This window comes from Erinaceus europaeus, chromosome 6, assembly GCF_950295315.1.
Source record: "Erinaceus europaeus chromosome 6, mEriEur2.1, whole genome shotgun sequence".
Classification (NCBI taxonomy): domain Eukaryota; kingdom Metazoa; phylum Chordata; class Mammalia; order Eulipotyphla; family Erinaceidae; genus Erinaceus; species Erinaceus europaeus.
In genome coordinates, this window is record NC_080167.1 from 41788344 (window position 1) to 42941776 (window position 1153433).

A 1153433-nucleotide genomic window follows, 5' to 3' on the forward strand; every position below is an offset into this window, starting at 1 on the left:
TGGTGCAAAGCGCAAGGACTGAGTAAGGATCCCGATTTGAGCCCCCAGCTCCCCACCTGTAGGGGAGTCACTTCACAGGTGGTGAAGCAGGTCTGCAGGTGTCTATCTTTCTCTCCCCCTCTCTATCTTCCCCTCCTCTCTCCATTTCTCTCTATCCTGTCCAACAACAACGACAACAATAATAACTACAACAAAACAACTAGGGCAACAAAAGGGAATAAATAAATTGTTTAAAACAACAACAACAACAAAAACCAAATGAGTGGTCCAGGAGGTGGCATAATGGATAAAGCACTGGATTCTCAAGCATGAGGTCCTGAGTTCAATCCCCAGCAGCACATGTACCAGAGTGATCTGGTTCTTTATCTCTCTCCTATCTTTCTCATTAGTAAATAAATAAAATCTTTGAAAAAAAATGAGGGAGTCGAGTTGTAGCATATCGGGTTAAGGGCAGGTGGTGCAAAGTGCAAGGATCGGCCTAAGGATCCTGGTTCAAGCCCCCGGCTCCCCACCTGCAGGGGAGTTGCTTCACAAGCAGTGAAGCTAGTCTTCAGGTGTCTTTCTCTCTCCCTCTCTGTCTTCCCCTCCTCTCTTCATTTCTCTCTGTCCTATCCAACAACAATGACATCAATGATAACTACAACAATAAAACAACAATGGCAACAAAAGGGAATAAATATTTTAATAAAAAAAATGAGACTGGGGTTAAGAAAGGTAGCTGCTCAGGGGGTCAGGCAGTAGCGCAGTGGATTAAGCACACATGGTGCAAAGCGCAAGGACCAGCGTTACTTAAAAAGTGGTGAAGCAGGTCCTGCAGGTGTCTTTCTTTTTTAAACTAGGAACTTTTATTTAAATATTTTTTTATTTCTTTTTGGGGAATTATTGTTTTACATTCAACAGTAAACACAGTAGTTTGTACATGCTATTTAAAGATTTTTCAATATTTACTTATTCCCTTTTTTTGTTGCCCTTATTGTTTTGCAGGTGTCTTTCTATCCTCCTCTCTGTCTCCTCTCCTCTCTCCATTTTTCTATGTCCTGTCCAACAACAACGACATCAATAACAACAATAACGACCACAACAAGGATAAAATGAGGGCAACAAAAGGAAAAAAATTAGCCTTCAGGAGCAGTAGATTTGTGGTGCACACACCGAGCCCCAGCAATAACCCTGGAGGCCAAAAAAAAAAAAAAAAGGTAGCTTATTGGTTAGAGCATCTGCATAGCTATACACTCCACCCAGGGTGGAGCTCCCAACATTGTGGGGAAACTCCACTGCTGTGATAGCTTGTTATATCAGAATGAAAAAAATGTGACTCCAGTTAGGGAAATTTCAAGGCCAATTACACACACACACACACACACACACACACACACACACACACACGGAGAAAGAAATGGAAAATGAAATAAAATGAAATAGCAAATGAGACCACAAAAACTATGAAAGTTAAACACAGCGGCCCATGAAACCATACAATAGATAAGGTGTTGGACACTCAAACTCTGGAAGCAAGTTTGATCTCAACATTGCACAAGGACCCAGGTCAAGCCCCTGGTTCCACCCGCAGGGGAAAACTTCACAAGTGGTAAAGGAAGGCTGCAGGTCTCTCTCTCTCTCTCTCCCTATCTACCTTCCACTCTCAATTTCTTTTTTTTCTTTCTTTTAACTAGATCAGCTGTGCTTTATGGTGGTATGGAAGACTGAACCTGGGAATTTTTTAAAGATATTTATTTATTTATTTCCCCTTTTGTTGCCCTTGTTTCTTATTGTTGTAGTTATTATTGTTGCCCTCATTGTTGGATAGGACAGAGAGAAATGGAGAGAGGAGGGGAAGACAGAGAGGGGGAGAGAAAGACACCTGCAGACCTGCTTCACCGATTGTGAAGTGACTCACCTCAGGTGGGGAGCTGGGGGCTTGAACTGGGATCCTTACCCTGGAACCTGGATCCCTAGGCCAATCCTTGTGCTTCGCACCATGTAAGCTGAACCCCTTGCACTACCGTCCAACTCCCCAAACCTGGGAATTTGAAGCTTCAGGCATAAGAGTCTCTTTGCATAACCATCTTACTACTTACCCCTGCCTCCTTCTCAATTTCTTTCTCTCTTTCTTTTCTTTTTTCTCCAGGGTTATTGCTGGGGCTCTGTGCCTGCACTATGAATCCACTGCTTCTGGTGGGCTTTTTTCCATTGTTGTTGTTATTGGATAGGGCAGAGAGAAATTAAAAGAATGGGAAGACAGAGGGGTGGGGAGAGAAAAATAAAGACACCTAACAGACCTGCTTCTCTGCTTGTTTGATCCCACTACAGGTGGGCAGGCAAAGCTTGAATCCGCATCCTTGAGCCATCCTTGCACTTTGTACTGTGCGTTTTGCACTATGTGCACTTAACCTGGTGATTCCAGCCCACCCCATCAATTCCTGTCTCTATGCAATAATAGCTAAAAATTATTTAAAAAATAAAAAACATTTTTTTAATTTTAATGAGAGGTACAGAGGTAATGACAGAGACCAGAGCACTGCTCCACTCTGGCTTGTGATGATATCGGGGATTGAACCCAGGACCTCAGATATGAAAAATTTACATAAGCACTATGCTATCTCCCCAGCCTTATGACCTTTTTATTTTTTTTAATTTTTACTATTTATTTTTTAAATCTTTGTTTATTGGATAGAGACAGCCAAAAGTAGAGAGAGAAGGGGGCGATAAGAGAAGGTGAGAGACAGAGTGACACCTGCAGCCCTGCCTCACCACTTTCAAAGCTTTCCCCATGCAGGTGGGGAACCGGGGCTCCAACCCAAGTCCTTGCGCATTACATGTGCTCTCAACCAGCTGAGCCACCACCCGGCTCCATGACCTTCTTAATATTAGCATGGAATGGCATCTCAAAGAAAAAGATTCTACTATGCATAATTGTGTTCATTTTATATATTTATCTTCTAATGTTAGTTATTTTATGATTCAGTTTATATTCAGCTTTTCAAAGTGAATGTTGATCACAGCACTGAGTATCTTCTAAAGAAAAATACTGGGAATTGGGCAGTAGCCCAGCAGGTTAAGCGCAGGTGGTGCAAAGCGCAAGGACCAGCGTTTTTAAGGATCCTGGTTCAAGCCCCTGGCTCCCCACCTGCTGGCAAGTTGCTTTACAGGAGCTGAAGCATGTCTGCAGGTGTCTGTCTTCCTCTCCTCTCTCCATTTCTCTCTGTCCTATCCGACAACGACGACATTAATGGCAACAACAATAAAACAACAAAGGCAACAAAAAGGGAAAATGAATAAATAAATATTTTTAAAAAGGGTCCACTTTTCCCTTAAAAAAAAAGGAAAATATTTATTGAAGGTCTTTTAAAATTGAGTTGCTTACAAATTGTTTTTACATAACATCAAGTTCTTCAAATTAGTACACATATACATTAAAAAGTCTCCAAAAACTTATTATTTTTTTATTATTATTAGATTTTTACCAGAGTACTGCTTAGCTCTGGCTTATGGTGGTGTCAAGGATTGAACCTGGGACTTTGGAGCCTCGGACATGAAAGTCTTTTTTGCAGAGCCTTTATGTTAGCCCTCCCCACCCTCTAAGATCACTTTAAATATAAATCTTTATATATTCACTTGAATACCAGCAGAAATACTCTTCAAAAGTCTTTTTAAAAAGACATTCCAGTATAACAAACTTATCCTTAAAATAAGACAACAATCCAGCATTCGACAGCTGCAAAGCTACAGCAAACCGGGATTTAAAAGGCCCCTTGTTCATTCTAACTGGAGGTCAGGGTCACAACTCACATGTCATTATTTTAAAAAATATTTTATTGCCGCTGCCAGTGGTAGGGTCAGGGGAAGTGGCGGCAGATGTCATGTCTGTCTGTTAAGGTGGCAAGAAGCCTCTGAAAACAGCCCAAGAAGCGAGCCAAGTAGATGGACGAGAAAGACAAGGCAGTCAAAAAGAAATGAAAAGTGCAGAAGAAACTAGAGGAACTAAAAGCGAAGACTGCAGGGAAAAGCCCCCTGGCCACAGGAGGAATTCAGAGATCTGGCAGAAATAAGCAGTTCCTTATGCCTGACGCAATGATTCTTTCTTCCATCCTGTTTTTCAACATTTGGATTCCCTTCCATAACATCAGCTGCTACCAAGAATAAGAATGACATTTTTTGGAACCTGTTGTAAACTGAAGAAAAAACTTACGTAAAACAAAAACAAAAAACAAAACTTCAGTTCTCACTCAGCTGCTCCTGAAGTCAGGATAACCCCCATCCAGAATCCTGCCAAGGTGCACTCTCCCATCATTGTTCTATACTAGATTGTGTGCCACTCACTTGAAATGAAAATATATATTTGATAGAAATTAAGAGGGAAAGGGGAGACAGCGAGCGAGAGACACCTGTAGCACTGCTTCACCACTTGCAAAGCTCCCCCCCCCCCCCGCCCCCAAGGTGCAGACTGTGGGCTTGAACGCGGGGCCCTGTGCACCGGAGCAAGTGCGCTCCGTCCGGTGCGCCACTGCTGGGCCCTCGCAGCACGTGTTTGAACGCGAGGGACACCGCGCATCCTCCGAGCACGTTGCGGCGTTTCCGCAACTCTCCGCTTTCACTCTGGGGAGCGCAGCCTCCGCACCGCACCGCCCGGCTGGCGCCCTTGCTGCGCCCGTCTCCGCGGCTCGTCCTCGCCGCCGCTAGGAACAGGCTCACGGCTCCGCTTTCCGCTGCTCCGGCCGCTTCCTGCTGCAGTTCGCAGCGGCCGCTGTGGGAGCGGGTGGCCGGCGCCAGCCCGGAGAAAGTCGGGAGCGAGCCGGGCAAGGTCCGGCCTTTCTCCGGCCGCCGGGGCGCTTGCGGGCGCGGGGCCGGGACTCGCCTCGGCCTCCCCCCGGGAGCCGAGCTCTGCACTCGACTCCAAGTGCGCTTTGAAAATGAGCAGTTAAAAAAAAAAAAAAAAAAAATGGAGCTGCGCCACGTCGTGCAAACAGGAGGGAAGAAGGGAGAGTGCTGTGTGCGCGAGGGCCCCAATGGAGCAGAAATAAAGGAGGAGCACGGGGTGACGGGCTGCTCATCCACTTATTCTGGGCCCGGGCGCCAGGCCTCTGGGCGCGGTTACGGGGGTGAGAGGCGCGGGCGCGAGGGTCTCCGGCGGCGGAAGTGGGGGGCGGCCCCCTCCCCCCGGTCTCGGCCCAGCCCTCAGGGCGCCTCCTGGGGGTTCGGAGCCGCCGTCCTCGCCTCGCTCTGGGGGTGGCGGGGAGGAGGGCACCGCGCCCCGGGTCGACGGGAGGCATCTCCCAGGCGACCGGCGCCGCAACAAGATGGCGGACGATAGAGAAAGGGAAGGCGCAGGTAAGAGCCGCCGGGAGCGGCCGCCCACCTGCCCCGAGCCAGGTGGGGACCGGCCGCCTTCCCCGTGGAGCCGGGAATCCCACCCCCTGGGAGCGGGCGGCCCGAGTCGGGGGGCGGCGGCCGGGCGGCGGGAGCGGGCCTCCCGCCTTCCCGCCCCGCCTCGCGGCCCCGCTCGCTCCCTCCCTCCCCCGTCGCGCGAACTGCGGCGCTGCGCCCGTTGGGCCTAATTGCGTCCGGCTGGAGGGCCGCGGGGGCGCCGTCTCCGCCCCTCGCCGCGGAGCCTGGTCCCCCGGGCGCCCCACCCACACGGCTATGGCTCCGGGCTCCACCCGCGTGGAAACCCCGCCCGGCCCAGGCAGACTGCGTTCGCCGCCTCCATTTTGCCTCCCGAGCGGGGACGTGGGCGGCGGCCTGGAGGTCACCGCCGCCCCCGCGCGCCCTCCACCGGGAACCCGAAGAGCGCGCTCGAGCCCCGGGAGGGACAAAGAAATAGTCGTACTGATGACATTACAGGACAATGATATAAGTAAAAAGCAAACCCAAATTCATGAATTACCTTAGTTTGCAAGACCTTCGGTTGCTTTTCATGTAGCGGAAGTCCTTAAAAGCTCCACGTTCTGTTGATATTTGTCAAGCTCATTTCAAAGACATTGCAGTAGCGAACAGCTTATAAATAAATACAATGTCCCTTTGTTTCCTGAGTGCTCACACCACATCAGCACGCTGCCCCTGCCCCCAACGTAGCACGAAGTGTGAGCAGGGCAACTAATGTTGATGAGCGACGTTTTTAGGGATTTGATCACTGGCTATGGTAGATCAGAAGAACACAAAAAACTCAAAAGTTCACCTATAACAGCAGTATTATTATTTTCCCCTAATCTCAAACTCAGAATTATATCTTGCCTTTTTTTTTTTTTTTTTTTTTAAGTTTTTAAAACTATTAGAGACAGCCAGAAATAGCGAGGGAAGGCGGTGACAGAGAGGGAGAGACACCTGCAGCCCTGTTTCACCACTTGTGAAGCTTTCCCCCTACAGGTGGGGACTTGGGGGCTCGAACCTGGTTCCTTGCGCACTGTAACGTGCACTCAACCAGGTGCGCCGCCACCCCGCCCCTCTGTTGCTTTTTCTAAGATGTCCTTAATTAATTTTATGGTGTTGTTTTAAAACTATAAGGTGCGCCTTAAAGGATCCCTTTTTTGAGGAGATAGAGTGGTTATACAGAGATTTTCATAATTGAAGCACCAGAGATCCCAGGTTCAATCCCCAGCACCACCAAAAGCCAGAGCTGAGCAGAACTCTGGTAAATAAGGATTCCTTTTCTTTTGAAAATTAATATAAAACATCCTCACCCCCCCCCCCCCCGAAACCCAATGATTTAGCTACTTTGAGGCCCATTGGATAAAGCCCCGTACACTCAAGCATAAGATTCTGAGCTCTACCCAACTCTCAAGTGTGATACTCTGGTTTTCCTTCACATAAATAATAAAGTAAATCTTAAAAAAAAGAAAAGAAAAAATGAATTTCTCTTCCTGAGTTACTGAATCAGTTTGCATTTTAATACATATGTAGTAAAGTGTGAGAAGCATTTCACTTCTGAACAATTTGAAGGCTATGATGAAATAAAGGTATGCTAATAAAAAAGGTATGCTGTCTGAGGATAAATTAGAGACTCACTTGATGATATTGTCTTTGTGTGGACATATTCTGCTCCTTACACCAGATTCTCAATCAACTCTGAAGGTTCAGAAATTACACCTGACTAATTAAAATTGATCAGGCCTGGGAGTGGGGCGGCAGTGCAGCGGGTTAAGCGCATGTGGCACAATGCGCAAGGACCGGCAGAAGGATTCCGGTTCGAGCCCCAGCTCCCCACCTGCAGGGGAGTCGCTTCACAGGCGGTGAAGCAGGTCTGCAGGTGTCTATCTTTCTCTCCCCTTCTCTGTCTTCCCCTCCTCTGTCCGTTTCTCTCTGTCCTATCCAACAACAACGACATCAGTAACAACAACAAAACAAAAAGGGCAACAAAAGGGAATAAATAAATACTAAAAAAAAAAAAAAATTGATCAGGCTTGGCAGCCTCGTGCCACGTGCGCTTAACTCACTGCGCTATGGCCTGACTCCCAGCTTCCTAGTTTCACTTTAAGTTAACTTAATGATAAATGGTGTAAATTTAAATAATGGTATAAAATAGGGATACCGATTTTTTCTTTTTTAAAATTTATTCCTGTTTGTTGACCACGTTGTTTTATTGTAGTTATTATTGTTGTTGTTATTGATGTCATCATTGTTGGATAGAACAGAGAGAAATGGAGAGAGGAGGGGAAGACAGAGAGGGGGAGAGAAAGATAGACACCTGCAGACCTGCTTCACCACTTGTGAAGTGACGCCCCTGCAGGTGGGGAGAGGGATACTGATGTTTTGGTTTTTTTTTTTTAAATATTTATTTATTCCCTTTTGTTGCCCTTGTTGTTTTATTGTTGTAGTCGTTGTTGGATAGGACAGAGAGAAATGGAGAGAGGAGGGGAAGACTGAGAGGGGGAGAGAAAGATAGACACCTACAGGCCTGCTTCACCGCCTGTGAAGCGACTCCCCTGCAGGTGGGGAGCCGGGGGCTGGAACTGGGATCCTTACGTGGGTCCTTCGGCTTTGCACCAGGTGCGCTTAACCTGCTGTGCTACCACCCGACTCCCGATACTGATGTTTTTATCTGATCCTACCACCAGTATTGCAGTTTTGTCAATTGTAGCAGTGTGAGTCTTACATTTTTGCTCTCTAGTAGGTTTCAGTTCCAAATTCCATATTTGTTACGTCTCTCTAGTTTCTCTTATTCTTGCATAGTACCTTAGTCCTTTTTAGTCTATCAGGACATTGATTGCTTCAAAAAGGACCTGGATTATGTGCAAAAATTCACTATCTGTATCACTAATCCCATCCCTAATTCCCTGTGCAACCTTTTCCTCTTCTTGTATAGCAGGAGAAACACAAGTGATCAAAACAGAAAAACTCTTGATTTCCTGACATGCACATTCATCTTTGTGTAATGGATTATTACATAGTCTCTGAGTTTGGTTTACTTTTTATTTTCTATCATGTTGAAAATCTGGTTATCTGGTTATTAATTCTCCACTTAAAACTGTTAAAAAGTATTTTTTCCTTTGCCTTAGGACAACCAAACCCTCTTACAGAATGCACTAGAATGTTTCATTTCTCCAGGTCTTTTTCTGACTCATATATTCATACGTACTGTACTTCATAGAAAAGGTTGAGCACTTGGAGAGTAGCTCCATGGATGGTGGAGCAGTGCTCTACTGTCACTTCTCTCTTTGTGTGTTTCTCTCTCAAAACAAAAACAAAACAAAACAAAACAAAAATCCCTGCAAGATGATGAAGGAGGAGAAGAGGAAGAAAAATCTGGGTGGAGGCTATTCAGCGGTGTCTCATGTATAAGAAGTCCTGAGTTTATTCCTAGACCATATATAAATAAGGAAGAGAGAGGGAGATCTTCTGATTTATTATTTGCTTATAGACCTCTAGAAAATAGGGAGTCGGGCAGTAGTGCAGCGCGTTAAGCGCAGGTGGCACAAAATGTAAGGACTGGCGGCGGCATAAGGATCCCGGTTCGAGCCCCCAGCTCCCCACCTGCAGGGGAGTCGCTTCACAAGCGGTGAAGCAGGTCTGCAGGTGTCTATCTTTCTCTCTCCTCTCTGTCTTCCCCTCCTCTGTCCATTTCTCTCTGTCCTATCCAACAATAATGACATCAATAACTACAACAATAAAACAAGGGCAACAAAAGGGAATAAATAAATATTTTAAAAAATTTAAAAAAACCTCTAGAAAATAAATAGAAATTTAAAAACAGGGCAGGGGAGATAGTGTAACGTTTATGTGAAAATACTTTCATGCCTGAGTTACCAAAGTCCTAGGTTCAGTCCCCTAACCATCTTATGATGGTTCAGCACAGCTGTGCAGTGCTATGGTATCTGTCTCTGTCTCTATTTCTATCTTTCATTAAAATAAAAAAATAAAATATATTAAAAATAAGTTTGGGGAGGAAGAACACACAAGTGTTATTTCACATACACCATATTAATATGCTGCATATATTATCAACATACTGTTATACTATCAATGTACTGTATATGTCACTTGATGTTGACTTTGACCACCTGGGTGATATATATAGCATTTGTCAGGCTTCTCTGCTGTGCTCTGGTGCCTGAGAATTGAACCAAAGACCTCATACTGATTCCCTATTACTAAGTTACATTCTTAGCCTTAACTCAAGTGATTTTTTTTTTTTTTTAATGTGCCAAGGAATGAATGTGGTGACTCATAATTGTGTGATGCAATACCATTCAGTGGCTTCCCTGGCCCAATTTTTTAGTCTTTGTGTTTTTTAGAAGAAAATAAAGACAGAGGAAAGGTGCAACACTGCTCCACCATTCATGGGGCTTCTATGTGCTTCTGGAACTTGACTCCAGGGTCTCACCACCAGCAGACTGTGAGGTCTCTGGATGGGCTATGTCCTGACCCTCAAATGAAAAAAAAAAATGTGTTTCTATCTGTGTGTGTGTGTGTGTGTGGGGGTGTAAATCTAGGATCTCATATGCAAAGCAGATGCTATAAGACTGAGATATATCCCTGGCTTCTTCTCCTGTGTAAAGTTACTCTTTTTTTTCTTCTTTCTATATTATATGTCTTTCTCCTTCTGACTTATTTTACTTGACTTCTTCCTGTTTCATCCATGCTGTTACAAATGACAACATTCCATTTTTTTCTTAGAGCTGAGTCACTTTTTTGTATGACCAAGTTTTCTTTAGCTATTCACTTTTTAAAAAAATATTATTACTTTATTATCTTTACTTATTTATTGGATAGAGACAACCAGAAATCGAGAAGGGAGGGAGAGAGACAAGAGACACATGCAGCCTTGCTTCACCACTTGTGAAGCTTTCCCCCTGCAGGTGGGGACCAGGGGCTTGAACCTGGGTCCTTGAACACTGTAACATATGCGCTCAACCAGGTATGCCACTATCCATCCCCCCCCCAAATTATTTATTATTGGACAGAGACAGAGAGAAATTGGGAGGGGAGGGGGAGATAGAGAAGGAGAGAGTCAGACACCTGCAGCCCTGCTTCATTACTTGTGAAGCTTTCCCCCTGCAGGTGGGGACCAGGGGCTTGAACCTGGGTCCTTGCACACTGTAACACGTGCACTTAACCAGGTGCACCACCGCCTGGCCCCTAACCATTCACTTTTCATTGGATATTTGGGTGGTTTCTTTATCTTGTCTGTTATAGAGCTGTAATGAACACAGTAGTGCTGGGGCTTGAACCTGTACCCTGGGCATGACAATGCAGATTCCTTACATGATGAACTATCTCCCTGGTTCATCAGTTTTAAATGCCTTTCCTACATAGTGTTTGAAATTCACCAGAGTGACATATTCAAGAGACAGATCCAGATAGAAGCTATAGTATCCTGTATAATCTAACTCAGAAGTGAAATGCCATGATTTTTTCAATATCAAATGGTATGTATAGGTATAATATTGGAGAACACCACACAGTAGTGCTAAAGTTAGAGTTGGGTCCCCAAAGGTGGGGACCATTTTGGAAGCTGGCTACCACTGTCCTCACTGTGACTCTCCTCTTACTCAGATGAATTACATATTCCCCACATGAAAATATATTTACCTGCTTCCAAGTCCCACAAAAACCTGAATCCATTATAGCATCAACTAAATGTCTAGAAAGTCATATTTAAATCAAGCTCAAATGTAGCCTGAAGATAGAACAATGGAGGACTGGGGAGACAGCATAATGACTGTGTAAAGAGACTCTTATGCCTGAGGCTCCAAAATCCCAGGTTCAATCCCCAGCACCACCATAAGCCAGAGCTGAGCAGTGCTCCGGTAGCTTTCTGTGTATATCTTTCTCTGTGTCATTAAAAATAAATAAGTAGGGGGCTGGCGGTAGCGTAGTGGGTTAACTGCACATGGCACAAAGTGCAAGGGCTGGCTTAAGGATCCTGGTTCAAGCCCCCAGCTCCCCACCTGCAGGGGGTCGCTTCGCAAGTGGTGAAGCAGGTCTGCAGGTGTCTATCTCTCCTCTCTACCTTCCCCTCTTCTCTCAATTTCTCTCTTTCCTATCCAACAACAACAACAGCTATGACAATAATAACAATAATAACTACAACAAGTACAACAAAAGGGCAACAAAATGGGAAGAGTAGCCTCCAGGAGCAGTGGATTCGTAGTGCAGGCACCGAGTCCCAGCAATAAACCTGGAGGCAAAAATAAAAAAATAATAAATAAATAAATAACATTTTAAAAAAGAGAGACAGCACAGTGGATTAAGTGTTAGACTCTCAAGTATCAGGTCCTGAATTCAACCACAAGCATTGCCTGTGCCAGAGTGATGCTCTGGTTCTCTTCCCACCTCCCATTCTCATTAATACATAAATAAATCTTTTTTTAAAAAAGGAAAAAGACGGAGTTGGCCGGTAGTGCAGCGGGTTAAGCACAAGTGGCACAAAGCACAAGGACCAGCGTAAAGATCCTGGTTCCAGCCCCCGGCTCCCCACCTGCAGGGGAGTCACTTCACAGGTGGTGATGCAGGTCTGCGGGTGTCTGTCTTTCTCTCCCCGTCTCTGTCTTTCCCTCTTCTCTCCATTTCTCTCTGTCCTATCCAGCAACAACAACGTCAATAATAACTACAACAATAAAGCAACAAGGGCAATAAAAGGAAATATAATTTTTTGAAAAAGGAAAAAGAAAGAAAAGTCAATCTGGGAGCGGGGTGGTGGTTCACCCCACTAAGTGCCCATATCACCAAGCTCAAGGACCAGGGTTTGAGCCCTAGCTCCCCACCTACAGGAGGGATGCTTCAGAAGTGGTAAAACAGATCTGCATATGTTATCTTTCTCTCTACCCTCTCTACTTCCCTCTCTATCTCCTCCTCCTCTCTCAATTTACCTCTGTCCTATCTAATAAAAATTAGAAAGAAGAAAAATAAAAAGGAGAATGGCCTCCAGGAGCATTGGATTCATAATGCTGGCACCAAGCTCCATCAATAACCCTGGTGGAAGAGAATTGAAAAAAAAATTTTTCTTGACTATTTATTTATTTTTATTTATTTTTTATTTGTTTGTTTATTTTTATTTATTTAAGAAAGGAGACATTAACAAAATCATAGGATGGGGGGTTACAACTCCACACAATTCCCGCCACCCAATCTCCATATCCCACCCCCTCCCCAATAGCTTTCCCATTCTCTATCCCTCTGGGAGCATGGGTCGTTGTGGGTTGCAGAAGGTGGGAGGTCTGGCTTCTGTAATTGCTTCCCTGCTGAACATGGGTTTTGACTGGTCGATCCATACTCCCAGTCTGCCTCTCTCTTTCCCTAGTAGGGTGGGTCTCTGGGGAAGCAGAGCTCCAGGACACATTGGTGGGCATCCTGGCTGGCATCCTGATGGCATCTGGAACCTGGTGGCTGAAAAGAGAGTTAACATACAAAGCCAAACAAATTGTTGAAGAATCATGGACCCAAAGGTTGGAATAGTGGAGATGAGGTGTTGGGGGGTACTCACTGCAAACTCTAGTGTACTACTGCTTTCAGGTATATATTTGCCCTAGTTTATGGATACGTGTGAACATATGCTCTATCTCCTGGAACCTGGACTATATCTAGGTTTTGGGACTTTGTTAGGAAGTGAACCACCTGGGATGGAATTAGATAATACTATGAAGGAAAGGTCTCACCCGAGTGATGAAGCTGAAGGGTTGTCGTTCCACACCTGAAATCTCTGGACACAGTCTGAAGTGAAGCATGCTGGGGTGGCACTCGTTGTGTTGAAGGTAGAATGTCTTGTCAACGAAGTCAGGCTCCTGGTCACCCATTTGTCATGGTCCCATTGACAGGATGCACAGAACCCCCTTAGAGTCTGGTGTTTGTGGGACCTCTCTGTCACATTAAAAAGCAGTGGTTCCTGCTACCACCACCAATATCCTCCACAGTCCCCTTGCACTGGAGGAAGTCCACAGTGGGTGCGGTGTTCTCTGCATCGATCAGATGGGGGTGAGGGAGCTCCTTGGGGGAGAGTCTGCCTCACCACCCGTGAAGAGACTCCTTCTGGGGGTCAAACCCAGATCCTTGCACTGTCCTTGCACTTTGCGTTATCGACTATTTATTTATTTATTTATTTATTTATTTATTTATTTAACTGCTCAACTCTGGCTTATGGTGGTTCAGGGGATTGAACCTGGGACAATGGAGCCTCAGGCATGAGAATCTGTTTGTATAACCATTCTGCTATCTACCTCCACCTCTTGACTATTAAGCACACATCCTTGACTGCACTTTTGATCTGTGGGATAAGTTATTTACCATTACCACATAGCATACATAAGATGGTGGGTAGGCCAAGCAAAAGATAACCTTATAGTTACTAATATTAAAAAGGGTTATTAGCAAACTGTAAGATTGATCTGGGCAAATATTGATAGGTTATTAATTAGGATTTAGTTGTTTTGTTCAAAAGTATCTAGCTTTTTGTTTTTTTGCCTCCAGGGTTATTGTTGGGGCTCAGTGCCTGCTGCACCAGGAGTCCACTGCTCTCAGAGGCTATTTTTTTCCCCTTTTGTTGTCCTTGTTGTTTTATCATTGTTATGGTTATTATTATTGTTGTTATTGATATAGTAGTTGTTGGATAGGACAGAGAGAAATGGAGAGAGGAGAGGGAAGACAGAGGGGGGGAGAGAAAGATAGACACCTGCAGACCTACTTCACTGCCTGTGAAGCGACCCCCTGTAGGTGGGGAGCCAAGGGCTTGAACCGGGATCCTTATAGCAGTCCTTGTGCTTTGCACCATGTGCACTTAACCCATTGCGCTACCACCCAACCCCCAAGTATCTAGCTTTTAACTTGGCCTTCTGGACTCTTGGTTCTACTCTCTCGCATTTCCCCTTTTTTGAGAGCTAGTACATGTTTTGAACTAAGCAGTTTTCTAAGCCTGTCTCCTAGTGATAGAATTTTTCTGAGCCTAAAACCTTTTTGGTTTTCATTTTGTACTGTTGGTACAACACCTCTGTCCAAATTGGAGGTGTTTCTACAAATACAATTCTCTTAAAATTTTATGGGTTCCCCTCTGAATTATACTATTAGGCAAAAGTTACATTGTTATTTGAGATAAGTCATTCTCTACCTTGGTTTTCTGTCGAGAGGTGCTGAAAGACATTAGACTTTCATTTGAAGTATTATTTATTGAAAAGTTCTGTTAGACATACCCTTAACATACACTCTTATTTATTTATTTATTTAATTTATTTATATAAACACACACACACACGTGTGTATGTGTGTGTGTGTGTGTGTGTATTTTTTTTTTTTCCTTTTAGTTGCTAACAGGGTTATCACTGGGGCTGGGTGCCTATACAAGAAATCCACCAAGCCATTTTTCTCCTTTATCTGATAGGACAGAGAGAAATTGAGATGAGAAGACAAAGAGAGAGAAAGAGAGAGAGAGAGAGAGAGAGAGAGAGAGAGAGGGACATCTGCAATACTGCTTTACCACTTGTGAAGCTTAACCTATCCCCCATGGGGATTGAGGACTTGAACCCTGGTGTTGCACTTTGTAATGTGTGCATTTAACCCAGTCCACCACCACTTGGGCCCCACCTTCAAACTCTTTAGAGATTCTTTTCTAATCTGAATGATGACTCAAGACATCAAATTTGATCTCTGAGGTCTTAACAAAGGATTCTGCTGCCACATACTTAATTTCATATTTAGACTGTTTTCCTGGCTGTGCCCCAAGTTTGGTTTTTGCCCAGAGGCCATTTCTTATCTTAGCATCTGTTGCCATCTGGAGAGGAAGGGAATTTTTACAATGAGCAACTCTTGGCTTTTTATTCAACAGTCTTTCCTGTAGGTTATCTTCCTCTTCTTGCATCTCATTATATGCGGCAGCAGAAACCAGGAGCCTTCAATGCTTACTCTAGGAATGTTTTCATTTAGATTACCCCGTTCATTAGGCATGTGCTCTACTTCTAATATTAAGAGTAAAACTTCTGCTATTTAGAGAAAGGATCCCCCTTTGGAGCTTCGAGTGTGATTTCCTCATTTCATTTGAGCTCTGACCTATAGCTTATCCAAAGGTCATCAGCTGACGACTCGAAAGTTTTCTTCACATTAAAAAAAAAAAGTTTGGGGGTCGGGCGGTGGCGCAGTAGGTTAAGCACACGTGGCGCAAAGCACAGGGACCGACGTAAGGATCCCGGTTCGAGACCCCGGCTCTGCACCTGCAGGGGAGTCGCTTCATAGGCGGTGAAGCAGGTCTGCAGGTGTCTATCTTTCTCTCCCCCTCTCTCTCTGTCTTCCCCTCCTCTCTCCATTTCTCTCTGTCCTATTGAACAACAAAGCAACGTCAACAATGGCTATGATAACCGCAACGAGGCTGCAACAACTAGGGCAACAAAAAGGGGGGAAAATGGCCTCCAGGAGCGGTGGATTCATGGTGCAGGCACCGAGCCCAGCAATAACCCTGAAGGAAAAAAAAAAGTTTTTCTGAGAAATGTTACACATGTACAAACTATTGTATTTACTGGCAACTATAAAACATTAATCCCCCAATAAAGAAAAAAATGTTTAAAATGTTAAAAGAGTGGGTAAGAATTCCATTGTGCTATTGTCTTTGTATTTAAATATGGATTTTCTTCAGCATACTTGTGTTAAACATTTCTTCCTCTTGGTTTAGCATTTTCCTCCTTAGAACATTTAAACCAAACATATACTTGACTTTCATTTTCATATATGGACACCTCTGTTCAGTTAGATTACCTTCTCCATACAGCTCTCTTTAAAAAAAAATCACTTATTGGGAGTTGGGGTAGCAGGTGGCACAAAGCACAAGGACCAGCGTTAAGGATCCCAGTGCCAGCCCCTGGCTCCCCACCTGCAGGGGAGTCACTTCACTATGGTGAAGCAGGTCTGCAGGTGTCTATCTTTCTCTCCTCCTTTCTGTCTTCCCTTCCTCTCTCCATTTCTCTCTGTCCTGTCCAACAACGATGACAACAATAATAGCTACAACAATAAAAAAACAAGGGCAACAAAAGGGAATAAATAAATAAATAAATAAATTTTTAAAAAATCACTTTATTGGCCTGGTGGTGGCACACCTGGTTGAATGCACATGTTATAGTGCTCAAGGACCCAGGTTCAAGACCCTGGTCCCCACCTGCAGGGGGAAAGCTTCATGAGTGGTGAAGCAGTGCTGCAAGTGTTTATCTCTCTCCCCTTTTTTTTTTTTAAGACTTATTTATTTATTTCCTTTTTGTTGCCCTTGTTTCCATTGTTGTTGTAGTTATTATTGTTGTTGATGTCGTCGTTGTTGGATAGGACAGAGAGAAATGGAGAGACGAGGGGAAGACAGAGAGGGGGAGAGAAAGATAGACACCTGCAGACCTGCTTCACCATAGTGAAGGGACCCCCTGTAGGTAGGGAGCTGGAGGCTCGAACCAGGATTCTTCTGCCGGACCTTGCGCTTTGCGTCACGCGCGCTTAACCCGCTGTGCTACCGTCGGACTCCCTCTCTCCCTCTTTATTACCCCCATCTACTCTCAATTTCTGGTTGTCTCTATCAAATAAATAAAGGTAATAAAAATTAAAAAAATCACTTTCTATTGAGGAAATGTTTATAGGCTTGTCACCACAGGGGTCCAGTTCCATATTGCACCATGGTAGGTGTCATACCTCACCGTCTACCGTCCACCGTACCCCTCTTAGCACCCAGCGTTTTCCCCTGAGTTGGTGGATCTGCTCAGTGCCCACAGTGTACTAAGGTTTCATCTTGCTTTGTTTCTTAGGTTTCATCTATGAGTGAGGTTGTTTAGTATTCTAGCTGTGTCCTTAATCTTTATCTATCCTTTCTTTTTGTCTTCTTCTCCTTTTTTTTTTCCGTTAGCCACTATACCACCAAGGATACCTGTCTTTTCTTACTCCGGCTCACTACTCTGGGACCTCTAAGTTATAAATAACCTTCCTGGGGTGGGGTGGGGTTAACATAATTGTTATGCAAAGAGACTCTCATGCTTGAGGCTCCAAAGTCCCCAGGGCACTACCACAAGCCAGCTGAGTAGCATTCTGGTATAAAATAAATAAATAAATACATACATGAATAAATATAAATAAATAATAACCCTTCCTTACAGTTGCTCATTTTATAGGACACTTCTCTCACCTCTTTTTCTTCATTGAATCCTGGCTTTCTTTTTTGGAAGACTTTCTCCTCTGGGGAACTTCTTGAATAAGGGTATTCATTCGTGGTCCGGGAGGTGGCTCAGTGATAAAGCTTTGGTCACTCAAGCATGAGGTCCCAAGTTGGATCCCCGGCAGCACATGTGCCAGAGTGATGTCTGGTTCTTTCTCTCTCCTCCTTTCTCATAAATAAATAAAATCTTAAAAAAAAAAAAAAAGGGTATTCATTCTCCCATGACCTTTTGTCTTCAAGTCAGTAAGTTGAATCAGCCTTCTTCCAATTCCAAAATAATGCTCTTTAGTTCTTACGCTTTTTTCTTCCTTTCATATTTGCCAGTTTTTCGCCTTTGTTGTTGTAATTTACCAGTCTCCTTCTAACTTATTTCTTATTGATAAATGAGTTTGACACTTCCTTATCTATTTTCTCTTTCTTTCTTTCTTTCCTTCTTTCTTTCCTTCTTTCTTTCCTTCTTTCTTTCTTTCTTTCCTTCTTTCTTTCTTTTTTTTCTTTCCTTATCTAACTTCTATCCAACTCAAGTTCCACCATTAGTCTGGGTAACTTCAGTGACCAGGTACGCATGCAGAGTACATGATTTGTAATTCTTTGTCCTTTATTTCTATTCCTTTTCATCATACTACACTCATGGCTAGACCTTGTGAGACACTGAAATCTTTAGTTTTGGGGGCTGAGCAGTAGCAGAGCAGCGCAGCGGGCTAAGTGCATATAGCACAAAGCCCAAGGACCTGTGTAAGGATCCTGGTTCAAGTCCTGGGCTCCCCATTTGCAAGGGGGGTTGCTTCAGAAGTGGTGAAGCAGATCTGCAGGTGTCTTTCTCTCCCCCACTCTTCTTCCCCTCCTCTCTCCATTTCTCTCTGTCCTATCCAACAACGACAGCATTGGATCGACCTTCCCGTGGTGCATCCCGTGAGTACCCATTCATTGGGGAAACTGACGATCCTTCCTAGCCGACTGAATCCACATAGATCCCAGTCACTTTCAAAGCCAGTAACAAGCAGCTCCTGACAGCTTTCAAGCTGTTGGTCCTGCTCTTCGAGTCCTCCAACTTAATGTTGAGGGGCTGTCCTTTGCCAAACGCGTTCTTATTGGTCAATTGGCGATACAGCATCAAGCAGATGTTATGTGCCTACAAAAAACACATATAGCAGTCGATGAAGCTGCTCGATTCACCATCAGTGGATTCGATTTAATATGCTATAATCTCCATCCTAAACACGGCCGAGCCATCTACGCCAAATCGTGTCTTGCGGACTTTTACCATACGGCCTCTTCGACCTTCTACGACTCCATTACTATTGGAACTATTCAGCTCGTCAACGTATATAAGCCTCCCAGTGCCTCATGGGATAATGAGGTCCTGCCTAGCCCGAATCACCCAGCCGTTTACGTTGGAGACTTTAATAGTCATCACGAAGACTGGGGATATTCCTCCACTCGTGCTGATGGCTCTATTTTAGCTGACTGGGCTTCAGCGAATGACCTCTCCCTATTATACGATCCCAAACAGCCAGGCTCTTTTCACAGTGCTAGATGGAATAAAGACTCGTCACCCGACCTGTGCTGGATTAGCACAGTCAACGGCCAAGCCTTTCCTGCTACGAGACACGTTCTCAAGATCTTCCCTCACAGTCATCACCGCCCAGCTATCATCCACATTGGTCTCCAGCTCCCACTGATTCTGTGCTCGGAGAAACTAAGATGGAACTTTCGGAAAGCAAACTGGCGTCTGTTCAGTGATCTTACCAACAAATCTATTCCTGCAATTCCAATTAACTCTATCCCCTCTGAAGATTCCTACAGGCGCTTCCGCCAAGCCATCTTCAAAGCAGCTTCCCAAGCCATTCCTCGTGGGAGACGTGCTAACTATACGCCTTGTCTTGATGCTGAATGCGAGCAACTACTAAAGCAGTATGATGAGTCGGGCGACCCAGATGTGGCTGACCATCTCATTGCCTCCCTGGATGCAGCACGCCAAGCCCTCTGGCAACAACTCACGGAAAGTCTGAACTTCACCCACTCAAGTAGGAAGGCCTGGAAGCTTCTTCATAGTTTGGGTGCCGGTAGCCAACCCCCTCCCGTCTCCCATCCTCCCGTATCTCCAAACTCAGTGGCCAGTCACCTAACTCAAGTTGGACGTGCTAAGATCGACCCAGTCTGGAAAAGAGAAATTTCCCATGAGTGGTCATCTCACTTCCGTTTATCTTGTCCATCTTCAAAACTCTCTCCCTTTACACTGTCTGAACTGGAAGACGCTTTGAAGAGGGTTAAACCGGGAACAGCTGCTGGCTATGATAACATCACCCCAGAACTCATTCTTAACCTGGGCCCCGCGGCAAAGAAGTGGCTCGCTTCATTCCTGTCCCACATCTTGGAATCTGAATCTATGCCCAAAATTTGGCATCGTGCGAAGATAATAGCAGTTTTGAAACCAAAGAAAGACCCAACACTGGCCACCAGCTATAGACCAATTTCTCTCCTCTCCGTGTGTTACAAACTCCTTGAGAGGCTGCTTCTGTCACGTATTTCTCCTCTTACAGAGAAATTCCTATCACCCACCCAAGCTGGTTTCCGCCCAGGAAGATCTACCTGCGAACAAGCCCTGGCCCTCTCAACTTACACTGAAAATGGATTCCAGAAGAATTTAAAGACGGGTGCTGTCTTTGTTGATCTCACAGCAGCCTATGACACGGTCTGGTACCGTGGTCTCCTAGTCAAGATCTCAAGATGCCTGCCTCCATGGGTGGCCAACACTATATCGTTTCTTCTCCAAAACAGAAGATTCCGGGTGCATCTGGGTGACAAGTCTAGCAGATGGAGACTTGTCTCAAGTGGCCTCCCCCAGGGCTCTGTTCTGGCTCCTACGCTATTTAATATTTACATCAATGACCTCCCAGAAACTTCTTCAAGGAAGTTCATCTACGCCAATGACATCTGCTGTGCAACTCAGGCATCCAAGTTCGACATCCTCGAGGAAACACTCACGAAAGACATGTCTCTGATATCTGATTACTGTGAAAAATGGCGACTAATCCCTAGCACTGCAAAAACGGTATCATCTGTTTTCCATCTACACCATGCCTCGGCCTCGCGTGAGCTTAATGTGCAGCTTGGCGGTACGAGAATCCGGCATGAAGCCCAGCCAGTCTATCTTGGCGTTACCCTCGATTGCACTCTGTCATTTCACGAACATCTCATAAAAACTGCAGCAAAGGTGGGTGCGAGGAATCACATCATTGCAAGACTGGCCAGCTCCTCATGGGGCGCCAGCGCTTCCACACTACGATCATCCTCTCTGGCATTATGCTATTCCACTGCAGAATACTGTGCCCCAGTATGGTTCCGTAGCCCCCATGTCCACTTGGTCGATTCCAAATTATATTCCTCCATGAGGATAATTTCTGGAACCATCCATTCCACCCCGGTTCCATGGCTGCCAGTTCTTAGCAACATCGCCCCGCCAGATATTCGTCGGGATGCGGCATCTTCTAAGTTCATTTCCCACGTCTACGCTCGACCGGACCTGCCAATATATGCGGATATCTTCGCCCACCCTGTCCAACGCTTGACGTCTCATCACCCAATCTGGTCCCCTACGCCTACACTGAACTTCTCTGTTCCAGACTCTTGGAAACAGAGTTGGCAGTCAGCTGAGGTCAAGAACAAACACCTCATCACAGACCCCTGCAAGCGTCAACCCGGCTTTGACCTAGCACGTTATGATCGGGCCCTCCTCAATCGCTATCGAACAGGCCATGGCCGGTGCGCCGCTATGTTCCATCGCTGGGGAGCCAGAGACGACCCGAACTGCCCCTGAGGCTCCAGACAGACTATGACCCACATAGTCAACGACTGCCACCTCTCCAGATTCAAAGGAGGTCTCAAAACTTTACATCAGGCTCAACCTGACGCTGTTGACTGGCTATGGAAGAAGGGCAAACGCTAGAAGAAGACAGCAATAATAATAACAACAACAGTGATAAAACAACAAGGGCAACAAAAGGGACAAAATAGCCTCCAGGACCAGTGGATTCGTAGTGCAGGCAGAGACCCGGCAATAACCCTGGAGGCAAGGAAAAAAAAAATCTTTACTTTTTTATTCTTTCTTTCTTTGTTGTTGTTGGCTACAGGTCAGTTTTTTCTGAAACAAACTCAGAGAAACAGAAAGAGGAAAAGATAGGCTAGCACTGAAGTTTCTCCCAGTTCAGTGGTGGCTGGAATTGAACTTGGGTTGGCAAACAAAGCAGGCATGCTGTCCAAGTGAACCATTTTTCCAGCCCTTCAGTCTTTTCTGATAGACACAAATTGAAGGGGGGGGGGGGGGGAGTAGGGAGGCAAAGAAAGAGATACCTGCAGTACTGCTTCACCACTCATGAAGTTATCCTCTGTAAGTGGGGGCTGGGAGTTTGTACCCACGTTCTTGTGCATGGTAATGTGTGCACTCTACCAGATACACCACCACAGGCCCTTCTTTATTCAAACCCAGGTTGTTGCATATGGTAGGTTAATGATCTTAAAAAAAAAACAAAACAGTTCTGAGGCTAACGACCGTCAGGGGGGCCAAGTAGTGGTGCACCTGGTCGAGCACATACTCTGCAGTGCACAAGTACCCTGCTTTCAGCCATTGGTCCCCACCTGCAGGGGGAAAGCTTCAGGAGCAGTGAAGCAGTGCTGTAGGTGTCTCTTTTCCCTTTTGACTCCTCTGTCTCTATCAAAGAAATAAAAATAAAATATTTTTTAAAAACCCTTTCAGTCAGTATGCAAAATATTTAAAAACATGCAAGGTAGTCTAAAACGAAGCAGTTATTCCAGGGTTTCTGTCATAAAAATGTGCCTTTTTCCTACTATTTCTTGTATTATTTTTACCACCTAACCATCTTGTAAAAATGCTTGTTTCCACATATGGCCATTCGATTTTTTTTTTTTTTCCTAAATGGACACTCTATAAAAAGTAACATTTTCTGGAACACTTGCTGAACATGACATTTCTGTTGAATTAAATAAATTATTGCTAGTATTTTCCCTTAAGTTGGGTAAAATTGCAAAAATCTTACAGCAAACTTACATATTATATTGAAATGTCTCTAAATTTCTGATATTGACTAAGATGTTGACATGAATTAAATAGATTTGCTGGTATATTGACTAACCATTTTCTTATAGATGCTAAGATTAAACATGTTTTGAAGCAAGAAATTGGTTACTTCTGAGTCACATTTAGAACTATTATTTTTTAAAAACATCTCTACTAGTGTGACTAAGAAGCAGTTAAAATAAGACTTTGCACCCTATGGGGGGGACCTAGGATTGAGGTTTTTTTAAAAAATTAATTATCTTTATTTATTGTTGGGTAGAAACAGTTGGAAATCGAAAGGGGAGGGGAAGATAGAGAGGGTGAGAGGCAGAGAGACACCTGCAGTCCTGCTTCACCACTGGCTAAGTTTTCCCCCTGCAGGTGGGGACTGGGGACTCAAACCTGGGTCCTTATGTATTACAACAGGTGCACTCAACCAGGTGCACCACCTGAGTTTTTTTTTTTTTTTAAGGATTTTGTTTATTAATGAGAAAGATAGAAGGAGAGAAAGAACCAGACATCACTCTGGTACATGTGCCACTAGGGACTGAACTCAGAACCTCATGCTTGAGATTCCAATGCTTTATCCATTGCGCCACCTTCCAGACCACAGCATTGAACTTTTTAAAGACCCCTGAAAACACATTATTCATTAGCATTGATCATAGTCAATGTAGTGTTTTTTTTTTCTTCCTTTTCTTTTCTCTTTTTTTTTTTGTAGTGTTTCTTATAGGCAAAAACAAGTGATTAGGGAGCCGGGTGATGGCACACCCTGTTGTTGAGTCCACACATTACCATATGCAAGGACCTTTGTTCAAGCCCTTGTTCCCCACATGCAGGCGGGAAGCTTCATGAGTTGTTAAGCAGGCCTGCAGGTGTCTTTCTTTTTCCCTTCCTTCCCCTCCCCCTCTGTTTTTCTATGTCCTATTAAATAAAATAGAAAGGAAGAGAGAAAGCAAGAAAGAAGGAAAAGGAAAAAATGGTTGTCAGTAGCTGTGGATTTGTAGTGCCAGTACCAAGACCCAATGATTGCTCCCGGAGGCCATTTTTTTCATTTTATTGGATAAGACAGAGAGAAACACAGAGGGGGAGCTAGAGTGAGTGAGTGAGAGAGAGAGAGAGAGAGACAGAGAGACACCTTGTAGACCTGCTTCACCACTTGTGAAGTGAACCCCTGCAGGTGAGTTGCCATTTTTTTTTTTTAATTTGGAATTATAGTGGGTTGCAAGCTTGTAAGATTACATGATATATAGTTTCATACCACACCCACCACCAAAGTTCTTTGTCACCACTCTCCTATCCCTCTAAGATAACCATCATAGTTCTCACAGTCTTAGAAACGGTTTGCTTGCTTCTGCTTTGTTCATTGTTTATTTTTGTTTGCAAGTTCATGTTTATCAGTTCTCTAGATTCCCACACATGAGTGCAAATATCTGGTAGTTGTATTTCATCTCTTTATTTGTTTTGCTAAGTATAATCACTTCCATTTCTTCCATTTTGTCCTTGCACGGGTACTTGAGCTTAGTACTATGTGCCTTTAACCAGATGCGCCACTGATAGGCCCCCATATTCCATGACTTCGTTATCCAGTCATCTGTCCATGGGCAGTAAGGCAGCTTCCACTCTTTGGCTATTGTGAATATTGCATCTAGGAATATAGGGGTGCATATGTTCCTTTGAATTAATGTTTTTCTTTTTGCCTCCAGAGTTATCGCTAGTGCTCACGTTAAATAGGATAGGACAGATGAGAGAGGAAGGGGAGATAGACACCCGCAGACCTACTTCTCCCTTTGTGAAGCGATGCATTCCACCTCCTCCCCCACACCGTGGGAAGTTTCTTTGTACTATGTGCGCTTAACCTAGGACGTTATATAGCCCAGCCCCTGTGAATTAGTGTTTACATGTCCTTTGGATAAATACCTAAGGGTAGTATGCTGAACCAAAGGTAATTCCATTATTTCTTAAAATCTAACCATTTTCGGGAGTCGGGTGGTAGCCCAGCGGGTTAAGCGCACAAGGCGTAAAGCACAAGGACCGAGGTTAGGATCAGGGTTGGAGCCACTGGCTTCCTACCTGCAGGGGAGTCACTTCACAGGTGGTGAAGCAGGTCTGCAGGTGTCTATCTTTCTCTCCCCCTCTCTGTCTTCCCCTCCTCTCTCCAACAACTTCCCCTCTCCTATCCAACAACAATAATAACCACAACAACGATAAAACAACAAGGGCAACAACAAAAAAGAGGAAAAAAATGGCCTCCAGGAGCAGTGGATTCATAGTGCAGACACCAACTCTAGTAATAATCCTGGTGGTGGCAAAACAAACAAACAAACAAAAACCCATCTTCTTAAGTGCCTCATTAGTTATATTATAATAATTCTCAAGACTTTTTCTAGAGGGGCTGGCCTGTGGTGCACCCGGTTGAGCGCACATGTTACAGTGTGCAAGAACCTGATTTTGAGCCCCAGCCCCCCCCCCACAAACAGGGAGAAAGCTTCACAAGTGGTGAAGCAAGGCTGCAGGTGTCTGTCTCTCTCCCTATTACCTCTTTCCATCTTGATTTCTGGCTGTCTCTATCCAAATAAAAAAAATAAAGATGAGAGTCTGGTGGTAGTGCAGCGGGTTAAGCCTATGGCACAAGGACCCGTGTAAGGATCTGGGATCTGGGTTCTAGCCCCCGGCTACCCACCTGCCGGAGAGTCGCTTCACAAGCGGTGAAGCAGGTCTGCAGGTATCTTTCTCTCCCCCTCTCTGTCTTCCCCTCCTCTCTCCATTTCTCTTTGTCCTATCCAACAACAACGTTATCAATAACAACAACATTAACTACAATAATAAAACAAGGGCAACAAAAGGGAATATTAAAAACTAAATAAAGATAATGAAAAACGACATTTTCTAAATAAACGTTATTTTCCATGAAATATTTTTAAAACAGATTTTATTTATTTATTTTACTGCCACTAGGGTTATTGCTGGGGTTCAGTGCCAGCACTATGAATCCTCTGTTCCCGGCAGCAATCCCCTCCCCGCTTTTTCTTTCTTATTTTTATTAAATAGGATAGAGAGAAATTGAGAGAGGAGAGCGAGGTAGAGTGAGAGAAAGACAGACACTTGCAGACCTACTTCACGGCTAGTGAAGTGGACCCCTTGCAAGTGGGGTGCAGGGGCTTGAACCCAGGTTCTTGAGCTTGGCAAAATGTGCACTTAACGAGGTACACCACCGCCTGGCCACTCCAGAGATATTATTTAAATGTTGTTTTGAAATGTTGATTTTGAGCAATGCAAGCTACCAAATATTTTTGTAATTCACATCCATTATTGCAAAAATGTGTTTTTGTACTTTCTTTTCTTCACCTACCTTCCTTTTCCCCCTCTCTCTCTTTTTTCTTTTTTTAGACTTTCTTTTTTTTACTTATTTTTAAAATTTATTTATTTTTTCCCTTTTGTTGCCCTCATTGTTATATTGTAGTATTATTATTGTTGTTATTGATGTCGTTTTTGGATAGGACAGAAAGAAATGGAGAGAGGAGGGGAAAAGAGGAGGAGAGAAAGAAAGACACCAGCAGACCTGCTTCACCGCCTGTGAAGCAACTCCCCTGCAGGTGGGGAGCTGGGGGCTCGAATCTGGATTCTTACGCTGGTCCTTGCGCTTTGCGCCACGTGCGCTTAACCCACTGCGCTACCACCCGACTCCCACTTTTTTTTTTCTAACCAGAGTACTGCTCAACTGTGGTTTATGGTGGTGCTAGGGATTGAAGCTGGCAGCTTAGAGCCTTAGTTATGGAAGTCATTTACATAACCATTATGCTGTCTCCCCACCCTCTGCTTTAAAAACTTATTATTTTTTAAATAACTTAATTATTTATTCATGAGAATGATAGAAGGAGAGAGTTAAAGAACCAGTGACACTCTAGTACATGTGCTGCCGGGGATTGAACTTGGGTTGAGAATCCTATGCTTTATCCACTGCACCACCTCCAGACCACACTAAAAAATTATTTATTTACTTATTTATTTATTATTGAGTAGAGACAGAGAGAAGTTGAGAGGGGAGGGAGAGGTAGAGAGAGGGAAAGAGACAAGACACTTGGAGCCTAGCTTCATCACTTGTGAAGCTTTCCCCCAGCAGTTGGGGACCAGGGGCATGAACCTGTGTCCTTGCTCACTGTTATATGTGCACTTAACCAGCTGTGCCACCGCCTGCCCCCTCCAGCCTATGGTGCTTTTTAAAAAAATATTTATTTTCCCTTTTGTTGTCCTTGTTCTTATTTATTTATTTATTCATTCCCTTTTGTTGCCCTTGTTTTATTGTTGTAGTTATTATTGTTGTAGTCGTTGTTGGATAAGACAGAGAAATGGAGAGAGGAGGGGAAGACAGAGAGGGGGAGAGAAAGATAGACGCCTGCTTCACTGCCTGTGAAGCGACTCACCTGAAGGTGGGGAGCTGGAGGTTGGAACCCTGATCTTTACTACGCCGATCCTTGTGCTTTGCTCCATGTTCGCTTAACCTGCTGCGCTACCGCCTGACTTCCTGTCCTTGTTGTTTTTTATTGTCGTTGTAGTTACTATTGTTGTTATTGATGTCATTGTTAGATAGGACAGAGAAATGGAGAGAGGAGGGGAAGACTGACGGGTAGAGAAAGATTGACACCTGCAGACCTGCTTCACCGCCTGTGAAGCGGTGGGGAGCCGGGGGTTCGAACACAGATCCTTATGCTAGTCCTTGCACTTCGCGCTACATGCGCTTAACCTGCTGCCCTACCACCCGGCCCCCTACAGTAAGCTATTTTAATACAGCTTTCTGGCATGTTTACCATAGTACTTTGGCAAGGTTATACACAGTCAGTTTGACTTTTTCTACTGTGAATAATCTAGTTAAAGAAAAGAACTTGGGAGGTGGGGCGGGGCGAGTGGTATCTCAGCGGGTTGAGCTTATATGCCGCAAAGCACAAGGACCGGTGTAAGAATCTTGGTTCGAGACCCTGGCTCCCCACCTGCTGTGTGTGGGGGGTGTCGCTTCACAAGTGGTGAAGCAGATCTGCAGGTGTCTTTCTCTCCCCCTCTCTGCCTTCCCTTCCTCTCTCGATTTCTCTCTGACCTATCGAACAACAACAATAACAACAGTGATAACAAGGGCAACAAAAGGGAAAAAATAGCCTCTAGGAGCAGTGGATTCGTAGTGCAGGCACTGAGATCCAGCAATAACCCTGGAGGCAAGAAAAAAAAAAAGAAAAAGAAAAAAAAGAAAGAAAGAAAAAAAAAGAAAAGAAGTTAGGGATACTTAAATTGACAACCAGAATTGGTGATTCAGCAGGTAGAATACTGCTTTTTTGTAAGGCTGAATCTCCAAGGTCGTTTTCTGCTATCATATGTGATCAGACTGATGATCTGCTCATTTCTCTATGACTCAGTCAGTTAATCAATCACTAACCAGAATCAGGCAAGAATGGAAGTTATGCTTTGCTTTTGCTTGTTAATATGTTTAATCACCTGGAATCCTGGATACAGGTGTCCAGGAGTATTAGAATTGTTATATCTCATTTTATTGTCTCAAATATGTGTGCCCTTTAATTTTATGACAAATGAGAATATTTATTTCAGTGTCTATTCTATTCAAGGTCTGTTTTCTTTAGTTGGGGTGGAGTGAATGGTTTATAGGGTAATTGTTGACACATGGGTAAACTTTCTCATCTTTCCATGATAAGTGTCTGCAAAACATTCTCACCCACAACTTAGCTCCTTTTCCATCATCATGCACCTGGACCTTCAAGCCCTATTCATTTTAATAGTTCTGAAATGCTATATAACAGCTTATTCAATAAGTGCTATTTTTTTTCTTGAGACTGGAGCTTACACTTCCACTTCTCTGTCATATTGTAGGCTACTAATATGGGTATTATAGTCTGTTAGAATAATTGCATTAAAAAAAACACCAGGATCATGTGGGGGCACACAGATCACCATGTGTGAGGAGCTAGGTTCATGTCCCTGATCCCCATCTGTACTGGGGGGGGCTTCATTGAGTGGTGAAGCAGGACTGAGGGTGTGTCTCTTCATCTCCCCCTTCCTTCTAAATTCTGTTTCTATCTTAAGAAGAAAAAATGGGGCAGAGGTAGATAGCATAATGGTTTTGCAAAGAGACTGTCATACCTGAGGTTCCAAAAGTCCCAGGTTCAATCCCCTGCACCAGCGTAAGCCAGAACTGTGTAGTGCTGTGGTTAAAAAATAATAATAAGAGATCCCGGTAAAGATCCCGGTTCGAGCCCCTGGCTCCCCACCTGCAGGGGAGTCGCTTCACAGGCAGTGAAGCAGGTCTGCAGGTGTCTATCTTTCCCCTTCTCTGTCTTCACCCCTCTTTCCATTTCTCTCTGTCCTATCCAACAATGACGACATCAATAACAACAACAATAATAACTACAACAATAAAAAACAATAAGGGCAACAAAAGGGAATAAATAAATGAAAAAAAGGAAACATTTACAATAAGTAATAATAATAATAAGAAGAAAATACTAAGATAAATAAAAAAAAGAAATGGCCCTCAGGAGAAATGGATACATCGTGCAGGCACCAAGCCCTAGCAATGACCATGGTGATAATTAAAAGCAAATTCACAAACCTACCTTGCCTTGTTTTAATCAATTTAAATAATAGAATATTTGAAGGTTTTAAGTAAGTTGTTTTCTTCCATAAGGGTTCATTCATATCTAGGTTCATCAGTTGAAATAGTCTTTTTAAAATTATTTATTTTTTTATTGCTACCAGGGTTGTTGTTGGGGCTCAGTGCATTATAAATCCACTCCTCCTGGCTACCATTCTTTTCTTGTCTTTTTTTTTTTTCTGTCTCCAGGGTTATTGCTGGGGCTCGGTGCCTGCAGTATGAATCCACTGCTCCTGGAGGCCTTTTTTCTCCAATTTTGTTTCCCTTGTTATTATTGCTATTGTTGCCATTGAACTGCCATTGTTGTTGGATAGGACAGAGAGAAATGGAGAGAGGAGGGGAAGACACAGAGGGGGAGAGAAAGATAGACATCTGCAGACCTGTGAGGCGACCCCAGCAGGTAGGGAGCTGGGGGCTCCAACCTGGATCCTTGTGCTTTGCACCATGTGCGCTTAACCTGTTGTGCTACCTCTTGCCCCTGATTTAATTTTTCTATCCTTTGAAAAATCTTTTTTTTTTTGCCTTTCTATTCTTTTTATGGGACAGAGAGAAATTGAGAGGGACAGGGGAGACAGAGAGAGACACCTGCAGACCTGCTTCACCACTGCTGAAGGTCCCCTGCTATATAGGTGGGGGGTTGAATAGTCTTGATACTGCAGTAGTATATTTTGAATGGAACTTAATTTAAGCCCATATTCAGCTATAATAATCATTGTCTAATATATTTATTGTTCTTAATATGGGTCAGGCATTAATTTAACTGAAATAATCATAAACCAAACTTATGAGGAAGATGATACTTTTTTTGTGACAAAATCTACATAATTTGACATTCTGGTCCTTCATGAAAAAAATTTACTGAGGTAAAAATTAAATTCAGGTGAAATAAGGAGAAACTATTTTTGAATTCTGGGAGAAAATAGAATTGAGTATTCACTAAATTTCAGGAAAAAGATTTTTTTTTTCTCCATGTTGGTTCTGTTACAGGGTAAATTACTTTCCTTTAAGAAGTGGTATTTGCAATATTTCCTTTCCCCAACCTATTTGCTTGACTTGCATACACTTTGGGGTGCAGGTATCCTGTATTTAGACCAATGTTAAAAATTAAAACAATTCCACTATAAAATCTTTGGGGGTCTGAAACATCCTTTATACCTGTGGTAGAAGACACTAGCATAACATAAGAACACATATTATATTGAAGAGATCTATATACACCTATGTTCATAGCAGCACAATTTTAAAAAATTTCTTTATTGGGGGATTAATGGTTTACAGTCAACAGTAAAATACAATAGTTTGCATATGCATAACATTTTTTCAGCTTTCCACATAACAATACAACCCCCACTAGGTCCTCTCCCATCATGTTCCAGGACCTGGACCTTCCACCTCTAACCCCCCAATCCCAGTCTTTTACTTTGGTGCAATACACCAACTCTAGTCCAAGTTTGGTTTAGTGTTTTCCCTTCTGATCATCCCATATTCATCCTTCTGTTTCTGACTTATTTCACTTAACACGATTTTTTTCAAGCTCTATCCAAGATCGGCTGAAAACATGAGTGAAGTCACCGTTACCACAACTACCTACCACAAACACCTGGGTTGCTTCCAGGTTTTGGCTATTAAAGTTGTGAGTAGTACAATTTATAATAGAGCAAACTTGGAAGAACTCAGATGCCCAGTGAGTGGCTAAGAAAGTTGTGGCATAGGCTGGGGAGATAGCATAATGGTTATGAAAAAGACTCATGCCTGAGGCTCTGAGGCCCCAGGTTCAATTTCCAACACCATCATAAGCCAGAGCTGAGCAGTGTCTGTTTGTGTATCTCTGTTTCTCATTAAAATAAAAAGAAAAGAAAGTTGTGATACACACACACACACACACACACACACACACACATAATATATATATATCCCAATATAGGTAACAGAATACCAATCAGCTATTAAAAACGATGAAGTCATCACCTTCACTTCATCTAGGATGGAGCTTGAAGAATCTTGTTAAATGAGATAAGCCAGAAAGAAAATTTAACTGAGTGTGGTGTACACTCTAGGGAATGAGGAGAGGGGTTGGAGGGGGGGGTTTGTGGTGCATGATGGTGAAAAAGGACCTAAGTTTCTGGTGTGAGTGTTTTACAGACACCTACCACAGGGAGATGAGAACTTGTACTGCAATCCATCAACCTGCTCCATAAAGAAAAAGCAAACAAGAAACCATGTTATAAATGAACCCTCACACTTTGAAACAGTCTGCTTGGGGGGCTTTCTTTGTCCTGCAGAAGTGATCAGGAGAACCAAACACCCCGAATGTTATAGGAAATTTTCATGACAACAATCAAGAGTTGGATTAAACAACTTCTGACCTTTCTAAGATCTTAACTCAGTAATAGTCAGGTGGAAGAGATGGATGGGAAGGCAGGAGGGTTGTCTGTGCCCTCTCTCCTATGGCTATTTTCCCAGGACCTTCACTGTTCACCAGCCTGAAAGCTCCTCAAAGGATTTGGATCTGACTTTAAAAATGAGAAGAAGAAAAAAATCTCAACAGATGTGACTGCCTAAAAGTAAAAGACAAAATACTTACTTAAAAAATGATCTGAAATTTAAAGCACAAACATCAGCTTTGTAGAATGGTAATGTTATAGCCAGTAAAAATCCCCAAAATAATGTATTATGGCTATGGGGATCCTTTCCATTTCCCCATAGAAATTTAATTATGTTTAACTTACTGTATTTCAGTGAGATAAAACAACTGTGCCAAGATGAATTAAGCAAGATTATTCTCTAAGATACTATTATAATAATGAAAAATTGGAAGCAGTCTAAATGTCTACAATTAGGTTGGTTAAATGAATTATGATAAAGCTGTACTGGAATATCAAGCAGATATTTAAGATGATAATGTAGTAAATGTTTTTTGAAAATGAAAGATGTTCACAGTTTATTTTGGGTGAAGAATTAGAGAACAATATTGAAGGTAATTAACTCCATGTGGAAAGATTTTAAGTGATTTTTGTATACTTAATCTGAAGTCTTTCATACTTAGTCTTTTTCTCCTCTCTATTGATCATGTATGTTTTAGATAATTAGGGAAAAATGGAGGGCTAGGGAGATAGCATAATGGTTATGCAAGAATTAAATTTTTTTTTATTAGTGATTTACAAGATTGTAAGTTCCCACTGTCAGAGTTCTGTGTCCCATCCCTATTCTTTATCTCTCTGGGAGTGTGGACCAGACTTATTTATGCGGTGCAGAAGGTCGGAGTTCTGACTTCTGTAATTGCTTCTCTGCTGGACATGGGTGTTTTTATACATGTGACCAGACATAGAGCCACCACCCAGACCAAGGTATACAACAATTCCAGCACAAGTAATTGTGTATTTCAAGTAGTCTGGATACGTTCTAACCTAAGAGGCAGAGGGATCCAAAAATAACTGTTTTTTTTAAGTTGTTTTTTTAAATTTTTTTTTTCCTTACCTTTATTTACTAGATAGAGACAGCCAGAAATCGAGAGGGGAGGGGGTGGTAGAAAGGAAGAAAGACAGAGAGACACCTGCAACATTGCTTCACCTCTTGCAAAGCTTTCCTTCTGCAGGTAGGAACCTGGGGCTTGAACCTGGAAAGCAACCGGTTGATTTCAGTTCTCTCTATGCTTGAGGAGGGTTTTGGGAGTGGGAGACATACAAAAGCGTGGAAGGTATACAAAAGGAACATCTATTCAAAGAGCTTTCATACCAGCTTTAAGACTAAAAGTTTTATGAAGCAAAAATTAATTCATTCAACATTTACTTGCTGATACCTTCTATGTGCTAGCCACCATTCTAGGTGCTAAAGTTATAGCAAAGAACAAAACAAAAATGGTTGCCTCCACAGGTATATTTTTATTGAGGGAGATAAATGAGCTTATACATACTTGCTAAAATACTTAGTAAACCAAACTGAGGTAGAGGAAAAAAAAGCAGAGAAAAGATCTGGAATGGTGGTGTGAATATGGGGTGATATGGTATTTGAGATTAGTGCATATTTACTATTTTACCATTTTATATTATGCTTCATTAAAGAAAAAAAGGTCTGTTCCACACGTTGAGATATGAGAGGAAGTTAAACAAGCTAAATGATATGTCAGGAAGATGAGGGGCAGCCTAAAAGCTGACTCTAGCCACAGGACACTGGACTTGCAGACATGAGGTTCCAAGTTTGATTTCTGGCACTGAATATGCCACAGTAATGCTTTGGTTTGTTCTCTCTCTCTCTCTCTATCTATCTATCTATCTATCTATCTATCTCTCTGTCTCTTTCTCCTTCCCTCCCTCTCTTATTCTCTCCTCCCTACCTTTTTTCCCTGTTATTAAAAGTAAATTTCAGGGGCTGGGCAGTGGTGCACCCAGTAAAGCACACATATTATCATGGACAAGGACTGAATTCTCACATTCTCTCTGTCCTATCTAATTAAAAAAATATATACAAATGAAAAAGAAAACATGGGTGTCAGGAGTAGTGGAGTTGTGCCCCAGCAATAATTCTGTTGGCAATTTTTTAAAAATTGTATTTAAAAAGAGAGAACTGGGGAAGGTACAGGAGATAGCTCATATGGCAGAACACTCAACATGTGTAAGGTCCTGGGTTCAAGCCCTGGAGCTACATGGAACACCATGGGTGATACCAGATAGAATAGTAATGTGGTATCTCTCCTCTTTGTCCTTTCTCCCTGTAAATAATGAAAAGTGTGCTTGCCAAACTCAACAACAAGAAAACAACCCCATCCAAAAATAGGGAGAGAACATAGACAGAATATTCACCACAGAAGAGATGCAAAAGGCGAGAGACACATGAAAAAATGCTTCAAGTCTTTGATTGTCAGAGAAATGCAAATAAAGACAACAATGAGATACCACCTCACTCCTTCTTCTTCTAGCGTTTGCCCTTCTTCCGTAGCCAGTCAACAGCGTCAGGTTGAGCCTGATGTAAAGTTTCGAGACCTCCTTTGAATCTGGAGAGGTGGCAGTCGTTGACTATGTGGGTCATAGTCTGTCTGGAGCCGCAGGGGCAGTTCGGGTCATCTCTGGCTCCCCAGCGATGGAACATAGCGGCGCACCGGCCATGGCCTGTTCGATAGCGATTGAGGAGGGCCCGATCATAACGTGCTAGGTCAAAGCCGGGTTGACGCTTGCAGGGGTCTGTGATGAAGTGTTTGTTCTTGACCTCAGCTGACTGCCAACTCTGTTTCCAAGAGTCTGGAACAGAGAAGTTCAGTGTAGGCGTAGGGGACCAGATTGGATGACGAGACGTCAAGCGTTGGACAGGGTAGGCGAAGATATCCGCGTATATTGGCAGGTCCGGTGGAGCGTAGACGTGGGAAATGAACTTAGATGATGCCGCATCCCGACGAATATCTGGCGGGGCGATGTTGCTAAGAACTGGCAGCCATGGAACCGGGGTGGAACGGATGGTTCCAGAAATTATCCTCATGGAGGAATATAATTTGGAATCGACCAAGTGGACATGGGGGCTACGGAACCATACTGGGGCACAGTATTCTGCAGTGGAATAGCATAATGCCAGAGATGATGATCGTAGTGTGGAAGCGCTCGCGCCCCATGAGGAGCTGGCCAGTCTTGCAATGATGTTATTCCTCGCACCCACCTTTGCTGCAGTTTTTATGAGATGTTCGTGAAATGACAGAGTGCGATCGAGGGTAACACCAAGATAGACTGGCTGGGCTTCATGCCAGATTCTCGTACCGCCAAGCTGCACATTAAGCTCACGTGAGGCCGAGGCATGGTGTAGAATTCCTGTGAGAATGTCATACATCAGAAAAGGTAACAACAGCAAATGCTGGAGAGGTTGTGGGGTCAAAGGAACCCTCCTGCACTGCTGGTGGGAATGTAAATTGGTCCAACCTCTGTGGAGTACAGTCTGGAGAACTCTCAGAAGGCTAGAAATGGACCTACCCTATGATCCTGCAATTCCTCTCCTGGGGATATATCCTAAGGAACCAAACATACCCATCCAAAAAGATCTGTGTACACATATGTTTTTAGCAGCACAATTTGTAACAGCCAAAACCTGGAAGCAACCCAGGTGTCCAACAACAGATGAGTGGCTGAGCAAGTTGTGTATATATACACAATGGAATACTACTCAACTATTAAAAATCATGACTTCACTGTTTTCAGCTGATTTTGGATGAACCTTGAAAAAAAACATGTTAAGTGAAATAAGTCAGAAACAGAAGGATGAGTATGGGATGATCTCACTGTCAGGCAGAAGTTGAAAAACAAGATCAGAAGAGAAACACACAAGTAGAACCTGAACTGGAATTGGCATATTGCACCAAAGTAAATGACTCTGGGGTGGGTGGGTGGGTGGGGGGAGAATACAGGTCCCAAAAGGATTCCAGAGAACCTAGTGGGGGTTGTACTGTTATATGGAAAACTGGGAAATGTTATGCATGTACAGACTATTGTATTTACTGTGGAATGTAAAATGTTAATTCCCCAATAAATAAACTAAAAAAAAAATAATAATGAAAAGTGCCTGGGAAATAGCTCAACTATGGCTGCAGTAGAGCACACAATACTATACAAGGAGGACCTGGGTTTGAGCCTTCTGGCCCCATACAGGAGCGTCATACATGACAAGGGCTTTGGTGTCTCTCCTTCTCTGTTTGTCTTTTTGTTTCTTTCCCTGTCTTGCTTTGTTTTAGATTTAAAAGGGAAATTATTAAATCAATAAAAAAATTTGAAAGGGAAAATAGGGGCTAGGTGGTGGGTCACTCAGCAGAGCGTGTACATCACCATGATATGAGCCCCTGGCCACTACATAGGAACACCTGCAAGGAAGCTTCATGAGTGGTGGACTAGTGCCAAAGTGTCTCTCCTCTCCCTCTCCCTTCTGACTTTTTTTTTTTGCCTCCAGGGTTATTGCTGGGGCTCAGTGCCTGAATCCACTGCTCCTGGATTTTGCTCCCCCACTTTTGTTGCTCTTGTTGTTGTAGCCTTGTTGTGGTTATTATTGTTGTTGTTGATGTTGCTCGTTGTTGGATAGGACAAAGAGAAATGGAGAGAGGAGGGGAAGACAGAGAGAGGCAGAGAAAGATAGACACCTGCAGATGTGTTTCACTGCCTGTGAAGCGACTCCCCTGCAGGTGGGGAGCCGGGGGCTCCAACCGGGATCCTTACATGGGTCCTTGCGCTTTGCTCCACGTGCGCTTCACCCTCTGAGCTCCCAACCGACCCCCTCTCTCTTACTTTTTAAAATTTATTTATTTACTGGATAGAGACAGAGAGGAAATGAAGAGGAAAGATAGGGATAGAGACAGAGAGAGACCCACATAACCACTTCACCACATGCGAGGTTTTCCCCCTGCAGGTAGGGACCGGGTTTGAACATGGGTCCTTGCACACTGTAACGTGTGGCCACCACCCAGCCCCACTCCTCTCTCTCTCTCTCTCCTCTTGCCCTCTAAAAAAGAAAAGGAAATGGCCACTGGGAAACGATGGAATTTTGTGGGCACTGAACCCTGGTGATGAAATTGATGAAAATCAAAATTGTAAAGGAGAAAAAAGTTTGCTGGGAGTTGTGGAATTGTATAGCTGCGAAACTTCAGTGTACAGAAAAATAAAGAATAAAAACATTGTCTAGTTGTCTGGATCAGTAGTATCATGCTTGAGTGAAACTGGTGCTGCATTAAAAAAAGACTATGGGGGAGGGAGTTGGGCGGTAGCACAGTTGGGTTAAGGACATGTGTCACCTAGTGCAAAGACTGGCATAAGGATACCGGTTCAAGCCCCTGGCTCTCAACCTGCAGTGGGGGTCGCTTCACAAGCAGTGAAGCAGGTCTGCAGGTGTCTATCTTTCTCTACCCTTTTCTGTCTTCACCTCCACTCTCCATTTCTCTGTCCTATCCAACAACAGCGATATCAATAGCAAAAATAATAATAACCACAACAATGATGAAACAACAAGGGCAACAAAAGGGAAAAAAAAAAAGAAGCCTCTAGGAGCAGTGGATTCATAGTGCAGGCACCAAGCCCCAGCAATAACTCTTTTGGCAGAAAAAAAAAAAAGACTATGAAAGAATCATGTTTGTTTTTATTAAGAATTTCTAATTAATTGATTTTTTGTTTTGAATTCAAAATTAAAATAATTTTATTTACTTTGTGTTTTTTTTTTAGATGCAGCTGTAGCAGAACATCACAAAAAAATTAAAGAAGCTTTTGAAGTGTTTGACCATGAGTTAAATAATACTGTGGATGTGAGGTTTGGAAATGTGTTCTTTATTCTAGTTCTAAATTATGGATTCAACTCATAAAATTGAAGAGGGCTCTTTTCTTTCTATAGTCTTTGGACTTATTTAAATTGTGCTATTTTAAGAATTTATTTTTTTGTGACTTTTAAAAGACTTTTGCCCACGACTGTATCAGATCAACACTGCTATTCTTCATATTCTTTTTTTAACCAGAGCACTGTTCAGCTCTGGCTTATGGTGGTGCGGGGGATTGAACCTGGGACTTTGGAGCCTCAGGCATGACAGTATTTGCATAACCTTTATGCTGTCTACCCTCCACCCTATTCTTCATATTCTTGTGAAAAGAGTGACTATACTAGGACAGGGTGTTGCTTTGCCTTGTGCTAGACCCAGGTTCAAACTCTACTCCCACTGCATTCGAAGAAGCTATGGTTGGTCTCTTTTACTCTTTGTTTCTCTGTCTCTAAAATTTAAAGAAGATTGTATACACACATTAACTTTTCAAATTTACAGACAGTACATTTCTGTGACCAGTAAAGGAAGCAAACAAACAAAATGTGTTTTTACCTTTTAACTTTTACAGCATTTTTTTTTTTTGCCTCCAGGGTTACCTTTGGGGCTTTGTGCCTGCACTACAAATCCACTGCTCCTGGAAGCCACTTTGCCCCCTTTTTGTTGTTTTTGTTGTTGTTGAATAGAACAGAGAGAAACTGAGAGAGGATGGGAAGACAGAGAGGGGGAGAGAAAGATAGACGCCTGCAGACCTGCTTCATCACTTGTGAAGCGACCCCCCTGCAAGTGGGGAGCTGGGAGCCTTAGGCCGGTCCTTTCACTTTGCACCATGTGTGTACTTAACTGCCTGGCCCCCCAAGGCTATATGTTTTAGGGGCACACTTTTATACTTTCACAGCAAAGTACCTGTAGCCTTCCATCAAAGCCCATTGTTCCCCACTCCTTCCCACACTCTATCCCCTAACTCCCCTAACTCTTTGGTGACCTTAGTTCTGTGATCTGAACCTATGGGTTTATTTACATTTGATTTTGTTCCCTTGTTTTGTTTCTTTTTAGCTTTTCTTTCCCATCCTTCCTTCCTTTTCTTTCTTTCTCTTTCTCTTTCTTTCTCTCTCTCTCTTTCTTTCTTTCTTTTTTTCTCCAAGGTTATCACTGGAGCTTGGTGCTGGCGCTATGAATCCACAGCTCCTAGTCACCATTTACCCCCATTTTATTGGATAGGATGGAGAGAAATTGGGAGAGGAGGGGAAGATAGAGAAGGAGAAAGAAAGACACCTGCAGACCTGCCTTACTGCTTGTGAAGTAACACGCACACGCACACGCACACACACACACCCGCAGGTGTGAAACCGGGGGCTCCAACCGGGATCCTTGCCTGGATCCTTGCACTTAGTGCTATGTTTGCTTGACTAGGTGTGCCACTGTCTGCCCCTCCCCGTTTTCTTTCTTTCTTTCTAAAAATATTTATTTATTCCCTTTTGTTGCCCTTGTTTTATTGTTGTTATGATGTTGTAGTTGTTGTATAGGACAGAGAGAAATGGAGAGAGGAGGGGAAGACAGAGAGGGGGAGAGAAAGACAGACACCTGCAGACCTGCTTCACTGCTTGTGAAGTGACTCCCCTGCAGGTGGGGAGCGGGGGGCTCGAACTGGGATCCTCCTGCCTATCCTTGCGCTTTGCTCCAAATTCGCTTAACCCGCTGCGCTACTGCCAGACTTTCTTTCTTTCTTTCTTTCTTTCTTTCTTTCTTTCTTTCTTTCTTTCTTTCTTTCTCCCTTCCTTCCTTCCTTCCTTCCTTCCTTCCTTCTTCCTTTTGTTTCCCTTTTTTTATTGTTGTTGTTGTTATTGATGTCGTCATTGTTGGATAGGACAGAGAGAAATGGAGAGAGGAGGGGAAGACAGAGAGGGGGAGAGAAAGATAGACACCTGCAGACCTGCTTCACCGCCTGTGAAGTGACTCTCCTGCAGGTGGGGAGCTGGGGCTCGAACCAGGATCCTTAACGCTGGTCCTTGCGCTTTGGGCCACGTGCGCTTAACCCCGTTTTGTTTCTTTATATCCCACATGTGAGAGAGATCATCTGGTACTTCTCCTTTGGAATCACTTCATTTCAAATGGGATTCATCTTTTTTCCCATTCAAAATTAAAATAATTTTACTTAGGCTCTGAGGAAAAGTATATGTCTTGCCACTAAAGTTGTCAACTCTATTTAAAAATATATTTACCTTTGTGAGGGAAACGGAGATAAAAACAGAAAGATGGGCCAGAGCACCATTCTGTCTTACATAGTGCCTGGGACTGAACCTGAGGTCTCATTCATGCAAATCCTCTGCTCTACCCACCACGCTCCAAACTCAGCCATTTGAATTGTTCATTAAAGAACACGTTAAAAAAAAAAAAATTGATATTGTGGTTAGGGCAGTGTTGCAGTGGTTGAGTGCAAATATTACCATGTGAATTTGGGTTTAAAGCCCTAGTCCCCATCGTGGGGAGAAGAAGCTTACAAACAGTGGAACAGTGCTGCAGGTATCTTTCTCTCCCTTTCTATCACCTCCTCTCTAAACTTCTCTTTGTCCTATCAAAAGAAAGAAGAAGGAGGTCGAGACTGTAATACACCGGGGTAAGCGCAAATAGTATGAAGCACTAGGACCAGTGTAAGTATCCTGGTTTGAGCCTCCTGCCCCCCACCTGTGGGGAGGGGGGTTTGCTTCACAAGCAGGTCTGTAGGTGTCTTTCTCTTCCCCATCTCCCTCAATTTCTCTCTGTCTTATCCAACAATAACAACAATAACAATGGGAAAAAAAAATAGCTGCCAGGAGCAGTGGATTTGTAGTGCAGGTACGGAGCCCTAGCAATAATCCTGAAGGCAAAAAAAATAAAATAAAGTAAGATAAAATAAAATAAGAAGAAAGAAAATTGACATCGTAGCACTAGCATATTAGTGTTAATCTTATTTGATTAGCAGCAACATGGATTGGATGGATATAGTTTTCTAATCTTTATTATTTCTGTTAATGTATATGGTATTTTATTTATTTATTTTATTAGTAATTTAATAATGATCAACAAGATGACAAGGTTGTAGGATAAGAGGGGTATAGTTCCAAACAATTTGGGGGTCAGGCAATAGCACAGCGGGTTAAGCACACATGGCACAATTCCAAACAATTCCCACCACCAGAGTTCCATATACCGTCTCTTCCATTGGAAAAGTCCCTAGTCTGTATTGCTCTGGGAGTATGGACCAAAGATCTTTATGGGATGCAGAAGGTAGGAGGTCTGGCTTCTGTAATTGGTTCTCTGCTGGACATGGGTGTTGGCAGGCTGATTCATACTCGCACTCAATTTCTGTTTCCCTAGTGGGGTAAACTCTGGTGAGGTGGGGCTCCAGGACTCATTGGTGAGGTCGTCTGCCCGGGGAAGCCAGTTTGGCATCATGGTAGCATCTGCAACCTGGTGGCTGAAAAGCATTAAGATATAAAGCAGAACAACTTGTTTAATAATCAAGAACCTAAAGATAAGAATATAGTAGATGAGATTTGTCTTTATGTTGGAAGAAGGTAGGAAGTTATATTCCAAGGAATCCATGATTTTACTCATTTTTGCCTGAGCCCGGGGAAAAGTTCTAACTTCCTTCCACCAGCCATCTTGAACCTTTCAAATTGCTGGTAACTAAAGTATTGTTTACTTTCATTTCTCTTTCTCTCTGTCCTCTTTCCTCCTTCCTTCCTTCCTTTCTCTCTCTCCCCCCCCTCTTTCTTTCCCTCTAGGGTTATCTCTGGGCTCGGTGCCTATGAGTCCACTGTTCCCAGTGACCATGTTTTCCTTTTTATTCCCCCTATTTTATTTGATAGGACTGAGAGAAATTGAGAGGTGGGGGGTGACAGAGAAGGAGAGAAAGACAGACACATGCAGAGCTGCTTTGCCACTTATGAAGTATCCCCACTGCAGGGGGGGGGAGGTTCGGAGCCGGGTCCATGCACATAGTATATGCGTGCTAAACCGGGTGTGCCACCTCCTGGCCCTCTAACAGACTTATTATCATTATTATTTTTTACTTAAAAAATTTTTTATTTATAAAATGGAAACACTGACAAGGCCATAGGATAAGAGGGGTACAATTCCACACAGTTTCCACCACCAGAACTCCATATCCCATCCTCTGCCCTGATAGCTTTCCTATTCTTTAACCCTCTGGGAGTATGGACCCAGGTACAGAAGGTGGGAGGTCTGGCATCTGAAATTGCTTCCCTGATGAACATGGGTGTTTGCAGGACAATCCATACTCCCAGCCTGCCTCTCTCTTTCCCTAGTGGGGCGGGGCTCTGGGGAGGCGGAGCACTGACCAGTTTGGGCTTATGGAATTGAACTTGGAACTTTGGAGCCTCAGGCATGTGTTTATGTATGTAGTTTTCTAATTATACTCAGACTAAGAATATGCATGTCCCATGTTCTAGTGTATTGTAGGGTGTCCGCAGAGGGTGTGGGACCCTAGATATGCTGATAAACTATGTTCGAGTTTTATAGACAGACTCTAGTTAATAGGATGGCATGAGACAGAAAGAAAAAAAATAACAACTTGGATTTGGGGCAAGAACTACTTCTTTCTTTCTTTACTTTTTTAAAAAATTATTTATTCCCCTTGTTGCCTTTGTCGTTTTATGGTTGTAGTTATTATTGTTGTTATTAATGTCGTTGTTGTTTAAGACAGAAATGGAGAGAGGAGGGGAAGACTGAGAGGGGGAGAGAAAGATAGACACCTGCAGACCTGCTTCACCGCTTGTAAAGTGACTCCCCTGCAGGTGGGGAGCTGGGGGCTCAAACCGGGGTCTTTACGCTGGTCTTTGCGCTTTGCGTGGACTCCCTGTCTTTATTTACTTCTTCTTCTAGCGTTTGCCCTTTTTCCGTAGCCAGTCAACAGCAAAGCCATCAGGAGCTGCTTGTTGCTGGCTTTGAAAGTGACTGGGATCCACGTGGATTCAGTCGGCTAGGAAGGATCGTCAGTTTCCCCAATGAATGGGTACTCACGGGATGCACCACGAGAAGGTCGATGCAATGCAACCCTCTTTATTTACTTTTTAAAATTGCCACCAGAGGGGGGTTGCACAGTAGCACAGTGGGTTAAGAACACATGGCGCCAAAAAAATTGCCACCAGGGTTATTGCTAGGGCTCAGTGCCAGCACTATCAATCTACCACTCCCGGCAGTCATTTTTCTTTTTTAAAATTTTTTTTAAAAAAATTTATTTACTTATTCTCTTTTGTTGCCCTTGTTTTTTTATTGTTATAGTTATTATTGTTATTGATGTCGTTGTTGTTCGATAGGACAGAGAGAATTGGAGAGAGATAGACAGAGAGGGGGAGAGAAAGAGAGACACCTGCAGACCTGCTTCACGCTTGTCAAGTTGGGGAGCTGGAGGCTCGAACCCAGATCATTACACCGGTCCTTGCGCTTTGCAGCACCTTTGCTTAACCCGCAGCGCTACCTCCCGACTCCCTCTTTAATTTTTTTTTAAAATCTTTTCCTTTTTTTCTATTATAATTGATAAGACTTAAAGAAATTGAGGGGGAGGGGAGATAGGGAGAAAGAAAGATATTATACTTGAAGACCTGTTTCACTGCTCATGAAACGCCCACACTGCAGGTGGGGAACAGGGGCTTGAACCCAGGTCTTTCCACATGGTAATATGTGTGCTTAATCAGGTGCCCACTGCCCAGCCCCATGAGTTGGTTCTTTTTTTTTTTTTTTCTTTTTTAACTTTTAAAAAATATTTATTTATTCCCTTTTGTTGCCCTTGTTGTTTTACTGTTGTTGTCATAGTTATTATTGTTGTCATCGTTGTTGGATAGGACAGAGAGAACTGGAGAGAGGAGAGGGAAGACCTGGGGGGGGGGAGAGAAAGACACCTACAGACCTGCTTCACGGTTTGTGAAGCGACTCCCCTATAGGTATGGAGCCAGGGGGCTTGAACTGGGATCCTTATGCAGGCCCTTGCACTTAGCACCACACGCGCTTAACCCCCTGTGCTACCGCCCGGCTCCTGAATTGGTTCTTTTAACAGACCTTTTCTGTACTAGATTTCTTAAGAGGCCAAGTGTGATTGTATTATAGGTGTCCATAGGTTGTACATACTATGTTGTTCAGATCACATGCAAGTGTTACAGAAATTGTGAGGCAGAAGCTCTGAGGATTGGTGGTCTCAGGGAGTGTACTTCCTGGGGCCTCTGGGCATATAATTTCTGTGGCCTCTGGGTGTGTACCCTCTATGGCTTCTAGGTTTATACACCTGCAGCCTCACTCAGGCTTTTCTCCTTAGCACAAAACAGAAGCTATTGGGACTGTGAAGATTGTCTGCTCTATTTAATGTGGAAAATGGCAGTGTTCTCATTTGCTTTGAGAGACAAGAGATAGAGACTAGGACATCACTGCTTTATGGTCAGATGACCACAGACACATTTAGTGATCTGATTCTTTTTCCTCAGTCTACTGCATGGGATCATAATCTTTAGGTTTTTCCAGTCCATGCCAGTATATGGGGATAAATGACATAAGATATAAAGTGGAAAACTTACCACAGTGACAGGCAAGCCTTTTAACTCACCCAAAGGACATGTGTTGCCATTAAGGGAATATAGCCATTTCTTTGTGACTCCAGTTCAGTTTCAATAGTCTGGCATGATGTGACTCTATTTTTCTACTGTAGTTACCGCTCTTCCAAATTCTTTTTTTTTTTCTTTGTTACTAATGATGTATTTCCTATGCTTTACTTGTGACTTCGGATGCTTCATGATTCTGCTTATGATTTTCTTAGTGTGTGTATCCAAGTGCTATTATCTTTCCACCTCTATTTCATCTATATTCCCTTTATGTCTTCCTTTAAAATCTCCAAGGAAGAAAGAAGCCTGATTTCATCATTTCAGAAAATGCTTTGTTGAGCAGAGATCAACAAAGTAGTAGTAGACAACTTTATAAATCTCTCTCATAGACCTACATAAATGTATTTTTTTTTGTTTATTTGTTAAATAGCCACCTTTGGACTAAACAGCTGGGCCAAGGGAGACAGATTAAATGGTGCAAAGTATAACAACCTGTTATTAAGAAACTCAGAAAAACTGGTTTTATTGGCTATTTTACTGCCTACCAGGAACAATTAAACTCAAATGCTGATAAGGTTGATATTTGGCTATTCCAACTGGCTTTCTCATCTCCAACAGTTAGAATTCTGTGACAGACTGACTGGTTTCTTACTATTTTCTCTCTGACAGTAGTAATGATTTGTGTCATGGTGGTTATCTATGGTAGAGATTGGCTAGCCTAATTCTGTTTCTTCTTTTCCTTAGCACTGAGCTAAGGTATAACTCCAAGACTCCCTTGCAGATAGAGGGAAGTCAAGAATTATGTCCTGACTGCTCCACCTGACTAAGCTTTGACAAATGGAACAGAGGTGGAGTGATGTGTACCACTTCTAGGCCAGATCCATAAAAGCCTTCCCTCCTTCTGACTTGGTATCTGTAAGTAGAGTGCTGTTAAAACCCACATGCTCAAAATGATGGAGCCACAAAAAGAATGAGGTTTTTTTTTTTTTGGAGGAGAGTCATCCATTGGTGAGGAAGACTAATTTAGTATTTATTTATTAATTTTAATTTTAAACTTATCTTTATTTATTGGGTAGAAACAGCCAGAAATCAAGAGGGTAGGGGAAGATATAGAGGCACCTGCAGCACTGCTTCACCACTGATGAAGTTTTCCCCCTGCAGGTGGGGACCAGGAACTTGAACCTGGGTCCTTGTGCATTATAATGTATGCACTTAACATAATGCATTTTATTTATTTATTTAGTTAGTTAATTAGTTGCCACCAGAATTATTGCTGGGGCTCAGCGCCTGCATGATGAATCCACTGGTCCTGGAGACCATTTATATTTGTTTAAATAGAAACAGAGAAATTGAAAGAGAGGGAGTAGAGAGAGAAAAATGAGAGACATCTTCAGACTGCTCAACTAATAATGAAGCTGGAAGCAAGACCTTGAACCCAGGTCCTTGCACAGTGGCTACATGTGTGTTCTGCCCAGAGTACCACCACCTGGCTCCTAATTTTGAACTTAACATAAGTTACATCCGTTACTATAGTATTACACCTCTGGGCATTATAGCAGTGACATGACTATTATACTAACAGGGCGGCATTATTGAATCTATGGGATCTCAAGGGAGGCTTTGGGCCCCTATATATGAATTATATTTTAGGATGAAATTGGTTGATGGGACAGCCCTTCTAGAGAAGGCTTGTGAGGGTATGGAAGAGTCATTATTGTTTTGTTAGACTTGTCAAGCACTACATAAAGAATGGAGCACAAGGGGAGTCGGGCTGTAGTGCAGCGGGTTAAGCGCAGGTGGCGCAAAGCACAAGGACCGGCATAAGGATCCCGGTTCCAACCCCGGCTCCCCACCTGCAGGGGAGTCGCTTCACAGGTGGTGAAGCAGGTCTGCAGGTGTCTATCTTTCTCTCCCCCTCTCTGTCTTCCCCTCCTCTCTCCGTTTCTCTCTGTCCTATCCAACAACGACAACAACAATAATAACTACAACAATAAAACAACAAGGGCAACAAAAGGGAATAAATAAATAAAATAAAATATTTAAAAAAAAAAAAGAATGGAGCACAAGGACCTGCGCAAGGATCCAGTTCAAGCTCCCACCTCCCGACCCTTAGGGGGAGTGGCTTCACAAGTAGTGAAGCAGGTCTGCAGGTGTCTATCTTTCTTTTCTCTCTCCCTCGCTGTCTTCCCCTCCCCCTATAAAAAAAAAAAAAGGAAAAAATGACCTCCAGGAGCAGTGGATTCGTAGTGCAGGCATCGAGGCCCAGTGATAACCCTGGAGGCAAAAATAAATGTCGACATTCAGTAAAATGATTCACCAGGATAGTGTGCCTGCTTTGTGATATCCCTGTCCCAGGTTGGGGTCTGGTCCCTACCACCCTTAGAGGAAACTTCGCTGCTGTGACGTCTTTCACCTTTTCTCTACCTACCTCTGTCTCTCTTTCTTTGTGAAAAAATTGACCCAGAGCGGTGAAGCCCACACAACAATAGCAGCAGCAACAAATCTCCACGAACCACAAGCCATTTATCGGACACATTTTTAAAATCAATCAATCAATCAGTCAATTAATTAATTAATTTTTACTATCTTTATTTTTGTTTACTGGATAGAGAAAGCCAGAAATCTAGAGGGAAGGGGGTGCTAGAGAGGGAGAAACGGAGAGACACCTGCGACACTGCTTCACCACTTGCAAAGCTTTCCCCCTGCAGGTGGGGGCTGGGGGCTCGAACCCGGGTCCTTGCACATTGTAACATTTGCACTCAACCAGGTGCGCCACCACTTGGTTCCCAGACACATTTTGTAGAATGACAATATCCAGGAGTGTTGGCTATGTCCCCACATTTACTTGGGTGTGTGTGTGGGGGAGGGGCGGGCCGGGCGGTGAGAAGGAAGTAGGAGTTAGCAATTCTTGGCTCCTCCTCCTACACAGAACAAGTTAACTCTCTTCATATTGTTTGTTAGTAGTCAACTGCAGTGAAATCCAGTGTTACACACATTCTAGATAAGAGAACGACAGAAAAAATATCCATTTCATCTGAAGAGATAGTAGTGTAAGATAGCTGTGCTGCTGTTTCCTTGGTGGAGGTGAGAAAGACAGAACTAGTATGGATTCTATTCAAGTGATTGTGAAAAGCGGAAGATTTGGTTAAGCAGGGATTCCAACAAGCATAAGAATTCATTATTTGTCTCTTTGAAGGACTTGGAAAAACAGATGTCTAGAGGTGTCACTATACAGTACAGCAATGTAACCAGGCCAGAAGTCAGACTGTGGGTCCTGTAATTCCAGTAAGCATTTGGTTAATTTAAAGGTATGGTAGCTACACAGGCTCCTACTCCACTGCCTTCTTCTGTTTCATTTTTTTAAATTACTGAGAAGTGACACTTAAAGGTTTATTTTTTTTCTAAAGACGACTGATGTATTTTCTAAGTCCTCAATCTTCCACTGAAAGCTCAATGAAGTTTTTTTTTCTTTGCTCAGATAACTTTAAGAGTATCTTTGCTTTTAATATAAAGTTTATATTTCTTGTTCTCCTAAGTTTCAGATACTTATTGAAAATAAGCTCTAGATTTGAAAATCTAGCTGAAAAGGGCTATTGTCTAGTAAAAGACAGTTTGCAAAACTCATCCCAAACTAGAGTATATGATTTGGAGCATTTAGTAAGAAAGAGGAGAAGATAGAGAAAGAACCAGACATCACTCTGGTACATGTGCTGCTGGGGATTGAACTCAGGACCTCACTCCTAAGAGTCCAATGCTTTATCCACTGCACCACCTCCTGGACCACAGGCCTGAAAGTCTTTTACAGAACCACTATGCTGTTTCCTTGGTCCTTGGTTCCATTTTGTATAGCCAGAGTACAATTATGAAAATGGAATTTTATCATTGATTCAAAACCATAAAATCTAGATTATTTTGGCCTTTCACCAGATTTCTCACGCCTGTATTTTCTCTTCTTGGATCCAAAATCCTGTACAGCATTTAGTAGTGTTCTTTTTTATTTACTTATTTTTACCAGATCACAGCTCACTTCTGGCTTATAGTGGTGCCGGGGAGAGAATATGGGACTTTTGGTGTCTCAGGGATGAAAGTCTGCATAACATGCATAATCACTCACTATATTATCTCTCTCTTTCTTTCTTTCTTTCTTTCTTTCTTTCTTTTTTTGCCACCAGAGTTATTTCTGGGGCTCTGTACTGGTAGTACAAATTCATTTCCTCCTTATTTTTCTTTTCTCTTCCATTCTTCCGTTTCTTCCTTCTTCCTTCTCTCCTTCCTCTTCTTTTTTCATTAAGACAGTTAGAAATTGAGAGAGGGGGAGTCGGGCGGTAGCGCAGAGGGTTAAGCGCACGTGGCACAAAGCACAAGGACTGGCTCAAGGATCCCAGTTGGAGCCCTGGCTCCCCACCTGCAGGGGAGATGCTTCACAAGCAGTGAAGCAGGTCTGAAGGTGTCCCTTCCCCCCCCCCCTTCTTCCCCTCCTCTCTTCATTTTTCTCTGTCCTATCCAACAATGATGACGACAACAACAACAATAAAACAACAAGGGCAACAAAAGGGAAAATAAATTTTAAAAAAAATTTGAGAGAGGAGGGGTAGAAAAGGAGAGACAGACACCTGTAGACCTGCTTCACTTGAACCATATATGTAACGCGTGTGTAATGTGTGTGCTCAACCAGGTGCACCAGCTTCCAGTCCCCAACAGTTTCTTAACTTTTCTGTCTTTTGTGACCTTGAAACTCTTGACAAGCCTTGCTGAGTGCTTTTGTCGGCTGGTTTTGTCAAGATTGAGGTGACGGACTTTTGGTAAATCTACCATAGAATGGTTTTGTGTTTTTCCCAGGGCTTTGTCCTCGGATAAAGAGATTGATGAGATTGATGTAGTTTGCTGTAGCTGATGTTAACCCTGACCATTTGGTTTAGGTAACATCTGCCAGGTTGCTCTACTTTAAAGTTGATATTTTTCCCTTTGCAACTAGTTAATATTTCGGGGAAGGTACTTTTAAGGCTATGGAAATATCTTATTTCTCCTCTTTCACCCAGTAATTTTAGCCTCCATTGGTTGATTTTATTCACAGTAATGATAACTGTAGTGTCTGCCAAATGGTGTGTCAGTGTCATTTTTCAAAAAGGGAACTGCAGAACAGTGAGCTTTTTGTTGGCTTTTGTCTGGACTGCAGACAACCCTTTGACAAAGTTGAGTTTGGAATTATTTAGACTTTAGTCAGTTAATTTGGCAAACATTTATTAAACTCTTGTTATGAGCAAAGAGTCTATGAGAAATACGTCAGACACAGTGGTCTTTTTCTTTCTTTCTTTTTTTCTTAACATTTTTTCCCCTTTATTGGGGGATTAATGTTTCACAGTCACCAGTAAATGCAGTAGTTTGTACATGCATAACTTCTCCGTTTTCCACATGCACAGTTGTCTTTTTCTTTGCCACTAAACGAAAATAGCGCAGAAGCCTAAGTGACTTGTTTCAAGAAGACAGAATTATTGCAAAGAGTACTGATAGGCAGTTCAGAAATCAGAGGAGGAATCAACATCCAGTTTGGGTCCCTAACTAATTATGTTACAGAAGGTTAGTTAAATTACTTCTCCAAGTCCTAGCTCCTTATTTTGAAAGGGGGATCATAATGCAGATTGATGCAAGAATCAAATGAATGAAATCATATAAACACTCTTGTTGGAAAGACATTTCTCAAATTATCAGGGGTTCTATAAATCCATTCACTCAAGCAATATTTATTGAGTCCTTATGTGTTTGGGACAGGGTGGTAGAACACCTAGTCAAGCACACACATTACAGTGTGCAAAGACCTGGGTTCAAGTCCCCAATCTCCACCTGCAAGAGAAAAACTTCATAACGGTGAAGCAGTGTTACAAGCATTCTTACTCATATCTCTGAATTCTCTCTCAGTTTTTCTCTCTATATGAAATAAATAAATAAATAACATCTTTTAGGTTAGAAGGAACTAGCAAAGAAGAAATGGGAAAGTACTGGCAAATATAGAGCTCCTGTGAAGGGGAAGGGTGACTTAGTGGGATAGAAGAACACAGAGAAAGATTACTGTTTGAGCCATAGCAAATGTAAAAGTCGTGCTGTCATTAAACTACTTCTATCATTCCATCTCTCCATCTAATGCTTTGTTATCTGTTTTATTGTACGTAATTCTTGGCATGTATTACTTTCTGATAAGTAGTAAATAAGTGAAAATTATTTTTCAAATCTTGCTTGTTTGCTTTTAGCTTTCATAGCTAGACAAATATCAGCTATTTAATAGAGGAGATAAAATGTTTTGTCTCTCTTAGAAGTGCTCCAATCCAGAAAAAAAAATGCTTCAATAACTGATATCACTAAAATCCAGAGCTGAGCAGTACTCTGGCCAAAAGAATTTTTCTAAAACTTGCAGTTGTCCTCATTCAGTTCTTCAGTATTTTTTGACCTCGGACTGCCCTTAAACTAAACGACCTAACTCAATGACTCTGGCTCCACCTTGTGTCAGAAATGTGATGCTACACAAATCAAATGCTGTGAACCAGCCAAGTATTTTAAGTGGTTCATATGCTATATATAGGTTAAGTGGTGATACCTCTACCGGACGACCTTATCCTGACTTTGTTCTGAAGTGGTTTTGCATCTCTATCTGTTATTCTCTATGTGGTGTGAGTACTAAAAGAAATTCTTAGTATTTGTAGTGTTATCAAGATAAGACATTGTCTACGGCCATACCACTCTGAACACGCCCAGTCTCATCTGATCTCAGAAGCTAAGCAGGGTCGGGCCTGGTTAGTACTTGAATGGGAGACCGCCTGGGAATACCAGGTGCTGTAGGCTTAAAAAAAAAAAAAAAAAAAAAAGATATTATCAGGTCCCTTAGGGGCTGGGTGGTGGTGCACCTGGTTGAGCGTACATGTTACAGTGCGCAAGGACCCAGGTTCAAATCCCTGGCCCCCACTTGCAGGGGGAAAGCTTCACAAGTGGTGAAGTAGTGCTGCAGTTGTCTTTCTGTCTCTCCCCCTGTCTATCACCCCCTTCCCTCTCAATTTCTGGTTGTGTCTATCTAATAAATAAAGATTGGAAAAAAAAAAAAAAGATATTACCAGGTCCTAAAGGTCCCCGGTTCCATTTCTGGCATGCCAAACAAGAGCAGTGCTCTGATCTCTTCCTCTCTTTCTCTCTCTATTCCACTATTTCTCTCTTTGTCATAAAATAAAAAACAAGGGGGGTCGGTGGGTAGCTCAGTGGGTTAAGCGCATATGGCATGAAGTGCAAGGACTGGCTTAAGGATCCCAGTTGGAGCCCCCAGCTCCTCACCTGCAGGGGGTTGCTTCACAGGAGGTGAAACAGGTCTGCAAGTGTCTATTGTTCTCTCCTTCTCTCTATCTTCCCCTCCTCTCTCGACTTCTCTCTGTCTTATCCAACAAAAACGGCAATAACAATATCAACAACAAGAGCTATTGCAACAAAAAGGGCAACAAAAGGGGAAGAATGGCCTTTAGGAGCAGTGGATTTTTGTAGTGCAGGCACCGAGCCCCAGCAATAACCCTCCCTGGAGGAAAAAAAAAAACAAAAAAAACACCAAAATAGGTTAACAAACATGAAAAAAATGCTCCAAGTCATTGATTGTCAGAGAAATGCAAATAAAGACAACAATGAGATACCACTTCACTCCTGTGAGAATGTCATACATCAGAAAAAGTAGCAGCACCAAATGCCAGTTTGTGGGGACAAGGTATCCCTCCTGCACTGCTGGTGGGAATGTCAATTGGTCCAACCTCTGTGGAGAGCAGTCTGAGGAACTCGCAGAAGGCTAGAAATGGACCTACCCTATGATTCTGCAATTCCTCTCCTGGGGATATATCCTAAGGAACCGAACACACCCATCCAGAAAGATTTGTATGTAGTAGCCAAAACCTAGAAGCAACCCAGGTATCCAACAACAGATGAGTGGCTGAGAAAGTTGTGGTATATTTACACAACAGAATACTACTCAGATATTAAAAATGGTTAATTCAAACAGAATACTACTCAGATATTAAAAATGGTTAATTCACCTTCTTCACCTCATCTTGGATGGAGCTTGAAGGAATCATGTTAAGTGATTCATGTTAAGTCAGAAACAGAAGGATGAATATGAGATAATCTCATTCACAGATAGAAGTTGAAAAATACTATCCTGACGCCAACTAGACTTCTCTGGGCAGATACCTCAACACTGTGTCCTGAAACTCCACCTCCCCAAAGCAGGCTGGAAGTATGGATCAACCTGCCAATGCCCATGTCTAATGGAGAAGCAATTACAGAAGCCAGACCACCCACCTTCTGTATCCCATAGAGATTTTTGGTCCATACTCCCAGAGGATAAAGAATAGGGAAGTCTCCAATGGAGGGGATGGGATATGGCACTCTGGTGGTGGGAACTGTATGAATTATACCTCTCTTATCGCACAATTATGGTGACTATTATTAAATCACTAATAATAAAAAAGTGCGGGCTAGCTTCACAGGAGGGAGAGAGACGACCAGGAACTCATGGCTGAGCGGGAACACAATGCAATGTGTTTATTCATCAGAAAAGAATCTGCCTTTATGTCTTCTGAGGTGGAAGTGGCCGGCCAGAAAAGGAAGTGGGCAGGAGAGTGGGTGGAGAGAAGGAAAAGAGCATGAATTTCATCTAACCAGTGGGGATTAAACCAATGCCTTGCAGGCAGGGTGGGTCTCAGACAAAACAATGATTATGTAAATAGACCACAGCATTGAGCAATGCAGGGGGCCTGGTGTAATAACCAACAAAAAGAAATTGAAAAATAAGAAAACACAAAGCAGAACTTAGACTGGAGTTGGTGTATTGCACCAAAATAAGACTCTGGGGTCGGGAGAGGGTTCAGGTCCTAGACCGTGATGGCAGAGGAGGACCTAGGAGGGGGTTGAATTGTTATGTATGAAACTGAGTAATGTTACACATGTGCAGACTACTGTATTTTACTGTCAACTGTAAACTGTTAATCTCCCCAATAAAGAAAAAGGAGAACATAAAAATAAATAAAATAGGTCACTTAAAAAAGACAGAATCTCTGGGAGTCGGGCGGTGGTACAGCGGGTTAAGCGCATGTGGTGCAAAGAGCAAGGACCAGCATAAGGATCCTGGTTCGAGCCCCCGGCTCCCCACCTGCAAGGGGAGTCACTTCACAAGCAGTGAAGCAGGTCTGCAGGTGTCTGTCTTTCTCTCCCCTTCTTTGTCTTCCCCTCCTCTCTCCATTTCTCTCTGTCCTGTCCAACGATGTCAATAACCACAACAGTGTTAAACAACAAGGGCAACAACAGGGAAAATAAATAAATAAATAAATATAAAACAAACTTTAAAAAGACAGAATCTCTCTAACAAAAGAAATGACTGAGGGGCCAGGTGGTGGCACACTTGGTTGAGTGCACATGTTACAAGGACCCTGGTCTCCACCTGCAGGGGGAAAGTTTTCTGAGTGGTGAAGCAGGGCTGCAGGTGTCTGTCTGTCTTTCGTCCTCTCTCTCTCTCTCTCTCCCTCTCCCATCCCTCTCAATCTCTGGCTGTCTCTATCTAATAAATAAAGATAATAAAAATGTTTTAAAAGCTATATATATATGAAATGACTGCAAATTTTATAGAGAACAGGTGATTAAAAATTTTATTTATAAAATGGAAACACTGACAAGACTATAGGATAAGAGGGGTATAATTCCACACAATTCCCACCCCCAGAACTCCATATCCAGCCCCCTCCCTTGATAGCTTTCCTATTCTCTATCCCTTTGGGAGTATGGGCCCAGGGTCATTATGGGGTGTAGAAGGTGGAAGGTCTGGCTTCTGTAATTGCTTCCCCGCTGAACATGGGCGTTGAAATTTGGGGGTTGTGTGGTGGCAGACCCGGTAATGTTTATACATTACCACGCACAAGGACCCAGGTTCAAGGCCTGGTCTGCACCTGTAAGGAGCAAGCTTTATGAACTGTGGAAGCAGTTGTAGGTATTGCTCTGTCTCTCTGTTTAGTCATCTACAAAGTCATGCTAGGGGCTGGTGGTGGCAAACTTGTAAGAGAGCTCACGTCACATGCATAAAGACCTGGGTTCAAGCTCCAGATCTTTACCTCAAGAGGGGAGGCTTCATCAGCAGTGGAGTAGCCTTTCTGTCTCTGCAAGTAACAGGAAGAAAAACATGGCTATAGGGAATCCCAGAAATAACCTTGATGGGAAAAAAAGTCATATGAATAAAAACTAAAATGTGTTAAAATAGTTCTAAAAGGTTATTTTATCATCATCATCATCATCATCATTTGTTTTTAAAGCCAGAATACTTCTCAGCTCTGGCTTAGAGTGATTTGGGGGATTTGAACCTGGGACTTTGGAGTGTTTTTGCATAACCATTATACTATCTTTCTCCCCCTTATCATCATTCCTTCCACCCCCACCCCAAGTTATCTGGAGGTTGGTACAGGCACTACGAACCCACCTCTCCCAGAAACCATTTTTCCCCCTTTTTTTCTTTCTATTTTATGTAATACGACAGAAATTGAGGAGGGAGGTAGATAGGGACAGAGAGAGAAAGATAGACCTGCTTCACTGCTTGTGAAACTTTACCCCTGTAGGTGGGGAGCATGGTTTCAAACCTGGGTTCTTGTGTATGATAAAATGTAGGCTTAACCAGGTGCACCACTGCCTGGTCCCCTCATTATTTCTTTTGAAAAAGATCTACCCCTTTATTTTTATGAAAGAGCTATCAGAACACTGCTCAGTTCTAGCATGTGGCAGTGTCAGGTTGAACCTGGAACCTCAGGCCTCGGGCATGTTAGTCTTATGCTTTTTTAAAAAAAAATTATCTATTTATTTTCCCTTTTGTTGATCTTGTTGTTTTATTGTTGTAGTTATTATTGTCGTCATTGTTGGATAGGACGGAAAGAAATGGAGAAAGGAGGGGAAGACAGAGAGAGGAAGCTCCGAAAGATAGACACCTGTAGCCCTGCTTCACCGCTTGTGAAGCGACTCCCCTGCAGGTGGGGAGCCAGGGGCTGGAACCAGGATCCTTAAGCCCGTCCTTGTGCTTTACTCCACATGTGCTTAACCCGCTGTGCTACTGCCCAACTCCCATTAGTCTTATGCTTTATGGCTAGTTTATTTTCCTAGCCCCCAAGTAATTTCATTTACTTGATTCAAAAATCTCATTTAGTACAAACAAAATGGGTTATTCAGCCTTAATGTTATATATATTTATTTTTATTTGTAGTTAATTTTTTTTTGCCTTCAGGGTATCGCTGGGGCTGGGTGCCTGCACTACGAATCCACTGCTCGTGGAGGTCATTTTCCCCATTTTGTCGCCCTTGTTGTAGTTGTTGTTGTTATAGCTGTTGCTGTTGTTGGATAGGACAGAGAAATGGAGAGAGATGGGGAAGACGGGGGTGGGGGGGAGAGAAAGTTAGACACCTGCAGATCTGCTTCACTGCCTGTGAGAGGGAAAGAGATAGACACCTGCAGCCCTGCTTCACCAACTCATGAAGCTTTCCCCTTGCAGATGGGGACCAGGAGCTTGAACCTGGGTCCTTTGCACTTAACCATGTGCACCACCACCTGCCCCTAATTACTTTCATACTTGTCTATCTAATATCTTATTTCTGAACTTTCATTTTATTTCCATCATTGTGTTAACACCTCTACTCTTTATTTCCTAAGGTCCATTTCCACCTTTTATTGTTTCCCTACATTTTCTTTCACTCTTTTTTTAAAAATTTTATTTACTTATTTATTAATGAGAAAGATAGGAGGAGAGAGAGAAAGAGCCAGGCATCATTCTGGTACATGTGCTGCAGGGGACTGAACTCAGGATCTCATGCTTGAGAGCCCATTGCTTTATCCACTGCACCACCTCCCGGACCACTCCTACATTCTCCTTTTTTCAGTTGTCTTTATTTAGTTCATTGTCTGGCCCTTCTCTGGCCTCTGCTCTTTCTTACCCTCCTCTCTATTCTTAGCTTCCCTTTAAAAGCCTTTCTCCTCCTGAGGCCAAACTATTAGGAATCTGGTTTTCTCAAGAATGGCTCCTAGGATGGCCTGAATCCAGCTCCATCCTGATACCATCTGGAGTTTTCTGGGGCCCAGCATTTCCATGTTCTTGGCACCAGAATTATAACGTTGGAGTTGTTCATTGGATCTTTTGGTTTCCTCTAACCTTGTATGTCGGGGCCAGGGAAACAAGAAAACCTGAGTCATTTTTGCTCCCGTTATAATTTTCCTTTCCTCTCCTCCCCAAGGAATTTGGGAGACCTTGAAATAAATTCATCTCTTATTGTTAGCATATGAAGAAAGAATTACTAGGTAAACACCATCTCCCTTCCTCAGCCCCTTGTGCTCTGTAAGGTGTTTCTTCCTAGCTTCCTAGCTTCCGAGATTCGACGAGATCGAGAGTGTTCAGGGTGGTATGGCCATAGACAAGGCGTCTCTTCTTGGCCACCGGCTAAGACCTTTGCCAGGCACTGTGGTGGGCTGATTACCCTGGGAAGGTACCTGCATGGGCCGTCAGTTCAGCTGGGAGCTGCTGCTCATGGTTACCCAGCCCAGTCCTGGGTCAGTCAGCAGCTCCCTCCTGTAGCAGCCAGGGGAACGGTGCTGCCTTCCTCTTTGCCTGAAAGCTGTAGAGGGCTCCGTGTTTTCTACACACGGTTCCCTCCTCCACTTGCACAGAATCGTCAGTATACTGCTATGCAGTCTTGTCCCAACCTGTACTTTGTGAGACAGACCATTTTATCTATTACAGCTTTAAATAGGTGAAAGTAATTTTATTTACCTTTTATTTATTACTACCACTATTTTATTATTATTATTATTATTAATTTTATTTTTAAATTAAAACATTTTTATTGTATTTATTAATTGGATAGAGACAGCCAGAAATCAAGAGGAAAGGAGTGAAAGGGAGAGAGACAGAGAGACACCCGCAACATTGCTTCACCACTCTCAAAGCCTTCCCCTTGGAGGTGGGGATCAGGGGCTTGAACCTGGCTCTTTGTGCATTGTAACATGTGCACTCAACCAGGTGCACCACCACCCGGTCCCTATTTATTTTATTTTTTACCAGAGCACTGATCAGCTCTGGCTTATGGTGGTACAAGGGATTGAACTTGGGTCTTCAGAGCCTCAGGCATGAGAGTCTGTTTGCATAACCATATCTACCCCAGCCCTATAATTATCTACTTATCTATTTATCTATCTATCTATCTATCATCTACCTATCTACCATCTAGCTATTCATCCATCCAACCACCCATCCATCCGTTTTATTGCACCTGGGGTTATTGCCAGCACTACAAACCTATGCTCCTTGTGGCCATTTTTTTTTCATTTTCCTTTTTTCTTTCTATTATATTTGATAGGACAGAAAGAAATTGAGAGGAGAGCAGAGGTAGAGAAGGTAAGAAAGAAAGACACCTGCCTATTTGCTTCACTGCTCATGAAGTGCCCCTGCAGGTGGGGGTGGAGGTTGGGGGTGTGGAACCTGGGTCCTTGTGCTGGGTGGTACCTGCGCTTAACCAGGTGTGCCATGTTCAGGCCCCCAACTACTGTTTTAGATACAGGAAGAGAGAGAGGGAAAGAAACCCCAGAAGGGCTCGGTAACTCAAAGGCAAACAGTTCTTCTGTTTCCTCTGATTAGCTCTTTCCTGGGAGCCACCTATTGTCTTTCTCTTTTCCTTTTTCCTTCTTTCCCTTTTCTTTTCCTTTTTGTTTATGTTTGTGGAGCTAGGTCGTTTAGCATATGTGATAACACTATTCCCAGGCCAACATTTTCACTCAAACGCAAGAGAGAGAAACAGAGCCAAACACAGAGTGGTTGAGATACCATGGCACTGGAGTTTCCCCTGGTGCTGTGACACTACCATGTGGTTCCAGGGTTCAGGCTGGCACTGCATGTATGGCAAAACACAAGCTCTGCGCTGTGAGTTTTCTCTGGGTCTCACTCCTTCAGTTTCATCTTGCTTCCAGGACCCGTCCCATGAAATTACCCTCATGTCAATGACATATTTTGGAAAATGGTAGATATTTGTTTTCCTATACCGCTTTGCCAAAAGCTGCACTATTAATTATTATTATTATTATTAACTGAGCTCTGGTTTTTGGTGGTTTAGGGACTAAACTTGGGACTTTGGAAACCCAGGCATAACAGTTTTTTGTTTGTTTGTTGTTTTGCATAATTATTATGCTATCCCTACACCTTATTCATTTAGACGGAGGCACCAAGAAATGAATCCAGCTTCACACTCATGCACTGTAATACCACTGATCAGCTCCCCCAGGCTGATGTTTTTATTCTTTCCTTTTTTAAGTTAAAAAAATAATTTATTAATTATCTGTTGGCTAGAGACAGAGAGAAATTGAGAGAGAAGGGGGAGAAATACAGTGGGAGAGAGACACCTGCTTCACTGCTCAGAAAGCTTCTCCTCTGCAGGTGAGCACTGAGGGCTTAAACCCGGGCCGTATACACTGGAATGTGTACACTCAACCCGGTACGACACTGCCCAGTCCCTTTTTATTCTTTTTTTTCTCTTTTATTCAATTTTTTTTCTTTATTGGGGGATTAATGGTTTACAGTCGACAGTAAAATACAGTAATTTGTACATGTGTAACGTTTCTCAGTTTTCCACATAACACTCTAACCCCCCACCTAGGTTTTCCTCCACCACCATGTTCCAGGATCTGGACACTCCCCCCCACCCCCAATCCCAGAGTCCTTTACTTTGGTGCAATACACCATTCTTTTATCCTTAGCGTGAGAGAGAGAGGGAAAGACAGGTTAGTGAAGAGACAAAGGGGGTGGGAGCTAGGTGATGGTGCACCCAGTTAGGTGCACACATCCATAGTGTATAAGGACCTGGCTCACACCCCCAGTTCCTGCTTGTGGGGGGTCGCTTCACAAGTAGTGAAGCAGTGTAGCAGGTCTCCTCCCCACTCTCTCTCAATTTCTCTTTATCTTTGTCCAAAAGATGAATGAATTAAAAAAAAAATTTTTTAAGTTAGAGTTGAGCAGTGCTTTAGTTAAACGAGAGAGAGAGAAAGAGATGAGAGGGAGAGACACCACAGCACCACTTCATCATCTGTGACGTTTCCCAAGTGATTCCATGTGATGCTGGCACTCTAACCCGTTGCCTGGAACTTGAACTCACTGGGAGAGCACCCTCCCGGCCCTTAGAACTGTGTTGATAGTTCATATTACTTCACTGATAGAGTATTCGCAACCTAGTTCTAAATTTTGCAAGGAGGACACTATGTTTTAGTTTTACCACTTTGCGGGTAGTTTAACACACATAGAGATTAATCTGCACAATCAGACAAAGTGCAGAGCTGGGATTTGAACCCTGGCAGGCTGGCACTAAAGGTCTTGCTATAATTACTCTGCCTTTTGCACGGGTCTGGTTAAAAAAATGTCACCACACACCTTTGGGGTGAATATCATCACTCCTATTTAAAAATATGGATACTGAGGTGCAAAGGAATTGACACTCAAAATCCCCACTTATTTCTTTTCCTTTTCTAGAACGTTTTGATTTTAGCCCAGGCAAGACTTACATTTGCTAACCAATGCAAACACTGCTTTCTCCTTTGTTGGGTTCACTTGTCTGCCTTTTCTTGTCCCTGGAAAAGTATCTTTTATTCATGTGAGGCAATATTTACTGAGTGACTTTATTTGCTATGATGTAATTTATCTGCTCTGAAGTAATTCATAGAAGTATGAAGCACTTGTCTTTTCAGAGTTTATATTCTAAAACTATCGACTACTATTTTCTCTCCAGAGAGATTGGAACAATAATCAGATCATTAGGATGCTGCCCTAGTGAAGGGGAACTGCACGATCTGATCGCAGAAGTAAGTAGAGCAAAGCAAGTTCCATGCAGCAGACGACAACTACAGCTCCTTGTTAAAAAAAAAAAAAAAAAAAATCCTTCCCAGAAATGCAAACTGTTCTAAACTATTGAATGTGCTCTGTGGAAAACATTAGAATAATGTGGCCTGGGAGGTGGTGCAGTGGATGAAGCACTAGACTCTCAAGCCTGAGGTCCTGAGTTTGAACCCCAGCAGCACATGTACCAGAGTGATGTCTGGTTCTTTCTCTCTCTCCTCCTACCTTTCTCATTAATAAATAAATGAAATCTTAAAAAAAAAAAAACCAAAAACCAGGCATCAGAATAGCTGGGGACCAGGCAGTGACGCACCCAATTGAGTGCACACGTCACCATGCACAAGCACCCAGATTCAAGCCCCTGGTTCTCACCTGCATGGGAGTGAGGGTGGGGGTGGGAAATCTTCCCAAGTGGTGAAGCAGGGCTGCAGGTGTCTGTCTGTTTCTGTATCTCTCTATCTTCCCCTTCCTTCTTGATTTCTGTATCTACTCAATAAATTAAAGATCAAGAGAAAAATCATTATAACAGCAATGGAGTTCTCTAACCAGCAGTATCTGACAGAAGTAATACCAGTTCCTGAAGAAATAGCTATACCCAAGTAACACAAGGGACAAAGTAAGGATCCCACTTTCGATATTAGCCTCTCTAAATTTGTTCTACAAGGTGAGTAGACATGGGGGATAGACCATATGCAGAAAGAATGTTGACAGATGGGAGAAATATAGTGAACAATGCCCATCCAAAGACCTTATTAACAAGAGATTGTAAAGAATTTTATTTATGGGGGAAATAAAACTTAACTTTCAGAACAAGTAGTAACCATAATAAATCATAAGAACTAATGTAACATTGATTATATATTGGGCAATTAGATGAATGATTATTTGATTATTAGATGAATGATTATTTATATGATGATTAATCATAGCTAACAGTGTAATAGTGCACTGGGAAAATAGTGTAGTGGGTATTATGCTAATGACTTTTGTGTCTGAGCATCTGAGGTCCCAGGTTCAATCCTTAGGATTGCCATAAGGCAGAGCTGAGCAGAGCATTGGTTAAAAGAAAAAAAAAATTTTAAGTGTAATGCTATACTATTACATGTGTCTTTGGAGAGAATCAGCCCATAAAGTAGCACTGAGTAGGCCAAGGCCAGAGAATTTCATGCCTGGTTTGGCTTTCTGGAAAAATATCTGGTCTAATTTCCAGTGTAGCTTTCAGTTGAATCTGAAATACACCAGAAGACTTTTTTCAGAAATGCCATCCATGCATGTGGATTTAGTGAGGCCAGGGCTCACTAAAGAGGGAAAGGCAATGGAGTGGTATTTCCTTTTTTTTTTTTTTTTTTTTGCCTCCAGGGTTATTGTTGGGGCTTGGTGCCTACCCCAGGAATCCACTGCTCCTGAAGGCTATTTTTCCCCCTTTTTTTGTTGCCCTTGTTGTTTTATCGTTGTTGTGGTTATTATTGTTGTTGTTACTGATGTCATTGTTGTTAGGACAGAGAGAAATGGAGAGAGAAGGGGAAAACAGAGAGGGGGAGAGAAAGAGACACCTGCAGACTTGCTTCACTGCTTGTAAAGCAACCCCCCTACAGATGGGGAGCTGGGAGCTCGAACTGGGATCCTTGCTCTGGTCCTTGTGTTTCACACCATGTGTGCTTAACCCGCTGCACTATTGCCTGACCCTGGTATTTCTTTACTCCATGGCTCTGGGCAGTCACACAGACCTGGGTGGTATCGGGAACACACAGGAGAATGGGTTCCTGCAAGGAAGTGGGGTCCTCAGTCTCATAATGGACCATGCACGCGAACTGTCAGGAAGCAGCGTCTGTCAGGTTGTGAGCTGGCAAGGAAACACGGCAAGCAGTGCTAGTATTGTCAAGGAACTCACAAGACTAGCTGTGTAGCACAGAAGGGGATTAGTGGCTTGAAGACAAGTCTGGAAGTTGGGAAGCTTCATGGCAAGCTTCAAAGAGTTAGTATGTGTGTGTGGTGGTGGTCTAGTTTTATATATAGGGTGATGTAATACCCTGTACCCATTTAGGAGTTTTCCAGAAAAAAAGTTGTGCATATTTATGAGGGGGTGGGATGGGCATGCTCAGGAGGGGGAATTTGTGATGATCATACAGTGTACACACAGAAAACAACAGGGGTGGAGAGGAGACATACACTCTAAATCCTTTTAAAAATTTTATTAGTGATTTAATATTGATTTATAAAATATCATATCACCAGGGGTGTAATTCTACACTGTTCCCACCACCAGAGTTTTGAATCCCCAATTCCTCCATTGCAAGCCACCTCAGTTCTCCCAGGTTGCAGGCATGGGTTAACTATCCTCTCTACAACTCTATGTCTACATTTGTACATAATTGCCCCTTTTTCTTCCAGGTCCAGCCCTCTCTTCTCCTCCAAGTCACACATACCTACATCTAAATGTCACTCCCTTTTCCTCCTCTCTCTGGGGTCTAATGGAGCTGGAGTTCAGAGCCCTCTTATCTTCTTCCTCTTACACTTCTCCCCCACTGGGAGTATGGATCAAAATTGTTTTGGGGGTGCAGAAGGTAGGAGTTCTGGCTTCTGTAATTGCTTCTTCTCTAGACATGGGTGCTGGCAGGTCAGTCCATACCCCCAGATTGTTTCTACCTTTCCCTAGTGGGGTAGAGCTCTGGAAAGGTGAGGTTCCAGGGCACATTGGTGAGGTTGTTTGCCCAGAGTAGTCAGGATGGAATCTTGATAGCATCTGCAACTTGATGTACACACTAAGTCTTAAAGGATTCCATTGCCTCCACTGACCATCCGGGTCAGGTCCAATGTCTGTGTTCTTTATCAGCAACGCTCTGTCTTGGTCCAGTCGAAGCTAAAAGAATGTAACTAGATGACTTCTCCCAGGGATGGGTTGCCACATTCTCCAAACCATCAGCCAAGAGCCAATCTGTTTTACTTAACTTTGGAGAGTCCCTCTCAGATTGGTTCAGGAAAAAGAAGGGTTGCAAAGTTGTAAAAGATTGTGATACTAGCTAGCTGTGTTTTGGGGAAGTCTGCAGGATGCTTGCTGGCTGCAAGGCTATAGCTTATTTTTTAGAAGTTGGCTATGGGCTGGCTGGGGCCAGACCAGTTTGTTAAGTGGTCTTAGTGAAAGATCTCAGCTTATATGTAAGCACACTAGATAAAATACAGTCAGCTCCCAGCTGGCTCACCTATTTGTTGTGATGGGTGAAAGTGTCCTCTGGAATTTGCCCTCTGGGTTGATTAAGTATAGTAACCAACAGCACTGCTATCAACAACCAAAATGATGCCTCATAGTGGCTCTGAAAACAAAAAACTAAAAACAAACCAAAGGACAAAACACAAGTGGTTTTTATATCCTGCAATTTCTCTCTCTTTTCTTTTTTGCCTTCAGGATTATCTCTGGGGCTTGGTGCCTGCCCTACAAATTCACTGCTCCTGGAGGCCCTATTTTCCCCTTTTGTTGCCCTTGTTGTTATTATTATTGTTCTTATTGTTGTTGGATAGGACAGAGAGAAATCGAGAGAGGAGGGGAAGACAGAGAAGGGAGAGAAAGACACCTGCAGGCCTGTTTCACCGCTTGTGGAGCGATCCCCCTGCAGGTGGGGAGCCGGGGCCTCAAACTGGGATCCTTGAGTTGGTCCTTGTGCTTTGCACCATGTACGCTTAACCTGCTGCACTACTGCCTGGCCCCCATATCCTGTAATTTCTTGCCTCGCATGCCAGATACATGTAGGGGATTCACTACAATATCCCTGCTCCCCAGAATGAAGTTCTGCACTTTGGAATTTCTTCTTCTAGACTGCAGCTTGTTGCCATATATGTTTTCTTCTTGAAAGACAGTTTCTGTTCCTTCCTACCTGGATGCTGGCCTTTGTCCCTTGCTTTCCAGTTTTTGTTGTTGTTGTTGTTTTATTTGTTTTTTTTGTTTGTTTGTTTATCTGTTGAATGGAGACTAAGAAAAACAGAAGGAAGGGAGAGATAGAAGGGGAGAGAGAGAAAGAGAAACCTGATGCACTGCTTCACCTCTTGTGAAGCTTACTCTCTGCCACTGGGGGAACAGAAGCTTGAATCTGTGTCTTTGCACATTGGTAACATGTGTGCTCAACTGAGTGCACCCCATCCAGCCCATTCATCCAGGTTTAAGGTGGTTTCTGTATAGATGGACCAAGGTTTGGTGTAACTGCTTTAATTGCAGGAGGAGGAAAACACAGGTTCTCCTTATCCAGCCTACTTGAGTCTCCCTTCTAGATTTTTCTCCTCCTCTTTTTCCTTTAAAAAATATTTATTAATGAGAGATAGAGAGGGAGAGAGAGAAAGAGTCAGAGCATCACTCTGGCATGTGTGATGCTGGAATTTACACTCAGGACTTCATGCTTGAGAGTCCAGCACATTACCCACTGCACCACATCCCAGGCCACACACCTTCTAGATTCCACTCAAATCAAGATCTCTGGGTGGGGTTGGGGAGGTGCAAGCTGATTATAAAATTTGAATAGAAAGATGAGGGGCCTTGGATAACCAAAATAATTTTGGTTGATCAGGCAGCCCTTATATAACCTGACTGAAAGATTTACTGTAAAGTCACAGTAATCAAGGCTGTGATTGATGTTGATGTTGGTGTACTGGTAGATGCGTAGATCAGTGAAACAAGTGAGAAATTCTGGAAATAGACCCACATTTATAACTTTGACCATGGTGCCAAGTACTTCAACAAACAGTCCTGGTGTAAATGGATCTGAATAGAAAGAAAATTAACGTCTGGGGTTGGGCGGTAGCACAGTGGGTTAAGTGCACATGGTGCCAAGCGTCATCAGTGTAAGGATCCCTGTTGGAGCCCTGGCTCTCCACCTGCAGGGGAGACGCTTCACAGGCGGTGAAGCAGGTCTGCAGGTGTCTGTCTTTCTCTCCCCCTCTCTGTCTTCCCCTTCTCTCTCCATTTCTCTCTGTCCTATCCAACAACGACGACATCAACAACAATAACTACAACAACAATAAAAAACCAAGGACAACAAAAGGGAAAATAAATAATAATAATAAAAGAAAATTAACTTCAACATTATCTTACTCTGTACAAAAAAAAAAGGTAACGAATCATACATCTGGACATAAGAGCTCAAATTATACAATTTTTTGAAGAAAACAATAAAATTGTGTGATATTAACTGAGCCAAAGATTCCTTAGTACACAATATACATGAACCATAAAAGAAAAGCAATGCTAGACTTCATTATTTAACAAATCTATCCAACAGATAGCACAGTTAAAAGAAAATACAAGGGGGTCGGGCGATGGCGCAGTGGGTTAAGCGCATGTGGCGCAAAGCGCAAGGACCGGCGTAGGGATCCCGGTTCGAGCGCCGGGATCCCGGTTCGAGCGCCCGGCTCCCCACCTGCAGGGGGGTCGCTTCACAGGCAGTGAAGCAGGTCTGCAGGTGTCTATCTTTCTCTCCCCCACTCTGTCTTCCCCTCCTCTCTCCATTTCTCTCTGTCCTATCCAACAACGAATAGCGTCAACAAGGGCAATAATAATAACCACAATGAGGCTACAACAACAAGGGCAACAAAAGGGGGAAAAAGTGGCCTCCAGGAGCGGTGGATTCATGGTGCAGGCACCGAGCCCAGCAATAACCCTGGAGGAAAAAAAAACTTGTAAAAGAAAATACAAATGCAAGTCATAGATTGGGGGAAAATATTTGCAAATGATTTATGTGATATATATTTTTTCCCTCCAAGGTTATTGCTGGGGTTCAGTGCCTGCAGCACGAATCCACTGCTCCTGGAGACCATTTTTTTCCCATTTAGTTGCCCTTGTTGTTGTCTTTGGATAGGACCGAGAGAAATTGAGAGAGGAAGGGAGACAGAGACGGGGAGAGAAAGATAGATAACTGCGGACCTGCTTCACTGCTTGTGAAGCGACTCCCCCACAGGTGGGGAGCCTTCAATAGAACCATTATGTTATGTTACTCCACCTTAGGGATTTAGATGCCGGATCTTGAACCAGGATCCTTATGGAGGCAGCCTCTTGCGCTTTGCTTGCCATGTGCACTTAACCTGCTGTGCTACTGCCCAGCCCCCGATTTATGTAATATCTTATCCAGAACACACAAACATCTGTTTCAACTAATGTTAGGAAGGTAATCAACTCAATTTTAAAAATAGTTGAATATTAGGGGAGTTGGGTGGTATCGCAGTGGGTTAAGCGCACGTGGTGCAAAGCACAAGGACCAGCAGAAGGAAGGACCCTGGTTCCAGCCCCTGGCTCCCCGCCTGCAAGGGCGTCGCTTCACAGGCGGTGAAGCAGGTCAGCAGGTGTCTCTTTCTCTCCCCCTCTCTGTCTTCCCCTTCTTTCTCCATTTCTTTCTGTCCTAACAACGATGAGATCAATAATAACAGTAATAACTTCTACAACAATGAAAAAACAAGGGCAACAAAAGGGAAAATAAGTAAATAAATATAAAAATAATTGAATATGTAAATAGACATTTTGTAAAAGACAATGTATAAATGCTCAGTAAGTGAATAAAATATGACAGACAGCTCTATTGAAGGAATGAGATGCTACTGCACATCTAAAATGGCTTAAGATTTTGCAGTCTGAGAATATTAAATCTTGGCAAGGATTTGAAACACTTAGAACTCTCACACTTTGCTAGTAGTAGTGAAAAGTGGTATAATTACTTTGAAAAGCAGTGTATTATAAATATAAACATATACTTATAGTACAGCTCAGAAATCCCACTTGTAAATATTCACCCAATAAAAATGAAAAGTAGTGACCTGAGAGCTGGCAGAGTGGACCAAAGCATTGGACCTGCAACTATGAGGTCCTGAGTTCAGTCCCTGGCATCCTATCTGCCAGAATTATGTTCCGGTTCTCTCATTAATTCATATTTTTTTCCAATTCCAAAAATCACTTTATTGAGGAAAAGTTGATTTACAGAGTTTTTGTTGTTACAAGGATATATTTCCATATAACCCCAAGATAACTGTCAGTACAATGCAGAACAAAAACAAACAAAAATGTATCAGTACATTTCACCTTCAATGAAACCATTAGGTCATGTTACTCCACCTTAGGGATTTAGATCCACAAGCTCCTTTAGTAAAATGATAAATAAATAGAAAAATGTAGTATGTATCCACACAAAGACTTATAAAACACTTATGTTAGTATTAACTATAACAACAACAAAAACTGAAAACAACCTAAATAAATGTCCATCCGGTGGGAAACAGATAAATGAATATTATGGAGTGACACTACTTAGCAATAAGAAGAGATGGAATAGTGATACACACACAACATGGGTAAGTCTCAAAAGGAGTATACGTGAAGTGAAAGAAGTTAAAAAAAACATACTGTGTGATTTCATATATGTGTAACTATAGAAAAGAAGAAACCTGTCAGAAATATCAAGGGTTGCCCTGGGGCCAAGAATTGGAGGACTGGAATCAAGAGCAATTGAGTAGGAACAGATTAAAAAAAAAATTTTTTTTATTATGACAACATTTTCTACGTTTTGATTGTGATGGTGCTTGACAGTGGCCCTCAGCTTCTTTTCCTTCTGCAGGCTATCACACAACTTACAGCCAGTTCTACTGCTTTGCAGGGATTGTTCCCCCATAATTTTTCACATGTTTGGATCATCTGCAAGGATATTTTTCTTCACTGGAATTTTCCCAGAATACCTTATTGAAATTCTTAGCAATGGAATGTCAGATACTATCATCTACTATCATCTGTTTTTGCCAGCCTGTCTAAGAACCCCATCTTACTGCCTGTTTCTCAGACCACTCCCTGTGCTTGTGATAGCTTGGGTATTCTGAGAAGCAGGCACTAAAGATCCACCGCTCAAGAGATTTACTGGTCGGGATGGCAGCAGTAGGAATGCTTGTTGTGGGGGAAATCAGAAGCAGGGGAAGCTGGGAAAGTTTGCAGAATGCAACATAGATCTGACCCCGTGAAGAAGAGAAGGAAGGTTGAATAGGAAAAACTTTAGACAAGAGTTAAATTTAGCTTTAGCCTTATAGAAAACAATGCCAATAAGCAGTTCTCAATTCAAACCTGCCCATTAGAGTTGTCTCCCTTCTTGGCAGGATGGAACTTAATTTTAATATCCCTGCCATGTTCAGTATTGCCTAAAAGCGGTTCAGAGAAATGTGACCTTGGCTAAACCAGGATGGCTAGCAACACTGTTCAAATATGATTCCTGAAGTTCCTGAAGGCTAAGAAAGTTTCATCTTCACTGCTGTCATTGTCATCTGGAAGAACTCTAATGTGAGCTATTTATTGCTTGTCCAGTAGAACATGATCAAAGAGTTTTGGCTACTCTGTACTCTTGTTTTTTTTTTTTTTTTTTTTTTCCACTTCTAAACTCTCCATGGCCTTCCCTTATCTTTCAGGATTAAATCAAAGCAGAAAACCACCACAAAAGTATGCAATGAAGCTCCTCTTTTAGGCCCCAGCAGTCAGTCATGGGAGAATAAATAGAACTTCTATCACTAAGATAAGTTAACAATCGATTAGAAGTAGGCTTGACTTAGCCTGGAATTCTGTCCTTAGGGAAAAAAGATGAAAAACTGGTGCGGAGAGTGTGCAGATGGAGCCCTCAACGTATCTGGCTCTTTAGTCAGCTGCCTTTGATATGGAACATCTCGTGCACATTGGTCGTTCTCGAATCGCTAAAATTCCTTGGACTCTCAGATCTCCCTCTTCTGGGTTGTCTTTTTTTTTTCTTCTTCGTATCCCAGATTGTTTTCTGTCTAGTTTGTTAATTTTGGTGTGTTTTTTCCCCCATAGTTTTTTGAACAAGAGTACCTAGGAAGTAAAAGTTTCAAGACTTTGTATGTTTGAAAGTGACTATGACTAGGCTAGCTTTTGACGAAATCTTGGCTTCTGCATTCAAAGTCTTCATTAAAAATTGTGAAAGGTGGCGGGGGGGGGGGGGGGGGGGGGGTTGGACGGTGGCGCAAAGCACAAGGATTGGCGGAATTAGACCCCTAGGCTCCCCACCTGCAGGGGAGTCGCTTCACAGGCGGTGAAGCAGGTCTGCAGGTGTCTGTCTTCCCCTCCCCTCTCCATTTCTCTCTGTCCTATCGAACAAGGAACGACATCAACAATAACAATAATAACCACAACAAAGCTACAACAAGGGCAACAAAGGGGGGGGGGGCGGGGAACCAGCCTCCAGGAGCAGTGGATTCATGGTGCAGGCACTGAGCCCCAGCAATAACCCTGAAGGCAAAAAAATAAAAAAGAATTGTGAAAGGTGCTTGTTTCTCCTTATCTTCATGCTTCTGGTGGTGGTATTGAGAAGTGCAATTCTAGTCTGACTACCAGTACTTTGTAGGTAACTCCCCCACTTTCAGGAAATCTGGGCAATTTTGTTTTTGACATTTCATAAGGTTTTAACTTTAAACCTTTTTTTTTTTTTTTTATGGTGGTGCGGGGGATTGAACCTGGGACTTTAGAGCCTCAGGCATGAGAGTCTGGGAGCCTCAGGCATGAGAATCTGATAAGGTTTTAACTTGATGTGGCTTTTTCTCATCAAATGTGTTAGGTACTTGGTAGGATTTTTCAAACTGGTAACTGTTATCCTTTCATACCAGATTTGCTTATAACTTTTTTGTTAATGGTTTCTGTCTACCCCTCTCCCTTTTTCCTCTCTTAGGACTGTTGCTATTCACTTATTTATCTCTGCATTTGTTTTCTAATGTTCTTATTTTTTTTTTACTAACCTAGTTTCCATCTCTCTTTTCCCCCCCACTTTCTGGAAAATCTTGAATTTTCTCACATAGTAGATGAGCACTTATCATTTCTGTTGCATCTTTGACTTCTAGTAGCTTGTTTATATATTAAGGGTAACTACAAAGATAATAGAAATTTAATATATAGCTCTCAACTTGACAAAGAGGATAAAAAATTAAAGGGCATTCAGTTAATCCAAAGAAGGCAGGGAGGAAAAACGGAAAAAGAATCATAGAGATGTCAGGTTATGGGGGTAGGGTGGTAGTGCAGCAGGTTAAGCACACATGGCATGAAGTGCAAGGACCTGCCTAAGGATCCTGGTTTGAGCCCCAGACTCCCCATCTGCAGGGGAGTCGCTTCACAGGTGGTGAAGCAGGGCTGCAGGTCTTCCTTTTTATTTTATTTTATTTTGTTTTATTTATTTATTTATTCCCCTTTCGTTGATCTTTTTTTTAATTGTTGTAGTTATTGTTGCTGCTGTTGTTGTTGGGTAGGACAGAGAGAAATGGAGAGAGGAGGGGAAGACAGAGAGAGGGAGATAAAGATAGACACCTGCAGACCTGCTTCACCACTTGTGAAGCGACTCCCCTGCAGGTGGGGAGCCAGGGGCTCAAACCTGGGTCCCTAGTCGGTCCTTGCACTTTGCGCCAAGTGCGCTTAACCCTCTGGGCTACCGCCCGACTCCCAGGTGTCTATCTTTCTCTCCCCCTCCCTGTCTTCCCCATCTCTTTCCATTTCTCTCTGTCCTGTCCAACAATGATATCAATAACAACAATAATAATAACTACAACAACAATAAAACAACAACAATAAAAGAAGTCAGGTTATATAGAAAATATATGCAAATGACTAAGCTCAGTAATTCATAGATTGTTAAATTTGACTTTGAAAAAGATTTATTGTGGGACTGGATGGTGGCTTATCTGGTTGAGCATACATGTTACCATGTGCAAGGATCCAGGTTCAAGCTCCCAGTCCCCACGTGTAGGGGGAGGCTTCATGAACAGTGAAGCAGGGATGCAGTTGTCTCTCATTATCACTCCCCTCTATCTTCCCCTTCCCTCTCAATTTCTCTGTCTCTGTCCAATAAACAAATAGATATTTGACATAATTTATTTTTAGTGGACATAAATTCAACTAACTTAATGTAACTTAAACAGAAACAAAAGTTTATTTAGAAAATAATAACAAACTCAGAGTAAGACCACTGGTGGTTATCACAGGGAAGGGAGAAGGGAGGTGTGGATAGAGAGAGAGACTTTTTTAGTGTAGTGGTGCTGGAGCTTTGATCATGGATGTAGCTAGTCATATGCACATAGATAGGTATGAAACTCCCTAAAATTTTATAATTTATAAACCAAAGTTAAATCAATTTACATTTTTCTTTTTTCTTCATTTTTTTAAAATTTGTGATTAAAAATAGGTTATAGGACTGTAACATTATGGTGTATATGGTTCCATATCACATACACCACCACAGTTCTGTGCCTCCACCCTCCTACCTCCCAAAGATAATCACCATAGTTCTCTTAAGTCTTACAGGCAGTTTGCTTGCTTCTGTTTTTTTTTTTAAGTTTATATGTATCAGTTTTCTAGATTCATATGAGTGAAACCATCCAGTAGTTGTCTTTCATCTCTTCACTTACTTTGCTAAGTAAGCATAGTCACCTCCAGTTCCATCCATTTTGTCCTAAAGAACACAATATCTTTTTTTTTTTTTTTAAATTATATTTATTTATTGGATGGAGACAGCCAGAAATTGAGAAGGAAGGGGGAGATAGAGGAGAGAGACTCCTGCAGCCCTGCTTTACCACTCGTGAAGCTTTCCCCTTGCAGGTGGGGACCAGGGGCTCGAACCTGGGTCCTTGCGCACTGTAACTTGTGCGCCTAACCAGGTGCGCCACCACCTGGCCTCAATATCATCTTTTTTGATTATAGAGTAGTATTGTATGAAATATATATACTACAACTTCTTCTTTTTAACCAGAGCACTGCTTAGCTCTGGCTTATGGTGGTGCAGGGGATTGAACCTGGGACTTCGGAGCCTCAGGCATGAGAGTTTCTTTGCATAACCATTAAGCTATCTAACCCCGCCCTATACTATAACTTCTTTTTTTTATATTTAGTTATTTATTCCCTTTTGCTGCCCTTGTTGTTGTTGGTAGGACACAGAGAAATGGAGAGAGGAGGGAAAGACAGAGGGGGGAGAGAAAGATAGACACCTGAAGACCTGCTTCACCGCCTGTGAAGCGACTCCCCGGCAGGTGGGGAGCCAGGGGCTTGAACTGGGATCCTCGCTCCGGTCCTGGCGCTCGCTTTGCGCCATGTGCTGCTGCCCTACTCCCAACTTTTTTTTTTTTTTAAGTTTTTATTTATAAAATGGAAACATTGACAAGACCATAGGATAAGAGGGGTACAATTCCACACAATTCCCACCACTGGAACTCCATATCCCATTCCCTCCCCTGATAGCTTTCCTATTCTTTAACTCTCTGAGAGCATGGATCCAGGGTTATGGGGTGCAGAAGGTCTGGCTTTTGTAATTGCTTCCCCACTGAACATGGGCATTGACAGGTCCATCCATACTCTCAGCCTGTCTCTTTCTCTCCCTAGTGGGGTAGGGATCTGTGGAGGTGGGGATCTAGGACACATGGTGGGGTTGTCTGCCCTGGGAAGTCCAGTTGGCATCATGGTAGCATCTGGAACCTGGTGATGGAAAAAGAAAGTTAAGATAGAAAGCAGAGCGCATTGTTGACTAACTATGAACCTAAAGGCAAGAATACTGCAAATAGAGATTTGGGATCTTCACTTTGGAAAAAAGTGACCTGCTTCACCCTCATGAAGCATGCCCCCTACAGATGCAGGTGGAGAGTGGGGGCTCAAGCCCAGGTCCTTGTGCATAGTGCTATGTGCATTTAACTGGGTGCACCACTGCCCAGCCCCTGGAGGGAGTCTTAATATGGCAAGAAAGAAACTTGCAAAGATAATGGTGGTATCCTAAACTGCCCTGTGTTGTGCTTGTCCTTGTGAATCTGTATCTTGGAAATGTTGAAATTTCTGATTCTGGTGAGTCCAACATGTCAACTATTTGAAGCAATCCCAACTATTTCAGTCGTATTCAACATAATCTGAAAGTATTTTGCTTATGCATTCTTGGGCATAATCTGAAGCATTCTATGCATTTCTGAAGTTACTTTGTCTATCTACTTCTGAAATTATCTTGCTTATACATTTCTGTATCTTTCACCTCTGGTATATAATCTCCTTGGAGACAGAAAGTTTCTCTATTTTCTACCACACTGCAGTCTATTAGAACAAAGCCTGACACATGCTGGTTGAAGAGCTAATTGTACTGGGTCCTGGTAGGCCTGAGCAATGGTTGGATGTGATTATGTCACTCACACTTTCACTTCTGATCCTGCTACCTAATACAGCTTAACATAATTATTAAGCCCTATTTGCAAAGACCTGGTACTAGAATAGAGGCAGAGGTAGAACTTCAGGCTTGCAAATCTAACTATAATGCTAATGAATAGTTTTACAATATATCTGTCTCGTGTTAAAAAAAATTCCAGGGTCACAGTATGTAAATAATAATAATAATAATAATAGACTTTTGTGAGTTGGTAAGTATGAAGAGATAACATAAAACTGAATAAAAAGCCTATACTAATTTGATTCAATTTGAGAATTTTAGTAATTGTGAACATTTTAAATATATTAATTATTTATTTTTTAATCTTTACTTATTTGATAGAGACAGCCAGAAATTGAGAAGAAGGAGACAGACAGAGAGACAACTGCAGCCCTGCTTCACCATTCAGAAAGCTTTCCTTCTGCAGGTGGGGACTGGGGCCTTGAACCTGGGTCCTTGCACATTGTAACATGCGCACTCAACTAGGTGTGCCATCATCTGGCACCATTTTAAATACATATGCATTTAAATATTTTCGGTTTTATTCAGTCCTATTCACTTGGCTAAATGACGAAACTTACCTGTAAATAAATGTACAGTGATGTTTTGCTGCCGGTGGTCTGTGATTTAATGCTTTTTTGTTATATGTTTGATTGATGATTTTCCCACCATAATCCATTACAACTCCCTCCACCCTTAACTTCTGCCCCCGCTCTCTTTCTCTCTGGTACCCTCAGGCCTGCTGTCAGTGTCCATAGGATTGTTTTTATTTTGTATAGACAGACAGGTGAAATCGTCCACTTATCTTTCTCCTCCTGACTTAGTTTCACTTTTTTTCTTCCTCCAGGGTTATTGCTGGGGCTCAGTGTCTGCAGTACGAATCCACTGCTCCTGGTGACCATATATATATATATATTGATAGGGCAGAGAGAAATTGAGAGAGGAGGGAAAGACAGAGAGGGAGAGAGAAAGACATCTGCAGACCTGCTTCACCATTTGCGAAGCACCCCCTTCCTCCCCCCAGTGCAAGTGGGGAGCCAGGGACTCAAAATGGAATCCTTCAGGCAGGTCTTTGTTACTATATGCGCTTAAATTTACCCTGTGTGCCACTGCTTGACTCCCCCTCCTGACTTGTATAAATAATCTTCACTTCCATTTTTCTGCAAATGGCAAAATTTCATTTTTTTATCTTGTTCTTCAGTTTTCTTTTTATTATTCAGAAGTCAAATATGTTGTTTTAAAATCATCCATCCTCAATTATGATTTAATGTACCATCATTGTCCCAAGATAAGAAATTTCATAATCTCTTTGGAATACTAATTTCACGTTTCTAGGTTTAACGAAACTGTTGAAATATTAAATTCCACTCTATTTCCCTGAATTCTCAAGACAGTTGCTGATGTAAATTTTAATATGAAATATTTAGTCACAAAATAGTATTGCTTTTGTATGCACATAGTTGTAAGAAAAATTTCATTTTTATAGCTGAATAATATTCCATTTTTTTACAAACCACATCTTTTTAAGTCTTTATTATTGGATAGAAACAGAGAAAAATTGAGAGGGAAGGGGGAGATAGAGAAAGAACGAGACAGAGATACCTGCAACACTGCTTCACCATTCGTGAAGCTTTCTCTCTGAAGTTGGGGACCAGGGGTTTGAACCAGGTCCTTGAGCACTTTAATGTGTGCGCTTAACCAAGTGCGCCACCGCCTGCCCCCCTAAACCACATCTTTATGTAGTTATCTATCAGTGAGCTCTTAGATTGTTTTCATATCTTAGCTTTTGTAATAATGCTGAGATGAACATTGTAGTGCATTGTAATCTTAAAGATTTTCTAGTCTTGGGCCTGGACAGTGCTGCACTGGCTTAAGTACACATAGTACAAAGTGCCAGGACCCACGCAAGGATCCCAGTTCAAAGCAGATCTGCAGGTATCTTTCTCTCTGCCTCTCTTATATTCCACTCCCCTCTTAATTTCTCTCTGTTCTAATAAAATGTGTACATATATATGTGAATATATATATATATATATATTCCATCATATATATATGGCTGCCAGGAGCAGTGAATTTATAGTGCCAGCACCAAGCCCCAGTGATAATCTTGGAGGCAAAAAACAAGAAAAATTCTTTTTTCTTTTTTTTCTCTTCCTCCTCCTCCTCTTCCTCTATCTTTTTTGCCATGAGAGCTTCACTGGTGGGAAGTAATTAGTGTAACTGGAGTCCCTTGACTGCCCCCTGCCCCATTTCCCAAGATAAAATGAGTTAAATTCAAGGTCTGACAGCAACTCATTTTCCCCTTCTTTCAAATTGTAGTAACTCATTATTGGATACGACTTTATCAATTAACCTGACTTCATCATCCATTGATTCTTGAATCTCTTATGTTACTTTTTTCTTTTTTGCCTCCAGGATTATTGCTGGGGCTCGGTGCCTGCACCATGAATCCACTGCTCCTGGAGGCTATTTTTTTCCTTTTGTTGCCCTTGTTGTTTAACGTTGTTGTGGTTGTTATTGTTGTTGTTATTGATGTCATTGTTATTGGATAGGACAGAAAGAAATGGAGAGAGGAGGGGAAGTCAGAGGGGGAGAGAAAGATAGACACCTGCAGACCTGCAGACCTGCTTCACCACCTGTGAAGCTGGGGGATCATCACGCCTTGTGCTTGTTGCCATGTGCGCTTAACCCGTTGCACTGCTGCCCAACTCCCGAATCTATTATATTTCTATTGAGCAACACTTTAATCTGTTGATGCTTTCAACATCAACAACAATAATAATTACCTATTACCCAAAAAACCATATATCATAACATCTACACAAGACCTTCTGAATATTTGGAGTTACTTTATTTTTATTGAGTGGTCAGAGAACTACTATGCCATTTTATATGGTGCTGGGAATCGAACCCAGGGTCCCAGGCATACTGAGCCACCTCTCCAGACCTCTTTTTAAAATGTAAACAGTTTAATTTTTTTTTTTTGCCTCCAGGGTTATTGCTGGGGCTCAGTGCCTGCACCATGAATCCAATGCTCCTGGAGACCATTTTTTCCCCCTTTTGTTACCCTTGTGGTTGTAGCCTTGTTGTGGTTATTACTGTTGTTGATGTCGCTTGTTGTTGTATAGGACAGAAAGAAATGAAGAGAGGAGGGGAAGACAGAGGGGGAGAGAAAGATAGACACCTGCAGACCTGCTTCACTGCCTGTGAAGCGACGCCCCTGCAGGTGGGGAGCTGGGGGCTCGAATCCCGGTCCTTAGGCCAGTCCTTGCACTTTGTGCCACGTACACTTAATCCGCTGCGCTACTGCCCGGCCCCTAATTTTTTTTCTTATTTGTAAAGGTAATATTTTCATTAAATGTCAGTGAGTTTTTGTTGTTATCTTATTTTACTCAAGGTAGATAAATATTTCTTAAGTTATAGTTATGGTTTGATTTTGTAATATAATTTATGTCAAAATGTGTATATGATTTCTTAAGAGTCTTGAAATATTTTGTGGTTTTTATATTTTTACTACAAATAGTTTTTGCAATCATGGCCATATCTTATTTGGCGACCTGGAGCTAGTTGGAATGTAGGTGCTTTATAACCCATCTTAACTACTGATATTATCTTGCCTTTGTGAAGCATGAAATCGAGTAATTTATTGACTGCTTATGTCACTGGGGAGAAATGAATTTTCACTGTGTGCTTTATTGTGCCAATTCAGTGAGTTCAGCATTAAGATAAATAATGCTGTAATGAGAAAAGAGATGGCCTGATGATTTCACTGTGGAAGTGGGAGCAAAGAACTCTGGGCAGTGATCCCATTAAAACACCTGACTGACCTCAAGGAGCAAGGCAAGCACTTCACATCTTTGTGTTCAACTTTCCTTGTTTACACCTGTGGTTCTGTTCTTCTCCCACCTGTTTATGGGCTCTTGGGGCGCCCTCCTCACCTTTCTTTCCTTGATTAGGAAGGCTGGATTGATGCCACTGCCTTAATAATTGGGGTGTGAGGTAGCCCCCTCACTAAAGCACTGGAGGGGACAGAAGCTGGTGGCATCCTTGCAAGAGGGGCCCAAAATCGTGTGCAGGGTGACTGCTGGAAAGTCATGCTGCAAGTGCTGTGATGTGTCAGCTAAAAAGTAGGTCCAGGGGCCCAGTGATGGTGCACCTGGTAGAGTGTACATTTTACCATGAGCAAGGAATGGGTTCAAGCCCTTGGTCCCTCCCTGCAGGGGAGAAACTTTCTGAGCAGTGTTGCATGTATGTCTTTTCTTCCCCTCCCCTTCCCTCGTGCTGTTTCTTTCTTTTTTTAAAAGTATTTTTAATATTTATTTATTTCCTTTTGTTGCCCTTGTTTTATTGTTGTAGTTATTATTGTTGTTATTGATGTCATTGTTGTTGGATAGGACAGAGAGAAATGGAGAGAGGATGGTAAGACAGAGAGGGGGAGAGAAAGATAGACACCTGCAGACTTTCTTCACCGCCTGTGAAGCGACTCCCCTGCAGGTGGGGAGCTGGGGGCTCGAACCGGGCTCCTTACGCCTGTCCTTGTGCTTCACGCCACATGCGCTTAACCCACTGTGCTACCGCCCTGCTCCCCCGTCCTGCTGTTTCTATCAGTAACAAAGAAAGAGGGAGGGGGAAGGCTGCTGAGAGTGGTAGCATTGCCATATAGATACCAGGTCCCAGCAGAAGCCCTAGTGAAAAACTAAAACAAAAACAGATCCAAATGAACAGCTGGCCTTTACTGGGCAGTCACCCCCCTCCAGATTCATTCTACTCCCCAGCCTCATCTCAGCATAAATCTCCCAGCCTTCTCAGCACCGACCTCTCTCAGACAATGTGCTCACTCGCCCACATGTGCCTGTTAATTTCACTACTGTATAGTTTCACCCTTATGTGGAATATAGAGAACTGAACACATAAATGTGAAAGAAAATAATAGTTAAGCCATATCTAAGACTGTGGGAGAACTATAGTGGTTATCAGAGGGTGGGGAAGGGGACACAGACCTTGAGTGACGGGAGCGGTCAGAAACTATAAACAAAATTTCCTCAGATGGAAAACTGATTAAGAAAATGAACTTTTACCAAAGTCAAATAATGGTATTTATTTGCATGGTATTTAATTCATACATTGAGATGTCAATACATGGATATATATATATTGCCTCCAGGGTTATTGCTGGGGCTCAGTGCCGCACTACTCCTGGGGGCCGTTTTTTCCCCTTTTGCTGCCCTTGTTTTATTGTTGTTGTGGTTATTATTGTTGTTGTTGATGTCGTTGTTGTTGGATAGGACAGAGAGAAATGGAGGGAGGAGGGGAAGACAGAGGAGGAGAGAAAGTTAGACACCTGCAGACCTGCTTCATCCCTTGTGAAGCGACCCCCTCCTGGTGGGGAGCCGTGGGCTTAAACCAGGATCCTTACTTGGGTCCTTGCACTTTGCGCCATGTGCTTAACCTGCTGCGCTACCGCCAGACCCCCAACAATATATATATATTAGATCCCGCAGTACGTCCCTATTTATTGAGGCTTCTTCATGTTGGGGAGGAGGCTGCAGAAAGATTGTGAGGTGTCTGAGGACACTGTGATAAACTCAAGGAAGGAGCCCTTGTATGTGGCAGTGACCGCAGGATATTTTCTTTCTTTTTTTTGTTTTTTCTTTTTTTAAATTTCTTTATTGGGGAATTAATGTTTTACATTCAACAGTAAATACAATAGTTTGTACATGCATAACATTCCCCAGTTTCCCATATAACAATAATGCAGGATATTTTCTTCTTGTGGCCTAACTCACCATCATTCTTTGGAGGAGAAGCAACCAGTCACAAAGGGCCCCAGCCTTCCAGAACATCTGCTGGCCCCACTAGTCAGATGAAATCAGTATAAATGGTGCTTGAAGGCTAGGCTGAGCTGAGTGATCTTTCTGCAAAGTGGTTTTATTACCTTTACATTCATGAATGCTTCCAAGGTTACTTTCTAGTGACTGTCACCTCAGCGCATTAGCTGACCTCTTAGATGGAACAGACTAGACTGCAACTTAGTCTGTCCTCTTCATGTTTTGGGTAACAAACAAAATATGCTGGCTTGGTTTTATTTTATATCATTTTATTTTATTGTCCTTTGAGAAGGAGGGATGTATCTGGTGACTACCCTGCTACTTTCCCTCTTCTGTCGATCCAGGAGGCACTGGTGCCAGTTCACAGACTGTGTCCTCTAGGAGCCCAATTTGACACATTCTTGTTACAAAACTACCATGAAAACAAGTCTACATGGTGGGTCAAGAAGTTATGTACTTGAAATATTAGCACCAGAGGCTGATTGCTTTAAGAGATGTCACTGCATGTTACAAAGCCAGAAGTGTATATCCTACTGATAGAAATAATAAACATCCTAACAATAGACTTTATAGTTCACAAATCACTTTTATGTTGCATCTTATGCAGCCATTGCAACAACCATGTAGAGTAGCTATCGTTGTCCTCTTAATATTACAAATGAGAAAACTGAAGCTAGGAGATGAATTAAAAAATGTTATTTGTTATCAATAGTTTGGTACAAGATTGTTAGATTACAAGGTATAGTTCCACACCCACCACCAAAGTTCTGTATCCCTACCCTTCCACCTCCCAAAGATAACCACCAGAGTTCTTAGAAGTCTTACAGTTTGCTTACATCTGTTTTGTTTAATTATTATTATTATTTTTGGCAAGTTCATGTAAATCAGATCTCTAGATTCAACATAGAAATGAAACCATTTGGTAGTTGTCTTTCAGGAGATGAATTCTAATCAGATGCTTTATTTTTAAAAATATTTTCTTTTATTATTATTTTAAAATATTTATTTATTCCCTTTTGTTGCCCTTGTTTTTTGTTGTAGTTATTGTTGTGTTGTTATTGATGTTGTTGGAGAAATGGAGAGAGGAGGGGAAGAAAGAGAGGGGGAGAGAAAGACAGCCTGTGAAGCGACTCCCTTGCAGGTGGGGAGCTGGGGGCTCGAACTGGGATCCTTTTGCCAGTCCTTGCGCTTTGCACCACCTGCGCTTAACCCACTACGCTATTGCCCAACTCCCTATTTATTTTATTTTTGAGAGAGTTGCAGACAGAGAGAAACACAGAGAGAAACACCAGAGCACTGCTCAGCTCTGGCTTATGGTGGTGTGCGAGACTGAACCTGAGACTTTGGAGCCTCAGGCATGAGAGTCTGTTTGTATAACCATTATGCTATTTCCCCCATCCAGATGTTTTTATTTTTTACATTTTATTAGTGATTTAATATTGATTTACAAAATTACAAGACAACAGGGGTACAACTCTATACTGTTCCTACCACCAGAATTCTGTATCCCCATTCCCTCTTTTGTAAGCTTCAGAACTTCTCCTAAGGTTGTAGATAACGAGCTATTATCTGTACAGCTATCTACCTATATTTGAGTATATTTGTCCATTTTTTTGTATGGTCCCATCTTCTCTTCCTTTCCAAGTCACACATACACCTATTACTATGTCTAAATGTCCCCCTCCCCTTTTTTCTTCTGTCAGGTACTGATGAAGATAGAGTTCAGAGCCCTCTAGACATCTTCCTCCTATCACTCCCCCTCACTGGTAGAATGGACCAAAATTCCTTATGGGGTACAGAAGGTGGGAGTTCTGGCTTCTGTAATTGCTTCTCTGCTGGACATGGGTGTCCCAGCCAATGGTGTTTTTCCACCAGGATTATTGCTGGGGCTCAGTGCCTGCACCAACTCCACTACTCCTGGTCATTATTATTATTATTATTATATCTCTTTTTGGTAGAAGGCAAGGCAGAGAGAAATAGAGGGGAGAGAGAGAGAGGAAGAGAGACAGAGAAGATGGACACTTGCGCACTGTTCCACTGCTCACAAAGCTTCTCTGCAGTGGGGACTGGGGGCTTGTACTCTACTGGGTGGGTGAGCCACCACCTGGCCCCTAGAATATCTTAAATTATTTTAATAATTTTCCTTGGTCTAATATGGTGAGTATATTGTGTTATTTTCTCTAAGAAATATATGCTTTAGGAATGATTTCATTATCTTTTTCACACCCTTTAAAAGTAAGTTGTCAGAAATTAAAAAGAAGAAAAAAAAAAAGAAAACAAAAACTCACAAGAGTAAGTTGCCACAACACAACCCTCACTGAAGCACCCAAATCCCTCCGCCACTATTTTTAGACCCTCTGTCCCCTTTGTGCCCTTCCACCATCCATTCCTCTGGCAAGCTGAGTTGTATAATCTGAATCCAAGAGTTGTACAGCACATATTTTAAAATACCTTTTAGAAGAACCAATGGAAACCAAATAAAGCACAGAGTTTAGTGAATAATGATGTATCAGCATTGGTTCAGTGACTGTGACAAACACACCACAGTAATATAAAGATTAACAATCAATGAAACCAGTTGGTAGCTCACCTGTGGGAAGGTGCTTTGTCATATGCACAACACAGGTTCAAGCCCAGCCCATCCACACTTGGGGAAGCTTGAGTGTTGTGGTGTCTTTCTCTCTCTGTCTCTGTCTCCTTTTTTCTATCTGGAAAGTTGTCTTGGAGTAGTGAAACCCCAGTGATGACAAAAACAAAAAGCAATAGATAAAACTGGTCTGAGGAGTGTCTTCTCTTTTTTCCAGCTTCTCTGTAAATCTGAAACTATTCTAAAATAAAAGGCTCATGTAAATATATTGAACTTTTTATAGTGCCAGATACATATGAAAGAGCCCATGAATGCTGTATTTAAAAGGTATCATGTAACCAAGTTGCTTTTATGCTACATCTTTCTGAATTACAGACTAGATTAGATGTGGCCTCTAGAGGGCAGTATTGAGTCATATAAAGATTTCAGTGTGCCCAAGTTGAATATGAATTTAATTCTCCCTCTCCCTCTCCCTCTCCCTCTCCCTCTCCCTCTCCCTCTCCCTCTCCCTCTCCCTCTCCCTCTCTCTCCACCTACAAGGTCTCTATTTACTTGTTATCCCTCTTTGAAGATAAATAAAAAAGAAATGCATGTCTTTTGGGTTATATGATTGTAGCCTACCTGCTTATTTTGGTGCAGTTTGGCTGTACACAGAACCACTGTGTCAGAACAATATGCAGGCCTCTCCTCGCTTGGTCAGAACCTCACACACTGAAGGAAGCTGTATGGGAGCCTGGAGAGCCCCATGAGTGCTCATATGCTATTTGTGAGTTTTCCTGTGACAGAGAGAGCACTATGGACCTTTTCCCTTTAGAAAAGCTGAAAAAACAGTTTGCTGATTGATGAGGATGCTCATCAGAGAGGGATTTTGATCTCCTTAAGGTTGAAACTTTTTTATGGTAGTTAATTGTGGATGGGGAGCAAAACCTGGCTCTGGCTCCACACTCCCAGAGGGATAAAGAACAGGAAAGCTATCAAGGGAGGGGATGGAATACAGAGTTCCGGTGATGGGAATTGTGTGGAGTTGTAGCCCTCTTATCCTGTTTTTTTTTTTTTGTCAGTGTTTACTTTATATAAATAGAAATAAAAAAAAAGAATAGGAAAGCTATCATGGGAGGGGATGGTATACAGAGTTCTGGTGGTGGGAATTGTGTGGAGTTGTACCCCTCTTATCCTATGGTTTTTGTCAGTGTTTCATTTTAATAAAAATTTAAAAAAAAACATGGCTCTAGCTTCTGAAGCAAATTTCTGGAATCATGAGAATGAAAACACACCATTTAAAATTTAAGATTGTCCCTCTGATAGCTGTCTCTGGAGGCTGACATTTTATTTTTAAGAAGCTCTTCAGACCGGGAGTTACAGAGTGCTAGTCAAGCACATAAGAACCATATGAGTATTTATTTATAAATGCTTGTCTTGGACCCAGAGGCAGCTGAACTTGTTCAGTATAACCAGGCTCAGAAATTCTCAAATCTGACATTCATTATTAGATAGATGGCATTTTCTGTTGGTAGTATAGTCTAGGAACTCCATTCACACCAGGTAAGAATCTATTAATAGTACAGATTAACTAAAAACTAGTTTGACCGAAGCATCAGTCTGTACAAAACAAAAACAAAGGCTTCTCTGTTGAGGGCTGGCAAAATAGCTCACTTGGATAATGTGCTGCTTTGCCTTGTGGGAGACCTAGATTCGAGCCCGGCATCTAGCACACTGAAGGAAGTCTCAGTGCTATGGTCTCTTTCACTCTTTCTTTCTGTCTCTATAACAAACAGACAAACAGACACAAACCTTCTGCGTTGAATCGAGACATACAAACCTCTTAATGGAGTTTTTTAAGGGACAGGAACATTTACAGCCTTTCATAAATAGCCTGTCATAAAAGCTAGGTCAATACTGTTTTTGTTCAATCACATCATCAAAATTGAACCCGTAAATAAAGGTCTGTGTTTCCTCATCTACTAGTACTAGGCACCAAAAATTATCTTAAGGAAACTATTTCTTTTTCTTTCTTTCTTTCTTTCTTTGGCCTCCAGGGTTATTGCTGGGGCTCTGTGAATCCATTGCTCCTTAAATTTTTTGCATTTTGTTGTTGGATAGGACAGAGAGAAATTGGTAGAGGAGGGGAAGTTAGGGTAGAGAATGACACCTGCAGACCTGCTTCACTGCTTGTGAATCAACTGCTCTGCAGGGGAGTTGGCTGGAACTGGGATCCTTATGCTGGTCCTTGTGCTTCGGTCCATGTAAACTTAACCCTTCGAGTAACGCCCACACACACACCCCCCCATACATTTGCTAACGAATAAGGATATACTACTTTATTTCTTAAAATATTTATTTATTTATTCCCTTTTGTTGCCCTTGTTTTATTGTTGTAGTTATTATTGTTGTTGTTATTGATGTCGTCGTTGTTGGATAGAACAGAGAGAAATGGAGAGAGGAGGGGAAGACAGAGAGGGGGAGAGAAAGATAGACACCTGCAGACCTACTTCACCCCCTGTGAAGCGACTCCCCTGCAGGTGGGGAGCCGGGCCTCTAACCGGGATCCTTCTGCGGGTCCTTGCGCTTTGTGCCATGTTTAACCCACTGCGCTACCGCCCGACTCCCTATTTTTAATTTTTTTATTAGTGATTTACAAAATTTTAAGATAATAGGGGTACAGCTCCCACCACCGAAGTTCTGTGTTTCCCCCCTCAATGATAACCACCATAGTTCTCCCAAGATTACAATTATGGGTTGACTGTATATATATATATTTTTTTCTTTCTTTTTTTCAGGTTCATGTGTTTCAATTCTCTATATTACACTTATGAGTGAAATCATCCAATAGTTGTCCTTCCTTTTTTTTTTTTTTTTTTACTAGACTCTCAGATAAATGAAACAGCATCTGACTTACTCAGGTGTTCTCCAGAATCTCTTCAATTTCTTTATTGAATACTTAGGTAGAGGAAGAAGAACCCACCGGATACATTCGATTTGAAAAATTTCTTCCAGTGATGACCAAAGTATTAGTGGAGAAAAGGTAAGAAAGTAAATATAACTGTTAAGGCAATATAGTGATAAGAACATTAATTTAAAAATGTTTTACTTTTTTAAAACTCTGTTTTTTATATTCAACCAAAATTTATCTTAGTGTAGAGTCTAACTTCCCAGTATACTTCTGAACTACTAATTGCTGTGTCCTTAGAACAGATTTAGTATTAGTCTAATGGGCAATCTGTAATTAGAGGGCAAACTATGCATACAAATAACATCTTATTTTCTTTTATTTTGTTAATTAAACCTAATATTTTCCCCGAGAAGGAATAGAATTACATGGTTGCTTTCTTATAGAGATTCTGTTCTCAGATAAGTTGATTTTCATAATGATGGAAAAGGATTATAGAGAATAACAAACAGGGCAAGGATTTTGAAATAAGTATTTTATTTATTTCTTCCCTTTTGTTGCCCTTGTTGTTTTATTGTTGTAGTTATTATTGATGTCGTTGTTGTTGGATAGGACAGAGAAAAACGGAGAGAGGAGGGGAAGACAGAGAGGGGCAGAGAAAGATAGACACCTGCAGACCTGCTTCACTGCCTGTGAGGCAACTCCCCTGCAGGTGGGGAGCCCGGGGCTGGAACCAGGATCCTCATGCTGGTCCTTGCGCTTTGCACCATGTGCGCTTAACCCGCTGCGCTACCGAAAATAAGTATTTTTTTTTTATTAAAAAAAATTTTTTTTTTAATTAATTTTATTTTTGAGAGAGATGAAGAGAGGAGAGAGAGAGAAACACCAGAGCACTGCTCAGCTCAGGCTTATGGTGGTGCGGGGGATTGAACCTGGGACTTAGGAGCCTCAGGCATGAGAGTCTGTTTGCATAACCATTATGCTGTCTCCCCCGCCCTGAAAATAAGTATTTCTTAAGGGTTAAGTCCTTTCAGTTTTTGTATCAGAAATCCAAAAATATTTCAGTAAAGAATACCTTAGTATTTAGCAGTTTCTGTTTTAAGTGACGGCTTATTAAATAACCACTGAACTAAACACTGTGATATTTGTGCCTTTTATTGTATAATTAGATACAGACCAATTCCTGAAGATACCCTTCTTCGAGCTTTTGAGGTACGTAACATCCAGATCTATAAAAATTCATTATGTGGGGAGTCGGTCAGTAGCTCAGCGGGTTAAGTGCACGGTGGCGCAAAGCACAAGGACCGGCATAAGGATCACGGTTGGTTCGAGCCCCCGGCTCCCCATCTGCAAGGGAGTCGCTTCACAGGTGGTGAAGCAGATCTACAGGTGTCTTTCTCGCCTCCTATCCATCCTCCCCTCCTCTCTCCATTTCTCTCTGTCCTATCCAACAACAACAACATCAATAACAACAATAATAACTACAATAATAAAAAAAAAAGAAAAAATTCATTATATAGAATTTATTCGCCGCCAACAAAAACATTTTTTCTTTCTTTTTCACTAGGTATTAGATACAACTAAACGTGGATTTCTTACTAAGGAAGAGCTGATCAAGTACATGACTGAAGAAGGTAAGACTCATTTATTATTTTGTAGTAGTGACTTATGTAAGAGATTACTACTTTTAGACAATCACACAAACATAAAATAGTGTTTTAACATAGTGTTCAGGTAAAGGAAATCTTCAATTTTATTTTTCTTACTTTTTAATTAAAAAAAATTCTAGTCCACTAGAGGCTTAATTTGGTGCATGCAAATAAGCACATTTCCCACCAGATTTCAGTGTCACCTGAGAACAACCTCAGATAGTGTATATGTTAAGAAAAAGAGAAGAGGGGCTGGAATCTGTTGCACTTCTTCCCCATCCATGGAGCTTCTCCTAGTGCAGTCCATGGTGCTCATGATGCTGTGGCTCACACCCAGGGCCTCACACACAGTAAGGCCTGTGCTCTATCAGGTCAAAAATTTATTTGCTGGGGGTCAGGCGGTAGCGCAGCAGGTTAAGTGCACATGGTGTGAAGCGGAAGGACCGGTGTAAGGATCCTGGTTCAAGCCCTGGCTCCCCACCTGCAGGGCATCTCTTCACAAGCAGTGAAGCAGGTCTGCAGGGGTCTTTCTCTCCCCCTTTCTATCTTCCCCTCCTGTCTCGATTTCTCTCTGTCCTAGCCAACAACAGTGACAATAATATTATTATTAATAATAACCACAATAACAATAATAACAACAACAATAATAATGACCACAACAACGATAAAATAAAATAACCAGGGCAACAAAAAGGGGAAAAAATAGCCTCCAGGAGCAATGGATTTGTGGTGCAGGCACCGAGCCCCAGCAATAACCCTGTAGGCAAAAAAAAAAAATATATATTTGCTATTTCTATTTTGGAGATTTGGGTTAGTTTGTTTCTGTTTTGTTGGAGTGAGTGTTGGTTGAAGGGAGGTAGATAGTTGCCATATAGGAGTTTGGAAAATAAAATGGTAATTATTATAGTAAAAAAAGCTTTGTTATTAATATTTTTTTTACAAGGAGAGAGAGAGAGACCAACCAGAGAGGCCCTACAGCATTGATTGCCTCTGGTTTATAGTGGTGCTAGGGTTTGACTTGAGACCTCAAAGTGTCAGGTATAAAAGTCTTTTGCATAATCACTGTACTATGTCCCCAGGCCCTGGAAAATATAACTATGTTTCTATAAGTTGAATCCATAATACCATTACAGTATCCCCAGAACAAAAGATAAGGAAAACTATTGATAATGATGAACTAACAATCTCTACAAGCAATGTCTGTTAATAGACTGAAGATTTGAATTGGAATATGTAAAAATTACTTTTACAGAGTTTTTCAGTTCAAGTTACATATATAGTCTCAGGTAAATATAAATTAGAGAAATATTTTCAGTTTTATGCAAATGAAAAATATATACTGCTTTCAACTTGAAATACACACATACACACACTTAGATACAACACCTGCACAACTTTCTACCCCAGCATTTTTCTTAGGTATTCTATCTGATTAGACTGATGTATAGAATTGTTTTCCCTGAAGGTAGCCTTAAAGATGTTCTCTTTCTTTGGTCCATACTCCCAGAGGGATAAAGAGTAGAGACCCTTCCAGTGGAGGGGGTGGGATACGGGACTTTGGTGGTGGGAATTGTATGAAATTGTACCCCTGCAGGGTGGAGGGTAGATAGTATAATGGTTATGCAAAGAGATTCTCGTGCCTGAGGCTCCAAGGTCCCAGTTCAATCCCCTGCACCACCATAAGCCAGAGCTGAGCAGTGCTCTAGTAAAAAAAAGTAAAAATAAAAAACCTCTGAAATTGTACCCTTGTTATCTCACAATCTTGTCAATCATTATTAAATCACTAATAATAAAAAAAGAAGGGTACAAAATATTTTTTAAAAAGACATTCTCTTGGGGGCCAGGTGGTAGTGCAGTGGGTTAAGCACACATGGTGCAAAGCGCAAGGACCGGAGGAGGGATCCCGGTTGGAGCCCCCGTCTCCCCCCCAACAGGGGGGTCGCTTCACAAGTGGTGAAGCAGGTCTGCAGGTGTCTGTATTTCTCTCCCCCTCTTTATTTTTCCCTCTCTCGATTTCTCTCTGTCCTATCCAAGAACAATGACAACAATAACAACAACAACAACAACGATAAACAACAAGGGCAATAGAAGGGAAAAAATAGCCTCCAGGAGCAGTGGATTTGTAGTGTAGGCACCGAGCCTCAGCAATAACCCTGGAGACAAAACAAACAAACAAAAAAGACATTCTCTTGAAACTCTTCTCCTACTGGTTAGTTTCCTTTCTTCCATATGAATTTAGAATTTTGTCCCTTTGGTTTAGCTTCTTGGTTCACAGAGTGAGTCCTAAATGACCCAAAGTTGCTAGTCACTGAAACAGAATCAAAAGTGTGAGTAATTTTGAGTAGGGAGGACTCACATATGTCTACAGGCCCAACTGGTTTGACTATTTAACTTGATCCACCATTAGATGAGCATACAGGGAATGAGAGTTAAGAATGATGTGAAACTCATAGCTGCCACTCATGACACGGCTTAGCTGAGGGATTAACTATGATGGAAACGCTATGACTTTCAAAAACACCAGCCTCTTACCCCTAAAGATTAGTGTAAGGGAAGTAAATCCTAGATTTGATTAGGCAATGTGAATTTAGTAAAAATGGCCCAGACAGTTGAATGCCATTAGTATGGCACAGATGCTGTGCAGAGTTGTGGGATGCTAAGCACAGTGAGAGATAATAGCACTAAGATTCGCTCCTTTTGTCAAGGCTATTGTTATCCTATTTTAGAAACAAAACTCACTTTAAAAAAATTTATTTATTTTCCCTTTTTTGTTGCCCTTGTTTTTTTTTTTATTATTGTAGTTATTATTGTTGTTATTCATGTTTTCGTTGTTAGGACAGAGAGAAATGGAGAGAGGAGGGGAAGACAGAGAGGGAGAGAGAAAGACAGACACCTGCAGACCTGCTTCACCACCTGTGAAGGGACTCCCCTGCAAGTGGGGAGCCAGGGGCTCGAACCAGGATCCTTATGCCGGTCCTTGTGCTTTGCGCCACATGCGCTTAACCTGCTGCGCTACCACCCGACTCCCACAAAACTAACTTTTAAAACAATGCAATACTGGGGGGAGAGGCGGTTAAGTGCGCATAGTGCGAATAGTGCTAACTGCACATGGTGCTAAGCTCAAGGATCTGCAAGGATCCAGATGGAGCCCCTAGCTCCCCACCTTCAGGGGAGTGGCTTCACAAGCTGTGAAGCAGGTCAGCAGGTGTCTGTCTTTCTCTCCCCCACTCTGTCTTCTCTTCCTCTCTCGATTTCTCTCTGTCCTGTTGTATGCTTTACATTGGGTTCTAGTTCTCCCCCGCCAAGAGAATTGCATCAGTCCTGTTAATTTCGCGGGCCCGCTTGGCCCCGCCCCTAGGAAACCCACCAGAGTTCCTGAGTTCGAGAGTAAGGGAGAGGGTTCCTGAGTTCGAGAGTAAAAGAAAGAGTGCTTGCGCCGCCACAAAGAGACAGCAGAGTTCTGTTTGGTGATTAGTTTGTCTTAGTTTATGAATCGTTGTTCCTGAATAAAGAAATACAGCTTCCCTGCCCAGCCGTTGTCTCCGCGTCTCTGTTACCCGCCCGTGAAGCTAGCCTGGGCAGCTGGAGCCATCCGGAATTTTAGCAACACTGTCCTATCCAACAACAACAGCAACAATAGCAACAACAATAACAAGGGTGACAAAATGGAAAAAATGGCTGCCAGGAGCAGTGGATTTGTAGTGCACGTAGTCCCAACGATAACCCTGGAAGTGAAACAAAACAAAACAAACAAACAAACAAAAACAATGAAATACTGTGAGACAACAAGAAAACCAAACCATAACAAAAAAAAACAACAAAAACCTGGGAAGATCAGTGTGGACTTAACCTACCTGGAAAACTCAAATCTGAGAAGACTGAAAAAGGAAATAAGTTTCTTAGGCTAAGATCATGCAGTAGTAGTGCACAGGACTGGCATATAAGAGATCCTAGACTTGATTACTGGCACAGCTGTATACTTGAGTTTTTTTTTTAAAAAAAGGTTTCATGGGGTTAAGAGACACATCACACAGTAAAGCATACACCTTGCTGTGTATAAGGCCCTGTGTTTGAGCCTTGGCATCTCATGGAAACAGTATGGGTGGCTAGCTCCATGTATGGTGGAGGGTTACTGGTTACTCATCTCTCTCTCTCTTTCACTATGTGCACTTAACCTGCTGCGCTACCACCCAGCCCGCTTCCAAAAAAAAAAAAAGAGTGGGAAAATTGGTCTGGGGAGGTTGCACAGTGGTGTTGTACATGTTCAAGGCAGGCCCTGGGGGAGTTAGGCAGTAGTGCAGTGGTTAAGCGCACGTGATGCAAAGTGCAAGGACCGGCATAAGGATCTGGGTTGGAGCCCCCAGCTCCCCACCTGCAAGGGAGTCAAAGCACAAGCGGTGAAGCAGGTCTGCAGGTGTCTCTCTTTCTCTCCCCCTCTCTGTCTTCCCCTCCTCTCTCCACCTCTCTGTCCTATCCAACAACGATGACGTCAATAACAACAACAATAATAACTACAACAATAAAAAAAACAAGGGCAACAAAAAGGCAGGTCATGTACAAATTCATACCCAAGCAACACATAAAATAAACAGGTTTCTTAAAATGGTAATATTTGTATAGGTGAATTATTGAAATTGGGGGTAAAATCTTATGGCATCCCCCCTAATGAGAAACCTCAAAAATGTTTTTGAATGAATGAATGAATTGTTGAATAATAAGTAAAAGGACAGATGAGGAGACATGAATCCGTAAAACTGAATAAACAGTGACTGGGGAAAAAAACCCTGAAAAGGATAATGTGCATAATATTTCAGGAACTCATAGAAGGGCCCAGAGGGTTTTGTTGGCCAACAGTAGGAAATGAGTGTAGACAGATTTTTCAGGATCTAGATGGTGGAGGCCTGGGCTCAGGAGTTTAGAATTCACCCTGTGGGCAATGGAGAAGTAATGTAGGCCTTTGAGCAGCTGAGTCACCATGATACAAGAGGGATTATGGGAGTTAAGTCTAGTGTTGGGAAGTGTGTTAGATGAGTGAGAAAGAGGTTAGTTCAGGAGAGCAGTTAGAAGATTATGTCAGATTTATTTATTTATTATTATTATTATTTATTTATAAAAAGGAAACACTGACAAAACCATAGGATAAGAGGGGTACAACTCCACACAATTCCCACCACCAGACCTCTGTATCCCATCTCCTCCCCTGATAGCTTTCCTATTCTTTGACCCTCTGGGAGTATGGACCCAAAGTCATTGTGGGGATGCAGAAGGTAGAAGGTCTGGCTTCTGTAATTGCTTCCCCCTGAACATGGGCGTTGACAGGTTGATCCATACTCCCAGCCTGCCTCTCTCTTTACCTAGTCGGGCGGGGTTCTGGAGAATCAGAGCTCTAGGACACATTATTGCAGCCTTTCTAAGGTGTCTTAGTAAGAACCTGCTCTGATAGGGACTATGGGAATGAAAAGAAGAGACTGACAGGACAGGGCTATCTACAGTGGTATCCATGGCAACAGACAGTAACAGTGCAGAGCACAAAAATGGGAACTGAGTCAACAGTAACCAAACGTTCACCCAGATAGTGGGCTCATTGGTGGTAATGCTACTGTAGGAATAGGGGGGTCAGGACCAGGCTTCTGTGGATACTGAAAGAACTTTTTAATATATAATACCCAATATCCATATTAATATTAATCTCTTTGAGAAAGTTTTAAAACTACAGATGCCCAAGGTGATGGCATATGGTGAATATAATAAGTCACACTGTGTCAAGTACTGACAAGATAGAAGTGCACATATGTGTAGGCATGTGTATTGTGTGTGACAGTGTTTAGTAGCAGGGAAGATCTCAAGATAAAAACAACAGTAACTGGGGTCAGGCAGTAGCACAGCAAGTTAAGCGCATGTTAAGCGCGAAGCTCAAGGACCACCAAGGATCCCGGTTTGAGCCCTGGCTCCCCTCCTGCAGGAGAGTCGCTTCACAGGCAGTGAAGCAGGTCTGCAGGTGTCTGTCTTTCTCTCCCCCTCTCTGTCTTCCCCTCCTCTCTCCATTTCTCTCTGTCCTATCCAACAACAATGACATCACTAACAACAACAATAATAACTACAACAATAAAACAACAAGGGCAACAAAAAGGGAAAATGAATAAATAAATATTTAAAAAAATAGTAACAACACATGCTGCTGACTGTGTACTAGTGAATGTTCTAAGTGCTCTAATGCAAATGAATAGCAGCCCTATGAAGCAGGTGGCATTATCATTATCTTCATTTTATAACTAGGAAAACAGAGGCACAGAGAGTTTAAGTGACTTTCCCAAGGATTTGGAAACTGACAATAGTTATTATTTCAACCTAAGCAGTCAGGCTCCCAAGCTTAACCATTAAACTGTTTTCTTTTTTTTTAAATTATTTATTTATTTTCCCTTTTGCTGCCCTTGTTGTTTTTATTGTTGTTGTAGTTATTGTTGTTGTTGTCACTGATGCTGTCATTGTTAGATAGGACAGAGAGAAATGGAGAGAGGAGGGGAAGACAAGACAGAGAGGGGGAGAGAAAGATAGACACCTGCAGACTGGCTTCACCGCCTATGAAGCCACTCCCCTGCAGGTGGGGAGCCGGGGCTCCAACCAGGATCCTTCCTCCCGTCCTTGTGCTTTGTACCATGTGCGCTCAACCTGCTGCGCTACTGCCCGACTCCCCATTAAACTATTTTCTACCCCTTCTTAATTAAATGCTATAGATAGCTAAACCTTGCCCAAGGGAACACGGTGATTCTACATTTTTATTGTGAGCAAGACCTGGTTCTAAGCAACAGAATGTGGACACTGAGTTCAAGGACATAGATGGGTTGTAGGTGTTCAGATCCCAAAGCTCTGCTCACTGGCTCCTTTTGTGCTGGTTCCTCAGTTACAAGAAGGAATGATGGCTCTTCTCTCTCACAGGGTGATTGGGAAAGTAACTCAGTTGATTCATATGAAGAATTCGGATCAGTGCCTTATACACAGCAGTGTTAAAACAAATGCTATTGATAGCCTTTAAGATATATATTTTTAAGGGTTGCGTGGTGGTGCATCTGGTTAGTGCATGTATTACTGTACACGAGGACCCAGGTTCAACCCTCTGGTCCCTACCTAAGAAGGGGAAAGCTTCACAAGTAGTGAAGCAGTGCCATAGGTCTCGGTCTCTCTCTCTCTCTCTCTCTCTCTCTCTCTCTCTCAATTTCTCTGTTCTGTTCTATTAAATAAAGTTGTAAACATTTTTCTTTTTATTTATATTTTGATAGAGGTGAGAATATAGGGAGAGGAGAGAGACACCTGCAGCACTGCTCCACTACTTGTGAAACTTCTTCCCTGCAGGTGGGGACTGGGGGGATTGAACCTAGGGCCTTGCACATAGTAAGGCATATGATTTACCAGGTGAACCACTGCCCAATTCCAGTTCTATTAGTATTCTCTTAAGGATTTTTTTTGTATGTGTGTACATCACAGTTTATTTGACAGTAGGTTTAATATTTAAGAACCAGATATAAAAAATTTTTTAAAGTTGTCTTTTTTAAACAGTATTTTAGGCATTCTTAGGATTTTTTTTTTTTTGCCTCCAGGGTTATTGCTGGGGCTTGGTGCCAAGGGGGAGAGAAAGACACTTGCAGACCTGCTTCACTGCTTGTGAACCGACCCCCCCCCCCAGGTGGGGAGTTGGTGGGGGGTCCTTGGGCTTCATGCCGTGTGCACTTAACCTGCTGTGTTATTGCCCAGCCCAACATTCTGAGGATTTAACCATGATTTCAAAAGCACTTTATTACATTGCTCTTGTTTTTATGCTACTATCATTATCATCAAAATCTTTATTTGAGTAATTTCAGTATTAAGAAAACTCCAATCTGGGTTTAAAAAAAATTTTTTTTTTATCAGGGTTATTGCTGGGGCTTGATACCTACCTACATGACAAATCCACCATTCCTAGCAACCATTTTTCCTCTTTTCTCTTCTTTTCCTTTTTTTTAAAAAATATTTTATTTACTTATTAATGAGAAACACAGGAGGAGAGAGAAAGAACCAGGCATCACCCTGGTACATGTACTGCCGGGGATTAAACTCAGGATCTCATGCTTGAGAGTCCGATGCTTTATCCACTGCGCCACCTCCCGGACCACGCCTTTTTTTTTTTATTTGATAAGACAAAGAAATTGAGAGGGGAGGGGGAAGTGGAGAGGGAAAGAGAGACAGAGAGACACCTGCAGCACCACTTCGCCTCTTGTGAAGCTTCCCTCTTGTAGGTGGGAACCAGGAGCTTGAAGCTGGGTCCTTGTATATGGTAATATGTTCACCAACCAGGTGTACCACTGCCTAGACCCCTAAGAATGCTCTACCAGGTGTGCCACTGCCCAGCTTCAGTTAATTCCAGCCTACAAAATGTAGTGGCAGATAACTTAAGCTCAGAAGGTAGGTAGGTAATCCTCAGGTCTTGACTGTTTATTTACTTTTGGAGGCAAGGTACTGTCTTGAGTAATTCTATGTTTATTTAATTTTTTTTATTTATGTATTCCCTTTTGTTGCCTATGTTGTTTTATTGTTGTAGTTATTATTATTGTTGTTATTGATGTCATTGTTGTTGGATAGGACAGAGAGAAATGGAAAAAGGAGGGGAAGACAGAGAGAGGGGGAGAAAGATAGACACCTGCAGACCTGCTTCACTGCCTGTGAAGTCACTCCCCTGCAGGTGGGGAGCCGGGGGGCTGGAACCGGGATCCTTACGCTGGTCTTTTGCACTTTGTGCCGCTTGCACTTAACCCACTGTGCTACCGCCTGACCCCCAGAATGATTCTATGTTTTTATGTACTATCAGTATAAAATTATATCTTAGGTAGTCCACAGCTGTTCCATCATTCTTCCTGGGTCTACTTACCTTGGTGAAAATTAAGTAAAGTATAACTTGAACAGTCCTTGGTGAGGACTATTCTAGTTAGTTCTTAGCTATTATCAGAATTCAACTAAAGCCACAGATTTCCCTTTCCTTCTTGCATTCTTTCCTTCCTTCCTTCCTTTCTTCCTTCCTCCCTCTCTCTTTCTTTACTTCCCTCCCTCCCACCCTTCTTCTGTCCCTTCCTTCCTCTATTATTTCCTTCCTTTCTCCATCATAATCCCCTTAATCATGACTTAATGCATTTGTTCCCTCTCCCTTTCCACCCCCCACCCCCCACTTCTCTTCCTCTGTGTGTGTATATCCGGAGCACTACTCAGCTTTGGCTCATGGTGTTACTTTGGACTGAGCCTGGGAGCCTCAGGAATGAAGACCTTTCTTATATAATCATTATGTTATCTCCCTGACCCTCTGATGATATATGTATATACATATATACACACATATATATATGTATATATATGTTAGGACATGGTTATTTATAAAGATTAATAACCGCTGACATCAGGAACTAGATTTTGATGGACAGTAAGCATATTATTAAAAATTTAGTTATAAAAATATTATAAAAATTATATATTATAAATATATTATAAACATTAAAACATAAAATATATTATAAATATTAAAATATTATAAAAATCATGTTTAAAACCTATCTAAAACAGATTGGATGAGATATATACAAAGATCTATGTAACGCTTTGCACTATATATTTTTTTTAAAATGTGAGATACAATAATTTATAAAGAATATCTGTTTATGTATAATCTCAAAAAAAGTGATCAAAATATTGCTTCTCACAGATAAGGCAACCAATGCCCTAGTATCTCAAAATCCTTTACAAAATGGGAAAACTTAGTTCTGCTTGAGTTTTTGTTGTTGTTTTGTTATTTTTTTCTTCTTCTTTTCAGCTGCCTCCAGTTTAAGCTCAGCTTCTTCAATTGTAAAGGCTCCCAGTTTCTTATTCTTTGTTTTCTTTACCTTTTCCTTGATGGCAGCCACATCAATTTTAGTCTCAGTGGAAGCTTCCTAAGTTTTCACAGCTGGTTTTTCCTTAGGTGGAATAAAAGCTTTCTTCTTTCCTCTTGTCTTTTACTGAGAGCTTCTGTTTGTTTATCCTTTATTGTTTCCATTTTTTCTCTCTCTCTCTTTCTTTTTTTTTTTTTTAAGAGTTTATTTATTTATTCATGAGAAAGATAGGCAGAGAGAGAAAGAACCAGACATCACTCTGGCACATGTGCTGCCGGGATTGAACTCAGGACCTTATGGTTGAGAATCCAGTGCTTTATCCACTGCGCCACCTCCCAGACCACTATTGTTTCCATTTTCTGTTACTTTTTTGGACTTGCCTTCAGAAATTATTGACCAGAAGATAGGGATGGAAATTACTTAATGCTCAGAGGATCAGTCAATCAAGAGGTCTTAACATCTATGTACAGTGAGAGGCCATCTAAATACATCAAACATCTACTGAAAGGGCTACAGCAATAAATTAACAGCAACACAGTAATAGTAGGGGACTTCAGCACCCCTTGGATGTTAGGTCAGAAAGTATCAAATACTTAGAGGAAAATATTGACAGAACTCTTCCATCTAAATTTATTTTATTTATTTTTATTTTTTTTCCTCCAGGGTTATTGCTGGGCTAGGTGCCTGCACCATGAATCCACCGCTCCTGGAGGCCATTTTTCCCCCTTTTTGTTGCCCTAGTTGTTGCAGCCTCGTTGCGGTTATTATTGCCATTGTTGACGTTGCTTTTGTTGTTGGATAGGACAGAGAGAAATGGAGAGAGGAGGGGAAGACAGAGAGAGGGGAGAGAAAGATAGACACCTGCAGACCTGCTACACCGCTTGTGAAGGGGGGGGGGGGGGCTCGAACCGGGACCCTTACGCCGATCCCTGCGTTTTGCGCCACGTGCGCTTAACCCACTGCGCCACCGCCCGACTCCCTAAATTTATTTTATTTTAATTTATTTATAAAAAGGCAACACTGACAAAACCATATGATAAGAGAGGTACAATTCCACACAATTCCCAACACCCAGAACTCTGAATCCCAACCTCTCCCTTGATAGTTTTCCTATTCTTTAACCCTCTGGGAGAAATTTTAAAAGCGCCTTCAATGAAATGAATCCAATACAAAAAAAAAAAAGTTGAACAATAAATACAAAGCAGAACTTGGACTGTGTCTGGTGTATTGCACCAAAGTAAAGAACTTTGGTGTGTGTGTGTGTGTGTGTGTGTGTGTGTGTGTGTGTAGGGTTCAGGTCCTGGAGTATGATGGCAGAGGAGGACCTAGAGGGGCACTGAATTGTTATGTGGAAAACTGAGAAATGTGAACAGGGATAGATGGCATAATGGTTATACAAAGAGACTCTTGTTCCTGAGGCTCCAAAGTCTCAGGGTCATGGTGAATTTACATTCTTTACCCCATCTTGGGTGGAGCTTGAAGATACCATGTTAAGTGAGATAAACCAGAAACAAAAGGATGAATATGGGATGATCTCATAGACAGAAGTTGAAAAACAAGATCAGAAGTGAAAACTGTAAGCAGAACTTGGGCAGGAGTTGGTGTACTGCAAAAGTAAAAAGTGAAAGACTCTGAGGTAGGGGGAGGGTTCAGGTCCTGGAACATGATGGCAGAGGAGGACCTAGTGGAGTTGTACTGTTTTGTGGAAATGTTACACATGTACAAACTATTGTATTTTACTGTTGACTATAAACCATTAATCCCCCAATAAAGAAAATTTTTAAAAAGTATTGACCACTAGCCAATTCTTTATCAATCTCAATTCTCCATCTTTGGTTTCTGAACACCAGCTTCACTTCTCTCAGCTGCTGGGGCTGGCCCATTCAATGTGGACGCCATCTTCAAGCATATATCTATATAGCTATATCCATATCTAGCTATCTTGTCTATCTGTCTATCTATCTATCTATCTATCTATCTATTTTTAACAACAACACAATATTGACATGATATCCCACAGAGTTTCTATCCTTTTGGTTTCATTTGCCACCAACAGTGGGTTAAATGATAACACAGAGGACTGCTTTGAATCTACTGATGACTTGCTGGTGTCACTGAGTTGACTAGACCTGGCTGGGCATATTCATAGATGTGATCATTATCATTTCAAAGCACTGTTACCTGCTCTGCAACAACTTTGCATTGTTCTTCAGACCTTTATTAAACAAATGGTATTTAGATGACTGTCTGTAACACAGGAACTTCAGGCTATTACTCTGACCACTTCAATCATTTTAATTTAAATAAACAGCCTCACTTAATGTCCTTCTGTTCTCTTGCTGTTTCTGACAAATTGCTCAGTTCTGTAGGTTGCTTGAGCTATGATATTGGCATGATAAAATAAGTCCAGAATCTTCCAGTGGCTCAACAGAACGTTTTTCAGTCTCTGAACTAGCATAATCTGGAACCTGAGCTTGAAGGGAGTATAACTAGGGCTTAACTGGAGTCCAGGGCAACTAAGTTGGCAGATGAGAAGAGGAGGAAAAAGACCAGAAGATTATAAACGATGATTTCCCCCTTCTTGTTTCTTCCAGGTGAACCTTTTTCTCAGGAGGAAATGGAAGAGATGTTGTCTGCTGCAATTGATCCAGAAACAAATTCAATCCATTACAAGGATTATATTGCAATGATGGTGATAGATGAAAATTAAATATTGCCAAGATTGAATTTCTAATTGACAGGATAATCTGAAAGATTGTTTATCCTTGTTACGTTCACAGTTTTATCTTATAACTCCTACATATGAAAATTAATACCTTGTGACAGCTAGTTGAAGATACTCTGTTTCTGAAAGATGGTCATAACAATTTTAAAGAAATGCATTCAGTATTGGGTTGTTGGAAAAGTCATGATGCACGTTAGCATAGAAAAACAGAAAAACATGCCATGACTTTTCCAGCAGCCTTATGTCTAGTCTTGTAGAGTGACAAATTGCTAATTATTTTAAAAGTCTTCTCAGAACAGTTTAAGATCATCTATGATTAATTTTTTATAATAAAAGCTATACTACTTTCAAATTAGTCAAGCCGACAAAATACTGATTGACAGGAGTGACTTTAGGTTCGCCATATTAGCATCCTGGGAAGTGACTGAATGACCATAAATACAAAATACAAAGCAATGTGATGAAAAAATATTGTTTAAACAGCAACAAAGCACTTTAGCAATCTGTGGAAGGATTTATTGAAATGCATATTAATAACAATTCCTACTGCATGCCAATTGCAAATACATTTGAAATTGTAAGTTAGTGGAAACTGTAAATTTGCTGATCCAGCAGGTTACTATTTATGGAATAGCTAAAGGACCTGAGATAACTGAGTGCAGGGAAAAGAAGACTGGGTGGGAACTAATTGTGTGAGAAAGTGGCAATTCTTTTCTCATCTTTAAGGTTTTAGGATTCTTGCTTATTCAGAATAGCTGTCATGGGAGTATTGTCCTAAATACTGAATAAGAATATTTAGAAAAGTTTATGTTGGTGGTCCGGGAGGTGGCGCAGTGGATAAAGCACTGGATTCTCAACCATGAGAACTCAACCATGAGAACTCAACCATGAGTTCGATCCCCAGAAGCACATGTACCAGAGTGGTGTCTGGTTCTTTCTCTCATCCTATCTCACGAATAAATTCTTTTTAAAAAAGTTTATGTTGTACAGGAGGTATAGCTATTGAAAGAGTAGAATAAAGTTACCTGTGCAAAAGGAACCACAATGAAAAAGATATAGGACCTTACAAGCAGAGGGAAAAATAATGTAAAGGAAAATGAATAACTTTAATATTTTATATTTTCCTTCAGGCACACATGAATGGACACCACACACACACACACACACACACACACACACACACACACACACTTATTTCTATGGATACTTCACCATTGCATGTATAATATAAAACATCTAATATTTTTTGTGGCTCTTCACTTCCATCTGCAGTCTTACCCTTGAAGAGAGGGGACTGCTATCCTAGAGGCAATTTGTCACTGTTCATTCATTTATGGCACATTTACCGAGTATCTTTAGATGATATGCTAGGAGTTAGAGCTATGAGGTGAATTGGTCCCTAGGTAATTAAGTGCTGGCTCCACAGTTTAGTGAAGGAGATCACAGATTATTCAGCTGCCACGTTTCAAATAGGGGCACATTCAAGGCCCTGTGGCGATACATGAATGGAGCAGCTAAGTCAGCCTGGCAGGGGAGGTTTCTGAAAAGTGGGGAGCCAGGGGCTCAAACTGAGATCCTTATGCCAATCCTTGCGTTTTGCACCAGTTGCACTTAACCTGCTGTGCTACCACCCGGCCCCAGAAAGATCATTTTTAAGTAGCTCAGAAGATAGATTTGAAAAATCAAGACAAGAAATTGAAATCCGCTGTAGGGTGTTTGGTTAGTGAGAAGAGATAGACTGGGAAAACACAAGCACAAACTCCAGGATTCTGTGTTGAACAATAAGCAAATTAGTACCCTTTTTCCATGAGGTGCCAAGGGCCAAACCCAGGGCCCACGGCAAGTACAATACCACCAGCTGGCCTTCCAGGCCCACTTTTTCTTTCTTAAAAATTTGCTTTCATTCATTTTTTATGACAGATAAAGATAGCAGAGCACTGCTCAGCTTTGACATGTAGTGGTCTCAGGAATTGAACCTGTGGCATCTGGGGCCTGGGACATATAAGTCCAGTGTACAACTGCTGCACTCTATCCCTAGGCTACAGATCCAACTTTTTATTTTTATTAGAGAGACAGAGGCAAGGAGGGAGCTCCACCATGCCTCCCCAGTGCCTCCCATGTTTTGCCCGGGCTGGAACTCAGGGCTTCATGTAGAGCAAGATATATACTCTACCTGCATGAGCTATCCATCTCCCAGCCCCTAGTTCCATTCAGTCAGAGAATATTTTGCAGACAAAATGATAACTATGACTTTGAACACGCTGGGTTGAGACGCTATTGAAACGCCCCGGGGTACAACAATAATCACTTGGTTCTGTAGAAGTTTGTGGTTCTGGGCATGTAAGAAGTAGTAGTTCATGCCTTGGAAAGAGAAAAGAAGAGACATGGGAAACACGAGATGGGGAAGGACAGAGGAAGAAGAGCCCATGAGAGTGCGGGAAGAAAAATGTGAGAGAAGGAAAAACAGAGAGGAAAGATCTTGGAAATGAGGTAGGAGAGATACAAGAAGGCAATAGCTGACCAAGTAAAATGTCACAGAGATGTGAGGCAAGTTTTATTTATTTATTTATTTATGTATTTGTTTAAAGGTTTTCTTTTTTTAATTTTTTATTTATAAAAGGGAAACACTGACTAAACCATAGGATAAGAGGGGTACAACTTCACACAACTCCCACCACCAGAACTCTGTATCCCATCCCCTCCCCTGATAGCTTTCCTATTCTTTTTTTTTTTTTTTTTGCCTCCAGGGTTTTTGCTGGGGCTCAGCACCTGCACCATGAATCCATTGCTCCTGGAGGCCAATTTCCCCCCTTTTGTTGTAGCCTTGTGGTTATTGTTGTTGTTTATGTCATTCGTTGTTGGATAGGACTGAGAGAAATGGAGAGAGGAGAGGAGAGGAAGACAGGGGGAGAAAAAGACACCTGCTACACCGCTTGTGAAGGGACTCCCCTGTAGGTGGGGAGCCAGGTCCTTGCTTTGCGCCACGTGCGCTCAACCTGCTGCGCTTCTGCCTAACCCCCAGCTTTCCTATTCTTTATCCTTCTGGAAGTATGGACCCAAGGTTATTGTGGGATGCAGAAGGTGGAAGGTCTGGCTTCTGTAATTGCTTCCCCGCAATTACATGGGCATTGACAAGTCGACCCATACTCTCAGCCTGTCTCTCTCTTTCCCTAGTGAGGAAGGGCTCTGGGCAAGCAGAGCTTTAGGACATATTGGTGGGGTCGTCTGTCCAGGGAAGTCTGGTCAGAATCCTGCTGGCATCTGGAACCTCGTGGTTGAAAAGAGAGTTAACATACAAAACCAAACAAGTTGTTGACCAATCATGGACCTAAAGGCTGGAATAGTGCGGATGAAGAGTTGGGGGTGGGGGAAGAGTCTCCATTTTGTAGATAGCTCGTAGGCATCTTTTAGTTATATTCCAAATGGCCTGTGGCTATACTAGTGTTTTTTTTGTTTTTTGTTTTTTTTTTTGGCCTGAGAGGTGAGGCAAGTTAAAGATGAAAAATATGACCATTTATTTTAGCAACAGAGAGTTCATTGATAATCTCTGCCTGGAACGGATTGAATGGATTTGGCAAAGTCCCAGCATTTAACGGGCCAAGAATGGGTGGAAGTGAGAGCATAGATAACAGGATCATTAGTGTGAAGAGGAGAAACAGAGAGAGAGAGAGAGAGAGAGAAACAGAAGATTGAGAAAGTTATTTTTGGAAGGTGAAACTCATGCAAGCACCATTATCATTATAATCAGAGCACCAAAAGCCAGCAGAGAAACTGAATGCCCTACAAAGCCAGAGGGACTAGGTTCCACAACTAAAAAATGTTTTGGTTATGTAGAACAAGGAATTTATGTAGCACCTACCTAATGATTTCCATGTTCTTTTGAGTGAGGAGGAAGGAAGTAGGGTACAGAGCTTGAGGGGAATGGTATGACTTGGAGCTATCTCCTATAGTGGAAGAAAGATTTGAGAGAGAGCCCAAGTTAGGGTTTTCAAGCAATTCTGGAGGATTCTTTTGAGTAACCCAGGCTCAGGAGCAAACATGGTGGACTATTTTTATCAACTCTCTGTTAAGGTTTTGTCATCTGGGAGAGGTGGAAGGAACAAAAGGCCAAGGTTCTTGAGGAATCCACAGGAAACTAGTGGCAATGATGTTCTTTGGAGCTAAAGTGTTAAGAATAGAAATAGGCAGGAGCAGGGGTGGTAGAATAGTGGCTTTAGCTCACATGGCACAAAGCTCAATCACTGACATAAATATCCCAGTTCAAGCCCCCAGCTCAGCTCCCTCCCTGCAGGGGAGTTGCTTCACAGGCAGTGAAGGAGGTGTACAGGTGTATATCTTTCTCTCCCCTCTCTTTCTTCTTCTCCTCTCTCCATTTCTCTCTGTCCTATCCAACAACAACTACATCAACAATAACAATAACCACAACAATGATAACAAAACAAGCAAACAAAACAAAAACAAGGGCAACAAAAAGGGAATAAAAATAGGCGCCAGGAGCAGTGGATTCATGGTACAGGTACTGAGCCCCAGCTATAACCCTGGAGGCAAAAAAAAAAAAAAAAAAAAAAAAGCAAGCAAGAAAGCAAGAAAGAAAGAAGCAGGAGACTATCAGACTGAAAGAAAGGACCTCAGAACCTTGAAAAGGGCAAACAGCAATTGTGATGGGAGCAGAGGTTGACTATCCCTCCTTTTGCTACTGACCTATTAGCTTTCTTTCCTCTCTGCCTTCCTTCTTTCCTTCTGGTGGAAATGGTGGTTTCTCACATGTGCAATTTCACCACCCCAGGATACTTTTTTATTCAGGCAGAGAGAGACCACAGTACTGAGGTTTCTTCTGCTGCTCCCATGTGGTACTGGGCCTCAAACCTGGGCCCTCATCACAGCAAATTACATGCTCTACCTGGTGAGCTGACCCTTCTGTCTGACTTTCTATTTCTAAAATCTTTCTTTTACTCCCTTATGTTACTATTTTAACCAGTAATAATAGGTAACATTTATATGCCAGGCACTGTTCTACGTGCTTGATATATCTTAACTCATCTAATCCTCACAGCCCTTGAATGCTGTGGTTCTGCTATTTCACCTTCACTTTACAAAGGTGCTAACAAAGCCATTACAGCACTACAAGTCTTATTTGTCAATATTTGCTAGGTTATGTGCTGTGCTAACACACACCCCCAAAATTCAGAGACTTACTGATATACACACATACAATTTAAAAAATTCTTTTTGTTGTCAGGCAGAACTAGGATCAAATATTGGACCTGATATATATATACATATATATATGTATATATATATATATATATGTATATATATATATATATATGATTGATTTTAATATTTATTTAAAAATCTATATATCTATATGTGGAGAGAGAGAGAGAATATAGTACTTCTTAGCTCTGGTTTATGGTGGTGGTGGGAATTGAACCTGGGACTTCAGAGTCTCAGGCATGAAAGTCTTTTGCATAGCCACTATGCTGTGTCCTCCCAACCTGATATGTATATACTTTCCACATTATTGGGGGTGTACGGTTTACAGTACAACTGTTGACACGTGGTACTGCCTCTCATCTCCCCACTATAGGTGTCTGCAAGACATGTTTTATGCCACCTGGGTGTCTTCATGCCTTGTGAGAAGGGTGACCAAAACCATGTTTGGATTTCTCCAGCAGAGTCCCAGCCTATACTTGTCCTGCATCATCACTAACAGAGCTCCCTGCAGACATGTCCCAGTTAACATAATTAGAATGTGGTCATCCCATTAAAAAAAAAAAAAGATAATCAAAACACTGTGGGGAGGAGTCACCATTTATGGTAGATGTTGTGGAATATAATCCTGGAAGGGGTAGTTATGGAAGACATTTCTCCCTTTACTAGTTTCCCAAGGTTATTTATGCCTGGTGCAAATGAGCTAAATCTGTAAGGATCATCTCCTTGGAGAATGAGGCACTTGCCTTTAGGCCAGGGTGGAGAAGGACTTAGGGTGTTGACCCTCAGAACCAGCAGACAGGCTCCCTATGACAGACAGCACTCTGGAGCTGGGAAGAAGGCAGAGACATGAAATAAATACCCTCCTTCAGGGTGGAAGTACACCCAGGGGCATGTCATTCGGCAGCAGCATTAGAGCGTATGCTGGTGCCTAACACAGAAACCCAGCACGGACTTGTTCAGAGCAAAGCAGACAGAGCTGAGGTAGTTCCCATAAGCCATTACCCAGCATAACCTCAGTTGTGCCAAAGAAATATGGCCCAGTGAACCACCCCCATCTCTTCAGAATCAAGGGGGTCATCACTTTTCTTTCTTTTCTTTTCTTTTTTCTTTTCTTTTCTTTTCTTTTCTTTTCTTTTCCCTTTCCTTTCCCTTTCTTTCTTTCTTTCTTTCTTTCTTTCTTTCTTTCTTTCTTTCTTTCTTTCTTTCTTTCTGCCTCCAGGGTTATTGCTGGGGCTCCGCGCCTGCATTATGAATCCACTGCTCCCAGAGGCTATTTTTTCCCTTTTGTTGCCCTTGCTGTTTATGGTTGTTGTTGTTGTTAATGCTGTCATGGTTGTTGGACAAGACAGAGAGAAATGGAGAGAGGAGGGGAAGACAGAGAGAGAGGGGGAGAGAAAGATAGACACCTGCAGACCTGCTTCACCGCCTGTGAAGCGACTCCCCTGCAGGTGGGGAGCCCGGGCTCAAACCGGGATTCTTCTGCCAGTCCGAGCGCTCTTCACCAAGTGCATTTAAACCCGTTGCGCTACCGCCCGGCCCCCTGGGTCATCACTTTTCTTTCTAAATGGATGGAGATGCCCATCACAGAAGGCCCCTGTGTCATGGGAACCCCCCAGTCTCACCATCTGGAATATTTTAAAGTACATATTTTAAAATATTTTATTTACTTTCATGTTAGAGAGAGAGAGAAGAGCACTGTTCAGTGTGGCTTATGGTGGTGCTGGAGGTTGAACCAGGGACCTCAGAGATTCAGGCCTGAAAGTCTTTTGCTTAATCATGTTACCTCCCCAGTCCCCTGGAATTCTCTCAAAAGTTCTGTTTGAGGTCAAACTTTACACCCTGTCTTGAGAAAATTCCCTTGCCCTAAGATGGTCATAGAGTTAATTTTATAAAATGTGATTATTACTAATTTTTTTAATTTGCCTTTTCCCCCCCTTTTATTGCCCTTGTTATTTTTTGTTGTTGTTGTGATCATTGTTGTTGTTATTGATGTCGTCATTGTTGGATAGGACAGAGAGAAATGGAGAGAGGAGGGGAAGACAGAGAGGGGGAGAGAAAGATAGACACCTGCAGACCTGCTTCACCGCCTGTGGAGCAACTTCCCTGCAGGTGGGGAGCCGGGGCTAGAACCGGGTCCTTACACCAGTCCTTGTGCTTCGCACCACGTTCACTTAACCCACTGCTCTACCGCCCAACCCCCTTATTACTAATTTTTTTTTCAGGGAGACTGAACATTTATTAAGGCAAAGCAGGGATAGGAAAGAAGAAAATACACACTTTAGAGGTTTGTAAATCCGAGACAGGGGGAACTGGAATGTGATTTTTTTTCCTCCAATAATGGAAGTTTATGTTATTAAAACTGCAACATGGACTTCTCAGAGAAATCTCATTTTATCTCCCAGGTGCAGAATAAATATAATATATTTACAAAGAGGACATTTCTCTTTATTTCAATTCATATTACCTACATATCGATCAATACCCAACTTAAATCACAGTGGCACTCTCCTGGCAGGAAGAATGCTTGCTCTTTTTGGTCAAGGAGATAACACAGTAGACAAAGCGTTGGACTGTCATACATGAGGTCTCAAGTTTGATCCCTGAGATTGCATGTGCCAGAGTGATGTTCTAGTTCTTTCTAGCCCTCTCATTAATAAACAGAAATTTTCCTTTTTTTTTTTTTTAAATTTGATAGGACAGAAAGAAATTAAGAGGAGAGTGGGAGACAGAGAGGAAGAGAGAGACACCTGCAACACTGCTTCACTGATCATGAAACTTCCCCTCTGCATGTGGGGGACCAGGGGCTTGAACTTGGATCCTTGTACATAATAACATGTGCACTCAACTGGGTGTAGCACTACCTGGCCCCTTACATTACAAAAAAAAAAAAAAAGAAGAATGCTTAAGTCTTGTATAAAAAGTTTACTTATCCTTTTTTTTTTTTTAATAGTTAAATCACTTTGTTGGGGGGGGATAATGATTTACAAGACAGTTGTCATATGAATAGTTTCTGATCTCATAAGTGTATGCCCTCCTTTTTTTTTTTTTTTTTTTTAATACAGAGCACTAATCAGCTCTGTCTTATGGTGCTGTGGGGGATTGAACCTGGAACTTTAGAGCCTCAGGCATGAGAGTCTCTTTGCATAACCATTATGCTATCTACCTCCACCCTACCCACCATTCTTATGCTTATGACACTTCTGCTTTTTTTGTTTGTTTGTTTGTTTTGATAGAGGATGAGGGAGGAGAGGGGAGAGGAGAGAGAGAGAGGGAGGGAGAGAGAGAGAAAACCAGACATCTGCAGCACTGCTCCACTGCTCATGAAACTTCCTCCCTGCAGGTGGGGACAGTGGGCTTGTCTTTGCACATGGCGATATATGTGCTCCGCTGGGTGTACCGCCACTCAAACCCAGAAACTCCCTGCTTCTGTGCTGCCTGTGGTGTCCCACAACTCTCTTAAGCCTAGTGGAGAGTCACGGGGGTTCTCACGCTCTCCTGCACAAGTGTGACTCAGGGCCCCCCAGTATGGGCCTGGAATCCTGGAGATCCTCCCCATCCCTGCTTTACCTGTGACTCACACTGGCGAAGTTACTGCCCTGCCGTGCACCTCTTTCTGGAAAGCACACAGCCCAATGCTAGTCCATCTGCTACCTATCAGAAGCAATTCAGAGTTAGTCCCCTTTGAACACACCCCACATCTGAGTGGCAAACACCATCCACAGGCAAGAGCATCCAAGACAGCAGCCTAGGTGGGCCCTACTGGTCAGCTATATCTGTGGAATGCAGTACAGTTTAGTTCTTGTTCTCCCTTCTTTTCCTTTCCTTCCCCCTTTTCTAACTGCTTCTAGCTCTGAAGCAACCCTGAAGATGATTCTTATCTCTGCATTGCCCCTCTGAGCAGCTTACACGAGAAGAGCCAGCCCATACCAACCCTGGCAGTGTCTTCTCGGCCAGACTGTTTCTGGAAGTATGTATGACAGTCACCTGCCTCCAAAACACCCCGAGATACATCGTTTGTTGGAAGTTCAGATTCCTGGATCCCATTCCAGGTCCTTAAAGTAGACTCTCTGGAGGGAAGGCTCAAGAACTCACATATTTAATTTATTTATTTCGCCATCAAAGCTATTATTCTACTATTCCTGGCACCCCCCCTTTTTTTTTGACAGAGGGTGAGAGAGGGAGAATAAACATCAGGAGAGTCTTTAATAAACATCAGGAGAGTCTTGAGCGTCTGCAGTGTAAGAAGCCTGGTCTGGGACAATTTAAATTGTGAAATTTGGGGTTTGCAGCTGGGCTCTGCCACTTACTGATTAGGTCATTGGTGCAGCTATTGAATGGTGTCGAGTCTCTGCATCTTAATTTGTGAAGTGAAATTTAAAAAAAACACAAACACCTACCTTGCAAGGCTGGTGTGAAAACCAAGTGAGATCAAAGTGAAAAGTCTCTAAAGGTTATAAAGTATGACACTGGCTATTATTTATAGGAAACCAGCTAGGGAAGGAAGGAGAGAGGAACAAAGGGGGAGAGGAAGGGAAGGTGGGAGGGGCAGGAGATTGGGAGAGAGGGCCCGATGACTGGAAATGGGCAATCAGAGTGTGGGAAGGTTGGTAGCAATGGAAAGTCAATGGCCTGAGGGGGACAAGCCAGATGAGGTGCTGGTGGAGGGATGCCAGGAAATTTGCTCCCACAGGGATTTTAATTATAAACTATTTGTTTATAGAATGTGAAGTTAGAAGATTTTTAGAAGGTGTTTATCATTTTTTTTTAAACCCATAAATCGTTAAATGGATCACCACAGCCACATTTAAGTATATAGTATATAGCTTAATTGTGATGGGGTATTACTGGTGTGAAAGGGGCTTTATCTCACAAAGTTGAAATCATTGAGCTATCGTGGACTGGGCAGTGGTGCACCTGTTGAGTGCACTTGTTACCATGGTCAAGGACCAGGGTTCAAGCCCCTAATCCCCTCCTGTAGGAGGAAACTTCAGGATTGGTCAAACAGTGCTCTCCAGGTGTCTCTCTTTCTCTCTTCCTATGAAAGAAAGAAAAAAAGAAAGGAAGAAATGACTGATCCATTGATCCATTAAGTGCTTCACTTCTTTCCTGTCCCCAGCTGCTTTGTTTCTGGAAATTTGGCTGGTTTAGATACCTATGAATATGGAAGCATACAGTTATCTCTCTCTCTCTCTCTCTCTCTCTTTGTGTGTGTGTGTTTTCTCATCGGGACAGAGACTGAGGAAGGGAGAGCCATCCCAGTGCCTGAGGTCTGCCCAGTGCTGTGACACTCCCATGTGAAACCAGAGCTCACACTCAGGCTATGCCCATGCTAGCAGAAGAGCCCCACCACCTTCTGACTTTTCCACCAGATTTTCTGATGACTTACAATATTTCCAGTGACTTTTCACCAAGTCAGACGAGACTATCATTTTTACCTTATAACGTGACTACCAAACAGTTCATACTAGTATACTTGTCAACTGCATCCCTTTCTTGAAGCTCAGTCAAGAGTATGGTTATGAGCGTAAACTTCAACCCAAAGCTACTCGTAAAAAACTATTAGTCCCTTATCAGTTTATGAGAGTTAGTTACTTTTATTTATTTATTTATTTTATTGTTTTTATAAATTTATTTATTTATTTTCCCTTTTGTTGCCCTTGTCTTTTTATTGTTGCTGTAGTTATTACTGTTGTTGTTATTGATGTCATCGTTTTTAGATAGGACAGAGAGAAATGGAGAGAGGAGGGGAAGACAGATGGGGGGAGAGAAAGATAGACACCTGCAGACTTGCTTCACCGCCTGTGAAGCGACTCCCCTGTAGGTGGGGAGCCAGGGGCTCGAACCGGGATTCTTAACACCGGTCCTTGCTCTTGGCACCATGTGCGCTTAACCCGCTGTGCTACTGCCCGACTCCCTATTTAATTATTATTGGATAGAGACAGAAAGAAATCGAGAAGAGAGGGGGAGGTAGAGAGGGAGCGAGACAGAGACACCTGCAGCCCTGCTTCACTCATAAAACTTTCCCCCTGCAGGTGGGAACCAGGGAATTAAACCCAGGTCTTTGCACACTGTAATGTGTGTGTTTAACTAGGTGTGCCATCGCCTGGCCCCATTTCTTCTCTTCTTTCCTTCTACTATGACTACTACGTCTTTTTAATAAATGGAAGTTCCACCATTTCATTTCTTTTAAAAGAATTTTACTTATTTATTAATAAGAAAAAATAGGAATACAGAAAGAGCCAGACATCACTCTGGTACATATGCTACTGAGGACTGAACTCATGTTGAGAATCCAATGTTTCATCCACTGTGATACCTCCCTGACCACAGTTGCTCATATATTTTCTAATTGCTTCTTTTTCCTATGCCTATATCATAACTGACTTTTTAATATTTGTTTGTTCCAATTAGCATTTAGACAAGGTCCATACATTACACCTGGTCAATATGTCCCTTTTTAATTTTAATTTTTATTAGTGATTTAATAATGATAGACAAGACTGTGGGATAAAAGGGGTACAATTCCATACAATTCCCACCACCAGAGTTCCATATTCCATCCTCTCCACTGGAAGTTTCCCTTTTCTTTATCCTTCTGGGAGTATGGACCAAAGATCTTTATGGGGAGCAGAAGGTAGGAGGTCTGCTTCTGTAATTGCTTCACCACTGGTTATGAGAATTAACAGATCAGTCCTTACCCCAGCCTGTTTCTATCTTTCCCTAGTGGGGCAGGGCTCTGGAAAGATGAGGTTCCAGGGTACACTAGTGAGGTCGTCTGCCCAGGAAGTCAGGTTGGCATCATGGTAGCATCTGCAACTTGGTGGCTGAAAAACAAATTATTTAATAATCAGAAACCTAGAGGTAAGAATATAACAGATGAGATTTGGGGTCTTCATGTTGGAAGGAGCTAGAAAGTCTATTATAGGTATATTCCAAGGGTCCCATGACTTTACTGATTTTTGCCCGAGTCTGACAGCCAACATGCATGCAGGTGGACTAAAAAGTATTGTCTGGGAAGATAGTGCTAGAGTTGGGAATAGGACTGGACTAGAAAGTTTTTTGTTGTTTTTTTTTCAAATCAACCTCATTAGGGGTGTGTTCATTGCCTACCCTCAGGACTTATATAATATTGTGCATGAACCAACATTAGAAACTCCATGTTGTTTCCCCCATGATCATTCACTCCCCTTCTTGGCCTTTCCCTTGTCAGTTAACTGCTTGAGGATGCTCTCTTGCACTGGTGCACTGTGTCTTTGATGTTGCTTAGCTAGGAGCCAGTCAGGGCTGGGTGGGAAAGAACCAACAAAATCCCACACCACAGCCACCAGAGAGATCTCTGGAGAAGACAGTCACACATACCTTGAGGAATGATGTTGCACGGCAATGTAACTCAAAGTTTTATATCAGCGGCGTATTACGCCAAAGCAAAGGACTTTGGGGAAAGAGGACGGGGAGGGGGAGGGGGTGGAGGGCCATTTAGGTCCTGGTACACAGTGATGAAAAAAGGACCTACATTGGGGGTGAGAGTGTTTTGCAGACACCTATCATGGCAAGATAAGAAACTGTACCTGTGTACCAACAACTGTACGTAAACTAACTTTCCAATTAAAGAAAAACATGTGCATCTGGAACTGAAAAATAAAGGGTTTTTTTTCTTTTTTCTTTTATTTATTTTCCCTTTTGTTGCCCTTGTTTTTTTATTGTTGTTATTGATGTCATCGTTGTTAGGACAGAGAGAAATGGAGAGAGGAGGGGGAGACAAGAGAGGGGGAGAGAAAGATAGACACCTACAGACCTGCTTCACCACTTGTGAAGCGACTCCCTCGCAGGTGGGGAGCCAGGGGCTCGAACCGGGATCCTTAGGGTGGTCCTTGCACTTTGCACCACATGCACTTAACCCACTGTGCTACTGTCCGACTCCCCCCAAAATAAAGTTTTATATCACACAGACCACCATGCCCTGGTGATTAGGGTCCCAGTGATTCACTAAACCCTTGAAGCCAGGACACCTATGTAACTGAATTCCCTTTCTCTCCCTCTCTCTCTTACTGACCCACTAGCCTTTATTACATTTCTGTCGTATGTTTTACATTGGTTTGTTCTAGCCCTCTCTCGCCAAGAGAATTGGATGAGTCCTGTTAATTTCGCGGGCCTGCCCCGCCCCAAGGAACCCCGGGAGAGGGTTCCTGAGTTCGAGAGTGCCAGAGTTCTTGAGTTCCTGAGTTGGAGAGTTTCAGAGTTACAGAGTAAGAGAGAGTTCCACAGTGGGAGAGTTTCAGAGGGTTCCCCAGTACAAGAGTTCCAGAGTTCTAGAGTTGGAGAGTTCCCGAGTTACAGAGTAAGAGAGTGCTTGTGCCGCCGCAATGAGACAGCAGAGTTCTGTTTGGTGATTAGTTTGTCTTAGTTTATGAATCGTTGTTTTTGAATAAAGAAATACAGCTGCCCTGCCCAGCCGTTGTCTCTGCGTCTCTGTTACCCGCCCGTGAAGCCAGCCCAGCCGGCAAGAGCCTACAAATTTTAACAACACATTTCATTTTACTTCCTCAATTTGTCCTATGCAACTCCCACCCTAGTCTGAGAGTAAGATGGTTGTTGAGAGGTGAGTCGGCCATTTTCTCAGGTTGCTACCACCTGAACAAACCTTTTTCTATTCACACCAACTCCTGTCACTTGTTCTTCAAGCTGTGAGCCACTGGGCTTTGTTATTTGGTGTCTGAACTGTCTCTTCACTTGCTGTCAGACCCTATTTAACCAGCATAAAATTCCCTATCACCTTTTCCATAGTACTTACTTATAAATATTACTTATTAAGAATTGCAAAGTGATGATTAAAAAATCCTATCATTCCTTCTACATCTATGTGTTAGAATTCCTACACTTACAATTTCTTTATTATCTTTATTTATTTATTGGTTATAGACAGCCAGAAATTGAGATAAAAGGGGTGGTAGAGGAGGGAGAGAGACAGAGATACCTGCAGCCCTGCATCACCACTCGCAAAGCTTTCCCTTTGCAGGTGGGGACTGGGGGCTTGAACCCGGGTCCTTGCACATTGTGACATGTGTGCTCAACCCCAAGTGCACCATCACTCAGCCCCAAATTTCTTCACTTTGAAAAAAGATTTTTTTAATTTACTTATTAATTTAAATTATTTATTTATATTTTGTTTACTTATTGGATAGAGACAAAGAGAAAGTAAGAGACAAAGGGGAGATAGAGAGAAAGCAAGACATCTGCAACACTTTCTTCACCGGTTGTAAAGCTTCCCCTCTGCAGGTAGAGACTGGTTGTTTTTTTTAAAGTTTTTTTATATTTATTTTTTCCTCTTTTGTTACCCTTGTTTATTGTCGTTATTATCGTTATTGCTGCCATTGTTTTTGGATAGGAAATCGAGAGAGGAGGGGAAGACAGAGAGGGGGAGAGAAAGACACATACAGACCTGCTTCACTGCCTGTGAAGAGACTCCCCTGCAGGTGGCAGCTGGAGGCGGGAACTGGGATCCTATGCCGGCCCTTGAGCTTCGTGCCAGGTGCGCTTAACCCGCTGCGCCACCGCCCGGCCCCCGAGACTGGGAGGTTTGAACCTGGATCCTTGCATATGGTCGCATCTGTGCTCAGCCTGGTGTGCCAACACCCGGTACCTTATTTTGTAATAAATAGAGACACCACTCTGTTTCACACACAATGCCAGAGACTGAACATGGTGACTTATGCTTGTAAAACATGAGCTCTACCTCCCTTAGCCACTTTTCCAGTGCCTAGAATTCCTCTTCTTTTTTTAATATTTATTTATTTATTTTCCCTTTTGTTGCCCTGCTTTTTTTTATTGTTGTAGTTATTATTGTTGTTGTTATTGATGTCGTCGTCGTTGTTAGGACAGAGAGAAATGGAGAGAGGAGGGGAAGACAGGGGAAAGATAGACACCTGCAGACTTGCTTCACCGCCGGTGAAATGACCCCACACACACACACACACACAAACACACTGCAGGTGGGGAGCTAAGGGCTCAAACCAGATCCTTACCCGGGTCCTTGCGCTTTGCGCCAAGTGCGCTTAACCCATTGCGCTGCCGCCTGACTCCCCTAGAATTCCTTTTCTAAGGATCGTTCTCTTTATGAACTATTAATATTGGCCTACTTTGAAATGCAAATGTATTGCAAAGCTACAGAAGTTGGCTTGATTCTTTAAGCTTTCCGAACTAAGTGTTTTCTTGATTTAGTTTTAAAATCTCCATTTTGTTTTTATAATCATGTATTATGAGTGGAGCTTGACATTGCCTGTAGTCTTATCCAAAACAAGTCACTTGGCATGTGTGCTAGCCAAAGCCGAGTGACATTCTTCCCTTATTTCTGGTGATTTACAGCGTTTGCATTAGCAGTTAGCAGTCACACTTGCTGTTTCACTCACAGTAAAGCTATCCTTTTCTTTCTTTCTTCTTTTTTTTTCTCTCCACGTGGGTGGAAGTGAGACGTTGAACTTGACCTGATATAATAAAATTGTCACAGGTTTATGAAACAGGTTTCATACATCACAGAGACTATAAGAAATAAAGATTTAGAATAATTCCAGGTGAAAGATAATGGCATAGCAAATTCATTTTATTCATGAATATAATTCTTACCTAAGTAAATACATTAAGTAATGAATTGATGCATAGACTTCAATTTTGATAATTAGTATACTTAAAAGAATGTACACTGTGCACTTTAAAATAAGAATGGATTCATGCATTTGAAACATGTTACTTTTCTGCTTCCTCCATTTTAAAGTGGGCGGGTCACTTGTAATGCATGTTGTTGACTGCTTATTTTGGAGTTAGTCAAGACCAGGTTCAGACCCGGGTGGTTGTATGCATGGTAAATCAGCACATTATCCAAGTGAACTATTTTGCCAGCTCCCCCCCACACACACACACTCTGAGTGAAAAAGCATCTTGGAGCATTGAAACCACACATGTGTGAGACACTCTGGTTACACACACACACACACACACACACACACACACACACACACACACACACACACACGAGAACCATAGAAGGAGGAGGGAGGAGGAATCGAGATTTGTGAAGTGCATCGAGGGGGAATTGAACCCAGGGTGTCAACATGCTAAGCCACTTTCTCAGATGATTAGTCTACCAACTGAAAATGGAAGCAGGGAGCCCTGTAGGGTACCCATATGTGGGGTTGTAATAGTTTTCTGTGCTTGAATATCTCAAAATCAGGAGTCAAGAGCCAAGATGTGGAAAAGCAAATGTCCCTTCTGGCCTGGATCTTGGGTGTGCCATTTGGTCTTTGACCGAGAGGGAGACTTGAGAGCTGCAAGCCTAAAGGTTGTCTAGGACCTTTAAGATGCAGGCACTTAAGAGCAGGCGCGTCTGCTGGGCTGATGGAGCAGGCACTAGCTCGGCCGCGGCTCCTGCCTCCACACTGCCCTCTTGTGGTGCTCCCTCCAAGTCCTCACACCAAGCCCAGGCAGTCCAAGTTCTCTTGTGAGCAATTGATTAGTCATTCCACGGAGTCGCTAAGCTTGTTTAGGTTTATACTCAGCCCAGCCTCCCACGTCACCCTCACAGGCCTCTCTGCTCTCTTCAAAGCCACATTTCTCCCTCTCCTTATCTGTTGTCCCCACTTTCCCTGTCTACTGTTCTCATTCACTATCAAATATTTCCTTTGGCCTTACAACTTTGTATTTATCTGCATATATTTCTTTCTCTCAGACTATAATCTTTTCCAGGTCAACTCCATTTTTAAACACACCATCCGTTCTCTTAGATGCTTCCCTCCTCCCCTCCTTTCTTTTCTTTTCTTTTCTTTTCTTTTCTTTTCTTTTCTTTTCTTTTTTCTCTTCTTTTTCCACCCTTTCTCTCTCCTGTCCATCTTTCCTTCCTTCCTTCCTTCCTCCCTTCCTCCTTACTTCCTCCATCCCTCCCTCCCTCCCTCCCTTCCTTCCTTCCTTCCCTATAGTACTGCTCTGTTCTGGTTTATGGTGGTGCAGGTGACTGAGCCTGGGACTCATGCCTCAGGCATGAAAGTCACATATAACCATTACACTATCTGCTTGGTCCTACATTGACTTTTTTTTTTTTAAATAAGGTTTAATTTTTTTTAAAAATTCTTTATTATTTTATTTTTCTTACAATTGATAAGGAAGAAAAATTGAGAGGGGAGAGACACCTGTAGAATTGCTTTACCTCTTGTGAAGCTTCCCTCCTGAGGGTGGAGACCAGGGGCTTGAACTTAGTTCCTTGCACCTGGTAATGTATGTGCTCAACCAAATGTGCTACCACCTAGCACCCCCTACTTTTAAGAAATGACCTACAGTCTGTAGAATATTGAGCCTCCGACTGCTTAACCAATGTGCCTCTGGTGCCAGCTGGCTGTGTTTGACATCCAGGTTTCTCTGTGCAAGGCCTGTATGGTGAGCAGACCTCACAATGAAGCCTCATCATAGTGGCATCTTTTTTTTCTTTTCTCTTCTTTTTTTTTTTTTTTTACATTTTATTTATTTATTCACTGGGGTGAATCAATGGTTTACAGTCAACAGTGAAATACAGTAGTCTGTACATGTGTAACATTTCTCAGTTTCCCACATAACAATTCAGTCCCTTCTAGGTCCTCCTTTGCTGTCACGTTCCAGGATCTGAACCCTTCCCCCCAGCCCAGAGTCTTTTTTTTTCTTGCCTACAGGGTTATCCCTGGGGCTCAGTGCCTACCCTACAAATCCACTGCTCCCCTCCCCTCCCCTCCCCTCCTGTCTTCTCTCCTCTCCTCTCTTCCTCCTCCTCCTTTTTTCCCTCCAGTGTTATTGCTGGGGTTCAGTGTCTGCACCACTCTACCACAAGTGGTATCAATTTTTTAAAATAGAGGGTGAGAGAGATAGATAGAAAGGGGGAGAAACAGAAAGAAGGGTAACAGCAGCACTCATAAATCCCTCTTTCCCATAGTTGGGGAGCAGAGACTCAAACCCTGCCCCTTGTATAGAGGGAAGGCTTTTTTTTTTCTTTGCCTCCAGGGTTATTGCTGGGACTTGGTGCCTGCACTATGAATTCACTGCTCCTGGAGGCTATTTTTTCTCCCTTTTGTTGTCCTTGTTGTTTATTGTTATTTTTGTTGTTATTGCTGTCGTTGTGCTTGGATAAGAGAGAAATCAAGAGACGAGGGGAAGACAAAGGGGGAGAGAAAGATAGACTCCTGCAGACCTGCTTGAACCCAGATCCTTGCGCAGGTCCTTGCACTTCATGCCATGTGTGTTTAACCCGCTGCACAGCTGCACCACCGCCCAGCCCCCGTCCCTTCTAAAAAAGAATTTTGGCATATACATCAAGATAGCCTTGGTAGGAAATATTAAGTACTGAAAAACCCTGAGGTGTTTTTTTGGAAAAAAATACTCTTTCCATTTTTTAATTCAATGAAAACTGAAGTGTAACCATGCAAAGTCAACTCTCTTTGATTTCCCGTCTAGATACCCTCTGTGAGGTAATGGTGTACTAACTGTTGTCCTAACAACAGTGACTGAATGTCGAGCTTGTACCCTGGAGTGAGACAGACAAGATCCTCATTTCATCACTTCCTGCCTTAATCTCTTCATGTGTCAACTTTTTTCCACTGTAAAATAGGGATAATCATAGTAACTAATTGTAGAGTTTTGTGAAGACTTAATGAGATAATGTGTGCACAGTACCTAGGGTGGTGGTTGGCACATGGTAAATGCCTCACGGCTATTAGATGTTAATATCATTATTAGTACACTATTTTCATAATTCAGTTCTGTCTTTATACTTGAGCACATTTACATTCATGTTGTATGTTCATAAGTAGATATGTATTTTTAGGTTAAATTCACCATGTCTTTTGGCAGTCCACTTTGTTTTTGAAAATATTTTATTTTTTTAATAGTGACAGTGAGAGGGAACAAGAACAGCACTCTGGTATTTCTTGCTTGCTAAGTCCAGTGGTTTATCTACTGCACCAGCTCTCAGGGCACTCAGTAGTCAACTGTAAATGGAGGGTTAGAATGGTCGCCCTTTCTCTTCTATTTTCCCCAAGAACTGCACTATTATTCTGAACATCAAGCTCATTTTCAACATTAAAAATAAAGTTTAACCCTTAACAGCAAAATGTTTTATTTAATTTTTTTTCTTGATTATTTTTAGAAGATACTTCATTTTTTTTTCCCCCACCACCATAGTTGCCTATCTCATCTCCTTCAATGGAAGATTCCCTATTCTTTATCCCTCTGGGAGAAAGATTTTTTTTTTTTCCTCCAGGGTTATTGCTGGGGCTTGGTGCCTGCACTACAAAATGCTCCTGGAGGCCATTTCCCCCATTTTGTTTCCTTGTTATTGTCATTATTATTGTTGTCATTGCTGTTGTTGGATAGGACAGAGAGAGGAGAGGACAGACCCGGAAGAGGAAGACAGATAACTGTAGATCTGCTTCACCGCCTGTGAAGCGACCATCCCTGCAGGAGGGAAGCTGGGAACTCCAACCGGGATCCTTATGCTGGTCCTTGTGCTTTGCTCCATGTGTACTTAACCCAGTGTGCTACTGCCTGACCCTCTAGGGATAAAGATCTTTATGGGTGGGAGTCGGGCAATAGCTCAGCGGGTTAAGTGCACGTGACGCAAAGCACAAGGACCGGCAGAAGGATCCTAGTTCGAGACCCTGGCTCCCCACCTACAGGGAGTCACTTCACAAGCAGTGAAGCAGGTCTGCAGGTGTCGGGCTAGCTTTGCGGGCGTTCAGTCTTTATTCATGTGGAACGCAGCACAATCTAAGCTATCTCTAATCACAGTCTTGTCCCTATATATCCTGAGGTGGAAGAGTCACATCCGAAGAGGATGTACGTAGGATAGGGGGTGGGGAGAAAGAAAAAGTGTGCAAAACAGTGATTAAACCAATGCCCTGGCAGCAGGGTGGTGCTTAGTTAACAGTGGTTATGTAAATAGAATACAGTGTTAAGCAGGGGGGATTAAACCAATGAAACAGAAGGGGTCTTAGAAGCAGAATTTAGAAGCATACCAACATGTAGGTGTCTATCTTTCTCTCTCCTTCTCTGTCTTCCCCTCCTCTCTCCATTTCTCTCTGTCCTATCTAACAACAACATTAATAACAACAATAATAACTATAACAATAAGACAAGGGCAACAAAATGGAATAAATAAATATTAAAAAAGGAAAAATATATAAAAAAAATCTTTATGGGATGCAAACGGTGAGAGGTCTGGCTTCTGTAATTGCTTTGTCGCTGAACATGGCCTTTGGCAGGTCTATCTATACCTCCAGCCTGTTTCTGTATTTCCCTAGTGGGGCAAGGCTCTGGTGAGGTGAGGTTCCAGGACACACTGGCGAGGTCGTCTGCCCTGGGAAGTCAAGATGGAATCATGGTAGCATCTACAACTTCATGGCAGAGCACTGGAGCTGGAGAATTGACCCTGGTGTCTCTGATCACAGTCCAAAGCGAAACATGTCCAGGTGGCACTGGTTGCCTTGATTTGATAGGGATCAACAGATACAGTATCAAATCGTAGGGATCATTGATCAAGAGAAGCATAAAGAAAAACAAACAAAGCCCCAGAGGTTCCAGGGCTGGGAAAAATATGTTTTTTAAAGGGAATGAGAAAGGTTCCTTGCTATCTCTGTTAGAGTTTAAGAAGGCAATAGATAATTATTATTATAACCAAGTTATGTGGGAGCTTGGTTTCCTTTGAAAATCCCATGGTTAGGATTTACTGTGCCATACAAGACCTCATCATGACATACTCTTATTAACTTATAGTCTTATAAATCACTATTTAGTCAATAAGAAAGGGGAATATAGGAGACTGGGCAGTAGCACAATGGATTAAGTGCACACGGTGAAAAGTGCAAGGACCAGCATAAGGATCCAGGTTGGAGCCCCTGGCTCCCCACTTACAGGAGGGTTGCTTCACAAGCGGTGAAGTAGGTCTGCAAATGTCTATCTTTCTCTCCTCCTCTCTGTCTTCCCCTCTCTGTCTTTCCTCTTTTGATATTTCTCTGTCTTATCCAACAACAATAACAATAGTAAGAACAACGATAAACAACAAAGGCAACAAAAGGGAGAAAAAAAAGCCTCCAGGAGCAGTGGATTTGTAGTGCAGGCACTGAGCCCCAGCAATAACCCTGGAGATTTAAAAAAAAAAAAAAAGAAAGAAAATGCTGGAAAAAAAAGATTGTTCTGAATATATATTCCTTATGTATACGCACTTAGTGTTTCAAATGTGTAAACTGAATTCTGACACCAGGCTTATATGGTTAATGAATTTCTAGTAATAATTTTTTGAAATATTATATAATCTATAATCTTAGACCAGGGAGACCAGAAACAATAGGTCCTTTGAGTATCTAAGATAAAGTTATTTGTAAATAGCATTCAATGGCACATTTTCAACTTTTTTATTTCTCATAGTGTCTCGTACAGTGCAGAGCAAATAGCAGGTCTTAGAAAATTATTCTACATTGGATATCAGCTAATGAAAAGACAACAGAATAATATAGGAGTGGACACAGTCTCAGGTCCTACCCTCCACATTGAATTAAGATCACTGAAAGTAACTGGAGATATTTATATATATAGATATAGATACATATTTCGATGCTGGGGATGAACCTAGGATTGCACATGTGTGATACTGTTGAGTCATCTAACCAGCCTTTTTTTTTTTTTTTTCTTTTTACTCTCCTTATATATTTTCCGTGGACATAGTGAAAGCTGATTCAACTTTCATTCTTCCTTTTTAAGATTTTATTTATATATTAATGAGATAAATAGGAGGAGAGAGAGAGAGAAAGAACTAGGCATTACTCTGGTACATGTGCTGCTGGGGATTGAATTCAGGACCTGATACTTGAGAGTCCAGTGCTTTATCTAGTGCACCACCTCCTGGACCTGATTCATCTTTCCCTGAGTCAGATGTTTGTCAAATGTCTTGTTCATTCTTTCAATCTTGCACACTTACTTGTTTGTTCACTAGTAAGTCCTTCCATGAGGAAAATACTGCAGAGTGTGTTGGCAGGACTAATGGGTTACTCCACAGAGCCTGTCTCTTCAGGGTTTGCTCTCTACGTGAGGGAGACAAGCATGGTGTTGGGTAAACCACAACACCAAAAACCAATGCATACTCGAGAGGTGCTCAAGGTGCATCTGGAGCTCAGAATAGCGAAAGCTTGGAGGGTCTGCAAATTAGGAGGTGGTGACATGTGATCTGTGTATTAAAGGATGAATAAGAAGCTTACAGATGAATTGTGGGGGAGGTAGGTCCTTTAGGGAGAGAGAGCATCTCTGGGGACATAAATCTTCCAGAGTCAGCTAGCTTAGGCTTCCTCGAATAACACCAGACTCAAAAATGAAAAATCTTTTGTGGGCAAGAAAAAAGTTCCAGGGTTTCTTATTTCTAGCTTGCACCATAAATATAACACGTTTATTTATATCTTCCTAATCCTTTTAGCCACCTTGAGTATCTGGCTAAAATCTTTTCTTGTCTTAACACTATAGACACAAAGATCAGTTTGGTCAAGGTAGCATTAAAGCTGGCTCTGGAGAAATATTTTATCAACTAACTACATGATTAAACTGTGTCATGAAACCCTGGCTCTCTAGCTCTTTCTTCTGAGCTGAGTGAGCTACAAAGTGTTTGTTTGTTATCTCCCTTCTTTTGGTTAATACCTATAAAGCCCAGCAATGATTTTATCTGACATTCAGAAATATCAATGCAAAGCCCTCTGAGTCCTGTAAAGAAAATTGCTGTTTTCCTTCACTGTTTTTTATTTTTTATTTATAAAAAGGAAACATTGACTAAACCATAGTATAAGAGGGGTACAACTTCACACAATCCCCACCACCAGAACTCTGTATCCCATCCCCTCCTCTGATAGCTTTCCTATTCTTTTTTTTTTTTTTTTTTTTTTTGCCTCCAGGGTTATTGCTGGGTCTCAGTGCCTGCACCATGAATCCACTGCTCCTGGAGGTCATTATTTTCCCCCATTTGTTGCCCTTGTTGTTGTAGCCTTGTTTTGGTTTTTGATGTTGATGTCGTTTGTAGATAGGACAGAGAGAAATGGAGAGAGGAGAGGAATACAGTCATTTCACCACCTGTTAAATGACTCCCTTGCAGGTGGGGAGCTGGGAGCTCGAACTGGTATCCTTACACTGGTCCTTGTGCTTTGTGCCACATGCGCTTAACCCCCTGCGCTACCGCCAGACCCCCAGCTTTCCTACTCTTTAACCTTCTGGGAGTATGGACCCAAGGTCATTGTGGGATGCAGAAGGTGGCAGGTTTGGCTTCTATAATTGCTTCCCTGCTGAACATGGGTGTTGACAGGTCAATCCATACTCCCAGCCTGTCTTTCTCTTTCCCTAGTGGAGAAGGTCTCTAGTGAAGCGGAGCTCCAGGACACATTGGTGGGGTTGTCTGTCCAGGGAAGTCTGGTTGGCATCATGCTAGTATCTAGAACCTGGTGGTTGAAAAGAAAGTTAACATACAAAGCCAAACAAATTGTTGACCAATCATGGGCCTAAAGGCTGGAATAGTGCAGATTAAGAGTTGGGGGGCCCTCCAATTTTGTAGGCATATTTTAGTTATATATAAAGGGCCTATGGTTATACTAGTGTTGTTGTTGTTTGTTTGTTTGTTTGTTTTTCATGAGCTTGAAATCTGATATGCAGGTGGATCCTAATTATTGTCTGGGGAGGTGGTGTCATGGCTGGCAGAAGGACCAGAAAACTGTATCAGGGAAGAGAATAGCTCCCAAATATGGGAAAGGTATATAAATATTTATGACTATAAACCCCATCGATCTGTTGTGATCTGGGGCCCATATTCAGCTTAGGAGCCTATGTGCATCCCTTTAGATCTGAGCTCACATTCTGAGCTCACATTCTGTGGTCATAAGTAGGAACATTCCATGCTGCCCCAATATCAGGACCCATCTTCCTCAGGTGTAGCATAGAGTATGTTGTCCAGCCTTCTTTCGGAGGATGGAACATTCTCTACCATTGTTGATCCAACTTGAGGGCAAGGTCCTATGGGGGCCCACAAAGGAGTCTATTGTGTTGTTCGTAATAGGAATGACTGGTAACAGTGGAGAGAGGGATTTATTTGAGGTCTAGGCCCATCATGTCTGTTTTGGAATCTCAGGACTCCCTGAATAGGGCCCCAGCTGATGGGGTAGCCTAGCCTGATAGTGACTAAAGAGTCATCGTTAAAGTATGCCAGTCTCTTGCCCTTATTCAGCTTTTGCAGTCCATGATTTGATGAGGTTAGCTTTGGAATGAGTGAGAAAACTGTAACAGGATTCTTCTTCTTCTTTTTTTTTTTTTTTTTACCAATGTGAAGAAGCTTCCAGGAGCAACTAGTGTTAAACAATTTGCATTCAGCTTGTTGCTACTAAGTCTGGCTTCTTTCTATTGAAAAATGGTAACATGAAACCAAAATACCTCCAGTTATTTTTAAATATGCCTCCAGTAGGAGATAATGACACCAGGCCTGAGGATGGGGGCTATTATTCTAGCAAAAAAGATGGCAGTCATTACTCAAGCAAATGCTACAGTTATGCTACATGAGAAGTAACAGCATTTAGAGTTGAGTGGGTCTGCCCTGCTTCACATTCACATTATATCAGTAATTGAAAGAATTTCATGTAAAAAATATTCAAAATCTGTTGTTGGAAATATGAGGAAGAAATTTGAAACCAATATTTTATTTAAATTTTTAAAATTTAATTATCAGTGACAGAGATGCTATCTCCTCTGCCCAACATTATTTATCTTTTAAAAAGTTATTTATTTATTTATTTATTTATTATTGCATAGAAACAGAGAGAAATTGAGAGGAGAGAAGGAGATAGAGAGTGAGAGAGAGTGGTCTGGAAGGTGGCATAGTGGATAAAGCATTGGACTCTCAAGCATGAAGTCCCAAGTTCCATCCCTGGCAGCACATGTACAAGAGTGATGTCTGGTTCTTTCTCTTTCTCTCTCTCCTCCTATTTTTCTCATGAATAAATAAAATAAAATATTTAAAAAAGAGAGTGAGAGAGACACCTGCAATACTTGTGAAGCTTTCTCCCAGCAAGAGGGGACTAGAGACTTGTACCTGGGTCCTTGCACACTGTAATGTGAGCTCTTAACCAGGTGCTTCACTGCCTGGCTCTCCATGTTATTTGTCTTTAATGCAACATTCAGACTTTGTTCATGTATGGTACTGGGCTAACTTTTCATTATTTTAAATACAGAGACACCACAGAAACACTCCATAGTCCATGGAGCTTCCCCAAATATTGTGATATTTGCAAGTAGTGCCAGCATTCAAACTCACATGGTAAGAAGCATACCTATGACTTCAATAATTATAATCAAATACAAATATAAATGTAACATTATGGACTTATTAGACCAAATTTCCTTCATTAGAAAGAGATTAAAGAATTGATTTCTTCTTCATAACATAAGTAACCATTATGAGTAAGGAACCAGTTCCAGTATGAATGCTGGGGCCTCAGATACAGGTCATTAAACATTTAGTTAAAGAAACATGAATGGGAAGACAGCATAATCGTTATGGAAGAGACTCTCATGCCTGAGGCTCCAAGTTCCAAGATTCAGTCCCCAGCATCATCATAAACCAGAGCTTAACAATGCTCTGGTCTCTCTCTCTCTCTCAATAAAATAAATATTAAGAAAACATGAATGGGGAGTTGGGTTGTAGCGCAGTGGGTTAAGCCAGGTGGGCAGGGCACAAGGACCGGCTTAAGGATCCTGGTTTGAGCCCCTGGCTCCCCACCTGCAGGGGAATCACTTCACAAGTGGTGAAGCAGGTCTGCAGGTGTCTGTCTTTCTCTTTCCCTCTCTGTCTGCCCCTCCTCTCTCCATTTCTCTCTGTCCTATCTAACAACAATGACATCAATAACAACAATAAAAATGAGAACAATACAACAAGGGCAACAAAAGGGAATAAATAAATAAATATATTTTTTAAAAAACCATGAATGGAGGACCCAAGTCATGATGCACCTGGTTGAGTGCACACATTACCACATGCAAGGATATGGGTTTAAACTCCCAGCCCCTACCTTTGAGGGAGGGGATCTTCATGAGCAGTGAAAGAGTGCTGCAGGAGTCTCTTTTCCTCTCCCTCTCTATCTTCCCTTCCTTAATTTCTTTTGGTCCTATCCAAAAATTAAAAGAGAGAGAGAGAGATAGAGAGAGAGAGAAAGTAATATGGAGGAGTGCCCGCAGGTGGCTCACATGATAGAGAGCACACACAGAACTGTGTGCACAGAGTTGAGTTCGGGCCCCTCGCCACCAAATGGGAGCACCTTCATGGGGGGAACTTCACAAGTGGTGGAGCTGTGCTGTGGTGTCTTCTTTTCTCTCTCTGAATCTCTCTCCCTCTCTATGTCATTTTGTCTCTCACTCTCTAACATAAAGGGAAAAAATGTCCATCAAGTTTGAGTCATGCAGCACTGAGCCCCAGCAATGATCCTGGTGGAAAAAAAAAAGACTTGAAGAAATATGGATGGTCATTATGTAAATATTACCATAGTTATTATTTTTTAAAATAAATACAAATGCACCTGGCACAAAACCCAAAAGGTATAAAGTCTTATAGAGTAAAACCAAGTTCTTCTGTGTGAGTATTTTCCAGTGACTAAGTTCCCTCTCACTCAAGTTCAGTTCTGTGAAGTCGCCCTAAGCAGTGGATGGTGGTTCACTTTATCGCCTTTAAGCATCATAGCTCTTTCACTGAGCAAAATATTCAGTATACTATTATCAAAAATATAAATATCAATCTCGTTCATGTCAATATCTGCACAGCACTCTATTGTATAACTGGTTAAAGGATATTGAGGATGTTTTCAGTCTGTCAGTAATTGTGAATTAATTCGGGTTCATATGTAATTCGTTCCCAGATTTTCCATCATTCAATTGCCGTGTGTGTGTGTGTGTGTGTGTGTGTGTGTGTGTGTAGCTTATACTTTCATTATCAACATCTCTCTGGCCTTTTGTTTTAAACATGTCTCTTGTACACTCAAGTGGTGATTGTAACATTGACAACAATTGCTATAATTTTCATTTTTAGCATCGACACACCTATCATTTAGTACATTACACGAAAACCTTCTGAGGTAGTTTCTAAGGTAAGAAGGCGTCTAGCAGTTAATACATGAATAATGTGGAAGAAAGCAGTTTGGGTGGATCACGAGTTAAAGACAATGACAGGCTTAGCCTACTCTATCTTGTGGTCTCCCAAACCCCAAAACATTGTCACTCAGCCTTCTAAAAAACCTAAGTATGAAAAAAAAAAGTATAGGTATGTTGATTGGGAAGGTGTGAATCTAGCTCTCATTTAGGTTTGTTAAGTATAGACTTCTGTTTTCAAACATGTAGACACATGCAAATCAAAAAATTTTGTCAACTGTAGTTTTCTTTAGTGAAACATGGTTTTTCTTTTAAATACATTCTAAATTTACTTTGGATAAGGACACAGAGAATTTGAGAAGGAATGGGGAGACAGAAGAGAGAGAGAGAGAGAGAGATTTGCAAGATCTGTGGCACTTCTTCACCACTTATGAAACTTCCCCCCTGAAGGTGGGAACATATGGCTTGAACCTGGGTCCTTAAACACTATAATGTGGGTGCTCAACCAGGTGCAACACCACTTTGAAGAGAGGAGATGGGTCAGTGGGTGCAAGAAAAGCCATCTGTGGAGATCTAGAAGTTTCTAGAACCACCGCCCCCATGACCTGAGGAATCCGTGTGTCTCCCCAAGCTCCTCAGACGCTGCTCTAGGCCCAGTAGAGGAGGCCAACCAAGGAGGCAGAACACTGAGGGACGCAAAGAGAAAATGTGAGAACGGATTCCAGAAGTTCCTGGGGCTCTGTACCTCCACTACAAATTCACTGCTCCTGGAAGCCATTTCTTCTCCTCCTTCTCCTCCTCTTCCTCCTCCTCCTCCTTCTTTTTGAGAGAGGCAGAGAGAAATTGAGAGGGAAGGGGTGACAGAAAGGAAGGGGAGAAAAAAGAACATCAGTAGCACTGATTTACCACTTGTCAAGCTTTCCTCCAGCAGGTAGGCATCAGGGGCTTAAACTCAGCTCTTTGTGCTTTGTAATATGTGTACCACCACCCAACCTCAGGATTTTGATAATATTTTATTTTTATTTTTTAATTTAAAAATATTTACTCCCTTTTGTTGCCCTTGTTTTATTACTGTAGTTATTGTTGTTGTTGTTATTGATGTCATCGTTGTTGGATAGGACAGAGAGAAATGGAGAGAGGAGGGGAAGACAGAGAAGGGGAGAGAAAGATAGACACCTGCAGACCTGTTTCACCGCCTGCGAAGCGACTTCCCTGCAGGTGGGGAGCTGGGGGCTTGAACTGGGATCCCTGAGCTGGTCCTTGTGGTTTGTGCCACGTGCGCTTAACCTGCTGTGCTACCTCCCGACTCTTTTATTTTGTTGTATTTTTATTGCCACCAGGGTTATCCCTGGGGCTCGGTGCTAGTACTATGGATTCACTACTCCCAGTCACATTTTTTTTTTTTTTTGGTCAACTCGGGCAATGCTGGAAGAATTTTATTTATTTATTTATTTATTCCCTTTTCTTGCCCTTGTTGTTTTATTGTTGTAGTTATTATTGTTGTTGTTGGATAGGACAGAGAGAAATGGAGAGAGGAGGGGAAGACAGAGAGGGGGAGGGGAAGACAGAGAGGGGGAGGGAAAGACAGACACCTGCAGACCTGCTTCACCGCCTGTGAAGCGACTCCCCTGCAGGCGGGGAGCTGGGGGCTCGAGCCAGGATCCTTAACACCGGTCCTTGAGCTTTGCGCCACTTGTGCTTAACCTGCTGCTCTACCACCCGACTTCCCCAGTCACCTTTTTTTTTTTTCGTTTTTCTTTTTATTTCATTAGATAGGGCAGAGAGTAATTGAGAAGTAAGGGAGAGATTGAGAGGAATATAGGCACCTGCAGACCTGCTTCATTGTTCATGAAGCTTCTGCCCCTGCAGGTGGGGGATAGAGGCTCCTTGAGCATGGTAATATGTGTTTAACCAGATGCGCCACCGCCTGCCTCTGTTATTTGACTTTTAAACTAGCATAGTACATGTATTTCTTTGACACAAAAAAATATGAAGAAGACAAAGGAGGGCTTTTGCACACATGCTTATGTACACACACACACACACACACACACACACACACACACACACAGCCTGAGGTCATTTATGAGTGCTTGTGGGGCTGCTTACAGAGCCCGGCTGTGACTATGGAGTTGGTGAGGGTGTTCTGTCTCCTTACTTAGTGACCCCTTCCATGCACTGCTGGGACATTGTACTCTGTTCACTAAGCTCTTTTCTAGCTCAGAGAAAAACCCAGGCACCCAGGAGGGCAGAAGGAACACTGCCTACAGGGGACAGAGAAGAGACCCCCAAGGAAGTCGTTGGCATCTTACCTTTTCCCTCAGTCTTAATTCCTGTGCTTACTTCCTTCTGCTAAGGTAGAAATGCAGTGACACCCCACCCCCCATTTTTGTCATACTGTCACCTCCCCCAATAGGCCCCCCCTTCTTTCCTTTCCAGGCTTGTGGAAGATGGTATGGCCTTTCTACTTGGGAAAATGAGAATTCTCAGGGGACTGACAGAAACACACACAGAAGATGACTGAAATTACTGGATATCAAGGAGAGAAGGTGACCTGAAAAAGTGAGAAGATGGGGGGTTGGTTGTATGAGGAAGGAGGGGGTGACGAGTCTGTAATGACATGATGTGCAGCTGTTTGCTTATTTTCTGTGGCTTTTGCTCTAAATGAGAGGTTTTGGCTCTCAGGCGGTGAAGTGTGAAGTATAAATCCAGAGCTTATTATGGGGTGATTTTCGGGGGGGGGGAGTGATTTAGAAGTCTCACTGGCATGATGAATCGGGGGGGGGGGTGGTTGGGAACAGCAGGACCCACGTCAGAAAGAAGCAGAAGTAAAACAGAAAGAGGACTATTATGGACTGGATGTTTGTTTTGAAGTCTGTGTCCCAATTTGATGGTATTAGGATGAAATGCTTTTGATGGGGGTGATTAGGTCATGAGGGTGGAGCCCCCATGATGGGATTAGTGCTTTATAAGAAGAAGGCAGAGAGCTAGTGCAGCCTATTCCTCTTGTGTAAGGACACGAGAAGGATTTGGCAGTCTGCCTCAAGGAAGAAGTCTCACCAGCGTGTGATCATGTTGGCATCCTGTCCCTGGGCTTACAGAATTGTGAGAAATGTCTGTTGTGGTACAGGGAGATCACTCACTCAGTAGAATATGTATTTTGCCAAGTGTGAAGCCACAGGTTCAAGCCCTGGGAGTACTATGGAGGAGTGGTGCTATGGCAACTATCTCTCTCTTTTTTTTTGTCCAGAGGTCCCAGGTTCTATCCCCAGCACTACTAGAAGCCAGAGCTGAGTGGTGTCCTATCCCCTCTTTCTCTCTTATAAGAAAAATTCAGTCTTTTAAAGTGTTCCACCCACAACAATCCCTTGTCGGCACATGACTTAGAGTAAGGCTGGGGCATGGGTGAGGACTGCAGAGGGAATGGGAGAATATGCTGAAAGTCACACATTCCCATGAATTGATGTACCAGCCCAACTTCCTACTAAGCACTTTATTTATTTATTTATTTATTTATTTATTTATTTATTTTTGCCTCCAGGGTTACTGCTGGGGCCCAATGCCTGCACTGTGAATCCATTGTTCCTGCTGCCATTTTTTCTTTCCTTATTTTCTTTCTTTTTTTGGACAGAAAGAAATTGAGAGAAGAGGGGAAGATAGATAGATAGATAGATAGATAGATAGATAGATAGAGAAAGAGAGAGAGAGATGCCTGCAGACTTGCTTCACTGCTTGTGAAGCGGCCCCCCTGCAGGTGGGAAGCTGGGGCTCGAACCGGGATCCTTTTGCTTTGTTCGTACTATGTGCCCTTAACCTGGTGTGCTACCATCCAGCCCCCTCCAACTAAGCATTTTATCATGTAACATGGACACAACATTTTGGAATCATTCTTTTTTTTATATTTTATTTTATTTATAAGAAGGAAACACTGACGAAACCATAGAATAAGAGGGGTACAACTCCACACAATTCCCACCACCAGAACTCTGTATCCCATCCCCTCCCTTGATAGCTTTCTTATTCTTTAACCCTCTGAGAGTATGGACCCAAGGTCATTGTGGGATGCAGAAGGTGGAAGGTCTGGCTTCTGTAATTGCTTCCAAGCTGAACATGGGCGTTGATAGGTCGATCCATACTCCCAGTCTGCTTCTCTCTTTCCCTAGTGGGGCGGGGTTCTGGGGAATCGGAGCTCCCGGACACATTGGTGGGGTTGTCTGTCCAGGGAAGTCTGGTCGGCATTATGCTAGCATCTGGAACCTGGTGGCTGAAAAGAGAGTTAACATATAAAGCCAAACAAATTGTTGACCAGTCATGAACCTAAAGGCCTGAATATTGCAGATGAAGATTTGGGGGTCTCCATTTTGTAGATAGCTAGTAGGCATATTTTAGTTATATTCCAAAGGACCTATGGCTATACTAGTTTTTTTTTTCCTCTGAGCCTGAAATCTGATATGCAGATGGATCCAAATTAGTGTCTGGGGAGATAATATCATGGCTAGAAAAAGGACCAGAAAGCTGGATCAGGGAAGAGAATAGCTCCCAAATATGGGAAAGGTGTATGAATATTGTTGACTGTCAACCCCATCGAATTGATGTGATCTGGGGTCCATATTCAGCTTAGGAGCCTATGTGACCTCTGCATCCCTGTACATCTGAGCTCACACTTTGTAGTCATGAGTAGGAACGTTCCAAGCTGCCCTGATATCAAGACCCATCTTCCTTAGGTAGCACAGAGTATGTTGTCCAGCCACATTCTCTACCATTGTTGATCCAAGTTGAGGGCAAGGTCCTATGGGGGCCCACAGAGGGGTCTATTGTGTTGTCCTTTATGGAGATGACTAGTGACAATGGAGAGAGGGATCTAGATCCATCGTGTCTGTTTGGGAATCTCAGGACTCCCTGAATAGGGCCCCAGCTTATGGGGTGACCCAATAGTGACTAAAGAGTCATCGTTAAAATATGTCAGTCAGTCTCTTGCCCTTATTCAGCTTTTGCAGTCCTTGCTTTGATAAGGTTAGCTTTGGAGTGAGTGAGGGAAGTGTAATAGGAAGTAGGTGAGGAAGGTATCTAAGTCTAAGTCGACACTATTTCGTTAAGAACTTTATACTGACTCAATGCAGACTATTGTGTACTTTTGCTTTCAAGTATATATTTTGCCCTAATTTATGGATAAATGTGAACATATGCTCAATCTCATGGGACCTGGTCTATATCTAGGTTTTGGGACTTTGTTAGGAAGTGAACCACCAGGAATGGAATTAGAGAATCCTATGAAAGGAAAGGTCTCACTTGAGTAATGAGGCTGAAGGGTTGACATTACATGCCTGGTGTCTCTGAACACAGTCTGAAGTGAAACATGCTGAAGTGGTACTCGTTGCAGGATCTAGGTACTAGGTTGGGATCAGCGAATGCAATATCATTTGGTATGAATTGAGAGAAGCATGGAGGAAAGTGAGCCCCACCCTATAGGTTCCAGGACTGGGGGAAATACAGGCTCTATAGAGGAAGTGGGAGGTTCCTGCTGTCTTCCTGGTCTAAGCTTTAAAGAGAGTCAACATATCGAAGACTGTTAATGGTCTGTGCATTAAACAGTTTGAGACAATCAATATTTCCCCTCTCATATTAATTAAATAGTGATTTATATGACTACATCAACACCATTCCCACCACCAAAAGACTGTGTCCTATTCCCTCCTTCACCCCTCCCCTCCCGTGAAGCTGAACATCCATCCTCACCTTCAACCCAAGGTTTTTACTTTGGTGCCCTACTCCAAATTCAGTCAAATCATGCTTTGAGTTTCCCTTTCTGTTCTTCTTTCTCAACTTCTGTTTATGAGTGGGATCATCCCATACTCGTCTTTATCTTTCTGACTTAGCTCACTTAACTTAATTCCTTCTTGCTCCATCCAAGATGAGTCAGAGAAGGTGGGTTCATTGTTCTTAATAGCTGCATAGTATTCCATTGTATATATATATACCATAGCTTTCTCAGCCATTCATCTGTTATTGGGCACCTGGGTTGCTCCTGGAAGCTATTATGAATTGTGCTGCTATTAACATAGGTGTACATTGGAATCATTCTTCTCTCTCTCTCTCTCTCTCTCTCTATATATATATATATATATATATGCTTTTAAAATATTTATTTATTTATTATTGGATAGAGACAGAGAGAAATTTGGAGGGGAAGGGGGATAGAGAGATACCTGCAGTCTTGCTTCATCATTTGTGAAGCTTTCCCCCTGCAGGTGGGGACCAGGAGCTTGAACCTGGGTCTTTGAACACTGTAATGTGTGTGCTTAACTAGGTGTACCACTGCTTGGCCCCCAACTCTCTCTCTCTCTCTCTCTCTCTCTCTGTCCCTCACTCAATCTGCCAAATATTTTCTTCAAAATATGGCCAGCTAACATGGAAAAGTCTTGAGGATTCCCCCATTGCCTTAAGTGAAATAATAAAAGGGCAAATAGCACTAGGAAGAGTAGTCATAATCGTAGAGGCAGAAAGTGGTCAACAACTGGTGGTTTCCAGAGGCTTAGGGGGTGGTTGTTCCTGAAAATAGGAAGCTGCCTGATGCACAGAGAGAGCAACTACCAATGCACAGCTCTTGAGAAAAGAAAGAACTTTGTTGTGAGGTTGACTGGTGAGGAGATGGAAAGCAAAACTCATATCGTTCTCTCTGGTTTTGGGTTGGGAGCTTGATGGCACGAGGGATAAACTGAATATTGATACAGATGAAAAAATGTTGACCGGGAGGAAATTGATTTGGTGGGTTTTGAAACATTCCAAGTAGGGTGAATTCCTGGTCGTACCTCTGTCTTTAGAGTGAACTTCAGTGGTCACATTCCCAGTTTCTTGATTTCTACTGAGTTACTGGCAGCCAATCAGAGAGCAAGGTCCTGTTTTCAGTGGGGAGTTAATGTTTCATGAGGACAGAGTTTCAACTGAGAGGATGAAAAAGTCCGACATATGGATGATGGTGATTATTGCAAAGCAATGTGATGCCCTGATGCCATTGAATACACATTAAAGTGTGTTGCCATGGTAAATTTTTATTCATATTTTTTCACAATTTAAAAAAGACACCTACGCTAGATTAAGAGAAAACAGAAGAGGATATTGAGTGGAGGCAGACTTGGTTGAGCACACACATGTGGGTTTGAGCCCCCCTCCTCCCCACCTGCATGGAGGAAACTTTGTGATCAGTCAAACAGGTCTGTGGATGTCTCTTTTTCTCTCTCCCTCTCTATCTCCCTCTACAGTTCTCTCTTCTTTTTTTTTTTTTGGTCAGCCCTGTCTAGTACCTGATCTGAGGGGAAATGCTTCCAGTTTTTCACCATTGAGTATACTGTTGGCTGTAGGTTTGCTATATATAGACTCCACTATCTTGAGGAATTTTCCATCTATTCCCATTTTTTGTAGTGTTTTGATCATAAAGGGATGTTGTATTTTGTCAAAGGCTTTCTCTGCATCTATTGATATGACCATGTGGTTTTTGGTCTTGCTTTTGTTGATGTGGTGGATCACATTGATTGACTTACGTATATTAAACCAACCTTGCATGCCTGGGATAAACCCCACTTGGTCATGATGAACAATCTTTTTGATATACTGCTGTATCCGGTTGACTAGAATTTTGTTCAATATTTTCGCATCTATGTTCATCAGAGATATTGGTCTGTAGTTTTCTTTTTTGGTTGTGTCCCTGTCTGCTTTTGGTATCAGGGTGATGTTGGCTTCATAGAAGCTGGCAGGGAGTATTCCAGTGTCTTCAATCTTCTGGAAGACTTTTAAAAGTAGAGGTATTAGTTCTTCTTTGAAAGTTTTGTAGAATTCATTTGTAAAACCATCTGGTCCAGGACTTTTATTTTTGGGAAGATTTTTGATAACTGTTTCAATTTCATTAGCTGTGATGGGCCTGTTCATGTTATCCACTTCCTCTTTACTTAGTTTTGGAAGTTGGTAGGTATCTAGGAAATCATTCATTTCTTCCAGGTTCTCTAGCTTGGTGGCATATAGTTGTTCATAGAAGCCTCGCATGATATGTTGAATTTCTGCAATGTCTGTTGTGATATCTCCTCTTTCATTTACTATCCGATTTATTTGGGTCTTCTCCCTTTTTTGTTTTGTGAATCTGGCTAAAGGTTTGTCGATATTGTTCACTCTTTCGAAGAACCAACATTTACTTTCATTGATCTTTTGTATGGTTTTCCTATTCTCAATATTATTTATTTCTGCCTTAACTTTAGTGATTTCTGTCCTTCTGGTTGCTTTAGGATTCCTTTGTTGTTCTTCTTCTAGGTCTTTAAGATGTGCAATCAGGCTGTTTCTTTGTGCCTTTTCTTGTTTCCTAATGTGTGCTTGTATAGCTATGAACTTCCCTCTTAGGACTGCTTTAGCTGTGTCCCAAATATTTTGATAGCTTGTGTCTTCATTTTCATTGAACTCTTGAAACATTTTGATTTCTTCCTTGATTTCCTCTTTGACCCAGAAGTTGTTAAGCAGTGTACTGTTGAGCTTCCACATTTTGGGACTGTTACTAATCTTTTGTTGATTGTTAAGTGTTAGTTTAATTCCACTGTGGTCTGAGAAGATGCTTGGGATGATTTCAGTGCTCTTGAATTGGCTGATGCTGTCTTTGTGGCCTAACATATGGTCTATCCTTGAGAATGATCCATGTGGATTTGAATAAAATGTGTATTCCAGTTTCTTGGGATGAATGACTCTGAAAATGTCCAATAGTTCTAGTTTATCTATCTCTTCATTTAGCTCCCTTATGTCTTTACTGATTTTCTTCCTGGATGATCTGTCAAGTTGAGATAGTGGGGTGTTGAAGTCCCCTATTATGATTGTGTTACTGTTAATATGTTGCTGTAGCTCTTTCAGTAGAAGTTTGATGTATTTAGATGGCTTCTCATTGGGTGCATAGATGTTAATAATTGTTAAGTCCTCTTGATTGACTGATCCTCTGAGCATTAAGTAGTGTCCATTCCTATATTTTTTAATCTTATCTATTTTAAAGTCTATCATGTCAGATATGAGAATAGCTGTTCCTGCCCTTTTTTGTGGGCCATTGGCTTGTATGATAGTTTTCCATCCTTTCACTTTAAGTCTGTGTTTGTCTTGTTGAGTTAGGTGAGTTTCCTGTAGACAACATATTGTTGGGTTGTGTTTTCTGATCCATCTTCCTACTCTGTGTCTTTTAATAGGTGAATTCAGGCCATTGACATTTATTGATATCAAAGATTGAAGATATTTTAATGCCATTCTTGAAGAGTTTTAGAGTGTTTTGATATATGTCCTATTTGTGGTGGTCTGGTTGTTTATAGGAGACCTTTCAGAACTTCTTTCAGGGCAGGCTTGGTGATGGTTGCTTCCTTCAACTGTTGCTTGTCTGAGAAGGTTTTGATGCTTCCATCTAGTCTGAATGACAGTCTAGCAGGATATAGTATTCTTGGCTGAAAGCCTTTCTCATTGAGCACTCGATAGATATCTTGCCATTCTCTTCTGGCCTGTAGTGTTTGTATGGAGAAGTCTGCTGCTAATCTTATGGGTTTTCCTTTGTAGGTGACTCTTTGTTTTTCTCTTGCAGCCTTGAGGATCCTTTCTTTGTCCTTATTCCTTTCCATTCTAAGTATGACATGTCTTGGTGTCTTTAGGTCTGGGTTAATTCTGTTTGGGACCCTCTGGGCTTCTTGAATCCTTATGTCTTTGGTGTTGTCTAGACTAGAGAAATTTTCAGCTATTATGGCCTGGAGAATGTTTTCTTCCTCTCCTTCTCTTTCTTCCTCTGGTAAGCCAATAATGCGTATATTGTTTCTTTTGAAGTCATCCCATAGGACTCTGTTGTTGTTTTCAGCATCTCTTAATCTCTTTTTGAGATCTCTTACTTCTTTTTTAGTTGTCTCTAATTCATCCTCAATCTTGCTAATTCTGTCTTCAGCATCATAGATTCTATTCTCTCTGCCCTCTACTGCTTTCTGGAGTTCATCTATTTTGTTGCCCTGCTCTGATACTGTTTTAGCTTGTTCAGCTAGTTGCCTTCTTAGCTCGGCGATTTCAGCTTTCAGCTCTCTAATAACCATGAGATAATTAATATTTTCTTCCATATTCTCATTTGTTGTTCCTGCATTTCTGATTACAATTTTTTCAAATTCTTTACTCACTCCTGTTATTATTTCCTTAGCTAATGTTTGGATGTTGAACTCATTGTTTTGTGCTTTACCCTCTGGAGGACTTTTAGCTGGACTCTTGTCCTGGTTCAAGTCTCCAATATTTTTTCTTGTTGTTTTAACCATTTTATATATTATGTTATGAGTTCCCTTTATCAGTACTTTTCAAATTATTGATCACTATTGCCTGGATTGACTTGTGTCCAAGTAATTTAATTAAAGGGTTTACCGTGGTGGAAGTTAACAGTTTTTTTAATCCCTGAATTGGAGCTCAGTGGTGTAAAAAGCCTCTTTTTTTTTCTTCCCTGTAGGCTATGGGAGCCTGAGGGCTTTTAAACTGTCAATAGGCTTCTTAGCTTAATCACTGACTCCTGACCAAGAGATAAAGCAGGGTGTGGCAGAGATAATCCAGTGGTTATGCAAAGCGACTTTCACAGCCCCTCAGCTATGCCACCAAGGTATAGGTCTTCTCCTGAGTTTCCCGGTTAGATCTCTGTCCCCTGGTGTCCCTCCCTGTTGCTGCTCCAGATTCTGAGGGTAGTAGCAATGGAGACTCAGAGTTGCACTTGGTGAGTCTCTGGGGAGTCCTTTCCTCCCTTCAGCTGTCCCCTTGTTGTGGAGCAGACTGGAGGTGGTGTCTCCACTGATAAACTGTTGAACTGTTAGCAGTCACTTAATCTCTCCTTAGGCCCCTCTCTCCTCTCTGTCACCAGACACGCGTGTTTGTACTCACGGGTGATTTACTGGGTTCCTGTGGTCATTCTAGTCCTGTCTTGTTTCGGTCCGGGTGGTCTCCTTTGGTATTCCTAGTTGATCCGGGACAGGAGAGGAGAGGAGAGAAAGTGATCTGCTGCTCGTAGCTCCGCCTCCCTCTCTCTTCTTTTTTTTAACTTTTAAAATTTTATTTATTTATTCCCTTTTGTTTTACTGTTGTATTTATTATTGTCGTTGTTGGATAGGACAGAAAGAAATGGAGAGAGGAGGGGAAGACAGAGAGAGGGAGAGAAAGATAGACACCTGCAGACTTGCTTCACTGCCTGTGAAGCTACTTCCCTGCAGGTGGGGAGCCAGGGACTCGAACCAGGATCCTTAACGCCGGTCCTTGCACTTTGCGCCATCTGTGCTTAACCCGCTGTGATACCACCCGACTCCCCATCTCTCTCTTCTTATTTAATAAAAATAAAAAGGGAAAAAGAAAAAAAATACCACCATCCCCCTTCCTGTGGTGGATTTGCACTTCAGGCATTGAGCCCTAGGGATAATCTAGGTGACAAAAACAAAACAAACAAACAAAAAACAAAAATCAGAAGAAACCAAGCTACATGGATGGCTACCAGCATGGTCTGTGCTACATCTGTCTTACCTAGGTTATTGTGAGGACATCCTTTCTTGTCTTATTCTTTTATTTTTTGTAAGTAATTTATTATTGAAGAACAGAGGTGGATAGATAGATAGGAAGAGAGAGAGTCAGTGAGAGACCAGAGCACTGGCTTATGGTTCTGGGGTTTGAACCTGGAACCTTAGAGGCTCAGGCATGAAAACCATCTGCATAACCATTAAGCTATCTCCCCAGCCCCTATGTTGTCTTTGTTTTTGCCTTGACCTCCATTGCTCTAGTTCCAACCTGGAAAGAGGCAGTGCCATCTGAATAAAACATAAATCAGTTTTTTTGTCACTCCTTTGCTCCAAAATCCCTAGATGATTCCTCCTCTACCTTGGGGTATAGCCCACAGCCCACAGAATGACCCACATTACTTGTTCACGGTTGTCTAGCACATCTGTCTATAGTCACTTCTTGTTGCTCTCCCTTCTGCTTCTGTAGTAACTTTTTAGGCTTTCTCAAAAGGCCAAGCACATTTCTGCCTCAAGACATTTGTCTGTTTTTCCTCTGCTTGAAAAAGATGTGCCTTACCCCCTCTCTTCCTTCAGGTCTCAGCGCAAATTTCACCTTAGTAAAGCACCTCCCCTTAAATCTCACCATATCAGATAGTGACATATCAGATATCAACTCCTGCTATATGTCTTTGTCTATTCATTTATTTCCAGTTTGTAGCCCCATTAAAATTAAGTTCAAGGAGGGTAGGTAGTTTGTTGATGTGTTTGTTTCTAATGCCAACAACAAGTCTTTACTTGTCCGAGGCACTGGGTAAATAACTATTGAATGGGGGGTCGGGCTGTAGTGCAGCGGGTTAAGCACACGTGGTACAAAGCTCAAGGACCAGTATAAGGATCTCGGTTTGAGCGGCTCCCCACCTGCAGGGGAGTTGCTTCACAACAAGCAGTGAAGCAGGTCTGCTGGTGTCTTTCTCTCCTCCTCTGTCTTCCCTTCCTCTCTCAATTTTTCTCTGTCTTATCCAACAACAACAGCAATAACAACAATAGTGAAAAAAAAAAAACCCAGCAACAATGAACAACAAGGGCAACAAAAGGGGAAAAAAATGGCCTCCACAAGCAGTGGATTTGTAGTGCAGGCACCGAGTCCCAGCAATAAGCCTGGAGGCAAAATAAAAATTAAAATAAATAAATAAATAAATAAATAAATAACTATTGAATGAATATATTGAGACTTTTCTTTCCTTGGGCATGAGTAGATTAGGAAAGCAGAAGCTATTTCAAGTAAGAGATTTAAGACAAGGAATTAGGGGCTTGCAGAATCACTGGTAGGGTGGAGGTGCAAAGAGAAGAGAAAACTGACATTAATTCCTAAACCCACCACTACCTTGTAGAGAAACAGAAAGATTCAGAACCCGCAGGAACCACATCCAAAATATCATATTTGCTTACAGCACCAAAGTGGAGATTCTCTGAGATGCCAGGAGTCCCTAGCAAAATTCATTCTGGTTGTGTTTGCCAGCTCCCAAAGGGAAGCCAGAGGCTGTATGGCTTCCACCTTGCAGCTATAACTGCAGTGCCTCTTTCTGGCACAAGTCGAAGTTGTAATCTTCCTGGTTGGTATACTGGGAGATGCTGTTGTCCTGCTTCTAATTTCTACAATGAAGTGGTTTTGAGGCCATATGCAAAAGTAGGTAATGGGAGGCTGGGAGATGTGATAGCACACACAGTTTATTGTATATGGAGGAACCCGTTTGAGCCCAGGGACCACTACTTATGAAATTTCATGAACAGTGGAGTGGTGCTGTGGTATCTCTCTTTCTTAGTCTGTCTCTGTCTCTCTCTACTAGAAGGAAAACAAAAGTCCACTGGAAGCCATGGAATCATAGAGGCACAAAGACCCAGTGAAAATAATAATAATAATAATTTTTAAAGTAATTTTTTAATTCATAGTTTGTTATAAGACTATGATGTACAGTTCCACATTACACCCACCACCAAAGTGCCATATTCCCACACTCCAACCTCTAGAAGAAAACCACCATAGTTCTCATAAGTCTTACAAACAGTTTGTTTGCTTGCTTCTGTTTTGTTTGAATTTCTTTTGTTTTGGGAAAATTCATCTAAATAAGATCTCTAGATTCTAAATATGTGTGAAATCATCTGGTTGACTTTCATCTCCTTCCTTGATAAGCATATCACCTTCAGTTCTATCCGTTTTGTCCCAAAGGACATAATATTATCTGTTTTGATTGCAGAGTAGTATTTCATGGAATACATACCCCATAACTTTTTTAGCCAGTCGTCTGTTGATGGGCATTTAGGTTGCTTCCACTCTTTGACTATTGTGAATAATGCAGCTATGAACATAGGGTTGCATATGTCTTTTCTAATTAGTGTTTGAGTGTCAACTGGATAAATGTCTAAGAATGGTATTGCTGGATCATAAGGTTCTTCTATTTTTATTTGTTTAAGGATTCTCCATATAGTCTCCCAAAGGGACAGTACCAGTTTGCATCCCCACCAGTAATGTAGCAGAGTTCTCTTTTCTCTACAACCTCTATAACATCTATCATTTCCTAGTTTGTTGACATAGTCATCTCAGATGTGAGAAGGTATCTCAGTATAGTTTTAATTTGCATTTCTTCATGTGTCTGGGCTATGTGTATCTCTTCTTTAGAAAACTGTCTGTTTAACTTTTTTTCCCACTTTATTGGGTTGTTTTTGCTTCTTTTGTAGATCTGTACCAATTGTGTATATATGTTTGGTATCAGTTGCTTGTCTGCTGTGTGATGTGCAAATACCTTCTCCCTTTTACTTGGTTGCCTGGTTATCCTTGTGTAGTTTGCTTTTGATGTGTAGAAGCTCTATAGTTTCATGTAATCCCATTTGTTTACTCTTGTTTTCATTTTCCATGCCCAGGGGGTTGAGCCTCCAAATACATCTTTGATATGAAGGTTCTGCAAAGTTTCACCAACATTTTCTTCAATACATTTTAGAGTTTCTGGTCTAATATCTAGATCGTTAGTCCATTTTGATTTGATCATGGTGTGTGGTGTTAGGTGGTGATCTAGTTTCACTTTTCTACATGTGGCTGTCCAATTTTCCCAATACCATCTATTGAAGAGAACTTCTTTACCCCATTGAATTGTTTTGGCCCCATTGTCATATGTTAGGTGGTTGTATATGTGTGGGCTCATTTCTGAGCTTTCTGTTCTGCTCCATTGATCCAAGTGTCTATTTTTCTTCCAGTACCATACTGTTTTGATTACTATTGCTTTGTAGTAGAAACTGAAGTTGGGGAAAGTGATACATCCATATTTTTCCTTTTTTTTTTTTTTCCTCAGAGGTCCTTTGGCAATGTATGGCCTTTTGTAGTTTCATACAAATTTTTGGGCAAGTTGTTCACTTTGCTTAAAAAATGCCATTGGACACTCATGTTCAGCGGGGAAGCAATTACAGAAGCCAGACCTTCCACCTTCTGTACCCCATAATGACCCTAGGTCCATACTCCCAGAGGGATAAAGAATAGGAAAGCTTTTAGGGGAGGGGATGGGATACGGAGTTCTGGTTGTGGGAATTGTGCAAAACTGTATTCCTCTCATCCCTGTTAATATTTCCATTTTATAAATAAAAATTGAAGGGGGCTGGGCCATAGCGCACATGGTACGCAAAGCGCAAGGACCTGCAGAAGGATCCCGGTTCGAGTCCCCCGGCTCCCCACCTGCAGGGAGTCGCTTCACAGGTGGTGAAGCAGGTCTGCAGGTGTCCATCTTTCTTTCCCCCCTCTGTCTTGTCGTCCTCTCTCAATTTCTCTGTCCTACCCAACAACAATGACATCAATAATAACAACAACGATAAACAACAGTGGCAACAAAAAGGGAAAAAATAGCCTCCAGGAGCAGTGGGTTCGTAGTGTAGGTACTGAGCTCCAGCAATAACCCTGGAGGCAAAAAAACAAACAAACAAATAAATATTTAAAAATTAAAATAAAAAAAACTGGGCTGGGAAATCACTTGGTGATATCATATAGGAACTCCAGATGTGGTTCATTCTCCAGAACCACATTACAAAAAATAAGAAATCAACAGGCAGGAGCATAAAATCCTTGGGAGAAATAATGTGACTATAAAAGCTTAAACCAGGAGTCCGTGGTAGCACAGTGGGTTAAGCGCACGTGGCACGAAGCACAAGGACTGGCATAAGGATCCGGGTTAGAGCCCCCGGCTCCCCACCTGCAGAGGAGTCGCTTCACAGGCGGTGAAGCGGGTCTGCAGGTGTCTGTCTTTCTCTCCCCCTCTCCGTCTTCCCCTCCTCTCTTCATTTCTCTCTGTCCTATCCAACAACGATGACATCAACAACAACAACAATAATACTAACTACAACAACAAAACAACAAGGGCAACAAAATAGAATAAATAAATATTTTTAAAAAGCTTAAACCACACATAATAACGAACTTTACTGTGAATTAAAGGCTTTGAGTATAAGCTCTCCTCTCCCCCCAAATCATCAATAACCTAGAAAGACATAGGTAGTAAATAATTCCTTCTGTCTCCTCATGGGGTAAGGCAGGACTCGCAGCAGGAACTCACAGTTTGCTGGCTCTGCTTAAGTAAAGTCAAGTCCAAATAAGAAAAAAAAATGTCATTGGAATTTTGATAAGGATTGCATTGAATTTATAGATTGTTTTTGGTAGAATGGCCATCTTAATAATGTTTGTCTTCTAATTCCACTTCTCTGTGTCCTTTTCTATTTCTTTTAGCAATACCTTATAGCTTTTGTTATAAAGGTCTTTCACCTCATTCATGAGATTCATCCCCAAGGTATTTTATCTTTTTGAGTTCAGCTGTAGATGGGATTGAGTCTTTTATTATTTCCCTTTCCTGATTGTTTGTATACAGAAATCCCACAGATTTATTTATGTGTATTGATTTTGTATCCTTCTAGTCTACTGAAGGTATTAATTATTTCCAATAGTAGAGTCTTTGGGGTTCTCTAGGTATAATATCATGTCATCAGCAAATAGTGATAGTTTGATTTCTTCTTTTCCAATTTGTATGCCTTTGATATCTCTCTTGTCTGTTTGTGGTGGCGAAGACTTCAAGAACTATTTTAAATAGCAGTGGAGACAGTACACATCTTTGATTTCAGAGGGAAAGCCTTCAGCTTTTCCCCATTGCAAATGTTGTTAGCTGTGGGTTTGTTATAAATGGTCTTTATTATGTTGAGGAATGGTCATTCTATTCCCAGTTTCTGAAGGGTCTTTATTATAAATGGGTGTTGGATATTATTGAATGCCTTTTTGGCATCAGTTGATATGACTGTGATTTTTATCTTTCTTTTTGTTAATATGGTGAATTACATTGATTGATTTGCAGATGTTGAACCATCTCTGTTTCCTAGGGATGAATATCACTTGGTCTTTTTTTTTCTAAATTAAAAAAATTATTTATTTATTCCCTTTTGATGCCCTTGTTGTTTTATTGTTGTAGTTATTGTTATTGATGTTGTTGTTGGATAGGACAGAGAGAAATGGAGAGAGGAGGGGAAGACAGAGAAAGGGAAAGATAGACACCTACAGACCTGCTTCACCGCCTGTGAAGCGACTCCCCTGCAAGTAGGGAGCTGGGGGCTTGAATGGGGATCCTTAGGCGGGTCCTTGTGCTTTGCACCATGTGCCCTTAACCCACTGCACTACTGCCTCACTCCCCATCACTTGCTCTTAATAAATTATTCTCTTGATATGTTGTTTAATTTGACTTTCCAAGATCTTGTTCAGGATCTTTGTATCAATGTTCATCAGGGATATAGGTCTATAGTCCCTCTCTCTCTCTCTCTTTTTCCTGGTAGAGTCCTTTTCTGCTTTGGGAATCAAAGTGGTGATCATCTCATAGAACGTGTTTGATGGTGTTTGCCCTTCTACAATTTTCTGACGTAGTTTGAGGAGAATAGGTGTTCATTATTTGAAAGTCTTATAGAATTCATTAGTAAAACCATCTGGGCCTGGGTTTTTATTCTAGGGAAGATTTTTTAAATTATTAATGATTTAATATTGTTTACAAAACTGTAAGGTAACAGGGATATAATTCCACCCTGTTCCCACCATCACAGACCTGTGTCCCATTCCCTCCATTGGAAAATACAGTGGTTCCCCAAAGTCACTGATAAGAGCTGATTTTATGACTTTTATCTTTTTTTAATATTTTATTTATTTGTTAATGAGAAAGATAGGAGGAGAGAAAGAACCAGACACTACTTTGGTACATGTACTGCTGGGGATTGAACTCAGGACTTCATGATTGAGAGTCCAGTGCTTTATCCACTATGCCACCTCCTGGACCACTGTCCCATTTTTTCAAGAGCAATGTTTTCCTTTCTGAACTGGACCCAAATGGATACAGCTCACTTAGGACATATATATATTTTAAATTTATTTTATTTTTGAGAGAGATGCAGACAGAGAGAGACACAGAGAGAAACACCAGAGCACTGCTCAGCTCTGGCTTATGGTAGTATGGGGGATTGAACCTGGGACTTTGGAGCCTCAGGCATGAGAAGGACATATTTTTAATATTTTATTTTATATATGTATTTGTTGTAATGAGAGAGAGAGAAGACCAGAGCACTGCTCAGTTCTGGTTTCTGGTGATTCAGGGATTGAACTTGGGCCTTTGGGGCTTCAGGCATCAAAGTCTTTTGCCAAACCATTACGTTGTCTTCCCAGCTCAGGAGGTATATATATGATATTTTTTTTGCCTTTATTGGGGGATTAATGTTTCACATTCGACAGTAAATACAATAGTTTGTACATGCATAATATTTCCCACTAGGTCCTCTGTCATCTCTTTTGGACCTGTATTCTTGCCCCCACCCACCCCAGAGTCTTTTACTTTGGTGCAATACACCAATTCCAGTTCATGTTCTACTTGTGTTTTCTCTTCTGATCTTGTTTTTCCACTTCTGCCTGTGAGTGAGATCATCCCATATTCATCTTTCTCTACAGCATTTGTTGCTGCTATCTTTTCTGATGTATGACATTCTCACAGGAGTGATATGGTATCTAATTGTTGTATTTATTTGCATTTCTCTTACAGTCAATGACTTGGAGCATTTTTTCATGTGTTTCTCGACCTTTCAGATCTCTTCTGTGGTGAATATTCTGTCCATGTTCTCTCCCCACTTTTGGATGGGGTCATTTGTTTTCTTATTGTTGAGTTTGGCAAGCTCTTTATATATTTTGGGTATTAGCCTCTTGTCTGATGTATGGCATGTAAAGATCTTCCTGGTAGATCCATTCTGTGAGGGGTCTCTTGGTTTGGGTAGTGGTTTCTTGTGCTGTGCAGAAGCTTTTTAAATTGATGCAGTCCCATTGGCTTATTCTTGCCTCAGTCTTCTTTGTAATTGGATTCATTTAATTGAAGATGTCTTTAACATTTATGCGGAAAAGAGTTCTGCTAACATTTTCCTCTAAGTATCTGATAGTTTCTGGTCTAACATCCAAGTCCTTGATCCACTTGGAATTTACTTTTGTGTTTGGTGAAATACAGTGGTTCAGTTTCATTCTTCTGCAGGTTTCAACCCATTGTTTCCAACACCATTTGTTGAAGAGACTCTGCTTTCCCCATTGAATAGTCTGGGCACCTTTGTCAAAGATTAGTTGTCCATAGGTGTGGGGGCTTACTTCTGGGCTCTCAATTCTATTCCACTGGTCAGTGTGTCTATGAATGTTCCAGAACCAACCAGTTTTGATGACAATGGCTCTATAATACAATTTGACATCTGGGAGTGTGATGCCTCCAGTTCTGTTCTTTCTTCTCAAGATTGTTTTGGCAATTCAAGGTCTTTTCTGGTTCCAGATAAACATTTGTTCTATTCTCCTAAAAAATGTAGTTGGGATCTTGATGGGGATAGCATTAAATTTGTAGATGGCTCTGGGTAGTATATTCATTTTAATGATGTTAATTCTTCCAACCCATGAACATGGAATATCTTTTTTTTTTTCTCCAGGGTTATTGCCAGGGCTCGGTGTCTGCACCACGAATCCACTGCTCCTGGAGGCCATTTTTTCCCCTTTGTTACCCTGGTTGTTTTACCACTGTTGTGGTTATTATTATTGTTGTTGTTTATGTCATTGTTGTTGGATAGGACAGAGAGAAATGGAGAGAGGAGGGGAAGACAGAGAGGGGAAGAGAAAGACAGACACCTGCAGACCTACTTCACTGCCTATGAAGCGACTCCTCGCAAGTAGGGGACCAGGGCTCGAACTGGAGTCCTTCCACCAGTCCCTGTGCTTTGCGCCACGTGCACTTAACTGACTGTGCTACCACCCGACGCCGAACATGGAATATCTTTCCACTTCTTTGTGTCTTTTTCAATTTCTTTGAGTAGTGACTCATAATTTTCAGTATACAAGTCTTTCACTTCTTTGGTTAGGTTTATTCCTAAATATTTTATTGTTTTTGTTGCTATAGTAAAAGGAATTGATTTCTGAATTTCATCTTCTTCTAACTTAGTGTTTGCATAGAGGAATGCCACTGACTTTTTAATGTTAATTTTGTAGCCTGACACCTTACTTTTGAAAAAAAGCTTTTGAAAAGCTTCTTGTTGGATTCCTTAGGTTTTTCTATGTATACTATCATGTCATCTGCAAATAGGGAGAGTTTGACTTCTTCTCTTCCAATCTGTATCCCTTGAATTCCTTGCTCCTGCCTGATTGCTATGGCAAGAACTTCCAACACTATGTTGAATAGTAATGGTGATAGTGGGCAGCCCTGTCTAGTACCTGATCTGAGGGGAAATGCTTTCAGTTTTTCACCGTTGGTATGATGTTGGTTGTAGGTTTGTTATATATAGATTCCAGTATCTTCAGGAATTTTCCATCTATTCCCATTTTTTTTTTTAGTGTTTTGATCATAAAAGAATGTTGTATTTTGTCAAAGGCTTTCTCTGCATCTATTGATATGACCATGTGGTTTTTGGTCTTTCTTTTATTGATGTAGTGGATCACATTGATTGATTTACATATATTAAACCAACCTTGTACTCCTGGGATAAACCCCACTTGATCATGATGAACAATCTTTTAATATACTGCTGTATCTGGTTGGCTAGAATTTTATTCAATATTTTAGCATCTATGTTCATCAGAGATATTGGTCTGTAGTTTTTTTGGTTGTGTCCCTGTCTGTTTTTGGTATCAGAGTGATATTGGTGTCATAGAAGCTAGAAGGGAGTATTCCTGTGTCTTGAGTCTTCTGGAAGGACTTTTATTCTTGGGAAGGTTTTTGACAACTGTTTCAGTTTTGTTGGCTGTGATTGGCCTGTTCATATTATCTAGTTCCTCTTTATTTACAAAATTACATGTCAGCAGGGTATAATTCCATACCATCCCCACTACCAGATTTCTGAATCCCCAATCCCTCTATTGTAAGCTACAGCAGTTTTCCTAAAGTTGCAGATATGGATTGATTATTATTTCTACAACTGTCTAGAGTTGTATATAATAGCCCTCTTTTTTTTTTTAATGTCCCATCTATTCCTTTCCAAGCTACACATACGCTATTATTACATCCAAGTGTCCCTCTCTTTTTCCTCTTCTCTCTCTGGGTTCTGATGGAGTTGGAGTTCAGAGCCCTCTTATCCTCTTCCTCCTATCACTTCTCCCCCACTGGGAGTATGGATCACAATTGTTTTTGGGGTGCAGAAGTTCTGCACCCCAAAAACAATTTTTATTCTGGCTTCTATAATTGCTTCTCCACTGGCTATGGGCATTGTAAGGTTGACCCATACCCCCAGCCTGTTTTTATCTTTCCCTAGTGGGGTAGAGCTCTGGAGAGTTGAAGTTCCAGGACACATTGGTGAGGTCATTTGCCCAGATGGAATCTTCATAGTGTCTACAACTAGGTGGCTGAAAGATGGCAAGATCTAAAGTGGGACAAAATGATTAATGAATAAGAACCAAAGTAGGAACAGAGTAGATGAGAATAGGGATCTTGGGGTGGAAGGAACCTAGGAAGTCCATTTAAGGCATGTTTCTGAGGGGCTCACAAGTATTGTAGTATATATATATATTTTTTCTTTTGCTTGATAGCTAACATGGAGTTGGACAAAAATATTGTCTGAGAAGATGGTGTCAGAGTAAAGAAAAGGCTAGAAAAGTTGGATTAGAGCAGAGAGTAGCTCCCATCCTTGGAAAAAAAAATCTGTGAGTAAAATTAACTGTTTACTTCATCCGCTTGACCTAAGGGCATATATATAGCATAAGAGCCTGTGTAACCTCTAAGTCCCTACTAATCTGAGCTCACAGTTCATGGTCACAGCTGGGAAAATTGCAGGCTGCATATAACTATGCTAACTTTAAAAGAATAAGGACAGGAAGAATTCTCATAATTAAGTATTAATTATTCTGAAAACCCAACTGCTAGAATAATGTTCTATGCTCATATGAAATTCAGTATTGGACTAGAGGACCTTGTAGGTATCATTTAAAATTCAAAAATGATGGGCTTGCCTACAGAAATTAAGGAAGACAATGACACAGTCTGCTGGTTTTTGCAGCCATTATTATTATTATTATTTTTTACCTTCAAAGCTTGTCTACACTTTCTTTATTGTAATTCAAATCCATTGTCCCTGATTTTAATTTCCTAGAATGAGATGAGTTCCTGTCTTTGTTCTCACCCTTAGAAATGGACTTACTGAAAGCAGTCTTGTGTTACATGGTTATTTTAAAACTTCATACATATTCTAGTTGCTTTAGTCTTTACTTTCACCAACATCTCTTTGGTTCTTTAATTACTTGTATTCATACACTACTATATTTGCTTTTTGGACTCCAAGACATTCATAACAGAATGCAGTGTTTGAGAGTACATTTCAAGTGAGCTATTTCATGGAAAGCAAACATACATTCATTTCCCTCAAAGACATACATTCATTTCCCTATGAATAAATATTAAGAGACATACCCAGCACTATACTAAGTGATATGGAATAAAAATTAGAGTCATGGTCCCTGACTTCAATGAGCTTATAGTCATGGCCACAGCTGGACATCATGCACACCATTTTATTAATTAATTAATTTCCAGAGCACTGCTCAGCTCTGATTTATGGTGGTTGTGGAGATTAAACCTATGAGCTCAGAAACTCAGATATGAAAGCCTTTTGTGTAAGCATTATGCTGTTTTCCCAGCCCTGTGCACACAACTCCGAACCACTGAATGCATATTTCAGATACAAAGTACAAATACATTTTGTACCTTTGGTATCTTTTGAACTCTTTAGGAGCAATCCATTTTAGGGTATTTTCAATAATATTTACTTCATGAGGAAGATAGGAAACAAGGGAGACAGAGAGATCTGAGTACTGCTCTGGTATATAAAGTGTCAGGATTGAAACCCCAGATTTCATTCATGCAAGTCTGCCTTACCTGTTGAACCACCGTTCTAGCCATAGGAGTAATCAATTTGGAACAGAAACTTGTGCTCTCTAAATTGTATTTCTCTGCAATCCCCAAATAAACAAAATTTTGACTTTCAGCTAATTTTGTTCTCTTATTAAAGGTGAATGGAATTCTAGGTAAGTTGGATCAGTTGAGAAACACTTTCTGCAGTAATGTAGCAGAACTTTATATTCATTTTGAGTCTATTTACTATCTCTCACTTGTCTTTTAGGGAAAACAAACGTTTACCAAAAATTCATCTCTGTACAAACAATTAATTACAAGACTATAACAGGGGTATAGTTCCACTCCACTCCTACCTCCAAGGTTCTTTGCCCCTCCTTGCAAGGGTAACCACCATAGTTCTCACAAAGTCGTCTTAGAGCTGAGTTGGCTACTTCTTCTCCTTCTTCCTTCTTTCCTTCCTTCCTTCCTTCCTCTCTTTCTTTCTTTCTCTCTTTCTTTCTCTCTTTGTTCCTTTCTTTCTTTCTCTCTTTTTCTTTCTTTCTTTGGCTAGTTCATGTATTTCAATTCTTTATATTCCACATAGTAAGTTATGAGCTGTCTTTTATTTCCATAGTTACTTCACTAAGCTCAATCACCTTCAGTTCCATCCATTTTTTCAAAAAGGACAGAATGTCATCTTTTTAAATTACCAAGTAGAACTATATTGAACATATATATCATAACTTAAAAATTTTCTTTATTTTTAGGACAAATAGAGTCCCTTCAGCATATGTGCAGTGCTAGGTCTCAAGCACAAAACTATAGGCATGTGAACCCTGTGTTTCACCACTAAGCTACCTCCCTAGCCATTCATTTTGACATTTAAATCATCAGTTTTACTTATTATTTATTTAGCTCATGAAACTCAAGAAACAAGAAAACAAATGACCCCATCCAAAAATAGGGAGTGGCTATGAACAGAATGTTCTTCATGAAAAGATTCAAAAAGTCAACAAACATGAAAAAATGTTCCAAGTCATTGATGATCAGAGAAATGCAAATAAAGACAATAATGAGATACCACTTCACTCCTGTGAGAATATCATACATTAGAAAAGATAGCAGCAACAAATGGGACAGAGGAACCCTCCTACACTGCTTGTAGGAATGCAAATTGATCCAACCCCTGTGGAGAGAAGTTTGGAGAACTCTCAGAAGGCTAGAAATGGACCTATCCTATGATTGTGCCATTCCTTTCCTGGGCATATATCCAGTGAACCAAACACAACCATCCAAAAAGATCTGTGTATACCTATGTTCACAGCAGCACAATTTGTAATAGCCAAAACCTGGAAACAAGCCAGGTGTCTATCAACAGATGAGTGGCTGAGCAAGTTGTGGTATATATACACAATGGAATACTACTTGGCTATTAAAAATAGTGATTTCATCGTTTTCAGCCGATCTTGGATGGAGCTTAAAGAAATCATGTTAAGTGAAATAAGTCAGAAACAGAAGGATGAATATTCGATGATTTCACTCTCAGGTAGAAGTTGAAAAACAAGATCAGAAAAGAAAACACAAATAGGGGGCCGGGAGGTAGCACAGCAGGTTAAGCGTACATGCTGCAAAGCACAAGGATGGGCATAAGAATCCCAGTTCAAGCCCCCAGCTCCCCACCTGTGGGGAGGTGCTTCACAGGCGGTGAAGCAGTTCTGCAGGTGTCTTTCTCTCCCTCTCTCTATCTTCCCCTTCTCTCTCGATTTCTCTCTGTCCTATCCAACAGTGACAACAACAACAACAACAATAAACAACAAGGACAACAAAAGGGAAAAAATGGCCTCCAAGGAACAGATGGATTTGTAGTGCAGGCACCGAGCCCCAGTGATAATCCTGGGGGCAGAAGAAAAAAAAAACCATACAAGTAGAACTTGAACTGGAGCTGTTGTATTGCATCAAAGTAAAAGACTCTGGGGTGGGTTGCGGGGAGAGTACAAGTCCTGGAAAAGTATGGCAGAGGACCTAATGGGGGTTGTATTGTTATGTGGAAAACTGAGAAATGTTATACATGTACAAACTATTGTATCTACTATCGACTGTAAAACATTAATTCCCCAATAAAGGAATAAAAAAAAAAGACTCTGAGGTGGGTGGGGGAGGGTTCAGGTCCTGGAACATAGCAGAAGACCTAGTGGGGGTTGAATTGTTATGTGGAAAACTGGGAAATGTTATGCATGTATAAACTATTGTATTTTATTGTCAACTATAAACCATTAATCCCACAATAAAGAAATTAAAAAAAAGATATTGTCCAGAAATCTGGCTATTCTTTCAGATATCTTTCTAACAGTCTCCACATCATGCATTAAATGAAATCATATTGTTTTTTCCAAATATATATATATTTTTTCTTATATATTTAACTTTTCTTGTATAAAGGTTTTATTTTTAACTGTTCTCCCCCTTCAACTTGTATATTTGTGAATAATTTTTTTTAATTCAAGCATTGCCTAGATATAGTTTATGTTGGGAATTAAACCCAGGACTTCTGAGTCTTGGGCATGAAAATCTGTTGCATAAACCACTATTCTAGTGCCTCAGCCTATTATTTACTTGTTATCATAACCTCCCCCCCTTTTTTTTGTTATCATACCCTTTTAACTATTAGACTTCTGGGATATATTTTTACATCAAAGACCTCTTTATAATTCCTGTCCATCTTTTTTTTTTTTTTCCCCTCCAGGGTTATTGCTGGGTTCGGTGCCTGCACCATGAATCCACCGCTCCTGGAGGCCATTTTTCCCCCTTTTTGTTGCCCTAGTTGTTGCAGCTTCGTTGCGGTTATTATTGCCATTGTTGACGTTGCTTTGCTGTTGGATTGGACAGAGAGAAATGGAGAGAGGAGGGGAAGACAGAGAGAGGGGAGAGAAAGACACCTGCAGACCTGCTTCACCGCCCGTGAAGCGACTCCCCTGCAGGTGGGGAGCCGGGGGCTCGAACCGGGATCCTTACGCCGGTCCCTGTGCTTTGCGCCACGTGCGCTTAACCCACTGCGCCACCGCCCGACTCCCGATTCCTGTCCATCTTGAGGTAAAGTTAGAGACTCAGCACTGAGAATGGATAAATAAATAATCCTTTTATAAAATGTAGGTCTAGTCTAATTTACTACCTGGTGCTTTCTGTTTGTTTGTTCTTCTTTTTTAATGGATATTTTAATGAATCTCTGTTGATGCTGTTAAAAGACAGACCTGCAAGAAAAAAAATATGTCCTTGAAGTGGGAAGTTTGGTGTTTTTTAATTTGCCTTTGTGCCTTTTATTTCCTCACCCTTTTGAGACTACATTTTCACATATTATCTCACTTTCTCCCTGGGTGCTGGTAACACGTCTCAGTTTAGATTGTCTCAGCATTTCATTTGTTATTGGATCATTCATTAAGATAACAACTAGGGGTTGGGGTGGTGGCATATTTGGTAGAATGCAAATGTTATCATGTGCAGGAACCTGGGTTCAAGCCCCCAGCTTCCACCAGTAAGGGGAATACCTCATGAGAGATGAAACAATACTGTAGGTGTCTCTTTCTCCCTTTTTATCTCACCCACCCCTTAAAAAAATTCTTTATTGGGGGATTAATAGTTCACAGTTGAGAGTAAAATACCAGTTTGTACATGCATAACATATCCCAGTTTTACACATAACAATTCAGCCCCCACTAGGTTGTCCTCTGCCGTCATGTTCCAGGACCTGAACACTTGCCCCCACCCCAGAGTCTCTTACTTTGGTGCAACACACCAGTTCCTGTCCAAGTTCTGCTTATTGTTTTCCCTGTTGATCTTGTTTTTCAACTTCTGCCTGAGAGTGAGATCATCCCATATTCATCCTTCTGTTTCTGTCTTATCTCACTTAACATGATTCTTCAAGCTCCATCCAAGATCCCCCCCACCCCACCCCGGCCCTATTGATTTCTGTTTGTCTCTATCAAATAAGTAAGTGAGTAAATAAGTAAAATAAGTAGCTAACAATGAAGGGGGCTGAAAGGTGGCATACCAGGTAGAGCATACACATTACTATGTTCAAAGATCCAAGTTCAAACCCCTGGTCCCAACTTGTAGGGAGAAAGCTTCTTGAGAAGCAGTACTGCAGGTGACTCTTTTTTCCCCCTCGCTGTGCCCCTCTTTGTTCTCAGTTTCTTTCTTTCTTTTTTTTTTTTCTATCGAAATGAAAAAGAAAGCAAAAGAAAAGAAAAAATGGCTACCAGGGGTGGTGGATTTGCTGTGCAAGCACTGAGCTGTAGCAAAACCGTGATGGGAAAAAATAAAGTAAAATAAAACCAAACCAAAACAAAATAAAATTAAATGGCCACAATCAAAGCCAGTCACAGACCTCCCTACCTTGGGATGTCCCTTTTTGTGACACAAGGCTTTGAGTTTGTATTTTCAACTCATGTACCTGTGTTCGTGAAAGATGAGATGTCCTCCAGTTAAAGTTTGGTCCAACCAGACACCCAGCACCTTGAGTGGGGGCATCTACCGCACAACTATCCAAAAGTAATCTTATATACGAGGCACGACTTCTGTGAGGCCTTGTGTTTGTGGCTCTTCATTTTTTTTTTTTTTCCTGAAGCACTGAGGAATTTTTCTTTCTTCTCTTAGTGTATGTTTGCTCTTCTGGGTGGGCAGAGGCTGATCATACTGGAGGCAAATGGAAGCCTCAGCTGACGGGTATTTCTTGTTCCCTCAACACCCACTCTCTTCCCCTTGGAACATCGAGGCCTCTGGATTTGATTCTCGCTTCTTGAGATGACTGGGATTCTTCCCTCAGTAGTAATGGTTTGCGAACACTCACTGGCACACAGTAGACATTTAGCACTGACTGACTTTCTTTGTACACTGCACAGCCCGGAGGCAAACATTTCATTCTGCTGCTCCTTAGAGAGACAGCCTCTGTCACTAGTCATCTGGCTGGGGAGTCTCTGGGCACATCAGTATTCTTCTATCACCTAGCTGGTTTCCTCATCCTTAATGTGGGAGTGAGAAGGGACACGGCTGCCTCCCTCACAGGTGGTTGCAAGGAATTACAAACCAATAAAAGAATTGCTTAGCATATGGCAGAATGTCAAGGGCAATATAAACACTTAATTTAATTTATTTAAGAGTAGATGGGTGGCCACATGAATGTTGCTGTGGAAACCATAACTCCTGAATTCCCTGACACTTATCTGTGTTGTTTTTAAATGAGTCTTTGAATTTAAATCCTGTGATTTTTTTTAATATTAGAAAAATAACCTCACCATAATTTATGTCATGTAGTGCTATTTAACAAATACATATTTAGATACTGGCAGAACCAGTTGATTCTGACCTACCTGGTCTAAGATTGTAGGTAATTTAGTATTTTGAAAAAAAGTGTCATTTTTAGAAATGTTAATAATATGTAAATATTATAATATGTAAATTTTAACAATATATTTAATAATAAATTTTAATTATATATTTAATATATTTAATTATATATTTTATATATAAATTTATAAAATTTATAAAATATATAAATTTATAAAATATATAAATACATTTATAAATAAATAAATTTATAAAATATATATTATATTATTATATAATATATAATATATTATAAAATATATAAATAAATATATAAATAAATATAAAATAAATAAATTTATAAAATCTATAAATAAATTTATAAACATTATATATTTATAAAATGTATATATAATTTATATAAATATATAAATTATATATTTTATATATAATTATATTATAATATATTTTAATAAACATTAAAATTTTAATAATATATTTTAATATATATTTAATAATAAAATTTAATAATAATATGTAAATAATCATTTAAGTCCAGAATCAGCATTCAATCAGTTTAACAATTTGAAACATTAAGTGCTTAGACTAAAGGAATATATACTCAGAACTAAATCTGGCACTTAAAGAACTTGAGATGACCTCACCAGTGTGTCCTGGAACCCCACCTCTCCAGAGCCCTACCAGACTGTGGAAAGACAGAAACAGGCTGGGGATATGAATCAACTTGCCAATGTCCATGTCCAGTGGAGATGCAATTACAAAAGCCAGAACTTCTACCTTCTGCACCTCACAAAGAATTTTGGGGAAAAAAATTTTTGGTCCATACTACCAGAGGGATGGATAAAGAGTAGAGAATTTTCCAATGGAGGGGATGGGACACAGAACTCAGGTGGTAGGAACTGTATGGAATTGTACCCCTGTTATCTTACAGTCTTGTTAATCATTAAATCATGAATAATAAAAAAACAGAACATAGGTCTAAAGTCTTATATTGCATGGGGAAGTTGATCCCTAAACAAGGAAATCAGAAAATAGGGCTTATTTTGGAGGGAAGATATGTTCCTAAATGAATTTCTTTCCTTCTATTATTTGATTTATTTATTTACCGGAATACTGCTTAGTCTTGGCTTATGGTGGTGCCAGAGACTGAACCTGGAGCCTCCATGGCCTCAGGCATGACAGTCCACTTGCTACATGAAATTTAAAAATATACTTATTTATTTCATAGGCCAGAGAGAAACTGAGAGGGGAGGGAGAGATAGAGTAGGGAGTAGATAGAGTAGAAAGAAAGAAAGAGAGACCCCTGTAGCACTGCTTCACTACTCCTGAGCTTTTCACCTGAAGGTAGAGGCTGGGGCTTGAACCTGGGTCCGTGCATATTGTAATACGTGTGCTCAACTGGGTATGACACCGCCTGGCCCTGACAGGTACAGATTGTAGGGTAGACATATGCTTGTATTTCTGTTTGGTATATCATTGGTAGTGGGATTGAAGAGTGGCATGACAATTTCATGTCAGACTCTTTGAGAATCTGTCAGACTGTTTTCCAAAAGTGGGCATACTACTTTACTTTCTCATCAGCTGTGTGTGATCCCTCCATGTCCTCAACAAGCTGTGGGTGAGCGTCTGCCTTTTTCATTATACTTGTTCCGATGGGTATGAAGGGGCAGCACACTGTGATCTTTAAATTTCATTTCCATGCTGACTAATGATGGTGAACACTGTTTCATGTCCTCATTAGCCATTTGGATAGCTTCTGCAATGAAATATCTGTTTCCTTTGTGTGTGTGTGCCTTTGGAGTTGGTTGCTTTCTAATTATTGACTTATAATACATCTCATCACTTTCTACATCTGAACTGCTATGCCTGCTTTCATGTGTGGCTGCTTCAATCTACTTTGCAAAAAAAAAATTTTTTTTTTTGCCTTTTATTTTCTCTTTTTCTGACAGAGACAGCAAGAAATAGAGAGGAAGGGGGAAGAGAGGGAGAGGGAGGAGGAAGAGGAGAAAGATGGTGGAAGACCTGTAGCACTGCTTTACTGCTTGTGAAGCTTTCCTTCTGCAGGTGGGGTAATGTACAAATTCATTAATTTTTTAGGTTAAAAACAGAGAGGCAGAAGGCAGCAGAGAGAGAGAGAGAGAGAGAGAGAGAGAGAGAGAGAGAGAGTCAGTCAGTCAGAGTCCTCACAGCACTGAAACTTTCTCCAAAGCCATGGGGTCCAGGATCAAATCTGGGTAGTGCATAAGACAAAGCAACACACTATCCAAGTAAGTTGTTTTGTCAGCCCCATCTTTTAATTTTTTTAACATTATTACAAAGTCTTACTTGATTCATGGCACTTCCCTCACTTACTACAAGCACTCAGCCATTCTCCACTGCCTAAAGTTCAAACTCTTAAAACTTGACATTCAGACAATTACACAAATTTAGTTCTTTCCCTCCATATCCTCACAAGCACTCTAAGTTATAGGGAAAAAAGTAACTCATTTGTACCTTTTTGTCCTATTCTTCTGGGCTCCAATCTCTTCTCTGATGCTTTCTAGACTCACCTTGCAAAATTCAGTCAAACTCACTTTCCCTGCTGTCTCACTGACTCCTCCAGTGGGAATATCTTACCTTTCTCTGACCTGCCCTATTTCCTTTGTCCTGTTGGCCTGCATTTGACCTGCCTGTAAGCTGGCTGTTGTTTCAATATTTTATATAACTATGTTTCCCAGCACACCCACACAATGACAAATTGCTCTAGTGCTAAGTGCATCTCAGCAGTCATCAACTTGATATTAGTGGTTTTGTTTTATTTTATGTCCTGGACACTTACAGCTGCCTTGTGCCCAACCTGTCACCAACTTGTACTGTATCTCAGCTGACACTCTGCAGCATCTGGCTGGGGAGCTATGAAGAGTGTGTTTTCTCCCTGACTGAGTCTGTCTTTTTTTTTTTTTTTTTTTTAATTCTGGCTTTTCTTTAGTAGATTTCATTTGTGGAGCTAAGAAATAGTCCACCCAGTAGAGCACACACCTTCCTAAGTGTGAGCCCTTGTGTTTGAACCCCGGCACCACATGGAAGGACCAGGAAGCTCTATGGATGGTGGAACTAGCTTTCATTTCCCTCTTTCCCTGTTTTTCTCTTTCATTCTTAAATATATATATATATATATTAGTGTTTTAATATTGATTTTTACAAAATTACAAGATAACAGGGGTACAACTCTGTACTGTTCCTACCGCCAGAGTTCTGTATCCCCATTACCTCCAGCAGTTCTCCTAAGGTTGCAGATATGGGTTAACTACTATTGCTACAACTATCTATCTATATTTGTATATATTTGCACATTTTTTATGGTTCCCATCTCTTCTTCCTTTCCAAGTCACACATAACCCTATTACTACATCCAAGTGTCTCTCCCTTTTTTCTCTTCTCTCTCTCCAGGTCCTAATGGAGTTGGAGTTCAGAGCCCTCTAGTCATCTTCTCCCTAACATTTCTCCCCCACTATGGGTATGGACCAAAATTCTTTATGGGATGCAGAAGGTGGGAGTTCTGGCTTCTGTAATTGCTTCTCTGCTGGACATGAGCATTGACCCCCCAGCCTGTTTCTATCTTTCCCTAGTGGGGTAAGGCTCTGGAGAGATGAGGATCCAGGATCTGCCTAGGGAAGACAGGATGGAATCATGATAGCGTCTGCAACTTGGTGGCTGAAAGGCAGTAAGATATAAAGTGGGACAGAATGATTAATGAGCAGGAACCAAAAAGTAGGAACAGAGTAGATAAGAATAGGGATCTTAGAGCCGAAAAATTGTGAAAGTCTATTTTAGGTATGTTCCTAGAGGCCTGTGACTATGGTGGTTTTTGCTCAAGTTTGATAGCTAACATGGAATTGGACAAAAATATTGTCTGAGAAGATGGTATCAGAGTTGAGAAAAGGGCTAGGAAATTGGATTAGGGCAAACAGTAGCTCCCAATCTGGAAGAAAAATCTATGAATAAAATTAGCTGTTTACCCCTTCCACTTGACCCAGGGACTATATTTATTTATATTTAGCACAAGAGCCTGTGCTACCTCTGATTGATCTGAGCTCTCAGTTCATGGTTACAGCTGGGAACATTCTAAACTACACTTATCTCAGGACCAGTCTTCCTCCAGTGGCAGGGTAGGATGACCCAGGCTCCCTTCGGGGAGTGGGGCAATCCCTACCATTGCTACTTTACAGTGAGGGTAAGTTCCTGAAGAGATCCATAAGAGGGTTTATGCTGGGGCCTGGTGGTGGCGCACCTGGTTGAGTGCACGTGTTACAGTACAGAAAGACCCAGGTTCGAGCCCCCAGCCCCCACCTGCAGGGGGAAAGCTTTGCAAGAGGTGAAGCAGTGTCGCAGGTGTCTCTCTGTCTCTCCTTCTCTATCACCCCCTTCCCTATCAATTTCTGGCTGTCTTTATCCAGTAAATAAAAAATAAAAAATAAATAAAAAAGAGGGTTTATGCTAATGTTCCTGATGGAAATGACCAGTCTGAATCTGTATCATTGGATAAACCACCTGACCAATAGAACTCTAGGTTTCTCCCTCATATTTCTAACTCCAAATTTAGGCAGTTGTTTATGCATGACTAGCTTTATTTCTGTAAAGTGCTTTGGCATCTATTTATTTATTTATTTATTTATTTATTTTTCCCTTTTGTTGCCCTTGTTGTTTTTTATTGTTGTTGTAGTTATTATTGTTGTTGTTATTGATGTCATTGTTATTAGATAGGACAGAAAGAAATGGAGAGAGGAGGGGAAGACAGAGAAAGAGAGAGAAAGATAGACACCTGCAGTGTATTCACCTCCTGTGAAGCGACTCCCCTGCAGGTGGGGAGCTGGTGCTTGAACTGGGATCCTTAACTGGTCCCTGCGCTGGCATCTAATTTTATTGTGAAAAAATGAGTTCATTTTAATTTTCCATCACCAAAAACTCTTACCATCTCCTCTTTCTCATCTTCTTCCTCCTTTCCTCCATCTTCTTCTCCTTTTTTGTATCCTGTCTTTGACTAGGCATAAAAAATGCATTTGTTCTTGTGTGTGTGTGTCTGTGTGTGTGTGTGTGTGTGTGTGAGAGAGAGAGAGAGAGAGAAGGGGGGGAGAGGCAGAGAGGGAGAGGGAGAAAGTGTGATGTTTGGGAGGGGCACCCATATCATTAGCTTCTGGTTCCTTCAGGTCCAGTTCATATAAACTGAGATTTTCTTTAATTTTAGTTATGTTCTTATTACAACAATAATAATACTAATTTTCTTCTCAGTAAACACAGAATTAGAAACTCTTATCCAGCTGTTATACTCCTTCATATAGGGTTATTGCTGGAGCTTGGTGTCTGCACTACAAATCCACTGCTCCTGGAGGCCATTTTTTCCATTTTGTTGACCTTGTTGTACTGCTGTTGTTGTTGTTTGACAGGACAGAGAGAAATCGAGAGAAGAGGGGAAAACAGAGAGGCGGAGATAAAGGTAAACACCTGCAGACCTGCTTCATTGCTTGTGAAGTGACCCCCCCCAGGTGGGGAGCCGGGGGCTGGAACCGGGATTCTTAATGCCAGTCCTGCCACGTGTGCTTAACCCACTGTGTTACTGCCAAGCCCTCACTCCTTAATACTTTGATGTTAGAATTTTAGTCTTTATTTCTGATGTATATATAATTTTGTCTTGGTTTCACTGAATTATTGTCATGCTATACATACTTAGTTGTTGATACTCAACAGTAATATGTCATTAGTGCTTCCCTATTATTTCCGTAAAATTATTCTTATATGAAGACTTTTTTTTTTTTTTAACACCAAAGCCCTGCTCAGCTCTGACTTATGGTGGTGCTGGGGATTGAAACTGGGAGTTCAGAGTCTCAGGCATGAATGTCTTTTTGCATAACCATTATGCTGTCTCCCCAGCCCATGAAGACATTTTTAATGGCCCCCTTATAGTCCATGATCTGATTACTCATAAGTTATTACAGCCATCCCCATGTTGATGTCCATGTAGGCTGTTTTCCTTTCTGTACTGTTACAAACAGATGTGTGGATGCCACAGTCCTTTACCAAAACAGGTAACTTCCTGTAATAAGTGGCAGCACAGCCCGAGTCTGTCCCATCTGATGGCCAGTGTTTATGGGCTGAGCACTCATTCTCACATCCTCTTCTCTCATTTTAATAGCGGGGTCTTCCTCTTGTGCCTCAAAGCAACATAAAAACAACACCTCCCATTCTTTATTCTGGTCACACAGAGGTGGTTCAAAACTTTTCTTTTTCCATACCTTTGTCTTCTGGAGGGTCAACATCAGACTGAACTTAAAGACTTGAAATTTGGGGGGTCAGGTGGTGGCACACTGGGTTAAACGCACATAGTACAAAGTGCAAGGATCCGTGCAAGGATCCTGGTTCAAGCTTCCCCGCCACTGGCTACCCACCTGTAGGGAGGTCCCTTCACAAGCAGTGAGGCAGGTCTGCAGGTGTCTCTCTGTCTCCCCCTCTCTATCTTCCCCTTCTCCCTCTCAATTTTTCTCTATGCTATTAAAAAAAAAAAAAAGAAAAAATGGCGACAGGAGCAGTGGTTTCATAGTACAGGTACTGAGCCCCAGCAATAACTCTGGAGGCAAAAAAAAAAAAAAAAAGACTTGAAATTCAGCATGAGGATAAAATGGTTAATAGTTGAAATGACAGACCTGAAGTGCATGCTTTCCTTACACTGCAAGATAACATTCTTTCTCTCTTTCCCTCTCTTTCTCCCTTCCCCCCTTTCACTCTTTCTCTGCCACCAAGAATATTGCTGGCACCACTCCCAGTGGTCATTTTTTTCCTTATAAAGATAGGGAAATAGGGAGAAAGACCTGCAATACTGCTCCACTGCTAGTGAAGCTTCCCCCGCTGCAGGGGAGGAACCAGAGGCTTGAACCTGGGTCCTTGTCCAGGGTAACATGTGCCCACTATCTGATATGCCATCACCCAGCCCTATAGGCTTCTTTTCTGTACCAACCTAGTGATCAGGACCACAAATCAGTTACTGAATTAATGATAACCCTTTAGCAGCCCCCATATGATCCTGAGGTTCCCAGGACATGAGTAGATCATATGCAAATATTGTTAGCATATTCATCAGGATAATACATGGGCAGTGGAAGTTGCTTTAATTATCTTTCAAGGAGAAACACAGCTGCCTCTGGCACATGCACTCCACTGGCTCAGTTGGCATGCTGGTGCCTGAACTATATGGAAATTATTTCCAAAGACAAATATTAGCACGGAGTGGAGTCTGTGATGGTCTGCATTGTGCTTAGCCACTGGAAATTGCTGTCCTGATTTGCCTTTTTAAATTTCTGACGTATACTTGTAGGCTTTCAGCACTACAATGACACAATATATTACAGCTATAAAATTTATGAGCTACTCACCCCTGGGGTATAAATAATAAGGAAGCTATATTGCGTGTTCTGACATTATAAATGCCCCATGAGGTATTCCTGGAGAAGTTATGCCCATTTAATAATTAATCAACAAGGGGTATGGAATAAGAGTTTCGTTTTTAGGCACATAGACTAAGGGCCTTAATTTTCTATTTACACTGTACTTCTGGATAAATAGAGGAACATTGTTTTCCACCCAGGGTTATCATTGGAATAAATAAATTTGTGTGTTTAGAAGTTCTACAATTTTCAAAAACCAGTATATAAACTTTTATAAAGTAAAAAAAAATTAACCTAAATATTTTGGGAGCTTAAGACCTATTTATTAAATGTTAGACTTTTTTTTTTAAATCACTTTATTGGGGAAATGTGGTTTACTTGACTATCCCCAAGACAGGTGTTAGCACACCCTTAACCAATTTGACCCTAAGTTTTCAAAATTTTTTTATGAATTATTTCCAGAGCTGTGCTAAGCTTTGTCTGAAGGCAGTGTTGGCGGTGTGGGGGGTTTGCCTGAGATCTATTGGCATCAGGCATGTCTTTTTAAAATGTAATTTTATTGGGGGGTATTTATGGTTTATAGCATAATTGTTGGCACATGGGTCCAATTTCTCCTCTTCCTGTGATAGCTGTCTGCAAAGCACCCTCACCCCTAACCCTTTGCATATAGGCATGCTCTTTCCCCAGACCTCCCCTAAATCTTAACTGCTGTTACTATTCTTTGTTGTTGTTGTTGTTACTATTCTTAAATGTGAAGGTGTGAACAATCAGTCTTTTTCTCTCTCATCACTAGGGTTAACACTAGGCTATGTTATCTGAGTTCCCCAGTCTGACAGAAAAGAGAGACAGACTGGGAGTATGGATCGACCTGTCAATGCCCATGTTCAGCGGGGAAGTAATTAACAGAAGCCAGACCTTCCACCTTCTGCATCCCATAATGACCTTGGGTCCATACTCCTCCCAGAGGGTTAAAGAATAGGAAAGTTATCAGGGGAGAGGATGGGATACAGAGTTCTGGTGGTGGGAATTGTGTGATATAGGATAAGAGTTGTACCCCTCTTATGCTATAGTTTAGTCAATGTTTCCTTTTTATAAATAATTTTTTTTTTAAAAAAGCATAATATGACTGAAAAAAAATAAAAGGAAGCTTTGGATGGCTGCTTTAGAGATTAACTCTTTAAAAGTCAGCCAACTCACTGAGAGGAAACCCTTGGTACTACAAGATCTCTAAAAATTTAAAATTTGGATAAAAGACTATCAAAATAAAAAAAAATGAGGGGGGTGCTTTAAACACAATAGAATTTCATAGAGAAGACAATTACACACTGGATAACACACTTGATAACAACAACAACCACTACCACCTAGCTAAAGACATCTGAAAGTGGCTAAAAGTAGGCAGAGATTGGAAGGGACTCAACAAAGTTGATCCAAGAAATATAGGTCTTTCTCTCTTTTTCCAGTCTGCCGGGCATGGTGGATATAACTCAAGGAAAGTCTTTTTTTTTTGTGTGTGTGTGTGTGTGTTACATACTGGATTGAAGCTAGAAAGGGAGGGAGAAAATCCTGGAAAGGACAGTCAAATGGAGACAGCCTTAAAACCCAGGTAAAATATCCTTTAAATCCTTGCCTGTTATCTTTTGGATTTTGCATACAGGGTAGAGCTACAAGAAAATGCAGGGAAAAGCTCTCCGAAGTTTCCAGAGTGAAGCAGAGATTTTGACAAATGTCACTGCAGGGGAGTAGAGTGTGGTGTTTAAGTCCCAATTAGAGGCATGGCAAAGATTTAAGGCTTAATACTGAAAGGCCAGAGGGAACACACTTTAGGGGTAAAAACAAGTCCCAGGTTCAAGGATTTTTCTTAGATCTAAGGGCAAAACTAAAGAATTGCTTTAAAAATTGTGAAGCCAAGCTTCTCCAAGTTTCAGATGATCCATTAGTAACTTAATTGTCTGCTAGAGTAAAAATCAATAATCTTCAAAGGGAGATGACAGCATCTAATATCTTGGTGTCAGACTCAGGACAGTCAGCATGCAGTTGCTGTTTACCGGATAGGAAAAGATGAAGGGGAATTAATTGTGATTCACAGTCAAGAGAAAAATCAGCTAATAGAAAGTGAGCCTTTCATACTTGAACGATGACTCTTTAGTCACTATCAGGCCATTCCACCAGCTGGGGCCCTAATCGGGGAGTCCTGAGATTCCCAAACAGACTTGATGGGCCTAGACCTCGAATAAATCCCTCTCTCCATTGTTACTGGTCATTTCTATCAGGAACAACACAACAGACTCCTTTGTGGGCCCCCATAGGACCTTGCCCTCAACCTGGATCAACAATGGTAAAGAATGTTCCATCCTCCCTTCGGAGGATGGACAACATACTCTATGCTACACCTGAAGAAGATGGGTCGATACTGGGGCAGCATGGAATGTTCCTACTCATGACCACAGAATGTGAGCTCAGATCTACAGGGATGTAGAGGTCACACAGGCTCCTAAGCTAATTATGGGCCCCAGGTCACATCAAATCGATGGGGTCTACAGTAATATTTATACCCCTTTCCCATATTAGGGAGCTACTCTCTTCCCTGATCCAGCTTTCTGGTCCTTTTCCCAGCCATGACATCATCTCCCCAGACAATAATTAGGATCCACCTTCATATCAGATTTAAGGCTCAGGCAAAAAACAACAACAACAACAACAACAAAAACCTAGTATAGCTACAGGCCCTTTGAAATATAACTAAAATATGCCCACTAGCTAGCTACAAATGGAGGACCCCCTCACACTTCATCTGCACTATACCAGCCTTTAGATCCATGATTGTTCAACAATTTGTTTGGCTTTGTATGTTAACTCTCTTTTCAGCCACCAGGTTCCAGATGCTAGCAGGATGCGACCAGACTTCCCTGGACAGACAACTCCACCAATATGCCTTGGAGCTCCGCTTCCCTAGAGTCCTTCCCCACTAGGGGAAGAGAAAGACAGGTTGGGAGTATGGATCGACCTGTCAACACCCCTGTTCAGCGGGGAAGCAATTACAGAAGCCAGACCTTCAACCTTCTGCATCCCACAATGATCTTGGGTCCATACTCCCAGAGGGTTAAAGAATGGGAAACCTTTCAGTGGAGGAGATGGTATACAGAGGTCTGGTGGTGGGAATTTGTGTGAGGCTGTACCCCTCTTATCCTATGGTTTAGTCAATGTTTCCTTTTTATAAATAAAAAATTTAAAAGAAATGCAAATTAAAAAAAAAAAGAAAGTGAGCCTCTCAAGTTAGCCAGAAGTTGGAACTACGAGATAAGAAATTTAAAGCTACTGGGAGTCGGGGGTGGGGGGTAGCGCAGCGGGTTAAGCGCATGTGGTGCAAACAGCAAGGACCAGCATAAGGATCCCAGTTGAGCCCCACTCCCCACCTGCAAGGCAATCGCTTTACAGGCGGTAAAGCAGGTCTGCAGGTGTGTATCTTTCTCTCCCCCCCTCTGTCTTTCCCTCCTCTCTCCATTTCTCTCTGTCCTATCCAACAATGACATCATCAACAACAATAATAACTACAATAACAAAACAAGGGCAACAAAAGGAAATAAATATAAAAAATTTATATAAAAAAGAAATTTAAAGCTACTATTATAACTGACTATAACTTTTTTTGTGTCTTTTTTTTTTTTTTTTGCCAGAGCACTGCTTAGCTCTGGTTTATGGTGGTGCAGGGAATTGAACCTGTGATTTCGGAGCCTCAGGCATGAGAGTCTCTTTGCATAACTATTATGCTATCTACCCCTGCCCCTCACTATATATATATTATTTATTATTATTATTATTGCCTCCAAGGTTATCGCTGGGGCTCCAAATCCCCTGCTCCTGGATGCTAATTTTTCCTTTTTGTTGCCCTTGTTGTTTTATCATTGTTGTTGTTATTATTGTTATTGTTGACACTGTTATTGTTGTTGGATAGGACAGAGAAATCGAGAGGGGGAAAGACAGAGAGGGGGAGAGAAAGACCCTGCTGGTGGGGAGACCGGGGCTCGAACTGGGATCCTTACGCTGGTCCTTGTGCTTTGCACTATGTGTGCTTAACCCCTGTGCTACTGCCTGACCCCCCCCCCCCCCGCGACTATAATTCTTTAAAGGAAAAAAAGATGGGACACTTTGTAAGTGTGTGTATGTATGTACATATCCTATTTATTGGAAAATACTAGATGTGAAATGAAGAATTCACTGGATAGGTTTAATGCACATTGGAGATAGCAGAAGCAAAGGTTGGTGAATTTAATATAGAATCATTGGAAGTGATACAATTTAGGGGTGGAGGCTTACCTTGCAGAGCATGCATATTATCATATTTGAGGACCAGGGTTCAAGTCTTTTATCCTTACCTTCAGGTGGGGATCTTCAGGAGAGGTGGAGCAGTGTTGCAGGTGTCCTTTTTCTGTTCACCTCCACACTCCTATTTTTCACCTCTATTAAAAAAAGGAGGGGAGATGGATATCAGGAATGATGGAGCCTTACAGACACTGAGTCCCAGTGATAACCATGATGGCAAAAAAAAAAAAGAGTCCCATCTAAAGAATCAAAACAATGACCAGAGTCTCAGTATTTAAGGGACATTATTAGTCAGGGTAATAATACACATGTCATTAAGATCCCAGAAGCAAAGAAAAGAGAATGAGGAAGAAAAACTTGAGTAGATAGTAGCTGAAATTTGCTCAAATGTTGTGAAAAACAGAATATTCACTCAGGAGGTCCCTGAAATTCAGCAAACCCTTTTTAGGATCAATCCAAAGAGGTTCATATCCAAGAGTATCCTAGCCAAGCTGCTGGAAACCAAAAGCAAAGAGATCTTCAGAGCAGCCAGAGAAAGGACATTACTACATACTGGGGAATGTCCATAAGATTACAGGTGACCTCTGATCAAAGGTAAAGGAGGCCAGATGGCAAGGAATGACATCTTTAAAGACCCAGGGAGAGAAAAAAAAAAAAAACTGTCAGTCAAGAATTCTAAGTCTCGTTAAACAATTCTTCAAACACACAAATGAAAGAAAAATATCTTCAGATAAACAAAAGCCGAGGAATCTGTTGCCAGGAGACCTTCAATATAAGGGTCTAAAGGAAGTTCTATAGTCTGAATGGAAATAACCCAGTTGGAGACTAGTGCTATTGGGGGAAAAAAAAAGTCCCAGAAATGATAAAATAAACATATATATTTTAAAAGATAAGATATTTTAAAAATAAGATATTTTAAAAACCACTTATTTAAAATGTTCAGATTTTACCCAAACATTACATTGGTTAAGGTAAAGTTGATAGGACTGCATTATGGCTGGTCTGCACTTATGGTATGGCTAATGTATACGGTACAAACTGTATCAGAATCATAGCACAAAGGAGGTGTAACATGGGAACAGACTGCTGTAGGTTTCTTACATTTTAGGTGAAGTGGCACAATGCCACCTCTTAAGTAACACATACATTAAAGATGAATATTATAGTCCTCAGAGCTAAAAAAAATAAATCAGTGGAGGAATGAATGTAGATATTAAAATATATTCAGTGAACAAAATGAAAATAGAGAACTAAAGAACGAAAGATCACACATAAAAAACAGATCGATCTTAATAACAAAAAGCCTTGTTAAATGGAGAAAAGGCCAGGGATTAGCAGAGCTAATCTATGGTGTTAGAAGGCAGAAGAGTGGTTATATACCTAGGAGAGGTGGAGCTGCCCAGGAAAATGCAGATAACTATCTGAAGGAATGGACATTTACACTTAGGGTGATACGGTGGCTCACCCGGGAGTATTCGCTTATCACAATTCTAAAAACTGCACATTGGCATTGCATGCATTTCACCCGTTTTTCAACAGCCTAAATCCAGCTCGGGTTTGAGCGCCCGTTGTAAACCTCGATCGCCAGAGGGCGCTCGGAGCTCACCAAACACGCTTTGCCGCCGCAGCTACTTCGAGATGCAAAGCAGCCCTGCTCTGGCCTCTTCAGCCTACAAGGTGGATCCCGCAGCTTCCCAACCGCTCTCCCCGGATACCGCACCTCCCTCACCCGCGGCTGCACAGCCTAGTCCCTTCCACCCGGCCTCACGCTGCTTTCGGACCAATAAGCCGCGTGCAGCCAGCTGCGGGGGAGTGTGTGTGTGTGTGTGTGTGTGTGTGTGTGTGTGTGTGTGTGTGTGTGTGTGTGTGTGTGTGTGTGACATTTCTATGGACCCTGGCGGAATCCAGATGTGTCTGGAGCTGGCGCGCGCTGCCTGCAGGCTGACCTGTCCCCTAAGGTCCGCTCTCTACCATCGCTTTGAAATAGGAAGTAGGACCGTAATGCAAACTTCCACACTGTCATCGACATCTTCATTTTGACCTTCTCGCCTCGCTCAGATGGCTGGGAAATATTCCCACGCCAGGGCTGCGGCGGGAGGGGTGGAGAGAGTCGCGGAGGAAATTCTCCTCGGGAAACGCAAGCTGGGGGCGGGGGGTGTTGCCCTAGGGTTGCAGCACCCCCAAAATCTTCTTCCCCAATCCCTGAAGATCGCCTAGGAAAGGTAGCGCCCGGGAAGCCCCAAACGCCTTCGCGTCACCCCCCATCCCCGCCCCCGGGCCGGTGTGGTTCGGGACCGAGATGCCATTACACCTCACGTGATCTCCGCACTAGGCAGGTCCTCCAGGAGGCGTCTCTCGGGGTGTTAATTAAAGGTCACAACAAAACAGACCTGCCGGTTCACCAGGAGAAATGTCCTCCCGGGAAATGAAAAATGACACCCTGGAGCAGCCACGTGTGGAGCCCGGCAGATGCCGGCTTCCTGCGCTCCTGGGCGCCGCCCGGGGGTGGAGGGGACAGAAAAGGTGGCTGGCTGTGTGTTTGTGTGGGTGGGTGCCCCGGGCGTGGGAAGGGAGAGGAGGGCAGGGGTGCCAAGGGGCCCGGCCAGAGGAAGCCAAGGCAGCTCGCACACGCCCCCTCCTCCAGGCCGCGCCGTCCGTCCGCGCTGCGCGTGTGCGGCAGGCGAAGTGCTGCCCCGCGGGGCCCGGCTGCAGCCCGCGCTCACCTGCCCCAACCCCGGGCGGCGGGGCCCGTCGGAAACCGGAGGGCAAGCGGGTGGGGGCGCAGGCGCCGGGTCCTCGGGCTGTGGCGGGAGGGAGCCCCCTCGCCGGGTGGGGGTGGAGGGGCTGGTCCGGGGCTGTAGGACCATTCCGTGGAGGGGGGGGGGGGGGGCTTGCCGGGCAGGTCTAGCAGAACAAAGGGCGGGGGGAGGCCCCGGCCCGTTTGCGGACTTGTTGGTGACTCAACCCCTTTCCCTCTGCATTTCCGAGGCTGAACTGCCAGCCCTGCGGGGCGGAGAGAGCACCGGGGGCGGGGCGGGGGCGACCCGGGCGCAGTCCCGTCGGGGGGCGTGGGCTCGACGCCGAGGCTTCAGGGGGGCGTTCCTCAGAGCCCCGGGCGCGGGCAGCTCCCCAGGAACTTCCCCGCTAGGAGCGAGGTTGAAGACCCCCCCCTCCCCCCCGCGCAATGTCAGCCCGGAGACCGCCGCAACGTAAAATGGATCCGGGCCGGCGCGGCGGCTGAGGCGGTGGGGCCACTGTCCCCGGGGCTCCGCGCTGCATCCCGGCGCTCACAGGCGCCCTGCCCGCGGTCTCTCCCGGGCCGCGCCGCCCGCCCCCCTCGCGCAACTGTCAGGCAAAGGAAAAAAAAAAAAAAAGCCCAGCCGGCGGATATTGGCTCGGCGACGCGCCGAGGCTCCTCCCCGAGTCTGGATCTTTATATTTTGGGAGAATTTCTTTGAACTCAGTTACCGAGCTCCGTGAAGGAGACAAGTTCCCACAGCCGGCTCGCCCGGCCGAGGAGCGGAGCGGAGAGGCGAGGCCCCGCCGCCTTCCCCGCCGCGGCCGCGTGCCCTGCTCGCATTCCTCCTTATCCCTCATGGAGGAAAACGGACTGACTTGGCTGCGGAAAACGCCAATTAGCTGGATGTGACCGTGAACAGAGAACGTGTGACTGACTGGAGGAGGCTGAAGAGGATGAGGAAAAGCATTCCTGGAAGGGAAGAATAAACCGGCGACTCCAACCCTTTCTGCAAATTGGTGCAATTACTTCTGGGCTCCATTTGCTTCCACCACCACCCCGGCCTCCCCATTAAGACACCTTGACTCGAGGGCCAAAAGGCAGTCAGTCCCCCCCCCCACACACACACACATTTGCGGGGACCCTTCTGAATTGGAAGACGTTTTGGATGTAGCCTTGGTGGACCATTTAAACACTCCGCTTTGGAAAAGCCACCATGAATTCGGTAGCTGGCAATAAGGAGAGGCTTGCAGTCTCCACCAGGGGCAAGAAATACGGGGTAAGTTGTGACGGACGGGCGCGAGGCGGAGCCGCGTTCACAGCCCGATCTCAGCCCGGGGCCCGGGAACGCGCGGCAGGGCAGGGCGGCTCTGAGCGGGACTCGGGCTGCGGAGTCGCGGCGCGGGCGAGTCAAGGTGTGCGTGCGCGTGGCCGGGTCTCCCGGCCCGCACGTCCAGCCACCCGCCGGGCCCCGGGATTTTTTTTTCCTTTCAGTTTTCTTGTCTCTTAGCTCCTCAGCAACCCTAACTTTTGCAGCATTCCTGCACCTCTCGGCAGAGTTCAGCAGAATGGGAGGGTTCCCCTACCCCATTTCTCTGTCAATCTGGGGGGGGGTCCTTTTTTTTTTTTTTTTTCCTGGAGCCGGAGAGCCTTTCATTTTACCTGCGGGATCCGGGGGTCTGGAGCAGTGCGGGGGGTGGGCTGTACTCGGAATGAATAGACACCCAGAAGTCACCCCCCACACCTCCTATTCCCACACCTGGCTGGCATGCCTCCATGGCGTCGTGCAGGACCTTGAACCTGGGCTCTGGCTTGGCTGGGGACTCGATCCCAAAGCGCTGGGCGCTGAATCTATGGTGTGTGTGTCTCCCATTCCTCTGTGCAATAAATCATTGACACCTCTCTTCCCGCAGTGAGCCCCCCCTTTTTTTTTGTACCGGAGGGGCCCTCCGGGAACCGGCTCAGTGGGCCGCCTGGACGGTGGGACTGGTTTCAGAGCAATTCACGGGTTCCGAGTGCCCTCGGGGGTGCATAGGCCCCGGGTGGGGGGCGCGGCGGGTGCGCCGGGCTGACAGCGGCGTGTTGCCCCGGCAGGTGAATGAAGTCTGCTCGCCCACCAAGCCGGCGGCGCCCTTCTCCCCCGAGAGCTGGTACCGGAAGGCGTACGAAGAGTCGCGCGCCGGCAGCCGGCCCACCCCCGAGGGCGCAGGTTCGGCTCTCGGCTCGTCGGGCACCCCGTCCCCGGGCTCGGGCACCTCGTCGCCCAGCTCCTTCACCGGCTCCCCGGGCCCCGCCTCCCCGGGCATCGGCACCAGCTCGCCGGGCTCCCTGGGCGGCTCGCCGGGCTTCGGCACAGGCTCCCCTGGCTCGGGCAGCGGCGGCGGCTCCTCCCCCGGCTCCGACCGCGGCGTCTGGTGCGAGAACTGCAACGCCCGCCTGGTGGAGCTCAAGAGGCAGGCGCTGAAGCTGCTGCTCCCCGGGCCCTTCCCGGGCAAGGTGAGCGCGGCCGCGGGGGGCGGGCAGGGCGCAGGGCCGGGCCGCCGCAAAGCCCACACAGCTGCCGGCCCCACTGCGACCCGGACCTCGGGGACCCTGGCGGCGCCCGCACGGCTCCACTGCCGGAGTCTCTGCGCAGGGAGGGGGACCCCTGTGGTCTCCCATTCCATGCCGCCCCGGAGCAGAGCAGGGAGGGTGCACCCGCGGTATCAGGCCGTACAGCCTCTGCTCCCCAGACTCCCCTTTATGTGCTCCCAGACTAGCCTGTGGAGCCCTCGAGAGGGGCACCTCCTCGTCTCCCTCTTCCAGCACATCCGTGAACCTTTGCACCGCGTCAGGCCAGGCTGGCGGGGGCGGGGTGCACTCTGACACCAGCTCCTGGGAGGTGCCTTACAGGTCTACTCAAGCCCCCCCCCCCATCCAGTAAAAAAATGTCGGCGGGAGTGGTAAAAAGCAAGCTGGTACTAGGGAGCTGGCATTTACTTATCTGTGGCCCTTCTTATCCAGGATGGCAGAGACATATAGTCAAATACCAGCCTTTCACACTCTCATCCCAACATTGTGTGTGAGGGCGATCTTGCTCAGGCACTAAACACAGACTTCTCGGGTCCTTAGCAACCCTGCCTGCCTGTCTTGTGTGTGCTGGGAGCCCCTCAGAGGGTAACACAATGCAACAGTATTTGCACGGTTGGGTCCAAGTACTATCAAATGATAATATTTACTCTGCCACTTGAAAGAGTTTTTATCGGTGGTTAGAGAGAATTATCAGGGAAAGGGAGTGAATTGCTATAGCGATTCCGAACTCTGTTCAGTGGCATTTGCTGATTTACATTTCTGTGACTGTTTATATGAAATATTGGGGTATTGAACCATGGAGTGTGGGAGTAATTGCATCATCTTGCCTGATATCTCTCTCTCTCTCTCTCTCTCTCTCTCTCTCTCACACACACACACCCTTTCATACACAAGGGTTAAATTGAACAAATACCCACAGACGTTGTAAAATTTTAAATGTGGAAAATTGCTACCAAGAGAATTAGTTTTATGAATCCTGAATTTATCACGAGAATAATTAACTTGAGGATTGTTGTCAGGATGCTATTTCTGTGGATTGATAATAAATCTGCCAGGTCACCCCAAGAATAAATCTAAGGGAACCTACAGGCTTGTTTTCCTCTCGAGTGCTCTATTCCCCACTCACGTTTATTTGCTCTTTGGTCATTCATCAGTATTCTTTGAAATCAGACCTTGTTCAATACACTGTGTTAGGCACATCGATGAAATAACAGTTAAATACAGTCCTTGTCCACGTGAGGTTTGTATTCAAATGGAGGATGCAGATATTGATCCCCAAATGCACAATCCCTAAGGTAGGCCCATGTGTGGTTAGTGCTATCAAGGAAGAGTATGGTATCCTGTAGCTGGACTAGAATGTCTGATACATTTTGAAGAACTTTGACTCTTAAAGACCTGATACTTGGTAACCCCAACCAATTGCATCCTACCAGATTGCTTTAGACCATTCCTAAGGGCCTGTCCTTTTTTTTTTTTTTTTTTTTTTTAATTTCTTTATTGGGGGATTAATGTTTTACAATCGACAGTGAATACAATAATTTGTACATGCATAACACTTCTCAGTTTTCCACACAACAATGCAACTCCCACTAGATCCTCTGTCATCCTGGTCCAGGACCTGAACTCTCTCCCCCGCGCCCCCACACCCCCCCAGAGTCTTTTACTTTGGGTCAATACACCACTAAGGGCCTGTCCTTATGATAGCTCTTGTTATGTTTACCCACTGTGAAAAGGTAAATAAAGATATATTCTTCATAAAAATAGAGAAGGGGGGAAAACAACAAATGCTCCCTTTTAAGTGCATCTATCATGTTTAGCGGAATTATGTGACAGAGTGAACTTTTGACTGTGTTGAAGTAGCCTAGAGAATTCATTTACAGCTTCATGGAAGGCTGCTTGCTGTATTTGTCAGTTTTATTTATGTGATAAAATAAAGATCATGGAACTGGCACAGTAGCACACTTGGATAGTGTGCTGTGTTGCCATGTGTGTGACCCAGGTGTGAGCCTGGCCTCCTCTGGCCTCCACAGCTTCAATGCTGTGGGCTCTTTTGCTCCCTCTCTATTAAAATAAAATAAAATAAAACAAAATAAAGAAAAGTAAAGTAAAATAAAATCTTCATGAGGAAGCCAGTGGAATTGTCAAAAATGTCATTGGACCTCTTCCCAGAGTGCTCTGCATACACCAACTCACAGGCCTCTGCCAGTCATGGGGAGAGAGACAAAGAATCTGGTTAAAGGCACATGGGAATATCATACAATGAAACATGGTTGCCTGGAGTTGTGTGTGTGAAATGGCATAGTGAGACATGACATTTGGTCCCGGGGAGCCAAGAATAAAGCGTACATTATTAGCAATGCGGTATAGGCCTCAATTTTAAGTGCAAATTTCTGGGAATAATTTATTTATTTATTTTTTAAGCATTTGTACCCTAGATTAGATCCAATTTCTGTTGTATCTTTAAATTTTGTAATATTTTGACCCAACCTGCAGTTTTCTCTAGCGCACCATACATTGAGAAGAAGGGGAGGGCTTCTCTGAGCAGGGTTTGTGATTAAACTGTGGGCCTTGGGAACCAGCCCTCATCACAGAAGAGGACTCATTAGACCAGGAGAGGCTATTGTGATTCCTGTAATTCACTCTGCAGAATTAAGGGCCTGGGAGATGAAGACTTGTTTGGAAGGTGCAATTAGCAAAAATCATTTAACATTTACAAAAATGATTAATTGTATTTTTGAAATATTTTCATGGGGCCTGGAGAAATAGCTCAGCACTAGCTTGTATGTTTGGGGCAACAAATGTCCCAGGTTCAGTCCCCAGCATCATCTTTTTCTGGAGCTGAGCAGTGTGCTGATTGTCCCACTTTGACTCTCTCTTTCATTCTGTCTGTCTATTTGATAATAAATGAATCTTTAGAAATAAAGAAAGAAACATTTTCTTAAACGGAGTATTAAACTCCACCATGTGGCACTGAAAGTTTCTTAGGTAGATAGGGATCTGTAAGTGAAAGGCATAATAGCATGTCCATGAACATTAATTCACTTCTACATTTCACCACTGACTCATTATGTGACTTTGAGTAAATCAGTTTTCCTCTCTTTTTACCTTTCTCAATAATATACTAAAGAAAAAAAATGCTTTAGATCCTTACAGTGTCATACAAGTTATTTAAAATACCGTTTGAAATGTGTTTCTATTCTTTAGAGAAAGACATGAAGGTGACGGTTGTTAATTAGCCAAGATTCTTTTAGATTTGTGTTTTACAGGATTTAGGGTTTTCCTGACAAAGCACTAGGCACTTGCCACTTAGAATTTCATCGAACATTTCTCAAATATCACGCTTCCATATCATACTCAAATGTCATACTGCTGGTGTGTTTATATTGTACCCATATGGGTAGAAGGTGAACTCAGTTGAATTCCTTCACCCTTGTCCTTGGGACAGTTGGTTTGGGAGGGAAGGTGAAGTGTTATGAATCTATAAAGCCCTGGTGACCAGAGAAGTGACCACTCCATTCTGAGCATTCTCAGCAGTGACATGGCATTGGAGGACAGGGCTTTGTGGCAGAAGGTGATGTGACTTGGTGGTTTCCAGTTTGGACAACAGGGTGGGTGGAGATTGTATTAACTGTAGCAGGAATTGGGGGGCATACAGATTTGGATGGAGCTCAGAGAGAAACTCATGGGGTTACTGTCCCAGGTATTGGGTTTTGCTGTAATGAATGAAGGGTAGAGGCAGGTTTAGAATAAAACATTCTAGAATGTAGGTATGACAGCTTAAGTTTATATAGCTTTTCTTGATCCATCTATCATCTGCTTAACTGTATGTGAGCTGGAGAAGGGAGAGAGAGAGAGAGAGAGAGAGAGAGACTAGAACCCCACTCAGCCCTGGCATATGGTGATGCTGGTGGTCAAACCTGGGGTCACAGGTGTGCAAATCCTATCTCTTCCCAACTTCACATAATTCTCAGCCATGCTCTTGATTCAGTCTTTCAAATTGCAGGTCACCTAGAAAAGTGAAGAGTTGTGCCTGTAGCAGACTGTGCAACAATTTAAGACTTGACTTTTAGTACCTTAGTTAGTGAAAATGTACTTTCTGAGCTTCTTTTCTAAGACTGGTCAATGATTAGAAAAATAAGGGAATGTGGATTTGTAAAATGTTGAGATGTTAAATGAAAACAGTCCTTTTGCCCATTATAGTGTTCCAGTGTGTAAATATAAAACAATTTCATACACTGACAAAAGCAGCATTCCTGTTTTACTCACAGTTGAGGAGCCAAGCCAGAAATAAAAGCCAAGGAAAGCATCTTCCATTTTGAGGACTGTCCTAGATCATTCTGATATCTTGTGACAGAACTTTTGAGTTGATAATGTGAACTCTATGAAACATCAGCCCTAAAGAATTCGCAAGAGTGACCAGGAATGTTCCAGGTTGGCTGAAGGTTATCAGACATCTGTTCATTTCCATATCAATGAAAAAGATTTAGAACTACACCCCTATCTGATTTTTTTTCCCCCTCAGTCACATATTCTGGATGCATTTATGCCCCAGATATATCAGGAAGATAAACCAGACATACTGAGAAGGGTGAACAAAAATCACAGGGATGAAAGAAAGGAATGTGTCATAGAGGTTTCAAAACACCAAACATAGACTCTAAATAGCTAGAGCCTAAGTAAGTCTAGACATATATATATATATATATATATATATATATATATATATTTATATATATGAGTACATATATTTCTATATTTTCCCAGTTCTAAAATAGGGGTATCGGGAGTCGGACAGTAGCACAGTGGGTTAAGCGCACGTTGCACAGAGCTCAAGGACTGGCGTAAGGATCCAGGTTCGAGCCCCCGGCTCCCCACCTGCAGGGGAATCATTTCACAGGCTGTGAAGCAGGTCTGCAGGTGTCTGTCTTTCTCTCCCCCTCTCTGTCTTCCCCTCCTCTCTCCATTTCTCTCTGTCCTATCTAACAATGATGACATCAGTAACAACAACAATAATAATAACTACAACAACAATGAAAAACAAGGGCAACAAAAGGGAAAATAAGTAAATAAATAAATAGGGGTATAAAAGCAATTTTATTTAAGAGCTCTCTCACAAGCTATTGGAAAATAGTTTATAAACTGATAAAACAGGTCTTACATTTCTTTTACTTTTCTTCTCCACTTTCTCCTCCTTCTCCCTCTTCCTCCTCTTCTCCTTCCTCCTTCTCCTCCTCTTCTTCTTTCTCCTTCTTATGGTGGTGTGGGGGACTTTGGAGATTCAAGCATGAGAGTCTTTTGCATAAGCATTACACTATCTACCTATCCACCCTTTACATTTCATCTTTTTTTTTTTCCTCCAGGGTTATTGCTGGGCTCGGTGCCTGCACCATGAATCCACCGCTCCTGGAGGCCATTTTTTCCCCCTTTTGTTGCCCTTGTTGTAGCTTCGTTGTGGTTATTATTATTGCCCTTGTTGACGCAATTCGTTGTTGGATAGGACAGAGAGAAATGGAGAGAGGAGGGGAAGACAGAGAAGGGGAGAGAAAGATAGACACCTGCAGACCTGCTTCACCGCCCGTGAAGCGACTCCCCTGCAGGTGGGGAGCCCGGGGCTGGAACCGGGATCCTTACGCCGTACCTGCGCTTTGCTCCACATGCGCTTAACCCACTGCGCCACCGCCCGACCCCCCTACATTTCATCTTTTAAAGATTTTTTTATTGGTGTTGGACAGTGTCACAGTTGGTAAAGTGCACAAGTTACCATGCTCAAGGACGAGGGTTTGAGCCCCTGGTCCCCAACTGCAGAGGAGAAGCTTCACAAGAGGTGGAACAGGCTGCAGGTCTCCCTTCCTCCCTCCCCCCCTCTTCTCCTCTCAACCTTTTTTTATTGCTATCATAATTATTAAAAAAAAAAAAAGTGGTGGGGGAATTGCCACCAGTAGTGGTGAATTTGTCATGCAGGTGCTGAGCGCTAGCAATAACCCTGGTGGAAAAAAATACCTATTTTATGAGAGAGAAAGAAAGAAACAGAGAGACAGATCAGAGTACCTCTTGCTAGGGGTCAAATCTGGGACCTTGCACATATGAGGAAAATACATTACCTGTTGATCTACCTCCTCAGCTAAGACATACATTTTACTTACTGTGAGAAAATTCTGTCTGAAATTTTCTTAAAACACTTGTCTATTTCCAGAAAGTTTTGTTTGAATCTTTTCAATTTTGGAAAGGTTTTTGATAAAGAATCAGCTATTGTAATGAAAAAGCCCTATAGGATTTATCGTTAAATTTTCCAGCTTTTAGAAGGATTAAGTTAATAAAATTTAGACATCACCAATTGCTCTTTGGCCTCATCTGACGGATAGTACCTTTTATCAGCTGGTAATGATGAGGGTGATAATAATAATAATGATGATGATGATGATTATAAACGGCCTACTAGGCACTCTATTGAGATACACAGACACCACTTATACATCATACTTACATAAAACCTTGTAGAGCAAAAGGAAGATGAGCCTGATTTCTTTATTCTGGATTTCTAAGTAATAGGGTGCAGGTCACAGAAGAAAGCACGAATGAAACATGAGGTTCAGAGAAATCTAAGAATATTGGCTTCCCAAAGTCTTTGAGGGTCACTCTTAGAAAATTGCTTGGAGAAGCTTGTGATTGTTTTTCTTTGGTTCACAGATGGTGATTTCACCTCTCTCCTGCTCCATCTCTGTCTCTGTCTCTGTCTCTCTCCTTCTCCCTCTGTAAGTATGTGATGTTGTCAAGATTATGAGCCAAGTAATTTTCTGACTGGGATATAGTGAAGGGAAAAAGAGACTTCCTCATATTTGTATTCACTCAGTTGAGACTCTGTTCTCAGCCCTTTTTGGAAAACCTGGCCTGAGAGCCCAGTGCTGACTTTCTGGGTGAGAGGAAGAGTTCTTCAGTTGAGCATTTCTGTGCTAAGTCAGCAGGGCAGCCAGGCTTCAGCTTTCTTCCATTGTGCAAGGATTTCAAATTGCTCCGTGTCTGTGAGGATTCACTGTCTCTTTTCACGAATAGAAGACTAATTTTCTTTTTACTTTTATCCTACTATGTTGAGTCATGTACTGGTCGTAAACATCTTTTCTTCCTGCTGTGCCCCCACCTTCCCTTTAAAAATTTCCTATGTGGTTCTATTGTGCTGAAGAAGCATTGTTTAGAATGGACTCTCATTGATCTTTCATGGGCACATGCACCCATTAAAAGTATCTCAGAGGGTGGGGAAATAACCTAGTGGTTATGCAAGCAACTTTTGTGCCTGAAGCACCAGAGGTCCCAGGTTTGATCCCTTACACCACCATAACTACTTAACTCTTAGAGTTAAGTACTGCTTTAGTTAAAAATATATATATATAAGGGGCCAGGTGGTGGTGCACCTGGTTGAACACACATGTTACAATGCACAAGGAACTAGGTTCGAGTCCCTGACAGCCATCTGTAGCAGAAAGTTTTGTGAGTGGTGAAGCACAGTTGCAGGTGACTCTCTGTCTCTCCCTTTCTATCACCTCCTTCCTTCTCGATTTCTGGCTGTCTCTATCTATAAATAAATATAATAAAATGTTAAAAAATTATAAATTTAACATAGAAGCAAAAGGGTGCAGTATACATGCAGTCCTAAATTAGTTTTGAAGTATCAAAACTGTAAATCAATCTGTGTCTACCATGCTGCTTACCAATGGCTTTGGGATGTTCTAGACTCCATCCTTGAAAATTGAAACCCCTTTAAGTTGAAGCTTTTAGGTTCACAACAGTGGAGATCTGGACTCAACAAACTGGGGTGCAACTGGGTCCCCATCTCTTAGTGGGTGATCTTGGGGAAATTATCTAGTTAGTCTTTCTGAATTGGGTTATTATCGTGTTTTTTTTTTTTAAAGATTTAAAAAAATATTTATTTCCTTTTGTTGCCCTTGTTTTATTGTTGTAATTATTATTGATGTCGTTGTTGTTAGATAGGACAGAGAGAAATGGAGAGAGGAGGGGAAGACAGAGAGGGGGAGAGAAAGACACCTACAGACCTGTTTCACCACTTGTGAAGTGACTCCACTGCAGGTGGGGAGCTGGGGGCTCGAACGGGGATTTTTAGCCTGTCCTTGCGCTTTGTGCCATGTGCGCTTAACCCACTGCGCTACCGCCTGACTCCCGGTTATTATCGTTTATACATCAACTGTAATAGTTAAGGTTTAACTAGATTCGACCATCACTGTCTGTCCCCTTCCTATTTGTTTGTTTGTTTAGTCATGGAAAAGCAGCAGTCAGTGCAAATGAAAACCATCAAGCCATTCCCTTTTCCATTTCATTACCTTCAGGTGAACAAAGGCGCTCATCCTTATTTACTTGTATAGTGGTTCCACAAGTTTAGGAGTGCTTGATGGAAATAGCTACTCTGATTCTTTCTCAAAAGCACCTGATTGGGGTAGTGGTTTACAGTACCCCGTGACAGGTGTCTGCAAAACACTCTCACCACAAACTTGGGTCCTTCTCCACTATCATGCACCAGGGACCCCTAAGCTCCTTGCATCTCTTCCTTTCTTCCCCAGGGTACTTTGCTTTGCTCCTCTCTTTCTTGAGATGAATATGGACTGAGAGTTCTTTCTCGTAGATGGGAAACTCTGTCTTCAGCCCTGCCCCTCTCCCAGGCACTCTAGGGGCCATTGCAGATGCTGGCTTTGGGCATGTGGCTTTGTCCGAGTGACTGCACGTGCACCCAGCAGATATGAGCCAACCAAGAATTTGAGCTTATCTGCCTCTCAATCCAGTTTTATCTCTTTCAGACAGTTTTCTCTGCAGTTATACTTTGCTGATGCTATCGCACTGATTCCGTCCAGACCCTGTGGAGGAGTCTGGAAATAGACACCCCTTCCCCCACCAAGCAGTGTTTCCTGCCAGAGCTGACGGACAGAGGAGGGTGAATGCAGACACGTACGTGAACAGAGACCATATTCACAGGGCCACTAGGTAGGCTGACATGGCAGAAGGTTACGGAACAGAGCAAGTTCCTTGGATAGGCAGAGTGGCATCTCAGTGTATCTTCAGTGTTGCAGACTAGGTTGCAGCCAAAGGACCATTTTTACTGATCTTGTCTACTTAACGTTTTCAATTCAAGATTTTTGCTGACCTCAGAAAGTTCTTGGAAAAAGTTTCAGCTTTCCACACAAGGATGTTTTGATCATCTTTGAAGTTCTTATACACAAATGTCTTCGTTTTGAAAGCACGAGCCGCAGGTAGCAAGGCATTTGAGTTTGCTTTGTGATCACAAGGGGCGTGAATGTAATCTTTCAATAATTCTTTTATCCAATCCCCCCACACCCATTTTAACCACTTTTGTTGGAAGGAAATACCAGTCTACAGGGCTTGTTATTCTAGGGGTATATTTCTACATCTTCCCTCACCATCCATCAAATCCACCCCCCACCCCCCCCACCCCCCACAGGACAGTAGAATTCCCATCCTTCCTCCCGGCTTCTTCTTCCCAGCTTTGCCTCCTCCTCCCTTTTGGATCCTTAAATGTGTTGAACTGTATCTCAGTTTATCAATGTCTCTCCCTATATTTTCTCTTCCTTTATTTCTTTTAACAGTTCTTTATCCAATCTCAATGATGTCTGAGATTTATAATAGCTAGTTCAGGAGTTTTTCTAAGATAATATAGGAGGTTATGAACTTTGAGATATTTTTCCTGTGGTCTAATTCCATCTTTTAATTAGCAGTGATGAACAGCTACGCTCTCCCAGAAGCACTATTGTTTTAGTTACAGTGCTTGCTTTCTTTAGACTTGTAATCACGGTTTCCCTATGCCCCGCTCCATCTAACTGGTGGTTTTATGCACAACAGGAGTCTTGTGAACTGATTAGAAACCACCACACTCTATTGAGAGCTATCTGGCCAAGTGGCGATACAGAAAACAAACAGTTGAACTCAGACAAATAGCTAACAACCACTGATGTTTTAAAAACAAACAAACAGATCAGATCCTGGTTTGGTTGTGTGCCTTTCCTTAGAAGGACACCTCTGTCTTGAGATGGCAGCTGAGCAGGCATCCCTGAACATCTTCCTTTTGGCTGCATTGGACTGTCACTTGTCTTCTACCAGGCCAGGCAGCATAGCAGTTAAGGGCTGGGGGATAGAAGGAGGAAGACAGAAAGGGGAAGGAATAAAACAGAGGGAAGAAGATATGATAAAAGGGAGAGAAAGATAGATAAAAAGAGAGAAAGAAGTTGTTGGTAGGGTTGTAAGTGGCCCATAACCCCAGAGGTTTAGGTACAAAAGAATTGTCCTTACATGGGACAGAGATGCAGTGTGCCACCAGCACTAGTCACCATTGTGATTTTGGGCAAGCCACCTGGCCCAAATCTGGCTTTGATTCTCTTTTGTAAACCAAGAGAGTGGGAGTTGCCATTACAAGGTCACTAAACTCCTTTGCAGCTCTCTGTGAAAGCTAGAAGAAACCCCCCCCCCCAAGACTTGATGGAGGCTAGTCCGTCTCCCCAAATTCTAGAAGGTTAAGCTGGACAAAAACCCTCTGTGGATTTCTGGCTGCACCAAAAACCTGAAGCTGTTGCAGGGATGCCACACTTAGGGGACTTCCCACCTTCAGTCAGCCTTGAAGTGCACTTTTGACTTTGCTCGTCCAGATGCGGGGAGTGTTGGCACTACCATCACTGCTGGTGCATCTTGGGAATCTGGATTACAAATTGACTGACAGGACTCTTCCTGTTTCTTAATAGAGCTGTTTACTTTACTGTCTTCTGTGTTTGTAAGCAGACATCAACTTGGGCAAACAAAAGGACAGTTGATTTTATATGAACAATTTAGCCAGGAATTCTAGAGAAAAAGTATTGTCTTAGGGCTAAAGATAGCTTACGGTTGGTTTTTACATGAAAACAATCTGCTGTTTCGAGGAGGATTTGAAAATAATTTGGGGGGAAGTTAATCCTGGGTAGCAGCATAGAAAAACCACAACCCCAAACATTCTATCCATTATTTATACAGGTATCTTTTCCCTTAAAATATTTTTTGCTCTCTTTTGTTTTTTTCCTTTGGATATCTAGATGGGAGGCTGGGTGGTGATGCACCCAGTAGAGCTCATGAAGACCCAAATTTAAGACTCTGAGTCCTCACCTGATGGAGAAAGCTTTAAAAAATTATTTATTTATTTTTATTATTGCATAGAGACAGAGAGAAATTAGAGGGGGAGAGGGAGACACAGAGGGGAAGAGACAGAGAGACACCTGCATCCCTGCTTCACCACTTGTGAAGATTTCCCCTTGCAGGAGGGGACCAGGGGCTTGAATCTGGGTCCTTGTGCACTGTAATGTGTGTGCTTAACCAGGTGCACCACCGCCTGGCCCCGAGAAAGCTTCATAAGTGGTAGAACAGTACTGCAGGTGTCTCTCCTTTTTGCCTCTCCATCTCTGCCTCTGTCTTTTACTCTCCATCAAAGGAAAAAAGTATATAGCCCTGGAATTGGTGGAGTCAAGTCCCCATGATAATAACCTAGGTGACAACAAACACGTCTAGATAGGGTCATAATGGTTAATGTCAATACTTGTACATATCACGTGTCCATGACTTGCCTTTCTTTTTGAATCTAATTTGACCAAAATATAAATGATATATGGCATTGTCTTAGTTTCAGGTGTACAACACGATGAGTTGATATTTGTATACACTGGGAAATGATCACCACAATAAGCTTATTTAACTTCTATCACCATACAGTCACAATTTCCTTTTTGTTGTAATGAGACCTTTTAAGATCCATTCTCAAGCTACTTTTATATATACCATATCTTTTTGTTGTTGTTATCATTATTATTTGAAAGATAGAAACAGAGAGAGAGGGAGTTGGGTGGTAGCGCAGCGGGTTAAGCGCACTTGGCGCAAAGCGCAAGGACTGGTGCAAAGATCCTGGTTTGAGCCCCCGGCTTCCCACCTGCAGGGGAGTCGCTTCACAGGTGGTGAAGCAAGTCTGCAGGTGTCTGTCTTTCTCACTCCCTCTCTGTCTTCCCTTCCTGTCTCGATTTTCCTCTGTCCTATCCAACGAGGTCATCATCATCATCATCAACAACAACAATAATAACCACAACAATGCTAAAACAACAAGGGCAACAAAAGGGGAAAAAGTGGCCTCCAGGAGTAGTGGATTCGTGGTGCAGGCACTGAGCTCCAGCAATAACTCTGGAGACCAAAAAAAAAAAAAAAAAAAAAACAGAGAGAGAAAGAGACCACAGAATGGAAGCTTTCTTCATTGTGGGGGTGGGGGGTGGTCTCAAATCCAGTCCACTCACATTATCATGCAATATTGTTAATGAATTGGCTCCATCTCCCTTTACTTTTGATGCTGCGATCTGGCCACAGGAAGCAACAGGTAGCTATAGCTGACTACTGAGTCAACAAAGTCCATTCAGAAGTTTCCACCGATTTTATTTTTCTTTAATACTAGCCCAGGCTACCTTCAGCTGTAACATTTTCTGTTTGTACTTTGGTTTTTAAACACAGCCCAAGGAGCACAGATATTAAAAGCAGATTTTCATGAGGCCTTTACCATCCAGAGCACATTGTAGCTGAGAGTAGATAAGAAGCAGCAGCAACAGTGGTGGTGGTGGTGGGGGGGACACCACTGGGAGTTGACTTCCTCCACTCACTTCCCCGCCATTGCTGTCATCAGCATCACTAGAGGACACCACAACCAGCAACATCCATCTGCTGAGAACAGCAGACTCTCCACTGAGTACATTTCCAGCTCCTCTTTCCTTTATTTATATTCTTCTTGCTCTCTTGCTCTAAACTGGTTCATGAGGTGATTGTGAACTTTCTGGGACTTCATACCTGTGTGATTCCACCACTCTTCAGTGCACTCTTCCCCACTCCCCCCACCCTCAGTTAAAGAGTGAGAGAGAGAGGGGTGGGGGAAACACCACAGCACTGCTCCACTGCTTATCAAACATCCCTTTGCATGATGCTCCCATGTGGTGTCTGGGAGCTCATTCAGGTCCTTAAACTGACAAAAATGTGCATTCTTCTGGGTAATCTATCTCCAGGCTACTATTTTTATAAATTTTATTTTCAATTTATGTTAATGAGAGAGGTACAGAAAGAAAGAAAGAAAGGCAGACCAGGGCTGTACTTAGCTCTGGCTTATGGTGGTGCTGGGGATTGAAGTCGGGGCCTCAGAGCCTCAGGCATGAAAGTCTTTTGTATAACCACTATTTTATCCCCTCCAACTCCCCCATCCTATTTGTGAACTTAAAAAAATTATTTATTGATGAGAGAGTGAGTAGGGAGAAACAATCAGAGTATCACTCTGGCATATGCAACATCAGGGATTGAACTCAAAATACCTTGTGCTTGGGAGCCAAGTGCTGTTGGTGAACTTTATAAAGTGAATTCTAAGGGTGTGTGTGTGTGTGTGTGTGTGTGTGTGTGTGTGTGTGTGTGTGTGTGTACTCATCATTTTTAGGAGCCCTGACATCCTGTCTCAGGTTGCAGACACTGTGAGGCCCAAGCTTTTATTGGTGATCAAGGCAGCTAATAAAGCAAGATGTATGCTTCAAAGGGCACTCAGTTGAGAGGATGGTTAACTGTCACAGTGGTCAGAGAGAAGAGGGAGGGTTGACAGCTATAAGTCTGCTAATGATCGCTTTACAAGCATTTCTTGCAGCCACTGTGATAAGTGCAACACAAAGGCAGGGTTTTAATATCCCTAATCAGCCTCTCTGCTTCCTGAGTGAGGCATCCACTTGGGGAAGGAAGGAAGTTGCTGGCTGTGGGCTTTTTTTTTTGGTGGTGGTGGCTTATGTTAATTTACTTTTTTTTTTTAATGGAGTCTTCATTGATTTCTAGTGATTGCCCATAATGCTCTTTTATGGTGGTCAGGAAGGAGAGAACGGGAGGGTGAAGAGGCTTGCCTGAGGCCTTCCAGAAAACGTCTGGCTTCGGAGTCCTCACTGGGTTCTGATGGGATTTACTTACTTGTGCAGAGATTTTGCCCACGTGGCCTTCTTTGACGCTGATCCCCAGTAGCACTCATTAAACATTTCTTTTGCTGTCTGTGCACCCAGTGGACGGTACTTATTTTCTTTTTCTTTTCCTTTGTTGAGGGATTAATGTTTTACATTTGACAGTAAATACAATAGTTTGTACATGCATAACATTTCTCAGTTTTCCACATAACAATGCAACCCCCACTAGGTCCTCTGCCATCCTTTTCCAGGACCTGCACTATCCCCCGCCCCCCCCGTCTTTTACTTTGGTGAAATACAGTCCAGGTTCTGCTTAGTGTTTTCTTTTCTGATCTTGTTTTTCAACTTCTGCCTGTGAGTGAGATCATCCCATATTGACAGTACTTATTTTCTTGAGTACATGAATTCTCTTTTTATAATTTTTTAAATTATATTTATTTATTTACTGGATGGAGACAGAAATTGAGAGAGAAGGGGATAATAGAGAGGGATGATAGGGAGAGAGACAACACTGCTTCCCACTCACTTAGCTTTCCCCCTGCTTTCAGGGACTGGAGGCTTGAACCCAGGTCCTTGTACATTGTAACATGTGTGCTCAACTTAAAAAAAAAAGAATTATTTATTGATGAGAGAGTGAGTAGGGAGAAACAACCAGAGTATCACTAGGTACACCACCACCTAGCCTCAAGTACATGAATTCTCTATGAATTTATGGCCTTTTTTTCTGGGAGGGTGAGGCTTCTGTGTAATGAACAAAAGTCATAGGAAAAAGTGAAGAGGATATCCTGGTGGTGGTGGTGGGGAGCCAGAGATGTTTGCAGGCGAGGGAGGTGACATCTGGTGGCTTCTTTGTTCTCCAGAAAAAAACAAGTCATAGAATTAGTGGCTTCTTCACCTGGGTGGACCTTGCTCTAGGTCTTTGTGAGTTGGCTAGTTTGGAGGTCCTTGGATTCCTTGTTAGTTGATAATGTCTTGTTACTGTTCAGCTTGCTGTCTCATTCACTTCTATTCTTTTTTTTTTTTTTTAAACCATAAAGAAAGATGACTTTATTTGTGCTATGGCAAACATTCATTAACAATAAGTATCTTTTCTAATAAAGGACAGGAGATAGACTTGAGTTTTTTTTCCTTTAATTTCTTTATTGGGGAATTAATGTTTTACACTTGACAGTAAATACAATAGTTTGTACATGCATAACATTTCTACGTTATCATGTAACAATACAATCCCCACTAGGTCCTCTGTCATCCTTTTTGGACCTGTATTCTCCCCCTACCCCGCCCACCCCAGAGTCTTATACTCTGGGGTACAATACGCCAATTCCAGTTCAGGTTCTATTTGTGTTTTCTCTTCTGATCTTGTTTTTCAACTTCTGCCTGAGAGTGAGAACATCCCATATTAATCTTCCTGTTTCTGACTTATTTATTTCACTTAACATGAATTTTTCAAGGTCCATCCAACATTGGCTGAAAACGGTAAAGACCACTTTTTATAGCTGAGTAGTATTCCATTGTGTATATATCCTACAACTTGCTCAGCCACTCATCTGTTGTTGGACACCTGGGTTGCTTCCAGGTTTTGGCTGTTACAAATTGTGCTGCTAAGGACATATGTGTGCAAAGATCTTTTTGGATAGGTGTGTTGGTTTCCTTAGGACATATCCCCAGGAGAGGAATTGCAGGATCATAGGGTACGTCCATTTCTAGCCTTGTGAGAGTTCTCCTGACTATTCTCCACAGAGGTTGGACCAATTTACATTTCCACCAGCAGTGTAGGAGGGTTCCTTTGACCCCACAACCTCTCCAACATTTGCTGCTGTTACCTTGCCTTAGTCTTCTTTGTAATTGGATTCGTTTCATTGAAGATGTCTTTAACATTTATGCGGAAAAGAGTTCTGCCAATATTTTCCTCTAAGTATCTGATAGTTTCTGGTCTAACATCCAAGTCCTTGATCCACTTGGAATTTACTTTTGTGTTTGGTGAAATACAGTGGTCCAGTTTCATTCTTCTGCATGTTTCAACCCATTGTTTCCAACACAATTTGTTGAAGAGACTCTGCTTTCCCCATTGAATAGTCTGAGTACCTTTGTCAAAGATTAGATGTCCATAGGTGTGGGGGCTTACTTCTGGGCTCTCAATTCTATTCCACTGGTCAGTGTGTCTATTCATGTTCCAGTACCAAGCAGTTTTGATGACAATGGTTCTATAATACAATTTGAGATCTGGGAGTGTGATGCCTCTAGTTCTGTTCTTTCTTCTCAAGACTGTTTTGGTAATTCTAGATCTTTTCTGATTCCAGATAAACATTTGTAACATTTGTTTTATTCTCCTAAAAAATGTGTCTGGAATCTTGATGGGGATTGTATTAAATTTGTAGATGGCTCTGGGTTGTATATTCATTTTAATGATGTTAATTCTCCCAACCCATGAACATAGAATACTTTTTCCACTTCTTTGTGTCTTTTTCAATTTCCTTGAGTAGTGACTCATAATTTTTAGTGTACAAGTCTTTCAATTCTTTGGTTAGGTTTATTCCTAAATATTTTATTGTTTTTGTTGCTATAGTAAAAGGAATTAATTTCTGGATTTCAGCTTCTTCTAATTTAGTGTTTGCATAGAGGAATGCCACTGACTTTTTAATGTTAATTTTATAGCATGACACCTTACTGTATTGCCTGACGATTTCCAAAAGCTTCTTGCTGGATTCTTTAGGTTTTTCCATGTATACTATCATGTCATGTGCAAATAAAGAGAGTATGACTTCTTCTCTTCCAATCTGTATCCCTTGAATTCCTTGCTCCTGCCTGATTGCTATGGCAAGAACTTCCAACACTATGTTGAATAGTAATGGTGATGGTGGCCAGCCCTGTCTAGTACCTGATCTGAGTGGAAATGCTTCTAGTTTTTCACCACTGAGTATGATGTTGGCTGTAGGTTTGCTATATATAGACTCCACTATCTTCAGGAATTTTCCATCTATTTCCATTTTTTTTTTTTTAGTGCTTTGATCATAAAGGGATGTTGTATTTTGTCAAAGGCTTTCTCTGCATCTATTGATATGACCATGTGTTTTTTTGGTCTTGCTTTTGTTGATGTAGTGGATCATGTTGATTGATTTTCATATATTAAACCAATCTTGTATGCCTGGGATAAACCCCACTTGATCATGATGAACAGTCTTTTTAGTTTTCTGCTGTATGCAGTTGGCTAGAATTTTGTTCAGTATTTTAGGATATGTTCATCAGTTATTGGTCTGTAGTTTTCTTTTTTGGTTGTGTCCCTGTCTGCTTTTGTCAGAGTGATGTTGGCTTCATAGAAGATGGCAGGGAGTATTCCAGTGTCTTCAATCTTCTGGAAGACTTTTAAAAGTAGAGGTTTTAGTTCTTCTTTGAAGGTTTTGTAGAATTCATTTGTAACACCATCTGACCCAAGACTTTTATTTTTGGGAAGATTTTTTGATAACTGTTTCAATTTCATTAGCTGTGATAGGACTATTCATGTTATCTACTTCCTCTTTACTTAGTTTTGGAAGTTGGTGGGTATCTAGGAAATCATCCATTTCTTCCAGGTTCTCTAGCTTGTGGCATATAGTTGTGCACAGAATCCTCACATGATATGTTGAATTTCTGTGGCGTCTGTTGTGATATCTCCTCTTTCATTTAGTATCCTATTTATTTGGGTCTTCTCCCTTTTTTGTTTTGTGAGTCTGGCTAAAGGTTTGTCGATTTTGTTCACTCTTTCAAAGAACCAACATTTACTTTCGTTGATCTTTTGTATGGTTTTCTTATTTTCAACATTATTGATTTCTGACCAAACTTTAGTGATTTCTGTCCTTCTGGTTGCTTTAGGGTTCCTTTGTTCTTCTTCTAGGTCTTTGAGATGTGCAATCAGGCTTTTTATTTGTGCTTTTTCTTGTTTCCTAATGTGTGCTTGTATGGCTATGAACTTCCCTTTCAGTACTGCCTTAGTTGTGTCCCAAATATTTTGATAGCTTGTGTCTTCATTTTCATTGAACTCTCAAAACATTTTTGCTTCTTCCTTTATTTCCTCTTTGACCCAGTAGTTGTTAAGGAGTATACTGTTGAGCTTCCACATTTTGGGACTATTACTAATCTTTTGTTGATTCTGAAGTGTTAGTTCAATTCTACTGTGGTCTGAGAAGATGCTTGGGATGATTTCAATGCCCTTGAATTTGTCTTTGTGTCCTAACATATGGTCTATCCTTGAGAATCACCCATGTGGACTTGAGTAAAATGTATATTCCAGTTTCTTGGGATGAATGACTCTGAAAATGTCCAATAGTTCTAGTTTATCTAACTCCACATTTAGCTCCCTCATGTCTTCATTGATTTTCTGCCTGGATGATATGTCAAGTTGAGAGAGTGGGGTGTTGAAGTCCCCTACTATGACTGTGTTGCTGTTAATATATTGCTGTAGCTCTTTCAGTAGATGTTTGATGCATTTAGATGGCTTCTCTCTGGGTGCATAGATGTTAATAATTGTTAAGTCCTCTTGATTGATCCTCTGAGCATTAAGTAGTGTCCATTCCTATCTTTTTTAATCTTGTCTATTTTAAAGTCTATCGTGTCATATACAAGAATAGCTGTTCATGCCCTTTTTTGTGGGCAATTGGCTTGTATGATAGTTTTCCAGCCTTTCACTCTGAGTCTGTGTTTGTCTTGTGAGTTAGGTGAGTTTCCTGTAGACTGCATATTGTTGGGTTGTGTTTTCTGATCTATTGTTCTACTCTGTCTTTTAATCTGTGAATTCAGGCCATTGATATTTATTGATGTCAAAGATTGAAGATATCTTAACACCATTCTTGTAGATTTTTAGAGTGTTCTGATCGATGGCATATTTATAGTGATCTGACTATTTATAGGAGACCTTTCAGAACTTCTTTCAGGACAGGCTTGGTGATAGTTGATTCCTTCAACTCTGCTTGTCTGAGAAGGTTTTTATGCCTCCATCTAGTCTGAATGACAGTCTAGCAGGATATAGTATTCTTGGTTGAAAGCCTTTCTCATTGAGCACTCGAGAGATATCTTGCCTTTCTCTTAGGGCCTGTAGTGTTTGTGTGGAGAAGTCTTCTGCTAATCTTATGGGTTTTCCTCTGTAGGTGACTCTTTGTTTTTCTCTGGCAGCCTTCAGGATCCTTTCTTTATCCTTATTCCTTTCCATTCTAAATAGGATGCGTCTTGGTGTTTTTAAGTCTGGGTTAATTCTGTTTGGGACCCTCTGGGCTTCTTGGGCCTTTATGTCTTTGATGTTATCTAGACTAGAGAAGTTCTCAGCTATTATGTCCTGAAGAATGCTTTCTTCCCCTCCCTCTCTTTCTTCCTCTGGTAAGCCAATAATGCGTGTATTATTTATTTTGAAGTCATCCCGTAGGCCTCTGTTATTGTTTTCAGAATCTCTTAATCTCTTTTTGAGGTCTCTTACTTCATTTTTAGTTGTCTCTAATTTTTCCTCGTTCTTGCTAATTGATCTGTCTTCAGCCTCATTAATTCTATTCTTTCTGCCCTCTACTATTTTCTGGAGTTCATCTATTTTGTTACCCTTTTCTCATCCTGTTTTAGCTTGTTCACCTAGTTGTGTTCCTAGCTCAGCTATTTCAGCTTTCAGCTCTCTAATAACCTTGAGATAATTAGTGTTTTCTTCCAGAGTCTCATTTGTTGTTTCTGCATTTCTGATGACAATTCTTCCAAACTCTTTACTCACTCCTGTGATTATTTCCTTAACCAGTGTTTGGATGTTGACCTCATTATTTTGTGCTTCACCCTTTGGGGGGCTTTTAGCTGGACTCCTGTCCTGGTTCATTTCTCAATTATTTCTTCTTGTTGGTTTAACCATTTTATATAGTACATTATGAGGTCCCTGTCTCGTTACTTTTAAAATTACTGATCACTCTTGCCTGGATTGACTTGTGTCTGTGTAAGTTTATTAAAGAGTTCACAGTTGTGGAAATTGACAGTTGTTTCAGTATTATTTTAATCCCTGAGTTGGAGCTCAGTGGCATATTTAAAAGCCTATTTTGTTCTTTTTCTTCCCTGTAGGCTATGGGAGCCTGACGCTTTTAAACTATAAGTAGGTTTCTTAGCTTAATCACTGACTTCTAACCAAGAGATAAAGCAGGGTGTGGCAGAGATAATCCAGTGATTATGCAAAGAGACTCTCACAGCCCCACTGCTAGGCCATAGAATTAGAGATCTTCTCCTGAGTTTCCTGGTTAGTTCTCTGTCCCCTGGTATCATCCCAGCCCCTCCTCTCCCGCTGCAGATTCTGAGGGCAGTAGCAATGGAGACTCAGAGTTGCATTTGGTGAGTCTTAGGGGAGTCTTCTCCTCCTTTTGGCTGTCTTTTTGTTGGTAAAACAGACTGGGGGTGGTGTCTCAACTGGTAAACTGCGGGACTGTTACCAGCCCCTTAATCTCTCCCTAGGCTCTTCTCTGTCCATGAGCCACATGTGTTTGCACTCACACGGTGACGTGGTGGGTTCCTGAAGTCATCCTAGTCCTGTCTTGTTGCGGTCCCAGGTGGTCTCTTTTGGTATTTCTAGTTAACCCAGAAGAGGAGAGGAGAGAAACACAGCTGCTGCTCCTCCGTAGCCCCACCTTTGGAAGTGCCGCATTCACTTCTGTTCTTGCAGAAGAAAGAAACACAGGAATATTGACCAGATTCTGAGAATGGGTGTCCCAGGCATCCCAAGGAGGACCCTTATTATCACTTATGATCAGTACTGAACTGAGAGGCCAATTTTGAAGTTAATTCCTCAGATGTCGCTCTGGAAGAATTAATTTCTCTCTTTAAGTGAGAACTGATACTGCACAGCTGATACTGCACTGCCTCTCTTATTTGATGAGATGGTGCCACACAGTCACATTCAAGAAGGAGGAGGGTCTGTAACTATAAAGGAATCTTCTCTCTCTGAAGGCTTGGAATTGCCTCGGAGAGGAGAAATGCAGTGGGCTGATTGAAAGCCATTTAGGGCAGAGTAACAAAGAAGCAGAAGGACATACTCCACAGACATTGGTGCAGTTATGCTCTGAAAAGAAATGGGGTACTTAACCATTAATTTTACACTGTGAATCACCTTTACTCCGAGAGACTTGAGCCTACCTTCCTTCTTCCTTTCTTTACGTTGTTGTTGTTCTTCTTCTAGAAGGACTTCTTTTATTATTACTATTATTTTGTTGGATAGAGACTGAAATTGAGAAGGGGAGAGAGAAAGGGGCAGTTAAAGCACTACTTCATGGCTTGTGAAGTTTTCCCCCTGCAGGTGGGGGCTGGGGACTTGAACCTGGGGCTTGTGCTTGGTAATATGTGTACTTAACTAGTTGTGCCACCATACGGCCCAGCCCTAGAGGCCTTAGAATATCTTTTCTTTTTCCTTTCTTTCTTTCTTTCTTTCTTTCTTTCTTTCTTTTTTTTTTTTTTTGCCTCCGTGCTTATTGCTGGAACTCAGTGCCTGCACCATGAATTCACTCCTCCTGGAGGCCATTTTTCCCATTTTGTTGCCTTTGTTGTTGTTGTTATTGTTGTTGTTGTTGCTGGATGGTACAGAGAGAAATCGAGAAAGGAGGGCAAGACAGAGTTGGGGAGAGAAAGAAAGACACCTGTAGACCTGCTTCACAACTTGTGAAGTGACCCCCCTGTAGGTGGGGAGCTGGGAGCTTGAAGTGGGATCCTTAAGCAGGTCCTTGTGCCTCATGCCATGTGCGCTTAACCCACTGCACTACTGCCAAGCCCCCAGCATATCTTTTTTTTTTTTTTTTTAAGTCACCTGTACTTTATAGGCTTAGAAAAGTTTTATGGGTGAAAAAGAACAGAAAAAGGTTTGGAAGTGGGATGTATAATGGTTATACAAAACAAGGTAAGTATTTATTTCGTTTGAACCGTACACTTATAACGGTTAAGAGGGTAAATTTTATGCTATGTGTCATATTCTCTCTCTCTCTCTCTCTCACACACACACACGCACACGCACACGCACATGCACATGATAGTAGTGCAAGCTGTGTCACTAATGAGTGTTTTGAGGGAAGGGCTATCCCTGTGGAGTGCTTGACCAGGGAGGATTTTATCTAGCAATGACTCATGATGGATAATTATCATTGTATTTGTTGATCTAGCCAGGAGACGCTTCTGAGCACATTGTCTGAAGCCTCATATTTAACCCTTGCGACTGCCCTATGATGCAGGCAAGGTCACAGTCCCCATTTCTTAGATAAGGAAACCCAGCAAAGGTGGGCACCTGGACCTGGGCTTTGTAACTAAATGTAGGGCAAGAGTGGCATTTAGTCTCGGTCCTTGACTCTGCTGTGCTGCTTTCCTGTGAGTCTCATTGCTGTTCTCCAGGAGAGGAGAGGAGGAGGAAGTTCAAAGGTGACCTGGTGAGTGACCTGTGGAGGGGTGCAGGGACTCCCCCCCCCCCCCCCCCCCCCCGTTGTCTTGCTCTCTTTTCTCTTCTGGTTGTCTTCCTAGACGAAGGAGCTCTTCCCTCTGAGTTTGTCATGGAACATGGCATGTGGCACAGGCAGGATCTTCCTGTCTTTGTTCTGCAGGGCCCAGCCTGAAGCCACTCTCTATTTGTGCCTGCAAGAGTTTGAAAAGTTTTATAGGAGCAGTCATCATCGCTGAGTAAATACATTAAGCTGGCAAAGAGATCTTGGAGAGGGCAGCGCATTAAGTGGTTCCTTGCATGAACGTTATTAATATGTTACTATAATTACATTGCCCATTTTGCAGCAAACTAAAAAAAAGATTTATTAGCTCTTGGGTTCTTGACAGCAATATGTTCAATGGCAGGATAGCTTTCAGAATTTGCCAGCACATTTTGTGTGGATTGCTTTTTTGGAGTTTGACCAAATGGGCCCTTTTAAAGATCAGATAAGTTAACACAACCTTATATTTATGTAGCTGCTTTGTTTAGGTAACTGTAGTGTGCTGGCTTTTCACTTCTTTCTCACTACACCTCTTTCTGGAATGTTACATTTGGGTATGGAGTGGTCTGCCCTTTATAGGCAAAAGAAAGGAAGGCTGTCCGAGAAACTTCCCCCATTCCACTCAACAAATAATTAGATAGCATATGCATGGAGTCAGTTCTTGACTTGAGCTCAAGTCAGAACGTAAGCCTCTTGTTATCCCTCTTCTGGGTCAGTGATGTTCTGAGCTTAGAACTTTAGGGGTTATTGATAAACCTAGGTTGGGGCTGGGAGATAGTCTCAGTGGTTAGAGTACACACCTTACACATCGTGCAGAGGCCCTATGTTTCATGCTGGGCACTGTGAGAGCGCATCATTGACAGCACCAAGGGAATTCCATGGGTGGGTGAAGTGGGGCTTTGGTGTCTCTTTTCCCTCTCCTTTTAAAAAATTTTTATATTCAATATATATATATATTTAAATATTTACTTTTTATCTTTATTTACTTGATAGAGACAGTTAGAAACTGAGAGGCGAGGGGGTAATAGAGAGGAAGAAAGAGAGGTCACCTGTAACACTGCTTTACCACTCTCAAAGCTTTTCCTCTATAGGTGGGGACTGGGGGCTCAAACCCGGGTCCTTGTACATTGTAACCATGTGCACTCAACCAGGTGTGTCACCACCCTGCCTCTTCCTCTCCTTTTTTCCTGTTTTCCTCCTCCCCCCGAAGGATGTAGAATAAAATAATTGGAATAGGGAGGCCACTTTATCGAGTTTCCTTTTTAAAAATCTTATTTGTTTATGATAGAGACAGAGAAAAATAGAGAGGGAAGGGGGAGACACAGAGGGAGAGAGATACCTTACAACACTGCTTCATCACTTATGAAGCCCCCCCCCCCTTTGAAGGTAGGGGCTAGGGGTTTGAGCCTGGGTCTTTGCTCTTTATAACATGTGTATTTATCAGGTGCACCACATCTTGGCCCTTCAATGGAGTAAATATCTTTTGGAAACTTACTGTTTATTTTTTGCTGCATTTCCTGGTTGAGACTTTCCCACAAGGATGGAGAACTAGATCTTTATCCTGAAGTCACACCATAGATGACACAGAAACTGCAGCCAAAGTGGCCTGGGCTCACCATTTATATGGTGATCCAGGGTGGACAGCCACATACTCCATTGCAACTTGAACTGGACCAACCAACCATTGTACTTGACTGCAATCCAACAGGGAGGGAGGAATAAGGTGACACACACAGTAAGTCACATTAGATAACAGCTAGCAACTGGTATTAGAAATTGGAAATACAATTTTGTGATAAGGTATTGAAAGTCACCCTGCCCAGCCATAAATAAAAAAATAGCAAAGAGGTCAATAATTCAGGTTCTATGATCCTCTGTCATCCAAAAGCTACTTTTAGTTGGCTCCATTTTTAATTGTTTTTTCTTCCCAAATGGAGGAGTTGAAGGGGAAGAGGACACCCATGAAAACTTTATTTATCTAAAATAGTGACATTTTAGCCTGAGAAATTTTATTCCTGTGTTTATTCCCTATGGGATATTAGTATTCTTTTTTTAAAAAAAATTATTTATAAAGAGGAAACACTGACAAAACCATAGGATAAGAGGGGTACAACTCCACACAATTCCCACCACCAGAACTCTGTATCCCATCCCCTCCCCTGATAGCTTCCATATTCTTTATCCCTCTGGGAGTATGGACCCAGCGTCATCATGAGATGCAGAAGGTGGAAGGTCTGGCTTCTGTAATTGCTTTCCCGCTGAACATCAGCATTGGCATGTGGATTCAGACTCCCAGCTTGTTGGTCTGCTTCTAAATTCTGCTTCTAAGACCCCTTCTGTTTCATTGGTTTAATCCCCCCTGCTTAACACTGAATTCTATTTACATAACCACTGTTAACTAAGCACCGCCCTGCCTCCAGGGCATTGGTTTAATCCTCACTGTTTTGCACACTTTTTCTTTCTCCCCACCCCCTATCCTACGTACATCCTCTTTGGACCTGACACTTACGCCTCAGGATATAGGATAAGTTTGTGATTAGAGATAACTTAGATTGCTCTGCGTTCCACATGAATAAAGACTGAACTGTGTACCACTCAGCTATGAGTCCCTGGTCGTCTCTGTCTCCCGCCCGTGAAGCTCAGCCCGGCACCAGCTTGTCTCTCTCTTTCCCTAGTGGGGCAGGGCTCTGGGGAAGCAGGGCTCCGGGACACATTGGTGGGATCGTCTGCCCAGGGAAGTCAGGTTGGCATCATGTTAACATCTGGAACATGGTGGCTGAAAGAAGAGTTAACATATAAAGCCAAACAAATTGTTGACTAATCATTAACCTAAAGGCTGGAATATTGAAGATGAAGATTTGGGGGTCTCCATTTTGAAGATAGCTAGTGCCTATTTTAATTATATTCCAAAGGGCCCATGACTAGTTTTTTCCTGAGTCTAACCTCTGATATGCAGATAGACCTAAGTTATTGTCTGGGGAGATGATGTCATGGCTGTAAAAAGGGCTAGAAAGCTGGATCAGGGAAGAGAGTAGCTCCCAGATATGGGAAAGGTGTATAAATATTGTTGACTGTAGACCCCATCGATTTGATCTGATCTGGGGCCCATATTCAGCTTAGGAGCCTATATGACCTCTTCATCCCTGTAGGTCTGTGCTCACATTCTGTCCTCATGAGTAGGAACATTCCAAGCTGCCCCAATTTCAGGACCTGTCTTCCTCAGGTGGTAGATAGAGTATGTTGTCCAGCCTCCCTTCAGAGGATGGACCATTCTCTACTGTTGTTGATCCAAGTTGAGGGCAAGATCCTATGGGGGCCCACAAAGGGGTCCATTGTGTTTTTCCTGATGGAGATGAGCAGGGACAATGGAGAGAGGTCTAGGCCCATCATGTCTGTGTGGGAATCTCAGAACTCCCTGACTAGGGCCCCAGATGAGGGATATTTGTATTCTTTAAAAAATATTTGTACAAAGAACCATTTGTATAGGAATACATGGTTTCAAACCTGTGAAGATCATATCAGAATTTACTAGTAAGAAATCATTTTCTGTGGAAGGGGCAAAGGCCGTTTTCTATGGAATGGGGCCAGAGAAAAGTGCATCAATGGGCCTGTTGTGAGGCTTTAGTTCCTTCTTTTTCTGCACCCAGAGGCCAGCTGGCTGCACCCTCTTGGTTGTGAATGTGGCAGGTGACAGTGTAGAAGTGCTGAGGGTCCCCACAGGTGCTGTGTGTGTGCCATATGCTAGCCACTCCCCCAAGACACCAGATTCTCTCAGCTCTTTCATACAACATAAGGGATTTAGGGACACCTGGTGGGTCAGCTCCTGTTTACTGAGCCATCAACTGCGGAACAGAAGTACTACTGACAGGTCAATAGAGATGGGTCTTCTGAATTTCATTCTGTGACTCATGCAGGTAATGTTTATTTGTGGGTAAAATCCAGTAGGAAGCATTTCCTTTTTTGTAAATACATGACTTGCAGAGAGCTAGCTCTACAGTGACTCCTGTAGACCCTTTGCTATAACTTCTGTGTTTTAGAAAAAGGCAGTCCTGTCATTATTGACACCCCACCTCCCCCAGTTCCCACTCAGTAAGATTATCTCATAACAGAGAGTAGTGCCGAGCGGCCCCATTTTAAGCATTGTGAGGAATGGGACTGTGGAGTGTCTAACTTAGGAAGACCTGGGCTATTATGGGTCCCTTTTAGCATGACAATGCAAATGGCTGACACTGATAAATGGCTCCTGGAAGCAGCCAGGAAAGCACATTGCCCAGAGCAAGGCAACTTCCCAGCACCCTGGCCCTTTGGCCCTTCCTATGAATGCAATCTCTGTGGAGCTCTTATTTACTGCATTCTATAGGAAATGAAGGGTGGGACTCATTGCCTTTTGGTGATTTTCTCATCTTGATGTGCATGTCCCCCTTTGCCTTCTGTTGATGGATAATGGTGATGGCAGTTTGGGCCTGTTTCTCATTAGTAAGTCCCTTCAAATGAGACAAGAAAAATGCTTTCCTCATCCTCTAGAATCCTGTCCTCCCTGCCCTCCCCCTCAAGTTTAATGGCCTCAGGTCCTATGTTTTTAGCTGAGAAAATGAAAGAGTTGGTCAGGGTAGTTTTATAGCATTTGTTTAGAGAGAAGATAAAGGGTTACATCGAGAGATGGCAATGTAGGATGGATGGAGTTAGCTTTCATTGGGTAAGTAGAACCTGAGGTGGTGGAGGGTCAGTCTTGCAGGCAGGGTAAAATGAAGGGGATAGGCACTTTCTGATGCTTCTGGGCAGGGGTGACTCTGTCCCTCATGCCACATGCAAGTTCAGCCTCACCACTGCTGTGCCCCAAGGCAAAGGCTTCGCCATCAGAATGATTCCTAAGCCTTGAGATGTGGTTTAGGAACTTCCAAGAAACACACAGAGCATCTACTTTGAGCCAGCCACTGCTCTAGGAGCTCAGAAATTTCAGGTCAAATAATTTGAGTTTGACCTTGAGGTTGCTGTCAGGGACTTGTGTCTGCATTTTAAAGTAAGAGGGAGTAGGTCTCAGGAAGTGGCACAGTGGAGAAAGCCTTTGCAGCTCAAGCATGAGGTCCCATGTTCAACCCCTGGCATCCCAAATAACTTGGAAATCAGGAAGTGGCGAGTTACCACATAAATAGACATGATGTTGGGAATGATGGAAAAAGTTCCACAGATGATCAAGGTGGTTGGTGACTTGTGCTCTGTATATTTTACCACAATTAAAGGGAAACCTCAGGGCTGGGAGGTGCCTTGACTTGTCTTGCAAATCTATAGCTTTGATTTAGTCCCTGCCACCATGCGGAAGCATCAAGAACTCCAAGGATGGAGCTGTGGTACTTTGCTTCTGCTCTGACCCTCCCTCTCCTCTCTTGTGGTCTAGAAATGGAGAAGGGTTAGGTCATAGAAGGCTCAGTGGTGGCACATAGGCATGACACTCTGGATTAGATCTCTAACACTGAATTTAAAAAAAAATGTAGAAAAGAAAGGAAAAAGCCTAGATGAAAGACCACCAAGAGACTGCTTACCAAAGGCTGATTTATAGAGACTGCTTGGTGTACAAGAGCCTGCCCAAGAAGCTGATCATTGATAGGACTGAAAGAAGAGGAGCACTCACTCATCCTTGCGTTTATTGGCTTCTGTTCAAGTACTGTATTCTTTCTGTTCAAGTTTAGACCTGCTTCACTGTGACGCTTCCCTCGTGCAGGTGAGCAGTGGTGGCTCAAACCTGAGTCCTTGCACATGGTATTATGTGTACATAACTGGGTGTGCCACTGCCTGGCCCCCTCTATTGAACTTCTGTGTTTGTTTATTTATTTGCCTCCAGAGTTACCGCTGGGGTTAGAGAGAGGAGGGGAAGACAGAAAGCGAGAAATATAAGTACCTGCAGACTTGCTTCACCACTTGTAAACTGTCCGCACTGCAGGTGGGGAATAGGGACTTGAACCTGGGTCTTTGCACATAATACTATGTACACTTAACCAGGTGCACCACCGCCTGGCCCCCTCTATTGAGCTTCTAATGTGTGCCCCTCTGTGTTAAAATGCTGAATATTCAAAATTAAGTGATACTGTGATTTTCAGGGTTTTTTTTTTTCCCCTAACAGGTTGGGGACACTTGCAAACAAATACAAAACCTTGCTGCAGGGGGTCAGGTGGTAGCGCAGCGGGTTAAGCACACACACACCGAGAAGCACAACGACGGCATAAAAATCCTGGTTCGAGCCCCTGGCTCCCCACCTGCAAGGGGGGGGTCATTTCACAAGCGGTAAAGCAGGTCTGCAGGTGTCTTTCTCTCCCCACCTCTCCCTTCTTCTCCTCTCTCCATTTCTCTCTGTCCTATCCAAAAACAATGACATCAGTGACAAGAATAATAATAGCCACAACAAAGATAAAACAACAAAGGCAACAAAATGGGAAAAATGGCCTCCAGGAGCAGTGGGTTCATGGTGCAGGCACTGAGCCCCAGCAATAACCCTGGAGGCAAAAACAAAAAAAACTTAAAAAAAAAAAAAAAAAGCAAACCTTGCCACAAAGGTTAAGGGCATTTGTGGTGGTGGTGGTGGGGAAAGTGACAGATGGTGTCTGGAAGTTCAATGGTTAGACTCTTCCTCTGAGCCTTGATGGACAAGCAGGTGTTTTCCTTGACCTGGGCGTTTCCCAGGGCTGCAGCTGTGAGAGCAGAAAAAAGAAAGAAAGAAAAAAAGGAAAGAGAGAAAGAAAGAAAGAAAGAAAGAAAGAAAGAAAGAAAGAAAGGAGAATAAAAAGACCTTGAGGACAGAATCCGGGGCCTTGTGGGTTGGCCAACGTCCCGAGTACACACAAATGAAGAAGTTTAAGCCAGAGCAGCCTGGGTGGTGGTGTGGTGGGTGTAGTGGATGAAGTGCTGGATTTTCTCAAGCAAGAGGTTCTCAGTTGGGTCCCTGGCATCACATATTTGAGTGGGCTGGGGCTTTTGTTTTCCTACACTATATTTTGGGGCTGTCAGGTTGCCCCACTGTGAAATGTGATGAAATCTCTTGTTTCTCTCTTCAGTGCTAGCATTCAACTTTCAATGCCGACAGTCCTAGAAAGGGGTGTCAGGGAATACGGATATGGAATTCCAGTGGATCTGGGCCATGATGCTGGAGCTCTGCTCTTAAAGAACATTGTGGTTTGGGCAGTTTGTTCAGTGCTTTTCTTGCCTCAGCTTTCACATCTGTGAAATGGGGGCCACATGTACCTTTCAGGCTTACTGATAAAAGTAAAGTAAGGTGACCCCTGTTAACATACTTAGCATGGGCATGTGCTCTGTATGTGGTAGTTATTGCCAGTTAATTTCCTAAAATGTGACCTTTGTTAAACACTATCCAGGGCTTGTCACTCTTTAAAATGTACAGATCTATTCATACATTCCAGCTCTCTGTGTTGATCTTTCTGCTCAAGTAAGTACGCATTTGGCAGGCCTGTGAGCACTGTGCAAATGGTGAGGGTAAGGAAACAGAAAGAACCCAGAGTTAGAACTAGTTATAGACTTGTTTAAGTGAAGCAGTATTTGGGATCCTTCTGGTGTCATCTTTTTTTTTTTTTTTTGGCTTGTGTAGATGAATTCATGACTATTCTTAGTGATTTAACAGTGTTTCTGAGAATTAGAAGATTTCAGGGGTACAGTTAGACACACACACACACACCTTTCCCTGAAGTTCTGTGACCACTTCCACCCCGTAACCACTGTCACTTTCACAAAGCCTAAGAGACAGTTTGGTTACTATATTTGGGGGGGCAAATTTGCTTGCTGTACTTATCTGTATCCCTAGGGCATTTGTGGTGGTGGTGGTGGGAGAATTATTGCTGGATCATAAGATATTTCTATTTTTGTCTCTTTAAGGACTTTCCATGTTATTTTCCATAGGGGTTATATTAGATTTCATTGCTACCAACAGTGTATCAGGGCTCCTTTTGCTCCATATCCTCAGCAACACTTGTCATTATCTATTTTATTGAAATAGGCCATTCTCATGAGTGTGAGGTGGTATGTCATTGTGATTTTTAACTGGCATTTTTCTAAAGATAAGTAATGCGGAGTTATTTTTCATATGCCTGTGGGCCATCTGTATGTCTTACTTAGAGAATTACCAATTCATATCGTTTGCCTGTCTTTCCATACTGGGTTTATATTTGTTGTTATTATGATTTTTAATGTAATTTTTGATGTCAGCCTTTGTCAGATGTGTGAGGTATAAGTATCTTCTCCTAATTGCCGGGTTCCCTTTTTATCCTTGCAGAAGTTTCTTTTGATGTGTTGAGCAAAATCATTATTATTTTTTAAAGAGTTACTTATTTGTATGTGTGTGAGAGAGAAACACAGACCAGCATTGTGACACAGAGATGAGTGCCAGACCCCTGCTTCCCTTCATACCCCAGTCTCTGGGCTGTGCAGAGGCCCCAGAGCTGCCACAATCACTGCTCCAGAGATGAATATGCCAGGCCTCTTTTTTCCTAAGAACATTCAAGTTTCTTCTCTTTATCTCTTTCAAACACAAATTCAAGCCCCCTTTTCCCTTTAAGTCACTTTTGTACTGCTTAACCTCTTTCCCCTTGCTCTTTCCCCACCCCTTTCCTGCTCCTTTTATAGCAGTTTCCCAGCTAATGGATCACCTGGATAAGATTGCCTCTGGCTTTGTGAGAGGAGCAATTACCACTCACCCCAAGGAGGCAGCCTCCTCTGCTTGTGGCAGCGGCCTTGGTGTGGAGGATGGATTGGGCCTCTTTCCATTTAAAAGTGGGCTATCGATTAGCATGGATGCCAGTTTTCAGTTCTGCCTCTTGCTGATGCTTTTGATGTCATTATGGTGTAAATGTGGAAGATTTCATTACATTAGTTCAGGACAATTCAGGAGTGAAAAATGTAGTAAAATAAACTTAAAAATAAAAGCCACAAGAAAGAGACTATTTCTGTCATTACATAACCCAGGTTAAAAAACCAAAAACAGTGGTCTGGGAGATGGCACAGTGGTTAAAGGGTTGTATTATCAAACATGAGGTCCTGAGTTCCATCCCCGGCAGCATATGTACCAGATTTATGTCTGGTCCTTTCTCTCCTCTTATCTTTCATACATATATATATATATATATCTGGAGGCCAGGCAGTGGTGCACCTGGTTAAGTGTACACCTTACAGTGCTCAAGGACTCAGGTGCAAGTGCCTGGTCCCCACCTGAAGGGGGAAAGCTTCATGGATGGTGAAGCAGGGGTGCAGGTGTCTCTGTCCTTCTTCCCCCTCAATTTCTCTCTGTCTCTATCCAATAATAAAAATAAATAAATAAAAATGTTAAAAAAGAAAAAAGATAAACCCAGGCTCTACCTGGATCTGATCTGGAAAAAAAAAAAAAACCAACGTGTGTGTGTGTGTGTGTGTGTGTGTGTGTGTGTATGTGTGTTGGTTACAAGGCATGGTAACCATGTTTTTGAAATACTTTTCAGTCTCTTCTGATTCTTTTTAGGATTGATTTTCTTGGGAAATGGTGAAGCTGCTGAGTGCATTTGCTGGGCTACGGTGGGGGTGCCTCTTTCCCGGGTGCGTGCTCTCTGGGTTGGAGAGAACTCGACCGGACTCAGCCTGGGCTGCTACTCACTCTGTGGCGTGGGAGATAGATGACTCAGGAACTCATGGCAGCGTGGTAATGCAAAAGGGTCTATAGATCAGAGAGCCAATGCTTTTATAGGATAAAACTTGAAGTGGCAAGTCGGAAATGGAAATGGCTAGGAAAGGGGGTGGAGAAAGGCAGAAGCACGCTGGGAATGTAGAAGCTTCCTTAGCAACTGTTTCGAGGGTTTTAACCCATGGGATTAATGTTACCCTGCAGGCAGGGTGGGTCTTGAGGTAGAAAGAAGGTAGATCAATGGGATGGGTGGGGATCTTTTAGACAAAACAATGATTATGTAAATAGGCCACAGTATCAGCAATGCAGGAGGGAGGGGGGCTGGCTTAATGCCTGACATGCACTAGCTATGATAACTGATTCCTCTAGTCTCACCTTTGTGGGTTAGAGGATCTGAAATTCATTCCTCTTTTTTTAAATTAATGAGAGAAAGAAAGACCAGAGTATTCTCAGCTCTGGCTGGGGGGAGGGGACAGGGTGTTTGAACCTGGGACTTCCATGCCTCAGGCATGAAAGTCTTTTGCATAACTGTTATACTGTCTGCTCAGCCTTGGACTTCCTTTTTATTGCCAAGTAGTAACCCATTGGGTGTGCCTAGACCTATTACATATGCACTTATTGATTAGATAAGTGAATTATTTCCAATTTAGGTCTCTACAACTATCTGTCCACATTTATACAAAGTTACCCCTTCTTTTTCTGATTCAATCCTCTTTCTTTCTAAACCACTCATGACATCAAAGCTACCTCCATATGTCCCTCTCCGTTTCCTTCTCTCTCTCTGGGTGCTGATGGAGCTGGAGTGCAGAGTTCCCTTATCTTCATCCTATCACTTCTCCCCTGCTGGGAGTATGAATCAAGGTTGTTTGGGGGGAGCAGAAGGTAGTTCTGACTTCTGTAGCTGCTTCTTCGCTGAGCATGGGTATTGACAGGTCGATCCATACCCCCAGCCTGTTTCTATCTTTCCCTAGTGGACCAGAGCACTGGAGATGTGAGGGTCCAGGACATATTGGTGAGATCATCTGCCCAGAGAAGTTGGGGTAGAGTCATGGTAGCATCTGCAGCCTGGTATCTGGAAGGTGGCATGACTTAAGTTGAGACAAGATGGTTAATGAACAGGAACCAGAATGTAGGATCAGAGCAGATGAGATTAGGGATTTTAGAGTAGAAGAAAGCTAGGAGAACCATTTTAGGCATGTTCCTGAGGTTGGATGAGAAAGTTGTCTGAGAGAATGGTATCAGAGTGGAGCACCAGATTTGAAGAGTTGCGAGGTTGACTTCTCAGACTGGTATCTCAGGTTACAGTCCACAGTAGGATTTCAATAGCGGCATAATGTGGGGTGGCAGCACAGTAGCAGTTTGGTTAAAGTTGACAGGGTATGGTGGTAAGGAATCATAGAAAAGGAATTTCAAGAACTATGGGCATATCCTAGAGGTATCAGGACCAGGAGAAATGTAGATCTTAAAAAGGATGCAAGGGATTTCTTATACTCTTAGAGAAAGTTAAAATATCAATAATTAATTATTATAGTCAGGTTAGTTGGGGGCCTAAGTATCTGTGTTAACTTAACTGCACTATGACTGAACGTTTCTAGTGGCATCCGAATCTTCTTGTATTTTAAATACTTACAAGGTCTAAAGGTCTTGACCTGTCTGGCTTAAAGCTGTAATTGATTTAGACATTTGTAGAGCTTTATTTTCGGATACATTTTTAGAGATCCATAAACAATTAATCTCCTTATCAGAGTATGATCATTTTGCAAATATAAGATAAATATTAGCAAGAGCTAGTATTTGTTCTTAGGGCTATAGTCTAGGCAGTTGGGGAACTTGAGATATTAAATCTATCCACCCCTCCCACATGTATTGCTATTGATAGGACTAAATAGTGATAACATTAGAGTTTCACATCTTCCCCACCACTGAAAGTCTGTGCCCTCCCACTTCCCCCCCAGGTAACCACAATAATTTTCTCATTTTAAATATGTATTGTGTTGTGTCTGGTTATTTTATGTATGTGTGTTCAGTTCTCTTAAATTCCACATATGAGTGAGACCATCCTATAGTTTTCCTTTACCTCCTTGCTTATTTCACTAAGCATAATGTTCTCAAGTTTCATCCATTTTATCCCAAAGGATGTAAAATTATCTTTTTTATTGCTTAGTAATATTCCATTGAGTATATGTCCCATAGCTTTTTTAACCAATCATCTGTGGAGGGACATTTTGGTTGCTTCTAAATTTTTGCTATTGCATATAATGCGGCTATGAACATGGGGGTGCATATATCCCTTCAAATTAGTGATATTATCTCTTTTGGATAAATGCCTAGGAGTGGGATTGCTGGGTTGTAAGGTATTTCCATCTGTATTTGCTTATGGATTCTCCATACTGTTCTCCATAATGATTGTACCATTTTGCATTCTCACCAGCAGTGTATTAGAGTTCCTTTCTCTCTACATCCTTTCCAACATTTATCTTCTGTTTTGCTGATGAAGGCCGTTCTTACAGGTGTGAGGTGGTATCTCAATGTGGTTTTAATTTGTATTTTTCTGGTTATGAGTGAACTAGAGCATTTCTGCATATGTCTGTGGGCCTTTTGTATCTTTTCTTTGGAGAACTGTCTTTGCATGTCCTCTGCCCACTTTTTTATTGGGTTGCTCTTTTTCTTTTTGTTGAGCCTACTGAGTTCTATATAGATGTTTGATGTCAAGTATCTGTCTGAAGAATGATGTGTGAATATGTTCTCCCATTTACTGGGTTTCCTGTTTATCTTTATGGAGTTTTCTTTTGATGTATGGAAGCTTTTTAATTTGATATAGTCCCACTTGTTAAATCTTGCTTTTTTTCCCTTTGTCCATGGGGTGAAGTCTCCAAATATGTATTTAGTGTTAATGTCGTGAAATGTTTCACTGATATATTCTTCTATGTATTTTATACTTTCAAGTCTGATATCCAGATCTTCGATACATTTTGAGTTAATTTTGGAGTATGGTGTTAACTGGTGATCTAGTTTCATTTTTTCTACATGTGGCTATACAATTCTGTCAACACCATTTGTTAAAGAGACTTTCTTTTCCCCAATGGGTGGATTTGGCCCCTTTGTCATATATAAGGTATCTGTATATTTATGGATTGAGTTCTGGGCTCTCTATACTATTCCATTGGTCCATATGACCATTTTTGTTCCAGTACCACATTGTTTTGGATATTACTGCTTTGTAGTATAATCTTTTCTTTTTTTTTTGCTTGAATTTTTTTTTTTTATTTAAGAAAGGATTAATTAACAAAACCATAGGGTAGGAGGGGTACAACTCCACACAATTCCCACCACCCAATCTCCATATCCCACCCCCTCCCCTGATAGCTTTCCCATTCTCCATCCCTCTGGGAGCATGGACCCAGGGTCCTTGTGGGTTGCAGAAGGTAGAAGGTCTGGCTTCTGTAATTGCTTCCCTGCTGAACATGGGCGTTGACTGGTTGGTCCATACTCCCAGTCTGCCTCTCTCTTTCCCTAGTAGGGTGTGTCTCTGGGGAAGCTGAGCTCCAGGACACATTGGTGGGGTCTTCAATCCAGGGATGTAGTATAATCTTAAATTGGGTATTGTGATGCCTCCATTTTTCTTCTTTATCCTTAGGAGTGTTTTTGCTGTTCGTGGTTTTTTGTTTGTTTGTTTGTTTTAGAGTTCCACACAGAGTTTTGAATAATCTGTTCAATTTCTTTGAGATATATCATTGGGATTTTAATAGGGATTGCATTGAATCTATAGATTGCTTTTGGAAAACTTGCCAATTTAATGATATTTATTCTCCCAATCCATGAACAGGGGATGTTCTTCCATTTCTTTGTGTCATCCTCTATTTCTTTTAACAGTGTCTTATAGTTTTCCTTGAAAAGGTCCTTTACATCCTTTGTTATATTTATTCCTAGATATTTGATCTCCTTGGGTTCAATTGAGAATGGTATTGCTTCCTTCAGTTTCATTTCTTCTGACCTATCTTTTGCATAAAGAAATGCCACGTATTTTGTAGTCTGCTACTTTACTGAATTTATTGATGATTTCCAGTAGTTTCTGGCAGAGTTTCGGGGATCTCCTAGGTATATCAACATATCATCTGTGAATAATGAGAGTTTAACTTCATCCTTTCCAATTTGTGTTTCTTTAATATCTCTTTCTTGTCTGATTGCTATGGCAAGGATTTCTAGGACTATGTTGAATAAAATGGTGAGAGTGGGCACCCTTGTCTAGTTCCTGATTTTAGGGGAAAAGCTTTCAATTTTTCCCCATTGACTATGATGTTAGCCATGGGTTTATCATATATAGCCTTTATTATGTTAAGAAATTTTCCTTCCACTACCAGTTTCTCAAGGGCCTTTATCATAAATGGGTGTTGTACCTTGTCGAATGCTCTTTCTGCATCAATTGATAGAATCATGTGATTGCTATCTTTCCTTTTGTTGATATAGTGGATTACGTTTATTGACTTATGGATATTATACCATCCCTGGTTCCCAGGGATGAATCCTACTTGATCTTAGTGAATTATTCTCTTAATATATTCTTGTATTCGATTAGCCAAGATTTTGTTGAGGATCTTTGTATCGATATTCATCAGGGATATAGGTTTATAGTTTTCTTTTTTGGTGAGGTCCTTTCCTGCTTTGGGGATCAAGGTAATGTTAGCCTCATAGAATGTATTTGGGAGAGTTCCCTCTTTTATTTTCTGCAAGAATTTGAGGAGGATGGGTGTTAGCTCTTCTTTGAATATTTTGTAAAATTCATCAGTATAGCCATCAGGACCCGGGCTTTTGTTCTTGGGTAGGCTTTTTGTTCTTGGTAGGTGTTTGTTTTATATATTTGGGTGCTCCTAAATTGGGGGCATATATATAAATGATGGCTATATCTTCTTGTTGGATTGAACCTTTAACCATTATGTAATATCCTTCTCTATCTTTGGTTACTTTCTTTGCCTGAAAGTCTGTTTTATCAGAGAATAGGATAGCTGTCCCTGCCCTTTTTTTTGAGTTATTATCTTGGAACATCTTACTCCAACATCTTATATTCAGTTTCCATTTGTCTTTTCATTGGATGTGTGCTTCCTGAAGACATACAGTGGATGGATCCTGTTCTTTAATCTTTAATTCAGTTACTCTGAATCTTGTGACAGGTGAATTTAGGCCATTTACATTTAAGGTGATTATTGATATATGTGGTTTAATTATGTCCATTCTAATTTTTGTTTTAAGTTTATTTTATATTGTTGAGTCTTTGCCCATTTGTTTCTATGTAACCTATTGTATGGATGAGTTTCTGTGAATTCTTCACTAATTTTTCTTATGTTCTCTGTAAATCTCTGTTCCCTGTTTTGTTTTGTGGTTACCCTGTGTGTAATAACTAGCACTGGGTATCTAAAAAAGCCTTTTTAAAGTTGATCTTGACTAACAAACATTTGATAAGGCTTCTTTGTCTTTTATTCCCTTCCCTATTTGCATTTTGTTCTTTCCTATTTGTGTTTTTGTTTCTAGTTTACCGCTGTTCACTTCGCTGAGAATGTGTGTTCCTTTGTTTCCTCCTTTCCTATTAGACTCCATTCAGTATTTTGTGTGAGGTGGGGTTGATTGTGGCAAATTCCTTTAGTTTTTGAGTATTTGGGAATACCTTTATTTCTCCCTCATACTTGAAGGATAATTTTGCAGGATACAAAATTTGTAGCTGAAATTTCCTCTCCTTTAGTGCCTTGAATATGTCATTCCACTCTCTCCTTACCTCTAGGGTTTGTAAAGAAAAGTCTGCTGAAAGTCTGATAGTTCTCCCTTTATATGTAACTTCTTTCCTTTCCCTAGCAGCCTGCAAAATTTTCTCCTTGTCATTGAGTTTTAATAATTTTACAATAATGTGCCTTGGTGTTGATTGTTTTGGATTTGTGAACCTGGGTGATCAATCTGCCTCCAAAATAGGTATATTCTGAGGATTGCCTAGGTGAGGTAAATTTTCATCTAAAATTTCTCTGAAAATTACCTCTAGACCTTTGACCCAGTCTACCTCCTCAGGTATCCCTATAACTCATATATTCAACCTTTTTATGGAGTCTGCAGTTTGACAGAGAGTAGCTTCATCCTTTCTAAACCTTTCCTCTCCCTCATCTTTTAATTGAAAGAGTAGGATAATTGTGTCTTCTAGATTGGAAATTCTTCCTTCTGCATGTGTGAGTCTATTACCTAAGCTTTCTACCTGAGATTGAACTGCACTAAAGATGTCTTTCAGTCCTTGCAGTTCTGTTTGAAATTTTTCCTCCATGCTGTTTAACCGCTCAGTGAACTCTGCTTTGAGTTCTTTCACACTCTTTAGCTTATCAAATTCCAAAGAAAAATGCTCTTTCAGCTCTTGCTTATATTCTTGTAAAGTTCTCATAAGATTTCTGTAGTCTGTCTCTGATAGACTCTCTGTATCTGGAATTTCTTGGATTTCGTCGGATTTACTTTTCTTGTTTGATGTGACATGCTATTTAACTTTCTGCCTTTTTGCTTTTGCAATATGGTGTTGGTTATGTTGGCCAGCAGGTGGTGCTGTTGTGGTCTTTGCTTTCCACTTATATTAATCTGCGGATGTGGGTAGGGGGAGGGGTGCTTTGGGCTACCTTGTGGGCTGAGTTTTGTCTTTGTCTTAAACTCAGACTGAGAAAAAATCAAAAGCAAACAGAACCTCGAGTCAAATATTCAGAGGTTTTTAAGCTCCAGTTTCTTTTCTTCTGGGGAGTCCGCTAACTGCGTTACTGTCCAAGATGGCGGGTCGGTGCCGAGCAGGCCATCATCCCAGAGCTTTTGTTTTGACTGACCTTGTCTTCCAACCCACTCCTGTTTCCCCAACCGTGCGTGCTGGCACCCACCTAAGGCTGTGGATTTTTTTTTAGCTGTAGATTATGTGTCCAATTCGGTCTCTTGTGTTTAATAGTTGTATCGGGAAAGCAAAGGTCCGATTGCAGCTATTCCATAAACCACGCCTCCTGGAAGTCTCTCAGTTTTCCACACAACACCCCCCCCCCAGGTCTTCCTCTGCCGTCGTGTTTGAAGTTGAACATCTTTTCATATGCTTATTTTACATTCATATACCTTCTTAGGAGAATTGTACAATGAAATCATTTGTCCGTTTTTTAAATTGGCCTGTCTCTCTCTTCTAAGCAATTCCACCAATCCCAGTGGACTTCTTTTCTTTCTTTCTTTCTTTCTTTCTTTCTTTCTTTCTTTCTTTCTTTCTTTCTTTGTTTCTCTCTCTCTCTCTTTCTTTCTTTCTTTCTTTCTTTCTTTCTTTCTTTCTTTCTTTCTTTCTTTCTTTCTTCAGAGAATGAATCAGGGAGGGAGGAAGAGGTAGAGAGAAGGAGAGGCATAAAGGCACCATTCCACCATCTGTGACACTTTCATGTGGTGCTGGGGGCTTGAACTGGGTCCTCCTAATCATAAAGTGTGCATTCTAATGGTTGAGCTACTGCCTGACCCTTTTCTTTCTTTCTTTCTCTCTCTCTCTCTTTCTTTCTTTCTTTTGGAGCAAGATAGGAGGAGAGAGAAAGAACCAGACATCACTCTCGCACATGTGCTGCCAGGGATCAAACTTGGGACCTCTTGCCTGCAAGTCCAAAACTTTATCACTGCACCACCTCCCAGACCACTGCCTGACCCTTTTCTTTCAGTTACTATTACTGAGTTTTAAGAGTCCTTTTATGGATCTTGAGAACTTGTTTGGAGGTTCTAGCAGGGTAGTGCAGCTGCTCAGATACCCCCCCACCACCACCAAAGACTGATCTCTCTCTATTTGGGGAAGGTTATTCCCTTCGACCAAGCACACAACTTGAGGCAGAGACACACATGGGACAGTAAGGGAGGAAGGGGACACCTGTATAACCAGCCAGATTAGCCGGATCAATCCTGGTGATCAATGGGGTGACAGATGTTGCAGCCAGATTGCCTTCACATCCAAGAGTCCCTTAGATAGTTTGGAAATAAGTTTCTAGTCAGATAGCTGAATGGTAGACTAGAATTTTCTTCTTATCTGTAAAGAGTTGTCTTTCCACTTTCTTGGTATGTCAGAGAGAGAGAGAGAGAGAGAACAGAAAGGACAGAAATCACAGGACGACAGAAGTGTCCTCTTATGTGGTGGGGGTTGGACTCAAACTGGCTTTACATTCTTGTAGTTCAGATTATATATATGGAGAGAGAGAGAAAGAGAGAGAGACCGAGACCCTTCAGCACTACTCTACCGTCCATGCAGCTTTCCCTGACTGCTGTGGTGCACAGTCCTATGCTAGAGTCCAACCTGAGTCTTTATGCCTGCTGAGGTGTGTGCTCTTCTGGGTGAACTGTCTCCTGGATTCCACTTATATATTTTTTTCAAAAAGTTTTCCACTTCTAGGTTTGATATTTATGTCTTTGATTTATTTTGAGATAAGAATCATTCATTTTTCCTGCAGTAAAAAATTTTCCCAGACTCATTCAAGTTTTAACAGGATATATTTAGAGACCATTGGGGATTTTTTTTTCTCTCTCTCTGTGATTTATTTTTTTAACAAAACATACATAGTAGCCATCACATGCTGAGTAGAATCATGATTGCAGAGATTGACGTGAGAGTTGGCACATGGACAAGCAGGATTGGAGCTGTGCCAATGTCTCTAGCACCTCTCCAGAGGGCTGGAAGAACTGTCACACAGGCAAGTTGGAGGCAGGAAATAGACTCCAGGACCTTGGCACAATCAGAAGAAAGCTTGACCTCTTCACCAGCGTCAGAGGTGACAAAGCAAACGAGCCATCAGAGGGAGGCCTGGTGGCGTGGCACAATTAAGGCATTGTCACAGCAGGGCAGTCTGCCAAGAAAGCGGTAAGAAGGGCAGACAGTGATCAGAGTTTTTGCTGGAGTGCTGTCATGTAGTTATTTGATAAAGGTGTCTCTCCAGGCTTGACTTTCAATGGATTTTTGTTTTAAACGTCCTACCCCATGCCCTCCTGCAAAGGGCAGAAGAGTTTTCAGAAGATTTTCCTACAAAGACCTCTGAGCATCAAGTGCAACTTTGAGGGAAGAGGGGACATGAGAAACAAGGCTCAGTTTTTACCAATAGGCCCATCTAGTGATACAGATAGAACTTACTTGATGCAGTGACCTCATAGGATGTTCCCTATTTGTAGTTACAAATCATAAAAACAATTGAATGGTAGAGAGTCAAGATGAACATTAAAATATTGTACTTTGTAACTTGAGCTTCAGACCAGGCCTCAAAACATTTTGGGCACATTGCCAGAAATAGTTCAGCCCTACAGCAAATTGAGTGATAATGGAGAGTGATTATGGGTTGGCCTTAAACTCTAATCTGGCGTGCACGCATGTGCAGACACACACACACACACACACACACTCTCTCTCTCTCCACATCTACACACCCAGGTACATACTGCATGCACTTACTCACTGGAGAAGCTGATTCACATACTTAAAATTTTTAAAAAAATATTTATTTATTTATTCCCTTTTGTTGCCTTTGTTGTTTTTCTATTGTTGTAGTTATTATTGTCGTCGTTGTTGGAACTGATACATATTTTATGCTCTTCTGTCCGGCATCTGATTTGAAAATGTTGAGAAAAAGTATGAAAAATCAAATGCACTCATCTGTCTACCACACAGCTCTCTCTTGCGTACAACTAAGGAAAAAAGAGCCAGTATTTAAACTCTGAGGTTACGCAGCGAATTAACTATGGCGCTTCAGTTCTGATTATAAGATGATTTATCATGGCTTACTTTCAGAGAGCAGTGTCTCCATGGTACAGTGGAAATGGATTTTTCAGGAATTTTTTTTTTATTACATTGGAAGTGCACCTGCATCTTCTGTCTCCCAAGGAGCAGAGGTTGTGTAATAAGTGGTAGAGGTTTCTATTACAGTGTGTCTACTTGATTTCTTCCTCTCGAACCTGAAATTGTTAGTGTAAGCTTGAGGAGATAGAAACAGGTAGAGTGATCTGTTATTGAATATATCTCTTATCTGCACAGAAAAGTCTGTTCAGAGTGCTTATTTAAACATCTCTGGATTTTTACACTCCCAGTATAGTGGGAAACCATATGACTGTAAATTGGAAACCAAGACACTAAAATCCATAGTTAATTTTCAGAGCCAAAAAAAATTTTTTTGTATTACTTCTGGGACTTTGCTAATCATCTAATTCAAATTCAGTTTAGCCTATATTTTTTGAGAGCCTGCTGTGTACTAAGATGGTAGAGTTATTTAATAAGATGTGTTTCCAACCTTCAGGAACAGTATAATGAGAGGAGAGCCTGGATGTAATGCAGAGATACAGTTATATTGGAACGAAGTGGATATAAATTTCCTTTCTTAGGCTGTCACATTACTCAGAAAGTAAGTCAGTTCTCAAGCAACAAACACTCTGGCCTCTTCTCTTTGCAAAGCACATTGCAAGTCTCATGTCACAGAAATGAGCAGTTATTGGGAGTTTAACAACCAATGTTAAGAATTCCATTTGCTGTCAATGTGCCACCAACAGAGCTGGGTCCTGACTATTCTGAGAGTATCCTCTGTGAGTAGTGTGAAAATTCCTCCAGCAAAGAGGGAACTAGCTGCGGCCTTCACCTCAGGTTAAAAACCAGACACCTGCACTTTCATGGATTTCTTTATTACCTGCTTTATTTGGGCACAAAAATAAAAACTAAACAACCTGATTAAGTTATGCCTGGGACAAAACAATATAACAATCTTACTATGTCTTTAAGGTAAAAGGAATTTCAATAACTTTGTTACTGATAGGAGTTGTTTTTAGAAACTGTGAAAGGCAAGAAGAACCAAGGGTCAGAGGTCATGAGGTCATTAATCAAACACCTGAGGGACCTAGTTCACCCTTCTGTTCTGAGAGCCAAGCAGCCAAGATTCCCACTTAACTTCTGTAAAGTGGGAATCTTAATACCTGAACTGCCTATCCTACAGACAAGAGATAGTAGAAGAGTTGCAAAATTAAAGAGACATCATTATTATCATATAATAATAAGATAAACAATACCATATTTAGTATTGACATTATACTATATTGGTTGATACAGTATTGGACAAAGTGTTGACATAGTACTAGACAGAAGGGTTGGTATTTTTCTTTTCTTTCATCATTATTATTTTGATAGGACAGAGAGAAGTTGAGGGGGAAGAGGGAGAGAGAGAGGGAGAGGGAGCGGGAGAGAGAGAGAGGGAGAGAGAGAAGGAGAGAGAGAGAGAGAGAGGGAGAGACATCCGTAGTACTGCATCACTACTTCCCTCCAGCACGTGGGAGTGGGAGGTGTTTGAATCTGGGTAATGGTAATGTGTGTGGTCAGCTAGGTGTACCACCAGCTCAGGACTGGTACTTTTCTAATAATTTCCCCCAAGTAGTAACATCTTTAGATAGCTAATGAGCTGGAATATTTCTGTGGTCTCTTATTGTCAACTCATCTGAGAAGCAGTAAGTAAGACAGACAATTCAGGTTCTTCTTGTCTTAGCCAGATGCTCAAAATGTCCACTTAAGCTTTAGGAGAATGTGACTGGAAGGCTTTTGGCATATGTTTTGCTAGTGGGAGGGGAATGGATAGTTACATTGGCAAGGGATGACATAGTCTTCATGGCTTACAAGATAATAGTAAACAGTTGTTGGGAAACTTACTAGCCACATGATAGGGTAAGTTGCTTAAGGGCCTGAAGAACAGGCAACAGATGCGGAATTCACATTATTTATTTATTTTTAGTTCAAAACTGAGCTAACTCAAACTGTGGTTGAGAATTACTTTTCTGATCTTGGAGAAATTTACGTCTGAACAAGGGTTGCAGACAAAATAAAAGTCAAAGGGCAGTTTAAGGCATTGTGGAGCTTAGATGTGACTGACTTGTGGGATAGGTGTGAGGAAAGTGAGCCAGTGCTCAGGAAGCACCAAAACCCACCACTTTCTGATTACATACTTGTTCCATGATCACGTTTTCTGTCGTGTTTGAGTTTAATTTGATGACTCAACTTGGGAGAGACCTTTTAACTTTTCTTTTATGATTTTCAAGCTAATGACAAGTTTTGTGACAGCAACTCTAAGTAAATTACACTTACAAAAAATGTATTAAAAAAAAAAGTTGTGAACTGTTTGCATATTGCTGTTGGGATTGTCAGGTGGTACAACCACTATGGAAACAACTTAAACAGAATCATCAAGAAGCCCAGCAGTTCTACCTCTGGTTATATACCTCAAATAATTGAAAATAAGGATCTGAAACATGTTTACATCCATAATTATAGCATAATATACTGGCTAAAGATGACAGCCATGCTAAATGTCCATTGATGAATGTATAAGTAAGCATGTTCACACATGAAATTTGGGAGAGTATTACTCAGCCTTAAAAAGAAAGAAATTTCTGCAACAGGGATGAATCTTGAGGACATTATGGTAAGTGAAATAAACCAGCCAGGAAGGTTGTTCTTTGATTCTACGTAGACAGATACCTAGAGTAGTCAGATTCATAGGAACAGAAAATAGAATGGGATTTCCCAGGAGCTGAGGAGAGAGGGATATGGAGTTTGCACAAACTGAGACAGTATCTCAGCTTGAAAAAATGCAAAATCCCTGTAGATGGTGATGTGGTGGTTATACAACACCGTGATTGCACTAAAATGCCACCTCACTATACATGACTAAAACAATATGCTGTATGTTATGTTTATTTTATTTTACCACAATAAAAATTATGAGCTGGTAACTTTGCAGTGGTGTTTTTTTCCCTTCAAATTCTGTGAAATTTGGGTCTTAAATTTCTCATCTTTTGTTATTTCAGTTATGGAAATCTGTGGTTGTCCTTTTTCTTTTCAGTGTCGTTTGCTCTAAGAAAGCAAAAGATAAATGCTGTTTCTTTTGCCAAGTACACCTTGTTAGCGTTTCTTTAACAAAACAGCAAGCTGTCACTTAAAGTTTATCTCTACTAGAAGTGATGTTTACATAAGGTTTTACACTAACAATTAGAGAGCCTTTAAGTGTGAATTTGGGGTGCTCTGATGGTCTTTGACCCTAATATTATTTTCCTAGATGTATTCAAATAATTTTCTTTCTCAGGTTGCCTCTACAATAAAGATAAACTTCCTACCTTCTGTGTAATGTTTAGTAAGTCAGGAGTGTTACAGACAAGTTACAATTGAAAGGAACAGGTAGCAGTAGGAACAGGTAACGGAAGGTAGCCCCCCCAGCTGGCTCTGTTTATTTCAAGAGCCCTCCTTTGCTTGTGCTAAGTGTTTTTTAATTTTTTTTTTAAATCAAAACCAAACCATTAGTTGGTAATCTTTCATTGTAACATTGTCTGAATCTTTTACTTGGAGTTACTTGGCAAATATGGAATGACCTAGAGTAGACCAGAGGATGCAAGGCACAACTGCCCACTAGGGAACCCCCATAATCAGACACAAGCACTAGGACTACAATGGAAATGATCTCTCATTTCTCTGGGAGCAAGTTTTACTGATTTGAAAATACCACTTCCTAATTCTTGTGAATGTTCATTTTCTATTGCAAAATGAACATATATGCTTTTTCCTGTAAGTTTTCCCCTAGTGATTTTCTTTTTTTCTTTATTTTTTTTCTATTTTATTTATTGGATACAGACAGAAAGAAATCCAGAGGGAAGGGGAGACAGAGAGGGAGAGAAGAAGAGAGAGACACCTGCAGCCCTGCTTCACCACTTGTATAGCTTTGCAGGTGGGGGCCAGGGGTTTGTACCTGCATCCTTGCACATTGTAACATGTGCAACTCAGCCTGGTGTGCCACTGTCTGGCCCTGCCTAGTGATTTTCTTATATTTCTTCAAGACCCCATCACCTTTGGACAGTGTTCTTTGACTTGAAGATGTGAGCTCTACTGCCTGACCCATCTCCTGACCTTTAAAGATTGAATTTTTTGTTTGTTTGTTTTAACTACCGGGGTTGTTGTTGGAATTCAGTGCTGGTACTATCTATGAGCCCACTGCTCTCAGCAGCCATTCCCCCCACCCACCCCATTTTTATTTTACAGGATAGAGAGAAATTGAGAAGGGAGAGGGGATGAAGAGAGAGAGAGAGGAAGAGAGACACCAGCAGACCTGCTTCACTCCTTGTGAAACTTCCCTCCTCTAGGCAGGGAGTGGGGGTTCTTGTGTATGGTAATGTGTGTGCTCAACCCCTGGGTGCCATTACAATATATATATATATATATATATATATATATATATATATATATATATATATATATATATATATACAATACCACAATATATATTCTATTGTGGTAAAATGAACATTGCATAAAGGTTACTCTCTTAACTGCAGCATTTGAATATATGCAGTTCAGTGGTATTGAATGCATTTACATTGTTATGCAATCACCACCACCATCCATCTCAAAACTTTTCCACTCTCCCCAAAGAAACTAAATTAAAAAATTTTTTTCTAAATATATTTATTTTGTTTTAATGAGAGATATCAAAGCACTGCTCAGCTTTGGTTTATAGTGGTGCTGGGGATTAAGCCTGGGATCTCATATCCTCAAGCATGAAAGCCTTTTGAATAGCCATTATACTATCTCCCCAGCCCCCAGAGAAACTTTGTTTAGATAATAACGCTCTTTCTTAATGTTTTGTTTTTACTAGTGATTTAATATTGATTTACAAGATAGTAAGGGGTATAATTGTTATGGGGTGTGATTTCTTACAGTTCTCACTACCAGAGAGTTCTGTGTCTCATCTCCTCCATTGGAAACTTCCCTGTTGTTTATCCCTCTATGAGTATGGACCAAAGTTCTTTTTGGGGTGCAGAAGGTGGGAGTGCTGACATCTTTAATTGCTTTTCCACTGGTCATGGGTGTTGGCAAGTCCATCCATACCCTCAGCCTGTTTCTATCTTCTCTAATGGAGTAGGGCTCTGGAGGGGTGAGGTTCCAGGAAGCATTGGTGAGGTTGTCTGCTCAAGGAAGTCAGGATGGAGTCATAGTAGGATCTGGAGCTTGGTGGCTGAAATTCGGTAAGATGGAAAAAAGGATAGAAATTAATAAACAGGAACCATGAAGTAGGAATAGAGCAGATGAAAGTAGGGGCTTTAGGGTAGAAGAAAGCTAGGAAGTCTATTTTTAAAATGTTCCTAGGAGTTTATGCTTTAATAATCTTTGGTTGAGCTTGATAATCTGGGGGTGGACCAGAACTGTTAATCTGGGAAGATGGTGTCAGAGTTGAGAGTAGAACTAGGAAGCAGCATTAGGGCACAGAGTTGCTTACAGACTTGAAGAAGATAAATACATGCAATTAACTGTTTGCCACAGTGATCTAACCTGGGGCTCGTATCCATTTATGTTAGCACAGGAGCCTATATAACCTCTGAGTCCCTGTCAGACAGCTCACAGTCCATAGTCACAGCTGGGGACATTCTAGGCTGTACTCATTTAAGAGCTAGTCTTCCTTGAGTGGCAAAGTAGGATGACCCAGCCTCCCTTTGGAGAGTAGGACAGTCCCTACCATTGCTATTTCATAGTGAGGCTATGGTCCTGAAGAAGCCTACAAAAGGGCTTATAATGTCATTCTCAATGGGTGTGACCAGTGATGTAGAGAGAGGGGATCTATCAGATGTCTAGGCCCATATCATCTGTGGGAGAATCCAAGGATTTCCTATATAGGATGCCAGATGATGGGTAGCCTGATAGTGGCCAAACATACCATCATTAAATGAGTCAGTCTCTTGCACTTACCTAGTTTTTGTAGTCTTTATTTCTTCATGTGACAAGCTTAGACTTCCAGTTAAAGTGTTGAGTGTCGTTTGTTGTATCCAAACCAGTATTAGGTTTATGGGATCTGGCCTCAGGTTAGGGAGGAAACAGACAGACCCAAGATTCTAGTGGGGTTTCAGTTAGCCTCAAGTTTTTCTGCATTTACTTGTTTGATGATTTTAACAAAGGTTGTAATAATTGTCCTTTACTTGAGATATAGTTTTTGGCAGTATAACTCTTGGCTAGTTAGATAGTAACTCTCCATTAGCCTCCCCTGCCAATCCCTGGTGTCTTTCTGTCTTTATAAATTTGTCTTTTCTAGGTACCTCATATAAGTGGAATTATATATTATTTGCTCATTTCTGAACAATGCTGACTAATTTTATCAAATAACTGATCATCTGGAAGAAAAATGGGGCAATTATGTATAAAGGTAGACAAATAGTTGCACAGGTGATGTCTGGCCCATGTGCTGGCTTGCAGTGGGGCAACTCAAGATCTAGAACCCTGGTGGTGGGAATGCAGTGGATTTATACCCCTGCTGACATGTAATTTTGAAAATCAAATATTAAATAACTAATAAAATTAAAAATAAAATAACTTATCATTTGGTCACCTCAAGAATTTTTACCAGATTCCAAAAAATTTATGAGTTTTTTGTTATTCTCATAACACAGCTTAAATACCATATGGTATATTTTCTTCTCTCTCTCCTTTTGTTTTTGTTTACGTTACCAGGGCTTTTCTGGGGCTTCAGGCCTGTATGATTCCAAGTTTCCCAAGCAAATTTTTTTTTTCTTTTATGAGACTGAAAATTAAAGAGGGGGGGAGTGAGAGAAGTAGAGACACCATTGCACTTCTCCACCAATCATGAAATGTCCCCTTTACATGGTGCTCCAATGTGGTGTCTGAGAGTTCAAATCTGGGACCCTTGCTCATGGTAAAGTGTGAATCCTACTGCGTAAACTGTCTCCCTGCCTCAAATCAATTCTAAATGCATAGAATTAAATGGAAGCGGCCGGGGGGGGGGGAGTTAATTAATAGGTGGAGAAAACTATACCTTAAACTTTTAAATGTCATATATCAAATGTATTTTAATTAAAAAGAGAAAGGAAAATGAAATAAATCGTAAGAAAAAAAATTGGTGGGGGGAGTCAGGCGGTAGCGCAGCGGGTTAAGCATAGGTGGTTCGAAGCGCAAGAATCCTGGTTTGAGCCCCCGGCTCCCCACCTGCAGAGGAGTCGCTTCACAGGCGGTGAAGCAGGTCTACAGTTGTCTATCTTTCTCTCTCCCTCTCTGTTTTCCCCTCCTCTCTTCATTTCTCTCTGTCCTGTCTAACAGCAACGACATCAATAACAACAACAATAATAACTACAACAACAATAAAAACAAGGGCAATAAAAGGGAAAATAAATAAATATAAAAAAGAAAAATTGGGATATTTTTGACTACCTGAAAATTAAAATGTGCATATCTGTATATCAGAAAACATCTGGGCAAGTTGATAAAATCAACTTGTAGATCATATAAAAAGGCACAAAATAATATCTTTAATATGTATTTATATAAATTGTTAATATAGACAGTATGAATATGGTAGATAAAGGTACACAGTTTATGAGCAGACTTTGCAAAAGAGGAAACACAAATGTCTAACATGTAAGAAAAATTGTTCAACCTCATTAGTAGTTGAGTGAATGCAATAAAGCAACACTGAAAAATCTTTTTTTTTGCTTCTAGAGTTATCACTGGGGCTCGGTGCCTACACTATGAATCCACTACTCCTGGAGGCTTTTTTCCCCTTTTGTTGCCATTATTGTTGTTGTTATTGCTGTCTGATAAGAGAGAGAGAGATGGAGAGAGGAGGGAAGACAGAGAGGGGAGACAAAGATAGACACCTGCAGACCTGCTTCACTGCTTGTACTCCCCTGGCAGGTGGGGAGTTGGGGGCTCGAACCAGGATCCTTGTGCCGGTCCATGCACTTTGCACCATGTGCACTTAACCCTATGTGCGATTAACCCTCTGCTCTACCACCCAGTCCCTGGAAAATCATTTTTGATATAACTTACTGAAGAATTTAAAACATATGATGTTCTTTCGTACAGCAAAAGGTGAAGTAATACAACTTCAGAAAGCGGTATGATACACACAGATATTTTCTGAAACATTATTTAGGCTTATAAAGAATTAAAGAAAAACTGGTTATACAGTATTAGGAAAGTGGTTAAATTTTGTCAGTCTATGTGGTCATTTAAATGACATTTATAACATTTTTTCAGTATTTTAGGAGAATATTCATGATATAATTAGTGCCCAATGAACAAAAAGCAGGATGTGACATTGCATATGGAGTATGTCCTGGTCTAGACAATTGAACCCTGCACACACAGGAAAATGTGAGTGAATGTTTGCTAAAATATCAACAGAGAGCAGTATGGATGGCTGTTAGTTTTATCTACTAAGTTGTGTTTTTTGAACCTTTCACAAAGGGCATACACTACTTTAAAAATTCTAAAAAAAATTTTTTTTGGTTCAGTTTTCGAAGATTTGCTTCTTACTTTATTTTAGCAGTTTCTTATTTGTAAAACCATTCTATGTGATCTTCTGCCATTTTACAACTCTACATCCTGCTAGGTGGTCATCTTTCCTGATGACTTTCAAAAATAAGAGAATGTTCTAAAAGGGAGGAAGGACTGTGTTTATTTTAGTTGTCTCCACCACCCATAGTAACTTCTTCCTTCTGGGGAAGAGGAAGCAGAAGACAAGCTTGTAATCTCTAGTATCCTTGACTATGCTCACAGAGCTCTGCTAGATGTTATGCACTCCATTGCTCATGGGTCCACAAGGAAGACAGTTAATGCTTTTTGTCACTCGGGGCTTATTGCTGAGACTTGTTGCCTGTATGATGACTCTACTATTCCTAGAGACCTTTACAAAAAAACAAAAAACCTTTTTACTTCTGTTTATGTTAGAGAAACATCTGCAGCACTGCTCCACTGCTCATGAAGCTTTCCCCCTGCAGATGGTGACCAGGGATTTGAACCTGGGTCCTTGTGCATGGTACTGTGTGTGTCACTACCGACCTCTCTATTTTAATTTTAAGTACCCTTTTTTCTAAATTTTATATTTCCCCTCCTTTTGATATGTAACAGCTTAAGAGTATTAAAAGTCATGTCCCAAATAAAGTCATGTCCTGTTCTAATCACTCCACATCACATATATCATATCACAACCTCACAGCAAGTCTGTAAGTTGAGTACTCTCTTATTCTAGTTGAGCTGATGAGAATACTGAGGCAGAAAACAACCAAGTATGTAGAGATATACCTGTTAAAATCCAGTTCATCTGACTCCAGAGCCTCTCCACCACTGCGTTAAATCTATTGTTGACTTTACATGTGCATATTTTATGCAGGAATTGACTAGAGCAGATCAGTCAAGGCTGGCGTCCCATAGAGTCTGGCAGGTCAATGGCACAGAGAGATTTGGAGCAGAGGTACAGCTGTGTACATTTGTTGTTCCAAGAAGTGAGCTTTGTGCAACTAGGACATTATATCTACACTTTAAAATTTCATTTTGATTTTGAAGATTCATTTATATGAGAGAGAGTGGGCGAGGGAACCTGGAAATCCTCTGGCTTATGTGGCATAAGATCAAAGAGAGTGCATGCTTGCAAGTCTGGTGCTCTTATTGCACAAGCCTAATGAGTCACTCTATTAAATGACCATCTGTCAGCCTTCTATGGATGCTTGAGAATACTCAAATGATACTCATTTAGTAGTTAAAATATTCTATGCAGGGTGCTGGGTGATTCCATTTATGTAGTTCTTTCTATATAGAGGCAGGTTTTTGTTTGCTTGTTTTTAAGAGAGAAGCTTCTTTCAGTGTGGTGAGGCTGGACTTGAACCTGGGTCATGTACATGCAAAGCAGCACACGCTCCAAGCGAGCTATTTCTCCAGCCCTGCTTCTACAAAGAGTTTGGCTTTTCCCTTTCAGCCTCATTTCTGAACCCATTTAGCTCACTAAGTATTAAGAATTGTTGTAGGATTGTCTTTCGAGTTTTACTTTGCATAGCTGTTTGATATAGAAGACAGTTTTGAAGGGAACCATCTCTGAGTGTGCTGCACAGACTTGGATTATGTAGAATCAAATCCACTGCTTCTGGAAGTATAATAATGACACTGTAGGGGAGTCGGGCGGTAGCACAGCGGGCTAAGCACAGGTGGCGCAAAGAGCAAGGACTGGTTAGGATCCCGGTTCAAGCCCCTGACTCCCTACCTGCAGGGGAGTCACTTCACAGGCGGTCAAGCAGGTCTGCAGGTGTCTCTCTATCTCTCTTCCTCTCTATCTCCCCCTTCTCTCTCAATTTCTTTCTGTCTCTATCCAATAACAAATAAATAAAAAATAAAAAATAAATTTAAAAAGGTGCTAAAAATAATGACACTGTATATATATATATGCATATGTATATATTTATATATGTATAGAAAAGTAGAGTAGCATACTTTCTCATTTTTGAAGCTGACATTTAAAAATATTTTACTTATCTGTTTATTTAGGATAAAGATAGAATTTGAGAGGAAAGGGGGAGATAGAGGAAGAGAACAAACACCTGCAGTACTGTTTCACCACTTGTGAAGCTTCCCTTCTGTCGATGGGGACTAGGGACTTGAACCCAAGTCACATGCAATGCAAAGCTCATCCTCCCAGATGAGTTATATTGTCAGCCCCAAGTATTGGCAGTTTCCTGAAGAACCAAACTCTGCCCATAATAGAAACACCGGTCATTTACTTACTCTGGTGTGTGTGTGTGTGTATGTTGAAAGAGGGTTGCAGATTTTAAAGTTGATCATAATTAATATATATTTCAAATAATATATAAGGCATGTGGGAAAAAGTTAAAAAGGGATCATTCATTAAAGGCCTCAATAGTAGTTGCTTTTGTTGGGAGACTCTGGTAGAATTTTATGTAGGGATCAGTGAAATCTGGGGGAGGGAGGGACTCCTTTATGGATCACCTTTGAAAAACCACAACTGCATTCCTGAATAGTTGCGTGTGATATACATCTACAGTAGATTTCCTTTTTTAAAATTAATTAATTAATTTAAAAAAGGAGACATTAACAAAACCGCAGGATAGGAGGGCTACAACTCCACACAATTCCCACCACCAGATCTCCGTATCCCATCCCCTCTCCTGATAGCTTTCCCATTCTCTATCCCTCTGCGAGTATGGACCCAGGGTCATTGTGGGTTGCAGAAGGTGGAAGGTCTGGCTTCTGTAATTGTTTCCCCACTGACCATGGGCATTGACTGGTCGGTCCATACTCCCTGCCTGCTTCTCTCTTTCCCTAGTAGGGTGGTTCTCTGGGGAAGTGGAGCTCAAGGACATATTGGTGGGGTCGTCTGTCCAGGGAAGCCTGGTCGGCATCCTGCAGGCATCTGGAGTCTGATGGCTGGAATAGTACAGATGGAGTGTTGGGGGTTACTCACTGCAGACTATTGTATACTTTTGCTTTCAGGTATATATTTTGTCCTAGTTTATGGATACATGTGAACATATGCTCTATCTCAGGGGACCTGGTCTATATCTAGGTTTTGGGACTTTGTTAGGAAGTGAACCTCCTGGAATGGAATTAGAGAATCCTATGAAAGGAAAGGTCTCACCCAAGTGATGAAGCTGAAGGGTTGTCATTCCACACCTGAAGTCTCTGGACACAGTCTGAAGTGAAGCATGCTGGGATGGCACTGGTTGCATTTACAGTAGATTTCTTATCTCTACCTATGGCCTTGGCAGATAATCCATTATTGCATGTTATTTTCACTCAGGTGAGTACAATTTATGCCAGCAATGCCTTCAAATTATGCTTACTTTTGATGACTTGTTACCTCGTTTTTGTCTTGTGCTTTGGTGCTGTGGTCTTTTTCACACTTTCTCTGTGTCACTACCTTTCTTTACTGAGAAAGAGAGAGAGAGAGAGAGTGTGTGTGTGTGTGTGTGTGTGTGTGTGTGTGAGAGAGAGAGAGAGAGAGAGAGAGAGAGAGAGATCTTTCTGTGGGAATAACAGTATTCCTTTTGCTCTATCTCCCATTTTTTACCATATTCATTTCTTTTTAACTTCTTTTTTTAATTGTCAGTAGGATTATTGCACCACTACTTGAGTCAACACACACACACACACACACACACACACACATTATAGAGACTAAGAGAAATTGACAGGGAAGGGGTGTATAGAAAGGGAGTAAGAGACACACTTGCAGCACTGCTTCGCCACTTGTGAAGCTTCCCTTCCTGTATAGGGATAGGGATTTGAACCCAGGTTTTTGGGTATGGTAGCATGTGAGCTCAACTGGGAGCACCACCACCCAGACCCCATTTTCCTTTTTTTTTTTCTTTTTGCCTCCAGGGTTATTGCTTGGGCTCAGTGCCTGCTAGTCCATTGCTTCTGGAGACCATTTACCCCCCCCCCATTTTGTTGTCCTTGTTGCTCTTATTGTTGCTATTGTTACTGTTGTCATTGCTGCTGTTGTTGTTGGACAGGACAGAGAGAAATCGAGAGATGAGGGGAAGACAGAGGGGGGAAAGAAAGACAGACACATGCAGACTTACTTTACTGCTTATGAAATGAACCCCCTGCAGGTGGGGAGCTGGGGTCTTGAACCAGGATCCTTACACCTGTCCTTGTGGTTTATGCCATGTGTTACTGCATGGCCCCCATTTTCCTTTTTTTTTTTTTTTATGGAGGTACTGGAGATCAAACCTAAGGCCTCATGTATGCACTCTGCTACTGAGTGATCTTCCTTGCCTAATTAATTTAATTTAATTATTTTTTTATTAGTGATTTAATAATGAATGACAAACTTGTGAGATAAGAGGGCGGTACAATTCCACACAATTCCCACCACCAGAGTTCCGTATCCCCTCCCCTCCATTGGAAGCCTTCCTATTCTTTATCTCTCTGGGAGTGTGGACCGAAGATTTTTATGGGTTGTAGAAGGTGGGAGTTCTGGCATCTCCGCTGGACATTGGCATTGGTAGATTGATCTATACCCCCAGCCTGTCTGTCTTTCCCTCATGGGGTGGGGCTCTGGGGAGGTGGGGTTCCTGAACACATTAGTGGGGTCGTCTGCCCAGGAAAGTCAGGTGGGCATCATGGTAGCAACTGCAACTTGGTGGCTGAAAAGCATTAAGATATAAAGTAGAACAAATTGTTTAGTAATCAGGAACCTAAAGGTAAGAACATAGCAGATGAGATTTGGGGTCTTCATGTTGGGAGGAGCTAGGAAGTCTATTTTAGTCTAACCCCAACCCAAGGGGCCCATGACTCTACTAATTTTTGCCTGAGCCCAACAGCTAACATGCAGGTGGGCTGAAAGCATCGCCTAATTTTTTTTACAAGTGTGACAGAGAGAAACACTATTCCACAATCCATGAAGTTCTACTTGTGTGTCTTTCTTGTCTCATACCTGCCAAGCTGCATGAACCACCTCCCTAGAGTGGTTATCATTTATATAAGGCAGAGTGTGTGTGTGTGTGCGTGTGCGTGTGCGTGTGCGTGTGCGTGTGTGTGTGTGTTGGGGGGGTAATGATGGCAGGGGCTGGAGGTGGCTGGAGGGTGGAGGTAGGGTAGGGGTGGTTAGTGGGGACCCGACTCCCTTGATGTTGTGTGATGTACTAGGTGGATTGCAGACTAACCTGCACTTTGTCTAGATTTTCTTAGAGAAGTGAGTCACATCAACATTAACCTATGATTTCTTCATGTCTTTAGGATTGAGTAAGCTGTGTTTTCATTTTGAATTCCCTGCCTTTGATCTTCTCAGGCACTGAAGTGAGCAGCTGGTTGTTCTTTGCCCTTTGGGCTTTTGGTCAGTGCTGTGGGAAGGGGCCAGCCCTGCAGGGAGGACACTTTGGCTGGTCAGGCTTCTTGAAGGAAGAGGACTGGAGAAGCCCCTGCGTGGGACCTGAGTTTGTCTCCTAGGTCCTTTAGTGTGTCTTTCTCTTTTTTTAGTGGGTCCTGGGGCTATTTGCTTTGTGTCTTATTTTGCCACATTTTAGGAAGTTAAGTATTATGGTTACAGAAAAACAGTGACATGAGATTAGTTACTAGTCTTATAGCAGACCCCATGGAAACAAAGCCACTATTCTTCCAGTCAGTGAGATTTAAAGTACAATAATCATGTTGTCTCCCAGGAAACTGCCCTGGGACCAAATGTGAATCCTCTGGAGTCCAACTTGCCAGTGATCAGGATGTCTGTACCTGCCTCTAATCTTGCTCTACTAGCTTCTCCTTGCTTAAGTCAATTTTCCTCTCCATTCCCGATGACTCTAAAGTCAACATACACTACCTTTTTAAAAGTACAAATTCAAGTAAAGTACACAATCAAGTAAAGCTCCTATAATATCACCCATCTGCTCAAAAACAGGTCACTGGCCTGTAAATCAAGTGTAAGTTCTTTCAAACTTCAGGTCTTCTACCCATCTCTCCAAGCTTTAATTCTACACATGTACTGTACTCTAGGTCTGTTGTTTTAAAAGTCTAGTTTATGCTAGAATTGCATGGGGCTGTGTTAAAATGTAGCTCACGGGGGGTAGGGAAGTAGCTCAGTGGTACAGTGTAGTACTTGCATGCATAAGGTCTCAGGTTGTATTTCAGCCACTATATATTCTCAGAGCCGAGAAGCATTTTAGTCTCTCATAAAAATAAAAAAGGAGTTGGGCGGTAGCACAGCGGGTTAAACGCGCGTGGTGCAAAGTACAAGGTTTGAGCCCCCGGCTCCCCACCTGCTGCTGGTGGTGGTGGTGGGGGGGTTCGCTTCACAGGCAGTGAAGCAGATCTGCAGGTGTCTTTCTCTCCCCCTTTCTGTCTTTTCCTCTTCTATTCATTTCTCTCTGTCCTAACAACGACAGCGTCAGTAACAATAAGGGCAATAAAAGGGAAAATAAATATTTAAAAAATAATAAAAAAATTATAAATAAATAAAAATGGGGTGGGAGTCGTCCAATGGTGGTTCATCACTGAGTAGTACATGTTACCATGTACAAGGACCTGGGTTCAAGCTCCCTGTCTCCACCTGCAGGAGAGAACTTCATGAATGGTGGAGCAGTGCTGTAAGTGTCTCTCATCTTTGTCTCTCTCCTTCCCTTTCTACTTGTTTGTCTTTCACTGTCTATCAAAAAAGCAGGTGGGGACTTGGGGAGACAGCATAATGGTTATGCGAAAAGACTCATGCTTGGGGCTCTGAGGTATCTAGCTGAGCTGCAGCAATGATCTTGGTGCCTGAAAAATACAATTAAGTAAAGAAATGGGAAAATTAACAGATCTTTGGAAAACTAGATTATAGGTTTAGGATGGATCTGAGAACTTGCAAAGCCAGACAGACTGTTGTTTAACAGATCTCAGTATTTGCCCTTGAATTTAAGAGTCTCATGCTCTACCGACTTAGCTAGCTGGGCTGGTGACAATATTTGCCCTTGAATTTATTTTCAGAAACTCTTCCTGCACCTTGATATTCTCTTTGACTTATTCTCTCCATCCTAATCGTACACATCCATCAGCTTTTCCAGTACCAATGTGTTAGGGAAATGCTTACCACCCTCTGCACATGCTTCTGAGTCCAGTCTAGTTTGACTGGTCCTGGTTCTATTATTACCTTTCGTTAGAATCTGCTGTGTGCTGCAGTTATTTATGTTCCATCATATGTCAATTTGAGAACAAAATCTAACACCTTCAGGGTTTGGTGGAAAAGCTTTTTTTTTTGGGGGGGGGTAGATAAGAAACTTTATTTCTGGTTGTTTTTATTCTGCACTTAAAGATTCTGGTGTTTGAGAATCTTAAAGCTTGCCAGGATTATATCTTCTCCATAACTGAATCTTCTGAAGCATCTGAACTAGTTCCATTCCTATAGTAGGTCCATAATCAATATATTTTTAAAAATGAATAACAAGCTTACATACCTAAGATATTGTAAGCCTAAAAAGTAAGGAGGGAGCCCTATCTAACCTGCTCAGTTCCATGCCTGTAATCCTTTTATAAACTGTGAGCCTTCAAGGAGAACATTTATTATTTTTAATGAACTGGTATGTGCCATTCTTTAAACCTATTTATTAACCTTCAAGACTTAGCCTTGAATAATATCCACCAGCTAGGAGGATCTGAGGAGAGGTGGGGCATGCTTCTTCCCCAGCTTATTACTTCTCCAGGGTAGAGTGCTTTGAAGAGGGCAGTGAAGGCTGGTCTTTTATTTTAGTTCAATATAATTATAACAGCCTTGTCTTTTAAAAACTATTTATTAATTCATTAATTTATTTTCCCTTTTGTTGCAACCTTGTTTTTTATAACACACACACACACACACACACACACACAAACACACACACACACACACACACACACACACACACACACACACACACACACACACACTTGCTCATTGCTAATGATGTCACCTGCAAACCTACCCTCTGGGAAGGTTGGTAACACAGAGACCAGAAAGAGGTCTAAGAGGTGTGTTTTTAACAATCAGTTTTTAACACTGGATTTAAAGAACGTTATACAAATAATGTCTGTGTTCATTATAACACAAACAGTACAGAAATTGAACCCAAAGCTAAAGTATATCCTGGATAAGTATATACCTTTTTAATTTAAATTGAGACAGAAATTTTTATTTTATTTTTAAATGGGGTACCAGACAGTGTGTGCATCTTGTGCATGTGTGGTGCCACCACGGAGTGGCCTTTCAGGCCATATTTTTTCATTCTTTATGTTAGAGGAGAAGAGAGGGAGAAAGAGAAAGGCGAGAGGGGAGGTGCCACAGCAGTGTCTCACTGTTCATGGTTCTCCCCAGTGACACAGTGCTCTCATGTGGTATTGGGGCTAGAATCTTAAGGCCTCATGCATGGTAAGGTGTGCACTCTACTGGGGGAGCTACCTCACAGCTCCTTTTTTGATGTTTTAATGCCCACAAAATGAAGGAAGTGATGCTCACAATATAGGCCAGCAATTATCTACAGTTTAGTCACTGAGGATAATCATCCTGTGATTTTTTTTTTTCTGATAGCTCCCAAATCCTCTGTGTACCTGGATTTCACAGGTACATCCCCGTTTCACAGTTGCATATTTCCCAGTAGTTTCTAGTCTCCGCCAGCACTGTCTTAAAGCAGATACTCTTTATCAGCTTTGGAAAAAAACAAGCTGAAGAACTAGATCTTGTTGTGTGTTATTCTTTTTTTTTTCCAGTCTCCCAGCCAGCAAGCATTCAAATGAATACTTAATTCTGTCATTTCTCATTCAGGCACTGCTTGGCATCAAAGGTGAACAGTGAACAAACAAGATTCAGAGCCTGCACTTTGAGAGGGTTGAATCAGGGTAGCAGAAGGAAGGCCATTTCTAGAGCCAGCTGGCCTGAGTTCAAATCCCAGATCAGGCACTTACTAAGCTGTGTAACCCCAGACAAGTTACCTATGTGTTTGAGCCTTAATTTCTTCAGCTGTAAAATCAGAATGATAAAACCATCCCACTACAAAGGTTACCACAGGGAATAAGATAGATCATACCGTAACACTTTTAGAGAAGAGCCTAATGTTTGTATGTACAATGTAGATAGGGGCAGACATTAAGCAAATGTTAATATAAAGTTATAAGAGAAGACCAGTTATGTAGAGGAAAGATTAGACTTGCTATGAGGAATTATAACAGGATTTAAAAAATTAATATTTACTTATGACCAGAGCACTGCTTAGCTCTGGTTTATGCAGGTACAGGGTATTGAACCTGGGACTTTGGAGCCTCAGGCATGATAACCATTATGCTGTCTCCCTCTGCCCAACAGGGATTTTAATTGAGATAGGGAGGAAACATTACAGCAGCCAGTGGTGATGGTGGGAAGGAGGCCTGAGGCACAGGAAAAGGCTAATAATATGTGAATTGCAGGAATCTGAGCAGGGACAGCATGTGAGACCCCAGGACATTTATCGATAGTTTACTTCATCCTTGTTAGAGATGAGGCAGTTATGGCCCTAGACTTTTTTTTGCTTCTTCATTCTTTGGGTAGCAGGGCTCACAGGTATAGTGAGTGGATAGTGTAGTAGGCAACTGAACAATGCGGCTTCCAGATTTGCTTCGGACCCATGTGTTTATGTACTTTCCATTCTGTTTGTCTACCCATCTGTCTGTGTGTTCACTCACTCACTCATGCAATCTGAAGATGCTGTCATGTGTATTATGCAAAACATTTCTGATAGCTAGACAAACCTGGCCTCTGCCTTCATCCAGTTTGCAGTCTCTTGGTCATAAAGCAACAAACATCTGTTATGTGTCTGCACTTGATTCGTGGGACCAGTGGACTATGGGATTCCAAAAAGAGTATTAGATGGTCTTAAACCCCCCCCCCACCCCCCCCAAGGTCTGTACAATCTTGTTGATCCCATCAGGCTGTTTCTTTGCTGGCTTATTTATTTTCAATTTTAAAGCTCAGGGCAGTGATAGTCCCAGCTCTCATTTCTCTCCCAAACCTCATTTTCACAGATGCTCAGTGAAGGGTTGGGAGGCTATTGCAACAGCACATGGCGTTCAACGGGGAACAGGGTTTCATGAACTTTTTTTTTTTTTTCCTTTTTAATTTCCCTGCTGGTCTCTTGAGTCTGGTTGATCTTGTCTAGAGCCCTGATAATCTCCTAGACAAAATATTTAAATCTTTGGTAGCTCTGGGGACTTTGAGGAAGGAATGGTGTGGCTGAAATCCTAAATATTTTGGAATATAATTAATGCAAGTGTTACGCAGCAGATGTTGTTCTGCACAATCTCTGTCCCCAGAGAATGTGTCTTTGTATATGGAAATGTACATGCACACTCACAAATTTCTCCAGCCTCCCAATTTTGTATTCCTTTTCCCCTCTGGACCTATCTCAACTTTCTTGCTTCAGATTCTGGTTACCATAATATACATTTGTTTCTTTTTGTTTTTAGAAAAGGGTCACAAGTTGCCATTGAAATGACTGACAAACATGATCTGTTTTGGGCGAACTTACCTCTTCATAGAAGTCAAAGCTTTAACCAAAGGAATGACTTCTAATTATTTTCCAGGTGTGGGCAGGGGATTTCATTTCACAATTCAGATGGGATTGGGGAGGGGGTTTTTCCCCCTATTCTTGAGATTACAGTATATAGCTGCAGGTGTAACACTGACTGCGTTGGTCAGGCTGTAGTGCTAGACTTTTTTCCCCTTTCCTCCAGGGTTATCGCTGGGGCTTGGTACCTGCACTACAAATCCACTGCTCCTGGGGACCATTTCCCCTCCATTTTGTTGCCCTTGTTGTTGTTGTTATTGTTATTGTTGCCATTAATGTTGTTGGATAGGACAGAGAAATGGAGAGAGGAGGAGAGACAGAGAGGGGGATAGAAAGATAGACACCTGCAGACCTACTTCACTACTTGTGAAGCAAACCCCCTACAAGTGGGGAGCTGGGGGCTTGAACCGTGATCCTTACAGTGGTCCTTGCACTTTATGCCATGCCTTTTTAACCCGCTGTGTTACTGCCTGACCCCTGTGCTAGACATTTAAAAAAAAATTATTTTATTGAAGAAAGTTGTCACGTTTTCTTTTTTTATTTAATTTTTTAATTATCTTTACTTATTGGATAGGGACAGCCAGAAATCAAGAGGGAAGGAGGTGATAGAGAGGGAGAGAGACACCTGCAGCCCTGCTTCACCACTCGCAAAGCTTTCCCCCTATAGGTGGGGACCGGGGTCTCGAACCTAGGTCCTTGGGCACTGTAATACACACGCTCAACCAGGTGTGCCACCAGCCGGCCCCACTGTTTTCTTTTTTTAAAGACATTTAAATTTTATTTATTTGCTTTTGATAGAGATGGAGAGTTTGAAAAGGGAGAGAAAAAGAGGAAGGGAGAGGGAGAGAGAGACCTGTAACATTGTTTCACCACTCCTGAAACGTTCTCCTTGCAGTGGGGACTGGAGGTTTGAATCCAGGTCTTTATTCATTATAACATGTGCACTCAGCCACGTGCTTCACCACCTGGACTGAATGAAGCCAGGTTTTAATTTGTGATTAATAGTGTTTTACCAGATTGTAAGATTACTGGGTATAGTTTCACACCACACCCGCCACCAAAGTTCTGTGCCCTCCATCTCCCAATGGTAACTACTATAGCTCATGCAAAATCTTAGAGACTGTTTACTTCTGTTTTGTTTTGTTTCATTTTTAAGTTCATGTGTTTCAGTTCTCTAGGTAACACATATGAGTGAAACCATCTGGTAGTTGTCTCTAAGCACAGTCACCTCCAGTTCCATCTATTTTGTCCCAAAGGACACAATATCATCATTTTAGATTGCATAGTATTATTCCATGGAGTTTATATCCCATAATTTATCTAGTCATCTGTTGGTGGGCATTTTAGTTGCTTTCATTCTTTGGCTATTGTGAAAAATGCAGCTATGAACATAGGAATGTATGTCCCTTCTAGTTAATGTTTGCATGTCCTTTGGATAAATGCCCAAGAGTGGTTTTGCTGAATCATAAAGTAATTTCATTTTTATTTGTTTAAGGACTCTCCATACATTCTCTTGCAAAGGGGCTTCACCAGTTTGCATTCCCAACAGCAGTGTAGCAGTGTCCCTTTTTCTCCACAACCTTGCCAACACCTGTCATTTCTTACTTGGCTGATTAGGGCCAGTCTCGAAGGTGTGTTGGTACAGTTTCTTATCTCCTCATAATAGGTGTCTGTCTACCATTCTTACCACCAACTGAAGACTCTTCACCATCACACTCTGGACACAAGACACCCTCCCACCCCTCTCCCTTGCTAGAGCCCTTTGCTTTGCTGCAATACACCCTATCCAGTCCAAGTTTCAGCCTGTGTTTTCCTTTTCTTTCCTTAAAACAGGGTGAAGGTCATGGTGCTACCACCCCTTGTTGATGCTACTTTGTTCTGTGAAAAAGGTACCAGGTTTTTTTTTTTTTAAAGGTAATTAATCCCATACAATTTGCATCCCTACAACAGTCTTGAAAAGGAGGCATTGTTATTTTCACTTTGTACATGAAACAGGCAAAGATGGCAGTAGTTAAGGCTACATGACTACAGAGTAGAGTAGGTCTTGAGACATGGGTTCTTGGGTCTGATCAGCTGCTCGAGTGAAGTATCTTTTATTTTGTTTGTTTATTTTTTTAAATATTTATTTATTCCCTTTTGTTGCCCTTGTTGTAGTTATTATTGTTATTATTGATGTAATTGTTGACTAGGACAGAGAGAAATGGAGAGAGGTGGAGAAGACAGAGAGGGGGAGAGAAAGACACCTGCAGACCTGCTTCACGGCTTGTGAAGCGATTCCCCTGCAGGTGGGGAGCCGGGGCTTGAACCGGGATCTTTATGCTGGTCCTTGCACTTTGCACTACGTGCGCTTAACTCGCTGCACTATGCCCGACTCCCCTGAGTGAAGTATCTTAATATTACCAGTGCCTCACCTCTGATTTGCAAGTCATTACAAGTTAAATATGCCAATGGACTAGACTGATTCAATTTTGAAGCAACACAGCAGTTAGAATGATGATAATATTATGCTTGGAAAAAAAAAAAACTGACAACAGAGAAAGCGAAATCACCTGCCTTAAGATATCTTAGTAGAGAAGCTCTAAAGTTCTTTTTCAAGTGGCTGCTACCGGATTCTGAATTCTTGGTGTTTTCAAGTCTGCCCTGTTTCCCTTCTAACCTTTCCTGCTCATGATTTCTTCCATGACCACTGTAATTCTCAATCCAGAAAGGTTATTAGCCACCTGGATAATTGCACCTTTATAACTTTTAAGACAACCACCTAGAGGCAGAGGATAACTACAATAAATGGCTTGTAATTCTAGGTCTTAGATCTTTAACATAAAACCAGCTTTCTACTTCCTTCGATTCGGAACCTGAAGAAATCAAAGCTAAACGCTACCAGAATTCATTATCTGTTATTTAAAGTATGTTCTAAAATGGAAACAAGCCTCCTTTTTTAGGGGCAAGTGGAGTAAGGGAACTCATTTCTAATTTTGTGCTGTTTGAGGGGGGGCTGTAAAGAAGGATAATTTCTTACCCTCCAGCCATTTCTTCTCCACAGGGGTGTGATTGTATCTGAGGAGGCAGCTTGAGTTTCTGCTTTTGGGAGAGAGGATTTTATTTCCTGTTGGGTTTTTAAAGTTGCTCTTGTTTAGGTTGTTGCCTTTTTATAAGTTAGTCTGAGTATTGAAAGGCAGGAGGCCTATTGGTCTATGTTATGTTGGCCTTGGGGCATTAGACTCACAGAGCAGCTTTATTTAGGATTGCTAGGCAGGCCATATGTACTCAATTATCCCATTTGGAATGGACTTGTTTCTCTGTATCCCTCCCCCCTTCCCCCACCTGGCTCTCCCTTGCAGGCCACCACTAACTGTTATTACACATACTCAGTGAGGCCTGGGAACTGTTGTCTGCAGGGAAAACTCAAATTTGCCTTTCCAGTCCCTCAAAACACTACCCACTATTATCTTGTTGTTGTTGTTGTTATTATTATTATTATTTTGCCAGAGACAGCTCTGACTCATGGTGATTAAACCTGGGCCATAGACATGAAAGTCTTTTTTTTAATAGCCATTATGCTGTCTTCACTGCTGCAGAATATAATTTATAATATCATAACTATAGTTTGTTCCAAGAATAAGATTGAAAATCCCATTTACACAGAAGTATACGGACTAATAGGATTTAGTGAAAAAGGCATGAACTGTGAAGTATGGCAGATCTAGGTCCAGGTCCCGAGATAGCTCGCTGAGTTTGGAAAAGGTGTTTTAACTTTCCTGAACCCCAGTTTCTCCACTTAAAGAGAGGTGGCGGTAAAGTATTCACAGAGCTGGTTTTGGTCACATGCGAAAAGTGGGTCCAGTGTTCAGTGCTGCCAGCATGGGTTGCCATGAGGATGGTTTCTGGTCCAGTAATTGTTTGGCACACATGCCATTTCCCCTTTCTGTTTGCATCCAATAACGATTTATTGATCAAGCTGTAGTGTTTCAAGATGCACATCTCTGAACTGCAACTGGGAAAATGCCCCAACAGCACACTCCAGGGCAGGAGTTTGTAATTATCTGTAGAATACATTACTGGGACCCCCAGTTACCATAATATCTAGCATCTGTCCACTCTTCAACCATATTTCTTTTCTTTTTTTTTTTTTTTTTTTTACTTTTTGGTTATCTTTATTGAATAGAAGCAGCCAGAAATGGGGGGGGACAGAGAGGGAGAGATAGAGAGACAACCTACAGCCCTGCTTCACCACTTGCAAAGCTTGCCCCTGCAGGTGGGGGCCTGGGTTTCAGGCAAGTACCCTGCCACTGGGCTGTTTCTTCCACCCAGGGGACCTGGATTTCGACCCCTGGTCCTAGCACACTGTTGCATATGCACTCAAGCAGGTGTGCCACCACCTGGCCCCTCTTCAACTGTATTTCATGTGGAATTAGAAGTGGGCTTTTATTGGGAGTTACTCTCTGCCCTTATCCAGCTTTCTAGTCCTGTTTCCAACTCTGACACCATCTTTCTAGACAATATTTTTAGCCCACCTGCATGTTAGCTATCGGGCTCAGGCAAATACACCTAAAATAGACTTCCTAGCTACTTCCAACATGAAGAGCCCCAAATCTCATCTGCTATATTCTTACCTTTAGGTTCCTGATTACTAAACAACTGATTTAGATCTTAATGCCTTTCAGCCAGCAAGTTGCAGTTGCTTATCATGATGCCAACCTCACTTTCCTGGGCAGACGACCTTACTAATGTGTTCTGGAACCCCACCTCTCCAGAGCCCCACCCCACTAAGGAAAGAGAGAGACAGGCTGTGGTTATGGATCTGGCCTCTTCTCCAGATTCTTTTCACTCACTGTGATGGAGCGAAAACAAAGGTTCCTGTTCACAAAGTTCTGGGTCTCCATGGAACTGGGGCTCAGAATCCTCTGGTCATCTTTCTATATAACAATTTTCCCTTTGGGTTTATGGACCAAAATTCTTTTTGGCAAGCAGAAGGAAGATGTTCTGACTTCTATAATTGCTTCTCTGCATCACATGGACATTGCTTGGTTGACCCATATCCACAGCCTATCTCTATCTTTCCCTAGTAGGATAGGGCTCTGGAGAGGTGAGTTTTCATTTCGTAATTCCTTTATCCTGTCATCTGTCAATGAGCACTAGGTTGCTTTACTCCTTGGTATTGTAAATAATGCTATTATTGCCATGTATTTTTGTAGGTTCTTTGTTTTAGTCATCTATATAGGAAGTGGACATTCTAGATCTGTAATTCCCACAATGCATTTCTGCCTCTCCTCTCCTCTCCCTCTCCCTCTCCCTCTCCCTCTCCCTCTCCCTCTCCCTCTCCCTCTCCCTCTCCCTCTCCCTCTCCCTCTCCCTCTCCCTCTCCCTCTCCCTCTCCCTCTCCCTCTCCCTCTCCCTCTCCCTCTCCCTCTCCCTCTCCCTCTCTCCCTCTCCCTCTCCCTCTCCTTCTCCCTTTCCTCTTCCCCTTCATTTCTCTTCTCTTCTTTCATCAGAGCACTGCTCAGCTCTGGCTTATGGTGATGCTTGGAATTGAACCTGGGACCTTTGGTGCCTCAGGCATGGAAGATTTTTTGCATGATGCATTTTCCTTCCCTCCTTCCCTTCCTTCCTTCCTTTCCTCCCTCCCTCCCTCCCTCCCTTCCTTCCTTCCTTCCTTCCTTCCTTCCTTCCTTCCTTCCTTCCTTCCTCCTTCCTTCCTTCCTTATTGCCACCAAGGTTATCACTGGGGCTTGGTGTCTGCACAACAAATTTATCTCTCCTGGAAGCCATTTTTTCCTTTTTTAAATTTTTTTATTTGATAGGACAGAGAGTAATTGAGAGATGGATAGGGAGAAAATTTGAGAGGAATCTGTAGTACCTGCTTTACACCTTGTGAAGCTTCCTCCCTGCAGGTGGCAAGCAGGGGCTCGAACCTGGATCCTTGCACATGGTAATGTGTGTGCTTAACCAGGTGTGCTACTGCCGATCCCCTTTCAGTAAGCATTTCTTCCTGCCTCCTAGATGTGCAGCATGGATGCATCTCCCCCTGAAGAGAGCTGGCCTTCCTCTGCATGCCTTGACTGCTGCCATACCCTGACTTGGCATCTGTGAATATTGCACAGCCAAAACCAGATTTCAGTGCTCAGAGCCAAAGAGGAGAAGCAGGGAAAGAGTGGTGCTACCACACTGACTCAGGTGACAAGAGAGCTTCTGCTTAAGCTGCCATGAGAACTAGCGTCAACCAGGTTTCTTGAATCTGTCAAGAAAGGTCCTGGGCCCAGTTTCCCCAGAAGAGTATAGCCCTTCTATAGCTGTTTGTGTCAGTGTGTGACTAGCTTACCAAAAGTAAGAAATTACTTACATCTTCATGTAGAGATATTTTATTTCATATATGCGTCTGCAGTCATTGTCAGGTCAGGCTTAGATTGTAGTAAAATGGAGATCATGGTGATTATTTATGTATTTATTTATTTTTACTAGAGTACTGCTCAGCTCTGGTTTATGATGATGTGGGGATTGAACCTGAGACCTCAGTGCCTTAAACAAGAGAATATCTTTGCATAACCATTATGCATTATTTCCCCCTCCCCTTGATGACTATTTTTAAAGGTGCTTAGGAAGAAGTTCTAGGAAGGAGGAATAAACAAAAACCACATTGGAGCTTCCTGGATGATAACAACTCACATGTAAAATATTCCAGTTAGGACTCTAAGTATAAATACTATCTGGAACTCTACTCTAGAAACTGCAGTAATTTGAAGCTGTTGCAAAATGCATCTTAAGTGTTGTAAGGATTTCTTATATTCCTTTTATGACTATCTTAAATTCGAAGCAAATTGTTTCTTTTAAAAAAATTTACGTTTTATTTCTATCTTGTACAGGACTTTATTTTTGGAGTATTTCTTAACTTCTCATTAATAGCCTTGACTGGGGCTATAAAAAGGAGTCACTGTGTGTTTGTTTAGCATTCTCTGTAAATTCAGGCCACTAGAATACCTTCTGCAACACAGTCTTCCTAACACAATGGTTTTGTACACACCAGGGTACCCTACTGTATTAGAAACCTACAGTTATGGAAGGCAGCTTTGCTCACCACTATACTACCAACGCCTCTAAAATCTACATTTGTGAATGCAATTGATTCCAAGCAGAATGAGTTCTATAATTCATAATGGTGTTATCGTTAAAGTGTGTGAAGAATATAATAATTCTGTTTCTATCAATATATGATAAAAACAATAAGGCAGGGGGCCAGGCAGTAGCGCAGTGGGTTAAGTGTACATGGTACAAAGCACAAGGACCGGTGTAGGGATCCTGGTTTGAGCCCCCAGCTCCCCACCTACAGGGGAGTTGCTTCACAGACAGTGAAGCAGGTCTGTAGGTGTCTATCTTTTTCTCCCCCTCTCTGTCCTGTCTTCCCCTCCTCTCTCCATTTCTCTCTGTCCTATCCAACAACAATGACAACAATAATATCAACAACAACAATGATAGACAACAAAGGTTACAAAAGGGAAAAGGTGGTCTCCAGAAGCATTGGATTCGTGGTACAGGCACCATGCCCCTGCAGTAACCCTGGAGGCAGAAAAAACAACAACAACAAAACAATAAGGCACTGAAATAATGTTCTTTTGAGTTGTCTTATAAGAATCTAAGGGAACTGGTGCTTAAGTGCACAGTAACAATCACACCAATAATACGCCTGATCAGCAACATCAATCACCATGAGAATGATTCAGTTGCACGTTAATCATATAACTGCTTCTTTTCAACTGGGAAAACGTCACAGCCATATGGCACTACTAGTGTGCTGACCACAAGGTCTTCTCATGTAAAATGCAATAATGCCATTTCATTCCATGCCATTTTGTTATAATATTGATGAAAGAAAAAAAAATAAAAGTCCCAGACAACATTGAAAGCAGTGATCTTATTTTCACAACCTGCTTTTGTCAGATGTCATTTCACTTAAAGTTGTAGCTTCTCAAAACTGACTCAACTGACAGCATTACATGAGAACTGCCCCACCCCAAGCTGGCTCTGCCACTATAACTACAGTTTGCTCGGGGCAGAGAGAACAGAGCAGCGTTTGGAAGAGGGCTTCTGACCACTTTTGTGTCTGATTAAGACTGGCTGTGCTCAGAGAACAAGGGAAGGCATCCAGACTCTTAGCTGAGTCTGGCATGAATATTCAGAATCAGCGCCCCCATGCACTAAGAGCTCCATTTCCTCCTCCAGGTTGAAGTTAGAGTTCTGGAAAAATCTTTTGCTTAGATGGGGAGAATGGAGTTACTGAGCACATAAATGAATTCTGGAATATTCATTATAGCCATACCCAGAATGGCCTCTCCTTATTTGTTTGTATCTGTCCTGAGCACTTCCACAGTCTTTGCCAAAGGATAATGCCATAGGCCTTCCATTTATTTCCCTTGGGGAATAGAAGACACTTGTTGAGTCCATGCAGTAATGAGCTCTTGACATTGAATATACAACTTTGGGCTATGGAGCTGCCTAAGGCCCAGCTACAGATAGAGATACAGATACTTGTTGATCTGAAGATGATCTCCAAGGCTGCTCCCATGAGTAAGAGGCATCTCGACTGAAGGAAGTGGAGAAAACCCTGGACACATGAGCTCTCACCCTGTATAGTGACTGTCACTATTTTACAGCTGTGCAAATTTGTTGTTTCAGGTCAGTCACAAGCAGGGCCTGTGTTCCCATGAACCCTCAGATCAAGAGTCACTTATGTTCCCTCTTGCTCTGAAAAGTGAGTATTCTGCAGACTGGGAGGTGGAACAGTGAATAAACCATTGGAATCTCAAGCATGAGGTCCTGAGTTTGATTCCTGGTGTTGTATGTGCCTGGTACTGTATGTAGCTTTAATACGGAATTTAAATACATTTTCCTGCTTATAAAAGTAACATATACCCATTTTAGAGTATCTGGAAAAGTAAGAAAGAAACCAAGAATGTGAAGTCATCTGTAAGCAGAGAACCATAGAAGTAAAAGTCCAGGTGAATCTGTTTGACTGAATGATTTAAGATTGAATCAACATGACATTGAAACAGGAGTGCTTTGCTTCACAGAGGAGAAACCAGCCCATTGCTGGCTCAGAATAGGGTGAGATAGTCTTACTAAGTGAATTAATGCAGTGCATAGAACAGAATGCATGGAATGCAGACTGGATCACTATAAGAAACATGATAGAATTCCCCTGGCATTGACTTTGGCAGCAACCATAGAACAGTCTACATTGAAAAGATCTGGGAGCCATTTTGTCCTCTGTGTTAGGTGAGTAGCTTCCATGTCCCACTGTCCACTTTACTGTAACGCCTCACAGACATACCTGCGCATCGGTTCCCAGCGCCATGGCAGTCAGTTTCTCAGCAGGTACAAATCCCTTTAGATCTGCTGACAACTGTAAAGGAACATGGAGCCACAGCAGAGAAGAGCACCCTTCCATTTTTTTTCTTGCCACAGGACCATCTGGAATGTGAGCATGGAGGTGGGCTCTGCCACTGGAGCTGGGCCTCAGAGCGACACTTGTTGGTTTCCTTTTCAGCAGGTTTCTTTTCTCAACAGACAATTCTCTGCTAGCTAATCAAGGGCTCCTCCAATTGGAACTCCATCCTCTGTTCTCACCTCTCTGCCAGGGATATTTTCTTGGCAATTACAACCAAAGCTGATAGATTGGCAGTGAGACTCTACTTGGCTAGGGGTAAAATAACCAATGATTACACATAATTGCAGAAAACAACTTTGAATTTTATTAATGAGGTGCTCTAGACAACATCTTTTAGCCCATTGTCCCACTTAACAGCCAATTCACTGGGGTTCAGTGTGCGGCAATTTGCGTTTATCTTCCCCTATCCAGGCGCTGGGCCCTTGGAGTCTATAATTGACATACATCAGTCATTTTCTAGTGGGGGTGGGGAAGGGTGATTCTTTTTGGAGGGTTGAAAATAAGACTTACTGGAGAGCTGCACTGATTTAGCGTCATCCAGTGAGTCAACTGACTGACTGCATTTGATTGGAGCGTTACTTTCTTTTTCTCAGGAGAGGTGACGAAGGCAAAGTCCTCAAGTTAGAGAAGTTGAGAAATGTCTTGGGGAAGAATAGGAATCTCTCTATGTACAAATGACACTTGTTTCCCTTTCATTTGCTTCTTCCGACTTAGGGTCCAAGACCTCTAGGTTGAGCTGATTTAAGGCTATACAATAAGGTTTCTGTGGTTGGGGTAGAGATAGGATGGGTGGGAGAGGGGTTTTCTGGGGTGCCTGTAAGGCTTCTGTTTCCTTCAGAATTATAATATATGTGAACCATTATCATTGATCCCAGTGAGCTTGGCCTGAGACACCTGTTTTCCCAATATGTTCACAGCTGAAACCTGCGGCTGCTTCCTTGTGTTTATTTAATATTGTGTGGCCATCTGCTCTCTACTGGGTACTCAGAATATAAAGATGAAACCAGTTGCTCACCTCGGGGTATCTACTGGATCCTACTGTTGTTTTTTTGTTCCTCAATATTGTATGTCCCTCGAGGCCAAGGACCTGGCCTTCCCTGTTCTGTCTTTGGTCCTCTGTAGGACTGAGAGTGTTAACAAATGCTCTGATCTGATCTAACAGGAGACATGGCAAGTACAAACATATGTGCAGAGCAGGGAAAAGGGAAAACACACGATAAGATGTCAACTAGAATGAAATACCATCACTGCATGGAGAAAAAGAAGGAACTTTATTTCTAACTTCAGAATCCCTGTTGTAAGGGGCGGGAGATGGAAACAGTTGCTTTCCCTACTCCCTTGGAAACAGATATCTACTAGGCTACAGAGGAGAAATTTACATCTTGATAGGGAAAGCTTCCATCATATCAACAATTTAAAGTGACAACACCATGCTCTGTGAGTGCCTATAGTATCATCCTGGTGAAACCAGACTGGAATGTCTCCTGAATACTCATATTAACTCTTGGGACAGAAAACCCACTCTAGGTGAGAGGAAGTGTGAACCAATGGGGATCTACTGATCTTTCCTGTGTTTCTCTCCCTTTTTTTTTTTAATTTCTTTATTGGGGAATTAATGTTTTACATTCGACAGTAAATACAATAGTTTCTACATGCATAACATTTGCCAGTTTTCCATATAACAATACAACCCCCACTAGGTCCTTTATCATCCTTTTTTGGACCTGTGTCCCCCCCCCCCCCACTTTGGTGCAATACGTCATTTCCTTTCTCAGCAGAGTTCAGCATGATCTTGTTTCAGCTCTGAGGGTCTGGAGTCTGTGTTATTAATAGACAGGTTCAAGTTGAGGCAGGAGGAAAAGCATGTCTAGGGCAGCAGAGCCAGGGAGCCCCATGCACAGTGCTTCCATCTTTGGTAGCTTCCGGAATCCCTGCTGATGGCTCTCTTGCTGGCTCTTACTATGATGCTTCCCTTTGCTGCAGGAACCAGGCTGTTCCTGTGTCCAGCACATCCAGGCCTGTAGCTCTTGTCTTCTGCAGATGATCCATCCAGACAGTGGAAACTGTTTCCTAGGACACCCTTGCCTGCCCACAGCTCCACCTGCTATTCTTCACGGTTCTCCTTGGGGGAAACCACAGCCTCATTTTTCTTATTATTTTTGGAAACCAAAATAACACCCCAGGGAAGAATGGCTGTTTCAGAGCTCACACCAAGGCAATGTTTGTGTGGGCTTTTTGTGCTCTCTTGTGATGTTTCCCAGCGTTGTGCTCCAGAAAGAGAAAAGACTAGCCAACTGTTGCTAATTGCAGCCTTCCCTTGTGAATAAAAGGACCCAGCTTCTAGCCAAGCCGGGGTCTGGCTTGATTGCATGTGGGATGGGAGGTGCCACCACCACTGTATCCCCAGATATCTGTCTGAGCCCTTGTGTGGCCCAAGGCACTCCTCACTCCTTGTTAGTAATGCAATAGGAAGTCGCTCCCTGTGGTCGACAAGAAAAGATTCACCCTCCACAGTATTGGAGTCACCCCCAGTCCTACCACAACTGTCTTGCTTTCTCTGTGTTGATGGACCCAGAATCAATCTGGTTGGTTTTGTAGGCCAACTTTGAAAACCCAAGGGCCTAGCCTCCCTGGGTGGAGAGCATGAGTGTCTTCATACTCAGTACACTGAACTTGGGCTCCTCTTAATGAATGCACATGTGGTCTTTTCTGGTAACTTCCCTCCAGGCAGAATCTTTCTAGAGCACGGCTCTTCTTGATTTTTTTTTAAATTATTTTTTATCATTTTATTGAGAGGTTAATGGTTCGCAGTACAGATGTTGACATATGGGTTAAATCTCTTTCCGAGATAGATGTCTGCAGAACACTGTCACCCCCAACTTAGGTCCTTTATCACCATCCTGTACCAGGACCCCAACATCCCCTCCACCCCTCCCTTCCTCTTATTTCCCAGAATCCTTTGCACCACATCCAGTCCAAGTTTCACTTTGTGGTATTTCCCTTTCTCCCTTTCTCTGTTTCTCTCTTCCTCCCTCTCCCTTCCTCCCTTCCTTTCTTCCTTCCTTCCTTCATTCCTTCCATTCTTCCTTTCTGTCTTCCTCTCTTCCCCATAACACCTCTCAGCTTTGTCTTATGGTTGTTCAAGGGATTGAACTACTTGGGACCTCAGAGCCTCAGGGATGAAAGTCTTCTTTCAAATTTTGTTATTATTTTAAACATATTTTATTTATTTATTTTAATGAGAGAGATGCAGAGAGAAATATATACACAGAGTGAAAGCAATCAGAGCACTGTTCAGTTCTAGTTTATGGTGTTGCTAGGGATTGAACTTGGGACTTCAGAGCCTCAGGAATGAAAGTCTTTTGCAGAACCACTATGCTGTCTTTCCAGCACTGTTTCTTTCTCTTTTTGGCTTATCTCGTTTTCACGTTTGATTTCTTAGGCCAGACTGTGGGTACAAGTTGTTCACTGTATGCTTCTGCTCACTCCTTCATATTTCTCAAAGAATTCATAGTAAAAGAAAAAGATGCCTTTTTTTTTTCTGATCTCCCAGCCTCTTCCTTTACTATGCCCAAAATAAATGAGTTTTCTGGAGCTGTTGAGCTTTCTTCTATGAACATCATTCTCTCCTTTCTTAGAAAATGTATTCTGACTTGTTGGTATCAAGCCATGTTGCTTATTTTTTTTTTCTTAATTTTATTTATTTATTTTTTTTTTTTGCCTCCAGGGCTATTGCTGGGGGCTTGGTGCCTGTACTATATATATCCACTGCTCCTGGAGGCCATTTTTTCCATTTTGTTGCCCTTGTTGTTGTCATTACTGTTGTTGCTGTTGGATAGGATACAGAGAAATTGAGAGTGGAGGGTAAGACAGAGAGGGAGAAAGAAAGACACCTGCAGACCTGCTTCACCGCTTGTGAAGTGTCACTCCTGCAGGTGTGGTCCATGTGGCTTTTGTTTTCTACTGAATGCTTCCTCAGGAAAGCAGCTCTGGGGAGAACCTGAGACCTGGACTTAGTAAAGCGAGGTTTCCTCCACCTCCACAGATTGTGGTTTCCCACCCTAAGATGGCAAACTTTCCCAATACACTATCAGAAAGAAATGTTAATGGTCAGGGGGTCGGGCGGTGGCGCAGTGGGTTAAGCGCATGTGGCGCAAAGCGCAGGGACCGGCGTAAGGATTCCGGTTCGAGCCCCGGCTCCCCACCTGCAGGGGCGTCGCTTCACAGGCGGTGAAGCAGGTCTGCAGGTGTCTATCTTTCTCTCCCCTTCTCTGTCTTCCCCTCCTCTCTCCATTTCTCTCTGTCCTATCTAACAACGAATTGCGTCAACAAGGGCAATAATAATAACCACAACGAAGCTACAACAAGGGCAACAAAAGGGGGGAAAAATGGCCTCCAGGAGCGGTGGATTCATGGTGCAGGCACCGAGCCCAGCAATAACCCTGGAGGAGGAAAAAAAAAAAAAAAAGAAATGTTAACGGTCAAGAATCCCAGAGTGATCAAGTCACTTGCTCATAGTAAAATAGCAAGTGGTCTGGAGTGGGGATTTGATATTCCCTGACCTTGTAGATATCTTACTGCCTCTTCAGCCCTACTCGTCTCCTTTTCGGTGAAGAGTGCCAACCTTCATGGCTGCTTTTTTTTTTAGCGATTCATTCATTTTTAACAGTTTTCTTCCTGTTGACAAATAGATGATGATGATGTCTGGAGTGAATGTAGAGTGAAAAACAAGGCCTATTTTCTCTCTCTCTTCTTTCTAGGGTATGGAATTGCCCCACGATCCTACTGGGTGACTGGATCCCACCACCACCCCCTCTTTTTTAAATACAGTGGATGAGTTTGTGGGAGCTCAGCTTCTAACTACCATGAATTCTGAGTCTCCCTGTCTGGGAGGCAGATTCTGTAATTGTGCCATATCTTCATATGAGATTACCCCCCAAAAGTGTCCCTGAAGTGGCTGGGCTGTTGGCATTACCCTGTCCTACTTTGCCCCATTGTTATTCATTATGGGTCACTCTTTAGGGAAGTACCATGCATTTAATGAGTACTTATTACCCATGCCTTGAGCGAAATTATTCTACAGCTGGCATTTTCCGTGTGTGTAATCACAAAAGGATTCCAAGCTTCATTTCTGTGTGTTCTCCCCCGAAGCTAACACTTGAGTGAGAAAGTGACCCAGTTTGATGAAAGCTCAAGTTAATAAACAACATAAACACCTTTTAAGGTCTGTGGGTGGATAGCTTTTAAATCACTGTAGTTTTCCAAGTGAAGGGAGCCCTAATGTAGACCAAGATTTTTTTTTTTTTTTTGCTTTTAGTGTAGTTCAGTTTGCTTTCTTTTTGGTTTAAGACAATTTAGGTCAATCTCAGATTTTTGAGAATGAACCTCTGGAGGGAGAGGAAAGGAAAATCAGGCCCTAAGGTGACTTAGATCTCATAATTAAACTCAAAAAACAGACTCCAAGCTGACAGGAGGTCTAGAGAGAGGCCACACGACCACTTGAGGCCATCTTCTCACATTGAGACTCTGGTGCAAGCAACCTCTTTTCTTATTTATTGTCTGGTTGGATAAGCATCCTATGCCCTGGTGACTACTGAGAGCTTTCTTCCTTCTTCAAGTTCTTTTTATCCTTTGGAATAGTGGATGGTGGTCTCTTTTCCTGGAAAGAGAGGTCAGTCAATGTCAGTCAATGCTTCACTGCTGGGGTCACTGGTAGGACTGGAGGCTTAGAGAGACTGTCCCAGGCAGACCTGATGCAAAGGTAGAAGAACAGAGATGAGAGAATAGGGAGGCAGGAGAAGGATCAGAGGGGAAAGACAGAACCAGACTGTCTCGTGTTTTTAGCAGGGCCATTGTTCAAGGGACCAAGGGCCATAAATCACCTGCGAAGTCCTCTTGGCCTTTCATCATCATTAAGAAGCACTTATGCAGTTTGGATGCACATTGGCCCTCTGGGGACCTTTTGATCTGCTGTTGTTCCTCAGCCTTAGATGATGAAAGATGTGGTGCTCAATTTTCAGTTCCACTTGACTGAGGATTTTCTGATGGAGGATGGGACCTAAGGTAATTATGATCTAGCTGTTCTGAGAAGCAGAAGTTTTCTCAGATAAACTTTAAATGCAAAGTGGGTCATCCTATCCATCCAGAAGGACTCCCATAGACCCGTGCATGTCCCGTCTGGTCCCTTGAGTGACACTGTTTCTCTTCCAATGGACCAGAAGCTGGGACTTTATTAACAGGGAGGTATGTTTCATAGGTCGATGGGACCTGCGCAGTTTTGTTTATAACCTGATGAAAACCTGACAAATGGGAGGATCCTTCAGGGCAGATACCCAGTGTTTGGATGTCCCTGGTACAACTGGGTTTAACACTGCTCAGTTCATCAGCCCCTGGGTTTCTGGTACAGCCCTACGGTGCTCTTAACCTTTTGGTCAGCTAGGACCTCATATACTCATATAGCCTCATATAGCCCTCACAGACTATCCCATACAGTCTACGTGGGTCCTAGGTCTTTGTGATTAACATCTTATAACATTTGCAGCAAGATAAAGTCACCTAATGATGGACACATTTCTGGGAACACATCCTAGTCACAAAGCGTCGCATGTCTGTTTGGAGATAATTCCTCATGTCTCATGTCCATAGAGAGATCCAGTGAAGTATCTGGACCACAGGTGCCATAGAAATGCCCATGTGGGAGTCAGGCAGTAGTGCAACGGGTTAAGCGCAAGTGTCATAAAGCACAAGGACGGGTGCAAGGACCCTGGTTCGAGCCCCCAGCTCCCCACCTGCAGGGGAGTTGCTTCACAGGCGGTGAAGCAGGTCTGCAGGTGTCTTTCTCTCCCCCTCTCTGTCTTCCCCTCCTCTCTCCATTTCTCTCTGTCCTATCCAACAACAATGACATCAACAATAATAATAACTACAACAATGAAACAAGGACAACAAAAGAGAATAATAAATTATTTTTTTAAGAAAAAAAGAAATGCCCACATACAGAAAACTCCTTGACCATCCCCCTCCGCCCTGCCACCTCCCAGAGATTGATGTATCTTCTGCCTCCACTCCTGACAGTTTCTCAAAACTCAAACCTAAATTAGAAGCCAGGTCTTATCTTGAGGGGCACTACTTCTGTTTCTTAATATTGGCTTCCAGGGAGCCAGCCCGATTGTCATGTCCACACCACAGGAGGCAGCTAATGCCCTGTGTGAAGGAAGGAGAAGGTCCACCAAAGGCCAGTCCTTTAACTTTTTCTGTTGAAGTGAAGGAGCTTAATGAGTATAAGGCACAAATGGTTACAAAACTTTTCTTTTATGTTTGTGCCAATGCTTATCTATCATTTTATTCCTCACAAAGCGTAATATATTTTTCCTTCTTGGTAGAACTCCAAAACCAAGTTATATTTGAACAGAGTTGACTAGCAACTGAAAAGAAACTTTAAGAGAAAAGCAGCTTTTTCCTTTCCATGAATATGTATCACTTTGATGGCACAGAGTGGCTCCATTCAACTAAGTTGACAAATGCTACTCTGCCTCTTGTTTTTAGCTACTTTATTTTTAAGACTTACATATTGAATAAGAGAGAGGGAGAGAGAGAGAGACAGATCACAGAGTACTACTCTGGCATATGTAGTACCAGGGATGGAATGTGGAACTTCATAACTCAAGTCCTGCACTCTACAATCTCAGCCACCTCTGACCACACATCAGCTCTTCTCTAGCCTCTGCAGCTATGAGAAATAAAAATATCTGAAGGTTGTGCATAGGGGTTTGCTGTTTACTATAATGGTCTGACATAAAGTCTGTAGAGGAAAAATACCACTTTAATTTCTTCTACTTTTGAGTTTGTTTTTTTGCTTTGTTCTTTTTTTTTTTTAAAAAAATTTATTTATAGAAAGGAAATACTGATATAACCATAGGATAAGAGGGGTGCCACTCTACACAATTCCCACCACCAGTACTCCATACCCCACCCCCTCCCCTTACAGCTTCCCTATTCTTTATTCCTCTGGGAGTATGGACCCAGGGTCATTATGGGGTGCAGAAGGTGGAAGGTCTGGCTTCTGTAATTGTTTCCCTGCTGAACATGGGCATTGGCAGATGGATTCACACTCCCAGCTTGTCTCTCTCTTTCCCTAGTGGGGCAGGGCTCTGGGGAAGCAGGGCTCCAGGACACATTGGTGGGGTCATCTGCCCAGGGAAGTCAGGTTGGCATCATGTTAACATCTGGAACATGGTGGCTGAAAGAAGAGTTAACATATAAAGCCAAACAAATTGTTGACTAATCATGAACCTAAAGGCTGGAATAGTGCAGATGAAGATTTGGGGGTCTCCATTTTGAAGAGAGCTAGTAGGCCTATTTTAGTTATATTCCAAAGGGTCCATGACTAGTTTTTTCCTGAGTCTAACCTCTGATGTGCAGGTGGACCCAAGTTATTGTTTGGGGAGGTGATGTCATGGCTGTAAAAAGGGCTAGAAAGCTGGATCAGGGAAGAGAGTAGCTCCCAAATATGGGAAAGGTGTATAAATATTGTTGACTGTAGACCCCATCGATTTGATCTGATCTGGGGCCCATATTCAGCTTAGGAGCCTATGTGACCTCTGCATCCCTGTAGGTCTGTGCTCACATTCTGTGCTCATGAGTAGGAACGTTCCAAGCTGCCCCAATTTCAGGACCTATCTTCCTCAGGTGGTAGATAGAGTATGTTGTCCAGCCTCCCTTTGGAGGATGGACTGTTGTCTACTGTTGTTAATCCAAGTTGAGGGCAAGATCCTATGGGAGCCCACAAAGGGGTCCATTGTGTTTTTCCTGATGGAGATGAGCAGGGACAATGGAGAGAGGGATTTATTGGAGGTCTAGGCCCATCATATCTGTGTGGGAATCTCAGGACTCTCTGGCTAGGGCCCCAGATGATGGGGTGGCCTGATATGACAAAAGAATCATTAAAGTATGCCAGTCTCTTTCCCTTATTCAGCTTTTGTAGTCTTGCTTTGTTCTTTGTGGGTGTCTTACCTTCATATTTTCTTTCCTTTGTTCTGTCTTCTTTGAATTCATAAACATTTTTGGCAGAGACCTTTTTCTAATTTCTTAGAGTTTTCCACATTCCCCAAGAGTTTATAATTCATTTCTGTCTTTATTTCCGTATCAGTTGAAATTAGTAAATTAATTTTTTACCACCAAGGCTTCTCATGGACTCCATACCTACACATTTCCCCCAGGTCTCTCTCTCTCTAGATAGAAGGTGCTAGACAGAGAAAGAAGGGACACCATGGCATTGCTTCACTCCACATGAAGTTTCCCCTTTGCATGGCATTCCCGTGTGCTGGCTTAGTGCTCAAAGCTGGTCTCTGCTCATGGTAAAGTGTGTGCTCTCCTAGCTGCACTGTCTTCTGGCTCTTCAGTTTAAATTAGTTTTTTTTTTTTTTTCAATTACCAATCTTGTTTCTTAGTATGCTTGGAACTCTAAAAAGTTATGAAGCTGAGTAAAAGGAGAGTAGCCCTATTCCTAGGAAGTGTAAGGTGAAGTGAGAGTGTGGGAGAAGAAGCAGGTTTATAAACAACTATAATATAAAGCAGAACATGGCAGATCCTAAAAGAGAAAGGCTGGGTAGTAAAATGAGAGTGGAGAGTTCAGAGGAGAGAGCTTTATGAAGAACTCCTTGAAATAGGTGACATTTCAGTTGGGTGACATTGGAAACTAGTGGAATCTCCTGTTCTTTTCTATTTAACCCTCAACTCTACCCCCTTATTCTTGCTCTTAGTTTCTCTTCTCTTCCCTGGGCTGATACCCATCACTTAATACTCTTCCTTCCCATGTGTGATTGATTCAGATTTGGCTGCACTGATTGCTAGATGGCAGAGCCAGTGGGAAGAATGGTGGCGAGTGCTCTTAGGATCCAGCTTCTCCATGACTGATTCAAGGGTCCTTTCTTCAGGTTTCGTAGGCATAGAACTTTGCTCCTTTCTGTGAGCCAGTGGAGACTTTCCCTCCTTCTAGGATTCATTTCCTCTGTTGATTCGATCACTCACTCATTCATTCATTTAATACATATCCATTCATTGTCAGTTCTGGGCTGGACATCATATAGGACTGTTGGAGAGAAGAAAAGGGCCTTGAACTAGGTTTCCATTCCTGCAAGTCATATGGTTCCCTAAAGATAAAGTTAGGTGTCTCTCTGTCTGTGTGTCTCTCTCTAACCCCCTTCTCTCTCACTTTCTCTCTGGCCTATCAAATTAAACAAAGTTAAAAAAAATCTTTTAAAAAATATATAGTTTGGACCTGTAAAGCTTAGATCATGGAAATTGAGTTTGCTGTTTCTTTTTTGTTATCAAAGTTATTGTTGGGGCTTGATGCCGGTGTTACAGATCCTCCGCTCCTGGTAGCCAATTTTCCCTCCCTGCCTCGCCTTTCTATTTTGTTGAACAAGATAAAGAAAAATTGAGAGAGGAGGGGAACATAAAGAATGGAAGAGAAAGATAGATATCTGCAAACTTGCTTCACTGCTAGTGAAATGTCCCCCCTGCAGGTAGGGTGTAGGGGCTTGAACTGAGTCCTTGAGCATGGTAATATGTGCACTTAACCGGATGTGACACCACCCAGCCCCCTAGTTGCTATATATTTTAAATGAAAATTTGTGCTTTCATCATTAAAAAAAAGCATTTATTATGAGAAAGATAGAAGAGAGCAAAGAGAACTCTGGTACACTGCTGGGGATTGAACTCTGGACCTCATACTTGGTTCATAAAGTCTCTTACCACCTCCAGGGTAATGAGTTGTTATATTTTTGTGCCTCTTTATAGACCCATATAATCAGCGTCTTTTGGGGATTAATACTATTAATTCCCAAGGTCATTTTGAATGATATGATTTTTGACATGGTCTAATGTTTTAAGATTTTCATGTTGAAAGGAGTCTGACCTCAGTGCCATACTTTCTTGTCTCTATATTTCCTTAAGAGAAACCCCTTCTCCTTAAATTCGATTTTTTTTTATTGTGGTGTGACTTACTTAAAATATTTGCTTATCTAATGAGAGAGAAGGGGAACCCCTCTCCTGTATTACTGCTGAATCTTCCCAGTTACAGTGTCACACCTTCCTTAAAAAAAACAATAAAACAAACAGACAAAATAATAGGGTGGTGGCACACCTGGTTAAGATGACAGGTTACCATGCTCAAGGACCTGAGTTCAAGCCCCCACTCCCCACTTGTAGGGAGGAAGTTTCACAAGTGGTGAAGCTGGTCTACAGGTGCTTCTCTTTCTCTCTCCCTCAGTATCCCTTTCCTGTCAGTTTCTCTCTGTCCTATCAAGTAAAAGAAAAAGAAAGGGAAAAAATAGCTACTGGGTGGATTCCTTGTGCTGGCATCAAGCTCCAGCAATAACCCTGGTGGCAAACAAATCAACAAACAACAACATATATCCAGTGGAATACTATTCAGCTACGTTACATAAAAGGATGACAAATTACCACTCATGACAACATGGATGGCTTAGAGGTTGTTATATTAAATGAAATAAGTCAAAAGGAGAAATACAAGCAAATACTCTATGATTTAACTCAGTATATGCAAAGCAAAGATGCAAAGCAAAGGAATAAGCAAAACCAAACAAAAGCAGACTTTTAGATACAAAGCACTGATTGGTGGTTATCAGAGAGGAAAGGGGCTAGAAGCTGGGTGAGCTGAGTCCGGGGTTCAACTGTCTGGTGATGAATGGAGACTGCCTTTTGGTGGCGATTATGATGTCATGTTTACAGACATCTAACTGTGCTACTGTATGCATGAGACCAGTGCTGCCTCCATAAGAATTTATTAAAAAAACAAACAAACAAAAAGTTGCAAACCATCCAACATTGCATTGATATCTTATAAAGAGGCCCCTCCATTTTATTAAATGAAGGTTCTTGAGAGAGCAGATGTATCTGTAACAAGAACAGCAAGAGAAAGATCTTTCAGACTGGTAAACACTCACCTGAATAATGTGCTGTTTTGCCATCTGCACAACTCAGGTTTGAGCCTGACCTCCCACTGCTTTGAAGTAAGCTTTGATACTATGGTCTTTTACTCCCTCTCCCTGCCTCTCTGTCTTAAGAACACACACACACACACACACACACACACACACACCCTTGCACTTTTTTACTCCCTCTCCCTGCCTCTCTGTCTTAAGAACACACACACACACACACACACACACACACACACACACACACACACCCTTGCACTTTTTTACTCCCTCTCCCTGCCTCTCTGTCTTAAGAACACACACACACACACACACACACACACACACACACACACACACACCCTTGCACTTTTTCCCTTACCAGCAGGGAAACTCAAAGACTGTTTGTCCCTCTACCCCACCCTGCCCTAACTCAGTCCTCACTAGCTCCTGAAGAACAAAAGGCATTTCACATGGCAGAGTACTTCTGCCACGGTAGCTCCAAACTATTAAAAATAAAACTGTCCCTCAAGGCAACCCATTTCATTTATTTCTTTTGAATGAATAGCTTGGTTATTAAGATGAACTAAGTGGCTAAGTCTAGATTGTATGCAGGCAAGAAAAATTGATTTATTGTAGCCTTTCGGAAAGTGTATGTTTTATTTTCTCAGGAATTGGAATGCATTTGGATTTCAATGAAAAACTCATTTAGTCTGATTGGGGCTCACCCCTGTAAGTACTCCCCACCCTTCACACACACATACACACACACACACACACACACACACACACACACACACAAGCTTGAGCTGGCTCTGCAGTTTGTAGTATACTAGTTGAACTTTGGTGTTAAAAGATTTAGCTAGGTTTTATGATTTTCAAGGAAGGCTATCTCTGCCTCAGCTGCAACTACAGGTGTGTGTGTGTGTGTGTGTGTGTGTGTAGTATGAAAATATTTCACTTATTTCTTTGGTGAGACCACAATGTCACTGTATCCTTGATGGGTTTTGAGCAAAGCTGGGTTTTGCTATTTCCTGAACAAGTCAGAGGTATTCCCACCTAGCAAGGAGATCCCCCAAAGCTGTCTGCTCCTCCGGGGACAGAGAGGTGATATAAAAACTCCCTTCTGATCTGAGTTCCCATTTGTTCCAAATTGGGGGGAACTTAAAAAAAAAAAAAAAAGAAAAAGACATCAATAGTCAAAAAAGAAAAAAGTAAAATCCTTCCCCAAATTTATTGAGGAAACTTTGTGTTGAGAAGAGATATTTTCAGTTCTGGAAAGTTTTCCCTTTCTGATATGGACAATAGATGAATTCTTTCTATTTTCTTTACTTGAGTTTGTTCTAACATTGCAACATGTACATTATTTCTTTAAATTCTTTTTATTGTCTTATTTGATAGAGACAGCCAGAAATTGAGAGGAATAGGAGATAGAGAGTGAGAGAGACAAAGAGGCACCTGCAAGCCCTGCTTCACTACTCATGAAGATTTCTCCCTGCAATTGGGGACTGGGAGCTTAAACCTGGGTCCTTGTGCATTGTAACTTGTGTGTTCAACTGGAGGGTGTACCACCACCTGGCCCCTCAACACATACATTATTTCTGATATGCAATATATATATATATATATATATATATTTTTTTTTTTTTGCCTGCAGGGTTATTGCTGGGGCTCGGTACCTGCACTATGAATCCACTGCTCTTGGAGGCCATTTTTTCTCTTTTGTTGCCCTTGTTGTTTATTGTTGTTATTATTATTGTTGTTGTTACTTTTATCGTTGGTGTTGGACAGGACAGAGGGAAATTGAGAGAGGAGGGGAAGACAGAGGGGGAGAGAGAGATAGACACCTGCAGTTCTGCTTCACCGCTTGCAGGTGGGGAGCCCAGGGCTCGATCCTTGTGCTGGACCTTGCGTTGCGCCACCTGTGCTTAACCCACTGCACTACCACCCGGCCCATGATATGCAATCTTATGACATCATGTGCTTTGCCCAAGAATCCCAAATGATTGTCTGGTTAAGGTGGTTCACTCTGTGTGGCCTCAGTGGGGTTGCATTGGATAAAGCATTGGACTTAACAAGCACAAGGTCTTGAATTCTGGCCCCCTTCGGCCCATCATATATACCAGAGTGATACTGTGGTTCTTTCTCCCCCCACTCATGTTAATAATTAAGTAATTTTTTTCCCCTCCAGGGTTATTGCTGGGCTCGGTGCCTGCACCATGAATCCACTGCTCCTGGAGGCCATCTTTTCCCCTTTTTGTTGCCCTTGTTGTTGTAGCCTTGTTGTGCTTATTACCATTGCCACTGTTGATGTTGTTCGTTGTTGGATAGGACAGAGAGAAATGGAGAGAGGAGGGGAAGACAGAGAGGGGGAGAGAAAGGATAGACACCTGTAGACCTGCTCCACCGCCTGTGAAGCGACTCCCCTGCAGGTGGGGAGCTGGGGGCTTGAACCAGGATCCCTACACTGGTCCCTGCGCCCAACCCACTGTGCCACCACCCGACCCCCAATAATTAAGTAAATTTTAACAAAAGATTAGCTCTGTTTCTCACACAAGAAAAAGGAGCCTCTTGACTTGTCAATGCTGTGAACACTGTTGTTGGTAGTGATAATAGTGAGAGCTCCAGGTAGCCGTTCAGGTGAAAAACAGAAGAGGAGACTGTGGCTGTATCTCTCCTCCTTGTTTACCTTTTGGCCATCTGAGAGAAAAGAGAACAGAAACTGGTGAATGAGAACAGCAGGAGGGTATTGGAGCTGGGGCCTGATCACTCACACCCAGTCAGCAGGTAGATCTGAGTATTGACTGTAGAAGAGAGAGAATCAGCTTTCCCCATTTCCAGCTGTGCATTGTGCTGTTTAAAACCCCCCAGATAGGGTTCCACTGTTTCACTTCTGTTTCATGTATGAATAGCTCCAGCACAGAATTTTAATAAACACATATGCATTGTACATTGCTATAGAGGGCTTTATATTTTCAAACCTACAAGTTAATAACTAGGAACAAGTTTATTTATTAGGAACTTGGGGCTAAATAAACTACTAAAGTTATTGGTGTCTGGTGCTGGGAGATAGTGTACCTAGCAGAACACATGATTTATCTTATCCAAAGTCTGGAATTGAAACCTTGATACTATAAGGGAGTGCCACAGCCTGGGGGAAGCGCCAGGGATGGTGGAACAGTGCTGTATCATTTCTCCCCCCCAATAAATAGAATAAGACAGTTGGTTTTGTAGTAGTGATATCTTGCGTGGGTGAGGCCCAGAGCTTGAAAAAGTTATTGGCTCTTGACTCTTGCTGTCTACGTCATGACAAGCTACTCTTGCCAGACCTGAACTCCTTTTCCAGTTATGCTTGGTATTTCTTCTTTCTTTCAATCAGTGATTTGCAAAATTACAAAATAACAGGGGGACAGTTCCACATCGTTCCCACCACCAGAGTTCTGTGTCCTCATTCCTTCCATTGGAAACTGCAGTGATTATTCCTATTATGGCCTGATTATTACTTATACAACTCTGTCTATCAATCTATTGATCTATTTATCTAGTTTTTGTCATTCTTTCTATGTCCTGCCTTCTCTTACTTTCTAAGTCACATCTACACCTATTACTACTTCTGAACGTCTTTCCTTTTTTCCTCTTCTCTCTCTGGGTCTGGAGTTGGGGTTCATTGCCCTCTAGTCATCTTCCCCACTCAATTCTCCTGCTCTGGGAATATGGGCCAAATTCTCCACTTTCCTTGGTCCATCTGAGACTTTGTGGCGGGAGACACTCTGTACCTCAACTGTCTTCAGGGAGGACGTCCTGTTGTCATGTACTTATTTGGACCTTGACTTCCTTTTGTCTGTCTACTAGGAGAAGTACCAAATACTCATCTGTATGAGAATTCCTGTGTTTCCTCAGGTTTCTCTCTGAGGCTGTGCTTGCTGTTCCCCACATTCCAAGTGGAGGTGATTGTGGCAGACAACAGTGATTCCCCAGCTAGGTCTCAAACACTTTGGTGGTGGTGGAGGTGTGTGTGTGTGTGTGTGTGTGTGTGTGTGTGTGTGTGTGTGTCTATTGATAGGTTTTACTTTTTTTTTTTTAACAGCTTGAGACAGGCTCCACTCTATGTGCTTCTTCCTTTGCTTCTGCAGGAAGCTTGTTGAGGAGTAAGACCCTGGCCAGTTAGCCAGGCTCTCAGGAGGACCCTCTCCAAGTTCTGGGGCATCTGGGCTCTCTCAGCATTATTGATTCACTTCAGCGACATGTTGGAAACTGGGGGAAGGGGGATTTGGGAACAGAAAATCAAGTGTGTTCTTTCTTGAGACTTAGTTGATTTCCTCTTGGCCTGTGGACTCATAGTGATAATAACTACCAATATGAAAACATACAGAGCAGTTTCGAAAGTCTTTTATATGTGTTTGTCTTTAATTCCCTTCACACCCCTATGGGGTGTTGAGGATTTTTTTTTTTAAATCATGGTCCAATTTTTCACTTTTGCGGGATAAAGGAATTAAGGTTCAGAGAGGTTGAGTGACCAAATAATTGGAATGCAGGGCCCACTGGTTCATGTTCTCTACTTCAGTTATTGCTGTCTATCCCCCAGCTTGACAGGTAATGCCATTGTTTTGGAGGGGATCATGGTGGGTGGTAAGGAACTGTAAAACCTTAGAGCAATTGGTCATCTGTGATGTCAGCTGGAAGAGACGAATGCTACAGGCCCACAGGCCACGATGGAGAGTATCCCACATTAGCCAGGCATAGTTAAGGGGTAAGATAACCAACTTTGGAGTTGGTCAGTGGTGCACCTGGTTGAGCGCACATGTTACAATGTGCAAGGACCTGGGTTCGAGCCCCTGGTACCCACCTGCAGGGGGAAAGCTTCATGAGTGGTGAAGCTGTGTTATAGTATTTCTCTGTCTCTCTCCCTCTCTCTTTCCCCTTTCCTCTTGATTTCCTGCTGTCTCTGTCAAATAAATAAAGAGAATAATTTAAAAAAGATATCCAACTTTGTGATATTCCAATAAAGCATGTATGAAAGCATATGTATGTTGGGAGGTGTGGGGGGACTTTGGGTGAGGCTGACACAGGTTCTTTGAATCATAAAATACTGTCTCTGGCAAAAAGGAGTTTGAGATTTAGCAGCTGGTTTTCTTTAACTATCAGAAATACCAGCATTGTTTCAAAAAGCCACAGAATGTCCAAATACAATAGAAATTCCAGGAGTAGAGGGTGTGGGTTTTGGGGACAGGGTGGGCATGGACAAGTTTGGGGAAGGAGGACCAGTCTGATCTGTTTTTGTCTTTCTCCAGTCAGAAATTTTACATGGCTTCTGTCCTCCATCTTGTCTGCAAGATGCTCAAGTTTAAGCCTGAGTTTTAAAGAAGAGGCCAAAAAGGCCCCAGGGATTAGCAGTGGCCATAAAAATCAAACACCAGTCTTTCTATTCAGTGTCTGCCTTTCCATCAACTGTGTGTGTATGTGTGTGTGTGTGTGGGGGGGGCACATGTTGTCAGCTCAGCTCGAAAGTGACATTTGTATAAGTAGGTTTGTTAGTAGGAAACCAAGATTTTCACTTGCTAGTCTTTCAAAAAGTATAATCTACACCCAAGTATTTTCAAAATAGCAGCAATAGTAGTAAACAAGGGAGCTAATATCAGCAACAAGAGCCGTAGGGGTTAAGCTGAAGAGAGAAAAGGACTCCCTTTGTTAGGATTTGTTGTATCATACACAACACCACCATAATTTATGTCCTTTGACATTATTTGTATATAGCTGAGCCAGCGGTTGCTTCTGTTCTTCCTGGTCTAAGCTTTTAAGAGAGTCAATAATCAAAGACTCAGCCTATGGTCTGTGCATTAAAAAGTTTGAGAAATACTTTTCATCTGTTCTATTCCAGCCTGTAGGTTCATGTTTATATGTTAACTCTCTTTTCAGCCTCCAGGTTCCAGATGCTAGCATGATGCCAGCCAGACTTCACTGGACAGACAACTCTACCTATGTGTCCTGGAGCTCTGATTCCCCAGAACCCTGCCCCACTAGGGAAAGAGACAGGCTAGGAGTATGGATCGACCTGTCAATGCCCATGTTCAGCAGGGAAGCAATTACAGAAGCTAGACCTTCCACTTTCTGCATCCCACAGTGATCTTGGGTCCATACTCCCAGAGGGTTAAAGAATAGGAAAGCTATCAGGGGAGGGGATGAGATACAGACTTCTGGTGGTGGGAGATGTGTGGAGTTGTACCCCTCTTATCCTATGGTTTTGTCAGTGTTTCTATAAATAAAAATAAAAAAAGAGGAAAAAAAGAAGAAAAGGACTTAATGAACAAAGCCAACAGTTTGTGGAAGCAGTTTTCCACATTCCTGAAGGCATTTAACAAGGTTTATAACAAGCTTGTTGACCTTGGGGTCAGAGATGACTTGACTTTCTCTGAAGCTTGAAGGGAAGTAAAACAATGTTTTCTTGTTCTGTGCCTATTCTTTAGTGTACAAAGTTACTGGGGTTTGCACTATGTATTTGCACCCAACTTTTTTTTGACAAGCCCAGGTAGCCTTACCAAGAAGCTCAATAAGTTGTAAGATTCATTTCTGCGACTTGTAGCAAGAATGTCTTTCTTCTTCTTCTCCTTCTCCTTCTCCTCCTCCTGTTTCTTCTTTAATTTTCTGAAACACAAAGAAGTTCTAGAACCTATACCTTGAATCTGTGTCTGACTGCTTGTGAGAACCATTATGATTTATAATATGTCAGTAAAGTTGGATGTATACCTAGAAAGAGCTCTGGTGTGAAGAAGAATGTGGTGAAGGCTATGGAACACAAAATAAGTTGGGACTGGGTAGTGGCATACCTGGTAGAGTGCACTCTAACAAAAGCAAGGACCAGGTTTAAGTCTCTGATCCTCACCTGCAAGGGTGAAGCTTCACAAACAGTGAAGCAATATTGTAGTCCTCTCCCCTCCCCTCCCCTTCCTTCCCCTTCTTCTCTTCCTCCCCTTTCTTCCCCTTCTCCTCTTCCTCCCCTGCCTTCCCCTTCTCCTCCCCCTTCCCTCTCTTCCTCTTCCCTCTTCTCCCATCTCTCCCTCTCTCTATAAAAAGGGAAAAAAGGCCACTGAGAGTGGTGAAGTCATGATGCAAGCACAGAGCCCCAGGCCTGTGTGACCCCCCCCAAAAGGGGGGAATTTTTCAAGCAGTGAAGAATTATTCTGGAGAATATTTTTGGTCATTTCACTGGGGTCAAAAGAGGTATTTGTAATGACTAGAGAATATTATAGCCATCTGAGAGAAGAAATAATCTCTTAAACATGGTTCTGTAATGAACAATATTAGAAAACAAAGTCTATGTTCTATTTAGAAGGATTACATGATCAATTGTAGAAAATGAGACTGAAGGTACTAGAAGAAAATATGAGTACATTTTGATCTCATTTTAGCTATAAAAAAGCATTATCTAAGTGTTTTCTAAGTGTGACTGCAAGGCAAAAAAATCAATATACAAGACTGATAGATGAGGTCATAAATTAAAACATATCTGCAGCAGTAGAACCAGAACCTTGAAATAACCCAGGTGTCTATAGAGAGGAGAATGAAAACATGAGAATTCTTTCTAATCTGGAACTTTTTTAGACAGCATTCAAAACGAATGATTCTAATGACATACTATACTTTGGTTAAGTATTAACAATATAATTTTAGTGTAAGAATAAGACTTGAGATATGATAACATCTTTTACCCATTTTTGGTAATTAATTGATTGAAGTAACATTGTTTGATAATATTATATATATTTCAGGTGTACTACCAAGTGACACTTGTATCCGGGTGGGAACACCAGGTAAAGTGCCAGGTCATTGCCCTTGTAGCTCCACAGAACAAGTGCTGTTTTCCATTTCAGTCATACCACTGGAGACCTTTCACACTTAACATGTGTCTCCATCTTTCCCTGCCACGGCACCCTCAATACTGGATTTACCTGTTGCTGTCTCCAACTTCTGAGCACCCAGTCATCTGTGACTATGATATCTTAAAGTTCCACCAAAGATTATGCAAAGGAGATGGCTTCATAATTTTTTAAATTTGTAGGTAAATCTACTTTTATTAATGTCAAGGTAATAGTTTTCTAATTTATCAGCTTTCACAATTAGATTTTTTTCCCTCTTCTCTTTCCAGGACCTAATGTAATTGGAGTTCAGACCCTTCTAGTCATCTTTCCCTCTGGAACTATGGACCAAAAAAAAAAAAAAAGAAAAAAAAAATTTTTTTTTTGCTTCCAGGATTATCATTGGGGCTTAGTGCTAGCATTACAAATCCTCTGCTACTGGCATCCATTTTTCCTTTTTTTTTAATTGGATAGGAGGGAGAGCTAGAGAGGGAAAGAGAGAGAGACTCCTGCAGACCTGGTTTGCTGCTTGTGAAGCATCCCTCCTGCAGGTGGGGAGCAGGGACTCAAACGTGGGTCCTGGCTTTTAGTACTATATGCTTAGCCAAGTGTGCCACCACCTGGTCTCCTGGACCAAAGTTCTTTATGGGGTGCAGAAGGTGGAAGGTCTGACTTTAGTAATTGCTTCTCAGCTGGACATGGGCATTGACAGGTTGATCTATACCCCTGGCCTGTTTCTGTCTTTCCCTAGTGGCCAATTTAATTTGTTGAGGATTCTCCTTGCTGTTTTCCATAGGGGCTACACCATTTTCCAGTTCTACCAAAAATCTGATTTCCACCCTTCATCCTTCAGTTTACCCATTAAACCCTTTTCCCTTCTAGTAACCATTATTTTTGTCCTACTACTCTAAGAATTCATTTATTTCTTTATTTATTATGTGTTGTTCATTATTTTGTTTCCTTATCTTCCACAAATGAGTGAAACAATACGGAGTTTGTCTTTCTTTTTCTTCTGACTTAGCTCACTTTGCACAATAACCTTTAAAGTTCATCTTTATTTATAGCCAAATATTGTCCCATTGTGTATATAGACCACAGTTCTTTATCTTGTCATCTGCTGGTGGATTTTTTCCCAACTCTTAGCTATTGAGAATAATGCTGCCGTGAACATGAGGATGAATATACCTCTTTGAAATTAGATGTTTGTGTTCTTCAGGACAGCACCCAGATGCTTACCTGACATTTTAAAACGAAGAATTTCAAATTCTATAAATAAACTTGAGAGAGGACTGGGTGGTGGTGCACCTGGCTGAGCACACATGTGACAATGTGCAAAGACCCGGGTTCGAGCCTCCAGTCCCCACCTGCAGGGGGAAAGCTTTGCAAGTGGTGAAGCAATGTTGCAGGTGTCTCTTTGTCTCTTCCTATCACCCCCTTCCCTCTAGATTTCTGGCTGTCTCTATCCAATAAGTAAAATAACGATAATAAAAAATAAAATAAATAAATAAACTTGAGAGAATGTACAGGGAACACACATGCAGCCACATCTAGCACCTCACCACCTTCCATTGCCATTAGTATATTTGCTTTATCACCTACCCATTCGTCCTGCCTTTTAGTCTAGTGGTTCTTAACTAAGGGTGATTCAGCCCTCTCAGGGAACACTTGACAAATGTGTGAAGACAATTTTGGTTGTTCTAGTGGATGGGGGCATGACTGGCTTCCAGTGGGCAGGGACCAGGAACACTGCCCAGTTCATCCATGTGCAGGACAGCTCCTCCAACAAAGAATTTTTTGCTACCAAATTTCAGCAGTGTTCAAGTTGAGAAATGCTGCTTTAATCTGTCTTATTTTGGGATGCATTTCTAAGAAAGCTGGATTGAACTCCCTGAATACATAAGCATTCATGTCATTAAGTAGATCTACAGGATGTGCTAGCACTGTGAAATTTACATTCACGGATTAACAGAGTTTTTAAGAGGATATTTGTTGAGCTGCAGCAAAGCTGCCATTATTAGGTCTTCATGAGGTACTCACTAGTCAAGTCATTCATACCACACCTTTCACCAAGGCAACTGCTCTGATTTTTTTCCCCCATCATAGATGACTTGTCTGTTCTAGAATTGTATATAAGTGGAATCTATATACGTCCTTCTGTGTGAGACTTCTTTCTGATAAGTAGGAGAATATTATTAATCAGAGTGTATTTTGTAAAGTTGTGGGGGCATCCGCACCCCTTTCAGGGGATCCAGGATGTCATAGTTAATTTCATAACCCTGACATTTCTCCTCAGCTCTACTGACCTTTACATAGGTGGTTCAGAGGCTAAGACTTCCGGTGCCTGAACATGAATTAATTCAGGGACACCAAACTATACACAGGTGTTGCATTTTTTTTTAAAGATAGAGACAAAGAAGGACAGAGAGAGGGAAAGAGAGGGAGAGAGAGAGAAACTGCAGCACCAAAATTTCCTTCAGTTTGGTGGTGGCCTAGTTCAAACCTGGCTCATGCACATGTCAAAGCAACACACTACTCTAGTGAGCTAACTCACCAGCCTGCATTGTGTTCTTCAACTTGTATTTTTAGAGAAAGAAGCAGATATTACCTAAACATGTTCCTGATGAAATGGTAAAAATAACTAATCTTATTAAAAATTGGCCCCTGAATTAATGGGAAGCTTAAAATGTTACTGCTACTTATTTGTTTCTATGACTGCCTCCAGGGAGAGCCCTTTAAAAGCCTTTTTTATTATTACATGAGAGAGAGAGAGAGAGAGAGAGAGAGAGAGGCAGAGTTTCACATGGGGCAGAGAGGAGAGGAAGATATAAGGAAAGCAGAGCATCACTCTGGCACATGTGATGCCAGGGATCAAGCCAGAAGTCCATGGAGCAATTTGCTATCAGGAGAAACACTTATGCTACTATTTGAGTTGCAAGCTAAGTGAGCTTCTTCCCCCTTGTCCTCTCCCCCTCCCCCACAGAATAGCATTTATACCTCAAACAACAAATGACAGACGAACCAGAGTTATTTAGGCTCTGAGAATGTGGCCAACGAGTGAAGCTGTCACTTCTAAAGAAAACAATTGTTTGCTAATTTATTTATTAATAGCAAGGGAAACGAATGATATTTTGTTGGTATGGGTAAATGTGAGATTTCAAATGCACTGAAAAAATTTTTTCCTCCTGTAACTTGGTAGTTTCCAAAACAATCTAGTTTTTCTGATGAACTGGGTGATTTTTAAAAAATTTGATGTTAGCACATGAAGTTTTTTTTTTTTTTAATGGCATGTGGGTGAAACCCCAACCCAGTCCCATTTATTCATTTATTTATTTAGACAGAGAGATAGAGAGGAAAAGTGAGAGACACCCAATCTGGTCCCCTACGCCTACACTGAACTTCTCTGTTCCAGACTCTTGGAAACAGAGTTGGCAGTCAGCTGAGGTAAAGAACAAACACCTCATCACAGACCCCTGCAAGCGTCAACCTGGCTTTGACCTAGCACGTTATGATTGGGCCCTCCTCAATCGCTATCGAACAGGCCATGGCCGGTGCGCTGCTATGTTCCATCGCTGGGGAGCCAGAGACACCCGAACTGCCCCTGCGGCTCCAGACAGACTATGACCCACATAGTCAACGACTGCCACCTCTCCAGATTCAAAGGAGGTCTTGAAACTTTACATCAGGCTCAACCTGATGCTGTTGACTGGCTATGGAAGAAGGGCAAATGCTAGAAGAAGAAGAAGTGAGAGACACAGACATGGGAGAGACATCACTGCACTATTGTACTACCCACTGATGCTCCCATATGGTGTAAATGGCTCAAATTGAGGGCCTTACACGTGACTGACATCACTGAGTGGCCTCCTTAGTTCATTTTTTTCTATTCATATTACTTTTTTTTTTTTTTGAGAGAGAGAGAGACAGAGAGAGGAGGGACAGTGAATCACTGCTCTACCATCTATAACATTCCCTGCACCATCCATGGTGCTCCCATGGGCTCAAACCCAGGGCCTTGCACACACCACCTATTGGATGAGCTATGTCCCAGGCCCCAAATAAGACTTTTAAAGTGTTGTATAATAACATGCACAGACAGGTGAATGTTTTGCATAAATCAGTGAATCATTCTTTTTCAAAGTTCCCATCTTGGATGATGTTGCACAATCCTACAGGGTTGACTAGTGTTCCATTTCTGGTACACATTTACCAATGGATTGTCATGGAGCTGAATTTGAAAATGTTTCAGGTTCCACATTGCAACTAATCTTAAAAAACAAAACAAAACAAACAAACAAAAAAACCCTACCATTTGTAAAGCTCAGAGATGAGTAAACATAACTATCTGAGACAGGTATTGAAATATTTCTCCACTTTCCAACGCCACATCTGTATGAGGCTCAGTTTTCTTCATGCATTTTAACTGCTAAAACATACCACAACCAACTGATTACAGAAGCTGATATGAAATATCACCTAAGTTCTGTTAATCCTAAATGATTTTTATAAATCCTAGGGTTTGCAAAAATGTGGGAAAAAAATCATTCTTATTAATTATGGGATGTTTTAGAAATACAGTTATTTTCTGAAAAATTATGTTGCTAATCTACATTGATTTGTGGTTCAGAATGAATTAGTCCGCAATTTGCAATGTCCTCACTTTAATTTCTGTGAGTATAAAACATTGCTTACATAAACAAAAACTTTTGCCATCCCTCAAAGTTTTATCTTTTAACTTGGACCGGAGCACTGCTCAGCTCTGATGCCAGATATCAAAGCTAGGCCCTCAGTGGGGTGAGAGTGAGAGGGCTAAAGATGGCTGTCCTGGTAGAACACTCACTTAACCATGAGCTAGGCCTGGACTTGAGCCCCTGGCCTCCACATGAAAAGCTTCACAAGTGGTCAAGTGGTGCTGTGGTGTCTCTTCTCTCTCCGTTCCTCTCTCTTCTCTCTCACCCTCTAAAACAAGTCCACCTGAGTGGAGGAAGCATGTAGACATGGAGCTCAAGTAGTAGCCCTGATGGCAACGAACAAATAGTCAAACAAGCAAAAACCTGCAACCTCCTGCATGCAAGTCCTGTGCAGTATTGCTGCACATCCTTCCTAGCCCAGAGAGTCATCAGAATTTTAGATGCGAAATGGTTCTGAGACCCCAAATTTAGAGATATGTTCACTCTCAGAGTATGTTTCAGATATATTCCCATTGCTGTGAGTTTCAGTAGTTTGTTCTTTTTTTTTTTTTTAATTGCATTGGATTCCATTGTATGAGTACATCACAGGTTATTTATTTTTCTTATGAGACATCTGACTGATTCCAGATTTGAGCTTTTAAGGACTAAACTGTTATGTACATTCTTGTCCAAATCCTTTTCTTTTTTTTCTGTTTGGTGAACCTGTTTTGATTTCTCCAGGGTAAGTATCTAGGGATTGAATGAGTGTGCATTGAATGAGTGTGCAAGTGTATACTTCTAATTTGTAAGAAACTGCCACCTGGTCTCCCAAAGTATTGGGTTGTCAGAAAAGTCATGACATATTTTTCTATGCGAAAATATGTCATGACTTTTCCGAGAACTCAATAGCTGACCACTGCATATTCCCACCACAATATATGAGTGGATAACAACTTTTTAATTTCTTAAACTGCAAATTTCTTTATTTTTATATAGAGTCTCAGAATTCACATAGATGAAATAATATTACTGGTGACCCCATCTTTTAACTTTATGTGGTTCAGAAGTGATACAGACTCAGTGGGCACCACACTGGGAATTTTGAAAAATTTTTGGACTAGAAACTCATGATACAGTGCTCTGCAGCGATGCTGGACTCTGCAGTATGTGCAGGTTCTCATCAGCCACTCTGTTGGGAAGTTGCACAGTACACACACACACACACACACACACACACACACACACACCCTCTACAGTGTACTGGGTGGCCATCATCTTTGTCTTTTGATACTTCAACCATTTTAAAAAAGGAAAGGAAGTCACTAGGGAAGATAGATAAAGGTCGGGGGTATGGATCAACCTGCCAACACCCATGTCCAGCAGAGAACTAATTACAGAAGTCAGACCTCCTACCTTCTGCACCTCAAAAAGAATTTTGGTCTATACTCCAAGAGGGGGAGAAATGTTAGGTGAAGATGACCAGAGGGCTTTGAGCTCCAATTCCATCAGTGCCTTGAGAGAAAAGAGGAAAAAAGGAAAGACATTCGGAAGTAGTAATGGATGTAGCTGTGACTTAAAATGGAAGAGAAGGCAGGGCCATACAAAAAAATGGACCAAAAAATAGGTAGTAAGTAGATAGATGGATAGATAGATAGATAGTTATAGAATAGTCAACCTTTATCTGAGCTTGGGAGAATCACCACAGTTTCCAATAGAGGCAATGGGGTTGCAGAACTCTGGTGGTGGGAACAGTGTGTAATGTACCCCTGTTATTTTATGATGTTGTGAATCACAAAAAAAAAAAAAAAAACGGAGAGCAGGGGCTGATGAACACAGGAGAAGGTGGTGACCTTGGTGAGGGGATGCAAGCTGATGAACTGAGGAGGTTTTCATAGCCAGGTAGATAGAACACCATTAGTTTATAACCAGAGCACTGCTCAACTCTGGATAGTGGTGATTTCAGGGAATGAACCCAGAACTTCTGACCCTCAGGCATGAGAGTTTGCTGCATTGTCCTATTTCCCTGTCACATAGTTGTCCTAGATGGAAGGCTTTGGAAAGGTTGTTTGAAGTTCTGTTTTTTTTTTTTTTTAATTTTTATTTATAAAAAGGAAACATTGACAAAACCATAGGATACAAGGAGTACAGCTTCGTACAATTCCCGCCACCAGAACTCTGTATCTCCTCCCCTCCCCTGATAGCTTTCCTATTCTTTATCCCTCTGGGAGTATGGACCCACGGTCATTGTGGAAGGTCTGGCTTCTGGAATTGCTTCCCTGCTGAACATGGGCATTGACAGGTCAATCTATACTCCCAGCCTGTCTCTCTCTTTCCCTAGTGGGGAAGGGCTCTGGGAAGTGGAGCTCCAGGACACATTGGTGGAGTCGTCTGTCCAGGGAAGTCTGGTCGGCATCATGCTAACATCTGGAACCTGGTGGTTGATAAGCTCTGTTTTATGAAACAAGCAGAGGGATCCTGCATGAGGATGGTTGTGGAGACTTGCGAACAGCTAGTCTCTCAATATTGGTGGCAGCAGTGTGACCACAGGCTGTGTGTCACTGTCTACTTTTTGTGTGCCTAGGTCTCTTGAGGCACCATATTACTAGAAAGAGTAGACTGTGATCTGCAGGAAGCCCCAGCAGAACTTTGCTTCTGTTTATATGAGCTCCAACAGAGAAGAGGGATGAGTCTCTTGCTCCCACCATTGTAATAACTCCTATTACATTTAATAATTCCCACCTTACCCATTTAAGTCCTGACTTTCCTTGCTGTGGATTCGGCCTCCATGTTCAAGTTCCATGTAAGTGTTTGAGCCAGAGAGTGAGTTCCTTTAGCTTTGACCACAGACTCTCCCTTCCCCCTGCCCCTCAGTCCACAGTGGATAGAAGGGTTTAAGCCAGAGTTTATTTACCCTTAGCAAAACACAATTAGTTTTTATTATTATTTTTGTTATTATTTTAGGACCTGGGCTAGAAAAGGCCCATAAAAAATGAGAGCATAAAACAGCTTTTACTGAACAAACATTATGCTGATTTATTTGTGACTGAAATCTGAACCATATGGTCTGGTTTCCCTTAAAACGCGCAAGGGTGTTCAGGATTAAAGGAACAGGCACTTGGTGAGTTTGTTTTATGTCATACTAAACATGTTTTTCTTTTTTCTGAAAAATGAAACAGGGAAACTCAGTCTCTCAGTCACTGAGTGCTTTTGCATCCACTAGCCATCTAATCCTCACCGCCTGTCTTCACAGCACTTGGAATAGTCACCATAAGGACAACAGCATAAGGGCTGAGTGGGAATTTTGGCCAGTGTGCGGGAGATCAGGAATCCAGGCTTTGTCCAACAGTGACAGCTTTGACTCCTAAAATATGACAGTGAAAGAGATGAGCCTAAAAACAGGGACAGACATTTGGGGTCTCCAGATAAGTTGTCTTCTCAGAATCCACATTGCATCCTTTCTGTTGCAGCAGAGTCAGGAAGCCAGGTCTTCCTGAGCATAATAGGGTGACTTTTCTCTCTTGGCCACATTTGTCTGGGAATCTCAAATTGTCTTCAGGTGTGTGTGTGTGCGTGTGTGCGTGCGTGCGTGCATGCGTGTGTGTGTGTGTGTGTGTGTGTGTGTGTGTGTGTGTGTGTTGTTGTTGTTGTTGTTCACAGAGTCACAAACTACACATAGCTGTTATGATACTCCCCATTCATGGTTCAGGCATCTTATTTACCAAAAGAAAGCTCAGAGGAGGGGGTTGGGCAGTGGTGCACTGGGTTAAGCACACATGGTGCCAAGCGCAAGGACCCACACAAGGATCCTGGTTTAAACCTCGGGCACCCCATGTTCGGGGGGGGGGTCACCCAACAAGCAGTGGAGCTAATCTGCAGGTGTCTCTCTCCCTGTCTTCCCCTCCCCCTCTCAATCTCTCTGTCCTACCAAAAAAATTGGAAAAAAAAAAAAACTCAGAGAACCTGACCTCTACCCATAAGAGAGGGCCCAAAATTTATTTAAATTTTTTTGAACCTCTCTCCTCCCCTCCCTTCTCCCTCCTCTCCTCCATTTCCTTCCTTGCTTCCTTCAATTTTCTTTTCTTTCTTTCTTTTTTTCTTTCTTTCAGATAAATATGAGCAAAGAGCCAGAAAGAATGAAAGAAACCACAGTACTGAAGTTTTGTTTATTTTTTACACCAGAGCACTGCTCAGCTCTGGCTTATGGTGGTACATGGGATTGAACCTGGGACTTTGGAACCTCAGGCATGAGAATCTCTTTGCATAACCATTATGTTATCGACGCCCACCTGCGCTTAAGCTTTCTTCATTGTGGTAGGGGCCATGCTTGAACCTGGGTTTCACACTATGAGTGAACTATTTTGCTGACACTCTCTTGCTTCTATGGTCATAGCAGCTCATTAGCAGGCCTTCTATAAGGAATCTTCTTAATTTCTTTTTTTTATATTTATTTATTTCCTTTTGGTGCCCTTTTTTTTTTTTTTTTTGTTGTAGTAGTTATTGATGTCGTTGTTGGATAGGACAGAGAGAAATGGAGAGAGGAGGGGAAGACAGAGAAGGGGAGAGAAAGATAGACACCCGCAGACCTGCTTCACCGCCTGTGAAGTGACTCCCCTGCAGGTGGTTCCAGGGGTCGAACTGGGATCCTCATGCCGGTCCTTGCGCTTTGGCCACGAACACTTAACCCGCTGCGCTACCGCCCGGCTCACGAATCTTCTTAATTTCTACCCTTGTATTTTTTCATAATTGAAACTGTTGAGGGAGAGAAGGACCACCCAGAAATGGGAATGGTTACAGGTGTGGCTTGGGAGGTGTAGGAGGGGTTTTGAGTTTATAGCCCAGGAACCTAAGACTTTTAGGCTCTCTCCTCTCCTCTTATTTCTTCTCTCATATCTCTCTCGCTCAGACAGCATCATGTATGTCTCTTCCTTTGCTCACTTTGCTCTCCTGCTCACTCCCTCTTGGGACCACCATGTGACCATTTTTTAACCTTTTCTCTCTTTGTCTCTCGCTCTCTTTCTCTAACACGGTTTGTTTTCAATAAAAGTTTGATTTACCTGAATAATCATGATTTCTTATCAATTCATTGTTAAGATAAGACATGGCAATTTCAGTGGGGATAGAGGATGCCCTCCCTTTATCCCTTTAACAAAACCATTTTTGTACTTAGATGTTTGTAGTAAGATCTATCTCTAGTTCAATGTCGTCTGTCTTCTGACTTGTGAAACAAAGGTCAATTTCACATTTTGCAATGACTTTTTTCAGTTTTCTCGAGTCATAGTTGGGCCTGGGGAAAGAGTAAAAATAGTGTTAGTGATACTGACTAAACCATCACAGTTGTTGAATGCTTGCCTTGTGTAGGGAATAGTACTTAGTGGTTGACATCTGTTAACTCAGTTAATTTTCAGCAATTCTAGAGGTACTGTTACCTTCCTTTTATAGTTGGAATTTAGCCCAAAGAATTTAGAAATAACTGTTTTTATTGGCCTAGGAGCATTCACAGCATTTAAGAGTAACTAGAAGCATCTATATGCGAATTGGGCAGTAGCACAGTGGCTTAAGCACAGGTGGCGCAAAGGTTCAAGCTCCCAGCTCCCCACCTGCAGGGGCTTGCTTGGTGGGGAGTCGCTTCACAGGCGGTGAAGCAGGTCTGCAGGTGTTTATCTTTCTCTCCCCCTCTCTGTCTTTCCCTCCTCTCTATATTTCTCTCTGTCCTATCCAACAATGATGACATCAATAACAATAACAATAACTACAATAAAACAAGGACAACAAAAGGGAATAAACAAATATTTTTTAAAAAAAGGAAGAAGCATCCATAAAATTTTACCATAAGGACTGGTATAGGGATCCCGGTTCAAGCCCCCGGATCCTCACCTGTAGGGAGGTCGCTTCACGGGCGGTGAAAGCAGGTCTGCAGGTGTCTTTCTCTCCCCCTTTCTGTCTTCCTTTACTCTTCTGATTTTTCTCTCTCCTATCCAACAACAACAATAGCAATAACAACAACAACAACAAAGATAAAAAATAAGGGCAACAAAAGGGAAAAATTAGCCTCCAGGAGCAGAGGATTCGTAGTGCAGGCACTGAGCCCCAGAAAAAACCCTGGAGGCAAAAACAAAAACAAAAACAAAGAAAAGACAAAGAAGATTCAACACTGCTCCTGGTGACTGTTTCTCCTTTTCTTTTTCTTCTTTCAGTTATTTGATAGGACAGAGAGAAGTTGAGAGGGGAGGGTAGATTGTAAGGGAGAGAGAGACACACACTGTAGCACTGCTTCACCACTCATGAAGCTTCCCCCCTACAAGTGTGAAGTGGCGGCTTGCTGTTGGTACAGTGCATATTCACCTGAGTACACCACCACCTGGACCCCCAATTTGGTAAATTTTATTGAGAAGAGACACCCAAGTACATATGTCTGTGAAGTTCTTACAAACTCCAAAGCATTGCATGGTATTAAGCAGTCAGTAATTCTTAATAACTGGTTGTTTACATTATAGAGAAAAACCTATGTAAATTATGACCTCCTTTGGATAGTTAGGTAGACCTTAACCTGGAAATTTTCTTCTTCTCCTTCCCAGTTATGCTGGGCATTAATAATTGATGTTGGCAATTGTCCTCTTCTTCACTGAGCCCCAAATGAAGCCTCAGAATTCTAGCCACTAGGCAGCCACAGGTGTTGCCAATCTGTCTGTATTTGTTGTAAGTTGAAATATATTTGCTATCCATACACTAATTGTAGGATCCATGGTTTGCTTACTTAACATCTCCAGCAAGCATTTTATTAACCATTAGTAAATGTCAAATACTGTTCTTGGCAATGGACGTAACAAAACGATTAGGACACATTCTCCTCTTCTAAGAGGTTTCCAGTGCACAGAAGGAAATGGAAGATTCTGTAACATTTGCCTTGCAAATTTGTTACACTTTTGTTATATTCAGTATTGCAATGATCATGAAATCTACCCTGTGGAAGAATGTTGGAGTCATACATACCCCAAGTTTTAGGCTTGATAATGAGAACTGCCTTGTACACATTTCATAGTGCCTTGTTAGATACTCTGGAGAGTATATTCAACTAGTAATGGTTAATCATTTGCCAACTACCACATTTTTCCCTACTCAACCTACACGTGAAAAAGACACATGGGTGGGGGGTTCAGGTCCTGGAACATGATGGCAGAGGAGGACCTAATGAGGGTTGAATAGAAATGTGGAAAACTGAGAAATGTTACATATGTACAAACGACTGCATTTTACTGTCGACTATAAACCATTAATCCCCCAATAAAGTTTTTTTTTAAAAGAAAGAACAGAAAAAGACACATTGGCATGGTGGTAATTCATCACGTTGAATACACATGTTAACACGTGCAAGGAACCAGGTTAAAGCCCCTGGTCCCTGCCTGCAGGGTGAAAGGAAGACATATTATCTAAATATCAAAATATCACTTTGTTTCATTGACACAACCCCCATCTCCCTGCCTCCCTTCTTTCCTTCCTTCCTTCTACCTAGAGACAGAGAGAGAGAGACAGAGAGACACTGAAGGTTCCTTCAGTGCTGTAGAGGGCAGACTTGAACTTCGGTCATGTACTTGGCAAAGTAGCAGACTATTCAAGTGAGCTGTTTCTCTAGCTCCCCCACTTTTCCCATTTGCCAAATGGACATACAATCACAGTTCTGTGAGGAATTACTGAGCTTATACATGATGGTATTTGGCTTAGTGCCTGGATCAATAAATAACTGTTAGTTTGTGAATGACACAAGTAATAAAAATTAAATGGAAAATCAGGAACTTAAAAATAGCCTTTAAGGGCCCCGGGAAGTAGTGCTGTGGGTTAAGTACACGTAGCACAAAGTACACGGACTGGCGTAAGGATCCTGGTTCGAGCCCCCGACTCCCCACCTGTAGGGGAGATTGCCTCACAAGTGGTGAAGCAGGTCTGCAGGTGTCTATCTTTCTCTCCCTCTTTCTGTCTTCCCCCTCTCTCTATTTCTCTCTGTCCTATCCAACAACGATGAGAGCAATGAGCAATAATAACAGCAACGATAAGACAACAAGGGCAACAAAAGGGAAAAAATAGCCTCCAGTAGCAGTGGATTCATAGTGCAGGCACTGAGCCCCCCATGATAACCCTGGAGACAAAAAAAAAATAGCCTTTAAGAATTCCTAACCTTTGTCTCACTGGAGTAGTTTTGGAAATTTTTAGTTGTTTACACTTATATGATAAAACATATATATTGTATATGACAATATAATATATAAATATAAAAATATAATGAGACAATATATTGCTGCTATAATTATGATTGATATTAATGAACTAAATGACATTAACATATTGATCAGTAATAATACCCAACACTGCTGCAGGGCTGAGACATACTTGTACTTATTCTCATCCTCTGTATACACAGACACACACACACAGACACACACACAGACACACACACACACACAGACACACACACACACACACACACACACACACACACACACCACATCAAACCACACATGTCAGGATAGAATTCAGCCCCTGCCCATATGAGCCTGGGTGCAGAGCACTCGGTGGGCATTTCCCAGGTCCCTGACAGTACCCACTTGTTTGGGGAATTAGACCAGGTAGGGAAATTTTTCCCAGCAGAGGAGTGATGGTGGAGGGACAGCATCCTGGGTCATCTGTGGACAGGCTTGGGTTGGGGACAGCCCTGGGTTGGGTGGGAATGACCTGTTCCCTAGAGGCCTTGCAGCCTAGAGGGAAAGTGAGCAGAAAGACACTGATTTATTCCCTGCATTTGAGTACAAGCTTTTGACTTGCATGAGCTCAGCAGGGGAGCTCCCTTTGCAGGCTTCACACCACCAGCCAGCTAGTTCATGTTTCTAAGAGAATAAAAGCTTCTTGTGAACAGCCCAGCTCACCACCAGCTGGGTGGGCCTGCTAACCAGTCTGTCCCACACCCGGGTGGCACTCAGGCCAACTCAGCGGGAGGTCTCACAACCTCCTTTACTTTCAGAAGCAGAAATGCTTCCACCACCCTCCAGCCTGATGAGAGAACCACAGGTATCAAGGGACTCTGTCCCTTAGGTCTCCTCCACTGTGACTCTGTACTGAGCTTACTGAGAGGCCTGTGGAGAGGCACCACTGAAGCTTCCTTTGCAGAACTGATAGGTTCCAGCAAACATTTGTCTTTGTAGGAGTTTTGTAAATTACTACTTTCTCACTTTACGGTTGTACTTTAAAGGCATTTGTTGCCAAAGTGAAAATGTGTATCAGTTAAATAAAATTTACTTTTTGTTTAATTCATTTAATTTTAACTAGAGCTCTGCTCAGATCTGGTACCAGGGATTGAACCTGGGATCTGAGGGACTTAGGTATGAAAGTCTTTTGCAAAACTGTTTTAGCTTCCAAATAAGATTTGCTTTTCAAGTTATTTAAAATAGGTATTTTTAAAAGAAAAAATAATATAGATACAGGTATAGACAGAGAGAGATATAATGTCAACCCAAACCTGTGACCTTGGAAGAACTAACTATTGCAGTTTCTTCTGGAGGGGAATGAGGACACAGAACTCTGGTGGTGGGAACCATGTAGTATTATAAATAACTTTAAAAATGTATTTTTTCAGAGAGAAAGAGAGAAAGAAAGAGAATGTCATGTCACTCTGGCATATGTACTCCCTGGGATTGAATTTAAGACCTCATGATTGCTGAAGTTCTATGTTCTTCTACTTAGTCATATTCCAGGCATCTAAATTTCTTTTCGGTGTGGGATAAAAAGGAAAAGTCCAGAATATTGAGTGGTCTTGTTTATGATACTTGAAAACAATGCAAGTATATAATCTGAAGCCTCACAAGTAGTCACGATGCTATAAATAGAAACCACGTGTGTGATTTTTTTTTTTTTTTTTGGCCACCGGGCTTATCTTTCAGACTCTTACCTGCATGACTACACCATTCCCAATGGCCAGCTTCTTTTTTTCCTTCTTTCCTCCCTCCCTTCCTTCCTTCTCTTTTTAACAAAGGGTTACAGAGAGATAGAGAGGATGGGAGACAGAGAAAGAGAGAGAACTGCAGCACTGTTCCACTGCTTTTAAGCCTTCTTCCCCCACCCCCTGCAGGAGGAGACTGAGGCTATGTGTGTGATTTTAACATGAGTTAAACATGTTTGTTGTTTGGATAGATTTTTGGATAGTTAGAAGAAGAAAATGTTTATATGCGTCTTCCCCAAATGTCACCACTACCATATGCCATTCTTACCCATTCTGGGTTCTATTTTGCTGTGCAAAGCATTATATGTAGGTAAGAAAGTTAAGCATGTGAGTGTTAGCTTCACATCTTAGTGCTGTCATTTGCCGGCAGCTATGGGTCATTGGGCAAATTAGTCTTAACTTCATTCAGCCTCAGTTCTTTCAACTGTAAAATGAGAATGAAGTATCAGCTGCATCCTAGGCTTGCTGTGAAAGTAAAAATTTCCTGCATTCAAAATAGTTTAACACAGTGCCTGGGACATCAATGATGTCGTATGAATATTGGCATTGTTAATATGTAACCTATAGCATTTGTCATTGGAAAGAACCTGGGGGCAATTTCTTTCATAAGCCCATAATACTAGCAATAAGCTCTTAGTTAAATGTTTTATAAGTTAGTAACTTTTCTCAAAAGATTGCTTTATTTCTTTTATTGTTGTAGTTATTATTGTTGTCGTCGTCGTTGTTGGATAGGACAGAGAGAAATGGAGAGAGGAGGGAAAGACGGGGGAGAGAAAGACAGACACTTGCACACCTGCTTCACCGCCTGTGAAGCGACTCCCCTGCAGGTGGGGAGCTGGGGGCTTGAAAAAAGATTGCTTTATATAGTGGCAATTTCCCCCTTACATTTTCTCCTTCTCCTTCCTTTTGGTCAGGAAGTTAAACTTAAAACACGAGAGTAGAAATAAAAGCAGCTGATATAGAATCCTGGAGTGATAGTGTTGAGATCTGAGTCTGTTTCACTGTGAATGCACAAGGGCAGGGAGTCACATTTGTTTAGCACATGGTAGTGCCTAATAACGGCTCAAATGAATGTTTTCCAGTATCTGAATATCAGTAAATTGGGGAAATTTTGAGTAGCCCTTGATTTGGAGACATGCTTTCTTATCTTTAAGTTTGTTTCCCCTTGTGTACTGTGTTTACTGAATAAAGTGATATCATATAGCTCAACTCCAGTTTTGCAAATGAGAAAATAGGATGCAGAGAAGAGAATTACTCCAGACAGTTGGGATGAGAACTCCGGTCAATGTTAATCATCATAAATGCTCAGAAAGAAGCAGAGTTCCCCTGAAATGAAGATTGCAAAGTCTCTTTTAAATTGTGAATTTATGTGCTAGTGAGAGAAAGAGAAAACCAGAGTATCACTCAGGCAGGTGTGATGCTGGGGACCAAACTCGTGATTTCAAAGCCTACAAGTCTGATCCTTTACCCACTGTGCTGCCTCTTGGGCTACAAGATTGTGATGTCTTAAGCAACCCTTTATCTTCTTCCCCATTTTTTTCTTCTTGCCTACCTTCCTTCCTTCCCACATTCCTCCCATGCAGTTATCCCTGCCTGTGTGTCCTTGTCGATACCAGAAGTTGAACTAAGACAAATGTGAGCTGCAGGTCTTTTCATACCATGCACTTTGGAAGTCCACCATTGGATTAAGCCTATAACAGATGTGGGTATTTAACCTCCTTTCTTTATGGACAGATGGCACATTCCTTGTTCTCTATTAACAAGTCTGCTCTCCTGCCACCAATTTTAAGGTGTCACTGGCTCATCAAAGCCATCTGGATAGAGTTTGCATGATGGGAAAGTGCTTCTCCAGCATCCATGAAGTCTTGAGTGGGTAATAGTGCCAGTTATCACTTGGCTGAAGAGGCCTGTTTCCCAGCCATTGGGAAAACTCACCCTGGTGAATTGCAATGCTGAAACTGGGACCCAAGGCCATATACATACCATGGCAAAACACCTTCCTGGGATTTCTTAGTTTAGTTCTTTTAGATTTTTAGAAACAAACATACCCCCCCCCCATTATTTACTAGTAAAATTGTCTTTTTAGTAGAGTGCTTTACTTCCAGGGAATCCACAGAGAGAGCAGTACTTTCCTAATGACCTGTTATGGACAAGTATTTTGGTTTTAATCATTTTATGGAGAGGGTTGATAGTTTACAGCAGTTTTTGATACACAGGTACAGTTCTCATCTCCCCATGATAGGTGTCTGCAGAACACTCTCTCCCCCAATGTAGAGGTCTTTTTCCACCACCATGCATTAGGACACCTACACCCTCTCCCCCTCCCCCTTCTTCTCCAGAGTTCTTTGAGTTGATGTAATACTCCCCAGCCAGTCCAAGTTTTACTTTGTGTTTTCAATTTTGTCTTTTTTTCTTGAGTTCCACCTCTGAGTGAGATCATCTGGTATTCATCCTTCTCTTTTTTGACTTATCTCATTTAACACTTAAGTTGATGAGCAAGTATTTTTTTAAAAAAATTCTGCAGTACTTTATATTAATTTATTTGCAAGCACAATTCCATTGAAATACTGGAAAAAATGAAATAAAAACATTAAAGCCCCAATATTTTAAGTTATCAGTCAGTGTGGAAGCTTTCACATCCTGCAGAAGTTTCTAAATGCTTTCTCTTTAATTCCTATGCTTGACTCTGAGTACAATTGAACTAACTGTAGAAAGAGACCTTAAGTTGGAGACTTGAACTTTTGTCTAAATTTGGAGACTTGAATTTTTGTATAAAAGTTTGTTTGCCACCACAATGTACTAAAAAGGTTTTATTTTGTGACTCACTCTTCTTCCTCCCTTGTAATCTATTGCTTTTACTTCCTTTATTTTGCAAAGATCTGTGTAAGCTGAAGCCCATGCCCCCAGAGGAAGATGGCAGTAGGTCAGGAAGGGAGATTGCTGCTGTCTGCTGCAGTGGGGTTGCTTCCTATGACTTACTAGAAAATGAATTCTTTGCATTGTACTCTTATCAAAAACCTAAAGGAGGGAGTCGGGCTGTAGCGCAGCCGGTTAAGCACACGTGGCGCAAAGCGCAAGGACCGGAGTAGAGTTAAGGATCCCGGTTCGAGCCCCTGGCTCCCCACCTACAGGGGAGTCGCTTCACAAGTGGTGAAGCAGGTCTGCAGGTGTCTGTCTTTCTCTCCCCCTCTCTGTCTTCCCCCATCTCTCTCCATTTCTCTCTGTCCTATGCAACAACGACAACAACAACAATAATAACTACAATAAGAAAACCAAGGGCAACAAAAGGGAATAAATAAATAAATATTAAAAAAATGAAAACAGAAACCTAAAGGAAATGTGATGCCAGGTGATAAAAACTGACTTCTTTCCTACCTTCCTTGTCTTCTCTCTCTCATCATTTATTTATTTTATTGAGGTACTATTGGTTTGCAACACTGTGTTTTAGAAGTAAAGGTTCATAACTCTAACTGTATGATACCACACCATTCCTACCCAAAGTACCAGCACCCCTTCACCACAGTCCATTTGAGCTCCTCTGTCCCACACCCCTCTCCACGAGGAAACCTCAGTTCTGTCGTCAGAACCCAGGGTTTTGTTTTGACTTTGCTCCCTTGCTTGGTTTCATTGTATCCTACATATGAGTGAGACTATCTGATACTTGTCTCTTTCTAACTTCTTTCACTTAGCATAGCCCTTTCTACTTCCATTCATATTATCATGAATGGCAGGATTTCATTTCTTCTTGTAGCTAACCAGTATTCCATTGTGTACATGCCCCTCAGCTTCTTTATCTGACCATGTGTTGTTGGGTACTGGAGTAGTTTCCATTTCCTTATATTTGTAAACAAACTTGCAGTGAACATAGAAGTGTAAACATCTTTTTTGAATGCATTAATATTCTCTGAACAGATAATAGCGATGCAACTGTTAGATTATTTTAGAGATTTACTTTTAATATTTTGAGAAACTTCTATCCATAGAGCCGGTTTGCATTCCTATCAACTGCACCACAAGAATTCCTTTCTTTCCACATCCTCACCAACACTTGCTTCTGGTTTTTCTTATATAGGCTTCTCTCTGAGCTCACTATAGTTTTAATTTCTGTTTCCTGGCCATCTTTGTTGTTGTTTTGTTTTGTTTACTGACCAGAGCAATGCTCAGCTCAGGCTTACGGTGGTGCTGGGGATTGAATTTGAGATGTTGAGCCTCAGGCATGAAAGTCTTTTTTGCATAAACATAATGCTGCCTCCCTAGCTCTGTATGTTGTCTCCTTTAGAGAAGTGTCTATTCAGTTTTTCTACCTGTAGTTTTCAAAATATTTTATTTCTTTATTTAAATTAGAGAGGCGCACAGGGAGAAAATTGAAGAGAGACCAGAACAGTGCTTAGGTCTGGCTTATGGTGGTGCTCAGGACTGAACCTGGGATTGTAGCGCTTCAGGCATGTCTGCCTAGGTTTTGATAAGATTATTTACTTTTTTTTTTTTAATATGGCATACATGGGTTAGGAGAAGGAGGAGGTGGGCCAGAAGCTGTCTGAGAAGGGTCCCAAAGAAGCAGCAGAAGAAACCAGCTTTCTCTGCTTCATGATGAAACTGGAGGTGCCTGGCCCAAACTCGCCTCCCTTCTGTGCACCCTGGGTCTCCACCTGTCCTTGGCTTCAGTTCCATGCAGACTGGGCAGAGAAAACCTTATTGAGCAGCTCTTCCTGGTGTCGGGACTCTTAGGCCAGGAAATGAATTTTCAGTGGTGGGGAACATCTGTTGTCCTTAACCAGTGAGTATCAATGTTTTCTGACTGTAATGCTTGAACAATCTGGGATGTACCGTTGCCACAAGGAGGAGAAATTCTGACTGTAATGCTTGAACAATCTGGGATGTACTGTTGCCACAAGGAGGAGCAAGGAGAGCTAGGAGGGGAATGATCTGGTGGCCACAGATACAGAGGTTTAGATGCTGATTTGGCCAAAGAGAGCCAGTGACTCACTCTTGAACCTCTGCTTCAAATCTGCCTCCGTCAACTGGTTCTGAGCAGAAGAGGTAGAGCAGGGAGTGGGGGCGAGCTGCTGTTGCTGTGCTCAGAGACATAGAGAAGCAGGAGTGGAACAGAAGCCCCCAGGCCCATATAGATTTGCCCTCCCTTACCTGATGGCCTCGAGACAATGACCACCCCATGTCCTCCCCCCTTTTCATGCTGGCACTGCTGAAGGTTCATGGGGACAGCAGCCACCTGTGGTCTGGGGCCTGGGGGACTCTGTGTGCAGCTGTGACCACTGGCTCTGTGTCTGAGTCACAGTCATACTGGGAGGACTGCCTTAATGGTTCCCCTTTGTCCGTGATGAGCTTGGCCACATTCCTAACATGGCTTCAAAGTTTATTCCGGACTCACCAGCCTCATCTCCATCCCCCGGAGACTTGAGGGCGAATTTTGATTCCTTGAATCTTCTGTGTGTTCTAGAACCTCCATGCTCTCATCATGCTTTTGCTCTGCCTGTAATGTCTCTCCTTTTCTAGGAAACACACACACACACACACACACAAAGGAAAATCTCTACTAGAATTAACACAGTGTCTTGACTCTCATAATCATCTGAAGACATTTTAGGACTGCCAAAAACCTTCCCTTGGATAGTGTGTGTGCTGCTTTGGCTTCTACTTGATCCACGCTTAAGTATGGCTCTTACCTCATGGGAGGAAGAAGCTTCAGTGCTGTGGTCTCTTTCACTCTCTCTGCCTCTATAAAAATTCTAAACATAGATAAGAATAGCACATTGAACGTCTGTCTTTAGCTTTATTAGGTCTTAACATAAAGTCATATTTCCTTCAGGTCCCATTTTTATTTAAAATAACTTCTCAATTGACACCCCCCATTACTAGGTATGGGTTTAAATTCTAGGTAGATACTTATATAAGAATATATGTATATATATATATATATATATATATATATATATATAGACCCATTAGAAATAGTCTATAAACAATATTATAGTTTTCATGAGATTTTATGATTTACATTTTATTCAGTATTTTTTTGAGATTTACTCAAGTTGACAGATGTGTGGTGCTGGCTGTTGTGTTGCCTTATATTCCACTGCGGAAATACATGGCCTCCTACTTAATTCTCCAGCCTCCGCGATGCAGGTGGTTTTCGGTTGCCTCTGGTACTGCTATATACATTCTTATGGTTATCTTCTTACCCACATGGAAAAAGAAGTTATCAGTTCACAGTTGTACATGCCCTCAGCTTTACTCCTTATTGCCAAATCTCTCTCCAAAGTTACTGTTTCAGTCAGCAATCCCATCTTGTTTCTCCCTTGCCAACACTTGTTTTTATCTAATTTAAAATTTTGGCATATCATCTGAGTGACAAAAGATATGTCATTGTTGTTTTAATTAACATTTCCCAGATTCCTAGTGAGGTTCTCATCTTTGCATATGCCTCTAAGTCATTTGAACTCTTCCCTCTTCTAAAATGCTAGTTCCTGTCCTTTGCTTAGTTTTCGTTTAGATGTTTGCTGTGTCCTTATTGACATAAAGGTTCTTTACATGTTCAGGATAATATTTCCCCGCTTATGCAGCAAGTCTCTTTCCCAGCTCATTGTTGGTATTTGTACAGTTTAGAGTCTTTCAGGATATAGCAGTTCTACTCTTCAGTACAGTCAAATTTACCCATATCTAGTAACTTGTATGTTGCTTATGCATTTAAATGATTCATTTAAGAAATAACTTCATAGGGGGTTGGGCGGTGGCACAGTGGGTTAAGCGCATGTGGCGCAAAGCGCAGGGACCGGCGTAAGGATCCCGGTTCGAGCCCCCGGCTCCCCACCTGCAGGGGAGTCGCTTCACAGGCAGTGAAACAGGTCTGCAGGTGTCTATCTTTCTCTCCCCCTATCTGTCTTCCCCTCCTCTCTCCATTTCTCTCTGTCCTATCCAACAACGAATTGCGTCAACAAGGGCAATAATAATAGCCACAACAAAGCTACAACAAGGGCAACAAAAGGGGGGGAAAAATGGCCTCCAGGAGCGGTGGATTCATGGTGCAGGCACGGAGCCCAGCAATAACCCTGGAGGAGGAAAAAAAAAAAAGAAATAACTTCATAGCAGAATAATAAGTAAAATAAATGAATGGGTGAACATCTTGCTTTGAAAGGTCTGTTACTAGCTGGGATTATGGATCAAATTGCCAACACCCATGTCCATCAGAGAAGCAATTACAAAAGCCAGACCTTCCACCTTCTGCACCCCATAATGACCCTGAGTCCATGCTCCCAGAGAGATAAATATTAGGAAAGTTTCCAGTGAAGGGGGTGGGATACGGAACTCTGGTGGTGAGAATTGTACCCCTCTAAGAATCCTACGGTCTTATTAATCATTATTAAATCAATAGAAAGAAAGGAAGGAAGGAAGGAAGGGAGGGAGGGAGGAAGAAAGAAAGAAAGAAAGAAAGAAAGAAAGAAAGAAAGAAAGAAAGAAAGAAAGAAAGATCTATTACTAAGGCTCAAGAAGCTTCAGTCACAGTCGGGAAGCACTTTGCTGGAAGCTTGTGACCCAGTATTGCCCTTGTTAGAGCCATAGAGTGAGATGAACACAGAGTATGATTTGATATGTATGTCATAGAAGACAAGAGAGGATTACCAACTCAGTGAGAGGTCTGTCTGCAACATTTTTATTGTAACGTGTGTTCAATCAAGTATGCCACCACCCTCCTCCAGGATAAAGTTCTTAACTCTTGAGCGTTCTTTATTTATTACTGGGTTAGCTGAGCCACTTTTTCCTCTATTGTCATTCCTTTTTATATCTGTATGTCTCATTATGTGATTCCAAGCAGTTAATTTTTCATTTTTTGTTCTAACTCACACAAAGAGAGAGACAGAGATAGATAGGTAGGGAGAGAGAGAGAGAGAGAGAGAGAGAGAGAGAGAATGAACAGATACCTGTAGCACTGTTCTGTCACTGACACTATCTGCAGGCAAGGACTGGTGACTTGAACCTAGCTCCTTGTGGATGGTAACATGAGAACTCTTATCTACTAGGCGTGCCATCACCCAGCCCCATCTTACTAAGTTTTATAATTGTAGGTGTAGAATTCCACACAGGTAGCACCTGTATCTCAGAATGATTGACAGGAAGCAGTTGTATATTGATGAAAGCTCATAGACGTTGACTTGTGATGGAGGGAGTTGACTGCTCACCAGGCAGGATCTGAATGGTTCAGTTGAAGGTCTGTAGGAGTGAGAGCTACCCATGGCTTCTGGGATCAGTTTGATCTTTCTACCTTCTGCCTCCAACTGTTTATTCCATGGACCCATCATGGTTTGTGTTCCTGAGATGTTATACTAGCCCCCAAAGTCCTTCACTGTGCGTATAATGATTACCCTGTGCTTATGTCAGATGAAGAGTTTTGGGAGTGCTTTGCCTTGCCTTACCCTGTTCTGATGGGTCAATGCTAGACTTGAGTCTAGTTTCCTGTCTCAAATGTTACTGGTTTTCAGCAGAAGGTAAGGTTTAGAAAAGTCTTAACTTGGAGCCAGGTGGTGGTGCACCTGGTTAAGTGCACATAGTACTATGTACAAGGATCTGGGTTCAAGTCTGTGGCTCCTCACCTGTGCTGGGTGTGTGTCGGGGGGGGCTTTGCTTCACAAGCAGTGAAGTAGGTCTGCAGGTCTCTATCTTTCTCCCTCTCTATCTCCTCCTTCTCTCTCAATTTTATTCTGTCCTATCCAATAAAAAATAAATGGAAAAAAATGTCCACCAGGAGCAGTGGATTCGTAGTGTAGGCTCTGAGCCCCAATAATAACCCTGAAGGCAAAATAAAAGTATTAATTTACTTAATTATAGACTGCAGACCTTTGATAGGTCTTCATGGTAACTCTGTTAGTTTTCTGGATCCACCATGGATGATTTAAAATAACAGTAGAATAAAGGAGTTAGAGATGAAGTCTTGGAACTTTGACTTTTTTCAGATGTCACTCTTGAAAACACCCCCCCCCCCTTTTTTTTTAGCCAAGTTCTATCCTAAAACATTACCCTGGGTCACTCAGATATCCAGTGACTCAAAGCTCTGTTCTTCTGAATCACTGGTCCTCCCAGGTGTGGGTGGTACTAGTGTCCTCATGACCCTCATCTCCAGTAGTTGTTTAGCTGCTAAGCGAATGTATGGTCACACTGGTTCAAACTTGAAAATGCTATCACTGTAGTCACTGTCCCGAGCTGAGTTCCCATCCTCTCCAATTCCTTCTTCTGATGCTTATGCGTCTTCCCTTCAACCAACAGCTAAAAGGATTTATTTACACAGAGGATCTCCAGGGCCCTATTCATGGTTCTGTCTGCTTTATGTTCTAGTTGGGAGACTCCTCTGCCCATATATGGTCATCACAGAATACATTTTGATTGACAGATGTCCATGCCACACACGTTATTATGCCTCATGATTCTCAAAACATCATGAAACAAAAATTCTAGTCCTTTCCTATGGTTAGAGGACAAAGGAGTTTCTTTGTCTGCAGAGCAAGGGCTGAATTCTTTGGAGAGATTATAATAATAGATGGTGCATGGAAAACTTGCCTGTCAGGGCAGAACACACACACGCTACTTTGAGAAGCAATGTGTCACCGTTTGACGCTGATGTAGTACAGTGGTGCTGAAGGCAGGGTGAAGACACACAGTGCCTGCTTCAGGGTGTGATTCTCTTGCCACCATGGCTGCAAAACATCTGAGCAAATATTTAAAAGTTAATTGTTGGGAGCAGTTTGTACTTTTAAAACAGAATGGGAGAATGGAGAGAAGAGAGAGAGGGGACACTATGGGTGAAGGAAGGGCATGGTCAAGGGCTGCAGCAAAGGGCCACCACACCTTGACTGGGAGTCATGTAGTTCGTGGGAGTCATGGTCCGTGGGCCTGAGGGATCTAGACAGGACTGGTAGGACCCTAAAGGGTGGACATTGGGTTTGGATTTAGTAGGAACATCACTAAGAATGCCACAGTGAGGAAATAATCAGCCTTGCCTTACAGAGGAGCACAGAATAATTCACTTTTTCCAAGGAAAGAAGGAGCAGACAGGAGCGAGCTTCTACCTGTGTTTTTTTTTTTTCTTCAATTTTTATTACAGCTTTCTAGAGAAACCCTGCCTTTTTTTCCTTTTCTTTCACATACCTTAACATCTCTGCATGGAGATGTCACAGCAGATGTCCACAGCTCACCAGAGTCCACATTAGCCTTGGTTCTGGTGTTCGGTCTCACTGAGGGATGAGAAGACAAGGGAAAAACGTCCCCTATTAGTCACACCACCAACAGTGCAAACACTGTCAGGCACATCCAAATGGCTTCATTATTCTCTGAACATCCCTGGAAAGTCTAAGGCTCACAGCTAAGATGCATTGCTTTCTTTTTTTCTCCCTGTGATAAGAATGCTAGTAAGTATACTTTGACACCCCCCAATAACTGAGCACATTGATACTGTGACCTCGCTGGGAACTTGCGCATTGTGACTTGGAGTGCTGTGTTGGTAGTGGAACTACTCTCTGCAGGAGCTGCCTTCATTGCTCTGAGAGCCAGCGTTCATCTCTCAATCCACCTGCCAGCAAGAAGGCAAAAATGATCTTCTAAGCTTCTTAGATTCTTCTAGAGTCTCATCATTTATTTTCTGAGCTATTTTTAGAGAAATATTTCCCATACTAGAAACATAGGCTTGCCTAAAGACTGAATTCAGATTATTTCCTGAACTTGGGAACATGACTCAAACCCAACTCACCCATGTTAAATGGTCATCAAAGAAACACTCTTGTGTGCTGCACTATGTAAAAAGTTGTCAGTGTCAAGAACAAAGTCACTACAAATGCGGAGTGCTACGAATGTGCATTGCCACAGCGGGAATCTAGTCTTAGATAACACTATCATTTTTTACGGTTAAACCCTCTCAGAGCAATCTCTCTGTAAGTGAACACATGTTTATTCCTACAGTGGTTTAAACCCGACCTTCATTTGTGAATTTGCTGCTTTTCTTTTTGATCTATTTGTCATCATTGTTGGCTTACCTACTCCTATGGGGGGAAACACAAAATGATGCATCAAGGAAATCAAAGTAAGTCAGTATGTATTCCAAGTAGGGACCACTTGTTAGGATTTGACTAAAGTTGACTTGTTCTCTCCCCCCTTCTTTTAATTTTGCCACCAGGGTTATCTCTGGGATTCAGTGCCTGCACTGTTTTCCAATGGCCATATTTGCCCTTTTTCTTTTGATAGAAGGACGAGAGAGGGAGAAAGAGACAGAGACACACACAGAGAGACAGAGAGAAGAGATAACTTGCAGCACTGTTCTACCACTTGTGAAGCTTTCTTCCTGTAAGTACAGATTGGGGGCTTGAACCCGGGTCCTTATGTGCAGTGACATGTACACCCTACCATACTGGGTGACATATACCATCACCCAGTTCCTCTATTGTTGGTATGCATGAGACCCCTTCTGTTTCATTTGGTTTAAATACCCCCTGCTTAACACTATTCTATTTACATAACCACTTCATTCTATTTACATAACCACTGTTAACAAGCACCACCCTCCCTCCAGGGCATTGGTTCAATCCCCACTGTTTCATGATATGTTTTTGCTCTGCCCCCTCTCCTTGTCACACTCTGATTTTCACCAGTCACTTTTCTCTCCACCCTCTCTATGTCACATCCTGTTCACGCCCTACTTGGGAAGTATATATAAAGACAACATTGTTCATTTTAGTAAAGTTTAGCTTAGCTCAGCTTAGATTGTGCTGCGTCCTGCATGAATAAAGAGATACTGCCTACAGCTCAACCATGAGTCCCTGGTCGTCTGTTACCAGCCCGTGAAGCCAGCCCAGCATAGCCCGGCGAAAACAACACTCTATTACTTTTTTTTTAATTGAAGGACTGTTTGTGGACATTTTATATGTGTGGAGAGACCCCTACAGGTTATTATGGCAAGAAATGTTTGGAATTAGGACTAAGAAGGGATTTTTGTTTTAGCTTTGTGAGGTCAGAGGGCAAGAGAAGTGAAAGAAGAAGCCAAGGAGCACCTGTAATAACTGAAGCAGGATGAATTTAATAGCCAAACAGAATTCTGAGTTTGCAACATTGGTATAGCACAGCTGGCCATTCTGTGGGTATAGATTACTACAATTTAATTTAGATACAGAATCCTCAGCATTGACCTAGTAAAGATTATTTTGTTTGGATGTTGTACTGCATTCTTTAGGATAATAATGACATTCAGTTTGAGGACAACCTTAACTCGTGCATTTATAGACTAATGTATCAAGAAACTCAAGGATCCTAATTTCCTAAGTATAAAAAGACCTATAACTACCTGGGTTAAATATTATCCTCCAAATGTCTCTAAAGTTTTAAAATTATGATCTACTCCAAATACTTAAGTCTATGGGAAATAATGTCATACAAGCCATAGGGTCTTCATGTCTATTTAGCCTGATGCCATATTCCCTTTAGATGTTTTGTTTTACTTCAGTAAAATATTTTTGTTGAAAACTTCACCCCTCTATTTTCTTCCCTTCATTTTCTGTTCTTCTTCTCTAGAAATAACTGAAATGAGACTCATTTGTGCATTTAAAGGATACCTACAGAGCTCTACATCTAAGTGTATTACATGGTAGTAAGATATAATTGGGGGGGACGGGTGGTGGCACACCCAGTTAAGTGCACATAGTATAAAGCATAAGGATCTTCCCAATGATCCTGGTTCAAGCCCCCAGCTCCCTTCCTGCAGGGGGTCACTTCACAGGCAGTAAAGCAGGTCTGCAGGTGTCTATCTTTTTCTCCCCTTCCATTTTCAACCTCCTCTCTCAATGTCTCTCTGTCCTATCCAAATAAATAAAGAGAGAAAGAAAGAAAGAAAGAAAGAAAGAAAGAAAGAAAGAAAGAAAGAAAGAGAGAGAAAGAGGCTATGATGAGCAGTGGATTTGTAGTACAGGCCCCAGTGATAACCCTGGAGGCAAAAAAAAAAAAAGAAAGAATTGTGTCTGCTTTGTGTTTTGAGATTATTCACAGTAGTAACATGCTTTGCATATCCTTTGATAACTTGCTTATTTCACATGGTAATAGTTACAAAATTTTGGTGCCAATTTCATTTCTTTATTTTGACTGCTGTAGGCATTGCTAATGAATGAGTATGCCATGATTTGCTTATCTACTTCTCTTCTGATGAACACTGAGTTTCTTTCCAACATTTTGCTCTTTCAGTGCTACCATAAACAACCTTGTATTTATCCATGCTCCACACGTCTTGCTTATGTGTGTTGGCTAACAAGGTACACATGACGTCAACTTTCCTGCATTTTGCCAGATTTCTTTTCAAAATGGTGTGTCTAGAAGCTTAATATCACTGTGCTTTTAGATTCTAGAATGTTATTACTAAATGGAGATGAAATGATGTTTTATTGTCTTCCTATGTGTTTTCCTGATTAATGAGACTGAACTTTTTTCCATAGATTCATGAACAGGTTTTTTTCTTCCCTCTTCTAAAAATTGTTTATTTTCTTTGCTCATATATTACTTGTCTTTTTCATATCCATTATTGTGATTAGATCTTAGGATGTCTAAATATAAAGTCTTTGGCTTACATTACAATCGGGTTCCCATGACTCCTTCTAGGTCCATCTTCCAGAGGGGCTCATAGAACTCAGTATAGAGTCACATTCACTCAGTATAGAGTCACATTCACAATAAAAAGAAAAGGGGGAAAGGGCTCATGAATGACGTTCAGAGGAGTACAACCTTATAAGAGTTCTCTTACAGTAAGATCACACAGAATGCACTTAATTCCTCCAGAATCAAATCATGATGAGAGGTTTGCAATGTTGTCAAGCGAGGAAATATATGAGAGATTCTGTGTCTAAGGTGTTCATTGGAAGACTGTCTGGTTATGGAGGTACCTCTGCTTAGTATGTAACATAAATCCAGATTCCCAGAGGGCAAGCAGATGTTTGGCATAAACTACAATGTTTGGTGTACAAACAGGTTTGGTGCAGTGAGCCACTCTTATTGGTTCTGGGAATGGTGGGAACTCTCCTGAAATCTCTGCTCCCAGAGGCCAGCCAAGGGTCAGCTTTGTAATCAGGTCTTTCAAAGGATAGCAAGCTTAAGCGGGCTAAGTTAACTTCTCCCTACACAGTAAGGTTCATAACAGATATTCATTCGGGGACATAGATGAGTAATTCCTAAGCAAAATTGTATCAAGTCTAATTCCACTGAATTTGTGTTCATGTTATCTTTTGTTATAAGGCACTATGAACTTTTCTTTTTTTTCTGTCATTTTTCCTTTTTTTTTTTTTTTTTGCCTCCATGGTTATCATTGGGGCTCAGTGCCAGCACTATGAAGCCACTGTTTCCAGCAGTCATTTTTTTCCCCCATTTTATTGGGTAAGACAGAGAGAAATTGAGAGAGGAAGGGAAGATAGGGAGGGAGAGAGAAAGATAGATACCTGCAGACCTGCTCTGTTGCTTGTGAAGCTTCCCATCTGCAGGTTGGGAGTTGGGGCTTGAACTCAGGTCTTTGCGCTTAGTACTATGTGCGCTGAACCGGGTGCGCCACTGCCTGACCCCCATCACTATGGATTTTTCTTGAATGCTTTAGGTAGTTTTCATGTAATGTCCCAAATATACATGCCTGCTCCATTCATAAAGGGATATCTTTTGCCTTTTTTTGCTGAATAGACTTATGTATTTATATGAAGACTAACAAATTGATTTAATTCTTTCATTACATGGAATACTTGGGTTTTCTTGAATTTTCGGTGTGGATTATCGTAACAGCAGCAATTATGATCTTTTCCTTTTCTTTTCAATCCCTGTTCTTCTCACTGACTTTTCCAGTCATGCTCTCCTAGCCAGATTCTCTTGAAGCATATAAATGGCAGTGGTAGACATCCTATTTAGTTCTGAGATTTTAAAGGAACTGCACCAGTTATCATTTAACTGTTAAATGTGATGTTTGCTGTGTGATATAATTTGTCTTTATCAAAGTAAGGGAGATTATGTCCCAGGTTATTTTTAAACCTTGAAGAGTAGAGTGTCATACTTGAGGCTCCCGGGTTTAATCTTGTATCACCATAGCCAAAGTTAAGTCTTCTGCTAAATATTTTTTTTCTTTTAATGAATGGGAATATTAAATTTTTAAAAAATATTTTTATTTGCTTATTTATATATTTGTTGGATTAGAGACAGAGAGAAATCAAGAGGGAAGTGGGAGGTAGAGAAGGATAGAGACAGAGACACCCTACAGCACTGCTTTACCACTCAGGAAGCTTCCCCCCTGCAGGTGGGAACTGGGGCTCAGTGACTGAGCCACAAATACACTGCTCCTGGAGGCCATTTCCCCCACCCCCCTTTGTTGCCCTTGTTGTTGTAGTTCTGTTGTGGTCATTATCGTTGATGTTGTTCGTTGTTGGATAGGACAGAGAGAAATCGAGAGAGGAGGTGAAGACAGAGATGGGGAGAGAAAGAGAGACACCCGCAGACCTGCTTCACCACCTGTGAAGCGACTGCCCTGCAGGTGGGGAGCCTGGGGTTCGAACCAGGCTTCTCAAGGACTAGTGTCCTTGTGCTTTGTGCCACGTTCGCTCAACCCGCTGCACTACCGCCCGACCCCTGAAATGCTTTTTCTATATCTTTTGAGGTGATTGTAATATTTTAACATGTTCCTTGGGGAGTTACATGAAGATGCTTTCTTATTTTTTTCCATATTTTTATTTGTGATTGATGGTGGGGGTTACAAGATTGTAAGATTACAGTGTATAGTTCCACGCCACATTCACCACCAAAGTTCTGTGTCCTCACCCTTCTACCTCCCCAAAATAACCAGCATAGTTCTCACAAAGTCTTAGAAACAGTTTTCTTGCTTGTTTTTTTTTTTTTTCTTTTTTGCAGTTTCACGTGTATCAGTTCTAGATTCCACATATGAGTGAAACTATTTTGGTAATTGACATGAAGATATTTTCTATGTAAAAATATTTTAAATATTATTTCCAGTAAAGATGCTTTGATTATTATTATCAGGTAACTGCTGGTTTAGACTTGCTGAAGTTTTTTTTTTTTAATATTTTTTTATTTCCTTTTGTTGCCCTTGTTTCATTGTTGTAATTATTATTATTGTTGTTATTGATGTCGCTGTTGTTGGGTAGGACAGAGAGAAATGGAGAGAGGAGGGTAAGACATAGAGGGGGAGAGAAAGATAAGACACTTGCAGACCTGCTTCACCGCCTGTGAAGCGACCCCCTGCAGGTGCTTTGCGCCATGTGCACTTAACCTGCTGTGCTACCATCCAGCTCCCGTTGCTGAAGTTTTGTTAGAAGTTCCATATCTATGTTTGTGAGTCAAAGTGACATATAATATTCTTTTAAAATATGTTTATTGATAGTTTGTTTTCAAAGATTTAGTAGTTTCACTGAATACGATTGAATTGATAAAATTTGATCGAATTTATCTGTGAATTTATCTGTGAATTTATCTGTGAATTTATCTGTGAAACTCTTTGGACATGGAGGCTACAAATTTAATTAAACTTATTTTTGCATTTGCAGGGCATCATGCATGCACATTTTTACCATTCCTGGACCAGCTTTTCTCATTCTTTTTATTTCAGGTAGGGAGAGATAGTAAGGGGGGGGATTGAGAGAGAGAGAGATTGAGATTGACCAACCATAGCACTGAAGCTTTTATCCAAAGTGTTAGGATTCAGATTTGAACTTGGGTTGCATCCATGGCAAAGCAAATACACTGCCTAAGAACCTCTGATTAAAAAAAATGTTTATAGTAATATTCAATTTTTAACTTACTATTAAGTCCCTTGTCGGATTCAATTTTTGTATTAATTGTATATAGAATGTTTAGTTCTGCTTTTCTTTAATGGATAGCTCCAACATCATTGTGTGTTTATTGAAGAGATGATTTCTAAAGCATGCTTTAACAAAGGTTTTATATTTGATTAGTTTCATCTCTAGCATTTTATACAATTATATAAGAATAGCCTACACAAGAGGGTATAACTAGAGCTGGTGAGACAGCATAATGGTTCTGCATAAGACTTTCATGCCTGAGGCTCTGAGGTCCCAGGTTCAGTCCCCATCACCACCATATGTCAGAGCTAAGCACTGCTCTGACCCTTCTCTCTGTATTTCTTTCATTAAAACAAATAAATAAATGATATGGCATAACTAGGAGTCTATACATATAGTAGTAGATGCACAGTAGTGTCTGCTGAACATTGCACTCACTCCTAACCATAACCTGTAACTTTCCGGAGCAAAATGTTGGCATTTCCTCAGGCTTTACTGGCTAAAGGTAGAGGCAATTCTATGAAAACCAGTGGGGTTGCAGGCAGGGGGAGAGGCACTTTCCTTTCTGTCAAAGGAAAAATAACACATTCTTTTGGAATGATGACTTATCCTGCATGAACTGATGAGCTCACATTTCTAGACCTGATTACTGTCTGTTGAAAGACATTTATAGCTTTCTGAAAGTACCTATAAAGATAGTAGGTTCTTAGTTCTGGAGGAAGAGTTACCTGGAATGAAAGCTGTACTCTCCTCTTATGCATCTCACTTGATGGAGCTTACTGGGAAATTTTTCATGGGCTTCTCCAGATGCCCCATAGTGTGAGTGCCCTTTCCTCCTTTCCTGTACATTCATTCTGAGAGCTGTGACCACTGGAGCTGGGCAGGCTGGTATCCTTGGGTGGTCTGTGTTGTCCCCTTTCAGGTAGACAACTATAAGCTTATTATACAACAGTCACTTTCCATGACCAAAACAAGACATTCTTCTCCTCTGCTCCCCTCTCCTTCCCTTGTCCTCTCTCCTTTCCTCTTTCTTTCATCTTTTACATAAAAGGAGAAGGGGAGGGGGAGGGGGAGGGAGAGGGAGAGGGAGAGGGAGAGGGAGAGGGAGAGGAAGAGGAAGCTTCCTTCAATGTAGTAAGGGTCAGACTCAAACTCGGGTTGTTCGCATGGCAAAGCAGCACACTCTCCAAGTGGCATGTTTCACTGACCCCACTCTTCTCATTTTCAAACATCTAAAAACTTGACTTTTATCTCTCTCTCTCCCTGTTTGCCCCAACCAGTGAAGTGCCCTTTGTAGGAGAAGTTTCTGGAAATTCATGTTGAGTTTTTTGATTGGAGCTGTGGAAAGCACATTTAGACTCAAGTTAGAAAACATGGTCAGGCTTGTGTGTTCTCCTTATGGGGTCTTCCTGATTCCCACATAGTCTTTCTCACTTTATACATTCATGCCACAGTTTTGTTCTCTGTTTGGTGCAATTACACAGTCTTTTACAGCCCAACGCCCACATGTGAACTGACCTGTGTGACTCCTTGCTATAAAAGGAGCTCAGAAGTCAGTACTGCCAAGCTTGCTTTTATGAAAAGCAATTTGCCTCCTGAGACATTCTTGTCTGATAGTCTTAAAAATTCTTTAGGGAAGCTACAGACTGTATATGTAGAATTCTTATATAGCAATCCTTTAAAAAAATTCAATGACTTAAAAAAAGTTTTGGGGTGGGGGTAGATAGCATAATGATTATGCAAAAAGACTCTCATGCCTGAGGCTCTGAAGTCCCAGGTTCAATTCCCTGCACCATCATAAGCCAGAGCTGAGCAGTGCTCTGATGTAAAAATAAAAAAGAAAAAAAGAAAAAGTTCCTTTGTCTGTTTTGCATCCAGAGTTATCACTGGGGCTCAGTACCAGCACTACAAAGCCACTGCTCCCGGCAGCCATTTTTTCCACTTTTTAAAAATTGGGTAGTACAGAGAACTTGAAAGAGGAGATAGAGAGGGAGAGAGACAAAGAGACACCTGTAGATCTGCTTTATCAGGTGGGGAGCTGGGGCTCTAACTGGTATCCTTGAATGGGTCCTTGCTTCCTACTATGTGTGTTTAACCCGGTGTGCTACCACCCAGCCTCTTCTTTTAAAAATATTTATTATTTCTTAATTTGATAGGACAGAGAGAAATTGAGATTGAAAAGGATATAGAGAGGGAGAGAGAGAGAGAGAGAGGCACCTGTAGCACTGTTTCACTACTTTTGAAGCTTTCTCTCTGAAGCTGGGGACTAGAGGCTTGAACCCTGATCTTTGCACATAAGTACACTCAATCACATGCACCACCACTGGCCCCCTCTTTTTTCTTTCTAAGAAGATTTAATATCTTTTTTTTTTTTTACTTATAAAATAGATTTGTAATTTAAAAGTTTTCTTTTTTGCTTGTCTCTGAGGCTTTACTGTTCTGGACCAACTTTTTCACATGCAAAGGAACACGCACACGCACACGTTCCTTCAGTCTGGTGGGGCCCAGGCTTGAACCTTGGTCTCATGCATGGAAAAGTAATTTGCCTCCTGAGTAAACTATTTTTCCAGCCCATAATTTCTAGATTGTTAGACACAGCGATTTTTTTTTTTGTTTCACATTTTCAATTTTTTTAAATGATACTCAAAGCTAGTGATCGATTGAACTATTTCCTTGAGAAATACTAGAGAAGCATAAAGGCAATAAATAAGTCACTTAAAAGTGGTTCTGAGTGGGGATAGATAGCATAATGGTTATGCAAAGAGACTTTGATGCCTGAGACTGCGAAGTTTCAGGTTCAGTCCTCTGTACCACTATAAATCAGAGCTGATCAGTGCTCTGGTTAAAGAAAAAAAGAAAAGAAAAAGTGGTTCTAAATTTTTCTTGTTGTTGTTGTTGCTTTGCTTGTTTTCCGTTTGTCTCTTTTCACTCTTGGCTTCCTCCTGCTAAAATCCTTCATGGCTACTTCCCCTGGTGGAGATTACATGACTTGAGTATGTCCCTTGGCAATTGTGTGAATTCCAACTAGTTGTTTGACTTCTCGGTGTCAGTTTTCTCATCCAGAAAACCCGAGATCCCTTCCTTCCTAACAGGCAGTGAATTTATGATATAATTTGGGCCCCCAGGTTACCATTGCTAGATTATTACCAGTATTTTGGATTTTCATATAAAAATCCTGATTTGACTAAATGTTATTTGGCTTCATGGGGTGACTGCAAGACATCCAAGACAAGTGTTCAATCTAAAATTTGAAAGAGATCTTTATCTTCACTTAGTCCAACCTTCTTAGTTTCCAAATGAAAATGCTGAGGCCCAGGTTCAGGCTGGTAGGGCCCCTGTGCTGATGTCATTAGTTGCAGCTGTTTGTCAGGGTTTCCCAGCTCCTCCTGATAATGATGAGACAATAACAATGAAACTCAGTTCATTACCCACAAGTGTTCTCTGAGTGACCCTATGCAAAGCTGTGGCAGCATACAAAATCAGCCCATTGTTAACACATTCTCCTTCTTCCCTCACCCTCCATTTTTTTTTCCAATAGATTCAGAAAGAGAAGCAGAGAGAGAGAGAGAGAGAGAGAGAGATAAGACAAAGGTAGTTCAATGTAGTTGGGGCTAGACTCGAACCTGAGTCTCACAAATGCCAAAGCAGTATACTCTCCACATGAGCTATTTCACCACCCTGAGCCCCATCTTCTTGGAGGTTGGTGTCCTTCCTACTGAAAATCTGCCCAGTGGAGGAATCTCAAGGTCCTCTGGGGAGTGGAGGCAGGGCCGTCCTCCTGACCCACGGAGCTCAGCACGCTTCCTTTGCTCCCCACCATGGGCAAACAGCCGTGTTAATATTGGAGCAGGATCAAAGCTTACACCTCCCTAACCTGCAGCAGTGGAGCAGGTAAACAAAAGGGGAGCCATAAAACAGAGACTGAAATGAAAGTTTGTCTCTCTGCGATTAGCAGCTGGCCCCTTTCCAAATTCCACCTGCTCTAGTGTGGAGCTGTGGTGTCTCATTCCAAGAGTCTTTCACAGTGTCTGACCCAGGGCTTTGGGCAACAAATACGCTTGTGTTTGCCAAGGATAACAATGTCAGGACAGCTCCAGGAGCAAAGCACTTGGGGCAGCATGAAATCAGAAGGAACAGAGCCTGCAGGTGGGGGTGAGAACCAGCAGCCAGAGCTGCTGATGACAGCTGCTGACTCACCTTGTGTTTGGGAGGTTACTCAAGTTGTCTCCTCCACTCCATTTTCCCCTGGGTGAACCTGCTTTTTGTTGCTGATGGGCCTCAACATAAAAAGGTGCAAAAGCCAGACTGCACTGAGATCCCAAGCGCCCTGCATTTTAAGCCACAGGTGTCAGTCAAACATGTGTACAAGATTACGGGTGGCTAAAACTAGGAGCCCAGGGTGGGAGTGGGGGTGAAGGTAAGGGGAGGCAGGCATCACTGGGTGATGGAGACAATAGTGGGCCAGGATGTTAGACCACAGGCTTTGTCACTGAGTAGAGAACTATAAAATTGCCACATATCTCTCACTGCTTATCCTGATTTAAGAAAGAAGGATAGTAAGAGAAAACATGAGGTGGGATTTTGACTGGTAGTAGTGTATTGCACCAAAGCAGAGGATTCTGGGAAAGCAAGGGGAAGAGATGATCTGAAGGGTCATTAGGGTCCTGGTGCCTGATGGTGTCAAAGGACCCACATTGGAGTTAAGAGTGTTTTGTAAACAGCCAACATGGGGAAATGAGAAATTGTACCCAGCTGTCAACAGCTATACTAGAAACCATTAACTGCCCATAGAGAAAAAAATAAACTGTAAAGCAAGAATTGATAATATGATAGTAAACATATCAAATGTAATATACATAACATCTTCCTCCCCAAAATGATTTTTGAATATTGATATCTGGTTGCAACACACTAATACAAGTATAGAATTTTTAAAGATTTTCATTTTTATGGGACATTGAGAACCTACCTGTCTTAATGCCACAGTTATCTGAAACAACTGACTTGTTTTGCCATTATAGAAAGCATAGCTCTGCTGATTTGCTTCTGTTGTTTTGAAAACAAGTTCTAGCCTCTGTCTTAGTTTCATGTTATGCTCTTCTTAAAAACAAAACAAAACCAAAAAAGAAAAAGAAGAAGGAGAAGGAGGCAGCAGCATTGAATTGGGTGACTTCTGAAAGTCTACCCCAGCTCAGTTCTCTTTGTGAAGAAGCTGGTTGGAGTGTAGCTCTAATGAGTGCCTGTTTAGGTGACTGAGTAGAAAATGCTAGATAGACCTCAAATGTCTTCTCTCCCTGGCTCTTTGGGCTTCAGTCTCTCTTCCTGTTGAGCACTGCACAAATGTTGCTAGTAGGCTGGGGTGCTAGGGTCAGTGCTAAGGAATGCAAATGCCCCCCCCCCCCCCAGATCAGCTCTGTGTTCTAGAGAATACAGCATAGGAAGTCAGCACACTGAGGCTATGCATGGAGGCAAAAAGCTCAGGGCTTTGCTTGTACCTACTCACTAAGTGCAAACATCTCCTCCTGAGGATCTGGCAATACACCGTTTGTGATGTTGAGAAGTGTTTTACAGTGTTGGAAATAACAAACAAACAAACAAACAAACAACAGTTCTATTTCAAATGAGTGTGCTTTCCTTGAAGTGCAGCACAGCTGGGGTGCAACTTGGTAAGCTAGGTTGCTGTTTATTTGTTGTATAGAGGGTGAAAGCACAATATTCCTGCTGCTTGCATAGTGGGATGGAGATGGGGAGGTCTGATGAGCCAGACAAGGAGATGACACTGATTGGGTTAGAAGATAGTTCTCTGGGTAGGGTGCATGCCTTGCCATGTATAGTGCAGGTTCAAGCTCCAGCACCACACAGGAAGTACTATGGCACCTTCTTCTGGTGCTGTGATGTCTCTCCTTCTATCTCTTTATCTTCTCTTTCTTTCTGTCTGTTTGAGAAAGTGGCTCAGAGCAGTGAAATTGCCCAAGTATGAGGACCCCCCCCCCCATACACCACGAAAACAAAGAGAATGTTTGTTAAGCTGACTTGCAAGAATTTAGACTGTTCCAGGGATCTACCTTCAGGGCTTCCCATATAGTCCAATAGCAGCTTGACCCATGGAAATAGGAAGTCATGGCTGTTCTGTCAGTGTACAGCCTTCTTGATTCTCTGTCGCTGAAGAACATAATGTAGTTCAGGTTGGTGCAATGATGTGACCTAAAGTGTGACTCAGGACCATAGCAGGTGCTAGTTTATTTTGTGGTTCAAAGCAACTCCCCTCACTTCTCTGGGCTTCAGGTAAATAAGTGAGAATGTTGACTCTCTCTAGAGGCCTGGAGGAATGGCCACTAAGAATGCTTTGATTCTTAATGAACACACTGTTTTAAAAAAGAGACTTTGAATCTGGCCTATCTGATTAGCAGTTTTTGAGACTTGTGTACTGGGTTCCCTGTCACACTGCTTGGTGGAATTTCCTTCCTTTGAATGGCAGGAAGAGGGAAGTTCTCACACAGCTGCTACCTCCTGCCAAGTGTAAATGCCATGCTGACATCTGCATCTTAAACAGCTCAGTGTCCCTCTGTCCTGAGCCAGGGTTGGGTAAGTGCTCAACTTAAACAAACACAGACCCCCCCCCCCCATCCCCCGGACTGTGGATATACATCATGTAGTCGATAAACTTCAGACACAACATTTTTTTGCTATTAGATTTTAGGTCAACAGCCAGCCATCTTATTTTACATTCTCATGGCACCTTGCCCAGGCCTGTGAGTGTAGCTCTCCAGAGGCTGATCAGCCCATTGATGAAGTCTGAGCTGTTAACCTCTATATCTCTCAGTGTTTTTCACATGCAGAGTTCAAACTCTGGGAGCCAACAGTTGTCTCTGGATCTAACATTAAAATGATTTCTCTTATGGCTACTTGTCTTATGCTCCTTTGGTCACTGATAAGTGTGGTCAACGTTTTTCAAATATTCTGTCTGAGCTGGGGCACATTTTAACCTCTTCCTCCCATGCTGGCAGGCAAACCAACTGCATCTTTTTAGTTGTCTTTGGAGAGCCTTATTTTCCTTCTGTGTTAAATACACCCCAAAATGAACAAGCATATTTCAAGATTGTAAAGACTTTAAGGGACAGCCTTCTTTCTATTTCAGTGACTTGTTGAAGCAAAGACCAAGGCCGCCTAGTTTGATTGCTTGTTGTCATTTGTGTGCCATTTCATTTCTTTGATGAGAGTGGCTTATTCACTTCCCTATTGATTCTACTGAAAGTCTTTAAAATATCTGTCTATACTTCACATTTTTTTAAAAATAATTTTTATATTTATTTATTTTCCCTTTTTGCTGCCCTTGCTTTTTTATTGTTGTTGTAGTTATTATAGTTGTTATTGATATCATCATTGTTAGATAGGACAGAGAGAAATGGAGAGAGGAGGGGAAGACAGAGAGGGGAGAGAAAGATAGACACCTGCAGACCTGCTTCACCACTTGGGAAGCGACTCCCCTGCAGGTGGGGAGCCGGGGGCTCGAACCAGGATCCTTACACCAGTCCTTGCGCTTTGCACCACGTGCGCTTAACCCACTGCGCTACAGCCCGACTCCCTATACTTCCCTTTTTATTTCTTCTCGAGGTATTATCTCCAATGAGGGGATAATCTCCTAATGAGACTTCTAAAGAGCCTCACTCTGGAAGTTGAAGGAAATTTTAAGGAGGATGGAGGGGAGATATTCATTTCCTATATACAGACAACAGCAACACCAGCTTTTACACCAGTAAAAGCAACCCAGTGTTTAGGGTGCAGCCAAGAGGAGAACCTCATCCTTATTAGTTCATAGACATTTGTGTATGTTAAAGCACTAGCAACCAACCATAAGTGGCACAAAATAGTAACTCTCAATACTCAGTGTGCTTATTTCTATTGTCATCCTTTACTCTTCTAGTCAGTATCTCCTGGTGGGCTGCAAACAGGAGTGTCATGAGGAGGTAGCCTCTGATCCATTCTCAATTTTGTTGTCCATCACACCACTGGCCACCGTTGGAGGTAAAGTCAAAGGTCCGATTAGATTTAGAGATCCTCTATCATTATACCCCAGTATAGTGGGAGAAGCAATCATGGATAGAACTTTTCATTAGTAGCCAAGAACAAACTGCCTTTGTGCTCTGGAAGGGGCTCCTTCTTCTGACTATAGACTCCCCAGAACTATTGTGTTTTGTCCACAAATTCTCATCTCCAGTTGTTTGCTCCAACCTGGAGACAAAATGTGGAGTCCTGTAATCTGAAGTTTTGCCTCTGCCATGAATGGTCCGATAGCTCTGGATTTGGCATCTTGCTGCCCCTTCATCCCCTGGGCATGATGATGTTAACATGTCTGATGAGTTGACATTCTCTAGTGAGTGTAAATCAAGAACTTTTGAAAAGAGCTTTGCTGACCTATCTTGCCAGCACTGATTAAATACTTAGTAGGTGCTAGGCACTGAGACAGGGATAGAAAGCTGAAAGGCAGTCCCTGCTGTTGATTGCTTCTACACCCTGCCCTCAGGAGCTCAGGCTAATTGGTCCAGGGGCTGTCAGGCTCCTTTCTTTCCCCCAGACGTCTTGGGAAAAATGTGATTTGTAAGACCCATTGCCTTAAAAAAAGAGAGAGAGAAAAAAACATACTAATAGGCATAGGGAATTCTCTTTTTGGAGTCAAACCCCAGACTGGGTGATAGCAAAAGATTCATTTGGAGAAATGAGAGGCACAATTAGTTAACAGATGTCATAATGTGAAATAACTGGTTCGGCCAACTCAGAACAAGCTGACTAGTTCTGTTGTCATCTGTAGCCACAGTCTGCATGTGTCTGCTTGGCTTTCCCCTCAGGATCATTGTCGTTTTTTTTTTTTTTTTTTTTTCCTTCCAGTATTTAGATGATTAAACTCACAGATGGCAGCTCCTAAGTTACTATGGCCCTGATTAAAGAATTGTTAAGGCAGATTTATTTCTCTAAATACAAACACATGCAAAACTTGAGATTTGGGCCAAAACACTGCTAGACACAATAGTACATTGTTTTTCTCTTCAAGATGCATTTCATTATTCTTGGGTTACAAAACAGCACTGCATTTATATTTGAGCATTTATATTCGTATTTAATTATCTCCAAGGAATTCCAAAGTTCTGAATGTAGTTTGTAAAAGATACTTGGTCCTTTCTGGATCTTTTTTTCAAAAAATATTTATTTATTTATTCCCTTTTATTGCCCTTGTTGTTTTATTGTTGTAATTATTATTGTTGTTGTTATCGATATCCTTGTTGGATAAGACAGAGAAAAATGGAAAGAGGAGGGGATACAGAGAGAGGGGAGAGAAAGACACCTGCAGACCTGTTCCACTGCTTGTGAAGTGACTCCCCTGCAGGTGGGGAGCTAGAGGCTCCAACCAGGATTCTTAGGCCCGTCCTTGTGCTTTGCACCTCCGTGCTTAACCCGCAGCACTACCGCCCGACTCCCAGCATCTTTTATCTTTTCCTAGCTTCCATTGTCATCAACATACTTAGTTAAGACCATATTTATAAAGCACTATGTAGACTAAAGTGGATACTGATTATTATCTTTATTGTAATCTGACAAGCATATTAGTGCTTAAATATCCATTCTATATGCCCCCACAGTACCACACCTCTCCCTTCCAGCTTTGGGGGGATGCATTTCTGTCTCTAGCCTGTCTTCTATTAACATTTACCCCAAGAAAATTGTTGTTACTGATTTTGGTCTCCCACCAGCTGCTTTCAAATTATTGTTCCAAAAAAGACCCTCTTGTTTTTTTTTTTCCACTAATAATAAGTGGTGATTTTTCTGTCTAGTTTTCAAATAAATTATTAATTTTTCATGTTTACATTTATATGTAACTTACTATTTAATGAATTTGTCAAGGTTTCTGAAAACCAAACTGACACACAACGTTGAATTATATTTATTTATGTCGCCAGTAACTTGATAACAGAAAGGAATAAATCTAATAAATGATGCATAGGATTTCTAGGGAGAAAATTATAAAAATTCTCAGGAGACATTAGATATTCTAAATAGATGAATAGCTAATATTATGTTTATGATAGGAAGACTTGATATGGTAAAATGTCAGTTTCCCACAAAATGATATAAAGGCAGTACAATTCCAATAATACTACAACAGGCTTTTGGGGGAGGAGCACTTGAGACACTGATTCTTAAATTTATATGAAAAAGTTGAGAAAAAAAGGAGACATTTTGAAGTTAAAATTGTAGTATATAAATGTTTCAGTTTGTGATGGACAACTTATATGATAATGATCCTCAAATTGCTATTATCTAGTGACACCGTAGTCATCTTAATGTCACAGTGCTTTTACTCTAGCGACAGTCTCATTTATCTTGGGTTTATCACATGTCTTGATAGCATCATTTCCCCTTGTGCTTGATTTAATTTCATGTTGCTTTGCTCATCATGGTCTCTGAGTAGACACAATCCACTACTAATATTGCCAGTAAGAAACCACATGAAGTGATTGGCCTACCAAAGAAATTAAAACTGATTAAGAACTGATAAGTGGAAGATCAGTGATGGGGTTATTGCTCACAAGTCAGATATGTCCTTTCCCACAATAGCTATCATTCTGAAAAGCAAAAAGAAAGTGACAGAAACTGTTCAAGGGTCTGTGCCATTGAAAGCAATGTATCTAATAACTTGAGTATCTGTATTGGATATTGAATAGATTTCTAATAACTTGAATAGAAGGCCACACACAGAAACATCTTCCTCAGGCAAAAGTTTGTAATACTGAAAGACAAGGTCCAATTATAATTTTGAATTTACTGCTCAATCTTGGTGGATCAAATGACTTGAGATTCATTCATTATTCTGTTCCATTTGAGATAGATGTATGTATATATACACACATATATATAATGTGAAAGTGAAATGGTAAGTATGAAAATGCTGATGTGAAGGCAGCAGTAAATTTTTTTGAAGACTTAAGGGAAGCTGATTGTGGAGGGAAATCACTTGCCAGTTCAAATCTATGTGGAGGAAATCTCCCAATTCTGCTAACAAATGCCTGAAGGATATATATATCCAGAGTTATCACTAGGGCTGGGTGCCTGCACTACCAATCCGCTGCTCCTGGAGGCCATTTCACCCATTTTGTTGCCCTTGTTGTTGTTATTGTTGCCATGGCTGCTGCTGTTATTGTTGTTGGACAGGACAGAGAGAAATCGAGAGAGGAGGGGAAGGTGGAAAGGGGGGAGAGAAAGACAGACACCAGCAGATCTGCTTCACTGCCCGTGAATCAACATCCCCCTGCAGGTGGGGAACCAGGGGCTTGAACTGGGATCCTTATGCTGGTCTTTGTGCTTTGCACCATTAAGTTAAGAACTTGTGTGCTTAACCCGCTGAGCTAACACCCGGCCCTCGGTTTCAAGACTTATTTATTTATTTATTCCCTTTTGTTGTCCTTGTTGTTTTATGTTGTAGTTATTATTGTTGTCATTGTTGGGTAGGACAGAGAGAAATGGAGAGAGGAGGGGAAGACAGAGTGGAGGAGAGAAAGATAGACACCTGCTGACCTGCTGATCTACTTCACCACTTGTGAAGCGACTCCCCTGCAGGTGGGGAGCCACTGGCTTGAACCAGGATCCTTACACTAGTCCTTGTGCTTTGTGCCACGTGCACTTAACCTGCTGCACTACCGCCCAACTCTCAGTTTCAAGACTTTTAAAGACTGGATGACCGTCTTACTTGAGACCAGTACTGTAGGCTGCATTGAACTCCAAGACCTTCAGACATTCTGTAAGGGTTATCTGTAAGCACACCTTGTCAGTGTAATATGGGAGCATGAACAATCATGTACCATCCACCTCATCTTCCAAGATGACCTCCTGAATTGCTATCCCATTGAAATGGAGACACAGTAATAGGAAAATAGCACAATGTTCAAGATATTGATTATTGTTTAATACTTTCAGATATCTTCCTTTTCTTGGTGGTCTTCTTTCTACCATTAGAGTGATATTTCTTCCTCCAAGCATCATCTCTTTGCTTCAGCTAGTGGATACATGAATTTTGATGACTTTCAAGGTGTAGTTTCTGAGGAGGACTTTACTAAGACTATTGTTGCTACAGAGGAAGACACTGAAGTAACTCTGGGAGGATTATATGACTCCTGTGACTACATCAAGAATCTTCCTTGGGCTTGAGGTGATGCCAACTGGAAGAAGACTCAAAGAAGAACACTCAAAGGGTTCCTCCATGACTTCAAGGGATTTGCCAAGGATGAAGTGGTTGCAAAAACCAACAAAGGTGCGGTTGATATGGCAAGCAGATTTCACCTGGGTGTGGGTGAGGCTTGCATAAAGGAGTTCCACGGGATGATTCCTTGACTAATCAAAAGTTGTCGGAACTAGTAGAACAGAAATTGGAACATGAATGGAGCAGAATTTAAGTGCTTAGAACTTAAGGAAACAATCAAAGAAGAAATAAGAGAAAAGGAAACTGCAGAAGTAGAAAGAAGAACCCTCAAAGAAAGTTCATAGTCTAGTTCAAGTAGAGCCACAACTGGTTGAGTGCACATGTTACAATGTGCAAGGTCCTGGGTTCAAGCCCCCGGTCCCCATCTGCAGAGCGGGTAAGCTTCACGAGTGGTGAAGCAGGGCTGCAGGTGTCTCTCTGTCTCTCCCTTTTTTTCCCTCTCCATTGCTCTCAATTTCTGGCTGTCTCTATCCAAAAAATAAATAAATATGTTAAAATTTAAAACGAAAAGAAAATTCGTAGTGAAGGGTTTTTTTTTTTTCTGCCCCGCCTGTGCCGTGAAGGGTTTTTGTCATTCTCAAAAAACACCTTCAAAATTGCAGAGTCCCATACTGGAAAAAAATTTATGATCAATAGAGGAATGTTTATAATTGTTATGTGCTTACAAACAAATCTGTAGTTAAGAGACAAACAAGCCATTATAGCATATTTCTTCTTTTTTTTTTTCTTCTTCCCTCCAGGGTTGTTGCTGGGCTCGGTGCCTGCACCATGAATCCAACGCTCCTGGAGGCCATTTTTCCCTCCCTTTTTGTTGCCCTTGTTGTTGTAGCCTCGTTGTGGTTATTATTATTGCCATTGTTGATGTTGTTCGTTGTTGCATAGGACAGAGAGAAATGGAGAGAGGAGGGGAAGACAGAGAGGGGAAAGAAAGATAGACACGTGCAGACCTGCTCCACTGCCTGTGAAACAACTCCCCTGCAGGTGGGGAGCCGGGGGCTCGAACCAGGATTATAACGTATTTCTAAAAAGTGTATATTTTTGTTTTGGGAGTTAATCCACCCAGGAGAGCACCATGCCTTGTTTTGTGTGAAGCCTTGGCTTTGAGCCCTGGCACCATATGTGAGCGTCATGGACAGTGTGGGGGGAAATGCCATGGATGGTGACATGTTGCTATAGTATCTCTCCTTTCTTCTTCTTTTTCCCTCTCTAACTTTTCTCCCTTTTTTTTTTCTCTTTCTATAAATAAAAGAATGAAAAAAGTTGCGTCAGGAGGCTACTCAGCAGTGGTCTTTTACCTGCACTAGGCCCTGGATGCATTCTCTGGCATAGCATTGAAAAAATAAGAGTGACTATTCCTAAAGAAGAGGGTCAAGCAGTCCTTTCCAGGAAAATATATTCCAGAGGAAGGTATGTGGTCATAAGAAATGGCAGCTCTCTGCAGATTGCTGCTCCTAAGACTCTCTAGTGGGATGATTACAAAGACAGTGATGTTGCTGAGCTTGGCCCTGTGCAGGTCTAGATGGACATTCATGTTTCTGTCTTAGTTTTTAAAACAAAACAACAAGGTAAAATAAACACTATTTATTTATTCCTTTTGTTGCCCTTGTTGTTTTTTATTGTTGTTGTAGTTACTGTTGTGGTTATTAATGTCATTGTTGGATAGGACAGAGAGAAATGGAGAGAAGAGGGGAAGACAGAGAGGGGAAGATCTCACTCCTGACAGCTCCACACCTTGGTTCAAATTGTTCTTCACAGTCCTCTGCCCACTGCTTTCCCAGTACTGTGTCCATCTCCTCTGCTAGCATCAGCTACAGCTTCAGCCTGGCCAGTAGTGTATGTATTTAGAAGATAAAAGGTTAATATGTTGGGTGTATGGGGGCTGTTTTGTTTCTTTATTACCAGGTACCTTTAATGTTCCTTTAAAGTTACACACCTGACACCACAAAGTACACTGTAGAACAGGGGGCTGATGGATGGAGTTGGAGCACAGCCCACTGACCCTCTTTCAGGGCCTAAGCAATAAATTTCCTCTTTGCAGAAATCTCATTTCTTACACTGGTGTTTGCAGAATAGCTCAACTGTAGTGACCTGCAAATGAGGGCAGGTATAATGTATTGTCGTGGCCCATCATATATTAGAAAGCCAGAGACACTTAGCCAAGTCTACACATAACTTGATAACTTAGGAGCCACTTAACATGCTACTGCTGTGACAGCTAGGTCCCATACAACAAAGCGAAAGAAGAATGAAGATGTAATCATTTCAAGTAAGTTTTAAATTTCTAGGACTGAAAGCCAAGCCTAAGGAATTCCTAAGCTGAGGCTTCCAAGTGAGAAGTATTTTGACCACTTTAATATTTTGAGGGGACAGATATTTTCGGTCTTTAAATTTTAAAATGCAATGTTTTAATGCAATAAGAATTGATGGCAGGTGCCAGGCTAAAGCAACACAGTGGTGTTCCATTAATATAGGATATTGAATTTTTCTTTTCTTTTTGTAGTGTTAGTTCACAATGGAGAACTCATCCCCTGCCTTCACCACAGTCTTTTGCTTTGATAACAATACACCTTTTCCAGCCCATGTGTCACTTTGGTCCTTTCCTCTCGTTCCCCATATTTTAAGACCCACTTATAAGTGAAATCGTTTGGTATTTGTCCTCTTGGCTTTTCTCGCCTAACATGATATCTTCAAGTTTCATCCAAGATGACACACAGGAGATGATTTCATCATTTTTGACAGCTGAGTGGTATTGCATTGTGTATGTATACATCATAATTTTATTAGCAACTCACCTGATGTTGGACATCTTGGTTGCTTCCAGGTTCTGGCAATTACAAATTGTGCTGCTATGAACATAGGTATACATAGATCTGTCCTGATAGGTGTTTCTATTTTCTTTGGGTAAATCCCCAGGAGAAAAATTGCTGGGTCATAGGGTAGGTTGATATCTAGTGTGCTGAGAAGTCTCTAGATTGCTTTCCAAAATGGTTGGACTATTTTACACTCCCACCAGCAGTGCAGAAGTGTCCCGCTTTCCCCACATCCTCTCCAACCTTTGTTGTTTCTGAGGGGCAGATATTTATAAGTAATGAAAGATACTTTAGAGCGTATTTATTTAATTTAAATAATTTTTTGTGAAGCACCAGGGCCTTGCACATAAACAGTGCAACCACTGTGCAGCCTCCCTTGGCCAACTTTTTCATTTTTAATTTTAAAAAGAGGAGAGAAAGAGAAGGGAGGAAGAGAGAGACACAGAGGAGTGACACTACAGCACCACTCTAGAGCTCTACGGAGTACTTCTGTGTCATCCACAGTGCTCCTGTATGGTGCTGGGACTCGAACCCAGGGCCTTTCACAGGGTAAAATGCACACACTTCTGGGTCAACTATCTCTCAACCTTTAGTTTCTTATATTTTATTTTTATTTCTTTATTGGGAGATTAATGGTTTACAGTCAACGGTAAAATACAATAGTTTGTACGTGCATGACATTTCCCAGTTTTCCACATAACAATTCAACCCCCACTAGGTCCTCCTCTGCCATCATGTTCCAGGACCTGAACCCTCCCTGCCTCGCAGCCCAGAGTCTTTTACTTTGGTGCAATACAATTTCTTATATTTATATAGAGCTAAAGGATGAGTTCAAGAAGTGTGGGCAGGGGCTGGATGGTGGCACACCTGATTGAGCACACTTGTAAGAAATCTGGGGCATGTGCCTTTTAGGATTCAAAATTTTAAATTGCTTAATGAAGGCTGAAAGACTTAGCCCCAGTCATGCTTCCATTCCTGGCTGTCTCATGATATCTGGGCCAGTAGGCCCTGGAGGGCCCTAATGCTCAGCTCTTTCCATGGGCCCACTTCTCCCTGGAAACCTTGATGTCATAGTCAGTCTACATGTTCACTTAAGGGATTCCCTCCTAGGAAATAAATCCTTTTGCCAAAGACATATTTTGTGGATGACAGACTTTTGTCACCCTGCTCCTGCAGACACCTTGCTCTCAGATGTCTGGACTCCAGAACTGTGATGGAATGAATTTCCCATCATTCTAAGCCAGCAAGTTCTTGGTGCTTTGTTATGGCAGCGGTTGAAAACAAATACACATGGGAAGTGAGTTTGGAACTTTAGCCTACACAGCTGGGAGGGGGGTTTGAGATTTCATTTGTTAGTTCATTTGTTCATTCCTTTTTGCAGTTGGCGGTCTAACTTACCTTTTTGCTCAAAAGGAGCCATCACTGTGACACTCAAGCAAATGGCCTCTGGTAATTCTGTTAAATAGTACCCAGCTGCATTTTTTTTTTTTTTTAGTCTTTTAAATTTATTTAAAATGTATTTATTTATTTTTATTTGATAGGACAAAGCAAATGGAAAGAAGAAGGGAAGATAATGAGGAAGAGAGAAAGAGACAACTGCAATGCTACTTCACCACTCACGAGCTTTCCCCCATGTCCCCTTCAGGTGGGGACTGGAGGCTTGAACCAGGGTCCTTGGGCACAATAATGTGTATTTTCTACCAGGTGCATCACCACCTGGTCCCCTGTCCAACTAGATTTCGTAGTGTCCAAGGCTCTCTGGAGGCTCCCTAGGGACTGCATTGTGGGAAGCATGTCAGATGAAGACTGGGGTAGCAGTCTCTCACCTGGGCCTGGGCCCAAACAACTCCACCCTTAAACCTTTTTGTTTCTTTTTTTGGAGGGGAGGGATTTAATGTGGAGTTTTACTGTGTGTATGGGGTGAGGGGGACCTTTACATTTAGGAACACAAAATAAAAGAAAATGTTCCTGCAGTGCTGCAGGTTGTGTTCTCTCTTCCTGTTCTCTGCTCGCCACTCCTTGCCTGGACTTTCTCAGTCCCCTTCTAGACCAAACATGGTCTAGGGGTGCAGCGGCATCTGGTTGTCACCAAGATATGGCAACAGGGAGGGGGCTTTGATCACAGTCTCTGGGAAGCTGAGAGTTGGAAGCCTTCCCCCCCGACCCCACCGCCCCAGTGCTTCAGATAAAGTTCCAGGGAGCAGCAGCAGCCCTCACGCCTGCCCAAGAATATCAGAGATACAGTCCCTTCCTCATGGCCCACATCCTGCAGATATGCCCATCTTAGGCTGATGTTTCCTGTTTACCCATGGCCCGTAACAGAGCATGGAGGGGAAAAATAGGAAAGGAGTGGGGTTGAAGTGGTGAAATACTTGGGGGGGGGGGAGTGAGCAAGCAGGAAAATTATTTTAAAAGGGTTGGGGGACAGGGAGGTGGGCTAATAACAAAAGGAAAAAACGGTACCTACATTTGAGTGCTATAATTTCCCCCCCAAGTATTGCAATAGAAATCACACTTCAGACTCTGCGCCGTGCATAAATTTGAGGAGAACAATTTACCTGTATTGTTCACCCATGTCGTTGGCATCCTCTCTCTCATCTATCAGTCAGCGGGGCTCATTTCAGGCATTATCAGCCCGGTACTATGGAGCATTCATTTCTTTGCACTGACATGGCTGCCAAAATGCCCTCTTTTTCAAGTCATGGCCATCATTAAGTGGACTTTTTATTTTCCGCCGCTTATCATTTTCAGAGCTCCTTTATTTCATTACTTTGCATTCAGGATTCCAGGCCGAATCAATAGCCTTGACATAAAGGCAGGTTCCCACTTTCAGTTTGGCATTGGCAAGTCCTTTCCTGCATCAGAAATTCTTTCTTTCTTTCTTTCTTCCTTCCTTCCTTCCTTCCTTCCTTCCTTCCTTCCTTCCTTCCTTTCTTTCTCTCTTTCTTTCTTCTCCTTCCCCTCCTCCTCCTCCTCCTCCTCCTCCTCCTCCTCCTCCTCCTTCTTCAGAAGTCCCTGGAGGAAATCAGTAGGCTCAATGAAGTTTAATATTGTAGAGAAAAAGATGAAGATAAAAACAAGTTTGGGGAATTCCCTCAAAAAAAAAAAAAGCCTGTCTGCTTTCACCCTCAGCCTTTTACAGTCTGTTACAGTACCTTTTCTCACATTCTGTTCCTCTTTCCAGAGGAAGGAATCATGTACTGGGGACCAGAGGCTATGAGAACCTGCCCCAGCTCTGTCACACACTGGCTAGCCAGTTCAGCTCTTAGAAAGTTGGCTTCTCTTTCTCTTTTCCTTTTTTATATTTATTTTCCCTTTTGTTGCCCTTGTTTTTTTTAATTTTTTTTTTTTAGTTATTATTGCTATTGTCGTCATTAGATAGGATGTAGAGAAATGGAGAGAGGAAGACAGAGGGGGGAGAGAAAGACACCTGCAGACCTGCTTCACCGCCTGTGAAGTGACTCCCCTGTAGGTGGGAAGCTGGGGGCTCGAACTGGGATCCTTCTTTTTCTCTTTTGTATCCCTGGGGAGTATTTTGATGCAGGAAGCACCAAGTAACCATCATAAGAAGTAACCCTATCATGCAAAGCTAAGGAGTGTGTCTCTGTTTAGTTGCACATCTAATTCACTGCTTTAGCCACTGTTTTGATTTGTTTAGATGCCATTCTTTCTTTTTTTTAAATATTTATTTGTTTATGTTTCCCTTTTGTTGCCCTTGTTTTTTTATTGTTGTTGTAGTCATTGATGTCATCATTGTTGGACAGGACAGAAGGAAGTAGAGAGAGGAGGGGAAGACAGAGAGAGGGAGAAAAAGATATCTGCAGACCTGCTTCACAGCAGTGGGGGAGCCATCCTCAAACTGGGATCCTTACTCCGGTCCTTGAGCTTCGCACCATAGATGCCAGTATTTCTGACTGTCATTACACTCCTGAAGGAAGCTGCCCAGAGGGATAAAAAATAGAGAGCTTCCAATGGAGGGGATGGGAAGTGGCAAGCTGGTGGTGGAAATTGTATGAATTGTCGATCATTATTAAATCACTAAAAATAAAAAAGTTGAAAAATAAGAAAACACAAGGCAGAACTTGGACTGGGCTTGGTGTATTGCACCAAAGTAAAAGGCTCTGGGGTGGGGGGTTCAGGTCTTGGAACATGATGGCAGAGTAGGACCTAGAGAGGGTTGAATTGTTACATGGAAAACTTGGAAATGTTACACATGTATAAACTACTGTACTTTACTGTTGACTGTAAACCACTTATACCTCCAATAAAGAAAAAAATATAAAAAGAGAAAATTATAGGACTACAATTTTGTACCATTTTGTGACTATTTAATATTTAGCATATTTATGAAAAAAGAAAAAAAAGCCAGAATTAAAGATCCATTCATTACATTTTTATTCACAATTTAATAGTGACTTACAATTTTATAGGATAGTAGGGGTATAGTTCTCTTCTTAATTATTAGTGATTTAATAATGATTGACAAGATTGTGGGGTAAGAGGGGCACAGTTCTGCATAGTTCCCACCACCAGAGTTTCATATCTCATACCCCTCCACTGGGAGCTTCCGGATTCTTTATCCCTCTGGGAGTATGGACCAAAGATCTTTATGGGGAGCAGAAGGTGGGAGATCTGGCTTCTGTAATTGCTTCTCCACTGGTTAGGAGCATTGACAGATCGATCCATACCCGTAGCCTGTTTCTATCTTTCCCTAATGGGGCTGGGCTCTGGGGAGGTGGAATTCCAGGACACATTGGTGAGGTCGTCTCCCCGGGGAAGTCAGGTTGGCATCATGGTATCAACTCGATAACTTGGTGGCTGAAAAGCATTAAGATATAAAGCAGAACAAATTGTTTAGTAATCAGGAGCCTAAATGAAGAATTAGAGCAGATGAGATTCAGGGTGTTCGTGTTGGAAGAAGCCAGGGAGTCTATTTTAGGTATATTCCAAGGGGCCCCTGACTAGCAATTTTTGGCTGAGCCCGACAGCTAACATGCAGGTGGGCTGAAATTATTGTCTGGGAAGATGGTGTCAGAGTTGGGAATAGGATTAGAGAGCTGGATCAGGGCAGAGAGTAGCTCCCAAATATGGGAAAAGTATATAAATATCATTAACTGTAAACCCCATCAATCTGATGTAGGGCCCATGTCTATTCCTATTTAGCACAGGAGCCTGTGTAAACTCTGCGTCCCTGTTGGTCTGAACTTGAAGTCCAGGGTCACAGCTAGGAATGTTCTAGGCTGCAAGTCGGGGTCTGGTTCTACACCACTCCCACCACCAAGGTTCTATTATATTCTCCCAAGGTCATAGAGGCAGGTTGACTACTTTAGTATTTTTTTTTTGCAAGTTCATGTTTTCCATGAATTAAATTTAAAAAATTTTTTTTTCTTTTTCTAAAATATTTATTTACTTATCCCCTTTTGTTGTCCTTGTTGTTTTATTGTTGTAATTTTTGATGTTGTTGTTGTATAGGACAGAGAGAAATGGAGAGAAGAGGGGAAGACAGAGAGAGGGAGAGAAAGATAGATACCTGCAGACCTGCTTCACCGCCTGTGAAGCGACTCCCCTGCAGGTGGGGAGCCGGGGCTCGAACTAGGACACTTACGCCATTCCGTGCACTTTGCGCCACCTGCGTTTAACCCACTGAGCTACCACCCGACTCCCGAATTAAAGATTTTTAACTTGTTGAAAGAAGTTTTTGAAAGCTAAGTTCCAAAACTTTTAAAATTTCAATTTTTTCTTACAGATTTGTAGAGTTTTTTAAAATTGCATGTACCGAGAGATTATTGTTAGATGTGGAACTATTTTTCCTCAGTGGTGATAACTGTATTTCAGACTATTTTTTTTCATTTTAAATGTATGCGGACTCATGTATGGTTCACTTTACATACCTGTTAAATTCTATTACTTTAAGTCAGGAAAGTTTCATACTAAGCATAATTTAAAAGTTTTCAGCTGGAATCTTTAAATGTTTTTTCTTATTTCTTTAATCATCTTCAGGTTTTCATAACCTATATAAATGTACTTTTTCTTGCTCTCAAGTTATTGGGACTTGGCTTTGTCTCCAAGGCTAATTAATTTCACTTTCTGTTTGGTTGTTGGTGGCTATAGCACATAACAGATGATTAGTGAGAACTTCTGGCCTGACGGCCTTTGAGGACCTTATCCCTCTCCAGCTACAGGTCTGAGGAAGAGGAATGATTCCTTAACTTTAGTGGTAACTTAGGAAATTGGTTGAATAGTAGCTGCTCCTTTCTGTCATCTATTTTTTTTTTCTCTCACCATCTTCTGATTTTCATAATTATTTTTTGTATACCAGTTATACTAAATATTGATTTTTTAAAAAAAGGGATGCTAAGAGAAGGAAATAGAAAATCCAGTGATAAAGTTAATTTCCATAGCCCAGGTCATTGTCTTTTCTCCTATTCTGTTTCAGTACTAAGCATTCTTACTGGGAAGCACTTTTGTATTTCTAGTAGCCCATCTGCTCTTACTATTTATCTCCCACCTGAAGCCATAATGTTTCATTCTGAGCATTGTAATCATTTTCACAGCACCTAAATGTGATTTCACACACAGCAGATTATGACTTCTATGGAGAATGAGAGGTATGAAATTATTAACCCCTTAGGACAGGAACCCCATTTCACACTGATCTCCTTAGCAACCACCATAAGACAGGAAAAAATGGATAGGATAAGTGAATGGAGGATAATACAGCATCCAATTTAATAATCTGTTTGGAGGGTTTGTAGAACATAATCTCCATCAGAAATTATAGCTGACACCAAAGGCCAATTTACCTAGAACAGGAGATAACTCCTGTGTGAAGAAAAACGTAAGTATGTGTATGATGAAAAAATGAGGGAGGTCAGGTTGTGGTGCACCCCTTTTTAAGCTCTGCGCAAGGATCCAGGTTCGAGCTCCTGTTCCCCACCTGCAGGTCTACTTCAGGAGCAGTGAAGCAGGTCTGCAGGTGTCTTATCTTTCTCTGTCTCTCTCTAGCTTACTGTCCTCTCAATTTCTCTCTGCCTTATCCAATAAAAAAATGGAAAAAATGACTGCCAGGAGCAGTGGATTCATGGTGCTGGCACTGAGTCTCAGTGATAACCCTGAAGGCAAAAAAAAAAAGAATTGGGGGGCCAGGTGGTGGTGTACCTCGTTGAGCACACATGTTGTAATGCACAAGGACCTGGGTTCAAGTCCCTGGTCCCCACCTTCAGGGGAAAAGCTTTGAGTGGTAAAGCAGTTTTGCAAGTGTTTCTCTGTCTCTCTTCCTCTCTTAACCCTGCTTGATTTCTGACTGTCTGTCTCCAATAAATAAACACAGATTAATTTTTTTTTTAATGTGAATTGGGGGTCGGGAGATAGCTCACTTGGTAGTCTGCACCTAGTAGCAAAGGTCATTGGTTTGATTCTTGCCATTAAAATGGGTACACCGGGAGCCAGGTGGTAGTGCAGCAGGTTAAGCACAGGTGGCACAAAGTGCAAGTACTGGCCTAAGGATCCTGGTTCGAGCTCCCGGCTCCCCACCTGCAGGGGAGTCGCTTCACAAGCTGTGAAGCAGGTCTGCAGGTGTCTATCTTTCTCTCCCCCTCTCTGTCTTCCCCTCCTCTCTCCATTTCTCTCTGCCTTATCCAACAACAACAACAATAATAACTACAACATTCAATAACAAGGGCACCAAAGGGAATAAATAAATATTTTTTTTAAATGGGAACACTATAGACAACAGCAAGGAACTTCACAAATGGTGGATACTACTGTCATGTTTCTCCTCACTTTCCATCTCTCCTCTTCTTTCTAAAATGAGGAATGAAAACACTGGCCAGAGAAAGTATCACACATGTGAATCCCTGGTACCACATTTAAAAAAAAAAGAGGATTAGGACATTTGGAAGTAAATCCCCCCCCCCCCCCCACGCCAGACCACTGCTCAAGTCTGTCTAATTTACAATTATGCTGGGAGTTGAACCTGGGACCTCACAGCCACAGTCATTAAAGTCTTTTTGCATAACCATTATGCTGTCTTCCCCACCCAGAAATGAAGTCTTGCCTTGCAGTTGTGGGCCATTGGACAGGTGGACTCTTAGAATAAGAGATTATGACTAGATGAATGACAGGGCTCTCAGTAGATTCAGTCCAAATAAATGTTGAATTTTATTTCTTTTGGGCTTTTTTTTTTCTCCTTTTCCCCCTTCCTCCCTCTCTCCTTCCTTTCTTCCTTCCCTTCTTTCCTTTCTCTTTCTTTTTCTCCTCCTTTCATCCTTCTTTCTTTCCTATCTCTCTCCTATCTCTAGCTTGTGGCACTGGTAATTAACCTTGAACCTTTGGGGCCCTAGGCTTTACAGACATTTTATATAGCCACTGTATTGTCTTTCCTCAGTATTCCTTGTGTTTCTAGAAGAAAGAGATATAACATATAAAATTAGATCTGTGGGGTCCAGGAGGTGACTCAGTGGGGAGCACACTTGATTTACTATGAGTCAGGCCCCAGGTTTGACCCCCAGTACTGCCTGGGATTACCAAGGACAGCAGTGCAGCCCTGAGTTCATTCCTGGCATGTAGTTAAAATAATAAGAAATTAGATCTATGAATTAACTTATGTAAGCTTCTTATAAATAATAGCTACAAGCATAACCTTTGGGTTTCAAAGATAACATGTATCCTCCCTATAAGTAATGGTTACAAATATAGCCTTTGAGACTCAAAGGCTTGTAATTTTTAAATTATTTTTATTTATTTACTGGATAGAGACAGCCAGAAATCAAGAGGGGAGGGGATGATAGAGAGGGAGAGACAGAGAGACACTTGCAGCCCTGCTTCACCACTAGTAAAGCTTTCCCCCTACAGGTGGGGACAGGGGGCTCGAACCTGGGTCCTGTGCATTGTAACATGTGCTTCAACCAGGTATACCACCACCCATCCCTGGCTTGTAATCTTCTTGATAGTTCAACATCCTGTCTTCAGTTTATAGTGTTATTTAAGGGAAAGGGAAAAAAGTTTAAATCAACAAGAGGAGAGCCAGTCTAAATAGTTTAAATGTTTTTCTTATACCTGTTGTCTATATGATAGGGGCAACTAACATAATAGGTTCTGCTGTATTTTGGTCACTTGTGAGTCTTATGCTATCTGTAGACTTTGTATATATGACTTAGAAACGAGTAGAGTGATCAGGATTGTTAACTAAAGGTAGCTCAGAAATAAGATGCTTTCCTCTGAATCATGAATAATTTCACAATCCTCACTACAACTGATTTTATTCAGGCAACCTTCTTCATAAAGTACATTGAAATTAAAGTCTGGTTTAATCATAGTTGTGGGGTTAGGGTGGGATTTGAAAGAATCTTCTGTCACCTGAATAGAAGACTATCAGTGAAGAAATTACTGACACATTATAAAAATCCAGACATTGTAGAACCCTTCTGTTGCCCCCATTAAATTATTATTATTGTGATTTTCTACTCGGCAAGTACATGGACTTGAAAAAATCATCTAATAAACATTTATTAGTAACTGTGCTATGCCTGATAGCAGAAAATTAGAAGAAACCAGATGCACCCACTTTAATTAATGGCTGTAATCAAGACTGGTATGAAACATCAAGGGTGAAAATTGCTAACTTAAATCGTGGCTTTGTGGCTCAAATGAGTTTTTCCAGTCTCAAGTTGTCTTTTCCTCTTGAATAACTATGTATTTCGAGATTCTGTGTTCTCCTTTTCCATTTATCTGCATCCCCCTCCCCTTTATTTGGAAGGTGGGAGGGTGTTCAATTAAAACTCTTTTTATGGAGTAATAGACTCCAAATTGGCAATTATTCTGCAAGAGAGCTGGGAGTTTATTCCCCACACTTCCTTGATATAGTCCAAAGACCAGTAAAGAGGAACACTGGGAGAGATAATAGAACAATCCATGTTACCATCCTGTTGACCATATATAGTTCTTATTGAAGAGGTAAGGAGATTTATTTAATTAAAATATTTATTTATTTATTTATTTATTAGATATAGGGAGATATTGAGAGGGGAGGGGAACATAGAGATGGAGAGAGACACATTTGCAACACTGCTTCACTGTTCATTCAGTTTCTTTCAGTGGGGGGAGACAAGGAACTTGAACCAGGGTCTTCGTGCCTTACAACATATTCTACCAAGTGTGCTACTGCCTGACCTCAGAGAATCTTTTTTGGGAGTCCGGCGATAGCGCAGTGGGTTAAGTGCATGTGGCATGTAAGGATCCCAGTTTGAGCCCCTGCTCCCCACCTGTAGGGGAGTTGCTTCACAGGCGGTGAAGCAGGTCTGCAGGTGTCTATCTTTCTCTCTCCCTTTCTGTCTTCCCCTCATCTCTCCATTTCTCTCTGTCCTATCTAACAACAACAGTAACTACAACAACAATAAAAAAGGGCAACAAAAGGGAAAAATAAATAAATAAATAAATAAATACGTTAAAAAGAAAAGTCTTTTCTGCTTTACCTGGCTAAGTCTGTTCATTCTGTAGGTCTCTGTTTAGATGGCTCTCTGGGAAACCGCCTCAAATTTCCCTCAATCCTAGCTCCTACTCTGTTGAACTTCCTCGTCTTAATACTTAGCATACTTTTTTTTTCTACCTTGAATTTTATTGTTTAAATTCTCTTTTGATTCAAACCAGATTCTGTATCTTGTCATCTACTAAATGTTGGGAAAGTCACATTTTTTTCATAGGCAAACATAGAAACATATATCATGACTTTTCTGACAACCCAATATGTATCCCCAGCCTATAATACAGAGTCTGGCATTCAAGATATGCTCAGTAAAAACTGTATTGAATGAATGATTGATTGAAAGTAGCGCCTGTTTCACCAGAGTGATGGGTTTGTCCATATCTTGTGCCTCTCGGCACTTAACCTGATGCATCAATTATGTCTTGTTGCATAACAGCTTTTCAGAAATAATAGACTGAATTTAGCCATGTTTCTGCAGATTGGCTGTTTATTCTGGGCAGGTCTTCTGGTTTCAGTTGGACTCCCTCATGTGGTTTTGTCGTCTGTGGTGAGCTTCCAGGTCAGTTTTTTTTTTTTTTTTTGATGGGGGGGAAGGGTGGTGGGGGTGGGGAAGGTATAATCCTTTATCTTCCAGAAGGCTAGTCTGGGCTTGTTCAAGAGGTGGCTGGTCAGGGCTCCAAAAGAGTAAGCAGAGCATACATGGTCTCTTGAGGCTTAAGCTCAAAGCTTAGGATGCATATGTTGTATTTTATTGGCTCAGGAAATCTCAAGGCAAATCTGATTTAAAGGGAAGAGAAAGAGACAAAAATTCTTGATTAAGAGGAGCTGCAAAGTTACCTTGCAGAGTGGTAATGGTTAGAGGGAAGAGAATAATTTGGGATTGAGTGTGTGTATGTGTGTGTGTATAATTGGTAGATAGTATCTTTACCACTTGAATAGTTAAGTGCTCAAAAGATATTTGCATCCAATCTAAGAAGTATTCAATTTAACCAAAATCTGGGGGAAGTCTCTCAAATCAGATCTTAAACCTCTTTTACCATCCTTCTTCCACTTCTTGATTATCCACATACTCAGGTCTTTGTATTGTTTCTTCAGTGTTCAAATCCATTCAATTAACAAACTATACACACACACACACACACACACACACACACACACACACACACACCACCCCAGGCCTCTTTCTTTTTTGCATTAGCTAGAGAGAATTGCAGATCGAGAAGTAGATGCCATAGCACTGACGCTAGCCATTGCCGTAGCACCTCCTATGTGGTGCTAGAAATTGAGCCTGGATGGCACACATGAAAGTGCAGGCACACTACCTGGTGAACTATCTCTTGGGCCCAGTTAACACATTTTTATTGATTTGTCACGTAGTCACCTAGGATGCTATACTAAGAGTATACCAATGAACAAAGTCAAACATAGTTCATATTCTGTATTGGTAAAATTAACATTATTATTTTAGTAGAAATATGCAGTGTGATGATCTAATTTATGGGTGAAGCCTAAATAAAGAACAAGGACAGAAAGGGAAACAAAAGGTAAAACTTGGACTGGGGGTGGAGTATTGCACCGAAGCAAAGGGTTCTGGGGGAAGATGGGAGAAGAGGGGGCCAGAGAGGGTGTTGGGGTCCTGGTGCATGATGGTGAAAAAGGACCTAGGTTGTTGGGTGAGAGTGGCTTTTTTTTTTTTTTTTTTTTGCCTCCAGGGTTATTGCTGAGGCTCGGTGCTGGTACCATGAACCTACTACTCCTGTTGGTTATCTTTTCTATTTTACTAGATAGGACAGAGAGAAGTTAAGAGGGGTGGGAGAGAGAGAGAGAGAGAGAGAGAGAGAGAGAGAGAGAGAATGATAGATACCTGCAGACTGACTTCACTGCTTGTGAAGCCACCCATCTGCAGGTGGGGAGCCGGAGGCTGGAACCAAGATCTTTGCATGGTTCCTGGTGTTTAGTACTTTGTGCACTTAACCCAGTGCACCACCGCCCAGCCCCCAGGGTGAGTGTTTTTCAGACACCTATCACTTATAACTCAAAGAAGAGTTGTACCCATTTGTCAACCGCAGTACTGTAAATCATTAACCTCCATAAAAACGATTTTTTGGGAAAAAACATGTTAGGAAGGAAAACAATCAGACTAAATTGAATTCACATGGAAGTTACAGATAACTTTGTAAGTAGTATTTGTTCAGGTAAACTGGGACTTGACTGCTATAGGTCAGCTTTCTCAGATAGAGAAAGGAAAAGACATTGTAGCACTGAAGCTTCCACCAGTGCAGTGGCAACTGGATTTGAACGTGGGTCTCAGGTATGGCAAAGCAGGAACACTGTCCAAGTGAGCTTTTTTGTTGGCCCTCAACTCTATTTTTGTTTATCCGTTTTGTTGTTGTTGTTGTTGTTTTGGCATTAGGTCCCCCCCGCCACACGCACACACACTTAGACTTCATGCCTGCATGACTATTAGTCCTGGTGGACTCTCTCTTTTTGTCTTTTTTTATTTAGATAGAAGATAAGAAATAGAGAGGGAGCTAGGGAGACAGAAAGAGAGATGCCACAGTACTATTCCGTTGTTCATGAAGCTCCATGCAGTGGGTGGAGACTTGAACCTGGGTCCTCCTGTATAGTGATGTGTCTGCACCTCTTGGTGAGCCCTGTCCAGGCCCTTCACATACATCTTTAATGTGTACGGTAGCAACCTGTCTCACTCAGTGTTCAACAGTGACTTCTCAGCCTGTGTGTACACAGAAGTACTTGAAAACTGAGGGGACAGGAAAAGGAGGGCAGTGGACGACTATACTGTCCATGCACAGAGCCACCCCTTTCTTTCAGCTTTGACTGCCCTGCAGGAAAGGGTTCCAGTAGCTATGTGAGTCCTCAAACAGGTTGGAAAGTGGCGTGTGTTGGTGGGGGACAGTGCCCGACAACTCTTATCTCTAACCCTTAAAGGTTGTCTATTTTCTTTTTACTCCTTTATTCATCATACTTGATCAAAGTTCACAACTTCCCAAATCCTTGTATTACTTTGGGTCCTTTGGCTTTCAGGGCAAGGTAGAGGTATTGCCTCCTGGGAGCATCTTTAGGCTTCACAAGTGTCGCTGTGTCCTGGGAATAAACAGTTGATGGAGTAAAGCAAGTGTGTCTCTGCAAACTGTCTTTTCCAGTTTCCTTGGTTTTCAGCGGGTCACAGAAGCAATGTGGCCACTGCCCAGCTTCTTCCTAATGAAAAATTTACAGCCTGTCTCTGGCCAAACTTCATTAACCAGGTGGCCCAAGTGCCTCAACTGTGCTGCTCCTGCTCATAGGTTTGTATGTTCCCAATTCACCTGGAATCCCAGCATATGCTTATCAATTGTACTCAATATTGGGTTACTTGCAGGATGGAGTCATTATCTTTAATGTTTAATAACTGTGCCACAAAGATAATATAATAAAATCTGAGAAATGTAATTTAGAGAGGCTTTCAGCTCAAGCTTTGTATGAGTGTGTGTGTTTTTAATCTTTTATAATCCTATCCCCAGGGCTAAGAAGAAAACCTTGTTTTCTCTGTGTCTTCTGCCTGGGTTGTCCCTTTTATTTTGTTCTCGTTTTGACTTGGCAATGTCCCAACTGATCTGTGTTGCCAATCTCTCCACGGAGGATCTGGAAACAGAAGCGACACTGGGGACAGGATCCCCTGACTTAGGTCTGTGCTACTGCAGGAGTGGGGAGTCGGTAGCCAAGTGGAGTGTCCTGGGGCTGATCTCCACTCTGGAACTAACGACCAGTGTTCCCAGATCTTCTGGATAGTTTTATTAATTCTCTCAGCCTGAGTAGCTTTTGGGGTTTTCTAGATAGAATTTAGTCATACAGCAGATGGATGGCTCTTAGCAGTAAATAGATTCTTGGGGTAAAAACCTGACAATAAAGAACAAAGACTTTTTTTTCTTTTTTGGAACACGTCTAAATTGATTTTAGCCATAATGATCTGTGTTCTTGGAAGATGCATCACTATAAAAATCTTCTAACCTGCAAGTTAAAACTCAGATTTCTCACATACAGAGTCCTCTTGGGAGTTCTTCTTGTAAGGACTGTAGACCATAATGGTAACTCTTTTGTATCTGAGGTGCTGTGGATAGGAAGTCTGTGGCAAGGTTCATAAAACAACGTTTTCAGAGAAAGGAGCCATAGAAATGGAAGGCTATACAGCTGTGTTGGAAACCTCCCACAGAGCCTCCAGACTCTCATTCTATACAAGTCATAAAAGGCGAGGATCTGTAATAAGTGCCCCCTCCCTTGCTACTTAACTCTGTTCTTAAGGAAAAGAAGCAAAGAGTTCATTAGAGTTTAAGTTTGCATGAGAAAGCTTTCAACAGTCAATCTAATAGTCTCTATCTTACCTCATTAAAGGAGTAAGGAACTGGCCTCTCAATTTTTTGTAATTTTTCTTTTACTCTCCCCACTCCCACCCCCAAATTGCTTTATAAATAATGGGCTGACTTAAGTTGTCATTAGGACACGGAGTTAATATGAGTACCCTTGAGCAGTATAAAATGCAGTCAGGTACCTGGCAGACATTTAGTTTTTCATCTAGATGATTACATTTCTCTTTCAGGTCTGTTTATGTTGGGAGTACGGAAAGGAGAATTGGCCAAAGTGAGGAGTGAGAAAAAGGAATGAGACAGTTCTTAAAGGCAATGTTATTGAGGAGGCCAGATATTCCACGAATATACCTATTTTGACTCTTTAATATTTCCTTAATTGTATCTTGAAATATATTCTGATATAGCTTATATTTTTTCTTAGATTTAGACTTTATGACTAACAAGGAAAAAAATAAAGAAGTTAGAGATGGTACACCAATTAAGACATAAATAATGAAACAGACACACTATAAACTTTTATTTGGAACATTGAGAAACTATCCCTTTTAAAACCTTATATCCAACTTCATAGATTTTTAAGGAAATGTTTATATACATCATTGGTTTAACATTTTAACTGAATTAGATACTTCAATTCAACAAATGGTGAATTCAGATAGTTTCTTAATTGATTTTTTTTTTTTTTACCTCCAGGGTTATTGTTGGGGCTCAGTGCCTGCACTATGAGTCCACTGCTCCTGGTGGCCACTTTTCCCATTTTGTTGCCCTCATTTTACCCTCGCTGTTGTCATTACTATTATTGTTGTCATTGCTGTTGTTGTCGTTGCATAGGACAGAGAGAAATCCAGAGAGAAGGGGAGACAGAGAGTGGGAGAGAAAGAGACACTTGCAGACCTGCCTGTGAAGGGTCCGCCCTGCAGGTGGGGAGCCAGGGGCTCAAACTGGGATCCTTATGCCTGTCCTTGCGCTTTGTGCCATGTGTGCTTAACCCACTGCGCTACTACCTGGCCCCCCTTAATTGATTTTTAAGAAAACTGAACCAGTCAACTGCTTGAACCAACTGGTCATTTGTGTGATATAGACACAGATTTATAGCAAAAAACTTAAACTGATCAGTGATAATTGACTGTGGCCAAACCTAAGGAAGATTATTAAATAGATGAGCTCTAACCTTGGAGTCATAGCAACACCTGGCATAGTAAAATGAAATCACAGTCCTCATCTCTTGAAATCTCATCTGACTTCACATTGAGTGAAAATTTCAGCCCCTGTTAAAATGCATGAAAAGGGGCCGGGTGGTGGAATACCTGATAGAGTGCATACATCACCATGCATGAAGACCCAGGTTCAAACCCCCCACCCAGCCCCCAACTACAGGGGGGGAGCTTCAAGAGTAAAGCAGAGCTACAGTTGTCTGTCTCTCCCTTTCCACCTCTCCACTCAATTTCTCTGTCTCCAAAAGAGCAGGGAGGGGAAAATGGCCCCTAGGAGCAGTGGGTTTGTTGTGCAAGCACTAAGCCTCAGCAATAACCCTGGTGGCAATAAAAAGAAAGTAGTAAAATGCATGTCAAAAGATGTCAGCACATTGTGTGATGCTAGGAACTGAATGCAAGACCTCATGCTTGAGAGTCCAACACTTCACCCATTGTGCTTCTAACTTTTAGGATGGATCAAGTAGACCTCCTCTATGCATGTGTGAGGCATGCAATCTTAATCTTCAGCTTGAAGAATGTTTATTTGGTTGTCAAAATAACTACGTAAAAACATTCTTACAGCTTTCATGGAATGGACAAGGAAGCTGAAATTCAGAGGTCCAGCACCCAAGATCTCAGTCAAGTGAAGAGCAAAGGTGGGGTTTGGGTCCGTACCCACATATTCAGCATCCAATATTCTTTCCACAGCCACACATTGCCTTTTTTTAAACCTTTTTAAAAAAATTTATTTATACATCTTTTCCCTTTTGTTGCCCTTGTTGTTTTTTTAAATTGTTGTTGTAGTTATTATTGTTATTGCTGATGTTGTTCGTTGCTAGATAGGACAGAGAGAAATGGAGGAGGGGAAGACGGGGAGAGAAAGATAGACACCTGCAGACCTGCTTCACTGCCTATGAAGCGACTCCCCTGCAGGTGGGAAGCTGGGGGCTTGAACTGGGATTCTTAGGCCAGTCCTTGGGCTTTGCACCATGTGCGCTTAACCCACTGATACTGCCCAACTCCCCAGTCATTGCCTTTTAGGTGGGCTGTGAGACAAATTCTGCCTCTTAAGAAATTAGACTAACAATTAAAAAAATCATGAAAGTTTTCACTAGCAGGTAATACTATTAGCAGTCTTTTTTTCCCAAAATGACTTGAAAGAATAGGCTCGGTCTTCCAAAAAAAAAAAAAAGATGTTCTCCAGGTTTATTTATTTATTGCCTTGTCAGGTGTGTACTCCGCTGTAGGCACCGGCTGGTTGGTGGGAATAATAGGAAGAGTGATAGAAGGGGACATGGCTTTAGCTCTTGCTGAATTGACAGCCCAGTGCCAGTGCCGGGGAAGTGGGACTCAGGAGACTGATTTCCTGTGTGGTTACAAATCTGGAAGACTTATACCTCATGCTCCAGCTGTCAGGCACTTTTGGCCTTTGTTCACTGCCAATGAGTTTGTACTATAGAAAATTAGTTTTTAGAATGCTTTGGAGGCCAAAAGCAAAACTAAAACAAAGCAAAAACAAATCCATAAGTACAATGGAATATTGTTCAGAGTTTAAGAAGAAAAGTTCAGATGCATGCTGTGGCATATAGCACAGCATTTGAAGACATGATGCTAAGTGAAATAACAGATCTTCAAGGAAAAATACATATTGCTCATTTACATGACAGGTAAATTCACAGAGATAGAAAGTAGAACTTCCTGGGGGTGAGGGGGAGGGAGGTGGGGAGCCGTCATTTCATGAGTGCAGACTTTCAGTTTGGGGTAGTGAAAACATTCTGGAAGTGGCTAGTGGTGATGGCTCCAACATATGGTAAATGTAATTAAATGTACCTTAAATGCTGCTGACTTTTGTACCTAAAAATGGTTAAAGTAGAGTTGTCAGAATAGCTCACTTGAGTAGTGTGCTGCTTTGCTATGTTTGTGACTCAGGTTTGGCCCCCACCGCATTCCAGGAGGCGTTGATGCTATAGCTTCTTTTTCTTTCTTTTCTTATTGCCACAAGGGTTAATTCTGAGGTTTGGTGCCTGCATGACAAATTCAGTATTTCCAGTGCCCATCCCCTTCCTTTTTTTTCTTTTTTGATAGTGAAAGAGAAAAATTGAGAGTGGAAGGAAAGATAGAAAGGGGGAGAGGAAGAAAGACACCAGCAGCACTGTTTCACCACCTGCGAAGTTTCACCCCTGAAAGTGGGGCCTGGGGGCTTAAAACTGGAACCTTGAGCATGATGATGTATGAGCAATACCCAGTAAGCCACCACCCAGGCCACCCTTCCTCTACCAGAGCTGTAGTTTCTTTCTTTCTCTGCTTCTCTGTCTTGCTCTTTCTATCTGACCAAGTATAATGGTTTGGTTAAATAGGTAGATTTCATGTTAGGTATATATATATATTTTTTGCCTCCAGGCTTATTGCTGGGGCTCAGTGTCTGCACCATGAGTCCACTGCTCCTGAAGGCCATTCCCCCCCCTTTTGTTGCCCTTGTTGTTGTAGCCTTGTTGTGGGTATTATTGTTATTGTTGATATCATTCGTTGCTAGATAGAATTGAGAGAAATGGAGAGAGGAGGGGAAGACAGAGAGGGGGAGAGAAAGATAGACACCTGCAGACCTGCCTCACCACCTGTGAAGCGACTCCCCTGCAGGTGGGGAGCCAGGGGCTCAAACCGGGATCCTTACCGGTCCTTGCACTTTGCGCCACGTGCGCTTAACCACCCGACCCCCATGTTAGGTATATTCTATTACACACACAAAAGTTATTTTCTAGAATATTTCCAATAGTACTTGTAGACAGTTTGAAGTCAAGAATAAGATAGACAAGGTCACAGCACATAGTCAAGGAAAGTAAAAGAGGCCCCACATGTCCCCACCTGCTTTTCAGCATCCAGAGAGGCACAGCGTCCATGACTAGCGAGCTGTTCCGCTCATGCTCAGAGTGTTTCTGGTAAGAGTGGAAAAGCTGGACCAGGATCTGGGCGAGTCTTTCACAGTTGATTGGGTAATGAGAAGAGCTGCTCTCAGAAAAATGAGAACATGTGTATTGGAAGGCTGCCTTTGCTTAATGTTCCACACGATCCAGGAGGCCAGATGGCATTTTATGTGGGTTTCACAACTGTGATTTTGGATTGATTACTAAACCTGTTTGTGTTTCTAACTCAGCTCTCTGCCTCCTGCCTGCTTTTCAACTTAACTCTCATCTCCAGAGCTGGGTTTGAACACATTGTTTCTCTCCTTTTCCATATTATTATGGTACCAGTGCCAACCTTTACTACCTTCAGATCTATTTTGCCTGTTCAGAGTCCAACATAGAAAATAAAATTCTTTTCCAACTGGTCTGATCAAATGAGTGGCTTTTGCTTTGGATTTATGTGGAGTTCTGGATTTATGCTTTTCTTTCTCTCTCTTTTATTCCCCCCTCTCCCTCTCCCCACAACCTCCTCCTTACTCTCCTTTTTTTTCAAAAAAAAAGATTTTATTTATTTATTAATGAGAAAGATAGGAGGAGAGAGAGAAAGAACCAGACATCACTCTGGTACATGTGCTGCCAGGGACTGAACTTAGGACCTCATGCTTGAGAGTCTAGAGCCTTAGCCACTGCGTCACCTCTGGGACCACTCCTTGTTCTCTTTTTTTAGCCAGATCACTGTACTGGCTTGTGGCGGTGACAGATATTGAACCTGGGCCCTCCCACATACAAGTCCCAGGTGCTACATCTCTGCTATCTCCTGGGCCCTTAATTAATACTTTTCAAAACAACAGCACCTCTTAATGGATTATGAGAAGACAAATTTGCATCCCTATTGACTCTGACTTCCTGTGTGCCTTCAGATGGTGCTATGATAGGAAGGATAAAGCAATTCATATACATTATAGGAAAGCCATAATTAAATAATAACAATCATTATTTGTAAAGCATTATATAATTTTCTTTATTTTATACTTTATTTTTCATTGGGTAGAGACAAAGAAATTGAGAGGGAAAAGGGAAAGAGAGAGAGAGAGAGAGACCTCCAGCACTGCTTCTCTGTTCATGAAGGATTCATTCCTCTGCAGCTGAGGACCAGGGGATTGAGCCAGGGTCCTTGAGCATTGTCACATGTGTGCTCAACCAGGTATACCACCACCTGACACCTTTATAATTTTCAAGACACTTTTCCCAGAAATGATCCTCCCCCTTTCTTTGTTTCTCTCTCCCCCCCGCCACCTTTGCCACCAGGGTCATCACTGGGACTTGGTGCCAGCACTATGAATCCTTGGCTCCTGACAGCCATTTTTTTCCCCTTTCTACTTTATTTTTATTTGACAGGACAGAGAGAAATTGAGAGGGAAGGTAAGACAGAGAAGGAGAGAGAAAGACACCTACAGACCTACTTCACAGCTCATAAAGTATCCTACCTGCAGGCAGGGAGCAGGAGCTGTAACCCAGATTCTTGCGCATGGTGATATGTCCACTTACCTGAGAGTGCCACTGGTGACCCCAGAAATGATCTTGTTGAGTCTTTTACATGAGTCCTGACAATGGGGGAACTGAAGCACCAAGACTACCCTGCTAACTTTTGTTAGAGCTGGACCTAGAGATTTTCTCTTCCAGGATGCTTTTCCCCAATCCATGAAACCTACTAGTAGGAAGAGAAAAATCCAAGTTAAGTGTAACAAATTTTAGCATTTTATACTATGTTGAACTAACTTTAGGTGATTGTTGTCCTATATTAATAAGACCATCTGGACTTGGAAAATCCTCTCTCATTCTCTCTGTTTCTTAGTAACTCTCATGATGAGGGGGTCTGTATTTGATCTGTATTTGAATAGTCTGAATCAGAGATTGTTATGGAAAAAGACCCTGAGATTGAGAACTGGGGTCCCACTGTCTCAACAAGGACTCTGGAGGATATTGGACATGACACAACCCTCTTCTGTAAACTACTTCTAGCAGTTTGGGTGAAAATCCGATGTGCTGCTACATGATGGTATGACGATTTGAAGAGTGAGTGCCTCTATTTTGGTACTTTGCCCAATGTTTGAGGTAACAGAAACTCAGTAGCTTTATTAAACAGAATCTCTTAAGACAGCAGCTTCTTTTTTCTGAGAAAATATACTGGTTTGATTCCAATTTATTTTACTAGATTTCAGGCATAACCCATTCATTACTTCTTTTTCCTATTTGAAAAAAAAAATACTGTTCTTGTCTTTAGTGCCAATTCTTCTTAAAACACAATCTCCATCCTTTCTTGGGTAGAGGCACACATGAATTAAAATCTCATCGAAATGACAATGGACTGTGATGACAATAAAGTGGGTCTCATACTGTGGTTTCTCTGGGTCTTTTCTTGTTCACACACACCCCCCCCCATTCCTGCAGTGTGCAGAAGGTGAGGCAGGGGCTCCCTGGTTGTGGTCTCTGGGTTATTACAGTGGTATGTCTTGGAACTGAGCTCCAGCAGGGATCATCCTGTTTCCTGTTGGAATGGATTTTCTGTCCAACTTTCATTTCCTATTGTACATTCCTTTGGGGTCATAGCAGTTTTGTCAGACAAAAGCAGGGCTTTCTCCTTTGGAGATATTCCTGAATTCTCATCAGCTGTGTGTTTATATAAATGGACAGCTAGACTGTGCAACAAAGTGGCCAGACTCTGGCTGTCTTGCTAGTCAGGCTGTGGGGGTTGAACTCAATAGGACTCTCCCACATGGCCCTGAGTACCACTTACTCTGTATTTTAACTAGTAGGCATTTCTTGTTATTGAACTTTTTTTCTCCCATGCTTTTATCAATGAGCTCTTCAGATGAGAAGACCTGTTACATTGTTGTCATTTCAAATATTTACCACTTCAACAGGAACTTGGTTGAAAGCTTGACTCTTTGTTGGTGAACCACAAAGCTGAGTGTTTTTCCAAGGCTAGATTATTTATCATTGAATGCTCAGATTGCAGCCTCCAGATTATTCAGCATTTGTCAAGACAGGAGATAGGGCAATCCACAACATTTTATGATTTTAAATGGAATCAACCCAGTTACTTCACTTTTTATGTCATTAGTACTCACTTTCTACCTGATCCCCAGGGGCGCTGGAAGTTTCTAGGATGTTTTCATCTGTGGAATAGCAATACCACAATAAAGACTATCATTTTATTAAGTTTACCAAAGATGACACATTTGGTTTGATCTGTTATTGTGACTTCAGTTTATCTTCAAGCAATCATTTTTCTGTCACTTTTCTTGGATTTATGCAAAGCCTACTGCATCAATCCATTTGCTACATCACAATCAAGGCCCTATTTGTTGATGTGTGATCATAGCAACAGGATTATGTCTGTCAGCATGTTGTTATTATCAGTACTAGTCAGAAACACCTAATATAAATGTACTGTAATGCCATAAAAGATGCCAATCCTGTGGGCCCAAATAATCTCTTGTTGGGGGGGGGCTGGTGAGGTACTTGTTTTGGAGTTATTTCTAAAGCATAAAGGTTGACCAGACAATACAAGGATATGCAAATGAACTGATTCATGTGGAAGCGTCAAGTTTTCTTCAGCCATAAATTGGACATTCTGGTATTTGACTATGAGATTGAGAAATGACAGCTCCATAAATTCAGCAACAAGGAAAGTAATAGTTTGCTTTGTACTCTGTGATCTAATCATGCTTTATGTGTCATGGAAGCAATAAAATATTTTGAGCATTTCCACAGTATATTATGGAATTGTGATTTCTTCAAGAACCTGAGGAAACAGGTGGTGTTAGGAATGGGGGATAGCTATCTATGTGCTGATTATGAGAAATGGAATAGAACTAGAAGATAGCATAATGGTTACGCAAAAAAAAACAAACTACTTTTAAGTCTGAGGCAACAAAAGTCCCAGGTTCAATCCCCAGTACCACCATAAACCAGAGCTGAGCAGTGCTCTGATTAAATAAATAAATAAAACAAATAAATAGGAATAAATTTAGAGATTGAAGTTTTGTTCTCTCTTCTGCTTCTAGCAAGTTCAGTCACCTTGAGCAAGTGTATCTACCCCATTAAATCTGAATTTACTTCTCTGTAAAAAGGAATTGTGAGATTAAATATTCTTGAAGATCCTGTTTCAGTTTTGGTGCTGATCTTAATGCATCAGCTTGGATGATTTATTTGTGCAATCTTAGCAGAATTAATTTGGATTTGCTAATTGTTTGCCTCTGGGTAGTTATTGCTTGCATGCCTTAAGAATATACAATTGTAGGGGGTCAGTAGTGCACTGGCTTAAGCACACATGGTACAAAGCACAAGGATTAGCTTGAAGATCCCGGTTTGAGCCCCTGGCTCCCCACCTGCAGGGGGGTCGCTTCACAAATAGTGAAGCAGGTCGCTCCCCCCCCCATCTTCCCTTCCTCTCTTGATTTCTTTCTGTCCTGACCAACAACAATGATAAACAAGGGCAACAAAAGTGAAAAAATTGCCTTCAGGAGCAGTGGATTTGTAGTGCAGGCACTAACCCCCAGCAAAAACCCTGGAGGCAGAAAAAAAATTGTGGGTATTGCAGTGGGTTAAGCATAGGTGGCACAAAGCGTAAGGGGATCCCTGTTCGAGCCCCCGGCTCTCCATCTGCAGGGGAGTCGCTTCACAAGCAGTGAAGCAGGTTTGCAGATGTCTATCTTTCTCTCCCCTTCTGTCTTCCAGCCCCCGCTTTCTCTCTGTCCTATCCAACAATGATGACAACAATATTAACTACAACAATAAAACAACATGGGCAACAAAGGGGAATAAATAAATATTTTAAAAAACCAATTGTGGTGGCTTCTTATATTAATGGAAAGTGTAGTAAAGAAAACATAAAATCCCCTTTCATAAAGAATAAAGTTAAAGGCAACTGTTCTTTTAGATTTAGTGCTGATAAAATTTAGGTAAAGGTGCTGTATCCATGCAGGACTCTTCATCCTTAGCACATCCTGAGGTTTCAGAGTCATTATTTGCTCTTCTGTCATGAAATGGCATTCTGTTTAGCTGTGTCACAGCATGTGAGGAGAATGAGTGTGAGACTGTGAAGACACTCACACAGGTGCCCGCTGTACCACACAGCAGACTCCACACGTGTCAAGTGAATGTTGGAAAGTTTTCCAAGTCTACAATCTTTCCAACTGGGAAGGGTAGGAGGTGCTTGCAGATAGTGGGTCACCTTGTGCTAAGAAAAATAATTAAGTATCTCAGTTTTAGGTGTATAAATCAACCACATAAGATGCGGCCAGTTTTTCACTGTCTCTTTGCTGATAACAAACTAATCTGATTGTATTTCAGCTAGATTTTGTAGCACTAGACCAGAAAAAGGATTCAGAGTTGATGGCAAAAATGTTGGGAAGTCAGGGGAATTTTTATTCAGTAAGGTATGCCTGACTAATGATAAAACATACAAACAAAAAACACGTGGAACTGCTATTTTAGATTCTGCTCTTGAATCCTCAGAACTACTTGCCTTCTCTAACTCTGAGGAAGAAGCAGCATGTTTTCTGAACGCTTCTCTTTGATCCTGAATATTCTTTTCTCTCTTGTCTTCTCTGGGAATTTGCTCTGATTCTTTGTCAGCTTTCAGATGAGCCCAGGTTGAAAAAAACCAAAAACAAACAGACAAACAAAAACTTCCTCCATCCAATCCTGCAAGTCTTTCTTATTGTTGTCATAATATTGGACCCACTGTCCAACTTTTTCAAAGAAAAAATCTGTACATGTCACACCTGCTGCCTCACAACTGACTCACTTCTCAATCTTTTCCACTTGATCCTACATTCTTTGTCCTGTCTTAAAACTGTTTTATCAGATGTGGCCAACAGCTTTCTGGCTACCAATTTTTATACCATTTTGTAACCTCAAAAAAATCTGATGCTGATGACAATATTTCCACCTTGGAAAGTGTTTTCTCCTTTGGCTTTTTCTCATTAAAACTATGATCTTCTTAAATCAATTGATATATACAAAGCATATAGAACTAGTCAAATGGACTTAATATTAATTGCTGTTATTCAGGGACATTGTATTTTCTATTTTTTTGATACCATTTCCCTCTTTTCTGCTGACTTTAGTCTCCCTCACAAGTCCCTTCCTGTCAGATGGTGTTGGAATAGTGATGGGCACTTTTGAAATCTTAATGAGCAGACGTTGAGTTGAAGATAGATTTAGATCCCATCTGGGGGATTATTTTATGTAGATCCTAGTCACTTTGATGTTTAGCAGAATTATTGCTGGAGAGTCCTGCATAGAAATGGTTGCTTCCTTCCCATTGCATTAAGCTCGCCCAGGGCTGAGGTTGTAGGATGGCGTGAGCATGCTGCCCAGTGTCCAGCACTGGATTTGGGCACATCATGGAGGAAGAAAGTGTAGACCTAGAAGTCAAACTGTGGAAAGTTTTCTAAACTACCAACTGAAAAATTACCACCAAATTAGTGAAATGGCTCACCTGGGAGTGTGTCTGCTTTGTCATATGTGTAACCCAGGCTCAAGCCCCTGGCCTCCATTGCACTGAGTGGACTTTCAGTGCTGTGGTGTCTCTCCTTTCCTCTTTCTCCCTCTGAAAAAAGTATGTGTGTGTTTTGAAACCTCTGGACTGCAGTAAATAAATAAATAAGTAAATACCTCCATGCCAGAGAAAGGATTAGATATTGTTTCTATCCTCTCTATAAAAACATCGGTAGCATAGTGGGTTAAGTGCACATGGTGCAAAGCACAAGGACTGGCTTAAGTATCTGGGTTCCAGCTTCCTTCTCCCCACCTGCAGGGGTGGGGGTCGCTTTGCAAGTGGTGAAGCAGGTCTGCAGGTGTCTATCTTTCTCTCCTCCTCTCTGTCTTCCCCTCTTCTCTCAATTTCTCTCTGTCCTGTCCAACAACAACAACAGCAGCAGCTATAACAACAATAACAACCACAACGAGAGCAACAAAATGGGAAAAGTAGCTTCCAGGAATAGTGGATTTGTAGTGCTGACACTGAGCTCCAGCGATAACCCTGGAGGCAAAAAAAAAAACTATAAAATTATTACCATGTGAAAAATAAACTCAATTAGTCATCCTACCATTCCTCAAAATATGTAGGGAAACCAAATGCCCAAGTGATAGAAGAAATAAGTTAAGTTGCAAACTACATGAAAAATTTTGTTTTAATTGGCTTCAAATAATACCATTAAGAAACTAGAGAAATAGCTCACAGGATAGGAGGAAATTTTGCAAATCATTTATCTTACAAGATAATTGTATCCAGAATATTATAAAGAAATCTTAAGTGTAATATAAAAGCAAACCAGTTAAAAATGTATAAGGAATGTGAGTAGATACCTTGCCAAGGAAGATGTATAGATACCTTTAAGAAAAAACGCTCAATGTTATTAGACATCAGGAACCTGCAAATTAAAATGAGAGGACATGCATTTCCCCTAGGATGGCAAAAAAAAAAAAAAAAGACAGACATTAGAAATTGTTGGTGAGGACATGGAGAAACTGAATCCTCATCTATTGCTGTGGGATTATAAAATGCTGCAGCAAGCATGGAAAACAGTTCAATAGAGTCTCAACAAGTTAGAGAGCTACCATGTGGCCTCAGAGTTCCACACCTTATATTTACCCTAGAGCCATGAAAAAGATATATTCACACAAAAGTTGTACAGAAGTGTTTCTAGCAGTAGTATTCATAATAGCCAAAAGTTACAAACAGTTCAGATGTGCGGCACCTGATGAATGGTGGTGTTTTCACATTCCACTAAATATTCTAAAAATACAAGACTTGTACCAGGAGAATGTAAATGGGAGAATTGTGTGGTAAGTGAATTATATCTTAACCAAGTTGTTTTTAAAAAATATTTATTTTCTAATTTAGGATAGAGACAGAAAGAAATTGAGAGGGAAGGGGAGATAGAGGAGAGAGAGAGAGACAGTGAGAGATATAGAGAGAGACAGAAAGAGAGAGAGCTGCAGCACTGTTTCACTGGTTGTGAAGCTTCCTCCCTGCAGGTGAGGACCAAGTGCTTGAACTCAGGTCCTTGTGCCCAGTAATGTGTGTCCTTTACTGGAAGCACCACTGCCTGGACCCTATCAAGCTGTTTTTAAATGAGCGAAGCTATTATAAATGTATGTTTTTATGATAAAATTTATCTACTGGTTTCTAAAGTTCAAACTCCATGGCTTGACTTTCACAGTATACTTTTCTTTCTTGTCTGTATACTTGTAAATTGCATTAGTTATTGAAATTCTGTAATTTGTCAAGTAGGAGGGAGGCATCTTTTGTTCCAGGCATAGATATCCTCCAATCACCCACCCACCCTGAGAGCCCTTAGCTTAGTCTGCCTTGTGCTATGTGTAATTTTATATTCAGTGTATTATCAACATCTGATTGAGAAATCTTTAAGACGAGGGGCATGTGCTTGTTTGTTAGTATCATCTCTCAGAGCAACTAACTCCGAATCTTATCTGGCTGGTCTCTGATACATTTTCATTACTTGATAGAATGAACGGATTGTGAAATTAATAGAAGTGATCCTGGATATGACCCTGTCTTTACCCACTACTGTCAAGAACAATGCAGGCTCAAACATTAAGACATTTTTGGAAACTCTGAAAACTCTTAACTGCACAGGGCATTATTATTATCTGTAACCGTGGTAACTGTTCAAATTAGTGTCAATTAACTTTTAGCAGCACTCTGAAGATCTCTTATCGTCTGCACTCAGTAGTTGAATGAGGTAATGTACTTTTTCTGGGTACAGTTGTCACTGAAGTGATTGGCAGCATTTCATAGTCATAAACAAAACTATCTTGTGTGTGGGACCATGACAAAGAGGGAATAGGTTGCCAGAAGCACTGTGAAAACACTTAAATCCATTTCAGCAAGAAGGAGTTGTAATCTGGCAAATAAATTAGTGTTCTTTCCATTTCTCAGCTCCTCTGCTAATGAGTATGCCCCGGAGATTCTTGGTCCTGGACGATAAGCCCCTGATATCCATTCAAGCTCTGTTTAAAGCCCTCTTTCCTCTGGGGATCTTGGTTTAAAAATAGAATTCTTTGAGTCAAGATATTTATCAGACTAAAAATATTCCAAATATATAGACATACACAGAGAATGATGTAATAAACAAACCCACAACCTGTGTTTACCGAGTGTTAGTTTTGTTCAAGCTCCAGCTTGTGAGTTTTTCTCTTTTTTTATACAGTTTCTTTTATTATTTTATTTTTGAAATATTTTTATTTATTAATTATTGGGAAGAGACTGAAAGAAATTGAGTGGGTGGGGGTGATAGAGAAGGAGAGATACAGAGAGATACCTGCGGCACTGCTTCACCATGTGTCAAGCTTTCTGCAGCTGGGGGCAAGGGGCTTGAATCTGAGTCCTTGCACACTGTAATGTGTATGCTTAACCATGTGCGCCACCACCTGGCCCCTTTTTATTTTTTTTAATATCCTTATTTATTAGTCAGATACAGCCAGAAATCCAGAGGGAAGGAGGAGACTGAGAGGGAGAGTGACACAGAGATATCTGAAGCCCTGTTTCACCACTTGTAAAGCTTTCCCTCTGCAGGTGGGGACGGGGGACTCGAACCCTGGTCCTTGGGCATTGTACCATGTGTGTTCAACTAGGAGCATCACCACCTGGCCCTGAGTTTTTCTCTTTTTAATGAAAGAACATTTCAGAGACACTTAGTTAAATCTTTCCATCTCCTCCCAAACCCCATTTCCTTTTACCTTCCTCAGAAGTAAGGATGACTTTCTAGTAATCTTCAACTGGTTAATCTTTCTTCTTTTTTTGTTTTTTAGTTCTTTTTTTCTTTTTTTTTTTTTTTTGCTGCCCTTTTTTCCCCCATTGTTGCAGTTATCGTTGTTGTTGGATAGGACAGAGAGAATTAGAGAGAGGAGGGGAAGAAAGAGAGGGGGAGAGAAAGCTAGACACCTGCAGACCTGCTTTACCGCTTGTGGAGCGACGCTCCTGCAGGTGAGGAGCCAGGGGTTCGAACTGGGATCCTTATACCAGTCCTTGCGCTTTGCGCTACCTGTACTTAACCTGCTGCGCTACCACCCGACTTCCTGGTTAATCTTTCAATCAAATGTTGATGTCAGTTGTTAACTCTTGATGTGTGTCTGCTTTAAAACTGTTGACTTACCTTGCTTCCATTATTCAGTCCACCTTCCCCAAGTCCACTATCCCTAAGTCATTTTATCTTTACATTTTTTGAAGCAAATTTATTTATTAAAGAGAGCTATTAAGAGTCCAGGTTGTGCCATACCTGACTGAACATCTTGTTGAGCGCTTTCATTACCGTGCAGAAGGACCCCAGTTCAAGCCCCTGGTCTCCACCTACAAGGGGGAAGTTTCACAAGTGATGAAGCAGTGCTGCAGGTGTCTCTCTGTGTCTCTCTTTTTTCTAGCTTCCTCTTCCCTCTCAATTAGTTTCTATCCAAAAATAAAATTAACAGGAAAGAGAGAAGTTGGCAAACAGCATTACTTTGACATACGTGGCATTAAAGATCAAACTCAGGACCCCATGCAAGTCTGGCACTCTGCCCTTGTACCACCTCCTGGGCTGTTCCCTAAGCCAGTCTACATTATCAGTCTTTGGGGAAGAGAAGGACAGCTGCATTCTTCACTACATTCCTGAAATTCTAGAAAGATGAAGGAGGAGGCCTTGTGATCTTGTCTTTGAAACACTAAAATTTGGTGACATCTAGAGCATTTTGGACAGGGTGAATATGATACGTTTTAGCTATCAAAATGCAGATTTTGGGGAATCATCTGTACGAGGATGTTTGCATATTCACAGGCTTGTATATCCTATTTACATATAGGCTTGTCTCATTCAAAAAGGAACTTGAACACTCAAGGGAGGTGACTCAGCAGTTGAGGGCATGTCTTAAATGTATGGGGGCCTGGTTGCATCCGGGACACTGTGTAAGAACTGGTGGGGCTATGTTCTGCTCAGTTTCTCTCCCTCTTCCGCTCTGTCATGTAAAATAGAAAACACTTGGGGTTGGTCAGTGGCACACCTGGTAGAGTGCATGTGTTACCATATACAAGGACCCAGATTCAAGCCTCTACCTGCATGGGGGAGACAGACGCCAGCAGACTTGCTCTTCCGTGTTTTGGTAGTTAGCCTTACTGCCTGGATTTTTCTTCTACCTTACCCGTTGATAGTGATCCTAACCTCAGCTCAGAATGAATGCATGTGACCTGTGAGCAGTGTTTTTCCAAAGGCCTAAGCATCTCAGGACACTGTGGCAGGTGGAGGGGAGGGTAGCCATCAGCATATAGGTCTGTGTGTAATGAAATTGTTGTGGAAAATTTAGGCCACCCTTGTGCTTATATATCCTCCTCTGAAATAGCTTCCTGTCTACTCTTTGGGGGGGGGGGGTAGGCTTGCCTACTTCATCTGGAAATCACTGTGAAAAGCAAAATCATGCAAAGCTCAAGGACAAGCGTAAGGATCCTGATTCGAGCCGCTGGCTCCCTACCTTTGGCGGGGGGGTTGCTTCACAAGCAGTAAAGTAGGTCTGCAGGTGTCTATCCTTCTCTCTCCCTCTCTATCTCACCTTCTCCTTTCAATTTCTCTCTGTCCTATCCAACAACAACAGTAGCAACAATAATAACAGCAGTAGTAACAACAATGGAAAAACTGGCCTCTAGGAGCAGTGGATTCCTAGTGTAGCCACTAAGGTTCAGTGATATCCCTGGAGGAAAAAAAAAATCAAAATCAGGTAAACCCAATAGGAGATGGTTACAGTTACAGGAGTCTACAGCCTTCTAGGGTCAGAGAGTAGAGAGAACACATATTCAGTTGTGAAGAGTCCAGTCTCTGACTGCCTGTCTTGGTCTATACCGTAGAGAGGGCTGTGAGAATGGTCACTCCCTGGGTTGTCACTTCTGGCCCCACCCTTCCCACCAGGTGATGAAAACTACATGATGGAACTTGTACCAAGGATGCCACTGACAACCCATGTCAGCTTGTTGAAGTTAAAAGAAATATATATTTTTTAATTTGCTTCACTCTCTGGGGAAATTATCTAAGCCTGCATGTGATAATCAACTTTCACATGAGCTTTCAAAAAAGAAAAAGAAAAACACTCTGAAATTATTCAAGCCACAAAATGAGATTTTAATCTGCATAGAGAAGTCTTTCCCCCCCCAACCCCCCCCTTTTTTTTTTTGAGAAGAGGAGAGATCACAACATTTCTAATTCATTTCTCAACTCGCTTAGGACACTGTCACTAGCAGTTGTGGTAGTACCCTGTGTAATCTTTCCATATACAGTTTCCTTATTTTGTTTGAAAACTTATAGCAACTTTTAAGGTCAAGGAGGGGAGTGTTTGGCCATAAACATTGCTCCCCACTTATGAGAAGAAAGTGGGTCTCTTGAATGATTATAAGATTTCTCAATTTCCTGTGCTTAAGCAGTTTCAGAGTCAGGATTAGAACCTAGCTCAAATATATATATGGAGAGATGGGGAGAGAGAGAGAGGAGAGAGAGAGAGAGAGAGAATAAAAGAAACCACAGCACTGAAGCTTCCCTCAATGCAATGGAGGCTGGACTGAACCTGAGTTGCCTACATGGTGAAGCAGCACACCACTCAGGTGAGCTATTTTGCAGGTGTGTGTATGTATGTATGTATGTATGTATGTATTTAACACCCAAGCACTGCTCAGCTCTGGCTTATGGTGGTCTGGGGGGACTGAACCTGGGCCTCAAAGTCTCAGGCTTGAAATTCTTTCTGAATAATCACTATGTGATTTCCCCTCCCATCTATTTTATTTTTTACCATAATAAAAAATTTAGGGGGTCAGGTATACCTACTTGAGAGCACATGTTACCATGCACCATGATCCCAGTTCAAGCCCCTGGTCCACACATTTAGGGAGGAAAGCCTCACGAACAATGAAGCAGTGCTACAGTGCTATCTCTTTCTCTCTCTTTTTCTTTCCATTTCTCTCTTCCCCTCCCCTTCAATTTATCTCAGTCCTATCAAAAAAAGAAAGAAAGAAAGAAAGAAAGAGAGAGAGAAAGAAAAAGGTCACTGGAATTGGTAGAGCTGTGCAGGCACTGAGCCCCAGTGATACCCTTGGTGACAATAAAAATAAAAATAGGGTTTCAGGCCGTAGCACAGCAATTTGGGCACACACAGTGCGGGGCGCAGGGATGGCCATAGGGATCCCCGTTAGAGCCCCCGGCTCCCCACCTGCAGGGGGGGTCACTTCACAAGCTATGAGGCAGGTCTGCAGGTGTCTGTCTTTCTCTCCCCATCTCTGTCCTCTGTCTTCCCCTCCTCTCTTGATTTCTCTCTGTCCTATCCAACAACAACAACAAGGGCAACAAAAATGGGAAAAAATAGCCTCTGGGAGCAGTGGATTCATAGTGTAGGCACCGAGCCCCAGTGATAACCCTGGAGGCAATGCATAAACAAACAAACAAATAAATAAAATTAGATTATAGTGGCAAGGGTGATGGCACAGTGGAAGAGGATAGGACTTGCATACCTGGGGTTGCTGAGTACAGTTCCTAACACTGAATATGCTAGTGAGTATCTCATATTCTCTCTCTAAGGAAAACATATTTTTAATTAGATTCCCAGCATGGTATATATCATTAATGCCACAAATTCAAACAGAATACCACTCCAAACACGACTAGGGACTATATAATAGTACGGTGTCTGCTAACTAGAGTGTCTCCCATTCCTTGTTACCGAGCTAGTGTGTGATTGCACTGGAAGGAATATCACTGAGATGGGGCTCATTGTGGCTCCCTGGCTTCTTATTTAGGAAAAATTATTCCCCAAACAAGATTCATTTCGGCTCAACGGAAACCCTGCTTCCTTCTCCCCCACCCCCTCCAGCCCCTTCCTTTTCTCGAGATTTTGATTCATCATCAACCTCTCTGGTTCTTTTTTTTTTTTTTTCTTCCCTTGGAGGGAGTCTGCTGTAAAAGTAACATTAAACTGCTTCCTACCTTCTGCACTTATTAAATGACAACTCATTTATCTCTTTCGCCTCCTTGAAAAATATCTAGCAACCCAGCACTGTGGCTGTCGGCTTGGGTTTTACCATGTTGATAGGCTGTAATTGCTGCAAATTGCTGTGATGCTTATGTGTGAATAAAAGTGTGATCTCCACACCAAAGTAGACCCAAGGACCCCTATGATCACCTTCAGTGGGACAAGGTGACCTGTGCTGCACTTGTTTCTAGCATGTTTCCGTTAAGAGCTCTGGCCCTGGTGGTAGTGGAGGAGGAGGGGCTCTGGAGGCCTGGTGATGGATGCCCTCATCAGGGCTGTATATTGGATCTGTTACGCTGCTGTGATATATGACTTCAACTTTCCAGGGGGTAGTTTGGATTTTCTGTATTCCCTGACTGGAATTTTGCTACCGTGCTGTCATGCGCTGTATTGCTCAACAAGCAGGAGAATAAATCTGTTTCAAAATGGCCTTACTGTTTTCAATTCTTTATTCCTGAAAAAGCTTAAAGGCGAGGCCTTAATTTTCTTATGTGGGGGTGGGGTGATGGTGACTCACCTGGCAGCACATACACATGATCACACTTGACAGCCTGGGTTCAATCTTCCCCCATCTGCTGAGGGAGAAGTTTCACAAACAGTGGAGTGCAGGTGTCTCTTCTTCTCTCTGCCTATCTCTCTGTCACTCATCCTCTAAAAGAAAAAAAGAAAGCCACCAGGAGTGGTGGAGTCTTAGAGATACTGAGCTCCAGTGATAATCCTGGTGGCAACAACTATTATCTGGAGAAGAAATTAAACTAACTTCCCTAGACATTCTAAAAAGTCTAGTTTACAAATAATAGGATTAGGGTTTTTTGTTTGTTTGTTTGTTTTTTTAATCTGGATGGTGGTCTGAGGGGCTCATTGTCACAGGGTTTTTCAACCCCTCAGGCTTGATTGATCTGTTTATTCTAAGTGTGAGGCCAGAGCCAGAAGGGGTTGGGGGTGGGTTGAAGACACTGTTTGTTTGGGGTACTGCTGAGAAAAACAGCCTAATCACTTAAATATCCCCTTGGGAAATGAAGGGGCTTGCTTTGATTTGAAAAGAGGATGAGGATGGAGAAGAATGAACCCAGGAATATCTGGACAATGTCAGTCACCAACTGAATGAGGAGGAAAAGGATAAAGCCCCAGAGTGCCTCCAGCTAGCCATCCCCAGGGACTTGGTTCCCTTAATTGTCACAAGATTCCCATGCCTGTGGCTAATTCCTCTCTGTATATTTTTCTTTCTTTTTTTTCCCCCTCTTAACTACAATTTCTCATTATTAGTCATTTAACACTGGTTTACAGACTTGTGAGATTTCAGGGGTATAGTTTCACATCTATATATGTATGTGATTCCATGAACAGGTGTTTCCTTAGGGACTGCGGCCTGTGAGAGCCCTCTTCAGTTACAAATTCAGGCAGCATTTTCAGGCCGATTCAAAGGCACTGAATAGACCTCCTTAGGAAGCCTAAGCCAACCTGCAAATTCGTGATTCAGTGAAAGGAACTGCTTCATCTTTCCTTCAAGAGAGTTCTCTCAAAAGGCTGATCTTGGTCTTGGCCAGTGAATTTCTTGCAACTTTTCTAAATTTGTTCCTGATTTGGTTATCAAAGCACTTGGAGTTGTGTCTTCTGTCTACAATAAAGTTCATTTCCCCAATATTTCACTCTACCTACCAGCAGAATTTCTGAGCACACATCCCTTTCATAACTTACCGTAATTTTCACAAAGTCAGAGACAGTCTGGTTGCTTTTTTTTTCTTCCTAACTTCCTAAGTCCATATTTTAACCTTCTATACCCCATATATGAATGAAACCACTCAGTAGTTGTCTTTCACCTTTTCCTTCACTTAGTGTATTACCCCTAGTTCTACCCATTTTTTTAAAATTAGTGATTTAATAATGATTAACAAGGTTGTAAGATAATAGGGGTATGAAAACAGGGAAATTTTTCCATACAGTTCCCACTACCAGAGTTAAGTATTTGACCATCTTGTTCTAATGATACAGTCTCATCTTTTAAAAATTCTGCACATTTCAGGGTATTTCTTTCAAATTACGCACTGGCTTTGGTGTGGAATCAAGGGGTCTGCTCAGTGATGTAGTTTTGACTGGTGATGGTAGTCAGACTCCCAGAGGACCAGGATGGACAGAGTTATAGAAATAAATCAACAAACAGCAAACAAAATTTTTAAAAAGGCTGCATTTTATTAGAATAGACAAATCAAGAAATAGTCACCAAGGGAGGTGATGGGCAGCTGGCAAAGAACCAGCTGCCCTCTGAATGCTGGTAAGGGTCTGTAGGGTCTGTATTTATGCCTGTCATTTTAGGGGCTACTTTCTTTTGGGGTTTATTAAGAAAACCACTTGTCCTGCCTTATCTCATGCATGAAAACTCAGTTCTTTCTATCAAATCTTTTTTTTCTAGTTTTTCTTTATTTTAAAATTAATTTATTTTTAATATTTATTTATTTATTCTCTTTCGTTGCCTTTGTTGTTTTATTGTTGTAGTTATTATTGATGTCGTTGCTGTTGGATAGGACAGACAGAAATGGAGAGAGGAGGGGAAGACAGAGAAGGGGAGAGAGAGACACCTGCAGACCTGCTTCACCGCCTGTGAAGCGACTACCCTGCAGGTGGGGAGCCAGGGGCTCGAACAGGGATCCTTACAATGGTCCTTGCGCTTTGCACCACGTGCGCTTAACCTAATTAATTTTTAACCAGAGTATTGCTCAGCCCTGACTTATAGTGGTGTGGGGGATAGAACCTGAGACTTTAGAACCTAAGGTATGAAAGTCTTTTGCATAACCATTGCACTATCTTCTTCTCCCACCCTCACCCCATCAAACTGTTCATTGGCAGTGGTTAAACTTCTTTATCAAAATTCCTTCTCTCCCCTCTCTCTCTCTCTCTCTCTCTCTCTATCTATCTATCTATCTCTGTCTCTCTCTGCCATAGCGCTGCTCAGCTCTTGCTTGTGGTGGTGGTGGTGGAGGAGGTGGGGGGATTGAACCTAAGACTTTGGAGCTTCGGGCATGAGAGTGTCTGCATAATCATTATACTACCCCCTCCCCCCGCCAAATTCTTAATTAAGGTGGACTGCAGCTCTTATTAGCCCTATGACCAGACTACATTTTTTAAAAAAATATTTATTCCTTTTTGTTGCCTTTGTTGCTTTATTGTTGTAGTTATTGTTGTTGTTATTGATGTCGTTGTTGTTGGATAGGACAGAGAGAAATGGAGAGAGGAGGGGAAGACAAAGAAGGGGAGAGAAAGATAAGACACCTGCAGACCTGCTTCACCGCCTGTGAAGTGACTCCCCTGCAGGTGGGGAGCCGGGGACTCGAACCAGGATCCTTATGCTGGTCCTTGTGCTCTGCGTCACGTGTGCTTAACAACCAGACTACATTTTTTACTTAGCTTTACTTCTTAGGTCATCTGACTGGCAAAAGTCACATTTAGACATTTATACAACTGCATTCAGGGGCAGGTATAGTGGACAGAGGAGCTCAGGAGGTTACCAAGAGATATTTCTGATTAATAGAATTAGGACCTAAAACAAGAAAAACATCGCTGATGTGGAATACCCCCCCCCCCCCCAGCATTGGCTTATGGTGGTGGGGGATTGAAGCTGTGACTTCAGAGACTCAGACCTGAGTCTCCTTGCATAACCATTATGCTATCTACCCCCAGCCTTTTTTTTTTTTTAAATCTGTCTTCAAAGACCCTGAAAAATATGTGTGTGTGGAGATTTTTTTTTTTTTTTAAGGAAGCAGATGTCTCTCACGATTACAGGTTATATCTCACCTGGTTCCAGGGGAAGAGCAGTTCAGCCCTCTCTCCTGATGCAGTTCTTCTAAAAATGTACCTGAGGAGAATTTGTTGCTTCTCTGTTTAATATTAATAGTCATGAGGACCGCAAACAGATGTCTAGGAGAACCCTCAGCATTTTAAGATCTAGCTCTTGGTAAAATCAGCAAATATTTATTAAGTGCATATGACGGATAGGGTGCAGCAAGAGAAAAATAAATCAATTAATCAATATCAACACTTGTCACTGATGGAGGACAAAGGCAATATAATGAATGGCTGGCAAATACAGGTGTGAATTCCACTTCATTTCATCAAGATAAAGGAAGAGTAAGCCTTTGGAAAGGAAGAATTCTGCCAGTATGTATCCCTCAGGAACTGGACCAACTATTCCCATTGCCCCTCCAAGGGGCTATCTTTACCTTGTGAGAGTTAAATTTTGATGGAAAGGTTTGCACATGAGTTTCAGCTTGTCTTTTGAGCTCCAAGTCATGGCTCCAAGATGAAATTATCATGAGGTGAATACTGAAATTTCCAATGGCTGAGAATCCCAGATGCTGGTCTTCCCCAGTGGTGGTGGTGGTGATAGTGGTCGTGATGGTAGTGGTGATGTGCTTTGCTGTGGCTCCTTAAGGGTATAGGATTAAATCAGAGGGGGAAGGTGGTGGTGTATCCGGTTGAACGCACATGCTACAATGCACATGTACCCAGGTTCAAGCCCCCAGCCCCCACCCACAGGAGGAAAACTTCACAAGTGGTGAAGCAGAGTTGCAAGTGTCTCTCTCTCCCTCTCTACCTCTATATCTCCCCTTACCCTCTCTCTATCTCTGTCTCTACCCAAATTACATCTTGTGCTCACCCCTGTCCTCCTTGGGTATTTTAATCAGGGTACTTTTGGGGGACTTAGATCAACCCTTGTGTATCTTTCTCATCCAGTTAAGAAACATCTTCAGCTTAGAGAGAAGATATACAATTCACAAAGTATCATCAACTGGAAGAAAGAATTTGGGGATTTTTGCCAGGGGTGAGGAGAGATAATAGTGCAAAACTGAGTCTACAGTCATTCATTCATAAATAAAAATGTTATCTCCGGGTGCTGGGAGAGTCAAGGAGCAGCCGAAGATTGACATTTGAATGACAATGGGATTCAAAGATCTACAGAACTCCACCCTTGCACACTTGAACGTTCTGAGACACAGGTTCTGTAAGGTCTACAAGTAGGCCGAGAGAAGGGGGAGTGGAGTGGAGGCGACTAGAAGGAGCTGAAGATGGAGGGTGGCTCTGTGATTGCACAGGCCTTTCTCTAGCAGGTTTTTTTTTTTTTTTTTTTTAATTATTGAGGAGGGTTTAATGGTTTTCGGTATAGTCTTTAATACATAGTCACGACCTCTAATCTCCCCTTGATTTAGTGTCTGGGAGAAACAACAGGACCCCAATGTCCTTTCATCCTCTCCTTTTCTCTCCTTTCCCAGAGCCCTTTGCTTTGGTGCAATACATCACACCCATAAAGTTTCACCCTATGTTTTCCTTTATTGTTCTTTGTCCTTAAGTAGACCTGAAGAGATCAACTCAATATAGTCATAGGTATACCCTTTCTTTTGAGTTATTAACCTCAGGATGTCAATAGCAGGAAGTAGAACACGAGCTGAGCAAATGCCACATGTCCAGATCCACTTTATTTACTTCTTCGGAATTCTAGGACCTCTGCTATTAAGCTTTCATCTGCCACACTTTCTGACTCGGTGACTCTTTCACAGCTGTCATCATTAAGTATTAAGTAAGGGCCTGGTGGAGAGGGGATGACAATGTGGCATTTTGCTGGGCCACTTCTTGCTCAGCATTCTCATGAAGTTTCCTGCTGCTGGCCACATGCCAGGCCTGACAAACAGCCGTGAACACGACTTGGCATAAAGGGATTAAGAATGATTGTTGAGGTTATTTTGTTATTTCATCTTCCGTGCTTGGCAAAATAATTACTACCTTTTTGCTAATCAAGAGGAAACAGTCAAAAATGTTTTCCTAGATATGAATTACAGAATGTTCAGTGGTCGCTGAGCTCTGTCTTTTGGCATCTATGCATTTCACTTAATCTTACCATTGGTTGGACTATGGACAATAAGTTTATGTTTACGTTATGATGTACTTGCTTAATTATAACGAGCCTAACTGTTGACGTTTACCAAATATTTTGTTTCTTTGAGGAAAAATCTAGTGTAACATGGCCATGATCTACTCTCCTGTAATCCTGTTTTTAAGAGAATTTACCCATGGCAATGGAGAAGCCAAGCATTGATAGAAGAAAAGCCTTGTCCAAGATACTAGAAGTGCATAGTGTAGCATAGCATGACATGACATGACATCTGAAGTTTCCTTATTCTCATTTGAGATGCTGTTGAATTTAGCCACAGTTGGCCAATGTCTCAAAAGAGAGACCTCAAAAATAAAAGACACACACACACACACACACACACACACACACACACACACACACACACGGGGGGGGGGGGAGGGAGGGAGAGAGAGAGAGAGAGAGAGAGAGAGAGAGAGAGAGAGAGGTGCAGAGGCCAAGACAGTTAATTCAGCCATTCAACACAGAAGCTCAGAATATTATAGCCAAAGTCATGGATTTGATCCTTACATAAGTTTTCCAGTTACCTTCAACTCACCTTTAATTCCTGGAAGTGCAAGCATCCTCGTGCCAACCCTGGGCTTTAAGGAAAACCAAGAAAGTCAGAGTTGGCCAGATTCATCTCACTCTTACCCCATATTCAGGGAAAAGACAAAACTCAGAGACATGCCTACCAGAGGCAGACCAAGCATGAGGCAGGTGTGTGCACACTCATATTTAAAGCAATTGAATATTAGCATTGGTTGTTAGGGGAAACTATATTTGAAGTCATAGTAAACCAACAAACAGAGTGTAGCATTTATTTGCATACTTAATTATTTTGTTGTTTCTCTTGTTTGAGTGGTAGTTGTTGACAATTATTAGGGAGATTCAAAGCATCAAAATATAAGGAGTATAGACATTTTAAAAGCTTTCTTCAACAGGAGAGGAAGAAGGAAGGAAAAAAAAAATCAAGGATCAGGGTTCATTGATGGTGAAAGGAAATTCCTTTTTCTATTGCTGGTGTAAGAAATGTGGATGTTTTTAACCTTGCCAGTTAGGTGGCAGCATAGTCTAGTAGAAAACAGCTCCAGATTGTGGGTCAATTGTTTTCCAATTTGTTTCTGTGTCATTTACTGATACCATATTTGGGTGACCGTAGATAAGTCACTTGATTTCTTTTCTTTTTTTATTAAGATTTACTTATTAATTAATGAGCAATAGAGGAAAAGAAAAAGAAAAGAGAACCAGAGTATCACTCTGATTAACACAGGTGCTTCTAGGGGGAATTGAACCCAGGACCTCATGCTTGAGAGCCCAGTTCTTTATGTACTACCTCCTGGACTGAAACTCATTTGATTTATTTTGGTCTCTCTTGCCATGACTATAGAGTGGAACTATCATTATGATACTTAACTCTGCTTTAGGACAAATGAAGTAATGCACAGAGATGGCCTTCTGCCACTGCACAAGTTCTAAGTATACGCAGGTGTCATAAACATTAAATTTATATGACTTATATGTTAGTATCTTATGACTGCTCATTATTCATAGACCTGCCTAATGTGTGAAAATCCTTATGTGCATGTATGCATAGATCTTATGTGTGTTTTGTGCTTCAGAGTTTTTACAAAGCCCTTTTGCAGGAATTGCCTTATCTGATCCTCCCAACAGTTGCTCAGAAGGGAGATTTTTTTTTTTTGCATTTATTTTATGTGTTTGAGAGACCTCATGGTTTCTGAAATGTGATACAGTTATGATTTGGAAAGATGGAAAAGAGAACTGTGTTGTAGACCGTAGTCACAGTTTCAAGTGCTTTCGTAACCTCTTATGAACAAGTTTGGAAAAGTTTCAAGGAATTCATTGACCATGATCAAGAAGATCAGCCTTTTGAGAGAGCTTTCTTTGATGGAAAGATGGAGCAGTCCATTTCACTGAACCACAAATTTGCATGTTGGGTTAGGCTTCCTGGGAAGGTCTACTCAGTGCCTTTAAGTCTGCCTGAAAGAACAGACCAAGTTTAAAACTTAGGAAGGGCTCTTGATAGACCCTACTCTCTGAGGAACCACCTGTTTATGTAATCATTAATTTGTTAATTCATTTATTTACTCAGAAGCTCTTACTAAATTTCTACTGTGGGCCTTCTAGGAGCACCCAGTTGAAGTGAATGAAGGGAAGTGCTAAAGACCAAAGCTCTCAGGGCCTGATGATGGCACACCCAGCCAATCACATATGTTACCATTTGCAAGGACCCAGGTTCAAGCTCCCTGGTCCCCACATGTAGTGGGGAAGCTTCACAAGCAGTGAAGCAATGCTGCAGATCTCTCTTTTTCTCTCTTTCTCTCTGTCTCTCTTTCTTTCTCTCATTAACTCCCTCTATCAATTTCTCTCTGTCCTGTCAAATGAAAAAAGAAACAAAACAAACAAACAAAAAATGGCCATAGGGAGTGGTGGTTTCGTTGTGCTGTCACACAGCTCTAATGATAATCCTGGTGGCAAATTATAAAAAAGACCAAAGCTTTCACGTGCTGGACAGTCTGGGCTGAGCAGGAAATATATTTTAAAACCTGAAATAGGCCCCATATGGTGGACAGAGTTGCTGGGAAAAAAAGTTAAACACAATCTATTGTTCAGGACATCTGGTTTTCAAGACATAGATTTCTCTTCTTGCAGACCTCTGAGGTATAGTAGGGTGGACCAAGAATTCTTTCAGTTACAGTAATAAGCAGTGAGAATGCTTCATACAAAATTCATTTGGGCTATGGAAAATCCCTCTGCAGAGGGAAATCTCTACAGAGATTGCACTACAGAGCAAGTCACTGTACTGTAAGATTACAGAGGCTGGGGGTGAGAAAATAAAGCTAAATGCCTTGGGCTGGGATTTATTCTTTCCTTTAATCATTTTGCCTTGGCTTGATGTCAAGGTCACTTGTAGATCCCCCTTCACTTGACACAATCTCCTTCTTAGGGGCCTTGCAGGGGTTTTGGACAGGGAGGTACACTGTACCTAATGCAGACCAGGCATGAGAGACAAGCCAACATGCCCTCAAGCACATACATAAGAGGAGGAGCTGAGAGCCTCAGTTCCTAAAGAAGACTGTCATCTCAGAGGACCTAGTGGGGGTTGTATTGTTATGTGGAAAACTGAGAAATCTTAGGCATGAACAAACTATTGTATTTGCTGTTGAATATAAAACATTAATCCCCTAATAAAGGGACAAATAAAAAGAAAAGAAAACTTCTATTCTCACCTTCTTACATTCAGATGCATGGTGGCAATGATCATTTCTTCATAGGTGCACCTGTCTGAATATACATAGTAGAGCCATATGAAATCACCACGATTCATTCTGACATACAAAAATGGTAGTAACAGGGAGTCAGGCGGTGGCGCAGCAGGTTAAGCACAGTGGTGCAAAGCGTAAGGACTGGCATAAGGACCCCGGTTCGAGTCCCTGCTCCCCACCTGCAGGGGAGTCACTTCACAAGCGGTGAAGCAGGTCTGCAGGTGTCTATCTTTCTCTCCCCCTCTCTGTCTTCCCCTCCTCTCTCCATTTCACTCTGTCCTATCCAACAACAATGACATCAATAACAACAATAATAACTACAACAATAAAACAACAAGGGCAACAAAAGGGAATAAATAAAGAAAATATTTTTAAAATGGCAGTTACATATTATTTGATTTACTTTTTTTCTTTCCATTTTGTTTTTAACAGGACTGAAAGAGATTGAGGGGGTAGAGAGGGAGAGAGATAGACACGTACAGATCTGCTTCGCCACTTGTGAAGCATCCCCCTTGCAGGTGAGGAGTGGGGCCTCAAATCCTGGTACTTGTGCAGGTTTTTGTGCTTAGTACTATGTGCATTTAACCGGGTGCACCAATGCCCAGGCCCCATATTATTCAATTTACTATCTGTTATTTTTTTTTATGAATATATATTTGTGTAGGTGTCACTGGAGCATTGAGCTTTCTCTATTTCATCACTCTAGGCTGATTTTCTCAGTTAAATATGAGGAGAGAGGGAAAGAGAGAGAAAGAGAGAGAGAGAGAGAGAGAGGGAGGAGCACTAGAATTTCTTCTGATGCCATAGTGCTTTTCATGTGGTGTGCTGGGGATTCAAAGCAAGGACAAATGTTTAGCAAGGCAGATGCTCTACCAGGTGAACTGTCTTGCATGGAACCATTTCATCATTTATCTTTAACTCCACATCACCCACTTAGTACAGTGTCACATAATTGACCTTCAATTAAAAAAAGAAAACATTAAGAGGGCCACCGAGGTAACTCAGTGACATAGCACAGGACTGGCATATTCATGGTCCAAATTCTGATTGCCCAGAACCTTGTATGCCAGACCTGAACAGTGCTCTCATCTCTCTCTCTGGCCCTCTCAGAGAAATCAAAATCAAAAATCTAAAATAAATATTTGGAAAAACCATTAAAAGCTGGAGAGATGCTAAAGGTATTCCTATATTCTGTGCACTAAGTGACAAAATGTTTGGTCAAATCATCCAGCTAAGTAGAGGTAAAGATAATTAAAAAGATAGTCACAGTTGGGTCAACAAAATGGCTCACATGGATAGTGTGCTGCTTCACCATGTGCATGACCCGGGGCCAAGCCTAAGCTCCACTGTATTGCAGGAGGCTTCAGCCCTGTGTTTTCTCTCCCTTTCTCTCCTCTCTATCTTGCCCTTTTATTTGAAAAACTCAGCCTAGAGCTGAGACCTTGGAGATGAGCACAAAGTAAATAAATGAACAAATAAATAATCGTCATCTGCTTACCTATACATTTCTGTACTTATATATAAACCCTCATCTGTATATATTTTTTCTTTTATTTATAAACTAGAAAATATTGACAAAATAATAGAATAAGAGGGGTAAAATTCCACACATTTCCCACCACCAGAGTTCCATATCCCATCCCCTCCATTGGAAGCTTTCCTATTCTTCATCCCTCTGGGAGTATGGACCCAGGGTCATTATGGGGTGCAGAAGGTGGGATGTCTGGTTTCTGTAATTGCTTCTCCGATGAGCATTGACAGATTGATCCATATTCCCAGCCTATCCCTATCTTTCCCTACTGGGGCAGGGCTCTGGAGAGGTGGAGTTCCAGGGTACACTGGTGAAGTCCAATATTGGGGCGAGTCAGGTTAACATCATGGTAGCATCTGCAACTTGGTGTTTGTTATGTGTGTTCCTCTGCTTCCTCCTTTCTTGTAGGACTCAGTTTAGTAGTTCTTGTAAGGTGAGGTTGATGGTGGCAAATTCTTTTAGTTCTTGAATATTTGAGAAAACCTTTATTTCTCCAGCATATTTGAAGGATAATTTTGCAGTATACAATATTCGTGGCTGAAATTCCCTTTCCTTTAGAACTTTGAATGTGTCATTCCACTCTCTCCTTGCCGCTAGTTTGTAAAGAGAAATCTGTTGAAAGTCGTATAGCTCTGCCTTTTATGTAACTTCTTTCCTTTCTCTAGCAGCCAGCATTTTTTTCCCCTTGTCGTTGACTTTTGATAGTTTTACAATAATGTGCCTTGCCATTGGTCTTTCTGTATTTATAAATCTGGGTGATTGTTCTGCCTCTTGGATGAGAATGTCCTGATGGTTTCCTAAGTGAGTGAAGTTCTCAGCTAAAATTGCTCTGAAATGGACTCTGGGTCTTTGGCCTTGTCCTCCTCTTCAAATATACCTATCACTCTTATATTTGATCTTTTGATTGTGTATTTAATTTCACAGAGAGTTGCTTCAGTCTTTCTAAACCATCCCTCTCCCTCATCTTTAAATTGAAAGAGTGGGCTGGCTGTATCTCTGGACTGGAGATGGTTTCTTCTGAATGGGTGGATCTATCTGCTAAGCCTTCTACCTGGACATGGGTTGTAGTTAGGGTGTCTTTTACTCCCTGGAGTTCTGACTGAAGTTCTTCCTTCAAGATTTGACTGTTCTTAGTGATCTCTGTTATAAGTTCCTCTCTCATGCATTTTAATTCCATAGTAACATGCTCTTTTAATTCTTGTTTAATTTCTTGGAGAGTCCTTATAGTGAGCTCTGTGTAGTCTGTCTCTGAGAGTCTCTCTAAATCTGTAATTCCTTGGGTTTCCTTTGTTTCATTTTTGTCTGGCTGATATAGCATAGTTGGCTGTTTGGTTCTGTTTCTCTGCTTGCACATTTTTCGTGTTGGTTATTGATGGGCAGCAGATGGTGCTGTTGTAATTTTTGGGTTTCTCTTGTTGTGGGAGGGGGTGGTGGGTGGTGGTTGTTTGGGCTGTCTTGTGGTTATAAATGCCCTGTTTTATGTTGTGTCCTTGCCTTGAATTCAGAAGGCTAGAGCCCCCCTGAGTCAAAGACTGAGAGGTTTTAAGCCTCTGTCTCTTTTCTTCTGAAACTAACATCAATGTTACTTGCTTGCTGTGCTTAAAGTGAAATGGCCAAAACGGCGCAGCTCAGTGCTCGCACTGCCTGGAGCTCTGATTGACTTTGCTGTTCTTCAACCGGCACCGGTACCCCTTTCTGCTCCAGGGGTGCAGAACTTCTAACTGTAGATTATGACTTCAGTTGGGTCTCTTGTTGTATATATTTGTTCTGATCTGTATACTTCTTGAAGCATTTATTTATGTTTGTAAAATACTTGGTAGAAATCCTTCCTTATGATAAAAAGCACAGGTTTTACTGGGAGTTATTCAAATTTGGGGCAAGAACATGAAGACTATTTGAGGATCGATGTCATTTTCATTGCAAAGCAAGGTTGTTTATATGAGTCTAAAATCAAGTTTCTTCTATTGAATGCCACTTTGTTCTCTGTCCAGGAAGTTATAGAAAGGAAATAAAAGTATTTTATTTGTTTTAATGAGAGAGACAGAGACACCAGAGCACAGCTCAGCTCTGGTTTATAGTGAGACTGAGGATTGAACCTGGGACTATAGAACTTCTGTCATGGGAGTCCTTTTTTTAAAAAAATCCCCACTGGGACTCAGTGCCTGCACTATGAATCTACCACTCCTAATGCCCATTTTTTTCCTTTTTTAAAATTATTCTTTTTCTATTTTATCTGGCAGAGAGAAATTGAGAGGGGATGGAGATATAGAGATGGAGAGAAAAAGATAAACACCTGCAGACCTGCTTCACTACCTCTGCAGACCTGCTTCACTGTCCCTGAAGTATCACCCCTGTACAAAGGGAACAAGGGCTTGAACCTAGGTCTTTGCATATGGTAATTTCAACTGGGTGCACCACTGCATGAAAGTCTTTTGCATAACCATTATGCTGTCTCCCTGGCCCCATAAAAATGGAATTAAAAGTCTCTTTCATCCAGCCTTCTGCGCCTAGGTTTTTGAGTATCATTTCAACCCAATCATCCTTTGAACTGCATTCCCTGTGTCAGTTATATAGTGCTAACTTTAGGATTTAGGTTATGACGTGGCTTTTTCAACCAGAATTCCTCTTGTGGGCTTGATGTTGGCCTCCTGCTTCTCTGACAGCTAATGGGAAATGCCTTTGTTGCTGCAAAGGTGATTATGACATGGAGAGAAAGCAAGGGAGAAGATCTTGAGAATGAAAAATATTCATAATAAGTATGTTGTAAACTGGATTTGACGCAGAGAGTGACAGGAACACAAAGTCACCTCCACCTGCACCCTCCATCCCCACTGAGAACAGTATTTGTGTCATAAAGAGCATAAGTTTCTAATAAGATTTGAGTCTGTGTTCCCTGAAAGGATATGAGTGTTCTTTGAAATATGCACATTTAGAACTAAGGCAATGAGTTTAATGAATATATTTGAGATGTGAACAAAAGTCATCAGTAGCAGTTCATCTCCAGATTTTGTTGTCATTATCACAAAGGTGTTCTATATAGAAAGAAAACAAGGAGACTGGCCAGTGGTGCACCTGGTTAAGTGCATATAGTACTATGCGCTATGACCCTTGCAAGGATTCGGGTTCGAGCACCTGGGTCTTCTCTCTCTCTCTATTGGATAGAGATAGCCAGAAATTGAGAGGAAGCGGGATATAGAGACAGAGAGACACCTGCATTATGCTTCACCACTTGTGAAGCTTTCCTCCTGCAAGTGGGGCCTGAGGGCTTGAACCTATGTCCATATGCATTGTAACTTGTCCGGTCAACTAGGTGCACTACCAGCCACCCTCCCCATTTCTATTTTTTTATTATCATTATTTTATTTATTGGATAAAGACAGCCAGAAATTGAGAGGAAAAGGGGAGACAGAGAGGGAGAGAGACAGAGAGACACCTGCATCACTGCTTCATCACTTGCAAAGCTTTCCCTCTGCAGGTTAGGAACAGGGTCTCGAATACAGGTCTTTGTGCATTATAACGTGCACTCAACCAAATCTGCCACCGCCCAGCCCCCTCTCTCTATCTTCCCTTCTCTCAATTTTTATCTCTGTTCTACCTAATACAATGAAGAACAAAAAAGAAAGAAAAGTAAATAAGAAAATGGTGATCAGGAGCAGTGGGTTCATACTGCAGACATCCAGCCCCAGTGATAATCCTGGAGAAAAAAAGAAAAAGAAAACAAACCATTAGATATTTCAGCAGAACGATCAGTAACATGATTCAGTAGATGAGTTACTTAAGGTTATTCAGCAAAGCAGCAGCACTTGTAGACAGTGGTAAGCGTGTTCAGTTCCATATACATCTCCGTAATTGTCAGATTTCTTGCAAGTTTACCAAACACAGGTTCTAGGCCATTTTCATTTTGAACATTTTTTTCCCTCCCTCCCTCCATCCCTCCCTTCCTTCTTCTTCCTCCTTCCCCCCTCTTTATTTATTTTCTTCCTTCCATCCTCTCTTTCTTTCTTTCTTTCTTCCTTTTCTTTCTTTCACACACACTTTCTTTCTTAATCTTTCTCTCTCGCTCATTCTTTTTCCTTCTTCCCTTCCTTTCATTCATTCTTAATTAAAAAAAATTTTTTTTGTATTTGTTTTCTCTTTTGTTGCCCTTTTTTTATTGTTGTTGTAGTTATTATTGTTGTTATTGCTGTTCTTGGCAAACGCTAGAAGAAGAAGAATTGCTGTTCTTGTTGTTGGATGGGACAGAGAGAAATGGAGAGAGGAGGGGATGACAGAGAGGGGGAGAGAAAGACAGACACCTGCAGACCTGCTTCACCGCTTGTGAAGCGACCCCCCTGCAGGCGGTGAGTCTGAGGCTCAAACCAGGATCCTTACGCCGGTCACTGTGCTTCGCGCCACATGCGCTTAACCCGCTGCGCTACTGTCCGACTCCCAGATTCTTTCTTTCTTATTGCCACCATGATTAGTGCTGGGTCTTGGTGCTGGCACTATGAATCCACAGCTATCAGTGGCCAGTTTTTCCTTTCTATCTTATTGGATAGGACAGAGAGAAATTAAGAGGGTAGGGTTGGTAGAGAGGAAGAGAGGAAGTTAAACAGCTGCAGACCTGCTTTACTGCTCATGAAGAAGCTTCCCTCCCTTATGGTAGGGAGTGGGGGTTTAAACCTGGGACCTTGTACATGGTAACACATGTGCATTCAACCAGGTTCATAAACACTACCCCTCATTTTAAAATGCTGTGACCCTTTAATGCTCTGAAATGTTGATTTTTCACAAAGAGATCAAGAAAATTCTGCATGTTGTGCCAAGGTGTTAGCTGTGGGCTTGGCAAGAGCAGAGGTAGCTGGTGAGGATGGGGAACAGCCAGGGCTTCTGTGGCCTATTTTAGAGGTGACAGAGATTTAGCAGGCATTTCTCCCTAGGTCATGGTCATGATTTGAAAAACAGACATTTATCATAATATGGGTAATATATAATTGGAAGGCACAGGACCAGGTGGTGGCACACCTGGTTGAGCGCACATTTTACAACGTGCAAGGACCCAGGTTTGAGCTCCCAGTCCCCACCTACAAGGGGCAAGCTTTGCGAGTGAAGCAGTGCTCCAGGTGTCTCTTTGCTTCTCTTCCTCTCTAACTCTCCCTTCCCTCTTGATATCTGACGCTCCCTATCCAATAAATAAATAAAAAGATAATAGAAAAATTTTTAAGAATTAAAATAAATAAAATAAAATTGGACATAAAAATCGCATTTGGACAGATTCTGTTCTATTTCCTCCATGTGCCGCCAAGAGGTCAGTGGATGCGGGGGTGGGGGTGTCTCTTGGTCTTATTCTTCTTTCACTCTTTGTTTCTTCTTCTTAGTTTCTTTCATCTTTCCTTTCTGGTTAGTACATATGACAAAGTTTAAAAAAATTCTTATGGCCATAGCATTGTTGGGATTGGGGTTCAGAATAAACTCTTATGAGACCTTAAGCCTTATATAACTGAGAGATTCTTCTTTCAGAACAGTGGTGCAGCCTGAAGGTTATATAATGTTATAATGCAATTTACTTCAATAAAAAAGAAAAAGAAAAAGAAAAAAGAACAGTGAAGATTTATCTCTCCAGGTTGTGGTGAACATATTGCAATATATATATATATATATATATATATATATATATATATATATATATATATACCAGACATGATTTTCTGTACCTTGAACTTAGTGTTGTATGTCAATTATATCTCAATAAAGTCGAAAAGAGGAAAAAATAGAGGAGAATGAAAACGAGACTGTACAGACTACATTGCCACGGCCCATCTCAGGAAGGACTCCAGTACTTGAAACATAAGTCCCTAGTTCTGTTGACATCCATCCATCCATCCTTCCTTCCTTCCTTCCTTCCTTCCTTCCTTCCCTCCCTCCCTCCCTCCCTCCCTCCCTCCCTCCCTCCTTCCTTCCTTCCTTCCTTCCCTTCTTTCTTTCTTTCTTCCTCTCTCTTTCTTTTTCTCCCTCTTTTTTTTTTTTTTTTTGGATAGGACAGAGAGCAATTGAGAGAAGAGGAGAAGATAGAGAGAAAGATAGACACCTGCAGACTTGCTTCACCACTTGTGAAGTGACCCCCACCCCCACAGGTGGGGAGCCAGGGCTTCGAACCAGGTTCCTTGTGCTTTTGTTCTATGTGCGCTTAACCCAGCCTGCCACCACCTGAACACCACGCCCCCCCCCCCCATGCCCCAACCTGTTGACTTTCAAGTGACTCTCTGGTTAGAATCATTAACATGTCTTATTTTATCCCCTCCTCTTGACAATCACTGTGCTAACTACAGCAGTTGTGAGGGTTTTAATCAAAAACTCTTCTTATATGTAGTGGTTTCATTTTAGAAGATATAAAGCCAAGTAGAATGGCTGTGAGTGAGCCTTAATTATTAAACAATATTTAAAAAATGTATTTATTTTCCCTTTTGTTGCACTTGTTTTATTGCTGTTGTAGTTATTATTGTTATTGTTGATGTCATCGTTGTTGGTTAGGACAGAGAGAAATGGGGAGAGGAGGGGGAGGCAGAGAGGGTGAGAGAGACAGACACCTGCAGACCTGCTTCACTGCCTGTGAAGCGACTCCCCTGCAGGTGGGGAGCCGGGGGCTCGAGCCAAACTGGGATTGTTAAGCTGGTCCTTGTGATTCGCACCACCTGTGCTTTACGGTTGCACTACCGCCCGACCCCGTGAGCCTTAATTATTATGAATTATTCTCACAGAGGTTGTTTGAATAGTTTTCCCTTTCTAATGTCTTTTCAATAATGGTCTCTTCCTTTCTCCCAAGTTTTCTAGAAACTCACATTTGGCACAAGATATAGTAGTCACTCTTGATGTGGGATTCACATGTCCTAACTCCCCTGATCTCAGAGCTCTGTAACCTTAGACAAACTAAGAACCCAGTTTTATAGCACTTACTCGAAGAAGGCTGTCATCTTTTCTTCTAAGATACCTATGTGGCATTGACACTTTAAACTTTTTTTTTCTATTACATGTAGTTTAAAGCGCTGTATGACTCTAGACTAATGGGAGGCAGGGGATAAGCATTTTCTATTTTTATGAAGGTAATATTTTCAGTGGTGAAACAGGATTTGTCAGCCCTCAAGGACTTGTGACTTTTAGAAAATGATAATGATCTAACCTGGGGTTTGCAGGAATATCTTCACCCTGGATGTGACAGTATGTCTTTATCGAGATTGGAGAGAAGAGTGATTTTGAGTGGGACTGTCAGGCCCTGTCAAGGGAGTGACAGGTGAGGAAGGACAGACAGGGTGGCTCTGAGTGAGAAGCTCTGCTAACAGGGTTGGGCTTAGCTGAGGAGAGCAGGCAGGGAGTGGCCTACACCAGGCAGGAGGCCTGGGTTTATTCTTTCCTATGCCACTTGGAGCATATCTCAATGGGGGGGGGGCATTTACTCTTTTTTGGGGGGGTCTCATGTCTAACATTTGCAAAAATAGATTTTGCTACGTGTGAATGTTCTTTGTAGCACTCAATTTGTTTCTTTCACACTGTTTATTCCTCTCCCCCCTCCTGTTTTACTAGTGGTTCAAGAAAGTCTTTAAAAAATAAGATTTTGGGGGCCTAAATTCACACCCATCTATGGTAAGTTCAGTGATTGTACCCCCTGCCAAAGTTCTGTGTCCTCCTCATAATCACCGTAAGTTACTGATTCTCATTTATAAGTATGTCTTGAGTGTAGGCCAGGCTAAGGAAAAAATGAATAGTTGTCTTTTTTTTGTATTGTAAATACAATATATCCTGGAACCCCACCTCTCCAGAATCCTGCCCCACTAGGGAAAGGCAGAAACAGGCTGGGAATATGGATCAACCTGCCAATGCCCATTCCAGTAGAGAAGCAATTACAGATGTCAGATCTTCCACCTTCTGTACTTCATAATGATCCTGGGTCCATGCTCCCAGAGGGATAAAGAATAGGAGAGCTTCCATTGGAGGGGGTGGCATACGGAACTCTGGTGGTGGGTATTATGTGGAATTGCCCCCTTCTTATCCTATGTTCTTGTTGATCATTATTAAATCAGTAGAAAGAACAAAAAAACCTTCTCTTTGGGTCATTTTATGTGGTAATTTCGGGACATGTTAAGTATACACCTTGATTAAATGTGTGTGATTAAGGCCTTAAATTAGGCTGTTTCTGTGATATAGTTTCCAGGGTAACCACCTGCACTGTGACACTAGGCTGCTTCAGGCCAAGATCTGAGTGTGGTGACAAGCTGAGCTGCTTAGTAAAGGCCCAGATCACATGGGCATAAAAGGGCCTGGCACTTTGGGTGCAATGACCTCCCTTCCACAGACTCCCACAGCAGTAGGACCTTCCTCATTCCAAGATAGGCACTGGGATTCCAGAACACTTCACCTGCCCTTCAGGATGAACCAGGTGTCTCCTTGTCCTAATAGTGAGAGCCATGTCCTCACAGCTATCCTCTGAGTCCTCCCACCTTCCACGAGGCATTGTGTGTTATTAATCATCTATTAGATGATTTTCTGCTGTTCTGTAGTTCTAGGCAAAAGGCATTAGATTGTGGATTAAAATGCAGGGCATCTGGATGTCACTAGGAGAGAAGCAGCTGAATTCACAGTCTCTCAAAGAGAGGCTGTGTTTGAAAAGCCTCAGTCATTTCTGTAATTTTTTTTTTTTTCCCTTTCGTGGTGGTGGAGGCAGGGGAAGAGCTGTCCTTTAGTCCCTAGAGAATATTTCCAGCGGCATGTTCCTCAGTAGAGATCTTTTTTTTTCATTGACTCAGTGTCAAGACTAAGCTTCATTCTAACTGCAGTATTGTCAGGCCTCAGCAAAGCATCCGAAATTCAGGGCTGTCAGCCCACCACCTGTCACTAATACAATTCAGAGGAAAGCAGGCATCACTGGTGCTACGGATTAGAAAAACAGGGTTGGTTTAGCTAAACTCACTGTCGTGCTGGGTTGTGGTTGGAAATCTCTACTCACTCACTTTGTACTGTTTCTCTTGGGGTTTGAACCACAGACAGTGAGGTAGCTGGAATGAGCTGTGGTCTACTGGGAGAAGCAGCAGGGGCAGCCAAATAGTCCAACCATCCATGTGGGAGATGACACGGCTCAGTCCTCTCTCTCCCATGTAGTGGCCAAATGTTGGAGGCCACGCTGGTGCCCTTCACAGACAGTCATCTACTCACTATTCACTTCACTTGCCTCTCAGTTCTCCTCTCTCATGTATTGCCGGGATAGCCTGAGGGTACTTCTTCCCGAGCTAGTGCTCTCTGGGTTGGAGAGAACTCAACTGGAGCTGATCTAGGCTGCTGTGTGGGAGAGGGATCAGGAACTCGTGCTGCACCAACTTCCGCAGGAGATACACTCTGGAACTCTCGGAGCCGGAAAGCAATTTCCAAGTGTCTTTAATCAGAAGAGCAGCTGTTTTTATACTCTCCAAGTAGGGTGGAAACAGGATGTGATATAGAGAGGGTGGAGAGAAAAGTGACTGGTGAAAATCAGAGTGTGACAAGGAGGGGGCGGAACAGGCGAGAATCCTATCACTGAACCACCAATGCCCTGGAGTGCTTTATGTAAAAGTGATTTATGTAAATAGACGAAACCTTTGGATCAGTAAATCCCTATATAGGCATATGGATAAGAAGAAGCCAGGGGGAGATGGCAACTACCCAACAATGTATGGCCTAGAGGTTCGTCATATGATATCACGGTGGACTCTACCTCTGCACTTGTTAAACACGCCATGAGGGATAGGTATATATATATGGTCAGTAAAACTAAAGAAAGGATTTGAATACTGAGGGCCCAAGTTTTCTTTTTCTTTTTCCTCCTCTCCTTTTTTTTTAAAAAAATTTTATTTATAATAAGGAAACATTGACAAAAACCATAGGATAAGAGGGGTACAACTCCACACAATTCCCACCACCAGAATTCCGTATCCCATCCCCTCCCCTGATAGCTTTCCTATTCTTTATCCCTCTGGGAGTATGGACCCAGGATCATTGTGGGATGCAGAAGGTGGAAGGTCTGACTTCTGTAATTGCTTCCCTGCTGAATATAGGTGTGGGCAGGTCAATCCATACTCCCAGCCTGTCTCTCTCTTTCCCTAGTGGGGCAGGGTTCTGGGGAAGCCGGGCTCCAGGACACATTGGTGGGGTCGTCTGCCCAGATTTCAGAGCTACCCTCTTCCTTGATCCAGTTTTCTGGTCCTTTCTTCAGCCATGACATCATCTCCCCAGAAAATAACTTGGATACACCTACATATCAGATTTCAGGCTCATGAAAAAAAGAAGAAGAAGAAACTAGTATAGTCATGGGCTCTTTGTAATATAACTAAAATAGGACTACTAATTATCTACAAATGGAGACCCCCCCCCCCCAGCTCTTCATCTGCACTATTCCAGCCTTTATGTTCATTATTAGTCAACAATTTGTTTAGCTCTATATATTAACTCTTTTTTCAGCCACCAGGTTCCAGATGCTACCATGATGCCAACTGGACTTCCCTGGGCAGACAACCCCACCAATGTATCCTGGAGCCCCGCTTCTTTCTCCTCTTCTAAAATTTATTTATGATTTACAAGTTTATATGATAATAGGGATATAATTCTACACCACTCCCACCACCAATGGTGTATGCCCATGTATAACAAGGGGAGCCACCACAGTCCTCCCAAGATGTGAGAGATAGAACTGGAGTTTTCTCCTAGGTCTTGGTTCACTCTTTGCCCCCAAGGTCCCATGGCGTGAACTGTCTCTTCTAGAGCACCACCCACTCTACGCCTCCCAGCTGATCTGAGGAAGTCGGGAGGGGAGATGCCTCTTTAGGTAGATTGGTGCTGAGCAGTAAACAGTAAATTTCTCTGTGAAATCCTTTACAAAGAACCCCAGGCAGACGCTGTGGACAGGCAGGCTGGCAAGAGGGATGGCAGGCTTCCACACAGCACATGTGACAATGAACAGGGACAATGAGCTTAGAGGAAGCAGGGGATAAGGGTGTCTGATTCATTCACTCATCCATGTCATGATTTCAGATGAGGTGTTAGAAAAAAACCTGCTTGTAATTGAGGGTAGAGGGATGCCTCCCACACCACAAAGACAGAACACCCCTGCAAAGAAGAGGTGAGGTTAGAGATTTTTAAAGAAGCAGGCAAAGGTAAATGCACCCAGGTGATTAATGCTGACTTACAGGAGGGAGACAGCTGGGAGCAGGAATGCAGAAGTGATGCAGGGGTGTGGGAATGTGTGACATGAGACAGCAGTACAAAGGGGCTGTGCAGTTTGGGGTGGCAGTAACACAAGCTTCTCCTGGAGCTGCTAGTGACGGCAAGCCTAGACTCTCACGGGGCCCTGAACTGATGTGACTTAATGCATTGGTCCAGGCTGTTGAGGTCCTAGAAGAGGAACTTTAAAACAGTCTTTTTTTTATTTATCTGTGTATTTGTTTGTTTGTTTATTTATTTACAGTCGCCACCAGGTTATTGTACAAACTTGGCACTGACACAACAAATTCACAACTTCCGGTGGTCATCTCCCCACTTCCTCCCTCCCTTTTTTCTCCTTTCTTTCTTTTCCTTCCTCCTTCCCTCCCTCTCTCTTTCATCCTTTCTTTCTTTCTTTCTTTCTTTCTTTCTTTCTTTCTTTCTCTTTCTACTTTATTAGGCAGAATAGAGAGAAATCAAATGGAAAGGAGAATACAGAGGAGAGAGAGAGAGAGACTCCTACAGACCTCCTTTACTACCCAGAGAGTCTCCCTTGCAGGTGGGGTGCAGTGGTAATGTCAGTGTATCAATGTCAATGGGGTGTACCACTGCCCAGCCCCCTAGTACAGTCGAACAAACTGGCAAGACCCAAGTTGAGAAAAATTATCACTCTTAACACTCTTTTTATAATTTTATGTACTTAAACTTTTTTTTTTTTTTAATTTTAGCCACCAGGGTTATCTCACTGGGCCTTAGTGCCTGTACAATTCCACCACCAGTTTCCTGGTGGCCATTTTTTCCCCCTTTCCCTTTTCTTTTTCTTTTTCTTTTTCTTTTTCTTTTTCTTTTTTTTTCTTCCTCCAGGTTTACTGCTGGGGCTCAATGCCTGCACTAAGAATCCACTGCTCCTGGCAGCCATTTTATTGCTGTTATTGTTGTTTTTGGATAGGTCAGAGAGAAATTGAGAGGGGAGGGGAAGACAGAGGAGGGAGAAAAAGATAGACACCTACAGACCTGCTTCACCGTTTGAGAAGCAACCCTTCCTGCAGGTGGGAAGCCAGGGGCTCCAACCGGGATCCTTGCTCTGGTCCTTGCACTTTGCACTATATGCACTTAACCTGGTGCACTACCATCTGCCCCCTCTTTTTCTTTTATGATAGAGAGTGAAAGACAGAGAGAGAGAGAGATATTGACGTACTTCTCATGAAGCTTCCCCTCTGCAGGTGGGAGCTAGGGGCTTGAACCTGGGTCCTTGGGCATGGTAACTTGTACACTACTGAATGTGCCACCACCCCGGAGCCTTTATGTATTTAAATTTAAAAAAACAAATAATTCAAGAAGTTCCTCCCATGTATAAGGGGTTTTGGCTGAAAATAGACTTAAAAGTTGGTGAAGGCAATTTGAGGCGACCAAATTTATCAACACAGTATATCTATCTTCAAATAAATTACTTTCATGGCAGTCACTTGTATAATTTACTCTCAGTGAGACAGAGTTCTGGGCTTGGGAGTTGTTGAGAGATTGGTGGCTGTGAAGGATGGACTGTATTTTCATGGAGGTTTAGTTAGTTGTTGGGTAGTGTTAGATTGGTAACTGGATATAAATGCTAGTGGGGCAGAAATCCATGAGACAGCATCTACCATCCTGTAATGTCTACAGTATATATAATGAAATAATGCACACAGCATGGCATTCTATATACAGGGAATGTGGGATTTTTCCAACAGAGAATTTTGTGTTCATACAATAGTGCATATAGGAAAATGCAGTGAGTCTGTGATTCTGAGCTCTTCTAAGCTGCTGTGGCATCTTCTGAGGACAGTCGTGTATGGGGGTTGGAAGTGTGTGTGTGTGTGTGTGCAAACCTTTCTTTGAACTGTTGTCAATTCATTCAGGCAGATGACTAAAGATGACATAATCCCCATGGGTCTCCCCAGGGATAGGTGATAGTGGGTCTCATGTTTCAGAATGGAACAGAGGTTCTCAATGCTAATGGTATTCGCTCCCCAGATCTGGATTTGTAGTTTGAGATATAGTCTTTCTTGAGGTTCTGAATATCAGAAGGAAGCACTTCCTTTTAATTTTTTCCCAACAAGGGTTTTTTGTATGTTTGTTTTGTTTTGTTTTCTGTTTTTGTTTTTCCACCAGTTATTGTTATTGCAGAACTTCACTGTTCTCAGTGGTCTTTTTCTTCCTTTTTCTCTCCTTCCTTCCACCATTCCCTCCTTTCCTACTTCCTAGCTCCCCTTACTTCCTTTCTTTTGAGATAGGTGAGAGACAGATGGAACAGCGCTGCTCCACAGCTCTTGAGGCTTCCTCCTGCAGGTGGGGACCCGGACTGGGGTGGGGGAGTTGACCCTAGATCCTTGCACATGGTAACGTGTGTGCTCTACTGGGTGAACTTCCAACCTTTAAGACATCTCCCTTATGAGACAGAGAGGGGAGGAGGGAGGAGTTGGGGTGGGAGTTTTATTGGGAACTCAGAGGAAGCAGGGGAGGAAAGTTCTGTGTTCTCCTGTTACACTAATACTGAAAGCTCGGGAAAGTATGTGTGTGGGAGTTGATGACTTTGCTCTCTTACTTTTATTTTGCCGTGGAAGTGGTGGTAATGCCCTTTAAATGCACCTCGCCTTCTCCAAGGCAGCTTTAGAAGTGATGCTGGTGTATTCCAGGCAGTATCATAGCTGCCCCCTAATTCACTTTATGTTTTATTCATTTCCTCATACCCAGGCACATTGTTGAAATAGTCTTGCCTAGTCTTAAAGAACTCTGCTCAGTCCTCATAGGCCAGGTGATTAATGGCAGGGTCATTGACCTTTATCTCTGCCTCCAAAACAGTGGCCACCTGGCTCTTTACTGCCATCAAAGCAGATGTCTCTTGCAAAGGGTGGAATTCCTACCAGGTTCAGCCCCTCTTTCTCCAACATTTAAGTGAGAAAACATTGGGCCACACAGGAAGGAAGCCAAAGCCAGCAGGAGCCTTCAGAGGAGTGAGCCAGGGCCACTCACAGACTAATTATCATTGACTGAGGCTGACCTAGTGCCCCTGAGAGGGTTAGGGGGCAGGTGAAGGATCATCTTCTGGGGAGAACATGAATGCCTGGCAGGCGGAGGAATAGAAACAACCTTTAAGTGTGAGGAATGAGTTTTCAATGTAGTCCAAGGTGTGTGGCTGCTCATCTCTTATTTGTCGAAAGGGATATTTTTGAGCATTTTCTGTGTCTGCTTTAGCCAGTCATTTTCCCTTACCACCTCGTGTCCACTTCGTGTAAGCCCAATGCAGTAGGTGTAACTGTCATTCCATTTTTGGAAGCCAGGAAACCGGAATGCCAAGAAGATAAGTAAACAAACCAAGGCCACACATGTCTTTGGTGAACAGAGCTAGGATGTGAATCCAGGTCTATGCGAGTCCAAGGTTCACGTCCTTAAACAGAGTAAGAATCAAATCTCATGTGGACTCCTTGGCATGTCTCAGGGGCCTATGGTCTATAGTTTTAGTTATCCTTATGACAGCAGGATAAAAATTACTGGGCCCAGAACCACTGGTGTATCTCTGCCCTACTCTCACACATGCTCTCTTGACTGTCCATCTGGTTACGACATTCTATTGTTCAACTGGTCCTTCTGTGATAGATGTGAAAGTCGAATTGAGCAATTTTTTTTTTTTTTTTTGCTTCCAGGGTTATCGATGGGGCTTGGTGGCCATTTTTTTCCATTCTTACTAGATAGGAGAGAGAGAAATTGAGAGGGGAGAGGGAGGTAGAGAGGAAGAGAGAAAGATACCTACAGACCTGCTTCACCGCTTGTGAAGCGACCCTCCTACAGGTGGGGAACCAGTGGCTCTATCCAGAATCCTTACGCAGGTCCTTGTGCTTTGTACTATGTGTGCACCACCACCGTGGCCCGGAGCTGAACAGTCTTCAACCGACAGATTTGACCTTCCTATCTGGGGTAATTTGGTTGTCCTGCCAAAACTCCTCAATCCAACTCCAGTCCTGAATTATACTTGCCTTTCAAGCTTTCCCTCAACTTCCTCAGAGCTGCCATCTGAGACTTCTTGGCATGGCTAACTTGTAGCCCCCCCACCTGTGTGTGTATGTGCATGTGCACATATATATACAGACTCAAATATTCTAGCATCAAACACAACAGCACACAAGGAAGCTAGTATTTTTTAGCCTGAGGAATCAGCATCACTGGACTGAAGGAGGCAGACGGATCTAGGAAGGATTGAACAGTGAGTGGATGAGGAGGCTTGAGACAGGAATCAGAGAGAACAGTCTCCCTCCCACCGTGATTGGCCACCCTGTTCTGCAGAGCTCTTGCCTTTGTGCTGCAAGGGTGCTTTCCAGAAGACACATCCTCTTCTGTTCTGAGGGTTAGGAGTAGTGAAAAGACAGGATAGGCCATAAAAAGCAGGATGTTCTGGACTTGAGAGATAGCTCACACAATACAGCACAAAGTCTACTGTGCTTGAGGTCCTGGGTTTGAACCCCGTGCCACGTGGCAGCACTGGGGGAGTGTCACAAATGATGGTGGTGGTATCTCTCCTACTGCTTTCTGCCCTCTTTCTTCTTTTCTCTCTCTCTTTCTCCCTCCCTCAAAAAAAAAAAAAAAACAGAATAAAAAATTGGGCTGGTGCCATGTATACTTCTGGCCCTTGGCTCACTGCCCCTGGATGATGCATTAGAAAAGCAACAACATGGGGGTTGGGCTGTAGCACAGCGGGTTAAGCGCACGTGGCGCGAAGCGCAAGGACCCGCATAAGGATCCCGGTTCGAGGCCCCGGCTCCCCACCTGCAGGGGAGTCGCTTCACAGGCGGTGAAGCAGGTCTGCAGGTGTCTATATTACTCTCCGCCTCTCTGTCTTCCCCTCCTCTCTCCATTTCTCTCTGTCCTATCCAACAACGACAAATCAATAACAACAATAACAACTACAACAACAATTAAAAAAAAAAACAAGGGCAGCAAAAGGGAAAATAAAAAAATTCAAAAAACAACAACAACAACAACAACAACAAAAAGAGGGCTCCCAGGGGTACGAAGTGGACCAGTGCAGTCAGTACTAGAGACAGAGTGTCAGATGGTGACTCACAGTCATTTGTGTGTGCTTTATTCAGACTTCTGACCTGGACACTTGTGATGATCATATGGATGTAGTGACCACGGGCTGCATGGGGAGGGCTGCATGTTTCCCCTCCTCCATGAATGTGAATTATACCAGACAGGCTGGCAGGGAAATCTCCCCATACACAGGGCTGGTGAGAATTCTGGACTGGAGGAAGGCGTCTCATCATTTCTGATTCATTGCATCATTTTTTCCTGTTCATTTTCTGGATCAGCAGCCCATGTTTGGACCTTGCTCACCTGAACCTGCTGACATGCTGTGAGTTCATATCTTTGGTTTTCCCAAAGTGCTCAGGGACCAAGTTCATTAACATGGAAAGACTGGTACTCTGCTAAGTCTTTTATTTTCAATGAAACTGAAACCCAGGCATGAATTTTTGGTTCACCTCTCAACTCACAGGAATTTATTGCCTCATTAACAGTCAAATAAGCAGTTTTAAATGATCCAGGAACAGGCTGACCACTTAGAATCCTAGGGCATCTGCTAAGTGTCCTGGACTTTACTGGTTTGTGACTTACTTTTCATTCTCAGAGGCTCATCATGGGAAAGGAAGCAGGAATTGACACAGCAAGAGAAAACTGAGTGCAGGAGGTAGCAGCAACAAATGCTGGAGAGGTTGTGGGGACAAAGGAACACTCCTGCACTGCTAGTGGGAATGTAAATTGGTCCAACCCCTGTGGAGAGCAGTCTGGAGAACTCTCACAAGGCTAGAAGTGGACCTACCCTATGACCCTCCTGGGGATATATCCCAAGGAACCAAACACACCCATCAAAAAAAAATATATATATATATCTGTGTATACCTATTGCAGCACAATTTATAATAGCCAAAACCTGGAAGCAACCCAGGTGTCCAACAGCAGATGAGTGGCTGGGGTGGATGGAGGGGAGAATTCAGGTCTTGGGACAGGATGACAGAAGACCTAGTGGGGGTTGTATTGTGTGAAAAACTGAGAAATGTTATGCATGTACAAACTATTGTATTTACTGCCGACTGTAAAACATTAGTCCCATAATAAAGAAATAAAAATAAAAAGCCTGGATATTTTTTTTTTAAAAAAAGCAGAACTTGGACTGGAGTTGGTGTATTGCACCAAAGTAAAAGACTATGGGGTGGTGGGGAGGGTTAAGGTCCTGGATTATGATGGTAGAGAAGGACCTAGTGGGGGCTGAATTATTATGTGGAAAACTGGGAAATGTTATGCATGTACAAACTACTGTATTTTACTGTTGACTGTAAACCATTAATCCCCCAGTAAAGAGATTTAAAAAAAAAAAAAAAGAGAATTGAAGTGCAGGGACATTCTGGTTTATCAAGGAGAAATAATTCTCTCTCTCTCTCTTTCTCTCTCTCTCTCTCTCTCTCTCTTTTAAGACACCATGTGTCTTTAATGACTAGATCCATTTCCACTTTAAGGCACAGGTAGATTTGTCTAATTAACTATTCCCCACTGCTGTAGTGTAAACTCCTTGATGACCGTTTTTGTTTGTGTGTGTGTGCTGGTAGGTTTCCTACTCACTGGTTTACTAATGCATTCCAATTGTTTGAACAGTGACTGGCACATCAGGGTGCAACAAATATTTGTTGAACGTGTAGAGGTGAAGAGAAATCATCTTGTATCCCACTGGTACTTCAGCAGTTGGCCAAATAATGAAACAAGCATTAGGCAGATTGATAAGAGAAGTAAGGGGATATTTATTAATAATGTGCCCAAGAGAGTTACAATCATTATATAGGTCCTGGTAGGGATAGAGAAGAGGGGTAAAGTAGTGAAGCAAGGAGGTTAGGGGCAGGGAAGAGAATGAGGCATGAAGATAGGGGAGAGAAAGTTTAGATATTTAAAACTAAGGTCTTAGGGAACTGAAGAGTTGGGGGGGGGTGCGTCTTATGGTGTCAGAGTAAAAAGGTGGTTAGGAAGAGACAGTTGCTTTCTTTTAGGTCTAGAAAGACAAGGACTCCTGAAATGGTGCTCAACTTAATAAGAGAGGATAAAACTTTATCCTAGAGATTCCAAAGCCTTCATTGTCCTCAGTTTAAAATAATTTGCACTCCAGAGAGGGATGATTTGAGAATAGCAACCCTGAGAATCTTAGGATGGTCTTATTTGAGTACATTTGTATGACAGAAAGAGAAATGACTCTGTGTGTGTGTGTGTGTGTGTGTGTGTGTGTGTAGTCAGGTACACTCACATAGGAAAGAATGACACCTCACCCATAAGTCATTTATCTAACAGCCTTGACTATGTAGAATACATGAAGAATTCGAACAATATCCATAGGGTCACGGAGCATGCCCTAGAAAGCTAACAGTGTTAATGTTCATATTTACTTGTCCATAAGAGAGACTTATTATCACACCTACTTTAAACACTACTCTTGGCCTGGAGCAGATTAGAAATGGAAAATTAAAGATAGAGACAATCTCAAAGACAAAAGCAACTAAGTGACAGCTAATAGCTTGACAGGAGGAAAGAGGACAGCAAGCAGACCTGAACACTTTAAGTGCCACCTTCTGGAATTGGTTGGTGAAGGGACACATGGCCTTTTGCACTCTTCTCTTTTGGGGCATCATTTAACATTACATATGGAATAAGCATTCATAGTGTACAGTGAATCATCACAAGCTTACATTATATCTTGTAATTTTATAAACAAGACAAGGTTGCGCTTCAATTCTTCCTAAAGAATTCCTCAGGATTGTTTAAATGACTGTTTCTTGAAGAGAACAAGTTTCTATTATCTATGTCAGGAGGCAGAAAATTATGACCTGCACATCAAATCCAGCTCTGTGCTTGTTTTCATAAATAAAGTTTTATTGGAAACAGCTGTGCTCATTCATCTTCATATCGTCTATGGTATCTTTTGTGCTAGAGCAATAGAGCTAAGAGGTTGCCACCAAAACCACGTGGTTTGCAAAACCAAAAATATTTGGCTCTTTACAGAAAAAGTTGGCTGATCCCTGAATTAGATGTTAGTTTCTTCTTGGATGTTCATTTCTCCTTAAAGGCATATCTGATTGATTTGCATGCATTAGCAAGTGACTCAAACACAAGAGCGTGTGTGCGCATGCATATTTCTATGCCAGATAGGCACATTTAATGTTAACTATCACACTTTATTTCTCAAACACAGCTCAATAAAACTGTGGATCAAATTGGCATTACTTTTCTTGCTTCATTCAACTGATGGCAGGCTGTGACTTCTGACCCACAGGTCAGAGACAACTTAAGAACGAAAGCGCTGTTCGAAACCTCACTGCACATTCACCCACCGTCCTCTCAATAGGTCATTGAATATTGATTGCCCCCAAAGCTTCTATAAGATGGATGTTCTTGCAGTGTGACAGATTCTTTGATTATGCAGACTGTATAGCATCTTGTGAGTTATTGAAATAGCATTGGGAGTTGAATGCATTGGCAAAAACTATTAGGACCTTTATTGAGTAGAATTTTGCTTTCAGATTATTCTTGCACCATTTGCCATTGACTTCTTCAGCTAAGGCAGCCATGTTGATTTATTGTTCTAGCTTCCCCTAGATCTGACATTGGTGTGCTCTTTGCTCAGCTGAGCTCATGTACTTCACTTTATTCTATTAATTATGAAGTACCAAGAACCAAAATTCATTATGGAATGTAAACTTCTCAGTTTATAGAGATAAGATATGCATATCTATCTATCTATCTATATCAATAAAATAAGTATGGAGACATGGTTTAGATTTGGGATGAGGATAGAATCAACTTTGAAAGGTATAATGTGCCATAAAATTGACCCTCTTGAAATGTGCAATTCATACTTTTTAGTATACTTACAAAATTATGCAAACCTACCTCTCTCTCTCTCTCTCTGAACATAGATTCTGACAATCCGGTTGCATATCTAAAATTTCTTTTCTCATTTGGGGAAACCAAGTTTGGGTCTCAGGTTTTAAACATTTTTGTTTAAAGAATCTGAGCCTGACAAGCATGCTTTTAGTGCTCTAGGATACGTTTTCATTCAGACAGGTGATGATAGAGAGATAGAGAGACACCACAACAACAGAAATTACTCAGGTGCCACAGCACCTTCCATACATTACATAAAGTGTGTGCATTTTCTAGTAGCTTGTTGCCCCTCCCCAGGTCCCAGGTCTTTCTCTAACCTCAGACCAACATCTCCACCCCTGGAATTCTTTCTTACTCCACTACAGCAAAACAAGGAACATTAAGAAAAAAAGAGAAAAAAAGACTGGAGGGTGGCTCAGGTCCTGGTGTGTGATGGTGGAAGAGGACCTAGACTGGAGGTGAGAGTGTTTTGCAGAAAACTAAGAAATTTCACACGTGTTTCAATACTTGTATTTACTGTAAACCACTATGCACCCTCCCATAAAAAAATCTACCCTTCAATAGAAACAGCTGCTCTAGGGGAAATAGAAATCTCATTGGAGTCTTTATTAAAATGGTTTTCCCCCCAATTGTTGCCCTTGTTGTTGTTATTGTTGCCATTGACGTTGTTGGATAGGACAGAGAGAAATGGAGAGAGGAAAGAAGACAGAGAGGGGAGAGAAAGATAGACACCTGCAGATCTGCTTCACCACTTGTGAAGTGACCCCCCTGAAGGTGGGGAGTTGGGGCTCGAACCTGGATCCTTGAGCTGGTCCTTGCGCATCACACCACGTGCGCTTAACCCACTGCGCTACCGCCCAACCTCTGTCTTTATTAAAATGTTAAGTGGAGGGCAAGGGTAGATAGCATAATGGCTATGCAAAGAGACACTCATGCCTGAGGTTCCAAAATCCCAAATTTAATCCCCTGCACCACCACAAGCTAGATCTGGGCAGTGCTCTGGTAAAATAAATAAGTGAAAATATAAGGTAAGTGGAACATACCTTAACGTGAAAATTTCTTTACTCATGTGAAATCCAGAAAACTAGAATATACATGACTATGGAAACAACAACAACAACAACAAACACCACCACCACCAACAACAACCAGAAACAAATTGTATCTAAGACTTTGTGAGAATTATAGTGGTTATCATTGGGAGGATGAGAGCAAAATTTTGGTAGTGAGTGTAGTATTTAACTATATCCTGGAACCCTCCTCCAACCTTGTATGCAATCAACAATGTATGGAGTTTTGTGATTGAAGGGTGCAACTTGGGGCCAGGTTTAGTCTGGAGGCAGGGAAGCAGCAGTGAAGGTGTGATTCTATGAGAGATAGGAGGCCTCAACTTAAGGTAGTGTTTGTAGAAGAGTTAGAAAGTAGAAAATGAGGGGTCAGGTGGTAGCACAGCAGGTTAAGTGGATATGGTGCAAAGTGCAAGGACTGGCGAAAGGATCCCGGTTTGAGCCCCTGACTCCCCACCTTCAGGAAGGGTTGCTTTACAAGCAGTGAAGCAAGTCTACAGGTGTCTATCTTTCTCTCCCCATCTCTGTCTCCCCACCTCTCTCCATTTCTCTCTTTCCTATCCAACAGCAACAATAACAAGGGTAACGAAATGGGAAAAAGTGGCCTCTAGGAGCAGTGGATTCATAGTGCAGGCACCGAGCCCCAGCAATAACCCTGGAGGCAAAAATAAAAAAAGGTGAAAAAATGTAGATTCATATTTATTTTGGAAAGCAATGAATATACAGGCTGGGTTGTGGTACACCTGGTTGAATGAACATTTTACAATGTGCAAGGACCCAGGTTTGAGCCCCCAGTTCCCACCTGCAGAGGGGAACCATCACAAGTGGTGAAGTAGTGCTGCAGGTGTCTCTCTGTCTCTCTTCCTCTCTGTCACCCCCTTCCCTCTCAATTTCTGGTTGTATCTATCCAATAAATAAATAAAGATAATAAAAGAGGAAATGAACACACACACACACACACACATACACACACATCAAGCCTCTGGTCCCCAACTGCAAGGGGAAAGCTTCATGAGTGATGAAGCAGAGCTTCAGGTGCTTCTGTCTCTTTCCCTATCATCCCCTCTCTATTTCTCTCTGTCTCTATCTAATTAATAAATAAATTATTAATAAAAAACAAAAAAACAAAGGTTTTGCTAATTATTGCCCCTTTTAGATCTATCCATGATGATCCACATGGAAAGCAAGTGACTCCATTTCTTCCATTCCTGGCCTATCCCCTCCCAGCATGGTTAATGCCTCCGACCTTCCTCCACCCATTCCACCCCCCCCCACCACCACCTCCTCTTCCTAGTTCATCTAACTTTAAAAGTGATGAATTGTTCCACTATATCTTCATATGTGGAAATGGTATCAAATCTTTTTTTTTTTTCCTTCCAGGGTTATTGCTGGGCTCAGTGCCTGCACCATGAATCCACCGCTCCTGGAGGCCATTTTTTCCCCCTTCTGTTGCCCTTGTTGTTGCAGCCTCGCTGTGGTTATCACTATTGCCATTGTTGATGTTATTCGTTGTTGGATAGGACAGAGAGAAATGGAGAGAGGAGGGGAAGACAGAGAGAGAGGGGGAGAGAAAGATAGACACCTGCAGACCTGCTTCACCGCTTGTGAAGCGACTCCCCTGCAGGTGGGGAGCTGGGGGCTCGAACCGGGATCCTTAAGCCGTGCGCTTTGTGCCACATAGCTTAACCCACTGCACCACCGCCAACCCCTCAAATCTATTTTTTAAGCCATTCTCGATGCTGAGCGTTTGCTCACTGGGTTCCCTACTCAGTCAGCATTGTGACCATTGATCTCTATTTGAATGTCGGATGTGGCCACAGATTCAAGTGAAATTAGGCTGAGGCTAGTTACCTTCACTTCACTCTCTCTCTTCCCATCATGAAGTAGAAGAGGGGTCTCAGAGCTCATTCCTGGCAGGAATCCATGCTTTTTTCCTTCCATTGTTCTGTAACCGGATTCCTTAGTTGTCCGGGAAATAGCAGAATTAAGTACAAGCCATCAAAGTATTTATGCCTCTCATCACAGTAAAGCAGAGATACAGTAAATTGAATCTCTGTTTGTGCACTTCCCTTACTCACCACACTTTTCCAAAGGAACCCCTGTTTATAAATACAATTCTTCCTTCCTTCCCTCCCTCCCTCCCTTCCTTCCTTCCTTCCTTCCTTCCTTCCTTCCTTCCTTCCTTTCTCTCTTTCTTTTCCCTTTTGTTGCCCTTTTAAAAAAGTTGTTTGTTGCAGTTATTGTTGTTATTGATGTTGTCATTGTTAGATAGGACAGAGAGAAATGGAGAGAGGAGGGGAAGACAGAGAGGGGGAGAGAAAGACAGATACCTGCAGACCTGCTTCACCGCTTGTGAAGCGACTCCCCTGCAGGGGGGAAGCTAGGGGCTCGAACCGGGATCCTTAGACCAGTCCTTGCACTTCGTGCCACATGTAAATACAATTTTTTTAAATTTATTTATTCCCTTTTGTTGCCCTTGTTGTTTTATTGTTGTAGTTATTATTGTTGTTGTCGTCATTGTTGGATAGGACAGAGAGAAATGGAGAGAGGAGGGGAAGACAGAGGAGAGAAAGATAGACACCTGCAGACCTGCTTCACTGCTTGTGAAGCGACTCCCCTGCAGGTGGGGAGCCAGGGTTCGAACCGGGATCCTTATGCTGGTCCTTGTGCTTTGCGCCACCTGCGCTTAACCCGCTGTGCTACAGCCCGACTCCCCACAATTATTTCTTTCTTTCGTTATTTTTAATGTCTTTGTTGGGGAACTAATGTTTTGCATTCAACAGTAGATACAGTAGTTTGTACATGCATAATGTTTCCCAGTTGTCCATATAACAATACAACCCCCAATAGGTTCTGTCTTTTCCCCCCACACCCACCCCAGAGTCTTTTACTTTGATGAAATATGCCAATTCCAGTTCATGTTCTACTTGTGTTTTCTCTTCTGATCTTGTTTTTCAACTTCTGCCTGAGAGTGAGATCATCCCATATTCATCCTTCTGTTTCTGACTTATTTCACTCAACATGATTTTTTTCAAGGTCCATCCAAGATCAGCTGAAAATGGTGAAGTCACCATTTTTTATAGCTGAATAGTATTCCATTGTGTATATATACCACAACTTGCTCAGCCACTCATCTGTTGGACACCTGAGAGGCTTCCAGGTTTTGGCTATTACAAATTGTGCTGCTAAGAACATACGTGTACACAGATCTTTTGGGATGGGTGTGTTGAGTTCCTTAGGATATATCCCCAGGAGAGAAATTGCAGGATCATAGGATAGGTCCATTTCTAGCCTTCTGAGAGTTCTCCAGACTGTTCTCCACAGAGGTTGGGCCAACTGACATTCCCACCAGTAGTGTGGGAGGGTTCCTTTGACCCCACAACCTCTCCAGCATTTGCTGCTGTTTGACATTCTCAGAGGAGTGAAGTGGTATCTTATTGTTGTCTTTATTTGCATTTCTCTGACAATCAAAGACTTGGAGCATTTTTTCATGTGTTTCTTAGCCTTTTGGATCTCTTCTGTGGTGAATATTCTGTCCATGTCCTTTCCCCATTTTTGGATAGGGTCATTTGTTTTCTTGTTGTTGAGATTGGCAAGCTCTTTATATATTCTGGTTGTTAACCTCTTGTCTGATCTTTGTCATGATGTTTGGCATTCTGTGAGGGGTCTCTTGGTTTGGTTACTGGTTTCTTGTGCTGTGCAGAAGCTTTTGATGCAGTCCCATTGGTTGATTCTTGGCTTAGTCTTCTTTGTAATTGGATTCATTTCATTGAAGATGTCTTTTAAATTTATGCAGAAAAGTGTTCTGCCAATATTTTCCTCTAAGTATCTGTTGGTTTCTGGTCTAACATCCAAGTCCTTGATCCATTTGGAATTTACTTTTGTATTTGGTGAAATATAGTGGTTCAGTTTCATTCTTTTGTATGTTTCAACCCATTTTTTCCAAGACCATTTGTTGAAGAGACTCTGCTTTCCCCATTTAATAGTCTGGGAACATTTGTCAAAGATTAGAAGTCCATAGGTGTGGGAGCTTACTTCTGGGCTCTCAATTCTATTCCACTGGTCAGTTTGTCTATTCATATTCCAGTACCAAGCAGTTTTGATGACAATGGCCCTATAATACAATTTGACATCTGGGAGTGTGATGCCTCCAGTTCTGTTCTTTCTTCTCAAGATTGTTTTGGCAATTCTAGGTCTTTTCTGGTTTCAGATAAATATCTGTAGCTTTTGTTCTATTCTCCTAAAAAAAGTGGTTGGGAACTTGATGGGGATAGCATTAAATTTGTAGATGGCTCTGGGTAGTATATTCATTTTGATGATGTTAATTCTTCCAACCCACGAGCATGGAATATCTTTCCACTTCTTTGTGTCTTTTTCAAGTTCCTTGAAAAATTTTCATAATTTTCATAATTTTCTCATAACTCATAATTTTCTCATAATTTTCTCACAATTTTCTGTATACAAGTCTTTCACTTCTTTGATTCGGTTTATTCCTAAATATTTTGTTGTTTTTGTTGCTATAGTAAGATGAATTGATTTCTGTATTTCAACATCTTCTAATTTCGTGTTTGCATAGAGGAATGCCAATGATTTTTGAATTTTGTATCATGACACCTTACTGTACTGCCTGATGATATCCAAAAGCTTCTTGCTGGATTCCTTAGGTTTTTCTATGTATACTGTCATGGCATCTGCAAATAGGGAGAGTTTGACTTCTTCTCTTCCAATCTGTATCCCTTGAATTCCTTGCTCTTGCCTGATTGCTATGGCAAGAACTTCCAACACTATGTTGCATAGTAATGGTGATAGTGGGCATCCCTTTCTAGTACCTGATCTGAGGGGAAATGCTTCCAGTTTTTCACTATTGAGTATGATGTTGGCTGTAGGTTTGCTATATATAGACTCCACTATCTTCAGGAATTTTCCAACTATTTCCATTTTTTTGTAGTGTTTTAATCATAAAGGGATGTTGTGCTTTGTCAAAGGCTTTCTCTACATCTATGGATATGGCCATGTGGTTTTTGGTCTTGCTTTTATTGATGTGGTGGATCACATTGATTAATTCATGTATATCAAACCAACCTTGCATCCCTGGGATAAACCCCACTTGGTAATGATGAACAACTTTTGAATATACTGCTGTATCCGGTTGGCTAGAATTTTGTTCAATATTTTAGCATCTGTGTTCATCAGAGATACTGTTCTGTAGTTTTCTTTTTTGGTTGTGTCCCTGACTACTTTTGATATCAAAGTGATGTTGGCTTCCTAGAAGCTGGGAGGGAGTATTCCGACATCTTCTTTGAAGGTTTTATAGAACACATTTGTAAAACCATCTGGTCCAGGACTTTTATTCTTGGGAAGATTTTTGGTAACTGTTTCTTCAATTTCATTAGCTGTCATGGGCCTGTTCATGTTATCTAGTTCCTCTTTACTTAATTTTAGAAGTTCGTAGGTATCTAGGAAATCATCCATTTCCTCCAGGTTCTTTATCTTGGTGACATATAGTTGCTCATAGAAGTCTCCCATGATATGCTGAATTTCTGCAGTGTCTGTTGTGATATCTCCTCTTTCATTTATGATCTGATTAATTTGAGTCTTCTCCCCTTTTTGTTTTGTAAGTCTGGCTAAAGGTTTGTCAATTTTGTTCACTCTTTTGAACAACCAACATTTACTTTCGTTGATCTTTTGTATGATTTTCTTATTTTCAATGGTATTTATTTCTACCCTAACTTTACTGATTTCTGTCCTCCTGATTGTTTTAGGGTTCCTTTTTTCTTCTTCTTCTAGGTCTTTAAGGTGTGTGCAATCAGGTTGTTTATTTGTGCTTTTTCTTGTTTCCTAATGTGTGCTTGTATGGCTGGCTATGAACTTCCCTCTCAGTACTGCCTTAGCTGTGTCCCAAATATTTTGATAGCTTGTGACTTCATTTTCATTGAACTCTCGAAACATTTTGATTTCTTCCTTTATTTCCTCTTTGACCTAGTAGTTGTTACGGAGTGTACTATTGAGCTTCTACATTTTGGGACTATTACTAATCTATTGTTGATTGTTAAGTGTTAGTTTAATTCCACTGTGGTCTGAGAAGATGCTTGGGATGATTTCAATGCTCTTGAATTTCCTGATGCTCTTTGTGGCCTAACATACGATCTATCCTTGAGAATGACTCATGTGAACTTGAGTAGAATGTGTATTGCCATTTCTTGGGATGAAAGACTCTGAAAATATCCAATAGTTCTAGTTTACCTATCTCCTCATTTAGCTCCCTCATGTTTTTATGATTTTCTGCCTGAGTGATTTGTCAAGGTGAGAGAGTGGGGGTGTTGAAGTCCCCTACTATAACTGTGTTGCTCTTAATATATTGCTGTAGCTCTTTCAGTAGATGTTTGATGTATTTAGATGGCTTCTATTTGGGTGCATAGATGTTAATAATTGTTAAGACCTCTTGACTGACTGATCCTTTGATCATTAAGTAGTGTCCATTTCTATCTTTTTAAATTTCATTTATTTTAAAATCTGTCATGTCAGATATGAGAATAGCTGTACCTGCCCTTTCTTATGGGCCATTGGCTTGTATGATAATTTTCCATCCTTTCACTTTGAGTCTGTGTTTGTCTTGTTGAGTTAGGTGGGTTTCCTTTAGAATGCATATTGTTGGGTTGTGTTTTCTGATCCATCTTCTTGTTCTGTGCCTTTTAATAGATAAATTCAGGCCATTGGCATTTACTGATATCAAAGGTTGAGGATACTTTAATGCCATTCTTGTAGATTTTTAGAGTGTTTTGATCTATGGCATATTTATGGTGGTCTGACTTTTTATAGGAGTCCTTTGAGAACTTCTTTCAGGGCAAGCTTGATAGTTAATTGGTGATAGTTAATTCTTTCAATTGTTGCTTGTCTGAGAAGGTTTTGATGCCTCCATCTAGTTTGAATGACAGTCTAGAAGGAAACAGTAGTGTTGGTTGAAAGCCTTTCTCATTGAGCATTCAATAGATATCTTGGCCATTCTCTTTGGGCCTGTAGTGTTTGCATGGAGAAGTCTGCTGTTAATCTTATGGGTTTTCCTCTGTAGGTGACTCTTTGTTTTTCTCTGGCAGCCTTCAGGATCCTTTCTTTATCCTTATTCCTTTCTATTCTAAATAGGATGTGTCTTGGTGTCTTTAAGTCTGGGTTAATTCTGTTTGGGACCCTCTGGGCTTCTTGAATCTTTATGTCTTTATGTTGTCTAGACTAGAGAAGTTCTCAGCTATTATGTCCTGAAGAATGCTTTCTTCCCCTCCCTCTCTTTCTTCCTCTGGTAAGCCAATAATGTGTATATTATTTCTTTTAAAGTCATCCCATAGGTCTCTGTTGTTATTTTCAGTATCTCTTAATCTCTTTTTGAGATCTCTTACTTCTTTTAGTTGTCTCTAATTTGTCCTCCATCTTGCTAATTGATCTGTCTTCAGCCTCATCGATTCTATTCTCTCTGCCCTCTACTATTTTCTGGAGTTCATCTGTTTTGTTACCCTTTTCTCATCCTGTTTTAGCTTGTTCACCTAGTTGTGTTCCTAGCTCAGCTATTTCAGCTTTCAGCTCTCTAATAACCTTGAGATAATTAGTGTTTTCTTCCAGAGTCTCATTTGTTGTTTCTGCATTTCTGATGACAATTCTTTCAAACTGTTTACTCACTCTTGTGATCATTTCCTTAACTAGTGTTTGGATTTTGACCTCATTATTTTGTGCTTCACCCTTTGGGGGGCTTTTAGCTGGACTCTTGTCCTGGTTCATTTCTCCAATATTTCTTCTTGTTGGTTTAACCATTTTATATAGTATATTATGATGTTCCTCTCTCAGTACTTTTCAAATTACTGATCACTCTTGTCTCGATTGAATTGTGTCTAAATGAGGTAATTAAAGGGTTCTTTTACTTACCTGTAGGCTATGGGAACCTGAGGGCTTTTAAACTCTTAAATAGGCTTCTTATCTTAATCACTAACTCCTGACCAAGAGATAAAGCAGGCTGTAGCAGAGATAAATCCAGTGGTTATGCAAAGAGACTCCCACAGCCCCACTGCTAGGTCACCAAGGTACAGATCTTCTGCTGTTTTCTGGTTAGTTCTCTGTCCCCTTGTGTCAGCACAGGGCCTCCCCACCAACCCCTGCTGCTCCAGCTTTTGAGGGCAGTAGCAATGGAGACTCACAGTTTCATTTGGTGAGTCTTGGGTGAGTCCTCTCCTTCCTTCAGTTGTCTTTTTGTAGGTGAAACAGACTGGAGGTGGTATCTCAACTGGTAAACTGCCAGACTGTTGCCAGCCACTTCATCTCTCCCTAGGCTCCTCTCTGTCCATGAGCCACACGTGTTTCCACTCACGGGTCATTTGGTGGTATCCTGAAGTTGTTCTAGTCCTGTCTTGTTGTGGTCCCAGGTGGTCTCCTTTGGTATTCCTAGTTGACTTGGGAGAGGAGAGGAGGGAAACACAGCTGCCACTGCTCTGTAGCCCTGCCTCCCTGCATACTTTTCTTATCTATGGTTACTTTTGACTGATTTGGAGCTGATTTCGACTGATTCTGAGCTCCTGTCCTGATTCATTGTGGTAGCACTTTTATTTGCTCTTGATTCAACCATTATTTTTATTGATATGTTTTGTATTTTTCTGTCCTGTCATTCTTCAGTTGGGTTTTAACTACGAGCCACACTATACTAAAGTCTTTTCACAAACGCAGTCACAAACCTTAGAAATTACAACAATAGCAACTGAAGCAAGGATTGATGCAGTTCAACCAATATCAGTTAGCCAAACAACACCTCCAGTCCAATTTAAAAAAAGAAAAAGAAAAAGAAGAGAAAGGAAAAAAAGGCAAAGCAAGAATAGACACTTAATGCAAATCTACTGTCCACTATAAAGTCTAAGGTTAGCAAGAGGAGAAAGGAAAGTAGAAAATAGATACACACACACACACACACACACACAGCAGTCTGAGGCAGATTTCTTCCACAAAATCATTCACAAACAAGTGTCAGTGAATTCATAAAGCAAAAAAGGAAGAAAAAAAAAAGAGCAGCGAAAGGAAAGAGATTTTTTTTCTTTTTAATTAGCTAGGAGGAGAGACAAAGGAGGTTGGGGGGAAGAGGGAGAGAGAAACAAGTTCCTCCTACAGTGGATAGGACACCCAGTCACCCCTCAATGGAAAAAGCAACAACAGTCAATTCTGATCAACCTGATGAGTGAAAAGGGACACACGTATACAATAATAGTAATAATAAAATATAATATAAAACCCTAACAGACAGTCTTCAGCTTGGACCAATCCAGATTGGCTGCATGCAGTCTAGTCTCCTTCCTATACCTAGTGAAGACCATTTATATTATTATAAATGATTATAAGAAGTATCAAATTATAAGTATCAATTATAAGAAGTATCAAAAACAACAACAACAACAACAACTCCAGCTAGTCTTTTCCAGGCCCCTTCAAAAAGAATAGGAAAAGAAAAAGAAAAAGGCTTAGAATGACACCCCTGCTGAGCCAGCAATCTTGATAAAGGAAATAGCTCTGCAGGGAGCCTGCTAGGAGCAACCTGCTGGCCAGCCATTGGGGCTGGTTCTGGGGTGGAGGGGAGAGGGCAAGTTCAGAAATGGTAAAGCCAAAGACTTTCCTTTCTTTGTCCTTTTGACCTCTGTTTGCCAGTGCAAGACTGGGTTATAGGACTTTTTTTTTTTTTGGTGTCACCCTGACTATTCCTTATTCACCCTTTCCATGGTTGGCCCAGATATCTTACCCTCTCTACAGAATCCCATGTTGTAATCTGGTTCTTTTTGGAGCTCATACCAGGTGTTTACTCCAAGTCGCCACCTTGGCTCCACTGCCAGCTTGTCACTTTTCTAAGGTCAGCAATAGCACTGGGACTTTAGACTATCTCCTCTGACTTATCCAGTGACACCTGTCATCATTTTATTCTTTCTGTATAATTTCTTCCTTCTATACTGAATCGTTCCTTTTTAAGATACAAAAATGCTAGTGTATCTAACTTAAACATAATTAAAAGCCCTCTTGTCCTTCTATGCCCTAACTAAAGTCTGTCCTTTGCCTCTGATTATCTCTTCAGAGCATTTTTTTTTAAAGATTTGATTGTATTTTGATTTCTCATCTTCAGTCATTATTTCACTTTATTTATTCTTTAGTTGCTATCATTCAAAATATCATATGAAGATCAATGACAAAAGGATAGATAATATTTGTGTTATGATTAAGACTTTTTTGTTAAGAAAACAGTCATTATATGACTGTATATTCATTAAAAAAATATTTGTTGACCACCTGCTATATGCCATACACTTTTCTAAGTGTTTCACAATTGTTATTTCACACAGACCCTTAAGGTAGGTACTGTAATTTTGCCTACTTTATGAACAAGGAAACTGAGAAAGAGCAAAGGTAAGGAATTTATACTTTTCTTTATACTCAGTAAATAATTAGCAATTTTCAGCTTCTTTTTGTTTGACCTACCTTCAGTGTCTACCAATTGAACACTCTCTTCTTCATCTTATTTTCTGCACATTTATTTGTTTATGATTTATTTATTATTATTTATTTATTTATTTATTTTATGCACTTTGCTATCTCCCCTAACCTCATTATCTGGTCCTTTTTAGTAACTTTTGCTAGTTTCTTATCTCTCCTCAATAATTCCTGGAGAACAACTAACGCTCACTTTTTCTCTTGTTATATCCATTCATATCTAATCTCTCCCAACTCAGTGCTTTTAAACATTGCCTTTATAATGCCATTATATACCATTGACCTCTGAAATCTGTAGCCTACCTCATCCCTGAGCCCTAGACTTGGTATTCTTCTGACCTTATTTTTGATTATTCCCCCATTTCACTCATCCCACTCTAGCCAGCTGGCCTCCATGTTCTTCTTAGTTTTACTAATTGAACTATCACCTTGAGACCCTTTTGTGACCTTCTTATGTACCTATTCCCTGCTTCCTTCAAATCTCTGCTTGGTGTCCCCTGATAGAGGGGCCATGTCTGACCAGCTTATGAAAGGAACAGTCCTTCACTCCCTTTTGAAGTGACCTGCCTTATTGTCCTTCATGTGTCATCATGGGACACACTATCTATTTGCTCACTTACTTTCTTCTCTCAGGAAGAGAGTTCCCTGGCAGCAAGGACTGTGTTCCCTTCACTGCTCTGTCATCAGTGTGGGATTATAACAAATACTTGGCTAATACACATTGAATGAATGAGTGTAGCTCGTCACAGAAAATACACAGAAAGGTGTCTAGGCAGAGTTGTAGAAGTGAATAAAAATGGGAAAAGATGGAAATATACAAGCAACCTGTTTCTGTGAACTTGCAAAACTGTTGCGATTTCTGCTAGAGAGGGATAGAGACACAGAGCTCTGGTAGTGGGAATTGTGTGGAATTATAACATGATTATCTTACAGTTTTGTAAATCACTATTAAATGACTAGTAAAAAATTGACTTAAAAATGCACAGACAGCTATGCTTTCTAGAATTCCATGTCTTTTGTTTTTTTAAAATTAAATTTCTTTATTGTCAATAGCTTCACATTTATAATGAATAAAATTACAAATGTATAAATGAGTCTTTTTCTTTCACTTTTAAATTTTAAGGCATTTGTTAAGATCTGAAATTGTAATAAAAGATACTGGAATATCTTACAACATGTTTTTAGTTGATGATAACAGAATTCACTTAAATAACATTAGCGGGTTATGATTCATGAAAGAAACACCATATTTTTTAAAAGAGAAACTATAATGACTCCATTTTATTACTTCCCTAAACTCTGGAAATACACAGACAGTACTCATAATTCTTTCATAGAAATATCTCTTAATCTCACCTTGATGTTAACTCCTTAGTTAAAAACCTTACTAGTTTAAGGTTTTTAATAATGCCTCAGTAATATTGATTTAGAGAATTAAGTCCTAAAAAAACGGTCAGGGTTAGTTAATAAATCAGGTTACCTATTTGCATGAAAAGTAATTAAGGTTCTGTTTGTAAATAATGACGTGGAAAGCTGTTATTAATCAAGCCACTGCCCACATGGCTGGACTCTATTTTTAAGTTCTCAAATACAGTGGAGTTCATTTTTAGCATCTCTATACTTGAAACTTACAAAAAAACAATTATCCACTTTCTTTCTTTCTTTCTTTCTTTCTTTCTTTCTTTCTTTCTTTCTTTCTTTCTTAGCAATCTTGTGAGCAATCATTAGGAGACTGCATTTGAAAAACATTTACAAAACCATGCCTTCAAAGGATTTATCGTATTACTTTTTCCCTGTCATAACCTCTTGGTTTTAGAATAGGCTGTTGATGGATCAGGTAGTGCCATACCCCATAGAAGGCACTCGTTACCATGCATGAGGATCTGGGTTCAAACTCCCAGTTCCCACATGCAGAGAAGCTTCAAAAGTTGTGAAGCAGTGCTCTGAGTCTCTGTTTCTCTCTGTGTCTATCATAAAAAAGAAAGAAAATGGTAAAATGGTCACCGGAAAAGAGAGAGGGAGAGGGAGAGAGAGAGAGAAGGAGAGAGAGAGAGAAGGAGAGAGAGAGAGAGAGAGAGAGGGAGAGAGAGAGAGAGAAGTGTATTTAGACTACTTTTTTCATAAATAATTGCCCTTTACATTTTCACCTTTGGGCCTGATCTAATTGAACCACTGTCTAAGTACACAGCTGGCCTGGTACTGTCTGGGGTGAGACCAGTCTGGATCCAGAGCCGGTCCTGGCTAGTTTAGAGTAGAGCAGAGTTTCCTCAGGGCATTCCAAGCACAGAAGAAAGTCATCTGACTGGGCTATGCCTAGAGAAGAATATGGACCTCGGGAGCTGGGCGGCAGCACAGCGGGTTAAGTGCAGGTGGCACCCAGCGCAAGGACCTGAGTAAGGATCCTGGTTCGAGCCCCCAGCTCCCCACCTGCAGGGGAGTCGCTTCACAGGCGGTGAAGCAGGCCTGCAGGTATCTTTCTCTCCCCCTCTGTCTTCCCCTCCTCCCTCCATTTCTCTCTGTCCTATCCAACAATGGCGGTAACAATAATAACTACAACTATGAAAACAATAAGGGAAACAAAAGGGAATAAATAAATATAAAAAATTTTTTTTAAAAGAATATGAACCTCATCACATTAGGATCTCCTAAAAATATTTGTCCATTCATTCATTTATCATCCCTCCCTCCCTTATTTCCTTTCTTTCTAGCATAACTGTTTAAAGATTGTAATATTAAAGAGGAATTATCACACACTGCACCTACCATCAAAGTTCTGTGCTCTCTCCCTACTGAAACTAGGTCTTACAAAGGCATAGAGACAGTTAGACTGCCTTTTTTTGCTTTTTATGCTTGCCAGCTCATGTGTTTCAATTCTCTATATTCCACATATGAATAAAACCATCTTGCCTATAATCTCTTTACTTCACTAAACATAATCACCTCAAGTTTCATCCATTTTGTCCCTAATACCATCTTTAAAAAATATTTTCATATTTATGTATTTGTTGAATAGAGACAGGAAGAAATTGAGAGTAGATGGGGAGATAGAGAGGGAGAGATAAAGGGAGACACTTGTAGTCCTGCTTCACTGCTTGTAAAGTTTCCCCCTGCAGGTGGGGATAAATCCAGGCTTGAACCTGGGTCCTTGCACACTGTCACACATGGTACCACCCAGCCCCACAATATCATGCTTTTAAATTTCAGGCTAGCACTCAATCGAATACAAGTGCCAGAAGTTCTCTATCTAGTAATCTATTGATGGGTTTAGGCTGTTTCCACGCAGTGGCTATTGTGAATAATGCGGTTATGAACATAGGAGTGCGTATGTCTCTAAGGGAATTTCACGAGTCTTTTTGCTTGTGTTAGCTTCTCTGGATTGGCAGAGATGACCTGAGACGTGCTTCCTTCTATTGATTCACAGACTTTGGTGAAACCCTTTGACTTCACTGAAACCTGCCTTGTGTGTTAGGCCACAGAAATAAATGTCTGCCGGTCCCTCAGAACGGGGTCGATTAATGTCTCACCCTGTCCTTGTACTCTCTGGACTGGTCTCAACTGAACATGAATGACTTGCCCACTGCTGAACTATTGACCCTGGATTGACTTAAGGATACCTCTCTGGAGATGTGTTCTCCACTCCACTGACCACAGAGCACTCAGAACCTGCTGCATTTTTCTGGGCCTAATCATTGAGGAAAACCACAAATTGTGGGCCACAGACCACAGTGAGGAGAAAGAGCTATACCAGGTCTGACTTAAAAGCACCATCCCTTGTCTCTGGGCCATCGCTCTGAGGGGATTTCAAAATCCCAAGGGACATTTTCACTGGTACAGAAAAACTGGTAAATATCTTCATAGCATTTGGTGATTCCTTGCCTGGCTTATAGACAATATTGGATTCTGTTAGTTTGTTTTTCTGGAGCTTTTACTTGTCTGACTGGTTACCATAGCAGTGAAAAAGGAAGTCAGAGAAGCGGCATCTCAGTGCTGTTGTAAAGAACGTAAAGCAAAACATATGTGGAGACTTATCTTAGTACAGACAGGAAAAATGTGGAACCACTCCTGGCTTTATCTTTTCTCACGTTTCCGCTGCAGTCTTTTCCCCGTCTCTGTGGAGGGTCTCGTGAAACAACTGGGCTCGCCTTGACACTTTGAGCCTGGCTTTCCTCTGGAGTCCAAGTCTTGCTTGAGTAGTCAGTCACTCTCCAGTCCCACCATTATTCTGTTTTTCCTTTTTGATACTTGGACCTTGTGCTTTCTGGAGGTGAACTGGTAATTACATTAAACAGGGATTATGCCCTGACTATTCTTTATGTGCTAAACAAGAGAAAGAATCATCATTTGTAATAATATGTTACATTTGTAGAGTTCTCCCCAAAGTTCTTTTGATGTTTATGATTCTGTTTAATCCTTACATCAGTACTAAGAGAGGCATGCTGTCCCTGTCTTACTGATGAGGAAACCAAAGCTAGGAGGGTTGAATGATTTAGAGACTATTAAACTAGAACGTGGCAAAGCTTACACTAAAACTTAGGTCTTTAGAATTCAAGTCTGGCGTTTTCTCCATCCTGTTGTACTTTTTTGTTGTTGTTGTTGTTAAATCCCCAGATGAAAAGAAAGATCTGTTTTACATTTTGAATATTTTGCTATAGTCTTTTTTATAATCAACAAAAGTTGGAATCATATTTGTTTTCTATTACCTATCAAGAGAACCTGGTGTCACTAAACACTATGTTTGAGAAATGAATGAAATTAATATATGAAGAGGTGAATGAATACTTTGAAAAAAATACATGAACCAGACAGAAATCTGTCTGTTTGCATTTGCACTGTAAAGTACTATATATGAAAGAGTTTTTTTTTTTTTAAAGTGACCATGCGTGATCCGGGAGGTGGCACAGTGGATAAAGCACTGAACTCTCAAGCACAAGGTTCTGGGTTCGATCCCTGGCAGCGTATGTACTAGAGTGATGTCTCGTCCTTTCTCTCTCTCCCCCTATCTTTCTTATTAATAAATAAATAAAATATCTTTTTAAAATGTGACCATGTATGTTTCGGTGATATTCCCTAATATTTTTTATTTATGTCTCCCAATGGCATATGAATATGGAAGATCTAAATTTAATTTATACCACATTCCCTAACATTTCTCAAATGATATTGGAGTCTATAACTAAAGTTGAAATTAAAATCTAGTTTTCAGTGTGCTTTATGTCTTAGTACTCCCCTTCCTACTTTCAAATCACCTAGGAAATAAATACTTGGGCAGAGCCCTGTGATCTTATACTTTAGTGAACCACACAAACCACCGACTGAACAGCTTCCTCTTAGAAAATCAGTTCTGAGGAGAACGAGTAAAGATTGGGATAGGGAGAGGGTTGAGTTTTTTTCCATCCTTGGAAATCTTAATTCCTGAGTCTGTTTCACTGTTCACCCCAAGCCCAATCACCAAAGACACATGTCTAGTTTCCTCTGAAATGTGTGTGTGTGTGCGTGTGTGTGTGTGTGTGCCATTGCCACTGCAGACTGCATTCATAATTCTTTATTTATACTCTTTACCATCTTCTTAATAGGATTACTACTTCTGAGATTTGGGGAGTATAACTACAGTTGTTTTAAATATCATATAATTTGCTTACATAAATACTCAGTATACAAGAATGAACTGACTAAAATGATCTCTGGCAGGAGCTGGTAAAGGTAGTTAAAAGCCCTCTTTGTTTTTTTAGTTACCTAAATTTTTATCATTTTAAGAACTGATTTAACCTTGGTTTACAACATTAAAACATTTTATGGGTATAATTTCATACCTATACATGTGTGTGACACTCACCACACCCATCACCTAAGTGTCTGTGCCATTCCTTATACCAGAGTCCTCGACACTCCTTCTTCCTCTCTTCTATGCTCCTGACAATCACCGCTATGGTTTCTTTCTTTCTTTTTCTGAGTTGGTTTTGTCATTATTATTTTTGCAAGTTTGTCTCAGATATTTTATTCCACACATAAGTGAAGTCACTTGATAATTGTCTTTCATTTCATTTCATTTTTTTTTTCTTTTTTTTTCCCCCTTTTGTTGCCCTTGTAGCTTCATTGTGGTTATTATTATTGCCCTTGTTGACGCAATTCGTTGTTGGATAGGACAGAGAGAAATGGAGAGAGGAGGGGAAGACAGAGAAGGGGAGAGAAAGATAAGACACCTGCAGACCTGCTTCACCGCCTGTGAAGCGACTCCCCTGCAGGTGGGGAGCCGGGGGCTCGAACCGGTATCCTTACGCCGGTTCCTGCGCTTTGCGCCACATGCGCTTAACCCACTGCGCCACCGCCCGACCCCCCTCATTTCATTTTTTTAAAAGATTTTATTTATTTATTAATGAGAAAGATAGGAGGAGAGAGAGAGAGAGAGAGAACCAGACAACACTCTGGCACATGCGTAGCCAGGGACTGAACTCAGGATCTCATGCTTAAAAGTCCAACACCCCATCCACTGCGCCACCTCCCAGATCACTTTCATTTCTTTTCTTTAAAATATGAAAGTAAGTTGGTGCCAAGGTTGTGACTCAGTAATAGGACACCTACCTACCCTGCATGTGTAAAATTCTGATCTCTATCCCTAGAACCACATGGGATCATCAAGAAGATCTTCCTGAATGCTGGAATGGACTCTTTCACTGTCTCTGTTTTTCACTTTCTCTTCTTCAAAATAGAAAAATAACTGGGCCAGAGAAAGGATTCGGTAGCACTGTACATAAGTGAGATGCTGGGTTTGATTTCTGGCTATGCACAGAGACACCTGTAGCTCTGGGAGGCTCCATATGTGGTGGAGTAGTGCAGTGGTTGGTCTCTGTTATCTCTATATTCAAATAGAAAAAGAATGAAAAGCTGGCCTGGAAGCTGTGGAATCATGCATGTGTGAGTTCCCAATGCTATACACACACACAAAAAAAAATCAAACTAAATTGACAGTAAGGATACAGCAGATATGCACAGCTGTGCTCTGCTGATTCTAGTCTCCTGTGTACTGTAGTGACTGGTTACTGTAGTCCTGGTCCGCTTATTCCCCTATGTCAAATATGATCTTTGTCTCTTGGCTGTCACAACTGGTTTCTCCGGAATGAACATCATTAACTGATACTGACAAAGAGAGGTGTAAACAACTCCCTGGCTAAAGGCCCTCTCTGCTCCCCAGCTCTCCCATCCACACCTGAGTACAGTGTGCTCATCTCAGACACTTCAGTTCAGGCCTTGTCAGTAAAGATCACTGGGGAAGGAAGAAAGGTAAGAATGATTTCACTCATGTGGAATCTAGAGAATCAAACACATGGACTTATAAAAAGAAAGAGAGAAGGAGGAGAAAAAGGAAGTAGTGGAGCAAGAGGAAGAAGAGAAGACAGTAGAGAAAGCGGAGGATGCAGAGGAGGAGGAGGAGGAGAGAACCAAACTGTCTCCAAGACTTTGTAAGAACTATAGTGGTTAATGTTGGGAGGTGGGGGCACAGAACTTTAGTGCTGGGTGTGGTGTGGAACTCTACTCTGTAACCTTGTAATTTTGTAGACCATTATTAAATCACCAATAAATAAATGAATAGATGCAAAAAGAAGCCAAAATTAATCCACACCTTTCTAAATAAACAAAACATGGACAATGGCAGATGATTAAACCCTGTGCCACCAAGTCATAATACATATGAGAGTTGTTGATCTATACTATGAGTGAGAACAAAAATGTGACCCTCTGGACCAGTGCTCTGAGAGCTGTGTTTTCCTGGGGTTCTGTTGGTCAAAGCCTCTACACTTTGCTGTCCAACGCTAACTCAGCACAGAGTCTGGCACAGAATCTATGCTGCACAAGTGGTTTTATTTACTTATTTTTTTGCAGGAACAAAAACCCAAACCAACCAAACCCTTAGTCTTCACTTTACGTCAAATTGCATCCTATAATTGCATCAAATTATATTTTAGAGATGCTGTTTTCTTATTGTGGCATTGGCTTCCTTTCTACGAGAGGGAATCTGCAAAGTTGCCATGCTGTGAAATCTTGCCAGAGGGTGAGGTGATTTCAGAGCTAACCAAAAGCTCAGCTGTGCCCTCTCAAACCCAGACTGAGTAGCAGGGATGGTGTGAAGCTCTGCAAGCCACCGCCTAGACCACAGAGCAGACTGAAGGTTCATCATGGGCAGGAACGTGGGTCCCACATCAGCCTTTTCCACTGCGCTTTTGTCAACAGCTAGTGGCACTGTCAGCAGTGCCTGTGTCACCAGGAAGGGCAGCAGTGTGTGTCTCTGGAAAGGAGGAAGACAATTCAGGAGTTATCATCATCATCATCACCATTATTATTAATGATAGAAAGAGAACTAGAATAGCACTTTGGGCTGCTTTCCAGATCTATTTTTCTTCCCTCACTTTTTAGAGGGAGGTAGAGAAAAGAGAAGGAAGAGAGAAGCAGAGGAACACTGCTCATGGAGCCATCAATAATGACCTCATGTGGTGCAGGACCTAAACTCATGCTTTGTGCTTGGAATGTGTGCATCCTACTAATTGAGCCTATCATCTCCTGGCCCCTAGGGTATCTGTTCAAATGTGGATTCCAGGGCCTTGTGATCCAGTGGTTCTGAGATAGAGGGACATGTGAGAGGACCATGGACCTACCTGTTTTGTTATGAGCTTCCCAAGTGGTTTTGCTGCTGCTACTGCTGCTGGCGTGTGTGTGTGGGGGGGGGGGGGGCGGGGGCGGGGGCGGGAGGAGAAAGTTTGCAGGTGATGGCTTGAGCAACAAAGCTTTGGAGGGATATGAGGATAAAATATATAAGTCTGTCAGCTCTCTGAGGACACCAAAAATCTACTATACAAAGTGATGAACAGTTTTGGACAAGACAAAAAGTGTTTAGAACAAACAATAAACCCATCAGATAGATGAAGTTAATCGATGTGGGAATGTCTTACATTAAAAATAAATTCACTCAATTAGTTGCCAAATACTCTTTGAGCACCATATTATACTTCAGGCACTGCTTTATGCATTAGGAATTCACTAGTGAGCAAAATAGACAAACGTTCTTGCTTTTACCCAGTTTATATTTTTCAGAGGGAGACAATGAGTAGACTCCATGACAATACAGCGTGTTAAAGAGTGACAAGGCCACTGGGAGTAATAAAACAGAGGAAGTTCTGGGAAGTGTATACAAATGTGGGAGGTGGTCATAGAAGGCCTTGTTCACAGGCTGAACACCTTGAAGGTGGAGAGAGTCAGCCAGGAAGGGACCTTCAGGGGAAAATTTTCCACACGGAAGGACTAAGTACAAAGTCACAGAAGTAGAAGTTAACATTCCTGGTGTGTTTGAGGAACAGGAAGAAAGGACTTGTGGCTGGAGCAGAGGGAACAAGAAGTAGAAGTTAGGTTCAGATTGGGAGCTGGAGACCAAATTCTGCAGGAATCAGGGCAAGGACTTTGGTTTTGTCGTTGAGAGAAGCAAGTAGAAGTTTGGAGAGGGTTTTATTTTGATGAATTAATTAGCTAATTATTTTTTGCCAAAGATATGACTAGGGTTTGGTACCTGCATGACTCTCATTTTTAGTGACCTTTTACACACACACACACACACACACACACACACACACACACACACACACACACACACACGATGAGAAATAGGGAGAGAGGGAAGGGGAGAGGATGTGGGAGGGAGGAAGAGAGAGAGGGAGAGAGAAAGGAGAGACTCTTGTAGCACTGTTCCATTACAGGTGAAGATTCCCCCTTCCCTCAAGGGGACCAGGAGCAAACACCAGGGTCCTCACGCATGGTAACGTGTGTGCTCTATCCAGGCCCCACCTGGAGAGATTTTTAAGGAATCCCAAGATCAGATTTAAGACTTAAAAGGATCACTCTGGTTGTTGTCTTAAGTAGACTCCAAGGGGGCAAGGATAGAAGTTATCATTACTATTAAAATTATGCCATGGTTTCTGCAGTCAAGGAATTTACCATGATTTTCAAGATAGAGCATGTTAAACTCTTAACTAACAAGGAAATGTTTGCTATGCGATATAAGTCACTCTGACCAGAGAAATGCAGTGGAAGTGAATGGAGAAGGTGTCCCTGCTGAGGCTCAGTTTTCATGTACATGTTGGATCCTACTCTACATGTATGGTTTTTTCTTTTCTTTCTTTTTAGCTTAATGAGGGTAGAGTTAACATTTAACAAATTGGACACATCTAAAGTTTATGATTTGACATGTTGGGGCATGAGTACACACTCATGAGGCCACCTCTACAATTGGTTTACAAGGCAAAATGGCACTCATGATCCAGGCAGGGACTTGAGCAAAGGTACAGAGACAAGAGTCATGCAGGGGCTGCTGGGGGATTGGAAACCTATCTTGACTGCACTGGAGGTTTGCAGGAAGACCCCTGAGTGAGATGTCTCATGACACTAGGCCATAATATGAGGCTCCAAATGCTGTGTCTGCGGTAGGAACCAGTAGATGCCTTTCCGTTGGTTGCAGGACATGGTCAAAATAATCTGCCTGTTAAAATCTGATACAGCATCAACGAAAACTTTAGGTATTTTATTTTTGTGTAAATTCAGGAAAATATAGGCTACTACATTTATGCAGTATTTCATGTATACAAGTCAGAGGAAAAAGAAATGCCAGACAATTTCATAATTAGATAATTAACAGAATCGTGAGTAGCCAGAAGATCTAACAGAATCTTATATAGGTTACATTATAGACTACATATAAAAATATATCCACCCTAGATCTCTTTTTATGGGAAACATATACTTAACCGGGTGCACTACTACCTGGCTGTATGTGTCTATCCTCCAGGGTTATCGCTGGGGCTTGGTGCCTGTGCCACAAATCTACTCTTCCTTGTAGCTGTCTTTTTTTCCATTGTTATTGTTGCTGCTGTGGTTGGATAGGACAGAGAGAAATCGAGAGAGGAGGGGAAGACAGAGAGACACCTGCAGACCTACTTTGCCGCTTGTGAAATAATTCCTCTGAAGGGGCTGGAACCGGGATCCTTGCACTGGTCCTTGCACTTTGTACTGTGTGTGCTTTGCACTGTGTGCTTGCTTAACTCGGTGTGCTACCGCCAGCTCACTCCCTCCCCCCATATCTTTTTATGGGTATAATTTTAGTGTGTTGTACTAGAATCTTGATTAGTGCTTCATATTTACAAATTTATGTATCTTTTGTGACAAATTGAATATGAACATTAAAATTATGGGAAGCAATATTTATTTAGTTACTATTTTTTTGTATTAGGGGTCTACTCCCCTATCCTAAGTCCTTAAGTGTTTTATAAATAGATCCTATTTCCTCAGGGCCAAGAGAGCATGATATTTAGGTGTGAAGATAGCTATGCTAACAAAATCGTGTCTCCATCTCTTGTGTAGAAGGTGGCCACACATAGAAGATTTTGGACAGTAGATGACTCTGTGATGCTCACTCAGCATCCAACAGAATCCCTTTGGTACATCATTTACTTCTTTTTAAAATTTTTACTTATTTTAATGAAAGAAAGAAATACCAAAAAAACTGCTCAACTCTGCTTTATGGTGGTACTGGGGATTGAGCCTGGCACCTCAGTACATCAGGCATGAAGGTCTTTTGCAAAACCATCTTGCTATCTTCCCAGCCCATGTAACCTACTTCTTAATATATTTATTTATTTATTTTATTAGTGACTTAAAAATGTTCAACAAGATAACAAGATTGTGGGATACAATTCTCGCCATCAGGTTGCCATATCCCATCCTTTCCATTGGAAACTTCCCTGTTCCTTATCACTCTGGGAGTATGGACCAAAGATCTTTGTGGGGTGCAGAAGATAGGATGTCTGGCTTCTGTAATTGCTTCTCCGCTGGACATGGGTGTTGACAGGTCAATTCACACCCCCAAGCCTGTTTCTATCTTTCCCTAGTGGGGCAGGGCTCTGGGGAGGTGGGGTTTCAGGATACATTGGTGAGGTTGTCTGCCCAGGGAAGTCAGGGTGGTGTCATGGTAGCATCTGCTGAAACATTAAGATATAAAGCAGAACAGATTGTTTAATAATCAGGAATCTAACGGTAAGAATATACCAGGTGAGATTTGGAGTTTTCATGTTGAAAGAGCTAGGATCATCTACTTCTAAGGGAGGGGTCAGGACTACTTTTCATTTGAGAAATATTATGTCTTCAATTCTATGGGAATTAATGACTCTTGGATTCCATTTAACATAGAGAAGAAGGCTGGGTGCCATCCAGACCATGCTCAGGGATATCAGCCCAGGAATTTCAGGGATCCATTCTTCTTACTTTTTAAAAAGAAACCCCTGATTTATCCAATATAAAAGGTGATAACTAACAGTTGTGTGCTGTTTCCTTTACCATACCTTCCCTATAGATTACAAAAATGCTTACTCAATGTCCTGGGATAAAAGAAAGCCCCCAGACAAATATCATCATCACTGCCATTATCATGATCATCTGAAGTACTCACCGATTTATAAAAGACACTCTGATGTTATAGATACTGAGAGATGGAACATCATTAACAACCACTACCATTTATTTAGCTTGTGGCATGCACTGTGCCAAACATACTACACATTTTACCATATTTAATTTTCATAAAACAGGGAGTACTGTCCATCACCATTTTTTTTGCCTCCAGGGTTATTGCTGGACTCAGTGCCTGCATCATGAATCCACTGCTCCTAGAGGCCTTTCCCTCTGCCCTTTTGTTGCCCTTGTTGTTGTAGCCTTGTTGTGGTTATTATTGTTGTTGGATAGGACAGTGAGAAATCGAGAGGAGGGGAAGACAGGGAGGGGGAGAGAAAGATAGACACCTGCAGACATGCTTCACCGCCTGTGAAGTGACTCCCCCGCAGGCGGGGAGCTTGGGGCTCAAACCGGGATCCTTACACTGGTCCTTGTGCTTTGTGCCACATGCGCATAACCCGCTGCGCTACCGCCCAACCCCCGTCACCATTTTTATATTCAAAGAGGCTGAAGCTAGGAGAAACTTTTGAAAATAACTCCAAGCTGAGAAGTAGATCACCTAGTAGAGCTTCAGCACTACACGGGAGCACCATGGACAGCATGCTGGGTGTGTGCATTTGGAGGGAGTTCACAGCTGATGATGGGGTGGTGCTGTTGCTGTGATATTTCTTTTCTCTCTGTGTCTGCCTATTTCTCTCCTCTCCCTCAAAAAAAAAAAAGATTGAAAGGTTGAACTTGGGAGGTTACTCAGCAGTGCTATTATTGCATATATCAAGGTCCTGGGTTTATACCCTTGTGCTGCATAGGGGGAAAAAATAAAAGAAAAATGGCTTCCAGCCACACTGTTAAATAGTAGAGCCAGGGCTTGCCTCTCCCATACTCTTCATAAAAATTTTTCAAAAGAATCGAGCCACTGTCCATGCAGTTTCATTGGCAAGGACTAGACACTGACATAATGAAATATTCTGTGGTTGTAATGAGAAAAACTTCACTCATTTTTCTGTGTGGTTCACAAATTGTTCCTAATTATATTACCTTCTAATTTAAAAATCTTCCTTTTCCTTTCAAGCCTATAAGCCTTATCTTCTGTAATACTTTAATGTTGCGGCAAGCAGCCCTATTAATTGCCTCCCTTCTGCTTTTGGTGCTCTCAACAGCCTCACACGTGGAATTCCATCATTCAAACTGAAGCTGCACATGTTGTTTTTAATAGGAGCACATCTCTGCTATAACCCAGAGAATTGCTTAGGCTGGCCACAGTCATTACATTCCAGGTTAATTTGATTTCTTATGTAGAACAACTTTGGTCTGACATTTAACATTTATTCCTTTTCCTCTACCCTTCCCCTTCCTCCTCTCCCTCCCCCCTCCCCCCTTTTCTTTTCCCTCCCCTCCCCTCCCCTCTCCTCCCCTCCCTTTCCCTTCCCTTCTCTTTCATCTCTCTGAACTCTCTACCCAACAGACCTTTACATTCACCTTCTTTCACACACTAGGACCCTAGGATTTGTGCTTATGTGTGGTTGGCACTACTGACTGAGATGCTGTTGGCTCACGAGGTAGACTAGTAATGATGATGGCAATCCTTGGTTTCAGAAGGCCTGTTCAGAATGGAATTTCTCTTGAAGTTTTATGTTCACAAATGACAGGAATAAAGGGTACTGAGGTTGACTCACATTAGCCAGTCTGTTGAACTCCTTGATTTCAGGGCCAGGCCAAGTTGATGTCACTGCTGAATTTATTACAGCTGTTTCACCCTTACCTGGAGCAAACTATAATTATGACATACCCTAGAACCTCTTTCTTCCTGTTGCAACTACTTCACTTTGGAGAATGAGACACACAGTGTCTTCCTTTCCACTAATTAGACCCTTTGGGGACTTTTGTTTTGTTTTGTACTTCATGCTGGTGAGATCAGTAGAATCTGTAAAGGTGGTTACTTTCCCACATGCACAGTGGAATGCCACTGTCAGAGTGACTGGCTTGTTTCTAGACTTCCCTCTAGTGTCATATGCCTTGTTTGGATGCCTGGAAGCTCTGTGAACAACAGGGATATAGGATCCTGATGTTGATTCATATCAGTTCTTTTGGGTAGATCTAACGTGACAACTGAATGAGAAGAGTCTCACATGGGAAAGACTACTGGATGTCCCCACCCTTCATGTCCCTTTTGTCTTCTGTATTTCTTCAAGCACATGTGATAATGAAAGTAAGTGGCAGAGAACTGATGAGCATAGAGAAACAAAATGTTTCTAAAGGAGAAGTTATATCTACTTGCTACCATTTGGGGGTATATCATTAGATTCCAGATGTTTAAATTATCTTTTCTGGCCCATGGATAATTAGTATTTAGCCAAATCATCTTGTTTTTTCTTATTCTGAAATTACCAAGGTAAAAAAGGGGGGAGGGTTTTTTTTTTTTTTTTTTTTTTTTGAGCAATGTCTGAGTAAACACTTGAATGTTCAACTATGCCTGAGTATTTGTATTCTTTGTCCCAAGTCAGCTCTTGGAAAACAAGTTGTTTTCTAGGGGTCTAACCCTGCTGTGACACGGTGTAGTCTTGCCATGGTTTACAGAGTTTTCATTTAGGCTCCAGAGTTTGTGTTTGGACAGATTTTCTTGTTTCCTTGCTGACTAACAGTTGAGGTTTTCCAGGGGATCTTTGGCTTAGAGTTCTGGGTCAGGCAGTGATGGAGAGAGACACTCTTCAGGGTGAGTGCTACACTGAAGCCATCAGCTTGGATTTCATTTTCTGAAAGAAGGGAGGTCTAGTCATAATGTACTAGGTATGTCTTCTATCAGCGGACGTGCGAGACAATTTAAGAAAGTCACTGGACTGAGAGAATGAGAGTTCTCCAGAGGACATGGCAGGGAACGCATTTTCCTCAAAATGCTCCTGAGAGAAAATAGAAGGGCTGAAAGGGATCAGAAAGCCAGTCTGTGTAGTTTCCTTTGTTCTTGTGTAGCAGCTCCTAATTGGGCAGATTTAGGTGCTAAGTGATTTCTTGAATTCTTTCTGACAAATGCAGAATGAAAAAATTGTTTATTACTGAAGTTGAGAGTGTCTGAGCCCTCTTAGGAGCTTTTATTTTCTAGTCTAACCTTAGAAGTTTAGAATGGAAATGTTTCCCTGGGGCCCATAGCCCATTTTCACAGATCAAAAAAATAAAAATTGGGGCTAAAGAAATACAGGTTTGTACAACAGCTGTAACAACAATAACAGCCACAACAAGGGCAACAAAATGGTAAAACTAGCCTCCAGGAGCAGTGGATTCGTAGTGCTGACACTGAGCCCCAGTGATAAACTTAGAGGCAAAATAATAAAATAAAATAATCAAATTTTAAAAAATACAGGTTTGTGCATGAGTTCACCATCTGACTACTTCCTGAGGTCACAGGATAAACCAGAACTAGATGGTATGAGTGCCTATGAAGCCCAGGATCTAGGCAGCATGTAATATGGGATACTTAATTCATTCTTTTTCTGGATACAGATTTCTTTTGGTGCCAGCCGACCCGGTGGGTGCTCTCTGGAGGCCACTACAGTCCTTTCCATGTTTAAATCATGAAAACTCAATATGTGCACCATTTATTGCTGTGAAACTTCTCTTTCACTCTCATTTTTTCATTACTTCTCTCTCAAAACAGTATTCTCTTTACTCCAGCACTTTCAGCTTCTCTTTGAAGTTTTGAGTTGTGCTGAAATATTTATATTCTGTGGACAACAACTTGAAAGGGATTTTAGTTTCCATAAGATGCATCTCTTGACTTGAGGTCTTTTGATGATAAGGACTCACATAGGGATCAAAGGTTGCTTAAGTTAGGAAGTACCTCTTTGACAGCTAGTCAGCAACTACAAACTCATTAAAGACCCAATCTCAGCTTTCCTCTGGAGGAAACAGCAATAGCTCTGCTTCTTCTTTGACTGTGGACATGTTGATCATACTGTCAGTGGACTTAGCTGCTGCACTCACAGATGCTTCTTAGAAGGCCTCAGGAATGAGAAGTGCTGAACTCCGTGTATCTCAGAGTTTGTTGATTGGTCTTAGACTAGTGATGCTACAGAAGGGACATGCTATTTGGTAGCCCAGGAACTACAAAAGTCCCCTGGACTGTGACCTCACGGGAGATAGGCTCCATGCTCAGACTTGCATAACCCCTCAGTCTGGTGTGGGGGCTGCCATATTGGGGGCTGGTATCCATTATCTGTGAAATGTTAGAAGTTGAATGAGGGGGAGTAGGACAAAGCAGGAAGGAGAGAGAAAAGGAATGCTTGGAACTTGAGATGACTCTTGCAGTTTCCATAGCCTGACTGTTTCTTTTCTGATTCAGATGTGCTTGTCAGCATCAAGTTCAATCTACAAGTGTTAGAAATAAACTGTGCAGGAGCCAGGTGGTGGCACACCTGGTTGAGTGCACATGCTACAGTGTGAAAGGATCCCGGTTCAAGCCTCTGGTCCTCACCTGCAGGGAGAAAGCTTCATGAATGATGAAGCAGGGCTGCAGGTGTCTCTCTGTCTCTCTCCCTCTCTATCTTCCTCTTCCCTCTCGATTTCTGGCTGTCTCTATCAAATAAATAAAGATAATATAAAAAATTTAAAAAAGGAAATATTTTTTAAAAAGGAAATAAACTGTGACATGTGCACGGGACTACTCTTCTGTCTCTGTATACTGGCAGTTCTTTCAGATGATTGGATTAGCAAAAATATTTTAAATAAGAACACTCATTTGAGACTTCTTGAGATCAAATAGTTTGGTGCACAAGCTTTGGGCTGCAGGTTGCTTCTGAAGATGAGTCTCTGATTTCTCAATCTCTCTGCAACTATATGGTGGGATGTGGGGATGAATAATTGAATTATGAAGTAACTGAATGGTAGAATACTATGTGGATATTATTGATAACTGCACTTGTAAGTGACATTTATGTACAAAGGAACATTCTCATGTAAAGATACATGAACAAAACAAGGCATGATTTTTTTTTTTTTTTTAACCTATGGGGATCCAACTACACATTCCTTTTGAATGAGTTAACATGTTTCAGATGAATGAGGTAAAAACTTTATATTTCAGGGAAAAATCGGGTTCCATATTACAAACTCATACTCTTGAACTGAAAAAAAAACAGGGATTAGTGGCCAAGTAGTCTGAGTGTAGTTTAAATTTTTAGCTTTTTTGGGGAAAGCTTAGTTTACTTATCTTAAAACCAAGGTCTGCTCTAGGATGGTCTCTAAGAGGTTTCTTGGGGCTCTGCATGCTCTGACTGTTGTCATTGAGAAGGACAGCACTTACAGGTCTCATATGGTTTACATCCCTTTATCAACCAGACTTGATCAACCTTGACCTCCTATTGTTTCCCATCACTTTATATGATTGTCTCTGGTTTCCACCTCCCGAGCCACTCCTTGCTGTGGCTGTGAAGAGAAACCTTTTGATTTATTAATCAATTAATCAGTGCATGCTGAGGAGCTGTTCAGGGTAGTTAAACAGGGAAAACAAAATGCTTGAGCCCATAATCAAGATGGATCGTAATTAAGAACAACCCTCCTATCTTGGGTCTTCCTGCCCACCCAGGCCTCCCAGCCCTGCCTCCCTCACCCACTGCTCTTCAAACCCCACTCAGCCCGGAAGGGATTTCAGCCCCATAAAAGCTGGTGGCTGTGGGTGTTTTCCATAAGGGAAGATTTTCTTCTAGTGTTCTGGATGAATCTTATCAATTATTTGCAGTAGTGGTTGATTCAACGGCTCATGCCCCTGGAGTGCCATAGTGTCTCTGTCCACTACTGTACTTTCCTCCCCAGTCCCCCCAGACCCCCTGCAAACAGAGTTGTGGAGCTGTTTGGACCTTGCATGGCCTTCTGTGACTGATAAGAGCTGCAGTGAGACTAAGTAAGTTGTCCAAGATCACACAGCTACACAGCAACAGAACTGGGACTTCAATCCCTCTCTCTCTCTCCTCTCTGGATTTTTTAGATTAATTTAATAATGATCAACAAGACTGTAGGATAAGAGGGATACAGTTCCACACAATTCCTACCACCAGAGTTCCATATCCCATGCCCTACATTGGAAGTTTTCCTATTCTTTATCCCTTTGGGAGTATGGACCCAGCATCTTTATGGTGCACAGAAGATGGAAGGTCTGTCTTCTGTAATTGCTTCTTCACTAAACATGGATGTTGGCAGGTTGACCCATACTAGAGAAGTGGGGGTCTAGGGTACATCGGTGAGGTCCAGTGAAGTCAGGTTGGCATCATGGTAGCATCTGCAGCTTGGTGGCTGAAAAGGCATTAAGATATAAAGCAGAACAAATTGTTTAATAATTAAGAATCTAAAGGTAAAATTATAGCAGAGGAGATTTGAAGTCTCCATTTTGGAAAAGGCTAGTAGGTCTATTTTGGGTATATTCCAAGGGGTCCATGATTTTACTAATTTTGGCTTGAGCCTGGCGGCTAACAGTCAGGCGGGTTAAAGGTTCTGTCTGGAGAGATGGTGTCAGAGTTGGAAATAGGACATGGAAGCTGGATCAGGGAAGAGAGTAGCTCCCAAATATGAGAGAAAAGCTCCAATATCTCTATAAAAGAGTAATATTCCTAGTGTGTATTTCTCTGTACTCCTAAAGCACAGTTAATAAGAGGCATCGTTGATTTTCCTGACTTCCTTTAGATAGAGGCTTCTGAGCTAGAATTTACAATAGCAGTTTATGTAATGTGAATGGTAGTTTGTAATTATAACAGGCAGGAAGTTTGTGAGGCAATGTATCCTGGACTATATGCCAAGGAGAAATTTTTCTTCCAGCCAGCCAGGATATCAGATGGATGCAGGAAAGGCCAGCTTGCCGCTGGGCAAGTAGTAGAGTGACACGGTAGGTGTTTGCTGGGCTGCTGAGTAGTTGCTCTGTGATCCAGAATCTGTCTGGTTTGGTTTTCTTCCAAGACAGCACACAGCACTAATGAGGCCAAGATTTTCTTAGACTAGAATCTCTGTTCCAGGTCATAAGTAGCATTTCCATCTGTTACCAAGTTTCCATGGGTTGTGGGGCCAGGGAGCTACGGTGCATTGGTCCAGAAGGACTCTGCTCACTTCCCTCATGCCTGGAGAAATGCTTGTGTCTATTGTATGCGCACCTTGGGAGAATCCAGATATATTACAGTACTTCAGTGGGCACAGGAAGAGAATCTGAAATGTTATTTGACTGGTTTGGTGAGAATGTTTAGATGTCTTTAGTCTATTTTTTAAATTCTGTTATAAAAATCTTATATTTGTCAAATGTGTTTATCAACTAAAAGCTCTTCTGTGAGTTGGCTGCTCATTTTTATTAGCTGTCAATCAAATGATCAAAATCTTTGGATCCATCTGGCTCTTGACACATACATTGGATATCTGAATTGCACGTAGGAGCCTTTGACTTACAGCCTCTCCTTGCTTTCTGCCTGTGTTTTCCAGGATCCTGCTTTCTCAGCTGTGATTCATGACAAGCTCCAGGTCCCCAACACCATCCGAAAGGCTTGGAATGACAGAGACAACCGCTGTGATATTTGTGCCACACATTTGAACCAGCTGAAACAGGAAGCCATTCAGATGGTGCTGACCTTGGAACAGGCAGCCGGCAGTGAGCACTACGATGGCTCACTTGGCTCACCTCCACCTCTCTCCAACAACATCCCCTCTCTGGTGGGGTCACGACATGCAGGTGGGCTCCAGCAGCCCAGGGATTGGGCCTTTGTGCCCTCCTCTTACGCCACCTCCACCTACACAGGCTTTGTATCAAACAAGCATGGCAGCAAGCCCAACAGCCTTGGGGTCAGCGTTGGGGCGGAGAAGAAGAGTGGGTCCCCAACCCACCAAGCCAAGGTCAGCCTCCAGATGGCAACCAGTCCTAGCAATGGGAACATCCTCAACTCAGTGGCCATCCAGGCTCATCAGTATGTGGATGGTACCTGGTCTCTGTCGAGAACCAATGGAGTCACCCTGTACCCCTACCAGGTAGGTAACCTTTGGGCAAGAAAGAGCAAGGCTGACTTAAATTGAGGCTGAGAAGTAGACCTACTCTTCTACTTCTGGGATCTCTCCAACCCAGAGCTGAATGTTTCCAGGTGACCGTGTTAGTCGTTACTAACTAACAATAAAATTGTAGAGGGGACAAATGAAAGCGCTACACTCAGATGGCCTATACCCTCTAAAAGAGGTAGAGATTCTCTTCCTTAATATCTCCTACTTTGACAGATTTTATTTATTTATTTTTTAAAAATTTTATTTATAAAGAGGAAACACTGACAAAACCATAGGATAAGATGAATACAATTCCACACAATTCCCACCACCACAACTCCGTATCCCATCCCCTCCCCTGATAGCTTTCCTATTCTTTAACCCTCTAGGAGTATGGACCCAAGGTCATTGTGGGATAAAGTAGAAGGTCTGGCTTCTGTAATTGCTTCCCTGCTGAACATGGTCGATGGAAGGTTGTTCCATACTCCCAGCCCTTTGACAGACTTTAATTCCTTTCTCTGTAATCATTTCAAATACTTTTGGGATTTGGCTGCCGAATTTGTTTCCTTTCTTATTATCTCTTTTCAGTTATTTAAATGAAGACATACCCTCAAGTTTCCCAAGAGAACATGTTTGACATTTGCTAAGGAATCTGAAATGATTGTTTCATTAACTTAGGTGAGCTTTCTGTTGGACGAGGCCTTATGTGCCCTAACATATGGAGTTGGCCATATGTGTCCCCTATGTCCCCTGCACCAGACAGGTAAGAAGCAGCAGAAAGCATTGCCCATCAGTCTGGAGTGGAGAGGTGGCCCTAGCCATAGAGGGTATTCACCAGGGAAGATAATTGATGTCACAAATGATCTCAGGTTGTTTCTACCTATTACCTCTTACATCTTTCTCGCACTGAGTGTCTAGTGATGCGGTGACTCAGGCTCTTCTATCTAGCATGTTATAAATTTGCAGGAACCTCAGATTCATCTACCAGGAAAAGAAAATGAATGAAAAAGAGTGTGTGGAGGTGCTCACAAGTGAATCTGGGGCACGCAAGCCCCATTCCGCATTCCATTTGATAGAATTTAATCATGGCCCCATTTACCCCCAGGGGAGGCTGGTAAAGCCAGTCTTCCCATATACCCAGGAGACAAAAACAGAACAAGTTGAGTAAACACATAGCATAGTTTTTGGGTACATAGGGTGCAGGTACAGGGAAATATAAAATGAGTTAAATATGACTGATAAAATTCCTGAGGACTTTTCTAGAGTATAAGAGGGAATATAGATCATTTCTCTTGATAATATGTAAGAAAGTGGGGAGCTGGATCTTTATCTTAATATGTCCGCATTCTTGGACTTCCAGGCTTCTCATTTATGAAGCGCTTTGTAGTTTAAGAACCACAGCCCACAGATCATGTATTTAACCCACAATGGGCTTGTGAGGTAGTCAAAGCAGACATTAGGTCTTTCTTGCACAGGAGAACAGTATGTTTAGGGAAAATGAATGACCTGTGGCCACATAGCTCATGACAGAAACAACACCAGCTCTCCTGGCCAGGGGTCTGGGTTCCATACACCAGCCTTTCCAACTTCCCCAGCTAACAGAACAATCCCATATCAACATCATTTCCAGAGCTGGCATGACAAAGAAAAGAACTTGGGGCCAGGCAGTAGTACACCTGGTTATGCACACACATTATAACTCACAAGGACCCAGGTTCAAGCCCCTGACTCCATCTGCAAGGGGGATACTTTACAAGTGGTAAAGAAGGGCTGCAGGTATCTTTTCTCTCCCCCCCCCACTCCTCTCAATTTCTCTCTGTCTCTATCCAATAAAAATATTAAAAATTATTTTAAAATATAAAAAAAGTACTTTGATTTTGACTTGCATATGTCTAGCTGCCATTTTTCTTTTGGACAGAATTTTCTGAGTTGCAGCTATAAACACAATAAGGAGCCTGTGGTGGCCTGTGTGGGATTTCTTAGTTTAATACTTGAACATAACTGTCTGGGGCAGGGATCAGAATAGCTTCTTGCTATTGTTGAATAATATGTTTGTCCTTGATAATTTCAAACTATATTATTTTGACAACCAATCTCACTTTCCTTGCATCAAGCCAAGCACTGATTTTTAAAATTTATTTATTTATTTATTTATTTATTTGTTATTGGATAGAGACAGAGAGGAATTAAAGAGAGAAGGGGGAGGTAGAGAGGAAGAGAGACAGAGAGACGCCAGACCTGCCTCACTGCCTGTGAAGCAATTCCCCTGCAGGTGGCGAGCTGGGGCTCTAACTGGGATCCTAACCCTGTCCTTACGCTTTGCGCCACGTGCGCTTAAGATTTTTTTTTTTTTTAAAGTTCAGATATTTGTATTGTCAAATGCTCTGGTGCACACCCTTCTATCCGGGCTATATTTTCAACACATCCCAGGTGGTGCTAGCCACACACTCATGTTACACAGACAACTCGGATTTCACTTTCCAGGACCTAACATGCTTGTAACATGCATCAGATGCTTGTTAGAAGACTCAGCTGCTCACAGCTCTGAAGAGAAGTAACAGAATACCTCAGAACTCGTGCCATTTTACAAAATAGTCAAAGTTAAGGGAACTTGGCGTGAGAGGGAGGAAAGTTACAGAAACAACTTAAAAGACAGGTTGTTGGTGTATTTCTTTCCTTCTCCTTGTGCAGTAACTCTTTTCTTTTTCTCCTTTTCATTTTCTTTTCTCTTTTCTTCTTTTCCAAAGCACTGTTCAGCTCTGACTTATGGTGGTCCTAGGGTTTGAAGAGGGATCTTTGGTGCCTCCGACACGGAAGCCTTTTTACATAGCTGTTATTCTTTCTCTCCAGCCCAGCCATTCTTTCTCTTCTTCCTCCTTTCCTCCTTTCCCTTCACCTAAAATGGAAATTAAAAATTCTGGTACAATAACAAATGTTTATTAAGCTTAAGTATGCTAGGTGATGAATGGGGCTTCTGCCTTGGACTGGAAACCTGGGTTCTTGTTTTTTTAGGAGAGGAGTCAGGCCAACTGTCCTTTGTAATTTGGGGGTTGGAAGAGGGGAAAGGAGAGAGATGCCCAGGTTTCTTTGAGAGCATCCTGCAGGAAGACTCACAGTCCAGCCTGTGGGACAGGGCGAGTGGATATGGTCGAAAGCCAGATACAAAGATGGTTTATGTAAGTCACCAACTTGAGTTTGTCCAGGGTAGATTTGACTGCTTATTCCCAACTCCAGAACAGATGAATTTGTGCATTTTCCCTGAGTAATAGTTAAAGGGATCAGAGGAAATCTCCCTGGGATAAAGAGATTTGGTGCCTGGCTGTGAATGGGTGCCCCTGTATCAGGACTGTGTCACCCTGATGCCCTGGGGTGGGGACTCTCGAACTGGCTAGACTGAGTGGCTCCGGTTATATACATAGTCCTGCAGTAAATACTCTACAGTTCACAGTCTGGCCAGATCACCAGAGATGGGTGACTGCTCTGAAAGCTGACCTCACTTTTCCTGCTCACCCATACTCCCACTTCCCTCCTACAGAGCAGATGGCTCTCTGGCTTAGTGCCAGAACCTTCCCCTAGACAGAGAAGCATCTAGATTGTGTCCATACTGTGGGTGCCTCACCACACCCACACAAGTGGAACCTGCAGAGGTGAGGGAGAAGAAGAGGGTCCTGCCTCTTTTTATTTAGGTGTAGGGAGAATAGCAAAGGTGAGAACCACCTTCCCAGCAGTAAGCATGACAAAATGGGTGACATAAAGTTACCTTAAAGTCCCTTAAGCCAAAACACAAGTAGAACCTGAACTGGAGTTGGCATATTGCACCAAAGTAAAAGACTCTGGGGTGCGGGGGGGGGGGGGGAGAATACAGATCCAAGAAGGATGACAGAGGACTTAGTGGGGGTTGTATTGTTATATGGAAAACTGGGAAATGTTATGCATATATAAACTATTGTATTTACTGTCGAATGTAAGACATTAATTCCCCAATAAAGAAATTAAACATAAATAAATAAATAAAACAGCAAAAATAAAATAAAGTCCCTTAAGCCCTTTGTTACTCAACCACTCTGTACCAGTTTCAGACATTGCTGCAGGATGACTGTTTTCTTTTCCTGTATCATTCATACTTTAAGGTATTTCTAATTTTAAAAATATGTATTTATTTGTTTTTCCATTTATTTTAGCCATCAGAGTTACCCCTGGGGCTTAGTGCCTGCTCCATGAATCCACCCCTCCTAGTGGCCATTGCTTTTTTTCTTTTTATTTGATAGGACAGAGAGAAATTGAAAGGGTAGAGGGAGATAGATAGATAGACAGACAGACAGACAGACAGACAGATAGACAGACAGTCAGACAGATAGATGCCTGCAGACCTGCTTCACCACTTGTGAAACTTCTTCCCCTACAGGTGGGGACCTGGGTCTTGAACCCAAGTACTTGCACATATGTATAGTCAGTTGAGTCTGTCACTGCCTGGCCCCTCTAAGGAGTCTCTAGACAAAAGACTTGTAAAAATGGTAGATAAATATTAACTTATAGATATTTTGCCATTTGTACACACACATATATGTGGGAAGCAGAAAGTATTCTAGAAAGCACTTTATTTGACCCCATGAATTTTGATCATGAAAAGATATGTCTGGCTTAGTTCCTTGTAGTCAGCCATAGATTAATGACTTCTTTTTGAATGGTAGTTGTTTTTGGTTAATTCACATTAGTTATAGTGAATAGTAAAGGAAAAACACATAACTTCAGAATCTTAGAATGTTATGCTTTCAGTCTAGGACCATAGAATCCAACTCTATAGGATGGTAACTGGCTTTTGCTGTGGTGGAAGATTTAGAGACAGTTTTATCCAATTCAAATCTGTGACACCTCCAATTATTAACCTTTGGTTCAGCTTAATATCTTGGTCTCCATTATTATCAGTGAAATAGCCCTGTCATTCAAGGTTATTGTGGAATAATTAAGAAGCAAAACGAAAATATTTTCAAAATTTATTGAGCAAGAATATCAATGTTAGTTAACTCATTTGCCAGTGGAGAAACTTGAGACTGAGATATTTTAAGCTTCCTGGATCTGATGTCTCTTGCTCACTGAGAAGACAAATCCATCTTTACCCTTGTGTCTCTCTTGGCAATTAGCCTGTGCAAACATGGATGCTTCTTAGAGAAAGTTTCAGTCTCACTGAAATATTAACAGTGCTTCTTATAACCAGTCTTGGATTTAGGGTACTATTTAAGCCAACAAAATCCTATCCAGATGAGAATTTTTGGTAGAAACCTGCAGACTCTAAGATAATCTTTAACCCAAGTATCTTAATGATACTCAGTAAATTCTTAGATGAAAATGAAAAGAATCTGGGTACTGTTTTGAGGACATTAGAAAGGATAATGACATTGTATCTCCTAGGCTTATGATAAACTGAAATTGTGAGGAAAATTCAAAATGGTTTGAGTAATAAATCCATAATGTGTCACTAGTGTGAAGAAGTATTCACTGTGTATTCTTGGAGTTGAAGGGAAGTGTTATAAATGTTACCCTGCTCTCTCAAAAAACATCCACTGGAATCAGTGCCAGAAATAATGCAAAACTGACCTCTGGCTGAAGTCAGACCATCTTTTGAAAGATGGGACCTTCTTTTTCATGGCTTTAAAAATTAATTCTGCCTAGTAAGAATTGGCACTATTGGACTTGGCCTTTTAAATACTTTTTTAAAATATTTATTTTATTTATTTTTCCCTTTTGTTGCCCTTGTTGTTTTATTGTTGTAGTTATTATTGTTGTTGTTGGATAGGACAGAGAAAAATGGAGAGAGGGAGGGGAAGACAGGAGGAGGAGAGAAAGACAGACACCTGCAGACCTGCTTCACCGCCTGTGAAGCGACTCCCCTGCAGGTGGGGAGCTGGGGTTCGAACCGGGACCCTTAAGCCGGTCTTTGTGCTTTGTGCCACCTGCGCTTAGCCCACTGTACTACAGCCCCACTCCTGGACTTGGCCTTTTAAAGATGCAGACAAAAAGGATGCAATAGGCACAAACCTGGAAATTGCTCAAGGTATGCTAAGCCTTCTACAGTGCTTAAAAGTTGTTCTTCAGAGGTTGGAAACCTTTTGAGAACTTGGTGCTAGCACTTTTCATGGAGAACTCCTCAGAGTTGTTGTATGAGGGAGGAAAAACCATTTGTGAGATTCCTAGAGCTCCATTACTGAGATTTTAATTATGATTGATTCCTAGAAATCAGAAGCACATGTCCTAGTGTAGCTGACATCTGGGGCATGAAGGATACATATGCTCTTTCATTCTCACTGAACCACTTTTTAAGAAGGAGCAGGATAGGTGTTTGCAGCAGATTAAAAGGAGAGGATTCCTATTCATGTTCTTTGCAGCTTTCTAGGGTTTAGACATCTGTCTTCTGAAATATGCAAAGTATTCTTTCTTTTGATGCTGTTTCTGCTCAGCTAAAGCAATAGTATGTCACAATTTGACATCAATTTTTTTTTTAACATTAGTTTTTTTGTTGTTGTTGCTTTTCTTCTGTTTATATAGATGGTGAAAACAGTGTTATTTCTTTCTTTTTCTTGTTTTTGGTTCTCTCTCTCTTTTTTTCTTTTTCTTTTTTTACCAGAGCACTGCTCAATTCTGGCTTATGGTAGCTGTGGGGAATTGAACTTAGAACTTTGAGCCTTAGGCATGAGAGTCTCTTTGCATAACCATTATGCTATCTACCCCCACCTGTTTCTTCATATGTGTGTGTGTATGCGTATGCGTATATATATATATTTTTTTTTTTTTCCGAAACCATGAACTGAAGAGATAGAATCATTTTGTAAGTTCACTCAAGGATAGAAAATTTCTTAAGGATTTAGTATTCAATATGGAATCCCTAAAAAAGTTGTAATATAAGTATAGGAAAGTCTGTGACCTGAAGTGAACACCCAGATTTTATTAGGACATTTTGAAATTATTCTTTTTTTGGAAGGGTCTGGTCAATTATTTGATGTGGTAGACTGACAGTGGAGCCCTCAAAATGTTTATGATACTTCCAGGAATCTGTGACTGTGTTATCCTATGTCTAAAAGCTACTTTGAAGACTTCATAAAGTTAGAGTTTAAATTAGGGCTATCATCCTGGATTGGGGCCAGTGTTACTGTATGAGTCATCATAAGAGGCAGGAGGCATTGAGGTTAGAGGCAAGAGAAGATACTGTGTGTGATTTTGAAGAAGGGGTAAGAGGCCACAAGCCAAGGAGTGCACATAGCTAGCAGCTGAATTTAGGGAGCAATTTGCTTTAGCAGTGTTAGGAAACAATTGCACCTGTGAAGTATTTATTAGGTGTAAAGCTTGGTAGGAGAAGCTAGGTGAGGTATATAGACCCAGGAATTGCCAGATAAACCTGCAGGACAATCAAGAACATGGACATTTCATCCTACACAATAAACACCAACACCTTGTAGATCTCAGACAATACATTAGCATGTCAGATTATTTCATTTGGATGTCTCCACAGAATGAGAGGTTACTCATACTGCACGGTTGGTTTTCAATTGTCTCAGATTTCCCTATTGTTTAAGCATCAAAATAACAAGCACACTGCGGCCACTCTCCATCGGTAGCTAGTAATTACCATTATGTAAGTCTTTCATACTGTTGAAACTGCAGAAAACATTCCAACTGGGAATGGAGAGTCTTGTCTGCAATGTATACAAAAAGAAGCTCATCTCTGTAGGAATTGTTGACCTGCTAGGATAGACTCTTACAGAACTACCCCAGCGATAATTCTTACCTCATCTTGTGCTCTGAGGGTTAAATGCATTTGAAAGTTAAGAGTGTAGACTGTAATTGTTAATATCTCTTTTTGTTTTTGTTTGGTAAGCAGAAGTATTTGAACAGGGAGATGAAAAGTTTGTCCTGCTTGGTAAGAAAGGCTTACCCCCGACTGCACCATACAATCACTAGTTAAAAAAAAAAAAAAAAGTAAATACCACTGTCCAAGTCAGACCCAGATCAAGTAAATTAGAATATCAGAGAGTAGGGCCCAAGCCTTGGGTAGAACTGACAGGGTCAATAGTAACAGCGTAAGCAAATAGTTTTTTTGGCAGTGTCCTAATAAACACAAGGAAGATGTATGCATGGATGAATGGATGGATGGATGGATGGATATAGAGATAGATGATTCTAGATAGGTGGTCAAAATATAGAGTTGAGTTAAGACATATCTATACTCCCTTGCCAAACTGCTTCTAAAATAAAAATCCAACTACAGATGTTCACAGCTCTTAGCAGTGAAGGATTCTCATTCCCATTGTTTAGAGAGGAAAATAGGAGAGAGGGAAAGAGAAAACAGACAAATACAAATGAGAGAGGAAAGTGTCATATTCACAGATACCTTTCCCTCCAGATACATAGCTTAACTGCCAACGTGAAAAAAAATTCACAACGAAAAGTTGAATGGTTAACTTACAGGCATGGATTTATGTTTGTGGTGTGTGTGTGTGTGTGTGTGTGTGTGTGTGTATGATAATAGCCTCTTTTTCTGAACTTGTAAAATATGTGCGAAGTCAACTTGCACTTTGACAACTACAGCCTGTGCCAATAGCACCTGGATGCTGCCTGGAGTTAATCCGATTTAAGTTGCAGTCCAAATCTAACCAGTCTTCAAGGACAGCCATTCTCTTTCTGTTGACTGAGCTAATTCTGTTGGTATTATATAGATAATGATGGTCTGTATTTTTCATTCCCTTCATTAAAAATAGTTCCATGTTACAGAAAGAGACTAGAAGTTCTGGCTAAAACAGTGTGTAACTTAGGACAGTATTTTAGCTATCTCCCCCTTGGCTGTATGGTTGGGTGGTTAAGATTTGGTAGAAATGTGACTATTATTGCGATTTATTTTACTATTTATTATTATCTTTATTTATTAGATAGAGATGGCTAGAAATTGAGAGGGAAGAGAAAGAGAGAGGGAGAGAGAGAAAGACACCTGCAGCACTGTGTCACCACTCATGAAACTTCCTTCTGCAGATTGTGACTGGGGGCTTGAACCTGAGTCCTTGTGCATTGTAATGTGTACGCTCAACCAGGTGCACCACCAACTGGCCCTAATTATTGCTATTTATTAATATGAGCATCTTTTTGCAGTTTTACAATCCAGTTACATATATTGGACTATTTTTGATAATTCTTGTTCCTAGTTGTATTAGTTATAATCAACGTATAAAAATATTATATTAGTGGAAAGCAAATAGCAATGATTTGATATTTGTATGTGGCAAATGGTTGTTACAGTGAATCTGGTTAACATCCAACTCCTCAAATAGTTACAGCTTCTTTTCTTGTGATGAGAACTTTCAAGATCTGCTCTCTCAGCAACTTTCAAATATACAACCCAGCACTGCACACTGCAGCCACCTTGCTGTAATCATAGCCTCAGAATTTAGTTTGCTTTCTAGAGTTGAGGAAAAGAGCTAAGGATTACCCACTCTCTGTAGTTTGCTGGCTAAGAAGATAATAAGAGATACCATTTTTCCAAATGACAAAGTAAGAAGTTTTGTTTTGTTTTGTTTTGTTTTGTGTTTTGACAGTCTGAAGCGGATACTTATCAATGGTTTTATCCAAGTCTTAAGCTACTCGGGGCTAGAGGTTGGACCATGATGAACTGGTTGCTCATACACTAGAAATCAGAGTCCAGTATCCAGACTTACTGGGTGACCCCGGACAGGATCTTTAACTGTTATTTGTCTGTATTTTCTCCTCTGCAGAGTCAACAGTAGCATAGCCTTTATAGGGATTATCTGAAATAAAATATGTTGAATGCTTAGCACTGGCTGACACAGTAGCCCTTCAGTTGAGTAACTTGAAACTTACATGCTTCTCCGTATTTAGTAAACTGAGGTTCACATGATTCAAGACTGAATACAAGTCTTGAATTCTCCAGTGTAAAAACCAGAGGACAATAAAAAAAACCCCACCATAAATCAGATATTAAGTACATGAAAGAAATGTCCTGCATGGTGAAAATATCAAGCTGCTTCTACATATTACCAGAAATCAATTTTCTGTGTGTGCACTGCATCTTACTTGAGAAAGTTATGCTTTAGGTAGGTTTTATTCTGCCATCAAGCATAATTTGACAAAATAGTGAATGGATCAGGGACTCATTTTCTTCCATATTTGATGGGCTTTTTGAGAGAGGAAAGGAAGCAGCATAAAGATTTGAATTACTTCAAATTCTACACAATAGTAGCGAGGTGGTACTTAACATAATCTAAAAGAGGAGAACCTCATTATCTTGGAGTATTGAATAGTTTAGTCTTAGTTTTGAGTCTGATTAGATGAGTACTTTGAAAGAAAATACTCGGGCGTTTCATTCTTAACCTCCTTTGCCTATAAGCCTATGGCAAATATCTAATTATCCTTTACCAACTTTCTTATTATTTACTTAAATATTTAGAAAATGTAAAACTTTCTATTTTAAAATTTTATATAATTTGGAATGTTTAACAAATTGGACAATTAAAATGTCCTCCTTACCTACCCCACCCCAGCAATACACTTAATTAATTTCAAATTGAGATTTTACTGTGCTAACACTCTTTAGCGTGACAAATTAGCACGCTTCTATCTTGTAGAGGTATTTGTGAGGATTAGTTAATGAGTCATATATTTCATATGTCTAACTCATTCCCAGGGAGTAATTTAGGTGTGTAGGAAGCCTATTAGTCACCATTTTTAGGACTCTGAAGACCATTTAGTGCATTACTGCTGCACCAGTGGCCTCAAAGAGTTAACACAGTCCTTGTGATGCTTATCAGAGTGCCTGGGATTTGCTGAGACACTGGAGGAGAAAGGTACCATGTGGAAAGCAAATACAATGGCCACATCTATATTCCAAGCTGTGACCAGAAATTTTCTAATTACATGGCTAACCTGAGCCAATCTGACAGTGTCCATCACTGTTTTCTCTCAGTTGTTGTGGATGAAACTGTGAGGAGCAGAATCAGTGGGAAGACTGAACTACTAGCTTGTGTATGACATGCTCCCTTTTCGCTAAAGCAAATAGACCATAGAAGTAGTGATCTGCCCTACTAGGGAAAGAGAGAAAGGCTGGGAGTATGGATCGACCTGTCAACGCCCATGTTCAGTGGGGAAGCAATTACAGAAGCCAAACCTTCCACCTTCTGCATCCCACAATGACCTTGGGCCTATACTCCCAGAGGGATAAAGAATAGGAAAGCTTTCAGGGGAGGAGATGGGATACGGAGTTCTGGTGGTGGGAATTGTGTGGAGTTGTACCCATCTTATCCTATGGTTTGTGTCAGTGTTTCATTTTTATAAATAAAAATTAAGAATAATAATAAAAAATTAAAAATGTGATGGAAGCCAGATGGGAACACTGCTCTTATATAGAAACTGCTGATGACCAAAGCTCAGAAATGTCAAGTGACCTGCCCAGTGTCATACAGCTAGAAAGTTCCAGTGCTGGGATTCAGTTTCCTGTGCATGTACTCATGTCCCTTAACACCATGATGAAGATAGAGGGCCAGCTGCTCCACTACAGCATCTAGACTAACATTTCTCCTGGGTAATTGTGATTATGGTGTCCATATTTGGTTTCACTTTGTGCTACTCAGCATGATGGTTTAGAAATGACCCCTGTCTTACACCTTTTAATTGAAAAGTGAGGAGACCTGTGGGAGACAAAGATAGGCCAAAAAGAAAACCAAAAAAAAAAAAAAAAAAAAGCCAATGTAAGCAATGCTGCCATCTAGTGAGACATTAGCTTATGCAACAGCTCGGCTTAACGGATTTACTATTTAATCCACACATTGATTTCTTCAGGTCAACATAAGGAAACAAAGACCACTTCCTCATTAGCAATATGATCTTAATTTAATAGGGTAGCATTTATTTAAATTCAGTGTTATAACACATCTTCTTTAGAAAGAACCTTGTTGTCAGAACAGAGGTGTAAAAATGGAACTCAGTTTTGTGTGTGTGTGTGTGTGTGTGTGTTTGTTTTTTTTTTTTTTTTTGCCTCCAGGGTTATCACTGGGGCTCGGTCTGCACTAGGAACCCACTGCTCCTGGAGGCCATTTTTCCTATTTTTGTTGCCCTTGTTGTTGTTATTGTTGCCATTGCTGCTGTTGTTGGACAGGACAGAGAGAAAGCAAGAGAGGAGGGGAAGACGGAGAGAGAAAGACAACCTGCAGATGCGCTTCACCGATTGTGAAGTAGCCCCTCCCTGCAGGTGGGGACCTGGGGCCTCAAACTGGGATCCTTACACTGGTCCTTGCGCTTAACCTATTGCTCTACCTCCTGGACCCCAGGAACTCAATTTTGATAGAGTAGAAAATCCACATGGCTCTGCAAATGAATTCTGGCTTGCCTGTTCATTAGCTGGGTAATCTTTGTCCCTCCAAAGCCTCCTTTTCTATAGTATCTATCTTCTAAAACAGTTTAGAAAGCTAAGTCATTCTAGAATTGACTTTTGAATTCCACACCTGATATTTAAGTGATTTCTCTCTCTCTTCAAATGAAATCCCTATTGAAAAATTCTACAAAATTAACCCGTGTGGACTACCCGCAGAGAATGGTTTTCTGCCTTTCCAGTTTTATGATGCAATACATTTGCAGGTGGAACAATGAACACACCACTGAAAAACAGTAGTAGAACCAGGGAAGTCAGAAGACCGAAGCATTTCTAAAATCCGAGTGCAGCATAACTGATAGGTAGCAGTTACATCATGATTAACAGTTTGAACACAGCCACTCTTTAGGGCCCACGCAGTAGCTTCGAGATTCATTCATAAGCCATTTCTGCTGAAGTTGCGTACTGGAGCTTTTGTTGAAGACAGCAGTGTTTTGTTTTCTTCCGAGGACAACTGCACTTTCTTATCTAAATAGTCTTTTTGATAGATTGCAGGTGCTTCGTGGGATTAACTACTGCTCTTAGGATAGGTGGCCTATTTTCTCTAAATACTCTTTTTTTTTTTCTAAAGTGCTTACTCATAGTTATGAAACTGGCCACTTTTTAATAGCACACACTTTGTGGAGTTTGTTAGCATGTAAGAAAGGGCTTGGTGGCAGAGAAATGAACATTCTTGTCCGCAAATAATGAGTAGAAGAGACAAATGGTGGTAGCTGATGCTTTCTGGACAAAGATGGGGGAGTTATAGGCACTACTCTCCAACAAGTGTAGTTGAGAAGCATTACTCTTCTAGAAAAATGTCTGCAAATCTACTTGATCCCAAGGAGGTGAGAAACCACGAATCATTCCATAACATGCACTTGGATTGCAGAAAACTTCACAGAGTGTTTTAGCCATTGACACAGCTTCTACTTGGGAAAGATTGTGGAGATGATAGAATGTAAAAAACTAAAATTCCTTATTCCTTTGCAACTTCTACCACTTACATCATGACCTCTGGCAATTTCCCCATCTGCAGAGAAAAGAAAAAAAAAAAAAGCTAAAAACTGAAGTCCTATTCTGTTCTTAACTTCGTTAGCTGGTGAGTTTTTAATAATCAATAACTCCCACATCAATATGCTATTCCTTATCTGGTTTTATTTTTCTCCAGAGTTTCCAAGTTCACTGTCTCTCGACTTTGGAAGATATATGTGAATGTCACATATATCTTAATTTCACAGTAATGAAATAATTATAGCTCATACATACTGAATACTCACTGTTTGCCAGGCAGTATACTTAATGTTTTGTGAGTAATGACCCAGTTAAGTTTCATAACAATTCTGTGAAGTAAGGGGAGTATTATTTTCATTTCAAGGACAAGGAATCATTTCAAGGGACAAGTTAATCCAAATAGATTTCACTTGCACACAGGAACTACATATTTCTGGATTTTGAAAATTATGGCCAATAAACAAACATGTTACTGAACTTCTGCTGCTTTTTAAATTTAATTGCAATTAAGAGGTTTGGTAGGTAGTATCTTTTTTATTAGATACTTATGAGATTAGTAGATAACATCTTTACAAGTTAATAATATACTATTTTGTTGATAGTCAATTTGGTGAAATTTTGGTTTTATTTTACTTTAAGTACTGAGGAAGCCCCGTCTTTATGCTTATTTATATGGATTACATTAACCATCTTCATTTTTCTTTCTTGCTCCCACTTATAACTTTTTTTTTCCTTTTTCACTTTAAATTACACAATAGTTTCTTGAAATTTCAAAGACCTAATTATTTAGCTTGTAAATTATTCAATCTTCTTCCTTCACTGTACTCTTATCAATTTATCAAATTCAGAAGGTAAGTGTAGTTAGGGGTTCCCCACTCCCCAACTCAGTTGCACATATGAACAGAGGTCATCAGGATTCCACTCACTTGCCTTCAAGACCTTAAGGATCATTGTTTCCTCCTTTAAACAACCTTGCTTTTGAAACTTTCCAGTGATAAGATAAGAGATGAGTAACTCCTTTGGCTTAACCTCTGACAGGTGTCTCCACTCATTTTGTCATTCTCTGATCCCAGGGAGAGAAAACAGCTTAGCCAAAGAATACATTCAAGTCAGGATTTCATTCCCTTCAGTGTTTTGAGATGTCCACTATGGCAGGTGTTAGGAGCTGGGGCAGAAGATGAATAAGCATGGTCCCTTCCTTGAGGAACTTCTCTGATGTGAGTCAGACTGGGTCATTGTGAGAACAGAAGAAGCACAGGACCCATACTGGAAGCCAGGTATGAATTTCATTGGGTCCCTGGAAAACTGCATGTTGAAAATGGTTATTTACATAGCTATGAATTAGAAGAACTAGTTACCTGAGCAGTAAACCAGAAATAAAATAGTATTGTATTATTGGAGGAAGTAATTACAGCATGACCTAGAACCCACCTTTAAAATGGTCTTTCTGCTCCCCTCACATGCATGATATGGCAGTGGGAGGTAGGACTGCCTGATGCCTCCTCAAAGTGGGAGAGGGTTTGCTGGGACTCGTGCAAGTGGGGTGTAATGGAAAAGCAGCAAGGACCAGGCATAAACTCTGTTTTATTCCCCATGATCTGCTTTATCTAGTCTGTGGACATGTTAAGGGTCTTGGGCTGAAGCTGCCAACTTGGTCATATTTTTTTAAAGTGAGAGTAGGCTATTTTGAAACATTGGTTTAAAAGATCCACTGGCTCCATACTATTCTTTTCAGAAGCTGAACAACAGATCTGCTACCTGTATTCCGGTGATTTCTTGGGACCCATCTCTATGAGACTGGAGGTAGTCCTAATAGTAGTGTGGAGACTGGAAGGGCTGAATTTTATGTTCTGGCATATAAAATTCACATTTTCTACTTGATGAGAATCTCATAGGACAAAGGCCCATGATATGAACACTTTAGTGTCTTATTGTAATGTAAAGAAACTTTGGACCCAGGTTCAAGCCCCCAGTCCCCACTTGCAGGGGGATACTTGATGAGTGGTGAAGCAATGCTTAAGGTGTCTCTCTTTATCCCTCTCTAACTCCCCTTTCCCTCTCAATTTCTCTCTGTCTCTACAGAAAAGAAAGAAAGAGGGAAAGAAAGAAAGAGAAAAGCCACTGGGAGCATCAGGCAATATGAATATCATAAATTAAAATTAAAGAAACCTTAAAAACTATTTTATGAGCAGAGAGACCTTGGCACCATTCTGCACCAGCATATTTGGTACTGGGTCTGGAACTTGGGGTCTCATGTCTATTCTACACACTGAACCACCTCCCTGGTCACTAAAAGACAAAAACTAACCAACCAACCAACCAACCAACCAACCAACCAACCAACAAAACAGTCCTAAGATTTGCACAGTGATTCCTCCATGAATCAATATCTATTTTTTGAGACATGGAAATATAAAATAGCTCAGATTGAAAATATTCTTCCTTGAGAATAATATTTTGGTAATATAATATTGGAATAATATTTTGGTAAGTATAATAATACTTACCAATAATGTTGGTAAGACCAACATGGCTGTTAGAATTACTCTCTCTTAATTACTGAGGAAAATCCAGCTACTTTATATGCCTAGTCACATAAATGTCACAGTCCTGATTTGCCCAGATTTGCTCCTTTTTCTCTTGCCTTTGCACATATGATACTGTTAACATTTATCCCAGTGTTTGAAAACTGCCAAGATAATGACTATGTTAATTAATCTGGTCCAGTGTATTTCCACCAGAAACAGGGGCATGACTGAGTAGGTCCCATTTTCCTTTCACATCTGTCTCTCTCTTTCCCCAGAGAAAAGTGAACATAAGCCATCACTCGAAGATGGCGTCGAAACTGTACTTCTGGTGGGGAAAGAATACCATTCTTTTCTTCACTGTTATAAATTTGACCTTTAAATATATTTGTCTAGGGTAAAATTTCTGTGAGAATGCAGCTTTAAATCTATTCATATTCTAGTAAGGAAAGAATCCAATTTATTGGCTTGGCAACATGGGCCTACCCAAGGAATATTTCAAGAAAAGGCACTGTGGGATGATTTGAGATGTGCTCAAATCACTATATGCCTGATTTCTGGAAGATGACTTTGAAATGATGAGAATTGGACAAGAGACACAATGGTTGTATGCTGGCCAAGTCTTTACTTAACTCAGAATTATAATCAAGAAGATTTTTTTTTCCAAAGGATATTATTTCTTCTGGGTTGGGAAAGTTTCATTGCTGTTACATCTAGTGTCTAATAATCTGAGGGTCAACATAGTGTATTCTAAAAAAAAAAAAATAGGTTCATTTTCATGGGCATACATTCATTTGTGCACACAGGCATATAATTCTCCTGGCAGAATTGGAACAAATTAGAATTTACATTTTTTTATTACTGGAACTGGATTAAAGAATTAGTTTATATTACATCATTAATAGTGAAAGTGTTTTTCATTTTTATTGTGCATAACTGTGTTTGTTATTTCAATACACAGTATTAAAACTTTCCTAGTGTAGTGCTGAATTTGACCCTGGGTTACATGCATGGAAAAGCAGACTCCCTCTCTGGTGAGCTATCTTGTAGTCTTTATGCTTATACATGAAAGAGTCATTATTCTCTCTTCAGGTTATCAGGCAGTAAATTATGCTTTACATGAAAGCTTAAGTTATTCATGACAGTCAAATAAATTTGTCTATTAGTTTCTTAAAGTTATGAAAGTCCTTAATTTATTAGTTAAATATTTTCATAAAACTTCATATAAAAGATACCAGTTCACAGCTGAGAATGTGGTGGACTGTGTTGATATTTGCTCTCATGGTGCAAAGGTAAAAACAGATAAAATTGCTGACATAGCTGCATAAACCAGGCTGGCAACACCAGACTATACTAATTACTGTATTCTTTCTCATCATATATTTAGTGGGTTTTTTTCTTTAGAGAAAAATACATTTCCATTTAAGAATTTTCCTGATGGTGAAAAAGGGAGTTAGTACAGCTTGCTAGAGCATTAACTTGCATGCCTGAGGCCTCAGGGACAACCAGATATCAGCGCTAAACAGTGCTCGAGTCTCTCCCCTGCCTTCCTCATTGTAATAAATAAATCTTCAAAAACTATAATAAAAAAAGAATGTCCTTGAGGGGGCCGGGCAGTGGTGCAGCTGGTTAAGTGCATATAGCATGGAGCACAAGGACCAGTGTAAGGATCCCAGTTCGAGCCCTTAGGTCCCCACCTGCAGGGGAATCACTTCAAAAGCAGTGAAGCAGGTCTGCAGGTGTCTATCTTTCTCTCCCCCTCTCTCTCATCCCCTCCTCTCTTGATTTCTCTCCGTCTTATCTAACAAGGGCCACAAAAATGGGAAAAAATGGCCTCCAGGAGCAGTGGCTTAGTGGTGCAGGCACTGAGCCCCAGCGATAACCCTGGAGGCAAAAACAAAACAAAAAAAACCAAAAAGAATATCCTTGATAGAGTAATACAAAATATTGGTGATACTACATGTAGTAATATGTATTGAAATGTGAAGCATTTAAGTGGCACATGATGGTTTTTCTCAAATCACATGTACAGTTTTCTGGGCTGAAACCCACTGGCTTTTTACTACCCAAGAATACATATTTTGTTTGAGAAAATAACTGACATGCCATAGTTATATAGACTTTCTGTCCCTCCCTCCATTCATCCCTCACTCCCTTTCTCTCTCTTGCTTGGAATACAGACAGAGACAAATTGAAAGGGGAAGGGAGAAAGGGAAGGAAAGAGACAGAGGACACCTGCAGCCCTACTCCACTACTTGAGGAAGCTTTCCCTTTGCAGGTGGTAACCAGGGATTTGAACCCGGGTCCTTGCACACTGCAATGTGTGTGCTTAACCAGGTGTGCCACTACCCAGTCCCACTTATATAGACATTATTTGCAGACATTTTCTCAAAAACAAATGTAAAAGTGTATGCCATATAAAAGACAACAGGCAGGGCGGGTTTGCCAATGATAAAATCTGTACTTGAAGGCTCAAATTTCGGAAAAATTCATCATAAGTCTCAAAGTTTTAGACATGTAGACACTTTTCTGATAATATTGGTGTGGTTAGCGTATGTGGTTTCTGAAATATTGTGCAGTGGAATGTATCACATCTGAAAGACATGTATAACATGGAAAAACACCATTTTTGTCACTAGAAGTCCATTGCTTTATCCATTGTGCCACAGAGACACCTGGAATAGCACCATTTTCAAAGTGGCCCATGCATTATGCCACAAAACTGTATATAACATAAGATCCATTCAGTACTCTAATGAGTTTTAGTACAAGAGAATAAGAAATGTTTACTGTTGTAGCTCTAGATTGTTCACTCCATCAAACCTTTAAGAAGTCACCACTGGCCCATTTTTCCATATAATATTAGAGAAGAGGGCCCAGCTATTTGAAACGCCCTTAAAATAGTCCTTTATTTACCAACTACTTATCTGTATGGACTAGATTTTCCCCAAGTATTCAACTGAAACTACATACCCAGTTTATGGCTGAGACAACATAAGCCAAGCGTTAAGGAAGTTTGTGAAAATGTAAGATAATGTTAAGCTTGTTATGAAATATCTTAGTTGGAAAAAATACATATTTCATATATTATTAGTGCAACCTAGAATAGATTTATTGTTACTTAAAATTTATATGTTAAGTTTTAGCTTAGCTTTGAAAATAGTGATTATTAGATTTAAGAGAACAATCAGTGAAGACTGGTCAGGGTTCAGGATGTTTCAGAAAAGAAGTCATAGGAACGAATGTAATTATCAGTATGGCTAAAGCGTCAAAACATTTTGAAGGCAGAGTTACAAAAGAAAGAAGAGAAATGGTAGAATTAGACTCAGAAAACTAAGCAATTTGAAAATATATTGTATAATAAAGGAAAGGAATCTTGGGGGTTTTGAATAATTTTAAGATTACAGAGGGTTTCTATCACTGACAAGTCAGAGAGTCTCTGGCCTATTATCTAACATAATTTATGGTGGGAATTTCATTGTTATTTACCATCACTACTAACATACCACAGATACATTCAGTAGGTTCATCCCCCCCCCCATAATTTGTCATAGTTATTTTTGGTTTGTTCAATGGACACTCATTATGAAGTTACATAAAGCTATTGTTATGATTATATAAGAGCTATTTGCAACTGAGTTTTGTGTGGTTGCTGTTCCTTTAATTTAGATGTGTAAGAAGAGTGCACTTTTGCTACTTTGAGTCTGAACTCTGTTCCTTCTCACACACTTGAGTGATAAAATTTTGACAGGGTAATAGAGTTCTATTTTAAAATTTATTTATAAAGTAAAAAAAATATATCCACAAGACCATAGGATAAGAGGAGTACAATTCCACACAATTCCTGCTATCAGAGTTCCATATCTCATCCCCTCTCTTGAAAACTTTCCTATTCTTTATATCTCTGGGAGCCTGGACTCAGGATCATTATGGGGTGCAGAAGGTTGGTCTACCGGCATGTTAGCTGTTAGGCTCAGGAAAAAATTAGTAAAGTCATGGGTCCCTTAGAATATACCTAAAATAGACCTATTAGTTTTTTCCTAAATCCAAATCTCTTCAGCTTTAGTCTTACCTTTAGGCTCCTGATTATTAAACGATTTGTTCTGCTTTATAGCTTAATGCTTTTTTAGCCACCAAGTAACAAATGCTACCATGATGCCAACCTGACTTCCCTAGGCAAACGACCCCACCAATATGCCCTGGAGCACCACCTCCCCAGACCCCCGCCCCACTAGGGAAAGATAAGAACAGGCTGGGAGTATGGATCCACCTGCCAACCCCCCTCAGGATTTTAGAGGCATTTCTCTAATGACCTCTTAGCTTACAGTGTTGATGTTGAAAATTCTGCTTCAGGAGTTGGGCGGTAGCACAGCGGGTTAAGTGCACGTGGTGCAAAGCACATGGACCAGTGTAAGGATCCCAGTTCAAGCCCCCGACTCCCCACCTGCAGGGGAGTCACTTCACTGGTGGTGAAGCAGGTCTACAGGTGTCTTTCTCTCCCCCTCTCTGTCTTCCCCTCCTCTCTCCATTTCTCTCTAAAAAGAAAAAAAAAAAAGAAAATTCCGCCTCTTGATCATCCATGTAAATATTTTTCTGTCTCTTGTCTCTGTCTCTAGAAGTCTAACATTGTCAAATTTAAGGGTATATTTTGGTGCTACTCTTACTGTTATCCATTATTTAGCATGTCATGGGCCTTTCAATCAGCAACCTCATGTTGACTTAGTCTAGGAATTTTCTTCAATTATTTCTTTGACAGTTTTCTTCCTCACTGTTTCCTTTGCTTATTCTTTCTGGAATGTTTATTATTTGACCTTGTGGTCTAGTTTAACTGCTGTTTCTCCTCGCTTTTCTATCTGCCAAACTTTTTTCTCCCCTTTTTCCTATATTTCCTGGAAGAGTGCTTCAATTTCATCTTTTTAAAAATTGAACTCTTAATATCTACTATCTTGTTTTTAATTTCCAATGGGTTCTTCAACTTACAAAAACATCTTTTTGTTGCTGTTATTATCCTACTTGAAATCTATATGAAAGATTGTTTTACAGTGTTTTCATTATATGTAGGAGAGTATTATGCGTTTTTTTTATTTTATTCTTTTCCTGGATAGTTTTTATTTCCTTTATGTGTTTTTTTTTTTTTTTGGTATTAGATGCTTCCTTTAAATGTTTGGTGATCCTTGTCTGAGAGCGCATAAATCTCTTGCCTTTTACTTATTGATCATTATTACCAGTGAGGCCTAAACAGCTGAATGTGAGGGGATTGTTGAGTGCAGTCTTAATTGTTCAGTGACTTAAGCAGCTATTTAATTTCTTTGGGTTGTTCATGTCTCTCAGAAAAGACATCTTGTCTGGTAGGTGTAAATGTTGATTGCAAGTTTTCAGAGGGCTGAGACAAAGGGCATCTCAAAAATAGTGGGTAAGCTTTACCTTAATTGCCCTGTTTTTAGTTTTTTACTGTCAGCTGAAGCTATTGAGTTCTGTTGTAAAGACCTGAGGTATTTTGTTGTTTTCATAGGAATTTACTGCCCTGGGCCAAAATTTTCTTGTAGAGTGAGAGACAGAGAGGGAAAAACATCAGGGCACCCCACTGTGGTGGGGGCCAGACTTGAAGCCTAGGTTGTGCACTTGGCAAAGCAAGTGTACTATCTAGGTTAACTATTTTGGTGGCCTGGTGCTAGATTTTTAAACATTTATTGATTTAATTATGATAGACAAAACCATAGGATAAGAGGGGAACATCTCCTCACAATTCCCACCACCAGAGCTCCATATCTCATCCCCTCCATTGGAAGCTTCTCGATTCTTTATGCTTCTGGGAGTATAGACCAAAATTCTCTATGGAGTTCAGAAGGTGGAAAGTATGGCTTCTTTAATTGCTTCTCCACTAAACAAGGGCATTGACGAGTCAACTCATACTCTCCCCACCCCACCCCCCAGCCTGTTTCTATCTTTCCCTAGTGGGGCAGGGCTCCGAAGAGATGAGACTTCAGGACACATTGGTGAGGTCGTCTGACCAGGGAAGTCAGAATGAAATCATCAGAACATCTGCAACTTGGTGGCTGAAAGGCAGTTAGATAGAAAGCAGGAGAAATTGTTTAATAATCAGGAACACAAAGGTAGGAATATAGCAGATGGAACCTAAGGGTCTTCGTGTGGAAAGGAGCTAGGAAGTCTATTTTAGATTTGTTACAAGGGAACCATGACTTTGATGATTTTTGCCTGAGCCTGCTAACATGCAGGTGGACTAAAAGTATTGTTTGGTTTCTGAGTTAAGAATACGACTAGAAAGCTGGATTAGGGCAGAGAGAGAAGATTTATTTTTATTGTTACTTAAAAGAAGCATAAGAATGCCTTTGCAGTATTTTCTTAGCAGATGAATTTATTAATAGTTGGAAGCATTTATTCACCCTCTACTAGTTTTTAAAAGATCTATTTATTATACATGAGAGAGATAGAGATTTGCGTGAGACATAGAGAAGAACCAGATAACCTGTGCTTAAACAGGGAACCCCAGATATGCAAATCAGATACTCTACCAGTTGAGATACACTCCTGGCTGTACCCTCTACTACTTGAAAGTTGTTTTTTATTGCTACCAAGGTTATCACTTTGTTTCTGTATCTGCACAATTCCTTTGCTCCTGGTGGATTCTTTCTCTCTCTCTCTCAATGGTGAGAGACAGCAAGGAGGGAAGAAAGGGAAAGAGGGAGAGAAGGATCACTACACTGCTCATGAAGCTTCCCCTATGAGGTGCTACCATGTGGTAGCCAAGACTTTGAACCAGGTTCTTGCACACAGTGACTTTTGTCCTTAATCAGGTGAAACAGTTCCCAGCCCCCTGAAAATTGTCTTTTTTCCTTCCCCACCCTCTTACTTATATCTGAAATATTACAGTCCTAACAGTAAAGTAAGCAGCTGGATTTTGGTTACAACAGTGAGTAATCATAATGTAATACTATGTTCATACTCAAGCATATCTGGACATGGGCACACATGTGAATCAAAGATAAAGTTGTTATTGGGGTGTCTTAAAGGCCCTCTGGTTTCTCAGCAAGGATATTACTCCTAGGTGGTTGACCCTGTTCTATACCAACAGCTTTATTTACTCAATTTAGTCCATGATGGTCAGTTCACTTCTTTCTCATTTCTTTGCCATAAGTGACTCAGATTATGAAATACATTTAACAGATAAAGTAAATGATGGGGGCCAATATGGGACTTCCCTGTTCATTGAAGAGCAGTCCAGACACAAATAATCTGTCTCAGAAACTTCTTGGTAATAAGTCCTTCAGATGCAGTGTTGAATTGGAACCCATGCTTGCTCCTCGGAGGAAATATTTACACCTTGGGCATTGGCAATGCTACAGATCAAGGCACTTTCCCCCTTCTTCTTCTAGTGTTTGCCCTTCTTCCGTAGCCAGTCAACAGCATCAGGTTGAGCCTGATGTAAAGATTCGAGACCTCCTTTGAATCTGGAGAGGTGGCAGTCGTTGACTATGTGGGTCATAGTCTGTCTGGAGCCGCAGGGGCAGTTCGGGTCGTCTCTGGCTCCCCAGCGATGGAACATAGTGGCGCACCGGCCATGGCCTGTTCGATAGCGATTGAGGAGGGCCCAATCATAACGTGCTAGGTCAAAGCCGGGTTGACGCTTGCAGGGGTCTGTGATGAGGTGTTTGTTCTTTCCCCCTGAAAAGCTGTATTTAAATCTTTCCCAGCAGTTGGTGGCTAGACCTATGTTGACTTAGAAAACAATCCAGTGAACTCCCAAAGCATCATGCTTTTGTTGCTATATTTATATCATACTCCCGGGAGGACCAAGTACTATCCTGGGCATTGTGTAAGATTTGGAGCCGAATGACCTAGTATTTCATCCTCTCATGGCTGTGTCTAATACGGTGATCTCTTGCAAAGTTTTCTGAGTTTGCAACTGAATCTGTAGAGCAGGGAAATGGCTTCTACCTAGCAGGACTATAAAATTTAACAACTGTGGCAGACTGTAAAGCAGACCTTGGTAAAAGTCAGAGTTATCAAAATAGTAGGCAATGTATTGCTTTGCAAAACAGGGTGCTGTCTGTCTGGAAGATCGTCCAAAGGGGCTGAGTAACCAAAAGTAGTCTAGAAAGTAACACCACTTGACGTCAGTGGAGGGATGTGTTGATGGCTAAGGTTGGACTCAGCTCTGCTTAGGGGATTCTCTTTTATTTGTAGGTTTTGGTGTTAAATTGAAGAATTAATTAGATTACTTCAAAGTAAGTGAGCCTTTTGGGGGTAGGAAAGGAGAAAGCATGAAAATTGTGTACCCAAGTCAGTTCCTGTAGTCTGTGACTCAAGTGGTTCCCATAGATACCTTGACATCCACACTCACCTTCCACCCCCCCCCCCCCTCGCGCCGAGTCATGACTACAACCAGGAACCCTAGGAGCCGGCTCCCATGGTCTTCTCCTTATGGAGACTCTTACCAGGTTTTAGATTCATTGTAAAAATTATTTTAACCATTGATTGAGACTCTGCATCTCTCCACACAGAAGTGAGGTCAGGATGTTGCAGGGGAAGCAGATTCTCACTCTCTGAGAGAAACCCTGATGCACTACCAGTCACCAGGGGAAAGCAGATTTTCAGGTCTGGTGGAATGTTAAAGTTCTCAGGGAACCTAATGGGCTTCCCAGAACCAGGTTCATCACAGTAGTTGCCATAAAGAATCAGTGGGGCCCCATGATTCGGGCAAGATGAACTTCATTCAGAGGGAAGAAAGCTGAACAGATACCCAGAAGTAAAGGACACCACAGACAGTGATCTTAGCTTCCCAGGGCCAAGTACCTTTTTTTTTTTTTTTTTGCCATTTTTTAATTTGTGATTTATAGTGGGTTACAACATTATAAGATTACAGGGCATATAGTTCCACACCGCATCTATCGCCATAGTTCTCACAATGTCTTAGAAACAGTCTTTCTGCTTTTGTTTTCTTCCCAAGTTCACATGTATCAGTTCTCTAGGTTCCACATGAGTGAAACCATCCTGTAGTTGTCTTTCATCTTTTTACTAATTTTGCTAAGCATGATCACCTCAGTTTGTTCAGTTTTATCCCAAGGACACAATATCATCCTTTTTCATAATATACCCCATAACTTCATTAGTCAGTCATCTGATGATGGGCATCCAGGCTACTTCCACTCTTTGACTCTTGTAGTAAATAATGCAGCTATGAACATAGGGGTGCATATGTCCTTTCAAATTAGTGTGCTGCATGTCCTTTGGATAAATGCCTAAGAGCAGTATTGCTGGATCCTAAGGTAATTTCATTTTTTTCATTGTTGTTGTAATTATTATTGTTGTTGTTACTGATGTCATCGTTGTTGTTTGATAGGACAGAGGGAAATGGAGAGAGAAGGGAAGGAGAAGAGGGGGAGAGAAAGACACCTGTAGACCTGTTTCACTGCCTGTGAAGCGACCCCCCCCCCCCTTTAGGTGGGGAGCCAGGGCTCAAACTGGGATCCTTATGCCAGTCCTCGCGCTTTGCACCACGTGCGCTTAACCCGCTGTGCTACCGACTGACTCCTGGTAATTTCATTTTTATTTGTTTAAGGACTCTCCACACAGTCTTCCAAAGGGGCTGCACCTATCTGCATTCCCACCAGCAGTGTAGCAGTCTCCCTCTCCCCCCATAGCCTCACCAACATCTGTCACTTCCTGTTTTGTTGGTGTAAGACCTTCTCACTGGTGTACAGTGGAATCCCAGTTTAGTTTTAATTTACATTTCTCTAATGATAAGGGAAATGGAACATTTTTTTTCTTTTTTGCCCCCAAGCTTATCACTGGGGCTTGCTGCCTGCACAACGATTCCACTGCTCCTGGAGGTCTTTTGTTGCCTTTGTTTATTGTTGTTGTTGTTATTATTGCTGTTATTGCTGTCGTCGTTGTTGGACAGGACAGAGAGAAATTGAGAGAGGAGGGGAAGACAGAGAGAGGGAAAGACACCCACAGACCTGCTTTTCTGCCAGTGAATCCCGGAACATTTCTTCATATGTCTGTGGGCCCTGTGTTTCTCTTCTTTAGAAAATTATCTAGTTCTTTTGATTTTTAATTGTTTTTCCTTTTATTGAGCTGTACTAGTTCTTTACAGGTGTATGATAATAGTTGTTTGTCAGTGTGATATGCAAATATTCTCACTCAATTATAGGGTTCTCTGGTTATCCTTATGTAGTTGCTTTCTATGTGTAGAATCTTTTTAGTTTCATGTAGTTCCACTTATTTACTATTGTTTTCATTTTTTATGTCCATGGGGATGAGTCTCCTTATACATCTTTGACATGATGACCCCACACTGTTTCAGCAAAGTTCTCTTCTATATATTTTAGTGCTACTAGTCTAATATTCAAGTCTTTTATCCATTTTGATCTGATTTTGGTGTATAATATGAAATAATGGCCAAGTTTCACTTTTCTACATGTGGCTATTCAATTTTCCTAACACTATTTGTTGAAGAGATGTTATTTACCCTGTTGAATAATTTTGGCTCCTTTGTCATATATTATGTGACTGTTTATGTGTGGTCTCCTTTCTGGGCTCTAAATCCTATTCCATTGATACAAATGTCCATTTATACTCCAGTACAACCCCGTTTTAATTAGTATTGCTTTGTGGTATAAACTGAAGTTGGGGAGGATTATACCTCCATTTGTTTCTTTTGTTTCAAAAGTGCTTGGGTTATTGGTGGTTCTTTTATGGTTCCACACAAATTTTTGGGCAAGTTGATCAATTTCCATGAAAAATGTCATGGGGGTCTTGATAGGGATTACACTGAAACTGTAGACTGCTTTTGGCAGAATAGACCAAGAACTTTTTGTTTTTTTGCCACCAGGGTTATTGCTGTGGCTCAGTGCTGGCACTATGAATCCACTACTCCTGGTGGCTTTTTTTTCTTAATTGGATAGGACAGAGAGAAATTGAGAGGTGAGGGGATGATAGAGAGGGGGGAGATGAAGATAGACACCTGCAGACCAGCTTCATTGCTTGTGACATGACCCCCCTGCAGGTGGAGAGCTGGGGGCATGAACAAGGATCCTTGTGAGGGTCCTTGTACTTTGTACTATGTGTACTTAACTCAGTGCACTACTACCCAGCTGCTGAGCCAAGAACTTTTATTAGGTATTGGTGGACCTAAATGGGAGCAGTTTGACCCCTTCTGCTGTTGGTCCCTATGGCTATCCAGTGGGTGATTGGTTGTTCTAGGATGCCCCATTTGCATAGGTACCCGTCACAGTTCATTCCCATTCAGCATTAAATTATTTGTGTCCTGAACAGGGTATGGAATCCTATTCAGGAAACTCTTCCTGCAGGGCCTCCATCCAATCCTGTCATTAAGAAAGAAATAGACCCCTGACCTGAGTCTTGAGAACCACAACCCGAAGCCCATACTTCTTTCTATAAGTGAAGCCACTGAGAAAGATAAGCTCATTGTGAGAGCGAAGGGGAGAATGTTGGGAAGCAATCTAGCAATGAGCCAAGCCGTTGCTTTCCAGTTCCCACTGTGTAATGTCTAAAATCATACTGTAGAAACTAGGCAGAAAGAGCAAACGAACGCCTCCTGTAAGTCCCTCAATGAATGCCTCCTGTAAGTCCCTCAATGAAAGATTCAGTTCAGAATAATGTTTTCAGGCTATGCATCTTTACTCATAAGAGATCTAGAAGTTTTGAAAATAAATTTTTGGCAGGGGAGATAGCATAAAGGTTATGCAAAGCAACTTTCATACCTGAGACTCCAAAATCTTAGCTTTAATTCCCTACACCACAATAAGCCAGATCTGAGCTCTGGCTATGAGCATTGTTCAGGTTAAAAACAATCAAAAAAAGAAATAGAAATATCTCTTAACTTATAGAAACTTGGCCACTACTGAAACTTATAAAAGTAAAAAATGAAAATGGTACAAAGGATACTTTATATTTCTTGTACAAGAGTTAACCATTCTTATTATTTTCCCCCCTAAACCATTAACCATATTATCTAGTTCACCGTCTATAGCCCAGTTTTTTTCAGCTGACTCAGAAATGTCATTTATGACATTGGTTTTCCTCTGTTACAAGATTCAGTTTAGGGTTATGCTGAATTTAGTTCTTATGTCTCTTTTTGAAGATTTATGACAGTCATCTTTGTTGCTTATTCTAAGTGTGTTGATAAAAAAATTCTGATTTTAGAGTATATGTCACTTTCCAATATTTTGTTCACTGTAAAACTGAAGTTATTTTGGAATTAAAACCTATTCCCATTCAATGAGAAATGTTTCCACATGGGTGGAAAATATGAGGGAAGTAACGTTAAGTCCACATTTGTATATAATTAATTGACTTTTTATTTTTGCAGAGCTGGAACTTCACATATACATGGCTTCACTGTTCCTGCCCAACTTTCTCAATTTTTATCTAAGAGGGATAAAGATAGATAGATAGATAGATAGATATACAGATAAACAACCACAGCACTGCTGTAATAACCTTGGAGCTTCCCCTGATGCCATGTGTGGCGGTCCCATGTGGTTAGAACCTGAGTTCTAACCTGGGTCCTTATATATGCTAAGGCATGAACTCTTAACAGTTGAATGATCTCCCAATCACATAACAGATTTCTTTATTTTTTTTTAAATTGGGTGCTGGAGAGTGAGCCCAGGGCTTAATATATTTGTGATACCTTGGAATAGCCTCCCCAGTGCGATATTTTATTATTGATTTTTTGAGAGAGTCCCACATAGAGAAAAGAGATACCCAGCCTGGCGTCACTGCACAAAGTTTTCCATTGTGACACTTGGGCTCACACCCAAAGCCTCACACACACCAAGACATGTTCACTACCATATACAGTATCTGTCAGTTCAGTTTTAAATCAAAGGAAGAAAAATATTTTTATTTACTTGATTTAAAACAAACAAGAGATCCTAGAGTTTGAGATCAGTCTCAGATTCCTTACTCTTGTGTATGTAAATCAGATAAAAGAATTTACATTTACTCAAGAGTCCTTAGCTCAGCATTTTCATGCATTTTATAAGTCAGTAGCAGCAACGCACGTGATAAATAAGTATAAAGTGTTTTGCATAAAGTGTTTTGGTTAATTCGATAAAAGTGTATATTCAGCAATGCTGGTACTTGCCCTCCAGAACATGCGTCAATAGTGTAATAAACAAATCCAGGAAAAATGTGCCTAACACCAGACATAGCAGAAACTTAGAATTATTGGGATTCTTTTTTTAGGTGGCAACACTTAATCACAGAAAAGCTGAATAATTTTCCAAACTTGTTTTTAAAAAAATCAAAGTCTCAGTATTGACTTTCAGGTTTCATTCGTCACTTTCAAAATATCTTATCTGTTCACCTTCTTTAGTAGTGGAATGGTAGAAGAGTAGTCAGAGATGGCATTGGGTGGCCAGGGGGAATTACAGAAATCTAACACTGTGCTTTTTGTGGAAAAACAAAACAAAACAAAAACAACTTAAAGAATCAGATTTTTTGCTTCCAAACTATAAGATGTAGCTTGATATAGACAGGACTTATTGTGGTGTTTGCTTGTGACACTATGAAGCACTGAAGACTGGTAGGGAATCAGAATAGTAGAAACTTTAAGAAAAAGGTGTATTCTTCTGCATCCCACAATGACCTTGGGTCCATACTCCCAGAGGGATAAAGAATAGGAAAGCTATCAAGGGATACTGAGATCTGGTGGTGGGAATTGTGTGGAGTTGTACCCTTCTTATCCTATGGTTTTGTTAATGTCTTATTTTTTAAATAAATAAAAAAAAATTTTTAAGATTATATAAAAAAGAAAAAGGTGTATTATTTTATGAAAGAGGAGAAAGGGGGGGGGGGAATATGTCAAAGATATCACAACTCCAGTACCTGTGGAGACAGGGATTGAACTGGGAACCTCTGGTGTGATGGTCTGGCATCAGTTGAGCATTTTCCTTGGCTGAAATGGAAACACTTTGTAACTTCCTTCAGATAACTCTTGCCATTGACTTGCTTTGACATCCGTAGTATTTCTTCTCTTCACTTGGTTTACCTTTTTCTACCTTGCAATATGAGTTATATACCGAAAAAAGTGATACATATAGCTTTAATATTTGCTGAATTTACAATGTTCCAGAATCTTATTTTACAGCCTGAAGGAAGTGTGTCCATAGTTATGTAAGTAAGGCAATTCTTAATTTTTTAAAAATGTGATACATTAAAAGGTAAAGTACGTGTTCTATCAAGTAAATTGTCTCTAAGCTCCTGAAAAATTATTTTTCTGGAACTAGAGAGAATCTCCCTAGACCCCTGCTATCCAGTGTGATGGATATTAACCGTAGCAGCTCTTAAGAACTTGGACTTGAGATATAGTTAGTCTAAATAGAATTGCCCTACCTGCAAAATATACATTAGACTTCTAAGACTTGCTACTTGATAAAGTGACAGTACAAACAGAAGAATAGCAAAGTTTTTTTTTTTTTTTTTTTTTTTTTTTACCTCCAGGGTTATTGCTGAGACTCAGTGCTGGCACTAATGAATCCACTGCTGCTGGCAGCCATTTTTCATTTTTATTGGATAGGACAGAAAGAAATTGAGAGGGGAGGGTGAGATAGAGAGGGAAAGAGACAGAGAGACACTTGCAGCCCTGCTTCACTGCTTGTGAAGTGACCCCCACCTGCATGTGGGGAGCTGGGGGCTTGAACCATGATCCTTGTGTGGAGCCATAAGCTTTGTACTATGTGTGCTTAAACTGGTGTGCCACTCCCCCCCCCCCCCGTAAGGTATATTTTTAAAAGATTGCTTGAGTATTGAAATGACAAGTTGGGATATATTGGGTTACATAACGAAAAAGTATTTTAGATTTTTCATGCTTTTTGCTTCAGAGACAGAGTGGGAGAGAGATTAGAAGACACACCATTTACCACTCCATTATCTGTGTAGCTTTCCCTGTATGTTGTGCTCCAGTATGGTGATGTGACTTGAACCCAGGACCCTATATATAATTGTACACTCTACTGGGTGAACTATCTACCAACATATGTATGTTTTTAAAATTTTTTTTTAAGAAAGAAACTTCATGTTATTTTATTTAATATTATTCACTTATTTATTTTTAGTGAAAGAGGGATACAGAGAGAAAGATATAGAGAGAGCTACCAGAGCACTGCTCAGCTCTGGCTTATGGTGGAGCTGGGGACTGAACCTGGGACTTTGGAGGCTCAGGCTTGAAAGTCTTTTGCATAACCATTATGCTGTCTCTCCAGCCCAACATATGTATGTTTTTAATTAAAAGTACATATATATCACCAGCATTATCACTGAGGCCTGTCCCTGGTAGCCATTTTTTCCCCTTCTGTTTCCTTTTAGAGACAGAGATAAACAGAGAGGGAAAGACTGAGAGCTACACCTGTAGGGCTCCTCTAGCACTTTTGAGGCGTCCTGGATCCTCGCACATGGTGAAGTGTGCACTCTGCCAGGTGCACCACCACCCAACCACATATTTAAAAAAATTAGTTCAGTTAATTTCCATCTATCTCTTTACATTTTAATACTGTTACTAGAAAACTTAAAGTTACGTATGTAACTGCATGTGTGGCACCCACAATCTGTCAATTGGACAGTCCAGCTCTGAAAGAAAGACAACAATAAAATATAACTCATTCAGTGTACTTTAGAGGGACTACTGCTGGGAAAACTAGATATTCAGTGATTCCATTTCTGTTGCTGTTGTTAGGTTTGGATTTCATTAAAGTTTTTGTAATTAACTCTACTAAAAATCTGCTCCAAAGTCCCAGTTGTTAAGATAGTTGAATCTTTTTGTTTTTTAAAAATTCAAAGAATATTTATGTTTTTATGATTTTAAAAAAATTATCCTTATTTATTTACTTATTGGATAGACACAGCCAGAAATTAAGAAGGAAGAGGGAGGTAGAGGAGAGAAACAGAGAGACACCTACAGCCCTGCTTCACCACTTGCAAAGCCTTCCCCCTACAAGTGGAGACTAGGGGCTTGAACCTTGGTCCTTGTGCACTGTAACATGTGCGCTTAAGCAAGTGCACCACACCCAGCCCTCGAAGAATATTTGAAACTCATTTCAAAAGTGATTCCCCCCCCCTTTTTTTTTTTTTAGAGATTTGTAAAAAAAAAGCTATCCGTTAGCTGACACTGGCTGTCTGATTAATACTGAATTCTTAGGAGGCTAGAAAACTGTGACAATTACCCAGAAACTTCTAAAATGACTTTCCTGGTCTCCCAGAGATGGTTCTTGCAAGATTCAGGTCCGCTGCACAGGTCTGTGTTCACAACTTCCCCCCAAGAAGTGACAACATTGGGGAAGATAAAATATTTATTCCTGAGTGTCTATAACTGAATTTATGGATATAACTTGCTGAGTATTATTGCCTGTGTAAACCCATATAACTGTGCACGTAAAGCATGTTTTTATTAGTTCCTACATAAAATTTTTATGATAATGGCAAACAAAGGACCAATTTAGTTTAGCTGAGTTAGTTCTTATTACTTCAGCTTCCAACAGATAAAGCAACAGTGCAAATAACAGCCGTTAACAGGGAAGATGGCTGAGCTCTTCAGGTCTTGGGCTTTGGGCCTTGGGGCTAGAAAGTTTGAAACAGGTCTGCCTCTTGGGGTGTCCCAGGGTAGGAGCCCCCAGAAGGTCTAGATAGGAATGTAGTTGGGTGAGGCTGGTGGGGGCTACCATTAGCTTTCAAGTCTGTTGTTGAGACTTCCACGCCCAATTGGTCATTGCGGGAGTATTCAAATGTAGTTTCTGAAAGGGTCTGCATAACTACTACTGAAAGAACTCCCACATACTGTATTTCAGCTGGAGACAGAAAGAAAAAAGGTTCAAGTGGCTTATTGTAGGTCATCTCCCACTCTGGGATTTAAACAAAGCACCAACAGAACAAAGTTCCTTTAAACAGGATGCCTTCATCTGAGTGCCTCCAGTCTAGGGTCTGGCAGGCTCGCTGGACACAGAGCCAACCCACGCCTCTCATTCCCACTGTGGTCTTTTTATGTTTGACCCTTGACTGTAGCAAGTGATCTTCATGATGACCTGGATTAAGGGAAGTTTTTTTTTTTTTTTCTTTTTTCTTTTTTCTAGAATTTGGAGATGAAGCATCTTTTACTAAATATACACCTTTTTCCTTTCCAGTGAGCAAAATGATAGAGAGTTTAGAGTGAGCAGGATTCCTTAATCAAAGTTCAGGACCCAGGATTTTGTGTGTTTAATTGTGTCTAAGGGGGATAATAGCAAGGGATATTTTAAATTGAATGAGACTGACAAAAAAGGGAAGACAGATACGATTGTTAGAGATAATAACACTGAATACTATCTTAACCACAACTGAGACAATGAACAAACATGGTGAGGGCTAGGTTCACCCTGGGCTAAGGTTTTTCTGGGACATTAATGAAATGATAACTTAGTTCCTAGAAGGATGAAGTGATTTCTATTTTAGACATTAGAAATACATATCTCCAGCAGTTTTCCTTGTGGCATCTGGCACAATCTTCCTTTCTCCTAGATCTATTACACTGGCCTTTTTCTAGGTAGCCGGCTACTTGCATTGTTTTCAAAGGTATCTAGCAAATGGAAGAGACTCTATAATGTTCAACAATTCCCCTTTTGGGATGTGTTCCTTTTAGGACCAATCTAATTTGAGCTCTTTATTCCACTTATTTTCTCTGTGGACATGTTTAGTGATTCTCAAATGTCTTTGTAGAGCTCACAAGTTGATTCTTAACACTCTTTACCCCAGAGTAGTAGTTTTTTTTTTTTTTCTCAAAGACTCTTGGGGGGGGAAAGAGAAGATAATATTTATTTATTTGGCCTTGTCTTAGACTCTGAGATTTAAAAAAAAAAATAAAACTACTAAATCTTAAATTAAGTATAAAATTCCTACATGTTTTGTTCTTGCCAGTTTTGTTTGTTTATTTTAATGACTCTCCTAGTGGTGAAGCATGCAGATATTCTAACAGCAGAGTTCTGAATACTTACTTCAAGAGGGTTACTTAGGGTAATAAGATTTTCTTACTGCCCTCAAGAATTGGCCTTCCAACTTGAATGTGTTGGTGTCCATGCTAACAGGGCATCACTACAAGCTCTATGCATTTTCTGCTCATTGAACATTATAGCTTTGGGCCACCAACTTCTTTCCAAACAGCCTGGTTGAGTCCATATTCTGGGTCTGAGAACTTGGGTTTGTTTATATGATTGTCCTACCTGTGGACATACTACAGACTTCAAAGTTCCTTTGAGTAAAGGGAAGAACCATAGTTTGGGAGAATTGAGGAAAAACAACTGACTCACCTAAGAGGTTGGTGTTACTTCTGTCTCCCAAGGGATTGTTAAAACAACAACAACAACAACAGCAACAACAAAAAAAACCCCAGCAATTTGGGGGAAATTACAGTGAGACTGATCTATCTGTCTGTCTGTCTGTCTGTCAGTCTATCTGTCTATCTATCTATCTATATAGATAGATAGTAGGAGTTTAGAGTCTTTTAACTCAGGATTAGATGAATAGCTTTTCAAGTGTGTATGAAAAGAATCCCAAAAGATTGGCTCTATTTTAAATAGACTCGAGGGACTCAAGGTGTATAACAAAAGGGCAGATATGGGTCCAACTCCTGGGTCCAACTCTGTTTGAGAATAAAGCATTCTGGCCAGGATCCCTGTGGTGTCTGGACATGCCAATCTTGCTGGCTCTAGTTTGTTAGCTGGGGGTGGGGTGGGGGGGATTACTTAGATAGGTTCACAATAAGTCACTTGGTATTGACTTTGCTGGGCCTGACCCATATTATGAAGTTCTAACAAGTGGGAAGCATAGCTGGCTTTGGGAGAAACCAAAGCATGTACAATAGGAGGGGGGGGAATCAACATCTTACATGGACAGAGAAATCTAATCAGATATACCAAGTGAAGAAATGAGGACACTGGGTGGAATGTTATAGCTGCAACAGGAAAAAAAAAAGTTTAGTGGAGACTTAATGAGGTTATACAATTCCTTGGTGTCAATTTACACAGAAAGTCTGTCTTTTTGCTAAGAGGCTACAGAAAAACATTGTATGGACTGGAAGAAGTGTGGCAAAAACAAAATTAAGTTCAGAATTTTGTTTTATAATTCATGAGGTCCAGGTGTTTTAGGTATCACTGAATTTGAGAAGTTAAGATTAAGGAAGAATTTGAGGAATACCCAGACATTAATAAAACCTCTAAGGTATTTTCAAAATAACTATTCTACTAAAACACACAAAGCCCACATACATAAATAAGTATATTTTGTCAACAGTTCAAATTTATAAGGTGAACTCATTCAAAAGACCATCAAATGCAGATTCTGTCATGGGCATGGTGACAGAATTAGGTTATGTTCTGATTGGGATTAATGATCCACAGTTTCCCATAAGCAACCCTGCTGAGCTAGTCCCTGAATTCTAGCTGTGTGGAAATAATGTGAAAGGTTAAATTACCAGTTTTATAGAGTATGTGATTCACAAACTCAGAAGAGAATAAACAGAGGAACAATTCCAAATCTCTTCCCAAGATTATTTGTGTGCAATCCACAGATGTTCGCCTACTCCTGTGCAGGTTTTTAATGAGAAGCTTTAAAATATTGTTGAGGTGGAGGACACTTGAGGGTGTTTTTTGTTTGTTTGTTTTTTACTTACTACTCTTGGTAAATGGTAAATTTCTTTTTTGAGAGGTTAAACTGAAGAGTAGTTAACTGACTTCATTGAGGAGTCCACAATGGGTCATTTGGGCCAACACAGCTCCTGGTTTATAGCTAAACTATAGACATTGACTCTTTCACTCCTTCTCTCTGTATTTCAAAGATCTTCAATAGTCTTAGTGTCTGTTTTCTTAATGTTAGTTTTTTTAGCTACATAAACAAATTATGCATGAACTAGATGCCTGACTTGGGGCATATATAAGCACAAAAATCTGCCTAGGCTATATCAAAGGACTTTTAGAGTTCCATTAAAGACTGTAGGCTCAGAATTCAGAGTTAGAAACATAAAGAACTGTGGATTGCTTTGGGAAAACTATCTGATCTTTAAATAAAAATAGTACTTTGTTCATCATCAATGGTCTGGAATAATGTCTTGTTATTAATGTACTTATGAATTTTTGTTTGCATAAGTACCACTCAAATATTAAATTAGGCACATAGCACATATTGTGAAGATGAAACAGGAATGTTCCTAAGTGTTCCTGCTTTATATTCGACTATGATCTTTAGGAATCAGAGAGCACGTTCAGCCATGATACCTCATTTCATCTCAGTCGTAGTCTCATGAGTTCCATTAGCTCAAGAGATTAATATTAAGAGAGAGGAAGTTTTTGTGGGATCCTGGCCCTGGCCTGAGGCAGGGCCTAAAGGCCAGTCCTTGAATTCTGGTTCAGTAAGGAATATGGCTTCAGAAGAATCATGAAAAACTGTGGATCAAGAGTGCGAACTTTATTTCTAAGAAATTAGGTAGATTGTGTGCAGAAACAGACTTTACTTCATGAAGAGCAGATAGCTCATGCACAGACACAGGAGGGTCACAGATTATATGAGCTCTGTTCACCCCACAGCCCCCTTGAAGTCTCTTTCCCTATTTATACCTAGTCTTAGTCCTATTTAGAGTCAACTTCTCATTGTTCTGTTGAAATTACCTGCCTTTTCTATTGGGCCTCTGTTTCCCAGGTGTGACTACTTTTCTAAAGCCCCTCCCTCATCTATCCCATAGTAATTACTGCTCCCTCAGGGGCTCTCCAGTTCCCTTCCTTCTCAGTGGGGAAAATAAGTGGCGAAATAAATGGCCAAAGACTTAGGTAGTCCAGGCAGAACTGGGAACTCAGGGCTTCCTGGGCTTAATACTAAGAAAATGACTTGTCAGAAGTTATCAACCAAGCCTAGTCCAGAGTTTTTATTTTATTTTATTTTTTTTATTCCCCACTTTGCCAGGGAAGGGGAGGTAATGGTTTACAGTATAGTTGTTGACTCTAGTCAATGCAACATTTATTGAGAATCTGGTACATGGTACATCCTTTGCTCTGCTCTGAAGTTAAACTGGCAGTTCTGTTTATTCTAGCCTGTATGCAGCCAGGGAATGATGCTTTTCAGCAGTGGTTTTGAGCAGGACAGGGCAGAGCAGAAAAATATTACAACCTAGAGTCGGCCCCAGCGCTTCCAGCCTCCTTGAAGGACTCTGAACAAGAAAAAGTCTCTTCCCTGGATGATCTGATATGAGACCTGTATTTTCATGACTCCTACCATCAGAAATACAGTAGCTGCAGACTTCACTCCTCTGCTTGTATGAGCTTTTTTTTTTTTTTTAACTATCCTGAGGGCTGTACGTGCGTGTGTGCTTTGTGTGTGCATGCATGCGCATGCGTGCCTTTGTTAGCTACCCAACTTAATTTCTAAATACCCAGGATGCAAAGCTGCTTTTGTGTTTAGCAAATTGGCTATTCTGCAGGCTTAGTGGGGTCATTTGTAGTTAAGTATTGTCTATAGGCCATTCTTTAAAAAATTATTTATTTATTGGATACAGAAAATTGACAGGGGGAAGATATATATAGAGAGAGGAGGGGGGACTTGCAGCACTGCTTCACTGCTTGTGAAGTTTCACCCCCTGAAGATAGGGACCAGGGGCTTGAACCTGTGTTCTTGCTCATTGTAGCATGTGTTCTCTATCAGGTGCACCATTACCCAGCCCCTACAGATCCTTCTTCATTTTTTTTCTTTGTAAGACTTCAGGAAAAATGAGGAATTAACATGCTTGCATACAAGCCATGGACATTTTGAATTCTAGGCTCTATGTAAGATTGGTTTTCTTGAAAGATTTCTAAGCATTGGTCTTGACTTAGGTAAAGAATAATAACCCGTACTCTGGGATGGGACTGCTTCTTAAAGATGTATGATATTATCTGCTACAGACAAAACAGCAGGTTAAACATGGATGGAAAAGGTCATGATTTGTATTTGAATTAAATGGTACATTGGTTCAAGGTAATCTAATGTTCAGTCTCTTAATCTTATTGTGTTTACCCTTGGAAGCATAGCTAATAAACAATGTCATTCTGCAAAAGTTACAGAAAATAAGGCTTCAGATAGCTAAATTCCATGCCTTTTTTTATTCAAAGGTTAAAATTATCATTTTTTGTAAATTGGGAGTGGAAAGAAAATGTTTCAGTCCTATAATATATATATATATATATATATATATATATATATATATATTTTAACCAGAGCATTGCTCAGCTCTGGCTTATGGTGGTGTGGAGGATTGAACCTGGGACTTTAGAGCCTCAAGCATGAGAGTCTTTTTCCATAACCATTGTACTATCTACTCCTGCCCTCGAAATAGATCTTCGAATTGCTGAATACAGTCTGTTTATAGGGTCTCAAAGCTGAAAAGTACAGCAGGCTCGTGGGATTTCACCCATGGATTTGATCTCTACTCTTCTGAAAACTATATTCTTAGGATCACTTGGCTAATCTTCCAGACAATTTCAGCTCACACCACTCTGGCTGACAAGAACAATTCTATGCCACTGCCTTTTTATCATCTTTTCATTCAAATCCTGTTATGTTTTTCTCTTTTTTTATTTCTACCCCTTTGTTGCCTTTCTCCTACTCTGTCATATGTCTCATCATTACATTAAACAAAGTATGTACCAAAACACCTTGTTTTTATTAAAAAGGTGTAATATGTTCTAGTCGTAATTGAAAAGTAAAAGTAAGTTTTATGCCCCAAACAAAACTTAAGCAATAGCATCACTACTAAATTAAGCTCACTTTTAACTGTATGTATTATGTCTTTATCAATTTATTTATTAAACGTATTTGATACTAAGTCACTATACTTTCCCGGAAATCCTGGAATTAGGAAGACCTAGTCCCTGCCATCACTGATTTTTTCCTTGTAGTTCGGGAGAGGAGATATAGGCAATTATAAAGCAAGACAAACATTCTGGTGTCATGAGGCAAGTGTGGGGAACACATTTAGTGTGGAGAGGAGAGGTCAAGACATACTGTTGTTCACTGGATATTGGTTGAACACTTAGGGATGGGGAGCTTTTCTCCAATTAAAAAAAAGTTTCTAGTCTGGAGAACTCTCAAAAGGCTAGAAATAGACCTACCCTATGATTCTGCAATTCCTCTCCTGGGGATATATCCTAAGGAACCCAACACACCCATCCAAAAAGATCTGTGTACACATATGTTCTTAGCAGCACACTTTGTAATAGCCAAAACCTGGAAGCAACCTAGGTTTCCAACAACAGATGAGTGGCTGAGCAAGTTGTGGTCTATATACACAATGGAATACTACTCAGCTATAAAAAATAGTGACTTCACCATTTTCAGCCAATCTTGGATGGACCTTGAAAAATTCATGTTAAGTGAAATAAGTCAGATACAGAAGGATGAATATGGGATGATCTCACTCTCAGGCAGAAGTTGAAAAACAAGATCAGAAGAGAAAACGCAAGTAGAACCTGAACTGGAATTGGTGTATTGCACCAAAATAAAAGACTCTGGGGTGGGTGTGTGGGAGAATACAGGTCCCACAAGGATGAGAGGGGACCTAGTGGGGGTTGTATTGTTATATGGAAAACTGGGAAATGTTATGCATGTACAAACTATTGTATTTACTGTCAAATGTAAAACATTAATTCCCCAATAAATAAATTTAAAAAAAAAAAAACAGTTCCTGAGGTAACTGAGCCAATGAAAAAGGGGCTAGTCTTTCCAGGCCTTAGACCTGATCTGTTATGGTTGAGTTCATAAAGGTTGTGATTCTCTCATGACTACTCACTCTGATTTCTCTTAGTTGCCAATTGGAAATGAAGCAAACTCCTTGTGACCCACATATCTGATTCTACTTTTGTTCATAATAATCCTCGAACACTGGGAACACTGAGACTTTTGTGAATATTGGGAAATCATTCCAATGATTTTTTTTTCCTGATTAATTTCCAGGCTAATTTTATTCATCTGTGGTTGCTTACTTGTGCCTCCAAATTTTTTTTATTTCTTTATTGGGGGAGTAATAGTTTACAGTTATCAGTAAAATACGGTAGCTGGCACATGTGTAGCATTTCTTAGTTTTCCACATGACAGTTCAACCTCCACTAAGTCCTCCTCTCTCATTATGTTCAAGGACCTGAACCCTCCCCAACCTACCCTTCCCCACCCCACCTGAGAGTCTTTTACTTTGGAAGTCAGCTATGCTCACCACTATACTACCAACGCCGTAGAGTCTTTTACTTTGGGGCAGTACACCAACTCCAGTCCAAGTTCTGCTTTGTGTTTTCCCTTCTGTTCTTATTTTTCAACTTCTGTCTATGACTGAGATCATTCCATATTCATCCTTTTGTTTCTTACTTAACTCACTTAACATGATTCCTTCAAGCTCCATCCAAGATGAGGTGAAGAAGGTGAATGAACCATTTTTAATAGCTGAGTAGTAGTCCATTGTGTACATAAACCAAAAACTTGCTCAGCCACTCATTGCTGTTGAACACCTGGGTTGCTTCCAGGTTTTGGCTATTACAAATTGTACTGCTAAGAATATAGGTATAAATAAATCTTTTTGGATGGGTGTGTTGGGTTCCTTAGGATATATACCCAGGAGATAAATTGCAAGGTGATAGGGTAGGTCCATTTCTATCCTTCTGAGAGTTCTCCAGACTGCTCTACACAGAAGTTGGACCAATTCCCATCAGCAGTGTGGGAGGGTTCCTTTGCCCCCACAACCTCTCCAGCATTTGTTGCTGCTACCTTTTCTGGTGTATGACATTCTCACAGGAGTGAAGTGGTATCTCATCGTTGTCTTTTGGAATCCATTTTCAATGTAAGTTGAGAGGGCCAGGGCTTGTTCGCAGGTAGATCTTCCTGGGCGGAAACCAGCTTGGGCGGGTGATAGGAATTTCTCTGTAAGAGGAGAAATATGTGACAGAAGCAGCCTCTCAAGGAGTTTGTAACACGGAGAGGAGAGAAATTGGTCTATAGCTGGCGGCCAGTGTTGGGTCTTTCTTTGGTTTCAAAACTGCTATTATCTTCGCACGACGCCAAATTTTGGGCATAGATTCAGATTCCAAGATGTGGGACAGGAATGAAGTGAGCCACTTCTTTGCCGTGGGGCCCAAGTTAAGAATGAGTTCTGGGGTGATGTTATCATAGCCAGCAGCTGTTCCCGGTTTAACCCTCTTCAAAGCGTCTTCCAGTTCAGACAGTGTAAAGGGAGAGAGTTTTGGAGATGGACAAGATAACCGGAAGTGGGATGACCACTCATGGGAAATTTCTCTTTTCCAGACTGGGTCGATCTTAGCACGTCCAACTTGAGTTAGGTGACTGGCCACTGAGTTTGGAGATACGGGAGGATGGGAGACGGGAGGGGGTTGGCTACCGGCACCCAGACTATGAAGAAGCTTCCAGGCCTTCCTACTTGAGTGGGTGAAGTTCAGACTTTCCGTGAGTTGTTGCCAGCGGGCTTGGTGTGCTGCATCCAGGGAGGCAATGAGATGGTCAGCCACATCTGGGTCGCCCGACTCATCATACTGCTTTAGTAGTTGCTCGCATTCAGCATCAAGACAAGGCGTATAGTTAGCACGTCTCCCACGAGGAATGGCTTGCAAGCTGCTTTGAAGATGGCTTGGTGGAAGCACCTGTAGGAATCTTCAGAGGGGATAGAGTTAATTGGAATTGCAGGAATATATTTGTTGGTAAGATCACTGAACAGACGCCAGTTTGCTTTCCGAAAGTTCCATCTTAGTTTCTCCGAGCACAGAAGAATTTAAAGACGGGTGCTGTCTTTGTTGATCTCACAGCAGCCTATGACATGGTCTGGCACTGTGGTCTCCTAGTCAAGATCTCAAGATGCCTGCCTCCATGGGTGGCCAACACTATATCGTTTCTTCTCCAAAACAGAAGATTCCGGGTGCATCTGGGTGACAAGTCTAGCAGATGGAGACTTGTCTCAAGTGGCCTCCCCCAGGGCTCTGTTCTGGCTCCTACGCTATTTAATATTTACATCAATGACCTCCCAGAAACTTCTTCAAGGAAGTTCATCTACGCCGATGACATCTGCTGTGCAACTCAGGCATCCAAGTTTGACATCCTCGAGGAAACACTCACGAAAGACATGTCTCTGATATCTGATTACTGTAAAAAATGGCGACTAATCCCTAGCACTGCAAAAACGGTATCATCTGTTTTCCATCTACACCATGCCTCGGCCTCGCATGAGCTTAATGTGCAGCTTGGCGATACGAGAATCCGGCATGAAGCCCAGCCAGTCTATCTTGGCGTTACTCTCAATTGCACTCTGTCATTTCACGAACATCTCATAAAAACTGCAGCAAAGGTGGGCGCGAGGAATAACATCATTGCAAGACTGGCCAGCTCCTCATGGGGCGCGAGCGCTTCCACACTACGATCATCATCTCTGGCATTATGCTATTCCACTGCAGAATACTGTGCCCCAGTATGGTTCCGTAGCCCCCATGTCCACTTGGTCGATTCCAAATTATATTCCTCCATGAGGATCATTTCTGGAACCATCCGTTCCACCCCGGTTCCATGGCTGCCAGTTCTTAGCAACATCGCCCCGCCAGATATTCGTCTGGATGCGGCATCATCTAAGTTCATTTCCCACGTCTACGCTCGACCGGACCTGCCATTATACGCGGATATCTTCGCCCACCCTGTCCAACACTTGACGTCTCGTCACCCAATCTGGTCCCCTACGCCTACACTGAACTTCTCTGTTCCAGACTCTTGGAAACAGAGTTGGCAGTCAGCTGAGGTAAAGAACAAACACCTCATCACAGACCCCTGCAAGTGTCAACCCGGCTTTGACCTAGCACGTTATGATTGGGCCCTCCTCAATCGCTATCGAACAGGCCATGGCTGGTGCGCCGCTATGTTCCATCGCTGGGGAGCCAGAGACGACCCGAACTGCCCCTGCGGCTACAGACAGACTATGACCCACATAGTCAACGACTGCCACCTCTCCAGATTGAAAGGAGGTCTCGAAACTTTACATCAGGCTCAACCTGACCCTGTTGACTGGCTATGGAAGAAGGGCAAACGCTAGAAGAAGAATCGTTGTCTTCATTTGCATCCCTTTACAATCAATGACTTGGAGCATTTTTTCATATGTTTCTTGTCCCTTCTGATCTCTTCTGTGCTGAATATTCTGTCCATGTCCTCTCCCCACTTTTGGATGGGGTCATTTGTTTTCTTGTTCTTGAGTTTGGCAAGCTCTTTATATTTTTTTGGTTATTAAACTCTTGTCTGATGTATGTCATGTAAAGATCTTCTCCCATTCTGTGACAGGTCTCTTGGTTTGGATAGTGTTTTTCTTTTGTTGTGCAGAAGGTTTTTAATTTGATGTAGTCCCATTGGTTTATTTTTGCTTTAGTCTTCTTTGTAATTGGATTCATTTCACTGAAGATGTCTTTAAAATATATATGGAAAAGAGTTCTGCCAATATTTTTCTCTAAGTATCTGATAGTTTCTGGTCTAACATCCAAGTCCTTGATCCACTTGGAATTTATTTTTTGTTTGATGAAATAGAGTGGTTCAGTTTCATTCTTTTGCATGTTTCAACCCATTTTTTCCAACACCATTTGTTGAAGATACTCTGCTTTCCCCATTTAATAGTTTGGGAACATTTGTCAAAGATTAGATGTCCATGGGTGTGGGGTCTTATTTCTGGGCTCTCAATTCTATTCTACTGGTCAGTGTGTCTGTTCATGTTCCAGTACCAAGCAGTTTTGATTACAATGGCCCTATAATACAATTTGAGATCTGGGAGTATGATACCTCCAGTTCTGTCCTTGCTTCTTAAGATTATTTTGGCAATTCTAGGTCTTTTCTGGTTTTAGATAAATATTTGTGGCTTTTGTTTTTTTCTCCTAAAAAAAATAGTTGGAATCTTGATGGGGATAGCATTAAATTTGTATATGGCTCTGGGTAGTATATTCATTTTAATAATGTTCATTCTTCCAACCCATGAGCATGGAATACCTTTCCACTCCATTGTGTCTTTTTCTATTTCCTTGAACAGTGACTCATAATTTCCAGTATACAAGTCTTCCACTTCTTTGGTTGGGTTTATTCCTAGATATTTTATTGTTTTTGTTGCTCTAGTAAAAGGAATTGATTTCTGGATTTCTTCTTCTTCCAACTTAGTGTTTGCATAAAGGAGTGCCACTCATTTTTGTATGTTAATTTTGTAGCCTGACACCTTATTATGTTGCCTGATAATTTCCAAAAGCTTCCTGCTGGATTCTTTCTTTCTTTCTTTCTTTCTTTCTTTCTTTCTTTCTTTCTTTCTTTCTTTCTTTCTTTATTATTGGATTGAGACAGAGAGAAATTGAGAGGGGAGAGGGAGACGGAGAAAGAGACAGAGACACCTGCTGTCCTGCCTCACCACTTGTGAAGCTTTTCCCCTGAAGGTGTGGACTAGGGGCTTAAACCTGGGTCCTTGCACACTGTAATGTGTGTGCTTAACCTGGTGCACCACTGCCTGGCCCCTTCTTTAGATTTTTCTATGTATACTATCATATCATCTGCAAATAGGGAGAGTTTGACGTCTTCTCTTCCAATCTGTATCCCTTTAATTCCTTGCTCCTGCCTGATTGCTATGGCAAGAACTTTCAACACTCTGTTGAATATTAATGGTGATAGTGGGCAGCCATGTCTAGTACCTGATCTGAGGGGAAATGCTTCCAGTTTTTCACCTAAACAATGGGGAATTTAATAGCAAGGGCCTGCTTGTATGTGAATTTTCTTGTCAACACATGATGTAAACTCACATATTGATCAATCCAGCACAGCACTGTAAATATATTTGTTCTCTCCTTCTTTCACTGAATGCATAGGTGTCCATGCAACACCTAATATATATATATATATATATATATATATATATATATATATATATATATATATATATATATATATATGGTTCATAATACAGGTTTCACTTGCTTATTCATTCAGCAAGCACTCATTAGTGCCTGGTTTGTGGAGGAAGGTAGAATAACACAGTAGGTAAAAACATTTTTAATTTGATGTAGTCCCATTGGTTTATTTTAGTCTTCTTTGTAATTGGATTCATACCATTGAATATGCCTTTAAAATTTAGATGGAAAAGAGTTTTGCTAATATTTTCCTCTAAGTATTTGATAGTTTCTGGTCTAACTTCCAAGTCCTTGATTCATTTGGAATATACTTTTGTGTTTGGTGAAATATAGTGGTTCAGTTTCATTCTTCTCCATGTTTTTTTCTTTTCAAATTATATTTATTTGTTTTTATTGGATAGAGACAGCCAGAAATTAAGAGGGAGGGGTAAATAGAGAAAGAGAGATACCTGTAGCATTGCTTCACCACTTGTGAAGCTTCCTCCCTTCCTCCATGCAGGTGGGGGCTGAGGACTTGAACTAGGTCCTTGTGCATTATAATATGTGCACTCAGCCAGGCGCACCACCACCCTGGCACCATTCTTCTACATGTTTCAACCCAATTTTTCCAGTACTATTTGTTGAAGAGACTCCTTTCCCAACTAAATAGTCTGGGTACCTTCATCAAAGATTAGATGTCCATAGGTGTCTATTCCACTGGTCACTGTGTCTGTTTATGTTCTGGTACCAATCAGTTTTTTTTCTGATTTTTTTAATACTACTCTGTAATGATGATGATGACAAGGAGGATGATGATGATATTGTATCCTTTGGCACAAAATGGATAGAACTGGATGTGACTGTGCTTAGGTGAGAGAAACTACCAGTTTCACTCATATGTGGTATGTAGAGTCTGAAAACACATGAACTTGAAAAAAGGAGAGCAGTAAATAACCTGTCTCTAAGACTTTGTAAGAACTGTGGTGTTATCATTGAGATGGTAGAGGCACAGGTCTTTTTGTGGGTGTGGTGTGAAATTATATCCTATAATATTACCATCTTATAGACCACTATTAATCACAAATAAAAAATTGCTAGAGTAAAAAAAAAAGTCAAATAGTTTTCTGTTGCCAAGTTTTCTGAATGGCATAGGCATAGTTCAAGAACTGCACATTCTCTGGAGGCTGTGATTGGTACAACATAAACTTAAGGACAGAAAGAAAGCAAGCCTAATCGTATTATCTGTTGCAGGACTATCCTTCTTTTTTACACTTTGAATTTTCATTTAGTAACAGTTGTTCCTACTTTATAAGGTTGTTGTCAGGGTTAAATATGCAACATATCCATTAAACTTTTAGCATCACTCTAAATTCTTAACATCGTGGCCCATGTTGTGTGTTAAGTATGGAAGCTACAAGTGTAATAATGACCTATGGAGATGCCTAGTTTCATCCCTCAAAGTTCTCTCAAGGTGAAGCTTATCGTGTGTCAACTAGACTTTTATTTATTTATTTTATTTATAAAATGGAAATCTTGACAAGACTACAGGATAAGAAGGGTTTTAAGGCGTAGACCACATGGGAGCACTATACACTGCATCAAGGCAACTCCATAGTTGATAGAGTAGTGCTTTGATGATTTTTTTCCCTCACTCTTTCACTTCCCTTTCAATCTTTCCATCCTTCTCCTTCTCCTTCTCCTTCTCCTTCTCCTTCTCCTTCTCTTTCTTTCTTTCTTTCTTTCTTTCTTTCTTTCTTTCTTTTTTTTTAGAAAGAATAAGACTTGAGCCTACAAAGCATGTACAAGAGTCTAGGCTCATTTAATATTACAACACACACACACACACACACACACACACACACACACACACACACACACACACACGAATATTTGAGCTCGTGGCCAGGCAGTGGTGTTCCTGGTTGAGCGCATGTGTTACAATTTGCAAGGACCTAGCTTCAAGCCTCAGTCCCCACTTGCAGGGGGAAAGCTTTGAAAATGGTGATGCAGTGCTGCATGTGTCTCTCTTGTCTAAATCTCCTTCTCCTCTTGATTTCTCTCTGTCTTTACCCTATAAATAAAAAAAAAAAAACAAATATTTGAACTCTGCCTTGAGCTGGCACATTGGAACTAAGAAATGTAAGGTAAGAGTCCATCATTGGGGGACTGGATGGTGGCTCAATCAGTAGAGCGCACACCTTTTCATTCCCTTGTCTTGGTTCAAGCTCTGTATTACACGAGAGCACTGTGGATAGCACCTGAGGTAACTCCCTAAGTGGTGGAACAGTGCTGTGGTATCTCTACTGTAGCTTTGCCCACTTTAACATGAAAGAATGTAAAAGTTGGTCTGGGTGGTACTGCTCATGTGTGTGGCCATAAAAAGCAAAGACCAAAAGAGAAATGCCATTGTCTCTTTGTTTCATCCTGCATCTCGATACTGGGCCATTCCTACCCTTTTGCCTTCTAGCAATGCAAAGAATAAAAGCAGCAGTCATCAAGGTGCTGAGGGGCTAGATTGAAACTCTGATAGTGGGTATCATGACACATGAGCAGCCTGTCCTATTTGCTGAGTCTCATCACACAGGGCAGAACCCTGACTGAAGGTGAGGCAGTAAATCAAGGGTGACGAAATGTCAACTCTCTTAGACCCTGTGCAGAGCCAGTGAGTGGAATTCTCTCTTGCAAAGAGGTCACCGAGTCAAATGCTGTGGATGGATAATTTTATGGCCACTAACAAAATTTATAGCCAAAGCAAGCTAAGATAATAAGGGTAATCAAACATCCAGCCGTGGGACATAAGAATCCCGTCGTGGGTCCTTGGTGCTGGCTGGGGGCCGGCCAGCACAGGGAGATTATCTGTCTGATTCAAGGCCAGCTGTGGAGTCTCAGAGGTGATTTGTGCCCATGTGAGTGTCGAAGACTGGGGCAGGCCTGGGGCAGCAGACAATTGTCTGTGCTCCAGGGAGAGTATGCCAGGAGCCACAGGAAAATTCACGGTCGTGTTTGAACACCCATAAGTAAACAGTGAACCAAAGAAAGAATCTAAACCAACTCAGCTTTGGGACACTTGACCTTATGGAAAGAATGCTGGCTGACTGTTCAACTGTCACTTGGGAGGTGTGAGGACAATAAAGAAGGATGGCATTTGACTTGAATGATTGTAAAGAAATTGAACGATGCTTAACCCAAGATTCAAGCTTAGATAGAGCCTTCTTTTTAAAAATTATCTTTATTTATTTATTAGATAGAGACAGCCAAGAATAGAGAGACACTTGCAGCCCTGCTTCACTACTCACAAAGCTTTCCTCCTGCAGGTGGGGACCGGGGGCTTGAACCTAGGTCGTTGTGCATTGCAACATGTGCACTCAACCAGGTGTGCCACCACCTGGCTCCCAGTTAAAAAGTACTTTTTAAAAATTAACTTTATTTATTTATTAAATAGATACAGCCAGCAATTGAGAGGAAGGGTGAGATTAGGAAGAGAGACAGAGAGACACCTGCAGCCCTGCTTCACCCTTGCATGTGGGGACTGGGGTCTTGAACTGGGGTCCTTTCACATGGTAACGTGTGCTTAGGTGCACCACCATCTGACCCCTACAAAGTACTTTTTAAAGGAAAAGGTGACTTATACAAAGGAGTTTAAGTAAAAAGGGAAATTTCCTCTGCACATAAATTGGATCCTATTTAGTGGGATAAACCATCATATATTGAATTCAAAATGTTATGTAATAGGGTAGTATATTTTTTAAAACTTTATTTATTTTTTACATTTATTTATTTTCCCTTTGTTGCCCTTGTTGCTTTTCTTTCTTTTTTTAAAAATATTTTATTTCTTGATTGATTAGAAAGATAGGAGGAGAGAGAGAGAACCAAACATCACTCTGGTAAATGTGCTGCCGGGGCTTGAACTCAGGTCCTCACGCTTGAAAGTCAAGCGCTTTATCCACTGCACCACCTCCCAGACTGCAACCCTTGTTGTTTTTCATTGTTGTGGTTATTATTGCTGTTGTTATTGATGTCGTCATTGTTAGATAGGACAGAGAGAGATGGAGAAAGGAGGGGAAGACAGAGAGGGGGAGAGAAAGATAGACACCTGCAGACTTGCTTTACCACTTGTGAAACGACTCCCCTGCAGGTAGGGAGCCGGGGCTCGAACCGGGACCCTTAAGCCGGTCCTTGTGCTTCGCGCCTTGTGTGCTTAACTTGCTGCGCTACCACCTGACTCCAAGGTTAATATTTTTTAAGGAAAACTGATTTTTTTAAAAAAAATTCTTTATTGGGGGATTAATGGTTTACAGTTGACAGTAGAATACAATAGTTTGTACGTGTGTAACATTTCCCAGTTTTTCACATAACAGTCAATTCAGCCCCCACTATGCCCTCCTCTGCCATCATGTTCCAGGACCTGAACCCTCCTTCCCCACCTCCACCCCAGAGTCTTTTACTTTGGGGCAATACGACAACCCTGGACCAAGTTCTGCTTTGTGTTTCAATTTCTGTCTATGAATGAGAGCATCCAATATTCATCTTTTTGTTTCTCACTTAACTCACTTAACATGATTTCTTCAAGCTTCATCCAAAATGAGGTGAAGAAGATGAATTCACCATTTTTAATAGCTGAGTAGTATTCCATTGTGTGTATATACCACAACTTACTCAGCCACTCACTCATCTGTTGTTGGACACCTAGGTTACTTCTAGGTTTTGTCTATTACTAACTGTGCTGCTATGAACATAGGTGTACACAAATGCTTTTGAATAGGTGTGTTTGATTCATTGGGATATATCCCCAGGGAGGAATTGGCAGAGTCATAGGGCACGTCCACTTCTAGCCTTCTGAGAGTTCTCCAGACTGTTCTCCACAGGGGTTGGACCAATTGACATTCCCACCAGCAGTGCAGGAGAGTTCCTTTGTTCCCTAACCACTAATTTCTATATGTACCTAGAGGATAAACTTTAAACTTAGTTGGCCAAAGTCATCATTCTCACTCTTACATTTTTTGGGAGGAAACAGTATCTTCACTAAGAAACATGTAGGATGTTTTTTGTTTTCTTGGTTTACAAATGTTTTCCCCCCTTGGGGAGTAAGTTAGAGAGCCTAAAGTGACTTTATTAGTGCCCTACCAAAAACAGTTGTGAGTGTGTGTGTGTGTATCTAGTGTAAGTATCAGAAATGCTGGTACTTTGTGTTTTCTCTGAGACCTCCACTGTGGAACACTTCCATTGTGGGACCCATGTTTAGATTCTGAAGGAAAAGCAGAAAAGGAGGAAAATCTGGAAATGCTAATTTAATGGTAAAATGTCCAAGGCGTCTGAGTCTATATGCATATTCCTCATTCCTTACTTATGCCACAACATCACTACTCGGTTCTTCCTGCTGGAGGAAAGCCAACTGTTTGGTGTGGATTGGTCTGTTGTTTGGATAGTATTCCAGGTGTATCCCCCTCCATGAAAGTATTCTAATAACTACTGCATACAACAGAGTAGTAGCCAAGGAATTAGACTATATTCTATCTCAGCACATCTAAAATCCCATTCCCTGACCCTTCCACTCCTACCCCCCTGGACCTCCTGCTAGTTTCCAAGCTGCTGATGTTTATGGGGTTCTATGCAGATCCTGGGCTCTGGGGCTCAGTGCTCGCACTACAAATCCACTGCTGCTGGCGGCCATTTTTTCCATTTTTTTTTTTTGTCCTTTTTCTTTCTTTCTTTTTTTTTTATTTGAAAGGACAGAGAAAAATTGAGGGGGGGGGGAGTTAAAGATAGAAAGATAGACACCTTCAGACTGCCTTACCTCTCATGAAGCATCCCCACTGCAAGTGGTAGTGGGGTCCTTAAGGGTATCCCTGCACATAGTACTATGTTCACTTAACCAGGTATGTTACTGCCCAGCCCCCTGGATAGAACTTTCTTCCACCTCAGTGCCTCTCTCCTCCCTCGACCTATTCTTCTGTCAGCTGAAGTCTCAGGCTGGCCTCACCTGCAGTGAGCCCCAGGGTTTGGTTGGTGGGTTTTTGTCACCAAGACTACCCTGCCAAACATTGTCAGAGTCCTATAGAACTGAAACCCTGGTTGTTTGGCTCATTCCTTGACTTGGACCTAACACGTGACAGTCTTGGTGACCATATTCTCTACGTGACAAGCAGGCCTGTGGCCATCTGGGACAGGGATAGGGAAATGACTCTTTGGTGTCATGTTTTGTTACTGTTATCCCTATGTTCCTTTTAAAAAAATGTAGTAAAATACACATAACTTAAGACTTCCCATCTGCTATGCCTGGCACAGAATATTTCACCTGCTATTACAGGAGAAAGGCCTGTACATCAAAAAGATTCCTAAGCCCCAAATTGTTTTATTAAAACAATTCTAGCAGCTTCTGGAAAGATTTCTGGCACTGAGTATGTGCAGGCATATTGCCAGAAGTTCAGAACTCTTAAGTACAACCAAAAAACTGGGTTTGGTCTTAAAGTTAGTATTCTGGATTACCATGCTCAAGGACCCAGGTTCAAGAACTGATCCCCAGCTACTGGGGTGGGAAGGGAGGGTTTATAAGTGATGTAGTAATGATAGTGGTGTCTCTGTCTCTTTCTCCCTCTCAGCCTCTCTCTGTCTCACCCTCTAAAAATAACATCTGTACATCTGCTATCACTGCACTGTGACTGCTGGATTACTGTGTTTACTTTTAGTTATCTAGTGACAGAAGTGAAGCACTTGCAGAATCTGCTGCACTTGGCTATCTGTGGTTCGGGAATGCATTGTTTGATCTTCTGCTTTACAGATTTGCACAGTTCTTATGCAAGTGTATTGTGATGCCCCAACTCTTTAAAGAGTGCAACAACCCGCATCACAACAGCATCTTTCGGCAATGCCATGGGTTAAACATTAGCCACTTCTGATCTTTTCTGAGATAACTGTGAGTTGTTTGTCCTAAGATGGATTAAAATTATTGAGCTCCTACTGTTTGCAAAGTCATAAAAGCATTTAGTAGTCATGTAAGCAATTAGTAATAATAGAAGAGATATCCCCAACTAGTAAGATATTAATTGCCAAAGAGAAAATGCTACTAAGTAATACTCTCTTGACTCTTGGTGTGTGTGTGTGTGTGTGTGTGTGTGTGTGGTGGCTGGGGGGGGTGGTGATGGTGGGGGGAGGGGAGGAGGAGTCATAATGTCACTAAAGGAAGTGAAGATGGAGTAGGATGCATTTGTTCCACACAGGAAATGGATACTGTTCGTGTCGCCTGCTGCCTTGGCAGAGACAGAGGGAGATGACTTTCTGGGTTAATAATGCCATTTAAGATGAACCCCCATGCTGACATGCTCTGGAAGCTCTCAGCCTAGTTCCCGTCAGTGAGGAAGTTAAAGGTCAATGACTTACAGATTGCAGTTTGCCTCATGTAAACAAACTTTGATTACAATTGCCAAACATCTTTTGTCTTAATTTGTGGTCCAATCATAACCGGATTTGAGATTTGCCATGTCTTTGGAGACAAGGACAGAGCTCTCCAGTGCAAACGTTTGAGTATGACCAAGAAGCAGGAGCCTTGCTTGGGGTTAAAGTATAGACATCCAGAGAGGGTCTTTGTCTGTGAGGCCTGTGGAAGCAGCATCCCTGTACACATGACTGATTTCTGGGATTCTCACACACAGCGAGGACCCCACATATGTAGGCACACATGTATGCAAAAGCTCTCCCTGTGGCCTGGTTTAATTTAATACCACCCACTGCAGGATGGGCTATAGGCTTTTGAAAGTAGGAGATACTGTAAAATGGTTCTGGTGTTACATAGACAGAGCTCTAAAAGCAGGTTTCAATCAGAGCCAAGTCAAACAGAACCCTATGGTGAAAATCCTTCCCAAGTTTGTGATTAAGACTGCCCAGTAAGTTTGCAGTGGCTTCTCTTAGACCATGGAAGCAACACATATACATGAAATCAAGAGCATGAATCCTTCCTCCCAGAACTTCAGGTTTTTCGTATGTATTAAGTGGAGTGGTTAAAGACTCATTTGGATAATGCCCTGCTTTGCCATGTGTACAGCTCAGGTTTGAGCCAGGTCCTCTCCATAATGGACGAAATTTTGGTGATGTGTTTTCTTTATTTTTTACTTTCTCCCTCTTTCTGCCTCTTTGTCTCTCCCTCTCACTACTTGAACAATTCATCCTGGAGTGGTGAAGCCCTGGTGATAACAGAACCAAAAGGGATTGATTGAAATTTCTAAAGCTAAGTTTTCTCAGATGAAATTGAGTACCTGTCATAGCATCATTAGAAAACAAAAGTAACTTGAGAGAGTCTGAGAAGCAGAGGTAACTCATAGTCCTTTAAAAATGACAGTCCTGGGAGTCGGGCTGTAGCGCAGCGGGTTAAGCCAGGTGGCGCAAAGCACAAGGACCGGCATAAAGATCCCGGTTCGAACCCCGGCTCCCCACCTGCAGGGGAGTCGCTTCACAGGCGGTGACGCAGGTCTGCAGGTGTCTATCTTTCTCTCCTCCTCTCTGTCTTCCCCTCCTCTCTCCATTTCTCTCTGTCCTATCCAACAACGACGACAACAACAATAATAACTACAACAATAAAACAACAAGGGCAACAAAAGGGAATAAATAAATAAATTTAAAAAAATAAATAAATAAATTAAAAAATTAAAATGGCAGTCCTGGAGCTGGCACACTTGATAAGGTGCTGCTTTGTTATGTGTATGGCCTAGGTTTGAGCCCAGTCCTCACCATATTAAAGGACCATTTCAGTGCTGTGGTCTCTTTTTCTCTGCTGTTCTGTCTCTATCTGAAAAAAAAAGAAAAGAAAGAGAGAGAGAGAGAGAGAGAGAGAGAGGGAGACTGACTCTTGATTCAGAAATACAATGCAGTGTTTTCTAGGGACTCCTAGTGTCTTGTGAGTTTTCTCTTATAAAAGATTTCAGGGAGAGTCCCTAAGGGTAGACAAAATAGGAAGTACCCCTGTCTCAAGGGGAGAATTCAAGGCAGAGGATAAAATGAAAATCATGTCAGGGTCTAGTAATCAGTGTTCTAGTCTTGGCTTCTCTATTGAGTAGCTTCGTTCCCTGAGGTAAACAGCTCAATCTTTCTGACTTTGCTTTGCTTCTGGAAAAAGTGGTCACATTATTTTAGAGTCCAGTTTCTGCAGGTGACAGTCTATAGCACTGTATTGAGGGCTCTGTGGGGACCCACTATAGCCCACCTGGCCTGGGAACTAGAGGCTGGGGCACTGAGGAGGCTGAGAAGGATTCCTCCTTGTCCTTAGGAGATATTTCCTGACAGAACAGAGCCTGTGTTACAACCAGCAGTGAAAATTAGACCCTTCTTTGGTACTACCTTTCAAGTGTGGGGGAAGGCACCTGCTCACCACTGTGAAGGCCACTAGCCTGAGGTAAAATTCTGAACTGGGTTTTTCATTTTGTTTGGTTTTGTCACCAAGGATTGGTGACAGCTAGAGAAAGTGGATAGCTAGAGAAGGTTTAATGCAAAAGCCAGGACAGGGAAATGCCACAGCTCCTTAGTCACTCCTGGAAACCAGCTCTGAGGAAGGGAGGCTGAGGAGTATGGGGAGTTCAGTGAAGCCCCAGGCCTGTGTGGAGGTGCTCCCTCCCATTCATGTTGGAGGACCAGGCCCGGCCTGTGGGCCCAGGGTCACTTTCTGTCAGCAGCAGGTTGAAGTGGTCAAGGTCCAGCACCTTCTCCTCTGGTCTTCAGGCCTGTGAGAGGAAGCCATGTAAACTGAACAAGTGAATGCAGACATGCCTCCTCCATCCCAGTCCCCAAGGCCTAAAGACACGAACTGGGAGTTCCCCATAGACAGTACTCTATTTAGGCATACACATTTTTATTATAGAGGGAGAACACATGTCTTTGGCTGACTGCAGACTTTTCTATCTAACTTTCTTTGAAATCTCTGAAGCTCAGAGACTAAGCCAAGTTTGCTTTCTATAATCCCCAGAGTTTATCTAGTATTTCAGTAACTCAGTAACTGGAATAAGATTATGATGATGATGATAATGATAAACATAGTAAAAGGCTTACATTTGCATCTGAACTTTTCTGCTTAGAAGCAGAATGACCTTGGACAGATTACCTAACTTCTGAGGCTCTGTTTTCTTATTTGTAAAATGGTAGCAACAGTTAATTTATCTGCCTGAATTACTACTGGATGTTTCAAGTCAAGTCTGGGGCTGGAGAGATATTTTTCTGGATAAGGACCTAATACCAATTGGGAGATGCTGTGACACTGGAGAAAGCTCCAGTGCTGTGGATCAAAATGCAAAACTGTGAAGGCTCCATCCCAATGTATCTATGAAAAATTACAGATTAGGGGCCAGGGGGTAGAGTGCATGCATTACAATATACAAGGACCTGGGTTCAAACCCCTGGTCCCCACCTGTGGTGATGGGGAGCAGTGCTGTAGGCCTCCCTCTCATTTTCTCTCTTTCCCTCTCTTCCTTTCTATCTCCCCTTTTCTCTTAGTTTTTCTGTTTCATTCATAAAGGGAAAAAAAAAAGGAAAACATGGCTATGGAGTTTTGTTCTGAGACACTGTCCAGGATGGCATAATGTACCCTCAGTCCTCCCTATGTGTCATTTCATGATGACAACAGTGAATGTGGTCATCTACTCAACCCTCCCTTTCAGTTGTCCCTGCCAGTAGTCCTCATACCCAGTGGCATCAGAGTCTCTGCATGAACAGCAGCCCTTATTGAGTGCACAGCAAGTCCTCCAGGCCATGGGCTGTTTTTCTGCCTCCTCTCCAACTCCTTTCATGTGGGTCGGGTTTCCTCACCATGCACTGAATGAATGAAAAAAAGAAAGTGTGTGTTGGCAGGATTTCAGCAGAATAATGCCAGGGCTTTCCAAGTAAAAGCAGGAATTTAAGCAGAGCAAAGTTTCAAGTCAATGGGACTCAGAGTAATGGCTATTCTGCTAATAATGAAAAGTACAAATGTTTTTATGTTCAAAGGTTAACAAACGAGATTCTTTCACTGGCCTGCTCAGTTACAAAGTGGAAACTGTTCCTGATCTTTACTTTATTGCACTTGTATTTCCTAGGCAATTAGAGACATTTTCCACTCAGCACTTAAGAGGTTTCTTAGAGCAGCAGATTTTAACTTAAGTTTCCTTAAAAACAAACAAACAAAAAAACTAGATGTTTTTCCTCCTTAAAGTAGACTGAAGTTTTGAAATAGTAGGTTTTACAAATAACATATTTAGTTTTTGTCTGCACAGTTGCTACATTTGTCATGAGATTAATACTCCCCCAAAATATATTTCTACAGAGAGATTATCTTTTTTTTCTTCTTTTTGTCCAGAAGTACAATTCTTCATAGAACATTATGTGTGTTTAGACATATTGAGCCCAACCCCATCCATCAGGACTTTTGTTATAGAGGCAATAGTTGTTAATAAAATGGATACCATTTATCCTAATGAACCAGCAGGAAAATTGAGTCTGTTGAAATGAACTAAAAACCCTTCACAATGCACTGGCAACTCAGGGTGACTGTATGTATTTTCCTGAATTTGTCTAAATCCCCTGTTCACTGACTTCCTACAGCACATAACAAGTAATGTTTTCTTTAATTCCTTATGGCCTTCATTTGCAGATTCACTGCTTCCTTACTGAAAATGAAACTTTTATCCTACCACACCCCCCCCTTTTTTTTTTTTTAGTCTAGAGCATCTGGGGACATTTCTGGTAAGAAAAGAGTCCTCATAGATATTACTGGTCTGGGCTTGAGCTGCAAAAACTGTGTAGATAATGGATCATGCTTTCCTTTCAAATGGAGGGGCACACAGACATAATTGAAACTTAGAGTGTTGGGGGGGTAATTTTATTCCATTATTTTTAATAAAAGGGATGGGGCTCCTTAGCTAAAATGCTAGAAAATAGCCTTACAGAAGCCCTAAGCACCCACCTGTATTATGTATTTATAATACGTGACTGAATGCATGTGGGGACACAATTCCTCTCTGACTACTCCTTCATCTCTCACTCCACAAGAGAAACACCGTCTGTGGTGGTCAGAAAATGCAGTGAACCCCCAGGTAATGAACTCCTTATCCATCTTTCTTGTCAGATCTCCCAACTGATGACAGAGACTGGTCGGGAGGGCCTGACTGAAGCAGCATTGAATCGTTACAATGCTGACAAGCCTTCAGCCTGCAGCGTCCCAGCCTCTGCTGCACAGAGCTGTGGTGTGGCCAGTGAGACTACAACAGGCACCTCAGTGGCTGCATCCTTCTTTGCAAGGTAAGAGAAGTGTTCATCCTGATTGCTCTTTCAGAGGTACTCATGTGGTTAAGCTCCTATGTGGACCATTTTACCAAAAACAAACAAACAAACAAACAAAAAACATTAGGAAGTGGCAAGTCTTTGATTCTTTAAGACAAGGCTTCTCAACCATCTTGGGCCATGTTGTTCTTTGCTGAGGCAGACTGTTGTGTGCATTTTAGTATGTTTACAGTCATTCCAGGGCTCTGTTTACTTATTCCTATAGCATTGTGATGACCCAAAAACGTCTCTAGATATAGCCAGTTGTCATCTGAACTGAGAGTCACTGCTCTAAGGTCTAGAGATGGTTTTCCATGGGATGAGGGCTTTGGTTGGCATCTGTAGACTTTACTTGCTGGAGAAGTTGAGCTGCTTAATGACTAATGATTAAATTGATGACCTCCCCCACCCCCATTCTTGACAGACTCTCTGGGTAGTTATCAAATGCTATCAACTAATCTTAGAAACTTAAAAAACTACAAGAAGTAAAAATGAATGGTATTTAAGCAATGTTTTCTGCCTAATTTTAGCAAAGTAGCTGAGACAGGGCAGGAGACAAAGAACAGCTGAACAGAGCCCTTTGGGGATCATCTAATTCGCTTTTATTTTTTATGAATGAGAAACTGAGGACCAGGATAGTGAAACCATGAGTAAGTTATAGTAGAGCCAGAAATAGAAACTAGATTCCTCTGCCTTTTTTTCTCTGACTCATTCTTTATTTGGTACTTGGAACTGAATCTTAAAAAACATTTTTTCTACTTAAGAATCCCAAGCTCCTGAGTAAGCATTGTATAGCATAAAAAGAGCTCATGATATGGAGTTAGGAGACCCCTTGTGTTCAAGGTTCAGGTTTGCCTCAGTTGCCTTGAAGATTCAGTTTGGTGGTAAGTTATAAAATATACACATGCAATTCAGTGTGGACTTGGCTTCTAAGTCAGCATGAAGGAAGAGTGACTTAGATTAGATTTAGACTTAGATTAGAAGAGTGACTTTCATTGTGAGTGGTATCATCTAAAGAAAAATATCTTTGGGGGATTCTGACTAGGAAATGAGAAAATCAGAGAGGGAGTAAAGGGCTAATATTCTAGAAGAAGACACAACAAAGACAGAACATGGAGCTGGGTAGAAGATTGACTTTGCATTTCTGAATATACTCTGATGCGATGTTTCTTGTGCTATGAAAAACTGAACCAACTTGAATGTGTAGGAAGTAACAGAAGTATGTATGTGCTGACCATTCCACCATGTGGGTCATCATGTTAGCTCTGTGTGGCTATGTATTTATTTGATGCCACTGAACAAGTTCATAAGTTGGCATGTCCATACCATTAAGGAGGAAATAGAAAGATGGAACAAAATATGAGCATGTGCTACAAACATAGAATATCCCAGAACCTCAGTAGGTTATTGTGGCATATCCAGGGAAAGGAGACAGGAGCACTGAAGAACTAAGAACCCTTGTCTTGGTAAATTTATTCTGAAAAAAAAGAATACTTTGCTATACCCATACCATTGGTTGGTTGTGAAGAACACCCAAGTGTGTGAGAAAAAAAGTGAATAGGGGTCTGGAAGTAGTGCAGTGGGGTAAGTGCACATGGCATAAAGCACAAGGACCAGAGTAAAGATCCGGGTTCAAGCCCCTGGCTCCTCATCTGCAGGGGGATCGCTTCACAAGTGGCAAAGCAGGTCTACAGGTGTCTATTTTTCTCTCCCCCACTCGGGCTCCTCTCCTCTCTTGATTTCTCTCTGTCCTATCCAGCAACATCAATGGCAACAATAGCAATAACGACAAAAACAAGGGCTGTAACAACAAGGGCAACAAAAAATGGGGAAAAAATGCCCTCCAGGAGCAGTGGATTTGTGGTGCAGGCACCAAGCCCCAGTGATAACCCTGGAGGCAAGTAAATAAATAAGTAGATAAATAAAATAATAAATAAATAAAGTGAGTAAAACCTAATGATGCTAAGAAAACATGGTAAATGGACTTCTTTTGATGGTCGGTTCACAAGGTATACAAATGTTAAATCATTCTGTTCTATACTTGAAAAGGAAATAACATTGCATGTATGTCAATTATATGTCAGTAAAAACAAACAATAATGATGGAAGGAAGATATCTCCTAATCAGAGTAAAGAAGTTGCTCACAATTCAGTGGCCCCAGAAGAGAGTACAGTCCTCATTACTGAGAGAAGTCAAGCTTCCCTCAGTGCTGGTGAGAACATTCCATGCTTGAAGAGGAGATGAACTCCAAATGTACCTTCCTAATCACAGATACTTTAAATGTGAAAAGTTCTGTTCAGAGATTTTTACATACCAATTAACCAACTACAAAAACAAAACAAAAGAAGGAATTGGCAGGAAGAAATAAGGTTAGGGTTCCTGATGACAGTGTTTAGGGAACAAATTTTTCTTGGTGCAATGAAACCAACCAGTCCCTTATTTAGAACCAGCAAATAGATGTCAAGAGAAGATAGGATGGGAATGATTGAGTGTGGGGGCTGGGGGTGGGGGTGAAGGGGATGGCAGTCACTGATCAGAGGAGGATTTATAAGCAAACAAATACTTAGAAAAAGAGGTGACAAATTACTGGCAAAATCAATTTATGCAATTCTTGCTATATTATATAGCTAAGGGGTGGTGTAGTTAACTATTGTTGCTGACTTAAAAATTTTCAAATGTGAAGATATCTTTTTGCAAAATGTTTGCATTTATATGAAGTGATGAAGTAGAGTATGATTAGATTATTGCCTTTTGTTGACCATTTGCTTTGGATAAAGGATTTATTTTAAAGTTAAATACTTTACCTTGTAATATATAAAGTATATGAATTCAATAACAAAAAAGTCCTGAATGGATTTCTGGCCAAGCTAGCAGTGGACTAGTAGGTCCTGTTTTCTTTCATTCATTACAAAATCTACAATATATAGAGAGAAATGAGCACGGAAGTAAGCATAGAATTCAGATAAACTAATATCAGAAGAGAAAAGCCCAGAATCTGGTGGTAAGGACAAAGAGAAATAATAGTCAACTGATATTTGTGACTGGGAGAACCACTGCAGGTTTCCAATGGAGAGAATGGGGACAGAGAACTCTGGTGGTGGAAACGGTGTGGAATTGTTCCTGTTATCTTGTAATTTTGTAGACCAATATTAAATCACTAATAAAAAGAAATTACCCTGTTGCCCATATGTAAAAAAAAAAAAGAGAGTAGGATTGAAGCTAACCAAGGGGACATAAGGGTGGGACTTTGTCAGTGGGTTTTGGTGGAGGACTAATGGTGCTTTGGTGGGGATGGTGGTGGGGTGACATATTTTGAAAAGTCAAGGAATTGACTTCTAAAACACTTGTAGATGTGTATACCATGGCTACTTTAAAAACAGATCAAAGCTGGGAGTTGGGTGGTAGCGCAGCAGGCTAAGCACAGGTGGCACGAAGTGCTAGGACCAGCATAAAGATCCCTGTTTGAGCACCTGTAGGGGAAGTCGTTTCACAGCGGTGAAGCAGGTCTGCAGGTGTCTATCTTTCTCTCCCCCTTTCTGTCTTTCCCTCCTCTCTCCATTTCTCTCTGCCCCGTCCAACAATGACAACATCAGTAACAACAACAATAGTAACTACAACAATAAAACAAGGGCAACAAAAGGGAATAAATATTAAAAAAACAAAAAAACAGATTAAAGCTAATAAATATCCTCTTGAATGAGTTCTCAGCACTGTAAATTGAGGTGCACATAGCCCTTACTTTTATTTGAAAAATAGTGAATAGATTCTGATAGATTCTGTGGTATGTGTAGAATTAGAATTACTTTGGGTCCTGGTGACCAAAAAAAAAAAAAAGCCCTTGGGATGACTTAATGTCTTTGTATTGGTGGTTTTTTTCTAATTAACATGAATAATAATTTTAAATAATGAGTTTTCAAAACAATCATAGAGAAACTAAATCTCTGGAGAATTTTGATCATACAACAAGAATTTATAATATAGTGATTTCCATTGGTCACAGGAGCTTTCAAGGGCAGAATCATGTTTTGCAGAATTGATGCTGTCACCTCTGTGACATAGTGAACATGTCTCCAGTCATCACTTCTTGCAATAATTTTTGTTTATAGCTTTTACATTAAGCTTTAGTCTTTGTAAGATCTTTATTGCTACCTAATTCAAATACAATTTTCAAGTAAAGTTGTACAACAAATGACACTTTTGATTTTCAATGATTTTAATATTTTTCTGTATTTTTAATGTAAACAAATAAGTTTTCTGCTCTTGCTAGCTTTGGATTATAGTAACTTCAGATCAATCATTTTCAGGGGCCAGATGGCGGTGCCCCTGGTTGAGTGCACATGTTACAATGTGCAAGGACTCCGGTTTGAACCCCTGGGCCCCACCTGCAGAGTGAAAGCTTTGTGAATGGTGAAGCAGGGCTGCAGGTATCTCTCTGTCTCTCTCTCCCTCCCCCTTCTCTCTATTTCTGGCTGTCTCTCTCCAATAAATAAAGCTAATTAAAATTTTTTAAATTGAGAAATGTTATGCATGTGCAAACTATTGTGTTTACCATTGAATGTAAAACATTAATTCCCCAATAAAGAAATTTAAAAAATAAATAAGTATTTTAAAACAAAAACAAAACAAATTTTTTTAAAGAGAAAAAGAGAAAAATTAACTTAGGAAAGTTATAGATAAATCATTTTCTATTCTTTGGCTCACTTGTGACTCCATTACTTTAGAGCTTCTTCTTTTAACTCTGCCATTCCAGTAGAAGAGTTGTTTGTAACTTATGCACACTTCCTTACGTTACTGGGGCCTTGTGCATACATGATTTCACCATTCCAGGAGACTTCTTCAGATGCATATATATTTGAAGTACATGACTCACCTTTGCAGAATCTTTACATGACATTTTGTAATCCAGCCTAATATATTATCTAGGACCTCAGAGGCAAATGTGAAAAATTAGGCATCATATATTGTGTTGTATGCCAGGAGCTTGTGCATGGCAAGGCAGATGCCCCAACAGGTGAGCCATCTTGCCAGTCCCTCAATTCTCTTCCTGATGATGCTGATCATTACACAGTTTTTGACTATTGCTAAAAAATACATTCAGTTCTCTAGAATTTTCTGAATAGACTTCAATATCAGGTTGCCCCACAGGTCCATCCTGTGGAATCCACTTGCTCTGCTTTCTCTTTCTCATTTGCCAAACTGCCTCACTTTTCCTTCCTTCAGTTCCTGCAACTCCTTGCCTTCTGCCCAAGCTCATTCTTTTCCTAAGGACATTATGATAATATCTCTTCATCCATCTCAGTCATTTATGTTATTTCTACCAACAATCACGTGTGTACCTGACTAAATCCCCTAGAGATCAGAGGATGCAGTAACATTAAAACCAAAACCTTCTCTGGTCCTGGAGTGAGAGAGTTAAGCCCTGCTCTGGGGCCCTGCCTTTAACACAAGCTTGCCCCTATTCTCAGAACTCATGTGCTGCTATATACACAGCTATCACTGTTACATAAATGGTCCTACCTAAAAGTCACTTCCACATTCTTGCTCACAGTCAGCTCAAAAAGTGCCCTGTTGTGCTGGTTTTAGCAATGTATATATTGCAATATATATATTACCTGGTACAGTCTCTGGGCATATTAACATAGAACAGTGGCATGGTAGCATGTTGGAAATTTATTAAGGCAGAGATGTATGAGACGGAGTATGCATTTTCATTAGGTATAGTTCCCTTTAGAGATATTCTTCTCATTATAAATGCATCGCCAACTATTACTAGAGAACAACTATCCCAAACATACCACAATTGATCTCAGGTGGTCTAGGAGTAGAAAAATAGGAAGCTGGGGGCATATGAACTGCCTCTTACTTGCATATTCACTATGGGAATACAAGGCTCAGTTTCTGCCTCCAATTTTACAGATTGGATGTTAATTTCCAGCACTAAGTACATTATTATAGAACAATTTTTTTTAAAACTAAATCAAGAGCTTTTAGGGGCTTATATCATGGAAATCTTCTGTACAAATGTGTTTTCTCTGTTTCTTCTTTTGCTTTCATGGAAACATATTGTTTTTGTTTGTTTTTCAATATGTCTCTGTGTGTTATTTAATAACAGTTTAAACATTAAAAAGTACAGGGGGCAGTGGAGAAACAGTATAATGGTTGTGCAAAAAGACCCTTGTGGGGAGTCGGGTGGTAATGTAACGGGTTAAGCACACTTGGCACAAAGCCCAAGGACCAGCGTGAGGATCCCAGTTTGAGCCCTGGATTCCCACCTGCAGGGAAGTCACTTTATAGGCAGTGAAGCAGGTCTACAGGTGTCTATCTTTCTCTCTCCTTCTCTGTCTTCCTCTCCTCTCTCCATTTCTCTCTGACCTATCCAACAATGATAATAACAATAACAACAACAATAATAACTACAACAATAAAACAACAAGGTCAACAAAATGGAATAAATAAAGAAAAAAAAGATCCTTGTGCCTGAAGCTCTTAAGTCCTAGGTTCAATGCCTCACACCACCGTTAGCCAGAACTGAATGGTGCTCCATTAAAACAAAAATTAAACCAACAACAACAGGGGTATAGTTACACACTGCACCCACCACCAAAGTTCTGTACCTGCCTCCATCCAATGACAGTCACCATGTATTTATTTATTTTCAAGTTTTTTTTTTTTAGTGATTTAGTACTGATTTATAAGACCATAAGATAATCATCAGAGGTCTGTCTCCTCATTTTCTCCCATGGAAACTGCAGTAGTACTCCAAAGGTCACAGATAAGGATATACATCCCCCCTTTTCTCCTATGGTCCTGCCTTTTCTTCATTTCTAAGCCACACCTATACCTATTACTATTTCCAATTGTCTCTCTCTTTTTTTTTTCTTTCCCTCTTCGCTCTCAGGGTCCTGATGGAATTGGAGTTCAGAGCTCTCTGGTCATCTGCACCTAACATTTCTCCCCCTCTGGGAGTATGGACTAAAATTCTTTTTGGGGTGCAGAAGGTGGGAATTCTGGCTTCTGTAATTGCTTCTTTGCTGGACATGGACATTGGCAGGTCCATCCATACCCCCAGCCTGTTTCTATCTTTCCCTAGTTGGTTAGGGCTCTGGAGAAGTGAAGTTCTGGGATACATTGGTGAGTTCATCTGCTCATGGAGTTCAGGATGGAATCACAGCAGCATCTGCAACTCGGTATAAGATAAAAAGCAGGAAATCTTTTTTAGTTAACAGAAGCCAAAAAAGTAGGAATAGTACAGATGAGAATAGCAATTTTAGGAAGTCTATTTTAGGTATGTTCCTTGGAGCCTATGACTTTAGTAGTTTTTGCTTGAGCTTGATAGCTAACATTGGAGGCAACCACCATTTATTTTTAAATATTTATTTTATTTATTTCTTCCCTTTTGTTGACCTTGTTGTTTTATTGTTGTAGTTTTTGATGTCATCGTTATTGGATAGGACAGAGAGAAATGGAGAGAGGAGGGGAAGCCACAGAAGGGGAGAGAAAGACTGACACCTACGACAACTGCGACACCTGCAGACCTGCTTCACTGCTTGTGAAGTGGCTCCCCTGCAGGTGGGGAGCCGGGGGGGGGGGGCTTGAACTGGGATCCTTATGCTGGTCCTTGCACTTAACACCACGTGTGCTTAACCTACTGTGCTACCGCCTGACTCCTGGTAGCCACCATTTTGCTTGTTTGCTGGTTTATGATTTTCAGTTTCCTATAGTCAACATATGAGTGAAACAATCCAGTAGTTGTGTCTTACTTCCTTCCTTACTTCACTCAGCACAATCACCTCGTGAGAACATATTGTACTTCCACTGGCCTCCTTACTCCTGCCAGGGTCTCCTGACATGGTGCTTTTACCTTACTGCTTTTACCTTCATGGTCCTCTCCCTTTCTCCACTCCACTTTTCCTGTCTGCCTCTTCCAGGACTCTGATGGAGGTGGGGTTTCTGTCTAGGACATGGTGGTCAGGGCCACCATGGGTAACCATGCCTTTTCCTCACAGGACAAGGGTACTGATTGAGGCTCGAATACAGCCACCACTCTGCAGGCCCAGCTGTGGGGCGTCCTTCTGGGCACCGTCTACACAAGGGCATTTTTTTATTCAGCTGTGGAGATGTGCTTCTTCTCTGGTGGCCATGCCATGTCAGAGTAGTAGTGTTTGAAGGTCTGAGGTGGGAGCCAAACCCCCAACCCTCTAGGTTTCTTGTTTATTTATTCTTGGCAGGTCAAAACTTGACTTTTCTTAGAAGAGGCTCCATGGACTTCTCAGAAAAGGAGAGTTACTCATGCATATTAATGAAGTGAATTTTTAGGAACTGTGGCTATACAAATACTGTTTCACTTGAACACACATTAGTTCAATATGAAAGGAACATATTAAGAAGAAGCCAAATGTATATATTGTGCCATCAGATTTCAAGGGCCCCAGGAAACAGTTTCAGGTGTTTGCTTCCTGAAGAAGTAAGTCTTGGGGGCTAACCAGTAATGCAGTGGGTTAAGTGCACATGGCACAAAACATAAGGACCAGCCTAAGGATCCTGGTTTGAGGTCCCGGCTCCCTACCTGCTGGGGGGTCGCTTCACAAGCGGTGAAGCTGGTCTGCAGGTGTCTATTTTTCTCTCCTCCTCTCTATCTTCTCCTCCTCTCTCCATTTCTCTCTGTCCTATCCAACAACAACGACAGAAATAGCAACAATAGTGATAAACAACAAGGGCAACAAAAGGGAAAAAATAGCCTCTAGGAGCAGTGGATTCCTAGTGGAGACACCAAGAACTAGCAGTAACCCTGGAGGGAAAGAAGTCTTTGACTGCTTATGAGAGAGAGTACAAGCACTGAAGGAAAACAAAAGGTCAAAACTTAGTGTCTACACCATTATCCTCTGTGTTAAAAGGGGGAAAAAAAATCCCAAAACACTTCAATTAGATAACCCTAACTAACATTCATTACCTAGTGCCAGCAGCCTCCAGGACTATTCTATTTTGGGGTATGTAGACCATAACAGAAATGGCATTCATGGCTTGGCACACACCATTCTGAGTTGATGACCTTGACTAAAGAAAATGGCCAGTGTTTGCAACACTCTTCTTGATTCCTGCTGCAGGGACTGTATAAAATAGGGCATTTTTCTGATTAAACAAGTCCTTTGTCTGACTGATGGTCGGTTGGGGTGTTGGCAATCTGCTCAGAACATCTGGGAAGCATTTGCACAGATCTGCCTAGGTTGAAAACCCAATTCATGCTTTGGTGTGGATGCTTGAAGGCAAAATGATTTCAGTGAGCTTGAAGAATCCCAATGATTCTTGTCAAATATTCTCAGGATTAGAAGTTATCTTACATTTTCAGTGTCTTTTTTTATGGATATGGGAAGGGAGCATTGGATAAAGCAAAGAAAAGGGAACCCCAAGGTTAAATCTACAGTCTATCACTCACATATGTATCTTTAGGCCAGAAGTTAAGTATTTTTTTAAATTTCTTTACTGGGGAATTAATGTTTTACATTAGACAGTAAATACAATAGTTTGTACATGCATAACATTTCTCAAGAGGTTAAGTATTTTAATCTCTCTAAACCTAGCTGTCTTTGGCTAAATGGAGTGGAGATGATCATATCTGCTTCACTGGATTATGGTGAGAATTAAATGAAAATGTGGTAGAACTTTGTAAACCTCATCTAAACCTTAGAGACAATATTCAGATGGAGCTTGGTTTAGTAAAGATGGAATTCTGCCTTCAGTTGGAAGTCCAATGATTTCTCACCATTTCCCTTTTAGTGGATGATTTTTTTTTTTCCTCCAGGGTTATCGCTGGGGCTCAGTGACTACACTATGAATCCATTGCTCCTGGCAACCATCTTTTTTCCTCTTTTTTGTTACTGTTGTTGGATAGGACAGAGAGAAATTGAGAGAGGAGGGGGAGAGAGTGAGGGAGAGAGACAGATAAACACCTGCAGATCTGCTTCACCGCTTGTGAAGTGACCACCCTGCAGGTGGGGATCCCAGGGCTTGAACTGGGATCCTAAACGTGGATCCTTGTGCTTCATACTATGTGCGCTTAACCCGTTGTGCTACCACCTGGCCCCCTAGTGGATGATTTTTACCATGCAAACCTTTGCAGTGTGTTTATGGCCACTTTGTAACCCAGGTTTAACTGGTAGAGCTGTTTGTTTGTTTGCAGAATAAGGCCTTAGATTCACAGCACTGCATATGACAAGTGCTCTGAACCTTCTCTTTCTCTCTTATAAACACACACACACACACACACACACACACACACACACACACACTCTTGTAAATATCAGTAAGTCATCAGTTAGAGAGCAAAGACTTCCTACAGAGAGCTGAAAAGAAGTCACTCTTGAAACCTCACCAGGAAAGAACCAGGTGCCATGGTGATCAAAAACCTCGGTAGTTCCCACCACAACTCCGTACCCTATACCCTCCCCCGATAGTTTTCCTATTCCTTAATATAGGAGTTGTACCCCTCTTATCATATGGTTCAGTCAATGTTTCCTTTTTATAAATAAAGTAAAATTAAAAAAATCAAATCTAATATTCACAAACACTTTGTGAGCAATATGTAAAGAAAGATTAATGGGGTCTTCAATGAATGGTGATAAACAGTTGTGGACCTTCGGAAAAAAGTGAAATTATATCTCTAGTTCATACAACAATAAATTCAAAGTGGATTAAATAAATAAACATGGAAGTTGTTCCTTTTGTTGAGTGTAGGAAGTTATAGAGAAGAAAGAATACAATAGCTGTTGTATATTTTACAAACTAATTATTTGCCATCTAATTATCATACATTTGTAAACAATAAAAAAAAAACACCTCAGTAGTTATGTGGGCTGGAAGATGGTTTACCCAGTAGAGTTCATACTTCATCATGTGTGAAAATTTTGGGGCTCAAGGCACCCAGTACTTGGGAGCACCTCCACAGGGATGTTTCATGAGCGTGCTATAGTGTTTCCTCTATTCCTGTCTCCCTCTTCCTATCTCTTCTTCTCTGCCTACCATCCTTTATCTCAAACAAGAAAGCAAGCAAACAAACAAAAGCAGAAAGAGTCCCCCAAAATGGTGTAGACAGGACGCTCCCAATGAAAACTGCAGTGTCAAAAAGAAAACCTTAGTGAGCCACACAGAGAGACACTGCCGCAGAGAGCACATTCTAGTGAAGGCCCAGCAAGTTGGCAACACACTTTCTAGACCTTCTGAGGAGGATTTGCTTCTTAACCTTAGAAAATGCTCAAATAAGAGAGAAAACAAAAGGAAGAAAGGGAGGAGCAATTAGTTTTATTACCATATAGGTTTATAATGGTGACTCCAGTGCAGGGATTGTACCTTGACAGTGAAGATCAGTTAAAATAGTAAGTAAAACAGGAGTGAAAGAGGGGAATATCCTCTTCCTCTGTTCATTCATACTTACATGGTTTGAATTGGCGCTGGTTTGGGAGGATGAGAGTGTGTGGAGGAAATTCAGAAAGAATAAAAGTAACCCATGTACCCAAGGGGTGGACAGATAGATTTGAGAAGGATAACTATTAATCTACTATGTATTTTAAAGTCTTTATTTTGTGAGAGACAGAGAGAAAAGGTTGAGGGGCTGTCAGAGAGACCAGAGCATCTAGTCTCTCATATGCAGTGCCAAAGATCAGAATATGCACTAGATCTACTGAGCCACATGTCTGGCCAGTATATTTGTAGAATGAATGAATGAATGAATGAATGAATGAATGAATGAATGAATGAATGAGTAAGTGAATTATAGACTAAATTCTCCAGATACATCTCCAAATGGTCCTCTACTGAAGTTCTTTAATAACTTCACCCTTTTCTACTCGGTTCTACATGCTCAGGAATTACATTATTCCTTTAGCTTGAGGACATTCTTAGGAGATAGCATTGTGACAAAGCATGGAATAAGGCACCTTTGGAAAATTATTAAAGTGCAAGTACCTTGTTGTCTTTTCATGAGGAGGATTTGTTAAGAGATGTGGCGATTCCATCTCTGTGCTGCTAGGACAATAAACCAAAGTAAGAGTTAAAATAGAGAAAAGAGTTATTAGTTCTAGGACTGGCTCATACAAAGTGGGCTCTCCGTCTTTTCCCCTGTCTCATTGAAAACCTACCCTTTCCTCCCTGGACTAAACCCCTTCACTTTCTGTCCCTTACTTTGATTTATTATTTTAATTCTATAGCTGTCATAATGAAGTATGTAAAGCATTTGGGGATATATTCATGTGGAAGACATTATAGAAACTAAAGATGTGTTAGGATATGTGCACTGCTTAGAGATTCAGTCCTCTGGTATTGTTGATGAGAAGACAAATCTGTCCATGGCACTATCAGCTGAATACAAAACTGTTTCCTCTTGGAGAGTGTAAAAAAAAGAAACAAAAATACATAGTGGAAGTAACTTTTTTATGCTAAAATTGACTCCTTATAAAGGTGGGTTTATAATTTTATTGTGTCTATATTATAAATGATGATTTTTGTGTCTGATTATGAAGGTTTTGGTTTCATGAGGACAGAAATGGAATCCGTTTTCTCACTGCAGTTATGATTCAGACAGTAGGCGCTCAACCAATGAATTTTGAAAGAAGGAATCAAGCATGTTTGCAAATTCAGGTGCGCCTTACTTCTCTCAGAGAAATAATATACTTAAAGTCAACAAAACTCAAAAGGAGCTTTGGACTAGTTCTTGAAAATAGCAAAAATCAGCACCATGGAGGCTAGGAAAGAGTGAACTGTTATATTTAAGGTTTTAAAAGACAAAGGCTGCTAGCCAGGCCTATTTGAACCTACAAGACTCTCAATTCAGATGTGAAGAAACAAGCAAAACAGTACCAGATATACAAAAACTAAAGAAGTTTGCCACTAGTACATCTGTCTTGCAAGAATTACTGGAAGGAATGCTGTAGAGAAAGAAATAAGGAACATTTAACTTTCAGTAAGTGATACACAGTAAAACTGGCCCAGAAACACAAGCCATAGAGATATAAGACAACTTCATGGTACAAAAGGGGAAGAAGAAATGCATAGATGCTGTTCAATAGTTTAAGAAAGACTCTTAGAAGATGTATTTATATATAATGTGTTTAAATACAAATTATATGGATAATACTTTAATGGCTATCCTTAGGAATGAGAGCTGGGGAGAGGGCACAGAATTATGGTGGTGAGTGCAGTGTGGAACTAAGCCCCTGTAATCTTATGCTCTTGTAAACCAAAGCGGGGGGGAGAAAATAGCAAAAATCAATGTGCAGCCTTGATCATCACTGCAAGTGCTATCATTAATACTAAAAGAAATTCTGAAGAATAAAGAAGTGCCAAAAATTGAAATTACTGAAATCAACTCAGATTCAGCAGTACACTACTTCGATATTCAGTGTGTGTGTGTGTGTGTGTGTGTGTGTGTGTGTGTGTGTGTGTGTGTGACTGACTGACTTATGCAAACATGATTTTAGCACCACACTGTAATGAGATGCCTATCTTGACACCTGGTGTGCTGGTTTATGAAGTCCACGGAAACTCAGGAAATACAATTTCATGACCCTACAAATAATGACCTGTGTCATTTTCATGGCATCGTCTGAAACCAAACCCTTAAGCATCCAAGCTTGTCCTTTTAAAACCTAGCAAAAGGAAGGAAAAGCCCTGGTGGCGACGAAGGAAGAGAAATTCTTTAGTGGTCTTGGAGTGAAAAAGGATGTAATCACTCTGAATTTTAAAGAAAGGGGGGGCAAGTATAACACATCCCTCAAAATTTATTTCCAGCTTTTCAGAAGCCTCAGATAATAAATGTGGCTTATTTTTTCTCACATAAATTTTCATTTATTATTACATCAGTGGTCTCTTTGGTGCTTATTCTAAACTAGCAAGTTGACAGTTGGAGGAAGAAAGAAAAATATTTCTGAATCTGGCAAGCCAGAATTTGAGAAATACTTTCTAGGGAATGGCAAAAAATACAAACAACCTTAAGCCCTATGCATGCTCTCATTACAATGTCTCCAGCCCACTGTTAAGCCTCTGCCCTGGACGGGTGGACAGTGGGTATATACTTCCACCTCACCAGTGTGGAAGGCAGGGACTGCTTTGCAATACCAAGCATCTTATCCAGTTGTGTATCTGAGTGAGAATTTCCTTTAACATATTGCAGGGTGATCTGCTTTACTCAGAGTCTATTGATTTTCATGTTACATTTGAAAAACAACCTTCACAGCAACATCTAGTCTGCTGTTTAACAGCCATCAAATTGACCATCATGCCTAGAATGGGGTTAAGTCTAACCTGAAAATAACTTTCGGTCCATAGAATACTCATGAGGTTGCTTTTGACACTTGTTTCTTAGCATTCAGGATGGGGAATGGTTGCACCAGACGTCTGCCAGTGACGCCCATCCATTCCCCTTCTCTGCTTAGCTGCAACCTTCACTTTTGTTCCTCATCTCTCATCTGTTGACATAGTCAACTTAATCCTTGTGTCTTTTGGATAAATTACAGAAACCCATATCACTTTATTGTTGAAGGACTTTTAAGGCCAAGCTTTTCGTTTTAGCTTTCACACTAAAGATAGGGAAAATAAAAATAGATTTCACTCATCTCTGAGCTTCTTCTGTGCTCCTGATTGCCAAACAGCCTCGAAGACTCACGCCAGATTTACTGCTTTGCATGTTTCTTATTTCCGTTAGAGCTGGGACACACCAAGGGGACTGATTTATGGAGCCTAGATCCTGCTTGCTTGAGGAGAGGGAAGCAAGGCTTTGTTCAAGATACAGTAAATTTAAACATCACCAGTTTTCCTTTCACATTCAGTGGGGTAAATCCCAGACTCACATCGGTTACTGCAGGAGCTCATAAATTTAAAATAACAGAGGACTATTTCTTATACACATAGGGGTTCAAAATTGCAATCTGTTAATTCTGTGATCACTACACACACACACACACACACACACACACACACACACACACACACACACACACACTGCAGAGAGTGATGACTCAAAAAGGATCTCCCCATGAAGCATTTTCATGCAAGCAATGATTCACTCTCTCTTTTGACCCGTGCTTAGCAAATATATTTCTGGTTAAAGGAAATTACTTATCTGAAGCATAGGATCTAAGGATTTCATGCCATTAACTTTTTCCCCCTCTAATCTTCCTTCCTTTTTATTGCATTCTCACTTTTCCCTTTTCTTCCTCTCACTCTTTATTTATTTACTACATAAGTTTCAGTACAAGTCTAACTGAATCAAAAATAAAACAGAAAAATCATCTTTATTTTTCACTCCGTTCTGAGCCATAGATTCCTCCCTTTACTCAAATAATACACCCCAGGAGGGCTGGCAGGATGAATTTTATTAGCCTCTTAAATGTTTTAGTATCAGCATTCCATAGAGCTTCCTAGTGAAGAGGTTCTTTTTCTTCCTATCCCTTAGGAATGCTTGTCACCAGGGCCCGTTAGTGCTGTGTACCACTTTATAGGGGTTAAAATTGAGGGACCCTGGTTAACCTGGAAAGTCCTATAGAAAAACAGGTACAACTTCAAGGTCTCTATCCTTTCATTTCTTCATTTTTTTTTTTTTTAGGATTATTCTTTTTTTCTACTGGAAAATGCAAGAAAAATAAAGGGTGTATTTTGTTTAGTTTTTCAAAAGCCTTAAAAGTATGTCATAACAGAAACAATAAAAAATGAGCTTTCATTGTCGTGTTTGTTAGTTTTTACTCTTAGGTATTTATGAAGATAAATTAGGACATATAGTCATACAAAGATGTAAGCATAAGAATGCATGTTCATAATTAATCCAAACTAGAAAGCATAACATGTTCACCAAATGATAAATGGATAAAAGATATGACATACATTTGCTAAAATCCAACAGTGATCTGGTCACAGTCTCATCTATCTCATAAAACAACTCTATAGAGAAAAGAATGTATGTGAATAAAAATCTCACTCATATAACATCAGAAGTATATTCAATTTCTGGGAAGTGACCAAACAGTATGTTTGCGATAGCAAACTGAAGACTATTTTATGCTTTTATTGAAACATATATAAGATGATGTTAAGGATATCTGACATATTCCTCATTTGATTTAGTGTAAGTACAATAAGCATTTCAAAAGAAAATTTGGAAATATTAAAGAGTGATAGTGAAATTTATATAGGGAGTATGATAAGAAAACTAAAAATATTTTGATAGAAACTAAATGAAGGTTTGCTTATTGCACATATTAAAATATAATATGAAGACTGAAATAACAGAGAGAGATCATTGAATTAAATCAGAAGTTCAACTATGAAGTATATTAGGTTTTTTGTATAAGTGAAAAATGTGACATTTCAAATCAACTAAAAAAGAATAAATTAGTAAAGTGGTTATGTCACTGATTAAGTAATTGGAAATATAAAGCTAATGTCAACTTTATATCACAATCAAAAATTGATTCCAAATGAACTAAGCCATTTCATGCCAACTTTTAAAACATAAATAAAAGATCCTTCAGAGTATTCCTTAAAAATGGTATGTCCATGCAATGGAATACTACTCACAATATTCAAATTATTGTTGTATGTGGTATATGCAACAACATGGGTGACTCTCAACATAATTATGGTGAGTAGCAATTGATATGTTAGGGATTATTGTTTCCCTGAATGTGTAATCAGTCTCCTTGAGAATAAGAAATGCATATGGTACTATTTCTTTTATATAAGATTAATATAAACAATACAAATAATTTTATAATGAAATTATTACCAGTGACTGACTGGGAATGGGGATATAAAGAGGGAACAGATAACAAATGAGCATGAGGACACTTGGGGGAATATAGTCATTATATACTTTCACACATTAGAAAACTTATCCACTCTACATGTCAAATATGCAGTTTATTACATATCAATTATAACCCTCTAAAATGAAATAAATGAGTTTCCTTGGGACTAGAGGAAATGTCTTGAGATGGAGAGAGAATTGCCTCAGAGAATAAAATGAGTTGGGTAAGTGATTATTTTCAAAGGAAGAAAATATTAATAATAGGAACTCAGAGGAAAGCATGCTGAATTGGCCTTAATTAACATTTTTTAAGGCACTGAGATAAGAAAATACCATGGGAAGTCTCCAAATGTGAGCACCAAACTAAGTTTTTCCAAATAAAATGTCATCAAGGTAGAGTGAATAGGAAAAGAAATTAGCAGAGGAGTTTTAATGAGAATAAGGAGAAACATTTCAGATAAAATAATTCAAACTAGATTTTGAGATGTTGACTCTGAGAAACTGATTATAATCAAAGAAGAAAACCTGAAGACATAGTTACTTGGGGATTCATTCTAAGATTATGACCAAGAAAAACAGCAATAACAGAATACTGTTTGTTGCACAATATCAGAAAGAATATTAGAAATGGAGTCAAAGGTATCTTTGTGCCCTTAGACAAAAGAGAAATATGTTTGAGGGAGTCGGGCTGTAGCGCAGCGGGTTAAGCGCAGGTGGTGCAAAGCACAAGGACCGGCATAAGGATCCCGGTTCGAACCCCGGCTCCCCACCTACAGGGGAGTCGCTTCACAAGTGGTGAAGCAGGTCTGCAGGTGTCTATCTTTCTCTCCTCCTCTCTGTCTTCCCCTCCTCTCTCCATTTCTCTCTGTCCTATCCAACAACGACAACAACAACAATAACTACAACAATAAAACAACAAGGGCAACAAAAGGGAATAAATAAAATAAAAAAAAGAAAAATATGTTTGAATTTAGATGTTCTTGTAGACTGTTGATAAGCATACTTTAAACTAGAAGAGAGAAAGCAAAAACCATGATGGTGGTGAAGGAATTCTCACTAGAAACTAAGCAACTGAAGAAAAGTTTGAAAGTCAGGATCGAGGAGGGAATGTGAGATACTCATCTGACAGATGGATAGATTATTTAGGAAATCCTGGCATTATCTCTTAAGACTGGGAAGAGCAGCTAGGGAAAAAGCAAAGATGTATTTAGTCCAATTCCTAAGATACAGTACTGAGCATACAAACCTACAAGTCCAGAGTCCTTTACGGGTGACAGGCTGATGGGAAGCCATTGGACACTTCAGGAGAGAGGTGGGATTAGGATTCATTCACCTCTCCGCTCCCCAAGTTCTGATGTCATAAATAACAACAACCTGCCTCTGTTGCACAGAAGAGATTAATTCTCAGCTCAATGCAGCAGAATTACAGTCCAATATAATGTCTCCCTTAGTCTGAAACATTCTACTCTATATTATTTTTCAAGTGACAATGGCCCTGAGCATTTTAGCCAATTAGTATATCACTTGTTATAAATGCCTGAAGTGAAACTGAAGGCTTGAACAAGAATTTTGAAGCCCTCTGGGTGAGTCTAGATTGGACACACACCATGACCCCTCTCCTGAGGAGGCAGGTGTCGAATGACCTCGGATAGCAGATGTTTTGGATATGGATATCAGAGGAGTCTTTGCAAGGCAGTTCCCCATAATAACTGGAATTTTTAAATTTGTTTTTTGCTATTCCATTTATATATATTAGACAGAGACAGAAAGAAATCAAGGGAGGTAAGGGGAGATAGAAGGGTGGGGAAGAGAAAGATAGACTGTAGATTTGCAGAACTGCTTCACCACTTGTGAAGCTTCCCCTCTGCAGGTGGGGACTAGGGACTTGAAGCCAGGTCCTCACACATTGTAATGTGTGCTCAACCAGGTGAGCCACCACCTGGCCCCCAAACTGGATTTTTATGCCTGAAGTGTGGCAAAGGCAGAAAGGGGTGGGACCAACTGGCGCAATCACTCAGAAAGGACAGATGATGACCTGGTGTCCTGCCCTTGGTTTCGTGTAGAATTACACAGTACCACTGTGGGATTGTGAACTGCAGCCATCTGCTGGCTAGCTTGGAACCTGGAGAGCAATACAGCTGATGTGGTAAAGCGTCATGATTCAGAGGGGTGCCAAGCATGTAGGCTTTCCTGGGGAGTCTCAACTGCCAGAAAGAAGCCCATCATGGGAAAAGAAAAGGAGATATATTTAAAAGCAGAGACCCAGGTACCTGCCTCCCCCACCCCCTAAACACACACGCACCCATGGGATTTCCTTTGCAAAAGGGACGAAGTGAAGTGCACTGTAGAAGAAAACATTGACTTACACCCCTGTGATGTGTGTTTCTCTGTCATACATGAAAGAAGGGCTCTTTCTCTGTTGCTGGCCTCTTGTTGGCTATAATCACATCGTGGCTGATGCTCGCTCTGTGGCCACTGCTGTTGCCTCCAGCTTCCTGTTCCTTCTCCATTTTATCTGCTGAGAGAGGAAGGCCAGCCTTCTCAGCTAAGGAGTATTTGATTCTGACAGTAATGAGCAGGGTGGAGAGATCCCAGGAGAGGAACAAGAACAGGACATTCCTATTTATTTATTTATTTCTGTGTGGAGGTTGATAATCAAGGCTAACAATCCCAGCAGAAGGTGAACAACACATTAAACAGAGGGTAAAAGATAATAAAATCTCCTGCTGCTTAACAGTCATTGGGTGGAAACGCTCCCTGGAACTATCCAGCTGTTGCACTTGATGGCTCATAAAGCCTCTGTAACGTCCGTCAAGGGCCCTTTTTTCTTGGTGAGGGACCATTTTTTTCATGCAGTTATGATAGCATCTGATTCCTGTCCCTGGAAGAATCTACAGGCACAGCCAGATGGTTGCCAGGGAAGAGCCAGACTACAGGGACATCTGGCTCCTTTGATGGCTTTTGGGTCACTGCTGACCTTTAGGGCACCATCAAAATGCAGATTCAGATTTAGTGGGCAGGTACTGAGCCATCTGCTGTGTGCCAGGTATGGGTTTGGGGTATCTCAGAGAGCCCTCCCATCTGTGAGGTAGGCATTATCACTATCAAAGAAATAATACTAGGAATACTACCTGGGGTGGGGTGGGGTGAGGGGCAGGCAGATGGTGGTGCACCGGGTTGAATGCATGTTACCATGCGCAGAATTCAGGTTCGAGCCCCCACTCCCCACCTTCAGGGAAGCTTCATGAACAATGAAGTTGGTTTGCAGGTCTCTATCTTTGTCTATCCTACTGTCCCTCTCAATTTCTCTCTACTATCAAATAAAATAAGAGAAAATAAACTACTATAGAAGACAGAGTCCTGGATGATTCAAGGAATAGACCAGGTCATACTGCTTTAAGTGACAGGGAAGATGCCTGGTGACTCGAGCTGTGTGCCATCTTGCCATAGAGATGGAAGCAGAGGCCTGAATTGCTTCCTGTCTATGCTCTGGTTTTGGTGAAACACTATGTAGTTTCCCTACCTGGGGGCCTGCGCACATGTGTGTTGAGGAAGCATGACCCTCACCAGAGAACTCAAGATAAAAGATGACGCACTCAGTGACCTGCTGTCTGTGGCTGGGATTTCCAGACACAGATACTAAAGTGAAGGTTCCAGTGCAAATGATTTATTGAGAATGTGACCTCTGGGGGACTGTTAAGGTAGTGAGGAAAGATAGAGGCAAGACAAGAAAGGAGAAAGGGAATGTATATGTTTCATGTCCTTCCTTTGGCAAAGATTGGCTTTTGGTGTCAGCCAGACCCTCTGGCGTGTGAGTTATAGCCCAGAGCTGTCCTGACCTGGACTGTATGCCTCCCTAACCATCCATTAGTGCTGCAGGAGGGTATTCTTCTCAGGCATTTCCAGCCAGCTCTCTGGGTGCAGGCACAACAGGCTCCAGAGCCCAAGGGCAGGACTTTGACAAAGAGCAGCAGATGCTGACCTGCTTTAAGACACCATGGTGACCTGAGGGGAGCACAGCAGAAAGCACACTAAGGGGACCTGAGCTCAGCACCAGCCTTATCACCTGCACCTGCCCTTTGTCACAACTAGTTGGCTGGAAAGGAGGTGAAGGACATCAGCAAGCAGCAGTGAGATTAGCCAGGTCCCCCTGATGTTTTCAAGCAATGCCATCAGTTGCATTGCCACAAGAAAGGGTGTTGATTTTTCTTGACTTCCAGGGGTGATGTTTTTCATTACAAAGTTCAGCTGTCTTTAATTGTTGAGCCACTTTCAAACTGAATCAGCATGAGACAGAAGATTGGGCTATTTCATGATGGCTGATATAATGGGGCAAGACAGATTAACCTCTCTTGGGAGTGAGGGGCAGTTGTTCCTAAGTAAACTTCCATGTTCTCAGTTGGAAAAATCAAAAAAAAATGGGAAAAGGAAAAGTTGGGGGATAGGAAGTTGCCTAAATCAGGGAGCCGCCTGATCTGCTGTCATGCTGTGTGACTTGAAATGTCATCCATTGCAAAACCTATCTGTCTTCAAAATTAATGGCTTCCTAATACACGTGTGTGTGTGTGTGTGTGTGTGTGTTTGTGAACTCATAGCAATGTTATTATTTTAAGTGAAAAGAGATTTCCCTCATATTTAAAGAAAAGTCAACTCTTGGTTTTGGTATGAGCGGGTGGAGGCTCCTCACATGTGTCCTAGTTGAACAGGAACCCTAGATTTCTATGTAATTTATAGCAGAGTCAAGTTTGTCCTAATACACTCTATCTGTCACAGTCATCGACAAAGAGGAGTCTATGGTTTTGTTTTTGTTTTCTTTCTTTTTTTTTGGTCACCAGGGTATTGTTGAAGCTCCGTGCCTGAGTGATAAATCCACTTCTCCTGGTGGCAATTTTTTTCTCGCCCCTCTTCTTATTTGATAGGACAGAGAGAAAGTGGGGGTGGGGTGGATAAGGAGATAGAAAGAGAGACACCTGCAGCACCTGCTTGTGAAGCTTCCCACCTGTAGGCAGGGACTGAGGGCTTGAATTTGGGTCCCTGCACATGGTAATGTGTGTGCTCCCTACTTGGTCCTGTACACTATGATTTTAATATTGCAATTGAGTAGAAATGAGAATTAATGTTCCTCCTCTTTGGGCCAGTCTGTGGGATCCAGAAATCATCAAAGAACCATTCTTGTTTTATAGGGACCTAGATTTTAACCAACTAAGCACTATCAACAGGATGTGAGAGATAATTTTAAAAAGTAAATGTTTCATGATTGATTGTAAAATTATAGTTTTTCAAAATGTGCTTATTCTCTAGAGATACATGCTAAAGTATTTTCAGGTAAGATGTAATCCTGATATTTTCTTCATAATAATTTAAGAGAATTAAGAGATGAGAGGTCGAAGAGGATTGATAAGAAACTGATCATTATTGAACCTGAGTGATAGGTATGCAGAGAGATGTGTTCCTATCTGCTTGCATGTTTTCCTAATAAAAAGTAAAAATGGTCATGAAACTAGCTTCTACTCAGAACTCCAGAAGACTTTTCTGGAAGCTTATTCTTGCTCATCCCAGAGTGTTTAATGTTCTCTTGGCCCCAGGAGGTTCCTGTTGCAGGGTTACTTGAGGATAACTGACCCCCCCAGCCTAGTGTCACCATTGTCATCGCTACCACTTTCCTCTTGAATGCCGTCCCTCCTGTGTCAGAGTCCCCAGCATTACAATTCTATTAGGCCTCCTCCTATTCCTTACAAAATTACTCTTGACTCGAGTTCCAGGGACTGATCTAATTTGAACAGCACGGTCTATTACTATTTCATTTACCCTCATCACATTCCCTTTTCTCAGATAAAGACATTATGGTCCATGCTGGGTTTGGTTCCTTCTGTTGAAAGAACCTAACTACATTTTAGATCGCCAGTTAGAAAAAGTAAGAATAATAGAAGAGTCTAATAAGCTGTGATTTAGTCCCAGACATCTGTGACCTCTGAAACAAAGTGGTCTTACAGACTCAGGAAAAGAACCAGGTCTGGGATCCCAGCCCATTGTATGTTAGTTGGCATTTACCCCCTAAGGATACCTTCTTTTGTTAAGTCTGGAAGCTCTAGGGTTTAAGTAGGAGGAATCTAAAGAGTAACATATAGGATTAAGACCAGCCTAAAGAATTAATAACAAATTGTGAATTAGTTCTCAGTGAGCTGTTTATTCCCCCCCCCAAAAAAAAAAAGTTTTCGTGGAAGGAACTCTCTGATAAAATCATAGGTTCTGCTCTCTCTGAACTCACAAAGCATAAAAGCAGAACTCTCATTACTTCCTTTTTCTACAAAGGCAAATTATTGCTATCATTATTATTGCTATTATTGCTATTGGAGTTTTTCAGACATGAACTGGATTCTGTAGGAGAAAAAGGAGATTCCATAATTTGGGAAGTGAATTTCATTATCTTTCACATTTGGAGATAGGATCTCTGACTATAGTGGCTGGTGGTCTTGTCCATAAAGACATGTATACCTTGAATACTGTAGACACTCAGGAGTAATGTGATTGATTAACTGAATGCTAATCTGTCCTACAATTGCAACTCTTGATTTTGTTTTAGCTTTGCTTCTTTACATCACAGCATGTGGTGTGGGCCCAGCTGGTTCTTCTTGAGCTGGTGGCTTGGTATGCTCTGATCCCGCTATGTTTCTTGTCTGTTTGACTTAACAACTCAGAAGGTGTTTTGGCATTCTGTGCTCAAGGTCACTAATAATGCCAAGGAGCCCATGGGTGATGTTTTATTTAGTCTTGATGCTTCAATTCAGTTTTATATAGTCTTTTGATATGAGTATCTACTAATTCAGTAACAATATGCTTAGTACTTGGAGGGTAAATTATAACTCTTACTAAGTACTAATCTGAGAAATCAGAAATCAGTGTAGCTGTTTTTAGATAGAGATGGAGAGGGAGAGGGAGAGAGAGAGAGAGAGAAGGAGAGAGAGAAAGAACCAAAACTATAGATAGATAGATAGATAGATAGACAGACAGACAGACAGACAGACAGACAGACGGACAGACAGATAAAGGGAGATAGCCAGATACCAACACTATAGCACCAAATCTTCCTTCAGTGTGGTAGAGACATGGCTTGAACTTTGGTCATATATTTGGCAAGTAAACACACTATATATGTGAGCTATTTTGCCTGTCCTAAATTAATGTAGAGCTTATGAGGTATGCTTGATGTTCAAGACACTAGAAAAATCTCTCTCTCTCTCTCTCTCTCTCTCTCTCTCTCTCTTCTTACCAGTGCAAATGTTAGGGAAATTTCTGAAGGTGCTTCTCAGTTTCATAGCTATCATTTAGCATCAGAATTTATATCATGACTCATAAAGTTGTGAGCCCTCTCTTGAAAACACAAAGCTACAATGAATATTAATAACATTATGATACCCATTCACTGAAAAACTGAACATCTTTGGATTCCAGATGTTGGGGGATGCTAGGTTTCAACTAGCTTTGTAACTTTTAAAACTAAGACCACCAAGAATCTATTGGATCTTGAAAGCAATAGAAACTACAGCCATAGCATCCTTAGAATAGAGAACCTCTGAGATCTGAAGCAAGGAGACTGTACAGCTGAGCACATCCATACTTGAAGCTTGACCCCATTTTACTGTGTTTTTTTCTTCAAGTTCAAAACAATATCCTAATGGATTTTTAAACCAAAACTATATACAACAGCAGACAGTTACTGTTCATCACAGTACCAGAAAGAGACTAGAGCCTCTATTTGCCATCCACATCAAGGGTTTTGCTTTCTCTGAGCTTTATAACTCCATGGATCACTGCCATATGGAAGTGCTTGGGAGGTGAACAGAACTAACATATGTCTAAGCATCACTGAGAACCATATTTAAGCCTGAGTCAGAAAACCAACTGGACACACCAGAAAATGTATTTTGCCAGTAGTGTTATTTCTAAGGTTAGCTAAGTTCTGCCTTTGGATTGCATTTCTTTATGAAGGACCCATCAATCAATCATTCTCTAAGAGGGCCCATGTTTCCTTCTTAGGCCTGGCTCTCATGATTCAGTGTGCCACTGAACAAGCCCCCATATACTCTTCCTTCTTTGTGGCTGACATGCATTTCCTTTATGTACTGTTTATCAGATGACTTACTATGAGTTGGGAAGCACGTTCACTAAACACCTGGCTAGCCTCAAGCTCTTTCCACTTGACAAAACAGGAGGTAGAAATTATGATCTTTTCCATTTTAGACTGTATTATGGAATGCTGTAATCAAAATGACTTTGTTCAATAAAGAAGCACTGACGGGAGGGGAATTCTTCCAACTCAAAGACAAAATCATAAATTTTAGGTGACAATTCGTTCCAAAGACATTTACTTATGGTAAAAATGTGTTTGACTCTACTTGAGATCTTATACAATCATTGCCAATACTTTATGCATTTTATGCATTTATACAATACTTTTCATTCTAAGTTAGTTTGCTGTGTATGGGTTATATATTTTCTTGTGTGGAAATTTTATCCTTCTTTTATTAATATATGTTGTTGTTAATTATTTATAAGATTATAAGATAATAGGGGTATTCTTCTTCTTCTAGCGTTTGCCCTTCTTCCGTAGCCAGTCAACAGCGTCAGGTTGAGCCTGATGTAAAGTTTCGAGACCTCCTTTGAATCTGGAGAGGTGGCAGTCGTTGACTATGTGGGTCATAGTCTGTCTGTAGCCGCAGGGGCAGTTTGGGTCATCTCTGGCTCCCCAGCGATGGAACATAGCGGCGCACCTGCCATGGCCTGTTCGATAGCGATTGAGGAGGGCCCAATCATAATGTGCTAGGTCAAAGCCGGGTTGATGCTTGCAGGGGTCTGTGATGAGGTGTTTGTTCTTTACCTCAGCTGACTGCCAACTCTGTTTCCAAGAGTCTGGAACAGAGAAGTTCAGTGTAGGAGTAGAAGACCAGATTGGATGACGAGACGTCAAGCGTTGGACAGGGTGGGCGAAGATATCCGCGTATATTGGCAGGTCCGGTCGAGCGTAGACGTGGGAAATGAACTTAGATGATGCCGCATCCCGACGAATATCTGGCGGGGCGATGTTGCTAAGAACTGGCAGCCATGGAACCGGGGTGGAACGGATGGTTCCAGAAATGATCCTCATGGAGGAATATAATTTGGAATCGACCAAGTGGACATGGGGGCTACGGAACCATACTGGGGCACAGTATTCTGCAGTGGAATAGCATAATGCCAGAGATGATGATCGTAGTGTGGAAGTGCTCGCGCCCCATGAGGAGCTGGCCAGTCTTGCAATGATGTTATTCCTCGCGCCCACCTTTGCTGCAGTTTTTATGAGATGTTCGTGAAATGACAGAGTGCGATCGAGAGTAACGCCAAGATAGACTGGCTGGGCTTCATGCCAGATTCTCGTATCGCCAAGCTGCACATTAAGCTCATGCGAGGCCGAGGCATGGTGTAGATGGAAAACAGATGATACCGTTTTTGCAGTGCTAGGGATTAGTCGCCATTTTTTACAGTAATCAGATATCAGAGACATGTCTTTCGTGAGTGTTTCCTCGAGGATGTCGAACTTGGATGCCTGAGTTGTACAGCAGATGTCTTCGGCGTAGATGAACTTCCTTGAAGAAGTTTCTGGGAGGTCATTGATGTAAATATTAAATAGCGTAGGAGCCAGAACAGAGCCCTGGGGGAGGCCACTTGAGACAAGTCTCCATCTGCTAGACTTGTCACCCAGATGCACCCGGAATCTTCTGTTTTGGAGAAGAAACGATATAGTGTTGGCCACCCATGGAGGCAGGCATCTTGAGATCTTGACTAGGAGACCACGGTGCCAGACCGTGTCATAGGCTGCTGTGAGATCAACAAAGACAGCACCCGTCTTTAAATTCTTCTGGAATCCATTTTCAATGTAAGTTGAGAGGGCCAGGGCTTGTTCGCAGGTAGATCTTCCTGGGCGGAAACCAGCTTGGGCGGGTGATAGGAATTTCTCTGTAAGATGAGAAATACGTGACAGAAGCAGCCTCTCAAGGAGTTTGTTAACACACGGAAAGGAGAATAGGGGTATAATTCCACACTGCTCCCATCACTAAAGTTCTGTGCCTCTACCTCCCTCCAGTGGTAACCACCATAGTTCTCCCAAGTTCATAAGACATGGGTTGACTATATATATAGGTTGACTATATATATTCAAGTTCATGTGTTTCAATTCTCTTATATTCTACAGATGAGTGAAATCATCCTTTAATTTTTAATTGTCTTTCAATTCCTTACTTACTTCATTAAGTATAATCACTGCCACTTCCATCCAGTCACAAAGAACACATTAGTCTTTTTTTTTTTTTTTTTTACCTCTAGGGTTATCACTGGGACTTGATACCTGCACTATGAACATAAATCCACTGCTCCTGGTGGCCATCTGTTTTCCATTGTTGTTGTTGTTGCTTTGCTGTTGTTGTTGGATAGGACAGAGAGAAATGGAGAGAGGAGGGGAAGACAGAGAGGGGGAGAGAAAGATAGACACCTGCAGACCTGCTTCACCGCTTGTGAAATGATCCCCCTGCAGCTGGGGAGCCGGGGGCTGCAACCAGGATCCTTGAGCTTTACACTGTGTGTTTTCACCTGGAGTGCTACTGCCCAGCCCCCAGACTTTTTTTTTTTTTTTACTAATGAGTAAGTAATCCATTTAGTAAAGGTTTCTTGACTTTTTTGTACTTAATAAGATTCAAATTGGTGATTTTTATTCCATTGTTAAATGCTACCCCTTATCTCTATCTAAGTATTCCTCATAGGTTCTCCCTCCCCCAATATTCTAAATTTCCTATCAGGAAAATGAAAAACATGTAGCAGGCAAGCCATTCTGTGGGCCATTTGTACAAAGATGGCTGACTCCATGTGGAAGCTGATGCCCATTTTTATGCATTTCTAAAGGCCCACCTTCACTTTCTTTCTAAGCCACACTTACATCTATTAGAACTTCCAGGTGTCCTTCCTTTTTCCTTTTCCCTCTAAGGTAAGGGAAATAGTGCCTGACTTCGTCAAGTGTTCTCCAGATTCTCCTTCCTCTCAGTGACAGGGACAAAACAAAGGTTCCTGGTCACAGAAGTTTCAGGTTCCAGTGGAACTTGGGTTCAGAGCTCTCTGGTCATCTTCCTTTAATATTTTCCTCTGGAAGTATATACCACCATTCTTTTAGGAGTGGGATGCGGCATCATCTAAGTTCATTTCCCACATCTACGCTCGACCGGACCTGCCAATATACGCGGATATCTTCGCCCACCCTGTCCAACGCTTGACGTCTCGTCATCCAATTTGGTCTCCTACGCCTACACTGAACTTCTCTGTTCCAGACTCTCAAACAGAGTTGGCAGTCAGCTGAGGTAAAGAACAAACACCTCATCACAGACCCCTGCAAGTGTCTTTGACCTAGCACGTCATGATTGGGCCCTCCTCAATCGCTATCGAACAGGCCATGGCAGGTGCGCCGCTATGTTCCATCGCTGGGGAGCCAGAGACGACCCGAACTGCCCCTGTGGCTACAGACAGACTATGACCCACATAGTCAACGACTGCCACCTCTCCAGATTCAAAGGAGGTCTCGAAACTTTACATCAGGCTCAACCTGACGCTGTTGACTGGCTACGGAAGAAGGGCAAACGCTAGAAGAAGAGGAAAGAGGTCTGGCTTCTGTTATTGTCTCTCTGCTGGATATGGGCACTGGCTAGTGGATCCACACCATCAGCCTGTCTCCATCAGGTGGGACTCTGGAGAGGTAAAGTTCCAGGACACATTGGCAAGATCATCTCCCTAGGGAAAAGCTGATGGGAGTGTAGTAGTATCTGGAACTTGGTAGCTGAAAGGCAGTAAGATATAAAGCAGGACAAGATGCTTAAATAATCAGGGACCTGGGGCCAGGCGCTGGCTCACCTAGATGAACGCTCAGTGTGCAAGGACCCAGGTTTGAGCCCCTGGTCCCCACCTGCAGGGGAAAAGCTTTTCAAGTGGTGAAGCAGTGTTGCAGGTGTCTCTCTATCTCTCTCCCTCTCCCTTTCTATCACCCCCTTCCCTCTTGATTTCTGGCTGTCTATCAAATAAAATAAAGATAACTAACAAAAACAAAAAAAAAATCAGGGACCATTGAGTAGTGTTAGAGTCAATGAGAATAGGGACTCTAGGGTGGAAAGATGCTAGGATGCTTATTTTAGGTATGTTCTAGGAGGCCAGGACTTCAGTAATCTTTGCTTAAGCTTGATAGCTAACAGGGAAGTGGACTAGAAATACTGTTTGGGAGGCTGGTGTCAGACTGGAGACTAGAACTTGAAAGCTGGCTTTAGGGCAGAGTATATATAGCTCCCTAACTTGAAAAACTTATAAATAAAATTAACTGTTTACCATCAATCTGATCCAGGGCCCATGTATATTCATATTTAGCATAGGAACCTATATAACCTCTGGGACCCTGTTAGTCTGAGCTTGTGTATTTTCCAGTCTTGCACATAGAATGTATGTTCATGCATGATGGATGTGTTGCATATTGGTGAGGAGAGAAAAATGTGTTAATATTGCTTTTGCATATATTTGGCCAAGGGCATCTCCAACATTGTAAATAAGATATATTGCTATTTTATTCTGTCCAGGAAGAACGTGCTGATTTTTTTTTCTCTTCTTTCCATTGAAGTAGTTCTACTTGTAGCAACCAACTCCTTCTTCCAACGGGTACTCCAGTGGTATTTTTCTATTGACCGTGTGGTTCCATCTGTAAGTTGCTTTCTTTGTTTAACTTGAAAGCAACAGTGTGACTTCTTATAAGTTACTAGAATAATTGAGTTAAAGGAGGGAGCCTGCTTGTCTTTTCTATTAGTTGATTAGAGCTTTTAACTGCTGATTATATATATATATGTATTATTATATATCTCCCTAGGTCTGTATTCTTCTTAATTATTTATCAAAGTATTTAAATCTGTTCATCATGAGTAGTTAATATTTTCACTTTTAATAACTTCATATAAACATAGGATCAGGCTGGAGAGATCCTTAACTGGATAGGATGTGTGCTTTGCCATTCACTACCCAGATTTGAGCCCAGCACCACAGGGAGAACCTTGACAACAAAGGGAAAATTAGTGCTATGGTGTTATTTTCTCTCTCTCTCTCTCTCTCCCTCACCCTCTCCCTCCCCCTCTCCCTCTCTCTCTTTCTCTCTCTTCCAGTGAAAAAGTTAAAAATCATGGTATTGATTTTTAACTATTGTGTCAAAATAAAATTTATTTTGGGAGTTGGGCGGTAGTGCGGTGGGTTAAGCACAGATGGTGCAAAGTGCAAGGACTGGCATAAGAATCCCAGTTCAAGCCCCCAGCTCCCCACCTGCAGGGGGGTCATTTCACAGGCGGTGAAGCAGGTCTGCAGGTGTCTGTCTTTCTCGATCTTTCTGTCTTCCCCTCCTCTCTCCATTTCTCTCTGTCTTATCCAACAATGACAACATCAGTAACTACAACAATAAAACAACAAGAACAACAAAAAGGGAATAAATAAATTAATTAAAAAAACAAAAAAATAATATTTATTTTGTTTTCTGAATTTTTGGTATGCCATTAAAATTTGTGTTTAAGGAAAGTTGCCTCACTCAGTCAACCCTAGTTCTATTCTAGGCTAAAGGTTAAAATTATTAATATTTTTCTCCTTCAAACTCATGTAGTTTTACTTTTTTTTGAAAGAGGTTAATATGTACTTGGTACAAAAACAGTCATAAAAGTTGTACTTTGGGAAGAAATTATGACTTTTGGCGTAACAGTTTGTCTTTTGTTTTTTTTTCTTTTTTTTTAAAGCCATAATTAAAAAAAATTTATTTATTCCCTTTTGTCGCCCTTGTTGTTTTTTATTGTTGTAGTTAATATTGTTGGATAGAACAGAGAGAAATGAAGAGAGGAGGGGAAGACAGAGAGGGGGTGAGAAAGACAGGTCCTTGGGCTTTGTGCCATGTGAGCTTACCCCGCTGCGCTACCGCCTGACTCCCCTTTTTATGTTTTTCAGTTGGCTTCTATATTGTCTTATGGCTGAATGATAAACTACAGGAGAAAACATGAGATTCTGGTTAAATCCTAAATTTGTAAGTGTTGAAACTGAAAGTGGAGGGCTTTGGAAAAAAAATAGAAATGATTATGCCCATTTGCTAAAATAGCCTGATTTCTTTTCTTGTGGGTTTTTTGTTTATTTATTTATTTATTGGTCATAGTCTAGGAATTCACTGACATTTTCAGAAAGAAACAGAGACAGAGAGACAGAAGGAGAGAGAGAGGAGGACTCCATAGCACCAAAGCTTCCCCTAGTGCAATGAAAGCCAGCCTTGAACTTGGGCCATCTGAATAGCAAAGAAGGCCGCTTCCTGGGTGAACTATTTTGCTGGTACCCACTTTCCTTTCTATTTATTTGTTTGTTTGTTTATGAGAAGGGAGGAGAGAGAAAGCTAGACCACCACCCTGGCATGTGCAATGCTGAATATCAAATTCAGTATGTCATGATTGAGAGCCCAATGCTTTATTCACTACATTGCCTCCTGGGCATATACTTTGCTTTCTTTTTTTTTTTTTTTTAATTTTTTATTTAAGAAAGGATTAGTGAACAAAAGCATAAGGTAGGAGGGGTACAACTCCACACAATTCCCAACACCCAATCCCCATAACCCACCCCCTCCCATGGTAGCTTTCCCATTCTCTATCCCTCTGGGAGCATGGACCCAGGGTCGTTGAGGGTTGCAGAAGGTAGAAGGTCTGGCTTCTGTAATTGCTTCCCCGCTGAACATGGGCGTTGACTGGTCGGTCCATACCCCCAGTCTGCCTCTCTCTTTCCCTAGTAGGGTGTGACTCTGGGGAAGCTGAGCTCCAGGACACATTGGTGGGATCTTCAATCCAGGGAAGCCTAGCCAGCATCCTGGTGGCATCTGGAACCTGGTGATTGAAAAGAGAGTTAACATATGAAGCCAAACAATTTGTTGAGCAATCATGGATCCCAAGCTTGGAATAGTGGAGAGGAAGTGTTAGGGAGGTACTCACTGCGAACTCTAGTGTACTTCTGCTTTCAGGTATATATTCTGCAGTAGTTTATGGATATGTGTGCACATAAGCTCTCTCTCACAGAAACTGGTGTATATCTAGGTTATGGGACTTTGTTAGAAAGTGAACTACCTGAGATGAAATTAGAGTGTACTATTAAAGGAAAGGTCTCACCTGAGTAATGAAGCTGAAGGGTTGTCATTCCACACGTGAAGTCTCTGGATACATTCTGAGGTGAAGCATGTTGAGGTAGCAATCGTTGCTTTGGTTAGGTTGTGATTGGCAGATGCAATGTTATTTGGTTTGGATTGGGAGATGCATACGGGAAAGTGGGCCCTATCCAAGGGTTCCAGGACTGGGGGAAGTAGGGGCTCTATAGTGAAGATGTGAGGTTCCTGCTGTCTTAGGGTTCAAAAAGACAATCAGTAGTTAATATTATCATCACATTATTTGTTAATTGGGTTAACTTTGAAAAGTCCCTTTGTTATGGTTTGCTGTATAGTATCCAGTATCTTGTATATAGCTGTGCTATTGGATGCTTCTAATCTACTTGGTCTAGGCTTTTGAGAGAGTCCGCATATCAAATACATAGCCTATATATTAAAAAGATTCAGTTTGTCTTTTGAGAAACTTTGAGACATACAATTGATTTCCCCCTCTCATATTAATTAGCTACTGATTTATATGTCTACATTTTGCTAGGAGTGTACATAAACACCATTCCCACCACCAAAGGACTGTTATACTTTGCTTTCTAAATGTTAATATAGTAGTAGCCTGGGTATACTTCACTGTGAAGTATACTTACTTTGAAATTATATAAGTAAAAAGTTATGCAAATATCTTTACTATGTAGAGCAGAGCACGGGCTAAAGATCCAACCAAGGGCTAGAAATGGGCAGGCTTGGGGCATCTCTGAACTGAAATTCACATAATTAAGAAGAATATAAGTCAAAGGAAAGTCAATCAGAACAAATAGATTCAGCCAACTTGAATAGTTTGAAAGCTGTTCCAACAAAATCCTGGGCCTCTTTTGTGATAGATACATTTTTAAAATCTATTTCTCTCTTTTAAACATGAGTATTTATGTATTTATTAGATATAGATAGAGGGAGATTGAGATGGGGGAGATAGAGAGGGAGAGAGACACAGAGACACCTGCAGCCTTCCTTCACCACTCGTGAAGCTTTCCCCCTGCAGATGGGGGCCAGGGGTTTGAACCTGCATCCTTGTGCACTGTAATGTGTGAACTTAACCACGAGCACCACCGCATACACCCTCTTCCCCCATTTCTTTCTTACTGGATAGAGATAGAGAAATTGAGAGGAAGATAGTGAGGGAGAGATAGTGAGGAGAGAGACAGAGAGCCACTTGCAGCATTACTTCACAGCTTGTGAAACTTCCCTCTACAGGTGGAGGACTGGGGCCTTGAACCTGGGTCATTGAGCAGTGTAACAATGTGCTCTCAACCAGGTTCACTACTGCCCGGCCCCTATGCATGACATTTTATGCATGAAGAAGGGAGTTGTTTTGCTGTGCTTTAGAGAGTGGAGTCTCCTCTCCCCCTGTTGTACTTTTTGCCACACCTTATCCTCACACTATTAATCAGCATGGCTTCATTACAGCAGCATTGAGACTAACTACCTTCTTAGTTTTCTTCTAAGTACTGTGTTGTTGCAAAACTCATGACACATTTTTTTGCATACAAAAATACATCATGACTTTTCCAACAGCCCAATGGTTTTATGTCTGTGCCTTTGAATATGTAGGGAGGCAGGTTTGAAGAAGGGTGGAAATAAAATATGAAAAAAAAGTATATTGCCACCAGCACTATTGGTGGAACTTAACCCTGAATGTCTCCTTTATTCTCAGTAGCCATTCATTTTCTTCTTTTTGATAGAGGGTTAGAGATAAAGAGAGGTAGAGTGGCAGAAGTGAGAGAAACAGAGAGCAGAGACACCTGTAGCACTTTTCTATGACTCAAAGTTTTCCCTCTGCAGATGGGGACCAGGGGCTTGAACCCAGGTCCTTGAGGCATGCCTATGTGTGTACTCTATTCGGGGTATGCCACCACCTGACTCCTGGCTCCTTATCTTATATTAAATAGGACCCAAGCCTTACCAACCCCACCAAATGCATTCATACTTCTCAACACATCTTGTTTTTGTGAATGGCAAGGGGTGGGGGAGAGTAAAGCACCTATTGGTCTAGCAAATTTTCTTTCTTTTCCTTCTGAGGTGCTCAAAGTCCTCAGTAAAAGCCCTGGCAGAACAAAAGCTAGTCTTTTCCTTTGATACCTTCCACTGGGAAGTTTCATACAATGCACTTAGTCAACCAACTGCTGCTTCAGGCAAACATGGGGAATACTATTGAGGTGGCCTCAATGGAAAGGATCTGATCTGCCCTAGAAACTGCCCTAGTTCTCTATCAGGAGACCCACTAGCAGCAGAAGAGAAGGTTATCCCCACCCCACCTGCACCAGTCTTTTTCTCTTTTTTTTTTCTTTCTCCTTTCTTCTTTCATTTCTATTGTAAGAATTGTGGGAACTCTCTTTAGAAACGAAAATAACTCTCAAGCTGAGCTTTGTTCTCCGATGGGGATAAATGCCTCTCTAGCTCAGATTCACTCTGTAGTACTCGAGTCTTGCCTTGTGATTATAATGAACTTATTTGTAGCAGACATTGGAGCTCAAGGAGAAGAAATAAGTGCTTGGGGTTGTGTGTATGGATTTTTCAAGCATCTGAACATAAGAAATGCGTGCATCAGCCTAGCACTAGGGGTCCCACTGCCCCCTGCCCACAAGTCTGCTGCAGGTGATAAGGTTGGCTCCAAACCACGTTTGCATTGGTGTCCAATCTCTCACCAGTTCCCCCACCCTCTGCTTGACTTTAATTGTGTTTAAGTATTTCTACATGTCAGAATGTTTGGGTGGGAGGGGAGACAATGTTTGTTAAGGTTCTCCATGCATTATTTCAACAGAGAATTGAGGAGAGACTATGATTTTCAGGAATTTTAAATTTTATTTGGAAAAAATTGAGAACATTCATACGGTAGAACATGGGGGGGATAAGACAGGGGAGGGAAGAGAGAGAGAGAGAGAGAGAGAGAGAGAGAGAGGAGCCATGTTACTACTTACATGATGATCTCAATAGAAAAGCTTGAGAAGCCCATAGGTCTCTCTTTTAATACCCTGCCTCCACCTTTCCTAGCCACACCTCTGTCACCACTCCCATTTTCTGGGCGGTACAGTCCAGGTACCTCCTGTCCCTTAACAAGAACCTCTACCACTTCTGAAAAAAAGGTGACTTTGCTGAGAGAATTAAAACTCAGTTTGCTGCCTTCCCCTCCCACTCACTGAGATGAACCCTTTACTGAACGGTCTGTAGGCAGTATTTAAGAATCAAGAGAGGGACTGGGTAGTGGCTCACCTAGTAGAGCACATATGTTATCATGTCTAAGGGCATGATTTCAAGCTTCCAATTCCCACCTGCAGGAGGGAGGCTCAGGCTCAGGGGTGGTAGAGTAGAGCTGCAGGTGTCTTTACTTTTAACTATCTCTCATTTCTTCTCTTTCTTGATATTTACATCTCACCCTCTATCAAAAAAAAAGAAAAAGGAAAGAAAGAAAGAAAGAAAGAAAGAAAGAAAGAAAGAAAGAAAGAAAAGAATAATGGCTACTGGGACTGGTGGGGTCATGCAGATACTAAGTCCCAGAGATAAACTTTGTAACAGATAGATACATATACATATAGATAGATAGATAGATAGATAGATAGATAGATAGATAGATAGATAGATAAGATAGATAAGATAGTGTGGTCATTGCCCAGGGCACTTGCTCATGGAGTCCAGCTTATGGAGTCCACTGGGGTTCAGCAGAGGCCTTGCTGCTGCTCTGGCTTGGTACTTCTTGGGATGCACTAAGCACATCAGAAAGGGCCTGTGGCCTCTCAGTCATGGTGCGACTTTCACTCAACTTCCCCCCCCCCCCCCCATTGATAGAAAGGAAGATCCTTCTTAGGTCTCAATTTCTGTAACTATCTAAAAATATAGGTCTTACACTAATTATAAAACAGGACCTTTGAAAAATATGTTATATATATATATATATATATATATATATATATATATATATATATATATATCAGACCCCCAGCATCTGAGGAGTTAGATAGAACCAGTAATGACACTGTAGTATATTTCCTACATGGTACATCCAACTGTTCCTCAGTACGTATATATTTATTTTGCAGAAAATAAATATGGGGGGGTAGCTCAGTGGATTAAAAGCACATGGCCTGAAGCACAAGGACCAGCTCAAGGATCGGGTTTCAAGCCCCCCGGCTCTCCAACTGCAATGGGGGCCTCGCTTCACAATCGATGAAGCAGGTCTGCAGGTGTCTCTCTTTCTCTCTCCCTCTCTCTGCCTTTCCCTTTTCTCTCGATTTATCTCTGCCCTATCCGGCAACAACAGTAATAACAATAATAACAACAAGGGCAACAAAATGGGGGGGGGCAGAAAATAAATATAGGGGACTGGGCAGTGGTGCACCTGGTTAAGCATATATACATGTACAAAGTTAAAATACTGCTCATTTAGGTGTCTTACTCTGATAAATCATGCTATAATGCATATCTTTGCACATAAAATGTTGTTCATATCTTGAGATACTTTGTTAGTTGTAGTCTTAGCACAGGTAGTCTTAGCATGGTAAGGTCCTGGTATACTGGTGTTTTAAGCACTTGATGTATAAGGCCAAATTACCCACAAGTTGTAGGTGAGTGTCCAATTTCCTGAACCAGTGTCAATACTAATATTATCTTTTGTCCATAGCCATGCTAATGTGAGGGCTTGAAAGATCTCATTTTCAGTCTTGTTCATTTTATTGCTCATCTGCTTGAATGTTTTTCATATGTTTATCAGTCATTTTACTCTTGCTAGAACTTTTCATCTTTCCAACTATTGTACTTGAGTTTTTCTTAATGATTGTTGAGAACAGTAAAATTCAATGTTTGTAAAGTATGAACTTGGTTACTAAATCATTTTAAATTTTAATGAAACTACAGTGGATGTTATCGTTTCCAAGGCTCTATGCCTAATGAACACTTCTTAATGAGAGAATGGTTCATTATCAAAACACATCATTGGTGAGCAGTGTTGGATAGTGAGCTAACATGAGAATTTTTAGTTTATTAGAACTAATAAAGATTTTTATAGCAAGTTTCCTTAGAAAAACAAAATTAGTAAGCTACATCCACATATGGACTTTATGTGAACAGAAATCACAGAGGTTCAACATTACAAATCAAAGCAGGAGTGTCACTGAGGTTTAAAAAAGTTAAATGATACCCTAATGCATGCAAAATATAAACAGAATGATGTAAGAAGACTTGCTAAGTCTTAATGTTCTGTCTTGTTTTTATCTGATTTTTAAAAAGAAGTAAATCATCACAGATTAGAGGAATCCTCACCCCCGTCTCCTCCTTCCTTCCCATTTCTCTTCCTCTCCAGAGGTGGCTAGTCAACTGAATATAAAACTTATTGAGTGCAAGTCTTTATTCTCTTAAAAGGTAAGTATGAATCTGTAAACAATGGGAGTCTTGTTTTGCACTCTGAAACATTTTATAAGCAATATTATGCTGTATATTATAGTTTTATACAGTCAGTATTATGTTTGGGGCATAAACCAATTTTAACAGAGTTTTATCTTATGGAAATTTCAACGTATTCACTCCCTCTGACTGTTATTCTATTTGTTGACCTTTCAGACACTGGTAGAATGACTACTGTTAACATGTCCCTTTGTCCACATAAATGTTTCCCTAAAGTGGAATTGCAAGTCTTGGGTAATGCATTTCTTCCTTGTTGAGAAAATACCAAGTTGCTTCACATGTTTTTAAGGTATTGCATAAATATTTGAGTTATTTTATGGGCACATATCTAAACAAATATGCTTATTTAACAAGAAGTATTATTACTAATAATACATTTTTAAAATATTATTTCTTTAACAAGTTAAAAAGTTTCACTGCTAGGATTCGGGCCGTAGCGTAGCGGGTTAAGCGCAGGTGGCGCAAAGCACAAGGACCGGCATAAGGATCCCACTTTGAGGCCCCAGCTCCCCACCCACAGGGGAGTCGATTCACAGGCAGTGAAGCAGGTGTCTTTCTCTCCCCTTCTCTGTCTTCCCTTCCTCTTTCCGTTTCTCTCTGTCCTGCCTAACAATGATGACAACAACAATAATAACCACAACAATAAAAGAAACAACAAGAGCAACCAAAGGGAATAAATAAATAAATATTTAAAAAAAAAGAGAAAAAAAATTTCACTGCTTATTGGGGGTCAGAAACCACTTTACTGGTTCAGATAGGATTCAAAACATTTAATCCTCACCTATTCATTTTAAAAATAAGCAAACAGAGATACAAAGAACAATCTTGCCTTTGGTCATACTGTGAGTGGCAGAATCCATTCAAACCTAGGCCATGTAATTCCCAAGTTCTGTCTCTTATGACTATGTTGCAAGTCAAAGAAACGATACCTCTCATGCCACTTTAGGGTAGTACAATGGCAAGAAACCTTCGAATAAAGAAGTATCTTCTTTAACAGATAGGAAACCTTAGAAGAAGGATACAGTCTTATGGAATTCTGCTGTTCTATGCCCTGACAAAAAGCAGGTGGTTACTTAGTCTGCCTACGGTCCACCAGTCAGTGAACTCATACTAATCCAAGTCTAAATCTCAGGGTTTGGACATTGTAAGTCACATCATTTCTTTTCCATCTCTCTCGGTGCTCATGAGACATAAAAATTATATCTTCATATGCTTATCAATTGATGTCTTTCAGTCCAGGGGTAGAGAGTTTGCAATGGAAAGGTCAACTAAAATTTTTAGGAGTAGTAATGGATATTATTTTGCACATGTAAATTTTAATTGCAGTGCTTTAATCTCTATTCCAAGTGCCAAACTTTCAGGATTAATTTGTTGCATCTGTTGGCAACATGGTACTCGGTCTTCTGACCAGATACTTTGCCCAAGGGCCCTCATTTACTAATGAGTAATAGCTGCAATTTTCAGAGAAAATGCTACTGGTACAATCATGTTTGAACATTCATCAAATATGACGTGAGCCCAGTTAGGAGAGATATTACTGTCCTTACCCTGCAAATAGGGGCAGAGAATTAAATCTCCTTACACTGTAATTTTCCTAGGGTTATTATTTCTTTCAGTGTTTGGAAGGGTTGATGATGAGAAAGATTCATGGCCTTGCAGCTCAGTTGATAGGGCTATGCCATGAGCCAGAACTACAAAATGGCTGGCTAGAACCTTACTGCCATTTGCCTTTCATTATTCAAACCCGTTTTGGAAAGAGAAGGCAGAGGTGGAAGAGAAAGCCACTTTGCAGGAATGCATTTCTCTTTGTACACACATCATAGATACATAGATAGCATTGACAAACTATAGCTTTAAGTTGAGTGCTTCCTTTTTCTGCACTTTGTTTGCAAACAGCCAATTATTTTCATCTGGTATGCTAGAAAAAACAAAAACTAAGTGGGCTAGTCAGTTAGTTTTCTAAGTCCAGCTGCCCACTTCTCTCTCTCACTCTCTCACTCTCTCTCTCTCTCTCTCTCTCTCTCTCTGTCATTTTCATTTTTTTTTCCAGGTTGAGTTTCTAAATCTTCTATTCCTAGCCAATTTTTCTTAGTAATCTTCCTAACTTACCTTGAGTCCAGTGGTTGGAGTTCCAGGTTTATGTTATCTTGCCTGTGTTCAACCTTTTCTACTTTATAATGTACTGAGAGAAAGAGTCAACAAACACAGTATTTCATATATTTCTTAAGCCCACAATGGCATCTGTTCCCTCTGTGCATTGTGCAACTCTGGTAGTAGGAAAGGTGGGGAATAAAACCCTGTTGTCTTATAATTTTTTAGATTTACATTAAATCATTGATTTAAAAATAAAAGGGGGTGGGGTGGGGAAATGTGGCCTGACACAAAAGGCCACCCCAAAGTTACTTACTTTTTGTAAATGAAGTTTTAGAGTTACATAGCCTCCTCAGTAGTTTATTGTTTGTTGGGTTGATTTTGGACAATAACAGTGGACTTGAGTAGGTAGAATAAGACCATGGAGCTTAAAATATTTATTATATTAGCAATTTGTGTTTGAGAACATGAAATAGAAACTTCTGGGAATTTCAGTGTGGGAAAGTTCTTGACAAGTAAAGCAAAGTTTGAGGGAAAGGTACATGATTTATAAAAGAAATGCAGACAATATTGACTGGCCTTTTTTGTTTTTCTTTTTCTTTCTAAAGACAGGACGTACTTGAGTGATAGCATCTGTGTAAGAGCACAGAACTGCTCCAAAATGAGGCTTCTTTCTCTAGAGCTATTTTGACCATCATGAGTCAGTTATACCAGTTAAACAGACTTTACTTGAAAGTCTGTTTTACTTGAAAGTCCTGCCCCAATAGGGAAAGATAGAAACAGGCTGGGGGTATGGATCGACCTGACAATGGTCATGTCCAGTAGAGATGCCAGAACTCCCACCTTCTGCACCCCCATAAAGATCTTTAGTCCAGACTCCCAGAGGGATAAAGAACAGGGAACCTTCCAGTGGAGGGGATGGGTATGACACTAGTGGCATGTGTGGGATTGTACCTCTCTTATCCCACAATCTTGTTATCTTGTTGATCATTAAGTCACTAGTAAAATCAATATATAAATAAGAAGTAGATATGGGCTGGGAAGATAACATGATGGTTTTACAAAAGACTTTCATGTCTGATGTACTGAGGTCCCAGGCTCAATCCCCAGCACCACTATAAAGCAGATCTGAGCACCACCACTTGACACACCAACAGAAAACATAAGTGCAGTTGGAAGGTGGAGTCAGAGCACTCACCTTCCCTGAGAACCACAGGTCAATGACCCCAGGAATATCAATCAGTTCTAGACAAAGCTTAAGTGTCCCATAGGAAAGATAACAAAAGATGGAGATTAGTTTCTTTCCTCCTCATTGAGTTTTTCCTCAGTGGGTTTCCACTGACCAATGTCAGCTGAGAGCTGACACTTTCTGAGCACATTACTGACTTAACTGACTGATGATGAGTTTAAGAAAACTGAGCTGATTCATGAGAAAGTAATATCAGTCAGTCCAGATTTTCGCACATCACACCTAAGCAATCCAGCCTTCTAAACTGGGTTCCCAAATGTTACTTGAGGATATTTTGCTCTGAATGACACCAGCTGAACCCTTCATATACCCAGATTCTCTCACAGGAAGGAAATGAAGTATTCCCTGCAAACCAGCAGTGTTGTGCCACCGTCGTCTCTCCCAGGCAGAGGGAGTTTTCCTTAGGTTATCATCATCATTGTCATCATCATAAGCCTGCTCCTATTTCCCAACAGCTTTTCCTGGGAAAGCTAGTTTTAGTAATATGCCTGCCATTCTGCTTGACACACTTCTCAGAAGTAGAAACCTGTTTCTGTCTTCCTTTTGTTCCCTTATGGTGAGGTCATCTAATGTTGTGCATTCACCTGTATCCAGTGTTAGTAATAACAGTCAACATTTATTAGGCATCTTTTAACTGTCAGTCTCTCTTAGAATAAGCATTTTCCTGATATCATCTGGTTTGGAACTCCCAGTTAGCACATGAAGTCAAGACAACAAATTGAAGTCGGTTGACAAAAGTCCTGTAGTGCTGGGGTTTGAATTTCAGTTTAAATCTAATTCAAAGGAGACTGACTTTATGAGCTGTTCTGCCAGTGCTAGTGGATTAATGAGTAATATCTACTGGGACAGGCAGGCTCTGAGGGACACACAGAGACAACTCAGCTCAGAGTGTATGACCAGATCAGGGAGGAGACAAAATCTCATCCAAAACACATAGACACCTAAGTGGAACAGACTAAAAAGTGGATAGTAAGCACTGTAAGATGGGTCAGAAGACTACAGGAGCAATTCCCGCTGTCCTGCTGGCTTCCCAGTGGTGTCCTTCTTAGAAAGATCCACTGCATCAGTATAAGTTACTAAGAGTAATGACAGCCCCATGTCATTGCTCTGTGAGTATCCATCATATGTCTTACTGTAGCCATCCTCATACTAACCTCATGAGGTAAGGATTAGTATTTCCATTTCACTGAGGAGACAGCCAAGACTTGAAGAGGACAAATAGCTTGTTAGATATCCAGTTGAGAAGTCTGGAGTCAGGATTCACATTGTGGTATGTAGACCATGACATCCTGTATCTCCCATGGAAATACATGGTACTGTGGTGGTTTTTAGTTTCTCTTGACTTGAAAGGACACCTGGAGCCTCCAGTGCATGGGAGGGAGACAGAATAGAAGTTAGGGACTTGACATTTATTTGGATCATCAGCAAATTCATAGGTTCTGGCAGACATTCTGAGACTATGCAGTAAGTGGTTAAGAGGTTACTCTACATTAGAAGCTGGGCAGTGGCTTACCTGATAGATTGTATAGGTTACCTGGTGCAAGGACCCATTTTCAAACCCCCAGTCTCCACCTACAGAGGGAAGCTTCATGGACAGTGTTGTAGGTATCTCTGCTCTCATTTTTTCTCTCTTTGTCTCCCATTTTATCTCTATCTTTCACCTTCTATCAAAAAAGAATAATGGATGCTAGGAGTGGTGGAGTCATGCAGGCATTGAGCTCCAGCAATAACCCTGCTGGCAGAAATATCTTACAGGGAGTCCATAGAGTCGTCACTTCACTGACATTAAAGTACTGTGTGTCTACCTCTGGGACCAACAGCCTGTCTGATGTGACGAAAGGGAAGAGAAAATTGGGGGGAAGACTGTTCTGCATTCTCTGGTTGCAGTGTCTATACATAGTCTTTACAGGACACTGGAGGCGATTATCTGTAGGATTCCATTGTCTGCAAACAGATCAGAGACAAATCCATTTACCCACTTTCTACTTAGGGGTATTGTGCCATGAGGCTTGTTTTCTAAGCCATCCTGTAATGATTTTTTTTTTCATGATTCATTCCTCAATTAGTGATGGTTTATTGCTGCTCTGCCATCACTTTCCAATCATTGTTTCCCCCTCCTCCGGCAAACATGCTCAGACTCTGCCCACATTTAGTCATCCTGTCCCCACCCTTTCTAGTTTTTCCTTGGACTCCTTTTACTTTCTGCACTTCTAAGTTCAAAAGCACTTGTATTGAAACAAACACATACCAAAGGCTAAAACACATATTAAAAAAAAAAAAATCTGGCTCCTGATTCCAAAGATACTGTTACTGACCTATTGACAATAACTCTGGGTTGTTGTGAAAGCCTTAGGATTTGGGTCCATGCTTCAGGAGATAGTGAGCTAGACACTAGGTAGTATGTCCAGCCTCCCTAACTGGAGAGAGAGGGAGAGAGGGAGAGAGGGAGAGGGGGGGAGAGAGAGAGAGAGAGAGAGATGAAATACATGTACATATGTGCCCAGCAAAGGATATTTCTTTTTTTCCTTTTTCCTTTTGTGTGTGTATGTATATACGTGTGTATGATTTAATATTGATATACTTAACGGGACTGAGGTTGCTTTTCCAATATGCAGTAAACAAGCGCCAAAAGTTATATGTTCAAGGGGACATCAGTACCATATCTAGCGAGGCAAACCCAAAACTTTAGGTGCTGATCAAGAGGAAGCCACATGCACAGAGCAGGTCTGTGATGGGGTGCAGTGTACATACACACCAGGAAGTCTGCCCTTAGGCACTGAGGCTGCAGATTATGGAGTGGGGACTCTTCTGGTGGCAGTTTTTCCCATGAGACATGAAGAAATGATCAAGTGAGGAGCTGTTACTCCTTGGTCTCAGATCACAGGCAGAACACCCCTACCTTGTGATTGCGATTCATGTAAAGTAAGCATTGGAGAAAAGAGATTGTATCATCCAAAAGATAGAAAGCTGCCAGAGCAAAAGTCTTTTTGAGTTTCTTACCTAGAGGCTCACTTTCTAGTTTTCCCTATATTCAATTCCCATCAAATATATACAGACTCTTTTACATGTAAATATCTGTAGTCCTTTAGGATCCCTAACCTCTTAAACAGTCTTAAGAACCTTGGCAGAGACCAGACTTCCCTGGACAGACAACCCCACCAATATGTCCTGGAGCTCTGCTTCCCTAGAGCCCCACCCTACTAGGGAAAGAAAGAGGCAGACTGGGAGTATGGATTGAGCTGTCAACGCCCATACAGAAGCCAGACCTTCCACCTTCTGCATCCCACAATGACCTTGGGTCTATACTCCCAGAGGGATAAAGAATAGAAAAGCTATCAGGGGAGGGGATGGGATACAGAGTTCTGGTGGTGGGAATTGTGTGAAGTTGTAGCCATCTTATCATATCGTTTAGTCAGTGGTTTCTGTTTATAAATAAAAAATTAAAAAAAAAAAAAAACCTTGGCAGAAAGTGAATGGCAGAGTCTAGATTATCATTTCATAGTGGACTGTTTAGAAAGCTGTGAGAGGAGGAGAGAAGTCATGAGAGACACTCCTTGAGCCCGTAGTGATAGTGATCCTGCTACTACAGACCTGAGGAGGCAGGAAAGGAAGCCTTTCTCACAGCCCAGAGAGGGTGGACTCCTGACAAGAGCCAAAGCCTCATCTGAGATACACAGCTTTGGTGACTAAAGAGCATAATCAGAAGACAAGCCCCTTGCCTTCACTCATCTTCCGAATGCTCTTTCAGCTGAGATCACCTTTAATCCAGAAGGAACAATTTCTGTGCATTCATCTGACTCTTGTGCCCCCACTGACACAGAGCAGGGTAGATGAGCCAGTGGCAGACCCCGAGTGCAGACTTCTATAAAAAGACCTGCTGGCCTGCACATCAGAAGAATGTCCAAATGTACAAAATGCTGCCCATATTTTCAGGGAGTTAATGATCTACTTTCAGCACATCTCTGGAGCTCAGGGTAAGAGTTTCTGATTGAGATTGATGGGAAGAGGTTTTATTTTCCTAGATAAAGAGCCTTGGATGTGTGCTCTCCTTGAAGTATGTAACAGCTGAGTGAACAAATGCCTGTACATAGCTACTCAGGTCAAGTATAAGCATAGCAAAAGAATAAAGAAAGCATGAAGAAAGGTTCAGGTGGAGTAAAATACAAACCTCAACTGCTTGAGGGACTATTTAAATGATGGTTATTCCAAGAAGGATTTGTGGCTGAGATTTACTAGGTAAATAAAATCAACCACAGGAAGGAAATAATAATAATAATAATAATAATAATAAATTGTCTGCTATTTGACACACTGAATGAAAGGCAAATGTGTAGGCAGAGATGGTGAGATTCTTAACTGAAATACTTGATGGCTTTTTCTCACAAATGTTTTTAGTAATTCTCTGACTGCTGACATTATTGTCAATCACTTCTTGAAGAATATCTGTCTAATCTCTAGCCTCAGTTTCCCATTCATCTAATAAAGTCACTTGGATGTATATAATAGATAAAGTTGCACACTATGAGTCTTTGGACTTTGACCAGTTGGAATTATTTGAGAATTCACATGGAATACTCATATTTTGAACATTCCATAATAAAATAAATATTTGTGCTACTAGAGTGGTGGTATAAAAGATACAATAGTGATCAAGGTGATCCAAACTGTGCTTTATTTATATTCTGATCATTGGACTGCTGCTTCATGTATGTTTTACAAGCAGGTTTCATTTCTTAAAATACTGAGTTGTGGTTGGCATGAGAATTGGAGATGAAAATCTGATTCCTGGGGACTTGGAAGTAGCTCATGCAGAGCACATGCATGTGGCCCTTGGCTCTGTCCTGGAACTGCACGGAGAGATGGAGCTGTACTCTGCTTGCTCTTTTTTGTTTTAGTTAAAAAAAAAAAAAAGTAATTTAGTAACACAAAAAGAAACAAAAAAAAATCTGATTCCTTGAGAAAAGTGTTCCCCTCTGTTGTTGGAGCATATCAGTGTTTGGTACATGAGTGTTTACAAACAAAAAGGTGCCAGGGCTGGAAGACAGATTATTGAGTTGGGCATGTATCTTGCTATTTAAGCAGCTCAGTTTTGAACCCTGGCATCGAATGAGAGTGCCATGGAAGTAGGGAAAGCTCCAGATCTATGCTATTTCATTTCATTTTCTGCTTCTCGATTTAAAACAAAAAGAATGAAAAAGTTGGCAAAGTCATGCATGCACAAGATCTCAGCTCTGCAGATAACTAGTAAATAAGAAAAGAAAAGAAGAAGAAGAAGAAGAGGAAGAGGAAGAAGAAGAAGAAGAAGAAGCCACCTTATTTCTACTTTTTTTCCCTATACTGACTGAGGTGGAAATTATTAGATATGAATACTAGTGGTCATACCAATCTGATATTTTAGTCAGCCTGGCTTGCCTCATTGGCAATGATTCTTATCCCAGTTGTCCCTGCCTTTAATGATGGTGTGAATCACATGTCACATACAAACCCTGGGGAATTGCAATAACCAGGCTAAGGACTCCTAAAGACTTTATTTACCCTTTGACCTGTAGCATTACCTATATCTTTGAATTTGAGTTTTGAAGCTCCCAGGAATTTTGAACTTCCCCTGAAAGAGAGGTTAGGGGTTGGAATGAATAGCACAAATCTAAATTTTTTATTTTTACATTCATTTCTGATTATGTATTTTTTTAATGTGCCACTGGGGAACATACTCAGGGCTTCACACATATACAATGCTGCTGAGTAGTGGCCCCCTAGATACAATTTCTCTCTCTCCCTCCTTCTCCCTCCTTTTTTGAGAGAAGGCAGAGAGAAAAGGAAGGGAGGGAGACACACCACAGCACTCCTGCACTATCCATGGAGCTCCTCTGGTGTTATTCCTGGTGCTCCCATGTGGTCCCAGAGCTCAGTCCCAGGATAGGGTGTATACTCCTACCAGGTACACTGTCTCCAGGCCCTTGTAATGATTTGCAATTATCACAAATTTCCAAACCACCTTAACTTCTTTCTTTTTCACCCTTCCCCATCCTACCATCATGATTATATATATATATATATATATATATATATATATATATATATATATGACTCCTCTCAAATGTGTGACTGAGATTTACACAGTAAAGGACATCAACCATAAGACTTAAGAAAGGAAATATTTTAAGCTAAAGTCACCCTCCTCTATTTGGACTTCTTAGAGAGAAGACAGAACACCAAGGCATATTGGGTTGTCATGACTTCCTGGCTCTCAAGAACCCACCCTCCTGTATTCTTCAGCACAAGAGAAGTAATTATTTCAGACACTCTTTCTTAGAGCAGGCCCCAATCCATCCGGGTTTACTGCTTAATTCTCTTGGAAGTGGGAGTTCGATGTAAAATGTCCCAGGAGTCATAAGTCTCTTTTATCAAAGTCTGAAGAGGTTAGAGAAAAGAATGAAAAAAAGAAAATGAGCAAGCTCTTGCTGAAAAGAAGGAAGCTGTTTGCCAAAAGAGGTAATTCAGACCTGGAAAGTCACTGTTTGAAATTCTCACATTGAGAGGGAAAGAGACTCCTTTTTATTAAGTTGAGTGAAAATTTTCTTTATTAAGAATTATAGTCTGACAGCTGATATATAAGCTCAGTTATGTATGGTGTTCTGTGCGTGTGTGTGTGTGTGCGTGCGTGCGTGCGTGCGTGCGTGTGTGTGTGTGTGTGTGTGTTCTGTCAGCTATTCTTTAGCAGTTTGCATCTGGACAGTTCAGTTAATAGCTGTTACCTTGGAAATACTTCTCATTACTTCAGAAGTGAAGCTAAAGAAGTTATTTTTAATTATTACATACATATTATATATAACATACTCATTCTCTCTCACACAAAATATGTGTACATATGTATGTATAATAGATGTTACAAACATAATATAAATATACAAGATATACTCTATATGTTTTCCCTTTTTTTGTTATCATTTTATTGGGGGGTTAATGACTTACAGTATAGTTGTTAGCACATGGGTACAATTTCTCATCACTCCATGATATGTATCTGCAAAACACTGTCACCCCCAAATTAGGTCCTTTTCCACCATTATGCCCCAGGACCCCACCCTCCCCCAAACCCACCCTCCCCCACACACTGCAGCCCCATTCCCTTCCTCCTTCCCCAGAGTCCTTTGCTATGGTGCAATACGCTAAACCCAGTCAATGTTTTATTTTGCTGTTTTCCTTATTTTTAACCTCTGCTGAGAGACAAAGAGAAGGGAATGAAGTGGGGTTTTTTGTTGTTGTTTGTTTGCTTTGTTTTTGTTTTTTTCCTAAATGAGTGGCAAAGATGACCTGGGCTGTGACTTTAATGACCTATCTTCACCTTCCACCAGAACTGCCTCTCCCTTAGCACCAGCACCAGGATGTAGCGGAGAGATGCTAGCTGTGTTCCTGGATAGTAGTGTAGAGATGCTAGCTGTCTTCCTGTTAGCTGTGTGACTTCAGAGAGAAGCAGTGATACTCAGGGGAGCAAGTCAGGAAGAGGATGATCTGCCTGGACTTGAAATCGTCTTGCCTCTCATCTCAATTAAAATCAAGTCATTAACTCTGCTTTAATATGGAGATTTTTGTGGTTTCAATATTCTTTGGTGATTTCCATTAAAAAGGGAGGGGAAGCAGAATTGATTGGCAGGGTCTTTGGGCATTTAGTATGTATTATTAATATTTAGTATGTATTATTAACATTCCCAACCTGTAGTAAAAGCTATTGTGGCTTAATCAGAGTTATCATTTATTTCAGAATAAAGCCATGTTTTGTTTGTTTGTTTTTGTGGTTGCCTGAATTCCAGCTCAGATTAGGTATAGCTAAGAGTATTTGATAGCATCTTCAAGAGATTTTCACATTAGCCAAACCTTTAAATATTGTCATACAGTGGTCCAGCAGGTGGCGCAGTGGCTAAGGAACTAGACTCTCAAGCATGAGGTCCTGAGTTCAATTCCCAGCAGCACATTACCAGAGTGATGTCTGGCTCTTTCTCTGTCTTCTCCTATCTTTCTCATTAATAAAATAAATAAAATCCTAAAAAGTTGTCATACAAACTTATAAAAGCATATTCTCTTTTAAAATGGTGTTCTTGGACTTGGGAGACAGCATAATGGTTATGCAAAAAGACTTTCAAGCCTGAGGTCTCAAGTTCAATCTTTTTGTTGTTGTTATTTTTTTTTTTATTGATTTAATAATGGACAAGAGTGTAGGATAAGAGGGGTACAATTCCACACAATTCCTACCACCAGAGTTCCATATCCTATCCCTTTCACTGGAAGCTTTCCTATTCTTTATCTCTCTGGGAGTATGGACCCAGGATCATTATAGGGTGGGAGGTCTGGCTTCTGTAATTGCTTCTCCTCTATTGGATAGAGACAGCCAGAAATCAAGAGGGAAGGGGGAGATAGAGAGGGAGAAAAAGAGAGACACCTGCAGCTAGTTCAAAGTCTTCACCACTTGCAAAGTTTTCCTTGAAGGCTTGAACCCAGGTCCTTGCGCATTGTAATGTGTGTGCTCAGCCAGGTGTGCCACCACCTGGCCCCTCAAGTTCAATCTACAGCACCACCATAAACCAGAGCTGAGCAGTTCTCTGGAGTCTGAAGTCCCTCTCTCACTCTATATATATATATATATATGTGTGTGTGTGTGTGTGTGTGTGTGTGTGTGTGTGTGTATCCCCCCTTCCTCTCCTTTTACATTATAAATAAATATAGTTAAAGTTTATCCTTATGTTTATCCTTGACTGGTTGGTATTGTTGCATGCGTGTTTACTAATTTTTATTTTTTTATCTTTTGCCTCCAGGGTTATCGCTGGGCTCAGTGCCTGCACTATGAACCCACTGCTCTTGGAGGCCATTTTTCCCATTTTGTTGCCCTTGTTGTAGTTATTATTGCTATCATAGCTGTTGTTGTTGGATAGGACAGAGAGAAATCAAGAGAGATGGGGAAGACAGAGAAGAGGAGAGAAAGATAGACACCTGCTTCACTGCTTGTGAAGCGACCCCCTGCAGCTGGGGGCTGGAACTGGGATCCTTAAGCTGGCCTTTGCACTTTGTGCCATGTGCGCTTAACCTGCTGCGCTACTGCCCAGCTCCGATGTTTATTTTTAATAAAGTCATCAGTTTTGTTTTTATGAAGATATACAGAAAGCCAGCGGACATAGGGAAAGATGCTTATCATCTTGTATCATTAGGCAAAAGCAAATCAAAACAATGAGAGATCATCTCACAGTGTGAAGGTAAGTGTTATCCAAAAAACATGGAGAAACAAGCTTTGTGGAGGATGCTATTGTGTACTTTTGCTTTCAGGTATATATTTTGCCCTAATCTATGGATACATATGAACACATGCCCTATCTCATGGGAACTGGTCTATATCCAGGTTTTGGGACTTTGTTAGGAAATGAACCACCTAGAATGGAATTAGAGAATCCTATGAAAGGAAAGGTCTCACTCTAGTAATGAGGCTGAAGGGCTGACATTCCACAACTGATGTCTCTGGACACAGTCTGAAGTGAAGCATGCTGAGGTGGTACCCGTTGCGTTACTTAGGCTGGGATCACCAGATGCAATATCATTTGGTATGGATTGAGAGAAGCATGCAGAAAAGTGAGCCCACCCTAGAGGTTCCAGGACTGGGGGAAATACAGGCTCTAAAGAGGAAGCGGGAGGTTCCTGCTGTCTTAGGGTTTAAGAAGGCAATAGATAGTTATTACTGGGAGTCGGGCTGTAGCGCAGCAGGTTAAGTGCAGGTGGCGCAAAGCACAAGGACCGGCATAAGGATCCCGGTTTGAACCCCGGCTCCCCACCTGCAGGGGAGTCGCTTCACAGGCGGTGAAGCAGGTCTGCAGGTGTCTATCTTTCTCTCCTCCTCTCTGTCTTCCCCTCCTCTCTCCATTTCTCTCTGTCCTATCCAACAATAATAACTACAACAATAAAACAACAAGGGCAACAAAAGGGAATAAATAAATAAAGTAAAATACTTAAAAAAAAGAAAAAGATAGTTATTACTATAATTACATTATCTGGCAATTGGGTAACTTCTGAAATATCCCTTTCTTAGGATTTGCTGTAGCATACACAACATCACCATAAGTTATGTCCTTTGACATTATTTGTATATAGTTGTGCCACCAGCTGCTTCTGTTCTCCCTGGTCTAAGCTTTTAAGAGAATCAACATATTGAAGACTCAACCTATGGTCTGTGCATTAAAAAATTTGAGACATTCAATCAGTTTTTCCCTTCTCATATTATTTAAATAGTGATATGACTACAAATTAATAGGAGTGTACATAAACACCATTCTCACCACCAAAAGACTGTGTCCCATCCCATTCTCCCCCCACCATCCCTACTGTGAAGCTGAACATCCACCCTCACCCTCTACCCAGGGTTTTCACTTTGATGCCCTACTCCAAATTCAGTCAAATCCTACTTAGAGTTTCCCTTTCTGGTCTTCTTTCTCAACTTCTATTTATGAGTGGGATCATCCCATACTTGTCTTTATCTTTATGACTTAGCTCACTTAACATATCTCCCCAGACAATACCTTTAGCCTACCTGCATGTAGCTGTCAGGCTCAGGTAAAATTAGTAGGCAAAAATTAGTAAAGTCATGGGCCCATCAGAATATAACAAAAATAGATTTCCTAGCTTTTTCCAAAATGAAGACCCCAAATCTCATCTGCTATATTCTTACTTTTAGGTTCCTGATTTTAAACAATTTCTCCTGCTCTGTATCTTAATGCTTTTCAGCCACCAAGTTGTAGATGCTACCATGATGCCAACCTGACTTCCCTGGGCAGAAGACCTCACCAATGAATCCTGGAACCCCACCTCTCCAGAGCCCTGCCCAACTAGGGAAAGATAGAAACAGGCTGGGAGTATGGATTGACCTGCCACTGCCCATGTCCAGAGAAGAAGTTATTACAGTTGCCAGACTCCCACCTTCTGCACCCCATAATGATCCTGGGTCCTTCTCCCAGAGGGATAAAGAATAAGAAAGCTTCCAATAGAGGGGATGGGATACAGAACTTTGGTGGTGGGAATTGTGCATGTATGAGGCCCCAGTTCTGCTTTAAAAAAAAAGTGAGATAGAATGAGTCCTTAGAGCCCTTTTAGTGCAGTTTTGGAAAAGTTATTTAGTGTCCTCTACTGATAGTATATACCCATTCATATTCCCATCACCACAGTAAGGGCACCAGGTCGTTCATATGTTAACAATGGGTGTGAGTTCCAAGCCCCAATGCTCTCTGTGTGCCATTCCAAAAGCACGACACAGTAAAGCTCTCAGGCAAACTGAAAATATCAATTATTTAAAAAGTGAATATAATGAATACGTAAAAAGACAAGTAATTAAAACCATCGCTTACTAACTGGCAAAGCAAATTGCTTTGCATAGGACAGTGTAGACTAGAAGAGAATGAAGTCCAGATACATGCCCCCTTTGGTCAACTGTCCTTATTGAACCTGTCAGGGGGGAATTACAGTGATTTATGACCCCTTGCTCAGCTGTTTGTCTTCCTCATAGTCCCTCTGTGCTTCTCCACAAGTCTCTACCATATTGGTTTGCAAGCGTTCTCTTACTCCCTAAGGGTCAATCATTTTCTCTGTGTAGGAGGTAAACTACAGGAGGCAAGGGAACAGAGATCCAAGGAAGCAACACAGTGCTATGCACACAGGATGGTGACTTCCATCTCAATAGGAAGCTCTGCATCTACCTCTTGGCTGCATTAGGAAGAAATCTCCAAAGACAGGAATGCAAAGAAATAACTGAGGAAAGGCAGCAAGTCCCCAGTCCCCACCTGTAGGGGGAAAGCAGGTCTGCATGTGTCTCTCTTTCTCTCTCCCTCTCTATTCCTACTCTCTTGGCTTCTGGCTGTTTCTATCCAGAAAGAAAGAAAAAAAGAAAGAAAGAGAGAGAGAGAGAGAGGGAGGGAGGGAGAAAGAAAGAAAGGAAGAAAGAAAGGAAGAAAGGAAGAGAGAAAGAAAGAGGAAGGAAGGAAGGAAGGAAGGAAAGAAGGAAGGAAGGAAGGAAGGGAAGGAAGGAAGGAGGAAAAAAAGGCAGTAAAACGACTAGCTACTTGCTTCTCTGTCAAGTCCCCTTGGAAGGAAACTGCTACAATGGATTGCTTTTATTAGCATTATAAAGTCCTAAGAGCTAACAATCTACTGGTGAAGGTTTTATGAGTAGGGAGATAAACGCATCATTCATTTAAATTCACTCAATAAATGCACCCATGTGCAAGATACTGTGCATCTCTGCACATCTTCCACTAGGAATGCTCTCTCTTGAGACTTCTGCCTGTTTGATTCCAACACAGCCTTCTGACTGTTAGATAGTTTCAGGTTTATATACTGTCTGCTATTCCAGTCAAAATGTAACATCTACAGGAGCAGGAAGCTTTTCTTTTCTTTTCTTTTCTTTTCTCTTTTCTTTTCTCTTCTTCCTTGTGTCTCTATAATTCTACTGTTCCCAGTAGACTTATTATTATTATTTTATAGAGGTTGAGACAGAAAGAGAAAGAGAAATACCACAGCACTCTCCTTCTCTCTCTGTCTCACCCTTTAAAATAAGTCTACTGGTAATAGTGGAATCAAAGAGGCACTGACCCACTCCCTATAAAGCTTCCTCTCTCCATAGTATCCCATCAGGTGGTGAAAGGAGGGTCCTAGTATATGATCAATATTAAATTCAAGGACTAGGGAGATAGCATAACAATTATGCAAAAGACTTTCATACCTGAGTCTCAGAAGTCCTAGGTTCAATCCCCAATACCACCATAAGTCAGAGTTGATCAGTGTCCTAGTCTCCTTCCTTTGTCTGTCTCTCTCTCTGTCTGTCTGTCTCTCTCTATCTCTCTCTCTATATGTGTGTGTGCACACACATGTGTGATTATTAAGATAAATAAAACATTTTTTAAATTTTATTTATAAAAAGGAAACACTGACAAAACCATAGGATAAAAGGGACACAACTCCACACAATTCCCACGACCAGAACAACATTTTCCATCCCCTCCCTTGATAGCTTTCATATTCTTTAAATAAAACATTTTTTAATAAAAGGGTTGTATTCTACAGGTGAGCTAGACAGAGTCAAGCCTCAGGAAGCCTGCCTTTCTGTCTCCTTTTAGTATTCATTTTTTAACTATTACTGTATTATGATAAGACATAGCTTATAAATCACTATTAATTCAATATGCCATGGGGAAAATACATGGAATAGTTCAAGTTCTATAACTGCCTACATTTTAGACTGAATATATATTTCTTTAGTCTAAGCATTTAAGTATGTCAAATTTGTAAACTGACTGAATACTTTGGGCTTAAATTGTTTAAGCAGTTCTAAATGTAAGTTTTGTTTTGTTTTTGTTTTTCTAATACTATCACCTACAACCTTAGACCATATAGATCAGGATAATTTGGTCCTGTTAGTATCTAAGATATTGTTATTAATAGATTTTATTAACTAACACAAAGCATGATGAGGTCAAGTAGAGTAAGGTAAATCCTAATAAATCCCAATGAGATTTTCAAAGAAAAACATGCTTCCAACTAACTTCCCCATTCTCTTTAAAATCCATATTTCTCCCAGTACTGTAACCTCTGGGGCTTTGGTTGTATTTCTTGATGCCTCTCCTCTCAATCCCCTACCCTGTTATACTGCCTCTGCTGACATCCGCTAAATCAACACAAATCACTGTATGCTGACACTGCCTTTTTGCTTCGGATTGTATCCTGAGACACCAAGCTGAAGATGTCAAGTTTTCAACACCAATAATCTGCCACCAAGTTTCAGTGGTGTTGATTACATCCTGAATTCCCGAGACAGACGACCTGACCAGTATGTCCCAAATCTCATGTTTCCCAAGTCCTACCTCATTAGGGAAAAATAGAAATAGGCTTGGGGTATATGAATTGATCTGCCAATATCCATGCCCAGTAGCGAAGCAATTACAGAAGCCAGACCTTCCACCTTCTGCACCCCCTAAAAATTTTTGCTCCATTCTCCCAGAGGGATAAGTTAGGGGAAGATGACCAGAGGGCTCTGAACTCCAATTCCATCAGGTCCCAGAGAGAGAAGAGGGGAGGAAGAAGAAGGAGGAGGAGGAGGAGAAGGAGAAGAAGGGGAAGAGGGAGAGGAAGGAGAAGGAGAAGGAGAAGGAGAAGAAGGAGAAGGAGAAGGAGAAGGAGAAGGAGAAGGAGAAGGAGAAGGAGAAGAAGAAGAAGAAGAAGAAGAAGAAGAAGAAGAAGAAGAAGAAGAAGAAGAAGAAGAAGAAGAAGAAGAAGAAGAAGAAGAAAAGAAGAAGAAGAAGAAGAAGAAGAAGAAGAAGAAGAAGAAGAAGAAGAAGAAGAAGAAGAAGTAGAAGAAGAAGGAGAAGAAGAAGAAGAAAAACAAAACAAAACAAAACAAAAAACTCAAAGTAGTAGGTAGTGGCTATGCCTTAGAGGAGAGGAGAAGGCAGGACCATAGGAAAAATGGGCAAATATATATAAATATAGACAGATAGTTGCAAGATAATAGTTAACCCATGTCTGTGATCGTGGAAGAACTGTACTTTCCACTGGAGGGAATGAGGATATAGAACTCTGATGGTGGGAAGGATATGAAATTGTACCACTAATATCTTATAGTTTTGTGGATCAATATTAAATAACTAGTAATAAACAAGATCAGAAGAGAAAACACAAGTAGAACCTGAACTGGAATTGGCATATTGCACCGAAGTAAAAGAATCTGGAATGGGTTGGGGGGAGAATATAGGTCCCAAAAGGATGAGAGAGGACATAGTGGGGGTTGTATTGTTATATGGAGAACTGGGAAATGTTATGCATGTACAAACTATTGTACTTACTGTTGAGTGTAAAACATTAATTCCCCAATAAATAAATAACTAGTAATAAAAATTGGGGGGAAAAAAGGAGAATCAGCACATGCATTCCCTTTGTCCTGCTTTGCGTGCCTCCTCCCCCATTCCCATCCCCTTGTTCTCTGATAACTGCTAATTGGTCTTGAAATCTAAATGTTATTATTGCTTTATTGTTTATCTGCTTGTTTTTTCTATAATCCACATGAATGAAATCGTATGCTATTTGTCTTTCTCTGTCTCGTTTATTTCACTTAGCATAATATCCCTAGTTCTATCATGATGCAAATGACAATATTTCATTAAAATTTTTTTTTACTTATTTACTTTATTTATTTTTAATGAGAGATACAGAGAGAATGATACAGAAAGAAGCAGCAGGGTCTTGCTCAGCTCTGCCTTATGGTGATACTGGGGACTGAATCTGGAACCTAGGAGCCTCAGAGGCATGAAAGTGTTTCGCAGAACCATTATGCCATCTCCCCAAACTGATTTCACTTCTCTTTGGAGATGATTAGCATTTCACTGTATATATATATATATCACATCTTCCTTATCCACCTATCAGCCAGTGGGCACTTCGATTGTTTCCAGTTCTTAAGTCATTGCATGTAAAGCTGTAATAAACATAGGACTACAATATATGCCATCAAGTTAGTATATTTGCATTTGGAGGTAAATATCCTGAAGTGGAATGGCTGAATCACATAGAATTTCTGTTTTTAGGGAGTCGGGCGGTAGCGCAGCGGGTTAAGTGCAGGTGGTGCAAAGTGCAAGGACCGGTGTAAGGATTCCAGTTCAAGCCCCCGGCTCCCCACTTGCAGGGGATTCGCTACACAGGCGGTGAAGCAGGTCTGCAGGTGTCTATCTTTTTCTCCCCCCTCTCCGTCTTCTCCTCCTCTATTTCTCTCTGTCCTATCCAACAATGATGACAAGCGCAACAAAAAGGAAAAAAAAAATTTAATTTAAAAAAAGAATTTCTGTTTTTAATTTTTTGAGGACTCTTCATTCTGCTTTTCAAAATAGCAACAACAATTTATATTCCCACCTATGTTGTATAAGCATTCATTTCTGTCTGTAGTGAGTCAGTATAAAATTCATAATGAAATAGTATCTATTTGGACTTAGATACCCTCCTCACCTACTTCCCTCACTCACTCTAAAGCTAACCTTATCAAAACAAGGGCTGCAAAAGCTGAATAAGGGCAAGAGACTGGCATACTTTAGCGATGATTTTTTAGTCATTATCATGCCACCCCATCAGCTGGGGCCCTATTCGGGAAGTCCTGAGATTCCCAAACAGACATGATGGGCCTAGACCTTGAATAAGTCCCTCTCTCCATTGCTACTGGTCATTTCTATCAGGAACAACAAAACAGACCCCTTTGTGGGCCCCCATAGGACCTTGTCCTCAACTTGGATCAACAACAGTAAAAGAATGTTCCATCCCCTGAAGGGAGGCTGGACAACATACTCTATCTACCACCTGAGGAAGATGGGTCCTGATATTGGGTCATCTTGGAACGTTACTGAGTTGACTTTTTTTTTATAGAGAGACGAAAGAGACAAGAGAGAGAGAGAGAGAGAACAGCACTGTTTCACCACCCATCCAGCTTCCCTCAGGTATATGGTGCCCCCATATGTAACTGGGGTTCGAACCTAGGATCTCTCCTATAGTATGGCAGGCACGGTACCTGGCAAACCTTCACCTGACCCCTCACTTGCTTTTTCTAATGACATAATTAGTATTTTTGATAGAGAGTGAGGCAGAGAAAAAAGGGAGGAGAGACACCTTCAACATTGCTCCATTGATCTTGAAGTTCCCTACCACTTATGTGGGGACTAAGGCTTTGAACCTCTGTCTTCATACATGGTAATATGTTTTCCGTACTGAGTATGCCATCACTGGGCCCTTAAAAATCTGTTCTTAGTGGGAGGGGACGGGTTGAAAGGGGAAATGAGACTAAAGCAAAATGGAAAAAAGTTCAATAGTTATCACTCCAACAGCCAGTATTAACATCCTAGTGTAAAGTACTAAATACTTTGAAAAACTACTTTTCTAAAATTTCAGATAAATTAGAGTACACTGCCTGCCTATTTATTCACTAACCCAGAATCCCTAGCCCTAGAAGTGATTTTTAAATATATTTCATGGAATGGCAGGGATTGCCCAATCCAGAAAACAGTAACTCTGCAAAGGAAAAAGGGCAACAGCAAATATTTCAACATTACTAGAGTATATTTTGTAAAAGACAAAAAACAATTTCTTATCAAAAGACACTTATGTAGCAGAATATTTACCCTTTAAAGGCATACAGTCCAGTGGTTTTTAGTATATTCATAAAGTTATATAGCCATAACCATTGAAACCAGAATATTTCTCTTTTCTCTGTTCTTTTCTTACTTTTCTCCAGGTTATCACTGGAGCTCTGTGCCTGCATGTCATCACTCCCAGTGGCCATATATATGTCTTTCTTTTTCTTTTTTGTTAAAGATCAGGAAGAAAGGTGAGAGAGAGAGAGAGAGGGAAATCTGTAGCACTGGTCCACTGCTCATTAAGACCCCCCCACACACACACACACACAGATGGGGATATCTGGGTCCTCCATTATGGTAACATGTGCTCCCTACCCAATGAACCACCATCCAGCCCTTGATTCCATAATATTTTCATCACTCCAGGAAGACATCCACATCCTGTTAGCAGTCACTCCACATTCTCCCCTCCTCCCAAGCCAAGCAGCCTACATTCTAGCTTATAGATTTGTTTGACTGTGGATATTTCACAGTGAAATTGTGTAATATCTGTGTGTCTGTGTCTCTACTAGCTTTGCCTAGCATAATGTTTTCAAGGTTCACCTGTTTGTAGCATATAAATGCACTTTGTACCTTTTTATGACTGAATAACATTTCATTGTATGAAAAACATCATATTTTTGTTTATTCATTGGTTGGTGTACATTCATTTTGTTTGTTTGGTCATAACTAAGGCTTCAGCACTCTTGGATGACTTTTTCCAATAGAGAGAGGGAGAGAGAGAGAGCGAGGCGGGGGGAGAGACACAATAGCAACAAAGCTTCCTCTGATGTGGTGGGAGTTGGGCTCAAGCCTGGGTCATACATATGTCAAAGCAGCACACGTTCAAGTGAGCTATTTTGCTGGCCTGTATATTTGGATTTTTCCCATATTTTTGGCACTTATGAATCATGTTGCTATGAGCACATGTGTATAGTTCTTCATGTGTGTATATGTTTTTATTGTTTGGTTATTTACCTGTAAGTGATAGGACTTTTGTTTTCTTTGTTCCTGGGTAACATGAGGAACCACAGTAGAGCTTTGGACATGACTTGACTTGATTTAAAAGCATCAAGTCACAAGGACCGCGTGGTGGCACGACTGGTTAAGTGCATGTTACTATGCATGAGGAACCAGGTTCAAGCTGCCAGTCCCCACCTGCAGGGGCAAAGCTTCACAAGTGGTGAAGCAGTGCTACAGGTGTCTCTCTGTCTCTCTCCTTCTCTATTACCTTTTCCTCCCAAGTTCTCTCTGTTCTATAAAAGTAAATAAATAAAATCAATTTTAAAAGAAAACGTCAGTGGTCTGAGGGATGGCACAATGGATAAAGCACTGGACTCTCAAGCAGAAAGTCCAGAGTTCAGTCCCTGGCAATACATATACCAAGTGATGTCTGGTTCTTTCTTTCTCTTCCTATGTTCTTCATTAATAAAATAAATTTAAAAAAAAGACATCACTCAGTTTGGCCTCATGTTAATAATAACCTGTTGACTTCTTCTTCTTCTAGCGTTTGCCCTTCTTCCGTAGCTAGTCAACAGTGTCAGGTTGAGCCTGATGTCTGCTTGTTGCTGGCTTTGAAAGTGACTGGGATCCATGTGGATTCAGTCGGCTAGGAAGGATCGTCAGTTTCCCCAATAAATGGGTACTCACGGGATGCACCACGAGAAGGTCGATCCAATGCATCCCACCTGTTGACTGAGCTCAATAGAAACAAGGATATTAGTCAGAAGACCATAATAAGATTTCGGTGAGAGGTGATAACAGCTTGGGCTGGGGTAAGAACAGTGAAGGTGGAGATGTAATCATAGTCTGAATATATGTTGAAGGTGAGAGAAAGTGAGAATATTTAAACAAATCCAAAGAGTTTTAATACCTTGGCTTGGAGTCTTAGTAAACTGGAAGGATGGTGCTGCTTACTAAGTGAGATGAGGAGACAGGAGAAGGAAGATCAGAAGTTCAGTTTGACTAGACTGGGGTTGTGATGTCTATACGACATCTAAGAGAAGCTGTCAAGCTAATAGTTGGATGTATGAGTCTGGAGTTCAGGAAATTGTCTGGGCTGGAGATATAAATTTGGGAGTCATTGGCATATGGCTGGTATTTAGAGCCATGAAATTGAACAAGATCACCAAGTTCCCATTTATTTTAAGGACAAAATAACATAAATGTAGATAGAGAGTGGTAATATTTTCTTTTTATTGAATTCTAACAGTGAGCTCATGTTTTAACTGAAGAAGACACACAAGCTTCTCTTGAAATACTTATTTTTAATGTGAGTGCACTACAGGCACCCAGGGAATAAGGACATACACAGAAGTTATCTCCTAATACCTGCAAGTCATCTGCATTACTACTGTGGGAGATTCTCTTCTATTCTAAGTTCTCCATTATCGGTTATTTCCTTCTGCTATCACACACCTACCTCAGTTTGTGATTGTTATGTGAAAGAATTGTGAGGGCTTTTTGGCTGAGACATCTGCAAAAAAACTGTCATTTCTTGAAGAGAAAACAGTTTGACAGTAGAGCACAGAGGATGGTTAACAGCAACCATGGATGTTGTTAGAGCACTAATCAATTATCCACAAGAGGCAGATGGAACACTGACTGATCCTGAGACCATGTCAAGGATGGCTAATTATAAACGTGCTGGGCTTAAGGCTGTTGAAGACTAGGAGAGAACAACAAAAGTTTTAGTCACATATTTGAAAGGGCACAGACTTGTTTTATGTTGTTCCAGACCAAACTAGGATTTGTGGCTAAAGATGGCAAATAGACAAAGGCTGTGTGGGAGCCAGGTATGAGGACAGAGTGCTAACTACCCTGTTGGAATAATATGTTGAAGCCAAGTGATCACATGTCCAGTAGAGCCAGAGGGACACCCTTCCTGGGCTGGTACCTATGAATGCTCTATCCATTTATGAAATCTGTGACTCTCAGCATCGTTTTTCATACGATAGCATGGATTTCATGAAACACTTGAGAGATTCTACATTTCTGTGGCACAGACAAGCTCTCACTCTTCAGAGAGTGCTGCTCTACCTTGGTGTCATCTTAACAGTGAGTCTAGGGTTGAAGTGAATCGCTAAGTTGCAACAATGCACAGTTGAGTGCTTGGGTGTGCAGACTAAGTTTGTGCAGGTGTTGCAGAAATATACTCTGCACTTCAATACCTCAATTGTCCTTCGCTACCTAACAATTGTGGGATTCTTTATTTTACTTACTTTATGCATTTTTTAACTGCAAATGTGCTTGGTCCTAACAGTTTTAGAACTGGGGGAAAAAGAGTTTAAAGTTTGGGTGCAAACCCTTGGAATCACTAAGTATTCTCAAGTGATCAGGATTTGAAATCCATATAGTAATCTACCTAGCAAAACTTAGTTGATTCTAATATCTTTTTATCCACTCTACAGTGCTATATCCACAGATATATCACATTGGAGATCTGACAGAAACTACAATATAAGAAGGATTTATAAGGTGCCAGAGATTGTACTGACCATGCATTGTTTATACATGTAACTTTTTATTTAAAATGCCATCTATAAGTACCATCACTGGTGTATTTATGCATTGGAAAGAAGCATTATTTAGTCCCAATGGTGGACCAAAAGGCTTTTCTCTTATCTTTCCTACCATGTGGGTTCTCCATAAATGATAACTGGCAAAGGTCTCTTAACAGCTCTGTGGCCCTCTCCAGGCTGAGAAAATGCCTGCAGCCACCAGCTCAACTGGCACTGAACTGTTTTTGGTCCCATTTCCAAGTTTCAGTCAATCTGTCTAGAGAACAATAGAGTCTCTGAAACATTTGAATGCTCACATGTCATATAAAAGGACAATATAACATTTCGGGCTTCTGTGTTTGAACTACTCCTCTGGGGAAATTAGTGTGGTGGTGGTTGGGAACTCATCACGGAACAAGTGAACTTGATGTGTGCTTCAGCATCACTTAGTGCAGTGGTCGGCGCAGAGGGCTGTAAGGCTTATTTCTATCCCTAGATCTTTGATCTTTTTTTACATGAAGCTAATACTGGAGAATTCACTCTGTCCCCAGAGTGTCAGACCTCCTGTCTACTCACATAAAGACAAGGAAGAGAATTCCTTTTTCAACAAGTGAGGACAGCTGTGGCCAAGTGTTGATTATTATTGTAGGAGATGAATACAAATGGTGTCATTACTGAGCACTAAGCTTTGTTTATGTCTTCAGAAATCCCCCAGTGCCTCTAGGCTGGGAGGCTCTCCCACAGCCCTTGAGAACCATCCTCTCTTGTCTGATGTGATATTGTGTAGCAGTCTTCCTTCTCCCCAGAAGCACAGGAGCATCTAACCAAATCGCATTCCTCTCGGAACCTTGTGTACTTCTACCAGAGTGAAGGAAAAGAGAAAAGTCAAGTTTGATGGTAGGAGCAGATGCAGAGCAGGGATAGAGATTGTCAAATAGGCAATCCAGTGGGGGAAAGAAGTGTATTGTCAAATAACAACTTCCAGTGAGTAATCCTTTGACGTCAACAGGAGAGCTAGATGTCTTGCTGAGCAGATATGTATGTGTTTGGAGATGTATATTGTTTTTTATGAAATTCCTGAGGGCTGAATATAAACATCATTAACAGTGTCCTTCTGAGTGTTTGGGAAGAAACTGCCTGAAGACACCCTACTTTCTGCTACTATTTATCCCCTGTGCCAAAAGTTCTCCTTTGGAATGAGAAGACAGAAAGAACTGTCTTGGGTGGGGTGAACTTGCTTCATTGCTGGGTTTTGTAATCTCAGCTAGCCCGTTCCAGAAGTCCAGATCTGACTGTCACCAAAGCCTAAGTCCTGAACTGCTCTTGCTTTCCCCACTCCCCAGCGTGGCTTGGGGGGCCTGGTGACACAGTCTCTCCCACACTTGCTGCCCCAGGGATGTGACACCTGGTTTGGGAGAGGTGCAAGAATGAAATTTGAAAGTGAAGAAGAAATTTCATAAGTTCATTTGGGGAGCATGTGTTGAGCACGTCTGTCCTGACGTATGTTGTCACAAGTGTCGATCATCTGAGCTGGCCACGAGCTATGCACATGAGTTGGTTGGGGCACTTGTGGAGCTAGGCAGGGTAAATCTCAGCACTAGAACATTCTTTTCACTCATTTTGTCAGGTTTGGTGTGGAAATCTCAAATGGTAATTATGCCAAGGAACTAACTACTTTATTTGGTAGCTAGTTTAATGATTTCTGATTAATCAGGTTCAATTAGAAAGAGCTCTTTTTCCCCCTAGTATAGCAAATATTTTTCTCATTCTTACTGACTCTTAGTAATAGATTAGCAATATGTTGACATAAAAATCAATAAATTGGCTTTTATTTATTTATTTATTTATTTATTTATTTATTTATTTTTGCTTCCAGGATTATCGCTGGGGCTTGGTGCAGGTAACCTGAATCCACTGCTCCTGGCAGCCTCCGGCAGCCTCTTCTCTATCTCTCTCAATTGGCTAGGACAGAAAGAAATTGAGAGGGGAGGAGGAGATAGAGAGAAAGACAGACACTGGCACACCTGTTTCACCACTTGAGAAGCATCCCCCCGCACAGGGGGGAATTGGGGACTGAAACCTAGATCCTTGTGCTTAGTACTATGCACACTTAACCGGGTGCACTACCGCTCAGCCCCTGTAAGTTTGCTTTCTCATCCCACCTTTATGTTTTTCCCTAGTCTTGTGTTCAAACAAATACCTTTTCCTGAACCAAAATTCTTCACCTTTTGATAAGTTGGCTTTGTATTTCATTCTTATTATATTTCTAATTTCATCCCTAAAATTTTCACCATCATATCTTTTCTCTTTTGCCTTTCACAGTGAAGCTCTCTGCCCTTCTTATTTAAGTGTTAGTAATCATTGTGGATATTGCTACTCATTCCAGACAGTATTCTGGATCTTGCCTCAGTAGAGAGAGTGCAGGTGAGATGTTCTGGGTAATTTGTCTGTGGTCTCTCACAAATACAGATAAACTCAAAGACCTTAATGGCACCACATAACCACCTTTCACAGAGTCCATAAATGGCAAGTGAGGAGACATAACTGTTAGAACAACCTTATTCATCTGTCAAGTGCAGCCCAGAACCTTGTAACTAGACACTGTTATACACATCTTTTTTTTAATGTCACTTCTGGGAGAAATTCCTTTCTGGAATATTTGGCTCACAAATTAGACTGATGGAAAAGACATTTTTGTAGCACATCAAGCCGATTCTGGAGCATTGTTTAAAGACTGGAGATTTGGATATTGTTCCAAATCACAGATTTGGAGACTATTCCAGGAATTTGGAGGAGTGTTTTGTTTGTTGTTTTTGTTGTTGTTGTTTTTACTATGGGCCATTAACCTTTCTTTCTTTTTCTTTTCCTTTCTTTCTTTCTTTCTTCTTTTTTTTTTTTTTTTTTTTTTTTTACTGAAAAATAACCTTCCAACACTACTGATTTGTGTGAGATGACCTTGTGACTAGGGACCCCTCAGACTTGCTTTCCTTTCTGGGTTAATGGGATATCAAAGGATAGGTGGAAACTTTATTATATTTAGTTTGTTTTTATCAATGGAAATTGGCTCATTCCAAGAAAAAAAAACAATACTGATCAAGTTTCTGATCATCAACAGATGAGTGGGTACAACAGAGTATCATTATCTTTCCATTAAAAAAAAAAAAGCAATTACTTTCTGATACATGCTATGGTGTCGATAAACCTTAAAGACATTATGGTAAGTGAAATAAGCCAGTCATAAAAGGGCAATTATTGGTTAATTCTACTGATATGAGAACAAGCAAATTCATAAAGATAGAAAGTAAGAGATTATCAAGGGACTCATGTTGGGGGTAGTAGGGAGTCTCCCTTTAATGAGTACATTTTCAGTTTGGAAAGATGAAAAGGTTTTCAGAGTGGTGCAACATTGCAAATGAACTTAACCCCAGTGAAATTAGTATTTAAAATTATTATGATTAAATTTTATGTTGTATGCATGTTTTATAATATATTTAAAAAATGTTCCCTGTGGTACAGCAGTATGTGCACAGGACTTATATGCAAGAGGTCCCAAGTTTGATCCCCAGCATCACCAAAAGTCAGAGCTGAGCAATGTGCTGTCAAAAGAAAATGCTGCATTTACTGTCTCATATTACTATTTTTCCTGGTTGATCTGGTAGAAGTGTACCAATGTCCTGAATCTCTTGTAACTATTCATTAGTCTCATTGGCTTTAAATCTGGAACTTCTGTTTTCATATGCTTGTTTTATATTCTTTGTAATAATGACTGACATTGGGAGTCGGGCGGTGGTGCAGCGGGTTGAGCACAAGGACCAGCATAAGGATCCCGGTTCGAGCCCCTGGCTCCTCCCCTGCAGGGGAGTCGCTTCACAGGTGGTGAAGCAGGTCTGCAGGTGTCTGTCTTTCTCTCCCCCTCTCTGTCTTCCTCTCCTCTCTCCATTTCTCTCCTATCCAGCAATGACGACATCAATAACCACAACAATGTTAAACAACAAGGGCAACAAAAGGGAAAATAAATAAAATAATAAATGTAAAAAAATTTAAAAAGAAAAAAAATAATGCTTGACATTTAGGTTGGCTTTTATCTTCTCGTATCGTGCGTTGGTGGATGTTTAGCTCACCAATTATATGTTTGTTTTCTTTCCTATGGAAGATACAGTGTTGATTGTATAAATTTAAAAAAAAGGAGGGGGCTGCATTTGAAGTTAGCCTTCAGAGAAATCTCTGTAGCTTCTTATAAATGAATAGTCTGAATCAGTGGCTGGCTCTGTGTAACTACATTTCGTAATCACAAATCCTTCAGGGCAAATTTTGAAGTTGGTACTTGATGGTCATCACAAGTGATGCCGACATTTTCTCTATGGCTTTGATGAATAAATAAATGGAGGAGTTAGGGTCCCACACAACTTTGTATCTTGATCGATAGTCACTCTCTCCTCTGGTTAAATATGAGCAGCTTTCTTTGTAGCAACCTCCTCCCAGCTGTTATTCTTAAATATGCTGGCATTTACTTAGGCTTGACCTTTCCTAAAGGAGTTAAGGAAATCCATATATCCTGATGGATAAAAATAGAAGGCTCTATGCTTTCTCTGCAGTTAATGCAGACAAAGCAAAGAAATGCTGGTGCTAATTTAAGTACATACTTTTAGGATCTCTTTCTAACACACTCCTATTCTATCCTCTCTATTCATGCAGGCTAACACTGCATCCATTGAGCATTTGGTAAAATCACAGGGAAATTCAAGGAGAAGATTCCTGGGTTTTTGTTGTTGTTGTTTGTTTGTTTTATTTTTTTAATGGAGATTATGTTTGGAGCAATATAAAGAAGAAAAGTACTTATCAGTTTGATTATTCATTTCTAAGAAAGAAGCTTCAACCAAGTAAGCAATTCAAAGGAAAAAGAAGAGGTGAACAATGTGTCCTGGAACCTCACCTCTCCAGAGCCCTACCCCACTAGAGGAAGATATAAACAGGCTGGGGGTATGGATCAACCTGTCAATGCCCAAATCCAGCAAAGAAGCAATTACAAAAGCCATAACTCCTATATTCTGCACCACAAAAACCACTTTGATCCATACTCCCGGTGGGGGAGAAGTGATAGGAGGAAGAGGATAAGAGGGCTCTGAACTCCAGCTCCATCAGGTCTCAGAGAAAGAAGATGAAAGGGGGAGAAATATTTGGATGTAGTAATAGGGTTATGTGTGGCTTGGAAGGGAAGAAAGGACTGGACCTGGAAGAAAAAGGGGGCAATTGTGTAAAATGTAGACAGATAGTTATAGAGATGACAGTTAACCCATGTCTGCAACCTTGGGAAAACCACAGTGGTTTGCAATGGAGGGACTTGGGATTCAGAACTCTGGTCATAGGAACGGTGTGGAATTATACCCCTATTGACATGTAACCTTGTAAATCAATCTTGAGTCGCTAATAAAAAAAATTAAAAAGAAAAGGTGAAAAATCACATGTAGTGCTATATAAGTGGTTTTTGTATAGAACTTTCAAATACATAAAATAATTCTATTCCCTGTATCTCATTTAATGCTTGCATGAACCTGGCAAAGTAGTGATGATTTCACATGTGAAGAAATGAAGGTTCAACTCTCGTCCATCTCTGTCATTTTACTTCTAGCCCTTGTAGCAGATCTGCCTTCCTGTCATAGCATCGTGTTGCCACAAGATCTAAGATAACAGGCCAGAAGGCTGGATTTGTTTTACAGGATAACCCCTATAGTTTACCTTCATGGCTGTATGGATATATGAGGACTGAATCTCTAAGTGTAGCAAATTGAATGGAGGTGTTGGAGTCCCTTGAATTATTTTAGGAATATCTCACACTGTGCCTCTTGGTGTACTTGTAAGTGCCATCACACCACAGCTTTCTGAAAGGGTCTTTAGCACCAGGACCTAAGACTGTGAGTATAATAGATAGCTAAGGGAGAAAAGCACCACTGCCAGGACTATATAATTTGTGGGGGTCCAATATCAAATGAAAAAATGCAGAGTCCCTTGTTCAGATATGACTGGAGTTGCCAGGATGGTGACTTGATAGTGTCCCACCAAGCTGGAAAAATTGTAGGTCCGTAGGCCAGCTGTGTGCTCCGAGGAGCCCATAAAGGATGATGTTGGACTTTCCTTGCCTGCTTTTGTTTCAAACTCCTAATGGGTTCTTCTTCTTTTTTCTTTTTTGCCTCCATGGTTGTCACTGGGGCTCAGTGCCATCACTATGAATCCACTGCTCCCATTTTGTTACCCCTGTTGACCTTGTTGTGGTTGTTATTGTTATAGCTATTGTTGTTGTTGGACAGGACAGAGAGAAATTGAGAGAGAGGAAAAGAGAAAGATAGACACCTGCAGATTTGCTTCACCGCTTGCAAACCGACTCCCTGCAGGTGGGGAGCTGGGCGCTCTAATCGGGATCCTTATGCTGGTCTTTGGGTCCTTGTGCTTTGCGCCATGTGCGCTTAACCCGCTGAACTATTGCCCGGCCCCCTAAACTTTCTTTTTCTTCCTCCTCCTCCTCCTCTTTCTCCTTCTTCTTCAGGTAGAAAGAGCAAGAATGAGAAATAGAGAGGGGAAATGAGAGAGAGAGAGAGGAAGATGGAGAAGAAGAGGGGGAGGGGTGGGGGGAAGGGGAGGGAGAGGCAGAAACCATGACACCAAAATGTCTTCTTTCAGTGAGGTGGAGGCCATGCTCCAACCTTAGTTGCGCACATAGCAAAGCGGCGACTTACCCTAGTAGGCTATTTTACAGGCCTCTATTTTTCATCTTTACTAAGATTAAACTCTCAATTAAAATGGTAAGAGATTTAACGTGTGTGCTACGATTATTTGGTATGTGTATCTGCTGTGAAAGGATGCCTCTTATCCAGTTGATTTTCACACCCATGGCTTCACATTCACTCATCTTTATTAAGAGCAGTAAGGTTGACTCTACTGATTTTATACTTTATCTCCTCAGATTTTACTCATTTAACAGTTAAGAGAATATCTCCTTCCTCACACTGACTTATGGATGTATAAAACGCTTGCTCTTCATGGATAGAGAGTGAAAGAAAAGGTAGTAAGTAGTCTTTTTAATTATTTTATTTCTTTGTTTCTAAGGGGGTTAAAGGAGAGCACTGGAGCGTCACACTGGTGGTAGTAAGTAGTTTTGAGGCAAAGCCTTCGAAAGCCCACACTTTTTCAGGTTTTTAAAAAATATATTTTTACTTATTTTCAAATATTTATTTATTTGTTTTTCCAAACTCAGTCAATTTCTGCTTTGCATTTCTACTTCTTTTTTTTTTTTACATGCATAACATTCCCCAGATTCCCATTTAACAATACAACCCCCACTATGTCATTCATCATTTTTCATGGACCTGTATTCTCCCCACCCACCCACTCACCTCAGAGTCTTTTACTTTGGTGTAATACTCCAATTCCATTTCAGGTTCGACTTGTGTTTTCTTTTCTAATCATGTTTTTCAGCTTCGGCCTGAGAGTGAGATCATCCCGTATTCATCCTTCTGTTTCTGACTTATTTCACTCAACATGATTTTTTCAAGGTCCATCCAAGATCGGCTGAAAACGGTGAAGTCACCATTTTTTACAGCTGAGTAGTATTCCATTGTGTATATATACCACAACTTGCTCAGCCACTCATCTGTTGTCGGACACCTGGTTTGCTTCCAGGTTTTGGCTATTACAAATTGTGCTGCCAAGAACATATGTGTACACAGATCTTTTTGGATGGATGTGTTGGGTTCCTTAGGATATATCCCCAGGAGGGGGATTGCAGGGTCATAGGGTAGGTCCATTTCTAGCCTTCTGAGAGTTCTCCAGACTGTTCTCCACAGAGGTTGGACCAATTGACATTCCCACCAGCAGTGCAGGAGGGTTCCTTTGACCCCACAACCTCTCCAGCATTTGCTGCTGTTACCTTTTCTGATGTGTGACATTCTCACAGGAGTGAAGTGATATCTCATTGTTGTCTTGACTTGCATTTCTCTGACAATCGGAGACGTGGAGCATTTTTTCATGTGTTTCTCGGCCTTTTGGATCTCTTCTGTGGTGAATATTCTGTCCAAGTCCTCCCCCCATTTTTGGATGGGGTTATTTGTTGTCTTGTTGTTGAGTCTGGCAAGCTATTTATATATGTTGGTTATTAAACTCTTATCTGATGTATGGCATGTAAAGATCTTCTCCCATTCTGTGAGGGGTCTCTTGATTTGGGTAGTGGTTTCTTTTTCTGTGAAGAAGCTTTTTAATTTGATGTAGTCCCATAGGTTTATACTTGCCTTAGTCTTCCTTGTAAATGGATTCGTTTCATTGAAAATGTCTTTAAAATTTATGCGGTAAAAAGTTCTTCCAATATTTTCCTCTAAGTATCTGATAGTTTCTGGTCTAACATCCAAGTCCTTGATCCACTTGGAATTTACTTTTGTATTTGGTGAAATACAGTGATTCAGTTTCATTCTTCTGCATGTTTCAACCCATTGTTTCCAACACCATTTGTTGAAGAGACTCTGCTTCCCCCATATAATAGTCTGGGCCCCTTTGTCAAAGATTAGATGTCCATACGTGTGGGGCCTCATTTCTGGGCTCTCAATTCTATTCCACTGGTCAGTGTGTCTGTTCATGTTCCAGTACCAAGCAGTTTTGATGACAATGGCCCTATAATACAGTTTGAGATCTGACAGTGTGATGCCTCCGGTTCTGTTCTTTTTTCTCAAGATTGTTTTGGCAATTCTAGGTCTTTTCTGGTTCCAGATAAACATTTGTAGCATTTGTTCTATTCTCCTAAAAAAATGTGCTTGGGATCTTGATGGAGATAGCATTAAATTTGTAGATGGCTCTGGGTAATATATTCATTTTGATGATGTTAATTCTTCCAACCCATGAACATGGAATATCTTTCCACTTCTTTGTGTCTTTTTCAATTTCTTTGAGTAGTGACTCATAATTTTCAGTATACAAGTCTTTCACTTCTTTGGTTAGGTTTATTCCTAAATATTTTATTGTTTTTGTTGCTAGAGAAAAAGGAACTGATTTCTGGATTTCAATTTCTTCTAACTTAGTGTTTGCATAGAGGAATTCCACTGACTTTTGAATGTTAATTTTATAGCCTGACACCTTACTGTATTGCCTGATGACTTCCAAAAGCTTCTTGCTGGATTCCTTAGGTTTTTCCATGTATACTATCATGTCATCTGCAAATAAGGAGAGTTTGACTTCTTCTCTTCCAATCTGTATGCCTTTAATTCCTTGCTCCTGCCTGATTGCTATGGAAAGAACTTCCAACACTATGTTGAATAGTAATGGTGATAGTGGGCAGCCCTGTCTAGTACCTGATCTGAGGGGAAATGCTTCCAGTTTTTCACCATTGAGTATGATGTTGGCTGTAGGTTTGCTATATATAGACTCCACTATCTTCAGGAATTTTCCACCTATTCCTATTTTTTGTAGTGTTTTGATCATAAAGGGATGTTGTATTTTGTCGAAGGCTTTCTCTGCATCTATTGATATGACCATGTGGTATTTGGTCTTGCTTTTGTTGATGTGGTGGATCACATTGATTGATTTACGTATATTAAACCAACCTTGCATGTCTGGGATGATGAACAATTTTTTTGATATACTGCTGTATCCGGTTGGCTAGAATTTTGTTCAATATTTTCGCATCTATGTTCATCAGAGATATTGGTCTGTAGTTTTCTTTTTTGGTTGTGTCCCTGTCTGATTTTGGTATCAGGGTGATGTTGGCTTTATAGAAGCTGGCAGGGAGTATTCCAGTGTCTTCAATCTTCTGGAAGACTTTTAAAAGTAGAGGTATTAGTTCTTCTTTGAAGGTTTTGTAGAATTCATTAGTAAAACCATCTGGTCCAGGACTTTTATTTTTGGGAAGATTTTTGATAACTGTTTCAATTTCATTAGCTGTGATGGGCCTGTTCATGTTATCCACTTCCTCTTTACTTAGTTTTGGAAGTTGGTAGATATCTAGAAAATCATTCATTTCTTGCAGGTTCTCTAGCTTGGTGGCATATAGTTATTCATAGAAGCCTCGCATGATATGTTGAATTTCTGCAGTGTCTGTTGTGATTTCTCCTCTTTCATTTACTATCCGATTTATTTGGGTTTTCTCCCTTTTTTGTTTTGTGAGTCTGGCTAAAGGCTTGTCGATTTTGTTTACTCTTTCGAAGAACCAACATTTACTTTCATTGATCTTTTGTATCGTTTTCCTATTCTCAATGTTATTTATTTCTGCCCTAACTTTAGTAATTTCTGTCCTTCTGGTTGCTTTAGGATTCCTTTGTTGTTCTTCTTATAGGTCTTTGAGATGTGCAATCAGGCTGTTTATTTGTGCTTTTTCTTGTTTCCTAATGTGTGCTTGTATAGCTATGAACTTCCCTCTTAGGACTGCTTTAGCTGTGTCCCAAATATTTTGATAGCTTGTGTCTTCATTTTCATTGAACTCTCGAAACATTTTGATTTCTTCCTTGATTTCCTCTTTGACCCAGAAGTTGTTAAGAAGTGTACTGTTGAGCTTCCACATTTTGGCACTGTTACTAATCTTTTGTTGATTGTTAAGTGTTAGTTTAATTCCACTGTGGTCTGAGAAGATGCTTTGGATGATTTCAGTGCTCTTGAATAGGCTGATGCTGTCTTTGTGGCCTAACATATGGTCTATCCTTGAGAATGATCCATGTAGATTTGAGTAAAATGTGTATTCCAGTTTCTTGGGATGAATGACTCTGAAAATGTCCAATAGTTCTAGTTTATCTATCTCTTCATTTAGCTCCCTTATGTCTTTACTGATTTTCTTCCTGGATGATCTGTCAAGTTGAGATAGTGGGGTGTTGAAGTCCCCTACTATGATTGTGTTACTGTTAATATGTTGCTGTAGCTCTTTCAGTAGAAGTTTGATGTATTTAGATGGCTTCTCATTGGGTGCATAGATATTAATAATTGTTAAGTCCTCTTGATTGACTGATCCTCTGAGCATTAAGTAGTGTCCATTCCTATCTTTTTTAATCTTATCTATTTTAAAGTCTATCATGTCAGATATGAGAATAGCTGTTCCTGCCCTTTTTTGTGGGCCATTGGCTTGAATGATAGTTTTCCATCCTTTCACTTTAAGTCTGTGTTTGTCTTGTTGCGTTAGGTGAGTTTCCTGTAGACAACATATTGTTGGGTTGTGTTTTCTGATCCATCTTCCTACTCTGTGTCTTTTAATAGGTGAATTCAGGCCATTGACATTTATTGATATCAAAGATTGAAGATATTTTAACGCCATTCTTGTAGAGTTTTAGAGTGTTTTGATATATGTCCTATTTGTGGTGGTCTGGTTGTTTATAGGAGACCTTTCAGAACTTCTTTCAGGGCAGGCTTGGTGATGGTTGCTTCCTTCAACTGTTGCTTGTCTGAGAAGGTTTTGATGCTTCCATCTAGTCTGAATGACAGTCTAGCAGGATATAGTATTCTTGGCTGAAAGCCTTTCTCATTGAGCACTCGATAGATATCTTGCCATTCTCTTCTGGCCTGTAGTGTTTGTATGGAGAAGTCTGCTGCTAATCTTATGGGTTTTCCTTTGTAGGTGACTCTTTGTTTTTCTCTTGCAGCCTTCAGGATCCTTTCTTTATCCTTATTCCTTTCCAATCTAAGTATGACATGTCTTGGTGTCTTTAGGTCTGGGTTAATTCTGTTTGGGACCCTCTGGGCTTCTTGAATCTTTATGTCTTTGGTGTTGTCTAGACTAGAGAAATTTTCAGCTATTATGGCCTGGAGAATGCTTTCTTCCTCCCCTTCTCTTTCTTCCTCTGGTAAGCCAATAATGCGTATATTGTTTCTTTTGAAGTCATCCCATAGGACTCTGTTGTTGTTTTCAGCATCTCTTAATCTCTTTTTGAGATCTCTTACTTCTTTTTTTGTTATCTCTAATTCATCCTCAATCTTGCTAATTCTGTCTTCAGCCTCATTGATTCTATTCTCTCTGCCCTCTACTGCTTTCTGGAGTTCATCTATTTTGTTGCCCTGCTCTGATACTGTTTTAGCTTGTTCAGCTAGTTGCCTTCTTAGCTCAGTGATTTCAGCTTTCAGCTCTCTAATAACCATGAGATAATTAGAATTTTCTTCCATATTCTCATTTGTTGTTCCTGCATTTCTGATTACAATTTTTTCAAATTCTTTACTCACTCCTGTTATTATTTCCTTAGCTAATGTTTGGGTGTTGAACTCGTTGTTTTGTGCTTCACCCTCTGGAGGACTTTTAGCTGGACTCTTGTCCTGGTTCGAGTCTCCAATATTTTTTCTTGTTGTTTTAACCATTTTATATATGTTAACAGTTTTTTCAATCCCTGAGTTGGAGCTCAGTGGTGTAAAAGCTTTTTTTTTTTTTCCCTGTAGGCTATGGGAGCCTGAGGGCTTTTAAACTATCAATAGGCTTCTTAGCTTAATCACTGACTCCTGACCAAGAGATAAAGCAGGGTGTGGCAGAGATAATCCAGTGGTTATGCAAAGAGACTTTCAAAGCCCTTCAGCTATGCCACCGAGGTATAGGTCTTCTCCTGAGTTTCCCGGTTAGATCTCTGTCCCCTGGTGTCCCTCCCTGTTGCTGCTCCAGATTCTGAGGGTAGTAGCAATGGAGACTCCGAGTTGCACTTGGTGAGTCTCTGGGGAGTCCTCTCCTCCCTTCAGCTGTCCCCTTGTTGGTGGAGCAGACTGGAGGTGGTGTCTCCACTGATAAACTGCTGAATTTTAGCAGTCACTAATCTCTCCTTAGGCCCCTCTCTCCTCTCTGTCACCAGCCACGCGTGTTTTACTCACGGGTGATTTACTGGGTTTCAGTGGTCATTCTAGTCCTGTCTTGTTTCGGTCCGGGTGGTCTCCTTTGGTATTCCTAGTTGATCCGGGAGAGGAGAGGAGAGGAGAGGAGAGGAGAGGAGAGGAGAGGAGAGGAGAGGAGAGGAGAGGAGAGGAGAGGAGAGGAGAGAAAGTGATCTGCTGCTCGTAGCTCCGCCTCCGGAAGTCGAATCCAAATATTTATTTTTAATATATGTTTACTATTCTTTTATTTGATAGGGCAGAGAGGCAAAGGGGAGATAGGTAGGGAGGGAGGGAGGGAGAGAGAGAGAGAGAGAGAGAGAGAGAGAGAGAGAGAGCTGCAGCACTACTTCACTGTTCCTGAAGCTTCCTCACTGCAGATGGGAAGCTTGGGTCCTTGTGCATGGTAACAAGTGCACTCAATCATTTGTTTCTTTTTCCCTCAAAGTCAGAGGACTTTCTGCTTGTACAGTGCCTTCTCCCTTCATCTCCTTGGTGGCAACTCTTAGTCTTATTTGACTGTTAAAAGAATAGCCCTCTGGTGGTCCGAGAAGTGGCGCAGATAAAGTGTTGGACTTTCTAGCATGAGGTCCCAAGTTCAGTCCCCAGCAGCACATGTGCCAGAGTGATGTTCTTTCTCTCCTCCTATCCTTCTCATTAATAAATAATAAAAAAAAAGAAGAATAGTCCTCTGCCCATTAAAAATACATATGGTAGGCAAAAGGCTTTGCATCTACATGGGGTTTGGCTATCATTTTGTCAGCAGGTCCAAGCACTAGGTACACTTTCTGTAAACATTATCCAAGTAAGCGCTCTGCCTTACAGTGCAGGAGTGTATTCCAGGCTCTGAGGAGAGAAGGGCCTGGCTGTGGCCTATCATATCTCAGCCCAAACACCATCATGTAGCTTAGTTCCTGAAGGAATGGCCTCCAGGGGATGACTCATCCTTAGACTAGGGAGAGCTAGCACCTCCTAGTCTGTCCATTCTTGGGAGTGGATCTGAACCATAACCATGTCACTCCTTTGCTGTGGCCATATCCTTCTCTGTCTGACATTTGATGAACCAGAAATTCAAGTCTGAGCTATAATAGAGATCTACAAGTTGCAGAAGAGTGAAACATTTTTTAGGTTTAAAATTATTATAATTGTCCCTAGGCACTGAAGTGCTGTTCTATTTGTAGTTCAGCCACTAACATCAGAGGGCAAATCTGTAAGAGGTTAATTAGATGAGTTAGTGAGTATCGAAAGTCAGAGGCACCAAGACAGATTCTTTATGCCTTAAGCTGTGTTTTCAGTTGGAAGGTACAAAATATAGTGATAAGATTAAAACTCCACAAGTGACTCTGAAGCAACTCTCCTGCTTTTTTATTTGCAAATTATCTCTGTACTCCATCTCAGAGGATTCCCTGCACCCCTGCGCTCTAGAATCCATAGCAATGAATCCTGTGGTTTTCTATGGACAGATTCTTATCTTCTCAAGTCACTGCAAGGCATGGAACAGATAATCCAGGGCTTGTATTCTGGCATTTGGAACTCTTTATGGAGGACCTATGGAAAGACCACTTACCAACATTATTAATATGTCAGTCATAGACCAGGCCTTCTGAATTTCAGAAATTTTCATTAAAAGACTGAAGCATCACCTTGTGAGGATTAAAAGCATCTACTCAAGAATAGATGAGTTTTATTTTTTGATTGATTTTTTTTTTCTTTTTTGACACCGGAGTTATTACTGAGGCTCAGAATCTGTGCAACTTCACCATTCCCAGGGATCTTTTTTTTTCTTTTATATAGAGGATAGAGACACAGAGAGAAAGAGAGACACCATAGCATGCTTATGAAGCTTTCCCTTTCATGTGGTGGCTGGGAGCTCAAACCCAGGCACTTGTGCATGGTATGTGCAATGCTTTACTGAGTAAGCCTTGTCCTACAATTTTAGTTATTGAATCACATGAATAATTATTAAACTCTGAGTAAGAATGACTTAGGTTTATGATGCAAATACAGAACATTTGTATCCTAAATATCCACATGAAGTATTCATATCTCAAGTAAGCTGATGGTTGATTTTCTTTTAAAATTGCATAATCTGTGATCAAATCCTGGGATATAAATCTAAGGTGATGTACTGAAGTGACTTTGTATAACCAACAAGTATTATCTCAGGTTATCATTTTCTAAAGATAGTCAGACCGTACATTTTTCAGTGAGTTAATAAATGCAAAACCAGGGCCCCATACATGTGCAATTTTAGTGTTCCAGGGCCAACCATTTCATTATTTGTACTTCAGAGAGACACAAAGAGTGGGAGAGATACTACAGCCCCACTCTACCATTCAAGGAGCTCCCCTACTGCCACAGTGCTCCCACATGTTTCTGGGACTCAAACCTGGGACCTCCCATATGAGAAAGTATGTGGGAGCCATCTTTACTGGATGAGCTTTCTCCTGGCTGCCAATTCAGCACATTTAAAACATAACCCTACATCCCTCTTGAAATATTTACTTTTAGTGTTTGCTATACTTGCCATTCTTTTTTAAAAATTGTATTTATAAAATGGAAATATTGATAAGACCATAGAATAAGAGGGGTACAACTCCACACAGTTCTCAGCACCAGTACTCTGTATCCAATCCCTTCTCTTGAAAGCTTTCCTATTCCTTATCCCTCTGGGAGTATGGACCCAGGGTCTTTATGGGGTGCAGAAGGTGAAAGGTCTGGCTTCTGTAATTGCTTCCCCGCTGAATGTGGTCATTGGCAGGTTGATCCATACTCCCAGCCTGTCTCTTTCCGTAGTGGGGCAGGGCTCTGGGGAGTTGGTGCTCCAGGCAGAACACATTGGTGACCGTTTGCCTGAGAAAGTCAGGTTGGCATGATGGTAGCATCTGGAACCTGGTGACTGAGAAAAAGTTAAGATATAAAGCAGAATAAATTGTTGACTAATCATGAACCTAAAGCCTGTCATTCTTTTAAACCAGAAAACTGATTTTTTTTTCTATTTCTGATTCTCCTAGGGACTTACATATGTAATGTCCAGCTCATGAAACAGAAGCAAACTTGCTTCTCAGACTAAATTATGATATAATACATGTGGCTTAATTTAATATAGGCCAGACTTTGCAGAAATACTACTCCCAGCTACCTTTCATTGAGTCTTGCAATGAACCCATTGTGAAGAACCTTATACTAGTGATATTTCATTTTTACAGAAATACATTTAGCTTGATATTGTTAGTCCCTCAGTTTTACAAAATAAAGAAACAAAGGTTCAGGAAACAAGAGATTCAAGAAAACAAGTGATGTGCCTGGAAATAGCTCACTAATAGACAACTCAGCTGTGTATAAACCTAGTTCTTTCTGTAGCCGAAGGGCCATACTGGAGCACTCATACTGCTGTATTTAAAATTTCCTAACTCCTTGGGATAGTAAGAAAGTTTCAGTTTGATCACCCACTATAAGCATATATTTGTCTTTTCCTTAATAACTAAAATTGAGGACCGGTGTAAGGATCCCGGTTCGAGCCCCCGGCTTCCCACCCGCAGGGGAATCGCTTTACAGGCAGTGAAGCAGGTCTGCAGGTGTCTTTCTCTCCCCATCTCTGTCTTCCCCTCCTCTTCTTTTCTGTTATATCTAACAACAATGACATCAATAACAACAATAATAACTACAACAATAAAAAAATAAGGACAATAAAAGAGATAATAAATATTAAAAAAAATAAAAAGGACTAAAATTGGCAGGAAATAGCACTGTGATTGATTTGTGATATATGCAGTGGGTCAATCCAGTTCTTAGGGTAGATGACATTAGAGCTATCATCCAACATAAGACCATTCTTAGTCTATCCACGAGGGATTTCTGAGTTAACTACATGCCGTTTGGGTTTCTTTGGAAAACAGTTTTATTACTCACACATACCTAGTTTATCAGTGAGCTAATAAAGAAAAGTAAGTGGTTTATGTTTGTGTCTTCTCAAACACAGTAACAAATTTCTGCTAACTCTACTTTTGAATTTGTTATTTTCTCAAGATGGGATCCTAATGAAATGGCAAGTACAATGAAAAATATTTAGAATATAGGAGAGCGGGTTTCTATTGCTTTTCTTGGTGTCCAAGTATGGTGTGATTTCCTTGTTTGTGAGCTACACCATTAACTCTAACTGTAACTGAAGAAATAAAAACAGCACAAGTAAATGGCAATTTGAAATCTCTGTAATATTGGCATGTAATTCAGATGCTTATAATTCTTTGTTATTTTACAGACAGCACTAGCACACATCCACCTTTTCAGTAATGAAGTTTTTTTTCCCCTCTTTCATTTTGTTTCTTAGATTGGCATTTGCCCCATGAGAAATCACTGAGCAGATTTAATTTTGTTTATTCTTTCTTTCAAGACATTGTATGTATTCTCTGACAAAACTATCCAAAGAAAGAAATGAATTTCAACCAGAGATGTAAGGGTCTACAAAATTTAGGTCAGAACTAGCATGTATTTTTCTCTTTCAAAGAAAATAATGATAAATTGATGTTCAGAGTTAGTATTAATAGGAGACTACCTTTCCAGCTACTGCTGTTTCCTGACACTCTGATGCATTTTTTTTCTATTTTCTTTGTCTAGGGCATTCTACTCATATCTAAAATAGTTGAGTAGATAGTATTATACTTACGGAAGAAAAATCATTTCTAGCTTGCATTATCCTGGGTAATAGTACCCCTGCTGTGGACCACTTCATAAAAATAGTGAAAGCAACAGTAGTGACTACATCTGCATGTGACCTTCTAACTAGTCTTTAAAATAATTTAGATTGTCATAGTCACTGACCAATTAGTGCAGATCTTGGCCTCAGCTGATGCTAGATTGTGGAAATGTCCTAGGAGCCAGAGTTGTCTCTGAGACTTCCAAGGGAATATAACTTGAGTAACTAAGATATGAGAGGAAAGAGAACTACAGACTTTTAAGAACATGGTTTTTTTCTCTCAAGTGAATGAAAGAGTAAATTATCTGGCACTATTATGAGGCTGAAGAGGGCAAACATTTTGAGTTCTGGACTTTCAAGGTAGACAGGTCTTGAGAAGTCAAAATCCTGGAGAGAAGGAAGACATAGATGAGTTAGATGTGCTAGTGCTTTTCTCCTTTGAAAGATTTGCCTGTTACTGCTTAGAACAATATGGAAGATAATTTTGCTCAGTAAAAGTCCCTTGGGGAAAAAGAGTGGGGCTTTTAGTATCATAGTATTCTTGGGATTTTTTAAATTAATATTCTCTATTTTTCAATCAGAAATAACCAAGCATACAGCAAGTAGGTCCAGGAGTAAAAAGAAGAAATAGTGGGAAAAGTATGAGTGACCTACTATTGATATTAATGGCAATAAACTTGAAAATAGCTGATTATTCTGTTCCTGCCTAAAAACATTATAATAAATTTTATCTGATAGGTGCACACAGACTGTTGAGTGTCCTCAGCAGTGGCACAGTGCTATTCTTTTAGCAAATTACCAAAACTGACCATCTGCTATTTTAAAAAACTAAGTCTTGACAGTTTTCAGTGGTCTAATTCACTCGCAGTGTTTTTTTTACCATAGAGAAATTAACTAAAAATAATTTATAAAGAAAACATAAATCTCCAAAGGTTTGGAAATAAATAAATCCATTTATAAATAATCTATGAGGTTAAAGAAGAAATTTCAATGAACATTAGTCAATATTTTGAAGTTAAGTGATAACGAAAAGTAAATGTCTCAAGTTCTAAACAATTATCCCTGAAGTGTGTAAAAGCCTTTTAGAAGTTGACTAATTATCCATAATGTAATTTAATACTAATCCATATATATAATGTATGTGTGTGTGTATATATATATATATATATATATATGTATATATATATATATTAAACTATGCTTAAGGACTGCATTTAAATGTAAACTACCATCAGTGCAATGAAAGTGGTGTTAATTATAATAATGTCAGTGTGTCAGGTGAGATTTCTAGCTATTAAATAAAAAGGCGACATTTAGCTGAAGCTATTTTGAAAACACACTTACATTCTATCATATTACCTTCATCCATCAAAAAAAATGGGGGGGATACAACTGCATATGTAATTTCCAGACGATTTCTCAACTTTTTTTTTTTTTTAATTTTTTATTTAAGAAAGGATTAGTGAACAAAAGCATAAGGTAGGAGGGGTACAACTCCACACAATTCCCACCACCCGATCCCCTTAACCCACTCCCTCCCATGGTAGCTTTCCCATTCTCTATCCCTCTGGGAGCATGGACCCAGGGTCATTGAGGGTTGCAGAAGGTAGAAGGTCTGGCTTCTGTAGTTGCTTCCCCGCTGAACATGGGCGTTGACTGGTCGGTCCATACCCCCAGTCTGCCTCTCTCTTTCCCTAGTAGGGTGTGTCTCTGGGGAAGCTGAGCTCCAGGACACATTGGTGGGGTCTTCAATCCAGGCAAGCCTAGCCAGCATCCTGGTGGCATCTGGAACCTGGTGATTGAAAAGAGAGTTAACATATGAAGCCAAACAATTTGTTGAGCAATCATGGATCCCAAGCTTGGAATAGTGGAGAGGAAGTGTTAGGGAGGTACTCACTGCAAACTCTAGTGTAATCCTGCTTTCAGGTGTATATTTTGCAGTAGTTTATGGATACGTGTGCACATAAGCTCTCTCTCACAGAAACTGGTGTATATCTAGGTTATGGGACTTTGTTAGAAAGTGAACTACCTGAGATGAAATTAGAGTGTACTATTAAAGGAAAGGTCTCACCCGAGTAATGAAGCTGAAGGGTTGTCATTCCACATGTGAAGTCTCTGGATACAGTCTGAGGTGAAGCATGTTGAGATGGCAATCGTTGCTTTGGTTAGGTTGTGATCGGCGGATGCAATATTATTTGGTTTGGATTGGGAGATGTATACGGGAAAGTGGGCCCTATCCAAGGGTTCCAGGACTGGGGGAAGTAGGGGCTCTATAGTGAAGATGTGAGGTTCCTGCTGTCTTAGGGTTCAAAAAGACAATCAATAGTTAATATTATCATCACATTATTTGTTAATTGGGTTAACTTTGAAAAGTCCCTTTGTTATGGTTTGCTGTACAGATTTCTCAACTTTTAAACATAATTTATCATCTATCAAATTGCTATCTTCCATTTCCCTGTGTATCTCTTTCCCATGTGGCATTCTTCCTGGACTTGGAAGGAGATAGAAGGGAAGGAGGGTTGAGAACCTGGGCTGCTTCACTCCATATTTAATGTTTTCAACCCAATTGCTGTACTAACTTTGGAGTAGCTGGAAATTGAATCAGAGACTCCAGGGCCAGCCCAAATGATGAGTCAGCTTGGGTATCAAGGTTGTCACTGTTGTCCCTGTGTGTTTAATTAGAAGCTAGTGGAATATTATCATTAACTCTGCCAGCAAAAGTCTTCATTTGGGAGGCAGCTGGGTTAAGGAAGAACATGATGAAAACAGAATTTATGAACCATAACAGAAAACTGTTTATCCATAGCACCCACCAGACAGAATGAAGGGAGGGAGAAAGTGCCGTAGTTAGCTATCTTCTCACAGAGCGTGTGTGGAAGCAAGGGAATAATTTTGTTTGCGTATGAGAGAAAGGAAGAGGGAAAGGAGGTATTCTCTGAGAGCAACAGACACCATTAGTCACAAGGCACTGCGGTTGGTTGCCAAACTAGTATGACTGCTGCAAGAAGAAATTTGATTACATCTTCGTACAAGTTCTTCTCTATGGCTAATCTTTTCTTTTATCAGTGCTAGCAAATGGGTCATGTTACCGTTGTTCACAGAGACAGGTGTGTGGATATTTCGAAAGGAGAACATTTGTGGGGACAGGTGTAAGACAATTCTCATCAATGTCTTCAGTGTTGTGCATGTATGTGTGTTAATGGTATGGATTATGTGAAGGGTTAATTTTTCTTTTCTTTTTTTTAATATTTATTTTATTTATTTCTTCCCTTTTGTTGCCCTTGTTGTTTTATTGTTGTAGTTATTATTGTTGTTGTCGTTGTTGGATAGGACAGAGAGAAATGGAGAGAGGAGGGGAAAACAGAGAGGAGGAGAGAAAGATAGACACCTGCAGACCTGCTTCACCGCCTGTGAAGCGACTCCCCTGCAGGTGGGGAGCCGTGGTTCAAACCGGGATCCTTATGCAGGTCCTTGTGCTTTGCGCCACCTGCGCTTAACCCGCTGCGCTACAGCCCGACTCCCAAGGGTTAATTTTTCTAAGAGGGAAGTCTCCTACCTTCAAGGTTCTGCAGAGGCAGGACTAGGTAGAAGTATTACTTCCTCCTCCTCCTCCTCCTCCTCCTCCTCCTCCTCCTCCTCCTCCTCCTCCTCCTCCTCTTCTTCTTCTTCTTCTTCTTCTTCTTCTTCTTCTTTCCTGACTAGCCAATTCATACCTTGTGTTGCCTTGAATATCTGCATGTGGGCAATTAGTATGTGGACCAATGAGAATGTGGAAAGATTTGGGGACTACAGTGTCTTATTAAGAGACATTCATTTTTGAAGCCTTGGAGAATTCAGAGGCATGCTTCCAGTTCTGAAATTTCTCTCCTGGATGGTATTGACTGACCTTAGAGAACTGAAAGAAAACAAAATTAGAACATAGGGGGCTGGACGATAGTGCAGTGGATTAAGCGCATATAGCACAAGAACCTGCATAAGGATCCCGGTTCAAGCCCCTGGTCCCCCACCTACAGGGGAATCGCTTCACTGGTGAAGCAGATCTGCAGGTGTCTTTCTCTCCCCCTCTCTGTCTTCCCCTCGTCTCTCGATTTCTCTCTGTCCTATCCAGCAACAACAAGGGTAACAAAACTGGAAAAATGGCCTCCAGGAGTAGTGGATTCCTAGTGCAGGCACCAAGACCTAGCAATAACCCTGGAGGCAAAAAAATAAAAAATAATTAGAACATTTCAGAAGGGCACTGACCATACAACAGTGAACTTGATGGCTAAGTCCTGGCTGTAACATCTGTCTGAATCCACTTTAGAAAGTGATCATTTGATATGCAGAAATAGCACTGAACATTTATTCCACATCCTTATTACTAAAATAAGGCTCATTTGCAAGAAGTTTCTCTCACGCTGAGGACTGAGTTAGTTCTTCAACACGTATTCTAAATTGGAAAAAAAAAAATCACTGTAAAGAACAAATCTTGTAACACTATATAACCCAAACAATAGGTTGAAAACTGGGTTTGTTGGAAGTAATATATTAATAACACCTGGTATAATACCTGTTAACATGCTCAGTGCCTGAAGCAAATTGGCAGGCTCTTCTTCTACTTTTGCCAATAACTTGTCAAAAACTGACTTCGAGCTCCTTCCAAACGCTCAGAAGAACAGCCAAGACGAAGTAGCTTATGTAGCCTTCAAACTTCACCAGGGCAAGGGCTGGCCCCCAGCCAACCTCAGAAATCATGTTGAATTAGAGGAAGAGTCCCTGAGAGCTGGAAAGGGGCCTCATGATGGCAAAATGGTAAATCTGAGTGTGGCGAGTTAATTGATTTGTATCTTATGGAAGAGTCAGGAGGAGGAGAAAGGTGGAGTTCATTGCTGTCAGCAGCTCTGATTCCTTTCTTAGTAAATAAGCTGAATTTCTGGAGCTCTCTATTATGCTGCCTCCATTCCCCCTTTCTGTGACAACCAACAAGGAATCCTTGTATCCCACGTAGGACTTAGTGATGGCAAGCCAACAATCCAAAAAGGAAGGTAGGCAATGTAAGATCACTGATGGGTGGATGCACTAGAGGAAGAATGAATTAGTTAGCCCCACATAGGTAAAGTACAGGGCACTGCCTAATAACCAGAGACCATTACTAAACACACACAACTTCTAGATGCTTTACCTTAGACCTCCTGACAGTTCTTGATCAGTACCTTCATCCATATTTCAGAGATCAAAACTGGAGCTTAGAGGACTTGAGTAATTCACACAAAGCTGTCCAGTGTGGTCTGTGAGGGAATGGACTCTTAAATCTAGGCTGTGTGGGTCTGAATCTTGTCTTTTTCATTTAATAGTAAAAAAACCTTTGACTGTGTGTTTTTAAATTTAATCTGTTGAATGAGGATAATAACATTTTATACTTCACAAAGTTATGATTTATATTAAATATAGATGTAAAGCCCTTAGAGCTATGCCTAGCATATAGTTGACACCATTTAGATATTTGAAGTGGTTGTGTATATCTAACCACAAGGGAGATAATCCTAGATTCCTTTGATGCCAGAGTTCTGTTTCTTGTATGACCTTATAAAGACAAATGGAGGGCTGGCAAAATAGCTCAATTGAATAGTGTGCTGCTTGGTCATGGGTGTGATCCAGCTTTAAGCCCAGCCCCCCTCTACATTGAAGAAAGTTTTGATGCTGTGATTTCTTTCACATTCTGCCTCTTTGTTCCTATCTAAAAAAGTTTTTAATTAAAAAAAAATAAAAAGCACATGGTGTTAATCTTTTTAAAATGTATTTATTGATTTTATTCGATAGGACAGAGAAAATTCAGAGGGAGGAGGATAGAAAGGGAGAGAGACAGACAGACACCTGCAGTACTGCTCATGAAGCCTCTCCCTTGCAGGTGGGGGCTGAGGGCTTAGACCCAGGTCCTTGCACATGGTAACACATCCATTTAATCAGGTGTGCTACCACCAACCCACGAGTTAATTTCTTTTTTGTCATACATCTAACCAGAGATTATGGCCCTATATTAGTATACAGAACTGTCATGGAGATATCCTTATATTTACAGATCGCCTTTTTTTTTTTTTCGGCTCTAGTATCACTTTTTGAGGAAATTTTGCTTTACAGGATTGTTGTTGTCACATGGGGGCACACAGTTCCACAGGCTCCCAAGGCAGAGGTTAGTCTATACCTCCCTCTCCACCACACCATCATCTTGCACCACAGCACACCAGACTCCAGATACCCTTATAATACTCCCCACTTACCATTTCTGAGGTCCTGGATTTTCTGTGACAGATTAGTCTATTGACCACTAGTTGTTTATTTATTTATTTATCTTATTGTCTTTATTTATTTGATAGAGACAGCCAGAAATCGTGGAGAAGGAGGATATAGAGAGGGAGAGAAACAGAGAGACACCTGCAGCACTGCTTCACCACTCATGAAGCATTCCTTCTGCAGGTGGGATCTGGGGTCTTGAACCCAAGTCCTTATGCATTGTAATATAGGCACTCAAACAAGTAGGCCACCACCTGACCCCTTATTAAACACCTAAAAAATATTTTTTAATTGCCAGTAGGATTATCACTGGGGCTCAGTGCTGACACTATGAATCCACTGCTCCGACAAGCCATTGTTTTCTTTCTTTTCCTTTTTTCTATTTTTATTTATGAGAGGCCACAGGGAAATTGAGAGGAGAGAGAGAGAATGTGAGAGAGAGCGAGAGAGAGCTGTAGACCTGCTTCATCACTTGTGAAATGTCCCCCTGCGGATGAGGAGCAGGGGCTCAAACCCTGGCCTTTACTTATAGTATCCTGTGTTCCCAACCAAGTTAGCCATCACACGGCATACCCTCCCCACCCCCCTCCCACCACCCAGTGAAAACTTTTTAAAACAGAATTTTGCCTGCTGGGGCTAGTAGCTAGATTTCACATGAGAATTAGACTTGAGGGCCTGAAAAAAATAAGCAATTGTATTTTTCCTAAGACTCGCTGCTTATCTGTAATGATGCTGGTCTTTTAGCAGCACACAGAAGGAGGATTGCTGAGCCTTTTGCTAAATTTGGCTCTGCCGCTCTTCTGTCCTCAGAGCTAGGCAAGCGCTTCATCATGCACTCATTGTGCGTGCTGATATTTCAGTAACTGCTGCGCTGCTGCACGTTCATATGCCGCCAGCTGCACAAGTATATGACTCTCTGGGAATCTGGCCACTGACTAGCTGAAGTCAACGCGTAAGCCAGACCACCTGAGATGGCGTGTACTCAGATGAGGCCAGCACTCGACCTTGGGCAGGCTCTCCTTTTCTGATATGAAAGTAATTTTTGTCTATTGTTTTTTTAAGCCTGGGGTATAAAAGAACATAATAATATGATTCCTTCCAAGCAAGGATTTTAGATGAGAGAACTGGATAAAAACTTAGATACCTTTTTTAAGAACAAGATGGAGTGCGGGGTGCTGTGTTTCAAATGAAGAAACAGTCATCGTTCTGGAAAACTATGCCTAGTTTACATTAGACTACAACTCAGTGAGCATCAAAAATTAGATTGGGGGAGTTGGGTGGTAGCGCAGCGAGTTAAGAGCACATGGCACAAAGCGCAAAGACCAGTGTTAGGATCCCGGTTTGAGCCCCTGGGTCCCAACATGCAGGAGAGTCGCTTCACAAGCAGTGAAGCAGGTCTGCAGGTGTCTGTCTTTCTCTCCCATCTCTGCCTTCCCCATCTCTCTCCATTTCTCTCTGTCCTGTCCAACGATGACGACATAGGTAACAACCACAATAGTAGCTACAACAATAAAACAACAAGGGCAACAAAAGGGGATAAATAAATGAATATTAATTAAAAAATTTTTTTTAATCTTTAAAAAAATTAGATTGGGTGGCTCAGTCGATGGTACAGTGGGTAAAGCACTGGGCACTCAAGCATGAGGTTTTGAGTTTGAACCCTGGCATCACATGTGACAAAATCATGTTCTGGTTTTCTCTCCCTCATAAATAAATAAATCTTTTTTAAAAAGTAGAATTTGACTGAGTAAAAATCAAAAACACTGGGTGGAGGGTGAGGGTAGATTTTCAGCTTCACCATAGTGGGTGGGGGTAGGAACACAGACCTTTGGTGGCAAGAATGGTTTTAATATACACTCCTAAAAAAAAAAATCTTAAAAAGAAAACCAAAACACTAGATTGTTCAACAGGGACCAGGAGGCAAGAAAACCAAAACACTAGATTGTTCTAGATTGTTCGTCAGGGACCAGGAGGCAGCACTCCCAATAGACCACACATTTTACTATGTTTGAGGATGCAGGTTCATGCCCCAGACAACTATATGGGAGCATCATACAAAGGGGAAGTTTCATAAGACACGGAGTGGTGCTCTGATGTCTCTCCTTTTCTTTCAGCTACTCTCTCTTCCTTACTATCTCTCATTCTGTATCTGGAAAAAAAAGAAAACAATAATAAAATAAAGAATCTGCCAGTATGAATACCTAGTGAAACCCTGGCAGCAAAACCAAAAATAAAACTAGACTGATCCTGTTTCCAACATTTTCAGAATATTTGCTGAATGAATAGATGAATGACTACAAACAATGATTAAGACGATTGACTTTTTTTTTTGGAAAATAGAGAGAATCCCTCTGGATAAGGACAGAGAAATAAAATGGCAAATGGATGAAAGAATCCAAGACATCAATGAATGTGAGATTCTTCCTTATCATGAGTCTGTCTGAAAACTTAGCTTCATTTTTAAAAATAACTTACAAAACTCTTTAATTTCCTCTAATTTGTCTTTTAAAATTACATTTAGATGTTCATGTACTAATTTCTCTTGTGATTATACCAGATTAACAAGTATATCCCATCTGCTTTTGGCTGTAGTTAATGTGAAATAAACTTTTAATCTATATAAAGTGCCAAAATTTTAATTTTCCTTTTGGTAGTATAATCTTACTCTCTCTATATACTACACATCAAAAGAACTTAAGATACTGGCAAATTCAGCATTTATATTCTTTAAAGTGCTTCCTTTCCCCCACACAGATCTAACTAAATATTAAAAGGCATTTGACCTTTAATTTAAAAAAAAAGTTTGATGTTCTCTGTACTTTCAACAAAAGATCTCTGTTTTCAAATGCTTTCGATGGAGGGATTCCTTAGTTCTTTTGAGAGGGATAAAAATGCTCTCTTAAGTCAGACAGATCAAGGGCATCACAGTACTGCTTCTCTGAAGAGTGATCATCATCTCTGAAAGAAAGTTTGATGTTAGTGATGGGGTTGTTTCAAGTCCTGGATAAACCAATGGGTTTGGAGCTAAAATTTGGAAGTTTCACCTTTGGCTTTGCCATGGGGCAGCCATCTTGCTTTGTGAAAGTTTGACTTTCAGTGCCTTCTCCTGTAAGACTGATGGCTCTCCAAAGTCAACCCAGCTTTAATATGGGGTTTGATAGAACATGGTGCCACTTGGGTCCAATCTCGGTGTTACCACAGGTATTCGCCAAATGCTGTCAGTAGAAGACTGTCAGTGCTCCTCTCCTATTTCAGTGGCCTGATGTAACCTGTACAGGAACTTTCCAAATGTACGTATTTGGGTCTGTCTGGGTCTTTTTCCCCCCTCATTCCAGTAGGGACTGCTTAAAAAGTACTGCATACTCTCCCTCCTCTGAGCACCAGGGCTCCATGCTAGGGCTTCATCTCCAGCCCATTCTCACCTTCCTACTCTCCTCTCACCTTACTGTCTCTGCTTTCTGCCCTCTGACTTTTCCTAGTCAAAATTGTAACTGTAGTGGGGGTATCCCCATCTCATAGTGAGGCTTGGAAAACAGAGTACAACACACTAGAGCCAATAACAAATGGAGCTGTAAATTGTAAATATACTAAACAAACAAACCCTTTATTTTCTACTGAAAAGACAAAATGCATGAGAATTTCACCTTGTAAAAATAAAACAATATGGTATTTTTTGGTCAAAGTTATACAAAGTTCTCATAATGTCTGACTATTCTAAATGGTAACACCCACAGTTTTAGCATTAGCAGACTTGGCCTGCATGGACAAGGAAGTTTTGAAGGTGTAAATTATGTACTAGGCACTATGTATAACTGTCATATTAATAAAAAATCCGTTCATTCTTTCTGTCAACGGAAGGAAGGTCTTCCTTCCTGAATAATGTGAATCTTGAAAATAATTATTAAATACAAACACTAATAAAGTGTATAGATAGGGTGGCTAAGCATGTCAAGGAACATAAACTACTTTTAAATGATCTTTGTGTTATGTTTTCAAAATATACACCGTTCATTTTAATCTTGGCATCTTGATGACATGATTTAGGATTTTCATACTTTGGGAATTTACTTCGGGGAAATTCATAGGTAAAATAGGTATGATTCTTATAGAATTCTTTTCCTTACTATAATGATTTGGTAGCTATTAAACTTTCTTCCTTGCATATGAATATATATATATGAATATATATATATTCTATAAAATGTGATACCGGAGCTTTAGTTGCTTAGAGTTTTTGATTCTCAAGTCATTATTTGGAATTATGTTTTCCTACAGCAGGGAGTCTGAATAATTCTCCTCATGGCATTCTGCAGAGATATGGAGCCCAGCACTTCTTATTTCCTCCCAAGATAGTCTCAGTCACACACACACACACACACACACACACACACACACACACCCTTGTTTGGGGGTGATTTTTTTTAACTGAAAGCCTTAAATATTACAACCTTAAATATTTCTGATAGCCCTGTGAATTGAATAAATTATTCAAATCCTCTAGGAAACTTAAAAAAAAATTTTCCCCTTTTGTTGCCCCTGTTTATTGTTGTTATTGTTATTATTGTTATTGTTATTGCTGCCATTGTTGTTGGATAGGACAGAAGGAAATTGAGAAAGGGAGAGAGAAAGATAGACACCTGCAAACCTGCTTCACCACCTTTGAAGTGAACCCCCTACAAGTGGGGACCCGGGGGCTCGAACAGGGATCCTTACGCCGGTCCTTGTGCTTTGTGCCATGTGCAGTTAACCCAATGCTCCACCACCAGGCTTCCCAAAACTCTTTTTTTTCCCTGCCACCTGGGTTATAGCTGGGACTCAGTGCCTGCAATGACTTCACTTTTTTCAACAGCCATTGTTCTCTTTCTTTTATGATAAGGACAAAAGAAAGTGGGAGAGAGAAATAGAGAGAGAGAGAGAAACACCGGAAGCACTGCTCCACCGCTCACTAAGCTCTCCCTCCTCCTCCCCATCCCATAGGTAGGGACTAGGGACTTAAACTTTAATTCTTGCACATGGTGACGTGTACACTTTACTAAGTATGCTACCATCGGGTCCTTAGGAAACTGTTCTTAATTTCATCATTTGTGTAGTTTTATCAGTTTAATAAGTCAGAATTTATCTTTAAAGCCATCAGTCACTTAATTTATATTAGCATTTTGTCTTCTATTTGTGGGGTGATTTGCTTTTCCAAATTAGTGAATGGCCCTATGTTTCCTGTAGTTCTGCTATATTTTGTGTCCTCTGAGGAACATCATAGAATATTAAAGATAGGTTTGGGAAGATACCATAATGGCAGTGCAAATAAATTTTCATACTGAGAGCTCCAAGGACCCATGTTCAATCTCCAACACCGCCATTAACCAGAGATGAGCAGTGCTCTGGCCTCTCACTCTGTGTCTCGCTCATTAAAATAAGTATTCGATAGGACAGAGAGAAACTGAGAGAAGACAGGGAGATAGAGAAGGAGAGAGAAAGACAGACACCTGTAGACCTACTTCACCACTCATGAAGTGCACCCCTGCAGTTGGGTAGTGGGGCCGCAAACACGGGCCCTTGAATGGGACCTTGCGCATGGTACGATGATGCATCACCACCCTCCCCCCTGGACCAAAATGCTTTATGGGGGTACAGAAGGTGGAAGGTCTGACTTCTGTAATTCTTTTCCACTGGCAGGTTTGATCCATACCCTGGCCTATTTCTGTCTTTCCTTAGTGGGCTAGGGTTCTGGAGAGGTGAGGTCGCGGGACACATTGGTAAGGTCATATGCCCAAGGAGTTCAGGATAAATTGTAGTGTCATCGAAACTTGGTGTGAAAGCAAATTTTTTTCATTCTTTTTATCTTGGAGAGAAAGGGAGAGAGGGAAGAGAGCACAGCATGCTTCATCATCTAAGGAGCTCCCCTAGTATAAACCATAGTACTCCCATGTGACGCCAGTGTTCAAACGAGGGACCTCATTAGAAGGCACATTTCTACTGGGTAAGTTATTTTCCAACCCCTGATTTCCTCGAGATACATAGATTAGGGCATGGAGGTAATCATTTTGTAGCATTTTGGAGAAGGAAGAATCCATTTTTGTTGCCTTAATGTTGTTCATTAATAGCCCATGTGTGTGGGTTCTCAGAAAAGCAACATGGGAAAGGAGGTAGCTGTGCAGAGTGGCTGACAAGACATCTGTACCTGCAGACGTGTGCTCAATCAACACCAGTTGCCCTTCCCTTCCACTGCAGGACACCAGACCACTTCTCTCTGACCACTCCCAGCACACCTTGTGACCCTTGAGAGGTCAGCAAGAGGTCTGTACACGTTTCATCCTGACTGTTCCTCTTATTTTGTTTCCTAAATCCCACATGTGAGTGAGATCACGTAACACTTGCCTTTCTCTTTCTGACTTGTTCATTTAGAATTATCTCCTCCTGTTCCTTTGTATTGTAGCATGAGGGAAGAGTTGATCTTTTTCTAAAGCTGAGTAGTATCCCATAGTGTACACCGACTTCCTTATATGCTTACCCGTGGTTGGACATTTGGGTTATTTCTAAATCTTGCCTATTGTAAATAGCACTCCACTGAACATAGGAGTGTATGTTTCTTTTCTGATTAGTGATTTTTGTGCTACCAGTAGAGAAATCGCTGAATCCAATGGATATCTATCTTATCTGTAAGTTTTGAGGTGTTTCCATATATTGCATAGGGTCTCCTTTTTGCCACATCCTTGCCAGCATTTGTTGTTTCTGGCCTTTGTAAATGTAGACCGTTTGCACAGCTGTGAGGTGGTATTTTAGAATTGTCTTGATGTGTTTCTCTGATAGCAAGCTATCATAAGCATGTCTGTTGGCCATCTGTAAGTCCTATTTGATGAAGTGTCTGTTCAGTTCGCCTCCCCATTTTTGATGGGGTCATTTATTTTTGTTGCTGTGGAAATTTAGTGAATATGGTAAAATAACTTGATATTAGTTCTTTTTCGGATGTGTATTGTGTAGCTATATTCTCCCATTCAGTGGGGGACATCTTTTTGTTTTGATGACATCTTACTTTGTGCAGAATCTTTTTTACTTGACGTGATCTGTTGGCTCATTTTTGTTTTTGTTTCTTTTGCTATTGGAATTGAATCTTCAAATGTCCAGATGAAGTAAATCTTAAAAGAACTGACAGCTGGAGACTGAGTGCTCACAGCTGGGACAAGTCCTCCACTGAAGAAAAAAATCTTAAAGGCACTTCTCCACGTCCACTACTCATAATCACCAGGAGTTCTGGTGAACACGAGAACTAATGGAAAGTAGAGTGGTCATGGCAGCTTTCCCAGCCATCTGCCAGCCCACCCCAAACTTCTGCTGAACTCCATGCACTGAGTATGATGGTTGCTAAACAAAGGCTTGGATAAATCAACCAGTCTTAAAGATGGTTTCTCCATAATATTTCAAGATGGATCTCTATCGACACCTTCATTTTCACCTCACTGTTTAATGGTCTTTTTTTTTTTTTTTGAGAGGGGGGGGTAAGTTGATGCAGTGGAAAATGCAAATGCTTATGTGTTCGAGGATTTAGGATTTAGATCTTGTTCTAAAAGTTGTATGACAAAGAGCAACTTTTCTTAGGCACGGTTTTTTTTTTTTAATTATCCATGGGGGTTTGATATCAAGTGAAATGATTGGGAAAAAAAACACACCACAAAACATTCTAAATCAGTTGCCCAGAAGCTAGTGAAGCAGTGAAAGTATGTGTGTGGATTCAATTCCTGGCATAGCATGTACCAGACTGGTGCTCTGGTTTTCTCTGTATGTCTCTTCCTCCCTCTCTCAATAATAAATACATAAAAATTAAAAATCAATATATGAAAACACTCCTTAAATAGTGCTGTCACCCCACAGTTGTTCTGGGTCCTCTACTTTTAGCATTCTATTTGCCCATTATCCATACCCATCTAGCCATGCTTTCTTTCATTTTTTTAGTGTGAAAAGTTTTAAATTCATAATCCCTCTACCTTTTAAGTCAAATAAATGGGAAATACAGTTTTTTGCTAATTCTGGTGGTCCATCTCCAGGAACGTAAGTGCAAGTTCTGCTCCCACTTTCAGCTCTTTGTCACCACCAGTTGTAAACATGATAGCTTTCTGAGCTTCAAACACAACTGTTTATTAAAAATCACCCTTGTAATATTGCACAGCCCACTGGGTTTACCTCCTTCTGGTTCTTTGCTTTTTGTTTTGTTGACCTACTATCTAGGTTAGGTCTTGGTCATTTTCCTTCTCATTCTCCACTAAGTCTTACATATATGTCCCCATCACCTAGGTTTAGCAATACTCTTATGATCTATTTAGCCATTCAATTGACTCACATTTATCAAATGACTTTCTTTGTGTCCAGAATATGGGAATGGTTGACAGAGCATTTGTTTTATACAGAACAGTCTACCATCATCTAATGTGGAATTGACTAGGAAGTAAATGCAAAGAGAAATATAAACAAAATGTGATTGGAACCGCTAGTTTTCCCTGCAAGAATTAGAAGGGGTTCTAAGAAGATAAAACTTTGAACTGGGCTTTAAAGAATGGTTGGTCTGGGTAAGAAGAGCACTCTAGACAAAGAGAACAGCATGCACCACCTGAGAGCTGTGAAAAACATGGCACGTTTGGAAGGTGGTGTATCCTTCCTACAACTCTCACTTGTTTCTGTAACAACACTCTTCTGGATCTTCAGTTATTTTCATTTTTTCCCCCTACCCTTCATGCTTGTTGGTGTTTTCATGGGCATCAGGATCTCTCTTATGTCATTTGATTTTTTGTTTATTCACTCCCTCAATGAGGAAGAAATGAATCTTTTAAAACTTCAACCCGAGATACATTTTGGTGCTTACTGGCTCAATCAGTGTAGGGTAGGGTCCAAGAGTGGATTTAAAATGTACTGATACCAGGTGTTTCTAGTGCTGCAGTGGGACTGCATTTATAGGATTAGGGTGAAAGGGTTCCTTATATGAAGAGGAGAGGCTGTAGAGAAGATTCAGGAATAGACCAGAAAGAGCATAGTGCTGTCTACTGCCATGGCTGCCCTCCTCTCCCTGTCTCACACCCACCTTCTTACTGCCCTCTCTCTTGCTTGATGGTACTTCTTCCTCATGTGCCACCACCTGTTCCTGTGCCATTACAGAGCAACATTTGTGTGTCTTATGTCCCTGTAACCTGCCACTCCCTCCCTCCCTGGAGCATAATCTTTGCCTTGGCTCTGTCTGTGGAGCCTCTGGGGCTACAGTGCCACAAACAATGCAGGGTGGCAAAAGTGACAGTCACACTAAAAGCCCCCAGTGGCCTCTCTACCCTCTCCGGGTGTGTGTGTGTGGGGGGTTAAGCAAGAGAAGAAACAGGACCCCTCCAATTTTTTTTTAAAGTTGGAGTAGGTATGATCAGATATGGTATCATGGCAAAAGCGCTGTTTGCCTGCTTTGCACTTCCATTACTGTGAGCATTTGAATAGTTTTAAGACATGTAAACTGTGAGACTAGACATTTTCACAAATATATGCATATTGATAGTATTCTCGTGGGGGTATGTGCCTGTATCTGTTTTTCTACAAGTGTTTACTTGCAGAGTCACATTCACATATCAGAACTTTGGTTGTGTCGGTTTAGTCTGTACAGAATGTGTACATGAATGTATAATTAAAGATTTTCAACATTTGATTTTGATAGTCTGTTTTGCAGCTACTGAGCTCAGAAAAATTCCTAAGCTACCCTGGGTTAATGGGAGTTTTAGCAAGTCTCTCTCTCTCTCTTTCTCTCTCTCTCCCTCCCTTCCTCCTTCCTTCCCTCCCTTCCTCCCTCCCTCCCTTTTTACCTCCCTCCCTCCCTTCCCCTTTCCCTCTGCTCTCTCTGCTGTTCTCTTTTAGTAAAGCTCCTCTCCTCCTCACTCCTCTCTTTCTTTCTCTACCTTTTTCTCTTCCCCCTCTATCTCCCCCTCCCTCCCTTCCTGCCTGCCTGCCTCTGCTTTTTCCCTCCCTCTCTCTGAGGTTGCAGACGAGAAACTGGTGCTGCTTTCTCTGAGAAGCGTGCCTGTGTGTGCAGATTGGCAGGAGCCTGTGAGTTTCTCTTCCATAGATGCAGTGCTCTTGGAAAGAAATGCAATGTTGCAGCAGGGGCTGAGCTGGTCTAGGAAGGTGGCTGGGAGCTCAGGGAGGCCTGAGTCATGGCTTAGTCAAAGGCTGGAATCACAGGAATGTTTCATCAAGGTCTGCTCTGAGAATTCCCAGACCCCCATGGATTTTAGAATTTCCCTGCCTTTTCTCCTTCACCTTCGCTCTATCCTACTTCCTCCTGAGATGGCCCCAGATTTGCAAGAGACATTTGGGAGAAGCTATCTATTAACAGATGTGAAGAAACGGATTCTGCACTTTATTATATAGCCATGATTTGCCACTGATGATGGACTGGAAAGCAGTGTAAGTAACAGTCATCTATCTTCCTGTAGTTAGATGGTATGTCTTAGTTGCTTTATTTATTTATTTACCTTCACATTTGATTGCATTTCCTCTTGCAAAAAGTGTAAATACAGTGTATAAAGTATTTCCAGAGAGAGTTAGGAGGGTGCAGATTACAGGAGCTTTCTTCTTGCTCAGTTGACTTGCAAATCCGGACAGCTCTATCCGGTGAGACACACTAAGTACTGACATGGAATCTGCAAACATCTCCTGGAGGGTGAGGCTGAAATGGGAAATAAGTGAAGCAGGTTTGGGGACTGACAGCCATTGCTATGATCAGACTCATTCAGAGTTGTGAAAATATCTGACACTGGCTCATTTCAAAATGAAAAGTAGAATGGAAATGTGTTGTCTTTATAGAAATCATAAAAATGAAGTTAGCCAATAGTTTTCAAAACAGGTTCTTTCTGGCTACATCAATGTGAGGGGTTTTTGTTGTTAAAATATTGAGTGTTGACTATATTTCTTTTCCATTTCACCTAGTCTAGAATTTAATGTCTAGTTACCATAGAGCTGCAGGCACTGGGTGAGGTAAAAGCTAGTTGTTACTAGTCTGTATCAGAAGCTCAGAGGCTTTTTTATCTTTCTGTGCTAGGGCTTGATTTAAGCTCTAAAATTCCTGACTATTTGGGGGGAGGGGACCCAACAAGTAACTTGAAGACCAAAATCAGTTTATTTCACTGGAGAAAAGAATAGTTATCTGAAAGATTAGAAATGGAAATTAAATACTATGATTTTTCTTTTTCTTTAAAAATGTGAAACGAGGTTAATTTTGTAGAAAAGAGCAGCTTCGGTTTTCTTGATTAAAAAAATAGATATTTCAAAGGAAACTTGTAAGGTAAGAAATCAAGTAGATTGCTGATATTTTTTATGACCAGTTGTTGCAACTTCTGTTAGAGTCTATACAGTGTGACTAATAAATACCCCAAAAGTTTGTTTCCTCAAACTTGTTTAGGAAGTGGGGTTTCTAATCATAATGCTGTGGTAAGCTCTTCTGGGTGAACTTTCCCTTTCTCTATTACATCCACACCCTAGACTGGAAGGACTGCTGCTCCTCCCATCTGCCCATCCCCACTCCCACCCCTGCCCACTTTCCAGCCACTCCCCCTCCCAACCCCACTTTTGGAACATCATAAAAAACCCTTCTAGAGATTCTCTTTAGAATACCCTGCCTAGTTCTGGACACAGAGAGGACTATAACGAAACACACAGGGCTGCCAAATTTGGACTTGACTAAGCTCCGTCAGTTGATTCCTGAATATTAAATTAGTTTTGTGAGCAGTTGAACAAGATCATATCTCACAAACCTGATCTAAAGTGTTTCTAACTTTCTTGATCAGCATTTAGCATCCTCAAGAGCTGCCGCACTGAACACTTCTGAGGGCCAGCTGAAAGCCCACTAAATCCCTAACTCATCTCAGATTCCAGCTGGTCAAATGTACCTAGGGCCACGCCTTTTAAAATATGTCCTTTGTTATCAAGAGAAATCGGAGACAGAAAACACATGTTGGCAGTGTCACGTGAGACCCTCCGTACATAGAGTGGTGGTATTGGGGCGGGGTGGGGGTATGCTTTCAGTCTTTTGCAGTTCTGTTTTGGTTTCTTGTGTATATGCATTATGTGGGACTGATGAATCTGGAAGACATTCAGAGGAAATTGAAAAAAAAACTCAAACAAAACAGAGAAAAGGGGGAGAAAAATCACTAAAAAGAAAGGATGGAAGGAAGGGAGGGGGAGAAGGGAGGGGAGGAAGGAAGTAAGGGAGGAAGGAAGGAAAAAATAAGATGCGTCAGACTAGAAACAGAGTAATTCCGTTACCCAAATTTCTGTTCTCATCCTGGTTTGGAGTTCTTAGTAAAGTGGATATATTGATAGATTTGGGAGTTACGTAGCTGCTTAAAAAAAAACTTCCCTTTTCTGCTTTTGGATTTTGAGCAAAAGATTTCTCCAGAAATGGAAAAAGAAAAGACAGCATGAATGGGAGGTGGCGCAATGGACAAAGCACTGAACTCTCAAGCATGAGGTCCTGAGTTCAACTCCTGCCAGCACATGTACCGGTGTGATGTCTGGTTCTTTCTCTCTCTCCTCCTATCATTCTCATTAATAAATAAAAAAGAAAAGAAACAAGAAAAGACAGCAAAAAACAAATCTTTCTAGTTGCTGCTCAGTTTAACAGAGCAAGCAGCTCCTTTTCCTCCTGTTTTTCTCCGTCAAGCCCAGTCCTTGTCTGTCTGTGGGTCTGAAGTGTCCCCTCTGAAGGGCTCCAAATCCTCTAGGAACCGCATGTGTGTCCTATTAAGGCCACAAGAATAGCTGCCAAGGGCAGAATTTTCATGGAGGGTAGAGGGCTTTTTTGTTTTTTAGTGGTAAATGAGCAAAGGGGCGAGATATGCTGATACTCACAGTCTTTTTAAAGGCAGCTGATTGGCATCAGCAAAACTGCTGAGCAATGAAAATAAATACTGGTGTCAAGGTGAGAGGAAGAAGAGAGAAAAAGAGTGAGAAGGTAGGCTGTCTCAGAGGAGTTTCAAGCTAAGTTCTATGAAGCGCCCAGAAGGTCTAAATTGATAAGGCCAGATGGTTAAGATAGCCTTCCACTGATCAATACCTTGCAGATGGGACAGAGCTTGACGTTTGGCCTAATATTCTGCAGGAAAGCATTGCTCAAGATAAACTGCCAGTTCCCTCACTTTGCTCAGCAGTCCCTCTGTGATAGCACGTTCTCTCTTTGAGGGTCTGTCTGCCTCAGTGGCTAGTTTGAAGCAGAAGTTGGGAGCTTCATGGGGCTGTTGAGATAGCTCAACTGGGAGGGCACCTGCTTTGCTATGCAGGCAAGCCAGGCTTGAGCTTCTCTTGTAATGAGAGAGAAACACTATAACACTGGAGGGAAGAAACTTTGCTACTTACAGGCTCTTTCTCCCTCCCTGTCCCTCTCCCTGTCCCTCTCCTTCCCTGTCCCTCTCATTTCTCCTCTCTTCCTCCCTTCCCCTCTCTTCCCCCTCTCTCCCTCCCTCTCCCTCCTTTCCTCCCTCTCCCTCTCCCCCCCCCCCTTATCCTTTCCCCCTGTGTCTCTCATTTTATATGAAAAATATTAAGGCCAGTAAAATAGCTCACTTGTACAGTGTGCTGCTTTGCCATGTGCAGGAACCAGGTTCAAGCCCATCCTCCACCGCACTGAAGGAACTTTTGTGAGGTGATCTCTTTCACTCTTTCTCTGTTTCTCCTCTCCTTCTTCCTATCTAAGTAAATAAATAAATAAATCCAGAGTGCTGAAGTCCCAGCAATAGCCTAATAGGAGGAGGAGTTGGAGAAGGAGAAGGAGGAGAAGGTGAAGGTGGTAAGAGATGGTGGTTGGGTGCTTAAGAATTGTCCTGAAACTAAATGTTTAACATATCTTTAACAAGATAGCTCACTTGGATAGTGTGCTTTTTTGGTCATGGATATGGCCCAGGTTTGAGTCCAGCCCCCACCTCACTGAGGGAAGTTTAAGTGAGCTTAAGTGCTATTGTCTTTCCCCTTGTCTTCTGTGTCTATCTCTGACTTTCTACCTGAAGAAGTTGAGCTGGAGTGGTGAAGCCCCAGTGATAATAAAAGAAACAAAGCAAGAAACAAAGACAAATCTTGACCTCTGATGCTCATCCTTGCCTTTCTTATCAACATGTTGCCCGTGGTCTAGCTTTGCCCTTTGTTGGAACTAACAGCCTCACTTTTATAGTTGTCAAGACCCATCTTACCAGGAACGTCATCCCTCCAAAGTCTCAAGTGTACTCAGTTCCTGGTACATTTTGCTGCAGAGATGTGACATGTCAACACAACACACCTGGTGTGTGTGTGTGTGTGTTTGTGTGTGTGTGTATGTATGATTATTCACTACACAAGACATATCAGTAAATAGTTTTTTCCCCATTTTTAGTTGTGAACAAGACTGTAAAGCTACTGTGTATAGTTCCATACCATACTTACCATCAAAGTTCTATGCCCCCCTTAAAAACTATTTGCTTGCTCTTGCTTTCACAAGTTCTTGTGTATCTGATCTCTAGAGTCCACATATGAGTGGAACAATACAGTTGTTGTCTTTCATCTCTTTACTTAGTTCCCTAGGCATAATCACCTCCGGTTCCATCCATTTTGTCCCAAAGGACATAATATCTTTTTTGATTACAGAGTAATATTCCATGAAATATATATACCATAAGGCAGTCATCTGTTGATGGGTATTTAGGCTGCTTTTACTCTTTGCTTATTGTGAATAATACAGCTATAAACATAAAGGTGCATATGTCCCTTCGGATTCGTGTTTGAGTGTCCTTTGTATAAATGCCTACTGCTGAATCATAGCGTAATGCCATTTTTACTTGTTTAGGGACTCTCCATATAGTCTTCCAAAGGGGCTGCACCAGTTTGCAAGTGAATACAGTTTCATGTTGTTCTGGTGGCCTTATTTAGACACCAGCTCTATTATTTGAATTTTAGTATAGTGACAATTTTTAAAATTTTTATTTTTGTTCATCTTGAGAAGGTTTTGGTTTACAAAACTATGTTTGTGGGATACAGTGTCACAACTCTTCAAAGTATGTGCTGTTATGCCATGTCTTTTGTATCTGATCAAATCACCTTTGCAATATAGCATTATGTAGGTTTCTGGGATGCATCACTGAAAATCAGTATGTGTGTCCCCTCTATTTTATATATGCTGTAGCCTACTCCCTACCCTTCTGGAAATTACAATTCAATTTTATAGTGACTCGCCTATCTTTAATCTCATCTTCCCATCTGCTCTTTGAAAGACTACAGGGGAAACAGTTCTTTAATACATTTGGAGGAAAAAGTTGGTAGTTTGGTGAGACATAGGCAGTGGTGCACCTGGTAGAGTGTATATGTTATAGTGCACAAAGACCCACTCTCAAGGTGGGGGGTTACAAGTAGTGCTGTAGGTCTCTCTCTCTCTCTCTCTCTGTCCTCTATTACTCCACCCCCCTCAATTTCTCTCTGTCTCTATTCAAAATAAATAAATAAAACAAAAAAGAAGTACAATATAAAGCAATGAAAAGTAACTAGTTTTTCTGGTCACCAGAAGGACTCACCATCTCCAACATGTTCTCTTTTCTCCTAAAACTTCTTAGAAGGATGACTAATAGATGACTTTGAAATGCCTCAGAACCAACAATTGCATGCTCATGTGAGCTATTACCAGTAAATTAGTTTCTTTTCAACTTTTGTGTCAATAAAAAGGCATGCCAAACATACCTCCAGAGGTTTGCAAGAATTCAAATTTAGTACCTGGAACTGAGCACCCAGCCTTGCCATGGCCATGTTCTCAATTTGGTCCTCTTTCCCTCCTTACAACCTCCCTGCTAGATACTTTGAGTAGAGAACCCAGACCCTGAGTAAGGGAAGCTTGGGGGAGATAGGCAGCGAATGAAAAATTCATCATGAGGAGGCAAAAACCAGGGTGTTTTCCTTCGAACTCTGTTAGTAACAGCTTGTGTGATGTGGAGAAAATTAGCATCACTTCCTCCTGTGCCAGCCCTAATGAAGTGCTTCCATGTCACTAAAAAGGTGACTTCTGAGCCTGAAAAACCTGAGTTGAGATTCGCATCTCCATTCACATCCACCCCATCTGCTCTTGACTGTCTTTCCTTCTATGGAGCCTTCCCTGTACCCCTGCTTCTGGACCACAGTTCAACCCCTACAAGTGGATGGCACTTGCATCTCTCTGCCCTGAGCTCTACCATGCACATCACTGTAAACGAGTTTGTTACTTTTGCTAGACTGTAATCATCTTGAGAGAGACACCAGCATTTGGTATCAGGACCAAGTTCTTCTTCGGTAAACATTTATTGAACAGATGCATGAATGAAAGAAGAATATCTGTCCTTCCCCTTTTCACAGCTCTTGAGTGAAAATAAGATAAAAGAGTGCACTCAAAAGGCCTTGATAAGTAGAGAGAGAGCTATGTAGTCGTTTGTCTGAGGCACAACAATCATTAGCATTTTTAGCAGTAGTATTTTAGTTGGTTTCTCAGATACTAAGATTCACACATTTTGGTTAGCAAAAATAATATTCTGCAGCTGAGGAGGTGGTTCAGTGGGCAGAGCAAACTCTTCACACATTCGAGGACTTAGATTCAGTCCCCAGCCCTGCATAAGATCTGAGACAGGCATGCTTAAAGAAATACACTTCCTTAAAGAAATACACCCTCCTTAAAGAAATACACCTTTTTAAAGAGTAATTTTGTTGTTGTTTGTTTTCTTGTTTTCTATCCTTGTAACACAGGCTGACTGTCAGAGAGATAGGATAGGCTTTATGGTAGCCAGAGGCTCTGATGTTTCAACCTGTGTGAGCGATGGGACTTTTAACCCAAGAAGAAAAGCTTAGACTCTGAAAGGCAGCTGCTCCAGGATGCTCACTCTGTGCTCTCCCTTCACCTTTGCTCTGAGTACAGGAGTGCTTGAGATCCCTGCCCTAGAGGGTGGAGAAGGGATTTGGCTTCTAAAAGCAGAGGTGGGGAGACAGACAGAAGAAGGCTTTGAGGACACCAAGTTCAACATTGCCTGTTCCCCAGCTTTTGATGGGGGACATAAGGGGTGGGGGAAGCAGCACAGCCAAGCAAAGAACAAAGACTTTTAAGTCTGACCAGCTTGGATTGGGATTCCTGCCTCAAATGTGGGTCTTCTCTGTACCTCATGAACCTCTCACAGGAGAGTTTGGTTTTCCCTGGCAGTGCTTGAACTGTAGCCCTTGGTGAAATATGAAGTAAACTCTTCCTGGGCATTAAGTCTGCTTTTGCTTCAGAAAAAAATGTGTGGATACGCAGAAGATGGGCAGCTTGTACAGAAATACTCGTCCCCTCTAGCTAGTCTTAATAGAAGGCCACAGGGTGTCCCCAAAACTGATAGGAAGCCATGTCCCCGAGCATGCTTGGTTAATAGAAAACTGTGGGGGGAATGTATATATTTGGGTCAGAAAGTCCCACTTCAGGCACTTTTGCGGTTAAAAACAATATGCTGGGGATCTGCTGCTCGCCTCTTCAGGGCCAGGCCAGGAACAGTGCTGCCTTACTTTTTCTGTGTTTTGTTTTCACGTCCCTTTGGCCCTCAGATGCCTCCACAAATGAGCCACCTGCTGCATCTTGGTGTGGGGGTGGAGATGTGGACTGAAGTAATGAGACTGGCTGCTCTGAAGGGAAATTGAGGAATCCCACAGACCCACAAATCTGAGCTGTCAGCTCATAAATATGTAAGCTCCTCGCTTAGGTAATAAGCTCCCTGACAGCCCAAACTGTCATTTGCACCTTCTTTCAGCTGAACACAAACTTCCACTTGCCAGACCTCCCCTGGAAACTGGGGGAGGAAAGCTGTGAGAGGGAGTTTGAGAAGGGGGGTTTCTGTGGATTGCTCTTCAAGATCCCTGGCTGTTCTCATGACTGCTTCTCCAACCCATCACCAGGGGTTGTCTTTCTTTATTTCTGACCACCAATTATGGACCAAGTATACGCAGTGTGGCACTTGGGATGGGGAAAGGGTTAAATATGAATATGTAGGAGACAGGAAAAAAAAATCAGCACCAGCATAGAGCTTTTGGTAATAATGACAAGATCTGTGCAAATTTTGATCTCTGTTGCACTATGTTGCAAACTCTGTCAAAAGAGTAATGAAAATCAAATCAAAGTTTATTGTGCATCTACTTTTAAAATAAGGTTTGGTGAATCTAGTCTGAGGCAGAAGATATTTGGGGACTGTTTATTGAATGCCTACTGTGTTGTGATCACTTTGCAAGGCTTTGCGAACTCCAAGATGAATCAAGGAGAAGGGTAGGTAGATAAGATATAAACTAATTCTACTCTAATAAATTCTGACAAGCCATAAAATATCAATAGCTCTACTAGCAAAGACACTATCAGAATATATGGAGGAAAAGAATAAACTCTCCTCTGGAGTTGGAGAAGGAGTCACATGCACTGGAGTTGGGTTTCTAAAGATGAGAAGGGCAGTGTCTTAGAAGGGAGGTCATGTTTGATAGAAGATTTAGAAGGAGCCTCTATCCACGAAAACGTGAAAGCATGTGGTGTCATGTGACTACATGCATATTGCATCGATTAAAACTAAATACTTTTTTCAGATTCTCAGGACAGGCAGTGACTGGCTATAGATCATAATAAAAAGGATGCTACAAACAACTGTATCAAATAAAATTCAAAATCGTGTCATTTCTGCAGCTGATGGGAAAAAATAAACCACAGGTCAAGTACTAGGAAGAACGTGTAGGAATGGGTCCACCCTGTGTTCAGAACACTACCTCTGTAGCTGAATGGAGTAGGTAGTGTTAGGCTACATGTAATATACATCTCCATCAATTTCTAAAACCCACTGCTTAAAAAAGAATTAGAGAGGGACCTGAATTGGGGGTGAGAGTGTTTTGGAGACACCTATTATGGAGGAGATGAGATATATTATCCATATGCCAACAGCTGTACTGTAAACCATAACCTGGCCCTCAACACAGTGATTTTTAATTTTTTTTATATTATCTTTTTAAAAAATATTTATTTATTCCCTTTTGTTGCCTTTCCCTTGTTGTTTTATTGTTGTAGTTATTGTTGTTGTTGTTGGATAGGACAGAGAGAAATGGAGAAAGGAGGGGAAGACAGAGAGAGGGAGAGAAAGATAGACACCTGCAGACCTGCTTCACCGCTTGTGAAGTGATTTCCCTGCAGGTGGGGAGCCAGGGGCTTGAACCGGGATCCTTACGCTGGTCTTTGTGCTTTGCACCATGTGTGCTTAACCCGCTGCACTACTGCCCAACTCCCAACAAAGTGATTTTTAAAAAGAAAAGAAAATAGAGTACAAAAAAAGTTAGAGGGGAGATTTGTTTATTTGTTTGTTTTTCTTTCTTGGGGAGGACTAATGATTTACACTAGGCAGTAAAATACAGTAGTTGGGTACACGTGTAACATTTCTTAGTTTTCCATGTAACAATCTAAACGCCCACCTAGGTCCTCCTCCACCATCATGTTCTAGGACCTGAACACTCCTCCCACCCCAGAGTCCTTTACTTGGGTGCAATAAAGGAGAGGGAAACTTTGATCCAACAACTAGATTTCACATGGACAGTAAAAAACCAATAGGAAACTATCTTGAGTAAAAGCCCCAAATTTTATGGCACCTTTCAGATCACTCAGTTTGTTTTTTATAGTTGTAGTAAAAATTCTGACTGCTTGCTTTAAGAGATCATCCCCAAAATTCATAATAGTAAAAAAAATTAATAGCAAGCTGCCAAATATCACAAAAAAAGGGTGATACTTTGGATGATTTTTACTAATAAAGCATCATAGTGGTTACAGAAAAAAAAACACATTTTACAGCTAGGTGAGTTTCTTAGAAATCATGTATTTTGTTGACTTTCAAATCTTTGAAGACTGAAATTCTGATAATGATACTGTGCTAAATCTGGGAGCAGATTTAATGAGAACTGCCTACTCTTAGTTCTATGTCTATTTGATTCAGCAACTACTTAAAAAGCCCTTACCACAGATGGGGCAAATAGTGCAATGAGAGATACTGGTTGTAACTCTAGATGTTTTCAATTTTGTAAGAAAGTAAATAATGTATGTAAAAAAGAAGAGAGAGAGAGAAAAGAAATACAAATTAATGAGCCAGAGGGATAACTCACCAGGTAGGGCACCTATATTATTACCACATTAATGACCTCAGTTCAAACCACTGAGTTATTTTATAAAAAGGAAGCGCTCATACTTGGCTGCCTGTCCACTCTACCTCTTTTTCTGAATGAAACAATGCACCAGAGTGGTGAAGCTGTGCATATGCGAGGCCTCAGGTGAGAGAAAGGGGTGGAGAGAATTTTAAAATTTGAATTTTAAATTTAAAAAATGATTTTTAAACACAATGAAAGAGAATTATTAAAAAAATAAAAGATGAAAACTTATTTTGCTGTGAAATAAGAGAACCAGGTCCTGAAATAGAGACTTTTCTATTAACCCAAGCAGTTGTATTTAAGAAGTTGTGAGCATCCAACTAGAGAAAAATTATGCAAAATTAGGTGGCTTAATGGGGGAAACCCAGACCAGGATTAGATTTGAATTACTGAATTGTCATTCACTGCTAGACTAATGAGAATGTATTTTTCAAATCTAAGAACTGCCTTGAAAACATACATTTGAAAAATTTATTATTTTTTTGGTTTTTTTTTGAAAAGCAAAGGTTCAGTTAACAATAAATGCAAGCAATGCCATCTCTCTCATCAAAACTACCCCCAGGAATATGCTAAGGAAACATGGACTTTGAGCCCCCTCTGGAGGAGCAAAAGTGAGCCCTCCCCTGCTAGAAAGACAACAGATGGTTTTCTTTCCTAAAGATCAGAAATGAACAAAAAAGAAACAGCTAACCCAATTGACTTTTGGAATTAACCTTATGAAGCTGAAGACCATAGCCTTTAACTTTTGGAGAACATGGTTAAGGTATTTACTTCAATAGGCAGCTTCAAAATTGTCCTTTCCCCAAAGACCTGGTAAAACAAATGTTGGACACAGACTAACAGTGATGTGGAAAAATAATTATAGTGGGTGCAATAATTGTATTTGTTTTGATGAACATGATAGCCTGAAAAATCCCATACCACAAACTATTATATGGGTTATCACCATTTCAGAAGCCAGAAAACCTTAAAAACAAACAAGTAATAGTCTATTTGTTCCTTACGTGTTTATGGAGTCTGTTCTGTATGCTAGGAATCATGATTACCACAAATAAATCAAGAAAAAACCTTTGACATCGTGAAACTTACAGCAGAAGAAGACATATTAAGCATTGGTTTTGACCACATGCAGTAATATAGGGAACACTGGAGCATGTAGGAGGGTGTAGACATGGAAGCTGGGAAGCAAAGATACTGATGAATCTGGGGACTCTCAGCTTAGGCTGGCCAAGTCAGATTAATGGTTCCAAAACTAGTTTTGACTGTATGTATTTATTTATTTATTTATTTGCCTCGAAGATTATCACTGTGGTTTGGTGCATGCACAATGACTCTGTCACTCCAGCAGCCATTTTTTCATTTTTCTTTTGAGAGGGTGAGATCAAGAGAAATAGAAGAGGGAGAGAGAAGAGACCTGCACCACTGCTACTTGTGAAGTTTCACCCCTGCGGGTGGGGAGCCATGAACTTAAACCCAAGCCCTTCCTGGGAGTTGGGCTGTAACTCAGCGGGTTAAGCGCAGGTGGCGCTAAGCACAAGGACCCGCATAAGGATCCTGGTTCAAGCCCCGGCTCCCCACCTGCAGGGGTGTCGCTTCACAAGCGGTGAAACAGGTCTGCAGGTGTCTGTCTTTCTCTCCCTCTCTCTGTCTTCCCCCTCCCCTCTCTATTTCTCTCTGTCCTATCCAACAACAATGACAACAATAATAACTACAACAATAAAATAAGAAGGGCAACAAAAGGGAATAAATAAATAAATGAAAATAAATATTAAAAAAAAAAAAAAAAAACCCAAGCCCTTCCTTACACATGGTAACATGCTTGTTCTACTGGGTGTGTCACAACCCATCCCCATCAAACCCTTTAAAAAGTTATAAAAAGGGAGTCAGGCGGTAGCGCTGCAGGTTAAGTGCAGGTGGCACAAAGCACAAGGACCGGTGTAAGGATCTGCGTTGGAGCCCCGGCTCTCCACCTGCAGGGTGCCGTACTTCTTGTGGGGAGGCCTCTTCTCGGGCACAGACTCCTGGTGTGCCTTCTCTGTTGTTGCTCACCAGATGCAGGGGTCTAGGAGAATGCAATCTGAGGCAGCAGGGGTAGAGCTTTACGGGACTCACTCAGTGTCCGGTGCTAGTGCTGTGACAAGAGATGACTGGGGGAATGTTTGATGAACAAATCCGTTTATTGAACAGCAAAGCGAGGTTTTTAAAGGGTCGCGGGAGGAAGTGACATGTGTATACCATATATGGTAGGAAGCTAAGGGTCTGGGGGAGGGTCAGAACTTTTCCAGTAATTGTTGAGCAAGAGGTTTAATCAGTTAAAGGAAGAGAAAGCAAGGTTATCAGTAACCAGCAGCCAGAGAGGGGCCCTGAGGGCAAAGAGAAGATAGATCAGATATGATCAAAGGAATGGAATGGGTGGGGAAGTAGGGAGGGGACCTTCAGGCAAAACGATGATTATGTAGATTATAAGGGAGTGGGCTATTGTATCAGGGAATGCAGGGTGCTTGTCAGGCAGGGAAGCTAATAGGTGGGGCAAATGCTGGAGGTCCTGTCCTTCCTTGCTCAACCTCTTAGTAGAGAGAGACTGATAGGATGGCTGTGCCCTTCTTTCAGTGGGGAGGTCCCGCCAAGCTCTACCTATCCTCACAATTCCCTACAGCAGGGGTGTCGCTTCCCAAGCAGTGAAACAGGTCTACAGGTATCTCTTTCTCTCGCTCTCTCTATCTTCCCCTCCTCTCTCCATTTCTTTTTGTCCTATCCAACAACAATGACATCAATAACAACAATAATAACTACAACAGTAAAAAACAAGGGCAACAAAATGGAATAAATAAATATTTAAAAAATTCTTAAAAGCTCTAAATAGGAGGCTGGGCGGTAATGCACAAGGTTAAGCGTACATGGTGCAATGCACAAGGACCAGCACAAGAATCCCAGATCAAGCTCCCGGCTCCCCACTTGCAGGGGGGGTCACTTCACAAACAGTGAAGCAGGTCTGCAGGTATCTTTCTCTCCCCCTCTCTTTCTTCCTATCCTCTCTCGATTTCTCTCTGTCCTACCCAACAGCAACAACAGCAATAACAACAATAAAATGGGGTGGGAGGAAGCCTCCAGGAACAGTGAATTTATAGTGCAAGCACCGAGCCCCTGTGATAACCCTGGAGGCCAACACAAACAAACAAAAACTATAAATTGAACTTTATTTTAGCTTCCCTCTAAAATAAATAATCTTCTTATCCTAGGTGTTGAGGAACTTGTTCATGTAACTTGACGAGATTACTTTGGAAGGTACTTAGAAACTGAAGTGCATCCAGATGTCTCCAGTGCATAGCATTGCAGAACTATGAACAGAAAGAATCTATGCATATAAGTCATCTCCAGCTAGACCAGGGTTCTCTTCTGCTGATGAGAAGTATTTGAGGCCCATATGACTGACAGCATTAGTAAGTCAAGTAACAAGCTGGAAATGGGACTAGAAAGCTGGATCAACACAGAGAGTAGCTCCCAAATATGGAAAAAATTACATAAATACCATTAACTGTAGACCTCATCAATCTGACCTAGGGCCCATGTTATCCATACTTAGCACAGGAGCCTGTGCATCCTCTGCATCCCCTCCGGTCTGAACTTGCATTCATGGTCATAGCTAGGAACATTCGGGGCTATACTCATTTCAGGACCAGTCTTCCTTGAATGGTAGAGTATGTTGGTCTAGCCTTGAGAGTGGGGCAGTTTCTACCATTGTTGTTCTGTATTGAGGGCAAGGTCCTATAGAGGCCCACAATAGGGTTTATGATATTGTTCCTGGTGGATTTGACCAGTGATGGTGTAGAGAGGTCTAGGCCCATCGCACCTATGTGGGAATCACAGGATTCCCTGACTAGAGCCTAGCAGTGACCAAAAGGGCCATCATTAGAGTATGCCAGGTCTCTTGCCCTTATCCAGCTTTTGTAGTTCTTACTTTATCTGACAAGATTAGCCTTAAAGTCATTGAGGGAAGTGAAATAAGAAGTAGGTGAGGAGGGTATCTAGGTCTAAGGAGAAAATATTTAACTGAGTATGATATGGTGTATTTTTTTTTTTTTTTAGGTTTTTCTACCTGCTTGTTGCACCTGTTGAGTCACTGTAGATTATTGCACATTTTTATTTTAAGGTATATGTTTTTCCCCAACTATGGATATGTGTGAGTAACATGCACACTTAGCTAGGTACACCACTGCCCAGCCCAACCTCTTATTCTCAGTGCATCCAGAAAAGTCATATTGTTTCTTCCAAGTTCAGTCATAAGCCAGTTTATACTGAACTGTATTCGTTTGCTTAACACAGTATCTTGGTTTTGCATGTTTTTATTTTGCATGCATGCTCTCAGAGTGGCTGCCTGAAGTGTGTTCCTGAGGGTGTCCTACCCCTGATCATTCTAGCATGAGAGCATACTCTCGGGAGCCACTACCAAGTAAGCACTTGCAATAGAGTCTACAGATACATGATTGACAAAAGAGTTGAATTTCATCTAATTTTTAGGTCAAAGGAACTTCACTGATAAGAGATTTTCCAGACAACTGATTTAATGCTGTAAAAGGTCCCAGTTTATCAGCTCAAACTGAGAAAAAAACCTCTTCTCTGAACTAGTTTAGCAATAAGTATACCCTCACCACCAGCAACACAATCAGAACTCTCAGCTAAGAATTGGAACTGAGGACAGTCAATGTCACTGAGTCCATTGCAATATTGATAAGCCCTTGTGGGCTGTGTGTAGGGTTGACTCTGACAGTAGTGAGTATTAAAGCAACTCTTTCACCTTCCTTTGTAAGATTTACATTTTAAGGAGATTATAGGAATGGAACTCTCTAAAACAAAACACTTACATTCAGCCTATCTTGGATGGAGCTTGAAGAAATCATGTTAAGTGAAATAAGTCAGAAACAGAAGGATGAATATGGGATGATCACACTCTTAGGCAGAAGTTGAAAAACAAGATCAGAAGAGAAAACACAAATAGAACCTGAACTGGAGTTGGTGTATTGCACCAAAGTGAAAAACTCTGGGGTGGGTTGGGGGGGGGGGGGAAGAGTACAGGTCCAAAAAGGATGACAGAGGACCTAATGGGGGTTTTATTGTTATGTGGAAAACTGAGAAATTTTATGCATGTATAGACTATTGTATTTACTGTCGAATGTAAAATATTAATCCCCCCAATAAAGAAATTGAAAAAAATAAAATTTCTGACCCTAAAAAGAAAATACTTAGATATAGCTTTCATATTAGTATTTTACTTTAACAATAATTATAGTAAGTAAATGTTTAATTGGTGTTTTCTGTGTGTCAGGAACTTGTCTAATATACTTACCATATATATTCATTTAAATCTCACAATTCTGTGAAGCAGCGACTGCTACAGCTGCTCTCATAGGTGAGGAATCTTTGGCACAGGGCAGTTAAGCAAGCTGACCAAGATCTCAGAGCTGTGAGTAACAGAAAGATTTGAATCTAGACAGTTTGTCTCCACAGACTGTATTCTTGACTATTTCCCTTTGCTGACTTTCAGTGGAGCTCTGAAATGCTAAAGCACTATGACGCTAAATGTTTACTGAAGCATATATTGAATCATAGGTGTTCCTTTACATAACTCTTGTCTCCACCCACATTTTATTGTAGACTCTTTGAGACCTGTTGAAATCACAGGCGTCAAAATGCCCTGGAGAAATGTTCTGTTCTTCACTGACTTAACCAAGTATTCGTCACCTAATAATTTAGAATCACAAACAACACCAAACTACTTTTGACCCATCTAATTGAATTTCCCTTAAAAGAACTATAAGAATTGACTAATACAATATTATTCAATGTTATATACCACTGAGTATGAGCTCTGTAGCAATCATGAAAGTGTGAGAAAAATACCACCTGGAAGGCCTAAAGAGCAGAATAGTCACATACAAGACTCAGTGTCCCAGTTTCTCTAAAGTGGTGATGTAACTTATAAAATTGCATGTTTATTAAAGAAGGTAGATTTTAAGTATATACTAAAAATTAGAAAGATTTTAATTCTAGACCAAATGGACAGTTCCATTTAGACATTAATTGGGCTCTAAATTTTGTGGTAACCAAATCAAATGGGTCACAAAGGAGTGAAGGACTAGAGGAAAGGAACAAAATATTTGTTCCACAGTTGTTGTCTGTTGAACTTCTCATGTGTATGTGCTCTGTCCTTACAACACACCCATGCAGTGATGCTATTATTATTAGTTCCATGCTATCCAAGGAAGTGGGAAAGCCGGGATTTGAAATAAGTCTCTGACGCTACAGCATGCATGCTTTATTCTGTTGTGTTATACTGTTATCATCTGTAAAGTAGCATAGATTGGTCTGAAGAGTCCCATTTCTTGGAGAATTGTTTGTAGTGGATCCTGATGTAGAAACATTAGGTAATAGCATAGTAACCTACAAATAGTAGGAGCTCAATCTAAATTGGTAGAATCATATGAATAAAATAATGAAATGTGTCTAATTTTAGAAGCTATAGAACAGTTTTATGAATTTTATGCTAGCTTCTGTTTAAAAAAAAGATCCTAGTACAGCTTCATAATTTCAGTAAAGGTCATAAATAATAAATACCAAAGGTATATTTCGTATGTATTCTTTCTTCATAGTTTAATGCCTCAAAATAATACTGTCAACTTCTTTATTTTTATTCCTCCAGCTCCTCTAAACTTTTCAAATAACAACAACAACAAAAAATTTATCTTCGTGTTTAGGTCAATGATAAACTCATTCATTCAAACTTAGTGTATATTTTTTATTCTACTTTCTTCTCTAACAATCCTTTTTAAAATTTATTTCATGAGAGAGACAGGCAGAGAGAGAGAGAGAAGAGAGAGGAGAGAGGAGAGGAGAGGAGGGGAGGGGAGGGGAAGGGAGGGGAGGGGAGGGGAGGAGAGGAGAGGAGAGGAGAGGAGAGGAGAGGAGAGGAGAGGAGAGGAGAGGAGAGGAGAGGAGAGGAGAGGATTGGAGAGAGATATTATATTTCCACTTCAGCATAGGCAGTGCCAGAGATTGAACCTGGGAACTCAGACTTTGCTCTATTCTGAGCCATTTACCTAGTGGCTCTTTTTAGTTGGTTGATTTGTTTGTTTGGTGGAGCATCTTCTATAACATTTAGCGGGTTGGACACATGTTCCATTTTTCGCTCACCTCTCTAGCTGTCACCTCCCAGTGTCCTTAGCTGTCTCTTTTTCCATCCACTAATTAAGCTTGAGGTTTCCCATGACTTTTGTATGAGCCACCTGTCTGCTCTTACTCTATCCCTGGGCCACCTTCTCCATTCTTATAGCTATAGTAACCACCTTCATTTTAAAAACTTTCTCATCTAAAAACCAATATATATTTTTTTCATTTTATTTATTTCTTCAATTTCAGTGTCACTTTCTTGAAGGAATTTTGTCTTAGAGAATTCTTGTAGTTACAAGGGCACATTTCTATATTTCCTCGAGATACTTACCAAGACCCTCCACCAAGCCATCAACTTATTCTACCATATGGATTTAGATCCCAAATAGCCCCTTAGTTAATAGTAGTGTCTGTCAGTAGAGTCAAAGATCAATGTAAACAGTGATATCTTATACATTTCCTAACAATTTCTTGGTGATTAGTCATGCTTTAGAAGTTACCCCAGAGAATCATCAAAGACAGCATTGAGCAGCTTTTTGTATTATTGGTTGTTATTCGTGTGATTTGTTTGACCAACAAGAAGGAAAACACTGGAGTCTAAAAATATAGTGTGTGTAGCTAGTCTCAACTGAATTATCATTCATAAAGATAAAATGTCCCTGGAATTTTAATAAAAATCAATGTGAAATAAGATTTAATTTATAAAAACTCAAATTACAAGCAATTTGTACAAGTATATCTATTGTGTAAACGTGGGAATACATCCAAGAAGATGACTGATTATTTGATTGATTAGATAATATGAATTGCTTGCTATCCCACTGCACGTTGATATGTTTGCAGACACAACTAGATGGCATGCTGATCTGGAGAACAGATATTTTCTTCTTTCTACACAATCTATCCCTAGGAGCTCTATAAGTATATAAGTATTACTTTCCTTGTAATTCTATTAGATTGAGGAATTTTACTATTATCCAGGTATTCGATCAAGGAAACCTCAGTTATTGTTAACCATTGTATTAGCAAAGTCAACATGTTACTTTAAACCTACCTGGCTATGTGAAATAATACAGTCATGCTTTAAACTCTGCAAAAAGTGTGCATTCATAATCTTGGAATTCTAATAATTCAAAGTTGCCACAGCATGCACTTTTAACATTTTATAGATCCAACAATGATGACATCAACAACAACAATAATAACTACAACAATAAAACAACAAGGGCAACAAAAGGAAATAAATATTTTAAAAAAGAAATGAATTTCACTCATTTGATGATTCTTTGCAAAAATACTTATTAACTGTAAGACAAAGAAAGAATATAATGAAGATTTTAGTTGAGAGACATGAATTTTCACACAAAACACAATCTATCCCTAGGAGCTCTATAAGTATATAAGTATTATTTTCCTTGCAAATTAATCCTTGTGGAAAAGGATCTAGTGAGGAACAAGAATGTCTGCAGATGCCTATCATGGGGAGATGAGAAATTATATCTATGTAACAACAACCATACTGTAAACTATTAAGCCCCAATGAATTGATCTTTTAAAAAAAAAGTTAAGTTCTTATTTCTCTGATTAGCTGGTGGTAAAATCAGTTTCATTATAAGTCATTTCACTTGACATTACAGGTTCTAAAAATCCAGCAATGATGACATTAAGAGAGGACTTGCTGTATATGAAACAGGAGCAGCAGTTTTTGCTAGCAGCTTGTGATATAAAAGTCACAAAAGAAATTACTCCTGTGGTCTCAATAGGCCACAATTACTATAGGTTCCTCATCTTTTCAAAAGGTATTTTGCAGTGGAGTAATCTCTCATCTACACTGTCTGTTCTACTTCATTGAAATACAAAAGTTGCCTTCTTCCTCTGCTTTGAAGCCTTAGCCAACCCTGTGAGGAGTGCGCCTTATTGCAGTGAGCTTTTGCTGTGGTTTTCAGAGGTCTAAAGACTCCTTCCCGAGTGGCCTGGCAGTCGAGGAGACTGGGAAAGAGAGGAGGTGGGTTTCTTCCCCTCTCTGTAGTGGAGTTAGTGAGGCACCGGGGTTTAGATAGCTCAACCCTCCTGTAAAGTCAGGGCCAGGCATTCTGAGTCCTTGTTCTGTCCAGCTCCATTCTTGTAATGCAGAGACCCATTCAAAGTGTTATGCTTTGAAATAACTTACTATAATTTGTTAAATAGAGAAAGTTTGACGTAAAGGGGGCAAGAAGAAATTATTTCCTTTAGAAAATTAAACCAACTGTTATATTCAAATTTAATTAACTAAGAAGCCCCCAAACCACAGAGCTTGTCATCCAACATTGACAATTAATTAGCTTTGCTCTGAAAGAGCTACAGGTATCGAGCAGAGTTGTAGATAAAAGACCTTATTTTCTCTGCAAAAGCTGTCCATTTCTTGCTATCACACCTTGATAGCAGTTTGCTGCTACCGGCAACAAATCAATCTGAAGTGTATAATTTTGTGTCAGTTGTGAATTTCACATAATCAAAATATGAGAAAAGGGAGGATAAAGCACTTTCAAAATAAAGACATTAAAAGTGAATATCAACTGTTTTTAAAGATGCTTATGATTTTTCAGATAATTTTCTCTTAATCAGTTAACAAAAATCAATGTTAAAGAGTCAGTGATCACCCTTCACTTTTAAATGGGCTGTATTTATGGTATATGATGCAGTTTCCTTCTTTTAACATTATATGAGCATATGTATAAATTATTTAGCTAGAAACTGCTGGAGTTACCATCTAAGAGACAGTATGATATAACGAAACGAGCGATAGATTCATTCGATTCTCGAAATCAAATTATCTAGAATATGCTTATTTCTTGAAGGAATCTTAATTTTAGTTGGGTAGCCCTTGCACTGCAGAAGATGTGGACACATATATTATGGACAATTATTTCTCGGCAGAAATCAGGCAGAGGCATAAGGAATGGGCTTTAATTTCCTATGACTTTCCTTTCCTGTGCTACTGTTTAGCGGTGACTGAAATAGCTGGATTGGAGATACACAGCTTCATCAGTTGCATTCAGTAAAACCAAATGGTTTGAAACACTTGTGTTTACAAAAGATAACAGTAATATCAACTAGCTAAAATCATGAATGCATAACTTTGGGATAGATTTAAACTTAAATTTATATTTATTTGAGTCTCGTGTCCTAGTTGTTCACATTACTTTAAATTTGTGTGTTTGTCTTGGTTTGCAAACATGATTCTGAATAAGCTAGAAGCTACTTAGTTTCCCTGTTATTTTGCAGACTTTGACTGGGGCTATTATGATGTGCAGACAGGGAGCATCAGAAGAGACTAGTGACCAGAATGTGTGTTAACACAGGACAAAGTGTGTGAGACCTAAGTGCAGGTAAGACAGAGATTCAGAGAGAGCACTTCAAATTGGAACAGAAAGCATGTAAGTGGATGTCAAGCAGGAAGACAGAACCCTGGACTGAGGAGACCAAGAAGTCTGGTCCGAGCAGACCAGTACCCAAGACTTGACATTGACTCCATGAAGGCGTGAGGGAAGGGAGTACTGGGACATAGCTGTGACTAGTCATCAAACCCAGGTGCATGGCAACTTTCACCAGGTCAGGCAGCAGGCAGGGCTGTGTCCTTTAGGTAGGAAGGCATCTGGTACTCAGCAAGCTTCAAGCAATGTGCCCTGAAGGTGCTCCTCCAGACTTGTGTGTTCATTGTACTTTCTTCCTCCTTGATGAAGTTCCTCAAGTGCATATTGGTGGGTTGGAGTCTGTACCTCCAGGACATAATTTAATTACTGGCATCCTCAGATTTCATGTATAAGTTTGAGAGTAAGGAAGTAAGGAAATGTAGCTTTGGAAGTTGCATGGAAGGAAATGATGCAACTGGAGCAAAGAACCTAACAGTCACCGAGTCACTAGTTAAAGGGTACGTCACATAGTATCAGATGAAGTTTATAATGTGGTAGTGTGTTCTTGTGGATTGTTTTTTTTTTTTTTTGCACATTAATTGAGAATGACCCCTAGGTCATTCCATATCCAATGTCCTTGAACGAGTGAAGGTATCTTTTTAAAATTTTTATTAAGTGATTTAATAATGATTAACAAGATTGTGAGATAACGGGGGTACAATTCGATATGGTTCCCACCACTAGACTTCCACGTCCCATCCCCTCCACTGGAAGTTTCCTTATTCTTTATCTGTCTCTGGGAGTATGGACCAAAATTCTTTATAGAGTGCACAAAGTAAAATATCTTGCTTCTGTGATTGCTTCTCTGCTGGACATGGATGTTGGCAGGTCAATCCATATGTGAGTGGAGTTATCTTAAAAGACTACCAAGACTTGAAGCAAGATGCATCTTCTTGAGGTCATCCCATCTCAGACATATTTGTCATGAGTATTTTTCCTCTAGGATCAGCAAGGACCTTGCTGTCTTAGCAACATTTGGGTCTGATTTACTAGGTTTCCTGGACATACAGATATAGAAAAATTGTAGTCAGAAGGGATACTTGTCCTCAGGATGCCAATAGACTATGGCACCAACTTGGCAAGTTCTAGATGAAATGAAGATCACTTGAGAAGAGGTTTTCAATCTTTCTTGAATCCTGAAACCCAACCTCTTAGCCATCTGCTGTAGTTAGGGCACTGTATCATCCTCTTCATCACATGAAGCATTAAGTAAACCCTGAAGTCGGGGCAGAAATGGCTGATATCCTGCCATCAGGTGACCCTGGGGCTCTCTCTCTCTCTCTCTCTCTCTCTCTCTCTTGCAGGTCTAATCAAAACACCTGCTATTCAAACTCTGGGGGTTAATCCTCGAGGTTTAAAAGCCAACGCTCTTTGGCAAGTTGATGTTACCCACATACCCAACTTTGGCAAACAAAAATATGTGTTCATCTCAATTGATACTTTCTCTATGTTTATGTGGGCTACAGCTCAGACAGGAGAAAACTCAAAAAAGCTTATAAGCCATATGCTCTCCTGTTTTGTTGTAATGGGCTTACATCTTCAACTTAAAACTGATAATTGGACTGCTTTTACCAGCAAACAATTTAAAGATTTTTGTTCCCTCTGGAACATTACTCATACTACAGGCATTCCGTATAATCCACAGGGACAAGGCATTGTTGAGAGGGCCCATCAGACTCTTAAGGCTCAATCAAATAAAGAAAAAGGGGAAATGTGCCCTCCCAATATCCAGCTGGCAAAAGCCTTAACTACATTAAATCTCTTTAATATTTACAAAAACTCAGACCAACCTCCTATTATTCTTCATTGGTAAACACCACCCACCCTCCCAGCTATTAAAGTCAAATGGAAAGACCCACTTGATAAAATTTGGAAAGGACCTGACCCCCTGTTGACTATGGGGAGGGGTTTCGCATGCATTTTTCCACAAAATTACTCCAAGCCTGTTTGGGTTCCTGCCCGCCATGTCCGGCAATACCCACATGATGGTGCTGATACCCCTGAAGAACAAGAAACACTACAAGAAGACTGACTGCAAGAGGACTGGCTGCAGGATGCACCCCAGGATCCATAATACAACATGGCAGAATCTAAAAATATCTGATTCACAGAACTCTTCCTCCAAATGTCTTATGCTATGACTGGCCAGTTGTGTTTTGTGAGTGAGTGAGTGAGTGAGTGAGTGAGTGAGTGAGTTAAAAAAAAATTGAGTGAGTTGAGTGACCAAAGTTTTTTGTACGACCCATTGTGCTCAGAGTACTCCGAAAGTTAACTGATTTTACATAAAACGGCTGGACTCAGCCATGGTTTCTGGAGACGTCCAGAAACAGTCCAAAAATTGTTTATTCCTCTTTTTGATTTCTTTTTTAAGTCTTGATATAAATATGAAATGTTTAGTCTTAAACTGTATGAGTAAAGATGGTTCAACTATGACAGTAGATCTAAATTCGCATTTGAAATGATATGTCTTAGTTACAAGTTTTTCTCCTCCTGTGTGTTATAAACTATATGTTTAATATGCGTGTTTCAAGTTTGGTAAACATTAACTTAACGGTTAAAGTGTAACTTTGAAGCTACATTCTTACCAGGAGAGGTAAAATTAATTCATTAAAGTAACTGAGTGTTTAAGGTAAAACTCTAAATATTCAATGTGAAAATTCATCATCTCCTAAGTTAAAATGCAAATCCTCTATACAGGACATTTTTGGAGGGCCCCCAAAAATGTCCTGTAAACTATCTTGTGGAAATTAATCCACAACAAATTTGGCATTGTAAATGTACAAAAAAGTCACTAAAATGTGTTAACTCTCTAGTAACCTGAGTTTGCTTAAAAACCCAATGTAAAAATAGTTAAGAATCAATATATGTAACTTAAATTCGGTATGAAAATTTTGCTATATAGAGACTGCTACATGAGGTCACATAAGATGACCTTTACACAAAATTATAAAGATACCTAAACCAATTATAATCATTGAGTTATCAATTGTAGTAAACTTCTAATTTGTTACAAAGTTTTTTCATAAGTAATTGACTACAGCTATGACAAGCCTTCGCATAAAGAAGCATCTGCTCATATAGAATCCCCAGAAATCCATCTTGGACCCCTGACCTCTGACATCACCCACAATTACAGCCATCCCCTGAAATCCATGATATGACCTGGCACGATCAGGAGAACCTGATTCACAGACTCCAAAAAACAAGACTTTCCTACTGCCTTTCTCTCACCTATCGGTGTCTGCTCTTCCTGCTTCTGTTTCGCCCATCATGTTTTGGCGGTTCCAGGTCCCTCTCTACAGAGAAGAAAAGTCCCAGTGGCTGTCCTCCTCCATCAAGATAGACATGTGGCATTTATTTCCTGGCTGTTGACATTGGACTGATGCTTCTATAGAACTTGCTGGATACTCCCTTTATACTGCTGGACTTCTTGAAGAATGACTGTAGCAGTTCATAGAACTTTCCACCACCTGACTCGGGATTTTGTAATGCCAGATCACCCCTCTAGCCCCTCGGCTTATCAGGTCCCCACTCCTCCACCCATCAGGCTTACTCTGTCCCTTGCTACTCTTACTTATCCCTCCCTGTCATTCTGCTTTCTTCCCAACAGGTTTCTGTTCACCCCTACACTGCTATTCCCCTGACAGAGATGAAGCCTTTTACAGACATTGACCCAGTTATATATGGCCATTAAGTAAGAGGGAGATGTTGGGGAATTGTGAGGATATGGTTGAGCTTGGAAGGGCTTGAGCCTGAGGGGTGTGTCAATCCTGTTAGTCTCTCTCTCTACAGAGAGGTTGAGCAAGGAGGGACAGTAGAACCCCAAAAGGTATGCCTCTTATCAGTCTCCCTGCCTCACAAAGTGCCCCGCATTCCTAATACTATGGCAAATAGTTAAAAAGAAAGGGGGAGATGTTGGATAGTATGCCAGCTCCCCCCAGCTTAAACACCAGTATGTCTATATGAGATTAATTTGATCCCATTCAAAGCTGCGGTCTATTTACATAAATCACTTTTACATTTACATAAAGCACCACCCTCCCTCCAGGGCATTAGTGGTTCAGTGGTAGAATTCTTGCCTGCTCTGCCCCCTCTCCTTGTCACACCCTGATTTTCACCAGTCACTTTTCTCTCCACCCTCTGTATGTCACACCTTGTTTACACCCTACTTGGAAAGTATGTAAGGACAACATTGTTCGTTTTAGTTAGTTGGTAGTTGTGTTAGTTTTAGTCTAGCTCGGCTTAGATTGCGTTGCGTCCTGCATGAATAAAGAGATACTGCATACAGCTCAACCATAAGTCCCTGGTCGTCCGTCTCCTCTCGCGAAGCCAGCCCAACACTCTCTCACCAGAGCACTGCTCAGCTCTGGCTTATGGTGGTATAGAGGATTGAACCTGGAACTTTGGAGCCTCAGGGACAAGAGTCTTATTCTCTCCCTCTCTCTCTCTCTCTCTCACCAGAACACTGCTCAGCTCTGGCTTATGGTGGTATAGAGGATTGAACCTGGAACTTTGGAGCCTCAGGGACAAGAGTCTTATATCCTCTCTCTCTCTCTCTCTCTCTCTCTCTCTCTCTCTCTCCCACCAGGGTTATTGTTGGTGCTCAGTGTCACTATTCACTACTATGAATCCATTGCTCCTGGTGGCTATTTTTTCCTTTTTTTCTATTTTTTAAAAAATTTCTTTATTGGGGAATTAGTGTTTTACATTTGACAGTAAATACAATAGTTTGTACATGTATAACATTTCCTAGTTTTGTTTTCTATTTTTATTTGACAGAACAGAGATAAATTGAGAGGGGACGGAGAAAGACACCTGCTGACATGCTTCACTGTTCATGAAGTATCTCCCCTGCTGGTGGGGAGCAGGGGCTTGAACCCTGGTCCTTGTGCATGTTGATATATGTGTATTTAACTGGGTGTATGACCACCTGGCCCTCTATAGTGAGTTTTTCTTAAGATGTTTCAAATCCCATAGACTTTGGGGATGGTTACCTGGGCCCTGAGAATCCCAGCACTGCCAGCTTGCTTGGGAGCTTTCTAGGCTCAGGCCCCTGACAGTCTGCCATTAACGGTGTTTACTTGGTCTTTCTAAAATTCAAATGTTCACAGCCAAGAAATAACAAATTCAGACTTTATACTTCTGTTTAGTCTTCCACACTATCAGCTAATTCTTTCATTAAACATCTTCACTTTTGTTTGGGCAGAATATGAAAGTGTTTCTATTTTCACACAAGGAGCTTGGCTCAGCAAACACTCTGATAGGTGGCTGGTTCTAACAAAGAAAAAGGTCTCACTTTTTTTTTAATATTTATTTTATTTATTTATTCCCTTTTGTTGCCCTTGTTGTTCTATTGTTTTTAGTTATTATTGTTGTCATTGTTGGATAGGACAGAGAGAAATGGAGAGAGGAGGGGAAGACAGAGAGGAGGAGAGAAAGATAGACACCTGCAGACCTGCTTCACCGCCTGTGAAGCGACTCCCCTGCAGGTGGGGAGCCGGGGTTCGAACCGGGATCCTTATGCCGGTCCTTGTGCTTTGTGCCACCTGCGCTTAACCCGCTGCGCTACAGCCCGACTCCCTTTGACTATCTTTTGTAGAAAAAAATCATTTATCAGTGGGCTCAGTTTTTCCCCATTATTTTTGTCTTTCCCACTCTGATCATGAAAAACAAAAATAGAAAAAGTTTGGGATACATCAGTCACATCTATCAACAATGTGGTTTTCAAATATTGCTTTTTATTTTCCTTTCTGTACCCTCAGGGGTAAGTGACTAGTGTGCAGTCACAGATACCAACCTGAATGGGACTCTTCAGCTAGGTAGTGGATTTACCTGCTGAGTATCTACACGCTTCTCCTAGCTCTGTTTAGCTCTGTTGCCATGAGCCTATGTAAAGTTATCAGTAATGTTGAGTTTCGCGAATGCTTCCCATCTGTGCAATTTCAAAGAAATCTCTTCAACACGGAGCTGCTGATGAATGACTCGAGTATGACTTTAATGATATTTAAACCTTAGAGGCTGTGCAATTCTTCTGTGTGTAGTTGTCATTCAGAAAATACTGATTAGGTTTCCGAAGCACTGAGGTGCTTTCTAAGGAGCTTCCAGCATTATTTCCATGTCTGTGGAGGAAGAGGATGAGGCAGTGGAGACTGGTACCTTGTGATGTTGTGCAGTGGTATAGTTATACTGGTGTGTTGTTAATGTTATGCAGGGCCACACTCCAGGTTGGGAATTATAGGAATAGAGAAAGTGTTTTCATATAATTTGCTTTCTATGTCCCAATTCTGGGCATGACCTAACTCACTCAGCTGTGACATTTTCCCCCCTATGTTATGAAGATATGTTGCTAAGCAACTAGATCAGTAATTGGTAAATGCTTATAGAAAATTTGATTTGAGTCTCATACCAAAAAAAAAATGTAACTGCTTTTTTTTCTTGTCTTCATTATTAGTCAAATGATTATCATTTGGCCTATTTTGCCCAAATAAAGTACAATAACTGCTTTCACTTATTAAATTACACAAGAGCATGAAGTGGTGGAAAGGTTCCGGGTCTAGGACACAGAAAACTTAAATTCTAGTCTGAAGCTGATAATCACTAGTCCTGTGGTTGTAGATAAAATTAGGTAATTCCTAAACCTTCGTATTTATAGGGGGGTAGGGAGGTTAGTGGTTTACAGTACAGTCCATGATACATAGACACAGCCCCTCTCCTCCCCATGATAGGTATCTAGGTTGGGAAACACTTTCCCAGCCTAGGGTCCTCTCCCTCATCATACACTAGTACCTCAATGTCCCATCAACCCTGTTACAAAAGTTGGCAGGGCCAGGGATATAGTATGATGGTCATGTAAAAAAACTTTCATGCTTGAGGCTCTAAGGACCCAGGTTCAATCACACGAACTACCATAAATCAGAGCTGAGCTGTGCTTTAGTATAATTTATCAACAAATAAAAGCCTGTAATTTGTGGTACATTTACTTTCTCTCTTTGCCTTCTAGGGGTGGGTGTGGGATGGGTATGTGGAAAGTTTTAAAAAGAGGAAAGCATTCCAAGGTCTAAGAATGATCTAGGACTTCTTGCAACTAAATCTAAGGACATTGGGTATATTTGTTTAACTTCAAAGAATGGGTGGATCATGGAATAAGAAGCACTGAATGAGCACACAGGATCCCTTCAATGAGGCACTGAATTCTGGGGGACAGGTTTGGAAGATAGAGAGGAAGGAAGCATGTGGTATTCACTTCCAGTGAGTCAAAAATATGGAGATGGAAGCAACGCAAACAACAGAGAAGCAAAGGGAGCAAACAAAGGAGCAACTCACTGAGTATTAGAACACAAGATAGATACTCACTCTCTAACCAAGACAGACTCCAGGGGAAAGGAGATGAAAGAGTTGATAAGGACAAGTTTTACAAACCCTTGAAAAGTGAATAGATTGTTAAGATACCAATAAAGGTGAACTCTTAGAGCTTACCACTGCAGGTTGATGTTGTGCATGGCATTGCCAAAAAAAAAAAAAAGTAATAATTTTCAAATTATGGCAGTGTCTAGTTGTAGAGTTTTAACACAATATTGTTCGAGGTTAACAGTCAGCCATGTTTTGCCTCCTAGCAATAAACAGGCTATTTGAAGTCATGTCATGAATTATCTTCTTGCACTAATGAAATGGATCATTAACGTAAAAATCAGGAAAAAAACAATCCCAAGACCCATATGCTTTTTAGTCTCTGGAGACATGGAAATGACCTCAGTGACAACCTATTTGAAAATGGCAAGGAGGAGAAGGACACTATTTCTCCTTGCTTGGAGAGTTTCCAAAATGACTTAGCAGGCTTCGTGACAGTGCCAGAAGACTTTAAAATCAGCGGCATTTCAAAATGAAGCAAAACTGATGGTTTTTGTTTTACTCACTTGTAGATGGATATCTTAACTGTCTCCAGAAGCTTCCCTTCAACCCAGTGGTGCTTGTAATATCTCCTTCCCATCTATAATCTGTTTTATTTTCTCCTACCCCTGTGTCATTGACCCTGTGGATTTCTCTGGAGCCACTGTGATCTGTCATGTCATTGCTCATTATCAGATAGTTTTAATCCTCAGAGCATTGAAATATTTTATAATGGCACATAAGCTAGTGTGTTCTGTGGCAGTCCCAGACTCTGTCACATTAAATTACAGCTTGGGTTGTCTTTCACGTGCTGACAGTGGAGATTCTACCACTCTCATCACCCTCCTGGGTCAGGACCTTTTTGGGGCAGCAGATGTGGTAGTGCTGGGGGGGGGTCTCACCCTGCCCTCTTCTTGAACAATTTTTCAGTGGATAGCTTGCCAATCAATTGCCTAAGTTCAATTTAGCAGCGCTTGAATGACCTTCTAATTTTATAAAGCTTTTCCTCACCTAGATAAACCTCTCACATTTGAACACTTCCTTTGGACAAAATGAGATGCTCTCAGGCTGTGGCACATAGAATTTTAAAAAGGATAGAGGATTCTAAAAATAAAAACAACAGCAAAAACAAAACAAATAAAAGACTTGACTGAACTGACTGATATCCTTGCCTATTCCCCCAGGAAAGGTTTATTCTTCACTGAAGCTAATAATTCTTTTAAAAATGTTGAGTCAATGCTTTCATAATCTCTAGATCCTTAAGGGTGATAGAATTTTATTCTCATGTGATACACTTAGAATGAGGACTTTACATTTAAACACTCCATAATTCTAAAAATCCAAGGTGGCAATTCATCAGTCTACTATACAAATGCAAAAAAAAACAAAAACAGAGAGAGAGAGGTTTAAAACATTCCATGATGTTTCCTTCTTGTCTACTTAACTGACAACCAGACCAATTGAATTCACCAGATAATTATTTGCCTCAATTAAACAAATCTGGCTAGAGCTGTCCAATGAGAAGTAATGGTCTCATATGAAGGTCATCTTGATTCTGGTTACACATAGCCTCAAGTTGATGTGTTAGGGTCATTGTCTCTGGGTGAGATCAGTAATGATGCAGACAGAAAGGGATAGAAGCCAGAGGGAAGAATATCATTCATTAGATTTAGAGTCTTGCCAGACTCACACTTCTAGGCTTCCCCTGTGACACAAAAGTAGACAATTTAATGTGATTCAGTACATTATGATTTGGTTCAGGAAATGCTGAAATCTTTTCCATGTAAATTTCTAGACCCTCAAGAAAACCTGCTAAATAGGAGTGTTCTACTTTCAGTAACAGGGAGAATTGGTATGGCTCTTTTCCTGATGATGCCCAGCGCATTATCACCTTTATGGGTGTTCAACAAACGTTAATTCCATCCTGCCAGCAAGACTATCTTTTATCTTGAAATAAGGCACAAAGAAGTAAATGAAGTTCATGGATATTTAAGGATGTAGGTTGGAGTGAATAGCTTTAGGAAATGCATAGTATTGCCTGTAGTAAAAACGAGACGAGTAAATATTGCTTATAGTAGTTTTTTAGGTTGATGTGTTGTTGTTTGAAATCTTATGAGCCCCCACTCATTTATTTTTCTTTCTCTCTGAAAAAACTTGGAAAGCACTAGTTATAAAGAATTCACTTTGGGTCAAAATGCCTTTCTTTACCTTTTTAAATTTTTCTGTGACTGCCTTTTCCTTATGCCACTGAATAATGTAATTATACATGGATGACTTCTGATCCTTAACCTTCTTCTATCTGTGTGTCATTGACGTTTTATTTAAAAGAAGAGAAGTTGCTGACTTTCAAGAAATCAGAACCTAGAGAATAGCAATCAAACAGCTGGTTATAATTACGTTTAAATGAACATAAAATGTTCTTATAGAATAGAGATGGCTATAGTGCATAGTTCCCAATTATTTTCTCAATTCTGGAATTCTGACATATTTCCTATGCGTGTGCTAAGAGGAAAATGATTTTTAAATGTGTTCTCCAAACAATCCCCTTCATTACTATTCTTCTACATTGAAACCAGCTGAGGTTTGCCCAAGTATAACAGAGATTCCAGGAATTGTTTCAGAAATTCTGCACTTCAATTTCAAGGACCCCACTTTCTTCCTCTGCAGGGTGTGTGTGTGTGTGTGTGTGTGTGTGTGTGTGTGTGTACGCTTGCGTGTGTGTGCCTGGGTGTATGTGTGTGTGTTATGTGAACACTGGTGATAGAGATAAGAAACAGGAAGAAGGAAAAAGCCAGAGGCCACCACCTCTTCTAAGCTGCCTTTCTCTCCCTTCCCCATCTCCCCATTTGAACTGGGAACACTGATTTGGTGGAACATTGAGAACCTAGCAATTTCACTGTCCTTTCATGATCATAGGGGAAAATCTCAATGTGAATAGACAGACACCAACTTGATCTACTAGCTGATAAACCCTTTCTAACTTCACAAGACTTAGCAGCCTGGTTTGAAAGCTGTGAGAGATTCTCAACAGAAGAGCAGGTGTCAGAATGCAATGCTGACATACCTGTGCAGGACCTCCTGTTCCTTCAGGGAGAGAATCTCCAAGAGTAATGACAACTCCAGGAGAAGCACCAGAAGAATTGATGGATCTTTCTACTTCACATCTCATTTTAGAAGGAAAGCATCAGGTGGTCCAGGAGCTTTGGACTCTCAAGCATGAGGTCCTGGGTTCAATCCCCGGCAGCACAGGTGCTGGAGTGATGTCTGGTTCTTTCTCTCTCCTCCTTTCTCATTAATAAATAAATTTAAAAAAAAAAAAGAAAAGAAAAGCATCAGTGACATTGGCAATGAGTGAGATCATTTTCTTTTCACTGATTGGAAAAAGGAAAGAAAGCATCATGGAAATCTCTTTCCATTATCCTTCCCTTGCCATTATACTACAGCAGAGTGACTCTAGAAGCCCCTACTGGGATATCATCCCATCAAAATCTATTAGTCCTCTTCTGTCCCGTTCCTCTGTATTTCACTTTTGTGAAATAGATTGTTTTTCAAGGCGAAGAACAAACTAAGCTTTGAGGTGGTAATTCTATTTGTGTACAGTGGCAATTTGATAGCTTGGGGGATTTGTCAAAAGCATGATAATTACTGATACAAAATTAAAGCCAACCGCTGCATTCTGGATCATTGGGATAGGGAGGGTGGAAGGAGGCACAACCAGTGCTGGTTTTTGTTTGTTTGCCTTTCTTGCGAGCCCTTGCGTAATTGGCAAGAACATTTGGGTGGGTTGTGAAGTTTGGATACATAGTGTCATGGCAGTCCCATTTGTTTAGGCAACTGCTCAGATGTTTAATAAGATAGGACAAAGATATCATGGGAACCCTAGAACAAGAGTACAAGGTGAAAATGCCAAGAATTAATCCAGAAATGAGTACATTAGATACAGCCTGTGAAATACCTTGGCCTCCCATTGCAGTTTGTCTTGTTTCTCCCTTCTCCTCATTAATAAGATTACCGTGTGTTAGGTGTTAGAGAACATTTAATGATTTAATGTGATGTGAACAACCACAGTTATTAATGGTGCTGCCAATTTGCCCTCTGTCTTTTCCCCTCTGCACACTCTTGGCTTCCTCCCCTGGCTTTCATGGCATGAATTGCACTTTTTAAAATATTTTTATTAATTTATTATTGGATAGAGACAAGAGAGAGATTAAGAGGAGAGGAGGATATCAAGGGGGAAAGAGGCAGAGAGACACTTGCAGCCCTGTTTCACTACTCATGAAGCTTCCCACCTGCAGGTGGAGACCAGAGGCTTGAACCTGGATCCTTGCGCATTGTAATGTGTGTGCTTAACCAGGTGTGCCACTGCCTGGCCTTTTGCACTTTGTACTTAAAGACTGTCCTGTGTGAGAGTTTGTTCCTCACACAGGCAGCCTGTAGTTTTGGGCCCTGCACCCTGGCTGGAGTTGATACTGATTTGGTGTCATGTTGCTAGGGAAAAAGTTTAATTTCTCTTTCCCCAGTGCACTGGCACTTGTGCTTTCTTTCTGCAACCTTACCCACAGTGTGCCTCCTTGGATCACCATGTGGCTCTTGACCACATGGCTCTTACAAAGTGCTAGCATTAGGGGCCAGGCAGTGGCTTACCTGGTTGAGCACACAGGATACTTTGTGGAAGGGTCAGGGTTCAAGCCCCCATTCCAATCTGCCAGGAAGAAGCTTCATGAGTCATGAGTGATCAAGCCCAGCTACAGGTGTCTTTCTCCCTCTTAACTTCTCTCTGGTCTATTAAATAAAAGGAAGGAGGGAGGGAAGGAGGAAAGGAAGGAGAGAGAGAGGGAGAGAGAGAGAGAGAGAGAGAGAGAGAGAGAGAGGAGGAGGAGGAGGAAAGGGAAAGAAAGAAAGAAAGAAGGAAGGAAAGAAAGAAAGAAAAAAAGGAAAAAAACAGAGAAAGAGATGGACCTTTGGAGCAGCAGATTTCTTGTGCAGGCACTGAGCACTAATTTATTGCCTGGTGGCAATAAAATAAAATAAAATAACACAATACAGTACAACACAACACAAACAAGGTGTTAAGAGTTTCTAAATTGCTTGCTCATAAGGTCTCTCACACTGGGGTTTATACTATGGAGTGATGGAATGATGAGCCTAATTAGTGTATTTCTCCTTGGAGATGGTCAGTTTTATTCTTGCTTAAAATGAAGATTGTGAAAGACTCACCCCCCCCCCCCCCCAGCCATGATTGGGTATCTTGTTAATTTCACTCAGTTGTCTTAAGAGGTAACTGCAGAGCACAGTGAAGGTGAAGGGAGAATTGGTCTGTTTCAATTAGAACTAGGGGCATCTATAAAGGGACAGAAAAGAAAAGAAAAGAAAATGACCTTGCACATCTAGGTGTCCCGTACTTTTTGCTTACCATGCCTTTTCTACGTTTCACCCTTCAGAGCTGCCCAGAAGTTGAACCTGTCTTCTAAAAAGAAGAAACACAGACCTTCTGCTTCTTCAGCTGCGGAGCCACCTCTGTTTGCCACCAGCTTCAGTGGCATTCTGCAGATGAGCCCGCCTCCCGCCCCGCCCTGTCTGCTCAGGGCTGTCAACAAGGTGAAGGACACACCAGGCTTGGGCAAGGTAGGCGCCATCTTCACTTGGGCTTAGCCTGAGACGTCTGTTAAAACAAGGTCTAAGATGAGGGGGCCTGGTGGTGGTGCACCTGGTTGAGTGCACATGTTACCATGTGCTAAGACCTGGGTTCTAGCTCAGGTCCCCACCTGCAAGGAGGGAAGCTTCATAAACAGTGGAATGGGGCTCAGGTGTCTTCTTTTTCTCTTTGTCTCTGTCTCCCCCCCCCCACTCTCAGTTTCTCTCTGTTCTATCAAAAATATATTAAAGAAATAAAATACAAGGTCCATGATGGTGGAAAAGGATGTAAGTTGGGGGTGAGTGGTTTGCAGACACCTATCACAGGGAGATGAGTAATTGTACCCCATTACTACCCTGTTATCCATTCATTCCTCAATAAAGTAAAACAAAATAAACAAAACAAAAACAAAAGCCAAGTTCACATAGGAAAAAAAAAGATAAAATTGAAATCTGTGGAATTTTCCTGGTTACATATATTCATTAGTGAATTAAGGCAGCCCCTTAATTATAGGTCTGGCTTTATTCATATTTATTATGAAAAAAAACAGCTTTGCATTGCTTGACAGAACTGTAACTATTGATACTTAAAGAAAAGAGCTATAGACACACAGGACAAGAGGCAGAGTCAGGAGACCAGGAGGAAAGTCAGTGCCAAAATAAATTCATAAATTCCTCATGACATTTTCATATTTTTCTTCCCACTTGGAGAAACTGAGACTTCTGCTTTTGAACCAGAACACTGGTGTGATTTCTAGCAAGCATTCTCAATCTTGCCATGCTAGTCGAGAGACAGAGTTTTGAATTATTACAAATACATAGAAGAAGCTTCGCAACACCTTTATGAGCTGTTGTTCTGCTTATTGGGGAGAGCTTTGTCTTTCCATGATATCTCTAAATTCTCTTCTGAAATAAATGTCTTAGTGAAGTGACTTACTGTTTTCCCCCTCAGTTGATGAAGGACTCACTGAAACCACTACATTTTTTTTTCTTTATTGCGGGATTAATGAACAGTAGTACACTGTACACGTGGGTACAGTGAGTACACTCTGTGATAGCTGTCTGCAAAACACTCTTATTCCCAATTTAGGTCCTTTTCTACCATCATGCACCAGGACTCCAAAACCCTAACTCCCATAGCCTCTCCCTTCCCCCCCTCCACAGAATGCTTTGCTTTGGTGCAATACACCACACTTAATCCAAGTTTCACTTGTGAACGAAATCATCCAGTATTCATCCTTCTCATTTTGGCTTATCTCACTTAAAGGAAGCTCCATCCAAGATGAACCAAAGGAGAAGAATTTGCCATTAAAAGTTTTTAGGAATGATTTAATAGTGATGTACAAAATTATAAGGTAATAGGGGTATGATTCCATCCCCACCACCAGAATTCTGTGTCCCCACTCCCCTCCAGGGAAAGCTGCAATAGTTCTCCCAAGGTCACAGATATGGGATAACATAGTATACATTTTCATCTATACCTATACCTATCTATATTTTTTGCCTATTTTTATCCCTACAGTCCTGCCTTCACTTCCTTGTTAAGGCACACCTATACCTATTACTACTTGTAATTGCCCTTCCTTTTTCCTCATCTCTCTCAGATAAGCATCATTTTTTAAATATTTATTTACTTTCCATTTTTTTGCCCTTGTCGTTTTTCATTGTTGTTGTAGTTATTATTGTTGTTATTGATGTTGTTGTTGTTAGATAGGACAGAAAGAAATGGAGAGAGGAGGTGAAGACAGAGAGAGGAAGAGAAAGACAGACACCTGCAGACCTGCTTCACCAGCTGTGAAGTGACCCCATTGCAGGTGGGGAGCCAGGGGCTAGAATCTGGATCCTTAAGCCAGTCTTTGCATTTTGCGCCATGTGCGCTTAACCTGCTGCGCTACTTCCCGACTCCTGACTTTATCATTTTTAATAGCTGATTATTATCTGGGAGATATCCCCTCCCTCACTCACTTGTTGTCTAATATGAGACATTTTCCAAATGATAGTGAAGGGAAGGTGACAGTAACCAGCCAGGAGTGGCAGAGAGCCCTGAGTCCGCCTATATTGTATCATGCATGATCTATTAGCCAGGTGTCACAGAGGATGGTGGAAGGGGTGGTCATATGGTGGCTATCCTCCTGAGCCTGGGGCTGGAGGCTGGGGGCAGGGGTGGAGAAGAGGGTACTCTCTGGGACTGTATTGCTACATGAAAATGTGTGTATGTCATTCAAAGGAGAGGCCAGACATTAGCACACCTCCCAACCTGGCTCCGCCAGTGCAAAGGGTGGGTATCATAATGCTAGAAGATCTTCACTTTGCCAAAGGGATGCCCATTGACTGACCTCAACTGAAACCAATTTCCCAGACTCATATTTCTCCCACTCTCTTACAATCTCCCTATAATTGGGAACTGGCATTCTTCTCACCCATATGGCTAATTTCCCATCAACGTATCTTAGTTGCATAAATTATGCATTTCTATCTCAAAGAACTACAGCAGAGTTTAATGCAGAATATAAAAAAAAATGGCACTATATATAAATCAGTGCATTTGAAGCAGGCAAGCTTGATTGAACTCCCAAAGGTAACTTAATTATTTAAACCTAAACTGGGGATTCCAGGGTGGGATTGGGAGTGGGGAGGGAAACCAGGCCAGCCACCCTCTCTAACATCTCAACTTACAGGGAAAATCCAGGAGGTTTTCACAGGTATAGAATGACTTTTAAGGGTTTATTCAGAACAACCTTCTCATTTTGTTAGCAAGAAAACTGAGGTACCCCAAAGAATGAGAATTTTCTTGTGCTTCCACATCAAAGCTCAGAAGTCTAAACAAATTGAGGGGGCATTGCCTGGACTTCAGCACTCTGAATCAACTTTTTCAGAGAGGGTGGGGCATGGAAGTCAAGACCTTCATACCATTTTTCCTGCTATCTCCTTGGATAGCCACTCAATATATGAGACTTTTAAATAAATCTTGGCTGCTGGGGCCAGGTGATGGTGCCCCCCCGTAGAATGTGGATGTTATCACGTGCAAGGACCTGAGTTCAAGGCCCCAATCTCTACCTGTAGGGAACAAGCTTTACAAGTGGTGAAGCAGTGTTGCAGGTATTTGTCTTTCTCTCCCTATTTCTCTTCATCTCTATCAGAAAAAGAAAAGTGGAAAAAAAAAAAAAAAGAAGACTGGCAGGAGCAGTGGAGTTGAGATGCAGGTACCAAGCTCCAGTGATAATTTTAGTGGCAAAAATAAATAAGTAAATAAACAAATAAATAAATATTATGTAGAGCTGACAAAATAACTCAACTGCTTAGTGTGCCTGTCCAAGCTCCCCACCACCACCACAGTTGAGGAAAGTTCACTGTTGTGGTGACTCTCTATCTCTTTTTTTAAAATTTTTTATTTATAAAAAGGAAACACTGACAAAACCATAGGCTAAAAGGGGTACAACTCCACACAGTTCCCACCACCAGACCTCTGTATCCCATCCCCTCTCCTGATAGCTTTCCCATTCTTTAACCCTCTGGGAGTATGGACCCAAGGTCATTGTGGGTTGCAGAAGGTAGAAGGTCTGGCTTCTGTAATTGCTTCCCCGCTGATCATGGGTGATGACAGGTAGATTCATACTCCCAGCCTGCCTCTCTTTCCCTAGTGGGGAAGTGGAGCTCCAGGACACAGTGGTGGGGTTGTCTGTCCAGGGAAATCTGGTCAGCATCATGCTAGCATCTGGAACCTAGTGGCTGAAAAGAGAGTTAACATACAAAGCCAAACAAATTGTTGACCAATCATGGACCTAAAGGCTGGAGTAGTGCAGATGAAGTGTTGGGGGGGGGTCCTCCATTTTGTAGATAGCTAGTAGGCATATTTTAGTTATATTCCAAAGGGCCTGTGGCTATACTAGTGGCTTTTTGTTGTTGTTGTTGTTTGTTTTATTTTATTGTATTATTAATTTTTTTTGCCTGAGCCTGAAATCCGATATGCAGTTGGGTCCATATATTGTCTGGGGAGATGATGTCATGGCTGGTCAATCTACCTCTTTATCTCAAAAAGTCAGTCAGTGGTGAAGCCCCACCACCAACAACAAAATTGGTGTTTGAACACAATGATGGGTACATAACGTTAGCAAAATACCATTGGGAACCAATTGCCTTCATCCATTGAGTAGAAGCGGTTTCCTTTTTCAGAGTCTTACAGGAGAGAGAAAGGATAGTAGAAACCAAGAGTAAGGTCGGAGGCTTCCAATCCTACCCAGGCTCCAGCATCCCACTGTTGCCAGCAGAGTTCCCACCACCCTCTTCCATCCAGCCTTATGGATGATTCTGAACACTCCATGAGGCAAACGTTTTCCTGGATGTCATGGTGGTGGAGGAGTTTTCCATGACTCCAGTGTATCTGGAGCCAAAACACAGCACACACACACAACACAGGGAACATCTCAGAGTCCACAGTCCTAGAGTAGTTCTTGGCATACAGCAAATATGTACTGAGCACCAGTTGTGCACCAAGCACTGCTGACCCTAGATTTGCAATGATGCTCAGGCCAAGAAGAATGCCCGTGTAATGCTTTTAATTTAGTGCACGATTTCAGTCTACTTGGGTCAATATGAAGGTCAGTCTGAGTGAAGGAAAAGTTAAAATTAACAAACCTAAGGTCACCCTGTATAACTTTCCAGTTCTAGAAAGAAACTGTTCTACTAAGTGGTCTTGTACAGACATTCTTAATGAAGAGATAAAGATGATTAGTAGATCAAAGTAGCTTAGCCCCAGTTTGTATTTCATTGATTTGGCTTATATGTAAATGACTCCTCTAATCTGTTTGAAAATGGTTCCTTCTCCTCAGTCAGTAAACGTTCTTCCGTGAAATTTGTTTGCACAATTAATTAACATCCATGTTTAAGGTTCATTTGTTAGTGTGTCACAGCTTAATGTCAGAGCACTGTCTTGGATTACAAACTTCTAGAACTGAGCACATTTTCTGTCTGATTCAGTAAGTACAGGGTTCTGTTGCCACATCATGGGTATAAAACACTTGAAAGGTGAGAACAGCAATGGCAACAACCATGTTGTGATGCTGACAACATATCTGTACATTGATTAATCCTCCTCTTCCCAGGAGGATTTGTGAAGGCACATGCACACAGTATGAAGGGGAAAGGAGCCTTCTTTTTTTTTTCTTCACGATCATCACGAATGCCTCATAAGAGTTATTTAGTCAGCAGTCAACTTCTGCCCACTTTCATTCCACCCCCCCCCAAAAAAAAAAAACATGTTTGGAAATATAAGAAAACGTTTACAGGTGGGCTCTAGCAGCAAATATCAGACATTCTGTTTTGAAAAATCATTAAAAATTGGATGGAGGGACCCAAGCAGTGGTGCACACTTGGTTGAAAACACAGGTTATCATGTGTAAGAACTGAGGGTTCAAGCACCCTCTTCTCACTTGCGGGGGGGGGGGGGAAGCTTTACCAGTGGTGAAGCAGCACTGCATGCCTCTTTCTTTCTGTCTCCCTCCCATTCTCCCTTGCCCCTCTCAATGTCTCTATGGACTATTAGGGTGGAAAAAAAAAAAAGAGAGGGGGGAGGAAAAAATGGCCACCAGGAGCAATGGATTCTGTATAGGAACCAACCCCCCTAGCAATAACCCTGGTGGCAATGAATAAATAAATAAAGTAAGTAAGCATAGGAGGGAATTATGACAAATTAAGCTGAGGACCAGTTGAGAAGGGCTTATTAGATGTGATCCTCTCATTGGGTATCTGTACAATTATTATGTTACAGGACTGCTGAAGGTGCCATTACAAGGTACAGGTCATAAGGGCTGGGTGGCTGCTAGGTACCATGTCCCAGGAAAAGGAGCAGAGGATAAATCCAGATCTCCAGGTTCTGATGTGAATGTTTGCCAGGAATTCAACTCCAACATACACTCCTGTTTCCCTCTTTAGCATCCCCACTGAGCCTACTGTGGGAAGGACTGTGGCATTCCTTGTGGTATCTCTCATCATCTGTGTGTTTCTGAAATGCCTCTTTGAAATTTCTCCTTTATGGGCTGCACAATCCAGAGGCATCCTAAATTCCTTGTCTGGCCAGATTTTCTTTTTTTTTTTTCTTTCCTTTATTGGGGGATTAATGTTTTACATTTGACAGTAAATACAATAGTTTGTACATGTATAACATTTCTCAGTTTTCCACATAACAGTACAACCCCCACTAGGTCCTCTGGCCAGATTATCTTTCTCAGACAACAAATGCTAGAGCCATTGTTCTTTCTTCTTCTCAGTCCTCTAGCCAAAGTCATCTGTCTTTCTTATTCAGCACTTGCTTTCAAACCAGGTTAGCAGCCTGTTTTGACCTCTGTTAAAAACATATATTTTCTAAACAACAATTTCTGTTTCTTCTTCCCTTCCTTAGTTCTTGTCACCATGTTCTTATGTTGGTCTAGATAAAGTTTAGTTCTAAACTTCCTCATGTTTGGTGTGCATGGAGTTCTGGTGGTGGGAACTGTGTAGAGTTGTGGCCCTCTTATTCTATGGTTTTGTCAGTGTTTCCTTTTCATAAATAATTTTTTTAAATGTAAAAAAAGAAAAACAAAAAGAACCATATGTGTTCTTTACAGATTTGTTGACATTTTCAGGGTAGCAGTCATTCAGTTACTGCTATTGTGGTTTCATATGGAGAGGAAGCCAAGATTCCTGTTTAATAGATGTTCTGACTACAAGAAGAGGAAAACAAAAAATAAGATTGAAATCACATTTTTAAAGGCACTAATGTAGCTCTTGTTCATTGATTCACCAAGTCTGAATGGCTGTTATTAGCTCTGTTTTGGTCAGGAAATGATGAAGCAATAGCACTTCCCCCCTAAGGACTAGGTCATCTAACAGTGGAATTCCTTACTGTCATTTCTACCACTCCTCATGCTGAAGCTTTATCAAAGCACAGAACACAGAAAGATTTGAGTCAGCCTTTAACATTCATTTCACATACAAATGAAATCAATAATTCAAATGAAACAGAAGATACTGGGTCCCACTATTCACTTGTCAGTGACTAGTCCAAGCTTAAACACTAGAGACTGCAAAAGAGGATGTGGAATTCTCTATTTTGGTGGGAGTGAGGGATGGAAGTCACAGAAAAGAGTGGGATTATTACACCTTCATCGGGATAGTAGTTTTAGTAGCCCAGTAGTTTTATAAAACACCTCATGTGACTTTTCTTCACTCCTGTGACAATTAGTGCCTGTGCTCACTTGCCTTTGGGTAAGCCAGCTAAGCTCACATACTTAGGAGGTGAGTTTTTCTTTCTTTGCTTTCATATTTGGACCCATCCTCCAACTCCTGTCTTAAGAGAAAGGAGACTTGGGGGGAAGTGTTCGACTCTTTCTTCTTCCTGTCCCGGCCCCACCCCTGGACCGCACATGCGCAGTACCTTCTTATGGCATCCCTGCAACTCCCTGGAAATTCAGGAGCCTCATGCACAGAGAGGGCTCCACTGCTCTGAAGCTAACTCTATGTCTTCAGTTGTGGGGATTGTTTCTACACACCTCTCGGGCTACTCTTGGATGTGTTTGTCTCTATCCTTGGAATTATCAAGTTTAGCCTAATTGGACCTAGTCTGTGGTAGGGTGCATGCCATCACATATTAAAAGCCTTTTCTGGCTCTTCTTTGCCTGAGCTGCCTATGAAAGGCAAACTGGATGACAGCACTGCCTTCCCTATCAGCAGGGAGGAATAAGTTCGCGAGGTGCTTCCAGAGTTACCCTTCCTACATGCCCCTGTGTTATTATGTCATTCACAGCACAGCAATCAGGAGAAGATTTTACACTCACTATATATTTCCCAATTACTTGGGTTTCTTCTCTCTGCTTTAGGAATGGAGTCAAAGACTTCCACACCCTGATATTTTCATGTCTAATGTGCAAGAAATATCTATGGGTGAACCAGTGTTCAGTTCCTTGTTTTTCTTTTTTTTTTTTTTTCTTCAAAGTGATGGTCTACTTTTTTTTTTTTTTTTAATTTACTGGATAGAGACAGCCAGAAATCAAGAGGGAAGGGGAAGATAGGGAGAGAGATAGATACCTGCAGCACTGCTCCACCATTTTCAAAGCCTTCCCCCTGCAGGTGAGTACTGGGGGCTTGAACCTGGGTCCTTGCACATTGTAACAAATGTGCTCAACCAAGTGTGCCATCACCCAGCCCCTCAGTTCCTTGTTTTCCTTATGAAAGAGCCTCCTCAGTTTCTCGCACTAGATTATAAAGTTCTTGGGAGAAGGCATCATGTTCTTTCCATCTTTGTACATTTTCAGTGCTCACTTGCATACAAAACATTGAAAATATTAACTTTTTATTTTTTAAACTTAATTTAATTAGTTTGTATAGAAACAGAGAAATCAAGAGGAAAAGAGTAGGGAGGGGAAGAGAGAGAAAGAGAGATACCTGCAACACTGCTTCACCATCCTTAAAACTTCCCTCCTGAAGTTAGGAACTGGGGGTTTGAACTTGGGTTCCTGTGCATGGTGATGTGTGCTCTACTGGGTAGCCCACTCACTGAGCAGCCCCTTGTTGACTGTCTTTACATTATTTACTACTTAGTCTCTGTGAAGTCCTGATTGGGTACACAGCACTCTGTAGACCCATCCTGCAGGATAAAGCTGCAATAATGAGAGAGAAGCACCAAGGACATTTAAATAATAAGACCTGACTGGCCCTTGGCTCTCCTCACCCCTAGCATGCAAGTTCCCCCTGGAAGAGGCACAGAAGGGAGAAGCTGCTGCCTCAGGCTGACATACGGGACAAGAACAAGTACAGTGACATCCCTCTGTGAGGAATCTTCTCAAAACCATTTTGTCCAATCCTCTTTCCTATGATAAAACTGAGGCCCATCCTGATGAAGTAGCTAGTCAACCCATTTATATGTGAGAAGACAAAGGTTGAAAGTCTTGCATATGAAAGACAACCAGTTGCAGGTCTGCAGGTGTCTATCTTTCTCTCCCCCACTCTGTCTTCCCCCCTCTCTCCATTTCTCTCTGTCCTATCTAACAATGACAACATCAGTAACAACAACAATAATAACTACAACAATGAAAAACAACAAGGGAAACAAAAGGGAAAATAAATAAATATAAAAAAAGAAAAAAGAAAGTTTAACCAGTTGTAAATATTTGAAGGCAGAGGGCTGGGGAGATAGCATAATGCTTATGCAAAAAGCTCTTATGCCTGAGGCTCTGAAGTCTCAGGTTCAGTCCCCAGCACCACCATAAACTAGAGCTGAGCAGTGTTCTATGCTCTTTCTTTCTCTAGCTGTATCTTTCTCAGTGTGTCTCATTAAAATAAAGATTTAAAAAAAAGACTCACTTTAATGTACTTTAAAAATTGATGTGCTTTAAGAAAAGATTTGAAAGCAAAATGTGAATGAGAATATTTTCATCTTTTTTTTTCTGCATTTTGTGTTTAGTTTTAGTGCTGCTGGCTCTGTTTTTTGGGGGGCATGAATTGGAGCTGGTAGGCATGTGTGTATATGCATGCACATGATTGAGATCATGTCAGAGGAGGAAGGTGATTTTTCTAAGGGGATTTTTTTTAAAAGGCTAGAAACCTTTACCATAATTGGAAGGTAGGGTGGGGGCCTTCTGGAATACCTGTAATCCCTAATTAGCATCCTGATTTATGGAATGAAAACATGAGATAAAATAAGGGAATTCTCTCTGGAATAAATGCCACATTCTCAATTAACCAAAGGGCAATAAGATGGATTATAATGCCAGAATAGCACTTTTAATCATTCTTTGTCCAAAAACAGGCTTAGCACAATTAGACAAGTGTTGATACCATAAGAACAGGGATAGTAGGTATATTTTGAGCTAATATTTCTAGCATCTTATCTCTCTCTGTCTTTCGCTTGCTAATAGCTGAAAGTTAATCATGATCTGCTATAATTACCCTATTAAAATAGAATTGATAGTAATGTTTTATTATTTAAAAAAGGTGGTGATTCCAAACTGCTGAGTTAATTAGAAAGCTTTCCTTTGAGTCTCAGAGAGAAAAGGCAACAACACTCTTGACTACTGAATGACTTGTATAACACAACATTTGAATTTCTTTCTAGTGCTTCATTGAGCTGAAATCTATCAATATAGAGAGCTCAACATTCTGATACATTCGTAAAGAAAAACATTTTTTTCCTTTCAATTGTTGCTTTCTGAAATAAAAAGTCCTTTAGCAGGGGCTGGGTAGTGACACACCTGTTGAGCGCACATGCTACAAAGCCCAAGGACCTGGATTGAAGCCCTCAGTCCCCACCTAAAGGAGGAAAGCCTTGCAAGTGGTGTAGCAGTATTGCAGGTATCTCTCAATCACCCTTTTCCCTCTCAATTTCTGACTGTCTCTATCCAATAAATAAATAAAGATAATACAAAAAAATTTTTTTAAGTCCATTAGCAACTGAGAACTATAACAGAAAACTCTCTCTGATCTTAGACATTATTTAACAAGTCCATCTTACCTCTGCTCTGTAATGCTTTTAATCTGTTCAAGCTACTATAACAAAAATACCATAGAGTGAGTAGGTGAAACTACAGATATTTATTTCCCACTATTCTGGAGACAGGAAAGTCCAAGACAAAGGTATTGGCATATGAATGCCTATTGGGAGTTATTATAAATATATATATATATGGATGTATATATAATTTTTTTAAACCAGAGTGCTGCTCAGCTCTGGCTTATGGTGCTGTGGGGCAGTGCTGGGGGGGATACTTAAAGGGAGTTCTCTTGCTGGCTGGTCAAATAAGTCATATGGTAAAAAGAAGCAAGAGGGTGAGAAGGGGACACAAGGGAATGGAAGGGAATAAGGAGAAGGGGAGAGGAAACTCTTGTTTCTTTAGAAAATATCTTTTTGGGGGCCAACTAGTGACTTACCTGGTAAGGTACACATATAACCACACATAAGAACCTGAGTTCAAGCTCCTGGCCACTACCTGCAGGGGAGAAGCTTCACGAGTGGTGGAACAATGCTGCAGGTATCTCACCTTCTCTCTCACATTATTTTGTCTCTCACCTTCTATCAAAAAAAAGAGAGAGAGATTGCTGAAGCAATAGAGTTGTACAGATACTGACTCCCAGTGATAACCCTGGTGGTAAAAATACACACATACACACCCAGAGGGAGGGAGGGAAGGAGGGAGGCAATGAAGGAGGGAGGGAGGGAGAGAGAGAGAGATAGAGAGAGAGAGAGAGAGATGTAGAGATTACTATAGCATATGCACTGCCAGGGATCAAATTCAGAACCTTTATTTTTTTTTAAGGCATTTATGCTATTATGATAGCAGAACACTGTGATCTAATGTCCCCCAATAGCTCCACTAACACTTTGAAATTTCAACATATAAATCTTGGAGGACACAAACATGAAGTCCATGACACTAATTTCTAAATTCCAGCATTAACTTTGAATACTGACTTCACAAATGAAACAGTCAGAAATAGAACCACTATAATGGCATTTTGAGCTGGAGGCCAGACACCTCCCTAGTTTCCTTGCCTGTTCTCCTGGGCTGTCTCGGGGTTCATGTCATTGCCAATGACTCAAATAGAACTATATGACTTGTAGTTGAGTTGAGATCTTTGTCTCTCCAACAATACAGACTTGGTGGATTTGTGAATGGAACACTGTACCAGCTGCAGCTCATCAGAAGTTTCCCCTTACTGACCCCCTCATGGTAAAATGGCTTCCCAGTATCACCCACTACCAGTTCTCAAGGCTTCTAAATTTAGTTCTTCAGGAGTGTGAACTCACAGCGAACTGCCACTGAAGGAGGACACTTGGCAGTTTTGTCCCATGTGCTGCAGAGGCTCCACATGGCAGCGTAGGTGCTCTCCTGGGTGAGCTACCTTCCCATCTCTGCCATGTACTGAAAGCTAGTTTGGTGAGGGTCATCTTTTGTGCCTTCTTTTTCCTCCCATTATGCAAACTAGCAAAAGTGAATTAATATGCAAAAGTTTTTTGTTTGTTTTTTTTGCCTCTAGGGTTATCGCTGGGGCTCGGTGCCTGTACTACATACAAATCCACTGCTCCTGGAGGCCATTTTCCCCATTTTGTTGCCATTGTTGTTATTGTTGCTTCAAAAGTATTTTAATGGCACCAATGTCAATGAAGTCTATGGGGGTAAGAAGCCTTTGCATAACAGTTCTATTCTTTGCACAATAGTTCTATTCCAGAATAGTCAGAAGTCAAGGCCAGAGTTAGAGTAAGACAGGACACCTGCAACTTGGTATTTAGTCCCCCACCCCCACTATCTTGAGCTATTGCAATGATTTGACTCCACTGTGAACTCCTCTTCTAGAACACCAGATCTGTGATAATAGAAATGCTTACATTTCAACTTTCTCTTAAAAAGATATGCTCTAGTATTTATTCAGCTGCAGTCTGTAAAGTCAGTGCTGGAAGAGTCAGTAAACCCTCAGTCTGTCACACCTGCCTGGACTCGGCTCTTACTCTTCCCTCACAGTGTGTCCCTCGGTCCACTGTATCCAAATCCACTTCCTCTCCCAGGCCTGACCAAATGCCCGCTTTTTTCAACACCACACATCTACCCGACACTGTTCTTCTTTGAGGTTTTATATCGTGCACTACCCTTAGCACAGAGTCCTTTCATTCTCCATTCTCTATATTCTCACCACTTCATGCATAACTGTGACTTCAGTTATACATGCCCAGCCGTAATTCAGAACCATCACACGCAGTAGGCTATTCTGAAAGAGGGAAGAGACCATGATTACACATCATTTATTACAGTATCCTGTTGTAGTTACTGTTTAGTTGTTAGTTATTGTTAATCTTTTTGTCCTGACTTACAACTTAAGCTTTTTCATACATGTGTATGTATAGGAAAATCAACTGTGTACATAGTTACTTGATTCCCTGAAGTTTAAGCATCCACTGGAGGGTTATAGTGTCCCCTGCTGAGGGTGGGACTTTGGGCTGGCTTCTTTTTCATATCCCCCAAATGCAAAGAATACTCCCTGAATTGAAACATTGTACACGTGCGTGCACACACACACACGTCATTTTATGATTCCTTATAAATGTTTTCACCCAGTCCATCCTGTATCTGTCATCCATCCATCCATGCAGCTTTGTCTATCAACTCACTTATAAGACGTGCATATTACATATTGACAGTGTGCTGGGTACTTTGTAAGGTACACAGGTGAATTCTAAATAATTTTAACCTTTAAGAATTACAGAAGCTGCTATTTGAAAGGGCTGAAAAATCATTCCTCAGGTTGACAACTCAAGCTAAAAATACCTATTATTATCATCATCACTCTGGCTTATCATGGCAGATAAGGCTGAAATTTGTGCTGGATAATTGGCTTCCCAGTGAGTCCCCCCCCCCCCCCCCCGTTCCATTTTACTAAGTACTCTCTGATATTCCTCCAGAACTCATACTGCATTGTGATGACAACTTATAGTGCGGCAGGCAGGGAAGGATGAACTTTGTTTTTAACACTGTGGAGTGCTGCCTGCAATTTGTGCCTGTGAATCAGGGTGGCATGCTGTCCATCTGTACTCATACAGGGTACATATACCCTTTCTTAAGAGAACCCACAGTACTTTGTTCTAGTGCTGCCCTGAATGTATGTGATAAACAAGCCGTGCCTTTTTTTTTTTTTTTTTTGGTCTTCAGGGTTATTGCTGGGGTTCTACGAATTCACTGCTCCTGGAAGCTATTTTTCCCTTTTTATTGCCCTTGTTGTTGTTATTGTTGTCATTGCTGTTGTTGTTGTTGGATAGGACAGAGAGAAATCGAGAGAGAAGGGGAAGATGGAGAAGGGGAGAGAAAGATAGACACCTGCAGACCTGCTTCACCACTTATGAAGTGACCACCCTGCAGGTGAGAAGTGGGGGAGGGGGGGACTCGAACTGGTTTCTTGTGCCAGTCCTTGTGCTTTGGTCCATGTGTGCTTAAACTGCTGCACCACAGACTGACCACCCAAGCTGTGCTTTTGATGAGCTAGGCAGTGGAGCACCCAGTAGAGCACACAGTTAACATGTGCAAGGACTTGAGTTCAAGACCCTAATCCCCACCTGCAGGAGGAAGCTTCAGGAGCAGTGAAGCAGTGCCGCAAGTGGCTTTCCTTCTTACTGTCTCTCTTGCCCTCTTACTCTATCAAAAGAAAATTAAAAACTACTAGTAATGGCCACCAAGAGCAGTGAAGTTGTAGTACAGGCAAGGGAGTTGTGCATTTTCTTTCCTATTTGTTGTAAATTGAGAAGGCACATAGAAAACCATCTCATAGTCTAGGTAGTACTTGTCCAGCATAGGGTTTTGTGTTAATTTATAAGTCTTTCAATTTCTTTTAAACTATTCTTACTTACTTACTTCTTCTTCTTCTAGTGTTTGCCCTTCTTCCGTAGCCAGTCAACAGGTCAGGTTGAAAGCTTTCAGGAGCTGCTTGTTGCTGGCTTTGAAAGTGACTGGGATCCATGTGGATTCAGTCGGCTAGGAAGGATCGTCAGTTTCCCCAATGAATGGGTACTCACGGGATGCACCATGAGAAGGTCGATCTAGTGCATCCCAACTCTTACTTACTTATTGGTCTGCAGTCAAATGGTCTACCCCTGAGCTATACCCCCTAACTATTTACTTATTGGATAGATGTTGTTGTGCGCGGGCTGCGGAGAAGAGAGAGAGGAGGGGTCCGGAGCAAAGAGGAAACACAAATCTTTATTTGCGCTGGCACCTCAGAGTTGGGTGCTAGAGAAACAGGTTGGGCCACGTGGAGGTGGCAAAAATGGCCACCTCACACAGTAACCTTTCCTGCGTCTGAACACCGGAGTGAAGCGCTGGCAAGAGAGTGAGGTGCGGAAGAAGAAAGGCTTTTATAGGAGCAGCTTTCACGAGAATGGGAAGGGGGAGGAGTAACCATAGCACTCCAGGATAGGATAATAACTCTCGTGAGAATGGGAGGGGAGAGGAATAACCAAAGCACTCCAAATATCGCGGGGGGATATAGACAATGCCCTGAGGGCACAACATGGCTGAACAGGCACTCCGAGAATGTCCCAACTCTCTCGGGAACTAGCAGTAGCCTGAGGGGACAACATGGCAGATGTGACTGCATTAGCACAATTTTCCAGCAGATTGAGATAAAGAAAAATTGAGAAAGGAGTGATCGAGAATGAGTGAACCTTCTGCTCCTCAAAAACTTTTTTTTTCTTGTGAGTTTTGCTTTTTTTAGAATTATTTATTGGGGGATTAATGTTTAAAAAAATTTTTTTTTGATTCATACTTCCAGTGGGGGAGAAATGATAGGAGGAAGAGGATAAGAGGGCTCTGAACTCAAGCTCCATCAGGAACCAGAGAGGAAGCGAGAGGAGGAAAAAGGGAGGAACATTTGGATGTTGTAATAGGGTTCTTTGTGGCTTGGAGGGGAAAAGAGGACTGGTCCTGAAGAGAAATGGGGCAATTATGTACAATTGTAGGCAGATGGTTGTAGAGATGGTAGGTAACCCATGTCTGAAACCTTAGGAGAACTGCTGTGGCTTGCAATAGAGAGACTGAGGATTCAGAACTCTGATGGTGGGAATGGTACGGAATTATACCCCTGTTGACATGTAATTTTGTAAATCACTTTAATTCACTAACAAATTTTTTTTTAAGAGAGAGAGAGGAAGAGAAAGACACCTGCAGCATTATTTCACTATGTGATGCTTTCTTCTTGCAGGTGGGGAGTAGGGGCTTGAAACCCCAGGTCCTTGTACACTGTAATATGTACATTTAACCAGGTGTGCCCCCTGCCTTTTTGAGTTTTGAGGACCCATAAACTGGAAATGACCAGAAGAATACTAGTGCTTCATAGAATCAGACCATAAGAAGTCAGGAAGCCCTGGGCTCTGGATCTCCTGGTTCTCAGGACTCACCTTTTCTCTCTTTTCTATGCATTCTCTCCATGTGAGCTACTTTCTTCAGTGCAGACAGACTTTCTCCTTCACACAGCTGCTGACAGCTCTAAAATGTCAACTGCTACCAGCAGACAGGACTGGCTCCCGCATCTCTAGCCCTTAAACCAGACTCTAGAGAAGTGCTCAGGTTGGCCCAGAAAGTGGCCATTCCCATTGGACCCATAGGTGGGAGAAAGGAGGAGCATGCCCAGGTAAATGAAGATGTGGTCCTAGAAGAAGCCTGGGCAGATGAATGAAGTCAGCCTTTGTGGAGATCATCTCCAAAATGCTCTAATAGGCTTTATCCAAGATGTCAGAGTAGGTTTATTTTGTTCTGTTTTGTATTTTTATTATTTATTGCTATTGCCAGGATTTCACCACTCCAGAATGACTTTCATAGATACAGATAGATACAGAGGGAGAAAGAAAGAGACACCCCTGGTCTGAATCTTCCCCCAGTCACTTTGGCCCTGGAACTCAAACCTAAGTCATGAACGTGGCAAAGCAGGCACCTTCACCTTCCTAGGTGAGCTATCTTTTTGGCTCCAGTGTAGGTTTTTTTTCTTTCCTATTATATGTCACATTGTTACATAAAAGGTAATTAATGTCAACAGACTGTAGGTCTCAGAAGAAAATGTTACTTTAAAGAACACAAATTACCTCTGATAGAATGCCTGCCTTGCATGTTTGAGGCCCCAGGCTCAGACACACACACACACACACACACACACACACACACACACACACACACACACACACACACACACACACACAAACGAGAAATGGAGGGAGGAAGGGAGGGAGGGTGGGAGAGAGAGAGAGAGAGAGAGAAGGACAGACATGGACTAGGACTAGGGGAGAGGAATGGGGAAGCTGTTTTCTTTGATTTAGAGAAAAGCTCCAAAAATAACTAGTTGCTCAGAAGCCTATCTTAAGGCAGGCAAACATCTAGAGGTAGGTCATGTTTTGTCTGATGAAGATACCCCTCTCATCATGTGTCCTCCCAACCCCAGCCCCACCCTAGACCCTATCCCATCCCTAAGGGCAGGCTGTAAACCTCCACAGTGTATTCCACTTACTTTAGAAGTTACAGATTATTTCACCATGTGGGGCTTTCTCCTTGCAGGTGGGGAGTAGGGGGCTTTTCTCATCTAGGTGAGAAAAACCCAGAGTTAAGGAGATTTTCCCCCTGCACCCCAGGCCTCCATATTCAAGTGATCTATAGGAAGCACTAGCAAGCATTCTTGAAGGAAGAGCAAACACTGAGTCAAAGCAGCCAGCATTTCTTATTTGCCTTTACAATGAGGATCTCTTTGGGAGTTCATTTGAATGGACTGCTTAGTTTCTGGAGGGCAGAAGAGTGACTTGTGGATTAGGAGATCTTCAGAAAGAGAGACTGTGCAGAGGTTTGCCTAGGGGTAGGTGGGAGGAGCAACTAAGCCTTCTTGACAGTTCTGTACTAGTGGAGCACCAGTACCTGGTTCTCCCAGAAGAGAGAGAGAGAGATACAGGCCTGAGTCAGAGCTCTGATATTCCAGAACAACTGATTCCACATGGAGAGTATTACCTCAACCAGTTCATGTTACTGCTGACTGCGTATACCCATAGAACACATGTTGCACCAGGAAACTCCTGACTTTCAGCACCTTAACTTTTCTGAATGTGTTTTGTGCCTCCTCTCCATCTACTCCCACAAACTCACCACAGCAGCCCATTTCCCGAGCGGTTTGGGGCTCAGGGCCAGAGAATTTCCAGATCAGACCCTCTTTGAGAGTTGCATACTATGAAATATGCAATTGGAATACACGGGCATGTTACAGGGCACGTGCTTTGTATATGTGAGACGCTGGATGGAGTAGTAGAGATCTCCGTATCTCTTTCTCCTCCTTTTCAGAAGAAATAAAGTTTGTTGGCACAAACTGTTGGGGGAGGGTGGGCAGCAGGCAACTAACTGGGTCCCTTCCCCAGTTCTCTCTCCCACCCCCATGGGTTTCTAGACTGAACCCTAGATGGTGGAATCACAGGAGAGATAGTCATTTTTCAGGAAGATGAACATTTACTTGGGAGAAAGTAAGGAAGTACAAGCATGTAGGTGTGTAGATCAAAGAGAGAGAAAAAGAGGAAGGCCTAAATTTCTGGTCTTCCAAGCTTTATAATCCCTTCTAAAGAAGGGCTAAACCCTCAGGGGATGTTTTTCTTTGTCTTCAGGTGCTCACATCTGCATACATCTGCATTTTATGGCCTTGCAGTAGGGTGAGAGGGCTAGTATTGAATATGCAGACACTTTGAGGTTTGGGCTTCCTACAGGGGGAGGGGTGCTACTTTCCCTGAACTGACCTCCAACAAAGCATTTGACCATATGAAAAAGGTGCTTAGCTGGACTTTATGCCTCTGTCTATAGACTATATTCTGAATCCCTGTATCATCTGAGAAACATTCCACATTGCTGCAAATACTCTGAAGACTTGTTCAGAAGTACCAGGCCATGGAATAGCTCACTTGCATAGTGTACTGCTTTGCCATGTGCATGATCCAGGTTCAAGCCTGGCCAAAGCATTTAGAGCTATCTGTTTCTCTCTTAAAAAAAAAAAAAAAAAAAGTCCTAGGCCGTATGTAGTCATCACTGTTTATACAATGTAAGCAAAAAGTGGCATGATTTTAATTTTTAAACTTTTTTTTTGGAATTCTTCACATACCTTGGATAAATTCAGCCACTTGCATTCATATGTATGAGCAGAAAATCTGAATTGGCTTTTATGAGAATTTGAACTGAAAGTCAGAGGACCCAGATTGCTTTGTAGATAGTAACAGGAAAGAAACTCACCATCTTCCTTCTTTATAATTATTGTTAAAAGGGGACACAGGGTGGGGGGACAATTGGCTGATGCTTGCCTCCCTCCATTCCCAAAGTTTGTCACATATTTTTCTTAACCAAAAATTGAAAAGAAGAGCATGGTTATTCAGGTAAATTAAATGTTTATTGAAAACAAAACATGTTGGGGAAAGAGAGAGAGGTAGAGAGAAAGTCAGAAAGAAGACTGAGAGCTAATTTACATGCTGCTCACTTGGTAATCCTGGAAAAAAGAGCAAGAGGGCAAGGCAAGAGAGAAATTTACGTAGTTGTGAACTGGGCCAAAAGAGTGAATGAGCTATGCTTCTGGGTTATAAACCCAAAACCCCACTTACACCTCCCAACCACTCTCTGAGTGGTCCTTCCTCCAACATTCCAGCCACACCTGTAACCATTCCCATTTTGGGGTGGTCTTTCTCTCCCTCTATATTATTACCCTGGGGGTCTCAGTGAAAGAAGTGGGGGTCTCACTGAAAGAAGATGGCACTAGAAGACACGGGTTAGAATTCCAGTTCTCCTTCTTTATTGGCTGTGTGACCTTAGGGAAGTATCTCAGTTTACTTGGACAGCTAAATCAGGCTGTTAGCAGGGAGGTGGCTCTGTGCTTGAGCACATGCTGTGTCTATGTGAGGCAGTGAGTTGACCCACCTGAGAATAATGCACGTGATGGAGCAGTGCTTTGGTCTCTGTTCTCCATGCCCCTCCATTCCTTTTAGAAAACATAAGAAACTCTTTGAGGAAAACAAACAGCAGAATAGGTGACTTCTAAGCAATAGAAATTGACCTTTCTTTTTTCTTTTTAAAAAGATTTTATTTATTAATGAGAAAGATAGGAGGAGAGAGGGAAAGAACCAGATATCACTCTGATACATGTGCTGCTGGGGATTGAACTCGGGACCCCATAGTTGAGAACCCAGCGCTTTATCCATTGCACCTCCTCCCAGACCACAGAAATTGACCTTTTACAGTTCTATTACTAGAGATGCCAAATGAGGATTCTATCACTATCCAGATAGGCCTTTCTTTCCACTGGGCTGTAACTTCTTGTATGCTCACATGTCTGAAGAGGTGAGGGAGTTTCTTGGGTGTGTTTGTGTCTCTTTTCTAAGGATACCACTTGGGGACAGGGATAGGATTTGAACATGCATTGATGGCACAAACATTTTGTCACAGTGAAGATACTTATTTCTCTGAACGTTATGCCTCTCTTCTACAAAAGGGGGGGGGGGACTAACTAACCATACTTACTTACAAGGTAAACTATTAGGTTGCAGTGACTGTACTGGAGAAAATGAGGCATAAGGGGCTGAGTGGTGGTGCATCTGGTTAAGTACATGCATTGCAGTGCATAAAAGCTTGAGTTCAAATCCCAGGTTTTCTACTGCAGAGAAAAAGCTTCACAAATGGTGTCTCTATCTCTCTTCCTCTCTCCTCTCTTCTTTCTAAATATCTCTCAGTTCAATCAAACAAAATTAATAAATAAAATTTTTAAAAAGAGTTCAATAAAATAAAAATATATGTGTTAACAAAAAAAAAAAAGGAAGAAAATGAGACATGAGGTTGACTTTGGGCTATGGGGAGGCCTCCTCCATGAGCCCTGTGAAACTGAGAATGTGGTGAAATATTCTAGACCAGAAAAAGCTGAGACTGAGATTCCACATGGATAGAGACATGTGAACCAATAAACAGTTCTGAAATTTGGATCTGAACCTGAGAAGGATGGGAAGAAACTCAGGAAATAGATAGTTTTGCCCAAGGATTCCAAACTGAGGCCAGTCTCAGAATGTACTTAACAACTAGCGGTGGGGCATTAGTCCTTGGCTCTTCCAGGTCAAGTGCTGACATTGGCTGCACTAGCATCTGTTTTTAAGAGACTGGTCACTGACAACTGGCTTTATAAGGACAAGAAACCTATCCTGGGTACCTAGAAGACAATTTTTGGAGACCTAGTTTCCTGGGTTGGCAAGATAGCTCACCAGAGGGGAGTTCCTGTTCTGCCATGTACATAATCAAGATGCCAGCCTGGCCACTACCACACTGATGCTGTGGTTTCCTTCCATCTCTCCCTCTTTCTATCCCTGTCTCTCTCTATTTCTATATGAAAAAGTTGGCGGGGCATAGTGAAGTCCTGATGACTGAGTGGCGGTGAGAAAACAAGTACACTATTCCTTTTACATTCTGTTTTTTGGCCATGCTTCTTAAGTTTGAATTTATTTATTTATTTATTTGCCTCTCTATCTATTTATTTATTTACTTATTTATTTTGACTCCACTAGGGCTGTCAGGGGACTCAGCGCATACATGGCTCCACTGGTCCAGGTAGCCTTTTTTTTTTTTCGCTTTTACTTCCTTTTTTTAAAAAAATAGAAAATGAGAGATGGGTTAAGAGAGACAGAGAGAAGAGACACCTACAGCTTTACTCCACTGCTGGTGAAGCTTCTCCCCAGCAGCTGGGGACTAACAGCTTAAACCCAGATCTTAGCGTGTGGCAACACGTGTGCTCTACCAGGTGAGTCACCACTGGGCCCCTCCTCCCCTGCTCTGAATTTTGTCTTCCAGCTTGAATTTGGATGTTATTTTTTCCCCCAGCCCCAAAGAGTTCTTGCTCCCGCTCTCCTCCAACAGTACTCTGGGCAGGCATTTCCTGTGTGGAGTCCCGCTAGTTTTGCCCTCCCAGGAGCTGTTTGTGGGCAGGGATCACAATTACCTCTGCTTCCTTCTAGTCCTACTCTTCTCCAGTTGGGCACTGGAGGGATGTTTGTTGACTGGGAATCTTCCGCCAGAACATCGCAGGGGCAGAGTACCCACTGTGTCACTACTTTGCCTGTCCTCAGCGCACTCAGTTTAAATTATCTCCGTCACTGTTCTCTTGAGTAACAACTTAATGCCTGGGCAAGACACATTTCCTGGCAGAGCAAAATTGTGACACTGTCACTCAGAAGACCTCAGTCTCAGTGTCTCACTTACCCTGGGGCTCCGGGAAGTGGTGATAAGGGGTGAGGCTTAGCTAATGCATTGTCTGTTGGGGACAATTTATTCTTACAAAAAGATTCACTCAAACCTTTGACAGGAGTGGAGGCAGAATGCTTGTCAGATTGTATAAGAAAAGCAACCCCTCCTCAAAGTAGACTGGAAATTATTATGTGTTTTCCTAACTACCTTGGTGTACTCAGGTTCCTATCATCTCAATTACCATTTTATCACTTCTGTTTTTTAATACCAAATGCACAGTGAGCAACTAAGGTATGTGGTTTATGCCTGGGCTGGCCCTTTGTATGCTCGTTTGTTCATTCTTCTCAGTATTTTGGCTCTCGACAGGAGATTTTAACACTGTGCCTTTGCGTTGATGCTATACCAGGCCCTTTGCTTCCTTCATCTGTGCTGGTGATGATCATGGAAATCTCAGCTTGTCCCTGGAGATCCAGCATCACCGCTCTCCCTCCCACCCTACTTCCATGTTGAACCCCTTCAGATCTTGAATTGGGGAAGACAGGGGCTCTGTCTTCCTCACCTTTTTTTTTTGGGGGGGGTGTATATTCATTTGAACACACAGATGTTCCTTCATTTAAGTCACTTGCTATTTGCAACCTCCTTACTATAGAAGGAGACCTGGTTACCCCAAAGATGCAAATCCTGCCTCTCAAGAGTTTCCCTCCCATTAAGCTAGGAGACAGATCTGCTGAGCTAAGGTGTGATGCTGCACCCAATGGAAACAACTGGTTTTGTCATTCTTTACTGGGAAAAATAACTCAAATTTATGATATCACTGCATTTTCATTCTACCATGACCCTTGTTTTATTTTATTTTTAAAATGTCATTTATTTAATTTTGAATAGAGACAAAGAAGTTGAGAGGTGGTGGGAAAGAGAGGGGGAGAGGAAGGGAAGGAGGGAAGGTGAGAGAGAGAGGGAGAGAGACCTATAACATTGTTTCACCATTTGTAAGGCTTCCCCTCTGCAGGTGGGTACCAGGGGCTTGAATTCAGGTCCATGTGCACTGTAATAGCTGCACCACCAGTCAGCCCCCCATGATAACTTGTTTTAAAATTCAGATATCACGGGAGTCAAGCAGTAGCGCAGCAGGTTAAGCGCAGGTGGCACAAAACGCAAGAACTGGGCATAAGGATCCTGGTTCGAGAACCTGACTCCCCACCAGCCCGGAAGTTGTTTCACAAGCAGTGAAGCAGGTCTGCAGGTGTTTATCTTTCGCTCCCCTTCTTTGTCTTCCCCTCCTCTCTCCATTTCTCTGTCCTATCCAACAACGTTAAAACAACAAGGGCAACAAAAGGGAATAAATAAATAAATATAATAATTTCTTTTTAATTCAGATATCACTGGATGTTAATTACCTTATTATATCCTGTTCCTAATTAACTTGGAAGAATAAGTAGGAGGGAACCTGAATTCTTTTTAAATTTTTCATTTGGTTCTCTCCAGAGATTCACTACTCTAGGTTGACTTTTTTTCAGAGAGAGAGGCAGAGTGAGAAGGAAAGCGTAACATCAAAGCTTCCTTCAAAGAAGTAGAAGCTAGACTCAAACCTGGGTCACATGCATGGCAAAGTAGCACTTTACCCAAACAAACTATTCTTCTGGCTCATGATTGGATTTTCTGTTTCTTTCACAGAGAATACAGGTTTCAGACCTCTCCCCTTACTCTCTGGATGGTTTTAGGAATACCATAGATTTCGGGGGTGGGGTGGGGAATCACAGACATCTGCTGACAGGAAGTAAGCGGTGGAAGAAGAGAGTTGGACATCTGGTTGTAGTGACATAACAGAGGGAAGCCATGCGGCACATGTTCTGTCCCTTGTCCCTAGAGAAGAGCAGTCTTGAAATGGGAGAGGCAGCCTCAGATGCCACGCACACCAGGTAGGTGAGTGGCTTCTATAGCTTAGGGGTCAGGCAGGGTCAATGTTTGTGACCAATCTTGAATTCTGACTCAGCACTGATACTCGAATTCCAACAGAAAGGGGAATGCTATATCCATTTCTGACATAATAATAGTAGTTGAGAATAGTACTTGGTAGACAGTACTTTGTGTTTTGTGCTATTCTAAATACTTCAGAGAGATTGATCAATTTACATATATGATGCATTTCATATGTGAACTCACATACACAATATACATACACTATTCTGAATACACAATACAGTTACTTATGTAATACATTCGCATACTGTCTTGGTTTGCTTTGACTCTGTCAAAGAATGTCATAGAATGGGTGTCTGAAACAGCCAGCATTTATTTCTTTCAGTTCTACAAGGCTGGAAGTCCAAGGCCCAGGATCTAGCAGGTCTATTATCTGGGGAGGACTCCTTGGTCCATCTTCTTTTGTGTCTTATACCTCCCTGGGTCTCTTTTGTTTCTTTCTTTATTTTCTTTTACTCATGCATATACTTCACAACTGTGCAATTCTACCATTCCTGGTAGGCTTTTTGTTTGTTTGTTTGTTTTTAGGAAGACAAGGAGAGACAGAGAAGACATACTACAAAACCTCTCTACTCTCTGAAACTGCTCTGACTGGTGCTCCCATGTGGTGCCAAGGGCTTGAACCTGGGTCCTTGCCCATGATAAAAAGTACACTCTCCCAGGTAACCCTCTGGGATCTCTTATGTGAGCACTAATCCCAAAACAAGGGCTCCATCTCTGATCTACTTATTCCCCAAAGGTACCTCCAAACACCATCACACCATACCACTGGGGAGAGGAGGTTTAGCATAGGAACTGGAGGTAGGTGCTAATACTCAGTCCACAATACGTTCAGTTAGCCATCTACATACAAAACACTGTCACTCTTGGCAATTGCTAGTGTTAACTGGGAAAACCAAGGCATAGAGAGACACATACCTGGAACTAATGCTGTCTCTAAAATCTGTATCTCTGACCACTGTTTGTTGTCTCCCGTGGCTGGTTTGATTTGGATCAGGTGCTTGTTGATGCCCATCTCAACAACAATTACAGTGCAAGATCCCTTGTGTTTGCTAGTAGTTTCCACCAGATTCTGCCAACAGATAACAGAGCCTTTTACAAATGTGATGGAGAGAGAGGTTTCCCAGTTATAGCAGAGGGAGGGGTTTGAGGACAGATCTGGGGTGGTAGGACAGAATGCCTATTTTTCTGGGACCTCATCCCCCCTAAACCTGCTGGCTGTCTTCCCATCTCCCTCCCCAGATGTGATCATCCTTCCACATCTGGAGACTTATGAGATTGCTTTAGTGGATGTTTCTCTTTCTACTGAACTGGCTGTGGGACCACCTCCAAGAAGAAACCAAGAAATGAGAAAAGGGTGAGGATAGGTCAGCAAGCCCACCAAGAGGATTATGGTAATCTGCATGTAATATGGCAAACTCTAAAAAACATAATCTGGTGCCCCCAAAAAGCCAATTCTGGGGCTACACACACTCTTCTTTTTTGTCACTAAGGTTATCTCTGGGGCTCAGTGCCTGTGTGACTTTCCTGTTGCCAGCAGTCATCACATTTTCGTTTTATAAAGGGTGATAAATAGAGAGATAGAGGAGGGAGAGACAGAGAGGAGAGACACCACAGCATTACTCCATAGCTCATGGAGTTTCCACTCTGCAGAACAGCACAGGGGCTTGAACCCTGAATTTTATATGTGCACTCTGCTGAGTGAGCCTCCACCCAGCTTCAGGACCCAGCTTTAAAACAGCCCCTCAGGTTAGGGAGGAGGGGGTGTCTTTGGAGCACACAGGAATCTGTTGGTCAGGGATGTTGTGTGGGCATATTCATGACAGCCAGGCACAGGCCTCAAGACAAGTCTCAGATCCCAGGGTGCAGACACGTCTATTTCACATCTGTCATGAGTGGTCAATTTCTCATCTGCAGACACAGGTGCTGGGGGCCAGGTGGTGGTGCACCTAGTTAAACACACATATAACCATGAACAAGGACCCAGGAAGAGTGCTTCGCAAGCAGTGAAGGAGGTCTGGAGGTCTCTCTCTCTCTCTTTCTCTATTTCCCCCTCCTCTCTCAATTTCTCTCTGTCCTATAAAATGGCGGGGAGGGGGGGAGAAAAGGCCACTGAGAGCAGTGGATTTGTAGTGTATTGAGCCTCAGTGTCAACCCTGATGACAATTAAAACATGCACACGCACACACACTGAATTTACCTGTTTGCACTCAGCCCAGACCTCCACACCTTTATCTGAGCTGTTTTCTGTTTGGCCAGAGGGTGACATCCTCTACCTAAATGCCCTCCAGGACCTCTCTGGAACCCCTGGAGCCTGGGCATGGCCATTCAGAGACTCTCCTCCAGTAACCTTTTCAGTCCTGCTGCCTTCACCAGCACAACACAGAAACTGGCTCTAAATACTTGCTTGTTCAGGGAGTGGGTGTTGGGTCATCTGTGGATGATTCTAAAAGGAGTCTATTCACAGCAGAAAGGAGGAAAACTCCAGTGCCTTTTGCTCAGTGCCAGTCAGCATAAACTTCCTGAAGACCTCCCCCACCCAAGACCAAAGCTGAGTCTGCTCCAACCACTGCTCCCCAGGCAGCAGCCTCCATGGGGGCTTGCCTATGCCCCGTTTGCTCTCCATGTCAGTGCTCCCTCTCCAGAGTGGCCTTCCAGTAGACAAAACCCAGTCTTCCCAGACTCAAAATGACACTTAGCAGCTGGCTGATGTGAAACAGCCAAGAGGGTCAATTAGGCTCTGCACAATCCAGTCCCAAATACTAGCTGGGCTCCCCACATCCCTCCTCCCCCACAGAGCTCCATCCCCTGCTCTGCAGTCAGAAAAAAGCCTCCTGACCCCTCAACAGGCCAGACCCTTCCTGACCCTTTTGTTTCTGAGTCTTTGCATCTGTTCCTGTGTCAGAATGAACTTCCCCAATTCATACTTGGGAGCCATCTCTCCCTGGAAAGAGCACTCCTGAGCTTCCTTCATGTGTCAGCCAGGACTATCTACTTTGTGGTCTCAGTGTCTCTCTCTCTCTCTCTCTCTCTCTTCCTTCCAGGACAGAAACTGTGCCTTGTCATGTTATGTTTGCATTTATTAATTTTATCCTAGAGTCATCTCCCCTCCCCCTATTTTGAAGACTTATTTTTCATTTTCTTTTGAGAGAGGGTGAGATTCAGATGAGAGAGAGAGAGAGAGAACGTAACATTTGCAGCACTGCTTCACTGCATGTGAAGTTTTCCTCCTGCAAGTGGGGATCAGGACCTTGAACCCAGGTCCTCACACATGGTAAGTTGTGTGCTCTACCAGATGCACAGCCATCCAGCCTTTGAAGAAAGGGAGAGAGGACAGAACACTACTCTGATTTAGGGGTGTGGGCAGCTGCCAAGAACTGAACCTGGGGCCTCCAACATTCAAATCCTATGTTCTGTCAGCTGAACAAACTCCCAGGCCACTCCCCCCTCCTTTTTGAATGTTACAGGCTTTGAAGGGGACACAGCATCAGCTCTTTGAAAGTTCTGGGTCAACTCGTGTCTGCAGTAACTCAGCAATATCAGGGCTGCCTCAGCTGTATGTTTTCCTTTTTTAAAACCATTTTTTAAAATATTTATTTGCTTATTCCCTTTTGTTGCCCTTGTTTTATTTTTGTAGTTATTATTGTTGTTGTTATTGATGCTGTTGTTGTTGGATAGGACAGAGAGAAATGGAGAGAGGAGAGGAAGACAGAGAGGGGGAGAGAAAGACAGACACCTGCAGACCTGCTTCACCACCTTTGAAGGGACTCCCCTGCAGGTGGGGAGCCAGAGCCTGGAACCGGGATCCTTCCGCCGGTCCTTTCACTTGGTGACATGTGCACTAACCCACTGCGCTAACCCACTGCGCTACCACCGACTCCCTCAGCTGTATGTTTTTAGATCAGACCCCAACAAATCCTTTGTCACTGAAACTGTCTCAGATATGCCCTCTCTCAGATGTTATTGATTTTACATTCCCAGCTGCTTTTCAGAATAGCAATAATAATAACTAAAAAAAGAACATGTTGGGATATTGTACAGATGTGGTTGAGTTAGGCAGGACCCACAAACCACCATATTTCCATGCGAGTATTATTATTTACATATCAATCTTCTGCCTTGTTTTAAAAATGACTCCTCCGCCACCATATTACCCCTGAGGGCATTGCCCATCCGCCAGCTAAAACCCTAGCAACTGTTGATACGGAAGCTTTCTGCCTTCCCAGAGTGCTTGTTTTCCCCACCCCCTTTCCTAGCCAATTCCATCCCGACTTGCCACTTCCAGAATTCTCCTATAAAAGTCACTTGTTGCCTCTCTCTCTCTCTCTCTCTCTCTCTCTCTCTCTCTCTCTCTCTTTCTCTTCTGCATCCTGACCTGGAGAAGACCTGGAGAAGGGCTGGCATGCATAGCGGGAGGTAGCCATTTTGCTAGCTCCATGTGGCTTAAACCTGCTGTGCTGTGCACACACCTGATTCTGGGGCATCCACATCAATAAATAATTGTATTACCACGCTGCCAAGAGTTCCTCGTCTCTCTCTCCCCGGGGAAGCTCTTCCGGCATTTTGGCGCCCAATATGGGGCTCGAACCACGACCCTGAGATTAAGAGTCTCATGCTCTACCGACTTGAGCTAGCCAGGTTGTCACTAACAAGAACAAACTTTGAATTTCCACGTTTCAGTGGAGTTTGGCAAGGAGAAATAGTCTGCTAATTCAGATGTCACTGTCAGGAGCGCCTGCACTATCCCATGGGGCCATGGCCAGATTTACTTCCAGACCTATGACATATGCCTGCTCATCATTTGAACAGTTGTTCCTTACATGCATGTTCCTATTCAGGTAAGAAATCGAAGATATGACACCAGTCCCACCAAACACTGTTTAACCTCTGAAATCTTTCTCCTTTGAGGATACTCATGGCTTGTGAGTATCCCATAGGAGTCTAGGGAGCCCTTTTCTTATCCCTCATAGTTCATCCCAGGCCAGACAAGAAATGAATGAAGTTTGGCCATGGTGTCTGCTCTCTTTCAATTCATTCTTCACTGTATTTATCTCTCAGGCAGGTATAGCCTCATGCCCCAAGAGTCCATTCCTCAGTTGTCCATTTCTTCTGGATCCTGAGTGTTAAGTTCAGTGTTAATTGTGTTCACTGTACATGGTTGTTTTGGTTTTTGTTCTAACTAGGTAAATAACTCTCAAACAAGGACCAGGTGGTGGTGCGCCTGTTAGAGAACACACGCATGATATACTCAGGGACCTGGGACAAAGCCCCCTGCTCCCTGCAGGTGTCTCTCTTTCTGTCCCCCTCCTCAATTTCTGTCATATCAAAAAAGAAAGGAAGAGAGAGAGAGGAAGGTAGGGAGGGATGGAGGGAGACAGGAAGGAAGGAAACAACTGTCACTAAGAGCAGTGGAGTTTCGTGCACATACCAATCTGCAGTGATAACTTTGGTGACGATAAAATCAAACACACAGACCTCAAAAGCAATTACGTATGCTGAGATTTTTTTTTCATGAAGATGATCATTTTATTTAAGTTCACTAATTTATTTATTTATTTGCGTCCAGGGTTATTGCTGGGGCGTGGTGCCTGTACCACGAATCCACTGCTCCTGGAGGCCTTTATTTTTTTCTTACCATTTTTGTTGCCCATGTTGTTGTCATTGTTGATATTCCTGTTGTTGTTGGATAGGACAGAGAGACATCTAGAGAGGAGGGGAAGACAGATGAGGGGAGAGAAAGATAGATACCTACATACCTGCTTCACTGCCTATGAAGCAAACCCCCTGCAGGTGGGGAGCTGGGGGCTCGAATTGGGATCCTTATACAGGTCCTTGCACTTCATGCCATGTGCACTTAACCCGGTGCACCACCACCTGGCTCCCTAAGTTCACTAATTAAAAAAAGTCTAAATAATAATAATAAGATGCATAAAAGCTAAGTCTCATATTTTTATTATTATTTTTTTTGCCTCCAGGGTGATTGCTAGGGCTTGGTGCCTGCACTACAAATCCACTGCTCCTGGAGGCTTTAAAAAAAAAATAGGATAGGACAGAGAGAAATTAAGAGTGGAAGGGGAAATAGAGAGGAGGAGAGAAGGATAGACACCTGCAGACCTGCTTCACCTCTTGTGAAGCAATCCCCCCTGCAGGTGGGGAGCCGGGGACTCAAAGCAGGATCCTCACTCAGGTCCTTGCACTTCATACTATGTGTAAAAAGAAAAGAAATCAAAAAGTTGCCAAACAACTTGTTTTTAATTTTCGAATTTCAGAGAACAACAGAAAGGGAGAGACAGAGAAAGAAGGAGCAATACCACAGCATCACTTCACTACTCATAAAGTCTCCTCTGTGTGTGTGTGTCCTGTGTAAACTGTCTCCTGCCCCCTAACGCTTTTTTAAAAGAAAACAAATGATATACATCCACTAACATACACCTGTGATTTTCATCATTGACCTACTGCTGAAGTTGAGGAGTTGGTGAACTACTGCTTCTTTTTTTCTTGTGGAGCAAGAAGTCTGGTTGCTTGACAAGATCAAACACAAACTCCCCCCCCCCCCCTTTTGCTGAGACTTTTTTTTAAAGGAGAAGAAAGTTCATGCAAAAGTAGCACTACTTCTTGTTTTCCAGAGCAGAAGCTTTGAAGGGCTCTGGTCCTAACATCTTTAGACATAGAAGACCCCAATCCTTAGGGTTCAACTGAAAATGATGATACACTCATTCCTGTATCCTGGCTTCCCAGAGTGGGCAGCCCTACCCCCCAGACAGGGTTAAAGGTCAGGAGTAGCAACTGGTGATTAATCAGGTGGCTCCAGTCTTAGGACATGGTCAACATTTATTGTCTGCGCAGAGCACACTGCGGAACTAAGCAGACCCATAAAGGCCAGCGACTGATATTTCCCTGGAGAGATTCCAGATGCTGTAACATGACAGTGCCCTTCCTGCTTCTGATTTATTCCACTGGAAGAGCTTCCTACACGTGGGGAGGTTCCCCATAGGTTACCCCTTTGGGTTTTTTTTCCAGGAGCTGTAACAGGTCACCCTTTCAGTGTCTGGTGGACACTCTGTGCCCTAGAGTCCCTCCTTCCCAAATGGTGAAGCCTATACTTGCCTTCTCCAGCCACTGTTCTCGCTTCAAGCCTCCTTCCCCTGCCATCCCCATGAGCTGCTGATAGGCTGCAAGAGGGAGAGACAGTGGCTCTAAGTGACCGGACACTAAACATTGACATTGTATTTATGATCTTTAGTGGCATCCCCTTTAGGGGATGACCAGTGGCAGGAATGCTGGCTGTACCTATAGAAGGGTTTGGGTTGAGAAGGTTTTCTCAAATGTGTCACACCAGACCATATGGTCCACTGTAAAAAAAAAAAAAAAAAACCTTTTGAAAATCAGCTTATTTGCTGAATCTCTCTCTCTCCTTAGCTGACCTCTGCAACATTTCAGGGTGTTTTGTAAATGAATTTCTGATCAGAGCCTTTTCCCACCTTAAATATTAAGACTTTAGCTAAGTCAGTCTTGGGGGACTGGGAGCTAAATGATGCAATAGAGTTCATTCCTTACCATGTAAAAGGCCTTGGGTTGAAATTCTTACACTGTGGACAGCACCATGGGTAGTGGAGTAGTGTTGTGGTATCTTTCCCTGTCTCCTCTCTGTCTCTGACTCACTTCCTCTCTCTCTAACTAAAACATGAAAAAGTTAAGCTGAGGCGGTCACCCAGTAAGACACTAAATTTATTTACCAGCAGTGTAGCATAAAAAAGGAAAGGGAAAAAAAATGAAGATTGACTCATTCATTCATTCTTGGGTTAGAACCTGAGAGAAAACAGGTCTCTCAAAGCTTTGTTAAAACATTTTAAAGGCACATGAAATATCACATACTTGAGGCAAGTCTGTTAATGTAGGCAAAAGCATAGATAAGCAAACAAATAAATAAGTGGAAATTGAATGGAGTGTTTACTAATTACATTTTGGCCCAGATCAGTCACATCATATTCTGGTCCAACAGATTGAAGCCTAATTTTATGGGAGTTCCTTGAGGAAGTTCTTAAAAGAAACTGAGGCTGTGGAGACTATTTATTTCATGTCTTCCCTTGCATGTTTTGACTCCACATTCAATGTCATAGCAAGGGTCAAGATTCTGAGGAATAATAAACAATATTAAGAGTTTCATAATCCTGGAAAGTCTTCAACCCATTTCTCTAAGCTTTACTTTTGACTTGAGCTGAATCAGAGCAGAAACAAAAACATTACAGCACAAATGATTTTCAAAGTGGAGATCAACTTCTGTGATAGCAAAGTAATAATACAAAAAGATTTTTCACGTCTGAGGCTCCAAAATCTATCACTGAAGCCTACTATTATTCCTTCTTGTAATGTTACCTGCTCTGTTTTGCTATCTCCATCCACTAACTCCATTTGACTTTCGTGACCGCATGTCTGGCCCATTATGTTGGTTTGCTCCATTATCTTCCTGATGCCACACTTGCCTCTGCTATGATGCTGCCTCTGAGTTTCAGGACCTTGGGAATAGGAATCCATCTTTTCTCCTTCCACTTGCCACCTCCTATGACTTGTGGGCCCAGAGCCAAAGAAGCACCAGGATGGCTTGTGACAGGAAATGCTTGTAAGAGATTTCCTAGTGGACTTGTGCCTTTTGCACAGCAATTTGAATTCTAGTTCACAACAGTTTCCAGCATTTGCTTTTGGATTGTGGACTTTGGTTTATAGTAGATTTGGTTGTACACACTGATATTTCTCTCTTGATTCTATGATGTTCACAAAATGTCAAGTCACCAAAATCAGTGACAGCGTAATCTGAAATTGTGTTGTTTTCCCTGGATGGAGAGTCACTAATCTAGTTGCAAATTAGGTGCTAGGGCAACATAATCATACTTGTAAGATGTTCACATTCCTTTGCAAATCTTACCACAAGTCATTTGCAAGCGTCTCTTAGCTATATCTAAAATTTAGAAATTAAGACACATTATTGTACACCAGAATGCTAATGCTGCCGGCTTTGTGGCTTGTGTTTTCATTGTATGAAATTTCATGCTATGCTGTCTTCTCCTTTAGACTGTGAATCTCTCAGTGAACTATATTTGTTCACACACACTGTATTTATTTACGTATTCACTTACTCAACAAGATGTCTAATGAGTTCCCATTATGTAGAAAGCCCTGTACTTACTGGCTGCTCTTAAAGGAGTTGTATTTCTGGATATTAATGATGTACTCAGGGGTAGGAGATAATAGTGTGGAAACTGACTGAGACTTCTGCCCCCAATTCCCACCTGTGGCACTGAACTGCTTTCATATCCCTGGATTGAAGAGCAGATCAGTAGATTTCCAAATAGATAACACTTTCTTATCACGCAGCTGTACTGTTCCTTCACAGATGAGAAAGTGTCAGAGATGATACCAGGTAATTTGTTCCCAACTTCTGCACCACTGACATTGCTCAAGAAGTACTTTTTAGTTATGTCTTGCCTTCCTTTTCTTCAATTTAAATTTTTTTATTTAATTTTTTAAAATTAATTAATTAATTTATTGCCACCAGGGTTATTGCTGAGGCTTGGTGCCTGCGCTATGAATTCACCACTCCCAGCAGCCATTTTTTTCTCTTTTCTTCCCCCTTCTATTTTTCTTTGACAGGACAGAGAAATTGAGAAGGGGAGATAGAAGAGAGGGAGACAGAAAGATAGACACCTGCCTCACCACTCATGAAGTGTTCCCCCCTGCAGTTGGGGAGCAGGGGCTACAACCCGGGTCCTTGCACAGGGCTATATGTGTGCTTAACTGGGTATGCCACCACCCAGCCCCCTCGACTCTTTAAACACCTTAACAGAATTAATGAAGCCCTTTTATAGGCTTTAGAGTAACAAGCAGGGTCTCAGGAGAAGAGTCAAGCTGGCATTGCTCACTGAGTGGGACAGCAGATTTCATAGTGTGGTCTCTTCTGTCTCTGCAAGGTTCAGGCCCTGTGTTTGGCTATAGGTTACCAGGGTGTCTTTAGAATATTTGCACAGATTCCTTTGAGGGCCTCTAGATCACACCCTATAAGGAAATCCACTCTCCTCAGCCCTTGATGGACACAGGAAAAATATTTCCTGGTGAGAAATTGGGTGCTTGTAAGAGCTAGCCTTTCAGAGGTATCTACCATCGAAAGGGCTAATCGCCCAAATGACAGACACACATGGCTGACTTCCCTCTTTACACTGTCTTGATTGAGAGGAGATGAGCGTGCTGCTGGCCTTAGCAATGGGGAGTTTTGTTAGAACAACATCCTTGGGGAACAGCTTTTATCTGCTAAGGATGATAGTGTGGCAAATGAATACAAAGCCCCACTCATGGTCTCTCTCTCTCTGAAAAGGCTACAAGACTCGTGAACTTGCTATGATGTTCAGAGCTGCCTCTCACTCTGTGCTTATGGGAGTGTTTTGCCTTGCACAGACAGTACTTATTTACCTTTTGTCATTTATCCCAGAACATTCCATATCACCCTTTCACACTTGGCTGTGGTTCCTTCCTGTGGTGGTAATCATTTCTTGGAGACAGCAGGAGGTAGATTATGTTTGCGTATTTCATGGGAACAGAGGCACCACCTGACCAGATGTGGCTGGCTTGAGACAATGGAGGTGAACAGGAAGTGGGGCATACCTCCACTATTCCCTCCACTGTTCCCAGTTCAAACTCACCTAGGTGGGCACTAAAGGCATCCTATCATTTAGTGAGACTCATACCATTTAGTGAGATGTCTGACCCAAAGGTAATCAAGTTACAAGAACCTCTTCCAGCCCAGATGTGCTTGCTGTCTCAGGAAAGGATTCTCTTCATTACTAAACAGACACCTAGGTGCCTCCTTGGGAATTTCAAGGTTACTAACTCTCTTCTTCTTCCTAAATCCTGCTGGGCACACTTTGATTCTGCAGTAGAAATGTTTCAGATGTAAATGATAGAACTCTGAATGTTTTACTCCACCCCTGAACAGGAATAAAAATCATACAGATGCAATCGAATCCCTCCAGGTTAATAATTCACTCAGATAGAAAGGGAAGAAGACAGAGAGGAAAAGACATATAGCACGGGAATGTCACCTAGTGACACTATCATACTCTCTTTGTGGTCCCAGGACTCAAATTTGGACAACTCTCAAGGTAAGGAAGATGCTGTACTCAGTAAGGTATTTTTCTAACCTGAATCAAGTCTATTTATTTATTTATTTATTTATTTATTTATTTATTGTCACCAGGGTATTGATGAGACTCATTGCCTGCATGACAACTGCACAATTCTCAGTGACCATTTTTCTCCTTTTCCTTTTTTTCTTTCTTTTATTCAAAAGAGCTAGAAACTGAGAAGAAAAAGTAAGAGAGAAAAAGTAAGTGGTCCAGGTGAGTGGCACAGTGGATGGGGCATTGGACTCTCAGGCGTGGGGTCTCAGGTTCAGTCCCTGGCAGTACATATGCCAGAGTGGCATCTGGTTCTTTCTCTCTCTCTTGTCATCTCTCATGAATAAATAAATAAAACCTTTAAAAAAAAAAAAAGTAAGAGAGAAGGGACCAGGAAGTGGTGCACTGGGTTAAGCACACATATCACCATGTGCAAGGACCTGGGTTCGAGCTTCCACTCCTCACCTACAGGGAGGACACTTTCATGAGCAGTGAAACAGGTCTAAAAGGTGTCTGTCTTTCTCTTTATCTCTCCCTCCCTCTAAATTTATCTCTGTCCTGTCAAAAAAAAATAATAAAGTAGAAAGGAAAGGGGGAAAAATGGGGGAAATGGCTGCTAGGAGCTGTGGATTCATAGTGCCAACACTGAACCCCAAAGATAACCCTGGTGGCAATAATAAAGAGAGAGAGAGAGGAAAAGAGACACCTGCAACACTTCTCCACTGCTCATGAAATGCCCCCCCCCCCACGGGTGGGTACCAGGAGCTTAACGACAGGTCCTCCTGCATAGTAATATATACACTCTACCTGGTACTCCACCACCTAGTCCCAGAATCACACGTTTTTATCCCAACTGAAGCACATACAGAATATAATGCAAAATAAACAAGAAATCCCAGGAAGACAGATGAGAAACAAAGAACTTTGCCACTGTCCCTGAGAAGATTATAAGCAGAATCATAGTTATAGATGTCATTTAAGTTCAAATACTGGTTTTTCACGTTTATTCCCACCCTCTGTGTAGACTGCTGTACTTTCAAAATTAATGAATGAAAATTACTTTTCCCTTGAAGTCAATTTGTTCTGCATCATCCTGCTTCTGTTTTTCTTCTTTTCAATTTTTTTTTTTTTGCCTCCAGGGTTATTGTTGGAGCTAGGTGCCTGCCTGCACTATAAATCTACCACTCCTGGAGGCCTTTTTTCCCATTTTGTTGTTCTTGTTGTTACCCTTGTTGTTGCCATTATTATTATTGTTGTCATTGCTGTTGTTGTTGCTGGATAGGACAGAGAGAAATCAAGAGAGAGGGGGAGAGAGAGATAGACACCTGCAGACCTGCTTCACCACCTGTGAAGGGACCCCCCCCCCAGCAGGTGGGAAGCTGGGCTTGAACCAGGATCCTTATGACAGTCCTTGTGCTTTGCACCATGTGTGCTTAACCCGCTATGCAACTGCCTGAACCCCTTCTTTTTAACTTTATTTGGACATGCATAACTTTTAACATTTTAATTTGATTTATGAGATTATAAAATAACATACTCACCATTGACGTTTATGAGTAGAAAGCATTATTCAGTTATTCACAGAGTTCTCCACTTGTTTTTACCTTCTCTACTCCTGTGCCATGTCAGAGAACAAGTCCTAAGCCTCACACAGGCAAAGCATATGCCCTAGTGTGTGAAACACATACCTGGCCACTTGTTCTTATTTCAACTTACCTGACGGACCCTTCACTGGGCATAATTGTTTGCTCTTATTTATTGAAAATTGAATAAGGGAGTAAACAGGGACACATTTCTTCAACAAGTTTTTTCTGAGAATAAAGACTGACATGCTTTGTTTTGGGACCAGTTTAGCTCAAACCTCAGTGTTCTGCCATCGTTTGATCTGAATAACTGTCCAAACAAATATGGGCTGATGTAGACCATATGATCACAGAGTAGCTTACTCTAGCCTGTCCACTAGTGCTGATATTGGCCAACTAAGATTCTGGAATCAGACTGCTGGGGCCCACTTTTTGTCCCTCTTGCTAGGGGCAGGTCATGTGACTTGCATTAGTTTGGGACATAACAAAAACTCGGCAGGGTACTATCTGTGCTGTGTGTGTGTACTGTACCTCATACACATATGATTTCACTGCTCCTAGGCTGACTTATTCATTTTTTAAAATTTCTTTATTGGGCAATTAATGTTTTACATTTGACAATAAATACAATAGTTTTTTTTCTTTCTTTTTTTATTAATTAATTTTTTAAATATTTATTTTATTTATTCCCTTTTGTTGCCCTTGTTGTTTTATTGTTGTAGTTATTATTGTTGTTGTCGTCGTTGTTGGATAGGACAGAGAGAAATGGAGAAAGGAGGGGAAGACAGAGAGGAGGAGAGAAAGATAGACACCTGCAGACCTGCTTCACTGCCTGTGAAGTGACTCCCCTGCAGGTGGGGAGCCGGGGTTGGAACCGGGATCCTTATGCCGGTCCTTGTGCTTTGTGCCACCTGCGCTTAACCCGCTGCGCTACAGCCCGACTCTCTAAATACAATAGTTTGTACGAGCATAACATTTCTCATTTTTCCATATAACAATACAACTCCCACGAGGTCATGCCAATATTTTCCTCTAAGTATCTCATAGTTTGTGGTGTAACATCCAAGACCTTGATCCACTTGGAATTTACTTTTGTATTTGGTGAAATATAGTGATTCACTTTCATTCTTCTGCATGTTTCAACCCATTTTCTCCAACACCATTTGTTGAAGAGACTGCTTTCCCCATTTAATAGCCTGGGCAGCTTTGTCAACGATTAGATGTCCATAGGTGTGGGGGTCTTTCTTCTGGGCTCTCAATTCTATTCCACTGGTCAGTGTGTCTATTCATGTCTATTCAAGTTCCAGTACCAAGCAGTTTTGATGACAATGGCCCTATGATACAATTTGAGATCTGGGAGTATGATGCCTCCAGTTCTGTTCTTTCTTCTCAAGATTGTTTTGGCAATTCTAGGTCTTTTCTGGTTCCAGATAAACATTTGTAGTATTTGTTCTATTCTTCTAAAAAATGTGGTTGGGATCTTGATGGGGATAGAATTAAATTTGTAGATGGCTCTGGGTAGTATATTCATTTTGATGATGTTAATTCTGCCAACCCATGAACATGGAATATCTTTCCACTTCTTTGTGTCTTTTTCAATTTCCTTGAGTAGTGACTCATAATTTTCAGTATACAAGTCTTTCACTTCTTTGGCTAGGTTTATTCCTAGATATTTTATTGTTTTTGCTGCTATAGTAAAAGGAATTGATTTCTGGATTTCAACTTCTTCTAACTTAGTGTTTGCATAGAGGAATGCCACTGACTTTTGAATGTTAATTTTGTAGGCTGACACCTTACTGTATTTCCTGATGATTTCCAAAAGCTTCTTGCTGGATTCCTTAGGTTTTTCTATGTATAGTATCATGTCATCTGCAAATAGGGCGAGTTTGACTTCTTCTCTCCCAATCTGTCTGCCTTTAATTCCTTGCTCTTGCCCGATTGCTACCACAGGAAAGAGAGGAGTTATTGTGCAGGCTGGTGGCAAAAAGAAATGAAAAGAATAGAAAAAAGAAGATACATTTGTTATTGTCATGGGGGAGGTGGTTATTGCTGGGACTTTGTGCTAGCTAACATGATGAATTCACTGCTTCCAGTGACCATTGCTCTCCTTTTTTTTTTTTTTTTTAACTTTCCTTTAGTTGATAGGACAGAAAAAAATTGAGAAGGGATGGGGAGAGGGAAGGAGAGAGAGTTGTGCAATGAAGCTTCCTGGCCTATATGTGAAGACCTGAGGCTTGAACCTTATGTGTATGTTCTATTGAGTGTGCTACCACCCAGATCCCAAAATAAATTACATTTTTTTTAAAACCTCAGTGTGGGGTTACAGAAGCACCATCCTGCACTTTTCACCACCTGCCTGCACACAATAGGGAGTCAGGATTGCTGTCACTTCAGAGTCAGTTTCTAGGCCCTGGCATTTGAAAAATCCATCTGGCTTTTCCATGTCCCTTTTCCCAAAATCTGAAAATATAAAGGCTAAAACTGTAAAGGGAAGCCTCGGAGACACATAGCTGCAGGTTACTAATGTGAACGTCAGACTCACATAAGGAATATGGCCCTTCCTTGAAGACAGGCTTGTCAACCCCACTTTGGTTGGGGTTTTCTTTGCTTTTAGACATCTTCCCCACCTTCCTGGTAATCATATTTGCTGCTGGTTGTCTTTGTAGAGATTTAGTGACTTTCTTGGGACAAGCGCCAATTCTGCAGCCTTCCAGAAGGACCTGTGAGGTAGCCCTTTGTCTGTGTGACAGCCTGATGGGAGAAATGCTCAGAAGGAACAGCATGAGCTGATTGTCACATGCCATGGCCAGAAAGCCTCTTAACCACCTCTGAACCTGCACTCTCAGGGTCTGAGCCTGGTGCCTTCCCAGGCTTTTCCTGCCTTGTTACATTGATTATATAGCTCCTGCATTTCTTTAAGGCTCAGGGAAGGGGATATTTTATTGCAGCTCCTCTGAAAAACCCATTTCCACACTAATCAGCACCTCTGGCCTTTTTCTGTTCAGCATATTGTTTAGACAAAGAGGAGTTTGTTATGTGTCCCTTCCCCACCAGGCTTTCCTAAGTGGAAGCTTGGGATTTGGAAGTTCAAATTTTTTTTTCCTGCCCTTTGAATGAATGCCTTGTTGGGCAGGTTGTTAACACAAGAGCAGTTCCTCACATCTTTCTGGCACAAAGACAGCCTCAGCCACAAGGATACATTCCCTTACTCCAATTGTTGACATGAACTGTTTCTACTTAGGCACTTCAGGGAACTCATTTTGTGTTTCTAGGCATCATTTATGATGTGACTTATATCTATCTTTAATATAAATGTCAGTCCTTCCCCCAAATACTTTATCATCATTTCACAATTTCATTGCCAAACCCCCCCCCCACCCCCCAGTGATCAATGATTGAATCCAAACATTTCAGTTTACTAGTGAGAAAGCACATCCCAGCCAGGGTTACTCAACAGCATCAGTGTTGGAATTCTAGAACATATGAGTCTGTATATAAAGGGGGGTGATTAGTACATTATCAGGTGGTTAGCAGTATCTCCATTTTCTGCCTGTTGACTGCCCGTGGCATCCCCCAATGTCTCCAGACATTGACGTGTGTCCCATGATGGAGAGTTACTGGTCTAGAGGTAGACACCCAGCCAGGTTATAGCCAAGGCAGATGTGGGTCCCAAGTTTCCTGACTCCCAGATCTGCCCTTTCAATGTTGGGCAACAGAATTGAGCTCTTATACCATCTCACACCTGTGAGAATGGCCTACATAAACAAAACAGGAAATGACCGGTGTTGGAGAAGTTGTGGAGAAAGGGGGTGAACATGAAAGCTAGTGCAGCCCTTTCGGAAAATTGTATGGAGAGTCCTTAAATAAATAAAAATGGAATTACACTATGATCCAGCAATACCACTCTTAGGCATTTATCCAAAGGGCACTCAAGCTGGATGTCCTTCCTCCTATGGACATCCTGAGTTCCTTAGTCTCCTTGGTGCGTTTTCTCCAGCAATAGACATCCTGTTTGTATGGGACTTGATTCTATTCCTTCCTTTAAATCAGTGTCACTGTCCTGGTCCCAGGAGAGGTCTAGAGGAGGGGCCCACTAAATGTGAAGTGTGTGGCAGGTAATGAATGCCCCAGGGGACTGCCACTTCCTGATGGAAGGGGGAAAATGCAATTACCAAAGATTTCATAGGTGAGAGATCAGAAGTTCTCATGCTGAGTCTGATTCTGGGGCCTAGTATGAACCTTGCTTTGCCACTGAATAAAGGTAAGGAAATTCTACTATCAGGGGTCTGAATAAGGGACCACTCTAATATTCATTTGCTGGTCTCTGTCTTTAGCTCAAAGGCTCCATTAAGCTGTTCTGAACTGCCTTTCCACAGATTACAGGATTCCACTTAGTAACTGGCCACATGCAAAGCAAAAATTTCACTCAGTCTTTTGTTTAAGTGATGCCTGAAATACTGAAATAGAAGCAGAACTTATGCATGGAATTACTTTGGGGCTAGTTAAATAGTCTCTGAGAACAGAGTTAATGAACTAAGGGGAAAATGGGTTCTGGCTATGCTATTCGAAATTGTGGTTTTATTCTAATAAATCATTGCTTTGGAGAAAAAGGCCTTTCTAAACTTTTCCTGTCCTATTTCTTTTTTCAATTCTTTGAATGAACAGTAGGGTATTCTCTGTGTTTCTGAGCTATTTCCTTCCCAGCCACCTGGTTATAATCTAAAGGGAAAAACAAATTAAATTGCTTATGTGAGCCGTATTTTATTGCCATTTGTGTGTGGACCACAAGGCTCCATTTTCCATCAAATAAAGGAAGAGCATTCTAGAAACTTTTTACAAAGAGAAATTAGTGTTTAGTTCTATGGTTGAAATTTCCTAGAGAAAAAAAAATAACAGCTAATCAAATGAAAATGGGCCTCATTTTTCACTTATAGTAGCCTGAGTTTCTGATGGTTTCCATCTCTGAGACACAGTTGTGTTGTGTCTGTTTGCTGAGTGACCAGGATGTCATTCAGGAGAGAAGTTATCTCAGTTATCTCAGTCTTTTTTTCTTTAGTGGTAAAATGGGAGACACATACCAAATATCTCTGTACCAGCCATCACTATAGTGATGCCCTGAATACAACTGGTGGTGACAGTTGGGAAAAAACTCTGACTCATGATGAAAAGATATTTTGTTATAACAGGTCCATCAAATGCTTAAAACTAAGTGATCTCTCCTCAATTCTCCACAGTCTTCTTCTCTTTACCAATGGGGTCTCAGAGCCAGGGTCTCCTCTCTCCTCCCTATCCCCAAAGAGTAGCTATTACCTGAAATCGAGGGAAATGGGCACGGAAATAATTCTAGGTCACTAAGTGGTTGTATCAGTCAGAGTCCAGACTGGGAAAAAAAAAGGTGTCACACTCAAAATTAAGTGTTTGCTTGCTTTGCTTGCTTGTTAGTCTGAGGCTCTGTCCTACCCCACTAGGGAAAGATAGAAATAGGCTGGGGTTCTGGATTGACCTGCCAACCTACCCATGCCCAGCAGAGAAGCAATTACAGAAGCCAGAACTATACCTTCTGCACCCCCAGAAGAATTTTGGTCCATACTTCTAGAAGGAGAGAAATGTTAGGGGAAGATCACCAGAGGGTTCTGAACCTGAATTCCAGCAGGACCTTAAGAAAGAAGAGGGGAAAAAAATGGATGCTTGTAAGGAGTAATAAGTGGAGGTTTGACTTAGAAAGGAAGAGAATGTACGGCCATAGGAAAAAAAATGGGCAAAAAATTAGATAGATAGATAGATAGATAGATAGGAAGACAGAGAGACAGACAGACAGACAGACAGACAATAGTCAACCTATATCTGTGACCTTGGGAGAACTACTGCAGTTTCTTTTCTCTTTTCTTTTTTTTTTCCTCTTTTTTTTTTTTTTTTTTTACCAGAGCACTGCTTAGCTCTGGCTGATGGTAGTATGTGAGGATTGAACCTGGGACTTCAAAGCCTCAATCATGAGAGTCTCTTTGCAGAACCATTATGCTATCTACCCACTGTCCGAACTACTGCAATTTCCAATGGAAGGAATGAGGACACAGAACTCTGGTGGTGGGAACAATGTGGAATTATACCCAAGTTACCTTACAATATTGTAAATCAACATTAAATCACTAATAAAAAAATAAATGAAAAAAGAAAGAATAAGGCTCTGTGCCTACAGGACTCCACAATTCCTGCTGACAGCCATTTTTTTTTATTTCTCTTTTGATAGAGGGTGAGACAGAGAGACTAAGAGAGGGAGTGATAAAAAGAAGGAGGTATAGTGCTCTACTGCTAGTGAAGCTTCCTCGCTGAAAGTAGGGACCAAGGGCTTGAACCCAGGTCCTTGTATATGATAACAGTGTGTGCTCTACCAGCTAGGCAACTACCTAGGCTCTCAAATTGGGTATTTTGAAAAAAATATATAATACCAAAGTGTGAACAGGGTATAGAAAATGAAAGCTGGGAGTCGGGCGGTAGTGCAGTGGGTTAAGCACATGTGGCGAGAAGGGCAAGGACTGGTGGAAGGATCCCGGATTGAGCCCCCCGGCTCCCCACCTCCAGGGGAGTTGTTTCACAAACAGTGAAGCAGGTCTGTAGGTGTCTATCTTTCTCTCCCCCTCTCTGTCTTCCCCTCCTCTCTCCATTTCTCTCTGTCCAATCCAATAACGACTACAACAATAAAACGACAAGGGCAACTAAAGGGAACACATAAATAAATAATAAAGGTATAATTAAAAAAAAAGAAAATGAAAGAGCTGATAAAGTATCCCAAGGCTGAGCAGAACAGCACCGGCAACCACTAGACCTGAGGGCTCAGAGAAGAGAAGCAGCTTTTTTACTAGAGGAAAGCAAGTGTGGAAAGGCCTCCTCCCTCAGAGTCTGTTAAGCTGGTCTAGGCAGGCCTATCTCCTCAGAACCAAGCAGGAAGGAACAGGGTAGGGAGTGTACTCTGAGGGCAGTGAGGAAAATTGGCCCAGCATGGTTCAGAATAATTTTTTGAAAATAGCCCTAGTAGCACCCTGAGAGAAAAAAAAGCATCTGTGTTTCCACTCCTGCTGCCCCTCTTTGTCCTTGGATGGCGTCACCTGCCACCCCCTACCTCACCTACCATTTTCTCTCTTGTTTGTTGCCCCTCTTTGCTTGTTCTGCCGATACTGTAATAGTGGATGGAGAAATGAAAGGGTATTTCAAATCATCTCTCTGGCTGCTGACTAGGTTTGTTCTGCTATTAGAGTGGCATAAACCTAAGACAAGAACTCTGAGCTCGTTGCATCCATTTCCCTAAGTACAGATGATCTTTCTCCTGGTGGTGTGGCAGGCAATGACACAGAGGTGTCTTGGGCCCAGACTCTGGCTCAGTTGCTAAAATGCAGATTTTACACAAGAGAAGATGTCAAACTCTACATGCTTTGAATGGCAACCCTTTTGGTCCTCTTAAGTAACATTCAGAAAGCTGTCTCTTCAGAGACATTGTCACTACCCAAGAGATGGTGAAGAGTTGATGCTTCCTGGAGGGGTGTTCAATAGGCTCTCTGACCCTAGTATTTTCCCCTCTCTCTCAAAGTCAGACCAGGAGTTGTTAATGAGATTTTGTCCTTAATCACAATAGCATTGAGTTTTGTTGTAAACATATTTTAAGCATCATACAGATGGCAGTGGATAAATGGAGATAGGAGGATAAAGTTTGTGTTTTTTTATTTTTAATTTAACCTTTATTTGTTGGATAGAGACAGCCAGAAGTTGAGAGGGAAGTGGGTGATAGAGAGGGAGAAAGAGAGAGGGAGACACCTGCAGCCCTACTTCACCACTTGCAAAGCTTTCCCCCTGCAGGTGGGGACTGGGGGCTTGAATATGGGTCCTTGCACACTTTAACATGTGTGCTCAACCAGGTGCACCACCACCCAGCCCCTAAAGTTTGTGTTTTATACATCTGTTTATTTTATATTGGTGCTTAATAATTGTATACACACTTATAAGATTACAGGGGAACACACTGTACCTGCCACCGAAATACTGTGATTCCCCCCCACACACACACCCCAGCCTAAACCAGTGGTAACCACCACACTTCTCACAAAGTCTTAGAGACAATTTAGAGTATGTGTGTATGTATGTGTGTGCATGCACATGTGCACACGCTTTAAAGAGTGGTATAGGGGGCCAGGCAGTAGCACACCAGGTTAAACACACATAGTGCAAAGCTCAAAGATTGGCACAAGGACCCTGGTTCAACCCTCCGGCTCTCCACCTTCAGTGGGGGTGCTTCACAAGTGGTGAAGCAGGTCTACAGGTGTCTATCTTTCTCTCCCACTCTGTCTTCTCCTCTCTCAATTTCTTTCTGTCCTATCCAACAACAATAACAATGGGAGTGGGGAGATGGCCACCAGCAATAGTGGATTCATATTGTAGGCACTGAGCCCCAGTGATAACCCTGGAGGAAGAGAGAGAGAGAGAGAAAGAGAGAGAGAGAGAGAGAGAGAGAGAGAGAGAGAGAGAATGTAACCAGCATGAAGCAACACCCACTTCACTAGTATCTGATGACACCAGCACACCCAGGCGCCTATAGACACTTGAGCATTGACCTTATGGCCACTGATAGTTGGGTCTGTCAGGCTTGCAAGAAAGGGACAACATTTCATGCCATCACATGCCACCCAGGTCGAACGTGTCTGTTAAATGATTAGCAGGTGCTCTTCATGGAGGACCAGACAAGGAATGCATTTAATTCGCACCAGCCAAGGGGAGCATTATGTTTGTCATCCTGTCAATAAACCACACAGTAAAGATTTGAATAATAGAGCAGAACAGTTTCAAAGGGCTTGTTATAATCTATCACATCAATAACCTACAACTTAAAAAAAAAAATCCCTGAGTACAAATCTGCACACTTTTGAGCTTTTTTTTTACAACTTATTAGACCATTAGTCTAAATTTTAATTGTTCCTTAATATACTTAATCATAGTCTCTCCTTTTTTTTTAAAGTGCTGAAATATGTTTTAGTATGATGAAGTTCAGTAGCACAAAGAAAAAATGATTTTAGGGAACTCCATAAAACTTACCAAAGTAGGAGCTGGGTGGTGGCGCACCTGGTTGAGCACACATGTTGCAATGCGCAAGGACCCAGGTTCGAGCCCCCAGTCCTCACCTGCAGGGGGTAAGCTTTGCGAGTGGTGAAGCAGGGTTGCAAGTGTCTTTCTGTCTCTCTCCCTCTCTGTCCCCTCCTTCCCCTCAATTTCTGACTGTCTGTATCCAATAAATAAATAGATATAATAAAAAAAATTAAGAAAAAACCTTACCAAAGCAGCCATAAATATCATCAGTTTGCTTTGTGTGATTTACATGCAGTGGGTTGGACTTGATCTAATTCCTAATGGGTTTGTATTTGTCCTTTTTCCTTGTTTCCCCAGGTAGGCAATTGTGATTGAAAGAAAAAAAATGTTCTTGGGCTGGGAAGATAGTGTAATGGTTACGCAGAGTAATTTTTCATGCCTGAGGCTCTGAGGTCCCAGGTTTCATTCCCACCAATAGTATAAGGCAAAGCTGAACAGTGCTCTGGCTTCTGCCCCCCCCTTCCCTCCCCCTCTCCCTCTCTCTTTTTCTGTGTGTGCATGCCTGTGTGTTTCTTATATCTCTCTCTCTCTCATTAAAATAAATAAAATATTAATAGGGAAAGGAGAAAGGAAAGAACAGAGGAGGGAAAGGAAGAAGGAAGGATGTAAGGAAGGAAGGAAGGGAGGGAGGGATATCTATGTACTTATCCTTCAGCCAGAACAAGGTTTGAATCTTGTTTCTGCTACTTCCAATGAGAATTTAGGTGAAGTGGGTATAGAAGTCCCTTTCTGAATCTTTAAACCCATTTCTTATATGACAGTGAAAGGTTTGGTTTAGAGGGTAGCTGGAAGAATTAGCACTGAGCAAGGCAGAAGGCAGACATCAAGAAATGCTTGTTGAATTGGCACTACATGCAAGAATTGACACTTGGGCGGGGGCAGATAGCATAGTGGTTGGTATACAAACTGACTCTCATGTCTGAGGCTCCAAAGTCTCAGGTTTAGTGCCCTGAACCACCATAAGCCAGAGCTGAGCAGTGCTCTGGTATAATAGTAATAATAATAATAATAATATAAAAATTAAAAAGAACTGACACTGGACATAGAGTTAATACATAGCTTGGGAGGTGGCACAGTGGATAAAGCTGTGGACTCTCAAGCATGAGGTCCTGAGTTCTATCCCTAGTTTTACACTTGTTAGAATGATGCTCTGTTTTCTTTCTCTCTCTGTCTCTCCTTTTACTAACAAATACATACTTTTAAAAAGAGTTAATGACATTCTCCATCCCACCCTCATCAAATCCCTCCCACCCCTAAACTCTTCCTCAGGAAAGTCAGCATTTATAACACACATATATTTATCTCTTTTGTGAAGTCTGACACACCTTTCCAACCCCTCCAGTCAGCATAACTACTGCTCACCCGCTAAGACTGTAAAATAAAAGAGCTCAAAATCGAGGTAGATTGTTTTGAAAGCTTTTCTAAACTCCCAATCTCTCTCCTTCCTTCATGTGTTCCTTTATTTAGGGTCTTCCCTGCAAAGATCTCATTTGTCAATACTCTCCCCTCCACTATTTCTCTCCCGGATCACAAACAAACTGGTCCTGTAGCAGCAAGCACCTCCTGAGTGGAAGACAGGGTCCTTGATACTGGAGAGGTGTGACTGGGAAAGATTCAGGCTCTCCTTCAGGGCACTCATGGGCTTACAGATTTGCAAATGAGGTTCTTTTGCCCAGAGCATAATTACCATATGGCACTGCCAGATCTGTGAACCAACTCCTGGGCTTGGCATCCCCAGATGAGAGTCTGTGCCTCAGCTGCCACCATTACGCCCCCTACTCAGTCACCACTACCATAGACTTGACCTCTTGAGCAAAATTCATTATGGTTTCATCTACCCCATTTTTAGAGATGAATGTTTCTTATCATGTGTGAAAGTTTATTGAATCAGGTTGTTCTGAGTAGAGCTCACTGCAGAGCTACACAAGGGTCCTTTGCCATCTGGACTATGTTATAGGTGACTGGCAGCATAATAAGATCTTCTGGTACCTAAATGGGCTTCAGGATGGATCTGGGTTCCATCAACATCTTCGCTCTTGATATGTTAAAACTAGAGTAATGGGCTGGAAGATTGCCAGTTTTCACCTACCCAACAAGGCATAATTTTGCATCGCTGCCCCACCCAAAGAATGGTGAATTATTCTAGTGACTGGCACATTCCGGAATACTTTGCACCAAACTCAAGAGATGATACTATTTATTCTGATTTTAAGTAAATATTGACCATGCTATTCAGCCATAATACTGATTCTAGAAACTGTTACATAAAAATACTGAACATAATCAATACACACACACACACACACACACACACACACACCATTTCAGAATCAGTACAATATACTGAAGGAAGAAAATGTTGCCTCAGAAAAGTTGTAAATTTCCCTTAATGTTGATGTGCAAATAAGTATTTTAATAAGACCCCAAATAATTTTTAGTTAGGGGAAATAAAGAACACCACTATAGGAAGAGTCAGTTTTGACTCCATTGCATTATGTGTAGTGCTTGACAATAATAATGAAAGCAATTTGGGGGAAGATCTAGAATCAACTAAGAATTTGAGTGACATTTAAAAAAATGGTGATGAGCCTATTGATCTTGCATAACCTTGGCATTTGCCCTAGCTCTCTCATAGCTCAAGACTTTTCCTCAAATAGGACTATGGAATTAAGTCAGAAGCCACTTCTTTATGACAGCACAGAAATGCTCTTTCTTTAGCTACCAGGTTCTTTAACAATTTATGAAACTGTCATGTCCCTGGAATATAAATTTGCCTCAACTGTGGTTTTTGATTCAGAATGGAATCTGAGGGGAGGAGGCGTGTGAGGATGACACCAACCTCCCTCCTGAGCAGAGATTCTCTGGTATAAGACCAGGCAGCCTTAACTGGAACTTGGTAGAAGTTCAAGTTCTCAGGCCAGTGATAATAGTTCACCTGGGCACATGGCCAGCTGTGCCATATGTGCAGCCCAGGTTCAAACTCTCCCCTCCCCACTCTGTCACTGGGGAGAAGACCACTCTAAACTCTAAAGAGTACGTGTCCTGAAGCTGCACTGAGCCTTCACCATGCACCAGACTCTTTGCCAAGAGTCTTGAGGACAGCCAGTCACAGAACAGTTCTTCACACACCTGCTTCCGGGAGGTGTAGGCATGATTGTTACCACCCACTTTACAGACAAGGAAACCGAGGTACAGACATTGGAACGTAGACTTCCTGATGCCTGACCTGTACATCTCTCTGTCCACTTTCTTCATTTTGGGAGGTGGCCAGGGATAGTCACTAACCATTGCTCTGCCTGCTTTGTGTCCCTTAGGCAAATCTCTCATCACCTAAGACTTATTTCTAAGTCCAAACAAAATAAGCTTACACCACTCTTTGCTCAAGGCACAACAGCTCAGGGTAGTTGGAAATACACTGAGGATGGGGAGCAGGGTGGTGGCACATTACAGTGCACAAGGACCTAGGTTCAAGACCCTGGTCTCCACTTTCATGAGAAAAGCAGTGCTGCAGTTGGCTCTCTCTTTCTGTCTCCCTTTTCCTTCTCAATTTTTCCCTGTTTCTAAACAGTAAATAAATATGCATAAATTAATTAATTAAATAAAAAAGAAATACATTGAGGATGGTTTTCAGGTTTACCCAGAAGGCAAGCTAAAGCAGCCCTGTGTAAGTCAAAACCCAGGAATAAAGCTACAGGATGGGGACTGTGGGATGCAACAGAACTAGAGACACTGTCCATGGCATAGAACTGTGATAGAGCTTCCTTCTGGGTCTTGATTCAGGAGGACACCTCATGCCACGTGAAATAAAAGAGCCTGTGGAGGGTGTTTGTGGGGCCTGAGGAACACCCGCTTTTAGAGCTTGGTGAGCAGCAGCTGTACAGCTTCCGCCCCAGCACATGATAAATGTTTCTGACATTTCCTTCAGACACAGCGTGCTAGGAAGGCTTTTAAATTCTTAAATGCAGGCATCTACTGTTATTGATCAAATGCTTTCATTAAAGGCTGCCGAAGTCCCTCAGCCAGGGAGAATGCTCCCCTCCCGCGCCCCCCCCTCCAAAGCCGCAGCCTTCCAGGCAAAGAGGATTATCATTGCTGGAACATGGGCATGTACTTTGGATTTCTTTTTTTCAGTCTTTACCATCTGCATGCCAGAGAAGATTGTTGTTAAGGTCCTCAAGTGCTTCCTTCCCAAACCTGCATCTAATTCTATGTACAACACATTGTAAGATAAAAAGAATGAGGAAGCACACCCTTCAAATAATCCCTATTCAGGAGTAGCTCAGTGGGTTAAACGTACGTGGCGCAAAGTGCGAGGATTGGTGTAAGGATCTCTGTTCGAGCCTCCGGCTCCCCACCTGCAGGGAGGTCGCTATACAGGCGGTGAAGCAAGTCTGCAGTTGTCTGTCTTTCTCTCCCCCTCTCTGTCTTCCCCTCCTCTCTCCATTTCTCTCTGTCCTATCCAACAACGATAATGACATCAATGACAACAACAATAATAATAAAACAAGGGCAACAAAAGGGAAAATAAATAGATAAATTAAATTAAATAATCCCTATTCAACTTTTCTATTCTGTTTTAAAATTGTATTCCCCTGCCAACAAAGGTTTCTCTGCCCAGGTAGCGAGGCCATTAAAGGCACTACATGGTGTCAGTGTCTTGCATCTGACCAGAGATGACAGGGTCTTTTAATTAGTATTCCTCTCATCCCAGCTGGACTTCACTCCACCGTCCTTATCAGCCCATCCACCACTCAGCCCCCAACCCCACCAGGCTGTCCAGATTTATCACATTCTATCCCAAATTTAGCAACTTGGCAGAAGAGAGTTTGGGGCTTCTGGGAGCTAAGCTGAGAATGAAAAGTTGCTTTCAAGTTTTAAGCCCTAAACTTGAACATAAACAAATCTGACAAGTGACCTTCAGTCACCCTTTTGTTCTATATGAAGACCTGACTGTCCATCCAACCCTCCTTTCTCTCCCTTCCTTCCAGCTGTGTGTATAGTGTGTGTTTCATGTATGTTCTGTATGTTGGGTGGAGTTGAACAGATACTCTACTGAGTTGGGCTGTTGTTTTGGAAGACCCAGCAGAGAAAGGATTGGGGAATAACAGTTATTAGCGCTTCAGTGTTGAACCTACTCTTTCTTATTGACAAAATCTCTGAGACTTACCAAGCAAGCATTGGGGGGTTAGGGCAAGACTCTAGCACTGATGCCTGTCTTCTCTCCTCTTTTGGCATGAAGAGACCATACTCTTTGGTGAGATGAGCCACTGACCGATGTAGAACTTTGATGGAAATTAAAGTTACCAAATACCCTAAACTTGAGCTAAAGCCCCTGCTGATTTCAGTCTCTTGACTTCCTCCCCTCAAGATCCCTTTGATATTTGATCTCACTGAAGCAAGACTTTCCTTTTTCTCTTCCCTGGAACTAAAGTTACAGAGTCCTGTCTGGAGAAATGGCCTACCTTTAGAGTATAGGCGTCCATGGCTTTTTTAGAAGGGGACTTCCCAACTGTGCATCAAACCTGACCGACCACCCTAGTAGCTCCTCAAAGATGTCTTCTCTCCCAAGACTCTGTGCAGTCTCACAGGCCTGAAAAGGGTGGAAATTTCTACACTTACTCACTGGACATTTATCCCCAAAATGCTGAGAATCTGGGTTCTTTCTGGCACCCTGGGATTTTGTTCTGGTGTCATTCATATGTACTATAACCAGGTAATAATGATCATCCCATGGGAGATGCACATAATGAGTAGAACTCTGACTAGGCAGAGGCAGTGGTCCTAAATGAAGAAAGTGTGATGAATGCCAGAAAGACATATACCAGCTAAGTAATCCTGACTGTCGGCTTTGTGTTTCTGATAACCACGGTATTTATCGTCATGCTTTACCAAATTCCATGAGGGGACCTGGTAGTTAATATCTCTGGACTGTCACTTGACTAGGTTGCTTGACTTATTTACAGAATTTGGGGTCTCATTATTTCTGCCAAAGACCAAAGCAGTGGGATATTGAAATTCCTGGGCCCAGAGAGCATCTGGGAATGTGGTTACAGAAGACACTGTCAGATTGGGAACTGGAGTTTTCATATTTGTAATAAAGTGGGCTGTAAAAAAAGACAGACAACTCTCCTCTCCCTTGGTCCTGTTGTTCTCCAGGCCAAACAGCATCTCTTCAGTGACAGATGAGTCTGCATTCACAGATGCGGCATTTCTTAGCTTTGGCTATTTAACGACAGACCTGTGATTTGCTCTTCAGGCTTCACACATGAGTGAGCTTCAGTGTGAAGCTTTATGAACAGTCAGTGCCCAGATCCAAACTGAGCACATATCCAAGAGTTCTCATCTAAGGGTTGTCCACTGCTGCTTTTCTTGAAAATTTCTTCCATGCTATTTCATCTCTTGAATGGCGATTTTGAAAGATAAACTCAGTAACCACAAACTTACCATGTTGGCTTCTTACCCAATAGTCATAAAAATCTCTGATTCATGCTTGGCTAGTATTTACCAAAAAACCAAGCAAAAGAAATTGTGGGCAGAAGCTGAAAGAGCTAAATTAAGCCTTGCGTGTGTAGACTTTTGTAGTCTTGGACAAGCATAGAGTCACTTTCATTTATACAGTGAAGAGGGACAACATGCTTTCTCGCTGGGTCAGGAATATGAGTGCAAAATATTAAAAATTTAGTCAGTAGGTGTTTTGAGCTTCTAGGTCAAAGGTGGATAAAGACAGCGGCTAGATGGCGCCATGCCCGGTTGAGTGCGCATGTTAGCATGTATAAGGAACTGGAATCAAGTGTCTGCCCCCCACCTCCAGGGGAGATGTTTCACGAGCAGTAAAGCAGGTCTGCAGGTGTCTCTCCCTCTCTACCTTCCCCTCCATTCTCAATTTCTATCCATCATATCTAATAAAATAAATTAAAAATAAGAAAGAAAAAAAGAAAAATGGCTACCCGAAATAGTGAATTCATAGTGCTGGCACTGAGCCCCAGCAAGAACCCTCGTGGCAAGTTAAAAAAAAAAAAGGAAGATAGTAATTGAGTCAAAAAAAAAGATAAATGCATAAATATAGAGCTTGGAGAGGATGGGCCATCTGTTGGACTCCTGAGGACATGGACTCTTATAGTGCTGTCATCAATGTGGGTTCATGTGATGGTAACTGTTATTTTGTGAGGTCCTACATTGTGCCAAGTACTTGGCTTAATTATTTGTTTAATAACTATGTGAACCCTGCAAGATAAGAGCGATAATCTCCATTTTACTATTGAGGAAACTATATTAAAACAGTGTGTTCACAATCACAAAACTAGTAAGATCTGGGATCTTCAAAGTTCATGATCTTTCCACCAGACATATACCTTTAATAATATGTAATAATGAGACTAATTTATAATGTCACATTAAATCTTAAATTTTGTACTACTCCATATAATAGTATATTACAATAAAAGTAACAATATCTAGCCTTACTGAACAGACCCTTTATAGCATGCACCATTGCAAAAACTGTTTCAAGCATCTGTTCTCTCATTTTACTTTAACATATTTATTTATTTTGTTAATTGGGGAGAGAGCTAGCAAACTAGAACATCAGTCTGACACATGTAGTGCCAGGGATTGAACTTAGGATCTCCTACTTGAGAGTCTGAGGCTTTATCCACAGCACCTTCCAGGCTGTGCATCTGTTTTTTCAATGATCCAGCATCATGCTAGGCAGACACTGCTATGAGCAGTTCATAGATCTGACACACAGGAGGTTAAAATAACCCTTGGATATATGTATTGTTAATGGTGCAGCCAGACCTCAAACCCAAGCCTCATGGATGCTCCCAAGTGCCCTTTTAGACCCCACATTGCAGGAAAACGTGCTGACAGTGGGTGTCCCTATTATCAGGGTCATTAGGGATTATCAGGCCTCATATCCCGTGTCCAGCTTCACTTCAGTTTGTACCTCATCCACTGAAAATAAGTTTTCTGACACAAGGACCCAGGAGACGGGGCCGCTTCTAAATAAACAGCACCAGCCCTAATTGACAGACAGGTGCATGTCTGTCTCCACCTTCCACACTGACCAGCAATTCCCCCTACCTGCTAATTGGTGTGAAGGACCCTGTTCCTGCCAGCTTGGCTCCATCCTCCTTCTCCCTCCAGCTCTGGTCTCCCGGTGACAGATGAAGAGCTATGGGAAATTTCCCTCCACCTCCTCTACCACAACAACGCTCTTTTCTTGAGTCCATCTCATTTCTAGGCTCCCTTTTCTGGCCTTGCAAGTGTGCTCTCACAGTTTTATTGTACTCCACTTGTTACCTTCCCTGGCCTGACTTTTAATCATGTAAATCCATCACCCTCTGCTGTGGTGTGGCTGCTCATTATTTGCTGTCTGGCACCACTGACAAGCCAGCCACCCATTGTGCCCAGCTCCAGACAGAATGGGTTCAGGGTTTTTTCTCTAACTCCACCCCAGGCTGCTCCGCATAGTAAGAGCAGGAGTGGAACCACTACTCCTTCCTTTTTGCCAAGTAGTGGAGTTTTGGACAAGTCATTTAAGTACCCACACACTCCCAATACCCTTAGCCTTAAGGGAACAACGACAGTGATAATAATAAATAATATTCCATTAACAAAGCTGCTGTAGAGAAACTAGAAATAAGAGGGGAGAAAGTTCTTGATACATAGAACATTTGTAAAACTTGTAAAGAAGATATGGCAGTAGAGGTGAAGGCTGGTTGATTGACTGAATGATTGGCTTTTGTCAATACAGAGCAAATTCTAGGCTATTCCTGCACCTATCGTCTATTCCATCAATTCTACTGCTTTCATGGGCTTTCTCAACACCATGCAACACTGTGATCTTTCAGTGGGTTACTCAAGATTGGAGTTTTATGTAAAGACTCAACCCAATTAAATGCTGTTTGTAACTAACATCTGAAATGTGTTCAGAATCTCTGGAGTCTCTTCAGACTGGGGTCTGTGGTTCTGTGATGCTGAGTTTCAACAAGGCAATGACTTTGTTAGTTAAGTTTACAGTTCCCTCTGTAAGTATAGGGAGCCTGCTTCTTCAGTTGTCTTGTATATTTCTTAAATATATTTCTAGATTTCTAAGACTATTAATATTAAACAATTGATTCCCTTAGTCACCCAAAGACTTCCGGAACCTTTCAGTCACTGAAAATCTTTAAATTTTCTATTATCTTTATGTATTTATTAAATAGAGACAGTCAGAAATTGAGAGGAAAGGGGAGGGGGAGATAGAGAGGAAGAGAAACAAAGAGATAACCTGCAGCACTGCTTCAGCCACTCTCAAAGTTTGCTCCCTGCAGGTGGAGACTGGGGCACAAACCCAGTTCCTTGTGCATTGTAACATGCGCTCAAACACGTGCTCCACCACCTGGCCCCTTGTCACTGAAAATCTTTTAAGTTATTCCTTTGGAAAAAGTGATTTAGGATCACTTGTAGAATTTTTTTTTGTCTCTTAAAAAAAAACTTTTATTAGTGATTTGACAGTTTTACAAAATTATCAGATTTCAGGTGTATTTTCATACCCACACATAGTACATGTAAATCAGCAACCTCACTCTCCTACCAGCTTAAGCTGGCACATTAGGTTAAGCAAAGGAGGAGAACAAAATGGTATTTATTGCTTTCAGTGGGCCAGTGGTGGTTAGCAATAATGTCTTACATCGTGTTACAAAGAAGAAAGGGCTTTTTTACACAATGGCTGACAAAGTGCACCTTTAATCCCTTACAGCGTGTTTTAGAAATCTGCACTTCATCAAAATCCTTTACAATATATTTGTCAGACTGTCCCGACCACAAAGGAATACCAAGGGTTGATGAATTCCTAGCAAATTAGAATGGTAAGTGTATTATGCAGAGTCCTTGTTGCTTAACTCCCCTGTCTCTCTGGTCATCTTGCTTAGAACGGCTGGAGAATTTTCCTGAAGTGACTCATGTGCTATATAAGTAGACAGTGTGAGTACACTCATTACACGTGGTCAAGAGAGAAAAGATATGTAAAGTAACAGGAGAAAAGCACATTTAGCTTTTAGATGCTCAGATTATACTTTATGTGGGTTACTCATTTTTTTTTCCAAAGGATGTGATCAGACTCTGTATTCTTTCATGGGAGAGGGAGGAGAATAGTTTATTTGCTACTTCCCTTATTCTGTATATGTATGTTTGTAAAAGAATTTCTTCAGTTAAAATTTTTTAATATATTTATTTATTTATTTATTTTCCCTTTTGTTGCCCTTGTTGTTTTTATTGTTGTTGTAATTATTATTGTTCTTCTTATTGATGTTGTTGTTGTTGGATAGGACAGAGAGAAATGGAGAGAGGAGGGGAGACAGAGAGAGGGAGAGAAAGATAGACACCTGCAGACCTGCTTCACTGCTTGTGAATCCGGAGTTGGACTGTAGTGCAGCGGGTTAAGCACACGTGGCGCAAAGTGCAAGGGCTGGTGTAAGGATCCCGGTTCTAGCCCCCGGCTCCCCACCTGCAGGGGAGTCGCTTCATAAGTAGTGAAGCAGGTCTGCAGGTGCCTAGCTTTCTCTCCCCCCCACCTTCCCCTCCTCTATCCATTTCTCTCTGTCCTATCCAACAACAAAGAGAGACAACAATAATAACTACAATAATAAAAACAACAATGGCAACAAAAAGGGAATAAATAAGTATATTTTAAAAATTTTATCTTTATTTTTTATTTATAAAAATAAAGTATTGACAAAACCATAGGAAAAGTGAGGTACAACTCCACACAATTCCCACCAACAGATCTCTGTATCCCCTCCCCTCCCCTGATAGTTTTCCTATTCTTTAACCCTCTGGGAGTATGGACCCAAGGTCATTGTGGGATGCAGAAGGTAGAAGGTCTGGCTTCTGTAATTGCTTCCCCACTGAACATGGGTGTTGACAGGTCTATCCATACTCCCAGCCTGTCTCTCTCTTTCCCTAGTAGGGTGGGGCTCTGGGGAAGTGGAGCTCCAGGAAATATTGGTGGGGTTGTCTGTCCAGGGAAGTCTGATCAGCATCATACTAGCATCTGGAACATGGTGGCTGAAAAGAGAGTTAACATATTGTTGACAACAAACATATTGTTGACCAATCATGGACCTAAAGGCTGGAATAGTGCAGATGAAGAGGTTTTTTTTTTTGGGGGGGCTCCATTTTGTAGATAGCTAGTAGGCATATTTTAGTTATATTCCAAAGGGCCTGTGGCTATACCAGTGTTTTTGTTTGTTTGTTTGTTTGTTTTTTCCTTGAGTCTGAAATCTGATATGCAAGTGGATCCAAGTTATTGTCTGGGAGAGATGATGTTATGGCTGGAAAAGGACCAGAAATCTGGATCAGGGAAGAGAGTAGCTCCCTAATGTAAGAAAGGGGTATAAATATTGTTGACTTGTAAACCCCATCGATTTGATGTGATCTGGGGCCCATAATTAGCTTATGAGTCTGTGTGACCTCTGCATCCCTGTAGATCTGAGCTCACATTCTGTGGTCATGAGTAGGAACATTCCAAGCTGCTCCAATATCCACTTATGTTTCTCAGGTGTAGCATAGAGTTTGTTGTCCATCCTCCCTTCGGAGGATGGAACATTCTCTATTGTTGATCCACGCTGGGGGCAAGGTCCTATGGGGAGGTCTACAAAGGAGTCTATTCTGTTGTTCCTGATAGAGATGACTGGTAACAATGACAGAGGGATTTATTCGAGGTCTAGGCCCATCATGTCTGTTTGGGAATCTTAGGACTCCCCGAATAGGGCCCTAGCTAATGGGGTGTCCTGATAGTGACTAAAGAGTCATCATTAAAGTATGCCAGTCTCTTGCCCTTATTCAGCTTTTGCAGTCCTTGCTTTGCTAAGGTTAGCTTTGGAGTGAGTGAGAGAACTGTAATAGGAAGTAGGTGAGGAGGGTATCTAAGTCTAATTAGATACTATTTCATTATGAACTTTATACTGACTCACTGCAGACTATTGTGTACTTTTGCTTTCAGGTATATATTTTGCCCTAATTTATGGATACATGTGAACATATGCCCTATCTCATGGGACCTAATATATATATATATATATATATATATATATATATATATATATATATATATATGTTTTGAGACTTTGTTAGGAAGTGAACCACTTGGAATAGAATTAGAGAATCCTATGAAAGGAAACGTCTCACCTGAGTAATGGGGATGAAGGGTTGACATTCCACAACTGACATCTCTGGACACAGTCTGAAGTGAAGCATGCTGAGGTGGTACTTGTTGTGTTGATTAGGTTAGGATCAGCTGATGCAATATCACTTGGTATGAATTGAGAGAAGCATGCAGGAAAGTGAGCCCCACCCTAGAGGTTCCAGGACTGGGGGAAATATAGGCTGTATAGAGGAAATGGGAGGTTCCTGCTATCTTAAGGTTAAGAAGACAATAGATAGTTATTGCTATAATCACATTATTTGGCAATTGGGTTAACTTTAAAAAATCCCTTTCTTAGGATTTGCTGTATCATACTCAACATCACCATAATTTATGTCCTTTGACATTATTTGTGTATAGCTGTACCACCGGTTGCTTCTGTTCTCCCTGGTCTAGGCTTTTAAGAGAGTCAACATATCAAAGACTCAGCCTATGTATTAAAAGACTTAGTGTTGGTGACATTTGGATCAGAACCCAGTCTCCTGGCTCTTAGCACACCACAGCGCCCACCACACCCAGAGTCTGTGAGAGAGGAGACACCCTCACTAGTAACAGCAGACCCTTTTGAATTCCTCTAGACTTTTCCCACAAGAACTAAATCTCAACCCTAAATATGGAGGAACCAGAAAGGGTTTTCCTGGTCGGCACAGAGGTCTGCCTGGCACTGCTTCCACCTCCATTCTCAGCTGTCATCAGGAGGGCTTTGAACATCAACAGCCCTTCATCTATGCTTTCTCTCTCGTTGAAGACAGAGAAAGTCATCTGCAAGGTGGTCTGCGTTCTCATGGCTATGTTCACAGTGAGGAAGCCCTGTACCACCAGCATTCCACAGAGGATTCCTTCCTGAGCTATCAGTTCTTGGTTGCTCTGTGGTTTGACTGTTCTGTCTCAGTAGAGGACACCTTTGGTGTGAGACTCCATCTAGCAGTCCCACTCATTCTCTTTTTCCCACTGTTCTTTCTGTTGGAGAGTTTTGTCTCAAACATGCATTGGAGAAAATTTTCCAGACATGTTTCAAGAACAGATAAAAATAGATGGGGAAGGCTAAAAGATCATTCTAACACTGCTACCCTTGGGCCAAAGTGCTATTTCTACTTAAGTTGAGCTCTCAGTACCTTGACCAATTTTTTTCTTTTCCTTTTGATTTTATTTTTATTTTTGAGATTTATTTATTTCATTTACTAGAGAGAAAGATAGAGAACCAGAGCTTCACTCTGGCACATGTGATGCCAGGGATTGAACTTGGGACCCCATGCCTGAGATCCCAATGCCTTATCCACTCTACCACCTCTTGGGCCATACCTTGACCAGTTTCTCTGGAGCTGATTTTTAAAAACTCTGTTATAAGACATTGGTGTAAAGAGAAAAAGAAGGTTGAAATGTAAAAATTAATGATAACCAGAATATGTTAATAGTCAATCATGAACTACAACAATAAAACAACAAGGGCAAGAAAAGGGAATAAATAAATAAAAATAAATATAAAAAATATTTATAAAAAAAATAGTCAATCATGTTGCAACCTCTGGCCTCAGAGGGAAGGAGCTATTTGTCTGCACTGACAAGCTGTCATTGCACACTTACTGTGACCAGGAGAGTCACAGGCTGTTGTTTTCTATGGTCTGTGGGGCTTATATTGTGGGGTTTCACAGAGGAGCTGAAACCAAGGTCATGTGTGGGAGTGCTTGCTAGAGTATTTCTCCTTCTCCCACCCCCTTTTCATCATCATCAGTGGCCTTTCTCTGATTGGTGAGGGATACTTCCAGTAGATGCGCCCATGGCTTTCCTGAACCTTGAAGTTTGAAGGGAGCCTGCAATGAGGCAGCGCCTGGCTATTGAGGCAACCAGTGGGGACTCTTCCTAACTCTGCACGTGAACTTGGCACTGTGACACTTGGGACATGCCTGGTTAGCTACACTTGATCTTTACAGGGTCCACTCCTTACTCTTCACCAGTCTCTCAGAAGACTATGTGATAGGGGTCATGTGGTGCACCAGGTAGAGCATATGTTACCATATGCTTAGGTCCTTGTGAAGCCCCAGGTCCCATCTGCACAGGGCAAGCTTCATGAACATTGACGCAATGCAGCAAGTGTGTCTCTTTCTCTCTTCCTCTCTATCTCCTCCTTTCCTCTCAATTTCCCTTTATCTCTATCAGATAAAAAGAGGGAAAAAAGGGGGGGTGACCACCAGGAATGTTAGAGTCTTCATGCAAGTGTCAAGCCCCCAGATGTAACCGTGATGGCAATAAATAAGACAGTGTGGTAAACCTTTTTTTTTTTTTTCCACCTGTGTTTTGCTGGGACTTCATACTTACACTGTTCCACCATTCCTGGTGGACTTTTTTTTTTTTTAATTTGTTTTCATCTATAGAGTGAAAGACCGGGGTGGTGAGAGAGGAGACACCATAGCACCACTTTATCACTCACAAATCTCTCCATTTGCATCATCCCCCATATGGTGGGGTTCAAACTTGGGTCCTTGTACATGGCAAAGTATACATTCTACCAAGTGTATACTCCTAGCCACTGATAAGATAAACTTTTGTATTGTAGCACGCTCTGCACAGATCAGGAGAAACACACACACACACACACTCACCCCTTCTACCTTGGTTCCATCCTGCTAGAGGTGCTGAAATGATTCATGAAGAGAACATAAAAGTCACTGCTGTCCAGAGCAACAGCTGTCTCACACCATCCACTGAGCAATTCAAATAAATGAGGTGAAGTGAGGTCACAACCAGTGAGGGCTCACCATCAGGTTGCCAGACTCTCCTCCCTGCCTAACTATGCCTCTAACCTTCTAGATCCCATCCTCCTGCCCCTTCCCCCTCACCAACCCCCGCCCCCCCCCAGCCCCACCATACTGCCTTTGGAACTAAAACTGCCATTGGCTTGTCCCCCTTACTCCAGATCTGAGAGGGTGAGGCAGAGGGGGGTGGGCAGTGAGTGGGAAGAAAGACCTCAGACCCACCAGGAGCAGCAAAAAGAGGGTGGAAGGCTGTGATAGACGATGCAGCAAAAGGCAAGAAGTCTGAGGAACTTCCTAGATCACAAGTGGTATCTCCTAAGCGCTTTCATTACAAAGGATTAAGCAGAAAGTGGAGTGCTGGACTAAAGGAATAACAACACAAAGGAAGTGAACCAGAAAAATTCTATTTCCATTTTGGGGAGGAGAAAAATATCCATTTATTTAAATGCACACCAAAGAAAATATAGTGAATGCAGGGGACACTCCCTCACCCCACCCTCCAGTTCAGTGAGTCTTAAAGAGCTGAGTATCTTCCTGGCTGGAGAAGCACTGGCATCTTTAGCCAAACTGTAGAAATTGAACCGCAGGCTCAGAACCTCGTTAAGATGCAGGAACATTCCTCCTGGACAAATGACTCGCTAATTCAGCTCCCTCTCTCCTGCTTCTCCTTGTCGGCCCTTGCCTGACTGCGCTCATATTTTATATTCAACACCTCTAGTTAGCCAGAAATTGCATGCGAAATTGTGAAATAGAAAAGCAGTGGGCCATGTGACTCCATCAGTTCTGCCTGGCTTTGCAGCATCCTTGGCTTGGCCTGTTCTGAGGAGGCTGAGCTGAGGGAATTGGCCTACAGAAAGTCTGCAGGTCCCAAGCTCCTGCAGAAAGTCACCATTGGAATACAGGCTCTTGGCTTAACTGCTGTGTAACTGGGACAGATCTATAGAAATGAACGGGAGCGAAATAAGTGGAGTGATTCACAGTGAACAAAGAAAGGGCTGGGGTGCAATGCAGGTGGGCATGGTGGGTTTCTCACAAATGAAAAGACTGTAGGACTTGGTGGTCTTTCCTAATAGGAGGCTTGTCAGATCCAGTGCTTCATGCCTAAAACCTTGTCATTATTGGCACTGTGGTCAGGAAAGGACAAGATCTCATGATCCCAAAGGAGGCAAGTCCAGAGAGGAGGAAGAGGCAGAGAAGTGGCAGTTGAACCTCATCTTCTGCTTAGTATTTTTTTTTTTAATTGCCACCTGGGGTATTGTTGGGGCTTAGTGTCTGCACTATGAATCCACCACCCCTGGTGGTCTTTTTTGAGAGACAGAGAAATTGAGAGGGAAGGGAGAGATAGGGAGGCAGAAAGAAAGAGAGATACCCACAGCACTGCTCCCTATTCATGAGGATTCCCTCCGCTGACCACAGGTGAGGACTGGGGCTCTTGAACTTGGGCTCTTACACATAGTAATATGAGTGCTGTATTGGGCGTGCTACTACTAGGCTCCAGTATTCATTTTTGTAGTAGTCCCACCTGCTAAACATTGCGATTCCTATTATACAGATGAGGAAACTGAGGCAGAAAGGGATTTGACTGTGCGTGGGAGGCAGTAGTTGGTATAAATGAACAAGAGTGTGTTCTTGGGTCAAAGCCCAGCCTTCCCACCAGAGGTTCAGTGATTTGGGGCAAGTTCTATATCACCCGCTTCTGTACAATCTGAAGAATTATGCTCACAAACTGACATGCTGGAAGGATTCAGTAAGATCCCATAGGTTAATCACACAGCCCTGGCATACATTCCTAAACCTCCAGGAATGGCAGGTCTCGTTCTAGTTATATAATTTTACAGTGAGAGAACCCTGAGCTTGCAGCTTCATCTCACCGTAACCCCACGCATTGGAATACTCTTCTTAAATGATGAGAACCAGCATAGTTGGGGTCCAGCAGTAGGACATCTGATGAGTCCTGGGTCCTGAAGACTCTTTACATGTTAGCTCTGTACTCTGTGAGTTAGCTCCCAGACCTCAGCAGGCATTGCTGAGCCAGAGAGGAGGATGACCTTCATCCATTATGCACAACACAGCCTGTTCTCTGAGCATTTCCGTGTGTTTGAAATTATATCCTAACTATCCATGCAGTCACATGCCTAAGATTTCATCAGACCTGACAACTGATTAGACAAAGAAGGCGAGGCAGGGAAGAACTTTCAAATAACTGCATAGCTTCAGAATTGGCCACACTATATCAGAATTTATCCAGGCCAGCCAAATAGCTCCACTGCGTGGTGTGCTGCTTTGCTGTGTGTGACCCAGGTTCTCATCCGGCTCTCACATCATTAAAGGAAGCTTTGGTGCTGTGGTCTCTTTCATGTTCTCTCTCCTTCTCTTACTCTCTATCTCTCTATATAAAATAAATAAGCAAATAAGCAACAACAACCAAAAAAGTCCCTATTTCTATGTCTACTCTCTTATTATACTGGGTTGTTGAATAAGTTATGATGTATTGTTTTCTATGCTTTTCTATGCAAAAATGCATCATGACTTTTTTGATAACCCATATAATGTGGGTCTTTGCATCCCCAATGCCTAGCCCGGCCCAGCGCCTGGCATATGGCAGATGCTCAACACATTTGCACTCTACTAGCAATAGAGAGATAAAGGGCAACAAGAAAACAAACATGGCTCCTTCCCTGGGACTTGATGCCCCAGGACTGTGAGTAGCCTGACTTCTGTTCACATTAGCATCTAGCAGTCCATTTCCATGGCAGGACGCTTGATCATGGAGGTGGAGCCAGGTTGGTTGTAAGCACCAAAATGTAATCACGCTCAATTACTCAGGAGGTGGGTTCAAGGGCCACTGCTTCCTATTTCCCACCGAGATGCGCTTTTTATTTCCTGAAATGACAACTCCTATGTGCTTGCCTAATGGGATCCTAAATAACATGTTTCAAACAAATCTTTTATTGTGGTTGCCCTTTGGAACACATTTCAGACGGTGCCTGTTAAGAACAGGCCATTTCACAGGTCTTTAATGATGACACTAATAACTGTGGATTTTTGTCTCTGAGAGGCCTGATGAGCAGAGGTAAGGAGTAAGTTATGGAGCTAATTTTTATGTCTGTAGTTTATTGATCTCTGAGCTTCAAGGGAACTACACCAACCCTAGAAGCTCAGAGATCCACATTACCTTTCCATCTATGTAATTGGGCCACCAGGGGACAGTTAATTTTCAATGTGTATTAATAGAAAGACAAAGAGCATGGTGTGCCATTTCTGCAGTCAAACAATGGGCCTATCAAAATATTCTGCCCGGTAATTATAAAGAAATCAGTTTCCCCAAAACCCACTGAGGACTATGTTGTTAATGTGTATGTCATCGTAACTTCTCATGAGAGGGCTCCATAATGCTCTGTGTAAGCTTATAGCCCCTGAATACGTAAGGGCACACCATCCTAAGGTATCCAACCATACTAATCCAGGTCGTATCCTGTCTTTGTTTCTCAACAGGTGAAAGTTATGCTTCGCATTTGTTCTACATTGGCTCGTGATACCTCAGAATCCAGCTCTTTCTTAAAAGTGGACCCACGGAAGAAACAAATCACTCTGTATGATCCCCTGACATGTGGAGGTCAAAACGCCTTTCAAAAGAGAGGCAACCAAGTGCCTCCAAAGATGTTTGCTTTTGATGCAGTTTTTCCACAAGATGCATCTCAGGTGGGTCTAACCATCACACTTCACATCCCTTCCCAAACCCCAGCCCTAGCTCAGGAAATGTGGACTCATTTCACTCAATCCTTAGGCCTTAAGAGCCGGGAGGGTGTCTTCCAGAACATGCCAGTAAAATAGCCTCTCCACCCAGACAGTGTATTTTAGAGGCTAGCCTGAGTTCTTTTCAGTTCAGTTCTTTTGAATTACTGATATCATACTTAGGGCAGGATCATTATGCTTGGACGTTAATAAAATATAGCCTTGGAGAGAAAGAAGAGGGAGCCAGTCAGCAGGGGGCTCACTGCAACAGGAAGCTCGCATTCAGAATTGAAATTTTAGGGAATAACTGTGCCAAGGTGCTGGTAACTGGTCTATGAGGATCCCTCTTTTGCTGATCTTCTGTGTGGGCATTTCAGAAGGGAAGAATGTCTTAGGGAACAGAATTAGGATTAGGCAGGGCCTGAGAAGCCTATAAAAACATAACGGGGGGGGGCTGGGTGGTGGTACACCAGGTTAAGTGCACATAGTACAAAGTGCAAGGACCCACACAAGGATCCCGGTTTGAGCCCCCTGGCTCCTCACTGCAGGGTGGTTGCTTCACAAGAGGTGAAGCAGGTCTGTAGGTCTCTCTCTGTCTCTCTCCCCCTCCCCTCTCAATTTCTCTCTGTCCTACAACAACAACAGAAATGGCCACCAGGAGCAATAAATTCATGGTGTAGGCACAGAGCCCCAGAGATAAAACTGGAGGCCAAAAAAGTAAATAAATAAAAATAAAAGCATAACAAGGTTGAAGCCGGGTCTATTATCTTAGTGCCGAACTAGAGCGCTAGGACAGAAACTGAGAATGCAGTCCTGTCGCATGGATCAATTGAGTGGGAGAAACAGGACAAGCTAGGATTGCTGTAGTTACTGTGGCATCACAGATCACCCTAAAAGTTACTATCTTGTAACAATAGCAACTTTTGACTCATAGTTCATAAATCACTGAGGTAACTGGCCATTTCTTCTCGTTCTAGCTCATCTCTTTTATGTCTGAGATCAGCTCTGGATTGGTGAACAGCTCTGCTAAATTTTCACCTGGGGATCAGTCAACTCTAGGCTGTGTTATCTGGCTTTTCAATCACAGTCTCTCTCATCATCCACTAGGTTAGCTTGGGCTTGCTCTCATGGCAATGGCAAGTACTTTAGAACTTGAGGTGTATGTGAAGAATTGGGCTAAGAATTGATGCAATATCGCAGCTGCTGTGTCCTGTTGTCCCAGATTGAAGGGGGGTGAGAAGGAGACCTCAGCCCTTAACTGGAAGAGAGTCAAAGTCTTAACGCAAGAGGCATGAACACAGGATAGATTAGAGAATTATGGCCATATTTTTCAGTCTTCTGTGGTAATTTAAAGGTGACTTGGGAACATTAGGGGTCCAGGTTTCTGGACAAGTACTTCTGGAGTCACTCTTCCTAAAAACAAATGTCAAGTATTCAGTGTTTCGTAAGAACAAATGTTGAATTATATTCAGTTGCAATGAACTTGGTGCAATTGAATGTCCTAGTATAGATCTACAGTACAAGTTGCAGATATGCAGTGACCTACTTTGCTCATGTTTTGTTACCAAACACCTGCATCTTCTCAATAAATCTCCAGCAAGTCCCAAGTTTTATGCTGAACAGTGTGTAGTAGGGGAACAGACTAAATCCTACCCTGAGGGCATGAGTACTACAGGCACCGTTTATAAGTAGTTGCTGCTCATTTCTCCATGTCCCATCTGATGTGGGAAGCAGTGATGCTGCCACAGGCTTCTTTGTAGCACATAGCATATGTCATAGGCCCAATTCGTTAAGAAGGTGTGGTTTTCCTAAAGAATCTTACAATGAGAAGGTTAAAAAAGTATATTATGAATAACTTCTTTGGTTTCTCTATTAGTGTGTGTGTGTGTGTGTGTGTGTGTGTGTGTGTGTGTGTGTGTGTGTATGTGTGTTGTACCACCCAGCCGGCCCACTAATGTAAATTTGACATTGGTCTAATAAATGGTCAACAAGTAATTTAATTAAAACAGTTAAAACTTTTCAGAAGCAAATCTCCCTAACTTGTATGAATTCCAAAGCCAACCCTAAATTAAGCATAGACAATTAATGAGTTTTAGATTTAGTCCAGAAAAAAAGAACCGTTTTATTGCCAGCTGTTGCTTATATTTCACTATGCTTACACTTACTCCTTCCTCCCTCCTTTCCTTAGATTTTCACTCACTTTAGAATGTTTTTCTTTTGTTAACATTTCCAATATTGTAATGGTTACATTTCTCAGTACATTTGCAGTTTCCAAAGTTTCCTACACACTACCCAGTTGATTCTCTCTAGAATTTAACAGTGTAAGGAAGGAAGGCATTACTATTTATATATTACATACAAGATATCTAAGAGAGATGAAAGCTTCTTGCTGAAAGTCCCTTTCCTATGCAAGTGTCTTCACTGGATTCTTCCATGAACTTCTCTGAGCCCTTCTCAGTATGGCAGTATGACTCTAACCTCCTGTCACTACTTAGTAACACTGAACCTACCTACCCTTGGACAAGTTACTCTACCTACCTAAGCTTTAGTGACCTTATCTGAAATCTGACAGAACCAACACAGCTCCATTAGGCTGTTGTGTTTCTTTAAGTTGATGCCCATGGGCTGCTTAGGACAGATTCCAACTGTAGTGAGTATTCAGTGATATGAGTTATTTTTTTTACTACTGTATCCTCATTGTTAGCAGTACTATCATGCTGCTGGCCTCAGCCAGCCCCAGCTCCAGTCCCCAGGAGAACAATACACTCAGATGCAGGAATATGTTCAGAATCCTTGCTGTCAGCCTGTGAGGCAACAGCCGCCATGGTGGCCCCAAGTAGTTTTGAATTTTACTGTCTTCCCCTAAGGAGATCAGCTTCCTGAAGCAATGCAGTGACTGGGACAGTCCTTCCTATTTGCTGTGCTAATGAGAGACCCTTGTTACCCATAAGAGACGTTGACACTCACCAGCTTCCCTCTGCTGGGCCTGACTTTGGGGAGGTGTCTTCTATTCAGGGGGCTGCCATAACAAACCAGCACAGCCTGGGAGGTTTCTCAAAAACAGAAAGTTATTACTCACAGTTCTGGAGGTTGGGGAGTCCTGAGATCAAAGTGCTGATTCACTCAGTGTCTGGTGGGGTTCCTTCAGAACTCACAGTTACCTGTCTTCTCACTGTGTCCTCACATAGGCAAGGGGTTAGTGAGCTCTGTGTAGACTCTCTCATGTGGACACAATTCCATTCATGAAAGAAGCCTCAATCCTCATGACCTAATCCTCTCTCAAAATATTACCACATTGGATTTCTTTCTCCCCCTCCTCCTCCTCCTTCTTCTTCCTCTTCTTCTTCTTCCTCTTTATCTTCTTCCTCTTCTTCCTTCTCCTCTCTTCCTCCTCCTTCTTCATAGAAGCATCGAGTAAAATTAAGAAGGAAGGGGAGATAGGGAGTGAGAGAAAGAAAGAGAGATACCTGCAGTACTGCTTCACTGCTTGTGAAACTTCCCCTTGTAGGTGGGGACTAGGGGCTTAAACTCAGGTCCTTGAACATTATAACATAGAGCTCGACTGGATGAGCCACCACCTGAGCCCTTGAGTGTTAGATTTCAACATATAAATTTGAGACGGGTCTTGGGGAGAGGGTGAACACAGAACGTTTTGTCGCCAGCACAAGAGGTGGTACGAATGACTCAGATCTGTAAGCAAAGGCTTCTTGTGAACCTGGCCCTACCCACAGTGAGGTCTGTGCTGGAGAAGGCTGTCTGCTTCTCTAAGTCCACAAGGAACAATAGCAAGGGGCCTTCAGAGGCTACTGTCAGTTTTGTCTTGTTTTGTCCTGTATTTGCCACCAGGATTATTACTGGGGCCCAGTTGCCTGCATGACTCCACTGTTTCCAGTGGCCATTTTGTTTTTGTTTTCTTTCAGTGTATGATAGAGAGTGAGAGACAGAACAAAAGAGAGAGATAGAGAACAGGAGAGACACCTGCAACACTACTTCACCACTCATGAAGTTCCTCTCCCCCCGGAGGTTGGAGCTGGGGGGCATGAACCTGGATCACTGTGCATGGTAACATGTTCTCTCTACTGGGTGAGCCACCACCCAACCCCTATTGTCACCTTATAACAAACACCAGATGGACAGGCCACTCCCTTTTCAGTGGATACTGAGCCGGGATTCTGCAGGGGAGAGGACTCTTCCTTATCCTCTCTGCCTTTGAGTCTTTTGAACAGGTGACTGGGTGATGGCACTCTGGTTCACTCACAGCCTACATCCTCCCCGCTGACCTTTAATGGAACACTGTTTTCTTTATAGGTGGCTCAAGGTGAGCTGTCAGCCTCCTGACCCCTCTCTCACTTTATGCCCCGTGAAAGCAGCTCATGCAGCAATCACTCATCCCTCCTCCACAGAGGTGCCTCTGGCAAATCCCATCAAGACTATGCTGCCTGTCACAGGACTTAGTACAGGAGACTGTCATCCTTGAGGACTGGTGGGGTGTGGCAGATACCCTGTAGCCAACCAAACCCAAGAGCAGTCCCCCCCCCCCCCAGTGGAGTTGCTAAGGTGACCATGGGAACAATTGACAATGGTTGGGAGTGTGGTTTTTCAATTTGGGCTTGGGAGAGAATACTGATTTCCAAATACTTAGGTTCATTGTGCGGCTGCACCCTGGAGCTGAATAACAACATTCATTGCCCAGGCTGAGGTTCTCAGTGCCCCACTGGGACACACGCTGCTCTGATGGTTTCAGAGCTCCAGTGTTTGCACGGCCCCTGAATGCTTCCACCAGCTCTGACTCCAGTGCTCAGACAGAAATGAAAGCAACAGCACACAGCAAATAATTTGGTCCTCCTGCTGTTGCAAGAAGCCAGAGAGAGCGTGAACTCCTAGATCTCCAAGTTGGTTTACAAAATGTATGAAGTCCCCATTGTTTATAGAGCACTGCAGTGGCGGGGGTGGGGGGCATTAATAGACACATTCATAAAGTCACCGAGAGCCTGGTCCCTGTCTAAGGATTGAATAGTCGAGTGGCTGGAGAACACGCATTGTGACATATTGACAAATGGCAATTGATACTGTTGTGTACATTGAATGCATCTGCAGAAAAGAAAAGGCTGGTTTTGAAAAGAGGGTGGAGAGAGAGCAAGAGAAAAGAAATGAGGAGAGAAAGCAGACACATATCATAGATCTGCTTAGATTAACTGTGCTATGGTTTTCAAGGTCACTTTTCTAAAATGGCAATCCTTTTCCCTCCAATAAGCCTGGCTCAATTCACAGACTGTGTGTGTATGTGTGTGTGTGTGTGTGTGTGTGTGTGTGTGTGTGTGTGTATGAGAGAGAGAGATAGGATCTACTTAGCAGACAGTGAGTGGAAAGTCTTGTCCAGGAAGCCAGACTGGCACTTCAGGACGAGATACATGTCATGCTGGTGCCCATCTCATCCTATTTCTGCCTCATCTGCAGAGCCAGCAGCTGGCAGGCACTACTAGTTAGCATGCACTACTAGTTAGCCGAAGTGTGGTTTGCAGTTAACGCCTCTAGCACACGTGCTTGGGAGGAGTGGGTATCCTTGGAGGGCTTTGAACTCCTCTAGAACCCATTAGACCACTCAGGCATTGGATGTCTCTGGGACCCCGAGCTTGGGGAAGTGGCACCTTTCTTTCCTTACAGTCCACTCACCTCTTTTTGTCTCACTTTGTGTCTCCCAGGCTGAAGTGTGTGCTGGAACTGTGGCAGAAGTAATCCAGTCTGTGGTCAACGGAGCAGACGGCTGTGTGTTCTGTTTCGGCCACGCGAAGCTGGGTCAGTGAGAGCTTTCTTGCTCCACACTCTTCATTGGAGTCCTAGTCACTTTATTCATTCTTTGGTCTTGAACCAGTATCCTCAGATGAAAGGAAAAGTGGTTTCCCTTACTTGCTGAGGTGACAAGTGTTTTCCTAAGTGGAGACTGAAATCGTCTAGGAAGTTAGGAGTTCAAGAGATTAAACAGAGGAGAATCAGGGAAGATCCTACCTGGTGTGGGGCAGTGTACACCCTGAGAACCAGCAGAGAATGTATGTGTCCTGGACAAAGGGTCTTGGGAAGCAGTAGGGTCCTCCCTGCAGGGAATTCAGGAGGGTAAATAGAGCCAGAGGAGCCCTGATGTCTGATGGGACCTGTCTGGGGAGGGCAGCCATCTTTGCCTTCCAACGTGTAGCTGTCAGGATCAGCCCCATTCTGCAGCCCTGAGGGGAGTTTGCAGTGTCTGAATCCTCCTGCCAGGTACCTTCATTATCCCAACCTGTGGCCATCTGCTCTCAAGGCCTTACCTAACCTGCTTGATAAGTTCATAATTTAGGGAGCTCTGAACAACGTCCTTTGGCAAAAATTCCAACAGAGGCCATGCAGATAATGGGGACCAGTTCCAGACCAGGAAAGAAACCCCATTTCATCTCACTGTCCCTTGGGTCTTCTTGATCTCTGATCAAAGCAATGATTCAACTTTCAATGGAATTTATTCACACCATAAAAAATAAACACCGCATTAACTGGGGAAAGGATATAAAGGTTAAGTATGTGAATTTAATCTGTGGGGTGGTGATAAAAGGATGATAGTGGCCATGAAAGCTCCCCTCTCTCCTTCTAGATGTAAAACCATGCAGAGACTGATTAGCTTATGATATTTGGGGCCCTCCTCCAGGTCAGTTGTGATTTAATTATATAAATTGTCTAGGTTTTCATGTTCTTTATTATTGTTACTAAATCATCAGCACCAGGAAGTTTTTTTTTTTGTCAACTGTCAATATTTTTCTCATCTTTTCATGGTCTTTCTTCCATCCCCAGCACCCCCCCCCCCCCCCCCCGTGCTTTTCTCCTGCATTCTTGGCGTCTGTTCTTAGACTCTGTAGTACTCAAACTGCTCTTCTTTCTTCCTCGCTCCAACCCAGGGAAGTCCTATACCATGATTGGAAAGGATGATTCCATGCAGAACCTTGGCATCATTCCCTGCGCCATCTCTTGGCTCTTCAAACTCATCAACGAGCGGAAAGAAAAGACCGGAGCTCGTTTCTCAGTCCGGATCTCTGCAGTAGAAGTGTGGGGCAAAGAGGAGAACCTCCGGGACCTCCTGTCTGAGGTGGCCACGGGCAGCCTGCAGGACGGCCAGTCCCCAGGAGTGTACCTGTGTGAGGACCCCATCTGTGGCACACAGGTAATGGGCGTGGGGAGCTTTTCAGTTCGGGGTGGCTCATCCCTACCTCAGAGGCTGGGTCAGTTCAACCCATGACTCACTGAACATGTCCACGGGAGGGGGAGGTGGTGGGAGGAGGTTTACAAGTGTTTGCTTTAAAGTGGACTGGAACTTTACGGCCTGCAGCTGCAGGGCCATCTGCTCCCCAAACCTAAATATTTGTACCTTGGATCTAATTGACAATGAGCAGGAACCACAATTGTTGCAGCACCATTTGGAGGGAAATTGAATTTACTATCTTTTATGTTTCCCCCTCCCTTTACAAAAAAAGAAAAAGTACAATCTTTCTTTTGTTTAACAACAAACTGAAATATTTACTGCACTGCACAAATAGCTACAGCCATTACCAGGGCTGTTTATAGCTCTATAAACTGTGTTGCTGGCACTGGTTTGCAGCTGGGTTAGTGGTGCTTTAGGAAAAACTAATAACCACTTTCTAATTAGAACCATGACATAACTGCCAGAACTATGGAAGCCAAGAACAGCTCCAGTTTGCCTTTTCAGACTGCACTGCTGGTTATAGGTGTTGTTTCTTCCTCATTGTTTGACAAAAGATGAAAGAATGATTTGGGAGCTCCCTGATTCATACCTAGATAAGAAGTTCTAGCTTCTAGAAAAATCGTTTCTAGTTTTATCAAAGCCTTCTCCTTCTCTCTTTCTCATAGGTATTGATTTTATGAATGCCTGCTTCATCCCAAGTAGGACTGTTTTCCTAGTGGTCTCTGGTGTACCCATCTCTCACATCTGACCATGCCCTAGGCCTTGGCATTTTTATTAGGAGTCTTCCATTCCCAAATTCTTTGTTTTATTTGTTATTGTTTGTCACACGATTGTAAGATTACAATGTATAGTTCCACACCACACCCACCACCAATGTTCTGTATCCTTACCCTCCCAAAGATAACCACCAGAGTTCTTATAAGTCTTACAGTTGGTTTGCTTTCATTTTGTTTAATTTTTTTTTGCGAATTCATGTAAATCGGATGGCTAGATTCCACATATGAGTGAAACCATGCAGTTGTCTTTCATCTCTTTATTTATTTCATTAAGCATAATCACCTCCAATACCATCCATTTTGTCCCAATGGACACAATATCATCTTTTTGACTACAGAGTAGTATTCTATTTCCAAATTCTTGATTTGCATATCCCTGCATGATCTGACCCCTACCTACCCTTCCAGTTGTCATCTTCTACCACTGGACCCGATTGCCACACCTCTTAAAGTACACTTAAATTGAGGAAGCAGAGCCCCTTAAGTTGCAGTGTGCATGTGAATCACAGGGGGCTTTTAAAAATGCAGATTCTGCTTCTGTAGGTCTGGGATGGGTTCTCTGGTTACACATTTATTATTAGAAACCATTAGCTTCCCAATGATTGAACACACCTCCAATTGTACCACCAACCATACTCCCTCTTGGCTGGAGTTTTTGCGGCTTTTACCCTCTCTGTATGGACTCCTCCTCCTCACCTCTTGTTCTTTTTTCATCTGACTGTTTTCTTATCTTTCAGTATCAGGTAGATGTCACCTCTTCCTTTTAAGTATTTCTCCTGACTGTTAGTTGTGATTTTTCTGGCTATTTCTCCCAAAGAGTGGGTACCATACAGTACTAAAATTGATCATTCATAGTTTTAATAGATGCATCAAATATCATTTGGATGAACTACAGTTAGGATGCCAGCTAACTGGTTGTGCAAAGCTTAACCCAGTGATTCTCAAACACTGATTATGATCAAAGTTACACAGAGGACTTAATCAAACACATATATAGAACTTCCATAGGAGTAGAACTGAAATAGAGCCCCAGTCTCAATGATGTGGATACTGCTGGTGCAGGGACCACACTTTAACAAGCACTGTTTTGAGGCTTAAGTCTTAGTCACATGGCATCCACACAGCACTTGTAATAAAACCAGGGGCACCCTACCTTTTGCTTCTACTATAAACATTCTATTAGTGGCCTCCTTTATAACTCCACTAACAAAGCTCCGCATAGGTGAAGTATCCAGTGAAGTGGATGATAAGAAGTAAACAGACTAACATTCTCTCTAACTTTTCTTGTTGAAAGGTCTTTGTTCCATCCATGGTGAATACAAATCAGTGAAGACAGTCTCTCTCTCTGAAGCTAGTTTCCAAATATCAGCTCTCACAGTCAGATTATAGCTTAGACAGCAGTAAAAGTTGTCAGAATTTGTACAGTGATTCATTTGAATAAATCAGAAATCTGAGTTTCTCTGGCCAACCTTTGATCATAGTGTTATCATTCAGGTCTACTATGATTACCACCAGATCTCACAGAACTCAGACCTGACCACACTGCTTTCTCAAACTGAACAATGAGTGTAGCATGAACATGGCATTAGGATTCAAGGATAGAACTAGATATCCTGGCAATGTTGTAGAAGAGATATTTCAGCATATTCGGTGTTTCCATATGTCTTCTACACTTGTTTATAACTCTGTTGGTACATGTGACTTAAAAGTGGCTTTAATTAAATAGCTGGGGAAAAAACCTGAGTGTTAAGTTAAAGTTAACCCAGTTTTTATTTCTTTTACTCTTTTGGGACACGAGTAGTATCTATTTTTTTTATTTTAATTTATAAGAAGGAAACACTGACAAAAACCATAGGATAAGAGGGGTACAACTCTACACAATTCCCACCCACAGAATTCAGTGCCCCCTCCCCTCCCCTGATAGCTTCCCTATTCTTTATCCCTCTGGGAGTATGGACCCAGGGTCATTATGGGATGCAGAAGGTGGAAGGTCTGGCTTCTGTAGTTGCTTCCCCGCTGAACATGGGTGATGGCAGATCAATCCATACTCCCAGCCTGTCTTTCTCTTTTACCAATATTATGTTAACTAAAAATCATATTTGCAGCCTGCTATTCTGTAAACAATCTAGCCTTGGGAATCTAGATGCAGTCCCTCACATGTTCTTAGGCATATAGATATCCCGGGATGATTTGCTGTCCTCTGCAGAGACAAGGAGGGTCACCACCGCCATTGATGCCTTAGATGCAACCACTTGCTATTTACAGATTCTACTTATAAATGGGTAAAAAAGATGCTTCATCTACTATATTCACTATTGATTTCCAGAAATGACTTAATTAAACTGAGGGTGGTATAGGAATATAAGACCTTGTTCCAGAAGTTTAAGAGGCAAATGGGGGGGGGTATTCTGGGCAGGAATGCACCCAGCAGAAAGCACATCACCCTGTGGGATAACCAGAGTCAACACCCATCTCTGCCTACAAGGGGAAACTTCATGAGCAGTGGAACAGTGCTGCATGTGTCTCTCTTCTCTCTGCCTCTCTCTTTCTCTCACCCTCTATCAAAAACAGAAAGGAAAAGAAATAAAATGACCAGGAGTTGGGCAGTAGTGCAACAGGTTAAGCGCACATGGCTCTAAGCGCAAGGACTGGCATAAAGATCCTGGTTCGAGCCACCGGCTTCCCACCTGCAGGGGAGTCACTTCACAAGCGGTGAAGCAGGTCTGCAGGTGTCTATCTTTCTCTCCCCCTCTCTGCCTCCCCCTCCTCTTTCCATTTCTCTCTGTGCTATCCAACAATGATGACAACAATAAAACAACAAGGGCAACAAAAAGGAATAAATAAATAAAATTTTTAAAAAAGAAAAAGAAATAAAATGACCAAGGGGGGGTGCGGGATTGAAGTTCTATAGGCCCCAGAGATAACCCTGGTAGCAAAAAGAAAAAAGGGGAGGGGAGGAGAGGTGGGGGAAGGGAAGGGAGAAGAGGGGAATAGGAGGAGAGGAGAAAGGAAGGGAAGGGGGAGGGAAGGGAAGGGAAGGGAAGGGAAGGGAAGGGAAGGGAAGGGAAGGGAAGGGAAGGGAAGGGAAGGGAAGGGAAGGGAAGGGAGAGGAAGGGACTGTACATTACACAAAGGAAAAGCAGGCATGAGTTGCAGGCAAACCCTCCTCAGCCTGCAGCCTCAACACTAAGCTTGTGTCTTCCAGCTGCAGAACCAGAGCGAGCTGAGGGCGCCCACAGCAGAGAAGGCAGCCTTCTTTCTGGATGCGGCCATTGCTTCCCGCCGGAGCAACCAGCAGGACTGTGATGAGGAAGACCACCGCAACTCCCACATGCTCTTCACCCTGCACATCTACCAGTACCGCATGGAGAAGAGTGGCAAAGGGGGAAGTAAGTCAGCCTGCCTCTGCCCTCCGCTCTCTCAGCAGACCTCTGTTTAGTGAGAAGCTTCTCATAAGGGCAACTATGACCTTGTTTTCATGTAGCGCATTTTCCCCAGTGTTGAACTTGCTGATTTCTGACTCAAGGTAATTGTAGAGTCTGGGCTGAAGTTTACTTTTGAACACTCAAGGGGAAAGGACTTGCTTTGGGAAAGATAGTTTATGAATATAATTGCCCTGGGAACATGAGAGAGCAAACTTGAAAAAGAGAAACAACTGCTTAACAATATCTTTTTTTGTTCACAAACCTTAAAGGTGCCCCTAATGAAAGACTAACATTTATCCACCACGGCACCCGGGTGATCTACTATTCATCATTAGCTTGAGTACACCGTTCAGACCTGAAAGAAACAAAGTCATGTCTTTAAAATAGTCTGTAAGTCAGACTTTTGAACATACAACCAGACTCTGGCTGCCTCCCTCCCTCTGGTGATGTGCTTCAGTGGTGGTGTTTCCCTGTAAGGAGGCTCAGAGAAATGTTCACTTCTGCCCAGGGGCTTTCAAAACTTAGGTTACTATCCTCCAATGCTTTCTAATGTCTCACAGCGCTTTCTAAAGATTCCTTCAAGGACTCTGGGTACCAGAAGAACACAAAAAATCCCTGAGTTAGGAAACTAATTCTGGTACCTAGAAATTATGGTGCTAATTGACTAACTCTGGAGGTGATAAACAAGCCCAAGTCTAGGTAAACATTCTAGGTGGAACCTGGGATTAAAACTTCCAGCTGGCATCTATGGATGGCTCCCAAATTCCATCCTAAATATCTTTATTGTACAGACTTAAAAACCACTACTTTGGGAGTCCGGCTGTAACACATCGGGTTAAGCACACGTGGCACAAAGCGCAAGGAACGGTGTAAGGATCCCGGTTCGAGCCCCCGGCTCCCCACCTGCAGGGGAGTCGCTTCACGGGCGGTGAAGCAGGTCTGCAGGTGTCTGTCTTTCTCTCCCCTTCTCTGTCTTCTCCTCTTCTCTTGATTTCTCTCTGTCCTATCCAACAACGATGACATCAATAACAACAATAATAACTACAACAACTACAAAAACCAAAGGCAACAGAAGGGAAAATAAATATTAAAAAAAAAAACTTTAAAAAAAAGAGAAAGAAAACACTACCTCTGGGGATTTCTGCTGCACCCAAGTGGCCACTGTCTTTACACCATCCCAATGCCTTTCCTGGCCTAGTCTTCTGCCATTGCTCCTTATCCTTAATTGTTCTGCTTCTTTTTTTAAATTCAGATTTAATGCAGTTTAATTTATTCCTACTAATACTTGTGTGTGCCATCAGATGTTATCTTTCCAGATCCTTTACCGCAGTATATGTAGGATATGCATTATTAAGCTATAGAACAGTGTCATCACCACAGAAAGTTTCCTTGACCTTTCTAGTCAGTCCCTTCCACCCCAGTCACTGGCAACTGCTAATGTGACTTTTGTCCTTACAGTTTTGCCTTTATCCAGAATAACATATAAATCAAATCATGTACTCCATACATGATGGCCTTTTGTGTCTGGATTCTCTCATTTAACATAATGCATTTGAGATTCAACCATGTTGTTAAAAGTATCAGTTGTTCATTTCCTCTCATTACTGCCTGCTTCTTGAGTTTTGACTGTGTCAGGAGACTTCCCCACATACTCCCTCCAGACTAAAATATCTCCATATTTGTGACCTGGGACCAGTTTTTCACTGAGACCAGTCCTCTTGACTCTGACACTAACCTTGGCTATGTGGCCTCTTCCCCACCCCCAGTCTATAGACATATTCTCACTGGCAATGCACTGGGTGCCCAGGGAGACACATCATTAACAGCCTTGTCTTTATGACAAGCAGCGATGGTGAGAGAGGTCTGACTGAGGAAGAGCACAGTGCTTTAAATGGGATCTTTCAGGAGAGACTGATTTTCAGTGAAGGTCTCACTCTATGTATAGCATTTTTATTTAAAGTAAATTTCCTTTTTTACTGTATGCAATTTATTTATTCAGCTCAATGTAAGGAGCTTTTATTGAAATACTAAGTTAACATGATACTGGGTTCCAACAATACAGAATTAGTTCTTGCTTTGAAGACACTTCAAAAGTAAGTGAAAAGATGGACCTTAGCAAAGTGAACAATAAGAAATGACATCATTCCATTGTTTTTGATCCAGAAAAACATCATATGCATTTACTTATTGCAAAGTAAATTTCCTTTTAAAAATATTTTATTTATTTACTAGAGATATGGAGGGGAGAGAGAGAAAAAAAAAGGAGAGAGAGAACCAGAGCATCACTCTGATACATGTGCTGCTGGGGTTTGAAGTGAGGAACTCATGCTTATAAGTCCAATGCTTTATCCACTGGGCCACCTTCCAAACCACAGAGGGAAATGAGGGAATAGGATAGGGATGAGAAGAAACAGTCTTTTAAAATCTTTTAAAATCATTCTCCCCCCCCCCCCATTTCTCCTAAGAATCTGGAAGCTGGTTTTAAATCATGCTGTTGCTGTGTTTTGTTTATTTGTTTTTGTTTTTCTGGGTTGTATTTTAGCAGCAGGAATGTGGGAGTTTGAAAAGCATTTATTTTGTTGTTCTAAGCTGTCAATAATTATAGTCATCAGGGCTTGCAGTAGATTCCTGTAGACTCAGCAAAGGGTAGGGAGTGACTTACACAAGATCTGAATCTTGAGCCAAATGACTTCCAAATGGCACTAGGCAGAAAAATCAGGAGGCAGGATAATATCTTTCTAGGTTTCAAATCAATATTGGTTTAGCTGTTCACTTTTTTTCATTCTTTCTTTCATGATTCTGCTCTCAATTTGGAGTCTCAACGTTGGAGGGAAATTTGAAAGGAAAGAGTTAATTATATTACTTCCACTGTATAAATTTAAAATTCAGCTTCTAAAATTCTGCTTTAGTGTAGGTTAGGACTTTCCATAAGCCTGACAAGCATCCAAGGCCAGAACTTAATGAATTCAAGGCACTTATTAAAAATTTAACACCAAATTCATCTTTTTTTCCTATTTATAAATTAGGAGAGAGAATTGCTTTTGAATAATACATTCAGGTTAAAAGAAAAGGCAAATATCATTAATGGATTCCAGAACTTCTTTTGGGCTTTTTCTAATGTATCAGTAGATGACAACAAAAAAGCTAGAGTTCAGGTTGGGATGGGGAAGTAGGGGGTGTCAGCTGTCTGCCAAAAGAGAAGACTTCTTACATGAGAGAGAATCCAAGTCAGAAGCACAGCCTCATGCCCATGACTTGCTTGACTTTAGTGAATGTATATCTGTTTAAAATATAATGAAGGGTTGTGGTCTGTTGTTTAAAAATGGAGATTTTGTTTACTTAGATATAAGTAATAATCCCTGGGGACTTGGCAGCTAGAACTCAATTAAGGGAAAGTTTATTAATTAGCCGCCCTGCAGGGAAGCAGAGAGCAAAGCTTGCTGCTGTTAACTGGCCATTAGAAGCTTAGATGATGGATTCAGAGGTCCCTCTTACAAGCAGTAAACACACCAAGTGCCTGTATGCACCTGAGTTATACATATATACATATTCTACATACACACGTATGCACACATAAACAGACAGAAAAAAATGTTGCAGACATGTCCAGTCAGAGAAAGGGATATTCCATATTAATGTTTCACTATTTTTGCAGATAGGATCAGGTGAAGTTTAAATTATTTCCCTGGTTTATAGAGTTTTGAGAATAGTTGTGGGGCTGATTCTTTGCCTGTCCTAGTCTTCCTTTGCCTTACTCAGCTAGATCTGTGAGGACTTGATAACCCCTTTGGAATTCCAACACTGAACTAGAAACAGGCCTTAGGGTCAAAAAGATCAGGAGTTCGCAAAGATGAATATTAGGAGACTAAAGCAAGCTAGTGCCAGTGATCCTCCAGGGTGATGTGTGCACAATACAGAAGTTTCAGATGCCCTGTTGATGATTTTGAAAAGCTTCACTTTGATGAGTAATGGAGGCTCACAGTTAACTGTTGTCCAGAGTCCAGAATGTCAGTAGGTCTCTGATTCATTCATTCATTTTATTGCCTCTGCAGGAAGCCTGGAAGCCAAGTGTGGACTGTGCTTGTCTCTGTGTATGTGCAAACGATCAAGTGTTGTGTACATAGTGGGGCATCCATCTGAACCTGTGCCCATCTGTTTACAAGTCTGGTCAGACTGTTTCCTTCATATGAGTTTACTCTTGGCAATGAGTCATCCTTTCTTTGTGTGTCTTGGAATGATTTGAATCAGCTAATGCTCTGTCCAGGGTTGTGTGGTTAACAGCAAGTAAGGAAGGCCTCCCTATATATAGGGGCTGCTAGCTTCTCTTCTATATGTCAGTCAGTGACAGCTTTACAGTTTCAGATTTCTGTAAGATAATTTTCAAACTCTATGACTTGAAGACAGTATTCAAACAGTGCAGTGTGGCTTTCACATCCCATAGCTGTTTCAAGTGTTCTGAAGCTTCAACCCTAACTCAACAGACAGCTATTACAGAAAAGATTGGATTAATCAAATATATTAGACTAGTTTCTTTCCTCTTTGGCTTTGAAATCCCCTTGTCCCTACACCTCAATTTTCCCCTACCCATTTCTTGTAAATCTGATTCCTTTAATTTCCTTACTTCTTTTTTTAAAAAAAGTTTTATTTATTTATAGTGAGAGACCAACTAGAGCACTGCTCCACTATATGCAGCATAAGGAATCAAACCCAGGCTCTTAAGTATGAATGTCCTGGCCACCATTTTTGGCCTTGTTTACCCTGCCCCCATCTGCCTTTTCCAGAACCTCATCAATTTGAACCCTGTCAGTCTCTCATACCAGCCAAGGTATGGCAGCTTTGTCTAAGAAGGAAGGGGAGGCAAAATTACACCAACAGAAATTCATTGTCTCTGTCCCCACTATTCCTTATAAACTGCCATAAAACCTCCAGAGTCAGGGGTCGGACAGTAGTACAGTGGGTTAGGCGCACATGGTGTAAAATACAAGGACCGGCACAACAATCCCCGTTCGAGTCCTTGGCTCCCAATCTGCAAGGGGGTTGCTTCACAGGCAGTGAAGCAGGTCTGCAGGTGTCTGTCTTTCTCTCCCCTCTGTATTCCCCTCCTCTCTCGATTTCTCTCTGTCATATCCAATAACAGCAATGGCAACAATAACAATAATTACAACAACAAGGGCAACAAAATGGAAAAAATGGCTTCTAGAAGCAGTGGATTCGGAGTGCAGGGACCGAGCCCCAGCAATAACCCTGTTGGCAAAACAAAACAAAACAAAACAAAACAAAACCTTCCAGAGTCTTTCTCTTTTAAGTCTCATAACAGTTAGAGGATACAAAGCTTTTGCCTTTACTCCATCTTGTATTTCAATGATTTGTGGGCTTATCTGGACCCTATTAGAAGAAAGAATTCTCTAATATATATCCTTCTGTCCATGGGATTACTAATATCCTGCTACATTGTGGCTTGGTCCTTAGGTGTTAAATACATGGAATGTGAACTGAGTTTTGAACAATGAATGAATTCCTCTTATTTGTCTCTTTGGAATGTGTTTGTGTGATCAACTTGTGCAAAGCCTATTACGACTTTGTCTAGATTCTTAACATTTTTTTAAAGTCTAGAATTTCTTATTCACACTTAATTTGGCAATTAAAAACCATTATTTTATTTAAAATGATAAATTGTTTTGTATAAGCATGCACTCAGACTTATATTTTAATGGCTCACATAAGATTTGCTTAATTTTTGTTGGTAATGACAAATTCAAGTGGCATAATTTGGATTAGGAGGAGCCCCACTGACCTATTAATGACACAGATCTTTGTTGTTGTTGTTTAGAGAAAAGGTGTGTTGACAAACTAGAAAAGAGCTAGCACTGGCCTTCGTTGTCTGGTGTACCCTGGGCATTGATGAATGTGCCTTAACAGGGAATGGAGAGCATGGGTGAGCTAGTCAGGTGATGAGACTGCTTCCCAAGCCCTGCTGCGCATAAGAATCAACTGGGGAGCTTTTAATGACTTGCAGTGGCCTTTTTCAGTGAGATTAGAAAGCCTGTTAGTGGGAACCAAACATCTGTATTTTTTAAAAAAATATTTACTTATTTATTCCCTTTTGTTGCCCTTTTAAAAGATTGTGTGTCTGTTAATTTCTGAATTGACATAAGAGATACAGAACCAGTGTATCACTCTGGCCCATGTAATATCTAGAATTAAAATTAAGGCCTCATTGCTTGCAACTCCTGCATTCAAGACACTTTGTCACCTCCCATACCACAAGCATTTGCATTTTTTCAGTGACTGGGAGTTGATTCTAACGCTCAGCATAGTGGGCAGGCAAGAAGAAATAGCTTCTACATGCTTTGTGTTGCTTTTGTGTTTCCTGGATTTTCCTCGTAGATTCAGTATTAATTTTCTGCAAGGTCCTGAGCAATTGATTTAATGTCTGCAGACCTCATTTCCCTCATCTGAAAATGGTGCCATCTATGCACTGTGAGATTAGATGATTTTAGGAGAGTTCAGCATTTCCTAACACCTAGCAGGTACTCAGTGAATATAAGTTGGGAGAGTGGAATAAAATTAGCAAATATTTCTTTTGTGAAGAGTAATACATATGAAAAATTAATTTGGTCAGAACCTAGCTTAAAATATCTATATTAGAGGTGCCCAGCAGTTGCACATTCCATCAAGCACATATATGATGCACAGGGACCTGGATTCAAGCCCCCCAGTCCCCACTTGCAAGGGAGAAAGCTTCAAAAGTGATGAAGCCATGTTATAGGCCTTTCTCTCTCTGTCTCTCTCCCTCTGTTCCCACCCTCCCTCCTTCCTTCCCTCTCTATCTTCTCCCCTTTCTATTTCTACCAAAAAGGTAGGGGGGAGTGGCAGTGGATTCATCTTTCATGCACTGTGCCCCCATGATAAACCTGGCAGTAAAAAAAAATCCATACATATTAGAATACGGATAAAATACTACTCAAATCAGAATGGTTTATGTTTCTTTGACCTTGTAGTTGTGACTGCAAAACTTTGAAAAGTTACTGAGTGTTGCTGAGGAGTTATTCTGATGCAGTCTCCGCCCCCAGGTTTTACTTCACCCCGTGAAATCCTAGCAGTGCCCCCTACAACCAATCCTGGCCCTACACGGCACCCCTGGTTGTCGCCCTATAAAAAAGCCCCCTCACCCCCCCTCTCTCTGGGCTCTCAGCTCTCCCTCTCTGAGGTCTAGCTCCCTGCTCTCCCCCCGTGGTCAGGTAGTGGGGACGGCCATTGCCGGCTGGCTCCACGTGGTCTGAACCAACCCCCCCCCCCATCCTATAATAAAGATTTGTGTACCCCTTTGCTCTGGACGTCCGCTCTCTTCTCCGTGGTGCAGCCCGACACCAGACCGCCACAACAACAACTGAGCCTATTTCTTAACCTCCTCTTAGTGAATATTACCTAATTTGTTCATTGATCATAGAGCTATTTTCTCTCTGACCACTTGTAGCAAAGCAAATGATCATTTTTTTTTTTTTAGTGTGGCACCATGGAATGAACCCCTAGGTTCTTATTGATGGGAGAAACTACTGAACAATCTCCCCAGCTTGATTTTCTACTCTTTACCTTGAGAAAGGAAAAAAGGAGAAATGCATACACAGACAGAAGAGAGATACTCAACACTGTTCCACCATCCGTAGTGTTCTCATGTGGTCCCAGGGCTTCAACCCAGAGCCTTGCATGTGGTAATACAGACAGATGCCCTCGTATGGGATGAACTCTGTTCTAGCCCAGGAAGTTTTTGATCAGAGCAAATGGCCTCATCTTACACTATTTCAGCTTTATCACCATATGTGAAATTCAAAATTCTGTGGTTACTAAGACTCCAGTGGGCATAAAGCCATGTTGATTTTCCATTGTCTAAATGTGCCTCCCATCCTGAGTCATGCAGGTATAATTATAGCTATATTATATTATTCTTCAGCACAGTCTAAACTGTGCCTTTTGTTCTTTGTATTCTGTTTTGCTACATGTACACTACAGATTTTATTCCACTACATCAGCTGGACTATTAGTGTCAGAAAGCCCAAATTAGTCCGTCTTTGCCCTCTAAACTGCAGTACACATAGAATATCCAACCGGTTCCTATCTGTGTGATTAGCTTGAAAAAGAGAAGATTTTCTTTTTGTCATCACTGAGGCTTTAACATGCAGGCTGGGTTTCTCAAATAGAAAAAAAGAGATGCAGACAGAAAAACACATACAGAGAGAAAGACTCCACAGTACCAAAACTTCCATCAGAGTGATGGGCACCTGGGCACGGGGCCTGGGCCTGGATCCTGCCCATGGCAATGCAGGCCCCCCACCTTCTCATATCTATATGAATGGTAGTGAGGCAGTTCTCTTGCTCCTGTATTGGTAATTTGTTTTTTTTTAATGACTGATGGGCAAAGGAACAGAAAATCAGTTACTAATACTGAGCAAGATCTTCTAGAGAACTAGCTCTGACTATTGTTTTTGAGTTTCTGGTTTATTTGATTTCTGCTTTTATATTATTTTTTTCCTATATACCACTTAGTCTTGAATCTGCTTTTTTTTTTCTAACTTCTAAGATTCTAGGCAGAATCTGAAACCATTGGTTTGAAATCTCTGTTGTTTTCTGATACAGACATTTAATGCTATAACTTTCCTCTGAAGTACTTCTTAGGAATATCTAACCGATTCGGATATATTGTATTTTCATTTTTACTCACTTACAAACACTTTCTAGTTTCCACTTTGACCATAGATTATTGGGTTCTGTTCTGGGGTTTGAAATAACAGTGTGTTTTTTTTTTCCCCAAAAAAAATCTACATTGATTTCTACCTTAATTCTGTTGTGTCAAAGAACATACCTTGAATATGATAGCCCTTAAAATGTACCCAGATTTGTTTTGCGAACCAGAATATGGTTTATCTTGGTAAGAGTTTTGAGTACTCTTCAAAAGGATGCATATTCTATTTCTGTTGTTGGATGGAGTAGGCTAGCAATGCCAAGTACAAGCTATTGGTTTATAGTGTTCAGATCTTCTCTATCTCATTTTCATTTCCCATTGTTAGGTCAGTTAATGAAATAAAAATAATTGCAATATCTGCTGATATGTATGGATTTGCCTGAATTTTTTGATAGTCCTATGGGTTTTGTTTCTTATGCTTTAACCTCTGAGTTCAGTGTTTTTTCCTTCTTATGATCTCCTGATGAGTCTTCCCACTGATCATATAAAATGTCCCTTTGCCTCTAATAACAATTTTTATCTTGTCATTTGTCCAGAATAGATTTCTTACAGCTGATATTTGCAAGGAATAGCCTTTTTTATACTTACATGTTTAACAATATGCATTTCTCTTAGATAACATATGGTAGGGTCTTTTTTCACTCAACCTAACACTATTTGCTTTTTTTTTTTTAAACTTTATTTTATTTGATGAGACAGAGAAAAATTTAGAGGGAAGAGGGAGATATGGAGGGAGAGAGACAGAGACACCTGCAGGCCTGCTTTACCACTTGTGAAACTCCCCCCCTGCAGGTGGAGAACAGGGCCTTGAATCCGGGCCCTTGTGCACTGTAATGTGTGTATTTAACCAGATGCGCCACACCCAGCCCCCACTATCTGATTTTTAATAAAGGCATTCAACTCTTAGAACTTCTCAAATCTGTTGGCCTATAATTTTCATTAACTTTGGAAATAATGTATCTGCATCATCTTGTATGTCGTTTCCTCCAGAGATTTTGATGATCTGCACATGCTAATATTTTTAGGTGGCAAGCTTCCCAGTGAATCTCTTGTGAATTCTCTTTCCCGTCATTTGATAAGCAGATAATCATGCTGGGGCCATTCAAATCTTAACTTGATCAGACTTCTCCCATCTAAAGGACATATAGATACAAACCTTATCTCCTTTTATTTGACAACTACTTTGTCTGCAATCTCATCCAATTCTACCCACCAGACATATTAATTTGTTTATAAAATAAATGTCAGTAGGTTTTATTACTAACATGTGGTAGGGCTGTTTGTAATCTCATCATAGGTGATTTTATTGGGATTTCTTACTAGGTCATGAATTTCAACCCTTATCTCCTCTCTTCTTTTTTTCCCCTCATACTTCCCCAAGGAATTGCCTGCAATTTCAGTGGGCGTGTATCAGAACTTATCAACATTCTCTTCTCTTCTCTTCTCTCCCATGACAGTGTCTGGAGGCCGCAGCCGCCTGCACCTCATTGATCTTGGCAGCTGTGTGAAAGCTCTTAGCAAAAACCGGGAAGGAGGCTCAGGGCTGTGCCTCTCACTGTCTGCTCTGGGCAACGTCATCCTGGCTCTCGTCAATGGCAGCAAACATATCCCGTACAAGTAAGTGACTCTTCTGTCCATATAGTGAAATGAGTAGGGCTGTGAGAGGCACTGGTCATGATGCCACAACTGGGTAGATGTGGAACTCTTGGTCCAGAGACACCTGCTAGAAAGGACCAGTCTATTATTAGTTCAGTGGCAGATCCAGCCAGTTGTCCAAAGCATGATCTTTAAAATTCAAAAGTTACAGAAATACTTCAGTTGACCTCAATCCTGACTTAAGACTGCTCAGGACAGGGGAAGTGGGGCATTATCTCAGTGGAGGTCTGCAATCACAGTTGTCACCGTTGTGCAAATTTGTCTGTTTCAACCCCTTTTTCGGCTCAGGCTGCGGAACTGACGTTATCGAAGAGTAACAAATTGCATTTCAAAAACATATATAGTCTTGTACACCAAACTTACCTCAAAAACAAATAAAAGATATTCATTTTTAAAACATTTATATATTTCATAGAAATGAGAAAAAGGGGCAGAAGATTGACTTAGCTAGCCAAGTTTTTTTTTAAGTTCTCCTAAATATGGTTACCAAATAAAATACTAGATGCCTATATACTCCTATGCAAGATTGGTAGGATACTAAGAAACTATTCTTTATTCAAAATTCACATTTCATCAATAGGGATATCAGAGTTAATGACAGAAAAAAATACCAGGTACTTGATTAAATGTAAATTTTGACTTAGCTCTCCAAGAAGGTAAATCTAAGAGCTGTTTGTGTCTCAGGAGCATCCAAAGACTAGTCCTCTCACCTACACCCATAAATAACCCATTTCTGGAGTCACCCCTCACTGCCATCACTCCAACTCAGCTCATCATCACTCCTAGTGGATCATGGGGTGGTGGGTTCATCTCTGGTTGCAGTGGTCTTTTTCAAGCTTCAGCTGTGCCTCTCACTAGCTATCTTAACCTTTGTTCACCAGACACTGAGGATCACAGTTATATATCTTATCTACATCACTGAGCAATAAGATTTAGGATGGGTGTGCAAAAGCATTTTTTAAAGTTTAGAGCACTATAGCTAGTAACCAGTAATGATGATCTGGTTGAATTTATGCTCACCTAAATAATGGAAGTAACAGATATAAGACACTACCTTCCAGAGCTGCCAGGAGGGTTAAACAAATAGGCGTGACACCATTTTTTATATATGCAAAGTTCTATGTAATGTACATTCTTTTTACATTGAGGAAAGAGGCAACTCAGATAATTTATTCTAATTTATTCTACAATGACTGAGATGCAGGATGTCTGCTTAGAGTCTCCTTCCCCTATGCCCTAAGCTGATGCCAATGCTGAGGTTTTTATTCTCCACCAGGAGGAACATTACGAGACTGGCTTTAGGAAATTCTGTGTTGATTATAATCCTGTCTTTTTTACTTCCTGCAATTTGATGACCTAGTTGGATAAACTCAGAAATAGTTTTCCAAGTTCTTATTAGGACCTTTTCCTAACAATTTAAGTGGAAGTCTAATAAAGTCTCATTCAACATTATTTCTGCAGTTGAATAAACTCTTACTTTTGACTGCAAAAGAAAGAAAGGTAGGAAGGAATGTACAATAAAAAAGGGAAAAAAGGGAAAAGGGGGGGGGGCGGGTGGTTGCGCACCAGGTTAAGCGCACATAGTACGAAGCTTAAGTACCTGTGCAAGGATCCTGGTTTGAGCCCCCAGCTCCCCACCTGCAAAGGGATCACTGCACAAGCAGTGAAGCAGGTCTGCAGGTGTCTATCTCTCTCTCTGTCTCCCCTTCCTCTCTCATTTCTCTCTGTCCTATCCAAACCATCAAAAAAAAAAAAAAGTGACCACAAGAGCAGTGGATTTGTAGTGCTGGCACTGAGCCCCAGTGATAACTCTGGAGGCAAAAAGAAGAAGAAATATCTGAAGAGGTTCTGTCTGGGTTAGAAACCTTAAAAGAAGATTAAAGAGTTTCCCTATTCATAAAAAGGGGGGGAGTGGTGGAATCATAGCCATCAATGTGATAACTTAATGTATTATTATGTGAATAAAGTTCAAAATGCCACTCCATTATATGAGACCACTGATTATGTTTTTACTTATATCTCTTACATAGTTTCTGTACAACAACATGGGTATGCTTTTATTATTTCTGTAAATATTTGTTGATGGGATAGGTGGATAAATATCAGTGTATGAAACTCCTTTCAGATAGAATTTCTTTGTTTTGAGTAGAGTGGATTTTAGGATAAGCAAGCATGAAGATTTGTTTTTATTTATTAAACTATATTTATTTATTAAACTATTTCACATGAATAAGCCATCATGGCCAGCCCCTCTAGTCCCTTTTAGCTTCTCTAGCCCCCAATAACTAAATAATTAACTAAATAAATAAATAAATTTGATTTTTAAAGTGTGAATCCCATACTCATTCCCTGCAGGCATCTACTTCAGCTCTGGGATTTCCTGTCCTTCCTTCCTTTTGGGATTAGAGGGGACGATGACTAGAACATTTCTTTATCTGAGAAGATGGTAGTTTGATCAGCACCCACTTAAAATTGCAATAGCTGTGGTGTCTGTGTAGGACAGACTCAGTTATAGCACTGTCCTTTGCTATCAGGACCCTCCTGGAGATCTTGCAGGGGCTGCCAGATGCCAGGAGACATGGTGGCCCAGCCTCTCAGCCAGCTCTGCCCTCCCCTAGACATTTGTACAAGCCAGTTCTAACCCCTAATCCTTTATGCTTGCCTCCATGTCTAAGCTTTAAGAGACTTTTGCTGTAACAGTCTCAGCCATTGCAAAGATTGAATATATGGTGTTTGCAATTCACATTTGCAAAGTGATTAATCAGTTAGAAATGAGTCTCTTTGGAGGCACAGGAAGATAAGACAAAGATTTACTCAAATCACCCAGCCAGTTGGTGGCAGGATCAAACTGCATCACTTTTCACAGCTTTGGAGACCTTGGCAGTTGTGCACTCACATTGCCAATCCACCGCCCACCCCCCTCCCAAAGCTACCTCATCAAGCTCTGTAATATATTAACTGCCTTAGCTTTGCACAGCACGGGGTCTTCAGCACAGCGGGATGGCCCAGATTTCTTTTGTCAATTCAGTCAGTGCTCTAAAGCCACATTATGCAGCATTTTGTTAGCATACTAAACACTTTTCATGGGATCAGTGCTTGTCTTTGGATGAAGTTCCTTGGCAATGGGAGGTGTCTTGCCCTTGCAGTTGACTCTCTTCCTGCTCACTTGCAGAAACCAGAAAAATCAGACTGCACATGGTACCCTCCCCCATCCCTTCAACACACACACACACACACACCCACCCTCTTCATTTGTCACCCTAGACAACTCTGTGCTTGGAACCTGTATTACTTGTGTTTGCTTCTGGGAAATTAACTGGAATGTGCACAGAGTGTATATAGTGTGGCCTCATTTCTCTTCAAAATTATACCAGACTATTTGTCATGCGAGCAAGCTGGAAAGTGAGTTTGGATTCATTACCTATCCTGGGTGCTCCCAAGGGCACCCTAGGTGTGCCCTGAATCATTTTGACTTTGCAAATGATAGATGCAGGCCAGAAATGGATCCTCAACTACACCACTACACAGCTCAAGCTCGCTGGCCAATCCAAGGTCCATCTGTCAATCCTAAATGGTGTCACCATTCAGGAAAACATGTAGGCAAGGCAGGGAGACCATCAAGGACACCAGTCTTTTAGAAGCTTCTGCACTGACAAGCTACATAAAAGACTTTCTTACTTTGGGGAACTTCTCATGGCAGGGGCTCAATCTAGTCCTGAGCATTTGTAAATTCCTTACCATTGTTCACTAAGTCACTTACTGCTGCTTTCCATCTGTTGGGCAACTAGGTAATAAGGATCTTCCCATTTGATAGGCAGTAAAATGAGGTCCCATGCCAGAAATCAGAGCCCCAGAGACACTTCACTAGAGTTGACACCCCAGAGGGCCCACCCAAGGATCGGTTGGTATGAACTTAGCTTTGGTTAAACTGTTATACCCTATCTGATCTGCCCAACTACAGTCTTTCATGACTTCCTAGAGCCTTGGAACTTCAAACTTCTATGCAATGTAGTCAGAACAGAAACACTGGTTCCTTTTAGGTGTTCTCTTGCAAAAAGGCACAAATCTTTAAGAAGAATACTCTTTACACAGTGATTCTTCAGGCCCTGATGCATTTGCCTTAATTCATGACTCTTACTCTGGCAAAATCATTATTTTATAGGGCAAACTATCTATTTGCTGATGGTATGCGCATGCTGTACTTTGAAACAACAGATATTTTGTAATACCTTGGCTGTTTAACAAAAGGTCATGTAAAATCATCCTATGACTCTTCCATGTTGTATCTGTCTGGGACACCTCCTAGGTTGAGTTGAGACGTGGCTTTGGATGACATCACCGCCATGGAGTTGAGGCTCTAAGCCTTTCCTTTAACAAGCTTAGTCTGTGCTTCTGATCAGTGTCCAATCTTGTTGTTTGTTGTTTGTTTTTAATATTTGCTTACTTACTTATAAGAAAGAAGGAGGAGGGGGAGAAGAGGGAGAAGGAGGAGGAGGAGACAGAAAGAGAGAGAAAGAACACCAGAGCATCACTCTAACACATGTGATGCCTGGGCTCAAACTCAGGACCTCATACTTGAGAGTCCAACACTCCTCCACTGTTCCACCTCTCTAGCTGCTCTTCTCATCCTCCTTTGTTCACATCAGCCAGTGGCATGCTTTGACGCTCAGCTATGTGACTTCATACCCTCTTGTTTGTGGTAATTCCTCTGAGAGAAGCAATGGGACCTTGAGCCTACAAGTGGGCCACTTGGAGAAGCCTTCCATCCTCAGAAGTAACAACACTCCTATATGGCTGTGAGACAGGACCACTTTTGAGTTACAGAGTCAGTAACAAAGGTGGTTTTAAAAACGGTAGCAGCGTTAGAGCACAACAGTTCATTCCAATTAGCAAAGCATCACTAGAAGCTCAGACTTGTGCCAGAGAGGGACCGAGCAGTGGCACACTCAATAGAGTGCACATATTACATATTTGAGGTTCCAAGTTCAAACCCCCAGCCCCACCTGCAAGTGGGAAACCTCACAAGCCATGAGTGGTGGAACAGTGCTATAGGTGTCTCTCCTCTCTCTCTCTCTCCCTCTCCCTCCCTCCCCCTCCTTCTCTATTTCTTTCTGTCTCTATCAAACAGAAAGAAAATAAATAAATAAAAAATGTCTGGGATCCAGTCGTGACATACTCAGTTAAGTGCACATATTACCATCTGCAAGGGCCCAGGTTCAAAGCCCACTTCCCACCTACGGGAGGGATGCTTCACTAGCTCTGAAGCAGGTAAGAAAGTATCTATTTATCTCTCTCCTTCACTATCTTCCCCTCCTCTCTTAATTTCTAAACTGAAAGAATAAAAAGAAAAAAGGAAAAAATGGCCTCCGTGAGTGGTGGATGCAGAGTGCTAGCACAGAACATCAGCAATAATCCTGGTAGCAATAGTAAATAAATAAATAAATAAATAAATAAATCTGCCCACCAGGAGCATAACCTTGGTGGGGAAAAATAATAATAATAAACTTTTAAAAATTTAAGCCAGGGCCTGGGTGGTGGCATACCTGGTTGAGTGCACATGTTACAGTGAGCAAGGATCTGGGTTTGAGCTCCCAGCCCCCACCTGCAAGGAGAAAGCTTCACAAGTGGTGAAGCAGGGCTGCAGGTATCTCTCTGTCTCTCTCCCTCTCTATCACCCCCTTCACTCTTGATTTCTGGCTGTCTCTATCCAATAAATAAAGATAATTTTTAAAAAAAAATTTCAGTGGGGAAGCAACTACAGAAGCCAGACCTTCCACCTTCTGCACCCCATAATGACTCTGGGTCCATAATCCCATGGGGTTAAAAAATAGGAAAGCTATCAGGAGAGGGGATGGGATACGGAGCTTTGGTGGTGGGAATTGTACCTCTCTCATCCTATGGTCTTGTCAATGTTTCCATTTTATGAATTAATTAATTAATTAAAAATGTAATTAAGCCATGCCAAGGACTTCCAAGGAAGTAACATTTCATAAATCAAAGCAGCTTTTAAAAACTGTGAGCAGGGAGTCGGGCGGTAGCGCAGCAGGTTAAGCGCAGGTGGCACAAAGCGCAAGGACCGGCGTAAGGATCCTGGTTCAAGCCCCCGGCTCCCCACCTGCAGGGGAGTCGTTTCACAGGTGGTGAAGTAGGTCTTCAGGTGTCTATCTTTCTCTCCCCCTCTCTGTCTTCCCCTCCTCTCTCCATTTCTCTCTGTCATATCCAACAATAATGACATCAATAACAACAATAATAATAACTACAACAATAAAACAACAAGGGCAACAAAAGGGAATAAATAAATAAAAATTTTTAAAAAACCTGTGAGCACCTTTTTGTCTCTGTGGGGAGATGAAGAGCTGAGCCCTGGAAGGAAGTACTGTGGCAGCAAGCCTAAAATACCTGAGGTCTTTCCAAAACGTGTATCTGTGAAGAAAGCAGCTTCTTCTTTCTTGTTTTCAGAAAAGTTTCCTCCTAATAGCCACTTAGATATTGAGCTCGCCTCTGCTTTCTCAGAGCTGGAAACCCATTCAATGTCTGGATAGCTAGAGGAGGAAGCTGATGGTTACTACAATTTTACTTCTCCTGGCTCATATAGACAGTGAAAGGCTTGTTCCTCTGGGTTTGGATTTCTTCATACTTATTCTGAAATTATATATTTTTCCAGAAACTAAAATGGAAAGGAGTATTACTAATTTTCCATGTTAACTTTAGATAGCTTGTAATGGAGAAAAGCTTTGTGAAAGAATCATTGTGTATGTGTGTGTGTGTGTGTGTGAGAGAGAGAGAGAGAGAGAGATTTGACACACATGCATATTTAGAAACCTTTAACTGTACATTAATGCCGTATTATCTCCTCCTGATTTACAGGGAGAGCATCAATTTAGAACTATTTGCACAAACTCAGGATACCAGTTTATAGCAGTCCCTGTTTAGAAATAAAATAACCAAAGTCTCAGGTTGCCAGGCAACTGCAGCAATGATAATTCCTGGTATTGCTGCTTCAAAAATATTCATTTTTATACATTTTAATGACTGTTAGGTTGCAGAGCAAGTGAGTTCAGAAAATCACCAGGACATGTCATTCCCATTTCCGTGAGATTTCAGCATCCTTGCTTTTTCATTTTTCCCTCCTACCAAAACATGTCTCCTGGCCACTTGTATCATCATACTGAATTATACAAGTTCCTAGTTATTCATATTGTTTCTATTAAGAATTGAAGCAATAGCTAGCTACCAGTACTTTTATTCATCCATGTATATTATAGAATCATGCAAGCTTCTCTGGGAGAAGTGAGACCATCTGGAAATCAATGGCGAGGGGGGTCAAGTCTTGGGCTCAAGCAATTTTGATTTGATACATAAATTCCCTGAAAAATTCTTGTTCTTTTTTTTTATATATTTATTCATTTATTCCCTTTTGTTGCCCTTGTTGTTTTATTGTAGTTATTATCGATGTCATTGTTGTTGGCTAGGACAGAGAGAAATGGAGAAAGGAGGAGAAGACAGAGGGGGAGAGAAAGATAGACACCTGCAGACCTGCTTCACCACCTGTGAAGCGACTCCCCTGCAGGTGGGGAGCCAGGGCCTCAAACCAGGATCCTTTCACCCGTCCTTGCATTTGGCGCCACCTGCGCTTAACCCGCTGTGCTACCGCCTGACTTCCAAAATCCTTGTTCTTAATAAGACTCCATGTTGCCCCCTCACAGTCTTGGCAGATGCTTAGGACCCCATATCAGTCTCTGTCCCTTAGCAGAAAGCATAGTGGGTGTTTTTCTTTCACAACCTTATCTAATCATTATCCTTCTTGGATAATGGTTACCTGGTTTGAGGACTAGGCTGAAACCAAGAGCCTTATTTCTCTTTTAATCTTCTTTCTTTCTTCCTTCCTTCCTTCATTTCTTCTTCTACTTCTTCTTCTTCCTCTTCCTCTTCCTCTTCCTCTTCCTCCTCCTCCTCTTCTTCTTCCTCTTCCTCCTCCTCCTCCTCCTCCTCCTCCTCCTCTTCTTCTTCTTCTTCTTCTTCTTCTTCTTCTTCTTTTTGTTTATTATTGAATAGAGACGGAGAACAACTGAGAGGAAGAGGAGGTAGAGGTGGAGAGAGACACCTGTGGTCCTGCTTCACCACTTGTGAAGCTTTCTTTCCCCCTGCAGTGGGGACCAGGGGCTTGAACCCAGGTCCTTGTACACTGTATTATGAGCACTGAACCAGATGTGTCACTGCCTAGCCCCTCCCTTTTAATTTTCCAGTGTGGTTTCCTTCCTGTATGTTCTATTTTCTTTTTCTTTTTATTTTACCAGATCACTGCTCAGCTCTGGCTTATGGTGATGTGGGGGATTGAATCTGAGACCTTGGAGCCTCAGGCCTGAGAGTCTCTTTGCATAACCATTATGCTATCTCCCCCACCCGGTTACATTTTCTTAATCACACTTTTTTTAATTGTTTTATTTTTTATTAATTGGGGAATTAATGTTTTACATTCAACAGTAAGTACAATAGTTTGTACATGCATAACATCCCCCAGTTTCCCATATAACAATACAACCCCCACTAAGTCCTCTGAATCCTTCTTGGACCTGTATTCCACTCTTTTATCCAGACTCTGAACCAGTGGACAAATAGATGCAAGAATGCACTTGGGAATTAAATCCCTCTAGGGAAGAGGAAATAGCATAATGATTATGCAAAAGGCTTTCATGCCTGAGGCTCCAAAGTCTCAATTTTAATCCTAGGCAGCACCAAAACCCAGAGCTAAGTACAACTCTGGTGTCTCTCTCTATCTCTTTCTTTCTATAAGTCTGACTAAAATAAAATAAATATGAATAAATGATTGGGGGGCAGGTGGTGGTGTACCTGGTTAAGCACAAATATTACTATGCTTAAGGACTGTGGCGTTACTCTCGATCGCACTCTGTCATTTCACAAACATCTCATAAAAACTGCAGCAAAGGTGGGCGCGAGGAATAGCATCATTGCAAGACTGGCCAGCTCCTCATGGGGCGCGAGCACTTCCACACTACGATCATCATCTCAGACATTGAATAGTCAATAGAAGGACAATCAGAAAGATGGACACTTCTTTCTCAGTATTTCCAAGGAACTAGTGATCTCTATCACTGGGTCATTGGGAGAAGGAGAGAATCGACTCTCATACTTGCTTTTGGTTTTTCAACTGCATTCCTTTCCAGGTCATTATCATTTTGGCTGAGGGTTATTTCACAATGCGAGACTAATGATAATAGCTGATAGTCATTGTTCTCATATTATGTGTCAGAAACCACTCCAACTGCAGGGGTGGGGGTGGGGGTGGGTGGGTGTTGGTGCTGCCAACAGTGTCGTGGGTCATGCTTGTATTCCACACTAGGAAGGTGAGTAACTGTCCATGTTGACACAGCTGGGAGGAGGCAGAGCTGCTTCATTGTCTCCCACTTTCTCAGGCAGTGTCCAAGGTACTGTGGTGCCCAGTCAACACTTGGTAAAATAACAAATGAGGTAAGGCAGTGGATCAAATGCTCCTGCCAAGCTTCAGCGTGCAGATAGTTGGCTCTAACTGAAAGTCTAAGGCCAAGAGGTGACCAGGCCAAAGGGGTGTCCATTCAGAGTCAGAGTCGAGCTTCACTTGGTCTGTAATATGGAGCTTGGACTGACTGCTAGACTTCATGTCAGTAAAGAACGTGAAAGAAGGATGATGGGGATGAAATCTCCCTATTAGAACCCAAGTCACTTTACCTAGCAGGGCTGAATCGAAATACCAAATAAGAATATTAAAATCGAGAGTCAGTTCGAGCCCCCAGCTCCCCACCTGCAGGGGAGTCGCTTCACAAGCGATGAAGCAGGTCTTCAGGTGTCTGTCTTTCTCTCCCCCTCTCTGCCTCCCCCTCTTCTCTCCATTTCTCTCTGTCCTATCTAACAACGATGACATCAATAACAATAAAAAAGGTACAAGAGCAACAAAAGGGAAAATAAATAAATAAAATTTAAAAGAATTAAAAAAAAGAATATTAAAATCAGTGAGACAGAACCAATGTGAGGGATTGCAGATGGAAAGTAAGATGTAGGTCAACCTCGTTAATTGATTCTCACTAGAGCCCACCAGTGTGAACCCCATATCCTGGGCACTATCGGCAGAGGACGTTGATAAATCATAACCTATTTCAGGAGTTCTTTCTTTCTTCTTTCCTGTCTTTGTTTCTCTCTTTCTTTCAGTCTTTCTTTTCTTCTTTCCTCCTTTCTTTCTGTCTTTCTTTCTTTCTTCCTTTCTTTCTTTCTCTTGTTCTAATTTCTGCTACTGTCTCATCTAAGAGTCTGGAGGTTTGTTAAGTTGTTTCATAGATTCCATCAATGGAAAGTGCTGGTGGGTGGGGGCCCTCAGATTCTTTTCTGGGCTGCAGGTTCTCCATGAAACTCTCCTGACTTACTGGATGTGCTCAAGCCTGAGCTGTGTAAGCATTTCCCATGCTGGAGAGCTGTGGCCTGGTCTACTGATAAGGCAGAGTTCGCAGCTCATCCTCCCAGAGAGGTGTGTGGAAGCATTCCTGAGTGAATAGATTCCTGTCAGAACAGGAGAGGTTATCAGTCAGTCTACACTGGGAATTTTTGCTGAGCACAAGAAAGGTAGGAAGGGACAGATGAGAGGTGAGGATGATGGCAGGGCTGTCATAGCCAGAGATAATGAGCCCCCACCCCATCACAATGGCTGGCTAATAATAGACACTTTGGGCATTTCCACAATTGACAGATAAAATGGTCAATCTATCAGCTAGAATTTGTGAAGTTTCTTCAGGCCAGTCTCCCAAAGAGGCACGTGCAGTCAGATAACCACGATTCCTATTAAGTGGATTGTAACATGGGTGGGGACAGCTAGTGCTAAGCGAGACCAGGAAGACGTGGGTCCTCACACTGCAACTATTGCTGACATCCTGATACTGTGAGCTGTGCATTGTTCTTTCAGGTCAATCAAAAGATTCTTTCCTATTTCTTCTCCACCACAGAAACATTGTAGGGGCTAATGAGACAATGTCTGTGGTAGACCTTTTAAAGAACTTTCATAGTTGGTGTAATATAGAACTAGACCCCTATAATCTTATACTACTTTAAACCACTATTATATCACTCATAAAAGTAAAATAATAGTAATAATAAAGAAATATGTTCCAGAGGCAAGGATATACATGTTTTAGTAGATTGTAGCCTTTTATAACCCGAATTGATCTGATACCATCATTATCTTTTCCCTAGTATTATAGAAATATAGGTGATATGTGGTTATATTAGTTGAAGGTATATGGTATAATCATTTGATCTATGTAAATATTGTGCAGTGACCACTAGAGTAGGTTTTATTAACATTCCTTGCCTCACATAGTTTTATTTTTTGTTTCTTTTTTTAAATTTTAATTATCTTTATTTATTTATTGGATAGAGACAGCCAGAAATTGAGAGGAGGAGGGGAGAGGGAGAGAGACAGAGAGACACCTGCAAACCTACTTCACCACTCGCAAAGCTTTCCCCCTGCAGATGGGGACTAGGGCCTCGAACCCGGGTCCTTGTGCACTGTAACGTGTACTCAACCAGGTGTGCCACCACCCAGCCCCTCACATAGTTTTAGGTATCTTCTTGCAATAAAAACTTTCAGATATACTCTCTAAAAAACAATAGTGGTTATGGAGGTGGCTTAGAGGGCAAGACTAATAATATTCATTTATTTTACTTTTAAAAACTTTAGGGGCTGGGTGGCAGTGCACCAAGTTGAGCGCACATGTTACAATGTGGAAGAACCCAGGTTTGAGCCCCCAGTGCCCACCTGCAGGGGAAAAATTTTGCAAGTGGTGAAGCAGTCTTCAGGTGTCTCTCTGTCTCTGTCTCCTCTTTCCCTCTTGATTTCTGGCTGTCTCTATCCAATGAAGATTTTAAAATTTTTAGATAAAAACTTATTTACTTATTTATTTATACTAAAGCACCACTCAGCTTTGGCTTATTACAGGGATTGAAGCTGGAACCTCTGAGCCTCTGGCATGGATGTCTTTTGCATAACCCTTATGCTGTCTTCCTTACTCCAGAATGTCCTGTTTGTGACTGGATAATTTTTCACTAAATTTGTATTCATTCATCCTTGAACACTTGTCACTATCATCTATATTTATCTGTTCTGTGATTTTAAAACTATGCATCTCCTTTGGTCGAGTGAGCTGTAATTTCAGTGTTAAAGTGGAAGCCTCATGCATGTATTCCACAGGGATTTGTGTGCCTAATGTATGAACAGGCTTGCTACTCTAAACACTCACTTAATTTAAGAGAATCTAGCTCTAATTTTGCTGCACAAAGTCATAATGGGTTGGTGAGGTTATTTTCTTCATCTACCACCTCCCTCAGTGAATCCATTGGGCCTGGGAATGAGCTGGGATTTGGTACAGGTGCTAGTGCAGTAACATCAGTTGTATCTGTGTCCCCACGGACCTTGGCATGATTCGAGTATTTAAAGATAGAATTTTTCATAGAAAAAATGCAAAGCAATTTCTTCTGGTGACAATGAATATAAGTAAACAAAGTAAACTTGACCTTTAGATTTATCTCCAAATGATTTTCATCTAAAGAGACTTTCCAAAACTTATCTTGATGTCACCTTACATTTTGTAATCCAAGTTGACACATGGAATTTAACTTTGTTTTTTTTTTCATGGAGCCCAGCAATGTTCTGACCCAGAATGTGGATGATGGACCAAAGACTTTAACTGAAGTGTTGTTTGTCTGTTTGCCAGCAGGGTTATTGCTGGGGCTGAGGGCCTATGTGGCAAAATCCACCAGGTCAAGAGAGAGAAAGGGAGAGTATGAGAGATACCTGCAGCCTTGCTTTACATCTCCCAAAGCTTCCCTTCTGCAGGTGGGGATTGGGGACTTGAATCTAGGTCTTTTTTATTTTTTAAGAATTTATTTATCTTATGAGAGAGATATGAGGAAAGAAAAGAAAGAACCAGACATCACTCTGGTACATGAGCTGCCAGGGATCAAACTCAGGACCTCATGGTTGAGAATCCAATACTTTATCCACTGTGCAACCTCTTGGACCACAAACCTAGATCTTCACACATGGCAGTGTGTGTGCTCTACTGAATGCACCACTGCCCAGCCCCCGTGACTAAGGAGTGTACAGAACTTCTTTTATTATAAGGCTGATGGAGACTACCATACATACAGAGGAGATACATAACAAACCTATAGAAAGAAACATGTTGAGTTCTCTTATGTGCTTAGTCATTCATTCATCATCTGAAAATATGGGGCCCCTCCCTTATGTAAGGTTAGGATATAACCCATGGTCATATGATTTCAACTCCTGGACAGCTCACTGTTTAGTGGAGATACAGACATAAACGATCAAGTCTGAGGTGTAAACTTTAGTTCCTAACAACAACCATGGAAAGAGGTGACCAGGAGAGGTGGAAGAAATCCAAAGGAGTAAAGAATGCTTGGGCAGGGGTGGTGATTCTGAAGCTCTCTCCTCATTTGCTCTCACTCTTTCTCCAGTCTCACTCATCTGCATTTGCCAACGTTTCCCATAGTCCATTCTTTAAATGCCCAAGCTGTTCACAGCTGCCTTGTCATTTGCTGCAACGATGTAGATAATGCTTGACACAAATCATGATAAACTACTGAGTCAAATGTGAAACTCTAAATCCACAGCTAATTGTTATCTTTAATGATAAGTAATCATCCTATCATACATCATGCTACTACCATGCAGCAAAAGGAGGAAGACTTTAGGTTAGTTGGGGGCCAGTGCACAGAGAACCCAAGATGCTCTTGGGCACCCACAAGGCTCTGTGCTTACTCAAGGGTGGCTTGATTTAGGCACAATTAAGCATTAGAAAAGAGGGGGCATACGAATGAGTGTAGCCTTAGTTCATTAAGAAGCTGTCGTGAACATTAAGAGAGCTTCAATCAGAGTATCCAACCATAAATTGTCACCTGTTTCAAAACTGATGCAGGCTCAGTTGAGCATTAATAGATATTTTTTACCCATGCAAATGAGATGGTAATTCACTTCATGTGTAATTGAGCAATTTGCAAATAGTTGTATTTGTGGAGCAGTTAGGGTGGGCCTAATTGTCTAATGTACATAAGAATTCTTTAACTAAAACAGCAGAATCTCCTTTTGATACTAGTTTAATAAGACTGTAAGAGAGTTTACCAGATTCTGTCCTTTGGTGCAACAGCCACACTTGCTATTTACTTTTGTTTGTCCTTGTTACTCTTTTTCTCCTGTTCATTACAAGTAGTAGCAGGTGACTGGAGAGATGACTCAACTGGTAGAGCATCAGATGTACGTGCCTAGGGTTCCTGGGTCGATTCCCTTCTCTCTCTACTGCCCTCTGTTATATGAAACTTTCTCTCTCTCTCTCTCAAATGTAAGAAACAGATCTTTTTAAAAAGTAAAATCAAACCTCCATGAGGATAGCATAGTGGTTTATGCAACAGACTTTCACTTCAGAGACTTGCAGGTCCCAAGTTCAGTCCCTGGTGTCACCATTAGCCAGAGCTCAGCAGTGTTCTGGTTAAAGATACTAATAAATAAGAATCTGTAAAGATTTGGGAGCTGTAAGTTTGGGGTGAAAGGAGAAAGTGTTGGGGCACCTAGCATGCCTTGACATGCCAATCTGGGTCATTATTATATATTTCAGGTCTTGAATATATCTGTTCTTAAAGCAACTTTCAGCCACTTACCCAGGCTATTTCTGCCACGAATCTTGTCATCCCAAAGTGTGGATCCCACACTGAGCATTAACTTAGCATTATTGTGGATGTTGAGAAGATTTTTTAAAAAGCACAGTATTGCTCAGCTCTGGCTTACAGTGCTACTAGGGGCTGGGCTTTGAACCTGGAACCTCTGAGATTCAAGTATGAAAGTCTTTTGCATAACCATTGAGCTATGTCCCTAGTCAATATTGAGAGTACTTTTATGTAGTTTCCTGAACAAAGTTCCTTGTTACATTAATCTCTCCCCTGAAGGCATTTTATATGCCACTCTTTCTTCTTTTTCTTTCTTCTTTCTCTTGTTTGTCTGTTCATTTGTTTCTTTCTCTCTTTTTTAAAATGATTCCTATTAGGGATGTAATCTGACTTACGGCTCCACACTGTTCCTACTAGCAGAGTTCTGAATCCCCAGTTTCTTCATTGTAAGCTACAGCAGTTCTGTCAAGGTCACAGAATGGGTTAACTATTCTTTCCTTTTTATTGTTATTAATTTATTTATAAAATAAAAAATACTGACAAGACCATAGAATAAGAGGAGTACAATTCCACATAATTTCTACCACCAGACTTCCGTCTTCCATCCCCTCCCTTGAAAGCTTTCCTACTCTGTATCCCACTGGGAGCATGGGCCCAGGGTTACTATGGGGTGCAGAAGGTGAAAGGTCTGGCTTCTATAATTGCTTCCCCACTGAACATGGGCATTGGCAGGTCAATCCATACTCCCAGCCTGTTTCTGTCTTTCCCCAGTGGGCTAGGGGTCTGGAGAGGTGGGGGTTCAGGGTATATTGGTGAGGTCCTTTCTCCAGGGAAGTCAGGCTGGGGCCATGGTAGCATCTGCAACTTGATGGCTGAAAAAGCATTAAGGTATAAATAAAACAAAACTTTATATCTTAAAAATTATTTAACAGTCAGGAACCTAAAGGCAAGGATATAGCAGATGAATTTTGGGATCTCCAATTTGGAAAAAGCTAGTAGGTCTATTTTAGATATATTCCAAGGGGCCCATCTTTCTGGATTCTCCTTAGTGATGGCAGAGAAGATTTTAGTTTCATCTACTCAGCACATATATCACAGTCAGAATCCTTCTTAAAAATGACTATCCAGAGCTGGCAAAGAGTTCACTTGGATAGGGCACCAGATCTTCCAAGTGTGCCGCCCAGGTTCAAGCCCAGTCCTCCTACACTGGAGGGAGCTTTAGTGCTATTCTCTCTCTCTCAAATGTGACCTGGAGTGATAAAGCCAATTGATGTTAACCAAAAAATTGAGAGAGAGAGATAGTTATAAGAGAGAGGGTGGGGGATGGGGAGGAGAAAAAAGAGGAAGAGAAGGAGGAAGAGGAAAGGAAGAAATGGAGGGAGGAAAAGAAAATCTGCTGTCACCTCTTCTAATCCATCAGTGACTTCTTATTAGCTACCGGGTAAAGCTCAGTCCCTTTTATAACTATAAAGTTTGTCTTGACTTGGACCACACCTACCTTTGTCACATAGAAACTATGTACAGCCTCCGGAACTTGTAAGCACCAGACTTTGTAGATACTATTTCATTTGCTTACAGAGGTCGTGTTAGTTCATTCATTCATTCATTCATTCATTCATTCATTCAACGAATAGAAAAAAACTATCCTGTGTTCTAGTACCGTTTTAAATCTCTTCTATTGAGTAAGTTTCTGCTTATTTCTCTTATATGACTTTTTAATTTTTTTTCCTCAGACTTGGTGCCAGGGAGTAAGCACAGGACCTTATGCATATGCCTTGCAGGAACAATATTTATTCTGTATTTTGAGAGAGGGAGAGTAGTAGAAAAAAATGTATAGACACACAAAAGCCCAGTCCACCATTTGTAGAGTTCCCTCTGGTCCTCCTATGTGATGCCAAGGATTGAGTCCTGGTAGGATATATGCTTTAGCTGCCGAGCCATCTCTCAGGTTCCCTCTTAATATGCTACTGTGAGATGTGTCCAATGTACATCTATCCAACCTGTAAAGTCATAGATACTCACCACTACATTAAGAAATAGAGTTCCTGTACTGTGGAGGTCCTTGTGTCTCTCACTAGAAGGGACCATTATGCTGAATTTTCTATTATTTCCTTGCTTGTCATACAATTTTGCAACTTAAGTTAATGACACCCCTAAAAATTATGTATAGCTTAGTTTTTTTTCTGTTTGTGAACTTGACAGAAATGGAATTAAACACTGTTCCCAACCCATCTGTGTAATTAACTGATTCTTTCTATCATTTTTTTTAATTTGGGGCATCGGCATGAATGTGCATAGGTATAATTTATTAATCTTCTAGTATATGATGGTTCATTGTAAGACAGCAGCACAGAATATTCTATTAATGAATTTTTAAGAGATTTTTTTAAGTTTTTGAATTTTATCTAACCCATTTTTGCATCTACTAGCATAATCATGTGGTTTCCCCCTTTAATCTTTTAATACAGTGAATTACATTCATCCATTTTCTAATATTAAAAATGCTTATTCTTCAAGGCTTATCTCAGATAGGATCTCTCCTTTGAAGCCTCTCATCTCCTTCCCTCCTTCCTAATTTTTTGCCCCAATTAAAAAAGCGATCCCCCCTCCCCCCGTGGCATCCCTTAGGTATTTTATTTTAGGACTGATTTTCTGTTTTAATGATTTGCTTATATATTTACTTATCTTATCATATGAGCTCATCAAGATCATGACTGAATGTTTTTCTTCAGGTTTCTTATTATTTTGCACTAGTGTAAGTTAATTAGCCTGCTACTCCTTATTTTAAAAATTTTTTATTACCACAAAAGTTATTTTGGCAGCCTTTTTCTTTTTTATAGAGACGGAAATTGAGAAGAAAGAGAAAGGCTAGAAAAGAGAGACATGTGCAGCACTGCTTCTCTGTTTGTGACGCTCCCCCCACCCCTGCTGCAAGCAGGAAGCAGGGTTTGAACCTGGGTATTTGCACATGGTAACATGGCCTTCAACTTCGGTGGTTTGCCTCATTTTCTAGAGGATGCCTGTGGATGACTGGACTGGTTTGTCGTCAGCAGAGCTCTCTTATCACACAAGATAAAGCTTTATTTCTTTTTTAAATTTTTATTTATAAAATAGAAACACTGATAAGACCATAGGATAAGAGGGGTACAACTCCACACAGTTCCCAACACCAGAGGTCCCTATCTCATCCCCTCCCCTGATAGCTTTCCGATTCTTTATCCCTCTGGGAGTATGGACCCAGGATCATAATAGGGTGCAGAAGGTGGAAGGTCTGGCTTCTGTAACTGCTTCCTCGCTGAACATGGGTGTTGACTGGTTGATCCACACTCCCAGCCTATCTCTCTCTTTACCTAGTGGGGCAGGGGCCTGGGGAGGTGGGGCTCTAGGATACATTGGTGGGGTCATCTGCCCTGGGAAGTCCGGCTTGTGTGTGAATGGAGCTCATCAGTTTTTGTGGGTAACTGCAGTAAATGAGATGATAGGCTCTCTTCTGGAAAGGCCAAGAAAGTGCTTCCAGGTGCCTCCAACTGAGTTAATTCAACCCCCACCCACTCTGGAAATAAATACCCAGCCCAGAGCTCTCCCCACTGTAGCCTCTTTGGCAGTCAGATTCTGTAAAAGCAAAGAAGACCACCCTGCTTGATTACTTAGTGCAATAATAAAGACCCACCTCAGGAGCTGATTTTAGCAGTTTCCACTGGAAAAGGGAAATAGCCACCTTTAAAAACCAAGCATCTTGGCCTTCCAAAAGCCAAAGACTTTCCCTCACCAAAAAAAAAAAAAAAAAAAGAACCTATACTTTATAAATTAAAAGACAAACAAACAAACAAAAACCCACCCACTGATTCTCCTCTTAAAAGCCTTTTGAATGGAATCAGCACTGCCCTTTTGGCACTGAGTTCTCTGTTCAAGAACCAGTTAAAGGACTCAACTCACATGGTTTTGTGGGAAAGAATGAGAAATGCAGGTGTACTAAGTTTTTAGTATTTCCTAGGAGAAAACCCAGATTTTCCTTCTTGACATCAACCCTCAAAGCAGATGCTGTTGTTTCTCTCATTTTATCCACTGAAGACAATGAGCTACAGAAAGGCCAAGCCAGGGGAGTCAAGCAGTAGCGCAGTAGCACAGCGGGTTAAGTGCAGGTGGCGCAAACTGCAAGGACTGGTGTTAAGGATCCTGGTTCAAGCCACTGGCTCCCCACCTGCAGGGGATTCGCTTCACAAGTGGTGAAGCAGGTCTGAAGGTATCTATTTTTCTCTCACCCTCTCTGTCTTCCCCTCCTCTCTCCATTTCTCTCTGTCCTATCCAACTACGACGACAACAACAACAATAATAACTACAACAATAAAACAACAAGGGCAAAAACAAAGGGAAAATGAATAAATATAAAAAAAATTAAAAAAAAGAAAGAAAGGCCAAGCCGGTCACTATTGAGTTTGGAGCTTTGGGTGTCAGACTCTGGGCTACCTTTTATTTTTATAAATTATTTTAATAATGATTGACAAGGCCATATGATAAAATAGGTACAATTCCCACCACCAGAATTCTGTGTTGCATCCCCTCCATTGGAAGATTTCCTATTCTTTATCCCTCTAGGAGCATGGACCCAGGATCATTATGGGGTGCTAGTCTACCCTTTGAACCACATTATTCCCTGGATATGAAGTGTGAAAGCACAGGTTTAGTGGTTTATAGGGGAGTGGTATTAGTGTCCTCATCTTGCCACCTATGGGACTCAGGGTCTTGAGGTCCCATCTGTAAAATGGTTGTCCTAAGGAGGGAGTGGACTGATGCATGGGAAGCATTCTGTGCCCAGCAAAATGTTAAACAAGACTGATGAAAATGATCTTTCAGGTCTCTGTCTAAATCTTTTTCTATTTTTCTTCTTTAGATAGAGACAGAAAAGCAGAATGAAAAAGAGATCAGAGCACTGAACCTTCTTGGCTGGAGAGGCCAGGCTTAAACCTGGGTCACACACTTAGCAAAGCAGCACACTATCCAAGTGAGCTAGTTCTCCGGCCCCCAGATCTTTCTTGTTAGATCTGAGTAAATGAAGCAGCTCGGGCTGAGACTATGACTGTGACCTCCTAGCTCAGCTACTCAGAATGTGCTGCCAGTTTGTATGCCTGAGCTTCGGTCCTTTGGGCAAAAAAAGTACGTATTGGCTCAGGCTTGACTTTTTGTTATAAGACCCCTGCCTTCTTCCTTTCTAAAGCATGCCTGTATCTATTACTTCTTCTAGTTTTCTTCCTTTTTTTTTCTCCTCTAGGCAAGGGAAACAATGAACCTGACTTCCTCCCCAGGTGTTCGCCAAATTCTCTTCTTCTCAGTAATGGAGCCAAAAGGGGTCTTGGTAATTGGGACTGAGGGCCCTCTGGCCATAATCTTTCCCTAAAAATAAGATACCACGTGTAACTTCCTTATAGACTGCTGACTGGCTAAGAAACTGAGGTTATTCTTCTCTCACCCCATCCTCCAAATTTCTCTCTTTCTGTCTAGATGTGTGTGTGTTTCAGATTTTATACACAATCACTGATGTGACTGATGTATTCAGAAGTGTGCAAGACAATAAGATGAGCCTCTTTTGGGTGAAAAGCAAGCCATCTTTGGCTGATAGTGTTAACTTAGGTGACTAGAAATCAGACTTTCGTGATTTGATGCTATTTTTGCTGTTGGTAGTGATGTGATTCATTCACATAAGTGCTATTCTCAGTGTGAACAGCCTAGAAATTACTCATTCTCTCCATCATCATCAGTAGTACTTACTATGTGCCACACTACTTACATACTTACATAGTAAGTAGTAGTACTTACTATATGCTGCAGAGAGGGTAGGGTTTTTTATTTTTTCTTTCTGTATTAAATTCTCTTCTTGGTAGGCTTTGGACTTTTTAAAAATCTGTTCTCCAGACACTATGAGACCATATAAAGATAAACTGGATATTGCCTGGTTTGCCAAGTGTCTTCAATATTCTGCTTACTTCTTTTGATTGTCTACTATATATTATTTTGTTTTGTTTTTACCAGGTCACTGCTAAGCTCTCTGACTTCTGATGGTACTAGTTTGAATCTGGAACCTTTGGTGTCTCAGGCATGAAGGTTTTTCTGCATAACCACTATGCTATCTCCTCCATATATATTCTTTGTGTGTGTGTGTGTGTGTGTGTGTGTGTGTGTGTGTGTGTGTGTGTGTATTTAATCTTTATGACAACCCTACAGAACCAATATTAGAAACTGGCTAAACTCCAAACCTTAACTTATACTTCAAATTTGCTTTGTCACAGAAGCCTGGAGCATACAGAAACAGGTAACAGAAATCTCTGTAGTCATAGTTGACTTACCACTTCTAGTGGATCTGGCAAGGGGCAATATTATCAACATGCAGAGTTTCACTCCTGTGCCTCCTGACCACAGCTCCAGTTGATGCTGGTGTTTCTTCTCCATGAAGAAAAGACCTCTTGTTTTTCTCTGCAGATATCCTATGCCTTTCTGTATCTAGGATCTCCCTGTCCTGCTCCTCTCTCTCTTTTCTTCCTCTCTTGTTATTTTGTCTTCAAGTTTTAGCCACAGAGGCTTTACAAATTCTGGATCTTGGCCTTCTCATCTCCACAAGGTGATACTCCACAAGGTGATACTCTGGCTGTGTTTGGCTCCTCTGTTCTTTTTTTAATTTTCTTTATAAAAAGGAACACTGACAAAACCATAGGATAAGAGGGGTACGACTCCACACAATTCCCGCCACCAGAACTCCATATCCCCTCCACTCCCTTGATAGCTTTCCTATTCTTTACCCTCTGCGAGTATGGACCCAGGGTCATTATGGTGTGCAGCAGGTGTAATTGCTTCCCCGCTGAACATGGGAGTTGGCAGGTTGATCCATATGCCCAGCTGGTTTCTCTCTTTTCCTAGTGGGGCGGGGCTCTGGGGAAGCGGAGGTTCAGGACACATTGGTGGGTTATCTGTCCAGGGAAGTCCAGTTGGCATCATGGTAGCATCTGGAACCCGGTGGCTGAAAGAAGAATTAACCTATAGAGCCAAACAACTTGTTGACTAATCATAAATCTAAAGGCTGGAATATTGCAGATGAAGATTTGGGGTCTCCGTTTTGAAGAAAACTAGTAAGCCTATTTTAGTTATATTTGAAAGGGCCCATGACTATACTAGTTTTTTTCTGAGCCTGACATATGATATGCAGATGGACCCAAGTTTTGTCTGGGGAAATGATGTCATGGCTGGAAAAAGGGCTAGAAAGCTCCTCTCTTCTATGGGGTGAACCCCTTGTTGGCCAGTGAACTTGGGCAGGTGTGGAGTTTTCCTCATTTATTCATTTCACGCAAAGATTTTTCTTCTTTTGCCTGTTACCTGCTCTCCCAAACCCATTTTTCGACTATTTACATGGTTTTCTAATTGTTGGAGACTATTGGATTAATCCAGTTTCTGTTTTTCCAATATGGCAAGAGTTGGTCACTCCTGATCATTCACAAAAGTCATTTCATTTTTTTTAAACATCCTAATTTCCTTAAACATTTTCATTTGTCTGTTTGTTGTTTGTTTACAGTCTGTGTATGAACAACTCATCCTGCCATCAGCTCTTTCTGCTTGGGCTTTCTTGGGGCGTCTTATTTCTTTGTGTGCTAATGTTTTTCCCCTGGGGGTTACTCTTCTGATTTGGCATTTTACTTGCGAGAATTCTTTGAGATTCAGGATAAAAATGGTAAGTTTACTTTAGCATTTGTATTTTTCTGCAGTTTGATGCCTTGGATCATTATCAGCTGAGAACACTCTAAATTATATTCTCAGCTTGAACTGTTTTGGACCACACAGATATTGAGAGTTAAGACTGTGGAGTAAGTTTCTCAATTCAGTCATATGTGTGTCTTACCCAATCATTTTCCAGAGGACAGTTTATAGGATATCAAAATGCCATCTTCTAGATCGAGTTCTCCTTGTCTAATATTCATCTGGTTCCTTCTTTGTTTTTGCAGGAATATATCTCAAAGCCCTCCCTTGTTATAAGTTGTGTTTTACTTAATAATTGCAAATGAGGTTTTGTGTTTCTTTTGTCAAACTTGGCAAGAGATTTACAATTTGTTTGGAAAGACAATGTGCAATAGAGATTTAGAACTGGGTCAGCATACAGCTTACCTGAGAAAGCATCTGCTTTGTCATGGTGTGCAACACAGGTTCAAGAACAGCCCCCACCACACTGGGTAACTTCTGCGCTATGGTATCTTCTCTCTCCTTTTCTTCCTTTGTCTCCCTGTTTTTGCCATTGTTGTCTATTTAAAAAAAATTATCTAGGAACAGTGGAAACCTGGCAGAAGTAAGTAAATCTAAAATTGTCTCAGAAACAACAGTATTTTGTTGAGCATGTTGATATATTTATTTAATTTTTTTGGTGTTATCTTTATTTATTTATTTATTTATTGGATAGAAACTGCCAGAAAGTGAGAAGGAAGCACGGGATAGAGAAGGAAAGAGACAGTGAGACACCTGCAACACTGCTCTACCACTCACAGAGCTTTCCCAATGCAGGTGGGGACTGGGAACTCAAACTCAGATCCTTAGACCTTGTGACATGTGCACTCAACCAAGTGCGCCACCACCCAGCCCCTAGATAAATTTATAAGCTAGGCTTTGACATCAAAACTTATGTAATACCAAGAATTTCATATCATTTAAGCTTGTTTAAAATCACAGGCATTTTTCAAATCCAGTTAACATAGGGAATAAAGAGAGACCTAAGCTCCATCAAAATTTTTTGTAGTTCAAATACTCTTAACTCTACTCATGTAAATCATGCTAATTTGACACCTACTGCTCATATTTCTCTGATCAGAAATAGAACTGAGCTGTGCACAGTTGCAGATTATATGTGTACCATGGCCAAGTACATATCAGCACAAGCTTCTCTATTGAGGAGGAATGTTCTGCTTTATTGTGTGACTCAGTTCATTGCATATTGCTAGGTGAGACCATAGGTCAGTTTTCCCCACTAAAAAGATTTAAGAGTAATGCTTTGCTTTAAAAACATGAAAACTTCAGAAAAAGAGAAAACAGATGATATGAAGAATAACAGGTACCAACCGGGAGAGTTTCCTGGGCAAACTATGTCCTATGATCAGAATTAAAACCCTACTGAGTTGGGTCATAGCCCATGTGTGTTTTGAATCCCTGGGTGAACAGACAGTCTCCTAGTATCCTTGGTTCTTCATACATGCTTGTTGAGTGAACTATCTGCATGTAGCGTTATCTGTTTGATTAAGCACCTTATGTGTCAGTGCGAAGGAATGAGGATGGGACATTTTCATGTACTGTAACAAGGCCTTCCCAAACCCACCACATGGAGAAATTCCCTCTGTTGAGGCTCCTTTCTTGGTGCACCTACAAAGAGAGAGACTTACTGAGCTGGACTCTATAAATGGCATATTTGCCCCTTTAACCCAAACATGGTACTAGGACCAAATATGTTTGCTTCTGAGAACTTCCTGACATGGTAACAACCTCAAGAAATCTCTAGGGTTATATCACAGGCTCCGTTTACAAATTTACCTGATGACCTCAAATTGAGGGCATATTAGTAGTTTGGATTGTTCCTTCCTGGGGACGTTTTGTGCCCATCCCTCAAGGGATTGCATGTCAGCCATCTTGCCATAAATGTCTCTGCCACAATTTCTCCTTGAAGACTGAGCTGAATGGAACCTAGCAGGTGCAGTTAGTACTCTAAAATGCACTGTCTTCTGTGCTGTTATGTGACTTATAGACTTGAAGTTTTATTCTTGGCACTTACTCTTGCTTAAGGCATGGACATCTGGCTTGATTTTATTCTGACAATGACATTTATGAAAAAAAGAAAAGTGCCCTTTTAAAAAATATATGGAATTAAGAAGGTATAAGGAAACTTCTTTCACTACACAGTAATTCATTAGACATTTACTTAAATATTTTATTTTAAAGACAGACAGAGAGAAAGAGAAAAAAAACTCAAGAGTACTGCTCTGCTCTGGCTTATGGTGGTACAGGGGACTGAACCTGGGACTTCAGAGTCTCAGGCATAATAGTCTTTTGCATCACCATCATGTTATCTCCCCAACAGATATTTACTTATGTATTTAGATAAAGGCAACTCAGTGCTGGATACTGTATTGTTTCCTGGGTTTACAGGAAGCAAATCTCTGTCCACATTATGCAGTTCTCAAAACAGTTTCTGTAGTACAGTGATTATCACATTCACCTCATGTATTATGCAGTTCTCTAAGAAATAGGCATAGGTAGTGGTATTTTTAGTTCCAGTTGAGATCCTTTATTTTTAAAATTTTATTTATTTTCCCTTTTGTTGCCTTTGTTGTTGTTTTTATTGTTGTTGTAGTTATCATTGTTGTTTCCATTGATGTAGTTACTAGATAGGAAAGAGAGAAATGGAGAGATGAGGGGAAGACAGAGAGGGGGAGAGAAAGATAAGACACCTGCAGACCTGCTTCACCACCTGTGAAGCAACTCCCCTGCAGGTGGGGAGCCAGGGACTCGAACGGGGATCCTTATGCTGGTTGCGCCAGGTGCGCTTAACCTGCTGCGCTACCGCCCGACCCCCGAGATCCTCTTTATTTTTATTTTTGTGTGAGAGGAAGGAAAACAGAAGCCAGAGTTCTGCTCAGATTCTCAACTCTGGTATAGGCAGTGCCAGGGGTCAAGCCTGGAGTTGATTCATGCAAGTCCTACATTGTAGGACTGAACCATTTCCCTGGTAGTTGTCGGTGGCCATTTGGACCACCATCTCACCTGCTGAGAGCCTTTCACAGCACTGTGGAAAAGCACTGAGATGCACTGAAGTAAAAGGCCATGGTGACGCATCAACAAATTGGTAAAGGAAGTTGGTAAAGGAAATTCCCAATTTGCAGGCTGTTTGTTGCTAGGACTCTGAGAAACTATCAGGTTAAGGATCTTGTGCAGGTAATAAGGATTAGATCAGAGCTCCAGCCAGTTATCTTGTGTAAGACACAAGTAGCTACTTGTGACTGAAGTTACCAACTTAAAATATGCAAAATTTGTACAGCACCAGCCAATATTTTTTTTTTCAAACAGAATAAATATCAGTGAAAAGCCCTAATCTTTCTCATTTTTTTTTCAAGAAAAGCATAATTCTTTCATATCAGTCTCCATTAAAATTTCACAAACTCTCTTAATATATTAAATATATGATCTGTGGCATCTGAATAATATCGTTTCTCAGGCTTGCTCTAGTAATGGAAACCATTCTTAAACTTAATTTCCTTTTAATTCCTTCCAGTTACTAAGCACTCATCTTTGTGCCAAAAGCCAACCCAATTGGTACATTTTGTGAAGACTGTGGACTCATGTTTCTCTAAACCACTCATGATACCCAGAAGGCATTCTCTGACAAAGTTGTCCTCATTACTGTCCTTAAAGTTGGTTCAACTTGATTTCAAAGGAAGTTTATCCCTGGGCAGTCCATGACACATGTGCATAACAATAGTCTTTCCTAGACTTTCAAGTGTTCCCCAGCTGGTAGCTGGTTAGTGTTCTGCAAGTAACAAAGACCATATTGGACAGGAATCTTCAGCTTAAAATATCATAGACAGTCTTGGCCACTCTTATTGGCAGACTTATCATAAGTAAACTAAATATTGGAGGGCTTCACAACTAGAGATGTCAAAAAAAAAAAAGGTAGCTAAAATATAAGACTGATTTCACCTGATAAAATGTTCTCAGAAAATGAAATGGCATTTGTGTTTGTCAAATGACTCCATCAAGAGATAGAAAAACAACCCACCAAATGAGAGAAAATATTTGAAAAATCACATCTCACATAGCACTAATATATGAAATATAATATCCATAATGTATGAAAATCTTACAGTTTAACTACTCACTGTAACCTTGATCAAAGGACCTGAATACACAATTCTCCAAAGAAGACAGATAAATGGCCAGTAATATCAGATAAAGTGTTCTGCATCCTTAGTCTTTAGAGAAATACAACTAAAATCACAATGAGATACCACTTCACATTCTCCTCCTCCTTCTTCTCCCTCTTCTTCTTATTCTTTTTCTCCTCCTCCTTTCTTTTCTTCTTCTTTTCTTATTTATTTATTTATTTATTTATTTTTATTGTCACCAGTGTTATCACTGGGGCTCAGTGCTGGCACTATGAATCCACTGTTCCTGGCAGCCATTTTTTTTCTTTCTGTTTTATTTGATAGGACAGAGAGAAATTGAAGGGAGAGGGAGAGAGAGAGAGAGACACCTGCAGACCCACTTAACCACTCATGAAGCATCTCCCTGCAGATGGGGGTGGGGGCTAGAACCTAAGTCCTTGAGCACTGTAAAGTCTTCACTCAGTCAGCTGCACTGTACCGTTGCCTGGCCCCTCCACTTCACTTTCAGAAGGAAGGTTATTGTCAAAAAGCCAGAAGATAATTATTGGCAAAGATGTGTAGACATTGAGACCTTTGTGCATTGCTGGTGATTATGTAAAATGGAGCAACTTCTGGGCAAAACATTTGCTAATGCCTCTAAAGTTAAACATAGAATTACCATACTATCCAGCAATCCCAGTCCTCAGTATGTAGTTCAAAGAACTGCAGGCAGTGTCTTGAACAGATGCTATGCACCAACTTTCATAGCAGCACTTCTTCACAATAGTCAACAGATGGAAACAGTGCAAATGACCATTGACCCATGACTAGACAACAAAATGTGAGGTAACTCCACAGTGAAACATTTTTCATCTAAACTTGACATTAAAAAAAAATATGACTTTAACATAGGAGCTGGGAGATGAGTCAATGGTTGAGCATATGCATTGCACACATGAAGGTCCTAGGCTTAATCTCCAGTCATGCTTGAAAAAACAGAACAGAAACATAAATAGTACACTGTAAGTTGCAGAATGGTACTTTGATTTCCCTCCTATGTAAAAAGAATTTAAGTAGCTAAAATAGTAAACTTTGCATCATATATAATACATATGTATATATGAATGTCTGGTAATTTGCAAGGACACAAATCACTGGGAATTGCTAGTACTGTTAGACTTTTTTTTTTTTAAGATAAAGACAAATGAAGGAAAGAAGGAAGGAAGGAAGGAAAGCAGGAAGGAAGGAAGGGCGGGCAGAAGGGAGATACTGTGACACTGAAGCTTCCTTCAATTCATTGGGGGCTGTATTTGAACATGGGTCACGCACATGGCAAAGCAGTGCACCACTCAGGTGAGCCATTTTGTCTCCCCAAGAGTTTTCTTTTTTTATTTCTTTCTGAATAACTAGTGAGCTAGTGGACAGAGCTTGACATGGCAGACTTTTTAAAAATATTATTTATTTATTCATTATTTATTTAATTTTGATAGAGACAGAGAAATTGACAGGGAAGGGGGAGATAGAAAGGAGAGCGACTGAGTCAGAGACTTGCAGAATGACACAGTCTCTATAGGCAGAAACTAAAGAAAATTGCATTTCAGACTGGAAACCTGGGATTAACACAAAGAGGGTAGAGGGACAGAAGTTCATACTTAGTTCAAGAAGTAATGAATAGAGAAGTGTGGCCAGAGGTTATGTACAAGGAAATCTCTCTATCTCTCTCTACCTCTCTCTCTCTCTTTTTAATTTTAATTTATAAAAAGGAAACACTAACAAAAACCATAGGATAAGAGGGGTACAACTCCACGCAATTCCCAACACCAGAACTCTGTATCCCATCATCCCCTCCCCCGATAGCTTCCCTATTCCTTATCCCTCTGGGAGTATGAACCCAGGGTCATTATGAGGTACAGAAGGTGGAAGGTCTGGCTTCTGTAATTGCTTCCCCACTGAACATGGGCGTTGGCAGGTAGATTCATACTCCCAGCCTGTCTCTCTCTTTCCCTGGTGGGGTGGGGCTCTGGGGAAGCGGGGCTCCAGGACACATTGGTGGGGTCGTCTGCCCTGGGAATTCAGGTTGGCATCAAGGAGACCTCTAAGGATATTCTAGATGCCCTTCTTCATTGGCCTTTCCCACTCCAGATGCTAAGCCACCAAGCCATCTTTCTGACCCTTTCTGTGACCTCTTACAAACGTCAATCAGTGAAGTAACAACAAAGATCAGAAACACAGTCACAGTGGTCCACAGCCTGCTAGGGAAATACTAAGAGCCCCCAGCTTTGTGAATAATGGGACATATAGCAGAGATAGCTCCTTCATCCTTCTGGAACCATTCTCAGTGTTCCCAAACAGGATGACATCAGGACTAGAGGGCATGGATATAGCTGGTTCTCACCTTGACAATCAGAATATATTTTAAGCTCCATATTCCTGACTTCAAAGAAAAACTACTGTCCAGGGAGAGATGTGCACTTGAGATCACAGGAAGAAACACAGCTAATCACCTAATCCACTCTCCCAAGAACTGAGTTGAATCCTTCCCAGCAGGGAGGTATATCCCATCACTGGCCTCATATGTGGAGCCAGTGTAGGAGATCTCTCTTTGAATGTTAGCCTGCCATATGATGTGTGTTTCTTGATATACTTTATGATTGAGCAGAGAAAAACCAAACTACCCTGGCTCTGTGTGCACAAGATCACAACACAGCTAAGTTGGGCTAGCAAAACAGTTCATTTGGATAGTGTGCCTACTTTGCCATGTGTGCAACACACGTTCAAGCTCAGCTCTTTCGGCACTGGAGGAAGCTTCAGTGCTGTAGGGCCTTTCCCCCTCTTGATGCTCCCTCCCCTACCCCACCCCCCAAAAGTAGTATAGATTAGTAAAGCACAGGTTATAATGAATAATAATAAATAAAAGCAGTCAAGTTAATATGAATGAAAGGACTCTCAGGGCTTGTATTTGTGCTATCTCTATTTTATTTTGTTAGAAAGCAAGCAAGCATAGAATTGGTTAAATTGAACTGTAGAGTTTGGAAATAGTCATGGTTGTAATCCAGTTAATTATCAAGCCTGGACCTTATGTCCAGTGTTAGTTAACTTCATTTATATAGTAAGTCTTTTACTTTTGTTTTAGCCTTTCTGAAGAGTGGGAGGGAAGAGCTATGCACTCACCTGAGTCCCTAGAGTTGAATGAAATTGTGCCATATTTGTGGTACTCTCTTGTCTTAGAGTCTTCGTAGAAGAGTAAGTGGAAAAAGTAGATGACTGCCTTCCAAATGTTTCCCTGCCTTTTTAATATTTTTTTAGATACATTTTTGAAAGAAATCTAAATACACTTTCAGATTTTCAAATACCAAACTCTGCACAGCTCATATCAACCTGAAGAGTTTGATATTAGAGTTGTAGAAAGAGGCCACATTAAACATAAAATGAGGCCACATTAAACATAAGCTTCACATATGTTTCTTACCTAAAAAAAAAAAAATCAAATTCATGAAACCAAGCATAGAAATGATCTAAAAATGTGAGGAGACATTGGAGTTAGGGGTTGGTGTAGTAGGAAGGCAATGGAAAGATTTGGGAGAAGCCATAGGCAGAAATAGAATTTAATTTTTTTCAGGAATTTTATTTGTGTATTGGATGATCTCATTAACATATGGAATTTAAAGAAGTAAAGCAAGAAAACAGATACAGCCAAACTCAAGCAGACCTTTGGATCCTAACCTTATAACCACTAAAGTAACAAGATGGGGAAAAGTAGGGAAAAGATAGGGTCTTAAAAAGTAGTAGCAAAGATAGGGTCCAATGGACTGTGGAGGAGGGAGGTGGGACTTTGGTGTTGGTAGCATATATTTAAAGGACTGGGAAACTGCTCCTAAAACATTCACTTTGGGGTCTTCAAATTAGCTTGTCTGGCTCAATTTGGAGGAAGAAGAGAAGAAGAAACCTAGAAATAAATTTAACCAGTGAGTTTAAAGTATACTTGAAAATTATAAGCATTATTGAAACAAGAGAAACACATAAATAGATATTCTATGCTAGCCATTAATTGGAAAAATTGACATAATTTGAAATAGTAACATTACTTAATGCAAACTACAGATTCAATACAATCCCTATCAAAACCCGACAGCATGACTAAGAGAAATAGAACAAAAAAGAGAGTTGGGTGGTAGCGCAGCGGGTTAAGCACAGGTGGCACCAAACGCAAGGTCTGGTGTAGGGATCCCGGTTTGAACCCCCGTCTCCCCACCTGCAGGGGAGTCACTTCACAAGTGTTGAAGCAGGTCTGCAGGTGTCTGTCTTTCTCTCCCCCTCTCTGTCTTCCCCCACTCTCTCCCCGCTCTCTCCATTTCTCTCTGTCCTAGCCAACAACGACAACATCAATAACAACAATAACTACAACAACAAAACAACAAGAGCAACAAAAGGGCATAAGTAAATAAATATTTTTTAAAAAAGAAATAGAACAAAAAAATCTTAAAATTTAACTGGAACTACAAAGACTCCAAATAATGAAAACAAAAAGCAAAAGAATATAAGAAGGGGACTGGAGGGTTAAGCACATATGGTACCAAGCACAGTGACCCAGGCTCGAGCCCCAGCTCCCCATCTGCAGGGGGGAACTTCATGAGTGATTCAAGTACTGCAGATATTTGTCTGTCTTTCTTCATCTCTATCTCCTTCTCCCTTCTCAATTGCTCTCTGTCCTATCAAATAAAGACCAAAAAAAATGGCCACCAGGAACCAGGAATATTTCATGCAGGCACCAAGCCCCAGTGATAAGCCTGGTGGCAAAAGAAAAAAAGTAAAAAATAAATTAAAAAAGAAAAGAGAATATAATATCAAGTATCATATTCCCTGACCTCAAACAAGACTGTAAGTCACCTGTAATCAGAACAGCATAATGTTGGAGTGCAAACATGTATAAATCAATGGGGCAAAATTGGGAGCCCAGAAATAAAAACACACATAGAAAGAGAATCATTTACCATGAGAAATGTACTAAGAGCAACAAATGGAGCAAGAAAAGTCTTCAGTGAACGGTGTTGGAGAAACCGCTTAACATTTTTTTTTTGAATACTAGCAAGAACTCCATCCCTAAAGTTGCATTTATACCCTAACTTATAAAGGATGTGTGAATTTATCCACCTAGGCTGACCAATATTTACTGTTACCACTCGTTGTGATTTTACCTATCAGAAACCTCAAAACAATAACAATGCATTTATGCATAATCCACTCAATATCTGTGAGATTTAACAATTTTAATATGTGTATTTTATGAGTTTAATTTTTCCAGGCATAGAAAAAATAAGCTTTCTACTGCAGAGGTATTTTTTTTCTGTTTAAATTCTATTTAAGTGATACAAAATTAAAATGATTTCTCCTAGGTCTTCACTGGAAAAGAAAAAAAAAAGAAAGGAAGAATTCCATTTGTAACCTTCATTTTATTTCTTCTTGAGACTTTTTTTTTCAAATCCATAGAGGAGGATAGTGGTGAACAGAAATCATGGGAGAGTTTCCAGGTTACCATAGCAACATGACTCTTGGCTTCATCTCTATGGCCCATCAGTGCCTAACTCCCTTTTGGATAACAGCAGAGACCCCATAGGGGATTAATTCATGCTCCTAGCCCTGAGGATCATTTAAAGTTGAAGAATAGCAAAGTTTCTCAATAGTACAATGAGCTCATCTTGAATCCAGAGATGTGTACTGACTGTAATGCAGCATAACTGAGATGGTTCCTTATCCCTCCTTGTCTCTGAAGCTGTTGTAATCACTGCAAAGACTATAAAGTGACAAGGTTTATAGGAGCGTCTATTGTAAGGCATCAATAATTTATGATAAAGGCTTGTGCCAAATAAGTTTTAAAAGAAAGGAAGTGAAAGTTCAGATCATGTGGAAGGTGTCAGGGTATATTCTAAACTGCAGTAACAGTATAAACATCTTTACTCCAAATCTGGTCCAGCAGGTGGATTAAGTTTTGTATGTGTTCTTATTACAGGCCAGTCTGCATGTTCAGTAAGTGCAGTGAGTCTTGTTATTGAATCAATAAGCACTTTTTTATAGCCTTTTAGATGTCATTAGCATATACCATTTGGGGCAGTTTGTCAATTCAAGGGAACTTAGGGGCCTCTTCTTACACATCTGTAACATCTATAAGGCCTACTAATGTGTCAGCTATTGGTTTTAGTTTTCATTACATCTAAGTGATGAAATATCTAGCTCCTTGATTATACTAAGTTAAGTAAAAAGAGGTTTAGCAACTTTTCCCTTCTGTCCTAGAACCGAATAGTCATGAACATTGTCTAGGTTATTGCAAAGAAAAGGTGAAAATAAAAGCACTGATCTAGACTGGGGAGATGTGTAGTGGTAGCACTTAGGACTTGCACTCATGAGGTCACATGGTCAATTGCTTGTACCAACAACAACAGGAACTGAGTGTTTCCCTAATAAAATAACAAGTAGTAGTATAGAAGCATGACTCCTGCCCTCAAAGTTCTCATTGAAAAAAGAAGTTCATGAAATTAGTCAAAACTGCAAGGTTCCTCTCCACTCTCCCTGAGACTTGATGCTAACTGCAAGGAGTTAGGGACCAATTACAAAGGAAAGAGAAGAATCCACACAAGACTACTGTCATTCTCAGTATAAAATCCAAGTATGAATGGTTCTGAAAACCAACCTTAGGTTTGGTAATTCCATGAGAAGGCCTCAGAGACTCCTTGTAAGTACAGTTTATGTTATCCTTGCATGTGTAGTCAGGAGTATTACCCTCCTGGTGAAATATGTGACAACATGCACAGATTATTGCCAACTAGGAAGCTTTATGGCTTTCAGAAGTAGAAGGAAAAGACTCAGTCTTTTGTGGGAAGACCACAATCTTTATTACTTCACAAAAGCCAAGACTACTCTAGGCAGGAAGGTGCTACATGTTGTGATAGGAAGAGTTTGAATGAACAGCCAAATCTGGTAAGAAGGATTGATTTTGTTCCATAGTCCCAGCAGGGAAGGAATGACAGGGGGAAGATGAACAGAGGGCTCTGAATTCCAATTCCATCAGGATCCAGAGAGAGAAGAGGGAAAAAGGAAGGACATTCAGAAGTAGTAATAGGTATAGGTGTGACTTAGAAAGGAAGAGAAGATGGGACCATGGGGGGGAAAGGTGGCAAATATATACAAATATAGACAGACAGTTGTAGAATTAATAGTTAACCCATATCTGCAACCTTGGGAGAACTGCTGTAGCTTTAATGAAAGGATTGGGGACACAGAACTCTGGTGTTGGGAACAGTGCAGAATTATACCCCTTTTATCTTATAATTTTGTAAATCAATATTAAACCATTAATAGATTTTTAAAAGAAATGGAGGTGGGGAAGAAGGAGCATAGAAGGATGAGATCTTTAAGGAAGAAACTATATATGTCTTTCAATATATGAAGTATATTTCAATATTGCTCAGTGTGTGCAAAAGGGTTCTTTTTATCCCATGTTTCTCTAAAAAAAACAGTGAGTCCCAAGAGTTAGAAGTATAAGGAAGATTTGAGTGTAAGACAGAGCTTTTTGATCACTGAAACCCAAAAATATTATAGAAGATAGCTTGGGAGATGGTGAGTTTTCATTCATCAGAAATACTCTAGCAAAAGGTCACGTTACAGTGGTAGCCTTTAGTGGAGTAAATATTGACATATTTTTTTTCAAAACATAGTCAAAACGCTATCTTAGAATCAGTGGACTTTCAATATTATGATTCTTATTATGTGAATTACTTTAAAATTATCTTATATTGTATTTGAGTGCTCCAGCCATGGAATGAGCATAGATTTTCCTGAGTAAAACTCAGATTAATAATATCTTGCATAATTCAGATTCTGCTAGTTCTGATTGGTCAACAACTTAAATTGCGATGATGTCTTTCTTTGTTGTAAAAAAAAAGTAGTGGGTCATTAAGTAAGTGAATAATATAAAAAATTTCACGGGACACATTTAATTTATATAAATAAATTCATGTTTTATAACCACCTTAGGCACTGCAAGTGTGTCTTGTTAAATGAGATTGAAGCAAACTGGTTAGGATTTTAACGTGAACTTTCCATTAGCTATAAACTCAAGACACATCTTAAACATTTTATTGGGACTGCTCACTGTTTACAGCTGCTATATTTCACAAAGTAGAGTGAATTAATGTGAATTTTATCTTGCTCAGATAAATAGAACACTAATAGCCAGCATCTAATGAATTCATGGAGCACAAGCTTCTTTTTTAGACTTCATTTCTCTATATACAGTCATAACTCCAATTTCATGTGCCCCAACTCACACCTACAGAATGAAATCTCTGTCTTGGTAAACATCTTCTACCATCTAGCTGCTTTCCTGTGTCCCTCAAGGAGTACTATGAAAGCTCACCACAGACCTAGTCTTAACTGGGGGCAACTATTTTGTCACCTGAGACAGCAGACCCATGTTGGGCACCATCACACTTCCCTCCTACCCCTCATGGGGCCCGGCCATCAAATTTCTTGTGTCAATGTGATGTCAGTTAGGAAGATGTGGGGAGGAATACATCTCCCCTACGCATTACACTGGTTCAGAGACTTCCCTAAGGTCTATAATATTTAATTAAAAACAAAAAATCTATGAGAGTACAGTCAGATTAACATTATCTACTTTCAATGAGTAAAGCTTCAGGGTCTGTACCCACAGGTGACCTTGGGTTAAAGAAGATGCAAACTCATACATAGTAGTTTATTTGGTTGGATCACGAAGGCCGGTTACTCAGCCAGGAGGTGATGGTTCTCTGCAAGATTCTCTTCTCTTCTAAGTTCTCCTGTGATGACAGAACCAAGCTCCCACTCTGCTAAATCTGTACAAAATGATCATATTTTGTCAATGCTCTTTTTTTTTTTATTTTTAAGAACCCGAACACAGTGCTTTTCTTTCAAACTTGTCAATCTTAGGCATTCTCCTTCCCAGCACCACAGAAGAGCCCAGTGCCACTTGCAGTGTAAATGAACAATTTCTTTTTTTAAAAAATATTTTATTTATTTATTTATTTGTTTTCCTTTTTGTTGCCCTTGTTGTTTTTATTGTTGTTGTGGTTATTGTTGTTATTAATGTTGTTGCTGGATAGGGCAGAGAGAAATGGAGAGAGGAGGGGAGACAGGGGGAGAGAAAGACAGACACCTGCAGACCTGCTTCACCGCCTGTGAAGTGACCTTCCTGCAGGTGGGGAGCCGGGAGCTCGAACCGGGATCCTTGTGCTTTGAGCCTTGTGCGCTTAACCTGCTGTGCCACCACCCAACCCCCGTAAATAAACAATTTCTGAACCTGAGCAGTGGCATGTAACTTCCGGTAACTCGTTCTAAAATGTTAGCAGATAGCATGACTTGTAGCAAGCTTGGGTAGTTCTCCAGTACCAGAAACCAAATGATCCATGAGCTAAAATGTTGACATCCTTGAAGAAACACTATTGATGAGTAAAGGTTGTTCTGAAAGAGCAGATGACTTCCTCCTGAAGGAAGGCATATAAAGTCTCCTCCCAGTGATCCGAATGGCCAAGAAGTAGCTGTGAATAGAGACTCATCCCATCTCTTACAAATAAACCCATGGGGGGACAGAGGCAGGTGGTGGTGCATCTGGTTGAGCACATACATTATGATGCACAAGGACTCAGGTTCAAGAACCCTCTCCCTACCTGCAGGGGGAAAGCTTCATGAAGCAGGTCCGTAGGTCTCTCTCTCTCTCTCTGTCTCTCTCTCTCTGTCTCTCTCTCTCTCTGCTTCCTCCCCCTCAATTTCTCTCTGTCCTATCTAATAAAATAAAAGAAAAAAATGGCCACTGGGAGGAGTGGATTTGTAGTGCTGGCACTGAGCCCCAGCAATAACCCTGTTGGTGATGATGATGATGATGATGATGCTGCTGCTGATGATGATGAAAGTAAGCCCAAGGGAAGTAACGTTTCCCTTTAGCAACTTAGTGTTGTCACAGAGACACTTCTTTGGAACTTAGAAGACAGAGATTCAAAAACTGCCCTCACCCATTCGGGCTGGTGACTCAGTCTATTCTCTGCACAACTCTGTTTCTAAGGAGAAGTGGAGAACTGTAGAGATGGTGCCAATGGATGCTAATGTGCCAGGGCCCATATCCCCCAAAACTTGGCCTGATCTCAGGAGATGGCCATCCACGTGATGATATGAAAAGATACCCAGGGACCAACAGGCTATGCATAAGCAGTTCATGATTGTAGCCTATCTTGTGTCTTCTTTTCCTTTACATTCTTTCTACCTTTTCACACTCCTCTTTCTCGGTGGTCATTAGGTGGATGAAGGAGCTAGAGTTTGACAGCTAGGGCTGGAAAATCAGAGATGATAGATTTTCAGATAGATGTAACTGTGCTCCACTGAAACTTACTTGTAAAAATAAGCAGTGGATAAGATTAGGCATGTGGGGGGCCAGGTGGTGGCACACCTGGTTGGGTGTACACGCTACAAAGCACAAGACCCCAGGTTCAAGCTGGTCCCCAACTGCAGGGAGAAAGCTTCACAAGTAGTGAAGCAGGGTTTCATGTATCTCTTTGTCTCTCTCCCTCTTTATCTCCTCACCCTCCCTCTCAATTTCTCTCTTTCTCTACCTAAATAAATAAATAAAATATTTAAAAAAGAAAGAAATCAATCTCTAAAAAAAAAAAGATTAGGCATGTGGACCCTAGTTTTGTCAGCCTCTTGTCTATCCCTCTTGAGGTAAATAAATATTTAAAAAAATAATTTGAAGTGTATAGTTGGAGGGAAAAGGAGGTTAAAAATATGTTTACACAAAGCCTCCTACTGGAAAGATTGTCACAGTGCATCTTTACAGTCCAATCATGTGTTCTTGTCACCAATCCCCTCCTGCTCCTGCATAGCCAGGACCCACCCACTGCCCCCCAACCCTGCCCAGTCCCTAAGGCCCTCCTCCATCCTGGAAGCCTGGACTGGAGGCAGGAAGCACCTGCAATTCTGCACTTGTGCTTATATCTTCCTCTGGCCTCACTTTTTGATGGGAAGATGTGGACAAAGTTTGCACTGACCATTGAATGAGGCCTTTCTGACCATTTTATCATCCTCCCATGGCCCCTAGTTGGAAGCCTCAGCACCCTGTCCTTTCTTTACTCTCCTTCCCTATCTTCATTATCTTTGCTTCCAAGTTAAAGGAGCACTATAAGATTGAGGCTTCTGAGGCTTTACAGACACCATTCTACACTCACATCACGACATGCTTTAGCATCTAGAGAGATCCATGTGAAGGAATCTTGCTTGTAATTTCACTGTCTTTCCATAAGGGAGCTAAAAATGCTGGTTGCCAAGCAACGCACATATCCTGGCTTCTTCCTACAATGTGGGCTTTCAAAAAAGTGTCCTGTGATTGACTCATGAATAAAGAATCAGGTAGGAGGACAGAGGGCACAACAATTAGATGTAACAATATTCTATCCATTTTTTTTCTGTCCATGGCACCTTTTCCCTGGGGATTCATATAGAGTCACAGGGAGAAATAAAGGCAGGTGTAACTTCAGCAGGGCACAGCTGATGAACACACTTATTAGGAACTTTGTGGTACAAGTCCATTCTCACTGTCTGCAGCTTCCACAAGTGTGAATTTTCCTACCTGCGTAACTTTACAGTTCTCATGGCACTTTGATCATTATTTACAGACACAGAAGTTAAGAAAACTCGGGGACACCCAACATACATGTTCCTGAATATAAATGATGAACTGACTGTGTGTGATGACAACTTAATCCTAAGGGCATCCATCTTCTTTCCCCTGAGGTTAGACAAGTGACAGTCTGACTCCTTGCTTCACCTCGCTTCCTGTAATCAAACACCTTTACAACAGTCTATGTAGTGTCACAGTTTTTGCATTTGAGTGTTTTTGTTGTTGAATCTGGTGCTTAAAATGCTCCCCACTCACCCGTCCCCAGCAGAGTGATGAAGCGATGCCTGGTTCTTCTTAGTGTAAGAAGGTTGTGATGTATCTTAAAGAGAAAAATACCTGCGTCAGATAAGCTTAGTCCAGGCATATTGTCACGTCACTGACATGCATTTCAATGTTAATGAAACAAAAGATGATTACGTATAAAGGGGAAGAGGAAGCTCATTGATCCATCAGGCTACTTGGGAAAGTACCAAGATAGCATCGAAAGTGATGAAGTGTGTGGGAACAAGGCTACACTTGTCACAAGATGACAGCTGGTAAAAAATAAATCACCAGAGTGGGCAGTACGGAGAGGCTGTGAGTCAAAGAAATTAATGATCATGTTCCCTGGTGTCCAAAACGCATCAACCCCTTCTCAATGTTTTATTATAAAGAATTTTTAATTATAAAGAAGCAGAGTGCATACCTCACTATGTGTAAGAAATACATGTTCAATAACATGCCTTCAGACTGAAACCGGCTTGCTTATGTGTTGAGCAACTGAAAAAAATACAGCATCTATCCTCTTTCCCCTTCCCACACTAAAGATGAAACCTAGACTCGCCTAGGTACACTATCTCCACTAAAAATGTCTGCCAGGAATGTACCCATTCGGTCATCAGCTCTGGTGAGGCTCCCTCACTCTGATGTGATGAAGGGAGTTCGGTGTTTATATCCAGGCCTTGCTTCTCTTCCAGACCTCCCACACCTTCCTTGTCTTGTTCAGTAAGAAAAATGCAATAGACTGGGCAGGTTAAACAATAGAGATTTACTTGTCACACAGTCCTGGGAGCTGGAAGTTTAAGGTCAGCTTGCTAGCAGATTCTGTCAAGTGAGAGCCTGTTTCCTGGTTCATAGGTGGCACATTCTCACTATGGCTGCTTTGATAAAAGGATCAAGGGAACTCCATGGGGATCCTTTTATATGGGCACTGACCTGAAGGTCTCACCCTCATTGGCTAATCACCTCCCAAAAGGGTTAAGATTTCAGCATATGAATTTGGGGATGACAAACACTCAATCTATAGCTCTTTGTTTACTTGTCAGTTTCTTCTTTCTTTTTCTTGCCACTAGGGCTATCACTGAAGATCAGCACCTGCACAACTCCACTGTTCCTAATGGCCACTTTTTTTCCTGTTTGTCTTTCTTAGAGAGAGAGAGAGAGAAGCGAGAGACACCTGTAGCACTGCTCTATCGGTCTTGTCTCCCCCCCCTACCCCCCCGCCACCTTGGGTGGAGACCATAGACTCGAACCCATGTCCTCACACAGGAAACATGTGCACTTGGAGTGAAGTAAAACTGGCACCCCCCCTTTTTCCGATTTTTGTTGTATTAGTGACTCAAGAATGATTTACAAGATTATAGGATTACAGGGGATCCAGTTCTACAATGCACCCATCATCAAACTGAACACACCTCTTTGTTGGTGTGGTTAAGAAGATACTTTTTCTAGACAATTGTCCTGAAGATCCAGCTTCAGCAATATGACAATACATATACCCAGAGTTATCCACGATAATATTACTTGATTACTCTGCTTAAAGGGAAGCCCTGGTATATTTTTTAATTACTCTGGAACTTCACCATGGTAAACCCAGTGTGCCTGGACTGATGCTTTAATTGTTCCCAGATAGGAAGGACAAAATCTTGCTTTTATGTGAGACAGTGTTTCCTCTCTAGAAGTTTGCTGCAGGTCACATGTGGAATGACTTTCTCACTTTTGAGGTCTGATGATAGTTGCCTACATGTCACTGAGACGTGGTGGGGGGGGGGGTGTCTCTCTCCAGTGATCTTAGGGAGTGGGGACATGGACACCAGGACAGAGCCCTCTTACCTGACATTTCACTCACAGCCCAAGACATAGGAAATAGCCTCCCTCAGTCTGCAAATCATGGGAGGCTCCAGAGATGAAGTGAGATTTATACATCATGTATGCTGAATATGGTATAAGCAGAAGCCTTTGAAAAACCAGGCTGGAGGAATATTGGGGGAAGTACAAGAGCAGTAAACCATGAGCCGTTCCTCCAAGTCACTTTTGAAGGAACCCAGCAATGCCACCCAGAAACAAATCACTGAGCCTCATTTTCTGTTCAGGGGACTGGACCCCCACAGCACCTCCAAAAACCCCAGTGGACGCCATTCTAGAAAGTTCTATTTCCTGTAGTTGGCTGGGTGAATGCATGAGGCCTGTATATCTGTACTTGTGCAAAGATGACCAGGACTACAAACATCTCTTTCTTCACTACTGTGAAACAAATAAGAAAATTAAATACAGGAGCAATAAAGTCTTGACAGCTATTCTTGACAGAGGAAACATTGCATGAATTGTAAACACAGAGATCTTCACTACAGACTCCTGGCTGAGAGCTACTTTTTAATTTTTTTTTCCTTTCTTTGATAGGACAACAATAAATTGAGAGGGGAAGGGAAGATAGAGAAGGAGACAGAAAGAGACAGCTGCTGCATAACTTCACCACTTGTGAGGTCTCCCCCTCTGAGGTGGGAAGCAGGGGCTTGAACTAGAGCTTTTGTGAGCAGTCACATGTGCACTCAACCACATGTGCAACCACCCATCCCCCTTGGCTACTTTTTGCTGTAGGGGTACTTGTGTGCAGAGAATTCCAGAGAAGGGCAATGAGTGCAGATGGCAGGCCAAGCCACCAGTCACAAAGCCATTTCCTCTAGATCCTGTTCTCTTGTTTCTGTCACCAGCTCTTATTACACGCAGAGTCATATGCACACACAGAGACACACAGGAGTATCGCAGCAGCCAGCACAGGGGTGCCAAGGGAGGTGTTTTGCATGAGTTCCATCCTTGGGGTTAGAAGCATTTGCCCAGCTGCCAGCTACAAATAGCCCTGTGCTAGCAAATGATGTTAATTAGTATGCCATTAGAAAAAAGAAATGGAAAAAAAATGCTGCCCACCACAGAAAAGCCATGTAGAGAGAGGCCTGGAGTCCTGGCCTGACAGCCAAAGTGAAGCATGGCCAGCTAATGCAGCCTTAATTCACTTTGTTTGGCAGAGAAAGCAAGCTCACCATGCTGCTCCGAGAGTCCCTGGGGAACATGAACTGTCGCACCACCATGATCGCTCACATCTCTGCAGCGGCCGGGAGCTACGCGGAAACCCTGTCCACCATCCAGATCGCCTCCAGAGTCTTGAGGATGAAGAAAAAGAAAACGAAGGTAAGGGGGCTTGCTTTGCGAGGGGGTCTGTTGGGAAGAAAGGGGCTTGCAGAAGCCCGCCTGGAAACTGAGTCAGCAAGACCAGATCAGTTCATCTACCCCGAACCCTAAGGGTATGGGTGAGTGAGGCTGCCCCAGCCCGGGTCAGTATCAACAAGGGACAGGAAAGCCTCCAGGTCAATAGAGGGGACAGTCACAACAGCCACTTTCCCTCCCACTTCCTGTGCTTTCCCTAGTCATCCAGCCCATGGACCTGACAGGGAGCACCTTGTCCACTTTCAGTAGTTCAAACGGGTTGCTACTTTGAGATAAAACATCTGACAGCAGCAGGAAATAGTCACCGTTTATCTCCCACTGGCCCGGTCATATGTGGAAATAGGCTGGATGCTGGTGGGCCCTCAGGAGGACTATTAACCCCCTGGCTTCCTCAGCTCTCCTTCCTCTGCTTTTCCAGGAGTCTACTTTCTCAGGCTTCTGGACTTTGCCACATGAAGCCAGTGGTTTCCGATTGATGTTGAGAGTCGGCTCTAAACCATCAGGCTCACTTTCTCAGGCCAACCAGTGACTTTCCAAGGACATTTGTGATCGGAGTCACTCTTGTCTAAGACCAGTTGGTGATGTGGGGGCTTTCTCTTACCCTTTTTTGACATATATAATTTTTCTTCTTTCTGTTGTCAAAAACAGATCTTTCCACCCAATGTTCCTTGGGGTGGTGTCACAAATGGCTTGAATGGGACAAGCTGGTGGCTCCTTGATCATTTAGGAAATCAGATGGGACCTGGGATGGACACCTCCTTTTCTGGGCAGCCTCTTTTTCCCCAAGTGCCACATAGGGGGCTGCCCTTCCCATATGAAACCATGTTATGGAGAGCTGGGGTGCACTGCCCTGCACCCCTGGGACAACAGTCCATGCACAGGGAGCCTGGGAACCCTGCATATGAGCGTGTGTCAGAGTTAGTGGCACAACTGCTCAGCTCACAAGAACAGGCCAGCTAAGAGTGCTGTCTCAGAGGTGCTGGCCTTGGTAACTATTCTCTCTCCTCTGACACACAGTACACATCAAGCTCCTCCGGGGGAGAGAGCTCCTGTGAAGAAGGCAGAATGCGCAGGCCCACCCAGCTGAGGCCCTTCCAGGCCCGGGCCACAGTGGACCCAGACTTCCCCATCCCCCACTTGTCCAGTGACCCCGACTACTCCTCCAGCAGCGAGCAGTCCTGCGACACCGTCATCTACATTGGGCCCAATGGCACAGCCCTCTCGGACAAGGAACTCACTGACAACGAGGGCCCCCCGGACTTTGTCCCTATAGTGCCTGCCCTGCAGAAGACCAGGGGTGACAGCCGGCCCACAGAGGCTGGCGAGGCCTCAGCCAGCAAATCAGAAAGGGACTGCTTGAAGTGCAACACATTTGCAGAGCTGCAGGAGAGGCTGGATTGCATCGACGGCAGTGAAGAGCCCAGTAAATTTCCTTTCGAAGAGCTGCCAGTCCAGTTCGGGGCAGAACAGGGTGGCAAGTGTCCCCCGTTAAGCCAAGCCACTGGGCCTAACCCGTTCTATGAGTCTGATAGAGAAGATGATGGGACAGAGAGTGACAGAGAAGGTGCCTCCAAGATGCAGAGGAATCACTCACCTGTCCCGGCCCCCACCGTGCGCACCGGCAGCCCCAGCCCTGCGTCTCCACGGAGCATCCCAGGCAGCAGCAGCCAGCATGGCTGCCAGCTGGTGCAGAGCCCCAGCCTCCAGAGCAGCCGAGAGAGTCTCAACTCCTGTGGCTTCGTAGAGGGCAAGCCCAGGCCGATGGGTTCCCCTCGCTTGGGCGTCGCCAGCCTGTCCAAGACCTCTGAGTATAAGCCAAGCAGCTCCCCTTCTCAGAGGTGCAAAGTCTACACCCAGAAGGGAGTCCTGCCCTCTCCTGCCCCCCTACCCACCTTGAGCAAGGATTCCGGTGTGGTATCTAGCGAGTCCCTGCTACAGCCAGAGATACGTACCCCTCCTGTTGGGATGAGCCCCCAGGTTTTGAAGAAATCCATGTCTGTGGGGAGTGACGGGTTCCCTGACACCCCTATTGATGATGAACCTTCGGCCACAACATCCCCAGATGCCAAGAAGGAGATACTGAGCACCACAATGGTCACGGTGCAGCAGCCCCTGGAGCTGAACGGGGAGGATGAGCTGGTGTTCACACTGGTGGAGGAGCTGACCATCAGCGGGGTCCTGGACAGCGGCCGCCCCACCAGCATCATCAGCTTCAACAGTGACTGCTCCGTGCAGGCCCTGGCGTCGGGCTCCCGGCCCGTCAGCATCATTGGCAGCATCAGTGAGGACCTGGAGTGCTACTCTAATGTGGCTCCAGTCTCCGAAGTGAGCATTACACAGTTCTTGCCACTCCCGAAGCTGGCCCTGAATGAGAAGGGCCGGGAGGCTGGCAGCAGGCGCTCTTCCATCAGCTCCTGGCTGAGCGAGATGAGCACAGGCAGTGATGGTGAGCAGTCCTGCCACAGTTTTATCGCCCAGACTTGCTTTGGCCACGGGGAAGCCATGGCAGACCCACCAGCCACCGAGTTCTCCAGCGGCCTCCAGAACACAGCTGTCATGTGCCGAGAGAAGCCCAAGGCCTGCTCAGAGAACTTGCTCATCTTGTCTGAAGTTGGAGAGGACTCCTTTAATAAAGCCACCCCCCTCAAAGGCTGCAAGATCTCCACCCTGGGCAAAGCTATGGTCACCATCTCCAACACGGCAAACCTGAGCAACTGTGAAGGCTACATCCCCATGAAGACTAACATCACAGTCTACCCCTGCATCGCTGTAAGCCCCCGGAACATTCCAGAAGCTGAGGTGGCCCTGGCCACAGTGAGTTCAGCCCCCAAAACAGCCCAGGTCCAGGAGAGCAAGGAAAGCGGCTCAAAGAAAGAGATGAAATTTGAGGACCCCTGGTTAAAAAGGGAAGAGGAGGTGAAAAAAGAGAACTCCTGTTCTGGTGAGGAAGGACCAAGGTGTGAGGCTGTGCCTGGCCCCAGCAGGTCTGAGGCCAGGGCAGAGCGGGGGGCACAGGACAGGAAGGCCACCTCTGCAGAAAGGCCCAGCAGCAGCGAGGTGTCTGCCTCCTCAGGGACAGACAACTTCAGGAGGGTGGTGGATGGTTGTGAGATGGCCTTGTCAGGCTTGACTGCCCAGAGCCCGGTGCACCCCAACAAAAACCTCAAGTCCAGCAGCCTGCCCAGGGCATTTCAGAAAGCCAGCCGCCAGGAGGAGCTGGACAGCCTCTTCTACCACTGTGCTGGGGACACCAACGGCCTGGGCTCCCAGCCCTCCAAGGCGGCCCTGGAGAGGAAGGTGGCATCACCCAAGCATGGTGTCCTGTCTCGACCCAAAGGGACGCCCCCACTGCCTCCTGTGCGCAAGTCCAGCTTGGACCAGAAGAACAGGGCCAGTCCCCAGCACAGCACCTGCAGCAGCAGCGGTGGCAGCCCCCTGAACCAGCCTGAGGCCTTCCTGGCCAGCTTCCCCGACGAAGCCAGTAACAAGATGAAGGACCCTGGCAGCAGCAGCAGCAAGCTCTTCAGCGCCAAGCTGGAGCAGCTGGCGAGCCGGACCAACTCTCTGGGCAGAACCACCGTCAGCCACTACGAGTGCCTGTCGCTGGAGAGGGCCGAGAGCCTGTCCTCCATGAGCGCCCGCATGCATGTGGGCAAGGACAGCACCATGCCGCGCACAGGCAGGAGCCTGGGCCGCAGTGCGGGGGCCTCGCCCACGAGCCCTGCGCCCCCGCAGTCGGCTGGGGCCTCCACCAAGGCCGCAGGCCAGTCCAAGATCTCAGCCGTGAGCAAGCTGCTGCTGGCCAGCCCCAAGGCGCGCAGCCTGTCCACCTCCACCACCAAGACCCTCAGCTTCTCCACCAAGTCTCTGCCGCAGTCGGTGGGCCAGAGTGCCCACCTGCCCCCCAGCGGGAAGCACATGTCCTGGTCCACCCAGTCGCTCAGCCGCAGCCGGGGTTCGGGCCTGGCGTCCAAGCTGCCCCTGCGCGCCGTCAACGGGCGCATATCCGAGCTGCTGCAGGGCAGCGCAGGCCCGCGGGGCTTGCAGCTGCGGGGCCCCGAGGCGGAGGAGCGCGGGGGCCCCACAGAGGACAAGCCCGCGGCCTCGGCGCACCTGCTGCCCTCGCCCTACAGCAAGATCACGCCGCCCCGGAAGCCTCACCGCTGCAGCAGCGGCCACGGCAGCGACAACAGCAGCGTGCTGAGCGGGGAGCTGCCGCCCGCCATGGGCAAGACGGCGCTGTTCTACCACAGCGGCGGCAGCAGCGGCTATGAGAGCATGATGCGGGACAGTGAGGCCACCGGCAGCGCATCCTCCGCCCAGGACTCCATGAGCGAGAACAGCAGCTCGGTCAGCGGCAGGTGCCGCAGCCTCAAAACCCCAAAGAAACGCTCCAATTCAGGTAGGCAGCGGGGCATACACCAGGCAAAGGGCTGAGGATGTGCCCGAACCCCACTGTGTGTGTGTGTGTGTGTGTGTGTGTGTGTGTGTGTGTGTGTGTGTGTGTGTAAAGAGGTTGAGGCCACAGGAGACAGGAATCAGTGCCTGGGTTCTCCTGTCTGCCTCTGCAGATGACATAGTCACGAGGGGCTTCATCTATATACTGCTTCACCTCTCTGGCATCACTATGCAGCTATCAGCAGGAGGCATGGGGAACCCCATTCTCTGCCCACTTCTCCACTGGTTGGTTCCACTCAGTCTTGTGACTTAGTGGCTACAGGTGCTTAAAAGTGGGACCTGTGACCCCCAGAGCCTTGGTAGTCTCCTTCTGGGAACAGGACCAAGTTTACTTGGTTTCCTTGACAATGCAGTAGGGGAGGCTCTTCTTACACACATGTTCCTGGACATATGCACATATGTGACACATGCACATCCACCATGGGGTTTGACATGCACACACATACCTACATGATGCACCAACACACACACACACACACACACACACACACTATGGTACCTAAAATGCATGATTTTGGGGTCTTTGTTTAAGAGTTGTCTACCAACAGGCAAATGCATATCCCAGAATATTCCAGAGACATGTTCTAAGAAGGTATAAAAACTCTGATTTGATGAGTGGACATTAGGAGTGACATGTGACAGTAAGTTATGAGGACATAAGAGGAGGACCCAGCATAGAGCTGGGAGTCCTGGTAGCCAAGGGGTAGGTGAGATGAAAGGACAGTAAGGAGAGTGAGGGGCAGAGAGACAGAAGCACCAGACAACCTAAGCAACCTGAGACTTTCACCTGATTCTTTGTTCTTGGCTTCCTAAGAAATTGCCCCAACTCATTCCTTTGCAGAAGGACGGATTTTTAAAATAAAACAGTCTTGCACAGAAAGAGCCCTGTTTGCATTTCTGTGACTGGTTTGAAGTGATAGTGACCCAGGTCTTGCCTTCACCCTACTGTGCCCCTTTCTCTGGAACCATGGGCTCCCCAAGAGCTCTCAGAAACCTATGGAAAACTGGTGCCACCGGCATACTTGGAATTATAACATGAGTTGAGGCCCAAAAAATGGTGTGTGTTGTTTCTTGCCATTCCAGATTCTGCTTTGCAGAATTTCTCTGTCAACCCTAGCGTTCTCCCACCACAGGCCGGCACAACTTCTGGCACATTCCAACCCAAATGGGAGAGTTGTGGTCAATGCACACCATAAACCATTTGCCTCAAATCCAAGAAATCTGCCTCCAGGGACTGTGCAGCCATGCCATAATTCCAGACATGACGACGTTGATAGCCCCTCACAGATCGTGAAACATTATAAAGATGTTACGCTGGAAGCATGTCTAAGAGTTCCCATGGCTGTCAGATGCTCAGTGACTTCATATCCCAGGCTTCAGGCTCCAATCTACTTTGATGGTGCTCCGATGCAGCCCTCACCCCTCTGAATCTCAGCAACAGACATTGGGGGGCCGGGGGGTGGGGTGGGCAGGGCAGAACTCCCTATAAGGCAAGAGGATGGCAAAAAGCTATCTAATATATAACATCACAGCTGCTGTGGCCTGATTTCAGGGCCAAGGTCGTGAATGTGTGTTGACACTAGTTACTAGAAACAACAAGCTAATTTATCTCAGCCAGAGTCTTTGTAAGGAAATTAAACTGCCGATCTTCCCAGTATTTGATTAATAAACCTTAACACTCCTTGTATCCCACAGTCTTGGTCTTCCAAGGCCAGATTATTGTGTGATGTTTTCTATGTGACCATAAGTGTCAGAATGTTACAGAGGACTTTCACTTGCTCTGGTTTAGTGCCTTGAACCTACTACGCCATTCTGTTCTTCCAGTATCTTTTATTAAACTTTTCAAGACTCACTGTCCAAATGGGATAAAAAAGAAGTAATCTAACTGTATGGAGAGTGGATAGTAGGCTCTGCACACGTCCTTGCTCTGCTCCTAGATCCTTCTAAATGCTGTCCACTGAGGGTCTCTTGTTAGGTTAGGTCACTGGAGGGAAATGAAAGCACCAGGCATGGTGCCAGGAGCGGGCTGGGCTTTAATATAGAGCACTGGCCTGTGTGAGCAGCGGCCATAGATCCAGGGCTCCGTAATGGATATGGCAGTGGAGACGAGCTCCTTTCGGGTTAGGTGACCTTGTCTCACTTATTTATGATGATTATTAAGAGCAATGCTGGCTGTCAGACATGATCAGCATAAATCACAAGCAACTTCTTTAAGAGAAGCCATAAAGCTCCTCCAAAGAAATTCTTTGCTAGATAACTGGATTTCTTTTTTCAATTACTAGAGATGTTTTGAACTGTAGGAAATATGGACACTTATCTTTGATCAGTGCTTGCTGTAGGATTTGGATCATTGTAATGTTTTGGTTATTTCCATTGCAAAAGAAGAAGAATTAGAAATATATTCCACAGGATAATAACTTTGAGCTATTCTCTGTCAGTGTTGTTTACTTGATGCCCAGAGGAGGATATAGGCAGTGTGCAGAGATTAGCGTATAAGGGAAATAAAATAAATGGACTCAGTGTTTGAAGCACTGCTCTCTAGCAAACAACAGGAGATATGTGAAGAAGACAAATACTGGTCTTTCTCAGTCTCTGCCTCCCTCTCTTTCTCTCCCTCACCTCTAATGTCTGTGGCTACTTCCAACATTTGTACTTCCTGCATTATGGTTTCCTAGTGTCCATAGCTTGAGTCGGAATGAAGATGGAGAATGGTGCTAGCAAACTCATGATCGTGGATTCTTGGTGTTCGGAGTTGGAATAGACAGAACACATTCTAGAATTGTGAGACCTCAGCTCTCAGAATGCCCAAGTTTCCTTACATCAGGCTGAAGAAGTCGTCTTGTCTACTGAATGGCTTTACTTAATATGTGGGATATTGATGAGGAAAGCAAATGAACTTTCAAAAAAAAAGAAAGGAAGAAAGAAAAAAGGCTAATCAGACTGTGAGGAGTCAGAACTTTGCTGTGGAGGGTGGTGTCTTAAGTGTGTCATATGTTGGAGCCCGTGACATAGCTCTTTTGGACGGTGTGCTCTCTGACGTGCAAGACCCAGGTTTGAGCCCCGCCCCACCACAGTGAAAGAACTTCTGTGCCATGGAGAATTCCATGCTCTCTCTGCCTCTCTGTTGCAAGGAAGGAAAGAGGCCAGGCAGCGGCACACCTGGTTAGCATACACTAAAAGTGTGCAAGGACCTGAGTTCAAGTCCCTGGTCCCCACCTTTAGAGGGAAAACTCCATGAATAATGAAGTAAGGCTGCAGGTGTCTCTGTCTTTCTCACTCTCTATCTCTCCTCCCCTCTCAATTTATCCCTATCCAATAATAAAGAAATGAAGAGATTTAGGGGCCAGGTAGTGGTGCACTGGGTTAAGCACACAAAGTATGAAGTGCAAGAATCCTGGTTCGAGCCCCAGCTCCCCACCTGCAGAGGGACTGCTTCACAAGGGGTGAAGCAGGTCTGCAGATTGTCTATCTTTCTCTTTCCCTCTATATTCTCCCCTTCCCTTTAAATTTTTCTCTGTCCTATCAAAGTAAGTAAATAATAACCATCAAGAGCAGTGGATTCATAGTGCAGGCACTGAGCCCCAGCAGTAACCCTGGAGGCAGAAAAAAAAAAAAATTAACTAAGAAATAAAGGCAAAGGAAGAAAGAGAAAGAAGAAAGGAAAGAAGGAAAGAGAAAAAGAAAGAAAAAAAATACTCCTGAGATCTGATAATTTTGTGAAACAATGTTAAGCCACTAATAAATTAGTGTATACATATATTTCATATATATCTTAAATACATTAAAAATATAAAAACCTCCACTACATATCATTTCTATTTATATAATTATATACTATCTTTATATATCTTAAATGTGTATTTAACAAGTCGAAATTCAAAAGGATGAACTTTGGACTTAAACCCCCCCCCCTTAGGTTCTCAGCGGCGGAGGCTCATCCCAGCACTGTCCCTCGACACCCCCTCTCCCGTAAGGAAGCCTGCCAGCAGCTCCGGGGTCCGCTGGGTGGACGGACCCTTGCGTAACACCCAGAGGGGCCTCGGGGAGCCTTTCGAAATTAAAGTCTACGAGATCGATGATGTGGAGCGGCTGCAGCGGCGACGTGGCGGCAACAGCAAGGTGAGTCTCCTGCTAAGCTCGCAGTGGCTGTCCCTGCAGGTCCCAGAGCCTGGCGCTGGGACAGTGCCCTGAGGGGGTGGGCTTCCGGTGGGAGTGGGAGGCAATGGTTTTGCTTCACAAAGGCCCTCAGGACCTGGGAGAACTCCAGGCTTCTCTTCCTGAACTCTTTATTTTGTTGCTTTAAGTGTATTTATTATTTTATTGTCATCAGAGTAATCACTGGACCCAGTGCCTGTATGACAAACCCACCATTCCCTGTGGCTATTTTTCTTTTTCTTTCTTTCTTTTTTTTACTTTTTACTTTTCTTTATGTATTGATAGAACTTGAGAGGGAAAGAGGAGATAGGGAGCAAGAGAGACACCTGCAGCACTGCTTCACTGACTGTGAAGCTTCCCACCTGTAGGTAGGAACCAGGGCTTGAACCATGGTCCTGTGTGCTCTCTGCTGGATACACCACCCACGCCCTACACATCAAGTCTTGCAAAACTGGAGACTGGAGGAGCTGGTGCTATTGAGAACTTTTTGGCTCCTACTTGGAAAGCCATATTTTGTCTTTTATTTTTATATACCCTTTTAAAATTATTTATTTATTTATTGGGTTAAAGACAGAGAAATTGTGAGGGAGGGGTGAGATAGAGAGGGAGAAAGAAATGCCCACAGCAGCACTGTCTCACAGATCATGAAGCTTCCCCCACAGGTGGGAAAGGAGGACTTGATCTAAGGTCACTGAACATTGTGCTCTCAACTGGGTGCACCTTCTGATCCCCACTTGCCTTTTTTCTTTTGCCACCAGGGTCATCTGTAGGGCTTGGTATCTGAACTCTAAATCCACTGCTTCTAGCAGACTTTTTTTCCATTCTTCTTCTTCTTCCTCCTCTTCTTCTTTTTCATCCTCTTCTCCTTCTCTCCCTCCTCCTCCTTCCTCTCCTCCTTCTTTTTCTTCTTGTATTTGATAGACCAGAGAGAAATTGAGAAAGAAAGAGAAAATTAAGAGGGAGAAAGATAGATACCTGCAGCACTGCTTCACCACTTCTTACAGATGGGACTTGAACCCGGATCCTTGCGTATGATAACAAGTGCACTCAACAGGGTGTGCCAAATCCAGGCACCCTCCTCGCATCCCCCTCTCCCATGATCAGTGCCTGGGATAGTCCTTCCCTGATTAGGCTATCTGAACTGATTCTGTCAGTTGGGGTTGCCCAGGGCCCCCCAACTTCCCAGCAACCACCTCCTTTTTCACTAACTGTAAGCAAGCATTTATTTCTAGAAGAGGCCCTGTGAGCTCTATTTGAACTTCAGGTCCTTCTCCCCAATAACCTTTCCCTTCCTCCCTCTCCTCCCTTTCTAGGAGGTCATGTGCTTTAATGCAAAACTGAAGATCCTGGAGCATCGCCAGCAGAGAATCGCCGAGGTCCGAGCCAAGTATGAGTGGCTGATGAAGGAGCTGGAGGCCACCAAACAGTATCTGATGCTGGATCCCAACAAGTGGCTCAGCGAATGTAAGACGTGCAGTTCATTTCCATCATGGTGGCTACTGGGCTCAGCAACTAAGCCAGTCAGGCACATAATCCTGTAGGGTCTGAGTCCTTTGAGTTGGCAGCCCCATGCGTAGGGGCAAATGAGAGGGGTGGGCTAGGGAGTGTTACTCTTGCAAGATTTTGTCTTCTGTGTCTCAGTCCAAAGCCCCTGGAAATGAGATTTTTCACCCCCCCCACCTCCCCATAGGTGGTAGGAGACCACCCAGACATGAAGCCTATGTTATAAACCCACTCCTAGACTGCGAAATCACATGCATATCTAGCCTGAAATAGACGATAATTGATAGAGCTCTTAATAGGGTGGCATGTGCGTTCTCAGAAAAGCCTCACAAAGAACCTAGAAAGCAAGAAAAACATTTTTTGAGTAAAAAAAAATATACAGATAACATTCACAGTGTTATTTCCATTTAATAGAAAGTGCCGGATGACAGTAACCATCTAATAACAATTCAGAACAATTTTGCTCTCTCTGAATGACAGATTCAATTGTCTCATATTTATTTGTTCCTAGCCATTCCATTTGCCTCAAAATAAAGTTCAGATCTGGTCCCAACTATTACAGTACTCTGGGACCCAATGCTGGTATTATTAACATTTAAATCCTTTCCTTTCTTTTCCTGGCTGGCAGTTGCCTATTTTCTGCCCACCCCCCCTGGATCCCCCGTGCCTCTGTCTCTTCTTACTTATTTCCTGCACATCCCACCACCCTCCTCTCCTGTGTCCCTGGTCTGAGCATTAGGCAGAGGCTGGAGCTTTTAGGCTTAAGAAATGATGAACTGTGACATGAGGCTGGGTAGAGAAGACAGAAACCCAATCTGCCCATCTTCCAACAATGCCCTGACACAGCATGCTGTCAACTGGTTTCTTTTTTCATAAGAGTAAAGTGGTAACAGATCCCTTGGCCACCTAAGTGAGGTTTTTTTGGTGCAGATGAAAGGAAACAGCAAATGGTGTGTCTTCCTGTGCTGAGTTGTTCCATCTGTGGTCAGGACCATAGCCGTGAGGACCCGTTTAAATGCTGGCTTTCCCAAATATAGCTATGGAACCTTGGGTAAGGTGCTTAACCTCTCTGAGCCTGGATGTCCTTCTCTATAGAAAGAAGTAATATAAAAGTGCCTATAACTACCTCCTTGGATTGTTACAGAAAATGAAGGAGATATATCAGTCAACTCATTTTCTTTGGACCAAGGGAAGGAATCAGCAATAATAATAATATCTATTACTATTTTGTCTCCAGGTTTATTGCTGGGGCTCGATGCCTGCATTACAAATCCACTGCTCCTAAAGGCTATTTCCCCCCTTTTGTTGTCCTTGTTATTATTATTGTTATTGCTGTCATTGTTGCTGGATAGAACAGAGAGAAATGGAGAAAGGAGGGGAAGACAGAGAAAGGGAGAGAAAGATAGACACCTGCAGCCCTGCCTCACCGCCTGTGAAGTGACCCTCCCTTGCAGGTGGGGAGTCGGGGGCTCGAACTGGGATCCTTAACGCTGGTCCTTGCGCTTTGCGCCATGTGCGCTTAACCTGCTGTGCCACCGCCCAGCCCCCCAATTATTATTATTTTTTAATTTCAACTTTTGATTCATTTTTATATACAGACAGAAAGGTAGAGAGTCAGAATGAAAGATGTGGTGGTGGCCAGCATCACCTTGGGCCAACCATATGGCAAAGCAGCTCACTATCTTAGTGAGCTATGTTGCCATCATTATCATCTTTTTTATTAATCTCAGAGTTAAATTAAATAAATGGCCTCAACAGAAAACATTTCCCTGGACCCTGTTGACATGATGCATCAAGTCAGGTCCGCTGCTAGGAATCTGGGCCAAGTCAGGAACTCCTGCTTTTAGGGGCATTTCCACCTGGGATTTTTACTGACAAAGCAGACAAAACATGGCTTAAAACATTCTCTCATCCAGGACTATGGCACAGACATCCCCCACCTGTAAACACCTTTCTCCTTCATTCACGACTCCCCAGACCCTTCCAGAACCCAGAGGTGACCACTGAGGTAGCTCCTCTCCATGTCCACTCTTTTCATTACTGTCAAGTTTGTGAGAGCTGTTTATGTCTTAGGTGGGCTTGAAAAATGTCTCCATCTCACAACATCAGCTTCTTTCCCAGACAGGAGTCAGCTTCACGACCACGGCATGTGGAGCTGCTTTTCAGTAAACAGTCGCTCCCTTCTTGTCTTTCTACACATTGGGAATCAGTGATTTGTTTTTCTGTTTTCTTTGACTGTTCTTGGGTGAGAAACATTTCTCTTTCTTCAAGCTCACTTGTCGCTGTTTCTACTTCATCTAGTCCATTTTGAACCTCTCAGTTTATTTTTCAGGTGGTTAGCTGTATTCACCAGTTCTGTGACTTTTGTTGGGCACTTTCTTGCATCCTGCCTTTTAGCTGAGGTTCTCATAGTATCCATCCATTTTCCTGAGTTTTGGGAAGCATCTTGATGGCATTTACTTTGAGTCCCATATCAGTAGATGGCTTATGTCTGTCTCATTAAGGTATTTTTCCAGATTGATTTATGAATAAGACAGAGAGAGAAGACCTCATCACTCTAATACGTGTAGTTTTGGGAACTGAAGTCAGGATCTCCTGCTAATCACTCCTGGTGCTCTGTGCCTCCCAGGGCACTCATTAAGGCCTCCCCCCACCCACCCCAAGGATTTATCTTATTCTCTTTTTTGAAGCATATTTCACTCTTTCTTCATTTTCCTAGACTTTCTGTATTTGTTTCTATGTAAACAGTTTTAGTGTAAACAGAGGCAATAGTTATTTCTTCCACCATTGAGAAAGCAGTCATGACAGACCTCTTGTTCAACTTTACTCTGAGTTTTGGCTTTCTCTTGAGCCTTTGTGGTTGTCTGGGCTGCCTGATTTATTCTTTTTATTATTTATTTATTTTATTTATTTATTTATTCCCTTTTGTTGTCCTTGTTTTATTGTTCTAGTTATTATTGTTGTTGTTACTGATGTCGTTTGTTGTTGGATAGGACAGAGAGAAATGGAGAGAGGAGGGGAAGACAGAGATGGGGAGAGAAAGATAGACACCTGCAGACCTGCTTCACCTCCTGTGAAGCGACACTCTTGCAGGTGGGACTTGCGGGCTCGAACCGGTATTCCTGAGCCGGACCTTGCCCTTTGCGCCATGTGCGCTTAATCCACTGCACTACTGTGACCCCACCCTTTTTTGTAGTCCTTGTTTTATTGTTGTAGTTATTATTGTTGTTATTGATGTTGTCATTGTTGGATAAGACAGAGAAATGGAGAGAGGATGGGAAGACAGAGAAAGAGAGAGAAAGATAGACACCTATAGTAAAGTGCCATTCAGCTGTGGCTTCCAGTGGTGCTAGGTTGAACTTTTGAACTTTCAGACTTCTTACCTTGGGCATGAAAGTCTATTTCTCTGCCGTCTTTTGCTATTTCCATAGCCCCCAAAACTTTCAGTATCTAGTCTCAGACTGACTGGAGGCCAGACCTTTAGATATCACAATTCTTGTAGATTTCTTAATTAACACAAAAGGAAGGACAGAGAGCTAATAAGAGCATCACAAGATGCCAGGGATAAACTCAGGACCTCATGCGTTTGGGTCTCTCACTGTCACCACTGCACCAACTCTCAGGCTTTTAAATTTGGATAGTATATATGTTCGTTTGTGGCCTCAGTCTCACGCATTACTGCTTTCAGGGTGGTGAGAACCTATTTATTTATATTTATTAATTTTTTATTTTTATTTTTTTGGCAGTCAGTGGGGAGGGGAAGGGTGTCCTCCTGGTGCAAGCAACAAGGACTGGGTGATTGCTGTGGGTCCCAAGCCCAGAACTTCTCAGGGAGACGGCATATTGATGAGACCTCTGTTACCCCAACTTGTGGGTCACTATGTGGAAAGTGAGGTTTCCTGGAAAGATCCACTCTATGCCTCTTGGACTTGTTTGGTGTGGTCCTTTTGCTCTTTGTTGTGGGGAGCTCTTGAGTTCAGTGACATCCCCATAGAGGATTCCAAATGCAGAAGTATATTTGGGGTGCCAGGTAGTTACCATGCTCAAGGACCCAGGTTCAAAATCCTTGGCCCTCACTTGCGAGGGAAAGATTCACAAGTGGTGAAGCAGTGCTATAAGTGTCTCTTTCCCTTTCTCCCCCCTCTTTATCTCCCCCTTCCACCTCAGTTTCTCTTTGTCTCCATCCAATAAATGAATAAAGAAACCATTGCAAATAAATAAAATCTATTAAAAAAAAAGAAGTATACTTGGTGTGTCTGAGAGGAGTTGGTCCCAGATCTGTCCGTGGCTGCTCCTCACAGGAAGCAGTGATTTTTAAAAAAAAAAAAAAAAATTTTTTTTAATGATGAATGAACAACTGAAGGTCACATGAAATGACACATACAGGGACTAGGTTGTGGTTCACCCAGAAGAGTGCACAGGAGTGGCCCGGAAAGTGGCACAGTGATAAAGCTTTGGACTCTCAAGCATGAGGTCCCGAGTTCTATCCCTGGCAGCATATGTGCCAGAGTGATACCTGGTTCTACTCCTCCGATCTTTCTCATAAATAAATAAAATCTAAAAAAAAAAAAAAAGAGTGCACAGGATATGATGCACAGGAAGAGGGAGGGAAAGAAAGAAAGAAAGAAAGAAAGAAAGGGAAAGGAGAGAGGGGAGAAAGGAGGGAGGAGAAAAAGAAAAAGAGATGGGGATAAAATGAGAAGGAGAAAGAAAAAAAAATAACGTGTACAGGATATTTCATTAAGTTGAATTGAACAAAAATGACAAAAAAGAAAAGAAAAGATGAGTGAGAATGCCTGTTATCTGTTCCCTAGGTGCTGCTCACAGACTGGTTAGTAGCATAGAAATATATATGCTGGAGTCTGTCCTTACTGTTATTCTTAACTCTGGTGCCACCTTTGAGGTGATCCAGCAATGTAGTTAACTTGTGACATAGTGATTTTGGTCTGTCAGGGTTCCTTTGGTTTATTTCTAGTATCAGCATGGTTTTTCTAAGCCTCCAATCATATCCCCAACTCTGGTACTTAGGATGTGGTTAACAGTTTACTTAGTAACTAGTGTCAGTAGGTTACTTATATAACATGCCTCTAGATGTCAGTGAACTTGCCTGTGACAGAAGGCAGCCTATTATAATATAGCTCCTTGTGCTCCAGTTACCTGCCAAAGTTCTTGACCACATCCGAATTCATTGCCCCATCTTTGGCTGATATGTCATGTCCATTCCAGTAGGGTGGGCAGAGCAGCAGTTATGACTTGAGTCTTCCTTTCAGGGAATCTGTGTCAGCAGAAGTTCTGTGCTGTCAAGCTAGGGATCAAATTCAAGCCTCCTGCTTTGGACTCTACCCCCCCCCCCCCCACACACACACACACTCTGCTGTTGTTCTCGCCTCATCTTCCCCACCCACCCGTGCTGGAAGACCTGGGTCCTGAATCGCAGCTTGTCTTCTCACTAAAGGAGTCTCACATATTATCAATACTATAGATTTTATCATCAAGCTTCCTGGATGAGCAAGGAAGGGGTCAAGTTGCTCTGCTTGCTTAGAGAGGCAGCTGCAGACAGCTGTCTGGAGGACTGGCCAGGAAGCACGTGCTTAATTCACTTAGACAGAGGCAGAGGAGCCACTGGGCATGAGCCCAAAAAGGAAGAGAATGACCCCACCCTAGCTGGAAACTTCACTTAGTTTCTACTCAGTAGAAAATAATGGAACTAGGAAGGCTCAGATCCCATGAGAAGGAGGTGAGTGAAAATGGTTCAGCCTTGAATGTCACTTTAACTCTTACTTAGTACAGTCCTAATAGAGTGGGAGGCCTCAGGTCTGGCAAGATAGCTCACCTGGGTCATGCCCCTGCTTTGCCGTGCATGCCAGCCAGGTTCAAGCCTGGCTCCTACCACACTGAAGGAAGCTTTGGTGTTGTGGTGTCTTTCACTCTGTCTCTCAGGCCCTTCTCTTTCTTTCTCTCAATTTATTGCCACCAGGGTTATAGGGTTATTGCTGGGGCTTAGTGCCAGGAGAACAAATCCACTGCTCCAGCTCGTCCTTCCTTCCTTCCTTCCTTCCTTCCCTCCTTTCTTTCTTTCTTTCTTTTTTTTTTGTTGCATTTTATTGAATAAGGCAGAGAGAAATTTGGGGGCAAGGGGTGAGATGGGAAGGAAGAGAGAAAGAGAAGACATCTGCAGATGTCTACTACTTGTGAAGCATCCCTCCTGCAGGTGGGGAGCAAATGTTCAAACCCAGGTTCTTGCACATGGTAATGTGTATACGTAACAGGGTGCACCAATGCCCACCCTTCTTTCTATCTGTAAAGCCAGTCCAGAATGGTGAAGCCCTAATGATGGCAGATGATGATGATGAAGATGATGGTGAGGAGGAGGATTTGAACTAATAAGAACAAAGGGCTCTGGTATAACCACACCACATGCCTTTAACCCGCTGTGCTACCGCCCGACTCTCTGGTATGATCACAAGTGATGGCCAGTTCTGTTCTCCCCAAGAGAGGCAGCATCAGGCAGTAGAGGCCACAGTGCATCCCTCGCCTTCAGAACACAGCTGTTGTGTATTCTGGGCCCTGAGACCTGGGCGGGTCTTGCTCATGACTGTGTCTCCATCACCCTTCTCATTCTTTGCAGTTGACTTGGAGCAGGTTTTGGAGCTGGATTCGCTGGAGTACCTGGAAGCGCTCGAGTGCGTGACTGAGCGCCTGGAGAACCGTGTCAACTTCTGCAAGGCACACCTCATGATGATCACCTGCTTTGACATCACCTCCAGGCGCCGGTGAACAGAGCCCTCCACTCTACCAGGCCCCTCTCTCCTGGGTCTCCACAGCCGGGCCCATTCACCATGCCCCCAACCCTTGGGGGCTGATGGCATTCAGAGACAACGGAAGGAGGATGAAGGTCGGTGGCAAGTCTGGAGTGAGCATTGAGCGGAAGGCCATTGTTTCTTTTGTTTTCTGTAGGAAAGGTGCAGCACCCAAGACACATGGGAGGAGAGGATAGGAAGCCCAAGGGATGTGGAAGCCCCATGAGACTGAACAAGCACTTTGAGGAACTTTTGAGAACTTGTTTGTACATAAGAACTGCTGGCAAAAGAGACCTCTCTCTCGGTTTTGTGAGAAAAGGAGAAGGTGGCATAGGATGGCTGTTGAAAGCGGAAACTAAACAACCACACACACAAAAAAAAAACAACAAACCAGAATGACTAATTAAGTGCCTTGCAAATCTTTATTATTATCCAAACATTTATGACCATACTTTCTTGTGTACATATGGTGCTAGTCAAGATGGAAACAACAACAAAGTAAACAAACAAGACGTCTAGACACATTGTTTAATGTACTTACTGCTTGTTTTCTCTTGGTGTTTTATTCAATTTCTGACTTGCTGTTTCTAAGTATGTTGTGTTTGTAGAGTGATTTCCTAATCAGTATCACATATGAATAAATGGTAACTGTCTTTTTTGGTGATTCGGGTAAGGCCACTCAAACAGAACACAGACACTTCCTGGGGACCAAGAGCCAGTGAGCATCCAAAGATGGTGGGAGCAGCAGGTGACATGGATGCCACCTCTTACACGTGGCGTGGTTGGTGGGCAGACTTGTGTGAGCTTGAGAGAATGAGACGAGAGATGGGGAGGTGCATCTTGGAGGAAGCAGGAGCCTGAATTACTTTAATCTTAACTCATTCCATAGGATTTCTCCCCTCTGGATCATAAGGCACTTCTGGCCCCTTTACCCACAAACCCAAGGTCTTGATATCCCTCAAAACATTCCTCCTTTCTCCCTCTCTCTCTCTCTCTCTCTGAATTTCAGATAGAAAAAGAGAAACATGACACATCAGCACTGGAACTTTTCCCCCATACCATCACACAGCTTTGTGGTACTAGTGCTCGAACCCTGGCTGAGCATGTGACAAGGCAGCTGCCCTAGTCAGCCCCATCCAAATTCATTGCCCCATCTTTAGCTGATATGCCATGGCCATTCCAGTTAGGTAGGGTGAACAGAGCAGCAGTTATGACTTGCGTCTTCCTTTCAGGGAATCTGTGTCAGCAGAAGTTCTGTGCTGTCAAGCTAGGGATCAAAGTCAAGCCTCCTGCTTTGGACTCTACCCCCCCACACACACACACACACACTCTGCTGTTGTTCTCGCCTCGTCTTCCCCACCCACCCGTGCTGGAAGACCTGGGTCCTGAATCGCAGCTTGTCTTCTCACTAAAGGAGTCTCACATGTTATCAGTAATATAGATTTTATCACCAAGCTTCCTGGATGAGCAAGGAGTGCTCTATCTTCCAGACCCTGCCCTCTCCTCCAACAATTGTAATCTCTTTCTAAATCCAAAGACTCTGAATTGAAGGCTTGGATTGCTTCAAGAGAACCATGTAGTCTTTGCTTCTATAAATGTATTCAAGCAAGGGCTTCTACCTATCTGTGCATGGTCATCAAGAGTATTGGTTTAGAGCAAGAAAGGATGTCAGGATTCCATAATTTGGCTAGTGTTGAGAGTGCCATTTAAATGTTAGGAGCTTCAGTACTCTTCAGTCCCAAAGCCTCCCCATCAAGGAAGGACACGTCTTGTCCACTCAGACATGATCCCTGATGGCAGAGAGACATCTCCTGTCACCCACCATGCAGTCTGGCTCTTGACTCCCAGGACTCTGGGACCTCGTGAAATTAAGATGTTAATCCTCTTACAGCTTCCACTGAGATCACTATACCTATTCGGTAATGGTAGTTTGAGGTACAGAGTAGTCAAGGGACTGTCTGGTAACAGTTGTGGAGCCTTCTGCGTTGCAGCCCAGGGCTCAGTCCTTCCAGAAATGAGGCCTTAGGATTTTTCCATGGAACTGTTCAATTATGACTTCAAATGCAGCCTGGCCTCCCTGAGTCAATGTCCAGGCTAAGAAGTCCCTGCTAACCAACTTCTTAGCCTCAGCTGCTACACTAAGGTCAGAGAACAGTCACAGTTGTTTTGCAATGCTCCGCATAAGCATGAAGGCCAAACTTATTGGCAAAACATCCAGCAGGACTGAGGTATCTTAGGAAGAAGCAAAGTGTTGTGAGCTTCAGAGTGCCAGATGCTGTAATGGTGTGAACAGGGCACAGCTGGCCCAGTGAACTGGGGGAAAATGAAACCAGAAGTCAGCTCAGTAGGCTGGAAGTCAGCCCCCTGGGTGACCAGTCCAACTCAGCACATTCTGAGTTGCTCCTGTGCAGAGGTATACACAGCGGGCATGTTCACAACTAATAACAGAACAGACTCACCTTAGGTAAAAAGGTGGCTCAGGAACGAGTCCTACCTCACCCTTGTCTGTTATTCTGTCACTAGGAGAAACCTTAGCCTCAGTCTACAGGGCAGCCTCTCAAACTCAAGACACACCCCTGGTCTCACAACAATGTGTGAATGAGCTTGCTGAATGCAATATTTAATGGAAGGTTCCGGAACCTCTCCCCCCAAGACACCAGTCTTTTTGAGTTTTGACTTGTCCATTTGGCATCCCTTTGAGATGCTGGTTTAAGACATGTTACTTTGTGCAAAGTCTCTTATTTGGAGATTGTCAACCGTGAGTATTCTAGCCTTTGTTGGCAACAAACTCACTTGATTAGCAAGCAGTGATTTTTTTTTTCCTTCTGTCCCCTATTCTCTCCTGGAACCCTGGGGAGGTCATGGCAGAACTGACCTTCTCAGCCAGCCAGCAGTAGGGCCTTGGTCCTTTTCCTGGAGTGACACTAAGGAGAAACATCTACCATGATTGAAAATTCCAGTCAGTAGAAGCTCTCCTGAGGGAGGGAACCTTAGCTTGTCTTCTGCTTCACCTGCTTTCTAGAGGAGAGAGTGGAGGATGGGGGTGAGCTGAGGGCTAGCTCACAGTCAGGTGGCTATCCTAAGATACCACACCATGGAGCATCTGGTAGATGCTGCAGGCTTTGGCCAGCAGAACAGGTTTGCATGCAGATTACCCACTCTGCCTTTTTCTCTCTCCTTAACCTAAGCTGGAAAGATCTGAAGGCACCAAGTGCCAATTAGTCATTAGTGAGGAATCATGAGTTTCATGTTACAATGTGTGTGGTCCTGGTTCTCCCACTGAGTTAGCACTACAGGCCATGACCATTAGGCCCAAGGGGGAGCAGGACTAACCAGCACTTCTGAGGCAAATCCACTAACAGAATACAAAAGGATACATTTCCATTTCATTATCCACAAGTGACAGGACAAGAAATTTTATATGTGTGTGAAATTAACATTTAGACCTATTAGTTTCCCTGAAAACTGTCCCACTCTCCAGTTTAGTATAAAATGGAAGCTTTAACAGCAGAGCAAAATCCAGTCCCGGAAAAAGAAACAGTGGCACTGTTCCCTTCAGCAATGCATCGATACTTGACTGTGTTTCTGGGTGGGATCTTGTGCTGTACTAAAGCAATCATTTGATTTAACCTGGGCTTCAGGCCCCACACGAGAGCAGCAAAAATGGGTCCTGTTGTCCTGGAACTCCCTCTCCATCATGGGAAGAGCTAACTTTCATTTTATCCTAGTTTGAAATCAGAACACCAACTCTGTCCTTCTCTCTCCAGTCACTGTCATGAACGTGGAGAATTTAAGAGGCAATTTCAGAGGTTGGTCCAGTGTTGAAACAAGTAGAACAGAAGTGGTCTCACACTGGGGAAGAGATGAGAGCTGGGACAAAAAGCAATGCAACCGCACAGAAGAAGAATCTGACCCAGTGCGGTAAAGCAGCCTTACATCTGAAGTCTGTGTTCCCAGGGAGTGGGAACTACTCACTGTGGCCATAGACACCATCTTCACTGGCAGTTCCAAAACTTCAACACACCTACACATCTTGTGCTGGTTGCCCTATTGCTCTTTGTGTTTTATTGAGTCAGAAGCTTTTCTTTGAGCGTCAGATTCTGATGCTGAGCATCAGCATTTTGGTCACGCCATCAGCCTTGATCACAGGTATTAGTATTTGGGGGAGACTAGGCACTCTGGGAGGAGGATGGCCAGAGGTAGGTTTTAGTTTAGAAAGCAACGGTCTGACCTGTGCATCCTGTGGCAGAAGGCAAGGTTGGTTGGAGCCCTCATTGAACGCCCAGCTGCCTGCATCATTGGCTCCTAGTGAGCAGGGGACAGGTCTCCAAAACAAAAATGGATTGAGTGGCGTTTTTTTGTTTTTAAGACCCTTATTCCAAAAAGGGTTTTAGGCTGTCCTGAGCTCATTTCAAAATTGGAACAGGAAGAAGGCAAGCAAAGCATGCACTGTTGTTCTCTCCTGTTGGCATAGAAGCCCGCCCTTTAGCATACATGTAAATATTTCCATACTGCCAAAGGCATGTTAGGCTCTGAAATAATGCTGGTAAAAATTCAGGTTGGACACATCCTACTGAGTAAGCAGACAGTGCCCACTGCCCCTTACCCCTCAGTTGCTACCTAGGTAGTGTGGCCAAGCTTCTTGGGGTAGAGGGACACATCTGTACTGTCCCATGTGAAATTTTACTATGCCCACTTTCCTCTGAGCCAAACAGAACACATAGCTGGATGTTCCAACTCCCTGGTGCTGACAACACAAGTTTTTGTGGGGATGGTGGCAGTGAGGGAGATGACCATGTGGTAGAAATAATGTAGTCCTGGGAGTCCGGCTGTAGCGCAGCAGGTTAAGTGCAGGTGGTGCAAAGCACAAGGACCGGCATAAGGATCCTGGTTCGAACCCCGGCTCCCCACCTGCAGGGGATTCGCTTCACAGGCGGTGAAGCAGGTCTGCAGGTGTCTATCTTTCTCTCCTCCTCTCTGTCTTCCCCTCCTCTCTCCATTTCTCTCTGTCTTATCCAACAATGACAACAACAATAATAACTACAACAATAAAACAAGGGCAACAAAAGGGAATAAATAAATAAAATAAATATTAAAAAAAAATTTTTAAAAAGAAAGAATGTAGTCCTTTTGATTACAATAGTATATCTGTCAACACTTGTAGGAAAACCTCATGGTTTGTGCCATTTAGCAAGCTTCCTGACCAAAACCCATCTTTTAAAAAGTTATATGTAGTGGTCTGGGAGGTGGCGCAGTAGATAAAGTATTAGATTCTCAAGCATGAGGTCCTGAGTTTGATCCCATGCAGCACATGTGCCAGAGTGGTGTCTGGTTCTTTCTCTCTCTCTCCTCCTATCTTTCTCATTAATAAATAAATACATAAATATTTTTTTAAAGTTACATGTAGTCCTAGAGGTGGTGCAGTGCTTCATCAAGAAAGAGGTTCAGAGTTCAATCTCTGGCATCACATGTGGTGTCCTCTCTCACCCACTCCCTCCCTCTCAGACTGTTGGGTTTGAATTTTAGCTCATGTGACACTGGATTAGTCTTGTGCTCTACCCAGTTTTGAACCCAGGTCCCACCACACTGACAGAAGCTTTGGTAGTCTCTCTCTCTCTCTCCATATATGTGTGTGTGTGTGTGTGTGTGTGTGTGTCCAGAATGGTAAAACCCCAGAAATGAGAGGAAGAAAGAAAATGAAAATAATAATAAATTACAAGCTTAACTATTTTTCAGATCACAGCATAATTCTATATCCAATGGATACTCCTTTAATTCATATTCATCTCCTCAAAAAGGTTCCTTGAAAATCTTGATGCTAATTTACTTATCCCAAAACAAATGCATTCTGCTTTTGGGTGGCCCTACTCAGGTCAGAGGTGATGTCAGAACATTGGAAACAGAGTGGTGCCTGCAGAGGCATCCAGCCTTCAGTGCATGTAATTGATCAGCTCTAAGTACACCTGAACCCAATGCTCACGAGTATGAGGTGAGTGCTGAAAAGCTGGCACTCACACATCTATTTGACACCGACATAGAAATTTCCTTACACACACACACAAGAAATTTCCTTCTAAACTAGGAAGACCCATTGCTTCACTCTCCATATTGTTTGCCAATGTCCCACATCATCATATTAGGCCTATGAAGAAGTTATAATTTATTTGTAAACTCAGGATATTGTTTTCTAGCATTGCTTGCGTTCGATAAATTTATACACCATGTTTGGAAATGCTATCCAAGTGCTATGCATTGTAATGTAAGTTTGATGAATCTGTCTGTGACTCTTGTTCTCTGTCTGGTGAGGTCCTGTTAGCGGACTTGCTCCAGAAGAAGGGAGATAACTAATCGGAAGCACTGGGAATTAGCGCCCCGTCCTCCAAGTCTAGTTTTTAGTTTCGAAAGCTAAGCTGTTTCTATAGGGATTTGTGAAAGGGGGGAAAGTTCCTTCATTTTGAATTTGATGACAGTGGACTTGGAAATCAGCCTCCAAGGGCTGAGATGGGAGACAAGCCAGCCTCTCTGGTGTTTCAACACAAAATTTCCGAGACGAGTGTGGACAGTACTGGGCTCCTACGTTTTCCTAAGTCCCTTAGCCAACCACTTCCAGTGCTAGTAGGGTGGGGCTAGCGGTTGTTGAAAGGCAAGTCGATTTCTTACCTTGGGTATACATAGTACCTGGTTTTATCTGGAGAAACCAAAGCACTTTAATGAGTCTTACAACCCATAATACTTACTGCATCTTGTCTCTTCCCTGGATCCCGGAGAGACAGAGGAGGGCTGGGGTTGGTAATTTCATTTGAGAGGCACTAAACCAAGGAGAAAATGCCGTGAGCTAGGAGTCAGGACCCCGGGTGCCAGGCCTGGTTTCCTCACTAGCTATGCAACCCTGGGCAAGTTGATTCACTTTGCTGGAGCTCAGACTCCCCAGTGCAAGGCTGGGGGTGAGGTGTGGGCACAATACCTGCCCTTGTGAGATATTGTAAAGAGAAAAAAATAAAGGCTATTATTGATGGGAAGTGCTTTGAGGAAATGAATGCTCTGTTCAGGAGCTGGGGGTAATCGTTTGTAGATGAAGAAACTGAAGTCAGCGGTCAATGACTGACCCACGTGCAGAGTAGTTTTATAGCAGAACTGGGGCTTGAGTCCAGGGCTTTGGACTCTTCCGATGTAATGTGGTTGCACCAGGTGTGTCTGTGTGTCTGTGACCATGCTCCACACCCATACTGACCTGCGTGCACAGGACGTAGATGAATGCATGTGTTCAGAAGGTATGTGACATGTTGGTGGAGCATAGGACGGAAAACTTGGGTTCTCGTTCCAGTTTTGACAAAAGTCCTACGGCGTTGGTTACAGTATCTGACTTCCATGGAACTCAGTTCTCCAACCTGTCAAATGAGGATATTGTACTAAATGATCTGTGTGCTTCCTTCAGCTCTGGAAATGTATGTATGTATATATTAAAATGCTTATCTGTAGACATGGGCCCATTTGACAAGTAAAGACAAGGCCTGCCCAAGTGCATTTATTGTGTCAGAAACAGCAAATTCACAAACAAGGTTTGAATATCTTGTTTTGAAAACCCAGTGTTAGTATTTGTCATTGTTTTAAGCTCATTGTTTAAACTGGGTACAAGACTGGTGCCCTTTGCTCTAAACAATTAAGTTCTTAGCTTACATGTGTTTCCTGTAAAAAAAACTTTTTAAAAAATAAATTTACTCGTTAAAGTCAGAAACTCAACTATTCTGTGCTTGGGCAGGTCCCAACAGCCACTTCACAAAGAGGCTGCTTTTTGTGTGTGGGCCTTTGTACATAGTTGTGTAAAAGTTAGCTGTTGGCTTGATCATGGTGAATATAGGCGGGACACCTGGAGAACGGTCCTGAAAAGAAAGTTATAGTTCTCACAAACTGATAACATGAATCCATAAAACTGTGCACCATGTCCAGTGTGAAGACATTGTTTGCTGGCTGACTTTTTTTTTCTTTTCTTTCTTTCTTTCTTTCTTTTTTTTTTTTTGTGGCATTTGAGGTGTAACATGTTGTCAAAAACAAAGAAAAAGAATCTGGTGTTTAAAAAGAATCAATCTACGGCAGCATTAAATGTTCACTGTTGTTCTGCCTGGAGTCTGGATTCCTCTCTCCCTATGTTACAGACAGTGAAAAAAGTCAAGGTCGGTGGGAGCTGTGGGAGGGCGGCTTCTCACTAGAGCAAAGATTTGACCAAGACCTTCCTCCCAGTCACTAGAGGAATGATACATTTAGTTCCTTTCCTTTAACAAATTCAGAAGCTCAGCACAGTGGGGAAGGGGGCCTGAGTCACAGAGCCTCAGCACAGCTGGATTGGTGAGCATACCAGAAGTGTTGAGAAGCTTGGTGATGGCGTGGTGATACTTTTACTGATCTGATGACTCTGTCAGTCTGATGTCTCTGGGACTTGCACAGACCAGAGCCCTTCCCAACCACTGAAGAGTCTTAGAGCCTGGACATGTGGGGCCTCTGTGACAAGAGAGTTTATCCTAATAGTAACTGGGAACTTTCAGACTAGAAACCTGTCTTCTAGGGTGACCTCCTTCCCTCAAGGAGAATCTGTTCTTCTCCATCACTGGTATTTCTCCAGAGCAGCAATAAAGCACTTTCAGAGATCTTGGTACCACATGCATCTAATCCACCAAGAGAAGAACTTGGGCCCCTCCGAGCAAACACGCCCAGTTCCCAGCAGAGCCCTGTTAGGAATCCCTCCTCCTACCCTCCTGCACTGTTCTGGGCAAGCACTCCTCCTGGGCTCCTTCCTGCTTGTCCTTCCCCAGTCTTCTTAGTCTCCCTTTGGGCCATTCTTGCAGAAGCCATGATTCTTCAGAAACGATCAGGATTTCCAGGAGATAATGCCTTCAGCCAAAGAACAAGTGAACCCTGCCTAACTCTGACCGTTCCCTGGGGAGACGCAACTGTACGGGCAGCACCTGGAATTGCTGCTAACTTTCTCTTTCTTTTTTTGGGAAAACTATCCAACTAGTATTTTATTTCTGTCTCTGAACCACCCAACTCTCAAAACTGCTATTTTACTTCTTTTTTTTTTTCTCTTTTGCCACCAAAATTATCACTGGGAATCGATGTCTGCACAACAAATCCATTACTTTCAGTGACCACACACACCCCTTGATAGAAACAGAGAAATTGAGAGGGTAAGAGGAGAGAGAGAAAGAGAGAGAGAGAGACCTGAAGCACTGCTCCACTGCTGATGAGACTTCCGCACGGCAGGTGGGGGCAGGTGGGGGCAGGTGGGGGCAGGGAGCTTGAGCCTGTTTCCTTGAGCAGAGTGACATGTAAGCGCCACCTTGTGTGCCACCGCCTGCCACCTGCTTTTATTCCTGTATATAACTCCTCTTCTTGATTCTGTCCTTTATTCTCTGAGAGAATATTCACATTCTTTCCCACACACCTCTGGAGACTCCAAGTACATGAATTATAAAGCCGGGTGACGCTTCTTCCCAGACTGGCTTGGTGGGCTCTCCCTGCCCTTTCATACAACCTGCAGAGATGCCTGTATATCACTTGGGGCCTGACTCGGTGCCTGACTCCATTTGCTTGCCACGCAGAAGACTTTGTGTTTAGAAAACCTGTATAATCATGCAAAACACTGGGGTGCAAATACTAGGCAATTGGTTTGCCTCTAGCATCCCTGGGTAGAGTCTGTGGTTCTTCTAACACCCCCACTGTCTGTAGCAGAGTAGGTGCTCCATGTCTTAGGGTGAATGAATGAATGGATGAGTCATCTTTGGGAAAAAAAAGAGAGAACATGAAAATCTGAAGTCTATTGAAGTTGCAAACTCCTTTCAGGAATTAACCAAAGATTTGCATTTGCAAATGCCTGGGTGGGATTTAGTCCCTAATTCACAGCAGAGCAGGACTATATATCTCCACTCATAAGGGCCAAACACGTGACCTCCTAACCAATGACCAGAGGTCACCTTCAGGCCTCATAAACACTTTTTTTTTCTCCAACAGATGAATATGAGTGGTGTCCAAGTACTTGATTTTCTATCAACAATTATAAAGCAATCACTGAACCAACCAGAAGTGAGCACCCTTTGTCCCAGAGACTGCTGACTGCTGATGAATGAAAAAGATTCTGGGCTTTAGAAATTCAGCTAAATTGGCAAGATTGGGAGGCAAGCAGAAACCCAAACAGGCAGACTTCAACATTGCAGGGAAGGCCTCTTCCACTACCACTCAACACACAACACTTTTCCCTCAGTTTCAGGCCTTTGGTCAGGCCTCACCTCCAGGGTGAGAGGAGTCTTCTCAGGGCAAGAAGGGGGAGGGGTGGACATCAAATATAGGTTGCCCTGTAAGTCATGCTTTTTTTTTTTTGCCTCCAGGTTTATCACTGGGGTTCCATGCCTACACTATGAATCTACTGCTTCTGGTGGCCATTTTTCCCATTTTGTATTGGATAGGAGAGAAATTCAGGAGGGAGGAGAGAAAGAGAGGGGGAGAGAAAGACACCTGTAGACCTGCTTCACCGCTTGTGAGTCGATGTGACCACCCTGCAGGTGGGGAGCCAGGTGTTGGAAAAGGGATTCTCACGAAGGTCATTGTGCTTCATACTATGTGCACTTAACCTGGTGTGCTACCACCAGGCCCCCTAAGTCATGCTGCTTCTACATTAGGTATTTACTCCCAGCTGAACCTCCCCCACTGCCGGGATAGCCTGAGGGTACTTCTTCCCGAGCTAGTGCTCTCTGGGTTGGAGAGAACTCAACTGGAGCTGATCTAGGCTGCTGTGTGGGAGAGGGATCAGGAACTCGTGCTGCACCAACTTCCGCAGGAGATACACTCTGGAACTCTCGGAGCCGGAAAGCAATTTCCAAGTGTCTTTAATCGGAAGAGCAGCTATTTTTATACTCTCCAAGTAGGGTGGAAACAGGATGTGATATAGAGAGGGTGGAGAGAAAAGTGACTGGTGAAAATCAGGGTGTGACAAAGAAGGGATCAGGGTGTGACAAGGAGGGGGTGGAGCAGGCGAGAATCCTATCACTGAACCACCAATGCCCTAGAGTGCTTTATGTAAAAGTGATTTATGTAAATAGACCAAAGCTTTGGATTAGTAAATCCCTATATAGCCATATGGTTAAGCAGAAGCCAGGGGGAGGTGGCATACTACCCAACATCTCCCCCTTTCTTTTTAACTATTAGCCATAGTATCAGGAGTACGGGGCACTTTGTGAGGCAGGGAGACTGATAAGAGGCACACCTTTTTTGGGGTTCTACTGTCCCTCCTTGCTCAGCCTCTCCGTGGAGAGAGAGACTAACAGGATTGACACACCCCTCAGGCTCAAGCCCTTCCAAGCTCAACCATATCCTCACAATTCCCCAACATCTTCCTCTTACTTAATGGTCATATATAACTGGGTCAATGTCTGTAAAAGGCTTCATCTCTGTCAGGGGAATAGCAGTGTAGGGGTGAACGGAAACCTGTTGGGAAGAAAGCAGAATGATAGTGTGTAAGTGTCTTCAAAAATAACTAGCACAAGATAGGGAGGGATAAGTAAGAGTAGCAAGAGACAGAGTGAGCCTGATGGGTGGAGGAGTGGGGGCCTGATAAACCGAGGGGCTAGAGGGGTGATCTGGCATTGCGAAATCCCGAGTCAGCTGGCGGTAAGTTCTATGAACTGCTACAGTCATTCTTCAAGAAGTCCAGCAGTATAAAAGGAGTGTCCAGCAAGTTCTATAGAAGCATCAGTCCAATGTCAAAGGCCAGGAAATAAATGCCACACGTCTATCTTGATGGAGGAGGATGGCCACTGGAACTTTTCTTCTCTGTAGAGAGTGACCTGGAACTGCCAAAACATGGTGGGCGAAACAGAAGCAGGAAGAGCAGACACCGATGGTTGAGAGAAAGGCAGTAGGAAAGTCTTGTCCTTTGGAGTCTGTGAATCAGGTTCTCCAGATCCTGTCAGGTCACATCATGGGTTTTGGGGGATGGCTGTAATTGTGGGTGATGTCAGAGGTCAGGGGTCCAAGATGGATTTCTGGGGATTCTATATGAGCAGATGCTTCTTTATGCGAAGGCTTGTCATAGCTGTAGTCAATTACTTATGAAAAAACTTTGTAACAAATTAGAAGTTTACTACAATTGATAACTCAATGATTATAATTGGTTTAGGTATCTTTATAATTTCGTGTAAAGGTCATCTTACGTGACCTCATGTAGCAGTCTTTATATAGCAAAGTTTTCATACCGAATTTAAGTCACACATATTGATTCTTAACTATTTTTACATTGGGTTTTTAAGCAAACTCAGGTTACTAAAGTTAACACATTTTAGTGACAATTTTTTTTTTCACAAGATAGCTTACAGGACATTTTTGGGGGCCCTCCAAAAATGTCCTGTATAGAGAATCTGTATTTTAACTTAGGAGATGATGAATTGTCACACTGAATATTTAGAGTTTTACCTTAAACACTCAGTTACTTAAATGAATTGATTTTACCTCTTCTCGTAAAAATGTAACTTCGAAGTTACAATTTAACTGTTAAGTTAATGTTTACCAAACTTGAAACACGCATATTAAACATATAGTTTATAACACACAGGAGGAGAAAAACTTGTAAATAAGATATATCATTTCAAATGTGAATTTAGAACTACTGTCATAGTTGAACCATCTTTACTCACACAGTTTAAGACTAAACATTTCATATTGATATCAAGACTTAAAAAAGAAATCAAAAGGGGGAATGAACAATTTTTGGACTGTTTCTGGACGTCTCCAGAAACCATGGCTGCGTCCAGCCGTTTGATATAAAGTCAGTTAACTTTCAGAGTACTCTGAGCACAATGGGTCATACAAAAATTTTGGTCACTCAACTCACTCAATTTTTTTTTTTCACTCACTCACTCACTCACTCACAAAACACAACTGGCCAGTCATAGCATAAGACATTCATTCGGGGAGGGGGGGAAGTTCTGTGAATCAGATTTTTTTTTTAGATTCTGCCATGTTGTATTATGGATCCTGGGGTGCATCCTGTAGCCAGTCCTCTTGCAGCCAGTCTTCTTGCAGTGTTTCTTGTTCTTCAGGGATATCAGCGCCATCATGTGGGTATTGCCGGACATGGCGGGCAGGAACCCAAACAGGCTTGGAGTAATTTTGTGGAAAAATACATGCGAAACCCCTCCCCATAGTCAACAGGGGGTCAGGTCCTTTCCAAATTTTATCAAGTGGGTCTTTCCATTTGACTTTAATAGCTGGGAGGGTGGGTGGTGTTTGCCAATGAAGAATTATAGGAGGTTGGTCTGAGTTTTTGTAAATATTAAAGAGATTTAATGTAGTTAAGGCTTTTGCCAGCTGGATATTAGGGGGGTACATTTCCCCTTTTTCTTTATTTAATTGAGCCTTAAGAGTTTGATGGGCCCTCTCAACAATGCCTTGTCCCTGTGGATTATACGGAATGCCTGTAGTATAAGTAATGTTCCAGAGGGAACAAAAATCTTTAAATTGTTTGCTGGTAAAAGCAGGTCCATTATCCGTTTTAATATGAAGAGGTAAGCCCATTACAGCAAAACAGGAGAGCATATGGCTTATAAGCTTTTTTGAGTTTTCTCCAGTCTGAGCTGTAGCCCACATAAACTTAGAGAAGGTATCAATTGAGACGAACACATATTTTTGTTTGCCAAAGTTAGGTATGTGGGTAACATCAATTTGCCAAAGAGCGTTGGCTTTTAAACCTCGAGGATTAACCCCTAGAGTCTGAATAGCAGGTGTTTTGATTAGACCTGCACAGGAGGAACATGTAGCAAGAATACGTTTTAACTGTGGCAGAGGAATATCAGGAAATCGAGCTCGAAGACCTTTAAGATTAACATGGGTTAGGGAATGAAAGTCAGCAGGATTAGAGACAGAGGCTAGGAGAATTCCTGTGGAGGCAAGGCGGTCAGCTGCAGCATTCCCTTCGGACAGGGGACCAGGAAGAGGGCTGTGGGAACGTAGGTGCTGAACATACAGTGGATGGGTTCGAGAACAGAGCATAGAGGCAATTTGAATTAAAAGAGGAGAATGTGGGTTGTCATCAATTCTTACATAAGATCGAGCAAGCCATGGAAGTAAGTTAACAGTATACACACTGTCAGAAAAAAGGTTGAAGGATTCTGGTACAGCTTTTAATGCAAGGAAAACAGCATAAAGTTCTTTGTACTGAGGGGAATTATCAGGAAGTTCAGTAAAGAGAGGTTTGGGGTATTGCTGGTCTGGATAATATATAAGGGCAGCAGCTCCCTTTTTTCCACCATCAGTGAACACTGTAGGAGCAGAGGGGATGGGATCTCGAGAGAAAAGTTTAGGTACTAGTAGAGGCAACAGAGGTAAAGAAGCTATCAAATTATTAGAGGGAAAATGATTATCTAATTGTCCTGGAAAACCCATTAAACTTATGGCAAAACGAGAATGGTGGCGTATGAGCCATTCTGTATCAGTGAGAGAAAAGGGAAGAATGATTGAATCTGGTTCCCTTCCTAAGACCTGAACCGATCTGTTTCTTCCTTGGCGAACCATAAATGCTAAGGCATCAATCTGGGTAAGGAGTCTTGGAGCTCCACCTACTGGCGTATGAAGCCATTCGAGAACGCCATGTTTCTGCCACAATGCCCCCACTACCGTGGGGGTGGAGTTAAAGATTAGAAGATTTACTGGAGAGGAGGGGGAGAACCGAATGAGGTGCATGTCCTGGAGAGCCTGGTTAACTTTTTCCAGAGCCAAGGAGGCTTCGGGGGTTAACATACGCTTTGAGGAGGGCTGTTTGTTTCCTTTTAACAGATCTAACAGTGGTTGCAGGCAGCTCGTAGGCAGATAAAGATACTGCCTAAGCCAATTCAAATTTCCAAGAAAACTTTGTAAAGAAGCAAGAGTGAGATTAGAAGGAAAAGTAACACAAGGTTTTAAAGGACAAATCTGCGTTAGGGAAATCTCTGAGCCTAAGAAAGATATTGGAGGGATTAGCTGTATCTTCTCAGGAGCTACATTAAGTCCACTTCTCTTTAAGGCAGGGATTAGAAAATCACGTAGGGCGGAGAGATCTGTATCTAATTCTCCCCATATTAACACGTCATCCATATAATGAAAAACCTTAAGGCCCTTATGAATATATGGAAAAAGGGCAGATTTAACAACCTCTTGACAAATAGTAGGACTATTAGCCATGCCCTGGGGCAGTACTACCCATTCAAATCTATCGGCAGGGCTGGCATTATTAATAGAAGGAACAGAGAAAGCAAAACGTTTACAATCTTGTGGGTGTAAGGGAATAGAGAAAAAACAATCCTGTATATCAATAGCTATGATTGGAATTCCTGTGGGAATTGCGGAAGCAAGAGGCAAACCCCTTTGGGGGGAGCCCCAAACCGGCATGGTTTTATTAACTGCACGAAGATCTTGGAGGAGGTGCCATTTTCCTGAGCGCTTTTTAATTACAAAGACTGGAGTATTCCATGGGCTCCGAGAATGACGAATGTGTCCCAAAGATAACTGCTCTTGGACGAGTTTTTAAAAAATTTCTAGCTTCTCCCTAGGCAAAGGCCACTATTCCACCCAGACAGGCTCATTAGAAAGCCAATCTAAGCGGGGAGTTCTGTTACGAACAGTGGCAGTTAGTATTGGGGGTGCTGGTTGGGTCTAGCAGTCTCACAGGAGTGAGTGTGGTGTCCTGCAGAGGTGTCTGAGGATATCACTACATCTAAAGATTCCAGCAAGTCTCTTCCCAATAAATTGGTGCTTATATCAGCTATTAAAGGCTGAAAGCGTCCGGTAGTCCCTTCTGGATCTTCCCACACAAGGGAATCTCGTGTGCGGAATGCCTGAGTCAATCCTCCAACACCATGTAAGCGTGGTCCTGGGAGGAGTTCCCAACTCTGGGGAACCTCTGCTTGTCTTAATATTGTCTTATCTGCTCCCGTGTCAATCAAACACTTAAAAGGAATATTACCAATCTTTACTGTCATAGTTGGGTGACCCCTTTCTAAAACAGGGGTGGTCCATAAAATCTCAGGCTCCGAATTCGAGCTGTTCTCTTGCTCCAGCCGGTTATTTCTATGCTGGAAGTTCCCACATACCGTGGGTTCCTCCTTCTGCTCACCCTCTGTTATTGTTACTTGGCGTGGTGGGTATAGCGACGGATTGGGTCCCAAGCTGGGCTTCTGTTTGTGGAAGAAGGGCACAGCACCAAGCGGGCGACCTGCTTCCTTCCCTCTTGGGGACAGGGCTAAGGGAAGCCCCATACCTAGTTTAAATCCCTGTTTACATTTGGCAGAGGCGTGCCGTTCCTATGGAACCTTGACCAACAATCTCTCCTCCAGTGAAATCTTTTCTGGCATCTGGGACAAGGCATTCGTGGTCTCTGATTCCCTGTCTGGAGGCGGGGTTGCCCTGACTGGAGGTGGGGTCGCCCTGACTGGAGGCGGGATCGCGGTCTATTTTCTGGACATTGGTTACGCCAATGCCCTTGGCGACCGCACTGAAAGCAAGCCCCTTTTTGCTTATGTAAGGTAGCTGCATAGGCCTGTAACATAGGTCCTTGAAAAGAGCTTGATCTGAGATCCTGTGTAGCTAGAATCCAAGTATCTGGGTGTTCGTTTTTAAGAGTGATACAGGCCTGTCGAAAATGCGGAAGCATTCCATCCCAGACTATGGATCGCAGGAGGAGAAAACGAGCATCAGGATTATAAATCTTCCTTTCCAAACTCGACTGGGCCCTGGCAATGAATTTAGCGAGGGATTCATCAGGTTCTTGTTGCAGGGAGAGAATGGGGGCTGAGGCTGCTCCCATGGGTGGTGTTAATCGCTCCCACGCTTTTAATGCACACAGGCGTACTTGATCAAAATACCCCGCTGGAAACTTGGCTTCCGCCTGTTGAATCCCTGTTTCTAATTGGCCTGTTCCAAACAATGCATCAAAATTACCCTCTGGCTGATTTTGAATATTTTTCCGCGATTGTTGTAAACATTCGTCGCGAAAGAATGCCTCCCATTGCAGGAAGAGGGGGCGTGGGAGCGTAGCACAAGTCACATCTCTCCAATCTTGGGGGGTATTAAGGTTCTGAAGCAGGCCTTGTAAAATGGACCTGGTCCATGGGGCATGAACACCGTCATCTTTGATAGCCTGGCGTAGTTCCTTCAGGTCTGTGGCGGAATATGGATACCAGGCCTGAGGTTTTTGTCTATTGGGGGCAACATTGACTGGAAATGTGTGGACTTGCTCTGATAAGTGTGTAGGGGTAGGAGGAGTCACCAAAGTGGAAGCTTCTGGACAAGTGGCCGAAGAAGTGGTTTTGGAGGCTACAGGAGAATTCGGACATGTGTCTATCAAAACAGGGGTGGGTGAAGAAGCAGCCGTGGAGGCAGCAGGAGGTTCCGGACACGTGTCTGCCAAAATGGGGGTGGCCGAAGAAGTGGCTGTGTAGTCCAAAGGAGAATTTGGACACGTGTCTGCCAAAATAGGGGCCTCAGTGCAAGATGCCAAAATAGGGGCCTCAGGGCAAGATGCAGACGAATTAGGGTGGGTCAAGATCACGACACGCCTTTGCTTCTTCTTGTTTTTAAGGTGCTGGTTAAGTTCTATGATTACTTCCTTTATCTCTTGGACCTCAGCCTCTAGGTCCTTAAGCCTTTTGAGAGGTTGCCCTATATATCCCTTAAAAGCTGCTATGATGATCAACAGGATATAAGGTGAAGCCCCGAGAAAAATGTCCCAGATATATAAAAATTGTATACTGGAAAAAGAATGCAGGATTTGGAAAAGATTTTCCATGGTGGCGAGATCTCAGGAAAACAATAAGAAAGAAAAAAAATCACAGTGCCTTAACACAATATTGCAGATACCCAAAAGGTGTGTACTTATCTAAGATGTCTTCTTGAAAATCGGCTGCTTACGTGTCCCTGTTCCGGGTGCCAGATGCCGGGATAGCCTGAGGGTACTTCTTCCCGAGCTAGTGCTCTCTGGGTTGGAGAGAACTCAACTGGAGCTGATCTAGGCTGCTGTGTGGGAGAGGGATCAGGAACTCGTGCTGCACCAACTTCCGCAGGAGATACACTCTGGAACTCTCGGAGCCGGAAAGCAATTTCCAAGTGTCTTTAATCAGAAGAGCAGCTGTTTTTATACTCTCCAAGTAGGGTGGAAACAGGATGTGATATAGAGAGGGTGGAGAGAAAAGTGACTGGTGAAAATCAGGGTGTGACAAAGAAGGGATCAGGGTGTGACAAGGAGGGGGTGGAGCAGGCAAGAATCCTATCACTGAACCACCAATGCCCTAGAGTGCTTTATGTAAAAGTGATTTATGTAAATAGACCAAAGCTTTGGATTAGTAAATCCCTATATAGGCATATGGTTAAGCAGAAGCCAGGGGGAGGTGGCATACTACCCAACACCCCACCACACCCCCCAGCTCTGGAGCCACTCAGCCAGAGCCTGGTGGCCATTATGCTGAAGCTTACTCCCCAGCATTTGTTAAAAAGAAAGCCCTAGAGGTTGAGGGTTCCAGGGGCTGACACTGGATTATCTTCTCTAGGCTCCTGCCTCTACATTAGGAAGGTGAAGGCATACTGCGTAAGTGACGGTACTGTTAGGCTTTTTTTTTTTTAATATTTATTTATTTCCTTTTGTTGCCCTTGTTGTTTTATTGTAGTTATTATTCTTGTTGTTACTGATGTCATTGTTGGATAGGACAGAGAGAAATGGAGAGAGGAGGGGAAGACAGAGAGAGAGAGAGAGAGAAAGAGAGAGAGAGAGAAAGATAGACACCTGCAGACCTGCTTCACCACTGTAAAGTGACTCCCATGCAGGTGGGGAGCCGGGGGCTCAAACCAGGATGCCTACTCTGGTCCTTGCTTTTCGTGCCACGTGCGCTTAACCCTCTATGCTACTGCCTGATTCCCTGTTAGGCTTGTCTTTAAAAGTCATTACATTGCCTTCCTTCAGTCAGTCTTTTGGGCCCCTCCCTGCTCTTGCAGCCATGCACTTTAAACATCTTGCATGTGCTCAGAAGAAAAACTTAAAATAACGGTTTTCATCCTAGACCAGAGATTGACAATGTACAACTTCCTGAGGTCCTGGAAGGCTCTGGGAAGAGAAAGACCATTTAAAAAAAAAAACAAACAAAAAAAAAAAAAAACTAGACTTTTGAAAAACTGGAAATAGTAAATAAAGATTAGTTTTTCCCCAGAGAGGAACTCTGTTATTATTTGAGGGAGGCACACCGTTCCTGCACTTCCACAAATTTGGGATCACCTGGACAGAATTCTACTAGCATTTTTTCCATAGCTAAACCATCCATGTTTTAGAATTGTTCCTAAACAACCCTCCTGTGCACACTGATTTCCCACAACCAACTTTTTTTTTATTGTTGTAGGTGGTGGTTGTGGTGTCTGTATATTCCTTTGTTTATTTATTTATTTTATTGGAGCACTGCTCAGCTCTGATCTGTGGTGGTATGGGGAACTGAACATGGGACTTTGGAGTCTTGGGCTTGAAAATCTTTTTGATTTTTTCCTTTTTTTTTTCCTCCACGGTTATCGCTGGAGTGTCTGCACTACAAATCCACTGCTCCTGGAGGCTCTCTTTTCCCTTTTGTTGCCCTGTTGTTTATCATTGTTGTTATTATTATCATTGTTGTTGCTGTCGTTATTATTGGATAGGACAGAGAAATGGAGAGAGGATAGGAAGACAGAGAGAGGGAAAGAAAGATAGACATCTGCAGACCTGTTTACCACTTGTGAAGCGACTCCCCCTGAAAGTAGGAAGCTGGGCACTGGAACCAGTATCCTTATGCTGGTCCTTGCACCTTGTGCCATGTGCGCTTAACCCGCTGCACTACTGCCCGGCCCTCATGAGAATCTTTTATACATAACCACTATGTGATCTTCCTGGCCACAACCAGCTATTCATGGCTGCAAGATATTCCATCAGACAGACTGACCATCATTTTAGGTCCTATGACTCTCTGCTATTGGGGCCCAAAATTACTTCCACATTTTTGCTAAAATAAACTATATAATAAGCATGCTGAGCAAGAGGAATAAAACGTTATAAAGCATTATATACACACTGAGAGTGGTTATGTTTTGAATTGCTTGCCCTGAAAGTAATTAGAAGTCTTTGCCAAAGGCCCCAGAAATAAACATCTGTTCATCTCTAGGCTTCTATCTCATTGATTCTCCTATATTTTTAATTCCACAAATATATTAATGGATTCCAGAGTGGGGCAACCCTCTTATAAAATCCACCAAGTTCTCAGTATATATGCCTCTTAGTGTTAACATGGTATGTGGGTATCCAGGGTGGAAAGGAAACTAAATTTAGCCTCTGTCCTCTCAGGCCCTTGATAATTTAATTAAGATAAATGAATGGGGGGAAAAAACCTGTACAATTAATTTATTTGGTGTAAGTTATATGAAGTGGGATCCTTCAAATGGAAATGAAGACCCAAAGAAATGGCAAAATCTGAATGCTTTTATACTAGGTAGAACCAAGAATTAGTTGTGAAATTATAAGGACTGGTTGTCTTACTTTTTATTGATTTTCAACATTATAAATTGCCTCCAGGGTTATTGCTAAGGCTCAGTGCTGGCACTATGAATCCACTGCTTCTGGTGGCCATTTCTTTCATTTTATTGGATAGGACAGAGAGAAACTGAGATAGCAGGGGGAGACTGAGAGGGGGAGAGAAAGACACCTGCTGACCTGCTTCACCGCTTGCAACATGTCCCTCCTGCAGGCTGAAGCCGGATCTTTGAGCGGATCTTTGTGCTTTCTACTATTGCCCTTAACTGGATGCACCACTGTCTGGCTCCCCAATATTATAAGATCTTAGGAGTATAAATTCCCACCTAAATGTGGTGTGTGTGTGTGTGTGTGTGTGTGTGTGTGTGTGTGTGTGTGTGTGTGTATGACTCACTATACCCACCACCAAGGCTTCAGTACAATTACACCAAAGAAACCGCTCTTACCACCACCCCCACCCCCACTTCCCATCTCTATCCCTTCTCATAACCACCAAAGTTATTACAGTTTTCAGAGTCTGAGAATCACTTTGGTGGGGCTGGGCATTGGTGCACCCAGTACAGCACACACTAACATGAGGAACTGCATTCAAGCCCTCAGTCCCTACCTTTGAAGGGAAGTTTCATCAGCATGGAGTGGTGCTGAAGATATGTCTCTTTATCTGTCCCCCTCTTTACTTTTCTCTACCTCTATCCCCCCCAAAAAAATCCCACAAAGAATGGAATGGTGGAGTCATTGTACAGGTATCAAGAATTAACAATAACTCTGGTGAAAACAAAACTCAGATTATTAATATTTTCCTATACATTTATTTTTTTCCTTTATTGTGGGGAGTGACGGTTTACAGTTGACAGTAAAATACAGTAGTTGGTCAATCTGTAAATTTCTCAGTTTTCCACATAACACTCTAACCCAAATGCTAGGTTACCTTTTTATTTATGAGGTGGTTTCTTCCAATGTGTCAAAGCTTTTTGGAAGGCAGCTATGCTTGTCCCTAAACCACCAGCAACTTCTCTTAGTATAGAAGCCTGTGATTTGATGTGGTCCCATTTGTTTGTCCTTCTTTCCTTTCCTTTTCCAATGGGCTTGAAAGAAGAGAGTCATTGTGTGTGTGTGTGTGTGTGTATGTATATATATACATATATATACACACAAATATATATATATTAAAATCCATTTTTATTTATTTATTTTCCCTTTTGTTGCCCTTTTTATTGTTGTTGCATTTGTTGTTGTAGTTATTATTGTTGTCGTTGTTGGATAGGACAGAGAGACATGGAGAGAGGAGGGGAAGACAGAGAGGGGGAGAGAAAGACAGACACCTGCAGACCTGCTTCACCGCCTGTGAAGCGACTCCCCTGCAGGGGGCGAGCCGGGGCTCGAACCGGGATCCTTAAGTTGGTCCTTGCGCTGCGCGCCACGTGCGCTTAACCCACTGTGCTACCACCTGGCTCCCGAAGAGAATTATTTTGAGATGGTCTGTGCAGATTTCTCTCAACCTCAACTCTCCTTCCTCCTTGATATGAACGTCTCTTTTTCCCCTGGCACACACTTCCCATAGGAGTTTCAGCTCCTGGCTCTTAGGTACAGGGAGAGCAACAGATCAGGCTTCACAATCTCCTGTATTTCAAATATCCTGAAATAGTCCTTCCACTAAATTAAGATATTTGTGGTGGTGTAATTTCTGCCACTCTTCTGAGACCAGAGTTCTCTCTCCAATCCTCAGTGTTTAGCACCGTGCGAGGCACAGAATAAGTGGAAAGATACAGAAGGTTTGGGCAGTCACTCTCTGAAAAGGAATTTTATATACATTACCAGTATGCATGTTGGGGGGTGTTGTAAATGATGTCCAATTAAAATTACTTATCAAGGCATAAATAAGGAGCTGAAGCAAGGCATTTATTCTTTTGCAAAAGGGCATGCTGCCAACAGTGGCAGTCAGGCAGTAGCACAGCAGCACACCCCCCCTCACCCTTCTCCCATCTTTTATACCTGACTCAGAACTGTCTCCTCCACCCCTGGGCTGGGCTTCAGAGCTCACAATCTCCCTGTTGCCTACATAAGGAAAGGAGGAAGAGTCTGAGGGTCTCTGCTGGGGGATTAGCAAGCACTGCAAGGAGCTGACCTAAAGAATACAAAAATACTGGCCACAGGCGGTCATAGATAACGATTTATAAAAAGAATTTGTGTACTCAACAGTTGTTCAATTCATGTTCTTTTGAAGAGAAGACCTAACCATCTCTCACAGGGGGTAAGTTACCCTGAGAATTCTCAAATGTGTCTCAGATCTTGGCCAAAGTCATGTAGCCCGAGTGCCGGCCTAAGACTTCATCTTGCAGTTGACTTCAGGGGAGTTTCTTGGCATCTCTGGGCTCAGATTCCGACTCTGTCTGGGGCTTGGGGAGCCTAATATGTTGTGCTTTAGGTCCCCCTGGGTATGTTCTGAGGATGAAAGATGCTGTGTACACAGAATGTCAGCCTCTGCTAAGAGCACACCATATGCGAGGTAGTGGAATGGCAAACATTTGTTTTAAGAATTAGAACTGATTCCTTCCCCTCCCCCATGCCATCCTGTTACCTTCCTCTCCTCTTGCCCTTAAAAAATATCTTCCTCTAATGAGCAGTGTAGTCTTTGTCTAAGGTGTTTTTGTATATCCTGAAGTCACAAGCACTCTTTCTAGCATTTTCACCTGGGCATTTTATCATTTGGCTTTTACATTTTTTATGCCTGTAAATGAACTTGCTGTATCAAAGTCTATACACATTTTTTTTAATGTGTGATTCCAGTGGGTTACCAGATTGTAGGATTACAGGGCATAGTTATACACCACATCCACCTCCAAAGTCCTGTGTTCTCACCCGCCCACCTCCCAGAGGTAACCACCATAGTTCTCACAAATCTTAGATACAGTTTGCTTGCTTTTGTTTTCTGTCTTGTTTGTTTTTTGCAAGTCCTTTAATCCATTCTTACTATTAGAAATAGCCACCAGGCTCAAGCCCCTGGTCTTCTCCCCTGCAAGGAGGAAGCTTCAGGAGAGGTGGAGAGGTGGAGTGGTGCTGCAGGTATCTCTCTCTCTCTTCTTGCCATTTCTCATCTGCCCTCTATCAAAAAGGGGAGAAAAAAATTAACCATCTGGACTAGCCATGCAGGAACTAAGCCCTGGGCATAACCCTGGTAACAAACAAATAAACAAACAAATAAAAATGCTTCCTCCAGCCCTGCTACTAAGTGACATTAATGGGCCGGAGCGCAGTGGGTTAAACACACATATGGCTCAAAGTGCAAGGACCCTCACAAAGATCCAGGTTCGAGCCCCCCCCCCCCCCCGGCTCCCTACCTGCAGGGGGGGTCGATTCACAAGCAGTGAAGCAGGTCTGCAGGTGTCTGTCTTTCTCTCCCCCTCTCTGTCTTCCCCTCCTCTCCATTTCTCTGTCCTATCCAACAACCACGACAGTAAACAACAATAGCAACAACAATGATAAACAACAAGGGCAACAAAGGGGGAAGAAAATAGCCTCCAGGAGCAGTGAATTTGTAGTACAGGCACCAAGCCCCAGTGATAACCCTGGAGGAAAAAATAAAAAATAAAAATAAGTCAGAGTGTGTCGTGTGGAAAACTGCCCACAAGTTCGCAGCCGTCCTGCAAACACTTCCGGTGAGCTTGGTGGAATCCCACTGTCTGTCTGCAGGTACCTGGAAGAGAACCCTACCAAAAGGCTCACGGGGAGTCAGCTCTGAGAGCAAGAACAGCCAGTCCTTCACTGAGTGGAAGGGACGCGTGGCCAAATGCAGCACTAGATCTAGGGCTGGCCTACAAAATGAAGAGGCCCCTGGTCTGCTCAGTTCTTTGCCTGCCTCAGACAAGAGGGGTCATACTTAAAATAGCTGTGAAGTCAACTTTGTCTTTAGTTACTCTTATTATTGTTAATGAGAACAATCACTTCTAAACACTTCGATGCTCATTTATGAGCCTCCCGGGCTAGGCAGTGGGGTTTAAAGTGCTTAATGTAAGGACTGTAGACTGTGGATTCCTGATCCAAGTCCTTCACTGGCTAACTAACCATTGCTAGAGGGTAGGTTCCAGACCATTATTGAGAAGTTAAATAACTGCTCTGAAGCTATGTAGTAAAGTCAAACATGCACACAGCACTCTTTTTTTTTGGTAATTTTTATTATTAGTGCTATTTTTTTTAATTATAAGATCCCAGGGGAATAATCTCTAGTTTCACACCCTATATGTGTGTAGGTCACAATACTAGCCCTGTGTACCGCTCTGTCTCTCTCTTTGGCAAATGATATGAGTGATTGAAAAAAAAAATCCTACAGCTGTCTCTCACCTCTCTGCTTGTTTTATTTAGCATAATCACCTCTAGTTTCACTTTTGTTCCAAATGAGTCAATTTCATCTTTTTTTAAATTGCAGTGTAGCAGTCCACTGAATATATATCCCACAATTTCTTTATCGAGTTATCTGTCACTGGGCATTTTGGTTGCTTCCACTGCCTGGCAGTTGTGAATAGAGAAGCTATGAACACAGAGGTGCATGTATTCCTTCAAAGTCAACATTTTTATGTCCTTTGGATAAGTGCCTAGGAGTGGTATTGCTGAGTCATAAGGTAATTGCATTTTTATTTGTTGAAGGACTCTCCATACAAGTTTGCATTCCCACCAACAGTGGACCAGAGGTGTTTTTTCTCCACATTCTTGCTAGCACTTGTCCTCTCCTATTTTATAGATGCAAGTTCTTCTCATGGATGTGAGGTAGAAACTCACTGTCACGCCACTCTTTACAGAGAACAATTTAAAAGAAATCATTGCCCCAATAATGGAACGTTCTTTACCCATGGCTGCTGCCAAGCTGTGGCCATCACCTCTATGTACACCCTGCCCTGGGGGAGGGGGTTGTGGAAAGCTTACCCCCTGTGCTGCAGTCACCATGGGGTAGGGAGTAGCCAGATTTCCCATCTCCCCTGCTGGAATGAAGCCGATGATTTCCCTGAGGAATCATGAATCACGGGTAATTCTGACCCTGGAAGGAATGTGCAGGCTTTCTAGGGTAACACAACAGAATAAACAGGGGAGCTGCCCTCCAGTTCAGCGAGGTTGATTCATTCTCTCTGGGGTGGGGGAGTGGGGGGGAAGGGAAGGGAAGGGAAGGGAAGGGAAGGGAAGGGAAGGGAAGGGTGAAGAGGTGGATGGAGAGTGAAAGCTCTCTCCCTTGGGAGTCATTACTTCCTGTTGAAAGTATAAAAAAGGTCATCCATCACAGGAAGCAGCAACATCTGTGTAACAAGCAAAGTGGCTCCTCCCCCTGCCCCCAGGCCATATCAATTCCTTCCAAACATCCACCCTGCCCCTCACCCCTTGCCCCTCACACAGGGTGCTCAGCTCCTCTCTGACTAGGAGAATGAAGTCTTAATCAAGGGAGGTTGGGGGGGGGGGTGCAGACTGGGGAGTTGTCAGAGACTTCGCACCTAAGGATAGGAGAGTTTATTCCTAAGCAGAGAGAGACTGAGGTGAGAAAGTCTCAGAGAATCAAAGAGGACAGACTGCCGCTTTCTATTTGCTCTCTTCCTTTCCGGACACTTAAAAACCTTTAGTGACTTTAATAATCCTGCATGGCCCACTTGGTCCTTCTCCTAAGGCTTAAAATTTTGTCTAAGTATCTGTGTTCTTCTGGCCCTCAGCTCGCTCAGCATCTGTGATAGGCAGGGTCCAGAGACAAACAGCCTGAGCTGAGTGAGCACTCACAATGCTGCTGCTCAGAGAAGGGGCGGAAGGGCTCCCACCTGGTTTTTTTTTTTTTTAAGAATTTATTTATTCATGAGAAAGACAGGCAGAGAGAAAGAACCAGACATCACTCTGGTACATGTGCTGCCGAGGATTGAACTCAGGACCTCATGGTTGAGAATCCAATACTTCATCCACTGTGCCACCTCCCGGACCACCTTTTTTTTTTTTTTTAGTGATTTAATATTGATTTACAAAATTATGAGATAATAGGGATATGACTCCACATCATTCCCACCACCAAATATCTGTGTCTCCATTTCCTCTGTTAGGAACTACATTAGTTCTCCCAGATCACAGATATGGGTTGACTGTTATTTCTTTCTCTCTTTTTTTTTTTTTTTATTTTTCCCCTTTTGTTGTCCTTGTTTTTTTTAATTATAGTTTGATTATTGTTGATGATGTTGTCATTGTCAGATAGGACAGAGAGAAATGGAGAGAGGAGGGGAAGACAGAGAGGGGGAGAGAAAGATAGACACCTGCAGACCTGCTTCACCGCTTGTGAAGTGACTCCCCTGCAGGTGGGGAGCCGGGGGCTCGAACCAGGATCCTTCCTCTGGTCCTTGGGCTTTGCGCCACCTGCGCTACCGCCCGACTCCCTGTTATTTCTATAACTATCTATTTATATATGTTTTCCCATTTTCTCATTGGTTTTGCCTTCTCTTCCTTTCTTTTCTAAGTCACACCTACTACTCCTGAGGGTTGAACTTTGGGGAGGTAAGGTTCTGGGGACACAATGTTGAGGTTGTCTGCCCGGGGAAGTCAGAATGAAACCATTGTAGCCTCTGCAACTTGGTGGCTGAAAGGCAGTAAGATTTAAAGCAGAACAAAGTTTTTAATAAACAACAACCAAAAAGTAGGGATAGAACATACAGCAATAGGAATTTTAGGATGAAAAGAAACTAGGAAGTCTATTTTAGGTAGTTCCTAAAACTACCCCAGTGCTTGAGGTCACTTTGTCCTCTGCCTCCAGGTAGCTGACAAGTGTGACAGTGTTTCAAGTCAGAGTGTTGGGGGAGGCAGGGGAGGAGCTCCCCTCTGGTGGAAGGCTTGTTTCAAGTCCTTCAGGCATAGACAGCACTTGAGCAAGAATCAGCTTTAAGATGTCCCATTGTGTGGCCAGTGGCCACTTGAGTTGCTTCCTTCCCATGCTTCTCCCCCACCCCCACCCCACCCCACAGCTCTAGGTCAGGGACAGCATCTCCTTCAGTATTTAAGCACCTCTGGGGCCTGCATGACCCAGCATCCTCTTTCCACATATGCATACAGACCATTGGCTCCACTGCACTGGAGAACCCCGACTAATACAGGCTACCTCCCCACCAAGACTGTGCCAGGTCTCCTCTCTAATAAGACCTCCCTTTGGGGCAGTCTGACAGGGAAAAAGAAAGAAAGAAAGAAAGAAAGAAAGAAAGAAAGAAAGAAAGAAAGAAAGAGAGAGAGAAAGAAAGAAAGAAAGAAAGAAAACCCCTTCGTTAGCTCTGTCCACACCAACAGTGACTGTAGGAACCCTAATTACAGCATCTGAATCATTCTTTTGTAGTTGCAAAGGAAGGAATCTCCAAGGCCCTTATTAAAACCTACGAAACTTCTAAAGAATAATAATTGAGAATGCTGGAGTCTTCTTTGCATTGGCAGGAGTGTGAATAGGTCCCGGGGGCATCTGAACTCCAACCGGGTCAGCCCAGCCTGACCCATCTTCACCCAGCATAGCCCCTCACAGGGAAGAAGCAGTGGGTAGTTAACTCATGTTTATAGAACATTTTATATGATATTAAGTGCTTTCATATTTATTACTGCCTTTGATCTTCAGAAAGTGAGAGAGGAGGTAAGGAAGGCATTAAAAAAAAAAAAAGGAAGACTTGACTGTTGGTTCATTCATGCTTTCATCACACAACTATTTATGGGGTTACCACAATGGTTCAGGAGCTGGGGAGACAACAGTGAACAAAGCAGACATGTTACAAACCTTTGTGGAGCATATAGTCTAGCAAGCATTTTTTCCCAGCACCTTCTCAGGCAAAGTGTCCTTGGTGATGTACAAGCTGATGCCAACTGGAGACCAATGGGAGACTTTTCAGTTGTGAAATGAGCCCTCCTTTGAGTTCCTGGCTCTCCTCAAGTGTGTCTCTGCCAGAGAAAAGACCACACACTCTTTTCTAGTGACTGTCTGTTTTTATCATTTCCTGATGGGTCTGAGAACTCCCCCAAGGCATTGGGGCCATTCTCCAACCAACTGGGTGTCTGGTCTACAGTTCTTTCGGCATATTTATTCATTAGGCAATCCAGAAGATTTAAATATTTTTATTCATTTATTTTTAGTTGATAGAACCAGGAGAGAGTTGGGTGGTAGCGCAGCGGGTTCAACGCATGTGGCTCAAAGCCCAAGGACGAGTGTAAGGATCCCGGTTCGAGTCCCCAGCTCCCCACCGGCAGGGGGGTCGCTTCACAGGCGGTGAAGCAGGTCTGCAGGTGTCTGTCTTTCTCTCCCCTTCTCTGTCTTTCCCTCCTCTCTCCATTTCTCTCTGTCCTATCCAACAACAATGACATCAATAACAATAAGAACTACAACAATAAAACAACAAGGGCAACAAAAGGGAAAAGAAAAAAGAAAAAAAAAAGATAGGTCCAGGAGAAGTTGAGAGAAGAGGGAGACAGAAAGGGAAACTGCTGCACTGCTTATGAAGCAGTGGGGGCCTCACCCTTGCAGGTGGGGCCTGGGAGCTTGAACCCAGGTCCTAGATCTTTTTTTTTTTTTTTTTACTACAGTGTGCGAGCCAGAAAGAATGAGAGAAGAGATGGAAGGAGAGACACAGAAGTAGTGTTCCATCACTGGTGAAGCTTCTCTGTGTCTGTTCTCCTCTGTGGGGGCTGGGCACACAAACCCACGAGCTCACACATAGCAAAGTGCTCACCCTGCTCCATTAGCTACCTCTTAGCTCCTGGGAGCAATTGTTTTTGGTGTGGTGAGTTTTCAGGAGGGAAGAATAGGTATGCAAGGGGACTGGGCAGTAGCACAGTGGGTTAAGAGCACATGTCGCAAAGTGCAAGGACCGGTGCAAGGATCCCAGTTCGAGTCCCTGGCTCCCCACCTGCAGGGGGAGTCGTTTCACAGGCAGTGAAGCAGGTCTGCAGGTGTCTGTCTTTCTCTCTCCCTCTCTGTCTTCCCCTCCTCTCTCCATTTCTCTCTGTCCTATTCAATGACAGCAATAACAGCAACAATAAACAACAAGGGCAACAAAAGGAAAAAAATAGCCTCCAGGAACAGTGGATTAGTAGTGTAGGCACTAAGCCCCAGCAATAACCCTGGAGGCAATAAATAAATAAATAAATAAATAAATAAATAAATATGCAAGCAACATGGAAGTGTTTGGGAAGGGTGGGGAAAATGAGCAGAGGACACTGGGGGGGGGGGGACACTGAGAAGGACATTCAGCACAGAGGAAGGGTCCAGAAGACTGCAGGGGATGGGCTGGACTGGGAGGCAGATAGACTGTGAAGGCTGACTGGTCTCAAAAAGCTTTTGCTCTTAAATCTAGTGGTAGAAGAAATGCTCCCATCTGACAAAAACAAAACAAAAACAAACAAACAAAAAAACCGTTCCCAACTCAGAGGTGGCTACTTCAGTCCAGTTGTCACTGCAAATGAGGAGCTTTCTCTCAAGCCTCAGAGCCAGGGGAGAAAGGGGACACAAGAAAGCTGCTGGCCTTTGCCACCACATCTCACACCTTCAGCCTTTCATCTCCTCAGGAAGAGCTGTCAATGGTCCCTTGCTTTTCTAAAATGTCACCTTCTCCAGCTCACTTAGAGCTGGTGCCTCCTTTCATAGTCATCTTGGAAGAACTCTCCAGATGTCAGCAACACTCACGAGTTGAGGGGAGAAAACTGACCTCTACTCCCAACTTATCTGGAGTCTCGCGATATTTTAAAAATTCCAATAGAAACGAGAGTTACTGCATCTGCTGACCTTGGGATGCAATAATGAAATGCCATAGATTGGATGACTTAATTGACAGAAACTATGTTTCTCCGAGTTTCAGAAGCTGAAGGGTGGGGGGGAGCAGAGTACAGTTATCACTGCTCATTTCCTCACTTTCCCATCTCTCCTCTCTTTCAAGTCCAGTCACATGAGTATCAAGGATAATGTCATTTTCCCAGTAGATTCTCAAAAGACAGACAACCTACCTTCCTTAACAGCATCTTACAAAACTCAGCACATTACTCTGCAGAGGCCATTGGAATCCTGAATAGAATCTCCCAGAAAAAAGTTGTTGGGTGACTCTTATTATTTTACAGGCTGTGCTTAGTAGTCATTCAAGCAAACTGTCTCACTCTGCTGTGCTGCAGGCATTGAATTCTCACATCTAAGAAACAAAATGACTATAGGAGAAATAAAACAGAGTGGTTGGTCCTTAAATGAAACAAAGCAAGAAAACAAACAAAAAACAAAGAAGGGGAGTCGGGCGGTAGCGCAGCGGGTTAAGTGCAGGTGGCGCAAAGCGCAAGGACCGGCATAAGGATCCCGGTTCAAGCCCCTGGCTCCCCACCTGCAGAGGAATTGCTTCACAGGTGGTGAAGCAGGTCTGCAGGTGCCTGTCTTTCTCTCTCCCTCTCTGTCTTCCCCTGCTCTCTCCATTTCTCTCTGTCCTATCCAACAACAATGACATTAATAACAACAAGAGCAACAAAAAAGAATAAAGAAAGAAAGAAGAAGAAAGGAAGAGGAGGCAGAGGAGGAGGAAGAGAAGGAAAGTAGAAGGAGAAGTAGGAAGAGGAGAAGAAGAAAAAGAAAGGAAGACAAAAAAAAAAAAGAGCCATTCTAATTCACTCAGAGTGGGCCATGCTTCTTAACTTTGGCTGCAGGGAAAAACCCAGTTCATGCAAAAAGAATTCTGTCCTCATTCTTCATAATACAGGGGTGGCTCTGGCAATTTGAGCACCCTTTTCTCAAAAGAGGAAGACAGCATCTTGATAAACATCTTGTTAAAAAAAAATCCTCTTGGTCTAACTGAAATGTTGCATCAGTCACTGGGTTTGATTGCAGGGGAACCTGGCTCCAGCCCCCTGCTGCGCTTACAGACCATCATTAATGCAGAACCCTTCAGGGGCTGTAATGTAGGACTCAATTGGCCATAAAATCGTCCTGAGTGTCACCTTGGTAATCGGAGATCACGTGACCTGTGAAATACATTGAACTAAAAGATGGCACCTCTTGGAAATTAATGTCAAATTGCCCCCGATAGTAAAAAGCGGTCTTCACTGGATCTGAAGTAAATTTCCCCTTGTCTCTGAGAAGGAACAGGGTTAAAAGGAGTGTTCTCCACCCACACTCCTTAATCTGGGCACACAGGGTCCCAGAACAGAGCCTCCCTCATACATATTCTGATGCTCTGCTTACAGATAGATGAAGCTGCAACCTCTCAGGCTGATTCTAATTGTACTTTCCTTCTCTTTAACCACTCTGATATGGTCCAGTAAAGGACTTCTATAATGATTCCAGGTATAGAAGGCATTTCAGGGGCCAGCTGGTGGCACACCCAGTAGAGAGTACATGTTACCATGTATAAGGGCCCTGGTTCAAGTCCTTGGTCCCCAACTACAGGGGAAAAGCTTTATGAGAGGTGAAACAGCCCTGTATGTGTTTCTCCTTTCTCTCTTCTATCTCTCTCTCGCCCCCCAGTTCTTCTTCCTCCTTATCTCTCCCTGTCTCTCAAAGAAAAATTAGAAAGATGGCTGCCAGGAGTGGTAGAGACACCTAACTCAAGCTATATAACCCAGATAGTAAAAAATAAAGAAAAATTAAGTAATAACCTGGCTAAATAATTTAGTAGTTTGATTAATCATTAGGGAGATGCAAGACCACAGTAAGACAGCACTTAACAAACATTAGGTTGACTATCAATAATAAAAAAAAAAAAAGAAATAGAAAATAGTGAGGCCCCTCGGTGGCGCACCTAGCTAAGCATTCACAATACAGTGCACAAGGACCTGGGTTCAAGTCCCTGGTCCCCACCTGCAGGGGGAAAGTTTCACGAGTAGTGAAGCAGGGCTGCAGGTGTCTCTCTACCTCTTTCCCTCTCTATCTCCCCCTCCACTCTCAATTTCTCTCTCTGTCTCTATCTAGTAAAAATAAATTAAAGGAAAAAAAAAGACTAAAAATAAAAGTCCAGGATATAAAAAGTATTGGTGTTGATGAGAAATCAGAACTCTTGTGCAGGGCAGGCAGAAATATAAAAGTCTGTTGTGACAACTATATGGTAGTCCCTCAAAAAGTTAAGCACAGAAGTCACATGACAAGGGCTGGGTGCTGGTGCACGCAGTTAAATGCACATGTTTCTGTCAGTAAGGACCCATGTTCAAGTCCCTGCTTCCCACCTGCATGGTGTATCCTTCACGAGTGGTGAGGTAGGCTGCAGGTGTCTGCCTCTCTATCTCCCCATCCCCTCTGAATTTCTCTTTGTCCTATCCAATTAAATCATTAGAAAGAAAGAAAAAAAAGGGGGTGGGGGGAGAGGCTACCAGGGGAGGTGGATTTACAGTGATAGCACCAAGTCCCAGCAATAACCCTGGTAGCAGAGAAAAAAAAATCACATGATCCAAGGATTCCACTTCTGGGTATATACAGAAAACAGCTGGAGAGGCTGGGTGGTGGCACTTCCAGTTAAGCTCACACATTACCATGTGCAGGGACCCAGGTTCCCCAGGTCTGAGCCAAAGATTCCCACCTGCAGGGGGAACACTTCACAAGAGGTGAATGAAGCAGGTTTGCATGTGTCTGCTCTTCTCTCTACCTCTTTCCTTCCCTTCTCAAATTCTCTGTGTCCTATCAAATCAAATGGAAATAAATGAACAAAAATAAAACTGAAATCAGAAATTTCAACAGATATCTGTACAACAGTGTTCACAGCAACATTACTCACAATATCTGGAAGGTAAAACAACTCTTGTGTCCATCCATGGACAAACAGAATGGTGTGTGTTTGTGTGTACACATATATGTATGAATATATTTATATTACATATATATGTGCATGTGTGTACTACATATATTAGTATATGTGTGTGTGTGTGTGTTTGTGTATGAGATAATATTTAGCCTTGAAAAGGAAGAAAATTCCCTGATAATGTTTGTGGATTGTGCTAAGTGCAATAAGCTGGACAAAATAGAAAAAAATACTATGAAATTCTTGGTGCAGTTACACTCATAGAGAGGAGATGGAGAATGGTGGTTGACAGAGACCAGGAGGTGGGGGGTGTGGTGAACTGTAATAGACACTGAACTTCAAATTGGCTGCACTTACAACAGGACAGACAAAAAGCAGGACGCTTTTGTTATTCCTTCTTTCAGGGTTATTGCTGGGTCTCGGTGCCTATCCATGATTCCGCAGTTCCCAGCAGCTGTTTTTTGTGTGTTTGTTATTGGTGTTGTTTGTTTGTTTGGGTTTTTTGATGATAGAAGGTGAGAGGTAGAGGAATGTAGAGGGACAGAGAGACAGAGATAGAGAAGAGTGATACCTGCACTACCACTCCACTGCTCATGAAGCCTCCCCCGGGGCAGAAGGGAATGTGTGTTCTCTGCTGGTTATGCCAATGCACTATGCCTGCTCTTTCTTTTCATGGTGATTCTCTTGATTCTGAATTTACCCAAGAGACGTGGAGCACACAGGTGCTCTTCTGTGTATTGCCTCCGCATCCATATATGTCCTCCTCTATTTTTAGCCGTCACAGGAACAGGCAGAAATGTTTCCTTCCCTCCCTTCCTTCCTTCCTTCCTTCCTTCCTTCCTTCCTTCCTTCCTTCCTTCCTCCCTCCCTTCCTCCCTTTTTTTTTTTAATGGTATTGCTGGGGCTCAGTGCTGACACTATGAAACTACCACTCCTGGTGGCCATTTTTTTCCCTACACACACACACACACACACACACACACACACACACACACACACACCTGTATATATAGAGAGAACATCTGTAGATCTGTTTCACTCCTCATAAAGCACCCCCCCCCCCCCGCAGGTGGGGCATGTGGGACTCGAACCCCAGGCATGGTAATATGAGTGCTTAGCCAAGTGCACCACCACCTGGCCCCTGGTAGAAACATTCTTACGTATGTTTGCTACCACTATTCTCCTTATAGCAATAACAAATACAGACTGCAGCACATAGCACTCCAAGTGGTTCCACTATAAACAAATGCCTCGGATTTATCTAGTCACCTGGAGGGAGCAGATACACAGTGATCATGATGCACCTTGTAAATGTGAGAAGGGAGCAAGGGTAGATAGCGTAATGGTTATGCAAAAAGACTCTTAGGCCTCAGGCTCCACGGTCCTAGGTTCAATCCCTCACACCACCTTAAATACCAGAGCTAAGCAGTGCTCTGGTTAAAAAAATAAAAATGAAAATAAATAAATAAATAGATAAATAAATGTGAGAATGTTCCTGGACAAAGGGCTTTTACAAAGGAACAAAATTCTCCTGGCAGAAGATTATATCAATAGTTTGGGTTTTTTTTTTGCCTCCAGGGTTATTGCTGGGGCTTGGTGCCTGCATTACAAATTCAGCACTCCTGGTGGCTATTTTTTTCCCATTTTATTGGATAGGACAAAGATAAATGGAGAGAGGAGGGAAAGACAGAGGGGGAGAGAAAGATAGACAACTGCAGACCTGCTTCACCACTTGAGAAGCGACCCCCTTGCAGGTGGGGAGCTGGGGGCTTGAACCTGGATCCTTGCATGGGTCCTTCAGCTTTGTACCATGTGCTCTTAACCCAGTGCACCACTGCCTGACCCCCATCAATAGCTTTATCGAACCATTGGAGACATTTTATTTGCTAGCATTAACTCTCACCATTCTGTTTCAAAAGAGCTATGAAAAGTTGAGCAGAATTTGTGATAACTTCATGTGATTATAGGACAGAAATTAGAGTCTAGAGCTCAATAGCAGGGCCTATCACCCTTCACTTTGCATTGAGTCCTCAAGGGCAGAACCCTCTGGTTTGATACTCTACGACTGAACTGAAGGTAGACCAAAACTCAACTACGAATCCTTTCAACTCTGGAAATCGGATTGAGGCGAGCCAAATTTCATAATCATCTTAGCCACTTCTCAGAAACAAGTACAATTTTTTAAATTTTGTTTTCTTTCTTTTTTTATTTATAAAATAAAATATCAATAAGACCATAGGATAAGAAGAGTATAGTCCCACTCAGTTCCCACCACCAGAACTCCATATCCCATCTGCTCCATTGGAAGCTTTCTTAGTCTTTATCCCTCTGGGTATATGGGCCCAGGGTCACCAATGGGGAGCAGAAGGTAGGAGATCTGGCTTCGGAAACTGCTTCTCTTCTGGACCTGGGCACTGGCAGGCTGATCCATACTCCTAGCCTGGGAAGTCACCATATATTATGTCTTAATTATTTCTACAACTTTCCACTAATACTGTTCAACGTTCAGTTAAAATAATAATAAGGCAGGGCCAGGTGTTAGTTCACCCAATAGAGACATATTTTTTTTATTACTTTTTTATAATTTTTATTTATAAAAAGGAAACACTGACAAAAACCATAGGATAAGAGGGGTACAACTCCACACAATTCCCACCTTCAGGGGAGTCACTTCATAAGCGGTGAAGCAGGTCTGCAGGTGTCTATCTTTCTCTCCTCCTCTCTGTCTTCCCCTTCTCTCTCCATTTCTCTCTGTCCTATTCAACAACAATGACATCAATAACAACAACAACAAAAATCACCACAACAATAAAAACAACAAAGGCCAGAAAAGGAAATAAATAAATATTTTTTTAAAACTTCCAGTTTTATTTATTTTCCTTTGTTCATTGTTCTTCCATTATTGCCACCAGGGTTGTTGCTGGGGCTTGGTGACTGCCGGTGAATTCACTACTTTCAGCAGCCAGATTTTCCTTCTTCTCTCTCTCTCTTTCTCTCTCTTTAATTTTTAATAGGACAGTCAGAAACTGATAGGAGAGAGACATACACACTAAGAGATAAACCTGCAGCATTGCTTCACAGCTAGAGAAACTTCCCTCTGCAGGTGAGGACTGGAGGCTTGACCTGGGTCCTTGTACATGGTAAGGAATGTGCTCAATTGGGTATGCTATCACTCAGTCCTTTTTCTTTTTAAATTAATTTATTTTTAATTTGGTAAGACAGAGAGAAAGTGAGAGGGGGAAACGCAGAGAGAGGAGGAGAGCAAAAGAGAGAGACCTGTAGCTCTGCTTCCCTGCTAAGGGAAGCTTCTCCCCCTGAGGCTGGGGTCTTGAACTTGAGTCCTTGGTAACATAGGTATTCAAAATCCTTGGCCCTGTATTAGGAAACCAAAACTCCTCTCCCCCCCACTTCCTCTATCAACCGGTCATAAAGATTCTAGCTCCAGACAGGGGCATGGTTAGAACTTCAGCTCACCCTCCCCCGTGGACACACTGAGTCTACAGATAAACATGGAACAGCTTCCTCTGAAATAAAACAGAAAACTCGTCGAGTTTGCACCATGAGGCACAGGAGAATAAACAAAACAAAACAAAAACATACCCCTAAGTAGGTATGAAAGACTGAGGCATAACCTTGTCATGAACCCCAGATCCCTGCCTGGTGACCCACAATTAGGAGGAAACTGAAGTCAGAGCTTTGGGTTGGAGAGATAGAGCACCGGCTTTGCGATGTGTGCAGACCAGGTTGGAGGCCCTGTGCTGCGGGAGGTGGAATGGCACTGGAGAACACCCCCCACGCCCCCCACACATGCACACACAGACGAAAGAAAAAGCAAGCCCGTCTCAGGGCTGACAAACTGAGAAAAGTCTCTCAAGACATGCCGTTTGAAAAATACCTAGAATTCAAGTGAATGATGCTCATTTGTTAATTTGAAAGTGTCAGGGACTTGCTAGTGGGTCCCTGACTTCCTTTATCTTTCAGCAGCCATCTCTTTCATATTTTTCAGCAGTACTTGCCCTGCTTCCTCAGCTGAGACTCTACTCTGGACACCAGCATCTCCTCAAAGAAAATTCCTTCTTGTGTCTGGTGCCTCGGTGTTTTTTAGATTTGATGTCTCTGTTTTTGCAGCTGCCATCCAGGCTCTGGTAATGGTGTCCTAGTCCAAGGTTCTTAGGAGTGGTAATAATCAGAGAGACAGTTCCTGGCAGGCTACCACCCTCACATCATTGTGCAAACAGCAGATTGAAACACCGCTGACTTTCTGTGAAAGGGGCTTACTTATTTCCCCCGGAGCTTTGACTGAGTGGTGGACTTCAAGTCTGCTCTGTATCTAGAGGCCTATGGACGACGTGCTCTCAGGGATCTAGCGTGCGGATACCATCTTCCTGCACTCCCTCTGCCTTCTGATAGTTCACTGGAATCTCTCAGAAAGGAACTTCCCGGGCTGGCTGTCAGTGCACCTGGTTGAGTGCAAATGTTAGAATGCTCAGGGACCCAGGTTCAAGCACCTAGTCCCCACGTGCAGGGGGGAAGTTTTGCAAGCAGTGAAGCAGGGATGTGAAGTGTCTCTCTTTCTCTTTCCCCCTCTCTATCTCCAACTACCCTCTCAGTTTCTGGCTGTCTCTATCCAGCAAATAAATATAATAAAAAAAATTAGAATAATAAATAGATAAAATAAAACAAAATGAAATCTTAAAAAAAAAAAAAAAAAGGAACTCACCCACCCACCTAGAACAGTGCCACCTTGTGGATTACCTCTGGGTCACCTGTCTGGTGATCAGCAGAGCTTACTACACCTATGATCCCACAGGACTGTATAAACAGTCACTCATCACTTAGCAATGGGGACAATTTCCTTGGGCAAATAGAATATAATGACCCTTAGGACTTATAGTACACTACACAGCTAGGCCCCGAGCTTTACAGCATGTGTTAGTTACTACTGTACAAAGTACTGGAGGCAATTGTAACAGAAGATTTTTTATGTATCCAAACATACCTAGACATTAAAAATGTACAATAAAAATATGGTCCGTCACTCAAAATGGTCTTTTACTGGCAACATTAGCAATGTTTTTGTATACTTAGGCACTCTGATGAACAAAACAACATGTGATTAAATCAAGTACGAGGAGAGAGATGTTATTCATCGATGTGGTCGCAGACATTGTAAGGTATCATGCCGTTACATCAGCTGTGACGTCACTAGGCAACAGGAATTTGCAGCCATTGTTCTCTGTGCAGGCTTCTATTAGACAAAGTGTTGTTTTGTGTTACATGACTGCATCTGAAGTCTTCAAAAGCTGTTGCCTGAGGATCTGGCTTCAAATCAACCTGAATGTAGGTGCTGATTGAGATTCTACTCTTTGAGATACTGGCAGTTCCTGGCATACCTTCCACTACTGGAAACTATTAAAATAAACACACGGCTTGGACAATCATAAACATCTGGAAGGTAGTCAAGAGCTAGAGCAGGACTGAACACTAAGTTTCATCTATACGGGGCCACAAGACTGGAAGAAGTGGTTTTATGTAATGCATGGAAAGCAACACTTTTTAAAAAAGATTTTATTTATTTATTAACAAGAAAGATAGAAGAGAGAGAGAAAGAACCAGACATCACTCTGGTACATGTGCTGCTGGGGATTGAACTCAGGACCTCATGCTTGAGAGTCTAGTGTCTTAGCCACTGCACCACCTCCCGGACCACAGAAAGCAACACTTTCTATGAGAGTCAAGCAAAGTGAAGAAGAGGCAGAGGGGGTTGCTCCAAATAAAAGATAAAACTCATAAAAAAATCTTAGTGAAACAGAGATAAGAATTTTACCTAAGAAGTCACATAGCTGAAGAATATAATGACTATATGTATATGAATTTCTGTTTTTTAAATATTTATTGTTTTATTTTATTTTAATAAGAGAGATACAGGGAGAAAGACGAAAGCACTGCTCAGCTATGGTTTATGGTCATGCTGGGGACTGAACCTGGGGCCTCAGAGCTTCAGGCATGAGAATCTTTTGCACAACCTTTATGCTGTCTCCCCAGCCCACTAGAGAATTTCAATAGCAGGTAGATTAAGAATAAAAAATTATTAAACATGAGGTCATACAATTGGAATTCACCTTATCAGAGCATCTAAGGAGAAAAAAATGAGAAAAGTGTAAAGATCATTTGAGGGATAAGAGTGTACACATCAGGTAGACTACTGCTTTTAATTTTAGAAGGAGGAGAGAGAAAGGGGGCATAAAATTTATTTGGAGAAATAATGTCTGAAAACTGCCCTAGTCTGGTGGAAGGAAATAGACAATCATCTCTATGAAGGCTATAAAGTCACAAATAAGGTGAACCCAAAGAGACTCACACCAAGATACATTATCATTAAAATCTCAAAAACTAAAGCAAGGGCATCACCTTAAAAGTGGCAAGAGGAAACAATTTGTTACACACAAGGGGACCCCCTTTAGACTATAAGTACATTTTTTCAGCAGAAACTTCACAGGCCAAAAGACAGTGAGTGGCCTAGTATATTCAAAGTATGGAAATACGGGCTGGGAGACAGTAAGATGCAGACTTTTTCTCTTCTCTCATCTCCTCTCTCTCTCTCTCTCTCTCTCTCTCTCTTAAATGAATATGGATTGTCTGTCTTCAAATCTTAGGAAAGAGACATATTTTCCTTAATGGAACATTGGGAGACACATGCAAGTTTCTTATGCAGGTTTTTATTGTGTCATTCAGTTACAACAGACTCATTTCCATTGCCACATCTTCTTTGATCCATGAATTAAGAGTCCATTAGGATTGTTGATATACCTATTTCTGTTAATGATTCTCTTCATTTTTGCTGCTTCATGCATGCTAATACTTTATTGTTAGGTGCCTACAAATTTCAGAATTGTATCTTCCTGGTAAATTGAATCTTTTATCATGATTGCATGTCTCTTTTGCCTTAAACTCTACATTACATTAGGTATTGTATTATAATTTCTTCTGGTTAGTATTCGCAAACTCTATTTTTTACTTTAAACATTCTGCATTTTAGATTTCTCAAAAAAAAAGCATACAGTTGAACTTTTAAAATGCAGACTAATATTTTTTAATTAGTGATTTAAATAATGATTAAGAAGACTATAAGATAATAGGGATACAATTCCTACCACCAGAGTTCTGTAGAAGTTTCCCTATTTTTTTTTTAATCCCTCTGGGAGTTTGGACCAAAATTCTTTATGGGGTACAGAAGGTAGGTGGAAGTTCTGGCTTCTGTAATTGCTTCTCCGCTGGACATGGGCATTGGCAGGTCTATCCATATCTTCACAGGCTATTATCATTTAAATTGAAATGTTTATTCTGTTTACTAAATTATATCTAGTCCAATATATACTCACATTTAAATCTGATGTTTAACACCATAAAGTCCCTTAACTCTGTTTCTCCTCTTCCCAGGCCATTTTATTTTTCTCAATAAGAAGAGATGATTCAACATTTTAAACAAAAAAAAAAGTCAACCCTTTTGTATCTTCTAAGAATTTGTAAATTTTATATTCTGATTCTTAAAAAAAATTATTATCTTTATTTATTTATTGGATAGAGACAGCCAGAAATTGAGAGGGAAGGGGAGGGTAGAGAGGAAGAGAGACAGAGAGACACCTGCAACCCTGCTTCACCGCTTGTGAAGTTTTCTCCTGCAGGTGGGGACTGGGGACTCAAACCTGGGTCCCTGTGCATTGTAACGTGCACTCAACCAGGTGTGCCACCACCCGGCCCCCTGTATTCTGACTCTTTTCTTCAGGTGGTTATTATAGAAATCAAAGATGTTTGTATATGTGGCCTGGGAGGTTTTACAGTGGCAGAGCACAGGGCTTCTAAATTTGATCCCTGACACTGCATGCATAAGAGAGATGCTCCGGTATTCTCTCTCTGTCTCTCTCTCGTAAATAAACAAATCTTAATTAAAATCATGCATCCTTAATTGGCTTAGGAATATAAAGTTAATTAAAATCTTTGCCTCAATTTCAACACTGAACAAGCACAGGGGATTTTAATTCGTCTACCTCCTCTTTACATACTATCACCATCGCCTGGTGTTTCTGCCTTATTTTTAACCCTAGTAGAGGCTGTTATTAGTGTTTTATAAAGATTAACTTCATTTATATGTATGTGGTTTCTATTATAGGGTTTTCCTTTTGCCTCCTGTTTCCTTTAATTATTCATTTGTTGCACTTTTCATCAAGACATCCCCAAGCCTGTTTCCCTTTACAATAAGTGTTTAGCCTTTTGGGGTCCCAGCTCAATATGAACAGAATCTCCTTTTAAGTCTTATCAGATTCTTGATTTCACGAGCCTTGACTTCATTGCCTTTCCCCATGTAGCTCTGAAGTTCAAGTATGTAACACTGTCAAATGCCTTGAGTGAACAAGGACCTTTGGCTCCAATAACCGAAATGTTCTCAATTAACCAACAATTTTCAACCAATTCAAAAATCAGCTTGAAAGTTCTCATGTCTCTTCATGTCTTTTTTCTTTGCTTTTTAATTGAGGAGGTGGGGTACTGCTTCTGGGCTGACCTTCTTACTTGGATGGACGCAAAGTGAGAAATTGGTGTCCCTGCGTGCTAGGATTCCCTGGACGTTGCTGGGATTTGATCCTGGGCTGTATGTATGGCAACACACACATCCTACCCAGAGAGCCATTCTCCTGATTCTCTCAGTGTTCTCAGTTATTTATTTATTTATTGGATAGAGACAGAGAGAAACTGAGAGGGGAGCCAGAGGCAGACAGGGGGCGTGAGAGACACTGGCAGCACTGCTTCAGCAGTTGTGAAACTTCCCTCCTGCAGATGGGGACCAGGCGCTTGAACCTAGGTCTTTGAGCACGGTAACTTGTGTGCTCTACCAGATGGGCCACTGCCTGGCTTAGCATTTTACATTTATTTTGTATGGTTCTCCACTCCTCAACAATCCTCCTTGTTTTGTCATTTATTTATTTAATTTATTTATTCCCTTTGGTTGCCCTTGTTGATTTTTTTTATTGTTGTAGTTATTGTTGTTGTTGAATAGGAGAGAGAGAAATGGAAAGAGGAAGGAAAGACAGAGAGGGGGAAAGAAAGACAGACACCTACAGACCTGCTTCACTGCTTGTGAAGCGACTCCTCTGCAGGTTGGGAGCTGGGGGCTCGAACCAGGATCCTCACGCTGGTCCTCGCGCTTTGCGCCACGTGCGCTTAACCCGCTGCGCTACCGCCCGACTCCCCTTGTTTTGTCTTAATGTGAATAGTACCAACAACTCAGCATTCTATAGTCAGGGACTATAAATTCTCCTGTCAACTTTTGTGAGATTTTACTCTAAATTCCAAATATTCAGTAATCACCAGACATTTGAGGAAAAATACACTATGAAAGATAGAGACCAATGTAATCAATAAGGTAACTTATTAAGAAGAAACAAATTACATACCAAGAAAAGAAATATAACTTCTCCCCTCTGTCATTAGCATCCTTAGAGAGACAAGACACTAAATCCTTACAAATATATGTATGATTTACTTACAAAGGATACTGAAGGATGAAACAAGAGTGTTTTGAAAATTAAACATAACACTTGTGGAAATGAAAATATACAGTAAAATTGGCCAGAGGTAAGATGGAGAAATTCTCTTATAAAGTAAAGCAAATTCTCTTATAAAGTAAAGCAAAAACATTAAACACAAACAAAATTGGACAGAGAGAGATAAAAATAAAGAAAATCTAAGAACTAGGTGCTGGAAGGTGGCATGCCCAATTGAGTGCATCCTTCCCTGTGCTCAAGGACCTGGGTTCAAGTTTCTAGTCCCCACCTGCACGGGGTGAAGCTTCATGAATGAAGCAGTGCTCAGGTGTCTCTTACTCTCCTTTTCCATCTCTCCCCTTCCAATTACTCACTGTCCTAGCAAGTAAAAAGGAAAGGAAAAAATGGCCACCTGGAGCAGTGGATTTGATAATAACTATGGTGACAAAAATAATAAAAAAAAAAAAGAAGACAAGAAAATTGAAACTATTTATGCAACAGCTCCCTAAGAATGTAGTTGAGGAAGCATGATGCGAGCAGTTACTAAGTCTCTATTTTAGTAGACTAGGTTGGCATATTTCTTTACAAAATGCTAGGATTATAAATACTTTTACCTCCTAAGAGGGAGAATGAAGTGATTATAGTTTGTTGATTTTTTTTCCTATCCCACTGACTTTTGGATCTGCTGGGCTATATAATAAGTTCTAATTTCAAGGAAAGGAACGATTCTTCTAGGGACTAGAGTGGTGGCTCAGTTATTCTGAAAGCAGACACCTGGCTCACTAGGTGGTTGAACCAGCTGAGCCCAGTATCAAACTGCTGCCATACAGCAGGCTGAAGAAGTGCCATGTCTGAACCCAGGGGCTTTCTAACATGCATCTCTGCTCCTGTGCATTTCCTAGTTTAAAGGAAGTTCACTGGAGCATTGAAGCAATCCAAAAAGAAAACCATTAAGGATCCAGACATCCAGCAATGAACATTTCAATGATGCCATCAGGTAAAGAGACTTGAGTATACACAGTGCTGGTAGACAACAGTGAGGTCACAAACCAGTAGTCTGAGAATGAGTTACTGGATAAATACCAACTTAAATCAGCAAGAGTTAGAAGAATCAAGAACTATATGGGTGAGGCCAGGCACTGGTGCACCTGGTTAAGCGCTCACATTACAGTGAGCAAGGACTAGGGCCTCAAGTCCCTAGTTCTTACCTGCAAGGGAAAAGCTTCACAAGTGATGAATCAGGACTGCTAGATTCTCTCTGTCTCTTTCTCCCGCTATCTTCCCCTCCCCTCTCAATTCCTCTGTCTCTATCAAATGGTCAATAAATAAGAATGGTGGTATAGCATAATGGCTATGCAAAGAGACTTTTCATGCTTGAGGCTCTCAAATCCCAGGTTCAATCCCCCACACTGCCATAAGCCAGAGCTGAGCAGTGCTCTGGTAAATAATAATAATAGTAATAATAATAACAACAATAATAAAAGAACTATTGGGGGAAGCTGATGGTACTTCCCTTTACAAATAGTCTTTGCTTCATTATAGATGGAATTCTTACAAAAATGTCCAAAGGAACTCAGGGGGAAACTTTTTACTTAAAAAAGTTTTTTTGTTGTTGTTGTTGGATAGGACAGAGAGAAATCAAGAGAGGAGGGGAAGACAGAGAGGGGGAGAGAAAGATAGACACCTGCAGACCTGCTTCGACCCCCCCCCTGCAGGGGGGGAGCCAGGGGCTTGAAACGGGATACTTGCGCTGATCCTTGAGCTTCACGCCATGTGTGTTTAACCCTCTGGGCTACCACCCAACTCCTGAAACTTTTGTTTTTAAATGATAAACTGAGATATTGCATATTATAAAGGGGAATCTCCCTAATACCTTATCAATTAAAGATCAAGAAAAAAATGGCTTAAGAAAAAGGAAAAGGGGACAAATATATGTAAAGATAACATACGAAACAATAGACTAATTTTAGATATTTGAAGGCATTTGAACTCATTAATAAGTAAACTCAAAATTAAATCTACATTGAGTTCACTTACTTTACAGGGAGAGGACCTTACCAGGTATGAGGTCCTGTGTTTAAGTCCTGGCACCGCATGGGACATGGACAGAACCAGGAGACCTCCATGGATGATGGAGTGAAGCTGAGGTGTCTTTGCTCTCTTTCTCCTGTTCACATCTATTGTCTATCATCTCCTATGAGGCCACTCATTGATATTGTGCATATGTGAGGCCCCAAGTTCATTCTAATGCCACATTAAACTAACAAACAAACAAGCAAGCAAGCAAACAAAAACTACATTAAGAAGCCATTTCTCACCTATCTCTTAGCAAAATTAAATTAAATTAAAAATTGAACATTATCTAGAAAATTGTCCCAAAGATCCAGCTCCAGCAATGTGACTGGAGTTATTCAGGATGGCGTTATTTGTAATGGCTAAAATATGTTTTAGGAAATGTTAATATAAGTAAGTAATGAGGTAAAATCTAAACCAGACTAAACCCAGAAACAAACTTAAATGGCTCTCAAATTAACCATATAATCACAGAGAAACTAATGATTCAAGTAATTTTCACATATAGCATTCTGACAATACAACTTTTTTGCTTAAGGATGAAAATCGGTGAAAAGGAAGCTTAAATTTTAATCTAGTTTAATGAATGAATTAATTAATTTTTATGAGGTGCCAGAGAATGAACCTAGAGTTTTACACATGTGAGACAATGTCAAGAGACCTCTCCAACACAATTTTCTATCCTTTATTTTTAGGGAGAGGCACAAAGAGAGGAGATATGGAGAGACACACAGAGAAGAGACATCACAGTACCACTGCTCCACCCATGGTGTTCCCATGTGGCAGCGGGGTTCAACCCAGGCTCACACACAGAAAGGCACGTACGTTCCTGGGTGAGTTACCTCCCAGCCCTCAGAAAGCTTAGACTTGTCTGTTGTTGGTAGTGGTCATAGTATAGTCATTTTTTAAATATTTATTTATTCCCTTTTGTTGCCCTTGTTGTTTTACTGTTGTCGTTACTGATGTCATAGTTGTTGGATAGGACAGAGAGAAATGGAGAGAGGAGGGGAAGACAGAGAGGGGGAGAGAAAGATAGACACCTGCAGACCTGCTTCACCGCCTGGGAAGCGACTCCACTGCAGGTGGGGAGCCAGAGGCTCAAACCGGGACCCTTCCGGCAGTCCTTGTGCTTCACGCCACGTGCGCTTAACCCGCTGTGCTACCGCCTGACTCCCCATAGTACAGTCATTTTAAAACCATTTTATTTTAGGCTGACAAAGTAGCTCCACTGGAAAGTGCAATGCTTTTTCATGAGCACAGTCCAGGTTTGCACCTAGCCCCTACTGCACTGGAGGAAGCTCTAGCACTCTGTTCTCTTTTTCTTTTTTCTTCTGTCTCTTTCTAACTAAAAATGTCAGCCCAAAACACAGAAACCCCAGTGATGACAAAACAAAAATTAGAGCAGCACAATGGCTAAGGCTCTGAGGTCCCAGGTTCAATCCCCAGCGCCACCATAAGCCAGAACTGAGTAATGCTCTGGTCTTTCTCTCTCTCTGTATTTTTCTCTCATTAAATAAGTAAAATATTAAAAGCATTTTGTTTCTATGATATAAGTATAAAATAAGGAATATTAATAACACTAGATATTGTCTTTCTTATTGCCGACTGATATGAATTCATAATTTTACAAAAATGTAGAAAGCAGGACAGTAGCATACCAGGTTAAGTGCACATAGTGCGAAGTACTAGGATGGACACAAGGATCCCGGTTCGAGCCCCCAGCTCCCTACCTGCACGCGCGGGTGGGGGGGGGCACTTCACAAGGGGTGGAGCAGGTCTGTCGGTATCTATCTTTCTCTCCCCCTTTCTGTCTTCCCCTCCTCTCTCAATTTCTCTCTGTCCTATCCAACAACAACAACAAAAGAGAAACTAGGACTTCTTGGAAAACGACTGGTTGGGGGTGGGGGTAGATAGCATAATGGCTATGCAGAGACTTTCATGATTGAGGCTCCAGTCCCAGATTCAATACCTTGCGCCATCATAAACCAGAGCTGAGTAGTGCTTTGGTAAAATTAATTAATTTAAGTAAACAGAGAGAGAGAGAGAGAGAGAGGGAATATGATTAGTTTCGGGTCTAGGAAAGTATACGGTATATTTAGAGCATCTAGCTTTGCCCCAGAGTGAAAGTGTTTCAGAGAATGATCAAAACATATAGAAAAAAAAAAAAACCAGCTGGGAGAAGCTGTCAACAGTTAAAGCCCATACAACTAGGGAAGTCATGGAAAACTTAACAGCAGTTGAATAGAACACATTCAAATCTTTAAAAAAAAAAAAAAAAAAAAGAGGAGCCTTGTTCTAGATCTTTGGGAATACATAAGATCTAGGCAGACAGAGAAGAGTAAGAATTTAGTCAATATAAACAAAACAAGAACCTGGTAACAAAAAGGAGCATAATTCAGGAAATGGATCTTGCTGGGGGCTGGTCCAGCTGGAGGAGCATGTTTTTGTGGTGAGTAGTAAGTACAAGAATCAGAAGTCTGAGGCCATGAATGCGAGGCTGAAGACTGGACTTTGGGACTTATACCAATGGGGAGCCATGGGGAGATTCTGAGCATAGGTTTTCCATAAGGAAATAGCGAAATAATTATTTTTAAAAGATAAATCTAGCAGGTACTTTTGAGGCACAGAAAGGAAGATCAAGGAGGAGTCTGCAGTGGCTGAGAAATGTGACAGCGGGGGCCTGGCCAAGAGGCTGAAACCAGATATAAGGAATGAAATGGCTTAAATCAAAAAGGCACTTCAGCCTGCCCTGCACTGCAACTGGGGACACTTCAGTGCTGTGGTGTTGTCTTGTGGCTCTTTATCTGAGGAAGTTGCCTTGGAAGGTTGAAGTGCTAGTGATGGGAAAAAAAAAAAGAGAGAGAGAGGGAGTTGGGCGGTAGCGCAGTGGGTTAAGCGCACATGGCACAATGCGCAAGGACCGGCTTAAGGGTCCTGGTTCCAGCCCTTCACAGGCAGTGAAGCAGGTCTGTAGGTGTCTCTCTTTCTCTCCCCCTCTCCCCCTCTCTGTCTTCCCCTCCTCTCTATATTTCTCTCTGTCTTATCTAACAAAGACATCAATAACAACAATAATAACTACAACACCAATAAAAAAACAAGGGCAACAAAAGGGAAAATAAATAAACAAATATTAAAAAAGAGAGAGAAATGGGGGGGAAGAAGGAAGGGAAGAAGGAAAGAGAAAGAAAGGAAGACGAAGAGAAAAGAGAAAGAAGAAGAAAAAAAAAGGAGGAGGGAAGGGAAAGAAGGAAGGGCAGAAGGGAAAAGGTACTCCAAAGGATGCATAGGCAGAGCCTTTTCCACTGAAGGGCTCTTCTGTTTCTATGCTTCTTAGTAGAATGTGCTGGGCCAGAGACGAAGGGCACAGAGTCGTGTTCGATGAGCTCTGAACTTGCTCGGATTCTGACTGTTATTGATGCTTAAAATCTTCAAACAATTAGGGTGTGTTGCAAAGGTTCACTGGTCCTTCTCAACCAGTTTGCCCTCTTCCAGACTTGGGCCTAAGAGAGGGCTTTGATGGCTTCCTGCCTCTACTGTCGTAGGATTGTGTGCAGCTCTGTAGACAGTGCACCCAGTCTCCCTTTTGTGCCGTCCCAGTGGGCTGTGGGCTTCTCTGGGTGACAGCAGCCTTGCTTCCTGATTGGGCCAGAAGAGAAGTTTCAGGACTTTTCAGGGAAGGGCTGACCCACGTGGAATGTCTCTTTCACCCCTGCACTGAAGCTTGACCAGTTTGCGGCTGTTTGGCCTCATCAGAGTATGACTGCCCTCCCAGCTCGCCCTGCACCCCTGCATTCTCGCCTGACCAGAAGAAGCCTGTCCTGAGCCTCCATAGTGAGCTGGCTCCCCAAGCAGCCGTGCTCCCCCACACTCTTGGCATTCCTCTGGCACAGTTATAAATTATACCCAGCATGTTCATTTTCAGTTTAAATGTGTTCTCATCCCAGAGGAGCAACTAATGGCGTCAAGTTACTGATGTGAAAAAAGCCTGCTGCTACAATGACTATGGATTAATGAAATCACAGTCCTCAAGGCTGGGGCAGCAATAAATCGCCAGCCTCTGGTGATATGGATTTTAAATTATGTCCTCCACTCCCTTGCCCCTTTGCCAAAAGTGGTTTACTGGAAAGTTGTTTGGTCACTGTTTACCGTTGCTTCAGCGTTCGCTTTCTATTGGAATTTCATGCGAGCAAAGTCCCTTCCTCTTTGGGGCCTTTTCTCAGCACTGGGAAGCTGGTTGAAAAGGGATTTCAAAGAGTAGCAGGCTTCCCCCCCCAAGGTTCCAAGGCAAATCTCTCAATCTAGGGTCATCACTGACTGATAAATTTCATTCAGGAAACTGGTGAACATGGAGGACTATCTGTGCACTCAGTTCATTCAGCATGTAAATTACTATGCCCACCTTGTTTGTGTAAACATTTTATTCATTTTTAATGAGAAAGGTAGAGAGAGAGGGGGAAGAGGGGGTGGGAGAGAGAGAGAGAAAGAGAGAGAGAGAGAGAGAGAGAGAGAGAGAGAAAGAGAGAGAAAGAGAGGGAGAGAGAAAGACCAAAGCACTGCTCAGCTCTGGTTTATGGTGGTGCTGGGAATTGAATCTGAGACCTCAGAGCCTCAGACATAAAAGCCTTTTGCACAATGATTATGCTGTCTCTCTAGCCCTGCTGCTCCTACCTTCCATTATGGCTCCCCCAGACCCTTAATGAATTTAGGATAAGGAACCAATACACTTCCCACCAGAGTTGTTGAAAGGTAGCAAGTCTATTTTTCACTAGATTAAAGACCCCAGGGAGTCCAATGATATACCAGACGGAGTACAGACATCGCTTGTTCTAAATGCACACTGCTCATATCAATACATTTTTCTTTCTTTTTAAAAAATAAATTATTTATTTATCTTCAGCTAGGGTTATTGCTGGGGCTTGGTGCCTGTACTACGAATCCACTGCTCCAGGTGGTCATTTTTTCCCCATTTGTTGTTGTTGTTATTGTTTTTGGGTATAACAAAGAGAAATTGAGAGGAGAGGGAAAGATAGAGGGGGGAGAGAGAGACAGACACCTGTAGACCTGCTTCCCTGCTTGTGAAGTGACCCCTCTGCAGGTGAGGACCTGGGGGCTCGAAATGGGATCTTTGGGCTTTATACTATGTGTGCTTAACCTGGTGTACCACTTCTTAACTCCCTATTTTATTTTATTTTGTTTTTAATGAGAGAGATACAGAAAGATACAGAGAGAGACCAGAGCACTGCTCTCTGGGGATTGAACCCAGGACTACAGAAGCTTCAGGCATGAAAATTGTTTGCATAACCATTAAGCTGTCTCCCCAGCCCCTCAATACACTTTTCTAGAAAGGTGTAAGGATTTTGTAAAGTTCGTTATATGTCCTGTAATGCCAAAGTAGCTTAAGGATTACAATGATAGATAATAGGTGACCACATTTCTCCCATTCTAACACCCATGTCCTGGCAACAGGTCCTTCAGTAGAGTGGAGTCTTTCTCTACTTTTGAGTTGGGTCTAGCTTTGTAATTGGCTTTGGCCCACAAGATGTTAGAAAATGTAACACAGTGGGGTCAGGTGGTGGTGCATTGGGTTAAGTGCACATAGTACAAAGCACAAGGACGCTGGTGTGAGTCCCCGGCTCACCAGCTGCAGGAGGGGGTCACTTCACAAGCAGTGAGGCAGGTCTGCAGGTATCTATCTTTTTCTCTCCCTCTTTATCTTTCCTCCCCTCTCAATTTCTCTCTCCTATCAAAGTAAGTAAGTAAGTAAGTAAATAAATAAATAAATAAATAAATAAAATGGCCGGAGGAACAGTAGATTCATAGTGCAGGCACCAAGCCCCAGTGATAATCTTAGAGGCAAAAAAAAAAAAAAAGGAAGAAAGAAAAAAAGAAAGAAAAGAAAAGAAAATGTGACACAGGGGCCAGGCACACTGATTGCAGTTAGTAGACGGCTGACAGTACACATGAGTGCTCAAGGACCCAGGTTCAAGCCCTTGGCCCCCACTTGTAAGAGCGAAACTTCATGATTGGGCAAACAGGTCTTCTTTCTCTCTCCTCTATTCCCTCTTTCCCCTCTTAATTTCTCTCTGTCCTATCAAACAAACAAACAAGTAAGGGAAAAGTAGTGGTGAATTCATAGTGCAGGCACTAGAACCCCAGCAATAACCATCATAGCAAAAAAGAAAAGAAAAAGAAAAAAAGAGAAAAAGAATAGAAAGAGGGAAAATGTGACACAAACTGGCTTAAAAAGCACGTATGCATTACAGCTTGCCAACACACTGTACCCACAACCCTGCGGCCATTGGAAGAAGGCTGGACGACGAGGCCAGGTGGCTCACCTGGTTGAGCACACATATTGCAGTGCTCAAGGACTCAGGTTCAAGCTCCTGGCTCCCACCTGCAGGGAGGACGCTTCATGAGTGGTGAAACAGTACTGCAAGGTTCAAGTCTCCCTCTCTCTCAATTTTTCTATCTTTATCCAAAATGAAACAAATAAAAATATAAAAAAATAATCATTGAAAAATAAGATTGGGGGGTTGGGCAGTGGCACAGCGGGTTAAGTGCACATGATGCAAAGTGGAAGGACCGACATAAGGATTCCGGTTTGAGCCCTTTGCTCCCCACCTGCAGGGGGGTCACTTTGCAAGTGGTGAGTCAGGTCTGCAGTGTCTATCTTTCTCTCCCCCCTCTGTCTTCCCCTCCTCTCTCCAGTTCTCTCTGTCCTATCCAACAACAACGACAGCAATAACAACAACAATGATAAATAACAAGGACAACAAAAGGGGAAAAACAGCCTCCAGGAGCAGTGGATTCATAGTGAAGGCCCAAGCCCCAGCAATAACCCTAGAGGCAAAAAAAAAAAAAAAAAAAAAAAAAAGGACTAACCATTGACCTTCATGACTCACTACTCTCATTGGACCACTAGGAACTGCAGACCATGGATACCCAGCCAAGAAAGGCCAAGCCTGGTCCAAATTGCTGATACACAGAATCAAGAATAAATTAACTCTTAGTTTGGGCTACTTTGTAATGCAGTAAAAATTAAACGAGAGGAGTACTATACCAGCCCATGTACCATCAAGAACAAGGAGCATGTCTTATTTAGCTTTTATGTATTTTTTTCTCAAAAACAAATGAGTGATTATATATGTGGAACTAAATAGAAGTGGTCTCTCAAAAAAGACTGAGGCTAAACTTCTTTCTCAAAGTCACTCTGTGAGTCAGGAGGGATTCCAGTGGGCCTGTCTCCAGGTCTAGTTTTTAGATTCTTACTTACAAAGTAGGCTCCAAGGTACAGTCATGGTTCTTAGACTTATCACACACTTTAAAGTTGTGTTTGATGCTTTGGAGACGGATGCTTGCGTATTTGCTCGCTGATGAAAAGGCTGCAGAACTCATCAGTATGCAGGCGAGCATGTTTGTTTCAAGGATCAAAGTGATCATCAGGTGTTGGGCAAGTTTCAGTCATCAGCTTCCTCTGCGGCAAAGCGAAGTTGGTTCCTCCTGGCTGGATCAGACCTTCATGTGTCATCCTGACAGTGCTTTCTGCTGCAGTGTGGGCACATGTCTGGGGGACTCGAAGCTCCCTCCGGAAGGGTGGAAGGAGGGTCTTGTTCAGGACCGAGGGCTTAGGAATTGCTGCTCTGGATTCTGCCTTCACCCTCTGCATCTTGTTTCCATGCTTATAAAGAGAAGGTGACTGGGAGTCTCTCTTTAGAATTCCTCCAGCTGCAAGAATCCAAGGGCTATAGTGCTTGCCAGGGCCTTATCTCAGTTTGAGGGATGACATGGCTCATAAAACTGCTGAATCTGTGAACTCCTGTTTTTTTCTGTATTTGTTTAAAGTGTAGAGGTAGAAAATTAGGTGGAACATTTGGGATAGGATGCTAGAACCCCTGACTCCCCAGCCCCTTGCTACCGGGTAATGGAGCTATGCACGTCACATGGTTGAACCATAGACAAATGGTGGGAGAGATAGCATAAAGGTTATGCAAACAGTCTCTCTCTCTCTCTCTCTCTCTCTCTTCCCCTCCTTCCCTCCCTTCCTCCTCCCAAGGTTATCACTGGGGCTCGGTGCTGCACTATGAATCCACTGCTCCTGGTGGCCATATTTTCCATTTTATTTGATAGGACAGAGAAATTGAGAGGGTGGTGATGACAGAGAGGAAGAAAGATAGACACCAGCAGACCTGCTTCGCTTGTGAAGTGGACCCCCTATAGGTGGGGAGTGGGGCTCAAACCCAGATCCCATCATGGGTCCTTGAACTTTATACTATGTGCATTTTGTTGGGATACAATACAGATGTGGTTGAACTTAGAAGGGCCCACAAACCACTATATTTCCATGCAAGTATTATTTACAGATCCCCACCACGTTATCCCCTCAGGGTACTGCTAATTCAGTTAAAACCATTGCAACAGTTGCTAAGGATGCTTCCACCTTCCCAGCATGCCTTTTGCTTCTCTCCACCCCCTTTCCTAGCCAATCCCGTCCCAACTTGCCACTTCCAGTTTTTTGCCCTATAAAAGCCTGCTGCTGTTCCGGTTTCACCCTCTTTTCTCTTCTGCATCCCGACCTGGAGAAGAGCTGGTGAATATAGCAGGAGGTGGCCGTTTTGCTAGCTCCACGTGGCCTAAATCCGCTGTGCCTGGACCCAACTCTGGGGTGCCTGCATGAATAAAGATTTGTGTTCCCGCTTAGACACGAGTTCCTCGTCTCTTCTCTCTCCCGTGCAACCAGACAGCATTTAACTGGGTACACCACTGCCCCACCCCCCCGCAAACAGATTCTCACACTTGAGTGTCCCCAGGTCTCATGTTCAATCCCTCTCAGGCTGCCATAAGCCAGAGCTGAGCATCCCTCTGGCAAAAAAAAAAAAAAAAAAAGAGAGGAAAACAAACAAAACCATAGATAGAGTGTATTACAGTGTTTAAAAAAAAAAATGTCAAGAGAAAAACAAATAATGGCCCATGCAAAGGGTTATACAATTCCCCCAGGATAAAGAGTGTTACACAAACAGCGGTGTGACACTGCAAGTGACTTCTCTCTAGGACTCAGGATGAAACATCCCCTATTGGAGATACAGCAAGAAGTGAATACCAGAAACATCCATTACTAAAAACTAGGCAAGACAACATCTGAAAATTCTGCTTCTTGCCCAAAACAAACGTTCCTTTTTTGCTCAGAAACAAAGGTGAAAGCATTGATTTTTGAGGCCAGGCAGTCACACACCTGGTATAATGCACACATTATAGTTCTCAAGGACCCAGGCTCAAGCCCTCAGTCCCCACCTGTGGGGGAGAAGCTTCATGAGTAGTGAAGCAGCGGTTACAGGTCTTCTTTTCCCTCTCTCCCTCTCAATCTCTATCTCCTTCTCCCTATCTCATCTTTCCCTCTAAGTTTCTCTGTCTATCAAGTAAATAAACAGAGAAAGAAAGAAAAAAACAAAAACAAAGCATAGATCTAACTAAACTTACATATCTCCAAGGATAAAGCTATACTTAATTCTGGCATTGATTCCTAAACAATTTGATTTTATAATTTATTTAGAAAGAGAAATAGTGGCCAGGTCACCACCCCAAGCCCACTGCTAGAGTCATTCTGGGGTGTCACACATACAAGGTATATGCTCTGCTTACAGAACCACCTTCCTGGTCTTGTTGTCATCACCTTGACAGGACTTCCTGTCTTTCCTACGGGCATCAGAAACTTCAGAATCATCAATGACGGGGTCAGGTTGTGGCGCACCCCACCCAGCTAAGCACACACATCACCATGCACAAGCCTCAAGTCCCCACCTATAGGAGGGAAGCTTCCCAATCAGTGAAGCAGTAGCTGCAGGTGTCTCTCTGTTTTTTTTTTTTTGTTTTGTTTTGTTTTTTAGCTCCCTCCCCCATCCCCTCTCAATTTTCTTTGTCCTATCAAATAAAAATAAATTTTAAAAAAATGAGTGAAGAAGCAAAGACTCCGTTGGGGGATTTATTATAATAATGTTTCCCTACAAAGAGTCTCCCATGTCTCCCAAGCCATAACCATAAAGTAGCATTTCCAAAAGGAGAGAATCCCCCAGCAGACAGAGCAGCGTGTGTGACCACAGCGAGGCATTTGCCGAAGGTGGAAGCCATCTTCCTTCTGACTGGATCTCCTTAGGGGGTGCTGGCGCTGGCTTCACATTCCTCTAAGAGGAGAATCAGGTCTTCTGTCAGGCTGTGCTCCCGGCCATGGGTCACTTTCACGATATCAAAAGCCTGAAGAGGAAAGAAAGATTAGATCACACGAAGGAGGCCCCCGCGTGGGTGCCTGCTCTTTCCCATGTGGCGCTAGGAGTCTGGGGGACCCCACCATCGACAGTGGAAGCAGCATTATGACTCTTCGAGCCAGATGAAGTCACAGGGTAATTTTTTAATGTGGCATTTGGAAAGCATATTCACTAGTCTCTTAGCAGTGATCTTCAGGGATTATTAGAGCATAGGTTTGGAGGGTCGTTGCTGAGGTTTGAGAAGAGCTTCTGGGAGTCGGATGGTAGCGCAGCGGGTTAAGCACAGGTGGCACAAAGTGCAAGTACTGGCCTAAGGATCCTGGTTCGAGCCCCCGGCTCCCCACCTGCAGGGGAGTCACTTCACAAGTGGTGAAGCAGGTCTGCAGGTGTCTATCTTTCTCTCTCCCTCTCTGTCTTCCCCTCCTCTCTCCATTTCTCTCTATCCTATCCAACAACAATGACACCAATAACAACAACAACAACAACTACAACAATAAAACAAGGACAACAAAAAGGAATAAGTAAGTAAATATTTAAAAAAATCTTTTTTTTAAAAAAAAAGAAGAGCTTCCAAGGCTGAGCAGTGGTACTCCGATGTGAGTACATACGTCACCATCACCACACACAAAGACCCTGATTCAAGCTCCTGGGCCCCCTTACAGAGGGGAAGCTTCATAAGTGGTGAAGCAAGGCTGCAGGTGCTTCTATTTCTCTCTCTCTACCTGTTTCCATCTCCCCTCTCTATCTCTGTCCTATCAAATAAAAGAAAAGGGGGAAAAAAAGGCCACTGGGAGCGGTGGATTCATCGTGTGGGCACTGAGCCCCAGCTCTAGCCCTGGTGACAAGATAAGGAAAAAGAGCCACCGAAATGCTTAAGCAACGCTGAGTGCAGCTCCATGCTGCTAACACTGTAAAGTAAACGTTCGTATTTTGTTGCTTTCCACTCTCAACTATGCGCACTGTCATTCTTGTGTACACACATTTTTGTATTCTTTTCAAGCCATATGACATAATAGTACTGGCATTGTGACAACCCCTTCTTTCACACTCTTTGTCTGGTCTGTCAATAAGTCTTAAAGATTTTATCTCCAAATTACTTCTGAAGTTGGGTGGGCACATGACAACGGAAGCTGTGCTGCTGGCTTCCAAGGCTAGGTCACAGGGGGCATGTGGCCTCTGCTTGTCCACCAGTGTGTTTGCTGGAACCATGAAAACCCAAGCTGTGAGGGAGGCCAGGTTTTGTGCCCAGGCTCCACACAGATGCTCTGGTTGTTAGTTCTAGCTGAGCCCTATACAGAAAGAAGTCTCCAGATGATTGCAGCCATTAGTGAGGAGATAACCAGATTCCAGACTTCCCTGCTGAAATTCCAGACAGCGAGGAATAAGAGACAAGTTGTTCTGATTGTGACCCCTCCTTTTTTTTCTGCTAAGTTTTTGCTGGGCTCCATGTTGGTAGGATTTATTGTTCCCTGATTATGCATTTATTTTTTCTTTCTCTTTTCAGATACAGTGTGAAAGACAGAAGAAGAGAAAGTGAGAGAGAGGAGACACCGCGGTGTTGCTCTTCTGCTTGGGAAGCCTCCCCTTTGCATGATGCTCCCATATGGTGGTGGCGGGGGCTAAACCTGGGTTCTTTTTTTTTAAAATCTCTCTTTTTTAAAAAATTGATTTAATTATGATCAACAAGTCTGTTAGATAAGAGAGGTACAATTCCACACAATTCCCACCACCAGAGTTCTGCATCCCATCCCTTCCAATGGAGGCTTTTCTATTCTCTATCTCTCTGGGAGTGTGGACCTAAGATCTTTATGGGGTGCAGAAGGTGGAAGGTCTGGCTTCTTTAATTGCTTTTCTGCTGGACATGGGCATTCACAGGTTGATTTATACCTCTAGTCTGTTCCTATCTTCTCCTAGTGTTATAGGGCTCTGGGGAGGTGGGGTTCTAGGACACATTGGTGAGGTTGTCTGCCCAGGAAAGTTAGGCTGGTGTCATGGTAGCATTAAGATACAAAGCAAAACAAATTGTTTAATAATCAGGAACCTAGAGGTAAGACTAATGCAGATGAGATTTGGGGTCTCCATTTTGGAGAAAGTGAGGAAGCCTATTTTAGGTATATTCCAAGGGCCCATGACTTTACTAATTTTTGCCTGAGCCTGACAGCTAACATGCTGGTGGGCTTAAGGTATTGTCTGGGGAGACTGTGTCAGAGTTGGAAATAAGAGTAGAAAGTTGGATGAGGGCAGAGAGTAGCTCCCAGATATGGGAAAAATATATAAATATGAAAAAAAAACCCCACCTCTTTAACTTTACTTATTTAATTACATAGGATAGAGAGAAATTGAGGGGGACAGGAGATAGGGAGAGAGGCAGAGCGATACCTGAAGCACTGTTTCACCAGCTGTGAAGCTTTCCCTCAGCAGGTGGGGGCTGGGGCTTGAACAGACAGGTGTGACACTGCCCAGACCCCTTGGGTGCTTTGAGATGGTTAAGTGTGTGCTTTACTGAGTGAGCTATCTCCTCACCCCATTTAAATTCTCAATCCAAAGCATTTCTGAGACAGACAGACAGACAGACAGACAGACAGACAGACAGAAAGGTAAATGGTAGATATAGGTGGCCCAAGAGATGTTACAATGATTAAGAGTATAGGGCTTAAAAATATTAAATCCTAAGTTGAATCCTTATTATCACATATGGTCGAGTGATGCTCTGGTTCTTTCTCTCTTATCCTCCTTTTACTTCCAAATAAATAAAACTTAAAAAGTTGATAGCTAGAGGACTGGGCAATAGTGCAGCAGGTTAAATGCACACAGTGCGAAGCACAAGGACTGGTGCACGGATCCCTGTGTGAGCCCCCGGCTCCTCACCTGCCAGAGGGTTGCTTCACAGGCGGTGAAGCAGGTCTGCAGGTTGTCTATCTTTCTCTCCCCCTCTCTGTATACCCCTCTGCTCTCAATTTCTGTCTATACTATCCAACAACAACAATAGTAGCAACAACAACAACAGTGGAAAAAAGATGACCGCCAGGAGCAGTGAATTCATTGTGTAGGCACTGAGCCCCTGAGATAACCCTGGAGGCAAAAATAAATAAATAAATAAACAATGATGGTGATCTTACTCTCTAAACTTGGGAACCTTCCTTTAGATAGCAATATATAGCAAGAATATACCCCCCCACACATTCACAGTCTCTCCAAGACATGTTTGCAACAGAGAGATACCTAAATAGAATGTGAGCTCAGATCTACAGGGATGCAGAGATCATACAGGCTCCTAAGCTGAATATGGGCCCCAGATCAAATCGATGGGATTTACAGTCAACAATATTTATACACTTATCCCGTATTTGGGAGCTACTGTCTTCAGTGATCCAGCTTTCTGGTCCTTTTTCCAGCCATGACATCATCTCCCCAGACAATAACTTGGATCTACCTGCATATCAGATGTCAGGCTCAGAAAACAAAGTAAAGCAAAACAAACAAAAACTAGTATAGTCATGGGCCCTTTGGAATATAACTAAAATAGACCTACTAGCTATCTACAAAATTAAGACCCCCAAATCTTCATCTGCACTATTCCAGCCTTTAGGTTAATGATTAGTCAACAATTTGTTTGGCTTTATAGGTTAACTCTTCTTTCAGCCACCAGGTTCCAAATGCTAACATGCTGCCAACTGGACTTCCCTGGGCAGATGACCCCACCAATGTGTCCTGGAGCCCCGCTTCCCCAGAACCCTGCCCCACTAGGGAAAAAGAGAGACAGGCTGGGAGTATAGATCGACCTATCAATGCCCATGTTCAGCTGGGAAGCAATTACAGAAGCCAGACCTTCCACCTTCTACACCCCACAATGACCTTGGGTCCATACTCCCAGAGGTATAAAGAATAGGAAAGTTATCAGGGGAGGGGATGGGATATGGAGTTCTGGCAGTGGGAATTGTGTGGAGTTGTACCCTTCTTATCCTATGGTTTTTGTCACTTTTTCCTTTTTATAAATAAAAATAATAAAAAAAAAGAATGTAGGAAAGGAGTGGCACTGGACCCACTGCATCTGGTATGACAAAGAAGCTACTGGGTAAGTGTTAAGCACCATAAAAGTAGCTGGCAGTAAGCTGTTGACCTTGACTGCACAGTCTATCCACCAGGGAGTGTCTAAAACGGTATCAGGTACTAAGTCTTTTACATGATCAACTGAAATCTACACTGCAGGGCTCAGGAAATTCTCACATGCCCTCTGGTCCAATACTCTTAGACTGAACACTCAACAAATGATAGCAAAGATTTAGTGTCTAACATTAATTTGCAGGCATGGTAACTGCCACATTCATAATTGTGTACAAGCACTTGCATCATGTTTACAGGCTATCATTCACTATGCTACTCATGGAAATTTAGATCACGTCTGAGTTTTGTTCTGATGTAGATCATCTGGCATTTTTCCCCATTGTTGAATATTGACTTAAGATAAATTCCTAAGAAGATTTTGAGCTGGGAAGCAGCTCTGTCACATAGTCTCAGCCTGCGATTGTGTCTTTCGTCTTGTCTGTTTAGAAATGTTCTCGTGCAACATCATCCAAAACTCTCTTATGGGCCTCTACAGGACCTTGCCCTCAATGTAGAACAATAGTGGAAACTGCCCTACTCTCCGGAGGAAGGCCGGGTCAACATACTCTGCCATTTGAAGAAGACTGGTCCTGAAATGAGTGCAGCCTGGAATGTTCCTAGCTAGGACCATGGAATGCAAGTTCAGACTGGCAGAGATGTAGAGGTCACACAGGTCCTAAGTCAGATCAATGGAGTTTACAGATAGTGGTGTATTTATATACTTTTCCCATATTTGGGAGCTACTCTGCCCTGATCTAGCTTTCTAGTTTTATTCCCAACTCTGACACCATCTTCCTAGACAACACTTTCAGCCCATCTGCATGGTAGCTGTTGGGCTCAGGCAAAAATTAGTAAAGTCATGGTCCCTTTGGAATATACCTAAAATAGACTTCCTAGCTTCTTACAACATGAAGACCTCAAATATCATCTGCTATATTCTTACCTCTAGGTTCTTGATTATTAAACTATTTGTTCTGCTTTGTATCTTAATATCTTTATATGGCTTTATATCTTTTCAGCCACCAAGTTGCAGATGCTGCCATGACATCAACCTGAATTCTCTGGGCAGACGACCTTACCAATGAGTCCTGGAACCAGCCTTCCCAGAGTCCTACCCTACCAGGGAAAGATAGAAACAGGCTGGGGGTATGGATCAACCTGTCAATGCCCATGTCTAGCAGAGAAGCAATTACAGAAGCCAGACCTTCCCCCCTTCTGCACTCCATAAAGATCTTTGGTCCATACTCCCCGAATGATAAAGAATAAGGAAACATCCCAATGTAGGGGATGGGATGTGGTACTCTGATGGTGGGAATTATGTGGATCTACAACCCTCTTAACCCACAAGTTTGTTGATAATTATTACATCACTAATGAAATAAATTTTTAAAATGTTCCCTTGGAGATGGAATAAAAGAAAGCAGGTAGACAGAGGAGACATAACTATAACTGCAGAAGGACAAAGAGGGAAGAAAGAAATGGAAAACAAAAAGACTTGCCACCCCAGGCTCTCATCTCTCTCATTGTGGAAAAAAGCTCAGGGCCTTCAGCCTAGGAGGTGGTGCGACAGGCTAGAGTGTTGGACAAACAAAAATGAGTTCCTGATAACTGAGCATGAGACCCCCAGCATTGACTGGACCAGAGCAATGTTCTAGGGCCATGGAAACAGCTCATTTAGATAGAGCTTCCTGCTTTGTGAGGAAGCTTAAACTCACAACTGCTGAAAGTCATTGTAGTGGACCCCAGGTCAAACTGATGGGGTTTACAGTTAACAATATTTATATACTTTACCCATATTTGGGAGTTACTCTCTTTCCTGATCCAGCTTTCTAGTCCTTTTTCCAACTATAACACCATTTCCCCAAACAATAACCCGTGTCCACCTTTATATTAGCTGTCAGGCTCAGGCAAAAAACTAGTAAAGTCATGGGCCCTTGTAATATACCTAAAATAGACCTACTAGCCTTATCCAAAATGGAGACCCCAAATGTTCATCTGCAATATTCTTGCCTTTAGGTTCATGATTTGTTCTGCTTTATATCTTAACTTTTTTTTTAGCCACCAGGTTCCAGATGCAACCATGATGCCAATCTGACATCCCTGAGCAGACAACCCTACCAATGTGTCCTGGAGACCCACTGTCCCAGATCCCTGCCCCACTAGGGAAAGAGAGAGACAGAGACTGGGAATACAGATTGATCTGCCAACATCCATGTTCAGTAGGGAAGCAATTACAGAAGCCAGACATTCCACCTTCTGTATCCTATAATGACCCTGGGAGGGATAAAGAATAGGGAAGCTATCAAGGGAGGGGACTGGATACAGAGTTCTAGGGGTAGGAACTGTGTGGAATTGTACCCCTCTTATTCTACAGTCTTGTCAATATTTCCATTTTATAAATAATAATTAAAAAAAAATTCATTGGGTGTAGATGTAAGCTAGGGTGACAGCTCTCAAGAGTCATAAGAAGGAAGTCTGCAGTGTTTGTAAACACAGGCTGGCTCTTTTAGGAGACCACAGCCCTTTAGCCCAGTGGGAAGATGAGGTAGCTTCCCGCCCCGACAGCAGCTAAAGTTGCATTAAATCTCCAGCAATAAACACTTATTTCTCATAGCTTGGCGTCTCCCTTCTCCCTACTGTTCCTAACTGCCATGCATGCTTCTTTCAGGGAGGACAATCTTGGCTTAATTTCCTGCAGCAATATATAAAACAGATTAAGGAAATATAAAATGGGAGATGACTTGTGCTGTGAAAAGCTTATCTCTTTCTATTAAATTTTATTTTTTAATGGCAGCATTAAAAAAAAAGAGCCTACACATAATCTTTCACAGAGGACACATTTGAAGCCTCTGAGGGGCGGCTGCACCGTGTACTGACTCTAAATGTCACACAAGAAATGACAGCACAGATTTTCTGCCACGTGACAAGCAAGGTTCACTCAGCAATAAAGATAGGGTCCCTATGACTGATTTCAATCTTATCACATCCTTTTTCTAAAAAAAAAAAGCCAAAAAGCAATTTAAGAATTGTGGTTATACATTTCATAAAATGAATTAAATAAAATTATGATTTAAAGCTGCAAACAATATAATGTTCTTATTAATTTTTAATACAAACATATTAAGCTTATCAAGGATTTCATACACTCTCTACCATGAGCCTGAGGGAATCCAATAATGACTTCCACAAGCATGATTTAAATATGGATATAAAACTCTGAAAGAAAAGGGATGTATGCATGATAAGAACCATTGGAATAAGATCACAATAGAGAAAAACAGGAGCACATTTTCTTACTCTGTCCATCTCTATCTAGATAAAAGGGGAGAGGGGCAGAGGGAGAAGTAGGATAGCGCACCCCAAGTTGAAAACGTATGAAGCCAAACCTCCAGCACATTAAGCAGCTTGAGAGCCACACAATTCCTTCACAGTGTGCAGCAGAACATTTCAAGATCTTTATTTATGTATTTATCTTTTATTGCTGTAGTAGTTATTATTGTTGCTGATGTCGTTGTTATTGGATAGGACAGAAAGAAATGGAGAGAGGAGGGGAAGACAGAGAGGGGGAGAGAAAGATAGACGCCTGCAGACCTGCTTCACCGCCTGTGAAGTGACTCCCCTGCAGGTGGGGAGCTGGGGGCTCGAACCAGGATCCTTACATCTGTCCTTGCGCTTTGTGCCACGTGAGCTTAACCCGCTGCGTTATCACCCGACTCCCGTTTTAAAATCTTTGATGACCTTTGATGGGCTTAGTAACCCTGTAGATGCTGACCTACACCTTTAATAATTCTAATAAAAGTGCAGGCAGGATCTTCTGGATGAACCTGTCCTCCTGGGAGGCAAGGTGTCCTTACAGAGAGCAGGCATGCATGAATATTCATTAAACATGGTCTAAATAGCTCTAAGTGAGGAAGATCTGACCTTTTCCCCGAGAAGTGTTCTAGTACAGTCAGGAAAACAGGATGATAGCAGGACAGTGGGTGCTAAAGGAAGAAAAAAGGCACTGGAGGGTCCAGAGGTGAAAGGGTCCAGGTGCAGTCCAGGGGCCCTCAGAAGGAGTGCTGAGTTCAGGTTAGTGTCTTCCAGTAGTAGTAACAAAAAATATGTAGTTGCAGTATAACTGCTCTCTCTCTCCTCTCTCTCTCTCTCAACTATTGATCTTTGTGTGGTCATTTTATGTAGTGCTGTGGACTGAACTTAAGGTCTTAAATGTGCAAGAAAAGTACCACTGACTTCCTGCCACTATCTTCAATCAATTAATCAATCAATCCCGAGACATCCTGAAGAAGTCATGTCTCCTTCCTGAGCCTCCATTTGCTCAATAGTAAATCATGTTAGTTGGTGCCCGCATGTTTAGTATTGCTATGTCTTCTTGGTAAGACTGTCCTTTTGCCATCAAATAGTGTCTCCAGTAACATGTTCTTTGCTCTGAAATCTTTTATTTAGGACTATTACCACTCTAGCTTTCTTTTGATTAGCCCTATTTACCTGATGTATCTTTTCTTTATTTAATTTTACTGCCACCAGGGTTACTGCTGGGGCTTAGTGCCTGCATGAAGAATCCGCCAACCTAACAGTTTTTTGTTTTTTTTTTTCCAGAGCAATGCTCAGTTCTGGTTTATGGTGGTGCAGGGGATTGAGCCTGGAACTTTGGAGCCTCGGGCATTAGAGTCTGTTTGCATAACCATTATGTGTAAGCTCAACAGGGTATGCACAACCTGCTCAGCCACCCCTCCCCTCCAACATGATATAGTCTCTATCCTTTTACCACCAACCATCTTAATGTTGTTATAATTAAGGTAAATTTCTTATTGGAAGCAATTAGTGGTGTGTGTGTGCGTGTGCTCCTTCACATTGGGACTCTGCTATACTTGCAGGACTCCACAGCTCCCAGTAGACCCATTTGCAAAATTTTTTGAGATAGATTGAGAGGATCAGAGACAGGTAAGGAGAGAGACAAAGGGTAGGAGAGACACCACAGCACCTGTCATGCATGGTGTTCCCATATGGTAGCAGCAATTCGAAATTGTACTTTAAAAATTTCTCCAAACTAAAATGAAATTTGGACTATCATGAAGGAGTAAATAGCATGAAAAGCAGAAATATGGGTAAGATATACTTTCATTTGCCTTGTGATTTTGTTATACTATGTTTGATAGTTAACACATAAAGTTAACACATGATAACTTCTGTAGAGATCATTTAAGGCCTAGAACAACATCTAAAATCCGTGCACAGGGATGCACTCAAATCACTACAGAAGGAGTCAGGCATGAAGCACAAGGACCGGCGCAGGGATCCCGGTTCGAGCCCCTGGCTCTCCACCTGCAGGGGAGTCACTTCATAGGCGGTGAAGCAGTTCTGCAGGTGTCTGTCTTTCTCTCCCCCTCTCTGTATCCCCTCCTCTCTCCATTTCTCTCTGTCCTATCCAACTATGATGGCATCAATAACGACAATAATAATAACTACAACAACAATAAAAAAAACCTACAGAATGAAATTCATAAAAAAACAAAGTTTAAGTAAACTACTACAGGAAATACAGGGGAAAGGAAATAGAAGCCACAACAACAACAACAAAAAAACCCAGAAATGAGTATAAAACAAAAAGTAAAATGATGAACTTAACCACCTATAACACTGGCAACTACCTTATGTAATTGGTCTTTGTAAGCTTATGTAAATTGTGTAGCTGTTTAACTAAATAACAGTTATTACTATGATTTATTTACTTTTTTTTAATCATCCGATTCTGGGCTGGGAGATAGCTTACCCAGTCAACACCACTTCCTCCAGCCCTTTCCTGCTTTCCTTCCCCAGAGCCCTTTGCTTTGGTGCAATATACCAAGTCAGACAAGTTTTACTTTGTGCATCCTCTTTCTGTTCTTTTTTTATTTTATTTATTTATTTTTAATTTCTTTATTGGGGAATTAATGTTTTACATTCAACAGTAAATACAATAGTTTGTATATGCATAACATTCCCCAGTCTCCCTATAACAATACAACCCCCCACTAGGTCCTCTGAATCCTTCTTGGACCTGTATTCTCCCCCCCCACCCACCCCAGAGTCTTTTCTCTTTCTGTTCTTGTTTCTTGGATTTTGCCTATAAGTGAGAGCATCCCATATTCATCCTTCCCTTTTTGAAACTACTACCCAAATACAGAGACTCCTTAGAAAATGGTAGATCTTTTAATCATACAAAAATTTAATAACCAAAATGTAGAAAGAGCTCACCAAACTCAGAAAAAAATAATTGAAAAATAAAAATGACCATATCCAAAAGTGGGGAGATGATATGGACAAAATATTCTCCAGCATTAGTCCTTTTGCTCATAGGTTCTATAGGACTGAAGCTATTTTTTTTTTTCAGATTGAGCTGCTGTTTCTCTTTCTCCTTCTCTTCTTCCTCCTACTCCTCCTTCTTTTGAGCAGATTCTTTAAAAAAATTTTAGTGACTTAATATTGATTTATGAAATTATAAGGGGTTGGGTGGTGGTACACCTGGTTGAGCACACACATTACAGTGCACAAGGAGCCAGATTCAAGTCCCCAGTCCCCACCTGCAGGGGGAAAGCTTTGTGAGTGGTAAAGCAGTGCTGCAGGTGTCTTTCTCCCTCTCTATAACCACCTTCTCTCTCAATTTCTGACTGTGTCTATCCAATAAATAAATTAAGATAAAAAAAGAGAAATTATGAGACAACAGGGGTATTATTTTTCACCAGAGTTCTGTGTCTCCATTTCCTTCCTCAGAAACTGCATTAGTTCTACCAAGATCACAGGTATGGGTTGACTATCATTTCTATAACTATTTGTTTTTCATTTATTTGCCCATTTTTCCTTATGGTCCTGCCTTCTTTTCCTTTCTTAGTCACACTGTACCTGTTACAACTTCCAAATGTCTTTCTTTTTTTCCCTTTTCTCTCTCAGGGTGCTAATGGAATTGGGTGGGATTCAGAGCCCTCTGGTCACCTTCCCCTAACATTTCTCCCTCTCTAGGGGTATGGACCAAAATTCTTTTGGGAGTGCAAATGGTGAGAGTTGTGGAATTGCTTCTTTATTGGATATGGACATTGGCAGGTTGATCCATCCCCCCAACCTGTTTCTATCTTTCCCTAGTGGGGTAGCGCTCCAGAGAAATGAGGTTCTGTGACACATTTGGAGTCGAGGATGGAATCATAGTAACATCTGCAACTTGGTGGCTTAGTGAGTTTCTGAAGAAATCCTGGTTGTATTTTGTTGAGTTTTCAGGTGTTTTTTCTAGTTCCACAGGAAAGCCGTCTGCAATGGCTCCTACTCCACAACCACACCCTGACTGAGAAACTTCTATTGTCCTATCCTCAAGTTTACTAATCAACTCCCCTCTCCACTTTGCTTTAATTTGTTGTTGTTGTTTTATTTGTTTATTTTGGGTAGAAACAGAGAACCTGAGAGGAAAAAGGGAGAGAGAGAGGGAGCTTCACTGCTCATGAAACTTTGCCCCTGCAGGTGGGGACTAGGGAACTTGAACTGGGGTCCTTTTGCATAGTGCCGTGTGTGGTTGATGGGATACACTGCCACCCAGTCCACCCAGTCTTTCCTCTTAATTTTGCTGGTAAGCTCAAGTCGACTAATTTGATAGTCTTATTTCTAAGTTTCTATCTGCTACTTCTGTGTATCGTCTATATTTTTGCTAAGACTTTCTATTTTTTTTCCATTTGTTTTGAGTGTTTGTAATTACTGAAGTACTTTATGATGACTACTTTAAGTCCCTGTCAGATAATAATACTATCTCTTTTCTTAGAGTGGACATATGTCGATTGTGTTTTTGTCATTAAGATTGAGATCTTCCTAGAAATTGTCATAACTAGTGATTTTTCAGTGAAACTGAATTTTGAGAATTCTATTAAGATTCAAGATCTACTAAAGGAATAATTCTATTAAAATTTTAAATGGTCTTTATTTATTGTATAGAGATGGAGAAATTGAGAGGAGAGAGGAAGATAAAAGGGAGAGAGACAGAGAGACATCTGCAGCCCTGCTTCACCACTTGTGAAGCTTTCCCCCTGCAGGTGGGGACAGAGAGCTCAAATCTGGGTCCCTGCACTCAACCAGGTGTGCCATCACCCAGCCCCGAGATTCAAGATTCTTAATTTTACTTAAACTTCTTGCTTTAGCTCCTCACTTGACTCTGTATTACTACTGGACTTAGGCTTTCTGGTAGATGAATTTCTGCTTTACTTTAATATGACTTTATCCTTATGCTCCCATTCTCTTACTTACTTATGGTTCAGAAACATACTCTTTAAGCTAATATTCTCTCTGTAAGAGTCAGTAGGGCATATTCATAACTAACAGAGCTGGTAATCTCCAAACAACTCTTTTTGAAGGCAGACATTATGATAGCTACAAGCCCTTTTGCTTCTGTCCCACCTTCCTCCCATGTGATAAATTAGAGAGGAATGTTTTAAATCTAGAGGCTGTAGTTAATTCGGGAGTTCATGAAGAACCTTCAGAAGGCCTCCAAGCCCTCTTCCTCATCAAATATATCAATTGGTGTGTACATATTTATTTTCCTTTGTTTTTAAATGCATTTTAAAAATATTTTCTGTGAATTCTTTAATCTTTATGTATTATTGGATAGAGATTGAGAGGGGAGAGGGAGATAGAGATAGAGAGATAAAGAGAGAGATAGAGAGACACCTACTGCCCTGCTTCACCACTCCTCCAGGGGCTTGAACCTGGGTCCTTGTGCATTGTAATGTATGCGCTTAACCAGGTGTGCCACTGCCTGGCCCAATATTTATTTTCCTTTGATGAAAATCAGTGCCTTTCATTATATTCCTAAATGAAAATATTACCAAGGAGATTAAGAATCACAGAGAAAAAAAAATCACAAAGCAATAAAAGGACATATTCTAAATCAGCCCCAGGGGGTGCTCTACATCAGAATACAGACGGAAGTCAGCAGAACAGTGTGGCTGGGGCTCTGCCAGATGTGCTGCAGCAGCTATTAACAGTGGGGGGGGAGCGACAATGTCCAGGACGGGGGTCATGCTCCCTATTCAGACCCAGGAGAAGCTTAAAAAGATCTTCAAGATGGAACATGTCTCAACAAAATGAAATGAGAACTAAAAAGCTTTCCAGTGTGATGTAAGCAATTTACATTAGATAAAAATGGGTATTGACCCTGTATGAGATCCAGGTTCAAGCTCAACCCCCACTGCATTCAAGGAAGCTTGGGTCTCTATCTCAAAAAAGAAAAAAAAAAAAAAAAGAGAATTGCCTTTTGTTGTTGTTTGCTTTATTTTATCTTATTTTATTTTGCTTCCAACCTGACTTAAGCTTAATATAAAGCACTACAAACAAAACAGCTAGTATGGCCCAGGGCAAGGGAGCTGGCAGTGTGTGGAGTTCACAGAAAAGGAATAGGCTCTCTGATAGCTCTGATGAGGCTGGCTGCTCTTGAGGTCCAAGAAGTAAAATTAGTGGCTAACACAATTCTTCCAGGAAATAAATGGAAAGAAATGAAAGCAGCTTAGAGGCAGGGAAAAAGCAGGAGGGAAGCACTGTAAAGGGACCCCAGGACTATCCTGTGGCAGCAATCACAAGAATTTCAGCTGAGCCTGGTAGAGATGGAAGCCTAAACCAAATCAGAGCTGGGCTAAATGGATTCCTTTCCTGGAGGGGGCAGGGGCCTAATTGAATCTGTAACACATTTCTGTTTCTGAAGCCTTTCTGACTTCGGTTCCAAACTCAGTCTTTGATACCCTTATTTCAAGCTATTTTATTCCATTATTTTCAGAGTTTTGAAGACAGGAAAGAATATTTGGGGAAACCAGTGACAAAAACAAAACAAACAAACAACAACAACAACAACAACAAAACCATCAATTTCAAAAGACAAAGACTGTATCTTTCCTTTCTCCAGAACATCTGAGTCCCAAGAAGGCTCCAGAAGACAGGCTTTCTGTGAAATGAAATTGATCTACTTCTAGATACATGTGTCAAATGAGCTGGTGAAGAGACGGATGTGTTCACGCTGTCCCTCTGTTAGCAGAGATTGGATCTATTAGTCACATGAAGTGAAGGCCTTTTAAGTCTTCTGTTCAGTAAAAACACCCGCCCATTCACATGCATAACTGCTAGAACATGATGTGTGTCTAAGGCATGTGTTTCTATGTTAGGTGACACCAGGAGACCCAGCACGTACTTACTTAATCAGGGTCCCTTGAGAAACTCTTACCTTGGAGGAACAAAACACATCCACTTAAGCGGCTGGGGAACAGTAACACAGTGGTCTCAACAGGGGAACAACCACATAACCCCAACTACAAATACAAGTACTAACGGAGAATAAGTTTCTATAACGATAATAACCCCTGACAGTCACACAATATTTGAAACTCAGCAAAATTTTTCTCACACACTAGCTCATCTACTTCTTGAAATGGCTCTATGGAAAGATTATATCTGGAGGGGTTGGGTGACTCTCTTCATGTCAGAAAACCAGTGAATGGTGGAACTGGAATGTAAGCCCACCAGAACACGGGTATTCCCTGTACTGCTACACAACATTGCCAGGGGTGTACACTTGCATTCTGGCAGGTAATCAACAAGTTAATCAGCAAAAGTTTGGGACTGAGGCCATGACTTAGCCATTGGTATCATCATATCTGCTACTCCAAACTCTCATTCGGCAACAATCACAGTGCATGTTTGAACTTATTATTATTATTAACAAGGATGCATGGAAGACAGAACAGAACAGGGAGTGATGATATTACAGGTATTAAGAGTGAATTAAGGCCTAGTAGTGGCCCAGTCCATGCTGCTCCGTCAGTCCATATGTAGGTATCTGTATGGGTTTGGTCTACATGCAATGGCAATAAGAAAACCTCACATGAAGTCTCCCCTGATTTCCCACTTTGTCCTCTGAGTTACATCAGGAGCTTAGTAGGTCTGAAGGCATGCATTTCTGCTCTCTTGAGTCTTACTAGGACACCTCATCTGTGTAAGTGGACCAGAAAAAGAACAAAGTCTTGATTTCCAGAGTTCAGATTTAATGACTTGTTCACACATCTGTCACCTTCACTAAGCTGTGACAACAGTACTGGCTCTTATTCTGAATAACAGAAGCATTTACTCAAGACATATTGAATTAAATGAAGCAAACTAGACCTGGCTCTTCCTTTGTGTGACTTGATAAAAGTTCTTATTTGCCTCCAAGCTTCAGCTCCTTCAGTTTTCATATGAGAATGAAAAAGTCTGGGCCTAGTCTTTTGGCTGTTATTTCTCATGAGGGCCAGATAATATCACATATATATGATCAGCATTAATACATTTGGATCCCATGCAAACATAAAGGATCAATTTGATGACTGACAAAACACTTACTATTAGGTGACCTTGGGTTGAATACATCATCTGCTTGGGAAATAGCTTCTGCCTTTTCTTTCTTTCTTTTTTTAATTATTATTATCTTTATTGGATAGAAACAGCCAGAAATCGAGAAGGAAGTGGGTGACTGAGAGGAAGAGTGACAGAGAGATACCTGCAACACTGCTTCACCACTTGCAAAGCTTTCCTTCTGCAGATGGGGACTGGGGGCTAGAACCTGGGTCCTTGCACATTGTAACATGTGTGCTCAACTAGGTGCACCACCACCCAGCCCCCTTTCTTTTTTTTATAAAGTTTTTTCCTCTTTCTTTCTTTCTTTTTTTATTTATTTTATTTATTTTGTATTTATTCATGAGAAAGATAGGATGAGAGAGAGAAAGAAGCAGACATCACTCTGGCATATGTGCACCTGGGGATTGAACTGAGGACCACATGTGTGAGAGTCCAGTGCTTTATCCACTGTGCCGCCTCCCAAACCACCCTTTCTTTCTTCCTTCCTTCCTTCCTTCCATCCTTTCTTTCTTTATTTCTTTCCCTTTCTTTCCTTCTTTCTTTCTTCCTTTCTTTCTTTCTCTCTCTTTTTTCCTTCTTCCAGGGTTATCACTGGGGCTTGGTGCCAGAATTACAAATCAGTGCTCCAATGGCCATCTTTTTCAAATTTTTGGATATGGTAGAGAGAAATTGAGAGAGGAGGGGAAGATAGAGAAAGATAGACACCTGCAGACCTGCTTCACTGCTTGTGAAGTGACCCCCCCCCATAGCTGGGGAGCCTGGGGCTTGAACAGGGATCCTTGCACGGGTCCTTGTGCTTAGTACTACGTGCGCTTAGTTGGGTGCATCACCACCCAGCCCCATGAACTGTTCACTGTGGGGGCAGCATGGTTGAAATGGTGTTCTGAAGACTGTCTACTACTTTATGATAGGAAACTGTTACATTTTCATGACTTCTGACATTGATTTTATTTATTCATTTGCCAGCAGGGTTATCAAGGGGGCTCCATGCTTGTCACTAAGAATCCACGGCTCACAGTGGCCATATTTTCCGTTTTTTTAATCTCTCTTTTATTTTATTCGATAGGACAGAGATAAACTGAGAGGGGAAAGGAAATAGAGCAGGAGAAAGAGACACAACTCCAGACCTGCTTCACCACATGTAAAATGTCCCCCCTGCAGGTGGGGAGGGAGAGGCTCTCAAACCTGGGTTCTTGCACATGGTATTATGTGTGTTTTCTGCAGTGTGTTACTACCTCCCCCCACCATGACTGGTTTTATATTAGAAGTTTATTATTTTTACTTTGGATTCTTGCACATGGTATTATGTGTGTTTTCTGCAGTGTGTTACTACCTCCCCCCACCATGACTGATTTTATATTAGAAGTTTATTATTTTTACTTTGGATAGAAACAGTAGTCAAGAAGGAATGGGGAGACAAGAGAGAAAGAAACAGAGAGAGAGAGAGAGAGAGAGAGGGAGAAGGGGAGGGAGAGAGAGGCCTGAAGACTTGCTTCAATGCTCAAGGAACTTACCATCTTCAGGTGGGGATCGGGGGCTTGAATCTGGGTCCTTCTGCTTTGTAACATGTGTGTTCTACCAGATGTACCACCCCTCAGCCCTGTCATTGGCAGTTTAAAATCAACCACGGAGGCCCTAGGGATGGGCACATTTCAGAAACCAAATTTTCATTTCAGAGCCAATCGGTATCTATGAATAAAGTGTGCAGTGTGTGTATGCATGTACAAGAATGCCAAATTGATAAAATCACAAGGACATAGTCCAGTAACAACCAGGGGAAGGTATTCTGGGCAGAACTCATGAACTCTTGACACACTCACCAGTCTGAGATTCTTCATGGCTTGAGGAAACATGCCTTGATGTAACTGTAGTTTGCCCACTTTCATTAACTGCACACCTCTGACTGGATGGTTTCCTGGGTAAAAAATCCTGGAAGAAATCAAATGGCGACCGGTGCATCAGTAGCTCTCATCTCTGCTGTCAGCAGTTCATCAGGGACTGTGAGAGTGAGAGCAATTATCGGGTGTAGTATTAATGAGCTACCCAGAAGACATTAGCTTTGCAATCCTGGAGAACACAACTGAGAACAACTGAGGGGATTTGGTCTCCTGCTCCCCAGAATACCTTTTGCACTAGGAAAAACAATGACAGAACTGGATGCCTCCGTAATATAAAAGCTGGAGAAGAGAACCCAGTCTGAATGTCTGCATTTCTATTGGGAAGGCAGGGTGGGATGGCCTCCTCCAGCATCTTCAATGAAACTCCAGGAGGTGGGGCAGCCTGGGAAGTAAAAATGGCCTCTCAATATATATCTGTTAAGTCAATGAGTGAAGCTGGTAGAAGCTCCCATGTCACACAGACGACACTCTCTTTAACAGTAAAGTCATTTGAATGTCATTTCTACAGTTTATCACAGTTTGATTTCCTTTCAGGCCCTGGTGCATTTATTTTAGCCTCTCCTCAGCTTATAGAGATTATTATTACTGTTATTGTTATCATTTGCAAAGCAGAAGGTGCATGTATGTGTGACTTCCTGGCTCCAGGCTGCGTTTTCTCACACACACACACACAGATACACACACACACACACAGACACACACACACACACACAGAGACTATGATCAGAGATTCTCCTATTGCTATGTCACTACCACCCCTGCCGCATGATGCAGAGGCTTGAACTTGAGTTGTGGGCACAGTAAAGCACAACCCAGAGAGTTGTCTTTGCAGGCCTGATCATAGAGGTCCTTATTCAGGGACACCGCCTCCATTTTTTCATCATAAAGGAAGGTACTCAGCACATATTTGACCTCTTTCACACAAAGCAGAATGGGTTGTTGCTATGAGCCAAAGAATTAAAATTAAGGTCTAAATTTCTATTTTAATTCATATGGACAAGAATTTTTTATAATGTGTAGTTTTTTATTATAAATATGTATAGTTTGCTCTTTTTAGACTCACTCTCCCCAACCCTTTATTCTTGGTCTACCTGCTATATGTATAAGATCATTCCTAAAGTTGGAAGAAGTAGTATCCTGTGTGTATGCTTATGTAAGCTTCACCACTGGGCCCAGTAATCCCACCAGAAAAACATTAGTGCAACAGTTACAAAACATCACAGGATGGATGGGGTGGTAGCTAGCCCAGTAGTGCTCACATGTTACTCTGCACAAGGACCTAGAGTCAAGTCCCCAGAACCTACCTGCAGGGAGAGCATCAGGAGAGATGGAGCAACACTATAGGTGTTTTCTTTCTCTTTAAATTTTTTTATTGCTGGGGCCGGGTGGTGGCGCACCTGATTGAGGGCACATGTTACAATGTGCAAGGACCCAGGTTCAAGTCCCCTGTCCCCACCTGCAGGGGGAAAGCTTCACAAGTGGTGAAGCAGTGCTGTAGGTGTCTGTCTCTCTTTCTCTCTATCCCACCCTCCCCTCTCATTTTCTGGCTGTTTCTATCCGATAAATAAATAAAGATTAATAAAAAATTATTGTTAACTTTATTTATTGGATAGAGAAGTAAGAAATCAGGAGGGAAGGGGGAGATAAAAGAGATGAAAGACAGAGAGACACCGGCAGCACTGCTTCACCACTTGTAAAGCTTCCCCCCTGAGGTGGGAACCTGGGGCTTGAAACTGGGTCCTTGCGCATTGCAACATGTGTGCCACCACCCAGCCCCAATGTCTCTCTTTCTCTCTGTCTCTCTATCTCTCTCTCCTTTCTCCCTCTTCCTCTCTATCTTTCACTGTCTCTCACCTTCTATTAGAAAATGGCCGGGAGTTGGGTGGTAGTACAGCGGGTTATGCATATGTGGCACAAAGTGCAAGGACCAGCATAAGGATCCCAGTTCGAGCCCCTGGCTCTCCACCTGCAGGGTAGTCACTTCACAGGCAGTGAAGAGGTCTGCAAGTGTCTATCTTTCTCTCCCACTCTCTGTCTTCCCCTCCTCTCTCCATTTCTCTCTGTCCTATCCAACAATGACAACAATAGTAACTACAACAACAAGGGCAACAAAAGGGAATAAATAAATAAATAAATAAATAAATAAATAAATAAATAAATAGATGTAAAAAAATGAAAAATGGCCAGTGGGAATGGTGGAGTCCTGCAGGCATTGGACCCCAGAAGTAATCCTGGTGACCAGAAACAAACAAAATCTACAGGATTATTATTTAGTGTCCAAATAAGGACTGCATGATATTGCTTGAGCTGAATACAATAGAGGAGCTACAAAGAGACAGAGTGACTGATGACTGGTTCAACCAGGAAAAGCTTCCTGGAGGAGGCAAACAGAACTTAAACTGTCTCCCAGAGGGTTAGGAAGCCTTGCTTGGGTGAAGATTAAAAAACTAAACACACAAAGAAATGGAAAGACATTCCATGTTCATGGGTTGGAAGAATTAACATAATCAAAATGAATATACTACCCAGAGCAATATACAAATTTAATGCTATCCCCATCAAGATACCAAACACATTTTTTAGGAGAATAGAACAAATGCTACAAATGTCTATCTGGAAGCAGAAAAGACCTAGAACTGCCAAAACAATCTTGAGGAGAAAGGACAGAACAGGAGGCATCACACTCCAAGATCTCAAATTGTATTTCAGGGCCACTGTAATTAAAACTGCTTGGTACTGGAACATGAATAGACACACTGACCTGTGGAATAGAATTGAGAGCCCAGAAGTAAGCCCCCATACCTATGGACATCTAATCATTGACAAAGGTGCCCAGGCTATTAAATGGGGAAAGCAGAGTCTCTTCAACAAATGGTATTGGAAAAAAAATGGGTTGAAACATGCAGAAGAATGAAACTGAACCACTATATTTCACCAAATACAAAAATAAATTCCAAGTGGATCAAGGACTTGAATGTTAGACCAGGAACTATCAAATACTTAGAGGACAATATTGGCAGAACTTTTTTCCAGATAAATTTTAAAGACATCTTCAATGAAATGAATCCAATTACAAAGAAGACTAAGGCAAGCATAAACCTATGGGACTACATCAAATTAAAAAGCTTCTGCACAGCACAAGAAACCACTACCCAAACCAAGAGACCCCTCACATAATGGGAGAAGATCTTTACATGCTATACATCAGACAAGAGGCTAATAACCAAAATATATAAAGAGCTTGCCAAACGCAACAACAAGAAAACAAATAAACCCATCCAAAAATGGGGGGAGAACATGGACAGAATATTCACCACAGAAGAGATCCAAAAAGGCCGAGAAACACTTGAAAAAACGCTATATGTCTTTGATTGTCAGAGAAATGCAAATAAAGACAACAATGAGATACCACTTCACTCCTGTGAGAATGTCATACATCAGAAAAGGTAATAGCAGCAAATGCTGGAGAGGGTGTGGGGTCAAAGGAACCTTCCTCCTCTACTAGTGGGAATGTAAATTGGTCCAACCTCTGTGGAGAACAGTCTGGAGAACTCTCAGAGGGCTAGAAATGGACCTACTCTATGATCCTGCAATTCCTCTCCTGGGGATATATCCTAAGGAACTCAACACACCCATCCAAAAAGATCTGTGTACACATATGTTCTTAGCAGCACACTTTGTAATAGCCCAAACCTGGACAACCCAGGTGTCCAACAACAGATGAGTGGCTGAACAAGCTGTGGTCTATATACACAATGGAATATTACTCAGCTATAAAAAATGGTGACTTCACCGTTTTTAGCCGATCTTGGATGGACCTTGAGAAATTCATGTTAAGTGAAATAAGTCAGAAACAGAAGGATGAACACGGGATGATCTCACTCTCAGGCAGAAGTTGAAAAATAAGATCAGAAGAGAAAACACAAGTAGAACCTGAACTGGAATTGGCACCAAAGTAAAAGACTCTGGGATGGGTGGGTGGGGAGAATACAGGTCCAAAATAGGATGACAGAGGACCTAGTGGGGGTTGTATTGTTATATGGAAAACTGGGAAATGTTATGCATGTACAAACTATTGTATTTACTGTTGAATGTAAAGCATTAATTCCCCAATAAAGAAATTAAAAAATAACTAAACAAACAAGCACAAAAGTTAGTATAAACTAGGATACCTCCCAAGTCTGCTTCTCCAGAGACAATAGAAAGTTGCCTTCGATAACAACAACATAGTGCTAAGACTTCCTATGATGCCCTGCTGTAACTCATGAAGCCATGAGTCCCACGCTAGGCTGTGGTTGCTGACAGAGGTGAGGCCAATTCACCAGGAGAGATGTGTATGTTCCTGGGCAAGAGTCTGCACATCACCTCCTCCTGTTACCTCAACTCTTTGCCCCATGAAATGTGATATAACAACTTTTTTTTTTCATTCATTCATTCTCTTAAAAAATAATAAAGTAGAATGCAGTACCTGAGAAGGAGGTATTTTAATCAATAGAAGCTTGACCATGCTTTTTTAAAAGAACTAAAAAAGAGAGGGGGGGGGGGAAACAAAAGAGACACCTGGGTCCTGGATTTTTCTTCATCTCTTATGTATGTCAAGAGATCAATGCCCTCACCTTTCCCTCCATCATTATCTACTTGTGTGGAAGAGATTATAAGATCCCCAGACAAAAGGCTTAAGCACAGGACACCATTATCAGGAGGTAATTGCCCTGGACATTTTCTTTGAATAGCACACCTGGATTTAGGATTTTATTTTATTGCTATGAATGTGACATAATTAAATTTAAAGGCCGAAAAGTAATTTTATCCTAACAGCCATTCCACTAAGTGGGTGTCTGTCATGTCAGTGAGGAGGAGGAAAGAAAATATTGCTTTCTACTATGGCAGAGGAAATGGTACAAAATTATGCCATGCTGGGCACTAGCTCTGTTTGTCTGTAGATGTTAATAAAACAAAAATGAAATGAAAATAGGGGTGGGCTTTCCTATGAGGGAAGAAGGTGGAAGCCTGGGAGAGGACTCACATGTAAATATTTTCAGAGTAGTCTTAGGGCTCTGGCAGGGGTGCTGACTCCATGTCTGGGCTGTATCTGGAAGCTTCCCCACTGACATATGGAATAGGAGCCATGATTAGGTGCTGGAACAGCATCCCAAGGAAAAGCAGTGAAGCTTATTTCTGCCAGGAGAAGCTCTCCACTGAGGGCACAGGCTTTTATCAACTTGCTGCTGTGACAGTGGTAAGGAGAGCAGAGGCATTGCAAGTGGTCTTCAATCACAAGACTGTCAAAAATACAAGTCCAGGGAAGAAATGAGTTGCCCGAAGACTGTAGGTGGGGCAAGGGATGTCTTCCGTCCTAGTGTTGTGGGGAGGTAGGGAGGTCCAGGGTATGTCCTTGTCCTGGGTGAGCATCCAGTCTGGTCACAGAAGTGAGGAGAGTGGAATCAGGACACAGAGAAGAGCATGCCAGGTGCCAGATGGCAGCACAGGCGGCAGGGGATCTGGAAACAGTGAAACATCTAGAAAAACAAGGGGAGGCTTCGTTGAGGGGTGGGACTTGAGTTGTGGCAGACTGGGAAAGGAGTAGCCTCCTGGCACAAGGACAGGAGCCTTGAAGATGCTCTGGGGATGGTGTCAGAAGCTCAGGGGCAGTCAACACACTGCTCTGGCCAGCACAGAGGCAGCCTGAGAAAGGACCTGCTTCCAAGGCTGGGCTGTGCAGAGGCCTCAATGCAGAGCCAGAAACTGCAACTTCATCCACAGGCACCTGGGTGTTACTGAAAGGGCTAAGATCACTTTGTCAGGATATGGAATACTACTCAGCTGTTAATAATGATGAAGTCATTCTCTTCACCTCATCTTAGATGTGTTGGTATGCTTCTAATTCTGCTTCTAAAAACCCCTTCTGTTTCATTTGGTTTAATCCCCCCTGCTTAACACTGTATTCTATTTACATAACTAAGCACCACCCTCCCTCCAGGGCATTGGTGGTTCAGTGGTAGAATTCTCGCCTGCTCCGCCCCCTCTCCTTGTCACACCCTGATTTTCACCAGTCACTTTTCTCTCCACCCTCTCTACGTCACATCCTGTTCACACCCTACCTGGAAAGTATATATAAGGATAGCATTGTTCGTTTTAGTTTTAGTTTAGTTTTAGTTTAGCTCAGCTTAGATTGTGCTGCGTTCTGCATGAATAAAGAGATACTGCGTACAGCTCAACCGTGAGTCCCGGGTCGTCTGTCTCCACTTGCGAAGCTAGTCTGGCAGGATGGAGCTTGAAGGACTCATATTAAGTGAGATAAACCAAAAAAGAATGAATATGGGATGATCTCACTTGATGGGAGCACATAAAAAGCAAGAACAGAGAGCGCAGCCTAGAATGTTCTAGTTGTGACCATGGAATGTAAGTTCAGATTGACAAGGACTCAAGAGATTACACAGGCTCCTGTGCTAACTATGAATAGACATGGGCCCAACGTCACATCCATGGGTCTACAGTTAATGGTGTTTATATACTTTCCCCATATTTGGGAGCTACTCTCTGCCCTGATCCAGCCTTCTAGTCCTATTCTCAACTCTGACACCATCTTCCCAAACAATAATCTTAGCCTACTTGCATGTTAGCTATTGGGCTCAGGCAAAAATTAGTAAAGTCATGGGCCCCTTGGAATATACCTAAAATAGACTTCCTAGCTTCTTTCAACATGAAGACCCCAAATTTCATCTGCTATACTCTTACCTTTAGGTCCCTGATTATTAAACAGTTGGTTCTGCTTTATACCTTAATGCTTTTCAGCCATCAAGCTGAAGATGCTACCATGACTTCCCGAGGCAGATGACCTCACCAGTGTGTCCTAGAACCCCACCTCCCCGGAGCCCTACCCCACTAGGGAGAGATAGGGACAGTCTGGGGGTATGGATCCACCTGCCAATGTCGATGTCCAGCGGAGAAGCTATTACAGAAGTCAGACCTTCCACCTTCTGCACCCCATAAAGATCTTTGGTCCATACTCCCAGAGAGATAAAGAAACTTCTAATGGGGGGAGGAAGAGGATGTGGAACTCTGGTGGTGGGAAATATATGGTACCCCCTCTTATACCACAATCTTGTCTATCATTATTAAATCACTAATAATAATAATAATAATAATAATAAACAGAAAAATACCACAAGAATAGGAAGGGGAAACACAAAGTAAAATTTGGACTTAGTTTGTGGCTTTCACTAAAGGAAAGGACTCTGGGGGAAAGAAGGCAAGGAGGGGAGGCTTTGGGACCCTGATGTACGACGGTGTAAAAGGGGTCAGAGTGTCTTGTGGACACTTATTTTGGTGAGATGAGAAGTTTTACCCATGTGTAACAACAGTATTATAAACCATTAATCCCATAGTAAAGTGACTTAAAAAACTGAAAACAAAGGGAAGAGGGATGTTTCTATTTACAGCAAGGAGTTTGGTCTGAAACCAACTAATTCACCACTACTGGAAGGAGAAAAATCCAGATCCCATCTCAAACATGACATCATTTGTCCTTGCATAATTCAGTTTGTATCTCTGAAAACCAAAGTGGAAATGTTCTTACATATCTCCTGTGCCATGTTATGGTCAGACCTTCTAGATGGTCTCAAAAATGTTCTTTTGCAACTGCTTTGCTTGAATTAAGATACAAAAGTTCTAGACTTTACAATATACTTTACAATAGGTGAATCTCTTAAATCCCTATTAATCTACAGTGTTTTTCCTGCTATCTTTTCCATATATGTGGCACATAAGGAAGGATCAAACTGGGAATCTGAGACATGAAAGTCCAGTGTTCTATCTGCCGAGCAATTTCCCCAGCACCCTATTGTCTCTCTCTTCCCATGCCATTGACCTATTAAACACCCTGAATCAAGGTCCAGGGCATTTCCCATATCTCAGATTTAGTGGTTTCTTGTACTTACTCTTCTGTTACTTCTTTTTCCTTGGAAATAGAATTTAGCTTTATAGGGTTGCTTAAATTCAGTTTCTTCTCCTGTGGGGAGGCAGCAAGAATGAGTTACAGGTTGTGTGAAAGGACACCTCTTGCCTCATAGTAGGCAACACAGGATGTCTGTCTGTCATGCTACTTGAGTGATGTTCAGATTGATCAGTGGACTCACATGGTAAGAATCTAATCCATTCATTGCAAAATTCTCTATTATTTGATCTACTGGTTTTATCTAGTGATATGGGGTCAATTATTTCTCCAGGAGCTGCAAAATGATTCTCGAATTCTATTACCCTTTCACATTTATCAGTCAAAAATATTGGGGGGGCATGTCACCACTGAGATTTCACCTCTGTGGAATAAACTTTCCACTCTCTTCACTTCACAATGATCCTGGGTTCATACTCCCAGAGGGAATAGGAAAGCTTGCAATGGAGGGGATGGGATACAGAACTCTGGTGGTGAGAATTGTGTGGAATTGTATTTCTGTTATCCAATGGACTTGTCAATCACAATTTAATAATAATAAAAAAAACAGGAGCAAGAATTTGGTGTGCTTGGGTCTGAGCGAATGTAACTACTGCTGGTTTCCTCTGGTTGTTTAAACACACCCCCTCCTATGTGTTTATTCACTACAGAAACACCAAAGGCCATTTCCCCGCTTGAGGCCTGGGATCCTGCAACACATTATTGCTAGCACTGTACCTGCAAAAAGAAAATTTATAACGCCCAGACAAGCAGAGAGTCTTGCGGAGTGATTTTTGTCAGTACGTAGCCTGCTTGCATTTCTCACATGATCTTTTTATTTCTCTACCTTGTAGTTAGCTCTGACCTGCAGACCTCCAGACTCCTCTGAATCATCTCCTAGTCTGTCTCTAGTATCCTTTTTCCAGTGTCTTTTGTCTCTAATTCTGACAGTGTCCCTTTCAGTAGGGGTGGAAAGGGGTGGACAAGGTGAAAGATAAAACACATGCTACAAAATCTCATTAATTGTTAGATCTGGATTATGGATACATGAGGGATATATGAGTATACGAATATGGATTTAAGAAGGATATATCATGCTCTTTTTTGTGTTCAAAATGTTTCATAATCAAAAAAGCAGGATATGAGGCTTAACTTTTTCACCTTCAGAAATGATGGACTGCCTCAAGTTTTAGATGATTTGATCATTTTACTGAACTCTCTGCCTTAGACAGAGCTGAAATAACACACACACACACACACACACACACACACACACACACACACACACACACACACACTGAGGAGCACACACAGCTCCCTGCACCAGACGTCAGACACTGACTTGGGAACTACAATGACAGCAGATGTAGCTGCAGTTCATATTCACATTAGGAGACTTCCCCCCTTTGCTCTTAAATCAAGTGGAAACTCAGTGTCATACACTGTAACCAGGACAAGGAAGCGGATTCAGTCATCTGGTGGCCCTCAAGTTCTGTTTATGTTAAGGCAACTGCTGAATGGACATAATTTATGCCTTTGTGGTAAGGGCAGCTTGATTTATCATAGGATAGATAGTTCTTGTTGGGTTTTAAAAGAAAACATCCTAACATCAGGAAACAAAAGCAAAAGAAGAATGGACACAGAATCCTGTCTAAGAAATGACTTCAGAACAAGGAGAATTTTTGTTTGCTTTTGTTCTTTCACCATGACCTTAATTAATCTACACAGTCAGTCTGGAGAGGTGCAAGGAATCCTCATTTCCCTGTCACCTTTACTGCTTTGCTCTGTTAGTGAGAAAATATCAAAGTCACAGATTCTTACTCGTTTTCTGAAATGGAGACCCTGGTTCTAGTCTCAATGCAACCCTCGGCTCCCGCTTTATCTATGGCACCTGTTATTAAGTGATTGGCCTCATATCACTGAGAAAGATGGTCTGAACCCACTTTACTTCCTGTCACTCAAGTGTGAGAACATAAAATTCACATTGACTTAATAATTCCACTACAGGCTACAATAAGATTTACAACATTACAGTGAGATTTTTTTCCCCCTGAAGTCTATTTTCTGAAGATTGCTTTGGTGATTCTAGGTATTTTCTGGTTCTAGATAAAGATCTGTATTATTTGGTGGGACCTTGATGGGAATTACATTAAATTTGTATATGGCACAAAAGTAGACACTGATCAGTGGAATAGAATTGAGAGCCCAGAAATAAGCCCTCATACCGACAGACATCTAATTTTTAGCAAGGGGACCACACATATTTCATGTAGAGCCTCTTGAACAGTGGTGTTGGGAAAATTGGGTTAAAATGTGCAGAAGAATGAAACTTAACCATTACATTTCACCATACACAAAAGTAAATTCCAAATGCACCAAGGACTTGGATGTTTGACCAGAAACTATCAAATACTTAGAGGGGAAAATATTGGCAGAACTCCTTTCAATATAAGTTTTATAGGAATCTTCAATGACATGGGTCCAATTGTAAGGAAAACTAAAACAAAAATAAACCACTGGGGCTACATCAAATTGAAAAGCAAAAGAAATTACCACCCAAACAAAGAGAGTTCTTACAGAATGGGAGAAGATTTTTATGTGTCATACAACAGACAAAAGGCTAATAATAAAACTATATAAAGAGCTCACCAAACTCAGCAACCACAACAAAAATGCTCCCATCTGAAAGTTAAGAAAGGATATGAACAGAAACAACCCAAAAGGCCAACAGAAATAATGCTCCGAGTCAAGTCAATTTTATTAGAGAAACTCAAATAAGGACAACAATGAGATACCACTTCATTACAATGTTAATGTCACTTACTAGAAAGTGACAACAAGTGCTGGAGGTTGCTGGAGTAAAGGAACCCTCTTGCTCTGCTGGTGGGAACATAAATTGATCCAATGTCTGTGGAGAGCAGTCTGGAGAACTCTCAGAAGGCTAGAAAAGATCTACCCTATGACTTGGCAATTCCTCTCCTGGGGCTATCAAGGAATCAAAACACCCATCCAAAAAAAAATCTGTGTAGACATATATTCATAGTAGCACAGATTGCAATAGCCCAAACCTGGAAGCAACCTAGGTGTCCAACAACAGATGAGTGTTTAAGAAGTGAGAATCTACCCATCTATTAAAAATGATGACTTCACCTACTTCCCCTCATCTGGGATGAAGCCTGAAGGAATCATGTTAAGTGAGATAACCCAGAAAAAGGAGGATGAATATGAGATGATCTCACACATGAATAGCAGTTGAGAAATAAGAACAAAAAAGGGGAAACACAAAAGAGAAGTTGTACTGGGTTTGGTATATTGCACAAAAGTAAAGGGGGTGGAGTTGAGATATAGCAAGTCCTGGTACATGATGGTGAGGGAGGACATAGTCTGGGGATGAGAGTGCTTTTCTGAGAAAACTGAGAAATTTTACAAAAATACCAACAACTATATCTACCATTAATCCTCCCCAATAAAAACTAATTTTTAAAATTCTAACTGGAGAAAAAAGACACAAAGTATATATTAAAAGAGACACCTCTGAAGTTCCAGATATGTACCCTAACTTCCACACATCTGAATGAAGAGATGGTCACAACATTCTGAGACATTTCCTGAGAAACTTGCGAGTAGAAATTTTATAGGACCTTGCTCATGAAAGACATGTAGTTCACTGTGGAACCATCTCTCTGATCTCAAAAGCTGCATCTTTGGGACAAGCAAAGAAAGTGATTTCTTGAGAGGAACCTACTCTTTTTTTTTTTTTAAGGAACCTACTCTAGGTGTAAATATTGCAAACATTATTGAAATTGCAGCAAAGGAGTTAGACTATTACATGAATTTTGTTGGTAAAGTAGCAACAGGGTTTACAAAGATTAAGTCCAGTTTCAAAAGGCATTGCATTATTGGGGGGTGGAAACACGTAGAAAGCATTGCTTAGTCCAGAGAAATCTGTTATGAAAGGAAGACTCAATGATACTACAGACTTCATAGTTGGCTTACTTTAAGAAATGTCCACAGTCACTCAGTCTTCAGCAACTGCCACCCTAATGAGTCAGGAGCCATCAACACAGAAGATGACTCTCCACTAGCAAAGAGATTTGCTGAAGACTTGGATAAGGGTTCATATATACATACATATATGTATATATATAATTTTTATGACTACAAATTAACAGGAGTGTACATAAACACCATTCCTACCATCAAAAGACTATGTTCCATTCCCCCACTGCCTGCCCTGGGAAGCCGAACATCCACCCTCACTTTCACCCCAGGGTTTTTACTTTGGTGCCCTACTCCAGATTCAGTCAAATCATGCTTTTAGTTTCCCTTTCTGTTCTTCTTTCTCAACTTCTATTAATGAGTGGGATCATCCCATACTTGTCTTTATCTTTCTGACTTAGCTCACTTAACATAATTTCTTCTAGCTCCATCCAAGATGGGTCAGAGGAGGTGGGTTCATTATTCTTAATAGCTGCATAGTATTCCATTGTGTATATAAGGGTTCACATTTTTTTTAGCATGCAGATACAGGGAAATAAGAAACTGTGCCCATGTGCTCTTCCAGCAGAGAACACTTTGAGTGACACATGTCTTTATTGCTTCATTCACTTCATCTAATTTTGACCTTAGAAAAGACAAAACTGGGGGCTGGGTGGTGGCGCACCTGGTTGAGGACACATATTACAGTGCACAAGCCCCCAGTCTCTGCCTGCAGGGGGAAAGCTTTACAAGAGGTGAAGCAGGTTTGCAGGTGTCTCTCTGTCTCTTTCCTCTCTACCTCCCCTCCTCCTCTCAATTTCTGGCTGTATCTATGCAAAAAAATAAATAAAGACAATAAAATTTTTTTAATATTAAAAAAAAGAAAAGACAAAATTGAAAAACAATTTAAAAAATAATTTGTATCCATGTGTGAACAACTGTCCTGAAAACCACATTTTCCCAATAAAATTATCTGTGAAAAAAAAAAGTGCTCAAGAAAAGACATTACCAAAAGAATAAGAAGACAAACCACAGGCTGGGATAAAATATTTGTAAAAGGCACATTTGATAAAGGATTGCTATCTAAAATATATAAGGAATTCTTAGAATTAAACTATAAGAAAAGAAAAACAGATCCCAAAAAATAGCTCAAAGAAGAGCTACCTCATCTAAGAAAATAATACAAGTGCAAATAAACATATGAAAACATGTGCCACATTACCTGATAGCAAGGAAATGCGAATTTGAAACACAAAGAGATACCATTATATACCTTTAAGAATGGCCCAAAACCTAGATCTCGAACAAATCCCTCTTTCCACTGGTCATCTCTATCAGGAACAACAAAATAGACCCATTTGTGGGCCCCCATAGGACCTTGCCCTCAACTTGGATCAACAATGGTAGAGAATGTTCCATCCTCTGAAGGGAGGCTGGACAACATACTCTATTTTACACCTGAGGAAGATGGGTCTTGATATTGGGGCAGCTTGGAACGTTCCTACTCATGACTAAAAATTGTGAGCTCAAATATACAAGGATGCAGAGGTCACATAGGCTCCTAAGCTGAATATGGGCCCCAGATCACATCAAATCAATGGGGTTTACAGTCAACAATATTTCTACCCCTTTCCCATATTTTGGAGCTACTCTCTTCTCTGATCCAGTTTTCTGATCCTTTCTCCAGCCATGGCACCATCTCTCTGGACAATAACATGGATCCACCTGTATATCAGATTTCAGGCTCAGAGAAAAAAATAAATAGTATAGCCACAGGCCCTTTGGAAGATAACTAAAATATGCCTACTAGCTATCTACAAAACAGAGACACCCGCCCCCTTCATCTGCACTACTCCAGCCTTTAGGTTCATGATTAGTCAACAACTTGTTTGGCTTTATATGTTAACTCTCTCTTCAGCCACCACATTCCAGATGCTAGCACGATGCCAACCAGACTTCCCAGGATAGACAATCCCACCAATGTGTCCTGGAGCCCCAATTCCCCAGAACCCCATCCCACTAGGGAAAGAGAGAGACAGGCTAGGAGTATGGATCGACCTGTCAACACCCATGTTCAGCAGGGAAGCAATTACAGAAGCCAGACCTTCAACCTTTTGCATCCCACAATGACCTTGGGTCCATACTTCCAGAAGGTTAAAGAATAGGAAAGCTATCAAGGTAGGGAATGGGATATAGAGTTCTGATGGTGGGAATTGTGTGGAGTTTTACCCCTCTTAACCTATGGTTTTGTCAATGTTTCCTTTTAATAAATAAATTAAAAAAATAAAAGAATGGCCCAAAAATGAGAACACTGAACTTTTCAAATTTTGGTGAGGATGGGAAAAAGAGGAATTCTCTTTCATTGTTAGTGGGAGTACAAAATATTGATTTGGAAGATAGTTTGGCAGTTTCTTACAAAATGAACTAAACTAAACCATAAGGCCCAGGAATCATACTCCTTTATATGTAGTCAAAGGAGTTGAAAACATCTATTCACAGAGAAAACCACATATAATTTTTTTATAACAACTTCATTCATTGAATTGTTAAAACCTGGAAGCAACCGGGAAACCTATCAGTAAGTGAACTGATGAAAAGAAGCTATGATATAGTCACACAAAGAAATATTGTATACCACCAGAAGAATTTACTTACTAAAGCCATAGAAAGACATGGAGCAACCTTAAATGAATATTACCAAGGAAAATAAATTGGTATGAAGAAGCTGTATTAGAAATGCTTGAGATACTTCTAGGAGGTATGGCAATGGAGTAGCAGTGGACAGCACAGACTCTACCCCAAAACAACCAGAAGCACTATAGTCTCATGCCACCATGCCATGTTATGCTACCACTGCCTTTTTGCTGCAGATTGTCTTCAGAGATACCAAGTCTGAGGTGTCAACAACCTTCAACTCATTTAATCTGGTGATATCTTTCCTAACACATGGGACTACCTAGTTCCTTACAGCTGGTGTGTTTTCTAACAAAGTTACAGACCCTAGGTATAGGCTAGGGCCTAGAGACTGGGTACATGTATATACACGCTCCTAAGATAGGGGTAGTTATATACCTCAAAGTAAAAATGCTTAGTAGTCTTCTGTAATTACTTAGATCTAATAAGCCTAGCAATCTAGTAGAATGGCCTGAAGAAGGCACCATAAATTCTCTAGTCAAATATGTACTACTTAGGCCTACACACCCACCTCTTTTACTCCCTACTTAAATTCCCTCAATCATTAACTAATTATACACAAGAAAGTAAGATATCCTCTTCCATCATTTAATCTCTTCTGACAGGTCATCAGTATTATCCTCACCCCTTAACAATCTTTAGAAGACATACTGCGTACAACTGGCTCACTTAATGACAGCCTTTTCAGCCAACAGCAGGCCACCTTATCACCTGGGGTCCAAATAGGGAATCCTTGGCTTGCCCCACAGATACTATGGGCCTAGACCTCTAACAGGTCCCTTTCTCTACCATCACTGGCCACTTCTGTCAGGAATGTCATCTTGACCTTTTTTGTGGGCCTCTCAGGGAGCTTGCCCTCACTATAAACTAACAATGGTAGGTCTGCCCCACTCTCTGAAAGGAGGCTGGGTCAGCTGACTCTCTCAAATAAAGGAGAGTGGTTCTGAAATGAATGCAGCCTAGAATGTTCCCAGCTATGACCCTGGACTATGAAAGTAACTCAGTGATTATACAGGCTCCTGTGATAATGAATAGATAGGGTCCCTGGGTCAAACTGATATGGTAAACAGTTAATTGTATTTATATATTTTCTTCAAGTTTGGGAGTCACTCTAATCTGACTCTAGAGTTCTGTTCTCAACTCTGACATCACCTCCCAGACAATATTTGTAGTCCACCTCTGTGTTAGCTATCAATAGAATTCCTAGCGTCTTTTCACCCTAAGGTCTCATGTGCTCTATCTGTACTTTTAGGTTCCTGTTTACCACCTAGTAGTCTTCTAGTAATCTTAGCTTCTATCCATAATCATGAAAACCTGCAAGGACCCACTTCCTGCTTCCAATCATACCTTTCAGGAGTTTTCCCTTCTCCAGCTCACTCTGGCCCTCTTTCTTCCCTTTCCACACCATATCTCGTCAAAGACCAAACTATCTCTACGTACCCCACTTTTTCACCTTTTTCAACATTAGATCTTGCCTAGGTGTTAGAAAGAAAGCACTCTTGACCACTAAAATGTCAGTCAATCACTAATCCTTTACTCTCTTCAAATTGTTAGTATTTTTTATTATTTTTGAATTTTTCAAGAGAGAAAGCCTGTAGTTTTTACCAGTTCCTAAAAGTAATCTCATGATCCAGAATGGTTAAGAGTTCAGATAGCACATCTATTCCAGGAAAGGAGCTCAAATTTAGACAACTATAGTACAGAACTACAACTACAGTACCAATAACATCTGAAAGGTGTTATTAGAAGCAGGAAGAGAGTCCTTGCAGGTTTTCTTGATTATGGAAAGAAACTAAGGTTACTAGAAACCTTCTCCTGGTATGGCTGACAGCAGTGGTTGAGTGGTTAAGTCACTGGATGTGGCTATGATCAAATCCCTTGAGTCGGAAGTCTCTGCTCTCGGGTGAGTTGCAAGGTGAAGAAGCTTTTTAATTTGATGTCCCAATACCATTTCCCAGTAAAAGGAGCAGGTATTCTTGAAAAAATAAATGATTCTAGGAGTAGATCAGGAAATATGTAAGACGAAACTAGGCTATCTTAAAATGCCAGAAAGCAAAAAAAAAAAATTCTCAAAATAAAACAGAACAATCTGTATCAGTGAAGTTCTGCCAATAGAGCAAAACATCAACTGAAAGAATTCCAAATGGCTGAAGCAGAGTCAAGTAGAACAACAAAAATAAAGTAGTATCCAATTAATAATATTCACTGTCATTGATTTCTGACTGTCTCAATTCAATAAATAAATACAGATTAAAAAAACAGATTAATAGATAATCTAGGTAGCACAGTGAATAGTCTTGGACTTTCAAACATGATATTCCAAGTTTAATCCCTGGTGGCAAAGGTACCATTGTAATGTCTCTTTCCTCCTACTACTCTCATTAATAAATAGACAAAAAAAAAAATTTAATGATCTTGAGCTGGAAAGATATAGCTTATCCTGATAGAACACTAGCTTGCATGACTGAGATTCTAGATTTCTCAGGTTCAATTCCTGGCATCACCTTATGCCAAAGCTGAGCAGTACTCTAGTTTCTGGTTCTCTCTCTCTCTCTCTCTCCCCATTGTAAATAAATAAACAAATAAATAAATATTTTGAGTATTTAATTACCTAAAAATGAGTGTGAAATGAATGAGAGGACACTGTTCTTTTGAAAATATACATCCTTCTTTTTGTTTAGAGGGGGAAAATGAGATTTACAAAAATTAAAAGTAAGAAGCTGCATGGCCTTGCTTTAAACATAAATGATTGCCAGTTTGTTATTGTAAGCTTGCCAAAATTCTGTGTATGTACCTAGAATACAGTGAGTCTATGTTTAAAAGCACTATTGCATTATCGTTGTGTGTCACTGTCACTTTATTGCAATCAGCTAATCAGATGCCAAACTCTCAAGAGCCCTTAGGCCATTACAAATTCTTAGGCCGGGCTGTCAGAGCACAGGTGTTGAGAGGTGCTGAACTGTGGTATTGAGAAGTAGAAATGGTCTCCAAGAATTTTCAGTGAAAAACACAGCATGTTGGGGCAAAGTCACTGGTACTTCTAGGATGAAGACTCATGAGAAAATGAGTCTAATGGGTTGGCAAACTATGGCGCAAAGCCTAAATCTTACCTGCAGTGTGTTTTCATAAATAATGTTTTCTGAGTTCATATCTACAGGGATGCAGAGGTCACATAGGCTCCTAAACTTAATATGGGCCCCAGACCAAATCAAATCGATGGGGTTTACAGTCAACAATATTTATACCTCTTTCCCATATTAGGGAGCTACTCTCTTCCATGACCCAGCTTTCTGGTCCTTTTCCAACCATAACATCACCTCCCCAGACAATAACTTGGATCCAGCTGCATATCAGATTTCAGGCTCAGAGAAAAAAAAACTAGTATAGCTACAGGCCCTTTGAAATATAACTAAAATATGCCTATTAGCTATCTACAAAATGGAGGATTCCCCCCCAACACTTCATCTGCACTATTCCAGCCTTTAGGTTCATGATTGTTCAACAGTTTGTTTGGCTTTATATGTTAACTCTCTTTTCAGCCACCAGGTTCCAGATGCTGGCATGATGCCAACCAGACTTCCCTGGACAGAGGACCCCACCAATGTGTCCTGGAGTTCTGCTTCCCCAGAACCCCACCCTACTAAGGAGGGAGAGAGGCAGACTGGGAGTATGGATTGACCTGTCAACACCCATGTTCAGTGGGGAAGCAATTACAGAAGCCAGACCTTCCACCTTCTGCATCCCACAATGACCTTGGGTCCATACTCCAAGAGGGATAGAGAATAAGAAAGCTATCAGGGGAGGGGATGGGATATGGAGATCTGGTGGTGGGAACTGCATGGAGTTGTAACCCCCTTACCCTATGGTTTTGTTAATGTCTCCTTTTTAAAATAAATTTTAAAAAATTAAAAATAATGTCTTCTGGAATACAGCCACACCTATTCATTTACTTATTATCTATGGCTGCTTCTCTGTTAATAACAGGAGAACTTACTAGTTAATTGTAAATCTTGCATGAGTAGGCACTATGTGACTTGAAAAGCCTAAAATATTTATTATCTGGTTCTTTACAGAAAATTTGCTGACATTTGGTCTCTAGAAAAGATTTAGAAGAGGTTGGAATGAGAAACCCAACATACAAAAAAAAAGTCTGTAATGGAAAACTAAGACTTATGTCTTGCAAATGTGGCTATGTAGCTTTCTCTGTGACTAATACAAAAATAGTAACTATAATAGAGGCGGTCAAGAGTCATTGCATAGGACTGAGGAGATAAGCAACAACTTGCATGCTAGAAGCACAAGAGACCACAGATTCAATCCCCAAAGCCACCTTACAGGTTCAAAATGTATGAATAATAATAATCCTGCCCACATGTTTGACCAACCACTAAGCTATGTTGACACAGGAGAGATCTCGAGGAAAATGAGCTAAAAAAAAAAAAAAAAAAGGAAGAGGGGCCAGGTCGTAGTGTATCAGGTTGAGTGCACATGATACCATGAGCAAGGACCCAGGTTCAAGCCCCTGCTCCCTACCATCAGGGCAGAAACCCCTCTTGATTGCTCTCTGTCCTATAAAATAAAATAGAAAGAAAAAGAGAAAAAAAAAAAACCTGCCTGCTGGAGTGATAAATTTATAGTGCAGGTACTGAGACCCAGTGATAACCATGGTGGCAACTGAAGGAATAAATAAATAAATAAATATAAAAAAAGAATTAAAATTTCAAGGATATTATTAATACGTTTCACTGCATATTCCAGTTAATATCTAGGCAATTATAAAAACAATACACAACAAAATAATTATCAACAATCTTCAGAACAATAAAATAGAATTATATTTATATATTATTTTAAATAAAATTAAAAACCATTTGACAAGCTAAAGTAGGGAATAAAGTATTTTCCAGATAAATGTACACCCTAAGCTTGTGAATATGCTACCATATGTGGCAAAAGGGACTTTGAAGATATGATTAAGGTGAAAAGTCTACAGATGGGAAGATTATTCAGGATTACTCAAGTGAGTCCAATCTAAACACATACATTGTGAAAAGCTATTCCTAGTTGTTATCAGAGAAATAGATATGATGATAGACATAGGGCCAGAAAGATGCTATGTTGTTGACCTTGAAAATTCAGGAAGGGGACCATGGACTAAGAAATGTGAGCAACCTTTATAATGAAAGCTGGAAAAGATAAAGAGACATATTCTACCACAGAACCTCCAAGAGACATATATTATGACCAATAAAATGAGTTTGTATTGTTTAAAGCCACAGAATTTTGGATAATTATCATAGAATCAATAGAAAACTTCTAATACAAATGCTAAGATGAGAGGAAAGTAAGAACCACGCTTAGGAACAAAGATGCCAAAAGAAACTTATTCAGAGTGTAGAACAGAGATGCTAAAGCAAACTGTCAATCACTAAATCTATACCTAGTTAAAGTATCCTTCATAAGTGATGTTAAATATAGTAAAGATGTTTCTCCTCAAATTGGTCTACAATGTAATTGTATTAAAAATCTCAACATATTTCTAAATATAGAAATGACAGTTTTAAAATGTATATAAAAGTTCAAAGATATCAGATTAGTATAAACAATTTTGAAAAAGAATAAAATTAGGGGACTCAAGTAACACAATTTTTGAGATTTACTATGAAGATACATTAATAGAGGTGATTTGGCAGTAGGGAGAGTGATAGACACAATGATAAATGTGACATAATAAATATTCAAAAAATACAACACACATGTGGCTGATTTATCATGAACAAAGGCAATTCAATGGAGGTCAGAGTGTTTCAACTATGCATCAACCTGCACTCATGCCTTATAACAGAAATCCACTCTGAGTTCATTCAACTAAGAGATTACCAATTTAAATGTGAAATGCAAAATATAACTCTTCATAAAAAAATACATAGGAGGGGGCCAGTCAATAGCTCATTGGGTTAAGCACACATGGTGTGAAACAGGACTGGCGGAAGGATCTGAGTTCATGCTCCTGGCTCCCCACCTGAGGGGGAGGGGGGGCAACTCACAGGCAGTGAAGCAGGTCTGCAGGTGTCTATCTTTCCCTCCTCCTCTCTGTCTTCCCCTCCTCTCTCCATTTCTCTCTGTCCTATCCAGCAATAACAATAACAACAACAAAATGGAGAAAATGGCCTTCAGGAGCAGTGGATTCATAGTGCAGGCACTGAGCCTCAGTGATAACCCTGGAGGCAAACTAAATTTAACTAAATTAAACTACATAGGAGAATATCTTTTTTTTTTCTCCTAATGAATCACCAGCTTCTGGGAAGTACAGGTTTTGAACGTGAAAACTGTCTGTCTGTCTGTCTCCAAGTCCACTGGCAGAGCCACTACTCCAGCCAGACCTTGTGCAGGAGAATATCTTTATGATTTTGTGTTGGGTAAAAAAATTCTTACTTATGACACAAGAAGCATGGTACTTTAAAATAAAAATTAGAAAATTGGAGGCTGGTTAGTGGCTCACCAGGTAAAGCACACACATTACTACATGGAAGGACACAAGTTCAAGCCCCTGGTCTCCACCTAGTCACCACTGCTTCACAGTGGTATAGTGCTACAGCTGTCTCTCTGTGTCTTTCTGTGTCTCATGTTATACTAAAAAAAAAAAGACTGCCGGGAACAGTGGAATTATGCATGAACCAACTTTTCCTGCAATAACACTGATGGGGAAAATTTTGACAAACTGGATTTTATAAAAAGGAAAAGGAACTGATCTATAAGCTGCACTACTAAGACAATGAAAAACTACAGACTGACTAAATTGTAAAATACATACCTGTGGTCAATTCTTACAATTAACAATGAGATGGGGGTAAAAGATGGTGGGAAAGATAGCTAGCTAACTATACTTAAATGGCTGAACTGTATGCTAATAAATCATAATTCAATACAGCTGTTAAAAATTAAACAACCTGGGGGCTGGGTGGTAGAACACCTGGTTGAGTGAACATGTTAGCATGCTCAAGGACTCAGGTTCAAGCCTGCAGGGGGAAGCCCCATAAGCAGTGGAGCAGTGCTATAGGTGTGTCTCTTTCTCCCTATATTCCCCCTTCATTCTCCATTTCTCTCTGATTCTATCAAATAAATAAATGAAATATTTTAATAACAAAATGTATAAAAAAAACCTAAACAACCCTACAAGGCAGGTTAATATCCTCATTTCACCAACTGGAAACTGAGCACAGATTTTAGGGAACATTCCAGAAGTAGCTACTGAAGTGATCTGAGGCAAAATGATAAATCAAATCCAATGTAGTTTGATAATTATGTAAGTACAGTACCAGGCACATAGAGGATAGCCCTGCCTTCTCCCCACAAGCAGACTTTCTAAATATTTTGCATGAAAAGATCACACAGCCAGCATATCTCCTGAACTTGATGCTATCAAAGAACCTCCGTACCATTATCTCTGTCTAGCATAACAATTGTCAAGGGGATTACTATTATCATCTATGAACAAACTAGGAAACTAGGATATAGAAAAAACTATAATTTGTTTAAGATCACACAGTTACTATGCAATTTTTATGGAATGCATTTTTCCTGGGTCCCTTGCTTATGTAACACCGGTTCTCCTAACTGGTGTGAGGCTTGGTGCTCTCATGTGGCGCTGAGGGGCTTGACCTCACAGCTTTGTGCATGGCAAATAGTTTGCTTTGTCAGGTAAACTCTCTCTTAACTGTTGGGTGGAATTTAAACCAGAGATTGTCTGGCTTCAAAGTGTCTGTATAACACCCCCTTCTCATAAAAATTATTTTAAAAAAAATTCCCCTATATGATAGCAAAAAGTGCTAAGCCCTTTTCACTAAAATACACTGCTAACACAAATGAGTCAAGTGTTTTTAAATGAGTTTTTAATGATTTATTTATATAAACGAGAGAGACCAGAGCACTGCTTGGCCTTGACACGTGGCAGTGCTAGGGACTGAACCTGGGACCTCTGGGGCCTCAGGCTTTTGACTCTGGTGTGCTCTCTCTGTTATGTTTCCCAGAATATGTGTTTTTAATACAAAAAGAAAGATGTATTTATTTCATGAGAGAGACCACAGCACTGTTCCAGCATATGCCAGGAATTGGAATTGAGGGTTCACATATACCACTAAGCCCCCTGCTCAACTGAAAACAAACAAACAAACAAAAAACTATGTGTGTCTTCAATGGTTTCCATGAATTCCACAGTGTTATACAGAAGGAAATATGCTTTTTCTGATCCCAATACATATGCAAAATTTATCTGCTAGCAGAGTCTCCTTTCACATTATCTGAAGACTAAGAGACCAAGTAGGCCCAGAAGACTAGTTCTCTACCCTCGCCCCAGATAAGAGAAATACACATTCATTTATATACTTATCGGTATCATCAAGTTTCTACTTAAAGGTCGAATTAATCTGGCTCCTTTAATCTAACTTCAAGAGAAGCCACTGCAGCCATGACTAATCATTTTTCAAGCTTATCGAGTTGCATAATTTTGATGGTTTTCAGTAACGCAGACATTGTACACAGAGATAAAAACTGCACATGGAGGTTTTGTTGTTGCTGTTGTTGTTATTGTTTTTGTTTTAAGCAGGAAGAAGGGAAAGAAGACCAGGGAAGAGTAAATGTTCACAAAATGAAACTTTGGGAAATTGTTTATTTTGCCACTGTCAAAGAATTCAACACCACCTGTGCAACAACATCATTTGGACTTGATAGTTTTAAGAAACCTTTAGAAGGACTTTTCCTGTGAGAAAATAAAGATCCATTTGCTATTTTCCCTATTTAAAGCAAGAATATGCCAGTCTGTGACTAAATTAGTATTCATTTAGGATATTCATTGTTAAAATGGCATTTCACAGAACCTGACACAGCATATCTGATTTATTATTAAGACAACTATCAATGCCTTACCAATCCTGCCTTGTAAGGATTATTGAGAAGGATACCACAAGAAAAGAAGAAGCAAAGAATCCCAACTTTTAATGATATGATTAATAGTAGAATAGAACCAGGAACAAAGCGACAACAGGCAAAATATAGACACAGGAAAGGGAAGGGCAAAATGAACAGAGTGGCACAATCAAATTAAAGACTACTGCAGATATTGTAAGTTAAACACAATACTTACGGTAAACACAATATAGCATGGAGACAAACAGAAAACATATATACATTAGGCAAGACCATCATGGAAAACTATCCACAAAAGGAAGAAGCAAGGGGCTGGGTGGTAGCGCAGCAGGTTAGATGCATGTGGCGCTAAGTGCAGGGACCAGCGTGGGGGGCCCGGTTCAAGCCCCCAGCTCCCTATCTGCTGGGAAGTCACTTCACAAGCAGTGAAGCAGGCCTGCAGGTGTCTGTCTTTCTCTCCCTCTTTTTGTCATTCCCCCCCTTGATTTCTCTTTGTCCTATCCAACAACAACAGTAATAACAACAATAACAATAACACAACAAGGGCAACAAAATGGGAAAAATGGCTTTCAGGAGCAGTGGATTCGTGGTGCAGGCACCAGGCCCAGCGATAACCCTGGAGGCAAAAAAAAAAAAAAAAACAGCTTCCATATAGGGACACATACAACTTTTCAAATTAGTGTTTTCATATCTTTGAGATATAAACTTAGGAGCTCATATTCACTTTTTCACTGAGAAATAACTATTACAGGGACGTTTACTATCATGGGTATATAGATTTATGGATGTGGATCCTAACATTCCAAGAGCCTATGTGATTTCTCCCAAGTGGCAAAGCAAGTAAATGCAGAGCTGACATCAGAAACCTGCACCTGTTTCCTGGATATGTCCTCTTTTCAGAATCATACCTCACTGCCTACTTGACATCACTAATCTCATCATTCCACCAAAAATCAGTTCTGTGCACTTTGCGGACTTCTTGTAGTGCAACAAAAACATTTGTAGTCCATTTCAATACTTTCTAATGCACAACTACAATTCTACTGAAAAAAAAAAAAAACATGCTTAGCATTACCTCTCCCCACCAGGAACCTACAGATAAAACCAGATTTATCACTTAACTGGGGGAAAAAAGTAAAATCAATGAATCTGCCAGAATAGTTGTTTCACACAGAAAAGCCAGAATCCAACATCTAAATAAATAACTGAATATGGCTGCTACCAGCTGTGTTTCCATTTAGGATGCCATTTGTGAGAAATATTTGTCACAGTCTTCTATTTTCTCTGTGCAAAATCAAAGAAAATTGAGAAATGCCAAATTACATTGTCCTCAAAAATCCTATCATTGAATAACTCAGCTCTCACAAGCTATTCTCTGAAGACATTACTGATGGTCTACCAAGTTGATGAAGGAATATAATTTACTAGCAGGAAAAAAGGATAGGCAGACAGAACTGTGTTCAGCAGAGCAGTATCTTTATAATGTCTTGTATTTCCATTACTTTTCACAATCACACATCATATCTTGAGTAGGGAAGACTGGTTGTCTTGCAAGGCTCCAGACATTTTAGTATTTTTTTTTTACAGTTGAAAGTATATTTTTAACACTTGTGCAAATTACAGCTCTTCTTTTTAGAAAGGGCTATGCTGCTAAGGAAAGAAATTACCTCTCAAGGCCTGTCTAGTCTTTATTTATATGTATCTACTATTATTGTAGGCTCCTAAGGTCCTGTGGGGCCAATCTCTTTCATGATCAATTCATTTAGCACAGTCTAGTGCTGGGCATACTATATCTAACTTCTGAAGTAATGACAGTTTCTTTTCATCTCTCCTACTTCCTAGCAATTTTTTTTTTTCTGTTTAATCCAGGCAGACAGGACCTGCTCATGTCTTCACAGTGGTGCCTTACATATGCACAGTTCCCAGAGTACCTGCTCCCCCCCAGCCCCCCATAGCTCCCTCAGCACTTAATCAAAACTCCCAGCTTCCCTTTCAGAAAAGTCTGATTTCATCAAGGTATTATGGCAATCTCACTCGGTTACATTATAGTCATTTCTGTGGTGATTTGTAGCCACACATATGCATATAGGTCTGAAGCTATACTCCTAAATTAGCATAGCAGAGCCAACCAGTGCCAAATCAATAACATGAAGCTGTGAATGGTTAACAGTTTCAAAAAAGAACTTGCATGTTGAGGGATCAGTTGCTACTAACTCAGAAGAATTGCAATGGATAGACTTCAAAAATGCAAACAAGAGATAGAAATCTCCTCGCTGAGTAGAGAAATATTTACAGCACATGTATCTTTGACAATTTATAACATTTTACGTGCATACTAATTACCACCCAAACATAATAGAGTTAGTCAATTTCCAAAGTGAACAATGAGCTAGTCATACTTCCTAGCTTGCTACTGAAATGCCCGGTATATTGATTGGTTAGTTTTGTCAGGCAGATTCTGGATGCCTTGAAGGGCTTGAAATAACCTAGTCAAATTCCACCACAGTAGACAGAAAGAAGGGAAAGGCATTTGGGGAGGAGGGTGGCAACACAAGACAAAGACCCTCCCCCGACCACCTACTCATGTGATGGGTGCAAGCTAGGACCAATGAGCTTCTCTAAGACCTGGATGTCCAGGGTGATTTTACCTTTTATATCTCGCTCCAAGTCAGGTCAGCAACCAGTGTAGGTAGATATTTTCAGAAGAGAGCATGCACCATATACACTAAATTAAAGGAAAGGCCCCTTTGTCAGAGCATTAAAGTCTTAAAAGACGTATTTGTCAGAGGCAAGCCATCACGAGTGATGTATAAACTGTGTGAGGCTCTGACACCATCACTTGAATAGTTTGCAAAATCACTGGGCATCTTATCAGATCAGTCAAAAATTGAAACTTGGTTCCAAGGCTGAATTTAAATCCAGGACTCTGGGGGTGGGGTTGGGGGTGGGTGGGGTGGTTCTCTATTCTGTTTGATCCATTTAACTTCCACCATAAAAATCATGATTTGGGGGGTCGGGTGGTGGCGCAGTGGGTTAAGCGCATGTGGCGCAAAGCGCAGGGACCAGCGTAAGGATCCCGGTTCGAGCCCCCGGCTCCCCACCTGCAGGGGAGTCGCTTCCCAGGCGGTGAAGCAGGTCTGCAGGTGTCTATCTTTCTCTCCCCTTCTCTGTCTTCCCTTCCTCTCTCCATTTCTCTCTGTCCTATCCAACAACGAATTGCGTCAACAAGGGCAATAATAATAACCACAACGAAGTTACAACAAGGGCAACAAAAGGGGGGAAAAATGGCCTCCAGGAGCGGTGGATTCATGGTGCAGGCACCAAGCTCAGCAATAACCCTGGAGGAGGAAAAAAAAAAAATCATAATTGGTCCCACATTCCTGAGTAACTTTGTTTTCTCCTCCCTTTATTGGGAGGATTATTGGTTTACAGTTGACAGTAAAGTACAGTAGTTGATACATGTGTAACATTTCTCAGTTTTCCATATAACACTCTAACCTCTCCCCACCCCACACCTAGGTCCTCCTCCACCATCATGTTTCAGGAACTGAACACCCCACCCCACCCCAGTGTCCTGTACTTTGGTGTAATACACTAACTCCAGTCCAAGTTCTTCTTTGTTTAGGTTTGTTTTTTAGTTGAAAGGCTATTACATGTATTTCAAAATGCCCAGGGAAAATGAAGGTTTTTTTTTTTTTTTAATACAAATGAGCCTATTCTGTAGTTGTGAATGGGAATCTGGTTTTTATTATAAGAACTATTGTGCCAATGTATGGGACCCTGGGAAAGAGAGGCAGGGAGGGGGCTTCAGGGTCCCGGTGCATCATTGTGAAAAGGGGTCTACTTTGGTCTTTTGCTGTTCCTCCTTTGTTGCTGGTCCTAAATTTGACCTAAGTTGGGGGAGAGAGTGTTTGAAGATACGTATCATAGGGAGATGAAAAACTGCACCCTTGTGTCAACAACTGTACTGTAATTATATGTACACCCCCTCCCCCAACAAAGAAAAATATATGGGTAATCAGAGTTTAAGGTTTTTGTTTGGAATAGTTTAAGTCAAATCTTTCCATGTTGGATTCTACTAACATTTATGAAATACTATAGTTTATGACTGATGGACACAGTGAAAATATAGTCTTGATAAATACTTGTTCAACAAACAAAAGGTAGAAGGAAGGAAGGAAGGAAGGAAGGAAGGAAGGAAGGAAGGAAGGAAGGGGAGGGAGGAAGGGAGGAAGGGAGGAAGGGAGGAAGGCAAGAAAGAAAATGGGAAGAAAAGAGGGAGCTGTCACAACGTTCATCAACCAGGTTGTGTTTTCAGAAAACTGTGTCTTTAAATATCAGCACCCCTGGCAGCCAACCCATTCCTCCCCAGCAAGGAAACACTTGGTCAGTCCCTTCCTTCAAACCGGCCACTTTCTCCCTCATTCACAAGCTGTGTCTTTACTCAGCTGCTTTGGACATTTTGCAGGGAATGAAATCAGTTGGGGGCAAGGGAACCTGTGATTTTACCAAGGCAAAGAGGTTTGGCGAGCACAGTTAGAGCCTGTCCAAATCCCTCTCAGGCACCACCGATGCACTTCTCAAAACACTTATTAATGTGATGGATTGGTTTATCCTGCTCAGCCTACTACGCTGTGAAATAGCATATGGAAACGGCAGGAGTCCCAAACAAGGGGCACTGTAACACTGTGTCTCTGTTGGTAACCAAGGTTTATGTGCTCAATGTCTGTGTCTTTCTTGAGGAGCGCTGTGGAGCCAGGCTCTGCCAGACGGATGATCATTTTTCTACAGTTAATGAGTTTATCTATCTCTCTAGAAAGAAGTGGAGAAAGAGAAAGAGAGAGAGAGAGAGAGGATCTGAAAGAGAAAGAGAAAGAGAGAGCAAGGGGAGAAAGTACACACACTTAGATGAGCATCGGCAAATCTGTTCTGGCGAAATTCAATTTATGAAATAGAAATCCTGGTCTCTCTTTAACCTCCTCTCTGACCGTTTCTGATACCAGACGTCACTTGTGCTTAAAAGTCACAAAAGAAGCCCCACTGAGCAGTTTCAGCAGGTAGCTAGCTTCTACCCTGCTTCCCACCCCCAGCCGTGGTCTTCTCTGTCCTCTCCCCTTATTCCTTTTTTTTTTTTTTTTACAACTACTGCCTACCTCTTCCCCCACCCCTCTGAGTCTCTCTTTTTCTCCACCATCAGATTTTCTCATTCATTTAGATTAGTTCTCATTGTCAGATCCGAAGGCACAGAAATACCAGACTAGATGTTTTGTTTATTCATTTATTTATTTATTTATTTATTTATATGTTTATATCTGTTACTATTGCTTTAGAAAAAGACACACAGAGAGAACACAGCTCTAAGGTTTCCTTCAATGTGGTGGAGACTGGGCTTGAACCTGGCAAAGCAGCACACTACCCAAGTGAGCTATTTCTCCAGCCCCTGGTTGGATGTTCTATAATACTCCAATCTTAAACATATGTGCATATGTTATTGGCATATGTATCTCGCCCAGAAGACTGCTCTGTGGGAATTCTGTTTATGTCATCTTTCTTGGCTGCCGTTCAAATGTGGATCAAAGAGTGCTGTGTGCCTGGGGGCTTGACAACTGTGTGTGTGTTCCTTTCTCTCCCCCTTCCTTTCTTCAAGGAATATTTATTGGGCACCTATAAATATCCAATCACGGTTTTAGGTGCTGGATACTCACCTGGGTAAATGTTACTTCATCTAATTAATCCTCCCACCAAAGTGGTGTTATTATTCCCATTTTGCAGGTGAGAAAACTGCTGCTTACACAGGCTCCATAATTCGCCTAATTAGTAGAGTGTGAAAGTGCCCTGTCTCTCACCCATAATCCCTACATGGCCCTAGAAGCAGCTGGTAGGCAGAGAGGGACTCTCTCTGTGATCCAATCTGGCAGTTAACACATTTGTTTCTTCATGCTACAGTGGACCCCCAAATGGATATGTTAATGGTGAAAACCATGGGGCTTGTGAACAAGTTGAGCAAATGAATTTCTATCCCTCTTCACCTCTCAATGAAGCATGAACCACCCCCACCCCCACATTTTACTGGGGGGGTTAGTGGTTACAGTATAGTTGTTGACACCTGGGTACGATTTCTCATCTTCCCATGGTAGGTGTCTGCAAAACACTCCCACCCCCAACTTGGGACTTTCTTCATTATCATATATCAGGACTCTACCATAGTCTTACTTTATCCTTTCCCCTCCTTCTCAGACTTTTGCTTTGATACAGTGCACCCCACCCTGTTCAAGTTTTGCAGCATGACATTTTGACATCCCATTTGCTTTGCCTCTTGAACGTGAGGGTGGGTGGGGGGTGTAAGGTTGCTGAGAAGCGAGTCTAGCAAAATAATCTGAAGGCTAAGACTTCATTAATATCTAAAGAAGTGTCCACAGGAACCATACAGCTTCCTTACAGGTAGAAGACTCGAATAAGTGAAGTGTACAGCAGAAACAACAGGGTTAAGACTGGACTGGGGGGGGGGGGAGGAGAGTCAGAAGTCAAAGTTGAAAGAAAATGAAATCCTCTCAGGTATCCACATGTGCTTAGCTCATTCATCTTAGTGGCCGCTGCCACCACCCAGTACCATAATGATGACAAAGCATGTGCCCCCAAGTTACACAATGCTGTGCTAAAAATAATACCCTGGGGTAAAGGTTTGGGATTCAGGAGAGCTGCCCCTCCAGCCCTTTGCTTCCTTTCTAGTAAAAGCCAGTCCTTTATCTAAAGTCTCCTTATGCATCTTGCAGGAGCGGCAGACACAGCACAGCACTGCTCTGGCCATACAGTGCAGATGAAGGGCAGGATGAGAACAAAAACAGTAGTAGCAATATCCGTTCTCCCATTGGGCAAGGGTTCAGTCTGCCTTCTGGCCCTCTCAAATTCTCACACTGCTTCCATGTCTGAGGCACCAAAAGTCCCAGGTTCAATCCCCAGCATCACCATAAGCCAGAGCTGAATATTTCATTGCAAATTCTCACACAGTCACACTGTAGTGAATGTCACCCAGAAGGCCACACCTGACTCCCTGGCCCCCTTAGTGGCACACACTGTTGAACCACCCCTTTGTCCTCTTGGTATTCATGAGACATTCTTCCCAATCGTCTACCTTGCCTTCCATACAGCTGCCTGCCTGCAGTGACTGCCCACTGGCTTAGAATGAGATGCAAGAGGTGATCAGATGATGGTGCATCCAGCTGAACACACCTGCTGCCATGCGCTAGGTCCTGGGCTCAAAGCCCCTGCCCCCATGTGCAGGGAGGAAACTTCTTAAGCAGTGAAGACAGCCTACAGATGTCTCTCTTTCTCTCGACCCATACCTCTCCATCCCTTCTCAATTTCTCTCTGACCTATTGAATAAAAGAAGAAGGAGGAGGAGAAGGAGGAGAAGGAGGAGAAGGAGGAGAAGGAGAAGGAGAAGAAGAAGGAGGAGGAGAAGAAGAAGGAGAAGGAGAGGAAGGAGGAGGAGGAGGAGGAGGAGGAGGAGACAAATTGACTTACTACTACTGAGAGCAGTGGATTCATCATGCCCCAGAGCTAATCCTGGTGACAGTAATAATAACTAATACTAATGATGATGATATGCAAACCCCTTGCCAAGTCTGTCATCACTGGGTTCAAGCTTCCACCTCTCTCTTTTGTGCTACATAGCATTTTATTCTCATTAACGTTACTTAAAAAAAAATTTTTTTTTTACCCTAAAGCCTATATTGTCTGATCATAATACTGCTATTCCTATCTTTTTTCTAATTAGTGTTGCCCTGGTATATCTGTTTCTGTCTTTTTATTTTTAACTATTCGGTATTGTCGTAAGCACATAACTAGATTTAAAGAAATCTTTATTTCAAAGTCTCTATCTTGGAGTAATTAAGTTTGTCCTAACCTATTTATATTTACAGTAGCATGAATTTATAGTCTCCGTCTTGGTACTGTCGTGCAGAATTTTGCTTTTGATAGATTACTTCCTTATCGTAACGCACATTGCCTAATGGTTCTTTTAGTAAGATTCTTTAGCTTCTAAAAATATTTTTATTTCATCCTTACTCTTGAAAGACAGTTTAGCTGCAGACAGAATTCTTTCTGGAGGGCTAGGGAAAGAGCATAATGGTTATGCAAAAAAGACTTTCATACCAGAGGCTCTCAGGTCCCACGTTCAATCCCTAGAACCACTATAAGCCAGAGATGATCAGTACTCTAGTCTCTCTCTTCCTCTCTCTTTTTCATAAATAAATGAAATATCTTTAAAATTCTTTCTTAAAAGTTACTTTCTCAGGGGCCAGGCGGTAGCAGAGTGGGTTAAGCACACATGGCACAAAGTGCAAGGACCGGGTTAAGGATCCCAGTTTGAGTCCCTGGCTTCCCACCTGCAGGGGAGTCACTTCACAAGCGGTGAAGCAGGTCTGCAGGTGTCTATCTTTCTCTCCCCCTCTCTGTCTTCCCCTCCTCTCTCCATTTCTCTCTGTCCTATCCAACAGTGGCATCACCACCAACAACAATAACTACAACAACAATAAAACAACAAGGGCAACAAAAGGGAAAATAATAATAATTTTTTAAAAAGTTACTTTCTCTAGCACACTGAAACTATTGTTCTCTGTGTTTTGGCATCAATAACTATTGATGAAACATTGTGCTAACCTAAGTAAAACCAAGCTTGAGATAATTTGTCTTTGATGCTTTGTAGTATCCAAGTTTGGACTTCTTATGTTAATTGTACTCTACATTTTTGACTTAAAATTTTGCAGGTTACTTGTTCTATTCTTTTGTTTAATACCTCTTAATAGAAATTTAGTGGAATCTCAAAATGCCCTTCATGCCTCTTCAGCAATTTGTAATATATTTTTTAAAAAGTCTTTGTTCTTCCTGAGATATATTCTTCTGTATTTTTTGTTTGTTTGTTTGTTTTTTGCCTCCAGGGTTATTGCTGGGGCTCACTGCCTGCATTACGAATCCACTGCTCTTGGAGGCCATTTTTCTCATTTTGTTGCCCTTGTTGCTGTTGTTGTTGCCATTGCTGTTGTTGTTGGACAGTATAGAGAAATTGGGAGAGGAGGGAAAAACAGAGGGGAGAGAAAGATAGACACCTGCAGACCTGTTCACCACCCACGAAGCGACCCCCCTGCAGGTGGGGAGTCAGGGGCTCCAACTGGGATCCTTATGCTGGTCCTTGTGCTTCATGCCATGTGCACTTAACCCTAAGAAACATTCTGAGCAAATCCCTAACTATTCTAATTCAATGTCTTTCTTTTTAAATTCCAATCTTTTTTCCTTACAGTTTTATTGAGAAAAGACTGGCCTACATTACCATATAAGTTAAGATATACATACAGTTGATCTCCATATATTGAGAAATGATTGTCACAACAGGCTCAGTTAATATCCATTTTCTCATCTAGACAATGGACCAGACACATGGCAAAATAGCACGCTATTTAAGTGAGCTACTTCACCAGCCTAGATATGAACTCTACCAGATACACAGTTTCCAAATAGCTTGCCCGTTCTGTAGGTTGTCTTCTACTTCCTTGATGTTTCTGTTGCTCTGCAGAACAATTTGTTTTTAATAGGGTATTAAGGGTGCAAGCATGATACCACCAAGTGACCGCTGCAGCCCTACTTTTTCATTCTTTTACTTAGGAACAGAGAGAAGAAAAAGAAAGACAGAGAAAGAGGAGCAACAGGTGGCATCAATGGAGTTACCACAGCGCTGCTCAGAGTGCCTCTGTGCAGTGTGAAATCCAGGCCTCCCAGACAAACTGACTCTAAGTAGAGCTCACCTTGGCCAGGTGAGCTACTGCCCAGCCCACTGTAGAAGCTTTTTAGTTTAATGCAGTCCAGCTTGTTTATTTCTGCTTGTGCTATAGATGCCATATCAAGAAAGAAAGGAAGAGAGAAAGAGAGAAAAAGAGAAAGGAAGGGAATAGAGTGAGAGAAAAGGTAAGAGAAAGGAAGGGGGAAAGAAAAACTGTTACCAAGACTTATTGTTTGCTTGGCCTTAGATGTCATATCCAAAAACTCACCACCAAGACACATGCCAAATGACTTTATTCCTGTGCATACTTTCAGGAGTTTTGTCGTTTCAGGTCTAACATTTATGTCCTTAAACCATTTCAAGTTAAGTTTCTTTTACATCTGATATATCTTGTGCCCCCTGCCCCAGTGCAGTGGTTAGAGTTTTGTCCGAAGACTTCAAATTGGCTCTGTTCCTATTTCATGCTTGCTTTCCATTGGTCACCACTCATTTTTAACAGACTTCTATTGCAAAGGAAGCTGCCTTCTTTCACATGTTATAGCCAAAGCTTTCTTCCTTCCCCCCATTTTTTAAAATCATTTTTTGGGTATTATTTATCTACAAAGCTCATATTGATAGAAGTGTTGTCTGAAAATTTAAAGTTCAAGAATGTAAATAGTAATGCCCCCCAGGGTGCCTGGGGAAATAGGGAAAAACAAAACATAAATAAATAAATAAATAAATAGGAGGCTCCCTAGTGAAAAGAAGTCTTATTTTATCCAAGGGTTGCATGATGGAATTATTAGAAATTGATATTATGTTCAATAATCAGAAGTTTGGTCAGTGCTTACCAAAAAGAAAATATACCAAAATTTTGTTATGATGAATTGGGATGGTGAGACATTCAGTGGAAATTTAAAAATCAGGATTCTTTTTATAAGCCTGAACAATAACAGAGTTATGGCTTACAGAACACTGCCAAACAGATATTCTGCTGAGCTACTTCAAGTAACAGAGAAATTGTCTATGATTAACAATGTTTGTTTGGGATTGCATGTTGAAAAGGGTTTGTTATTTTCCCTATAATTTCCTCCACATTTATCATTTGCTTAGAAAACATTTTATTTTCCTTATAAAGATACTGGAAATCAGCCCAAACCTTCTCAACTTAAAACCAGTGTGGTCAGATCAATGGGGTTGAAGATACACAAAATTCCTGGATATTTGGATCTAACAGAAGCATAGCGTAGTCCCATCCTACTCCTGAACCATTGTCTCTGCACGTGCAGGGGCCCATTTATACAACTAGATCATGGCTGCATTCTATCAGTTTCAGAGGTGAGGCAAATATTTAATAAAATGAGGAATCTCAGCACTTCTTTCTAACATGAAATACAGAGGGCGTCACTACCCTTATTGATCTTTCAAAAATGAAAGACCATGATTCAAGATGCAGCATTCCTATGCAGCAACGATGAGTTTGAAAGGAGAAAGGAGTTGTATCTGTACTAGTTAGTGCACTCAGAAACAGGATGAGGGGGAGGGGCGGGTGGGAGCATAATGGGTTAAGCGCACATAGAGCGAAGAGCAAGGACTAGCATAAGGATCCCAGTTCGAGTCCCCAGCTCCCCACCTGCAGGGGGGTCAGTTGCTTCACAAGCAACAAAACGGGTCTGCAGGTGTCTGTCTTTCTCGCCCCCCTCTGTCTTCCCATCCTCTCTCAACTTCTCTCTGTCACAACAACAACAATAACAATGGCAACAAAAGGGAAAAAATAGCTTCCAGGAGCAGTGAATTCATTTGTAGTGCAGGCACAGAGCCCCAGCAATAACCTGAAGGCAAAAGAAAAAAAAAGAAACTGGATGAGGGAAGAAATACCTTTGAAAATACAAGTGAGAGGTTTTCATAATCAGTTGCTACTATCTATTCAATGATAAGTCTATAGAACATGAGAGGATTTGGTCCATATTTTCTTTGAAATGGTGTGGTAGTTCAACTATTTTTAGTGTCAGTGTAGGAGGTGGTTAATTCAAAGAGGTGTCAGTCAGCACACTGCCAATGTCCCTTATCGAGAGGCTTTTCAAAATTGTGCCAAAGGACCAAGCAGTGGTGTGTCTGGTTGAGTGCACATGTTACCATATGCAAAAGACCCAGGCTCACACCCCTAGTTTCACCTGCAGGAAGAAAGTCTCACATGTGGTGAAGCAATGCTACAGGTGACTAATATTCTCTTTTCCTCTCCATCTCCTCTCAATCTGTCTTATTAAATAAAATGTAATCATAATTTTTTAAAAAGCTGCCATTGGGTTTGTGATGCAGACACTAAGCCCCAGTGATAATCTTGTTGGCAATAACTAACTAAATAAATAGTAATAAATAAGTAAGTAAATAAATAAATAAACAAAAACTGCAATAAGATCAGTCCTTCATTAGCTCCAGGTTTCCATAAGAGATTAAGACCAAAAGTTGTCAAGGAAGGCCATGGGGGTGGGCGGCACTGTGCGTGCACACACCCAGAACTTTCTCATTGATCCATTTCCCAGCCAAACCTCTCCAGGGCAAGGAAAATGCATTCTCCAGGCTATAGGCTGAGCTTGTTCTATATGAGGTTGAACAAGAGTAGGGCAGCCACGCTCACTCTTCCATTGTTCTATTCCCTCACAGATACTGTTTTCTCTTGACTTACTGCACTACCACTTGAAGCTGTATTCCTTACAGTGTTTGACTCTCTTCAGCATACCATGCTTGCTTTTAGTTTATTAGCTTCCTTCTCTGACTCCTTTCTTTCATTGTCACCCAAGAATACAGTCAGTTCCTCTGTACTACTGTTCTCTCACTCCGCTCAGGTGTTAGTGTCTCCCATCATGCCCTGCTCCCTCTATCTTCTACTTCCAACTTCACTCACTGCAGCCTCATAGGTCCTTACTCCCCTGCTCCCCCAACCCTACCCAATTTTATTGAGATCTAATTGACAAATAGCACTATTGAAGATTAAGGTCTGCAGTATAATGACTTAACTGATGTAAGTCAAGAAACAATGATTACAATAAGTTTACTGTATATCACCTCATAGAGACTAACCAATTAATAATCCTTATGACAAGAGCTCTTCGGAAATAATCTCAGCAACTTTCAAATATACCTCACAATACTGTCATATATAATCATTGTGTTGTACATTATACCTGCAGGACTTTATCTTATAACTGGAAGTTTTAACTGTTTGACAACCTTTGTACAATAGCCTCATCTTCTGCCTTTGGTGATTATAATCTCTTTTTTAGTAAGTTTTTTTTAGAACATTTGTGTATGTGAGATCATACAGTGCGTGCTTTTCTCTGACTTATTTCACTTAGCATGATGTCCTCAAGGTCCATCAATGTTATCTCATGTGGCAACATTTCCTACTTTTAGGTCTGACTAGTAGTCAGTCCATCCTCCCACATCTTCTTTATCCAACTATTTCTCAAAGGACATTTTGATTGCTTCCATGTTTTTGACCACTGTCACTTTTTCACAGCCATGTGTACATTCATCTAACACACAGCATCTCCTCTTTCATTCCTCCTTGTGCCTTTCATAGCTCTTCCACAACTGGACAACTCACTGTTCCTCTGAGACATAACCCATGAGAGAATCAAAGCTGTGAGTAAAAGCTTTCTGTTCAGATTAGATGCAGAGAACATAAGAGACGGGGGCGGGGGGAGAGGGGGTGGTTAGCATCCAGCAATTCTTGCTGAAGCACATCGAGACACAAAGCAAGAAGATCACAGCTCCAAGAGGGAAGGGAGGCTGTGCAGGGCTTAACAGGAAAGTCTACTACGTCCTGCCATGTCTGAAGACTCTGCTTGATAAATTCTGATTCCTAGACCCAGACTTACCCTTACCTGGTTAGGACCCTCAAAACTAGTTTCTGTGAAGAGCCTGGAAAACAAAAAACAAAAAACTCAAACACTGGAATCACTGTCAGTGTTAGTGGAGGCAGGAGGCACTAGCTTTCACTCTGAGTCCCCTACCTCTCCTTTCCAATTATGTGAAAACTTGACGGATTTGAATGCACAGAGATATTTATGACACGAAGTCAATTTAATTGCCCTAAAGAAAACAAAATGGTAAGTGAGCTTATGCAAATGAATGTCTTTATGATTTGTTGTAAAACATAAATAATGCTAATCGTGGGAGTAAACTGCATGGCACATGTGGAGAGCTCCTTGTATTTCGGCTGCATTGCTGACAGATTAGGCATCCGTCCTGCCCTGGATTAAGTTCTCGTGATGTCTACTAGTGAACCAGTGAACCAGACAAGCTTCCTGTGGCATCGCCCACACCAGGCTGCACCTGCCTACCTTGTATAGGAATTCACAGCAACTGGGTGAGCAGTCAGCATCACCTCCCAGACACCCCAAGATGGCATCTGTGCTTAATAACAACCCCCCAGAAACCTGGCATGCAGCACTTGGCCAAAGGACTGTGTCCATCTTACAAGCCTCACTGGGGCCACTTGTCCTGCCCAACCCTTCTTCATCGTCTCCTTTCTCACCACCACACAGGCCTTTGTGCAAGCTCTCAGACTGAGACAAGAATTTGGTCTGGTTGATGATAGAGATTATTTTCCTGGTCACCATGAAGGAAAATTAGCACCATCTCTCCAATGGGAAAGGACAAACACCATTATTACAGCAGGGTATATTTGTGGTTAGTTGTACATTATTGTGTAGAATAAATTTTATGTATCTTGCATTACAGAGCATGGAGCTTAGTGATTCTCAACAGATTTTTTTTTTTTTTTTTTTTTTTTTTTTTACTCATCACATAAAATCCTGAGCAGTCCAAGAATTATAGGCTAGGGATATAATAATCCTCAAGACCAAATTTAGGTTTTAGAGTTAAGTTACTGGTGTACAAACCAAATAAACAGACCCACTTAACTTGATCTTTAAAAAGTTTATTTTTGTCTGGGTGTGCTACACTTTATACCAGAACCAATTACACATGTTTAAGATAGCTAAACTTTTAAAGATGTATTTGATGCTTTTATATGTAAAAGTGTTTTCAAAAACAATAATTATGTCAATAAACAGAGTATCAGATTTGACAAGGTGGATTACTCAGTCATTACAAATGATCCCCAAGTGGAACTGGTTACTGTCTCCCTCTGGTCTGGAGGGCAATGAAAGCAGGCCATTCTTGGCCTGGATTTATTCAACAATTTAATCATGGTCTGCATGAGACACGTTTATCAATTCTGCCATCGCTAGGACATTCAGAGGAAGGAATACTAGTTCTTCAATCTTGACTAAGTTCTTTAATTCCCTGGAGTCTCCATTCTCTCATCTATAAAATGGGGATGACTATTTCTATCTCAGAATTGTTGTAAAGGATTGATGAGCTAAAGTGAATCAGCGAAGTTAGTTCTCTTTCACAACACAGAGTGATGGAATCTGCATTCTTTTTTTTTCTTTTTTTTGCCTCCAGGGTTATTGCTGGGGCTCAGTGCCTGCACCATGAATCCACTGCTCCTGGAGGCCACTTCCCTCACCCTTTGTTGACCTTGGTGTAGCCTTATTGTGGTTATTATTGTTGTTGATGATGTTGCTCGTTGTTGGATAGGACAGAGAGAAATTGAGACAGGAGGGGAAGACAGAGAGAGGGGAAGACAGACACCTGCAGACCTGCTTCACCGCCTGTGAATCGACTCCCCTGCAGGTGGGGAGCCGGGGGCTCAAACATGGGTTCCTTAACTCTGGTCCTTGTGCTTTGCACCATGTGCACTTAACTGACTGCGCTACCCCCACCCCCACCCCCGGGCCCCCGGAATCTGCATTCTAAAGAGGTCTCAAGCTGGGAAATAGACTGAAACTAATGTCTAGGAAGGACTCATGTTCTGTACTTTTAGAGCAGTGATTTCTGATGAACTTGATTCAGCAATGCACAAACCTTGCTGTAAATGTATTTGTGTTGTAAATGTACTTGGTTATTTTATGCTCATTAAATTTATTTAAAATAATGAGTTATTTTCAAAGTGAACTTGTAGATATGCAGAAAACAAACACAAACAAAACCAACAACTCACAGAGTGGGAGAGGTCAGTATGCCTAGAAACTTTTATCGGACACAAGCTAAGTAGGAGCCATCTGCTAGAAGGACATTAGTACTGAGGACATTAGTCCTCAGTATCAGTCTTAGAGTCAGAGAGCAAAAGGAGGACATTAGTCCTCAGTATCAGTCTTAGAGTCAGAGAGCAAAAGACTACCCCCCGATTCCCCCAGTTCATGATGTAGTGATTCTTCAGTTGCAAATCATAAAAGTAGATGGGAGGGGGTGGTAGCACAGTGGGTTAAGTGCATATGGTGTGAAGAACAAGGACCGGAGTAAGGATCCTGGTTTGAGCCCCTGGCTCCCCACCTGCCAGGAGTGTGGTAGGTCACTTCACAGGCGGTGAAGCAGGTCTGCAGGTGTCTATCTTTCTCTCCCCCTCTCTGTCTTCCTCTCCTCTCTCCATTTCTCTCTGTCCTACCCAACAACAACAACGGTGATAACAATAACAACAGCAAGGGCAACAAAAATGGGAAAAATGGCCTCCAGGAGCAGTGGATTCATGGTGCAGGCACAAAGTCCCAGAGATAACCTTAGAGGCAAAAAAAAAAAAAAAGTAGGTATTTGGTATTGACATGAACGTTTCTTTCATTTTGTTTTTACCTCATTTTCACATTGAAGAGGGGAGAGAGGGGGAGAGAGAGAAAGAGAAAGAGAGAAGGAGGGAGAGGCTGAGACCAGAGTATCACCACTCCATTTTGGCACAAGTGGCACTAGAGGTGCATGCAAATCCTGTGTTTTGATGCTGAGCAATCTTCCAGCCCTTTCTGTGACTCCCCAAAGCAGAAGACACGCTATAGTGGAGAAGGAATTCCTATCAATGGTTTCAGGCTGCAATCTACAGTTGGCCTAGCTCTGGGCTCTGAAGATTCTAGCAGTCAAAATGATTTCAGGTGCCAAGAAATGACTTGCCCAATAGCCACTGGCTCTTACCATGCATGAAGTCCTAGGTCTCGGACTACCTGGAAATGCCATGGACAATGCCAAGGAAGCTCCATGAATGGTGGAGTAGTGTTCTCTCTCTCTCTCTCTCTCTCCCTCTCTCTCTCTCTCTCCTCTCTTCTCCTCTCCTCTCCTCTCCTCCTCTCCCTCTTCCTTCTTGATCTCTCTCTCCTCTAAAATAAAGTGCAAAATTGGCTCAGTGAGGCTGCTCATCAGTAATCTCTCTCTCTCTCTCTCTCTCTCTCTCTCTCACACACACACACACACACACACACACACACACACACACACACACACACACACGTGTACCATGGCTTGGGAATCATTCCCTGGTGCCTCATAAAGAGAAATAAAGTGGCATCAGTTTCCAGCATTCCCTCCTAAGTCTGTCTGCTACCTAGAATTCCATAATATCCTAAATCACAAAAGCCAAATTATGAAGAGGGTAGTAATTAAACTCTGCAAGGCCAGCATACTCTGAGATCACAGACTAATAAATAAGAAGATAGGATGAGAAAGTGTGAACCTTGGACCTTATATTCTGGTGCTGACTCTCAGAGAATGTCTGAACTCTGCAAATCTATACATGTTCCCCCATTAAAGTGAGTGGCTACACCGCATCATCTTGTATAGTCTCCTCTAATTCTCCCTCTCACTCTGAAATTCTTTTTGTTTTAGTTGCCAGCAGGCTTATTGCTTGGAATCTGCATGGCCAAGTCACAACTCCTAGTGACCATTTTATTCCTTTTTCTTTTATAGAGCCAGAGATACGTTGAGAAGGGAAGGGGAGGGAGGAAGGGAAGAGTTGATAAGGGAGGAGCAGGTAGAGAGTGAGGGAGGAAAGAAGGGAGGGAAGAAGGAAGGGAAGGAGGGAGGGAGGGAGAGAGAAAGAGAGAGAGAGACTTGCAGCACTATCTCACCACTCATGATGCTTCTCCTCTGAAAGTCGTTGCTGGGGGCCTGAACCCAGATCCTTGTACATGGTAATGCGTCCATTCTACAAGGTGCACCACCGCCTAACTCTAAAATGCTATAACTTGTTAACAGCCTTGGTGCATAGGTGAACTGGTCTTTATAGATACCCTTCCCCCAGCACTGCCCCTTCCAGGGCTGGCAGAGAAACACTACAGCTCTGACAATGACTGCTCTCTTTCCTCATTATCTGATTCACAGAACCTAATTTAATGGTGAGATTTCTGAACGGCATGCCAAAACCTCCAACTGTGACATGAAAGATGGTCATCTTGGTCATGGGGCTCAGTTATGAATGACTTGCCATATGCTTGAGCACTCTGTCATTTGCCTCCAGCTGTTTATACATTGCACCAAGGCAGGAGAGGTGCCAGTAACAAACCATCAACAACAAAATACCAAATTATGCAAGCTTTTCAAGACACAATCGCTAGTGCCACTGGAAAGCATTTAGCACTCCAAACCTGATATTGGGGGTTGAACCATATGAACTTGCCAACTTTACAGCTCCACAATGATTGACTATTAATATCGTTCAATCTACACTAAGATCCCCGATGGCTGGGGAACATGGAGTTCTACAGGTTTCCTCTTTGAGTCTAGAGAGAATAAAGAGAAGAAAAATGTCATATGAGGGGGCTGAAAGGATCTTCTGCAACAAAAGGACAGTCGCAGAGGAAACTCTGGAAATATAAGTTAGGTGGTGATTCTTAGGGAAAAGAGCATGTCATCATTTCCAGAGTTAAGTATTAATAGAAAAATCACAGCTATGTAAGCCTGCCCATTTAAACATTTCTGGAATTGTAAATACTCCTGGTGATGAAGCCAACACAAAGGGAACCACACAGAGAGAGGTTGTCAATGTCCTATTGTCTGCTGCGCCCTGGATGGAGATACTCCTGAAGCCAGACACCCCTGAACTTTCCAATTATACAAATGAATACGTTTCTCCCTATTAAAAAACATAGTTCACACAATAGCAATTACGGTATACATAAAAACTTATGATGCTTAACCAGACTGTCTTCAGATATTGACTTGAATCACAAGAGGCAGGGTCCATTTAGTATGCAAACATAAATAATAATAATAGTGATAATAATAACAACAACAACAACTTTGGCTGGAGCTGGGTGGTGGTGCACCCAGTTGAGTGCACAGGTTACAGGTTCAAGCTCCCAGTCTCTACCTACAGGGGGAATGCTTCACAAGCAATGAAGCTATGCTACAAGTGTCTCGTTTTCTCTCCCCCCTTCTATCATCCCCTCCTCTCTTAATTTCTCTCTGTCCTATTAGATAAAAAGAAAAGGGGGAAAAATGGCTGCCAGGAGTGGTGAATTCATCCTGTAGACACCAAGCCCCAGAGATAACCCTCGTGCAATCAAAAAATAAATACAAACTTTGGACTTCTAGTCTGATCCACAAATCCATGGGTCAAAGGTCAGGTAGCTGAAAATCCACAGAGATAAATTGTTTATCTAAGATTCTGAGTAAAAGAAAAAAGGATTAATTTTCCTGTCAAAAAAGGAGGAGTGAAAGAGAAGCTTCTCCCATCTGTAGATTGAACCAGAATGTTAGTGCCTACTGCAGAGTTGAGACAGGACGAGTGAGGCTATTTTGTAATAGAATCTTCAGAACATAAGATAGAAACGAGTTTATTCTGCTCTCAACACAGGCAAGCAGCTGATCATTGGGTGACTGAAAAGCTACACAGATTAAGAGCTAGGACTTCATCAAAATGATCAGATTGTTCTGAGTACAAAATTATTAGAATATTCTGATATTATGCCAGTAACTATCATATTACAGTTGTATTCAATTTCTAAATCAGTTCTCTCTCTCTTTTTTTTTTTGGGGCTGATTCAACATTTGCTGATGTGCAATGCATAAAGTACTAGCCATCTGCTCATTTCTATCCCAATTCTTCCTGCCTCCTGCTTTTATAATTTATCTGTCTAGGGTAGATAAAGACTGATTTTAATTTGCAGCCAAAATGTACAGCATGGGCAAAGAATAAGTTGAACCAAAAATATTTTTGTTCTTTACCATCTATTAGCAATCATTTGCAAATCAATATTCAGTGTTCACCCCATCAATGGCTCCAAAAGAAAACTGTGTACTATTCCCAATTCAGACTGATGATGCATCATGCCATTATCCTGTGAGCTAATAAGAGATTCAGTATCTGCTGTCCTACCTGACAAATATGCCTTCAGAATCCAGGCTCGAGCACATTATTTGCAAAATCTGCAGCTAGGACTTTAACATAATTTATTTGCCTACACTCCTCACTGCCAATTCTGTGTGTGTAGCATAAGACTTGGGAAAGAAGAAGAAGAAAGAAACTAGGAGGATTCTTCTTTTCTATCCTGTCTTTGGAGAAGCTTTGTACCCTCTTTTCAGCCCATCTTGTACAGACAGAATGCCTGCTATGTGCCCTAGAACAAGTTAGCAGCTGTGAAGACAGTGATCAATGTGATAAAAGTCTTTCAAGTTGTTCAACTTCTTTGCTGCTCATTCAAAGGGAGAGAGTGAGGAAGAATAATTCCAAAAGGAAGGTCTTAGTTACCCAAAATTATTTCAAAATGAAACTGCAGAATTAAAGCTTACCAAAATTAGATTGCTGATACTCAGCCTCACAGATTATTAATAAAACTCACAAAGCTGACATCTGTTGAGTGTTTGCTTTGTGTCTAGTAAGATTTCTCCCACTTAGTAATTACTACAACCCCATGATGTAGGTAATATTGATAAACCCAGTTTGATTTTGGGATATTAAATCTTAGGTCTAAAGCAAGATTCCTCAGAGCAAGAGAGGCATAACACAGACCTAAAATATTCATTGCTGTGCTACATCACACAGATTTAGTCTTATCCGTATACTGCTAAATTTGGGCTGTGTTATATATTGGGGGATATGTGAAATCAAAGGCCTGTGTGGTAAAACAGCATTTCTTCAATAAATGAGAGATAACTTACATTAAAATAAATTAAAAATGAGCTTTTAAAATATTCAAAGTTAGAAAAGAATATAGAGAAATGAACCCAGATTGAAGACATGGCCTAAAGTAGTCATACTGTTGCTGTCTACATCAGGGTCCCTGCCACCCACCCACCCAAGCATCTCCTGGCACAGGCAGAGGATTCTGGGAAGGGGAAGATCTGCTCCAGGTTCATGTAGTGGGTAGTTTTCCCCTCTGCTTCTGATCAACCTAATTGGGTATCAGCCCAGAGCCCCAGAAGCTAAAGGCTACTGACTTGAGGTCAAAAGTCAAGAAATCAAAGTAATCAAGGTGTTTATTATCATAACCATGCAGCACAAAAACATTTTAACCAGGAAAACAATGGAGAGAGAGAGAGAGAGAGAGAGAGAGAGAGAGAGAGAGAGAAAGGGAGAGAGAGAGATTTATCCAAGGCCAGAAAGGGTAAACAATGAAGCCTCCCAACTTCTGGCCAGGCTTTGGTACCTTTTTCACTGGTGACGACTCAGGAATGTCCCCTAAATTGCACAAAGCTACTTGAGGGAAGCAAACCTGGCAGCAGAGAAGTAATTACTGGCGCACATTAGTGAGAGCAAGAAGAGCCAACTCAAAAACACTCTTTCGTTTGTGAACTAGTCCTGGTCTCTAAGAAACCAAATAAAATGAAAGTGTGCCATAAATAACAAAGCAATCCTTTACAATGCCCCCCCTTTCCATCCAGAGACCCATCAGTGACTATATCTGATCAAAGCTGAATTATTAAGTGTCTATAGATTAATCCTCTAACTCTCAAGGGCCTGGAGTTTGTAATTTCCCTGGGAAAAAAAAACCCTGTCACAATCTACACCATGAAAAATTTAATTGCACTTTAATTACCAGTTAAGCTGAATAACATGAGATATGGGTGCCTTCAATTTTTAATAGTCATTATGATTCCAAGAGAATTTTGAAGGGAAATAATTGAATCTCTTGGGATTACCCTCTTCTTTTGCCGCTGCCAAAATCAAAATGAGAGCAGGGAAGAAAAAAAAAAAAGGTAAAGAGTGACTCAAATTCTTCCAGATAATAACCCAAGACGGCCCCCAGCAATAATAAGCTGGCCATTCCCGAACAGCCGCACTGCGTATTTTCATGTTATGCTAATACAGGGATGGCTTTCCTGCAGTTGAGTTCTGGTACATTAAACAGATAAAGACTCTTGGCTGGGGCAGTTCTTTTATTTATTTATTTATTAAATCAGATCCAAAATGTCAGATTTGTGTCTTTGTTTCTCAGCGTCATTCCCCTATCCTCCAGTCCTCACAACACACACACCTTTTTCTGTGATGTCTCAAGAACTTTATTCTAGAGGATGGGTGATGGCACACCCAATTGAGCACATAGGCTACCATGTATAAGGATCAGGGTTCTAGCCCCTGGTCCCACTTAAGGGGAAAGCTTCACAAATGGTGAGACAGTGATGCAGGTCTTCCTTTTTTCCTTCCTTCCTTCCTTCCTTCCTTCCTTTCCTTTCCTTTCCTTCCCTTCCCTTCCCTTCCCTTCCCTTCCCTTCCCTTTCTTTCTTTCTTTCTTTCTTTCTTTCTTTCTTTCTTTCTTTCTTTCTTTCTTTCTTTCTTTTTATTTATCTCTGTCTCACTATCTTCCCCTTCCCTCTCAATTTCTTTGTCCTGTCCAAGTAAATAAGTATTCAAAAGAAAAAAAAAGTTTCTTTCTAAGGGGCCAGGCGGTGGCACACCTGGTTAAGTGCACACATTACAGTGCATAAGGACCCAGGTTCAAACTCCTGGTCCCCACCTGCAGGGGGTAATCTTCACGAGTGGTGAAGCAGGTCTGCAGGTGTCTCTCTGTCTCTCTTCCACACTCTTTCCCCCTCCCCTCACAATTTCTCTGTCTTTATTCAAAATAAATAAAGATTAAAAAAATTTTTTAAAAAAGTTTCTTTCTTTTTTTTTTTTAATATTTATTTTATTTATTTATTCCCTTTTGTTGTCCTTGTTGTTTTATTGTTGTAGTTATTATTGTTGTTGTCGTTGTTGGATAGGACAGAGAGAAATGGAGAGAGGAGGGGAAGACAGAGAGGAGGAGAGAAAGATAGACACCTGCAGACCTGCTTCACCGCCTGTGAAGCGACTCCCCTGCAGGTGGGGAGCCGGACTCCCCTGCAGGTGGGGAGCCGGGCCGGGGTTCGAACCGTGATCCTTATGCCGGTCCTTGTGCTTTGCGCCACCTGCGCTTAACCCGCTGCGCTACAGCCCGACTCCCCAAAAAGTTTCTTTCTAAAAGTAAAGAGGAGATACCAGCACAATCACAATTATTCAAACCCACAGCAAAAAAAAAAAAAAAAAACCTAGGAGGTCCTAGTAAAAATTTAAAAAGGATATAAGTTTATATCAGACACCTGCACTTTATCAGAAAGTTAGAATTTAGGGGAAGAGCAGATCTCCTGGATGCATGTGTGTTTTTTCCATCTGTATCAAGACCACAGTGTATTTTAGTCTCTTCTTGGGGTTCTGTCAACCCTGCTGCAGGAATTTTTATAAGAATGAAGATTGGTATGTTCTTGGAAAAAGTCAGGCTGAAGTCAAAAGGCTTTCCAGGAGGTTTCGGAATAGCCAAGAGCCCTGTGCTACTCATGGCCACTTGACTCATTACAAGCACGCACCTCAGTGGCAGTGATTATTTGGTAACCGGATTACGATTTCATCTGCCAGGCAAACAAGAGAATATTTTTTTTAAAAAAACCTGCAGAACCATCTGCCATTTTTCTCCCTCTACAACTGTGCTCCTATTTCCTTTCTCTGACCCTAAGCCAAACCTGTGCCAAGGCACAGGCCTGTGATGGGATTTGGGGGGATTTGCATGTGGATATTTCAAGGACCCAGGCCAGCCTTGTGGCTCCCTCTTTATATGAGAAGCTTCACAAGCCTTTTATTGGAGGCCAGTGGGTTTAAAAGGAGAAATATACTAGTAGGGTTCTAACTATGTGCATAGTACTTTAGAGGTGTCTCTTGTCAGAGGTCTGCTGTTGAATCCCTTGGGGTGACCACTGGTGCCACAGAAACAAACCCCTCAAATTACAGAGCAAGAGGGGGCAGCATCAGGGAACCATTCTTCAGATTGTAAAGATTGCAAATTGAGGCAGGAGAGGAGGAGGAGCATATGTCCATGCAAAAAGACCTTCATGCCTGAGGCTCCAAGGTCCCAGACTCAATTCCCTGCACCCCCATAAGCCAGAGCTAAGTAGTGCTCTAGCCTGCTGTTCCTCCCACCTTTCATTCTGTATCTCCCATTAAAAATAAAACCCAAAGTCAAACTGCACTGCTGTTGTCTCTCTTTGTCTCTCCATTTCTTCCCTCACTCTCAATCTGTCTGTCTCTGTTAATTAATTAATTTTATAAAGTTGTTCCTATAATTTTCCTGAAAACCTCAGATAAAGAATGTAGCTTTCCCCAAAAACCTCAGCTGCTAGATTCTTGCCTTTAGGTTCCAGGTTATTAAACAATTTATTCTTCTTTATATTGTAATGCTTTTTCAGACACCAAGTGGCAGATGCTATCATGAGGCCAACCTTACTCCCCACGCAGACCTTACCAATATACCCTGGAACCCCATCTCTCCGGAGCCCCGCCCCAATAGGGAAAGACAGGGACAGGCTGGGAGTATGGATCAGCCTGCCAACACCCATGTTCAGCAGAGAAGCAATTACAGAAGCCAGACCTTCCACCTTCTGCATCCCATAATGACCCTGAGTTCATACTCCCAGAGGGATAAAAATAGGAAAGCTATCAAAGGAGGGTATGGGATACAGAGTTCTGGTGGTAGGAACTGTGTGGAATTGTACCTCTCTTATCCTATGGTTTTGTCGATATTTTCTAATTTTTATTTTATAAATTTACTAAATTAACTGAAAAAAAACCCTATATATATTTAAGTTAAATATTTAGCTATTTTACTAGTGATGTGAATATGGCTTATAGATCACAGGGGTATAGTTTCATCCTGTACCCACCACCAAACCTGCATTAGTATTCTTATACTAACGAATTGGAAGAATTCCTATCTTTTATTTTACAGTGTAATTATCTACATTAGCTGCGGAAAAATGGCACCTTTACTCTGAAGCCATCAGGCTTTTTTTTTTTTTTTTTTGTCTCCAGGGTTATTGCTGGGTCTCGGTGCCTGCACCATAAATCCACTGCTCCTGGAGGCCATATTTTTCCCTTTTGAGGCTCTTGTATCATTGTTGTGGTTATTATTATTGTTATTATTGTTGTTGGATAGGACAGAGAGAAATGGAGAGAGGAGGGGAAGACAGAGAGGGGGAGAGAAAGACAGACACCTGCAGACCTGCTTCACCACTTATGAATCGAAACCCCCCCCCCGCCTGGGGTTCGAACCGGGACCCTCATGCCGGTCCTTGCCTTTTGTGCCATGTGCGCTTAACCCACTGCACTACCGCCTGACTCCCAAAAACATATTTTAAAAATAACACTGTATAGGGCTGGGCAGTGATGTACCCACTTGAGCACACAAATTACCATGTGCAAGGACCTGGGTTCAAGCCCCCACTCCCCAAATGGAGGAGAGATGCTTCAGGAATTGTGGTAAATCAGGTCTGTAGGCATCTATCTTTCTCTCTCCCTCGGAATCTCCCCCTCCCCTCTCAATGTCTCTCTATTTAGAGAGAAAAAGGGGGGGGATGAATGGCTATCAGAAATGATGGATTTGTCATGCAGATACCCAGCCCTCTATAACCCTTTTGATAATAAACAAACAAACAAACAAAACCCTGTAAGCTGCTGGCAGTGATTACGAAGTGAGACAGGGCAACATCCCAGCTCAAGCAAACAAAACTGAGCAGACCACCGAGGCTGCTGTAAAGAGGATCCAGCCAGATCAGCACAGAGACTATTCCAGAGTCACAATGCACAGTGAAAGGAAGCTGGAAGTGAGAACAGAAGGTTCCCTATATCCTTGATAGTTTATTACTTACAAGTATTCTAATCAACTGAATTGATGCTTTCTTTCTTTCTTTTTAATACTTTATTTATTTATTAATGAAAGGGGTAGGAGGAGAGAAAGGACCAGACATCACTCTGGCACAAGTGCTGCTGGGGATTGAAGTTAGGACCTCATATTTGAGAGTCTAACACTTTATCCACTGCAGCACCCCCTGGACCACGATGCGCTCTGATAGACGATAAGCTCATTCTTACCTTCAAGATAAAGGGGTCCTTTAGGTAGCTGAAATAGGGTACCCAATTCACTCCAGGAGACAAGATTTTGGTCTCAGAGGAAGCAAACTAACTAAACATCGCTTTGTGGAGTCTAACCCCTTCTTAACCAGGAGCCAGTTTCACCAATTCTCCCTGCTATCTGGGCAGAAGAAAACTTTGACTCCTTTGATTTAAGCGTTGTGGGTTAGGATAGAAGCATTTCTGAATTTGAACAGCTCTTCTGAGCCAGCGCTACTTCTCTTATTGGATACCAAGCTGAGACCTCTAATCTGACAGGCTACTGAGGCCACTGGTGAAATTCACAGACCTAGAAACAGAGGAAGGGAGATTTGGCCACCGAATTAGAAGCCCATCCTTAAAGTACCATGGTTGTAAGTGGTCGTTCCCCAGAGGAGAGAGTCATCGGTATAGACTGTTGTGCAGTGAGCTTCAGAAAGGGTCCTAGATTTTCAGTCCTGTTCTTTGAACATAAGTCAACAGTAGCCTTGTACAAGCAGGATTGGAAATGACACATTGCAGTACAAAGACAGTGACTGGAAGGCAGTCTACAGCATCATCTCTCCATCATCCATGAATGGCTCTTGTCTACACCTCAGCTATTTCTTCTAGGCTGGTTGAACTGATTCAAGAGCTGATCAGTCCTTGAACTGTGCTAGGGATGTGACGATGACATCAGTTTTGAAGCTGAGCATGTTGAGGGTCGTGTTTTAGGTCTCCTTTCTTCCAACATGGTTAGATGTAAAATACATCTAGCCTGCATAAGCCCATGGTCTAATATCCAATTGCTGAAATTTGAATGAATGAACCAAAAACAAACAAACAAACAAACAAAACCGGAGCTGTGGAGAAAGACTTGACTTGCAGTGACTTCCTCAATGGAAAGCTGACATACGCCTTCAGGCTTCTAAAGCCAAGTGTTCTAGGAGGCTGAGGAGATACAGTTGGCGCACGGATGGAGACTGGGGGCGGTGGGAACACAAGGGAAGATTTTCTTTTAGAAGTTATTCACGTTGTCAGATATTCTGGTCTAAGTCCTCGTTATCCTTCTGATATTATTTTCTCACCTCCCTTTAGGCTCACTGGCACATCTTCCAATTCAACAGGGCCTCCTGTTTCAGAAAAGAGAACCAATGCCTCCCAGAATTTGGAAAGGTGAAGCTTCAGCTGTCACACTCAGGCATATCCCTGATGCACACTCCTATGGCCTTTCCAACTTCCTGGTAGGATGCAAATGAACGCCATGCGGCAGGTAAACAGAGTGCTCAAGTGCAAAGTACAACTCTTATTTATAGATCAAACACCTGCCATCCATTTAAACAGTAGTTATCTAACTTGAAAGTTGAGCAAGAGACTGAATGCCCCCTTGAAGCAAGTAATTTTGAAGCAATAGTTCAGGCTTACAGATGTGTTTAAAGCCTCCTTCAGAATGCTATAATTATCATCAAAAAGACAGATTCTAATAAATATCTGTTATGCTTTTAGTATCTGTCCTATCAGACAGATTTGAAATGTTGAAAGTCTTGGGTTTCTTAACACTATACTTTTGATATCAATTCTTTAAAGGGCTGGTAGAATTTTCAGAATTGGGGGGGAGAGCGAAACCACCTGATCAGAGGGTTTTGGAACAGTGAATGGCACAATTTGGCTATTCCTATTATTTGCTTGTTTGATTGCAATTCTATTTTCAGTCTTTCTCTCTACCAGACCTGCAATGAGAAAGCTATCTTCCTAAATACTAATCAGTGAATACTACATCCATCTTTAATTACAAGTGACTACTAATCAGTATTTCCTGAGTGTGTTAAAATTAGGTGATGTGTGTGTGTGACACAAGTACTAAGTGGATATTATTCCACTAAAACTTTTGGTGAACCCTTGAAGGTAAGCATTATTACCTCCATTTTACAAATAACAAGGAGTGACATTCTGAGAGGTTGGGAACACTGACTGGGAATGTCTCCCTAGTTAGCAGAAGAATATGGCTATGAATAGGGGTTGGCCTGGCTCTAAAATCCCTTTTTTTCTACTACATCATACTAGTTTAGAAAATGCCTGTTTGTATAGGCTTTTTCACAATTGATTTTCTACTTGCTGGAATATGGAGTGTCACTGTGGAAGTAGATGGTGTTTCCTTCCTTTCTGTTCTTCCCCCTTCTCCTCCTCCTCCTCCTCCTCCTTCTCTCTCTCTCCTTCTCTCTCTCTCTCTCTCTCTCTCTCTCTCTCCTTCTCTCTCTCTCTCTCCTTCTCTCTCTCTCTCTCTTCTCTTCTCTCTCTCTCTCTCTCACTGGAAGGCTAATAGATCACAGTATGGTTGTTGCATCCATTTTTGGATGGGGTTATTTGTTTTCTTGTTGTTGAGTTTGGCAAGCTCTTTTTATATTTTGGTTATTAGCCTCTTGTCTAATGTATGGTATGTAAAGATCTTCTCCCATTTCTGTGAGGGGTCTCTTGGCTTGGTTAATGGTTTCTTTCGCTGTGCAGAAGCTTTTTAGTTTGATGTAGTCTCATAGGTTTATGCTTGCCTTAGTCTTCTTTGTAATTGGATTCATTTCAATGAAGATGTCTTTAAAATTTATGAGGAAAAGAGTTCTGCCAATATTTTCCTTTAAGTATCTGATAGTTTCTGGTCTAACATCCAAGTCCTTGATCCATTTGGAATTTACTTTTGAATTTGGTGAAATAGAGTGGTTCACTTTCATTCTTCTGCATGTTTCAACCCATTTTTTCCAACACCATTTGTTGAAAAGACTCTGCTTTCCCCATTTAATAGTCTGGGCACTTTTTTCAAAGATTAGATGTCCATAGGTGTAGAAGCTTAATTCTGGGATCTCAATTCTATAATTCTATTCCACTGGTCAGTGTGTCTATGCATGTTCCAATACCAAGCAGTTTTGATGACAATGGCCCTATAATACAATTTGACATCTGGGAGTGTGATGCCGCCTGTTCTGTTCTTTCTTCTTAAGGTTGTTTTGGCAATTCTAGGTCTTTTCTGGTTCCAGATAAACATTTGTAGCATTTGTTCTATTCTCCTAAAAAATGTGTTTGGATCTTGATGGGGATAGCATTAAATTTGTATATGGCTCTGGGTAGTATATTCATTTTGATGGTGTTAATTCTTCCAAACCATGAACATGGAATATCTTTCCACTTCTTTGTGTCAATTTCCTTGAGTAGTGATTCATAATTTTCAGTATACACGTTTTTCACTTCTTTGGTTAGGTTTATTCCTAGATATTTATTGACTTGTGTCTAAGTAAGGTAATTAAAGGGTTCACAGTTGTGGAAATTGACATTTGTTTCAATAGTATTTTAATCCCTGAGTTGGAGCTCAGTAGTTTAAAAGCCTCTTTTGTTCTTTTTCTTCCCTGTAAGCTATGGGAGCCTGAGGGTTTTTAAACTATAAGTAGGCTTCTTAGCTTAATCACTGACTCTTGGTCAAGAGATAAAGCAGGGTGGGGCAGAGATAATCCAGTGGTTATGCAAAGAGACTCTCACAGCCCCACTGCTAGGCCATAGGCCACCGAGGTGTAGATCTTCTCCTGAGTTGCCCCCCCACCCCAGCTTCTGAGGGCAGTAGCAGTGGAGACTCACAGTTGCATTTGGTGAATCCCAGGAAGAGTCCTCTCATCCCTTCAGCCATTTTTTTGTTGGTGAAACAGACTGGAGGTCGTGTCTCAACTGGTAAACTGCCGGACTGTTACCAGCCGCTCAATTTCTCCCTAGGCTTCTCTCTGTCCATGAGCCACATGTATTTGTACTCACTGGTGATTTGGTGGGTTCCTGAAGTTGTTCTAGTCCTGTCTTGTTGTGATCCCAGGTGGTCTCCTTTGGTTTTCCTAGCTGACCCGGGAGGGGAGAGGAGAGAAACATAGCTGCTGCTGCTCCATAGCCCCACATCCCTGACTTCATCATTATGGCTGAGTAGTAGTCCATTGTATATAAGTACCACAACTTCTTTCTTTCTTTCTCTCTCTCTCTCTTTCTTTTTCTTTTTTAATTTGCCTCTCAGGTTATTGCTGTAGCTCAGTGCCAGCTCTATGAATCCACTGTTTCTGGCAGCTATTTTATTTTCTTCTATTTTATTTGATAGAACAAAGAGAAATTGAGTGAAGTGGTAAGATGATGTCTACTTTCAGTGGCTTGAGATGGCCTTGACCTTTGGGATATGAATTAGCCATGGACCAGATTTTAAGTCACTTATGTGGTGACCGCATTTGCCTTAGTGGACCTTTCTCCCCACCCCAATGCCCACAGAAAACTATATGAATGAATTAAATAACAAATACAGCTCCTTTTGATTCTAAACTTTGACTCTGTGCTTGTCTCACCCTCAGCAATGCTGAGGACTGACAGGCTTGTTTTGAGAAAGACCTGCCCTATTTCAATTCCCTGACTGTGCCTCTCTCACACAGGATCTGTTCCTGAGGTGTACAGTACCTCCACCCCTACTGCCAGGTACCCAGACTGCTGTTAAGTGAATGAATAAGGTGATGAATGAGGAGTCATGCATAGTTTGTTTTTAACTGAGCTCTATGAGATGTCATTCTGAGCCCTCATGGTCCTCTCAGTTGCCTCCTTAGCCATTATGATCCAATTAAATCCTGAGAAGCACAGGAATTTTTTTTTCTGGGAAAACATATTTAGAGACAGGTCCAGAGAAAAATCTCCTTGTTGTAGCTACCTGGCCAAGTGGCAAGAATGAGAGAGAGAGAGAGAGAGAGACTGACAGACTCATCCAGAAAGGTGGGATGGGAAGAAACACATCGTCATTTGCTAGGATGTAATAATTTAGTGCGTCTTTGCCCCTTTTGGTAAAAACCACTCTAAATAAAGTTCATCCAAAGGGCAAAGCAGAGTCTGATGCAGCCAAGGCTAAGAAGGTACAGAGTAGTGGAGGCTACTTCTTACATTCAAAAAGGGTCCCAAGGATAAATATATAAAGGCCAGCACACAAACAAGGGATGCTTTTTCTTTCCCAGGTAAACGCAGCAGCAGCTGGTCTCAGGAAAAGAGTCAAATGAACTCAACTTCTTGGTTACTCAGGCAGGAGAGTCAGTTTATAACTGGTTAAAACAGGAAACTAGCTACTCCTCTAGCTTAAGGGCATTTAGAAGACTTGCTTATAGAGTAATTATCTGAAAAGAGATCACCAATAAGGATTTAATAGGAAAAAAAAAAGATTTAGTAGGGCAAGCCCTGCTTCACTAATCTATTTTACATTTACAGCAAGGCTAAAGAAGAGGGGACAGAGGACTTGCATATCAAAGAGTTTATGGTGATTTTCACAAGAGAATCTCCAAATAAAATCAGAAAGCTGAAGCAATTACAGAAGCCAGACCTTCTACCTTCTGCAACCCACAATGACCCTGGGTCCATGCTCCCAGAGGGATGGAGAATGGGAAAGCTATCAGGGGAGGGGCTGGGATATGGAGATTGGGTGGTGGGAATTGTGTGGAGTTGTACCCCTCCTACCCTATGGTTTTGTTAATTAATCCTTTTTTAAATAAAAAAAAAAAATCAGAAAGCTGGAACAAGGCTTAAGAAACCACAAAGAACTAGGTCTTGTGGAGGAGCTGTCCTCATCCAGAAAGGTAAATTTAGAGATCAGAATGTTGATTAGTTAGGGAGGGACCAGGGTTCAAGCTCCAGGTTCCCACCTGCAGGAGGCAAGGTTCAGGAATGGTGAAACAGTGATGCTAGTCTCTCTCTCCCTCCATCCCCCTCATCTTCTCTCATCTTTCTACATCTTCCTTTCTACCCTCCCCCTTCAGTTTCTCTCTGTCCCTATCTAAAATTAGTAAATAAATATTTTTTAAAACTTTTAAAGAATGTTAGTATTACAGACTCTGTCTTGCTCTCCATATGTAGGTAGATTTCTTATACTTTCTCACTCCCTTATGTAAGGGCCTGTGATCCACTATTAAGAAATGAAGCTCCAAGTCTACCATTCAAAGAGTAGTTTTAGAGAAATAGTTGTATCTCAAAATTTTAAGACCACTGAACCCTGATGTTTAATGATATTATCTCAAGTTTTACAAGGGAAACATATACCAAACTCTAGTGAATCATTATTCTGAGGAAACAGACATCTTCCAGCAACTGCAAAGCTGTGTGAATTACTAAGTCAAATGACAGTTACTGGACTTCTTCCTCCCATGGAGCCACTACACTTCATTAAGTCCTGCACCCAAGCCTGCAAGGAAGTTGGTTTTGTGAAACACGAGTCTGCCATCTGCTCAGGTTCCACCGGTACCCGAAATAAACTTGCTTCCTTTACAATAACACTTGCTTCTAGATTTACTGATCTTTTCTTTTGGGGGAACGAGATAGAATCAGAATATTAACGAACTAAATTTTTCCTTCATTTTTTGAATACTTTAATGATAGGGGATAGCTGTATTTATAGTGTGGAGGAATCACAAGAAATAAACTTAAGTATTAATTGCTATTTCTTCTGTGTGATGCAATTCCTTGTGGGTTTCTCCAAAGCTTTGGCTTTTTGGGCATATTAAAAAAAAAAGAAGCATCACTAGGGAGCTGGGTGGTGGCATACCAGGTTAAGCACATATAGTATAAAATGCAAGGACCTGCACAAGGATCTTGGTTCGAGTCCCCAGCTCCCCACCTGCACGGCAGGGTCACTTCACAAATGGTAAGGCAGGTCTTCAAGTGTCTATCTTTCTCTCTCCCTCCCTATCTTACCCTCCTCTTTCAATTTCTCTGTCCTATAAAAAAAAAAAAATCAAAAGCATGGCTGCAGGAGCAGTGGATTTGTAGTTCAGACACCGAGCCCCAGCAATAACCCTGGAGGAAAAAAATTATTAAATAACTTTTGTAATAAGGGGAAAATAAACAGATCAATTGCTGTTCTTACATCCTGTGGAAGTTACAAAAAAGGAACATAAGTCAACATTAGTGCACTTACTCTGTGGCAGAAAGAAAAGCATGACTAATAAATGAACTATTAAAGAGTATTTGAACTGAAGTTCTGATAAAAAGCACTCACATCCTGGCATCCTCCTGCTTTGAATGGAAACAGTTCAGTAAAGCCACTCATAGTTAGGTCTGTCCAAATTAGCCAAACCATTGTCTTCACAAAATTATCAAAATTAGGAGATTAAGGTAGAAAAAATTCAGGTGGCAGCATAAAGTCTAAGGACAAACACAGGCCCCCCCCCCCCCTTTTTCAGAGATTTCTTCTTTCCTGGTCTTCTCATTTAGTTGGAGGGGCAGAGAACTCTCTATTGTCCCACAATGCACTTGTTTGAAAGCTTTTTCCTTCTAGTACTGAACACATACAGCCCGGGGGACCGGTGAAACAGAAGCTGCAGCAGGATTTTATTTGAGAGGTACATTTGATCTCCTGTGCTGTGTGACTGGCATGCTGAGGAGCTTGCTTTCTGAAGGCTCTGAGGTCACTTAGATTGTGCCTGCTCCACTATTTCCTCCACTGAGAAAAAGGCATTGGGACTATCCACCTGACAGGATTGTAGAATCCTCAGAATTTTGTTTTTTCAGCATCGAGGTCCTTTAAGAATGACCTTCCATCACACAATCACTCTGTTCACTGAAGTCTCCCCACTGGAGCTAGGGAATGCTCTCCCTGGATTACAGTTGAATTAATGAGTAGAAAAATCAAGTCCAATCCCTGGGCAGAAGACCGCAGCAATGTGTCCCAGAACCTCATCTCTCCAGAGCCCACTAGATAGAAACAGTCTGGGAGTATGAATTGACCTGCCAATGTCCATATCCAGTGGAGAAGCAATTACAGAAGCCAGAACTCCCACCTTCTGCACCCCATAAAGAGCTTTGGTCCATATTCCTAGTGGAGTAAATGGTAGGGGAAGATGACCAGAGGACTTGGAACCCCAGTCCCATCAGCACCGAAAGCATCTGTCACCAAGAATCTTGTTTTTATACCATCACTGAAAGGGAAACGAATTTGGAAAACACCAAACCAGGTGCTGTTTCTCTTATCTGAGAGAGAAGAAGAAAAAAGGAAGAACACTTCGAAGTAGTAATAGGTGTAGATATGACTTAGAAAGGATGTAAAGGCAGAACCATAGGGGAAAAATGGTCAAAATATATAGCTATAGATAGACAGTTATAGATAAAAAGTCAATACGACCCTGCAACCTCAGAAGAACTACTGCAGTTTCCAATGGAGGGAGGAGGATACAAAAACGCTGGTGGTGGGAACAGTGTGCAATTACACCCTATTATCTTATAATTTTGTAAATCAATGTTAGATCACTAATAACCGGTCTAGTCTGCTTCAATGCAGACAGCAGGCCCTCCTCACAGAGACTATTCTTTGGGCATCCTGAACCACCACCTTCCACACCGACTGACCAGGGAGCTGGGCTGGTACTACTGTCTGCTGTACCCCTACAGGTGGGGACCAGGGGGTCTGAACCTGGGTCCTTGTGCATGGTAATGCACATGCTCAACTGGCTGCACCACCACTCAACCCCACGAAGAATATTTTAGAGAAGCCTCTAGTGAAAGACTGGCTTAAATCTCTGTTAGCACAGGGCTCAGTGATGCCTAATACACAGAAGTGAACAATGAAGATGACATGCTTCCTGCCCAGAGAATGTGGTGCAAAGTGCTCAGAAGACAGAGCATTCATTTTCTACTTCCCAAATCAGGACTTTCTCCGACTGCCATCCTACACATGAGGGAGAAGGAAGGAAGGTAGGAAGGAAAGAAGGAAGGGCAAGGAAGAGGGCAAGGGAAAGACATAACCCTGCAATGGGGGGCCGGACTTAAACCTGGGTTGCATGTATGACCTGGGAGATGAAGCATCACAAAACCCTTTTCTAAGCCTGGGGTAACTGTGTGCTGAGAGGAGCATTCCTTAGAAAGCAGTGATGCGGGGGCCGGCGGTAGTGCAGCGGGTTAAGCGCACACGGTCCCAACCACAAGGACCCACGTAAGACCCATGTAATGATCCCGGTTCGAGCCCCCGGTTCCCCACCTGCAGTGGAGTCGCTTCACAGGCGGTGAAGCAGGTCTGCAGGTGTCTATCTTTCTCTCCCCCTCTCTGTCTTCCCCTCCTCTCTCCATTTCCCTCTGTCCTATCCAACAAGGGCAACAGCAATAAAAAATAATAATAATAACAAGAGCAACAAAAAGTGGAAAAAATGGCCTCCAGGAGCAGTGGATTCCTAGTGCAGGCAAGCCCCATCGAGAACTCTGGAGGCAAAAAAAAAAAAAAAATCATGATGCCAGGAGACTTGCAAATGTGTATCTTTAAAATTCAGAATTGGGCTACACAGACTAGTGGTGTCCTGAGCCCACTGCCTTGTCCAGGCAAAGCTCCCACTGCTGTCAACAGCGCCAGCAGGGTGGATGAAACCCAGCCATATGGGCAGTTTTCATGGATGTACACTCAAGAAGTTCTAGCTGCTTTCTGCTTCCACTTTGTTCACTCGCTCTCATCTGTCCCCCCTATCCCCACCCCGGGCCAAGTCATTCACTTCAGTTGCTGGGTGATCTTTCCGAGAAGCTTACAAGATAGGGATGTCTGCTTTCATTCCACCAACTGGACGACGGGCAAGCAGCAAGGGTGCCAAATGAGGGACAAAAATTGGACAGGCTTCTCTGACTCTGTACCAAATTTGCTCCCGGAGAAAACTACAATGTCCCAACAGCTCTGGCAGGGCACCAGGGCCAGCAGAGCCAGCAGCATTACAGGATTCAGCCTCTGACGGCTGACAGAGACAACAGATAGAGCGGGATCTGGTGAGGGTAGAGCAATAGCGAGGCGTCGGCTCATCACATGTCCAGACCCCAAGTCTCAGGACCCTGCACGCTGTTACACCTCTTCCCCGACTCGGGACTGAGGACATTGCAGGACCTTCCCCGTTGGACCACAGTCCACTTGTGAGCGTAGCGTTCTGAGCACCGTTCAGTAGTGCTCCCTGAACAGGAGAAGACAGATAGTGGTGCCTTGCATAGGCTTGGCACTGTGTGTCTCTCTCCTCCTAGTTGTTCTGCTCTTCTCACAATTAGCAGTTGATCACAGCATCAGTCACCATTTAGGCGAATAGCAGCTGTACAGTTGCCACTGAAGGTCTGCTGTGCAAATGACAGGGTAGATGAACAAAAACAAGGACAAAGGGAAGGCGTGGTTCCCTCAAGCTGGCTGAGCTGTAGCTGATTGATCTTTGCAAGTGAAGAGGTGCCAAGTGGTCAGCAGGGAGCCGGATGTGTCCTCCTTAGGAAGGGGTCCATGGAAGCCACACCAGACATAAGAAGATACAGATTTGCTTTCACACAGAAATTAAAGGAGGCTGGGCAGTGGCACACCTGGTTAAGTGAACACAGTACTAAGCATAAGAACCTGCACAAGGATCCAGGTTCGAGCCTAGGCTCTGTACCTGTAAGGTGGACACCTCACAAGTGGTGAAGCAGGTCTGCAGGTGTCTCTCTCTCCCTCTCTATCTCCTCCTCCTCTCTCAATTTCTCTCTGTGCTATCCAATAAAATCGGGGGGTGGGGGGAGGCCGTCAGGAACAGTAGATTAGTAGTGCTGGCACTGAGCTGTGATAAATCTTTGAAGAAACAAATAAAAACAGAAATTAAAGAAATCCCCCCATCTCTGCCAGTCATCAGGGCCAGCATCTGGCAGTAAGATCAGCTGTGGAAGCGTTTTTCATCAGCTGTGGAAGCTTCCTACCTCCTAGACCCAGTCACCCACAACAGCAACCTCCAAACCCATCTAGCATATGCCACGTCTTATCTTGTGGTGTGAGACCTTCTGCAACTTGCCTCTCTCAGAAGTAGGAGGAGATTTTTGAACTGGGTAGGCTTGCAACAATGATCTCTCACAGTTCTAGAGGTGGGAAGTATAAAATCAAGATGCCAGTAGATTCTATGGTGAACCTAACTTCCTGGTATGCAGACAATGGTCTTCTTGCAATGCCTTTCCTTACATGCAGAGAAAGAGCGCTAACTCTTTGGTCTTGCCTCATATGCCTGTCATAAAGGTTCCATTCTTGTGACCTCGTCTGAACCAAATTGCTTCTGAATACAATCATATTAGAGTTGAGGGATTAAATGTACAGATTGGATCAGGCATGGAAGACACAAATATTCAGTCTCAAACAGTGGTCTCTGCATCTGACCTGCCTTTCTACCCAGACCAGAAAAGGCCAATATGGTGGGCATGAGCATAGTTGGCCTCTTTAAACACTCTGGCCCTCCATCCAGTCTCTCATGTCTTGGTAGATTTTATTGTAGCTATAGTTTGTTATAAGGCCCTCAAGAGAGGAGTCAAGAAGAGCAAGAATGGTGAGATAGGTATTAGGTGTGCCCATTGTTCTAAAGCAAGAATGGTGAGATGAGTATTGAGTGTGCCCACTGTTCTAAGTACATTTTCATTTAATTCTTAGTAAATGAAAGTGTGAGATGGATTTGATTGATTCTTATTTTACATCTACAGAAATCTAAAGTTTTAGAAGAATTAACAATTAGCCCAAAGTCACTGCGGCCCATTAATAAACCATACTTCCAGCCCGTGTGCGAATTACAGGAGGGACGCCAAAGACCAAGACACAGAAGCTGAACTTGATGCACCCAGGAGAGCTGGACCCCAGTGACTCCTGGCCTCTTGCCCGCAGGCTCTGCTCATCAGATGGGCAGGGAATTTCTCACCCAATCCAAACCCCATTTTTCTCCTCAAGACCCAGCTCAAGACTTCTGTCTTCCTAATCAACTGACTGCTCCCACTAACACTCCTGTGCTTTTTTCTTTTCCTTTTTTTTAACTGCCACCAGTGTTACCACTGGGGATTGGAGGTTGCACTAGAAATCCACTGGTCCTGGTAGCCTTCCTGCTTTCTCTCCTTCCTTCCTGCTTTCTTTCCTTCCTTCCTTCCACCTTTCCTTTCTTCCTTCTTTTTTTCTTTTCTTGATTTTTTCCTTTCTTTCTATCTTTCTTTCTTTCTTCCAGGATTATTTCTGGGGATCATCCTGGTGCCAACACTAGGAATCCACCACTCCCAGTGGCCATTTTTTTCTGTTTTTATTGGATAGGACAGAGAGAAATTGAGAGGAAAGGGAGATAGAGAGGAGGGAGAGAAAGACAGATACCTAAAGACCTGCTTCACTGTTCATGAAGCACCCCTCCCTACATGTGGGGGACTGGAGGTTCAAATTGGGATCCTTGCATGGGTCCTGGCTTTTAGTATTATGTGCACCACTGCCTAGCCCCCTTCCTTTCCTTTCTTTTCCTCTCTTTTCTTTGATAGGACAGACAGAAACTGAGAAAGAAGGGGAGGGAGGGAAGGAGGGGAAAGAGAGAGAGAGAGAGAGAGAGAACCGCAGCCCTGCTTCACCACTTATAAACAAATCCCATGCAGGTGGGGACTGAAGGGTGGGCCTGAGCCCAGATCACTGTGAATGGTAATGTGTGCATTCAACCAGGTGTGCCACCACTTGACCCCTTCACTCCCTGTACTTTATGTTTCATTTGTTTGCACCACTGAATGCAGTCACTCACAAATAGACACCAAATGATCAGCCTGATCAAAGAGCTCACTCAGGAATACTTGACCTAGAACCCAATCTTCTACTTTATTGTTGGTTCTCTCATTGCTCCAGGTGTGGGCTCTCTTTATCTAACCAGGATTCTTTTATTTAAAATTATCTTTATTTTCCAACCAGGATTCTTAAGGATGCTTTTGCATCATAAATGGGTCCACCAGAAAAGAGAGGCTACATTCTACATTCACATTTGGTGGTTTAAGTGGATATGAAAGCACTATTTTTTGTTTCTGTGGAGAAAACAGATAAGTAGGACTATCAAACAGAAATAAATGAATAAGGAACAGTGCAAATTCCCAGACCTCATCTAGATATTAAAGCACTGAAAGACAAGGCTGCTTCTATCTGTCCTTCTCTTTGCACTCCCTCCTGCTCCACTATTGTTTGCTCTTAAGAAAAGCTAAGGAGAAAGCAATTCTCTCCAGGGTAAGGTGTGAAAATCTAGAGAGCGGCATTAACATTCCATGACCTCAAAATTCTTTTTTTTACATAACTTTAATATTTATTCCCTTTTAGTTGCTCTTGTTTTTATTATTGTTGTAGTTATAATTGTTGTTATTGATGTCGTCACTGTTAGGACAGAGAGAAATGGAGAGAGGAGGGGGGAGACAGAGGGGGAGAAAAAGATAGACACCTGCAGACCTGCTTCACTGCTTTTGAAGTGATTCCCCTGCAGGTGGGGAGCCGGGGGTTCGAATTGGGATCCTTAAGCCGGTCCTTGTGCTTTGTGCCATGTGCGCTTAACCCACTGCACTACCGCCCGACTCCTGACCTCAAAATTCTTTAATAAATTAACTTTATTAAAGGATCACTGGTCCTTCAGTACCTTGAGAAAAAAATTACACCTTCTAGAAAATATATCTTCACCTCATTTGCAGGTGTTCTGTATTGCTACAGCTAACTGCATACCTCCACTATAAAAGAAAGGAAATTATACACTTCTCTAGTATTTTATAGCTTGTAAAATACACAATCACATTATATATTATATTTTATTCTTCTCATATTTTTTTAATAGGACAGAGAGAAACTGAGAGGAGAGAGGAAGATAGAGAAGGAGAAAGAGATACCTACAGCATCGCTTCACTGCTCATGAAGTTTTCCCCCTGCAAGTTGGGACGAGGGGCTTGAACCTGGATCCTTGAGCATGATAATGTGTGCTTAGTGAGCCACTACCCAGTGCCACATTTTTTTTAATGCTTATCTTTAAAATACTCCTGGAACAGGATGGCAGAGGATCTAGTGGGGGTTATACTGTTGTGTGGAAAACTTGAGAAATGTTATGCATGTACAAACTACTGTATTTACTGCCAACTATAAAACATTAATCCCCCAATAAAGAAAAGAAAAGTCAGAATTCTTAGAAATCTTAACCTCTTTGCGAGAGAATGATTTTTTTTTTAAATGTAATACCGCTGCTTTAGCTTATGGTGGTGCTGGGGACTAAAATAAATAAATACTCCTGGAGGATTAGATAAGGAAGGCATTGTTTAACTCAATCAACAAATATTTACTGGGAACCCACTGTGTGCAGGACATTATTCTAAATTCTAGAGATACAAGATGCAAATCTAGTTCCTCCTCTCTTGGAGTTAATTTTCCAATGGGCTACCCTGCCACAGATGAAATAACTGAGTGTGAGATAAGGATTAAGTGATTAAACTAAGGCAAGTGAGCAAAAGGGCTGGGGCTCAGCCAGGGGCTTAAGATGCCAGTTCCAGTCTCTAGGTTCCAGCATATTCCTGCTTTGTGTGAGCAGATGTGTGTTCTCTGAATCACAAGTCTCTGTGTTCTCCTGCTCCTTGTCCTCCAACTGTGGGATGCAGCAGGTAGACTAATAAGTGCCTAGTACTACCCAGAGTGACTATTTTGAAAAGGTTCTGTATCTTTCTCTTAGAAGATAATATATAAAGGACTGGGGAGTGGCATAGCAGTAGAGCACATGCCTTCTATTCATGAGGCCTTGGGTTCAATCCCTCACACCACATGTGAGCACATGGACAGCACCTAGGACAGAACGAAACAAACAAAATGGGCAGGACTCCAGGTAACGATGGAGTATATTTTGGTGTCTTCCTGTCTCCCTCCTTTCCAACCCCATCTGTCTCTGAACAGTAGATAATAAAAATTGGGCCAGGGAGCTGTAGATATAGCTCACTGGGGAGGGAGTCCTTTGTTTTTGTTTCCATAGAGACAGAGAGGCAGAGAGAGAGAGAGAGAGAGAGAGAGAGAGAGAGAGAGAGAGAGAGATGCCCCATAGCACTGAAGCTTCCTTCAATGCAGTGGGGAACAGGCTTGAATCTGGGCTGTGCACATGGCAAAACAACACACCCCGTCCAAGTGAGCGATCACATTGGCCCTAGCAGTAAAGTATATAGCCAGCAGCGTTATCACTGGCACTCAGTGCAGTGCCAGGACTTACATACCCACTGCTCCAGGTGGCCATTTTCTTTATTTCTTTTCCCCCCCTATCTTTAAAAAAATTTTGATAGGACAGAGAAAAACTGAGTGTGGGTGGAGAGATAGAGAGGGAGAGAGAAAGAGAGACATATATAGACATGCTTCACTGCTTGTGAAACTTCTCTCCTGCAGGTGGGGAGAAGGGTCTTGAACCCAAGTTCTCAAGCATGGTGATGTGTGTGCTTAACAATGTGCACCACCACCCAGCCCCCAGCACTATTATTCTTAATAATCAAATTTGAACTCAAGTGTCTATGAACCGATAACTTTAAATAAAATGTAGTATAAACATAAAATAGAGAATTTGTTGATAAAAAATGAAGTACTGATTTATGCCACAATATGGATGAATCTTGAAAATAAAGTAATTCAGTAAAAACAATCACCTATTATATGTTATTATGTAAAATGATCAAAACAGACCAATCTAGAGAGACAGAAAACAGATTACTGGCTAATTAACTACAGATTAAGGAGGATGTGGTATGATTGCTAATAGGTACAAGTTTCTTTTTTCTTTCCCCCCTTTTTTTTGAATGATGAAAAGGCTCTTAAATTGATTGCATAAAAAAGGTGTTGGCATAATTGTGCAAATATAACTAAGATGTAGAATTCTAGGTTTTAACTGGGTGAACTATGTGGTATGTGAACTACATTCAAATAAAATTGTTGAAAAAGTAAATATAAGTCTAGAAACTAGCTCACCTGGGAAGGTGGCTGCATCCTGGTCCCCCTTCAATGCTGTGATGTCTGTCCCTTTCCACCTGAAAAAAGTTGGTCTGGTGTGGTGAAACACTGGTGATGAGAAGGAAGGAAGGAAAGAAGGAAGGAAGGAAGGAAGGGAGGAAGGAAGGAAGGAAGGAAGGAAGGAAGGAAGGAAGGGAGGGAGGGAGGAAGGAAGGAAGGAAGGAAGGAAGGAAGGGAGGGAGGGAGGGAGGGTGGGAGGGAAGTAGGGAGGAAGAAGAGGGAAAGACAGAGGGAAAGAAAGGAAGAGAGAATAGAAGAAAGAAAGGAAGAATAAAATACAAGAATCAGCAAACTAGCTCACCGGATAGCACATCAGCTTTGTCATGCACATGAGCTAGGTTTGAGAGTGAGCTCCCCTACATTAGAAGAAGCTTTGGTGCTGTGGCTTCCCTCTTTCTGTTTCTCTCTCTCTCTGTGTCTATCTCTGTCTCTGTCTCTCTCTCTCTCTTTCTGACTCTGTATCACTCTATTCTAAAGAGTCAGCATGGAATAGTGGAGACCCAAAAATGATATATGTATATATAGTTTCTATTGCAATCTACTATGAATCTAGTATGAGCTGAGAGCTAGGGAAAGATGACCCTTGTAGCTATATATGCAAGTGAGTTGTTAAATGGCCTTTTGAACTGTGTTTTTTGTTTCCTGCAAACCTACAGAGAATGATTCTTTTGGAAACTTTCTGGAAACAAAGTATTTTTTGATAGACAGTATCCAGCACATACTGCCTTTCCACAGAAAGCTTAAGAGATGACTGATTTCTTTTGGCCATAACCCAGACACTGGGGCAATTGACAGTTCCCCAGAGTGGCCCAGGTTCTTTGTAGACTCACTAGTTGCTCACTGGAGAGAGGCAACAACTTTCTTTAAACTGGGAGAGACAGAGCTTTCTTTTTTCTTCTCCCCATGTCACACCCCATCCCCATAATGCCTGCACTGAGTTTTAGATGGGCATTTAGAGTAAGCTGGAGATTCTTGCTGGGTGGCCTCTTAGCGAATGCCCCTCCCTAGCCCACTTCCTTATCTCACAAGCTCTGGCCTGGCTTCTCTCACCACAAATAGCAGTATCAGCAACCTCCTCTAAATTCCACGCCTTTTAACCAGACCGAGCTAATCCCAAATAAATAGTACTTGAACTTCAAAGGTCTGAGTCCATCCAAACATTTGTGTGAATGACATACTTCTCAATATTCTAACCAGTGTCCATCTTTGGTTAATGCTTTTCTATGACAGCTCTCCCCTCCCTGAGGCAAAAAAAAAAAAAAAAAAAAAAAAAATTGACCTACACACCAGAGCTATCTAGGACCCCATAAGATGAATTGGCTATAATGTAACTGCTCTGTATTCAGCAACAGAACTCCAGCCATGACATATACATGGGAAGAAACTGTTTTTCTTCGTCTTCATCAGAGGGAGGCAGCTAGCATTTTGGTGGGTATCTCTCTATAATAATGCTATGGATCTTCTTGGGTTCACCATGCTCAGTTTCTTTGAGGCAAAGCACACACCTCAGTAACATTCTCTCTTTATTTGTTATTCTGCCACAGCAGGGGCCAGTGCTGCCCTTATAGTCTTTTCCCAGAAGAGCTATTAACAATGGGGAGTTTCCATCAGCTAGAAACAGACCTGTCATGCAGTCCCCTTTACTGCATCACTCACGCAAAGGTTGCCCATGTTTGGACTGAGTATGTCAAAGTATTTTTCATTTGTTTCAAGTTATTTTCAATGTTTTCTTGTTTTCCAGTGATTGAAGGTCAAGTCTGGGGCAGAGGATTGTATTAATAAAGTCCTTGTGAGAGGAGCTGCTGAAATGACACTTTAACCCATCACTGACAAGAGAACAGAAAACACTGCCAAGCGAGACTGTCTGAGCAAACAGCCTCCAAATTGGCACTCGATATAATGGTACTGACTCTGGGGAAGGCCAAGCATGGTAAGTGGAAGTGGTGTGTGTGTGTGTGTGTGTGTGAGAGAGAGAGAGAGAGAGAGAGAGAAAGGGAGAGAGAGAGAGGGAATGTGTACATGTGAAAGTAGAAAATAATGGCTCATAATTAGAATTTGTAGTGAAAACTTTGCCAGATGTCACCTAAGTCACCTGAAGGGAGTGGAGTCTATTTCTTCTCTCAGTGACAGGAGTGAACATCCTATCACTCATTGCCTTTCTTGGAAAAGAAATACATTTTTGCCGGTGATGTGTACTTCTGTGTTTTACAGCTGTAGTTTCTAATAGAAAGGTATGTCTTGGGCATTCTTAACACATTCAAACAATAAGAAAATTGTCTGTCTTATTTAATTCAATGCCCAGCTCACTAATCAGTGGAGAGTCTCACCATTCAAGGATCATTTGTCAAGGGAATAGATACGGGTTCAGAAATTCTCAGTGAGAGTCTTTTTAATACATAGGCTGAGTTTTGATATGTTGACTCTCTCAAAAGCCTAGACCAGGGAGAACAGAAGCAACTGGTGGCACAGCTATATACAAGATGCCAGGTATTATACAGCAAACCCTGACAAAGGGATTTTCAAAGTTAACCCAGTTACCAAATAATGTGATGATAACAATAACTATCCATTGTCTTCTTGAACCCTAAGACAGCAGGAACCTCACATTTCCACTATAGAGCCTATATTTCCCCCAGTTCTGGAACCTTAGGGTGAGGCCTGCTTTCCTGCATGCTTCTCCCAATTCATATCAAATAATATTGCATCCACTGATCGCAACCTAATCAACACAATGAGTGACACCCCAGCATGCTTCACTTCAGACTGTGTCCAGAGACTTCAGGTGTGGAATGACAACCCTTCAGCTTCATCACTCGGGTGAGACCTTTCCTTTCATAGTATTCTCTAATTCCATTCCAGGTGTTCCACTTCCCAATAAAGTCCCCAAACTTAGATATAGACCGGGTCCCCTGAGATAGAGCATATGTTTACACGTGCCCATAAACCAGGGAAAAATATATACCTGAAAGCAGAAGTACACAAGAGTCTGCAGTGAGTACCCCACCCCAACACTTCATCCACACTATTCCAGCCTTTAGGTCCATGATTGTTGAACAACTTGTTTGGCTTTGTATGTTAACTCTCTTTTCAGCCACCAGGTTCCAGATGCCAGCATGATGCCGACCAGACTTCCCTGGACTGATGACCCCACCAATATGTCCTGGAGCTCCGCTTCCCAGACACCCACCCTACTAGGGAAAGAGAGAGGCAGACTGGGAGTATGGACCGACCAGTCAACGCCCATGTTCAGCGGGGAAGCAATTACAGAAGCCAGACCTTCCTCCTTCTGCAACCCTCAGTGACCCTGGTTCCATGCTCCCAGAGGGATAGAGAATGGGAAAGCTATCAGGGGAGGGGATGGGATATGGAGACCAGGTGGTGGGAATTGTGTGGAGTTGTACCCCTCCTATCCTACGGTTTTGTTAATGTCTTCTTTCTTAAATAAATAAACAAATAAAAAAATGAAAGAAATGCTCAGTGAAATGTCTAAAGGACAAAGTGCACATATTACAAAGTTAACAGCTAGCATCTTGAATAATGCTTTTCTTTTTTCAGGAATTGTAAACTTTATTCAGGAAAATTGATAACATTCACATGTTAGGCCGAAAAAGAGAATGAGAGAAAGAGAGAGAGACAGAGAGAGAGAGAGAGAGAGAGAGAGAGAGAGAGAGAGAGATGCCCCCTACTCACATCTTGACAGGAGGCCCACATAGAGAGGGAAAGACAGAAAGAGAGGAGAGAAGAGCTCTTACATAGTGGCCTAGGCAGGGAGCTTGGGTAATCCCTGTTTAGAATGCACCCTATATTGAGCAGACAAATGATAAGAAATGTACAATACCTTTACCCAAACTCCATGGAACCCTGAGATTCCAAGGACGGTTAAGCTTGAGAAGGCACTATACACCCCAGTCTTATTCTGGGATTCCAAGATATCATCATTTGCACGCTTCTTATGTGTTTAAGAATTTGGGGGGATATGGAAAGAAATGATGATTGGTTATAAAAATAGATCTTTATGCCTGTATTTACTTGTATAGGTATATATGATGTTTTTTTCTTCATCATCTCAGTTTGGGTTTGTATCATATCATTCTTTACCTTAAGAAGCTAAAGATGGGGGGGTGGACCCCAACTCTTCATCTGCACTATTCCAGCCTTTAGGTCCATGATTGGTCAACAATTTGTTTGGCTTTGTATGTTAATTCTCTTGTCAACCACCAGGTTCCAGATGCTAGCATGATGATGACCAGACTTCCTTGGACAGACAACCCCACCAATGTGTCCTGGAGCTCCAATTCCCCAGAGCCCTTCCCCACTAGGGAAAGAGAGAGACAGGCTGGGAGTATGGATTAACCTGTCAATACCCATGTTCAGCGGGGAAGCAATTACAGAAGCTAGACCCTCCACCTTCTGCACCCCATAATGATCCTGGGTTCATACTCCCAGAGGGTTAAAGAATAGGAAAGCTATCAGGGGAGGGGATGGGATACAGAGTTTTGGTGGTGGGAATTGTGTGTAGTTGTACCCCTCTTATCCTATGGTTTTGTCAATGTTTCCTTTTTATAAATAAAAAGAAAAAATATCTAAAAAAAAAAAGATGGGGGGTGGAAGATAGCTCATCAGTAGAGCACGTGACTTGCCATGTGCCTGACATGGCTTCAAGCACTGGCACTACAGGAGAATGCCACCACACTGAGGGAAACTCTAGGGTTGTGTTGTCTCTCCCTTCTTTCCTCCCTCCCCTGAAATGAAATAAATGAAATGAATGAATAAAAATGTTGATTCCAATGAAATGGTGGGGTGAAATAATTCCTTTGCGAGACCCTAAAACTACGTACACACAAAGAACCTAAAGATTTTGTCTTTAAGTTGCTTTTGACTTATGGATGTTAAGTATTATAACAATAAATTTACTTTTGTTTATTTGTGTTTAAAAGATTTATTGGAAGAGAGAGAGAGTGTGAGTCATCACATCATCATTTTATGTGGTGCCTGACACAGAATCTAGGACATCACATATGCAAGGCAAGTGCTCGACATGGAACTAACTTCTTGGCCATAACTTGTTTGGTCTTCTTTATAAATTTTTCATAATCACAAGTTATTTTGTACTTTGAATAGGCAATATAATTCTAAATCCTGTCAAGCAATATTTGAGTTTTGTGTGTATCATATTTTGATAAATTTATAGTTTTTATCTTTTCCTTAGTTGGAGACTAGGTTACGTGGTCTGGGAGGTGGTGCAGTGGATAAAGCATTGGATTCTCAACCATGAGGTCTTGAGTTCAATCCCTGGCAGCACATGTTCCAGAGTGATGTCTGGTTCTTTCTCTCTCTGCCTGTCTTTCTCATGAATAAATAAATAAATTTTTAAAAAGAATAGATTACTGAGAAGTACCAACTTTAAGCATCACTGGAAGTTTTGGACTGATGCTTTGAGGCAGAGTGAAGGCTTTTCATAATGAGGGATCTCACTCTGAAGTGTTTATAATCTATTTGTAGAAATTCAGCAGCTTCCATCAACTTTAACTATACTGCCTGGGATATGACAGAAAGTTTGCTTTTATAGTGCTACTTCATCACAACCTTTTTTCTTAAATACACATTTTGCTGTGGAATAATTTTAGATCTGCAGGAGAAAAAAAATTCGCATTCTGTACAGGGAGTTCCCCATAAGCCCTTCTCCAGTTTCCGCTGTTGTTCAGATTTTACATTACCAAGGAACATCTGTCAAAACGAAGGGAGCAATGTTGGCATGCTACTGTTAATTAAACTCCAGACTATTTGGATTTTACTACCATTTATACCAGTGTCCTTTCTCTGTTCCAGAAACAAATTCAGGGAGTAGTGTTGCCTTCTATTGGCCTATCTCTCTAGTTTCCTCTGGTCTGTGGCAGGTACTCTGCACAGCATACTCTGATCTGAATTTTCCTCCTGAATAAATGAGGGTTCAAAGGTACTGCTAAAGGTATCAGAGAGTATGTATTTGGCACATGGTGTCACTGATGATGTTAGTTAGCCTTCTTGGCTAAAGGGATATTCTCTAGGTTTTTCTTCTGCAATTAACAGTCTTTCTTCCTTTTTTTTTTTTTAAAATAGATGTTTTATTTATTCATTTATTAAAGAGCTATAGAGAGGAAAAGATGAGAGAGAAACAGATGCCAGAGCACTGCTCAGCTAACAAAGGGATATTTCAAAGTTAACCCAATTGCCAAATAATGTGATGACAGCAATAACTATCTATTGCCTTCTTAAACCCTAAGACAGCAGGAAACTCCCATTTCCTCTATAGAGCCTATATTTACCCCAGTCCTGGAACCTCTAGGGTAGAGCTCACTTTCCTGCATGCTTCTCTCAATTCATACCAAATGATATTGCATATGCTGATCCCACCCTAATGAATGCAACAAGTACCACCTCAGCATGCTTCACTTCAGACTGTGTCCAGAGACGTCAGGCATGAAATGTCAACCCCTCACCCTCATTACTTGGGTGATACTTTTCCTTTATAGGATTCTCTAATTCCATTCCAGGTGGTTCATTTCCTAACAAAGTCTCAAAACCTAGATATAGACGAGGACTGGTGAGATAAAGCATATGTTCACATGTATCCATCAATTAGGGCAAAATATATACCTGAAAGCAAAAGTACACAATAGTCTGAAGTGAGTAAGTATAAAGTTCCTAATGAAATAGTGTCTACTTAGACTTAGATACCCACCTCACCTACCTCTTATTACACTTCCCTCACTCACTCCAAAGCTAACCTTATCAAAGCAAGGACTGCAAAAGCTGAGTAAGGGCAAGAGACCAGCATACTTTAATGATGACTCTTTAGTCACTAACAGGCCACCCCATCAGCTGGGGCCCTATTCGGGGATTCCTGAGATTTCCAAACAGACATGATGGGCCTAGACCTCAAATAAATCCCTCTCTCCATTGTTACTGGTCATTCCTATCAGAAACAACAAAATAGACCCCTTTGTGGGCCCCCACAGGACCTTGCCCTCAACTTGGATCAACAACGGTAGAGAATGTTTCATCTTCCAAAGGGAAGCTGGACAACATACTCTATGCTACACCTGAGGAAGATGGGTCCTGATACTGGGGCAACTTGGAACGTTCAAATTGATGGGGTTTATAGTCAACAATATTCATACACCTTTCCCATATTTGTGAGCTACTCTCTTCCCTGATTCAGCTTTCTGGTCCTTTTTCCAGCCATGATATCATCTCCCCAGACAATAACTTGGATCCACCTGCATATCAGATTTCAGGCTCAGGGAAAAAAAAAACCTAGTATAGCCACAGGGCCCTTTGGAATATAACTAAAATATGCCTACTAGCTATCTACAAAATGGAGGGACCCCCCCACACTCTTTATCTGCACTATTCCAGCTTTTAGGTTCATGATTAGTTAACAATTTGTTTGGCTTTATATGTTAACTCTCTTTTCAGCCACCAGGTTCCAGATGCTAGCATGATGCCAACCAGACTTCCCTGGACAGACAACCCCACCAATGTGTCCTGGAGCTCCGATTCCCCAGAACCCCACCCCACCAGGGAAAGAGAGAAGCAGGCTGGGAGTACGGATTGACCTGTCAACCCCCATGTTAAGTAAGCAGGGCAACAATTACAGAAGCTAAACCTTCCACCTTCTGCACCCCATAATGTCCCTGGGCCCATACTCCCAGAGGGTTAAAAAATAGGAAAGCTATTGGGGGAAGCGGATGGGACACGGAGTTCTGGCAGTGGGAATTGTGTGGAGTTGTACCCCCTCTTATCCTATGGCTTTGTTAGTGTTTCCTTTTTATAAATAAAATAAAAAACAAAAAAATAAAAAGGAAGTGCCACAATATTGAAATTTCATTTGTGTTTTCAGGGCTAGGCTCATACCAAGACCTTCTGCACATCATATCAGACATCCTGTCCTGGTGAACTATTTTGTTAGCACAGTAATGATCTTTTCAGAGATTGTGTTAGAAACCATGAAAGGATCCAAGTTGAAATTTGGCTCTTGTCCCAAAACGTAGATATACACCAGTTTCTGTGAGAGAGAGCATATGTTCACACGTATCCATAAACTAGTGCAAAATATATACCTGAAAGCAAAAGTACACTAGAGTTTGCAGTGAGTACCCCCCAACACTTCCTCTCCACTATTCCAACCTTTGGGTCCATGATTGCTCAACAATTTGTTTGGCTTTGTATGTTAACTCTCTTTTCAGTCACCAGGTTCCAGATGCCATCAGGATGCTGGCCAGGCTTCCCTGGACTGAAGACCCCACCAATGTGTCCTGGAGCTCCGCTTCCCCAGAGACCCACCCTAGTAGGGAAAGAGAGAGGCAGACTGGGAGTATGGATCAACCAGTCAACGTCCATGTTCAGTGGGGAAGCAATTACAGAAGCCAGACCTTCCACCTTCTGCAACCCACAACGACCCTGGGTCCATGCTCCCAGAGGGATAGAGAATGGGAAAGCTATCAAGGGAGGGGATGGGATATGGAGAGTGGGTGGTGGGAATTGTGTGGAATTGTACCCCTCCTACCCTATGGTTTTGTTAATTTATCCTTTCTTAAAAAATAAATTTAAAAAAAAAGAAAAAAAATTGGCTTTGGTGTGATCTCCATTTCAAGAACTCATCAAAGAGGCCAGAAATAGGAACCTGGGAAGACTGACTTAGGTCCCTGCATCTCATGTAGGTGAGGTGTGACACCCTGGGCACACCTGTACCCTTCACCTGGTGCCACCAGGCCTGGGAGGAGGAGAAGACTAGGAAGACTCCAGGATTACTCTCTTAGGGTCCCACGTGCTGGACTTGAAGAGTGAGCATATCCTTAAGCTGTTTGCCTCACCTGCCTTACGCCCAGCCCTGCTGTTAGCACCAATTCTAAGATTAAGTCCAATCTTAGAAAGACTAGAATAAACAAAGACTATTTTAGTGTACAGTAAAGGCTCTGGAACTTCCTGTAGTACCCTAGTTAGCCCATTTTTTCTCTTACTGATCACAGAGTCCCTTTATTTTTCCACCTAAACTGATGGCTACTTCTTGGGGGAAACAAGAATAGAAGGGAAGGCAGTGGATTCAGGACAGTCATGAAAGTTTCTGGACCTATATCTGCCTCTAGTCCCAGCTGCCTGACTGTGGCCAAGTTCCTCATAAAGGAATGCTCTTTGGTGCCTCTCACACCCAAAGACAAATTTCTAATGCATTTAAATGGATTTCTTTGACCCTTCACACAGAGCAGGGAAGAGTGGGCTTGCATTTGTGTGTGCTATGGATTGGATGTGCTGACAGTCCTCTGGGAGTGGCTGACCCTTGTCACCACATCTGAGAGTAAAAAACAGTCTAGACAGGCAGCTAGGTACTCAAGCAGTGACCCTGTTAGAATCAGAACAGCTCATCTCAGACGCTGTAAAAAAAAAAAAAAGTAAAAGACAGGCTGAAGCCAAACGCACTCTCTATCCCAGCCCCCCCTAACCTTTCTGTCCTTTAACTGCCAGGACTGATCCATGGTGCTAATAGAATGAACTTCTGTTCTTTGACACAGGATCTTTAATGTCCTCAGAAGAACAGTGTACTGGCAGGCTGGCATACTGAGCATTCAGGAGGCAAATTATGAAAGACATCCTGGCCAAGTTCATTTTACAGTTTGGAGTAGCCCCAGTGGAGCAATCTTCCAGTTTAGGAGATCATAGCAACATACTGAGTAATCACCACTCCTGCCCACAAGTGAGAGACTGAAGTGAGAGATCCTAACTTCATTTAGACCCAAACTCTGTATTGACTATGACAAGGTCTTTTAAAACACAAGGTTACTTTTTCCATGCTAAATGACAGTAACATTTGGTGGGCAACATGCATGCACGTAGTGGGACTATCTATCAAATGAATAGCTCACACGGAGAGTCACTGGGGAGAAATCCCACATCTTAAGAAAGGGGAGGGGCACATTTTAATTATCTGAAAAGGTGAGTATAGGGATCAATAAAGGCAGTTCCTCATCTCATTTTAAAAATGTGTCAACCTTCAAAGAAAGAAGAATAGTGTGATGGAAGGCACATGAGACACAGTTGGATAGTGAAGGGCTTCCTGGACAATTTTTTTTTGTTTCTTATTTTCTTCCCCCATCAAAGTTATTATTAGAGTTCAGTGTCTGTATGACTTTATCATTCCAATTCCCAGTGGCCATTTTTCTTTCTATTTTTCTTTTGATGGCGGCAGGAGAAGGAAACAGACATCAAGAAAAAAAGAGAAGGAAAGACACTTGCAGTAATGCTCCACTGTTTCTCCCTACAGGTGGAGAGTTGAACCTGGGTCCTCACGCATGGTAATATGTACATTCTACCAGGTGCATGGCTATCTAGTCACCTAGCAGAATATTTAAAAGGATGATGAGAGATCAAGTCAAAACTATCATTTAGCCCAAGACTACCTGGTTAGAGTGAGGTAGCCTTCCATATTGGCTGGTTCTATATCCTGGATACTCCCTGCTCTCAGCTATTTTAATTTCCACCTTCTGTCCTTTCCTTGCCATGAATGTACCAACACTTCTAGGGCCTGGGAGTTTGTGTATGGATTAGAACACTGGATTTAACTACATGAAATCCTGAGTTTAACCCCTGGCACCATTTATGTCACCATGATACTCTGGTGCTGGCTCTTAAACAAACAAACAAACAAAGAAATATATTTATAGAAGAAATATAAAAAGAGCCAGGAACACTCTTATCTGCCTGTAACTACAAGTTCAGCTCTGGGAAGCTTACCTCCAGACTTCTGGTTGCATTAAAAGAATGATAATGGTCAAGCAGGTTGGGGTGGCCACAAGAAGCAGTGATTTCTCACTGGGCCTCTTGAGAGAGGAGTCTGTGTTTATGAAGGTTAATTCCAAGCTCAACCGAAGGCCACCTAAGGCGCAAGAGCTCTGTCAGTGGCGTTTGACATGGCCCATCTGTTGCTGAGCACCTCACCATGTGTGCGTCTTCAGTCAGTGGACTGTCCTAAACATTTTAAGCTGCTGACAGACGAAACTTAGACTGGCTTGTGTCTTACATTCTTGGGTCCCTGCATATGTTCTTATAAGGAAGTGGAATTTAGAAAGCACCCTCTCACTCACCCACAGGCGAGGGGATAGTATCGTGGCTCCCAACTACGTCCCCACTTGGACTCAGGGATGGCTCTAGTGCCTCACTTCTTCCTCATCCCTGCTGTCACCAGTGTTGATGACACCTTGACAAAGCAAAGCCACAAAAGATAACTGTGTCTGAGAGGAGCCCTGAGAATTCAGTCTTTAGTTGAGTAATTTTGCTTCTCATTGACCATGGAAGTGGAGCAACAAAGGAGCCTCTTCCCTCTTTTCCATTTTGATACCCTCAAGTGATCAAACTTTGTTGAGGATAGAGGTCCTTTTTTTAAATATTCACTATCCTGCAATAATACACTGTCAATAGCCAGTCAGAAACAGCTGGCTAGCTATGCAGTAGATCAGGATCCAGAAATTGGATTGGGGGGAAATCCTAGGAAAGAAATCTGTGTAGCTGGAAAGTGGGTTTGGGCAGTGACTGTGTACCAAATAGGGGAGTAAAAAATGTAACACCACGTCTCAGTCCTCTCAATACTATTGAGAGGCCATGGGCATCGGGGTTGGGGGTACAAAAGCAAGGAAATCTCTGTGACATTTACACGTTTGTATCACACCATGTTCATATCCAAAAGAGTCTGGTCCCCTTAAACTGTTATTGGGCTTGACATAAAGCTGAAGTAAGAATAAAGCTGAAGTAAGAATAAAACCAGTCTCAGCTCCAACTTTCACACCAGCCAGGGGCCTGGCAGGCTCTTGAGACTCTGACCTGAGCCACAGGGCATTTTGTGATCCACCTCAGAGGAACTCAGTTCAATGCTCCAACAGACCTGAGACCATCTCCTCCCGGCATCACCAGCTCAGATTTCTACTCAAAACACATACACTTGTGTCTGGAGGAAAGGCAAGCATGAAATATACTTCACTGGAAAGTTGAAAAGCATGGAGGGTGAGTTAATTTTCAAAGAAGAAAGTCAGCGGCACAACACAATGGAATGCATGATTCACCTTTGCAGAACAGACATTGATTTTCCCACCTGGGAGAATCACCAAATTAGTTGGCAGTTGAAAATATGATTTCTGCTTCTTTTTTTATTTTCTATTCCCTTTAGATCTTACATTTTTTATTTAAGACCATGAAACAACATGGGATTAAAAGTCTCATTCAGAAAGAGAAGTCAAGAGAAGGATTCAGAATTTCTTTGTTCAGAGAAAATACTTTCAAAAGTATTTCATAACCCAAAATTTAGTGTGTAGGTGGGGGATTCATGACTTCCCTTGCTCAGTTCATGTGAGACAGAGAGGCAGCCAGTGAGCTTAGACGTAACAGAAACCCCTCACCAATAGTCATCAACAGGGGTGCCCTACGATCAGCCCTTGCTGACAGTTATCTGCAGAACACTGGGGTTCTGTACTGCTCCCCCATCCAAGGCCTGGCATCCTGGGCACAGGCACCAATCAGAAGCTGTACAATTCTTAAGGATGAATGGTGGATGGGACAAATAGCAGAAGTCATTCAGGTATGAAATAGTCTGTCCCTTAGAAGATAGGTGGCGTTGTCCAAGACACCCAGTTCTTAAGAGACATCACTTTTATAGCTCCAATTGGGGAATGTTGAATTTTGTTAGTAAGTTTTGCAAAACAGAAGAAAACCTTTAGTTCTGACAACAAGATGATTACTAGAGGAGAAGAGAGTGAAGGTACATGTTACAGGTAAAGGGGGTTAGTTGTAAGTGGTGGATGGAAACTAGACTTGTGGTGGGGCTCTAATATTTTATATATAGTTGTCTAATTATAATGATAAAATTGAAACCTTTACATTGGGGGGGACTGGAATTCATCCAGGAACAGGAAAAGATTCCTGTAAATTTAAAAAACAATAAATTTGATGAAAGATAATAATTTAATTAAAATTTGGCAAGAGACAATCAAGGAAATCCCCCAAAATGCAAAGCCAAATGCCTAATATATTAGAAATAAAGAAGTTTAACATCTGATTAGATTCCAGGACTTTCAAAACAAAAGAAAAGAAAGAGAGAGTAAAATGTCAGAGGAAAAAAAATAAAGATAGGGGTCTTAAAATGAATAAAATATATCTATTCCTAGACACATAACTTTTGGAAGATAAAAGAGATGAAAAACAGAGAGATAAAATGATCTGCAAAGAGATCCAAGATCTTTCTGTTAGACAAGCGTTCTTAAAATTGTCATTGAAATGGCTAAGGAGATAGTGCAGTGGTTTGTCATGCAACAGACTTTCATGCCTGAAACTCAAAGGTCCTAGGTTCAATCTTAAGTAGGAGCCGTCATAATCCAGAGGTGAATAGTGTTCTGGTCAAAAGAATTAAAAATAATAATATAAGATAACTGTCACTGAAAGAGGACTTTCATGATGTGTGTGGTGTGGAACTGTGTCCTTGTAATTTTGCAATCTTGTAAACAAGTAATTAAAATATTTTAAGTGAAGCTAAAAATGATTTTTGTATTGAGAATTTTATATTTTAATTCTCTGTAAAGAATAAGAGTACTAAATTTCCATCTCATATAGTGTCAGTCTTTGTCCAGTATTGATAGAACAAGAAATTAAAATCTCAGTTTGTTGTTTATAGTTTAACAATATTTATTAAGAGAATTAAGCAATCATTTATTTTGCCTCCAGGGTTATTGCTGGATACATTAGATATATAAGGAAAACATATCTAAAAATATCATTTAGAATTTAAAATATCATTCAGAGATTTAAAAAAAAAAAAAAGAACCAGAACCAATGGGAATACCGTGAATGGAAATGTAATCAAAATGTTTCTTCTAGAAAGCAAACATGAAAGTGGAAAAGGATAAAATTATAACTTTTATTTTTTAATGAGAGTCAAAGTAAAAAACTAATCAGTGAAATTTTTTAAGTAGAGACCAAAAGTACCAGTGAGAATCGTACTCACCCACGTGTTTGCCCCCCACATATGCTACCTATGGTTCGTGGTTTTTTCACTTTTTTTTAGGTTTGAAGGAAACATCTTTTCCTAAATGTCTCTTTGAAGAGATTCAAAATGTATCTTCGCTTACTAAAAACTCTGACAAGTTCTGCATGAAAGAAATCAGCTTAACTTCACTTGAAAGCAGATGATTTAGCTGAGAAATATGCCTGATGGATTATTTTCTGATTTTAATAGATAACAGCAGCTGCCAACTTTTTTCTTCAACTTTTTTCTTTTATCACTTAGAATTGTAATGTTCTCAAAGCATCACTAGCGCTATGCAAGTGATAAAGTCATCTTAAACATGCAAAAGTCAGTAAAACAAATTAGCGTGAATGTATAGTTTTCCTCAAATTCGATTGTTTCAACTGCCTCTGGCTTCTTTGGGATGTTTCTGAATGTCATTTAAAACTAGGTTTTAAATGTTTTAAATAAATGTTTTACTTTTCCAATGCTTCTTCAGTCCCCTACCAGATGAAGTTAAGTACAGTGGTTTCTAAATATCTTTGGAGGACTGATTCCAAAATTCATAGTGGTACCCACGCCTATAGGATGCTTGAAAGATTTTCATAAGGGATGCTCAAGTCTTTTACAGAATATGACAGAGTATTTGCATATAACCTGTGCATATCCCTCCCGATATTATTTGATGGGCTATCTGTAATAGATAGTACAATGCAAATGGTATGTAAATGGTATGCTGTGTTGTTTCAGGGACTAATGTCTGTGCACGTTGGGTGCAGGTGCAGCCATCTTAGTTCGAACTAGAAACAAGTCTTTTCTATCCTTAGTCTGTTGAACTTGTGGCAATGAAGGGAAAATTGCATTTCTAGCAGTCAAGCATGTGAACTAAGTACAAGTTTAGAAACAACCCAAAATGGTTCATAGTTTTAAGTTAATTTACATATATTTTAGATGGATAAATACATAGTTAAAATTAATGTGGTGTCAATTTCTAATAGCCAGAACTTGGAAGCAATCCAGATGTTCAATTACAGATGAGTGGACAAGAAAATGGAATACTACTTAGTTGTTAAAAATGATCATATCATCTCCTTTATCTCATTTTGGATGGAACTTGAAGATATCATGTTAAATGAAATAAGTGAAAAAAATGAGAAGCATACATAGCAAGTGATCTCATTTATAGGTAGGACTTAAGAAATAAGGTCAGAGAGGAAAATCACAAAGTGAAATTTGGACTGGGAGTGGTGTATTGCACCAAAGCAAAGGGTTCTGGGAAAGAAAAGAGAGGGACATGGAGAGAACCTTGAGGTCCTATTGCATGATGCACAGGGAGGTGAGTAAATGTACCTATATGTCAGCAAATGCACTAAAAACTACTGACCCCCAGTCAAAAATAACGTGTTATCTAGGAATTAGTTAAAAACACTAAAATGCTTAATTTAAAAAAAAAAAGGCTTTTTAAAAATCAAACATGCCTAGAACAACCCTGCTATATACAAAATAACAAACCCTTGGAGAGAAAAACTGCATGTCACATAAGAAATTTCATGTATTGCTGAATTCTGTTTTGTCAGCCATTGCTTTTTTTTTTTGTAATTAAAAAAAATAATAAAGCATTATCTTGGGAAGCATTTCTACTTTATCTGAGCTAAAAGGAACTATCAACACCAGTGATTCATATGAAACACATCTGGAGAATTTGCTAATTCACCACTGGTAAATTTGACCATGTCTAAAAATAGGGTTTTCTTAGAGTTAGTATTTGGGGATACTTTTTTCTTACTATATCAATGGACCAATTAACCCAGTACATTTTGCAAAGCACTACCTGACAGGAATAGAGTCAGGAGCTTGCACTGCAGGCTCATGGAGAATATAACACTTTGGTTGTATTAATTATATTATAACAAACCCTTTGGTTATACTAATTAGAAACTGATAATAGGGAAATGAGTGAGGAAAAGATATATAACTTTTAACCAAACGTAGCATTTCTGTAAATCTGCAGATTTATTCTGTATTCTATCCCTCAGTCTCTAAGAGTGAACAATTCTGCATTTTACATAATTTCTAAAAATTAAAAATTATGTTGTTATCGGGAACTCAGGGGTGAGAATAGAGTGTTTGCTTCCTCCTTTCATGTTCTTTGGGTCTGAGAAGCAAAATGCCTGCGTCTTAATTCTCCTACTCCCAGTGACTGCTCTGATAACTGCCAGCAGAGTGGCATTAAGGAGAAAAAGGAACAGGGAGCACAGGGATCACACACTGCAAAGCTTGCTGGGATAGAAAGGATACAGATAAATGGAGGTGGCCTGGGAAGGGCTGCTGCTGGCTTCGGCTTACTAATAGCAGAAGCTCCTAAGCCAGCTACTGCTGCTTTGGGGATGTGAACCTGCTGCCACCAGAACTTCCAAATCCCAAAGAAAACTCGAAATCTAGACATTTTAGTTTCTTTTTAACTAAAAACCCAAAGGAAAAAAAAATACCCTCAATTAAAAGAAAAAGCTATTCGAATTCCTTAAATGTTAAATGATTCTACGAGTGAATACTGCAACAAGAACCAATTATGCAGAGAGGACAAGATAATGTAGAAAAGAAAGGGACAGAGCCTGTGGCCCCCAAATTTTCCATTGCCTAAGATTTAATACTAGAAACTAAATCACCTGCACATCCCATTCTCTTAACATCTTATTCTGCAGGCAATTTTTTTTTTTTTTTTGCTTAAACATGGCACTGTCATAAAGAGAACTTGCCAGAAATCCCAGAGTAAATAACATTGATGGGGCCAAAATTCTAAAATAAAAATGTAAATATATATATTTTTTAAAAAAGGAAAAATAAAGGAGTTGGTGGTGGCTCATTTGGTAGAGTGCATATATTTCTATGCCCAAGCTTCCAGAGGCCCCAGGTTCAGTCCCAGTCACCACCTTTTCCCCAGTGCTCAGCTCTCTTGCTCATTAAAAACAAAACAAGCAAACAAACAAACAAAAAAACCCTTTAATATATAGGAGCTAGGTAGTGGCTCACCCACTAAAGTGCATGTGTTACCAAGTGTAAGGACTCCAGTTCAAGCCTCTGGTTCCCTCCTGCAGAGAGAACTTCAGGAGCAGAGAAGAAGCATTCCCTCTCCCTCTCCCTCTCCCTCTCCCTCTCCCTCTCCCTCTCCCTCTCCCTCTCCCTCTCCCTCTCCCTCTCTCTCTCTCTCTCTCTCTCTCTCTATATATATATATATATATATATATATATATATATATATATATACTGCTGGGAATTGGTGGAACCATGCAGACACTAAGCTCCAGCAATAACCCTCTTGGCAAAATAAATAAATAAACAAACAAACAAAGAAAGAAAAGTAGGGGGGAGGAGAAGAGGAAGAAGATGGAGGAGGAAAAGGAGGAGATTAAGATGTCTGCGGGGAGCAGTGGAATCATGCAGGCACAAGACTTTGGTGAGAGAAAAGAAAAGAAGGAAGGAAGAAGGGAAGGAGGGAGGAGAGAGAAGGGAAACAAAATTAGGAAGGGGGATAGACAGGAGGAGAAAGACATGCCCTTGGCTATGAGGGTAAATCCCCACTGGTGCTGTGCACTTAGGATCATGTCCTCTCACTCTTCAGTGCTAAGGTCTCATGCATGCAAGATCTCACTACTTCTTGCCATTTTTCTCTATTTGTGAAAGAGAAGTACACAGACAAAGGAAAAGAGGGAAAAGAGATAAGATAGACGGTAGATAGATAGATAGACAGACAGATAGGTAGGTAGGTAGATAGGCAGGCAGATAGGTACAGACAGATGAGCAGACGGGTCTGAGCACTGTTTTCACCATTTGTGGAGCTTCCCTGGTGCCATGCTGCTCCCGTGTGGTGCTGGGGCTTGAAGCTGTTTCACACAAAGTAAGGCACACACCCTATCCACTATCTATCTCTTGGGCTTCCCCAAAAGAATTTTAACAGGTTCATATAGCAGGAAGGCAGAATGATAATCGCTGGCATGAACACTCAGCCCTCTATAATGTAGTAACAGTGCCCTCTATAACCAAGAAAATCTAGTTCAAGCTGACTCAGCTGCTTTATAATTCTGACAAAGCATAACCAAAGTAGAATAAATGAACTTAAGGCCTGTGTCTGAGCATGAGCTCTGCTACAGATCAGACAAGTCACAAAGTCTCATTGAAAGGGACATAGCTTAGGTCCCTTGCATGGAGGGTAAAACAGGTGGGACCAGAGGGTGGTGCACCTGGATAAGCCCACACATTACAGCGCACAAGGACACAGGTTCAAGCCCCTGGTCCCCACCTGGAGGTGGAAAGTTTCATAAGTGGTGAAGCAGGGCTGCAGGTGTCTCTCTATCTCTTTCTCTCTCTATCTTTCCCTCCCCTCTCAAATTCTCTTGGTCTCTATCCAATAACAAATGAATAAATATTAAAAAAGAAAGAAAGTGAGACAGGCTAACTTCTTCCTCATCACACCCATAGGACTAGAAGGATCAAGTGATCACAGTAAGTAACAGCGCTTATTTTTCAGTCTGAGTTCATCTGAAAGGCAGAGGAAAAGTTCTTCAAATTCTTTCACCTATTCCTCCGACAAGATGATGCTAACATATAGTTGGCAGCTGCTTTTATGAGTGTTGAACCCAACGGGAAGCGACTGCGGTGATCTTCCCCAGTATGAGTGAAAGTAGGTTTGTTCCTTTTTAACTCTGAAGGACATGAGGATGGTGTGATTTGGTGTCCTTTTGTGTGCTGAGAGCAATTTCCCTCACCCGCTCACTCTTTCTTTGCAGAGTGGACACTGCCTCCACTGCCCTCGCTGCTCTCAGAGCTCATGCCCTCAGCCCTGCTCAGTGGCTGTATCCACTGTTTTCTGTTCCCTCTAGCTTTCTAGCACCTCACCAGGTCACCCACCTCCCTCTAGCACATCTAACAATGAGAATAGCAGACATTCCTTTTTAGTCAGTACTCTTCTCATGAGCCCAAGCAAGAGCTTTGTACCATCTAGCCCAAAAGATATTTTTAGTGTTGAAAATAACTTGGCCATCTTGAAATCCTGGAACTATTATTTAGGGAGCCATTTTCTCCCCCTCTGTCATTTCTCTCAACTACCCCTCACTTTTCCTTACAAATGTGATCACTATTCTCTCCAGGTGGTCGAATTGATGAGGTTTGACAAATCAGTTTTATTTGTGCAATTTAAGTGAACAGCCACTTGTGTATCCTCCCAGGATTTCTGAAGACTCAGTGTGGGCTTCACTCACTATACACAGATAAATAGCCTAGGAGTATGCTGATCAATGCTTTTTCTCATCAGAAACATGCACTTCATATAAAATAAAAGTTAGTCTTGATAAATTCTTTTTTGAGCCTTTCAAATTTACATCTATCATTTTCCATTTCTCTATTGGCTCCCTATACGGAAAAAATGTTATCTGCAACCTCCTCCTTTCTCTTCCAAGAGTAGAGAAAAAGAAAAAGAGATAGCAGTTATGTTGCAGAAGCAGCCAAGCAAGAGATTGATTCAATAGGAAAAATTCAATGCATCCCAAAAGATTCCCTAGGATTTGATATCCTGTTGCTTAGAGTCCAATTTGCTGTAATAAGAAAGTGAGGATTTTTCTGTCAGGAAAGTCAAAGTACTCAGTGATGATTTGTGAAAGTAAAAAGAAAGCACACACACACACACACACACACACACACACACACAATGAAAAATGTTTTTGTACTGAAAATGTTTTCATAAATAGAAAGACTGTCTCAGAGCATACAGGCTATTCATACATACAAGTGAAACCTAGACTAAATGTTTTCCTCTGCAGCTGACTGACTAATTTCAGGAATAGAGTGTGACACTCATGTCTGTTCCCTAGGGGAGTTCTTTAATGAGAATCAGAATAAGGGCAACAAAGAAAAAATATATTTGGGGGAGGGGGGTCGGGAGGTGGCACACCCAATTAAGCACACATAGTACTAAGCACAAGGACTTGTGCAAGGATCTAGGTTCAAGCCTCCAGCTACCCTACCTGTGGGGGGGGGGGAGCTTCACAAGTAGCAAAGCAGGTTTGCAGGTGTCTTTCTTTCTCTCTTTCTTTCTTCCTCTCTATCTCCCTCTCCTCTTTCAATTTCTCTCTGTCCTATCCAATAAAAAGGAAAGAAATGGCCTCTAGGAGCAGTGAATTTGTAGTGTGGGAACCAAGCCCCCAGTGATAACCCTGGAGGAGATATATATATATATATCTGGGGTTCCAGGAGTCGGGTTAGGCGTAGGTGTGGAAATGGAAAACTTTGTTTCATAGATTCATAGAATTTGGGGAAGAATTGGTATTCTTGTCCCAAGTAAGGAAGGAAGCAGAGGAAACATTTTAAAAGGGTCAAGACAATGTGCAAGAGGTAGGATAAAAGATTTCTCAGAGCAAGATCTTAAAGATGCATCGGAGTTGAGAAAAGGAAGCCTCTTGCAGAATCTGAGTGTCTGTGGACAGGTTAAAAGCTCTAGGTGGGAACTTCTGTTTAACTTGGATATTGCCACCAACAAAGGCATGTGGCTTAGATCCCTTTAAGTTTTCATGAAGGAAAAAAAAAAAAAATCTTAAGGTGTTATCCAAAAACCAGAAACAGATTTTAATGACATCCCCTCCTTGGTGTGAATTTTCCTAGTAGCCTAAGTGCTATAATGAGTCATAAGATCATCAAGAATACAGCATCTCTTCTCGTGAAGGTTCTTGACTGGGAGTTTGAGTGCTGAAGGAGGAACTTAGAAGGTGAGAAGGAACAGAATTTGGTAAAGGACAACTGCAGAAATACGATGTTGGGTAAACAGATTTACACATTGTTGTAATACTAAGGTTGGGGGACTACCAATTACTTTGAAGGGATTTAAGAAGTGGATTTAAGAGGGCAGTAAGGTGTTAAGACAAGAAGTTGAGTCAGATGCCTGGGCTATGTCTTGGTGTGCTTAAAGTGTTTTATTTGAGCCCCAATAGCACATTGGAAACACCAGGTATGGAAGGCACTGGGGGAGCTACACAGATGGCAGAGTGATACTGTAGTGTCTCTTCTCTCTTTCTGTCTTTTCATCTTACCTTGCTCTATCCCTCAAAAAAATTAAAAACGGACCTAGGGAGCTGTCTCAGTACTGTTAAGTATACATGAGATCTTGGATTCATTTCCCAGCACAATGTAAGTAAAATAAAGTAAAATAAAACTAGGGGGTCAGGCGGTAGCAGCGGGTTAAGTGCAGGTGGTACAAAGCACAGGGACCAGAGTAAGGGTCCCAGTTCGAGCCTCCTGCTCCCCACCTGCAGGGGAGTCGTTTCACAGGCAGTGAAGCAGGTCTGCAGGTGTCCATCTTTCTCTCCCCCTCTCTGTCTTCCCCTCCTATCTCAATTTCTTTCTGTCCTATCCAACAACGACGATATCAATAATAACCACAAAAACAATAAAACAAGGGCAACAAAAGGGGAAAAAATAAAAAGTAAAATAAAACTAAGACATAGATGAGTTCAATGAGGTCTTTGGAATAAGTCCAAATCCAGTATGGCTGCAATCATTATAAGAAGTTTGTCGGGCGGTAGCGCAGCAGTTTAAGCGCACGTGGCGCAAAGTGCAAGGACCAGAGTAAGGATCCTGGTTGGAGCCTCCGGCTCCCCACCTGCAGGGGAGTCGCTTCACAAGCGGTGAAGCGGGTCTGTAGGTGTCTTTCTCTCCCCCTCTCTGTCTTCCCCTCCTCTTTCGATTTCTCTCTGTCTTATCCAACAACAATGACATCAATAATAACCACCACCACAACAAAAAACAACAACAATGGCAACAAAAAAGGGAATAAATAAATATAAAAAATACAAAAAGAAGTTTGGACATGGAAGGATATCAGAGGTATATCTGCACAGAGAAAAGACCATGGCAGGACACGGTGAGAAGATGGCTGTGAAATCAGAGGGGCCTCAGAAGAAAATTAATTTGCTGGCACCTTGGCATTGAACTTCCAACCTCTAGAATTAGGGAAAAGATTAATGTCTGCTGTTGACCACCCAGTCTCTGGTACTTTTTTAATGGCAGCTCAAGAAACAACTAGATTTGACCAGAGTATGATGAAGAGTATGACACGGTAGAGCTTAATGCGGATGGGATGTGGATCCAAAAATGCTGTAGGGAAGGCTTTAGGAAACAGAGACACCAATTCTTCTAAGTAAAGTTTTCACGTATTAAAAGTATAAGCAAAAAAGTCGGGCGGTAGCACAGCGGGTTAAGAGCAGGTGGCGCAAAGCGCAAGGACTGGCGTAAGGATCCCGGTTTGAGCTCCTGACTCCCCACCTGCAGGGAGTCACTTCACAAGAGGTGAAGCAGGTCTGCAGGTGTCTGTCTTTCTCTCCCTCTCTCTGTGTTCCCCTCCTTTCTCCATTTCTCTGTCCTATTCAACAGTGATGACATCAGTAAAAACAATAATTACAACAATAAAAAAAGAAAAGAAAAAAAGTATAAGCAAAAACATGAAAGCAATCAGCAAATTCCAAGAGCTATAAGCATGTGATCCAATGGAGGAGCTTCTTTTCCAGCATTAATCTAAACTTGTTCATCACTGGCCAGGTCTAACTTGACGCAAGGACTCTTTTTTAGGTTCTCAAATGCGTGGCTCCTCTCTTTCTCTCTCTTTCTCTCTCTCTCTCTCTCTTGCTTTTCTTTTACCAGAGCACTACTCAGCTTTGGTTTATGGTGGTGCAGGGGATTGAACCTGTGACTTTGGAGCCTCTGTCATGACAGATTCTTTGCATAACCACTATGCTATATATCCCTAGTCTCAAATGCCTGGTTTCTTTTAAAAGTCCAAAGCTATGACTCCGTTGGCTATTGACAATTGTCTACAAGCTCTACATGGACTAGGACTAAGACTCTGTCTTAAGCATCTGCCAGTATTTGTTTAGCACAGAGCATAAAGCAAGTCTGAATAAGTATTTTTGTGGGGAGAAAAAAAAAGATTAAATGACTGGACCAGGAGCTTTAAATGTTCCTCCTGTTCAAATGAGTCTCCACATCCTGAAGGCCACGCAGTAAGTGTCTCAAGTGTGGAGAGCAGGTAGGCAGTTGGCAATCCAATTGATAGCCTGGTCTATTTTCTATTCCCAGTGATATCCTTCTGCTGCAAAGACAGCCACACAGTGACTTTCCATAGCCAGAAAAAAAAACAAACACCATGGGGCATGTGGGCAAGAGGCAACAGAAAGCACAGATGTCATACATGTTCTGCATGTGCAGCATGTAGACGATGAAGTATGGGTCACCTTTCCCACCTTGAGAGGGACTGTAATGGGTACTTCTGGGCCCCATCATTTTCTGTCATTATTAAGTCAGGTAGGAAACACCAAGTTGGACTAAGGCTTGCTTCATGAAGCTGCCAGCCAACTTCATTCCAATTGCTGTCATCCAGAGGTCTGTGAGAACTCGGGATATTTGTTCAAGTGCCATAGGCCTGAGATGGCAACAAAGGAATGATAAGCAACTACCTTCAGGAGACTGAATAAGCCCAAGACTACCTACTGACTCATTTTCTGAGAGGTTAAAGAGCTAGAAGCTTATGTCAATACTAGGCACAGACTGTCCTTGATTTCTTTTCCAATACTAAGGCCACAAAGCTGGATTTTTCTCATGGAACAAGAGTGGGTTCAGAGTTGGAACCATCCAGGACAGTTGGACGCCAAACACAGAGGTGGTGTCTCGAGGAAGATGACTAGGGTTCAAGGGAATTCAGGACACTTGGAGGAGTGATTACTGAAGGAAAGATATGTATATATTCTTCCTCAAGGAAAGTGTAGTTAGAGAAGTTTCTCATAGTAACACTCCTTTCCCCTTCTCCTCCTCAGTCCTGTGTCAGCTCTAGGTTAGCCATACCTGTAAAATACAAGTAATCAGTTCTGAGCTCAGTCAGTGACTTCATAAACAAGTATGCACCTGAATTGTCATCATCATTATTTTCTTTTAAAAAAAATTTAAATTATTTATTTATTATTGGATAGAGACAGAGAGAAACTGAGGGAGAGGGGGAGATAAAAATGGAGAGATACAGAGAGACACCTGAAGCCCTGCTTCACCACTTGTGAAGCTTTCCCCCTGCAGGTGGGGACCAGGGGCTTGAAGCTGGGTCCTTGCACACTGTAATATGTGTGCTTAACCAGGTGCAGCAGTGTCCTGGCAAAGAGCTATAGTTAAAAAGAAATTAATCTAATATAGTTGGCACCAAAAATAAAAGAGACTCTGGTTACAAACATCAGGTAATTCAGTATTTCACACAAACACGCATGCAGTTCAAAAATCTTGTAAAGGGGTTTGGCTACCAAAGATACTTTAATTGAAAATTACAGTGTGGAAAAAAAAATGATTAAGTGGCGAAAGGATTACTCTCCACATCAGTGAGCAGAGAATAAAACATTTGTGCATTCATCGGGTGAGATAATTCTATAAGCCTCACCACAAAAGATAGATGGTAAATAAAGTAAGTGAAGAGAAGGTTGGATGTAGTGCAGCTATTCACTTGCCTCATGGAGGGAGAATGGCTCTGATTTCTATTCTCAGTCCTAATCTGTGAGTGGGGCTAAGGAGAGTTCTACATGAAATAAAACAGCCAAGGACTATCAGAAAGAAACTTCTTTGACAAAGTTGCATACAAAGCATCTTCAGCAAGCAACCCAACAACATCTGTGCAGCTTGGAGTCATAAAATAATGGAGAAGGCAGGTCTAGGAAAGTATGGGTGAGCTACTGCACCCTCATTCTCTCTGGTGCCCCACTCTAAGGGACAGCCCAAGCTCTGCCGATTCCTGGGCCACAACATCTTACAGACGGTTGACAGATCTACAAAAGAGTCATTGTCCATCCTCTGAAGATAAGTCAGCTTGAAAACAGTCCTGGAAGGCACTGTGTGATGAGACCTTACATTTTATCAACTGACATACCAAAGCATCTGAGGAAACAGTTAAAAAAATTACTGGCAAAATGAAAACTGGCTCAGCTGCTGCATGATCGCTGGCAAGCTCAGAGTTACAAATATCTGACTTGTAAACATGTCACGTACATCAACTACTATCTGCATTTCACTTCCACTTTTTCAGCCATTTTTTTTTCTGAAAACAAAGCACACACACACACAAAATTATCTGAGCCAAATCTCAGGCTTTTCAGTTCAGATCCCCTGAGTGGGGATCTCATAGCCCTCTCTCCTCTCATTCTCTGACCACAGTACCATTATATCTATATTTACACATGTTTAAGTTCCTTTTTAATTCTTTTTTAAAAAATATTTATTTATTCCCTTTTGTTGTCCTTGTTGTTTTATTGTTGTAGTTATTACTGTTGTTGTTATTGATGCCATCGTTGTTAGATTGGACAGAGAGAAATGGAGAGAGGAGGGGAAGACAGAGAGGGGGAGAGAAAGATAGAAACCTGCAGACCTGCTTCCCGCCTGTGAAGTGACTCCCCTGCAGGTGGGGAGCCAGGGGCTCAAACTGGGTTCCTCACACCGGTCCTTACACTTGACACCACCTGCACTTAACCCACTGCGCTACTGCCTGACTCCCCCTATTTAATTCTTATTCTTCTGTTTCTTTTCCAGGTAACTCACAGAAGTGTCATTCCCATCAATACCAAAATATTGTGTGAACAGCAGAGTCAATACCAGCAAATCTGACCCTGTACATTTCAAGCTTTGATCCAAAGAAGAACGCCTTCTTATATATTGAAATATATGATACGATAAATATGATAAAGCAGATGTGATAGTAAAAGCTTCTATCATTTATTCTTTATTCTTTTGAGAAAACAGTGGTGTTTTGGTGTGTGGAGACATAAGTCAGTGATACTTATCCATATTTGAAAACAACACAACTTTTGAACCAGGAGATAGTATATATTTCACCTTGTATAAGATCTTGGGTTCAAGTCCCAGCACCAAATGAAGGTCCAAGGCATTAGGGAAAGCGCCACAAATGGTGGACCAGTGCTGTGATGCTCTCCCTACCCCCAATGTTGAAAGAACAGAAAGAAACCCCAAGAGAAGATCAGAGGAATCATTCATGGGTGAATTTCTTGGAACTACACATACCCTGAGTGAAAAATGACCGCCCCCCCCCCCTTTTTTTTTTCAGTTGCTACCAAAGTTATTACTAGGGCATGGTGCCTACATGACAAATCCACAACTCCTGGTAGCCTTTTTTTTTTCTTTATTTGATAGGACAGAGAAAAAGTGAGAGAGATGGGGGACATAGAGAGGGAGAGGGGCAGAAATATACCCGCTGTACTTGCTTCACCACTCATGAAGTGGAGGTTTGAACCTGAGTCCTTGCACATGGTAATGTGTGCACTTAACTAGGTGTACCACCTCCTAGTCCCCTGAAAATAACTTTTGATGAAGAAACTTAGCATTTACAAATTTATCATATGGAGTTAAGCTTAAGCCAAGATTGGGAATGACAAAATCATTGAGTTCAAAAAGCTTGAACTCAATCCAGTTGTTGTAAACAGTTTGTTAACATTATAAGATTGCAATCTAATCATCTCTCCATAACTTGTGCCAACCTCACTGTCTGTGTCCTTTTTTAAATGTGAACTAAATCCCCGACCAAAGGGTTTTCAGGGCCCACCCTGAAGACCCATGGTGTGAATTCTCTCAAACACACTTAATAGGTAAAAACCATTGACAATTTCTGGTTCCTACCTCATATTCTAAGATGCTAAAAGGACTTGCAGGGCACCTGGACCATTTGTTTACTATTTTCACTCTTGTCTGAGATAAAGGGAATAATGACTACAGTTTGACAACACCTACCCCTCTAGTTCTCTTAGTTTTGTTGGTCCCAAATTATGTAAATCCCTCCCTTCTATTACAGCTTTGAAAGCAAAAAGTAGATCAATGCAGACTGGATTTCTCAAAACAGCTAATGCCACAGAGCAACTGCTTTATAAGCTCCAGGGAGGGGAAACCAAGAAAGACTTGGAAATGTCACCCAGAATAAGAACAGAGTGTATACATGCAGAAAGGTTGCTATCTGCCAAACAAGAGACTTTATCCAAATTAGTACTCAAACATGGCAGGGGAGACAGCATAATGGTTATGCAAGAGATTTCCAGGGGTGGGGTGGTGGTAGTGCAATAGGTTAAGCACATATGGCACAAAGTGCAAGGACCAGTATAAGGACTCTAGTTCTAGCCCCCAGCTCCCCACCTGCAGGGTGAAGCAGGTCTGCAGGTGTCTTTCTCTCTACCTCTCTTTCTTCCCCTCTTCTCTCAATTTCTCTCTTCGCTATCCAACAACAACAGCTATAATACCACCACAAACAACAAGGGCAACAAAATGACCTCCAAGCAGTGGATTCATAGTGCAAGCACCGAGCCCCAGCAGTAAACTTGGAGGCAAAAAAAAGAAAGAAAGAAAGAAAGGAAAGAGACTTCCTTTTATTTTTATATTTTAAAAATATTATATGTATTTTATTTGAGAGAGAGACCAGAGCACTGCTTCACTCTGACTTATGCTGGTGCTGGGGACTGAACTTGGGACCTCAAAGTCTCAAGTATGAATGTCTTTTGCAGAACTGTTATGTTGTCTCACCAGCCCATATGCTCTGAGACTAATAGTGCTAAGGTCTTTTTCTATGTATCTCTCTTTCTCTCTCATCAAAATAAAATAGCAATCCTTTCTTCTCCTGGGTCAACTAGGAATACCAAGGGAGACCGCCTGGGACTGCAACAAGATAGGACTAGAATGACTTCAGTAACCCACCAAATCCCAGGTGAGTGCAAACACATGAGGCTCGTGGATAGAGAGAAGCCTAGGGAGAGATTAAGTGGCTGGTAACAGTCTGGTAGTTTACCATTTGAGACAGCACCTCCAGTCTGTTTCACTAACAACAAAAAGACTGCTGAGGGTGACACCCCTGGGATTCACCAAATGAAACTGTGAGTCTCCATTGCTACTGCCCTCAAAAGCTGGAGAAGTGGCAGGGAAGCCCTGTGCTGACACCAAGAGACAGAGAACTAGCCAGGAAACTCAAGAGAAGATCTATACTTCTGTTGCCTAGCTGTGGGGCTGTGAGAGTCTCTTTGCATAACGACTGGATTATCTCTGACCCACCTTGCTTTATCTCTTGGTCAGGAGTCAGTGATTAAGCTAAAAAGCCTACTTATAGTTTAAAAGCCCTCAGGCACCCATAGCCTACAGGGAAGAAAAAGAACAAAAGAGGTTTTTAAGCCACTGAGCTCCAACTCAGGGATTAAAATACTATTGAAATAACTGTCAATTTCCACAACTGTGAACCCTTTAATTACCTTACTTAAACACAAGTCAATCCAGGAAAGAGTGATCAGTAATTTGAAAAGTACTGAAAGAGGGAACTCATAACATACTATATAAAATGGTTAAACCAAGAAGAAGAAATATTGGAGAAATGAACCAGGACAAGAGTCCAGCTAAAGCCCCCCAAAGGGTGAAGCACAAAATAATAAGGTCAACATCCAAACACTAGTTAAGGAAATAATCACAGGAGTGAGTATAGAGATTCAAGAATTGTCATCAGAAATGCAGAAACAACAAATGAGACTCTGGAATAAAACACTAATTATCTCAAGGTTATTAGAGAAATGAAAGCTGAAATAGCTGAGCTAAGAACAAAACTAGCTGAACAAGCTAAAACAGTATCAGAACAGGGTAAGAAAATAGATGAACTCCAGAAAACAGTAGAGGGGAGAATAGAATAAATGAAGCTGAAGACAGAATTAGAAAGATCAAAATGAATTAGAGACAACTAAAAAAGAAGTAAGAGATCTCAAAAAGAGATTCTGAAAACAACAACAGAGACCTATGGGATAACTTCAAAAGAAATAATATATGCATTATTGGCTTACCAGAGGAAGAAAGAGAGGGAGGGGGAGCATTCTTCAGGACATAATAGCTGAGAACTTCTCTGTCTAGACAACATCAAAGATAAAAAGGTTCAAGAAGCCTAGAGGGTCCCAAACAGAATTAACTCAGACTTAAAGACACCAAGACACATCATATTTAGAATGGAAAGGAATAAGAATAAAGAAAGAATCCTCAAGGCTGCAAGAGAAAAACAAAGAGTCACTTACAGAGGAAAACCCATAAGATTAGCAGCAGACTTCTCCACATAAACACTACAGGCCAGAAGAGAATGGCAAGATAGCTATCGAGTGCTCAATGAAGAAGGCTTTCAACCAAGACTACTGTATCCTGCTAGACTTTCATTCAGTCTAGATGGAGGCATCAAAACCTTCTCAGACAAGCAACAGTTGAAGGAATCAACTATCACCAAACCTTCTTTCTTTTCAGAAAGAAGTTCTGAAAGGTCTCCCATGAACAGTCAGACCACCATAAATATGCCATCTATCAGAACACTCTAAAAATCTACAAGAATGGCATTAACGTATCTTCAATCTTTGATATCATTAAATGTCAATAGCCTGAATTCACCTATTACAAGGAACAGAGTAGGAAGATGGATCAGAAAACACAACCCAACAATATGTGGTCTACAGAAAACACACCTAATGCAACAAGACAAACACAGACTTAAACTGAAAGGATGGAAAACTATCATACAAGCCAATGGACCACAACAATGGGAAGAAACAGCTATTCTCATATATGACACGGCAGACTTTAAAATACATAAAATTAAAAGATAGAGATGGAAACTACTTAATGCTCAGATGATCAGTCAATCAAGAAGACTTAATGATTATTAACATCTATGCACCCAATAAGAAACCATCTAAATACATCAAACATCTACTGAAAGAGCTACAGCAATATGGTAACAGCAACACAATCATAAGAGGGGAACTCAACACCCCATTCTCTCAACTTGACAGATCATCCAGGCAGAAAATCAGTAAAGACATGAGGGAGCTAAATGAGGAGATAGATAAATTAGAACTATTGGACATTTTTTTAGAGTCATTCATCCCAAGAAACTGGAATACACATTCTACTCAAGTTCACATGGATTATTCTCAAGGATAGACCATATGTTAGGCCACAAAGACAGCATCAGCAAATTCAAGAGCATTGAAATCATCCCAAGTATCTTCTCAGACCACAGTGGAATTAAGCTAACACTTAACAATCAGCAAAAGATTAGTAACAGTCCCAAAATGTGGAAGCTCAACAGTATACTACTTAACAACTACTGGGTCAAAGAGGAAATAAAGGAAGAAATAAAAATGTTTTGAGAGTTCAATGAAAATGAAGACACAAGCTATCAAAATATTTGGCATACAGCTAAGGCAGTACTGAGAGAGAAGTTCATAGCCATACAAATACACATTAAGAAACAAGAAAAAGCACAAATAGCCTGATTGAATATCTTAAAGACCTAGAAGAAGAAGAAGAACAAAGGAACCCTAAAGCAAACAGAAGAACAGAAATCACTCAAGTTAGGGCAGAAATCAGTAACATTGAAAATAAGAAAACCATACAAAAGATCAATGAAAGTAAATGTTGGTTCTTCAAAACAGTGAACAAAATCAACAAGCGTTTAGCCAGATTGAGAAAACAAAAAAGGGAGAAGACCCAAATAAATAGGTTCATAAATGAAAGAGGAGATATCACAAAAGAAACTGCAGAAATTCAGCATATCATGTAAGACTTCTATGAATAACTATATGCCACCAAGCTAGAGAACCTGGAAGAAATGGATGATTTCCTAGATACCTATGAACTTCCAAAATTAAGTGAAGAGGAAGCAGAGAACATGAACAGGCCCATCACAGCTAATGAAATTGAAACTTTTATCAAAAATCTTCCCAAAAATAAAAATCCTGGACCAAATGGCTTTACAAATGAATTCTACAAAACCTTCAAAGAAGCACAAATACCTCTACTTTAAAAAGTCTTCCAGAAGACTGAAGACACTGGAATATTCCCTGCCAGCTTCTATGAAGCCAACATCACCCTGATACCAAAAGCAGACAGGGACACAATGAAAAAAAAAAACTGCAGACTAATATCTCTGATGAACATAGATGCTAAAATATTGAACAAAATTCTAACCAACTAGATACAGCAGTATATCAAAAAGATTGTTCATCATGTCCAAGTAGGGTTTATCCCAGGGATGCAAGGTTAGTTTAATATACGTAAATCAATCAACGTGATCCACCACATCTATAAAAGCAAGACCAAAAACCATATGGTCATATGGTCATATCTATTTAGATGCAGAGAAAGCCCTTGACAAAATACAACATCCCTTTATGATCAAAACACTACAAAAAATGGGAATAGATGGAAAATTCCTCAAGATAGTGGAGTCTATATATAGCAAAACCTATAGCCAACATCATACTCATTGGTACAAAACTAGAAGCATTTCCCCTCAGATCAGGTATTAGACAGGGCTGCCCACCATCACCATTATTTTTTTTCACTTTTTTTGTTAAATTTATTTATTTTTTTATTTAAATTTATTTTTTATTTAAGAAAGGATAAATTAACAAAACCATAGGGTAGGAGGGGTACAACTCCACACAATTCCCACCACCTAATCTCCATATCCCATCGCCTCCCCTGATAGCTTTCCCATTCTCTATCCCTCTGGGAGCACGGACCCAGGGTCGTTGTGGGTTGCAGAAGGCAGTCCACCTTCTGCAACCCACATCACCATTATTATTCAACATAATGTTGGGAGTTCTTGCCATAGCAATCAGGCAGGAGCAAGGAATTAAAAGGCATAAAGATTGGAAGAGAAGAAGTCAAACTCTCCCTATTTGCAGATGGCATGATAGTATACATAGAAAACCCTAAGGAATCCAGCAAGAAGCTTTTGGAAATCATCAGGCAATACATAAGGTGTCAGGCTACAAAGTTAATACTCAACAGTCAGTGGCATTCTTCTATGCAAACACTAAGTTAGAAGAAGATGAAGCCCAGAAATCAATTCCTTTTACTATAGCAACAAAAACAATAAAATACCTAGAAATAAACCTAACCAAAGAAGTGAAAGACTTGTATACTGAAACTTATGAGTCACTAGTCATGGAAATTGAAAACAACACAAAGAAGTGGAAAGATATTCCATGTTCATGGGTTGAAAGAATTAATATCATCAAAATGAATATACTACAGAAGCAACCGGTGGCACAGCTATATACAAATAATGTCAAAGGATATTAATTATGGTGATGTTGGATATTATACAGCAAATCCTAACAAAGGAATTTTTCAAAGTTAATCTAATTACCAAACAATGTGATTATAACAATAACTATCTATTGTCTTCTTGAACCCTAAGACAGCAGGAACCTCACATTTCCACTGTAGAGCCTATATTTCCCCCAGTCCTGGAACCTTAGGTTGGGGTGCACTTTCCCACATGTTTCATTTAATTCATACCAAATAACATTGCATCTGCAGATCCCAACCTAATCAACACAATGAGTACCACCTCAGCATGCTTCACTTCAGACTGTGTCCAGAGACTTCAGGTGTGGAATGACAACCCTTCAGCTTCATTACTTAGGTGAGAACTTTCCTTTCATAAAATTCTCTAATTCCATTCCAGGCGGTTCACTTCCTAACAAAGTCCCAAAACCTATATATAGGCCGGTCCCATGAGATAAAGCATATGTTCACATATATCCATAAACTAGGGCAAAATACATACCTGAAAGCAAAAGTACAAAAAATTTTCTGTAGTGAGTACCCCCCAACACTTCATCTGCACTATTCCAGCCTTTAAGTCCATGACTGTTCAACAATATGTTTGGCTTTGTATGTTAACTCTCTTTTCAGCCACCAGGTTCCAGATGCCAGCACGATGCTGACTAGACTTCCCTGGACAGAGGACCTCACCAATGTGTTCTGGAGCTCCCCTTCCCCAGAGCCCCACCCTACTAGGGAAAGAGAAAGGCAGGCTGGGATTATGGATTGACCAGTCAACACCCATGTTCAGTGGGGAAGCAATTACAGAAGCCAGACCTTCCACTTTCTGCATCCCACAATGACCTTAGGTCCATACTCCCAGAGGCATAATGAATAGGAAAGCTATCAGGGGAGGGGATGGGATATGGAAATCTGGTGGTGGGAATTGTGTGGAGTTGTACCCCTCTTGTCCTATGTTTTTTTTAATGTCTCCTTTTAAAAATAAATAAATAAATAAATAAATAAATAATATACTACCCAGAGCCATCCACAAATTTAATGCTGTCCCTATCAAGATCCCAAACACATTTTTAGGAGAATAGAACAAATGCTAAAATTGTTTATCTGGAACCAGGAAAGACCTAGAATTGCCAAAACAATCTTGAGAAGAAAGAACAGAACAGAACATCACACTCCTGGACTCAAATTGTATTATAGGGCCATTGTCATCAAAACTGCTTGGTACTGGAACATGAATATTCACACTGACCAGTGGAATAAATTTGAGAGCCCAAAAGTAAGCCCTCACACCTATGGACATCTAATCTTTGACGAAAGTACCCAGGCTATTAAATGGGGAAAGCAGAGTCTCTTCAACAAATGGTGATGGAAAAAAAAATGGGTTGAAACATGCAGAAGAATGAAAGTGAACCACTATATTTCACCAAATTCAAAAGTAAATTCCAAGTGGATCAAGGACTTAAATGTTAGACCAGAAACTATCAGATACTTAGAGGAAAATATTGGCAGAACTCTTTTCCACATGCATTGTAAAGACATCATCAATGAAACGAATCCAATTACAAAGAAGACTAAGGCAAGCATAAACCTATGGGACTACATCAAATTAAAAAGCTTCTGCACAGCACAAGAAACCACTACCCAAACCAAGAGACCCCTCACAGAATGGGAGAAGATCTTTACATGCCATACATCAGACAAGAGGCTAATAATCAAAATATGTAAAGAGCTTGCCAAACTCAACAAAAAAAGAAAACAAATAACCCCACCCAAAAAATGGGAAGAGGACATGGACAGACTATTCACCACAGAAGAGATCCAAAAGGCCAAGAAGCACATGAAAAAATGCTCCAAGTCTTTGATTGTCAGAGAAATGCAAATAAAGACAACAATGAGATACCACTTCACTCCTGTGAGAATGTTATACATCAGAAAAGGTAGCAGCAACAAATGCTGGAGAGGTTGTGGGGTCAAAGAAACCCTCCTCCACTGCTGATGGAAATGAATGTAAATTGGTCCAACCTCTGTGGAGAACAGTCTAGAGAACTCTCAGAAGGCTAGAAATGGACCTACCCTATGATCCTGCAGTTCCTCTCCTGGGGATATATCCTAAGGAACCCAACACACCCATCCAAAAAGATCTGTGTACACATACGTTCTTAGCAGCACACTCTGTAATAGTCAAAACCTGGACAACCCAGTTGTCTAACAACAGATGAGTGGCTGAGCAAGTTGTGGTCTATATACACAATGGAATACTACTCAGGTATTAAAAATGGTGACTTCAGCGTTTTCAGCCGATCTTGGATGGACCTTGAAAAACGCAAGTTAAGTGAAATAAGTCAGAGACAGAAGGATGACTATGGGATGATCTCACTCACGGACAGAATTTGAAAAACAAGATCAGAAGAGAAAACACAAGTAGAATCTGAACTGGAATTGATGTATTGCACCAAAGTAAAAAGACTATGGGGTGGGGGGTGGGGTGGGGGGAGAATACAGGTCCCAAAAGGATGCCAGAGGGCCTAGTGGGGGTTTAATGTTATATGGAAAACTGGAGAATGTTATGCATGCACAAACTATTGTATTTACTGTGGAATGCAGAACATTAATTCCCCAATAAAGAAAATAAATAAATAAATAGAAAAAAAAAAACCCTACCTGACAGAAAAATGAACCTCTTGTGGCAATTTAAAAGAGGTCATTGCCTGTTGCAGAGGAAGAACACAGAAATATTAGTAGCAAATTCACACTACATAGACTTACAAAACTCCAAAGATTTTTAAATGATTACCTAAGTCTGTTATACTAAATCCAGAGTCCATTCAGTACCCTGAGATTTAGAAATAAAAGAATGAGGATTCCTTGCAAATATTTGGTCTGTAGACTCCCTGAACCTTCAGAACTTACAGATATAGTTCATCTTTACCTAGGGAGAAGTAGAAAAAAATAAAATAGTAAAAAATGTGTATCCAAACAATATGGAATGCATTGTAGTGAACTTGGCCTCATTTATAAGGTATACCTCTTTGCTTGACTAGAATTTAAGTCAGTGAAACTATCAGTTAACTGAAAGATAAGAGATTTCTTCAGAGAAGGCTTGGTAGATGTGGGGGGAAAAAGGATTCATGTAGTGGGCCAATGCAGAGTGTCTGTGCTCACAGTCTGAAGGAGTGAAAGATGGAGAGGACAGAGCAGGAGGAAAGGTAGATGGAGGCATACCCAGGGCAAGTCAGCAGTATGGGACCAGCAGCTACTCAGGCCCTGGATGAAAGAGGAATTTCTTAGTCTGCCTCACCCAGAGCCCTGCACTTTGGCTTCCTGAGATTCAACTCTGGGTTTCAGAGAGGTAACACCATTTGTCCCCCATCTGCCTCTCATTGCAACATCGAGGCTCAGAGAATGAAGTCTTATCTCTCTTGTGTTCAATTTTCTGAGAACCCACAAGATTCATCATAACAAATAGGCATTTCATGCTCTGGGAAAGTCTAGACTCAGCCCTGAAGGCAACCGCACTTAAGTTTGACTAAAGCTGACTCACAGTCTGGATTCCAAAGCTGCTCAACCACAAGGCAGTGAAAGAAATCACCTACAGGAGATCTGAAAAACCCATCAGGGTCACCCTGGTGCCATGGCTGGCCTACAGGCCTCTGCCATCACCTGGCTGGTGGGGCCTTTGCCTTCACCACACTCCTGGACCCATCTTGGCTTCCTGTTGGTTTCCTATCATGGCTTGATCTGATCTTACATCCTGGACTTGGCTTCTGTTTGATCATGTTGATCCTGGTAACACCCCCTCTCAGTTGGCTCTGGAGACTCCTCCTCAAGTAGGGACAGGCACAGAATCCTGGGCTCTACCTCCCTCACTTGGAGCTACTTGTCTACCCCATGTTGCATAGGTCAGAGTCTTCTGTCCCATTACATGGGACACACACCATGATATAAAGATCTTCAGAGTCTGAAAATACTCTAGCTGCACAAAATGGCACCCTTGCCCTTGAGGACTACGGCCTCTCAACTCCCCAGGCCCCAGATGCTTTGGGGGCACCTTCCCAGCAGTGAGTGACCTTGCTTCGTACTGGAAACAGTTATTCTAGTTTTACCTTTTTCCTTGGGCTGATGCATTTCAACTTCCAAACATCTATTCTTAGTCTACCACCAAAAACAAAAACAACTCCCAGCACCAAACTCCCAGCATGCAACTTCAACATGACCCTCCCTCCCGAAGTTCCCAGTGGTCTGGGAGAGTTGAGGTCATTCATGAAATGATTCATTACCAGTAGCTCCTTCTGCCAACTCAATGACATTCTTGAACAGGGCTCTCCCTGCTCTCTTTCCTGGAGCAGAAGGTGGCTATGCGGACAGATGATTCAAGCAAAGGCACTCTGGGAACCAAAAAACCTTGATAGAGAGGAGACGTATCACCACCATCAGCCAGACTGTGTGCCCTGCCCTGTCCTCCACCTTGATGAGCACAAACTGATGACACAACCTACCCCTAAGGTGACAGGTCTGAGGCACGTGCTCCTCACTGAACCCCCAGCCTTTGTTGTTGCAGGTACCATGCCCACCGTCTAACAGTCACCCACCCCAACTCCAGACAGCTTCTCATCTGTCTCTGCACACCCAAAGTACCCCACACAGATAAGGGACACTTCAAACAATGGATAAACACACCAATGAATGAACTGAGAAGGAAGAACAAGGCTCGGTTTTACACAAACTGATGGATACGCGATGGGAAGACTCCCTATGAAGAAGGACTCAGCACGACTTCATCCCACCAATGCTTTCCTTTTGCCCACACCCTGGAACTCACCTGTAGGGCTCCAGAGTCCGAATAGCGTAGGACAAGGCCTCTTCTAGCTGCCCCAGGTGAATGCAGGCGTCCATGGCACCATCAAGCACCTTCAGCTGGTGGATGTTGCTGTCAGGAAGCCGCTCAGAGCTGCTGCTCAGGATAGTCTGGCAGATGGCCAGAACCTGCTCCCACTCTGTTATTAAGCTGAGTTAAGGATTCATTGTCTCCATGGAGTAAAAACAAAAGCAAAATGAGACTCTCAAGAAGGCTGAAGAGCTCCTGGGCACAGGAGGGAAGGAAGCACCCGTTATTCTGCACAGAGGAGCTGCCTGGAAAGCACACTTGAGAAACAAAACACAGGCAAGTGGCATCTCAGAGAAGTAAATTCTGTTTAAGTCAACACACTGCCTTCTAGGCTCGGCGATGCTCTGGGGATTGAGATTTCCAAAGAATCACTCTTTCTTCACACTCTTCCATGCATTCTTTCTAAACTTGAGCCTTCAAGTAAATGCAGCTATTTGTCAAACAGAACTGAAAAGTAAGTTAGCTCAGTTAGCTCAGTTTCAGATTAGTTACTTACTTAACATCTGTGCCAAGACAGATTTGAATTTCTTTTTTAAAAATCTAGAATTTATTTATTTATTATCATTCTTAAACATTTATTTATTCCCTTCTATTGCCCTTGCTGTTTTTATTGTAGTTATTATTGTTACTGATGTTGTTGTTGGCTAGGACAGAGATAAATGGAGAGAGGAGGAAAGACAGACACCTGCAGGCCTGCTTTACCGCCTGTGAAATGACTCCCCTGCAGGTGGGTTATTTATTTATTTATATACCAAAGTTAGCTCTGGGGCTCATTGCCTGCACCTCTACACCACCATTTCCCAGAAGCCCTTTAAAATATATATATATATATATATATTTTTTATTTATTTCATTTCAATGAGATAGAGACACACAGAGAGAGACACCAAAAGCTCTGGCTTATTATGGTGGTGCTGGGGATTGAACCTGGGACCTTGGAGCCTCAGCATGAGGGTCATTTGCATAACCATTACGTTGTCTCCCCAGCCTCCCTACCACATATATTTTTTTTTAATCAAGGGCCAGAGACAGAGAGGAAGAGAGATGCAAAGATGAGAGACAGCTGCAGTACTTCTTAATCTTGCAGTTTCTCTTCTGTAGGTGGGGACCAGGGGCTTGAACTTGGGTCCTTGCACATGGTAATGTGTGCACTCTACTAGGTGCACCATCACCAAGTCCCTAGAGTCTTCTTTTCACTCATTTATGCTTCAGTGTCATCTGACTCAGACATATGTGAAACCAGATACACACAGTTCATTGGCTCAGACTCTAGAGAAGTTCATTTTCACAGGAGAGCAAACTGAAGTTTGTTTTATTATAAAACAAAAGAGTTCCCAGATTAGACTTAATCAAATAAAGTGCTTATTATTTTAAATGTCCCAAAGGAAGAACTTGTGCATTCAAAAAGGAGAGGGAGAAGACCCAACATTTGTTTCTGGACAATACTGGTTTTCTAATTAACTGAATCCACAGTTTTTTGTTTTTTTTTTCATAGAAATTCAGTGTGACTTCACTTATTTTTTAAAACTGCTATTCCTGAGTGGGGGAGATAGTTCAGTGTCTTAGAGCACCAACTTGCATCCCTGAGGCCCCCAAGGTTCAACCCCCAGCACCACGTTATGCCCCAGCTGAGCAGTGTTCTGGTCTCGGTCTCTCTCCCCCTCTTCTTCTCCCTCCTCCTCCTCTCTATCTCTCTGTCTCATAAAAATAAAGCAAATGCATCTTCTTAAAAAAATATATTGGAGTGTTACACCAAAGTAAAAGACTCTGGGGTGGGTGGGTGGGTGGGGAGTATACAGGTCCATGAAAGATGATGAATGACATAGTGGGGGTTGTACTGTTAAATGGGAATCTGGGGAATGTTATGCATGTACAAACTATTGTATTTACTGTTGACTGTAAAGCATTAATTCCCCAATAAAGAAATAAATTAAAAAAATATATTCCCATGGTCTGGGAGGTGGCACAATGGATAAAGTGTTGGACTCTCAAGCATGAGGTCCTGAGTTCAATTCCCAGCAGCATATGTACCGGAGTGATGTCTGGTTCTTTCTCTCTCTCCTCCTATCCCTCTCATTAATAAATAAAATATAAAAAAAGATATTCCTGGGGGGTGGTTCAAACTCAGGGCTTTGAGCATGATAAGACAAGTGCTCTCCTATTATGACTTTATAGTATTGAATGCGTTTAAACTTTATAATGTTTAACCTAATATGGCAAGCTGGTAAAAGACTACTTGCATGTCTGAGATACCCAGTTCAGTCTCCAGCAAAATAGCTCATTTGGATAGTACATTGTTTTGCCCTGGTGTGACCCAAACACAAGTTCAAGTCCGGCCCCCACTGTATTGACAGGACCTTCAGGGCTGTGGTTTCTTTCCCTTGCTCTGCCTCTGTCTCTCTCTATCTAATAAAATCAACCCAGAGCCAATCTAGAAAAAAGGGGGGGCGGGAAGGGTGGGCAGTGGTGCACCTGCAGGGCAAAATCTTCATGAGCAGAGAAGTAAGGTTACAGGTCTCTCTCTTTCTCTTTTCCCTTTTCCCTTTCAATTTCTCTCTGTCATATCAAAATAAATAAATAAAATTTAAAAGCACCTTCATGTGGGAGATTAGACTATTTTTAATATTTATGATTTTAATTTCTTTTAAAGTTTTATTTAGGTATTTTATTTGAAAGGACAGAGAGAAACTGAGAGGGAAGGTGTTAGAAAGGGAGGGAGATAAAGAGACACCTACAGCACTGCTTCACTGCTCATGAAGCTTCCTCTCTGCTGCTGGGGACAGGAGCTTGAACTCAGGTCCTTACACATTGTAACATGTGTGCTAAACCAGGTACACCACTGCCTGGTCCCCTGAGGTTAGACATTTTAAATGAGAAGTGACCATGGAGGGGTTTAAGCAATAGTGTGATAGGAATGAGATCCCCTGAATAAAAGCCCTGTGGTGCTGTAGTCTTTGTGTCTCAATGGGTTGATTAATTCCCAACTGGATTTTCGTTGCTCCCCTTTCCTTCCCCCCTTCCCTCAATCTTCTTATGGTCAGTTATAAGTGTTCAGATGGAAAAAAAAAATCTGCTCTATCAGGTATCAGTCCTTATCCTCTTGGGTGAGCCACCCAGCCAGCCCAGCTTATGTCTAGAGCTCAGCTCCTCACTGGAACAAAATGGTTTGTAGCAGACATGAGCCTATGCCAGTGACTAAATCTTTGAACAAATACATGTTTGCATTAGCTTTTGGGAAAAGCCTCTTAGTTAAAATTATTCCAATTCTGTGTGTGTGTGTGTGTGTGTGTGTGTGTGTGTGTGTGCATGCACGCACGTGCACGTTCCCTGGGGTGTTTTAGAAGCAAGGTTTGCCTTGTTTGCCAGAGGTGGTTGCCAAAGTTTCAAAGGAAAACTGGCATGCAGTCCCTTCTGGCCTGCTGGGGGATGACGCAGATGTGTTCCTATCAGCGGCTACAGAGTGTCACATCTGGATTCTACTTCTCAGGCTTGTCACTTCAAGCCTCTTTACAAGGAGATAGTGTGTGTGTATATAAGTGAATAGGCAATAATCGTGGGGGTGAAACAACCCGACTTTAAAATAAGGTGCAAAGTCTTGCCACAGAAATGTCTAGCATTGTGTAAGAGACAGTCATTCCTTTTGACAGTTCGTCAAATAGCTAATCCCAGACTGAAAAGCCACAGAGGTTAGCCTGGCAATCTGTTACAAAATCAATGTACTGCCTAAGATGCTGCTTCCCCCAACCTCTGGGGGATACATGCAGCAAACTTCCAGCGTACATGTCAGATAAATACAGATGAAAGTCACCAGCTCTCTTTCCTTTGATAAATGTGCATCATTTGAGAACAGAATCACTTCCTCAAAGTGTAGAGTGTATGGGCAGCATGGTGGCTCAGCTAGTAGAGCACACTAGTGACCATACAAGAAGGACAGACGACTCCACCAATGTGTCCTGGAGCCCCACTTCCCCAGAGCCCTGCCCCACTAGGGAAAGAGAGAGACAGGCTGGGAGTATGGATTGACCTGCCAATGCCCATGTTCAGCAGGGAAACAATTACAGAAGCCAGACCTTCCACCTTCTGCATTCCATAATGACCCTGGTCCATGCTCCCAGAGGGATAAAGAATAGGAAAGCTATCAAGGGAGGGGATGGGATACGGAATTCTGGTGGTGGGAACTGTGTGGAGTTGTACCCCTCTTATCCTATACATTTACATTTATACATTTTATTTCTTTAAAAAAATGCTACGTTAACAGTCAGTGCTCCTATTATGACTTTATAGTATTGAATATGTTTAAACTTTATAATGTTTAACCTAATACGGCAAGCTGGTAAAGACTACTTGCATGTCTGAGGTACCCAGTTCAGTCTCCAGCACTAAATGTACCAAGAGGGTGGTGCTCTAGCTTGACTCTTTCACAATCTCTGTAGCATGTGAAACTCTCTCTTGCATATGTAATACATAAAATAAATTTATTTTTATTTAAAAAAAATAAATGTCATTTTGACCCTGGCTCCACTCCTAGACCCTTACTTCAATTTCTCTTTTAATATGTCCCCCTGAAAACTGAATTGGAAATTCCTGATACTATAACCTTTGTGTCCAAGAAGAAAGTAACTCAGCTGGCAGAAAGTAGAATTGGCACACCTGAGGCTCCCAGTTCAATCCTCAGTGATACAGGTACAAAAATGGTGCTGTCTTCTGGGGTGAAAGTAATAAAAAATTGATCTTTAAAGATAATAATACAGTAATACTGTCACTTTGTTATTAAAACTATTTCTATCACTACAGCCCAAGGTCATGGTAATATTTTAGGGCCTTATATCATACTCTTAAACTTTATTAAATTCTTCTATTTATTAAAATCTTTTCACATGTTTATGAACATTTACACACTGGAACTTTTTACCCATGTAGAAGGTTTTATGTATATTTGTACTGAATTTCATCTTTTTTTTTTTTTTTACATTTTTAGATATTTTTCAAACCCCTAGGTGACATCTGAGTTCTTGATTCTGTCATCCCACCTCTGCTATCCTCCACATCTGTTCACCTTTGGAGATTTGATGAGTCTGTGCTCTGTATCTGCTGGGAACAGAGCCTGCAAGTGGCATTATTAGCATCATCAATTAGCATCATTTGCTCAGTACAGCTACTCAGCCAGTTAGTAAAGCATCTAGCCAAATCAGCATCTGGCATAAACTTTTGTAAAGTGTCCTTCTGAAATCTAGATACAAATACTACTGAAGATGGTCATTACTCTAAAAGCTTATGTTGGTAAAACCTCCTTGTTATCACAGGCTTCTTTTCTTTCTTTCTTTCTTTCTTTCTTTCTTTCTTTCTTTCTTTCTTTCTTCTTTTTTAAATATTGGATAAAGACAGAGAGAAATTGAGAGAGGAGAGAGAAAGAGAGACATCTGCAAATCTGCTTCACCATTTGTGAAGCCTTCTCCTTGCAGGTAGGGCCTGAGGGTATGAACCCGTGTCCTTATGCATTGTAGAGGGTGTGCTGAACCAGGTGCACCACGCCTTGGTCTCTTCCTTCCCATTCTGTCAGTAAGCAGTGCTACCACACCTACTTAAAACCTCACTCTGATATTACTTCAGACATTACTCCTTTCACTTTCAGAAATAGCAATGCTTGTCTAACATCACTCCTATTATTCATACTTCAGTAAAAGTCTGCAAATTAGAAACCTTAATTAGAAATTTTCTTAGGCCCTGCAACATCGCTTGCCCAAGACTTTGGAATGACCTTTCATAATTTTATCCAACTGCCTTTATCTCTACCTTCTTACTTTACAGTTTCTCTTTATCGTATTATTGTTTACGTGGTCTGACTCGTCAATTTGATGTGACCTCACTCTCAGTCTTCCTATATAAATTCTGTCTCTGATTTGGGACACTTCTTACAGAAAGTGACAATGATAGGGCCTTTCAGATGAACTCCATCATAAATGATTTCTTCTTGTACTGAGCTTTGTTTGATCCACTAAGGCTCTTACTATGTATGCCAAGATGGCTTATTGTGCAGCTACTCTCACTGATGTTGTAGGCATGGCTTATTTAATCACAGCATTTAGAGCTAAGAACCATTAACATTAATTATAAGGATTCTAAGTCATTCCTTCTGAGAGATGTAAGTTATGCAAGGAACAGAATCCAGAAAGGTGCTACCTTTCATATATAAAGAAACTCTAAAGGTCCAGTTGAGTTGTCACATGTTACAGTGTGCAAAGACCTGGGTTTGAGCCCCTGGTCCCCACCTGCAGAGGGGAAAGCTTTGTGAGTGGTGAAGCAGTGCTGCAGGTGTCTCTCTGTTTCTCTCCCTCCCTATCTTTTCCTACCCTCTCAATTTCTGGCTATCTCTATTCAACAAATAAAGATAATTTAAAAAGAAAGAAAAAAATAGAAACTAGTACTTATTTGTCCTACTGTTACCATTCCATGAGCTTTGATGACTACCTAAAGGTGGTCATGTTCTCCTGCGGCTCCCCTCAAACCCTCCAGAGTCATCACCCAAGTTGTTCACTGAGGTCAGGGATGTAGCCTGTGACTATGAAGCAGAATGGAGCTCAGTGGAGAGGTCAGACTGTGGCTTTGGCATCATTAGCACCAGGCTCCAACCAATAAAGAAGTAATTCCAGCAACATATCTCAGTCCACAGGTAAATGGATACTCTGATGTGCCTTCAGATCTTCAATTTTTTCTAGAGATTCTTGAACTTCCTTCCAAATTTTCTTGTCACCAGCTAGCATAGCAGCATCCTGTTTGGGGCAAATTAGAAGAGAAAATAAGCAAATTAGTCAGCTGAAAATATTTCTTCACATGTAAACCATTAACCCCCCAAGAAAAGGGGGGAAGAAAGATATGCAAATGGAGTTCAGGAAGGTATGCACCTTACCAATCTCTAAGCCTAGATTCAAGCCACAGCAACATACAGGAGCACCATGGAGCCAAGAGAAGTTCCATGGACAGAGGAGTGGTGCTATGTCTCTTCCCAGCTCTGCCTGCCTATCCTTGTCTTTCCCTCTCAAAAATAAGAAGAACAAAAAATCTGGGAGTGGTGGTAAATCACACATGCACAAGGCCCCAGTGCCACATTAAAATAATAAAAATATAATAATATTAAGCACATAAAGATATATAAATGGCCAGCAAGCATATGAAAAGATTCTCGACATCACTAGGTAAGTGCAAATGAAAACCACAACGAGATACTGCTCCACACCCACTAGAATAACTTTTAGAAAAGAAAAAAAAAAAGGAGGGGCTGGGTGGTGACACACCTGGTTGAATGCACCTGCAACAATGTGTAAGGACCTGGGTTTGAGCCCCTGGCCCTCACCTGCAGAGGGAAAGCTTTGCAAGTGGTGAAGCAGTGCTGCAGGTGTCTCTCTGTCTCTCTTCCTATCACCCCCCTTTCCTCTCAGTTTCTGTCTCTATCCAATAAATAAACAAGAATAATTTAAAAATCAAATTTAAAAAAGAGGACAGAGAGAAACAAGTGTTTGGCAAAGATGTGGAGAAATTGGAGTCCTTACATGGTACTGGTGGGCTGTATCCAATCAGTTTCCAGTCAACTTGTTCTCACTCTTGTGTTTCCTCCTCCCTGTTTCATTCTGTGGCTTCTCCTGAAATTGTCCCTGTAATGAAGTCTCTCTCCCACATCATAAGAGCACATGTGTGTATGTAAATGAGCATGTCTGTATGTATATACAGTTGTGCACTCATGTGCGCACAGGTACATCCATATACACATGTATGTGTAGATCCATACTCAGCAAGTATTCCTTTTCTATGGCTCCAGACTCCTTGCCTGTAAGATGAACAGCTGTTCTAGATGACCCTGAATATTCTTTCCACTTAGCCACTCCAGAACTGAAGTTCTATACATCTAGTTTAGCTCTACGTCTGGTGACCACTCCCTTGCACAGCTCCATATAAATCTTTTCACAAGTGGGGGCCAGGCAGTGGTGGACCCAGCTGAATGCACACATTACCATATGCAAGGACCTGTATTCAATGCCTGGTACCCAACTGCAGGAAGGGAGTTTCACAAGCTGTGAAGCAATGCTGTAGGTATTTCTCTTTCCCCCTTCCTTATATCACTCCCTTCTTTGGTTGCTCAAGTTCCTTCCCCCACCCCCAGCCCCTGTAACCAGGTCTAAACTTCTCACAATTAGGTCATTCCTCTTATCAATGATACCATTCTTTTCTCTTACAGCCCTGCCCTGAATCTCACCCATCCCCAGCTCTCACTTACTACTGCTACACCTTGTCTTCCAGATGGAATTCTTTCCCATTGGATTCTGTCTGGACTTGGATTGTGGTTTCCGACTGTTCCCTGGGGTCCTACTTCCATTCGCTCTTTGGCTTTCTTCCCGAATGTACTCTATCAGGGAATCTCTGAGTTGTCCCCTGAGTTAGCCTTCTCCCTGTTGAGCTAACAGAGAGAGTCACTCTGCATAGATCTCTCTTAGCACCAAGCTGTCTTAATGACCTACTTGGCTGGCTGTTCACTGGCCACTATTTGATAGATTATGACTTAATCATCTCTCTATCCCCTGCATTGGCATGGTGAGCTATTAGTAAATAAGTGTTTTGTGACAATATAGCTAAATGAGGAGAGAAAATTCTTCTACACATGTAAAAGCATTATGACTGTACTGCATTACCTACAGTAGCAAAGAGAATCTCAAGCAAAATGATCTCACTTATAGGTGGAACTTAAGAAATACAGGCAGAAAGGGAAAACACAAATTAAAATTTGGACTGAGTTTGGCATATTGCACCAAAGCAAACAACAACAACAAACCTCTATGGAAGAAATGGAATAACAGAGGGCCTTGGGGTGCTCGCTGGTGAATGAAGGTGGAAAAGACCAAGGTTAAGGGGGTGGGGTGAGAGTGCTCTGAAGACATCAATCCTGGGGAGATGAGAAACTGTACCCATGATGCAACAACTGAACTATAAACCTTGATTAAGCCCCAAATAAAATGATATTAAAGAAGAACACAGATTATTGTTTTTTATATCATACTTGTACATACATTCCTTTCTTTCTTAATATCATTACATCATGATGGTGTTGAAAAAGGATGCATTCCCACTGCGGTTGTTGATAGCTGTCAATGGCTCAAATATTGGTGTAGAACCTAGAGGAGACACTCACCTCACAAAGGGAAATTCTACACTAGCCCAGGGCCCACGCTTTCTTCTTTTTTAAAAATGTATTTTATTAGTGATTTAATAATGACCTATGAGATTGTGGGACAAGAGGGCTACAATTTCATTCAATTCCCACCACCAGAGTTCTGTATCCCATACCCTCCACTGGAAGCTTCCTTATTCTTCATCCCTCTGGGAATATGAACAGAAGATCTTCATGGGGTGCAGGAAGTGGGAAGTCTGGCTTCTGTAACTGCTTCTCCACTGGACATGGGTGTTGATCGGTCAGTCCTTACCGCTAGCCTGTTTCTATCTTTCCCTAGTGGGGTAGGGCTCTGGGCAGGTGGGGTAGGGCCCATGCTTTCTGAATGAAGGCAAGCTGGAAGTTGGGAGTAAGCTTTGTTGACTCTCCTGATCTTTACTTCCAACACTGCCTTGAGTCAACATTGATGACTTGAGTAGAAGTCCCTGTCCCCATCTACCACTAGATGGATGGATTAGTGAAACTAACAAAGTTCTCTCATGCATAGTTGCTAAGTCAGTATACCAATTCTATTCCCTTCTCTTAGAAAATAGGTTCCAGATGTTAGGGGGGATTTTGTCTCACCACTACATAAAATGTGCCACTCAACACAACCATACTGGAAAAACCAGATGCTTCCTTTGGGATTCAGGGTAGGAAGGACACCTGCCCAGTGCCAGTGGTTTACTGTGAATCAGAAAGTCAGATTTTTTTTTTTCCAGAGGGATCAGGCTGAAATCCCATATGATTGTCCAAGTACATCCTTGGGAAAGTGACCACTACCTCTTATCCATCTTGAACTTCAGATGCAGTTGTTCAAATCTACTTTGCATCTGGAGCACTTAAACAGATGTGTTTACTTGGCTTATACATGTTTGATGTTGAAACTCTTATATTTGGTTAATTTCAGATGGTTCACATTAGAAGGAAAAGGAGGGAGTCTGCTTACCAGTTCTTCCTGTTATTCAGTCCTCATACAAACTCTAATTAGATTGGATTGGAGAGAAATGAGTATAGGGTGGGAAATGCAATTCAATAATTCTATTGTCTTAAAAGAAAGAAAGGCTTTAAAGATAATCTCAGGGAAAAAGAGGTTCAAATACCATGTCTGCACTGAGGACAGAAATTGGGAAATTCTGAAATTCCAAATCATGAGGAAAATAGTTTAATTTGCAGTGCTTTTCACTGAGGTACTCTGGTTCAGTTCAGATAATATACTGAGACTAATGTAATATACAACATCATTCAAAATCTTTACGATTCACAGGAAAAATCACTGCTGGAACCAATTTCCACCTCCTTGACAAAAACAACTAAAAGCAGTTCAGATTTAACTTGAGGGGGAAAAGTGGCTCTTTCATAAAGTGGGAAAAAAGTGAGTTAAAAATAGAGCATTTGCCAGTATAATATCAACCTCAAACCAGTCAATAGGCAACATGGGTTTGAGGAGGTAAAGGAAGCATATTCAAATTGTGGAATGACTTAATTAGCAATTCACAAACAAGCCTACACAATAATAAGAGTTTAAGTGAAAAGACCAGTGAGTTTGGAGTAAAAAGGAATATGAATCTGAATGCATTGTTCCATAGATGTGTGAACTTTTCAAGATATTCAACTTGCATTTTTTTTTCAGTGGTACTAGTTTACTGAGTAGATGTACCTTGTCCCTCTCTGCACCTCAGAGCAGCCAGAGTTTTCAATTCTCACCCTATAGAGCAAGGGGCCAAAATGGAGGAAAGGGACAAACTAGATTTCTTGGATATCAATGCCTACACTTCATGTGTACAAGGAGGAAACACTAGAGCTTTGAACCCATGTCCTTTCAAGAACCCAACAATTCTGTTCCTCCACCAACCCCCCCTTAACTGGCTGACCCTAGCTCTTCTTAGATTTGCATGTCTTCAAATTTGGAGTAGGGCATCAAAGTAAAAACCCTGGGTTGAGGGGGAGGGTGGATGTTCAGCTTCACGGGGTAGGGGGTGGGGGGCTGGGGGGAATGGGATGGTGGTGGGAATGGTGTTTATGTACACATCTATTAATTTGTAGTCATGTAAATCACTATTTAATTTTAAAAAATAATAATAAATATTTGCATGCCTTTTCCAGATGCCTAGGCCTGTCACTATGAAGAGAAGTTGGGTAACAAGGAGCAGGAAGCCCCATCCAAAGGAGAAGCTAACACTGATGAGGACGCAGGAAGCCACTTGAGTCTCTAGTATCACTACTCCACGTAACCACATTTAATGCTATGTTTCTGCTGCGGCTGTCAGCATTTGCCAATGTCCATTTAACTTTACTTCTTAGGCACTATTGTCTACACATTTCCACAAGGCTACACACTGGAATCTATTGCAGGTTGAAAGTTAATTCTCCAGGCATACTTTATAGCCATAAGTAAGGGGAATACTCCTTTTTCTGACTTCTCAGAAGGTGATAATGGCTTCCAGTGTGTGAAGTTAGAATGCCTGGCAGCTCCAAAACCCTTTCCCAGACACAGTGCCAACCCTTTCCCTCTCTGTGTGCTGTATGTTCCAGTCCCATTGTTGAAACTCCTTCCCCCACCCTCAGAGTAATAAGCTCAATTGCTGACATCAAATCGGGTCAATTTAGAGGAAATAAAAACTAGTTGGCATACACACTTTGGAGCAAAACTGAAAATCTACCTATGTCAGAGCTGCATGTTGAAAACTTGACTTTAATGCAACATTTGTGTGGAAAACTAGTATGAACAGACATTACATGAAGACATTTGAGAAGGAATCATTTCTTGCACTCCCCCCATATGGAAAGATATCTTCCTGAGAATATATGGGGGGATTACATGAAGCTGGTTACTGTCTCAGCTTGTGAAAGCACATTCAAGCAGCCTTTTTCGGATTTGTACAGAGACTATCCAGTGGATGGCTCTTGTAGCTGTAAACTAGTAGTCATAGCTCCTAGCAGAGTCCAGCTGGGCTCTTTTTATGAATACCACAAGGTGGGATGTCTGAGATTGTGGAAACAGTCAATGATTGTACAGAGAAATTGTCCCAATGGCAACAGGCATGGAGATAAAATATGGCCCCAAATTTCAGGGTAAGTTTCACCTTACTAGCGAACAAGCCTGCAGCCCTCCCCTCCAATTTCTCATGCTTTTACCCCTTGGATTTTCTCTTTTAGATGGCTGTTCTGACTCTTCTCTGCAAACAAGAGAGGGAAAGGCTTTACGCAGCAGTGGATCCAAGTCAGGTATACAGAGCAGTGCCCTGAGAGCAAGGTTAGGGTAACCGAGATGTGGTTTCTCCAGAGCTGTTTAAAAATAGAATCATCAACAGCACAACTTGGGTTACGAGCTCCTGGCCCACAGTGGAAACAGCAAGGCGCGGGGGGGGGGGGGGGGGGGGGGGGGGTGTGTGTGTTTGCCCAGCCCAGCTCTGCTACTGGCCAACCATGAGACCTGGAGGCTAACAATGCCTCCTGGCTTAGTTTCTCCAGGTAAGAACTCCATTTAGGTTACCATGGAGATGAAAACGAATCATTCCACTCCATTAGTCACCTATGTACATGGTGCTGTTGTGCATGGAGAGAGAGCTGAAATTCTGATAGGGGAGAACTTGTGGTTGTGTAACAAACTGCAAATCCTTTATTTATTTATTTGTTTATTTATTTATTGTCTTTCATTCTACCTTAAGTAGAGTTTGTTCAGTCATAGCACAAGAGCGAGCAGAGGACTGAACAAAGACTAAACCCAGCCCTGGACTGTACTCTGTCATCTTACTGATGACACTGATTTTTTAAAAATAGAGATGGATAGAGAGGTAGGCTCAGCTCTGGCTTATGGTGGTGTTGGTGACTGAACCTGGAACCTTAGAGCCTTGAGCATAAAGAACTTTTTGCAGAACCATTATGCTATCTTCCCAGCCCCCAACAATATTTTTTTAAATTCAAATTAACAGTTTCTCTAGCATTCATATGTATAGTGAGTTCACTGGACCACATTCTAAGCTCAAACTGGGAACATTGCATTTGCATGTCTTCAAAAAAAAAGTATCGTACCTTCTTTTAATCTGAGGTCACCCCCCAAGAGAGGATAGTTTAGTTGGGGTTCATACTAACAACTTCAGAAAATGAATCCTAGAACAGAGGTTAGCTAGATTTTTGTAGGAAGCAACAATAATAGAACCAAAGGAATGGAAATATAGTGCTGTTAGAAGACTAGGTGATGACACATACATCACAGTGCACGAGGACCCAGGTTTTAGCCACCAGCCCCCACCTGCAAGGGAGACGGTTTATGAGTAGTGAAGCAGTGTTGCAGCTCTCTCTCTCTCTCTCTCTCTCTCTCTCTTCCCCTTCTTTTCCCCCTACCCCTTCCTCCTCAATTTCTCTGTTTCTACTCAAAATAAATAGAATATATTAAAAGAAGTGAGATGAGATAGAACCCATCACTTGCATCAGTCAACACAGGTTCTGAGAGCATTCTTCTACTCTGTCAGATGTAGGCTGTACAAAAGTCTCTATTTTTAAAATTTATTTATTTATTTTATCTTATTGTCATCAGGGTTATCACTGGGGCTTAGCACCAGCACTATAAATCCATTACTCCCAGCCACCATTTTTTTCCTCCTTTTTTTTCCCTTCTGTGTTATTTGATAGGGCAAAAAGAAATTGAGAGGGGAGGGGATCATAGAGGAGAGAGACAGAGAGACACCTGCAGACTTACTTCTCTACTCATGAAGCTTCTTCCCCCTTGCATGTGGGAAGCAGAGGTTTGAACTCAGGTTCTTTTTTTTTTTTTTTTTTGAAAAAATTTTAAAATTTCTTCATTGGGGAATTAATGTTTTACATTCAACAGTAAGTACAATAGTTTACACATGCATACATTTCCCAGTTTCCATATAACAATGCAACCCCCACTAGGTCCTCTGTCATCCTTCTTGGACCTGTATTCTACCCTCCCCCCACCAACCCCAAAGTCTTTTACTTTGATGCAATACACCAACTCCAGTTCAGGTTCTACTTCTGATTTCTCTTCTGATCTTGTTTGTCAACTTCTGCCTGAGAGTGAGATCATCCCATATTCATCCTTCTGTTTCTGACTTATTTTACTTTACATGAATTTTTCAAGGTCCATCCAAGATCAGCTGAAAACGGTGAAGTCACAATTTTTTTTTACAGCTGAGTAATATTCCACTGTGTATATAGACCATAACTTGTTCAACCACTCATCTGTAGTTGGACACCTGGGTTACTTCCAGGCTTTGACTATTACAAATTGTGCTGCTAAGAACATATGTGTACACAGATTTTTTTGGATGGGTGTGTTGGGTTCCTTAGGATATATCCCCAGGAGAGGAATTGCAGGATCATAGGGTAGCTCCATTTCTAGCCTTCTGAGAGTTCTCCAGACTGTTCTCCACAGAGGTTGGACCAACTGACATTCTCACCAGCAGTGGAGGAGGGTTCGTTTGACCCTAAAACCTCTCCAGCATTTGCTGCTATTACCTTTTCTGATGTATGACATTCTCACAGGAGTGAAGTGGTATCTCATTGTTGTCTTTCTTTGCATTTCTCTGACAATCAAAGACTTGGAGCATTTTTTCATGTGCTTCTTGGCCTTTTGGAATTCTTCTGTGGTGAATAATCTGTTCATGTTCTCTCCCCATTTTTGGATGGGGTTATTTGTTTTTTTGTTGTTGTTGTTGTTGAGTTTTGCAAGCTCTTTATATATTTTGGTTATTAGCCTCTTGTCTGATATGTGGCATGTAAACATCTTCTCTCATTCTGTGAGGGGTCTCTTGGTTTGGTGAACTCAGGTTCTTGAGCATGGTAAAGTATGAGCTCAACTGAGCATGTCACCACCCAGTCCCCCAAACTCTCTATTCTCACCAACACCTTGTAAGGAAGCATAGAACTTATCAAACCACATGCCAAATATGTAAAAAGTTCAAAAGTAGTGCATCCAGGTGTGAGAGAAAAAAGTTATCTTTAATATCTCAGCTTCATTTACAAAAAGAAAAGGTCCAGAATTGCATTTTGTTTCTAAAATGGAAAAGCGTTCCTCCAGTTATTCTCTAATGGTACAGACCCACTCCTAGCTCCTAGAAACAGCAAGCTAATTCACACAGAGCTCTGTTTCTGAAGGTAAGGGGATGGTCATTCCAGAAGGTGAAAATGTACAAGCCGAAGGTCTGACAGGGAGAGCATTTCTTCCAAGATCTAGGAATGGAGAGAAGAAGAGATGACCTACTCCAAAGTGTAGCTCTTTTTCTGTCCCACCTCATGTCCAAGAAAGGCCTTGCACAAAACCACCACGACTCATGCTCTGTCTGGTAACTCTGTGTCCTGTGGAACAGAAGTGCTGGCTGACTCCATAGCAAGCCTCCCCTGGTGCCCCACCAATAGCAATCACACGTCTGCATGTTCTATTCCAGTAAACTCCGGGCTGGCCCTCTGCCAGGAGACCTCTTTATAATGTCATAGATAAAAGCATTGGCCATGTCTGGCATTCTGCCCTCACCTCCATTCACTTGTAACCATCTCATAAACCAAGCATGCATTCTTGTGAGCACAGCCTTCTCAATAAAGGGCTAATGGAGCTTTATAAACAGGACCATATGATGACCAGAGCTGTCCCCATGTCGCCAGAAGAGAAAGGGGGACGGGGAGGGGAGATGACTTCACAGAGGACATGCTGAAATCCTGGGAAGAATTAGAAACAGATACTCAGAATAATCCTGTTTGTGAAGAGCTGCCCACTGAGTCGAATGCATCACAAGCATCTTTCATTGGAACTTGGCATGCTGGCTGCATCATAACTCAAATTTGTCCAAAGAGTCAAGGCATAATCTACATATCAATGTAGGGTAGAGTTCTTATCAAATTGTGGATGCCCCAAATGGTCTTCTCTTCCTACATGCCACTCCATGTTTTTCTCTTTGTTCCAGGGAATGCTATGATGCTAGCCACAGAGAATTTATAAACCATTACCTCTTAACTGGTTTTTAATTTTCTTTTCAGTCACACACTACATATAGGTCAAAGGAATACAGTTCCAGCTGTTTTAGTATTTCTGTGATACTCTCTGATTTACTTTCTCTATTACATGCAAGGAAGGCTCTGATACTAGCAAGTGCTGAGTAGAATTAGAATATGCAGAAATTTCTTTCTTATAAATAAATTATTCTGACATTTCTCTTGCTCTTTGCAAAAAGAAGAGTAGAACTTCTGAGGGTTTATTATATGAGAAAAATCTCAGTTTTTCACCTCCAGCAGGACCTACATTGTTGTGAACACACCTATATTGTACATATCTGAGGAGTTTGTTTATTCATTTTAGGAGGCTACAGAGGGCTGGCTTTCTCCCTATCCCACTTATAATGTACAACACAGAGATGTCCTGAGTTGGCCTACATTCCCACCTATGCCCATGCCAGGAATTTACTTTAACGGATACTGAAGTCTCTGATTTCCCTTCAAACTCTCAACTGTGTGTTTTTTTTAATTTCTTTATTGAAGAATTAATGTTTTACATTCAACAGGGGAAAAAAAAACTACTATAGCCACAGGCCCTTTGGAAGATAACTAAAATATGCCTACTAGCTATCTACAAAATGAGGACACATACCCCAACTCTTCATCTGCACTATGCCAGCCTTTAGGTTCATGATTAGTTCATGATTAGTCAACAACTTGTTTGGCTTTATATGTTACCTCTCTCTTCAGCCACCATATTCCAGATGCTAGCATGATGCCAACCAGACTTCCCTGGACAGAGGACCCCACCAATGTGTCCTGGAGCTCCGATTCCCCAGAACCCCACCCCACTAGGGAAAGAGAGAGGCAGGCTGGGAGTATGAATTGACCTGTCAACACCCATGTTCAGCAGGGAAGCAAATATAGAAGCCAGATCTTCTACCTTCTGCATCCCACAATGACCTTGGGTCCATACTCCTAGAGGGTTAAAGAATAGGAAAGCTATCAAAGGAGGGGATGGGATACGGAGTTCTGAGGGTGTGAATTGTGTGGAGTTTTACCCCTTTTATCCTACGGTTTGTCAGTGTTTCCTTTTTATAAATAAAATAGAATAAAATAAAATAAAATAATTGCACTCCTCATATCCTACAATCTTGTTAATCATTATTAAGTTATCAACAAATAAATAAATATACTCAGGTCTGAGCTAGGCAGGTAATATCAAATCTCTCTGGACCAGGCAGGCATATATATGCCAGAGCACTGCTCAGCTCCAGCTGTTAGTGGTACTGGGCATTGAATCAGATTTTTTTTTAATTTCTTTATTGGGTAATTAATGTTTTACATTCAACAGTAAATACAATAGTTTGTACATGCATAACATTGCCCAGCTTTCCATATAACAATACAACCCCTCACTAGGTCCTCTGTTATCCTTTTGGAACTTGTATTCTCCCTTCAACGTACCCCAGAGTCTTTTACTTTGGTGAAACACACCAATTCCAGTTCAGGCTTTACTTGCATTTGCTCTTCTGATCTGGTTTGTCAACTTCTGCCTGAGAGTGAGATCATCCCATATTCATCCTTCTGTTTCTGACTTATTTCACTTTACATGAATTTTTCAAGGTCCATCCAAGATCAGCTGAAAACGGTGAAGTCACCGTTTTTTATAGCTGAGTAGTATTCCATTGTGTATATAGACCACAACTTGTTCAGCCACTCATCTGTAGTTGGACACCTGGGTTGCTTCCAGGTTTTGACTATTACAAATTGTGCTGCTAAGAACATATGTGTACACAGATCTTTTTGGATAGGTGTGTTGGGTTCCTTAGGATATATCCCCAGGAGAGGAATTGCAGAACCATAGGGTAGGTCCATTTCTAGCCTTCTGAGAGTTCTCCAGACTGTTGTCTACAGAGGTTGGACATTCAATCCCACCAGCAGTGGAGGAGGGTTCTTTTGACCCCACAACCCCTCCAGCATTTGCTGCTGTTCCTTTTCTGATGTATGACATTCTCACAGGAGTGAAGTGGTATCTCATTGTTGTCTTTCTTTGCATTTCTCTGACAATCAAAGACTTGGAGCATTTTTTCATGTGCTTCTTGGCCTTTTGGGTCTTTTCTGTGGTGAATATTCTGTCCATGTTCTCTCTCCATTTTGGATGGGGTTATTTTTTTTCTTGTGATTGAGTTTGGCAAGCTCTTTACTTATTTTGGTTATTAGCCTCTTGTCTGATGTGTGGCATGTAAACATCTTCTCCCATTCTGTGAGGGGTCTCTTGGTGTGGGTAGTGATTTCTTTTGCTGTGCAGAAGCTTTTTAATTTAATTTAGGCCCATAGATTTATGCTTGCCTTAGTCTTCTTTGTAATTGGATTGGTTTCATTAAAGATGTCTTAAAATTGATGTGGAAAAGAGTTCTGTCAATATTTTCCTCTAAGTATCTGATAGTTTCTGGTCTAACATCTAAGTCCTTGATCTACTTGGAATTTACTTTTATATCTGGTGAAATATAGTGGTTCACTTTCATTCTTCTACATGTTTCAATCCATTTTTTTCTAACACCATTTGTTGAAGAGACTCTGCTTTCCCCATTTAATAGCCTGGGCACCTTGTCAAAGATTAGATGTCCACAGGTGTGGGGGCTTACTTATGGTCTTTCAATTCTATTCCACTGGTCACTGTGTCTATTCAGGTTCCAGTACCAAGCAGTTTTGATATCAATGACCCTATAATACAATTTGACATCTGAGAGTATGATGTCTCCAGTTCTGTTTTTTCTTCTCAAGAATTTTTTTTGGCAATTCTAGGTCTTTTTTGCTTCCAGATAAACATTTGTAACATTTGTTCTGTTCTCCTAAAAATGTGTTTGGGATCTTGTTGGGGATAGAATTAAATTTGTATATGGCTCTGGGTAATATATTCATTTTGATGTTAATTCTTCCAAACCATGAGCATGGAATATCTTTCCACTTCTTTGTGTCTTTTTCAATTTCCTTGAGTAGTGACTCATAATTTTCAGTATCAAATCTTTCACTTCTTTGGTTAGGTTTATTTCTAGGTATTTTATTGTTTTTGTTGCTATAGTAAAAGGAATTGATTTCTGGGCTTCATCTTCTAGCTTAGTGTTTGCATAGAGGAATGCCACTGACTTATGAATGTTAATTTTGTAGCCTGACACCTTACAGTTTTGCCTGATGATTTCCACAGCTTCTTGCTGGATTCCTTAGGTTTTTCTATGTATACTATCATGTCATCTTCAAATAGGGAGAGTTTGACTTCTTCTCTTCCAATCTGTATGCCTTTTAATTCCTTGCTCCTGCCTGACTGCTATGGCAAGAACTTCCAACACTATGTTGAATAATAATGGTGATGGTGGGCAGCCCTGTCTAGTTCCTGATCTGAGTGGAAATCCTTCCAGTTTTTCACCATTGAATATGATGTTGGCTGTAGGTTTGCTATATATAGACTCCAGTATCTTGAGGAATTTTCCATCTATTCCCATTTTTTGTAGTGTTTTGATTATAAAGGGATGTTGCATTTTGTCAAAGGCTTTCTCTGCATCTATTGATATGACCATGTGGTTTTTGGTCTTGCTTTTGTGGTGGATCATGTTGATTGGTTTACATATATTAAACCAACCTTGCATCCCTGGGATAAACCCCACTTGGTCATGATGAACAATCTTCTTAATATACTGCTGTATCCAGCTGGCTAGAATTTTGTTCAATATTTTAGCATCTATGTTCATCAGAGATATTGGTCTGTAGTTTTCTTTTTTGGTTGTGTCCCTGTCTGCTTTTGGTATCAGAGTGATGTTGGCTTCATTGAAGCTGGAAGGGAGTATTCCAGTGTCTTCAATCTTCTGGAAGACTTTTTAAAGTAGAGGTATTAGTGCTTCTTTGAAGGTTTTGTAGAATTCATTTGTAAAACCATCTGGTCTAGGACTTTTATTTTGGGTCAATTTTTGATAAAAGTTTCAATTTCATTAGCTGTGATGGGCCTGTTCATGTTATCTGCTTCCTCTTTACTTAGTTTTGGAAGTTAAGCACAACATAACAGGATGTACTTCAGGCAGAGAGAAGTCAAGTGCAAAGACACTGGGGCAGGAAGTTTGCTATGTTCCAGCCAAGAGATTGAGCTGAGATTGGCAAGACGAGTGAGTGTCATGCCACACAGAGATGTTCTGGCCTTATAAGTGAAAATGCATCTCCCTTTCTAATTGATTGAAAAGCTGTGGACTCCTCTTTCTTGAAACTTTCTTTCTCACCTTTATCTGAAAGCTGTATTTTAGAGTGTCAGAGTAAAGACAAACACATCTCTACAACACTCTTACTCCAGTTCAGAGAGAATAGTGCTGAGGGAAGTCTCATAGGAATTACAGTTCCTGCTGTAATGAGATAAAAGAAAGACATGATAAGGGTCTGGTTGTTGCAAAGACAGGAGAAGACACATAGGTTGGCAAATGCTGGTTTGGTTTATTAACACAAATTCCTAGCTCAGCAAATGCCTGTGGTAAACTTTCTCCAGATTTTCAACAACAAAAAAATCCCCATCTACCTTATGCATTCTCAATCATGAATCAACAACCCCTTTCTCTTATCTGAAAGTGGTCCCACTCAGGGACTGAAGTCACTACAATAAACCAAAGATTGAATTATAATTTTGAGTGATGGTTCTAAATCAATTTCTGATCACAGGAGGGGTTGGGAAGGAAATATAGAGAGAAAACAGAGAACAAAGTTTGAGAAACCTGCAATGAAGTCTCAACGTCAACAACTTAATGACTCAAAATAAATAAATAAATGTACTAGAGGGCCCATGGGTCCCAGTTCTTACTCAGTTGCACATCTGTTCTGCCATAAATGAGACAGTTAATTACTTCTCTATGACATGTATGTATTTTGTGAGACACCACATTGCCCCCAGTTAATAATGATCTACCTTCTGTTGACACAAAATGTTTAAATTAATAAAAAATCAGAATGATACATCTCATAGCAAAGCATACTTAATTGAAAGGCTGGATGGGCAGGAGTAGCAATTTTCCTGGGTAAAAATTATTGAGATGAGCTTATGGTAGCATGAAAAGCTCAATCAATAAAGGGATTTATGTAGGCAAACTGTTTTTGAGAGTACACACTTTATAGAAAGGGTAGGCTGTGCTTCTCTAATCGCTAACAGAGCAGCACTGTGACTGCTAAAGAAACGGCGACAGATATCCAGTAATTGCCCACAATTTACAGTCCTAGTGATTTTACATGTAGACCTGTCCAATCTTTAGGCTCTGAAATGACATATTAAAAAACAAGTATAAACAACCCCTTGAAGCTCTGTTATTAATGTTAAAAACTCTGTTTTTCCCTGAGTGTACTCTGGGTAACTAGACACTAAACCAATAACATTATGGAAATAGTTTATTTTTTCCAGACGATATAGGGGTATTAGATTTCCTTGGAAAAAAAACCCAGATAACATCTAAAATGGCTCCCAGCACTAACACTGAGGGGCACACTGTAAATAAACAACGAGTGTCTTATTCAAACCTTGAAACCACCCAAAAAGTCTGAAACTCAAGACATCCTGCAATAATTTTGCCATTTTCTATGTAAAGTGGGCTAAAGAACAAAATGAGTTTCTTCCTTTGATTTTTAAGTATTCTCCCCGTGTCTTCTTTCTACTCTGTCTTACTTTAAAAACAATGCAAGGAGCAGAGAGACAGCTCAGTATCAGCACACTAGACTTGTGTGTCTGAGGCCCCATATTCAAGCTCTAGCACTACCAGAGGCCAGAGTTAAGCATTTCTCTGGTCTCTCTCTGTATCAAAATAAATAAACAGATATAGATTCTCCTCCTCCTCCTCCTCCTCCTTCTTCTTCTCCTCCTCCTCCTCTGCCTTCTTCTTCTTCCTCTTCTTTTTTTTCTTTTTTTTCTCCTCCTCCTCCTCCTTCCTTTTCTTCTTCCTCTTAGCACTACCATAGGCCAGAGTTAAGCATTTCTCTGGTCTCTCTCTGTCTCAAAATAAATAGATATAGATTCTTCTCCTCCTCCTCCTCCTTCTTCTTCTTCTTGTTCTTCTTCTTCTCCTCCTCCTCCTCCTCTGCCTTCTTCTTCTTCCTCCTCTTCTTTTTTTCTTTTTCTTCTCCTCCTCCTCCTTCTTCTTCCTTTTCTTCTTCTTCCTCTTAGCACTACCATAGGCCAGAGTTAAGCATTTCTCTGGTCTCTCTGTCTCAAAATAAAAAAACAGATATACATTCTCCTTCTCCTTCTTTTTAGATAAACAGGTAGAGAGAGAGTAAATGAGACCACAGCACTGAAGCTTCAGACTCAAACCTGATCAAGCACATGACAAAGCAGAGTATTAGTCAAGTGAGCTATTCCACTATCCCAACAAATCTTAAAGAAAGAAGAGAGAGAGAGAGAGAGAGAGAGAGAGAGAAGAAACATGCCAAGAAGTAAATTCTATTTTTTTTTTTATATAACAGTTTAATTCTTTGGGGGGTGTTGGTGGTAAATGATCTTGGGAGGAATACTGTTTCCTTCTGACTACTCAGTAGCCCCACTACTGCATTTCATGATTTAAAGGTTTTATTAACGGAGACCAAGAGACTACCATCTCATGTAGATGGGCCCAATTATAAGAATTTATACACAAACCTAAGTGACCCACCCTTTGTTCATTTTTGCCAATCTGTGACCTGCTTCTTAGGAAATTTCATTCATCAACAAGGTTTTCTTGCCGACCTTTGGGTACACAGCAGATGCTCAGCAAATGCTTACTGGTATCTGGCATAGGAATCAACAGAAAAAGGTGAAAATGTCTCCAGCATAGAGTGGGTGACCTAAAAAAAAATCCAATTTTAGAACATAAAGTTCTTTGTTTTATTGGTGTAATGACTGATATTTTTAAAATTCCCAAATAACTAACATCTAGGAACTTGAAGGATTTCTGAGTGTGGGAACTGGGAATTCAGAGACCAGACACCTAAGAAAGACTTTACTTTATGAAGACCGCCCCCTTCACACTCACACACACACACACACACACACACACACACACACACACACACACACACACACACACAAAGAAAATGTCATCACAGCCAAATGTAAAAATGTCTGGGAGATCAGTATGTCTCATCCAAATTACCTTCACCTTGAATCTATTTTTCCAATCTTAATGATACCACTAAGATACTACTAAATACCATTCCCTGAGTCCCCCTGCTCCCACCACTTCCCATGGGCTGAGGAGGTCCTGTTCCCATCTTTATGCTTTTAATTTTAATTATATTTATTTTTTAATTTATTTTTTGCTTCCAGGCTTATCACTGGGGCTCAGTGCCTGCACTACAAATCCACTGCTCCTGTGGTCATTTTTTTTTAATAGGAGAGAGAGAAATTAAGAGCGGAAGGGAAGATAGAGAGGGAGAGAGAATGACCTGCGAACCCCCTCCCCCTTCAGGTGGGGAGCCAGGGGCTCAAACCGGGATCCTTGCACAGGTTTTAATTTTTTTATTATCTTTGTTTATTGGATAGAGACAACCAGAAATCGAAAAGAAGGGGAAGATAGAGAAGGCGAGAGACACATGCAGCACTGCTTCACCACTCACAAAGCTTTCCTCTTGCAGTGGGGACTGGGGCCTTGAACTCGGGTCCTTACACACTGTAACATGTGCACTCAACCAGGTGCACCGCCACCCACCCAGGCCCTCCCTTCCTCCTCTCTTCATTGTTTTTTTTTTTTCCTTTAGAGCCTTGTTTTTTGTTTGTTTTTGTTTTTGCCACCAGGGTTATCACTGGGACTCAGTACCTGCAAGACTCCACCACTCTTGGCAGCTTTTTTTTTTTTTTCCTGTTTTGACAGAGGAGGGTGAGAGAAAGAGAGAGGAGAGATACATGTAGCACTGCTCCATCATTCGTAAAGCTGGTCCTCAGCAGGTGAGGACCAGGGACTTGAATCCAGCTCCTTGCACACAGTAACTGTGTGCAGTACCACCAACCAGTTCTGGGAGCCTTGTTTTTCTATGGTGTTTCTTTAAGCACATTAGCGGTTCACCTTGCCTCTTTTTAAGTTATGGGGCTGCTGGACTTAATGAACTGCAGCTTTAGAAAAAAGTTCATAATGAACAATGCTTACGGTCTTTCAATGAGCAGAAAGGCAATGAGAGGAAATTAAAGAGGCTGGTATTTGCAATTTCTACAATGATTTTAATTGACCTTATTCATAACATGAAACAGTCATAAAAAGTAAATTTTCATTAATAAGATGTCAAACTCGGGCGTTTCTCCTCATCTTCTAGAGGCTGTGTTTGCTATCCCTAGTGAGGAATTCTCCCATGTCGAATGAGGCCTAATTGTTTAGGAATAATTAACATATTTTTATTTCAATTGTAGAAGACATAATATATTAAGTGGCTGCTATTTTTTGTATTCTGTCTTAACAGGCCTAATAAATAGAGAAATTAGCATCAGAAGGTATTGAAAAAATTCCAAGATTGGCTAAATTCTGCGGAAAACAAGATGATTCCAAATTAAGAGAAGTCAATGTACTGCACTGAGGGGCTTAATGACAAATGTGGAGACTATTTGTGTGGGCTTTTAGCTGCAGTTTGAAGCATTATCAATGCTGTAATGATTCCAGGACTCCAATTTACATATCCAAACAAGAAAGTGAGAAAGCCCACATCTCTCTTCATTTATTAGTGTTCTTGGGATTTGAAAATGACTGAGTTGAAAGAAAACAGAAGATATGCTGATGTCTGCAACTAAAGCAAAGAACCATCCCCTAATTACAGAGAAGGCTAGTAAGAGCAGAGAACTCTCACTCCATCTCAACAATGAATACTCAGTGCACCAAAGTAAAAGACTGGGTTGGGTGGGTGGGTGGGGAGAATACAGGTCCAAGAAGGATGACAGAGGACCTAGTGGGGGTTGTATTGTTATATGGAAAACTGGGAAATGTTATGCATGTACAGACTATTGTATTTACTGTTGAATGTAAAACATTAATTACCCAATAAAGAAATTAAAAAAAAAATGAATACTCAGTACAATGGGCAAATGTTCTCATCTTTAACTGAAGCCCCCAGAAACAGTCCGTAAGTAGATGAGTATTTGAAACAAGTTATTTGCCATATCCATGGGTATTCATTGGGCCTAATAACATCTCATTCTTTGGGGGGCAGGGAGAAAGGCTGCCATTACAGACATGCAAAAGTAGTTCTCCAAAAGCCCCTCTGCTGGGTGCAATGGTCTGAAGACCAGGCTCATTTTCTGGCTTGTTTTCAGAATCTTTGAGTCTATTTCTTCATGGATTAATGTCTGACTTTTTGTTTCTTTATGTGCCATTACATGTGGCTGGAAGTTGCTGGTCATAGGGCAACCTTCACTATTCCTCAACATTTCCCACACTTCCATGTCAAAAGCTCACTCCCCACCCCCCACCCAAATTCAGATCCCTGGATTTTCTGGTCTTGATTCTCCAGGGTCACTTGATGAATGGTACACAGCATTTTCCCTCTCTAAATGAAGACATTGAACCAGATGCTCAGTGCTCCTTCCTGATATTCAATTATTTTAAATTCATGGTCCATTGCTTTATAATATCATGTAAGTTTCAGGAGTCAAGCTCCATAACTCATATATGTAAATACATTATATATACCAATCCCATCACCAGAGGTCTAGTGACTACTGTCCATCTGGCTGCCTTGATTAGTTCCTCCCTGTCATATCACCTGTGCAGAGCCACTCATACCATTTCCCTACCCAGTTTGAGAGCACCCTCCTCAGTAAATTCCCCATCCCCATACACACACACACACACACACACACCACAGGGAGGGGGAGAAAAATCAGAACATGGATAGTGGTGAAGGACAGTGATAAACACCCAAGATCTAGACAAAAGTCACTTTACTTCTAAAGAAGGAGAACCCAGAGAAAGCAGAGATACATATCATAGAGAAGATGAGAGCATCAGCTATCTAATCACAGAGAAGACGAAAGGAAGGAAGGAAGGAAGGAAGGAAGGGAGGGAGGGAGGGAGGGAGGGAGGGAGGGAGAGAAGGAGGGAGGAAGGAAGGAAAGAAGGAAGGAAGGAAGGAAAGAAAGAAAGAAAGAGAGAGAGAGAGAGAGAGAGAAAGAGTAAGAAAAAGAGCAAAACAGTGGGGACAAGACAAAAATTATTAAAGTTTGAGCAGAAGGCTTAAAAAACTAAGAAGACCGGGTGGGTAATTCAGGGACCCTGGTCAGCAAGTGGTGGGAAATGAGGATGCTACGGTTCCTGGAACTTTCCAAATGGGCTATTTCCCCAGCTCATTCAATAACAATAATGGCTACAATGACTGTGTGTCTCCTATCTCCAAAGGAACACTTACATCATCTCATCGAACCTTCAAACAGCATTGCCAGATACAGATTATGCTCATTTTATACAAAAGAAAATGAAAACAAAAATATGGAAGCCTGCCATTAGCAAATGGTTAGTGGGAAACAGGATCTGGAGCTATCTGGTTTCTCAATTTCAGCTTCTCCATATTCCACAAGGCAGATCTAAACTTTCATATCTCTGTTTCACTAGGAGATGCTTCAGGATTATAACCCAGCTTCCACTCTATTAATTCTACACTTTTTGCAATAAATATTCTGATGCCTGAATTAAGTGATCTATTCAGAAAATAGAACTGAGTAGAACATTTCACATATAAAAAATATAAATCTGATACCATATTCAAAAATGAACTTAAAATAGAACAAAGATCTAAACATAAAACCTAAAACAGTAACAGTTTTAGTAGCACACATAAGAAAAATCTTTGTTCTCTTGAACTAGACCAGGATTTCTTAAATGTGATGTCAAAATACTGGCCCCTTAAAGAAAAACAATATATAGTAAAATTAGACTACATCAAAATCTAATTCTTTGCTCTCAAAAGACTCTGTAAAGTGAAGAGATAAGACTGAGAAAAATATTTATGATACATATATCTAATAAAAGATTTGTATACAAAGTAAAAACTCTCAGGGCCAGGTGGTGGTGCACCTGGTTAAGTGCTCACATTACAGTGCATAAGATCCCAGGTTCAAGTCCCTGGTCCCCACCTGCTGGGGGAAAAGCCTCATGAGTGGTGAAGCAGGGCTGCAGGTGGCTCTCTGTCTGCAGGTGTTTCCCTCTCCATCGTCCTCTCTTTCTCAATTTATCTCTATCTCTATCCAATAATAAATAATAATATTTTATGAATAAAAACTTTCAAAATGCATAAGAAGTGAACACTTGTGGTCTGGGAGGTGGCGCAGTGGATAGGGCATTGGATTCTCAACCAAGAGATCCTGAGTTTGATCCCCGGCAGCACGTGTACCAGAGAGATGTCTGGTTCTTTCTCTCCTCCTGTCTTTCTTGTGAATAAATAAATTCTTTAAAAAAAAAAAAAGAAGTGAACACTTACTCTTTAAAATAGGTGGGAATAGGGGGGTTGGGCGGTAGCTGCAGCAGGTTAAGCACATGTGGCGCAAAGCGCAAGGGCCAGCTTAAGGATCCTGGTTTGAGTCACCAACTCCCCACCTGCAGGGGGGGGGTCACTTCACAGGTGGTGAAGCAGGTCTTCAGGTATCTGTCTTTCTCTTCTCCCCCCCTGTTTCCCCTCCTCTCTTGATTTCTTTCTGCCCTATCCAAGAACTACAACATCAACGGCAATAATAACAATAATGACAACAACAAGGGCAACAAAACTGGGGGAAAAATAGGTGAGAACTCAAAATAATACAACAGTCCTGAAAAACAATTTGGCATTTTTCTATAAAATTTAACGTATGCTTACTATATAGCCCAATAATGTTTTGACTGGGAGGTTAATGGTTTACATTACAGTTATTGGCACATAGGTACAATTTCACATCTTGCCACAATTGTCTGTAAAACACTCTTACTTCCAACTGAGGTCCTCTTCCATCATTATGTATCAGGACCAGAAAAAAAAAATCTTCCCTCCATTCCTATCCCTGTCCTCCTTTCCCAGATTTCTTTAATTTGGTGCAATACAAGAAACCATTCCAAGTTTTACTCTGTGTTTCTCTTTTTGTTTAAGTTCTTCTCATGAGTGAGGACATCCTATGTTAATCCTTCTCTTTCTGACTTATATTATTTAACATAATTTCTTCAAACTCCACCCAAGTCAAAGTGAAAGATGATGACCTCATCACTTTTAATAGCTGAGTACTATTCCACTGTGTATATATACCATAACTTTCTTAGTCACTCAACTGCTGTTGGACACCTAGATTGCTTCCAAATTTGGAGGCCAGCGCGTTTACTCTGAAGTACCTACCCAAACAAGATGCGGATTTATATTTTCACAAAAACCTAGAAGTAAACGTTGGGGTCAGGTGGTAGGGAACCCAGTAGAGCACACACATTGACCATGTGCAAGGGCCTGAGTTCAAGGATTTTCCCAAATGCAGGGGAGGGGGCTTCACAAGTGGTGGAGAAGTGTTACAGGTCTCTCTCTCTCTCACACACATACTCTCTCCACATCAAAATATTAAAAAAGAGAGGAAGAGAAGTGTTTACAGTGACTTCATTGATAACCACCAAAAGCAGAAGAACCCAAAGTCCTTCAACTGGTAAATGTATAAATAAACTTTTGACTAAATACTAAGGCTATATATATTTATGTGTATGTGTGAAACTACGGTCAGCTATCAAGTACATTGTGTTAAAGAAACAAAAACCAAGTCAAAGTGCTGTTCCAATAAACTTATATGCTATTCTCGAAAAGATAGAACTATTACAACAGAAACAAGTAGTGGGGTTATGGAGCCATAGGAAGGAATCTTAAGGGAAGTGATGGGACTGTTCTATATCCCGATGGTGGTTACAGATTTATGTATTTGTCAAAACTCAGAACTGTACACTAAAGTGATGTATCTTACTGAACGCAAATTATATTTCAATATTTACAAAGCAAGAGAGAAAAATCAGGGAGGGGGGAGCTAGGTAGTGGTGCACCCAGTAGAGTGCACATTGTATCATGTACAAAGATTCAAGTTCCTGGTCCGCACCTACAGCGGGGAAGCTTCAGGAACAGTGAAGCAGTGTTTCAAGTGTCTCACTTTTGTTCTCCCTCTCAAGTTCTCTCTGTCTCTTTCCAAAAGAAAATGAAAGAAAGGATGAAAGAAAGAAAAAAAGAAGAAGGAGGAAGAGGAGGAGAAGGAAAAGGTAGCTACTGGGAGCAGCAGATTGATTTATTGTGCAGGGACTGAGCCTCAGCAACAACCCTTATGACAATTTAAAAACATAATTAAATAAATAAAATAGAAAATATAGAGATAACATATTGGAGTGGTTAAACTTTAAAGTTTCTTTAAACTTTCTTTTTTATTATCTATATATTTATTTATTTTCCCTTTTGTTGTCTTTGTTTTTTATTGTTCTTGTAGTTATTTTTGTTATTAATATCATCGTTGTTAGGACAGAGGGAAATGGAGCAAGGAGTGGAAGACAGAGAGGAGGAGAGAAAGATAGACACCTGCAGATCTGCTTCACCACCTGTGAAGTGACTCCCCTGCAGGTGGGGTGCTGGGGGCTCGAACTGGGATCTTTATGCCGGTCCTTACACTTAGCGCCATGTGCATTCACTGAGCTACCACCTGACTCCCTGGAAGAACATCTGTTTACAACACATCTTGAACACTCTGTGTTGGGTCAGATATTGTGCTTGGTCCACAAGAACATACATTTCTATGTTAAAGTAATTGCCAACTGCTGAACCTGCTCCCTGCACCAAAGGCCAGAAGTAAAGGATTTCTGTCCGAGAATGGGAAAGAGTGTGAGACGGAATTCATATCATTACAAATTGTGAAGAGACTGTGTCTTACCCTTGGGGTAGACTTTTGGATAAAGCAGAGTCATCTGAAGAAGCTTGGGAAGCATAGGAGCCTGTTCCCTGGAGAGAGAGCAGTGCTGAAGCACTCCATTCTGTATTGGAAAGGAATTCCCAGGCAAACACAACACTTGCATTATTTTCCAGCCAAACTTACTGGCCATTGTACTAAACAAGAAGCCTCTCCCAACAACTGATATTGTTATTGAGGGTGGGATTGTGCTGTTATGAGGCCCATAATTCTTTTGTTCATTTTAACATTTATGACAGCCACCACTTCATTCATTCCAGGGAAACCTATTCTCCTGGTTGTATGGAGAAGCAAAACTCATTTACATATGGAGAAGTATTAATACTCTCTCTTTCTCTCTCTCCAGCCCCTTGCCAAATCTTTCTGGTCTTCCTGAAGATAATGCAATTTGGTTAGGACAAATCCTTTAGAAATAGCAGACACATTCTGCAGGTTGTTAAAATTTGAAATATAAAGAAAATCAGAGCAGTTTAAACTTATGGGATCTTAACAATAAGTCTGAAGTTTCATTTTCAATCACATCTATAAAAATTTAAGTCTTCTGAGGTGCTGGGAAATTGTGCAGATGCAGTCACATCTGCCACGTTGTCCCCTCAGGCTACTGCTAGTTCCCTCGAGAGTTGGGACATTCTCGGAGTGCCTGTTTCACCATGTTGTGCCCTCAGGGCATTGTCTATTCCCCCCCCCCCCCCCATATTTGGAGTGCTTTGGTCACTCCTCCCCCTTCCCATTCTCATGAGAGTTATTATCCTATCCTGGAGTGCTATGGTTACTCCTCCCCCTTCCCATTCTCGAGAAAGCTGCTCCTATAAAAGCCCTTCTTCTTCCACACCTCGCTCTCTTGCCAGCGCTCCACTTCTGTGTTCAGACGCAGGAAAGGTTACTGCGTGAGGCGGCCATTTTCACTACCTCCACGTGGCCCAACCTGTTTCTCTAGCACCCAACTCTGAGGTGCCAGCGCAAATAAAGATTTGTGTTCCCTATTCGCTCCGGACCTCCTCTCTCTCTTCTTCACTGTGCTGCTCCCAGTAGCTACGGACATAGGAATTCAGGCAGTTCTTAGCACCAGCCCACAGCATCAGCCCAAGTCATCTGTAGACTGTGTGCTCCACTTGGGGCTCCATCAGGCTCAGATGTTGAGGAAGGTCTCAGGAGGGACCAAAGTAAAGCAATTCCATGTTACAAAAAGGGATCTCTGAAAAGATGAATGCCATTACCAAAGGCAGTAATTAACACTGCTTTATTTCTCCAGAAGAAAGTAAGTGGAAGATGAAGTGGATTTAAAATTTTAGCATCAAGTAATGAAATGCTTTTAGGGATTTTTTTTTCCACTGGCAGAACCATTTATTAAACTTTACAGACTACAGGGGCCAGACCATATGTTATGAAGTACAAGGCCCAGGGTTCAAGCCCCAGGCCCCCATCTGTAGGGGAAAAGCCTCATGAATAGTGAAATAGTGCTGCAAGCATCTCTGTCACCCTCTCCCCTCTTGATAATAAATAAACACATGGTCAAAAATAATAAAATAAACTTTACAAAATGAATACATTTTCAGAATGGTTCTAACTCAACATTTTTTCTGTGGGGGCCCTATAATAAAAGACAGACATTTTTTTACATTTTTTAATGTTTATTTATTTATTCCCTTTTGTTGCCCTTGTTGTTTTATTGTTGTAGTTATTATTGTTGTTGTTATTGATGTTGTTCTTGTTAGATAGGACAGAGAGAAATGGAGAGAGGAGGGGAAGACAGAGAGGGGGAGAGAAAGACAGAAACCTGCAGGGCTGCTTCACCGCCTGTGGCCTGTGAAGTGACTCCCCTGCAGGTGGGGAGCCGGGGCTCAAACCAGGATCCTTATGCCAGTCCCTGCGATTTGCACCACGTGTGCTTAACCCACTACACTTCCGCCCGACTCCCAAGACAGACATTCTTGGGCTCAGACTGGCATCAAGTATATAGTGCAACATATTTGAAGCTGTTGGAAGAATTCTATGTTTGTGTATCACTGCATTTTCTTTTGCCTCAGAAGGTTTAAATTTTTAAAGATGTGACTAAAAATGAAACTTCAGACTTCTCATTAAGATGACACAAGTTCAAACTTTGAATGTCCCCCTCTACTCCAAATCTATACCGGGAAGTAAAATACAAAAAAGAAAAATCAAAAATTGTTTCACTGATTCAAAAATAAGATCAGCATCTCGAAATAACAAACATAGAACATAAATGGAAAGTACTAAGCAAAGCTGAAGCTATGAGCTCAGTTGTGGGAAGTGGCAGTAGCAAGTACAAGTTTGACTCCAGGAGTTAAAAGCGAATGAAGTATTTCACATAAGGTGAATACAGTCAGCTTTAGAGCTGACAGCCAGGAGATGAAGTAAGGTTCTCATCTTTACAGGAACAAATAAAAGAGGCTAGAAATACAGGGGTGGTGACCTGTTCCCTTACACTAAATATTTATAGATGGGTCTGAAAAGATTAGAGGATATAATTTGAGTTTCCAGGTAATAGAAGAAGAAGTCAAGAAGCCTATCACCTATGTAACAGTATACATGTCACAGCCTCAACCTTAACTGTGGCCAAACTTTCCAAATGTAATTAAAATCCTGATTCTGAACTGAGGTCTGGGATGTCTGAGGGTGGCTAGTACAAAGAAAACAATTAATAATAACAACAACAATAATAAATGCATCTGCAAGACAAAATTCCAAAAGACTTAGTTGAATGCAATGCTAAAGAAGACAAGATATAAAAGTCAGGAAGTGGAATATGATATTAGTTCAGTGTAAAAAAAGCAGAGTGCCAGAGTCGGGCAGTAGTGCAGCAGGTTAAGTGCACGTTGCATGAAGCGCAAGGACCTGCCTAAGGATCCCGGCTCAAGCCCCCCGTCCCCCACCTGCAGGGGAGTCGCTTCACAGGCGGTGAAGTAGGTCTGCAGGTGTCTATCTTTCTCTCCCCCTTTCTGTCTTCCCCTCCTCTCTCCATTTCTCTCTGTCCTATCCAACAACGACGACATCAATAACAACAACTACAACAACAATAAAAAAAATAAATAAATACAAAAAAGCAGAGTGCTCACTAACCAAAACTAAATATGAAGTCTGATCAGGATTCTCAAATAGATTAATCACAGTGTGGCCTGCTTTACAAATGGTATCTATCATCTCTTATTATGAGGGAGATGCAAATGAAAACAAGGAGAGATTGATTGTGAGCCCCTCTACTGTGATTATTAATTAAGAGCCTCTATGACTTTAATACACCCCTTCCTTTGTAGGCAGATCTAACTAGAATCCTAAGGTCTTTTTGATAGCCTCTTCACAGTAAGTGCCTGGTCACAATCCCTTGATTTCCATAGTGCAATAATAGCTTTTATATATTGCTTTCATATGGTAAGTTCCAATTTCACCAAGAAACTTGTGAGTTTGTTTTTTTAGAAGAAATAAGTCTCTTTAAAGAAATTGCAGCCACTGGGGATATAGATCAACTTGCTAACTCCCATGTCCATCAGAGAAGCAATTATGGAATCCAGAACTCCCACTTCTGCACCCCAAAGAGAATTTTGGCCCATACTCCCAGGGGGAGAAGTGATAGGGGGAAGGTGGCCACAGGGCCCTGAACCCCAACTCCATCGGGACCTGGAGAAAGAAGAGAAAAAAGGGAGAGACATTCAGAAAAAGTAATAGGTTTAAGTGTGACTTAAGATGGGACCATGGAAAAGAAAGGAAAAAATATATACAAATATAGACAGATAGTTGTAGATGTAATAGCCCATATCTGCAACCTTAGAAGAACTGCTGTAGCTTCCAACGGAGGGAATGGGGATCCAGAACTCTGTTGGTGGGAACCCTGTGGAATTATAGCCCCATTATCTTATAATTTTGTAAATCAATATTAAACCACTAATGAAATTAAATATATATATATTACATTCACCTGATAAGCCTCTAAGAAATCTGATTGCACAAGATATCATCAGAATGTGAAATAGACTCCCCCTTTCTCCCCCTTGTAAGTCCCCCTCCTCATTTCCCTGGACCTGTGAAATACCTTATCTTTGTTTTCCCAGCTAGAACAGTTTTGAGAGACATTACTTTCCAGTTCTCTCATTAAACAATTCTTAGTCCCCATCCCTACCTCCACCGCCAGCTCTGATGCTAAGTGTTTGACTCTGTCGAGGTGCACAAACCCAAGTTGGGGCCTCCAGTAAAGATACTACATCTCACCCATAAGAATAGCTATTATCAGCATATCAAAGAGTCAACCTATGTATTACAAAGACTCAGTCTGTGATTTTAAAAGTTTGAGGCATTCGATCAATTTTCCCCTCTCATATTAATTAAATAGTGATTTATATTCTCATGTACTCTTAGTGGAAGTATAAACTGCTACAATCATTATGGAAAACTGGAGATTCCTCACTGAATTAAGAAGAAAAGTAAACACTATCTTTCCAGATAATATCCTTAGTCCATTTGCAAGTTAGCTTCCAGGCTCACATAAAAATTAGGAAAGTCGCCCCAGGTCACATCAAATTGATGGGATTTACAGTAATATTTATACCACTTTCCCATACTAGGAAGCTACTCTCTTCCCTGATCCAGCTTTCTGGTCCTTTTCCCAGCCATGACATCATCTCCCCAGACAATAACTTGTATCCACCTGCATATCAGATTTCAGGCTCAGGCAAAACAAACAAACAAACAAAAACACTAGTATAGCTACAGGCCCTTTGAAATATAACTAAAATATGCCTACTAGCTATCTACAAAATGGAGGACCCCCCCCCCAACGCTTCACCTGCGCTATTCCAGCCTCTAGGTCCATGGTTGTCCAACAATTTGTTTGGCTTTGTATATTAACTCTCTTTTCAGCCACCAGGTTCCAGATGCTAGCAGGATGCGACCCAACTTCCCTGGACAGACAACCCCACCAATGTGCCTTGGAGCTCTGCTTCCCCAGAGGCCTTCCCCACTAGGGAAAAAGAGAGACAGGATGGGAGTATGGAACGATCTGTCAACACCCATGTTCAGCAGGGAAGCAATTACAGAAGCCAGACCTTCAACCTTCTGCATCCCACAATGATCTTGGGTTCATACTCCCAAGGGTTAAAGTGTAGGAAAGCTATCAGGGGAGGGATTGGTATACAGAGGTATGGTGGTGGGAATTGTGTAAAGTTGTACCCCTCTTATACTATGGTTTTGTCAATGTTTCCTTTTTATAAATAAAAACATTTAAAAAATACATAAATGTAAAAAAAAATTAGGTAAGTCATGGGCCCCTTGGAATATATCTAAAATACTTCCTAGCTTCTTTTTACACAAAGACCCCTAGTTTCATTTGCTTTATTCCTATCTTTGGGTTCCTTTTTTTTTTTTTGAACAATTTGCTTTATACCTTACCGCCTTTCAGCCACCTAGTTGCAGACACTATCATGACCCCATCCTGACCTCCCCAGGCAGATGACCTACCAAAGTGTCCCAGAACCTCACCTCTCCAGAGCTTTACCCCACTAGGGAAAGACAGAAACAGGCTAGGTGTATGGATTGACCTGCCAATGTCCATGTCCAGCAGAGAAGTAACTGCAGAAGCCAGAACTCCCACCTTCTGCATCCCATAAAGAATTTTGGTCCAGGGGGTATGGCAGTAGTGCAGTGGGTTATGTGCACATGGTGAGAAGCGCAAGGACTGGAGTAAGAATCCCAGTTGAGCCCCTGGCTCCCCACCTGCAGGGGTCACTTCATGAGGGGTGAAACAAGTCTGCAGGTATCTATCTGTCTCTCCCCCTCTCTGTCTTCCCCTCCTCGCTCCATTTTTCTCTGTCCTATCCAATAACGACAGCAATAATAACCACAACAATGATAAAACAAGGGCAACAAAAGGGAAAAAATAGCCTCCAGGAGCAGTGGATTCACAAGCCCCAGCAATAACCCTAAAGGCAAAAAAAAAAAAAAAAAAATTGGGTCCATACACCCAGCGAGATAAAGAATAGGGAAGCTTCTAATGGAGGGGATATGACACGGAACTCTGGTGGTGGGGACTGTGTGGAATTGTACACTTGTTATCTTACAATCTTGTTAATGATTACTAAATCACAAATAATTTTTTTTAAAAAGAATAAAAGTAATGTATGACCCAACTATCCCATTCCTGATTGTTTTTCCAAAGAATACAAAAGCATCAAAGAGATGTATGCACCCCTATGTTCACCACAGGATTATTCACAATAGGCAAGAACTGGAAACATCCCAAGTGCCCACCAATAGATCACTAGATAAGGAAAATGTGGTATCAAGGCACAATGGAATACAACTCAGCTATTAAAATATGAAGCCCTGCCATTTGCAACAACATGGATGGAACTAGAAAGTCTAATGCTTACAGAAATAAATCAGATGGGGAAAGAAAGTACTGTGTAACTAACTTCACTTGTATGTGGTAGACAAAAAAAACATATCACATGAATGAACAAAACATAGTAAGCTTGTTATTGTGAGAACAAAACAGTGGCTATCAAGATGGAATGGAGGAGGTGGATGAGTTAAAAAGGTAAAAGGTGTCAACTGTAGGGTGATAAATGGAGACCAGAATTGTGGTGGCAAACTCAAGATGCTATCTACAATGTCAGATTATAGTGTTGTACACCTGAAGTCTATATAATGTTATAAGCCAAAATTACTTCAATTTTAGGAATGAGTTAGTAGATGAGACAGAAGGAAAGAAAACATAAACCAGGAGATATGAGAAGAAGGGTTAAAGCAAACTTGAAGTTCTGAAAAAGAAATGAGAGAGAGAGAGAGAGAGAGAGAGAGAGAGAGAGAGAGAAAGAGAGAATGAATGTCTCCTGGAATTGATTTAATGAAACTTTAGTTTTATGGAATAAATGTTAGACACTGAAAGAGTTTGTCTCTGGAGAGTGGGATTTGAGTGGACAAACACAGGAGATAGAAAGGGTATGGATGTTTCATTTGGGTTCTAGCGCTCTCATGACTTTTCCTACATCACCAAATATACATATATCATGTTAAAAAATTAAAATAAGGGCCAGACGGTGGCACACCTGGTTGAGCACACACATTACAGTGTGCAAGGACCCAGGTTCAAGGGCCTGGTCCCCACCTGCAGGGGGAAAGCTTCATGAGTGGTGAAGCAGGTCTGCAGGTGTCTCTGTCTCTCTCCATCTCTACTCCTCCTCCCCTCTCAATTTCTTTCTGTCACTATCCAGTAAATAAATAAAAGAAAAAGAAAAGAAAACATGTCTTTGAGACTGATACCAAGAATTACCATTAGTGTAGGATTACCTGCAGGACATGCAATCCTTGTTCTCTATGTAATCTAATATTTGTTCTTAGAAAGAAGCACACAGGGAGAATAATCTCACACAGGGAGAATAATCACCTCTCTCAGTGCTGGCATCAGAAGTCATAGAGAGTTACAGCAAAGTAAGAGAAGCACCACAGTGAATCAGACATTCTGGGTTTGAGATATGGGACTGTCTCAAACAGTATGGTTCCCGAGAAGCATATTTCTGAATCTTTCTGAGTTCTGCTTCCTAATTTATAATTACTAAGCTCAAATGAGGTAATGATTACAAGAGAATTCCACCTAATGTAAGAAAGGCACTCTATAAAATTAAGATGTTATCAAATAACTCGATTGTGTGCAAACCAGAAGTTAATGGATTCAATGTGAAGAAAGTATATGAGTAATATGAAAACAATCCATTCAAAAACTCTATGGCTCTTCTTCCTTTCTCAGTGAGTATCAGTTGTTAGGTAAGTGGTTGTCACTCATAAAGTTTTGCAACGACAACAACAAAATCCTTGCAGAACAGATTTTAAAGAAATTAAAAATCTAGATATGCTTACTACTGAATAATATCTGTTAGAAACCACAACATAGCTCTACCCTCCTGTTACATGCTCTAAAAGCTTTCCAGTCTTTGTTGTCCTTTTAATTATATGCTTAATGCCCACATTCTTTCTAGACTGTAAACACCATGAATCCTTACCTGAGGTTAAAACTTCTGCTGATAGGTGGGTAATGAAAGTTTCAGGAAATAAAGTATGTAAGCATAGGGCATAATTTTGATTACCACTGTTTTCCTACTGTGCACCAAAAGGCATTTACTTTTGGTTACACTATATATCCAAGATAGTTGCACATACTATACCTTGTCCTGAGTTTGGCACCGGAAACAGTCACATTCAAAGCAGTATTGGTCTCTCAGCTGCTTCCGGCGTCCCTCACTGGTCATCAGCATATCCAGGTAGCAGATGGTAAGCTGGAGAGACCAAAGAGAGGGAAAGAAGTCAACTGGCTCTCATACTTGATCTTTTCTTTCTTTTTCTTTTTTTCTTTCTTTTCTTCTTTCTTTCTTACTTTCTTCTTTTTTTGTTTTTGTTTTTGTTTTTCCTCCAGGGTTATTGCTGGGGCTCAGTACCTGCTCAGTGCCTGAATCCACTGCTCCTGGTAGCCGTCTGTTTTCCATTGTTGTTGTTGCTGTTATTGTGGTTGTTGCTGCTGTTGCTTAAGGTTGTTGTTGGATAGGACAGATAGAAATTGAGAGAGATGGGGAATACAGAGAGGGGGAGAGAAAGACAGACACCTGCAGACCTGCTTGTGAAGCAACCCCCTTGCAGGTAGGGAGCCAGGGGTGCCTGTCCTTGCGCTATGTACTATGTGCGCTTAATCCGGTGCGCTACACCTGGCCCCCTTGATTATTTTTTTAATAAGTAGCTACTTACTATATTACTGTTCTTAATACTAGAGTAAAATGTGGTTTTATCACTCACCAAAAGGTACTGGAGAAAAGACACTACTTATAGTATCTTCAACAAATCATATGCAAAAAAGAAAGTAATAATAATGTATTATCTTGAAGTATTTGTTATATTGTGAGCACATATTTAAGATTTCTATATGCTTTTGCCTTTTAACTTTTTATTCACTAAGCATTGAAATACCAAAAACTGTGGTATATTTGATTTTATTAGGGATTGATAATGCATTCTATAGCCATAGGCAATCAGAAAAGCCAAAGTAATCCTGGCAATCAGACATGTAGCAGATGCTGTAGCCAGATTGCTCTTAAATCCTAATCAATCATAATAGTTGCCTCTTAGGGTTTAAGGTCAACCAAATTTAGGATCTTTGATGAAACTGGGTGACAATTCTTTGTTGTGAATGGATTTTTCAAAAGATGGAATGACTTCCAGGTAAAAGAATTTAATATCAGAGCATGATCCTTAGTGGAGGCTCAACCTGACTTCCTTAAATCTTTTCATTTACAGTAATCATTCTTCCTTGGATAGTGAAAGGTCATAGGTGTGTGAGCAAATTCAGGGACTCCTTGGATTTTTCTTGAACTCTAACACTCTACTTCAAGACACTCTACTTCAAGACTTTTTTTTTTAAGGTAAGCCCATTTTTTTTTTAAATTTGATAGAGACAGAGAGACATTGAGAAGGAAGGGGAAACAGAGAGGGACAAGGAGAGAAATTTGCACTCCTTCACCTCTTGTGAAGCTTCCCCTGCAAGTGGGGGTAAGGGGCTTGAAACAGGGTCCTCGTATATTGCAATGTGTACACTCAACCATGTGCACTTCAAGACATATTTTTAGGAAATATCATGATGTTATGCATTTTTCACTTGAGTAGATCTCTATGTACTAAAATTCAAAGTCTACAAAATTGAAGTTTCTGATTCCCATGCCTCCACTTCCATCTCAGTTTGGAACCCTCCTACTCATCTCAGTTGACATTACTCATCTTTTGTGTATGCCAAACTAAAACTCTCAACAATGCTTGATTTCGGGAGTCGGGCTGTAGTGCAGCAGGCTAAGCGCAGGTGGCACAAAGCACAAGGACCGGCATAAGGATCCCGGTCGAACCCCGGTTCCCCACCTGCAGGGGAGTCGCTTCACAGGTGGTGAAGCAGGTCTGCAGGTGTCTATCTTTCTCTCCTCCTCTCTGTCTTCCCCTCCCTCTCTCCATTTCTCTCTGTCCTATCCAACAACGACAACAACAATAATAACTACAACAATAAAACAACAAGGGCAACAAAAGGGAATAAATAAATAAAATAAATATAAAAAAAATTTTAAAAAAACAATGCTTGATTTCTCCTTCTTTCACACCACTTTCCAATTCACTGGGAACTCCTGCAGGCTCAATCTTCAAAATACACTCAGAACTAATTACTTTCTACCTTACATCACACTGGTATGAGCCTTCATTTCCTGCCTTGAAATGTAAATGTCTCACAAGTGTTCTTCCTGTTTCTCCTGTGAGGCCCTAGCATTTCATCATCTAGCCAAAGTGACCCACTGGAAGAAAAAAAAAAGTACATCAGAACAAGTTTTCCTCTATACAAAATGCTCCAATGGCTCAAGCTCTAAATCTTTACAACGGGACTTAACCTTTCTTTTAAAGGCTTAGTAATGTGTTTCTTTAGAACAACTCAAAACATGGATCCTTGTCACTTGCTCATTCATGACATGATTTATAAGCTAACGATGACATGAGTGAGACTAGAGAGAAAGCATAATGTTTATGCGAAAGATTCTTCATGCCCGAGGCACAGGGTCCCAGGTTCAATCCCCAGCACCTCCATAAACTACAGTGAATCATCTGAATGAAGAAATACAAAGTTAACATTTAGACACTATTATAGGAGTTTGGCAGAGAAACTTTCTATTACTCTAATAAAACTTTGGACTTATATTTGCTGTACTTTTTAAAAAAAAATTTCATTGTTCTAGTAATCCATTTCTACTACATTTCACAAACTACTAGTTTGTAACAGGTTAGAAAAAAAAATTTAAAACAATCTGGTCCTTTATCACAGGAAGTAAGAAAGGCAGTGGTTTCCCATAGTCCTATCCTGCTGCCTCTGAATTCATCTCCTTTTCCTTCTCTCTCAATGCTTCAGGCAGCCTAGTCCGCTCTCATTTGAACCACACTACCATTTCAAGGCTGATATGTTGGTCTCTTCCCTTCTTCCAGGTCAACTATGGTAACCGCCCCCCCATCATTTCTGACTTTCAATAGAACCTCCCTGTCTCACTGACATCTTAGCCTGACTGCCCAATTTAAAAACAGCTATTGATTTCCATCTCTCCCTAATACTTTACAATCTTTCTATCCTCTTATTTTTCTTTCTCTGTAACACACATCAACTTACAGCATACTGCATAAATTATGTCTTTATTAGCTTTTACATGGAGAATGTAATTATGGGAGTACACATGGTGGGGAAAGAGGGGAAGATTGTAGAAGAGGAAGAATGTAGGATTATCCTCTGTAGATGACAAAAACTCCTTAGAGCAAAACAAAACAAAAACTCCAAGTAATTTTTCTTAAGACTTGAAACATTTCACATCTACAAAGCATGATATTACTTGTTTCAAAACATGGTAGGGCAGAGAAGGCCAGCCCTTTTGACAGAAAACATAGCTCATGATGGTGGCATTAAGCAGGCAGTGGGGAGGAGGTGTGGTCTGGCCAGCCAGAGCTGTCATACCCACCCTGGACATCACTAGGGTGACAGAAGTCACATTCTGATCTGAATGGCTAGCTCTCTAGCAATGTCATTCCACATGCATGTCCATAGAAAATGTAACAATAACATTAGTGAACATCTACCACATGCTAGAAGCTTACCTCATGGACTCAGTGTGAGACAGTGAAAACCAGGAACCGCCTTGGGCTTACCTGAGATGTGTACTCACATCTCCTGATTCAAGACTAACACTATTTTTCTTTTCTTTGTCTTTCTTTTTTTTTTATGGAGAGAGAGGAGGGGAATACAGAGAAGGGGAGAGAAAGACAGACACCTGCAGACCTGCTTCACCGCTTATGAAGCAACTCTCCTACAGGTGGGGAGCCAGGGGCTCGAATCGGATTCTTGAGCTTTGTGCCACCTGTGCTTAACCCACTGTGCTACCGCCCAACTCCCCACTCTTTTTCTAGGGGAGGGGGATCCTAGGACTTACCAGCTTGTTTTTTATTGGGGAGGTTAATGGTTTACAGCACAGATTTTAATAAATAGGCACAATTTCTCATCTCCCCTTGATAGGTATCTGGAAGACACTTGTTCTCGCACTGTGGGATTCGCCTCCCCCACATTGTACAACAGGACCCTAATGTCTCATCATCCCATTTCTTTTCTTCCTGCCCTTTGCTTTGCTGCAATATACCATGCCTAGTCCAAGTTTTGCATATGTTTTTCTTTAATGACCTTTATTTCATAATCATCACCCATGAATGAAGTCACTTGGTATTGGTCTTCTGTCTTGTCTCACTCAACATGATAAATATTCACTGAACCTACCACCAAAGTCCCTGTGCCATCACACCAACTAGAACCCTCCAGTTATGCTATCTGCCCCCTCTTCACCTAAATAACTCCCATAGCTCTCTTAATACATTTGCTTTGCTCTGCTCTGCTCTGCTCTGCTCTGCTCTGCTCTGTTCTGCTCTGCTCTGCTCTGTTCTGCTCTGCTCTGCTCTGCTCTGCTCTGCTCTGCTCTGCTCTGCTCTGCTCTGCTCTGCTCTGTTCTGCTCTGCTCTGCTCTGCTCTGCTCTGCTCTGCTTTGCTTTGCTTTGCTGCCACCAGGGTTATCACTGGGACTTGGTGCTACTCCCAGTGGCCACTTTTCCCCCTTTCTATTTTTTTTTTTAATTGGACAGAGAGAAATTGAGAGGAAGAAAGAAACAGAGTAAGAAAGATACTTGCAGACCTATTTCACCATTGGTGAAGCATCTGCCCTACAGGTGGGGAGCAGGGGCTTGAACTTGGATCATTGTGCATAGTAGCTAGTATGCTTAACCCAGTACACTACAACCTGGCCTCCAGGTAATTGATTTCTAAGCATGCTTTTAAAAACAGCTATTAGTAAATATAGACAAGTTATCATTCACATTACATTTATAGGCATGTAGAAGTCCACTTTCCATATATGAGAGAAGATGATAAATTAATGAGTTGATGGCTTTGTTTCCTCGGGTTGATTTTATGATCCTAACTCCCAACCGAAACCATTAGCTCTTGGTCCTCAGACCTAGCTATCAGAACAGATCAATAGGCAGTAGTTATTGGGCAATTACAATGTGCCCAGAGTGAGTCAATGAATTCAGCATTTGCTGTACCAGAGAAATAATCTTGACTAAATCAAGACCTTGATATAATGGCCAAACCTCATGAGTGGTCATGCCAGGCAGTGAATGGGCAACAGGAGACTAGTTATTTCATCTAGCCCCAATAAAAAGACTCTCATGGTCTCCCTCAGGGTCCTGTAACTGCCTGTAACCATTACCTGGGCTTTGCAATGACTTTCTAAGTAGCATCCCTGCTGCCTTCAGCCTACCTTTCATCTTCTAAACTGCCTTGAGAGAAATCATCCTAAAATTCCTATCTTATCATGCCATTTCTCTACAATTTTTTTGTTGTTTTGTTTTATCATTTCTCAATGCCTATGGGGTAAAAGCACACCAGGCTTCTCCAACAGATCTTCTGTCTGCCTGCCTAAGAGCAACATTTCTCCTTATAGCCAACAGTCCATCACAAGTATATGCATCACCACTTCTCTATAAAAATATACCATGTGCCAGTGTGCCTAGTGCTAGCCAATGCCCCTTCCTCTACTCTTAGCTTATTCAAAACTTTGTAATTCTTCAAGACTGGCTCAAATATATCTCTTCAAGGAAGACTGTCCCAGATGTGAAGGCGATCTGGCTGCGACATCCGTCACCCCATTGATCACCAGGGTTGATTCGGCTGATCTGGCTGGCTAGGTGGGTGTCCCCTTCCTCCCTCAGCACTCCATGTGTGTCCCTCCTGAAGCTGTGCGCTCAGTAGAAGAGGACAGCCTTCCCGAATAGAGACAGACTGGTCTTCAGTCGAGGGTATAAGAGTAGCTGCACTCCCCTGCTAGAACCTCCAAACACGCTCTCAAGGAAGGCTGTCCCAGTCTCCCTCACCACACGCCATCCCCTGACTCTGGGGTCTTGCAAAAGTCTATGGCATTGAAACTGATGGGAAAACCATTTGTATTAATAAAGTTTGAATGAAACAAAAACAAAAACATGGCTAGATTACTACTTACCAAGTAGTGACAATGACTATTTTATTAATAAAAAAATACAAACCCTTATTAAAAGGCTCACACTAGCTTCAATAGAGAATCTAGTCACTAAGTGTAGGGCTTATTTAACGGGAACATACACAGAATTTGCCATTTATCAGTGGATGCTTTAAGGACACAGAACAAAATTGCATTCAAATATTAATGCCACTGACCATTGCCTTGCCATTTTTAGTGCTGCCCTTATGAAAAATGCAGCAAATCATTTCCAGTGTTAAGTAATATTGTGGAAAAGATTTGCTAGATAGCAAGTGGATTGCCTACTTGGACTCTTCAAGGAAAAACAAACCTTTGCCATGATGTCCACCTTTTCATTATGTATTTAAAAAATCGAATAATAAGATCATGTTAAAATTCTGCTTTGTTTGCATTTCTGGAACAACAGTGTCACAGTTATAATTTTTTCTAATACTGGCTATAGACTTTAAAAGGGATGAAAAAATATTTTAAAGTCAGATCTTTTCTTTGTCACAACCTTATAGCCAATTAACAAATCCTGCTAATTTTAGTTTCTATATAGTATATCGTATTCTTCAGATTCCCATCATGAGCCACTGCCTGAATTTGTCTTACTTTAGGCTGTACCTGTCACCTTCTATTTGGATCACTGCATTACCCTAACCCTCCTTTTCCCAGTATTTCCTGCATACAGGACATCTGACTATGCATTTCCTTTGCCTATACCCTTCAGTAATGTCCCATTGTCCTTACTTCCACAAATATATTTTTTAAAATGTTATTTATTTATTTTTGGATAGAGATAAAGTGATATTGAGAGGGGGAGGTAGAGAAAGAGAGAGACAGAGACACTTGAAGCAGTGTTCCATCACTCATGAAGCTTTCCCCCTGCAGGTGGGGACCAAGGGCTTTGAACCTGGGTCCTTGTGCACTGTAAATATATGTACTTTACCAGGTGAGCCACTGCTTAATCCCTTTTCACAAATATTTTCACTAAGTGGTTTCCTATGTGCTGAACACTTTTATGGGGTCTTCAATTGAAGCAGATTCTTTACTAAGGCCCTTAGTTCATAGATCATCATCTGGCCACATTTGAATTCCTTATTTGATTGATATAAAGTCCTTCCTGTTCTTTGACCTCACTGTGGCTTTGTCTAGAATGTCTTCCCTAGAAACTTTCCCACTCCTGCCCTTCACCATCACTCAGATGTCCTTGCTCTGAATTTCTTCAGTGGAGCTGGTTTGAAGAGAAATGATCAACATGGAGAGTTTTATACGGAGAAGACCAAAGAGTTAGACTTTTCTGGGATGATATGTGCTATTAATGGACCTCTATGCAATTTCCTGCCTCTCCTTTCTCTTCTGTTTTTCTCCACTGAGGTCTGAAATGTTTCTGTCCCAAACTCTCAGATCACATCCTTCCTAAGAGACATACCAGAGGAATGACTGCAGTTTCAAAATGGCTCCAGTATTTTTGCAAGTCTCAGTCTTTCACTTAACAAATACAAATAGAGACTCTTCTATAATAAGGGTACTGTGCAGTCTTTCTTCTGGGACTTAAATTCCAAGTAGGTCATGATAAAATTGGGGCCTTTATTGTCATAGTGAGCAATATTTCCAAAATACAAAGTTGATCCTGTGGCATTACCATAATATCTAAATTTATTTCCCTAAAACAAATATTTACACAATAAGAAGAAATTATTCTGAGTCCAGGAGACAGTTTGCCCAGTAGAGCATACTCTTTACCCAGCATAAGGACCCTGGTTGGAGTCCTCAGGGCCACATGGGAGCACCATGCACAGCGCTGGGCGAAGCTTCATGAACAGTGGATAGTGCTGTGGTGCTTCTCCTCCTCTCTTTCTCTCTCTTTCTCTCCTTCTCCCCTGCCTCTGTCCTTCTCTAAAATGAAAAAGGAATGGTAGAATCCAACAGGAGTGGTAGAATTATGCAGGCCTAAAGGCCCAATAGGAAAAACATATACCCCTCTTTTGCAACTTCAAAATGTATTTTCTTAAGGTTCTCCCTTTTCCCTACCTCTGCTTCAGTGATGTACTTTGGGGTGTCAGGGAAATACGAGGATTAGCTGATCAGGGGCTGACTACAGATTTATTCAATGACACAATAGTCCTATGTGACCAGCCACTGTTCCATCTGGAGTGCCAATACTATGTCCAGTGAAAGGCAGTGCTATTCTTTATAGTATGATCAATATAATAATATTTAGCAGAATGTTAGTCCAAAAAAAGTTGTTGAGTGGCTCCTGGTTGTAAAGCATAGGCATTAGAGCATATCCAGAAGTCTGACACAACTGCCCATCTTCATGAAGCTCATAGCCAAATAGATTAGTCACCAAAGGAGTCATAATAAGTGGTAAAGAAATACTAATAATCACTGTGAGGAAGAGCTTAGAGGGAAAAAAAATCTTCCTTTAATTTGGAAAATCAGGAGAAGTTTCACAGAAGAGGTGATGTAACAAAAAACAAATGGCCCATCCAAAAGTGGGGAAGAGAATATGAACAAAGTATTCACCATAGAAGAGATCCAAAAGGCCAGCAGATATATGAAAAAATGCTCCAAGTCACTGATTGTCAGAGAAATGTAACTAAAGACAATGGGATACCACTTCACTCCTGTGAGACTGTAATATATCATAGAAGATATTGATCTGGGAGGTGGCACAGCAGATAAAGCATAGGATTCTCAACTATGAGGTCCCAAGTTCAATCCCCGGCAGCACATGTACCAGAGTGATGTACGGTTCTTTCTCTCTCTCCTCCTATCTTTCTCATGAATAAATAAGCAATTCTAAAAAAGAAGAAGAAGAAGGTATCAAAAACAAATCCTGGAGAGGTTGTGAGGACAAAAGAACCCTCTGGCACTGATGATGTGAATATAATCCAGTCCAACCTCTGTGGACAGCTCTCCAGAAGGCCAGAAATTAATCTACCCTATGCCCCTATAATTCTTCTTCTGGGACCACACAACCATCCAAAAAAGATTTCCTGTATACCGATGTTCATAGAAGGACAATTTGTAATAGCCAAAACATGGAAGAAACCCAGGTGCTCAATAACAAATGAGTGGATGATTAAGTTGTGGTCTATATACACAATGGAATACTACTCAGCCATTAAGAATGATGAAGTCACCTTCTTTACCTCATCTTGAATAGAGCTTAAAGGAATCATGTTAATTGAGATAAGCCAGAATGAGAAGGTTGAGTATGAGATGATCTCACTCATGGACAGAAGTTAAGAAATAAAAACAGGGGAAACACTGAGTTTGGTGTATTGCACCAAAGTAAAGGACTCTGGGGGTGGGGGTGGGATTTCAAGTCCTGGTGTATGATGGTGGAGGAAGTATTTTGCAGAAAATTGAGAAACTTTACACATGTTCTGACCATTAATCTCCCCTCAATAAAAAAAATTAAAAGAAAAAGAGATGATGTTTGAGAGGACCTTCAACATGACATGAAGTGTGTAGAAAAGTATAGCGTGAGGAGAGGCTAACTGAGCAAAGCAAGCAGCATGCACCAAGAAATGTGTAAAGAGCTAGGTGAGTTATTTTCTGAAAAAAAGAGATGACACATGGAGGACTTGTGGGGAGAATCCTCCTGTTTGTTGGGATGATACTTCATTTTTCTTAAGGATTTTTTAAAAAAAATGTTTATTTATAAAAGGAAGCACTGACAAAAAAACATAAGATAAAAGGGGTACAACTCCACACAATTCCCACCACCAGAACACCGTATCCCCTCACCTCCCCTGATAGCTTCTCTATTCTTTATCCCCACCTTGGCAAGCTTCACTTCAGAATGTTACTTTAATAAGAGTGATAAGGGGATATGCCTGAGTCTTCAGGGCCTGGTTTTGAGCAGAACTATTTGGTGCATAGCTTGAGGAATAATTTATTTAACGTTCTAGAGATAGAGAAGGATATGTAAGATATGAAGTAAGTATCAAAAAACAAAGCTTTTTTCCCCTTTAAACTAAATGAAAACCAACCAATAAAAACAAATGGCAACCAATTCTAAAAAACAAGGTAGAATAAGGTGCACTCAGTTAAGCGCAGACATCACCATGCACAAGGATCCTAACTGGAGCCCTCACTCCCCACCAACTGGGAGGACGCTTCATGAGCAGGTCTGCAGGTGTCTATCTTTCTCTCTCCCTCTACATGTCCACTTCCCCTCTCAAATTCTCTCCATCCTATCTGACATTAAAAAAAAAGGCTTCCAGGAGACATGGATTCATAGTGCTGGCATTGAGCCCCAACGATAATCCTGACGGCAAAACACACACACACACACACACACACACACACACAAATAAGAACAACAATAATAGCTACAACAACAATGAAAAACAACAAGGACAACAAAATAGAAAAAAAAAAAAAAGTCCAGAGCACATGTGTCCCTGGGGCCTCAGGCTTGCACGTTGGTGCTCTAACAAGCTAGGCTGTCCCTCCATCCCCTGCCTGACTGTATAGTAATAGCTTTTCTGTTCTTTTTCTTTCCATTCCTCTTTTAACCAGAACACTACTCAGTTCTGGGCTATAGTGGTACTAGGAATTGAACCTGGGAATTCAGAGCCTCAGGCATGGAAGCCTTTTTGCAGAACAACTGGGTTATCTCCTTAGCTCTGGATCTCCTCTGTTTTTTTAACATGCATGTCATATTAGCTATTACTTTTTTTATCTGAGTGAAACAGTAGGATAAGCATCAGAGACATCTTATTTTTTAACCAGAGCATTGCTTAGCTCTAGCTTATGGTGGTATGGAGGATTGAACCTGGAACCTTGGAACTTCAGGCATGAGAGTCTCTTTGCATAACCATTACCCTATCTACGCTCGCCCTGTTTTTATTTTTATTTTAATTTTTGTTGCCACCAGGGTTATTGTTGGGGTTCGGTGCCAGCACAAATCCACAGTTCCTGGCACCTCCCTCCCCCTCTTTTTTTTTTTTTAATCTGAAAGGGCAGAGAGAAATTAAAAGGGGAAGGCAGAGAGGGAGAGAAAAAGATAAGCACCTACAGACATCCTTCACTGCTTGTGAAGCATCCTCCTTGCAGGTAGGGAGCTGAGGCTTGAACCCAGATTCTTGTGCCTGGTGATATGTGTGCTTAACCAAGCGCACTTCTGTCTGCCCCCTGTCCCCCACCCCCACCCCATAGTTCCCTTTCTTATCTGCTTTCAAGTCATATATGACACCAGGGGAACAAGAACAAAGAAAACTAAATTCTCCACATTGTTGACAGATATCCCAGCATACCTTGTACATTGGTTCTAAAAACTGGCAATTCAATAAGAGAGTATGTAAGATACAGCTTATTCTGTTGCAGATCAGTTTGGAGGGAGTTTTATCAAAGCCAAGCTCCTGTCTACATAAAATATGGCATCCCCGAATTTAGTTGTTACTGGTTGAGTGCTGCCTAAATGTAATAAAAGCTTACAAGGCTCTGTTTTCTTTGCAATAAATATCCATTTTAGCAAGTTGGAAGGTAGAAGGAAACTGAGTTTTAGCAAGCATAAATATCTATAATCCAGAATTCTGCGTGGGTAGTGACTACGCAGACCTTGTGCAGGTTCAAGTTCAGCAGCCCTGAAGCAGCCCTGCTGTAGCTGCCTCATGAGACCAGACTTCTGAGAAGGGTCTCCCATCAAAAGGGGCTGAGGCCAAAGCTCATTCATTTACTGCTGGAGGACATAACGACACACTGCCTTGTCTGGTCCCTTTGCACCTTTGCTTGAACAGTCCCCTACAATGCTGCTAGATTTCTGAAGGCACTGGGAAAAGCTGAAGGAGTAAAGCCTATTTGCTTTCTTAACATGAAGGGGAAAAATGAGTCACCTTCAAAATTCAGTCGGTGGCCTGAAGAGTAAGTAAGCCCTTGGGGACCTCACTCACAAGCTGGGCAGTCTGCTGTCCAGCCTGCCCGTGGGAGGGTGGTCAGTTCATTAGCAGAGATGCGAGACCCCGTGGAACTGTCTTTGCACAGAACATAGACATTATCACACATGCTTTTCTCACACACAAGCACAAGTTGTGAGGATAAAAATGTCAGGCCATCTTGAACCTGGGAGAAGGAATGATATCTTCTTGGTCGGAGAACAACAAAAGCTGTCCCTCAGACACGGCTGGGAAGGTGTCTGGTGGTAAAGGAGGCAGTGAGAGACGCAGGTTCCTTACCTCATCGCCTGCTTTGATGTCTCGGACTGCATGCAGTAAGAGATGGGGTCCACTGAACACAATGCAACAGTTGGGGTCACAGCTGTGATTGAGCAAAGACATACTGGAGAAAGAAAGAGGGAGACCATCATAGGGTGGCTGATAGTCAAACACCTAAATTTAATGAGTAAAATGGGCAAAAGACACTGTATGGAAGGGGAGCAGGTAAGCCTGACAGTACACTAGGGAATCAATGCTCCGGGAATAGACAGAAAAGTCTGACTCGACCATGTCACTGAAAGTGAGCTGCTTTCTAAGATGGAGGCTAATTAGGGAAACTTGTCAACAGAAATATTTTCCAACCCTTTTGGGGGGAGGGTCAGGGGAGAAGGTAGTTGTCTAGGGTATCAGCCAATAAGACAACCCCACATGAAGATAAGGAAAAAAATGACTTGGAAAGAAATGATGTCTGAGATAATGGTGTGCAGCAGTTATCATTGCAGCCAAGATACCACCGACCTTTCCCACAGAGGATCTCATTTGTGGAGCTCCTTTGGAAGAAATGCCCCCTCTGCTACAACAGCCACCACTACATTGAAGGGTAATTAGGTGTACTTCCTCTTAAATAGAAAGTAGAGGTTATCTTGCTAACTAGGTACTGATGCATCCTGGGCCAGACCCAGCTATTGTATTACTTTAGAAGTACATTTTTTTTTCTTACCCTTTGCAAAAGAGAACGCAGTTAAGCTGCCACCATATTTGATGGGTAATACAAAACCCTTGAGGATTTACTAGACAAGTGTACTTTCTTAGTACTTGAGTATGTTTATAAATTAAATCTTCACAATAACCCATTTTTAAGCATTTTTTTCTTATCTTTATTGTATTTTATTCAAATCAGTTTATTGGAGGAAATCATGGCTTACTGGACAGTTGTTGGCACTTGGATACAGTCTTTTATTTCCTCACAGTTGGTGTCTGCACACTACTCCCATCACCCACCCAAGCTTCTCTCCACCATCGTCTGCATGCTTTCTCCCCTTTTCCCACCACAAAGTTCTCTATGTCAATGCAACACACCAAATCACAATAATCTTATGAGGATAAGTTTATAGACGGAAAAGACATAGACTCCAGGAGTCTCCACTCAGAGGACCATACCTGGAATGTTTTCTTACTAACTGAAGCAAAAGGCAGCCCGACACCAGACCACCTCAACAACAAAAGGCCTGACAGCACATGAAACCAAAAGATAAAAATAATCCAAACTGGTACAGTGCACTGATCCTTGTGAAATATCCTGGTACTTCAACCTAGGAGCTTGGGGAGGAAGATCAGGGAAGGGGTGAGGAAATAAGTCTCAGCCAGATGGCTTAGTAGCCAGATGGCCCACAATCCTTAACTTGTTACCCCAAAGTTCCTGAGAACAAATTTTAGGTCTAAATTTTCGTCTTTATTCCTACCAAAGCATGTAATGCGGGGATTATACAATCATTCTCTTTAAATTTAGCAATTTCCATTGTCTTATAATTTATCATTAGGTTTCAAGCTTGGCATGTGAACCAGCTGCCACAATAGTCTTTCTAACTACTTCTTAAAGTCTGGGGAATAGGATGGAAATTAAAGTCATTCTTTCCAGTAAATGAAATACCATCCTCCATACCTCGGATATATTCCAACGCCGACTTCCTGCATCTCTGCATTGCAAATGGTGAAAGAGTTGGAGATCAGCTGTAAAAACAAGTTGGGAAGACTGGGATTACTAGAGGTGATTGAGAAACCTCACAGGCAGAACACAAAATTTCAAAATACAATATTGGAGACTTTCACTATTTGCTTTGGAAAGATTCCGTCTAACCATGGATGTACTTTCATTTGTAAGAGAACATATTTAGGGGTACTGTTCTTAAACATGCTGAGTGAATAAGTGTAAAAATACCAGTAACCTGCTTTAAAAGAAAAAAAAAGTCTTACGAGCTCAGGATCTGTACAGTTCAGTCTAATTCTTTTCCCCCAAAGAGGGGAAGATTATTTATGTAAAATTAGTTACATCCACATCTACTACTGCTTCTAAGCAGTCTTCTTTTTTCTTTCTTTCTTTCTTTCTTTCTTTCTTTCTTTCTTTCTTTCTTTCTTTCTTTCTTTCTTTCTTTCTTTCTTTTGGTAATAACCAAATCAGTGGCTTTCTCTTGTAAATTCTTCTGAGTACAGAAGAAACACATCTTAACACTTTATATATAAAAAGCACATGTACTCAGTTTGTTAATCACTTTCATCAAGAATGTTATAGTTTGTCAAATTAATTTTCTATACCTGTATGATTTTTACATTTAGTTCTGCTAATGGAGTGCATCATACCTATTAATTTGCATGTTGAACCATCCTTCAACTTCAGAAATACCAACTTCAGAGGTATCAATTCTCCTGTATATATTTAGTAGAATTTCCAAGAGAAACCCACTGGCCTGGACTCTTCTCTGTTGGGAGTTTTTTGATCAGTGGTTTAGTCTCCGTAGTAATCATTTATTCGTTTTGAGTTTTTAGCTCTTCATTATTTAATCTTGGTTTATTGTATGCTCAAGATTAGAAAGAAATAACCATTTTGTTGAGAAGTAGATTCTTCTATGCCACCTTTCCCTACTCATCAAACATATGGCCTAAAGTGTCTAAATACTACTAAGCATTTGAATAGTAATAACAACCTATCTTTTTTCTACTAAGAGTGAAGGACATCCTGAGTTTATGATTCAAGTTGATGGCAGACAATGAGCACATGAACTTATTCAGTAGAACTACTGCATTGAATAGGCATATGAAATCCTCACTGGGTGTACAGTACAGCTTCATACAGAGTGATAGAGCAAAATATATTTAAAAATGTAAGCCCTGGGAGACCACACCTGTAACAATACTCAAGTAACCAGGTTCAAAGCCTTAGTCCCCACCTGCAGGGGAAAGCTTCATGAGCAATGAAGCAGTCTTGTAGGTTTTTCTCTTTCTCTCTCCTTCTCTAGCTCCTTTTTGATTTCTCCGTCTCTATCCAATAAATAAATAAGTAATAAAGTATTAAAAAAGAAAGAAATGTAAATGTTTTTGAAAAGATGTAATCATTGAATCAAAGAAACTTAAAAAAAATCTATGGAAGGCCACAAAGAAGCATGAAAAGAGAACTGGGCTTGGAATCAGAAAAACTGTGTTCTGACCATACCTGACTTCCTCAAGCAGGAATTAATAATAGAGTGGTGAAGTAAAAAAAAAAAAAAAAAAAAAAAAAAGTTCCCACTGTTTAATTTCTAATGAAAGAGATGGAAACTAAATGAAGTTAAAAACAAACAACTAACATGCATATAAATACAAAGGAGGAAAAGAGGGCTAGGGAAATTGCTCAAAAAAGCCCTTTTGGATAAAGTGACAGACATTAAGCAGAGACTCGAAAGAACTGTGGAAATCTAGGTGTATATGTAGGTGATGGTGGCTCATATTGGGAGAAAGAACAAGCACATAGGCCTTGAGGGAAGAATGTTCTCAGGTACAGAGCAGCAGGAAGCAGCCTGGAGTGGTCAAAGCAGAGCAAGTAGAAGAGGAGGGATGTGCTGAGAGATCAGTGAGGCATTTAGATCACGTGTTCACATTTTTTTTTTTGTAACTGTGAAAGAATGCCACTGAGTGGTTCTAAGCCAAAGAGTGAATAGACCTGATTTTTGCTTCAAAAGGATTACTGTTCTGTAGAGAATGGGTTATAAGGATAAGGATGAAGGCAGAGGAAATCGTAAGGCCAGTACAGGAGCCTGAGGAGACAAGATGGTAATTTGGAGGCTGGTAACAGAGGTGGGTGATATTGCCAGGAGGACTTCTTGGATTTAGTGCAAGAAATGAAATGAGTGAAGACTTCTGATAAGGAGGGAATTTTATCCTCTGCTTTTTTGTGTTTTAGGACTTTTATTGCTATAGTTTGTATCTGTTACCAAAGGATATGCATTTCTCAGTTACTGCTTTGCTCATATGTATAATATAAAGAATTAAAATACAACCAACTTTGTTGACTTCAACCAAATCACTACTGGTGCTGCCACCCCACACTATGCTGCTACTGAAATCCTACTGTGGACTGTGACCAGAGGTACCAGCCTGAGATGTCAACCTCACAACTCTTCAAATTTGGTGAGACCTTTCCTACATTCAAGTTAGGTGGTATGTCATTTAACTAGTAACAGATAACAGATTAGGATAGGGTTTAGGGTACTGGATAAAGGTGTACATGTAACCATAAACAAGGGGAAATCATATAACTTAAAGTCAAAGTGCTCAATAATGGTTGAAATGCTTAAAAAAAGGCATCATAAATTCTGTAGTTGATTGGATTTAGACCAAATTAGCAGGACAGCCTAGCTGAAAGGCCCAAAGAAGACAGATCCCCAAAACCTAACTCTGGCTGGGCTCAACAAATGATACTCAATGCCTAAACAACTGAGAGAAAAATCTAAGATCATCAGATAGAGAAAGGACCTCAAAAGTTGGATAAGGGCAAGAGACTGGCAAACTTAATAATAGCCGGCTTGGTCAGTATCACACCACTTGATCGTCTGGGGCCCTACTTAGGGAATCCTTGGAATCCCATACACATATAATGGGCCTAGATCTCTAAAGGGTCCCTCTCTCCATAAGGAACAGCATCTTGTGGGCCCTCCCAGAAACTTTGCTTTACCATAAAGCAATGACAGTAGGGATAGCCCCAGTCTCTGAAGGGAAGCTGGGAATATCCTGCCCTACCACTCAAAAAAAGACTGGTCCTAGGACCAGCGTAAGGATCCCAGTTCGAGCCCTGGCTCCCCACCTGTAGGACAGTCACTTCACAAGCAGTGAAGCAGGTCTGCAGGTGTCTATCTTTCTTCCCCCCCTCTGTCTTCCCCTCCTCTCTCCATTTCTCTCTGTCCTATCCAACAACAATGACACCAACAAAAACAATATCAGACCAATAAGGACTTAGAGGTTACACAGGCTCAGGTGCTAAATATACATATACATACATATATATATGTGTGTGTGTGTGTGTGTCCTGGAGCAGGTGGATGGAGGTAAATAGTTACATTTAGCCATAGAATTTTTTTTATAAGAATGGGAGCTACTCCCTGCCCTAACTCAACTTCCTAGCCCTTTTCTCTACTCTGACACCATTCTCTCAGACAATATTCTCATCCAACCTCATGCTAGCTACCAAACTTAAGCAAAACTACCATAGTTGTATGCCCCCAGGAACATGCCTAGCTTTCTTCTGGCCTAAAATCCCTAATCTCATCTGCTCTAATCCTACTTTTTGGTTCCTTTTCATTAACCATGTCTCAACTTAGGTCGTGTCACCTTCTAGACACCAAGTCATGCTACCATGACTCCACCCAACTTCTCTGGGCAGACGACCTCACCAGTGTGTCCTGAACCCTCTTATCTTCAGAGCTCTGGTCCACTGGGGAAAGACAGAAACAGGCTAGGGATATGGAGTGACCTGTCAATGCCCATGCTCAGTGGAGAAGCAGCTACAGAAGCCAGAACTCCTACCTTCTGTTCCTCATAAACAACCTTGATCCTACTTCCAGCCTGGGGAGAAGTGATAGGATGAAGATAAGAGGACCCTGCACTCCAGCTCTATCAGCACCCAGAGAGAAAGAAGGAAAAGGAGAGGGACATATGGAGGTAGTTATGATGTCAGGAGTGGCTTAGAGGGAAAGAGAGGAGTGAATCAGGAAAAGCTGGGGCAACTATGTATAAATGTGGACAAATAGTTGAAGAGAAGATGGTTGGCTCATGTCTAAAACTTTAGGGGAACTGTGGTGGATTGCAGTGGGCAGAGTGAAGATTCAGAACTCTGGTGGTGGGAATGTTGTGGATTCAAACCCTTGTTGACATGTAATTCTATAATATAAAAATAAATAAAAAATAAAGAATTAAAATACATAAATGTGTTAACAAAGAGAAGAGGAGGAAGAAGGAAAAAGAGAGGAAGGAGAAGAAGAAAAAAAGAATAAGAAGCAGTGAAGGGAAACATAGCTAAACTGTCTATAAGATTTTGTAAAAACTATGTTGGTTATCCTAGAGGAGAGAACGCACAGGGAGTGGGGGTCGGGGTGGTAGATGCAGTGTGGAAATACACCCCTGTAATAATATGATCTTGTAAACCATTTTTAAATCACTAATAAATTTTAAAAAAAGAAATGAAAAGAGTGAAGGTTATGAGTTTTAACCTGAGCAAGCAGAAGAAAGATGATAGTTGCCATTTATTAAGACTGGAGGAAAGAAGTTTGGTTATAGGGAGTTGGTTCCATTTTCTTTACATTACATTTGAAATAGCCTTTTAGAAATACATGTTAAGGCTAAGAAGAAGCAACTGCAGTTTTGTAGAGCAGTTAAGGAGAAAGACATAAACTTAGAAAAAATAGAACAAAGTCCATTAAAAAGAGTGCGGAAGAAGTCAGTATACACTTGAGATGAATTTGGAGCTCCAGTGGCGAAATCGGTTAGCGCGCGGTACTTATACATTTGAGATGAACTTGTAACCCCAAATGGCTGCTGACTTCTTGTTAAAAAGTTTCTATACAAGAAAGAAGATCAGGTGGTAGCACAGCGGGTTAAGCACACGCGGCGTGAAACGCAGGGACCAGCCTAAGGATCCTGGTTCGAGCCCCCCACCACCCCACCTGTGGGGGGGTCGCTTCACTAGTGGTGAAGCAGGTCTGCAGGTGTCTGTCTTTCTCTCCCCCTCTCTGTCTTCCTCTTCTGTCTCAATTTCTCTCTGTCCTATCCAACAATAATGACATCAATAACAATAATAATAACCACCACCACAACAAAAAGGGCAACAAAAGGGGAAAAATAGCTTCCAGGAACAGTGGATTCATTGTGCATGCACTAAGACCCAGTAATAACCCTGGAGGCAAAAAAAAAAAAAAAAAAAAAGGAAAGAAAGAAAGAAGCAGTGACAACAAGTTTCTCTAAATTGGGTTTACATGAAAGAAACAAAGTATGAAAAAGTAAAGTATTCATTACTTTGAAACACTTAACTGCTCCAAACAGCTCTTATATGAACTCTAGTGTATCCAATCATGATTTAGACATTATACCTCTAACAGTCTAATAAAATCAGCTTCAAATCAGGAAATAAACTGGTATATAAAGAAATGGAACAATTCCTAGAAACCTATGCACTTCCAAAACTGAACCAAGAAGAACTACAAAATCTAAATGCACCAATCACAGACAAAGAAATTGAAACCGTTATTAAGAATCTCCCCAACAACAAAAGTCCTGGAACAGATGGCTTCACAAACGAATTCTACAAAACTTTCAGGAAACAGTTAATACCCATACTTCTTAAGCTATTCCATAAGATTGAAGAAACAGGAATACTCCCTTCCAGCTTTTATGAAGCCAACATCACCCTGATACCAAAAGCTGATAGGGACAGAACAAAAAAGGAAAACTACAGACCAATATCTCTGATGAACATAGATGCCAAAATATTAAACAAGATCTTGGCCAACCGGATACAGCAACACATCAAAAAGATTGTTCATCATGACCAAGTGGGATTCATCCCAGGAATGCAAGGCTGGTTCAACATCCGTAAGTCAATCAATGTCATTCACCACATCAATAAAAGCAAAGCCAAAAACCACATGATTATCTCAATAGATGCAGAGAAAGCCTTTGACAAAATCCAACACCCATTCATGCTCAAAACTCTACAAAAAATGGGAATAGATGGGAAATTACTCAAGATAGTGGAGTCTATATATAGCAAACCTACAGCCAACATCATACTCAATGGACAGAAGCTGAAAGCATTCCCCCTCAGATCGGGGACTAGACAGGGCTAGTCACCGTTACTCTTCAACATAGTATTGGAAGTTCTTGCCATAGCAATCAGGCAAGAGAAAGAAATCAAAGGGATACAGATTGGAAGGGAAGAAGTCAAGCTCTCACTATTTGCAGATGATATGATAGTATACATAGAAAGACCTAAAGAATCCAGTAGAAAATTACTGGAAGTTATTAGGCAATATAGCAAGGTATCAGGCTACAAAATCAATGTACAAAAATCAGTGGCATTTCTTTATGCAAACACTAAATCTGAAGAAGAAGACATCCAGAAATCACTCCCATTTACTGTTTCAGCAAAATCAATCAAATACCTAGGAATAAAGTTGACCAAAGAAGTGAAAGACTTGTATACTGAAAACTATGAGTCGCTACTCAAGGAGATAGAAACTGATACCAAGAAATGGAAAGATATCCCATGCTCATGGATTGGAAGAATAAATATCATCAAAATTAATATTCTCCCCAGAGCCATATACAAATTTAATGCAATACCCATCAAAGTTCCACCAAGCTTCTTTAAGAGAATAGAACAAACACTACAATCACTTATCTGGAACCTGAAAACACCTAGAATTGCCAAAACCATCTTAAGGAAAAGAAACAGAAATGGAGGCATCACACTCCCAGACCTTAAACAATATTATAAAGCCATCATCATCAAAACAGCATGGTACTGGAAAAAAAATAGGCACACAGACCAGTGGAACAGAATTGAAAGCCCAGAAGTAAATCCCAACACCTATGGGCATCTAATCTTTGATAAGGGGGCCCAAAGGATTAAATGGAAAAAGGAGGCTCTCTTCAATAAATGGTGCTGGGAAAACTGGGTTGAAACATGCAGAAGAATGAAATTGAACCACTTTATCTCACCAGAAACAAAAATCAACTCCCAATGGATCAAAGACCTAGATGTCAGACCAGAAACAATCAAATACTTAGAGGAAAACATTGGTAAAACACTTTCCCACATACACCTCAAGGACATCTTTGATGAATCAAACCCAATTGCAATGAAGACTTAAGCAGAAACAAACCAATGGGACTACATCAAATTGAAAAGCTTCTGCACATCCAAAGAAACTATTAAACAAACAGAGAGACCCCTCACAGAATGGGAGAAGATCTTCACATGCCAGACATCAGACAAGAAACTAATCACCAAAATATACAAAGAGCAAACTTAGCACCAAAAAAGCAAATGACCCCATCCAAAAATGGGCAGAGGAAATGAACAAAACATTCACCACAGAGGAGATCCAAAAGGCTAACAAACATATGAAAAACTGCTCTAGGTCACTGATTGTCAGAGAAATGCAAATTAAGACAACACTAAGATACCACCTCACTCCTGTAAGAATGGCATACATCAAAAAGGACAGCAGCAACAAATGCTGGAGAGGATGTGGGGACAGAGGAACACTTTCACATTGCTGGTGGGAATGTAAATTGGTACAGCCTCTGTGGAGAGCAGTCTGGAAAACTCTCAGAAGGCTAGACATGGACCTTCCATATGACCCAATAATTCCTCTCCTGGGGTTATACCCCAAGGACTCCATAACACCCAACCAAAAAGAGGTGTGTACTCCTATGTTCATAGCAGCACAATTCATAATAGCTAAAACCTGGAAGCAACCCAGGTGCCCAACAACAGATGAGTGGCTGAGAAAGCTGTGGTATATATACACAATGGAATACTATGCAGCTATCAAAAACAATGAACCCACCTTCTCTGACCCATCTTGGACAGAGCTAGAAGGAATTATGTTAAGTGAACTAAGTCAGAAAGATAAAGATGAGTATGGGATGATCCCACTCATCAACAGAAGCTGACTAAGAAGATCTGAAAGGGAAACTAAAAGCAGGACCTGATCAAATTGTAAGTAGGGCACCAAAGTAAAAACCCAGTGGTGAGGGGTAGACATGTAGCTTCCTGGGCCAGTGGGGGGTGGGAGTGGGCGGGAGGGATGGGTCACAGTCCTTTGGTGGTGGGAATGGTGTTTATGTACACTCCTAGCAAAATGTAGACATATAAACAGTAGTTAATTAATATGAGGGGGGAAATCAATTGTATGTCTCAAAGTTTCTCAAAAGACAAACTGAATCTTTTTAATATATAGGCTATGTATTTGATATGCGGACTCTCTCAAAAGCCTAGACCAAGTAGATTAGAAGCATCCAATAGCACAGCTATATACAAGATACTGGATACTGTACAGCAAACCATAACAAAGGGACTTTTCAAAGTTAACCCAATTAACAAATAATGTGTTGATAATATTAACTATCGATTGTCTTTTTGAACCCTAAGACAGCAGGAACCTCACATCTTCACTATAGAGCCCCTACTTCCCCCAGTCCTGGAACCCTTGGATAGGGCCCACTTTCCCGTATGCATCTCCCAATCCAAACCAAATAATATTGCATCTGCCGATCACAACCTAACCAAAGCAATGATTGCCACCTCAACATGCTTCACCTCAGGCTGTATCCAGAGACTTCACGTGTGGAATGACAACCCTTCAGCTTCATTACTCGGGTGAGACCTTTCCTTTTATAGTACACTCTAATTTCATCTCAGGTAGTTCACTTTCTAACAAAGTCCCATAACCTAGATATACACCAGTTTCTGTGAGAGAGAGCTTATGTGCACACGTATCCATAAACTACTGCAAAATATATACCTGAAAGCAGAAGTACACTAGAGTTTGCAGTGAGTACCTCCCTAACACTTCCTCTCCACTATTCCAAGCTTGGGATCCATGATTGCTCAACAAATTGTTTGACTTCATATGTTAACTCTCTTTTCAATCACCAGGTTCCAGATGCCACCAGGATGCTGGCTAGGCTTCCCTGGATTGAAGACCCCACCAATGTGTCCTGGAGCTCAGCTTCCCCAGAGACACACCTTACTAGGGAAAGAGAGAGGCAGACTGGGAGTATGGACCGACCAGTCAACGCCCATGTTCAGTGGGGAAGCAATTACAGAAGCCAGACCTTCTACCTTCTGCAACCCTCAATGACCCTGGGTCCATGCTCCCAGAGGGCTAGAGAATGGGAAAGCTATCATGGGAGGGGGTGGGTTATGGGGATTGGGTGGTGGGAATTGTGTGGAGTTGTACCCCTCCTACCTTATGTTTTTGTTCATTAATCCTTTCTTAAATAAAAAATTTAAAAAAAAACAAAAAAAACTGGTATATATATATAGTTATATTTTAAACATATACTAGCTGAATTGCTCTAAGGGCATCTGTTTTATATTAAGCTAGAAAAGTGTGCTGCCTATGTATTTATGTTTAAAATGGATGGTAAAAATATAAGACAAAAGATCCTTTTAGCCCCTAGTTTTAGGAGAGGAAATTAACAAACATTTTTAAATGTATTAATTATTGAAATAATTCACCAATAAAAAGAGTCAGCTCAAACAGATCTAATTTGCTAACCTTTGAATTAAACTTTTCCTCCTGAATTATGCAGTTAAAAAAAAAAGGGTCTTTCCAAAACAGGGCATACTAATGGAATTTTTTTTAAAAAGAAAAGCTAGCAAGGGGAAAGTGTTCAACTTGGTTGACTCTTCCTCCAGGAAACTGTTTCTAATATCTATATGGACTTAGAAGATGATCTCTTATCTGCTTAGCAATATGTATCAAACTGGATCATTACCCATTTACTTGATGATGCCAGATCCAACTAAACTGAAAAATACTCAAAGGTTACTGATGCTGTTCCATTTACTAGTGTATTCCTGTACCTAACACAATGCCTGGCACATGGAAGATAGTAAGTATTTTTCCAGTAGGATGCCTGTATGAATGTGACACTCAGCCCACCCAGAGTTGTTAAGCACAAAGTCAAAGATCCCAGAAATAAATGTTATCCTCATAGCTTTAGAAAAGGAGAAGGGGTGGGGAGTGTCCGGTGGTAGTGCAGCAGGTTTAAGTGCACATGGCCTGAAGCACAAGGACAGGCATAAGGATCCTGGATCCAGCCACTGGCTCCCCACCTGTGGGGGGGTGGTCGCTTCACAGGTGGTGAAGCAGGTCTGCCGGTATCTATCTTTCTCTCCCCCTCTGTCTTCCCTTCCTCTCTTGATTTCTCTCTGTCCAATCCAACAACAACAACATCAGTGGCAACAATAACAGTAACGACAACAACAAGGGCAATAAAATGAGAAAAATGGCCTCCAGGAGCAGTGGATTCATAGTGCAGGCGCCAAGCCCCAGCAACAACCCTGGAGACAAAAGGACCAGGAGGAGGGGGGAGGGGGAGGGGGAAGGGGAACTGTGAATTTCTTGTGCAGGCATGAAGCCCCAGCAGTAACCACGGTGGGGGAAAAAAGGAATAATAAAACCTAATATCCCACTGCTATTGTCCTTAATCATCTTATATTAACCCTACACATATCTCTTTAGCCAAGTCAGTTCATCTTCTGTCTCATACTCATGTCATTTAGCTCAGTGGATGGGGTGTCAGTCTCATCCATCAGAAAAGTACAAAGATTTCTTTTTTTTCTCCTCCCCCAAAGATTTCTATGATTCTTTCTGCTTAAAATATTAGGGAACCTACATATTTTGGTGCAAAATAAGTATTTATAGAATAAATGAATGAGTGACAGCCCCTCTCATTTCTCCCCTTCCCTTTAACTTCTCTTGCATCTGTTACTTTTAGTTCTTCACTTCCTTTGTTTCTTTTCCCTTCCATATTTTCACTATTATTAACTTGCTATCACCACCTCTCATTCTTCTTGTATCTTTTTTAAAATTATTTTTTCATCTTTATCTGTTGGATAAAGACAGTCAGAAATTGAGAAGGAAGGGGGTGATAGGGAGAGAGACAGAGAGACACCTGCGGCACTGCTTCACCCTGCAGGTGGGGACCAGGGGCTCTAACCCGGATTCTTGTGCACTGTAACAAGGTGCGCCACCACCTGGCCCCATCACCTCTCATTCTATCTCACCCCACAATGGAAAGGATGAATTTTAAAGTTTTATTTAAAAAGTCCAGGCAAGAACCCCACCTCTCCAGAGCCCTGTCCCACTACGGAAAGATAGAAACAGCCTAGGAGTATGGATCAACCTGCCAATGCCCATGTCCAGTGGAGAAGCAATCACAGAAGCCAGAACTCCCATTTTCTGCACCCCATAACAATCCTGGGTCCATAATTCCAGAAGGACAAAGAATAGGAAAGCTTCCAGTGGAGGGGGTGGGATGCAGACCTCTGGTGGTGGGAAGTGTACCTACCCCTCCTTATCCTACAGTCTTGCTGATCTTTACTAAATCAATTTTTAGTAAAGATAGTTCTCTGGTATTTAAAAGTAGTTCTCTGGTATCTCTCATAAAATAAATAATAAATCTTTGAGAGCAAAAAAAAAAATTCCAGGCAAATTTCTCATTGGTAATATTCTGAGAGGAGTTATATACATATGACCCTGAGCTAGTGAATAAAATGTCTTTTTAAAAAATATATTTATAAAACGGATATATTGACAAGACCATAGCATAAGTGAGGTACAATTCCACACATTTCCCACCACCGGAACTCTGTATCCCATCCCTTCCCCCTGATAGCTTTCCTATTCTTTACCTCTCTGGGAGTATGGACCCAGGATCATTATGGGGTTCAAGTGGAAGGTCTGGCTTCTGTAATTGCTTCCTAACTTTTATATACTCCTATTTTTATCAAAAATAACAGTTCTATTCAGAATGACCTGGAATAATAAAAATGCAATAGAAAATATTTTGGGGGACTGGGTGGTTAAGTGCACATATTACTAAGTACAAGTACCCAAGTTCAAAGTCCTGCTCTCTACCTGCAGGGCGGAAGCTTCATGAGTGGTGAAGCAGGTCTACAGGTGTCTATCTCTCTCCCTCTCTCTATCTCCCTGTCCTCCCTCAATTTCTCTCTGTCCTACAAAATAAAAATAAATTTAATAAAATAAAATATTTTTATTTATATAGCTGATAGTAATGGTGGATATGAGGAAGTTTTCAATTTTTTTAATGAAAGGATAGGTAGGGGTTGGGAAATAGCTCACCTGGTTGAGAACATACATACAGTATTCAAGGACCCAGGTTCAAGCTTCCAGTCCCCACCTGCAGAGAGGAAGCTTCACAAGCTGAAACAGTACTGCAGGTGTCTCTCCCCTTCACTAGAACCTTTTCCCCTCTCCCCTTAGTTTCTCTCTGTCTTGATCCTAAATGTAAGAATAAGTAAGATACGCGTAGGAAATAAAATGCTCAGGTGAAAATTTAAAAGGAATGTCTCTGCCAAAAAATAAAACTGTAGACCTATATCCCTCATGAACAATGATTTAAACCTCATCAACAAAATCTTGGCTAATCATACTTGACAACTTATTAAGAAAAACTCCACCAAGACCAAGTCAAATTTATACCTGTAAGTAGGAATGATTCAACATAGGCAAATCAATTGAGGCAATATACCACATCACCAAAGACAAAGGTAAAAATTACATGGCTATATCAATTGATGCTGAAAAAACATTCGACAAGATCCAACATCCACTTCTGATAATGACCCTTAAGACACTGAATAGAGAAGGAAAGTTCCTTGACATAGTAAAAGCCACATATGGCAAACCCTCAGCTAACATCATACTCAATGGTGAACAACTGAAGTTTTCCCTTAAAATCTGAGACTAGACAAAGATGTCCCCATCACCACTTCTATTCAACAATATCCTGGAAGTTTTCACCAGAGCAATCAGGCAAGATAAGTTAAAGTATCACTATTTGCATATGACATGAAAATGTATTTACAGAATCCTAAATATCCCATGTCAGAACTGCTAGAAATCATCGATGAAGTCAGTAAAGTAGACATATACAAAAATAATACAACTAACCAGTACCATTCCTGTATACAAACGATGAGTCCACAAAAAAAGAAATGAAAAAAGCAGTTCCATTTACTACTGAACCCAAAAAAGATAAAATACCTTGGAGTGGATCCAACAAAGGAGATGAAGTACCTTTACAGTGAAAACTACAGGGCACTGTTAAAAGAAATTGAAGGTGATAAAAAGAAATGGAAGAGCATCCTGTGCTCATGGATTGGAAGAATGAATATTATCAAAAGGGTCATCCTTCCAAAAAACATAATCTATAAGTTCAATACAATCCCTATCATAAACCCAATGACATTTTTCAAGGAAGTTGAACAATTTACCCAAATATCTGTGTGGAACCACTAAAAAAGGAGGAGGAGGAGGAGGAGGAGGAGGAGAAAGAAAGAACTCACAAATAGCCAAAGCACTCCTGAGAAAGAAGAAAGAAAGAAAGAAAGAAAGAAAGAAAGAAAGAAAGAAAGAAAGAAAGAAAGGCCAAAAAAGGAGATATCATATTCCCTGACTTTGGCTGACTTCAGTTTTTACTATAAAGCAATAATTATTAAGACAGTCCTATCGGGGACTGGACAGGGGTGCACAGTTAAACACAGATGTTAACATGCACAAAGACCTGGGTTCGAGCTCCCAGGCCCCATCTGTGGGAAGAACAGTGAAGGAGTACATCAGATATCTCTCTTTCTCTCTCCCTCTCTGTCTCCCACCCCCTTTCATTTTCTCTCCATCTCTATCAAATAAAAAGAAAAAAAAAAAGGAAATAAAAGGCCATAAGCAGTGGTGGATTTGAATCACAGAGATAAGTTTAGTGGCAAAAATAAATAAATAAATAAATAAATAAATAAAACAGTGGCATTAGCGAAAGTGAGCACTCAAATTATGGGATAGAGAGCACAGTCATTAGCTCACATATATACGGACAAAAAAAAACATTCAGTGGGGAAAAGAAGGTCTCTTCAATAAATGGTGCTGGAAATACTGGACGGTAACATATAGAAAAATGAACCTAGACTGTCACTTCACACTATACCCCAAAACTAACTAAAAATGGATCAAAGACCTGGATATTGAACTTGAATCTATAAAATTTATATAAGGAAACACTGGTGAAACACTTTGGGACTTTAACATCAAAAATGTATTTGGAGACTCATCCTTACAGGCAAGTTCAATGTCAACAAGTTTAGGTACTGGGCAGTGGCACGCCCATTACAGTACATATGTTATAATGTGTTCAAGTCCCCAGTCCCCTCCTGCAAAGAAAAAGCTTTACAAATGGCAAAACAATACTGCAGCCCCCCTCCCTTTTCTTTTTCAATTCCTCTCTGTCTGCATCCAGTAAATAATAAAATATTTAAAGAAAAACTCTTCAAAAAAAAAAAAGAGAGAAGTAAGTAGAAGCCAAGTTTAAGTAAATGAGTAAATTGAAAGTAAATTGGACAGATTCTACACACCACAATGATAAACAGAAAACCCAGCAACTGGGAGAAGATATTTGCACATCACATATCTGACAAGGGGCTGATATCAAACGTCTAAGGAAAACTTGCATGACTCAACCAACAAAGACAAATAACCCAAATAAAAAGGCGAGAAAGAGATTTGAGTAGACAGTTTTCTAAACATAAAATGTACACGACTCAAGGACATAAGAGGAAACGCCCCATTTCACTTATCATTAGAGAAATGCAAATTAAAGTTACCATGAAATAACACCTCACATTTGTGAGACTGCCCTTCATGAACAAATCAAGAGATGACAAGTGCAGGAGACGGAGTGAAGAAAATGAATTTCTGGTTCACTGTTAGTGGGGATACAAACTAGTGCAAGTGCCTTAAAGTTTATGAGACGACTCTGACACACACACACACACACACACACACACACACAATCTCATATTCTATGGGAGAATAATACACCCTCACCAAAATCATTACCACGCTTTTGTTAATGTGCTGCCAGAGATTCAACCCAGTGTCTCATGCGTGGGATAGACCTCTGAGAGACCTCCCCAACTCAATTTATAATATTTATTTTTTTCTGAGAGAATAAGAGAGGCAGATAAAGGTGGCAAGAGAGAAGATGGCAGAGAGCAAAGCACTGCTCCATCACCCATGGAGTTCTTTTTCCTCTCATGTGCTGAGGATGGAAACCATGCTTACAAGGAAGGAGGTTGCATTATTGATGGACGCGCTTTTAACCTTAGAGAATTGTTGGTTTTAGGAGGGCACTTCTTGCTTCCTTTTCTTATAACCACTGAGCTTAATAAAACTAGATGATAATTCTGCCCCTCTGCACTAATAATCCCTATGTGTCAAAAATTCCTTGTTCTGAACATTCAACTTGTGCTTTAACTAAAGAAATCAGGAATAAAAACACATGAACTTGTTTCTCCCCCTCCCCATCACCACCACCAAAAAAAGGTGACCAAACCGTGTCTAAGACTTTGTGAGAATTCTGGTAGTATGACGATTGTCAGTGGAGGATAGGACATGATTTTTTGGTGATGCATGCAATGTGGAATTATTCCATGTGATCTGGTCATCTTGTAAACTGTGCGCAAGTAGCTTTGCCTGGTTTCCAGTCTACTACACAGAATGCTTTCTACTTAAAAAAATTTTTTTTTTGTTTAAATTTTGGGTGGGGGAGATAGCATAATGGTTATGCAAACAGACTCTACTGGCTGAGGCTTGAGGTCCTAGGATCAATCCCCCACACCAACATAAGTCAGAGCTGAACAGTGCTCTGGTAAAACAAACTAGCAAACAAGACCACCAAAACTTTTGAATAGAAAAAAAATGTAAAAAAAATAGGTGGCATATCTGGTTGAGTGCACATGTTACAGTATGCAAGGACCTGGGTTCAAGCCCCTGGTCCCCACCTGCAGGGGGAAAGCTTCTTGAGGGATGAAGCAGAGCTGTAGGTGTCTCTCTCTGTCTTTCTCCCTCTCTTATCTCCCCCTTCCCTCTCGATTTCTGGCTGTCTCTCTGCAACAAATAAATAAATAATTTTTTTAAAAAAGCTCATTTAACCAAAAGGGAGCTTAGTCTCTGAAAAAAGTGGTTTACTTAATGATCATCTGCCTACATGTCCTTTGTGATTTCTTTAGTCTGCCTGTCTATGTAACAAATATATATCTATCTTGAAACAAATCAAGCCTTTCTGATATCCCACTCGCTCCTTTGGCCACTCCTTTATAATATTTTCCAAGCCCAGGAGATGAAAGGCTTGCAATCTCCAAACCAGAACAATAGGAGCAAACTAGGCTGGGTAGGGAGGTCAGCCCAGAGGTGAAGAGCCAGCAGGTTCCAAATGGCAAAAGCACAAATCCCAGGATTCACAGAAGTGTTTCCCAAAGGTTTACAATAGCTAGGAAGGTTATGGCATCTGTTTCAATTTCATTTTTTTAAAAAAATCAATAAAGAAAACAATTACTGCAATACATTTTCCCCGTTATCAGGAAGGAGCTGCACCTCTCCTGGTATCACCAGCAAACAGGCTGTAAGGTGATGAGGACAGAGGACTCCAGAGCACAGAGTTGCTGCTCTGCTCCACTGCCAGCCTCCGGGTGGTAGTCTGACATTACAGAGCTTTCTGATGTTTCTCAGTCATCTGCTACTTCATTTGTAAACCTAACGAGTCACTAGTTAAAAGACAGAAAGCAGGGAGTCTGCTGTAGCGCAGCAGGTTAAGCGCAGGTGGCGCAAAGCACAAGGACCGGCATAAGGATCCCGGTTCGAACCCCGGCTCCCCACCTGCAGGGGAGTCGCTTCACAGGCGGTGAAGCAGATCTGCAGGTGTCTATCTTTCTCTCCTCCTCTCTGTCTTCCCCTCCTCTCTCCATTTCTCTCTGTCCTATCCAACAACGACAACAACAATAATAACTACAATAAAAAAACAACAAGGGCAACAAAAGGGAATAAATAAATAAAATAAATATAAAAAAATTTTAAAAAAAAGACAGAAAGCAAAGATGTTGGAAAACAAGGAGAGAAGTAAAGATTACATTATAGAAAGGTAACCTAAAACGCTCCGTCTAATGGCTTTCATCTGTGTTGAAGTTCTTGCATAGCATCTCAAGATGTCTCGAGTACTTTGAAAATGCTAGAAAGTATACATGTAATGAGTATAAAATCTTCTTTTTTTAAAGATAGCATGAAGACAATTAAAGTCTCCAGTGTGTTATTGGCGAAGTGCTTGCACCTAGCCACCTAAAACCCTGTCTCTCACCTCCTCGTATAGAAACAGAGTGAAAATTACAAAATCAAATCTAGCCAGCTTATTAGAGATCGGTCATGAAAAAATAATGCTAAGGCCTACATAATAAAATAATTATTTTAAAATGTGTTGATAAATGATGTCTTTCTGCATAAAACTAATTTAAAGCAAAGTAAGTCACGTAGCCCATTGGTTAAATTAAAAAAAGGAAGAAAGAAAGAAAGAAAGAAAGAAAGGAAGAAAGAAAAATTTCCATTCAATGTGTCTTTTTTATTATGAATATTAAATATTTTGGTAAGGCATAAAAACCCATCTTATCCAAGAAAGCTTCACATAGCAATATACTTGGGAAGAGGTCTGTCCAGAGCCTGGTACACTGCATACTGTTTCCACAACTGCATAGCATTGTGGTCCCAAGCAGTGCACATTCGACATACAGAACATTCAACAATGACTCATCAAGGCTGGCACCAATAGCAAGGCCAATGTCATCAGTGAAGAAACAGCAATCATAAAATTGCATGTCCTGCTTTACATATCCCTCAAGGTCAAAACTGTCAGGTCTGAGTAAACAAAGATTCACAGAATGAAGCCCATTAGAGAACACGTTTCCTTTCAGGAGCCACTCACGTCTTCATTTTTCTAAGGGCTTTACTCACAACAGAACTTATTGTATCTTCCACAATTGTCCTTGATCATAGACAGCAACACAGGAATGATATTTATAAATGTGTCCATTGTTCATCCCCTGAGGTCACTACCTGGCATTTCAACCTCCTTAAACATCATCTGATGAAAAAGCACTTACTATAGATGTCAGTCAAATATGCATAAAGCTCTGGAACATGATTTCCATTGTCTCATTTTCCTCCCACGCCCTGAGGCTCAGAATTACTAGGAGATTCTTAAATAATTTATTGCAGGATTTAGTGGTAGGTTTCCACAGCTCTCCTATAAAAGTCGGTTCTGTTAAAAATTTCATTTAGTCATGTTCCTACCCCCAAAAGTTTATTATTACAATGAATTCAACTTCCTCCCATACACCCGACACACTTAAAAAATTCTTTTGTTCAGCTTGGATTTCCAAGAATCTTCTCTTACATAATGATCTACTTTCATTATCCCTCTTTCACTGTAATTGGAGCAAAAATCATACCACCCCCCCCAGGCGGTGCCAGTGTTTTTCTAAATTCCTAAATGAAGAATGTTAGGTGGTGTGTTATCACCTGGATGAGGCTGAACTGGCTACAGCAGAGCGTGACACAAATCATCTGTGTTTTTCCATCAAGATAATGGAGAAAAAGAAAACTATGAGAAAGGTTCCACGTGTAGGGTAAAACTGAACAGTAACCATTTGCTTCATGTAATCCCCACATGAGAGAAGAATTCAGTGTGAGTTGAGGCTCCTCCCACAGGGTAAAAGGGAGTGTGACTATGGAGATAGATGGGGGGGAGAGAGAGAGAGAAAGAAAGAGAGAGAGAAAGGGAGAGGGAAAGAGAGGGGGGAAAGAGAGGGAAAGGGAGAGGGAAAGAGAGGGGGAGAAAGAGAGGGAAAGGGAGAGGGAAAGAGAGGGGGGAGAGAGAAGGAGAGGGAGAGGGAGAGGGAGAGGGAGGGGGGAGAGAAAAGGAGAGGGAGAGGGAGAGGGAAAGAGAGGGGGGAGAGAGAGGGAAAGGGAGAGGGAGAGGGAGAGGGAGAGGGAAAGAGAGGGGGGAGAGGGAGAGGGAGAGGGGGGAGAGAAAAGGAGAGGGAGAGGGAGAGGGAGAGGGAAAGAGAGGGGGGAGAGAGAGGGAGGGGGAGAGGGAGAGAGGGAAAGAGAGGGGGGAGAGAGGGGGGGAGAGGGAGAGGGAAAGACAGGGGGAAGAGAGAGGGAGAGGGAAAGAGAGGGGGGAGAGGGAGAGGGAGAGGGAGAGAGAGGGGGGAGAGAGAGGGAGAGGGAGAGGGAGAGAGAGGGGGGAGAGAGAGGGAGAGGGAGAGGGAGAGAGAGGGGGGAGAGGGAGAGGGAGAGAGAGGGGGGAGAGGGAGAGGGAGAGAGAGGGGGGAGAGAGAGGGAGAGGGAGAGAGAGAGACATCTTGGCAGACAAGTGTTTGTCATACTGATCATTCTTGACAGCTTGGGAAGTGAGACCTCAGAAGCAGATCTTGCACATTCCAGCATGTGAAGTGTGTCTGACTCACCTATGAGCCGCACAGGCCTGCACAAGGGTGTTTGGGGACCAGTAAGAACCAAGGATATTGCTGGCAGGTAGTGGCTGTAAGGCAGGGAGCACCTCAAAGGGTCAGTCCTCCTTGACCCCGGGAACACATCTGAACCCTGGACAGTGCCTGATCATTCAGGAGGGGCAGAGGCAGGAAGGACAGGATGCAGGTCAGAATAAAGAGAGGTTGCCCAGAGGCTGCAAGAAATTGGGCTCTGAGTCAGACAGGCCTCATGTGTTCCTTTCCCGGCAGAAATGTAGCAGCGTCTACAGCCATGCCACCCTGAACACCCCCGATCTCCTCAGAAATGTAGTAGGGACTGAAAGAGGAACAAATCCTGGCTTTCTCACCTCCCTTCTGTCCCAGAGGAAGCTCTTAATCAGCCCCACCCCTTACTTTTCTCCACCCCCACAAAACAGGCTGGTAGGATTCCAAGGCAAGGCTACAATCTCATTTATCTTTTCTTCTGGTACCATTTCAAATGAATATTCAGGAGGCCAGGTGGTGGCATGCCTGGTTAAGCATACATGTTACTATGAACAAGGACATGGGTTTGAGCCACTGCTCCCCACTTATAGGAGAAGTTTCATGAGCAGTGAAGCAAGTACTGCAGGTATCTATCTCTCTGTCCCTCTTCCTACCTACCCCTCCCTTCAGTTTCTCTCTGTCTCTATCAAATGAAGAAAAAAATGACTTCTGGGAGTAGTAAATTCATCATGCAAGTACCTAGAGACAACCCTGATGGCAAAAGTAAATAACTAACTAAATTGTGTGTGTGTGTGTGTGTGTGTGTGTGAGAGAGAGAGAGAGAGAGAGAGAGAGAAACTCAAAGTGAACATGCAAATCATACTATTCCCAGCTTCTCTCTCTCTCTGTCTCTCTGTCTCTCTCTCTCTTGCCTGAGTCCTGAAATGGAAGATTAAATAAATGACAGTCATCACCCCTGCAACACTCCAGTGATAATCCACAGAGATTCCCAAGGAAGTGGTCCCATCCAAAATTCATCAAAATGTGAAGAAAAGAGGGACTCTGGAAATGCAGAATATATATATGAAGGGGGTGATAGAGAGGGAAAGAGACAGAGACACGTGCAGCACTGCCTCACCACTCACAAAACTTTCCTCCTGCAGGTGGGGACTTGGGGCTTGAACCAGGGTCCTTGCACACTGTAACACATACGCTCAACCAGGTGTGCTACCTCCTGGCCCCAGGTAAGTGTGTGTGTGTGTGTGTGTGTGTGTGTGTGTGTGTACACATATATATGATTTCTTTATTGGGGGATTAATGGTTTACAGCCAACAATAAAATACAATAGTTTGTACATGTATAACATTTCCCAGTTTTCCACTGGGTAACTATACTTTTATCTGTTATGTATGTAGCTAAGAATAAGATTTGACAAGCTCTTGGGTAGGTCATTGGACTCAAGAGTAAGAAAACACAGAAGCATGGATTTAAAAAAAGAAATAGGCAAGCACTGGGCCAGAGAAAGAGATTCTCACTATTGAATTAGCACCTGGTCCTGATCAACATTTCCAGTCTTTTTTCTTTTTTAAGTTGTGGTGAGGAATAATCCAGAGTTCCATGCATGCATGATACTACTGAATGGTCTCCCTGGCCCATTTTTTATTCTATATTTTTAGAGAGAGAGAGAGATACCACAACATCATTCCACCATCCACGGAGCTTCCTTCGTGCTGTCCATGGTACATCCGTCCATGTGGTGTCAGGGATTGAATCCAAGCTTTCCCTCTTTGTAAAGCCTGTACTTTATCCACTGAGCCATCTTTTCTCTGTGTTGGCTCTCTCATACTATTCACTGCTCACAGTTTCAAGTCTCTGCAAGCCAGGGTAGTGCCTCTCCCTCCCTCCTTCCTACATGTACTGAACCCCCAACTCTTGCAGGCTTGAGAATCAGAGCCAACTGATGGGGTCAACAAGTAAGAACTTTATTAACATTAACGGGCCACAGGAAGAGCTCATGCTCTTAAAGAATTCTGTGTGCCACACCAAGGGATGGTACAAGCTTGTATAGGGGGTGCAGGCTGAGAGCAGAAAGCGTCATCACAGAAGCAGAAGCTGCAAGGTTAAGGGGTGGGGCCTGGACCCACTGCTCAGGGTCTGGTTGCCTCAGCTTCTCTTATGGTTACTGCTATCTTTTTCTGCATAGCTGTGTCTGGGCAAGTTTAGCCTTAGGACTTAGAAGTATCTGCATAAGATACACCACTGGTGGTTGGAGGCACCTTTCTCAAGGTCTCCTGTTATCTGGAGCTTCTCTCCTTCTTACAGTTTGGTTAGTTACCTCTTTCTTTGACTTGACATTCTCTTTTTCACCTCACAATAAGCCTATGAAGCCAAGCAACTACAGAAGCCAGACCTTCCACCTTCTGCATCCCACAATGACCTTGGGTCCATGCTCCCAGAGGGATAAAGAATAGGAAAGCTAACAGGGGATGGGATGGGATATGGTGGTAGGGAATTGTGTGGAGTTGTACCCCTCTTATCCTGTGGTTCTGTCAGTGTTTAATAAATTAATAATAAAAGAAAATAAGCCTTTCCCTTAGGGGAGGTCTTTGGATTTGCCCAGCTAGGGGAAGGGAATTCTTTGCTTTGTGCTCCTGTAGTACTTCCACGTGATACAGTACATTACAGCTATTTCTTTAGACTGAAACTTCAAGAGAGAGGAGAGTTGGGGCTAGGTACTGGTGCGCCTGGTAGAGAGCATGGTTCACCTTTCATAACGATCCCGGTTCAAACCTTTGGTTTCTACCTGCAAATGGGGAAGCAGTGGAGCAGTGCTGCAGGTGCCTCCCTTCCTCTCTGGCCTCTCTTCCCCTGTGTGTGTGTGTGTGTGTGTGTGTGTGTGTGTGTGTGTGTGTGTGTGTGTCTCATCCTCTATATGAAAGAAAAGAAGGAAGGAGGGAGGAAAGAAGGGAGTAAGGAAGGAAGGGAGAAAGAAAGCAAAAGGAAAGTCTTTATTTTTATGGGGTGAGGTGGTAGCATGCTCAGTAGAGCACACACATTGCCAAGTGCAAGGATCAAGGTTCAAGCCTCTATCCTCACTTACAGAGGGGAAGCTTTATAATTAGTGTCAGAGTGCTATAGGTCTCCTCTCTCTCTCTCTCTCTCTCATTTATTTATTGGATAGAAACAGAGGAAAATTGAGAAGTAAGGGGAAGAGAGAGACCTACAACACTGCTTCACCACTTGTGAAGCTTCCCCCTTGAGGGTGGAGACTGGGAGCTTGAACCTGGGTCCTTGTAGCACATATGCTCTACCAGGTGCATCACTTACTGGCCTTTCTCTTTCTCTCTTTTTCCATGTCTCTCTGTCTCACTTTCTATTAAAAGAAAAATAAGGGGTGGGGATAAATATTGTCATGAGAAAAAAAAAAAATCACAAAACTTGAAGAAGAAAAAAAAGTGGAGAGCGCATTCCCTCTGACTCCAACCACCCCACCCCGTCACATACAAGCAGCTCTAAGAAGTGTGTAAGGTAGGCCCCAGCTTTCATGATTCAGAGACCAGCAGGGAAGATAGCCAATAACCCACACACTGAACTAGGCTCAGCAGAGGGGCCATTAATCCCAGTGGGGCAGCCTAGGGAAGGACCCCGAAGAAGGTACCCAGAATTTGGAAACACATGTAACTCAGACTTCTTATTCTTTATGTGGCATAGCTTGAAAAATATCAACTTTATACATTCTTTTAGTTTATTTATTTATTTATTTTATTTGTTGGAAAGAGACAAATTGAGAGGGAAGGGGCAAAGGGGTCAGGTAGTGGCACATCTGGTTGAGTACACATGTTACAATGATCATGGACCCAAGTTCAAGCCCCTGGACCTCAACTGCAGGGGAAGAGCTTTGCGAGTGGTGAAGCAGCACTGCAAGTGTCTCTCTGTCTCTCTCCCTTTCTATCACCCCTTTCCCTCTCTCGATTTCTAGCTATCTCTATCCAATAAATAAATAAAGATAACAAAAATTAAATATGTATATATTTTTTAAAAAAGGAGAGGGAAGGGGGTTAAAGTGGGAGAAAGGGAGCCACCTGCAGCATTGCTTCACCACTTGTGAAGCTCTCTCTCTACAAGTGGGGACTCGTGGCTTGAACCCAGGTCCTCATGCATGGCAACATGTACAGTCAACAAGGTATGCCACTGCCCAAACTTCCAACTTTATACATTTTAACTTCCCACCACTTAGATTAAAGAAAAATAGCATAGACTTAATACCTGAGCCTCACAAGTTTAAGGAGGTAGCAACTGTTGACAACAGACATTACAGAAGTAAACACTAAGCCATAAAAGGAATAGAAACTTAGAATTTTGCACAATAAGTGGATCAAAATACCCACCATATCTCCTCTCCTTGGTTTACAATGGACAGAGCTCACTAAGCAGGGTACATGTCTTGCCATCCACACAGCCCACCTCTGAATCCCAGGACCATGTGGGAGTTGTAATGACACCAGGGAAGCTCCTACACTATGGTGTCTCTCCTTCTCTGTCTTGCTATCTGGAGGAAAAACTAATCATACTTGCACAAGACTCCAGCTTGAAGAAGAAAAAAAAAGGACTTACAAGCAGCCAGGAAGGTAAGGCAGAAGCAGAGTACAGAATTGGCCTGCCTGAGGCCCCAGGTATGATCTCTGGTACCACATATATAAGGCAGAGTAGTACTTTGACCTTTATCATGGCATACATAATTAGAAAATATTTTACAAATGTTATTTGCCTTTATGAGAGAGAGAGGAGGGAGAGAGAGAGAGGAGAGAGAGAGAGAGAGAGAGAGAGAGAGAGAGAGAGAGACCAGAGATTAGCTCTGGCTTAAGGTGATGCTGGGGACTGAACCTGGGACTTTAGAACCTCAGGTATGGAAGTCTTTTTGCATACTTATTATACTATGTTCCACACCCATGTAATTTTTAAAGACCCAGACTCCTTTTTTAATGCAAACTTTATTTTTAATTTTTTATTATCTTTATTTATTTTTTTGAATAGAGACAGCCAGAAATTGAGAGTGAAGGGGATGATAGAGAGAAAGAGAGACAGAGAGACACCTGCAACACTGCTTTACCACTTGCAAAGCTTTCCCCCTGTAGGTAGGGACTGGAGGTCCTTGAACACTGTAACACAGGCAACTGAACCAGGTGTGCCACCAGCCAGCCCCAAGACCCAGACTTCTAAAATGCATCCTATCCTCGCTCCGTATTAATGAAAGTAGAGAAGAGAGGGGAAAATTCAGCCATATTGAAGATGGCACCACCTAAAATGTCACAGGTTAGCCTTTTGTTCTCTGAAGAGTGAGAAAGAAGAGACAGAAAGGGTAAGGTCTTTTGCAGAGAATATAGAGAATACAGAGAATCCAAACAGGAATACTGCCTGGGTAAAGATGATTTCGGGAATGCTGTGAGCCCTCTTGTCTCCTCGACTCTCCGCCACAACTTGTAGAGAAAGCCAGAAAACTACCCCTGCTTCCCAAACAAAGCAAAAGACCTCACTCAAACCCAAAGGCATTGCCCAGGAGAGGCACAGCTGACATTTCTTGGGTGACACATTCCGAAACACTTTCCACTTGGCATCTGGACTTCCAGTTCTCCAGTCCCCAGCCCAGGGAGCTGTCAGTACAGCGTCTCCATTTTAAGGATGAGGCAAGGAAGGCTGAGAGGGATCAATAGCTCATCTAAAGCTACAGACCCACTGCCTCTCCCACAGCAGCAAAACCCAGTTTGTCAAAATAACTGTAGCAGAAACCTTGGTCCTGAAATACAGTACAGAGGACAGAATGTTGGCAGGGGAGAGGGGGAGCACTGATGGGGAGAAATGAAAGGCAAGTAACATAGGAGCATCAGAAATAGAGTGAGATTTGAGAAATTATACCCATGTGTCAACAATTGTAGCATAACCCCCCACAAAAAATTATATTTAAAAAAGATGTTCATGTATCCATTTATTAAGAAACTATTATATACCAGGCATAGCTGTAAGCACTAGGGAAGAAGGGGGGGAATGATTCCTTTCACCATTGTGTCTAGTGACCCAAGAATGTAGCAATGTACAAATCTCATGTTTCTCTCTAATTCTGACAAATTCAAGTCTTCCTCAGCCAAAGATGATTTTCCTGACTATTGGCCATATGTCTTTGTGAGTCGCTCTGTCAAAATACTAGCTGCAATAATGCAGGGTGGCACTCTAATCTGTCAGATCAATTTAGAAACACATGAGTCTGCTGCTACTCTCCCAGGGCCCTGGGAGGTGCACTGGTCTCCCCACACTCTGATCAGTCCCAGGAAGGATTGTTGGGGATTACTACAGACCAGCTGGGAGATGTAAAGCAGGATGGATGGCCTTGGAATTTTCCACTCTCCCACTGTCTCATTGTAGCCAGTTACCATTACCCAGTGAGTGCTATAGAGAGAATTATTCTCTCCCCAATATGGCTGAAAAGACAAATCAGCTACAAAAGAGCAAGTGGTTAAAAGAAAGGAGGAGAAGGAGGAGGAGGAAGAGAAAAAGAAGAAGAGCAAGACTTGACAGGTCATGAGAATGTCACAGTACCTGTAATCATATGTGCATATTCATACATGTAAAGATCAGAGACAGATTGAAAAGAACCCTCCCTCCCTCCTGCGCCTTATCTACCTTCAGATAAACCTGACTGCCTTCTCTTGCTTCATGAATGCTTTCTGCCTTCCCACCTGATCACAGTTTTTAAGGTATCAGGGAGTTGGTGTGTGTTTGTTTTAATAAAAGTGAGACACAGAGAGAAAGATACACACAGAAAAAGGAAGAGAGACCAGAGCCCTGCTCAACTCTGGTTCACAATCCTTCTGGGGATTGAACCTGGGCTCTCAGAGCCTCTGGCATGAAAATCTTTTACATAACCATCATGTTATTTCCCCTAGCCCAATATATATATAATAAGTATGGCATTGCCTTAACTTGTTTTATCTTTTTTAATATTAATATATTTTGTTTTTTATGAAAGATATGGGGCCAGGGAGAAAAAGAGAGATACACCAGAGCACTGCTTAGCTCTGACTTAAGGTGGTACTTGGAACAGAGATCTCAGATCCTCAGGCATGAAAATCGTTTGCATAACCATTATGCTGTCTCCCCTCCTTCAAGAATTAGGATTTTTATGTGAGGTGCCATGTACTAAATTATGTCTATGTTTGTATCTCTGTGCTACTGGCCAATTAGTTTCTATTAGGAAGAACCCAGAAATGAAAGGCCAGAATTTATCAGAAAGCTTATAGCAAAGGAATTATGAAGATTAAATGAGATAACATGTGTAGTCCTCAAAATGACTCCCGGCACACAGGAAGTTTGGTAAATATTAATGAAATCATAATTGCCATGGCTCAACTATAAGACAGGCTCAACAACAGTAAGATGCACCATTATGTTACATGTCACTAAGAGGAACTATTAACAATTAAGCTTTCAGTTGTAAAACAGCTTCTAGTTTCAGAGATAGGAAATTGTGATGAAATATTTATCTTGGAACTAGTAAAATACAGTGTCACTGGAAACATACCTTCAGGTTTCTGAAAGCATATCTATTTTCTGAAAGTCATGGTATACAAACTGGCCCTGGGCGGTACACTTAGGTCCCTGAGTTTCTGAGAACTCCTATGTCTCTTTGAGTCTTTTCACAACATGAATTGTATTGTTTGCCTTAATCTTAGCACTTCCCAAATGTATTTGCCATCATTTTCAGTTCTCTGTTTTCACCATCCTCTGAGTCAGATATTATAACACAATCATAAGTCACTCAAAACCCAGAATATAACCTTGATATAAAGTTATACTGGTTGTGCCAAGTCAACGGTCTTGTCAAATTTGCCTATACTCTGAAGGTGACATAATGCAGATATGTTCCCAGAATCTTCTTTCAATGCTGAGTTAAGAAATGCAGTATCCCTTGGAGCTGCATATAAATGAATTGTTTTAAAACCAAACTTCTCATTTTACCCCCACCTACCACACAGCTCTCTCTCAGTGAAAGCACTTACAAGGATCATTTGGATAGGGAAGTTGCCGATGGATTTCAAAGCTATCCATCATTAACCTGACAAATTGCAAAGCCAGGTACTGAACTCAGGCATTTTAGCTGGGTACTTCTCATTGAAAACACAGGCCTCTGAAACCAGCAAACATATTAGGAAACTAAGGAAAGATATACAAAGACATATCAAAATTGTTGAGGAATTGAGAGTGGGGGCTGGGGTGGGGACTGGAGGGAGGGCACACTATTTCTTTATTACCTATTTATTATCTACAGATCCAATGGGGTGAGAAATTTAACACTTCAACCAGAGCTTCTATAGTCTTTGGTTAGAAAAAGATCCCAGAGTGAAATGCCTGCTCCCAGGTAGCTATGCCAGGGTTCATATACACTCTTGATATAGATATAGTATAGATATATAGTATAGATATAGTACAGATATACATATAGTATAGATACAGATATATATATATGGATGATATATAGATATAGTATAGATATAGATATAGTATAGATATAGACATATAGATATAGATGATATAGATATATAGATTAATATATTGATATATAAATATATTTTTCTTTTGTGCTACACTTAAGCATCTCACATACCACACCACTACTCTGACTAAACTCTTTGCATTTTCTTCCCCCCTCCCGCTTTTGTTATTATTGTTATTGTTGTCATTGTTGTTGTTGTTGGACAGGACAGAGAGAAATTGAGAGAGGGCGGGAAAAAGAGAGAAAGATAGACACCCACATGTCGTTAACGTTCGGGGCTCCAGCAGGCCGGGCTAGCTTCGCAGCGGTAGACAAAGACTTGGGGACACACGACTGGGCCGAGAAGCTGCAGTTTAATCTTTATTCACAAGCAGGCAAATCACCACACCATGTGCTTCCCCATCATTCTCCCTCAGCGGCTGCTGCTGGAACCCTGGACATCCGTAGGGGTTCTTTTTCTGGGGTGGGGACAAGCGGGCCGCGAAACTAGCAGGGATAAACCACAATCTTCCAGAGGTGGGGGGAAGGGGACCAAACCAATATGAAACATACCAACACCCACAGACTTGCTTCACCGCTTGTGAGGCAACCCCCCTGCAGGTGAGGAGCTAGGGGCTCCTGCGGGAATCCTTACACCAGTCCTTGTGTTTGGCACCAGGTGTGCTTAACCTGCTGTGCTACCAACCACCCACCCCCCTCACTTTGCATTTTCTTTAAGATCTTGATTTCTCCTAGTCCTGGAATTTCTAGGACTATCCCCATAATTCTGGATATTTCTTCTCTCTGATTCCTTACTGACATACCACCTCTGTTGACATCAACCAAGTCGCTACTAGTGCTACCATCCCATGTTATGCTGCTACTGAATTCTTACTGTGGACTGTAACCAGAGATACTGAGCCTGAGATATCAACCTCACAACTCCTTAATCTGGTGAGATCTTTCCTAACACGTGGGAATACCTATGTCCACATTTGATGGTACATCATCTAACAAAGTAACGGATACTAGATATAGGCTGGGGTTTAGGGTACTGGGTACAGGTGAAAATATATCCATAAGCAAGAAACAATTATATAACTCAAAATAAAAATGCTCAGTAGTCCTCAGTGATTAGACTTAGACCAAATTAGCTTAGCAATCTAGTAGAAAGGCCCAAAGAAGACAGATAGCAAAAAACTAATTCTGGTTGGGTTCAACAAATGACACTCAACGCATAAAAAACTGGGAAAAAAGTCTAAGGTCCTCAGATAAAGACAGGACTACAAAAGTTGGATAAGGGCAAGAGATTGGCTCACTTAATAATGGCCCCTTTGATCAATATCACACCACCTTATCATTTGGGACCCTAATGAGGAATCCTTGGATTCTCACACAAATATGATGGGCCTACACTGCTAATGGATCCCTCTTTCCATCACCACTGGCCACTCCCATCAGGAGCATCAGTCATAAGCCCTCTTAAAGGCCTTCCCAGGACCTTGCCCTCATCATAAAGCAGCAATGATAGGGCTGCCCCAGTCTCCAAATGGCATTTGAGGAATACTGGCCCTGAAATGAGTGCAGCTTTGCACACCAGCTTGGCACACCTGCACATGCTAGAACCTGGGTTCCAGTCCCCGGTCCCCGCCTGCAGGGGGATAGCTTTGTGAGGGCCGAAGCAGGGCTGCAGGTGTCTCTCAGTCTCTCAGTCTCTCTCTCTCTCTCTACTTCCCCCTACCCTCTCGATTTCTGGCTGCCTTTATCCAATAAATAAAGATAATAATTTAAAAAAATTTATAGAAATGAGCACAGCCTGCAATGTTTCCAGTTGTGGCCAAAAGCTGTGAGCTCAGACCAATAGGGACTTAAGAGGTTCACCTCACAAGCGGTGAAGCAGGGCTACAGGTGTCTGTATCTCTCTTCCACTCTAGCTACCATCCCTTCTCAATTTCTCTGTGCTCTATCCAGAAAATTGAAAAAAATGGCTTCCAGGAGCAGTAGTGCAGGCACCAAGCCCCAATGATAACCCTGGAGGCAAAAAAGAAAAAGAATTCCTAATGTATGAGATGCAATAGCCCCCTTACTGCTCAATATCACAAATACAAGAGGTGAATTTTCCTTTTCTTGCCTTATACACAAATTTAACTAGCTAGTTTTAATAAAATAAAATTCTAGATGACTCTTTTCTCCCTCTAGCCTTATTATTATTATTGCCTCCAGGGTTATTGCTGGGGCTCAGTGCCTGCACTACGAATCCACTGCTCCTGGAAGCTATTTTTCCCATTTTGTTGCCCTTGTTGTTGCACTTGTTATAGTTTTGTTGCTGTCATTTCTGTTGTTGTTGTAGGACAGACAGAAATGGAGAGAGGAGGGGAAGACAGAGAGGAGGAGAGAAAGATAGATATCTGCAAACCTGCTTCACCGCCTGTGAAGAGACTCCCCTGCAGGTGAGGAACTGGGGGCTCGAACCAGGATCCTTACGCAGGCCCTTGCGCTTCATTCCATGAGCGCTTAATCCTCTGTGCTACCGCCCAGCCCCCCTCTAGCCTTATTTTGCACATACTTTCCGCCCATTTTTCCCCCAACATCTAAATGCAAAATAAAATACATTTGCTGAAGGAATCAGACTTTGATAATTAGAGCAAGCGTAACTGAATTTGCATATGTGAGGTTTCCAGCTTTGACTTTGGAGGCAACATTCCAAATGAGAATTAATCTGTTGTTTCTGGAAAAATGTAGCAAGTCATCAATGGTCAGACAAGAAATGTTGGTTTTAAAGGAAATAACACAGAAGTGCCCTTCAGTAGAGGTTACTAAAGCAAAGCCTATTTGAAGGGGAAAAGCAAATGAAAGAATTGTCAATAAAAAGATAAGCCTAGAAAACAGGCATGTAAGAATCTTTTGGGGAAGCTGCAGCAAATATGAACTAGAAGGAAACAAGGCATGAAAAGAAGAACCAGTGAGTTCACACATGCAGAAAAATTACACACAACCACAGAATTCAGAAGTATGACAATTATTGACTGTCAGAATAAATTTGGATTATCATGAAGAAAGATGAAAGGTTGACAAAAAATAGAAAAAAGAGATGTAGTGATTGTTCATGGTTGCCTGATGATAGCTGAGTTCAATAAATCAGAAATTTGATCTTCAGAAGCAAATGAGTGAAGGAGCAGTTCCGAGGAGAATGGAAAATTACTGGTTAGCCGGGACCATTGTTATCATAAAATTAACTTAAGGTCGTGATACAGCTCTTATAAGACACTGGGGGGGGGGGGTGTTTAGTGACACACCCAGTTGAACACACACATTACCATGTGCAAGGAACAGTGTCCAAGTCTCCAGCTCCCCATGTCAATCTCTCTCTCCTCTATCTTCCCCTCTCCTCTCAATTTCTTTTTGTCCTATCAAATAAAATAGGTGGATCTGCCATGCAGGCACCAAGCTCCAGCAACAACCCTGGTGGTATTAAAGAATCAATTTTCAATGAAAAAGTTAACCCACTGATCTCAGCATGGTTAGTAGTCTGTGCAAAAACAACGCTGAAAGTTGATATGTACAAGAAATATATTTTATAGTGTACTATAGATAGACAGTGTTTTTACAGAGCTAAATGCAGAGACAGCATCAACTACCCACTACAGCAAGGAGTGGTAAAAACTTTCATAAATGCTCTCAACTACAAAAGAGTTTCCTATTCCAAAGTAAATCTTTTGAACATATTCAACTATTTTTATTTTCTTATGTGGTAGTTGGTACATCCCTAGATCCTAGATCCAGGTGAAGAATAAATATCTTTAGTTTTGTACAGCATTAGATTTCTAGCAGGAAAGGTAGTTATCAGACAGAGCAACTAGCAATTAGAAGCTAAGCAGGAGGCTGTAAGAATTTAAAACAAAGGAACTTGTAGGCATTAATCATGAAATCCCCCAAACATTCCAGAAAGTGGGGGGAAAAAAGAAATCTTTGAGTACAGTGGTGCTGCTTCTCCAAAGAGGAATTCAAAATAGAGCTCTTTGGCCATAACATAAACTACGACTGGGGTATCAGAAGCAAGAAGCAAAGCATGATGTGATTTTCTTTTCCCCCATTGGTGAGACTTGTCTACATACTAACATACTGAGCTCCAACTACTGACAAATGAAATCTTTAACTGAAAGTGTTTTTCAGCACACTACTCTGAATAAAGGAAATGGGAAGAGCAAATCTCAAGAAAAGTAACTTACTTGTGTGGTTGTTGGTTGGTTTGTATTATTTTTGATTGTCATCAGGGTTATTGCTGGTGCTTGGTGCCCACACAATAAATTAACTGCTCATTGGCCATTTTTTTTCCTTGTTTGCTTTTTTTTTTTCTTTTAGTTTTTTTATAGGACAAAGAGAAATTGAGAAGGGAGGTGGAGATAGGTAGGGAGAGACAGAGTGCTTCATGAAGCTTTTGTCCTGTAGGTGAGGCGTGGAGGTTTGAACCTGGGTCCTTGGGCATGGTAACATATACTTTCAACAGGGTGTGCCACAGCCTGGCCCACTGAGCTATGTTTTGTTTTGTTTTTTAATGAATAGCAGCAATAGCAAATCTCTGCTCATACTTTCCTAAGTATACTCTATGATCAGTTTTTTTGGGGGGAGGTGCCAGTTCTTTAATAATTTTAAATCACAAATGAAGCCAAGAAGTCCAATACCAACTAAGATTAAATGGGGTTGCTTAGTCAATTGTAGCTACAACAGAATTTCGGAAAGATGCTTAATGATATTTTTTGCTAAAAAGGAAACCCATTGTTTATGTCAGCTTTTGTTGAAAGACAATCAGAGTAAACCTCATGTAATTGAAAAATAGGCCTACTAGCTATCTACAAAACAGAGACCCCCCCCCCAATTCTTCATATGCACTATTCCAGCCTTTAGGTTCATGTTTGGCTTTATATGTTAATTCTCTTTTCAGCCACCAGGTTCCAGATGCTAGCATGATGCCAACCAGACTTTCCTGGGCAGACAACCCCACCAGTGTGTCCTGGAGTCCCACTTCCCCAGAGCCCTGCCCCACTAGGGAAAGAGAGAGGCAGGCTGGGAGTATGGATCGACCTGCCAATGCCCATGTTCAGCGGGGAAACAATTACAGAAGCCAGACCTTCCACCTTCTGCATCCCACAATGACCTTGGATGCATACTCCCAGAGGGATAAAGAATAGGAAAGCTATCAGGGGAGGGGATGGGATACAGAGTTCTGATGGTGGGAATTGTGTAGAGTAGCCTTATCCTATGGTTTTGTCAATGTTTCCTTTTTATAAATAATTTTTTTTAAGAAATAGCTAATGAATATAACATCTTTAAGTGAAAAGAGACCAACATATAGCACAGCAAGCACCTTTAGATGTTAGATCAATAAAGTAATTAGGTCACAGTTAAATGGTCAATATTGTCAAGAAAAAGAGTATGTGTGCTTTGTTTTACATCATTTTCTATAGCATAAATATTTGTACTTGAGCAAATAGTTACTCATCTTTCTTTAATTTGCAGTAGTCAAACATTGCAAGTGTTTTAAAGATGTTCGCGGAACTGCAGTAAAGAAATAACTGAAAATATATTAAGATGCTAGTTAAAATACAGTTGGTAAGTCCTTTCCTGAATTGCTTGCTACATACAAATCAAGGGTGCAGATCAAGATGAGGCAGATATGTGAGCCAATACAGAACCAAGGCAAAGAGCTAAGATAAAGAAGTGTCATTTCCAGGGGTCCGGCGGTAGCACAGCAGGTTAAGCGCAGGTGGTGCAAAGCACAAGGACTGGCATAAAGATCCTGGTTCAAGCCCCCCGCTCCCCACCTGTAGGTGAGTCGCTTCACAGATGGTGAAGCAGGTCTGCAGGTGTCTCTCTTTCTCTCCCCCTCTCTGTCTTCCCCTTCTCTTTCCATTTCTCTCTGTCTTATCCAACAATAACAACATCAACAACAATAACTACTACAATAATAAAACAACAAGGGCAACAAAAGGGAAAATAAATAGTAATAAAAATAACTTTTAAAAAAAGGAGTAGTGTCCTTTCCTTCTAAAGTCAATTATCAATCAGGTGATATCTTTGTATCAACTCTCACTCTCACATTCACTCTTTTCTATTTCTACTGCCGTTACTAATCTTGGCCAATCATGAATTCTTGTTTGCAAGTTTCCAGTTAGATGCTAACACCACTCCCCATACCTCTCTCCGTATGATTCTAACATGCTTTAAACTGCCACCACACAAATCCTTCTTAAGGACAGATCTGATTTTATGAACAGAGAAATATGGGGCACAAGGCGGTGGCTCACCTGGTTAAGAGCACATATTAACATGCGTGAAGACCTGGGTTTCAGCTCCCATTCCTCATCTTCAAGTGAGAAGCTTCACAAGTGGTGAAGCAAGTACTGCAGGTATCTTTCTCTTTCTTTCTTCTTCCTATATATATTTTTTTTGTTAGGGAACGCTTCACAAATTTGCATATCATCTTTGCACAGGGGCCATGCTAATCTTCTCTGTATCGTTTTTAGTGTATGTGCTGCCGAAGCAAGCACGTGTCTTTCTCTTTCTATCTCTCTTTGGTCTCTCAATCTCTCTCTGTCCTATCAAACAAATAAGAAACAGAAAAAGAAGAAGAGAGGGAGGGGAAGAGAGAGAGAGAGGGAGAGGGGGAGAGAGGGAGAGGGAGAAGGAGGAAGGAGAGGGAGAGGGAGAGAGAGAGAGAAAGAAGAAAAAAGAGAGGAAGAGGAAGGGAGGAGGAGAGAAAGGAAGGGAGGGAGGGAGGAAGATGCCTGTTAGGAGCAGTGGGTTTGTCATGCAGGTACTGAACCCCAGTGGTAACCCTGGTGGTAATAAAAGTTTTTAAAAAGGGAAGGAAAGATAAAGAAAAATACGATCTGCTCAGAGGTTACAAAATGAAGGGAAAATTCTTTAGTATATTAAAAGTTCTCCATAATATATGTGCATACCAGGTTACACTTTGTATAGAACTTCTCTGTCACACCCTACACTCCTGTGGCTTCACGTGTTCTTTCCTGCTGTTGATAGTACTTACAGTGTATGCCAATTTACCTACCATCTAATGATTAGTAATCACTCATACCATTAAATATTGGTAGAACAATTTAATATTTTTGTGGTCCTTTGCACCTCATTCTTTTACTACCTTCTAGAGGTAATCATTATCTTGATGTTGAATTTCTTATTTTTATATTTACCTTATCCCATATGCAAATAACCATAAACAACATATTGTTTGGTTTGTCTTGATTTTAATTTCCACTTATTATTTTACAACTTGTTTATTTTTTATAAACAGTATGTTTCCTAAGATTCACATTATGTTGGTGCATGTAGCTATAGTTAAGTCAGTTTCACTACCTAAGAGAATCTAATCTTTTACAAATGAGCTCTAGGTGACACACATCAAAAGAATATTCATACACACACACCTTCAAATTACCAAAATGCTTATTAGCAAGAGTTGTGTAAGCAGTATTGTCTACATTCATATTTACTAATATGCCTGGCTCATAGTAGGCCTTCCACAAATAAATTTTTTATTGCCACTAAGATTATAACTGAGGCTCAGTGCCAGTACTATGAATCCACTGCTCTCAGTGGCTTTTCTCTCTCTCTCTCTGTCTCTCTCTCTCCCCCCCTCTCTTCTCCTTTATTTTTCATTAGATATGACAGAGAGAAATTAAGAGGGGAGGAGTAGATAGAAAGGGAAAGAGAAAGAGAGATACCTGCAGACCTGCTTCAATGCTCATGAAGCTTTCTCCCTGCTGGAGGAAGAGAAGGCTGGAATATGGGTCCTTGCGCATCACCACCCACCCACCCCCATAAACATTTTTTAAATAGATGAATGAACCTGAGAAGAAATGATGCCTGATTTATCATGATCTCCTCTCCAAGCCCAGAGTATGCCCAGATGTTCAGTCACCACTGAGAATGTTATCTACAAAACTATACTCTCCCCTAAGAATAGCAGACAGATGCTCAAATAATCTAACATGAGTTAAGACAAGTGAGGAGACAAAGTGGGAACAATGCTGTGAGAGCACCTGTCACAAGGAAGGCAGATAGTGTCATTTTTTGATGGTGTTAATTCTACCTGCTTGCTTTTGAGTCCCTACAAGCCACTGGTTCATAAGTATCTTGCTCTCTCTCTTCTTTTTTGTAATATTTAAAAATTTTAATTTTTATTTATTTATTGGATAGAGACAGAAATTGAGAGGGAAGGGAGGGATAGAGAGGGTGAGAGACAGAGAGACATCTGTTTCACCACTTTTGAAGCTTCCCCCCTGCAGGTGGGGACTAGGGGCTCGAACCTGGGTCTTTGCGCATTGCGTAACATGTGTGCTCAACCAGGTGCACTACCACCTGGCCCCTTTTTAAAATTTTTTCTTATTCTTCCCTTCTTTTGAACATGGATCTGTGCTGGTACAACTGGAAAGGATGTAGGGATGGTAGCAAGTATTTGCTTATTGATTTATTCATTGGATAGAGATAGAAGCTGAGACGAAAGAGAGATATAAAGGAGAGAAAGAGAGATATCTGCAGCATTGCTTCACCACTCATGAGGCTTCCCTCCTGCAGCTTGAACCTGGGTCCTTGTACATGATAACATCTATATTCAACTTGGTCTGCCACTACCTGGCACCAACAATTGATTTCCTTTCCTTGACCAGCCATCCCAAGATCTGACTTAATCCAGTGACAATTATATTCTGTTGGATAATGATTTGTTTCTCACTGTCTCAGCATTTGAACATCACACAGCCACGTGGAAGGCAGTGGAGTTACCCTGCTTATCTCTTTTTTAAAAACATATTTGATATATGTTCTTTAGCAGAATCAACTGCCTCAAAAAATGATCATCATCTTGGTATGCTATCTGTCTATTCCTCATTTTACTGAAATAGAAACTAATCCTCACACTAGCACAGCTAGTGAAGATGCAGAGAAGACAAATTATAGCAAGCCAAATGAGTCTGTGTTTATCTGCAGTCCTACCCAGTTATTCCCAAGGAATGTTACAGAAAATAATGAAAAAGAACTAACTTCAAAGGAAAGGGGGAAACATTCACCAACAACACATTTTTTTTTTTTTCACAAAATTCATCCACAGAATCCCATCTCACTTTGACTTCATCATTTACCGTGGTCATAATTTAGACTATTTAGCCAAGAAGGAAGGAAGAAAAGAAGGAAAGGAGGAATGAAGGAAGGAAGGGTAGAAAGAGAGTGGGAGGAACAAAGGGACAGAGAGAGAGAGAGAGAGGGAGGGAGAGAGAGAGAGGGAGGGAGAGGGAGAGGGAGAGAAAGAGAGAGAGAGAGAAGCAAAGGGCAAAATGGAAGGGGAAAGGGGAAAAGGGAAAAAAGAAGAGAAATTAATGAAGTCCCCAGCCTGAGAAAAAAATATATGAATGAAGCCTGCACTTGCAGTGGGGAGACTGAAGAGTCAGAACCCTGGTGGTGGGAATGGAGTGGATTTATACCCCTGTTGACATGTAATTTTGTAAACCAATACTAAAACACTAATAAAAATTTTTTAAAGGGAAAAATGAAGCCTAAATATGCTCTTTCCCTCACTTCTGTTTCCATTATCAAATATTTACTTCTTTTTTTTTCTTTCCTATCTATACAACACTCACTTTCTTCTCATCCCACTGTTGGTGAAGATTCTTGGAGACAATTAAAGAATGATTAGTTCTTGCTCTTCCACTTTTCTTTCTAGTGAGCTACTATTTCACTGCCAATAATTCAACCATTTCTTCTGGAATCTTCTGGGTAAGTCTGGAAATTTTGCAGGGCTGCTATATTTCTTGTATGTGTTTTAGTTAATGAATACCCCTCTGCTCTAGATATATTCCTTCCATATTTGAGTAGGTTCAAAATCCTTCTTCAAACATAATATATATGTCATATCAACACTGCCACCTTTACATTCTTCCATTAAATCCAATAGCCTCCCTAAACCTTTTGTGAACTTCTTTCTCCTCTAAGGATCCTTGCTATCTCACGTTCTCAGATTGTTATGGGCAGAATATCTAAAAAGAAACAACACCACAACTCATAACTTATCTTCCCAATTATTTTCTCTTTCAAGTTTTAGAAAATAATATGTGTGGGAGTCATGGGGGTCAGGTAGTGACACAACCAGTTGAGTGCACATGTTACTATGTGCAAGGACCTGGGTTCAATCCCCTGCTTCCTGAGTGTTAAGTGCAGGTGTCTCTCTTCTTGTCCTTCTGTGTCTTCACCCCTCACCCCCAATGTCTCTTTGTCCTAGCAAATAAAAGGAAGGAGGGAATGACCACTGCAAGCAGTAAATTCACTGTGCAGGCAAAGAGCTCCAGTGATAACCCTGGTGGCAACAGAAAAAGAGAGAGAGAGAGGCAGAGGGAGAGAGAGAGGAGAGAGAACACAGGGAGGAAGATGGTCATTTGGGAAATGTGGCTTTGGACTTAATTTCACTAAAATGTAGAATTGCAAAGTCAGGTACAAACAACAAAATCTGGGGAAGGGGATGCAGGTGGTGGTGCACTGAGTTAATCACACATAGTACGAAATGCAAGGACCCACACAAGGATCCTGCTTGGAGCCCCTGCCTGCCCACCTGCAGAAAGGTCACTTCACAAGGGGCAAAGCAACTCTGCAGGTGTCTTTCTCTCCTTTCTGTCTCCCTTTGTATCTTCCCCTCGCTTCTCAATTTCTCTCTGTTCTACCCTGAAGACAAAAAAAAAAAAAAAAAAAAAACTTCTGAAAGGAAGGCAAAACCAGTAATGTTTCTTTTTTTTTTTTTTTGGCTGCTGTACTGAGATCAATACTACAGGAGGTGCTTTAACATGTGCTTTTATTTATACAAAAGTTAGGAGAAGAGGGGCCAAATGGTACCACACCTGATAAAGTACACACACCACCACATACAGGGTCAACCCTCCAGACCCCAGCTGCAGGCAAAAAGCTTCAGGAGTGATGACAGTGTCTTTCTGTCCTCCTCACCTTCCATTTCTACAACACATACACCCATCAGTGGCAGTGGATTCATAATGCAAATTCTGAACCCCAGCAATAACTATGGTGGCAATAAAAAAAAGTTGGGAGCATCAAACATGAGGTTTTACAGATAAGGAGATTGAGCTCAGAAAGATCTAACAGTAATGTCAGGATTTGAATTCAGGCTTTTTTTTTCTCCTCCTGCTCCAAAACAGAACAAATTAAATTTGAAGGTATCTCAAGAGAAACGAGGGCTATAAAGTCCTATTCTGACAATATAAGCACACAAAAGGCAGATTTTTTACAATTATTGTTGTAGTTACTATTGTTGTCGTCATTGCTGGATAGGACAGAGAGAAGAGAGGAGGGGAAGACAGAGAGGGGGAGAGAAAGATCGACACCTGCAGACCTGCTTCACCGCCTGTGAAGCGATTCCCCTGAAGGTGGGGAGCTGGGGGTTTGAACCTCGATCCTTCCACGAGTCCTTAACGCTTTGCACCACGTGCGCTTAACCTGCTACGCTACCGCCAGATTCTCACAGATTTTTTTTTTAAGCAAGGCCTTTCAGAGTCCAGCTTCCACACACTTTCATCATCTCTTCTTCTCTCACATGCCATCTAAAGCCACAAAGAACATTATACTATTTTCAAAAGTGTTATTCTCTATTATTATTATTTTAATTTTTATTCCTTTTTTCCATTTTATTAGGAAGTTAATAGTTTACAGCATAATATCTACACATAGACTCCACTTCCTAGCTCTAAAACCTGGGTGTCTGCAAATATTTTTACTCCCAACTTATGACCTCTGTCAAATAAAAATTTTTTAAAAATGCTTTTTTTTTTAAAGGAAACTATGACCACTGGGAGTGGTGGATTATCATGCAGGCACTGAAACCCAACAATAACCCTGGTGGCAATAAAAATAAATAATGAAAAAGAAAAAAAATTGAGGTATAACCCCATTTTTAGGGGCAATGAATCTAACGAGTGCATTTGGTCTTGACAGCACTTTGGATCTAAATGTCCTTCTCACCCTCTCACATTAAAATATCAGCTTGCATAAGACACAGCTGCAAGCATTCAAAATGGCCAAGGCAGGAAAAGAAACACGTCATTAATTAGTTCCCTAAACTGGATCCACAAACACAGGAATCATCCTTCCCTTCTACCTTAGATTTCTAAAAGAGTTTATGCCAGTAATGAAACATATATTGATTGCTTGGTTTTTTTTTTTTTTTCTGTTGCACTCATCTATGATACATGTGCAATACCAGCACTCCCAGACAGGTAGTTTATATGTATGTGAAGAAAAGACACCACAGTAGTGCTCCACCATCCACAGATCTCTGTCCAATGCTGCGTACTCCCATGTGGTCCCAGGACTCCAGTGTAAGGTCTTGAGTATTCTATCTATCATGTTAGCTAGATTTTGCATCCAGGAATGAAACAATTAAATGCTCTCACATTTTCCACTCCAGCTTTCAATAATGTCCTAGATGGCCTACTGCATGGTTTTCATGCTCTCAGGAACCCTAAGAGCCAAATACAGCATCATTAGAAGAGGTGTCACATCTCCCATACCCATTAGACTGTACATAATATTTATTATGAGAATGCAAACTCTGCAAAAGCAAAGATTTCTGTTTGCTTTGCTCCTCACCACAGCCCAGTGCATAAAAGAGTGCTAGAATATGGAAAGGTTTCCCCATAAAAGGTTTTTGAATAAACAAAAGAAGGGAAGGACTGTGTTTACTCTAGCTGAGCATAGTTCAAGTTGATCTTCACAGCTGCATCTCAGGCAGACACAATGATTAGCCCCACTTTCTATGTGAGAAAACTGCTTCTCAGGCCCCAGGCAACCACTGCTATGGAGTCTCACTCTTAAATCTATACCACACCACACAGCTTCCCACAGACCCCAACAGCTTTTTTTTTTTAAATATATATATCTGCTTTACATATGAGGCTTCCCAACATTTGACCAAAGAAAGGTTGGAGGGTGGGGGAAGCATGTTTAAAAACCACCAACTTTGGGCTGGGTAGACAGCATAATGTTTATGCAAAAGACAGGCTCTAAAGTCACAAGTTCAAACCCCCAGCACCATCACAAGCCAGATATCTGAGTAGTGCTCTGTGTTTTCTCTGTGTGTCTTTCTCTCTGTGTCTCTTTCACTAAAATATCCAGAGGCAGAGAAACTAAAGGGTGGGAAGAAAACTGACACCTGCAGCACTGCTTCATCTCTTATGAGCTTCCCAAAAATATTTTTAAAACACACACAGCATAGTGAATTAAAAAAAAAAAAAAAAAAAAAAAACCTCACCAACTTTATGGACTTTAAAGACTTACTTTTTGCTCAGTTTTACTACTAGTCATGAAGTGTCTTCTTTTCTGTTTCAAGTTCCTTCATATCATGTTCTCAGTTATCATCCAACTTTACTTTTAGAGGACTCTGGTGCTGTCATAAGTATACCATCTTTACAAATAGACTCCAGAATTGTGAAGCAAAGGGAAAACCAGGTAAATACTACATTCCTCCCTTCTAATGTCTCTCTGATTGAAGATGTGGTACACAGCTGTCCACAAGGTTATTTAATGTCCTTTCTGACTGAATGAGCCGTATGGTTTTCTGTTCAGTTGCCAGGCAGCCTGGCCACGTTCTGAATGGCATGTCAGCCAGATGAGGTGGAGGGAAAGAAAAAACAGACCCTGCAATATTGGTTATGTTGAACAGTAAAGAGAAAATAGAGACACAAAATCTTGAGCCAAAATTTGACCTCAACATCTGCAAAACCAATCTTCTCTGTGTTTCATTATGCTTTAAGAAACATCCATAGAGAAGAAATAACAGTAGCTCTGAATATATGACAATGCCTCTCATGGACTTATTTCTGGCATGGTTTTGTGTTTTATTTTAAATTCATGAAGAAAGAAAAACAAAAAGCTATAGTTTCAAAGTATGCCAGAAAGTGGGCCTTTACTTGAATGATAAAGAGTTGATGTAAATTTGCTCAGTTAGATAAGAGAGCATTCTTTATAAACTCTTATCTAAATAGAAGTCACTGAATTTCCCTGTTGTTTCTGCTGTTGAAATGGTATTTACAGTTCACCATATTTATGTCTTTTTCCCATATTTGGGAGCTACTCTCTTCCCTGATCCAGCTTTCTAGTCCTTTTACCAACTATGACACCATCTCCCTAGACAATACCTTGGGTCCACGTGCATGCTAGCTGTCAGACTCAGGCAAAACCTAGTAAAGTCATGGGCCCCTTGGAATACACCTAAAATAGACCTACTAGCTTTTTTCAAAATGAAGACACCCAAATCTTCATCTGCAATATTCTTGCCTTAAGGTTCATGATTAGTCAACGATTTGTTCTGCTTTATATCTTAACTCTTTTTCAGCCACCAGGTTCCAGATGCTACCATGATGCCAACCGGACTTCCATGGGCAGACAACCTCACCAATCTGTTGGAATCCTGCCTCCCCAGAGCCCCGCCTCACTAGGGAAAGAGAGAGACAAGCTGGCAATATGGATCAACCTGCCAACACCCATATTCAGCGGGGAAGCCATTACAGAAGCCAGACCTTCCACCTGCATCCCATAATGACCCTGGGTCCATACTCCCAGAGGGATAGAGAATAGGAGAGCTTTCAAGGGGAAGGGGGCAGCTGGGATAGGGTGGTGGGAATTGTGTGGAATTGCACCCCTCTTATCCTATGGTCTTGTCAATATCTCCATTTTATAAATAAAAAATAAATAAATGAAAGAAAGAGAGAGAGTCAGGGGGAAGCAGGAAAGGCTGCCAGAAACTGTGTAGGCACAGAGCCCCAGGGTAACTCTGATGGCAATAAATAAATAAATAAATAGATAAATTTATTTGATTAACATTTGAGAGAGTTTCACATTAGTTTCATATGAATCAGAGTTGGAGAGAGAAGGAAAAAACGAAAGAGGAAGAAGGAGGAGGCGAAGGAGAAGAAGAGGAAGAGAACCTAGAACATCACTCTGGCACATGGTCCCAGAGACTGAGCCAGAAATCTCAGGTATGGAAGTTAAAACTTCTATCAGCTGAGCTATTTCCTCAGCCACAATAACTCTTTTTCTAATATAGTATTTTAACACTATATCTTTATTATTATTATTATTATTAATTTATATAGTTCATTGTCTGGTAAGCATATAGATATTCTAAATATAGCTACACAAACATTTTTGAAAGTCATTTGTTCATTTGGCTTTTTGTTTGTTTTAAAGTTTATAATAACCTATGAGATTAATACATTGGAATGAATTTCAGTAGTTAAAAAAAAACACGTTTGATATATGCAACTTCTTTCAACAAATCCTATGATCATACCAGGCATATAGTTAGTCATCATTGATTAATAGTGACCAAGAAGTCTATAGACTTCCTGAGAAGTCTATAGTAAAGAGGCACATATGGAAGTTTGGGGTGGGCCCTGGAAATCTGTTGTACTGAAAATTTGTTCTAGTCTGAGATGCAAGAAAGTGGGTCTGTGACCACATCTGGTGTCTATACCTAGTGGGTGTGTGTTGGGCCATGCAAAAATGAAGCATCTGTAACACAGATTCAGTTCATCTTGAGAGCTTATAACTGGGGTGCTTACTGTGTGACAGACTTCCTGGGGTTTTCAGATCAGGAGCAGGGGTAACTGAAGAATTACTTCTCAGTCAAAGAAACCAAGATCAAAGAGCTAAACAGAGGACAGTGGCAAGACATTAAATGCAAAGTAAATGTATCATTTCTGGAATAATTCCATTTGTGACTAATTTACCCAACTAAAATCAGATTCAATGGAAAGATTGCTATAAGGCAACAGTCTGAAGAGTGGTATGAATTAATACCTTCATATTTCCACTACTTACTCACCACTTGTAGGGAACATTTAATTTTCTGAGTATCAACCTTACTGCTTAAGAGTACCTTCTGATCTGCCCCTAACCTTACACCTTTGACTAGCACAAGGCAGTATTTCTTAATAACTCTGGAAAGTACCTATGAAAAAGTTAATAGTTCCTGAAACAAAGGAAAGACAAGTCAGATTTGTCTTGATCTCTAGCAACTAGTATGAGAATGTGCCTCCCTCAGTTTATCTACATATCAATCCAATCTACACACTGCTGTCGAAACTATTGTAGAATACAGTTCTGAATACTTGATTTTTTCCCTAGTCATCAGGACTTCACTGTTCTAGGCCTACACAGAGACAGAGACAAAAAGAGAGAGAATGAAAGACAACACAGCATTGAAGTTTCCCTCAATATGGTGGAGGTTAGTCTAAAGCCTGGGTCAGGATGGCAAAAAAAAAGAGTTATTATTGTTATTATTATTATTATTATTTTACAAGTGATAGCATTTCACAGAAAAGAAGAGAAAGACTAGCCAGAACAACACCTTGACCTTGATACATGTGGCACTGGGAATCAAACCAGAAAAATTCAGGCATGCAAAACCAATGCTCTATCAGTTGAGCTATTTCCCTGATCACCCCAGGTGAGTAATCTTACTAGCCTAAGTACTGAGCACTTGAATCCTCCCCTCAAAAATGGTTTCACTTTGATTATCAGCACCAAGACAGGGATTCCAGTGTAGGCGGGGTTTCCTTGCCTGCTGACATACTAAGAGCCCCACCAACCAACACTAATCTTCCTTCATTTCCTGATGAAGTCTCTGTCACTTCCGCACCTTTGCTTATACTGTATCTGCCACCTGCAATGCCCTTTCTCAGAAAGTTGAAATTACAATCACCTTTCAAAGCCCAAAGTCTTATTATTATTATTTTTTTTAAGGAGTAATGGTTGGAATGTCTCTTTTACCAAAAAAAAAAAAAAAAAAAAAGTATCACATCTAAAAAAATATTTTCCTCTTGGGGAAATGTATACTTGTAACAACAAAAAATATGTAAGTCAACATTTCCTCAATAAAGTGATATTGGAATTAAAAAAAAAACAACTCCGAAACAGAGGGGTGAAGGAAGCTGAAAGCCAAATCAATTCTGTTAGCAATGCTTGTAATATAAAACCACTCAAGGCAAAGCAGAGAGAGGGTGAGGACTTTGAAATCAGATACATTTGGGTTTATGTCCTGGCTCTGAGATCTTTGACTCTTGTGACCCTATTCAAGCTATTTAATTTTCTGAAATGTACATTTCTTCCTTATAAAACAGACACAAAGATCATGAGTGCAGACTCTAAACATGATACACACATTTCTCACATGCCAATTAATACCTCTCTGCTGCCCTCATTCTTCCTATCTTCTGAATTTTGACCTGATGTTTGTGTGGTTTGCTCTTGCTGTTCATCAATGGAGACATAATTTTAAATGCTGCTAGAAGGTCTCTCCAAGGCTGTTGGAGAAATGTCCTCTTTCCCAACCCTGAGAATAAAACAAGCTTGATGGTCATAACAGCAGAGATGTACCTACATCATGAAACTATTGAAACTTGTAGATTGTCAGGGATTGCCACAGTTCTGTGAAAGCAACTTCTTGAGAGAGTAATCCTGATGCTTTCCTGATTAACAATACATTGCTCTGATAACACTATTTAGGTTGATGCTTCTTTTTTTCCAAAAGGCAAGAGCTTGTGAATTGTCTTTGTTAAGTCAGGAGGCAAAATAAAATGAAATAAAAAGAATTGCCTAGATTTCTCTTTAAAACCACAAAATTGAGAGTTTTCTGTGAACTAAAGCTAACAGAGGGCTGCTGAGAGAATTCATAACAATAATTAATTAATGACTATTTGGTGAATGGAACACAACAAAAGCTAACCAGTATTTTACATTAACAATGTAACAACTAGAGCCATTTCTTCCAACAATGGTAATCAGAATACAGTTTTTTCCAGAGCCTTCGGTAGTTGTGCTATCTAGGCCTCTCTGCTACACAGGCAAGTCCACCATACAAAAGCTCTCAGGTCTGAATCAGTTATGTCTCCCAGCCAGAGTGCTGACCTGACCTTGTTTCCCAGGCTGATTTTGCCATCCTGTTGTAAATCAGTCAGCACGAATCCAGGGGAAAAAAAATTCTTCATTTACTTAAAAGCACATAGTCTTTCAAAGGGCAAAGGGTTTTAAGGAAATCCAAACTGAGGGAGGTGGGAGGGCAAGGATTCCTCTGTCAGAGATAAAGCGTTTCTATCCAAATGGACCCAAAAATCCCAGAACAAATATCTGTAGCATTCCTCTGTGTTGTTTTAAAATTCAAACTGCCTTATGAGCAAGGTGACTGACTTTTTGGTCACACCACTAAGTTGTCCCTCTGTCAGAATGCTCTTAGCATTTATGGGAGATATGTTTTATTACCTCTCAAAGTGTGTGTAAAACTCATGTGTCTCTAAAAAGTATTATTTTGTTGACATTTATCATAAGGACTATTAAAACAACATGTAAAAATGTCAATGTTTCATTTGAATACCTACTTACACCCAAACTGGCGATTGTACTGTTTGAATTTACACAGTCTATTAACAGAACACACACTCCACTCTGATTAGACTTCATTATGCTTCCTGGGGGGACACCTGATGCTACATTGCGGTAGACCCTTTGCTTACCTGATCAATAATACTCAAAACACTCTGAAGACTTCATTAACCCTTTTCACAGATGAGGAATCTCATGCTTAAGAAGATTAAGAATACAAGGTTACAAGGAGCCAGGCTGTAGAGCAGCAGGTTAAGCACACATGGCGTGAAGCACAAGGGCTGATGTAAGAATCCTGGTTTGAGGCCCCCAGCTCCCTACCTGTGGGGGATGGGGCAGGTGTCACTTCACAAGTGGTGAAGCAGGTCTGCAGGTGTCTATCTTTCTCTCCCCCTCTCTGTCTTCCCCTCCTCTATGTCTCTCTGTTCTACCCAGCAACAACAGCAATGATAACAATAACAACAACAATAAAGGTAACAACAAGGGCAACAAAACTGGAAAAATGGCCTCTAGGAGCAGTGGATTCATAGTGCAGGCACCAAGCCTTGGAGGCAAAAACAAACAAACAAACAAACAAAAAACAAAGTTATAGGCCTGGACAGTCCACCTTCAGTGACTAAAGAGAACCCAAACTTCAGAGCCCCACTGAAGTCTGTAGTGAATGCTGGGCTATCTATGCCAGCAGTCACCTGCAATCACTGGCCCTCCCGCCTCCACACTGAAGACCACTGACTTTCACTGCCTGTGATATCACAAATCCCTCATTTTACCTCTACCACACGACAGGGGGGCACTAATGTGCTGTTTTAATAAATTGCAACAGAAATGTTTTCTTATTCTTACATCTACAGCCCCTAAAAGCAGTAGTCAAGGAAATCAAAGATTTTGATTTACTAGCATTGCCCTGTATTTTCCTTCCAGAACCGGGTCATGAAATATGCTAGCTGGCTGTTGGAAGCAGAAGCAAGTTAATGAACTAGAGGTTCCACTGTTAACTCCAAGGAGTTTTCAGACAACAACAAAGTACTGAATGGCAATGTGGTGTTGAAGAGCGCAGACTTTAAAATCCAACAAAACAGAGTCCATACCCTGTTCATTATAACCTGGTGGGCAAACCAGGCAACTCAAGTTAATTTACCTCTCAAAATTCATGCTTCTCATCTGTAAGATGGACAGAGTGCACACAGTGCAGGCTGTGATGGAGATTGCTAGTGGGCCGCCAACACCTGTTCTCCCCAGTTCTCAGGATTCAGGACTGAAGGGAAGTTCAGGAGTCTTCCCAGTCTCTGGAATATATTCTCTTCCATGGAATGTAAATGAAAGCTTTGGAAGCTATTTCTGGCCCTAAGCTTTGGAATTTGGGACTAATCCTGTGCTTTCTTTTTCCCTTCTTATTGGATAGATTTTGTGCTAAGGGGATGCTAAGGCATGAAACACCATGGAAAAAACCTGGGGCCTTGAATAAGAGCGAGAAGCAGAGTCACCCAACAACAAGGAACACTCACATAAGACCACTGGTGAGAAAGAAATAGATGTCTTCTCTCCTCAGAGCTGTTGAATTATTGTTGTATCCACTTGTTACAGGCTTGTCCTGCCCAAGGGTGGATTACCACCTATCACTATACCTATAAGCACAAAGTAAGCACTCAGTCAAGAAGTGATGTTACCACAGCTACCAAAACTACCATGCATAGCACCTCATTGCTTGCACAGGTCCAGTGACTCCACACCCACAGGTCCCACTGCTGCCCTTTGCTAAAGAGGGGGATATTCAAGAGGATTCCTAAGAGGGAAGCAAACACACACTTTGAATATTTGCCAGATTTCAAACTTCTGTAGAGGAAACATCATCAACCACATGCTGTAGAGGACACAGCAGTTTGATCAAATAATCATAACTTCTGCTGGTTTTGCTGCAATGCCAATCAATCACAATTTTGAGGCTGAGGCAGAAGGGTCTGTAAGAGAAGAAATTTGATGTGACCACATAATCAAGGGGCTTGTGTTATATATATCTTATCTACAAAATGTTTATTAAATGCCAGCTAGATGCCAAATGTTGGCTAAATGGAGATATAGGCATTAGTGTCTCCTTCTCTCACATGAGTTTTAACTAAATAAAATCAGCTGAAAATAAGTACACTATTTGTACAACTAAAAAAGAGAAAAGCAAATACTTCTTTCTGTGAGAAAGGGGGAGAAGGGAAGAGACATAAAGAACAAATTAGTAAAGAATCCTGTTTATCCACAAGTAGAACCTGAACTGGAGGTTCTACTTGTGTAACTGGAGGCGTATTGCACCAAAGTAAAAGACTTTGGGGTGGGTGGGGGTGGGGGGAGAATACAGGTCCAAAAAGGATGACAGAGGACCGAGTGGGGGTTGTATTGTTATATACAAACTGGGAAATGTCATGCATGTACAAACTATTGTATTTACTGTCAAATGTCAAGCATTAATCCCCAATAAAGAAAATTTTCTTTAAAAAAGAAACTTGTTTATCTTCTTAGACAAAAGAGAGCTACATTCTACCCACAAACTGCTGTTATGACCAGTTTCCAAGTAACCAGTGGCCAACTCAACATAGTTATTCCCATCAGCCACGACTAAGAGACACTTGCCGTAATATCATCCTCTGATTTCCAAAAGAGATGATTTTGGGACCAGGTGGAAAGTGCACAGATTGTGAAATGCAAGGACTGGTGTAAGGATCCCCGTTCAAGCCCCTGGCTCCCCACCTGCAAGGGGAAGGGTTGCTTCACAAGTGGTAAAGCAGGTCTGCAGGTGTCTGTCTTTCTCTCCCCCTCTGTCTTCCCCTCCTCTCTCCATTTCTCTCTGTTCTTATCCGATAACAACCAACAATAATAACAATGGAAAAAAAGATGACACCAGGAGCAGTGGATTCGTAGAGTCCTATCATTAACCCTGGATGCCAAAGGAGGGGGGACCAGAGAGATGATTCCTGTCATATTAGTATATATTGAGTTAATAAATTAGCCACAGACCTAGTTTTACCAAATAATTCATAAATTAAGTAACCAGAAAATTAAATGTTCAATACTCCCTCTGCTCCTTTCAGTGCTATAGAACTGCTGATACAGTGGGCTGGGTGCCTGAACCTTGGCCAAATGCATGACAAAGCAGGCACCTTCCCAGGTGAGCTGTCTCACTGGGCCCTAGACTTAACATCTTAATAGAATTGTCTTCATTAAAGCCTGCACTTATAGCTGGAAATGATTTCAGTCATGTCCCAAACTAATATCAGATCCTTCCATCCAGACACTAATTGATAAAGGCTACCTACCACCCTTTGTTAAAGACCCTATTTCCTCATTGTTCATCTCTCTCACTCTAGTGAATGCCACAACCATGACTCACATGTATACTAAAATTCTTGTTCAGGGAGCAAGTATAAGTCTCTCTCTCTCTCTCTCTCTCTCTGACACTATTCAATTTCTTTCACCAGAACCCTGCTTAGCTTTGGCTATGGTGTTACTGGGAATTGAAACTAGAACTTTGGAACCTCAGGCAAGAGAGTTTCTTTGCATAACCATTGCACTATCTTCTCTGAGACATCATTAAAACTGAACAGGGCCAAGGTCTTCCTCCCGCATTCAATCCTACCTCGTCAATCCAAATGCTCCAGTTAAAATTCTGAGACTTTCAAACCTTCTTTCCAAAACTCAACGCAACCAATCCTTCACAATACTGATAATTCTGCCTTTAGAAAGTATACTAAGGGGGCTGGGCAGTGGTGCATCTGATGAGCACACATTTGCATGTGCAAAGACCCAAGTTAAAGGCCCTGTCCCCAACTGCAGGGGGGAAACTTCATGAGCAATCAAGTAGTGCTGCAGGTGATTTTCTTTCTCTGTCATATCAAATGAAAAAAACGGGGGGGGGGGGCGATAATGGCCTCCGGGAGCAGTGGTTTTATGGTGCAGGCACCAAGCCCCAGTGATAAGTCAGGAGCATCTATTTACTTCTTTCTTTCCATTTCCCATGTCAACCTCCTTGCTAAAGCTGTCCTCTCTTGCCAGTGCCACAACAGCAGCCTTGTGCTTGATTCTAAACTCAGGAGTCCTCCAATCTACTCTCTCCATTGGTACCATGGTCATCTTTTCAAAAACATGAACTAGATCCAATCACAGTCATGCTGCAAATTTTTCTATGGCTTCCCACTGTTTTTGAGTAAAATTGCAACTTTTTCAAATGGTGAACTTGACCTAATCTCTCTTTACTACTCAACTTTATCCTCCCACTTTTCTCCTCTCTAGGCTCATTTGCTTACAGCCACTTATACTGCCTTTGGAGGAGGCCTATCCCCATCACAAAATCTAAAACAGGCTCCCTTCTTAATCTTTCTTCCACTGCATGATAAACCCTTCTTTCATTTGCTTTTCACTTGCCGAAACTTGCAATGGCTCCTCATATAAAGATTAACTGTGAAAGTAAACTCCACAAGTGAGTTAGCAGAGTTTATTGTATGACTACATTATTGTCCTCTGCCTCTCCCCCTCTCCCTGCCCCTCCCTCCTCCCCCCATCTCTCTCTCTCATCTAGCCCTTGCTGAAACTCTGTGAGATAGATATTAATAATACCTACCACTTTACAAATGAAGAAATCTGAGGTAAAGATAGATTAAGCACCTCTCGGTCACACAGACAGTAAAAAGCAAAGCCAAGCATCAACATAGGCAGCCTTGCCCCCAATCAATGCTCTTCAAAAACACATTCACACCCATTGTATACCAACAGTTCTTGCTCATTGTTGCAAGTTCAGCAAATACTGGTTGGATGAATAATGAAGTGGCTATGTCTGACTTTAAAGAAAACTCTAGTATATTTACCTGCTCTCTGATCCATTCCTAAATCTGCTGCATTCTCCCACATATGTCGGTATGCATTTTCACCTCCTTACTAATTATAAACTCATCTAAGAAAGCACATCTGATCCATCTTCATGCCTCATGGTATCCAACACAATAGCAGATAATCAAGAAAATTTCCCAGTAGCGCAGCGGGTTAAGTGCACGGACCAGCGTAAAGATCCCGGTTCGAGCCCCCGGCTCCCCACCTGCAGGGGAGTCTCTTCACAGGTGGTGAAGCAGGTCTGCAGGTGTCTTTCTCTCCCCCCTGTCTTCCCCTTCTCCCTCCATTTCTCTCTGTCCTATCCAACAACGACAACAATAAAACAACAAGGGCAACAAAAGGGAATAAATAAATAAATAAAATCTTAAAAAAAAAAAAAAAAAGAAAATTTCCCTAAGCAGCACACTAAGCAAGTGAGCTATTTTGTCACTCCGCCCCCACCCGAAAAGTCTAATGTATGTAGCAGGTCTGTTTCTTATAATTCAGAATTGTTTATGGAAATGTTTTCACTGTAAACATGTAATGAATCAATGGATTACCTAGAATTTTTTTAAATCCACTAAACAGGCATTTAATGTTAATGGGAAAAAAGAGTTTAGGGGCGCCTTCAAGGGGGTTGCTTCACACGCAGTGTAACAGGTCTGCAGGTGTCCTTTTTCTCCCCCCCAACTTTCCCTCCTCTCTCAATTTCTTCGTGTCCTATCATAAAAAATGACCTCCAGGAGCAGTGGATTTGTAGTGCAGTCACTGAGCTCCAGTGATAATCCTGGAGGCAAAAAGGGGGGGGGGGCAAAAATGGCCTCCAGGAGCAGTAGATTCATGGTGCAGGCACCGGACCCCAGCAATAACCCTGGAGGCAAAAAAAAAAATGGCATGACAGTTATCATTTATCATCTTAAAGTCACTGATAGAGTTGATTTGATTCTAAAGCTAGCTATTCTCTGTGTTTACAAAATTAAAGAGTCAGTTTTAGAGTACAGCTTTTTTTTTTCTTCATTCAGTGGTTAGAGATCATCTTTATTGGACAAAAATAAGTAGAGGGAAGGAAAGGAGAACTATTTCAAGAGCTTTTATATTGTCTATTCTAAATCCTTTGGAGAAGGCAGTAGTCCCAAGCCCTGCATCTCAGAGGTCACCAGAAGTCTTTGTGAAGGAAATAAGGACCACCTCCTTCAAGAATCTTGTTTCTCACTAGCACTGCTTCCTGCACTACTTCTCTGCCTCTACTTTCCAGTCTCCCCACAAATTTTCTTCTAGAACCTTCAACTTCTGCCAAGCCGAATAATGGTGTGCAGGGCTGTAAGGTCCTTTCCAAAACACAAATGAGGGCAAACATTTGGAAAGGGAAATGAAATTCAGGGCAGCACAGCCCTGAAGTGCCTGTCTCTGCACAAAGCACTTTCTAAAAAATTCTTTATTGGGGATTAATGGTTTACAGTTGATAGCAAAACACAACCATTTGTACATGAATAACATTTCCCAGTTGTCCACATAACAATTCAACCCCTATTAGGTCCTCTTCTGCCATCATGTTCCAGAACCTGAACCCTCCACCACACCCCAGTTTCTTTTTCTTTGGAGCGATAAACCAACTCCAGTCCAAATTCTGCTTTGTGTTTTCCCTTCTGATCTTGTTTTCCAACTTCTGTCCATGAGTGAGATCATCCCATATTCATCCTTTTGTTTCTGACTTATCTCACTGGACATGAATTCTTCAAGCTCTATCCAAGATAGGATGAAGAAGGTGAAATCACCTTTTAAATAACTCAGTAGATTATTTTACTAGCTGAGTAGTTTATTAATAGCTGAGGATGTTTATTTTTAAACACATCTTGGCTACTGCCATAAACTAGAGAGCTCCTTCATAGAATATGTTGTTCTGCTCCATAAGAGCATGTAGAAATTATCCTAAGAGGAAAAAACAGCTTCATAGTGAAGATGTGGCTTTAAGTCTGTTGATGACTAGAAATTTGTCATGCTACCCTTTTCTCCCATCTGTACTGCCACAGCATCACCACTCAGAAATATCTTGAAGGCAGGAACCCTCAAGTTTATGTCCAAAACCAGCAGGGAAAGATATTCGTGAGTGAACTAAGTCAGAAAGACAAAGATGAGTATGGGAATGATCCCACTAATAAACAGAAGTTGAGAAAGAAGAACAGAAAGGGAAACTCAAAGCAGGATTTGACTGAGTTTGGAGTAGGGCACCAAAGTAAAAAACTCTGGGTGGAGGGTGAGGGTGAATGTTAGGCTTCACTGGGTGGTGGTGGTGGGGGGGAGGATGGGATGGGACACAGTCTTTTGGTGATGGGAATGGTATTTATGTACACTCCTATTAACTTGTAGTCGTATAAATCACTATTTAATTAATATGAGAGGGGAAAAGCTGATTGAATGTCTCAAACTTGTTAATGCAAAGACCATAGGCTGAGTCTTTGAAATATTGACTCTCCTAAAAGCTTAGACACAGGGAGAACAGAAGCAACCGGTGGCATTACTCTATAAGACACAGCTATATACAAATAATGTCAAAGGACATAAATTATGGTGATGTTGTGTATGATACAGGAAACCCTAATAATGAGATTTTCAATGTTAACCCAATTGCCAAATAATTTGATTACAGTAATAACTATCTATTACTTTCTTAAACCCTATGACAGCAGGAACCTCCCACTTCCTCAGTAGAGCCTATATTTCCCCTAGTCCTGGAACCTCTAGGGTGGGGCTCACTTTCCTGCATGCTTCTCTCATTTCATACCAAATGATAATGCATCTGCTGATCCCAACCTAATCGATGCAACAAGTACCACTACAGCATGCTTCACTTCAGACTGTGTCTAGAGATGTCAGGTGTGGAATATCAACCCTTCACCCTCATTACTCAGGTGAAACCTTTCCTTTCATAGTATTCTCTAATTCCTCTCCAGGTGGTTCTCTTCCTAACAAAGTCCCAAAATCTAGATATATACCAGGTCTCCTGAGATAGAGCATATGTTCACATGTATCCATAAATTAGGGCAAAATATATACCTGAAAGCAAAAGTGTACAATAGTTTCCAGTGAGTCAATATATGCAGCAAGCAAGTAGAAAGACCTAAAAAGAAACCATAAAGTTCCTAATGAAATAGTTTCTACTTAGACCTAGATGCCCTCCTCACCTAATTTCTATTACTCTTCCCTCAGTCACTCCAAAGCTAACCTTATCAAAGTAAGGAATACAAAAGTTGAATAAGGGGAAGAGACTGGCATACTTTAAGGATGACTCTTCAGTCACTATCTGGTCACCCCATCAGCTGGGGCTCTAGTTGGGGAGTCCTGAGATTTCCAAACAGACATGATGGGCCTAGACCTCGAATAAATCCCTCTCTCCATTGTTACTGGTCATCTCTATCAGGAACAACACAATAGAGCCCTTTGTGGGTCCCCATAGGACCTTGCCCTCAACATGGATCAACCACGGTAGAGAATGTTCAATCCTCCGAAGGGAGGCTGGACAACATACTGTATGTTCCACCTGAGGAAGATGGGTCTTGAAATTGGGGCAGCTTGGATTGTTCCTACTCATGACCATAGAATGTGAGCTCAGATCTACAGGGATGCAGAGGTCACATAAGCTCCTAAGCAGAACATGGGCCCCAGATCACATCAAATTGATGGGGTTTACAGTCAACAATATTTATATCCCTTCCCCATATTTGGGAGCTACTCTATTCCCTGATCCAGCTTTCTGGTCCTTTTTCCAGACATGACATCATCTCCTCAGATAATAACTTGGATCCACCTGCATATCAGATGTCAGGATCAGAAAAACAAACAAAAAAAATAGTATAACTAGTATAGACATAGGCCCTTTGGAATATAACTAAAATAGGCCTACTATCTACAAAACGGAGACCCTCCAACTCTACATATGAACTATTCCAGCCCTTAGGTTCATGACTAGTCAACAATTTCTTTGGCTTTATATGTTAACTCTCTTTTCAACCACCAGGTTCCAAATGCTACCATGATGTCAACCGGACTTCCCTGAGCAGACAACCCTACCAATGTGTCCTGGAGCCCTGCTCCCCCAGAGCCCTGCCCCACTAGGGAAAGAGAGAGGCAGGTTGGGAGTATGGATCGACCTGTCAATGCCCATGTTCAGCAGGGAAGCAACTACAGAAGCCAGACCTTCCACCTTCTGCAACCCACAATGACCTTGGGCCCATAATCCCAGAGAGATAAAGGAAAATTATCAGGGGAGGGGAGGGGATAGGGAGTTCGGGTGGTGGGAATTGTGTGGATTTGTACCCTCTAATCCTATGTGTTTTGTAAGTGTTTCCTTTTTATAAATAAAAATTAAATTAAAAAATAAAAAAGATATTTGTGAGTCTATCCTAGGGTAAAATTACTGAAATGGGGATAGCAGTGAACACAAAAGGTGTGTTCCTGTGTAAAGGTCCTTGTTATAAGCTGAATTATGTCCCCCTTTAAATAAATGTTGTGTTCCTATCCCCAATACTTCAGAATGAGACGCTGTTGGAAATAGGGTCAGGATACATGCAAAAGATGAGGTCATATTCAAGTAGGGTAGGACATTCACCCACTGTGGTCCTTGTGAGAAGTGAGCTATGTGAAGAAAGACACAAACAACCTTCATATGAAGATGGAGATAGAGATTAGGAAAACACCTCTACAAGTTAAGGAACACTAAGGGTTCTTAGTAATTACCAGTCGCAAGAGTGAGAGGAATGAACAAACTCTTCCTCAGCCCTCAGAACAAGCTAGTTCTGCTGATATCAGACTCCTATTCTCTGGAACTGTGAGGCGAGGTATTTCTGTGAACTTAAACCACTCAGTTTGTGTTACTTTTTTATTGTGACCCTAGGAAACTAATACAATGTCCAAATTCAAATTAAGAAAAAAATACTGGAGTGGGGGCTGCTGTAGCACAGGGGATTAAGCACATATGGCTAAAAGCGCAAGGACCAGTGTAAGAATCACAGTTCGAGTCCCCAGCTCCCCACCTACAGAGGAGTTGCTTCATAAGCTATGAAGCATTTCTGCAGGTGTCTATCTATCTTTCCCTCCCCTTCTGTCTTCCCCTCCTCTCTTGATTTCTCTCTGTCTTATCCAACAACAATAACAACAAAGGCAACAAAAATGGGGAAAAAAATGGCCTTCAGGAGCAGTGGATTCATAGTGCAGGCACTGAGCCCCAGCGATAACCAGACTGCTTCTATCAATAATTTCAGTGCTCACCATGACAGGAAGCAATCACAGTCTTAGAAAAAAAAGCACAAATGCTGTTTTATAGCATTTATTTTTGGCTAAAATAATTGCTAGTCATCTAAATATTACAGTTATTCACACACACACTTCTAAGGAGCAGGGCAGACTCCTATAGCCTGGAGGTTAGAGGCATGAATTCCACAGTGAGAAGGCCTGAGTTTGTGCATAGCCCACTTTATGCCAGCTGTGGAACTGAGACTCTTTTGCCTCAGTTTCCTTATCAGTAAATGGGAACAATAACACAGCTAGCCTTACAGATGAGTAACTGACAAAGCACTCTTGAGACTTCTAAAATATACATATAGAGAAATCTAAGCAGTGTCATTTCTACACAACCTTTATTGTCACTGGGCTGTATCTCTTTGCGCATTATTTTCTATTTGTTTTATTGTGAATTCATCCAGAAGGGTCTCTGTGACTTGGTAATTCTCACCTGCTTTGCACACGTGTGACAAGGAGTGAAACACAGCTGGGAAGGAGAGCAGGAACTGACCTCATCTATTTCACTCCGGTGAGTGTGAACTCCCTGACAGCAGAACCCAAGTTTTGTTATCATCTGTAGTGGCCAGAATTAGCCAAGAAACTATGCAAACACCTAATGAAAAATCTTTCCACAAGAGGGATGTCTTTGGAGGTGTTCTTCCACTCTACTTTGTGGAAAGGGGATGAAGAAATAAGTGCCTCATTCCAAGTTACCAGGTCTGGGCTCAGGTTTGCTGGTATCTTTTCTGCCTATGATAAGCACGTGACATGTAGAACAAATCAGCGTGATACTTGCTCGCTGAAGACTCTAAGAAAACTTATTAAACCCAAGGCAGGGAAAACAATTCCAAGAACATAACAAATTCAGCAGTCAGCAATTTTTCCATAAGCAGCAAGTGCTGAGAAATGCACTTATTCTCTATGACTGCCTAATGCTACCTGGAGAGACGCCTTAGAGTATGGAAAGCAAAATGCTCATCCACATCGCGTGATGGATACTGCCCCCACGCTATTACCAGCATGATCTGAACCAGGGAAGAACAAACTGAAGTTATATGTTTTGTTAAAATGTTTTTTTTTTCATCCTGCCCTTTCACTTATATGTTAGCTACGGTAGCTTTTGTGTTATCAGGACAGAGTCATATAGTCATTATAAAAATTCAGAAATACCAGAGATTCTAAAATATATACAATCTATTCATGTACAGAAAAGTCTGCTAAGGTGGTTGTATGTAAATTAAACTCTAAGAGGACAAAAACATTAGCTATCTACTCAGACCTCAGAGCTCAGTCTCCAATGCCCCATGAATATACACGGCCTATAGCAGATGCTCAACAAACCTTGAGCACAAGATGAATGCACAGTCAAATCTTGAGAGCTATGACAGATGGCACTAAGAGCACATGCTGTGTTAGCGGGAGGCCCAATGGACAAGATCAAGGTCTGTAAATTCTACTCCTCACAAGAGCATATCATGAACACTCTGGTGCTGTCACTCGCTGGATATCCCTTGGTTAATAAGCTACCTGGGATCTGTCTGTGAGCTCCAAGTTGGAAAAACAACCAGGGCATGATAATCACAATTAGTCAATAATGCTGAGCTGTCAGGACAGATTAAACCTAACTCAAAGAAACCTTTCAAGAGCCTTTTTCTACATATATACATTTACACTGAAATGCTTTAAGGGAATAAACACTTGCACAGCAATTCAAATCTAAAGGTTCCCTTACAGAGTTGAATCCAAAACAGCTGTCAGAAGCCAAACTTTTATAAACACAAATGGCTCAAGGTACTGAGGGGAAAAAAAAAAAGATTTTCAGATCTGAAAGAAAAAAAAAGTTCAGTCTACCCTGCCATAACAAAAGCAACGGAAGAAACAGAAAAAACAGGCGCTTTGGAGAAAGATCCTTTAGTGTTATGATTAAAAGCATGTGCAAGTCCTGGCTCCAATAAAATTATTTATGGTTAGATTTAAAGTAAGAAAGGGACCTTTAACTTGGAAAATGATTACATAAAACTTACTGCATAAAGGCAGAATTAAAACTTTTCCCCACCACCACCCCCTTGATTTTTTTCCATCTCTTCTAAGAAGCAACGCTGTCACACACAACTGTAAGGTTAGCTTAGGTGGGAGCCTCTCCCAGTCCTCTCCAGTGTTTACCCAAGTCACTAAAACCTTCAGCACTCAATGTCTTACTTTGGGAGAGATTGGTAGAGCTATAACTATGTAATTCAAGATTTCATAACATTTATATCCTCTCTCTCTCTCTTTCTCTCTCCCTCCCTCTCTCTCTCTTCCCCTCCTCCCCTCTATTCCTTTTTCATCTCCTTTTTAGGAATATTTCATTTTTATCATCTCTTTAAGTTCTTATAAACTTTTGAACTCTATGTTTCAGTTTCTTCTCAATTTATACATTTTACCCGAGAAATCTTATCTCTGTCTACCTTTCAATTACCATGTGCATCCTAATGACCCTCAAATCTAGACTTCTCTCTGAAAGTTTAAATGTATTTTCAAAATCACCAATTAGACAAGATGGCCAAACAGAAATGACCCATGTTTCATTCTCCTAGCACCAATTCCAGTAAAGTTACAACTACAAAGGAGGAAAAAAAAAACCCTGCAAAAAAAGGGGTTTGGGGGGCTTTCCACAGCAAGAGACAAAAAATGTCAATATATGTCCACTCCCAAAAAGAATGAAACCCATCCACAGGACCAGAAATTGTAATCAGAAGAGATCAGTAACTGGAAACTATAGTCTGGCAATCAGGTAGAAAGCTGTACCAAAATGCTGGCACCCCAGTATTATTCTTACAACTCTACAAAACATGAAATGAGAAATTAAAATCTGCAAAGAGGGTGAGAGGTCATTTTAACAACAGTGTTCAAATGCCTGCAATAGCTTGCCACAGCTCTGGGGGAAATCACATTGGAATTTGGTTTCCAAAGTTGCAGATCTTGGGGACAGAATAAGGGAGATAGACTTTCTTGAGGGCTCACAGTCTGATAGATCCTGTTCTCTGGAAGCCCCAGAGAAGATACAGACCTGTACCTATGTAGACTGAGGCCCCAAATTCATTTCAGACCTGAGCCTTTGCCCATAGAAACTTCAGATGCTGCTGAGTTCTAGCAGCCTTGATTTCTGGCCGCAACACAAGTTCAAGCCACACCTCTGGCCTAAATCATCAGAATATCAGACTTAATGACAGAATAAATAATCCATAATTTTGGTCCAAGTCGGCAACTTGAAAAAAATCAGCAGAGCTATGCAAACTCTCTAAAGAAGGTATCAAGGTATCAAATGAGTTCAGTGGAAGAAGACTTCAACAAAATCAATGAAGGCTTGAGAGAAGTCAAAATAGAAATCAGAGAAATAAAGAAAACAGTGGCTAACTTTAAAAACACAGTAGAAGAGAACACTAACATAAGGAAAGAAGCCAAAACGTCAAATAAATGCAGTGACTTGGAATATACATATATATATATATATATATATATATATATATATATATATATATGTATGTATATATGTGTATATATATATATATATATATATAGAGAGAGAGAGAGAGAGAGAGAGAGAGACACGTATATAATGAAAATTATATAAGAGTGATGGGACAACATCAAGAAGAACAACACTGGTATTACTGCAGCAGAAGGAAAAGAAAGTCACAGAATCCTTATTTGGAAAAATAAAAGCTAAGAATTTCCCTCAAACTGAAGAATGGGATAGAAAATAAGATCCAGGAAGTTGGGCTGTAGCGCAGCAGATTAAGTGCATGTGGTGCAAAGCACAAGGACCAGAGTTAGGATCCCAGTTCAAGCCCCGGCTCCCCACCTGCAGGGGAGTCGCTTCACAATCGGTGAAGCAGGTCTGCAGGTGTCTATCTTTCTCTCCCCCTCTGTCTTCCCCTCCTTTCTCCATTTCACTCTGTCCTATCCAACAACAGTGACAACAATAATAACTACAACAATAAAACAACATGGGCAACAAAAAAGGGAATAAATAAATAAATATTTTTAAAAAGAAAGAAAATCAGATCCAGATAGTTAAACAAAATAAACACATACTTAAGCTCACCAAGACACTTAACAATTAAAGTGACAACAATTTATTAAACAATTAACAAACAAAAACTCAAAGATACAAAGAATTTTAAAAGCAGCAAGGGAACAGCAGAGTCCTGTAAGTCTACCAGATGACTTCTCAACAGAAACTCTAAAAGTCAGAAAGGATTGGTGTAATATATTCAAAGTTTATATTCAAAGTTTCTAATGGAGAAGACATACATCTAAGAACATCCTACCCAGCCAGGTTAATTATTCAGTTTTGAAGATATGATGAAAATCAGATAAAATAAATTGTTGCTAATAAACAAACCCTACAAAAATACTACAGAGGTGTATATAAAAAGTAAAACATTGAGGCCGAGTGGTGACGCACCTGGTTGAGCACACACATCACACTGCACAAGGACCCGGAAAGCTCTGCAGGTGTCTGTCTTTTTCCCTCTCTAGCCTCTCCTTCTCTCTCAATTTCTGACTGTCTCTACCCGATATGTAAGTATAGATAATAAAACTTTTTTTAAAAGAAGTAAAACATTAAACAGTCTCACTCATGGGTGTAAATAAAGAAACAAACACGAGAAAAACAGGCATAGGCAAATGAAATCAAATCTTTTGACTCAGACAGCAGAAACGAAGTTAGCAAAGGGTTTGGGTTGCCAGGGTAAAGGGAGTCCAATGGGTTTTGGTGGAGGGATGTTAGCAACTCCATGGATGATATGATGAGTAACACATCTTGAAGGGGTGTGAAACTGTACTTCTAAAGTATTTACAATCTTACTAACTAAAGTCACCTCAGGAGCAAAATAAGTGAAAAGCACAAGAGGCACAATAAAATAAGTGCATCTGCTACTTGCTATTTAATTCTTCTTGCCCGTCCTTTATTTTCTAAATAAAATGGTTCCACTAATTCTTCAGTCATGCAGAACCTAAGTCTCTAAAGACCAAGATGCCTTTATGTCATACCCCACAGCTATCCAATCCTCCTCCTTGAATCTCTTTCAAATCTGTAGCTTAGTTCCCATCTTTCTGACTTCTGGCCCACTTGATCTTTTTTTTTTTTTAATTTTCTTTATATTTATTATTTTCTGTTGCCCTTCTTGTTTTTTATTGTTGTTGTAGTTATTATTGTTGTTGTTGTTGTTAGGACAGAGAGAAATGGAAAGAGGAAGGGAAGACAGAGAGGGGGAGAGAAAGATAGACACCTGCAGACCTGTTTCACCCATTGTGAAGCGAGCCCCCTGCAAGTGGGGAGCCGGGGGCTCGAACCGGAATCCTTGCGCCGGTCTTTCCGCTTCACGCCACATGCACTTAACCCGCTGCTACCAACGGACTCCCCCACTTGATCTTTAACCTCTTGCTGTCTGATACCATGGTCACCATTCATCCCTCCTTATTTGCATTCTCTCCTTCTAAATTCTGCATTCCATTTACACTAGCCTTTCCAGCACACAGATATCCTCTCTGCAAAATGACGTTATAACTCCTTTTATCATTAAAAAGTTTCCACTCTTCTTCAAGGTATTCATGCTTTCGATATTTGATCCTTCCTTATATATCTAATCTCATTATATCATCCCTCCCTTCTCACATATTAAGCTCTAACAGTGCCAAATCACTTCTTTGTATCTTTAGATTTGTTTTTATTTGTCTTCCAACACCAGAATTTCACCTTCCCTAGTCTCCTTCTTCAGAGATAGAGAAACAGAGGGAGGAACAGAAAGCAAAGGTATCACCGTGACAAAGCTTTCTTCGCTGCAGTGGGAGGCAGGTTCTAAGGGAGTCAGGTTCTAATCTGGGTCATGTACATGGCAAAACAGATACACGATCCAAGTTATTTTGTTGGTCCTTAATTATATATTTAATCATATCATGTTTTCTCACATCTAAAAACTTAATTTACTCTGTTTTGTTTGCCTAGGAAACTACTTATACTGAACATCTTTCAATCTATCTGCCCTAGTTTTCTTGGTTTGGGGTTCCTTTCCTGCCCCATTCTATTTGGAACTTGCTCCCATTGAAGCAATATTCTGTTCCCAAAGTCTACACTGCACTAGATTGTAGGGTTCTCAGAAGTAAATCTTTGGATATCTAATGCTGAGAATAATATCTGGCTCAAAGAGCCAGCTCAACCAAAGATAATTATTTTATTTTTAGTTTTTAGCAGAACCAGGATCTCACACATGTGTGATTTCACTGCTCCAGGCCACTTTTTTTTTCCCACCAAGGTTATCACTGGGGCTTGGTGCTGGCACTATGAATCCACTGCTCCTGGAGGCCATTTTTTCCACTTTATTGAATAGGACAAAGAGAAACTGAGAGGGGAGGGGAAGATAGAGAGGGAGAGAAAAAGACAGACACCTGCAGACCTGCTTCACCACTTGTGAAACAACCTCCTTTCAGGTGGGGAGCCAGGGGCTCAAACCAGGATTGTTCCTCAGGTCCTTGCATTTCATACTATGTGCACTTAACCTGGTGTGCTCTATCCCCTACAAGCCACTTTTTCATTCATATATAGAAAGACACAGAGAGACTGAGATGTAGAAAAGGAGAGATCCCTGCACAAGAGTGCCTTCTGAAGCTACAGTGTCTCTCATGTGATGCTGAAGCTCAAATCTGGACCACGTGCCTAGTAAGGTACTCACCCTACCTGGTGAGCTATCCCTCCAATAGCAAAGATAATATTTTCAAATTACATCAGTGACCTTGAACAACTTGAATACACTCTTCTAGCAGGGGCACCAGAAACAGAAAGAAAAAAATAATAAGCCATAGATTTATTTCATCTCATTTTAGAGATGTTTAGTCTCTTGTTCAGTTCAAGGATTTGTCGAAGGAGATATCGAAATTGGGTATTGACATGATTAGGACTTTACCAAAATGGTTTTTGAACAAGTTTTAATATTATGAAAACAAAAGGCAGTAGCAGTCAGTAAAAGACTGAGGGGAATTGAGGAGAAATTGGTGCAAGGGCCATGGCTATTTTCTGTAAGTATCTGAATTTGTTTTCTGAAATTTTAATCAGACGGTCACATCCAAATAAATTTCTGTTATGCAAAACTGTGCTGCTCTTTCTATAGCAGGGCCAAGTCTTACATTCTAGTTCCAAAGCCCCTTAACAAGTCTAACTGCCTTTACAGTATTATGATATCATAAACAGAATGGATGAAATGTTAAGACCAATCTTAAACACCTCAATGAGTTAGCTGAAACAGGTAACATTTGGGCATTTTACAGTTTTTGGTGAAGACTTTACTGCTCCTAAACAGCCCATCTATTCAACACTAAAGAAGAGCAGAAAGTCTCCATTTCTCTCCTCTCAGTTCTTCCAATAGAAAGGTGATCTGGGCAGGCAAGGTAGCATAGTGGTTATGTAAAAAGATTTTCATGCCTGAAGCTACAAAGTCCTACATTCAGTCCCCTACAACACCATAAACCAGAGCTGATCATCACTCTGGTTGGTGTCTGTCTGTCTATTTATCTATCTGTCTCACTGTCTGTCTGTCTGCCTGCCTGCCTGCCTGTCTGTCTGTCTGTCTGTCTGTCTATCTATCTATCTATCTGTTATTCATTAAAATAAAATAAGTAAGATATATTTTTTAAAAAGGGGAGCACCGATTCCCCAGAGCGCCACCCCACTAGGGAAAGAGACAGACAGGCTAGGAGTATGGATAGACCTGCCAATGCCCATGTTCAGTAGAGAAGCAATTACAGAAGCCAGACCTTCCACTTTCTGCATCCCATAATGACCCTGTGTCCATACTCCCAGAGGGATAAAGAATAGGGAAGCTATCAGGGGAGGGGATGGGATACGGAATTCTGGTGGTGGGAATTGTGTGGAGTTGTACCTCTCTTATCCTATGGACTTGTCAGTGTTTCCTTTTTATAAATTAAAAAAAAAAAAGTTTAAATGCTCATATGTACAAACTACCGTATTTTACTGCTGACTGTAAATTGTTAATCCCCCCAATAAAGAAAAAACAGTCATCCTGAAGCAGTAAAGCTCTGAGATGACCCCTACACCCCCCCGTATATATGCATATATATATATATATATATATAAACTTCTTAGTATGATGCCCAGCAGCACACAGAAGGGGCTCATTAAATAGGATTTTTACCTAGTTCCTTTAACCCGTTTGGGTAATGTTTTCTGCATTGTTGTCTTTTGGCCCTAAATTTGAGGGCACTAATATTTTCTTTTTCAGTTTCAAGTGATGACTAATTTGAAATGGGATATAGACCTTGAGTCCATACTCCCACAGGGAAAAAGAATAGGGAAGCTTTCAGGGGAGGGGATGGGATACGGAGTTCTGGTGGTGGGAATTGTGTGGAGTTGTACCCCTCTTGTCCGACGGTTTTGTCAGTATTTCCTTTTATAAATAAAAAACTAACAAAAGAATAAATACTAAATATAGGCAATGAAACTGTAATTTAACAAACACTCTTAATGGGGAGAGAGAAATAAAGGAGCAAAGTATATGAAGGAGGGGGGATTCCAAGGCTGGCAATAAAGCATCTGTTCAGAGAGACTGTATGCAAAGTACTCTAATAGGATTAAACTAGTCAGAGACTTACCTTATGGGTATTTAAAGGAAAACGTGGTCAGATCTAGTAGTATAGTAAATAAACACAAACTGGAGAATCAAGAAACAAAAACAACTAGAACTAAGTGGGCACACTCTCATTTTATACAAATTTCAAGGTACATGTTATGAAGCAAGATCACTCTGCTAGAGAGTCTATATCCCATTTCAAATTAGTCATCACTTGTAACTGAAAAAGAAAACGCTGACAGATTTATACCAGATAAAACCGATCATACGCAGCCTTGGAAACAACCCACTTTTATGATGAAACCAACTCTCTTATTTATGCCTCCAAACTACCTTAGGCCAGAAACCAGACTGAAGAATGTCCAAAACCTCCTGAAGAATCTAGTTGGTTCTGCAACCACTCATGGGTAAGTATCCCAAGAGGAAAGAATTCAAACAATTGAATTGAAAAGGAAATGTCAAGGTGCTGTTCAGTGAGAATATCTGCATATAGAGAAGCCTAGTGCCCTGAACAGCAGGAGGCTGCAGTCCTTGTGTTGCTGGCATGATCAGGCATCTATCTACAACTCTGTGCTAGCATCTACCCTCCCAACACACTACTCATTTAGAGAGAAATCACACTTTATGAGAAAAATATTAGTGCCCCCAAATTTAGGGCCAAAAGACAACAATGCAGAAAGCATTACTCAAACGAGTTAAAGGAACTAGGGAAGAATCCTAGTTAATGAGCCCCTCTGTGTGCTGCTGGGCATCATACTAAGAAGTTCATATATATATTATAAGAACTTATACTTCCTTATTCTAAAAATTCCATATGTTATTCTTAGCTTATTCCTTATAACATCTTTTAATATAATTACTTATTAGAGATGAGAGAGAGAGAGAGAGAGAACACGTACCAGGGACCAAACTTGAGATCTTCTGCCATAGTGCTCTATGTAAAATGTCACCTCTGGGGCCACCTCACAACAAGCTTTCTTTTTAAAATATAAGAGATAGTTTAGAGATATTAAGAAACTGGACTGGAAAGACAGCATAATGGTTATGCAAAAGAAAACCCTCTCATGCCGGGAGCTGGGCGGTAGCACAGCGGGTTAAGCACACATGGTACAGAGTGCAAGAGCCAGAGTAAAGGTTCGAACCCCCAGCTCCCACCTGCAAGGGATTGCTTTGCAAGCAATGAAGCAGGTCTGCAGGTGTCTTTCTCTCCTCCTCTCTGTTTTCCTCTCTCTCTTGATTTTGCTCTGTCCTATCCAACACAACAACAGCTATGGCAACAATAACAATTACAACTACAACAAGAGCAACAAAATGGGAAAAATGGCTTCCAGGAGCAGTGGATTCGTAGTGCAGGTACTGAGCTCCAGGGATAACCCTGGAGGCAAAAAAAAAAAAACAGAAAACTCTCATGCCTGAGGCTCAAAGCTCCCAAGTTCAATCCCCAGTACTACCATAAACCAGAGCTGAGTAGTGCTCTGATCTTTCTGTTTCTTCTCCTTCTCTCTCTCTCTCTCTCTCTCTCTCTTTCTCTTTTCTCTTTCACTAAAGGAAAATAAATTTCCAAGGGGATAAAGAATAGGGAAGCTTCCAGTAGAGGCGACAGTATACAGAACTATGGTGGTAGGAACTATATGGAATTACACCCCTATTATCTTACAGTCTTATTAATCATTATTAAATCACTAATTAAAAAGAGAAAAATAAATAGTTTAAAAAGATTGAAAAACAGAGAGATTAAGTAACTTTCTGGGAGGCATGGGGCAGCTCACCCTGTACGAACCACAGGAGAACTTGCAGAGGACCAGGTCAGAAAAAGAACATTAATCTAAAGGGCTAAGCCTGAGCTGGAGTAACCTCCCCACGTCCCCTTGAGCCAGTTAGCCAATCCACAACAGTAGTTTCCTAAGAACCCCCAACTTCCAGATGCTTACTCATCCTTGTATACCTTCAACCCCAAGTCCTAGCTGCCTCACAGCTGATTCTGCTGCTTCCAGTTTGTTGGGCCAATCTGACTTTAGAAGCACACAGGAGACAGCTGGGAAGGAGTATAAATAAGGATAATCACAGAGTAGTCCCTAAAGTATAGGCTATGAAGCACTTAATAGTGTGGGCAGATTTTCCTCGGGTTTAGGATTGGACTACAATTTCCATTTTAAAATTGCTACTTGTGTAACTTAGGAGAGATAAGTGTAAAGACAACCATTCTAACTTTTGTTTGGGGAAGAAAAAGAGCAGTCAGAAGAAGTGGAGAGAAGTCTGATGGGCCAACCAGAACAGACAGATGCGTTCGGATGTCACTCCATGCTCTAGACTCAACTACTTTCAGAGAATCTAAAGTGATAACATTGGAGTTTTCACTTTGAGTCATCTTCTGGGTAGACTATCAGTACTGGGTTGCTTTGTGGCTGTCATTGTTGCGTTATTGTTGGTTGTTTTGATTTTACCTGAGCACTGCTCATCTCTGGCTTATGATGGTGCTGGGGATTGATCCTGGAACCTATGGTGCCTCAGGCATGAAAGTCTTTTTTTTTTTTTATATATATAACCATTATGCTATCTCCTCAGCCCAGTACTGAATCTAATGTCTGTGTGTGAGAGTGTGGGTGTGTTGAAACATGCATAATATAGAATTAACCATCTGAATAATCTTTAAATATAAAGTTCTATGGCAGGAGCCGGGCAATGGTGCAGCAGGTTAAGAGCACATTGCACAAAGTGTAAGGACAAGCGTAAGGATCTTAGCTGAGCCCCAGCTCCCCACCTGCAGGGGGCTCGCTTCAGAGGTGGTGAAGTAGGACTTCATGTGTTTATATTTCTCTCCCCCCTCTGTCTTCCCCTCCTCTCTCAATTTCTCTCTGTACTGTCCAAAAACAACAACAACAACAAACAACAAGGGGATAAATGAAGGTAATGAAATAAAAAAAGAGTTCAGTCATCCCAAGGATAGAAAGCATTCCTCTTGTTTCTACCTCTCTGGGGAGGCTCAGTAACAGGGAGAGACAAACACCTCTCAACTGTGACGGTGCACGGCTAAATACTGGTGTAGGTTATACAACTGGTGTAGGCTGAACAATCACTACAGAACCTAGGTTCATCTACTAAACATCACCAGAGTCACCCTACTCACAGCATTGGTGCCAGCAATAAATAGTCTCAGATTGAGTGTCAAAAGTCTCAAAAGGTCCTCAACATCTGGAGGCAGTGATAGGGAGCAGCAGCAGCTGTGTTTCTCTCCTCTCCTCTCCCAGGTCAACTAGGAATACCAAAGGAGACCACCTGGCCCACAACAAGACAGGACTAGAATGACTTCAGGAACTCACCAAATCACCAGTGAGCACAAATACATGTGGCTTGTGGACAGAGAGGAGCCTAGGGAAACATTATGTGGCTGGTAACAGTCCAGCAGTCGACCAGTTGAGACACCACCTCCAGTCGGTTTCACCACAAAAAGACAACAAAAGGGAGGAGAGCACTCCCCTAAGACTCACTAAATGCAATTGTGAGTCTCCACTGCTACTGCCATCAAAAGCTGAAACAGTGGCTGGGAGGCCCTGTGCTGACACCACAGGACACAGATCTGACCTGGAAACTCAGGAGAAAATCTATAATTTGATGACCTAGCAGTGGGGCTGTGAAAGTCTCTTTGCATAACCACTGGATTATTTCTGCCCCACCCTGCTTTATCTCTTAGTCAGGTGTCAGGGATTAAGCTAAGAAGCCTACTTATAGTTTAAAAGCCCACAGGCTCCCATAGCCTACAGGGAAGAAAAAGAACAAAAGAGGCTTTTAAGCCACTGAGCTCCAACTCAGGGATTAAAATACTATTGAAACAACTATCCATTTCCACAACTGTGAACTCTTTAATTAAATTTGAGACACAAGTCAATCCAGGCAAGAGTGATCAGTAATTTGAAAAGTACTAAGAGAAGAACCTCATAACATACTATATAAAATGGTTAAACCAACAAGAAGAAATATTGGAGAAATGAAGCAGGACAAGAGTCCAGCTAAAAGCCCCCCAACAGGTAAAACACAAAATAATGAGGTCAGCATCCAAACACTAGTTAAGTAAATAATCACAGGAGTGAGTAAACAGTTTGAAAGAATAGTCATCAGAAATGCAGAAACAACAAATGAGACTTTATAAAAAAAACACTATCTCAAGGTTACTAGAGAGCTGAAAGCTGAAATAGTTGAGCTAAGAACAAAACTAGCTGAACAAGCTAAAACAGTATCAGAACAGGGTAACAAAATACATGAACTCCAGAAAATAGTAGAGGGGAGAGAGAATAGAATCAATGAGACTGAAGACAGAATTAGCGAGATCAAGGACGAATTAGAGACAACTAAAAAAGAAGTAAAAGATCTCAAAAAGAGATTAAGAGATTCTGAAAAAAACAACAGAGACCTATGGGATGACTTCAAAAGAAATAATATATGTATTATTGGCTTACCAGAGAAAGAAAGAGAGGGAGGGGAAGAAACCAATCTTCAGGAAATAATAGCTGAGAATGTCTCTAGTCTAGACAACATCAAAGACATAAAGGTTGAAGAAACCCAGAAGGTCCCAAATAGAATTAACCCAGATGTAAAGACACCAAGACACATGATATTTAAAATGGAAAGGAATAAGGATAAAGAACAGATCCTGAAGGCTGCAAGAGAAAAGCAAAGAAGCATCTACAGAGGAAAACCCATAAGATTAGCAGCAGACTTCTCCACACAAACACTACAGGCCAGAAGAGAATGGCAAGATATCTATTGAGTGCTCAGTGAGAAAGGCTTTCATCCAAGACTACTGTATCCTGCTAGACTGACATTCAGACTAGATGGAGGCATCAAAACCTTCTCAGACAAGCAACAGCTGAAGGAATCAACTATCACCAAGCCTGCCCTGAAAGAAGTTCTGAAAGGTCTCCTATAAACAGTCAGACCACCATAAATAGACCATATATCAGAACACTAAAAAAATCTACAAGAATGGCATTAACGTATCTTCAATCTTTGATATCAATAAATGTCAATGCCCTGAATTCACCTATTAAAAGACACAGAGTAAGAAGATGAATCAGAAAACACAATCCAACAATATGCTGTCTACAGGAAACCCACCTAACTCAACAAGACAAACACAGACTCAAAGTGAAAAGTAGGAAAACTATCATACAGGCCAATGGCCCACAAAAAAGGGCAGAGACACCTATTCTCATATCTGACTCGATAGACGTTAAAATAGATAAGATTAAAAAAGATAGGAATGGACACTACTTAATGCTCAGAGGAACAGTCAATAAAGAGGACTTAACAATTATTAACAGCTATGCACCCAGTGAAAAGTCATCTAAATACATCAAACGTCTACTGAAAGAGCTACAGCAATATATTAACAGCAACACAGTCATAGTAGGGGACTTCAACATCCCACTCTCTCAGCTTGACAGATCATCCAGGCAGAAAATCAATAAAGACATGAGGGAGATAAATGAGGAAATAGATAAACTAGAACTATTTGGACATTTTCAGAGTCATTCACTCCAAGAAACTGGAATACACACTCTACTCAAGTCCACATGGGTCATTCCCAAGGATAGACCATATGTTAGGTGACAAAGACAGCATCAGCAAATTCAAGAGAATTGATATCCACCCAAGCATCTTCTCAGACCACAGTGGAATTAAACTAACGCTTAACAATCAACAAAAGATTAGTAATAGTCCCAAAAAGTGGAAGCTCAACAGTACACTCCTTAACAATAACTTGGTCAAAGAGGAAATAAAGGAAGAAATCAAAATGTTTTGAGAGTCCACTAAAAATGAAGACATAAGCTATCAAAATATTTGGGACACAGCTAAGGCAGTACTGAGAGGGAAGTTCATAGCCATACACGCACACATTAGGAAACAAGAAAAAGTACAAATAAACAATCTGGTTGCACATCTAAAAGACCTAGAAGAAGAGAAACAAAGGAACCCTAAAGCAAGCAGAAGGACAGAAATCACTAAAGTTTGGGCATACATCAATAACACTGAAAATAAGAACACCATACAAAAGATCAACGAAAGTAAATGTTGGTTCTACAAAACGGAGAACAAAATCAACAAACCTTTAGCCAGACTCACAAAACAAAAAAGGGAGAAGACCCAAATAAATCGGATACTAAATGAAAGAGGAGATATCACAACAGACACCACTGAAATTCAACATATCATGGGAGACTTCTATGAACAACTCTATGCCACCAAGCTAGAGAACCTGGAAGAAATGGGCACTTTCCTAAATATCTATGAACTTTCAAAATTAAGTAAAGAGGAAGCAGACAACATGAACAGACCCATCACAGCTAATGAAATTGAAACTTTTATCAAAAACCTTCCCAAGAATAAAAGTTCTGGACCAAATGGATTTACAAATTAATTCTACAAAACCTTCAAAGAAGAACTAATACCTCTACTTTAAAAAGTCTACCAGAAAATTGAAGACACTGGAATACTCCCTTCCAGCTTCTATGAAGTCAACATCACTTTGATACCCAAAGCAGACAGGGACACAACCAAAAAGAAAACTGCAGACTAATATCTCTGATGAACATAGATGCTACAATATTGAACAAAATAATAGCCAACTGAATATAGCAGTATATTAAAAAGACTGTTCATTAAGACCAAGTGCGGTTTATCCCAGGCATGCATGGTTGGTTTAATATATGTAAATCAATCAACATGATCCACCACATCAACAAAAGCAAGATCAAAAACCACATGGTAATATCAATAGATGCAGAGAAAGTCTTTGACAAAATACAACATTCCTTTATGATCAAAACACTACAAAAAATGGGAACAGATGGAAAATTCCTCAAGATAGTGGAGTCTATATATAGCAAACCTACAGCCAACATGATACTCAATGGTGAAAAACTGGAAGCATTTCCCCTCAGATCAGGTACTAGACAGGGATGCCCACTACCACCATTACTATTCAGCATAGTGTTGGAAGTTCTCGCAATGGCAATCAGGCAGGAGCAAGGAATTCCAGGCATCCAAATTGGAAGAGAAGAAGTCAAACTCTATTTGCAGATGACATGATAGTATACATAGAAAACCCTATGGAATCCAGCAAGAAGTTTTGGAAATCATCAGGCAATACAGTAAGGTGTCAGGCTACAAAACTAACACTTAACAGTCAGTGGCATTCCTCTATGCAAACACTTAAGCTAGAAGAATTTGAAACACAGATATCAATTCCTTTTACTATAGCAACAAAAACAATAAAATGCCTAGAAATAAACCTAACCAAAGAAGTGAAAGACTTGTATACTGAAAATTCTGAGTCACTACTCAGGGAAATTGAAAAAGACAGAAAGAAGTGGAAAGATATTCCATGCTCATGGTTTAGAAGAATTAACATCATCAAAAAGAATATACTACCCAGAGCCATCTACAAATTTAATGCTATCCCCATCAACATCTCAAACACATTTTTAGGAGAATAGAACAAATGCTACAAATGTTTATCTGGAACCAGAAAAGACCTAGAATTGCCAAAACAATCTTGAGAAGAAAGAACAGAACTGGAGGCGTCACACTCCCAGATCTCAAATTGTATTATAGGGCCATTGTCATCAAAACTGCTTGGTACTGGAACATGAATAGACACACTGACCAGTGGAATATATTTGAGAGCCCAGAAGTAAACCTCTACACCTATGAATATCTAATCTTTGACAAAGGTGCCCAGACTATTAGATGGAGAAAGCAGAATCTCTTCAAGAAATGGTGTTGGAAAAAATGGATTGAAACATGCAAAAGAATGAAACTGAACCACTATATTTCACCAAACACAAAAGTAAACTCCAAGTGGATCAAGGACTTGGATGTTAGACTACAAACGATCAGATACTTAGAGGAAAATATTGTCAGAACTCTTTTCCACATACATTTTAAAGACATCTTCAATGAAATGAACCCAATTACAAAGAAGACTATGGCAAGCATAAACCTATGGGACTACATGAAATTAAAAAGCTTCTGCACAGCACAAGAAACCACTACCCAAACCAAGAGATCCCTCACAGAATGGGAGAAGATCTTTACATGCCACACATCAGACAGGCTAATAACCAAAATATATAAAAAGCTTGCCAAACTCAACAACAAGAAAACAAATAATCCCATCTAAAAATGGGAAGAGGACATGGACAGAATATTCACCACAGAAAAGACCCAAAAGGCCAAGAAGCACATGAAAAAAATGCTCCAAGTCTTTGATTGTCAGAGAAATGCAAATAAAGACAACAATGAGATACCACTTCACTCCTGTGAGAATGTCATACATCAGAAAAGGTAATAGCGAGGGTCAGGCGGTGGCGCAGTGGGTTAAGCGCATGTGGCACAAAGCGCAGGGACCGGCGTAAGGATCCCGGTTCGAGCCCCCGGCTCCCCACCTGCAGGGGAGTCGCTTCACAGGCGGTGAAGCAGATCTGCAGGTGTCTATCTTTCTCTCCCCTTCTCTGTCTTCCCCTCCTCTCTCCATTTCTCTCTGTCCTATCCAACAACGAATTGCGTCAACAAGGGCAATAATAATAACCACAACGAAGCTACAACAAGGGCAACAAAAGGGGGAAAAATGGCCTCCAGGAGCGGTGGATTCATGGTGCAAGCACCGAGCCCAGCAATAACCCTGGAGGAGGAAAAAAAAAGAAAAGAAAAGAAAAGAAAAGAAAAGGTAATAGCAGCAAATGCTGGAGAGGGTGTGGGGTCAAAGGAACCCTCCTCCACTGCTGGTGGGAATGTAAATTGGTCCAACCTCTGTAGAGAGCAGTCTGGAGAACTCTAAGAAGGCTAGAAATGGACCTACCCTATGATCCTGCAATTCCTCTCCTGGGGATATATCCTAAGGAACCCAACACACCCATCCAAAAAGATCTGTGTACACATATGTTCTTGGCAGCACAATTTGTAATAGCCAAAACCTGGAAGCAACCCAGGTGTCCAACAACAGATGAGTGGCTGAGCAAGTTGTGGTATATATACTCAATGTAGTACTACTCAGCTATAAAAAATGGTGACTTCACCATTTTCAGCTGATCTTGGATGGACCTTGTAAAATTCATGTTAAGTGAAATAAGTCAGAAACAGAAGGATGAATATGGGATGATCTCACTCTCAGGCAGAAGCTGAAAAACAAGATCAGAAGAGAAAACACAAGTAGAACCTGAAGTGGAATTGGCAATATTGCACCAAAGTAAAAGACTCTGGGGTGGGTGGGTGGGGAGAATATAGTTCCAAGAAGGATGACAGAGGGCCTAGTGGGGGTTGTATTGTTATATGGAAAACTGAGAACTGTTATGCATGTAGAAAATATTGTATTTACTGTTGAATGTAAAACATTAATTCCTCAATAAAGAAATTTAAAAAAAGAACTAAAAAGAAAATGCAAATAAAAATAAAAATTATAAAGTTCTGTGGCATTAAGTATATTCATAACCCCTGCTTCTCACACTGAAACTCTATCTTTTTAATATTATTATTTTTTTCACCTTTATTTATTGGGATAAAGACAGACAGAAATTGAGAGGGAAGGGGATGATAGAGAGGGACAGAGACAGAGAGACACCTGCAGCCTTGCTTCACCTCTCAAGAAGCTTTCCCCTTGCAGGTGGGGACCAGGGGCTTGACTGAAACTCTATCTTCATGAAGCAGTAAATCCTCGCTCCCACAACTCCATGCCCCTTGGAAGCCACTACTGTATTTTCAGCTATTGATTACTCTACACTCTAGGTCCTCCAGATATGTGGATCAAATTATTTGGAACTGCATCTTAAAAACATGGTCTCTTTTACTGCTAATGCTTATATGCGTCTTTTATGTGCTCACAATCTTTCTACACTCTGTATTAGACAACAGGTAGGGCACAATGGCTTCAGTCTTGAGCTCAGAAGCTAACCCACCTAGATTCAAATTCTGACTGCCTCTTCCTTGTGATACAGTTCTAGTTCAATGGATGAACTTCATTTTACTCAGCTACCACATGGGGGTGAAAACTGTATCTAAGAGAGTGAAGAATAGAATCAATATAGGTGTGAGGTTTCAAACTGTCTGGTACATGCTAAGCATTCAACAAATGTTCAGTAGTAGTAACAGCTGCACTATTATCACTCCATATCTACATTATTTAAGACTCCATTCTCAATTTACAGTTATAAAAGCTGAGGATGGGGGCTAGGTGGTAGTGCAGCAGCTTAAGTGCACATGGCACAAAACCAGGACCAGTATAAGGATCCTGGTTCAAGCCCCTGGCTCCCCAACTGCAGGTGGTGAAGCAGGTCTGCTGTTGCCCTTCTCTTTAACCTCCTCTGTCTTCCCCTCCTCTCTCGATTTCTCTCTGTCCTATCCAACAACGACAGCAATTGCAACAATAATAACCACCACAACAATAAAACAACAAGGGCAACAAAATGGTCACCAGGAGCAGTGGATTCACGGTGCAGGCACTGAACCCCAGTGATAACCCTGAAGGCAAAAAAAAAAAAAAAAAAGGCTGAGGCTATGATAGGCCCTATAGTCGAAAGAATCTCAGAGCTATCATTACTGCAGACCCCATGACCACCATTTGAGAGTGATGTTTACTGTATACTCCACGCCTTCCCTTGTTGTAGTGCCAACTTCCAGCATGGCCACAGTCATTCCTGACCTTCACATCCTTGGTACTTAGTCCCCTCCTACCTCAGACCAAAGTTGGTTTAGGTGACCTATACAATACGTCAAAAATGAAGGAATGCCATTTCTGAGATTAGGTTACCAACAACACTGGCTTCTGTCTTGCCTTTCTCTCTCTTTCTTGGATCATTCACTTGAGGCAAAGCCTCCTGCCTTCTTGTAACACCCGTGCAGAGAAACCCACATGGCGAGTAACAGAAACCTCTGGCAAACTATCAGGGAGATACTGAGATCTGTCAACAGCCTTATGAAAGATTTTGGGAATGGGTCCACCAGCCTTTGTCTACTGCTGAATTGACTGTGGCCTGCTGACAGCTTGACCACTCTCTCGGGGGATACTCTGAGTTATAGGAAACCAGATAAGCTACTTCTGGATCCTTAAGCCTCAAACTGTATAAAATAATGCCTGGTGATTTATGCTGCTAGTGTATTGTGCAGAAATGGATAACAAATATACATGGCAAAGTTCTTAATTTGTAGATATGATTATAGTGAGAGGCCAGGTGGTTGCACACCTGGTTGAGTCCCCATACCACAGTGTGCAAGGTCCCAGGTTCATGCCCCTGGCCCCCACATACAAAGGGGGAAGTTTCATGAGGGGTGAAGCAAGTCTGCAGGTATCTCTCTCCTCCCCCTCCCTCTCTGCTTCTATCCAGTAAAATAAATAAATAAATAATATTTGCTTATAGTGACATAAATAGTTTAAAATATTTTTTTTTTGCTCCTGGATTATTGCTGAGATGCCACATGTACAGGATTCTACAGCAACCAATGAGGAGTACTAGTAGTAGTAGTAGTTGTTGTTGTTGTTATTATTATTATTACATAAAGGACTAGAGCAAGGGAGAGAAAGCAATATAATAGCACTGTCCCACAGCTTATGAGGCTTTTTCCACACAGGTGTTCCTATGTAGTGGCCAGGAACCTGAACCTCGGTCCTGGTACATGGTAAGTGTACAGTCTGACACAAGTTTTAAGTTGTGATTCTATTCCTGTTTGGTGCTTAAGCACAGATGTAAAAATGTATTTCTGCACTTCTTACCCTTTGTTGGGGTCTGCTTGGCCCCGATCTAGGCCCAGCAGACATTCCGTAAGCCTGGCTCGAGTTTCGCTGATGGTCACTAACTTCCTCAGAGTGACACAGCATTTCCTGTAGGCCATGCCTAAATTCACCTCTGCCCTCCAGCTGATGATGCGTAAAGAGCATAGGCCCCACCGACGGTGACGCCACCTCACACCACCTCTAACATCATCTCACCCTACTTTTCCATCCCTGCCTCTACCCACTGCCTATAAAAAAAATGGCCTTTTCCTCAATAAAGTGAGTCACTGCCTTGACAGAACTCCCGACTTGGTGTGGTGTCTTTTCTCAAGTCGTCGACACTCTCCCTCCCGCTCAGCCCCAGAAGGGGGGTCCAGCTGGCCCAGATCTCCCCTCCTCGCGACTACCAGTCGGGGAGAACCCCGACAACCCTTGTGCACGTAGATAGGCAGGATCATGAAAGCAAGGCCTTTCCTTTTTTTTTTTTTTTTTTTTAAGATTTTATTTACTTACTTATGAGAAAGATAGGAGGAGAGAAAGAACCAGACATCACTCTGGCACATGTGCTGCCAGGGATCGAACTTGTGACCTCGTGCTTGAGAGTCCAAAGCTTTATCACTGCTCCACCTCCTGGACCACACCTTTCTAAACTCTTCACAGTCCCTAGCACAGAAAGGGCTCTGTAAATAATGGGTTGAATTGGTGAATAAATGCAATTTATTCACATAAAGGACAAAAGGGGATGATAGATTTAGAGTATCTACTTATTCAGGGGTTCAGGAGATGGCTCCATGGGTAAAGCAAACTTCTTACCATATGTAAGGCCTTGGGTTGAATCCCAAGCACCTCATAAAAAACAGCATGGCAGGCACCACAGTGGCTCCCTGGATGGTAGAGCAAGGTTTTCTCTGCCTGTCTCTCTTGATATAGAATAAAGGTTGGGTGAGATCATCTAGTATTCATCCTTCTCATTTTGCCTTATCTAAATTAGCATGATTCAGGTCAGTCTCCATCCAAGATAAGATGAAGGAGAAGACTTCATTTTAAAAAAATATTTATTTATTTACTCCCTTTTGTTGCCCTTGTTGCTTTATTGTAACTACTATTGATATCGTTGTTGTTGGATAGGACCAAGGGAAATGGAGAGAGATGGGGAAGAGAGAGAGGGGAAGAGAAAGAAAGACACCTGCAGACCTGCTTCACCACTTGTGAAGCGACTCCCCTACAGGCGGGAAGCTGGGGGCTCGAACCAGGATCCTTATGCTAGTCCTTGCTTTGCACCACATGCGCTTAACCCACTGCACTACTGCCCGACTCCCAATACTTTAACAATGAGAAGTATTCATTGTGTACATACTACAACTTTATTAACTGCTCATTTTTTTGTTGGACATCTGGGTTGCTTCCCAGTTTAGTCTATTATGAATTGTGCATCTATTAACATAGGTAATAAACACAGATATTTTCAGATAGGTGCATTTGCTTCCTTTGGCTACAGACAGAACTTAAGAAACAAGGACAGAGAGGGAAAACACAAAGTAAGGCTTGTATAGGCTGTGGTACACTGGAGCAAAGCAAAGGATTCTGGGGAGAGAGAGAAGTGAAGGGAATGGAAAGGAGGGTCCTTTGGGTCCTGGTGCATGACAGGTGGGCAAGGACCTGTGTTGGGGGTGAGAATGTTTTATAGACACCTACCACAGAGAAATAAAACAATGTGTTCATGTATCAACAACTATACTATAAGCCATTAACTCCTGAATAAAATGATTTTAAAAATTGATATTTCACTATTCAATAAAATAAAATAAAACAAAGGTTGTGCCAAGGAGGTGGCTCAGCAGTGTCAGGGTCATACTGGCACAAAGCCCTGGGATCATTCCAGTACTAAATAACAAGTACCAGGGCTGGGTGGTGTTGTACATGTGACAATGTGCAAGGACCTGGGTTCCAGCCCCCAGTCCCCATCTGCAGGGGGAAAGCCTCACAAGTGGTGAAGCAGGGCTGTAAGTGTCTCTCTCCCTCTCTATCCCTCCCTTCCTTCTCAATTTCTGCTATCTCTATCCAATAAATAAATATAATACAATAAAAAATAAAAGAAAATTAAATAAATACCTACTTATTCAAATCTACCTTGTGAATATGAGAATATTTGGTGCTACATCTAGGTAATTTATCTGAATAAAGTACTTTATTCATCTTGTTCAGACACTTGAAATTTTTTTCCCCCAAGTTAATTTACAATGACTTACTGTCATGTTTCTCATTTGATATACTTAACAGCTTCTTTTAAATAACACCACTCTTCAGAAAAGGATAGTTAGGAAGAATGAAACGTTAGCAGGCACCTCTCTGAGAATGTCAGTATATTCATTTTCTATTACTGTTGTAACAAATTATCACAAATTCAATTTGGCTTTCTAGTTATCTCCAAAACAAAGACCCCAAATCATCTGCAATATTCCAGCCTTTAAGTTCATGATTAGTCAACAATTTGTATGGCTTTATATGCTAACTCTTTTTTCAGCCACCAGGTTCCAGATGCTACCATGATGCCAACCGGACTTCCCTGGGCAGACAACCCCACCAATCTGTCCTGGAATCCTGCCTCCCCAGACCTCTGCCTCACTAGGGAAAGAGAGAGATAGGCTGTAAATACGGATCGACCTGCCAGAGCTCATGTTCAGTGGGGAAACAATTACAGAAGCCAGACCTTCCACCTTCTACACCCCATAATGACCCTAGGTTCATACTCCCAGAGGGATAATGAATAGGAAAGCTATCAGGGGAGGGAATGGGATACAGAGTTCGGATGGTGGGAATTGTGTAGAGTTGTAACCCACTTACCCTATATGGCTTTTGTCAGTGTTTCTTTTTTATAAATAAAAATAAAAATAAAAGAAACCATACAGTCCTTTGGTTTTTTTAGTAAACATTTTATACATGTCTTGTTAGGCTAAAAACCAGGTGCTTGCAGGGCTATGTTCCTTTCTGGAGAAGGACTCTAGCATAAAATCTACTCCTTTGAATTTTCTAGCTTCTAAAGACCCAGATCAGGAGGTTAGGCAGTGGCATACCTGGTTAAGTATACATGTTCCAATACACAAGATCCCAGGTACAACTCCCTGGCTCCCACCTGCAGAGGGAAAGCTTCACAAGTGGTGGAGCAGTGCCGCAGGTGTTTCTCTGTCTCTCTCTCCCTCTCTATTTTCCTTTCTTCTCAATTTCTTTCTATTCTGTCAAATGAATTAAAGTTAAAATCTCTCTCTCTCTCTCTCTCTCTCTCTCTCTCTCTCTCTCTCTCTCTCTCCCTTTCTCTTTTGCCTATAGTCGCTGGGGCTTGGTGCCAGCACTACAAATCTACCGTTCCTATTGGCCAACTTTTCCATTTCTATTGGTCAGGACAGAGAAACTGAGAGAGGAGGGTGATACAGAGAGAAAGACAGGCACCTGCAGACGTGTTTCACCGCTTGTGAAGTGCCCCCCCCCCAAGGTGGGAACTGGGGGCTTTAATCCAGATCCTTGTACCAGTCCCAGCACTAAGTACAATGTGTGCTTAACTTCATGCACCACCTAGCCCCTGTTAAAACATCTTAAAAAAAAAAAGATTGAGTTCATTCATTAGCTTCTTTCCTCCACATTAAGATTATCCTTATCAATAAGGAATTTGAATTGCAGGAAATATCCCAGTTACTGAGAATGACTGAGTGCTGGAATGTGAAAAGAAAGGTTACTCTTGGCTTGTATTGCATATTTACTTCTTAATTACAGCCATTTGAACCTCTGTGAGATCCAGAAGGATCTGTTAATGTCCAGATGGTGGAATAATCAAAAGAAATTATGACTGGGAAGGGTTCCTCTTCTCAACACTTTTCCCGTGTAAAAAAATAAAAGTTGGATATCATTAATAGAGAAGAGAGATTTCCCAACACAGTATAGGGTTATTTTTATTATTTCTCTAATTGTTTTATTTTTATTTTATTTTTCTAAGTATTTCTCTTTTTCTTTTTTGATAGAGAGTGAGGGACACAGAGAAACAGAGAGGTAGAAAAACAAGAAGAAAGAAACAAAGGTAAAGAGAGATATCTTCAACACTCCCCTACCATTTGTGAAGCTTCCTCGCTGGGTGGGAACCTCTGGCTTGAACCTCAGTCCGTGGCATGGTAACGTGTTCATTCTACCAGCTGCACCACCACCTGGTTCCAGCATTGAATTACTTTAAAATTTAGAGTTATGGGGGCTGGGCAGTGGCACAGCAGGTTAAGCTCACAGGGACCAGTGTCAGGATCCCAGTTCAAGTCCCCAGCTCCCCACCTGCAGGGGGATCACTTCACAAGTGGTGAAGCAGGTCTGCAGGTGTCTTTCTCCCCCCCCCCCCGCCGTCTTCCGTTCCTCTCTCCATTTCTCTCTGCCCTATCCAACAATAACAACAACATGGGAAAATGGAAAATGGGGAAAAAATAGCCACCAGGAGCAGTGGATTCATAGTGCAGGCACCGAGCCCCAGTGATAACCCTGGAGGCATAATAATAATAATAACAATGTTATAATATATTATAAAAGAGTAATTTTTTGTTTATTAATTCAGAGGTCATTTGGCAATGTCTTATATTTGGCATGCATAGTATTTTTAAATGGAGTTTTTATACATTGAGGCAGGGCATCTCTCTAAGACTCATTTTTTCTACCTTTGCTGCAAATGTTAATCTCAGAGTAAATTTAATGAGTCTGAAAAATGCTATAAAGCACTCCTACTACCTTCAGCTCCTCATGCCCTGATTGTTTTGTAAGCCTCTGGAATGTGGGCGTAAAGCACTCGTAACTGGGAATCACAAATGCAAGGTGCAGAATGTGTTTCTTTTTGATTCCTTCAAGGCATAAGACAGGTATCTCAGAGACTAAGACACAAGCCTCCCATGTATACAACTAACTAGTCAACTGGCATCTAATGAATCAGTGCAAGTTTCTTGTATGCCTGCTGCACGTTTTGCCCACATTGGACACTGGACATGGACAATACGCCAGATTTGTGCCATTTGCAGCACAGTTTGCTTGTAAGCAAATAATCTCATGAGGATAGGGATGATGTCTTCAAGGTGCTCAAGCCAATATTTAGAAAGAGATAGGCCGGGCTAAGAAGACAGCATAATGGTTATGCTAAAGACTTTCACACTTGTGGCTCTGAGGTCTCAGATTCAATCCCCAGCACCACCAAAAGCCAGAGCTGAGCAGTGCTCTGATCATTCTCTCTGTATCTCCCTCTCTCATTAAAATGAAAGTAAAGATCAATTTAAAAGAAAAAGAAAGAGATAGGCATGAGAAAACTTTACACTGAAGTTAAAGATAAAAGAGGAGCAAAAATGCTTGCAGAGGGATATTGGTGAATTTGTTCCTTTCAAAAGGCTTTGCTTCATTCAACTCTTTGCAAGACTTGTAAAAACTATGGTGGTTATCTTTGGGAGGGTAGGGATACAGAACTTTGGTAGTGAGTGTGGTGTGGAACTATACATTGTAATCTTATAATCTTGTAACAAACTATTAATAACAAATAAAAATTATTAAAAAGAAGGAGAAGAAGAAGAAGAAGAAGAGGAAGAGGAAGAAGAAGAAGAAAGAAAGAAAGGCCTTCCTTCAATCTGGTGACATTTGAGTACTATAAAAGAGATTTTTGTCAGTCAGGCAGTGGCACACCCAGTTAAGCCCACATATAACCATACACAAGATCCTAGGTTTGAACCCCATTTGCAGGGGGGAAGCTTTATGAAGCAATGCTGCCTCTCCCCCTCTTTATCATCCCCTTCCCTCTTGATTTCTGTGTCCTATCAAATAAAAGAGAAAATTTTTGTTAAAAAAGCATGGCAATTGGAAGCAGAGACTTTGCCATGTACATACAGAGCCCCAGTGATAATACTGTGACAGCAAAAGGGGGGAGTGAGGTTAGGAGAAGGATAAACAGGGCATTCCAAGCTGAAGAAATTAGTCCTCAGAAATGTTGTGAATTTAAGGTAGGTATTAGTTACACAGATAGTTTGAGAAGTCAAGGAATCATGAAGCTGGATACATCTAGGTGGTGTTAACTCACCACTCCCATATGCAGGGCATTCTGGGTTTGTTTTCAGCCTTGGTAATACAATAAAAACCTCAAGGCTACCTAGTGGGGGTTGTATTGTTATATGGAAAACTGGGAAATGTTATGCATGTATAAACTATTGTATTTACTGCCGAATGTAAAACATTAATTCCCTAATAAATTAAAAAAAAAAACCTCAAGGATGTTTAAATTATAAAGTAAAAGGAACTTATTGGTAGGCAACTCTTAAAAATTATAGTTAGGTCAGGTTAAAAAGTAGAATTTGGGGGGAGAAGTATGAAATTGTACCCCCTGAGACCACAAAACTCTTGTAAGACATTTCCTCTATAAAAATCAGCAGAAAATAGAGAGTTAGATCAGGTTTCAGAAACGGTTTGAGGAAAGCTCTTGGTAGCAAAATGAATATTGAGCATCACATCTTAAAATCTGGAAGAAGAAATGTTAAGATTTATACTTGTTACAGTGTCTAAAATTCTAGTGCCTGGTATCTTTCTACCATTTAGCAATAGATAAGGTAATGAATGTTTAATGCATTTTCTTGCTGTACTTTAAGTTATATACTTACAGGCCTAGAAAAGAACTCACATTGTGATGCTTTAGTGAAAAGAGCATTGAAAAGGCAGAAATATCACAATTATCTTTCTTTTATTTTTTTTACTTTTTTCTATTAGAGATTTAAACTATTATATATATAGTGGCAGTGGTACATCTAGTTGAATACACATGTTATAATACTCAAGGACCTAGGTTCAAACCCTTGGTCCCCACTTACAGGGGGGGAACACTTCACAAGTGGTAAAGCAATGCTGCAGGTGTCCTTTTCTCTCCCTATCACTCCCTTCCATGTCAGTTTCTTTTTGTCTTTATCAAGTAGACAAAATATATGTGTAAAATATATATCTTTTTCATTTCAATGAGAGAAAGAGAAACAAGAGCACTGCTCAACTCTGGCTTATGGTGGTGCTGGGTATTAGACATAGGATTCTGGAGACTCAGGCAAGATAGTCTTTTTTGCAGAACCCTTATGCTATCTTCCTTGCCCTCCAAAACTATCTGCATACTGTTAAGACACATACAAGATGATCAGTAAAAAACTATTGACTGACTGGTAACAAGCTAGTCAGAGCAGACCAGCTTCCCTTGACCCTTACAATCAGTGCCACACATCTGCCAAGCCATTGTCTGGGACCAGGGGTGTGGTGTCATGTGATGCATGGACCTTTCTCTGTACAACTCTATCAGGTTTGCACAGATTAGAATTCACAAAGTGGGTATTACTTTAAATGCTGTGATCTAACCATTGGAGAATGGAACAAGAAGATACACAGGAGGGTAGGCCTTGTCTCTCCAACTACCTTTCTAGAAAAGTCTAGAAGAATGCCAAACACATCATAGGAAATGCAGTAATATCTGACAAATGTTGATAGACCAACTGTCAGCAGATACAGACTTCTGACATCTAAGTATGAAATAAAAAACAAGAGTAGCAAAAAAAAAAAAGGAGTTTCTTCACCAAATATAATCAATCCCAGGATTCAAGAGCTCAACCAAATAAAAAACAGCATGCAAAACATGAACTGGCTTTCCAGTGTCCCTATCCAAATGGGACACATCTAAAGACAGGAGACCTCAAAGCCAATGAGAGGAGGCCAGAGTGGAGAGGAAGATGCTGGTTGCCAGCCAGCAACGTCTCCCTCTCCTGCCTCTCCCTGTCTCTGAACCTTGGATGAAGAAGACTACCCTCAAATTATGAAGTTCTAACATGGTTCCAGGAAACTTCTGATTTATGAATTGGCTGTGAGATTACATCAGCTACTACAGAATGCCACAGAGCCTGTATATATGGAGTTCCTCCACAGATGCATCATAGTCCATTACAGTCCTCTCATGGCTCTGGAGTCAGTTGGGGTATTGACTTTGATCACAGAAACAACACATTGGCCCTACACAGTGAGATACTGGGTGCATTAGTGATGCCAAATGTATGTGTGTGGGGGGGGGGGGGCTTGAAATGGAGAATCAAAAGAAACAGGGAGAGATAAGAAAGATTCACGTCAATCTTAATAAGTCATTAGAAAAATTCTCAGAACACCTGAGTCACAGGCAGAAGGCGGGGGTGGGGGGGGATGCTTCTGAGGGCTGGTACCTTGAGAACCTACTTCATTGTGAAACTACAAGTGTGAGTGTCTAGGCGTTAAGAGGGGAGGGCTGGCTTTTACTGAGATGCTACACTGAGTGCTTTTGGTACTATGAGACACAGAAGACTCCCCTCTCTCTTATGAAGATGTGTTTGATATTAACAACTAGCACTTGTGGGTTAACAATATGTATTCATGTGTCATTTTTAGCCCTGAATCAGTAGAAGAGGGAATTTTTATTTTTTTTAACAACGTGGAGAAAAATCTATTGAATAGATGTGGGCTGGGACAAGACACTCTCTCTAGGTCACTCGGCTATGCAGACAGCATGTGGTGAGAGCTACAGCCCACTTTGTGACTCACTTCCCTTCCCCAGAAAGCCAGAGCACCCAGCAGCAGCAGGCAGCTGGGAGGATGTGAGAACAGAGAAAGCACAAAGTCAGGGGAGGAATCAGCTCTGCTGGGAGAGAGGCCAACCACTCTCAGGTGTAGCTCCCAACCCCAAGCTGCCCTGAGAGAAGACAGCTTTCTCTGGCAGGCACTCAGATGAAAGGTCATGCATAGGCACTGTGCTAGCAATGCCCAGACAAACCAACCTCACCCTGATCCCAGCTAAAAGATTTGACAATAACACTGTCTGTAGACAAGGAAATCCAAAGTGTGGCATTCCTCCAGGGAAAATGTTGTCCTGGACCTGGGCCAGGGTTGCCAACACCTGTGAGCAAGAGAATTCTAAAATGCAGACACAGGCCAGTTCCCTGAGGTTGGGCTCGCACAGGATGTGTCTTCCTGCTAGTGGCCCCCTCAGGGAACATCCCACCCATCTTCTAACTGCCTCACGGGAGGACAAGGAGATCATCAACTGTGGGAAAAAGGCACATGGAGCTTCATTTTCTAAACTCCCAGGGTTTTGAAACCCAATAGTTCCTTTCAAGACATGATTCTTGTTGAATAAATACTTCTAAGTCAGTGACCTAATTAGGGACTCATATTTGAAATACAGCTTGATACCTTTAATTCTTATTATAAGCCTGCTTCATTTTGTCTAATAACTCTATGTCTAGTAAAAAGATTATGTGACAGCTCTAGTGAGATATGGCTTCGTGCCACTTAGAACAACTATAATTAATAATGAAAAGGTACAGGCCAGCAAAATAACTCACTTGGATAATCCATGATTTGCCATGTGTGGGACCCCAGTTGGAGACTGGTCCCCACCACACGAAGGAAACTTCGGTGCTGTGACTTATCTATCATCTATCTACGTGTCTCTGTCTCTGAGCTGTAAAAGGGAGAGGGAGGAGAGGAAGAAAGAAAATAAAAGAAAAACAACAAAGATTGATGATGATGCAGAAAGACTAGAGGCTGTACTCCTGGAAATATGATATATTAGTAGCTGACATGGAAAACAGTTTGGCAGTTCCTCAAGAACAAAACAGAATTACCAGAGGATCCTAAGTTCTGCTTCTCCACTTAAAGGAATATACTTAAAGGAACTAGAGCATATGAGTATACACTGATGCTCACAGAAGCATAATTCACAACAGCTGAAAAGTGAGAACAACACAAATGCACGGAGACATAAAAATGTGGTGGACATACAGGATAGGACATTACTCTGTCATAAAAAGAAATCAAGTTCTCACTTATGCTATACTGTGGATGAACTTTAAGACACTATGCTAACTGAAAGTAGATCCAAAAGAATAAATACAATATGGTTTCATTTATGAGCTCTCAGAATAGTCAAATTCATAGAGACAGAAAGTAGATTAGAGCTCATCAGGGGCTGAAGGGGGAGGGAAAATTATTTAACAGTGATCAAGAAGTGTTGGAAATAAATGGCGATAGTTGTATAATATTGTGAATGCCACTAATTGTAAACTGTGTAAAATAGTTAAGACAGTAAACTTAGGGGTCGGGCAGTGGTACACCCAGTTAAGTACCCAGTTAAGCGCACATATTACCAAGTGCAAGGACCGGGGTTGCAGCCCTGGCTCCCCACCTGCAGGGGTTCCACTTCATGAGTGGTAAAGCAAGTCTGCAGGTGTCTATCTTTCTCTATCTCCCCCTTCTCTCTCAATTTCTCTCTGTCCTATCTAATAAAAATTAGAAGGAAAAAATGGCCACCAGGAGCAGTGGATAGTGTAGGCACTGAGTCCCAGCCATAACCCTGGGGAGAGGGCTGGGACAAATAAACATATATCTTTCCACACTTAAGACAAATAAGCAAACATAAAGCCAAGACAAAAGAAAGAAATGCAGAAATTCCAAAAATAACAATATAAAAAGCTTACTCCAGAAATAGTTAAAAAGTAAGACTTGGGAATATCCTATTGTGGGCTTGAGAGATAAAGATAGCGGTTTTGCAAAAAGCCTTTCATGCCTGAGACACCGAACATCCCAGGTTCAATCTCCAGAACCACAATAACCAAAGCTGAGCAGTGCTGAGAGAAAGGAAACAAAAGACATGTGGGACTATATCCTATAATCTTATAATCTTGCAACCAACTATTAATTTTAAAAAATGTTTTAAATCCTATCTTAGGGTTTATTTCCAAAGGTAGAAAACATATGTAAGATAATGATAGTGTTCATAATAGCATCATCTGTATATTTATCATCAATCACTAAGGCTTCAGCATTCCAGGCTGACTTTTTCAGAGAGAAGCACAGAGGCAGAGGGAAAGATAGCAACACCTTCAAGTTCAGTGGGAGCCAGGTTTGAACCTGGGTCGTGCCTGTGATAAGTGCACTCACTGTCCACGTAAGCTCTCTTACCAGCACCACAGTAGTGCTACATCAACTACACTTATATAACACTTAGTCTAAAGCAGAAGTTATTCCAAGTGTTATACATGGATTGGCTCATATAATCCTCACAATAATCTCTTCATATAGATTCTATTAATTGACTTTATCTTTTACTCACATTGTTTATCTTTAGTCTTTTTTTTTAATTGGGAGATTAATAATGGTTTACAGTACAGTTGTTGGGACACAAGAATAATTTCCCATCTTGCCATGATAGGTGTTTGAAAACACTCTTGTTCTCAAATTAGGTCCTTTTCCATCATTTTGTACCAGGACTTGAACTGCCCTGCCCTCCCCCCACCTCTCCTCTCTTTCTCTCTCTCCCTCCCTCTCTGTCCTCCTTCCCCAGAGCCTTTTGCTTTGGTACAATATACCAAATCAGTCCTTTTATTTGTTTCCCATTTCTGTTCTTGTTTCTTAAATTCTGCCCATGAGTGAGATTGTCCCATATTCATATCTCTACTGTAAATCTAGTGATTCTGAGAGCCACAAAGGTTAAATAACTTATCCCCAAAGTCATCACATCAGTAGCTCAGTGGGAAAATCTGATAAACTCAGAATTCTGGGCCTAGTATCTACATTTTTCACAGTTTAGCCACTTGCCTGTAGAAACATGTGAATTAAAAAAAAAAAAAAAAAAAGGAGGGCTGGACGTTGAGTGCACACATTACCATGTATGAGGACCCAGGTTCAAACCCCAGGTCCCCACTTAAGGGGGGAGGCTTCACGAGTGGTGAAGCAGTGTCTTTATCTCTGTATATCTTGATCTCTCTTCTTTCCTCCTCTCAATTTCTCTCTGTCCCATCAAGTTAAACTTTTAAAAGTTCTTATTTTAAAAAGGGGGGAGTTAATTACAGAAATGTATAAGTAAATATAGGGTAATGGGACTGCGTGGTAGCATACCCAATAGTGTACAGAAATTACCATATGCATGAGGACCCAGGTTCCACCCCCACATCCCATTTCCCACCTAGAGAAAGGGAAGCTCCACAAGGGAGTGGAACAGCACTGCAGGTCTCTCTTCTATTTCTCTCCTCTGCCCCTCTATTTCTGTCTCTATTAGACAGTAAGAGGGAAAAGAAGGGGGAAATGTCCACTGGGAACAGTAGAATTGCTGTGCAGGTATTGAGCCCCAGGGATAACCCTGGTGGTGGGGAAAAAATGTAAATAAAATGCAAGAGAAAGATAAGGATTAATGAAACCTACATCATTCTCTCACATCATCAAACAATAACAGTTGAATGAATAAACAAACAGCAACAGATACCACTTATCTTTGAGGCTCACCAAAATCCCTTCCAGGAAGACAGACAATAAAGCAGAAGTTATACAATCTGATTTTAAATCCTGGTCCTCCCCTTTATGTTACCTGCTTATTCATTTAGACTATTTGCTGGGCAAGTAATGTGCTAGCTAGTTCACCTATGCTTTATATCCGGGTTCCTTCGCTATAAACTGGAATAATTATGCCTGTCTCATGAGATAAGTAAGCTGTGACGATTCTTAACTCCCATTTACACCCTATAATAGTTGATTGAAAGCATTTTCTCTTGCCTAATTTCTCAGCATAAAGAGTCCTGATAATGATCAGATATATAAATCTTGGTGCCTGTTTTTTTCAATGAAGGCTCTGTGCCTGCCAGGCTATAGACCAATATACACAAACAACTACTTTGTCTCTTCTGCCCCTCCCTGTTTCCTACCCTCAAGCCAGCCAGATGATGACACAAGGCAAGACAATGATAAGTGTCAGTTCTTTTCTAGACTTCCCAGAAGAGGTGGGAAGTAGAGATTTCAAAGAATGGAGAAAGTAAGAGGAGAGACGAGAAAAAAAAAAAAAAAAAAAAAACATGGGAGAAGAAAATGCAACAAGCTATGAAGACAGAGACGAGCTATCTCTCTCTCTCTCTTTTTTTTTTTTCTTCCATTCTAGTGGGAGAGGATGACTTGTGATCCCCATGGCTTTCCCAATTTCCATTTCTCTCCTCAGTGCCTCATAGCGCCACACATGCCCCCAAACTAAACATGACAGAAAATGACTCTAACTCACAACACCATGTTGTTGTGAGTTAAGAGTCCAAAGGAACTCCCCATTCTAATTCCTCTCCTTCAACCACAACACACAGACATATTAAAATTATGATCTTAAGTTTGAAATATGGCCAAAATAAGTCCTTAGAAGTTTCATTTCAGGGTGGGGGTAGATAGCATAATGGTTATGCAAAAAGACTTTCATACTTGGGGCTCCAAAGTCCCAGATTCAGTTCCCTACACCACCATAAGCCAGAGATGAGTAGTGCTCTGGTAACAAAACAAAACAAACAAACAAACAAAAAAAAAAAAAAAGAAAGAAAAGAAATTGAATTGTTGGTGATTAAATATAGAAACATTTTAAAAGTTTCATTTCAAGGGAGTCATTCATGTTAAGTGAGATAAGGCAGAAGGAGAAAGTCAAATAGCAGGAGATGTCACTCGTAGGTGGAACATAAGAAACAAAGACAAAAGGACAAAGCACACAGTGAAACTTAGTCTGGTTGTGGTCTAATAGGATAGAGCCAATGACTCTGAGAGGAAAGGTGGGATGGGGGTGAGATGGCACTGGCACTGGGGACTCAGTGCAAAATAGGAGAGGAAGACTCAATGTAGCAGTGGCATCTCTTACACCTACCACAGGGACATAGGAAGTTGTATTCACATGACAGCACCTGTCTTGGAAATTGTTATTTCTTCCAATAAAGTGATTTAGGAAAAAAAGAAAAGCTTTATTTCTGGGAGCTGAAGTCTCAGTGGTAGAGGGCATGCCTTACATGTATGATAGGAGTTCAATTCCCTGTCACACATAAAGTGATGTTGTGATGCTATGCTATCTTTCCTTTTTTATATATTTTATTTTAATGAGAAAGACCAGAGCATTGCTAAACTCTGGCTGTTGGTGGTGCTGGGGGTTGAACCTGTGATCTTGAATCCTCAGGCATGAAAGTTCTTTGCATAACCATTATGCTACCACTCCAGAATGGTAACTTTCAATATAGTAATAAGAATAACGACAATAAAGAAAATTCTTGGGGGTCAGGCGGTAGTGCAGTAGGTTAAGCGAACATGGTGTGAAGTGCAAGGACTGGTGTAAGGATCCCAGTTTCAGCCCCTGGCTCCCCACCTGCAGGGGAGTCGCTTAACAGGCAATGAAGCAGGTCTGCAGGTGTCTATCTTTCTCTCCTCCTCTCTGTTTCCCCTCCCCTCTCGATTTCTCTCTGTCCTATCCAATAACAACAACATCAATGGCAACAATAACAACAACAAGAGCAACAAAATAGGAAAAAGCAGCCTCCAGGAGCAGTGGATTCGTAGTACAGGCACTGAGCCCCAACGATAACCCTGGAGGAAAAGAAAGAAAGAAAGAAAGAGAGAGAGAGAGAGAGAGAAAGAAAGAAAGAAAGAAAGAAAGAAAGAAAGAAAGAAAGAAAGAAAGAGAGAGAGAAAGAGAGAAAGAAAGAAAGAAAATTCTTAAGGTCTCATTTCCAGAGTATCTACTAATCGAGATAACAGAGAGTACAAACAGAAGGTCTGCAAGTGTTATACTGGCCTTTGGTTATCACTGAGTTCATCTTGTGTAGTCAATCATAGGGTTCTGGAAGGCAGAAAACAGGTCTCATATAGTCTTAGTGAATATTTGTTAAACTGGTACTTGGTTATGTGGTGCTGGAAAATAAAAAGATTAAGCTTCTTTGAAAAAATATGTTTTTTAAATCAATGGGAACATCAAATTGGAAAGCTTCTGCACAGCCAAAGAAAGTATCACACAAACAAGGAGACCCCTCACAGAATGGGAGATCTTCACATGCCATATATCAGACAAAAGACTACTCACCAAAATATACAAAGAGCTCAGCGAACTTAGCAACAAAAAAGCAAATGACCCCATCCAAAAATGGGCAGAGGATATGAACAGAATATTCACTACAGAGGAGATCCAAAAGGCTAACAAACACATGAAAAATTGCCCCAGGTCTCTGATTGTCAGAGAAATGCAAATAAAGACAACATTGAGATACCACCTCACCCCTGTGAGAATGGCATACATCAAAAAGGACAGCAGCAACAAATGCTGGAGAGGCTGTGGGGACAGAGGAACCCTTCTGCACTGCTGGTGGGAACGTAAATTGGTCCAACCTCTGTGGAGAGCAGTCTGGAGAACCCTCACAAGGCTAGACATGGACCTTCCCTATGACCCAGTAATTCCTCTCCTGGGGATATATCCCAAGGACTCAATAACACCCAACCCTAAAGATACATACGTGTACACCTATTTTCATAGCAGCACAATTCGTAATAGCTAAAGCCTGGAAGCAACCCAGGTGCCCAACAACAGATGAGTGGCTGAGAAAGCTGTGGTATATATACACAATGGACTACTATGCAACTATTAAGAACAGTGAACTGCTCTGACCCATCTTGGATGGAGCTAGAAGGAATTATGTTAAGTGAGTTAAGTCAAAAATAAAGATGAGTATGGGATTTTCCCACTCATCAACAGAAGTTGAGAAAGAAGAACAGAAAGAAAAAGTAAAAGCAGGGTTTGACTAAATCTGGAGTAGGGCACCAAAGTAAAAACCCTGGGGTGAGGGTGAGGATTCCGGGGCAGCAGGGAGGTGGGGATGGGATGTGACACAGTCTTCTGGTGGTGGGAATGGTGTTTATGTACACTCCTATTAATTTGTAGTCATATAAATCACTAGTTAATTAATATGAGAGGGGAAAAACTGATTGTATGTCTCAAACTTTTTAAAGCACAGGCTGAGTCTTTTTAATACATAGGCTGAGTCTTTGATATGTTGAATCTCTTAAAAGCCTAGACCAGGGAGAAGAGAAGCAACCGGTGGCACAGCTATATACAAATAATGTCAAAGGACATAAATTATGGTGATGTTGTATGATACAGCAAATCCTAACAAAGGGATATTTCAAAGTTAACCCAATTACCAAAATAATGTGATTATAGCAATAACTATCTATTGTATTCTTAAACCCTAAGACAGCAGGAACCTCCCTTTTCCTCTATACAGCCTCTATTTACCCCAGTCATGGAACCTCTAGGGTGGAGCTCACTTTCCTGCATGCTTCTCTCAGTTCATACCAAATGATATTGCATCTGCTGATCCCAACCTAATCAACACAACGAGTACCACCTCGGCATGTTTCAGCTCAGACTGTGTCCAGAGACATCAGGCATGGAATGTCAACCCTTCAGCCTCATTACTCGGGTGAGAACTTTCCTTTCATAGGATTCTCTAATTTCATTCCAGGTGGCTCACTTCCTGACAAAGTCTCAAAACCTAGATGTAGGCCAGGTCCCATGAGATAGAGCATATGTTCACATGTATCCATCAGTTAGGGCAAAATATATATCTGAAAGCAGAAGTACACAATAGTCTGCAGTGAGTCAGTATAAAGTTCCGAATGAAATAGTATCTAATTAGACCTAGATACCCTCCTCACCTACTTCCTATTACAGTTCCCTCACTTACTCCGACGCTAACCTTATCAAAAGCAAGGAGTGCAAAAGCTGAGGGCAAGAGACTGGCATACTTTAATGCTGACTCTTTAATCACTATCAGGTCCCCCCATCAGCTGGGGCCCTATTTGGGGAGTCCTGAGATTCCCAAACAGACATGATGGGCCTAGACCTCAAATAAATCCCTCTCACCATTGTTACCAGTCATCTATATCAGGAACAACAAAACAGACCCCTTTGTGGGCCCCCCACAGGACCTTGCCCTCAACTTGGATCAAAAACAGTAGGTAATGTTCCATCCTCCAATGGGAAGCTGGATAACATACTCTAAGCTACACCTGAGGAAGATGGGTCAATACTGGGGCGACTTGGAACGTTCCTACTCATGAGCACAGAATGGGAGCTCAGATCTACAGGGATGTAGAGGTCACATAGGTTCCTAAGCTGAATATGGGCCCCAGACCAAGTCAAATCGATGGGGTTTACAGTCAACAATATTTATACACCTTTCCTATATTAGGGAGCTACTCTCTTCCCTGATCCAGCTTTCTGGTCCTTTTCCAGCCATGACATCATCTCCCCAGACAATAACCTGGATCCAGCTGCATATCAGATTTCAGGCTCAGGGGGAAAAAATAATCTAGTATAGTCACAGGCCCTTTGGAATGTAACTAAAATATGCCTACTAGCTATCTACAAAATGGAGGATCCCCCCCCCAACTCTTCATCTGCACTGTTCCAGCCATGGTTGTTCAACAATTTGTTTGGTTTTGTATGTTAACTCTCTTTTCAGCCACGAGGTTCCAGATGCTAGCATGATGCCCACCAGACTTCCCTGGATAGACGACTCCACCAATGTGTGCTGGAGCTCCGCTTCCCCAGAGCCCCACCCTACTAGGGAAAGAGAGAGGCAGACTGGGAGTATGGATCGACCTGTCAATGCCCATGTTCATCGGAGAAGCAATTACAGTAGCCCAACCTTCCACCTTCTGTATCCCACAATGATCTTGGGTCCATACTGCCAGAGGGATAAAGAATAGGAAAGCTATCAGGGGAGGGGATGGGATAGGGAGTTCTGGTGGTGGGAACTGTGTGGAGTTGCACCCCTCTTATCCTATGGTTTTGCCAATGTTTCCTTTTTATAAATAAAAAAATTTAAAAAAGAAAAAATATGTGGGTTTTTTTGTCTTTAAAAAATGTGGGTGTTTTTTTTTTTTGTTTTTTTTTTTACAATACTGACTATCTAGATAACTGAGAGAAGGGCTTATTTACCTCCGATTTTAAAGCCTTGTATGGAGAATCCTTAAACAAATAAAAACGGAATTACTTTATGGTCCAGCAATACCACTCTTAGGTCTTTACCCAAAGAGCACTCAGACACTAATTGGAAGGGTCACATGCACCCCCTGTTCACACCTGCAGTATGCACACTGGCCAAAGAGTGGTAGCAGCCGCAGGGCTCATCGACAGCTGACTGGCTAAAGAAGTTATGCGCTATCTATTCCAGGGGCTGCTACTCTGCAATCAAAAAAGAAGATACAATGTCCTCTGGGACAAAATGGATGGAACTGGAGGTGATTATGATTAGTGAAATAAGTAAAGAGAAGAAAGACAACTACTAAGTGGTTTGACTCATGTGGAAAATAGAGTTGTTCATATGAACTTACAAAAAAAAAAAAAGACAAGCACGCAAACTGTTTCAAAGACTTGTGAGAACAATGGTGGTTATCTCTGTGAGGTGGGCGAGTGAGGACACAGAACTTTGGTGGTGGGTGTGGTCTGGAACTATACACTGTAACCTTATAATACTACGACCCACTGCTAATTACAAATAAAAAATGAAAAATAAATAAAACTGAAAAACATTAAGTCTTATGGTGGCAAGAAAAACACCACTGATAAATTACATATTTATGCTACTTCTTCAGATTTTGTGGAATGGGGTCATGGCCCTGCACCTCTGACAAAGGGGACATGGTTCTTTCAATGACACTCTGAAGGTTACCAGACAGAACCAAACTATGGGTCATGAGAGGCCAGTTCCACACACCGTCCTTTGCCCTATTCACTACAATCTGATATATATGAACTTCAGCATAATCTGTTAGTGTGGATTAAATGACACCTTGAAAGGCATTGCTTCTGACTGGTAAATTTTGTTTCAACAGAAATGCATTGTACCAAAGAGAAAATTATGCCACACAAGTCCCAACATGTCTCCTCATCTTCAGATTGATTCCCACGAGCACTTTCTCTTTTTTGCCAACTGATCTTCAACTTCTATGGGGTGTAGATATTCTGAAAGTTTCTCCTGGCTCTGGGCACAATGAAAAGACAGTGTCTCGCTTCACACTAGAAACCAACAGATGTAAAAGAATTCATGCTGTTTCAAAGACAGGGAGCTTTCACATTAACCTCCCTGCTTGGCAAAATGTGGTCTAAAGACGGAAACAATAATAATCCCACACTGCCATAACAAACGCGTCATTGGGAAGACAGAACTTACTTTAAATGTTTTTCATGATCCTCTTTTGAACTACAAATGGTAGTCATAAAGAGGTCAATTCTCTGAACTGGAAATCTTCTGAATTTCAAGCCCTACACAATAATAATAATTTTTTGCAAATGGTTTCTTTTCCCCTTCAAGGCTCTACCTCCTTGGAGCTGGAAGCTACTCAGTCTATTCCAGGCTGGCTTGGAGGTCAAGAGAGGAGGAATGGGAGTGGGAGTCAGGATGCTCAAGATGTGGGATTCTGTGCCTCTCTGTTCCTTCATTTCAAAATGAGGGATTTAGTCAGAGATCCCAGCACCTCCCTTCCAGCTCTGGTTCTGGATGAGGCCCAAGAATATCAGTATATTAACACACACCTCCAACAATCTATACTCCGTGTCAGACTCCTTGCTCTTCCTATGACTGTTATTGGTAAGAACCAACTGCATGACTTTAGAGGAAGCACCAAATTCACTGTAAGGAAAGCCACCAAAGCAATCCTATTGAAGGAGTCAGTGTCAGCTGTGAGGAAAAAATGAGTGTTATGGGCAAGAAGAGCTCCTTCCATATTGTGAAGAGATCTGCTGGGAGAGAGAGAGAGAGAGAGAGAGAGAGAGAGGAATTCACAGAGAGAGGAGAGATGGCAAAAGGGCAAGGGAATTTCAATTGAAGATGGGCAGGAACCTAGGAAAAGAACTGGGGAGGTGGGCATAGATAGCATAATGGCTATGCAAAGAGACTCTCATACCTGAAGTTCCAAGGTCCCAGGTTCAGTCGCCTGCCCAACATAAACCAGTGCTCTGGTTAAAAAAAAAACAAAAACTAGGACCAGGTCAGAAATGTGAAGAATTCTATAGGATAAATGGGTGAGGCTCCTAGCTCACACTTTGTTAGGCTTTGAGGCATCTCACAAAACACAAACTTTTTATCTGCTTCTCAAACCTGTGTGGGGGGGGGGTGTGTGGAGGGGGGGCATCAGGTATATCTGTGTTACCACAGCGCCATCTAGTGGTGTGGTGGGACTTGACATTACCCCCAACCACAACTGTGAGTGCCTTAGACTACTCGCCATACTGACACATTTAACCACAGTTGTGTAGGACTAACTCCATATTAAAAATATTCCAGGCAATAAATACAGGTGACAGAATATGTAAAAATTAAGTCTACATATTCTTCTGTCATATGGGTTATCTCCTCTCAGAACAAGTGGAATGTAAGTACATTCTGCCATTCTAAAAAATTCACAACTGGCCTCCCCTCTGCCCTTTTCAAATCCAGCAAAGAGATATTGGTGATTTAAAAAAGTTTTCCTTTAAGAGCAATAACTTTCCTAGCAACATAGAACTACCACCTGTATTTTCCCAATGTTAAGAAACAGATAGGTGTCTTGAAGCACCTGCAGATATATATAATACAAATGTCTCATGCATGTAATTATTAAACACTAATATACATTTTTCTGTTATTATTTCTCCACAGTTTTTCCAAAAAATTCCATTAAGAGCAGTTACAGTATCATAACTCTTGGTGACTTACTGTGTAACAATTATACTAGGTCCTGGGGCTCCAGAGACTTTTTTGTGGCCTCACATATGAGATCTGGGAGGCAGAGAGTAGGGTACAAAGCTACAGGCACTGCCAACTGAGTAGCCTTGAATTTTGTTATTTAATTTCTGAGCTTGTTTCATTTCTATCCATAAAATAGAAACACTCCTATTGGCTCCTAGGATTGTTGTGAGGATGTAATGAAATCAGGGGTGCACCTGGGACCCTAGTCAGGGAGTCTTGGGATTCCCACACAGACATCATGGGCTTAGACCTCAAATATATGCCTCTTTGCATTGTCTCTGGTCATCTCCATCAGGAACAACATAATGGACCCCTTTGTGGGCCTCTATAGGGCCTTGCCCTCAGTGTGGATCAACAATGGTAAAGAATGTTCCATCCTTCAAAGGGAGACTGGATAACATACTCTACCACCTCATATCTACCACATATCTACCACCTCAGGAATATGAGTCCTGAAATTGGTACAACTTAGAATGTTCCTACTCATGACCACAGAATGTGAACTTGGACCAACAGGGATGCAGAGGTTACATAGGCTCCTATGCTGAACATGGGCCACAGATCAAATCAATGGGGTTTATAGTCAACAATATTTATATACTTTTCCCATATTTGGGAGCTACTCTCTTCCCTGATCCAGCTTCTTAGTCCTTTTTTTCAGCCATGACATCATCTCCCAGACAGTAACCTGGTTCTACCTGCATATCAGATGTCAGGTTCAGGCAAAAACTAATAAAGTCATGGGCCCTTTGGAATATACCTAAAATAGACCTACTAGCTATTTCCAAAACAAAGACCCCAAATCTTCATCTGCAATATTCCAGTCTTTAAGGCTCATGCTTAGTCAACACTTGCTCTGCTTTATATGTTAACTCTTTGTTTCAGCCACCATGTCCAGATGCTACCATGATGCCAACCTGACTTCCCTGGGCAGTTGACCTACCAGTGTGTCCTGGAGCCCTGCTTCCCTAGAGCTCTGCCCCACTAGAGAAAGAGAGAGACACCTGGGAGTATGGACCAACCTGCCAACACCCATGTTCAGTGGGGAAGCAATTACAGAAGCCAGACCTTCCACTTTCTACACCCCATAATGACCCTGGGTCCATACTCCCAGAAGGATAAAGAATAATTAAGCTACCACAGGATCGGGTGGGATATGGAGTTCTGGTAGTGGGAACTGTGTGGAATTCTACCCCTTTTATCCTATGATCTTGTCAGTGTTTCCATTTTACAAATAAAAATTAAAAAACAAAAGAGAAAAAGAAAACAGGGGTATAAAACAACCAGCACAGTGCTGGCATTTAGGAAGTGCTGAAGACATACAAATTTCTTTTCTGATGCCCTTTCCTAAAGAGATTCATCTGAGGAGAAAAACAAACAAACAAACAAAACCTCATTTCTCAGACAATCTACGACAATAAATCTCCTCATCTCTGATTAGTTTTATAAAAATGCACAGATAAAAGAAAAAAAAAGTCCCCTAAGATTCTAAGACCCCCACTACCCCAGTTTTCAGTTGAAAGTCAACCAATTAGTGAACACTGGGCTGAAGATGGAATTGAGCCAGCCACAGTACCTGGGAGAGTCCATAACACACTTGACATTAACTCATGTGTACTATAATCCTGTAGGTTAAAGGGCCATAAAAGTTTCTCTGGTTTTTCTTATACTTCAAAGGAAGCAAGTTAATGGTATGAATTACAGTCTCCTGATTACACTGTAACTCTGAAACACAACTATTCTGGTATGATTTCCAGCCTGGCTCCTTCTCCAAATGAACTTCAAGGAAAGAATTTAAACAAAATAACTTCTCCGGCTTTCATCCAACTTCCTCATGCAGAAGATTCCATCCACGGGAGCCCCAAAATACATGTGCAAACAAGGGTCAGGTGGGTCTGAATCATAGGATGGAGCATCAAACTGAATTGGTGTGGAGACAACACAGAAAATGCAGAGCAAGTACACTATCTCCTGGTGAGAACTATGTAATGACAGACGGTACCAAAAATAACACCGGAGGATAATAATGAAAATGCTGAGACGTATGGGGAAGAATGAGGAAAAGAATGGGTTTCACAAGTGTGAACATTTTCTGTCTTTTGTAGCTTTTCTTCATTAACTTAATAGGTTGTTGGTATGTTTTTAATTCTACTTCTAAAAACCTTTTCTGTTTCATTTGCTTTAAATCCCCCCTGCTTAACACTGCATTCTATTTACATAACCACTGTATTCTATTTACATAACCGCTGTTAACAAGCACCACCCTCCCTCCAGGGCATTGGTGGTTCAGTGGTAGAATTCTCGCCTGCTCCGCCCCCTCTCCTTGTCATACCCTGATTTTCACCAGTCACTTTTCTCTCCACCCTCTCTGCGTCGCAACCTGTTCCCACCCTACTGGGCTAGTATATTTATAAGGACAAGATTGTTTGTAGTCTTTAGTTTAGCTTAGCTTGGTATAGATTGTGCTGCGTCCTGCATGAATAAAGAGATACTGCCTACAACCCAGCCATGAGTCCCAGGTCGTCTGTTACCCGCCCGTGAAGCCAGCCCGGCGAAAACAACAATAGGTCAGGCCTCAAAGCTGGCTATTATCCTAGGACTAAGTAGATAAAGTGAAACTTTCTCACAGTAAGGAAGTGTAGGCTTTTAGTTAGCAAGCAGTCACATAGGTAATGGTACAGACGGAACTGGATTTAGATCTGGGTTTCTCAACTAGCCAGCTATTTAAAATTGGACAGTTTCCCTGAACATGGGTCTGTTCAAGCTCAAATTGGTCTGCTCATCTAAAGGAAAGCTGTCTACTGTTCATATCGATCTTTGTGACGGGTTCTATGAAGCTAAAATCAGAAGATGTGAGAGTAAGTAGATCAAAACTTCCTGGAGAGGGGCTCCCTTCCTCATCCCCAGTGGAATAAAGGAGAGCCTGGCCCACAGGTCCAGTTTCCTGTAACTAATCCAGATGGTCATGGGTTAAAGCTGCAAGGGACATCTTTACAGTGAGATTTTAAGAGTGAAACAAGCACGTGGCACAAAATTCAAGGACCAGCAGCATAAGGATCCCGGTTTGAGCCTCTCCCCCCCCAGGGGAGTCGCTTCACAGGTGCAGGTCTGCAGGTATCTATCTTTCTCTCCCTCTCTCTCTGTTTTCCCGTCCTCTCTCTGTTTCTCTCTGTCCTATCTAACAACAAGGACATCAACAACAACAACAATAATTACAATAATAAAAGAAAAACAAGGGCAACAAAAGGGAAAATAAATAATTATATAAAAGTGGGGGGTCAGGCGGTAGCACAGCGAGTTAAGCGCATGTGGCACAAAGTGCAAGGACCAGAGTAAGGATCCCAGTTCGAACCCCCACTCCCCACCTGCAGAGGAGTCACTTCACAGGCGGTGAAGCAGGTCTGTAGGTGTCTATCTTTCTCTCCCCTTCTCTGTCTTCCCCTTCTCTCTCCATTTCTCTCTGTCCTATCCAACAACAAACGACATCAACAACAATTATAACTGCAACAAGGCTACAACAACAAGGGCAACAAAAGGGGAAAAAATGGCCTCCAGGAGCAGTGGATTCATGGTGCAGGCACTGAGCCCCAGCAATAACCCTGGAGGCAAAAAAAAAAAAAAAAAAAAGAAAAGAAAAGAAAAAGTAACAAGGGCTGGGCGATGGCACAGATGATTAAGTGCATATGTTATAATGTGTAAGGACCTGGGTTCAAGGACCTGGGTGGTGCACCTGGTTAAGCTCTCACATTACAGTGTTCAAGCACCCAGGTTCAAACCCCTAGGTTCCCACCTGCAAGAAGAAAGCCTCACAAATGGTGAAGCAGTGCTACAAGTCTCTCTCTCTCTCTCTCTCTCCCTCTCTCCCCCTTCTCTCTCTCTCTACCTCTCCCTCTTCCTCATTCTGACTCTATCACTCTGTATCCCTCCTTTATCCAATAAATAATATGCAAGTCCTATCTCTTTCTCTATCCCTCTCTTTTTTAAATAAATATACTTTGTTTGTTTATTTATTATTGGATAGAGTCAAAGAGAAATTGAGAGGAGAGGGGGAGACAGGGAGAGAGACACCTGCAGCCCTGCTTCACACTCTTGAAAAGCTTTCCCCCTGGAGGTGGGGACGAGGGGCTTGAACCTGGGTGCTTGAACACTGTAATGTGAGAGCTTAACCAGGTGCACCACCCCCTGGCCCCTCTCTCTATCCATCTCTTCTTTCTCAATTTCTCTGTCTTTATCCAATAAATAATAAATTAATTTTTTAATGTTAAATGAAATGAAATTTTTTTAAAAATTAGAAATTTAGAAAGTAAAGCAAGAAAGTGTCTTCTTTGCACATAATGCACTCCCAGAGGATCCTATCTGTAAGCAAAGGCAGGGAGTCAAGACCTTCAAGTTGTCACTATCTCTCAAATGACGGGCCTGTCAGAATTAGCACAGGAGCGCAGCCTTGGCTAGAGGTTACAGTGTGCATCCCTTGGTACCTTAGCTTGAGTTCCCTCAGTTCCGAGGTGGCGTCCATCCTAGATGTGATGATCAAGAGCCCAATTGTTCCCCAAGTCTGTGAATATAGTTTCTGTATTATAAAGATAAGTAGGCATCTAGAGGGTGAGGGGGGAAAGGAGAAAATAATAACCTGAAGTAAGTCACAAAGTTCTTGGAGTCACAATATATACTGTAGGAATACTCTGCCTTGCCATTTTACTTTAAATGAATTAGAAAGCGATAGGAGGGGAGATGGGGAAGTGTGTGTGTGCGTGCACACACACACACTGGAATAGTGTCATATGTGTGGGTGTTGCAATACTCCTGAAAGATCAAAATAATATGTGCATTTATACTGTAATAACTGTAGCTGAGGAAAAGAGGAGGCCACTCAGAGCAGTACTTCACTGACGCAAAGTTGGGACAAGAATGAGACCAACCTCCAGAGCCCTGCCCCACTAGGGAAAGATAGAAACAGGATGGGGGTATGTATCAACCTGCCAATACCCATGTCCAGAAAAGAAGCTATTACAGAAGCCAGACCTTCCACCTTCTGTACCTCAAAAAGAATTTTGGTCCATACTAACAGAGGGGTAAATGTTAGGGGAAGATGACTGGAGGGCTCTGAACTCTAATCAGGACCCTGAGAGGGAAGGGGGGCAGGGGAGGAAGGCCACTCAGAAGCAGTAAGTATGACTTAGAAAGAAAGAGAAGTAGGAGCATTTAAAAAATGGGTGAATATATATGTAAAGAAAGATACTTATAAGAATAATAGTCAAACCATATCTATGATTTTGGGAGAACTAATGCAGTTTCCAGAACAGGGACTAGGAAACAGAACTCTGGTGGTTGAAACAGTGTAGAATTATACCCCTGTTATTTTATAATTTTGTAAATAACTAAAATAAAATAAAAATGAGAGTGACTTCAAAGTCACTGATGATCATGGAAATACAAATAAAAACAATGAGATTCCACTTTACACTTGTGAGAATGTCATACATTAGGGAGAGAGAGGTAAGAGAGAGAGTGGGAAAGAGAGAGAGAGAGAGAAACACCAACTGTTGGAGAGGCTGTGGGGGAAAGGGACTCTCCAACATTGCTGGTGGGAGTATAAGTCAGTTCAACCCCCACCCCCCGAAAAAAAAACAGTCTGGGGATTAAATAGAATTCTAGAATGGGGGAGTCTGGCAGATTCTTAGCCCTTTTTCCAGCCATGACATCATCTTCCCAGACAATAATCTGCGTCCACCTGCATATCAGATGTCAGGCTCAGGAAAAAAAAAAAAAAAAAAAAAAAAACTAGTCATGGGCCCTTTGGAATATAACTAAAATAGGCCTACTAATTATCTACCTTTGGGAAGATCCTCAAATCTTCATCTGCACTATTCCAGTCTTTAGATTCATGATTAGCCAACAATTTGTTTGGCTTTATATGTTAACTCTTCTTTCAGCCACCAGGTTCCAGATGCTACCATGATGCCAACCAGACTTCCCGGGGCAGACGACCCCACCAATGTATCCTGGAGCCCCACTTCCCCAGATCCTTGCCCTATTAGGGAAAGAGAGAGGCAGGCTGGGAGTATGGATTGACCTGCCAATGCCCATGTTCAGCGGGGAAGCAATCACAGAAACCAGACCTTCCACCTTCTGCACCCTAAAATGACCCTGGGTCCATGCTCCCAGAGAGATAAAGAATAGGAAAGCTATCAGGAGAGAGGATGGGATACAGAGTCCTGGTGATGGGAATTGTGTGGAGTTGTATCCCTCTTATCCTATGGTTTTTGTCAGTGTTTCCTGTTTATAAATAAAAATTTTTTAAAAAATTTGAAATTTCATGCAAAAAAAAGACACCTGCTTCACAGCTTGTGAAGCTTCCTCCCACATGTGAGAAGCAAGGTCTTGAACCCTGATCTTTGTGAGGGTCCTTACATTTTTTACTATGTGAACTTAACTGGGTGTGCCACTGCCCACCCACACCCTACCCCCCCACATTTTTTTAAAGAAAATACATATGGAAACTGGAACAAGATTAGCAACCTATGCACAATACTGACTTACTCTGAGTAAATTTTTTGTGAGCAAAAGATGGAGAAACAGAGAAAACTAGTCTATTACTTTTGGGGCTTATGAAATGTTGGTCATTCTTAAAAGACAGATTAAGTCAATGAAGTGTTTTTAAGATGTCTTAAAAAAAAAAGTAATCTGAACTTAGCTATAATCTTCCCAATGGATGAATCAACACACCGAATACACAAAAGGAGGAGGGCTGGGCAGTAGTTCACTGGGTTAAGCACACATAATACAAAGTGCAAGGATTCTGGTTTGAGCCCCCAGTTCCCCACCTGCAGGAGATCATTTCAAGAGCAGCGAATCAGGTCTGCAGGTGTCTGTCCTTCTCTCTCTCTCTCTCTCCTTCCCTCCTCTATCAGTTTCTCTCTGTCCTATGCAATAAAAATGAAAAAAAAAAAAAAAGTGGCTACCAGTAGCTGTGAATTCATAGTGCCAGCACCAAGCCCCAGCAATAACCTGGAGGGGAAAAAAGGGGGGGGAGCAAAAGGTGCCAAGTACTAACTAAACATAACAAAGCATGTGTCTTTACTGCTCATGGAGACTATACATGGAGCACACACCATGGAGGCCTCAACATGAACCCACTACTGTATCAGTCAAGCTTAACATAACGAGGATAAGAAACACACCATGGCAGGGTCATTGATGATCTAGCGATAAATAAAAGGAGTCTAGAACACCCAGAACATTAAAGCAATGAACACCATGAAATTCAAGCATAGAAACAGTCAGGAGGTGAGAACCAAGGAAGTTGGGCAAAAGAGCAGGATTATTCTTTCCTGGTCGACAGCAAAAAATGTTGGGTCTTTTCCCATTCCTCCTCCCTTCCTGCTGTGTTAGGCACTGAAGCGCCGCTGAACAGTGTGTCCCTACCATCCACAACTGAGGCTTTGGCTCAAAGCAAAGGACAGAGTGCTAAACCCACTGCCGTGTTCCAACACTGTTGGAGAAGCAGCCAACAACAGTGCCAGATCGCCTTCTCCAGGGCTTACTAAGCAGAGCTGAGCTGCTAGCCCTTCATGAGCACATCTGTCCTCCCCAGTCTACAGAGAGAATGAATCTGAATGAGTGAACTGAAAGAATCACTTGCTTTGTGAAGATGTGTACTCAATATGAAAAGTGATCTCATGAGTGTGGAGAGTGGGGAGTGGCAGATGATGAAATGGTGTTTTCCTTTTCCAGAAGGTACTGATCTGGAGGTGTGACAAGAGTGACATCGAAAGCTAGTTCTCCAGTCATGAATTTATTTGGACAGTCAACTTTCTGACTGAGCAGGGACAAGAAAATGGGAGGGCTGATAAAGGGGCAGTGGCATGGCCTTTATGCTACCAATTGGTTTGTGGCAAAGACACGTGCATCCTATGGGACAATGGACACCACAGAAGGCAGCTAGGCTGAAGTCATCCAGTTGCTGCTTCATGTTAAAGGTTAGTGGGGCTGGGGAGACAGCATTATGGTTAAGCAAAAGACCTCATCCCTGAGGTTCTGAGGTCCCAGGTTCAATCTCCAGCACCACTAGGAAACAGAGCTAGGCACTATATATATTTTTCTTTATTTCTCTCTCATTAAAATAAAATTTAAAAAAATAATAAAAATAGGGAGTTGGGTGGTAGGTAGCACAGCGAGTTAAGCGTACATGGCGCAAAATGCAAGTACCAGCGTAAGGATCCTGGTTCGAGCCCCCAGCTCCCCACCTGCAGGGGAATCGCTTCACAAGCAGTGAAGCGGATATGCAGGTGTCTATCTTTCTCTCCCCCCTCTGTCTTCCCCTCCTCTCTCAATTTCTCTCTGTCCTATCCAATAAAGATGACAACAACAGCAGCAATAATAATTACAACAATAAAAAACAAGGGCAACAAAAGGGAAAATAAATAAATAAATATATATATAAAAAAGAAAAGTAATACTTGTTAAAAATAATAATATTAAATGATAACTGTCAGCAGTAAATATTGAAATAAACAGATATCCAAGTATACCCTAAGCTTTTTGATAGACAAGATCTATGCAGCTAGCATTTTTGGCTTCTCTATAAGAGGAAAGAATAGAAGAGTTGAGAAAAGAAAAGGAAGTAAAGAAAAAATTAAATACCCCACTTCTGGATGTTTACACTTAAGACCTGAAGCCAAGATTTTGCAAAGATATTAATCCCTTATTCATTGTTCATTGTTCACTATTCACAGTTACCAAAATGTCAAGGTTCTAAATATTCACTGAAGGATGAATTGTCACAGTATATGATCTATATGTACATACCTACATGAACTTTGGGGATATTCTGTCAAGTAAAGTAAGGCCACCATACAAAACAAAGCATAATACCGCCAGCAATACCACTGAAACAGTCCAACACAGTCATAGAAGAAACAAAGGCAGCGTGGGCATCAGGACTTGGACGTAAGGGGAAATAGTCAACCAACAGACAGGCAACTTCAGTTACACAAGATACAGAAAGTCTGGAGTTCTGCCCACCTGCAGCAGGGACATTTCATGCGCGGTGAAGCAGGTCTACAGGAGTCTTTCTCTCTCCCTCTCTGTCTCCCCACCCCCTCTCAATTTCTGTTTTATCAAATAAAGAAAAAAAAGGTCCAGATCTCTGTTGTCCAACAGTGTACCTATTGGTAATAATACTGCTAAAATAATAGATCTCATGTTATGTGTCCTTCCTTACAGAAGATTCCGGGTGCATCTGGGTGACAAGTCTAGCATATGGAGACTTGTCTCAAGTGGCCTCCTCCAGGGCTCTGTTCTGGCTCCTACGCTCACTATTTAATATTTACATCAATGACCTCCCAGAAACTTCTTCAAGGAAGTTCATCTACGCCGATGACATCTGCTGTGCAACACAGGCATCAAAGTTCGACATCCTCGAGGAAACACTCACGAAAGACATGTGTCTGATATCTGATTACTGTAAAAAATGGCAACTAATCCCTAGCACTGCAAAAACGGTATCATCTGTTTTCCATCTACACCATGCCTCGGCCTCGCGTGAGCTTAATGTGCAGCTTGGCGGTACGAGAATCCGGCATGAAGCCCAGCCAGTCTATCTTGGCGTTACTCTCGATCGCACTCTGTCATTTCACGAACATCTCATAAAAACTGCAGCAAAGGTGGGCGCGAGGAATAACATCATTGCAAGACTGGCCAGCTCCTCATGGGACGCGAGCGCCTCCACACTACGATCATCCTCTCTGGCATTATGCTATTCCACTGCAGAATACTGTGCCCCAGTATGGTTCCGTAGCCCCCATGTCCACTTGGTCGATTCCAAATTATATTCCTCCATGAGGATAATTTCTGGAACCATCCGTTCCACCCCGGTTCCATGGCTGCCAGTTCTTAGCAACATCGCCCCGCCAGATATTCGTCGGGATGCGGCATCATCTAAGTTCATTTCCCACGTCTACGCTCGACCGGACCTGCCAATATACGCGGATATCTTCACCCACCCTGTCCAACGCTTGACGTCTCGTCACCCAATCTGGTCCCCTATGCCTACACTGAACTTCTCTGTTCCAGTCTCTTGGAAACAGAGTTGGCAGTCAGCTGAGGTAAAGAACAAACACCTCATCACAGACCCCTGCAAGCGTCAACCCGGCTTTGACCTAGCACGTTATGATTGGGCCCTCCTCAATCGCTATTGAACAGGCCATGGCCGGTGCGCCGCTATGTTCCATCGCTGGGGAGCCAGAGACGACCCGAACTGCCCCTGCGGCTCCAGACAGACTATGACCCACATAGTCAACGACTGCCACCTCTCCAGATTAAAGGAGGTCTCGAAACTTTACATCAGGCTCAACCTGATGCTGTTGACTGGCTACAGAAGAAGGGCAAACGCTAGAAGTAGAAGAAGACTGTAACAAAATTTTTTAAATGAAAGATAAGACAGAAGTGTACAGTAAGATGGGCAATTAGTACTGAAAAGTGAGAAACAAGACAAACTGAGTTAGAAAACAAAAGAAATTTAAATTTGGGGAGAAACAACAATAGTCATTCAATTAAAAAACTATTCTTGTGGTCTTGTGGTGCAGTGGATAAAGCATTGGACCCTCCGGTGTAAGTATCCCAGTTCGAGCCCCCAACTCCCCACCTGCAGAGGGTTCACTTCGCAAGCAGTGAAGCAGGTCTGCAGGTGTCTATTTTTCTCTCCCCCTCTCTGTATTCCCTTCCTCTCTCGATTTCTCTCGGTTCCTATTCAACAATGACAGCAATAACAACAACGATAAAAAACAAGGGCAATAAAAGGGGGAAAAATGGCCTCCAGGAGCAGTGGATTCATAGGGTAGTGCAGGCACTGAGCCCCAGCAATAACCCTGGAGGCAAAAACCAAAAAGCATTGGACCCTCAAGCTTGTGGTCCTGAGTTCAATCCCTGGCAGCACACAGACCAGAATGATGCCTGGTTCTCCTCCTATCTTTCTCATTAATAAATAAATAAAATCTAAAAAGAAGGAGGAGGAGGAAGTGGAAGAGGAGGAGGCAGAAGAGAAGAAGAATCAGAAGCCATTCTCCACATAAGAAGGGTAGTAACATATACTAAGGCAGGGTCCCTGCATGTAGCAGTGTACAGAAAGGCCATGTTGGTGAATCACAGCTTTTCTAAGCCGTTGGGTGTTCCCAAGGGGATATTATTTGCAACCCTGTGACAATAATAAAGTTCCTTTGCCTCTCTTTGACTTTCCTCCTGTAAATAGTACAAGAAAGGGAAGTCAAAATCTGGGCTTCCAAAGCTTGGTAGTAATCAGGCACCGCAGTCTGTAGTTAGCTGAAAATTAGTTAGAGAAATAGAGAAAAGCATACCCTTAACCATATGCCCAGAGCCTGTTTTGAGAAAACATCAGTTACTACTTGCCTTTATGCTATCTGAGGGCTCCTTATACAGTCTATAACTCTACATGAATAAGAAATGAAGGGTGGCCTCAGTGAAAGGCACATACTCCTCTGAGCTGAGGAAGGCTTAGCCTGAGTTACTGAGAAGCCGCCTTCTTTCTGCCTCTCCCTCTTGCAGCCCATTAACATTTCTGTGCTTAGAAACCTACAAGGGTCCTGGAGGCTGTAAGGGCTGTATGAATGCCACCACTATTTTTCAAAGTAAATACTAGAATTTCCGGTAACAACAGCAACTGGGAGTAGCTGAACCTCTGAAGTGTTCCTTTCCTCTCTCCAGAGACACTGGGAAGGAGCTGCTTAATGAGAAGCTGCAACACGAGGCCACAAAGAAACAGTGTCTGCACACAAAGTGAGATGCTGGGGAATTTCTAGGCTTTTTTTCTTTCCCAAATGACATCATTTGTTTTGAAAATAAGAGCCTCTCTTTTGCCCACAGCATCTCTACTAAGATATTAAACCACAGGATTGATAGTGTTTGGGTCTGCAAAGGATAGGTGGGTCCCCTGAGAAACGGCAGCGCCTTCTCCAGGTGAGACGGTAGGATACAGGGGTGCAGTCAGGCTCCAGAGACAGATCTAAATTCAAGTACCAGTTAGGTTGAGACCCCACAGCAAGACATTAAGTCTTTTTTAAATATTTAAGTTATTTATTTTAATGATGCAGATAACAGGAAAGGGGGGGCGCAGGCAAGAGCACGGGCTCCAGGTGATGCAGGGGATTGAACTTGGGACCTCAGAGCCTGAGGCATAAAAGTTTTTTTTTTTTAAATTTTTTATTTAAGAAAGGATTAGTGAACAAAAGCATAAGGTAGGAGGGGTACAACTCCACACAACTCCCACCACCCGATCCCCATAACCCACTCCCTCCCATGGTAGCTTTCCCATTCTCTATCCCTCTGGGAGCATGGACCCAGGGTCGTTGAGGGTTGCAGAAGGTAGAAGGTCTGGCTTCTGTAGTTGCTTCCCCGCTGAACATGGGCGTTGACTGGTCGGTCCATACTCCCAGTCTGCCTCTCTCTTTCTCTAGTAGGGTGTGTCTCTGGGGAAGCTGAGCTCCAGGACACATTGGTGGGGTCTTCAATCCAGGAAAGCCTAGCCAGCATCCTGGTGGCATCTGGAACCCGAGTAATGAAGCTGAAGGATTGTCATTCCACACGTGAAGTCTCTGGATACAGTCTGAGGTGAAGCATGTTGAGGTAGCAATCGTTGTTTTGGTTAGGTTGTGATTGGCGGATGCAATATTATTTGGTTTGGATTGGGAGATGTATACGGGAAAGTGGGCCCTATCCAAGGGTTCCAGGACTGGGGGAAGTAGGGGCTCTATAGTGAAGATGTGAGGTTCCTGCTGTCTTAGGGTTCAAAAAGACAATCAATAGTTAATATTATCATCACATTATTTGTTAATTGGGTTAACTTTGAAAAGTCCCTTTGTTATGGTTTGCTGTACAGTACCCAGTATCTTGTATATAGCTGTGCTATTGGAAGCTTCTAATCTACTTGGTCTAGGCTTTTGAGAGAGTCCGCATATCAAATACATAGCCTATATATTAAAAAGATTCAGTTTGTGTTTTGAGAAACTTTGAGACATACAATTGATTTCCCCCTCTCATATTAATTAACTACAGATTTATATGTCTACATTTTGCTAGGAGTGTACATAAACACCATTCCCACCACCAAAGGACTGTGACCCATCCCTCCCGCCCACTCCCACCCCCCACTGGCTCAGGAAGCTACATGTCTACCCCTCACCACTGGGTTTTTACTTTGGTGCCCTACTTAAAAAGTTTTTTTTTTTTTTAATGAATAACCATTCTGCTGTCTTCCCAGAACTTTTTTAAGGTCACCATTAAGATTCAGGAAGAATTCAGGAAGACATTTTTTTTTCTGGATAAAGAAAGAGAGACAGAGAGAAAGAGAGTGACAGAGACCACAGCACTGAAACTTCTTTCAATGGAGTAGGAGTCAGGCTTAGGCTCAAACCTGGACTCCACATTAAGACAAAGCAGCGCACTCTCCAGTGAGCTATTTTGTCAGCCTAAGCCATGTAGTCTTAATAGTCTCCCTTTAGCTGAATTTCAAGGAAGGTAAAATTGTTAAATGCCTTGCCTACAGTCATCATTCACTAAATGTTCAGAATACAAGATAGTGAAGACATGATGGTGCAACAAAAATTTTGCCTGGGCAGTGACATCCTGTCTTTCTTCTTCTTCTTCTTTTTTTTTTTTCCTTCCTTCCCACCCCTTCCTTCCTTCCCTTTGCCACTAAGGTTTTTGCTGGTTCTTAGTGCCTGCATGATTTTACCATACTCAGTGTCTTTTTTTTTTTTTTTTTTTAAGATAGAGGGTGAAAGACAGAGAGAGCTGCACCATTGCTCCACCATTCATGAAGTTTCCCCCCTGCAATACTCAGGGCACTTTAACACAACATACATCATTATGCTCACAATGCGCCAGGCTGTAGTGGCCAAGTCATTAATACTCTATGAGTTCCAGATGCTTGCAATGGACCAAATAACCAACAAGTAGAAAGAAAGCTCAGGTAATTTGACTAAGTTGTTTTTGGTGCAGGATAGGCTGAAATCAGAAGATTCAATTAGCCTATAGCTAATGATCTTTCCTTTTCTGGGACAATTCTATTATCCTTATTTTAATATTCTCATCTAGGACTAAGGAACTAGCATAATGGTTATGCAGAGTCTCATGTCTGAGGCTCTAAAGTCCCAGGTTCAATCCCCCCACACCACCATAAACCAGCACTGAGCAATGCTTTGGTGAAAGAAAGAGAAAGGGTAGAAAGAAAGAAAAAAAGAAAGAAAGAAAGAAAAGAAAGAAAGAAAGAAGGAGAAAGGTGGAGAGGAAGAGAGAAAGAAAGAAAGAAAACAATATTCTCATTCAAACCAGAAGTTTTCACATCTTTTTGAAGCCACGGAAATATTTATAAAGATGTATTTTAAAGCTCTTTTGGTATTGTTCCTAGTGAGAATAAAGCTGAAAATAATAACTTAAATAATAACAATACCAATGCAACTGTTTGTAGAGTAGTAAAGGTGCTTGTCTCCTATTTTTTCTGGATTCTTGATGGAAAATACACCAAAGAATTTCACGGAGGCCCGGCAGTAGTGCAGTAGATTAAGCACACATGACGCAAAGTGCAAGGACCAGCATAAGGATCCCAGTTTGAGCCCCCAGCTTCCCACCTGCGGGGAGGGGGGTCGTTTCACAAGTGTGAAGCAGGTGTGCAGGTGTCTTTCACTCTCCCTCTCTGTCTTTCCCTCCTCTCTCCATTTCACTCTGTCCTATCCAATAATGAAAGCAATAACAACAACAACAACAAGGGCAACAAAAGGGAAAGTATAGCCTTCAGGAGCAGTGGATTCATAGTGTAGGCACTGAGCTCCAGCAATCACCCTGGAGACATTAAAAAAAAATTCATTTTCTGTATTTTGGGATAATTAGTTTGTTGCAATAAAAAACGTACAAAGCAGGTAGACACAGGCTTTGAAACCTTCTGTTTTCCCTCTCACCCAGTTTGCTACAAGATTTCCAGTGATAATCTCCACCAAGTGGAGAAGAAAGGGCCTTAAGCTCTAGGATAAGGGACTCCCCAGTGAGTAGTCCCTAGTCTTTCCCTGGATAGAAATGTCTACTAACAAACAGCTGGGTCAATAGGTATCCACAGTCCAATGATGTCAGGGAAAGAGCCTAAACATAAGTCAATAAACTCCTCTGTGTTTCCTTCACTTCCCAACCCTCCAGTCTGTTTCGAAATGAGAGCTCTAGGAATAACTCTGAGTGCTCTTATGGCACTCAGTTAATTATGTTTTCTCTGTCTGTTCACAGACTGAAAAGCCACAGGGGAGAAAATCCAAACAGGGAAGAGAACGGGAGGTGGACAAAAGTTTATCTTGCCGTCTTTAAATACTTCTCCATCTTCACAAACATATTTCTGAGACTAAAAATAAAATTTCAGCTATGCTCAAGGTATTGAGGTCTAAAATAATTATTCTAAAATGAAGGTTTTTAGAAGGTATCAGGTCCTAACTGTATTATGTTTTGTAGATGTAAGTTTAGATCATGATTTTAAAGTTTCTTTTTATTGCAAAAGAGAGGGAGACAGATCAAAGCACTGCTCCCTCATTTTATCTGATTCTGAGGATCAATATAATTCAGGGTCTCTGGCATACGAGGCATATGCTCTACCACTGAGCTATCTCTCTGTCCCTTAAAAAATATGTATCAAAAATTAGAAATGCCAAGTTGAAGAGGGTTAAGGGAAGATAGTATCTTCACAAGGGGAAGTATGTTTATTTGTGAGTCTTCTAGGAAAACTTTGGAGAATATTATGTCCTAGAAAGATACATAACTGCCTCCAGTTATAGAAAGATATAGGATATACACCCAGGAGAGGAATTGCAGGGTCATATGGTAGGTCTACTTCTAGCCTTCTGAGAGTTCTCCAGACTGGTCTCCACAGGGGTTGGACCAATTGACATTCCCACCAGCAGTGCAAGAGGTGTTCCCACAATCTCTCCAGCATTTATTGTTGATACCTTTTCTGATGTATGACATTCTCACAGGAGTGAAGTCACTCACTGTCATCTTTATTTGAATTTCTCTGACAATGCATTTCTATGACTTGAAACTTTTTTTTTCACATGTCTAATGGTCTTTAGGATCTCTTCTTTGGTGAATATTCTGTTCATATCCTCTCCCTAATTTTTGGGTGGGGTCATTTGTTTTTTTCATTACTGAGTTTGGTGAGCTCTTTACATATTTTGGTTATTAGCCTCTTATTTGATGTATGGCATGTAAGGAGTCTCTTTGTTTGGGTGGTATTTTCTTTTGTTATGCAGAAGCTTTTTAATTTGATGTAGTCCCACTGGTTTATTTTTGTTTTAGTCTTCTTTGCAAATGGATTTGTATTATTGAAGGTAACAATTAAATTTACATGGAAAAGAGTTCTGGCAATACTGTCCTCTAAGTATTTAATAGTTTTTGATCTAACATAGAAGTCCTTGATCCATTTGGAATTTGCTTTTGTGTCTGGTGAAATGCAGTAGTTCAGTTTCATTTCTCTGCATGCTTCAAACCAGTTTTTTCAACACCATTTGTTGAAGAGACTCTCCTTTCCCTATTTAATAGTCTGGGCACCTTTATCAAAGACTTGATGTCCAAATATATACTTTTTTGCCACCAGAGTTATGACTGAAGATTGGTACCTGCTACAATGTGTCTACTGCTCCTGGTGGCTATTCTTTTTTTTACTTTTTTATTTTTTCTTTCTCTTTATTGCAAAAAGAGAAATAAATTGATAGTGGGGGGGACAGGGAGAAAGAAAGAGAGACACCTTCAGCACTGCTTCACTGCTGGTAAAACTTCTCCCATCAGATGGGGGAATGAGGCTCAACCCAGCTCCTTGAGCCTGGTAACATACACGCTCAACTAGGTGTGCCACTGCCTGGCCCCTTTTATAAATTATTTTATAAAAGTTATAAAATTTATTTTAAAAATTCTAAGAATTACAAGAAGTCTGCATTTTATAAAATCAGAGATCTAAAGTCATTTTTCAAAGACGTTCCAACCACATACACAAAGTTATAGGTAAAGTAAACCTCAAAATCTTCTAAGCTGACAGCATTTAGCATTTTATAGATGTGAAAATCAAGGCCTTGAGAGTCTAGGAACTTGCCCAACCTTGAGAACTAATCCCCCAATGTCTTCTGCCTCCCATCTAAGTATAGATCTTCTGCCTCCCATCTGAGTGTAGATTTTTATTAACTTAAAATACCAACATGAACACCACGGGTAGGTGTTAGTGATTAAAAAAAAAACACTATAAAACAACTTAAGGTTTGCTGGTAATAGTTTAGCAGTGCCAGAGAGTAAGTGTCAGATGGGAGAGATATCTTACTGAGTATAATGCCTGTCTTGTCATGTGCATGACCAAGACTTGAACCTTGATACCACAATGAAGATGCTATGGCTAGGGGAAACTCCGGTACTGTGATGTTTCTGTCTCTTTGTATACCTGCCTCTCTCTCTTTCTCTCTCTCTCTCTCTTTGCCTCCTTGTCTCTCTGAAAGAAAAGTCAGTCTGTAATGAGCAAAGTCCTGAATTGGGGGTGGGAGGGCATAACAGGTTTGACCCACACGTAAAAGAAAAAATTTAAGTGGATGTATGGAAGGGGGTAATTTAGAAGGTCACTGAGGTCAATGTTTATTCTGTTGATGAAAATTTTCCTGCTAGGAATAAAAGGGATCTAAAAGAATAATAGTTTTGGGGCCAGGCGGTAATACAGCAGGTTAAGCGCACATGGTGTGAAGCACGCAGACCAGCGTAAGCATCCGAGTTCGAGCCCCCAGCTCCTCACCTGCAGGGGGGTCGTTTCACAAGCAGTGTAGCAGGTCTGCATGTGCCTATATTTCTCTCCCCCTCTCTGTCTCCCCTCCTCTCTTGAATTTTCTCTGTCCTATCCAACAACAACAACAGCAGCAATAACAGTAATAATAACAGCAATAAGGACAACAAAAATGGGGAAAAAATGGCCTCCAGGAGCAATGGATTTATAGTGCAGGCACTGAGCCCCAGCGATAATCTTGGAGGCAAAAAAAAAGAATAACAGCTTCAGAGACTGGAGTTCACTGAGGCTACACCATTTTCTTAGCCTTCTGACCTAGCTATCTGCTTCTAAACAGAGTTCTCTAGCCCTGTGGAAGCAACTGAATTAGAGTATGGTAATTAGAACATGCAGCACTGGTCTCTAGCAATGCACTGCCTTTGGATAACTCCCCAGACTTACTGCAATCTAAAAGATCACGTGCAGTCTGCCATGAGCTCAGATTTCTTTTTTTTTAATTATCTTTATTTATTGGATGGAGACAGCCAGAAATCGAGAAAGAAGGGTGTGATAGAGAGAGAGAGATACCTGCAGCACTGCTTCTCTACTCACAAAGCTTCCCCCCTGCAGGTAGGGACTGGGGGCTTGAACCTGGGTCCTTGCACATTGTAACATGTACTCAAATAGGTGCGCCACCACCCAGCTCCAGAGCTCAGCTTTCTAGAGCATTCACTTTGTTCTATCTTAATCCAACACCAGCTATTAATATCCCCAAGAACTTTCCTTTTCACCATTCAGAAAGATTGAACAACCAATAACAGAGCTACTCAGCTGATAACACAAATAGATTCACATGTGGACAACAACGAAAGCAACTGGTGTTGGCCAGCATGAAGTGTGTGGGAGAGTCACCTGTTAGGTGGCACAATATGATACGGGCACTGGACACACACACACACACACACACACACACACACACACACCACACATTGCTAGTTTTTCAAACCCATCATTCGCCACTACAATGAAGAGAAAAATCTTCCTTTGCTTTTCTAAAGGAAAATTCACTCAAAACAGAAAATGCTAAATTCCACCACATATAAAGAAGTGTTGAAAACCATGCATGCTGTTAAAAAGTGATCTGCCATATGTTTCTGATTGAAATTATCTCCATCTATACTATGAAATGCCCGGTTGGGAAGCCCACTTTATAATGAAAGTATGGGATTAGAAATAAGGAGTGAGGTTGGGGAGATAGCATAGTAGTTATGAAAAAGACTTTCATGCCTGACGCACCAAAGGTCCCAGGTTCAACTTCCAGCACCACTTCAAGCCAGAGTTGAGCAGTACTCTGGTATGAATGAATGAATGAATGAATGAGAGAAAGGGTAGGAAAAGGAGGAAGAGGAGAAGGTAAAGAAGGAGGAGGAGATAATGATGGAAGAGGGAAAAGGAGGAGAAGGAATGGGAGGGAGAGGGGGAGAGGGAGGGGGAAGGAGTGAAAGAGAAGGGAGGAGGAGTTGGAGTTTCCCCTTTAAGGAGAGAAGACAACAGGCATTTACTGGGAATATTTGCCCCTATATTTGTACAACAAAAACTGAAGCTGTTTTCTGGTTTAAACAACAGGTGGCACTGCCATTTCTACACCCTCCCTGGCAAGAAAACTTTGCAGTTTGTGGTTTCACCTTCCAGGAGGCATTAACAGTTTTTGTAATCACCTCTACCAACAGCGTGTGCATATGTTCCTATGGAGTGAGTGCAAACTTAAGTCGGTAAATGGTGCAATTTGTGTAAATGCACGTTTAACAATCCCCACCCTCCTCATACCCAGGCCCCCTCCAACACAACAATCTCCACAAAGGCTTCCTTCATTTCAAGAAAACACCACAGTGAGAAAAACGCAGAAGGGAAATAGGTTTTGCCACATTCGTTCTGACCCTTGATCACCATATTCACCTAACCCCAGCCCCACCCCCTGTGCATGTGCTAGAAGATCAGCAAGGTCCTAGGATACATTTAGGTAAATGGTGGAGAATGCAGACTCTGAGGAACCTGCTGTGCTTTCTAATTCATAGAAAGAAATAAATAAAGGAAGGAAGGAAGGAAGGAAGGAAGGAAGGAAGGAAGGAAGGGAGGGAGGGAGGGAGGGAGGGAGGGAAAGAAAGGAAGAAAGGGAGGGGGAAGGAAGAAAGAAGGAAGGAAGGGAGAAGGGAAAAAGAAAACTACCATCTATCTTCTGTAAGCAATGCCTTTACTCTTTGGCACGCACAAAAAATAATGCTATTAACGAATATTTGGAAGGAACAGACAAGTATAGGAATTACATTTCCACATGGAAAACACTGAATCTAGGACTATTTTCAAAGGTGCCAAGAAGACAGATGACATTCATAGGCTTCTTGTGTGTGCTTTAAATACAAGAAAACTGTCGTGTCAAGAATCTCTCAACACCTCCAGCTCATTTTTTTATTCACATGTATGACTGTATTATGGAACCACCATCACTATATGACTTTTAGGCTCTAATGTAACAGGTATTGGCTCGATATATTAAACTTATTTAATTCTGGATTTGTGAAGTCTTTTTAAAATTATTATTAGATCAGTTTAACAACAGGAATCTTGTTGACTCAGTACGGCTGAGATCAAAATGACTGATGGGAAATCACAGGCCTAAAGTGTTAGGGTTTATGGGACAGTTTGGCATTTCTAGCTGCAGACGCACTGAAAAATATATCTGCACAAGAGTGGATGGGTGGGTCTGAGAAAATTACCCTGGAAATCATAGGTTTACTACACAAGGATGATGTGCTTTTTTTTAATAGTTTCTGTTATGTAACATATAACACACGCACTCCTGCTTTCTTAGAACAGGCCACTGGAAATTTTTTACCCTAGAGCCCTTCCGGTGTACAGTCTACACTTTTATAAGTATCACCTTAGACACAGAAAAAAAGAGAATAATTAAGAAGCAAACTAAAAAGGCATCACCTAGAATTCAAAGGGGTGGAGAAAATAGGGCTGTCATTAGCAACTGTGTCATTAAGAGAAATTATGTGAAGGGACCAGCCAGCAATACACCCAGTTGAGGGCACATGTTACAAGGAGTGATTTGAGCCCTTACTCTTCACCTGCTGGGGGGGTGCTTCACAGCAGGTTTGTAGGTGTCTATCTTTCTCTTTCCCTCTTTGTGTACCCTCTCCTCTCTCAATTTTTCTCTGTCCTATCAAATAGAAAAGAGAACAAATATGGCTCCCGAGAGTGTTTGTTTTATAGTGCCGATACCGAGACCAGCCGAAACCCTGATTGCAATGAGAGAGCGAGAGAGCTAGAGCGAGAGAGAGAGAGAGAGAGAGAAAGAGGGCCATGCGTTCTTAGCAACCAATTGTGGTGTGGGATGCATATGACTTATGGTGAGTATATCATATTTCATTCATGCTTTCTGAAGTACCTGTATTACACGAAACAGTGAGAGCTTTAAACCAAGAGGTTTGGTCTTAATCCTGATCCATTTACTAACTGGTTAAACAAACACATTATGAACCATTCTGAACCCTGCTTTCTTAGAGTGTTAAATGATAAATCCTTTGTAAAGCTATTATAAATATGCTTGTTTATTATTTTCCAGGCTCAGTGCCTGTATGACTACCACTTCCTGTGGTCTTTTCTTTTTTTCCTTTTTGTTTCTCCTAGACAAAGAGAAAGAAGGAGAGACACCACAGCACTGCTCCACTGCTCTTGAAGTCCCCCCCCCCCCGAGGAGCTCCCATATGATGACCAGGTGCTCAAAACCTGGGAACATGTCCAATCTACTGAGTGAGCCACCTGCCTGTCCCTATGAGTCATTTTAGAAAAATATCTGTTTATTATTATGTAATATTACTCTGTAAATAATATAATATATTATGTAAAGTATGTAATTATATATTATTATGTATAATAAAAACCAGTGTCAGGCTTTTCAGACTTCAACATCTGATTTTAATTCCCCATTAAAATAATCACAGAGATATTCAGAATTGAGTCATGGTACCAATACCATAAAGATAATAGAAGCAGTCAGAAAATTCAACAATCTGAGCAAAATTTCCTTTAAGTGTAACGTCAATGAGTAAAAGTTCTACCTCTATACGCTGGCTGGTATTTTGAAATTGTAAGACTTCGGATGCCCGGAGTCAGGCAGTAGTGCAGTGGGTTAAGTGCAGGTGACGTAAAGCACAAGGACCCAGGCATAAAGATTCCGGTTCCAGCCCCGGCTCCCCACCTGCAGGGGGGGTTGCTTCACAAGCGGTGAAGCAGGTCTTCAGGTGTCTATATTTCTCTCCCCCTCTTTGTCTCCCCTCCTCTCTTGAGTTCTCTCTGTCCTATCCAACAACAGCAATAGCAATAACATTAATAATAACTACAACAATAAAATCAAGGGCAACAAAAGGGAAGGAATGAATAAATAAATAAATAAAAGACTTTGGATGCCATATAATCAGTCCTGCAAACACAAAGTAAGTGTCATGAGTGATCATGGCGAGGCTCATCTTGTCTGTCTACTGGAAACACCTATCAAAAAGAGAAAACCAGGAACATAGGGTCCACACAGTGTAAGAGCTAGGAAACACAACACTCAAGTCACAACTAAAAGCACAGGCTTGAAAACACTTTAATGGAATAGTAGAAGCCCTATTTTCAGTGAGATGCAAGAAAACACAGTCTCTGTGGATGAGAAACAGAGTGTGTTGAGAGGAAGGGAGGAACAGACACAGTGAGCAGAGAATTGGAACCATTTTCATGGAAAGAAAATATATATTGAGGATGGGGGTAGATAGCATAATGGTTACGCAGAGACTCTTATGCTTGAGGCTCCAAAAGTCCCAGGTTCAATCCCTCACACCAACATAAACCTGAGCTAAGCAGTGCTAGAGAAAGAAAGGAAGAGAGAGAGAGAGAGATATGAGGGAGAGAGAGAAAGGAAAAAAGGAAGGGAGGGAGGAAGGGAGGAAGGAAGGAAGGAAAAAAAGAAAAGATATATTGAGAAGAAATCATGAGGAAACAGATTAGCCACCCTGTCTTAAATGCTAGTGATAAGACTGGTTGAAGGAGGTCCAGGTAGTGGTATACCTGGCTGAGTGCCCATGTTACAATGTGCAAGGACCCAGGTTCCCACCTGCAAGGTGGAACTTCATGAGTGGTGAAGCAGTGCTGCAATTACATCTATGTCTCTCTCCATCTCTATCTCTTCTTCTCTCTGAACTTCTCTGTCTCTATCCTAAATAAATAAAAATGAAACATTAAAGAAGAATAATGGAAGGGGTTCAGAGAAAGCCACCTGGCAGAGTACACACTTTACCTACCATATATAAGGACTTGGGGTCCAACCACGAGCGACCACAAGTAGCTCCTATTCATGGGGAAGCTTCATGGTCAGTGGAGCAGAGCTGTGGTCTCTCTCCTCTTTCTGCTTCCCACCTTTCTATATATAGAAAATCATGGTGGTGGGTGTGGCTTGAAACTATATACATTATGTTATAACCCTGTAAATCACTAACAAAAAGATTGAAACAGAGAACTGGTAAAGTAGCTCCCTTGGATGGTGTGCTGTTTTGCCAGGCTCTAGCCCAGTCCTCACCACATGAAAGGAATCTTCAGTGCTGTGATCTCTCTATTTCCATTTATCTCTATAAATAACTTTAAAAGGAATTTATAAAGTTCAAAACAAAAAGAATGGTGCAGTATCTTTGAATATGGTAAAGAACTGTGTATACAGTTCCATGTAACACTATAATACCAGTATTGCTCCAGAGTATTTTCTTCTTGTTTATACAGAATTCAATGCCAGATGTCAGTTAGAATATAAACATCAAGACTTTTGATAAATATTGTTAATCTGCTATCCTATGGTGATATCAACAAGGAATAAAGAACACTGACAGTTTTCAATAGACCAATCATTTTGTATAATGTCCCTCAATTTGAATTTTCTTGACTGTCCTCATGATTAGATAGACTCAGGTTATGCATCTTTGGCAGGAATGGCACAGTGGTGATGCTGTGATCTTCTCATTACATCCAATCAGATGGGACATGATTTCAATAAGTCTTATTACTGATACTATTAACTTGATCACTTAGTTAAGGTGGTATCTGCGAGACTTCTCCACTATGAAGCTATGCATTTTCCCATAGCAATTAATAACTATTTGAGGGCAGGAAGAGTTACTTTAAAATTACTCAAATACCTTATTCTTGAACAAATTTAAACTTTTAAAGTTTATTCAATAGATTATAATCTACTATGCCATTATTTTGATGACAAATTGGCCCAAATTTGACTAGTGGGAAATCCTTCAAGTCAGCTCCTGTGTGCTTTTGACATACCCACCATCTCTCTGCATACTTCCTTATTTTATGGAACAAGTTGTTTCAGAGTCATCATCCACTTTCTCTATCCCAGCTCTAGAATCAGTAATTTCTCCAAGGAGCTCTTTTAAATGAAGACAATAGAAAGAGAAAGACAGAAAAAAGAAAGAAAGAAAGAAAGAAAGAAAGAAAGAAAGAAAGAAAGAAAGAAAGAAAGAAAGAGAGAGATAGGAAGGAAGAAAGAGAAAGGAAGGAAGAAAGAGAAAGGAAGAAAAGAAAGAAGGATGGAAGGAAGAAAGGAAGGAAGGAAGAAGAGGATCAAGAATTAGGTGTGCATGCTTCCAGTTTCTTTAAATAGATAGAGCTAAAAAAAAAATAGAGTTAGCACAAGATAAATATATGTATAACACAGACCCAAAGATGCACCTCTGTTTATTTCTACAAATCTTCTTTTTTATGGCATATCATATCAATATTTCTAAAGAACAGTTAATCCTTGTTTTCTGTGTCCAAAACAACAGGATTTAAAAAAAATTATATACATACAGAGAAAACTCTAGAAGGAAGGGGAAGATAGGGAGAAGGCAGAGAGACACCAGAGCACTGCTTCACTACTTCTAAAGCTTCCCCCTATAGGTAGGGATTGGGGATTCAGACTTTGATCCTGGCACACTGTAATGTGTTTATGTGTTTAGGGTTTAGAGACACACACACACACACACACACACACACACACACACACACACACACACATTTATATTTGTGATTTAACAAAATTGTAAGCTAACAGGGGTAAAATTCCATATAGTTTCCACCACTAGAATTCTATGTCCCGTTCACACTATTGGAAACTTCCCTATTCTTTGCCTCTCCAGAAGTATGGACCAAAATTCTTTATGGGGTGCAGAAGGTGGAAGATCTGGCTTCTGTAATTGCTTCTCTGCTGGACACGGACATTTTCCTGCTCCAGCACTTGGTTCTGAGCTATTGTGGCTCACTTAGATTTTTCCCAGGCCCCTGTCTTAAGGCATTTAATTTGCTTTCCTTCATCTAGTAAGTTCTGGGCTGAATCATTAAAAAAAACAAACAGTAAAAACAAGAGCACCAACTTTACATATGAGTTTGGCAATATCACATTTGCTGATTTATTTCTTAGTGAAAACTGTGATTCATGTACTTTGCCTATTTCTCTAAATAAATCTTCACCAATTACTTACTGATTAGTCTATGCTATTTGTATAATAAAAGCAATGGTACTTTGGTGCCCTACTTACAATTTAGTCAGGTCCTGCTTTTAGTTTCCCTTTCAGATCTTCTTACTCAACTTCTGTTGATGAGTGGGATCATCCCATACTCATCTTTATCTTTCTGACTTAGCTCACTTAACATAATTCCTTCTAGCTCTGTCCAAGATGGGTCAGAGAAGGTGGGTTCATTGTTCTTGATAGCTGCATAGTATTCCATTGTGTATATATACCACTGCTTTCTCAGCCACTCATCTGTTGGTGGGCACCTGGGTTGCTTCCAGGTTTTAGTTATTATGAATTGTGCTGCTATGTACAAACCCTGTGGTGAGGGGTAGACATGCAGCTTCCTGGGCCAGTGAGGGGTGGGAGTGGGTGGGAGGGATGGGTCACAGTCTTTTGGTGGTGGGAATGGTGTTTATGTACACTCCTAGTAAAGTGTAGTCATATAATTCAAAAGTTAATTAATATGAGAGGGGGAAAATTAATTGTATGTCTCGAACTTTTTCAAAACACAGACTGAATCTTTTTAATATATAGGCTGTGTATTTGATAGGCGGACTCTCTCAAAAGCCTAGACCAAGTAGATCAGAAGCAACCAATAGCACAGATATATACAAGATAGTGGGTACTGTACAGCAAACCCTAACAAAAGGACTTTTCAAAGTTAACCCAATTACCAAATAATGTGATGATAACATTAACTATCCATTGTCTTTTTGAACCCTAAGACAGCAGGAACCTCACATCTCCACTATAGAGCCTCTACTTCCCCCAGTCCTGGAACCTTTGGATAGGGCCCACTTTCCCGTATGCCTCTCCCAATTCATATCAAATAATATTGCATCTGCCAATCGCAACCTAATCAACACAACGATTGCCACCTCAACATGCTTCAGCTCAGACTATGTCCAGAGACTTCACGTGTGGAATGACAACCCTTCAGCTTCATTACTCGGGTGAGACCTTTCCTTTCATAGTATTCTCTAATTCCATACCAGGTGGTTCACTTTCTAACAAAGTCCCAAAACACCAGTTTCTGTGAGAGAGAGCATATGTTCACATGTATCCGTAAACTACTGCAAAATATATACCTGAAAGCAGAAGTACACCAGAGTTTGCAGTGAGTACCCCCCTAACACTTCCTCTCCACTATTCCAAGCTTTGGGTCCATGATTGCTCAACAATTTGTTTGGCTTTGTATGCTAACTCTCTTTTTCAGTTACCAGGTTTCAGATGCCATCAGGATGCTGGCTAGGCTTCCCTGAACTGAAGACCCCACCAGTGTGTCCTGGAGCTCCACTTCCCCAGAGACCCACCCTACTAGGAAAAGAGAGAGGCAGACTGGGAGTATGGACCGACCAGTCAACGCCCATGTTCAGCGGGGAAGCAATTACAGAAGCCAGACCTTCCACCTTCTCCAACCCACAATGACCCTGGGTCCATGCTCCCAGAGGGATAGAGAATGGGAAAGCTATCAGGGGAGGGGGTGAGATATGGAGATTGGGTGGTGGGAATTGTGTGGAGTTGTACCCCTCCTACCCTATGGATTTGTTAATTTATCCTTTCTTAAATAAAAAAATAATAAATAAATAAAAAAGAAATATGGAAATTATAAAAAAATAAGCAATGGTACTTTGGTTTAAGTGCTGCAAATACTTTCTTGATGTCTTTTTTGGCTCTTAATTTTTTTATTGTTTTAAACAAATACTTTTTTTTTTTTTTGCTTTCAGGGTTATCGTTGAGGTTTAGTTCTGGCATTACAAATCCACTGCTCCCATATCTTCCTTCCTTCCTTTCTCTCTTTCTTCCTTTCGTCCTCCCTTTCTTTCTTTTTACTTGTTAGGACAGAGAGAAATTGACTGGGGAGGGGAAACAGAGGGAGAGAAAGACAGACCTGTTCCACTGCTTATGACACATCCCCACTACAGGTGGGGCTGGTCCTTGCTAATATAGTACTGTGTGCTTACCCAGGGGTGCCACTGCCTAGCCCCCAGAAACCTTTGATTTATTGATCTAGAAAACTAAAACTCTTTGCTATGTTTCTACTATTTCAGATCTCTACTTTTTTTCTGAGCTTTTGGTATTTATCTGCTATTCTCTATTCCACTAGTTTTTGATCAAGGGTAATCATGTCCCACAGGGAATATTTTGGTAGTCTGGAAATATTTTTCATTACTCTGTGTATTGTACAGGATTTGACTGATATCTAATAGGTCGAATATAGAGGTGAATCTAGAGATACAGAGATCTTCACATATGGTGAAGCACACACTCTATGTGCTAAATTATCTGTTGGCCCTCCTTAAAGTCTTGAACATATATTTATTTCCTTTTATTTTGATAGGTCAGAGAGAAATTAATATGGGAAGGGGAGACAGATGGAAAGAGAAAGACAGACACCTGCAAACCTGTTTTGCCACTCCTGAAGCATTCCTCCATGTAGGTAGTGATTTGGGGTTTAAACCCAGGTCCTTGTGCATGGTAACGTGTGTGGATGCACTACAGCCCAGCACCCAGGATTTACATTCTTATAGATACAAAGGCACCTGCCTAGCCAACTAGTCACCCAGTGTAGAATAAGGACCTGTTCTATAGGGATAAGCACAGAGAGAAGTATAGGAGATGCTTCTTAGGAGGGCAAACATTCACTTATCAATTATTACATTACTGATCTGCCTCCAAACTCTCTTTAGGGAGCAATTAATCACTCTACTGAAGAAAAAGCATCTCAAGCTTACAATTCTGTTGTTTTCTCAGCAATAACGGAAAACTTCCACACGCCATGGTTTTTGTTTCTACATTTTTGTAATATGTTTAAGCAAACTAAGCCCACTCACGTGGAAAACAGGAGAGTGGAACTACCTGTTTCAGTGTGACACTGGGCATAAGATGTCTGTACCTCATTTTGAAAGAGTCACACTACTTTGATATGCTGTTGGTGACTAGCTTAAAAATGAGGCTCAAGGGGAGTAGCCTAAATTGTTACATAATCAGGATCTCTTCCCCTAGGCCTTAAATGACACTGGTGGCTAAAAACTTAGACTTCACTAGCAGTTGAGAACAAGTACAAAGAAAAGAATAATATGATCATTAAATTAAAAAGTTAGTGAAATGATAACAAAATTGTTCATTACCAGTATTGAGATAACACATGAACAGTTGTAAGACATCAATACCTCTCTCTGTCTCTCTCTGTCTCTCTCTCTCTCTCTCTCTATATATATATATATATATATAGAGAGAGAGAGAGAGATATATATATATATAGAGAGAGAGAGAGTGTGTGTGTGTGTGTGTGTGCGCCTTGCCATCATTAGGGTTTCACCACTCCAGGCCAACTTTCTTTTTTCCCAACCTCAGTAACACTTATTAAATGAATGGTGTTCGTGTATATTCATTCAACTAGGCCTTATGAGGAAGGAGATGTGGGTTTAGTGCTGTACATTACCCCTAGAGAGGTACACTGTGTGCTCTCCCAAACCATGATGCTATTCCACCATAGGGACTTTGATCTCCAACCTTCCCTCAGTGCTCCTCCCTTCTGAGTTCCCTAATCAGCTGTGAAAAAGTCCATTAAGGAATCACCCTCTATTGCCTTTTGCTTTGGTTCTTAGATCCTGGCTGACTTGTTCAAATAGAGACAGGGAGACTGAGAGAAGAAAAGAAACTATAGCAGGGAAGCTTCCTCCAATGTGGTGGATGGTGGGTTGGGACCTGGGTTGCATATATAACAAGCTAAGTACATAATCCGAGTGAGCTATTTGGCTGACCACTCTTTAAAGAAATCAATACAAGCTAAAGTTGATTCTAAGAAGAGGAAGAAGGAGGAGGAGGAGGAGGAGGAGGAGGAGGAGGAGGAGAAGAAGAAGAAAAGAAAGAGCCAGGCAGTAGCACAGCGGGTTAAGCGCACATGCGCAAAGCGCACCAACCAACATATGTATCCCAGTTCAAGCCCTTGTCTCCCCACTTGCAGGGGAGTCGCCTCACAGGCGGTAAAGCAGGTCTGCAGGTGTCTATCTTTCTCTCCTCCTCTCTGTCTTTCCCTCCTCTCTCCATTTCTCTCTGTCCTATCCAGAAACAACGACATCAATAACAACAACAAGGATAAACAACAAGGGCAACAAATATACCCCAGGAGCAGTGTATTTGTAGTGCAGGCATCGAGCCCCAGCAATAACCCTGGAAGCAAAAAAAAAAAAAAAAAAGAAAAGAAAAAGGAAAGAACGAAAGAGAAGGAAATTAACTTGGTTCTCAAACATCAAAATGTACATATCACAGAGAAATATTTTCACAAGCATCTGTGCTCAAAGACATTATGGTTACAAATGTTTTTATGTGGAAAAAAAACAAAGAGAGGCCCGTGTTCATCACTGGCGAATCAATTATGTGAATTACACTGCATCATGTGACCATGAACAAGTTAGTTAGCCTTTCTGCATCCTGGTTTCCTCATCTGGATATAAAGCAGTATCCCGTACAAAGCCTGACATAGAATAAGCTCCAAAAATCATAGCAATTCTTATGATGGTAAACTGATGTTAATCTGGATATGAGATTAGAAGGAAAAACTGGCATAAATCTCTATCAGTGTAGCATGATGACCTTGAGTCACTACTAAGCAAAAATATGTTATCTGCATTTTTGTAAGGGGAGTTGCATCCTGTAGGTGAGTATGTAGAACATCATCCTATAACGTGTGCGTATACACCCATGTGAGCATACGCATGCTTTCACGTGTGAAAGGAATCGTGGTAAAAAGTGGCCTCCCTTGGAAAATGAGGAGTGTCTGGGAGACTGAAAACTTTCACTTTTAGACTCTCCATCGTGCTAGAATGATTCCATATCACATTTATTAATAGCAACAACATCCTGAAGTCTAAATTTTAATTCTGTGAAGTCTTGTGTTTCCAGTTTTCATATGGGGTTGGTAGGATGTAATTGAGGCAGAAAGAGGTCCCTTGTTAGCTTGTGAATTTTTTTTTTTTTATTTAAGAAAGGATTAGTGAACAAAAGCATAAGGTAGGAGGGGTACAACTCCACACAATTCCCACCACCCAATCCCCATAACCCACCCCCTCCCATGGTAGCTTTCCCATTCTCTATCCCTCTGGGAGCATGGACCCAGGGTCGTTGAGGGTTGCAGAAGGTAGAAGGTCTGGCTTCTGTAATTGCTTCCCCGCTGAACATGGGCGTTGACTGGTCGGTCCATACTCCCAGTCTGCCTCTCTCTTTCCCTAGTAGGGTATGTCTCTGGGGAAGCTGAGCTCCAGGACACGTTGGTGGGGTCTTCAATCCAGGGAAGCCTAGCCAGCATCCTGGTGGCATCTGGAACCTGGTGATTGAAAAGCTTGTGAATTTTTAAAGCAGCAAGAGAAATTTCACTTTATTTCTCTACCAGCCCTCTGTCTGAATGTTCCAACCAGCTGTGCCTCTTCACTTAGGACACAGACAGGTTTTTTTAGTTCACTCAATCTCACTGGGATTGTCCTGGATTTTAGTATCCCCAGATAATAAAAGCAGCTAAAACACAGAGTAGCTGGGAATTAAAAAAGCATCAACTTAAAGAGCCAACTTGTGGTAATCAATGAAAAGAATCTCAAGAAATGATATACTGAGGATACCGATGGAAAGCTTGGTTGAATATGTGTCTATCCATAACCAAGGTCTTTAAAATTAGCAGTTTGGGAACAGGAGATTAGATAAATACTGCAGATGAGTCAGATGTGTTTTGTTACAGAATCATTGAAATTAAAGAGGTGATAGAAAACTGAATATCTGAAAAACGAGCAAATAAAACTTCAATATCTATTTTTTTATTCTTCAGGGTCACTCTTCCTGATTTTCCAAAGTCACTACTACTTTTAGGATTGTCAAAAAAGTAGAGACACTATATATATATAATGCTAAGAACTGTTTCACTCTGGGTCCTAATCTTGTTTGAAACTGAAGCTACAACTTTTAAGTTATAGACAAAAAGAGGAAGATACACAAAACAAACTCAGGAGCTATTGCAAAATAAATCAGTTGAAATTCTGGCTTTCTACTTTCAAGCCATTAGTGTTGGGCAAGTTATTTAACCTCTCTGCAGCTGAACCTATTCATCGATTAAGTGAGTGTCTACTAGAATCCTCTATAGAACTATTCTATCACAGATCAAGTAATTGAGTATACTTTAGGCACGTCAAAACAGAGTCTTCTTGGTACACCTAGTAGTTATGAGCCATGTGTTTCAGAGGACTTTGTGAATGATGCATATTGAATATTCAGTGAAAAGAAAATAATGGGACCATGGAGGGAACACAAGGATTTACACAATACACTTTCACGTTTGAGGCTCTGAGGTCCCAGATTCAATGCCCGGAACCACCATTAGTCAAGTTAGAGCTGAGCAATGAGAGAGAGAGAAAGAGAGAGAGAGAGAGAGAGAGAAGTTATGACCCATTTAACACCTTCAAATTACTATCAGTATTATTTTCACTACTGATTATCACATTAGGTAGAAGGAATAAAACCAGGAAACAGAGATAGTCGAATCCGCACAATTCAAATGTCCTGGCTAGTTCCTCTAGAGTAAGCTTGATACTAAAACCAGCTCTTACAGGCACTGGGTGTCAGCGCATTGGCTGAGTGCACATGTTACAGTGCCCCCAGTTTTCACCTCCAGGGAGGAAGCTTCTAAAGCAGTGAAGCAGAACTGCAGGTGTTTGTCTGTCTCCTCTCACTCCTCCTCCCCTCTCGATTTCTCTCTGTCTCTATCAAATAAATAAACACATTTTCAAAGTAAATAAAATAAGATCAGCTTTTATATCACAGCCCAGTATTCTTTCAACCATACCCTATCAGATCAGCCTTTTGCAATAAGATGCAGAGACAATAGAGCAGGAATTCTAGGCTACAGTCCCAGATAAACAGTATAGCTTATACTTAAATCTTTTTCTAGAGATAGGAGAAGCTCAATATATTCACAATCTGAACAACAAAAAGATTAAAGACTGTATTGGTAAACAGGGATCATGCCAGAGCTGATTCATGAAGAAAGCAAAAATAAAATAGGTCATTATGAACAGAAGAGAGCCCATCAGAAAGAATATGTCTTTGACATCCAAAAAGGGTTGAAAAGATAACTCACTGGGTAGGAATTATGGCTTGCTATGTATCTGTGACCTAGGCTGGAGTCCTATAAACACAAGGGAGTTGCTATAACACTGGAGAATGTTCTAGTCCTATGGTGTCTACCCTTTCTTCCCTCTCCCTCTCTTTTCCTGTTCCATCCCCCCCCTCCTTTTCTTCCCCCTCCCTCCCTCTCCCTCTCCATCTCTTTCTCTGAAAGTGATCCAGAGTAGTGACATCGCATTTGGAGAGAAGTTGGCTCCATATTAGTGACCTACTTAATACTGTGTTGCATATTTAAAGGGTAGTAAGCGAGTAAATCTTAAAGGTTCTCATTACAAGAAAAACATTTTTCTAAATTTATATAGTGATTATGTTAAACATTAAAGACCATTGATGCAGAATAAGCTTCTTAGTCTCAGACAAAATGAAACAAGGAATCATTTTCCAGGTAAGAAATTTCCTTAAATAGAAAGATAGAACCTGTAGCAGCTTTCTTTTCTACATACTTCTAGTAATAATGTTTTATAACTCCCTTATACAGGTCCCTTATAGGAAATCACATAAACAAAGAAAGGATCATTGGCGTGATAATCATTATAATAAATCACACTAAACAATCCCAGTAGCAAATTGTCTATCTGGCAAGAAAAGAGATAGTGAAAGCTTAATCAGATCAACACTGGAATCTTATTTATGTGTTTATTATGTATTAAGTATTGAGACAAAAATCCATGATGTACCAACTGGCAAAAGCCATTATTATGATCAAAATAATACTGGCCTCTGGAAATAGACAGTATTTCAAGTTATAAAGATGCTCAGTAGAAGAAGCTGATTTCAAAAAGCTTTCCTGCTATGAACATAAAATTAGGTCATTTTCATGCTAGCTCCATCACAGTCTTTAGGGGCTAAACTGAATTCAGCCATTTTAATTCAGATACAATATTTAGGCTGCAGAAAGCAGTGATAACCATTCTGCCTTTGTTTAAAATCTCTGTAACAGAAGGGACATTTCCTATAACAACATAAATTATACCGACTCTAAAGTCATATGGAAAAGATCCTTTCATTCTTGCAGCAATGTGCAATTTTGTGGCTGCAATTTTCTCAAACTGCTTAATAAAGTCTTCTTCTTTATACCAGGGGGAAAAACAAGCACGAAACTCATTGTCTCTGTAACAAACATACAGGTTGCTTCACTCTACTCATCGGGGAGGAAGTTATTAATAATTAACTATTGGTCAGACACACTGAGTGAACACTCTTCACCCAAAGGACAGTTTCCTGTCAAGACGTCACCCAGAAATAACCCTTTAGATTATAAGAAGGGGCTGCAATTCTCCACAGTGCATCGAATAGTCATAAATGCCATCAGAGTTTCAGTACCTGCCATGATCAGATCATCCAACACTTGAGCTTGTCTCTCTTCCCCCCCCCCCATCCTACGCATAAACACAGCAATAATTGCTGGCATCTGCCTTTCTAGGGATTGTCAGTCACAGATGCCTGCCCCATCAGGGTCTAAGCTGAAGAAGAGATGCAACCAGGTAGAAGAGAGAGGGAGAACTCATATTCCTCCCAGTCCTGACTTTGTCCTTGATTCACTTCTCAAAAAAAGGTGTAATCATAAAACTTGCTGCTTTATATTGAAATAAGAGGGATCCTGGCATGATCATTTCTATCATGGTGTTTGGTATCTTCTGTACTGATGTCTGTTTTCTCTTCTTCAAGATAAAAGCATATATAATTAGGGGGTGCAGGCAGTGGCACACCCAGTTGAATGCACACGTTACAATGCACAAGAAACAGGGTTCAAGCCCCCAGTCCCTACCTACAGGGGATAGCTTTACTAGCAGTAAAACAGTGCTGCAGGTGTCTCTTTTCTCTCCCTCTCTCCTTCCACCTCCTCTCTTGAGTTCTTTCTCTGTCAAATAAATAAATAAATAAACCATATATAATGGTATGACCATGAAATCATCTCCTCGTTTTTGGACATCCATGGTCTAGTGAAAACAGCATCTTCAGTTTTCCATTCCAAACACTATTACATAGAAAAGCTACCTATGTGTTAGTCACTGACTAGTAAATATAGAGATTTGGGGAGCCACAGAAACCTGGAATTAAGGCATGATCTACTTACTATAACTTGTGATTGTGATTACTGCTTAATCTTAGAATCTATAAAAACCTGTACATAAATTTTATAATAATTTTATTTGTAATACCTCCAGATCAGGAACTAATCTAGATGTCTTTCACTGTGTGAATGATTAAACTATAGTCTACAAAATGGATCTGATCTGATAATATATACAGTTCCTGATCATTTTGGTCTTTTTTCCATACATATCTAGACTTTTGTGGACATTTGTATGATTTCACAGTAAAAAAGCACCAGTTGTATTCTCACGGCAAAACTGTGCGATTCAGGCACCATCAAATTTCCTCACCAGAGATGCCAATAGTCAGGCAGGCTACAATGGACTGTGATTCAATTGGCTAAGAGCCATAGTAAAAGAAAAATCATGGCCAAGATTTAACGAGGATGTTCCATTACAAACGTGGAAGAAAGAAATGCAAAGGATAAGATAGATCTAATGCCATGTGTTCATGAGTTCATATCCAGTTTTGAAAACAAAAAAAAATCTCATGTATAGAGAATCAAAGAATAAGTAGTGGAGAACAGGCAATGCAATAAGCATGCAGAGAAGGGAGAGGAGAGCATTGGCTGGGATCTGGCTAGTGATTTGGGAAGAGGGCAATGAGGAGAGCAGTGTGAAGAAGCTGGATGCTCACTCCACATCGTACCATTGCTGGTCCTGCTGGCTGGTACATTATGCTGGCCTACTGAAAGACTATAACAATCCTTAGGACTCTGATGATGTTGGAAAGTAATTTCACCTTTCCCAGGAATCTCTATCCCCTGCTGCCTGATTTTTCTGCCTAAGTTAGCTTGTATGAAGCTCCTCCTGGCTATAATACTAACAAAGGGAGGATAAACACAGAGGATAAAGCGTCCGAGTGTTCTGGCCTCAAAAATAAAATTCAGGGTAAAGTTTTGGCAGTGCAGACAATACCACCTCTTCTCCAATTTAACTACCTTGACATATATAAATACTGGGGCGGGGGGGGGGGGAATGTTTAAATTCTTCAATTCTAAATTGGGTTCTGAAATGGCCCAGATACTGTCCAAATAGTTTCTGTGCAAAAATTAAGACGGTAAACATATCTTTATTTCAGTAATTAAAACCTGGCAAATTGCTATGCTAAACCCCTACTCAACAGTCATGTATTTGAGGAGCATATGCTTTCAGAATGACATTTATTGTGCAAATGCATACTTTCTAGTGAGGAAATTTCCCTTTAAGTTGTAGTTCCTAAGTTGAAGTAAATGGAAATGAATGAGGGTCATAGTCCCATAGCCAGGTTCCTGGGGGTAATCATTGTGCCACTCATAAGATGAACCTTTTTGATTGCCTACAACATCAGGACAGTATTGTCATTTCAAGAGGTGAGCTATTGGCAGACAGATGCATCCGATCACATTAATTGGAACCTCTTGTCAAAAGATAGCAGGATTGCAATTTCTCTGTGGATGCTTGAGTGCTACACATGGTAGCTGGCAGGTGTAAAAATTTCATCTCTGATTGCCTATATTCCCAATCTACTTTCTTTGCCGATTTTCATACCGCAGAGCAATTACAGTTGAAAATCAGTCTGCAACAGGAGTTCATCCATATTCAGTTCCTTCACTTTGGGTGAACGTTGCCCAGAAAAGAAAAATAAATAAATAAATAAATAAATAAATAAATAAATAAATAAATGGAGACATACATGATACATCCAGATTGGTTCTCATATTTTGATTCTCCAATGTCTAAACATTTATTTGTTGATAATCCACAGTTTGCTCCATATCAAATAAATACCACACAGTTCCAAATAAGTAAAGAAATATAAATGTATCTATATTTCATATATTAAAAAGAAGCTGACAGGTACACAGCAAAGGTTCAATAAGTCACACTAATAGATAGGGATAAGATGAATTATTGAAAGACAGAGAGTAGGAAGATGGATCAGAAAACAACCCAACAATATGCTGTCTACAGGAAACCCACCTAACTCAACAAGACAAACACAGACTCAAAGTGAAAGGATGGAAAACTATCATACAAGCCAATGGCTCACAAAAAAGGGCAGAGACACCTATTCTCATACCTGACACGATAGACTTTAAAATAAATAAAATTTAAAAAGATATAAATGGACACTACTTAAAGCTCAGAGGATCAGTCAATCAAGAGCACTTAACAATTATACATCTATGCACCCAGTGAGAAGTAATCTAAATACATCAAACATCTACTGAAAGAGCTACAGCAATATATTAACAGCAACACAGTAATAGTAGGGGACTTCAACACCCCACTCTCTCAACTTGACAGATCATCCAGACAGAAAATCAATAAAGACATGAGGGAGGTAAATGAAGAGATAGATAAACTAGAACTATTAGACATTTTCAGAGTTATTCACCCCAACAAACTGGAATACACATTTTACTCAAGTCCACATGGATCATACTCAAGGACAGACCATATGTTAAGCCACAAAGACAGCTTCAGAAAATTCAAGAGCATTGATATCATCCAAAGCATCTTCTCAGACCACAGTGGAATTAAACTAACACTTAACAATCAGCATTAAGATTAGTAATAGTCGCAAAATGTGGAAGTTCAACAGTATACTCCTTAACAACTATTGGGTCAAAGAGGAAATAAAGGAAGAAATCAAAATGTTTGGAGAGTTCAATGAAAATGAAGACACAGGCTATCAAAATATTTGGGACACAACTAAGGCAGTACTGAGAGGGAAGTACATAGCCATACAAACACACATTAGGAAACAAGAAAAAGCACAAATAAACAGCCTGATTGCCCATCTTAAAGGCCTAGAAGAAGAAGAACAAAGGAACCCTAAAACGAACAGAAGGAAAGAAATCACTAAAGTTAGGGCAGAAATCAATAACATTGAAAATAAGAAAACTATACAAAAGATCAAAGAAAATAAATGTTGGTTTTTCGAAAGAGTGAACAAAATCCGCAAACCTTTAGCCAGACTCACAAAACACAAAAGGGAGAAGACCCAAATAAATCGGATACTAAATGAAAGAAGTAATATCACAACAGACACCACTGAAATTCAGCATATCATGGGAGACTTCTATGAACATCTCTGTGCCACCAAGCTAGAGAACCTGGAAGAAATGGGCACTTTCCTAGATACCTACAAACTTCCAAAATTAAGTAAAGAGGAACTAGATAACATGAACAGACCCATCACAGCTAATGAAATTTAAATAGTTATCAAAAACATTCCCAAGAATAAAAGTTCTGGACCAGATGGATTTACAAATTAATTCTGCAAAACCTTCAAAGAAGAAGTAATACCTCTACTTTTAAAAGTCTTCCAGAAGCTTGAAGATACTGGAATACTCCCATCCAGCTTCTATGAAGCCAACATCACTTTGATACCCAAAGCAGGCAGGGACACAACCAAAAAAGAAAACTATAGACGAATATCTCTGATGAACATAGATGCTAAAATATTGAACAAAATTCTAGCCAACCGAATACAGCAGTATATTAAAAATATTGTTTATCATGACCAAGTGGGTTTATCCCAGGCATGCAAGGCTGGTTTAATATACGTAAATCAGTGTGATCCACCACATCAACAAAAGCAAGATCAAAAACCACTTGGTCAAATCAATAGATACAGAGAAAGCTTTGGCAAAATACAACATCCCTTTATAAACAAAACACTACAAAAAATGAGAATCGATGGAAAATTCCTCAAGATACTGGAGTTTATATATAGCAAACCTATAGCCAACATCATACTCAATGGTGAAAAACTGGAAGTATTTCCACTGAGATCAGGTACTAGACAGGGCTTCCCACCATCACCATTATTATTCAACATAGTGTTGGAAGTTCTTGCCATAGCAATCAGGCAGGAGAAAGGAATTAAAGGCATACTGATTGGAAGAGAAGTCAAACTTTCCCTATTTGCAGATGACATGATAGTATACATATAAAAACCTAAGGAATCCAGCAAGAAGCTTTTGGATATCATCAGGCAATACAGTAAGGAGTCAGGCTACAAAATTAACATACAAAAGTCAGTGGCATCCCTCTCTGCAAACACTAAGTGAGAAGACATTGAAATCCAGAAATCAATTCCTTTTACTATAGCAACAAGAACAATAAAATATCTAGGAATAAACCTAACCAAAGAAATGAAACACTTGTATACTGAAAATTATGAGTCACTACTCAAGGAAATTGAAAAAGACACAAAGAAGTAGAAAAATATTCCATGCTCATGGGTTGGAAGAATTAACATCATCAAAATGAATATACTACCCAGAGCAATATACAGATTTAATGCGATCCCCATCTAGATCCCAAATGCATTTTTTAGGACCCTAGAACAAATGCTACAAATGTTTATCTGGAACCAGAAAAGACCTAGAATTTCCAAAACAATCTTGAGAAGAAAGAACAGAACTGGAGGCGTCACACTCCCAGATCTACAATTGTATTATAGGGCCATTGTCATCAAAACTGCTTGGTACTGGAACATGAATAGACACACTGACCTATGGAATAGATTTGAGAGCCCAGAAGTAAACCCCCACACCTAAGGACATCAAATCTTTGACAAAGGTGACCAGACTATTAAATGGGGAAAGCAGAGTCTCTTCAACAAATGGTGTTGGAAAAAAATGGGTTGAAACATGTGGGAGAATGAAACTGAACCACTCTATTTCACCAAATATAAAAGTAAATTCCAAGTGGATCAAGGACTTGGATGTTAGACCACAAACTATCAAATTCTTAGAGGAAAATATTGGCAGAACTCTTTTCTGCATACATTTTAAAGACATCTTCAATGAAACTAATCCAACTACAAAGAAGACTAAGGCAAGCATAAACCTATGGGATTACATCAAATTAAAAAGCTTCTGGAGAAGTTCCCGGAAGATGGCAGACTGAGAAGCTGCTAGTGGCTTGAGCTCTGACCACATCCTCTGGAAATGGTAGGATTTTCTGCCTTTAGTACGCCAGTCAATAAGGGGCCCTAGCGGTGACACCAAGGAGGTGACTAGAACTTAATTTGGGTTAAAAAATAGAGTAGAAAAAAAGAGAAAAAAATTTTTTCTTTTAAATTATTATCTCCAAAGTGTACCTCCTCCCCCTTCCCGCCCCATAACCAGTCCCTGGGGACTGGCTCCTAGCAGGCTCCCCTGCTAAGCTTCTTTCTTTACCAGGATTCCCGTCCCACCAGGGAGTATCATTCATCCTAAGTCTAGTCCCTTCTGAAACCTCAAGCCTTTTTTCTTTCTAAGTAGCCAACCCCCCATAGCTAATTAAATAATTTTTTAATAAAAAACTCTTTCCTTCCACCACTCTTTTATTACTGTTCTTTTTCTTATCTTTTCTTTTTTCCCTCTTTCTTTTTTTTTCTTTTTCTCATTCTTGTCATCCTTTCTTCCTTAATCCTACAGCTTCCAAAGCCACAGGCTCCATCCCCCACACCAGCAAACAGTGTGCTTTCACTGATACACATTTGGGAATTATTTTGGGGAAGAATTCTGACTCAGAGTGGACTCTCACTGCGAATATCTTTGCTCAACTTCCCTTCCTCCTTTAGCTACCCCTAGAATATACAGTGGATAGTAGATTTGCATAACTGTCTATTTCAGCTATCCTTATCTAATCCTGAGGTTTTTGTTTTGTTTGTTTGTTTGTTTTTCTTTCTTAACAATCAGCTGCCACTGCTCATGAGGTTTGAGGTAATCTGGGACAGGGTTTTCTTTGTACCCTGCTCTATTTTATTATTAATATTATATAAAGGCATATATCTTCCCCCCCCCCTTTAGGTTGATCAGAATTAACTCTTAGGGTATCTTTCATTGCTAGGGTAGTGGGCATCTTATCTATTGTGGGAGAAACTTGTCTCGTTACTCCTACCTCCTCTACAGACACTCCCCTTCCTCCTCCTCCTAGCTAATTAAAAAAATAAAATACAATTAAATTAAATTAAAAATAAAGTAATCAAAAAAAACTTTCCTTTCACTGCTCTTTAATTACAGCTCTTGTCCTTATATTTTCTCTTTTCTCTCTCATTTCTTTTTTTTTTATGTTGTCATACACTTCTTCCTTCCTTCTTCTTTGTCTTTCTGAATTTAGGAATTATTTTGGGGAAGAAATCTGACTCAGAGTGGACTCTCTATGTGTGTATCTCTGCTCTACTTTCCTTTCCCCTCTTGTTACCCCTAGAATATACAGTGGATAGTAGATTTGCATAACTGTCTATTCTTGCTATCCGTTCTTTCTTTTCTCTTTCTTCTTCACTGGGATTTAATTACTATTTTTTCACGGACTGGAGACATTGTTTGGCTAACTGGTAGTGATTAAACTGCTTCAATACTTGCTTCAGTTGCTATTGTAATTCCTGAGGTTGGTGAGTGCAATTGTCATAAAGATATTTAGTACAGTGTTGCTTGTACTCAAGACACAACAACTGAGGAACAACAGAACATAAAAAAAACACATAAATCAAAAAAATGGGTAGATCAAAAACAAATAAAACTGCTACTCCAATGAATGAAGACAAGAGCCCAGAAGAAACTAATCAGCCAGAAGTAACCATAGATAAGAAAAGTATGCAAGCAATAATAAACTTATTAATCACAGAAATGAAAACAACATTGGAGGAAAGGAATGGTAGTATTAGAGAAACAACAGTTGAGACCCCGAAGGAAAATACAGATTATCTTGAGGCAATTAGAGAACTGAAAGCTGAAATAATGAAGAAAGAAGCTGAGGGAATGGAAAGCAGACTAACAGAAGCAGAAAACAGAATTAGTCAGACAGAGGATGAGTTAGAGAAAACTAAGAAAGAGATGAAAGAGCTCAAAAAGGGATTGAGAGACACTGAAACCAGCAACAGAGACATATGGGATGATCTCAAAAGAAGTAACATTCGTATAATTGGCCTGCCAGAGGAAGAAAGAGAGGAAGGGGAAGCAAACATTCTAAAGGAAATAATAGAAGAAAACTTCCCAGACCTGAATAACAGAAAGGACATCAAGATTCAAGAGGCCCAGAGTGTTCCAAACAGAATCAACCCAGACCTGAAGACACCAAGACACATCATAGTCACAATGAAAAGGAGTAAGGATAAAGAAAGGATCCTAAAGGCTGCAAGAGAGAAACAAAAAGTCACATACAGGGGAAAACCCATAAGATTATCTGCAGACTTCTCCACTCAAACTCTAAAAGCTAGAAGAGAATGGCAAGATAACTATCGAGCCCTGAATGAAAAAGGGTTTCAACCAAGGATAATATATCCTGCTAGACTTTCATTCAAACTAGATGGAGGGATCAAAACCTTCTTAGACAAACAACAGTTAAAGGAGGCAACCATCACCAAACCGGCCCTGAAAGAGGTTCTAAAAGACCTCTTATAAACAAGAACATCACTATAATACTTGCAATATATCAGAGCAAACAAAAATTTATTTTGAACAATGGCACTACAATACATTAAATCCATAATATCAATAAATGTCAATGGCTTAAACTCAACCATCAAAAGACACAGAGTGGGGGGATGGATCAGAAAACATAACCCAACCATATGCTGCTTGCAAGAATCCCATCTGTCACAACAAGATAAACACAAACTTAAAGTGAAAGGATGGAAAACTGTCATACAGGCTAATGGACCACAAAAAAGGGCAGGAACAACCATTCTCATCTCAGACACAATAGATTTTAAATTAAATAAAGTAATAAAAGATAGGCAAGGTAATAATAATGATTAGAGGATCAATCAGCCAAGAAGACTTAACAATTGTTAACATCTATGCACCCAATGAGGGACCATCTAAATACATCAAGCACGTACTAAAATGTTGTTGTGCGAGCCACGGAGAAGAGAGAGAGAAGGTCCGGAGCAAAGAGGGAACACAAATCTTTATTTGCGCTGGCACCTCAGAGTTGGGTGCTAGAGAAGCAGGTTGGGCCACGTGGAGGTAGCGAAAATGGCCGCCTCATGCAGTAACCTTTCCTGCGTCGGAACACCAAAGTGAAGCGCTGACAAGAGAGCAAGGTGCGGAAGAAGGGCTTTTATAGGAGCAGCATTCGTGAGAATGGGAAGGTGGAGGAGTGACCATAGCACTCCAGAATATAATAATAACTCTCATGAGAATGGGAAGGGGGAGGAGTGACCAAAGCACTCCAAATATCGCGGGGAAATAGACAATGCCCTGAGGGCACAACATGGCGAAACAGGCACTCTGAGAATGTCCCAAATCTCACGGGAATTAGCAGTAGCCTGAGGGGTCAACATGGCAGATGTGACTGCATCTGCACAATTTCCCAGGACTGAAAGAATTTCAAAAATACATCAATAGTAATACAATAATAGTGGGAGACTTCAATACCCCACTCTCACACTTAGAAAGATCAACAAAGCAGAGAACCAACAAAGATATAAGAGAATTGAATGAAGAGATTGACAGACTAGACCTCTTGGACATTTTAAGAGTCCTTCACCCCAAAAAACTGGAATTCACCTACTTTTCAAATCCACATACCACATACTCAAGGACAGACCACATATTAGGCCACAAAGACAGCATCAATAAATTCAAGACCATCGAAATCATCCCAAGTATCTTCTCAGACCACAGTGGAGTAAAACTAACATTTAACAACAAACAGAAAATTATTAAAAGCCACAGAATTTGGAAACTAAACAATATACTCCTTAAGAACCACTGGGTCAGAGATTCACTCAAGCAGGAAATTCAAATGTTCCTGGAAACAAATGAAAATGAAGACACAACCTATCAAAATATTTGGGACACAGCTAAAGCAGTACTGAGAGGGAAACTTATAGCCATACAATCACATATTAAACACCAAGAAGAAGCTTAAATGAGCGACCATACTGCACACCTCAAGGACTTAGAGGAAGAGGAACAAAGGAACCCTAAAGCAACCAGAAGAACAGAAATGACTAAAATTAGAGCAGAAATAAACAACATTGAAAATAAAAGAACCATACAAAAGATCAATGAAATCAAATGTTGGTTCTTTGAAAGATTAAACAAAATTGACAAACCCCTAGCCAGACTCAACAAACAAAAAAGAGAGAAGACTTAAATTACTATGATTGTAAACGATGGAGGAGATATCACAACTGACACCACAGAAATCCAGAGAATCCTGTGAAACTTCTATAAAGAACTATACGCCACCAAGCTAGAGAATCTGGAAGAAATAGAACAATTCCTAGAAGCATATGTCCTTCCAAAACTGAACCAAGAAGAACTATAAAATCTAAATGCACCAATCACAGACAAAGAAATTGAAACAGTTAATAAGAATCTCCCCAACAACAAAAGTCCTGGACCAGATGGCTTCACAAACGAATTCTACAAAACTTTCACGAAACAGTTAATACCCATACTTCTTAAGCTTTTCCATAAGATTGAAGAAACAGGAATACTCCCTTCCACCTTCTATGAAGCCAACATCACCCTGATACCAAAAGCTGATAGGGACAGAAAACAAAAGGAAAACTATAGACCAATATCTTTGATGAACATAGATGCCAAAATATTAAACAAGATCTTGGCCAACCAGATACAGCAACATATCAAAAAGATTGTTCATCATGACCAAGTGGGATTCATCCCAAGAATGCAAGGCTGGTTCAACATATGTAAGTCAATCAATGTCATTCACCACATCAATAAAAGCAAAGCCAAAAACCACATGATTATCTCAATAGATGCAGAGAAAGCCTTTGACAAAATCCAACACCCATTCATGCTCAAAACTCTACAAAAAATGGGAATAGATGGGAAATTCCTCAAGACAGTGGAGTCTATATATAGCAAACCTACAGCCAACATCATACTCAATGGACAGAAGCAGAAAGCATTCCCCCTCAGATCGGGGACTAGACAGGGCTGTCCACTGTCATCGTTACTCTTCAACATAGTATTGGAAGTTCTTGCCATAGCAATCAGGCAAGAGAAAGAAATCAAAGGAATACAGATTGGAAGGGAAGAAGTCAAGCTCTCACTATTTGCAGATGATATGATAGTATACATAGAAAAACCTAAAGAATCCAGCAGAAAACTACTGGAAGTTATTAGGCAATATAGCACGGTATCAGGCTACAAAATCAATGTACAAAAATCAGTGGCATTTCTTTATGCAAACACTAAATCTGAAGAAGAAGACATCCAGAAATCACTCCCCTTTACTGTTTCAGCAAAATCAATCAAATATCTAGGAATAAAGTTGACCAAGAAGTGAAAGACTTGTATACTGAAAACTATGAGTCTCTACTCAAGGAAATAGAAACTGATACCAAGAAATTGAAAGATATCCATGCTCATGGATTGGAAGAATAAATATCATCAAAATGAATATTCTCCCCATAGCCATATACAAATTTAATGCAATACCCATCAAAGTTCCACCAAGCTTCTTTAAGAGAATAGAACAAACACTACAATCGTTTATCTGGAACCTGAAAACACCTATAATTGCCAAAACCATCTTGAGGAAAAGAAACAGAAATGGAGGCATCACACTCCCAGACCTTAAACTATAATATAAAGCCATCATCATCAAAACAGCATGGTACTGGAAAAAAATAGGCACACAGACCAGTGGAACAGAATTGAAAGCCCAGAAATAAATCCCCACACCTATGGACATCTAATCTTTGATAAGGTGGCCCAAAGGATTAAATGGAAAAAGGAGGCTCTCTTCAATAAATAGTGCTGGGAAAACTGGGTTGTAACATGCAGAAGAATGAAATTGAACCACTTTATCTCACCAGAAACAAAAATCAACTCCAAATGGATCAAAGACCTGGATGTCAGACCAGAAACAATCAAATACTTAGAGGAAAATTGGTAAAACAGTTTCCCACCTACACCTCAAGGACATCTTTGATGAATCAAACCCAATTGCAAGGAAGACTAAAGCAGAAACAAACCAATGGGACTACATCAAATTGAAAAGCTTCTGCACATCCAAAGAAACTATTAAATAAACAAAGAGACCCCTCACAGAATGGGAGAAGATCTTCACATGCCATACATCAGATAAGAAACTAATCACCAAAATATATAAAGAGCTCAGCAAACTTAGCACCAAAAAAGCAAATGACCCCATCGAAAAATGGGCAGAGGATATGAACAAAACATTCACCTCAGAGGAGATCCAAAAGGCTAACAAACATATGAAAAACTGCTCTAGGTCACTGATTGTCAGAGAAATGCAAATTAAGACAACACTAAGATACCACCTCACTCCTGTAAGAATAGCATACATCAAAAAGGACAGCAGCAACAAATGCTGGAGAGGTTGTGGGGACAGAGGAACCCTTTTACATTACTGGTAGGAATGTAAATTGGTACAGCCTCTGTGAAGAGCAGTCTGGAAAACTCTCAGAAGGCTAGACATGGACTTTCCATATGATCCAGTAATTCCTCTCCTGGGGTTATACCCCAAAGACTCCATAACACCCAACCAAAAAGAGGTGTGTACTCCTATGTTCATAGCAGCACAATTCACAATATCTAAAACCTGGAAGCAACCCAGGTGTCCAACAACAGATGAGTGGCTGAGAAAGCTGTGGTATATATACACAATGGAATACTATGCAGCTATCAAGAACAATGAACCCACCTTCTCTGACCCATCTTGGACAGAGCTAGAAGGAATTATGTTAAGTGAGCTAAGTCAGAAAGATAAAGATGAGTATGGGATGATCCCACTCATCAACAGAAGTTGAGTAAGAAGATCTGAAAGGGAAACTAAAAGCAGGACCTGACCAAATTGTAAGTAGGGCACCAAAGTAAAAACACTGTGGTGAGGGGTAGACATGCAGCTTCCTGGGCCAGTGGGGGGTGGGAGTGGGTGGGAAGGATGGGTCACAGTCTTTTGGTGGTGGGAATGGTGTTTATGTACACTCCTAGTAAAGTGTAGTCATATAATTCACTAGTTAATTAATATGAGAGGGGGAAAATTAATTGTATGTCTCAAAGTTTTTCAAAACACAGACTGAATCTTTTTAATATATAGGCTGTGTATTTGATAGGTGGACTCTCTCAAAAGCCTAGACCAAGTAGATCAGAAGCAACCAATAGCACAGCTATATACAAGATACTGGGTACTGTACAGCAAACCCTAACAAAAGGACTTTTCAAAGTTAACCCAATTACCAAATAATGTGATGGTAACATTACCTATCCGTTGTCTTTTTGAACCCTAAGACAGCAGGAATCTCACATCTCCACTATAGAGCCTCTACTTCCTCCAGTCCTGGAACCCTTGGATAGGGCCCACTTTCCCGTATGCCTCTCCCAATCCATATCAAATAATATTGCATCTGCCGATCACAACCTAATCAATGCAGCAATGGCCACCTCAACATGCTTCACTTCAGACTATGTCCAGAGACTTCACGTGTGGAATGACAACCCTTCAGCTTCATTACTCGGGTGAGACCTTTCCTTTCATAGTATACTCTAATTCTATCTCAGGTGGTTCACCTTCTAACAAAGTCCCATAACCTAGATATACACCAGTTTCTGTGAGAGAGTGCTTATGTTCACACGTATCCATAAACTACTGCAAAATATATACCTGAAAACAGAAGTACGCTAGAATTTGCAGTGAGTATCCCCCTAACACTTCCTCTCCACTATTCCAAGCTTTGGTTCCATGATTACTCAACAATTTGTTTGGCTTTGTATGCTAACTCTCTTTTCAGTCACCAGGTTCCAGGTGTCATCAGGATGCCGGCCAGCCTTTCCTGAACTGAAGACCCCACCAATGTGTTCTGGAGCTCCACTTCCCCAGAGACACACCTTACTAGGGAAAGAGAGAGGCAGACTGGGAGTATGGACCGACCAGTCAACACCCATGTTCAGTGGGGAAGCAATTACAGAAGCCAGACCTTCCACCTTCTACAACCCACAATGACCCTGGGTCCATTCTCCCAGAGGGATAGAGAATGGGAAAGCTATCAGGGGAGGGGGTTGGATATGGAGATTGGGTGGCGGGAATTGTGTGGAATTGTACCCCTCCTACCCTATGGTTTTCTTAATTTATCCTTTCTTAAATAATAATTTTAAAAAAAGCTTCTGCACAGCACAAGAAACCATTACCCAAACCAAGAGACCCCTCACAGAATGGGAGAAGATCTTTACATGCCATACATCAGACAAGAGGCTAATAACCAGAATATATAAAAAAAAAAAACTTGCAAATCTCAACAACAAGACAACAAATAACCCCATCCAAAAATGGGGAGAGAACATGGACAGATTATTCATCACAGAAGAGATCCATTAGGCTGAGAAACACATGAAAAAAATGCTCCAAGTCTTTGTCAGAGAAATGCAAATAAAGACAACAATGAGATACCACTTCACTCCTGTGAGAATGTCATACATCCGAAAAGGTAGCAGCGGGAGTTGGGCTGTAGCACAGCGGGTTAAGCGCAGGTGGCGCTAAGCTCAAGGACCGGCGTCAGGAATCCCGGTTCGAGCCCCCGGCTCCCCACCTGCAGGCAGGTCCCTTCATAGGCGGTGAAGCAGGTCTGCAGGTGTCTGTCTTTCTCTCCCCCTCTCTGTCTTCCCCTCCTCTCTCCATTTCTCTCTGTCCTATCCAACAACAACGACATCAATAATAACTACAACAATAAAACAACAAGGGCAACAAAAGGGAATAAATAAATAAAAAATAAAAAGGAATTAAAAAAAAAAAAGAAAAGGTAGCAGCAACAAATGCTGGAGAGGCTGTGGGGTCAAAAAAACCCGCCTGCACTGCTGGTGGAAACAATGTAAATTGGTCCAACCTCTGTGGAGAACAGTCTGGAGAACTCTCAGAAGGCTAGAAATGGACCAATTCTATGATCCTGCAATTCTTCTCCTGGGGATATATCCTAAGGAACCCAACACATCCATCCAAAAAGATCTGTGTACACATATGTTCTTAGCAGAACAATATATATAATAGCCAAAACCTGGAAGCAACCCAGGTGTCCAACAACAGATGAGTGGCTGAGCAAGTTGTGGTATATATACACAATGGAATACTACTCTGCTATTAAAAATGGTGTCTTCACAGTTGTCAACCGATCTTGGATGGACCTTGAAAAATTCATGTTAAGTGAAATAAGTCAGAAACAGAAGGATGAATATGGGATGATCTCACTGTCAGGCAGAAGCTGAAAAACAAGATCAGAAGAGAAAACACAAGTAGAACCTGAAATGGAATTGGTATATTGCACCAAATTTAAAGACTCTGGGATGGGGGTGGGGGTGGAGTATACAGGTCCAAAAAAGATGACAGAGGACCTCGTGGGGGTTGTATTGTTATATGGAAAACTGGGAAATGTTATGCATGTACAAACTATTGTATTTACTGTCAAATGTAAAACATTAATTCCCCAACAAAGAAATTTAAAAAAGAAAAATCTCATGGAAGGTTGAAAGAAGATAGAGCGAGTCAGTAGCCTGGATGAGGTAAAAGAACCCAACCCCAAGCATCTCCACTGGATTCTAGATAATAAACTCCATTTCTCTTCAGAAGTACTAATGATTCTAGAAATGAATACTTTTCTGTACAATATCTATGTAAAAAAAAAAAAATCAAAGAATGTTCCTCTGTCTGAGGTAAGATGCCAGAATGGCCTGCCCACCCCAACATCTTTTTCATTCAGTAGTAATATTGAGTCTCCTGCAGCTTTCATTATGGAGAGGACTCTCAGTGGCTCCACTGAAGATCCACACCTCCCTTTATAATCTCCTCAGAGGCTGTAAAGGCTTTTAACCTTAGTTTGTAGTGGATTTAGTTTTTGCCTCCTGCAAATTAGAAAGCGACTATCTTCAGGGAATTTCCACTAGCAGAAAGAGACGGAAAGGAAAAACATTGCCAACTTAAATACTTATTGTTTGTAAAAACTAGGCTAGGTTTTTTTTTTTCCTCTTAGGAAAGAATATTAGACTTTTAAATCTCTGGTGCGGTTTAATATTTCAGATTAACAATTAGTTTTGGCTTCTTTTTTCCTACTATGAGGAAGCAAATACAGAACAAAACAAAAGAAAGCAAAAGCAAAGTAAAGATCATGTAAATTTAGAACTCTCAAATAGATTTACATTCTAAAGAATACCAGTGATGGGTAGTAACAATTTGAAGTTTCTCAACTGAGATACAGAAATAATCCTTAAAGTTAGAATTGAATGCTGTGCTCATGTCAGAACAAATTTATTTACAAATACCCTTTTCTACATATATGCATATGCAGATATACATTTTAGGTCTACGGTCATCTAGCTGTAAACATGCCTAGATAAAGACACATATCTACCCCATCTCATGGTAATACCTACAAAATTTATGTTAGAAAATGTATATTTATAAAAAAAATAACTAAAAGGTATATTTACAAAGGTCAACATAGTCAGCCAAAGTGACCTAAGTAGACAGAGACTTTTGGTAACAAGAAAAACACCATTCAGTAATAAAGAACAATATCTACAACGATCAGAGGCAACCTGTAAAATGTAATCCTAACACCAATTTACCCCTCAAAGGAGTAACTGATGCCTCCAAACTGGTTGGAGACATCATGTCTCCATTTACTAATTGACTCAATAAATTACACTGAGTGTCTAGTACGCATGAAAACCATATGGGACACAAAAGTCTAAGTGTAATTGGTGACAGCTTAGCAAGTCACAAGTTGACAAATATCACTTACATGGAAATACGAGAGAAGAATCCTGAAATGAAAAACAGTATATAGGAGTTTCTCCATTGATTAGGTCCTTTTGTATGGAGGCAAGGTCACAGGTTCAGTCTTCTCTTTGTCAATTACCTTTCAAAGACATAGAGCAGGTCTGCAAGTTCTCAACATCCTACCCACAAGAGCAAAGAGGATTTGAGAAGAAAATCAAGTGGCCAAGTCCATATTAATTCCAAATACTAAAAAAGTAATTCATATTAATCCAGATTGTGCAGGACCATTGTCTCAGTATAAAAAGATAATGTCCAGCAAAAGCTATGGCTATATAAAATGGCCACCAGGAGCAGTGAATTCACAGTACTGGCACCAAGCCCCAGCAATAATCCTAGAGACAAAAAAAAAAGAAAAGAAGTTATGGGATATACACCCCAATAAGAAATAGGATATACACTGCAATAAAAAAAACATTGAAAAAAAACAACAGCATTGTGTCCTTTCAGCCAAAATGGATGGAACTAGAGGAGCTCATACTTTGCGAAATAAGTGATGGTTTCTCTGAATGGAATCTGGATAAATGAAATTGCAAACAGCCGAAAATAGAAGTAAACATTTTGGGATCTCAAAGACGTGTGAAGACTCTGGTGGCTATCACTGAGAGGGCTGTAGGCACAGAACTTTGGTGGTGGGTACAGTGTGGAACTATAGCCTGTAATCTTACAATCTTGTAAACCAGGTTTAATCTCTCTCTCTCTCTCTCTCTCTCTCTCTCACACACACACACACACACACACACACACACGGCAAAAGAGAAAGAAAGAAATGAATTTTTAAAAAGGGAAGGGAAGGGTAGAAAGATAAAAGAAAAAATAGACATGGGTGGGTATCTACATATTTGACCAGATACTACTGGAGACTTACACATGCAAATAATAAACTACCCTGTAAGTGGGTAAGTCAGTAATGATTATGTTCTATACGAAAGGTAGAGAAAGTAAAAATATTCATAGCTAAAGCTGCCAAATAACCTGGGAACATTAGGAAGAAAAATCACAAACTCTGGTTCTAAAGACAATTAGAGGAGTCATGATGTTTTTTCAATGGATTCAGCTCAATTTAGATGGTGTGAAATCTTTATCAGAATGTAAAAGTATGGCCAAATACATTTTCATTATAATTCATACTCCTGCAGGAAACTACTGAAACCAAGCATCATAGTGTTGAATATTTTAGAGATGAGTTTCGGTCACTGTAGGAGAGGAAGTCTTTCTTCAGGAAAGACTAGGGGTTATAGCAGGAAGAGGGAAGAAGTAAGCTCACAAGAGGTGGGCTTTACAGGTCTGGGCCTTCTAGCCACACCTCATCTGCCTAAGATTTTAAAAACAAGCATGAGACAGTTTCAAAAAGCAGAATAAACTTTTGAGAGGTAAAAGCCTCCATTCTCATATTGCACAGTGTTATAAAAGAAATCTCTTCCTTTGGTATAAACTATGGAAGTGCAGAAATGTGTTAGCAGTCTGGGGTATTTGGCAGAGAGAAAAAATCATGAATGTTTTTCACTACAATTAAAACTAACTACTATTTCTTTTTCTTTTTCTCTTTTTATTTATTTATTTTTTTGAGTCAAGTCCTTCAGCATCACACTTGGGTCATTTTTCCCCCCCTATCCAGATAGAGAAAGACAGTGAGAAAAAGAGAGATACCATAACACCAGAGCTTCCTCCAAGGCTAGGGCATCTTCCATTGGGTGTCGGGGTTCAAATACTAGCTTAGCTGTGCTTATGACCAGGAACATACTCTATCTAGTGAATGTTATGGGACTCTATTAATAATCAAGATAACTGAAGCCATGGTGGGCGGGGGAAGAAAGAAGCCTTTTATTTACACAAAAGCCAGGAGCTCAGATCTTTCTGATAATTCTGGCACCAAACAAAGGGATGATACAAGTCTATATGGGAAGTACAGGCTTAAGAGCAAAAAGCATCGTTACAGAAGCAGAGGCTGCAAGGTTAAAGAAATGGGACTTGGACCCACTGCTCAGGGTCTGGTTGCCTTAATTACTGTTATCTTTCCTGCATATCTGTGTCTGGGCAAGTTTAGCCTCAGCATAAGATACACCACTGGAGGGGGATGGGGTAGGAGGGCAGAAGCTAGCCAGGGTTACAGAAGCTGCCTTCTCAGTAGAAGTTCAGTGTGACCTTCATCATCTCTACTTGTTATCACTTGTATATATCACTTGCTCACCCAGTGAAGGTCAGCCTGCACTTAATCACCTGCACTATCTCAGATTTTCTTTTTTTAATTTTAATTAATTTATTTATAAAATGGAAACACTGACAAGACCATAGGATAAGAGGGGTACAATTCTCACCACCAGAGCTCCGTATCCCATCCCCTCCCCTGATAGTTTTCCTGTTCTTTAACCCTCTGGAAGTATGGACCCAGGGTCATTATGGGATGCAGAAAGTGGAAGGTCTGGCTTATGTAATTGCTTCCCCGCTGAACATGGGCATTGACAGGTCAATCCATATCCAGAGACTAAAATCTGGAAATTTCCTATCATGAACTATCTTTGAAACTTGCTTGAGCCTTTACTTGAAATATTTATAACACTTTCTCACACATCCTCTTCAACAAAGTTAATTTCAGTGCATATTCATTTCATATTTAAGGAAACAGAATGAAAAAGATTAAAGGTTTTGTTCAAGGGCACAGGACAGGTATGTGATATTTTTAGGTGTGATTTAATGGCCCATCTGACTCCAATGTTTATGTTCTTCCAACTACAAAAGGCAGCTGACGTAGGTTATCTGAAGAGCATAGTTAAAAAATAATGAGTAGTCAACTTCAACCATTTCTCTCCAAAATCTATCCTTGTGTAGATCATCCTTTGAGTTTCTGATATTTCTCAGTATTAATTAGTATTTATAAGACATTCCTCTGTATACACAGATGCATGCTACCTATTGTAGGAATGGAGATAGTGAGCAATAAGTTAATATGACAGGAAACAGATTTGGGGATAGAGGTTTCATGGAGACTTATCAGGAAAAAAATCATAATTCAAGAGCCATAATTTTTTTTTTTTGTCCACAGACTCCAATTTCTAATTAAATGATGGGGAGTATGGTAACTACAAATGATATACATTCCAAACCACAGAACATTCAGTGACAAAGAATGGCTCTCTGTGGTTATTATTTAACTAACATCCCATATGAAAAGACTCAACGTTATTAATGAGCCAATTCTAAACTAGGCACCGAGTGAGACGTATTGAGTCTAAATATTTCTTTCCTACTACCCAAGAAGAAACTAAAGCTGTATTTGGAGCTGGGAAATCTCTCATCCCCGAGAGCGTGTACTTCCCCATGTGTGAAGCGCTAGGTTCCAGTCCCAGCGCCACATGGGAGCATCATGAAAGGCACCAGAGGATCTTCATGGATAGTGGGGAGAAGCCAAGGTGTCTCTCCTCTCTCTGTATTCATCTCCTTGCTGTGGTATCACACAAGTGGGGCTCTGGTTTTATTCCCTAGTGCTGCATTTAAAAAATAAATTAAAAATAAAGTTGTTCTCATCAATCACCCACATCAGTGCACCAAATCCCCTACCTTGTATTACCTCCATAAATTTCAAGACAAAACCCAAAACTCACTTTGTGAAAGACTTCTTGAATTCCATTCTAGTATGGATGCCTGATTCTGTCCCCCAACTCAGACATCCTCTATAAACTTATATCAAAAACTTGGCCACATATGTGGCTATCACTTCTACTGGATGAAATTCATTAAGACTGTCTCCAGGGCTTTACATAGTGCTTGCTTTTAGTAGACAGTAATATAATGTATTCTGAGGGATACATAAATAATCAAATGATTTGAATGGCCTAAAACAGATCACAATCAGAATCTTTTTTTTTCACCATTCTCATTACTTACTCTCACTCTTATCTTACATACATACAGAGACACACAGACACTCTCACCATCATCATTATCAGCTAGTCACTCTTCACCATCAACTAATACTGCCTCACTCACCACCATTAATATCAAGAATAGACATAAAGGAATCAAGAGATCTAAGAATTTCTATAACACAAAACAAAACTGCATAGCCCACCAAAGTCTCACCAGATAGCTATTTAATTAAACAAGTATTCATTGAATACCTACTTTTATGTAAAGTACTAAAAACAAATCAATTAAGACATTCACAGATTGTGAACATTAAAACCTTGAATAACATCTCAAAAGCTAGGAAAGCAAAATTCACTACTGTACATAATTAAAATATAACTTGGACTAAAACCAACACTACCAAAACAAGATGATTGTTTTAATATGGCAGATCACCTGAGACATGGGGAATAACTCAATGAGACAGGATGGGGGAGTGGCTCTCAATTTTTGGACAGATGATGGAACAAAAACTAAACACACATGTTCTCCTGCAGGGTGTAGGTTTACAGGGAAGAACCAGCATTGACTGGAGGGTGGGAGACTGGATAATAATTTGATCAACTCAAAGTGTTTACCTTTAAAATATGATTAAACATCACTTATAATGAACATGCTTAGGAAATTATGAATAATGTATCATATGTGCAATGAAGGCTAGGGGGTAGTTTTAACCTGGCAGCTTCTCAACGCTGTTACAGTATCCTTTTCCCTGTCTCAAAAACACTACGGTTAGAACTCTGCCAGAGGCAAAAATTCTGAACATAGAAAGCAGAGTGAATAATACTTCTCAGCAAAAGCTTCTAGACGCTACAGGTAAAAGAACACCTGTTAGAACACTCAATTGAGGAATATTTCGGGTTGACTACTATAACTATTGCAGTTGCCCTGGGTGCTTCTTTGTGAGAAAGGGCAAATTATATATTAGTGTATTTTATTTTTCTCCGAAGTCTTGATGAAGTCTTCATGAAGCATCTTTCATCCAAGACTTGTGTTTTAAAACTAGAAAGTCATTACACAGCATAATATATATTCCAATCTGCTTCTAATTCAATAGTTTCATAAATAATTAAACACAGGTCTAACTTGAATTGATTCACAGTATATTTTTCTAAATTAAGGGGGAATGCATTGTGCAATAAAAATTCATTACTTGGGTTCAGTTCTTAAGGCAAATTATAATGATTCATGGTTCAATTTATACAAAATAGCTTAAATAAGCCCATGCCAACACACACTAAAATAACATGATCTGGAGGAAGACACAGACCTGTTACTGCAGTGAAAATAAGAATTCCACACAAAAAACAAAATAATAACATGGCTTTCACTTTACTTTCTGTATACACAAGCCTGCTAATTATTATGCCAGTATACAGAGTCTTGTATAAGGGAGATAAAATGTGAGTTCATAAAGATATAACTAACTTAGTCACAGACTCTGTCTTATGTTTTTCAGGAAGACTAGAGGTCACAAGACATTGGAAAAAAAAAGAAAAAAATCAACTAAAATAATTTTGAATCCTCTTCACCAGGCACACAAATTGATGATAAAAAATTTTCTTTTCTGATCAACAGTTAAAATAGATTTTTTTAAAAAAAAACCTTCTTGTAGAAATAAGTATGCACACAGCAAATTAGCTCAATAAATAAGGATGTTAAAAAAAACTTTAACGGGGGGTCGGGCGGTGGCGCAGTGGGTTAAGCGCATGTGGCACAAAGCGCAGGGACCGGCCCAAGGATCCGGGTTCGAGCCCCCGGCTCCCCACCTGCAGTGGAGTCGCTTCACGGGCGGTGAAGCAGGTCTGCAGGTGTCTATCTTTCTCTCCCCTTCTCTGTCTTCCCCTCCTCTCTCCATTTCTCTCTGTCCTATCCAACAACGAATTGCGTCAACAAGGGCAATAATAATAACCACAACGAGGCTACAACAAGGGCAACAAAAGGGAGAAAAAAGTGGCCTCCAGGAGCGGTGGATTCATGGTGAAGGCACCGAGCCCAGCAATAACCCTGGAGGAGGAAAAAAAACTTTAACAGGAAAGATAAAATTTGCTTAAACATGATAAGCACAATCTAGCAAAATTCAGCAGCAAGTAGTGCTACATAGTGAAATGCTAAAAACATGATTATTAAAATAAGAAACCTAATAAAAATTAATTATCATTAACTCTTTTAAATATTAGTTCGAAGATTTTGAGGGATATAAAAAGATTTTATGTGTGGCTGTAAGTATATGTGTGTATATAAATGTAAAGAAGAAACTAGATTTATTTGCAGATATTAAGGTTGTATATTTTAAAGATCTAAGTCTAATAAAAGACTTAATCTAATAAAATAAGTTGTAAGATAACTATATAAAATCATTAACTTACATTATACAAGAATTAAACCACTAGAAATTTAATTTAAAAAAAAACTTCCAGGGCAGGGGCAGATAGCATAATGGTTATGCAAAGAGACTTTCATGCCTGAGGTTCTGAAGTCCCAGGTTCAATCCCCAGCACCACCATAAGCCAGAGCTGAGCAGTGCTCTGGTATTTCTCTCTGTGTCTTTCTCTCTCTGCATCTATCTCAAAAATAAAAAAAAATAAAATAAAATACTTAAAAATTAAAAACGTCCACACAATGAAGCAATATGCATCATACACTGCATATGCAATTACCAACAAAAATAGAATCTATATGAAAAAATTACCAATAAGGTCACAATGTAGCATCAGAGAATCAATGAAGAACAATTAATACATCCAACAAAAGCCCTTTCCCATATGTACCAGGATATGCAAATGATATGTAACCTTCTAGAAGGCTTTATGAAGTAGCACGTTAATCATTCTGAAAAATGTATGTGGACCAAGAAGTGTGCAAAATTGGAAGCATGAACTTTCCAAAAATAAATGACCAAACTAAATTGGAGAGGCAGATTTGAATTTTTGCTCAATCAGGCATGGCTGGCATGATCACAAACTTGAAAAGATACAGATGATTCTGCAAAAATTCAACTCATCCTCTTTCTTATAAAAAGTCTAGCTCTAATGAAGTCCATAATGATCTGGATAAAATGCATTTAATTAGATTGTAAACTGCAACATGAAACAGCTGCACCGATCCTTTCAACATTGTCCTTTCTGAAGATCAGAGGACTGAAAGGGGTTATAAAACAGTCTTTTTTTTTTTTTTTAAGCCTTTTAAAAGGAGTAAGAATGAAATTAGGCACAACTAAAGTTCTAGACAATTTTTAACAAGTGAAATTCAAGTTTGCCAAATTCTGAGACCTCACATGAGGATATGATAGTGGGGCTAGGTGACCAGACTATCAGTGGAATGGCTGTGACAAGAGAATTTTGGAGAATTAATGAATACAAAACTTACTTGTGCTTGCTGATAACTAGATGAGACAGACAAGAGAGGAAAGCAAAATATCCAGGCAATTACAGTGCATTTCTAGTTATAAGCAAGTTCACAATGAGTTTGATATGCTAGCTTAAAGACCTACCTATTGGTGAGGAAGATAGCATAGTGGTTATGCAAAGAGATGCTCATGCTTGAGGCTCCCAAGTCCCAAGTTTAATTCTTCCAGCCCCCATAAGCCAGAGCTGAGCAGTGCTCTGGTAAACACACCAAAACAACCTACCTATCGTCCCGCAAATGTCTATTCATTCAAATAGTTTACATCTTTATTTTATCTGGGAGAGCTAGGATCTGGGAAATAGGCATGCAGGAATCTAAAAATATTGCCCTGACTATTAATAACTAAGAGCAGCCCTTGAGTCAGCAGACCTCATTTGCATCCCACTTTTAAATATATTAGTTCTGAAACTCCAGGCAAGTGACTTAACCTCTCTCCCAGTAGTTGCTCTAATGAACATGATGAGAAGAACACATTCTTCATATGGTAATTATGGGGGATTAAGTGTAATCCACTTTGTACTTTAGCCTAGAACAGGTGTTCAATAAATTAAATCACAATCAAAAGAGACATACACGTTGGAGTGAAATTAAAGGTAATCACTACCACAAACATTAAAGTGTTTTAAAAGTCACCCCATATGACCTTTATTCATTACTGTCTCAACTAAAATAGCAGCAGACTTTGTAAAAAATCCTAATTCTAAAATTCACATGAAAAGGTAATAAAAAAAAAAGACAAATTAATTTCAAAAAGAAAAAGCTAGAAAGCATATACTATCTGATTTTGAGACTTACTAAAATGTTATGTTGATCCATATGGTGTGGTACTGAAGGAAAGGGCAGAATGGAGAATTTAAAAACAGAGCCATACGTATACAGTCAACTTCTTTCCAACAAAGAACACAAACTTATTCAGTGGGGGAAAGGAAAGTCTCTTCAACAAATGATATCAAAATCACTGGCTACTAATACAGAAAATAAATGTCAACCTTTATATCACACTATAAGAAAAAAATTAAAATAAATTCTAAATCTAACTGTAAAAACTAAAAAACTTCTAAAAGAAAAATCCTTGTGACTTTCCATAGACAAAGATTTACTTTAAAAAACATGCAGAAAGGGAGTCAGGCGGTAGGTAGCTCAGCAGGTTAACCGCAGGTGGCGAAAAGCATAAGGACCTGCATAAGGATCCCGGTTTGAGCTCCTGGCTCCCCACCTGTGGGGGAGTCACTTCACAAGTGTGAAGAGGGTCTGCAGGTGTCTAATTTTCTCTCCCCGTCTCTATCTTCCCCTCCTCTCTACATTTCTCTCTGTCCTATCCAACAACGATGACATCAATAACAATAATAACTACAATAATTAAAAAAACAAGAGCAACAAAAGGGAATAAATTTTTTTAAAAGACTTTTAAAAATTTAAAAAAGACATTCAGAAAAACATAAACTATAAAGGAAAAATTGGTAAGTTGAACTTAATTAGAAATGCACAACTGTGCCCTTCAAAAGATAGCATTAAAAGTAATGACCCCAGGGAGTAGGATGGTAGCGCAGAGGGTTAAGCATACGTGGCATGAAGCACAAGGACTGGCATAAGGATCTCAAGGCCCCCACCCTCCCCACCTGCAGGGGAGTCGCTTCACAGGCAGTGAAGCAAGTCTGCAGGTGTCTATCTTTCTCTCCCCTTCTTTGTCTTTCTCTCCTCTCTCAATTTCTCTCTGTCCTATCTAACAATGATAACATCAATAACAACAACAATAATAATTACAACAACAATAAAAAAAACAACAAGGGCAACATAAGTGAAAATAATTTATAAGTAAATATTTTTAAAAAAAACCCAAAAATAATAATAATGACCCTGGGTCCACACTCCTAGAGGGTTAAAAAAATAGAGAAGCTATCAGGGGAGGAGATAGGATATGGAGTTCTGGTAGTGGGAATTGTGTGGAATTGTACTCCTCTTGTCCTATGGTCCTGTCAGTATTTCCATGTTATAAATAAAAATTAAAAAAACAAATAAATACAATTAACATGATTTTTAAAAATAGCAACAAGGCAGTAGCTAGGAAGGTGACTCAGTTGTAGAATGCAGGACTTGCATAAGCCAGGTCACAAATGTGATCCCCGGTATCACATATGCTGAAGTAATGCTCTGCTGTATCTGTCTCCTCCATATATATAAATATAACAAGGGGTCCATTGGGGACAAGCCCAGGACAGTGCACATGTTATCATGTGCAAGGACCTAGGTTCAAACTCCTGGTCACCACCTGTAGGGGGAAAGTGTCATGAGAAGTGAAGCTGTGCTGTAGGTGTCTCTCTTTCTCTTCCTCTTTCTTCTTTGAGCCTCAATTTCCCTTTCTTTATTTAAAAAAAAAAAAAGGGAGTGGGAGATCCCTAAGGTCAAGGAGGTGATTCAGGGATAAAACATATCCCTTGCATTGTGAGCTCCTAGGTTTGATCCTTGACATTGCGTATCATGTAGTTATACTCAAGTCTTGCCTTAGTTTTCTCCTCTATAAAATGGATATTCTCTATCATATTACTATTGTGATGATCAAATGAAATAACAGACATAATGAACTTCTCATAATGTTGGAGCATAATAAATCCCTTATTACTTATTTATTCATTCATTTATTTACTTATGAGATGGGATAGGGAAGAACCAGAGCACCACTGTGGCAGATGTTAAACCAGGGATCAAACTCAGGACCTCATGCCTGAGAGTACAATGCCTTATTCATTGGACCACCTCCCAAGCTGCATGGTAATAAAGTTTTAACATGGGCCTGAGAGATAGCTCAGCAAGTCAGATGCCTGCATTCTCACCCAGGTAGGGTGCCCTCACTGTGCATGTATGACCCCCAAGTCTTCTCTCTCTCTCTCTCTCTCTCTCTCTCTCTCTCTCTCTCTCTCTCTCTCTCTTTCTCTCTCCCTCTCCTTCCCCTCCCTTCTCCCTCTCCCTCCATTCTCCCTCTCCCTCTCCCTCTTTCTCTGTGTGTGTTTGTCTCATGCACAAACACATACAATACATGCATACTTCCATACACGTTAGCCTTCTTTCACAAATTCTATCTTTAACAGCTAGAGAACCTGAAGTTGTATGGAACAATGGGAAGGAGGGAAAAAGGTAGTCCTTAGGTGAGGGATTTAGATTTATTTGTACTACCCATCCTTCCTTTACTTTTCCTTCCCCCCACCTTTTCTTTTCTCTCTCACTCCTTCATTTGTTCCTCTCTCTTGTTTTCCTTCCTTTCCTCTGTCCCTCACAACCTTCTCTGTCTTCTCCCTCCTCCCTCTTCACGCATTACTATTCTTCAGAGTTCCTGCATTAAAAATGTATGATGGAAACCATGAATGATAAAAGCAAGTCCTAGTCAGTAACCTAAAATAACACATTATCTTACGACAAATAAATGATTCATCTCTCCTTGGCAGAACTGGGTCTTTCCCCTGCCTTTCTCTTTCTAGGGAAATAAAAATTTTACTCTCTCTCTTTCTCAAAACTTGGACAATTACTTTTGGAAAGCCAATATGTGAAAGCTTGAGGAAGTCTTTTTTATAGCCAAATATAACAGCTGGCAGTCTGAAGGGCAATCTAAAAACATCTTGCTGTTGTATAGAACTTAAATTATAGGAACTCACAAAAGTGAAACCAATCTTATTGAGGAAACAATAACAAAATTGTTGGGAATTTTCAAAATCATACAAAAAGAAAAGAGCTTTCAGTGTACTGAATAGAATATCTAGATAATGTTTCTTATGGTTAACAAAGGTGCACAATTGCCTACTCCAATTCACATTACTAATGGAACTCAAATTCAGTAGTGGTTAAAGTAAAGAAGAAAGGCAATGGATCTTTTGGGTAGGACTTTAGGACCAAGTCAGGCAGAATAACATTGCTAATATTCAAAACTAGCAGAGTCAAGTTTAACAAAACAAAACAAAAGAAGTTCCTTATTTAAAAAAAAAAACTATTCAAATTCAAATTATTATAAACAATAATAGGATTTTGAAATTAGAAGTATCTATTTCACTGATCTTAAAAGTGAACAGATATTTGATCAACTGGAAGTGTTTCATCCACTTATTACTAGAATCTATTTACTCATATTTTAGAAGTAGGTATGTTGAGTCACCTTTGTCATAACCAAATTTTACATAGGCCAGACAGTCAAAACTAAAAGTAATATATCTCAGATGTCATGAGAATTCATTTTAAACTTGAGGCTGGCATGAATGAATTTTAAAAAAAGTTCCTTTTCTTTTAAAAGATTTTGAGCTTTTATAATAAGGTTCAGGAGGAAAAATCACATAGGAATTACTATCAATATATAACATGGTTATACTTCTTTTTCTAGAACTCAATAAGGAACTAATAAAGAAATATGTCCCTTGTTCGTAGAAGCCACTTAAATAGGTAAGAGAGTAGGTATTAACAATATTTGTTAAGCAAAATCCACATGTGCAACAGAAACCTTTTAAGCATTAATAATAAAAGAGTAGAGGAGACTGTGAAAAAACTTTTTGCAATTATTTCAAAATTGACCATGCTTAAAAAAAAAACAAAAAGTGGATGGAGGGTAGATAGCATAATGGTTATGCAAAGACACTCTCAAGTCTGAGGCCCCAAAGTCCCAGGTTCAATCCCCTGAACCACCATAAGCCAGAGCTGAGCAGTGAGTGCCCAGGTAAAAACAAAACAAAACAAAACAAAAAGTGAGGCTGGGTAGTGCCATGCATGGTTGAGTACATATGTTACAGTGAGCAAGGCCCAGTGTTCAAGCCCTCAGTCCTTACCTCTGGGAGGTTAGCTTCACCAACTGTAATGCAGTACTGCAAGTGTCTCTCTTTCACTCTCTCTTTCTATGACCTCCCTCTCTCTCAATTTCTATCTGCCTCTATCCAATAAATATTTTTTTAAGCAGAGATATTCCAGAAACTAATAAATGTGTTGACTTTTTAAAAAGCTTTTCTTAATAACATATATCTGGCAAAATGTGTCAAATATCAATACTGTATTTGAATAGCTGATTTAAGAGTTAGCTGTATGAAAAATACAATAAAGTTCTACCCTATCCTAATCATTACCTAACTCTGAACATTTGAATTTAGTAACAAAAAATAGCATGACATTTCCAAAATGGCAAAATACCTTTCCTGCTTTCTGGAGATAATGAAGAAAGAAAAAAAGAAAATGCAGAAAAGAAATCAGCTCTTTCTTTCACTTTTAATTATTATTATTGCCACCAGAGATGTCTCTGGGGCTTGGTGTCAGCACTACAAACCCACCACTCCTAGTGCCCCCCCTTTTTTTCTTCCTTTCTTTTCTCTTCTTTCTTTTTCTATTTTATCTGATGGGGCAGAAAAATTGAGAGGGGAGAGGGAGATATAGAGACAGACACACCTACAGAAGTATTTCACCATTCATAAAGTGTCCTCCCTGCAGATGGGGGGGTTTGCTCACATCCAGGTCCTTGTACATGACAATGTGTGTGTTAACAGAGTGCACTACCACCTGGCCCCCTTTAATTATTTTTTATACTACTTCGGTTAGAGTAGATGATACTTTTCTCTTTCAGGCATCATTTACATTGACAAAATTTTAGTTGTTGGTATTTTCCTTTGTAGCATGAATCCTAAATTTGAGTTCCAATATAAACACTCAGTTCCCACCCCAAAAGACAGAATACCCACTTTATCTTCTTAATTCGATAAGGTAGACATTCAAGAATTCTACCCAGGAATGCGCTCCCTCTTACACATCACTACTAGAAATACCACCAGCCGGCTTGGAGTATACTTCTGTGCACATATGTGACACTCACTCATAATTTTTCATTGTTAACACGACCCTGATTTTACTCAGGTTCTTACCCTCATTAGAAATAGCTTTTTGAGCTCGTCTATGTATTGAATGCTTAAATAACAAGAAAAAGATAGTTACAACAAGATACAGACATGGGGGGAGATGGTACCATATGAGCATTCAAACAAATACTAATCAACTGGGAAACATGTGTTTGTACTTTTTAAGGATGAAGCAGTGGTACATATCAAGACCAAATCAGGTAGAAAAGCTGTAAATTCATTAAGACATAAAAAAATGAAAACTCAGAAATGGTAGTTTGAATTTTGATTCATTTATCATGAAATAAGAGTTGACTGGACAGACCAATTCAGTCATAAAATGCTTGAGCTTGGCTTGGTTCTCGGAGCTCTTACACTTGAATTTTAAGCCAAATTATTTTTCTTCATGGAGGGAGGAAAGACTATACTGTGAAAGAGTCTAAAAATCTGAATGAAGGAATTTTGTCACCTATTTGACAAATTTATATATTTGGCAAATGCTTCTTTAGGATCTTAACAACTGCCAGGCAAAACTCTTCAAAACTTCTCAAAAGCAGTAAAAATGAATCCTGCGAGTTATAGGAGGAACAGCACATAAGGAGACCGAATCAAGAAAGACTCTTAGTTCACCTCCATGTGTTTCATATCATCAACTTAATGGTAAAAGGAAGGCCATCATCAGTCATTGTTCATAAACATCTGAAGAATATTTCTCTGGGACAATAAAGAGGCAGTCACTAATTTAATAGTCCTTTTAGTACACCAAACAGTTAATAGTAACTTGATCTCATTTCAAGAAAAAATAATCATCAGGGGTAGTCTGAAAATGCAGGATTAAGTGGTGCTGAAATTAGGGTACACTTCTTTAAGGTGATTATGTCTGCACAAGTCCTAGACCACTGAAAAAAAAGTCTGAGCCTTAGTTTTAATTATATTGTGACACCAGATAAAGAGAATTGCCCCGGTGATAGTGAACCTATGTTTGTCTATTTTTTAAATTTTTTAAAAAACATTTATTTATTTATTGGATAGAGATAACCAGAAATCAAGAGGGAAAGAGGCAGAGAGACATCTGCAACACTGTTTCACCACTCACAAAGCTTTCCCCCTGCAGGTAGGGCTCGAACCTGAGTCCTTGTGCATTGTAACATGTGCGCTCAACCAGATGCACCACCACCTGGTCCATTTGCTTATTTTGAATTAAGTAGTTTCTCCAACTTTATATACAAGTCTTCTTGACCATGAACTAACACAGGGATGCTTACTGTTTATCTCAATGACAAAAATGGTTACATATTGAAATATTTCACTATTTCATTTTTTTCTTCCCCCCCTCTTTTTATGAGTGATTTAATAATGACCAACAAAATTGTGGGATAAGAGGGGTACAATTCCATACAATTCCCACCACCAGAGTGCCATATCTCAACCCTTCTATTGGAAGCCTCCCTATTCTTTATCCCTCTGGGAGTATGGACCAAAGATCTCTATGGGGCACAGAAGGTGAGGGGTCTGGCTTTTGTAATTGCTTATTTTATTTCTCAAAGACAAATGTCTTAACTTTCTAATGAAATGACAACATCCTGGAATACTTGTCCCACATTCCTGAGCATCACCATGACCTATAAAAATGTTTAACCATTTTGAAACATCCATCAGAGGTTTACCTTCAATAGACAAGGTAAATTGAAAAAAATAAATTTCTGGGAAATTAGTTTTCAAATAGACATCATAAAGCCAGTGATTAAGTGCTTGTTTAAAATAAACTCTAATAAAGCAATGTAAGAACTAAATTGGAAAACTTAATATTTACTTATCATTGCTTCTATCATCAAACTTGCTACTCCTCCTGTATGCTAAACATCTGGGAGAAATACCACTATATCTAGAAATGACTGTGTTTGGAGGAACCCTGGTACACACCCAGTTTTGATGCTTCACAGGAAGGTCTCACAAGACTCATCATATATTCATATTCATGGCTGACTATGATTCTATAAAATAGAAAAGGATAGCAGAAAAAAAGAAAAAAGGTCACCAAAGGGAAAAACCCTTATGAAGTGAAGTCTAGGGGAAAATCAGCAAAATGCAAAATTCCTCTCCAAGTGGACTCACCCAGGACTTAATACTCCTGCAACCAGAAAAACTTGCCTATAGCTTTTATTGAATGGTGGTTATAGAGGCAGCCTGTGTCTTATTTCAGACTCCTAGAAGGACAGCAGGTTTTCAGCATAAGCCATGATGTTTGCACAGTCTGGGCACAGAGGGCGACATTTATTACATACAGGCAAAACCCTCTCAAAATCTAGCTGCTCAGATAACAAATAGCCAAAGGATGATCTTGTAAATAGGCCCCTCTCTCTCTCTCTCTCTCTCTCTCTCTCCCCCAGCCCTGTCTCCCCCTCTCTTTCTCTCTCTCTCTCTTTCCTACAGGTACTTTAAACTTTATTTAGGAAAATTGAGAACATTTACATGTTAAGGCAGGAGAGAAAGAAGGAGAGGCAGAGGCAGAGGCAGAGGCAGAGGGAGAGGGAGAGGGAGAGGGAGAGGGAGAGGGAGAGGGAGAGGGAGAGGGAGAGGGAGAGGGAGAGGGAGAGGGAGAGGGAGAGGGAGAGGGAGAGGGAGAGGGAGAGGGAGAGGGAGAGGGAGAGGGAGAGGGAGAGGGAGAGGGAGAGGGAGAGGGAGAAGAAAGCCAAGTTACCACTTACTTGATGGGGACAGCAGACAGAGAGAGTAGCAAACACTTAACATGATCTACGCAGGCAGGCAGAGAGCAGAGTTTGGGCCTGCTATGTTAAATCTTTTCTGCATAATGCCCATGGCAAACCCTGAGAGTAACTGCAGTCTCAGTTTGTCTCACATTCCCTCATGTGTTCAAAGTCACATTTACCATTTTATCCCTTAGTTACTCTCGCATGTCTCTCTCCTCTCTACTCTGTCCACTACTTTAGGCCTCTACTTGAGTCACTACAGTAACTCCTACTTTGTTTCTTGTGTGTGCGCCACTCCACTCTCCAGGAGTTCTTCCCTCGTTTAAAAACTATCTCTGAATCTCATTACCCTCAGTCTCCTGCGAAGAGTAGTGCAGAACCATTTCATGTGCTCAAGTTATCTTTCTACCTCATTCTCAACACCTCCCTTTTGTACTCTCTACACTAGTCATAGTGAATCATTATACACAATCCTCAAAAAGCATGACTCCCTCTCTACCAGGAATCTTTTCAACTTCTGCCAGTTTCAGTGTATATTCACTCGGAGTTAGCTTCCAGAAGCCCTTCCTGGATACACATTCTCTCTCCCAATCTGTATTAAATGCCCTGGTACCTTGAGATTATTCACCCCCTTGGAATTTACTTATTATACTACACTGCAATTTCCTAGTCTTTTTTATTGTTTGACTACTCCCACTTCTAATGTCAATTTATTTTTCTTAACCACTTATCCTGATTACATCACTGTTTGTTTTTAAGTGGTTTTTTTTTTTCTTTTATAGAGACAGAGGCAGAGAAAGGGAACCACAACACTGAAGCTTCCTTTAAAGCAATGAGGGTTGGTCTTGAACCTGGGTCACGTAGGAAAAAGCAGTATACTATCTAAGTGAGCTATTTGACCGGCTCTCTTTTCTAATTTTTTTTTTAACTTAGTGATTTAACACTGGTTTACAGAATTACTAAATTTCAGGAGTATAGTACAGTCCACTGCATTGCTGCTTTTCTTTTTTATTTTTTAACATGTTCTTTCTGGAAGAAGGCAGGAGTATAAATAAATACATATACAATCCCAATATTATACCTTTTATTTATTTATTTATTTATTTATTTATTTAATCACTAAAGAAGGTGAGCTTTCAATGTTTCTTGGGGACTACTTCCTGACTGAATCCAAACTAAGTTAAAGCATACTTTGCAAAAGGAAATGTTTTCCTTCTGGTCCTTTAGTTCAACTTCATGCAATTAAGTCACTTAATAAAAGGCAGGCATAGGTATGCTTATATGTTCCTCAAAGGATTTAGGAACAAAGTTTAAAGAAATGAGCCCAGATATATGCTTTGTTTTACTTAATGTGCTACTGAAAAGCCATTTCTAAAATGACTGTGTAAACAGAATAAAAATTTAAAATTTACTTGAGATGCTACTCTTTAGATGAATGTTTTGGACAATCAGTGAAGTAATTTTGGAGTGAATGAAATAATAACTCAAAAATTTGTTTATACTGTAATCCTAAATTTATATACTAAGGCAGTTCAAGAGTGTACAAGTGGGGAGTCGGGCGGTAGCACAGTGGGTTAAGCACAGGCGGCGCAAAGCGCAAGGACCTGCATAAGGATCCTGGTTCGAGCCCCAGGCTCCCCACCTGCAGGGGAGTCCCTTCACAAGCGGTGAAGCAGGTCTGCAGGTGTCTGTCTTTCTCTCCCCCTCTCCCCTGTCTTCCCCTCCTCTCTCCATTTCTCTCTGTCCTATCCAACAATGGCGGCATCAATAACAACAACAATATGACTACAACAATGAAACAACAAGGGCAACAAAAATGAATAAATAAATATATTTTAAAAAAAAAGTGTACAAGTGGTAGACCTTTCTCAGGGTGGGGGTAGATAGCATAATGGTTTTGTATATAATAGTCTTAATTTTCTTCACCACTTCTAAATGTAACTCAAGTTCAAAATCAGAAACATTAATATTAGATACTGAAACTCTGTTAGGACCAAATTTATACCAGAAATTATTATCACCTCAAATGTAAGCATTTCCCAAAGTCCAGTTAATTCCCTGCCCCTCCTTTTGAGAAATATTGCTTCATGACATGATAAAAAAAAAAAAAAAAAAACACTGCCAGATGTCCAGTTAAGACTCAGTGTGATAAAGGCACAACTCATGCACTCAAAGAATTTACTGTCTACTTAATGAGCAAATTCATTGTTTCTTTTCCCCTTTATTAGTATAACAGTGTCTATTTTAATGTTAGATACTTTTCCATTTTGGCGGTTTTTTTTCCTCCTCTATATCTATTTCTGCTCTATAAACTCCCAGGTAGGAACTAACTTTTATTAACTTGCTTTGCCAAATCTGTAATAAGGAACTACAAAGAGAACGAAAGGGCTAAGGATACAGTATAGTGGCTATGCAAAAGACTTTCATGCCTGAGGCTCTGAAGTCCCAGGTTCAATCCCCGCACCACCATCAGTCAGAGCTGAGCAGTGCTCTGGTACAAACCACAAACAAAACCAAAGTGAGAGGAGACTGTGGGGGAGGGCCGGTGGAGGGGGGAAAGGGGAGCGAAGTGTCAAAGCTTGTCAATATGTAATTGCCTAAATTTAATACTAATTTTACTGTTGAGTTACTGAATGAAAACTCTGAATTAGTTACAGATTTGGAATTTTAAAACAGTTCAAAGACAGTACTGCAAGCTGACTTAATCAAAAGTAGTTTGGTAAACACAGCAGGTTTGCTTTTAAAAAAATTAATAGGCCTTCAAATTCATTGCTCAACAATTAAAATATAAACAAGATGTTTTAGGAAGCAACTGAAAACTCACTTCACATGGAGGAAGATCTTCCTGTTTATGTTCCTTTCCATGTCAGCTAAAATTTTCACTAATATTTAACATTAATTTTTATTCTTTATATTATTTTTTACCAACAGAAAGAAAACTCAGGGTAGTCAATTTATATCACAAATTACCCTGACTTCTGAATAACTATGATCAGACTGACACTAATTTGAAAGTGACTTACTGGAAAAAGAAGGCAGTGTTTTTACAACTGCTAAGTAATACTTGAGCCAAACTCTAAACTTAGAACCAAGTATTTTTCTAGACTATCTAGTAGCTCATCTTTTTAAAATCCTTGTTAATTGTTTAAAGTTTTCCCCTTTTTGTTATCTGTCACACAGTATGTGCTTAACCTCCTCACAGGTATTTATGCTAATTCACTCTCTCCCTCTAGGTGGGATGGGCAGATTTTATCATCTTAAAGCACTGATGCATAGCCTCCTGGGTCAGGGACAAATAAATCTTTTAGTATAATTGCATGTTGCTTTATGTGCTGCTGTCTCCCTGCTGGGAAAAATGTTAAAATATTTAAGGTTTACTATCTGGTGTGATAGTGGTTTTATAATTAAAGTCTGGGATGGAAGGAGAGAATGGAAGAATTTAGTATTTCATTTCAGTAGAGATAATCTTTCTTTGAAGTTGTAAACTTTTACAGAGAGAATCAATAAAAATTCTGGTGAGTAAGAGCTAGTAGAGTTCTTTTGAGATCACTAGAACAACCATTTGGAAACAGTATAGTTTGATTAAGATAGAGGTAGAACAGAGGACTGTGTCACAAAGATCATGACTGTCATCAGTGATAAATAAACTTATATCATAAGAGGCCAGGCTTCAAGCCCCTGGTCCCCACCTGCAGGGGGAAAGCTTCACGTGTGGTGGAGCAGGGCTGCAGGTGTTTGTCTCTCTCCCTCTCTGTTTCTCACCCAACCCTCTCAACTTCTCTCTCTAACCAATAATAAGTAAATAAAAATGCTTAAATGAAAAATAAGCACAGAAGAGAAAACACAAAGCAAAACTTGGACTAGAGTTGATGTATTGCACCAAAGTAAAAGACTCTGGGGGTGCGGTGGGGTGGGGACGGGGTTCAGGTCCTAGAACATGATGGCAGAGGAAGACCAGGGAGGGGGTTGAATATTTTATTTGGAAAACTGAAAAAATGCTACACACATGTACAAACTATTGTATTTTACTGTCAACTGTACACCATTAGTCCCCCAGTAAAGAAGTTTAAAAAATAAAAATACTGAAAGTTATATCATCAGTGCTACTATACCCTAAACTCTAGTACAACTGCTTTTACATATTGCCACAGTGCTTATACACCAATCAACCAAAGAAAACATTTTTGTTCTTAACTAGCACCTTATTTTTTTATGAGTGATTTAATATTGATTTACAAAACTATTGAGACAACAGGGTCCCCATTTCCTCCATTAGAAACTGCAGTAGTTCTCCCAAGGCCGTAGATACACATCTATGTGGAAGAAGGTGAAGGAGAAAGTGAATTCATTATGCATTATTCTTAATAGTATTCCACTGTGCATATATACCACAGTTGTCTCAGCCACTCATCTGTTGTTGGACACCTAGGTTGCTTCCAGGTCTTAGCTATTATAAGTTGTGCTGCTGTGAGCAGATCTTTTTGGACGCCCCCCCACCTTATTTTCAACGGAACTATCTTGATTAGCAAGTAAGCCAAGCATTTCTTCACCCCATTCTTCTACGACTCCTTCTCCCCTTATCATTCTTCTCTTACTCCCACTTTCTGGACTAAAAAGAGAAAAATCCAGTGTGCTGGTGGTTTTGTTTGTTTGTTTTGGTGCAGGAGTTTGGACTGGATGATGGGGAAAACATCTAGGTTTTCTCACCTTCTGTGTCAGTATTGACAAAATCTCTTTAAATTCCAGTTGGTACTGTTACTCTGCAGACTTGTGTTTCCTGGTACAATGAACCGAGAATGCCCCTCCACTCACAAATGTCCTCCCATGGCCCACAGCCTTGGAGTTCCCAAGGGAAAGTAGAGCTCAGTACCCTAACTAAAGACAATTTGCTTCTGCACATCAATCTAACAAGCAGTGCTATTTTCATTAGACATGTAATTGCAGCAATAACTGGACTTAAATCCCCTCTATTAATTTGTCGCAATCAGAAGTACATGCACATCAACAGCTTGCAAGGGAAACTGGAGTTCCTGGATGCATGGGATTGTTGTGCACCCTGCCCAAGAAAGGTCTAGCTCAGTCAGCAAAACCACCAAGGATTCTCAAGACCACACACTGAAGAGCCCGAGGAACTGGTGCTGCTGGGAGAGATGCTAATGGTCCTTGGCAAGACCCTATTTGGGAGAGAAAGAGAGACTGTGAAGGGTGTGTGAGAAAAAAATTTATGGTTTGCAACTAGCAAGTCAGTTCTCAGTATAAGTAAAACCAATCTGGATGACTGTTTAGAAAAACAAACATAGGTCAATCTTTGTGGGCTGTGCAAGTGATCTTCATCTGGGAGTGTGGTTAGAAGGGGACTCCTGTGTCGTTGGGCCAAGCAGTGGCATACCTAGTTGAGCACACACATAACAGTGCACAAAGATGCAGGTTTAAGCCCCTGGTCCCCACCTGCAGGAGGAAAGCTTCACGAACAGTGAAGCAGTGTTGCAGTTGTCTCTGTCTCTTTCCCTCTCTACCCCTCCCCCAGCCCCCCACTCAATTTCTGTCTCTATCCAATAATAAATAAGCAATAAAATTAAAATAAATAAATAAAATATTTAAAAACGGGGGGGGGGGACTCCTGGAAGCAAGAATCATCATAAAGAAGTGCTAAGTGAGAAAAAATCAGTCCCAGATGATTTTGTTTATGTGTCTTGTGTTTAAATCCAGACTATTAAGTCTAGACACTGGAAAATAAACTAGAAGTCAGCAAAAAAAAAAAAAAAAAAAAAACCACAAAGGCACCCAAGTGGTACCAACCTATCATGTCACTTTGTCTTTATTAAAGGAGTACAATTTCAAATCTAAGTTTTGTAATTCCCTTCTCTCCAGTATAATATAAACAATTAAATAAGAAAAATAAAACCAAATAAAACCTCTCTTACTATAATGTAAACAATTAAATAAGAAAAATAAAACCAAAACCAAATGCTTAAGCTTAATGTGTCTTTGGTGATCAGTGTAATGCTCTGGAGATGTAATTAGGAGAGAGTTGAGGGGCCTGGCATTGGTGTCCCTGGTAGAGCACATGTTACAGTGCACAAGCAGTCAGATTCAAGTCCCGGGATTCAAAGCTGCAGGGGGAAAGCTCCAGGAGTGGTGAAACAATGCTGCAGGTGTCTCTCTGTCTCTCTCCTATCTTTCCCATCCCTCTCAATTTCTGTCTCTATCACATCAATAAAATATTTTAAGAAGAAAAGATGTTTTATTTTAAAAAAAAGGAGCTGAAAAATTGTGGAAATACAAGACCAGAAAAGTCTAGTTTTCAACAACATATATATATATATAGAGAGAGAGAGAGAGGACAGAGAAAAATTGAGTAGAGAGGGGGCAATAGAGAGGGAAAGAAGGGAAAAACACCTGCAGCACTGCTTCATCAATCATGAAGCTTTTCCCCTGCAGGTGGGGACCAGGGGTTTGAACCCAGGTCTTTGCACACTGTAATGTGTACGCTTAATCAGATGCACCACTGTCTGGCCCCCAACAGCTTGTTACTCTTCATCCAGAGAAGCTCAAAGTCAGAGAGTCCTTATCCCTACCAAAAATACACATGAAGATATTGTTAGGAGAAATGAATGGCTACTATTTTTAGAGTTTTTTTTTAAATATATATTTTATTCTATTTTATTTTAAATGGTTTATGGTGGTACTAGAGATTGAGACTAGAACCTCAGAGCTTCAGGCATGAGAATCTCTTAGATGACCATTATGCATTAATAGCATTGCCTGCTATTAACACTACTGAGGACCACAAGAATATATTCTTACTATAGATCTCAAATACTCTCCTTCATCTGGAATTAGTGTAAAGACCTTTTGGTAGTGGCAGAGTTGTTTTATTTTTAATTTTTTAAAATTATTTATTCCCTTTTGTTGCCCTTGTTGTTTTATTGTTGTAGTTATTATTGATATCGTTGTTGTTGGATAGGACAGAGACAAATGGAGAGAGGAGGGGAAGACAGAGAAGGGGAGAGAAAGATAGACACCTGCAGACCTACTTCACCGCTTGTGAAGCGACTCCCCTGCAGGTGGGGAGCCGGGGGCTCGAACCGGGATCCTTACTCTGGTCCTTGCGTCTTGCACCACATGTGCTTAACCCGCTGCGCTACCGCCCGACTCCCAGGGGCAGAGTTTTAAAGCTATGTCTTTGAAATCTCATCCATTCAGAAATACCATATATAGCTCATAGTGGAGGTACCAAGCCCCAGCATGGGGGTAGAAGGGAAGAAGAAGAAGGAGAAGGAGGAGGAGAAGGTGGAGAGAAGGAAACTTAAATCAGAAAATTCTGGGGAGGAGAGGTAAATAGCATAACAGTTATGCAAAGAGATTCTCATGCCTGAGGCTCCTAAGTCCCAGGTTCAGTCCCCTGCACCACCATAAACCACAGCTGAGCAGTGCACTGGTTGAAAAAAGAAATTCTAAATCAAAATGCTTTAATTTGTAATAAAAGGATTTAAACTATGAGACTTTACTAGAGGTGTAAAAATGTTTTGCTGGGTGAGGAAAGCCTTATGCCAGATATATCAACTCAACATTAATGGCCAACACATTTCACATAAAACAAAAGAATACACACTCTCATGGTAATTATGCTTCTAAATTAGATAAAAACCTTAGAAAGATGCTAATCCAACACTGATGCACTGTATCTGTTTTTATAAATAAATGGCAGAAAGTATTTAAAGGCAAAAATTTTGCCAGAAGTTGCATACTATTAAATGCACCTACAGTTCTTTGTAATTATTTCAGTCTTAAAAAGTACAATCTCAAGCACAGGTGGCACAAAGCGCATGGACTGGCTCAAGGATCCGGGTTTGAGCCCCAGGCTCCCCATCTGCAGGGGAGTCACTTCACAAGCGGTGAAGCAGGTCTGCAGGTGTCTATCTTTCTCTCCCCCTTTCTGTCTTCCCCTCCTCTCTTCATTTCTCTCTGTCCTATCCAACAACGATGACATCAACAACAACCACAATAATAACTACAACAATTTTTAAAAAAGGGCAACAAAAGGGAGTAAATAAATATTTTTTTTAAAAAGTATAATCTCCATCAAGAAGCAAGGCCAACTTAAAAGGTAAACATGAGGTCTTTAATCCCCAAAGATATCTCCTCCAGCTTTTCACCTTGCAGCTTTCAAAGTTATTTCTATCTAAAGTCAGAAGTAAATATCAGATTCTTTGTTGTTTATTCTGAACAAGATTTCAACATTGTCCACAGGCTCCTTCCTGAAGCAAAGGCAACAGAACTCTCTCAATACTTTAGCTATCTGCTATTACATTCTTCTTACAGCTAGTATTGAGCTGAAACAACTTAATTCTTCCCAGAAATGCTTAAGGGGACAGTGGACTGTGGTTTTGCATCAGACACCATAATACAGCCTCAGTAGGTGAAGTCTCAGTTGTGATGAGTGAATCATAACAACACACACACACGCACACACACACACCGCTGTGCTCAGAGGGAGGCATTCTGCTTTCAGAGATACTCACCTGCCTCTTGCAAATCTATCTTTGAGGTTGTGAGGCAATGTAAATTTAAAGCCATGAAGAGAATCGAAGAATCACATAAAAAATAGCAAAGTGGAACTTGCAATTCTTAAATCTCTAACACAAACTATCTCTTGGATCTTCTTCCTTTGCTTTTCCCCTCGAGCCTGAGAGGCTGAATTTTCACCTCAGCAAGCTGTGCTCTATGAATTGTCATTAGTGAGTTCAATTCTCAATGAAGAAAGAGGAAGCAGTATCTAGTGTTGATCAGGCTTAGCTACGAAGCTTCCTAGGTGTTTGGCTAGAAATACATGTTGGCCTTTCTGCAGCAATCTGTAAAATAATTTATAAATGAAACCATTTCAAAATAATGAAATTTTATAACAACAATAATAACTACAACAATAAAACAACAAAGGCAACAAAAGGGAAAATAAATAAAATAAATATTGAAAAAATAATGAAATTTTTATTATTAATTCTTTTTCACTCACTCCCATTTTAACATTTTAAAATGACATTCAAAAAGAAAAGAGGGGATGGCTATTGGAATTTCAGAAGAAAAATTTCTTTCCCCTAAGTACTCAAAGCACTGACTCCAAGGGAGAATTCCTCACCAAAAAGTAGGGATTTGTCAGAACTCTAATAAGAAAATAATAGAGCCAAGTGAAAGGGTGAAATAAAGTGGAATGGTAATGATTGTGTTTAAATTCACAGAAGGAGAGTTTAAATTAGTGACAAATTTGATCATGAAATTATTTTAAGAGAATGTACCTTTCACTTCCTAATGCAAAGCATAAGCTACTATTTTGTCAGATACTAAATAACATTGATGTGTAATTGGTACATTTTAAACTAGTGCTTAGAAGCTATTTATCTCTTAATTAAAAAGAATATTCTTTTAAGTCATTAATTGGCAGCCATAAATTTCAATTCTATTCTTGGCCTAATTATCACAAATTTCAAGTAAGTAGGTTCCTAAACAATGAGAATTTACTGGCTGAATTAAGATTACTCACTGTAGGGTTTCCTAAGGGATTTTCAAAGAGATGAGCTAACTTTATCTGTAGAAACAAATGAAGAATAACAAATGTAGTAGTGAAATGGGAAGATAGCTAAGATAAATTTGCAAATAAAAATAAGATGTCCTGGTCTCCACTTGGAGGGGGAAGTGTCTATCTCTGTCTCTCTCTCTCTCTCTCTCTCTCTCTCTCTCCCTCTCTCTCTCTCTCTCTCTCAGGAAAAGGAAAAAAGGACCACCGGGAACAATGGAGCCCACATGCAGGCACTAAGCCCCAGTAGTAACTCTGATGAATATATATATATATATTATATATAATAAACTTTATATATATATATATATATATATATATATATATATATATATATACTGGGGAGGGAGGAGAGGGAGGAATTAGATGAAAAGGAGTCTTTGGAACCTGGAGCATGATGGTGAAGGGGTAGCTAAGTTGGGGGTGAGACTATTTTACAAACACCTATTATGGGGAGATGAGAAATTGTGCCCATATGTCCACAGCTGTACTGTAAACCATTAAATCCCCAATCAAATGATAAAAAATAGATAAATAAGGGTGTTGAAGCTATATGTGGCTATACTATGTGCATATGTGTGTACAATCTGGAAGGTCACATGTCAGAATGCTTGTAGCAGTTACCAGCAAATTGATTATGACCTAAATCATTACTATCTGTCTCGTGACTAGACATTTTGTTTGGAACTCTTGGAGTCTTGTGTATCTGAGAGTCTATTTTCTTCAGTTTGTGAAAATATTCAGCTATTATTCTTCAAGTAAGACTTTATCCCTTTCTCTTTGTTCTCCCTCTGGCACCCTAAGATGACAATGTGTACCTCCTGATGTTTTCTCTCTTTTATATTACCTTAACTTTAAGTTAATTTTGTTTCTACTTTTTTTGTTGTTGTCATTATTGTTGTTCTTGTTTATTGGGTTGCTTTAGTTTTTATTGGTTGTTTTTTTTTTTGTTTTGTTTTCTGCTTGTTTGTTTTGCTTATTGCTGGCTACCTCTACCCCGTACCCCAGCTCACTACTTAAAACATTTCATTTATGTCTCTCTGTTGGTAAACCCCGCTACCGAACTTTTCAGAACAGTACATTTTAGTTCAACTGCTATATTCTCTCTACTTTCTCTTGAGTTTAAGTTTTCATCCCTGAACTCACTTCAGGGACCATCCTTAAGATGACAGTTTTGAGGTCTTTCTTTGGAGAGACTACAGAAATCTGTAGAATTTTTTTTCCCCAGTTGCTACCTTGTTTCAACAGTGCAAGAAATTATCTGTCTTTGCATTGTTTGATACTCCATAAGAATTTGACTGTGGGTTGGGGCGTGTGTGTGGGGAGCAGCTAACTTAGGTAGAAACCACAAGTTTAGGATTGTAAGGGTTCGACTGTTACTAGGGTTGCTGTGGGCTGGGGTCCAGGTCTCATGAGGCTGAGTCTTAGTTTAGGTAGTTACAGTTCTGCACACTATGGGAATTGTACTGGCAAGGATGCTCTCCTAGAATCTGTGCTCCAGTGTTTGTAATTTTCAAAAGTGAAGTCTAAGCTGGTTTCCACGAGAGCTCCAGCAAACTACTGTGACAACTCAGGCATCCAAGTTCAACATCCTCGAGGAAACACTCACGAAAGACATGTCTCTGATATCTGATTACTGTAAAAAATGGCGACTAATCCCTAGCACTGCAAAAATGGTATCATCTGTTTTCCATCTACACCATGCCTCGGCCTCGCGTGAGCTTAATGTGCAGCTTGGCGGTACGAGAATCCGGCATGAAGCCCAACCAGTCTATCTTGGTGTTACTCTGGATCGCACTCTGTCATTTCACAAACATCTCATAAAAACTGCAGCAAAGGTGGGCGCGAGGAATAACATCATTGCAAGACTGGCCAGCTCCTCATGGGGCGCGAGCGCTTCCACACTACGATCATCCTCTCTGGCATTATGCTATTCCACTGCAGAATACTGTGCCCCAGTATGGTTCCGTAGCCCCCATGTCCACTTGGTCGATTCCAAATTATATTCCTCCATGAGGATCATTTCTGGAACCATCCATTCCACCCCGGTTCCATGGCTGCCAGTTCTTAGCAACATCGCCCCGCCAGATATTCGTCGGGATGCGGCATCATCTAAGTTCATTTCCCACGTCTACGCTCAACCGGACCTGCCAATATACGCGGATATCTTCACCCACCCTGTCCAACGCTTGACATCTCGTCACCCAATCTGGTCCCCTATGCCTACACTGAACTTCTCTGTTCCAGTCTCTTGGAAATAGAGCTGGCAGTCAGCTGAGGTAAAGAACAAACACCTCATCACAGACCCCTGCAAGCGTCAACCTGGCTTTGACCTAGCACGTTATGATTGGGCCCTCCTCAATCGCTATTGAACAGGCCATGGCCGGTGCGCCGCTACGTTCCACTGCTGGGGAGCTAGAGACGACCCGAACTGCCCCTGCGGCTACAGACAGACTATGACCCACATAGTCAACGACTGCCACCTCTCCAGATTCAAAGGAGGTCTCGAAACTTTACATCAGGCTCAACCTGATGCTGTTGACTGGCTACGGAAGAAGGGCAAACGCTAGAAGAAGAAGAACTGTGACCATAGGGAAGACTACCACTGTGACTTCCTCCTTCCCCTCTTGAAGGCTTTTGATTCCCCATGTTGTATTGTCATAGTTGTAAGAATAGGACTAGTATACTGGGATTTGGGTTTAGTCAGACTGGTGCTCACCAGATCTGAGTCTAGGACCTTATCGGTCCCTTCCAACTGAGACTTGATGTCAAGGTTTTTGTTTTGTTTTGTTTGTCTCACGAAGGGGCTTTATTCTTGGTGGAGGCATCTCAGTGTTCTGCTACCTGGATGTTTATCTTTTTGTCCTTTGTTGTGAAAATCTGTTTCTCTAAAGGTCTTTTATGTTTAGTTGTGACTTTGCTGTTAATTCCTAGAAGAAGAAAATTCAGATTTTATTTGATCTTGAAGGTTATACTGTAATGCGAGAAGACTGCAATAAGCAAATGAAGTCCTCCAGGAAATATCTGCTGTCATTTTGGCCTGCAATATTTTTTGTCTGTCTAAGTATGTCACAGTAGCCCATACATTTTGGAATTAGATGACAATGAGCAGAGTTATGTCACCTATACATTAATGTATTCATGGGATCAGCTAGGAATCCTACAATAATATGCTAGAGAGACAATGAGATTGACCAAGTCTAAAGGGGTCATTCGTATTCAAAGAATAAAGATTTTAAGAATTTTTCTGGCTTTTGGGAAGAAATAAAATTTTGCTTGCCTCAAGTCAACCTTTGGTATGGTTATTATATGAGAGCTGAGCAGTGTCCTGGATTCTCACTCTCATTTATTATAACTCCTAAAAATAAATAAGTAAATCTTTAAAAATATTATTTGTCTGTAGGGCCAGGGGGTGGTGCACCTTGTTCAGCGCACACATTACAGTACACAGGACCCGTGGTCAAGCCCCTGGTCCCCACCTGCAGAGGGAAAGCTTCACAAGTAGTGAAGCAGGGCTGCAAGTGTCTCTCTGTCTCTCTCCTTCTCTATCTCCCCCACCCCTCTCAATTTCTGTCTGTATCCAATAATAAATTTAAAAATAATGTGGTCCACGTCATGGTGTAGTAAATAAAGCATAAAACTCTCAGGTGTGAAGTCCTGAGTTTAGTCCCTGGCAACACATGTACAATAATGATGTCTTGTTCTTTCTCTTCTCCTATCTCTCATTAATAAATAAATAAAATATTTTAAAAATACATTTAAAAAAATTTTTAAATATATATTATTTGTCCTTTCTGGAAAATTTAAAGAATTTTCAAGAAAAATATGACTAGACATTTTTTTTAAACATTATGTGATGAATTTAAAGCCTAATTTATTTCCCATCCCAACTTCTCAAACAGATGCTTGGTTATTTTTCTCCAATTGTTTCACATGAGTAGATAAACAAAACTACTTATGTAAGTTTCCAAGTAGTTCCAGACTCACTGGAAACAAAAATGCCTTGTGAGTCTTCACACTCCCCTGCTCACTAGCAAAGTTCCAGACACATAAGGAATATGCAGTAAACACAAGCTCAGTGGAAACTGTTGAGAACTCCATGCAAATTCTGGTCTCCAGTATCAAAAAAAATAAAATAAAAAACCCCACAAACTAACAGATGTTAGCAATAGAATATGAACATGAAATCTGTCTCATAAAATAATAAAAATTAATAAACATTTCACACAAAATCATATATGTTATTTATTTTAAATAATGTCTGTCAGTCATAGACAGTGATCTCTAATAACTCACTGTAGAGAAGATTAACACCCAAATGATTACAGAAGAATTGGAGAGAAAAAAATCCAACAAGGAAATAATTTGTAGAGGGGGAAAAAGGCTGTCATTTCAATTCCTTTGGGGACAATTTAAAATATTACCATTGTACATGAAACCAACTGCAGTGATCACTACATTCCTTTTACGTTCTTTCATCAACTCTTTACCCTAGGGGGAAACTTTAGCTTGTAGGAAATGTTCTTTAAGAAAAAATAAATATTACTAATATAAAGAGAAAGCATATATATATATAATTTGCCTCCAGGTTTATTGCTGGGGCTCAGTGCCTGCACTACAAACCCACTGGTCCTGTGATCATTTTTTCCCATTTTATTGGATAGGACAGAGAGAAATTGAGAGGGGAGAGGAAAGTGGGGTGGGGGAGAGAAAGACACCTGCAGACCTGCTTCACTGCTTGTGAGGCAACTGCCCTGCAAGTGGGGAGCTGGGGTCTTGAACTGGGATAGTTGCTCAGGTTCTTATGCTTTGAACTATGTGCACTTAAACCACTATCACCTGACCCCCACTCAAAAATTCTTTTATCAAAAGAGAGAACCCTTGAAGACGCCTTGAACTTAGTAGACAAAATCATTGTATTCTAATAAAAAAATTTTGATCCAGCAATACTACCCTTAAGTATTTATACAAGGGACTCTCAAACACTAATTCAAAGGACATATGCATGCCTATATTCGCAGCTGCATTCTTCACAACAGCCAAAGAAAGGAAGTAGCCAGGGCAAGAGACTGGCATACTTTAACAACTCTTTAGTCACTATCAGGCCATCCCATCAGGTGGGGCCCTATTCAGGGAGTCCTGAGATTCCCAAACAGACATGATGGGCCTAGATCTCAAATAAATCCCTCTCTCCATTGTTTCTGGTCATCTCTATCAGGAACAACACAATAGACCCCTTTGTGGGCCCCCATAGGACCTTGCCCTCAACCTGGAGCAACAACGAGAGAGAATGGTCCATCCTCTGAAGGGAGGATGGACAATGTACTCTATGCTACACCTGAGGAAGATGGGTCCTGATATTGGGGCAGCTTGGAACGTTCCTACTGATGACCACAGAATGTGAACTCAGATCTACAGGGATGCAGAGGTCACATAGGCTCCTAAGCTGAATATGGGCCCCAGATCTGATCAAATCAGTGGGGTTTACAGTCAACAATATTTATACACCTTTCCCATATTTGGGAGCTATTCTCTTCCCTGATCCAGCTTTCTGGTCCTTTTTCCAGCCATGACATCATCTCCCCAGACAATAACTTGTATTCACCTGCATAGCAGATTTCAGGCTCAAGGAAAAAAAATAAATAACTAGTATAGTCACGGGCCCTTTGGAATATAACTAAAATATGCCTACTAGCTATCTACAAAATGGTGACCCCCACAACTCTTCATCTGCTCTATTCCAGCATTTAGGTTCATGATTAGTCAACAATTGGCTTTGTGTGTTAACTTTCTTTTCAGCCACCAGGTTCCAGACGCTAGCATGATGCCAACCTTACTTCCCTGGACAGATGACTCCACTAATGTGTCACGGAGCTCTGATTCCCCAGAACCCTGCCCCACTAGGGAAAGAGAGAGACAGGCTGGGAATATGGATCAACCTGTCAACGCCCATGTTCAGCAGGGAAGCAATTACAGAAGCCAGACCTTCCACCTTCTGCATCCCATAATGACCTTGGGTCCATACTCCCAGAGGGTTAAAGAATAGGAAAGCTATCAAGGGAGGGGATGGGATACAGAGTTCTGGTGGTGGGAATTGTGTGGAGTTGTACCCCTCTTATCCTATGGTTTAGTGTTTCCTTTTTATTAATAAAATTAATTAATTAAATTAAATTGTGATACAAAGTGATAAAAAAAAAAGAAAGAATAGAAGTAACCTAAATGCCCAGAAGACTAGCTAAAGGAATTATGGAATATATATTCCATAGAATACTACTCTGCAAGCAAAAAAAAAATGATATTAGATATTGTGTTCTTTGGGACAAAAGAAATGAAGATTATTATACTTAGCAGCATAAGAGATGAAACACAACTACCTGTTGCTTTCACTCATATGTGGAATCTAGAGAATTGATACAAATGAATTTTCAAAACAAAACAAAGCCAGAAGCAAACAAAGTTTCTATGAGAACTATGGTGGCTATTTTTGGGAATTCGGAGGGTAGGAACACAGAACTTTGGTGGTAGGTGTAGTGTGGAATTGTAGACTCTGTAATCTTACAATCTTGTAACCCGCCATTAATCACAAATAAAAAATGAGGAGAGAAATCCTTGTATTACTTCACTGCATAACATACAACACTTCATCTTGCTTGTTGTCTATCGCCAAACTGTGCGTTAATTCTGAAAGAGTAGAGATTATTTGCCTGTGTTGTTTAGTGTTATCTCCCCAATGTCAAGGGCAATACCAGAGAAATAATAGTTGATCAATAGTAGCTACTGAGTAGATGAAAGAGCCAAAGTAGAAGAAACCTCTAAACGCCCTTTTGTGAATTGAATTTCTATTTTTTAAAGGATATTTAATGTATGTCAATCAGAAACAAAGCCACTCAGCAAGAAGTCCATCAGCAATGGAAATAAGTTACCAACTTGCGTGATGGGTACAAACTATGAAACAATAGAATCCACTGAAGGGCAAATTTAACTAACACCTGTGACCTTAGTTTTGCTGAAGGAGAAATGGCATCTGAGTTGAGTAGTCTGATTTCCATTTGAGAAGAGTGTGGTTACCCTCAATATCAGAAGTCAAAATCTAAAATCTTAGATCTTCAGAACTTTTTTGTATTTATACAGGCACTTTGTTTTTACTCTGTGGATGTCTGCATATAAGCAACAAAAAAGTTACCATTTCATTGGAATCATCAACTTATTTAAATGTAAAATGACCTCATTTCTCCCCTCATTTCTGTCTTTTAATTGTTACTGTGTTAGTACAGAATGATTTATTTATTTATTTTGAAAATTGTCATTCTTTTTAACAACTAGATAATATCCCATTATACATATGCAGGAATCTGTCTTTCCTTTCTTTCTTTCTTTCTTTCTTTCTTTCTTTCTTTCTTTCTTTCTTTCTTTCTTTCTTTCTTTCCTCTTTTTTTTTCCTTCCCCTTTATTTGTGAATATAGTGGGTAACAAGATAATAGGACGATAAGCAGGGTAGAGCTCCATACCACTCCCACCACCAAAGTTCTGCGTTCCCACCCTCGCATTTCTGAAAGTTTTCATGAGCTTCAGAAGCAGTTTGCTTGTTTTAGTTTTTGTTTTGCACGTATATCAGTTCTCTAGATTCCACATATGAGTGAGACCATCCACTAGCTGTGCTTATTACTAAGCATAATCACCTCCAGTTCCATCCCTTGGATCCCAAGGGACACAATATTGTCTTTTTGAGTGTTGAAAAAATATTCAGTGGAATATATGTCCCCATAGCTTCTCTAGCTCGTCATCTGCTGATGGACACTTAGGTCAGTATGAAATTAAATATATTTATTTTTCTTTCTTTTTTATGGAGAAGATAGATAGAAGGAGAGACAGAACTGATGAAAGTCACAGCGAAAAGACACCATAGCACTGACACACCCATGATGCACCCATGTGGTCTGAGCCCTTGGTCATATACCCATGACACTCTGTCAGATGAGCTATCTTCCAGACTCTTAGCCAGAAAAAAACTTCAAATGGATGTTTTTCTTTAAACTGGGCCTAAAGGCCAAACTGAATCTCAAACAAGTCGAAATGATCTGCCCCATCTCCTACCCATGTCCTACTTATTGATTCAAAAAATAACAATATACATACACATGCTATAATTTAATATCTGCTCAAAATAATAAAATTCAAATGTATTCTGAAGACAAACTAAACAAAAAAACTTTTCTAGGAAAAATTATGAGAAACCTGGAAATAATAAAAAAGGGATACCTTTGCGTCCTTTTCCTCATCTTTTTTTATTTGTTTTTTTTTAATTTTTTATTTCTTCCCCTTTTGTTACCCTTGTTGTTTATCATCATTGTTGTAGTTATTATTGTTATTGCTGTCATTGTTTTTGGATACGACAGAGAGAAATAGAGAGAGGAGGGGAAAACAGAGAGGGGGAGAGAAAGATAGACACCTGCAGACCTGTTTGACCGCCTGTGAAGCAAACCCCCTGCAGGTAGGGAACCAGGGCTTGAACCAGGAACTTTATGATGGCCCTTGCACTTCACACCATGTACACATAACCTGCTGTGCCACTGCCTGGCTCCCACCTTTATGTCCTTTTAATGTCATACTGAATAACTGTCTAGCAGGCCAATCAGAAGGATTACATTTAATAATTCAGGCTAGTTTTTAAACTATTGTATGGAGCAAAATAATTTTCCCCTTTTCTCTCTGATGACCTATCAATTACATTAACATAGTACAAATTAAAGGGGGGGTGCAAATTAAATCTTGTACATAGAGGAACCCAAAGATCTGAGATCCAAAAAAGATCAAAACAGGGAGTTTTTATACTTTTTAAGGATATAATAAGTTTGTGAAGAATTGACAAGATAGAGAAGTTTGAGCTGGGTAGTAAATTAGTGAGGAAGCAACAAGGTTTATTTATACTACCTTCAAAGCTCTAAATTCCTCATCTCAGGTGATACAGATGTCACTTGTCATTCCCATACAAGGGAGGTACCTTTCACATCGGAAATTTACCTCTTGCTTTCATTGGGACAAAGGTGCATCTGACACAGAAACTGGTTGTTTCTTTTTTTTCTTTCTTTCTTTCTTTTTCTTCTTTTTTTTTTTTCCTCCAGGGTTATTGCTTGGGCTCGGTGCCTACACTACAAATTCACTACTCCTAGAGGCCATTTTTCCCATTTTTTTTTGCCCTTGTTGTTATTGTTATTGTTGCCATTGCTGTTGTTGTTGTTGGATAGGGCAGAGAGAAATTGAGAGAGAAGGGAAAGACAGAAAGGGGAAGAGAAAGACACCCAGAGACCTGCTTCACTGCCTGTCAAAGGAATCCCCCTGCAGGTGGGGAGCCCCGGAAGCTCGAACTGGGACCCTTGTGCCAGTCCTTGTGCTGCTAGCTGTTTCTTAAATATCAGAGACACAAGCCATGTACCAAGTCTGCAAATATGGGGCAGCCTAATCTTTTTCTCCTCCACTATTTATTGTCTGTCAAGATCCAGATTATTAAATTTCCTAGCCATTTGTAGATGTTTGTCCAGAGATCCAATTGAATTCTGTGACAGAAACATAACTCCAAAGATCACCATTTTATTAAACTATAAAATATTAGCCAATTTACTAAGCCTAGATCCTCACTCCAACATTCTGTAAGCGCCTAAATAAACTTAATCTCTGGAATTTGGCTGGGTGGTGGAGAGAGTAGCCAGCATTACCATCAAGTTAATTCCCTTTTTTCTTTCTTTCTTTAAGATAAGATAGAAATTGAGAAGGGACAAGGAGATACAGAAGGAGAGAGAAAAGTGGACACATACAGACCTACTTCATCACTCCTGAAGCATCCCTACTGCAGGTGGCAAGCAGGGGCTGGAACCCAGGTCCTTGGGTATTGTAATATGTGTGCTCAACCAGGTATGCACCACCCAGCCCCCACTTTTTTTTAAATCCTATTTTAAAATCCTGTGTTTAATCCTAAAATAGGATTTGAACATTCCGTTTTATAAGGTTATGATGGACTTCTCATAGATGTCTATGAAGTATAAGAAAGGCACACTATTATTGCTCCAACAAGAACGTAACATGATTGCATTACATATTCTTCAGCAGGCTGACTGTTGATCCTATAGTGCTACTGCTGAATTATTTACTTTAAAAAAATCTAGTAAACAACTGAAAATTATCAGTGACTATATGCATTCCTTAGAGCACACTCTTTTACTCCCAAAGATTTGCATTAATATTTATAATTATTATAACAAATATTATATTATATTATTAATATTTTATAATTATAATAACAAAAATACATAAGAGAGTACAAATTGTTGCTAATACTATATTTTATCTACCCAAGTTATTTTTCCTCAATGCTGCTTTGAACCTGTACATACCAAAGAATACTACTATCTCTCCTTAAAATCCACTGACTTTTTCCCTACAGCAAAAGTAACATTACTTTGCCTATAGTAACTTTCCATACAGAAGAATTACAGTGTGAATTACACATCTTAGTTTCAAGTCACATTCTAATGGAATTAATTAACATCTCAAGTAAATGAGGAATAAGTCCAGGAATGGTTAGCTGTTATCTGACACGATCTAATCATATGCCACAAAGGCAGAAGTAGCTACAGAAAAATTTCAAATGTCTTTGTTTCTAATTAAACTTAAAGTGTTTGTTAATTTGCATTACAGATAACAAAATATTTTTCATTGGTGAAAACAGACACCATAGATAGATAGATAGATAGATAGATAGATAGATAGATAGATAGACATATAGACAAAAATTATCTTTACTTTGCATAAGAAAGATGTGGAAATCTAGTATAGCAGGGCCAGCTGATGATTCATTTGGTAGAGTGCACACATTACCATGCATGAATACCTGGGTTTGAACTCCACACAATCACATGAGAGTGGAATTCAGACTGGGGAGATAACATAATGGTTACAGAAAGACTTTCACGCCTGAGGTACCAAAAAATTCCAAATTGAATCCACAGCAGGGGTTTAGCAAAATCTTGAGGGCAGGGGAAGGGTGACCCAAACAAAGAAAAAAAGAACTTCTTTCCCTCACTCTTCTTCACTCTTCCACTCTATAGCTAAAAGAACATATAAGAAAGGGAAAAAAAAAAAAAAAACATGGCCACTGGGAGCAGAAGAGCCTTATAGACAATGAGCACCTGTAATAACCCTGGTGCAGAAAAGAAGAAAGAGAAAGGGGGAAAGGGAGAGGAGAAGAAGAGGGGGGAATTCAGTATGCCCAGTGACCAGTATAGCTAGAGTTTCAAATTTGCCTAGCACAGTTTCAGTTCATGCCAACTACCCCAAGTACAAGTAATAGAACTCCTTTCATTCTTAAGTGAGTCTTGGTTTGAACAATAAATCATATAGCTACCCTACAACAAAACATCCCCTAGAGGCTCCCTATATTTGATGCTATGATGGACTCTACATGGATTTTTGTTTACCAGCTGCAACTAGGTCACTTGAATCCTGAGCTAAAATACTGTTGTATCTGTTTCACGTGAATGGCTGATTCTCTGTGAAGTGCTTGTTGAATACCAAAAGGAATATAGAATGAGGTGCCTCAATAAATGTATAAACAGGTTGGGTGGCCGGGTTTGAGTCTGTTTGATAAACATCATTGGTATTTGTGCCTGATCCAGTCTGAGAATTGCTTTCGTTATTACACACTGCCTGAAATTGTGCTTGCAAGTGACAAGACCTTTCCTTCTCATTTACTTCTACCAATTAGAAGGTAGAGACATATATTCAAACAAGCTGTAAAAAATGTCTGTTTCGGTCAGTTTGCAACAGATACACACCTCGAGGACATCATGAAGCTTGTCACTATGCACATACATCTGTAAGTCATGGAAACAAAGCAAAGTGGCAAAAATAGTGACATGAGCAGACTTTAAATTTATCGAAAAGCACAGTGAGGCAAGCATGCTGCAGTTCCTAAGACAATATTATAGAAGTAAACCAAATAAATGAAATACCTTAGGAATTCCAGCTCTGGGAAGCAAATCCACCTATGAATTTGAAATCTCGGCATGAACTAATTAATAACAGAGTCAAATATCACTATGAATGAAATATAGCTTAAATACCAAAAATGTGAATAAAAACTCATCAAAGCAAATGTAATTTTTTTTTTCCACAAGGGCACCGGAAAACAGGACAATAATAGTGTGAACAGCACAATTTGCCCATTTCTGTTTGCTCTCCTTTTTTCTTCTTCTTCTTCTTCTTTCTGTCCTTTCCAAACCACTTTATTAAACACTAGAAATTTACCAGATCATTGTTGTCACTTGAACATAGTCAAAGTGAGAAAGATGAATAACAGATGTTTTCACATATAGGTGGAACTTAAGGAGCAGAGAATGAAAGAGAAAACATCAGTTGAAACTTAGATCATTTACAGCTTTTGCTCTCCTTTTTACTCTTACAAGCATAAGGCAGTTTGTATGGATGTGATTCTGAACCTCTACATCTTAGGAACAATACACTGAGAACCAAAACACAACCAAAAATTAATTTCACCAATTTTAGATGATATTTTTTATGGTAAGCATATTAAGCTGTATATTCACATAAGGCTTAACTGTGTATATATACCCTCCAGGGTTATCACTGGGGCTTGGTGCCTGCACTATGAATCCACTACTCCTGGAGGCCATTCTTTCCCTTTTGTTGCCCTTATTATTGTTGTTCTTGTTACTGTTGTTGTTGCTGGATAGGACAGAGAGCAACTGAAAGAGGAGGGGAAGACAGAGAGGGAAAGAGAAAGACAGACACCTGCAAATCTGCTTCACCACTTGCGAAGTGACCCCTCAGCATGTGGGGAATCAGGGGCTGGAATGGAGATGCTTACATTGGTCCTTGCACTTAAGCCATTTGAGCTTAACCCACTGTGCTCCACCTGGCCCCCAGCACTATATTTTATCTTATAATTCTAGTCTCCTCATCCTATAGGATTCATCCTAGTAATCCTAATTTTCTTTGAACCCAAACTACCTATTTACCCTGCAATTTCCAGTAGACAAATGTTCCTTCCATATCTTAGAGCAAATAGGACTTTGACCAGAAGTGTCCAAAAACTTTTGCCATCAAACCTATAAATTCATGTACTTTTCATATCTTTCCTTCACTATTGATACAAGAGAATCTTTGTTCTTTTCATTATTTGTCCAATATCTTCTTTCTTCTTAAAAAAATATTATATTTCTTTTAATGAAAGATAGAGACAGAGACCAAAGCACTGATCAGCTCTGGTTTATGGCAGTACTGGGACATGAACCTGAGACCTCAGACAGTCAGTCATGAAAGTCTTTTGGATCTCCATAATGCTGTCTCCCCAGCCAAATGTTCTCTTTTTTTTTTTTTTACTATATTTATTTATTTATTAGATAGACACAGACAGAAATTGAGAGGGAAAGGGATGATAGAGAGAGAAAAAGACAGAGAGGCACCTGCAGCACTACTTCACCACTCAGAAGTTTTCCTTCCTGAAGGAGGGGACTGGGGGCTCAAACCTGCATCCTTGTGTAGTGTAACATGTACACTCAACCTGGTGCACTACCACGTGCCCTACCCTAATGTTCTCTTTCTTAATCATCTCTATTTTCCTGGGTTCTAGAACATGTACTGGTTTTTCATTTAAGGTTTGCTGAAGGAATAACTTTTAAAAAGATTTTCTGATTTCTCTTCAAAACTTCAATAACTGCTTTTCTTCTTATAAACAGTGAATAAGTGTTGGAAAGAAAAAGATCCCAGGATATTTTTCTACTTTATTAAGATCTAGCCACAGCAGGAAAACATTTAAGGAGTTGTTTTTCATTTTGCCTATGACAGCTTTCTCCATAAGCAATGTATTCTACACAAAACATTTCTACCAGTTGGCATGGCACTGGACCTACAAATATGATTTGACTGAAACTACTCCTGTACCTTGATCTGAATTTCCACATGTGGAGAAAAAAAAACCCTCAGTTTGGCTCACTAGAGTTTCAACACTGCCCCATAACAGTGATTAGATAAAATACCACTGATAAGGCACACTTTGGATTCCACATGAGATTTCAATTACTTCTTTTTAATTTTTTTTATTATTTACTTATTTTCCCTTTTGTTGCCCTTGTTATTTAACATTGTTGTGGTTATTGATGTCGTCGTTGTTGGATAGGACAGAGAGAAACGGAGAGAGGAGGGGAAGACAGAGAGGGGGAGAGAAAGATAGACACCTGCAGACCTGCGTCACCGCTTGTGAAGCAATGCCCCTGCAGGTGGGGAGCCAGGGGCTCGAACCGGGATCCTTACTCCAGTCCTTGTGCTTGGCGCCATGCCCTCCTCCCCGAGATTTCAATTATTAAAGCCCTTTCCTCAACACAATCCCCCAATTCAAACTAAATAGATTAATGACATCTAAATCTGTACATGTGAATTTAGAAACTAAATTATTATTTCTAATCTATATTGTATACTGACTTCTGTTTTGTGTTTGTTTGCTTAAAGACAAGAGACAGGCTGAGAGGAAGAGAGTTAAGTAAAAAAGATCAGAGCACTGAAACTTCCTTCAATGAGGTGGGGGTGAGGCTCAAGCTTAGCTCATGTACATAGCAAAGAAAGTGAGCTATTTCACCAACCCTGTATACTGACTTTCTAACTGAACTCTGACGGAGGTTGGGGGTGGGGAAAGAACCAACGCTGACTTAGAACAGTAAACGCCATACTCGTTATACAAGGGCTTAACCACATTTTCAGTTTCAGAGGTTTCAATTCCTGTGACTGTTGGGTGGATAATTACTTGATCTTATTATCTCAAACTTCAGTGCATAAAGATTACATTTCCCTAAGTCATTTTTTTTCTTCTATTGTGAAAGTATTAGACATTTGGAGTCAGTTACATTCTTCATGTCCATACCTAATATAATTAAAGTATAATAATTATAATATAATGTATATTATGATAATTGAAATAGACATTTCCTAATAGCTTGTAATCAAGTGATAAAAGAAGGGTATTAGATTCTTTTCTAATTATTTCTTAATGTCTATTTTAATTTTAAATTTCAGATCTAGAGAACTATTATTTTCAAAATATACTACCAACACATTTATATTTCTAACCAGAATCACTTAAATTATTCCAAATAATTTAAACTATTCCACTAAAACCTTCTGAAAGGAGCATTTCAAATCTGCATAAGAACTTCACAGAAGTCCACTGAAGTTTTCAGCTCCCAAAATTATATCTATTCACCTCATCATCATTTTCATCTTGAACTATCTTTTGTATATCTAAGAAAATAGGATTTTCATTAGTTAAACAAGGCCTCTGACCAACAACTGCACCATTCTCATACAATAACATGAGCAGACAAAGCTTTGCCAACTGCTCTCACTATAAATGAAAGATTCACATATATGCAACACTCATAGAGTATACAGCTGACCATGTACAGGGCCCTGGGTTCTAGCCATGACACCATAAGAGATCATGATAACACTGTCTGGGAAAGTCCATGGGTAGTGGAATGGTGCTGTTTCTGTTTCTCTGTGTCTCTCTTAGAAAAGACTGAGAAAAAAAAAATGTGGAAAAGGGAAGACTCCCCTATGGTAGGATCCTGAGTCACATAAAAAAAAATAGTTTCTATGATTTAGCACTTAAGATTTATCTTAGAATTAGGACATTTTTTGGAAGGGGGGGTTGAGGAAGAAGGACATTCACATAGGGTAGGTTGAAAAAAATGTGTGTAAAAAAAAAATTAATTGTGGCTTGGACGTGGAAAATCTGGGCATTTTCCCCTGTTCTTATTCTCTTTCTGTGTTGTAGATGTTGCTTTTAGAGAATTCATTTTTCAATTTATTATCATTCAATAAGAACTTCCTTTTCTATGAAAGAAAAGATGAAACTGTTTAAAACCCAACCTTATAATGCAAATATATTAAGATACTTTTTAAATGTTGAAAAAATTGTACAAAAATGCATACAAAAGGCCAAACTGACCAACATGAAAGCCTTTGCAGGATCATTCAACAGAGGAAGAAAAAAAGTCTTAGAAAAAAAAAAAATCAAACTTAATATAACAACACACAAAAACTCTTTCTCTTCTAGTCCCTCACTGACAGCTAATATTACTCATTAAACAGACACTAGAGAAACTGAGAGGATGATGTTTTCTTTCTAAATAAAGTCCTGGTGCCACTTGGAGAATGTGCCTCAAATTTGGCTATGGTGGTTTCTCCAATGGTCAAGGAAGAATATGCAATTGATTTGTGTTTTGGCTTTTCCACTGTACGCTAAAAGGCAGTTCTTTTTAAACACATACTTCAGTAGTTTAGACAAACTTCTATGTATAACTAAAACTTCACTAGAAAATTGTAATATTTCTTAGAAAAAAAATATATGTTCGCTGAGTTAAATATAACATCAACAAGCATGAATAATTAGTTTGGTACTAACTGTATCAGGAATATTAATTGTGTTTCAAATGGTACTTTCATCTTTGATCTCAAAGGATATTTTTATAAACATTACTCTCTAATAATGCCTATAGCTTTTTATTGGACACAAAAAGCAAAACAGACAAGAAAATATCAATAGTTGTGTCTTAACCAGTTATCACTATTCATTACAGTAGTGTTGATGATAATCATAGAGACAGAGAAATATGCATACTTCCTCTAATCCTTTAATAAACATTTTTCTTTGAAGCATAGGAAGCTTTCACTTACTTATATAAGATTCTGTTCTAATTATGCATGCCATCCATTCAAATATTATCTGAAGCATAAAAAGTCAAATTAAAGGCCATGTGTGTACTATCATGCTTTACTTATGATAAAATGTGAATAATTCAAATGTCTAACTGTAGGATTAATCTTACTTTATTAGATGGGGGTGTCACTTAAAATGGCTATATTTTTCAAAAGAAAAAAAAGCAGAAATAGCTTCAGAATTGCCATCTTTTTTCTCTGTATCTCTCTCTACATATACAAATGTTTAAAATAATAATAATAATTTTTTTAAATTTATTTATTTATTCCCTTTTTGTTGCCCTTATTTTATTGTTGTAGTTATTATTGTTGTTACTGATGGCATTACTGTTGGATAGGAGAGAGGAGGGGAAGACGGGGGTGGGGGTGGAGAAAGACAGACACCTGCAGACCTGCTTTGCCGCCTGTGAAGCAACTCCCCTGCAGGTGGGGAGCCAGGGTCTCGAACCAGGATCTTTATGCCAGTCCTTGCGCTTTGTGCCACCTGCGCTTATCCCACTGCGCTACTGCCCAACTCCCTAAAATAATTACTTTTATAGTTAAAAAAATAAACTAAATTAACCAAGACCAATAAAATAAACCAATGGGATGACACCAAATTATAAAGCTTCTGGACAGCAAAAGAAAACACTACCCAAACAAAGAGACCCCCTCAAAGAATGGCAAAAGATCTTTACAGGCCATATATCAGACAAGAGGCTAATACACAAAATATATAAAAAGCTCACCAAATCCAGCAACAAGAAAACAAATGACCCCATCCAAAAATTGGGAGAGGATATGAACAGAATATTCACAACAGAAGAGATCCAAAAGACAACAAACATGAAAAAATGCTCCAAGTCATTGATGGTCAGAAAAATGCAAATAAAGACAACAATAGATACCACTTCACCCCCTGTGAGAATGTCATATATAAGAAAAAGTAGCAACAACAACTGTTGGAGAAGTTGTGGGGACAAAAGGAAGCCTCTTGCACTGGTGGTGGGAATGTCAATTGGTCAAACCCCTGTAGAGAGCTAGCTATCTGTAGAACTCTCAGAAAGCTAGAAATGGGGGGTCGGGCGGTGGCGCAGTGGGTTAAGCGCATGTGGCACAAAGCACAGGGACCGGCGTAAGGATCCCGGTTCGAGCCCCCGGTTCCCCACCTGCAGGGGAGTCGCTTCACGGGCGGTGAAGCAGGTCTGTAGGTGTCTATCTTTCTCTCCCCTTCTCTGTCTTCCCCTCCTCTCTCCATTTCTCTCTGTCCTATCCAACAACGAATTGCGTCAACAAGGGCAATAGTAATGACCACAAC

At 41.4% G+C, this 1153433-nt stretch overlaps 3 protein-coding genes, 2 long non-coding RNA genes and 2 other non-coding genes across 8 annotated transcripts in view; 5 read left to right on the top strand and 2 right to left on the bottom strand.

Annotated features, from left to right (window-relative positions):
• The first annotated feature begins 5150 nt into the window (after window positions 1-5150).
• Window positions 5151-99190, top strand: EFCAB2 (EF-hand calcium binding domain 2). Its single transcript, XM_060192109.1, has 7 exons — window positions 5151-5328; window positions 37506-37590; window positions 59991-60063; window positions 84630-84709; window positions 85744-85786; window positions 86142-86208; window positions 98705-99190. Exons 1-7 carry the CDS (start codon window positions 5298-5300, stop codon window positions 98818-98820), a joined length of 495 nt encoding a protein of 164 aa, XP_060048092.1. The 5' UTR covers window positions 5151-5297; the 3' UTR covers window positions 98821-99190.
• Window positions 50900-51018, top strand: LOC132539110 (5S ribosomal RNA). The gene has a single exon (XR_009550421.1). It is a non-coding gene; the product is annotated as a 5S ribosomal RNA (ribosomal RNA).
• A 47495-nt stretch (window positions 99191-146685) lies between the features above and the next one.
• On the top strand, window positions 146686-149260 carry LOC132538911 (uncharacterized). The gene is made up of 2 exons (XR_009550222.1): window positions 146686-147140; window positions 147618-149260. It is a non-coding gene; the product is annotated as an uncharacterized LOC132538911 (long non-coding RNA).
• A 19942-nt stretch (window positions 149261-169202) lies between these two features.
• Window positions 169203-735712, top strand: KIF26B (kinesin family member 26B). 2 transcript variants are annotated; one of them, XM_007534607.3, is made up of 15 exons: window positions 169203-170198; window positions 171014-171415; window positions 403557-404096; window positions 461043-461215; window positions 590088-590271; window positions 654304-654510; window positions 660246-660339; window positions 661464-661726; window positions 665747-665930; window positions 676164-676323; window positions 717942-718104; window positions 719158-722542; window positions 726515-726717; window positions 728067-728217; window positions 734885-735712. In XM_007534607.3, the coding sequence occupies exons 1-15, from the start codon at window positions 170136-170138 to the stop codon at window positions 735031-735033; spliced, it is 6321 nt and encodes a 2106-aa protein (XP_007534669.1). In that variant the 5' UTR covers window positions 169203-170135; the 3' UTR covers window positions 735034-735712. The 2 variants fall into 2 exon arrangements, with proteins under 2 accessions (XP_007534669.1, XP_060048068.1); XM_060192085.1 differs by lacking the exons at window positions 169203-170198; window positions 171014-171415; window positions 403557-404096; window positions 461043-461215 and adding an exon at window positions 556325-556891.
• Window positions 233308-259773, top strand: LOC132538914 (uncharacterized). The gene is made up of 3 exons (XR_009550233.1): window positions 233308-234311; window positions 241087-241162; window positions 259714-259773. It is a non-coding gene; the product is annotated as an uncharacterized LOC132538914 (long non-coding RNA).
• Window positions 735713-789919: 54207 nt separating the features above from the next.
• SMYD3 (SET and MYND domain containing 3) overlaps window positions 789920-1153433 on the bottom strand; it is a 630991-nt gene continuing 267477 nt past the window's right edge. The window contains exons 2-8 of the mRNA XM_060192108.1: window positions 961939-962006; window positions 960297-960399; window positions 948172-948282; window positions 916621-916708; window positions 909873-910047; window positions 807525-807633; window positions 789920-790198 (exon numbers count right to left, since the gene is read on the bottom strand). Of these exons, the coding sequence (XP_060048091.1) occupies window positions 790097-790198; window positions 807525-807633; window positions 909873-910047; window positions 916621-916708; window positions 948172-948282; window positions 960297-960399; window positions 961939-962006 (756 nt within the window). The 3' untranslated portion in view covers window positions 789920-790096. The remainder of the gene's footprint in view (window positions 790199-807524; window positions 807634-909872; window positions 910048-916620; window positions 916709-948171; window positions 948283-960296; window positions 960400-961938; window positions 962007-1153433) is intronic.
• LOC132539145 (U6 spliceosomal RNA) lies at window positions 996361-996462 on the bottom strand. Its single transcript, XR_009550451.1, has one exon. It is a non-coding gene; the product is annotated as a U6 spliceosomal RNA (small nuclear RNA).

What these genes read in the sequence shown, in the direction of transcription:
- EFCAB2 (XM_060192109.1), top strand. Translation starts at nt 5,298, where the DNA reads ATGGCGGACGATAGAGAAAGGGAAGGCGCAG. An exon ending in TGCACGATCTGATCGCAGAA is followed by an intron (nt 60,064 to 84,629) that starts GTAAGTAGAGCA and finishes TTGAATACTTAG; the next exon opens with GTAGAGGAAGAAGAACCCAC. An exon ending in AAAGTATTAGTGGAGAAAAG is followed by an intron (nt 84,710 to 85,743) that starts GTAAGAAAGTAA and finishes TTGTATAATTAG; the next exon opens with ATACAGACCAATTCCTGAAG.
- KIF26B (XM_007534607.3), top strand. Translation starts at nt 170,136, where the DNA reads ATGAATTCGGTAGCTGGCAATAAGGAGAGGCTTGCAGTCTCCACCAGG. An exon ending in CCGGGCCCTTCCCGGGCAAG is followed by an intron (nt 171,416 to 403,556) that starts GTGAGCGCGGCC and finishes TGTGTTTTCCAG; the next exon opens with GATCCTGCTTTCTCAGCTGT. An exon ending in GACGTGGCGGCAACAGCAAG is followed by an intron (nt 726,718 to 728,066) that starts GTGAGTCTCCTG and finishes CTCCCTTTCTAG; the next exon opens with GAGGTCATGTGCTTTAATGC.